This window comes from Perissodus microlepis, chromosome 8 (genome assembly GCF_051167445.1).
Source record: "Perissodus microlepis isolate ML-2025 ecotype Zambia chromosome 8, ASM5116744v1, whole genome shotgun sequence".
In the NCBI taxonomy this organism is placed as follows: domain Eukaryota; kingdom Metazoa; phylum Chordata; class Actinopteri; order Cichliformes; family Cichlidae; genus Perissodus; species Perissodus microlepis.
In genome coordinates this window covers 6,876,007-7,970,279 of record NC_140468.1, presented here as the reverse complement: position 1 = coordinate 7,970,279, position 1,094,273 = coordinate 6,876,007, and the positions used below count along the sequence as shown (strand labels likewise).

At 39.9% G+C, this 1,094,273-nt stretch overlaps 35 protein-coding genes, 1 long non-coding RNA gene, 2 other non-coding genes and 1 pseudogene across 60 annotated transcripts; 16 read left to right on the top strand and 23 right to left on the bottom strand.

Annotated features, from left to right (window-relative positions):
• The first annotated feature begins 20,366 nt into the window (after nt 1-20,366).
• Nucleotides 20,367-31,937, top strand: tekt3 (tektin 3). The gene is made up of 8 exons (XM_084937290.1): nt 20,367-24,076; nt 24,292-24,898; nt 25,507-25,590; nt 25,696-25,766; nt 25,854-25,997; nt 27,818-28,040; nt 28,888-29,042; nt 30,639-31,937. The coding sequence occupies exons 2-8, from the start codon at nt 24,332-24,334 to the stop codon at nt 30,853-30,855; spliced, it is 1,461 nt and encodes a 486-aa protein (XP_084793416.1). The 5' UTR covers nt 20,367-24,076; nt 24,292-24,331; the 3' UTR covers nt 30,856-31,937.
• A 7,626-nt stretch (nt 31,938-39,563) lies between these two features.
• Nucleotides 39,564-48,160, top strand: pmp22b (peripheral myelin protein 22b). Its single transcript, XM_084937289.1, has 5 exons — nt 39,564-39,707; nt 40,464-40,554; nt 40,851-40,935; nt 43,946-44,086; nt 45,788-48,160. Exons 2-5 carry the CDS (start codon nt 40,477-40,479, stop codon nt 45,946-45,948), a joined length of 465 nt encoding a protein of 154 aa, XP_084793415.1. The 5' UTR covers nt 39,564-39,707; nt 40,464-40,476; the 3' UTR covers nt 45,949-48,160.
• Nucleotides 48,161-176,848: 128,688 nt separating this feature from the next.
• hs3st3b1b (heparan sulfate (glucosamine) 3-O-sulfotransferase 3B1b) lies at nt 176,849-195,216 on the bottom strand. The gene is made up of 2 exons (XM_084937288.1): nt 194,349-195,216; nt 176,849-179,572 (listed from the first exon to the last, which is right to left on the bottom strand). Exons 1-2 carry the CDS (start codon nt 194,927-194,929, stop codon nt 178,954-178,956), a joined length of 1,200 nt encoding a protein of 399 aa, XP_084793414.1. The 5' UTR covers nt 194,930-195,216; the 3' UTR covers nt 176,849-178,953.
• Nucleotides 195,217-198,884: 3,668 nt separating this feature from the next.
• cox10 (cytochrome c oxidase assembly factor heme A:farnesyltransferase COX10) lies at nt 198,885-231,495 on the bottom strand. The gene is made up of 7 exons (XM_084937287.1): nt 231,379-231,495; nt 229,982-230,124; nt 229,400-229,796; nt 228,369-228,493; nt 205,595-205,665; nt 202,297-202,529; nt 198,885-199,940 (listed from the first exon to the last, which is right to left on the bottom strand). Exons 1-7 carry the CDS (start codon nt 231,407-231,409, stop codon nt 199,507-199,509), a joined length of 1,434 nt encoding a protein of 477 aa, XP_084793413.1. The 5' UTR covers nt 231,410-231,495; the 3' UTR covers nt 198,885-199,506.
• Nucleotides 231,496-284,205: 52,710 nt separating this feature from the next.
• Nucleotides 284,206-320,189, top strand: LOC146381312 (heparan sulfate glucosamine 3-O-sulfotransferase 3A1-like). Its single transcript, XM_084937286.1, has 2 exons — nt 284,206-285,077; nt 316,920-320,189. The coding sequence occupies exons 1-2, from the start codon at nt 284,509-284,511 to the stop codon at nt 317,539-317,541; spliced, it is 1,191 nt and encodes a 396-aa protein (XP_084793412.1). The 5' UTR covers nt 284,206-284,508; the 3' UTR covers nt 317,542-320,189.
• Nucleotides 320,190-404,629: 84,440 nt separating this feature from the next.
• fbxw10 (F-box and WD repeat domain containing 10) lies at nt 404,630-410,677 on the bottom strand. The gene is made up of 12 exons (XM_084937285.1): nt 410,095-410,677; nt 408,552-408,704; nt 408,267-408,397; nt 408,017-408,124; nt 407,810-407,916; nt 407,473-407,676; nt 407,207-407,328; nt 406,274-406,428; nt 406,021-406,163; nt 405,780-405,938; nt 405,374-405,672; nt 404,630-405,292 (listed from the first exon to the last, which is right to left on the bottom strand). The coding sequence occupies exons 1-12, from the start codon at nt 410,651-410,653 to the stop codon at nt 404,886-404,888; spliced, it is 2,547 nt and encodes an 848-aa protein (XP_084793411.1). The 5' UTR covers nt 410,654-410,677; the 3' UTR covers nt 404,630-404,885.
• Nucleotides 410,678-411,961: 1,284 nt separating this feature from the next.
• trnag-ccc (transfer RNA glycine (anticodon CCC)) lies at nt 411,962-412,032 on the bottom strand. The gene has a single exon. It is a non-coding gene; the product is annotated as a tRNA-Gly (tRNA).
• Nucleotides 412,033-412,229: 197 nt separating this feature from the next.
• On the top strand, nt 412,230-416,956 carry LOC146381309 (histone-lysine N-methyltransferase PRDM9-like). 2 transcript variants are annotated; one of them, XM_084937281.1, is made up of 7 exons: nt 412,230-412,402; nt 412,707-412,820; nt 412,911-412,994; nt 413,801-414,078; nt 414,185-414,252; nt 414,388-414,578; nt 414,725-416,956. In XM_084937281.1, exons 2-7 carry the CDS (start codon nt 412,724-412,726, stop codon nt 416,710-416,712), a joined length of 2,706 nt encoding a protein of 901 aa, XP_084793407.1. In that variant the 5' UTR covers nt 412,230-412,402; nt 412,707-412,723; the 3' UTR covers nt 416,713-416,956. The 2 variants fall into 2 exon arrangements, with proteins under 2 accessions (XP_084793407.1, XP_084793408.1); XM_084937282.1 differs by having other exon boundaries at nt 412,654-412,820.
• Nucleotides 416,957-416,959: 3 nt separating this feature from the next.
• LOC146381308 (neurabin-2-like) lies at nt 416,960-438,723 on the bottom strand. Of its 2 annotated transcripts, none has more exons than XM_084937284.1 (11): nt 438,652-438,723; nt 436,291-437,837; nt 426,358-426,490; nt 424,347-424,467; nt 424,026-424,130; nt 421,923-422,055; nt 420,258-420,410; nt 420,089-420,142; nt 419,712-419,941; nt 419,531-419,627; nt 416,960-418,441 (listed from the first exon to the last, which is right to left on the bottom strand). In XM_084937284.1, exons 2-11 carry the CDS (start codon nt 437,722-437,724, stop codon nt 418,391-418,393), a joined length of 2,511 nt encoding a protein of 836 aa, XP_084793410.1. In that variant the 5' UTR covers nt 437,725-437,837; nt 438,652-438,723; the 3' UTR covers nt 416,960-418,390. The 2 variants fall into 2 exon arrangements, with proteins under 2 accessions (XP_084793410.1, XP_084793409.1); XM_084937283.1 differs by lacking the exon at nt 438,652-438,723 and adding an exon at nt 438,085-438,211.
• A 2,129-nt stretch (nt 438,724-440,852) lies between these two features.
• Nucleotides 440,853-445,432, top strand: sgca (sarcoglycan, alpha). The gene is made up of 10 exons (XM_084938661.1): nt 440,853-441,317; nt 441,412-441,560; nt 442,399-442,465; nt 442,566-442,764; nt 442,931-443,099; nt 443,278-443,486; nt 443,691-443,717; nt 443,921-444,094; nt 444,855-444,881; nt 444,970-445,432. The coding sequence occupies exons 1-10, from the start codon at nt 441,104-441,106 to the stop codon at nt 444,974-444,976; spliced, it is 1,242 nt and encodes a 413-aa protein (XP_084794787.1). The 5' UTR covers nt 440,853-441,103; the 3' UTR covers nt 444,977-445,432.
• A 2,319-nt stretch (nt 445,433-447,751) lies between these two features.
• On the bottom strand, nt 447,752-466,152 carry col1a1b (collagen, type I, alpha 1b). Its single transcript, XM_084937280.1, has 51 exons — nt 465,933-466,152; nt 464,365-464,553; nt 463,786-463,802; nt 463,641-463,679; nt 462,706-462,798; nt 462,080-462,142; nt 461,942-461,986; nt 461,709-461,762; nt 461,362-461,415; nt 461,080-461,133; nt 460,800-460,853; nt 460,653-460,706; nt 460,499-460,543; nt 460,272-460,325; nt 460,065-460,109; nt 459,824-459,877; nt 458,567-458,665; nt 458,418-458,462; nt 458,234-458,332; nt 458,077-458,130; nt 457,871-457,978; nt 457,556-457,609; nt 457,309-457,407; nt 457,171-457,224; nt 456,985-457,083; nt 456,779-456,832; nt 456,597-456,650; nt 456,373-456,426; nt 456,213-456,266; nt 456,055-456,099; nt 455,850-455,948; nt 454,364-454,471; nt 453,995-454,102; nt 453,563-453,616; nt 453,390-453,443; nt 453,157-453,264; nt 452,881-452,934; nt 452,691-452,744; nt 452,432-452,593; nt 452,231-452,338; nt 451,474-451,581; nt 451,282-451,335; nt 451,095-451,202; nt 450,943-450,996; nt 450,715-450,822; nt 450,354-450,407; nt 450,140-450,247; nt 449,776-450,058; nt 449,485-449,675; nt 449,145-449,387; nt 447,752-449,038 (listed from the first exon to the last, which is right to left on the bottom strand). The coding sequence occupies exons 1-51, from the start codon at nt 466,012-466,014 to the stop codon at nt 448,892-448,894; spliced, it is 4,335 nt and encodes a 1,444-aa protein (XP_084793406.1). The 5' UTR covers nt 466,015-466,152; the 3' UTR covers nt 447,752-448,891.
• A 28,974-nt stretch (nt 466,153-495,126) lies between these two features.
• LOC146381305 (inactive all-trans-retinol 13,14-reductase) lies at nt 495,127-505,327 on the bottom strand. Its single transcript, XM_084937279.1, has 11 exons — nt 502,008-505,327; nt 501,248-501,430; nt 500,699-500,940; nt 500,402-500,597; nt 499,247-499,444; nt 499,043-499,162; nt 498,793-498,931; nt 498,079-498,188; nt 497,420-497,586; nt 497,069-497,228; nt 495,127-495,645 (listed from the first exon to the last, which is right to left on the bottom strand). The coding sequence occupies exons 1-11, from the start codon at nt 502,162-502,164 to the stop codon at nt 495,476-495,478; spliced, it is 1,842 nt and encodes a 613-aa protein (XP_084793405.1). The 5' UTR covers nt 502,165-505,327; the 3' UTR covers nt 495,127-495,475.
• Nucleotides 505,328-506,314: 987 nt separating this feature from the next.
• gngt2b (guanine nucleotide binding protein (G protein), gamma transducing activity polypeptide 2b) lies at nt 506,315-507,175 on the bottom strand. Its single transcript, XM_084937278.1, has 3 exons — nt 507,032-507,175; nt 506,779-506,867; nt 506,315-506,638 (listed from the first exon to the last, which is right to left on the bottom strand). Exons 2-3 carry the CDS (start codon nt 506,860-506,862, stop codon nt 506,510-506,512), a joined length of 213 nt encoding a protein of 70 aa, XP_084793404.1. The 5' UTR covers nt 506,863-506,867; nt 507,032-507,175; the 3' UTR covers nt 506,315-506,509.
• Nucleotides 507,176-509,820: 2,645 nt separating this feature from the next.
• Nucleotides 509,821-514,554, top strand: tmem101 (transmembrane protein 101). The gene is made up of 4 exons (XM_084937276.1): nt 509,821-510,000; nt 510,575-510,755; nt 511,663-511,809; nt 513,040-514,554. The coding sequence occupies exons 1-4, from the start codon at nt 509,870-509,872 to the stop codon at nt 513,346-513,348; spliced, it is 768 nt and encodes a 255-aa protein (XP_084793402.1). The 5' UTR covers nt 509,821-509,869; the 3' UTR covers nt 513,349-514,554.
• Nucleotides 514,555-514,656: 102 nt separating this feature from the next.
• LOC146381302 (uncharacterized) lies at nt 514,657-521,452 on the bottom strand. Its single transcript, XM_084937274.1, has 2 exons — nt 519,982-521,452; nt 514,657-516,786 (listed from the first exon to the last, which is right to left on the bottom strand). Exons 1-2 carry the CDS (start codon nt 520,276-520,278, stop codon nt 516,016-516,018), a joined length of 1,068 nt encoding a protein of 355 aa, XP_084793400.1. The 5' UTR covers nt 520,279-521,452; the 3' UTR covers nt 514,657-516,015.
• A 76-nt stretch (nt 521,453-521,528) lies between these two features.
• On the bottom strand, nt 521,529-529,223 carry lsm12b (LSM12 homolog b). Its single transcript, XM_084937277.1, has 5 exons — nt 528,894-529,223; nt 526,114-526,247; nt 525,355-525,464; nt 523,707-523,833; nt 521,529-522,169 (listed from the first exon to the last, which is right to left on the bottom strand). The coding sequence occupies exons 1-5, from the start codon at nt 529,018-529,020 to the stop codon at nt 522,077-522,079; spliced, it is 591 nt and encodes a 196-aa protein (XP_084793403.1). The 5' UTR covers nt 529,021-529,223; the 3' UTR covers nt 521,529-522,076.
• An 84-nt stretch (nt 529,224-529,307) lies between these two features.
• g6pc3 (glucose-6-phosphatase catalytic subunit 3) lies at nt 529,308-533,310 on the top strand. Its single transcript, XM_084937275.1, has 6 exons — nt 529,308-529,624; nt 531,081-531,187; nt 531,294-531,384; nt 531,502-531,620; nt 532,140-532,281; nt 532,390-533,310. The coding sequence occupies exons 1-6, from the start codon at nt 529,407-529,409 to the stop codon at nt 532,730-532,732; spliced, it is 1,020 nt and encodes a 339-aa protein (XP_084793401.1). The 5' UTR covers nt 529,308-529,406; the 3' UTR covers nt 532,733-533,310.
• Nucleotides 533,311-533,384: 74 nt separating this feature from the next.
• Nucleotides 533,385-696,039, bottom strand: tanc2b (tetratricopeptide repeat, ankyrin repeat and coiled-coil containing 2b). Of its 10 annotated transcripts, XM_084937264.1 has the most exons (32): nt 695,579-696,039; nt 677,452-677,555; nt 656,662-656,766; nt 614,749-614,820; nt 609,076-609,255; nt 585,745-585,861; nt 577,174-577,322; nt 572,929-573,112; nt 571,314-571,562; nt 565,385-565,516; nt 558,267-558,305; nt 557,060-557,341; nt 556,738-556,862; nt 554,620-554,851; nt 552,829-552,998; nt 552,412-552,690; nt 551,738-551,905; nt 551,101-551,261; nt 550,598-550,706; nt 550,360-550,482; nt 549,928-550,164; nt 549,631-549,843; nt 546,678-546,771; nt 545,383-545,516; nt 545,039-545,162; nt 544,214-544,389; nt 543,493-543,625; nt 542,598-542,627; nt 541,276-541,367; nt 538,111-538,257; nt 537,849-537,949; nt 533,385-537,687 (listed from the first exon to the last, which is right to left on the bottom strand). In XM_084937264.1, exons 3-32 carry the CDS (start codon nt 656,726-656,728, stop codon nt 535,617-535,619), a joined length of 6,390 nt encoding a protein of 2,129 aa, XP_084793390.1. In that variant the 5' UTR covers nt 656,729-656,766; nt 677,452-677,555; nt 695,579-696,039; the 3' UTR covers nt 533,385-535,616. The 10 variants fall into 10 exon arrangements, with proteins under 10 accessions (XP_084793390.1, XP_084793392.1, XP_084793393.1 ...); XM_084937266.1 differs by lacking the exon at nt 542,598-542,627; XM_084937267.1 differs by lacking the exon at nt 558,267-558,305.
• LOC146381299 (uncharacterized) lies at nt 599,334-640,092 on the top strand. 3 transcript variants are annotated; one of them, XR_014801038.1, is made up of 4 exons: nt 599,334-599,426; nt 602,868-602,965; nt 638,653-639,625; nt 639,803-640,092. It is a non-coding gene; the product is annotated as an uncharacterized LOC146381299 (long non-coding RNA). The 3 variants fall into 3 exon arrangements; XR_014801039.1 differs by having other exon boundaries at nt 639,148-640,092; XR_014801037.1 differs by having other exon boundaries at nt 638,653-640,092.
• A 2,722-nt stretch (nt 696,040-698,761) lies between the features above and the next one.
• LOC146381297 (uncharacterized) lies at nt 698,762-705,098 on the top strand. Its single transcript, XM_084938611.1, has 9 exons — nt 698,762-698,814; nt 701,705-701,717; nt 701,856-701,960; nt 702,062-702,233; nt 702,409-703,267; nt 703,481-703,662; nt 704,127-704,230; nt 704,328-704,432; nt 704,968-705,098. Exons 1-9 carry the CDS (start codon nt 698,762-698,764, stop codon nt 705,055-705,057), a joined length of 1,683 nt encoding a protein of 560 aa, XP_084794737.1. The 3' UTR covers nt 705,058-705,098.
• On the bottom strand, nt 704,476-712,269 carry cntd1 (cyclin N-terminal domain containing 1). Its single transcript, XM_084937261.1, has 7 exons — nt 711,948-712,269; nt 708,019-708,094; nt 707,735-707,906; nt 707,481-707,643; nt 707,248-707,392; nt 705,597-705,687; nt 704,476-705,455 (listed from the first exon to the last, which is right to left on the bottom strand). Exons 1-7 carry the CDS (start codon nt 712,120-712,122, stop codon nt 705,339-705,341), a joined length of 939 nt encoding a protein of 312 aa, XP_084793387.1. The 5' UTR covers nt 712,123-712,269; the 3' UTR covers nt 704,476-705,338.
• A 98-nt stretch (nt 712,270-712,367) lies between these two features.
• On the top strand, nt 712,368-714,176 carry coa3a (cytochrome C oxidase assembly factor 3a). Its single transcript, XM_084937263.1, has 2 exons — nt 712,368-712,690; nt 713,635-714,176. The coding sequence occupies exons 1-2, from the start codon at nt 712,492-712,494 to the stop codon at nt 713,736-713,738; spliced, it is 303 nt and encodes a 100-aa protein (XP_084793389.1). The 5' UTR covers nt 712,368-712,491; the 3' UTR covers nt 713,739-714,176.
• Nucleotides 714,177-714,261: 85 nt separating this feature from the next.
• wnk4a (WNK lysine deficient protein kinase 4a) lies at nt 714,262-761,241 on the bottom strand. Of its 2 annotated transcripts, XM_084937257.1 has the most exons (21): nt 760,727-761,241; nt 759,825-760,466; nt 743,103-743,275; nt 742,472-742,692; nt 740,705-740,862; nt 736,445-736,533; nt 734,796-735,015; nt 733,258-733,645; nt 732,505-732,647; nt 731,156-731,229; nt 729,576-729,711; nt 729,069-729,185; nt 726,457-726,630; nt 723,670-723,724; nt 723,277-723,408; nt 721,197-722,044; nt 720,801-720,888; nt 717,858-718,440; nt 717,292-717,497; nt 717,096-717,190; nt 714,262-715,980 (listed from the first exon to the last, which is right to left on the bottom strand). In XM_084937257.1, exons 2-21 carry the CDS (start codon nt 760,437-760,439, stop codon nt 715,978-715,980), a joined length of 4,518 nt encoding a protein of 1,505 aa, XP_084793383.1. In that variant the 5' UTR covers nt 760,440-760,466; nt 760,727-761,241; the 3' UTR covers nt 714,262-715,977. The 2 variants fall into 2 exon arrangements, with proteins under 2 accessions (XP_084793383.1, XP_084793384.1); XM_084937258.1 differs by lacking the exon at nt 723,277-723,408 and having other exon boundaries at nt 760,727-761,240.
• Nucleotides 761,242-761,706: 465 nt separating this feature from the next.
• On the bottom strand, nt 761,707-770,424 carry vps25 (vacuolar protein sorting 25 homolog). Its single transcript, XM_084937262.1, has 6 exons — nt 770,298-770,424; nt 768,073-768,218; nt 767,583-767,636; nt 767,394-767,482; nt 763,981-764,056; nt 761,707-762,506 (listed from the first exon to the last, which is right to left on the bottom strand). Exons 1-6 carry the CDS (start codon nt 770,342-770,344, stop codon nt 762,394-762,396), a joined length of 525 nt encoding a protein of 174 aa, XP_084793388.1. The 5' UTR covers nt 770,345-770,424; the 3' UTR covers nt 761,707-762,393.
• A 732-nt stretch (nt 770,425-771,156) lies between these two features.
• On the bottom strand, nt 771,157-802,701 carry arhgap27 (Rho GTPase activating protein 27). 2 transcript variants are annotated; one of them, XM_084937259.1, is made up of 19 exons: nt 802,572-802,701; nt 799,312-800,128; nt 786,597-787,073; nt 784,051-784,293; nt 782,836-782,916; nt 781,628-781,750; nt 779,980-780,069; nt 779,792-779,854; nt 777,839-777,906; nt 777,662-777,749; nt 777,151-777,252; nt 775,013-775,111; nt 773,931-774,030; nt 773,629-773,766; nt 773,171-773,269; nt 772,992-773,069; nt 772,710-772,841; nt 772,492-772,597; nt 771,157-772,364 (listed from the first exon to the last, which is right to left on the bottom strand). In XM_084937259.1, the coding sequence occupies exons 2-19, from the start codon at nt 800,068-800,070 to the stop codon at nt 772,193-772,195; spliced, it is 3,018 nt and encodes a 1,005-aa protein (XP_084793385.1). In that variant the 5' UTR covers nt 800,071-800,128; nt 802,572-802,701; the 3' UTR covers nt 771,157-772,192. The 2 variants fall into 2 exon arrangements, with proteins under 2 accessions (XP_084793385.1, XP_084793386.1); XM_084937260.1 differs by lacking the exon at nt 779,792-779,854 and having other exon boundaries at nt 802,572-802,700.
• Nucleotides 802,702-804,010: 1,309 nt separating this feature from the next.
• LOC146381291 (U5 spliceosomal RNA) lies at nt 804,011-804,125 on the bottom strand. The gene has a single exon (XR_014801238.1). It is a non-coding gene; the product is annotated as a U5 spliceosomal RNA (small nuclear RNA).
• A 1,185-nt stretch (nt 804,126-805,310) lies between these two features.
• Nucleotides 805,311-815,938, bottom strand: slc68a1a (solute carrier family 68 member 1a). The gene is made up of 9 exons (XM_084937256.1): nt 815,769-815,938; nt 813,054-813,316; nt 812,017-812,096; nt 810,761-811,210; nt 810,552-810,672; nt 810,071-810,167; nt 808,218-808,389; nt 807,427-807,620; nt 805,311-806,391 (listed from the first exon to the last, which is right to left on the bottom strand). Exons 2-9 carry the CDS (start codon nt 813,219-813,221, stop codon nt 806,144-806,146), a joined length of 1,530 nt encoding a protein of 509 aa, XP_084793382.1. The 5' UTR covers nt 813,222-813,316; nt 815,769-815,938; the 3' UTR covers nt 805,311-806,143.
• Nucleotides 815,939-819,220: 3,282 nt separating this feature from the next.
• Nucleotides 819,221-878,446, top strand: sema4gb (sema domain, immunoglobulin domain (Ig), transmembrane domain (TM) and short cytoplasmic domain, (semaphorin) 4Gb). Of its 3 annotated transcripts, XM_084937252.1 has the most exons (16): nt 819,221-819,313; nt 820,637-820,769; nt 826,396-826,707; nt 851,864-852,012; nt 852,417-852,479; nt 854,202-854,300; nt 854,396-854,489; nt 855,961-856,074; nt 857,069-857,223; nt 861,700-861,875; nt 866,647-866,785; nt 866,876-867,098; nt 868,364-868,479; nt 868,719-868,873; nt 871,372-871,433; nt 872,012-878,446. In XM_084937252.1, exons 3-16 carry the CDS (start codon nt 826,572-826,574, stop codon nt 872,977-872,979), a joined length of 2,649 nt encoding a protein of 882 aa, XP_084793378.1. In that variant the 5' UTR covers nt 819,221-819,313; nt 820,637-820,769; nt 826,396-826,571; the 3' UTR covers nt 872,980-878,446. The 3 variants fall into 3 exon arrangements, with proteins under 3 accessions (XP_084793378.1, XP_084793379.1, XP_084793377.1); XM_084937253.1 differs by lacking the exon at nt 820,637-820,769 and having other exon boundaries at nt 866,876-866,990; XM_084937251.1 differs by lacking the exon at nt 820,637-820,769.
• Nucleotides 878,447-880,348: 1,902 nt separating this feature from the next.
• On the bottom strand, nt 880,349-884,883 carry mrpl43 (mitochondrial ribosomal protein L43). The gene is made up of 3 exons (XM_084937255.1): nt 884,640-884,883; nt 882,617-882,723; nt 880,349-880,639 (listed from the first exon to the last, which is right to left on the bottom strand). Exons 1-3 carry the CDS (start codon nt 884,768-884,770, stop codon nt 880,422-880,424), a joined length of 456 nt encoding a protein of 151 aa, XP_084793381.1. The 5' UTR covers nt 884,771-884,883; the 3' UTR covers nt 880,349-880,421.
• Nucleotides 884,884-884,985: 102 nt separating this feature from the next.
• On the top strand, nt 884,986-890,679 carry twnk (twinkle mtDNA helicase). The gene is made up of 7 exons (XM_084937254.1): nt 884,986-885,171; nt 885,407-886,052; nt 886,389-887,091; nt 887,929-888,169; nt 888,999-889,106; nt 889,211-889,352; nt 889,820-890,679. The coding sequence occupies exons 2-7, from the start codon at nt 885,432-885,434 to the stop codon at nt 890,165-890,167; spliced, it is 2,163 nt and encodes a 720-aa protein (XP_084793380.1). The 5' UTR covers nt 884,986-885,171; nt 885,407-885,431; the 3' UTR covers nt 890,168-890,679.
• A 14,593-nt stretch (nt 890,680-905,272) lies between these two features.
• LOC146381286 (leucine zipper putative tumor suppressor 2 homolog) lies at nt 905,273-950,316 on the top strand. 3 transcript variants are annotated; one of them, XM_084937248.1, is made up of 7 exons: nt 905,273-905,527; nt 925,858-925,969; nt 943,364-943,903; nt 944,096-944,692; nt 944,795-944,917; nt 945,018-945,164; nt 946,229-950,316. In XM_084937248.1, exons 3-7 carry the CDS (start codon nt 943,391-943,393, stop codon nt 946,934-946,936), a joined length of 2,088 nt encoding a protein of 695 aa, XP_084793374.1. In that variant the 5' UTR covers nt 905,273-905,527; nt 925,858-925,969; nt 943,364-943,390; the 3' UTR covers nt 946,937-950,316. The 3 variants fall into 3 exon arrangements, with proteins under 3 accessions (XP_084793374.1, XP_084793376.1, XP_084793375.1); XM_084937250.1 differs by lacking the exons at nt 905,273-905,527; nt 925,858-925,969 and adding an exon at nt 930,454-930,646; XM_084937249.1 differs by lacking the exons at nt 905,273-905,527; nt 925,858-925,969 and adding an exon at nt 930,662-940,950.
• On the bottom strand, nt 950,310-960,937 carry LOC146381285 (PDZ domain-containing protein 7-like). The gene is made up of 18 exons (XM_084937247.1): nt 960,590-960,937; nt 959,943-960,044; nt 959,605-959,818; nt 958,933-959,070; nt 958,639-958,813; nt 958,372-958,548; nt 957,806-957,953; nt 956,421-956,481; nt 956,151-956,325; nt 955,833-956,056; nt 955,584-955,748; nt 954,767-954,882; nt 953,761-953,852; nt 953,494-953,585; nt 953,182-953,253; nt 952,131-952,745; nt 951,437-951,537; nt 950,310-951,104 (listed from the first exon to the last, which is right to left on the bottom strand). Exons 3-18 carry the CDS (start codon nt 959,765-959,767, stop codon nt 950,961-950,963), a joined length of 2,658 nt encoding a protein of 885 aa, XP_084793373.1. The 5' UTR covers nt 959,768-959,818; nt 959,943-960,044; nt 960,590-960,937; the 3' UTR covers nt 950,310-950,960.
• A 63,303-nt stretch (nt 960,938-1,024,240) lies between these two features.
• On the bottom strand, nt 1,024,241-1,026,732 carry LOC146381284 (peroxiredoxin-like 2A; annotated as a pseudogene). Its single transcript, XR_014801032.1, has 5 exons — nt 1,026,335-1,026,732; nt 1,026,098-1,026,189; nt 1,025,170-1,025,310; nt 1,024,827-1,024,991; nt 1,024,241-1,024,700 (listed from the first exon to the last, which is right to left on the bottom strand). The product of XR_014801032.1 is annotated as a peroxiredoxin-like 2A (transcript).
• Nucleotides 1,026,733-1,027,275: 543 nt separating this feature from the next.
• On the bottom strand, nt 1,027,276-1,031,881 carry dydc2 (DPY30 domain containing 2). Of its 2 annotated transcripts, XM_084937245.1 has the most exons (9): nt 1,031,813-1,031,881; nt 1,031,420-1,031,582; nt 1,029,717-1,029,809; nt 1,029,292-1,029,462; nt 1,028,777-1,029,061; nt 1,028,471-1,028,623; nt 1,028,021-1,028,167; nt 1,027,698-1,027,853; nt 1,027,276-1,027,401 (listed from the first exon to the last, which is right to left on the bottom strand). In XM_084937245.1, exons 2-9 carry the CDS (start codon nt 1,031,564-1,031,566, stop codon nt 1,027,372-1,027,374), a joined length of 1,182 nt encoding a protein of 393 aa, XP_084793371.1. In that variant the 5' UTR covers nt 1,031,567-1,031,582; nt 1,031,813-1,031,881; the 3' UTR covers nt 1,027,276-1,027,371. The 2 variants fall into 2 exon arrangements, with proteins under 2 accessions (XP_084793371.1, XP_084793372.1); XM_084937246.1 differs by lacking the exon at nt 1,029,292-1,029,462.
• Nucleotides 1,031,882-1,051,458: 19,577 nt separating this feature from the next.
• Nucleotides 1,051,459-1,070,251, top strand: scn4aa (sodium channel, voltage-gated, type IV, alpha, a). The gene is made up of 26 exons (XM_084937244.1): nt 1,051,459-1,051,756; nt 1,051,952-1,052,070; nt 1,052,152-1,052,241; nt 1,052,324-1,052,452; nt 1,052,976-1,053,067; nt 1,053,193-1,053,483; nt 1,053,592-1,053,655; nt 1,053,823-1,053,964; nt 1,054,075-1,054,272; nt 1,055,965-1,056,135; nt 1,056,320-1,056,449; nt 1,056,934-1,057,172; nt 1,057,261-1,057,434; nt 1,057,542-1,057,898; nt 1,060,159-1,060,641; nt 1,061,203-1,061,244; nt 1,061,321-1,061,444; nt 1,061,561-1,061,715; nt 1,061,830-1,062,003; nt 1,062,102-1,062,224; nt 1,063,328-1,063,609; nt 1,063,694-1,063,747; nt 1,063,979-1,064,116; nt 1,064,277-1,064,381; nt 1,064,622-1,064,892; nt 1,064,990-1,070,251. Exons 1-26 carry the CDS (start codon nt 1,051,502-1,051,504, stop codon nt 1,066,279-1,066,281), a joined length of 5,694 nt encoding a protein of 1,897 aa, XP_084793370.1. The 5' UTR covers nt 1,051,459-1,051,501; the 3' UTR covers nt 1,066,282-1,070,251.
• A 3,630-nt stretch (nt 1,070,252-1,073,881) lies between these two features.
• On the top strand, nt 1,073,882-1,081,378 carry cd79b (CD79b molecule, immunoglobulin-associated beta). 2 transcript variants are annotated; one of them, XM_084937243.1, is made up of 5 exons: nt 1,073,882-1,074,044; nt 1,076,563-1,076,874; nt 1,077,009-1,077,127; nt 1,078,806-1,078,859; nt 1,080,645-1,081,378. In XM_084937243.1, the coding sequence occupies exons 1-5, from the start codon at nt 1,073,993-1,073,995 to the stop codon at nt 1,080,732-1,080,734; spliced, it is 627 nt and encodes a 208-aa protein (XP_084793369.1). In that variant the 5' UTR covers nt 1,073,882-1,073,992; the 3' UTR covers nt 1,080,735-1,081,378. The 2 variants fall into 2 exon arrangements, with proteins under 2 accessions (XP_084793369.1, XP_084793368.1); XM_084937242.1 differs by lacking the exons at nt 1,078,806-1,078,859; nt 1,080,645-1,081,378 and having other exon boundaries at nt 1,077,009-1,078,798.
• A 222-nt stretch (nt 1,081,379-1,081,600) lies between these two features.
• On the bottom strand, nt 1,081,601-1,082,699 carry LOC146381280 (interferon a3-like). Its single transcript, XM_084937238.1, has 5 exons — nt 1,082,568-1,082,699; nt 1,082,371-1,082,454; nt 1,081,975-1,082,124; nt 1,081,785-1,081,880; nt 1,081,601-1,081,699 (listed from the first exon to the last, which is right to left on the bottom strand). The coding sequence occupies exons 1-5, from the start codon at nt 1,082,697-1,082,699 to the stop codon at nt 1,081,601-1,081,603; spliced, it is 561 nt and encodes a 186-aa protein (XP_084793364.1).
• A 4,694-nt stretch (nt 1,082,700-1,087,393) lies between these two features.
• LOC146381279 (interferon a3-like) lies at nt 1,087,394-1,088,527 on the top strand. Its single transcript, XM_084937237.1, has 5 exons — nt 1,087,394-1,087,525; nt 1,087,629-1,087,721; nt 1,087,998-1,088,147; nt 1,088,246-1,088,341; nt 1,088,429-1,088,527. The coding sequence occupies exons 1-5, from the start codon at nt 1,087,394-1,087,396 to the stop codon at nt 1,088,525-1,088,527; spliced, it is 570 nt and encodes a 189-aa protein (XP_084793363.1).
• Nucleotides 1,088,528-1,090,679: 2,152 nt separating this feature from the next.
• Nucleotides 1,090,680-1,091,681, bottom strand: LOC146381278 (interferon a3-like). Its single transcript, XM_084937240.1, has 5 exons — nt 1,091,550-1,091,681; nt 1,091,362-1,091,445; nt 1,091,064-1,091,213; nt 1,090,887-1,090,970; nt 1,090,680-1,090,778 (listed from the first exon to the last, which is right to left on the bottom strand). Exons 1-5 carry the CDS (start codon nt 1,091,679-1,091,681, stop codon nt 1,090,680-1,090,682), a joined length of 549 nt encoding a protein of 182 aa, XP_084793366.1.
• Between the last annotated feature and the right edge of the window lie 2,592 nt (nt 1,091,682-1,094,273).

Sequence of the window (1,094,273 nt, the reverse complement as noted above, 5' to 3'; positions counted from 1 at the left end):
ACTCATTAATATCAAAGCTGAATGTTTTTGGAAGTAGTTTTTAGTTTGTTTTTAGTTTTAGCTATTTTAGGGGGATATCTGTGTGTGCAGGTGACTATTACTGTGCATAATTATTAGGCAACTTAACAAAAAACAAATATATACCCATTTCAATTATTTATTTTTACCAGTGAAACCAATATAACATCTCCACATTCACAAATATACATTTCTGACATTCAAAAACAAAACAAAAACAAATCAGCGACCAATATAGCCACCTTTCTTTGCAAGGACACTCAAAAGCCTGCCATCCATGGATTCTGTCAGTGTTTTGATCTGTTCACCATCAACATTGCGTGCAGCAGCAACCACAGCCTCCCAGACACTGTTCAGAGAGGTGTACTGTTTTCCCTCCTTGTAAATCTCACATTTGATGATGGACCACAGGTTCTCAATGGGGTTCAGATCAGGTGAACAAGGAGGCCATGTCATTAGTTTTTCTTCTTTTATACCCTTTCTTGCCAGCCACGCTGTGGAGTACTTGGACGCGTGTGATGGAGCATTGTCCTGCATGAAAATCATGTTTTTCTTGACGGATGCAGACTTCTTCCTGTACCACTGCTTGAAGAAGGTGTCTTCCAGAAACTGGCAGTAGGACTGGGAGTTGAGCTTGACTCCATCCTCAACCCGAAAAGCCCCACAAGCTCATCTTTGATGATACCAGCCCAAACCAGTACTCCACCTCCACCTTGCTGGCGTCTGAGTCGGACTGGAGCTCTCTGCCCTTTACCAATCCAGCCACGGGCCCATCCATCTGGCCCATCAAGACTCACTCTCATTTCATCAGTCCATAAAACCTTAGAAAAATCAGTCTTGAGATATTTCTTGGCCCAGTCTTGACGTTTCAGCTTGTGTGTCTTGTTCAGTGGTGGTCGTCTTTCAGCCTTTCTTACCTTGGCCATGTCTCTGAGTATTGCACACCTTGTGCTTTTGGGCACTCCAGTGATGTTGCAGCTCTGAAATATGGCCAAACTGGTGGCAAGTGGCATCTTGGCAGCTGCACGCTTGACTTTTCTCAGTTCATGGGCAGTTATTTTGCGCCTTGGTTTTTCCACACGCTTCTTGCGACCCTGTTGACTATTTTGAATGAAACGCTTGATTGTTCGATGATCACGCTTCAGAAGCTTTGCAATTTTGAGACTGCTGCATCCATCTGCAAGATATCTCACTATTTTTGACTTTTCTGAGCCTGTCAAGTCCTTCTTTTGACCCATTTTGCCAAAGGAAAGGACGTTGCCTAATAATTATGCACACCTGATATAGGGTGTTGATGTCATTAGACCACACCCCTTCTCATTACAGAGATGCACATCACCTAATATGCTTAATTGGTAGTAGGCTTTCGAGCCTATACAGCTTGGAGTAAGACAACATGCATGAAGAGGATGACGTGGACAAAATACTCATTTGCCTAATAATTCTGCACTCCCTGTACAACAGAGCAGTCCTTAAAACGTGCACTGTCTCATCACGGTTCATGAACCTTACAAACGAGAGTCAAAAAGGCAAGAAAACATGCATTTATGGCGTGTTAATGATTGATAAGAAGAGTAGTACAGAAATGTACAGATGGAATAAATCTGTTTGTTTTTGTTTTTTTAAAACCTTAAATGGTTTCTGCTATTAAAAGCCATCTGGATATGTGATAATATGTGCATTAGCTTTACTGTTACCAGATTTAACTTGCGTGTCTGGGTTCAGGGCAGCTAGTCAAAGGGTTATGAAGAGGATTGTGATCCTAGGTCCAAAAACAGCAGCTTTCTTGTTAATATACCAGCTTTAAATAGAGACCTGGATCATTTCTGAAGCAATTTTTCAAATACATCTGGACAGATTAAATTGGCTTCATTTGGCATAACCATGGAAAATCACTGGAAAATATAACTGAGGACATTTATTCAGGGATGCACTAAAACAAACAGTTTTAGGTTGTTAAATATACATTTGTGAGGGAATACTTCATATCTGACTAGAATTTATTTTATTTGTTTCTTTTCTTAAATCCTCCATCCATTTTCTTCTGCTTATCCACATCAGGGTTGCTGGAAGGGCTGTCATAGGTGTGGCACACCACAGGCAACAAAAAGGAGTCTATCATAGCACTTATACATTTTTAACCCCTTTTTTTATTATACCACTTCTTCTTACTGTTATTAAAAATGTCAGCGATGAAATTATTCAGCAGTAACACTTCTCTACTTCGCAGCACTAGTCACTGTGACACTTCTCATGAATAATAAACACATTTACATTTTATGGCCGTTCACTTATGTAAGATTTTTAAAAACTTGATTTACTATTGGAATTTTTTTTTTTCCAATGTTAAATAATCTGCTTTTTTTTTTTTTTTCCCACCGCGGTTGAAAAAGTGCCTTGAGTCCGGTGGCAGATTCAGAGCAGTTTAATTAAAAAGGATAGTTTTCTTTTTCTGCTTGGCAGCTCTCTGTAAAGCCGTCTATACACACCAGGAAAAAAAAAAAGTGGTGCTTAAGTGTGAATTTCAATAGTTTGGATGAAAAAAATTACTTGTGGATAGGCTCATTTAAAGATATGCTACTATTGCCCTCTAGTGTTATTTTCATGCAAATACAACTTGAAAATGGATGGATGACAATAAGTTGGAGTGAAAGAGACCAAGTCTGTGGCAGTGTCTGCATTGCAAGTAATTATTTATGTTTGTTTTTACTATTTTCCCCCCAGTGTGCTAACCAGTGCAGTGCCGTGCCAGCCTTAACCAATATCAGAAGAGCAAAATACAGTCAATGGGTTATAAATATATCTACACATCGGAAATCTAAATACAGTCTGTGAGCTTATTTCAAATCTCTTCCATTTAAACTGGCTTATGTCAGGTTATTATGGTGTTGGGGGGAAAAAAGGATATTCTGCAAATACCAAAAGCTCAAGCAGATTTCTCAGACTGGTCTGAAGAAAAAAAATATATTCATGGGATTTCAATCCTTATTCTCCGACACCTCCACAGCGGGAAAGAGTTTGGGGAGATTTAAAATGTCCTCTCTGTTCTTTATACAAATACACCAGGAGTGTGTAAATTTGCTGGAGAAAGCCAGCTCAAATTCCCATTTTCATTAAATCATCTCAACCACAAGCTGACCTTTCTTGTGACCCAGTTTCTGTCATCCAAAATGTATTAACATAAAAAAGTACTTAATATGCATCATTTCAATATAGAATTAATGTACCTTTTTTGGTCAGAATGCAAAATTCCCAAGCAAGTGAATTTGCTTTTCAAATTGCCAGGAATAAGAATATACATCTTCCTACTGAGCCCACCTAAGGTTTCCTAATTGCCAGTATGACTAATATTGCACCTTTTTGTTTGTCGTTTTCACGATGCAACAAAGGGAGAACAAAATGTATTTTCATGGGCAGCTAAGAGGATTTTTAAATTATGCTTTCAGTAATGCATCTGGTTTGTGTCTCTCGCTGTCTGGAGGAGTACAAATAGTCGGATCACAGTGGTGACTCACTGAAGCAGTCATGTGGAAGTGCCAGTAAGATGAAATTCTGCTAAAAACAGTCCAGACATTTACCCCAATTTCACACCTCTGTGATGATTAGAACCTTTTGATATCCAGTTGATTCACTCATTCATTTATTTATTTTAAATCAAGTGTTTCTAGTATATTAATTCATGCCTGTGTTCATTTCATTATTTCCCTCTAGGAAAGATTGATTTGATATTTTTACTTTAATATTATGTAAACATAGACATCAGGAAATATTAGAAAACAGCTATGCTAAATTCTATATCTGTAATATTCCAGAAAAATTTTTTATTTATTCTCCTGATTAAGTTTATGCATTAAAATTAGAAAAGGCGTTGAATGGATAACCACTAGATGGAGCTAGTGGCTCTAAGTGACGCTTGAACAAGGTTTTTTTTCTTCTTCTGAGACCCCAGTGTTTCAGTGTCTTTATTGTTTTATGTTTTTTTTAAATCTATATTTTTATTAATTTCACCACTAGTTTTAGTCTTTAAACATTATTTAGGGCATATGCCAAGAGGTAAGATTTAGGAAAATCTATATAGGTGTAACTTTTTGGAGGCAGTTGACCCACAGTCTTGTAGACTTCCACATTCTCAGCGAACATGTTAAAGTGTCATTTGGTAAGTTAAGATAATAAATTTGACAAATGAACAAATGTTTTTCAAACTTTTTAAATTTAAAAATTGGGCACAAAATATCTGTAATTTAACAAAATTGTTACATTTTTTTAAAATGAAATTTTTTTTTTTGATTTTAGTAGTTTTTTTCCACAATAATGATAATAAATAATTTTTAAAAATAACATCCTCTTTTAGGTTTTTTGTTTGATTTTAGTCACCTATGATAACCTTTGTTTCGACGGTCATCATATTTCTCACAGGTTAGTGTTACCCTGTTTTTTCTCGTGTTGTCCTTTCTAACGTTATTTTCTCATTTGGCTGATTTTGGAGCAGAAACATTGACTTGCACATCTTCCCCTTTTACATTATTATAAACAGTTGCAGAATGAGGTCAACATCATCTTTGTTGATTAAGGTTTTTAAAAAATATATTATAATGGCATTTTCACCTTATCTCCCTTTGGTAAATCCATGCAAACAGTTTGGTATTTATTTTCACATAAGAAGTGATGACACATGGATGATCTCGAGCCTGTGGGAATGACTTAATGGAATGCAAACGATGAGCTGGAAATCTCTAATGCTGTGAAATGCTGGGTTCAAATTTTATTAATCATATAGCAGAATCCAGACTGGCAGCCTTTCCAAGTTACGCCTCACCTTTTACGTGGTTGAATACAACATTATTTCAAACTAAAATAATGACTAATATATTCAAAGTGCTTTACATCATCTTTATAATTATGTATATGGGAGTGATTTATATCAATAAAAAATATTTGCATATTATTGACCTTTTTTCTCTCATAATATATATGGCAAAGACTGAATTTAATCATAATTTGGCTCTTTTTAAAGCATAATTTTGAGAGTTAAGATTACAGTTCATGTGTTTCTAGAATAATTGTTGAGGAGAACCTCTTATGCCGAGTCCTTTAATGCAGCATCACTTAAATGTACCTTTAAACAAACATTGAAAATCTCTTCCAGACTTACCATCAGTCCTTTCTTTCTTTGTTTAGTCTGAGCAGATGTGTTTTTCTCCTTTAATCCACCATTTTATCCTGTAATAAGGCACAATTGTATTCACAAGAAAGCAGGGCAGTGTACTGTGTATTCATGTGCACACAAAGCAGTATAAAAGAAGAAAAATACATACAATTTAATACACTAACCCTAATGACTGAACTTGATTTTGTCTACCAGCTCCATGTAATATAATAATGAACATGTGTATTTGTTAAAAAAAATGATTTTTAATATGTGAATGCTGAGAAAAAACAACCAGGTTAAAGTATACCCCTTTACTAAGAGGTATAAGTGAATCACATGCAGCTCAAACACTTAAATATTTAGTTTTAGTTGTGCTGAGCCAGCTACTCAATCTTTTCAAATGAGACCACGGTTAAACAAACCAATGTGGCTGTATAGTGAAACTAGAAGCTAGCACCTTGATGTGTCTAGCTGTGTATATAGCTGTGATTGAGTTTACAGCAAAAGGCATGCAATGACTTATGATGTTATTGCAGTGGAGAATACATACATAGCCTGGTTGTGTTCTTTGCTTTCCTAAATATTACAAAACTGATTCAGTTAAATGCATATGTCGATTGTGAAAGCTGTTTAAAATGATCCATCAACTCAAGGACCAAGGTCTGGCGCTCATAAATTAAAACTAATGAGGTTGGCAGGTGACTTTTTTCATGGACATATGCAATTTTCAGCCGAGCAAAGCACATTTAAGTGAAGGTGTAACAGCCGCACACTAACAGCTTTCACTAGAGTGGTCTGGAATAACAGGACTCTGGAAAAGGCCCCCACCTGCAGGACTGGGTGCTTGCATGAACCCTTTTTTCAAGTGTGGTTCTTCTAAGCCAAGCTTCAAACCCTCAAACCAAAGAGAAACCAGGAGAGGATATTTTAGTGCAAGTTTTTTCAGGTGGTGCAATTAAATGGACAAATTTTATTTTTCCTTCATTCTTTTAATAGATTTTAGCTGATGCTAAGCATTTCAGCATAGCTCCATATTTCGAATCATCAGCAGAAAAACAAAAACAACTTGTCAGGTTCTCATTAATCATGATATTAATCATACTAAATGGATTGAAAAGGGACCAATGTGAGAAGTGTGTGATGGAGGTTAGCAGAGGTGGAGGTTACAGAAACACATTCTAAAGATATTACCATATTAACATTTCTAAATTCTTTTAATGATTAATCCTTTAAAGTTATTGTACTAATATAAGTTATGTTATTGAATGAAAATACATTATTTTGAAGTATCTCTAATGTAACATTTGGAAAAGTTAGTAACAATGTCATTTCTTGAAATGTGGCAACATGCTAACTGGGCGCTAACAACTAGCAATATTCAACTAGCTGTGGCAAAAAACGTTACATTCACCAGTGTAAGGTACACCTTGCTGATACTTGGATGGACCCCCTTTTGACTTCAATACTAACTTCATTTTTGTGACATACATTCAATGAAGTTGTGAATCTCCCATCCCTAAACATATCTATGGTACTCTATTGGAAATCTGGTGACTCTGGAGGCTATTTGAGTACAGCACACTTAATGTTCAAAAGAAGAAGTTTCAGATGACTAGAGAACTAATGGCATGGTGTGTTATCCTGTTTGAAGCTGAAGATGTGGCACACTCTGATCATAAAGGGATGGACATGGTCGGCAACAATACTCAGGTAAGCTGTGGTGTTTAAATTATGCTAGGCTGGTGCTAAAAGAATGTTATAGCAGCAGTCTGAAGTTAATAAAAGGCATGGTGGATTCATACCTTCATGCTGAATGCATCTTGCCTTCATCTCAATGTTATAGCAAAATTTAAGACTGGGCCTTTTTTTTTTTCAAAACATTTTCTGTTGTACAATATTGGTGAGCCCATGCAAATTGTAGCCTCAGTTTCCTGTTCTTAGCAGATACGAGTGACACATATATGCTGCTGTAGCTCTTCTGCTTGTTTGAGGTGTTGCACATTTATAGAAACTCTTCTGCATCTTTGGTTGTAATGAGTTACTGTTGCCCCTCTGTCAGCTTGCAGCAGTCTGGCCATTCTCCTATGACCTTTGGTAGCAGCAAGGGTTTGTGTAGAGCTCTTTGTATTTAACACGTTTAGGCAGCATTGGCAGGTCTAAGAGGAAATACTTTAGTGTGCTTAGCTGAATTAATTGTTCTTAGCTATAAGTGTTTTCTTATTTGGAGTATTTTTTTCTTTTTTGGGAGGATTTAACCGTTAGATTAGGTATTTGATAAAATACACATTAAATGCCAATGAAGATCCATCCATCCATGCATAAACACTTATACAAAACAGGGATTATTGGTATGAAATTATAGTACACTGGATATTGTCACCTATCACAGTAAGCTGGCAAAGTCTTCACATGCCATAGCTTCACATTGCCTCTCTGACATTATACATCCTGTCTGTTACTATTGGAAAACGGACAAACAATCCCTTTCAGTTTCCTCTTAGCGTTTCCTGCTGTCAGCTGAGGGGTCCAGGCAACACCCTTTTCTTCACCCCTCTTGGATTTAACCTCAGCAAGGGTGGACCGGGTCAGCTTCCTTCCCCATAAAGTGGCTTTTAGGAGGAAGGGCTGTGGTGGTGTTGGAGAGGGGGTTGGGTTGGAAAGGCATATTTGTGTATTCATCTTCACCCTGGAAAGAGAGGAAAGGAGCCATTGCATGCATATTCCCTCTTGCTCTCTCTCTCTGAATGACAATGCTGGGGTGGGGTTGCGAATGATTTTGCAACAAAATGCAGGGGAGGAAATGAACTGGACGGTACTTCACTACTATATCATGTGCACCTCCCTTTCCCCTCTAGTGTTTATTTTTTTTGAAGATGTTTTGTGTATTTGTGTGTGTGGTTAAAGATATCCCGAGGAAGGGTTTCTAGTTTGTGGTCATAGCTCCAGGATTTGGGGGTTATATTCCTGAAACCCTTCATAAAATTTGTCCAACACAGAAAAGCTCAATATCCAGTAGGAAATGACCTCACTGTTGCCAGCTCCCATCCTGCATCCAGTATGGCTGATGTGTTAATTGTCACTGAGTCATGACTGCCAAATACTTCAGAAATTTCCTGTGTCGATAAAGCTGATTCATTTTTGTGGTACGTTATTGTACAAGAAAAAGCAAGATCATAAGATAGTTAGTCACTCTTGTACAAATATATGACAGAATAAAAGGATACAAGCTCATATGACGCCAGAGTAAGGAATTAATTGAAAGGTCAAGAAGTGTCTACACTATATCAAATTTCTACAATGAATGAAGGCCACTATCTCTACTTCTGTAATCTTAAATATTGATATCTTACATGAACTGGCATTTTGAAACTCCCGAGGCTTACCAATCTTTTTTTCACATCTTACATTTTGGAGCTTTGCTTGACAATTTGGGCCATAATGCTAGTAGAGATTTCCTGTCGGATGCAAAAAACATTCAGAATGAGTACTTCTGACTATTTAAAGGTCTGATTCACAACAACATTTACTTTACAAACCAAGCAAGCCTCATGTTGACTGGCAGTGGTTATAGCCACCAGCACAATAATGAGCCATTAAGCCAGCCATTCACAAACCTCAGTCACTATAGCCATGCATCACCAGCAGACTGTTAGTTTTCTTTTTTCTTTTTTCTGCACAATTTGTCCTTGAAGCGGAGAAATGCGCAGCCACTAAGTGTGCAAGTTTTAGACACTGGAAAGTTGGTGCAGAGCATTAAATCTTTCAGACATGCCCTGTTTTTCATTAACCTGACAGCACCCTGATTACTTTTTAATTGTCTCAACACAGGATAAGTGTGTTTGTACAAAACTGCATAAACATATAGACATTTACATGATTACCACATACTGATGTCAGAAAGAAACAACTATAAAAGAAACCTTGGACTTGTGTAGCCTTTTGCTCGACATAGACACTTGGAAATGACAAATGGAGTATGAGGACAGAGTATGCAGACTGGCAAGGGAGTATGAGAGGCAAGAAGAGGCCATTCAGATGGTGGAAAGACATGCAGGAAGCTCAGAATATCTCCTTTAGAGAATATTTGATGGGGGTGTGGCTTCCACCACCACCTCCACCACTGGAGGTGGTGGTGGAAGCCACACACCTAAGAGGCAGCTCCTTCATACCATCAATAGTTAGTCCTAACAACACATTACACATCAATCGATTTAAACACTCTACTGTAGGTAGGCCTACTGTCCAGTCTTGAAAACATCAGATGGACCCAGGCTCGCCATTAATCCTGAATGTTGGAATAAAGCTCTCAATATTAATGTCAGACTAACCTCCAAGTTGCTGATGAAGACAGGAATGTTTCATATTCCATGTTGAAAGTGGTTCAAGTTTAGCATTTAAGTGAATTTAAATGTAATTTAATTGTAGAAACACTTATGGATGTCAATATTTCGCTGCTTAACTATAATATTTGACAGCATAGAGAATGTTTCAGAAGGCCGCTAAACCACAAAGAGATTCAGAGAGTGATGATCAACTTCATTCTTCGTATCCAGGAATTTTCTGTCAAGCATGCAAATGGCCAAGAAGTTTTCACAAGGACCACACACAGTGTAATACAGCACTTCCTTTTTAGGTAACGGGTTTATTTACATGGGCACTATATGTATCAACAACCTCAAAAAAGGAAAAACCAAATACATGTGCAAATAATTACTTTCATATGCTTGCAAACTATTTAAATTGTTGAGGCGTTTTGTCTGTGAAGACTATGAAGCATTTCTAGAAAAACAGGCAAACAATCCCTCCTCATAGATTGCACGAGGATTCAGCTAAGAACCTCAGTAACAGAAATTCACTTTCTCCCATGCTGTTTCCCACCTGCTTCTAAAACATCTGACATCATCCCAGAACTGTCAGATGTAAAGAGTATGTGAGTGATGCAGAAAAACAGCATGACTCTGCCCATTTTCACCCTGTGCTTTACGCTGTGCACACAGAGAAAAACAGAGATACTAAAATAACACATGCAGAACTTACACAAACTTATAGTGATCACTAAACCCTCCTGCTCGTATAGCATTGCATATCAAAAAACATATTTACTCTTTTTTTGCGTGTTTTACATTGACTTAAAATCCAGATTAATTCATGTAGCTCATGTAGGACTTACTAATTGTAACTCAGCAAATAGGAATTAAATTGATATGATGAAATTCCACCTTCTGTAAAGTTCTGTTGTTCTGTAAGCTTAAAAGGTTTAAAAGATGGTTAAAAAAAAATAGTAGTGAGTGGATGTGTAAATGTTTTTCCGGACCAACTCCAGGGAGGGACTTGTCATCTCACTTCACCTTCATAAGCATGCACAATTATTTATTCAGCCTCTCTTTTGCAACACTGAAACAATGTTTACCTTTAACTAACTTTAAAAGAGTTACCAGTAGCTGTATTTATGCATCCTATCCATACAAACGGAATATTTTGGAATGATCCTTCAGTTAACGGGACTACAAAGTCTTAGTTCTTGTGTTTTCTTGGAACACACAAAGACAGAACTGTGTTTGACCTTGATTTAGCCAAGTCAGCAACTTGATTTAGCTAACTAAGAGAAAGTATGATATCAGCTTTTGCTAAACTTGCAGACTGATTTTGCCCCACATCCTCCACAGTGTTGTCTTGCTATTAAGGTCAGTTTTCAAAACCAGTGGAGACATGAGGAATGACAAAGTTGAATATTAACTTTTTAAATTATCTCATAAAACGTCTGGCAGTTCGTATCTCGCTCAGGCCGCTTATTGAAACAAAACAAGGATAATGTGTCCTTTACTTCCATCAATATTATCTTTAGGCTAATAGAAACTTTGATATCATTGTGGCCTATCACATCGCCCGTGTACCCCTAGACAAACTGATTCAGTTGTTTTAAGTGTAGGTGTAGATATGACCCTTGACTTCAAAAACACATCTTGTGCAGCAACCGAATGATGTGTCTACATGTGAGGCATGCTTACATAAACCCAGGATAGCCTTTCAGCGGCTGTAAATACACAACCATGCAAGTGTAAATCATGGTGTATCTTACTGTAGCAGTGACCCGTCTGATATCTTGTTGAACGGTTGCCTTGACACATGCACATGCAAGCACACGATAAATGCAAATACACATGGATAGACATGGCTATGGAGCTTGTGGCTGTGAAAACCACACAGTGAACTTTAGACATGTTTTGAGGGGTGTATTTATAAATGGCGAGCCCACCCAGCCTGGCATGCTTCAGATGCTTTGGGTGTTACCAGAACTGGCACCAATAAAGGACAGCAGCATTCCTGAAGCTCTCAACACTGGAGGCAAAAGGGCCAACTATAGCAATATTTGGGGTTCTTTATGGTCTGATACACAAGGTTTCACACACTAGTTGGAGGAATTTGTCATCCTATTCAAATCAACACTTTTTGTTGGAAAAGGTCACTCGGGGCATTTTAAGTGACTGGGCGTGTCTGCGGCGTTGACTGATCTGAGTGTATGTCAGGTCACAAGGGCAGGATCATCCTATTTAGCATGTCCAGAAAATAGCTGCTCTCTCTCATGCGCAGCCCTCTCTGTTCTAACACAAACACACACTAAGCAGACTTGGGTGGAAGTCTCCAAACCCTAACCCCGTGCAAACTTTCCATTCTCCAATCTGTGGTTTAAAATAAAAAACATCTACTAGCTTGTTTTTGGTACGCGGCACTACATCAGATAACACACAAATAAATTACAACAGCTTTAAGATTAACAATTTGAAACCACATATGAGAACGTGAGAGCAGAAACTGAAATGTTGTGGCTTGTGATTGCCTGAGCTGTGAGTCATAAGGACTTTAAGGTCAAATTAAGTTTTTCTTCTGTTCTAAATCAGATTATGCTACCAGATTAATCATAATAACAATAATTAAAATCACATATTAATATTTAAAAAAAAAAAATCACATTTCATCTACGTCATTATGCGTATATCCAAACTAAGCTATGGCTCTACCTTCATATTTACGAGAGAGAATTATAATATTGATCTTCTCATTAAACTCTTGGCAGGAACATGGATAATGTCAAAATATATTTCTCCAATAATTTTGAACTAATTGTCAAAATTACATCTCAGTGCAAAACTAAAACCCCTTCTGTGTCAGTAGGGCACAGACCATTCAGACCAAAACATGGCAGCACATTACAGTAAGTGCTGCCATTTAACCTTAATTACTTTATCACAGACACTGAAAATGTAAATGAGTATATTAAAGTCCTTCCGAATACTCTGCAGGTGGTGTTGTAATTGGCGTTTTAAAACCTAAGGGGAAATAATTTTGCTTTATAGGCTGAGAGAAGATGCCTCAAGTCAAAAGAGTGCAGCAAAGAAAAGCAAACAGTGGATCTCAGAGTACAAATGCCCCCAGAGAGTTGCGGTGGCCAACAAAAAAGGAAGAAGAAGAAGGATGGAGGTAGCAAAGATCATCACAAACCCCTCAATGTGAGACAGACTAGTGAATGTGATTCTGATTCTGTCTACAAAGGGAATCATACTTGAGAGCCTTATTTATTATTTTTGTGTCTGTGCATATAGAAACCTATCGAGTTTAAATGAGGATACAAACCCTTGCATGTAGCCTAATTTTAGACAAGATTTACAAGTTCAGTTCATTTCAATTCATATAGTGCCAACTCACAATAACAGTTGCCACTATATGGCACTTCATTTTGCAAGTTTGGTGTTTTTTTTTCTCTACAGTAATAGAAAGAAAGCATCAACAATCAGACGACCCCTATGATCAACCATCTAGAAAGCATAAGATGGATAAAACTCCCTTTTAACAGGTAGAAGTCTCCAACAGAACCAGGATCAAGAAGTGGTTCCAATTTGCTGTGACCAGTTGGGTTCCTTCAAATGTATCATTTATCAGTCAGTTAGCTACACACATTTCTACAGAACCAAAAGGAAAAACCAGAAAAACACACAAAACAGCCAAAAGGAAAAATGCCCATGTAAAAAGAATAGAGCCAACAGATTTTGGTTGTTATGAAGACTTGGAGTTTTAATTGTTGTTATCAAGCCAATTAAAGTACTTTAAGGGGCTTTGAAGCCATGTGGTTATGCTTTGACTAAAAACCTAGAGCTATATTTGTAGCTTCCTCACTTCAGGAACACAATGCTTATATTAAAAGTGAATGTGTAAATATGTGAGTAGTCAAGGATATGGCCCATTTTGAAATTATATTCTGTATGCAGAGTCTAGGCTCAGGAAATTAGATTTTAGGAAGCAGATACTCTTTATTCTTTTTTCTTGAACTTGTCCAGAAGAGCGTCAGCAAGTTCAGGTCACAAGTTATGCATCATAATAAGCTCATTTATAATATAGATGCAACCAGACTCTACTGCAGGAGAATGCATGAGTAGACAAGGATAGGAAGCACTAACCTGTGCAAAAACCATAATCACTAACTATAATCAGGTGAAGAATGGGTGCTACTCTCTTGTGGGTTTCTAAAAATGAAGAGAAACCACTTTATTACAGTGAAGGAAGGGAGAAAATTTATATTTTAACTACTTGGAACTTTGAAATTGTGTTAACCTTTGTGGGAAAGTTGCATTCTTTGTAGCGGTGAGCTGCTGCCCTGTCTGCTCCTCATTACTGCTTTAATGATAGGCCAGGTAACTGAAGCAGAACCAGCTTCAAAAATTCAACTTCTGTGTTTGCTTTTCTATATTTGCCATCTTCCTTATTCCCTTCCACTCTCTCCATTTTACTGCTTTTTTATTTATCAAGTAATTTTTTCTCCATTCCCTTCCATTTACCACGCCTGTTATTAACATCTTTTGGCATAAAGCCTCAAGACAAAAATTTCAGACAGCGCCATTCTTATCGGAAACAGCTTGTTAGGTGTGAAGCCCCTTTGCTGTGTGCCACACGCCTAGTTACAGCTTGCCTACATTACGTAAAATATTTGGATGAAACTGCTGGAAACTGCGGCATCAAACAAAGCCTACACTGTTCTGCTCACACAGACACAAGGGTGGCGACAAAGAGCACCAAACATAGCGTGTGATGGGATGCAGTGTATGGACATTCGCTTGAATCCTCTTATTTCTCCCTCCACAGTTTACTACGTGCATTCTCTCAGTTAAGGAAAATGTCCTTGTTTTACCATGTCTCCTCCTCACTCTTGGACATTTCCTCTGTTTCTCCTTTCTCTACTTGCCTTATAGTGTTCTTTCAGCCTCTTATGCTGAATCATTTTCATACTGGCTTTCAAATTTTTTATATGCCCTTCTGCTAAATTCACAAGCTCATCAACCCTCTTCAAGACAGACAGATGCCCTCCATTTAGCTTCCCTCGTTCTGCAGTTTCTCCGGAGAGCAATTTTCTAAAAAGCTCTTAAAGGTTCTTCCTGTCTGTAAAGCTCACAGCTGCCACTCCCACAGGATGGATTCTGGTCTGCGGATGAAGAAGAAATGTTTGTAAATATACATTACATCATAGTTGCTTCATGCTGAAATGTCATTAATTCTCACTGATATAACCTGTTAATAACCAGAGTGGGAGGGCGGTATGATCTCAGTTTGGACGGTGGGGGATTATTGATTGCGCTCATCTTTTTCTTTCATCACTGCAGGCAGGTAGTGAAAATTTCACAGAGTTTGTCACACGTAACAGGTCTTTGTTTGCCTTTGCAGACAGCAGGCATTGAGCTGCAAAAAAACCTACACCTAATAAACAGTAAAGTAGCACTTCTGTCATGCAGGCATTCACTTATGCAACAGTTCCCTGTCTGCAGACCTTCTAAGGACAAGAGGAGACAATGCAATTTATTTCCTTTGCTGGTGCTGTTATTATGATTATGTTTCTGTGCACAGATCCAGTTCTCACTAGGATTGCTGAGCTCTAAGATTTCACAGCTGTACTGTCTGGTTGTGAGCAGTTGTAAGCTGAGGGAAACAGTATGACGGAAACACATCTGAATGCGTGCATGTCTAAATATATACATGTGTTAAATGAAAATAGTCCAGTTCCCACTGGCTTAGAAATCCTGAAGATAACCAATATTACATTTACAGAAAATTCTCTGTGCACACTATATGTACCATTGAAAAAAAATCAGTTTACTTTATCATTATGCATGAAAACCAAAATTCATAATTGTAGATATGCATTATATAGGTTATATACTATAATCTATATAATACATATCTGTGTAATACCTTTATATCGGCTTCTTTCTCTCCGATCTTTTAGGAGATAAATGAAAAAGAGCTGAGTGCACAAAGCATTAAAACTTTGCATATCATTTGTTTGACCCTGAATACTTTGCATGCTTCTGAAAACATGTAGGACTAGTTTTTGATGATGCTTCAGTGATTATACACCTGGTCAGCCAGACAGTTGATCGGATGGAGCTGGCAGAGATCCGACTTCTTACAAAGTAAGGGACATCACCTTATATTACTCCACCATACTCTCCTACACAGTGAAACAATTGCAAACATCACAGTGATGAAGCTTATGCTCTTTCATATGCAGCTGTCCAGGGGACAGTACGATGAGGTTTTCCACTGCAGGATCAGTGAAATCCCATCCCTAGTGCAGCTGTGCCCTGCTGTCCTCAGTGGCCAGGATCAACAACATAGGCACGTGATGCCCATTCTGGGTAAATGAGAGGAGAGAGAGAGAGAGGGAAGGAGGCACTAAAACACTGAAGGTCTTCCTCTGCTTCTCATGCTGGCTGGGAGCAGCACGCAGTGTGGTAAGAGGTTTTGGGTGGTCACCTTAAACAGTGAGTGAAAAAAACTGTGTTAGATAAGTGCAAGTTCACCGCAGCAGCTTGTTTTACACACAGAACCAGAGCGGGAGAGATGATGGCACTCGTACAGAGAATTAGAGGCATATGGAACTGAAAGACATACATTTGATTGCTACATCTGGTAAATATATTTAAATATATCAAATTCTTAACTGTTCAGGTCTGACTTGGTGTAATTGTTTTGGTGCACTATTGAATAAAATTGTTCATCTAAAGTTCGAAAGGTTAAAACAAAAAACAGTAAGTGTAGTCGACAGAATAATCCACAAAAAGAAGAGTTAAATACAAAAAGCCTACTAAGAAATCTCATCAGTTACAAACCTTACTTTTGCTGACTTTGTCTCCTTCTACTGAGGTAATTGTGCATTCCCAGCTGCTGCATGCTATCCTCTCTACACACAAGATGAGGGCATATAATTGCCACAGATCCACGAGAGCCAGCAGAGGGCTAACTCACAGCTCTGGGTACTCCTCACGTGGCACATACATCTGACATGGCATCATGTGATGTACACATACTAAAAGAACATCATAATCAAAGTAAGAATGGGCTCTAATGGTAGGGGCTAAATATGATACTCAGGGATTTGACAGAGGCTGAAGAAGTGTCCACTTGGAATTCCACTGAGACATTTTTACAGTTCAGCTCTGTGTGCGCTGCCAAAATTGAGAACCATATGGCCATAATTTTCACATGCCTACGCCACTTATAATATCTTGACACCTCTACTGAATGACTGTCATACCAGTGACCCACAGTTTGTCTCTGATAAACACAACCTACAGCGCATCCCAGGGCCCCGAACAAGGTGGGAAAGGCAAAATCTTGTCTAGCAAAATGAAAAGTTCCCACTGCCTCTATTTATGAGACCGTTACGCTGCCAGAAAAGATAAATGAAATTCTCTCAAGTTTGCTGAACATGTTAACAATAGTGGCATTCTACTTCAGTCCAAATTTGGGAAAGAGAGAACAATTTGAAAGCTTGTGAGGAGCTGTCAACCAGATGCCTTCGGCATTTTAGACAGAGGGGGAGGGCGCAGAGGTTGGAAAATGCCTCTGAACAAAAAAGCCATGGTTTTAAATGCCTTTCTCCGCCTTGTACTGGTAAATCTGAATCTTCCTTGGCCTTTTGTTTGGCCAGTGTAAGCTGTTAGAAAAGAATTCAGACAGGGTGTGTGCAAAAAACCCCCAGTAATCTATGGTCAAGCGTGTGATGCTGGCATGGTTGCATGGTGCTTGAATTGATACTGGCACTATATTGTGCTCAAGTGAGTAGAACTGACTAAAAAGACCACTTGTCAGGTAAATTTCCATGTAGTACACAGTTTAGAAACAACAGAACAGCTGATTACAATATGAACCATGCTTCTGCTCTAATTCTGATTAGACAATCTAAATGCTACCAAAGATGCGTTACAGTACTGTGTGCACCTCACATGAAAACATGCCTTTGAAATCAATCTGATATCTTGCTGGATGCACTTTGACCTTTGGCAGCACTCAAAGACAATGTAAGACAAGGGGGAGTCGGGGCTTTGTACGTGCTGGATGTGTGTGTTTTACATACCTCATATCTCTACTGTTTACGGTACACATACTTGCAAGATTAAAACTGAGTCACTGGAGCATCTTTTTATTAGGTAATGAAAAGGCTGCAGTTTAAAGAGGATGTTTAAAGGAATGAATAAGCTTAGGGGAGTGTTTTAAAAACCATGTGGATGAGAAGGAATTCCAAAGTTTGTTTCAGTAAAGCTATAAACTGTTTCACCTGTTTCAGCTCTCATACTGTGCTTGCGTTTGTAAATTCTGAACTTTATAGAAGAAAAGAAGAAAAGAGCAAAAGCTTAAGGAGGACATGTATGGCCAAGAAGAATATGGGGTCAGTCTGCCTTCAGTTCCACTTGTACAGGTATCTCCTCTTGGAGACAACGGTATCTGTAAGGCGGCAGATTGTACGACAGAAATGACACAGTCACAGAGTCCATCTGGACTCTGGACCCAGTTGCTCCAACCCTTGTTCTCATGCTGCCAAGGCACAGTGCACAAGTCTCCCATATGCAATGACAGACACCTCTTTGTGTGAGACGACAGACTTTGAGTGATTATAAAAAAGGATAGCTCGAGAACTGCGATAAATGGAACATTTATTATGAGGGATGAATGGAAAAAGGGAGGCAGTGTGACACGGCAGAGGAAAGTAATCTAAATGCAACTGGAATTATACTTCCTAAATTCCCTTTTTCCTTTCCTAGCTTTTGGTATTGAATACAGTTTACACATCAGTTAGCCACATGCCTCATTTCACACCTACGCCCCTAAATGGCACCAGCCCGTGGAATGCAGGGTTCTTTGTTCATGATTAAGGCTCTACATATTGCTATGACCATTACGTGCATGATAATGAGTCACTGTGTAACCATCTCAAGTTTCTATCATTCATTTTTCTTCCTGTCTTGCCAAGCTGCAGTTTCCCTAATTTGGGGTAGAGGGCTGAGTGTGAGATTAAAACACACACGCCCAGTCTGAATAATTCAACTCCTGAGTCAGCATGGAAACATTAGACTTCATTCCTCTTCTTAACCATTTAACCAAAAAAACAACTAGAATTACAACCACCAGTCTAACCTTATAGAACAGTGGTGACCAATTCACAGAGTGCTGAACTGCTTAAAAAACATATCACCAGTAAAGGTGCATTGCTGTCCTGCAGGTAATGAAAAGTCAAGGAGCTTCACATAAGAAAATCTTAAAGACTGGCTTTGTGTTTTAAAAAGTACACATAAACAGTGCAAAGACTTTAGCATCTACAGCATTAGCACTAAGCTAAAAATACTTCCTCTACATAAATGGCACAGATCTTAATGTTTTGATGTGACAGACAGAGAGGCTGCTTAGTGTTTCCTCTCCAGGCCTCCCCTCGTCTGCCCTGTCCTGCCCTGGCCTGCCCTCTCCTCCGCTCTGCTGAATACCACACAGTGGCTCCAGTGGAATGTGATGACCACGGATTGAACAAAGCCCTCCATTCATGGCCCCTCGTCCCACTCTGGAAGTTTGCAACTGGGAGCCTTGATCACAGAGTGGGGGATGGCTAGAGTCCATCCACCCCTTGCCCATCCTGTCAGACACACATTGCCCTTCCCTGTACCACCACATGATAGCCAGCCACCATGCAAACCAAATCCATCCATTGCATTTAATTTTCTTTATTTGCAACATTAATTAAAGTAGATAGATATCACTCACAATGAAAACGCTCAAATGCATACTAGGGTAGATGTAACCCTCTTAACTTCATCTTTTAAACAGTTAAAAACAAAAGCAGCTCGCAACGTTTCTGCTACAAGTGTTTTATGTGATGTCCTTTTATGAAAATGAATAATTATCTGTGCACTTTGGAAAGAAAGCAGATGGCAACAAGTGCAATTCATTTTGTGCCAACCACTAACAGCCATAATGCCTAATGATGATAGATCAGTATTTCCCATCTTAGAATGGGTTGGGTATAAAATAATGTCAACTTTAATGCTTTTTTTTTTGTTACCCAGGACACAAAAATATCTGTTGCCTGGATGTCTGTGCATCTCTGCTTCCTCTGTCTGAGTATCTAATACAATATCCATTTGCCTGCTTTATGGCGAATAGAATGCTCTTTGCTTCAGACACTTGCAGACATCAGACTGCAGATACAGTAGAAAGTTGCCATGCAACTCCACACAAACATGCACATGGCAAAGAAGCATCTTAATAAGTTTGCATTGCTATGCAACATTTAGCGTACTGAATAAGCTTCACAGATATAGTACAAAATGTACAACAGTATACACATAAGGCATAAATGACACCCTGTCTATATAATATAGAGCACTGTTATTTAGTGTAAAGAATAAAAAAAAAAACAATTCACAAGCTTCAGTAACAACCTTCTATAATACTGTAATAAGATCACATTCATATACATAATACACAAACAAACACACACACTGCAAAATTATATCACCAGCTTTGTACTTTGACAAGATAAAGAAAACATGTAACATGCAAAAACATCAAAACACAATAAGTGGAATAAAAAAATAAAACTTAATACAATTAATGTAAATAATACTGACCACTTGGTAGCTTCACATATAAAAGGGACTATCAAATCTACTAAAAGCCAACTTCAACTCAGTTTTAAGAATACCTAGAAATTTTATTAGTATCACTGAAGATATTGGAGAAAGGGTGTATTTTCAGGTTTTCAGATTGCAATTTTTTTTTTTTTTTTTGGTTATATTTGTATAGAATAGTCACAATTATGTTTCTCTCAGGGTGCTGGGATGAAAGAATAGCACAGAAAAGAAATTAAATTGCAATCAGAGGCTGGATTTCATCTATAGAATTAAATTTTTGTTGCATTTTTGACCCACCACTACAAGGAACTGCTTTGACCCCTCAGGTTATAAGAGCCTAAATAATCAACTTCACTCAACATCATGATACCACTGTTACCAAAGAAGACAAACTGGAGGACTCACAATATAGAAGCACAAGGATGAATGTGTATTATGGCTATTAGAAGAAATCATTAGAACACACAGAAGCACTTCCTTGGGTGACTACTGACAATCTGTGATGAGCTCAGGAGGCCCCTGTGATTTTCCCACCTGGATGCTCCATTACCACAGTGGGGGATCTCTAATATCGTCATTAGATTTAATGGTTCATTACATCTTCTGTATTGTTCTCCAGGTGTGGCCACCCTCCTCGTAGAAGGATCCATCTAGAATTCATGAGAGGAAACTGATGCCAGTATAATGGCCTGCATAGTCGGGTATAAAGACAGCTACAAGTCTAGTTTATCTGTTTGACCCAGCAGTCAGGAGTGTAAGCAAAGCACAAGAAAGCACCTCATATCAATCTTGCCAATAGAGGAAGCTGTGGTACAACCAGAGGCTTGGACAATTGCCAGGTTGACATCAAAATAGGTGGGGTTTGAAGAAGTGAAAGCACTAGGGGCCCAGGGAGGGAACAGACAAGGACCTCTTTTTTTTTTTTTTACTAACTAGGAATGTTTAGAAAACACATCTGACCTCCTCCCCTCGTCTATTCTTACCCAATCAAGAGAAGGTCAGTGGTGGAAAGGAAAGGACACGACCTTAAGGGATTGTGTGTGGTGAAAGGGGTGTGTTGCTACATATAGTAAGAAAATAAGAGAACTATCACCAAGTTTGTTTGTTTGATATTTCTCTGTGAAAAGTTAAAAAAGTGCCGCAATTATCCGCTCTGGTTGTGAACAGATTATAATAATGCCGCAGCATCCTAACTTTGCAGGATATAGTTACAAAATGTTTCAGATGTGCAGTTGGTTGTGGTTGTCCACACTCAAGCAGAAGGATCAAGTTCTTATTTTGTATCTCCAGCTATTTTGGTAGTCGGGTGTTTGAAGGAGGACACTGGTATCTGCACAGCTTATTAAAACCGATCTCTGAATTCGGAGCACCGGCGCATTGTATGTCTTCCAGTATTAATGTTGCAAAAGAAATAATATCAAAGTACATGTCTACATGTGTGAAGCAGTGAATGCTGACTGCAGGTTCAGTGTATTTTTCTACCTGTCCAGTCCAATTTGACAATTCACTGCCACTTTCATTGCAGCCAAAATGAGAAAAATTCAAGGCTTGGACACTTCTGCCAAACCACAGGACATAAATTACAAAAATTATGACACTATAATTTCCCTGCTTGTCATTTTTTTTCCACAGCAATATAGCTTGACTGCTAAGTGGCTACTACTATATACCACATAAGAAAAGGAAACTATTTCTTAAAACTTCATACTATGACTCAATTTAGAAGCTCTGTTTTATTAATGGTTTTATTCCGCTGAAGATTACAGCCTTCAGTTCTGTATCACTGTACTCTGAGTGGAGTCGACAGCACACTTGCTCCCTCAGACATTTCTACTGTGCAGTAATTAACAACATACTCTCATGGGCCACATGGCAGGAGTATATATAGGCCCGTCTTACATTGCCTTCATGTTCAGAGGCCAGTGGGGAGCTTCACTAGGAATCGCTTTTCCAGGGGACACTTGCAGTTCTATCCAGGGGAGGAATTTCAAACGCAGGCGCGCTTTTCGTGCTTTTCTGGGGTGTATTTATAGTGGATGAGGTCAGGGCAGTAGAAGCGTGTGGGATGGCCTTCTTCAACCTAGCCATGTTAAGTGATGCCGCAGGCTGCAGGGGTGGAGCAATGGCGCGCCATTCCATTCTAAATCTAAACCTGTATGTTTATGACAATAGTAGCTGAGCACGGGCTGCAAAACTGTGCACGTGGTGGCCACCAAGACCTTTCCAATTATAAAGTGGACAGGTCTTGGAGGAGGTTCCAGGGCAGGACATATAAACCTGCAAGCCAATCACAAATTCTTCATTAATGAGCTTGAGATTTCATTATGTGATCTCTAAAGTGGGGTTTGATGGATTTGTTTGTTTTTTTTCTTAAAGAAAAACCTGTCAAAAAAAAAATTTGTTCCCAAAAAACAAATATTAATTAAGCTTGTCAGTACAGTACACTTTAAATACCTGAGTACATAGATCAAATTCAGACTGGACCCTACATGGGGAGTTACACTAATTTACTTCCAGATTGTAAGGGTACTAACTTCTTTCATGTAATGAGGATAAGCTAACTAAATGATTGCTGCTACAACAGTATTTAACACAGCATCATACATAAAGGGACAGCAATATAGATGTTATTCTCTACAAACATGGAGTTAGAAAACATTTTGTGCTTGAGTCCTACATTATGAGTGTGTAAGTGCAATGTCAGTATGATGGAAAGCTGATCTCACTGAAAGTTGCTGGTTAAGTATTATCATACAGCCAGGGAGGATGAGAAAGCTCTCTTTACCCGCCATAATCTTTGCCAAGTAAAGTTTTAAAATTATTACAACATTAAATAATTAGCAGTAGATTAAATAACATATGGTGGTTTGAAAGACCCCAAAATAATCTCATTCAAAGATTTTGTTCAGATCACACTTCTATGGTTAAGACAGAGCTAAATAAATCCTGGTTACACCTTTCCTTGTCCCTGTGGAAACCAGGCTATCATCTGTCCAGCCCTACCCCCTCAGAACAGATTAATGTAAACGATCCTCATTTCCAATGGTAGGTAACACAACACAGATTATTATTCTGTGCTACAGGGGTTTGTGTGGACTCTTCCTGCGGCATGAATCATTAAACAAGTAACTGTAATCAATACAGACAGCTTGGTTCTCAGGGTGACGGTGAGCTAATGTGTGCATGCATGGAGACCGACTGAAGTTGACTGCTTTAAAAACAAAGCTCCGATTGCTTCCCTTCTATCAAGGATTTTGAAGACAAATGGCTTGATTAAGCTACTGAAAGTAATCGATCATCCGTAAACAAATTCTTTAAAAACTGATTGGGGTGTATTTTGAATGTTTATCTTGTTTAATGAAGAAAGAAGAGAATAGGCAGAATGTGGAGAGCTGTAAGTTATCAGTGAATTAAAAAAACAAATCACAGTTCATGGTGCTGAGGGTTTATAATACAGGCATTTATTTGCTGTGTTGTTTTCACTGCATTTTACTTTTCCACTTTAACTGTGTTCCTGATAAGCTGTGCCTGTATTGGTTGAAAAGTGGACTGGAACTTTGTAAAGTCACAGGAGGTCAGTAGGATTTTATAAAGAAATCTAATAAGAAGAAACATTACAAACACCAAAGTTACATCTGTCCTGTGGACACATTTTGTAATACTGGTGCATTTACTAGTCCAAAGAAAAGCACCTGGTCACTATTAATCTGAAAATCCTTGGCACAGTGTTGCAGTAACCCATGGCAACTGCTTCTGTGTCAACAGAAATCTTGAACAAGGCCAGCTGCTGCTGTCCAGGACTGTGCAACACCATTGGCTGGCTGAATGAATGACTTGCTAACTTTTCTATTATGCATGCCAGTTTACCTTTAGTGCGTTCTTGAGCTCATTCTCAGGTAAACAGAGCTGAGAGGCAGCTTGTCACAAGACACTGTCGAGCAACTGACAAGCGTTCATCTTGGTAAGGCAGTTCTTTGTCTACTTTGATGCTTCACCTTAGTTCTGATTTTATTTTCCACCTTCTTACTCTAATGAGCCATCTAAACACGTTTTCTTTGTATACTTAACCAACCTACAGAGTTTGTAAACTGCTTTAAATGTCTGATCCAGGTAGCTAATATGAATATGTAAAATATTCAAATCAGTTTGAGAACTTTTTTCTTTACTTTGACTCAGGACCAGTAGTACCACTTTGAACCCTTGCAGGCTTTGAAAAATGGAGTTGATTGGATCCACTCTGACAGCAACGTATGCTCGGCCAAAAAGCAGCCACTTTCTCCCTGCCATCTCCACTATGGCATCCAGCTATCGAAACCCCCAGGCAGCCCTGGTCATGAATCCCAATGCCAGTCTGTGGAGGACAAACAGCTATTACAAGAGCAATAGCACTATCCCATCCCCTTCCATACAACGAGAGAATTTAGATTTGGTTCGTGCCAAGACGGTGTTGTACCCATCCAACAGGAGCGCGCTGACCACCCGCTACACTCCAGATGACTGGTACAAGTCCAACCACAACAACTACAGGGAATCCGAGTCTTCCCGGAAAAGTGCAGAGAGACTAAGAAGAGACACCATCAGGCTGATGCAGGATAAAGAGCAACTGACCAGACGAACCCAGGAGAATACCAGCAAGAACATAGGGGAAAGGCTCAATGACATTGTCTTTTGGAAGTCTGAGCTGAGCCATGAGATCGACAACATGGTGACAGAGATAGCAGCTCTTAATGAGGTCAAAAGGAGGCTAGAGAGAGCCTTGGCAGAGACTGAGGGGCCCCTTCAGGTGAGGCTGGAAGGAATATGTTTCAATGAGCTACTTTGAATTTTTTTTTCACGGGTGCACACTAATTTTGAGTGATATTATTTGAACATTTAGCTTGATATTTTTTAGTTGTTTGAGAGAAAACATGACATAACACTGGTCATACTAAGACTGAGTGCACGCATATTATCAATCATCCATATTATGCCAGTTTTAAAGCAGTCGTCTGTTTGGTTGTAGAGACAGTTTTTGCATGATCCTTTGCAACCCTTCAAAATGACAGTGCTTTCACTGGGTCAGTCCCATAAATAGGTCATCCTAGTGCCCTGTTCGAATGACCATAGTCCCCCTGAGAGAGTTAACTTGATCTGGCTTTATATCTGATGACAGGGACACCTTTCTAGACCAATATCATGTGGTATGAGACTTTCTTAGAGACTTCTCCAGGTGACTGAAATTGGAGTATGATCCAAACATGTTGCAGAACTTAGTATATGTACACCTTGATATTGATAGAAATTGTGTTTTTCTTTACAATCATATTATATCCCACAATCAATGTTAAATAAAGAAAATGTTCTTTATGGATTTACCATTGCAGCTTAGTCAAAATAAAATTTTGCTAACAGGTGTCTCAAGAGTGTCTGTACCACAGAGAGAGGCGGATGTCCATTGACCTGGTACACGATGACGTAGAGAAGGACCTCATAAAGGTAAAATAAAAGATCAGTGTGGTTATATATATTTGGGACTCATGAGACCAATATGACTGCAGAAATAAGAAAGTTGTTATATTCTTTCTACCTGTGCTAAAAAAGGAGGTAGAAGTTATAAAGTCATGTCAGGAAAGGATGAGGCGACATCTGGACAGAGCCATTGCTCAGCTGGCGTAAGTCTGACAGTCTGACTGTGCAGTTTGACATGTGCTCAATTTATAAAAGTTTTCATTTCTGTTTTACGTTATGTGATTCATTAGGTCAAACCGAGCAGCTCAACATGAGTTGGAAAGAGATCTGAGTGACAAACTGACAGCTCAGAGGATAGATCAAAGGTGTCACCATTTAAGGAACACATCGGATGGTATTGGCTATTACAGAGGAATTGACAGACTAGACCCTTCGTGAGTATAATTATATATTTGAATATCTGAACGATTCAATTATATTCGATGAAATACTTGATATTGCTGTCCAGAATTTGTTTACGCTAGCATGAAATGATAAATTGTTGTGTCCAGATAAATATATAAAAATGTTAAGCAGTCTTGAAGCATTACTGTATATTGGTGATTTGTTGCAAGTGAGATGTAAATATTTTATCAGGCGATTAAAAGTTAATAGTAATGCCAGGAACATAGTAAAGCTGCACTTATGCACACCAGGGCTACGATATACACTCACTGGTTACTTTATATGGTGCACCTTGCTTTTGCCTTCCAAACTACCTTAATTTGTAGTGCTATTGATTCAACGTGGTGCTTCCAACACACTGAGTGAGTCTGGTGAGTCTGGAGGCCATTGTTGTGTTCAAGAAACTAGGCTGAGGTGATCGGAGTTTTGTGACATGTGTTATACTGCTGGCAGTATAGACTGACACTCTGTGGACACGGCCAGCAACAATGCTCAGGTAGGCGGTGGTGTTTAACTCAGTTGGTATTAAAGGGCCTCAAAGTGTGGCAAGAAACCAAAACACCATCACCATCAAACTGTTGATATAAGGTAGAAAGGATAAATGCTTTCATATTTTCATTTATATTTTTTTATATGTTTTAAATTCTCACCGTACCATCATGCAGGAGAAGCCAGTTTTCCAGTCTTCTATTGCCCACTTTCAGTGAGACTCTGAGAATGGTAGCCTCAGGTTCCTGTTATTAGCTAACAGGATGGGACCCAGTGTGGTCTTGTGCTGCTGTGGCCCATCTGCATCAAGGTTCCACATGTCAAGTATTCAGAGATGCTCTTCTGCACACTGTGGTTATAATGCATTATTATTTGAATGAACTTCCTATCAACTTGATGCAGTCTGGCCATTCTTTGTGGACCACTGACACTAACAAGGCATTTTCATCTACAAAACTGCCGCTCGCTGGATATTTTCTCTTTCTCATGTAATTCTCTGGAATTTCTAGAGTTGGTTGTGTGGAAACATCCGAGTAGATCAGGCCATCTGGTACCAACAACCACGCCATGTTCAAAGTCACTTAAATCACCTTTGTTTTCCATTTTGATGCTCAGTTTAAGCAGATCAACTTGAAAATGTCTACATGCCTAAATGTACTGAGTTCCCACCATGTGATTGGCTGATTAGTTTTCTGTTACGAGCAATGGAGCAGCACCTAGTAAAGTGGCCAGTGAGTGTAAATGAGGGCCATAAGTCTTATCATTTACATCTCCCATTTGCATGCTAGCAATTGCTAAAAAAAACAAAACGAAAACTTTATACAATTTTCCATGATTGTCATTCCCAATAAACATTTAAGTAACCACAACTATTGCAACCTAACAGGGACATGAATGCATGTACCTAAGACTTCAGGGTAAACCTAATGTCTAACTGTACAGTTATACTACAAAAAACCCAAACAATCATATTGTGTTCTTTATACTAGCTCACTTCATTTTTGTACCAGTTTTGATGCATTTTAAGCATTTAGGTTGAAAAGTTTTTCACTAAGAATGGTACCTGAAAGTTCACTAATCATAGTAATTCTTTGTAATAGACTTACTATATAATCTGGTTTATTATGATGGGCCCTTGAAGGTTTTCGTTTGCTAACAAGCCCCTGCCTCTCAAAAGTTTAAGAACAACGACAATGAAATTTGGCTAAAATAGCTAAATAGTTTTGTGATATTTGAAAAACTCTTTTCCAAATGCATCATGTTCAAAACCAGTGGGAGTGTTGGAACATGCTGTAAATGCATCTAACTGTTTCTCTGTCAGAATCTCTCTGCCTGACTCGTGGTCCAGGTTTACAGATGACAACATCCTGCATTCCCAGAGCGAGCGAGCTGCCTCCCACAAGCTCAGGGATGAGATAGAAATCCTGCTGAACGCCACTTCCAATGAAATGTGGAACCAGTTCAACAATGTCAACGTAGCCTTCACCAACCGCATATCAGAAACCGCTGATGCCAAGAACAGCTTGCAAACACACCTGGCTAAGGTCATCACCTTTTCTGCATGGTTTATTTCATAAAAGACAATAATATCTTGATAAGGTTATGTAACGGGGACATTTTTTTTATCATTGTATTTTAATCGTAGTGTAATGAATTACAGCCTGTTCCTAATTTTATTCTTATGTTGGACTTCGTTTTTGATTATTTCACAATGTGAAATAAAACGTGAAATTGATTATTAAGAAAAGTGGTTTCAGAGGCAACCACATGGTTTTATTTTAGGAAAAAAAAGAAAAAAATCCATTCCTTTTTTCTTATTGAGTATTTAACTACATTTGCCACTTATTAGGAAGAGATCATGTGTCTGTACAATCCTTTTCCCCCCTTCCTTCTAAAACTCTCTATCTCCATCAGCTGTGCAGATTTGCCCTCTATGGTGGATTATGTGGATTATATTTGCAAAACATCCTTGTCAAAGGAGAGGAGCTGTAGTAGTTTGTTCATTGCTTGTGCCACATTCTGCACTCTATCCCATTGATTTCAGGTTGCCATCGAGAGCTGCTGGATAGTTCGAACACTGACAGGAGTGATATGAAGCACAAGGTCTTCAATAAACCTCACTCCCTGTCAGCTGTAAGAAGTAGCGATTGGCTGAAATGGAATTATTTCAGATGGGGTTAGACAGAGCAGGCCACTGTGCATGTGTGTGCCTGTGTTCAGCTGACTCAAAGTCTGCAGCTTTGTACATGATCCTTTTTATTGAGATTCTCACATTTTCCCCTCTTTTGGCTTCGGGTCAGCCTTTCCCTTAATTTCCATGCCTAACTCAGCTATGCTTACATGACTGGAACTCTCAGCGGCTGTATCACAATTTGTTGTCTTTTCATGCAGACTCTACAAGAGATCTTTCAGACTGAGATGCTAATTGAGTCAATAAAGAAGGCTCTCAGAGATAAAGAGTCCCCATTAAAAGTGGCCCAAACGAGGCTGGAGGAGAGGATCCGCAGACCCAACATAGAGCTCTGCAGGGACAATCCACACCACAGGTAGTTTGTTCCACATTTCCAAATCAGATGTGATTTCAGATATTATTAGATTGTTCCTCCAGACAAAAAGGTTTTGAGTTTCAGTTACTTGCACTAAGGGTGAATAGAGAAAGAAAATCACCAAACCTTCTAGATTTGTGCTACAATCAGCAGACACCAGCTGGTCATGGTGAAGGACAAAAAGCTGTCTGGTTTTAGGAGTCAGGAATGGTAAATGGACGGGTTCCCATATGGCGTTTTTCTACTCTGAGTACTCAGAACGCTTTATACATGTTGCCGCATTCACCCATTCACTCCAATTTATACAAGTACTTTTTTCTATGTAAGCACTGTCTGTCTAAGGCTACGTTCACACTGCAGGCAAAAGCACATCAAATCCGACTTTTTTGACCCTATGTATGACAGTGTGAACGGCACAAATCCGATATTTTCAAATCCGACCTGGGTCACTTTTGTATGTGGTACTGAATCCGATACATATCTGATGTTTTAGAAAGTTTGAATGGTCATGTCGCATTAAATCCGTCTTTTACGTCACTGACACAAGACAGACGCCAATTATCAGCGCCGGAGAAGCACCCGAGAAGACATTGTGAACGCTTCCTGGCCATCCAGTGTAGATGTCAGTGAAACTGTTGGGAAGACAACATTGGAGAAACGTGAATATTTTATTTGTACTGTATAATCTGCAGATTCTTACAGAAATCTGCAACTATCCTTTAAAGCACCGCTCCTCTCTAAAACACCAATAAAGATAATTATTAGGGCATATGTAAATAACAAAATAACTTTATAACTTAAAGCAAAATTGGGAAACGTAAAGTCCGAAACAAGTCTTTATATTAAGGGCCATCAGTCAAACCATACTGTTTGCTCTGGGTCTAAACAGAGCGCGTTGTGTATGACGTCGTCTTTTGCACATGCAGGCCGCTTTGAGGGTAACACTAGAGCGCGTTTGCTGTCACATTTTATTTGTAGTGTGAACAAGCAGACAAAAAAATCGGATTTGATCAAAAAATCGGAATTGAGCATTAAGACCTGCAGTGTGAACGTAGCCTAAGATTCACACACATTCATACTCCAATGGACGTAGGTGACCTGCCTTACCTCCTGAGCCAGAACCACACCTAAGAAGGAAAACTGCTTTCTGGTGGTTGGTATAACTAGTAATTATGTGGTAATGCATCTCAGGCTATTTTGCAATGTAGTGTGTGCCTTTTGTATGTTACAAATTACTTCGAGTGAAGAAAATTATGCAAATATACTATTTCTCAATCAAGAATCAAATTATTGACAAAGAATGCACTGCTTTCCCTGTTTTTAACCGGCTGCTATTTGTACTTTTAACTTAATTTTTAACGTCACTTTTAGTTAATCAACCTCATTGAGTGACAAAGTGTAATACCAGTGAATTACTGCCAAAAAATGTTTTTTTAACTTTGTCATTTGATACATTTTAGAGGGGTTTGGCCTCTCTGTGGTTTAAATGAACAATAATATAAATTATTACCTTTAATACTTTGGAAATTTTCCTTAACTTCTTTCCCTATGCTGCAGATTTGACAGTAAGCAGTCTTTCTCTCTCTAATTATTCAGACTTGTGAGTGAGGTGAGAGAGATCGAGGACACTATTCGGAAACTTCAAGAGAGGCTGATGGAGGCCGAGAACACTCTGCAGACTTTGGTGAAGACCAAAGTATCCCTGGAACATGACCTATCTGTCAAGGCCAATTCACTTTTCCTGGACCAGGAGAAGTGCATGAGCATGCGCAAGAGCTTTCCTAGCATGCCCCGTCTGGTGGGCTACACCTAAAACCAAGTCTTAAAAGGAGGACCATTGGAAGACCAATGGTCCTCTGTAGGTTTGGAGTGGTTTAAATGAAGGTGTGGGTGACCTAAATGTAAACACGATGACTTTAAAAGCATATATGCAGCAGTTTATAAAAAGAAATAAGAAAAGGAATCATATGCAAAGGCAAAAACTTGATATCTACAGTAATACAATTACACATATGTTATGCTACTAATGTACTAAATGGCAGAAACTTGTGTTCACACTTGCAACCTATATATTAAAACCTTTAACAGAACTATTTATTTATTTATTTATTTTTATTTAGGACAGTGCATGTTAATGAACATAAATGTAAAAAAAAAAAAATTACATGAATGTAAACATACCAGATTATAGCCAAGGGCTAATTTCCATCTGTTGTCCTTAAGCATAAAAAATAGACATAATAATTCATAAAAATTCATCATTCATTCATAATAAAAACTCCATCACCAAACTTACACATACACACCATTCTGTTCCCAAATAAAACATTAAAACCATACAACTCATACATGATCACACACTTGATTTGTCCATAACCAGTTTTTAACCTTTGCCTTAAACAAATTGAGTGTAGAGCATTCTCTAATGGGTTGAGGAAGACTGTTCCACAGATGGCCTCCCTTGACAGAGAGGACGTTCTGCCCAAATGCTGTCCGTCTGTGGGGTATAAACAAGTCTCCTCGGATTGAAGCTCGAGTGGTCCTGTCTGAGCTTTCTTTATGCCTAATGAACTGCTTTAGTGGTGGTGGAGCAAGGGAGTGCAAGACTTTATATATTAAACACACTCTTTTAAGTTTCACTAAGTTATTGAAGTTCAGTAATTTATGTTTTTTTAACACATGACAGTGGTGGTGGGAAGTCGGTTTTTTGTCAAGTAGTTTTAAACTTCTTTTATAAATGTTTTCAATAGTTTTAAGTGTTGTTGGACAAGCAAGTGACCAGGACGTCAAACAATAGTCCATATGAGAGATGATCATTGAGTAAAAATAAGTTTTTGCAACATTCATATTTAAATTATTACGTATATGATTAAAATTTCGATTATTGAATTTAAGTACCTGGGACACTTTATTTATGTGACTCTTGAAGGATAATGTTGGGTCTAGAATGACCCCAAGATATTTAAATTCTGGAGCTAATTCAAGCTCTACTGTTTCACACTTACATAGAGATTCTTTATGTTGTATATTAACTGGTCATGTTAAAGGAGCCCTGTTTTAACTATGAATAGATTATGCTGATTTTGTTTGTGACTGTGATAGCACCTGAGAAAAAAAGAGGTACTTATACACTACCAGTTGGAGCAAGGTATCTTTATGTATCTAAACACTACCTTAGCGACAAGCCTTGAGCCAGTGAAGCACAAACAAGGGCATTAGTAGCACGTGACGACAAACCCCAAACAAAAAGCAGAGTTATTTGCACAACACAGTGAGTGACCTAACTGTTATCTTGGACGTGGCATGGACCTGGCACTGAGACTGGTCCATGCACTGAGACTGTAAACATACACCTGTAGTTTGGTTAGCTCTCCTGTAGGACCTGAGCCTCATAACTTCTCATCAGTCTCTTTCTGTCACCCGTGTTCGCTGTCCCTCTTGTGCCAGTGTCGGCCTGCTCCTGTGCAAAGACGCTGCCATTTGTATTTGTATCGAGTATCAGTTTCATTTCATTTTGTTGGTATAGCGAATAGCTTTCTGAGCCTAAGCAAACTTTGGACACACAGATACAAATGCATGCACTGTAAACACTACTATCACAGTCCCTGACTCAACCCTTTGTGCTACTCCACTTCCTGTATAACCTTTGGCCCTACTGAGGAATATAAATGTCGCTTGAATTACCAGTAGTGTAAGAGTTTAACCATTGTTTGTATAGTAGTCACCTACTGTAGAAAACATGCCACCAAACCACCTGAGCACGCCAACTGTCTTTGCATCCTCATCATTGTATTACACTTGTCTATAAAGCAGATATGCCTCGAAATCAAAATGTGTCTCATTTTAAACGAGTGCCTGCAGACAAAGTAAGTGGAATCTGGAGCCAGACGCTAACTGGATTTGCATACTGGGATGAAACAGAATCAATGTGAAGGCTAAGCCGTAAAGTTAAAAAGTCTATCTCAGATCTAACTGGGTCTATAAAATCTTTTTAGTGGCTACACCATTAAAGAAAAAAGCACGAAAACATCTGTTTTTTAAGTGGAGAACAATTTCACCATAAAGATTCCTGACTGGGAGGGCGGAGTGATTATAAAGCTCAGCCACCTACTGTATGTGTGCGTAACTTGCACTTTGATTGGGTGTAATCAATCTCAGGGCGATGAGTTGGTTTCCCTTTAGTGCAAACAGGACAATGCTCAGGAGCAATCCAATAGCAAAAAGTTCTCTGATGTGGTTTCATACATGTATGTGTGTTTAATGGGTGTGTGCAAGCATGCCTGTGGGCCATCTCCTAAGGCACCGCAGTGCAAAAGAAAGGGACCTTGTTGTCTAGCGCACATCAAAAGACTCCCTGTTCTCACCACCTTGCCATTAAATTTATATTGACAGATAGCAAAAAAAATGAGCACCACCTCCTCACCTCTGTCCTTACTACTCTTGCTTTGTACTTCAGAAATACATAATAGTGGCAAAAAGTGGACTGTACATTCACTCTTATGCTGACTTTGAGGTTATGGATCCCTGTCTGTGTGGGACACAAATAGGTCTTTCCATTTGACCTGATCTACCACCCCCACATACCACATTTGGGGAATGTACTCTGGAATTCTTCCTGCAGTCCAAACATATTGGCAGTTTATTTTTAACAGCAGTTCTTGTTATAGATGCCCTATGCCCCATGTTATTATATGTTTCTTACATACCATCATACCATGCTAAAGAGCTGATCATAGAACACTTGAGATGGTCACTGAGCGTGTTTTACTCCACTGTAATTACAGACCTGGACTGAGAAAGCATCGCTGAAGAAGACAAGTAGTTGACGCCACTAGGAGCTATTTTTTGATATTATGTTATATGTAAAGTAAAAAATAGCTAATTAATACCACATTAGGTCATAAACATGCCATAGGTGCCTTATAAACATTATTACTAACATCCATCCATTTTCTTCTGCTTATCTAATTCAGGGTCATGTTTGGGCTGGAGCCTATCCCACCCCGTTCAGGTCACCGGTCTATCACAAGGCTAACACAGAGAGACAGACAACCATTCACCTTCACGGCCAATTTAGAGTCAACAATTAACTTAACATGCATATCTGTGGAGTGTGAAAGGAAGCCAGAGTACCCAAAGAGAACCTATATAGACATGAAGAGAACATGCAAACGCCACACAGAAAGGCCTCAGCTGGCTGGTGGACCTGAACCCAGAGCCTTCTTGCTGTGCGGTGATGATAAACATTCTGTTTTATCTAGTCTAACAGGTCTTTGTTGTACACCTTGACACATAGCCAAACATTTTAAAACACATCTCTCTCTTTGGTAAGTTGCCAAGGTTCCCCTTGCATTAAAAAACAAAGGAAAAATATTCAAAATCATCATATATGATAAGTGGGAAAATACATGCTACCTTTGTTGTCAAAAGTGGAATGGGCCTAAAAAGACAATGTATTTTTAAGTTGAAAAAACTGTCAACTATAGATATTTCAGAGTCATAACTACTGGAGAATTTAAAGCTAATGTTGTTAGGAGGATGTGTTTTTTGCTGATGCAGCTATGCTGTTAGAAATAACAAATTTCTCACTTCATTTTCATTCATCTCAAACTGCTGGAGAGCGAGTTTGAACTGACAGCTAAACATTCATGGGAACCAGCTCTTCCTGCGGCTTTTGGATCTGTGCCTAAACAATGAATTTACCCAAGAGGTTATTTGGAAACTCCATTTTGGGGCTGTAAACTTTGTCTTTCAATATAGGCTCAGTCAAAAATGTTATAGTCAGAACGTTCCATTGTTTCATTTGGAACCAGTTTAGGTGTTGTTTAGCTCTCCAAACAGCTTTAAGGACAACCCAAATGCTCATAAATAATATTCCAACACCTCTGCTAGAATCATTTAAAGACCCATAGATTAACAACACCATTGTATCTTTACAGCAGATAACGGAAAAGTTTAATCTATCTATAAAAACCCACAAATTTATAGTCTTATTAATAGAACTAGGAATAAGACCAGCAAAGATCTAACACAGAATCCTTCCTCAAGAAAGCTGAAGAACCGTTCCTAAAGAGTTCTCTTATGAGAAAGCTTGCCTAAGATAGTTCAGACCATATTAAAAAATAATGGCAGTCACTCCAAATATTTACTTTCAAGCTCCTTAGAACTGTACAAATTTTGCCTAACACGCTGTATTTACATGTATGTCTGCACCTGTTTCAGTAAATCATGTGCAAATAGTAAAATATGAGGAACCGAGAGGTGTCTCAAGAATTTTACACAGTACTGTACGTAAGCTCAAATTCACTCCCTGCACTTAGACTCCTTAAATTCCATCAAATCAGTTTAGGGAGGTGGATCTGAGAGAAGAAATGTCTCAGGAACTCTGGGAAGCTGCATTAAGTAATACATGTAAGTTCTTCATCTGTGCGATAGCATCATACAGATACTGCACTCACGTCACAAAGGTTAGGCTCTCTATAATCTATTAATGTGGACCCAACATGTGACAGATGTCACCAGTGTACACATGCTTTGGTCTTGTCACACTTCCCACCCCTACTGGGAGGAAATGTATCGATCATTATCAAAGGTCAGGAAAATTGATTAACTTTAACTGTATAATTGCATTATTTGGTGTAATTCCAGCCTCTTTCTTCTTCTCTATTGGTGGCTTTTGTAGCCTTGGTACCCTTCCCTCCAGATGGCTGATATTGTTTAAGTTGGTGGCTTTATCTCTTCTGCACTGCCCACACCACTGTTCATTATTACTGGCTTGATCAGATTGTATTGCTGTATTCATATGTTTTTCTCTTTAGTTTTTTTTTTTTTTGGAAAATGCTGGAAAATATTAATAAACAAATTTTAGACACACATAAAAAGGTAGGTATAAAATTATTGAATAATTGATTACTGTTGGCAGCTGAAGGAAGCTGGAGACACAGTGATAAGACATGTAATGTATGTGGTTTTTCATCCCAACTGCCAACTCTCTCAAAACCACAGAGGCACAGTCTGTGAATGCTGGCTGATCTTTGACACACGAGGAATCTTTTCCTTCCTAAACTTTTCAACTTTCAGTCAACGTTATCTTCCCCCAGCATTTTGCAAGTAACCGGCTACAAGGAGGGAAGCACGATAGGATAGACGAGTGCAGCGACTAACCGAAGTTCAGGAATTGAGCAGAAAGAACAGTACTCTTCAATGTGGAGGAGACAAGAGTCTCATGGGTCATTTGTGCTATTGACTAGCTACCATAACAATTCATAACATAGATCTGTGAATCCAATACTTTGCATTCTCAATAGACAGCAGAATGGGTGGCTAATAGAGAGATGCAGAGGTCGAGAAACAATACTGCAGTCTTTCCTGCTGAATCACAGTGGGCTGATGATGACTGGGAGTTACAGTATGCAGTTTCGTCTGTCTTAAAGCCACACTTATTAGATTTTGGATTTATTTATTTATATATCTGGCAACAAAGGAACAAGGTTCAGCTTTTCACAGCATATGAGTCAAGCTTCTGTTTGAATTTATACAAATACAAACTATGACCCTAAAACTTCCCATTTACAAACCAGAGTGATGAAAGACACCACGTGAATCAGGACCATATGATTTTGGACATGTCAGCTGACACATGCCTTTGAGAGATTTTAATATAGACATGACATTGATTAAGAGTTTCCTTTTATGACCAATGAAATAATGAAATTTCTGCAAACAGTGCGATTTTAGGGGATTTTGCAACTTGGCAAAAGGTTAGTATGCCATATGATGGCAACGATAAAGCTACTTTGGGATGATTTTAATTAAACCACCCACTTATAATTATCATTAACTGGTTCATTTAAACCTGACCCTGTTGTGTGTTTATTGTGGATTTTCCTTTATGTGATAGAGCAGTTTGCCCCTTAGCTGTCATCTCCCATGTATAGTTTAATTAAAGTGTGATGACAACTCAGGGGTTGAGACTAGGTTAAAATTTATCAGCACACAAACAGACGGACTGTATTTACCTCTCATCACTCTTTCTGCTTCCTGTTTCCTGCATTTGTGTTCCTACCATCCTCCTGTTCCATCTTTACTTAGATTGTCTGTCAGTTCTTCACTCACACGTGACCTGCATGGCTATATTTTATGGGTATGATAGTTACTAGATCATATGTGATCTTTTAATTTTAATAACTGTTAACATCTGGGCAGACTGGGGGTAGAAGAGCTGGATGGTCCAACAACAATATTGCTGCAGCAGGAAGAGAGCTATTAAACTGCAGCAACTAATAGTGACACTTCACATGCTGATTACAGAAACGAGGCACTTTTGGTCAACAGCTGCCACAACCTGAAACACAAGGCAGGAGGCCTGTTCCCAAGTGACTCAACAGTGACGCAGATAGGCCTCCCCCCCGACCCTTAAGGAGCATCAGCTGTATCCACTGTCTCACAGAAAATCTGAAAGATGTCTGCTGTGAGTATAAGCCATGTATTCATTCCCGTTAATGCTTGAGTCAAGATAAGTGAAAGAAAGCAGCCTCTTAGACTAACTTAACGTCGTCAAGAAGAAGATTGCTGTGGGTCAAAGCTCGCCTTCTGTTTTGCACTTTTTAGGATCTATTATGGTAGAACAAAAAATGTCTTTGCTGCCATCTGGATGGAGTTACTGTAACTCAATCATGTCTAGTTTCTAGATCCATGTCCTTGGGCTGATGTCCTATCTATGGTTTTGGTATGTGCTAACGTGAAGCTATGTGAAGCCATGTTAGTGACAGAGATGAAATGTTAGGAGCTAATTCCAAATGTAACATTATTCAGTATCTCACTCTGAATGTTTGCTATGTGGCTCTTCCCAGAGTGCTTGGCTTCAACCCCAGCAAACGGAGTAAACTTAACACTCCCGTGTCCTTTCAGCCCACTGATTGTCAGTCTTTTACAAACATTGACATATAAGGGATGGGAATGAGGAGGGCCTACACGGCTGCACTACGGTTTTAACGAGACCTCTCCTCTGAATGTCACTGTAAACCATTATTGTTGACCATTTCACAGCTCATACGATCAGAGTTCAGGCCTGATAACCAGAGCTACTCTGGGTTAAATACACAGCAGATATCAGTGACACATACCAAAACAATCACAACATGCAAAGAGGTACTTGATGCAACTCAGGCTAATCATGTCAAAAACTTGGATTCAAGGAGTCCCAAAGCTCTGACTAAGAGCAGCACTTGATCTGCTCCTCTAACTGTCCCACCTCATTTTCATGTGAGTGTGAGGAACAAATATAGCAGAATCCAGGAAGTGTAAGCTAAGTGTTGAAGAATAGAAAGTGGACACTGACAGGGGGTTATGGGAGGTCAGTTACACCCTAAGCTACTCCACCAGCCTGCTAATGTGAGGAAAGTTTGATAAGTTTGTGCTGCCCAGCCAAGAAGCTAGTGCAAACGTCTTTTAATGTTTGGAAGAGGAATTTTATTAGAAATGGTGCCTTTAACATGTACAACGAAGGGCAGAATCAATCAAAAAGAATTGCTTTTCTAAATGATCGTAGTATGTACTGGTTATCTTGTATCTCTGTAATTCTGCCCTGAACACGATCCAGAGGGAGAAAGAGATAAGGCCATCAATTTATACTGTATAATATTTTCATGGTTAACTCCCTGAATATATTTCTTTGAATTACGCTCGTTACAACACACACGTTTATAGAACTGACCAAAGTGCATACTTTTAACATCAGGGGCTGTGGTCCTTGTTCAGGGTGGAACACCATCACACTCCCACTGGAAATGAGTCACGTCAAACAGAGGAGAGCCCCAGATGCTATCTCTCACTTGTGGTGTGCTGAGCATGCCCATCCACACTTTCACGCACACAGTGAGTCACAGCGCATAGTGCATGATTACCAGAGGGAGAAGGCCCACGCCACATCACATTGCAAAACATTACAACCGAGTCTGTCACTCTGACTCCCGTGGTTTCCAAGGAAACGTTGCTTTTCATTGCCTTACAGTGTTGTACCACAAACACATAAGCTATTACATACGATATATGACCAGAAAAAGGTCTTTATTTATTTATTATTTGTTTAGGTTCCTTGCATAAACAAGAAATGAACGTAAATTAAGAAAAAAAAACAACTAATGTCTTGCAATTCTTGGACAATTGTGCTTGATTTTCAAATAAATCCCCTTATTATTTAATGATATAAACTATAAATATGCCAAAAAAGAAAGTTTCAGATGTCTTATTACATTACTTATAAATATCTACCATATGGAACTCCAAATTAAATTCCTAATACCTACAACAAAAAATGAAAGAGAAACCTCGAAATCACATAGTTGCTCTTAGTTACCACGACAGCCAAACAATTATTACCAGGTTACTACACACAGTAAGTTAGTAACTAAGGCAACCCATGGCATTACGCATAGCGCGTCTATATTGGGAACACTGGCTGTGAACCAGAGGGTCACTCCATGACGCAGCGACGCACGCAGGGCGTTGTTCTTCCATAATGAGACTTTATAACAGAACGTCAGTCCTGGCATCAATCTAGTCTGAGAGCGACTTTTAGGACAGAGGACTACCGCTGTCGGACTCTTTTTCGGGCAAACTTGCTTTTGCTTCTCTTTTTGTGGACATACAAGCTCTACGCTCGAAGTAAGTGGACTTTGCTTTTTTCTAAACTTAGTTACGTTCAGGCGCACTCAGGCAGTTCCGGCGGATTAAAGGCAGAAACGAGATTTTCCCCGCGCAGACTGCTTCATTGCGCGTACACACAGACACGGGGGAATTGAGCTGTCACCGCAAATAAACTGGCATTAAGTTTAGCATATTAATTTCAACTATAGACAGAATTAATAAGCCTTTGTCTAATCGTGTTTCCTTCGCTTTGTTTTAACAAGTCATTTTGCTACCCGCAAAAAACCGAATATAGCTGAAATAAATGCAGTTTTGTAAATGATACATGGCGGATTTAAGGAGTTTCAAAGAAAAAAAAAAGACGTATTATTATTTTATTTTATTTTTTTATTTTTTTATTTATTTATTTTTGCTTAAAAAAGCCAAGATTTTGTGTTGTTTGGAACAAGTTAAAGCAAAAAGGGTCCCTCCTGAGATAATCTTTAAAGTTTAATCATATTGACAAACTTGCTGTTACACTGGCTGTGACTCAAAGGCACCACACCTCTGACTATATGAAGAATATCCTTAATTATTTACTGTCTTTTGAAAGTGATGTTATGGAAGGATCCTGTCATCTCAAACAGACAGGCTGAGATAAAATTTCTTAAAAGGCTGTCCGCGTTGAACGTGCTGCAGCGACACACCCATATCCCACCAATCTGACATCCACACAAATACACACGCACACGTACATTGACCGTCTGATCGTCTCCTCTACTCACTGCTTTCCAGATCATCTGTAAAGATGCTGCTCCTGCTACTTGGAATCATCTTCCTGCACCTCGCTGCTCTGGTTCTCCTCTTTGTGTCAACAATTGTCAGCGTGAGTGAAAATGACATGTTTACCCGTGTCTCTGTTTGTTCAGATGTCATAGTGAGCATGCACACAGAGCAGGAGCAATTAGAAAGGCATGCATGTGCACTCAATATCCTGAAGATATAAGATATCGTGGAGGATTACATGCAAACTGACTCTCTTGGAGCCGTTATGGATGTTTTACCTCCACCACTAAACATAAAATAATTATTATTCAACTTATTTATGTGTGTCTTAGGAATAGAACTATGCCAATGAGATCTATTTCTCTTATTGACTGAGTTGTATGTTGTTGCCACCAGGTATGGACAACAGGTGAATCTACCACATCAGACCTATGGACAAACTGTACTACCGCCTCTGGATGTATCCCAGCATCAACTGGAGGTCAGATACCAGCCTCACTTATATTTTGCTGTTTGCCTTTAAACTGTTTGTTGACAATACAGTGGCTGGGGAATTTACTGGGAATTTACATGCTGCTCTGTTCTCTCTGAAGCTCAGTTTTAAACTTGGTTTACTTTAAAAATCCATCATTTACCTACCCTATGGTGTGGGTGTGTCACAGTTACTCTGGAACTGTGGTGCCATCTAGGGCAGAGAATGTGGCAGTGCTGTTTTGAAGTGCTAGCTGATAGGTTGCCACTGTATAAATAGTCGTGGTGCGATGTCCATATTCAGGTCTCGTGTTGGGAGTCCATAGTAACAGAGCTGTGGAGAATCAGGGTGGGGCTGCAAAGAGTATTTAAAGTTTTAAATCTATGTGCGTGTGTGTTTGAAACCAGGGAAACCTTGGACCACCATGAGCAGAACATAGCATGCTGATAGTGGGTCACGCCCAGACTAAGATCTTAGTGTCCCGTGTTAGCTTGCAGGGATCATTAGGACAATTTAAGGCAGCAGGTGCAGCGTTAGGAGATTTATGTACACAAAGTCAGACACTGGATGCTTTAATTAGAAATACTGATATTCATATTGATAGTAGACACTAAATACAAATATTTTACAATGTCAAAACAGTCAAAGAGTGATATATTTTCCTCTTCCTGAAAGTTCACTCTGCATCAGCTGTATGTTTTGCTACTAAAAGTGCCGTCACAGTGCTGCAAGAGCTGCTGGCTGTAGCTGGCTGATGTCATTTGTCTAGTATGAGCTGCGTTCAGCCAGTGTGTATTTTGTCAGGGGCAGCAGTGGTTGCACACTCTGCCAGGTAGTTTGATGGTGCAGTCAGTTTGTTTGACTTGCTTTCACTGGTGCACTGACGCAGAGTGTTTATTTAAGAAGGCGCGTGTGTTGTTCCCAGCTCTTTGCTTTGGCTTTGAGAGATGGAAGATAGTGGTCTGCTCGCACGTTGGGGCCAAGCCTGCGTTCAAAAGAGCTTTTGGAAGCTTTGCTGAGCAATCAACTTTCCTCTGAACCAAATCATAATCATGGGCATCACAGTTATTTTTAGGGAATTTCTAAACCTTCAGTGTTGCCATGAAAAAAAAGAAAAGAAAAACACACACACACACTTGTGATGCCACAGTTATCAAATGCTGAGTGAGTTAAACATCACGTGCTTGCAGCCAGGAAAATTACTTCACAAAATTTACTTGCTCTAAATTTAGCGGTCGAGGAATGTCTGCTGCCCCAGCACAGACCTACACCACATAAACAAGTGAGGGAATACTACAGCAGTTTTATTTTTGCTGTTTACTGTTTTGGGAAAAGCTTCAACAGTTACTTTCCTGTTTTGAATTTCAGCAGAATCCTTTAGTTGCTCTTCCTGGAAGTTATTTCCGTAATAATAATGAACCCAGACCCAGTTTATGTTCATTTTTGAATGCGAGTCCCTTTGGGTTTCTGTGTTATTTTGAACCGTGAAGCACGCCTCATGCCAGGAAATGCGCGATGTCACTGTTTCCTACTACTGGTCAGGAAAGAAGGAAGGAAGGAGGGCTGGAGGGCTGTTTATTAGAAAGCAGTGTACTGTCGCTGCATTCACAAAATGTTATCACAGATTTATATATAACATTTGAAAACACGGTTATCATAGTGGAATCTAATTGTTGCGTGGGTGTGGTATCAAGCTGGCGACATTTTGTGGATGGAGATTTGCAATGTGTCATGTTTCTTCCCATATCTCATCTATGAGCCAGTGGTCCTCAGGACATTCTCTGCTGCTGTCATTGTAGGAAACCTGACTCCGAGCTGGTAACTCTATGTAGTCATCATGCAGTTTCACCAGAAAAACTGTGATTGTTTTTTAAACGGCCACAGAATAAAATGCATGAAATGTGTTACGGGGTAATGAATAGTTGTAATGCTGAGTTAAAATGCGGTCAGTTAAAGTGAAAAACATCACACAAAGTAAGCTGTTTTATTGCTTAATCATCCTTGTTGTTCTTGAGAACGAGCACTAATAAATTATGCACTGTGCCTTTTTTCCACTTTGTAAGTGCGCCTCCATTAAAACCGCAATATGCCTCTTATTTTAAAAAAAAGTAAGAGAATCAATAAATCACAGATGTATGAGAATTTTGAAGTAGACAAATCCATATATTTCAATGTCAAACCTTCGCAGAGGCATGCATACAGATTGAGTTATATTACAGAAATACATATTTTAAAGACTTATCTGGAGTACTTGCAGGCGTCAGGACTGGACAGCAGCTAGTGAGTGGCATTTGCAACTTATGCCAATACACACAGATCTAGGGAGATAAGAGCACAAAAATAGAAATAGTAAACATGACTAAAGAGAAAGACTAAATAAGTATATAGAGGAAGGGAAAGCGCGAGTGCTTCAGGAAACCTGTGGGGCAGGAAGTGAGGTAAGGTGAGAAACCTGATAGGGCCTGATGGGGTAGGAAGTAAGCATGGAAAACCATCAGTCAAGAAATAGACACTGCTTGGAAGTCCAATGATTCCTGGAATGGCAGCACGAGTAAAACGCAAAAACACACAACCATACATGGAGATTGAGCACCAGTAGAGTAGATGGTGCATGGTGGACTCTGTCAATACAGGTGTCTAATGGGTTAATAGCTTCTAGAAGCCTGGCCTTGGAGGAAAAATCAATATGGCACATTTAGTCATAGGTCCTACTGTGAGGGGCTCACAGAGCTTTTAGAAATAAGATACCTAAGTTTCATTGTTAAGGATCCATTATAGATTCCCAGAAGTCCACAATGCAAGGGCTGCCTCATTATGTTTTATTTGTGAGGATGCTTAAATTCAGCAGGGGCACAGTACACTTTGGGTTTGGATTTTTTTTCATTTGTGTCTTCTCATCTTGTTGTGTGTTCATTAAGTCAATCAAACATCTATTATACTCTGGTTCATGATGACTGGCGTGCTGTTGCTGACAGCACTCTCTCTCTCTCTCTTTTCAACTCCCCTCTCTCCCCTGCAGAGTGGATTCAGTCGGTCCAGGCTGTCATGATCCTATCCATCATCTTCAGCTGCCTGTCTCTCTTCCTCTTCTTCTGCCAGCTCTTCACTTTGCAGAAGGGTGGACGCTTCTTCCTCACTGGAACCTTCCAGATCCTTGCCAGTGAGTTCATCACCCTTGACACATTCACATAATTTTTATATTACGTGAGTAAATATAATAAAAATGTATTTAAAAAATGAGGCATTTCATTGATAACAGTATCAACCAAATAAATCAGCTTTTTTTTTCAATTTTGAGAAGCTGGAAAATGGAAATGTTCTTTATTTTCCCAAGAATGACTAATATACACGGTCACTGAAATGTTTTAGAACACCGCAGTTCTTTTTTTAAAATTTAAATTTAAACAGCTCTCATCAAATGTGTCCCAACTTTCATTGACTACTTATAACCTCATCTATCCACGTGTAGGGTAGTATGAGTATTGTACTGCAAAAAGTTGTGTGTTGCTATAAAAATTGCAAGTAAAAGGCAATTAACAAAGGAAGAGAGACAGAAGATCATAATGCTTGAAAGTGTAGGTTGTTCCTGTCAGAGAAATGGTGAAGAAACTCAATGTGTCAGTGAGTACAGTCACCTTCACCATTAAAAGGCACTCAGAAACTTGGAGAAACTCTGACAGGAAGTTGAGTCATCAGGTTGTGTGACAGCCAATTCACAAGACCACAGCTTTAAACGTTCAGTTCAAGAGTAATCGTGGTAAGCAAGTCTCATTTTTGACTGTAAAGAGAAGGCTTTGAGTTGAAGGTTTGACAGGTTGAGCTGTAGCAAGAAAGCCATTGCTAAGATGCCAGAATAAGAAAAAAAGGGCTTGCCTGGTCCATGAAACACAGCCAATGGACTACTGAAGACTGGAAGAAGGTGTCATGGACTGATGAATCAAGATTTGAAATCTTTGGTTTATCAGCCAAGATTTTCTTTACACCGACACGTAAGCAAAAGGATGGTTCCCCAACATGTGACATCAAATGTCAAACATGAAGGAGGAAGCGTGATGGTCTGGGGCTGTTTTGCTGGATCCAGAGTCAGTGACTTGCATAGAGTAACCAAAATGGCTACCATAGCATTCTGCCATGCAGTACCCTCTGAGAAGTGCATGCAAACTTTTGACTGGTAGTCTAGCTTCCGCACTACTCTGACCTGCATTAATAACACAGCAACACTTGGGTAGTCTCAAAAGGTGCTACTCATACAGTACAAATCCACCACCACCAAGAAACCATTAGTGGATGCTCACTTTCCATGTTCTATTGGAGAGAATCAGATTTAGGGGGTATGAGCCAGTTACTAATGGTTTTTATACTCCCCTTGTTCATTGTACTCCATGCCCTTTGGCCAGAGAGCATCTCTACTGCAAGTCCATTGTGTTCTCTCTTGGCAGCCCTTTACAAAATCCCAGGTTTTCTCTCCACGGTGCCAGCACATTGCCTGGCACCCAGTTGCCCACTCAGCCAAACAGGAATGACACTGGGAACACTGCCAGCCGCGCAGTGTTCAAATGTCAGTAAGGCTGGCGGTGGGAGGTGTGGCGTGGGAGGATGGGGGGTCTGACAAACAGATCGTGCCATGTCAGACAAGGTTGGTCGGTGGGCAGAGCTGGAAAAGCTTACATAGGCTACAATGGGGTTCAACAAGCATGAAAAAGTGTGATGTAATGCGGGGGAATGCCTTCTGGGAAACTGACCTGCTCGTTACTGCCGCCAAGCAGGGTTCAGCCCAGGACACAAGACACACAGAAACCTGATCTAACACTAAGATGATTATGGCCAGTATTATTAAAAAGTCACCTTTTTCCCCTTGCAGGTTTGTTTGTGATGAGCGGAGCCATCATCTACACGGTGATGAGTCCAGAATGGGTGCCGGAGGGAAATTCATTTGGCTACTCCTACATCCTGGCGTGGGTGGCCTTCCCCTTGGCGCTGATCAGCGGACTCATCTATGTCATCTTGAGGAAGCGAGAATGAGCCGTCACTCCATCCCACTGTTCCCAGTAACCCCCCCCCCCGCCCCCCGCCCCCCGCCCAACTGCAAGTGCTATCAGTACCCCTCTGAAGTATAACTCGTGACGCCCAACTACCAGTGGAGCCACCAGGCCAAAACACCCAGTTCACAGAAGGGGGGATTAATACCAAAAATCAAACCAAAACACGAAAACACCAATACTGTCTCAGTTTAAAGATGTATATAGTATCTATGGTTTAAAACATATTTATAACACTTTTTACATATATGTACATAGTTTTTGTGTTGCTCTGTCAATGGATACTATGAGCTTTATTTTAGCTGATTAAGTGCCTCAGTCTTTGTTTGTAATGATGAAATAATTATAGACTATTTTTGTTGTGGGATTTTTTTTTTTGCCTTTTTTGTTTCGGTAATTGCCAAGTAATAAGTAAGAGAGAAAAAAAGTGTTTCTTGAAGTATACTAACCAAAGTGCATGTATAGAAATAGAGAGGTTAATTAAGCATTTTCGACAGGGTTGCTTTACAAAAGAGAGTGGTAACATCCATGGATGTAGCATAGCCATGAATATGGATTTGGTCCTTTTCTATTTGTGAATTTGCAAGTTTAAGTGTATTTGTTTTCAGTCTTTTTTCTATTTCTTACTTTCAACAAAAGATGGTGCTATGTATTTATCATTCCTATTACTGATAGCAATCATTTACAGCAGAGTTGCTTTGTTATTGTTTAGAGTCAAACAGCTTGCCATTAATTAAAGTGAGACTCAGCCAGCGGTGCACTTCTACATCTAGTGCCTGGCTGCTTCTTTAGGGAACACAGCCGATTTCACTTTGCAGTGTCTGATTATTTTTTTCCCCCTTTTATCAGCTACTGTAAACGGCGGATAAACACGGTTGGGGTGGTGCACTAATGAAATCGAAAGTCACTTAGAATGGAATGTCAGTATTATTCTGCGAGTTTATAGTCTGATCACAGAGAAAGAACTTTAAATAAGCTTTTATTTTTCAGCTCTGTTTGCCTTAATTTTCCATCATTCTGATGTTTGTGTTCGCCTCGCGCGTATGGCTGTTCAATTCTCAAGAAGTCTTTGTAGAAAAATATCAGAAAGAGCATAATCACTGTGGGGCATTATACCTAAAGGAAGAAGTTATACATTTAACGCTACTAGAATAAATGCCACCAAGTTGAAGCCATATAAAATATGAGATGATAGGAAAAACATGACTGAAATATTAACTCTATTAAGTGATAAAAGGACAGAGAGGTTTGCAGTAATGATACAACTGTCTGTTTCACATACTTGAAGTTTGACATGCTGCAGTCTCTGCCCACTGACGTTTAGATGGTTTTTTGTCTACTGTATAAAACCTTTACTGTTTATATGTTGTGCATAACAAATGTTTATGACAATCTAACCTAAAACACTCACTTACTAAATAAAACTACTTTCACATTATCTAATACTGTGTATTCCACTGTTACAAGGGACTGCAACACTTTATGCATGTAAAGTAAACTGTTACATTTTGCAGAAGTCATTTTGCTGTTTGCCCGTAAACTTTGAGACACACTTTTCTGAGCTACAAAAGCTTAATGTGGAAAATGATGATTACTACCCATGTGTCGTGGCATATTTGCTATTACTGATGTGTGTGAAACTGTTCGAGATCAGTCGAAGACATCGGCAACTGAAATGCAGCCTGTAAATGTCTGTGTGCAATTTAGCCAGTCAAACCTAGGTTAGTGCATGTGGTTGCAAATGCTGTATGCGACTTGTGTCACCCACACGGCGCACGATGCCAGCTATTCAAAACACGCAGATAGCGTTTCAGTGTATACTGTGTCTCTCGTGACATCAGACATTAAGAGGACTGGGAGCATGTTCTGAACACTAATGAGAAGGCATCTGTCCTCCACTTGATGGCATCTCCTCTGAGATCCTCTCCCCTTCCAAAAAAGAACTACACTGTGTTGGATTCAAGTATTTCATTCTGAGCTTACACTAGATAATAGTCTGCTATGGTTTTTCAGCATGATGCTCTTCATTGGGTCCAGTTAGAAGAGACTGCCTCTAATGACAACTGCCCTCTTGATTATTTTGTGTAAAGCTGCCACTTTCAGCTGTGCTATGTTTACACCAAAACCAAATGCTCTTGATATTACCAAAAGCTACTTTGAATTTAACCATTAAAGGATGATTCTTGCCACCTTAATGGAGCTTACTGTGTCTTTCAGTCGCAGTGCACACATCTATAACATATCTATTCAATCTGAAGAACACTCAGCCATTCTGACTAATGGAGTCTGAATATTCTATTTCTGTAACAGTCACTCCTCAGCTAGCACTTTTGCACTGAGCTGATGATGCGTCTAAATCTCCAGCAGTGAAAGAGTACACTCTAAAGAAGGATTCTTGTTGCAGGCTCAGGCGGTCACAGTCTCCTACTACTGCCCCCTCTGACATTCTAGCACTGGGTTAAATGGGAACACTGCATTCTGGTCTGCGAGCGTGTGGGTGTGTGTTGTTGTTGTTTACAGACTGGGAAAGTCTCTGTGTGTACAGATGTGCATACCACATTATACCATTCCAATGTATTATGTCATCATGGTGTTCAATTTCCTTAGGTCAATATACATAGTTACAGGCTTAAAAATTTTGCATGTCCTGTGCAATACTGCCATCCAGTGGAAGCACACAGTAGCAATGCCAACATTTACTATATGTCTCATACTAGATTAGCAAACACTGCCGCTGTGTGGTACAATTGGAGCACTGCATGTCATTTCACCATCTACCATTGCACCGAGAAGGGAGACAGACCGAAATAGCCTCTGGTGGGTGTGGCAGATCATATTCTTTTCTTAATGAAGTGTGTCAAACCTCGTTAACGCCTTATATGATGATTAAGGTTTGTCTGGAACTCAGCTTGTTTGTGACGGTACATCACTGCCATTAGTATGCATTTATGAGGTAGAGGGGGGTGATTCTGCCAACTAGTCTACTTTAGTCAGACTGATAAATGTGCCTCCTCCAAAGCCATTATGAAGCTTCTTCTGCACAAGACATCATCAGACGCAAAGGTAGAAGACAGATTACTCTTCTCCATTTGATAAAGTATTATTACCATTATTAATAATACAACAAAGCCAGATTAAAAAAAAGAGATAGAGAGACTACAGACTGCAATTTAAATTCCTAAGCTCACAACAGAACTGACCAGTACTTCTTTACAAAAAAGAGATCTTTATTTTAAGGGACAGAGTTAAATGAAAATTTAAGTAAAAAAAAAAAAAAGAAGACAAAAACAAAGTAAAAAACAAACTAACAAAATCAAGTCAAGTCAAATGAGCAGACAGTGAAGAAATTGAAAATGGGCAACAGGTTACAGTTACAACTATATTGAGTATACTGTCACTTTTTACCAGTCTGCCATTGTAAATTCCAGCAAAGATTTCTGGCACAAGTTCACCTACTTCCAAGGTGCATGGAGAGGATGAAAAAAATCCCAATGCAGGAACTCCAACAACACTTAAAGGGAAGAGGAACAACTATATCGTCTGACCAACGCGTTTCGGCTTGTGGCCTTCATCAGGGTCATCCATGCTATTGTAAATTACAATTTCTCTAAATTTGCCTGGTTAAATGAAGGTTATGTACTGACTAGCTGCACCACCTTGTGGTACAAATCAGTATTACATAAGGGCAGCTAGCCTCGCTTCTGCTTCACTGCTCAGTGAACGTGTTGAACATAAAATAAGTTGTCAAGTTAAGATTAAAAATAGTCTAAAACCTTCCAAACACAAGAATTTACAACAAGTAGCTTTAAAATGCTGTTTGGCATCATCTGTATACACTTCAATGGGCCTAGATGGTTCCCATCATTAATTCTGAAGATATTTCCTTATTTCTGCGATGTCTAACACAAAATTACCCAAAGGTGCTTACCTAGGTTTAAGATTTAAAACGATTCACACAATTTATATGGTCATCAAACCATTCCATGAAATTGCCTTACAGATTATGCTTATTCATTCATTTATTCAGAGGTTTTGCATTAATTTGTTGCCTGTCTGTATCCGACTAGCTGGTAAAATGTCAGGTTTTTGTTTTACCATTTATGTTGTGGTAATCCCCTTCTATTTTAACAGAGATAAATAATCCTAAATTGCCCCAATGTCCAATATTACTGGGATAAATATAAACCTGTGCAATGCATTAGAGCATGGAACAAAATATCAGATTTGTACTTCCTTCTTTTTGATTGTGCTGACTAGTTTTAAGCCACGCATTGTTTTCTATAATCTAAATATCCCTTTTCTGTAAACTTGAAACTCTGTCTGCTCATATGGCCCACGACACAACAACACAACCAGACAGACACCAGACCAGACTGGTCTGAAAATTAACTGATGATGACTAGTCATAGTTTGTCATTTGACTTTCTTTCTGGTTATTGTAGCATTATTTGGCAAACATCATAAACTCTAAGCATTTTTATTCAGTATTTCTGTAAATTCTCATACTGATGCATGTTTTGGAATAGCAGGGAAAAAAGAAATGAAAAAAAAAAAAAGCCTTAAAAAGAGCACAAAATCATTGTTTTGTGCCCATCAACTGTTAACTGATATGCATTATTAACTCAGTGCTTTATAGGTGTCTGGGGATTCCATGCGTCATTGTTTTCCCGTCACAGGGTCAAGGACTAGCTTTTATAATAATCACTTTCCCCATTAATACCTTAAAAATTTTCCCCGCCTTTTCCTATCACACCCAATGTCACTATCAAATCCTGCACTCCAGCCTCCAACCCCCCACAGCCATCCCTTTTTTGACTTTGACTCGGCTGGGAGATAATATTTTCTAATTTCTGAAACACAATGAAGGGGATACAAACAGAAGGCCTACCTTAATCTATCACAGCTTCTTCAAGGGTGCAGGGGTGCACAGTGACAGGCACAAAATCGCAGAGCCGGTGGGGAGGAGGGCAACAGACGCAATTAAGGCTCATGAAATGCAAATGGTGCTTTATGTAAGGAGATGGGGATGGGGAGAAAAGATGGGTCTCTCTTAGCTTTTCTGCCATCTGCTTGCTATCACCATGAGTGGAAGAACCTCTGGGTCTTGGTAATTTGTAGCTTTAATAATGTGTCCCTCAGCTGGAGAAGAAAGAAGCAGATGAGGCTGAAAGGGCTGAAGGCATGCAGCTGGCTAAGATTAGATTTGCATTAGCTGGTCAGATCACACAGAGATCTCACCTCTTACACTTTATAACAGTCATAAACATGCAGGTCTGTGTGCAAAAGACTCACATGTGTAGACACATTCAGGACTACTCTTGCTTCAACTCCTGCACAATACTTGACTATACTCCAAGCCTGACCCTAATCCAAGGTGTACTTCTAGTCCAGTGGTTCCATAAATCCCCGAGGATGTCTGAAGGTTATTTAGGAACATGATCCCTAGCCTCCGGAGGCTACATTATAACCCTAAAAGCAGATTCAGGCCCCAACTCTCCCTGGAGCGCTGTTTGAAGGGGTCAAAGTGGACACAATGTCTTTTTCCCCCCTTTCCACCCCTATGAGACAGCCATTCATTTATCATGTGAATACCCAGAACCGTATTGAGGTTACAGACCTAGCACTTTCTAATACTGACCATACCGACCCATTGCCAGTGTCAAGACTGGGTCAAGGTCATCACTACACATAGGTGACCTCTGATCCTGTGGGTGTCCATCATGGTCAGGAAAGAAAGCAAAGATTGGCAGCTAATGTAGTCAAAGACTAAATCAAGCTCAGCTTCTGCCATACATCAAAATCATTTACGCCAACATGCACTCACACTGAGGGCCTAATCATTTTATCAACAATAAGAGAGCAAAGAGGATGAAGTGATGTGCTGCGTGAGGCACAATCAGATGCACCAAAGCTTTGTGGTGGATTTAGAGCATGCAGCAATGTGGAATTGCATCTCTTAGTGCGCAGTAATGGTTAGACAATGACTTTAATGTTAGTGAAAGTACATTTAGCATCTGGGAAGTATTGCTGAAGAGAAGAAAAGGGTTCAATGTCACCGTTGTGAAACTAAAGTGGGGCCTGTAACACTTGATAGTTATAGGGAAGTCAAGCCACACACAAATTTGCATGAAGACGATGTCTTAAAAGGTGTCACTTTACTACAGCATGGACATGTGCACCATAACATAAATTAAAGACAGACGCATGCCACAAAGGATGTGCCCGCACAAGATTTTTATATGAGTACGCCCATCTTTGAAAGAGGCATGAGAGGAATCTCGCAGCTCTAAATGGAGCAAATAGCATCAGCAATGTCACTGTAATTATACAAAATAATACAGACGCTCAACACATCGAAAAAGTCCCACAGGAAAAGCTGCAAAACTTTAACTGAGAGAAGACAAAAACTTTAGCAAGAAAGTTTCAGAGCGAACAAGGCCGCTTTTAATCTCAGCAGACAGGCAGACACACAGATGGCTCTCATGAGGTCCGCTGAAGCTTCATAGCTTCAAACTGATCAGATGGACGGCAGTAAAAGGTCTATGAATGGTGTCAATGAAGCCTCATAAATTCCCTGAGCAGTAACTGGGCCTCCTAAGGGAATGGAACAGTCAGCGGAAAGTTATTTGTAGCTGTCTGCTTTTTAAACAGGCACATTTAAGAACCCTATTCATTGGGGTTTATGCAGATAACTTTTTTGTGTGTTTGTACATAAAACAAAACATTGGAATTAACATCAGACTGCAGCATGTGTTCAGCCTATCATTGAGGGCAACAGGCTTGAAATCAGCCGGATGGAAGAATTCAAAGATGAATCTCCTCTCTGTGTGTGTTTTTCCAGCACAATGCCAAGTAAGATTTGGCGTAAAATTGAGCAAAACAATTCGTGCCTTTAAATCAAGCACTAGAAATAATATTATGTCTCATCAAGCAGCTATTGTGGTACTTCTAAGGTCGGCCGCAGCCTTTGTAGGCCGTCTCTGTTTTTTTATACTCATACTTCTATTGATATTACTAAAATAAATGAATAATATTGTTATAATCATTAGGTGATAAGTGTTTCAGTGCCAGTCACGAGTTTTGCTGCCAATACCGTGTGTGTGACAGCAGCAAATGTCCCTTTTGTGGCAAAAATGTATCAGCATCTCAATAAAACATGTCCTAGAACTCTTAAAGGGCAACATCCGATGAATACTAAAATGATTTATTTACAGCTCTACAACTAAATACATCTCCTAATTCTGAAATCAATCTGCTCCTTGAAAAGAAAAGACTCTGAAAACACACACACACAAAAAAGAAATTATTTCTTTAGATTAATAAACCTAATTAGTCAGTGACTTTCCAATTTTGTATATCCCAAAATCATGATTCATGTACAAGGAATACAGACAGGGTGATTAGTAGAACAAAGACGAATGCTGTAATCTTCTCTCAATGGAGTGTCTGCCATGGTCCATGCGGAGATAGCAGGCCTGGGCTGATAGCGAGGGGACTGTCAAGCTGGTATGTGCCCATGTAGCTGGGAAGCTGTGGAATCCCAGGACAAAGGAGCAGAGCTAAAGGAAGATAAGACAGGACACCGTGGCATGCATGGGAAATGCCATAATGCATTATGCATGAATGGAAAAAAGAACAAAGAGAAAATATCCAGTATGCTATATGCACGCAGTACACAAAATCCAATACAGCTACCACTCATACAACCACCGCTTTATATTACATTCCCACTAATCAAGAAAATGTTTCCTGCTGCACAAAGATACTATTCGCCACAGTTCAAACAAGTTAAGTTGCAGAACTTATTGGCTTTCCTATTTCCTAATTTTGGAAATATAAGACAATATAAGAGATGATGCAAAAAGTTGATATATTTCTTATAAGCTTGAAAATCAATATCCTGTATGATCCCCTTTATTCTTCACCATTGCCTTAACGCCCACACTGCTTTAACAACTTTGAGGTTCAGGCTGTTGAGTGTTTTTCTATCCAGCTTTTACTGCACTGCCTGTGTGTTTGGGGATCATTGTCATGCTGAGGCAATGAAGCAGGAGTCAATGACACCCTTTCCAAATGGTATTGCATTGTGGACTGAAATCTGATGCCATTTTTCAGCTTCATAATTGCATCATTTTTCACGGGATCCCCAACACCACTAGCTGAAACGCAGCCCCAAGCAATGACAGGGCCTCCACCATGTTTTACAGATGGCTGTAGGCACTCAATGTTCTGACCTCTTTAATAAATACTAATGATTATTTAAACCAAAATTTTCAAATTTGATTGATCACTCTGTAAGACTTAAGGACTTCTGCTGTAGATAGTTGTTTTTTGTTGTTATTTTTTTTAAGGCCTGCCACTTCTTCTTCCTCCCCTTGTCCAGTTTCCTCAATTTTTTAAGGACACACTGCACACAGTCCCGAGATATGCCAGGTTTTTAGCCAATCACCTTGTTGATGCAAAAAAACTATGTTATACCTGTAAAACAAATTGTTACCTTTGGCATTTTTCATAGATTTAACTAACAAAAAATAGGAATAAATTACATGTTTTTGTGACAAGTAACAAAGTGCTGCCATCTTCTTCTTTAGAAGTTGCCACAGCAGATCACCTGCATCCACTTCACCCTGTCCATAGCATTCTCCTCTGCCACGCTAACCCTCTACATGTCCTCCTTTCCTACATCATGAATCTTCTCTGTGTTCTTTCTCTTTGTCCCATGTCTATGCTGGCCTCTCTAATTGTGTCTCTAAACCACTCAACCTGAGCTGTACCTATGATATGCTCATTTCTAATCTTGTCCATCCTAGTTGTTCCCATGAAACTCTTTGCATATTCAGCTCTGTCACTCCCAGCTCCAGTCTTATAGTTAGTGCCACTGTCTCTAAACCACACATAGCAAGTCTTCCTTTTTACTTTTTCTGTTATCCTTCTGTCACAAATCACTCCTGACACTTGTTTCCATCCACTCCACCCTGCCTGCACTCTCTTCTTATATGCTTTTGTGGCAAGCTGCTAGTAGCAAAGTGGCTAAAGATACAATTTAAAACTGGTACTTTGCTAAGTTCTATATCAGTGGTGTCCAACTCCAGGCCTCAAATGCCGGCTTCCTGCAGGTTTTAGGTATCACCCTGGGTCAACATACCTTAATCAAATAATTAGTTCTTACCAGGCCTCTGGACAACTTCAAGACATGTTGAGGAAATAATTTACCCATTTAAATCAGCTGTGTTGGATCAAGGACACATCTAAAACCTGCAGGACACCGGCCCTTAAGGCCTGGAGTTGGACACCCCTGTTATGTGTAGATACAGCATGAGTTTGTCCCTTTAGTTAGGTGGCTTTTCTATACTTGAATGAATCATAGGTCAGTATTAAGTAGCTTAACAAACAAGGAGTACAAGGATGAACTGGAGATGAGTGAAAAAGTGGCAAACGTCCAAAGAAAACCTCGACAGACGTTCAGAAAGTCTTGAAAACTACAGCTCAAGAAAAAAAGAAATTAAAAAAATAAAGAAATAAGGGGTGACTCAAGACTTTTGCACAGCACAGTATAATAGATACTGAAACCAAAAAATACTGATACACCTCTGTGAAATACAGTACATGTCAAGACTCTATGGATTTGTGTTTAAGTGTATCATCTGTGTGTGCAAGGTGTGAATGGCTGTGCACGAGAGTATGGTTTGTGTAACCTTCTGCTGGCCTGGCCCTCAGGGCCTGCAGCAAAACCTGTCAGCCGCTATCCCCAGAAACACTGTTGCACTTGCAGTCAAGTGCTGTAAATTACAAATACTTGCACACATACAAAAATATAAGTATGTCTGGTTAATGTTCATGCTGTCACCACTTGCAGAGGACAATTTTGCACAATTTTGAGGACATACCTCTCAGAACACACACGCACAAACTACACAGCCCCTTTACGCCTTCTTGCTTTCTCCTTCCATTTCTCCCGCTAACAATCAAAGGCCATATGGCAAACATACTCCTATGGTTCATTGGCTTTTATGGCTATTGCTTAAAGAATGGGCTGTGGCTTGGTTTAGGGGGGTTTCAGGGGCCAGTTTGAAGGGCAAAATAATATAGTCTGCCCTCAGTCCATTAGACAGCCTTTATTTCTATTAGTCCACTCACTAGGCACTCTGGGGGCCATTGAAACAACCCTGGTTAATTATAAAAGAAAACATAAACAGATGAGGTGAGCAAAGTAGATGGTACTCTGCTGCTAATTTCTTCTGCGCTTGTGCACCCTCTCCCTGGGCATCAATCCATTTATTTGTCATTTGGTCACTTCACTGAACCTAATTGCGCTTCACTAGGAGATTCAGCTGTCATCAAATAGCCAAACAAAAAAATGATTAGATTCTGCTTGAAGTGTCTCAATCATATATGAAAGTGACTTTGGGCTTATGCTTAAGCTTGAATAAAGTTAATCGGCGACACTTCAAAAGTTAATGGCCCACGATATTTGTCACAACGACAGCAATGCTGAAATACACTGGAAGGGTAACACTGGGAAATCTGCAGGAATGTTTTTCTTACTGCTGTGGAGCAGTAACTCAGTAACATTTGGAAACCATAACTTGCCACTTAAAGCTTTCCACTGATCTACAACAGAACCTCTGGTGACAAGCCCGAAGTGTCAACGTTTTCAAAAACGAGCTGCCACAACATTAGACCGAAAGCTAAACACAATAACAAGGAAGTCAATCTCTGAGGCATTTCATGCTTATTTGGCTCATTCTGCAAGGTGGAGTTTAGAGTTTAACCCCTCTCCGTTCTTTCCATAGTGGCTTTTTTACAGCATGCTGTAAGTCACTTGGACAGCATCCTGCACCCCACCACTGACCTGCATCTGGACAGCATCTGGGGTCACCAGAGTCACCCTGACAAGTGCTAAACCATCTGAAAACTTCCTGCTTCACCACTTTGAGAGGTCAGCTTGAGGAGGGGCGATGTAGGGGATTGCCACGATGGAGGAATGCAACACAGTGGCAACTTGAGAAGCTGAACTAGGCTGAAAAATAAGCCACAAAGTGCTTAGCTGACAAAACTGAGAAGTGATGATCATTGTGCAGTGCAGTTCAGCTGTACAAAAGATTAATTACTTAGTCAAAAACCACTTGTCACTCTATTAAGAAATTCTATGGTCTATTTGATACTTCTGGAAGACGGAAATGATTAGATGTCATTAGTTATTTTTCTCTAGGCGCAATAAGTCCTCAAACATCCTCCCATTCCTTTTGAAATGAAAATATTTCGTCTGTCTCTCAGCTGACTTGGTCCACTTGAAAGGGGTTTTCTGTATTCAGATATGCAAACAGCTTCTGGTAAAGGGTCAAGAGTCAAGACAAACATTCCTCACCAAATAGAAAACAAGTGTCCTTGAAAGAACACGATATTCTCTTTGCCAAAGAGTGAGAAAAAAATGGGGTAACAATGCACAGACCAAAGAAAGAAAGAATGACTAAAAAAAAGGAGCTACTTGGAATATTCAAGTTTCCTGCATACCCCTGGGGTCGACTCTGTACTTTGGATGAAGGTGAACAGTGTGAAATGTTTTAGAGTCAAAGGATGAATTAGGAGTTAAAGTAAAAAAAAAGAATGGTTTTAATTAAGTAATGAGGAAACGGTGGCAGTGCAATATAATTGAAGATGGGAAAGTGATGGGCAGATGGTGGGATGGAGAGGAAGAAAGGAGAAGGATAATTGTAAGAAGGATAATTGATAACAGATTACAGAGTTGTTAGTCTCATGTGCAAGCTGCAGGACACACCAGGATGTTGTATCCAGAGCTAATTGCACCATGGGAGGTGGAGTCACCAAGGGCTATTGCTAAGTAGCTACTTTCCCAATCATTAAGTTGTCAGTTGCATCGAGGCAGATTAAAAATGGCATCAGCTAGTAAATACTGTGTCACTGGTCAAAGTCAGCCAAAACACTAGTCTTGAATGGGAACTCACTCTCACACAGATAGCATGCATACTGGCACCAGTCTATTGCAGGCCGCAGAGGTCTCTCAGCCATCAGCAAATCCCTACTTGCAAGAAGAAAAATAGAATCAATATGGCAAGGTTTTCCTTCTCAGGGAAACAGAGGGAGACAGCGGATTCAAGTGGTACCATACTATGTATTACTATGTAATAGCTTAAACTGCCTCTGGGACCACAGATGTTCTGAATTCCCTGCATTACAACATAACTTTCTTCCTTGTAGAAGTCACTTTGTATTGGGTTTTTTTTCTGTTGCATGTAACATAATCAAAATAATGCTCCAGCTTTAATATTTAATATGAAGAACAAGGGAATAAGTTCTTCTTCTCCAGCAGCTGCTATTGATAAGTCCTCTTTACAATCACAGAGTATCATTACTGACAGAATTAGGTATTGTTAATGCTCATTCTCTGGAATCAATGAGAGCTCATTCACTACTGAGCTAATAGTAAATGCAAAGGGCCACTGGGAAGTGCTTCTCATTAACCGAAAGTAGCTTTTAATGATGTCCTGTTTCATTAAGACTGATGATAAGAATTGATCCTTCTTGTGCCCTCTTGTCCAACTGTTTGACCTTTGAACCTTACGCTACAGTTGTTAAACTGTAAGCCTTCCAGTGTAATCTCGTATAAGGTCACTGTAGCCCACACATGGTGCAGGAGGAGAAGAAGGTGGTGGAGGTTGTACACAAGGAGGAAAGAAACAGGCAACGGGATAATGATGAGAGGTTAAGCTTGAAGGTGCAGAGGACAATGGGTAAAGTAACTGCGCTGATGCTGCTGAAGTTGCACTCTTCATCCTCTCTTAAAACTGGGATAATCCCAAAGGTGCTGTCTATGCCTTTAGGACACTGTTCTAACTTCCCCAGTGAATCACCATTGCCTGAAGGTAGTACTGACACGTGACTGACAGAGCAAGCATGTTGGTGTCTGAATTCAGGGACACTGTCAATTTGCTCAGTGGTCATTATACAGGACCAGGGGCACTGCAGGGAACACCCCAGATGACTTTTCTCTGTGCCCTCAGTTCACCTCTTTATATGCTAATGACTCTATGAAGCTACCCTATGTGCTAATTTGTAACAGCTTGGCCAATCAGTGGGAACTCTTTGGTTGTCATGGTGCCACTCAGCAGGAGTTCTCTGGTACCGGGGTGAGTTGAAAGGGCAGCAGGTGGACCGCAGTGCTATTTGGATCCCGTCCCGTCACCTCAGCTTCTTCATCTGGCTGTAGGCACCAGCTGTGTTTCATGACCCCATGATAACCACCACAGAAAGGTCATTTCAGCAGGTTTAGACTTGCAGGCTTCCTCTCCACTGTAGAAAATCCCAAATGTGGTGTCAAGTGAGGACATCTGTAACGCAGTGTAGAAATGTACCTTTCTGTTCTCTGTTTTCCACTTATTCATTTACTGAAATAAAATGATTTATTCAGTTACAACAAATATATATGAAATTTTGACTTCAAAATTAGTCCCATGCTTACATAAATTAAAAAAAAATATATATATATATATACATACATATATATGTATATTTATATATCTTGCAAGAAATTAGCATAATAGCCTAATGCAACAGCCTAATGGGAAAGCACCAATGCTTAAAGACTATCCTCCATAAATATGCATAAAATACGGAGTTTAAAGGGTGTGCATGTTTTTGTATGCATGTTGGGTACAATGTATGTCTGTGATTGTGAGGTAATGGGGTCATTTGGGGATAAAAACATTAGCTGTTAATGAATAGCAGGTCATGATTTGACATCTTAGTGATGGATAGAATAATCTTTTAAACAGGGTGCACTGATGTGTACAAAAGCACACCCTTAAAATAATGAAAGGTATTGTGATTATGCACACAAGCCTAAAGGAATATCAGCTGTATGTGTAAATAATGACACATCAAGTCTTTATAACCCTTTAAAAGAGACGCCACTAAAAGCCTATACTCATTTTTTTTCTTACTCATATCTGTTTTTTATTTCAAATTATTGTAGAAGAGCAAATGTCTGTTTGCTTCTATATTGAAATGCACACGCTTGTTGTGGTGTAGTAAAGAGTAACCACAAGTCAAATTCAAATTACAGTTTATTTCTTTGGAGAAATCCAGTAAATCACTTGAGAGGACATTTGGGACATTTAGATGCTAATGCGAGTAAGCAGAATGAAAGAGGTTATCCCCCACTTTGAAAGGCCACAAGTGCCGTAATCCACAACAATTATTTCAAAATAAACCAACTTTCCACTGGAGACAGTGTCCTTACAATGAGACTAAGCTTCCTTTTAAAGTCCCATCAAATCAGTCATTCTGTCATTAATGAGCTGTTGTAAAAACACATTGTCTTTGCCAGTGGGAATGAGGAGTGTGTGTCTGTGTGTGTGGGTGGGTGTGGGGTAATGTGGGATAGAAAACCTTATTGACAGGAAACTTTTACTGTAAAGATGTCTTCCCTCCTCTTCTTCTGGTCTGTTCTTGCACTGCCATCTAAACCTGCATGGGCTCCAATTAGACCATCGGAGGAGGAAAATAATTGGGCTGTTTGCCTATTATGCGTGAAACATGGGACCTGCTGGCAAGTTTAGCAAATCTTATGGGTTCTTTTCAGGGCAGATGGAATGGCAGTGGGAGCAGGAAGACAATAGCATTAAGTATAAGCTCCGAGACAGACCTACCCCTTTGCTGAATAAATTGCCACAAAAAAGAGGACACTTGCAGAACGATTATGCCTTAATGACTACTTCTTTAACCAACACCATTTGCAAATATTTTTCTGACTATTTTCCTTTTTTTCTTTGCTATCTATGTGAACTGGAAAATGCTTTTAAAAGCATTAAATCAAACAATGTCAGCCATATTACCCAAGACCTATAATTTGCTCAGCAGCTCACAATACACTTGTGTTTCTACTGGCACTTCACCAACAATTATTGTTTAAAAGTGAGCATTACTTTCCACTAAAGTTAAAGTTACATAAATTAAAATGTATATAAAAAATGTCTACGGTTGAAAGTCGATGGATTGTGAATGCTTGTCATCTTTACCTCAGCCCGCAGCCAGACTTACATTAGGAGACTTTGTTTAGATTCATATGCTGAGTCAGTGGGTTTAGAGGCCCATCAATCTTTGTGTGTCAAAACGCTGAGAACTTGGCATGGCCATAAAGTTGCACAAACTATTTGCACTTATCAGAAATTAAAGGGCATAGCTCAAGACGTCACGGAATGTCAGCAAGCCTGTGGTTGATGGGGACATTAAAAACCAAATGAGGATCATTAACTGGAAATAAAACTCCTGCGAGTATGTGCATGCAGTACAAAGGGGCATTTCTTCAGGTCTGTTTGTCTGACATGTTGCTTTTTGCTCCAGATGAGAGGATGACAGTTTATAACATACTTTGCTGGAGGGACTAGGATGCACCAGACAAAACACCCTCAAGTTTTCAGCTGCATCTTCACTTAAAATGTGTAACTAATCAATCTACCCACTGTCACTCCACATATATATTTGGCAAATTGGGGCCCAATTAGAGGTAACGGGCCTTGTTGTGTAAAATGTATTACCGTGGGGATTCGATTAAGTACTGCAAAGACAGCACACTGACTGTTATTTTGAAAGAAAGGCGACAATACCACTCTGTTTTAAACCATTAATGCCTGGCAGTACAAAGCTGCTATGTAAAATGATGGGCAATATTAAAAAAAGAGAGAGAGAATGGTGCTTTTGTCGAGTTTGAATCTAATGATAAAGTGCCAATGATGCTAATGAATTGTTTCATCATCACCTCAATGTCTGAAGATAATTTTGATTCTGGATTTTTATAGAAAACCTCAGCGGGTAAAGCCAAAGAGTAGGCATGATGAGATTTGTCAACCCCTCGTGTGAACCGTAGTGAATACAGACAGAGAAGTGTGATCCACCATCAGAGTTCAGCTGTGTCTGGTGTTCACAGTGCACAGGTTAAAGATTGATGAATGCCTTAATCCCCATCTCCTCCCACATGCGCACTCACTTTCTCTTCCTTTGTCCCCGAGTGCATTGAAGAGACCTGGAGTGCCAGCATACCCCACTGCACATGAAAAACTGAGGTAAGCTCTGAACTTTGAGGTCCTCATTGTCCCGGTGCACTTTGTCACAAGGGAACAAAGGAAGCCCTATCTCCAGATATAAAACAAGCTCAGAAGAAGGGGCAAGAAACCATTCAACCAATCATTAACCCTTGAGCCTCGCTCTGAAAACCAGAGAATGGGGTAGTTCCACCGTAACACCCTGCCCCATAACACCTCACACACCGCCTTCCCCAACACACCAACTACCCTCCAGCAGCACAGCCCCCTTTTGTCCTTGGGCGCCATGAGTGATGGATTCTGGCGGCTGGGAAGAAAATGAGGGCCACAGAGAGTTTCATAGCCTTGATTGGCAACTTCAGATATGCAAACTGTCAACGGGGAAGGCAGAAATAGCTAGGGTACACCTAAATGGGCTGGTCCCAAAAGGAGAGAGGGCAAGGGGCATGGTGTTGACACATAATCATAATGATAAAGAAAGAAATCCCTGAAGAGAAACATTATGTGCAGCTTGGCTTTTTCTCTAGTGAGTTAACCTGATCTCTTTTGAATGCTGATGGAGAATCATGCAGTTATTTTTGTGGGGGAGAGAGGCCTGACAATGTTTTACGGAGGCCTCTTTTCAAGCAGAGGGGCATTAGAAATGCTAAATACCAAACCGGACCCAGCTGATCACCATAGCCTGCGGCAATCAATAAGTGAATGGAGACCAGGTGGCGATGGCGCCATTCAAAAAGAAAGTAGGAGGACTCAAATTTTACCACGTGGGACACAAGTGAATGCACAATGGAGGCTAAAAATGGGAGATCATAGAATTGATCAGACAGTCTTGCACAGATCAGTGGCAAAGCTTTGATTACACCCAAGCCAAGACGGAGTCAGATCAATACATGTGTGCAGGATCTCAAAGCCCGGAGGGTGGACAAAAGTATAGGGCTCTAGAAGAAACACTGAGTAATGTTATAGGTATTTCTTTAAGATTGTGGCATTTATAAAGATCGTGACACTTTTTTGGCTAATTCTGAATAGGCCTTTTCATTGAATATATTTTGACTTGTCATAGCAAGAAAAACACTGGGTGAAATATCATTACCAGCGAGTTCCAGTAAACTATAACAGCGGGCCAACATTTGGACGCTGGAACTAGCTCATCCAAATGGAATTTCTCTTAATGTTACCAATTACACCTATATGTTCTTTGCACTGCTGTGCCAAAATATCCGCATTGGTTTTTGAATGCTTTAAAAGGCCCATTATAATCAAAGATCAAATGAAAACTTGACGTCAGTTTAAGCAAGTCTAATTTTTAACAAATGTATGGTATTTAACTTTCGAGTTGAGACAATGCGACAACATAGGCCAGTGTGTTTCATCACTGACCTAATGGCAAGATTCCAACCGGGTGGGCCAGTGATTCTTTCTCTTATTGGCAAAGAATAATACCAACTTGCCAAGGGCCTATTAACCAGACAATTACAGCCATTGGGTAAGTTAATTACTTAATAATTAACTGCTGATATAATTTGCTGTTGGTGGTGTTTATAATTTCCAGCAACTATAATCACCAACAAAAAATTAGAAGCCTTCTTGTATAAAAAAAGAGGGATAAGAATAATAAATATCTGGAAAGATTTAAAATTCTAGCAAATATAGGTCCTACTTAATTTCATTTTTTGGTTTGATTTTTTGTTAATTCTAACCAAATCCTTATATTCTTACACATTAATTATGTTTCTAATTGCAATATCTGCCATATTCCACCTGTTCTCCCAACAGTCAAATACATTAATGACTCTGCTTGCTACATCGTGTGATCCCAGCTGCTTTGCCATGTCTAATGTGATCCAGGTACGGGTTTATCCTTCTCTTAACTCTAATCCTTGCACACTTGATACTCTCGTATGTGCGACAGTAATGCAAACAACATGCAGAGGCTTTCAGAGCTGCTTAATGTGATTGCAAAACGGAGGGGGAGGCAAACATTAAAAGATAAGCTTTGCTCAAAAACCGTTACACATTAATATGGATCAGGTGAAATCTCTTTTCTTCTCTCTGGACTGAATCCCTTGAAAAGAGGGAAGCAAGAGGATTTAACTTCCATGCTGATTCAGGAACAATAAGCAACAATAAAGCCAAGTGTTTCTTATTTACCGTTTCGGTTTAATGTGTTTTTAAGTGTGCTAGTTGACTTACAGAGAGCTGTGCCATATGCCGGGGAGCCTTTTTCTAGTTATTCAAATGATAAATCACCAATACAGAACAGTTGCTGTTTGCTAGGACCACACTGGATTAACTTGAAAAATAGAAAGACTCAAAAAGGCAGAATCACACACATATGCAAGAAAAAAGACACTGATTGTGTACAGCTGTCCATCAGGACGAGTACCTCAAACCCTTTGGGTTTAACACCAGTTTTCTCGACATAAATCAATCTATAAATTTTGATCCTGATAATACACCGAGCTATAACCATTTTCATGTGCTGAGCCATAACTGCCACCATTGCCTTATTTCATTTGCATTTGCAATATCGCTCCATATTGATATTCCCATTGGATTACATGGTTTTTAATGAACTCAGTGTGAATAATCACGGTCGTTTTCATCTACTAAATGTTAATCATATATTCCTTCTCCAGCTTTAATTACTGTCACGCTGCAAGCTGTTCCATTCGTTAATGTAATTAATTAGTGTTATATTTTGAATAACACCGGGATTTTCTCAGCTGAGGTTAGCACTGCTGCAGCAAAAAAAAAAAAAAAAGGTGTTAACAGAGTGATTAAAGTGTTGATTGTGAGCGTGTAACTCGGGAATCAATATTGTCCCGAGTTCATTAAGTGGTTTTGTTCATGCAGAATGAAAAATGATAAATTATATTCTGCTGTGAGATCTTCTAGTTTACAATGAATGGCCACTGTGGATTTGACCATTGTGATTCTTAAAAGCATCAACATGCTAGCGTTACTCCGTTTTATTTACATTAACACTTCTCAGCCACACAAAAAGACAGGATGCCGCAAATATATATATATATATATATATATATATATATATAAATACAAACAGGATGCAGTTATTTGCATATTTATTTTATGTACTTGTGCATTTTTTTTGTTAAAGTACATACTCATTTTGAGTTTCAAAACAACAGGTTTAAAAGAATGTAAAGATGTGTAATGCTATAACTCATAAGCTAATTAGATTCATTAGTAACTTGACTGAGAAGAAGAAGACGGTCTCAAAGGGCCAGAAACTTCATATGTAGAGTAGTTAGTAAACATCTAAGAGTGAAGCTCCTCATTTTAAAATTGCAAAGAATTTATGCTTTTAATGACCTGCAGTTTATAATATTAGTAAACAATTCAGAGAATTTGGAGAAATCTCTGTATTAAATCAGCAGGCCTGAGAACCAGCATGAATGGCTATGCTCCTCAGTTCTCAAGCAGCACTGGTGTTACAACAGAAGTGATTCTGCAGTGGAAAGCATGTGTTTAGGCACACTTAGAAAAATATTATCACTAAACACAACCTGCTGTTGCATCCATTGATGCAAAAAAAAAAAAAAAATCATGCTTTTTGGGTGAAATAGAAGAGGGGACATCTGAGCATTTATCAGAGTGATGTTTGGTCAGCATCTAGGTACTTACCAAAACTAGATGTCATCTAGTTTTAAATGCTATGAGATTACATATATGTTGCAGTAGTGCAGACCTTCCCAAAGTGTGGGAGCCATTGCAGGGGGGGCACGGTATGAAAAGGGGAAAAAAAACAAAAAAAACCAACACTTGGACACTGCTAGCACGGGGCGCCCACACAAACGCAAAGCAGGAGATGAAGCATCACTGAATATGTTTCCAAACCAACTTCATTCTAAGCCAAAGACTAGAAAATATGGTGAAGCATATCTGCCCTTTGGCTTCACCTGCACAAGTGCCAAGGTAGGTCTCCCCTGCAAAATTGGTTTTCCCTTTGTCGGGAGCACCGCTGGGCTCTTGAAATCACAGACAAACAGTATCCCATATTCTTGATTTTTACTTTACAAACACTTGTTGTAATGACTAACTGCTCCTGACATTTTGGAGATGTTAGCTCTTTATACAGTAAGGTTACAGTGGGATACAAATAACATCAGGCCGTTCCTGCCACGATTTGTTCCCTCGGTTCAAATCACGGACAAACAGTATCCCACAGTTGTTTATGTTTTTAAACCCATTTTGCAGAGAGAGGCATTCTTTTGAAAAATGTAGTGATAGCAATGTTGAATATTATTACACAGGAAAAAAACAACTACATGTAAAATAATCACACCGTGACGCCTCTGCCTTTGTAAATGGAGGGACAGTAACTGCGTGTGTATTTGTAAGCGTGTAAAACCTGAAGATAGAGACAAAATACTGTTAATCTGAATAGCTGCCATTCTGCAATTCATCTCATGTAAACAATAAAATGGGACACAGCTGACGTGAAAAAAGGCACATACCTTTGACGTTGTGTGATGAACTCTGTATTCCTCTTCCACACGTAAACGCAAAAAAGTTTAAAAAAAATCTTGTTTTCGGTGATTCCAAATGCCGTTTACCTGTGGATGAAACAGCTGCGTTTTCAAAAATACCCGTGTAGGTGTGGACGTAGCGTAAAAGAGTTAGTAGTTTATTTTCTTACTACCTGTAATTTATTGCAGATTACTTGTATTTGCTTAATTGTTTACTAAATGTTTGAAGTGTGAAATAAACCGCAATGGAGCAAAATATGGGTGTGTGTGGTTGGAGGATGTGTTTGTGCGTGCGTGTGCGTGCGTGTGCGGGGGGGGGGGGCCTAGCAAAAAAAGTTTGGGAGCCACTGCAGTTTTGAAACGTGGCTGTAAACTTTTTTAGAATGACTTTGCACAGCCGAAGGGGACTGAAAAGTCATTTACTTACAGGCAGGATTTATCCTTTTATTAACCTGGTCCAAGGATCATTTCGCTTTAAACCTCAGAGTGGTGGCTGCTGATGAGCCAAGGCTCCCCCAGTGAGAGCATAATTACAATGTTCCCATATTTTTAACCTCTTCTCTGTGAGTTATGAGCTGGAATTTAAATAATCTATCATTTAGATACCTGGAGAAGACTGTGCTTTGTTCTCATGTAATATCACAATTCTTTCACATCAGCACAGAAGAAAAGGCGCCTGCTGATTGTAAGAGGCCTCGCGTTGCCACACATTGTCTCATTTCCTTAGTAGAGAACATTCCTGGCATTTTTGAATTGATATGAAACATGCAGAAATAAGTGCACATTGCATTTGCATAAGAGTTACCCATTCCTCCATCTTTTTACTCACAAGCATTCGCAGATGTTTTAAAGCCCCCCGTTTTATTTTCAAACACAGATTTAAAGACAGTGATCATAAAGATGGCACAAAGTGAAGACTAAACACAGACTACTTGAATGATGAGAATTGGCATAGCTCCTCCCTTTTCAAACAGATGTGGTCTGTTCTTCACTCAGAAGACTTCAAAAGATGTTTTGCAAAGAAAGTCTTAATTTCTGTGTAGTTGTGTTATCCTTGGCAGGAAATGATATTTATGCTTTGTTATTCTGGACACATTCAATACTTTTTAAAACAGAACCTGCATGAATGTCAGTGGAAACAAGCTCTTGGTTTGTGACTTTAACCCATCAGCACAGACATGGACACTGGAAGAGAATGATAAGGTTTGTCTCGCTGTAAAACTGTTAACGCTGCACTTTTACTGTACTGGCACATGGCAGCAAGGCAGCACCGAACATCCCCAAAGCTTTGTGATGAGTTTGGGGAAAAGGAGAGTTCGGCTCGTAGAGAATGAGAGATAAAAGACACGAAGTCACGACTTCACCACATATCTCAGCTTCCTTATGCACTGCTTCCCCCCCTCCCTTGCTCACACCTTTCTACTTCCTATCATTTACTCAGCATAGGAACTTAACAGGAACTCTTGACAGCACTTCATAGTCGCTGAGGTAGAAAGTTGATTCATGTGTTTAGTATATTTTTACAATTACGTTTCAAGTATAAATCACGCAATCCTTAGGATGTCAGTTCTGTTATTTTATAGGAGTGGGTGGAGCCTATTCTAGCTGTCACTGTGTGGGAGAAAGATGGAGGACCAAAAGAACGAAAGAAGCAGGTGGGGACAGAGAGAACATGCAAATTCTTCTTTTCCCTCAGTTTTGAGTCAGAGCTATATGAATTTCAAAGGAAATGCTATAAATATTAAAAAATACTGCTATTCCCCAAAGGGGAAGGAGTGATTCTCACACGTGTACTAATTTTAAATCAATAATAGAGAGTCATAAAAATAGAAAAGAAAAACATAAATAAACAAAAAATGTGTGAACGTGGCTGCACTTTACAGCAAAGTTTTATTCTTTCTTGCCACTAACAATTTATCCATCCCTCCCTCCCTCCAGTGAGTCATGAGAGTCCTCTTCTTTATCTGTTGAATGTTTGCTTCATTTGCCCGCTCAGCCCTGCCTTGTTTGAGGGGATTTGAGGGGTGAGATTGCTAATCCCAACTTTGAACATGAATCAGCATCCAGGGGGAAGGCCTCCTGGATTCTCAGCCTCTTTCTTATGATAATGGTCCAATCAGTATGGCCAGAATGATGAAAATGCCAGCCAGCTTATCTCAGTGGGACAGCTTGGCGGAGGTAACGGAGGCCTGTCAGAAAAACAACAAGAACCTGTTTTGAAATAAGGGGGCCTGAGCTCTTATTTCAGCTAGCTAGTTATAGAGACAGCTTTGTGCACGTGCACACATATAGGTTGAGGTAGACTGCATGCAAAGCCTGCTTCAGTCTGATGGCAAAGCGTTTTCATTACCATGAATGCACATTAGGGAAACAAGTGCAAATTCTGTGTGTGCATGTTTTATGCCAGGCTCACATTTCTGAAATTGTGAACTTCTGACCGTCACCTCTTCCTGTGCTGATCTATTCTTGAGTCTGATTTCATGATAGGAGTGAACTTTGTGCATGTTTGTCACCAGCCGTGCCAGTCTCACGGGAATGACAACAGGTGCCTTTGGACATCGTCAGCTAGCAGCGTGAGGGTTTATTCATATTGTGGATATGTTCGTCTATGGGAGGTATTACGGTATTTGGCATGGGTGAAATGTGTTAACTACCAGTAAGGTGGAAGGTCTTGCCAGCTGGTGGGGAGTAGAAGATGGGACTCGATGGGAATTGGCTGTGTGTCCCTCCCTGTACATGAGAGCTTGAATTACAGTGAAGGCATTATGCCAGATTATGGGGCTAAGCAGGGGGCACTGTCTGTCTCTCTGCCGGTACTTGGACTGGACTCGGGCTGGACTGGACACACAGCTGTTCCTGTTCCCTCTGCACTAGACACTTGGGCGTCCAGTAAAACTGCAGGCGGGGGTGGCTGTGTGTTTTTTTTTTTGTTAATATTTGTTACATTGGACTGCCTGTTCCTGTTTAGGTCGCCCATTTGCTCATATGCAATTATGAATATCTGCACATGAAAAAGGCCCCCTCGTCACCCACTTTTCTACTGTGTGATGAGGGATAGCCTTCTGTGATGTGGTGACTGGAGCTGGTAACAAAGTCTCCCCAGGGCTGTAGCTCTGTAATGAGAGGCTATTATCACTCTAGAATATACTGCACAGGAGATAAGAGAAGCCCTGCCTGCAGCAGCGTTCACTGTTGCTAACCAGGAATAGCCAAATGACGCTTGTATCTCCAAATTAAATTCTCATCTGCTTCCTTCTCTCTCACTACCCATTACCTCAAATGTTCCTGGCCAGGCTTTACTTCTCTCTTTTTCCTGTTTATCTTTATTGCTGTAAAGCATTTTTGCCCAAACAGCTCTTTCTCTCTCTCTAATGCCTCTGGAATGGTGGGGTCCAGGTGGGATTGTGCTTGTCACTGGTGGCAGTGGGAGAGGATAACAAGGATAACAAGCAGAGTGGCACAGTGATTATGAGCCCATCTTCCTGAAATAAAGTTCGCTCCATCAGAGGATAGGAATGGCATGCACAGTGTGCCAGTGGAGCTCCAAGCCATGAGTTCATTTTCTGTGCGACTGTGGAGCAGAGATGGACACAGTATCCTAAGAAGTGGTGCGTGTGTTGTGTTTGTGACCTTGGGGCCTGCTTGAGTTACATTATGTGTGAAATTTCACTGTGACATCATGTACATAATCATTAGCACAAGGTTGTAATTGAATACAGATATGACATTGTTGTGAAAACTAGCAGTACACTCTAGTTTTATGGACACTTACCTATAATAAACCCAAATTGATATCCAAAAGCAGTAAAAGTCTGGTCTGAAAAGTAAACGGAACAAACTTTAAAAGTATTTTCTCTGATTTGTTTTCTAAAATTCATATCCCTCTTTATTTATAGGCACCAAAGGCAGGAGAATTGCTTCTGTTGACCTGCTGGACAGTATTTGCATATGAGGATACCCCCACTACCAACCGACAGCAGCAATAGTTTTTATTTTATTCAATAAAAAAACCTTAGTAAGTGGATACGCAGGAGGGGAACTCTTTGCACAAGTGCAATGAGCTCAAGTCCTTCATATTCTGTGTGCTTATCAGCTCTGCGCACAAAGCCGGGCCTCAACACTCTGAACTGAAGCGAGGACCCGTGCGGTTATAGAGAAATGAGCAAAAGAAGCAGGAGGAAATGCAGATACACATGCATGCATGCTGTAAATAATACACGCACATTCTGACAATGGGCTGGATTCACAGTTGGTTAGCCACTTAAATACCAAAGTTAAGTTTCCGGGGAAAGTTACTTGAATTCAGATTTACACTGTGCAGGTGCTTAACTCAGGCTGGCACATTTGGATTATTTAAATTAGCTGCCTGTCCACATCTGTGAGGCTGCCAGGGTTTTTCTGAACTAAGCTTTCCTCTTTCCCATCCTTCTAGTTTATCCCTTGTTAAATAAGCTTGTGTGGATGGATTCGAATGAATTACAAATAAAGACCAAAAGCAAGGTGTATGGTAGTGAAATTAAATGAGTTACAGCACGAATAAATATAAGCAATAGAATAATGGGAAAACGGAAGCAAGATATGTAATAAAAGTCTGTGAGTTTTAATGATAAAGGAGTTAAATATGAATACAGTAACAAGGCGAAAGAAGACTTGCATTCACATCTCTGCACAATGAGAAATAGCAGATTATGATGAGATGTCTATATGAATATAGCGCAACAAGAAAGAATATGACTCCAGTACATTTTACTACATTGTGGTTAGCATCTGGTTAATGAATCCTGGTTCACTGGGTTCATATTGGTGATTCAGTCTGTTGGCCCTCATCTGTGCCAAACCTGTAAAAAAAATAAAATGCTGTCTCACTGCTTCCTGATTAGACTTTATATAAATTAATATCGGTGGCTGACACATCATAAGAGCTGCCTTAGCGAAGCAGAAAACGCAGGTGCCCCTCTGGCAAGACATACGCCCACACACACATTATGTGTGTGTAATACGGAGAGAGAAGTCCCAAATGGTAATCTGTCACACTCTGCCATGCCTGTCTCTGTTCAACTAAATGTTGATCAGTGGTTGTCGTGTCAGCTGAGCACATAGATGCTGTGAACATAGATATTCATGCATGCACACTACTGGTTGTACAGTTACAGTTTGGCCAAAAGTCACTTAAAGCACCCGTCGTCACTTTCATAGCATTTACGGCCACCTACCACACACGCTGCTGTTGACAAGTTACTAAGACCAAATGGCCCAGCACGACCACTGCGACCACTGCTTGTCATTTAAAGCACTGACCCCACATTCAGCTGGAGACACCTGGAGGTCTGCCCTCACCAAACCAGAAGAAGACCTGAGACTTTCACCTTTGTCCAAATTCCAACCAAAATATACAAAAGTAACATTGTGTTTGTCACTGTTTTAGCAATACAGGAGCTCATCAATCATCGATTAGCTCGCATTTTTATTTGTCATGTCAAACAAACATTTGAATTTGCTCTGTTGCACTTCCAAGCTTCCCTTTCTTCCGCCCCTATTAAGAGTCGATTCTCCATGGTGCCACCCTGTTTTGCCACGCTACAGATTGCGCAGTTTGAAGGAAAGGAAAACACTGTGGCTCAGAGCGCCACAAACAGGTGTAAAAACAAGCAAATGGCAAGGAGGTGGGACAAAAAACAAAACAAAAATAAAGCTGGCAAGGAGGAAAGGAGGACCAAAGAAGGAGGAAGAGGTAAGGTATGCTATGCTCCAGTTAGGCTGTAGAGTTTTAGTCCATGGCTCCTACATGTGGCAGAGGCCCCATTAATCATTACTGTTCACTGACAGGACCTCTGCAACTCGCACACACAAGCATGAGCACTCACACGCCCATGCCTCCGCCCCTGCTGACACACACACACGGGAATATGCCCTAATTTTACTAAAACATGCCCAATGATCATCTCCACCCACGCGCACATTCATCTCATCAAACTGTCAAGTCATCCATCTTATACAAAACTCTATCAATCCATCTCTCCATATTTCTACTCTGATAATTGCTGACAACCACTCATGATTCATCAAATTGGTTTTTTTTTCCTCCACTTTGAGAGCTTTTTCAAAAGTACACATTGTCAACATCACACCAAAGAAAATACACTGAGGGTGAAATGCTATAGGCCTATAAACAGTAAGAAATATGCCAGATTACTCAGAACGCACTGTCACAGACCACTGTAACTCATGACGGCTTAAAATAAATCTGACTATAAACCTGAATGCCCTGCAAGAGACTCCTTTAATGGACAAAAGCCTGTTTTATTAGCAATACGTCATACTTTGCTCTGACCTGAGCTGTGTCAGGTTTTTTAAAACAGATTTTTTTTAGTTCCATATCGCTTATGAAAGAAAAATCTTTATAAATGAATAACTTGTCAGGTTTGTCGGTGAATCCACAAATTTTAATTAAAGACACACAGTATTATAGTTTATATTGCAAGTAATAGTTTTATCCTCAAGTCTTATGTTTTTTTTCTAAATATTTCCCACTTATGAATAAAATAAAATAACTATCAAATCAAATCAAATATAGAGCTACTTTTTCAAACTGCAGTAGAACCCCAAGCTATTCATTTAGCCAAAGTGCAATTACTGAAGTCACCACTAGGGGCTATCTACTCCACAGGTTTCCTCTCGTGAAAACAGAAACTCCCCAATCCTTCAGTCAGTACACAGTCCTCATGACAAAAGATTAGACACTGAACACATCGCAGACTGTGTATTAAACCAGCAGTATGCATTAATGGAACAATCAAAGTTTCTGACTCAATGAAAGAATGAAATTTGACAATCATTTTGAAATCTAAGCAAAGCCAACGCATTGATTTTACATGAATCCATCATGTGCATTTCATCTGCTTTGTATTTCTGCATTCCTTTCACGAGACAAGTCCAACTCTGCAAAAAGTCAAATATGATCAGAACAATTAAGATTAACAAGCTGTGCACACTTTAAGTAGAAGTGCTGAAACATTCACACGGTGTTTGCTGTGGAGATGTGTCACAATTGTAGCAGTGAATGTAAATAATCAAGTTTTGGATGCATGTGAAACAGGTGTGACATATGAAAAACAGAACGCGTATAGCAGGGGTGTCCAATCCCAGTCCTCGAGAGCTACCGTCCTGCAGGTTTTAGATGCATCCTTGTTTTGACACACCTGAATCAAATGAATGGCTTGTTATCAGGCCTTTGCCAAACTTGATGGCATGCTGAAGAGGTAATCAAACCATTAGGGATGCATCTAAAAACTGCAGGACAGTAGCTCTCGAGGACTAGGATTGGGCACCCCTGGCGTATAGCTTTGTTGGTCACAATGTCAGCAAGGAGTGCTGCGTGAATGCATAATAGACTTCAAAGATAACTGCCACTGGCCTGAAAACGGGGAGATAGGAGAGAAAGCCACATAGAAATCATAAAATCAAATAGATCAAAGCGGCGAGTGTAAGCACTTATTGGCAAAAGAAAGGTAGGACAAAAGAGGAAAGGCGTCACAGAAAGTGCATTAGTGCGTCTGGATACTAAAATAAACACACTTAAGATGAGTGTTTCTTTTGTTTTTTTCTTTGGCAGGATGATGTCAGAGAGGAGGGAAAGCCAGGGCAATGATCATGGCCATTTTCGAAGAACAGAGACATAAAGAGGCAGAGTAATGTTCCTCTGTTTCCACCTTGCTGTGGCAGAAATTAGAGGTAAGGATTAAAAGAAATAACTGGTTCCTGATTCCTACTGTCATCTGCCCCAAGGAGAGGGGGGGGGGAGAGGAACTAGAAAATGCCTTGAAGGGATGTCAGTGCTAATTGTTTCCTACTTAGCCAAATCAAATAAGTTACATCTATGTGGGTTGTTAGATATGAAAGGAACCTGATTAAAGCCTCTTAAGAGCCCGTAGGGGTCACTGGATGCCAGACCTTAATTTTTTTTTAACTTTAAGAATTACCAGATGTTTTAATGGCAAATCCCTCTTTGCCTGGCGCTGAAAAGAAATACAGGTATTCATTGATAAATTATAAAAACTTATTAAAACATGAATTTTAGCATTTACACATGATGCATGTTTCAGTAATAACTTTATTTTGGTTAGGTTTGTATCAAATGAAAATCCTAAGAGATTATATCAGCAGCATGCATACTACAAGTATGATAGGGTGAAAAATATCAGTTGTGACATGATTATTAATGCAAAGTGTTATCAGGGACTAAAATAGCACTGGCTTCGACTCCGTTTTTATAAATATGATTATTACTGTGACAACAGAGGGAGGAAAAAAAAGCAGTGCTTAAAAGCGATCTCTCTTTTTGCCAGTGTTATTACATGTGCAAAAGTCACCATCAAACTGGATTAGGGGAATAGGATTGCGATGCTCGCCTTTGATCTGCCAGATTACAGTAAATCTTCCACGGCACAGAATGAAAAGTCAGCGAGAGAGAGTGAAAAAGAGATGGGAGGAGGAGGAGGGGATTCTGCAGGGGCCCCGATATCCATCCCGTCTCTCGGCTAAGCCGAATTCTTCTTCCTTTGCCTCGTGCTTCCAGGAGATTTGGTGTGGCTGTGATGTCTGAGTCCGAGGAGACACAATCAGGACAGTTGCTAATATGGCAGCCGAGGAGAAAAAAAAAGAAGGGAAGGGAAGAAAGAAAGTGACAAAGACACTTTTGAATAATGACATCTCTGTTTTTTCAACCCCTATTTTAGATCCATTCAGCCAAACATGCACATGAAGACAGATCACATGCTTCTATGAGCTGATAGCTCGTACTAAAGCAGTCAACAAAATGACACACTGGCACCACTCCTCCTAAACTCTTTAATCTATGATGTGCTCATTTGATGTAGGGTGGGTGCAACCATTTGCAGTGCTAGCTAACAAATCTAATATATTAGATCCCCAGACTACGTCAGAGCGCAGTTAGATTAGAGCTGCTGTCTGTTTATCCGTGCGGATGAACAAAGCTTGATAATAGCTCTGCTAATTAACTCCAGACTACATAGAAGGAGTTGAGAGCTGTTTCCTGGCTAATCACAAAACAAATATACCCGTTCTCTACAGCATCATCGCCACCTCTATCCTGCTCTTCTCCTCTCCCTGCCATCTTGACAGCATGTTTACTTAGTCAGGATGGTATCTTTTACCGAAGGAGGAGGAGACCTTTAGCTCGATCGTCTAATATCTGCCCAAGATTCTTCAACAATTGTGGTAATGAATCTCTCTCCGGGGTCAGCTGGGAATCAATCTGAAAGTGTGCAAGTAAGAAGAGAGGAAGACAGATAGTGAGAGTGAGGAGGTGAGCATAGAAGAGGAGAATTAGGAAGTTCTAAAGGCGTGAATGACAAACATTTTATTTTTTTTATGTTTTTATTGGCAAACACAGTAAGGACAACCTGGAGACTCTGTTAGTAACTCCTAAATCCTGTGATTGCCAGGCTCCCCTTATTACACATGAGTCAGATGGTCCAATTACAAGCCGCTAAAATTCTGGCGTCACTCTGTTCTCTGAGTAACTACAAAGTACTGGATCACTATCAATGATATTTTGAACATTAGTCATCAAGTCCGGGGAAGTCAGAATGACTGCAGTGTCCATCTTGATAAAAACAGATGCTTTCCCACATCCTTCTGTTAAATGTCCCTCCTTCTTTTACAGCTTTTTATTTAATTTAATTTTAATTTCATTTTCTTTTTGCAACTATCATCTTTATACTTCTTTCCACTTTTTACATGTTGACGTTTCTTCCCCTTTCCCTCTGTTCCTTGTGAGAGTGTGTGCCCAGTGCTCAGGCTCTGGGGTAAATAGCTGGAAAACATTCAGACATTAATCAGACTGTCGCCAGACAGAGCTGACATCACAGGCCTAGCAGGATAAACACCCGCATGCATGGACACAACCGTGTAAACATATAGGACACATACAGACACGGGTAATTTTTTTTCCTTTCAAGTACAGCCCGACCTTTTTTCTTAGTTTGATAAACAGTCTGGAGTGGGACACTAATTGGTGCACACACTGTACCAGACAAATACACAGAGGTGTACACATATACACGTTAGCTAGGATAAATTCACTGCTTGGAGGGGGATAGTAAACAGAGGTGAGCCCATGGTTATGACCTAACAGAGTTTCTAAAAGGAAAACATGAAGCTGGCTGGTTTTGGGATTTATTTCACATTTGGGCAATTTTGGTTTTACGGATCACTATTTTTTTCAGTCACCAAGTGTAACATTTTGCGGCATCATACTCTAACCTTCCACTTTTTTAGTCACAATGAGGTGGCAGGTCAACTCCAGAGTATATGGTGGACCATAGGCAGCACCTCTCCAAGAGACACATCGTCAGTTGACAAAGTGAAGCATGTGGATTTTAAGAAGCGTGTACAAATAACATCTTCTTCTATATTAATAATTTTTACAGTGACAGTGCAATTTTGTTCTATTGTCTTTATCCAAAGTTTAAATGAGCCCAGCAGTTGTGTTAAGACAAACAGGCTTTAATGATTTTTATTTTATCTTTTATGATCGCCGTCTAACTGATCCAGGCAACTTAAAGCTACAGAAAACACCTAAAACTGAAAATGTTTACCCTTCAGCTAATGCCAGCTTAACAATTAACCAGGTAATATATAATGACTTTATTTAATTTAACAGCAATTTAAGAGTAAATGTGTTTCTTGAAAAATTGCACTGATCATTGATCTTTGGATGTTGGCTGCCTCTTTTTCCTTTCTCTGTTAAGATGATCCCAGCTGCTTCAGCAGTGTTGAGCTACAGACTGTGGGGAGGTCAATCCATGAGTGACAGTGTGTTTATACAGGTATCCAGGTATACTATTACTGTAATGTGTTTTGGTCATGTTGAAAAATGAAGTCGCCAATCAGACACTTTCCAGAACTGCTGACTGAAAGCAGCCCCAAACCATGACAGAGCTTCCACCGTGTTTTACTTGACCACTTCTGTACGCAGACAACTATTTGAATTTGGATTCATGACTCCATAAGTTCAGTGTCATCAGCCTTTCTTTCTCTTTCTTAAGAATGACTTCTTGGCAGCTGCTTTTGCATTGAGACCATTTCTCATGAGGCTTTAGCAAACAGTAGATGACTCATTTGAAGGGCCAGATGCATCTGTCAGCTAGATGTCCATCCCCATTTCTTGAGAACATGACTGCCAGACACTGTTCACCTGCTGCAGATATATTTTAAACTGCCACTTCTTCTATTATTGTCCACTTCTCCAGTTTCCTATTTTTTTTAAGAAAAAGATGGACACCATGCTGTGATATGTCAAGTTTTTGACTAATAGCTTTTTGAGAGTCACGGTGTTTGTGCAAAAATACAGTTTCCTGCCTGCCAAACTGTGTTATCATTATGCATTTTTTGCTACAAGCTGCTAGTGACAAAGTGCCTAAAGATAACATTCACCAAATTTAAATAGTACGTGCCTATAAAAAAAATCCTTCTGAAAATCGTCAGGTACAAGAAATGGACTGAAAATGAATAAAAGTGTCCAATGTCCAAAGAAAAACTTTAAAAGACCGCTTAAAAAACTTACAAGAAAATCTGGCCTTTTGGAAGCGAAATATAAAGAAATAAGAGGTGGCCCAAGACTTTTGCACATTGTTTTATAAATCATGTATTAGATTCCATTAACTGGAGAGAGGAGTGCCTCTCGTGGAAGTGCCGCTATGATCTGCTCTGCAGTCCATTGGTGACTCTAGTTAAATTTTGTATAACTCAAAAGTTATCGTTTTTACACAAACATTTACCACCGGTCTCTACACCTTAATCATTCAAAGGTCAAAACGTGTTGGCAACCAACAGGTAAAAATAAGTTTTTATTTAAAAATTACTGCATGACATCCAAGTTTGGATCTCTCTAAATTCTCTAGAATAAACACACATCTGTGACTGAAAGGGAGACACAAACAGAGATACCCAGACACACAGATGTTATAACAGAGGGCGTCAGACGGTTGATGTGGTAAAGGCAGCACTGAACAAAGAAGATTTCGTTGAACCCCCTCCTCCCCGACACATACGTCGAGCTTGGGGATTATTACATATCAGTTATAGAACGGAAGATTGAGGGAGCAGACATGCACCTCGCCTCACACCTCCCAATCCCCAGCGGACGCAAGATGAGGGGTCCCGCTCTGCTGACAAGGAGCGCTACAGAGCTACAAAGGTTTTGCTATATCCACCCCCAGTTCTTTATATACCTATTCAGGCACAAAAAACACACAAATACCCCAAGTAAGAACACCAGAATCTAGTATAGCAAACATGAGCTAGTATTAATGCAAAAAAGGTAAAATTCCAGGTAGAGGTAATTCTCTTATTTGTTGGCAATCTGCATAAAATATATAGTTCAGGGTTTAGACATTCAGGTCTGAGAATGTGTAGCTTTGTGTGTGAGAGAACGTGACTGAGGGTGCCGTGTAATGTCTTAAAAGCAGCCTTAAGAAACTGACAAAGAGTTAAATATATGCATACTGTAGTGTGTATCATACAGAGGCATGCTAAATGAAGACGACATGTAGACATTTGTAATTCTCCAGCAGTGTGCCAAACTAAGGAGCGGAAACCACAAAAGCCCTTTCAGTGAGGTGATACACATTTTAGAGTATAATTGCTGAGATACCCGGTACACAGTCCCTAGCTGTAGCTCTCATTCTCAGTGTGTGTTTTCAGATCTGCAATCATTTACTTAGCAGAACAGACATGTCAATTACATGGGAAATACTTTCGGTATGAGAATACTATCACGTAGTGGATTTGTGGGAATCAAGCGTTTTTATTCAATTTGGGTCAATTTTCACCTATTTAAAAAATAAAATTGCTGTCGTTTCATTTGCTAACTTGTATCCAAATGCTCTACTGAATAGACATTGTACATTGCAGTTTATGTTGATATAGGAAATGTATAGAGTTATAGAACTGAAGCCTTTAAAATTTTAAAAATAAAACAATCTGGAGTCAAAACTCTAAAAATGTCAGACTTGGTTGATTTGGTTTCATTCTGTGGTAACCGTATGTGCATTTTGATAACAGCAGTCCTGAGAGGATTTATTTTGTCAGATTACTTCACCTAAGAAAAAAGAAATCTAAAGACAAACTATACAAGCCAATCGTTGGAAGCTGACCTCAATATTACTCCCTTGAATTTTGTGGAACAATAAAAGCTTTCACTGTTCTTCCACAAAAGTAGTGACACAGTGAAAGATGCAGAAAAAATATAAAACAGAAATTTGGCAAATTCTCGTTCGGATTTATTTCATATTAAACTGTGATATTTTTACTTGCCATATTATCAAAGTTGAAGGCACATGGAGTATGCTTTTCAACAAATATGTTTTCTCTTGACACTGTTTTGGTTTCTCATCAATATTTGTCAATTCTGTTTGACTTCATTACAACTAGCAATCCTCATAATTTCACCCACACCTGTCAATAAAATATATCCATTACAGCACCTTCGATAAGTGCACGAATTATACAGTTTCAAGGAGAACATGATGAAGTGGTTGCTTGTTCTCTGGGAGTGAGTGATAAAATAGGACATAGATATATTGTGTTGGCAGCCTTTGGGTTTGGGGTTTTAATCCAATGCAGGCGGAACAGCCAGGTCCTCATAAGGGTTCTTTTCATGGAACTGGGAGGCCTAGTGCTTTTCGGGGCCTGGGGTGCAGGGACAAGCCACCCATCCCCCCCTCCCCTTCCTCCTTATACCCCCATCCAGACCCTAGTCATCCTCCTTCCACCCCTTTGTGGGGCTTTTCCACTTTGATTTCATGTTTGCCCATCTCATGGATCTGAGAAGGGGCGAGGAGAGGCATTCCACAAAAGACCCCATGAGACGCTGCCCCCTCCACTTCCTGCACACTCGCTGCACATATACATAATAACCAACATACTCAAACATGCAGTGTCTTGTCTATATACGTATAGATAAATATGTGAATGAGCATGCATCACCAGAAATTCATTCGCTTTGCTTTCCACTTCCATCCAATGAGAGAAAAGTTTGTGCCAACTTACTACAAAAGAAGACTTCATTTGGCTTTGTATTTAGTTTAAATGGTGCTTTGAACGATTGCGCTCACGTGCAACTTACTGCTGCACATCTTCAAAAAAAAATATATATATGAAGAACCCTATAACCTCAAACCCGTCACAACTCCCAGGGAGATAATGAACCCAACAGACTACCAAACCATGCAGGGGTCCCCCCAGCTGTTTCTCTCCCTAGCAGACTGCGAGCTAGTCCCTGACTGGAGGTCTCAGGGTGTTCCCCTGGGGAGCCCCAGAGTTCTGGGTGTTAGTGTTGCCACTGGGGTTTTATAGACTCCCTACTGAGAGCATCTCCTCAGAACTGACAATGGCAGGCATTTATCCCCAGGGTGACCGTGCTGACCCCCTAAACTCACTCCCCTAAATCCGCTGGCCATGGACTGGCGGCTCCTTTCAGGGAGGCTTTCACAAGGTCGAACAAAGCATCCTGGCCTATAAGCAAGCCTCCTCAGTAATGCATCACTTGCAAACATTGAGTTTAAAGACTTGCCTGGAAATAGGTAAGCATGTGTCCTGACATAAATGCAGTAAAACTACCAATCAAGAGATTTAATGATATTTATTAAGTGCCATCGTTGTTACAGAAGTGATGATATAATGACTCTCTAAAATGAGAAAACCTGAGTGGAACAGTCAGCTGTGAGCTACAGTGAATTTGCAAAGACAACAAAAACACCTGCAGTCAATAGAAAACTGCACCGACACATGTGCACAAGGGAATAAATCTCTCAAAGACGGAATAAAAACATTTTCTATTTTCAGCCTCTGCTGCCTTTTCTCATCCTCTGTGCTCTTTTAATTCCTTCACCTTGTTCTCTCCTTTCAAACACATTCCCTCTTTTCAGCCTCACTTCCTTTCCCAGTTTGTATTGTTGTGGTTGTTTCTTCCCCTCATTCCTCCTCTCTTTCACTCAGCACTTTTAATTCCACCCCCTATTTTCTCCTATAGAGGTGCCATTTCAATTGGGGGATGTGTTTGTGTGTGTGTTTGTGTGTGTGTTTGTGTGTACGAAATCGTGTGTGTCGGAGTCTGCATTTGTGAAAGCGTCTGTGCGAGATGAGGGAGGGGCCAGAAAGAAAGAGGTTAATATATGTGTGTGTGCATATGCAAGAAACAGAGTGAGCGAGACTAAGATGTTTTTTTGCATGCGTGCCTCAGAGTGTATGTCAGCGCATGCACGCCTTTGTGCATGTGATGGAGATGCAGTAAAGAGGTTTAACCCTCTATTTTAGTTTATGCGCGTATCCTTTTGGGGACCCCTGCCTCAAGGAAGAAGCTTCCTTTTATTCTCTCTTTTTTTCGCATTCCAATACATCCTATAGACCCTGTTAAATGTGAACAAAATAGGTTGAGTGCTCGACGTGAGTGATAGACGTCTCTGTTATTCAGCTTTTGCATTTGTTACTAAACGCTCCTAATGACTGACATGTTTCAGCTTTCAAAAAGAGAAGGAAATCCATTAGAGAAAAGAACATATAGAGGAAAAAATCTAACGAATTTGATAATGTTGGCAATATTGTAAAAGAAAAGACATCAAGATACCATTCCGCATAACTTGATATAGTTTCATTGTGGAGTGTTTTAAATTTCAGAAACCTGATTTCCATTGCTACAAAAAAAACAAAAGCCCAGTATTAATAAAAATCAGCAATTGTTAGAATAAAATACCCCGGGGCAGCTTTTGTGATTCAAAGCTGTGCGAAAGACAGAACGAAGCAGCTCTCGGATCAGCTATGTGATTTCACAGACACACACCAGGTGTATTTCAGTGGTTAGTCATAGATTTGACCTTTAACCTTTAGCATTAGTGCACTGTGACAAGCTAAAAGGAATTTCATTGCAATAAAAAGTTGCACAACAAGGGACATTTGGCTTTTATACTAAAGTAACAGGGAGCAGAGATCAGATCTGGTTTGTTTCAAAAGAGAGAGTCTTCCATTTTTTTTCCCCACTACTGGTTTCAGAAAGGTTGTTGAGACATAATATGCGGTTAGGTCAGACAAACCACAGTACATGCTACTCTAAACAACACACCACCAGGAAAACTAGCTTCCATATTACACATGGCAGTAGGCACATGAGTGGTGGTAAGCAGAAGACTATCTCCCCAAAATGCAGATTTTTGACTGTGGGATGAATAAATTTTACATCCTTGGCAATTTTTTTGTATTATAATGGCATCAAGACCTATTGGTACTTTGAAATTAGCCATAAACAAACAATGCATATGAAAAATATAGTCTTTATTGACAAAAGCCCTTTCAGGTGTGCAACTGCCCAGATCTAAGCTCTAGGAGTGTCCTGTTTATTGTCCATATGCACTGCTATGGTTCTGTGCTCTAACCTGACCTGTGATAATGGATACACAAAGGGTCAGCTGTGCATGGAGTGTAGAATATGTGGAGCAGGTTGTTGTGTGAAGTCTCATTGGGTGATGTAGGACAGAAGGTATGTGGAGAGTCAAAGGGTTAAATTGGAACAGGTTGGCAAAAAGTGCACACATGCATGTGCCACAGTTGGTACTGAATTGCAGGAGCACAAAGTCAAAAGGGTCGGTCAATACTGACTAAGCATGTGTGGCTGGGTATTACCGCATGGCAAAAGGTCAGGGTTAAAAAGACTTGGCGGTTTAAACCCTGTGAAATCAAAAGTTTGCCTTTAAGGTTTAATCCAGGTTTCTTGCACATGCAAGCATGTGTCTCATATGGCCACAGAGGGTATAGCACGTGTACTATTCCATCAACCCATTTCAAGCATGCCTGTATTTGTGTGGGGAAGTTGAAGAATTTTAATGTTTCAGAAAAAAAGAGGAACCTGGTGGGTAGAGGGAATAGTTCAGCAAATGCACCACAAGGACCTGCTGAGCATACAACAAAATGAATTATTTTCATCATTTAAATCAGTAGTGACAGTCGTTTTTTCCCCTCTATGGTCCAAACACGCGTTGATGCAGCAGGCCTCACACAATGGCCCGTGCTGCAGCACATATATCATCAAGTACCTGTTAACAGTGGCCTGGAATCTCACAGAGCTCCTGAGTGGAATTTTTGCATTTACAGTAATTTTCCACATTTCTCTCAACTGCACCACATGTTTCTAACAGAATCCCCAAGATGCTCAAGGTATTCTTATAAAACCATCCACCCTTCGTGCCATTGACATTTCACACTAACCAGAAGCACAGAGGGTTGGCTCAAATGAGTTCTGAGCCAGTGCCTTTCTGTGCAAAGCTTTCAGTCTTTAGATGTGAGCCAACTTTTGAGAGAACATGTGGGAATGGGTGGAGGATCGTTTGTTTCTATTTCAGTGTCAATCTTCTTAATCTCATGTAAGAACAGAGTCTTCCACCTCTGACTTTTGTGTTTGAAAATGCACATTAATGAGGACCGGTTTCACAAGTGCCAATAAAATGATTATGAAGCTAACTGGACTCCAAAATCTTATCTCATAACATTGTTGATTCTTTAGAGCCTCAAATGGCCACAACAAATCATTTGCAAGCTATAGGCCAAAGCTATTTATTCTAATTAATCCTGCAAAGCATCAGGCTCGACACAGTTGAGATTTATACACAGATTCTGTAGAAGATTCCCATTAGTATGCCTAGCGAGTGTAGTGTTGCAGAGACCTGTCAATGCATGGTTGATGTTAACTAAAGTAAAACAAAGCACCGGTGTGAAAACTTATATTCTGTGTCCAGCGTTGTTGAGCTAATTTTTCAGGCTTTTTCTTGGAGACCATGCTTGATAAGATAGCTGCATATTGGTGATTTGTTTACATCCTAAAGGGTTCACATCCAGATTAAACAGAGGAACATATATTATCCTGATCTGTTTGTTCATTTAGAGACTTTATTAAAACACATTATTTCAGTGCCTCATCCTGCTTTTGGTGTTGATTTGGTATTCCAGCAAATATGCAGGCAATCAGATGACTGGAAGAACGGCACAAGTTCTAAAATGTTTAGATATCACCCAACCAAACTGAACAACAGTAAATCAGTTTTCCCATCGTGCACTTCCATTTTAACCAAAGGACATCTCTTAGTGAGGTTTCTAACCATTATATCAGTTTTCTCATTGTTACTGTTAGCAGGGCTCATCCTGGGCCCAGTAGGCCTCAGGGCAATAAGCTGGCAGAAACCCTGGCATGCATGAATCACTGACAGCTGTCATTTAATACCCACTGATTTTGGTTATTTTGTGTGGAAATATTGCAAAAACACAAGATTTTTAGTGCAGACTCCCTGGACTGATGCATGACACTCCTCTATCCTTGAAGTTGGAAGGATGGGAATGTAAGTAAACTTCACTCTCGTCCCCTTGTGAATTCACATTTTCCCCGTGGCAATGGCACCCATGCGCATGCACACAGAATTAGACAGTCACTCTCTCTCTCTCACACACACACACACCATGAAGGTTAGGGACTTTTTTTAGACATACTAATAACAGACTAACACTCTACACTCTGATCTTCAAAGCAGCTGAAGAGCAGAAGAGAATGCGGCCACTGAAAAGCCCACTGAGGGAGATTTTGGCACATTCGAACTCACTTAGCCTGTAAATGAACACTTTAATATTAACAATTCACAGTAAAGCTGCATGCAGTGTGAGGCTACAGCCAAATGACTTTGGCAAACATGAAGTTTGAGTGAGGGGAGTGAATTTACAAGCAAAGAACGCAATAAATAAAAACAGCTTTTACTGTGTCTTTTTAAAAGCTCATAAAAAACAAGTTTCCTTTCCTAATTTTGAAGTGTGAACTTAACAGATTTACAGCTTTTGAAACCGTACTGGATGCTTTATTGCTCATCTTAAAGTGGTTTGCAGATTAATTTTCAAAAACGTGGATCTGAAAACAAATTTCAAACAGTGGAGTGAGTGTTTCATGGTTTACTGTTGCTGCCAAGCAGAAAAATTGCAATCCTTTCAGAAACTACTCTGTAGCATTCCTCGATGTTAACAAAACTTCATTGCCAGTTTATTCAGCTATGGGGAATGGTAGTACTCATTTGGCCTGAACCGAGCTCCAGATTGTTTACAACTGACATTATAAAGCTGTCTTCAATGTCAGTCTCACATTTCATATGCCATAGCAGATGATATAAATGCAACTGGAGCATCCCAAGTATTTTGGCAAGGCTGTATTTCCTTCAGGAAACAATGTCCGAATGAGCCCAGCTGCCACTCATGTGCCTGGGGTTTCCAGCGGGCCTGAAGGGGCAAAATCACTCAGAATACAAGAGCTTGATATGGGAGGATATACAGGAAATTATATAACATCATCAAATCTTTGACATTGTTCTAGATAAGCACTTTAGACAGAAACAAAAATATATGACAGACTTGAAATGGTAAGACTTGAAAGACGGAAGGTCACAGAAGCAGTGCCTAAAACTTCTGGATGGTGACTGAATCCATGCAAGTTGATCTATATGGATCAGTTCTCTCAGATACAAAATCATTATTATAAAATGTGTGCTTGTCACTTACCATGGTGGAGGTTATTCTTGCAGGATGAGTTGGGTTTTTGGTTATAACACCCAACTCCACTGGCTTCCCATCCACTCCAGATATATATTTCAAGTTCTTGGTTCTCACTTAAAGTTCTCTGAATGGTCAAGCATCAGCATGCATCAAATAACTTTTGTTCTGTATGTCCCTAGCAGGTCCCGAAGGTCCTGTGACCAAGGCTTGTTGGCTGTGCACTGTACGTCGCTGAAAACTAAAGGTGACAGAGCCTTCTCAACAGTAGCACCAGAACTCTGGAACTCTCTCCCCTTTAGTTTGAGGTCTGCAGACTCTGTTGAGCCGAATACTTACCTTTTTACAATTGCTTTCAATGAATTTTAATGTGCTGATGTGAAATGATATTTTTTTGACTTATTTTGTTCAGCACAGTTTTACTTACATCCATAATGCAAGTACAAGTGCTTTAAAATTTGTAATCTACAAGAAATCCATCATCTCATGTCTCAGTTACGCAGGCCTATAGACTCATCAGTGACCCTTTGACAACCACCGGTTGCTAGAGAAAAATGTGTATTCCCTAACTGGATGGTTGAGTAGTTACTGGTGCTGACATTTGGTTAAAAGTGTTGCACAAGTTTGCAAAGTTTGCATGAAAAATATCAATTTGTTTGCAAACACTCGCTAACTGCCGCCAAGACAGTGGAACTATAAAAAGTGTGATACACTTTCCCCTATGAAGATAAGATAAGATAAGATAAGATAACCTTTATTAGTCCCACACGTGGGAAATTTGTTTTGTCACAGCAGGAAGTGGACAGTGCAAAAGTTATGAGGCAAAAATTAGGATACAATAAGAATAAATACAGTACACAACTGTACAGAATAGAATAAAAATAAAATACTATATACAGTAGAATAAAATAAAATAAATATACAATAAGATAAAAATAGAATACAAATGCTATATACAACTGAGTAAAAATACAACGATGACAGAAAAGATTATTGCACATTAGTGTTATTGCACATGTGTGGATGTGTGTGTTTGATCAGTTAAAGTCTTTATTGTGGAGTCTGACAGCAGTGGGGAGGAAAGACCTGCGAAATCTCTCCGTCCCACACCGTGGGTGCCGCAGTCTCCCACTGAAGGAGCTGCTCAGTGCTGTCACAGTCTGCTGCATGGGGTGGGAGATGTTGTCCAACAGTGATGACAGCTTAGCCACCATTCTCCTGTCACTCACCACCTCCACTGGGTCCAGAGGGCATCCTAGAACAGAGCTGGCCCTTCGGATCAGCCTGTTCAGTCTCTTCCTGTCCCCGGCAGAGATGCTGCCGCCCCAGCAGACCACACCATAAAAGATAGCAGAAGCCACCACAGAGTCATAGAAGGTCTTCAGGAGTGGGCCCTCCACTCCAAACGACCTGAGTCTCCGCAGCAGGTACAGCCTGCTCTGCCCTTTCCTGTAGAGGGCTTCTGAGTTATGAGTCCAGTCCAGTCTGTTGTTCAGATGAACACCAAGGACGTCACCAATGAAGTCAAAGTTATACTTTTGAAATGTGTTGGCTGCAGAAATAAGACATCTTTTATACTGAAGGTGAACCCATTTCACCCGATGACAGTCAGCAACCACTCACCAACCAGTCAGGGAGTACAGCAACCTGTGGAAACCCGCCTGTGAGACTGAAGCTTTAATTGTCATATTGCTTAATAGTAGTGGTGCAACAGATCACGGTTGATCTGTAATCCGAACCGATCCCACTCCACGGTTCGCATGTGATCCGAAGATTCGAAAAAGAAGGAAAAAAAGTATGTGTATGGTGCGCATGGTCAGTCTGTCAAGCAATAGTTATGGCCAGCGCTGGCGGTCCAAGTGGAGGAACAGAGAAGTTTAAGCATTTAACCAGCCCTTTGCTGCCCAATCCAACCGGGCTAAAGCTATTACAAAAGCTACAAAAGCTACTGGGGAAGCCGTATTCCCTTGTTCAAAACAAGGGGTTTAAACTATGATGAAGGTGCTTGAGCCACGCTATGATATCCCTTTGCGCGTCCACTTCAGTGACAAGATTGTACCCAGGCATGTATGAGCAGGAAAAGTTTAAAGTTATGGCTGAACTGTCCCAGGCATCTTCTGAAAGCTACGTGACCCGCTCATTATATCACAGCGGAGTGGTAGATACAAAGCCCTGTACTGTCCTATATTGCACCTTAATTTGTTTTTATACAATTGCGTGGAATGAGTCTTGAGTTGAATGTTTTAATAGGCAAAAAATACCTAAATAAGTTCATAAGTAAATGTTAAAATTTTGTCTTTTTTTCTTCTTTTGCTGATCTGACAATTGATCCGATCCGTGACTTAAAGCCGTGATCTGATCTGAACCGTGAGATTTTTGATCCGTTGCACCGCTACTTAATAGCCACTGCTTGGACAAAAAAGTTGCTGATGAGCGCACACACACGTGGGCACAAAGGCATTAGGTTGCCATTAAGTAAAGTAATGAGTCATGCAGTTCTGGCAAATGCCTTTAAATCTGGATCAGGGTGAGTGTCCACTGCAGCTTCAGTCATGTCTGTTCCTGAATACCTCAACGCTAAAATAAAAAAATAAATAAAAATCACAAACACAGCTTGTTTCCCAGAGGCAAAACAACCCATGCATTAACCACAGCTTAATTTCCCCTGCAACATTTATCGAGGAAACATGTGGGCCTAACAGAGATCTAGTTTGTTGATTACAGATTATTTCAGCGAACAACATCCTTCGATTCCAAGAGAAAGAAGCTGTGAGTCATAAAAGGTGATAAAAGGCAAACAATAACAACCGGTGCCTGAAAACACAAACAATACATGGGAAGCTCTTTGTTCCCTGCAGGCAGCTGTGCTAATGCAATAAAGTGCTCATTCGAGGCGAGCCATTTTGGAATCCTAACAGATTGGGATGTCAATAATGACTTTCAGCTTAATTTTGAGGCAGATCAAGTGAAACTGCTGAATCTGATTTCTGGGTGAGAATTTGATAGGAGGGCTAGCTGAGAGCATAAAACCACACTGGGTTTTAACCGCAGGCAGCTTTCAAGGAGCAAAACAGCAGAAGACACACAGCCTCAAAAGAAATCCTTGAGTACCAGCATCAATTACCACCATTAATGCACACATTACCCAGGCCCTCATTCTTTTCCTATGTGTGTTTCCTTGCGCTCATACTAGTCGGGTGTACCACTGCACCCCAGGCTACACAGGAGAGCGTGTGTGTGTCTGTGCATGTGAGAGGAGAGAGAATATGCGTTTACTCCTGTATACTCGTGCCCATTTGTGTGTGTGTGTTGCTGGGTAATATATCATCTCAGCCTGAATAGACCCCCCAAGCCAGAAGTTAATGAAGTGAAATGAGACTTATTAGCCAAAAACCTTTAAAGTCACTGACAGGCAACGTGGAGAAATAAAGACAGCCTGAAATTATTAATGACAGTTGAAACATAGGTGCGTGAAGGGACTGAGAACAGAGGGGTAGCCCACAAAATTTGCATTCTGTTGAAGGAAAAACAGATTTAAAAAATTAAGAAACCCAAACTTGAATGTGTCATTCCCTTAAAATTTTGCTCTCTTGCCAGGAAAAATATAAAAGTTCCAACATTTAATAATGCTCGGTGAGTGTACCTCCATGATTTTAAAGCAAAGATTTACACTTGACCCTTATATGCTCTGCAGTGGATTCACAGAACAGTTGCAACCATGTGATCCACGGGGTGCACAGTTCTCAATGGCTTTATTTTTTAGGTGAATGCGCGGCCTGGGTAAGCCAAGTCAGGTAATGATCAGTCTAATTGGACAGGAATGACTACCTATCAGGCTGATTACTCCCACTACTCATCATGCAATAGCAGCTCAGCAGGGGACCAGCTCTGTCTGACATGCAGCACATGACTACAGCTGTTGAAGGGGCGGCAGCGCCTGCTGCCAGGGGCTGTTCTGAGGTCAGCCAGCGAACAGGGGTGCATTTCTCATCACTGTCAGAGATTTGGAAACGGTCCTCACACTTTGGGTGAGGAACCCCTTGACCAAGAAACCAATGTGCCATACTTGTGACAGCCTGTCGATCAAAATGACTGGAGAGATGTTTGTGTAATTTATGTTCTCTTGTTAGAGACTTTGAAGGTTCACATGTAGCACAAGTGTTTCTGCTGTTGCCCCACTCGCTGAAGGCTAACAACAGATACCAACAGATGTAGCTAAATTAAAAGATTGGGTTTCGCCTCCACTTCTCCACATATGCCACGATAGATCCAGTTCTCCAAAGATGCTTTGAAGCCTGATACATGTAGATGCCTTTGAAAGATCACAAAAAAGCAGAAGTGGTCGCATTGGATCGTGATAACCCAACACTGTTTGTTGCTCCCTCTTTAGTCGTGACCTTAACCCTGGGTTGACCCCACTGGTGTTTACTTAAGAAGCCATGAAGACTGAGTCACTTGTTTTGCTGAAGGCCAAAGACCCGAAGACCCAAAAGTACCTGGCAGCACCATACGCTAGTTAGCATATGTTAACACTGTTGGTCGTGGTTTGCTTCATGAAGTCATGAATTGCTCAAATGGAAATTAAACTTGACAGCATCATGCTTCTGATCAGAGGGGACACTGACGTAATGACCCATTCTAAACAAAGACAACTGTGTCAGAGAATTACAAAGTTTGGATTAGCTATGAGCTGCATCAGTTTAAGAGAACAACATTCAGTTTAGCAATTAAGAGGTAGGATAGCCTTGATTTGGATTTGCTGGATGTAGCATTTTTCTCGCCCTTTCACTTTATATAAATCAGAAAACATGTTTAGTAATTGAATAAAGACTTTATGGCCTGTTATTTCTATTAAATGCAGGAAATGCATTGAAGATTGTGTGCAATATTTCCCTGCTCCATCTCTTCACATCTGCAGCTCTCTCAGACAGTAATAAAACCTACATTTCTGCACACAGCCTATTACAATAAATGATTCAGCTGCACTCACAGCTAACTTCCTTACATGCAAAATTTTGACTGAGATCTGACCTAGATTCAGGTCAGTCCTTCATTCTCCATTTCCCTCTCAAAATCTTCAGGAAGTAGAAGGGGCGATGTAAGCTAGGTGAAATGCAGTGTTTGCCGACTCACAAAACGACACGAGGCGAAGTGAAGAGTCGCCAGGAGGTAAGAATTGTATGATCAGAGCTGAATGGGAATATATGGATGGTGTGGTTCATCTGCTGGTCAGACTTAGCCCACAGTCATAAAAGCTTCTCTTTGATCATCTCACATTGTGGACTTAACTCTAAATCAGAGCTCTGGGACGCTTTGCCAGTGGTTAAAAACATCCAAATAGTTATTTTCTGTGTTCAGTTCCAGCTGTACTTTGTACTTGGGTATTATTCGACCTACTAGCATGCTGGAAGACTTTTGGTGTGATTTATCTTTATACAACTTGCAGTTATATCACAACATCAGAGCAGTTAGAAGGAAGAAACAATTAATTAAGTGGTGTTGCTGATACCTATCCTTTAATCAGCAAGCCACCTATCTAAATGTCATTGAAGCTTTGTTGGTTTTTGCTACTCGGTTATAAACTGACAGTAACGACTAATCTTAAAACTTTAAAAGTTATGCTGAATCGACTTGGACAACTTTTTAATGCTACAAAGCAAACATGACAGTCTCTGCTATCTTCAGCCTGCAAGGTCAGCAGTGCTGCTTCCAAACAGAAGATGGTTTCACACAATCACACCTTCCTCTAATGCTTGCCACTGCAAACTGTCTTACACTTATCAGAGGAGGCAGATAGCAACAGAAGAAAGGACCTTTTAATGTCCGGTTGCGGGTCCATTTTTATGACTGTGTCGTCTCCGTCTCTCAGGCTTACTGCTGTCTACAGAGCAAATAGTGTGGTTGTCTGGATTTGGGTGGCAAAGGATTTGCTGTGGATGTGTGTGCGTTGCTGGAAATGCGTGATAACTCAGATAATTAAGGTTAATTCCAGTGCACTGGTTAATTAACAAGAGAAGGAACAGATCACTTTACTGATGCTGAAACAATCAATGGACAACGCAATCGAAAGTAAATTAATCAACAATGTTTTAGTAACACTTAACTCATTAAAGTCATTTATAAAGCAAATAGTGCATGCTCAAAGCTCCTTGGATCCAGCTTTAAAAAATATAATGAATATAATGAAATGACTCTATTAGTTGTTGAAAAACAAATGAGCACGCTGGAAAAAAACACACATTTAGGTTTTTGAGCTATTTCATCAAAACAAGAGATTATTTTTTTACTTTTAAATCCTAACAAAACTACGACTGTGGTGATGTTCTTGAGTTTTCAAGGGCAGGATTAGAAAGTAAAAACAAAAACAGTTAAATGTCAAAATGCCCTTGCAGACATGGGACGAATGAGTAGTGGAGTCTGTTTCGGTCAGTGCATGCTTATGGGAGCATAGAAAAGGAAAAATGGTTGGTAGTCTGGAGACCTCTGGGACCAGGGACGCTGGAGATAAGCCACCTAGCATCAGCACCCGTAAGTCTGTCTGAGCGTCTTCATGTCAAACCACTGGGGTCCCCTGTACTGATAACCCCTAACAGGAAAAGAGCCTTTTATGTTGCCTGACTGAGCCTTTTACTATACCACACACACTCACACACACAGAGGATGAGAGACAGACACACACACGCGTTCATGCCATTTTATCCAAGAATAGAGGAAATTCACACCATGAATTCAATCACCACTGATTACTATTCCTAGAAGACACACAGGCTGACTGGATGAATTCGTAAAGAAAGAGAGCATACAAATAAGCAAGAGTATCTCGGTGGTGTGAAACAGCAGCTTTGAGGGATTGTGGCCCTGAGGCCGCAGGTCAAAGTTCTCCTGAGGTCAGTCGCAGCAAAATTGACTAGCGACAGAGAAAGGGAGGGAGAGCAGGAGTCAGGGGCGATTGAGAATGATCGAGAGAGACAGGGAGACAACCTCCAGAGCCACTGATACAGCTCCCAGGTCTCTTTGATCTATTACAGCAAGCTTCCTGAAGTAAACACAGGCTAATTGTCTGGGTCAGGTTGAGATGCTTATCTGCATTTGCGTGTCTGTTACCTGCAGTGATCCGATATGTTTCTTCAGTAATCCAGAAGAGGCCAAGATTGGCAGACCAAATCAGATTCCTGGTGGTACTAATGGAAAGACCAAACATTTCACTGCTTCAATCCACCATTCACCATTAAATGCATCAGCAAGTCTAGGCCAGCTTTGACCCTACACGTATCCATCAACCTTTTAATCCATCAAGCGTGCCTCAGAATTAATACAAAACTGATAAAGAACAAGTTAGAGAGGCTTTTAAAGCTCTTTGTAAGTCTGCCGGTAACTTATCTTTTAATTGTCTGGTTACTTTGTTTATTAAAGTGTGCTTTGTTCCTGAAGTTTTAATTTCACTTCAGAATCAAGCTTTTCTTCCACTGTGCTAGTACTTCTGCTTTTCAGGGCTATCCAATTTTGCTTAAACGTGTTTTATATGTATGTCCTATCCATCAGTGGGACGGTGCATCTTGGTCCACATGAGGTCTTTTGCCAATAGTGAACAGAGAAGAAAAGGGCCACGAAAATGAAGACAGATAGAAAATTAAGGCAGAAAGAGGAAGGCATGCATTTTCAGAGCTTTGAAGTTGACCTTTTGGTAGACAGGCAGTGGAGACAGGAAGCTAGGGATGACAATATCCTCCTTTTGAACTTCCTAGTATAAATATTGGTGGTGATGTTCTAATGTTGCTTTCCTTGTGATCCCATTCTAATACAGACCTTTCAGAAAGCCCTTTATGTGGATTCTGCTTCCTTTCTCTGCACCCCGAACCCACAGTTCAGACAACAGGGGTCTCAAGGGGGAAATAGCTCATCCAGTGATGACGCTACTCATTGCAAGCCTGATTGGGTTTAGTGATGCCTGGGGGGCCTATGGGCAGATAGTAAAGATATATAAATACACCATGGTTACTGAGGCTACTGGAGACACACATCAATGAACTGATGTTGGAAGGTCTGTTTTCATGCAGATGGATATAAGAATTTAGGGGAAGATTTTTTTTCTTAAACAGTGTCTGAGATGTTTTCCTCTTCACTATATAATGCTTTTGTAAACCTATAGCATCTATCTTACCTGCTTCCATACACTCCATTCAATTCTGAATGAGGCAAAGGCAACAGCCCTGTACTGGGGGTGGGGTATGGGCAATAAAGAGCAATGGAAAAATCCAATGCAATTTAGGCAGACAAATTTATGTTTTGATGTGGTGTGTCTAAATCTGATTGATCTAAAATCCAATTGCACAGCCTTTATAAAAGCTTCTTTTATATAGATCTTCTTTTTTTTAAAGAATCACACATGAAATCCTATTTACAACATCGCCATATTCCCAGCAGCCTTTAGCAGAGCCAGTAAAAATACGTTAATAGTATTTTGTCTTTAAAATTGCTCTGTAGCTGCCACCCTGAAAGGAAGAAATCTGTTTTATGCAAAGATCACAAAGTGCAACAAAAACATGTTGGTGGTCTGTTTGCAGATACACGTGTTTGTGTGTAAGAAGTGGTTTCATTTAAAAGCAATGTTTTGTATGCATGTATGTGAAACAGAGATACAGCCACCGCTGCTGGGCCGGTCTTCTATCTGGTAGCTGCATCACTCCACCTCAGGCGCAGGGCTCCACTCTGTCACTCAGGGTGACACATGGAGAAGCAGCCCCCTGCCCGTGGCGTACAGAAGGGATCGCCGTCCTGTCAATGTCTGTCACTCTGGCTTTGTCCCCTGTCATGCCCTGACGCTGGCAGGTTAAGAAAAGGGGGGGCCATCAGGGGACAGTGATAGATTGACAGGTGACAGGTGAAGCCAGGGCTACAGAGATCCAGACACTCATACATAACCCAGTGTGGTTCAATATGTTTGACTATGTGCTCGCATATACAACACAGCTGGAGCCAGTTTAATATACAAGGTAGAAACATACAAGTGGCATCAAAGCTTTAAGTACCTGATGAAGGTACCAGTTGAAGTGAACTGGCTAATCTGGAAGCTCTAAACTGTGTTTATGGCATATAATTCATACACATTCCTTCTTTCAGCTGGTCCTTAGGGGGTAACACAGTGGATCATCTGCCTCCAACTCACATTATTCCTAGCATCCTCCTCTGTCACACCGGAGCTCCTCCTTCATCTGTGAATCCTCTCTAAGGTCTTGCTCTTTTTCTTCCTGCCTGACACCTCCATCTTCAACATCTTTTGTTCAGTATATTCACTATCCCGCCTCTGGACATATCCACACCATCCCAAACTTCCCTCTCTGACTTTGTCTCCATATACAATTTATATACACAGTTAAAGAAAACAAAAAACAGCATGCAGGCATATCTTTTTTTGATCAAGTGTACCCAGCTGGGCTTCAGATGTACCAACTGTAGTGATGCTGCCGATAGATCTAAGCAAGAACTGAAAGTGTGTGTATAGAGGGGTGTAGGCTTGGGATTATGTTACATTTTTCATGCAAGAAAAGGCAAACACTCCAAGACAGAAAGATTTTTTTTTTTTTGCCTTTTTGCTGGCAGAATTACAGATGGATGTCTCTATTCTAAAATCAGTTTTATGAGACAAGTAATGTTGTTAAATAATTGCTGAGAATATACACGGAGACATCAAATCATCTGAGTGCAACCGAATTGCAGCCAACATATGTGAACGTCCTAATATGGGACTGAATTTACAGCTCTCCTTGTTGCTCGATGGTCTTTTAACGGCCATTATGGCTGCAGCCTTTGCTCCCAAACCGAACATTAGTCCGTCACTGCAGCTCGAGTCTAAAGCTGATGCCAGAGGTTGCACCCAAATCATTGTATCTGACCTGAATCTCCCATTCCATTACCCAACACTCCCTGTGGAGACAGTAGAGGTCCCTCAACACTTGAACTCCGACCCCAGCCCTATCAACAGGAAGAGGATTTATAGGCACCCACACAGGCATTTGAACTGTCTCACCTTGCGTCTCATAGACGACATAGAGTCATGATGATGCCATAGTTTTGAGGTTTTTCTCTGAAATGTGATCTAATTCTTCATATCTGCAGTATTTCAAGAGGCAGTATTAGTCAGGAGGATGTTTGAAAAGCTCTCTTTTGTTTAAACATTTTAACCATCACCTCTCCCCCTTATGCTGTATCATACTGTAATTGAGAGTATATCAGAAAAATTATTAGGTATACGGATAGATAGATAGATACATAGTGTTTACACATAACATAACAGACAACTTGGAAAAGAACCCATTTTTGATTGCGGTCCCCACCGGTCCGTGAGTCGCTTGGTACAGCGAGAGTTCAGGCTTGGGTGAAATTCATGGTTTTCAGGGTTTTTATCGTTAACTTGGTTTCCCTGGGTCTTTTCCCGTGTTGTAGTTGTGTGTCTTATTTTGAAAGAAATATTTACGCATTACCATAGTGACCAGAGAGCATTAAGGGGCAGAGAGGAGGACGTTACTCTCAATGTTGTTTGTGCATTTCAGGAGGACGCTGCTAATAAAGTTACACAATTACCCAGTGAATTCATGTTTATTATTATATTTACAAAATACCACAGTTTTTGTCTTGGTTGAATCATTTTATTTTGTTGTATTTACCCGCGACACCTTAAAGGCCGCTCTGTGAAAACATTGACATTAAACCGGTCCATGGCGCAAAAAAGGTTGGGGACAGCTGTCTTAGGACACTTTAGGTATTCCGTGTTATTATTGTTATATATTTTCCAAAAGTGACTGCCTACAAACATGTGTAAAATACAGCGTAGGTTCTGTCATGATACGGAGCTAGATTTCAATCAGGAGTGTTGGGGATCTTGTCCAAATTGGTGAAAATGCAATACCTGAATGGCAACGGTTTCATTTTTTCAGCGTGACAATGATCCCAAACATACTGAGAATGCAGTAAAACCATACCTGGATAGAAAAAACACAATGCAACACATGTTGTCATGAAACAATGGGATTGTCATGTATGTCATGTATGTCAAAACTGACATGTAATAAGTAAAAACTGTAACCCGAGTAAGAGTACTTGGACTATGTAGTGTACGCAGTGGAAGTGTACCAAAGAAAGAAACAGGACTAAGAGAGAGTGAAAGAGAAGCAGACAGTGGTTCACGCAGTAGGATAATGAGGTCAGTTAGTGCACTATTCATCTTCATTTGTCAAAGCAACATTGTGTATGCATCGCTGTATTTAACTGGTGTTCTGACAATGCAGACTCAAACCTCCAGTCTCTTGCTCTAATACAACCATCACTTTTTCAAACATACTTTCCAAACAACAACTCAACTTAGTGTATTTGCCAGAATTATTGCCAGCCCTGTAAGTGTCAAGAAATACTCCCATGTTTTGTGTATTTATATTATGGGGTAGATTTGATTAACAGAAACAAATCCAAGACTCGAGGAGGAGAGCCCACAGATGTCTCAAGGAGCGGTGGCTCAGCCAGACTGACAGGATGAATACCTCTGCTGATCCACAGTTTGGGATTCTTTGGACCCACGCTCATACTGTGACACAAATATCTGGCAGGCAATAATATTCCTAAAAATTGGTGTAGGAAAAGAGGAATGGAAAACTAGATTGCAAAAGTAACTGACACAAGCACATTTAGACAGCTAGAGATATACAAGATGGCACGTACTTCCAACATATTTATGCACAATCACACATTATGTGAGTTTTTAATAAGTAAAAAAGGAACGAGTACGTACGTTTTTAGTACTGTAGCTGGTATGAGGAAACAAGAAAAACATTAAAGAAGAGAGAGACGAGGAAAAACATGTACATTTTTACCGTTCACGGAGTCCTGGGAAGCCTGCGAGACATGGAGAGATTGGTGGGGATATGTGAGGAGCAGCACTTGAAAGCCCAGCCAGGAGTTTAAGATGTTCAGAGGGAGTTACTGGTCACCTGCTCTCTCTCCCCCCTTCCCTCCTCTGCTTTCCTGAGTCTTTTCAAGCTCTGGGCCCACAGACCCTTTCTTCTTTTCTCATCCCTTAGAGAGCCCTGACATGGATGACAGGTACAAGAGAAAAGAAAGACTGTAGATGTGTAAATAGAGGAAATGGAAGGTAGTGGATGAAGTGAGGGACTCCAGACAATGGAGGGAATGAAAGAAAGTAAGAGAGAAGGTGAGAAGTGAATGTAAAACAGGATATACTGTATAATCCTTTAATATTATTTGGCTGACTTTCTGCCTTAAAGTTTAGTTCAAAGAACAGTCTCATAGAAAAGTGATAGAGAAACTTGGTGCCGTGATCAAAAAAAGAAAAAATCCAAAAGACATAAAAACAAATATGGTTGCCATGAAGGCATGAGTAGGCAGGTCAAGTTCATTTCACACTTAAATTATCTTTGGGCCTAACTGTGTGATCATAAGCATAATGTGGAAATTAGAATGTTTTCCCCAAATTGCTAAAAGCATAGATCTATCCTGGTTTATCTCAATAATTCAAGCTGCTGGTGGTGTTGTAATGTGTGGGGATATTTTCCTGGAACTCTCTGGGCTCCTTAGTACCATTTCAGAATCATCTAAAAGCCACAGCCTCACTGAGCTCTGCTGCTGACCAAGTCCTTCCCTTTACGACCACAGTGTACCCATCTTGTCGTGGTTGCTTCCAGCAGGGTAACATGCCATGTCACAAAACTCAAATTAAACTGGTTTCCTGAAAATCAACTCACTATGTTGAAATGACGACTGCAGCCACCAAATCATAGTCAAATAGAATACCTTTGGGAAGTGGTGGAATAAGAGATTTACGTTACGGATGTTCAATTTGCAGCAACTGCATGATGCTATCCTGTAAATATAGACCACATTTCTGAATATTTCCAGCACCTCAATGAACCAATACCACAAAGATTAAGAAAGATTTGAATGCAAAAGGGACTCCAACCTGGTACTAGGAAGCAAAGCAGCAAACTGATACTTAAGTCAAATAAACTAAAACTGAATATCAAACCGCCCAACCCAAAATGAACCCTAACAAGATGTTTACTGATGTAATTCTTGGAAGATACGATTAAAGAGATTATGAAATGCATTGTTCAATGTAAAATATGACTCCATATGTATTAGGCAGAGTGAAATGCAGGTTAAAAGTATCTATTTTCATTCTTTTATCCTTAAAGACATCCTCTTATAACCCTATTCAAATTTACTGGCTTCTCTGAAAAGGGTTTATCTCAAAACGTGATGTCATATTTATCCCCACCAACCACAGTCCCAGTAACAATGAAGTACAGGTGTATACTGGGGAGACACATGAGTGCTGTTTTAAGTTTGTAGGGATGAGTTATTGTTCCCATTTTTTAGCCGTATAACAATGATTTGCATGACAGGCCCGTGGGTCGATGAGGTCACTGGAAAAGGGTTTAAAGCAAGGGTGCTTATGGTTAAAGATAATAAATACTGCTCTGACAAGATGAGTAGAAATGGCAGATGGTAAGAGGTATTTTTTTTCCCTTCTCAATACCATGTGTGTCTATCATATTCTCATTCTTTGAAAGGATGATTGTAGAAAGTAAAGCGGTCCAACTCTGACTCAGAGAAGAAAAAAGGATTTTAAAAAGTTCAGCTCTTTTTCTCACTGGGCTCTTTCATAACCATTAACTGTGTGATGACACCAGCGGATATTCAGATTGATTTACCATCGTCTGGGGATCACTTGGCCTGCACAGAAGTCACCCATACCAAAGATTCATTTGGGTCTTTAATGAAAGGCTTCCTGCCCCAATGTTTCTTCGAACCTAAATCCACCTATTTCATACTTTACTTTGATTGCTGTAATGGCCTTATTTATGAGGTCACCAGTGAAACGTGTATCTCACTGGTAGTTCTTAAGCTGCAGAGTGGGCAGGAAATTAATCTAAAAATCTCCAGATACAACCCTCATTTTTCAAAAAATGCTGTGGTACCTGAAAAAAAATCAATGCACGGAAATTCTTAACTTTGAGATTAAGAGCAATCTGTCTGGAAAGTGCTGGCAAAAACCCAATGTAATAACAAATTCAACAGATCCCAAACAAGAAAGTAAATTAAAACTACAAAGTTAGACCACTTATGCTATCGGGACTCTGTAGTTAGCAATTACTGTCACATAATGCCTTTACCGACCCTGACAGCTTCACCCTGTGGAGTTACCTGTGAGGTAACATCAAAGAAGTCATCAACGGTGACCTTGACCAGGCCTGGAAGGAGGCATCAGAGCCAATGAAGTGCTGTGTGTTTTAAGTAAGTCCACAACACTGCCCTGATTAACGTGTCACAGGAAGACGGGGGGGCCTCTATAATCAGCCTGTACAGATGAGTGGACCACCAAAGTCCGCACTTTCCTACTGCTGAGGGGTATGAGGGGTAGCCAGAGTCTGAGTCCAAGAAACAGGTCATTTAGCTGTCCTTGCCAAATGGATGTGGACATGATGTGACAGTGAAGCATGAGGTTATGGTTTCTAATCACAGCTAGAGAGGAAGGTGATGGGCACGGACTGAGTGGATGAGAGTGAATGGAGAGTAGGGGTCATTTTAGCCGGAATCACTGGGTCCTCTGGTTTGTTTCACCTTTGACCCAGGGGGGATATTGACCAGAATTTCCCAGTGGTGATTCATTTCCTATAACCAACCAAAAACATTTTACTCTAAAATTACCTTCTGTATACAAAACATATGCCCGTAGCTATGGAGATAGCCATGTGTTTCGAGGGAGGAGGCCTTGGAGGATGATCATTAACTATCAGGGCAAGTGCTATGAAGAGTGAGGCAGATATTTAACACAAAGTATAAAGATGATAAATGCAACTGAAATCTCTACGGATTGGGTAAGACAGACAGGTTAATACTTGCCCCAATAACGGAGAATGGCCTTGAGGTGCAATTTAATGGAGCACAATACAGCATGAATGGGAAAAAAATAAATCATATATATGATCTATATCCATATATATGTTCTGGATGGATGGATGGATGTATTCGTCTGTATCAAATATATATATTCTATATCTATGTCTATATTAAATATGTTTATATATATATATATATATGCGCGCACACACACACACACACACACACACACACACACACACATCTTTCCTTTGTTCTTTGTAGTATACAGTACTTTTCCAGTGTAAATTTTAACACATACAATTTCAAGCACTGTGTTCATGAAACTACCTGGTTAACTGTGGTTATTGCCTGTCTGTTTGCATAATTGTTGTAGTACACTTTTGTATGTGTTACCTCTACACCATGATTTAAATATGGCAATATCAGAGAACAAAGTATATGAAGTGATGTATGATTCAGTAGATGCTCTGCTTTTCTCAGGACTGAAATGGCTCTGGATCATTTTTGATTCGACATGCTTTGAGGTTTTCTTTTCCTAATTTCATATAATTTTGTGGTCTAACATCACACCAACAAACGTAATTTGATATGTTCTCTCTCTCTTTTTTTGTTTTTATACGATTAAATATCACATTTACGTCCATGTTTGTCCTAGAATTTCCAAATATCATAATTTTAGTTTTGCATAAATTCACTGATAATTTGTTTTTATTAAACCATCTTTTTTAGTCAGTTCTTGTGATAACCTCCAAAAACTTCTGTAAAATGTCTTCATGGCAAAGACTATTTTGATCATCTGCATAGAAAACCGCAACACTCTACATGTGTCATTTATGTAAAAGATTAAAGGCGTTTTGGACCCAATACTGACCCCTGTGGGACACCACGAGCAATGTTCAAACTTTTTGATCGATATCCCGTCTTCATAAATTGCTGCCTGCCGTTTAAATAACGTATCACCCAGTCTAATGATCTACACACCAACCAGTGCAAAAGTTTAAACCTATAAACTGAAAAATGACACACACCAGTGTGTTCAACTGTGTCAAGGGTACCTTTGAAAGATTTCCAGATTTCTTGGTGTTTCACAGCATTGCTGCCAAAGAACACCTTGTGCTCATCTTTGAAAACCTACAGTATTTGATACCCTTGGATAAACAGAGTGGTTTTATAACTAGCCATTTAACATCACACATTAAACCATCAAGTTGCTCAACTGAAGAACTTTGTCCTATCAGTTGAAAAAAAAAAGAAAAAGAGACTTGCTCATGAAAACTTAACTTCGACATAGTCTTTTTTGAAACATTTATTCAGTTGTTACATTCTTGAGTTGATGAACATCAATTTAATCTCCACGTGGGGCCAAACTCCAAATAATGAGTTATCCATTAATGAGGTTTCCATTCCAGCTACATTCAGGACCAGACATTCTCAAGGCCATGCACTGGGACTCTGGGTGAGGAATGGCTGCCTGGTCAAGCCCTCAGAATTACAATAAAGAGCCAAATTAATCCCCTCACCATCATTCTAGACGCGCATTATCCTCCACTGTCATAAACTTGGCTGTGGACAAGATTTGCAGCTGCCTTCAGCTTTCTCTCTCCCATGGCTTTCTTTCTTAATTGTGTGCATTGCCAAGACCTTGACCAGAGCTTTTCTCATTTGAAGAATCTGAGATCTTCAGATTGATTGCCAAGGCTAGTAATAACACAAACTCTTCATCCTTGGTTTACGGAAGGAAGACAAAACTATACTCCTGATGGCAGATTTGCAGGAAAGCCAAAGTAATTAGGTGATTTTCCACTGAATTAAGATCTTTGTTGTGGAGCAAATGCTGAACTAAAGTTAAGCAACCTGGGATTAACATAGAATCTACTGTTATTAGACTGCCAAATTTATACAGAATAATTTCTTTTCCAGAGATAGTCACAAAGACTCTTTCACATGGATAAGTGATAAACTGTTCACACTGTTCACTCTTACAAACAGAAATTAAATCTAAATAAGAATTTTCACAAAGGGCTCTTAACATTATACTCTTATGCCAAACAATATGGCGTCATTTGAACAGACTACAGTAGATACTTTGTCTCCGAGTGATTTTGTGTTTGTTGTTTTAATGTTTTATTCACTGCTGCTGCTACCACAGCACATAGATCATATAATGTAAAAGTCCTGCTTTGCAACAATTTAGTTAGTGGGAAGCAGCAGCGGATGTGAGCCAAGGTTAGAAACCGGAGGACATCATCCCTTCTGATAAAGCTCTGCTGTTGCGTGTCCTTGGCCAAGTCCTGCTCCACCATCAAGGCTATGACTGAGTACAATGACCTAGGCTAACATCATCATGGTTGAAACACTGCACCAAAAGAATAGAGAGACTAAGAAAAGCAATCAAAGAAAAAGCTTACAAAGTTTTTTTTCCCAGAAAGACAGTACTGTTTTGCAACGAGTCATTAAACAGAAAGACAGCAGACACAGCTATTGCTTTGGAAAAGATTTTATTTCCGCCTTTTTATTCTGAACGGTTCAATGAAATTTCATTTTGATTCAGAAATAATGAAAAGCGGGTGAGAGCTGGAACTGTAGAGACAGGACACTGTAGAGACAGGACACTGTAGAGACAGATTGGCTTCTCGAGTGGCAGGTGATTTAAGTCTGAAGCTCACCACTCATCTTTTCACTATAATGTTGATGGGATTTATTTATTTAACTATAATCAGTTATACTTCATAATTACTATGGCGGCAGTGAATTTAATTTCAGAATATTTGGATTTGATGAATGATTACAGCAGGGAGAAGTCTGTAATGGATTACACTGAAGAGACATCTTTTCAACCAAAACACTCCTGGACGACTCGAGCTCAGGTGTTACAAGACAGGAGCCAAAACAAAACAGACAGACCTTTTTTAACAATGAGACAACAGCACGCTCTCAATGCCTGATTTGGTGCCATTAAGTAATGTTTCCCAGCAAAGAAGAAAAAACTTCCCCTAAGGCAGAGCATTCTGCTGCAATTTGGCTGATTAGATGATCTAAGCTGGTATTTATGGGGGGATTTTGTTTGAACTGTTGGCTTCTATACATAAGGATGGTTCGGAAAGGAGGAAAGCGGGCAGGGGACATCTGCAAAGAAAGCGCATAAGTGAAGAGGAATAAATTAAAAGATGGGGTAGCAACCATTATCCATTATCAGACATGAAGAGAGGGAGAACGAGGAAGGGGAAACAGCTGAAGAGAGCAAATGTAAAGGAAATAAGTGTCCAAATGGAAGAAGAATGAAGGTGGAGTAGGTAGAAGAGCACAGACTTCATTACAAGTCATGACAACTGCAGCTCCTGTTACGGTTTTACCATGTGTCTGATTGCATGTTTATACAGAGATACTACACCCCCATCCGCATCACTCCCGTCTTCTCCAAATCTGTGTACCTTTCACTGTTTTCATACTTTGTATTCCTTGTGTCCCTCACTGACCCTGCTTTAGCCTCTTCCTTATGCCTTTTCTCCTCCCTCTCACCTCAGTTCCTGAACATTTTGACTTTTAAAGTGCTATTCTGTTATAGTAGGACAGAATCCAGGATATCGATATGATGTTACGATTCATTTGCAATCCGACATCTTTGCTTTTTCCAGCTCTGCTTTCCTGCGGATAGAACATATTTCCATACCTCCCGCTCTGTGAGACCACTAGCTCTGGTGGTCTCATCAGTGTGTGTCAACTCTGCACAACCACCTCCCTGCCTGGACCAGTCCAAGTAAAACCGCAGCCTTTTTATCACAGTCCCATACTGTGCTTTGCACCCCTAGTCCCTCTAGACAACATTTTGTTTCCACCTTCACAGCAGCAGAGACCTTGCATAAAACAGCACGCTGTTAAAATGCTAGACACTGGATAAAAACACGCTTCTAATATTGCCCCCACTAGCCATTTATGATGTATAAATAAGCTGCAAAACACCATTAATTAAACATGGAGTTTACAGCAGCAGCTCAGTTCTGCTGCAGGGTAATAGTTTAAGGGAAGGAGGCTGTTAAAACAGAGCCACCAACAGAGAAGACCCAAGACACAAAGGGGGCCCACACAGGCTGCGAGTTGTCTCCATGTCTGCCCCAAGGACAGCGAATCCCATCGCTAAGCAGGATTGTTTACATGCATTCCAGAATGGGATGCATCTATTTCACTGCTGGGGCAACTAGTGGGAATGAGCAAGTAAAATTCATTTTCTACTCCTTGCTACCTTACTACATCCCACAGGCTGTGATATAATTCTCAGAATTCTTTATTTAATGTTTGGCAATACAGTTCATTTTATTTCATAAAAAATGTAACAAACACAGCTAGAGTTACTAGAGCTTTTCACACATACACTGCAGTTTTGAACCTTTCTAGACACCTGTGCACACCATTGCAATTTCTCTTGTATAAAGTCTTTGTAATTTTTGAATGAATTTTAATTCATAGCTAACAATCACCCTGTGTCCTGCTTTTTCTCCTCACCTACCACCCTTGCATATACCATATGAATAGTTCTCATGGTGAGAATGTGAGAATATTCCAGAGTTCATGCGTAAAAACATCTTAGGACAGCACACAGGAGAGCTAAGCAAAATTCAGAATGACAGACTGGATTAGTATGCGTAATGTAATTACTGTATTTGGATTTGTAATCCCTTCCATTTTTCCATCTACCAATACCACCCTTCTCTCTCCTCCTTTCTCACACACACCAACTATTGAAAAAAACAAAACCAAAACATCTGCACTGCGACTCATCTGGTTTGCAGGTTTGTCAGATTGTTGAGGGACATAACACTTATCTCTACTCCACATCTAAAGCTTGGTTAGCGGTGAGTCCCTGTTCATGTCCAAAATAGCTTCCAACAGGGCCGAGCTTAGAAGAGAAAGGATACCAGTCTGACCACAACTAATCATCATGTGATGAATCATTTGAGTCGAAGCCCTTAGCTGTGGCTAAAGGATCACAGATTGCAGCTGTCATCTCTTAAGGATGCAGCATCTTCTTGATTTATATGTATTCTGAGTAAAGACTTTGCTCTTTGATCTGTTGTGCCATGTTTCCAAATGCATATGTGGACAGAAGTAAAGAAAATAATGCAGTTTATCAGATCAATGCAATACTGTGCAAAACTGGACAGGTTATTTCTTTAGGTAGCCTTCATGAAAAGTTCTCCAAGCTTCACGAAGGAAATTCAAAGATCCTCTTTGAATGCATTTTGTTCTCGTCTCTGTCAACATGTTCCCACACTGCTTCAATAATACTGAGGTCTGGGCTCTGGAGAGGCTAGTTCACGGCTGATATTGTTCCATTGTGTGTTTTTGTGTCCAGGTATGTTTTTGCTGCATTGGCAGCGTGTTTGGGATCATTGTCCTGCTGAAAAATGAGGCTGTTGCGAAACAGATGCTTTCCAGATGACACTGCATGTTGGATCAAAATCTGATTTACATTATTGCCTTCTTAATTCCATTAATTTTAACAAGATTCAGAATGCCACTGGCTGAAATGCTGCTTCAAACCATGACAGAGCCTCCAACACATTTTACAAAACTTTTAAATGCCTTTTTTTATGCGTGAAGGATTCACAGCTCAATGTAAAGTGACACAGCAAACAAACAGAAACATTTTTGGCTAGGTACAAACCTCGGGCTGAAAATGAGTGGAAACAGCAGAAAAATCTGAAAACCTTCAGAAAGCCTGGACAGCTATTGCTCATGACCACTTAAAAATGTGAAGACAATTTGGCTCCTTGGAAGCGAAATATAAGGACTTCTACTGTACTGTGATTGAAAAAAATAAGTTACATTTGTCTTTTTCTTCTTTTTTTCTTCTTACACATCTGACCGTCGTCAGGCAGTTTGGTACAATATGTCCTTTCATACCAACTAAAACGATGTTTGATTTCCAAAACACTACAGATTCACATTGTCGTTGCATAAAGAGTTGTGGTGTGATTAAAAAAATGAGTGTAAAATACATTCTTTCTACAACACTCACATTTCTTGAAGTTCTTTCATAAAATAAATTTCTCCCATTAGGTGCTATGTTCACCAGGAAAGTACAGGTTTACACTCTGTCAATGTCATTTGCAATGCACTTTTCTCTGTTAATGATTTAGGGACACCGTGATACATGCACACCTAACCATTAATTCATAAATGAGGTAATGTGGCATGACAAGGTAAATAGCTACTCAACACATGCTTACGCAAAACCTCTGTCTTAAGAAGCTCTGGCTACGAATCAGCCTTTGCTGCCGTACCTTTAGTCCGTACCAGCTGCAAGATGGTAGCATTGACGGAACTGAATTCTATGAACCACTAAGTGGTAAGGTGATGCTGTGCCGCTAGCTGAAATGGAAACTGTGTGCAGGGTAAACATTTACACAGGCTTGATGAAACTTCTAGCATCCGGCACACTGCCTGAGCAATATATTCCAATCACATGCTCCACGCCTGCATGCTCCCACATGCTGTGTGCTGACACCCACTTTGGCTCAGTGTACCCCATTTATTTAACTGCAAATGGAGCAAAACCGTTCAATTGTAGCTTTGGCCATACTTTGGATGTGACAGGCCCCACAGTAAAACAAAATCTAGACTGTTCATTGCCTGAAGAGAAAAATGAACTAAGATAGAGCCGAAGCAATGGAAGAATCCAAACTTTAAATGCATGCTCATGTGCATGCACGATGAAGGCTAAAACTGTCATAATTGTTTAATTGCATGGGGAGTGAAGCTCGGAGCGATCTGGCAACCACAAACAGGTGTGTATAGGCGGGTGGCAGATTGACAAAAACAGACTTTGCAGAAACTTGTGAGCCATATTTATCACCCTTAGGCTTTTTGAAAGATTAATTATAAAGATAAGCTTCTTACAATCCAGATCATATTTGTCAGTTTATGTTAGTTGTTGGTTTGCTCTTCCCACTGATGAGAGGAGTCGAACAATGAAAACAAAACCAAATGAGAATTCAATCTTTTTCACTCTTTCCCAACGGGTTTTAAAGACAAAAAAAGATCTAAATTAAAAAGAGTTTTTTTTCCATCTGTAGCTTGGTGTCTTGAAAATGAGAAAAAGAAACAGTGCAGAGGTTGTGCCTTATTTGATTATTTTCAACATGCAGTGTCTGCTGTATCCTTTATGTGGATTCCCACCATCATTTTCTGACCTCTGAAATACAGAGACCAAACCACATTAGTAGATTTAATTAGGGACGCAGAAAGTTGGACAGCCACCTCACATCTTTCCTCCCTGAAGTAAGACAGCAAAACACATAATCACTGTTTTAAAAAAAGCAATAAAGTCTCTGCCATCAAATTGAATATTAAAGAGGACAGACTAGACTGCTAGTTCTTCCCAAGAAGCAGAAAGTCTTACAGAACCTTGCACCAGCCAAAGCCCCTTTTACTTTCACTTTTTTTGGTAAATTCACAATGACAATCTTATTAGAATGGGTGGTATAACATTCTTGTATCACTTTCAACACAGCATGGAAAGTCTGAACTGAAAGCATTCAAATGATCTGACTAGCGCACACAAGTTTGCAACCTCCTCCCACCAAAGGAACGACCAAGAAAAAAGTCCATGCATCAATGAACTCCAAAAGACCTGCACAGGCTCTCTTTAACGAAGAAGAGGATATGTGGATCCTGTACCAGAGGGTATATGAGGACATGATTTGCAATGAGCCAAACAGACATCCACATGGCAATGTGGAAGTGGAAACAGTAGGCCTAGAACAATGTCTTCTCAAGTCTTGAGTCTCTTTTCACTCCATTTCTGCTAATGCATTCGCTCTTTTACCCTACGTGAGTATTTACCTGTAAGCAAACAAAGCCTGCTCACATATGATTGGTCAACAAAGGTCTGACTACAGTGGACTATAAATGGAAATCCAAAAGCTTCCAATATGAATACTTTGTTCATATTTTATGGAGTATTTATAAAGACTGGCACAGCATAAAGTCCAGTTCACTCATGAGCAACTGTCACTTTTGTGGGTATGTGTGAATAAAGCCATAAATAACATTACAAAAATGGGATAATTTCCTTAGGGATTAATAAAGTATTCTGATTCTGAAACTTCCGTTGTAATAAATAAGACTACAACTGATATCTGTGAAATAGCTACAAGTCTCCAGTGGATTCAAAAAGTAAATTTATGAGAGACGGGCTCCAGCAGCTTACTGGAGCGGACATTAAATCAGAGAGTATCTTGATACTCGTATTGGCTGCTGTTGAAAATATACTGCAATTCAATGCAAAAAGCATGAGAAATGTCTTTGTTCTGCACAATGAACTCTTTACTCACTATCTGACGACAAAGCACTGGACCAAGCTTTTATTGGCAGGCAAGACACTGAAGAGCATGCAAATTGAGGCACACTGAAAAAGGAAGTCTGGGAGAGCTAATCTGTCATAGAGCTACAGCACACTGAACAGTATAGCAGTATATTATGAGGAACAGATTGCATTGGTGTTCTATTAGAGCCATGATTGTAACCATAACTGTCATGCAAAGCTTGAGTAGATGAGAGTATCAGAGGAAATGAGATAAGTGGATTTGTGCTGGAGCAAGCACATGTGTGCATGTTTGGTTATATGCATGGGTGTGCATGAGTCATGTGTTTATACATCCCTCACTTTTGTGAGTTTGAACACAAATACCTGGATAAATGTTAACATTCTAATTAATGAATAGTAAGTATATTTAAGAAGTCGCAGTTAAGTGAGTACATTAACTTTCCAGATTTTTCAACAGGACTATCAGTATGTGTTTGCCACCAGGTTGAAAGCTCAGGAACTCCTCAATGAGTCTTAGTGGATTGGGCAGATTTATAGCACAGGTCCATGATGGAGGTGCTTTGCTATAACCGTATTAAACCTGGGTAGCAGGAGAAAAAGAGGGGGTTGGGCGCAATCTGATACAGGGCTTCCTCTAATCAGCCAGAGGCTCCACACTACCTCAGGCAAACAGGATGTATAAAGTCCTAAAAATCACTCTATATACAATTGGAAAAAGAAGAGGGAAAAGGTTAGAGACAGAGAAAAAGCGAAAGAGAGGGAGCACAAGAGGGTGATGGAGAGAGTGTGGAGAGAGAGGTGGTGGGGGGTGGTTAGACAGCCAGCGGCATCTAAATAAACACAAACCAGATGCAGAATATGTACAACATGTGTGTGAACAAGGCACTGGAGTGTGTAGATAGGTGCTTTTAGTAAAATGTTTAACTGCACAAGGGGTTGACAGATCTGATGTTGTATGTATGTGTGCATGTGTGTGTATGTGTGTGTTTATGAAGCCCAAGTTTGCTTTTTTTTTTTTCTGGGTTGAGTTGCTTTTTGAGCTAAGGTTAGAACTGGGTTAAGGCTAATGTTAGGGTAATATTTGTGGCATGCAACTATGATGGTTAGGTGGTTGGTGAGTGCATAATCTTATGGCACTGCTCAAAAATACAGAACTACAAGTGTGTGCTTAACAAGCATGAAAGAAAGCTGAAGCACTAACAGGAGTAAATTAAATGCTTTTCCACAGGTTGCCTTCCATTACCCTAAATGACTATTTACCTGTAATCAAGCAAAGCCTGCTAATATAGGATTAGTCAACAAAGATCTGAATACAGTGTACTATAAATACATATAAATACTATAAATACAATCACTATATTGAATTGAAAGGTGCGATCCTCCACCTCCTCAACCTCCTCAAAGCGAGATGCCAATGCCAGTTGCACGTTCTTCCTCAGGTACTGATGTGCTGTGCCCTTTTTTCCCTTTTAGTATCTGTGTGCTGAACTGGTTTCTTCAGTGTGTAAGGATTTAGAAATAAATGTGTGATCAGTGACTCATAAATAACAATATCACAAAGTGCAACAGCTAGGTCAAATGTTGAAATTGTGATTTCTGGTTAAGTGCAACAATAAATTATGGATGGATGATCGGAAAGTAACAGTAACTCAAAAAAACACTAATTGCAACTAACATATGCGGAAGAGCATCTAACAACTTAAAGGAGATGGGGCACACTGGGTGCCGCTCCTCTCACTTAGAACACAAAACTGAGGATAGATTTTGCATGGCTCCTGAAAATTCAGTCATAGATTGTAAAAAAGTTGCCTGATTTGATGAATGACAGTCAGATGATAGTTTATGTAAATAGCATGAACCATCCTTCCTATTTATGATGCTGGAATAACGGGTTGGTGGATCTTGGCATGCATGTGGGCCCTTAGTACCAACTAAGCATCTTTTAAGTGCCACAGTCCACCTGAATATTGTTGCTTTATGACCCCATTGTGTTTACATCTTTTGATGGCTGCTTCCACCAGGATAACACACCATGTCACAAAGCTCACATTATCTCAAACTAGTTTCTTGAACATGACAATGAGTTCACTGTACTCAAATAGTGTCAAGGTCACCCGATCTGTAGCTTAAGGAAACAGATTTTTTCTTTAAATCCAGATACTTAAACAGTTTAATAGTGAGAGTTAAGAAAATAACATTAACTTATTAACATTTTGGGCTCTAGCAGGGAGGAGCAGTCAGCTTATTTTAATGTAAAAGCCTCATCCTGCCTTCCCTTTGATGTGTGACTTTAAGAAACTCTGCTTAGAGGTCTAATGCAGGAATAGAGACAATCAAAGAAATGTTTATAACGTCAGTTCTTGTTGTGGTTCTTGAAACTGAACCAGAGAAGATCTAAGGCCGGGTGAGAGATGGATGATGTCACTTTTGTTTCCTCCTTGGTTTTTCTGTTTTTCATTTTCTCAGATACAACTACTGGTGAATCTTCTGTTCTAGTTTTAATTGATTTAAGTGGAAAATTTGATTTAGTAGACGATATAATTTTGATTGAGAGACTGCAGCACTGGGTTGGTGGATCTGCTGTGACTTAAGTTAGACCTGACCAATGTGGCAAAAATATTTTTCTAAATTGTGGAGTTCCCCAGGGTCTATGCTAGGACCTATCCCTTTTTCCATTATATACACTTTATTTTATGCAGGGGGAAAGCATTTCAATCTATTCCTATACCAGTGATACAAATCGCACAGTACAAGTCTTTGATTCAATAAACCTTATAAACTGTCTAACTAATATTAAAAAATGGATGTGTGTAATTAAATAAATAGCTGGGGTGTAGAGGTGGACTGTTCTCTGTGTCTCTCCCATCTGCATGGGTTCTCTCCGGGTTCTCCGTCTTCCTCCTACAGTCCAAATAAATGTAGATGAATGTTTGGTCAACTGGTGATTCAAAATTAGCCCCAAGTGTGAATGTGAGTCTCTGTGTTAGCCTTACAAAGATTGGGGATGTGTCCAGGCTTCACCCGCCTCTTGCCTTATGACACCTAGTATATGTTCCAGCGCAATCATGACCCTAAACTGGATAAGTGGAATAAAATAGATGAAAAGCAATTACTGATGTCACTGTAAAAGTAATAACTGCTGAGGAGTTAAGGACAAATCTCCTGATGAGTGCTGCAACAATTACAGAGTCACAGCACTATGAGCAGAGGGTGTGGTGTGTGTGTTTTGTGGCACATGTGTTCAACCAACCAATAAGCCAAGCAACATGCTGGCCCCACCCTTTACCCCTCCTAAGAGGCCCATGGTAATGGCCCTCAAAAGTGTTTGAAATAGTTGGAAGGATGACACAAAGCAGCATGAAATAAACTGGCTTTGAGGAGAGACAGAGAGCAGAGAGCAATTTGTTTTCCCTTCTGTGAATTACAGGCCGGAGCCAGCCACTGTCTCTAAATGGGAACCAGCTCGGTTCTGCCCAGACACCACTATTTGGGCATAGTAAGTGTTCTGAGTAGAGAAAAACACCATCCAAAACCCCACGTCTCCTTTGGGCTATGAAGCCTGACTGAAAATTCTTGGGTGTTCTTTTTAAAACAATCTTTGAAAAAGGCTTACATAAGTGTACAGTGGAAATATCTAATATGGTGTCAGACCTCTTTGGCATCTGCTTTGTTTTATCAGTATCGTGTTTGTATAATGAGCCACGTGTAATCCCGGGGTACTTTTGCTCTGTCAGACCAACAGAGGCAGAGAGATACTTTTTTCCTGGCCATTTCTCTTTAGCATAAAAGTCTGTAAATTAATTATTATTGTCTCTCCATTAATTCACATGAATAATAATGATCTTCTCAGATGGGAGAAGAACATTCCAGTGTGGTAAATAAACTTAAGGACTTGATGTAGAAATAGAACTATCCAGTTAAATCCTTTCATTAGCTGAGCCATCTTTCTCAAGATATTTTTAATGCACTGAGTCGCACGGAAAGCCACGTGAGTATGAAGAAGTGCACATTTGTGAGATTTCACCATTAGTGTAATGACTGCTGCACAATTTCAGCATTCAGCAAGTCCACTCATTCAAATAATCCAATAAAAAACTTAAAGCAATTGTTTCCACTTAGGGTCAAATTCTGCTGCAAAATACAAAAGTTCCTATCAGAGAACTTGATGATGTTAGGAACTTAAACAAACATTTTCCTTGAGCAAAGCTGACCATGGATTCGAATTAGGCATTGGCAGGTAGCTAAGGGGATGTGCACAGAAAAAATATAACCATTTTTAGAAGGGGTAAGTAGGGGTAGGTAAAAAAAAAAACACTAAATTGAATGTTTAATCAGCAGAAAGAAGCTAAAAGTGTGTCTAAAAATATTAAATATTAATACCATACCAAAAGTGCTAATCTGCAAGCGTTTTAATTGCCAAGCAGCCCGTTTTGTGGCAAAATAAAGAATAGAGCAATGTAATCAATCTATATAGTCCCTCATCCTGCTGACGGACTCCACCTCCACAGTCTCGGACTGCAGCTGGCAACAATAGCTCTACTTCTGTTCTGCAGCTTCAGTGAGCCTGGCATAACAGCACGTGGCCTCCTGCTCACAGGAGATCTCCAGAGCAGAACTAGGACTAAGGTCGCCAGCTGCAGTATAATACAGCAGACTGGATTCCATCCAGCAACGGACGAGAGAATCAATGGGGAGGCAGCTAAATTATATCAACACAACAGTGACTGGTCAGCCTGAAAAGAGGACATGAGAAGGGCAAGGGCAAACTGGTAAGCAATGACTGAACTTACAAAATAAGAGCTGGGAGAATAAAAGTAAATTGATCCTGAATGCCATCTTGGATATTGGTGTATTATAGCCCTGTAGACTTAACCTCTAATCCTTCACTGTTCTGAATATATGCAAAGTAAAAACTCACTTGCATTATGAACTGCATTTTTTTTCCAGTTAAATACTCGTCATAACTACAAAGCCTGACTATTCAAAACATTTTAAGATCTACGAATAGCAACAATAGCAGTAGCAATGGTTCCTATTATAATAAAATGAACACACAATAAGTGGCAGCTTATCTTATTTGTAGGTTATAAAGATGCATGCCTCGTGAATCACTATATTCAGCATGCTGTTTTCATCTGCATGCAAGTCTAAGGCTACGTCTAATCCGGATAAATTTGAAAATGGTGTTTTCGTCTAAAAACGCTCCACGTCCACATTATCGTTTTCAATCGTTTCCGAACAGTTGTTCATCCACACTGAAATGACTGAAAACGCTAAGACGATTCAACCTGCCTCATTTCTGTCTGCCATTTATTTCCTTTCCGGCTCTTTGAAACGTCACGGCAAAATGTTGAGTTTTTTAAATGGACTAACGATGAGGTGGAGTTGTTGCTGCGAGTAACACAAAAGTACAAAGTTGCAAAAGCGAGTGAGAATTAAAGAATTTGAAGAGAAGCTATCTGGAGCATGTACAGACTGATATTAATCTTTAATAGGGCTGTCAAAATTGAGAGCAAACAAAACAACTGTTGTGTAATGCCCTCCGCTATCTTAGTTTAATTGGTCACATGACTGCATCATATGACTAAAATGACTCATCATTTTAAAAAGTCTCCATTTATGCAATCTACACTGCACCGTGAAAATGGCGTTTTCAAATGAATCACTTTGGAGAGCGTTTTCAGAAAGCTCCATTATCCTTGACCAAAAACACTGTCTCAGTGTAGATGGAAGGCCAAAACGGAGAGAAAAAGATGGATTTTCAAACGAAAACGTATTACTGTGGACATGGTCTAAGTTACAATGGGGTTTCATGGAGTTTTTTCCTCACAGCTAATGCTATTAAATTTGAATTCATGCAAGGATGGCAAATGCAAATGGTCTGCATTTTGTCTCTAAGCTTAAAACCTTCATTACATAAAAGAACAATAATTCGGCCTATGACTTTGATATATGTTAGACACTGTTATGTCATTTCCCACATGCATGACGAAATGTGTTTGCTGTGGCTACTGGGATATGAGTATTAGATGAGTCATCGCCTGGACAGACCCACTGAACTCCAGTTCTGCTGAGTGTGCAAATCGGTCATAGATTCTGCAAACACATACAAATCGTTTAATAAAGCTTGATCAAATGCACGCCAACCAATCATGGGTGCTTTTGTCTAGACCATCATGAGAAAAATGTCTTGTGATTAAAAAGAAAAAAAATATGTGCAGTCTTCGGTCACTGATGTCAACAAGCACAAACCACAGCAATAAAATCAAAGATATTAAAATGACTCTCTACATGCTTTTCTTTTAAATGTGCATCTTTTGCTTTTTTCTTGCCAGCGTTTCTACTTTAGGCTGTGCCATACATTATTTCAGCCTGTGACAGCCAGTTGGTTCAGTCTTCTACTCACATCTTGTACCCCTATGGCCACTTATCTTGTCCTGTGGAAAAAGATACTTATTCAAATGGATTAATCACCAGAGGGGTCCACTTTGAAGAAGTGCACAGAGACAAAATGAAGAGGGTAGAAAGACGATTGGAGGAAAGTAGATGTGAGGGGAAGAGATGCTATGTCGTAGCCAAGGCAGCGGGGAGGATTTCAATAGCAAGCTCTTGGCACAACTACATGGCTTAAGATTCCTGGCATTGCCTACATGTCTTCAGGGGGCCATCTTTGCGTGCCCAACATGTTAAGGTGGGCCAAGACCCCTCAGAATTCGGCCCATATGCTCCCCCCATTCCCTACCCAACAACATCCTGTGCCTCCGCCAAAGCGCACAATCTGTCCTGATTACCAAGCTACCCCTTCATCTTTGATACTGGCCTCATCTAAAATATGTATGCATCTGTCTGTCCCTACACTATAATAAGTCAGCTGCACTACAAATCACACAGACCCCAAGTGTCTTTCCCTATGCCTTTCTTCACCTATGAAAAATTACAGCAAACATGCCCAGGTGATGGCTATGATGTTAGTAGAGGGATCAACAAAGTCACCTTGTGGTGTTGCATTTTAAAAATCAGATTTACAAAAAATGAAAAATGTTGTCACAGAGCGTTTATAGGACACTACCACATTCTAAACGGTCTTCCCATGCCCTTGCTTTTCAAAAAAGGCGTCAGTGTGGGCCAGCTTTGCAACTATCAATCAGTAGGAGCGTGACATCAGAGCCCTTCCCCACCCTTGGCCACTCAGTTCCTTCCCACACCAAAGCCAGGATGAGGCAGACTTTAGCTGCTGTTTTCATGCTGCTTACCAGCTATACTGGACATTCCTGGCTTGGTGATAGGTTAAGTGCAGCTGCAGATGATCCAGTCCACAGCATGCTTCTCATGGCTTTCTATTCAGTCAGAGTGCCCTGCTAATGGTCTGCCACATGTTACCAGGAAGAGCCAGAAACACACTGCGGTGGACACATGGTAGACACACGTCTTTGATAATAATCACTGACAGTCAAATGTGCATTCTCATTCTGTACTGGGCCATTCCAACCAGTCTCTGTTTCATTAAAATGCAAAGAACCAGAGGAAATCTTAAATTTTTAGTATTTATCATTAACAATGACATTTGACAGCCACATACATTCACACGTTTTATTTTAAGACACCAAGGTACACAAAAGTAGAAACACAAGGACATAAAAAAAAATCCTTAAAACATACAAAAGTAATAGGAAATAAATGGCCTTATTGATTGTAATTCAAAGCAATATATAAGAAAACTCCCCACCTAAGAACCTCTGGTGACAAGTTTGTTATTTTCATAATTAAATTCTATTCCACTGCACATTTCAGTGTGCCAAAGTAATATAAAAGCAAAGTATGACAAATATACCTTGTCAAAAAAAAGGCTAATACCAGTTCTCTGCTCGTGTCTGCAAACTTGTTTACTCCGACCGAACATAGCAACGAGAGAAATGTTTGTCTTGCTTTGGAGATGATAATAGTGGCATAACAGACTCCAAGGATAACAAACAGTCAGACAAAAGCAAGTTCAAATGGGCTAATGAGTAACTACAAGTCAAACATTTGTGAAATGCACAGGCCTGGACAGGGCAGTGTGTCATGTTTTTGAGTTTGAATGCAACCACCCGGTCCTTGCTCTTTGCGTGTGCTGTGCCATGTTGACATACTTCCTTGCTTTTACATGCTTTTATTAAGCACTGAGTGGTCATTAATCACAGAAGCGCTGTTAGAAAAGCTTCAAGGAAACAGAGCATGAGGCCAAATGATGGTTTCTAACAAGCAGACACCCAGAAATATTACAAAAGAGGTAGGCCTTGTTAAAGGCACTGCATATAAACTATCATGTGATCTTCATCCAAGTCATATTGATATGCAGCACAGATTCAATAACTACAACACAAATTAAAACATTTGTATTTTTCATGTCTTTACTGAACAAAGTAGTACGAATAATCAGTTGCTGTGCAGGCTGTAAAAACTAATCAAGCTCTTGATTGTAATTCATAGATCCTCCTTTACAAGTAAAACCTCCATGAAATGTTTTTCTTTGACTTACTGAGACTTTCCCAATGATAATGAGGATTTTTTATTAATTCGTTAATTTTTAATATATAAATGTGTTAAAATATTGTCATCAATATTGTCACGCCACAACATTTCCAGTGTTTTAAGGTCAGTACTCTAACTTTTCTTTATTAGTGGTATTCTTCCGATAAAGGTCTTCTTACTCGGTGCTTTTCGTATAGTGAACAAACAATAAGTCAAGATTTGCGCAACTCGTAGAAATATGTGCAGACGTTTTAACCTTTTTCACCTCTTTTAGAATTGCATTTTGTGCTCTTTGTGCTGTGTTTTTAAGAGGAAGTAACACAGAGCGGCAACATCCGATCTTCATCTAAGACAGTAAGTGTGGAACTTCCAGTTGTAGACATTTTGGCTTGTTGTGGATTAATGAAGTACTACTAGGTTATCAGAAGTGCTTTCGCAGGCTACGTCCACTTCTATAAATGCTTATTCTAAGGTCATGTGAAAGTTGTAATTTATGATATTTCACGCAGTCTTTCTTGAGAAGATCAGACTTTATCAGTAACCACTTGTGGAAAAGTCCTCACCCATAAGTTCACAGATTTTTTTCCTCCCACTATCTGTTATTATCCAGTGTGTTTGATAACGAAATGAAAAGCTCAACTCTTTTTATGTATTATTAATTTACTCGGATAACTTCTGTCTATCATTGTGTTTTAAAAGAAGATCAGACCACATTTTATCAGTTGTGTTAAACCCCAAGGGTTCACAAAGGTTTTTGCTTGCAACTGCATACACACAGTCATCTGCTGGATTATATTGCATAGGCCAAAACGATATGAGTAGTGATGCAGAAAAGAAAAATGGGGAAAATATACGTCAAAGGAAAAATATGAATACTTCTGACACAGATTTAACCAGAATCGCTGAAATGACAGGTTCAGATTTAATTCTCCTTGGGGAAACTATGAAAGGTACCATTCAATGAGATGTAATCAGTCTTGACACAAGTAAGACAAAAATATAGTTTTCCTGGCCAGCCGGAGAAATTGCTAAACTTTTAAATCTTTTTAGGGAAAGAATAGAAAATGAGCTTGTCTGTTTCATTGCCAAAGCAGTCTGAACTCAAACTGACGCGACAAACCATTTCAATTTGAGTGTAGACTAATTGTCAGTCAGTATGACATCACCAGTGACCAAACTTCTTATGGGCCAAAAACGATGAAGGTTGCCTTCTTCCTTTTTGTTTCATAGCAACTAAACTGTTATTCAGTGGAATATTTAATATTGAATTGTCAATTAAACTTTTATTCCCTGCTGCCAGGGAAAACCACAAATCTTGAGTTCTTTCTATTATCCATCTGGCCTAGTTTGTGAGATACATAAAGACTTGTGATATACAGCATCTCTAATCTATCCATTCATCACTCAAGCCATATTTTTTAACAGTCTGCAGTAATATCTTAATATCCGCTGATTGGATGACCTCTTTTAAGCAGAGGTGCTACCTTAAGGTCACTACTACTTATATGTGTGTGGGTGTGTGGGTGAGTTGTCTCTCTGAGAGTGTTGCTCTGAAATGAAACATAACTAGTTAGCGATTCCAGAGATAAAAAGTTGGAGATGATCCAAAAAAAATCCCATACTGGTTTCAGGAGTCACACCACATCAATTCAGAGCAAAAGTCTGTTTCAAAGCTGATACCGCACAGCTCATTTACCTCCACACTCATTTATCATTCAAGAAATAGATGACAGTCAGTGATGCACAGGCACGATACTAACCCACAGATGGACACCCTTTGGCATTGAAGGCATCAAACTATATTCTTTTTCCTAACATTGAATAGCATTCGGCTGTCACCCCTTTATAATTTGACCCTGAACAGTGATACTGAAATATGTGTACACAGTCGTGTAAGAAACTGAGCATTTGTGTGGAAAGATTTTCAGTCTGTTAAACCTCTTGAAAATGAAAACACATTCACAACTGTGGAAGGGATACTTTCTAAAAAAGAAACAGAAGTTTGTTCATACTTATTGGCACAGTAGGCCACAGGAAACAGAAACAGAGAAGTTCACATTCCCGTTTGGAATTCACCCCAAAGCCCAAAGCCCATATCCATCCTTTATATTCCCCAGCCATTAAAAATCAGACTGGGAAATAAAATCCAGAAGCAGTTTTTGGGGTGGAATTTGAGAGCAAAGCTGGGAAAAAAAGTTCCATTTTAATCATTTCTACCCTCCTGCGACAGGAAAATAAAATCTTTATCACATTTTAATAGAATAACACACACATGCACGGTATTGTAGGATGTTGGTTAGGACCTCAGGGAGCTTCTATCACATTTCAACCTGTGCAGAATGACGAGAAAAAATACAAATCTGTCTACAGTTAGCATATAGAACACTGGTCAAAATGAGTATGTGGCAATGCTCCTCAGACTCGGTACATTTTGGATATCGGATGACGTTTCCAATCAAAAAACAGTAAAAATAAAGCGATTTTCCAGAACAAAAGTAAAAAATACGTTCTGCTTTCTGGTCATGTGTGGCAAATTTGATACTCAAACAGGTTGAAGCAAATCCACGAATTGTCTGCAAATACCATTTTCCTCGGCTAGAACTCATGCCTATATAGCACATTAGTGAAATATCTCCACTGGGATAGATCAAAAGTAATCCATAAACATCATGGCTCATATTAAGTGCAAGGTGCATTAAATTGTCTTTTTTTTTTACTATGCTTACACACACGCACACACTACAGTTACAGTGTACTGTGTGTGCGTTGTCTTGTGTCAGTTGGGAGAAAGGGCTCCTTGGACCCTTTGCACGGCCATGACATTTCTTACTCTGAAACTGCAGGCTATATATCACTGGCACAGCTAAAACCTGCACCGTAACTCAAGAGATGGTCCAACTGCATTACATCCTGGCCACCCAGCACAAATACCCCCTTTTACGATGGAAATGGAAGAAAGGAAAAGAATGATCAAACTGCCATTGGGTTTTAGAGCATGCAGCGCCTTTGATACAGGCCAGTCGACTGTAGCACAGACTGAAAGATCCCATTTTGCTCTAAGGAGAAAATAATGCAATCCAGCCACAGAAAGAAGGGAGGGATGGGAGTTTCAAATAAGAGAATGGAGATCAGCCACAGTGGAGAGACCCTTCCATGCTTCAGTGTGATGAAGACATGGAGATGTGGCATGGAATCTGGCAAGCGTCAGTGATGACGTGGAGGGGATGTCACGTAATTAATCTCCATTAACTCCTGTTCACCTCTCCTTTGAACTGTCACTTGACTTGAATAGAGCACGTGCGTATGCTGTGAAAGCACCGTGGATCTGTTTATACATATATTCTGTGTGTGTGTGTGTGTGTGTGTGTGTGTGAGAAAGAGTGTGTAAGTGTAAGTGAGAGATAGTAACAGCTACCAGCCATTTGAATTTAATTACAAGATGAATGCATCTTCCATAGAAGACAGATCCTGTTTGAGACCCTGTTTGAATTTTAAAGGTTATACAAGACCATCAATAAAATATAATTTTGGCTAATATTTGGAAATTAATGCAGTTTAAAGAACAAAAAAAACCCCACACATTCTCAATGAAAACTGTACATTGTAGCTGGTTACACTAAATTATAACAATCCACTACCTGTAGTCTAGGAAATTTAAGCTCATCCAAGTTTCCTTCATGAGTAAAATGCAAACCTGAAATGCACCCTAATGCTTTTGTTGGACCTGAAGTGAGAGCGAATGATGGTTCCTGTGAACCCTAATGGCTTCCTTTTCCCCCAGGACCCAGTGAACAGGAGCCTAATGATCTCTGAGACCAGATGAGGCACATCAGGCACAGGCCTCCTCTTTTAGATCACGCAAATGCGCACATCAGCATACACATAAGCAAAACAACCTATTAGATGCATTTGCACATGAGAATACAACAGAAAACTGCATTTAAGCATTTAGACAGAGTATTTAGACATAGGTTATAACCTAACCTGTAAAACTCAATTTATACACGACTATCTACCACCCAGTTGTCCTGTAACTTATCTGAAATGATCAGGCATTTTAAGGGTCTAGTGGGTAGTGCCTCATCTCCAGACATCTACTGTCAGACTGCTCATCCACTTTCCTGACTGTCACTCCATTCATCATCCTACTGCACGCAACACAGCTCCGCTTAGGTGCATTCTTCAGTTACAATACAGCTTTCATACTCATCCTCTGATGACTAAGCCAGACATCAGAACAGACAGTAGCTCCTCAGTTGTCTCAATAACAGGAGATTTGAGGAGATAGATACCTTATCCTGTATGCAACTGCCAACCTATACATGTAAAACTATGTGTGATTAGGCATTTATCTATGAAATTAATGCTAGTGTGAACAAGTTTTACCGAATCAACGGCCCTGACCTGTGAATAAACATTTTTGATTGTCTATTATCCTAGCTGACAAAAAAGTATATAAATGACTCAACAGAGAAGTTGGTTAGTTTCGGACCTGAGAAAATCTCACATAACAAATAACACTTTCAAATTCTATACAATTAATGCTATGCAGTCTAAGTCTGACGTCATTAGTCGTTTCCGTGTCCAAACTCCGCTTCTGGTCCCAAAGTCAAACAAACACTGCGGCATAACTGAGAGTTATAAACCGTCTAAATTCTTTCAATCTTTCATCTAGATTGATCCGTGTGGCTGCTCTACCAGGTGCTCTACAATTAAGTTTAACATCCAGGTAGTTTTACGTAGTTCGAAGTTAGCAGGGAGTTAGCTCGCTAGTTTCCAGCGAACGATGATATAGCATGTTCTGACTGAGGGATTTCTGAAAAAATAAAAATGTACAGCTCTGCTATCACTTCCAACATAAATGAAAAAAGAAAACTAAACAGTGACGTTTGTAGGGTTACTGAAGTTGGACTAGCTGGTATATAATGATGTGCTACATGGTGGCTAGCTACACAGCTATGGTTAATATAATATAAACACATTAGCACAGTGAAGCTGGAGGATGAACATCAACTTTTTCCACTCAATAAATGTTAACATGAGGGTTCCCGATGGTTAGGGACAAATGAAATCACATGGCAGCATGCTGTAAACGGACCAAACTTCAGCCAGGAGAACGACTGAGATAATCCATCCACAATACGAGGTTAGGTATTAGTATACTACTACCTGTAGTTACATCGTAAGGTTTTAAAAATGAGCTTTAAAATGAATAGAGGTAATAAAAAATGAAAGAGGCTGACAGTGATCACTGCCTTTTTTTAGGGGCTTGTTCAGATTAAACAGAACAAGATACAAAGCATTAAAACATGTTAAAATCACAACAGCCTTAATAAACGCAGAATAGTTTGGACCCGGAAGCAGGGTTCATACATCATCCCTTAACAACTAGATAGATGGATGTCTACTCAACTCTGGAGATGTATTTATTCATATAAATATAGAGATGCATTTTTTATTTTAACTCAAAGATGGAAGGATGGCTGTTAGTGTAATCTCTTTATCGCATCCTCTGTTGAAAGTTTTTACATTTAACAAATGCATACATAAGTAATTTTTTGTTGTTGTAACACACAACAGTTAAACAGCTGGCATTTGGCAAAGGTCATGCTAGTGCTCAGACATTCCATTGATCAAAAACATGCATGTCAAATCTGATAGCTAGCTGAGCTACAGACATGTTGTCAAGAAATCAGGACAGGAATGATGTAGTTTGGTGGAAGAAGTGCCAGGAAACACATTAACCATTTTATAAAGATGGCTATCAGCACTGGTCGTTTAATAGCTGCCACTGATCTGAAAGACACTCAACCCTGGTAGCTATAAAATAGAAAACCTTAGTAGTCAAAACACTTCTTTGGATACATTTCTGTAAAAATATGTCATCTAAAAATTATTGTAAGAGCATTATAATGATAGTGTATGTAAGAAAATCCTTTGATGAAATACCTGCCATGGCTCTTTCTTTTTTCACACAGTAAATGGAGATGGAAAGCTAAATCCCTTACTTGTCATATTTAGGATCCTCAAAGATCTGAGAATGTGTTTTTCAGAAGGCGATTTAAAGTTACAGAAGCAAAGAGCCTCCTGCAGACAAACCCAAACAAGAAGATGATTTACAGATACCCCATAGTTACGGTGAAGTTTCACATGTGGGAGAGAATAAAGAGCCTGGAGAGGAGATCGTTTCTCTCAATGCCGCTCCAAAGATTAGAGAAAAAGGACTGGTTTTGAAGCCACATACATTTAGGCCCAACCTCATCAGAGCAGTCTTCAGAGAAATATCTATGTTGGATCACCAGAAAGCAAACAAGTGTAAGTTCTGACTTCTTTAACGTTGCACCCCTCGTAGAATAACTATAACTACAGAAGCACAAGCAGATAAAGGCGTCCTCAGCAGGTCACTGTATCCCCTTAAGTATACGTTTTACATAGCAACATTTTCTTCCAATTCTTATTTTACCAAAACGAATCATACGTAAGACTTCAATAGTTGGGAGGTGTGTACAGGGAGTTGGGTATGAGATGAAAAACAAGAGCTGAAATGGCTGAGGGGAATCATTACCAGCTTTGACTTTAGAGGGGGGAAAAGGGAATCCCACAAAAGAATTCAGAGGAGTTTGCTAAAGGGGCTTATTTGTAATTAAATAATTAGAAGAATATTTTTTCAAGACCAAAGGAAGCCACCTTTTAGTTCACCCCCCCACCCCTCACCCTATTCCCTCCTACACTTTTTCCCTTATTGCCACTAATCATAGCTATAATCCCTCAAGTGAAGAGAGGCTTACTTCACATAGGGAATTGCTAATATCACCATGTGAGAATCTTAAAATCTGAAAATATTTTGGCTTTTAAGGTAGTTCAGCATATCAGCAACAGCATGCGGTTTGTATGTTGTTGGAAGCCTAACCCTATATAAAGATTTTTTTAATGACACAAAATGTATATCAGTAAATACACCTGCTTCTGTTTATCCGAAGCAAGTCAAATAGAACGAGAGAGACCATACAGTACATACAGTTTATGTAACATTTTCAAATGCAAAGAAATGTCCACTAAGTAAGCGTGCAGTAGGTGTTAACAGTGGAAAGCACTTAGTCTTCATTGCCATACAGGTGCACCAGAGTAATATCTGCTGACATCCCAGTCCAAACAGAGCAACAATAATAGAACAGACTTGCATTTCAAATTGAATACAGACTGCCATTTCAGCTCATCTTATCGGCCACTTTCACTTGAAGTATGGCTCACCTGTTTCACTTTTACTTCCTCCACATGTCTGGTAATTCCCAAGTCCAACTTCCTTTTATCGTTACCATTTCTCTTCGCTTCTACTTGTCTGGCATTGGGGAAAATGTATCTGGCTCCAATTCCAAATGTCAGAAAAGTGAATGAATGGTGTATGAAAGTGATGTTAACTCCATGACAACTTCTAATATCATGATTTATTGCAGCTAAACATATGTCTGGGGTACAGTCATGTGCTAGTGCCCCGGCTTTGAGTCTGTGTCAGCTTCATTTACTATATCCATTTCATGATGAAAAAAAGATCTCATACCTTATCAATTGTATTGGTGGGCACATCCACAGAGAAAATGACTTGTCTGAAAGTCAACATTAGCCAAAATCCATCAATCACTTGAGGAAAATCCTAAATTATCTGTGGGTTTGGCTGTTCCAAGCTAGTGGAACCCCCAAAATCATAATAGACACATTTAAACTTGCTCTGACAGACACGGCAGACCACTGCTCTTTCTTTCTAAGAATTTTCACCATTTTTTTAAATGAGAAGCCATCCAGAATGCCAAAATGTACTCGTTTTGGGTTTGTTATTCTCCCTTTTGTGCCAGGAAAAATAAACGTTAAATAAAGAAATCGCTTTTAATATATATATAGTCCTGGGAACACTGATATTTGGAATATCTGGGGTACTTTTGACCACTGTGGGATTATTAAATGTCAAGAATTCCTCAGTGCAATAGAGCTGTGATCATCCCAGATAGAGTCACAGATTTTGCAGGTATGTAGTTGGCATTCAAATGTAGGGTAAGTATAAAGATGGATACAGCTACAGTTATCCTTTTCAGTTGAGTTGCTACATGACCTCCAGCTTAATGTGACTTTTTAAGTTTGTGTGTTACATAAAATAACTATCCTCCTCTGATAATTCCTACTGTCTTTTCAACATATGCACTTTCTGACAAGCCTGATCACACAAGCCTTCTTAGTCCCGTTGACCTTCTCTCTTCTCATGTTCATTTAGGTCCTGGAGCAATTGGCTCCTGCTTGGGCTTATCAGGCCGATAAGAACCTCTGCCTCCTTCCAGGAAGCTCTGAAACTCTCAGGGCCTAAGGGCTCTGGAGAGGATAAAGACTGCCTCTCAGGGCTTATCTCCCCTTCACCCAGAGGTACAGAGAAGGAGCCAAGGCTAGCCAGGTGGGCATCCCTGTAAGGCATGTCAGTATTATGCCAACCAGACCACAGCCCTCAGTCTCTATCCTCTAGGCTCCTTGCCTCTTTCCCTTCCATCACTATCTGCACTTGGCAGCTGTGGGTCATCACCAAACATGAAGCGGATATTAGTGATAAGTTAAAGTTGCCTGGCAAGCCATGAATGCTCACCACTTACTCTTTGTCTGTTTTCAGCACTGCTAATAATTAAGCTATTGTTATTATAGTTAATTTGTTTGTTTGTTATTTACTGACAATTTTATTTTAATTTTATCCATTTCTCCACACAATAAATGCGAATGGAACTTCACTGGTTCCAGCACTGAAAGGGAAAGTGGATGATGACTGAATGGATGGATAGACAAACAAGAACTACAGTTCAAACTTTACAGTCCTCAGTTAGCATGATAAATTACAAAGGTCATAGCAATATTCAGTGGAAAACAAAACAAAACCAAAAACCCCCCACTGTATGGCTTATTTGGAATGGTTGCCAGGAGAAAACATCTTGTCTCTGAAAATAATATAGCAGCATGGCTTAGGGTTGTAAAGCTGCTTCTGAACAAACCACAAGATTCTGCAACAGAAGACCAAAGTCTGGCCAGAATACACAGTGCCACGTTTGGTAAAAACCAAACACAGCACATCAGCACAAACACCTCATACCAAATGTCAAGAGCAGTGGTGGAGGGATGATGATTTGGGTTTGATTTGAAACCACGGGACCTGGGCACCTTGCAGTCATTGAGTTGACCACAAACTCCTTTCTATACCAAAGTATTTTAGAGTCAAATATGAGGGTCTTTGTCTGACAGATAAAGCGTGGTGCAAACTGGGTCATGCAACTGGACAATGATCACAACCACACCTTCAAATATGCAACAGAACAGCTCAAAAGGAAAATAAGATGTTCCAAAGGTCAAAGTCCAGGCCTTAACATGATTGTATTACTGTGGCACGAACTTAAAAGAGCTGTACATGAACAAATGCTTGCAGACTTCAATGATTTAGAGCAATGTCATTAAGAAGAGCAAGCCAAAATTCCTCCACAATGATGTGAGAGACTGATAAAACAATTACTTGTTGTGAAGACTTTTTTTTTTACATGACTGTACATCAAAACAACACCCTCTTCAGTCCTTTGAGCAAGTCCAGTTTCTGTTGCACACTACTGTCTTTGCACATTTCCTGGATCCTTGCAAGTGAGTGAAATGGATAATTGCACTTTCACTTGAAACCTGAAAACACACAGCGATGTGTGGCGTAGCAACAACAAAAGGAAAACCAGTGCTCCTCAGAAGTAGATGAAGGTGTAGCAATTTCACTTTGGCTGCAAAGTCAGCAAAGCTCACTTCCAGGTTGAAACGGTCTTACTTTTGCTTTTGGGCTACTTCTCTGTCTTCTTTAATTCTACAGAATTTATTTCCTGCAAGCTTAGCCCTAATCAGATAATGTGCTGAATATCAGATTTTACTGTATAGTGAATGTTTACACATGAGGTATCACCGATTGGTCCCCTGGAGTGACTATTTATGATTAGGAGTGAAAAAGGTTCATTAGTGATCATAACCAATTGTTAGTCTTTAGGGCATGAGATGTTTTTGCACTGGTGTCGACTCAGCAGATCGACAAAGGTAACCATGGGGCGCAAATTCATAAAATATGAAATGTATGTTTTGGGTTTCCAGAATGATACACGAGCTTTCCCTCTCTACGAAAGTTTTAATATAAAACAGATCCAAGCACATCAGTGAAATAGAGTTTCCAAACTTTGGCAGCAACCGTACTAAAATTTTTTAATTCTAATTTTTTTTATTACACTGCAAATGTGCATGCGCTTGTGTGTGCACTGTGTGAAAATACCTGCTTATTGCAAAGCAACAAAGAAAAAAGTCATGACTCAAAAGTGCGTTACAATGAAAATCATCACCGATGTCATTCTAGAAGACAAAAAGTGTATTAGACAGATGTGTGTAAACATTTTTATGCTGCTTTGTTTTGTGCTTTTCTATAATAAATACTAAATTGTTTTGTTAATTACATTACAAATATGACTGATACCTTTAATAATTTCTACTTTTGTCTGATCAAAAGTCCAAAACATAGCAGAGATCAGTGATCAGCTGCAGAAAAACCAAGAAAATAAGCAGAATATTACATGTAAAAAGAAGAAAGAAAGAGTACTTTATTGATCCCCGTGGGGAAACTCCTCTCTGCATTTAACCCACTCACTCAGTGAAGCAGTAGGCAGCCATTGGGCGCCCGGAGAGCAGTGTGTAGGGATGGTACCTTGCTCAGGGGTACCTCAGGATAGCTGTTCACGGGAATCGAACCCCCGACCTTCCAATCATGGGGGCCACCACTCTATCTACTGAGCTATCCCTGGATCGAGTAAATCTAGGTAATATTTGCCAAAACTAAATGTAGTCTAAATAACATTTTCAGGTATTTAACTCAATTATTTTCCATTATGAGAACTAGAAATGATTATGTTAGTGAATGTCACCCCAACTGGTCACGGCAGATGGCCGTCCCTCCCTGAGCCTGGTTCTGCCGGAGGTTTCTTCCTGTTAAAAGGGAGTTTTTCCTTCCCATTGTCGCCAAAGTGGGTGCTCATAGGGGGTCATATGATTGTTGGGTTTTTCTCTGTATGTATTATTGTAGGGTCTACCTTACAATGTAAAGTGCCTTGAGGCGACTGTTGCTGTGATTTGTTGCTGTGTAAATAGAATAGAATTGAATGTTAAAGGATAAATTGAAATTTAAACAGCCTTGTCAAAGTGCTTTACTCTGAAATTAACATTCACCATTATATGCACAAATTCATACTATGCTTTCACTGTAGAGGCCATCAGTACAACATGTTAACTATCACACAGACTTATCACTGACACATTTGGGGCACTGAAAGACACTTTAGCTGACTCAAGGGGTTTAGGATCAAAACATCAACCTGCCAATTAGGTGATGACTCAGTCTACCTGTTGGGCCACAGCTGCCTGTTTTTTCCACTCTCATCATTAGTTACATTGTTTTCACATTCTGCAATACCCATTATTTGAAACAGAGCACAAATACGAGGCAAAGAGCTGATCGCGTGCCTCTTGGAAAGTCAGAATATCTTGAAATTGGTATTAATGTGATTATTTAGGGAATATCATTCATGTATTTCTGGATGACATACCCAAAATTAACACCATCTCTCTTCATATGCTCCACGAGGCATATGGGGGACACAAAACCTCACATGCAAGCAGGCAAAAATGACCACTACACAACTCTCTGTGCCCGTGCAGCTGAATACTTGCAATGTGCTACTAAACATAATGTAAAGTCAGGCAGAAAGCAATCCGCTGCTGTTTCAACCTGCGTTTACTTTGCTGCCAATCACGTTTTCACTCTGCGGTTTATGGAAACCACATAAACCTGAGAAACAGCTCAGGAGACATAATAGATCATAATGAAGTGGCCTTCTGGTTTGCATATTTCAAGGTTGGCAATGTGTATCAAACAAACTTTCTGTTCTTACTGTACATACAAGCTATAAATATATATTCAGTTCATTTGGTTTGATTTACTTAGTAACATACATACACGCTTGGAATGACATGTGAGTGCAATGAAAAACATATTTTCAGTATTTTCATTGTAAAGCTTGAACAACTTAAACTCCCTGCCAAGTTCAAAAGAATTATTTATGACAGTTATACTTATAAAGCAGTGAATTTCAAACAAATTAATGTTTTGGCTGTTTTTCCCACCCTATCTCCATACCCATTCAGGCTCTGTTGTTTGTTTACTACAAGTGCTGCCAGGCTCTTTACATGCGTCTAACCAATGACTTTTTTTTAAAAGACTTATAAACAACTGGAGGTAAAACGACATTTTTATGGTTTGTGTTTTTGTGCTACAACAAAAAAGGACAAAATAAAAATGAAAAAAGACAGAAAGAAAAGAAAAAGACACTTTTCATTTACATTCAATGGAATTTTTAGGACAAGCCTGCAGGGTAGCATCAAAGCACAGTAACCAATGAAAAGACAACCGCATTATTGTACTGGGACAGAGCTCGAGAGAATGAAATCACTCAGGAATCAACCACTGCCTTTTCCATCCTTTTTATACATGTTTTTTATTCATCTATCACTTTGGACTTCCCAAAAGAAAGCACAGAAAACATGACGGGTTATCAGAGAATGTGTTACAAAATATCTGACCTCCTCACATGCGTGAGTCTTTTAGGTTCCACATTGAGGTTACGGTGAAGGTATATCAGAATCATATGAAGGGTGGCGAGAGGGGGCGGTGTTAATGTGAAGGCCGGGCTGCACACAATGTGACACTTCAGGGATTTTGACTGACAGGTGCAGACAGGAAATGTGGCAACAAGTGGAATGCAGTTACCTCAGCTGCACTGTGGAAGGCGCAGGGGGGAGGAGGGCGAAAACAACCTCAGCTGTGACGAATCTATGTGCGTTTGGAGTTCAAAGGCACCGACTCGTAACGGGTGGGGGCAGTCTGTGTGTGGGTTGTATTTGTGTTTCGCCAGGTGTTCAGAAAAGATGTGGGACTGATAGCGATCTATAAAGGAAATCTCAGCACTTTGCGTAGAACTCATTAATGCAGATTTAACCTGGAAAGAGCTTCTGTTCATTTATAGCTTTAGGTGAAATGAAAAAGGCGGATAATGTCTGTGCATTTCTTCATTTTTGATATTACATTGTAGATTCAATCCACTAAAGTAGTGTCTGCTGACAAAAAGAGCTGTCTTTATTAAAATATAACTTTAAAGTTCTGAAAAAGTGAGAATCTCAAGTCTGTACATTGAAAATAAATTAAAACTGAGCTAATCCACCACGATCAATGTACTATCAAGACCTATTTTCTTCAAAAAAATCCAATCTGGTCTCAACATATATACTCACCTTTACCCCATTTGCACTACATTTGCAAACGTTAATATACTGTGATGTTTTACTGGGGTTTTTACCCCACTATGTCTTTCAAACAAGAGGTTATAAATTTAATTAAATTATCAATATCACGTATATCAGCATACGCACTCAATTTCCCCTGATATGATCAAAAGAAAAGCACGCCAACTCCCGCCCTCTGATAAATCGCACCGCATAGTTCTCTGACACAGTAGTTAACTGATACGGGAAAAAAAACATCAAAAAATGCTTGAAAGAAATGAGAATTTGAATTATCTGTTCAGACAGTAAATTTGGATTAGGGTTTTTCCCTTTGTTTTAGTTGGCCCGTGAGTTTTGATCGTGTTACAAAACCGCAAATACCACTCCACGTTCCAGCAAGGAGCAAACCATCGATGGGGGGAGCCAAAACCCCCAAAGGAGAGACACCTGAGCAGGGAAGGTGTGTGCCCTGGAGATCTCTCCAGTTCCAGCTAAAACACAGACTGTTTAAGAAGGAATAATAAAAATGCCTAACCTTGTTAAGAATAAGGGCAAGCATGCTCGTAACATTCACATATAGAGGCATTGGGGAATTCAGTCATTGGCTTGGTTAAGGTTGAGTTCGCATCACAACGATTGCATTCTCCACATGCAGTGCCTGCAGCTACACTGGATTGCCTTTCGTAAGTCCTCCAAATAATATAGGCTAGACGGTGTGAAATGGCAAGAATGTTCCAATCTGATTTGACATAAGGGGCAGATTGTTTCATTTCAATCGCTCTTTCTTGCCCCTCCCATTTTTCTGTCACACATGCATAAAGACGGACATGGTGCTTGTCCTTTGAGACAGGCAGTAAAAACGGCTGGCAGTTGTTTCATTTTTTTCTTTCTTTTTTCTGTCGTTGGTTTGGAGAGTTGTGTGGCATGTAATTGGCAACTCTGGCCTCAGGATCTTTGAGCAGATAATAACTGTCTAAGAGGGATGTCTCAGACCAAATGTGTTAAATTCATTACCTGGGACCATTATTCAATAACTCCACTCTATTAGGACATCAATTATTCGCAGTAGCGCTGCACTTTTGCCAAGACAAAGATGGGCACCCAGCACATGCAGAGAATCTGTCTTCCATAAGGATCGAAGACAGATTAGGCCATGTGAATAACTAATAAGGTCTGACAGAGACAAAAGGTTAAAAATGTAGATTTTTTTCCAAGTAAAAGTCTAATTTTTACAAAAGTGATGGTGAAATGGCTACAGCTGCACCACATAAGGCTGTTAGAGGAAATCACAAATGAGACCAAACCACAACTTGTCACACCATAACAATCAAATAAACCTAACTACACAAACGGGTAAATGAAGGGTTCCTGGAAAAAGACACAAAAATGCTGAAAACCAGATGAAAAAAGGAATGTGTACCACCGTGAAAAATCCAAACGTTTTCTGTGTAGGGAGAGGAAAAAAACAAGTGTCTTTTTTAAAACAAATTGTATGAGGCGTAGACATTTATTTATCTGCAATTAGAAACAGAATATGAAGAAATAAGCGATCTGACACTACAGTATGTCAAAAATGTCTCTGTATTGTGCTGTTGCAATTTCTTCTCAAGTTCACATGCTATCCAGCAAAATAGAGTATGTGACTGCAGTGTGCAGTCTGATCTTGGTCCAACATAGGAAGATGTTGTAGCTTAGTATTGTGAGTATAGCTGACAATACAGGGTATGATTCTAAACCCTTGTCAATCACAATCTATAAGGCACTAGTTTACAACGACAGATAACTTCAGATGTGTACTTTAAGATTAAAACACACAGAGAGAAGCCCAAGTGTCATAAGATCCTGCATGAGTAATCAGTGGGGAGTAAGTACTCCCATTTGACAGGAGTAGTCCTCCAGGAGAACCAGTAAGGGAGAGCCACGACTGGAGTGAGACGAAAAAAACAGAGGTCAGAAAAGAGGAAACCACAAATCACGCATAAACTATGCAAGAAAGCTGACAAAGGTTAATGTGATGTGACTTATAAATGCATGGGGAGTGAAACAAGGGGCGAGGAGGTGAGACAACCTGAGCCTATAGCCACCAGCAAGAGAGGACACTGGGGATGGAGTGGCTGGTTCCAGAAGCAAAATGAGACCAAGCGGATGATCATCTCAGATGAATGTAGGATGGTCTCCTAGGACTAGACACGACAGTGAGAAATGGCTCAGACATTTCTATTTCTTTAGCATTTTTGGAGGTTTTTTTTGCTCCCAACCAATGAATCGTCTCTGGCAAACACGAATATCCCTGCCACATACACACAGAGTTGGGTGTTGTGATCTCAGTCAGTGGCTGAAAAGCCTCTCCTCTGGTGCCGTCCTCATGCAGGCAGGTTGATTACAATGGGGATGCCAGAAGGAAAAAAAGCGGGAGACGGTCCAATACTTGGACATTTTCTTTTCCAACATGTTTGAAAAGCATGTAAGGTGTGAGTCACTGCTTTCCACTTTTTGAAGTGTTGTTGCTGGTTTGCTACCTACTGGTAAGATAATGATGCCTGCCCTTTCTATTTTCAGTGAGAATCAATAACATAGCTGATATGTGCATGATCTCCAAAAATCCTAAACGATACATAATAAAGAGTGACACGTTTAGAGTGTGCAGGAATTTTTGCGGAAAGTTTTTTAACATCAGCAGAAATAAGCACATAATGCATACCAATGATCAAATGTGACAGAGCAAGAGGCAGGCTACAACCTGGACAAGTTGCTGGGGTCTGTTGCACGGGTAACACAGAGACCGGCAACCACTCACACGCACACTTAGAATGACCATTTAACCTAACCCCACTAACTACATGTCTTTGGACTGTGGAAGGAAGCCGAATATCTGGAAAGAACCCAATTAGATACAGGGAAAACATGTAAATGCCATACGGAAAGGCTCTGGCCAGATGGTGGAGTGGAACCTGGCACCTTCTTGTTGTGAGGCAATGGTGCTAGCCACTGCACCAAATGGGTAGTAGAGAATGAAGACTACACCTTTTCGTTTACAATCGAATTTACCTTTGAGTAGCGAAATTCTTCTTCGTACTTAAACTACTTAAAAGTTTAGTATTTAAACTAAACTACACTTTGTTAAGAAAATGTATTAATTAGTAATTCAGTGAGTAAAATTAGATCTGGTTTATGTTAATTCAGCAATTTGACGGAAAGTCCAACTTTTATGAGTCACTGCCCATTTGTTTACATCATTCAGTTTACCCACACTGTTAATGCCAAAAAACATGATTGCACAAAGAATCAACCACAGTAGAATCACCTAAAGATGGGTGTAAGAAATGTAGAATTCTGTTTGAATAAATTCCACATTAACTTAAGTCCTTCTTTTAAAAAAAGAAAAGAAATCCCACTAATGTATCTTTCAGAGACCCACAGCCATGTAGTGGACATGGACTGTAGCCAGGTGTGAGTTTAAACTAGTTCGCCGTAATAATATAAGAAACCAAATTGAAGCAAAAGGCTGGGCAAAGCCATCCCAGTGGACGGCAGGAAAGAAGGCTGAAGGTGGGAGGGGAGCAGATGGTCCCACTGGTGAAGGAGCCACACAATTTCATGGCGTATTTTCTGCAGATGTGTCTGTGGTAACTCATGCGAGGTTGCAGTTTGGCCACTGACAGGGGTGATGGATAGACCCCCGAGTTTGCTCTTCATGCTCACTACCAGGGTTTAGTAGGGAAATACTTTCTATGAAAACAAAACAAAAAACAGTAAGTCCATCTTTTAATGTTCTGTCATCAAAAAGTGGCAGTAAGCCCAAAATAGTTTTGGGAAGAACAAACTTGAGACTATGAGGATTAAAGAATAAGACAGTGGAATGAAGACCAGCACCATAACAATGCAGGCACAGCTGCCCAGGAAAATGTTTCACTCAGCCTCAGCTGGAGGACTTGTGGACATGCTCAATTGCCTAATGAGTACATTGATCACGTTCTAAAGCAGGCCTAAATTAGATGCAGGCAACTCACTAAATAATCCATAAAGACTGATGTAAAACCGGGAAACTTGGTGGATTTACACAAAAGCCTTTCCAAGATGAATGCAGTAATGTTTGTTGTGGGAACACACAAAGTCAAGTAGGTGTTGGAAAAGAAAATTCCTGTTCTATGTTTCCCAATATGAATTTTTATAAAATGCAACTAGCTGTTACTGTTTTAAAAAGGTGTCTAAGCTTTTAAAAAAATTAAGTCAAAGAAGCTGTTTACGCTGAATTTACATTACTTTAATTATGTAGTACTTCTAGAAAGTTATGTACTGACTCGCTACACGGACCCTGCTTTAATTAACACTGAAATAGCAACCCTGAAGAGTTAAGTTGCAGTCCATGACACGTTGCCAGCCAAGGCACCAGTCACACGGGCCTGGAGACCAGTTGATGACCCCCTGCCAACTAACAGTTGCCAGGGAAAAATGCATATTAACCAGCCATTTGGAAAGTGGTTGCTGAAGGTTGTCACTGGGAGAAACTGGTCACAAGGAAGTTGGTGCTCCCAAAAAACCTTGTTGTGATTGCTCTTGTCGCTAGGCAGGTTGCTTCAGTCAGCCTGTAGTTTGCGTGGAAGATAAGTGTTTACCTCACCAAACAGTAGCATCATCCATGCAAACTATTCGAGTGGCTATGGCAATCTGAAACACAATTACAAGGAGGTTTTTGGTGCAGCACATTTTTTGTGATGAGTTAAAACTGGTGACAGCTAACAACCACCGTGCAACTGGCTGGAGAATACATATTTTTCCCTAGAAACAAGTGGTTACCAGGTGGTCAGTTGGCTATTGCCTATGCCTGTGTGACTGAGGCCTAAACCTTAATTCTCCACCAAGCAGATAATAAAAAAAAAACCCCACAAACACACACAATCGAATAATCAAATTAATCAATAATCAAAGTTAAAACACAACATAGTTGAATGATCACAGCTTATTTTTTTACACATTTTTTTTTTATATCCGCTGAGTTTTGTCTGATCCAAAACAACTTAAATATTGTAAATCAAACATTTAAAATATAATTAAAATATGTTTGCAAAAACTAAAGAAAAATGAATAAGAAAAGATTCAAAGACTATGGATTGAGTAAAAAATGATAATAATAATAATAATAATAATAATTTAAGTTAGCACATTGTAATTACACTGATAAAGTTGGCTCCACAAGTTTGAAAAACTAATTAGGTAATCAGGAATAAAGGTACAGATGAATGATTTCCTCGTTCACCTGAAAGTACTCTGCAGTTTCCCTTGAATAGAAGGAATTTCCCTTAGGATGAGCCAATAATATGCTTGTGATGCGTGATGGATGTGATTCAACGGCTGATGAAAATGAAGCAGATGTTTTGAAACTGAAACATTCATCTTGTGTCAGGCCTTTACGACATGCCAACTTTCATCCAGTTCACTTGGAAAGACCAAACAAAGAGAACTGTTTTGAAAGCCTGATGAAATTACATCATGTAACATGTGAAGGTAATTGCTCCCCAGAAAAGGGTGAACACACTTTATCAAATCAGACACCAGCCCTGCTAATTTGATTAATGGTCACACTGAGGGTTTTAACAGGTCTGCAGGGAGCTGTTCATGCAGTTCATTTTCTGATTAACTTGTGGAAATATGTACGCAAGGCAATGTGACACAGATTTACTTCCCCTTGTATGCAAAATCCAGAACTAAAGTTTAGAAGCACAAATGGCTGTTTTAGATTTTTTTTTTTTTTGTTTTATATTCACATTGTAAACTCACTTATTTTATCATACTCCTACCAGCTGCATTATCTATGGCACTTCTGTCTAACTTGTATTGCCAGGTGTGGTGCTTTACAGTACCACCTGTAGAAGCCCTCAGAATCCCCTTCATACCAAAAACAATCTCTGGGATTCCCCAGATTCCCATAACTAGCCCTTTTACCGGTGACTATAATTCCCTAAGGCAAAAGAGGGGCAATCATCCTATGTGGCCTAATGATACCAAACAGCATTAATGGCCAGCTTTCTTCTGGGAGCTCATAATTCTTCTGCTTCACATGTGCAGCAGTGCACAACTTCACAAATTTAAGCTCATAAAAACTAGGAAAAAGTTTACCAGGAGCCATATGTATTAAAACCGATCTCTCGATTATCTATCTATCTATCTATCTATCTATCTATCTATCTATCTATATATATATATATATAAATAGATAGATATATATGCTATCCCTGCTATATCTATCTATAGAGAGAAAGAGAGAGAGAGAGCGATAGAGAGAGATATTTAAAAAATATATATATCTCTAAGGATTGCTAAACTTTAAATCAGAAAAAAACACATTTTTAGTTTAACACACATAGCAAACAGTCCAAGGAGACATCTAATAAATGTCAGGCAGATTAATTTAATTTAATTTTAATTAAATTAAATTAAATTATTAAAAACAGCCAGAGCTGTGAGCCTTTGTTTGGCAGTTTCTAGAGCCTCGGTTATGTACATCACCCTGTATCTCTTTTTCATCGAGTACCTGTCTCTCATGACACCCTTCTCCAACTCAATTACCTGACTAACATTCTCTTCTCTGATTTTGGCTTCCAGTCTTATTGTCCATAGGGGGGGGGGCTTCCTCTACTTGCATCCTTGATCCAAGTGCTTCTAGGATTACTGTGGCAGTGGGGTATATAAGCTCAGCCACTTCAGTTACACTGGTTCGAGGGATGGTGCAAAGGGCAGTGTTCACATCGATGGGACTCGCTGAGCTGGGGGAGTCGTGCTCTTGGTTGGGTGCCTACCCTGAGTTTGTCCACAATCTTCATCCACTGCATCTGTCACAGCAGGTGGCTGGGTATCATCTAGTTCAGTTCCCCTGCTCTTTTCTAGCAATGTTGGCTCAATATTTCCATCCTGTATCTCTAACTCGGCAGATGTTATTGCACTGAACTAAAAGGTGTTTCTCGGTCAGTGTGGAGACTTCTTGAACAAACTATTTGTTCAGTGAAAACACCCCGCTGTCTTCAGAAGTTTCATTGTAAATACTACTGCTACCACCACCACCACCTTATAATTTTGTATATCATAAAGCTGTGATTTTTTTTAAACAAACTAACAAAATCTGCTCTGAACTTTCCATAACATAGTTTCTCCACATCAATAAGACTGGATAGCCCACAATTAAAGTGACCCATTAAACCCACACCCCTGCTCCAGCAGGGGTCTAATAAGGCCAGCCAGGAGAGCTGAGGTAAGAGTCTCGGGCTGTGGGGGTAAGAAGATGGGTAAGAAGGGTCGAAAGGGGGAGACAGCCAGACAGGAGACAGAGACATGCTGTAATCACCAAGAGAAGGCAATGACGATTGTTTCCTCCATTGAGTCTGAAATGATGCAAGAGAAGGAGGGGGAGGATTAAGATGGGAGAATGACAAAGTTTGCTCATGACTTTGGTTGACAGATAAGAGAAGGAGTGACTCAGTAGAACAAGAAGGAAGGGGAAATGTGCAGAAAAGGAAGACTTACTAATACTAATCAGTGGTCAAAAGGTTCTGTGCAAGAAAGCCAAACTTCCTCCAAGGTTTATCTCAATGCCAGGATTTAAAGTTCAGGGACTGGGAAGAGCAAAGACTTTGAGGAGTTCATAAAAGGACAGTCTGGGAAGATTAGGCGGATCAAAAAAGTCTGTGTTGCTACCTTACATAACTCTTAAAATGCAAAGTAAGTTTAAATGATACGGAGTTTATGCTTATTTTCTGAAATCAAATTGTTTTCAAAATGTGAAAAAGGAAAACTTCAAAAACAAAAAAAGCATACCCATTTCCACTTATCCAACAGCAGAAGGAATGTGAGAGGATTACTGATACAGATTTAACATTAAAAAGAGCTTGTAGTGTTCCATTTAATTCTGTAGCTGTTGGCTCACAGATTGCACTACATGGCTAAATGTGCGGGGGGCAAAGATTAGCCAGTGTCCCTCTGCTTTTCCATCTGCACCGTGTTACTTCCTACATGTGCTGGCAGGTTGGCATTTGAACCTGTTTACCCTCAGTGAGTTTCATTATCCATATTCTTTGTTCACATTAAATAATTGAATAATCAAAAGAGGGATAACACTGATAATTACAGATATCGTGCTCTGGTTATTATTTCAGAAGATGTCTCATTATGTTGTTAATCTTCATTAATATAAAAATGGAATTGTTTATTTGAAACACATTTTGAGCCTCTGGCTGCTTTTGATCTGTATACAGGCAAGTATGCTTATTTTAATTTGAGTGTAAATGATCCAAGGATAAAACACCAGTGCTGGGAAATTTTATCTTTGTCAAAACATATACCAAAAGAGCAAAATTTCAGATCTCTTTTCATTTTTCCCTCACAGGAATCAAATTCTTTCCCATTACGGTCCCGATAATCCTTTAGATGATGCAAGCAGAAAGTTAGGATCTGCTATTCTGACCCCCCTGTTTGTGTTGAAACCACATATATAGGGAAATCCATCAACCAAATTACTGTTTATATTATTACACAAGATCATGAAGATATACCCAGAGTTAAATTTGCAGGTTAAAGTAAAAAAATATCTAATGATTTGTTAGGAGTCTGTTGCTAGGCAAAAATAAAACAAGTTGAAGTTGCCATTATGTTCTCTGGAGTGAGTAAATAAGTATATTTTGGTCCAGTAAGCCCATAGGTGCCTGCAGGCCTGGCCAGATGGCTGTCCACCTTTCAGTAATTTCAGCTTGTGACAGGAAATACTTGCCTGTAGCCAGGTTGTGATCAGTGTCAGTGCGCAGGCCTAACCAGCTGCTCATCACACAGCTGCCTGTCAGGAAACGCCTGACCAATGAGCTGGATATGTTCTGTTACACCCCACTCCTTTTTTTTTTGTTTTGTTTTTTTGGTCGGTTTGGAAGTTTCTCTGGTTTTTCCTTCCTCTTCCCTCTGTTTGTGTCTCATGATTCACCAACAGGGATCAATGAACTAATATGGAAGTTAGAAAAACAAACCTATTAAGTTTAAATAAGGACGCTGGACACTTAAGAAAGCTGAAAAAAATTAAATTCCTATTAAATAATGTGTGAGAATGTACATTAAAGCCAGAAAATAGTCTATGATTTGTTACTTATCATTATCAGTAATGGTCATTTTATGTGAGGAACACAAATACTAAAGTGCTGCATTCACACGAAATCCGGCAGTGAGCTGTACGCTGATGTAGGCGAGTTTATTTATTTTGCTTTAAAACTAATAACCGTCAAACACCATATATAGCAGCACGGCGGCTCAGTGGTTAGCAGTCCTGCTTTACAGCAGTATACTGTTGGGTTTCAAAGTGGGCTGGGCCATTCTGTGCGGAGGTGTTTTCACTGTGCTTGCACATGTTTTTCCTCTTGGAGTGCCAGTTTCTCCCAGAAAATTTGAACATGTCAGTTTAAAATTTCCTATTTTTAGTGAGAAATAATTTATGCATATTTAATGATTATGTGAGTGTTTCATGAGATGTATCAACACAATCAGGGACAGGATTTATTGCAGTATGCTAATCTTGGACAAGTGTATATATGTATGTGTATACTATCATCTGCAATCTTATTAAAGGCGATACTTTCTGCAGTTGCCTCTTGTTTGCTTTTGTTTGATTTGATAAAGGGAATACATGAGAGGCAAAGTGTAAGAACCAGGCCTACTTTAATTAATGAAATTGACTTGCCTCCAGTGAATAATAACATAAAAACGGCTTTATCTAAAAGGAACGGGAAACATGTTAATGGGAAATGCTTTAACTGGCCCTTAAATCAAGAGGATTAGCAGCCATATGTGAGGTTCTCTAATCTCATTTGGAAGGGCCCTAGACCCACTCTGTTGGTATGCCTTACATTAGCCTCCTCAAATGCTTTCTGCCAACAAAATGACGTACAGGTTTTGGCTTAGCAGATACTCAGCGTGCTTCTTTTAGCCTAAATGTCAAAGAACTTCAAATGAGAAACTCCTTACGCAGACAGAGAGAAAAGAGCTTCCTTTATTTGCTCCTACTCCATGTTAGGCTTACATCACCTGCACCCAGTGTCAGACACAACTGAGAGAAGCATTTAAATATTCATAGTATACACATATTAATAGGCAATGTATTTTCTGCTCAAATTAACTGCAACTCATCTTGAAGGGTCCGCTCATGCAGAAGTAACAGCATGCTCTATATAAATATTTCAGCGAGCCTCACTTTCTCTTCAACTTCAAACTTTGCATGGAAATTTACAGAGAAGCCTACAAATTTCACTGACAGGTCTGAATGCAGATGAGGCAATGATGCATCAAAGTAAAGGATGGTATAAGGATACATTTCACACACTCATCAGAACCTTCAAAACAAGGATGGGTTTCATTAGTATTTAACTGATGGTGATACTCAAAAGTTCTGTGGATACATCTTGCTCATTTTTTGTATAACATTCAATTCAATTCAATTTTATTTATATAGCGCCAAATCACAACAACAGTCACCTCAAGGCATGAAGACATCAACCTTGATATGGCTATGGCTACTTTCACAGTGGCAAGCTCATTTTAATGCTAAGCAGGTGAGAGGGTGTTTGATAATATTCCTCTTGGGTAAATGGTCTTATAGTTAAAAAATATTACCATGTGCTTAGACCAGGGGTCAGCAACCTTTAACACCCAAAGAGCCACTTGGACCCGGTTTTCACACAAAAGAAAACACTGGGAGCCGCAAATACTTTTTGACATCTAAAATGAAGATAACACTGTATATATTGTTTTTTTTTTACCTTTATGCTTTGTGCGAACAACTAAAGTAAGTAAGTAAGTAAAGTTTATTTATTAAGCACTTTTCACAGACAGGCAGTCACAAAGCGCTGTACACAAATATTAAAATAAACAATACAATCAATAGACATTATACACAATGTAAAAGATCAAATTTAAATAATGTAAAGAATATAAAATACATAGATCAACAAAAGGCTTGTTTGAACAGAAAGGTTTTTAACTGCTTTTTAAAAGAATCCACAGTGCAACTAAGGTGTGTTGCTTAAATCCATGAAGTGCTACAGAGAAAATTACATTTTATTTCTGTAATTAACACATTTTGAACTCTTAAAGAAATATAACAAAAGGAAAGACACCCAGCTGAACTAAAATGATCCATGTAGCAAACAAAAACTGTTGTGAGCCGCCACCCTTATATCGCCTTTGGGCTTTTGGAGCCTTGACCTGACTTTTAAAAAATAATTGGGGAAAAAAAGCACTATGTTGCTGAAAAAAAAATAGATATTTGCTAAATTCTGCCTAAATATGTATTTTACCTGGTTAATGTGTGTGGCAGGGCGTGGTCTGCAGTGCCGCTGCTTGCGAGTCGGACGCACCTGAGCGGCACCCGCAATCACGCCTCGTCGCCTTAAAGTCTGTGCCATCTATGCTGTTGTGTTGTCGGGCTGTGAGCTGAAAAGCTACAGCCGGCTGTATGCGTACAACAACCGTGTGTGAAAAGCGGTCGATAAAGAGATGCTGAAAAGTTTACAATGGGACTTCTGCTCCTGAACCTCTGCTCACAGCGTCTGCAAATCGGGGCTGTACGAAGTCACTTTCATCTTTACGCAGCCGCAGGACTGTAAGCTGTCATCTGTGAGGCGTGAGCGGTGTTTGTTTTTAACATAGTTCACGGTGGAGAACAGCTGCTGACATAATGTGGATCCGAAGATCCATAATTGGCCTACCTGGGTTTGAAAGTCTCGGTAAATACACGGCGTTTCGGTGGGTACACCGGCTTCCGCGAGTGTGACGCTTATTTTGAGCGATGAAAAAAATAATAAGATATAATTTTATTTTTATATTTCAATATCACAATAATCTTCCAATTTAGAACTACAAGTTAAAAAAAGAACTAAACACAAATAAAATACACTTTAGCTAAATACTTTAAAGACTAAAGAGCCGCATGCGGCTCCGGAGCCGCGGGTTGCCGATCCCTGGCTTAGACTAAAGGGACATAAAGGGAAGTGATTTTCAGCAAAGTTGTTACCATGAAAGTCAATGACAGTAGGTGACTTCAAGTGACAACAAACAAACAGTGGATGGGTCCTGAGTTAAACTGAAGTGACTGAAGAAACAACTTTGTCACTTCCTGGATGACCATCAGTTAGTAGTTGTTGCTGCTGTTATATACAGTGTTTCACCCTCCATTGAAAGTTTTGAAATCAGCATACCGGGAGGAGGCTGTTCTTGGCAGGTATCATGGGCTCCAACTGCCCGGTCAGCTGATAGCTGGTAAGACAAGCTGGCTAATGAGACCTGAAATCTCTAAAAACACTGGAGCACTTTTGCAAATAGTTTGTATTTTGACACATCAAACACTGTGCCACTACATTCTCAGCAAAAAATTAATGATAAATATTTAAGTCAATAGGTATTTAATTATTTTTTACATTTTAATTAATTATTTGCTTATTTAATTTTGGCACTTTTGGCCCTCCACATAATACGAAGACCTAAAGAAATGTTACAAAGCAAAGCCAACTTTGTCTCATGCTATCAACCACAGAATTCTTATCTTGGTTTGAGGTCAGTTCAGTCACATTTTCTTCAAACACCTTTCATGTTGGCGTTCTGAGGCTGCACTGAAGAGGTCATAATACTACTTGAGTAAAGCGATCTGACAATTTAGAACAGTCTGCACCGCTAGCCATGACCAGAGTGTACACAGACACACAACATCGAGTGCCATCACCTCACACAGTCAGCTTCCTTGTTATTAGAAGGTCAGAAATGTGAAAGAAATTAGTTTTAACAAATTAATCTTGTGTAAATACCAGCAGAAGCACCTTTTCATCGAGGCTTGTATTCATTCTTAGGTAGCTGGTAACAATTCAACACAATTTAGACACTAATGCCAACTTACAAAGAACTAAACTAATTTTATGCTGAACTCTAAAAAGGTTGAAAGCCCCATTTTTGCATTCTTGCCTAGAAGAAGATAATGTGATGTATTCTAGCAGCTACAAAACCAATTACACTAGTAGCAAGTACATTTAGGAATTTAGCCTGACAGGTGTATGGCTTTCTCATCCAGATGCATTTTACAGCTGTTTGGAGGCTGACTAGTAATTGGAAGCATGCATTATATTCTACTGATGAGAAAAATGCATAAGTAAAATGCAAGGCATCATTAATGCAGTCAGCTCAAGGGGAACAAGTTAAGGGTCAGAGTTGAGCTCTTAAAGCTAAATACCAGCACTCTTCCTTTTTCAAATTAACTCACAAACGTTCATACGACAATAAGCCCATGAACGGATTTGAAGAAAACTTAAAAGCCACGGAGCAATGAGCTCTTCAGTAAGGAACTGATTAGCATTAAGTTCTGTCTATCAACACTCAAATAAATCTAAATGTATTCCCCCTTGAACATGAACTGCTTACTCTATTAGTTCCAAGATGTTAAATGAGGTGGAAAATCAGAACCATGCAAAAGTTAAAAAAATTATTTGGGGTTTCCTTTCTTTCTTTTCTTACTCATGATAATTTAGCTAAAGGCAGTCAGAAATGACCAGTTAATTCCAACGTCTGCGATGGCAAAGTAATTTGTATATGGAAAATCACAGCATAGCTAATTCCAATCACCATAAAATAACTTTTTGTGCAACTCTTAGTGATCCATCACACAGCCAGATAGTAATGAGCCACATGAAAGTCGCCTTAACATATAATGACTGATCTGATTTTAGCTGCCGAAAACACTGTAAAGTGACTATGTTTGAAGATGGGCCACATTTTGAGATGGTTTCCTGCTTCTGGCTTCAGATTGCTCTAATAGATGAGATTAGATATTTCACCCCACTGCAATGATGCTTGCAAGGGGGAGATAGCAGAAAAGAACCGGATAAAACTAAAGCAGAGAAAGCAACTAAAGATGAGCCATGATGAATGCAATGAAAGAAGACTAAAGATAATCCAGAAATTATTCAAATAACACAACGTTGCCATCGTAAGGTCTTTTTAACTCATAGGTTTTGCCATCTTTCCTGCAAGAGAAAGAAATTGTGAAGAAAATAACTTGTTTAAAGACAATGTCATGCAAAAGTCTTGAGCTACACCTCACTTCCTTGTATTTTTCAACTAAAATGAGAAATAATTGCAGTGATATACTGAAATCTGCAATTATACACAGCATAAAAGGCATAAAAGCATGAAGATCAAAAAGTGGTGTGACCACCTTTATCCTACATCATTGCTTTAACTCTCTGAGACTCTCCGAGTTCTTTAAGTAGTCTTCAGGAATAGTTCTCCAAGTTCTTTAAGTACATTCCAAAGCCTATCTTTGGATTTTGGCTGTCTTTGGTTCCATTTTCTGTGTAGATGATTCCACATTGCATCAATCTCGAGGTCCTGGCTCTGGGGAGGCCAATCCATGACTAACAGTATTTGCGTGATTTTCTATCCTGGTATGCTTTTACCACAATAGCACTGTGTTTGGAGTCAAGGTATTGTAATGTGGATAGAAAGATTTTTAGCTGAATAGCAGCCCCAAACCATGACAGAGCCTCCACCATATGTTTCCAGATGACTGTAAACACTCAGTGGTATCCTTCACTTCTGACCTCCTTTGTTAAACCATTTAAGTCAAATTTGGATTTATCACTCCATGAAACCTGTTGTTATTGACTTTCAGTTCAGTTCTTATGCAATATGGCATACCTCAGCCTTTTCTCCCTCTTTCCCTTCCTTAAAAATAGCTTCTTGACAGCTATTCTTCCCTGAGGCCATTTCTGATAAGGCTTTGGTGAACAATAAACGGATCAACTGAAGAGCCAGATGCATCTTGGGTCCTGTGTCAGATCTTTGCCGTATTCTTTTTTCCTATTTCTTAAGGCCAAGATCTGTCAACTTTTCAGCTAACACCTCTTTGGGAATCATCTTGTTGGTGCAATAATACTATTTTATGCCTCTCAAACTGTGTTATCCTTGGTGTTTTTTTCAACTAAAGAAATCTTTGAATCTTTAGTAACAAAGTGCCTAAAGCTGCGATTTCAAAATTGGTTCTTTGCAAAGTTATATGTTATGCATAGACACAAAATGTATTCATCCCTTGAGTTAGGTGCCCTATTATGTTTGAATGATTCAAAGGTCAGTCTTAAGTAGTTTGGCAAACAAAAGAAAGGAGAACATTTTCTGACAATGGTCAGGTACAAGGACTGGACTGAAAATGAGTGAAAAAGCAGCCAAGCCTGTCCAAGCCTAGAATACGTGAGAGATGGCTCAAGACTTTTGCACAGCACTTTCATTCATCTTTACACTGTGATAGTAAATACTCCTTTTTTAGACTTAAGATGTCTTAAAATCTGCTTAACTTGTAACTTACACACGGCTGAGAAACAAGAACATGAGGAAAAGCATTTAAAAAAATAAATAAATGTAAAGCATTGTCTGCATGACATACAGAGGATGTTAAAGTTTGACAAAACAGGAAACACTGTTTAAGGAATTCACAGAATACAAAGAGGGTACAGTGAAACACTGGGCCGGGACCTAAATGTCTGAGCCCCAGGGGAGCACGAATCGGGCGGGGGGGAGTCATCAGGTGTTTTATCCATTATGAGAGCTGGAAGACTGGAAAGGTGAAACGGCAGGAATTATAGCATGACTTGCAAATCGGTTGGTATTCCCATCAGGAGTGACGGACATAGTGTGGGAGAAAATCCAGTGGGGCTGAGTGGATCTTTTGTGTTCACATGCAATCGCTTAAACATGGAATCCAAATAGAAAGTCCCTGCATTTAAAAATGTTACTTAATGTTTCCTGTTTCCAGTATAATACCAATCATAATATTATGTTACCGATCAAATGAGGGAGTGATAGTATTGTGAAATACTAAGTCAACTGGTTTTTGAACTTTAGAGTATTATTACTGATTCTGCACAAACCTACATGGCTTGATAGGTGCTAACATTTCATAAATGATTCATCACAGGCAACATTTATTAAGATTACTCTTTATTTCAAATTAAGTGTTTTTAAGTGTTTTTCAAGGAAAAACAGGAAGAAATATTTTGATGATGAGTCATTTCATGATATTCTATCGTGCATTTCTGGGTTTCAATGTTTAATCTCATTTTGTGTAGCTTCTCTAAGACAGGATGTGAAATGATGGTAATTTTATGAACAAAGGGGAAAACAGCCAGTTTATGGTGTTAAAGGTACACTTGGACACTTGTATAGAAAAAAAAAAAAAAAAATTCCCACACACATACAACAATGTTTAAAATAAAAATCCTCCATTCATTGTGAAACAAACCATCATGACCAAGATCATCTCCAATACTAAATCTGTTCCCACAACCCCCCCACATCACTGACCACTGTCCATTTTGTTGCATACCAATAAAGAGTAGGTCACTGATGGCCACTGTCCATTCAAGACACTCCGACCCCACCCCACCCCCCATTGGCTCCACTGGCCAGGACAAGGCTGACCACAGCCTATTGTGAACCCATTGTAATGGTCTCCAGAGAGGCATGAGATCTGTGTGGCCAACTCTCAGTGATTGATGCTGGCCTGACCTCAGCAGTGGCCTGTCCAAGATGTTCTGGGGGACAATATCCTCAATTTGTCCCTTTAGCTATCCTTATCTCCCACCACCATAGGCCACAGACTGAATAGTGAACGTTCAATCATCTCCAAGTTTTGGGCTGTATTTTTGCTGTCTTCTTCCTTCTTTCATTTCCATTTTGCCCTTTTTCTTCACGTCCCCTTTCATAGTTGTTTCTCCTGTTTTCTGTTCATCTTCCTTCATCATATTCTTTTCCCTGGGTTTTATAATTCATTCTTCCCTTTCTGCTCTTCTTTTCCTCGTGTTCTTTGATCTATCGTGTTAGGGCTTTTATTTCTTCCTCCTCTCCTTTATCGTTACATCTTTTGCTTTGTGCTTTTTCCTCCTCTCCTGCCAACTTCCCTCAATCCCAATCTCTTCCCTTCTTTGCCCTTTCCATTTTTGTCATATTCTGTTATTCATTGTTCCCATTTCTCCATTCTTCTTTTCCTTAACCTTATTTCTTTCCAACTCACTTCTTCTTCCTATCTTTTTCCTTCTGCTCATTGTCCATGTTGCTTTTCATCACCTTGTATCTTCCATCTTTTTTTCTTGTTCTTTAGCCTCATCTTCTTTGTATTAATCGGACTGCAGTGTTATTTTGCTTTTGTATCACCTTTGTGTCATTATTCCTTTTCCTCCCCTTCTAAATCACATATTCCCACCATCCTTTCACTGTTCTCGTGTTCTTATAAATCCACTTAATATCCATTGTCCTATCAGTTGGAGTGATACATTGCATCCTTTTACCAAAGAGATCTTCTTCCTCCAGGGCTTTTTTTTTTTGGTAATATGTAATTTCCTTGTAATTTCTAAGACTCTTAACCTCTACACCCCCCACCTGAGGAAGTCTTTAAGGAGAAGCTTCCATCACCTCCTATCTGCTCTGTCTCCTGTCCTGGAGAGAACTGTCACCACTCTTCCCCTTCTGCCACTAATGCCTTTTTCTCTGCGTGCTTAAAGGGGTGACAACACCTCTCCCAGGTCCTGTCATCGGGGCTACTCTACAGGGTACTGCACGGCTCCCTTCTAACTCCATACATGGCTGCAAAGTGATCTAGAAACCCCCAGGCTGTCAACCAGCTTGTAGTTTACTTCTCCCCCATTTCTCTTTGCATCCTCGTTTTCTCACTCCATCTCTCTCTTGCACCCTGTCATACACTCTAGCACCTTTATCAAGGGACACTTCAAAAAATAAACACGAGCTCTTTCCCTTGCCCTCATCGTGTTTCTCTGCGCGTGAAAGAAAGAACTTACTAAAGCCACTGAGGGTATTCTGGATGGATTGTGTAAGGGTTTGAGTGGGGAAAAAAGTAAAAACATTCAACAAAAAGATACAGCTCTAATCTTTACACATTGAAGTGAATCAATTTGGGGGGTTTTCTGCAATAAAAAAAGCAGCATATATATTCATAAATCTATTTTCAGCCAGTCATTTATTACAATGTATTATTTTTTATCTTTTCTGTTTTGCCTTTGTCCTTTTGTTCTGCTAACAGAAAGGAGTATAAAGCCTTCATGTTGGGCCTGTATAACATCCATATCCATCAAAAATCAAGTGGGAGCTCAGGTTTGACATGACAGATTGAACCACTGACACACAAAGCATCGACTGTGTTCCCTCACTTGACCTTCTATTGGACAAAGGTCTGAGCAACGCCACTCAGGCAAGTCTCTATGGGTCACACAAGCCCACTGACATCACAGATCACACATGGCACAGCAAGCTGAGCCCAAATACTTTTTTTTAATACATATATTATTTTGTGTTTAGCTTTCCTACAGCTTTTTGGTTGATCATTTCACACACATACACAACATATGTGACAATAATGAGGTAATGTGATTGGATGTGTGCAAGGTGTTTTTTGAAGGGAAGAGAGCAAATTAGTGGATGGTGTTCTCTTTCATCAGCTTCCTTTCTGTGTCTCACATCAGACCTCTGTGGTCAGGGTGTCACCCAGTTTGTCACAAGGGGCAGAAGATAAAGATTTATTCAGCATGTCCTGCAGCTTGTTGAGCTCTTTCCTTCCTTCTATCTCCCAGCAACTGTCTTGGTTTGTTTATAACCTGGAGTAGGAAGCATTCTTGGCTTCTACCAGTGACCTCATGTCTTTGCTATGTAATTGATGCACTAAAAACAAGACTTAAAGAACTGTACCTTTTATATAAATATAGAGGAATTATAGCTTTTGAAAAATATTGGTTCAAGACAAAAATTTACTCAGTTTGCTGTTTGGCCAAACCAGTATATGACTGGGTTTCTTCACCCCTCTCATTCTGCACTATAGGTTCTGTCCCCTATGCAAATATAGCTGTATATTGATTAGATATGCATCTTTCAAGCTGTTAGGAATCCAGGCTGAAGCTTGCCCCTTGAGGCAGCCCCCCATCCCTTAGGTCAGAGATTGAATCTCTGGTATCTGAAGATGCAAATACAAGCGCACACACTCACAAGCCTGTTGGTCATCAAGATACTGCTGATAAGCAAATATACCATGGTCCATATGTTATTTAAACTCATTACTGAGCAAGTGTTGTAGTAATTTTTGACACTGTATAAACTTTTGAGAATTTGATACAGATTCAGACTGTTGCACATCTAAGATGTACATGTGGGGCGTGATGTTACAGCTTTGAGAGGGAGGCTGGCTCAGTGAACACATGTAGAGAAGTATTAAAAAGCGAGCACATCCTTAGATGAGGCAACCGAGGGGCCTCGACTGTGCTATGGAGATGCAAATGACCCATGAGACAAAGGTACGCTCAATAAAACAAAGTGTAAAATTGAATAAATATGCAAGTGTGTTTCGTGTGAGACAATACACAGGGATGGGCATCATCTGACCTTTCATGCCAAGTCACATGGGAGGAAGCCCTGTGGTCTTTCGACACAACCGCGGCATCTTTAGGGGATTCCTTTGCTGAGTAAAAATAATCAACTCGTCTGCAAATCCTCCGATCTCATATCTACCCACGAAATTATGTCCGGAAGACAACAAAGGGGTAACCGAGTTGGGGAGACGTACAAAGAGGGGCACATGCATCTTCAAGTCCCAACTCAGTGTGACATCCTTTCTAATGATCAGCATAGCAGATGGCACGAGATAGACACATATGTGCCCCGTGCGTCTCAGGCTTGTGTCACCCGCTGCACCAGCGCTCTGTCTTGGCTTCCGAAATTATCCACAGGATTACCCCCCATTAAGTCTTTTACTGTCCTATCATATCTTGCAATCTAGCCTAGACTTTAAACGCCTCTAGTGTCATTAAGCCATGAATGACAGCTGGCAAGGCTATGTATCTCGGAGCCTTGGAAATTATAAACCAACTATAGAAAATGGCAGAAATTCAATGCATGAAACCAACTGAAAAAATAATTGTGTTTAATAGATTAATCAGACAATTAATCAACAATTTTGGATAATATACCAATCCATCATTTATCAAGCAACTGGCTGTTTCTGTTAAATGTCATCACAATAGGAATATACTTGTGTTTGGAACTGTTGCCTAGAAGAAATAAGCAACTGGAAGACATCACTTTAGGTTTTGAGTAATTGTAATGAGTTTTTAATAAGCTTTAACCTGAAGTAGACATGTTTTGCTTTATGTTGAAATGTAGTAGCTGTAACCAATTAAAAAACCCTTACTTCTTCCTGTGTTTGGCAGATCTCATCTGTCCAGGTCCTTCTTATGTTGTCCTCCCTGTTGATTTATTGGTATGTGCTTAGAGTTGGCTGATAAACAAGTGATCTTACATTTGCCTGAATTCTGCGAACTATATAAACATCAAAATGGATCCATTTAAAGCCAGTGTATGACGATTTAATCTTCAATGACCATTACAATAAGTATGAACTCTTTCAAAGAACAATAACAAAAATGTTTTGGCAGAACAAAAATGGGTTACTTGTACAGCGCTGCACAAAAGGTCTTGAGCCTCCCCTCATTTCTTTATATTTTTCAAGGAAAATGGGAAATAGGTGAGATGAGTTATTGAAATGTGTGCAAACATACATGGAAACATAGCACATAAGGCAAAAGCAAAGTTTAGACATTTCTAATGAGCTCAAAAATAAAACAAATGTTATGATTATCTTTATTCTTTAACACAACATGAACCGTTTTAGGCCAGTTTTCTTGTAAGTTCTTTAAGTAGTCCTAAGGAATAGTTGCCCAGGCTTCTTGAAAGACATTCTGCCTTTTGTTCCATTTTTTGTCTTAACGATCCCACTATAATGTTGATTTCTGGACTCTGGAGAAGCCAGTTGACTCACAATGTTCCTTTTACTGTAATGGCAGTCAGTTTGGGATCACTGTCATGCTAAAAAAAATTAATTACCAATCAAATATTTTCCAAATGGTACAGCATCTTTTTTTTTTACAGTTGACTGCGGACTGTTGTACCTCATCCCCGACCTCCTCCGTACAAACTGCTGACAATTTGGGACCATAAGACCTGTTGTCATTGATTTTCAGTCCAGTTCATGTGTAATTTGGCATGTCTCTGTTTTTTCTCCCCATTTCACTTCCTTTAGAATGGCTTCTTGGCAGGAACCCTTCTACTGAAACCATCTCTGATGAGGTTTTGTTGAACAGTAGATGGATCAACCTAAAGGCCAGTGAAAATACATCGCTCAGGTCCCGTGTCAGGTTTTTGTGAATTTTTTCCCGATTTCCAAAGGACACGGCTTTCAGATACTATTCGTAGGCCTGTCACTTCTCCTTTTGTCCTCCACACGTCCAGTTTTCTCTGTTTATTTAAGGACACATTTCTCAGCACACCATACTGAGGTAAGTTTTTGGCTAACAGCTCTCAGGGAATCACTTTGTTGTTGGAAAAATACTCTTTTGTACCACCAAATTTTGTTATCTTTGGTATTTTTCAGAGATTCGACTTAAAGCGAGGAGAACAAATATATGTTTTTGCAAAAGGACAAGTTGTTTGATATGTGCAGACTCATCACTTTTCCATCCCATGAATTAGAGGCTTTCTTATACTTGAACGATTCATGTCATTGTTAAGTGGCTTAACAAAACAACCCAAAATAAAGACATTTCAGTGAAAATTCTCAGGACTACAAGGATACAAGGATTGAAAAAAAAAAAAAAAAATGAAAACAGAGCCTATGTCCAAAGAAAATTTTTCAAAAACCTACAAAAGCTGCAATAACAGAAAAAAGTATTAATTAATTATAGATTTGAAGAAGGTGAACTTGAAACTAGAGCTGCAAATAAGTATAAAGTATAGAGGTGAACTGTTTGCTTTCTGTGTACTCTAGGTCGCACAAAAGCAGGCAGACAGTAGAAATGGCAAGGGATTGAGTTATTTTATATTTTTATGATGCTGCTTCATTCTTTTTATTTCTTCAAAGTTAAATCCAGTAAAAAAGAAGGAGTAAGTAAAGGAAGGATTTCATGTCAGGAGTAGATGTAAATGTGGAATGAGTAAAAGGAATGTTTTCAATACAGTGTGTGAGAAAGAATACGTTACAGTATAGGGACAGTGGATACACCAAACCAAGAGCCAGACCCTGCACCTGTCCCTTCTCCGCTGGGGTCCCTCTGCCACCAAGGAAAAGCAGACGGTTCCTATGAAGCATGAGGCTAAAGCCTGCCAAACCCCCGCAAAAATCCCACCCCCCCATCCCACATACACACTCACACACACTGAGTGGCAGCTCCGTCTGGGTCAACAGTGCACCCCTTGACATTCCAACAGTGAGAGAGATACGGGGGTGTCATCTCACCTGGTTTTGGCTGTGTGGCATAGCGAGGGACAGTAGGGGAGCAGTGCGGCTGTCCACAATATTTGTTTAGCTGTTCCCGGTGTCAGCGATGTCTTCATTTACCCCAATGTTTTGCAAAATGTTTTGCCAGGCCACTGCTAACACTGGGACACTGAAATATGAAGGATTATTTTTCTTGTCTTTGGCCTAGCATTTCTGAAAACCACAGTTTACCCTAGAAGGACACTCCATCAAAGACGTCCTTGCAATTGTGAAGAAAGCGATACGGAAAATTTAAGAGGATTTTCTGTTTCATGAAGTTTCACAAGTTTCACAAAATTCAGCCTCATAGTTTTTGGATGATCTTGCTCCCAAAAGGACAAACAAACACCACTGAAAACAATATGTTGTTATTCAGTGATTTATTTTTTTACCCATTAACTTGTAAGAATGCAATGTAAAAAGCCCACAACGATTCTTCCAGATACAAAGAACTTCTTTCCAAAGTGCATACCAAGAAGAAATTATTTAAAACAGTAAAGCTGAAATAGCCACATGATACATGACAGTTTGATGTAATTGAGACATGATTTTCAGGTCACTTACTCCTAGCTTAAAGCACTGTGAGCCATGATATATACAAGCAAGTAGCATTTCAAAATGACCATGCTGTAATTGTCTGCCTCTGCCAGCCAGTCGAGTTACAGTCTACACTTTAATTCAATTCAGTTTAGTTCAATTTTATTTATACAGCACTGAATCACAACAACAGGCACCTCAAGGCACTTTATATAGTAAGTTAGACCCTAGGGCTGTGCGATATGACCAAAATCTCATATCCCGATATAAGAATTCTATCGTCCCGATAACGATATAAATCACAAAAATGTAACATTTTCTGTAAATTCTGTGAAAATCTCGGGCAGCTTGACTTGCGGGAAGTGTTTCCAGCTGAGCGTCGTGTACCTGGAGTCGAGTGTTTTAACCGATGCATGAAACGATACATTTTTAGACATAAGTTGTAACAGCCACCGTTTTGTTTGTGAATATTTATTACACGGCGTGCTGCGGGGAAAAGCCTGTTCTAACGTTTGAGTCCAAGGTTTATTTTTTAGCACCTGGCGGCTCTTTTTTACTTCTCATCCGTAAACAATCTGCTCTTTCACGTGATTCAGTTTATTTTGAAAAGTCTCAACAGGATCTTGAGCTTTATTGTGAAAGGTTTATGTGGAACATAAACAAGCGGACACGCGATGCTGTTACCGTTGTTATTGCTAACCACAACGCATAAAAACAGGCGCTTGTCCGTCCGTAGTGTGGTTATATAAAATATAAGAGAAAGAGAGAACTTTAAGAAATTAATATAGCCACTACAGTGACCATCAAAACGGTGAAAAAATATTGCCGTAAACAGTTTATTTTGCGGCACCACGAAACAAACGATAGCGTAAAATGAAACGATAGACGTTTTTATATCGTCATCCGATACATATCGTTATATCGAACAATCTTATTAGACCCTACAATAATATGACAGAGAAAACCCCAACAATCATATGAGCCCCTGTGAGCAAGCGCTTTGGCAACAGTGGGACAGAAGAAACCTCTGGCAGAACCAGGCTCAGGGAGTGGCGCAGCTGCTTGTGGTGAGGGGAGGAAGACCTCACAATTTTCCCCTCTGTTCCTAAGTTATGGCTGTCAACAATTGTAAGAAAAGTAAAGCAAAACTTTTATCACTTCCTTCTTGAATCCTAATCCACATTTGTGTGAACTTTTATCAGAATTAGCAAATGATGTTTGTGATATGGCCAAATTCTGTTCTCACCATCCTGATGAATTACATTTGTGTCTGTTTATTTTATATTTTATTTCACTTTACCCTTCTTATTTGATAAGCACCACTACAAAATCTTGTTATACTGTACCAAGCCAGTGTATCATTAGCATAATGCAAAAGACAGGTGCCAACAAATATATATTTCTTTTATCACCATATAAATCTTGCCTATTGCTTCCTTCACATTGGAAAACAGTGTGTATACCTACACAGTAAAATGTTGGTTTAGCTCTATGTTATGTATCGTCATTAAGGAATTCAGTTCTGTCATGGCACTTTCCCACTATTAGCATAAATCACTTGGTTGAGCAAATTTTCATATAATTGATGCTTGTCGTGGTATAACACTGATTTTTTTTTTATGACACAGCTTTTCGTATAAGATCTCTCTGCCAGCCCCCTCCCCCCAAATTGTAGGCATGAGCCCTACCAAGTTCCTCATCTTGTCACACTGAGCTTTCACTCTGAAAGCTGAGCAGACACAGAAAGGCACTGACGTGCGAAAGCCCGAGTTTATACCCAACACCATGCCCCTAAGTGACCCGTCCAGGTTTAATGCCAACTGACTTTTCATTCGCCTTTGCATGTATCGATCTATTTATTTATTTACTTCCAACTCGATTCCTCTTCTCGCCTTCTTCCTTCGCTCTCATCTCATCTGCTCCAGGTCCAAGCACCCAGGGATCTCTCTCCCGGTTTAATAATTTATGAATGTTCGGGCTGCTGCCGTAATCCTGACTGACACTAAAAGTCTGTCTAGATTTAGTGTCATGAAAATTTCATCCGCAAATGTACATTCGAGCTCTGTCTTTCGCCTTCTTCTCCTCTCTTCCAATGGACCACTCTTGCTTTTACTGTCTCTCTACTCTCTCTCTTTCTGCTGGCAAGTTTGCGAAGCTAGCCTCATTCTCTCACTCACATGCACACTTGTAGGAGCATAAACATATACCGGGATGCACAAAGTGACTGGTAACACACAAACAAAAAAAAGTCAGCCAGAGAAAGCGCACACACTGACAGGCCACTCTGCTCCATCTTGATGGGGCTATTTACTGCGTTACATCTGGACTCATTTGTTCACCTCGCTAGCAGCTGAGGAGAGGCGTGGGCCCCACGAGTACAAAGTGACTTAGAACCTTGAGTGGATATTTCAGTGTCAACATTCCCAGTGGAAATCAACATCCTAACTGTCGGTGTCATGTTTAAGCCAGTGAGCGACACTGAAACACAATCCTATCATGCCTGACTCATAAATTACCAGCCCTGTCTGTTCACCAGCATACACTGACAAAGCTTGATGTGATACAGGGAATTTTTAATATCACACTCTTGGTTTTAAATACCTTCTATCATAACAAGCTAGGTCTGGCATTGCATCCCGAAATCACGTATATTTAGCTGTATTTCTTCTCTATCGCTTCAAAAAGGGTCGATTCTGTGTTATTCTCCAAGGCAGCAGGTTAGAGTCACAGTTTCTGTTTATTTTTGGAGGTTTTGAGAAGGCATTTTAGCTTTTACTTTAGTCACGGTAGAAGTGGAGCGTAATTTTTGCGTGAAATACATCAGAGTTACCATATTAGGATGTTCAGTGGTGTCTTTCAACAAAAAAATATTGTTTCAGGGATTAAAAGGTAAACTAAGACTAGCACATATACTGAAGGATAATATATTGGTTTGCTGGACACTAAAAAGAATGCAGGTTAAAAGACCTTCACACTGACTTTACTTTTCAACCCTGGAGACTGGTCATTCTTTATACACAATCTATGGCTGACATAAGAACCCAGCAAAATCCTTAAGAACAGGACCAGCAGGGCAACAATCACTCACTCAGGCAGGTTAGAAATAAATCTCATTCCTGGATAGTTAACCTTAAGAAAAACTAAACTGAGCTTTAAAATTATGATCCAAACTGCAAAAAACTGCTCACCAACATGAATATTTTTCATCTCAAACTCAACCCAAATGTTGTGTTTCAGTTTATTTATGCAGGTCTATCTACTTGATTTTTAAATTACTATGATAAGATGGAGAGCACATACATAACACAGGCTTGTATGTTGTAATGTTTCACATTTTGCCTTCACCTCAGAATAAGGCATTTAGCCAAAGCCAGATAAATGTATGTATGCATGTATGTATTAGATCAGCGGTCCCCAACCCCCGGGCCTCGGACCGGTACCGGTCCGTGAGTCGTTTGGTACCGGGCCGCGAGAGTTGAGGCTCAGGTGTGAAATGTATAGTTTTCAGGGTTTTTAATCGGTTTTCAGCGTTATTTTGTTATCGTTTTTATCGTTAACTCGGTTTTCCTGGGTCTTTTCACGTGTGTTATGAATAAATCTTCTTTTTTTCGGTACCGGTACTAGTTTTATTTTGTTGTATTTATCCGCGACACCTTAAAGGCCGGTCCGTGAAAATATTGTCGGGCATAAACCGATCCGTGGCGCAAAAAAGGTTGGGGACCGCTGTATTAGATTACACTTGACTTATCTGAATTTTCATTCCCTGCACTCCAGCAGCTGAGTAAGTCATCATAACCAAAAGACACAATGACAGTAACGAATGAATAACAGTAGGCCTCATATTGTATAATACTTCCCCTTAAAATGGAGATGAAATGCTGATTGCTGAAGCTGCAAGTATTCTGTTTAAATTGTATAAGGAGGTATAATTATAATAAGGCCTTATACAGTTATAGTGCCAGCACAGTCTGGTGGACGTGTCAGCACTAGGAATTATTGAACTGCGATTGTGTGGAGTGGCCTTTGTACTTTAGTGTTGTGCAAAAGTCTTGAGCCACACTTTGAAGCATCCACAAAAATAAATGAAAATACAGTATAAAAGGAAAAAGTATTGTTTTTTGGTCAAATCTAACAAGCTTAAAAGTCAATAATTTGGTTTGACCACCTTTATTCTTGAACTCTTAGGCAAGCTTTCTTGGAATTTCTATAAGTACTTCTTGAAGGACATCCCAAAGCCTCTCCCTTGAAAGTTGTCTGCATTTTGTTGTCTGTAAAGATAAACCCAATAAAGTTGAGGGCTAGGCTCTGGGGAGGCCAATCCATGACTGATAAGGGTTCTGTATCAGGTCATTTCTTAAGCACATGACTTTCAGATACTGCCTATCCACAAAAGATTTTTAGACATGACACTTCTTCCTAATTGTTTAAGGACACACTACACACCAGTCTGAGATATGTCAAGTCTGTAAAGAAAAACCACTATGTTATGCCACTTGGACTGTGTTACCATTGTCATTTTGTATAGATCCAACTAAAGAAATGGGAACAAATTATATGTTTTTCCCCAACAGACTGCCTGTTTTGTGTAGCCACAACACTGGTTCATCCCTCGAGTTAGGCGCCTTTGTTTGTATGGTTGAATGATTTATAGCTCAGTGTTAAGGGGTTCAACAAAAAAACAAACAAAAGAAACAAACAAAAAAAAGCATCCATCAGGTACAATCACTGGACTGAAAATTAGTGAAAAAGCTCAAGACCGTTTTTTTTTTTTTTTTTAAATTACAAGAAAGTCTGGCTCTTTGGAAGAAAAATATGAAGATATGAGAGGGTGCTCAAGACTTTTACCCAGTATTGTAACATGAGGTGCTGTTAACTGTATGGATAGACTGCCAAAGGATTCTGTGGTCACGTTTTTTTATTAGGCATTTAGACTGATGTTAGAAAGAGATACTTGCTAAGTAGTACTATTTAAGGCAGCCATACTGTCTAAGTACACTCTAGCAATACATGATGACTAAGCACCCCCCTCTCTTATAATCGCTTCTAGCGAAATAAAGTCATCTTCTGGATTCAGCATGGTGATGGCAAAAATGCTCAAAAATGGAAGTCCACATGACACTGACATTACAGCGGTTCTGTCCATCTTTTCAGGATTTGTGCCAAGGTCACCAGAATTTCCACAGACTACCCACATAGCAGACAGGTCTGGCCCGGATCTGGTATCAAGCTGGCACTGCTGGTTGACTTCTGGCATGGTAAGTGGTATGTCATTCAGATATGGGCCATACCTGGCATAGATGGCACTATTTATATGATGGCATGCCACATCTGGCCCGATTGTGGTTTGGTGTATGTGGCCCAGGCTCATAGAAAACAGGTCTTCCCTGGATCTGGCATCAAGCTGGCACTTCTGAGTGACTGGTGTCATGGCAGAGTGTATGTCAACCAGATGTGGGCCAGGTCTGGCAATGATGGTGCTATTTATTTTCCTATTTTAGTTAGAAGACCCAAATGCCATGTTGGAATACTATACTGCTATGGTAGCCAATGTTTCAAATGCAGGTTTGACAGGTTTGTGAGTGTACACGTTATCCAAAACCTAGTGATGGTTTACTCATGTTTGCCAGCGGGTAGCTGTATATCAGGAGGCTATCATGTTCCGGCACATGTTGTTATTACATGGCTTGATTAAGGTACACATTAGGCTGACATCAGGGCCAGCACAGGGCCAGTACAGGGCCAGCAGTGTGTCTGCAACTCGCCTTGGGCTGGCCCATGTGTGGGCCACCTCTGGCAAACCAGAACTGGGCCACCAAAGGGCCGCTATTCTTTGCGGTATGCGGGCCATGTGTAAGCCCATTGTGTGGGCCAGATCTGGGCCATACCAATTTTGCTATGTGGGTACTTGTGCCTGAAATGCATCAGTAAGCAAACAAAACTTAGTTTTACGCTTAAGTGTTTCACCTAATTACAGTTATATACTAGGGGAATTTTAAATAAAGTCTACAAAATCAAAGAAAATATGTTTAAAGTCACCATTATAGGCATGTCTGTCAAACACAATATGAGCAATATTACTTTTCTTTATTGTGCCGCTAGGATTTGGCATGTACCCAGTTCTTGTGGAGCTATACACTCTCCCACACACCCTTCCTCTTTGGCACAGACCAAACCAGGGAAAAGTGTTTGAGAAAAAAAGAAGTCTTCAAGGAGGCAGTGTGTTGAAAAATCCTGTCCATTCCTGGAGGGAGGGAAAATCCTTCACAAAAGAACATAGTCACACACACAGTGCCTCAAACCAGCTATTTGAACGAGAGATGAGATTAAAAAACCTCAACACGGTTGTTATAATTTATGACTGAGCTTTTACACTGTTCGCCCGGAGCTATTTTTATATTTCACAGAAGAATCAACTCTTTCCTCTTTTTCCAATGAAAATACACTTGATGGTTTTAGAGTAATCAGCTGATAAGATGCCGGGAGCTTAGCCCCTTGTGGTATCAGTTAATTCTCTCTTTTTACTAAGAAAGAGTTTGAGCCCACGGACGAGTCGATAAACTTTCTGTGCTCATCAACAGCCATTCATCGCCGGTTAAGTGTCAACTATTGCTGCAATATTAATAGCCCTCTTATCAGAGAGACAGGAAGGGCCCTTTAATTGGCTGCCAGTGTAATTTTGCTTCGTAACACTCGCCAGAATGAACAAGAAAAAAAAAATAACCGAAGAGCAGAAAAGATTGACAGATAACCCTGCCATGACAGTAATGTTTGTAATTACCACCCACCTCTGCATCAATTGCTTCTATCTTCCTCTCCACCTGATGCCTACCCCCATCCTCCCCAATCTCACATGCTTCAAGAGGGATAAGTCAACCTGAAGAGTGCAGTAACCAGTGTGGAAAAGCACCACTCACACTAATGGACAGAATATGGTACCAAGGAGGGAAAATGTACTGAAGAGTCTCTCCTCTAAACTCTCAACCCCATTTCCCACTCCTCCTCTTTTTACTAATGTCCTCACTTTCTTCCAGAGTGATTTTTGCCAACACTCTGGATGAAGAGAAGAAAAAAAAAGCATAAGGCACCTCTACAGTGTCTTCTCACCACTTACACCCTTGTAAGCCGTATGCACTCTCTAGCATCTGTAAAATATGCATGGCAACATATATTTGCTCGTTGGTTGGGTTTCCAGGGTTTCTTTAATGCACATTACAATTGCACTATGTGACACCTATAAAAACATAAAAAGAAAGAGGAAAAAAACACCCCCACCCTTTATCTACCCTTCACCTTTTTAGCCTTGCTGAAGGACAATTGAATGGAAGCCATTATATCACCAGTCTGGCTGTTTGCTTTTATTGGCGCTTATTAAAAAGCACATGAACTTTAGCAGCGTTGAGGTTAGCATGGTCTCCCTGGTGTCCTTTCCAAGTTTGCTCCCAGACTCTCACTTGTCACTTTCATTTTTATATCATGTATATATAGACTGTGTAATTCCATTTTTTTCCCTTATTTACATGATTCCTGTGATCTTAAAAAAGCACATTAAAATTTTTTTCAGGCTACTAAAAATGTGACTAGGACCTCCACATTTATACCACATGACCTGCATTCCATTGGGAAAAGCTCATGCTTCTTGCTGCTGGTTTCGTAACATCACTTATAACTGTAATGCTGAAGGCATCAAAAAGTAGTGGTGGAAATATGCCAAAGTGTTTTCCAGCAAAACCATAGAGCAGATTTTTGGGTCTCATTCATGTATTGTTTTTGTTTTTCATTATTAGAATTTGAATGAATTCTCTATTTAAAATACATATTAGAGACGAGATAGGCAAGCAAAGGCCAAACAGGTTGCGAACATACTGGTAACATAAATAGCATACAAACTCATCTGTCGCTGTCTTAGATACCCTTTGCTGGTGCTCCTTTTCCTTCAGAAGTGCCTTAGTTCTTCATAGCAAAAACCCAACAGATTCATCAACTGCACATCCTTGACGTGACTCTCTCATTCCACCACATACCAAAGATGCTACGTTGGATTGAGATCTGGTAACTGTGGAGGCCATTTGAGTGCAGATTACTCATTCTCATGTTCAAGAAACCAGTTTAAGATGAGCGTTGTGACTGTCACTGTCATCATAAAGGGATGGCCATGGTCTGCAGCAATGTTCAGGTTTTTTTAAGGGGTTCAAAGTGTGCCAAAAAAATATCCCCCACATCAACAGCCAGCCAGAAAGGTTTCTATAAGGCAGGAAAAATCCATGCTGTCATGTTGTTTATGGGAGTAACATGTGCCTACAAGTGTTCCAGTCTATCCTTATATGCTGTAGAAGAAGAAAGGCGGCCATAAGCACGGGTAAAACTGCACTCTGCACGACAAAAAGTCCATATGATGGTGATTAGTGCAGCTAGTGTAATAGTGCCAACCTGACTTGTTAATATATATCCAACAACACACAAAGCATTATTCTTCTCGTGTTATACAAATATACAAATATATCCTGCCATTTTAAAATTAACAATGCTCCAGATTTGAAATTGTTTGCAGTGGCTAACATCACAAAAATGCTTAAGTTAGCATATTGTAATTAACATTATACCTCGCAGTAGCCTTACTAGACTACTCAGCAACCATCATAACCATTTTAGTCCTTTCATTTTTCCAGTCTTCTGTAATTTTGCTGCGCTTGTGTGAATTGTAGCCTCAGTTTCCTGTTCTTAGCTGACACCAGAGGCACCTGTACGGTCTTCTGCTGCTGTAGCCTACTGCTTCAAGGTGAATTATTGTTACTTTGTAAACCTGAAGAGTTTTGGCAATTCTCTCCTGACTTATGACATCAAAAGGGCATTTCTACCCAGAGAACTGCCACTTACTGGATGTTTTCTTTTTGTCAGACCAAATCCTAGAGATGCAGAGATGTGACTTAAATCCCCTCTCTTTCTTATTCTGATGCTCTGTGTGAACGTCAGCACATCATCACACAATAAATGTGTATAACATTGACTTTAATACATTTATTGGCCTAATTCATTGGCTGTTATCATTAAATCCAATAGAAACCAAAAGAATACAAAATACATTTGTAATAAGGTCATTTTTAAGAAAAGAATTATGTGTTAAAGACCTTAAGATGGGGTTTAATATGTTCTATGCTTTTCCACATGAAAATTGTCTCAAAAAAACTTTTTGAAAAGAGCACAAACTTTTTTTTCTATTTTAAAATAAAAAATAAAATCATTTTATTTATTTATTTATTTAAAAAGGTTAAATGCTTCCAGCCTCATTTTTTTTTTTACTTTAGCTAGACAGGAGCTTGCGAACCACGTGTGAAAAAAACGAGGGTAAGAACTCCACATTTCCTTCTCCTACTAAGAGTTTATGTTTTACGTACAAGTCTTACAAGACATTTATTTCTGCTATGATTTACATAGGAAAGTGTGCCCTTTCACATTTTTCTCATGCAACATAATTATAAGAATTATACATAAATCAAGTAAACATTATGTTGCAAGAGAAAAATGTGAAAGGAACCACACTCCTGTGTAAATCACAGTATGAGACATAAATCTTTGAGACATGCAGTATGTATAAAACATAAACACTGACTGTGAGCTTTGTTTCAGCTTCTTTTCCATATGGAAACTTTCAAAGTTATAAAACTGTAACAAACTTTAACATCACCGCAATAGTTAAATATTAATACAGCAAATGCTAGCGGACATTTCTGACTCTGAATGCAGCGTTACCGCTAACCAGTATCGGTTTCTTTTCTCCTTAAGATGTTCCACTATTCCTTTGTGCTGGTTTCCTTTTGCATATCAGCTGTCGCACTTACACATGCACAATGACATGATTTGATTCTCTGTGATGAAGATACAATCAAACGCATAATCCTCATTCCGTTTCTGTGTGTATATGCATCTGCGTGTATGTCTTTGAACAACCATGAAGAACTTATTGCCTAGAGGACAAAAAACTGAAACGTTTGAACATGGGTTCAAAACTGGAGTAGGTAAATTTAGTCTGGCGAACTATCCATGACCCTGGCAGTTTGATCAGAATGGTAACTAATGATATAGGGGGAGGAAGAATTGCCTTTTATCTGTGCACTTCACATATAGCCTACAAGTGTCTGCTCAGAAACGCTTCTTGCAGTTTCAATGCAATTATAATGGCAGGAAGAAGCAGTGGAAAGATGGGGGATGGAAAAAAGAAGAAATACAGTCTAGCATGTAATGAAGTGATTGCATGTTTCAAATTACTTGTCGATGGCAAGTAACGTATGTGTGATGGAGCAAAAAATGTATTAGAATTCAGTACCATGGGAAGAATCAGTGGGCACATGTGTGAACAAGGCGCTACACACAGGTATGACTGCTTATGGGTGGGAGACTGCTCAATGACTTGAGCTAATGTGTTCATTTCATTTCCATGTTCCTGGTGCATTGATGGCATGCAGCCAAAAATTACACCCCGAGTATATGTGTTGTTTGGAGACACAATGACAGGCACACACACACACACACTCCGGGTCTCTGGCCCCCATTTGTGCGAGATGATGCTCAGTGGGCAATCTCTGCAGACAGATGTCAGCGCCTTATTAAAGAGGATGCCCACCAGCCCCTGGGGCTGAGAGACAGCTATGAATAAATTTATTACACTAATGTAGCGACCCTAAAACTGTAAGTGACGTTCAAACGGTGATGCAGGCAATTGTTGTAATAGCCATTAAGGAAAGGTTGAATATATGCAGGAAAAATTGCTCGTGATACGTCTCCATTCTTCTCTCACTGGGCATCTTACCACACACGCTTGCACTGCGTCTGCTTTGTCCGCACGTCTCCGAAGGAAAACCTCAAATGGGGCCCATTTCCATGCCAGGATTGGGAACGCATGGCGGCAAAGGAGTTTCCACCACCTCCATCACCAGCTAACCACCTCAAACAGCCCCTTCTGCCATGTAGAAATGCTGGGCGGTAGGCTGGGCCACTCATCAGGGCTTGATTAGGGCTGTGAGTGGGCTGTTGGTCATGGACCGGCAGAAGGAAGTGGAAAGCCAATGGCTTCCAGACTAAAGAGTGGTAGCTATTCACTTTGCTTTTGTGGAAGTACCACCATTGAAGTCTGAATGTGACATCACCTAAACAAAGATGAAATGCTCTCCTTGAGGCAGAGGTTGTGGTGATGCCATTGCAGCCACATGTGAAAACGATATTGTGCACACATGCACGTGCCCACACAGCTATGCCCACATTTTTCCTCTGTTCTTTGATGCACACACATACCCAACATTGCAACCGCAGTCGGCTTTGACAAAGAAGAGAAATATCTTTCATAAGATATAAATCAGCCAAGATTTCCACTTCCAAAATCTCCTTTCATATTATTTCCATTTTCTTTGACACTTGACAAACTGAGTAATTCCTGATGACAGAATGATAACCATTAGATATAAGAGCCACTGAAGCTTAAGTGATGTCCTGATCGCTTTCGATTTTCTTTGCTCTAAACACAAACAAATCAACACCACACTTCTGACTTTGTCTCTTCGCCTCCCCACTTTCACAGCATCCTTCTCTCCCACACATTACCATGCTAACAGCTGGGCTAGGACCCCTAGTGATAAACTCTGAGGTATTGCCTCATCTGTCAGCGAATGCTTTAACCATTACAAGGACCCATTTTCCCCCTAATGTTAATAATCATGTATTAGATGGAATGATGATACTCATTCATAGACTTCAGCCAGTCTAGTCTGGCAATGAAAGTTTTTTTTTCCTACTTTTCTCCCTCATCAGATAGAAAATTGAAGCCATCCGTCTGTTGAGATGGAGGCTTCCAGCAGGGACAGACCAATAGTCCCTGATGATAACATGGGTTGCTGGATCCTCCCTCCATGTGCATTATTGATGGCCATCAGTCGGCGTGTGTCTGACCACATTTAAGTGTCTCAGCAGGGGGGTGGTGCAGTAATCAAAATACACATACACACAGCACTGTCTCCTGCTTGATAACACCCTCTCACGTAGTTCATCATGTAGTGTGCACAACGGATTGGAACTGGCACTTGCAAGTGATGTGTTCATGCAAACAAATACACACGAGGGATGCGCTGCACTGGCGTGTACCGTAGACTGGTAAACAGCCTCATTGCTTTGGATGGTAACCTATTTTTCTTTACTTTTTACATCTTATAATCTCAGCAAATCTCACCAAAAAAGATCATGTGTCCCCGTGAACCATCACGCAATCATATGCTAGAGAATGTGACAAGACTACATAATTAATACGAGACTTCTTGTGGCATTTAATTAGCACGTCCCACTTAAAATGGCTTTTGTTTTAATTAATTAATGTATTTTTCTCATGTAATCCACATCTACCCTGTGGTGTTTTTAATCAGAAGCTTGATGATGCAGAGGGCAAGGTGAAACGCAACAAGCAAAACCATGTGGAGGACATATGTATACCCCCGCCCCAGACACGCCAGGCATGTTAAACAGAGGAGCAGCATGACATTAAGCGGGAAAAGAGGCAGGCACAACAATGTCAAGATGTATTAGAGAAGTCTGTTATATCTGCTGTCACTGCATATTACACAAAGCCCAAAGATATTCAATTTGCAATGATCTAAAATAGAAAAGCAGCACTTTGAGAAAATTAAACAGCAAATGTTTCTCTTTTTTGCACAATGGCTGAAAGAATTATCTATATCTCTGCAGGTCTGTCAATCCTATAATCAAGTAATGCTTTCAACTGAAATCACTCAACAAACTCAACTCTTCTAAAGTCAGTCATTTGTCTTCAATACACTAAATTTTTTATTTCAGTTTAAAATCCACTAGGTAACTAGGGAATAATGTCTACACCCGACTGGTTAGTCTGTTGGTGCTGGAGGTTGCCAGCTGTCTATAGCCAAAGATGCATACAGTGCTGCACCAAAAACCAAACTGCGATTGTTCTTGTCAGATGTCAGCTTTTCTCCCATCCACACTCACCAGCTAATCACAAATTGCAACTGTTTTCTCCAAACATAAAAGTTGCACCCTTTAAAATGTATTGATTTGTATTCCAAGGCGAATGACCTCTGTTTGTAAAAAAACTTCTTCAGGTTTCACCACTGCTCAGTGAGTAGTTGGTGAACTAGAGCTCCTGGCATTATTTCAGTCTGCCAAATTCATAAACATTATATGTTTAGGATTTACAAGTTGTAAAATGTGTGTTTTGTTTCATACATTCCTTATTTTTTTCATTTGGGTACCATTTACTCACACACAGGCTACAGACACGAAAGAAAATTCAGATGAAGTGCTTTTGTTTATTTGTTTTTTAGGATCACATTATACAGATACAGAAAGCAGGACCCAACTACTGCATAGGCAGCAAGCCTGCATCATGTATAAATCTACAACCTGACATAAAAACAGCATTACTTATGGACTTGAGTGGTACGCTAGAGCTAACATGGGGTAATGGCTATAAAGTGTTTAAAAGGTAACAAAGCAAAAGCAGCTTTCTGCGCTTTGCAGCCGACTCTGAGGAGGAGTCAGAATGGACCGCAAAAAACTGTAAAAAATCAAATACAATCAGAAAATCCAGATGCCATGAAAAATACGAAAAACACTAGCAGTACTGATCGCTGGTACTGAGGCAGCTCTCACAGGTGTATCAGCACCAGTCAAAACATCTGTCTTACATACAGTTGTTTTATTCATTCTCTTTAATCAGTGGAACCCACCTGCCTTCTACTCTGCCTTTACCTTTCCTAATTCAAAAAAAGGGGGGAAAAAAAAAAGAAATAACCCCCCTCTTGGCAATCTTGAGACAGACAGGTGCGTGAGGCAGCTTGCTGCTTTCTGTGTCTGCTGGCAATAGAGATACATCTATAGAGCCAGCAGGGGATTAATGTGACCTGAAGGGTGGGTTTAAACTTGTATAGCATACTGTTCTTTGTTACATGATAGAGCAAAGATGAACCTGCATTCATAAATGAGTGTGGTAGAAAACACAAATCCATAATGCTATATCCATCCCAATCTCTTACTCTTCAGTCACTGTATTTTGATTACTTTTGCAAAATTCTGCATTTCATTTGTCGTGATTCTAGGGTTTCCAGTGAGTCAATATCCAACTTCACTGTATTGGTTATGCAAAAGAGTATAAGCCAAAGCCAAAATCTGATTGTGGCTTTAAGGTCAACATAGGTAAAGGATAACTGACCAATCTGAGAAAATCGATCCCGAAAAGCATAGGAGCCCAATCCAACCACCGGTCATTACCTGCATGTAAACTAGCACTGACTTCTTCTGTACAAGGGCTAATCTCCCTTCATACCTGTGATATACCTCTTGATCCCTCAGTTTCCTCTCACTGTAACATCTCTGGGGCTGAGCCTGTTGCAGCATGTCTGACATCTGTCAGACAGAGGAAACAGTGGACGAGGAGGAGGGGCGCTAGGTGAGGGGAGGAAAGCCTTGATCATCGGCGGCCTCAGATGCAGCACTGTATTTGGCATTTTGCAGACCTTATATCCAATTGAAATCCACTCTCTGTTTTCTGAAAGAGTTAATAAACCATCAGATGTCATTATGAGTAAAATCGAGATTGAAGCTCAGTATCCAGCACAGAAAAGAAAAATTAATAAAATAAATAACTGCAAAATCCCAGTGAAAACTGAGTGAAGTATATTTTTCAGTAGGTCACTTTTGATCTCTACTGCGGTTTTGTAGACTGTGGGGAATTCCACTGAGACAGTGCAGCCTTTTTAGATGTAAGCACACTCTTCTTTATCTTCTTCTCCTGCTTAATTCCACTGACACGTGTGGATGTGTGTCTAAATTTACTGTATGCTATTTCTATTTTTATTGCTCAATGTCACTCATTCTAGTTTCTAACCCAATATAATATTTACTATAAAAAGCTAAATTAATTCAGGCTGTGCAACATCACAGTCAGTTATAACCATATAGCCAAAACTGGTAAACAGCAGCATGGTAACAATAGAGGAATATATCAGCAATTTAAAATGCAGGATCATTAAAGGTTTTCCACAGTCCGTTAAAACTGGATCCAGGTCCAGTGTTTGTATTAATGGTACAATAGCTTAAAACATTAAAACAACCTGAAATCGTCTTTATTATATGCGGAATAAATAGCTATCAATAGAGGTTAGCATGCTAACCGGCAAGCCCCCAGCCTACTTTGTACCTCAAATGGGCTAGTCGGCTAGTGTAATGTCCAGTTTATCCTTGGGCCACCATGAAAGAAACTGTATAACAAACAGTAGCTCAAGCTATTGGCAAGAGACCATTGGAAAACAGAATTAGCAGGGCAACTGACTACCTAAAGATTTAGCCTAGCTTCCCACACCCATGCTTCCCCGTACAACACAAGATGGCGCGGCCACGTCCAGACGCCTTCCTGACTGCTCTGCTCTGACTATGCACCTTTTTAGTTTTTTACTTATTTTTTGCTCCCCCCCCCCTTTTTGCACAAGTCGAGGAGCGTGTCAGGTTACATTTCACTGTGTGTTATACCTGTATAACTATGCATGTGACGAATAAAGAACCTTGAACAACACTTATCCACTGGCATCAGGAAAGGCAGATGACCAGAAGCCTGGTCTGTGCAGATTGCCAAAATAAGGCCACTTTTTCAGCGTTATCCGGGTTTGTTGGCTTTGGCTTCTGATTTTTACACAAACCTTTAAAAACTCAATTATCCCCACACAGGATGTAAAACAAGGTCTGATACTGAAATACAGCCTCTCAGTGGTTGGCACTGTTAAATTGGCACTATTAAATGTCAAAAAATATGAGGGTGTTACCCAACTCAACTCAAGTTCTGGCTTTGGTCACTGATAAAGGAAACCTGTGAAGACCTGCCACTGGATTCATATTTCTGGAAAGCTAAATATAATTCTACACATGGACCAGTGTCTCAAGGCCTTAGTTAAGAAAACCCTCCAAATATCCAAATAGTCATATATCAGTTTTCTCACAGTAAATAGCTATCTTGGGTGAGTCGAAACCCGAATTAAATATCAGGATGCAGGCCTATAATAAGGTACGGCAAAGGACAATGTCTAAGATCCACCAAGTTTCCATTTCCTTTCTTTTTCAAAGAGCTGCTCCATGCTGCGAGCAAGGCAGACAACTAAATTTTTAATACCCCCCACCCAGCTCCTCTGCCATGTTTCTAGCCATTCTGACAAGGTTGTTTGGATATTGTGCATTTGTTTTGCAGCAGCTTGAAGCTAATATGATCAAACACACCACATAGTAAACTGCTTTGGAGGTATAGTGTCAAGGGACAGGAAGGGTGGGGGGAAAGGGGGAGTTGAATCTAGAGGAGGTGATGAATGGGAAGAGTCAACAGGGGTTCGCGTGTCTAGTGCTGCCAGGTGTCTGTTCCCATCCCAAAACCCAAAGCAGCAGCCGCCTGTACCCATAACAGCCCAGGAGGCACCCTCGATGACAATAAGAGATCATCTGCAAACTCAACAATTACCCCCTGTCATTCTGCTGAGCTTCTCCGTTAATTACACAAACCATTTCCTTCAAGATGGCTCGTTTGGCTGCTAGCCCAGAAATCTATCATTCTTGTATCTGCATCAGTCGGATCCATGAACAGGTTAATCAGGTTAGTCGCGAGTTAATACAGGTGGCTTAGATTCAGGGGACAACCTGGGTGTACGCCAAAAGTACATGCTCCACTTAAACCTGCCCGGCTGGGGCTTTTTCAAAGTATTTTTTTCCGTCACTCACACCACATCCTGTTTGCCTTCCTCTCTAGCATATCTTTCAGTGCTCCAGCTGAGCAATTACCCAGCTCCAGACTTGTAAATATCAACGATGATTTTCTGATGAGAAGCAAGTCACTACCTGCTTCAGGACAGGGAAATGGGCTTGGTATGAAAACCACATGCTGCTTAGCTTCAATTGCTTACTGATGGCTCTGTTTGTACTCCATCATATGACATGGACTTCTGTTTACTTGGTGTGATACGTTTTCCATTGAGGTTGGGTGGCTTAATAGAAACGCAATGCCAGAAGCATACACCACTCCCACAGTGGTATTAGCTGATATTTATGACTAATAATGTCTGAGTCACATCTTTTCCATTGGTTGGACACCATCACGCTGCCATACATTAATGTCAGTTCAGCCACTGCACATATTTTTTATCTGTGGATGAGTTTTCATATGTAACCCTACTAATACAAGGCCTCACTTGTCTTATTGAAAGTCAAGTTTTTATACACTGAAGTAATGCAGAACCGCCCACGATACACATTTTTATATCCGTCTTTATCGTCCCAAGAGGATGTCTGTGACTGACAGGAAAGAGACACTGCTTGCCCACCTTTTTATTTGCCACTACATCACAGCGAGCATTCGGCAGGGATTTCTGCTATGTTCCACTCATTACAGCCCACGTGTTCCTCGGGGGACTGGAAATCATGACGAGGCCCATTTGGTGTGTTCAGCAAATACAAATTGGTATGGGAAGTGTAACTGCATTGAAAAATGTTCTTTTCCATCTGAGGCTGTACCAGTGGAACGAATTCAGACTTAAGATTTACTGTTGCATTTTGGTAAATTTACTGAAATATTTCCAAGTATTAACGCTCCCATATCTGAATAAGTAGTGTTTTTAATTGTGTTGCAGCAGGGGTCCTTTGTTGCGCTGAGCAACCAAACTGGAACACAACAAATAACAGGATGTGTCAGTCATATATGGAGCATCTATACCCCTGATACCACAAAGAGAAAACAATGATTCACACCTAATTTTAACTTTAAAAATGTAGTGGTAAAGTAAAGCTAAATATCTCAGATTTGGCCACAAAGCCGCAGAATCTTTTTTATCAATTTGACTTGCAAAGCCATTTAAATTTCTTGTTTATTTTCTTACATATTTTGGTCAATGCTAAAAGTAACTGGTTTAATTTGTTTTAAACTAAAACAGTATTTTGCAGAGGTATAATCTTCAATTTCATATTACTTGCTATTAACGTCAATTTAAATACGTGCTTACCTATATAAGGTAAGCACGTATTTAAATGCAAAACTCTGACAACAACTTGATGACAAAACAGAAGGCTACACTATACCACACTGCCATATCGGCATGATATTACATCTGTTAGAAGCAACCTGCAGACTTTGGTGGTTAAAATTTAACCCAATTTTAAATTGTTAAGAAGTACAAGTCTTTGAATGGTAACTTGAGCCTCAAAAGTGAATCAGTCCCCATTGACTCTAATGGTAAAATGCTCAGCTTTGCAGCATGAATAAACTATGGAAGCCCGTTTCCACCGCTTAAAAAAAAATTCGAGTTATTTTCTCGAAATTTCGACTTATTAACTCAAAATTTCGAGTTAGCGCTGCCAATCAGTGAATTACGTCATTTCCTTGTTACCCGGAAGCTGAAGCCCTCAGCTACAAATGCTACAGCTAAGCTACCAGTATTACAGCCAATCATGAATACACAAATTGCTCAGTATTTTCAGGTGGCTTCACAAATGATCAAATCCTCGTGTTACTAGCTGAATCACCCGACGTTACTAACAGCAAACGTACTCTCGAAAGCGTCAATTTGTTGCTATACATTGGTAGCTGACGATCCAGTTTTGAATGCATATTCCCAACATATATATATATACACATATGCACACACATATCTCTCTCTATATATAGAGATATGTATGTATGTATGTATGTGTGTGCATGTGTACTAAAATATATATATACATATATATATTTTAGTGGCGGGAACGGGCTTCCATAATAAGCAGCCTGGTCCCTTTAGGGCAGGGGTAGGGAACTCCAGGACTCGAGAGCCGATGTCCTGCGTGTTTTAGATCGCACCCTGGATCAACACACCTGAATCAAATGATTAGTTCATGTTGAGGAGCTAATTCAGCCATTTAAATCAGCTGTGTTGGATCAACAACACATCTAAAACCTTCAGGACACCGGCTTTCGAGGCCGGGATTTCCCTACCCCTGCTTTAGGGAAATTTTCTCTTCCATGACTACTACTCACTAGTTCATATTTTTTTTTAAGTTTCTAATGGGTGAACTGCAATAAGGCTGACTGTCTGTGACACAGACAGCTATAGTTGGTAGCTATCTGGTAGGCATCACCACATCTGTGCAGATGCACTTTGGAGATTTTTCATTACGATTGCCTTATAAATAACATGGCTTGCTGTGTGGTTAATTGGAACTGAAAATTCATCCATTAAGTCTGCGTTCCAGGCACTAATTAGCGGGCATCCAAGCTTGCTACTGTTACTGACAATTTACCCTTTTCTTTTCTCTCCAAAAAAGTGATGGTCCAAAAGTCTTAAGATAATGGCCTCACAAACCGCTTGGTGATGGCACAATTGCTTTGCTTGCACTATATGGTCGGAATATATAGAGGCTTATAAATTGTGAAAATTTTGGAAGACCAAGTAAATTCAGTCACAGTTTGCCACAGATGCTACATTCCTTTCCTCTGGACAGGTATGTAAATACATCGCCTCTGATATTGTGAATGAGAGTCCTGTTGATACAAGGAGCTACTTCACAGCCTTGTAAATAAACTGGCCTGGAGGTATATCTCATTATGAGCCGTGAGGAAACACTGCCTGCTTTTACAGGGAGTGAGGGTGTGGGTAGGGAGAAAGGGCATTTCCGATAAGGCAAGCAGACCTACCGCTACCAGCAGCCAAACCTCCCACACAGCTATGGGTCACATGAAACCACACATGCCCCCCACTTCTATAACCACAGCACCACGCTGAGAAGGAAACAGAAAAAGAAAGAATTTGCCAGGATGCCCCACTTTCCCACCCCTTCCACAGAAAATCATCCTACAACACTGTGTCTCACACCAAATGCAATCAGTGAATTTGATAGGTCTTTATTTCAGTTTTTGTGTGTTTTATAGGAAGAGTAAATAAGAATTAAAAGGCACTAAGAAACAGCCCTTGCCCATGCTGTGCACTGAAATGTAACCGTGTTTAAAGCTAGGATTTTGATGTACTTTGTACTCCTATTTAGGCTTAAATTCATATTTAAAACATGGATGATTAAGTAAATAAAATTATAAAGTAATTGATATATGAATACACAGAACAAAAGATACAAAGCAAGCACACAGCAGAGAATGAAGAAAGTTATAAGCTCCCTGACAAAACTAGTTTGAATATAGAATCTACTGAAAGCATTAGGGGTATGTACTGTGGTACAGATGTTCTCCTGCCTTCATATCTGATGCGCGAGAGAAAGTTAGTGGTTAAATCTGTAACCTCTGCACATGCAATAGTGTTTTTGGCCTAGACACTTCACCCCAAGTAGCTCCTGATGGCAGGGCAGCACCTTTTTTTGCACGTGTGTAAATGAGTGAATGAAAAACATTACAGAGAGCTTGGCAGGCTAGAAGGTACAGAACTGTAAAAGTGCAGGTAATTTACCATCTACTTTATCTCATAATCATAAGGCTTGCCATCACCAAAACACTGGAATATGATATGTATTCCACAAAGACAGGTGGACCTTCCATTCTATGAAGTATAAGAGCAGCAGCAGTTTTTCTGTATTTTACATTCGTAGGTATAATTGCCTGAAGCAAACAAAGTGCTGATAAGAAGTAGAGGACAAGCCTAGAGTTTATAATTAGCACCTAACACGAATGAAGAATAATAAAGTAATGCCACTTGAGTTTAACACTATTTGTGTTACGTTTAGTTTATATCTACCATGCACGGGACAAGATAAAGTGAGTTTCTCATCAAACTTTTACATTTCGGTAAAATGCCAAAGAGCTGAGTGCAATTGTAGACGTCTATTCTGTTTAGTATATTTAAAACTACATTGCCGTAAGCTAAAAAGAACCCCCTGAATCCACAAACAACATCCATGCATTGTATCCATGCGGTAGTGACAACTCATTCAACTAGAAACATGCATGAATGACCTACCTAAGAGACGTGAAGCATCGGTCTTTGACTTTTCAGCAGATTACGCATTTTTGCATCCTGATCCAAAGCTGCAATATTATGACCAGACAACAGCTACTTCCGGTCCAAAGCCGATGTATATGGAAGCCCAAGAAAGCCAGTAACTAACAAATGCGCTCATTCCTTCCACAAACTCTCCATGAAGCGGCATAACTGAACTGTTAGGGGAACAGCTTGCTAATAAAGTCCTGCAATATTAAAAGTGTGTTTCATATACTTTTTAGAAAACGGCCACCTAATGTCTGCTGGCAGTTGTTGTGGGGTACCAAAGCTCAAAGTGGCACCATTAAATTAAAGGGTCAGTTCACAGAAACTGCAAATATGAAATATCTCCTTTCACCACATAAAGTAAAGCTGAACAGATGTGAATATTCTTTTAAAAATCTGGTATGTGTGGTTACTCTAAATATGCACTACAGACTTTATTTTGAAGAATTTGAAGAATATAAAGTAGGTGTCACACCAGGAGGCTTATCCTCACTACATCTTAAAATGCCTGGATTTATCCCCGCACAGTTTGTTTAAAATCTTCTCAAGAACATCTTACACAAAGAACTGAAGAGCATCTGCAGGTTGTTTACATTGCTGTATAGTAATAGCAGGCAGTGTGTTGTGTTTGCAGCTGTACAGGAAATAACTTCTTATGAATGCCATCACATAGTCAGGCCATTCTAAACAAAGAAACCATTTCATTTATACTCTGTATTTCTATACAAAGAATTGCAGTAATGAATGTAACTTTGAACATGCCTGTACACCTCCAATTTTTATACATAGACAGCAATAATTTAATAAAGAGGCTTTAATATATTTTGTGTAATTCATATTTATGTGTTGATCTCTTATAGCTATACCTCATATTCTTGCAGTGCTCTGTTTTCTTATTTTTTATTCGTTCTTGTTGCACATGGAAACGACATTGTGTAAGTTACATATTACAGAACTGACAACAAAGTTGACTTTGAGTTTTCACAAGTGTAGCTAGCTAAGCCATATACTTAGAACATATCATGACTGGCTGAAGCTGACTCGTGAAAAAGAAACTGTAAAAATAAGGCAGTTAAACTTTAAAAGGACATTTAACCATAAAATCAGTTTTTGTGTACCTACTATGCCTTTTTTGACGCTCTGTTTTCCTAATTTCTTTTCCACTTTGCTTGTCTTGTCTGACCTCATGCCACTGAAAATACTAAATAAATAATGTAGCTTGGTGAATTACTCTATTTAAAACTATATACACAGATAAAACCACTTGATGCAAAAGATGTAGTATGTAGTAGAATATGCAGTATTCATGAGTACTTTATGCAGATGGTGTAGTCCTCGAATAGAATCAAGGATACGAGTCAAGCACCAGAAGATTTGGTAAAATATATATTTTTTATTTATTTCTTCATACAAAGAAATATTATGAATGTTCAGTATTTAATCATCTAGAAACATCTGCTCCATGTTGCTCTTGCATTGTGTAAAATTAATTCCTTTGATGTACATACCACAAAATACTTGATTTACATGTCTTTTTCATTTTTGTACATACAGATCTGCTAGACTAAATACATATAATATGTGGATAAGACAAACATTTCTAACATTTTTAGATCTGAAAACAGGCTGAATAAAACTCAACCATAACAGATGCAGCAACATGGGAGTAAACCCATGGGTGCAAGGGTTTTATTTATTTTTTTCTTGTTTCTTTTTTTTTTTTTCAGATATCCCCTCAGTAAAAATGAACAGAAGTCAAATGCAGTACTCCCATCAGCTTACGGGAAAATGTCCGACTTTTCTTCAACAACGTGACAGCTTGCTGAAAGAGGTCACCATAAATGCTTTTAATAATCAAACATTGCACTAAGGAGAGAAGAGGCGATGAAGGCTTTCTTCAAACACGTTCTCACTAGGAGTACCATCGCTCAGGCAGAATAAAAGCAAGCCTCAATCACCCCTGCTAGCAACCATTGGTTTGAGGTGAAACCAGGTAGCTGGTTTCAAATGGAAAATAAGAGAAATAGCAGAATAAGTGGTTGCCTGTTTTAACGCAAGCAGGCTAACTGTGTTGGATCCAACAGTTGAAGAGGCACAACATTTTCTTATTTTAATAAGGACAATCAGATTTGACTTTTCACTAAATGGCAGTCTGACTTGAATGAGTTTTCTTGTGTGGATAGGTTGTCTACATTCAGTCTGAGCTCTGCATAAATGCATTAAAACCCTTCTCTGGGCGCTAATAATTCATTTCCATCATGCCTGCATTTTCATAACTGATGCCACACCGAGCATGCATAGCTTAGTATAGCACAGCATAGCGTAGCATAGCTTGAAAGCAGCCCCGTGCCCTTATGATGGTGCACCATCCGCTGCAAAGACATCACTTCAAAGATGATCACCACACATTTTCTCACTCTTGCATATCAAGAATTCAAGTAGAAAGACAAAAACTAAGAAGCAATGCCGGGGACAAAAGCAGATCGCGACTAAGCCGTGTGAAACATGATATCGACATGAAGTTTTTTTTGGCAACGAGTGTTAAGATTGAAGAGATGAGACTTGAGAAGAGTGAATAAGGCATAAAGTATAACGGCCATGGATGATGGCACATGAGGTTTTCTGATGACACAAGAGGTTAGACACCGAAACCCTGCCTGAGGCAATTCTTGCTGTGCTATGAGTGCTTCACAAAAACCTTTCCTGTTCCTTTGATCTGTTTAGTCTGGGATCTAAGATGGGGCCTGGTGGACTTCTGTTTGAAGAAGTGCCATTTCAGTGAGGCGAAACCTTGCCGTCGTCTCTCTGTCATCTTTTCTATCTTTATGCTCGATTTCTGGCAGATATGCCTCTGCTACCTCACGCAAAGAAGAAGAAAAGCAAATAGGACACGCTGTCCCTGTGACCCGCTGTGCACCAACTCCTCTTTTCCTCAACAAATCAAATGCCTCTCAAGGAAATTTGATTGAGACTTTGTGTGACCTTTGAACTGAGTAGATAGGGCAAAAGCCTGGCTACCAGCCAACACTACTTCAAATGCGGAGTCAGAGAGCAGAGGCTCGATCGATCTGCCAGTTACCTTTACTTGATTAGCATAACGTTAACATGGGCCCTTATGTGGTCCGGGATAGGATTTAACATTTGATGGATGGGCCATTCATTAGAGCAGGCAGCAGGAGCACTGAGAATGAAAGGGCAGCTGTATACTTTAAGCATGAGTGACACAATGAGTATCAATTAGGTCTATTGATCTACCTGTTATTGAGTGGAATGGGACAAGAGATGTGCTGCTTAGGGTCAATGACAGAGCAGGAAAATTGCACCATGAAAAACCTAGAAGGATGTGAAACACCTTAAAAAAAGAATCGCTTTCAGAAAGGGTATGAAGAGGATGAAGGTAAAGTGTGTGATGTAAGTATACATGAAGATTCTCCACTTCTCTGTGAGCACTCTGTACCCGTAATATGGTGCCTCTACACTTTCCGCCCTAGTTTCTGCTTCAATCTTCGCTGATTATCTGCATTATGAAGCACCAGTAAATCCACTGAGTTTACAGGACCACAAGGGAGGAGCATGAGAATTCAAAATAAAAACGAGGAATGTTAAAAACAACACGTGGGTCAGATGTTATGTACAAATATGGTTAGGCAGCTTAGTGAATTAATTGCTTAGAAATAAAAATAAATTATTATAAAATAGATTTTCTGTACATTTTACATATATATAACAATATCTCCACATCTTGCCTTTGAATTACAGAGGAAAAAAGACAACTTCTCAAAAAATTAAAAAAAAAAAAAGTCATTTTCACATCAATCCCAGCCAAAGTTATGTCCTGTCATCTGGTAGAACTTCATGTTGAAGGGCCTGTAGAAGTCTCGTAGTCTCTGCACCACCTCAGGGTCAATGTTTGGATGGGTTCGCCCTTTGGTTTTTCCAAGGCAGTGGGGCTTGCTGCTGCCTTCTGCTTTCTTCAGGCACGGGAATCCCTTGGTCTGGTTGAAATAAAAATGTTTGTCTGTGATGATCCTCTTGAGCCCGAGAAAGTCTTGCACACGGCCCAGCTCTCCAGCTGGGTCGCTGATCAAACGCTCGCCGCTCACAAACAGGATCTGCTCCATGGGGAAGTACTGCAGCCAGTTGTCCAGGTGCTTGGCGTAGATGCCAATCTGGATGGCGCTCCATGACGTGTCAATGAGCCCTGTAGTCCTGTTTTTAAAGGTGAGGCTCTCAAACGAGGGAATGTCAGGCTTCTTAGACAGTGTCTGTGTGTAGTCGGAGATAGCTCTAGTGACAGGATCCCTCACTACGACGATCAGCTTGGTGTTCCGGGACATGGCGGAGATTCGGGCAGGAGCTTCCCTGGTCACAAAGTAGCTGGGAGTTTTCTCCATTGTGATTTGGCCCTCCAGGGTCTTGGGCATCAGCTCCCTGCAGAAAAAAAGAAAGCAGGCCCAAAAAGAAGGTTAGAAGAAGGGTAAGATGCAGTAAGTTCTTGCATAATGTAATCAAGTTGATGGAGTGTACTGTGCTCTGCAATCAATGACTCACTAAGCCTGTAAAGCCTTATTATAGGGCTTGAAAACCTATTAGTGCAGGCAGCTCTCCAACATCAACAAGCTCGCTCACTCATGAGATATCTCACTTCTGAGAAAAAACAGAAAACCTTTATTTACTCCAGAATCAAACAACTAGAGGAATTTCTAAACGTGACCAATCCTCTCGTTAACCATATTAGGTTTTCTAAGCCTTGCACAGACTTGCATGGTTGAGAAGACAAATGCAACACCCAGATCACCTAGATGGGGCAAGATTTCATTTCATTTCATTGTGAATAATTCTGATGAGCCTTACAGTGTATTTTCTTTCCAAATTAACTCACAGCATGTGCAGATTCCATTATCTGATGTGTCTTCCCAGAGTTGCCTTTCCCCAAACCTCACTGCTGGATATAATGTTTCAAAGTGGTCACATTTAATCAAAATCCCTTGATATGCCCAATGGAGCAAACAGGCACAAAAAAATTTGCCTTGCTGATTCAGGTATAGATGGCCACGGTTCTCTACCACCCTACTGGACCCCCAGTAAATGCAGCACCACTGAAAGATGATGATGCTTGTTTCAGAAAGGTTTTTTTTTGACAAGAATGGCTTTGGTTTTGTGCGAAAACTGGCAAATGGGCTTTAAACATATATGTTACATGCAGACATATAATCAAGAGGTACATGGGAACAACTGGTTTTGAAGGAAAAGTGAACGCACTCCGCTCTCTCCACATCGGATTTCAGAACTAGTGGCCAAACTCGGAGTCTAGATTATGGTGGAGGCGATAAGAGCGGTTTGACTGACATTGGGATGTGGATCGCTTTTCCCTGTTTGGCCCCCAGACCGGGAGAAAAAGTAGCCTGTGTAATGTACATGAGATCAAATATGTTTCTGTTTTTTGCTGGATGGAAAGGATTCAAAGGACTGTTACACACACACAAAATCAGCTGAAATTCAAGACATAAAACATCCCAACAAAGAATGAAGAAAAAGCAGTTGAAATCATTCAAAGGAAGGGAGAGATAACTGAGGGCATTGATCTATCAGGGAAAACACTCTCACAGATAAGGTTCCTGTTAGGCTGTTGTAGACTGAAGCTCGCCTTTGTTGTTAAGGCCAGAACACTAATAGCCCATTGTGTAGACAGTACTATGGTAGCAGATCCCATTCAAACACTTTGTAATCCTACACAATATGTTTACAGGTGACAAAGGCTGAAGACATTCTGTACATTTAGATATTTATAATGCTTGATTCGTTCCCGGACCTCCGTCTGCTCCTCAGGAATATACTCTAAAGGCTGGAATCTAGTTCATGTCCATTTAGCTCGTGGTTAATTCATGTAACATCAGCTCTCTGTCGTCAATGCACATATCAGTGCACACGAGGTTGAAAAGTGGGGAGGGGGAAAAAAATACCCAGGGTAATGTTGGGTAATCACTAAAATGTCTCATGGAAATGTTGTTGGCATTTGTGTAATCTTAATGCAGTGCTTGTGATCTAATTATGATGATATCATCTTGATTACTGACACATCAGTCGAGTGAACGGAGCAAACGAGAGGGAAAAGCGAGCTTATTTCCAAACATTAATAGCCTGTTGAAATCAGAACGTGCACGCCAGCAAGCCATTTCTGGATGTATAAATGCAAACAGCACATGAGCACACGCTACGTTTTTGAAAAGCACCTCTTGAATCTCCTCAAGGAGTATAAACCAAACATGCTTGAGTCAAACTGCATGCCATTCTTCATTCTCTCGATGCACAATGGTGATACTGCCTGCAAGCTTTTTGTCATTCCTTGTGCTAACATACAAAAAGAGTTCAGAGCCAAACAGAAGAGGCAAATGGCTCCCGAGCTAATCCGATTTCAACACGACAATGTGGCATGGAGATAGGGAGGAGGCCTGAGTTACAATGTGCATAGTGATAGATTATGCTGATCCAAGCTCAGGGAATCCTAAAAAAAATCAAGTGTTGGGGGTTGAAGGAGCATAAAACTAGGGGATGGTCAGAAAGTGGCGAGGAAACCCCTAAAAGGCGCCAAATCCACAAGAAGAGGGCCCCCCTAATAAAAAATCTCCACCTCACACTTTGCCCACTCTCTCTGCCAAAGAAGCCAGGGGGGAAAAGGCAGGAAAGGAGAAAAGAGAGAAAAGGAGGGGAATTTAAGTGGGACAAGTAGCTCTTGGAAAAACAATGCCTATTATGCTCTCTTTTGATTTATGAGGTGCTGCTTTTAAAGATTCCGTCAGCAAACAGGCAATTCTGTGACACCAGGCTCCTCTTTTTTCCTCCTTTTCTTTGAAAGTGAGCCTTTGTCCCTGAGCGGAGGGGTGAGCAGGGCAGTGGTCAGGGCACAGGGGCGGGGATGGGGGCAGGGTAGAGAGGGGGCAGACAGTGCTTACTGCAGAGGGTGGGTGCTTACTGGGGCCTGAGTGGAGCACTTCGCCATCCTTCTCAACCTCAAGAGAAGCTGTTTGGAGAGCTCTTAAGTGAAACGTGTGCCAAAATTGCCCTGCAAACATCACCCTGTCCCCTTTAGATAACAGCAACTCTTGTCTTTTATAGGAAACAATAACACTCAAAATAACTTATTGGACCTCATATAGTATATCACAAAGAATTCTTTGCTTGGTGGCACTTTTGAAATTGTTATATACATATATACTTATGTGTGTGTGTGTGTGTGTGTGTGTGTGTGTGTGTGTGTGTGTGTGTGTGTGTGTGTGTGTGTGTGGACATCGTTTTCCATTAAGAATAATTCCAAGTTGACAGGTAAGCTAAAAACAGTGATAAGACAGAAAGCAGAAGCCGCTGTCACATGACAGCATCAAAGAAGGGCCAGCGGAGCGGCCCTTTGGCCTGCGTTTTAAAGAGCCCTCATCCCATCGGAGCTCAGAATGAGGGTTATTTCGATCTGATGTTTCTGCCTCCCTCCTGTCACATTTGATTCAATGATAACGGGCTGCCACTGAGCTGTCTGTGTCACAGCATCCCTGACAAAATGACTGGTTTGCTCATAGACAAAAGGAAAAAAGCTATTTGGCGTGCGTCTGTCGATTTTATATTTGATACAAAAGGTTTTCAATTATCTCACATGTCTGGATGTTGAAAGCATTTGAATCTCAAATTAGGGTTTGTTTATTTGAATACAGACAAATCGGAGGGCATTCTGTATCGACCATAAAAAGGGAGGGTGTGGCTTTACTCGCGTGGGCATTTAAAGCTAATGCACTCTGATTTCTATGGCTTGAATACCCTGGAGTGAGTATTACCGTCCCATGGGAGGTAACAACACCCACAACAACAGTATACAACAGTATACACTGTACAGTGCTCTAAGCATGTTTATGTACAGGCTCAATTAACCTGTCAGAATACACCAGTGTAAGAAAATCAAACAAATCGGGCACTTCAGAGGAATCAAGCACTTAACTTTGTGCTGAGTTTTCTTTACATTCACTCCGGTCTCTTTTCCAGTGATCTAAGAAGGTTCACTCGACCCTTGGCAATCAGGCCTTGAAGTCCGATAGCAAAGTGACACTTCACGAGTATAAAGCAGGAGAGGGAGGAAATGAGGGAAGAGGTACTGAAAGGCTCCCTTTCTTTTCCAAGGGCCTCCTTCCGAGACCCTCTCATGAACCAATGCGCTGAACGTACAAGCATTTTCAGGAAATACAAAGACACATCTTTATTCCTTACTTGATGATAAGGATCTCGAAAGCCATTTGTTCGTTCACAGTCCAAAGTGTTCCTACTTCCATCTTTTCAACCCTGGAGACAACAAGCATTTGAGCCTGATTTGGAAATGCAGGACATTTCATGTGCATCACGAACGCATATGAAAGAATTCATGGATGAGGGTTTTGTTCATAGTAGCCTGCATGCTATGAAACAGCAGTAAGCAACATGTTCACACGACACGCGCACTACAGATGCTACTTAGGGAGGCAAGCATGCACGGCTCTGCTGGTTCACGGAATATTTTCAAAGTAGCATTTAAGTACATACAGAAGCCAGACATTTTGAAATACGCTCCACCGTGCCTGGAGTCTGACATTATATTTACCACAGAGCATGGCTTTGGCTGTAAATTAAAAGAATAAAGAAAATGGTTTATGGCCACTCCAATGCAGAGAGGGAGGACTGCTCTGAATGGAGTCGCAGAAGCTTCATCTGGTCTCTCTTTCAAGCACTCGAAGAGGAGTCCAGGCATTAGTATGTGGTCACTTAGAGCTTTTTGACAGCTCATTTCCTGGCTGAGAAGAGCCAGACACCCCTGCTTAAAGATGAGATCTTGCAGGAGAATAGGCTGAAAGGTGTCTGTGTGCATCTTTATCTTACAGTTTAAAGGTGATATATCTTTGGGAACTCCAAAAAATATACATTCCTTTGGCCATACTATTGAGTAAGTCTCCATATGTGCATGTACATTTCACACACGCCAAAGTCATGCTACAGCCTCAAATTAACAGCCTGGCTTCAGTGCATAATGGTTTCACTGTAAAGAGAAGGTGGCTGAGTGGAAGCCCCTCCAAATCTTCTGTCTGCTAAAGGGATTAATAATGCAGGCTAGCCTAGTATCACACACTCAGACCTTGAGAGCAGGACCCTGCATGGGATGGGGCATATCTTGCAGCTAAAAGGAGGAGTGCTGCTTGAAAGCAAAATTCCTCCTCCGAATTGCTGGGAATGCTGTTGTCAAGAGTGCCTGTCAGTATTAATGGAGTTACTGCAGACCACTGTGCACCCCTATCTCTGTTCCTCTACTAAAAAGCGATTCTGTTTAGAAAGTCCCACCGTCTCACCAACAATAGTACCCATGGTCTTGACTCAAGGTCATACCTAGAACATTTATCACAGCATTTCTGCTAACAATGTCTTATCAAGAACAGAAGGAAGGACAAAAAGGAAATAGCCAAAGATTCCACAGCCGGGTCTAAAAGGTCAGGGTGTAATTAAGGCGCTAGCATTTTAATCTTTCTCAGGGCAGCACAGATTGCAGAGGACAAACTGGTCAGAGCTCTGTGACACTTTGACACAGAAATTCTGGGCTTGAAGTCCTGATTTGGTTGATAAATGTAACTCCTAGGCCCTGAACTCCATCAAGACATTGCGCTATGTCAAAGCAGCCTGGGAATATCCTGACCCTCCAAGTAAACAAAACAGTTAACCCAACCGTCACAACCCGTCCATCCATCATTTTAAGCTGAAGTCAGGGAGTTGCACTTCACTGATGTGGAGCTTTTTTTTCCCTCTTCATTTTAGCGCCTCTTACAGAAGGAATGTGTGTGTAAAACAGTGTGTAGGAGTGGGAGCGTGAATGACAGAGACAATGTGAATCGACAAGAGAGGGAAAGACAGAAAGTGGGGAAGAAGGGGAGTCAGGCCTTGAGGTTTGCAGACCATGCACACTGGTTTGGGCTCATACCCAGCCTGGTTTTGGAGGCAACATCAGACACAAGTAAAGCAGAATAAATAAATAGAGAACAAACCACCACATATAATGCCATGGGCTTCATGTTTACCCCCCTCTGTAATGTCCTGAAAATACTTAAGTGAGGTTGAGACATTCTTCTCTGATGCTGTCGTGGTTACCTTATGATGGGTAGCGCTGCAGAGGCGTGACAAGCACAAATTATTCAATTTTAAAACTAACTATAAGTTTTCCTATTCGGAAAATCTGTTTTCAAGTGCATTTGTTGCTATCTGGCACCTTCGGAAAACAACGCTGGAATGTGTGGAGCCGCAGGGATTATTCAGGCCTGGAACCACACCGGCCTGTGGCCATAGGCGGCTGCCTAGAATTACTGAGTGTTAATAACCCTGCAGCGAAGCGAGGGAGCCCACCATGTGGCATAAATAAAACAGAGGAGTTGGTGAAAGGCATGGCGGAGAGAAGAAAGTAGCAGTAACTCCTCCCGCTTTGAATGTGCAACTCTTCACAAGTGCTGTCCTATTTTTCCTCCTTCAGGCTTTTAAAAGCATCGGCCAAGAAGAAAAAAAGTAAAAAGCTTTAATTGGCCAACTTTAAAGAAGTGAAAGATCCCATCATCTGAGCATCACTTAAGACTACATCTCATCACTTTGTTTGACATGTGATACAAGATGATTCACCTGACACCGCCACAGCGATCAAGCTACTCGCTGTGTGTGCGTCAGCCATCAGACGGACACGCTGTGAAAGCCTCCACTTTGTGATACTAGCCAAAATTTGTTTAGCACTAGTAATCCTCTTTAATCAATGTGTTTGCTTGGGATGTTTGCTGAAGGTGTTACCCCGGAGCTAGCCACGCATTCCACCACTCCATCAGTATCAGGGTGCGACTGGATGACAGCTGGGATGAAATAAACCAGTGAACCATAAAAGAAAAAACAACGGGGCAAACAACAACGGGGAGCTGCAGGTGAAGACTCGGTTTGTGTATAGGAGCAAGTGTTTGCGTACTCTGTGTGTGTCTAAGCATATCTGGGTGTTGATGTGTGGGTGTGCAGTCAGAATCAGCCATTCTGACTGCTTTCCTGACGCTTGACATGCACCAAGAGGCACATGACTCCTTGATCTAGCTACAGCAGAGATGAATAAAAGATGAAACAGACTCAAGAAGAACTTACATGCCACCACCCCCACTCCCTAGGCGCACACTCAGTCACACACAGAGAGACAGAGGGAGCGAGCAAGCTACTTTGCATCCTGTTTGAATTGGCTGTCATCCGTAACTGCCTGCACACCTTTTTGAAGACAGGTGAACTACAAAGCATGTGTGCAAGAAAAAGGGGATTTCCTCTCTACTGTATGTCACTCACCGAGCCCAAAACCATCTCTGCGTGTGTTTGGGCTCTATCATTTTGCTTCTATTACTCACACTGCAGCTGTTGCTGCAGGTTAATGGTTTACAAATTCCTAAAGACAGCCTGCCTCCCAAGCAAACATATAATTAGCTATACTGAGTAGGGATAGCATGACAATTAACCTACTCCTTTCCGAGATGGAAACAGTGGCAGAAGCAGTTTTTATACTTTAATCTCTCTCTTTTCCTTGGTCTGAAGCATAGATTTTTTTATATATAAATATACAATAACATCTCCAAGCAATAACTCTGTCTTCAGCATTATAGAACTAAGTTATGTTTTGCTGCATTGTTTGCTATAAGTTCCATTCAGAGGCATTTTTTGCTAAGGAGGTGGGCAAACAGAGCTCTCAATACAAAGAAGAGCAGGGTTTCCATCCAGATTCCAACTGGTGGTTATGTTTTATGCTTTGCTAGGGTTAGAGAAATACCGTGGTTTTAGTAAATAAACATGTTACATGTCAAGTCACCTTCCTGAATTCTGTGAGTGCTTCCAGTGCTGCCAGGGTCTAAAAATAGCAATGCAATTAATAATTTTGCAGTATTTAGGAGGAAAAAAAGAATGTTGCGATTAAACACATTCGTGATAAGCTCACTTTGATGTATTTCTGGCTTCCAAATGCCAGCGCACATCCATAATTTAACAGAAATGCCAAAACACAGAATGCTCTAAATTTTCCGATTTGGAAACTATCTTTAGTCTTATTTCGATGGCACTCTTCACACAAAGATCGAAATCATGAGGCTTTTCATCTTTTTTTCAGCAAATAAAATTTAGTCCACCTTTCATAAATAAACTTCACTAAGATCTTAATATCTGGCTTCCTGTTGGGGTGTTTTGGTGTTAAATTAGCACATAACCGCTACAGTAATATTAATATAACTTACAGATAATGGAGGAGTAGTTTTTGCTTCCAAAGTAACTGAGTGCAGTTTTCAGCTTTAGATCAGTTAAACAAGGAAGAGAAAAACTGCACGTGGTGGAAAAATAATTGGCATTGAGTAGAGTTTGGCCAGATTGTCTTAGAGGTGAGCTGAAGTGTTCTTACAGCTCTTACGAGAGAGCTCAACAGCACTGGGAGTACATCTAAATGGAGAGAGTGACTAGTGTCGAGCAGCCAAGGTGGAGGGAGACAGCTCGAGGTTTCTAATGAGCTCTGCTCTTTTACTGCCAGGCTAATGGAAACCTCGGGAGACCTTCCTTGCGTTCTCTTTCTGTGTGTGTTGTATGTATGTGTGTGTGAGTGTAAGAGAGAAAGCGTGTCCTCCTTTCTCCCACAGGCAGGCTCGCTCTCCAACACCCTAATGGCTACCTCTGGGACTTAATACCTGGGACAAGTGAAGCTGTAAAGGTCTACCGTCATCAGTTTTTTTCCGTTCCTCCCACTCCTAAATTACTTTTCCTTTCCTTTGGAAAGGACATAAGACTCACCTGATTAACCTACCTTTAGAAGAGTAACAGTAAATAATTAACAAAATGGTATACGGGTGTCTGTCTCCAGCAGCCTCCAGGGGAACCTTTTTAATGTGCCAGAAAGTGTTTATTTAGCAGCAATGACTGACCATTAACTCTGGAGGGAGGATGTCTGGTTCTGTTCTGACATGTAAAACAACATCCAAATTATCACCTCGTTAAAAAGGGTCTAATTCACACGTAGCACAGAGGGAGGGTTTGTATACCGCTTTCTCCATCATAAGCTTCCTTTCTCCTTGCTCCAAGACCACTTCATTTGAATTCTTTGCATTTTATTGTTGGTGGGCTTGAATTACTCTGGTATTACAAACAGAGAGATTTTACCTCAATGCCATTCAAGCCTCTTTTTATGATGCCATTGTTTATTTACACTGACACAAGCCAGTGTAATGCCGCCCCGGTGTGTGATTTTGCATAGCACGCTGGCATTGTGTAACCAGAGGAGTTTGACATCTAACAAAGCAGCGCCAGTCCTGACTTACACAGATGTTACTGCATGCACTGCAATGCTTAAGTCACTCCAACATAGCCCCCAATCCAACCTTCCTTTTATACAGAACTGCAAAAAAACCCAATGCCACAAAATGTGTCTTTTAAAAATGTGTTTGTGTGGGTTTATTTGTGTTTGTTTGAATGGCTTTGTCTTCTTATTCTTTGCATCATCCATTTGAGTCGAATGTTGACAGCAACTTCCTGTCAGCCTCCTCTTTTATCCTCTGATTCAGCAGGAGGTTGCTGTCTGTTGCAGCTATATTGTCTTCACTGGTGTGGCTAGTGTTCTCTGCACACCAACAGGAGAAGGATGGGGGATGCAAACCACCACGGCACAGCGCTGCCACTCCCTTCTCCACAGGTCTCCCCTTTCACTATTAACCGGTTGTAATTTGGGGATAAAAGCTGCCTTTTTTCCCTGCTTCTCCACCTCCCCCAAGGTCACTCTGTATTCTTGACCGGGCTACGCCAGCTTAGGCAAAGAGGAGAGGGCTTCCCTCGCCCCTCTACACTGACCAAAGCCTTCTCTGGTAGTGGGTCACAACTGGTCATCGAGGCCTGCAGTGAGCCCCACCCAGAAATGAAAAAACCAAGAATGACATGTGACACCATTCTTGCACATCAGCAACACAAGTGCGCAGCTGGAAAACTGGAAAAGAAGGAAGAGATTTGAGGATGATGTTTGGGGGAAGAACTGGGAGGCACCGATGAGAAACAGGGTGCCACTGACGAATAATCCACCCGTATGGGAACTGAAGGTGGAAGTTTAGCCAACACGGAGGCACAGTTTCAAACTGCTTGTTTTCACGTTGGCCACTGCTATTGAGGATTTGAGCAGAGGATGTGAACCTGCTGTCAGCTGTACGGTTGGCTGGCCGGGCGCTCATTCCCAGAGGAACTGTGGAGTTCCAGGAATCAGGAAACAATCAGAGGGCCAAAGTATCTAATCATGAATCTGGCATTGTCTTTACTGCAGCTCCATCTGAATGAGAGCCACTTAAACTTTCAGTACTTGATTTTTATCAAACACAGTTTAAAAATAATGGGTTTTTTAAAATCTTCCTGTACATAACTCAGTAGGTTTTCTGCTGTCGTACGATTGTTTATGAAGCGTTGTAAGATCCCCTGTGGGGCTTGTAGCTTCCAGCAGCTTTCTGTAGCTCTGCAGATGGTCAACACACAGACCCTGTCAGCAAGCAGACGTGGGTCTGACCTCAGTCAAAGGCTCTTAACCCACCTCTACACATTACCTCCAATCAAGCCTGACCAATCAATACTGGCTATCCCAGAGGAGTCAGGCCATGGAGACATTTGTGTATGATGTCTGACAGTTTCAGTCTTCTGTGACATCAACTGAAGATTATTTGTGGTTTCACAGCTGAGCCTATTACAATAACGCTGTATGCATTGAATGAACAACACTTCCACGTACCCACTGACTTTCCTTAAAACATCCCGTGTATGGAAACATTAGCACTCGATGTTTTGTTGGTCAAATGATGCTCTATAGAACCAGGTGGCCCTTTTGGCCATTCAGAGGAAGAAAGGAGGGTGAGGTCAGTGGCAACAGAAAGTGGATGGGTCACCTACATGGAAATAGGAGCTCCCCTGTGGCGAGCAGATAAAGGACATGCACCCATCCAGAACCGTCTCTGACATGGTCAAGAGATGCAGTCTGACTCCACCTCAAGAACTAGCAGTGGGGGTAGAGATAAATAACGGCTTTCAAACAGTGCAGACTTCCGCAAGCATCCTAAGTCTGATAGAGGAACTTGGTTTCTTTTCATTTTTTTAAAGGAAGTTCCCTTTTCAACAATGCTCCACTTGTCCTTTTGTGGTGCTGTAAGTAGCTTTTACTGACACTGCTTTTTAAGTCTGTTTACCTCCACGGTGTTTTATCACAGACTCGATACAAAGGTTGACCAGCGAGACATCCTGCTCAGGGAAGGCACCCATTCAGACAGAACAATCTCTACAGAACTGGAATCACCTTTGATTGCAAATCGCATGAAGTGTGCGATCCAACTGTTATATTACTTTACTTCGACACACCACTTCTTTAAACTCACAACCAGAAGCAAAACCTTTTTAAAAATTCTCATACGGAGAACAAACAGCTGACAGCCTCTGATAGGTTCTAATTAAAACGAGCTTAGTAATAGCACAAGTTAACACCACAATATGAAAACCTAAGACACATACCACCATATGGCCGTAAACTATGTTACTGCACCCTGCCCGACATGTGTACAGCTTCTTGTTTAATGCTAAAGCCACTCCGAGGGAGGAGCGACAGCGTCAACAGTGCCTGGGCCTGACAGTGAGCTAAGACCAGAGCCCGCGACACGACAGCAAAACCACAGCACAGTAATTACATATCAAAGCCCCTTCATAGCAAATACGGCTAAATGGGATATGAAGAGAGCAATATGCACCACAGACTGACAGGGCGGGATGAGGACTGTAGTCAACAAGAGTTAGGAATAAATAAAACACTGCAAGTTGAAGAAAACAAAGTCGGTGTGGAAGGAGAGAGGCCTTCAGCTAATGTGCATGAGTTAAAGCATGTTCCAAGGTGACATACAAGCTCATACAAACTGGGGGAAAAACTGATTTAAGCTATTCACAGTTTCTTAAAAACTTCAATACAAACTTCTATAAACTCTCAAAAAAGCCAAATCGCTCCAATTTTTTATGAGCGTTCCTGTCACTTCTCTCTGATTGTTTTATTCCATCAAGTGAAACACAGTTACAAACATTTGCTTGCTAAATATCTTTGTTCTACACCAGTCTGTGAAAAATCACACAAAAATGAAAGTGGTTAATTAAAAAAAAAAAGCACTTGCACTGTTTTCCCTGTGCTTATTCTTTGGGAGCTATTAGTTTTTTATTTTATGAATTACCTTACTGCAATTATGCCATTAATGTGTGTGCTATAGAGAAGCATACATGTTTTTTTAAATTATTATCAGATAACACCGGTTTCGCTTACACTACTCCAGGGAACAGGTGCAAATAGAAAATAAAGAACCAATGTTCCTCTTCACATTCAGTCACAGTGGCCTGCTTAATTCTGAGTCACTCTTTCTGTGTGTGTGTGTGCGTGTGTGTTCGTCGGGGCTAGTTCATGCATGACCTCACTGCGAAAATGTGTACCTCCTGATACAAGGACCCCTCGGTCAAAAGCATGAATCATGTGTTTGTCTTTGGCACAACTAAAAACTGTCAAAGAACATCAGAAATCCACAAAAGGACTTGTTATCTCCACCTCCTTTCATTTTGAAACTTGTCTTCCCGCTGCCTCCCCGAGTCTTTTCTGCTCTCTCTATCTCTCTCTGCGGCTGCATTTACTTGGTGGAATTCCAACGCTAAATGCGTGCCCATTGGGGGAGGCGAGGATGGTGCAAGCTAGTTACAATAGTGCATGACAGGGAGATTGTGCAAATCAACAAACAATGAGAGGTACGTTACACAACTCAGACACAAACACACACACATAACTGTCTCCATAAATGACCATGATCTCTGATCACATTCCCACAGAAAATATTTCAATGCTACACAATTTTGCTTCTGTCTGGAAAATGTCAGTATTCCCCTCCCAAATTGCCAAATCGTCTCCAGTATTTTATTCTAATGGGACAGTGAGGGGGATCAGCAATGAATTAAGTATAATTTCCCTTCTCTGTCCATCCTCACCCTCGAAAAAGAAACCCTTTTTTTTACTGCAGGGACTGCTTACACCAGCTGTTTCACTGTAATGTTCACTCCTCACTGCAGTTCTTTAATAGAAGTATTTCATAACAGGTTTTGCTGTTACCAATCTGAATGAACTTGAACAAAAAGTTCATGGATTTTTGTTTAACATAAGCGCTGTTTAGATGTGCCTCTGAAGCATAAAACACCTTTATCACAAAAAAATAAAACAAATAAAAATTATTTGGAGTGTACACTGCTCCAGTGCTGTCGAATAGCTTGTGTTTCCAATGCAAAATAATCAACAAATAATAAAATTCTATCACAAAACCTTGAGTCCTGATTTCTTTACATGGTTTTGAAAAAGTATTGAATTTCATGGTCTAAAAGCTGACTGTACTTTTCCACATTTCCCCATACAAGAAAAGTTGGGCATGCAGTCGCTGGAAGTCAGTTAAATAACCGCCTTCCCAAACCAGTTAATCTGGCTGCAATAAATCAATGATTCTATCAAAGCGAGCACATGAAAAACAAATCACAAAGACGTGATCATAATTTAAAGTGTAAAATCTTTTGATGAACTTTGCTTTTTTTTATATTCATACAAAACTTAAATACAAAAAATAAATAAATAAAGATGGTAATTAACCACATTGGGTAAATGTTTTTGAAAGCGTGATTATAACGTAAACAATAACATTGTATCTGTAGGTGTCATTTTATCAATTAGTAAATGATAATAAATGAACAAAATGAACAGCTGGAACTTTACCTGCATTTTAAAAATAGCTTAAAAAAATACCTGAGCACTGATAAAAATAAGATAAGTAAAATATAACTAAAACGAAACAAAATATGTGTAAAACTAGTATTAGAATATATTTTTAAGTCTGTCTGTGCTGTGACCTGCCAAGTATGGTCATTAAGCTCAATAGTCCCTCAGCTCCTTATATTAACACTTAAGTGACCAGGATAATCTCAGACTGGACCTCTGAAGATGTTAAATGGCTTTTGTTCTATAAAGAACCCTTTCATTGTCTTTTACATGCCATTTACTTGCATTAAGCCCATTGACATAACAGTAGTTCAACCCCTTTCAGAGCAAAAAACACTATTAGGTAAAATATTCCACGGGACAAACATGTAATAATATTGAGATTTTTTTAATTTTCCAAACCTGATCTAACAAATCAACTGATTTTTACCTTTTTTTAAAACTGGGTCTTAACACAGTGAGGTTGGTCAGATTTGCTTGAATTGCGCTTCAAGACTCTTTTCATAAGGCGTTGTAGCTGAGTAGTCTGAAATTTGTCCGTATTTGCTCACTATAAGCGAAAGAGAAAGGTCGGTCAGGACCTGACTGTACCCCGTACAAACGTAATAAATGAGAAATAATTTAATTAAAACCTCTCCTTGGTCGTAAAATAACACGACTCAATCAAAGAAACTGGAAAAGTAGGTTTGAATCTGACATACAAGCCTGAGTACGCATCCCCGTGGAGGTGCAATATTGCACTGTGTCCAACAGAGATCACTGCACATCGCAGAAACACGCCAATCTCACCGTGATCTCTATCCGGCTACATAATGCGCTTTCAATTCTTCGATTCTTTCAAAACAAAATTACGCACGCGATGGAAGGAAAAAAAAGCAAGCCATTAATCCTCAAAATTAACAGTTAATTAAAAATGCCTAATCTGTGCTGCCGACATCCAAAAGGACGTAAACATACAGAACAAAGCGGAGGTAACAACCCGTGTGTTTATTTAAAGGTTTAAGTTGTGAAATAAACTGAAAACCTGCTGGATAATTGTTAGAATTTGGTGTGCTTTGATGGGCTCCAAATGAGTGACATATAAACCAATTTATGGGTAAATAGATTAAGCTGTGTTTAAAAAAGAAAAATGGCTTAAATGTTGTTGGATTGAAAAATGAACAAGCTTACAAAAAATTGTGTGCAACCTCTAAATCTGACGCACTTTAAAGAAAATCTACAGCCTTTCCGACCCTTGTTTGTCTGGCTTACTAAATAAATTCAGCATCGCTGTTCTGCACTGCATTGCAAATTCTTTCGTACAGTTTCTTCCCCCGGAAAAGTGTATTCGCCCTGCATCCAGATAAACAAACGCCCGGTGATTAGTTTTACCTGTACCACTCCATCCCGTTGTCATAGTTGCGGTCGAAGAAGTGAGGCTCCGCTCCCACGGCTCTGATGTCAGGATGGACCCGGAGAAACTCCAGCAGAGCCCGGGTCCCTCCTTTCTTCACCCCGATGATGATCGCCTGCGGCAGCTTCTTGCTCCCGGAGCCGTTGGAGAAGCTGGACATGGCGCTGGGCTCCGGGGCTCTTTGGTGCTCCCCGTGCATCTCGTCCCAGTCTTCGGCTCTGTCAGAGTCCAGCTCGTTATTGAGCAGGTCTCTGGACGCAGCGGTCCTGATGGACGGCTCCTCATAGTCACTCTCTATATCCTCCCAGGGCTGCGGTTTGGCCAGCAGTCTGGACACCAGGTCCGTCCTGCTGCTCTCTGTCCTCTTGCCCACCGCAGAACCAGTCTCCTTGCCCCGGTAACTCTCCACGACCAAACTTGGCATGGTGGAACAGTAGCCCACGCATGAGTACAGCATGTATACCCAGATTAAAAACATGATGCTGAGCAGTATTAGTTTCTTCTTCACGGGGCTGGACCAGAAGGCATACAGGTTGTGGAAAATCAGGCTATATTCCATAAGCCTTTCGGTTGAAAACCATATCCCAGCGGCGCATATTGCCTAACTCACTCCCGGTGGCACCTTTGCAATCCTTGCAAAATTAAGCACATGCTCATGAAAAAAACTAAAAATAAATAAAGCCTACAAATAAAACAAACAAATAAACTAGCCTAAATAAAAGCGGAGGGATCGGTGCATCCAGGAATGAGAAGGCATGGAGGAAACGATAATCACAAGGGTGCTTAAATTTGGGGAAAGTGTTGAGTTGCGACAGGCGCAGCACAGCCCCGCGCGAGCCTCATCTCAGGTTTGCTCGGGCTCCTGGGTGAGCGCGAGACCTTATACAGAGACGCGCGCGAGAATGACGGCGGCAACGGCCAATAGCCGCGAGGGAGATAAATATGCAAGGCTTAGGTTGATACAAGCGGGCCAATCAGGTGGGAGCATGGGCGAGTCCGGCCGTGGGATCCTGGGTATGGAAATGAGGCGTGTGTGCGGGACTCTGCTGAGAGTTTGGAAAACTTTCACACCGGGCAAAGAGTTCAATTAGCTGAAGTTTTAAATGTTTCACTCATCGTTCACACAGTTTTTTCCCCATCTATTTTCAAAATGTTTTTTTTTTCAACTCCGAATTCCAAAGCTAATGTTGTCAGAAATATGAAAAAAGGTGGTGAAAAAATGTCTATAGGCTACATAAACAGTGCAAAAATAATCTCAGTTCACAAACCACATAATTTGAATGACACTGACTGTGAGTGAATGCGAAGAAATGAGGAGGGCACAGTGCTGGCGGTTAGAACTGGAAACAGGAAGCGTTACTTCATTATTTAGTTGACATTTTGTACATATTATCAAAAATTACAATTTATCCCCCCATAAAGATGGGGGGGGGGGGGGGGGGGGCATGTCAAATTAACAATGACATGCTAAATACTACTACTACTAATAATAATAATAATAATAATAGTTAGCCTATAATTCCCAGGTATTTTAATTTCCTTTGTATTAAACGTGTGTCTTAATTGGATTTTTTTCGCGCATTACAATAATAGTAATAGTAATATTACTATAATAATATAGTAATAATAGTACAATAATAGTTCTCCAACTTACTTTTGCAATTTTTTTCAATACTCAGCACGTTAATTAACGATGCAAAGCAGGAAACAATACTTCGATAATCCAACATGATGGAGGCAGTGCTCTCCCGGGCTTTGTTATTCTAATATCCTGCTTCTGACAAAAGCTTGAGAAGCAGAAAATCACGATTTTAATCTGCATTCATTAATCTTTTTTCGTGTGTTTATTTATTTATTTTACTTTTAAAGAAAGTATGCCATGAAGGTGTCTTTATTAATTTATTCTTGAAAAAAAGGATCCCTCGCATTAATGTAGGCAAACTTTTAAAATATAGTTTGTTCGGAGAGGTTTTTTGGTCATAGTTCAGCCATCTTCCAAACCCAGGCATGCTTTTTATTTTATTTATTTATTTTTTATTATGATTTTTTTTTTTATCTGAGAACTTCCAAAGCTCAGCAAACTCAGAAAATAAAACGCATCGAGTATCGGAAACATGCATTAAATTTTCATTTTAGAGAAAAAGAGAGGAGAACAGGGACACCGAGTGCTTTTCGATTGGAGATGACTCAAAACAGATCGGTAATTTAAACCTCGCGGTATTTTAGCCCCTTTTATGAAACAGCCAACCCACTGATAAACTATTGTGGGTTTTTTTTTAATGATTTGTGCAGCCTTCTTTTTCATGCGTGTTATTACACATGAACAAGCACGATTCATTTTCCCCCCTAAAGTTTTGACTGCAAGAGTCAAAGCCACGTCGCAACAACGGCCTGAATTGTAATAAGAACAGAAGATAATATAATCATCCCGAGCCCGCAACGTCACGCACAAACAGAGCATTTCTAAGAGCAGATCTATTTTTTAAATATATAAATATGAGTAATTTTCCTCATAATTTTCCTCATTTTCCTTTTCTTGGAAAAAAATATGGCATTGCAGTAAAAGGACCTGTTGCTTGTGTTGATGCTCCACGGCGAGTTTATCGTAGCCTACTGAATATTTTCTCCCCATGGCATCAGAGTCACTTTTTACTCTAATAGCATATTCCTGCGGGGACTTTTTGGATGTAGTTTTACTGCGCTGGATGTATAGTTTCACTCTAAATATTTCTTTAGGAATAATGCAGCTATTTGGATTCTGTTTTGCAACAACCAACCTTTGAAAAGAGGCCAGAGGCCAGAGGTCATCCTTCATCCTGAGATTTCTGCGCTGGGTTTGAAGAGTCCTGGAATCCGAGCTGTTGTACAGCGTTTCCCTCCTCCTCTGATCCGAGTCTCAGTCTGGATATGAAAGCTTTCTGCACCGGGCTGGACTGCAGATTGCTGCTCAGGGAGTCTCCCCTGTTTACAGATGCATATTTCGCTCTTCACTTTGTTGACTCTGGCATGAAAGCTCCCACTCGCGCTGAACTGGCAAATCACATGAATGATTTAATGGTTGATATCAGCAATGGGGAAGAAGAGAGACCTCCATGTTTTTATGCACGGAGAGGAGTGAAATAAGGGAGAAGAGTACTCATAAAATATTGTTGACTTATAAAATAATAATAGACAGCCTTTTTGAAGTTTTTCTTCATTCTATATTTGAGTAAATGTGATAAATCTAAAGTTTAAAATGCCCGGTAACATAGGAGTCAGCTTTTATGTACTCTATTATGTAATATAGGAGTCAGCTTTTATGTAAAGTATTATTACTAACAGAAGCTTGTGGTGTCCTTGGAAATCAAATACTTAAAGAGCTGCTCTAGCTTCGCTTTAGACATCTTAATTCTCCTGCTTTGAACAGTCTTTTCTTTTTTTTTATGTCTACTGTAAGTTTTACCACAATAAAGTCTGCTTAAAACCACCCTCCATTAAAGCTACAGCAATTAAACCCTACAGAACTTACATTATTGGATACAATCAAATATTTGAAATTATATTTAAGGTGACACACATGAATGAAAAAAAGTTGGGCACATATATAATTTTGCTGAGAAAATGTTAAAAAACCAATAAAGTTCCAGAAAGTTAAGGAGAAAGTTAAAGAGATGAAGTCTTTTAAAATCCAGCTAGTAGGTTTATTTTAATTTTCTGCAATTTTAAATAGCTTCTATACATTTCCTCCTGAGAATGAACTTTCCCTAGATTTTCAGTGGTAATTACTATGATTTAAACAACACATTTTCCTTTTCCTTTTACCTTAAACCTAAAGAGAAACTCAAAAACTGTTCTACACTCGGAGCAACTGCTGGACATAATAACACAAAAAGCAATAAGACTTCAACTATCTTGCCTGATGGTACAAGGCGAGGTTCACCACTCGATCTCTATAAGAACACGTGTAAACCACAACAGGCCATCACTTTGAGCCGTGAGGTTTGGTAAAGACATTCAATCTCCACACAGGTTGTGTGCCCCCTCACCCCACCCCAACTGTAGCAGCTGGCTCAATCGCTCTCCTTCAGCCCTCTGATATGAAACTCTGTATCCGGTCAGGCGCTTTACGAGGATGTCGAGCCGTTTCAGGTCTCTCGGCCACGGCTAAATCCTACAGCCCCCTTTTATGGCAGGAGGATGGCAGCGAGAGGAAGGGGGCACTTGTTTCACCGACTGCGGTGATGGAAATGTAACCAAATACCAAAACTAGGGGTAAAAGGCGGAAGGGGAGCACATGCTGACTGACAGGTGCAGAGGTGGTCTGCTAAATGGAGCTCATTGGAGGGATGGCGATTTGTTCTGAAAGTGAGCATACCCACTAAGGCTTTAATTGAAACCTAAATCCATACATCATGCAGGCAGCAACACCTAACGAGGTGTGCTAGCAGTTCGTGTGTGTTCTTTAAATATGTATAGAGAAACCAACTGCATGCACAGTTATTAACACACAGTAAATGATGACACAAAAGACAGAATCACGATCATGACGTATTTATTGTCAGAGAGCATTTGCCCTTGTTCCTTACAGGGGTGAAAGCCTTCCCTTTGTTTTGGTGCAGGCAAACCATGTGGAATTAAAGCATCGTGTTAACGAATCGAGACCCATCAGTGTAAAAGCAAAACGCAACAAGGCCTATTAACCGTCAAGTATCAGGGATCAAGTGAAAGTCGAGCAAAAGTCGACATAACTGCTATGCTGCAGCTGCCGGATAAACTTTGATTCGTCCTGTTTTTATACACACTGACTGAAAATAAAACATTTCGTTTGATGATTTGATTTTTGCATTTGTACAATGCATTGGAATTTATACTCTACAGTATGTCAACATCAGTCATGTAAAAGAGAGATCAACTAGTGGGCCCCGTTATAAATAAATACAGAATATATATATACAGTACACACACATTCAAATGATTACAACCTGATGTAATAATTCAGTGTGTTTTCTGTAATTCAGCTACCGCTTCCAGCTCATGTCCTGATATGAAGTCAGCACCGATCACATTCCCGTCCAACTGAAGTAAGACACTAAAGGAGTATTGTGGTTAAAATGAGGGTCCCACAGCTGTCTTTGATGTCATGGGTTATCTATGAAATTAGCTGGCTGGAAATGTGAGGGGTAAAAAGGCCCGAGGTAGAGCGGCGCCCTCCTGATTACTGCTATACTTTTTACAAGTGAGTGCCAGCAGCAGCAGCATGGGCAGGTGCCAGAGGCTGCAAAAGAACAGCTTTCGGGCGCTGCTGCGGTCTCCCTTGTGGTAGAACCGGAAGGCCAGGCAGCTGATGTACAGGTTGATGGGTAAGGAGATGATGGGGAAGGTCCAGGTGGTGACATCCAGCACGGGCGCTAAAGTTGACAGACCGATCAGACCGAGGCTGTGCCGTAGGGCCACCCGCTTGCACATGGCAGGGTGGGTGACGGACATCATTCGATAGCCACCACGGGAGTAGTCTTCCCTCAAGTTCCAGCTGAGGGCGTTGAAGTGGGGAAACTGCCAGCTGTACAGGAAACCACCCAGCAACAAAGCACCTAGACGGAGTGATTGGGGGGTGAGAGAGAGACATGAATGTTTAACTGATGCAGTGCTTATTTAATTCACACTCAGATTACTCAATTGTGGTCAAGGTGTAAAATAAAACCACATATTTTTAATCTTAAAAAAGCGATAAGAGACAGTACTTCCATGCACTTTATTAGGTACACCTACATGTACTTCCAAAACACCGGGTGCTACTCCTGTCAGCTAAGAACTGGAAACTGGGACTACAGTTCAAATGAGCTCATCAAAACTGGACATCAGAAGACCGGAAAATGTTGCCTGGTCTGATGAGTCCCAATTACTGTTGTGACATTTAGATGATTGGGTCACAATTTGGAATGAAACCATAAATCCGCCCTTATTTCAGCTAGACTGGTGGTGGTGGTGTCATGGCTAAAAGCAAAAATGGGTCCAAGCCAGTACTGTATTATTTCTTAACGGCTTTTGCTTAAAATATATAAATAAATAAATACAATTCTCATTTACAAGAAAACAAACATTTAGGCCTAATTCTAAAATAGAAACAAAGCGAAAGGTTATTTTACAAAAGTAAAATAAGTGGTTTCTTTTTCTGCTTAGAGGCAGCTTTTCTCATAAGTATTATTCCATTTCGTCGTAATTAGTGAGTCAAACCAGAAGAAGAAGCGCACAAACTGACAGGAAGGGAAAATACTTGATCTAATTCCCTCGCCACAAGACTTTGTTTTAGCGGCAGTGGCTTGTATTTTACATCCTGCAAAAATGTTTAAAAAAAAATTTAAAAAACCCATAAAAAACAGACCTGTGGGTCTTTGTGCTTTCTCAGCACAAAACACAGCACAATACATTTTTACTAAATTCTCTCTATGAGGTTAAGTCCCGTAACAAAAGAGAGCAACACACCTTTGGTATGACTATGAACGGAAATGAGTGCACTTTACTTTGAGAGGTCACGTAACCACTTAAATAACTCTGGCCTATTTATTACTTCATGATGAATTACTTCACAAAAAAAGTAAAAAAAAACAGAAAAAAACCCATTAAGTAGGACAAATGTGAAGACGAACATTTCTAAGACAACAGAGCAGCAACATAACGCCACATCTCACACAGATGCCATAACCGAACACTTGATGTGTCACCAAACACGCTGAATAACCTGCTCGGGTTCCATCTTTCCAACATCTTCATTTAATACCGAATTCATTTGACACTTTGCATTTAAACTCCACACGAACAAAAGCACTAATAATGCTACAGGGGCCCTGGGCATTATGTAAATCGAACTTTATGTGCTTTAAAATCAGGCCCGGTCTCACACTAAAATAAGTTAGCACAAGAGCACAGCCACATGATCAAATTACCTACTGCAACAAATAATTATTTTCATCAAGATTTATGTAGTTCATGTAATATTATTAGTATTATGAAGGAAAACTAGCAAAAAGGTATATTTCAGAAGCTCAAATCTGTTGTTTTGGGGCATTCTGGTTTAAATGGATGTAAGTGAAGCTATAATTTTGTCACGACTAAAAAACTTGTCATGTCTGTGTACTGTATATGCAGCCTTTTTTCCTACAGACTGGCTGAAGACACGAAACAGCACGCGCCTTTAGTTTGGAATAACATGCTGGGTTTGTATCGCATCACAGTTTGGCACAAGTGAAAAGTGAACAGTGACGTTATGACAGTAATACTGAGGGGCAGTATGGGTTTCATTGTGCAGTAAGCCTGCAATTAATCTTTTAATAATCCCTCGATTAATTATTTAGTTATATCAAATGTCCCATAATGGGGGGGGGTTTGCATTATACTTGAGATGTTTTCAAATGACTTGTTCCATCCTGTTCAACTATCTAAAACCAGAACATATTTGATTTACAATGATATAAAACAGAGATCTGCAGTAAATCGAAAAGCTGTGTGTGCAGCAGATATTTGGCATGTGTGTTTGATAAATCTATTCAAGCTGCAGGTTTTCCTACAACTAACTTCAAAATGTCTACACTAGTATCAAAAATACAGATGCAAACCTTTGACCCCGACTAAGTGACGGGATCAGAAGACTCGCTTATGCTGTTAGAGCATGTCGGACGACAAATCAATACGTGATGAAATATCTGCAGAGAGGAGTGGTCTCTACCAGGCTTGCAACGCGTCCCTTCATTCGGGGACATAACAGTGTAATTTTGAATATTACAACTATGTGAATCATATTTTCTGGGCTTCAGAGTCTCCAGATTTCACCCCAACTGAACACCTATGGGAAAGGTTGTAATTACAGCACCTTAAAAATGATAATATGGGTGTTATTTAAGAAGGGTAAATATGTAAGAAGTTCAGAACAGTACAATGCTACATTCATACCTGGCTCCAGACAACCTGTGGCCGCAGTCCAGCCCATCACAGGAGGTATCGCCCCCACAACTGCTCCCACCCACGTGTTGGTGATGCTGAGTCTCTTGAGCGGTGTGTAGCAACAGGTGTAGAGAAAGATGTTGAGGGCGCCCAGGAAGCCTGTCAAGGGGTTTACTGCCAGCGTGAGCAGAGCGACTCCTGGCACTCCACAGGCCAGAGCAAAGGACACTGCGTGGAGGGGGCTGATATAAGGAAGGGAGACAAACAGAGACGGAGTCAGCTATATCGACTAGACAAAGCTCAGGTGAAAGCATGGGAACAGTGTGCTGATAATGTTTCCTAAGTCTTTCTAACAGACACCAGATAAGACAATAATAGCTTCAAATGTTCAGTACAGACACACGCAGACCCGTGGGGGCCAGCAGACAAGCATGGCTGAGTCTCAAAACGGGAGGCGTGGAGGACACTCATCTGATAAGAGTTTGTCAGGGATAAAAGTAGCGCCGCAAGATGAAGAGCATGTGCACGCACCAGAGATCAAAACTAGCTGAAGGAAACCACTGTGGTTCAGGCTTTTAGCTGGATGAAGGCTTCCTCCTCCTCTTCCTTCACCCCTCATCTTTAACTGAAAGCAGCGATGGCAAAGTCTGGTTCAAATTCACCAGTAAATGCTTCATAAATTAAAGAGGGAGGAGATTAAAATCTTGACCAAACGCAGGCCTTTTTCTTCAGAAAGCAAACAGGGCTTTTATTTTGGTGGTGTGGCCATCCAGGGGGATTGGAGCATTAATGTGATTAGTGGTGTTATGTCTTTTTTATGTGGGCTGAGATGGGGCCGTGCAGGCTGGCTTTGGGCAGCTGACAGCCTGGCTCTGGGCTGGCTCAGTGGGGGTCAGGGAAGGGAGTGCGTCACATGGCCTGAGGTGGGTTTAGTGTCCTGTGCTTACAGCTCGACACAGCCGCAGTCATAACGTCAGGCTCTTAATGTCAATACAGAAAGCCCAACAGGTTTCCTTTTGGTTAGACCACAATCAAGGTCATGGATCCAAATGTAAAACATCCATAAGGTTGAAGAAACATGATGAATCTACTTAAAGCCCTGTAATCTCTGAAGCACTCAAACGGTCAGAGAGCGCAAAGTAAACTGTGGAAAGCAAACCTTGTCTATTCAAGCCTGACCAGAAATAAAGCGGCTTGAGGGACTGGTGTAAAATTGGAAACTGAATACAGATTTATGGAACATTCTAAGACTCAACACCACTCACATATTACTAAAACAGCCTACTGATCCACTGACATGAAATCTGCCTCAAGAAAACATTCAAAAGCTGTTTTTCTTACTCATTTTGTTGAAATTTACACACAAAAACTGAATATTTAGTTGAAAAAGCACTGAGGGTGACTACGCTTCAGTTACCTTGCATTTTACTAGCATTTAAATAAATCTCTTCCTGTTAAGTGATATAAAAGTTCTGTAAATATGATTAAATTACTCAAAGTTTAGTTCACGTTACTGAAATAATTGTTTGATAAAATCTGTTGGTAAAACTGAGATGCATTGATGGCTTTATAAAAGCTAGTAAGTAGTCTCAGATCCATTAAAACTTTGAACTTTGAAATCCCACTCTGACTTAAGTATGTGCTGATTTCCACACTGTAACCATCTCCGGTTGTAACAGTTGCAATCTGAATTGCTCTCCTTAGAGATACTCAAAATGATCTACTGCCTCACCACATCTGGAAGCCTCAAATTTGACAAGACCACAACTAAGAGAGGGTGACTGTCATTCACATTTCCCATAAGAAACAAAAAAGGTGGGAAAGATGATATACTAGTATTGTCCTGATGTAACACAACAAACTACATCCAACACTGACATCACACTAGGCGGAGCAGGTTTTGCAGTAAGGACAAACAAAGCTGGGTAACACAATTTAACTCATACAAAGCGCTGTCCTAAAGGCAACACAGAGATGTGTAAAATGTGGCTTCCTGATGGCTTGTTTGACAGGACAGTCCGGCCTGCCATCTGCTCTCTGTCTCCACACGAGATTGTATGTGTAAATGAGGAGAAGGGAGACGTGCTAGAAGCAATGAGCAAGAGATGCAGCTATTTTGTGAATCTCGGAGACAGACGTACACCTCTTGTCAAACGAAGGCTAAAAGCCAGAGAAGAGAGGCTGTGTTTAGACAGAGGGAGAGCACTTCCAATAACCACCTCAGCAGCACGAGTACACTTTTAAACAGCATGTCAATGGAGAATTCCTTAAACTGGGATGAGATAGCTATAGTGTGGGTGAAGAACCAGTCATGGTACTAACAGAATCTTTAGTTAAACAAAAAAAAAAAAGATGGTGTGGACATTCAGTCTATATTTAGAGAGCTGCACATCAACAGGTTGCTATATTTCTTGGGGAGCTGTTCATCCTGTAAGAATGAACAGCAAATGAGGCAATTTCCTGGCAATGATAATGGTTGAAGAAGACCTGTAGTCTGTTTGGGTTTATGCATCAGTGAAAATCCATGTGTTTGCCTGCCGCTTAAAGGTGCTAGTCTTTCAAAAGGGGCAAGCAGAGACCAGCATATCCAGTCACTGAGTAAGATTTGTAGGAGCGTGGCAATCCACATAGTTCACTGAGCACCAAAACAGAGGTTATCTGATATCTAAAGAGCAGAGGTAGCACAGTGAGGGTGGTCAGGTAACCTACACCTCATCTCAACCTCATCACCCTCCTTTCCAACCTGCTGACAAGTTCAAATTACACCTGACAGGTGGAGAGCAGAGGCTCATCAGTGCTGGCATGCATTTCTGTTCCTGGCAGCTAAGGTCTCTCTACATAACAGCTATTGCTCTGGTTCAACACCACAATAACTCAAAAAGGAAAGCTGGAACTGAAAGGTGGAAATTAATATGTGCTACTGTTTTATTTAAGCAGTAATCATCATATCGCCTGCAAGTGCGCAGAGACTCTGACATGACAAGCTGCTAGATCACGTTTCACCCCAGGAAAAGTATCCAGCTAAGGCACAAGGTAAGGATCAGGTCAGTGAGCAAGAAAACAGTAACACACTTTGTCATTCACCCAGTGAGATGTACAAGAGTTAGTCAGGGTGGCTGAGCAGCTGTCACACAGTGTCACTGCACTAAACTCAACCCAAACTCGTGGTGAGCTGGTGCACTTCACTCCTCATGTGCATTCTCTGGCAATTTGTTTTACAGTCTTTCTAAAGGGATAAAACGTACCGATGGTAGTTCTATACCAAATCAATCACACAGTGTTTAATATGCAGGAAGGAAAATATTACCTGATCTGTCCTCTGACGAGCGGACGGTTCTTTGTTCTGTTCATGTTGGAGTCAAAGGGCACCTCGAAGTACTGTGGAGACAGAAGAACAAGTGGGTTAGTGCAGGAAAGTGACAGTCAAGTTCCAGATACAAGACACCAGACAAGAAGAAACAAGGAGGAGCTGTCCTGTGAGACATTATATTCTGTAAGGCATGCAGCTGAGAATATTTATCAGTCTATGAAATGATCTATGTCTATGCAATTCAAAAGATGCAGTTTGTCAAATTAAAATGAGTTTTCAATATATTGTTGAGATGCAAAGGTTGGGCTGAGACCCAGACAAACATGTTTTTATTTGTTTTTTAATTCAAACATTGTGCAGATGCAAAAAGGAGAAAAAAAAAAGCCTAAACCCCATACTGGTTAAGCTTTCACAGAAATGTACATAATATAGTGTGCCTCATAGAGCAAACATGGGAGACTTTCACTATTACTGCCAATGTGAGCTTTTCTACTGCAGTATAGGAACAGAACCGATATGATGGGACCCGCTTTATGTACGGTCATAGCAACTCTCTGAATCGAAAGCTCACACTGCATTTTAAGAGTAAATGGACTGGAGGTGGAAGGTGGAGGCAGTGAGCTAGCTGTTGGGTGGGAGGTGGTAGTGGTGGGAGTGTTCTGGGATACAACTATGTGAAAAACTACTTATACTCCTGTTTTATGATCTGCTCTGGAGGAGTAAGCTTCAAAGTGCTCCCATGAGATTGGCAATGTGTGACTAAAACGCAAACATATGGGGTGCTTAAATGCAGGAACTGGCTAATCTGTGTGTGCGCGTATCTGTGTGCAAGTGAGAAAATGAACATACGTGTGTGTGTTTCTTGTCTGATAAAGCATCTGACTAACGAAAAAAGCAGATAAAGCATGTGAACTATGGAATATCGACGTCCATCTCTCCTGATATATGTTTCACATAAAATATCTAATAAACAGATAATCCACTTTTCTCATCTTAAACCCCAGTTACCAAATTTACTGCAGTCATTAAAGTCATATTATAAAAAACATTGGAGGAATGTGCCACCCTTGGTATCATATAGATTTTCTTTTCTAATATCATTAGGGAGTGGGCCACACCATCAATCTCTGATACAGAAGATCTCTCATAATAGACGACTGTAATTTGGAGTAAAAAACACTGATGGAAAGATCAAACATCTTTGTGGTCCCCTTACATCAGTTTGCACTATGTTTGGTGTTGGGAGGCACACTAAGCCATTCAGATGAGGGCTGCGAAATGCTACACACATTTCAAATAGTACAATATAATACAAGTACTTCATTTCGCCTGTTGTCACATGATACAGCTATCCTTTAGTCACAATTTTACATCCCATCTCAAGATAAAAGAACAAAACTGGAACTGAGGGTAAAGTTTAGCTCCTTATTTGGATGCAGTTGCTGCTAAAATTGCAATGCAATAAAACTGTCCAATAAAAACGTTTAACAGTCAAGAACAAGTTTCTTACACTTGGATTAGGCCTAGTCTGAAACTCAAAAAAAAAGGGACTTGGACTATGCTTAATCCATGTCTGGGAAACTGAGCCTATAATTAATAATAATCCATCTTCATGCACTCAAAAGAAAACTTCTGTCTTCTGTTTTCCATCTTTGGTTCAGCTTCACTGGTCTGCTTGGTTTTGGACTGTACTAGGCTATGGCACAGCTGCGTATGCTGCTGTAGGACCCAAAGGCCCAGGCCAAGGTGTTAATTCTATTTCCTGGGTCAGGAAATGCGTCAGGAGGTCAGGGGCCGCATGAGAGAGAAATGCACTTTGCGGCCAGGCTAGAACATAACAGGACTGAAGCTGGCCTCAGGCAGGCCCAGGGCCAAGCTCACTGCAACACTGCTCACATAAAAAGGACCCACTTAGTTTCCAATAACATCATCCCACATGGTTTAAAAAAAGAAAAAAAGCCCAAATTCTGTGCACAACAGGACTCTGTCTTTTGTTCAGCCACAGGCGTAACAACACACCTGTACTGTACATATCAAGTGAAGTAAATTATCTGTCTCCCGTTGCTTGGATCATGCTGTCGTGTGCATTTGCAGAGACTGATATGTAAATGTCATGCGGCCGATCCTGTTCCGTGATCCGTGTTGTCATTTCACAGTTTGTCCAGTCCTGCTCGTGTTCCTCCCTCTCTGCCTTTTAAGTCGAATTGCCTCATCTGGTTCGCATTAGCGGCCTTCACAACCCATGTCATTATTTCCGCCCAACATCGCCATGTGTTACAGTGGTGGCATTAAAATAACTGGGCCAGTTGTGTTTTGTGTGTGTGCGCGTGTGCTGCTACAGGTAGGTCCAGAGTTTGTAATGATTTGTAATTGTTGACAGGTCTTCAACTACACCGAGACCTTGATTGTGTAATTAACTGACTGTGGATGACGGTTATAGCATTTAGAAACCATTTCAAACTCCACTTTAAGACCAGAGTAGGGTTTATATTTAAAAATAAAAATGTGTTTAGTGGTGAGATATATAAAAATACCCTGCTTTGAATAAAAATTTATGCCCCCCAGATTTAAAAAAAAAAAAAAAAAAAAAAAAAAAGTAAAAAGAAGAGAGTGTTGATTGTTGTGACAAGGTTTGGAAAGGACTTTGATAACCTCTTTTTATTTTTGGCATGAGCAATATGCTAATGCATAAAGTACATTTTGAGTTGTGATGCATGTGGACAATGCCTCAGAAGAAGATATAAACAGATCTTTGAGTTTTTGGGGGATTTTTTTGTTTGTTTTTAACCTCATGCAGCTCTGCTCACATCACTCACTGATACACTATGGCGTCTAATTGAAACGGATGGTTTCTGTTTATTTTAAGAGCGCCACTGTTCACTCATCATTCATTTCCTGACAATGCTGAACAGTGTAGGAAAATAGGCCATTTATAATAATCTGCGTAGCTGCAACAAACAAACTGCATCTTTAGCTCCAGCTAAAGAAATGACTAAACTGACAACATTTCCAACCCTATGGATCAGCTTAGGGATATACAATAAAAGACTGGTGTAGGACCGGAAGCTATGGACATGAGTGCTGCTTTCAATTATGAACGCACACGCACACACAAACCCCTAACTGTAGGGACAATTATCTGCCAGACGATGAGGATGGAGAGCAGGAGAGACCAAAGAGAAAAAAGGCAAAGGAGAGGGGGTGTTCAGCTGCCAGATCCTTTGAGCTATCAAAGACAGAACGTGATCCACCGCCAACCACCAGGGCTCAATTGATAACAGGCTTGGGGGAGGCATTTCCTATTCTTGTGCAGAAGTGTATCTGTTTGATGACTGTAATTTAAACACTCAGGCAGCATAATTTAAGGCCATAGTTTAACAAAATGTGCAAAAAAAAAAAAAAAATCCTTTCATGAAGTTGGCCTGTAAAACAATTAAGAAGAATGAACAACAGAGGACAATTTTAGATGTTAACTGACCGCTTACACATCTCTGATCTGAAAGCAAAAACAACAATAGGAAGTGCAGCGATGGTTAAGAGAGGAGTGCTACAGTAAGTACACTCTGTTTACTCAGGAGGCAAAAGTGTGCCTAAACACAGACACAGACACAGGGGGAAAAGACACAACTAAGCAGCTGTATGGCTTTGGCTCACAGAAACATCAGCTGGCCATCAACAGCGTCTCTCTCTCTTGTTCTGGCGAAAAAAACCCAGGTGCACGGGTAAGCCCAACAATCGCAAGTCATCACTTGTCAAGACTGTCACCTGTTTGCGCACTGCAGTTGAATAGCAGAGTCAAACATCCACAGGGGTGGGTGGTGCTCCGCTGCATGCGAGCCAAGTCTACTTAAAAAAAAAAAAGAAAAGCATCAGAGCTTTTAAAAGCCCTTTCAGCACCAACTGTGAACTGTCTCTGATCAGCCACTTGACAAACAAGCAGCCAAAGATTTACATAGATTAAGCTTTCCTCAGAAGTCAATTCAATGTTACTGGCAGACGTTCGCGATGTTTGGAAGTCAAATGAAAGAAAAGAAAAAAACAGACAGGGCATGCGACCTGACTAGTCACAACACTAAACAATGGTATGGAAGATCAAGGTTATTTCAAGGGGTTTCCACTTCCAGCGAATGAGCTGTGCTGTCACAAAAAATGCAACTGAGAGGCAAATAAAGTGGCTTGGAACTATTTGAGTAATGCTCTAATTTTACACTGCTTCCCTGAAAAACCTGTTATACACTGCCAAAGTACTTATTAGTACTGCAAAGATGAGCCCTTTGTGAATGTCTGTGAGGACAGCAAAGCCTCGATACAGATGGGTTGTTGGTGGTTTATAAGTGGTTGGAAAAAAAAGGTAAATGAAATTATTCTTATATATAGCCCTTTTCTACTCTACTTGAGCACTCCAGGTGCTTTATACAACATGCCATTCGCCATTCGCCATTCACACAAGCACTTCTATCTAAGCGCTTTCTTTCCAACATTCACACACATTCATACTTGGAGTTCAGTGTCTTGCCCAAGGATACTTTATGCATGCAGACTGCATCAGCCAAGGATCAAACTACAAACCTTCCGATTAGTAGATAACCTGCTCTACTTCCTGAACCACAGCCCGAGGTGGCAAAGGAGACACACCACAAGAGACAACTGTCCTAATATGACTTCAGCTACACATGTTCAGCTAGAGAAAAGATTCATTTCCAGAAAATGTAAATGCAGGATTTTCTTTAATGCTAAAAAAAATAAACCGCTTGAGAAGCGCAGCACTTTTAATGTTTGCGTCACCTTAGGGCATCTCCCTTACTCCATTTCTGTATTAGCAGTATTTAGATCACACTATCTGCAGTGAAAGGGAAAGATAAAAATGTCTTCCGGAGTCTGGAATGCTGCATATGAACAGCTGGCAGATGTGTCTGAGGCTCTTCATGTGATCAATGGCGCTAGACGAGCTTGTCTGATTAAAAATAAAAAGCCCTGATTGCTTTCCCTCATTACACGTATGTGTTCAGAATTAGACTATTAGCTTTAGCCTTCTAACAGCATGCAACTACCCCAAATGAAACATCCCATAATTCTTAGCTTTCTGAAATCCAGCCGCACTCAGTGCTGCTGTATAGCGTAGTCTCTTCCCACGCACCACTTTAAAGACTGCAGTACTCTGTCTGGCCAAAGCGTGGATCACGTCTCCCTTTCAGCTGTGTGCTGAACCCACACCTCTTCCAGCTCTCTTTATAGTGGTCTGTGCGGAGCTGTTGGCAGCGGTTCAGCTGGCACAGAATCCCTCTTGATTAATGGGCCGAGTGTGGGACAGTGAAGCGCTAAACTGTCCCCATGTTAATCAGCCAATTAATGCCGGGCAGAGCTGCATTACCTCTGCCCTGCCGATAATCAGTCCCGTTGCCTGTGAAGATATGGGCAGGATCTGGGAAATCTTACTGCAGGGCAGAGGCATGCTGTACTCAGTGCCTGGAGCATGAAGAAGGATGGAGTGCTGCAACTTTAACAAAAAAAAAGAAAGAAAGGAAATGCAGGGGATTTTTCATACATGTTTTTCTTCTAATTCATTTGATCAAAGGAGGGTTTGACAGGTGCTGCTTTGCCTCCAGAAGGAAAGTTTTTGCTGCACAACTAAAGATGAATGAGTGTTATCCATTTCTGTTGTGGGCAGGAGACCGGTTTAAGCTGCTAGGACCCAGCCTTGTGGGAATATGGGTTTAGAAGTGATGCCATAGTTCATCTTACTTTCCCTGCGTGTCATAAACTATCAATATTTTCATCTTTTACACTGTATTATGACTAGGCCACAGTGCCTCCTAGTGTGAAGGAGGGCTCAGATTACAAGACTGACTCTTGCTGGGAGACGCTGAAGAGGAGAAAACCTTTGGGATTAAAGCATCCACTCTCACAAACAGATTTCAGAAAGAGTGCATAGCACCCAAGATCAGTAAACTTGCGATTTTAGTGATACGTTCAGATCATTAAAATATTATACAATGTAAAATCCTTAAACTTGGACTTACGGCTCTATCCTTTGATGACTTTCCCAGTAGTTTTCCAAGTAGAAAAGTAGGAAGGGGTTGGTATAATTTCTCACAGAACTAGATATTGACCACGCTGGATGAGATCCTTACTTTCACTCTACAGTACACATAACTATGCAAACAAGAGGAATGCCTTTGGAAAGCAGGCCAGCCATATCTCTAGTCTCAGCCTGATAAGTTAACATTCTTACTAATGAGGGTATTTCAGGCCAGTTTCTGATTACCATTAACTTTGGGCACACTTGACTGCTTTCTATTCAGTCTCACAAAGTGTGGGAAAATAAAATAGTGAAAGCTGAATTCATAGAACTGGGCTGTGTGTGTGTGTGTGTGGTCACTTGTTTAAAAAGAAATAAACAATCCTTTCCGCCATCAGTGTGCATTTGGAAGTAACTGTGAGGGTGTGACTGACATGACATGCAGTTTGAAAGCCTCTCAACAGTTCGGGTGCAGTTGAAAAAGAGACATGTGTATGTTTGAGAGAATGTGAGTGTTTAGATTTTTCGTCCGCAGCTGTGTCTGACCACAGGAAGACTGGAATGAGTGTGAATGGGTGTTCGTGTGTGTGTGTGTGCTTCAATATGGCGATCTGGAAGAAATGCATGCTGGGAAAATAGAATGGGGAACGGACACATATGAAAGCCCTCGCTCTTCTCTAAAACATGACAGAAGCCATCACCGCCTCTGGTAGATTTGTATTTGTGGTAGTGACCTGTGGTAAAATCCATTCTTCATCTCGAGACAGGTTCATTCAACAAGCCTTTCAAATCAAAATGAGGACGAGAAGAAGACAAGGCAGGGTATAGACCTTTATTTACAGCCGTACTTCCCTACTCACCCATAGCATTCCCTTTAAGGACATGAGATTTCAGTTCAGGTGGAAGGGTTTTAAAGAAAAACTTAATACTGGTCACATTTGTGAAGAAAAGGCAGGATGTATATATTTTTTTAGTCTTTTATACATTTCTTTTTATCTTTGTTGGAATAGAACTTTGGAAAGAAGACAAGAAGGGATAGAAGAAGAGCAGGGGAAAGACAGGGCCGGGCTGGAACCCGGGCCTCTACATTCACCTTACAGTGTATAGGTAGCCATACCAGCGTCAATATGTTTAGCATAACTCAACTGCTACATACGTGCTTATAAACCACAAAAAGTTGTGGTTTTCAGTCTTAGATAACATCTGGCAGCCCCCCCTCTTTTCAGTTTGACATTTCTAAAGCGACAGGAAACACAATAGGAAAAAGCTGAACTATGTGTATTTGGAGGCAGAACATATGCAGATACACGCAATGCAAGGGATCTGACAGTAAACAGTGGCAAGAAGCAGCGGGACTAAATTATTTATCCGTGAGTGACAATCTTGTTCGCTGGAGCAAATAGGAGGAGAGCGTGTAAACAGGGTAACAAAGTTCCTGTCAGAGTCTGTCCTCCTCCACTACCAGAGCTTTACCCCCGAGACCCATCCCTTCTCACTATGTCTCTGTATCTGTGCCTCCTCATCTCCCTCACTATCCTCTCAAGTGGAAAAGCAACCAGTTAGCATCTTGATGGGTTAGAAGTGAGCTGTCAACTATCTGTCCTGTGAAAGCAACAAATATTCTTCCTGTCAGGATGTGGCACAACACAACTTGTAGAGTCTATGAGCCCTAGCACAGGTTCTCAAGGAGAAGTTAAAATCTTGACTGCAAAAATGTGTCTAATTGTCTAACTGTCATCGAATTATCAGAAAATGTCAATTTACAGGCTTTTATTTTTACTAGGAAAAGGGGTTTAACATGTCAACTGGTACACAATATAAAGAAACCCTAGAATGAATGCTGCATAAACACTTGGCTGCAACAACGACAAGGCTGGCTAACCAAAGAGACAGTATATCTGCTCATCAGCATTCAATTTTAGTCTTTTAAACAAATTTAAATGCTGTTTTTTCCCCAAAAAATCTCTGTCAGTATGTCCACGTGAGACAACCAGTCACTAGTTAGGTGTCATACAGTAAAAGCCAGATATGAAACTACTGTGCCTGACTCAATAATTGATTTAAATTTTAAAAAAACACAATAGCATTAAAGAGCACAGAGTATGGATAATAAATTAAGCTGTGTTCAACATAAACACCTTTTTTTCCAACTCTGCTCCAAGCTATCTCAATGATCATGTAGTTCATCTACAGACTAACTTAGTTAAGCTACTTGTTAAATTAGTTCTGCGATCATTGTGTGAAACAACTGAGGAATGAATGGGATCAGCTAAAACGCTTGCTAATCTTCTCATTTAAACCAAGGGTGGTATATTGAAGTATTTTAGTGATACTTTAATGTAAAAACACTGTCTCAAAATTACTTGCTATTCAAGGTTAGCTTACTTCAAAGGTGAACTGATAAATGGAAACTCCATCACTATCCGAGGGCCAGCAGATGGCCAATCAATTTGCCAAGTATTCCTTTTTTTACTAGCCCTGGGCCACTAAACCACTGGTTAACTTAAAAACTGTAAGTCAATACCTATCATTAAAACCATAATGTTGAATAATAGTATTAATAAAATCCCAATGACACATTTAAAAAAGTGCCATTATGATTGTATGCTGGTGAAAATCAGACCCATATTTCCCCTAATCACCCTGTCTCATGGTAAGCAATTATTACCGGGTATCATTAGTACCAATTCCAGCCTATAGATGTTAAATGTTTAATTCACTGGATCTGATACATTTTGCATGTAATGCACACACACATATAGGGTATAACCACCTAAGGGTACTTTTTTAGATGTCTATCATTCTGAAAGTCATTACAGTTGAGTGGGTGTAAAATGAATGGGAACACAGCAGCTGCTACGTCCTTCTGCTTGAATGAGTCGCTACAAGGTTATATTAATGGTGCAGCCTTTACAGTTAAAAGCTCTTTTTTATGCATTCACATCTTTTGCTTTGGAAGCATGTAGGCACGCATAATCAGACACAGACTCTTTGCTGAATTAAATCTGAACGATCAAATGAGCTCTCTTATAACACAAACCGCCATGAGCATTAATTTAGGGGAACGTCTATGACAACAAAGCCTTAATTACAGAAGCCCCTTCAAAGCAGAGTTATGTTATGGGGGCTACATTGAGCGATTACACCAGTTTTGTTTGTGGGATGAAAAAATGATGCTTACGGGCGAGACTAGAAAGAGAGAAAATGGTTATTGCGATGTACAGCAACGAGCAATCAAGTGATATTATAGTGTAGAGATGACAAAAAAGCAAGTTTGATTTCACCATCCCTTTGTGATTCCCAGGTGAGGGGAAAACAAAAAGTGTTGCCTCATATAAGGTGTTGAAAGAAATGAATGGAGACGTCAAAGCCTGAGCAAATATGTACGTACACACCCAGGGACGCACACTTTGAACTGTATTGTAAGCAGTAATCAGCAGTTACTACATGACAGAGTCTGCTAGGCTGCCGTGTCATCAAATGCCCAAAGATCCTTTTAACTATCACACACCCAACACAGAATAATAGCTTCCTCGGGTGAGAGGAATGACGGGTGGAGAATAAAGAGGTGAACTGACATGTCTCTAAAATGTCATATCCGAGCACAAGCATGACAGACTTACTAAGTCTTGTGTCTGCCCTTGCAGTGCTACCACCCACATAAATTGTAGCATTTGCTGCGTGGCACGAGATACATGCTCAAAAAAAGCCACTTCAACTGCTTTTTAATGCAAACATCTAACCAACTTAATGCATTTAGTCATGTAGACATAGGTCAGACAACCGTATGAAGGTCAAACAGAGCATTTTGTCCCTCGCAAACACGCTCAAGGTGTGCAGACCATTGTCAGTAAAAAGGTGAAAATGCATTGTGGATGCCAGAGCTCAGAGGAGATTGGCCAAACTGTTTCAAGCTGATAGGAAGGCAACAGACACTCAAACAACCACTTGTTTCCTCGGAGCAGATCGGCTACAGCAGCAGAAGACTACAGCAGGCACCACCCCTGCCAGCGAAGAACAGGAAATTGAGGCCACGATTTGCACGGCTTACCAGAACTGAACAATAGGAAAGCACTGCCTGGTCTGATGACTTCTGCGGTGACATTCAGACGTCAGGGTGAGAATTTGGTGTAAACAACATGAAAGCATGGACCCATATAGCTTTTATCAATGGTTCAGGCTGGTGTTGGAGGTTTAACGGCATGTGGGATATTTTCTTTAAACGCTTTAAGCTCCTTAGTACCAGCTGAGTAGCATTTAAACGCCATAGTATTGTTACTGATCACGTCCATCCCTTTACGATCACAGCGTACGTACTGGAATAATAGTCTCCAGCAGGATAATGCACCAAGCTCAAATCATGTCAAACTGGTTTCTTGAACATGACGAGTTCACTGTACTCAAATGACCCCAGAGTCACCAGATCTCAATCGAACTTTGGGATGCAGTGGAACAGGAGATCTGTGCATCCAAAACATCTGTAGCAACTGCGGGATGCCATCATATCAATATGAACACAATTGTCTGGAGAAAGTTTGCTGCACCTTGCTGGGTCTGTGCTAAAATTAAGACAGTTTCAAGGCAAAAGTAGCTCCATCCCAGCAGTAAGTAAGCAAGAAGTGGTGGGTGATTGTATAACATTGTCAATATCCATGGATTTTAAAGTATACACAAGCCCTAATGACGTTTATATACTCAAAGGCTTTCCAAATTATCAGATCTTTTTCTCTTTTGTTTCTTGCCCCATATTTTGTTAAGTTTTAGCATGGTAATAATTGTAATGACAAAGTAGACCTGGAGGATATTTCTGCTTTTAAATGAGACCATTATGAGCAAAACTAAAAGGGCAACCACGATCACATAAAACAACCTTTTTATATGCAAAATATCAGCTGTGGCATTTTTCAGCTGTTCAGTTTATCCTTTGTGATTACATAATGAAGTACTGAAGACTTTGGGTGAATATGGCCAGAATAACAGTCATTGTAGACCGGGCATGAGACCTTTTTAAATTTCAAATATGTGCAGGAGCTGAAAGCACACAAAACAATTATTCAAACTACAGAATAGTAATAAAAGACAGCTAGTCTATATCTGGGGTTCCTGATAATACTGCGACGTCTTCATAATGCTTAGCAGACAGAGTGCACTATGCAACAGCAAAGCAAAACGATCTCTGAGGACTTTTCTCCAATAGATGCAATAGTTTCTTTGCTGACAGTGAGAAGCAGAGCAACAGCTGTATAGGAAACGGTCCAACGTGGCTCAACTCAGGGTTTTGTAGACCCTGTCTGAGATGACTTGGCTATCTTTCGGTGTCAATCTGCATGGCACAGCTTCGTTTATCTTAAGATTAAATATAATAAATGTCTCTTTGTGAAAATGGCTGGAAATTGAACCCTCCGTGTGGCATTTAAAAAGGAAAAAATTGCACTCTTCATCACATTTAGAGAAAAATGCAAAAAAGCTGGAGAATGTAAGACAACACCCTAAGCATAGGGGAAAATCTTGATGCATGTTGGGAACCATTTTGTTTTCCAGCAACGATGCCCTTGCCCCAAAAGCTTCTCGGTTTGAATCAAATTAGCATGCAGTGTTGGCTCACGGGCACGCCATAAACAGGGCTGCTTTTGTTAATTATCCATGGATCTCAGCATTACAAAGAGTGTTCCTACTTGCCTTTGGCTAAGTTACGTTCAAATAGAGAGGGAAAACTTGCATTTAAAGGTGAAAAATAGAACACACAAATACATAAATGTGATGTATTAAGAAAACAGATATTCTAAATATGTGTTTTCCAGCCTCCTTACTTTAATTAGCCTTCCAAAACAACAATTCTTTTTTTCTTAGCTGTAAAACCTGAAACAATCATGCACAAAGCAGTTTTTTAAAGAATTATTTCTCTGCCTTATGTCTAAATAAGACCAAAAGCCTGTAACATATTAATATAAAGAGCATAAATATCAGTGAGCTTTGGAGTTGTCTTTATATCCACATGTTCAATTATCCCTCCAGCAACTAAACACAGTAAGGAAAAGAAAGAAGAACAAAAACTCAACTGGAAACAGCAGGTCATTCCATCAAATTTATTATTCACTTCTCTGTCACAGTTTTGAAAGTGCTGCAGTACATATCACCACACAGTATGTTCTCATCTGACTAACATTAGCCTCACAAAAGACGTTCCACATCATTGCAAAGCCATTGCTTTTTCTGTCATGATACTTTCACTTAGTTCATGCCAGAATGGGTAATTTTGAGCTCAGCTTAACAAAAAACACTTGGGCTGGGGATAGTTGTCTCCGAGTGACATTACATTCAATAAATAGGCGTGCAACTCTCTGGCCTCCAACTTGCAAATGTTCAGCAATGCAGAGAGGGTCATTTCTAAAAATGAGGAGCCCGCCAGGACTGTCCTCAATCTATTTCAGTGTGGTGAAACAGAGGAATGGTCTCGTATAGCAGACATATAAGACCTCTACAAATCAGGTGTGGTTTTTGATTTTTATGAATGCACATGACACTATCTGTAGTAGCACCGACACAATAAACAGATCTCAAGGGCTTCTTTCAGTTTCTTCTTTTCAGATACCACAGATACTACGATCTGCAAAAAAAAAAAACCTCTCTCAACTGCAAGCATTAATAGCAACTGAGAAATTAAACACAACAGATGGAGTGTTACAGTTGGTGTTAAAAATATTTACTCTCGTGTTAGGTCTGTCACTGCTAAATGAATCCAAAAGTATGTGTGTGTGCTTGAGGAGTGGAAAAAGGCTCGTTGGTGCCAGACGGTGTTGAGGTGTGTGTTTGCGTGTGGGTCTGTCTGTGTCTGCATTTTGCCATGTTGGTCATTGAAGCCCATAATCACAGTGTTTTGTTCAAAACTAAAGGATAATCAGGAAGGTGGAGAGGAGGTGCTCCACCTGCCCATCAGTTATCCCGTGGAGTGAAGTCAACTATTGTGGAGACGTGTGTTTAAACTAACAGGCTGTGGCACTGAAAGCCCTTCAGACGTGAGTGTTTGTGCATCACCCAAGTGTGATCTGGACAAAAGGCCAGATCAAACTTGTTGTCGCGTCTGCTAAGAATCTTTTTCTTTCATAGGTTGTTCACAAGAAGAAGTGAAGAAGTGAAATACATTATATATATCAGTGTATGTTTTTAAGTTTTACTCTGAAGTTTAACTGTGATGTAGAAACTCATGAGAATTAAACCCACTAAGAAGTCATTTAACTAAAATTTGATCAATACTCTGGGCAGAGAAATTCTTGTGAAAATGGAAAAGTGCCCATAAAATGACATAAAATTAACTATTGACTTGTGAATTGTTTAGGGATGGATGACGAATGCCAGATAAATGTAAAGTTTTGGTTTTTGATACTGAATTAAGTCGTATTTGATTCAAGCAGGAAAACAAAACAAAACAGACAACTTGAAGAAACCTGATACCAACAAAGAGATTTCTTCAGTACTTCTTTAAATTCACTCTTGCACTGATCTCCTTTAATGAGGCAGCTTTCAACTGACTCAAAAATGTAGTTTTTTAGGGATTCACATCAATAGAAAAGCACCTAAGATTAACACCCCACAAGTGCTTCATTAGAGTAAGGCTGTTGCCTGCCAAAGCCCTTATAAATGAACCTTTCCTACAGTTCATTTACTTCATTAAGTTTGGTTTGCCTACTTACCAATTAATTCTCTCTACAGCAGATGAAAGATACACAAGAAGAACAGAAAATGTAACAGCCAGTTGGATCTGCAACGCTGGCAAATTCTTCTAAAAGAAAGGAACAAACTCACAAACAAACCGTGGACATTACTAGACACCAGAATTTTATCAATCCTTGTATCTAAGCTTAACAAATACTTAGCCTGGCAGCAGTATATGCTGGTGCCTGATCTCATTCATTATCTCTGGGGCATATAATAGATGGATTTAGCCTTCGTGACTTTATCAGAGGATAGCATCTGTTTCCCATCTGAGGCTACAAGAGATCCATTTGTACAGTTTGAAATGGACTGGCACCCCACAGTTGACAAAGACAAAAGGCTTTAAAGAAATTAACTATTAAACAGGGCTGTCTAGTTAAATATTCATTTTAATCCAGCGCTAACAGAGAGATACCCATCTAGTCCTTTTGGTCCCATCTTGCTAGGCAATTAAAAAGGAATTTTCATTCTTTCTCTCGGGCTGAATTAACAGCTTGGAGGGGACCGTCGAAAGGAAAAGCCAAAAAGTATGTATGTCAAAGATCAGCTTTCTCTTTTGTCTTAAATGCACTGGTGGAAAACAAGATCTTACGGATGGCAGCTGTGGTTTATCTGTGGGGGGTGTCTTTCCACTGTTGTTAAAATGCACACTTAGCAAAAGCCTCAATGCATTTGACCTCTAGCTTAGTAAAAGCAGTCAACAAAATGTTACAAACTAAATCATTTGACAGACAATAAATGAACATTCAGCCCATACAATAAATACAATGAAGCTACAACTGCAGTAAAATGCGTAGTTTTGACTCAAATTCTCTTTTCATGTTTGTATTATGATTGTATAACTATTATCGTTGTTGTTTTTAGCAGATGACGATATAAACACAGAGTCACAATTCTGAACTGATGCAGAAAAGGACGACAACTCATCACAGGATGAGAGAGATTAAGGCTCCTCTTCACCTGTATCGCCAAAGCTATCAAGCAGATCTAATGACCGTCAGCTGAGTGTGTCACTGTTTCAGTCATACTGTCAACAGAGGAAAGATCCTTTGGTCTATCCACCCATCATAAAACCTGCTACATGACACAGACAGAAGAGCGATGCTTTTTCTGTGTCGACAAAGCAAAACTATTAAAGGTTATACCAAGTGGAGTCTACTGAACCACAGTTGCATGTTTACATATATGGATAAATGTTTAGGCCTCTTGTAATTAAATGGACAGAAATCAGCTTAACAACCGAGGGTAACCCTGGGAAAAAAACAGGTTCGGCTGTTTTCTATTTCCAATCCTCAAAACTGGAGGGATGGAACAACAATCCTTGCAATTTCACCCGACGTGCTACACTGTGTTTTAGGAGTATTCCACTTGCAGCTACACATTCTGTCTTCTTAAAAATAGGAGACTTATGCCTTTCTTGCTTTCTTTTCTTCTTTTAAATACGTGTCACATCTTGCTGCACAGGGCAAATTAGGAAGACAGGAAGTCAGACACAGAAGCACAATAAAAAATAAAAAAAAAAGAATATGGTCAATTTTCAAAATAAAAGACCACCTGCAGACTATATGCTTTGCTTGAGCAATGCTCACTGTGTGATTTTGAGATATTTTTATATATTTAAGTATAGCCCATGGCAAGAGTAGTCTGATAACATGTCTAGCAAATATCTTAAAATTACATTTAAAAAAATTCCCCAATCATTATACCCAGCAGGCAGTTGGACAATGTATCAGCTGAAATCCTGGTATTACAACAGCATACAGCCCTTCTGACACACAGACTTAGTGTTCAGTTATGTTGGCTTCAGCGATCCTCCCAAAGAAAATGCAAGAATGTACAGGGACATAAAGGACAAGAGGACAACTTTAGTTTGTTCTAAAGTTTAGAACTGCCTGATAGTTTTTATTTAGGGACTCAAATCTACTGATTTTACATAACTACAGTAATTTGTCTGACTGCTTTCTGAACACTACAATAGCTGGACTATGCACAGAAAAGAGCTACATGCTCTGCAAAATACTTCCAAGATGGATGCAATTATAGATTAGGAGCCAGCATTTTAAACTTACCCATTGAGTGAATACACTGTAATAAATGCATTTTTTTATGCTGAGGTTATCTGAATTTAACTAAGTGCAATTTCAGGACTTTAACCAGGACCAGCTTGAAAATATTAAATCAGAGTAGTTCAAAAACTCAGATTACATTATGGATTACATTAGATATACCACAAAGCAAGGGAAATTCCTGGTTTGATTCAGATCACATTACAGGTGACAGCATACCAATCTGACATCCAAAGCTTTTGATAAACATGATTAAAAAGATGACTGCCACTTCAAACAAAACACAGATGCTAGCTACAGAATAAGACTGCATGTAAGAACGCGTTTGAAATAGAGGACTGCGTTGGAGTTCTTTCATTGTTAAAAGCATGTGCTTCTGCTTGTTATGGAGGGTTAAAATGACGACGCTTCATTGTGTAAATCATTTAGAATCAATTCCTGTTATTCTGCTGATTAAAAGGTACATTTAGAAACGTGAAAAGGATCAGAATAAGTTCTCACCACTGTCATATTACCCATTTCTTTATATTTTGATAGTAAAACAGGAAATAGGTGCAGCCATTTCTTAAAACATCTGAAAACTTGCATGGAAATACATATAACAGTTTAAACTCTCATAATTTCTTTAAGCAGCCTTCAGGAACAGTTCTCTAGACTACTTGAAGGACATTCAAAGCTCTTCTTTGGATGATGGCTGCCTTTAATTCCATAATGAGAGGTGGAGGCCAATCCACGACTGATGGTGTTTTTATATCCGGTTCAGTTTTTACTGCATTGGCAGTGAGACTGCCATGCTGAAGCTGTTGTCAGGCAGACACTTTCCAGATGGTACTGCACAGCGGATCAAAATGATTGTACTTTTCTGCACTGAGAATTCCATCAATTTTGACAAAATTTCCAACACCACTGCATTGAAGCTGCAAACCATGACAGAGCCTCTACTATGTGTTACAGATGGCTACTGTGCCTCTACAGACCTCTTTTGTAGATGTAGATGACAATTTGAAACAAAAATCTCAAATTTGGAATAATCATTTCATAAGATATGTTGCCACTGATTTTCAAGTGTCAACTAACGGGACAGATTCATCTCTCAGGTCCCCTGTCAGGATTTCTTCTTTCAAAGGCAGTTCATCTAGTGCCCTGGGAATCACCTTGCTTGTGCAAAAAAATACTATTTTATGCTGGTCAGACTGTGTTATCCTCTAAAATTGGTCAGGTACAAGGATGGACTAAAATGAGCAGCAAATGTCCAAAGAAAATTTCTGGAAGAACTTCAGAAAGACAACAACGACAAATGCCAAGAAAGTCTGGCTCCTTGGAAGGAAAATATAAAGAAATGAGGTGTGGCTCAAAACCTTTAACCAGTATTGTATTTTAAAAATTTTAGGAAAAAGCAAACCAAACACACCGCTACACGAAAATGGAAATAGACTGGAATTTATATAGTTTTCTTTTAGCCTTTCTGACCAACTCAAAGTGATTTAGACCATATTTAACCACATATTCATACACAGCTGTATTATATACACTGGTAACACATGATTCTCTGCACAGCCTGTGCGTGTGTTCAGTCATGCACCAATCTACTCTAAAAGGGCTGGCCAAGATGCATCGAGAAGGAAGCATGCAGCGAGGGTAAATAATGCATGCCTACACAGGACATGAGAGAAGGATGTAGCTTCAAGTGTGTGGAGTGCATGGGCAGGGGGCTTGTGGGGGCTCGCTTGTGCGTGCCAGCCTCAGACAGCTCACCACAGAGCAGACGCGCAGAAACGAAAACTCTGTGCCTTCTTAACAAAGACAGAAATGACACCAGTCAGCCGCAGAGAAAGCCAGCTTGAATTTTCATCAAAACAAACACACAAAGTGACGATGCTGCCAAAATAGCTGAGCAGTAATTATTTGACAGTAAAAGGCCATATCGGGTTATATTATTTACACTGCCGGGGACTTCAAACCACCCCTCGGTATTTTAGGCTCTAGCCTCAAACTCTCATCTGACCCAATTATCCAATTAGCTGAAGTAGTGGCCAGACTAGAAGCCGATGACAGCTGGAACACCTGCAGTTGCTGCTCTCGGTGTGGGGTCCAGGAGTTACGTGACCCCGGCAATAAGAATATTTTAACTAATCTGAGCTACAGTGTAAACACCACAGACACTCTGCTCAAGAGGAAGCTGCGAACCTCTGAGGTAGTCATTCCTTACAGAGTACAGTCTGTGTGAAGTATTCCTCATTTTCTGACTTCATTGGAAATCTAAGCTACTTTAACTGGAAGGTCAAATAATTACATCCCTTTGCTCTCGGACCACACTGTATGACAGACATGACAGCATTAAGCCTTTTGACTGTGGCAGGAAACTCTAGACGACAAAACGCCATTGTTACGTGACTTCCAGCGCTTACACCCTTCCGTCAGTTTCCTAAATAGAGTAACATCTTAAAAAGAAACCACAACATTGCAGTTTGCCCTACGGGCACTTCCAAGTGGGACAAAACCCAGCCTTGCTTTTGATAGCTCAACTCAAGCTCTCTCTGCCAAAGCATTTCTTTCTCCCTCGGGGCACTTTCCTCCTTCCGTCAAGGTGGTTCAACAACTCTGTGGTCATACTGCTGTGCCTCTTCAGATGCTGAACATTAAGGGATTAGGGCGGAGCGGCAGAATTCATCGGAAGTGATCTTCACAAGAGTTTTTATCTGCTTTGATTTGTCTGTCAAGCTTTTGTTTGATTTACTTTTTGTATATTAAAAAAGTTATTTGATCACACCTAACCACACTATTAGAGAAGCCCCAGTATTTTTAAGATGAAAAGAATTTTTTTTAAAAGTCAGGAGATCAGAAGATGGGATGTTTGTCTTCTCCATTCCTTGATTTTCTGGATTATCAATAACAAATGCATAACCAAGGTGTTGAGCTCAACTGCAGCCAGGTGAGGTTATATCTTAGAAAGAGGTGTAAAGTATGACCGCAGTGAAAGTGCAGCTGGCAATTATATAACAAACAACATCCCAGCTGCTTCTGTGCATATAATTACATTCTCCTCCAAACAAAGCAAAACAAACAACAACTGTTGGATTGTCTGTAGAAGGCCACATACTTTTTATACCAGCCGAGCCGAGGGAAACGAACACAAACCACACTAAACAGGTTTGCTTTTCTGACAGTGTTTCTTCTTTTAAATCACCTTTTAAGGTTTCCGCTTGCATGACTTTCAACCTACTTCAAAGTCAACTTCCCTTCAAGACAGGTGGTTAATTTGTCTGAAAAAATAAGCTCATCTCAAACTCCTTCCAATTAAGACTATGATGACATGCAAAATGTGCCCACAGAGAACAAGGGATAAAGAAGGAGAATGAATCCAACTTGTGTGGGGGAACCGGCTCACATACCCAGCATCTAGCCACAAAAAGGGATGTCTTGGGCTCAAAGTAAACACTGATGGATTTCAGGCTTAAATACTCAAGGCCATTTGTGAAAACAGAGAGGAGTAATATTGCCACCGGGATCTCCTTACACAACATTGTGTATTTATCTTCAAAAACCATGTGAAGCATTCCCAAAATACTATACGTTCTTCCATGTGACACTTTTACCCACATTAATAAGGCAACATGAACTGGGAGATGTGTTACGACATTTATATCAGCCTCTTTCACATTCCTGAATTCAAGACATATCAGTTTAAATCAACAATTATTCTGTGTTTTTGTAAGTGTATGCTGCAGGAAAAATAGACTATACATCTAGAGTTTTAACAAAATATTTGACTATCTGGCCAATTAGATTGATGGGTAGGAATTCAGCTTTCTATTGGGAGATCAGTTTATCATAAGACAGTCAGAAGCAGTGTTTTCCATTCAAAATAAAGGACAAAAAGGGAGTACCTGCTATGTGTTGCGGAAGTAAATACAAGGAATGCACATTCAAGGTCATGCTGAAACAGCTGAAAGCCACAATAAAAGCAATTACCTGGAATGCATGACACTTCTGAGACCGTTTTATCCTTCCATGCAGAGATATACACCCCACATACCTCTCATCTATCAGTCAGAAGCCACTCAGTAGGGAATCCTAGGAAGAAAGGACTGCAGCCACCTGAACCTGTGCAGCCATCAAGCTTACAAGGGGTATTCTTGCTCCACTCACTGAACATAGTGCTTGACAATTTTCCCTGTCATCCTTGAATGCATCTCTACACCCTCTACATCTCTGCAAACCTGTAGTAATGGGACTAAGGACTGTAACATTACGCAGGGAAATCAATGATCTCACTCAAGCAGTGGCACACAAAGACAGAGGGATCAACTACAGTGATGCCACTGTTTTTGATCATCAGGCTCTTGTGTGAAGTTAACCAGACAAAAGTACCTGAGCCACCTTTTGAATATACATGAATAGTAAGTCAGAGGTTCTTTAGAGTCAAAGGAGCTCAAAAGGAGATTGAAAACAGAATGATCTCTGAACTTGAAAATTATTTTCATGGTGTGAATAATGAATAGGCCTGAATGTTTAATGTACGCTAACTGGTAGCTTCATTAGTGGCCTGTTCATCTGCTTGTTAACGTGAATATGTAATCAGCCAATTCCACGGTAGCAACCCAATGCCTTTAGTTCAAGCTAAGCATCAGAACGAAGGAGATGAGGGACTTTGAAAGTGGTATAGTTGTTGGTGCACAGATACAGTAACAGTAAATCAAATAACCCCTGTCACAAGCAATATATGCCTAAGAGCAGCAAGAAGAAGAGGAGAGGCTACAGGAGCAGAATACCACAAAGGGTGCTACGTCAATAATCAGTAAGTCAATAAGAAAAAGAAAATTGAAGCTACAATTGCCACAAGCTCAGCAGAAGTAAAGAAAAACATCGCCTGATCTGATGAGCCTTTCTGCTACAATATTCAGTGGTTCATACTGGCAGTGTATAGTGCATATTTATATTTTCTTGGCACACAAATGAGGATTGTGTAAATGCCATCGCCTGCCAGACTATTGCTGGTGACCATGTCCTTCCCTTTATCTTCTGATGGCAGTTTCCAGCAGTATGATATGTCATGTCACAAAGCTCAAATCATCCCAGCTGACAAATCTGCAGCAGCTGTGTGATGCCATCATGTCAACAGGTGTCCAAATCTCTGGGAAAAGCTTCCAGCACCTTGTTGATTCTGTGCCACAAAGAATTCAGGGAGTTCTGAATGCAAAAGACTTTGAGTGCCTTGAGATCCTACCTGAACATTAAGCCAACCAGAGATACACCTGTGGTGTCAACGTAGAATGAGAAAAAAGTGACTCATTCATTAAAAGTAAATGACAGATTTTGCAGATCCTCCCAGAAGAGGGGCGTGATGTGGATCCAACTGCATTTACTCGGGTCTAGGGTTTAAAAATGACAATACTAGGCTGCTCCTCAAAATTGTGATTTTTATTCTTTGCTTTTCCATTTTTTTTACAATAGAAACCTTAATTCTATGTATTTTCAGGTCTTAACACACATTTATTCAATTTGCAAGCAGATTGAGGCACTAAAGGGAAATACCGCAGTTTCAGTGAAATATGAAGCCAAGTTGTAGCCTAACCTCAGGCCGAGTTAGTGGAGTAAATGAAGATTGACAGGACGGATGTCAAGGAGGGCAAACAAATACAGGGACTCGCGTGGCACGAACAGTGGCTGCCGCCTCTTGCATCACTCAACGCTATGAATGTCTAGGAGCTCAGGCCTGGGCTCAACTATTTGGCGTGGAAAGAGGGAGACATTTTTCAAATACCTCAAGGATATTTACACACCTGCTTAGTGTGAGGTGTACCGAGGAGTCAATTCTGTTTCACAGACAATACGATTTTAACCCTAGCAATGGACTGATTGACTCTATTCAGGCCCTGGTCCCAGCAACAAAACCGTGTAAACATCTGCACATTCATATTCATAGACATCTGCACCTAAATGGCACAATGCAAGTTTACGTTCAAGATGATCAGTGTTATTACAAACTCGTTGACTTCCTGGCATTTCACTGTTGCAAAACAGTGAACACATGACTGAATCACACTGCTAGGAAGCCAGGGTGGGGGTAGGGGAGTCTGTTTCAAGGCCATGAACCTGCAGGGTAATCAAGGTCTTTGTCAAATTATAGGCCAAGAACACCACTAACCACAGTTCAATCCAGGGCTGAAGAAGAGGTCACCCATTATGTGAATATTATTAAGTCAGAGAGAATTCCGATGTACAACATCAACATTAGAGAGCAAGAGAAGGCCCTACTTTAGGCATTCTAAGTGTCTAAGTACACTAGCTCCCCTTTGTTTAAACCTTCAAAAAAGCTTTCAGCATGGAACTAATAATAGCATTACAGTTAGCTCAATGCATTTTTGAGCTGCGTAGCTAAAGAGGAATGTAGGCTGAGTAAATAAGGGGATGTGCTGGTCTGTTTAGCGTTTTTTAGAACATCTCTTAAAACAACTTAAAAAGAAAACGGTGGATGTGGGTCTCGGTCAACAGGCACGTTCATGTTGTCATAACATGTCTACAAAAAAAACTATATTACACAACTTCAAGGCCAAGGAATATCAGGCCAGTTTGGAGACGGGTCACTTTTGTTCCAAAAGGAAATTGGTACTAAAAATCAAAGAGATTCAAGACCACAAACATCTGCAATGTTTACTGCGATTCTTGAAGCAGTTAAAACAGCCCATGTGTTTAATATTTCTTGCTTTCTGGGACTTCTGTATTTGCAGGAAATTTAGCTGAGATTAACACAGGAGTAACTGCTGCTTGTTAAACTGCATACTCAATGACAATTTATTGACGAGTTGTTGGTTAAAATTCACCGCCAAACTATGAAAGCTGATACAATGTTTGTTTAAGCTCAAATGATTTTAATGCATATATGGTGACTAGAATTTCTTAGTTTGTGTAAAAACCACATGCTAATATGTACAAAGGTGTGTATATATATGTTTGAAAGAAGAAAACAAACCTGGTTAATTGAATTGGCAGCACAAGAGGCAAGGCCTGTTCCCAAAGATGACACGAAAAACATGACTGGATCAAAGGGCACCGGAGCCATTGCAAAGCCGGCAGCTGCAGTTGTAACCACCAGAGCTGAAATAACGAAGGTGATAAAAAGAAAAGAAAAAAACATAATCCATTATAGTTTCTCTGAGTATTATCTCTCCAAAATAATATGTAAAACATCTAACATCCTTAGAAGTTTGATTCAGTGTAAACAAAGGAAAAGCACATAGTAGGACAAGACAAACTGCAACACATTAGATTTCAGCTTAGGCCCCTTTTCATGCACTTTATCTAAAAACTAATAGAATGACTTTAAGTTCTTGTACTAAAACTACTGACTCCAATTGCTCCAAAGCTCCACTTAAATATGTAAAGTGATGGATTTATTGTTATAACCCATTGCGATACAGAGGGAAATGAATTACAGTGAATCTCATGAAGACGATCAGTCCCACTGACTCACTCACCGAATGACTGGCATGAATCCCTGTTTATTATATTACTAAGCACAACAACATAGTCATGTCTATGTGCACATTTAACCCATCCACAGTAATCTTGTACATTTTTCTATTTATTTGACTGGTGACTTTACTTACTCAATTTTTACACAATGTCAGTGATTCTGTATGCATGTCGGGTAAGTGTTTGCATGTTATTTCCTTTAGTTCATCATCAATTCTAGCTTTGCACAATTCACAGTAAACAGTTATCTTCTTATACTGGGCCTTGGTGGAGCCAGTCAAGCCATTTTAGTTCAGCTTTCTCCCGATTGGCTGCCCCTATCAAACAGAAGGTCTCAAAACCAGATAGGTGAGTTTGCTGTGCTCAAAACCAGAGTTGTGTGCCTGAGATGACAACATAAAAATATCCCTCCTCCCTAATATGAATCGAATCCAACAGTAGGAAAAGCTTTTTAAAGTATTTAGAACAGCCTGAATATTGAGTCAACTAATATTGTAATAATAAAATATATAAGTAAGTGTTGAATACCTGTTAGTTTAATTTTTGAAAGTCTTGCATAGATATCCGGTAAGTCAGCCCTATCAACCTTCAGCTGCTTCCATTGTCTATCTAGACGTGCCTGTTTTTCTTCTTCAGTCTCAACCTGGACATGTGGAGGCTCATCTGGAGTTCCAGTCATATGGGAAACGGAAACATTCTGCGCTGCTGCATTTTCTGCAGTGTGCTTCAAGATGGAGAGTTTATCTTGAGGCTTATGGGTTGCATCCTCTGCCTGTGGACCAGCATCTGTAGCTGCAGGATTGATGGTTGGTACTCGCTCCACTTGCCTTTCAACGCTGTCATCTCTCTCATCCACAACAGTGAGGACAGGTGCTTGTTTGGGGATGGCTCGCTGGTGAAGCTCACTCGTGTTCTTTGAAACATACTGGGCGAAAAAAACAAAAGCAAGGAGACTTATTGGGTAAATATTTTCTAATGGCAAAAAAGAGGCAAAAGAAGAAACTCTGCTAGCCTCAGAATACTGGGATAAATCAGCATTAATGATAAGCAAAAATGTTTAATAAATTGATTTTACAAGATACAATACGTTCGAAGACGAAAAGATGATACCTGACGTTTGAGGAAGTTAAAATGTTGATACGTCAGCCAGTTTGAAGGATCTCTTCTGTGCAACTGAATAAGGCTGCGAGCAATCTGGTTGCATCGAGGAACATTTCGAGCTAGTTTCTGTTTCACACTTACACCAACAAAACCTACAAGAAACGCAAGACATTAAAATTATTAAAAGTCACAGTTTGGTTAGATTTTCTTGGTCATTAAAAACTAAAACATGCTTTAATCAAAATTTTTCCTACATTTGTTGCCCAGATACATTTGGCTGCTCATTTCAGCATCTTAGTATCCAAGAGAACACCACAGTCAATTTACTACTGGACAATCCCATTGCTCTTATTTGAAAATTTAACCAGCTAGCTCATCCCACCTCATGTGCCTTTCTCTGGCAAGGTAACCTGCTCAGTGCGGTGGTGATCTTTGTCATTCAGCTACCTGTGGTCATATTCGCTTGTCTGGTGGCTGTAAAGATCAGAAGGTTTGCTGCAAGCTCTAAGACCACTAAATTGCATTTGCAGCAGGCAGAGACTTGGTTTATATGTTTAACCAAGGCTGCAGAGCAGAAAACAATCTTGTTGCTATATGCAGTTCAAGAAAAAGGATTTGGAAATTAGCAGGGAAATAGCTTAATTGCTACTTATTTTATTACTATTTGTTTTAAAAAGCATGGGTGTTCATCTTTTTGTGCTCACACCCTACTGCCACAAATACTGTGAGAAATACTAGAAACCATGAGGAAAAAGCACATTTACTCTATGGACAGGGGGGAAATGACCAAATAAAATGAATGGATGGACAGACAGATAAAATAAAACACAATCAGCAGCCTTTGACGTGGTTTTCATACCACTGATGCAATGCCACAACTCAGAGATATATATTTCGTTATGCTACTAGCCTTCCTAAAAATTAATCCGACCCACCAAACTTACTTTCACATTAGTGGTAACACTTTCACTGTTATTTTCATTAAAGACGATAGCTCGAACACAGCAAATCGTACTGTGGATAAAACGTTATCCCAAATTGCTGTTGACAGTGTCCTTAGACCGACTGGCGAAGCTTCGAAGTTATGTTCAAATCCAATATTGACTCTTCTTAAGGGTAAACGTTCAGTATTTTGACACCGCAGGTGCAATAATAGCCACAGTCGCTATATAGCCTTTTTTTCCCCTTTGTAGATGCGACCGACTTCTGCCTGGGGTGCATACAGTCTATAAACAAGGTCAATGCTAGCCTATTGCCTACAGCTCGGTTGCATCTAGTTAGCTAAATGCTAAGCTAGTGAGCTAGCTTATGCCTTAGCATCAAGAGCTGATTTAAGCCGCCGCAGATTAAAATGGCGCTGAAAATAACGTCCCTTTGAACCAGATACAAATTTTATTGCATGTTACCTGACAGCCTGCTACATGGTGTTTTATACATGATCTCGAATCATAAAACCGGTTCCCGTTACGACCCTTTCACATGCAGCGAGCCGCCATTTTGACCTCCTTAGATAAAAACAAGTACTTCCGGGGGACGAGATGTTAAACAGGGAAGTGAGATTGGACGAACCGAAGGCACGTAAGAGGTTAGTATTAAGACACCAACAACCTCACCTAAAACTGGTGCAGTTATTATAACGAATAATATTTAACATATATTACTTGTAACATATTTTTACACTCAGGCTAAAATTTATATATATATATATATATATATATATATATATATATATATATACACACACACACACACGATTCTAGGTTCAAACTTCTTGTCGGGCTCAGCTCCCAGACATAATGTCATGCATGCAGTGCCTTGTAATCAATATCAATGAAATATTCTGCTTGCAAATGTAATCAGCTCTTTTAATATTTGCAAAGCTCAATTCAGTTGAATACACATCACAATGTTACCCTCAAAGGCAGCCTAATCAGTTGGATGACCTCTTTTAGTGTCTAAGAATAATTCAGAATGAATAATCAGACGTTTCAATCTAATCTCCACGTTTTATGGTGGAGCCTTTGGTTATCAATCCTGCAAAGGCTCAATCATTAAAGAAGTATAAAGAAATAACTATTTAGAAAAAACAGATCAGATAAGAAACATGCACATTATTTCAGTCTCTTAATCACATAGAGGCAGTCCACCAAATCATCAAGCACATAAAAAGTAGCTTTATTCATTACAGACACTAGAAAATCACCCTGCCACTCCATAAATCTGTACACAAAGCAAACTAGTAATAGAGTTTTTTCGTATTGAAGTTTTTGCATTCATACACACCCTCTTTTTATTATGCAGACTCAGCACAGAGCATCATGTACCCCAATTTCACTAGTGGATAATAGATTTGTAGTTGTTACATTGTCACATTATGTAGGATTAGGCAAAGAGAAAGGCATGTTATCCAAAAACTTAGCATAATGTGCTGTGGAAACTGAAATAGGAAGAATAGACCGAGGTATGCTAGGTCTTACAAAGTAATGAAACCAGATCTGAAACTTGAGGTACCATCAGATTTTGAATCCCGATGAACAACACCATGTGGCAAGTGTCTGACTGGCAATGACTTCTTTTTTGTCAGCATGATATTGATCCCAAACTCACTGCCAATGCAGTAAAACCATATCTGGAAATACACTGGGGAATACTATCAGTCATGGATAGGCCTCCCCAGTACCCAGATCTAAGTGGTGTTGAAGCAGTGTGGAATCATCATGACAGAAAACGGAACAAAAAAGCTTTAAAAAACTTTAAAAATTGCCAAATGCACTCTTCACTGCCCTTATTTTTCAGATTTGCTTTAGTCAATACTTTTTAATAAAACAGTTTTAATCACAGAGGAGGACACTGATTGGTCAGTGGATTGTAGAGCTCATATTCAATGTAAAGAAAAAACATTCATTGTTGCTTAACAGTTGTGCACTATAAGCAGTTGTGAACTATACAAGACCGGGTCATTATTTGGAGTACATCGACTCATCTGACAAGCATGTTTTCTGTTATGAATGGCCTTGATGCGAGTATTCTTTGCAGTTGTTATATTGTTGAAGGACTGAAATCGTACTGCAATCCAAGCTAAGCATCCAATTCTCCTGATTCATCCCAATCATTTCACTGTACGGCCAACTCCTCTTTCCCTCCTAAGATTATACAGTGTAATCTTCATGCACCATCAAGATGCAATGGCTGATAAATGCCAACAATACACACAAGGCCATTCACGTACCAGCATGAGAGCACCTTTATTACAGGATATAACCGTTATGTTCTGTTCTTCAATATTTCCTTCCACAATGACCCATCCTGCAGCTTTACATTTGGTTTCGTTGTGAGGGGTGAAGACGAGGTTATTGCTTGATATTATGGCCTATAATTTACATATATGTACAGTTATACAACTCTAGTTTTCCATGCCTGCTTTATAAGAACACAGATGCTTTAGGTATAGAGCTACCGAGTTTATGGCAAAGCAGGGCACTGCATCCAAATTCAATCTTTGGAGCAGCAATGTCACAGATGCCACCAGTGAATAGCGTTATTAATAGAATATAAGGGACTAATATTAACAAATAGGCAAGAAAGACAAACTGCTCTTCTGGACTGGAACTGAATAATATTTTTCATTGCACCTGAGAATATTAAAGATCTATCAGTGAGTACAAACTCACAGATACAGGGGAGTAACTGCCAAGGAGCCAGCTCGCATAGCCTTCTGCCTAATCATTAGTCTGGAAGCTAAATTTGGCATTTCTTAAAGGTAAATACAGGCTTTGTGTTAAGATACTGAAAAACAAGACTGATAAGGTTTTATAAAACTTTGGATGTTGTTCTCTTAAAGGCAGAAAGGCAGGAAGCTTCACTTGTTTAGATAATTGCACGGTGCACTCCAGTGGGTAAAGACAAAGCTAATCATGCTTTTAACTCCTTCTGTCCATAAGGCAGACCAAAAGACAGGATCTTAAGAACAGATGGGCAAAGTGGAGTAGAATAGTTCAGAAACAATAGGTTTCTAAGGGTTTTTTCAACCTACTGGGGACTTTCAAAGGATTTCTACTGTTATTCTAGCCCTGATGGTGGTCTCAGTATGAGGGCTTTTGTCATGATGCTTTCACTGCTTTTTGAAAAAAAAGAATGAAGTGGCTGTAAACATCTTCTCCGGGGAGAAACAAGTAAACAAAAGGAGTCAAGGCTTGCATTGTCAGAGTGACATCGTTCGTCAGAGAGCAGGCTGATGTCAGCCAGAGAACATTAGGCTTCAAAGAAAGTACTACACCCACTGCAACAGGGTTTAGTCCTGCAATGCTATGCAGACTATAATTCCTGATTGAATCAGCTGCAATTACAGCTTTTAGGCTCTGACCTTTTAGGCCAGGGATAGAGTACAATTCAGCCCCTCACGTACATGGAAGGAAAACAATTTGGAGTCATCTATTAACTTTGTTTGGCTGGTGTCTGATCATCAGCAACCAGAAACATTAAAAATGCTATGGTGGTTGCACTACTGTAAGGGTAAAGAACACAGGATATGCTTTCAATACTCACAAACATGAAAATTGACAGATTAATTAGAAAAAAGAAAATTAATAGACATTACTAACAAAGGGCCAGTTGCCTGCTGGAAAAAAATGTGGCCCTGGTTTTACATGTTTCACACTGGCGCACGAACTGACCACATATAATGAAACACTCTCCTCCCAAGCCTCAATAAATGGCCTAGTCCAATAACAGAGGTCTCACAGACCTGTCATCAGCTCAGTTCATCTGCTTGGATTTATAAGCACTGTCCCAGAGGTTTTAGTGCCATCACTAATCCCACAGGAATAGCCATCTGAATGACTGTGGAGTCAGACCTTCTAAAAAAAATGAAAAAGGCAGACAGTGCTACATAACTCCAAGCAGAAACAGATGCAGAGACGCTTTTGTGTTTATAATTGATTTTCAAGGGCAACATTTTGTTGTCATAGTTGGTCTAACAAGCTCCTGGCTGGCGCCCAGTTGCTCGTCAACCACACAGTGTAAGACGTACCAGCCATTCATTGCCCTACCCCCAGTGGGATGGCACCATGCTGGAGTACTGACATCAGCCATGGAATTTCCCTTTGGGACAGACACTTGTTCCATTTTAAAATACACGGTGACTCGGTCTGAGTTGGTGAAGCATCCAAAACCTCCTCAGACGAACCGGTATTCATCCTCAGCTGCCTCCCGGATGCCTGCCCTCTTTCCATCAACAACAGGTATTCTCAAGCCCTATGGCCACCAGTGTTTACGTTTGAAATCGCGGGTGTCTTTGTGGGCCTCCACGGTTAAGCTTCTAATTGGCCATGGCTCATCAATCACACAGCGCAACCCCGTTCACCCAAAATCTCATCCAAACAGCTAAGAGGAATGAGACCCATGGAATGGACTCTATGTCTCCCAAAGGCCTAAAAGTAGGCTTAGGGAGGGGCAAGTGGTTTGTGAGAAAACCACGCTTTTTCCAAGCTCATGTCAAGCAATGTATGTGTCTGTCCTTTGTCTTTCCTGACATGCACACATTCCTTCCCCAACAATAAACTAAATCTTATTGTATATTTACATTTGATTTCAATCAAAACAGATGAGGATGTCTGTGGCTTTACTTTTTCTTCCTTGCCATCTTCTATTGAACTTGGGCTGAATTGTTAACCAGGTGTTGACCAAAGAACTTTTTTTACCTAATTATTTAGGAATAGCAGTGCTTGAAAAGTTAAAAGCCCAGTAACAGAGCATCCAACTACTTGATGCTTGGTAGTTTAGCGGTTCATCATGTCTGGGACCACAGTCCATATGCACACTCCAGACAGGGTCAAATGGGTCATCTCCCTAGTCAATGTGCAGCAGTTATTTGGTTTGGCTGAACTCTCAAAGTCCATGATTTGGCCACAGTGTAATGCAGAGCCCACAAATTTGTCAAGAGGGAAAAAAAGGCCTACAGTGTATGCGGTTTATGGGGTCACAGCAGAGCCTCCACATTTCTTCACAACCACAGACAACATGCGCAACACTCAGTGTGTTTTTTCCATTAGTCCTGGTGTGTTATTTATTTATTCCTCCATTTCCCTTTTCCTTTTTCCCCCACTAATACTTTTCATTCATTCATTTCTGTCTTTCCTAATGTTCGTCCCTGGGAACAGATGAAGGTCACGGTGATTTGCTGAAGATCAAGTCTGATAAGGACTGCAAACAAATCTGTGGTTCCCCTTGCCCTTTCAAAAACACAAACATACTAAACACCCCTGTAGCTGGTCCATGTCCAATTCTCTTCAGTAACCAAGAGTAATCAGCCGTGTCATCCTTGTCGTAAATCTCCGGGCAGCAGCGGCTCCCAGCCCAGATGGGAATAGGCCTTGTTCAGTCGCACTTGCCTTCGCATCATAAATCCATGCCCGTCTTTGCGGGATCAGTTTCCTGCTTTGTGTGTATCTCCCAGCAGAGGAGTATATGGGGGAAGCGAGGATATTTCAAGACCACCGTCTCCTGAAGGAGTCAATTTGCAAAATGGACTGTCTCTTCCTCCCTGCTGATATAATGCAGGGTTTTAAATGCTATTTTTTAACATCAGATGAAGATTTAAATCTTAGTCCTAGACTTGAATCCGTTTCTGAAGTATAATTCTTTGCATTAGAAAATACAGTATAATATAATGTAATGCCAACTCATTGAGAAGACTCTGGCATCTGTACAATGATTGGACACAAAAACAAGGAATACCATAAAAATATATCTCAAGCGTATTTTATATATTCAGGACTGTGAAAAAGTATTTGTTCCCCTCTTTTTTCCCTTTCTTTTTTTTTGCATATCTGTCACTTAAATGTTTCATCAAACTAAATTTAGCATTTAACAATGATAACCCAAGCCAATGCAAAATGAAGTTTTTAGATGATTTCATTTATTAAAGGAACAAAGCTATCCAAACCTATCTGGCTCTATGTGAAAAAGTTAACTAAACCTAATAACTGGTTGTGCAAGCCTTGCAAGTAAGAACTGGAATCAAGTGTTTGTGATAGTTTGCAATGGGTCTTTCAAATCACTGTGGAGGAATTTTGGGCTGCTTTCTTGTGCAAAATTGTTGTCATTCTCCCTCCCACATTCTTCCCATTCTTTGCCTATCTGAATTAAAATCTTGGTTCATCTCTAATTTTCTTAAGCTCAATGAGGATAAAACTGAAATCCTCCTTATTGGCAGTAAATCCAACCTAATGAAGACAAATCATTTCTCACTCACTATTGATAACTCCACAGTTTTCCCTTGAGCCTCGGTGTCATCCTAGACAGTTCACTATCCTTTAAATCTCACATCAATAATCTCATCCGTTCTGCCTATTTCCATTTACGCAACATTAACAGATTACCTCCTTCTCTTTCTGCCCAGTCTACATCCATTCTTGTCTACAGTCTCGTTACCTCCCACCTTGACTATTGTAATTCTGTCTTGCACTGTCTCCCCCAAAAATCCCTCCATAAGCTTCGACTGGTTCAAAACGACCAGAATCCCCTCCTACCAGCACATCAACCCTGTTCTTCAGGAACTTCACTGGTTCCCATTGAAATTCCAGACAATATACAGACTTCTTCTGCTCACCTTCAAGGCCATTCATAAGCTTGCACCTCCTTACCTTTCTGACCTGTTAAGCACTATCTTTTCTGCCCGCTCACTTCAATCCTCTTCTTCTATCCAGCTTGCTGTGCCTTCTTTCCACCTCACCACCACGGGAAGCAGAGCTTTTAGCTGCTCCTAGGCTGTGTTACTCTCTACACCCAGATATAAGAACCATTGGTTCTCTCCCCTAGTTTAAATCTCAACTCAAAACCCATCTGTTCAAATCTGCATGTTCACTGTGAACCCACTGTTTGTTAATTTTATCTTGTGCTTTTGTTTTATTGTTCTTCATTTTGTCATTGTTCTATTATGTGTTTCGTTCTATTGTTAAGTGTCCCTGGGTGTCTTGAAAGGCGCTTTATAAATAAAATGTATTATTATTATTATTATTATAATAATTATTGTTATTATTAATTCAGCCTCATTAAAGGGTTTTTAAGCATGAATCATCTGGTTAAGGTCATCTCAAAGCATCTCAATCTGATTTAAGTCTGGACATTGAGCCAATTGAAAGGTGGACTTGTTGGTGTATTTTGTCCTCCTGCATAACCCACAAGCACTTTAGCTTCTGGGCACAAACTGATGGCTGGACATTTGCTGTTCCATCATTTGTGGCAAATCATCCAAGTTCTTAAGCAATCAAGCAGCCAAGGTCCATCACATTACAACTATTTACTTTTTCACCTAGGGGCAGCTAAGTTTGGATATTTTTTCCCTTCATAAATGAAATCATTATTTGAAAATTGCATTTTGTATTTACTTGGTTATATTTATCTAATATTAACATTTATTTGATGATCTGAAACATGAAAGTGTGACATGCAAAAATCACGAGAAGTAAGAAGGGGACAAATACTTCTTCACACCACTGTATCATTCAGCATATTCCTTCTGAATTGTTCAAAACGGTCATGCTCGTCTCTTCATTTTTTCTCTCTCTCTCTTTTCAGATCATGTAAAGTGGCTTTATCACAATCTCTCTGCCATAAAATGGCTTAAACTTTCAGTGTTTAACCTTTCGTTTGTCTTTTTCTTTCACTTTCTGTAATGACTATCACCCACTCTTATTCTCCGAGAAAACGTTCTTTTCTCAGTGGAGACAAGCTAGTTTTACACATACTGTGTGATAGCCTCAAGGCCAAAGAAGGACCTTCCTTTCTGCAGGTCAGCGTGCATGGCTGGGCGTATGACAGAGTCTTGGCAGCTGTGGTCTAAGTGGTTTTGTAAGGCAGAGAAATACTGAACATCCCTGGATGCCTTTCTTATCTTGTGGGGACAAAGTTGTTTCACACATTACACTTTCACTCTCAGCTACTCTGGTGGTGGTCTAAATGTCACTTACCCAACCCCTAACATTATCCTTACATGAATATAGCATTTGATTGGATTGGATTATACTCTTAATTGCAGTCATCGCAATCAAATGCAATATTATTAAAATTACCCAATTAAATCCTAATTATAACTCTCTAATGTGTTGAACTGAAGCCTCGGTTAAGATGTCTTGTGATCTGCCTGCACTGCAAACATTGAGTTAGAGCTCTTGTATTAGATTCCAATCGGGATTACGGTCCACTGCAATATTCTATTACTATTATTTGTAAGTAATTTGAACAACAATGGAAGGGCGATTCTCTTTCCATAGCTTTTCATTACTAACATACCCTCCAACATGACTCCCCCTCCCTTTTTCGGAAAGTGCCACAATGACAAAGTGCATAAGAAAAGCATGGTGGCAGAAAACGAGGGAATCCTATCAGTGCATGAATTTAATTACCACTCAGATGGCGCCACATAATGAGGAAAAGGTGGATGTGCAAGAGACTTGCATAATTCATTTCGCCTTTCTCATTTCAACCTGCCCTAGCCTCCTCGCCCCTCCTCTGTATTTCCTACACGGTGCCACATTTCTCTGATCGATGATCAATAATTTCTTTTCACCCAAAAAGATTTGCATAGAGGGAATTATCTGTTCTCTGTGTACCATTGGGGGAAAACTTGCACGGCACTTTGGAATACAGGTGGCTGAAATCAGCTTCAGTGTTATGCCCTCTCTCCCCCACTTGGCCTAATTTGTCATCTGCTGTTGAAATAAATGGCAGAGGAGCACCACAGCCTGCCCTCCAGAGCCCAGATTACAGTGGACTACCTTTACAACAGAGTGCAATAGCAGACAGAAAGCCATTTTACAATTGCACAGAACTGACAGACCCTAGCCAGACATTTCTTCCACTCAACCATGTCTGGTTCTTGACCCTTAGGGAGATTCTGTAAGTTGAATGCTTGTTTTTTAATCCAAACCAGTTTGGATGGAGATGAAAGCAAAATGGAAGCCTCAAAATAGCAATCACAGAAAGGATTCAAACTCCTATGTCTTGATATAAGATTCATTTAGTCTGTGCATCAATTTTCTACTGTAAATGTGCAATCGGAAGAAAACTGGAGATATTAGCCACTGCTATAGTGTCAGATGCCGATACGGAGAGAGAGAGAGAGAGGAATGTTCTAGCCACCAAAAACAGACACATTGTCAATAGACCACTCAAATAAGCGAGCACCGAGCTTGAGTAGTGTCCCTGGACTATAAGTATGCAGTTTTTGGATTTGCAAACAATACATTCCCAGAACAGCTAATGTTTTTATACTGTCAAGCTTTAACACTATAGTCGTCTATCTCCTTAACTTCCTGTTCTTTCAAAAGCTCAGTGGGTTCATCTAATTTACAGACTTTTAAAGAGTTTTTACAATCGCCTGATATTAAGAGGTACATGTCCAGCCTAAAGACGTTTTACACATGGTGTTCAGTGGAGTATATTTTGTGTGAGCCTGTTTGATTGTGCATCTTAAAGGGAAATGTGTGTATACACAAGGGTGTGTGTGTGTGTGTATGTGTTTGAGTGTGTAGAAAGACGGGGATGGTTGTTTGAAACTTGATCTGAGGGCCAGTTGGATTCATGAAGGGTCTCTTTTATGTCCCCTTCCCATCCGGTGTCTTGACTTGAATCACCCTGCCTGAATCAAGTGCTTCCTTATGCCAAACACTTGCTCTGCTACTTAAAAACAAATGGGCGGAAAAAAATGATGTGCATGTATGTGTCACAGTGTCAGTCAAACACTTTAGACGCTCTGTTTTGTTTTTACTCCTTCCTTCCTAAATCTCCCCCATCTGACAGTCACCAGTCACAGATGTAGATTTAAGAGAAATCCATATGAAATTGCTTAATACCTTTAGATTCTGTATCAGCATCGGCATAACGAATCACACTGATTTATTTTTTCATTCCCAACTTGATTCTGCTCCTTTTTAGACCATTTGTGCCAGGTGGAATAGTCATTATATAGTTACTTGGGCAGAAGGAAGACAAGAGGATTAGATGGACATTCCGTACTCAGGAATCCCAGGAAACTTTATAGGACTTGAGAGCTGTTGCGATAGGTCTGCTGTGCTGTAAATATATATTAAACCATCAGCATTCCTGAAAAAACAATGCCCAGAAAACGAGTTGTGAGTTATGTAAGGAAAAGAAAAGAACGGCTGTGAATCCAAATGGTTTTCAGCTTTATCCAGAATTCTGTATCCCAACAAATCACAAGAGGTGACGTAGACAGCTCACATTCATGTAAGCTGTATTTTTCTTATGTAAATGTGCCCAGGAAAGTCATTGCATGCTCCATTTTATGTCTGTGCGCAGTTAAAAATGTCTGTTATCCAGATTCAGGTGTACGCACACTTTGAAGGGCCTATAAATACTGTCGGGCTAATTTGATTTAAACTAAAATGGAAAACATGTTTTGACCCCTCAATGAAAACCATGTGTGTGCTCGATGTGGTAGCCAGGTTGAGAAGCAATCTTTTTCTGTGTGTTTTTTTTCTAATGCCTCCAATGGCACCTCATTTCCATACATTTTTAGCACAATACAGACACTTTTGATAATCTCGGCTTCCTCCTGGTTATAAAAACTTAAAGAATTCCCAGTCGGTTCAGAATACACGCACATATCCAGGTATGCCGCTCCTATGTTAATGAATAAAAATGGAGCTGTGATTTATACTTCTCCATGTGATGTTGCTGTTTTACAGTCTGTATCCTTTAAATCTGAGAAAAGACGAGCGTTCAAACATTTGTCATAATCTTCCCCCTTAAAACAAGAAGAATGATGAGCTGCTGATAAGTATGCAAAGACGAACCCAATGTCACGCCTGTACTGTCTGGAACTGGAGACATGAATCTACTGCATGCACTGTTAAACCTCTCAACAACCTCCCAAATAACTGCAAAATGATGTGAATCCACTGAACCATTTACATAAGCCATCTAACGAACTTGCTTCATGCCTGATATTGCCTATTGATTTTAATTCTAATCTAAAACCTTCCACAAAATTAAATTTGCTGATAAAATCCTGAATCCACCATGGCCATTTAACACGATAAATTAGATTTATCCATGTCCAGATATTAAGATGAGGGAACGTGTGTATTTATTCTCCCTCCAACTGCAGGCCATGCGGGACATTATGCCCTTATGGGACCTTTACTGGCCTGTAAACAAGTCATCAGTGATGGGACGCACAAGCCACAATCATTCATATTTTGTTAAGATTTGTTTTGACCTTGCTGCTAAGCGAGAGTAATGTCAATTCATTCCCTCAGTGACAAGTGTTGCTAATCACACGCAGACCATCGCTGTTTCTCGGCCACAGATGTATGGGAACACATTGATTTCCTTTTCCCATGGGGCATATTTTTCTCTGAAATTGGAAAGACAAGATGATGCTTTTATTATCTTGCATTATCTCTGGAACATTTGTATACCTAATAAAAAACTTTTGTGCTATTTGTAGCTAGTCATATCGAAGTCCAAAACCATACTATATTTTTCAACAGTTTTACTGTATAAACATTTACTCACTAAGTGGTTCTCATTGCTACACTCATCTAAGAGTATTTCCATAACCAAAACTATTTATTGGAAGAATTTCAAGTGTAAAAGGAAAGAAAAAACATCCCAAGATCACACCTCAGCCTGGAGAACAAAGCAGGGTGTGATTACATGCGGCATCTTCACAGATGCAAAATTAAAATAAGCAAATACATACAGTTTCTACAGGGTTTTTGGATGGAGAGAAATGAAAAATACAAGGTTCAACCAAGGGCAAGCTTGTTTGTAAATGGGTATTACTGGATCAGTTTAGCCTGTTTAATTGGGCAATACTGCAGCTGGAATTCCAGCTTGTTATGGACTCGCCCGTCATTAGGTGCTGGATGACTCTCTGCCAGTGGTTTGTATCACTTTCAAAAGGGAGGACTACAGAGGTCTAGACAAGGAAATTAAGATTTTAGTTGATGGTTATGTTTAAAGTAGAAACAACAGAGTGTTAAAGAGCTGTCTGCTATAGAACCTTCCTCCCATGCTGACACCTGGCTTGTGTAACGTTTTGCTAGAAAGTTGGGGTTAAAACTGGCAACACCAAAACTGCTTTTGGGAGCTACAGTCGTACCTTCGGATGAACAACATTATTAATAATAATAATAATTGCAACATACTACACCACCTCCAATATTTCCAATATGTCTTCAAACAGAATTCTTTAATTTTGATTAATTTTTATTCCCTAAATAAACATTTGTTTAATTTTTGATATGAAAAATACTTTCGTGAAAACGTTTGTGGTGCATTTTAGCCTCTTTGAGGTTCTTGTGTTGGTTTTCTGCCCCACATTTCTGTTTAATTCTTAATTGTCACAGTAATTTTGGGCTTTTAATGATTTCTTTCAATTGTTCTTGTTCCATGTACAGCATACATCTTTAATTACTTAAGAAAACAACAATTGGGTGAACAACTTTGAATTTATTTTGGATTTAAATTCATCCAGAAATGTGTGTGAACATTGATGTTTCTGTGAGCTACATAGGTAAATGGGCTGTGTTATTTCTAGTAAGTCATGAAATCTTTACATTATTGTATCCATATTTTAATATTGTATTTGTTGCTTGATGTGCTGCCTCCAAAATTAAAAAACAAAACAGCAACAGTTAATGCAGCTTTAAATTACTACTCTTCTCATCTCAGGGCATTAAATACAACTGTTACTGTCAGAGTAAATCACAAGACTGTCTAACAGTAGAGTACAGTTAATGTTACATTTTTTAGCTGTTTGTTTTTGTTTTTCACTTTTTTTTCAGTTAGTATTAAGTTTAGACACCAAAAGTAGGGTTCAGAAAAAAGTTTATAGCTTGCTTAAAAACCATGGTTCCAAGAGGCCATGACCAAGTCCATAAATCAAAATATTGTGTGTGTATATCTCTAAGATCAAGACATGGTGCTACCAATTGTCAATCAGTAAATGGCAAAACTAAGCGAAAACTTAAATCGTCTCTCTCTCATCTGTGAAAAAGTATCAGCATCAGTAGTGGTAGAGGTCATTTTGTAGCTCTGGCAGTGCTCACCCTGTTCCTCTTTGCACAAAGTTACAGATACAGGTCCTTGCGATGGGTTAAGGACCTTCTACAGCCCTGTCCAACTGTATTAGAGTAACTGCCTGTCTCCTGGAATCTCCTCCATGCTCTTGAGACTGTGCTGGCAGACACAGCAATTCCTTCTGGCAGTGGTATGTATTGATGTGCCATCCTGGAAGAGTTGGGCTACATGTACAACCTCAGCAGGGTCCAGGGATCGCCTCACCATTCTAGTAGTGATGCTAACACTAGCCAAATGCAAAACTAGTGAACAAACAGTCAGAAAAAGTAAAGAAGGAAAAAGCGTTAGTGGCCTCCACCTTTTAAATCTTTCCTGTTTTAGGGGCTGTCTCATTGGTGTCCTTCTAGTGCACCTGTTTACCTTCCTTAACACCAAAGCAGCTGAAACTGAGTTGCAACAGCCCCTCTGCTGTTTAACTGACCAGATCAATATCTTAGACGTTTAATTGACTTGATGCTACACTCTGTTTAGAAAGGGTTCCATTTTTTTTAAAAATATATGTACATATATAGTAAGAAACTCCAATAAAATTTTGTACAGCCAAATAAGAACAACATTTGTAATTTCACAAGAGTTCCTTCCATGTATTCAATATTTGCACATCTGCACTAGTGCTGACTGAGCCAGATATCGATTATGCTCTAAAAGCAGCACTTGCATGCTAAACGCTCAGCACATCCTCATGACGGTGAGTCCTCAAGCATCTGGTTGTTCCCCCCTGGTTCATGAATAACTCAGCCAGTCTTCTCATGTTTAATTCAATCTCCGAAAAGTTGTTGACCCACACTTTATGCCAACTGTCTGTTACTTTTATTACCCCTTTATCACCCATTTAAGACACACTTTGTTTTTGCTTCAAGTTTTGCTGCATGTTCAAAGTGGGACCATTACCAAAGAGCTTTGTCAGCAATGAGAATTAGTGCCTGTAATTTCTGCCCCTGCTTGCTGATTGGAATCACGTTATGTTAAACATATGTAAAGTAGCTTTCAGGTCTATTTTCACATTTTCCATAATTACAGACACAAGTCCTTGTAAAATCCAGGCATTTTCCTGTTTACCGTGTTAACACAGTTAACATTTGACTGCATGAGTGTATGTATGTGTGAAGCTGCAGCCGTGAAGACCCAGCTAATGTATAGATATTGTTCTGCCTGGGTGGGCCAAGGAAGGTAATCTCTATCACACAGCTGCCATCAGTGGCAGATAAACTAGCGATGGTTGAACCCCAGTGTGGGAGATTTGTTTCTGGCACAGGTGTCATATTTAATACGCCCATATATTAATACTTGGCTGGAAAAGAACAGGCAGGAGTCATACATGCAGAACAGGCTCAGACAGATCCCTAGAGATAATTGTCTGCACATTTGAGTCCTTTTTCTATCTCTTAGTTCATTCTCTTTGGGCAACTAATAAAATAACCAATATTAATCAGTATCACATGGCGCTGGTGTAATTCTTTAGACATTAAGTCAGTGTAACTGTTTATTATTCTTCTGCAAAGATTATATTCAAGACGAAGTCCCTTTAAAAGGCTGACATATTTAGACATGATTCAGTGGCAGGTATTAAAAACAAAACAGCCCACAAACCAAATGTATGAATTTCTTAGCTTTTCATCAATAATGACCTCAAAATGTCCACTGGAGGTTGGGATTAAAGCCTCAGGTTGACTATGCAGAAAGGAGATCCCCTTGTGTCAGTTGTCTCTTGACCAGATAACGAATGAATTTAACAGCATGTAACAGCAATATCTTCCCAAAATGCACGCTGGACTTGCAGTGTTCCCGGGTTGGACGCTACTTTGCTATCACTCAGAGACTAATTACACTGTCGATTCCCCTTCCACCTCTCCTCCTCCTCACAGATTTCTTTTTTTCTAAACGCACATCTATCTCTCCCACGGGCGGTTAAATGCATGAGTCCACACACACACACACACACACACACACACACACACACACACACACACACACACACACACACACACAGTCTTATTTTTCTTATCTGCCTTCTAAGCTGAAGGGACTGCACCTCCCCAGCCACACTTGCAGTCAGATGTGTGGCAGCCTCAGTCGCTTACTGCTATTTCTCTCACTAATTTAAAGCTACTGTATGGATTCCTTCAATGTCCTCGGGCAGCTTTCCTTCTTCTCGCTCTCCCCAATCAATCAATCACTGCTAATTGCTCAATTACTCTGGTGAAAAACTAAGGAAGGGCAGGGCTTTTTTTTCCCCCCCTCCAGCTTGGATTGCTTATTCTCCTTTGGTAAACAGACACAGACTGGAGTGATAAAGTGTGTCCTCCTAAAGGACGCCAAGGGATGAGATTCCCTAATTAATCCAAACATTAGGTAAGCGGAGGCTTTCCACATGCAAGACACTCTCAGTATTGCATGGAACTGCTCTACTTATCAGCAGAATACAGCACACTGTAATATATTTTCAAAGTTAACTTGACTTCAGTGCAGAAAAGAGCAATGTTAAGTAAATGAGAAGTGACTTAAACTCTGATTTTACTGATAAAGTGGTTTAATTTCTCTTCTTAACATCTAAAAGTTCTACTCAGCATCAGGCTGAAGTGATTAGTGCACCAAGACAGAGTTGACCTATGGTTTTTTTAAAGGCTTACATTAAATATATGTTATGGCTGCCCCAGTTGTGGTAATCAGCCTCCTTCACTTTTCCTCTTCACTCCATTTTCCCCTCATTTGTCTCCTGAGTGAAACTGCCCATTTGGGACATGACTAAGAAAATCCTTCCATCTGTGGACGAAGGTCTCACCTCTTGCTCTCAAGTCGGTCACATCTCCTGCAAATTAAATGAAAAAATTCACGACTCTGCTGCTTCTCGCTTGCCTGTTCACTCTCCACTCCTCTTGCTCGTTGGATTCTCTCAGCCTGTCAAATTCCACCTGTGCCAACTGCAAAGGAAATACAAGTAGGAATTCAAAATATCTGCATAAGAAAAATATTCTGACTACTCTTCCTGCATGCCATTAACCTGTCTTTTCCTGTCTGGCAGTCCCCTTACCATTTCCAGTCCCACTTGTGAAACACTTATCTGTTCACCAGAGAAGTTCACCAACTACCAAGTTCTGACTTTACTGATTTTGTTGTAAAAAGGGAATATTTAAACTGGCCATTGGTCTCTGGGTATATGCAGTATCGACAGGTTTTCAAATCAAAGTTCAGGTATGAGCTGACTTGGTTGACAACAGTTTTTTTTCTCAGTTTTTTCTGTATGATGATATTGATGATGAAAATAATTCAGATCCAAACACTGAATTCTCAATGCTTCTCTTTGGGAGAGACAGCCAGTTTGAAAAAAAAAAAAAAGCTTTGCTTAAAAGGAATGGTGCTAAATACCTCGTTTCATACAGTGGATGAACTGAGGGACTGTACCAAGGTCCAGTCAAAGAACAGCTAAATAAAGATTCTTTTGAACTGTAAATCATCCAGTTCACAAACAAAGATTCAAAACTCAGATCTTAATTAATCAGTTTGAAGTCACATGGGGAATTTCTAAAAATTGCAAAGTTCATCTGTATTCTTTATCTGATTTATCATTTGTAAAGCAGATTTTCTACCATGTTTCACCAAACTCAGTGGCAATTATCCTAAGAGTTTAGAGCACTCTCATTGATAATAAAAAATAAACTCTAAAGAACAGAATATCAGAAGATGACCATCTGGATTATATTTATGGAAACATGCATCAAGGAACATTCTGCTGTCTTTTATCATTTGTGTATTTATAGTAGGCTCAGGTTAGGTTTATAGATAGCAACTGCACACTCAATATTTTTCATCACATCTGAGGATAATGTGGATAACTTCAAGTTAATAACAGACTCTATTTCTCCCATGTAACAACAACATGTACAACATGAAACAAAAATATATCATCATCCCCTGGTAATGCTAATCACATGTAAACAGGGCTTCACCATCTCTAAATCTCAAAAATGCTTTCTACTGACGACTAACTGGCACACTGCATTTTGGTTGGTCTGTAATCCAAGAACACAAATAGAAAAGTTAATAGTAAAGTTTTTCTTTCACTGTGACGTCAGTAGATCCAGATTAAATGGCCTTTTTTAAAAATTTTCATCTCACCAATGGAGAGTCAAATAAATTACTGCATTTTTAGGGTTGCAGTTGTACTGTGCTTCTCGCCATCCGACTGTCATCCTGAATAACCTCTGGGCAGTTATGTTGAAGCCCCTATCTAAATTAAAATGAAAGAAGTCTCAACTTAAACAGACTGGGGCATAAAAATTACATTTATAGAAAAAATAACCAGGCAAATAAGTGTGCCTTGCATACTTAGTCATACTTCTACTAGCTTGCTCAAAGCTACACAATGCTATGGCTTCGTCAGCAACTCATATTCAGTCTCAACAGAGGACTTGAACAAATGCTAAGCGCTATTTTGCTATGGATACAGTTAGCCACGAAAAACTTTACTGATACACGTACCTATAGATTTACTGTTCTAACAAGCAAAGACACAGAGAATGAGTTTTAACATACAGTCAGAACAACAATTTTCTTCTCTCTTGTTTATGGGTTAAAATAAAAAACATACATCTATGAGGGCGAAATGTCTGTAAACTGAAACTTGATAGTGCTGCATTATGGGTAGTACAGTTTTGGTTACTTTCCGACTGTCATCAAAGACAAATGTTGTCGCAGAAGAGACTGAGTCAAGGAGGCAGCTGGGCTTCTGCCTGAGTGGAGACGTCATTACGGCCGTTAGCGTGGCGTGTCAGGCCCGAGTCCTCCTGCAGTTTGATGACCCTGTTAGTTCTTTTGCAAGGCTGCCAACGGAGCTGGCAGTGGTACTCTGAGTCTAATGAGACACTGGCACTTGCCTTTATTAATGGCAGCATCCCTTCTCTCATAAAAATGACACTTCCAAGATAAGCATCCCTGGTGTCAGCGAGGTCATTCAGCTCATCAGCGACAACGTGTGGCTGCGTTAGCCTGTTTGTCTCTCTGTTATGTTAAGCTGTTATATATTACGGTGTGTTACACAACACTTTGCTTCGCTTATTTAATTGCTAATTTTCACGCAACACTCTCATTTGTCATTTACCCATTAAAAAGCAGCACAAGCTTTTTCCCAACAGATGAACATCAGTGAGTAAACCTAAGGCATTGTGCTTGTCCTTGTCTGTTGCTCTCATCGAGACAGACCCATATTAATCCGTTGGGTGATATGATTTATCTCCTGTCCGTCCTTCACTCTACAGTAAGTGAACAACCCATGGACTGAGGGTAGGATTTAAGCTGCCTTTCTCTCCTCGCACGACCTTCTTTTTGAGTCCCTCGGTTCAGCACCAGTTCTCCTGGGCGAAGGAAAAAGCGGTGCATATTGGATTGGAGAGATGACAGAAGACAGAGGAGATGAGGCATTTGAGTGATTGAACGTGTCAAGTGAAAATGGCTGGATGGGGAAAATCAACACTGATTGGCCGATTGGGGTGGGAGGGTCTATGAAAATATCTTGGTACATTTTGAACCATAACACGGAAAAGCATACAATGCCCAAAAGTACAAGCAGAGTATAATTCTTGTCTGTTTAGAAACAAATTAAGAGGTTTGGATGGCATCCAGGAGTCTTCCTGCACTGTGCGATTGCAGCACTTACTAATTGATTTTCAGCCAGGCACAACGTTAAGGAAACATTACGCAACAGGATTAGGGCCAACGAGAGGCCTGGGGGCACTTGCGGTTGTAGGTGGGGAGACCTCCAATTAAATCTCTCCTCAGCAAAATGGAGTTTGGCGGCCAGTGTTAATAATATTCTGCCTTTCATATGCGTCACTGGTGCACTCAGGAGGATGTTAGAAGAGTTTATGTCTTTGCAGGTTTACTCCCCTTCCTCGTCTAAGCTTATTCAACTACACTGCTTTTACAAGAGGCAAATCTTCTGGAGCAATTGGTGCATCCTACTGACACGCAAAACATGTCAAGTGTTTAAAGAAGAATGTGAAATTGAGAAGAGGATGAGCTATGTGGTGTCTGTAGTCTCGCTACTACCATCATCATCTCTTCTGTGGTCATTACCGCCTTGGGAGTCTGCTGTCTGGATCACGCCGCTGATGGAGGGGGCCAGTGGAGCAGCTGCACACAAAGCTCATCCCACTTCTGCAAGCTGTCACTTCGCAACGGCAAGACGAAGAAGAGAATTTTCAAAGGGGAGCACCGGGGAAGAAAAAAATCCCAGGAAACGAAGGGGGAAAGTGTAAAAGAGAATGGGTTAACCAATCACACCTACATAAGCTGTCGGCGCTAACATAAATGGGAGGACAAGGAGGAGGACGGTAAAATTAAAGAGTCAAAACTTAGCAGTGAGGAAAGAGAAACTACGGGAGGGAAAGTGAGAACGAGGACCTGCGAGGAAGAAAATTACATGAGGGGATGGCTCCATTGTGTTTGCACTGAACACACCTACGCAAGCTTTTAGTAATCAGCGAGAGGAAGAGCCAAATGGCTGGAGCAGAGGGGGGAGAGAAGAGCAAATTAAAGGTGGAGAAAGAAGGCCGAGGAGGGCAAATTGTCTGTGGTACTGTTGTGTTTAGCTCAGTGGTCCTTGCTTTTATAGTCACTCGATCATTGTGACTGTCCAGCTTGCCGTTGACAGCATGACTACAAGATGAAAGAAAACCAAGAGCTTCAAAATGCTCTCTCGAATGCAAATGAAACCAAAACACTGATGAAAATCTTCTAGTATTCGTGACACGAATGCCTCGCACGAACTGCACAGGGCTGTCAAAGTCGGCCCCGTTCATTTGTCTTCATAATGAAAATGTCATAATGTTGTTGGGTTGGACTATACAAGGAGGCAGGCAGAGGAAGTAATTAAGGTAGAAAAGGGAGAAATTATGTGATTTACATGACCTTTTTAAGCACTCAAAGAATGGCACTCTCACAGAGCGCCGTGCAGTTTATCAGAAGCAGCTGATATCACAGATTTATGAATCTGCTGGTATTAATTCTCTCTGCTTGGACAGTAGATTGTGGCAAAAAACCTGGCACAATTTCATTATTCCCTTCTTTTTCTCTGCTCCTATTGGTAAATTTATGGAAAAGCTGAGGACAGTTGTTCAAAGTGCAGCGCCTGGAATCTTGCAGGCGCCACAGCATCTCAACAAGTTCAGCAACTTTTATGTATTTCCAAGACATACACTTCTGAGTTGTTTCCTCTCTACAAGCTGGAGGAAAATCTAAGAAAAATAGCTTGGATTCTACTATAGAGTGTTGACGTTGGCAGTGTTCACTTATGTGGTATTTTGTCTCTCTTTTTCTCTCTTTCCCTTTCTGTCTGCCGTTTCCCTTTCCCCACTAATCTTGTTCAGTGTGCAATAAGTTCTCCGTCTTCCAGATTAGGTTTCACTGTAAGACGATAAGTTGGCCTGTTGTTTCACTGGTCTGACTACTCATCCACAGCAGACTAGCAACATTTATTTCCTCACCTTTCTGGCATCTTTAAGGACCATTTCCTTGTGGTGTTGCATATTAACAAAATGTGTTCATATATAAAACACCTTGTTATGTCCTGGAGGCCTGTCAAATGTGCTAAAATGTATTTTCTTTACAGTTACAAAACCGAACTTGCATTGTTTAACTTTGTGAACACACACAACTAGTTTCACCTGTCCCATTACTACCAATAACTGTCAGCTAACCAAGCATCATTTTGAGGTTCGTCACTCAGTCCTCGTTTCATCTGATAGCTGAGGTTGCTGGGGCTCATGAGGTAGAGTGGGTGAGCCCATTAATCAGAATATTGGCAGTTTAATCCCGACTCCTCCAGTTTGCCTGCCAAAATGTCCTCGGGCAAGATACGGAAGCTCGGATGTGTGTGTGTGTGTGTGTGTGTGTGTGTGTGTGTGTGTCAGTCCATCACTCAAGAACATTATTTCTTTATTTTTGACTTTTGAATATGATTTTTTCCTAGAAGACCAAGAAAGAAGGAAAAAATAAGTCATTTTTAATGTTAAAAAGTAATGGATTCAGAAACAAATTCTAAATCTACAACAACTTGTGGTAGCAGGTGCTAATTCAACACACGAATGGCCTGAGGATAAAAACTCCTCTTGAGCCTCTTGGAACCTTCTGCCTGATTTCAGAAGCTGGAACAGTTCGCTGGGATGTCACGAGTCCTTCAAAATCTGAGTTTCTCTAGTCCAGCATCTCCTGATGTAAATGTCCTGTAGGGAAGGGAGAGCAGTCCTGCAGCAGCATTCTGCCATACGGATCACTGTCTGAAGACCTTTTGTATCCTTGACACAGCTGTTTCCATACCAGGATGTGATGTTCTGTGTGAGGATGCTCTCCACAGCGCCTGTATAGAAAGTCCTGAGGATCACTGGAGAGACCCTGAACTTCCTCAGTTGTCGTAGGTGGTACAGGCGCTGCCTAGCCTTTACAGTATCAAAAAACATATTTGTAGCCTGGGACCAAGAACCCTTTTTGGACTTTACGGATTGTTGCCTCCTAAATTCTCAGGAAGGGATTTTTTTTTTTTTTTTTTAAATATAGCCCATCCATCTGGGTACTGGAGTTAGGGGTGTGGCTGCTTTAATTGACAGGTGTCCTGACACAGGCAGCTGGAGCCTGCTAGCCTGCTAGGCCTCACCTCTACTATTCAAATCATTAAAAGTGACTTATCCACTGTGTTTGTGCTGTTGGAACCTTCTGAAGCAGTTTTAAGGGAATTACTATCTAACTAATATAATAGCTTATAGTGTGATAGAGACTCGCTGCATCAGTTTTAGTGAGTTGCATCAGTCTTTTAAATGTAGAGCCAATTCAGTGGGTGATATCACATGCCTATAACCATATTTAATATAGTCTTTGGTAACCACCCCTTTAATAAAAAGAGTCTAGTAACGGATGAGAATCAGCCAGATTAGGTTGTACTGAAAAAGCAATCGAATTTACAACTCACATTTGCATCATGCACTTGAATGTACAGGAAAACCAAATATATCCTCCACGACCCCAGTAGTGGTTAAAAACTCAGCACGATGTCTTCGATTATCATCAGCTTTCTAAACTAGAATGATCGTCAATTACCTGTAACTCAAGTGATATCAGGCAAGAACAGATGCAGATTCTTCTCAGTGTTAACTAACTAACACTGGCACACTGCTGATGTGTGTATTCCCCAGTCAGTGCCATAATGTTCACAGACAGTGTGTAATAAAGGACTTTATGGGAAAACCTTGAAATAGCAAAACAATTCTGACACATTCAGCTGAAATACAGTTAAGCGCCCCGGAGTTCCTAAAGCACCGCCATGAACAATTCCGCATCATTTTCCTCAGACTAATGCCTTATTACACGGGTTTGTGTGGGGCAGCCACCATTGCCCTCAGTTTATTTTTACCTTCGCTATGGATTTTTTTCCCCCACTGGTAAATGCAAGGTGATTGTGTGTGTGTGTGTGTTTTAATGTACCAGCTGACATTGCATGTGCACCATAATATACAGTATTTGAAAAGGCCCTCAGCTTTTTGTAGTAAACATTTTTATAAATGCTGGGAATGTTTTCATTATTTCTGCATGAATTATTGTTTTTTATTATTATGCTGAGATGAGTTTTAAGGTAAGAAATGCCTGACTTTTTAACCTTTTTGTGGCCTGTATTTTCCCATGAGGAAAAACACAATTTATCTGGTATTACAAGTTGTCGTAAACAACGTCTAAAAATGCAATTTGATTTGAGTTTAGAGCCCTTATGTTTTGCTGATGTTTTTGTCCCACCAAATCAGAGCATCTCTGTCAATTTCCATTCACTGGGTGGCATCAGCTGGTGAGTTGCATAAAGCCAATGGACATGAGCACAATGTTGGTACAACGCCGCGGTCCTCAGGCAAAACAGTGTGGCATCGAGCCTAATAGAGACATCGCAGAGGCCTATTAGCACAGATGGTTGTCATATGTATGCAAATAAGGAACAAAGTGAATCACGTAGCCCATCAGCACCACCTGTCTGCCTCACACACCGACACCAAAATCCCCCCTTCGATACACAAATACACACTTATGTGCACACGTTCTACCTTCCAAATCCCTTTGGAGGCATGAGTCTGTTCTTTTCAGTCCGCAGCTGTATATTAATTAGAGTAAAGACATTAATCATCATTTTGGTCTTTTTCAACAGCAGACAGGAGAAGGAGGGTCTGGTAGAGCATGGCGATAAACAGATATGAGCACAGTGGCCAGGGAAAGGGCAGATCAGTTGTTCTTTGTCTTTGTTGAGACTGTGTAGTGGGTGTGCTTAGCAGGGGTGAAGCGTCAATTGTGGGTTTGTGGTCAAGGCGCAAAACACCCAAGGGAGTTGGCGTGTTGCCAGTTTCTTCTATTTGTAAGCGTTTTAGGAGGAACAGAATGTAATTAGACCCTCCTATAGGTGCAGTGTGGCATAAACAACTGAAGGTGTACTAATATTTTACATCTCCCAGCCAAGTAGAAGAAAGTTAGAACAGTCTGTGTTTGGGTGTTGTGAAATTAGCATGTTAGCATACTGATAACAAAGGTATTAATATTCAGATAATTGGGATAATTGGGGATAAGCACTATAACAAAGAAAAGGTGTACTGGTGGATTCATGCTGTGAAAGAACACAACAGAATTTTGATGGATAACTTCAGACAAGGGCAGATGGAGTTGCACTAGGTGGATTTAGCATGTTCAGTATATGATAGGGTGCCGAGAAAGGAACTGGTAGAGAAGTGTGTGATACGTGTGTGAATAAGGGGGAGACTGCTGTAACAGTGAAGGTGCAAGAAGCAGAAGTAGTGATGGTAGATGAGTTGAAATGCATGGGACCAACCATCCAACTCCAACAGTGCACAATAGAGATGAAGAAGAGAGAGCAGGTAGCTTGGAGGGGATAGAGACAAATGACAGAAGGATAGCAGGTTGAGCATTTTGGAGACAAAGGTAAGCAAGGCTGAGATGGTTTGAACATGTGCAGAGTAGGGATATACTGGACAAAGGATGTTGAATATGGAACTTTCAGGCAGGAGGAAAACAGGAAGACTAATTAAATGAAATTCAGTTTTGTTTATATAGTGCTAAATCACAACAATGGTAAAGACCCTACAACAATACAAGGAAAACCCAATACGGAAAGTTTCAAGGCTAATCTTAAAAGTAGAGAGAGTGTCTTTCTCCCGAATCCAAACTGGGAACAGGTTCCAAAGAAGAGGCGCCTCAAAGCTGAAGGCTCTGCCTCCCGTTGTACTTTTAGTTATCCTAGGAACCACAAGTTAGCCCGTAGTGTCAGAGTGCTCTATTGGAGTGATATGGCACTATGAGGACTTTAAAGATAAGATGGGACCTGATTATTGAAGACCTTGTATGCGAGGAGAAGGATTTTACATTGGATTCTGAATTTAACAGGGAGCCAATAAAGAGAAGCCAGTATGCGCTCTCTTTCTAGTCTGGTCTTTCTGGATCCCTCATTGCAGCATTTTAGTTCAACACAAGGATTTTCAGGGAGCTTTTAGGATATCCTGATAATAATGAATTACAGTAGTCCACCCTAGAAGTGATAAATGCATGAGCTAGTTTTTCAGTATCACTCTGAGACAGGATGTTTCTAATTTTAGAGATTTAGTACACATGCAAAAAAGCAGACCTACATTTTGGTTTAGTATGCTCACCTTAAGGACACATCCTGGTCAAAAATGACTCCAAGATTCCTCACAGTGTAACTGGAGGCCAAGATGATGCCATCCAGAGTAAGCATCTGGTTAGACAGCATGTTTTTAAGATTTTTAGGGCCGAGTACAATAACTTTAGTTTTATCTGAATTTAGAAGCAAGAAATTAGAGATCAACCAGGTCTTTGTGTCTTTAAGACACTGCTGTAGTTTAATTGATCTGTGTTGTACCACAGAGAAGATTCATGTATGTTTTAATGACCTGATCATCAACATGACTGCCTTCATGATTTCACCCACTGGTTTGTTAACTCCTAAAGTTCAATCTTTTTTGCTGTCACCATCTTTGTTTTCTTTGGAGCTGGAAGATATCTGGATGCAAGAGTGGTAAGCTATCAGTTAAGGATTACCAGTTTGCTTACCAGCATTCGTAGACTACGGGTGCATCACCCAGACACAAATACCTGCTGATAAGATACTAGTGAAGTCCTGGAATTACACTAACCAACAAAGGAGCATAGACTTCTTGGATGTGTTGTTAGCATAATAAACCACACAGCAAGCCATGTTATTTGTCAGTTCAGTGACTCAAATTAGCTGAGGCGATGCCTAGCAGACAGGGGTTGTGTCAGCACAAGTCTGTTACTCTAAGCAGGCATGTAAAACTGAGATACAGGTGAGATAGCTATTAATAAAAAGGTTTTCAGCACTTCTGCACTAGTTTCAGGCTTTAGGGCACTTGTTAGGACTAACTGACTGAGGCATTTTGTAACCATGCTAGTGACATGTTTAAAGACAATAATGTTCAACGGTTTTCCCTGTCCCGCCTGTCTGTGGGTATTAATAATGAGTGGGCATAATCCCGTGAGAACTCCGTTGTGATAACACCATTTTGCTGGAATTTCTGACTGAATGCCAAGGCAGAATTGCTTTAGCATAATATTTAAACTGTGGTTTCCCATAATCCACTACACACAGTAGAATTTAAGTTGGCATTTTACAGCATTTTCGCTTTCCACCAAACTGCATTATATATATATATTTTTGCCAGTTCCTTCACATTCCTTCCATTCTCAGTGTTGTTTTGGAAGTAATTTTGCAAGAGTTTGAGCTGAGCATTTTTCTAACTACCTGTATTTTCAAAACAATCGACACTGCAGTCTTCCGTAACAGTCAATAAATAAAGAAAGAAAAGAAAAATGAATAAATTGCTGAAGATTAAAAACAGCTTCTTTCTCAGAACAAAGCCACTGCCATGTCAGCGTTTTCAGAAGAAAAATAACTGGACAAAAATAGAAAAAGTATGCTGTTTATTTTAGACAACGGATCTGAGTGAAAAAAGGAAAGGAAAAAAAAAAGGGTAATGTCCAGCATTGCTTATCATTATGACTTAAAGCATAAGTAAAGTTTGTAATCCCGTGGGTTCAGCAGCTACACGCTCACTTTAATCCCATGTTATGCTAACAAAGAACTTGTTCTCCTGACGCTCCAAAAGCACAAACTAAGCAAGGATTAGAGCAGAGAATGAGACGGATTTAAACACTGTTAATGTAGATTAGATTTGTAGGTTTGGATTTTTTTAAGTTGTGTATTCAACCTTAAAAACTGCATTTAGGTACAATATCTCCCTAAGTGTGCAATGATGTCACTGACATCCTTCTACGGAAGTGCCCTTCAGTCTAGATAGTGTAAATGCTTCAGTTTGTCTTTTTCTCACTCCAAGAAATGCCTCCCATGGGTCCTTTTCATTTCCTTTCACAAAGCACACCAAGCACTAAATGCTCTTTCTAGAAGATCATTGAGCATACCCATCTGGCCCAGTGGATATCCGATTAGCTATACTGGTATTAGATTTTAAATATCTCCCTAAAACATACCTTTTTTGGCCTATACTTAGGCAATTCCAGGTCTCTCTTCTTGAAAATGAAAAGTTTAAAATTAAAGTATATATAATGGTTGAAACTGCGCATGTGTGGCTGGGTTTTAAACAACTTCTAGTGAAAGCAGTTTGCATGTGATGAGCCTCAGGAAGCCCCTTTACGCCTCCTATCCAACCATCAAACCCTTCACAGAGTCACAAATTCTTTTTTTTCCCTGTTATTTTACAGCCTAAGTGGATCCCCGACCATGCCGCTAAACCCAGCTGTCCCCGGTGATTTCATTTCACACGGCCATTGCAATGAGATTTTAGTGCCACCAGTGGCTCAAACATGTGGGTTACTACTCGTAATAATTATGGCAGTGGGATGGGCCACACACTGATGAGTCACAGCCTCCACTGCATTATATACTGTAGCATGGAGGGTTCCACCACCACTGGGCAGGTACAGCTGGACATGACATCAATGGGGCTTTACGAGAATGGAGTCACCATATGCTTACATTAGAATTCAGTTGTGGAGTACTTTGAGTTATTTATGGCGGTTTGTTCTCTCTTTCTCACATAGCATTGGATTTTCTAAGGTTTAAATTCAAAACACCTTTCCTGTCCATGCTTTGACATAGTCACCGTTTCATTTTTATTTCTGAAGACTTAATAAGATCTGTTCTATCACACCAAACTGATTAGACAATGTCATTTAGTTGTGAATTTAAATGAGAAAGTATACACACAATATTTACTATCTGTGCAGTAATTGGATTCATTTTCCAAGTGTTTGTTTTTAAACCAAATTATTGAACAAATTTATAATGATATATCAGCTTTCACCAATAAAAGTAATTACACCTAATCCGGGAATACATAGGCTGTATATAAAAGATGGACTTGTAGAAAGATGACTGTACCGTCACCCACTGGATAGAGGACTACAGTTCTGCAGACTTGAGTATGTGATTTGTTAATTTCTTTGTGGGTTTTTTTGGTGGGGGGGTTGTTTTAAAACAGAAATTTCCTAATAGTGTAGCGATAGCTACCTAGCTAGCTTGCTATAAATTATGTTGCATTAAATTTGTTGAAAAATACACTGACTGTCCACTTCATTAGGTAAGTGTGTTCCACTGGGGTCAGAATTTGAAGCAAACAATATGAGGGAAAGGATTCATTTTGCTTTGCTTCTGGCTGCTGTTGATATAATGGTGTGGACCCCCGGGCCATGGACCGGTACCGGTCCATGAGTAGTTTGGTGCCGGGCCGTGAGAGTTGAGGCTCGGGTGTGAAACTTATGGTTTTCAGGGATTTTTTTTGTTATTTTTTAATCGTTTTTATCGTTAACTCTGTTTCCCTGGGTCTTTTTCCATGTGTAATGAATAAATCTTCCTTTTTTCGGTACCGGTACTGATTTTATTTTGTCCGTGGCGCAAAAAAAGGTTGAGGACCGCTGTTGTGGAGGACATCTTCTTGGCACAATCTGGGCTCCCCTTAGTGCTTCTTGTGCATTCTTTAGATCCTACAACGGTACAGCCTACTTGAATATTGCGGCTGACCATGGCCATCTCTCAATGACCTCAGAGTCCTGCCTTGCGTTTACTTGCCTGGACTACATCCCCTGGAAGCTTGTTCCTTTTAAAGTGCTAAACAATAAATAAATAAATCTTTTCAGAAAAACACTGTGGTGGTTGTACTAACATTACCTGAGATTATACATAGCAACACATACTATATGGCCAAAAAACATTAATTATACTGAGAATTGTGCAAAATCCACCTTAAAATCCTTGTGTAAAAGCTGAGAGGGTTGAGTTGGTATATTAACAATCTAAGTAAGCTGGTATGCAAGAAGATGAACATTTGTTCAGTGCACTCACTGAGTGATATAGGAATCTACTTGTGCTGCTGCGTCTTTACTTGTACTTGAAAATACACCATTTTTTTTTATTTAGAAAGACAAAATCAGATATTATGACAACATAGACACGGTAAAGCATTTCTATGCTGTCTATGCTATATTTAATATAAATTTCCTCAATATACTTTGGTTGTGATCAGTGTTGGTCAAGTTACTTGAAAAAAGTAATCAGTAACTAATTACTGATTACTTCCCCAAAAAAGTAATCCAGTTACTTTACTGATTACTTATTTTCAAAAGTAATTAATTACTTAGTTACTTAGTTACTTTTTAAAAACACAATTTACAACCTGAATAGGTGATAAAGTGATAGATCTTTCAGCCCAATTCTACTTTTTCTGCATAATCCATCATACAACATGTAATCAAATGGAAAAGTCTCTTTTTTTTTAAACTTGTTTTATCAGTTTTAATCTTTTAACTTCATGCATCAAGCAAAAATGTAATTATATGCACCATTCTCTGACTGGAAGAAATTAGTTTAACATTTAAACCTATTTTCTGCACATTCCAGCACATAATATTTTTTGTGTTTACACTCAGTCTTTCAAATAGATGCAAGTAAAACACAGCAGAAAATAAATAAAATCAAAGACTAGCGGTCCTGTTGCTCTATTTTCACCTGTAAAGCAGGAGTGGGTTAGGCAGAGGTGTGCTCTGGTGCAGGTGAGCTGCAGCAGTCAGTTGAAGAATCCGCGAGTTTCTCTGCGAATTTCCCATTACGTCGTTGCGCACTCGGTGCTTGTTTAGGGTTTTTTTTTTTTCGCTGTAAAAAGAAGTTTTCTTCCCACGCACAGCGGACGCTAATGTTTTTGTCACTTTTTATGGAATCAAACTCAAAGTAAGGTCAGTACTTCCACGCTTTAAACGCTGCACACTCACACTCTCCCCCGCACTCGATATATTATCCATTGTTAATCTGCGCACAGCTGTTGTCATGAACGTCGCACTCGCTTACGTCACTGTCATGAGACACTCTCGCAAAAAAATCACGGTTTTAGTAACGCAGTAATGCAGCGTTCCTACGGGAAAGTAACGGTAATCTAATTACCGTTTTTGCAGTAGTAATCCCTTACTTTACTCGTTACTTGAAAAAAGTAATCAGATTACAGTAACGCGTTAATGCCCATCTCTGGTTGTGATTACACATTCCTGTATTCATGTGGCCTCAATCGTCTGTTCTTTGTGTTTATTTGAACCAGTTTTAGCGATACAAAGCTCAAATCCGACGAGTGCCTTCCATTGGTAATTTATTCATCAAAGGTAGAATGAAATATAAATATTTTGATTAAAAAAACAGCTAAATACAATATTTACAATAGTAACCTTTGTTTTCAGAATCCCCAAAAATGATGCAAGCTTTAGAAATGCTCAGCATAAATGTAAAAATTTTAGTCAGCTCCTCCGTAAAGATCATTGTTGATGCTCACGTCTCTGCACAGCTGCAGTGGAGTTATTCACACAGTATTTGCCTTTTAAAGGCCAAGCATTCATTGTTAATGGTCACACTCTCGCTCTCTAAGGTAGGATTCCTGGGTTTACTTTGTGGAAAAATATTCCAAAGTGGCAGCTGAAAAAACAAATCCTGTCTGATAAATTGAGTGCCTTACAGGTGTTAGACAGCACCGAAGTTGCAAAGTATACAAAATATCTTTAGGGTGGTTTATCATACGTATTCAATGGTGTGAATTCGGTGCCTGACAGTCTTGGAGAATCAGTTCTCTTTGAGAGAGATCCATCATTTAATTCTTACCTAAAGAGTGACCTTATTTTCACTCTGTATCCATATCGGTCTCCTTCACTGGAGACAAAGTAGCACATTGTTGAGATACCTGTGTAATCATGAGTCTTTGATGCCTCTCGCCTTTTGACCCTGGTTATATTATCAACTCCGCTCCTTTGTTTAATCCTAAGGGTAGCCTTAGAAGAACTGTCAGGCTGATCTGTTGAACACTGTAGCTAACTGAGAAGCATGACATAATGACCATTTAAAACTGACCTTAGCAGGGAATTCCTTTCTTAACACGCAAAACCTGCACTAGAAAGACACATCATTTAGTATCTGAGGTCATTTTCAGCAGGAGTACAAAACTATGATGCGTGGCAGGCCGTTATATATAAGTAACTACCATTTCTAATTTTTCTTTCTGCTGTCCTGCACAAACAAAGAAATAACAGAGATACAGCAAAAATTTGTCATGTGGACTTTTCAAGGCTGTGTCCTTTTTTTGTTAAAGAGTTTTGGCAGTTGTTTGGCACTGGGAGTTGAGCTGGAGTCTGATTAGTCTCATACCTTCCCCCTGTAACGCCTCCAACTTTACAGCGTGAGCTGCACAGAGTTAATAAAGGAGCTGGGAGCGTTCATGTAAAGCAGCTCTGTGGATGAACAACCTCTCACCGCAGTATAATGGTTCCTTTGTGAGGCTGCGGCAGTAATATGGAACTTCATTGTTCTGACGTGTCTACTGGGGCCAAATTAACTCTGACATCCAGTCTTTGAAAGGTGCTCACAACATTTATCACTTAGCAGTATCAAGTATGTATGCCAGAATTGCTGGATGGATATTGGTGTTTCAGTAATGATATTTTTATTGTTTGCATGACTCAGAGACAGTATAACCCTTGTGACAATATTCAATATTTATTCATTAGTTTGGGGACTCACTTTTTGAAACCTCATCTTTATATGCCTAACACCATCTTGTGTTTTGAAGGTAACATGAATAAAATTTGAGAATTTCACTCACCAAAACTGGAGCAAATACATTTTGGATAGGTTGTTATTATAATTGCAGCTTGGTGAAAAAACATTTTTACACTTTATTCCGTCCTCTGGAAAAAGTAATTGTTTTCTGTTTGGCTTTATCATTGCCTCCCTTCATTTACAGTGTAGCTTTAGGTCATTAAGGTTTGCAGGTATACTTATGCACAGCTCTCTTAAGGTCATCTTTTAAACTCTAAGCCAACAGTCCCCAACCCCTGGGCCACGGACGAGTTGTTTGATACTGGACCGCGAGAGTTGAGGCTCGGGTGTGACATTTTTTTGTTTTTTTAATGGTTTTAACTCAGTTTCCCTGGGTGTTTTCCCATGTGTTATGAATAAATCTTCTTTTTTTTTTAATACCGGTACTGGTTTTATTTTGTTGTATTTATCTGCGATACCTTAAAGGCCGGTTTGTGAAAATATTGTCGGACATAAACCGGTCCGTGGCGCAAAAAAGGTTGAACTAGTCTCTAGTGGCCACCAGAGAAATTGCAGCTTTTGACTCTGGCTCTGATGTAATTCTTCAGTCCCAGAGGTTGCGGCATGGTATGACAGTCTGTTTTCTTCTTCAGAGGCAGACCAGCTGATGTAAAGAGAGTAGAATCACATTCATTTATTCAGCTCATCTAAAACCACACATGTTTTCCCTCTCTGCTGAGCTTTCCAGTCGATACAAACAGTTTACAAATTTTTTCAACAAGTGTCTCGTTTTGCCAGATGTTTAACCACGAGTCCAACGATAAGTTAATCAGCAGAGAGTGTGACTCTTATCTATATCATTTTATCTTCTTTTCTTCTGCATTCCAGTAAAAGGTAAATAAGTCTACAATTGCAATTCACAGGTTCATTTTCTTCCCACACTACCTTCCATTTTTACCTTCCATCCCGTTGCCTCAACGCATCAACGCAGCTGCAGGCAGTTATTGATATGTCATTAACACATATTTCTCTCACAAAGTTGACAGGCTGTTGTGGTTTGTTGTCTTTGTAATGAAAAATGACAACTGTGCACATCTCTTTGATTGATTAGCACGTGCAATTACTGTCTGGGGCACAGAGCTGCATGAAAAACAGCTCTGTGGCGGCTCACATCCACTACTCTGTGTGACATTTTAATCTAGCAGCAGATTAATGGGACACTAGTAGAGTGGAGTATTCCACTATTGATTTTTTTTCTTTTTCTGATGAATCAAATCCCTCCATTTTAGTGACAGGTTTAGTATATATCTAGTCAGGTATGCCACTTTGTGTATGTGTGTGTGTTTGTGTGTGAGAAAGCGACATATTTAAAGAGGAAGAGATGGAAGCTACAGTGCGAATGAGTGATTACACGACTTGGTGAGCGAGTGTGCCTGTGGGTGTCCGTGCATGTGTGTTGGCATTCCACACAAAGATAGGACACCCACAGTGCCGTCTCTGCTCAGTAAACACTCTGTAGAGGTCTCTTGCTCTCTGCTTTATTTCTGCTAAAGTGGACCTGTTCCCATAATGGTTTGTGGCTCAAGGGAGTCCTAAATTTTGTAAGAGGTGCCCACTGAGAGGCAGAAAAAAGAAAAAGAAGAAGAAAGAAAGTTCCCTGGTCCCGTTGATTTATTGCTCAACTTTAATTGGGTTGTAAAATCAAATCCAGAGTTGTTTCAGGAATGCCAAAATGTGATTCCCCAGTTTGTTTACAGGAGGAGCCCAGAAGTCAAGGACACTGAGAGATAGTAGTGAGCACAGGAAAAGTTAAGGGAGGAGGAGGAAAAGCGATAGTGGGAAAGCAGGGAAGATAAAGGGCTTGTTAGAAGAGAGCAGAGCAAAAAAAATGGAGACAGATGGGAGGAAAAGGAGCTAACTTTTGCCCATCATTTATAGGCTTTCCCTGTGCTGCTTCACTCTGATTAAAAGCAACTGTGATTTATTTCATCTGATGCGCCTTACCATGAACAAAATCAGTGGTTCTGATGTGTGAGGCCTGCGTAGAAACCAGCAAGGCAGCATGCAGCCGGGGTCCAAACCCTGCTGCAGGATGTGCACACATGTAGCACAGCATACACACAGTCGGCTACAAGAGCCGATGTTGAACTTGGAATTAACAGCCTAGAGAGGAGAGTTTACAACCCAAACGTTGTGGGCCTTTAACACATCCACAAACACAAACACTGCATATTTTCCTCCAGCTCAGTGAAAATAAATGACGACGGTGAGGCAGAGTTTTCCAGCAGCGCTCACTCGAGCCTTGTTCGAGGCTGGACGGGGCAATCGAAGCCAAGGGGATTTGAGGATTTTATCGGCGACAAGGGGCTAATTTGCAGATGATTAAGAAAACACACAGTGTAAAGTCTCTCAGCGATGCGAGAGATTCAGAGGGGAGTCCATATGTGGGAGAGGCTGACAGTGAAAATGAATGGGGGAAGGAGAACTCGGGCAGACATGGAGACAGCAAAACTGCACCGAGAAGACCGGAGCGCCTCAGCGCAGCTGTTATTTACATTCATTAGAGTGATGGAGACACTGACTCTGCAAATCTTTGACATTTGTGTCTGATTTCTGTTAATGGGGATAAACAGATTAGGAAAAATATTTGTCTTCATCCAATCCTGGAATCATTAAAATGTCATTAGACAAGAATACAATATTGAAAATCAATAGTGAAGACATTGTTCATGTGGAATGGCAGTTGCAGTATAAGCACACAGACATTTTTATTTTCTAATGCCCCTGTTGAACTCCTGAACCCTCATTAGCCATTTCCACTCACTCCACAATATCGTTCTTCCCTTGATCATTTACATAAGCATCAGACTGTTATTATTCCCATTATGATTACGAGACCCTTGCCTCACATCTGATCCAAAGAGCACTTAGGGGTGATTAGGTGTAAAGCTTTGCAGAAATTAATGCCATATATGGAGTGATTCCCATTTGACTCAGGATTACACGTGGTTGCATAGTAGTGCGGTTTTCTCCCCGCCCGTCCTCATCGCTTTCTGTGTCTGTCTCTCCGCTGTGTCTCGCACTTCCCTTCTTCTTTCTCAGTCATCGAGAAACAACAATGTGTTTCATCGTGTGTGCTGATTTAACCAACCACCGGGGAGTTTGTTTTAATACCCCTCTCTAGCATTTGCGGGCTCTGAGATATGAGTGAGGACGAGGAGGAGGAAACAGGATGAGGGGCTGAAACAAAAGACATGGAGGAAAAGGGGGAGAAATAAAAATTGCCACTGCAAGTTTTAAAAAGAGCAAATGTTTCTCTCTGAAGGCTGAATAAAGCTGCAGGAATCTGTCTGTGAGGGCTCGTAATCACCCTTTGTAGCTAGATGGAGAGTAAAATGGCCTAATCTACTGTACACTACTAATCCCCACTTAATTCAGCACAAACATAGCCAAATAAACCTATAAACCTATAAGGGACTCTTTACTGTAAAAGTAGGCCAGGCGTAAGTTCTCCAAACTCAGTTACAAGGAAAAAAAAACCACCAGAGGAAGCCTGAGCTGACACTGAGGTTTGGTGATGAGCTGCAAAATAGTTTACATTAGAAACATCGTGTTTCGTTTAGCCAGATAAGCTCAGTTCAGAGATCTTTGCATGGGGCTCAGCCTCCCTTTGCTGTCAGTACAAAGCCAGGCTCAGTGGAGGAGGAGGAGGAGGAGGAGGAGAAGAGGGGAAGAGAGAGAGAGAAAAAAAAGGGTAAGACAGCATCTAATTAGCTATGCAAATCCCGTGCACTGGCGGATTGAGTTTTGAAATGAAATTGGTCCTTTGGATCTTCCCAGCTTTTTTTTTTAATCTCTTCCAATGTGACCAGTTAAGCAGGGGAAGCTTGAAATGGTGAACAGAGCAGATGGAGAGGTTTCTTATTAGAATCGGTCCTCCCCAGCCTGACTATAAGACCCTAGTGAGCAGTTATCCATACACTTGCTACAGGCACACACACACACTCGCCCCCTCCTTTACGCAACACAATGCCTAAACACTGGGCTGTCAGGGAATGGCGGTTTCATCAGTTTTCTGTCCATTACAGCTCAGTGTTCCCATGGGGCTCCTAACCAGAGGTCTGAAACTGTTGCTGCTTGCTTCTGCAGAAAAACACAAACACATTAAGGTATGTTCGGCACAGATCTCATGGTCTGCTGAAACAATTTAAGCATCATACTGGAATATATAGGTAGCAGATATAGTGTTTAATATTTTATGCATATACTAATATGCTAAAAAAGCTAACTTTAAAAAGCTAAGCTGCCCTCGCCGCCAAAAATTCGAAACCTCAAAACCTCGAGCTGATTTTCGAGCTAACCAACGTATAATCTCAGTTATAGTACAACACAAAGCATAATTCCGTTATGCAGGATGCATCTAACAACTTAATTTCACAGTCTGAGCTGTTCTCTTTTGCCAAGACATCATTAACCTCAAACAGCATGGCTGAAATCCTACCAGTGGCTGTGGTGGGTTTTTAGGGTCCACTGGGGCCAGGGGTTAAAGCATGTAACAAGCCAAAATGTGGCTGTACATTAATAAAAAAGTGGCCAACTCAATTTTCCCTCTTAAAGTCTAATCCTTAATACTTTAGGGTGCTGTCTGAGAAACAAGCCTCACATTGTAATAAAAAGGCTTAAATCCTGTTGGTTTTGAAAGAGCACGTTGTTGCCCTCTCATAAAAGCTTGAGTGTAATTGGACCAGTGCGTGTACTAACCTCAACAGATCAAAGGTTAGCAAAGCAGGTAGTCATTTAGCATGTCGGGGATTAGCTAGCTCAATACATTGGTTTGTCAGGGAAAGTGTCTGGATCAAAGTAATGTCCTAATACTGACTTGTAATTAGGTTCTTGATAGGAGAGAAGAGGAGCAGAGAGGCATTTTGGCTTGACATTGATGAGTTAGAGCTGTGCATGACACAAGGCAGCCCCAGTCGAAAGCCTTCAGCTTTGTTTAGGGAGAACTGACATCTCTAGAAGTTGCCATTTTGCAGCAGTTGGAGACATTCCATCTGCCTGCACCAAAGCGCACTCATTTGAGTAATAAGGATCCAAGCCTACTATAAAGACTGTTATAAGGAGAGGGCACAATGTAAACATGAGCTAATACACAGTGTACATAGCACATCCGTAATAGCACACAAATGTGCACTAAAACATAACCTTGGCTTTCACAGATGTCGATCCCCCTACACGCTTTTAATAAAATAGTTAGAGGCAAGACGCATCATAAAAGAGCCTCACTTTTTATCATATGTAAGCGCTAAAAAGAAAAAAAGGCATGCTTTTCCTTTGTGCAATCAGCTTTCACATCTTAAAAATAAGTCAATGTGTTTGTTATAGAATTATCACATCATCTGAGATTGACTGACTATAAACCCTGTATTCACTATGGAGTTCTGCATGCCAAAAGGTATGAAATCTCAGGAGAAAAAGGCTCAACGCCACAGAACAGGGTGAAGACATTGCTTCTTTTATTCAGTGGTAAACAGTGGTGGCAGTGATTCAATTCAATTCAATTCAATTCAATTTTATTTATATAGCGCCAAATCACAACAAAAGTCGCCTCAAGGCGCTTCATAGATACAGAGAAAAACCCAACAATCATATGACCCCCTATGAGCAAGCACTTTGGCGACAGTGGGAAGGAAAAACTCCCTTTTAACAGGAAGAAACCTCCGGCAGAACCAGGCTCAGGGAGGGGCGGCCATCTGCTGCGACCGGTTGGGGTGAGAGAAGGAAGACAGGATAAAAGACATGCTGTGGAAGAGAGACAGAGGTTAATAACAGATATGATTCAATGCAGAGAGGTCTATTAATACATAGTGAGTGAGAAAGGTGACTGGAAAGGAAAAACTCAATGCATCTTGGGAATCCCCCGGCAGCCTACGTCTATTGCAGCATAACTAAGGGAGGATTCAGGGTCACCTGGTCCAGCCCTAACTATATGCTTTAGCAAAAAGGAAAGTTTTAAGCCTAATCTTGAAAGTAGAGATAGTTTCTGTCTCCCGAATCCAAACTGGAAGCTGGTTCCACAGAAGAGGGGCCTGAAAACTGAAGGCTCTGCCTCCCATTCTACTTTTAAATACTCTAGGAACAACAAGTAGGCCTGCAGAGCGAGAGCGAAGTGCTCTAATAGGGTGATATGGTACTACAAGGTCATTAAGATAAGATGGGGCCTGATTATTTAAGACCTTGTATGTGAGGAGCAGGATTTTGAATTCAATTCTGGATTTAACAGGAAGCCAATGAAGGGAAGCCAAAACAGGAGAAATATGCTCTCTCCTTCTAGTCCCTGTCAGTACTCTTGCTGCAGCATTTTGGATTAGCTGAAGGCTTTTCAGTGAGTTTTTTGGACATCCTAATAATAATGAATTACAGTAGTCCAGCCTGGAAGTAATAAATGCATGAACTAGTTTTTCAGCGTCACTCTGAGACAGGATATTTCTAATTTTAGAGATGTTGCGCAAATGGAAGAAAGCAGTCTTACATATTTGTTTAATATGTGCGTTGAAGGACATGTCCTGGTCAAAAATGACTCCAAGGTTCCTCACAGCGTTACTGGAGGCCAAGGTAATGCCATCCAGAGTATGAATCTGGTTAGATACCATATTTCTAAGATTTTCAGGGCCGAGTACAATAACCTCAGTTTTATCTGAATTAAGAAGCAGAAAGTTAGCGGCCATCCAGGTCTTTATGTCTTTAAGACATTCCTGCAGTTTAACTAATTGGTGTGTGTTATCTGGCTTCATGGACAGTGATGTCACTATATTAGATTTTTACTGCACAACTATTACAAACTACAAAAACATTTATGATAATAGGATTGTTATGTTTACTAGAAACCTAAAAATCCCCTCAAAATAATTACTATCAGTCAGAACCCTCCATTCACATTAACTTCATTAATTCAGTACATGCAGTCTTTACCTGCTTACAATGCAATACAATGGACCTGAAACAGCAAACAACCCAAGATCATCACACTACCACCACCGTGTTTGACTGTTGCTATGATGTTCTTATTATGAAATGCTTTGTTACTTTCACAACAGACATAACAGGATGCAAACCTTCCAAAAATGTTTACTTTTGTTTCATTAGTCCACACATTATTTCCCCAAAAGTCTTGTTGATCTTTTTTTGGAAAACATGAGACGAGCCTTTGAGTTCTTTGGTCAGCAGTGGTTTGTACCTACTAAATTCTTTTTGAACTTTTGTGTTGCATTATGTCCTTCCACATATGTTTGTCTGCATATTTGCAACAAAACTAATCCAGAGAAATTTAGTAACTTTTAGTTACTTGCATAAATGTACCATACTCTGGACTAAGCATATAGTGTGCACTCATCAGACACTTACATTTTATTAGTTCTGGGATGGACTTCCTTTTGCCTTCAAAACTGCCTTAATTCTTAATCTGTGAACAGACGTGAAAAGATGGGTACACAGTCATAAAGGGATGGAAATGTTGATACAGGGCAGGAAGACTCCATGCTTTTTTTATTTTATACACCAAATTCTGAACCTACCATCCAACTGTCATAACAGCAAATGAGACTCGGACCAGGTAATGTTTTTCCAGTCTTCTATTGTTCGATTTTTGTTAGTTCGTGCAAATTGTAGCCTCTGTTTTCCGTTCTCTGCTTCCTGTTGCTGTTGCCTTCCTATCAGCTTGAAGCAGTCTGGGCATTCTCCTCTGACCTCCGGCATCAACAAGGCATTTTTGTACAGAAAACTGCCGCACACTGGATATTTTCAGACCATTCTCTGTAAACCCAAGAGATGGTTGGGTTTTATAGTTTCCACTTCCACTTGTGGACTATAAAACCACTTTAACTGATCCTGTGTATGTCACTCAGTCTAATTGGCAAGTGAGTCTCTCCTGGTATTGTTCCCACAGCAGCAGGAAAGTGTGCCCCGTTAGCCATGAAGTGTGTAGAAAAGCTTAGACTGCAACATAGTAGCTGAAAGTCTAAAGTCTTAGAAAGCAATAATAGTACTCATACTGGACAATTTATGGCATCCTTATATGCTTAATTAATGATGATATCGTTCATGGTCATGTTAAATACCAACACTGGATATCACGACTTCCCTGGAGGTAGCTTTCCTCAAGATGTAACAAAACAACAGTTAATTGTAACCATGTACTGGGGCATACAGTTTAGATTGAATCATGATCTTGGATTCTATTTATATCAAACTTGATTAAATCTCACAATCTATAGGTGCTTTTAGGAAAGGACATCAGATCACAAAACACACTGTATGGACAAAAATACTGGGCCACATACACATCACGCATACCAGAGATTATCAGCCATGGAAACCCATCACGTGAAGCTCCCGGTGCACAGTTGTTCTGCTGATGTTGTGGTTTGGAACTCTGTAGTTATTGAGTGTTGGAGACTTTTATGCATCATGTGCCTCGGCACTCTGCATCCCTGGTCTGTAACTTTACATAGTCTGCCACTTAGTGTTTCCTAAACGCTTCCATGTTGCAATAATGTGACTTACAGTTGCTCGTGGAATAGCTAGGCGGGAAGATATTTAACAAAGTGACTTATTGTAGCGGTGGCATCTAATTACCGAACTCAACTCGAATTCAGTGAGCTCTTAGAAACCTTCACAAATGTTTGCAAAGGCAGATTGCACGGCAAGGGAACTGAACATATGTGAGGTGTGCCCCAAGACTTCTGTACATGAAGTGAATGTTGAAATGCAGCAGCGGGAAGCCAGTTGCTAAGATATTACACTGGATATGTGACTGTTTACACCAAAGTCATTCATGCTTTGGGTGCGATTGATATCAACAAAAAATTTCATGGTCGTTTTGAATTCATACAAACACCACCAATCAAATGACTGACAAGAAAATAATATGAGGCCCTGCAACCCCCACAATAGTGGTGGTGAATATATTGTCACAGCTTGTTATAATCAAAGCATCGCCAAAGTGGTGCCATCACAGACTAGAAGTCTGGCATCGAATTTCAAATTAATATATGCTTCTCTGTATTGAACAACAGTGTAGTAAACAGCACAGGACAGATACTGTACACTTCCAGGAGAATACATCATGAAGTAATTAGATGTTAGAGTGAATCAACCAGCACTGTTAAAAGTTATTTTTACTGTCTGAGGTGATACACGACCATCCTAAAATAAAAGTCTTATCCTTCCTTTGCCTTGCTCGGTAAGTATATGGCTGTCCACATTTTCAAAGGCAAGATGGTAAATCAGCTGTGAAGACTGTGACAGCTGAGGATGTTGTGTGCGTCTCTTTATGTGTGTACATTTATGCACTGTACACATGTGCTCAAAGGTCCATATTTGCTTGTGTGTGTTTGAACTTGGCGTGGCGTCTAAGACCTGCAGACGAGACGGGGATTCATCCTGTCTGACTGCAGCTTATCACCGGATTGGCTGTCACTTAATGAGATATCAGCAACCCAGCATTTAAAATGTGGAGGACAGAAAATACATGCATACACAAACTGACTGTGGACTAACCAGTGATGTGTTTAGACAAGTTCAAAGTGTCTCAGTTAACAATGTTTTAGTCGAGACTGTCTAACATTGTTCCGCTGCTGATTCGCAGCTGTACCGAGTAAAGGAAAAAACAGATGGGCTTTTCTATTCTGTTCTGCCTTACTTGCTTAAGACATGTTTTTATTTTCACTGTTTGCAGGATGAATTTGAGATCCATCATGCTGAGGTTCCTCTGAGCTCACTCTGACTTTTGTCATTACAAAGGGAAGAAGCAGGACAACAAATGGTTGTAGTTCAATGAGCCATGTAGTCCAATGATCTTTCTAATAGCAAAGAATGCCCAAGCCACAGTGACAGCGGGTGACAGTCCACATTCAGAGGCTCATCCCCATTAACCCTCACTCTGCCTGTATCCATTCCTCCATTCCTCTGTAGGCTGGGTGTCAAGCCTATGCAAAATGTGATGTATTAGGTGCCAGCAGGTAAGCATAGGCTCTCCAAAATGTTATTAGGACTCACTGCAGCAGGATTTAATGGGGGATCCAAGTAAAGTATAAAAGCTAAGCATGCTGGAGTTGGTGGATTACTGTGGAAGGACATTCTTTCCAAAGAATAAGCAACTAAAAGAAGGATGCTGACAACTGCTGCGAGATCCCAGTTGATGCAAAAGGCCGTAAAGAGTGAAGAGAGCTAAAGGCTTTGTTTGAAGACCGGAAAAATGCATGTGTGTGTTTGTAAAGCTGATGTTTTTCCAGCCCATGTGGAGCCGTCATAGTCCTGTCTGTGACCTCTGTCGTGAAGCAAGTGACTGCCTGCAAAATTGATGCAATGCCAGGAGACAGCAGATGTTTGACTGACAAGGGGGACTGGTAGCTGTAGAATAGAATAACAGCGGTTAGATTTTGGTTTGAAATTTCTCAGGCTTTATGGAATAGATTCTCAAATATTCCAGTAATTTGTCAGTTATTTTCCACAAGGGTCAGACAGATATGAAATATTTCTGGTATATGTTAAGACTAATGTTAGTTTTGCACAAATACTCAAATTTGCTCAGTTTATGTAAATGCAAAATTATATTTGTTCAACCTTTGCTGTTATTAATGACCATAGCTGACAAATCAGGCAGCCTTGTTACCCTTTAAATTCCACATGGCCACCCATCATCCTCATGAATCATAGCTAACAAACTCTAAGCTGTCCTAAATGCACTGGACATGCAAGACACCCATGAAAAGCCACATCCAAACACACACTGACATAAAGTCCCAGGTGCCTATGCAGCATGACATCACATTGCCTGAACACAATGAGGACTTTCAGAGGTGCCGGTGGGTGAGAACCGTCAGCAAAACAAGCTCCGAACCATACATCAGAAATAAAGAAAGGAGAAAAAAAAGGTCCCTTCTAAATAGTATGGAAAGTGGAGATGAGAGCCAAAGCAGTTCACAAGCAGCTGAATCCAGTTAACGCCTGGAAAAAATTATAGAAACATTTGACGGGAGAGGGGGGGCACCAGTGTCTGACAATTTGGAGAGAGGTGTGTGTGTGTGTGTGTGTGTGTGTGTGTGTGTGTGTGTGTGTGTGTGTGTGTGTGTGTGTGTGTGCGCTGACAGCTGAGGGGGGTATACATATTCAAAGAAACAACATTCTTTCTCACAACGTGACTCTGTGTAGACACGGACTTCTGGCCTTGTCTATTTTTTGATTCCGAGTCTCTGGAAACAACCGGGTGTTTGTGTGCGAGCCATAAGCTGTCAGCTTTACCTTATTAAAATGTCATTGACTCTTAAACTGCAAATTTATGCAGTGTTAACCAGCGCCTGATGGCAGAGCTCACATATAGTTTCGTTCTGGCGGGCAGGCTGAGTCAGACAGACTGTGTCAACCAGAGATAAGCTTTATTACACAATGTATGCACAGGGCCTGTTTGATTGATGCTTCTCCATTATTATTATGTTCTGGCAAGGTAATGTATTCCAGACTTCCATAAAAGACCAGCTTTAAATTAGTTGTGTCAAATTGTGGCGGCAGAGGTGTTGGCCCTATCTCTCCCATCTGTACTTCGAAATGAGGTTGTGCTGACATTGTGGTGGGGGGCAGAGGTGATGTTCGATGCAGTTCAGGAGCGGGAGATTCAGCTATCCTGGATTTCTTTCCCATTAAATGATAGCCCCCCGCCCCACCCGTCTCTATGTAAAGTAGTCTTTCACTCCTTCCAATTTTTGGGTATCAATTAAAAAAAAAAAAAGAGCATGTACTTGTTAGCTTCCTCTGAGTGCTTGCTGATATGCTAAGGCTAATAGGAAAGATAGGTAAGGTACATTTCAAACACTAAAACGTCCAGTTTTGCTTATTCTTTCCTGGGCATCATAAGCATCTGAATTATCCCACTAATTAGCAATGCGACTGATTCCTTTCACCCATCTGGATTCCCCCATGCTCATTACAAATGATGGGTAGCTGACACAACCTTGGCCAGACTTTGATTTTATCTCTCCCTGTCATCTTACCAGCAGTAATAATGATCGGAAAGGCTGTGTTACAAGACTATATTTTATTCTCATTTCACCCCTTTGGCAACTCATCAAGGTTAGAATGGATCTAAGATACTGTGTATGTGTGGAATGTAACAGTTTTGCCAGGTTGAGAAATGGAAGAAAACTGAGATTCCCCCAGTACCCAAATGCACAGATATACACAACGCATTGTTGTACCATTGTAGTCTGTGTGAGTGGACATTTGGGTTGTTGAGGTGAATGCCACTGGGAAACCTCCACGTACCTAACTGTTAGCCCAGATGTGCTCGAGTTGACAAAGTGATCACATCTGTCTCGATGTGTGGGTGTTTAAATGTGTCTAACTTTGTATAAATATGTCTCTGTGTTAGTTTCCCAACATATGTGGCTGTCTATATGTTTGTCTGAGAGTATACTATTTGTCCCCAGTCTCATTGCTGCTGATGGATCTCAGTTAATGTTTAGCAGCAAAGGGACTCTCATCTGTTAATAGCCTTAGCAGTTTCACCACTTTAAGTGTCTAGCCTTTAGAGGGGTGATTACAGTTCGGTTGAGCAATATTTAATGCTTTAATGCATTTACTTACTCAGCAGTGATTAACTTTAACTGACTTTGTTGTAAAGGTAGGCATTTAAAGACGCTATTCCGCTGTCTGAACCACTGGATGAAATGCTGAAGCATAAGCACTGCGTCTCCCCACTCTCTTCCCATTGCATTTATAACTAGCAAGGTGGTGCACATGAGTACCAAAGACAAAAAACAAACAAACAAAAAAAACCCACAAAAAGAAAAATAGTCCAGTCTATGTAGACAATGTAAAAATGCTTCAAATGGTTGTGATGTGCATTATGCCATGTGCCAAATCTGCGGTTCTTCCTTTTTCTTGTTGATTCACTGTTTGTATTTCTGCTCTGCAAGCCCTAAACCTGCTGTAATGTAAACTCTTATCTTAAAAACATCCCAAAATGTAAAAATGTGGACCCAAAAGCAGACTTAATACTCAAAGTAAAGCAAGGAGAAACAATCCAGCAGTACGAGACTGCAAACAAACTAACAGAACCCAGGAACTTGCTCGGGGACACAAAAAAGAGAACAACATATGACCACATGAAGACAGGACTACTTACACAGAAGGGGCAGATTGTGGATGTGGGGACAGCTGGAAGAACGACACACAGGTGCAGATAATCAAGACAATCAGAAGTGGCATGTAAAACTCAAAGCAGCTCACAAAGAACAGCTAACTCTCAAAATAAAACAGGAAACAACCCCAAATATAACTACTAAACCCAGTAACAAATAACTCACACAACAAGATGAAGTGATAGGAACACAGAGGATGCTGGGATTTAAACTTGAGACAGAATTTAAGCAACACAGTAGTTTGTAAGATAATCATGACCTCTATCAATTTGTGTTTCTTGACATGGATTTCCCTGTTTCCCAAGATTAATTTCATCCCCTTAAATAAGATTTTCCATCTGTCTCATATATACTGACGCATGTCCATGTATATAAAATTATGCTCCACATTTAAAACACAAAAAGGTCCATATTTGGAAGCTGGAGGGATCAGTGGTGGAGTGAATAATTTTGCCACTTACAGCAGTGTTGAAGTGATGTCACTCTGATTTAAGTGATATGTATGTTTATGTCGGGGGGGAAGAAAAGGGGATTTAAATTATTTTGAATGTGGCACGGTTGTTGGTGCCAGTTGGGCTGCTTTTGAGCATTTCAGAAATTTCCGATCTTTTGGGATTTTCCCACACAACCATGTCCAAGGTTTCCAGTGAATGTTCCAAAAAAGAAAAAAAGAAAAACAGCAAACAGTTCCCTGTCTGAAATGCCTTGTTGATGACAGAGGTCAGACGAGAATGACCAGACTGCTATGAGCTGATAGAAAGGCAACAGTAACTCTAATAACTACTTGTTATAACCATAGATACAGAAGAGCATCTTTGAATGCATAACACATCATACCTTAAAGCAGAGGGGTTACAGAAGCAGCAGAAGAGCACACCGGCTGCCACTCGTGCCAGTTAAGAAGTGGAAACTGAGACTATAATTCACACAGACTCACCAAAGACTTTATTTCAAACCAGTTTTTAGGTTAGTCATCAATTATTTAATTTTACATACAACATAACTGGAGGTCTGATATTTTAGTGTCTATTGTAAGCAGCAACTCTAATAGGATGTGACACTCAATAAAAAAGCAATCATTTTTTATCCAAAAGTATCATTTTCAAGCGGTGATGCTCAATAGATAATAAAAAGTGATTATGCACAAAGCTAACAGGGTGTTTTTCATGCTGCAACTCTTATTAACGAGTCATTCAAGGCAGAAATTTAATTAGACTTTTGAGGTACCTGGGGAAAAAAGACGTCATTAAATAGCGTCAGCCTGAGATCATCTTAGGAGGCACCACTAGGCCAGCTACTGACACTAACAAAGTAGATTTCATTCCAAGATCTTCTTTGATGTATATATTGCTAGTGTTGGGTTAGAGGTTACCTCTTCACCTACGCATGAAGTATGAAAAAAAAAAGCACAGCCCTATGAACAGTGGGAAGTTTATTGTCTAACTGACAAAGAAAAATCACCTCAGAACAGATTTCCTCCTCATCAACCCTCCTAAGTAATTTAATTTAAAATGGGAGTTTGTGGTTATATGAAATATTTAGTCATACTTACCTCCTTTGACTTTATCTAATGTGACATGTAATCTGATAGCTGCCTCACAGATACTGTTTTAATCATTGCCAATAAACTTTTTAATAAATTTAAGATGTTCTGTATAAGTCTTCCACAGGCCCCCCCAGGACATCTGGTGGCGACATCAGAAGTAAGCTGATCTCTTTAAACGTCACCCCAAAACATACTCACGGACACGCTCTCACTGCCAGTCATCCCAGTTCTCATGACCTCGCTGACGAGGAGGACCAAACTCAGGTGTTTTCAGAGTGTGTGGTTTCCAGCCGGGCTGCTGCTCGGATGAAGAAAAAAAATGTCTTCTATATAACAGCTTTAAAACGTTTACTTTAATATATGAGCACATCTCACAGATGGCTTAGGAAGATGGAATATTTGTGGGGTAAAATGTTAAGAGATAAATATCTGTCCAGTTACTTCAGCCGTCCATTTGTCATTAGCAACTGAGCTCTCTCTAGAGGTAAGGCAATATCCACCATATCCAGTACTGCAGGCTTGTCTGTTGATGCATCGCCATTCATAAACTCTTTAGAGTGCTCATTAATGGGACGGCGGGTGGGCTACGATCTCCAAACCAGTCTTTTTCCATACATCAAGCTGCACACCTTCAGGTTTTCTGCCATGACAGCAGCCTGTCACCCTCTGCTTTGCTTTCACAAAGAATTAATTTAACTATGCACAATAATCACACAACCTGACGTCGTTTGTTTTGGATGTTGTTCTGACTCTCGGATGTCCATTGGGGGAAAGGCTGGGTTACACTCACATATCATGTGGGCTGAGGACCACACAAAACCGAGCTCATTCATAAACAGAAGTGTCAAGACTGATTGATATCACTTCCAAGGAAAAACAGGTGAGAGGGAACAAGAACAGGCACAAGATGATATTGCTAGTGATTTGTATCTACTGTGCAACTCTGAGAATTGCTTAAAATGAGTCTGATTGCTATGACATCATCAAAAACATGAATTAAGTCCCAATTGTGGTTGCACAACATGCCTTAAAATCACAACATCACATATTCACTCCTAGTGCTAATATAATTTCCATATGTTCCGTGATACTGTATTTTGTCAATTACTTGACATGAATCATGGTTGAGTGCCAACAAAAAGACAGATTCTGCTCTGCATATATTGCAAATACATCAGGTCAGAGATATTCGGTGGGACACGAAAAAAAATAGAAAAGTCATACCATTGTTGCACCCATGCAGAAAAACACCTGATTCAACAAATGGTTTCTTTAATTGATTTTGCTTGGGTTCCATCATGGCGTTAAGACAGAAAACAGCATGAAGATATTTTGGCCAGATTGTAGGCCCTAACCTCATATTCCACACAATTTCAAGCTCAGTTAGCAACATGGTTAATTCGTACTCACAGTTGGTAGAGCTATGCTTTGTGATTATACTGCCCTGTGGAGGCTAAAACAACCCACAGCTTAGCTGTCGTCTTTGAATGTATGAGCAGATACTAATCTGCAGGAAATGGCAGATCAGACTTTCACATATTGCTTTTTAATGAACACAGCATGTTGTCCAACGATGCTCTAATGGGCTCATGTGATGCATCATCAGTGCTGGTCATTTGGACACCAATATCAATCCCATATTACCCAGCACCATCTCCACATTTTGGCCTCATCCCAGGAACTAAGCAGGGTCAGGACATCAACAGAGTAAGACTTTGTGAGTCTTTTCTATATCGATGTTGTCCACCAGAATGGTTGTAAATGGTAATGCTGAGGAATGAAAAAGAATAAAAGACACCTAAAGTGTCAGGGAACACTTTAAGAAATAAATATCACAAAGTGCTTCAGAACAGAAATACTCCAAAAAACAAAAGAAAGTGTTAGTAAAAAGTAAGCAAGTTTCAAAAGATGTCATTTTAGCTGCTTTTTAAAAGAGATCCAAAGATCTCGGGCTCATAGCGAGCGAGTTCTAGAGTCTCGGGGCCATTGTTGCAAAAGCTCTGTCTTCTTTAGTTCACAGCCTTCCATGATGCACAGCAGGCAGGCCCTGATCACATGACCTCAGGGACCTGCTGGGGTTGTATGGATGTAAAAGTTCACCGAATGTGCTGGTGCTTGTAAGTCAAAACCAAAATCTTAAGTTAAGTAGACTCTGAAGTTAATGGAGAGCCAGTGCAGCTAAATTTACGATCCGAGATCATGCTAAATACACCCATCTCTGTCACTTAGAACAGCTTTGGTCATTTCAGGTTAATTCCTGCATTTGTGTTTAGATTCTTGCTTGTCTGGCTGGTTTCAAGTGAAATCTACTCGGTTAATAAACTATAAGACTGCATACTTCTTTATGTATAGTATACTGAATTTGATGTGATTTATTGGAGTTATTTACTTAGTTGCAAGCCGACTGCCACATCTGCAGAACCTTCATCTGACCCCAGCATGCTTCAGTTTTTGATTGTTGCTCAGTATTCAGTGTTATAGATAAATACTGGAGATTACAAACCAAGTCTTCAGGGGCTTTAAGTACTGAGAATACATCTCATGTTGAAACAGTGGAGAGTTTAATCCCTGCTACAAATTTCCCATGTGGAGCATTTCTAGGTTACATTTCATACTCAGTGCACATGCCTTGACCATGATTTTATTTTCCAACTGAGCAAAGATTATTCTGGACAGTTGTTCTGGACAATTAACCTTGTTTTACCCACACCAGCCTGATTACCGAAAGTCAAGAGATCTGGACACGCAGCCACGCAACAGTCTGACCCTGTCAGGCCCTTCCCCTCCCCATCCTGCCTGCCTCTCTCATAATCAGTTGCATCCTGCTGCCTCTTAGAGGAAGGAATGTGACACAGAATGAAGCGCTCCATACACAAACTCCAGGATGAGTTATTTCAGCTAGAGTGCACGTCGTTAAGTTTGAATTTATCACCTCCCATTGCCCAAATGTTTGTTTGGCTTTGTTTTAAAATATAAATGACGATAGTTTTGGATAATAGCTTTAAAACAAATTACATCAGTTTTGTAGGATATTTAAAAACCTGAGTTTTACAATATTCCCTTTAAAATAATGGTAACATCTATAAATCAAAATGCATTTTTACTGTACGTGTGATGTCCTCCTTTTCTGCTGCTGCTGCTCCAAACATTATCAAACAAAGCTCTGACAATAATGCTTTGATGAGTGGAGAGTAATTACTCGTGTGCTTTATTCAAATTGGATGTATGTTGACATTTTGAGTCTGTTCAGAGAAATAACCCACTTCAGATGAGCATTAATCTGATTAAGAGCACAATTTATTTGGGTTTCCGTGCTCAATAGAAACCCTTCCTGCGCTGCGCACGGCCTGCCAATAGACCAGAAGAGCCCAACCACTATGAATGGCCAACAGCTGTGTATATAGAGGGAGCACATTTCCCCTCGCGCTGAGGAAATAAAACACCCTGTTTCAGGTAAACACTGAGTCAGAGCTCACACAGCATACACATACGTGCAAGGACAGCATTTGAAATTTGCATGCATTATGTAATATTATAAATATGTTGCTTATGAGAATTGGTGAATGTCGCTATATTTGAATATATACAATAGGTTGTCATTATAGTTACAGTCTGTATGTTTTATGTTTCTACTAATTTATCTAATTGAGCCCCTAAGTGGGTAATGCCATTTCAGTTTCTCTCAAAATGAGATGGTTTTAGGGGACAAACATTTGGTGCCAAGGCGCTTTGCTTGTGTGGAAATTTTTTAACACCGGTTGCAGTTCAAGCATGGAGCATGTCATAAATTATCTCGATACAATTTCCACTTGTAAAACATTTTTACTCACTGCATCTGCTTGTAGCCGTGTTTGCCTCGTGAAACATTATACTTTTGTGACAATATTTCAATATCTATCTCACTCTCTTATCCATTAAAAGAAGACTTCTAATTCCAGTCTAAAAAGAAATATTGCGCTGTGAATTCAAAATTAATTTAAAAAAAAAAAGAATTTTATCACCACAGGTTTCAGGTCAAAAAAATGTAAAGCTGTAATACTGGCAGTAAAGATGTCTCCTCTAAACTGGCAGCCCCCAAACCTCAATTCATAAACCTGTCTTGAGATTATGTGTATGGTTGAGACACACAGTCTAACTACTTGGCCAGCTAAGCAATGGAAACAGTTCCTGCATGAGTATATTCTCACCGTTGATGGTGCATTTGAGAGAGCTAATGCACTAGCCTCGGTATGGTTAATACATTTCTATGAAACAACAATCAGAAACACATAGCCCCGCCATTCCTTATTTGGTTTGTCCCCTGGCGCATGCTTGCTTTCTCACAGCATTTCTTGGGAGTTTATCCATTATGCAAAGTAAAAATGCAAGAATATATTCAAAGCATAACAAACAGTTTGTGTTTGTGCTCCCTTTTTAAACTTGAAACCCTAAAATCTGCATCCAAGATTCCAGTGCAACCATAGTGGTGCAATTTGGATAAATGGTGAAGATGAAAGCAGAATTACGTTTTTACATGCCTTCCAGACTGCTTGCACATTTTTCTAAAAGCACCAATGTCTGGGTGTGTAATTACACACCAAATGCTGTTTTTTGGTTTTTTCTTTTTGGCTTTTTGTTTTTTTTTTAATGGAAGTATGTGTCGGCACACAAACATTAGTCCCGACTCAAAGTAGGCACAGGATACGCCCATGAAAGAGCTCCTGCTCAGGAGCTGCTGATGACAACAGCAGTATCAGAATAATCAACGACTTTGAATTAGTGATTCCTAGCTTAGTTGATTTAATGAAACATGATACGCCTTATGAAATGTATTTCCCCTTGTCACAAGTTTAATATGTGTGATGTATTGAGCTAATATGAGCTCCCTTCCTCAAACTGTGTAGTAACTTAAAACACATAAAACCTTGGAAAAAGACATTTTTAAGAACTGTCCTGACTGTTTTTGTTCCTTTTATTCTTCTCCCTTGTCTACCTCCATTAAAGCTGATATAAGAGAACATCAAATAGTCATCTTTTAAGAGCCCATTAAAACCAAATAATCAAAATTATCGTGTCAATGCAATTCTATCGTATTCCATAAATAAATTATTATTCCAAAAAAATAGTTAATTATTACTTAAGTAAATGTGTTCAAATTGTATCTATGGTACCTTTAAGGGACACATTCACATACATTAGTTACATGAGGTTTTCTGTTTTATGCCATTATTTTGCCACATTTCAGCAGGAAGTATAGACTTTACTCTATTGATTTCACAATGATCCAAAAAAAAAGAAAGAAAAAAAAATACAAATATTAAACCATTTGATTGTTTAAGGATTAACTGCCCAATATTAGATGAAAATATTTTTTAAAAAATAACACTAAAATATATATTTTTGTACACATTAATGAATCAGTGCTAAGCTGCTATTATATATATATATATATATATATACATACACACATATATATATATATATATATATATATATATATATATATATATACACACACACATATATATATATATACACACATATATATATACACACATATATATATATATATATATATATATATATATATACACACACACATATATATATATATATATATGTATATATATATATAAAAATGGTAAATGGTAAATGGCCTGTATTTGTATAGCGCTTTTCTAGTCCCTAAGGACCCCAAAGCGCTATATATATATATATATATATATATATATATATATATATATAAAAAACCAAAATTATTCCAAGGGGACATTCTGCTGCATTTTGAGAAAGCAAATTATTACTTTGCTAGTAGTACTTTTACACTTTGTGTTTTACTCAAACACTATGTAATGTTTTGAATGCAAGATTTTAGTTATAACAATGTTTTCTAACATATGATTATTTTTTTACTACGATTATGGATCGTCTAACTGCTGCATAAAACTGCTGGACTAAAAGTGTGAGACTACAGATTTTATAAGCACTGCTTCGTGTGGACATGTATTTTGGATTATCTATTTTCCCATTAATCATGTGTGACCCCTCGAATTTATCTTGTGACCTCTGGTCTTGGAGCAATTTTGGGGAGGTGTATAAATAAATAAATCTAAAAACTTTGAGCATTTCAATTGTCCTGAGACCATTCTCTTTTTGAGCATCATTATTTTAACAGTGTCCGTCTATGATAAACAGAAATGTGAAGCCATTTGACCCCTGCTAGGGAATGCTGGGAGTCATAATGGTTGGTTTGAAGGGGTTGGACATCCCTCCAATGTCAGAGAGACAGAGAAAAGACACGGGGTGTGGTTGGTTAAATGCGAGACACCCCCTTTGTACTGTTTCAACAACATGGGGGGACATCTGGCACTGGCAATACTGCCCAGTGTTGAGGTCTCCATCAGCTTTCTCAAGCAGTGAGCTGTGCAGGCATTGAAGCACTGCCTGCACATTCTCATGCTAATACCCAAAATGCAGGAGCAGATGTGAAACATTTGGTTCTGTTCTTGTTCACTTGTAAAGAAATAATGTGTCCCGTTATCATTATTTCACTTTTTTTGTTCTTCTATGTGTTATAAAAAGGAGTTCATGGCAGAGGCCATCTTCTTTGGTGGCCCCACTTAGGTTGCATGTCTCCCTCTCACTGGCAGAAAAAAGTGAGTGTCTTGGGGATTTGAGGAGTGATTTTGTCATCTGGGTAGATGCTACCACAGTAATTTTAGAGGGAATGGTGCACTTAACATTTGCAAAATTGTTCCTGCAAGCATGACAGACGAAGTAGTGTGTGTTTAGCTTAATGTGTGTTTCAAACCTTCAAGAGTTTATTATTATGCATTATAATGTTTTGAGAATTTGACTGTATTTTACTAGTTATAGTGTATATGATCATTCTTTTAAAACTCAGAAAATGACCTTAAGGAGGTTAGGCTTAATTAAGCCTAACCTCCTTAAGGTCATTTTCTGAAATGCGCATATCTGCCTTTATTTAGGATTTTCGCTTATCTCTTTGTACTTTTTTCTACCGTGTATTTTAGTGTGTAGCATTCCCCCCGTCGGATAATTTTAACTTTAATTTGCACATGCAGATGCCATCTAATTTCGCAGAGTGGCTGTGCAACAGTGTCCCCGCCCCCACCTGGAATATCATTGGCTCCTATCTGCTTCTCTCTTGATATTATTGGCCAGGGAGGTGCCTGTCAAGAAACTTGACGTGGGAGACAAGTTTACAACTCTATACACGTGCTGCTGGTATGTCAGGGAGAGATGTGGTAGCATCCTTTACAGAGCAAGGATAGCACAGACTTTATTACCTGTGTGTATGATTCGCTGTACGCTCACCTTTCAGGGGATACTGTGGCACAGTTATTGGGGCAAGTTCTTAACACCTGTTCACAGCAGGCATCCATCATTTGGCACTTTTGGAGGAGATTGAGGTGTTATCCACAGCTTACTGTGGATGTAGACACTTCCTTTAGTTCCTTCATGGCAAGAAGACTCAGTGATGTGCGCCTAGCATGGCTGTGGCTCCTGCACCGACCACCAAGGGACCGGTATGGCTTTTAGCCGCATCACTAAACTGGACCCCCCGTCCCGAGGCATCTTCAGGAAAGCGGTGGTCATGCTGTGCTCCCTCCTCGCCTCTTTTTTCCTCCTGCACCTCCTCACCGAAAGCTGCACCACCACCACCGGCAACTCACCGCCCGGAGGCTCGTCTAGTCGGACTGCTGGTCTTTTCGAGGACCTGAGTTCGCTGAGGACCAAGAGACTGGTATATGAATGGACTGGCGGATCGGAGTTGAACCGCTACGGGACCGCCGCGCGCACCTCACAGGTCCTCGCGGATGAGCGCGCGACGCAGGATTCGGAGCTGCCCGAAGAGGCTCTCGTGCTGCCACCTCCGGATTTAGTAGTTTCCAGGAGAGTGTCGCCCAGGTTCGCAGGTAAAGTCAGTCCGCTCGGGGAGGGGAGCAAGAAGCTACCTCAGGCTCTCATCATCGGGGTAAAGAAAGGAGGGACCCGGGCTCTGCTTGAGTTTCTTCGGGTTCATCCTGACATCAGAGCCGTGGGAGCCGAGCCGCACTTCTTCGACCGAAACTACCACAACGGGCTGGAGTGGTACAGGTGAATATTTAATAAAGTAATTTTTTTATAAAGAGAGAGCGAAAACACACACTCTCACACACAATTTAAACACTTCAGTTAATATTACGCCTGAACATTCCCCAACTTTATTATCAGTCTCATTGAAATCTGTGCAATGTTTTCGGTCATTAAATTGCCACGATGATAGATTGTGTTTTTCCAGCATTTTATTTCCCCCCACAACCACATCACTGATAAAGGCTGTTCCTCATAACCCAGAAATCTTTATTTAACATCTCAGCTTTTATAGAGGTAGCCTAATTGCAGCTGGAATAAGCACTGAGGACAGTCTGTTGATTTATGAAAGCTACATTAGGCCTGTTTTCATTAGATGTTATCGGGCTGCTCATTTTGTTTCACATTTTGGGGTTGACTGCCTTTTAAGTTGCTTTGGTTCGAGCCATAGTGGAGTCAGAGTTTAAGGCTTCATTAGGCTGGGAAATAAGACAAGGGTAAATCAAAGTATTTAAAAAAAAAAATCAGAGTGTTGAGGAGTAATTTTCTCAATCAATTTCTTTCACCTTTAATAATTTAGTAGTGAATACTTCAATGTATGTGGTAAGTTCAGCGAAGACCTTAAACGGAGATTTCACAAGTTAATTATTTATCAAGGGGATTTAAAAAACAAAACTCAGACATGAGGCTTTATCCAAGATTGTCAGTCTCATGTGCTTTTATAAAAACCCAGAGAAAGTGAAAAACTCTTCATCAACAAAAGCTGAATTAGAACTATTTACTGAAGAAAAATTACAGCAGTGAAGGTTTTTGACTGCGTTTTTGTGGCATCAGGACAAAGTTTGTCCGTGTGTGTAATAAAAAATAAATAACTTTGAATGTTAAAAAAAACAAAGACAAAAAATAAATAAATAAAAACCCACAACTTCCTTGCCTTGCCGACGTTTTCTTTCTTTTTCTCGACACACAGCATTACTTGAGTGTTAATTCTGATCACTTTAAATCTTGTCTGGCAAAAGTGGAAGTCTAAACACAGATCCCGCATAAACACACTACCCTCCTTCAATGTCTCAATTTCCCAGTGACGGAGTGCGATGCGTTTTTCTCACTCAAGTCAAATTTGTGATTGATTTCATCTGTCAGTGCGAGTGTGTGTGAGTGAGTGTTTTGTGTTCACATTTCCACAGGCCTGTGGGGAATAATGGCTCTTCCTCTCAGTGGTTCTCTGTGTAATGGGGCATTGCCGACATTGCGGCTCTGTTATTAAGAAGGATTAGGGCCATAATGAAAGGTTACCTGAGTGTCTCAGGAGGTATAATTCACCTTTTGATTGAGTTAGCACTACACGCAGCACCCTCTAAAAGCCTGGAGACAAAACTTTAACTCTCACCAACAACTCCCTCCAGACCCTTCTCCTTTTCACCCTCCCACCCTTCCTCCCCCAAACACTCTGGCTTTCTCCCATCTCCCACTCACACACCTCCCTCTTTGTGCCTCTCTGAGAGTGAACATTCTCTTTTTGCCATCACTCTTTCACACCCTTCTGTTTACCTATTCATCCATTGTGAGGTTTTATATCCATAAGGGTCCCATCTATCCCGAGGAGTTGCCAAGATTCTCTGGAATTTGGACCGTGCCTCCAAGGACAGACCTTAGTGCCGGTTCGCCTTAATGCTGCCCATTTAAAACAGAAAGACCCTTGAAATGAAAGAGGCATAAATAACTGTTACAACAGCACGGCCCACTCTACGGGAGTTCATCTTGTCAGCTCTCCTCTACAGTCTGAGAATCTTCCTGTTTTGTGGGTTTTTGGAAGCGTTTGATTGAGCTGAATCCATTTGAAGTTGCTGGCCCGAGGTCATCTGAAGGTGTTTTTGTGCACTTCAGAAGCACTTGTTGAAACAGGGGAATCGATTTGATTGCTAAAGTCTGCCATCCCCTCTTGAAAATCGGTGCAGCCTCTGTGCCTCGGAGCTACTGTCATTTTACTAATGGTTATAAGATTTCAACGCTGTGGGAATGTTTAAAACATGTCTGACATGCGATAGGCTGAAATCTTTGTGCCAGGACTACACTGCTTGGTGGACAACCCCCCCACATACACCCCAAAAACTGTTGGTGTTTGTAGAAAACAGGACTAGATTTGTGTGACTAATCACTGTGTCCAATTTCTTGAATTATGTGATTCTTTTCATTAGCAACAGTGAATACTTAAAACACTGGGGCTTCCATTTTAGAAGACTTTGTTTATTGTCAAGGACACCATGTGTCTTCAGTGTGAATCCCTCGTCTCTGTCTCCTAAGGGAATGCGTGGAACGTATTTTAACACCTCTAAGCTCTTAATGTGACATGGCAACATCTCTGGCATCCTTTTCCAGCTTTCCCAGAATTATACTTGTCTGGCTTGTTCTTGGAATTTCCTTCAACTGCCCTAAAAAGTTGGTTCCGCACCAAAAGATATGATGCAAAAATCTGTCTACCAGGAAAGATAAAAGTTTTAGTATTGACACCACAGCTGTACGAGCATGAAACATGGGGGGGGGGTTAAACTTGTAACTTCACCGCATTTCCAAAAAACTGAGTATTTTTGCAAAATTACGACTCACCATCTGCACTTGTTTAGATTCTGGTTGGGTGTTTTTGGGTGTTCCCAGCTAGCATATCCAACTTGTTGACCTTACCTCAGTTAAAATGAAATGGAATAGATTTTAATAATAGTTTTAAGGCAAAACCATATTTTCTTTAGCTTTTTTAATAAGTAAAATATCTGGTTTTTCATGCACCGCTCGTCCACAGGAGCATTTCAGATGTCTCAGCTGTGTCCTCGTGGTAGATTTGGGTCTTTTGTTGTACAGGAAACTAACACCCAGCCCAATTGCACAACCAGTCAGTGTTACATTTCACTACACATTACTCTGAATAACCACACACAACCTATTAGGCTTTTGTTGTGGAAATGGACACTCAGAGTGAACAAGGAGGTCAAGCACAAGTACTCTGAAGTAAAGCAGAGGTCCGCGCTACAGAGTAGTCACTATTATGTTTTTGCCCTACTTAGGTTACTGAACACCCAAGCTTTCACCTGTCTAGACCCTGCCATTGCAGTTTTTTGTTTGATGTCCACAGACCGGTTGGATTAGGCTTCACCTGATCCCTTAATGGGTTAATTACCCTTCCTACAAACATGTGTGACCACAAGGGCATGGGTAAACACAAGGGCAATGTGCCGCCAGCTCTGCCGCACATATATTCATATTACAAAGAATACAGAATACAACGGTATTCAGTGGAGAAATGCAGGATTTCGTCTTTAAAGCACTAACACGGACACACAGGGCCACAAACTGGCAGCTTATGTATCAGCAAATTTTTAAAGTCTCCGTCTATGATTTTTCTCATACGTGTAATACTTAAAGCCACGAGAAAGCAAATGAAAACATTATGCTCGGATTTTTAAAAAAAAGCAAAGCTAAAAAGAAACACATTAAATTAGGGGGTTTCCCCGTTCATAAAACTGGCCATATTTGAAAGGAAGTTCTGTAATGGCTATAAAACAGGTTTTAATCATAAAAGCAGTGACCCAGCGGGGACTTCTGTTAGAAACGAGCCGTGTTTTGTAGCCTGATATGTGTTTCTTTGCCGTACGGCGGTCACAGTAGGGACGTGAATGAACACGGAACAAGTAAAATATTCTCGTTCTGTTTTGAATACACTTAAAGGTCCAGATGTAAATGTGTGTCGTGATAACATGTGTCCTTTCTACATTTTAATCCCCTGAATGCAATGGACTTTATTAGTTTTTTTAAATTGATTACAATTTTCTGTATTAGGTTACTCATCTTGAAACTCCATTTGTTAAAATAAAATTTAAAAAGTGAAGTCTGATGGTGAAAAGCTGGTAAATTCCCAGGAATTGAAATGAGGCCAACTTCCAACTTTGTTCTTTCCAGTGTGTTTACAATGGGTTTCAGTGAGTTGTGTGGCAGAGTTTAAACTACAGTCCTGTTTGCTGCTGCCTGATATTCCCCCTTTCACTCTGAGAATGAAGCAGCTTGGGGGAACTAGTGGAAAGAATGACACGGCTCAAAAAGGGAGAGGTTAGCTGTTAATAATGAAAAACTAACTGTCGGCATCTTTAGCCTGTCACAAATTCATACAATTTAGCAAGTATAAAAAATGGAAATTGGATAAAAAAAAAAAAAAAAACATAAAACTTGCAAACATTTAGTTTTGTGGCTGGATCAGCTGGAAGATGAGGAAAAACACGTGTGAGAGCGTGTATACATTTATATTTATGTGCAACTTTAAATACTTTTAAGTGTATCCCGGTCAGGAATGACATGTTCCTCCGAGTCATAAATAGATCTGCTCACTTGAAAATAATTCGGTTCATGCCACCCACTAGCTTTGCACCTCTGTGTATACCGATTCTACTTCACTTGCCTATCTGGAATTTTGCAATATGATCGTATTTGAAACGTCCTAGACCGTTTGTCTGGCCTTATTAGTCTCTGTGTGCGACATTTAAAAATATATCAATATGGTCTCTTTATAGATGCTTTGAAAGGAGCAATTTGTTGTATCTATTCTCCAAGGCACTGTGAAGATTTTAAAAACAGATTTCAACCATTTCCTCAAATGGAATTCCTGTTTGATTTATCTTGTTTTGACGCCACATTGGAAAATACGAAGCAGTTATAAGTTACCTTGTTAAAGGGCTGTGGAAATGACTTAGGATGGTGATTTTCTGATGTGGTTAGACATTTTTCGTCATAATTAGACGTAATTAGACATAAGAGTGGAACTTAGTTTGGTAGGGAATGTTTTTTTCCTGCCCAACATAGAAAAATTATACATAAAACTGCTTTACAGTTGGTTTACCTTGTGAGTTTAAATGTAAATATTTTATTTTATATTATTTTTATTTTTTTATATTATATTTTAAGGACTGAATGATTGTAATTTCAGCATAAATCTTCAGAAAGGCGTGTTTTAAGGGTTTGTTTTTCCTAGAGCAGAAGTACATTTGCAACATAAAGGCAGGTTTGCGAGAGGCAGGTGGAGTGGAGGGGACGCACAGAGGTGGAGGGGTCATGGCTGAGGTTGTAGAGGGCACACACTCCCACATAGTGGACGTAACATGATCACCAGAGACCTGAGTATGAGCTCTGAGCTGCCTTTGGATTGTGAAAGTGATTATCGTGTGGTATAATTGTAAAACTGGGACGGTCACCTCCTCCCGAAGGCATGCAGCGCACATTGACAGTCCCCCCCTCATCCCCCTCTCGCCAACTTCTTGACCTCCGCCACCCCCTCTAACATCTTTGCTTGGCCTTAGCAGCTGACCCTATGGGGCCCCGTGAAGGGGAGGTAGATAGAAGCAAGGGAAATATCCAAAGTAGTGCCTGTCAGCAGCTGCCCTGTGGCATCCTGGGAATCTGCCCTCCAATGGGAGGGTGAGGACAGGCAGCAGGTGCAGGGTGCTCAGCAGACACCACCTGGATCTCCACTAGGCACTCGCACCTGATGTATTCACCTGACGCACCTAAAATAAGTTGCGTTTGCTGTCTTCTTGAAAGCTAGCAAAGATGAAGGAAGTTTGGAAGTTTCTTTGTTTTAAATATTTCAGGTGTCACAGACCTCTTAGAGCTTTAATGAGCATGTGCGGAAAGGGAGGGTGATTGATCGCAGTCAGGAAGGTCAGCCTCAGAATGTGCCACCCTCAGAGTTCATAAAGCCAACAGATGGTAATGTAACACTGGAGTCAGATTACATTGTTTCTAGGATTCTGTTGTTTATTCACATTTGGGTTTATGTGTACACAAGTCAGCAACCTGTTTGACCCTGTTGTATCTCAGGCCTGTTCAGCTTAGCAGCTGTTGGCCTTTTTACGAGGTAGTCAACCGTACATTAGACAATTATTCTGGGATTCAGATTTCAAAAGGAATATTTGTGTCGTTTTTTTTTTTTTTTATCGTGCTTGACTGTACTAATATACGTTGCACTGTAAACCTGTGAAGCGCTGTAATCACTTCTATCGCTGTATTGTACAGTTGAGATGGTTGACCTTTTCAAAGCATTTTGTTTTAACTCTGAAGGCCGCTGTTCTATTTTCAGCTAATATACCTGCAGCCCTTTGCCGGTTTAATGCTTTAAGAGCAATGTCCATGAATGTCAGCGATGTTTATTTTCCTTCAACTCCATGGAAACCTGCCAGGTAATGTTTTCTAACATCGCAGCAGTTTTGCCTCCAGGCACTCTGCTGAGCAGTATGACTGAAAGGATGGGGAAAAAAGTCATGTTTGCAATTTTCTTTCTGTACTACATTTGTGTTTTTTCTTTTTCCTTCTTCATGGCACTTCAAGGTTGATGGAAGTTAAGAGTTATCCTTCCTTGAACAAAGAAAGACTGTAACCCTATCATTTGGCGCTGAAGAGTCAAGGGGTTTTAGACTAGACCGTCAGCTCTCTTCATAGAAGCGAGGTAAACAAACCACAAAACAACCTCCAGAATTCATGCATATTAAGATTTTCAGAGGATTTGCCAGAGTGCTTTAGGATTTTAGAAACGTGCAGCCAAAACCGTGTTATTTGGGCACAGAAGGGCTTGGGAAATGATGCATGGATTGAGCATGTACGTGTTACAGCCCTCAGTAGTGCGGATTGGCAGGGTAAACCAACGCCTCTGTGATGGATCTCTCTTTCCCATCTCACAGGCTACAGATTTATCACAGGACAGGGAGCCTTCTATATTGTCCGCTAGAGAGAACAAGACAGACAGACAGAAAGAGAGGGGGAACCACTGCTATGGAAAGCCTGGGAACCAATAAAAAGAAGGAAGCCCTCTCCTCCTGGGTCCTCCATTTTACATTCCAACTGTAGCGTTTTTTCTGCCATTTTCTGGCAAAAATCTCAGACTGGTATTTGAAGTCCATGTAAATTAAAAGAAATCCCTACAAATTCTAAGTGTTTATAGTGCTTGCATTCAAGGACGTTGGATGTTCATCTTTCCACCCTTTTGCTTGTGTTCGCTTAGCAGGAAAGCCTTTTTGTCTTTTCAAGTGTCTTATTTTAAGCTTGCTGGCTCACTTGGAATCGTTTCCCTTTCTGCCTCTGTGCTTAAAGGCATGGACTTTGTCACACTTGCCATGTGTGCTATCTGCAGCTGCTTGTGTGGTGATAGGATGGCACCAAACAACCTTTTCCCCCTCTCCATCAGGGGCTTGGCCAGTGCCAGTCGCTTTGGCAGAGTTTGCCTTGCAGACATGCAGGGGCAATGCCAGACGGCACCTCCGGCACAACTTTAGTTTGACTGCCCAACCTCTGCCTCCATGCAGAACATTGAATTACACTGTCAGTATACTTAATGCGCACATGTGCTTGTCTGGGTGTTTGAGCCATCTAAAATGAGGGATTGGCATTTTTTTGGCATGGCCAGTTAAGAGGCCAACACATCATTTACTTCAGATGTTATTTTCAGGCTTTCAGCACTTCTGTATCCAGTGTATTCGGTATATTCCTGCTAGATATTGAACAAAGAGGTGCATGGTAGTGATGAGTGAAATAAAACATGCAGAAGATTAGGGTTTGGCAGTACTATAGACCAGGACCAGAAATCCTGCACAATTTTTAAAATAGCTAATAATGGAGGTGCTGAATGGAGAGAGAATGACAGCCTGGCATATAATCTGACTTGAGAGCTACTTTATTCAGACAGAAGCACCGCAGATCCATTGCATGTGCGTTTTTGAGAAATCTACCTGGTTTCTCAAGGAGGAATCCAGCTGTTCAAACAAACGCTTTACGTGAAGTCTTTTGTATTTCAATTTTAAAAGGTTGCATGTCACAAAAGAGCCTTTCATTATATAATGCAGCGGGATTTGTCTTTACAAATCATCGAATAAAATGTATCACAAATGTTCTATGACCTCATACAGAGCCTAGGTTTCAACTGTCAAGTCAAACAGGAGTCATTATAATCACAGGTATACCGTTTTTAAATTCGCTAATTTAGAGAAAAGATGGCACACAGGCTTTTGCTAACTATCGGCACGATGTCTGGCAGCTTGATTAAGGAGAGGAATGTGTTAGAAAATGAGTTTGCCAGCCAAGACCCGTTTATTGATAGATGGAGTGCAACAGCACAACCTGCGTCTTTTTACATAAAGATGGAAGAGGGTGATAAAGGGTCTGTGTAGCGCAGAGCCCGTGATTGATGTGCCCACAGGGGAGTGCAGAGAAGCCACACAGTAATTCAATTAATCTTAACCTGAACACTAGTAATTGCGACTGTAACTAGGTCTGACTGTACATTAGACAGGAGGAAGATTGCTGTCAAAGAAACATGTTTAGCTAATAGAAGTTGGAAGGAACATTCCCATTGCTCCCATTGCTTTAAAAAAGAGCTTTTTAAAAAAAAATGGAGTGGAGTTTAATAAACTCAGCCGTCTGCTCCTTGCTATCTAAAATATAACAGGACACCGGAGTATATTCTCGAGCATCTCACACTTCTGATAATCAGTTGTCTGCTTGACGTTTATTCAGCTGTGTAAAAACTATAACTTGAATCTCAGCCAAACCGATTTACTCAGGAACAAATAAAATACTAAAAAAAAAGCCAAATAATATCATTTTTAAGTTGTCTAAGTGACTTATATATCGTGTTTAACCTGAGTAGCGAAAGACGGCGGTGGGTTTGAAAACGATTTGCCGGGAGTCCGGTGTTCTCACCGGCTCTAGTGAGCCTTGCCCTCGGCTAGCTAACGAGCTGGTGGGTAACAGACGTCTCTGAAAACGTCGGAGTGCTTTTGAAAATATGTGGTGTCTTGATAAACTGAGCAGATATTTGAGGTTTACGCAGCTACATTCTCGCCTGAAAATATGTTAAACATTTATTTTGTGACCCAGAAAGAATAATAAGAGTAATATTAAAACTAACTAGCTGCTGCCATTGTTGGAAACTGAGCTGCGCTGCGCTATGAATTCTGGGACACAGCTTCTTCTTCTTCGGGGTTTAACGGCAGCTGGCATCCTTGTACATGCAGTGCTGCCATCTCCTGTTTCAGTCCGTTATTACACTCTTAAATCCTACTACTTATTCCTGCGTCTTTTGGGATCTGACAAAGCTTCAAACGACGCGTCGACTATTAAATTAGTCGTCGACGAATAGTCGACGTAATCGTGACTAGTCGACTAATCGTGGCAGCCCTAGTTGTGGACAATAATTAAGAGATGAAATGTGGCAGGGAAAATGAGGATTCAAATTCTAGTAGAAGCTTTACATTACATCAGTTACCTATAAAGAAAATGTCCTTTTGAGAAGCTGTCAATTCAATTTCAATTCAACTCAGTTTTATTTATACGGAAATGCAAATCACTGTTGTATTTCTGTTGTTGTGAGATAAAGTACAGCATTTGTCACCTCAAGCTGCTTTATATTGTAAGGTAAGTAACCTACAATAATAAACCCAACAATTAAATGACCCCCTATGAGCAAGCAAGCACTTGGCGACAGTGGGAAAGAACAACTCCCTTTCAACAGGAAGAAACCTCCAGCAGAACCAGGCTCAGGGAGGGGCAGCCATCTGCCGCCCTGTTGGGAATGATGGGAGGAAGACAGGGCAAAAGACACTGTAAAAGACATCCAGAGATTAATCATCACACATTTAAACTTCTGCTCCACATCGAAATTAGCCAGTTGAGGTGCTTCTGTAATATTGTGAAGTTCCCTGAGGACACCAGTGTTTTAAGTTCTGGCTATTTAAATTAAAAGCATTTTTTTTTTGGCCTAATTTCTTATAATGGACTGCATTTATATAGCGCTTTACAATTCCACTATTCATTCACTCTCACATTCACACACTGGTGGAGGCAAGCTACAGTTGTAGCCACAGCTGCCCTGGGGCAGACTGACAGAAGCGAGGCTGCCATATCGTGCCATCGGCCCCTCTGGCCATCACCAGTAGGCGGTAGGTGAAGTGTCTTGCCCAAGGACACAACGGCCAAAACTGTCCGAGCCGGGGCTCGAACCTTCCGGTTACAAGACGAACTGCCAACTCTTTGAGCCACGATCGCCCCACTACTTATATCCATTAAATACATGTATTGAGATTTTAGTGACTTTTCCACAGAGCCAGGTTACCTGCGTCTTCCTGTTTTGGCTAACACACGACTTAACAGACGAGCGTGACAGCTGTATTGATTTTCTCTGCTGAAACACAGACAAACCACAGCAGAAGGCCCCATTTTCAAATCCTCGGCTTCATGTTGTGCCTTTCTGCTCGTCATCAGATAAACAAAAAGTGTAGTGTTTTATATTCTTTTGTGATCAAATCAGTGTATTGTTTTTCTTTTCTCTTGTGACTACCCCCTATTGAGGTCTACACCAAAGGTTTTTGGATTGTCAGAAATCTTTTGAGATGCACCCTGAGATATTGACCCTATTATTTCCTGTAGGAGCAGAGCAGTACTTTGAAGGTGTTGATCCATAAAGACAGAAAGACAAGACTTCTTTATGGGCTGGTTTTATGCATTCTCTGGAAACTGGATAGCTCGCGAACAGCAAGATAAATCAAGTTAACAGTAAAATCTATTTTTCTTACCCTCCTATGTCCCATTCTTTTGCCAGACGTATTTCTTTTGTTCAGTACGCCTCTGAAGAGCATTAGTCCTCGTCATTTAATTTGAAGCGAGGGGGTCACCGAGCTCCAGATACAATGCTAAGCATTTGTAAAAACTGACCGTGTTAAATCAATAGCTTATGTTTCATTTCTGCGTTATTGCAGTCATTTTTATTTACGCAGCTGGCTAGAGCTGGGTCAACCACGGTCAGTTTGGACTAAGGGTGTAACAACATTGTAGAGCCTGTGGGACTTGTCATGAGCCCAAGTCATTTTAACCGTCAAACATGTGGTTGGGCTGGGGCTCATTATATCATTATGTTGTCAGGGTGATTGTTTATCCTGACATCTTCGTCTCACATAGACACATCCTCCCATACAGTCGTATCATCAATAGGCGGAGCAAGCCACCAACATAGACAGATGGACAAGATATACCATGCAGTGTCTTCTCTAATAAGATGGTAGCTGTTCTTTATCCACTGCAGTTCTTACTGCTGCTCCTCAAACAGGCTACCATCAATTATTAATCCAGCCAATTAGCAAGTCTGCATTATTCACCAGGAACCTGTGATCACATCCATTAACTTCACTGTCTCCCCTATTGTGGCTCTCCCAAGTGGTAGTCACACATCCCACAGTTCCTCCTACCCAGCTGACGTACTGTAGTGTATTTGTATTTATGCTGTATTACTTTCTTCACCTCTTCTTATTACACGTCACACTCTGCACATACACTACTTTGGGATTACTGAGTAACTTGTTTTGTTGGGCCAATCAGATAAAGAAACACCCCTTTAATGCTTCCTTTTAATGCGTTCTAAGCCTTGATAAAGACTTTTATTTATAGTGGTATTACTGTGCTAAATTCACAAGTAAAAAAGGAAAGATATTGGAAATGTAGGATGAATAAACATATTACAATTCATTAAAGTGTTATTACAATATACTCGTAACTGATAAAAAATGAAAGACAATCGATAGGTCTGATTAAACTGTATGCATCATTAGCACAGAATGTAAAGTTAACATGATGTTTTTTTGCACAGACTTTCAACTGTTCACACAAGAGGATCAGTTCAGAATATCGTTGCTTTCTCACATGTAGCATGCAGCAGGGGTTCACTTCAGAGGCACTACAGGAAATACTCTGGGTATTTAGGCAAGGGAGCTGCCTGGGTAGAATGTGCATGAATGTAGCATGCATGATGCACACACGCTAGTAGCAAATGCGTGCGCTACTCTCACATCAGCACAGACAACATTACATGGACGTTTTACTAATGTCCCATACTGACTGCAAGTGAAAACAGTTCTACTTTGTGGTATAGTATAGTATATAGTAGTGCATCAAGTAAGTAAGTGAGCCTTACTTTAATTATGTATAAGTAAAACCTTAAAAAAAAATGTAGGTCTCTTTTAATTCTTATGGATAGAAAATATAATCTTGAGTTTATAGATTATTATTCAATAATAATGATAATAATAATAAGACTCTTAAGAGCTAGTAGTGTGACAATCACTATCTTTGCTGTTATGGAATTCTACCATAGATTTCCCATAATGCATAGTGCAATGTCCCTGTCATGTAAAAAGCAGAGTTGGTGACAGCTGGACCCTTAATGAGAATAAAGCAAAAGTATGCAAAGCTCACCAATTAATTTTTGCTGATTAAAACAAGACGAATAAAGTAAATCAGGAGCAAAAATTAATACCCGCTGTTGCAAAAAGAAAACAAAAGCACATAACTCCATTTGTATTTTCTTCTGAAAATTTCCCTGAGCTCTATAAACAAAGAGGCAACACTGCTTGTCACTGGGATTTATGGACCCTCAAATCGCAGAACAAAATCACTTCCTGTTTTTCCTGTGTTTACCGGACACACAAGCAGGCGGCTGCACATTTGATAAAAAGTGATTTATTTTCATTTTGCTTATCTGCTTAATTGATGTCCCCCAGGCCTCCCTGGCAGTCATAATTTCATTATACAAACAATTTAGAGAAGTTTGATTAACACAAATGAGAGTTCAGGGGCACTGCCGGTTTCCATGTTACCCTACACATGCTTTTCTTCACACTGACTCCGTCTGGCTCGGCCCGCATACTTGAGTTATAAATAACAACTCCTTATCACAATAAACAGGAGGAACAAAATAAATCTGCACTCACGATGAAATGTCGCTGTGCCACTTTAAATCCTCTTGCTGGAGCCACACGTTTAAATGGTGAGAATGTGTGTCGCCATGCTGTAATTTTACATATGTTTTGCACCCAGCTGAGATTTAGTTCACTCAAAGGAGCCCATATGTGGGTGCTTCAAAATCTTCAACAAGCTTCTCATTGAGACGCAACTGCATTGATTTTCTTGTTCGGGATTCACCACAGCTATTGATTTAGGGCTCTTCTGAGACAACAGCGTAATTAGGCCTATATTGTGAAGGGTTCGCCCCACTATTGCCTCATTGATAGGCCTGTGCTTTTTTTTTTTTTTTTTTTTTGTTAGCCCCACCAAGTGTTACACAAGCACTAATGGAGAGACCTAAACACACATACACTGCGCATATATATGCACAGACTCAGCGGCTGTCGTGGGCAGGTCTGTTTCTGACATCCCATTTATTACATCATATTATTTTCCACTCAGCCCAGCAGCAGTGAATATTCTTTTTCACCACCCTGTTTTTGCTCGTATGGGTTTTTTTTTTTCCCTCCTCTTTCTTGTATCCAACTAGCTTTAAAACAGGGTCGGCTCTGGCAAGGCGTAAATCCAGCTAAAGGGTTTTCCCCCTCGCCCATAAAGCTTTTACTTCAGGCAGTCGAGTGCCAATGTGGGATTCTAGCTCTCCCCAATGAACTCCTGAATGCACATTGTAGCAAAAGTGGGTTTTTGGAAGAGATCTTTTGAGTCTCTAGGTGAATGTGTAAAACATGCACTTGCAGACGGTTGCTTTAAATGTAATAGGTTCGCATTCAAGACACACATGAGCAGATAAACTTAAAATTTACACTTTAACAAATATGGTTAAATACTGCAAGCTACAATCTAAAACTGCTATATTTCTGCCGAGCATGAAGTCTCATGGAAATGCTAATTTCTTTTTTGTTTTAAATCGTTACTTTAAAGATGCTGTGATGGTTAAGTTGTTTTGAATGTGTGATGTGGTTTAAGCCTTTGTGTTCCTGAAAACTTGAATTTATGTTTAGCAAGGATTGCGCCACCATGTCTGTGACTTTTATACCAATTAATCTCATCTGCCAGTGTTATTCAGTTGTTAAACTATAACAATAGCAGCATTCCTGCCTCGGTACAATGCAGAGAATAATGGAATTGCTACTAAGCTGATTTAAAAGTTTAGTTTAAGAAAGACAAGAAAATGATTTTGTGGTACGTGGCAAGAAATATAGCCAAATGTGTTTGTGGTGATTATAGTAAGAACACTAAAATAACAGCATAATTGCAACTAAACAACTGACAGTATTAAAGCTTGTATTCCTTACATCACCCTAATGTAACATTTTTTTTTACTGCAAAGAACTCCTGTTGTAATTTATAGCAGGTCCACTGTAAAATAGCAGTTTAATGCTAGCTGTCAATAATCTTATAGTGGATTTGATGCAGTGTTTAGATACAGTTACACAGGTTTTTTAAGGGAAGCATTCGCTGTCATTAAGTCTTTTATTGAAGTCCTGTTGTTTGCACCACATTTTATTTATGCCACAATTTATTCTATGGGTACACAACTGAACTACAGGCCTGTAATGTAAATACAAATGTGATTGAAAGGGGTTCATAATAACCCCCATTTCAACTGTCATGAATATGAATTGCATTAATGTGCATTTAGTTTTGGTTTGCTTCTTTTTGTATGTGAATGTGGACTCTTGAACGATCGTACACGCCCAGCCCCTCCTCGTTATTGTCTTACACCCAATTTATTTATTTTCTTATTGCGCTGCGGACAGGCTATATTTATTCGTGGCGCAGCCTCTATCTGCATGTGAGGCGCATCAGTCATTCAAGGCTGGAAGAGTTTGACTCAATAACAGTGCAAATATCCAGCCATTATCTCTCTGCGCAGTACTCCCTCAATGTTAATGTGTTTTTAGGACGATTACATCAATGTGAAATATTGAAAAATAACCCGATTGATAACATGAATCATCAAGCCTGTGTCTCCGCCCCCTTAAACACCTCATTTAGCATCTCCATGGCAACATGCCGGTAATTGCCTACATGGGCATTGCAACATCCCTCATGGAGTTAACTGTTAATCTATAGCTGCTCAAGTGTATGAGCCTCAGGCTTCCAGGTCAGCTTCCAGACTCAAGTATTTAAACAGAGGAGAAATGCAGTGCTTAACAAATGTATTAGACCACTACCCAATGCAAGGTTTATGTAACAACTGCCCTAATTCAAAGTATTGATAATTGGCAAATCATTTTTTTAATGCTAAAACAGAATTAAAATCAGAAAAAACTTAGTGAAGTGCATTATTATTTTTTAGTTATGATGCTAAATCACAGTTACTTACAGATGTTCATTAAAAGAATTCAATTGTTATGACTGATTCAGTGTGTTACTTCAAGGTCAGTTCAATTTTATTTATACAGCACCAAATCACAACAATCACCTCAAGGCGCTTTATATTATAAGGTACACCCTGCAATAATACATACAGAGAAAAACCCAACAACCATATGACCCCCTATGAGCAAGCAGTTTGGTGACAGTGGGAAGGAAAAACTCCCTTTTAAAAGGAAGAAACTTTAAAGAGAACTCTGCTCAGGGAGGGGCGGCCATCTTCCTCAACCGGTTGGGGTGAGAGAAAGAAGACAGGACAAAAGACATGTTGTGGAAGAGAACCAGAGATTAACAACAAGTAATGATTAAATGCAGAGGTCTATTAACACATAGTGAGTTAGAAAGGTGACTGAAGAAGAAATACTCAATGCATCATGGGAGTCCCCCAGCAGCCTATGCCTATTGCAGCATAACTAAGGGAGGATTCAGGGTCACCTGATCCAGCCCTAACTATATGCTTTATCGAAAAGGAAAGTAGAGAGTGTCCGTTTGCTGAATCCAAACTGGAAGCTGGTTCCATAGAAGAGGGGCCTGAAAACTGAAGGCTCTCCCTCCCATTCTACTTTTAAATACTCTAGGAACAACAAGTAGGCCTGCATTGTGAGAGCGAAGTGCTCTAATGAGGTGATATGGTACTAGAGGGTCATTAAGATAAATTAGGGCCTGATTATTCAAGACCTTGTATGTGAGGCGCAGGATTTTGAATTAAAGTTTTAAATGATTTCTAAAATATGTGTTTTTATGACAGGTAGTCTAATCTAATAAATTTTTCAAGCACTATATTCTAGGTTCACTCTTCATCCCTGTTACTATAATTAGACTTATTTACTTAAAGATTTGACCTATGTTGAAATAACAAAAAAAACTTGAAAACTGTATGTGGAGTCTCTTAGGATTGCAATATCCCTGATGCTGGATATTATAATCTTTATTTTAGACATTTTTATTATTTAATAATAATGTATAAATTAATAATATTGATATTAATGATGATTATTAATTCAGTTAACCTAATATTCAAGTGACTACTGAAATAATAGTTCATTTTAATGAACTAGTTACCAGACCAATTCACCCCATTAGCATTTTTAGCTACAACTGGCTAGCAGGATCAAGTGTGGCATTGCATTGTAAAGTACCTTTAGTATCTTGTTGTCATGAATTTCAAAAAATGTGTCTAGACGAAACACAATGCGGAGTGTAACCTCGTGTGAATGCAGTCACTGAAGTGTGCCAACCCTAAATATTTGCCAATGAAAGACCTGCTTCCTGGAGTGGCTGTAGCTTAGGAGATAGAGCAGGTCAGCTGCTGATTGGAAGTTTGGTGGTTCAGTTCCTGGCTGCTCCAGTTTGCATGTCAAATATCCTTAGGCAAGATACTAACCCCGACTTGCTCTCCAATGCATCCATCGGAGTATGAATGACAGAAAGCACTGAAAGCATAGATAACAGTGCTTGTGTGAATGGATGTGTATGGCTGAATGTGACGTGTTGTATAGAGCGCTTTGAGTACTCCAGGAGTGTAGAAAAGCGCTATATAAGAAACAGTCCATTTACCATGATACCATTCCAAGAGTAACCAGTAGCTGGGACAGAAATATATGTTCACAATTTTTCAGAGACCTATAATTTTGCTAACTTTTCTCCAAATTTTTCCCCGTCTATATATAAAAGCAAATTTGAATTATGTCCCCCCAACTCCCCATTTCTGCTTGTCAGTGGTGTCAGGAGAGTTCAAAGTTTCACGACACAGTGGCTAGCAAAAGTAACTGTTTTGCATTTGTATTCCTTCGCATTGTTCCATAGACTTTGTTTGTAACTGCTCTGGGAAAACAATTTGCTTCACTGAGGGATCACATTATCCTGCACCAGCAGTTCATTGGTTTGTCTGCACACCTATATTAAATATGGAGGGGATCAAAACAAACTCTCACATTAGGCCTCTTGGCGATAAAATATTCACCTTTTACTTTCTGGTATGAAAAATGCATAAGTAAAAGACTTTGTTGAAATAGGGAAATAAAACAGGAAAAAAAATTAAATATAGATCTCTTGGATTTTGCGGGTCTTGCTTAATTTTAAAAAAAGTACATCATTCAGGTTGCTTTGTGTCACTTTTGTCTCTTTACAGAAAATCACTTTCAACCGATTGGCCTCGTTAGCAGTGAGAAAAAAGAAACCTCTACTACAGTATAGGCATTGTTCTAACCTCGACAACGAGGTTCTGCCCTGTAATTACATTCTATTTCTAAAACCATCCGTCTTTGCTCACAGAGAGCTGACAGGCTAAAACATTAGCACGTTGTCGGCATCTCCTCAGTTCTCTGTTACACTTCATATTATCTTGTACCCTCAACTCAGCTTCCCAGATGGAGTTACCTCTCGGCAGTCTGGGGAAAAAAAAGAGGAGGTGTTTTCATGTTACACAGTCAGTTTAACTCAGCCACAATGGAGCCTCCCGGTTTCTCACTAGGGGTCTGTGGAATTCTGGGTCACAGCCCAGCCTCAGGCAACCACTGGCTCCACTTTAGCCATTCTGTGTCGTTTTAGCTCCTGTGACATTCCACAATGGGTCATTTTTCACCTTTTCTTTCAGCGACAACCTGTTCTCCATCCCGCCCCACCTCACTGGCACCGCTTACAATCACCATCAGCGTGTGGAACTGTTGCTGATAGCATACCAGCCTCGCGCATCTCAGCATCACCTGTTCGTTATGCACGGCACTGCTGCCTCAACAGAAACGAGCGGCGCGAAGTTCCATTTTCTCCAGGCTATTTATTTAATGGATAATGCAAGGGACGTAAAATGGAAATCAGGCATTCGACCATGGCTTTAACACTGGCTCCTCCCTGCCTGCCTTCCTGAACTGCATTCATTCTCACACCAGATGAACATAAATCATTTTGGTAACTTGCTATTACCAAGCTCATTATTTATTCTCCTGGATGTTTAAGGGGAAGAATAAATAAAATAAAATAAAATATTTAAAGCTCCTAGATGTGAGGAAGGGAACATAACCTTCATCTGCCGCTGTCTGTGTCGCTCTGGCACTAAAATTAAGAGGAAAAAAACGAAAAGATTGTGTGAGCATGTACATGTCAAAAGAAGTGATAAGGGAGAGCATTCATATATGCTAATCCCTGCCCCTCTCTGCTTCTTCTGTGGTGGCAGTGCAACGCAGAGGGTGCAAGCTGTGCTGGTGTGCTCTCCTTGTGGTTTGGCACAGCGATGAGGAGAGCAATGTGATGTGCCAGGCGCTTTGTATTCTAAGCCTGGGAGTAGAGGGATGGAGGCAGGAAGAAGGGGGGGAGGAGGGAGAAAATGAAATAGGAAGAGGAGACAGGGAGGAAGAGAGCACAGAGACAGTGTAATCACTTTTACACCCCCCGATACTGCTGTCCGCCTGACACTTGACTCTTACCCCAAGCCTTTTCTGCACTCCCCTCTACAATATCTCACACTGTCTGTGTGCCTTTCCCTTTTTACTCAGTCCAAACAGAAACTTGAGCTCGCACGTTTTGGAAGTATTGCTTTTGTCCAGATCTGTTTTGCTATCTTGTAACTTTTTTTGTTAATTTAGGTAAGCTTAGTTTCCATGTGCTTCCAGAGCTTTTTAAAGTGAACTCAAATATTTGGGTTTCATTATGTTCAAACTATCAAATTTCATATGGAAATTATGTTTTACTGCCTTTTGCCCCCTCCTGCGTATAGGTCCTGAGACAAAGCAGTATAAGAAAACGAATGCGGTTCTGTACGATGGCATCTGAAACCAACACCGGCTCTCTGCTGTGAGGTAGTCCTAAATGTCTGAGAGAAAAATACAATGATGTTCTGAGTTCACAGCGAAACAATCTGCCAGCCTGTCTACTCCAGCTCTGTTGGCTGAGATTCTACCTGACTAATTTTGGCTTCTCTATATGCTTGCATTTGAACAGAACAATGACTCCTTTTCAGAAGTTGTTCTATTTTAGAAAATCCCAGGCGGTTTACAGTCAGAGTTCTCAGAAGTATGCCAACAAGACTCAGACTTGGGTTTTCAACCTGTCAAGTTCTTACTTTAATTGTGGATGTGGTACAGTATGATGTTGAGTTCAGTTATCCCACTGCATTATCATCTGTGCATCGATGTGCTTACCTGTGCAGTGGGTATGAGATGAAAATGCTGTTAAAGATTAAAGCAGACTCTCTTAAGAGTTTTCAGGATGCATGAGACATCTTCACAAGCTTTTCATCTTGAGTGGTTAAAGTGAGCAAACTGTCTAATGCAGAACCAACCACACACATGCACACTTAACCACAGTCCTCGCCACACCCAGCTCTTCCTCATTTCTTCCCTTTCTCTTGCCCCTTGATTAAATCTCTTTTTCCCCTAAAGTTCAAGTCTTGTCTGTGCAACTAAAACCTAATTTTATCCCTCTATAGTTTTCTAAAAACTGATCAAAAGAAAAGATCAGCACTAACTCACATATTCTTCCATGATGAGGTACATGCCTATTTTTTAAATCAAACCCTCATATACTAATTGTGTATTCATCTGTGGCTGAAGGTAGTGCCTAACTAATGCATTTTGCAAGGGGAAAAAAAAAAAGAGTGCAGAGCTACTTTACTTAGATATTAAAGGACTTTGGGCTGAGAGCCACAGAGTCGGAAAGCTGGTAACTGATGAGAAATAAAAGCATTGTTACATTGGCAGATGTATCCTCAAATTTGAATGGTAAACAGCCACACAGCCTTCTTAAATGCTCTATAGGCAACCATGACACTAATCATTCATATGCAAGATCCCCGCTGGGTGTTAGTGGACTGTTCTGGTGAAACATAAGCCATATCAAGACATACTACCATGTGTATTACAGTATAATGGGAAACAGATGTGGGGTAAAACTTAAAAGGATTAAAAGTAGCTCAGAAGTTTTAATTGTTCAACTGCCAGAGTTTGAAATAAGCTCCAGTTTATCAAGCCCCAACTGTCCCTAGACATTTATGCTAGAAAAAGTGTTAGGTAAGGGTTACAATACACACTGACAAAAGTTATGATAATTAATATGAGAATAGGCATACAGTACACATACAAAAAAATTGTATTAGCAATGAAAACACAGTATCAGTGCAGAAGAAGCATTTTCTAGTGTAGGCCAAATAAGCTTTTAAGTTCCTCAGTGTTTAGGGGGGCCACCCAGTAGGTGGACTGATATACACTGCTCATAAAAATAAAGGGAACACTTAAACAACACAATGTAACTTCAAGTCAAACTGTCCACCTAAGAAGCAACACTGATTGACAATCAATTTCACATGCTGTTGTGCAAATGGAATAGACCAGCGGTCCCCAACCCCCGGGCCTCGGACCAGTACCGGTCCGTGAGTCGTTTGGTACCGGGCCGCGAGAGTTGAGGCTCAGGTGTGAAATGTATAGTTTTCAGGGTTTTTATCGGTTTTCAGCGTTATTTTGTTATCGTTTACTCGGTTTTCCTTGGTCTTTTCACGTGTGTTATGAATAAATCTACTTTTTTTCGGTACCGGTACTAGTTTTATTTTGTTGTATTTATCCACGACACCTTAAAGGCCGGTCCATGAAAATATTGTCGGGCATAAACCGGTCCGTGGCGCAAAAAAGGTTGGGGACCGCTGGAATAGACAACAGGCAAGCAAGACATCCCCAATAAAGGAGTGTTTCTGCAGGTGGTGACCACAGACCACTTCTCAGGACCTATGCTTTCTGACTCATTTCTTTGTGCGTCATTTTAAGACAGTCTCAAGCCCTGCTGTCTGTTTTGGGATGCAGTTTGTTCACTGCAATCTGGAGTGTCAGTCCAACTAGTGCTTGCAACAAGTTTATATGCAAGCTCACCAAGACTGCAGAGCAGAACAAGGACGACTGTTGCCAGATGCAGTCCAGAAGGATGGCGGTGGGGTCTGTCTGTAGGACTCACTGGGGAAGCGCCTAAATATTTTACTCAGATTTTTTAATTTGTCACAAAATGCTCAGCATTGAAATGTTGGCACAAAACTTCCTTATATAGTATTCATTAATAATTAATCTAAGAAAGCATCAGTGTGTCTTCTCAGACGCATGAACACACCTTTACATCTGCCACAACTTGAATCTAGTTCTTTGGGAAACACTACACAATGATCAGAGTTTGATGACCAAGTGGTGTTCCTGTACACGAAACATCTTAATGTCACGTTTCCTTACAATGGTAACTATAATGAAACTGTCATCTCTCGTTACAAGGCTGTTTCTTGATGATAAAGAAAGGGCCATGCCCAAAAGGAATAAGGTATAACAGATAAAATAATAAGAGAAGAGAATAAGAGAAAATGTCTTTATAGAGCCGTTTCTCGATTGAAGGCCGCAAATTAAAAACCTTTTACAAATGTAAATTTTTGAGTGAGCTCCAGAAATGTTCAGGAAATTTAGCATTGTTGTATCTATGCCTTCGCAAACAGAAAGGATAGTCTTTTTGCCAATCCAATGTATTTGTCGTTGTGTTCATAGAAGGGTCTGTAGTTATCAGAGTTTAGCCTTTATATGTTCAAATCACAAGCCTTTGTCTGTTTTCTGTGTCGTAATATCTGAACTAATTTTTTCTGCAAGAGCAGCATGGAGGCATGCAGGCGGGATCTCTGCCAGCAAAGATGTGGCTTGTAACAGCTCTCTTTTTAGTGACAGTCTATGGCATATTCAGCATCCTCAAATGTTTATATTGAATGTTTCAGAAGCTTGAAAATCACCATGGCAATGGTTCCAAAGACAAAAGCCCTAGCCTTTTGTCATGGGTAATTATCACAGAGTAGGCCCCTTAAAGCCTTCCATTTGGCTCTGAACAAATTCACATTTAATTTTGCTCTCATGCATTTGACACGGGGCTTTTTTGTATTCAAATCAGGCTTAGATGTAGAATTTAAATATTGACTGAAATGAGTTCTGTTTGACGCAAGTAGTTCTTTCTGCTTTTTCTTTCTCCAGATTATTTCAATATTTGGAACCATGGAGAAGGGATAAGAAGGGCTATAGAAAGGCCACTTGAAATTTCCTAACGAAGCCACCTTCCCCATATAAGTGAACATTCGAAAACACAATACCTTGAAAATGAGCTTTGGTATTAAACCCAAGTTTAGGTGTCTTATCTCCCACTAGCTGCTGAGTCTCTAAAAGCTGACTTAGCAGAATGAAGAATAACTGTGAGCTTTTGCCAAAGCCGATCCCACTGAAGTGTCATTTCCACACGCTCTGTTTTAAACTCCATGTAACTTCAAATAAGTAGGTCAGAGAAATATGAAAAAAAAAGTGCTGTGGGGGAATCTACTCAAAGCTACATACAATGTGATGACATTATGTACAATATAGAGATACATCTTAGGTTATATTTAATGGTTAGGTTCTCCAGCAATTTGGTTTAATGGAACATGAATCACTAAATGCAAAATTAAGCCCCATGTCTGTTGGCTGCTCTCAGTTTGTGTTGGTTTTTCAGGCTCTGAAAACAATAATCAGAATTGGTTCCACATCACCCAGCTGCTTCGGACGCAAACTTTAATTTTACAAACCAAAAACTTCTTGTTTAGGGTTAGGAAAAAGGTTGTGGTTTGGATTAAAATATACCCCTTCATAGCATTGATCATTAACTTACCCGCTGTGTTTAATTGTGACATTGGGGGGTCTTTTTATAAACTTCTATGTGATGATTGGATATGAGACCCATTTCCGAATGGCCTTTATCCAGTACATGACATCACCACAGGGCACATGCGCATCTGCCAGGAGAAGTAGAATGACTGGCTTGAACCATGAGGAGACATGTAAAGTTTTGTCTTGATGTTATAAGATTATAAAGAGAAATTACACTATTTGTATATAAAGTGTAAACTAATTAAAGAGTGAGAAATCTTTACGTGCATTAACCTTTGTTTTTTTATTTTTATTTCATCACAATGTTCAACCTTTTTGCTTAACCTGGACTAGCAGCACAACAGAAATACATTTTTTGACAAGTTAATTCAACCTTGTCTTTGATTCAGTTTGTAATAGCTCAACAATTAGAATATGCATATAAAGATATACAAGCATTTGAAAAAGAAAAATCAAGTATATCTCATGATTCAAAAGCTTGAAGAAAACATTGGCAACAATAACTTGAAGAAATCATTTATATTTCGAGTTTCCAGGAATTTTTATGCAGATCTCTTTTAAGGTCCGGCCGCAGCAGGTTTGAGGTCTGGGCCATTTCCACACGTTGATTCTTCTCTTTTTTTAGCCATTCTGTTGTAGAGTTATCAGTGTACTTGAGATCATTGTCCTGCCTTTCACCCTGTTTCAGCCCAGCTTTAGCGGTCTCTTAGATGGCCTCACGTTTAACTCTAAAGTACTTTGGTATACAGGAGTTCATGTAAGCGTGTGAGTGTGACTGCAAAACAAGAACAAATAATCATTCCTCTACCACTGTGATTGACATTTGGTATTATATTTGTGAAGTGTGTTTTGATATGCTGTGTTTGGTTTTTGCAAAACATAGTGCTGTGCATTATGTTTAGATATTGCTACATTGGTCTCATCTGTCCAAAAGACAGACAAAAGTCTTCTGGTTTGGTCAGATGCAAACCAAAGCTGTGCTACCTTGCTCTTCTTAGAGAGAAGAGGCTTTTCTCCTGTCAGCAGTTCTAAAAAAAGCCGTACCTGTTAACTCTTTCTTTAATTGCATTGTCATGCTAACTGCGGCCTGTGGAGTCTGAGATGTAGCTCTTGGTCTTATTGCGATTTTTCTAAGCATTGCATGAGTTGACTTTGCGAGGGTGTTCAGACCTGTTAAGATTTTGGCATTGTTTTAACATACACACCTGAGTTCTCTGAATAAGTAAACTGCCCAAACCTGTGCTTTTCTAGGTGCTCACACATGCTGAGGATCAGTTAATCAAGTGCATTTGATTACGAGCACCTGGCTGCAATTTATTCTCTTAATCCCTATAGAAGCTGCAACAGTTTATGTAGTTTTTTACAGGTCAGCACATAGTTCTGTCAAACCTTTCTTTTTCACCTTACTGTATAGAAGAATAAAACACTAGCAGACAGATTATAAGTCAGCATGTGGATAAGCCATCCTACCTAAATGAGTTTATATGGCAATAAAGCAAAAGTGAGTGATCTTCTGTCCTTCATCACCCTGACGCTCATTCATTTCCTTACCTCACCTCCTCTCTGCTCATGTGCAGTCTGGATGTTGAAGCCTCTGCTGATGTCTGAAATGTTTCAGACATCAGCAGAGGCTTGAATGCCTCCTGCAACCTCTTTGCCTCCCTCAGTAACTCTTCCAAACGCAGTTAGAAAGGTTCAATAATTCACAAGCTAGTTGCCATAAGGATAAAGCTTATTTTTTTCCCCCATATGCAATAAACTGGAGGACATTCAGCACCAGCGAAAAAAAGAGAGAAGGATTCTGTTAAAAATACTGCTGACAAATTTATAAGAACATATTGCAAAGCTGAGCCTATAAATTTTTTACTAAATCGTATGGTGGTTGTTGTATGGAAAGGAAAAAAAAAAAAAAGGGAGGAAAACCTCACAGCTCAGTAGTAGGGCGAGTGTCCAGCAGAGAGATTTATTTACACAAGATTATATGAAAAAAGAAAAGTTTTTACTACAGTGCATGATACAATATTATTCTTGTAGTCTATTTATAATCAGGTTCACTCAGTAACAACTCGCAGTGGTCTGATTTTTTTCTTTACAGGCATTATTTATGAGGTCTCTAATATTTAAATGTGTATAACATTTTCCAAGTTCAGCCTGACATTATATGAATTGCAATGGAAATAGGCCAGCATATATTTTTTCAGATTTTATGTATGAGAGTAGAAAAAAAACGTGTTCAAGTGCTTTAACCAGTCTATTTATAGCCAGTGTGACTGGATCTTATGTTCCTTTGCTTTATTGTTTCCCTCACCATCTCCGTTAAGGAGCGGCTGAAAGTTTTATTCTTCAGTTTTTTCAGTGAGAAGTTATTAACAACAAATATTTTTATAGACCTCTTTGATATTAACCAACATTTTTATATTTCAACCTAATTTCCTGCTTTCTTCTCCCCAACAGAGCCACTACATGACTGTTCGTATCCCTTTCATCTACTAATTTTCAAGCAGACAGTACATTTCCTATTTTTTAAAAGTTGCCATTTTACTTAATTCATTTAAACTTTTCTTCTTTCCACCATGACGCTGTTATCTTGTGCGTCCCCAGTGTCCTGCAGAGTTTCTTTACGACTTACTCTTTATCAAAACCTTGTCATTTCCCAGCAGAGAATAGTTGACTATGTCCTCCCATTTGTTTTTCCAAGAATAGACGATGCTGTTATCTGGAAATTGTATGTCTCTCAGAATTACTTCCTGCGTCTTACGGTTCCCATGGATCACTTTGGTGTAGCTCTTTATTTATTAGACAGCTTTGGTGGATAATTTTGATGTAGTCTGTGCTTTTACAAATGATAATCCCAATTGTGTTTTTTCCCCCTCTTTTTTTTGCTTGAAATCAGTGTAAGCAGCTTCATTATATGAACGTATTTTGATCAAGAGATTTACTCAAGGATATTTGTGACTGCAGTAAAGAAAAAAAAACACAAAAGAAGGTTAGAAATGATGAAAAATAACTTTTTATTCAAATTAGGAAATTGTCTTTATGTTGAGGGGATGCACACTATAGCATGAACTCAGAAGAACAAACAACAATTTAAATCATTTAATGATTTACTGTGTTTGTCTATGACAGGGGTGGGTAACTCCAGGCCTCATGAGTGGTGTGCTGCAGCTTTTAGACTTCACCCTGGGTCAACACACCTGAATCAAATGATTAGTTTATTACGATGCCTCTGGAGGAGGCAATTTAGCCATTTAAATCAGCTGTGTTGGATCAAGGACACATATAAAACCTGCAGGACACCGGCCCTTGAGGCCTGGAGTTGGACACTCCTGGTCTATGAGAAACACAAAAGCAGAAATACACACATACACAAAAGTTAACACCTGACCCCCTACTCACACTCGGCCTCTGTTGCCATGGTGAAACAAAGTGAGGTCTTAAAACTGTAAGTGCAGGTAGGCAGGCAAAAGTGACATTATATGGGATTATTCTAAATCCAATAGAGGGGGAAAAAAGGATCAGGTAGATCCTTCAGGACCTGGATTTAAAAGGACAATAATTCTGACTGGGACTTGCTGGGAGGATAACACCTGCAATCTCTCCATGATAAGTAGTTGTATTTCTTACACCAAACCTTCTGGAGCTGAAAAATTAGGGCAAATGCAGAAATTCTAAAACTGTATTTCCTCAAACAGCCACTAGAGACTGGCTTCAGAACCGGGTTTACTACCAGTTATGATAGAGCTTCAGTTTAAAATTCTCAAATTTAGAATAGTAGTAAACATATTAATGCCTTGGCATGAACAAGTCTGCACCTTTTTTAAGTGAATGACATTCTAATATTGTTTCATGTGTATGCTAGCAGGTATCAACTGAGCTAGTTAATATCAAATTAAAGCTAGCTAAACTTGACTTAAACTCCATCCTCTTGAACAAAAGTGTTTGCTTATGGCTCCGTAAAACACTTGTTCTTTAACTCTGTACAGAACTGGTGCTATATGAATAAAATATAAATTAATTTAAGATATGATATCATGTGGGTACTCCCATCCTTTATATACAGTTCTTGATTAGCCTCCACTTAGTAAAGTCTGAAACATTTTACTTCACACTACTACCATTAAACATTTCATTAATACTAAGGGAGGTGATCCGGACTTTAAAGAAAACATATTATTTTGCCATTCATTGTTTTTCCTATGGGATCTTAGAGAAATTTGCACAACAACATGCCGCCTCACGAGTTTCCTCTCGGATGCCTTTATGTTGGCAGCCTTGCCAGCGATTACAGCCCGCAGGTCAGGTAAAGGGCTGTGTTGTTGCAGAAGGTTGACAGAGAGGAAAAGCTCTGGGCTCAAAGGAATGGGCCTTCCCCTCACCGCACAGCAGCCATTACTCTAAATCACCCCCTTTTTCCTCCTCCTCCTTCTTTATCCCTGACCTCCGTTAGAATTCACTGACCTGGAAAATATCTGGTGAGTCCAAGCCACCAAGAGCGGCACTGGCCCTAGCGTCGCCTGCAAACAGCAGAAATATTGAGCCAATTACAAGATTATTATCTGGTGGTAGTGGCAGGGGAACACAGTGGGAGTGTATTTATGCCTGCCAGTGCTCCCTGCTGAAAGAGGAAAAATGAATCAGAGGCTTTTGGGAGAGAAGTGGACAGTACTCATTCCCACTTGCCTTTATTTCTTTACAACTCCCGTTTATTAACAGACTTTGGCTCCCATCCAAACCCCTTTCTAAAAGGTCAAAGATAACACCAGGAAATGGCCCATTTGGAGCTGATAGTTTGTTAGTATTTTCACCTGGCTAATTCATATGCCGTGCTGTCATATTGTGTGTGCACCTGATTTACAGTAAATATGACCTATGACACATTCAGACTTTTTTTCACCATTTATTTAAGAGACATGAGTCACAGCCTGGATATGAGGGCAGAGCTGAGTCGGTTTGCAAGTGTAATTTGTTCAGCAGGGAAGGGAAAGCATTGATGCATCAGGCCCTTTATTCCAAAGTGGTTGCTTTATAGACAAGCTTACAAAGGGCACATTTAGTGATCTACTGCCTGTTACTGTGTACATTGGATTTGGTTTTTTAATAGGGAATAGAGTTTCCTGAAAGAATCCTGGCCTCTATTTCCAGCTAGTTAGTTCCATATGAGAGGAGTGACGTACATTTACAACTTGTATGATGTTCTGTCATGTCCACAAACTGTTTGTTTGTCATCTTCTAAACATTGTAGTCAGCCTTTGTATCTTTTCTTGTTTTGTCTTCTGTACTCAAACGTATGCCAAAGCATTGAATTTGATTTAAAGGGAGGCCTGGGTTTGCGTGCTCCGTTTCGTATTTCATTTTGGGTCTGCATCTTGTTTCACGAGTCGATCCCACTGCCTGCGTTTCATGCGTCAGTATGCTTAGGGAGTCGTTTTTTAGCAGCATGATGAAGACATCAAAGCAGGATCTGGAACTGCAGTAAATCTCAAGCACTTGGACGGTTTGTCATCTGTTACATCACCTACCACTGCCAGTAAAGTTTCATTAGAAAGCGCTGCATGCTTCTTCTCTAGAATGGAAAGAAATGTCCTACTACAGTTCCCCTACTGTAAAAAAAAATTTATTTCCCCAAGTAAAACTTTAATGTTGAGAATTAAAGTTCTTCTTCTCTTTATATAACTTTACTGTGTATTAGTCACATTATTGGTTAGACCTTTGACAGCTTTGAGGATTTGCTTTGGAAGTCATCACAAGTACAAAATCTGTGACACCACTCCGAGATACACCAGATGAGCATGGATTTTCTTAACGATCTCTGCAAGCACAAAAACATGCCTGATCTACTCGAGTTGAATTGGTTGGAATCAAAGTAACAGAAACTGGCTCTGCTGCATCATTTCATATAGATGCTAATCTGGCTGCAGCCTACTGCTTATCCAGAGTTGGGTCACAGTGGCAACAGTCCTTCTCCTCAGTAATGCCCACAAAGCCATGAGATGGATAAACATTTAACTGAGTTCTGGGTTTAGCCTGGGCCTCTGACCTACTAATTGTGCCCTCTAGACCCCCAGGAGAAGTTGCAAAAAAGTAACAAGCGATGGCTTGATTTCAAACTCCCTCTGCATATTTAGACTTGTTACCTTTACTTGACTCTTTAAAAGTAATTAATTTCAGCCACTTGTAACCACAGTTGCATTCAGTTGGTCGGTACTCAGAGCTGGAAAGAGCACTAAGAGGCGCATAAACAAGAACCCATGATAAATAAAATCCTTTGCTTAGAGTAAATAGTGTAGCTGTGTAAGTTAGCCAAAGCTAAATTTGGGAAATCCTGGAATAAGTGTTCAAATTTCATTTTTCAAACAGAAACAAATATGCTGTTTAATCAGTATTGCATTTTTCAGGTAACTATAAAATTTATATCACTCCGACTACTACTTTATGACGACTCTATTTTAACTTCCAAACATGGCTGTCTTCATGTAATCTACATTACACCATGCCACATCCCTCCCTGTCTCCGTAAATTCCCCCCACTGTTTCGAGTGGCCTCGCAGCACCACGCCACTGCTGTTAGCGCATCGACCACAGGACCAGCTCAACGCACACCATGAAATATGGATGCTTCCTTTAGTACAGACTCATTTCTTTTTCATAACGCAGTAATGTTCTCTTTTGCGTCGGGAACCTGTGAGGACTGCTTCGGAACGTTGGCGGTTCCCAAATCAGCATGTTCCCAATGTAGGCAGGAAGACATTCTGAGTGTCTACCCTGCATGCCAGCGTCTGGAAGTCCACTTTTATCAATAAATAGTCTCAATGTTCTCCATCAGTGACTTGTCAGCTCTGCATCCTTTGTAATCCCTGATGGCATTGATTTTGTTTCAAAGTACTATTATACTGCCTCGCTCTGGACTCTCGGTGCGATGGGGCAGAGCTAATGCGAGAGGAAAGGAGCCTTGTCCGGGATCCTCTTTACACAGCTGTAGGAGAGGTCGCAGTTACTGAGAGGACTCCGGAGGTCAGCTGACGGTCAGTGTTGCAGGAAGATGTCGAGACATCGGTGCACCTGTGTTGACGCTGTTGCTCTTATCGACCACATCCTGCTTGTCCCCACTGTGCTGACCTCGTGAATCGTCCCTCAAAGAGGGGATTCACTCAGGATACTGGATGTGTTTTGACATTGGCCTGAAGGTATTGACTTGTAGCTCTTAGATCCATTTCACCTCACACACTGAGATCAGCCAGCAGCTGTTTTAAAACCTGAGACAACCATAAAGAAAACTGACAATGCCATTCTTGTTCTGTCATTTCGGTGATCCAACCTGCAGCAGCTTTACTCACAAAAACAGTACATTCAGCAGCTTTACCTAGTTTACTGTTTTCATTATGCTTATAGTATGTTTTCTTTTACAACTATTGCTGCATATTATAAAAAATTTATTCGAAAAGTTTGAGCATGCACACATTTATTCCAATTTCCATGCACTTTCCTGTACCTGTGCAGATGGCAGATTAATCTAAATCTGAATCTTCAGGCCGTAACAGCGACAGATCCGACAGTTCTTTAATGTCTGCACCTGTTATCTGTTTGTTGTCAACCCACCAGTTAGAGCATTAGATCAGAAAGAGCTTGTATTTGTCATTATAAAGAGTAATTGCAAACAGCCCCGAGCAAAACCAGCCATCACTTTTCATCTCGGCTAGTGTCTTTTAGAAATGCACTCTGTTTGTTTAGCGCTCCGTCTCGGCAAACATGCCCTCTGTCTTATTTCATACTGTGCATGCTAAACGGAGCATGATTGTATACCAGTGTCTTAGCAAGGATGAAAAACGGTGCCTGTCACATCAGAAATTAAAACGTGCCTACTGTCAGGCAGAAGCTGCACTTTGATTGTATATGTTACTGTGTATTTTACTACATGGTATTACACGCAACAGATTCAGTTGTCGAGCACTCTCCAGAAATTTCTGAGGACCACCCTCTTTGATGGTCTTCTGTCACAGGTGGGAAACTTCATCTACCTTGGGAACAGGCCGGGCCACTTAGTCGGTGCCAGTCCTCGCTTTACGCAGCAGCCAAGCAGATGAATAATTGACACTTGCATTCTGTACTTTGGTGAATTTTAAAGCTGTATTCTGCAGAGACTCTAAATGGTAGAGGGAGGGAACGTTAATCATTCATGGGCTGCTTTTACCCACTTTTGCTTAAGGTCGCTGTCCTGAAGGCGGCTGGACAGAAGGAGAGTGGAGGTAGAGAGATGTGAAAGAAAATGGTGAAAAGATGCCATTTATAACTACGACCAAATATTATAATTTCAGGGATTGCTCTAGCTGAACTTTATCACCAGGATTTCATTTCATTTAGGATCAGTATGTGGCTATGCATTGTGTTCAGATTGCTCAAGTGGAACCATTTATATGAGGAATTTTCCAAATTATGTTTGAAATAAACATAATGTTGAACCATATGTGAACCTTGTGAGGAGGAAAAAAAAAGTCTCCCTATCCACTTGAATGGATTTTTTGGATATTTTTTTTTTTCATTTGTTGAAAAAGAATGGTAAGAAGGTGATCATACTGCGAGGGCATTGAGTATTAATATTTTATAACTGGCATTACCATAGTAGAGGTATAGAGATTGACATTCTCTCTTTTTTGCTCTGGACAAGAGTGAGGAATACCCCCTTTCAAATGCACCCAAGGGAGAGCCCCCTCTTTTATAACCACACCACATCTCTTTACATCCAGAGGTGTTCCTGAAAGCGGAGCTGCGGCAAACCTGCCAATCAACATTTGGTCACACATGAGAGAAATCAAATAAATAAACTTCTGCAAGCAAACTGTTACTAGTGTTATTCTTGATTGATTGGATTCAATGTTTTTGATGACTTAGCTGGAGTTCATCCAGTTTTAATGTTTATTGTTGTAAGAGCGGTTGTGTAACTGCAACAGTTGCTTAGTAGGTTTCGGTGAAGAGTGCAGGTCAAATAAATATTTCACTTCCTTTTTTCTCTCTCACTATTTTCTCTTCTCAGAGAGCTGATGCCCAAGACCCTGGAGGGTCAAATCACAATGGAGAAAACTCCCAGCTACTTTGTGACCAGGGAGGCTCCTGCTCGAATCTCCGCCATGTCCCGGAACACCAAGCTGATCGTCGTAGTGAGGGATCCTGTCAGTAGAGCTATCTCCGACTACACACAGACACTGTCTAAGAAGCCTGACATTCCCTCGTTTGAGAGCCTCACCTTTAAAAACAGGACTACAGGGCTCATTGACACGTCATGGAGCGCCATCCAGATTGGCATCTACGCCAAGCACCTGGACAACTGGCTGCAGTACTTCCCCATGGAGCAGATCCTGTTTGTGAGCGGCGAGCGTTTGATCAGCGACCCAGCTGGAGAGCTGGGCCGTGTGCAAGACTTTCTCGGGCTCAAGAGAATCATCACAGACAAACATTTTTATTTCAACCAGACCAAGGGATTCCCGTGCCTGAAGAAAGCAGAAGGCAGCAGCAAGCCCCACTGCCTTGGAAAAACCAAAGGGCGAACCCATCCAAACATTGACCCTGAGGTGGTGCAGAGACTACGAGACTTCTACAGGCCCTTCAACATGAAGTTCTACCAGATGACAGGAAGATTTTTTGGTTGGGATGACTGAATGTTTAGTTTAGTTTGTTTTTTTTCTCGTGAAGTTGAGAACTATCAGACTGCAAAGGATCACAACTGACAGAAAATCAATATAAGATTCTGAGAATAAAGTTTTGTTGTTATGAGAATAAAGTTTTAATTACAATAACATAGTTATTGGGGAAAAAAGGCTACTTTGGCAAAAAAAAAAAAAGTCATGGATAATTCCAAACATATATAATTATCATATTAAATTTAGTTTATTAAAAAAAATTATATAGAAATATTTATATTTTTAAAAAAAAATTATGACATAAAAACGATTAATTAATTTTAATAATACTTAATTATTTGAGATATATTTGATTGATATTATTTATAGTAGTCAACCCCCTGCCAAAAACAGGTCACTAGAGAAAAATGTGTGTTCTGCAACCGGTTGGTGAGTGGTTGCCGGAGGTTGCTGGATGTTGCCAAGTGAAATCTGGCCACAGATTTGAGGGTGTTGTACCAAAAACCTTCTTGATTGTTTCAGAGGCTAACAGATTGCAGCGTTGCCTGTGGAAGACCCCAGCTTATCTCTAAACACTCACCAAACATTTACTGAGAAGAAAACATTCTGCTTCAAAGCATCTTCATTACAAACTGCATGAGATGGCTGCAACTCGCTAGCGACCTAAGCAGTTGCAAGGAGATTGCCTGTTTGCAACCAATTTCACCTAGCTACTGGCAGAAAACCCCAGCAACCACTTTACAGCTGTTCGGAGAATACTCATTTTTCGATGGCTGTTAGGGGCTGGCTGGTCTCTAGATCTGTGTGACTACAGCCTAAAATATCAGAAAAAGGATTTGTGGATTTAAACCCAGAATCTCCATATTTGCAGACTTTAGGCATGGCTGTGAACTGAGCCTGGTTAGAAGGAAACAATATACTGATTTAAAAGAAGTGATAGCTTTTATTAGTTAACTTGCATATGCATCATTTGGTATTTGTTTTTTACGAGTACCTTACTGAGGGTGATACAAAATAGTATAAGAAAAAAACAACAACTTTTTTTCTGCTACTTTTGTTCAAAAACCATGGAGATTCCTTACACTTTCTCTAAATATTATTTCCCTAGTGGTTTTTAACCCCTTATAAATGGCATAGCTTTATGCTAATTTTGTATTTTTCTCAAATTAGTGCAAATTAATATTCAAAATTAAAAACTATATATGTAAAATTATTATAATAATTATTATTATATTATCAATATTAGTATTGCCACTTTTAATGCGTAATTTATTCTTTTTTTGCAGAGATATGACATTTTTTCCTAATAGTTTTGAAGAATATTTACACTTTTTCAAAGAACCAGTACTTTTATTCACTCGTTTGCTTACCGTTCTCTTAGATTCCCAAATCTGTTCTCAAAGTCTTGTATTTTTTTTTCCAAACAGTGTTCCCACCACTCCATCCTCAGCATTAATACACTAGCAGCAATACGGGGCTGTTAAAAAAGAGCAAGATGCCCTATCTCACCTCAGTGGCAGTTCTGATATGCAATATTTCTCTGCTACATTTTCCATCCTCAGAGCTCATTGTGATCCACGCTCATGGAGATGTTTTCTTCAAAAAAAAAAGAAAAAAAAAAGAGTGAGTTGTTGAAGGATTTGCATCATATCTGTCTGCATTATCTGGGGAAGCTTTTTTTTCTTTCACGTTGCAAGTCCTCGGCTGTGAAATGGAAATTATTGTGTGCTGTGCTTCCTCAAGAGGATGGGTAAAATCCCATAGTGTCCAGGAGCTTCTGATAAAAACTAATGCCATATATTAAACGTGACTGCTTTAAAATGTTCACATTTTTTCTAGCAAAAGTAATATGAAAAGATAAAACATAGTTATTTTTTGAAATGTATTTATTCGAGAGGTACACGAGAAGCAAGTATGCATTTTGAGCAACTCCTCACTGAGTGTGTCCTCGTTTATTATTATGTTTTCCATGCTTTTAGAGTTTTGTTTGTTTTATACTGTGTGCGCTAAAAACGTGTTATCCTCGTTTTAATTTCAGGTCGTTCATTTCATTATGTATTTACTATACATGGATGAATGTGGTGCGGGAACACTTTCAGTTCCAGAGTTGTGAGTTTGTTATTTCAAAGGTCGTTTACCCACCTTCAGTTAATGAACCTGCAAGCAAAGATAGCACTCACTGTTATTCAAGAGACATAGACTCCGATGGAGGAAAAGGGCCTTCCCAAACTGTGACTCAGATTTCCTCAACATGCCTCCTTGTGTATTGAATACACTTAATGTCACTGGCCTTCCTTGCCTTGAGGCAATGTGCGCGTGTTTGTGTGTGTGTGTGTGTGTGTGTGTGTGTGTGGACACTGTGCTAAACCCAGGGAGCATGAGAACAATGACTAAGTTGTGTTCCTTCTTTGTCCACTTGTATTGTGAGCTACTTTCTGAAAGCAGATGTGCCTCAAAAGATAACGCAATCAACAATGTTAACAATGTTATTTTTCTGTGTGTGTGTGTGTTTGTGCGTGACTGTGCGAGAGAGCTTCAGAGAAGAACCTTATATAGACTTTGGGGAGATTATGTAACAAATCTAACTTTATTGTTGCGACTGTTTCTTTCTTAAAGTGTTGAGTTTTTTTTCGCACCCGTTGAATAAAAGATGTTATATGTAAATATTTTGTGTATCCGAACCTCTCTCTCTCTCTCTCTCTTTTTTTTTTTTTTTTTGGGGGGGGGGGGTCATGGCTGTAACTTCATTGCAAAAATCCAGGCATAAGGTGTATATCCACACTCATAAGGATGAGCCACTAAAGCTCAGCCTTCTACGGAATGATAACACCCATTGGTTCCTGCTTTCCCGTCTCCTCTGTTACACCTTCCCATATTGTCTCAGCTTATCTCTGCCCAGCCTCCACGGAACAGTGTCAAAAGGACTCATTGGGGATTTTACAAGATGGTTAAAGTCTGAAATCCTTTTTGGTGTGGGGAGCATTTTGAAAACTTAGGTACAAGCTTTTTTTTTTTTTTGGAATAAAGCCCGGGAAGTTGAAGTAGTACCTGTGGGGTCCTTGGGTTGGAAAATGCATTTAGTTTGCATATGACAAACAGAGCAAATAAACACCTGCACTACCTGGACACTTATTTTTTCTTTTAGTTTGCACATCCATAACTGTAAAACAAATATTGTGTGCTATGCTTCTTAAAGTGGTTTGGTGAAATCACATAGTGTCCAGGGGCTTTTGAAAAAACGCTAATGCCATGTATTAAACATAACTGCTTTACTTTTTTTTTTTTCTTTTTTTTTTTGCATTTTTCTAGCAAAAAGTAATATAAAAAGATAGAACATTGTTATTTTTCACATGTATTTATTCGAGAAGTACACGAACAGTAAGTATGCATTTTGAGCAGCTCCTTGGTGAGTTCTTCCTCTTTTATATTCTAGTGTGTTGGCAGCATCTTGAAGACTCAAGAAAAGGCTTATTGTAGAATAAAGTCCAGGAATTTGAAGTAATTTTGGGGGGCTCTTTGGGTTGGAAACTGCATTTGTTTGCATGTGATGAATAAGGCTAAATGTGTTGCAATTTTGTTAATCCGCAACAAACTTTGTTCGTCTGTTCTGCATGTCAGAAATATCGCAGGTAAGGTTCTCGGCCCTGGTGCTTGCACAGAAACACTAAGGTTGGCCAGAAAAGAGAAAGACATCAAGTCTGCTTTCACCAGGATACATGAAGAAGAAAATGCTGATGTGGAGATTGTGAGCCATGTTCAAAATCTGATAAATGCATTTAACACGCTATTGTAACCTAAGCTTGCACCTCCCGAAGCTTATCCATTGTGCATGCCAACTTTTTAGGCATCTGGGTTAATACACACATCACTGATGGCCGGTTAAACTTGTGACACACCCAACAAATAAAAGCAAAGGTTCTTCGATCTACTGTGCCTACTGTTTCAAAGAAGCGTGCTGTGCGAAACATTGCTTTAACCCTTGTTTCGATGTTCTGCAAAACAGGTGAGCTTTCATCTTATAGCAGTCTGAAACAAGTACAGTACCCTTATAACCTCTAAATTACAGGAGCACACAGTGCTTGTCGACTCTTGTTCGTTTGCATTTTGCTGGCATGCATTGTTTGACAGCTAGTACAGATTAAAGGATGTCAGACTTTCTCTAAGATCTCATGACTGTGTCACCAATGCACAAATAACAGAGTGACAATAAACAGAATGCTGAGTTTTAAAATGCTTCTGTAACAAGCCTTCCCCTGGTTTAAACCCAAGAACTTCCAAACCAGTACCCAACCATTTGGACTTCTTTTAACTCGGGGAAAGTGCCAAGTGTGGTAAGGCAGAAAGAGATGTGTGGTATATGTTGGAGAATATGCTGATTCTGAGCGTCATGTTTAATGTTTTAATTAATGCTTTTCCAGAGTTGACTTGTTAAAATGTATCTAATGAGTGACAGTTTAAGCAACATTATAAGTTAACTGTGTAAGTAATTATTCTTTCATATTGCGAAAGTGGAGAAGAGGAATCAGCATCTGTACTGCCAGTGGGAGAGTAATGTGTTGCAGCCCACTGCGGAGTTGTTTTCTTCGCTGTCATCTTTAATTTTAGTTTTTCATTTTAAAGTTAGACTTTCATAGTATATGTTTCATGTTTAGCCATTTTTTTATTCCTTTTCTTAGACTTGAGGTTTTCTTCAGTTTTTACCCATTTCTGTAAAGAAAAGGGAAACAAAAAAATCACTGATGTTTCTACTGAAACAATGTCATATTTCAAAGTGGACCATCCAATAAAAATGTGCTTCATCTGTTCCAGATACATGTCCATCACGTTATGGAGTGTGATTATTTTGTGCAAATGAACCCCAAAAAAGTGTTCTATCTGTACATTGACTGCACGGCTTTAATAAAAGCCATAACAAGCATCCATAAAGCATCCATTTATCCAGTCAGAGAGGCAGGGTGCACCTATCTGTCACATGGCTAACACCTCTTTTTGAAAAAAGACAGAGGTGACTGAAAAGCTTCTAAAGAATAAAGAATTGAATTCACTGAAGTGCTAACTTCTGGGAAACACATGTCAAGCCTATTTTCAGCCTGACAAATAACCCCTTTTGGCCTCTGACAGCAATAGGGACTGGTTTCTGCTGTTCTTTGTGATGGTTTTAAGGTAAAACTGAAGGCTTGAAATGGCCAACATGCTTCTGTCTAGCTACAGAGTAACTGTAGACTGAATGTATAAACAGTGTATCAGTCAGAGCCCGTGCCTGAAGGGACAGTCTCCCTTTTTCTTCCACACCTCTGTCTTTTCTTTCCTCTTCTACTGCACCTGCATGTTTTTCTTTGCTCTTGGTCTTTTCCTCCCGCAGTCTGCTGATTGATTTGGAGAAATTGCACTCTCAAGCATTTATGAACCGTGATGAGAGGAGGAAACCTGTTGAAAGTCTCTGAAAATCTCTGAAGGAGATTGTCAGTGTGCTGAAAATGATGTTGTGACTTCGACGACCTGCGCAGTGTCACGGGAGCAGGGGGAAGCGGAGGCTGATGTCCATTTGTTGACTCGTTCAATTTGCTTGTTATTCCTTCCTGAGTGGGTCAGCAGGTCCTCCTTAGTGACGGTTCCTCACAGTAATAAACAGAGACAGTTTCCATCCATCAGCTCAATTCTCCAAAGGGGAGCTTAGTATGAAAGACGCCGACATCTGCTGTGGGACAACATACAGACCACCCTTGCCAGAGTGTATTCAGCTCGATATCAATGGCACGATTCTGGAGGGAACTTTAAGTCTGTCTTTTGAAAAACAGCTGACCGCATGCGGTGAGATTTTTTTTGGTTTTTTGAGGGTGCGGCAGGCTGCTGCAGAAAGACAGGCATTTCTGGTAGCGTTGCAAATCTCTTTGATCGTCTTTTTCTTTCTTCTTATATTTCATCCTTTATGGTTATTATCCTCATTCCATCATAATAGCATCACGTGCCTCACAAACACACGCAGGAGCACCTGCGTGGAGTCACCTGCGCACAATTAGCTCGCAGCCCACTCGACTTAAAGTAAGCCACCTAAACCTTCTTTCATCCAGATCCCTCTGTCCACACACGCAAATCTGAGCCTGTTTTTGCACACAACAGACGGTACAGAAGCACAGCTAAAGATGGCTGGACTGAGTGTGCTTGTGTGCTTGCATGTTAAGTGCCCTAAGCATCATATAGGCCATGTAAAATGTTGAAGTAAAGGGATCAGAGAGATTACTTTGAAGAGGAAGGCAGCAGTGGGAGAATTTGCACACACCCAGGATCATTTCTACAACTTCCCGTCAATCACATGCACATATATGCAGATGTGGCTTCACTCTGTGTCGTAAACGTATGAAATCACTCATGCATACATACACACTGACCCATTGATTTCCACACATGAGCACAGTCACCACCCACTTCTGCCCTGCGGTGAGACATGGAGGGGATCAGATCTATTTTCTTTGGTTCCCAGAAGAGAAGCCCTTAATCCCTGGCCTAGTCTGGGCAAATATATCCACCAGGCACGCTCCACACAAAGTCTTAATCAAAACAGCCGGGGGGCAATAGAGTTGTCTTTTCAGTTTCAAGTTTGCTTTATCTATCATAGACTGAAAAAGATATCCAAATTTCAAAAAAGGACTTTCTCACGTGGTCTATTACTCTCAGATTGAACCAATATACCTGTGTTTTATACTAACTTCCCAGAAGTGCAGGTGATCATGTGATTTATAGTTATGACGGATAATAACCATCAATATTTTCTCTGGAGATGAAAGTGCTTCACGACTTTCTTTTTCATATCCTCCAAGCTGTCATTACTTTATTTTATTTTGACCCTCACTGAAGTTTTTCATTGTGACAGAACAGAGAGACTGTGGCCTGCAAAAGACATACAGAAAGAAATGTTTAGCTATGCTGCAGCAAAATTGCTGGCTTTATGTTTAAAGACATTCTCATGAAAATGACCAATTGTTTGTTCGTGATGAAAAGGCCTTTTTACCAATGGTTTGCATGCTAGTAATAAAGCAAAGCACTGCTCTTTGAACTGTCACTTCTGTGCCCACAGTACAGCAGACAACTCACAAAATTAGCAATTAAGATTGTCTGGGAGCAGGACTCTTTCCAGACATGTGTGTTTTGACTTCGACGTTTTCACGCATCCCTCCTTAAGAGAACCTCCTTCAAAAGGGTTGCTGCTTTTCAAAGGGTGATAATTGATCTTGACACGTGGTTAAAGATGTGCTCATGTTAAGCTCAAATTTTCCTTCCTTTGAAAGAAAAGCAGGGTGACAGAACTCTAAACAAGATGACCAGATTGTCTTAGGGGTAAAGCCAAAATGTTGTTCTGTGCGCCATGCCACCGCACTGGAACCTTATTTCTTATAGAAGCATAAAGTGCATTTGCATGAATGGTACATAAAGGTCAGATTTCTGTAGTTTTGGGATAATCCTTTTGAGTGTTCTGCAAATGTAAATGTGGAAGCAGTTTCTAAAAGCCAAATAGACTCAGTGGGTTAATCAGGGAACAAAGGGGGCAGCATCTGAAAACCTCTGGGGTTATTTTTTGGGACTTGTGATGTAGCCAACAGATACCTTCATGTTGCAGGTGGTAAATATTGCATATGTATGGAAGAAACAAAAAAGCTTGTCATCAGATGATAGTCAGTGATTCCAAGGGTTAGGATTTCAACACTCTCACACCCACATGAACTCAATTTAGGCCTGTGTAAGCTTTTATCAACGTCTCATTCTCTTTTTCATGCACACACACGCTTTAGTAAAAGCTCTCAGAGAACTTGAGGGGTTCATGATTTTTATGCATTTTATAGCTTAACTGGGTTGGCTCTTGGAAGCTGGGACACACTGCTTTCTTCTTGTTATAAATACTGGAAGTTGGGTCTATGCAAAGTTTAAAAATGCTCCTATAATCTGCTCCTTGAAACTCACTTGCTATGATAAAGCGAGTATAACAGTGGCTATGTCCATCTTTTATACAACTTATGTTGTTCTTAACAGACACTTTTCCTCTTCATTTATATTTTCTTTTTGGACCTCTTTCGTGACTTCTTGACCCTTTTTGCACAAGTTATTCACAAGGAGGAACATACCCAGAGACAGTGGGGGCAGAGTTGGATAAAGACCACTAGTTGTTTTAGAAGGAAATTAGCCTGTGTGGCCTGAAACAAATAGCTCTAAATAAATCATCACACACTTATTCCCATTCAGTGCACATCCTCTGTTTGCCTTATGAATAAATAAGAACTCGGCCCTGTTTACCTCCCACTCATTACAGACACTGGCCCATCACACTCGGAGGCCCTTACACAAACACACATACGGGCTGTATTATTGCTGAAAAACACGTCCTCTGAGGCTCTTTGAGCTCCTTATTGTTCTCGTTCAAAAAAAAAAGAAAGCTCACAAAACTGTCCCCTTGTCTACTTCATACACACAACAAACTAACAATCAGTCAGCCAGTGCTTACCCTTGCAGTCTAAAGTTCGTCTTTTCTGCCTTTTTTTTTTTTCAACACAGAAAAAATCGAAACACACCAAGAGTACACACCAAAGCAAAAGGAGCTTGTTAATAATTGAAGTTGTCAGAGTGCCACAGTGCTGAGTGAAGGGACAGCATGCAAACACCACAGAAGAAAAGTCAAGGTTCCACTAAGTAATTATTTATCACCCAAGGCTATAGCTGTGGAGACAAAGTGTTACTGGAGAGTGCCAACGTGATGAACAGGAGACCCGTATGAGGTGTTACAGACAGATTCAATATTACCTTTCAGACTGTATATTTTGGTGGAGAAGGTCATACTTAGGGTTGATGTCAAGATAAAGAACAAGCAATGGGAAATTTGAACAGTTGGTCCTCCACTACCATGAAAGAGGCTCATTTGTCTCCATGAACAACTAAATTAAGTTTAGCCCATTGACTGTTTTTTTGTCTTAGATTAGTGATAGAATGCAATCTGCGGCATATAAAACTTTGTGTGTTTTTGCCGGACCACTCCCTGTTCTGTCACTGAACCCACTGATTTCTCCACCCATTTATTCAACCTTTTATTTTAAGATCTGTTTTGTTCTGATGAATGGGAGTGCCAAAGGGGTCAGTGCATAAAGTACGCACCAGCTCTGCTACGAGCAGAGGCCCTTGGACTCACAAATGTGACAGGTATGGCAGTTTGTTACCCTTTTCTAAAGAACTGTGTTGCCTTTGAGGTTTAGGTGTGCACAGGTGATGGATCTGTTTCTGGGGATGCCATAGTAATCAGCGAGGTTGCATAGAGGATCATTTACACATGCTGTCAAATATTTCACCAAACACTGACCATTTTAAGGTGCATTTAAGTGTGATGTATTGCTACACATAATGCCGCCTGGCCCTTAAAAAACAGTCATAAACCGTGTTGACATTTCTTCACATGGTGCTTTTTTTCTTAGCACGCTTTGTGGTCACGCTGATACATGGTGTGTAACCTTTATTTAACTTGGGGAAACCTCAATGAGATGATAAATAATATTATTTAAAGACTCTCCTGGTCACAGAGTGAAGGTATTTTGCAAGTACCGGCCAAAGAAGAATTAGCATCTTATAAAATTTCAGAAGTTAAACCAACTTGTGTCCACATTTCAAAGTCATGGGGTTCAAGCCTAATAGTGGTATTACCTTCTGCAAAAAAAAAAAAAAAAGCTAAAAGTGAAGAGAGCACAACAGTGCCAAAGACAGAAGTTTCTCTAATGGCCACTTTAAAATCAATCCTCAAAGGCTCCCATGAGAAAGTGCATAACTTTACAGCTGAAATAAATATGCTCACTGCGTGCTATGAAGCAGTTTTCGTCTCTATAGCTTTATTTCCTGCCCTTCATTTGAATAATGGGGTGGCAAGTCACTGCAATCTATAGGCAGCTGCTGGTTTATAAATGTTTGTAATTTCAGCCTGATAAAAAATCTTAGTTGCCAAATACATTATGACAAATAATGGCGCTATATTGTCAGCTGCTTCTCCAATGAATCTCTAATTCTCTGAAAAGGCTCTTTCTCCACTTTTTTGGACTGCTCCGCAGCTTCAGTCAATTCAGTGCAGAAGCACACAAGTGTAGAAACACCTCCAGTTTGCAGAAGGTCTCGAGAGAAAAGAAAGACACTAACGTGCACTGGTATGGTCCAAGATGGTGGAGTTAGTATCCATACAACTGTGGAACAGAACCCCAAAGAAGGAACTGGGTGAGTTGCAGACAGTTGTAGCAAGCTAGCAAGCCAGAAGGTAAGGGCAAGGCCTGATCTTTCAAAATAAGAGAGGTTTATTTTTATTTTTCATTTAACCTTTATGTATACAGGAAGTACCACTGAGACTCAATGTCTCATTTACAAGAGAAACCTCATAAAATTGTCAATTAGTAAAGTGACCACCGGTTCAAGTTTACCAATGAAACCCCATTAAAGAGAGCTAAAGGTATAAAATACATTTACTGTCATTAGCTGCACACCTCTTTGGAAACAGAGAAGAAACAGACAATTGAAGATAAACTCTTGTGAAGCAACATTACCTTCAAAACCAACGTCAAGATGCAGTAATTGTATGTTTGTCCAGTTCATTTATTGCAAGATACAGCCTGTTTTATGCAGCTACATAATGAGATTACAAAAGGTACATAGCAAATGAATATAATGTATGGTTCAAGGCACCAGCTAGTTGCAGCACAATACTTGCACTCTGCTGCTGCCAATTTAAAATGCAAACATTGCCAAGCAGGTGGGTAACATGGACCTCTATTGCCTTATGACTTTTGGTGAAACTGAGCACTGGCAGGTGAAAAGAAACACCTGCCAATACCATGTGCAGCTAGAAAATGGCCCAGGCAACCACCCCTAGGCCAGCAGCAGAATGAAACAGGTTGCGGTGAATAGAAAACTGGCCAGATCACACTGAGAGAACTCGCACACAAAGACAGTTCAACCCTAAAACCACCTTGAACACAGCCTAATCTAAAGCCCTATAGCGCTGCCACACAACTGAGACTGCATTCAGTTTCTACAGCAATGTATGGTCTCAGACAGAGAGCCCTGTGTGCATGAGTAGACTGTAGTATGAGTCCGAATAGGATACTGTTGGCATTTGCATCTGTATCTACACACATGTGCAACACTGACTGAGTGTTTGTGTGCGTCAGGTAAGTTATCCAGGTGGATGGCAGCAGAGGGGCTCGGGTGTCCTGTTTCAGGCAGCAGCTGGTGAGCGAAGCCTGGCCGAGGTCACCCTCGGGGACCCTGCCCCCTCGTCACCTACTCCCTCTCCACATTCACCCTGTCATAGTCATCTGATCTCATTTCTGCATGCATGGGAACAGCAGCTTTCCTGCACGACAATGGAGCTCCTTTAATTATCACGGACAGTGCCTTCGCTCAAGTGATGACAGCTAAAATGTACGGCCCAGTCATGAGACGAGCAGTTCAGGCATGTAGCTTCAGAGGCATGGTGATAACTGATCACGTTGTAGAACTGTGTACGCAATACAAAGGCCATGCAGGTCCTTAGTGTTACTTTTAGCCCTGATTACCACGCTGTCAAAGCCTCATACAGTGGGAATATTGCAAATGAATACAGATATATCTGGGTGTCAGTGGGGCTTTATCCATTTCTGGCAAATCCTTTGTGTCTTTGATCATTTTTGGATCATCTGACTAACTTCTTCAACCTCGTAGACTAGGGCATGTACCCTAAAAAGGGGGGATATGTGTAGGGAGCATACTGGAGTTCTTAATGTGAAACAGGGTTAATTTGTTCGGCCTCATTTCCTTTGCTGACAATTTGCCCACATTAAGATAACAACGTAAAGACAGGATGACACAGAAGCATGGAAGAATGCAGAGTGTGTTATTATAATAATGACATAAGTCAAAGCTTTAAAAAGAGCTGGCTGTCACGAGTTCCTCAGCTCATGCAGTCAGGTCTATCCATACCAAAGGGAGAGGTTCAGGAGGATGCTGTATGTGGGACAAATTAAACAGGCTTTATACTCTGGGTTTTAAAGCATGGCCTCTTCAGCTCACCAAGGAAATTGAGTTTGTGACCGAAAAAATGCACTTTCCTCTTAACCCCCTGACCAACCGTCACAGACACACAAACTTTCTCTTTGAAGGCTAAACGGGCAGAAACGAGGGAGGATTGGCTGTTCTGGGGAGTTATGGAGGCCCTGATCCTATTACCCGCCCCCCTGAAAAATGTGTGTGCAGGCCCCAGGAGCTTTTAACCTTTCGCTGCTCTGCGCTTTGATTCATGGGGGCGGCGGTGCTCTCTGTGAGTCTTTCTTTTTTGTCAGTAGTGCACTGGCCACTGGAAAATGTGGAGCCAGTGGTTTTTGGCCACAAAGTAAGTCTGACTCTGTCTTGTCTATGAGTCGAGGGATTCCCGGTGTCCAGAGAAAAGAAGGAGAAGGGAATCAGGAAGGCCCACTTAATCCTGCTGACAAACAGACACGAACAGCACTGATCAGCTTTCAGCTTATTTAAAGGGAAAAAAGGCTTTAATGAAGCAGATCTCATGCTGCAAAATATGTTTGATAGTCTCAGTTTGGAGTGTCATCACAGAGCTACGTTTTTACATTGGAGAAACTTGCAAGTCAATGGCTGGCATGTAGTCAAAGAGGAGACAAAGAGACTAAAATTCTAACATTAAAGAGCAATGCTGTAATAAAAATGAGAGAGAGAGAGAGACACAGACAGATATATGAAGAAAACTGCCTCCTGACAAACATGTTTATTTGATAAGATTCCTGAATGATTCATTTCACTCAGGACTTGAGAGAGCACGCAGGTTTGTTTCCAAACAAAGATGTCTCATCAGTCAGTCAGTCAGGAAATTGGGACACAGTCATTGGAAATGAAGTGTATTTGTCATAGGATTTGGTTGAGAGTGTAAACTGCACAAGAAAATAAAGGCAGATGAAGAAGCTAAAAAAGGATATGAAGGAATTAATATGGGCACTACATATCTATGAATAAATACAACTGATGATGCTGTTATCTTTGCAGAATATATGCAAGGGACTTGACTTCCTATTACATTTTGCTGTTTGGTAAATAGAATTTATTGATCCCATTTGCAATTCTTAGCTATAACTGAATTAATTCTGTTTAATACCAAGAGCCAAGAACTTTAAAAAAAAGCTGACATAAGAAGGTATGGCATCTCCCAAAACTTGAAGGCACGCTTTTTTGTTGCCAGCCAACAAAGAAGAGCCTTTAAGCAGAGCCAATATTTCATGACAATCACACATTCGTTGTCCTCAGCGATATCTACGTGTGTGGCAGTTCTTAAGTCCCCGTGCACCTCAGCTAACGTGTTGGTTCAAATACCGCAGCGAAGCTCTGAAAACAGGCATTAAAGTAGCCTAAATCCCCCAAGTAGCTGTGTGCTTAGCGTGGTCTCTGAAAGGTATCCAGCCGTTTATGTGAAACCTAAGCACTTCTTGATCAAAGGATTTCAGAAGACTGTGAGGTGAATGAGGAACCTTGTAGAAATCTCAGTTGATTACGTTGGGTTTTTTTTTTCAGTCAGCACTAAAGATGGAGAGTATGTGTGAGTTTAGTGTCTCTAAAGACAGGAATCTTTCACCAGGGAGAACAGATTAACACATCAGATCCAGCCTTTCAATCAGCTGGGAGTTAATGGAGCGATAGAAAACGTCTGTGCACTGGCTGCCCTCGCATCTCTTTTGCACAATCCCATAGACACGCTGTAGGCCAGATTGACAAAACAAGACAAAGCTTGAATTTATTATTTTATTCACAAATAATAAAGCAGAGACAGATTATGTTTCATTAAAAAGAAAACAAGAAAATCAGTAGGACTGACTGAAGTTCATATAAAAGATGAAATGTTATGTGAACCATCCATCAACAATCCAGCCATCCATCTTCTTGTCCCATATAATCTTAGCAGACTGTTAAAATGCAAGGCTAATGCTTCTCACTTATGCTGACCGAAGAACTGAAGTCTGCAAAGCTCTTGACAGTAGTTGCAGCAGAGTGAGTTTGTGTTTGCACAAACTTGAACTTTGACCTCTTCCAGCGGGCTCATGACCCCTCTCACTGACCCATCAACAAACTAATTTGTCAACAGTGACCTTCCAAGTCTGAACCAGACACTATGACCTGCCTGTTCCAGCCAACAGAGATTGTTTTTCCTCACAATCAATAAGAGAACTTTACTTAAATGAGAAAAAGACTCTAAAGCACTAAACCATAACATTTTTTATGCACATACCTGCTTTCCTTGTACACATTGCATCAGCACACACTCGTTTTAAAAAGCTTTAAGCACTGATTTGTATACTTTTACTTTTGTATTTGTATTTTAATGTTTCCATGGCAGCAGGAATTTAGGTTTAAGGTACTGTGGTATAAAAGTCATACCCAAGGTGGCGATACTTTAAAACACTGATGTAAACAAACCAACAGGCAGTGTTTTGCTGCAACGTATTTATCAGTTATCATTATAAACAGCATAAAAAATTACAATGCCTTTATTTATTTCTAACAATATATCACAAATTTCGTACATTTGTTCTGTGTATCACTTGTAAGTGATATAATTAATTCATTTTTATTTATGCACCACCAGTTAACAACACGTTTTATACAGGACTAGAGAAAAGGCCATGAATCCAATGATGGGCAACAGTGAGAAGGAAGAACTCTATTTTAACAGGAAGAGACGTCAACAAAACCAAGATCAGGGAGGAGCAAATATATGTTATAACCAGCTGGGAGGAGGAGGAAGAGCAAAGAGACTCCAAATGTTAAACGGGGCAAAACACAAACTTCAAATAATCAATAATCAATATTTCAAATGATATTGCTAAAAAAAGAAAAGGAAAAAAAAACTGTCTCGATTTAATCAAACCACATTGATAAAATCCTTCCACTGGATGATATCAGTAGTGTGCTTCAGCTGGCAGCATGTTATTTAACCCCAACTGATGCTCATTTCTTAAACAACCATGCCAGAACTCCATCTCAGAAGGGTGAACTTATTGGCCTGTATCAAGTAAAGAAAACGTCTAAGGAAACTGCTGAAACTACTAAAATTAAGGGTCGAGACTTTCACGACTTTCCATTACATTATTAATAATGGTGAACCATTTTAGTAATGAAGGATTGCATTTGGAGATCACTTAAGCATTTCACTCACCTCATTTGAAGTTTGACAGCGTTTTAGTAGATAAGGTGAATGGCTTGGACATGAATTCAAAGGGGACTGGAGGCGGCTCCTGGTCCTGGCAGATCCCCATGTACTAAACAGAAGTGAAGAAGTTAAAGAATTAAAAAGGGGAGAGAGGGTGGGGCACGTAAATGAGAACGAACAACTTGTAAAACTGGGGGAACATATATAGATGAGAACCGGAAGGAGCGTGTTTGGAGGCGTGGTCCCACTCCCGAAATTCAGATACTTAATCTCCAGTTGGTGAAATCAAAAATCATAAATCGCTATGTTCAATAGGGAAAATAAGAGCATTTTTACATGTTGTGCAGGCTTAAGAAACTCAGTTATTGAGGCTAACTGAAACAACAACAACAAAAAGCTTAGGTTTGCTAGTGATAGTCATAAAGATCGGACACTAGGGCAATGGAAAAAGGTCATGTGGTCTAATGAGTCCAGATTTACGCGGAGAGATTGATGCATTACAGTTAGAAGAGAGGCAGATGAATGCATCCACCATACCTTGTGCCTACCGCACACGCCTATGCAGGGCAATGTTATAATCTGGGGTGTCTTCAGTTGATCAGGTATAGGTTCAGAAAATTATGTGCCCAGAAGAATTAAGTCAGCTGACTACCTTAACACCCTGAATAACCAGGTTTATCCATGGATGGATTCGATGTTTCCTTTCCTAATGGCGTATTCCAATGTAATGCCAGAATTTATCAGCTTATAGGTGTGAAGAAGTGGTTCAGAAGGCATGAGATCTTAAGGTGGTCCAACAAAATATTAGACTGTGTTCATGAATAAATGCCTCAGTTTATGCATCAACAAAGTTAGTTACTTTCAGTTGCTCTCTTGTCACAAGGGGTCGCAGAAAGCGTTAGCGCCACATGTTTGATTTGGCAGTTTTACACTGGATGCCATTCCTGGCACAAGCCCAACGGGTGAACCGGGTAAGAGAGACTTCATAAATCACTGTTGAATATAATAAGAGTTACAAATTTGTAAGGTGAGGTGTATTAAAGTATATTAGTAGTAATGTACTTAATAGTAATGCTAAATAATGCTTTGATTACGCTGTTTATCTTGTGAAGCCTTTTGTTTAATATTTGGTGAGATCAGACATGTGGAAAACAGGGGGATACTTGAAGCTTTGTGGAAAAAAGAAGCAGAAATGGGTGCAAGAGATAAAAACTGCTTATGGCATCTAGGAGGAAGTCGAATCTATGTGGAGTTACAGCCACCCTGGACCTTGGACTTACTGGTGCAGCTACAAACCAGCTTGCTTGAGGCCAGCTGTGGAAACACTGAATAGTTTTTCCAGGTCTCCTGTGACCTGAAATATCACCGATACCCTCTTTATGAATTTATGTTATGCAAGAGAACTAAATCTAAGAAAATCTGATAGTATATTAATAATAAATAAATGTTATAAATGTTAATAAATGTTTCTTTTCTTTGTCTGTTCATCCTCACCACTCGTGCACGATTTCTCTTTCTGTTTTCATCCTCAGCTTCCATCCCCCTGCTGCCTTGCTGACAGAATATTGCCAATAAAATGACGAACCTATTAATCTAGCTGCTCTTACCGTTCCTTAATCTCAAACACCACAGGGGCTAATGGCATCATTAATGGGTAGTAAGCTCAATGACAAGTGTAAAATGTTGAAAACAGGACATGCAGGAAGGTGCGCAATGTCTCAAGTCCACTGCAGCTCACCCCGGTCGGTTGGAAACGGTGCTTTGCAGCCGTCACTTACTGCTGCTCTAAGCTAATGACCTGAAGCCCGTAATTTAGTCTGTTGTTCCTGGAGCTGGACATGATTGCACTAAGCAGCACAGTGGTGTTAGCTCTTATCAAGCATAAAATGTACCTACATGGGTGTATGCACGCACACACACACACACACACATCCACATACTCAGATATATGCAACTTGTGGTGTAGAAGGTTAGTTGTGCGGTGCCAGTGCCTCCTTGGCATGTGTCACAGTGTTCAACAACAGATGGAGACCGCCTGCATTAACGCTGATGGTAGAGTGACTCTCTGAGGGCTCGTTCCACTCATTCTCTTGTTTTAAGCGCTACAGAAAAAAAGAAGCAGTATTTCAAAATTGTCAAAGCTGCAGAGGGGACTGTGTGAAAATGTGATAAGACAAAACAACTGCACTAAGCACCAGAGCACAAAGGAGATCCTGGAAGGTAAAAAGACAGACCTCTCTGTGTTTGAGTCCTGACAGATTTTGTTTGCGAGTGATGTCAGAAAATAAACTGGACAGAAATACTGAGGGCAGGATGCAATTTAGAAGTTTAACAAAACAGAGTCCTTTAACCAATCCCTACAATTTTGGAGATGTATAAAATTGTTGGGCGTTGAGGGAAGTCTGGCCTTTGATTTTGCACTTTACTGCAAATCAAACATTAAATTTTTTATTAATTTGAGACAATAAGTTATTGCTTTTTTTTAATAAAGTATTTTCACTTCACTTTTTTCCATTAGCTCTGTGCACTTCTAAAACCTAGCAGCTGCACTGACACTCACTGTTCACCAGATTGGTGTTTGGAGGGGATGTATAATTACTTGTGATTGCAATGCTACCTAAAGCTAAAAGGAACAGATTCTTTAACCCAGTATTGGCATTACATGTATCATTGCATTGTTTGTTTGGGTATTTAAGCTTGTTAAACTGTTTCTTTATAGTAGAAACAATAGTAGTATTCACTGTAGTAGTATTCTGTCTGGTCAAAGGCTTGGGAAGCAGCTAGCGTGACATTCAAGGCCATATGTTACTATCATTACTTTAAGAGCACAAATTAGCCTGTTTGATTTGAGAAATTTGATCTGAGAAAACACTACCCGTGCATCATGTAAAACACACAAGTGTCTGAAATGATGTGCAGAGATAATGTGCAATACTACTTAAGAGAAACCCACACACATTTCCTGTTTCTCAGTCCTCTGCAAACTAATCTCATGAAACAGTGAAAAAGTGACAAAACACTACTTGGGATGGGTCACATGGATGATTTCAGTGCCTATGAAAACAGTTTACTGATAAAAATCAATCTGTTTTATGACATGAGAATGCTATGATTATGGATTAGGATTGCATTAAGTGCAGAAATAGTACGCAAAGGTAAGAAAAAAACTACAGTGGATCCATTAAGGACCAATAATGTCTGGATGCTTGAATCAAGTATTGCCAAAGTTTCAAATAATGCAGTTAGTTTGTGACAGTAATGGCAATTATTTTTTATCATTACAGTCCTACCTACCACTTTAAACACCTCATTAACCTCTCATATTTGGCCAATTTCGAATCACCAATTAACCTACCACATGTACAGTGGCTTGCAAAAGTATTCGGCTCCCTTGAACCTTTCTACATTTTGTCACATTACAGCCACAAACATGAATCAATTTTATTGGAATTCCACATGAAAGACCAATACAAAGTGGTGTACACGTGAGAAGTGGAACGAAAATCATACATGATTCCAAACATTTTTTACAAATAAATAACTGAAAAGTGGGGTGTGTGTAATTATTCAGCCCCCTGAGTCAATACTTTGTAGAACCACCTTTTGCTGCACTTACAGCTGACAGTCTTTTAGGGTATGTCTCTACCAGCTTTGCACATCTAGAGACTGAAATCCTTGCCCATTCTTCTTTGCAAAACAGCTCCAGCGCAGTCAGATTAGATGGACAGTGTTTGTGAACAGCAGTTTTCAGATCTTGCCACAGATTCTAGATTGGATTTAGATCTGGACTTTGACTGGGCCATTCTAACACATGGATACGTTTTGTTTTAAACCATTCCATTGTTGTCCTGGCTTTATGTTTAGGGTCGTTGTCCTGCTGGAAGGTGAACCTCCGCCCCAGTCTCAAGTCTTTTGCAGACTCCAAGAGGTTTTCTTCCAAGATTGCCCTGTATTTGGCTCCATCCATCTTCCCATCAACTCTGACCAGCTTTCCTGTCCCTGCTGAAGAGAAGCACCCCCAGAGCATGATGCTGCCGCCACCATATTTGACAGTGGAGATGGTGTGTTCAGAGTGATGTGCTCTGTTAGTTTTCCGCCACACATAGCGTTTTGCATTTTGGCCAAAAAGTTCCATTTTGGTCTCATCTGACCAGAGCACCTTCTTCCACATGTTTGCTGTGTCCCCCACATGGCTTGTGGCAAACTGCAAACGGGACTTCTTATGGTTTTCTGTTAATAATGGCTTTCTTCTTGCCACTCTTCCATAAAGGCCAACTTTGTGCAGTGCACAACTAATAGTTGTCCTATGGACAGATTCCCCCACCTGAGCTCTAGATCTCTGCAGCTCGTCCAGAGTCACCATGGGCCTCTTGGCTGCATTTCTGATCAGCGCTCTCCTTGTTCGGCCTATGAGTTTAGGTGGACGGCCTTGTCTTGGTAGGTTTACAGTTGTGCCATACTCCTTCCATTTCTGAATGATCGCTTGAATAGTGCTCCGTGGGATGTTCAAGGCTTGGGAAATCTTTTTGTAGCCTAAGCCTGCTTTAAATTTCTCAATAACTTTATCTCTGACCTGTCTGGCATGTTCTTTGGACTTCATGGTGTTGTCACTCCCAATATTCTCTTAGACAACCTCTGAAGCCGTCACAGAGCAGCTGTATTTGTACTGACATTAGATTACACACAGGTGCACTCTATTTAGTCATTAGCACTCATCAGGCAATGTCTATGGGAAACTGACTGCACTGCAGAGACATACCCTAAAAGACTGGCAGCTGTAATTGCAGCAAAAGGTGGTTCTTGTCAGATTATAATATTATTTTATGCCATGTTAGACCCCTAATTAAAGATTGTGAATTATTATGTAGTTTTAGTTTGCATTATTCTCCTGAATTAGAAGAAGGTGATAACTATTGCATTTGTTAAACTGATTTGCATTACATTAGACTGCTGATTTATTGTGAATGAATGATATTGTTTTATGATGCATTATACTGCTGAGTTATGAGAAATACTGTTTGCAGAAAGTCATCGCCTTATTTGTCTGATTAGAAGAGAACAGAACATACTGGAGTTTTCTGCCCCATCTCAGCAGGAGCAGATAAACAGGGAGCCAAGGTTGTAGCTTAGGCACTGTGTGAGAGAAAGAATGTGAATGTTTAGGCTTTTATGATTAGGTGGGGCCACTAGAGGCTATAAGAGTTTGATCAGTGCTCCACCATTTTGAGATCTGATGCTGTCTGCGTACAGTGTCCATCTCCCACGCGTGTGATCATTAAAATCATCGTTTGACTCAACCCGGCCGGACCAGTGTTGTTATTGTGGTTTTTCCTCTTGTATCCATCCCCAATATTTGAATCCGTAACATTCTACAAAGTATTGACTCAGGGGGCTGAATAATTACGCACACCCCACTTTGCAGTTATTTATTTGTAAAAAATGTTTGGAATCATGTATGATTTTCATTCCACTTCTCACGTGTACACCACTTTGTATTGGTCTTTCATGTGGAATTCCAATAAAATTGATTCATGTTTGTGGCTGTAATGTGAAAAAATGTAGAAAGTTCAAGGGGGCCGAATACTTTTGCAAGCCACTGTATATGAAATATGAGTGAAAGCCAAAATGCACATGCAAACTTCACACAGAAAGTCCACTGCTGGAATTTGAAAGGGGAAACATTCTTAATGTGAGGAGACACTGCTAACCACTGCAAAATCATGCCACCTGAGCTATGTGCATCTCAGGCTCACAGCTAAAACTGCGAGAAGAACGATAGCAGCAAGAGTGAAAGGAGAGGTTTAGGAGATGGTAGTGACGGCGGGGCTGAAGATGTTAAAATTTTTATTGAGTGTGACCAGAATTGACATCATTAGAAATGAATTTATCAGAGGGACACCTTGGGTTGAGTGATTTAGAGGCAGGGTTAGAGAGGCAAGGCTGAGAGAGTTTGGACATGTGCAGAAAAGAGATAGCAAAATATACTGGACAAAGGATGTTGCTGCTGTTATGGAGGAGAAAAAAGAGGAAGACCAAAGAAAAGATTCATGAATGTAGTGAAGTAGAACATGCAGAGGATTGGTGTGACAGAGGAGAATGTTAGGGACTGGATGAGATAAGCTAGTCAGATAATCTGCTGTGGCAACTCCCTAAAGGGACCAGCTGAAAGAAGAAGAAGAAAAAGAAGAAGCAGGTATTTGTCACTTGAGAGAGAAAAAATCCAGTGTTCTGTTGACAATTTCCTACATCTCAGCCTCCTTATTGCCTCTTATCAGCCTGTCATTTTGGGCAATGCTTAAAAAGCTGATGCTACTGTTTATACTAGCAGAATACTCAGCAGGTTTTCACTGGTATATTACTGCATGTCAGGCCTGCATTTGACTAAAGCTGAGCATGAACTTTAAAGGAAGGACTCGTTACAGAACAGGACACTACCTGCATATCAGCTAATGGCCAGAGAACAGCTAAACTGCTCAAAAGTTGTCAAAGTGAACATATGGATGCAGAGGTCAAGGGAAAGCATGAACATTAATAGGCATTAAAAGGTGCAGTTTCGAATGTGTACGGGGAAGGAGGAGAGTCGGAGCAGGCTGAGAGGCAGGGCCCTGGCACCAGCACACAATCCATTTGTTCATGGCACAGGCCTTAATGGTTGAGCAGCTCTGAGCCAAAAACCATAAGGGAGCGCTTTAATCAAAACTCGCATACATTACCTCGCAGAATCTCGGCAAACATTTGCAGAGGGGCAGGAGGTGAGCAAATTCCAGTTTGGCCTCTTAAACTAGTGGATGAAGGGGTGTAACTCTAAAAACAACTTGGGTCCCCGTGTCGAGAGGGGGAAATGAGGAACGTGTGCAGTATCAGAATGGTGTCGGGCAATGGAGGTTTGAACACGGAGGTAGGATTAGGGCTGTCAATAGACCACAGTGTGGCTGATCCTGTCAGAGCTGTGGCTGGGGTTAAAGACCAGGAAATCACTCTCAGAAAGCACACACACACACACACGCACACTGACTTAATGCTGTGAGAGTGCAGGCTCTTGCTGACTTTCCTCTGGTGGCTGATGAGGTGTCCTAGCTGATTAATGCCACACAGAACTTTGGAGGTCATTTCCAGGACTTTAATTAGGCCAGGCACTAACTAAATCACACTTAGACAATTGAGTTCGCAGTTGAGTATCTTCAATTAGGCTCAGCTGAAGGCCAGGAAACCTGATTACTATGTTTACTTGAGGAGTAGTCCCAAATTTAAAGGTCAAGGGGGAATAATGGGATACCTACTGTAGATACTGGACATTCAGACAAAATGAAAAGTTATGCAGGGTCTTTATATTAGTTATATATGCAGCAGTTGTTTGGGAGACTCATGTTAAGGTCAGACACACCCAAATCAGATTTACAAGCCAAATTTAAGTAATTTAACAAACCCTGTGGAGAGGTTGATCTCATTACAACACTGACCCATCCTCTCTGAAGCCTTCAGGAACTTGCTTTTTATAGTCTCTAATTAACTGACCATCAAACCTACCCACCAGCACATCTGTGACAAGTTATCTTATTTCCTGATTCATGGTTCATCCTGTTTGCAGAGCTCTCTTCAAATAAACTTGGTTTTGTGTCCAATTACAGTACAGAGCAGAGGTGAGGGAACTGTCATGCTCGAGGCAAGTGTAAGCAGTTTAAAGCTAGTGAAGTGGCTTTTTTTTGTCATCCTTAATTTACTGTATCTATGTTAAAGCTGCACAAACTATCTTTTTCTTTTCTACAATAACAAAGATTCATTTGATTGTGTGTTATAAGACAGTAATTCTTGTTTTGGTTTCATGGTCCAGAACGTAACTGTTTTGGTTCTCCCTCACTGCTCTCATCAAGCAGCAGCTGCAGGTAGATGTTTTCAGCTGGAAATCCATGACTAAACAAACTGTACACAACCTGCCCCGCCCACTATGAAACAGCAGACATTTAGTTACCATGTGGCGAACATCAAAAGCCATTTTGAGGTATAAGAAGAAGAAAAAAAACAAAGCTAATAGACAGCACTGGACTTACAACTCATTAAATGTGCAAACGGAGAATGGGTGGTAATGGGGTGAGGAGGAGGTTCTCTGTGGGTGGCCTTCTACTGAAATACAACTTATATATTTCTACTGATATTTCTACTAATAATACCGTGAGGTCTTCAGGACCTTTCAGTAGTGTTGCTGCAGTATTTTTTGATCAACTGAAGGCTTTCGGGGAGCTTTTAGAACAACCTGATAATAATGAATTACACTAATCCAGCCTAGAAGTAATCAATTCATAAACTAATTTTTTTCAGCATCACTCTGACACAGGATGTTTCTAGTTTTAGAGATTTTGTGCAAAAGCAAGAAAGCAGTCCTACATATTTGTTTAAAATGGCATAAAAGGACACATCCTGATCAAAAATTACTCCAAGATTCCTCACAGTGTTCCTGTGAACCAAGGTAAGTATATGGTTAGACACAAGGTTTCATGATTTTTAATGTCAGGTACAATAACCTCAGTTTTATGTGAATTTAGAAGCAGGAAATTAGAGGTCATCCTCTCCTTTACTCTTTTAAGAGATTCCTGCTGTTTGACTAATTAGTGATATCTGACCTTATAGGTAGATAAAGCTGGGGATCATCTGCATAGCAATGAAAATGTATGCTGTGTCTTCTAATTATTCTTCCTAAGGGAATCAGGTTTAATGTAAATATAATTGGTCTTGGCACAAAACCCTGTGGAACAAAATTAACCATTAATGTGTGAGGAAGATCTCTCATTTATATAGACAAACTGGAGTCTATTAGAAATATATGACTCAAACCAAATAATACTGCTCGTTGGTACTTGGTATCCCAGCAAAAATATGCTGGGGCCTTTCTCTGTGGAATTTGCATTTTCTCCCTGTGCTGTTATGAGTTGTCTGGGCATTCAGGCTTTCTTCCACAGTCCAATCACATGTATGTAAGTTCGAGTCATAATTCCAAAGGTGTGAGTGTGAGCTTGCTTCCATGTGTTAGCCTTGCCACTGACTGTTAACCTGCCTAGGATGGATGAATAGATGGATTTTAGTGGCTTGTTCAGCCTCAGTGCCGTTATGTTATTTCGTCTTTGTGCCACTGCAGCTGAAAATGGGAACATACTTCTGACAGTGTGGTGGGTCACAGAACAATGCTTATTTTGCCAATATAACATGTGTAACGTGAGGGTTCGCAAGGTAGCTTGGAATCTCTCTGAAGGATTAGAAACAGCAACATTGAGACGGATAACTTTCTTAGCAGCCTCTGTGCTCTCAGCACACAGCAACAACAACCAAACACTTCCTTGTACTGCCCTCATGAATAATCCACTGGCCTTGTACTCAGATCAATGTAGGGAAACCAACTAGGTAGATATAACACATACTTATTACTGCTTTCAGCATGCATGTGTAAACATTCAGATGTGTAAACGTGTAAATATCAAAACACATAACCACCAAATGGGTACATAACTAGCTCTATAACCCTTGTAAACACCTCTTTGTGTATCAAATTACATTTAAATTTACTTCTGCACTTTACACATGCTTGGAATTACCTTTAGTGATTTCACTGTTGGACTGAAACAAAGAAACATGAATGTCTTTATGTTTTCAGTTTACATGTTCACAGAAAATAAACTTGAAAAAGTGATGCCACAGTATAAACCGAGCTTTTCTTGGAGTCCATGTCATTATTTATATATGTTTCAGGATAATTACTTTCTCCGGCACTCAGGATATGAGATTGGCGCAAATGAGACTGAATTAGGATTTATTCCTGTACCACAAAGCCGGAACAACACTAATGCAATAAACCTAACAGGGGGAAATAGATGGTACAGCATGGTGGGGTAGTGATCCTGGATTAAAATCCACCAGTTGGCCCGTCCATGTAGAGCGTGCATGTTCTCACACACACACACGCACGCACACACACACACTTAACAGTGAGTAGGATAGGTGGTTAGGAAAATAGATGGGGAAAATAAACCCAAATTTACTCTGATGAGTAGTTAGAGTATATTAAATATTGTCTAGCACCAACACTTGCACGGATGTCTGTCAGTGCAAATGGCTTTGGGTAAAATAATTATGGAGCTGTTAAAAAGGTTGACAGGTTGTGTGTAATAATTTGCACTAAGTGAGGAAAGAAGCTTATGGTCTAACGGACAAGACATATTTTATGTTGCCACTGAAAAATCATTCACTATGTCCAACTTCAAAAGAGTAAGAGCCTTAAAGGACCAAATGTCCCACTAAATGCAGCCCTGCTCGGCTACAGATCTTCAGTTGTCAGTTTGTCTACTAAATTTGGGAGGAAGTATGCCAGAATGTAAGCAAGTTGGAACAATTTTTGTTGCTGAAATTTTAAATTATTGATGGATTTAAAAAAAAAATTCCTGGGAGACAAAGTGTTGGCATCGTAATACTTTGTTTGCTCATTTCTGTGACTTTAGCCGAGCTGTTCTAACAATGCAGGTGTGCAGGATATGAAAAGCTTGATGTGTTGAATTCCCACTGCTCAAACCTACTGAAATAAACCTACTTAGAAGTTGTGACCACTTTTGATCAAACTTAATCTATCTGGAAACATGTCACATTATAGAGAGTAATGACATCTCAGCTGCAATTTCTTCCTGACTTCTGCTATTTGCAGCCGTTGAAAAGGACTGTTAATATAAGACTGCTCTAACTGAATGAACGCTAATCAGAATCTGGAATGAATAAAAAGAAACTTTAAACCAAGTATTGCAGAGACTGTTTCGCTGTTGGCGGCTGCTGTTGATGGGGTGTGTAGTGAGCGCAGCTAAGAGTTGAATGATGAAGGAAAACTGCCGCCAAGCAACACATCAGATTAAACCATGTGGGTGATGAATTTGGCCAAAGTCCTTGTGGTGCCTACTTCTCGCTGCCTCTCTGTCTCTGTTTCTGTCCCACGCCCACACAGCAAAGTTCATCAAGTCCTATCAAAGCGTTGTGCGGTCAGAGGGAACATGTTTTCTTTCCTGGATTCACCATTTTATGAGCGACTGCAATGTATTTCCCATATCTAATCCCTCTTTTTGTCATTCCTCCCTGCCTCCTTTTTCCTGTTTTCCTTCTTTAATACATCCTCCTCTGTCACTGAAGGCATAACGCTCCAAGTGTCTGGCTAATGTTTTAAATGTTCAGTTAAATACTCATACTCTGGTTAAAGTAGGTGCACTCAGGGACAAGGCATTCATTATTTACACAAGAGAAGAGACTTGGGAGGAGAATAGAGGGGAGAGGGCGCAGCAGACAACAACACATTAGTCTGATCACAGAGGGCTATTCCATCTTGTTGAGAAGCAGTGTTTCATAATGCGCCATGGTGGAATGTTTTAACAGAGCTCAGAGGAAAATGCATTGGGAATGGTTTGTGTATTTCAGGAGGTGGGTGGTTTGTGATGGATAAAGGTGAGAAGGAAATAAACACTGCAGACTTTCAAAGAAACCCCCACATTGGCTCAGACTTACAAAGCTTTTCAGAATAATAATTTCATGGATAGGATGCATATTGCATGGAGGAAACCCACTTGAAATAAATATTATGCTACAGCAGCATCACGGGTTAGGAGGTCAAAGCGCAACTTCCGAAAAGTTGCAAAACTGTGCAAAGAAGTGCTAACTTTGTTGAATAAAAAATAAAAGCCTATATAAAGAAGATAGCACATGGTACACATTAACTGTTAAAATGCTGCACATACTTTTAACTTTAATGTCAGCATCATGTTGGGACAGGGGCAAGAAAAGACTGGAAAATTGTGTTATGGAAGAGAATAAACCACCCGGTGTTTGGTTAGTAACACACCTGGGTATTTAATAAAAGAGACTTTCAGCTCTAGGTAAAATTGCTAAAAAGCTCATTTAGAGAATCTAGAAAAATTGCAGGCCTACACCATGTTAAAACTCAAAACTCTCCAGTGTGCTCGAGGCACGGTCAACACTGTTCAGTGCATAAAAATATAGATAAAATTCTGTCATGCAAAAGAAAAATCATAAACAAATTCCAGTTGCAGAACTTATTTAAGTCACCATCTAGCTAAGCAGGATCCTGTCATGTGATGAATCAAAATGTGAAATTCTTTTTGGAAATCTGTCACTTCATTCACTACTTTTCCATGACATAATCCTGTTGATATGATGATTCAATTTTTCCCCTGAAGGAAGGTTTACCACTGAATGATCTACAAATAGCCTGCTAACCCACTGACTGAGCTTTGTGATATGGAGTTGCACGTCTTGTGATCCCCCAGAAAGAGGGAAGGGTGACAAAAGACAGTAATGGAAGCATAAACTTAAAGCAGATGAGGTATCTGAATAAGTCACAATAAGGTTGTGACTGAGAAAAAAGGCAAACACGATGGCAAACACTTGCAACATTCTGCTTGTAAAACTGTTTTTCTGCTCCTTATAGTGAGAGGTTAACGGCCACATGCTTGTCCTCCACTTGTTTTCCAGACAAGTCTTGGAATTCCAATAAAAGTCATCACATTTTTGTCTGTCCTCAGTATCCTGTGTTTGGACAGAGAAGGAGAGAACCTGCTGAGATCTCCTTCACTAACAGATGGGAACTTGTGGGTCCATTAGGCTGAGATGCATGCTTCAGCAGGTTCAGTCAAGAATGCTGCAAAAACTATTGATTCTCTGGTGAAAAGAAAATTACAATCCAGACATGTAGTTTACAATTCTTAGGAGCTTGCCGGAAGAGACATCCTATTAATACAATAGCATTTTGCTGAGAACTTTTACTCATTGGCAGATACTAGGCTTGAGAGATGAAAAATGATGGATGTGTTGCACATTCACCACCTGTGCATCCACAAACACAACAACAATGAAGTGTTTCAGATTAAGACATACACAGTTAGGTTCCCTGGCATTTTCCTTCCAGTTTTGGATGTACTTCCAGTTTGATGTCCTGTACAAGACCCCAGAAGGCTTGGGTCAACCTCATGCACCAGCGCCCCTCCTTTTGGGGGATTTGGGGGTAATGAGGCAGAAACTGAGAGACTGCCTGGTAGGTAAAGGGAAAGACACAGCTGTGAAGATGACTCGCAAAGGTTGAGTATGCTTTAAACATTTAGTTTATGTTAAATATCAGAATAAATCTAAAAAGCAAATGTGATTTTATGAGCAAACCTGTACTAGACTGCAAGAACTTGCAAGGCCAAGTTCATCAGGAGGTTAAAATTAATATAAATTCATCAGCTCACACCCAAGTCTCTATAAAAACAGGCAAAAATGAAGGCTCAAAGTCAGATAAAGTTACAATAAATGGGAAGGAGACTGACAGAACACAAAGAAAAAAACAAGATTGTCGAAAGACAAAACCTATCGAAATTTAAGGATGATGGTGAAACTTATCCCACCTTGCAGGAAAGAAACAAAGTCAGGAAATGAAACCACAACGCAAAGAGTAAGGTTGCATTTTCTGAACCCCTGACACCAAGACACATTAAAGTCTCTCAATTGTGCTACAAATAAATCCAAATATAATAGAGTGCTGATCAAAAGTCTCCATTCACCTGTCATTTCTTTACATTTTGCTGAGAAGTGGGAAAGGAGTGTAATGATTTTTTTTTTTAAACATGCAAACACAAATAGAAATACACTATAAAATGAGTTTGAAAGTTAATATTTGGTATGACCACCTTTGCTCTTCAACTGCCTGAAATCTCTTCTACAAGCTCACTTGTAATTTCTTTTAGTAGTCTTCAGGAATAGCTTACTGAGGAGCATCTGAAGAATGGCTCTTATTTGGATTTACCAGCTTTGTTTCAATCTCTGCCAGGATAATGCCATACTGCTTGAGTAATGTTGAGGTCTGGGGTTTGCCAAGGTCAATCCATGACTGATAGTATTCACTGTGTGTTTTTTCAATCTCCGTTTCTATGCTTTTACTACAGCGTCAGTGTGTTTGGGATCATTGTCCTGCTGAAAAATGAACCTGTTCCCAATCAGATGCCGTAAACCAAATCTAAAGCTGATTCAGTTGACTAAAATGTAAAGTGGATTTTGCCGTTGAAAGAATACATTTCTCTGAAGTTGGTCAGGTATAAGGATTGGACTCAAAGTGAGTAAAAAAGCATCCAGTGACCAAAGAAAAATGTTGAAACGCCTTCATAAAGTCTGGTGAGGTAATGGCTATCCTACCAAAGAATATGAAGATTAATGTTAAAGTTACTTCTGTAGAGCTTTTTACAGTATAAAAACATGAAGAATGCATTGCTGTAATGCTGCACAGCCAGTTGATTGCTTGAGAATGTGGGTTTGATTGTTAATTTTTCCAGATAAAGTGGAGCTTTTTTTTTTTATCCCTTTAACTATTGATCCCTTTAACTTTAAGGACTTTCACTGAACACATTATGTTTCAGCTTTTTTTTTTTTTTATTTCTCCCAAAAAATTAGTAGATCAACAAATAAATAAATGATCCAGTAAGCAGCAGTTTTTCTAGATGACCTTGTTGATGAGTGAGATCAAATTAGAGTACCAACATTTATTCCCACAAATATATACAAATTACAACTCAGTATGTTGTGATATGCAGGTGTGCATCTCAAAGTGCTTGTAACCTTGCCATCTGTCAGCTAACAATAAGAGGATGAGACTGCATTGGGCACATGTTGACCAAAACTGGATAAGTGGAGTGGAAAAGACGGAGTCCTACAGAACATCAGTTTGCATTGCAGTTTTCTGACGGCAGGGTCACAATTTGGCAGAAACAACTTGAATTCTGGAAACCATTCTGCCTGAGGCTGACAGTAAAGTATAAGCCTTTGCTGCTGCTGGGGTTGTTTAAATATTTCCTAACATATTTTAGAACTTTTGGTAAAAGCTGTTGTATGCAACTGTTTTTAAATATGACAGTATTGACCAGATAACCGGCATTATGCCTTTTTCAGATCAGTATGTTCATTAGAATAACAGATCGTTTAAAGGAGGCATCGTCTCATCACAGTGAAATTAAATGGCTTCTCCCGCACAGTCCTCAGATGTCTTCCTGGCATTGCTGCTGGAAGCCACCTGAGCTGAACTTTCATATCATTTTGTTGTCTTAGTGAAAACTTCGACACAGTCTAGCTGCAATTTGTGAAATACTCACAAAATTTATTCTATTGATTTCTCTTCCTGGACACAATTTTTTCTCTTTTTTCATTTAAATGAACAACGTTTTTCATCAGCATGGTCTCGTATCTATTGATTAGTGTCCTTGTAAGCAAAATTTTTCCAGCATCTCACACCAAAGACTGCATTTGGCTCACACATATGTTGCATTTTCATGACTTGTTTCATAGGCAACAAAAGCTGCTCATGGCTTGGGTCAAAATGCAACAGTAGACACTTTTGCAAAGCTGTTTTCCTGGTTTTCAGGGTGACCTGTTCCCTCAGAGGTGTCTTGAGAACATACTTGGTGTAGACAGGTAACTTGTTTCCAATAGTTTTGGAACTATTGGAAACATTAGTTTCAAAGTTTTTTGTCTGTAGCAACAACAGGACAATTCACCTCTATGAAACAGATGTACAAATACACTGCCATTATGTTGGGACATCACACTGCAGAGTAAAGTGAATTTTAAACTGTAGGCAAATTTTCACATACCTACTTACTTGTTCTAAATATTGACCATATGGGCATTGGCTGCAACTGCAGGTCAAATAAGGCTGTTCTGTAATTTCTTTTGAAGAAAACAAAAACTTTGTCTGGCTAAAGCAGGATATGTCTTGCAAGACATGCTGATGCAGTACCCTAGAAAAACAGTTTGAGTTAAATTGCCCAAAAGGAAAAACTCTGAAAATCACTATAGTGGAAATGTTTGACAGTAGCAAAAACAGCAACTAGGTACTGGGTAACAATCTGAGTGTACAGCAGCTTGTTTGAGAATCCCTATCTTCTGTTGGAGCTCCTGCATGAACTGCTGCTGTGAGAGAGATAATAGGTTTGTCCCTCCTCCAGGGTCCGTCTGCCTCTGGTAAAGCAGACTTGCCCATTTATGAGACAGAAGGGGGGACTGACGGGATGGAGGGATGGATGAAAAGATTGTAAAGGGGATGCTGAAATTCTGGCCTTAGGCAATGAACAATGTCATACTGCCTTGATTCATATGCTGGCAGTCAGGAGGTAGTATTCCGTGCCTTTTTTGTGGTGGAGGTAGCAGAAATGTTGCATAAACCTGTTTAGGTTGATCGTGTGTGTGCCAACTCAGTCTAGGTTACTATAGGGTGAAGCAATTATAAACCAACATGTCTGTCTCATCATGGCTCACCTATTGCTTGTCAGTCTCAGGTGCTTGTGGTTGCACGTCAGCAGTAAAAATAACAAACAAGGCCAGCAGAATTTGATTTAATGTGGTTCAGCGTGGGAAACGTGGACCAAAATGACTTGCAAGAGCAGCGCTGGGATAATTAGAGGCGTTTGATGAAGACAGACTATGAGAAGCAGAAACAGCAGTTTAGGAGGCCAAAAGCTGCAACCTGTGGGGCTGAAAAATGAAGCCAGTGCAGTTTGGAACAAAAACTAGTATGTGTTATTTAGTATGTTATAGTATCTGTACAGGATATAAGACTTTTTTTTTAATATCTCACCCTTTTAAATCCATGCATGAAGGACATTTTTTGGGCACTTGGCCCAGGACAATAGTTTCATCTTGGGCATTTGCAGACACTAAACTGGATCGCCTGAATATGTTTCTGTTCCTTCACTGGGCTGGTTTCAGTCATTATGCAAATGAACTGTTTCTAAGATTGTGGAAACCTGCAGTCAGCTGAAACTGAAGAAGTCACTTGGATGAGTGACGAAACGTTTCTCCCACAAAACGCTACGTCCAGATGAACAGAATCAACTTTTGGAGATTTACTTACCTGGATGATTGAGCATGCAGCAAGACGTTTCTGTCTTTTGTGATATTTTTAATCAAATTAAGGGAAATTTGATATGGTTACTTGGACCAATAGATGGTCCAAGAAGTTTGGGCTCCAATTTTGGTGAACAAAAGTCTATGATTTTATTAGCAGATTACCACTGTTGTGTGTAATACATTCCAAAGTTACTGCAATCACAATACACTTTTTCTGTAATACAGTAATATAATTCATTACTATACTAAATTTAATTATTACTACTTATAATAAAACAACTATGTACAGCATTTACTTGTATTACATGACTTATCTGATTATCTACACGGTAGGCAGAAAAAAATAAAGATGATCAGACACGCTGGTTTTTTCTGCTCTTGAGCTTCAATCAGCTGACTTTAGTTTCTGAGAAGGGTAGAAGAAAATGGTAGAGTGGTGTACAACTTCTGAGGAATGAAGATGTTGAAATTGTTTTTATTCTTATTGCACAAAAGGGTAATATGAGTGAAATTGGAGCACAAACTGTGCCACAAGCAACTATTCACTGCTCTTTCTACGGACAATGAGACTGCAAAACTCCCTGTGTAGAGTGCAAGCTACCTTTTTATTATTATTATTATTATTATTAGTAGTAGTAGTAGTAGTAGTAGTATATTTTATTTATCTTTATCCTTAATGTTTAATGTTTTGATAATCCTAATATTCTTTCACTCAAGTACTGGTTGTGTTTTATTAATATATCTATAACATTTATTAAAGTATCTATTACTTTATGTCTTTGATGACTATTTTGCAGTTCATTAACAGTTACTTTTCAACCAGTGAAAATGGACCATGTGTATGAAAATGGTTTTCTAATTTTTTTTTAAATTTTAATTCAATTCAATTTAGATGACTCCCTATGAGCAATCTGCGAAAGAGGATTAGGCCCACTGGAAAAAGGGGGAAAAAGTGGACATGTCTTTTTTTTCTTTTCCTGTCTTCTGAGATTAAAGTCAGAATTCTGAGATTAAAGTTGGAATTCTGAGGGAAAAAGTCAGAATTCTGAGATTAAAGTCGGAATTCTGAGATTAAAGTTGTAATTCTGAGAAAAATGTCAGAATTCTGAAAAAAAAAGAAGTGCCCACTTTTTTTTTCCAGTGGCCCTAATCCTCTTCCGTAGCAATCACTTGGTGAGAGTGGGAAGGAAAAACTTATTTTTTAACGGGAATAATCCAGGGTCAGGGAGGGGGAAAAATCTCCTGCAACTGGTTGTGGGTGAGGGGAGGGAAACAGGACAAAAGACACCCTGTGGAAGAGGGACAAAGATGAATAATAACTAATGATTCTATGCAAAGTGGTGTATAAACACATAAGGTCTAATTAAAAACTTATGAAGTTAATTATCTGTTCACTTCAGATTCAAAAAAGTATCATGGCAGTGGCCAAAACACTCAAACTGAGGCATCAAAACTTTACAAAACTAATAGACAACATCACAGCGGTTAGGTCTGTCTGGGGAAAACTATCAAAAGTCGCAAATGGTTTGATTGGTTATTAATAAAAAACAAATTGTTGAAAGAAAAGCTCGACTGCCTTTTTACTTGATTATAAGTAAGATGTAATAATCTTTATATTTGAATTTAATAGCAGGCAATCAATTTGTCATTAAAGACACTTGGAACACAACTATTACGTATTCAGGGTCACTTATGTAAGTTACTTACAGCAGTGTGTTTCTGTCATATCCTTCAGAACTGACGCAAGTTTTTACTGGGTGTGTAGTAGAACTGCAGAGTAGCCAGCAAACAGCATACCTGCGGTGTTTCTTCTCACTGAAAAGTACAGGGTGGTGCAGCTGCTCCAAAACACAGAGGTTAGAGCAGGCTGGAGTCCAAAGTTGAGGCTAACTCTCACTCTGGCACCAAGCTTTGGCTTTCTAGTACAGCATGTGGAAGTGCTTTTGGCTTGGAGGAGATCTAGCTGTTAACAAAAAAATAAATAAAAAAAAAAAATAGGAAGAAGAAAGGAAAAAAATGGGCGGTGGCAAAAGCGGCCTCTGCACGAGGATAAAGGAGCCGGGACAAAGCACATTACTCTTCATTTTTGTCACATCCAACATGCCAGCATCCATACGATGGAAAAACAACAAGGCAGAGAATTATGATGAATGCAGTCGAAAGGCAGAAGCGGCAGCTAGCTCATAACAAACAGCTCACATATAATCCTTACATTTAGTTTAATTCAAGGAAGAAAAGCGTTTCATGTGAAATTACTGCTGTTGCTAAGTAAATCTAATACCCTGCCAGATTACCTCACATTGTTCTTCTCATTTGCGATCCTGAGAGTCACATACTTTATTTTTGCTTTTTAGTCAAATTCTTAACAATAGTTATCCTTTATACGGCTGCCCCCTCTGACTTCTCAGGCAAAATGAAGGCTTTCGGCAGTGCTCGGGGATATCATCAAGTCCACCAGTCTCAAGGCTGATATCAATGTCTCAAGGGTGTGCAGATAACCATCATTTTCCTCCATCTAAACCCTCCTGTTAGTCTCCAGAGTGGAGGTTCAGCTGTCTCCTGAAGCCTGTTTTTACTTCACCCCTTTGCTGTTGTCACAACATTTTCATTACATAGCAACTTAAGCTCTTAATGACCCCCTCCGAAGACTAAACACGAGGTCAAACAGGGTGTTGCCTGGACAAAAAGGAGGAGAGGTGACAACAGATTCTGTTCATAGTCACCTTTGTCTCTGCCTGCTTAAAAAAAGAGGTAATACCGTACATATTAAAAAATGTCTGAGATATAAGTTTATTATAATACAGAAAATTGTTCAGATTTACAGCTCTGTTAAAAAATTGTTAAAATGAGTTAAAGTCCCCATTTATGAGGAACTCCATGTACCACTTACACTCACTCATACTTGCTACCACTCCACTAGTCCTCCATTGTCATTCATTTATTTTGCTAGGAGAATTGGAAATAAGTGTAGGGATTTACTTAAATCTGTGCAAATATCCCAGGAAATACAGTTTGAAAGGCAAAAATGGATTCTCAAGTTTGAAAGTCAATATTTAGTAAGACCACATTTGTTCTTTAGTACAGCCTGAACTCTCTTAGGCAAGCTTTCATGTAATTTCTTTAAGTAGACCTCAGGAATAGTTCACTGGGCTTCTTGAAGGATATTCCAAAGCTCTGTTTTGGAGGTTGGTTGCCTTTTGTTCTGTTCTCTATCTAAATAATAATAATAATAATAATAATAACTTTATTTATAAAGCGCTTTCAAACAAAGTGCTGTACAACTATTTAAAACTAAAAAGATAAAGAAAAATAATAAAATCGATACATAGCTGATCCCACACTTCACACAGTCCTGGTTCTGAAGAGGCCAATTCACCACTGATAGTGTTGCATTTTGTGTTTTTCTAGGACATAATACAATTTTGGGTCTTCATCTGATATTCATTTATATCCATTAATAAATGTAAGACAAAGCTTTCACCATTGTATATAACAGTATATATATATGTATATAACAATATAGCGAGTCTTTTGACTCACATTTGCACATTAATTTCCCGTCGCACAAGAAGTGGGAGATAAGAAGCTCCCCGGTGTTTCCCTCCCGCTGTGTTTGGAGGTACACATTATGCTAGCTGGCAAAGGTACACACATTTGTTGCTTAAGTACTAGTACTTGTATTGAAAATACTTTGGTAAAAGTTCTTCTTTACTTCTTCTTTACTAAAGTAATAGTAAACAAGTACAGGCTGTAAAAATATATGCAAGTAAAAAGTTGTTGCTCTTCTACCAGTTATTTTTGTGCATAATTAACTGAACCAGTGAAACTAAAATGTGTTATAAATTTGAACAACGAAATCGAAAATGGCTCAAATGTACTCTAAGTTTGATGACATTTGTCAATTCCTTTTTAAGAATTTTTTTAATTTATGTTATTTATTTATTTATTTATTTATTCTGTCCAGTACTTCCAGTTAAAGTATGCACAATCAGTACTTTAGTACGGTGGCCCTGAGAGGCCAAACGGACTGCAACTTAAGAAAAGCACACAAAACACAACGGAAATAGGAAAAACAACAACGGAAATAGGAAAAAAGAAAACAGAAATAGGAAAAAACAGATTTCCAAAAGCACAAGGGAAGTGTTTCTGGGGAGACAATAACCCGATGGACCAGTTGCAGGAACCCAAAACACGCTAGTGTGTTCTATCATGATTCATATAATACTGATGATGGATTTTTAGGCTAATAGTTAGGCTAACACACGTACCTCTCATCTTTTCTTTCCTCACAAAACCAATAGATCCTCCACTTCTTTTAAGTGTCTCCCAGCGCAATTCTTAGCATATTTTGTGTGCTTTTGCAGCGTTTTCCTTATTGCTGGTGTTTTCTTAAGTTGCGGTCCATTTAGCCTCTCAGGGCCATCAAATATACTGAAGGTTAATTTTGGGGGAATAATGTGTCATTTACCTCGAACTTTTGATCTTAAAAGTAGCATAAAGTATAGTCATGGTAACCTCAGTGGCTCCACAGGTAACTTTTTAATAGAAAGTCATACTGTCATACTGAAATTACTTAGTTTAAAAAACATCAGGATAAAAATGTAAGAACTATTATCAGGGCAGTACTACTGCTGTCTGACAGCGCAAGTCAAAATAAAACATTTCTCTGCCATGATCACACGAGATCTTATTTGTGGAGATGGAGACTTGAATTGGACTTTTGGCATGTGAAACAGGTTCTGCATTGGATTAATTTCTCTGTAGAAAGTTGCGGTAAATAGCGAGCATTTTTCCATTTCAGAAAAATAACCACATTTGAAAACATCTTTCAACTATTGTTATCATTTATGCTCAACTACTGTCTGACAACTATTTGAATTCTGGGCAAGAGCCATACAGATAAAGCTAGTAGAAACAATATACAACTGAAGGGGGAAATCCAAGCCTTCTACCTTTATGAAGCCTCAGTAATGACATGTAATAAATAAATAAAATGTCTTTTCTGGTCATAGCAAAGTGTATAGACAGTGACATATAGCTAAATTTAGTCTTACCACCTAGGAGCTAGATAATTATCCCTGTAAATTCTTGACATCACTGCTCAAGTTGCTCCTGCTGCCTTGTTGCCTGTGGTGGGAAGTCATTTGGTTGGCTGCTGTCGAACTCAGTCTCCAATTGTTTCAATTTATCTTTTGGGTCGGGTATATATGGCTGCCGGTTGTCTCCTCTCCAGCTCTGTGGTGCTGAGTTCAGCAGAGATTTGAGCAAACTAAGCCCACAGTTGGGTGTGATTTTTGTATTTGTTTGGATGGTTTTCCACCAAAGTCCCAATGAAATGATTAATGGCTGTGAAGGCCGGGCATAGGGCCGTGGCTTGTTTTGCAGCCCACAGGCTTCTGAGTCTGATTAAGTTGTTTACGCAGACATAACGGGAATGGGTGTAGGCGGATGGAGAGACGTGGAGTTTGGATGGAGAATAAGACTGACAGAAAGTGTCTTTATTAGCATGGATTCCAATCCCTTGGAATAGAACGCATTTGGAAAAAAAAGAGGAACATTTTTTATTCTAGAAAGAAGCATCTAGGGTTTTCAAGCCATCCATAGTGTTTACTTTAATGGTTCCCATGGAAAATCTGCCAAACAATGCAAACAACAAGAGGGACAGTTATATTTTGTTGTGGTCAGCTGTATGTAAAACATCCAATCTTAATGATGACATCTAGCTTTTGTTGTAAGCTGTTTGTGTGCCAAATATAAGGTTCTTCATACAAAGTGAGCTTTTAAAACAGCAGAGATCCAGTATTTCCTTTACTCAACTCAAATATAACTCCTTGGAGATTTATCGCAATACCCTTGAGCATTTCTTTGTGCTGATAAGAATTCTTCTCTGGCATAAGGAAGATAAGAAATACCTTAGGGCACCTGCACTCAGGGGAAAAAAAACCTCTCTTGTTTGTAAGTTTCTGAATAGCTTTTCGTACCTGTTAACATTACACTCCCTCCAACCCGTCCTCAACCGCAATTAGCTCACCTTTCAGTATACAAGTCCTTTTTGGCCGGCTGGCCAAGGCAGCAGATGTCGCATTGGCCTGTTCATGCAGACATGCTTGATCCAAGATGATTGGCCATAATTATAGGCTGTAAGCTGATAGTGGAGGGGATAGGGAGCCTATTGAGATGTCAGTCCTCCCAGTGTTTATGAATGCATTCAGGCACTCCGTGGCTGTAGCCTCAATAGCATGTGGATTGATAGACTGCAGGGACGTAGCTGTGATTTTAATAGGAACACCTGGAGAGGTGTACTGGGTTAAACACTGGAAGGTTTGTAATTGTGTGATAGTGTGGGTATGTGTTGCAAGGGGACGATGTTTTAGCTGTTATATGTTAGAAAACATGTTCTGTAGATTTCAGAATGGGTTGAGCAATATGTAAAATGTTTTCCAAACAGCTGGTGGCCTTCTGACAACTAACAGCAGCGATACATTCAGGAAGATGAAGGGCGCACTAAGAGACAGTAAGAGGGCCACTGCACACCATTTTTGTTTAAAACACACAAGAAAAATCACCTATTTGAGTTTATTTTTGATAATTTATGTTGTGAAATAAAGAAACATCTAGAGTGTATATCTATGATTAGATGATGATTAAACAAGCTGAAACTTGTGGTATCAGTGGAGACCTAGCAATGGAAAGCTAGCTTAGTAAGCACAGGCTAGGAGGTATTCATACTGGTGCTTTGTTCTGCAGCACTGAACACTAGCTATACAATGTCAGGTCTCCACACAACTATCATATTGTGCAGTGTAAAGCACAAGTATGGTAATAAAATAACAACCCTTATACTTTTAGTATAAGTATACTAACTTATACTAAAAGTTACTTACTAAAAGATACTTGCATCGCTATTGATACCAATAGTGTAATCTTCCACATGACAGACTTCATGCAACACTACTACAGAAAGATTAGTGCACAGCCCTTCCCCTCAAAGTTGAATAGGTGAACAGTAGCACAACAAACATCTTAAGCCACATTAGCTGTCTTTGAAGGCTGTGGCTAAAGCTGCGATAACACTGGAAGCAATGTTGCAACCAGGCACCATAGTAGGCCAGTCCAGGAATAAACTTTTCTGAACTTCCACGCAAGTAACTGATGCAACTACCAATGAGAGTGATTGACATATATTGGCTTCATTAGAGGATTATCAAAGCAACCAGAGTCTGAAATGTGCACATGTGACCAGCCATTAGTTTAAAGCAAATCTCTTCTATTGTGAGATTAAAAAATAATCTTAATGTGGGAGCTGCGCACCAGCGTCATCAGTCCTGTCTGTCTGCAATGTTAATAGACAGCATTAATTTAACAGAATAATATAATTATTTGTGTCTAAGAAGTGTTTTGTTTCTCTGATTAAAGCTGAGAAAAGTCTACCATCAACCACATTGAAGCAATGCCAGCTTATCTTACCAAGTCTGTTTGATCAGCAGTGAAATACGATGCCAAGTCACCAGAAGCACAGGAAATAAAGACTGACAACCTCCCGTTAATATGGCCTAAATACAGCTGCCATTTCCTATTAACACACTTAGATGAACGTTAAAAGTTAATTATTTTCTGCATAAACAGACCACTAAAGCAGCTACATATAACAAAAAATAGGCTAAAAATGTTGTCAAAAGTCATGACAAAAATACCAGCTGTATACAGACTGGAGTCATTCCACTGGAATATGTATATAGATATATATATCTATATAGATATATATATATATATTTGTGTCATGAGTTTTGTTCAGCTAAACTAAATGTTCTTACACTTTGCTATGGATCAGGCCAATGATTGCCCCACTTCAGAAGCCAAAAAGAAGTTGGCACCCCACATACCACAGTTATATATATATATATATATATATATATATATATATATATAATGTAAATAAATCATAAACAATAAAAATAATTCCAAGCTGAAATCAAGGTCAACATGATAAAAACAGAGCAGAGTACTATTATTTGTTAATTTCCCTGCAAAGAATTATATTTATTATGCTTAGTTTCACTCCATATCCTCCCCCACCTCCCAACCCTGTCATTGACACCCCACCTGCAGTGGCTCGATGCTCCACTAGCGGGGCCCACTCGGCAGTTTGAGAACAAGTGGATTAAACAAATAAGGTAGAACATGTTAGGTAATGAGCATTATAAGTCCTTGCAGAGAGTTTTTTAAGGTTTAGACAGACCCAGACTGTTCCTCCTGCTTCCACAAAAATCAGACTGATGTCAAGTTTCTCACTAGAAAAGGAAAAATGGAAGTGCAGTGCCCTTAAATTTTAAACTTTTCCTTTATCCTGTCTATTGAGTCCTACTGTGAAAATTTAACTTGAGTAAATTGTTAAACTATAACTCTGTCTTCCATCTGGTGTGTCACGACATGACCAGAAATGTAATTTATTTTAATGAGCTTTGGTCCCAGTAGTAAAAAAAAAAAAAAGTTTCAAACCTGCTGCAGGGAGCAATCAAGTGTTTTCCATCAGCTCGCTGAATGAACCACTGGCTTGTTGCATTGTGTCTCACCAAAATAAATTTTAACAAATGACTTAAGCAACTTTGTCCTTGCGTAAGCAGAAGAGAAGCTAGGGAGAACAAGAAGGGGAAAAAAGCACAGCAGAGGAGAGGAGAAAATCAGAGAGGCCTGAATGCTGGGAGGCACCTAATTGTCTACTGCAGCATGTAATGACAAGCTTACTTCGCATCAATCTTTCATTATTAAGAGCTATTTCTGTCTTGATGCAGAAGGCAAACAGATTCATCCTCAGGATGGCGCTGAATTAAGAGGGAGACGCTGGTCTGTCCGCTGAATGAACAGGATCAAAGGAGGACGATAAAAGTCGATTAATCTAAACTTTTTCTGGCTTTTGTGGGAATTCTCATTTCTCTCTCTGTGTAAGGTTGCTTCTATCTCCTCAAATAATATTTTGCAGCATTTGCTGCCTAAATAGCTTCACAAATATCAGTTGCTCTCATTTTATAATCATGTTGTAGACAAATGGATGATTTCAAAATTAGCACTTGTAGAATTTGTAATAACCCTACTACATATTTAAACACACTGAGTTATATGAATTATATTTCATAAATAAATGTCACCATAATAGCATTTATTTTAATAGTCACCCACAATTAATATAAATAATAACTTTTAATGTTTTTAGGACTGTTTCTTGTGGCAGTTTTCCTTTGAGAACACTGCCCCCTATCTTTGAAAATGATATGTCTGTTTAAGCCTCACAGAAATCTTCTCACTAAACAAATGTGACAGACGACAGAAGAAAGAGGAGGCTTTAGAGAAACTTTTAATTAAAACCAATTGCTTCGATTTGTATGTGCTGCACATTGCGTTGGCCCATTCATCAGCTATTAGCGTGAATCAGTGAAACACTGAAATTGCCGTAAAATGTTGAGAATGAGTGAGCCGGGCACTGTGCCAAAAGCAGGTCGGATGAGGAGGAGAGAGGATCAAGAGTGGGTAAATACAGAGAAAGAGAGAGAGGAGGAGGAGGAAAGGCGTGTGTGTGTGTGTGTGTGTGTGTGTGGATTTGAGACATCTCCATCCCCCTAATAACCCCACTGGATAAAATATGCTTTGAGTGGAGATGATTACCTCTTTATCACTGTTCTCTATATATTTATCCCCTCCACTCTCTTCCTCTCTGCAGCTTGTAGTTCCTCTCTCTCCATCTCTCTGTCTGCCCCCCCGCATTTCTGTGCTCGAGGAAATAAGCCTCAGTCTCAGTGATGCTTTTCAGTTCTCCAAAGTCCTGAAGAGATTAGCACTTTGAACTTGTGTGGCTTCATTTAAACTTCGGCACTTTGTTAACTGTTGGAGGTAAAGTACATCAGATGACACAAAAGTTTGCTTCAAAGAGCAAGAAACTTGTGTGCAAGCTACTAAAGACACCCAAAGAGAAACTACCACTTAAACATAAACCTGCTCAACATAATGTTCTGTAGTTTACTCCACTTGTCTATACAGTGGTGCCATGACTGAATCATCAACAGTAGGAAATGCACAGCTGAATCAAAGTTGTAAAGCTTTATTAGTTCTGTTATATAATATAATATAATGTAATATAATATAATATAATGTAATATAATAGGTCAATACCTCCCAAATATGGCTCTTTTATCAGAAGCTGCTGTGGTAAAGAGATATACACTAGAGACGGGCAATATTACCTTAAAGTTCTATTAAAAAAAATTTCAAGAAATTTGCAATAACAATATTTCTAACACTCTAGAAAAAAGAATTGAACAACATTTTATTGATAAATACTGGCAGTGTAATTAAATGAAGGTCATGTTTTATCCTTCTTTTTCAATTTTTCCATTAAGCTACTGTCACTGATGACATCTCCTAATTTGAAATGTGACTCTACAGCCGTAAGGTGCCAGCAGCAGCATTATAGAGCAATCACAGTGGCAAGTAGAGGCAGTGCTTTCCCTGGAAATGTTAAGCTGAAGTATAAAATAACATCTTACCTCTTTAGTTTAGCAACAACTAAAACAATTTAACCTTGTAACTCTTCAGGAGCTAAATCTGAGGGTGACAACATTCCTGGGCTTGTCTCATAGTTGCACATACTAGGGAGAGTAAATATATGGTGTTGCTATAGCATTGATATCGTGATATAATTTTTAGCATATGCTATAAAGGAAAGTAACAAAGTAATACAGTAACATGTCACCGTACCAAATACTATAACTGTACTGTAATTGAACTACAGTAACAATTATTTCATTACTTGCATTAAAAGTTTCTTCATTTATCTGCACACAGGGTGAATGGAAAGAAAAAAAAACAAGTGTATTAGTGCACTTGTGCTACATTAGTGTTTACGTGGAGCAGTCTACAGAAAAGATATAGACTGATAAGGCTTTTTTTTATTGCACAAAAGGGCCAGAGCACTATAGTAAAATGCAAACTGTGTCCAGCACAGAAACAACCATATTATACTGCTAATACACTTCAACTCTCTGCAAACGTCTGCACAGATAGCATGCTAACACAAAGCTAGCCAAAAACCCAGAGTGACAATAAAGCTGAGTGTATGCTGACCTCAACTTTGCTTTGTGTTGTCGGCTTTCTGTTCATACGTAACGCTAAAAGAAACTCATATGTGTGTGCCGTCATTAATATATTTATGCTGGTGTGTTGAACCAACACAAAGGTTTATATTGTTAACTGGTAATAATGAGACAATCAGGTCATTTCAAGTCATTTTAGGTAACAATAGGAAAGTAATATAATACTATAATTTAAGTAATATAAGACTAGTTGTAACAAATTACTTTTTTCGATGAATCATTTGGTAACATACTGCAGTGAGAACACTCCCACTGCACTGACGCTAAAAGACACCTTCAGCATATCTTGAGACAGCAGCTGCTTTGACAAGGCCGCAGCATTTGATGCCCTGGAATGAGAATAGGCCGTTACATCTGTTTTCAGTCCGGCACATCCTGGGTTTGATAAGTATTCATAATAACTTGCAACTTTACAAAAAAAAAAAAAGTATTATATGCAGACATTAAACCAAGTGTAAATTAGTGAGTTACACATTTTAGCAGTGGATTTCACCCTGCATCATCTGCAGCAATGTCAACCTATAACCAAGCAGAATTTTCCAGGAACATTACCAGCTTCAGAATTAGGTAAAGTCAGTCATACGGTTAAAGATGGTTGTAACAACATCAAGAAACACTCTGCAACAGCAGTCACAGCTGGAAGGTTGGAGAGATTACATTTGTAAAGAGATGTGGAGAACATGGGCAAGAAAGAAACAAGCTTCATGATAACAAGTTGGATACAATACAATGTAAGCTGAAGTGTTTCTGTAGTGCTGTCTTCACATTCTGATAGCAAGAGCACCAATGTGGGAACACGTTTCATATTAAAAAGGCTGGGTGGGATGTCATTTCAAAAGATATGGCTACATCCAACAGAACTTCCAGAGATCGGTTTTTGCAGTGGTCTAAACAACATTTAGCCACAACACTTTTGCACAGGCATGGGCTTTTCTGTGGGTGAGCAATTGTGGCCTGAGAGCCCCATTGTATGTGCAGATCATTGGGCAGAGACTGTTTTCCCAGCTGTCTCAGGCACAGCAAGCATGAGAGAATGACGGAGGAGTGACGGATCCGTATCCCTGAGGATTAGCATGCAGAAGACATCCTGGTGTTGAGCAGGAGCGGATTTGAAGGCACTTTGCCGATAATAACGCAACCCTCGAGTTGGCAGACTGAGGAGGAGGAAGACTCTCAGGATCCTGGAAAAAAAGCTGAGGAAAAAAAAGTGCACTGCTGGAGAAAAGAAAACAACCTCATCCCTGCACTCTTTGAACTAGGAACCACCTGCTCGCTCTTAAAACAACTGTCTGTCTTTTTATTATTGTGCTCCTCACTGCTCTAACATATGCTCACATGAAGAAATGCTTCATGTGTGCCTCAAAGGACTTTTTTATGTGATCACATTCTCTCTGTTGAAGCTTTACTTTAAAGTATCTTATTCTGTCGATGTTACGTGAAATGTCTTATCGTATTTTCTGTGCATAAGAGATACTCCAGAGGAACTGTGTTTCATTTAGCTGAAACATGGAGGGAATGCAGCTATTGTCTCTTTTGCTTTCCCAAGTTTGCAAAGCTTAGAAACTGTTTGCAAAGTATTTTCTGTGTAAGAACAGAACTAAGAAAAGAGCTACCTTATGGAAAAATCAAACGTGCACTGAAGCTGCATTAACAAAGTCATTTAACAATTTTCTTTAATCATATTTTTATGCTAGCTTCATAATCATTCAAATATTTCGAGGACTGCTTTTCATTAACGCTTTCTCTTTAACTTTTTCTAGTTCGCACAAATGCCTCTGCAAAGTTTGTTTTCAAAGCACTCTGCTGTAGGTGTCTAGACAACTCAATCAGCAATGATATGGAGGCTGTCAGTAAGAGATATGTTCATCCATTGCATTAATCTCAGCAGGCATCAAAAGCCCCCGACAGCAGCCTCCGTCACGCCACAGGTGGAGGATACGCTGTGAAATGGCACCATTGTCATCTCTCTGTACCATCTGCCCCTCTTTCTCGAGCCCCACTCGCACTGCCACTTGTTGTCGTCACAGAGCAGTCACAATGGGCTGTCACCTTATAATGAACCCTGAGGGTGCGAGGCACTGATTTAAAGTCCCATTACCGTCACAGTGCCAAGGGACTGCAGGAATGATGACTTAGGTATGGCGGTTTGCTGGCTCCAAGCACAGATGGTGCTTTTTCCACACATTAAATGTTACTGGGTAAACTGTGCAGAGACTGTTGGACAATAAAGGTGAAAGTGTGTACGGCAACAGATTGGTGTTTTTGCTTTTCTCATTTGGATCCTTCTGATCAGTAAATTTATCTGGAAAGTTGTTGATGAGTTATTTATAAAAACAGAAGTAAAGCTGCAATATTCTGCACCATTGGAGTGGAAAATGAAAACAGCCATTAAAGCTAATACATGACTGAGCAGCTTTAAAAAAAAAACATGCAGGTATGTCATCAGCGAGAACAAACTCTTTGTAGTGGTGAAAAAAGGAACACGACTTCTGTTCTGGATGATTGTGCTGACTCTTGTTGCCCAAGCTGCCCCTTGTCTTCACTCTCTCTGTGTGAGCTGTGTTTGAAAAGGCAGCGAGCAGCATGAGGTCAGAGCGACTATGTCCGCTCGTGTCACATGGTTCTTTTCATCTCTCCATGCTGCCATTACGGCAGGTCACAGGGTGAAGGGCACCACAGTGGCAAGGCATGCTGGGATACATGGACTGCGAGTCATTCTCCCACCGGTGCTCGGAGCCTTTGAGAGTTGATGGTACGTGTTGCTAGGGTACGCTGGCAGCTGTATAAGCTCTGCCTGGCAACCAGCCTATGAGGTATTAGTTCTGGTCTGGCCCCCATAGGAAGTCATTTAGCACATGCATTTTAATTCTGCATCTGTATTCAAATGGAGGACTATTGCTGGCTAAATTATAGAGTCATGGTAAGAAGAAAGTACACCCTGTCATTTATAACTTTTTACATATTACACCCCCAGGATTCAGTTGCTTATGCGTTCAATTTTAGTAGAAATAACTTGAAATAACTTGAAAATTAGGTGTTGGTTCTGATATGCTGTGTTTGATTGGTGCATTATGACCAAATAACATAACTTTGGTCTGTCCGATGGAGATTGTTTGAGAAATCTTTTGGTTTATTAAGATACAATTTTGCAAAGTTAAGCCATGCTGCCATGCAATATAAAATGAGCATGAGATGTCTCCTTTAATGTTCTGCTGTGATTTAAATAAGATGGACTGAATGTTGCCAACAGATTATTGTTGCTGTAAGATTTTTACACCGACATGGAAACACATGGAATTTAAAAATATACATTAGTAATATAACTATGTTTGTGTTTTAGAAAACTAAGCTTGCTTCTTAATTGGATCTTATGAGCAGAGATGGGCAGTAACGCGTAACGCGTTACTGTAATCCGATTACTTTTTTCAAGTAACGAGTAAAGTAAGGGATTACTATTGCAAAAACGGTAATTAGATTACCGTTACTTTCCCGTAGGAACGCTGCGTTACTGCGTTACTTAAACCGTGATTTTTTTTTGCGAGAATGTCTCATGACAGTGACGTAAGCGAGTGCGAAGTTCGTGACAACAGCTGTGCGCAGATCAACAATGGATAATATATCGAGTGCGGAGACAGTATGAGCGTGCAGCGTTTAAAGCGTGGAAGTACTGACCTTACTTTAAGTTTGATTCCATAAAAAGTGACAAAAACATTAGTGTCCGTTGTGCGTGGGAAGAAAACTTCTTTTTACAGCGAAAAAAACCCCTAAACTTCCAAGCAAGCACCGAGTGTGCTACGACGTAATGGGAAACTCACAGAGAAACTCGAGGATTCTTCCACTAACCACTGCGGCACCAGGATAAACCTCCGCCTACCCTACTCCTGCTTTACAGGTGAAAATAGAGCAAAAGGACCGCTAGTCTTTGACTTTATTTATTTTCTGTTGTGTTTTACTTGCATCTATTTGAAAGAGTGAGTGTAAACACAAAAAAAAAATTATTTTATGTGCTGGAATGTGCAGAAAATAGGTTTAAATATTAAACAAATTTCTTCCAGTCAGAGAAACAAGTTTTAAAAAGAGACGTTTCCATTTGATTACATTTTGTATGATGGATTATGTAGAAAAAGTAGAATTGGGCTGAAAGATCTATCGCTTTATCACCTATTCGGGTTGTAAATCGTGTTTTTAAAAAGTAACTAAGTAACTAATTACTTTTGAAAATAAGTAATCAGTAAAGTAACGGGATTACACTTTTGGGGAGGTAATCAGTAATTAGTTACTGATTACTTTTTTCAAGTAACTTGACCAACACTGCTTATGAGTCCCCAAAAATTAAGATTTTCTCTTGGTAACTTTCACAATCCTGTGATCCACTTCAGCAGTAGTTGATGCTCACACTGCAATTGAAAAATGTTTCCATATTTCTGCTGCTGTGGTGCTTTCAGTACAAGTTACACCTCATCATCAGTCAAAACAAAGAAATCTCAGGTCTTTTGGCCGTAGTTGTTTTTCCTCAGGATCATTTTCTACACGGAGCCAAACCTCTGCTTTTGACTGACACATACCTGCCCTGTGAATGTAAAAGGTTGGTATTTATGTTTATTAACTTTTTTTTTCAAGTCAAAACAGATGTAAATTCCATATTTCCATCATGTTTACAGTCTGGCACCTCCTAATTCTTCACCTGTAATAGCACCAGACTGTAGAACCGCTAACATTTAAGGCTCCGTGTTCTCAACTCCTAAAATATGTATAACAGATGTGGATAGAAATGTGAGTGAAAGTGAGGAGAATTCAAATTTCAGTTTGACTCAAGCTTGGGGGATTTCAGCCCATCTGTGATGGACATGCTATGCGTGGATTTTCAAATGAAAACAACCAAGGATTATAGATGCTGAGCTTGTCACATCACTCACCCTGCTGTATGAAGAAACATTTGGATCAAACAAGATCTTATGTCTCGTTCTCTCCCGGCTTTCCCAAGAATCACTGAAATCACTTCTATGAATGGTGTGGGAATGATGGGAAGGTGTTGCGTTACACATAGAGAGAAGCCTGTTTGAAGCACAGTGTCAGCGCTGATTTGTTCATAAGGTTGATGGTTTACATTTAACAGGTTGATTATATATCAAAGTATATCTAACCGCCAGGGCTGCCAGTTTTTTTGTTTCTTTTACCTTTTTGGTGTTGTAAAGTGTTTTTGCCTCATCTAGCAAAATAAGCGACGCTCACTACTTATGAATCCTGCTAACCTGCCAGCTTTCCACTTAACTCCAGCCATGTTCCTTCTCTTTTCTAAGCCCTGTCTTTATCCACCTTGGCAAGACATAGCAATCCACAGCACAGCTATCAAACGAGCCAAACACATCTCAGGCCGTATCACAAAGAATCATGGAGTCAAACTGAATTTTAGTAAACATGGCATCTTAACAGCATAAAATATATCCGTCCCATTTCACTCAAGATTTGAGCTCAGACATCAAACCACATTATCAAGTTAAATCTTCCTTTGGCCAGTGGCCTGACCTTTATGGAGACAAAGCGATCATCTCTGGACACCAGTATGCGCTGAGTTCACGCTGTGAATGAGGCTATGAAAAAGAATGGTGCATCCTCTACTACACTAGCCAGCTCATCAGGCATGCAGTCCCAGCTGGTGTGGTGGCAATATGAAACACATAAACTCTTCTGATATTAATGACTCTGTCGAGCTGAAAGCTTCTGATGCTATTCGGAGATAGGCGCTAAATGTCCCCGAGTACTGAGAACACAACATTATATGCATTCATATAAATATCCTCTCATCTCTGCACAAGACTGGCTGTCCTTGAGTTCCCATGAAAATAATAAGAGGTGGGCCTCATGTAACTCAATACCCAGATATTGCCTGCAGTGGTGGCGCCGAGAGATGAAATGAAACAGAACAAGGTGATGACAATGATGCCACTTGTGGTCGAGTTGGAGACTTAAGGATTCATTCCCTTTGTTTTTCAATCCCCACTCCAATCTCCACCAGACGTCTTTAGCCTCCTCTTGGCACTTCTCGACACTGTTTTGCTTGTTATAGTAATAATAATGAGAAGCAGAGCCCCATATTGCCGTAAATAAAATAAACACTGCAGATGTTCTAACTTGAATGTAAATTAACGGATTTGATGTGTTGCTTTTCAGAGGAGGGTTAAATGAGAAGATTAAAACTACGCTCATATATTAAAGTAAATTTGACATTAATGCTAAGCACTGAGACTGGAAACAGGGGAGAGGAAGCTCCTCTGGCTCTTTTCAGAGTTAATAAAACTTTCTAATTAGCACCGTTAATACTTTGCAATTAACACATTATATCTCAGCAGTTTAAAAACTGAATCAAAAACAAGTTAATGTTTGTGAGGGTGTGCGCCAAATTAATCTCAGGACCAGGACCAGTTGCCAAACAACCAACGGGAAAACTGGTTAAATGTGTTAATTTGTGAGCTTTTTCCAAAATGTCAGCTGGCTGTAGCTTCGTATTTGCGATACGTTCTCATTCTCAGATGTAACAGTTTGGTCAAAGTCATTGGCATCCCACTGATAATCACATGTTGTCCTTTTGGTGCATAAAGCAAATTTTATAACAAAATTATAAAAACTAAGTAACACAGCTCAATACTCCCTTTCAGTTTGGTTTCATTTGGCCTTTCATCAAAGTAGCAACCTTTGCAGGAATCTAAAACTGCAGTTACTTATTTTCTCAAAGTCAGAGTAATTGAACTGTTGCTGAACCAGTGCAATATGGAAAAACTGTGGAGGAAGACATGGTTGGGCTTCCCCCTCCCAGCTAGGCCTCTAATCAGTTCTTGAGACAGGCCAAGAGGCTGTCATCTCTGGGGGGTCCCAAATGTCCTTTAGCACCCAGATCTGTCACACACCTGCCACTGTCCTTTATAGGGGGCTCGTACACTGGATCTGTGCCGATGAGACCAGCTATCAGCCCCCCCTGCGGCACTTCAATAGCAACGTCAGTGTCAGGTTCCCCCACAGCAGCACGCTACACATGGATGGGGGACAATCAAAGGCCACTCTTCAACATTAGGAAAGAGTGGCCTGAATTTAACCCTCGCCTCTCCTCCTCTCAAGAGCCTGGAAACACATAGTGAGCCAGTGTCCAATTTCCCTGCTAGTTTACCCTCTGAACTGTGAGGACGGATGGAAGGGCAGCTTAGCCTATTATGGAGGCCCCCAGGGATGGGTAGCACTGGAGATAGATGGACCCAAGAGGTCCTTGATTTTATTGCAGGCCTGTCAAGAGTTGGCCTTTGTTGTTTCCTGTTTAGGAATTCCCCTGAAATGGCCAGAGAACTGTGAAACATGTTAGTACTTATTTGTGATATTCATGTAGATAAGCCAGTATTTTAAGGTACTGGGTTTCCTCTAAAGTGAACTGTTTAGAGTGTAAGGGCCATGAATAGACTGTAGTGGAAAATTAGCTGAAAAATGAGGTCAGATTGGGTAGAATGTCAAGGAAATCATTATCACCTCCTGTTGCCCAGAGTGTGGTGCGACAGTCGATCATCAGCACTCTGCACTGCCAGTATGTCTTGTTGCCCACCAAGCACAACATTCTTCTTGGTTTCAAGCCCGCTGTTGCCCCTATTGTTGGAAGATGTCGAGCATTTCATTCCAAGTCATCTTCGTGTACCTGTTTTCTCAGGAAAATGAGAGTTACCCTGTAATTATTTTGGGATGTTGCATTCATTATAAAATGTACATGCTTGACAATTAAGCACTCAGGTCAGTATTAAATTATCGGTGACAGACATCAACAAAATGGTAAATCCAGGCTGGTTGCAGTATTTGAATTGGATTGTTGTGCCGTTGGTGAGACCAAGACCTTTAAGCAGCACTGACAAATCCCACCTCTGGTCTGCCGCAGATGGCATAGCAATCCATCCAAGCAATGAATAAAATAGTAGGTGCTGAGCCCTAATATCCCATGTCTAGGACTATTGCCATTTTGAGGTGACAGCCACAGCCAAGTCAAACAAATAAAACTACACTTTCCATGTGGCACACTGAAATAGCAGCTACTGAAAATGTCAAAAAATGCATTCTTTCCTGTGCAGTAACAGGTTATTTCAACATTTTGCTTAAATTAATCTGATTACTTGTCAATTACATATGTTCTTTTATACTTTATATAACTGAACCACCTTTTTTTGCCAAAAACCATTTGCCTTCGAGATCAGAACAAGCGGCTAATTGAAAAGAAATTGATGATTTCCCTGTGTTATGTTGAATCAGATAATTCAGCTATTCTGTTGAGCCCCTAAATGACTTTGGTTAGGTCTGCTGACCAAACCGCAGTCAGGCTCAATTCATGTTATTCTTCCATTTCTCTGTGCCGAAAACAGCACATATTTTAACAGTTACAAGCTGGCTAAAATAAACCACTTTATAACACAATGATATCTGGGAGGGTACACATGTGTTGACAAACTGGCATATTTACAGTTCTTTTCTATTCTTATTGACCTTTCAAACAGCTTTTACCACACACACTGATGTGGGGATATATGCTACATTGGAGAGCTAAAAAACAAAACTTCTGATCAGGGTTCAATGTGCTTTACATCAGGTACTTCAAACATCTGTACCATCTGGGAATTGAACCAAGGCCACCAGAACAGGAATCTTACATGATACCACTACACTGATTGGTATGCTGGTACTCTTGAGCAATTACACACATTCCTTTGGATGCCATAGCCTTCTTTCAAAGTGCACTTGCACTATCATGAGGCAAGAGAAATGAGGCATAGAGAAAGATATAATTCATAACTCATTTACAGCCTGTCTCATAAGATCAGGATGACTCAAAATTTATGACGAGCCATTATTCTTATTACGCTTGTAAAAGAAGGCAATAGCCCACACCAAGCATTAGTAAAATTCACCTGACCTAACAAGGGGCAGGCTGGGGTGAGAGAACACTTTTGCTCAATCAGAGCTCTACAAGGTGATGGCAAGATGCCCAATTTCATAACTAGTAATGTTCTGAACTGATAAATATGACAAACTGTGCCTGGCTTATAAGTTTTGAAGGGGAAAAGGGAGTTCAGGAGCACACACTGATATTTCATCAGGAGAAGCATTCTTGCACTGAAATTTGATGTTTGTGTTAGATAAGCTGAACAGCTGATTGCGTGCAACATAAAATGAGAAACTACAGATCATCCACGTCAAATTTAACTCAGGAATCTTCCATCCATGATATAATGATGCAAGACAAAATAAAGTAAACAAGTGCAGGGAGCCCCGTGGCCCACGATTCTGCATGGCAGCTTTAGGAAATCCATCTGTCCCATGACTGTCAAATCCCACAAGGAGAACCCCAGAGGAGTGACGAGCAGAGGCCCAAGTTTCTTTGATTTTCGTTTTGTATGACACGGTTCTCACATGACCATATAACTTTGCAGTGTCTGTCAGACAGCTGGGCCAAGCTCAGGCCATCTCAAGAAGGCAACAGATGGGAAGAGGTCAAGTCCGAAGAAGAGGTTTGGTACCAGTAGCTACTGTGTCTTTGTTTGTGGTTCCACATTAGAAGTCTTGGAAGGAATTGTTCTCATGAATTTGAGAAGCCAAAGCACCAGCTGAGAAGCTAGTCATTTGATTTACACTCGTGATCATGGCTGTGAGCCACACACTTTATATAAAAGAATGATGTAGCCACTATAACAAATGAATTCCTGTTTTGAAGCCTCCATTTTAGTAAGACTCTTGTCATGATTTGGGTTTTTGTGGGGAGGAGGTTTCGACCCAATATTTGGATGCAATGGTAGAGAATTTACTAGCTAACCATAAAAAACTTGGTTAGCAAGGTCGATTCATAGATTGTACATGTATGGATGCATCACACAACCACAGGTAACACTGGTAATTAGTGGTAACATGAAAATAAAATAAACATTACTAGAATTCAACTAAACTGAAGCACAGCCTAATCCGGTCTTTAAGTCTGACATCATTAGCCGTTTGGACAAGTTGAACTAGCTGGTATATAATGATGTGCTACAAGGTGGCTAGCTACACAGCATAATACAAGCAGGTTAGCATAATATAAACACACTGAAGCTGGAGGATGAACGCTAACTTTTTTCCACTCGTTAAAAGTTAATGCAAGGGTTCCCGATGGTTAGGGACAAATGCAGTCGCATGGCATGATGCTGTAAACGGACCAAACTTTAGTCAGCAAACAACTGGGATCATCCATCCACAATGCAAGGTTAGTCATTAATATACTGCTACATGTGCTGGTCTGTAGTTACATCGTACGGTTTTAAAAATTAGCTTTAAAACTGCTGCCAATGAGTAGTGGTAATAATAACCAAGAGAGGCCGACAGTGATCACTGAACTTTTTTTTAGGGGTTTATTCAGATTAAATAAAACAAGATTCAAACATGTTAAAAACACAACAGCCTTGAAAACCAGACAGACTATGCTGAGGTCAATAGTCAAGAGGTCCAGTTAAATTTCACCTAGCAACAGCCAGCAACCATTTGCCAACTGCTGGGAAATACAGATTTTTGCCCTGCTACTAGTGGACACCGGGGGAGGGGTCAATGACCAGTCTCTAGGTCTGCATAACTAGAGCTTTAGCAATCAGTTTCACAGCGACTGACAGCAACCTCCAACAACCAAGCCCAAGTGGTCAAAGAATACAGATTTTCCTTAGCTTCCAGTGGTTGCTAATGAAATTTAAATGAATGATCTTTGTTGACACAACCATTTTACATATGTAAGTGTGTTTATTTCTGCCAAAAAAAAAACTGTGCATTTTAACAAAGGCCTAGCTTACTTTTGGAAGCTGTACTTTCCTGGCTTAAATTTTCAGGCTCTGAGGTTGCTGCATCTTCTGAACTGAAGCTAACTAAGCTAATTTTAAGAATTTCAGCATTTTTTTTTAATTAGCACAAACAGAAAGACAAGGTTCACTCTCAATGTTCCACTCTAATTGTGTCTAATGGCTAATTGTTTGACATCTGCTACCAATTTAAGTCTGAGTTGCCTGTGGTTTTGAAATAGAAGTGATGGGTAAAATGTAATCATGACAACCATTAGTGATAATGGTCACAAAAATACAAGAACAGCAGCCTCAGATAGGGAAACAAAAGAATTGCTTTTCAAAGCTAGGTGGAATATTCTGGCAGAAACCCTCAAAGGAAATATTAACAACTGCATATTACACTTGAATAAAAGCAATTAATTAGCATGTCTCATGTAATACTGCAGTCTAACCTCCAGGCATTCATGATGGCATCAGCTTTCAAGTACATCAGTGAATACTGCCGTCTTACAGGCAATGGGGAATATTCTTTCACCAGGTCCCCAGGGGTGCAAACACCATTAAGGAATATGAATTTCATCCCACTCATTCCATCATCAAATCCACTAAGAGTCAAATTAACATCTGTTATTCTTCACTTTAGTTTGTTTGTGACATAAAAATGTCGTAAAATCCTGAAGGGTCTGCTTTAAACCTAAAAGATGTAAATTCTTTGCCCAGGAAAATGTAAAATTAAGGCAGACTCGATGCTGTGTTGTTATGCGTTTTCCCACTGACAGTTTCTTATGGTTTTGTGGTTACACATTAGTCCATCATCTCCAGCAGGCACCAACTCTGGATCTCCTCATTGATCCCACACAAAACAAATGGCAATCTCTGACAGCAGGACACAATGCTTCATCCTGCCCAATCCATTAACCCCTATCACATGACTCCCACTCGGAAGATGGAATACACTGATGCCCCACTGATAGACAGAAAGACGGAGAAAAGTAAGTGATGCGAGGTGCGGTGAAAAAGGTGCTGTGAGGGAAGAGAAGGAAAGCAGAAAAGCAGAGGATGCATGTGGGAAAAGGTGATAAGTGGAAAGACAAGGGTAAAGAATTAAACTGCCACCATGACAGAAAACAAAACCAAGCTCTCCTCCACCGCTTGTCCTTGGCCACATTTCTTAATGTTGTTATTCTCTGGTTTCTTACAAGAGAATAAGAAGACTGATGACAGAACGATAATATCAGAGTTTGGATTATGTTGTTAATTATACTCTTCCCTGAGGTCAAGAATGAGCCTTCACACTCAAATAAATAAACCAGCTGATTTAACCCACAGTTTGCTGCAGCAACAGTCCTCTGCTTTATCAAAAGTACTAATACACTCAAAAGGTTTTTTCCTTCAAAAGTGATCTAATTCTTCATGGCAAAGATTCAGAAAAGTGCTGCAAACAGCCAAGTCATTGTCATGTTCAAGAAACCTGCTCGACGTGATTTGAGCTTTGTAACATGATGCGTTGTCCTGCTGGAAGATGGATTCATTGCGGCTATAAAGGGATGGACACAGTCAGCAAGAATGCGCAGGAAGGCAGTGACATTTAAAGGATGTTCACTTAGTGCACCATGTTTATTAGAGATTCACATTAACGAGCAGCTCAACACGTGCCTTACAAAATGTACCACTGCTTTCTTTAACTTACGTGATATTGTCGCTACTAACAAAAACTACAAAAACGTCACTATAGGAAGAAATATGAAGGCATGCTGAAAGATGGGCACTCGCCTACATAGAATATAGTGGCTCATTCAGTAAGCACTAGTATTTCAACAGCTGAGATCAGTTACTTTATTACGTCACACCGCAGCTCATAACTGTAAATGTAGACTAAGGCTGGGCAAGAATAAAATCAAATAATACCATAATAAAAATCTGATAAATTGATAAATCTAATAAGTTCTCACAGATGTGGCAGCCTTTTATCATTTACTTTAACTCATTGAAAACACTTACAATAGACTAAACTTTTGTACCACAGGGTTCCCTTTTGTTATGGTTTTGGGAGGGAGTTGATTTTTTAAATTATTTATTTATTTTTTGTTTGTTTGTTTGTTTTTTGTTGTTTTCTGTGCGTGGGTTGTTGTTTTTTTGTTTTTCTTCCTTTTTTTTTTCTTTTTTTCTGTTTCATTGTTATAATCCGAATTTTAATGGCCTAATTTGTTTTGATATATGTCTTTATATCGGTTGGTACTTGCTGTATGTATACATGTGCAAAACTTTATAAATAAAGAGGGGAAAAAAAAAAATTGATAAATCTGACAAACTGCAATTGCAGAGAAATGGGATTACATCCAGATTGTCCAGTTTTCTTTTATAAAATAATGAAAATGTTGCACATGACTCAGATCTCATTGTCCACAGTGATCAGGAAGCATGCCACACAACAGTGTAGACCACAGGCTAGAAAAGCAGCTGTCATGTGCTAAAGCTGGGTTATAATGGGAATTTAAATTGGACAGTTGTGTTCCTGTCTTACTGGAAAATTGTACCACCAACAGTCACCACATACTCTGGCAGGTTGGGGAGAAGTCAGTGGGTCTTCATTAAAACCAAACCACAGCATGAAGAGGAGGAGGAGGAGGAGGAGGAAGCCTTGTTCTCTCTCTGGGCAGCGTTGGCTTTGTCAGCCCTTCTTTGTAATTAGAACAGACCTCCTCCTCCTCCCACTGTAATTAACAGCAATAGGAAGTATGCTGCAGTTCCGCCTCCTGCTTTGTCATGCTGATATGTTTCTGGACCTGGGCTGATACTGGGTGGGCCACATTTCATGCTGCTGATGTATTAAAATATGAATCTCTCATCAGTTATTATTCCCTTGTGAAATTAAAAAAACAAAAGCAACAAAAAAAGACAGTTTGTAACATTAGTCACAGATTCTGCTGAACTTTAAGTCACCGGTGGTATTTTAACTGAAGTGTTTTGTAGTATGCTGTCTGCCATGCTCTTGAATGTGGTTGGCAAAATTTTAGGAACATTTTATGACGCACTGAAGTTCAACACCTCCGCAAACTGCAGCCTCATTAATTAGCATGTCCTTAAATCAACATCTCTTTGACTTAACTAGTCCAGACGGGTCTTTTTTCCTGTCAAGGAAGAATTTATAGCTTCACTACTGTCACATTACATTTTACAATAACTTACTTAAATTACAAGCAAATTACTTGTTATAAGTACTGAAAAGATTTTTAAATTTAAATAAATAAAAAACTTTGGAAATGGTCAAAAATCATGTAGTTACAAGTTTAAAAAGCAGTAAATTGGCATATATATGAAATATTTAGACTGTCATTCTGGGCTTTACTAACTGATACTGAAGTGACTTTACAGATGTTTGACACTGACATTGATTGAAAGCGTCTGCTCCCTCCGTCCGAGTTACTCATTGCTTAAAGGTTATGGTCAGGTCTTGGGGGGGTCAGAGTGAGATGGGGTCAGCTGATGTCACGATCCTGCGGTATCCTCATTAGTCCATCACAGGTCTGATGGCAGTTAAATAGCTTCCATGTGTACAGAGTTAGATGCTGCCCCAGGATATATAAGACAAAGCATCGTGGATTTGTGGTAGGAGCTAAGAAGAGTTGCGACATGCCTCGGTAGCCAAGACATGCACAAGATGTTTATCAGACTTAAAATTACCAGCCTCACAAATCCCTTTCAAATGATCTTAAAGGGTGTGCCCATTTATTTTCAACTGAACAAATGTTCCTTAATGATTCTGTGCTGACAGGTCACGGCATAGATGGCGTGCATCGCACATTCTCTGCATGAACCTTCTGTTTTGATGTGGTGAAGAAGAGCTGTGATTGGCTAATCCTGCTGAGTCAGCTTTCATGGAGATCAGAGCGGTGCTTTTGATGCCACAGGGTGCAGCATGGGCCAGGTATTCCCAAAGGAACATCTTTGTTAATACGAAATAGGTGTGTTTTATGTACTACTGCAAGATCTTCACACTTTTGGCTGTCCTTAAGTGCTACAGATGAAGCATTCACTCCTGCGTCACCCTCTCAATCTTGTCTCCCTCCTAACAAGACTGTGATTGGATGATATTTTTAACCTGTTTGTCCAAAGGTCCTTGGCATATTGAGGAAAGAAAAAAAAAAAAAAGAGAAAGATGACTTGGAAGAAAGATGAGCCGTCATCGAAACACATTTGTGTCAGGCCGTGTACGATATGTTGCAGTAATCTATGGGAGCACTTATGTCTGTGACATGAAGGGGCATTCATCACGTTCCTCCTCAGAGCGTGGCAGCAGAATGCTGGCAGAAGAATTTCAATGCGACGCTTGGGCAATACATCACTGTGGACGTCCCTCTGTGGCGTGGCGAAGCACTTTCAACACATCCACCTCGCACTTTGAGGATACTCGACGTTGGCATCAAGGTGCACCGACGCTGCCCTCTTAAATGCTCCATGATGTCAACAAAGATTTGGCTTAACAAGGGGTCTAAACAGAAATCAGCCTCTAAAACCTTAAAACAAAGGTATTCATTATACTCCGCGGGTTAACCCCAAGAAAATGAAGGCAGAGGTCAAAGACTGTAAACATCTGTGTTGAAATGTCTACGTCTAGACAACACAGGATAGTAAAGCAGTGGCGGTGGGCCAGGTAAACATTAACTGGAGCTCTAACACACGACCTCTTCTTGTGTCAGCCACAGACTGGAAAAGTACTTATCTCTGTAAATGACAGAATATCATTTTCCACCATCCTGAGAGTTTTATTACAGCTCAGAGACTCTGGGGTGCTAATTAAAAAGAAGTCCTTTCAACCTTCTTTTTTTTCCCCTATAAACCAGAATCTCTACTCTCTTTCTCTTCTTGTATGGGGACTGTGTTTTCTCCATTAGTCAACAAAAAGCTGTCAATAGCTTTTTCTTTTCTTTTTTTTTCTGTTAGCAAGATGCGATATCTGGTGCATGGAGGTGGGGTTTATTTTTGTGAGTGCACAAATAAGGTGTTAGTTTCGATAATGAAGCTATTTATTCGAAATGTCTACTTTAAAAGGAGTAATTAGAGCCATCAAGGGACTTGATAACTTGTCCTAACAGCATCTGTTAAAGATGGAATTTAAAAGCACAGGAAGCTTATATTGCCAGCTTGTAATAGAGTAATGAAGTAAGGGGGAGTTATTTTAACCTTTTACCTTTGATGCTCCAATAAGAATACAGTAATACAAATCAGTATTTGAGTATTTTCGGTGCAGTCTTTGTATCTGAAATTTTTTTTTTTTGGTGTTTCTTTGTTTGTCAAGACACTTAACACTGAGCTATGAATCATTTAAATGCAATAAGGCGTCTAAGTCATGGGGTGAGCCACTGCTTTGTCTGCACATACCAGACAACTAAGAACCAATTTGGCACATTATTAGCACACTATTGCAAAAACACATTATTTATGAATCTATTTAGAAATGCTAACAATAACACAGCTGGACTGAAAATCAGTGGCAACAAATCTTGTGGAGTGACAAATCCAAATTTGAGATTTTTGATTCCAATTGAAGAAGGTCAGGAGAAAAATATAAAAGTGAGTGTAAACAGCCATCTGTAAAACACGAAGGAGGACAAAGTTCTTTAAGAAACCTGGAGAACTATTCCTGGGGATTACAAGAAATGACAAGAACACTTGCCTGAAACATTAAAGGTAGTCCTACCAAATTAGCCTTATACTGTATATTCACCTTTGTTCCATTTTCCTACCAAAATAGAATAAAATGAGGGGTGAATCAAGACTATTGCAGAGTACTGTAGCCACCAAGTGAATGGATGGAAACATGGTACTACCTTAAGTCTCTGTTCTCCCTAAAGACCAGAAGGAGGCGACTCCTCGAGGTGCAAAAAGAAGTCTAGATCATATAAATGTCTATGAGAAATGGCCTGCATTCACACATGATTTATGACTCCAATAAGCATTTTCCTAATGAGTGTATGGTCTTAATTGCTAAATTCAAGCCTTAGTTAATGCAGCGTGTTGTTCATTTTGTAAATTAGGATCCCATTTACAGTTTAATAGACCATAAAGCAGGGTATGGTTTAGAGATATCCTATGAGTATGTAGCATGTTTCCATAATATCCACATCCGTTGAAGTCTGGTCTCAAGAATTCAAGATAGCTTTTGCCAAATTGCTGAACTCAAGGGTTCACAAACCAATAGGTGACGTCAAGGTGGCTTTGACCATTCTTTTTTATGACCTGTGATTACAAACTGGGTCAATTTGGGATGAAATCAGCAACTATTGTGCAGAGTTTTGTTTCCAGTTCCTTATTCCCCATTGCAGTAATGGGGCAGCAGGAATTAGCTCCGTTACTTCTGATGTGGAAAAAAAAAAGAAAGAAAGAAAATGATTGCAGGAAAATAAAAAAAAAACTTCAAGAAAACCTTCACTTGATAATCTGAAAATGCACTCACTGACTCAGGCAGAGGAGACACAGAGAGAAGATGTTTATGTGAAAGAATCGTTTTCACGACATCATTGATTTAAAAGCTGTTGTGGCCATGTAGTTAAAAGCCTCCAGGCTGAATCTTTACTGCTGTGTGAGATAAAAGGATGTGCTATTAATCTGTTCCATCTCCAACTTCTAGGTCATGAAAAACACGGAGCTGTAAAGAAGCATTAACTGAGCAATTACCCAACAGCCTTGTTTAGACAAGACCTGCATATGGCTGACATTAGATTTATTAAGCCATTCCAGAATTAAACTGTCAGCAATTTAAAAATCAAATTACCCGCAGTGACAAAAAAAAAAAATTACCCAGTAAAGATTTTGAGAGATAATCACGGGTCTGACAAACATGCTCTGCCGAGACCAGACAGTCAGACAGCTATTATTATGTATTTCAAGTCGTCCAGATCTTGTGCTCTGATGAAAATTTTAAATGATATGACCTGTGTTTGTTTACATTCTGCACTAATGGGAGTTTGACAAAATGCAATTTCTCCCTAAAGGAAGATCAGTTTGCTGAAAACACAACACGCACGGGCTGTCTGGGATGCAGCTGTTTTCTTCATTGGATTTGTTTGTTGTAGGTGTAACGCTGATGAGATCAGTGTGCAGATTGCACTCGTCTGACAGCACCAAGTCTGTTGAGTTTCTCTCTGCAAGAATGGGGATCAGGTCAGGCTGTAACCTGTGGAATACAAAGTGAATTTGTGATTCATTACACATCTGTGTGTTTGTGTGCGACGGGGGCAGGAGACAATCAGACCGTGACCTCTTATATTAGTTTATTATGGTCCTGTTCGTCTCCTGCCCATTAGCATGACATTATTTTATTCTTTTTCACATCACACACCGGCTTCTCTCGCAACAAAGTTGGGAACTATATCTATTTGTTTTGAATTTAACACAGAAATGCAGAGTCCGGAGACTGTGTTTCTACCATTATAAGGCCAGGAGCAGAAAGTGATGAGACTGATGACAGGAAAGGCTGCTTCCTTTCCAGACGGTGTGGATGTGCTGGTGTGGAACTTGCCCTCTGGAAAATCCCTGCCTCACCGTGCGGTGCTCATTATCCTCATCATCTCGGACTGTACAAAGCAGCTATGGTGAGCATTTCCTGCTTCCTAACTCCAGGTACGCATATGAGGTGATTACAGGACTTCCTACTGTAACCCAGCTGGAGAGCAGAGAACAGAGGTTGGCATCTTGCGGGGTTGATTTAGTGGGCAGGAAACATTGTTGAAGAACAAAGCTACACGGCGCTGAAAGGGTGGGAAGCGCTCTTATATTATGTCGGATCTGTTTTAATTTTTGCACATGTGAGAGTTTTACATTTAAAATGTGAGATATAAAGAAATAAAAAGACATTTACCTCTCCACTGACTGCTGACATGAAATTGAAAGCTTGTAATCTTCACATGCTCTTGACAAGCGTATAATGGCTGTGGTGCTCAGTCATAACTCAAAGTGAATTTTTGAGATAAAGTCAAAGGAAAGACGCGAGTGGATGTGAAGTTCTCAGAGTTGCAAAATGAGGCAAAGATGTGACGGCATGCATACATGCACAAAAGAAAGAAGAGACTGTGGTGGAAAACAGAGAGAACAAATGGAACGGGAACTTCATGAACTGTTTCATACATTAGAAGGCCTTTTTTGTTTGTTTGCTTTTTGTCCCCTGACATTTGCAGTACTGCAAACAAATAAGAAGAAGTCTCTCTCGGCATCATGCTATGTGGCTTGCTTCAGAATGAACACAGCGAGCTGAAAATCATGGAGAGCAAGGAGTCATCGTAGATTGCAATAACTGCGTTACACGTAGCTAGGCTGCAGAGATGGCAAATGAACCGTGACCTACAAAAACCTGTGGAATCGAGAATTTGACCAGCTATAACAGTCAGAAGTGGAGATCCTGGTGAGTCAAAACCCTGTTTGCGATTCCAATATAAAATGACTCAAAATGTTTCTTGTTCAGCTTGAAGCATGACCTAATTATTTATAACTGATGGAGCCAATGCAGGAGTGCACATTCCTTTTAATGACCAGCAGGGGGAGACTCCTCCAGTTGCATGAAAAAGCCAGACTGCAAAGAGGTCAATAGGAAAATAATGTAAGCTTGTGCACGAACACTTAGCACTCCAAAAATAACACAAACATGTTCACAAACATGCCAGTTTCTATATTTATGTTATATATTTTACTCTGAACACACATTCAGAGGGCATAAGAGGAAGTTTGTGTACAAATGACAGAAACACCTGTTGTATTATTGATTTAGTAGTCATATAATATATTGCATTATGTCATGGTATTATAATAATAATACAATGTATCTGTTCATTTTGGCTACAAAATTGATTTTTAAAAAAAAAGGAAAATTCTATTTTATATGTTTTTGTTTTAGTTATCCAAAATCTGAAAAGTTTTTTTCTTCATCCCTGGGAGGTTCAGCTGACTTAGTTTCACCACGGATTGGAAAACAAATCAGATAGACTATTTTTCCAAAAAAACAGTGACTTTATTTAAATACTTTGCCGAAAGCACGTCTCTCCCGAGTGCGCGTAGGCCTGAACAAAACATTTTTCTTTTCGTGCATCTGACACACTGCCGTCCGTCTGCTGCTTGGCTCAGCTTAGCTTGATGCATCTGTTTGTGGAGGGAGAAAAAAAAAGAAGCACCTGCATATCTCTCTCCCAACTGAATTGCTCAGAAGTGCTGCCAAGTAGAACCGGACAGATGTGGGGACTGGATCTGCAGTAGACAACTCCATCACTCTCTCCGCTCATTCCTCTATATAAATCTCTGTCTATCACCGCTGCTGCAGTTGTCCTCTGAATCCCATTTGTTTTTGTCTGTTGCAAAGGGCATTGGGGACGGGCGTTTGGAGCTGCGTAAGGAAGTAAAAATGTACAGACAAAAGTGTTGTTGCTTCTCTACATGCAGTGCACTCTGGGTCAGGAGCATCATGTGTGGTCCATCATTGCCTTGACGTGTTCTCGTCCTATTCAGTGGCGTGTTACCATCTCCACTTCAGGCTAATGATGTGTCTACTCGCACTGTCATCCAGCAGGGGACTGAGTCACAAAAGGAGTCAATGAGGATGTGCTATCATCGGCCATTTCTTCTAAACCACTACCGCCTCTGACCGAACTTTGCATCTCCATTAAATGTGGGATTGTCTGTGGTGCACACAATCCACAGCATGAGCCTAATGTCTGCAGATGTTTTTAGTGATATAAGCAAGTTACAAATTAGGTTTCCAAATCTACTATCTCATTTCCTCGTAATTAGGCCGAAATACTAGTTGCATTCAAACAGAAACCCTCCAAACTCTTTCATTTTGTTCAATTTCATCTGTGTTTTTAGCCATTTTGCCTTTCGTTAGCCACTGTTGTTGTCTCAAGTTGAGTCATGAACACATGTTTAAACATCATAAACACCATGCGTGCATAAATTAAAACCTGAAAGAAGGCAAATGGATAAAACACCATCTGAAAACCACCTTAAATTACCTGCTGTAACCAGTTATCTTGGTACGACTTCTTATTATTTATTACTTATTTATGCAGTTTCTCTTTGCAATAATGTCATTTGGCAGTGCTCCCACTTTCTTTACTCTAACTTCAATCTAAAATAATCAAATGAAGTAATATAAGTATCTCCCTATAATGCTGACTGTGTTTCCTGTCTTGGAGTGGATGCAATGCTATTTAGAGAAATGGAGTCATAAATGCAGCTGACTGCAATAGGCTTCACAATGATAGCCTCCACAGCAGAGTAGCTGGTATTTTCCCAATTATATTCATTTAAATGCACATCATAGATATTATCACCTGATGTTTTACCACAGTTATGATGACAATTTTGGCTTACTCCCACAGCTCAATCCACCACAAACATGCCTTCCTGCATGCATGGCGTTTTGTGTTAAAGTTTTAGTATTTTTCATATTTATGTGGGTTATTAAGAATCCCAGAGCAGAGTCCTGATTGCTGAGCTGCACCAAATAATACAGTCTTTATCTGCAAAGCAAACAGTTTAACAATTTGATCCCTTAATTTACATCATCTGAGTGAAATGAAGAAAAAAAGATACCAAATGTGCAAAAATAAGACCAACATTTTATTTGCTCAAAACAATAATTTAAACCCCAGATTTTCTGTTTTAGTAACAGATCCATAAGATTGAAAAATGTTTTTCCTGCATAATTTATTATAATAAATGAGTTCTAGTCATGGATCAATGTGTGAGATTTTTTAGTTTTTGTGGTCAGTTATAGAAAATTACTATAATGTAAAATTGTTCTAATTAAACTGTAATAATTATAAATTCAATATTATTCATTATTGGAATTGTTTAATGATTCTAAACTTTTGGTGTATGCATGCCTGCAAAGAAACTTTGCATTTTTGTGTTCATGTGCTCAACTCTTTAGATCATACAGATAATAAATAAGAATTTAAAAAAAATTACAGTGTAGATCCCCAGTTCAAGGAGATGGAGGCGGAGCAGGAATCCCTGGGAGGGCTGCACCAGGAAGGGCATCCAGCAACAAAATATTCCAAAACAAATTAGCAAGTCCTTCTGCTGTGGTGACCCATTGTGAATAAGGGTACAGCTGAAAGAAACTATCCTGTCATTACCCGACAAGTTATATTTGTAACTAATCTGTCAATCTCTTCGGAAATCATTACAGATTACACAAAAAAGAGAGATGTTTGTATTTATTTTATGAAAATTTTAAATATATGCATGTCTGTTTGAATTCTGAGCTATGAGATGTGTACATTTAAATGCATATTTTACATCACCAGGAAATAATAATTTTGATTTCAAAGGCCTCCAAGTTCATTTGCGTGTTCATAATTTTAGATTAGATTGTATTTCAGTGACAGGCCGACCCTTTTATTCATAATCAGATTTTTAAAAAAAAGTGCCTTTAACCTTTCGAGCACTAGGTGAGTTTAGACATTTTGCTTCTTCTTTTGGAAGCAATAAAACCGATGGCCTGTTGGATCACACAAACCAGATGTATGAGATGGGAACATGCCACTATTAATGCTGCTCACCCATAAGCCTGTGCTGAGGCTTCAGCAATGAGGTGATGTATTTTACATTTTCTGTTTCACAGCCTATTTGTGAGTCAGTAGGTTTGGCTTTCACACTGGTAAAAATGCAATTTGGCACTAACAGCGTCCCGCTGGGATAATAGTTGAAACTGAGTTTCTTGTAACAGTCTTGTGAATTTGACAATGAAATTCTTCACATTATTTTGCTCTTTTAAAGACATGATTAATTCTCATAAGTTCGGTCAAAGCTTGGAAAAGTGTCCAATCCTTTGACCTGTATATGGGTTCTCAGGGCCAATAACTAGTCTGTAACATTCCTGGTTACTTCCTTGGCTTGTCACTTGGTGCACATTAAATGTTGTCCATGAAGGGTGTGTGTGGTAGGAAGGGAGGGACTACAAAGGCATTATTCAGTGTGAGCGGCGGGAATGAAATCCAGATTGGACAGAACCAACAAGCCAGAACAGGAGATGAAAGCCTGTTCGACTGGTTCAAGTGTCCAGAGAGAAGTGCTTTTTGGACGGTTTTGAAATGATATGCGAGGCAATGAAAGTCACAGCTACGGCCTATGGTTCTGGTCATGGTCATTTTAACTGCCTCACCCCTGGCTTCCCTGTCCTCTGCTGGAGCATGAAAATAAAAACACCACGTCTACTTTGACAAGAATGTGGGACTAAACAGTGCCAAAAGAGCTGCTGCTCATACGCTTACTGCTACCATGGCTCGGATGTATGAATACTGCAGACGTCATATTGTGCAATTGTTTTGCATGTGAATGTTTTATGGTAGAGAGTTAATTTAACTTTAATCATCATCAGCCAGAATGCCTTGTGCAAAGTAATTAATCTTAAATTGACTGCGACTATGTTAACAACAGTAGTGTATGAAATCATTATATATCATGCAAGCATTTAGTCAGGAAAACTGTAGAACTGTCATGAATTAGTTCTTAAGTCGAGTCAAATGCAGGACACAAGCTGAAAGTGAGGGCAACCAGAAAAAATAATACAAGGTGAAAACCAAAGGCATCCTGGGGCAAAAACTTAAGCAAGGGAATGTGGAAGTAAACAGATGAACTGTCATAGGAAGGCAGGTATATATATATATATAGTGAATATGAACAGGGACTGATTGATTGATTGATTATCTGATGAGACACAGGTGGGAACAATCCAACAAAGGTGAAATGGGTGAGCATGGAGCAAGAAAATTCCAAAACATCTACAAGAACCCTTGTTCTGATCATCTGATGACGAAAAGTATTGTATCGTTTTTATTGCAAGAAAACTCCTCTTTCTCTACGATGTTTATTGATTCTTACTGAAGTTTTCAAAAATATGTCAAGAATATATCGTTTATATTCAAAAAGGCTCAGTATAGAAAAGATTTGGAAAAGGTGGGTTTTTTTTAGCACAAACAGCAGGAAGTTATGTATTTGCTGAGAGACTATTTTCAGAAATAAAGGTGTTCTCAATGTCACATCTCAGGTTTAAGAGCATATAAAAAATAATTTTAAAATATCACATGTTTAGCTTTATTGCCTAAATACAAAAATATATTTTCAAGTTTTTATCATTTATCTGCTGAAGTTGCTCTCTACTACTAATGACTAATCCTGGGGATTTAAAGGAGTTGGGGGGAAGGGTTCAGCAAATTCACTTATGCACAATGCAAAGAGTATCTACAGCTGAGCAAGACCTGGGTCCAAGGAGCATGTGTAAATCTCATTAGCTGTATATCCAACTGTCCAAGCTGTGCAATTACTGAATTATAAATGTGAAATTAATCAGAAAAAGGGCTCTGTGTTTGTGCGAGGGGATTAATCTTGTCCTTGTTACACCAACGGCAAGAGGCATTATTCATGAACCTTCCATTTCTCACTTCCCTCCTACTGGAATGAAAAATACAACTCTGAGCCAAGAGCAAGCATTTACACTCCAACTCCACCGAGCCTGACAAAACAGAGTTGTAATTATGTGAAATTATTGATATAAACACACTGATGAATGGGTTCTGCACTGGCTGTGTATATGTGCTTTTCTGTGTGATGTATATGTGCTTAAAATGTACAGTATTCGCATGGTTGCCTGACAGAGTAGAGCAGGTGACTTTATTAAAGCGTAAAGGGTGCTTGCCCTTGAGGGAGTGAGTAAGAGTGAAAAGAGTAGGTCTTTGTTTGAGAAACTTTGGAGTACCAGGGTGTGGATTTGGGAGTTCTTCTATTTATAAGTTTGTGCTAAATAAATATCATTTTACAGCAGTTCCATTATTCCAAAAGTCAAATGTGATTCCTTAAGAAAAATAAGAAAGAATGCAAAAATACTGAAGTTAGGAGATATTTGCAACTAGTGGTACCACTTAATTGAAAATGTGCTGCTCTCAAGAGAAAAGATCTGTGCCAAATTCAGAACTGCTTGGCAGTAAAGAGGAACAGTTAGGGAATCTTTAACTGGCCACAATCCATTATAGAGAGCCATAAATGTCCTCAGGAATATACACTTGCAGGATGGGATGTGGTCATACTCTTCCAAAGACTCATCCACATTTATGTGCCCATAAGCTGAGCTTTTATGAGGGTTTTGTATAAGTTTGTGAAAGTAAAGCTGAGTCACTGTTATGGGTCTTTTAATCTCTGTGTATCAGATTATGCATGCTCTTTGGCATGAAAACCCTGGAAAACATCGTACCTGTTTTCACTTGTTTTTTGGTTAAGAGACTTAATTCTTCAGTTTCGCTTCAGTAATAAGAGAGGATGGCTTCAGTTTCTTCTCATGACATGTTGAACATACACAATAAGCTCACTGAAGTCCTTATAAACCTCGATGTCTCTGCTTTGACTCCGCTTATATTCACATCAGTTCTTGTGATACATTCAAACCTGTAACAAATTACTCACTCCCCCAACGCCCCATGCATGATAGGGGTGTCTTCCTTCTGATTGGTGGACGTTTCTCTCATTTGTCATTTGACACTCAGCACTGGTCAGCCGGCAGTGCCATTCATCTCATGTGTCACTGGCACATCAGGGGAGTCGTGCTGTGATGGGAGAAGTCTGGTCCTCCTTACAAACCACCATCGGTGCCAAGCATATTCTTTTGTCTCGCTGAGTTGTTTGGCTTACACTGTGCCTACAGTACCTGCTGTAAAATCTTATGGGCAGATTTGTCAGGATACTATGTTGTTTAAGCCGAGTCAATGATATGTAAAGTTAGATACACTAATCTACTACATCCTTTGTCACTTTACTTTTCTTTTTAGGTTTTATCATATAATTAAAAGGCTATATTGCTTATTTTCAGCATCATACATGTGTTCTTGGACTACTAAACTAGCTTTGAGTGGTTTACAGTTCACAATAATCTTTCTTTGTCTTTATACAGCCACTGAGTTGGACTTACAGCTAAATATTAGAGTTTTTGCTTATTTAGACTCTTAAATAACTGGGAGCATTTTGAAAAAAAAATATGAGTTTGCAACTAGCCCTGAAATAAATGCAAATTCTCCAATAGTCCTGAACACTACACCTTCTTCCTGTATATACTTTGGATGTTCCCGCCCCAGACACATCCGGCCAATAAGCAGACTAAACATTCTCACGTGGTTTGTAGTGATGCATTATGGTTCATTTGGAGTTGGCTTGTATTTTTCTCTATGTGAAAGAAACCAAACCACAGGAAAAAGCTACACAATTACAAACTCATCAAGCATGAATGTGATCATGTCTGCCAGCCTTCCTTGTCCACTGTAACCAAAGTTGGCATGTTGCCCCCACGAAGACGATCGTCAATTTGAATTTCAGTTTGGAAGAAAGGTGAGAATTACAAAAAATTAATAAAAGGACCGTCTTAAAAAACCCAGCACATTGCCACAGTTTCTTTAAAATTTGTACCTGGTTGACTTACCTGGTCTTCTCTCCCAAAACTTCATTATTCGATTTTGAGCTATTTAACTATAGCAGTGTTATAATTTTGCAATTTCCAGATCCCACTATCAAAATGTGATCCATTAAAAAAAAAAAAAAAAAAACTGAGTTAACCTTTAATGATTGGGTAATGGTTGGGCATATAGTTGCATATAGTGTGTGTGTGTGTGTGTGTGTGTGCGCGCGCATGTCTTGCTTATGAGGCATTAGTAAAAGGTCATTAGGTCATGTATGGTGCTAGGATCTTTCACCCCATGACCCCACCCCACGTTGGTCACCCTGTGCCGACAGTTTGCCCTTCAGCAGTTTCAGCTCTAGATAAATCAGAGCAAACAATTCAATTCGTCATTGCCTCTCATTAAGTTTTCATAATGAATTATGTTTTCTTAATGGTGACCTTTTGAAATATGAAAAAAATGACTGAAGACCAACCTCAGCGTGACCCTTTTGTTCTTGTGCGTTTGTGTAATTTATATGGGACGGCGTCACAACAGCTCACCAATCTTAAAAATAAAAAAATTTTAAAAGTCCTTAAGCCCACAGTGTTGGAAATGGCTTGATACGCTGTGACACTGCATTAGAAGACCCATGTGGCATGTGGCGCTGGCTGGTGCCGTTCCATGAGGAGATGGCACGAATTCAGATGTGTGAAATGGACCCGACTTTCAACATAAAATCCTATAAATCAAATTCAAAACCTCCCTTGCTTATTCCCAATGACGAGTATCATTGGCAATAACTAGTAAGCAAATCTGTTCAGCATTATTCATGAAGCAGTTTTTGATCTTTTCCTTTTGGGCATGCCAAATTTCACAAAAGCATATTTTGTGTTTTACAGGCACTTTTATAGGAACACCTGGAAGTTGCCCCATATGGGTCACAAATTGAAATATTACAAGTGTTAAAAACCTGCTCAGCACCTTTCACTCGTGCCAAAGCACTGTCCTGTTGAAACACTTTCGTCCTCTCTCCTGCTCCAGCCTGTTTGTCCTCACTTTGTCTCTGAATGATCTGAGTGACACAAACAAGATAGATTCCTTCACTGCACTCTGCACATCTACTTGGCTCTAACTCCATGCTATAGTATATATTCTCCATGCTATAAAAAGACAGGGTTATCTATCTTTTTAGTTGGGCCCGAGTAGTTTATGGTCACAGCAGTTCTTCTGGATCTTTGCCACTGTGTGAGAAGCCTGAAAGGCTCCACACTCATTGACTTTTACAGCGACCGAGAGATACCCCAAGAAAGCATGCTGACCTCTTCAATGTCACTTAAAAGTTCTTTGTGCGTTTAGCTTTGGTTCACCGCCTTGTATGTATACATGTATAATATATTGTGTTATTTATAGTGCAGCTCAGAAAGCAATCAAAGCAGAGATATGAAATTCTGTCTTAATGTTGTCCATTAATCTCCATGACCGGCAAACCTATTCATCAGACTGTTGTTGTCATCACCATGTGTGTACTGTATTAGGCGTAGGGCTCTAGTGTCACTTCACTGTGGGGCTGCTGATGGCTGAGGAATGATAAGTGGAGGGATAAAACCTTTGTGGGGGTACACAACAGCAAATACACCCTCAGCCATTGGTAAGAATCCAGTTTCAAGACTTCAGGAGTACACACAGACCCATTCAATGGCTCCTTCAGGCATAGGAACCCAAAGAAGAGTTACAATCTCCTTCAAATGCACAGGCTCAAGGCTGGGATGTCATTCAAAAGATTACACTCGTGTATTAGTTAGTTTGGCCAGATTTTCTAGGGTTGATGAAAACATTCACAAAATCACAGTAAAACTGCTGTAATAAGTATTAGGTAATACGCAATATATTACTTATAAGCAATTATAATAATTGTATTATATTACTGTCTGACTTACCTATCCATTGTTAAAAATACATTAAATCTTTACATTTTTCAATTCAAATCCAGTTTTTTTAAAAAGCAAATAAACAAAAAACAACAACATTGGCAAATGTAAATAACTAATTTAGTTAAATGCTTATTTAGGCTTATTAGTCTTTGGTGAGAACTTTATAAGTGGCTAATTACTTACTAACTAACATTTATTACAAGGTCTTAATAGAAAGCATTACCAAAATGGATTTTTAAGCCATTCAGTTATTCAATTACTGAGTTACCTGAGATCAGTTTCCATGCATGTCAAAGTTTTTTTATCACAAAGACAAAAGGAAGCTTTCATCTGCTTCCAGCTGTAACAAAAATTGATATAATTGATATAAATTGATATAATTATAGCAAGATTCCCTTTTTCCCTAAGCTTCCTTTGCAGCTGGGGTTAGTTGCTGAAACATTTCTTTGCATGGCACAGTGGAGTCAAAGTGAGTCATAAAAGTTAGCAGAAATTCCAGAAGATATAATATTTAAATAAGCAAGCCAGATGTGTAACGGATCAAAATCTGTCAGTTTGTATTTAGATGGTTAGTTAACCATTAATCAAGAACCTCACTGGCACGCTGTATTGTGTAACCCTGTTCTAACATGGAATAGTTTTACAGCTTTAGACCATTCAAAGGGTTGCGTGTTTTCTGATATTTCATCGTGGCAGATTTTGTTACATTATGCCATGTTGTTTAGGAATCCAAGATGTCTGATTTTTACCCTGGGACACAAATGCAGCCAAATGATTAAAGTGAATCTGGAACATCGCTTAATCTAACTCTCTGATGCTTTAAGCCAAGGACTTTCAGCCCGCACATTTTCAATCATGTTCCCTTTTCAGTTATGTTCACTGTTTTTTTTTTTCCTCTTTTACAAACAAAGAGGCAGATGTGAAAACATTACCTTTTCCCAAAAATGGAGAAATATTCATAAGAAATCACACTGATTTTTTTCAGGTACTGTATGTTTACCAAACAAGAGTGAGTTTCTGAAAAATTCCCATTTTAAGAGATCTTTTAAATTTTATATGTCAGCTGGTGGTTGCTGATAAGTGAGTGATAGATCAAACTCTGACACATGAAAGAGTATTGACAACATCTCTCTAATGGATTTTCTCCAAAGTTCTGTTTGCACTTCAAAGGCTCAATTAAATATTTACATACAAAACATATTTATGCAGCCTGGCATATAAGATGATAGGTAAATATTGCCTTGTGACTCATATTGACAAACAGATCAACACTGCATACCTGTGTTGGTTTTACATGTGGTATTAAACATGCCAGTTCTTTCTCCTCTACACACCATCAGGTTCAGTTTCTGCTGCTCCCACTTCAGTCTGATGAACAGCTGGGTCTCCCATCTCTGTTCCAATTCAGTCATTCCTTCTCCTACATTTCATTTTTATTCCCTAGACATGCACTTGTCAATTCACTGTTCACAGTGATGCTAACAAACGCAGCAGAGGAACCATGTCATCTGTATTGTCATTGTAAGGATGTACATTAGAAAATCATTTAATTGGCATTCACTCTCAACCTCTCAATTTCCACTGCATGTTGCTCAAAGGGCCATGTTGCCATGGCACCTATCTGGATTTTTCATTTGGTGCTTTATCATGTGGCCGTTCTCCACTTTGTGGGTCTGCAGATATAATTTCCTTTTATACAGTCGATTTTATGGTTGGCTTTGCTGTTAGCTTCACCCAGAGGGGTTGTTCCCTCGGAAAGTGATTGTGATTTTGTTTGTTCGCTGGCTATCTCTGAAGAAGCTGAGCAGGCTGGAAAGTCGGTACTTTAAAAAAAATCAATGTGCAAAAGAGGTTTATTGTATGCAGATTCAGATTTCCTTTGAAAAATATGAACCTGTTGACCAAAACAAACCTATGTTTGTTATTTTCAGTTATTTATTTATTTATTCTTTTAATTTGGTCAAAACCATAGACCAAACTCTGCAAAACATCTGTAAAGAAAAAATATATGTAATACCCCCTAATATGTATAAAATTATAATAAACAGGTACATTGAAGTTCTACAGATAACATTATTAATAATAACCATTTTTAACTAATTATCACTAGTACTTTTTTTTTTTGTAAATAGTTACTGCCAACCGTTTCCAGAGTGTAGACCGCTTATCCCAGTGAGACATATTTCACTCCTAACTCTATGTATTTTGGCCTGAATTGCAATCTTTTTAGCAGTTACGTGAATGAAGCAGGACACACCGTGATCTCCAGGTTCATGGCTCACTGTGATTTGTTGTCAACACTAAAGAGATTCAAATGCAGGATAGAGATCTAATGGTTTAAAGGGATTTAATGAATGTTTCCAATAAGTGCAACAGAAGTTTAGGTTTAAGTTGAGCTTTCCAAACAGCAGGATTTTACTCAGGTAAATCCCCCCTTTAACTATAATTCAGGTAAGTATTTCCATTTTTCCAACACTGGTTCAATCTTCCAGCTTTTCACAGGCTTGAAGACAGAAAAGTCTCCAACTGAGACAATACCAGAGTTGTTCCCACAGAATTGCTGCAAGGAGCAAGGAGACAAATAAGTAAGCAGACAGCACAAAACAAAGGAAAGCAGATTTTATGCCATCACATGAGTAGAAAAACAACCTGCCAAAGATTGAAGATGAGAAACTGGTGTCCCTGCCTGGGTCCTCTCTGGACCACAGCGACTCCTGTAAGAGAGTGGTTAGTGCCGCCCTCGGACATACTCACAGACAGGTCAACACCTGGGGGAGTGACACCATGATATTTATGCTATATAACTACTATAACTGCTCTCTTAAATAACTTTAGAAAAGCCATTCAAATAATTTTATTATCTGCACTAAACAATATTTAAAATACATTTGAAGAGTCAGCTTTATATTAACCAGTTAGCAACTATTATTAATTAACATTTCACTGTTTGTTAAAAGAAAAGAAAAACACTTAACAAAAGTTTCAGTAACTGTCAATTTACCACTTTCTACCGATTGGGTTTTATCATGTGTTACTATATATCCAGTCCTTTGGGTAAATGCCCAACTTATATATGTATTTTTTTGGACATACAAAAAAGGTATATGGCTGCCTGCTCCCTGTACAAACACAGCAGAGACAATAATTTAGACTCATTCCTAGTGGGCATTGATTTACCCTCCTACCTTTGCTTTTATCAACTAGTGACCAAAAGTTACAGGCGATGAAAGAAATAATTGGTGCCTCAGCACATCCCCCAGGTTAGAATTATTCTTCCTTGAACATAACAAAAAAGCTGCAGATATCACTGAAAGGTAGTTTTTCTTCTTAAACAGCTTTTTATACTGCCTTGAGTCCTCTTGCACAGTTATAACGTAATGACCCAAGCAGACCCTTGCGCACTCTTTGATGCAGAAAGTGTAACTCAGCTCAGTTATTCAGGAGGGGCTCACACTAGAGTCGCTGCTCATGCACATTGAAAGGAGCCTAGTTAACCCAGGTTGCTCAGGCATGTGTCAAATCTGCCTCGTGAATGACTCCTCGGTAAGATGTTTCAGGTTTGTCCAACCAGACTGGCTAGAGCTGCAACATGCTGGAAAGTTTATGTTTCTCGGGGGATTTGGAGATCCTCCCCCCAAGAAGAGCTGGAGACGCCAGTGAGGACGTCTAGGCAGCTTTGCTTAGACTTCTACCCCACAAAAATTAAGGAATAGATGGATGGATATGAATTACTTGATGACATGCTTCTATAGGTGGTGCAGTGGTAGAGCAGTCACTTAATGGCAAGAATGCTTCTGGTTTGAACCCCAGCTGGGGGCTTTCTGTGTAGAATTTGTGTGTTCTCTCTGTGTCTGCGGGTGGTTCTACCCACAATCCAAAGACATCAAATGTCAGGTTAATTGTTGTTTCTGAACTGACCATAGATGTGAGGCAAAGTGCTTAATGTGGCTGGTAGTCTAAAGCACTTTGAGTGGTCAGTAAGATGAGAAAAAATGCCATGCCGGTGCCAGTCTATTCCATGTGTGCAACATATTGCTTATCCTTGTTTTTGAATGGATCGAGACCAATTGATTGTTGTTTAGTCTTCCTTTATGTTGTGGTACAAATCATTATCTGCCCTCTGCAAAAGAAAACTGTGCTGTCTTTTCACGCTCTGGGCCCTGTTAGCACCTTTTTCATCATCCAAGGTGTGTTTATATGTGCTGTAACAGCACAAGTGCTGTAGCCACTGACCTACAGCAGATTGTTTACACAGCAGAATGGGAATGATAAGTGATTCTTGTCCTTCACGCTGGTCTTGTATATTGCTCAGTGTGGTTTGATACGTGTTGTTCTTTGCCTGTGTGCTCAAACCACATGGATGACGAGATGTCAGTGGGCAATGGTAAAAATAAATTAAGACTGATAAAACTATAAAAAATAATTTCAAAATATATAATTTTTATTGCTGTTGGAGCCATATGGAAGTGATGGCATGTCTGGAAGGCCAATCTGATAAACACTTCTCTTCAAAACTAACGTCTCATCTTGCGTTTGTGCTTTCAGTAAAGAGCACCATTTAAGAATGAAACATGAAGTGGATGTGGGACTCTTCCTTTTCAAAATAAATGAAAACCTCAAAAATCGCATCAATGTACATGAAAAGTCTTCAGGGCCTGGCACTGTTCCCGCTGAAAGTGGTAAAAGCCTGAACAGTGAGAACAGGAACCTCCTGGCACAGTCGTGTTATTGTTGCAAAGAATGAAGAGAGTGCGAGCCAGGCATACAGAGTTAGTTCAATAAAACTATAACCAAAATCAGCAAATTGAGCCGGAAAGATTGAGATGAAGCCAATACCGTGTCTGTCTGGGAGTGTCCTTGGATATATATTTTTTTCTGTCAGTGTATATTCTGTTTTTGTAGGAATATTTGCAGGTATGCATGCTGATTTACTACAAATGCATAAACTGTGGACAGACATATGGTCAGCAGTAATTTATGTGCATTTCCATAAAAGCCAGACTTTGCACAATTAAGTCCATGGCACACTCAACACATGCACAATCCAGTGGTGAAATGAGAAGATAGGAGGGGTCAGTTCTCTGCCAGTATCACTACCCGAATCTCAGGTTTGATGGTTCACCCCATCCCAGTCCTTCCTGGAATCTCTTTCTTTCCATGTGGGAAAGCTTTACTTCACATGAGATTTGAAGCATATTTGTTTTCACCTACTGTCACGTTGACGGCTCGCCCATTTGGGATGGATCAAGCGCGACGCCAAGATCCGCTGTCACGTCTTTATGCCACTTGTGAGGAGACATTACCAGAGGTAAACACTTCACTGAGAGGAAGCCAGTCAAATATGGAATATTCACATGCATGTTTGGAGAAATATTACAGGGCGCCTGTTTGTGTGGATATCTTAACATCTCCAGTGTTTTTCACGGCACAGTGATCCCAGATGTGGCTTTTGAGTCATCGTCCAGCCCAGCACTTTCAGTCTAACCCATCTTGGAAGTCTGCCACTGTTTTGGCCCTAAGAATCACGGGTTCCCTTTTTAAGGCAGCAGGGTGTTTATACGGCCTATGCCAACTGGCTCCATGATTGCAGGCCACTGGTTTATTTTAATTAGCCATGGAAAGCAGTTCCGATGGATTTTAGTGTGACTCACCCCTTTTTCAAAACATTAGTCTCCACCACGTCCCATTGTTGCCCTTTGAGGTTGGGTTTCGTTTCAGATTAGTAAAAAGCAGGACCATCAGCGATGCTGTCCCATGTACTGTGTACTGTGAGTGTGTGTACATTTGTGCATGTGCTGGCCTACTGATGAAATGTTTAATATTAATCAGATGTGACGTAGTAGTTATGCAGAAATGTATTTTGTTTGATTTGCACTGCAGCAGTGTTTGTTGTGTCTCTTAAAATGCAAACCCCACTATAACATAATTTCTTATGTAAGGACTCAAAAAGTACTCAGAGATTTGTTTGTGGATGGCAAAACTTTTCCAAATTTTAGATACAGCTTCTAAGTGTAAACTGGGTTCAAACACCAGAGTTACATATCTACGTGTCAGATATTCATGAGATATTCTGCTTTAGCATCTCACGTCATGAACAAAAGAGGCTGTGTGTGCTCTCTGTGTTGAAGAATGTATTGTCTTTTTGCAAGCAAGTGATCATTAGGTTGTCAACGCAGCAATATTTCAACCAATTCATCTCAAAATAATCACTTAATTATGATGCAAAAATCATCTCCATTTGTTTTCTGATGGCCACATTGTGTAATTACAGTGTGCAAACAAACACTGATGCCATTTCGTATTATTTTTGGTTTATTTAACCTATTAGTTATACATTAAAAATCTCTTTTGCAAGAATATCAGTAAACAATAAGTCATAACAAAGTGTGCAAAACATGCACATATAGAGAATATTAAACTGTAAGAATTTCTCAAGAGATCTATAGGGGCAAGCATAACATTTGTAGCCAGACTGCCAGCTCCATAACATTTAGCTTAGCTTTAAGTTCAGTCTAAGCAGAATGAGCATCACATTTAAACAGCATTTTCCAGATTTCATGTACAGTTTACAGAGATTTTTTTTTTATATATTCTATTATATCAAATTTTGGGCTAAATAGACATGCAGACGTGTTTTGTATGACAATTCTGTAAATTGTAAAATTACAAAATTGTAATTTGTAAAGAGCTATATAAATACAGGCCATTTACCATTTTTTTTCCTACTGTTGCTGTTTATAGCTGCTTTCTCCCACATTATCTTAAAGTCATTGTTAGCGAGATAATACAACAATTATTTCCCCATTTATTGGTAAATTCAAGCGTGGGGGGAAAAGCCACAAAGTCCAACCATCAATGGACCATCACAATCTCGAAACTATGAAAGTAGAGCTGACGTTTCCAAGTCAAACCACTGGAATGGCAATATTTTCTTATGTTTTTCTGCTTTGTTTCTTTATCTCAAATATATAATTTTTTATTTGGAATTATATCGAAAATGAAATTTAAGCTCAAAATTATGTATCTTTGGAATTTTGGCAGTTTGGAGACTCAAGTGTTTATTGTTGCAAGTGTGAAATAAATCTCTGGATGTGATTTTTTTTTTCCTTGGATTCCAAACATTTGCATACTGTAAAATCACTGTGGAATGCATTGACCCTGGCAGCTCATTTTCTCTGCCTCTCTGGCAGAGAGGTTTAAGTAAAGCCAGTTTATTCAAAACACATGAACTGCATTCAACAGACTAAGCCTCGGTTTCAGACTTGCAGTAAAGACGTCTTTTGATGTAGCCACATCAGTACACTGTGAATACAAACGTAGACACTTGCAAGAAGAAAAGTGTGGTCTGACATTTCCAACTTATCACATCAGGTATCAGGTTTCCTTTGTGTACACATGCAGTGGCTTGGTCTTTGGAAACAGCTTACTAAAATTGTCATGGACTCTGCTTTTATGTCATCGGCCAAAAGATTGCTTCTGATATCCTTCGTTCCTCGTGTAACCTTAATTTCTGCTCTCTCTATAACTCTGTGCAACCTTCAACATGTTGTTTAGATATTGGGTGAGCATAACAGGGCCATATCATAAACCAGCTTGCGTTCCATTGCAACCACTAAACATGAAATTTAGCTTTTTCACAGTCCCTGAGAGGAGTTGTAACTAGATGGCAGTCCAAGCCAACAGACACTCATTATCCCCTGCAAAATGTGAGCTTTTGTGCGCAGCTTGTGTAGGAAAGACAACCCCGGCTATGTCATTCTTACTTCATGCTTTTATCGTTGACGAAAAACACCACACTAACTCGAACGCCTCCACAGAGCACCTTTTACACACTCGTAACTGTTAAAAGCTGCAGCTGCATAAGGATCAGTTACATTCTTTATCTCACCTTATAGAGATTTTCTGAGTGAGAACTATAAACCTTCAGGCTTGTGCTGCTCACGAGAGGCTTCTTGTGATTCTGTAGTCTTTTTTTGTCTCCAGCTTTGGCTTCAAATTAATTTTCTTGCAGATGTTGAAAGAAAAAGGGGATTGTAATTATTAAATGTCTACAGAGGGGAGGTTACATAAAACACCAACGTAGTGAGAAAGCGGCCAAGACCATAAAGCCATTGTGCTCCAATGAAGGAACCAAGAAAAATTACTGGCAGACAGATTTGAAAGCAATGGCCAAGAAATTTCTGGTTAAATCGCTAAATCTTATTTAGTGGTTAAGAAACATAAACACCTTTTAAAAGGGGTAAGAAAAAATGATTAATTAGCAATAAAGTCACGTAGTGAACACAAATGAAGGAGAAAAATAACTCAAAACTGGACAAGAAACTCCTTTGGCTCCTTACTTCTGCCAAATGTTGGAAAAATTTGAAACTTTAAATTGTGAGTCACTAAAAAACCTCTTATTATAACCAAAAGGAAATACTTGAGAAACACATGTGTATCTTGGAGAACTTGTTAATTCATATCAGTCCATAAAGTCGCCATTATTTCTGAGAAAAGTTGTCTGTGTTCGCTTCATTTTTACTCCTCCATATCAATTCCAGACTTTAAAAAATGCAAATCAGACATGTGAGTCTTCGCCAAACAGATGTGTCACAGTTAGTCTTGCTGCAATTGGAAGGAAAAATATTACAGAAATGTTAAACATGGCAGACCCAGGCATGAATGTTTCTGGGTGACTTGTAATGCGTTTTACTTTGCGTCTGTCTATATGAAGCTGTATTTTGTTTTATACACTAAGGAATGTCTGTAGTCAAAAAACCACTTGCCTCACATGGGACAACGGTTTTCGATTCCCGACTCATCCAGCTTGGCACGTTAAAATAACGGCCCACACACTGAAACAATTATGGGAATAATGTGGGGTGTTTTAACAGCTGTAGACTGGGGGAGGGCAGGGCGAGAGGCTGCGGCATTCGATGAATCGAAATATGACAAGAGACAAGAGACCTGTCTTAATGCTTAGCAGCATCTCACTCACTGCTGGCAAAAAAAAACAAGGTTCATTTTAATATGGAAAAATTTGGAATTGATAGATTGGTTGAGTTATTTCAACAGGGCACTGAGACATCTTTGGCTCAAAAGAAATGAGGTGGCCTGGATTTATTAATAGTTTTAATAAGTATATAAAGTCTTTTTTAAGTTATTTTGAAATACTTAGGGTTATAACCTTCTGTCTGAAGACATATATATGATATTTTGATTTATAAGCCCTCTTTAGCTTTATTGAACTTTATAGTGAGATTCAGTTAAATGTAGAACCGTAAGACTCATATCTTCCAGTTTTTGTCTTTCAGTCTTGCTAATTCATTTATTCTGGCTTTTGTATTCCTGTAATTTATGTTCAGACCGACTCCAGCCTGCCTTGCACTGAAGCCAGCTGTATCACCTGATTTCCCTGCCACTCTGCTCACCTGTTTCCACTCTACTAATCAGCACACTTGGTATTTATATCCTGAGCTCACTAAGTCACTGTTTCTGCTTCTAGCTTGTTTTATGCTTTCTCTCTTTTCTTTTGGCATTTTTCTTTTTAAACATGCTTTTACTATATATACACACACACACACAGCCCTCTGGCTTTTCACTGTCATTGTATACTGTCTAACCAGACACGGTAAAAAAGTGAGCCTACAGATAGATATATTAGTGGCTAAAGGGAGAAAATACACGATGCTGTCAAAACTATTCACTCATCAACGAATACTACACAATAACGAACACAAATAAACACAAACAAATAGGGTTTAATATGGGAAAGCCTGGCTTGCAGTCTCTGTTCTAATTCTTCCCAAAGGTGTTTTATCAGGTTGAGGTCAGGACTCTGTGCAGGTCAGTCAAGTTCTTCAACACCAAACTCGCTCATCCACGTCTTTATGGACCTTGCTTTGTACAGTGGTGCACAATCATCTTGGAAAAGGAAGGGGCCATCCCCAAACTATTCTCACAAACCAGAAGCATTAAATTATCCATAGTGTCTGAGTATGCTGAAGCACTAAGAGTTCCTTTCAGTGGAACTCAGGGGGCCAACTCCTGAAAAACAACCCAACACCATAACCCACCCTCCACCAAACTTTCCAAGTATCCGACAACTGCCAGATAAACGGTCATCTATCAGATAACCAAAAGCATGATCCACCACTCCAGAAAACACATCTCCAGTGGCAGCGTGCTTTACACCACTGGATCCAACACACATTGCACTTGGTGATATAAGGCTTGGATACAGCTGCTCAGCCATGGAAACCCATTCCATGAAGCTCTTTATACTCTGTTCATGAGCTAATCTGAAAGCCACATGAAGCCTGAAGTTCTGTATCTACTTACTCATCAAAAAGTAGGCGGCCTCTACACACTATGCACTTCACCATGTGCTGCCACCACAACCCAGTCTTTCACAAGTGTTTGTAGAAGTCTGCATACCTAGTTCATTTTATACACCTGAGGCCATGGAGGCGATTGGAATAGCAGAACTGAATTATCTGGATGGGTGAGTGAATACTTTTGGAAATCATCATTAGTCATCTGAGAGAAAAGTCGAGGCAAAAACACATATTGCACCGGGTAAAGAGAAAGGAAAAATGTGATGCATCCAAATGGCAAAAGAATACTTGTGGATTTAATGAAAAAAATTCTTAGGAAGAACTCTCATGCATGTATTTATACAGTATTGCAAGTAAGCATTTTCAAGCAAAGCAAATAAGCAGCAGTTTTTTCAAGCAGTTTGCCATTAGTCTTCATATTAATAGAGGCTTGTCTTAAATATCATGTTATATAGACATGGAACTAGGATTAACCTTCTCATTATCTTTTAGCAAGAAGTGATAAGGAAAAAATCCCAATATGTCTAATTCTGGCACAGTGCCATCTACACAGAGGCTTGGTGTTTGTCTTATGGGTGCAATGACTCTGCCAGCAAACATAAGTCAAACCTACACTCATTTTCTCAAACAAAATTATGCTTGATGTTTTGACTTGGGTCTGCAGTGTGTTTCAAACACCAGTGTTAGCATGCAGGGTGACAGTTGTTGATAAAACAGCCTTTTTAGTCTTTCACCTCTACCCCTCAAGATTATCCTGACTGGTCTAAGAGTTTAACTCGCTCCTTTCAAGTCAAAAGCTCACCTGCCATCAAGTTGCAAAAGCTCTTCTTTTATCAAACAACTACCCCTCTGGTGGCCATGGTACGCCTCTCACCGCGAACCTCTGGGAAAAACACATAATACACACTCGATGACCCAAAACATCTGCTGCTAATATGGGTCAGTTTTATCCCCAGGTCTTTTAAAAAATAATCCCACGCATGACAACTTAGTAAAAAACACAAATGCATGAATCAACTGCCCTGCGTGTTATTTTCCAACACTTGTATCAACATGCTAAGGCACCCGCTGAGCTGTGAAGTGTCTAAACTAGAACACCCGTTGCTTCTCCTCAGCTCCAAAAATGGCTCTTCCTAGGCCAGGGTCAAACGAGGAGAGAGTGAGAAGCCCAGAGAGTATTTACTGTACAAACAACAGTCGAGTTATCGTGTCTGGAAAATCGTATTTGTTGTGACTGTTTTTTGCTGGGTTATAGGAAGTGTATTTAACTGCAGGACCAATCATCAGGGATTATTTTACAGGTTTCCTGAACTGCTTCAGTATTGTGGCAATTTATCTTGCTGCTAACGTGAGTTAGAAACGTGTTGCTGTGAAATAACCTCCTATAGAAGAGCCCCATCCATCAGATTTTCCATTTCAGAATCAAAATCCACCAATAAAGGCTCCCTTAAAAGTGTGCTCTCACTACACTGCTGGGGGCTTTTTCTTATCAGGTACCGTAACAGTGAGAGCCCTGTCTCTATCGGAGAGCAGACATCTGTACTTGACATGACCAAGTGGCTAATTGTTTGTCAGGCTTTGAAGTTGAACTCTGAAGAAAGCACTGATATAGATGTCCATTAGCCATCCCAAACTTTCTCCCGCTGTCAGTGTGGTTTGAAACAGCGGCCCCCAACCCCCGGGCCTCGGACCGGTACCGGTCCGTGAGTCGTTTGGTACCGGGCCGCGAGAGTTGAGGCTCAGGTGTGAAAATGTATGGTTTTCAGGGTTTTTATCGGTTTTCAGCGTTATTTTGTTATCGTTTTTATCGTTAACTTGGTTTTCCTGGGTCTTTTCACATGTGTTATGAATAAATCTTCTTTTTTTGGTACCGGTACTAGTTTTATTTTGTTGTATTTATCCGCGACACCTTAAAGGCCGGTCCGTGAAAATATTGTCAGGCATAAACTGGTCCGTGGCGCAAAAAAGGTTGGGGACCGCTGGTTTAAAAAATTAGAGCTGTAAATAGAAACAGTTGGTATTGCAACCAGCCACCACTCACGTACTCACTGAAGCAGAACTGCATCCAGCACAAGACCTCTAATCCTCCACTGCAGCTCTGGGCTCACTTAAGTGTATTATTCTTCTTCTGTGGTGCATGAACAGCTTTGTAGTCTGTGTTACAATTAATTTTCTATTCGTCTTGTGGCAGGAAGTAGACCCAGATGCCATTTTTCCTAAACTCTTCCTCTGTGAATTGCCTTCTTGTTCCAAGGTGCCACTCCACCCCCTCTCCCCAGACAATATTGCGTCTACTGACCTCTAAATAGAGAAGTTTTATGCAGTTGACCTTTGACTTTTACGTCTCTGCATTTATGTCTGAGAAAATAGTGAAATTATGACACTTAACACTGTCGCCTACAAGTGTCTGGAACAGCTCTGTGAAGACTGAGGGCCATTGAGATCGCAGGTCAATTCAAGACACCTTTCACTTTGGTTTAATAACCGTGTACTGAAACGCAATCGCGCTGACATGCAATGTAAGCCCACATAGAAGTGGGCTGGGAATCCTATTCAGTGGTTGCAGAGGCTATTTATACTAATATACACATGAAGCTTGCAGTAATTTAAAGATGTCTCTCATCAGTTCCTTAAGTTAACACAAACCACCTTACCAGAGACTGAGAGTCAGTTAAAAACACACAAATTGACTGGCTGCCACACACAGGCTTGAAGATTTCTATAAATGGAGACATTTGGCCCCCAGAGGACGAGCGCCATAAATCAGTGGTACCTTAAAATACTAGTAAATGTGATACATGCTATAGCCTCTGCTGTTAAAGCAGTAGTGTGTTTAATTAAAGCTGTTTCTGTTTGTTTTGCATTTGTCTTTAGTATAAAATAGAACTTGCAGAGGTAAAATAATCTCTTTGCAATTATCACAATACATTCCAGATGTCACGTTATAACAGCAGATGGTCTCGGAGGACATCAGTCAATTCATAAATGGGAAACAAAAATGTTTCAACTTAATTAGACACACACAAAATTTAGAGCGAGGAGGGGGAAAAAAGTATCTGCGTCTTTTACAGTCCAACTGTATAATGACCGTTTAAATGGAGTGACCGGTACATGAGGTGTCGCTCATATCACTGCACTACGACATGTGTTAGCACTGAGCCCTCTGTGAGTAACAACTTTGCACAATCATCTGTTGGGGTTTAGCCTTGTATATGAGAAGCCAGAAGCCAGCAGTAGCCTCTTTGATCATCTTCCTGATGTGCGGTCACGGCGGTTTCACCCTACTCTCTTTTGGCTCAATCAAGGGGGCCTTGATATCCGCATGTTCCAACATCCAGAAAACAAGAACCTGCTCACTGAGGAGGCACCACAGAGAAGCAGTCAATGAGCAATCAGATTCCCTCTTATCTATTTGGCTTGGCTGGATGCGGCTGTTAATCAGTCCCATATCTCAGTAATGGTGTTCCCGTTAATTGCCTCCCTTCACTGTGGCTGTATTCCCTTTCGCTTATGATCTCTATCTGCAAATGAGGTCAGAAAGGCATATGGATCTTGTTTCCAGCCTGGCTTCATTGGATGCTAACAGGGGACGGTTGGAAAGAGTGCTGGCCGTGTGGCCTGGCATTTAAAGCTGTCCTGAGATCAAGGCACTTGTCATCGCTCCCATGTGTTGATGTCACTACTCTGTTAGAACTTGAACTTATTCATAAAGATCCTTGTTTAACCCCAAATTTCATTCTCCAACAACTTTTCTTTTCTTCCTTTTTTTTTCTTTAGATTCAGCAGTACATGGTTGTATGTCACTTGGAAACCATTTTTATCATGACTCAGTTCCCCATGAGAATGACGTGATTTGCATATTCATTGAGCTTTTGCATCTGATGCCCATATTGCTAGACTTAGTAACGCAGCGATATCTGACTGGCTCCGGGGCAAGGCAGCCACCCGTCTGAGTTACATGCAAATACAAAAGTAAAGCAGATTGTTATTTTCTTAATCACATTCTGTACCATGACTGACTTGGCCTGCAAAGATGGTACTATTCAAGATGAAGTTGGAAGCTCAAACCTGCCGCTGACACAGCATGACAACATTTGAAAAATTAATTTGACAAATGAACTATGATGCAAATATGCACCTTTGGAGATGCAGATCCATGTAGACTGATGTCAGCTGGGGCACACTGAATTGCCTTTTGTTGCCTTCTCCCCCACTTCCAACCCTTCCAACCTTTTTTTTTCTTTTAACTTTGAGCGTCTTACATGTCATTTCTTTCCCTCTTCTCCTCGTACATAAATAAACCTGTACCCTCCTCTCCCCAAGCAAACTCTAGGGCTAGCTCAAAGGTCTGGGAGTATTCCTGCATGAAGACTTTTCTCTTTTCTAACTTTGTTTTGATTTTACGCTTGTTATCCACCCCTACAGCTCTGACACTCCTCAACAAGAGGCTCCGTACCTGATGAAACAAAAGGGGGGCTGTGCTGCCTGATGAACCTAAAGTCAGCTTGTGGGGATTCGGTTAAGCGCAGCAGGAAAAACGAAGGGAGCGCCATTCTCCCCAGTTCTCTGCAGACCAAATCAAATTATCTGCAGTGCGCTCATGAAAGAAGAGATTCCCCAAAGTGTTACTAAGACCGTTCTCCTCATAACCCCTTTGTTATTCAAAGGTGCCCAGCTGTTGTGCCGCTGCTCTTAAAGCAGAGGACCTTCTCTCCCTGATCTTCAGCCCTCGTGACTTCCAATAATGCCCTCGAGGCACCATGGCCTAGAGGGCAGGTGGCAGGGTGAAAGGTCTCTCTGGATAGGACAAACCCAGCTCACTCAGCTGGTTTACCTCTGTAGCTTCTGTAGTGCTTCAAAAGACTACAAAGATATGTTGCTTAATTTTATTTATTTTTTTGTTTTTGAGACTGATAAACTAAAAGGGTCAGTGGTGATGTGAGTGACAGGTGAAAGTATAATAAGCTGCTGGAATCTGAGAATTTCATAGTTTCACTGGTTTTTATTCCTTGTAAAAACTAAACTACTATTAAAACGTCTACTTTTTTGACACAGTCTAAGTACAAAACCAAATTAAAGTTAGAAATAATCCCTCTTCTCATTAACTCAACCTTCATAAAAAGTATGCAAAAACTGAAAATTTTCTAAAGGAAACAAAATGTAATTATTTAAGAAAGTTAAAGTGATGATATGTAATTGTTATTGTGTAAATGTAATTGTTACAAAAAACTCAAGCATACTGCAGAACCATACGCCTTTGTCACTGTTCAACCACCTATCACGTGATACAATACTGACCTCTAGTGGAATTTTAATGAAACAACATATTTCAAGGTAAGGTTCATTGGATAAACAAATCTGCAAAGCATGTATTGTGCAGTGCTCAACATTTATTGATGCACATTTTGTAATGTATGCCTCTTGGACAGTTTTTGGTCAGTGCTTTGTGTGACCTCCCTCTTTGCTTCCACCAGTGTCACTCAGCAGTCTGAATCCTTTCCACTTAAAGAGTTAATCCTGGATAAACTGGGACTAGTTTTATTGTAACATTTTGGATTTATTTGTGATCTTATGAAGATGTATTGATAAGTCTATGGCCACCTTTTGATTGGCCTGAGTGTGTAAAGACTATAAGGTTCTTTTTGTGTCCCTAGGGGCAGTGGAAACCTGTCTGCCTTGTGGTTTGTTTGTCATATGTTCAGTGATAGTTCGTTTCACAACTGGGACACAGGTCTTGGCCCTGCTGGGATGACCATCATGCGTTTCCTGCAGTGAGCACATGTGCATGCTCTGTTTTGGAGATGAGTGCAGAGAAGCCTTAGCTGTGTGAGGACCCCACAAATCTCTCAGTCTAGCCTTGCTCTCCATGTTGATGCTGACTTCTTCCGTGCACTGAGACCTCAGGATAGTGTTAACCCGGAGGTGGATGCAGTCCCGTGTCAGAGGATGATGAAGGCCTCTCTTCTTTATCCGTTCAGTTGCAGCCTTCTCGCTAAGCTTCACTGACTGTTTAGCAATCTCACTGCACACTCTGGCTGCGAAGGAAAAAAATTCACTTACAACACAAATCAACTCATTTTAAAGTATATTTTTTCTTCCACCTTGAGCATGCTTACGTTGTATTTGGCATTTAATGGGGGAGGACAGGATGTGGGTCCGGTGAAGCCGCTCACCTCTCTCTGGCTTCATACATTTATGGCTGTGAATCTTTTGGGTGGTTGAAGGCAACTGTGCCATGTGATCTCCCGCAGGAGTGGAAAGAGGAAACTTTCTGAGAGAAGCTGCAGATTTCTCAGAAACCAAACTATCCTGTGGCATCACATCACAGTGGTCTCCTCGTGAGGAACTGGCATAATCCCAGAACACTTTGGCAAACTGGAAGAGCTTCACGCTGTATATCGTGTTCACTAATATACTAAGGAACATTAGTGAGGCAAAGTATAAAATCAAGCTAGAGATCGCACTAAGAAAAATTGTGTAATAAGAAAAAATAATCAAGCTCATGCAAGTCATCCGACTCACCTTTGGTCAAGGAAGTGCAGGGACAGGAGACGACCTGTTCCAGTCTCTGCTGTGATCTCTCTCAAACAATCACCAGTGAGGAAATTAAATATGCGAATCTTTCCGTCCACACAGCCAGTAATAACACGAAGGTAGAGCAGCGTAAGAGATTTTACCTCCCTGCAGAACAATCAGAAGATCCCGTATTCCTAGATCACATTTAAATTGTTCTACATGGCAGCTTCAGAGGTTACATGCTTACTTTTGGTGGCTGAATGTTATAAGACACTTCTCAACATTATGGTTGATGCTCCACACCATGACATTGCCAGTGCAGTCTCCAGATAGAAGGTGCCAGTCGTCAAGGAACAGGCACTTCACTGCACTCCTGTGGGCATCAATTGTCTTGTGGAAGATGGGACATTCATGAACAACATATGGAAAAATGGAAATGTTTCATCTGCTTCAGACAACACAAAGTGTTCTGTATTTGATTTTCCACAAATGTTTCTCACCCGGAGGAGTGCTGCATTTTCCATGTCCCATATTTTAACAAGGCCCTGTGTACAGCTGCTGTAGATAGTAGTTTTGCTGACCTTTACACATAGGACAGGACTGGGGTGCTTGAAATTAAAACCATTAAAAGGCTTCCCGGTCTGCAGACACCACACTGGCAAAGCAATGGTTCATTTCAGCTTGCTTACATATGAAAATGTTAACGGGAAGTTTTTTTTCTGAGGGTAAAAACATGACAATATACATACATTACACTGATTTCAATATACATATTTCCATCCACACGACAGATGTAAACGACGGCCAAAAATAATGGGAGAAAGATTCAGGAAAAGCTAACCTATAAAAACTGTTTTCAGCAGTTCTTTAAAAGAAACTGCAGCTCACAGACCCTGATCAGCTGATCCACTGCTGTTTTAAGGTCTCAGTAGCTCTGCTATGTACACAGCAGCCCAGCCGTGGAAGCTTTGATATGTAATAAATAAAAATTTAAAATGGACTGAATTTCACTGGAAACTCGTAAAGGAGAGCGAGAATGAGAGTGACATGCAAGCGCTGGCTAGCAGCTTAGATGCTGCATTATTGTCCAGTTGAAGATGGGTATAATTAAAAGAAACACTGACAATATTTTAGATGACATATAATCTTTTCTCCACAAATATGAATGCAGGTATGTCTTAAATGGTTGGTTTGCATTTGGGTTTATCCAAAATACCTAAAAGAAACTCACTGATTAAGATAAGACATACGAATTGCTTCTTAGAAAAGACCAAATGTGACAATTTGTCAACAGGAAAATGAAAATATGTGATAAGTGTGTTTTTTGGTTTTTGGTTTTTGGTTTTTTCTAATAAAGACAACGTGTGGTTATATTCACTCATGTAAATGTGAGCTCATGTAAAGATGGTGTATACCGATCAGTAGCTGCTTACCTTTAACTGCACAGTCTTTAGCTCCTGAGACAAGTTTATCAGCATCAGCATCCAGACAGTTGACGGTGCCAGTGTGACCGTACAGCGCCATGTCACAGCGGTCTGTCTTCAAATTCCAACACCTGAAAGTGTGATGACAGGAAAACTTCAAAACACAATCAATTAAATCAGATTCATTCATGCAAATGCATTGTCGTCAGCATCTTCTGCATAATCAATTATTACCTACTCACAGAATTCTACTCATAAATGAGATGATTTTTCACCTGATACTTGCGTCAAAGCTCGCGGTTATCAGCAGATCTCTGTCCTCACAGAGCAGCACTGCCCGAATGCTTCCAACGTGTCCTTTCAGCACCGACACGTCTTCTGTTTCTGATGACACATAAAAGAGACGCACCAAACGGTCCTTTGAGCCGGTGGCCAGCAGCAGTCCTCCTCTATAGTCCAACACCCGATAAGGATCTTCGCTGCAAAAACACATAAGCGCACACCTCTGAATCACATCAGCTGTACCAGTAGAAACATTTTCTCATTCCTGTTTTCAGAGCTTATTTGGGCACTATGAAAAATATAATAAAATAAAGGGAAATCAACACTCACTTGTCCAGCAGCACTTTGGTAAAATATGCACCGCAGTAAACATTTCGCTCTTCCATTTGCACTGCTGTGGTTCTGATGTTTGCATAAGCGGATTTAAATGGCTTGAGCTGCAAAACCAATCAAATAAACACACAATCACTGTGTTGAATATTCCGGCTGATTCCAAAAGCTGATGTTTACTGTGTAGAGGGTACGACTCTGTGAAACCTTGTGGACAGTAGAATAAATATCTTCTTCCTTGTCATCCTTTACTGGTACTGGGATTTCAACAATGTTTGCATAAGTAGGACTCACAAAATTAACACTGCTGCACCCCTGTAACAGAAAAAAAAAGATTAGAACTGATCAGATTTTTTAAAATTATTTTAAAGAAGTCTGATTTTTTTAAAGTATTTTCATTAATTAAAACCACTATAAATATTTATATCATTTAATGTAAAAAAAAAAAAATCTCAACCTCTATCATGGGAATAATTTGGCCCTGAAAATTTCTTCTGAATTTCATTTCCTCCAAGGTTTCCTTCGCAAGGAGCTCCCAGTATTGACAAACTGCCGTGCAATGAATCAAAGTATGCTCACCTAACATTCCTACAAAACACACATACGGCATTGCACCTTTTCAATTTAACATTTACTGTATATTTAGTAAATGCAGACATAAGTGATAATTTTTACTTTAAGGATATATCGGCACACTTCACAAATTCAGGCTGCAGTGGTACAGTAGTATGCAAAGACTTGCCTAATATCCTCTTGGACAGATCAACAGGTAGGCAGCTTATGAAGTCTCTGTGTCGGCTGACCCCAGACACAGACTTGGAGGATCCCAGCACTACCATTAGAGCAGGGTCCTCAGACTCCTCCTGATTGTCATGATTCTTATCGTGGTTACTTACTGAAAAGATAAGACATACCTTATATATCCCAAAAACTAGGAAATTAATTTGTTGGTGTGTCCCAAAATTAAATATAACATAATAAAATAATTAGTTATATCACAATAAAATAAAACACAGTTTTTCAGGATTGGGCTAATCTGAATACGATAAAATAAATAAATAGGTAAAATCTAATACTATAGAAATTACAGTTTAATAAAGTAAATATATCAATAATTTGAAATCCATATAAAATGCAATAACTAAATCTAAATCATCAATAAAAACAGAATTAAATAAAATCAGTATATGATACAAGAAGATGCCTCAGAGGGGGGTGTGCCTATTGTAATACAATACTAGTAACAGTTCAACTCAAAATTGCAAATGGGTTTAATTTCCTCAAGCATTATCAAATCATCTTCTTTTTCTGCAAATCATCTCAACTTTCTCTCTCCGTGTCCTCCTTCACTACAAATATCTCTCCTTGGGCTGGTTCCATCTTATTTATGTGTTTATATGTGTAAAAACCACAACCAATACAACCTTCGTTCGAACAAAATCATACAATTGATTGTCCCAAAAATCAGAACAGAATTGGGGAAAAGGGCTTTTAAATACGCTGCCCCTGCTTCCTGGAATAATCTGCAGAAGGAACTGAAATTATCAGAATTGGTTACCTTGGGAGAGTTTAAGTCTGTCTTAAAGGAACGAGAGAACAGCTCTTTTACTCAGTGTGATTGTTTTTAATGTACTCTTAATTTGATCTGTTATTGTATATTTTACACATGTTGGTATGGGATATTGTATTTGTTTTAAATGTTATATACCTATGTGGTATGTGACTTTTGTTGCCATGATGCCAGGTCTCTCTTGGAAATGAGATTTTTAATCTCAATGAGATTTTTTACCTGGATAAATAAAGGATTAATAAAAATTAATAATAAATAATAATATGAATCTCCTCTGTGGTCTTCCTCTTTTCCTCTGCCTAGCAGCTCCATATTCAGCATCCTTGTCCAATAAAACCCTCCTCTCTACATGTACAGACCCTCTCAGCCTTCTTTTGTTTCCACAGTGCTTCACCTTAGCTGGACCAACCCACCAATTGGCCCAGATGGCATATTTGTAGAGGAATGTTTATTAAATGGCTCCAAATGGCAGCGATGTGATTAGACTTCTGTTAAGTAAGGTAACCCTGAGCTAAACGATAACTATATGGAGACGAACACTGGAGTCATTATGGGAGAAGACAACCCTTGTAACGCAAAGCTTATAGAACAAGAATTTGCTTTTACTATAATTGTGTATATTCTATAACTGTATATGTGTCGTTGGTGGCCTCTAGTGGTCTGTAGCGGGAATTGCAGTGCAGTGGAAACCACTTTCCCATTCCTGAGATCTTACCATTAAACTCCAGGAATCCACTTTTCTGTCTGATCAGGAGCACGTTGGTTAAGTTGGCGACCATCCGTAAAAGTTCGGAGTCACACAGTGAAAAAATACGGCAAACGTAGCTTGACTTGACCCAGTCCGGACTGCTGCTGAACCACTTCCAGATTTCCTTCACGTTCACGCCCAGGGGTTTTCCATCATGACCTTGGTGGGAAAAGCGGAAGGGGTGTTCCTGAGGTGTGATGGGGCTTCTTGACCTAGCGTAGGTGTGCAGCGTCCACGACGTCGCGCCACGCAGCACACCTTGGATGCTCTCGAGGACTTGGATGCTCCTGCAGCGTAAAAGGAGCGTCAGCGCGAACCTCCTCTTGAACTCATCCGACACCTTCCACAGACACCGACTGGAACCCGGAGGACTGGAGGCAAAGACGCAGGTCGGACATATACCGCACATACTGACGCATCCCTCCGCTGTTTTGGTGCTGACTTCCTCTGCCGAGGCATTAACAGACTTCATGTCGACGCTTTCAGTAGTTTCCTTTACATTCACCACGGCCGCGCCAGGCAACATTTTTTTCGTCTTTAAACATCACAACGAACACAAACATGCAGAGACAATTCAACTGGTTGCTATGCAACAAGTTCAGCGCGTCGGCAGCTGAATGGATGCTCGCGCGGGATTGTAGGCGAGACAGTTTATTAGGTACATAAAACTACAAGGTGGGCACTAAATCCAAGAGCCTTTAAGATTTAAATGCTTAGTGTGTCCTGGAGTGATTTACAGAGGTGTTGGGTTATTATTATTATTGTTATTATTATTATTATTATTATTATTATTGTTGTTGTTATTGCTGTTCCTGCTGTGTTGGTTGTTTTCCTTTCAGAAACATAAGGTAAAATAATAAGATAAAATGTACTTTTCTTATCCCAGACGTTGGCAAATTACCGTTTTACAGCATTCAAAACAAAAATTGGTTAAACAAATTATAACTATTCAGTAAAATGAATTGTAATATGACAAAGGAAATGGCTTGATTAAACATGAAAAGAAGCTCAATTAAATTTGAATATAAAAAACAACAGGAAAACATAATGTGAAATCAAAAATTTATGGAGTAAAAAAAAAATAAGAAATGAAATAAAACTCTGTAAAATGGAAATATTTTAGTTTAATAATAAAATTAAGTGTCTTTATAAAGAAAATTAGCTCAAATTAAATCAAGGGTGGTACAGTGACGGTGGCTGGGTGGTTTTGTGTGGAGTTTCTCACAATCCAAAGACATACATGCGATTAGGATAAGGTGATTAAGTTAAGGTGGTTTTAATTTGAGTGTGAAAGGCTGTCTGCCTCTATTTGTTTTGTTTGTTTGTTTGTTTCCAAACAGACACATTCAGAAATAAATAAGCATAATCAAAAAAGTGTCCAAGTGTATTGAACTCTTGTGATAATGTTTTTTCAGAGTGTCAAATACATCTTCAAAGATTAATAAAGGTTTTTTTCCGCAAAAAAAATAGAGTGTAAAAAATGTAGAGAACCCAGAAGGGTATACCACAGAAAAGGAGGAGGGAACCTAAAATTAAAAAATGTATTTTAACTCTTAATATAGTCTACAGTATACACACACTATATACACACTCATGCCCTTTTGCACCAGGTTCGGTCACCTGAGATCACCTAGCTGCCTCTATAATTCAAACTTCCATAATATGGCTCAGGAGAATTGCAATTTTAAATAAGAGGTCTGAAAAAATGTATAGGCCAGTTCAGAACTAACCCAAAGAATATTGGGAGGGTATATAATATAAATGTTAAGGGCATGAAATGGTTAATCTTAAGGTGAGCTTTGCAGTCTCTTTCAGAGGAAAACAAAAACATTCGTGCGCCGCCCGGGAATCGAACCCGGGTCGCAAGAATGGGAATCTTGCATGATACCACTACACCAGCGGCGCCGTTGTTAACTGGGCTGATAGAAAGCAATTTATCGGCGTGAAGCTTGGTCGTGTTTTGGACCATTATGTGTATTTTTGTTTATGAATGCTCGCCTTACATATTACTGATATGTGAAAACGATAAAGGGAAGCGATAGTAGAAGAACAGCACACATTTGAAAAACGTTGCCACTTTTATTTGAAAAGAAGGAAACGTTTACTCTTATTCTGAAAGTGTGCTCTATTTTCTTCCGGGGGACCGTAGCTTAGGGTTCGGATACTTTAGTTTGTGGTTTCTAGTGAAGCGTCATGCGCTAACAGCTTAATCTTTCGTGTTTTGGACGGTAGTTACGAAACAACTCCAGAAATATAGCCGTTGAACGTCAGCTTGGTACAAAAGTTCTATTCTTTATATATTATTAACTACACATGCATTAATGCCATTTGCCATGTTTTGTGCTGTGATAGCCACATTTTCGTTATTAGCTATCGGAGACTGATTTGATAGTACCTTTGCCGCTGGTCCCTTTTTTTGTCTGTGTTAGTAGTATAGCTGTAATGTTAAAGGCTAAAGAGGTTTAACGTGCTGAGATAATGTTAGCTAATGCTAGCTGTAGCTTCATGTTACTATGTTTTTGACAGTGTGCATGCATCCTGTGTAAGCAACTGCCGTAAAGACTGGTCATTTCCACCAGCTATCCAGTTTTTACTCATGACGGACAGAAGCAGCAGCGTGGAGTGGGTTGAGACAACCGAGGAGGTGGTTGTAACTGAGGAGTGCATTCCCATTGAAAACAACCCCCCTGCAGGTACACTATAATGACATTACAAATAACGTTGACATTCAGTGCTGTAATATAGCCTTTAAAATAGTTTCTTTGTTCCTCTTGTGATGCCAGTTTTAGAGCCAGCAGACACGCCAATACAGAAGTTACTGGACGCCGTGGGGCAGGGAGAAAACCCAGATGGTGACGATGGCTTTTGTAAGCAAACCCCATGTTTACTCTTTTGCTATTGCAGTTTAGGTACAACTAATATCCAGCCAGAAATATGCAACAAGCCTGTTCATTGCTACCAAAAGAGACTGGCCGAGCATGCTACAGGGCATTTAACCAAATAGGGGGGTTAGGGATTTATTTGAACCTGTATGTATACTTTTAACCCTTTGTGGATTAGAGAAAATCCAAAATAAACTTGTGCGCCCAATTTTTGTTTTTTAACGATGTATGTTGTACAATCATTTCACCCAGGAAATCGAATAATTCAAAGCAATGTTAAAAGTTAAAAATTAACTTGACATTCAGGCCTGTAATAAGTGTGTCAAAACTTCTGACCACAACTCCAGGACCATTGCTAAGTAAATATAATACGCTTAAATGAAAGTCAAAGTGTTTTGCTATGGTCTTATTCAGTAGTCTTTAAACTTACACATTTCAGTTTTCTATCCCATTAACCTTACCTCTCTGTCTGGTTATATCTTCTTTAGATTTTAATAGGGACACACCTGTAGATCAGTACATGTCTTTCTGAGCCACACGTTTTTGTCATTTGTAAACTAGAGCTGAACTGTAGAATGTGTTAGATGGATGACTTAGCAGTGGTCCTCCCCATGAGGACCTAACCTACACAAATATTTGCAGTGTTTACACATTCATTCAAGGATTTATTAATATTTAATAATAATAATGACAATATTTGACTGATAATTTGTCACTGTGGTATGTCCAGTAAAAATTACCCCAGATAAGCTTTTTTCCGTTTTTTTTTCCTTGTTTTTACATTTTTATAGATTGCGAGGAGTGCCTGACTCTCTTCCAGGACCAGAGTGATCCTGACAACATTAATGGCCCATCTTTTATTCTCGATTTTCCAACAAACATGGGCATCATGCAGAGGGCCCTCCTGACTCTGCCTTTTGGCCTGATGATAGGCAGATCTAGTATTCCCAGTGCTGGGATTGGGGTCCTAAATTATGGGCCTGCAGTGTCTCCTGGAATGCATTTTGGACCATTTGAGGGGGAAGTGACAACAAGGGAGATTGCCATGGCAAGTGACTTCTCATGGGAGGTGAGCTGGGATGTATTAAACCCAAACAATAAAAAAAAGTTTAAACCTCTTGATGCATATTTTGTTCTTCGTGTGTATTTTGTGACAATATTCCAATTTACTGCAGATTTACAAAGATAAGGATGACTATGACTACATTGATGCTGCCAAAGAATCATACTCAAACTGGATGAGGTATTGAATTCTTTTCTGTTGTTTCCTGTTGAATTACAAAATTAATCTTTAATTATATTCTATAAAATAAATCACAGTTTGTACAGCTTGTACATTATTAGAAAATGCTTTTTTTTTTCCTCCCTCCTGACACAGGTATGTCAACCATGCCCGTCATAGAGATGAGGCAAATCTGTTGGCAGTCCAGTACAAAGGTAGCATCCTCTTTCACTGCTGTCGCACCATAAATACTGGAGATGAGCTCTTGGTGTGGCCCAGCAGCAAACTTCATGCCCACTTTAGTGATCCTTGGGCCCAGATGTGGTATTTGAAGTTGAATGCAACAGGTACCCTTACTTTGCTAGTCTCAATAGTCCATAAAAGTGATCGTTGTAAGAGCGAAAGTCATGTAAAATTTTCCTGACTGTGTTATTTAAAAATTTGATTCATAGTTTGTTTGTTGATGTTTTCGCCTTTTTCTCCTAAAATGCAGAGAGTACTGTATCCGGTACAACTCAGATCTTCCTGTGCGCCCACTGTCAGTTGTCTTTCACCACCAAAGCCTTCCTCCAGCGACACACAGAATACTTTCACACGCAGCCTGAAAGTGCTGAAGTAGCTGATGAAGAAAATAATGCCTCCAGTGCTGCAGGATCACTGGTGGTACTGTCTGTTGATCCTCTTGAATCTAAAACATGTGACGATTGCGGCAAGACATTCAAGCAAATACCTCATCTTAGGAGGCACAAGCTTTGTGTTCACTCCAACAAACGCCCCTATTGCTGCCCATATTGCAGGCGAAGCTTTAGCCAGGCATCTGGCTTAATCAGACATCAGTTAGTTCATAGGAAGCAGGCTGTAGGAAAAGCTTCCAATCAGAAGCAAGTCCTCAGCAACAAAGAGAGTGTAACGCCAGAGTCAGAACTGTTAAAGGCAGGAGATTCAGTTGTATCTGAAGAAATTAATGAAAATGAGAACCAACAAGAAGCTATGGATACAACTGAGGCTCCTGAGTCTTGTGCAGGTGAGTCAGAAACACTCCAGTCAAACTGTTTAGATTGTGGTAAGAGTTTCACAAAGGAATCATCCCTCAAAAAGCACAAGGTGACTGTCCATGAGAGGATACGTCCGTACGTGTGCGCTGTTTGTCAGAAATGCTTCGGTCAGTACAATGACCTCACCAGACACCTGCAACGTCACCAGAAACAGAGTAAAACAAAAACAAACGAGGATCCAGAGGACTCCGACATATTGCCCTTCAGCTGTGGCGAATGTTCACTGGCGTTTTCCTCAGTGGACCACCTTCAGCAGCACATAAATGAACATCACTCTGAGGAGAGCACAGCTGAAAATAACGAAGACGATGTAATGCCTGACGGTGAAAGCGTTGAATCGGCCCAGAATCCTCCCTCTCAGAGGCCTCAGAGATTTGGAGCTAGATTCAGAGTTTCTGCCATAACTAAGCTCATTGCGCCTAAACGAAGAGCTACCAGTCCTGCTCAGCCTGCGAGGAGCTCCGCTGAACCAGAGGCGGCTTCTGTCCGAAATGGGAAGTTAAAAAAATACAAATGGTTCAGCTGCAATCGCTGTAAACAAACATATGGAAACCCAGATGACCTCAAAGCACATAAATGCACTTTGAGGCAGCACAGATGTGGCCAGTGTGGAGCAACCTTTAATAAGTCTGGTTTCCTGAAAAGGCACGAGCAGATGGTACATGTAGAGGCCAAATCTTACAGCTGCGATCGCTGCGGTAAGGTCTTCACTACACCTAGTAACCTTAAACAGCATCAGAAGAGTAACGCTTGTATGAAGTATCACTGCACGTCTGAGCTCTTCCCGTGCTCCTTCTGTCAGTTCTCTTTCACCATGAAGAGCTATCTTATTAAACACATTAAAAGGCACCATCCCGTCGAGTATCTTTCACACTGCGAGTCGGACAGCCTAACGGATCAGCTGGAGGAACAGGAGGGGGAAAAAGAATATACGTGTCCTCACTGTGGCAAGAACTGTATGACTGCCAAAGCTTTCAAATCTCACACATGCTTCAGGCAAGTGAAGGTTTTGTACTTGTGTAACGACTGCGGAAAGGGCTTCACAAACCACTACGGTCTGAAACAGCACCAGCGCATCCACACGGGCGAGAAGCCGTACAGCTGCCCTCACTGCAGCAAAAGCTTCTCGTATGTCGGTCAGCTCAACGTACATCTCAGGACTCACACTGGGGAGAAGCCCTACCTGTGCACCCACTGCGGGGAGAGCTTTCGGCAGTCGGGAGATCTAAAGAGACACGAGAGAAAGCACACGGGGGTGAGACCGTACAGCTGCCCCGAATGCAGCAAAAGCTTCAGCCGACCGCAGAGTCTCAAAGCTCACCAGATGCTTCACTTGGGACAGAGAATGTTCAAATGCACTCAGTGCGGGAAGAGCTTTTCCCGAAACTATCATCTCAGGAGGCACCATCAGAAGATGCACATTTAGTCTAATCGCATTTTTTTTTGAAGACTTTAAATTAAAAAGAAATACAGGAGCTTAAATGTAAACTAAATTGCACTTTCCCGCTTGCGTACTTGATGACTTATTGAATGTCCTGTACATAACATTATTTTATTTTTCTTGTAAAGCATTTAGTTAATTTTTTTTCCAGTTAAAAAAGGAAAAACACTAACAAATACTTGTCTTTGAGTGTCAAACTGCACTAAAAAATAAACAACAACCAACGTAACCATCACTGTTGACCATTTATTCCACAAAACATACAATGCAAAGCATGTGCACTGTACAAGCCTTAATATTATGAAAATACTCATAACCATGCCTGTTTTTTTTTTTTCTTCAATTAAGTAGTCTTAAATTTGTTTTTGTAGTCAGATCTACTTTTTTTTTCTTTTCTTGTTTTTTTACATGACACAGTATAACTTTGTTTATTGGACATTAATTTTTGCATTGCTTTTGTCACTATTTGTCCTTTGTTAGCTCATATTTCCAACTTGACTATATTATAAATATTAAGTAAAATTAAAATATTTCAGTCTGACCTGAACTATACAAACATACTGGTATGACAGTTGACACAAGTAAAACTCAGTTTCATTTAAACTGTGCGTAAACTGAAACAGGTAGAAACCTGGCAGTGTTTTCCATGTGCTACACACAGCGGTGTCAAGTGCAGCTGCTGGTTAGAGAGGAGCTCCTTAAATCTAAAACTTTGCTGCTGGTAACGGCTTCTTTAACTTCCCAGTCCAGTAATGTTTCTTACATCAGTAGTCCTAACTAATTCCAGTTCTACAAGTCCATGACAACATCCATTTGAAGGGGAGGGAAGAGATATCCATTGTTTGTGGCACAGCAGTTGTGGAGGCTTGTTTCCGTGGTCCATTTTTTCCTTTTTTCTATTTTTTTTTTCTTTTTGATAGAAGTGAGGGGTTGAAACCAGAGGATTAGTCGCTTGTTCGCGAGTCCTAATGTGTAAAAAATACACAAACACGTCTGAAAGGTAGGCAGCAGTTGGTTCTAAAGGTTATGTGACGAGACCCCTACGAAGGTTGGGATACTGTACAGTTTCAAAGACACGTCAGACTTGTTCCCGTTTATTACTCCAATCCAGTGAAGCACCATGTGTTGTCGTCTTCAGTGCGGTCTCCATCCAATTTACACATCTTTGCCACGCAAAATATACGACCCTCGACTCTCATTAGTTTATATTATGTTAAATGTTATGCACATTAAAATTTTTTACAAACCAAACTGATTGTTAAACCACACAGTATCACATCTGTACAAACTCAGAAAAAAATGTCACAAAACTAAGCGAAAGAAAGAAAGGATTTTTGTTTTGTTTTGGCAATTGAAAAGCAACAGCCTGGGCTTTCACAAGAATCACAAATTAAGGGAGAAAATACTGAAGTCTGAAAATGAAAAAGGAACAGTACATCAACGGAGTCCGTTTGTGATGATAAAACTGCTCTTCTTCCCATAAATGCCAACAGAAAAACATGGTTAAAAGGGTTAAGTGGGTGAAATACAAAGCCTGAGGGCACATACAGTATGCGACCACAAATTAAGCTCAAGTTGGACACACGAGATACCCTGCAGTTCGTTGCAAGTACTTAAAACACTCCTTTGTCGGGTGAAGTTCTATATTTATTAGAAAAGGCTTTTATAATGGTTCAGATTTCAGCTCCTCCACTCGGCACTCCAGATCAGCCACCTAAAAGAGAAGAGAGGAAAATGCACTTAAAACAATGAAGCGCTGCTGGAATGTGACTCGTACTGTTTTTGTGTTTTTTGGAGATGATGTGTTCTGCTGTGCATTTCTGCTTTCAGTTGGTCCATTGGTCTCCACAGCAGATCATCTTCTTCCATAGCATCCTATCCTTAGCTTCCTGCTTTGTCACACCAACCCTCTGAATGTCCTTCTTCACTACATCCATGAACCTCCTCTATGGTCTTCTTTTTATCCTCCTGCTTGGCAGCTCCATGTTCAGCATGCTTTGTCAAGAGGCACACAGGAACAATATCTCTATGGCTTGCTGCCATACAGCCATACACTCATGTATTCTGTTTTCTACTAACAAGCAGGGAGAAAATAGGAACTACAGATAAACTTTAGCAAAAGCTTCTTTCCATCAACGGTTTTAATCCTAAGCAAAATAACGACAGCATTAAAAGCTAAATGACAGCACTATAAAAGGTACAAAGACTCCTTCCTTAATAGTAGAAAACAGTTTTTTTTACAGCCATTTTTACAAGAAAATATCAACATTTCAATATTGGAAAATCAGGAGGTCTTGCTTATGAATGAATCTAGTGCAAGTTTTAAATTGCTGGAGGGAGGCAGGAGGATAAACTAGACCAAAGAGAAGCTCTGTATGGGATGTTGGGTCTTTTAATGCAATAAAATCAACCTTAACCTCTAAATCAGCAACAAGGTTTTCCGTTGCATTATACTTCTGCTTCAAACCTTTTTGAAATCCTACACCGTAACCTGACATGCACTTTCCTAGTAATGCAACCACACAGCAGCTCAATGATAACATACATAAACTCTTTCAACTTCATCACACTTTCTCCAAGATCCCCAAGACATTTTAAGATTTTCTTGAAACCACAAGCAATTCTGATTAATAGCAGTTTCAAGATCAGATTTGGTCTGGATCAAGCAAAGTGGTGTTTACTCTTGAACGCTTTACAAAATGCTCTGCAAACCTAACAGCACACAGTTGTTGTGTGAATATTATATTAATTGCTAGATGTAAAGATTAAATGTGCACACACTGCCTTGAGGCACCTCGTATACCTGTTCTTGGAGTTGCCCTGACTCCTCTTTCAGAAGGTTGGCCTCAGCCCCAACTTGTGCACAGCGCTGGGTCTCCTTCTTCAGGTACTCAATCTCCCTGTTAAAGGAAGAGGATAACAGCATTGGCACTCTGATCTCACAACTCTTTCGGGCTTTTGTACATGCAGTTAAACGGTCTTACTTTTGTTGATACTCCTTGATCAGACGTTTGGCTTTGCTGTATTTGCGCTCCAGGGCCTGATACTGGGCCTGCGTCTCCTTCAGGTGCTCATCCACTGCCTGGCACAGGCTCTGAGCCTCCATCCAATAGCCCTCCAGCTTCTCCATTCGCTCCTTGTTCTCCTGCAGGGTTTGCTCCAGCTGGGCCTTGTCCATACGCCAGCGCTGCTTCTCCTGCTCTGCGTGGTGCAGCTGGAAGAAAGCGTGATTCATTCATTTCAATCACATGATGATGTAAACGGACACAATCTTCTTACTCTAAAGATAAGAAATGCTCTTTTGCTTATTCTTAATAGAACCATTATATAAAATATCATGATAATATTCACTTTAAATTACCTTTCTTTTCAGTTGCTGGATCTCGGCCTGGGTGACAGCGTGTTTTATTTGGAGCTATAAAAAAAACCCCAGTGTTACTATTCTAAACACATCTCTAAATATAAGGTGCATTAGTGAAAAAAGTTTTGATTAAAGAAGAAATGTTGTAATTACGGCATTCATGGCTCACCTCTTTGTATTTATGGGCCAGCTTCTCAGGGTCTGTCTCCAGAGGCGACATGTCCTCGTTCTCCGCCAAGTCAAACACCTCGATCGCAGTGGGATACGGTGGACTAGCTTCCTCATCATCATCCTCTTCCTCATCTGTGCCGTATTCCCCACCCTGCAGGGATATGGTCAAGGTTAGGACCCCGTTCATAGGCAAAAATCAAGAAAAGAAAAAAAAAGGAGAGCTTATTAGCATATAAAGATGAAAGTGCATGTATAGCTAGAGAGCTAGAGAGTGAGTGAGATTAAAGTTTGTTGTCCTTCTCCTTTGCAGGTAAACAAACTCTTTCAAGTGATACCATTTACACAGAGAAAGCTAAATTTGAATCTGTCAATGTTTCCAGTGCGAAAATATAGTTTTTGCACATATTGGTTTCCAGGAGGGTTTTCAATTTATGCAATTCCTGGAGAAAACCAAATATATTTCTTTAAATTTGTTTAATTAATTTTTGGACATAATGCTAAAGGAAACAAGAAGGTAGAGTGTAATAGTCTTGATGGTGTCGTCCTCTTGTGCTGTGATGCCAAATACACACTAGATGGTGCACAACTCAAGCAGGCGCCTGTACTTTTCATTACGCAACTGCACACCCTATCTTCTTACTGTCCATGAATGGAGGAACTTCCTCTCTGTTATTCTAATGAAACCATAGACAGTTCCTGAGCCTGTTCTGTGTATGTGAATGAAAAGCGAAACAATCTGAGGCATCATTGACAAACTAAAGGGCACAAAAAAGTCACTCTGCTTAGTCACAACCCTGAGCTGAGCATATATTCTGATCATGTTGATAATACACTGGATATCACAGTGTGGATTTTTCTTTTTCACAGTTCATAAAAATAATCACATATTTTTTAATCCTACAGGGAAACCAATATCCTAGAGGGCTAAGTGAGGATTTTAAGGTAGCACTTTGTGCTTAACTGTGAGGCTGTTCACTGATGACTTTGCTCTGTTAGCTCAGCTTGTGTGGGACTGTGCGTCATCTGCAGTGGTTAAATAATATCTTATGTCCCATTTTTTTTTTGTATTTGTGCAGAGGGGAGGGGTGAAGCTGGATTAGTAAGCACTTCACCCTCACTTCTCTACTGTGCATGTGCAGATGTTGCTCCATCACCAGTTAAAGAATGATAAACCAGGCGCAGGCAAAGTTTTTATGCTTTGATCCCTACAGTGATGGGATGTGGTAGCTTTGTTACGCTGTGGGGGGGAGACAGTTTCCTGGCATGGTTTTGGTTCACTTGGCCACTTAAGAGGAAGGAATCCCTACAAATCAATTCAAAGTTGTTCTGAGTGATCGCCTTTATCCGGTGATATAACACTCCTACCCTGATGGGCGTGCTCGCTTACAAAGTCCACCACCTAGAGCGCAGGAAGGATCACTGAATGGACTGATGAGTATAAAAAGGATGTGAATCATATGCTTTCACCTGATTTTAACTAACAGGGGATTGGGGAATCATGTGTTAGATAACGGTCTTCACCACCATCATGAAAACATCAACTGAGGGATTATCTGTGGGAAAAAATGTGCCCCTTTCCTCACAGACTTACAGAGATGATAATCAACGTGTTTTGTCTTTAGACCCTTCATTAGTAACCTCAGTAATCTTATTGCCCTCTAACCTCTTGTTCATCCATGTACTGGTTGTAGCGCTGCTCCATCATTTCCCTCTGCCAGCGCTCTTGCTCCAAGGTCTGCTGGATGAGCTGGGCCACTTCGCTCTGTTCACCCGGCTTCTCTCGTCCAATCACAAACCTGCATTTAGGCATATATTATTCCACCTCAGCTAGGAACAGAAAACTATGACAAAACCATATATATATGCTGTGATGCTGTATGTATATGCTAAATAATACATGTTGGCCTCTTCTTTGTTCTGAACACTGAGGAGCACAAACACCGGCTCTTTAGGCAGTGAGTGTTTTCATTCTTCAGTTAGTATAGCATAATGTATTAATGTAGCTGGAATGCGCTGGCTCTCTGATAACAGAAAATGGCTTCCTGTTTACACTCTAACAAAGATCTTCTCTACATAGTTACCCTCTTGGGTGCACGAATCAAACCCTAAATTCGTCCTCTCTTTTAGCACATTGTACAGATCATTACAGACACTATATTTTCTCTTGATTGACGCTCACAAATGGTAAACTGGGTAAAGGACAGCGAATCACGACAAAGCCACAGATGGTTGTTAAGCCAGCCACTGTAGCCTTTCAATTTCTGCAGCACTGAGAGGTAATTAAATGCTCATAAACACACTTCCTGTCCCAATCTATTTGTCTGCGTGACGTTTGTTTTATGAATAGGTCGGAGATCTATTGCCCTTCGCCATCACTGCAGCAGATCCATAATGTATGAGCTATCTATGGAGGTCTCTGATCTTCACAAGTCACACAACACTAGCAATTATCCCAACAGCGCAGACCACTAAACCCTGAATTATGAATGAGCATGGATGACAAAGGAAGCACACGGGAACAGTGAGCCATACCAAAAATCCAAAGCGCAAAGGCTACAAATAGACCCTTGGCATTTTGAAATTATACTTTTGATACAAACTGTTTTGGTTCCTGATAACTGTTTTCAGTGGCTCTGATGTGGAACTTTTGGACTTTATACTGAATGTCTCTAAAAGGAGCTTTTCAATACTAAAGGGTATAATCACGACCCTGGGAGACTGGCGATATAAATCTAAAGTCTGGTGAAGTGAATGGGCAGGATGTGGTAGAAGTAAGCTTTGTGTGAAAAATGTGCTGTGGGTAAATATCAAAAGGAAATCATCTCCTTCAGGAAGAATGCTTAATGTCAGGGCAACTAGCAATGAAAACACATATCCTGGTCACTGCTAAGGCATTTAGAAAACCACAAAATAGTAGCTACAAAAATACAAGACCATTTAACAAAGACCACAAATTAAAGTAGTTTAATGTACTTTAAATCTATATTACTTTAAAAGTATGGAAGTACTTTAAATACTAACATTAGCAAGTCAATTTACTGACAACAGTCTGATGTTTAGGAGCTTTCAGTGCGTTACATTTGCAGTTGGAATATCTGAGTTCCTAGTCAGAATTTTCACACTTCCAACTTGGAAATTCAAGAACGCCGACCTAATGATTCAAGGTGGTGGTAATGCACGTAAACCGCAGTAAAACTGTACTACTGCTGATATGTATTTGTGACTCATTAAATAACCCAGTACTCTGTGAATATTCCTCATCTGTGGTTTTAAGGGGCAAAAAAAACATGCAATGCACTGTTTTGATAGTGATGCATAAATGGATCTATCTTGCTAGGGAGCAACTTTATTACCAGAATGCATTCAACTCAGTACCAAGTATGTGTCTCCAACTTCCAGGTCAAGTACATTGCAAATGAGTCAAAAAAGCGAAGCCAATAAGGAAATACCCTGCCCCTGCTTTCTTTATAAACCAGAGTAGGCTGATTGAAAAAGTTGTGCATCATAGTTTGACTGCACCAATTTTTTTTTAACTTAAAATGGTGCTGAAAGGGAAGATTCAGGGGACACCCGAAGACACTACGATGGTTCCTTTTGTGAAAGTCTTAACAAAATCCATAAAATTGTCGAGATATATCAGTAAAACTGAAATTGATAGCAAACTAGCATTTCTATTTCCACTTCTACTTGGCTACAAAAAAGAAAAAAGGTTTGTTTTATGATGTAAAAGTGATTCAAAGCAAATTGGTTAGTCAGAGAGACTTACTTAACGGTTCCTGAGGTGTTCCTGAGTACAGAGGCGGCAAAGCTTTGGGTGACTCCCACCAAACTGGTCCCATCCACCTCCACAATCAGATCGTTCACCTGGATCCTGAAGCAGACAGTTTAAAGGCTTAGAATTTAGAGGAACAATAAGGCATCCACTCCTGGAACTAACACTACAACTACTAAGGTAACCTCAAGGTGACATTTGATTTACAAAACAAAGGCCTGTTCAACTTCCCTTAATTTCTGACCTGCGATGTTTCAGTTCTGCAGTACATTTTTTTAATCATATCAGGAATATTTAAAGTACGAAGAAACATACCTGCCATCCCTGTGTGCTGCTCCTCCTTCTGTGACAGTCTTCACAAAGATGCCCAGTTTCTCCAGGCCCATGTCAGCCCCTGCACCCATCCCAATAATACTGATGCCCAGGCCGTCACCGTCTGAAAGAAATCAGGCTTGCTGTTACCAAACTGGTATTGTAATCTGTCTGTAACAGACTTGCTGTTGAAGAGGCAACCTTTGGGACTGAAAATGCAGCCAACACAAAAGTGACAGAACCTGCAGTTGTCTGAATGGCCACAAGATAGCTAACATTAGCTAACAACATAACATTCCACCTCTCTTCACTTCTGACTTCAGAACGACGGGATAGCAACAGTCACAATGCTCAAATCGATCTTTTAAAACAGGAATTCATGACCCAGCGCTTGAAGTCAGTGTGGCTATGTCCATGTTTTAATGTACAGTCTATGAATGTGTTATTATGGCATAGCAAAAAGAAATATAGCTGCTTTCAGTGGTTGTAGAAGAGGCTAAATTTTAATAATTCTTCAGCTGTGCGCTAATAAATTACTTAGTGAACCTTTGTTTGCTATCCTCTATAATTGAAACCCACTCAAAGGTGCACTGTAGTTTTTTCTTGTATATTAATTATATTCGCTTAATTTTAAGTAAAGTTTAAATAAAGTTTAACACAACTCGTGTCCTCAAGGCTATACATTTGCTTCCCCCAACATTTGCTCCAGCTTTAATCATATAGAAACCATGTATGGTTACCAGCAAAGTTTACCAGCACGCTCCACAGGGTACCTTAAAATGACTTGCTTACCATAATATATAATAAACCAATATTGTAAAAAATAAATATCAGCTTAAAGTGTTGGATTATTAGTCAGAAAAAAGCAAACACATATTACAGGTGCCTTCTGTTCAAACCTTCTGTTTGTGCAAAGTGAGGGGATAGGAAACCAGAATGGCTCGTTTGAGACTGAGGATTGACTGAGGGGATGCACCAAGGGCTAATATGAGATAGATAATGGTAACGATGAGTCATGCAAATGCACTCTAATAGAGTTCAAGAGTAGAAATATGGAACTGAAAGTCAGAATGAATGCAGGAACAACAAGGAAGGTACACTAAAAACTGTAACTGAACAGAAGTGTCCAAATAGATTATTAACTGTAGTTTCTTGATATGTGAGAGGTTAAAAAGATTAGTTGTTGTTTGTTTGTTTGTGTTACCACATAGTTGGGATTTAAGATTTCTAAAGAAAGCCCAATCTATGTCACGATGATGCATCATAAGCTTTTTCGTCTGTTGAATTTGGGGATTTTCAACCTGACATCAGCATTCTGTGCAAACTACAACTGAGTTTTAGTTGTGACAGAAAGCATGCATAAGTTTCTTTGTACCTTGAGGACAAAAAAAAAGCTCTGACCTTCACGTGATCTTGAAAAAATAAAACATTAGTTTTGTTGACGTCTGTGACGTCAAAGTTAGATGATAATCAATATAACACCTAGATTCCTCCCTGAGGCGTCATGTGCTGATTTAGCGTATTCTTTTTTTCAAGCACTGTTTCTTTTTTATTTCAGCTTCTATTTTATCATGATCTAATTAATGTAGAGCGTGCACACAGCAACACCTATAAAGAACACTGCTACATATGGTAACCCACGTAATCTGGCCTATACACAAGTCTTCTACACACATAGAAATGCACTATGATGTTACATGGATGCTGCAAATCTGTAAGTCATTGGGGAGAGCAGAAGGCAGCTGGTGAACCCTGCAGGTCTTTTAAAGTAGGACTTTTTTTAATTGCTTTGGAGATGGGAGCCAAATGGGAGCTTGATCATTCAAATACAGAACCTTACATTTGTGGGTTTTTTGTATTCTCTTTCTTAGCAAGGTGCAAAGAAGCCTCAGGCAAGTCAAAGTACAGTAAATGCTTAGAATTATTTATATGCCCGAAGTAAAGTGCAGATTTTACAGAAAGAATTTGTATAAATACTCGACTTGTTAGAAAAAACAGGGTTTAGTTCTGATACCTTTCTCCAGCTCCACGGGGAATAGGTCCAGCCTCTCCACTCTTTTCTCCAGCTCATACTCAGCAGACGCTGCCATTGGATCCACATCTTCATTGCGTCTGTCATAGTCCTCGTTGGAATAGGTGGCAAACACCTGTAGGATGAGACAGGGACAAGATCAGACTGAGAATCACACTTACATCAAGTCTCTGCAAGGTGGAGCAGATTTTTGCTAGCATCTATTCCTGTTCAGAATTTGTTTGTTGTTGAAACGGGACATTTGTGAGTCACAGTTGTTTTGGGATTTTTTGTTTTGAAAAGAAAATGTTCAAAATTATGGCAAATTATTTGTTTTCTTGGCAAAAATTAGATCCACGCTTAGGCCTGTTCGATATAACGATATATATCGGATGACGATATAAAAACGTCTATCTTTCCTATTATGCTATGGTTTGTTTACAGCAATATTTTTTCATCGTTTTGATGGTCATGGTAGTAGCTATATAAATTTCTTAAAGTTCTATCTTTCTCTTATATTTAAAATAACCACACTATGGATGGACAAGTGCCAGTTTTTACGTGTTGTCGTTAGCAACAATGACGGTAAAACTGCAGTCCGCTTGTTTGTGTTCCACGTAAGCCTTTCACAATAAAGCTCAAGATCCTGTTGAGACTTTTCAAAATAAACTGAATCACGGGAAAGAGTATGCAGAGAGTTTACGGATGAGAAGCAAAAAAGAGCCCTCAGGTGCTAAAAATAAACATTAGGCTCAAACTTTGAAAGAACTTATGTCTAAAAATGTATAGTTTCATGCATGGTTAAAACACAGGTAAAGGACGCCCAGCTGGAAAAACTTCACGCAAGTCGAGATGCCCGAGATTCACAGAATTTACAGAAAATATTACATTTTTGTGATTTATATCGTTGTCAGGACGATAAATGTCTTATATCGGAATATGAGATTTTGGTCATATCGCACAGCCATATCCACGCTTCACGCCACTGTCATTGTTGCCTAATAAACCTCCTTATAACTGGCCTCTGTGATATAGAGAGATAGATATATACCCTTTCTTTCTATACAAGTCTTTCTTTTCCTTGGAGCCATGGTGTCTTATCACTCTTCCTGCACATACTCCAAATATAGTAACTGCTTCTGTCACCAGAATCACTTCCTGTGTACCCTGAGGAGCAGTGATTCATTTTGTTTTTTTGACTTTTCATTGCATTTGTGTATTAACAGGTAAAATAGTGGGCAGATTGCAGAATGACGTGACTACAGATACTTAAATTCAAACTACTGAACGGTTCAGTTAATATCAGTTACACGTGCTTTGTGGAAGATGACTTACAGAGTCACAGAAAGGCAAGAGAGGAAGTACTGGAGGTAACAGGACCATTACTCACAGGAAACTGACTCTAATCTGAGTTTTTTTTTCTCCCCCACATTTCTTGCACCGGTGCTCAAATTCCTTTCTAACAGCTTTATGTTCCACCACCACCAGCTGACTACTATGCCACGTTCATAGCCACTTAAATCACCTTTCTTTCTCACTCTGATACTTATTTGGAGCTCTAAACCATGTTCACATGGCACTGAGCTAAAGTTAAAAGACATACACACAGTGGTCAGTAAGCTTATATATATAATATTTCTGTTTGATTTCTTTAGAAAATCCAGCTTAAGCTAACACAAGGTAAAATTAATATGATCTATTCAGAGAAATGACTCTTTCTAAATCACCTTCACTGATTTCCATCATTCCATTGAGGACAGCAATTTAATGGATTGAAAAAAGCTTAAGATCACTACTTATAGGTTTTGGATGCGTAAGTAGCTGAGACAGACAAGATGGCTTCATGGTTCGATAATAACTGACCAACACTGATAATGCGGACATAAAGCAATTCAAATGTATTGACATTTTCAACTGAGACAGCCACAGCATTTCCTCCGAGCTGTATTGTTTCACAGCAGTCATCTGTATCAAACAGACTGGTGAGAAAAAAAAAAAAAAAAAATCAGTCACAACCACTGAAGTTGCTCTTATGAAGACAGGGGCCTCTGTTTTCAGGGCTCAACTTCCCACATTCACTCTGGTCTAACAGCATGACAGTTTACATAACCACCCCCAGCATGCTAATGGAGGCCTTCTGCAGCTGCTGCTCACAGGCCTCACATAGACACAAACACACACACACACAGGGAGAAAGAGAGAGCCCAATCTTTAAAAGCCTCACTTTCAGTCTTCCAGGGTGATTATGTATGCACCACCTTGCATGCTCCGCTGGCTACACTAATTCAGTGCTGGACCTTCTCCTTTTACACATTCTTTGATTTATTTTATCAACTTTTCTCTCCACAATCTTTGTTCCCTCTTCTGTAACACTTTCACACTGTTTCCTCAAGCCTTGGTTTGCTTTATTCAATGCATCTCTTGCATGTCGCCGGCCTGTTTAGCTTGTCCATCTGTGTTACAGAAGTAGCATCTCGTAGCTTCCGTGCTGCTCTTCAGTCCTACAGTATGGGGCCCCGTCTCCGTGGCAACCCCACAGTAAAGAGCCTGTCAGTTTTCTGACAGCTCCTTTGAAATGTAACCAGCCCCTCCTCTCTTAAATTTATTCAGTATCATTGTATTCTCTTGCATCATTGAGCACTGTACAAGCTTCTGCTCCTACTTTTGGGCTGTCCTTACCCATAACAATAGAGTTTAAAATGTAATCGCCTTGACTTAAATCTCTCCCCATCACTGTCAGATCACGCAAGCAATGACATGGATGATTTTTTCTTTTGATTTTTTTTTTTTTTTTTGGGGGGGGGGTGTCAAATTATGGCATAAAAATTACAATTTGCTTTAGAGTTCAGTTAGTGTCAATTATTCTATTAGTTTCTCAGGGAAGAATTAGTTCAGTACAAATACTGTATATAAAAGATGGATGCCGTAATTGTGATTTTGGTTTTGTTTTGTTTTTTAAGGTAGAAGTGACAATATTTGTTGTGAGGGACTTGTTTTGGTACCAGGCTGTAAAGATGTTACTTTTATAGCTGAAACTAGCCATTTTAACATTGCACTTTATTGGGATTGACTCAGTTTTACAGTGAGCCTCAACCGGCCATCTTATGATTACTGAGTTCCACACTAGTTGCATTTTTCATGGAGGTTGCCACTTGTTTTAGTATTTTTGGAAAAACATTGTGACATCTGGGTACTGAATATAAAGTTATGACCAGCAGCAGGTTTGCTTACTTGAACACAAAAACTAGAAACCACTATTATGGCCCCATAATAAAGTAGTAACACATGAATATTTTTTTAAAAACTTGAGCAGTTGTAGACGGTACCCCAGATAGTTTTTTCTTTCTCTTTTCTACCGTTTACATTTATGCTAAGCTAACCAACTCTTGGCTGTGGCTTCATACTGACCCTGCAGGCATGAACGGTATCAATCTACCAATCTTCTCATGTAATACTTAAAAAAAAAAAAAGCAAATAAGCAAAGTTCCCATTGTCCAGGGCTTTTCATTTAACTGACCACAAAACCTATAAATATCCATAAATGCTCATTATTTAGTGGGTCCAACTTCCAAAGTAGACAAATTGCTGTATTTTACACTATTTTCTAAATAAAATACCCAATCAAAAAAGGAATGGAGTAAAGACTAATTAGGTTCAGCAGTTCTAAAACCATTAGATACACTGCTGTTACACTTTACTCTGCGAATCCCATCAGATTTAAACTCACAATAGTTAGCATGGGAGAAGAACTTAAGTCAGATGACTTCTGATTTAGGTTACCTTTGTATTTAGACGGCTTAACAGAATGTGGATTAAGCGGCCAAAAAAATACACTGTTTGCAAGTAACAGAGTGTAAAACAACAACAGAGACCTCTGAGCAGCCAATGTGACACTTTCACGTGGCACTGCATCACCCCTTGAGTTTAAAGATCAATAGGTCACAGCTGATGGTCTGTGAAGCCCTCAATTTACACCCATGATACTGCAAAACATCAAAGACAGAAGACTGAGCGACTCTATTTTACTGCAATGGTAATAAATGGTCACCACTGTAGTTGTGCTGTGCCTTGCAGCTATTGGAGAAACTGGCCATGGTATAAGTCAAGCTACAGTATCATCCTTGACTGACAAAATTACCTCTCGCTTCCAGCAGGAAGTCTATCTCCCTCCTTACAGACAGACTAATTGGGATTCTCCACGATACAACCTCTGACCTCGCTTTACCTAAGCACGCAGAGTTGTAGATGAACTCTACGAACAGTGAGGTGGCTATCTTGGGAAGACAAACATTGGGATTAAAGGCAGTGTGGTGGGAGGGGGGGTGTGGTAGAGAAGGACGCTGTTCCAGTTGTGGCAGATAGTAGGTCAGAGGAGCTAACAGATGGCCAGGAAACTCCCTTCCTCCCTCCCTCTGCTACCAGCCGCCTCGGATGTCCTACAAAAGCTCCATGGGCAGAAAACTACAGCCACTCACCAGCTTAGAGATTGTGTTTGTGTCTATACAGAGCACCTATTTGGGATTGTAAAGGGTATTAAAAAGCAGCCAGTAAGTGACGACATCCATTTTACAATGCTGTTGTCGTGACACCGAAATGGCAAAATGATACATCTGCCACGCCATGCCTCTGCTCTGCTCCAGTGTGGTTGCATCTTGATGCCCCTCTGGCTACAGTGTGATTGGATAACGCTGTGGTGTTAACTAGCAAGCCCGTAACCCACACCCCACCACCCCCACTGCCCACAGCAGCACGTCAACTGCTGTTTCTTTCCCTCTTGACTCCAAAAACTGTTCTAATTTTGGATGGAGCGAATAGGATGTGTGTAGGTGGTGCCACTGGTTTTTCCTAAAAGAAAGAGTGTTTCCACTCTCGTTGCATTCAGCAAAAAAAAAAAGAAAAAAAGGGCTTTCCAGCATTTTTTTTGCTCATACTAGGCTTTGCATGTGCGGCATACAGTTTTCTCAATTTCTAGCTAAATGCAAAAGTTCATTACCATGCACTGATATATGAATGCCTCAATTTTCCCTGCATACGAATATGTGTGCAGTAATTAATCCATGCTTAATAAAGCTGTCAAAATTAAGCGTATGTTACACTTTTCCTCCTAAAGATTAATGACGCCACTATCTAAACTAACATAGGTTAAACAAGTGGCAGGTAATTGCTTCTAAATCCTACTAAAATTGGGGGTTAATCCACATGCCAGATGTGCACCATGCAGACAGAAAATAAGGATGTGGCTCTGGCAGTGATCACGTTTGACCAGTCTTCTCTTGCCAATAAAATGGATATGGTCAGCTCGTCATAGTAATGTTTGCATGGCACCAAAGCCCATCTATTTTGGCAGAACAATTTTTGGTCAGCAGTCATGTTTAGGCTTAGCGCTAACGCTGGAGAGAGGCACAGCAATATGAAAATAAGGTCAGCACAGAGGGCTGAATGGCATTACACTATACAGAAGGATACAACAACTAAACTCTGTAACTATATATATTTTATTATGTTGTGTATATGTTTTATTATGTTACCATATCATACTGATTACATTTGTTATGACATTTTCTTTTGTATCCCTATGGCTCTTTTTTACATACAAACTTAGTTTTTTTCCTTTTTGCTAAAGCATATAGTTTAGCCAGATCAGGTGACACTGAATCCTCCCTTAGTTATGCTGCGATAGGTGTAGGCTGCTGGGGGATTCCCATGATGCATTGAGTATTTCTTCTTCAGTCACCTTTTTCACTCACTGTGCATTAATAGATCTCTCTGCATTTAATTATTACTTGTTATTAATCTCTGGTTCTCTTCCACAGCATGTCTTTTTCCAGCCTTCCTTTTCTCACCAGTCAAGGAATTGTGAAAAAAAAACTCTTTTAAAAGCATATTAACTAGCAGCACCATTACTCAAGGAGGAAAACCGTTTCCATTCTTCCATTCTATATTTTCTGGTATTAATAAAAACATAAAATAACAATCATCCTAACTACAGGACCAATAAAGCCTGAGAAAGACAAATATAAATGTTCAGCCATCCATACAGCACGGTTGGCCCCTCACATGTCAATGTAACCAACGCCTGTCATTTTTTTGACAAGATGATGGCAGGCGGGACAAGACAAAACAGTTTCAGACATCATGAGCGAGACGTTGCGTAATGTGGCTTGTCGCAGTAACCTGAACGAGTGGGCACATCACATAAATGCTTGCAGCCCACCACCAACCAGTGCAGGGCCGAGAAGTGGGGCAGTCTGACCTTGCTGATAATCTGTCTGGTCTTCCACTCCTCCTGGCTGTGAGTAATGCACTGTATGAAATACTGCAGGCCTGCTGAGTCAAAGTGATAGACAGTTTGAGGATACCTTAACATATGGTTACCTCTCCATGGGCAGTTCCCTTATTGGATGATCTCTGTGGTGCATTTAGGGTAGTCTGTATTTTGTGTTTTGTGGCAGAGACTTTAAAGCAGCAACACCTCCTTCTATGTTTGTCAAAATTCAACACCCTCTGTTTATTACCTTATAAGTACAGTCATCGTTTGTGTTAATAACACAGTGTGAAAGAAAATCATAGGTGTTCTCTGAGCAGGCTGGTGAGACTGAGTAGCGTAGGCAGAGACCTAGAAGAAAGAGTCCAGGTTGGTGGTGCAGAAGGACAAAATGTTTAGGAGTAGGTGAGGTGAGGGGTAAGCAAGGTGGCAAATAAATCTGCTTATTCCTGGATTGGAGGAGACACAGCCCAAATCTAGTGGAGATTATCTCTCTCTTTTTTGAGGGGCAAAAAGCTCCCCCTGCACAGTGGGATAAATAATTAAAAATCACAACAAGCTAGGGGGCTAAGCGGTCAGGCTAAATACACCGAGTAATATAGAATTGAGTCAAAACAAACAAGCTAAAGAAATAAATAAGACATGAGAAGCAGCTTCCTGTGTTCGACAAAAGAGGCGGCCCTGAAAAGCGAGGCAGGTCTGTGATGATAACAATGCTGCTATTTTTACTAGCAGCAGCAGACTGGTGACAAAGAGCGAAAGGGAGAAAAGAAGGAGCAGGAGAAAGAGTGTGAGGAGGAGCAAACAAAGAATGCAGTGTGAACTCTACCCGAAGCAGATCTGCTATTTTTGCCACTTTGAGAAGACACAGACAGAAAGACAGACAGATGGAGGGGAACAATCAGTATGAATCGGAGACAGAGAAAGGCATGCATGCAGACGTCCAACCGCTGTCACCACAACAAGACTTAATTGTGACCAAAAGCTGCACTGTTGCTCAGACGAGAAATATGCGCTAAAAATGGGCACTTCCTGTTTGGCAGTCAAACTAAGTGACAGTGTGACTTAAGAGCTGGCTGTTATGCACTCGCATGACATTTGAGCTGCATAATAACGCCCCTCCCATTTGACCTCGCATCCCCCTTACTCTCATCCACCCCTGCATCAATCTCCATAACAAAGGCCACACTGATACAGTGTGAAAGGACTCAGTAGGAGTTTTTTTTTCTCCACTGACCGCTGCAGGGTCGCAACGAAATTCTCCTCTTTATCAAAGTCGTGACTTACGGCTTTTATCACACCGTAGATAATGCCTCCTCCTGGTAACCACGTTTGATATCATGAGGATAAAATAATGTTGAAAGTGTGTTTTCTGCTCTATTGCACTTGCATGACAGGCACAGCAAGCCCACAAATGACTTGTATGTGATTTATGGGACTAAGCTGATTTCTAGGCATTTGCTCAATATATTAGAGCTTAATAGTGACACATAATCACACATCACTATTGGTATAATTGCTGTTCGGGAGTAACTATGTAATTTAATGTCTCAATTAATGTTACTGTGATTGGTTACAATATGTAATGAAATTACAGTTACCAATCAAACTGTCCATTATTACTAAGGGTTATATTCTTTACACAAGAAGGCTTACTCCACATGTAGAATATATCATTATTCTTTATTGCTTTGCACTTTATTCTCAGTGCATTAATTCCTTCTTTTGACATATTTCCAGAAAATGCCAGTCAGCAAATCCAGTGCAATGCCATCTAGGATAACATAGCTAATAAAGCGCTGTCTCTCCAGACAGGCTCCATTCCTCTCAAAAGTTTGAGCATTGTTTTTGATTGGTTCTTCTTTTTGAATGTACACTGTTTCAAATCAGCCAGTCTAATCAGTGTGTCTGACTCTGACCATTCCAAGGTGGGTGGATATGTCCTTGGAAAAGAATCTTCAGTGCTGGAAGATTAACAAACCAGATCAGGGCTCTAACATTATAAACGAAAGCTTTTTTTCTACCATTAAAATGTTAGGCCTAATTTCACCTTTAACAGAATAACTAGTAATCTGTAGACAATCAGATTTCACACTTGTGTCAGTTACCATACATGAAAAGACGTTCTCCAAATTTTTGGAATGTGCATAAAACACTGCATTACACACAGAATTATGCTTCACTGAGTCTTTCTCACTGGATCACAGTGCATTGTGTGCATCCTTTGAGGCCTGACAAAAATCTGCAGAGCTGATTTTTTTTTTCAAGTATATTCCATAACTTGTGTTGTTTATATTCTTCAGTAATCTTCTCTTCCGTTGTCTGACAGATTGCTACAATTTTGGGTTCATTACCACAAACAACTGTTTCTCAATGAAATGGTTTGAAACCACTGGATATATTTAATAATGTCACTCGTATGAGCTTGTGAAGGTAGAAAGCAGGTGCAAAAACAAAGCTTCCAGAGCACCATTGGTGGCCTTTAATTGTACAGTTTTTAATTTTATATTGTCAATATTTGTCATTAATAATCCCAAAAGCTTATTTTCTCAGTTTGTGTTCTTTAGCTTATTTAGCTTAGAAATATCTGCATTGCTCCAACACATATATGTGCAGTCCTTAGCAGCCTTTCATTGATTTATATATTTGATGTATATGTTGTTAGTATCTATGTCAGGTTGGTTTTTAAACTATAATATTCAAATGTCAGGGTGCAGAAACTGGGTGGTTCTGGACAATGTGCAGCGATAAGAGAAAATTTGGACTTGACAAGCCATGAAATGGTACAGGAGAGCCTTTCTGTGAGAAGTAATGTGTGTGACACAAAGTGTCAGGGCCCACTTTAGCTTGCAGAGTTGCTGTATGCCTTGAACCTCAAGGCAGAGCAAAGCAGCAACACTGAACTGGAGAGAGTCTGATGCTCCTCTCCGGATCATTACACCGCCCCCAGACAACGAGAGACACTTCAAATCAACTCGTCCTCCTCCTCCTTCTCGTCTGTCCTATTCTCTCATTGCACCGGTCCAAGAAGAGATTACAGTGCTCTTTTTTTTCTCACTTCCTCTGTCTTTATCTCACACACAATCACAAATACAGCATCCGATGACCTTTCATTTTCCACAGTACAATATCCACTTCTCTAAAAATGGGGATAATTATCCAGGCCTGCCAGGTCTGTTTTACCCCCCCCCCCCACTCAAAAGGCAATTATTTACAAAAGCAGCTCCTGCTGCATTTCAGTATCTACGCTGAGGCACTTTTGGGGCCCGTGTCAGCTGCACAGTAGGAATGCAGGCCCATCCATTAGCAACTGGCTGCTGGGGAGGAGGGTGTTAGTAGTGTGCAAAGCCCTGTGTTGAAACAGGCTAAAATCAAAATGTCAGCACTGGTGTGACACTGGCAGAGGCTGAGCGAGTTCATTAAAAAAGCTGACAGTGGCACTGGCTATGACTGTAACACAGCAGATAAGCTTTAAGGTCAAGTTCAACAAGCCTCTAAAGACACAGGATGAAAAGAAAATCCCACACCACAACACAATTACAATTCAGAAATCAGCACACAAGCCTGATTAATAAACAAGGTTCTGGGGGTACAATGTGACAGCAAACACCTCCATGTTCTAGCTACAGTTCTTTCTGTTCAGGGTGTTTTTACACTTCACATTTCCTCACCTGGATGGGCTCTGTGCTGAAGCGAATCTTTCTTGAAGGGGGTGGATCCTCTTCCACAGGCAGCCCTGAAATCTCCACACAGCTGGACTCTGGCTCATAGCGGTCATCGCCCTCGTCTTCCTCCTCATCCTTCTGGCTTCCCTCAAAGTCCTCCCCCACCGCACTGTAGGTACTGATATCCACAGAGTCCCGGCCCGACTGTTCTTCTCTGAGAGTCCTGTCTTCCTCCTCCTCTGTATTTTTGTCCCCATCCTGCCTGACCATGTTGGCACTTTTTGGAGAGCTTCGCTTCTCTGAGGCAGTTTCTCCATTCTGCACCGACATGTGGATGTCACCTTGCAGTATTGTGCTGCTGGGCTCGCTGGTCCCAGAGTGTTCCTCAGGTTTAACATCAACTTTGGCCTCGACACCTGCATCTGAAACGGTCTTTTCTCTCTGTTCATTCGGCTCTCCTACATTACTGTAAAGTTCAGTAGTTGGGGCACACTGGCCACCATTAACGTTTTCAGATGGAGGAGTCACCCTTCCTCTGGAGCCTCTTGGAGGTGTCTCCTGTCCTTTCTGAATGCTTATCTCATCCCCTTGGTTGCCTGATGCAAAGGCACTGACCCTCTTTGTGATTATCTTGGAATTCAACACGCCTACCTTGGTGCTGACCCCTCTGGAAGGGAGTGGTGGTGTAGAGGAGAGACGGTGGAGGTTGTTCCGGAGCTCGGCTGCCCGTTCAAACACAGCACTGAGCTGGCTGACTGTAGGGGACACTGCTTCACTAGTGTCCAGGCTGTCCAGAGACTCTGTGCTGCCATTAAAACGGGCCACCATATCCAACCTGCCATCCTGAAAGCTCGAGGCCTTATCTGCCTTCAGTAACACCCTGGTTGTAGCCAGCTTCTCCTGCTGCAGTTTTTCCTGCTGCAGCTTCTCTTGCTGCAGTTTCTCCTGCTGCAGCTTCTCCTGCTGCAGTTTCTCCTGCTGCTGCTTCTCCTCAAAGATGCGGCGGGTCTCCTGTAGCTTAGAGTAGCTGGGCGAGGAGGCCCGCTGGTGCCCATTCTCCGGTTTTGTGTCGAACTTGCTGACGCGCTCGGACACGGTGGATCCGAGCTTCAGCAGCGCGCTGTGATCCACGTTCTCGTTCAGGCTACCGGCTCTGGGCAGGGAAAGGCGCACCGATTTGTCGGCGATCCTGGCGTTGTCCTCACCCTCTGCCTCGGCCGGGGATGTGGTCTGCATCTGCTGGAACATGTTCTTGATACGGTGCACATTAGAGCCGTACCTGCGCCCTCGGGGGCCCTCCTGCATGTCCCCATTTGCAGCATTGTCTTTAACGGGCTTCAGGGCCTGCATCCCCGCCTCGTACGCGTTCCTGTGCGGGGATGGGCTCCTGAGCGTGGAGCCAGAGCCGGTGCTCTTGGATGTGGATTCGGTCTTCATCATGGTCAGTCAAGCGTCGCAACTGATGCTCAACGACGGCATGTCTCCTTTCTCAACTCCCGGTGGCAAATCTGTATTATCCACCAGCAGCCGATCCCAGCGAGGTGGCGCCCAGACTAGACCGGCAGATGGAGAGAAACAAAAACAACAGATCGCATTAAAGGCCTGCCTGCATCCGCTGCAATTCTCGTCTAGTGCAGCGGAGAAAGTGAGCGCGATGCATCTGTCAATAGCTCGTTTGCAGTTACAACAATGCGAGCCTGACCTTCTCAGATAATTGCATTAGTTACTGAAAATGTTTGCACAGAAAAACAGAAGAGTAATGAGCCGCGGATTTACCGCAGCTGACGACAGATTGCTTACGTTTAATCCCTTTTTAGAGGCAGCATCATTTTGATCTCTTCATTCTGTGAGCTGCAGATTTCTGGTCCTCTCGTAGCGGCAGACTGCTGCTGCTGCATGGAGGGGGGAATGCATGGGTCATAGTGCCCGTCTGCTCCTAATTCTTTGACCATTAAACGAATACGATCTTCATTTACTATATTTGGCGGAGGTGCATTAATTATAGCAACTATGTTACAGTGAGTGATGTGGTTTTCATTCCCGCTACAAAAAAGCAGTCATTCGAAGGAAGAAGCGATACGCAATGCTACTCTAAGGAAAAGGAAGAAAAAAAACCCATAACATATAATTACAAAATATATAAAATAAAAAATATATTTAAAAAAATTATGATTTCTTTTTAACCTAATGAGGCTGTGGTGGCACACTATACAAAAAAGACGGGAAGCCCTGAATGGGGTTTTTTTTTCGTGTTTTTTAAACCCCTCCCCCTCCACTAAAAGGAAATCCCTAATAAAGCAGTCCAGAGGCAGCTTTTTACACTAAATAAATGTATCTGTAAAGTATAAAATATGGATACTTACTTACCGTTTCGTTACGAAAAATAATAAAACTGAAGTCGCGGTCTTTTTCGTTCAACCAGCGATAGGACCCAGTGACACCTCACTCACGTCAAATCTCCTTGGCCAATAACACATCCGTTATTTGCAGGACACATTGCTGTTTCCTGCATTCTACATCTGCGCCGATAGATATTTTAAACGTTATTACCGAGCGTAGACAAAGCATTTCCTTTTTCTTTTTTTCTTTTTTTTTTTTTTTGAAGGCTTTGAACTTGCCCACGTAGTCTCGGTTTCAAAAGTCGTTTGGGGTTTGTTTTGTTTTATCTGCAAGGCCGACCCATTCATGCAGCTGCCTCAATACATAGACAAGAAGAGTGTAATGTACTTGTTTACATGGGTTAACTGTCATGGTGAATATTAGTCACTGAAAAAAGGCTGAGGCGATGTTAAACAAGGCGGCAGTGCCACCTAGCCAGTGTTCTCATCTGACTGTGTTACTGGTGGGTTTTGCAAAGTAATGACCAGCTGAAGAAACATTGACACAAATAAACTCAGCACATAAAATTAAAATATATTTAAAATATATTTAATTCTGTCCAGTGTGTTAAAAAGCCTTTAGTTGTGTACTTTTGTACTTTTAACTTTTGATTCATTTTTAACCCAACCCCTATTTCCCATGAGAGACTTTGCCTTTTACCACCCTACAAATACAACGTGTTCTTAATGACTCATGTCTTTTTCGTACTTTTGCATTAGTGTCACATTATGACTGTAGAACAGTCACTGGTGTCACACAGACCGTTCGTTTGCAGACCGTCGTCTGCATGTTGTAGCTGTTTACTGTCACCAGGGGGCAGTGTCACAAACAACAGATCTGTGAAATCACAGGATACCTGGCAACGCAACCTATGCACAGCCCCATCCGTGATCCATGATGAGCTGGGTGCTCTTTTGTTGTTGTTGTTTTGTTCGTTTGTTTTTATTGCATACTCTCCCACGTAGGGTCTGTGTAGGCAAATGCCTATGCAAAAGAATGCTAAAACATGGGCTTTACCTGGTTAAGTAAGGCATATACTGACCAACTTTTGGTTTAAAAAATAGTATTTTACACAAAAGTACAGCCTTGTTCAGCTTCAGTTGGAATCTCTTCAAGACATTATGTAAACCTTTTAAGCATAAAATCCTTCCTTTACGTTCTTCTAACATTTTTAAATATTTTTTAAAAGGTTTTACACGGTCTTCAAAAAAAAGGAATTCACAATTAAGTGGCTTTAAAGTTACTCAGTTATATACCAGTGTCCTTTCTCCTTATTACATCAATTCATCAATTTTCTCTCCATTTGCGGCGTCTAGAGCAGAGGGGGGCAATTAATTTTCCCAAAGGGCCACATGAGAAACTGGGACTGTTTAGAGGGCAGCACCAATAAGCTGATGTCAATTATATTAATTTTACCTCTTTATCACATTGGTGAGGGACCTCCACAACACACCCAGTTTCTCATGTGACCCCCTTGGGAAATGTAACTGCCCACTGGCCCCATGGTCTAGAACCAATCCTAATTGATAGAGGGTGAAAGGGGGTGTACACTCTGGATATGATACTAGTCTATGACAGAGCAACCACAGGGAGAGGCATGAACATCCAAACTCCACACAGTAACATGCTGGTTGATCAGAAGGTTCAAATCCCAAAACGAGCTGAGCTGAGTTAAATTTGCATTAAACTCAGTTTATTTATATATATTTTCTCAGTAAGAAAATAATGTGTAAATTTTCTAGAAAAAATGAAAGGTAATAATGGTGTTTTTTTTATTACTCATATCGCCCTCATATGAATTGAAAATCTAATCACACACTTTTTGAAATTAAAGAAACAAAATAAACTTTGATAAATATACCTAAAGTGTTAAAAGTAATGCTCATTAGGTAGCAAAATCACTCTAAGCTTCATTAGCCTATTGCACTATTGCAACAACAGTGTTTGAGACCTAAATATATCAGTGGAGAAATATAAGGCAAATATAAACTACTAAAGGCAAATGGATACATGTGCGAATGTACTGAGCAAAAATGGATGACTGTATATGACTTATATGACTGTATATCAACAAAAAGAACATAAATATCCCTCGAAGGCCTACTGTTCACAGACTCACAGTCACCCTTCCGGATGTTATTAGGTAAGTGAGACAAAAATAGTTTTGACATGTCCTTTGCAGTGACCAAGCCCCTCTCCACTTGGTTCTGTCAATCAAAACCCAAAACAAGATGGCAGGCTGTGGGAGCTGGGTCTTCTTTTTAACAGGCAAGTTCACTCGTAAAATTATTTAGCTTCATCAAAGAACAACTTTCGCTGACCTTCCTCAACATTAATTATCAACTCTGTGTTGTTTAGTAAAAACACTCGCCCTTGATATCAGCTTTTAAGGACTGTGCGTAGGATTCTAGCATCAGGATATGTGTGTTATCATTTTTTAATGTCAGATTTAAGGTTTTGTTTGCGTTTTTTGACCTTTCTTATAAACTGTCTGGTGTGTGTGTGTGTTTTACACTTCCACACAGTGTGTTCTGCCAGTTTGTTTGAGGCCAGTTCTGACATCAAAGTTACCATTCCTGTGGGGAAGTTTTTTACACATGAACTGTTTAGAGAGACTTTCCAGAACGACTTTGAACCTTTGGGCAAAGTCTACGGTGAGACAGAATGATCTAAATTCAGTTAAAAGGATAAGACATCCACATGTGTTAACGCTGTTTTTCTCTGCTCTTTTTGTGTTTTGCAAATCAGGCATATTGTACAACGACCCCATAATTTTTAAGTGCAACAAACAGAATTTCCCAGACCTCCCAGAGTGGTTGCGCTTCACCCAAAGGAACCCCTATGACAATGGCTTCTTGTATGGCACACCAATGTCTCCAGGAAAAAGTATAATTGAGGTGTGAAATCATCATTTACACCAACATTGGCACAATATTCTAGCATGCTGCACATCTAACATTCACCTCTGGCCTTACTTTTGCACATTCTTCTGTCGTGATGGTAGGCCAAACAAAGATAACATTCCAGCGCAGCTACAGTGGAGACAAATATGGAAAATATGCGGCTATCAAAAACAGCTGTCAGGATTTGTTGTCAAATCCCCAGAGACAAAAGCCTTGGGCCTCTTCTCTTCAGCTGCTATTTTGAACCAACATTAAAAATTCAGGAAGTAAGCTGTCTTTGAAGAAGAAGAGATACAAATGTCAGAAGTGACACTTTAGTCTCAACCAAACAGTTAGAAAACATGCTAAATTTTTAGTGTAAACACAGAACACAGCTGTATTCTGATTCAAAACTTTTCCCATTGTAACAAACTACACGCCATTTTTAGGTGCATTAATTTTTTGCTTTTGTTTAAACAGTTCATCCTGTTTTTGTTTTTTTCGCTTTTCTTTTTACAGAACAGTGAACATAAAGTATTAAGCAGCTATACAGCAGAAAATGTAAGGTATTAAACTAATCTTCACCGCTTTATTTTCTTTATTTTCGTTTTAGTGTAAGTTTTAAATTATTAATATATCTCTAGATATATAATAACGAATTGGTTTCGAAACAGATAATTTTTGTTACTGTAAGCAAAAGCGTTTTTCATACACTAATGAGCAGACAGCAGCTAAAGGCACTCTGGGAAATTGACAGCAAATGGAAAAGCGGACATTTAAGTTTTGCAAAAAGTGCTCTTGGAATGCATATGAACTGTCATAATCTTAATAATATTACATTTCATTCTGACAGATTTATGCCACCAACCAGCGGAGCTATGACACAGTCAGACACCTTCTCATAATCAAAGTCGTTCCAGGTATTTGCGATGAATCCGTCCCATTACGTTTAAGTCCCAAAATAATAGTTATAATGAATGAGGGTGTATCAAATGTCGAAACTCGCTGGTGTATTTACAGAGAAGATTCTGCCCTATCAAGTCGAAGTCTTCATCAAGCTGAGAGAGATTGAAAAAGTGCTGCCCTCTACTGTTCAGGATGAGATAAAGCAGGATTTGCAGAAGCTGTGGGACACAGAGACCTTGGAAATGATCAACATCACCAACGCCCTCGATCGTGGTGGCAGAGTTCCACTCCCTCTTGCAGGGCACTTTGAAGGGTAAACTGAGATCTGTACATTCTTATACATACTGGGTTTATTTAAAATTATGTTTTTTAGTACTACTACTTAAGTTTGTTGTATTTTATTAGCACCGTGTTTGCTGCTGTAACAGAACTTGCTTTGAAAAAAAAATGCATATTTAGTCAAATTTGATTTGTGACAGTGTGTATGTGAAGGTAGGGTCAGAGGAGTATTTCTCCAAATGTCTCCTGAGGGTGCTGACACCGGAGAACAAAAAGCAGTGCAAGGAAGAGGCCAAAATCAAAGTCCCTGGAGAATGCCACTTCTGCATAAATCCCAGCAACTGTATCACTTGGTGCAAGACGGAGCTGGTGAGGCCAGAAAAGATGCACGCCCAAGAAGGAACATATATATAAATATATATGATTAAAGCTTCAATCGATTATTTCATTTTGTCTCATTAACTACTAAGCAGAAGCAAACAGCGTAAAGCTGTTTATCTCATCTGCTGCTCTGTGCCTCATTTTAACGCTCTTCCTCCTCCTGCAGTTTGATCTGACAAAGATGAAGCCGAAGCCACCTGCTCCCACGATGGGTTCAGGGATTTTGGAGGCTGGAGAGGACTTCAAACCTCTGGAGTCTCCTCCAAACAGAGACTATTTCCCAGACTACATCGTGACAGTAATTGTGCCCCTGATCCTCGCCATCATCCTGTTTCTGCTGCTGGCTTACATCATGTTTGGCAGAAGGGAAGGAATGTATGTATCTAATTTTAAATCTAATCTCTGAATAAATATGTAAAGGCTTTGGATGCCAAACTACATTTTTCCCTCTTCCCTCTACTGGGATTTTATGTAGTCATCCAAGTGGGATAAATTCCACCAAGGATGGGAATCTATTTAAACATATTTAGACTTTTGATTGATCCAATATTAAACAGATATTTTACTCTTTTTCTATAGTGGCAAAAGGAATGCAAGAACAAACCAGTAAGTACTTTGTTTATAACAGATTTTGAAACCTGATTGTTGTCTTTCAATTAAAAACACGATCTGATGGTTAACTTTTTAGTACCAGTCAGCTAAGACAGCATTATAAGTGATATTTCACAGAATGAATCTGAAATATAGTGCAGCAAAAATATTTCCAAGCTTGCAGAAAAAAAAAATTCTGTATGTGATGTGTGCTTCAGAATTCAGCTGTACCACCACTACACCATCCATGAGAACACTGACGAGCTGAGGACCATGGCTGGAAACAGAGGCGTGCCTCCACCCCTCTCCACACTGCCCATGTTTAACAGCCGGACTGGAGACAGGGCCTCCCCGCTGCAGTCTGACAGCATCCCACTCATCATGGCCCAACAGTAAGCACCACACCCATTAATTCCTATCAGTTATGTGCACTGAGCTGGCAGTCTATTAGGTACACAATAAGAACCTAATGTAACACCACTCTAATGTTGCTCTGATGATGCACTGGGTTGTTCTGATCAGGTATGCTTCTCCTGTCATTTTCCAAATAGTATCGCAGGGTGGAAATTTGACAGCACTTTTCTGTTTTCTCAATTCTTTCAATTTTGCAAACACCACTTGTTGAAACGCATCCCCAAACCTGCTGTGTCTCTTTCAGGTCATGTGTAAGTTCTTTGCTAGATTTCCAAAAAGATCACTTTAAATATTGACAAAAACATCTTCCTCCTCAGAAGCAATACATACTATATATATATATATATATATATATGAGGGGTGACTCAAGTCTTTTGCACAGTATTGTAAAACAAATGAAGCTTATAATAAGTTACATCAAAAGTCATTCTTGTGTCCATGAATCAACAGCATTTCAATAGAAATTGTAACCAAACAGCCGTCACAAATTACCAAATGAAAATCTACATACTCAAATATGTTTGTATGACCAGCAGTTTGCAATCTGAAGTATTTTGTTTATTAGAGTATAGCAAATAAAGAATAAGTACTAACATCTCATCACACCTGCCATCTGCTGCTGGTGAAGTTAGTGTCACTATTACTGCTGTGTTGCATGAGTTATTCTCCAACAGTTGTAATAAATCATAATAAATAAAGTAGTTTTTAATTGTATTTATTTTCTTACTCTCTTGGTAGAGATCCATACAGTGACACACTGCCCAGGTAAGCCCAATCACAGGATTCTCCTCCGCATTGATTCTGCTCGGTGTTGCTGATTATTCTAAGAATATTTTTTTGTGTGTGTTTACAGGAAGTGAGAGCAGCGATGGATAAGATATAACACATGGAGTATTATTAATAACATCTCTGAGACACAGTTTGTGGATTATATTTGCATTTGGATATTATAATTTCTTCCTGTTTGGGTTCCATTAAAGTAAATGAATAGTATACTAATAGCTCAGATGTTGTGTATATCAAACTAATTATTGTCACACGTTGTGAACTAATACATGGGTCATTTTATAAACACTGAAGCATGTTTTGTGGATTAAATATTTCTTTGGTTCATATGTTCTGTGAAAATATTTTGTTTATATTTATTAATTTCTTAAAGGGTATGCGATGGGAGACAAATTCTACCGCCTGTGTGATGTGTGTAGCATATTGATTTACTAGATGGACAAACTTTGGAAGAAATCCATTTGATTTGATTAACCCAGGCTGCTAAAAATGTATATTATATGAATGATTCCAGCAAAAAATCATGTTCTTACTCTGGCATGTTCTATGACTGACCTGAAAGATGCTCAATATCCATTCTTTATATTCATCTTATCCTTCTTTAGTGGTAATACAATAAAAAATAAGAAGGGACAGCTTCGGTTTAGATATGCTTTTAAACACAGGTTGTACATGCAGTAGATGTCAGGCAGAGGTAGGGTTTGAAAGTTGGAGTTTAGCACCTGCAGCACGCATGCTCTGCTTTATGAGCTCAAAGTAGAAATGCTTTGTTTACACTTTGCTTTAGAGAATCAGCAGCTGCAGCATTAAGGGAGCTAGAAAGGATAAAGATTAGCTCAAATGTATGTTTAATATGGATCTGTGTGTATGCTGTATATACAAAAAAAAAAACAGGATATTTTTTTATTCTTATTTCTTACTATAGTTTTGTATACACTCACTGGACATTTTATTAGTTACACCTTCATAGTACTGGTTTGGTGTCCCTTTTGCCTTCAGAACTGCCTCAATTCTTAATGGCATAGGTTCAACAAGGTGCTGGAAATATTCCTCAGAGATTTGGATCCATGTTAACATGATAGCATCACACAGTTGCTGCAGATTTGTTGGCTTTACTTCCAGGATGTGAATCTCTACATCCCAAAGGTGCTCTCTTGGATTATGTTCAGGTAACTGTGAAGACCGTTTGAGTACCAATGAAGTCATGTTCAAGAAATCAGTTTGAGGAGATCAGAGCAACTGTGACATGGTGTGTGATATCCTGCTGGAAGACACTGGGGTCATAACGGGATCAGCATGGTCACCAACAATACTCAGATGGGCTCTGGCATCTAAACAGTGATTAGTTGGAAATGGAGCTCATTCCAGGCGATATGTTTCCACTCTTCTACTGACCTATTCTGGTGATTCCATTTTAATTGTAGCTTCACTTTCCTGTTCTTACCTGACAAGATTGGCACCTGGTGTGGTCTTCTGCTGCTGTAGCCCATCTGCCTCAAGGTTCAACATATTTCTTGTTCAAATATGCTCTTTGAACATGATTGTAACAAGTATTTGAGCTATTGTTGCCTTCCTATCAGCAAAAAGCAGTCCAGCCATTCACCACTTTCTCTTTTTTAAACATTCTCTGTAAACCCTGGGAAAGCTGGGAAAATCCCAGCATATAAGCAGTTTCTGAAATACTCCGACCAGCCAGTCTGGCACCAACAACCATGCCACGTTCAAAGTCACTGAAATAGCCTTTCTTACCTAATCTGCTTGAGTTGAAGGGCATTTATTTCACCATGTCCTAAATGCGGTGAGTTTCTGCCATGTAATTGGGTGATTAGATATTTGTGTTAATGAGCAGTTGAACCCTAACAAAGTGGCCGTGAGCAGAGAGATACATATGGGTTGTCTCTGCTATGCAAGTAAGCTGTGATGTTCTGATTCACAGCATGATTTTGTTTGTTTTCTTTCTTTTGTTTGCTTCTTATCCTGACCGGCTTTACACGAGTGATGTTGTTTTTATCTATAAATATCTGTTTTCTAAGTCACCTCATCATCCTCATCATCATCCCCTCGTCACATTCGGTGAGTTGGGCTGTGACAGTATGAACCACTAATCAGTTTTGCCAGTAAATTGTCTAGTGACAAAGCAAACTATGAAGAGGAGATCAGTTCAACAGTTTACAGATCATTCATCACTTATGGCTGGATCAAAAAGAGGTTCACCCTCTTCTTAAAGGGTTGCAGCTTTTATCTGGATTTGCAGGATGAAAGCCTATGAAGCCTGCAAATAATAGCAGCTTTGCAGTGCACTGCAGCAGTAATTTTCATTCCAGTTTGCTTCTGTGCTTTGCCTGCAGGAAGCAGCCGTTGTTGCATTAGACATCCAGAAGGAGTCGCTGGTGGTGTATCTTCATTTGGTATGGGCGTTTTCTCTTCTGGGACAAGCATTAATTTCTGCAAAGTTAGCTCCTTGTTTTTCAGTGTGACAAGGAAACAATTACGGCTGCTTCACTGATAATCCTGTTACAGTAAATTCAAACTGCATTTTGCAGTATTTTAAGTTTGGTTTCTTAAGAAATTTAGCTAAGGAGCCAATAACTTTTTTAGGCACAAAAAAAGGCTAGAGTTTGGTATATTGGCCTTGTTTTCACTGCTGCTTAACAAAAAGTAGTCAGTGCAACTGTTGTGGAACAGTTGATTTCTAAACACATGGACAAAATTGCTTCTGTATCTCTCGGCCAGAGACCTAGCTCTCTAAAAAAATCCCAAAAAACAGCTTCAGCATGAGCTATCTTCTCTAAAACCTCAGTTTCACAACAGTTGCAAAACAGGACAGTGAAAACTCTGCCACTGAGTAGACCACTTCACATGCTTTATTTCAGCACCCAAAATAATTAAAAACATCTTGATTTATTATACATGTACAAAATAAGTACAGAATCTCTCTTTTAAACCATGAAAGTGGGTCTGCTTCAAATTCTTTTTTAAGAAACCCTTCGCAAGAAAGACATCAACAAACAACATAAACAACAGGGTGGGAGATGTGTGCTGTTTGGTTTTTGGTTTTTTAGTAAAGAGGAGTTTTCCACAGGGGCAAACAGACAGAAAGATCAACACTGAACACATGGGCAGGGAAAATGATATTGAACCAGACATATTTGCATGCAATACAATTGCAGTGATCACTTTTTCAGAGGACCTCTGTTATCAAACCAACACTTAAGAAGAAAACAATTGCACTGCATAGACAACAAGACAATGAGTCAATTTAGTAGCACCAAAGGTTCTGCAGGCATTAAGTGGCAATGATTCCAGTACGACAGTGTGAGTTTCACCATCAAACACCACTAGCTGGACCTCATTGAATCGGTAATAGCACCTTTGAATGATTTTAGTGTTCCCCCAATAGACTTGTGGTGTGTGACATAGCAAAAAGTGGGGGTGATGTCTTGTTATGAGGTAGCCATCTAGATTTTGCAATGAAGGTGAGCTTTTTAGTCTTGCTCTTTTGCTGGTGTTTGCTTTCTCTGCTCAGCGTTCAGGTGTTTTTCTCATTAATTTAGAACAAGAAGACACTTCACACTTTTTACAATTTATTTAACACCAGAAAAATGGTACATATCATTTGTTGTTTTCAATGTCCTTCTGCAGTGGTAGAAAATGGCAAAAGTCACCTGTGTTTCATTGCATGTGCAGATCTGGGTTGTTGTTTTTTTTGTTTGTCTTAATCTCCGGGGGGAAATTTTACACAAGCATATATTATTTTCTTGTTGCCAGTGAAAACAAAAGATTCTTTTTAAAGTGTCCTCGTAGTTGGTTTCGTTTGAAGTAGCAGTCCCAAAAAAAACTTCTCATGATTGGAAAGACACAAACACTGTCTTCAGTAGAGTGGTTTTAAGCATGTGGACCAATGGCAGCCAAATGAATGCATAGAAAGAGGATTTAGAGATGACTGCTAGAAAAAAAACAACAATGTCATGTCCATATTTCTTTCATTTTTACAAGAAGCAAACAGGGCCAACTTGGACGCCAAATTCCTGATCAGGTGCACCAACATCCATAGGAGCAATGTCAATGATGGGCAGGCGGGATGTTTTTGATGTCTTGTAGTCAATGACTGTCTTGCCCCATGTGCCAGTGTGTGACTGTAGAGAGAAAAAGAAAGGAGGCATTGTAAGAGATTAGTTTCTCTTTTCTTATACTTGGATCCTGTGTAAGTTTAGCCCTGGGGCAAAGAGAGAGCAAACTCACCGTGCAGCCATCCTCGCTGACACTGTATGTGAAGCGGCTGTTGCCCTCCGCTCTGATCTCGACGTCGTTGGATCCCTGGAGAAGCAGAGCCTTCTTCAGGTTGCCGGTGGCAGAATCCATGTAGGCGATGCTGTTCTTGCAGTGGTATGTAACGTTCTGAGAGGCCTGGTTGGACATCAGGCGCATGAAAGCCATCTGGATGTTGACATCCTCGAGATCAGCTCCATCGCTGCCATACTGGAACTGCGTGACGGAGAGAAGAGAAGCACGCATAGTGTCACAGGCCTAATAGTAAAGCATGAATACTGTCCAGGTTTGTTCATTTGCTCTGTTTTCTCACCTGGAATCCACCGGTCATGGACTCGCTGAACCAGACGTGCTTCTTCTCTCTGATGTTCTTGCTGAGGTACCAGTTCTTCATGGGGATGGTGGACTCGCTGGGGTAGACACAAGTCTCACCAGTCTCCATGTTGCAGTGGACCTTGACGGCATCCAGAGGAGAGCCCTGGTTGGGATCAATCCAGTACATGCCTGTAATACAGGGACATCAAAAAAAGAAAGTCTCACGCTGAGCTCACCCTCGAGTTATACTTTATCTAAAGGCTGTGTCAGAGAATTGATCTGCGCTCACCGCTCTTCCACTCAGGGTGGCACATCCTCAGATCACGGCACATGCGGGCTGGGCTCTTCTGGGTACCGTCTGGGCTGCGGATCTTCTCGACCTTCTGTGTCAGGGTCTTAAGGGTGGTGTCAACCTCCATGTCACGATCGCGCATGACATTAGGATCATCAGCGCGGTAGTGGCCACCACGCAGGGGATCAGGGGCCTTCTCCTGAACAGGCTGGCTGATGAACTCAATTCCACTGCCGGGAGGTCCAGGAGGTCCAGCAGGTCCGGGAGGTCCAGGAGGTCCCTGTTTTGAGACACCAGGGGTTGCTTAACTTGTCTGAAGGTGTAAGAATATGGATAAAGTAATGATAATTGTTCAACTTACAGCAGGTCCCATCTCTCCATTGCGACCACGAGGTCCAGGAGGTCCAATGGGTCCAGGCAAACCGTTCACACCATCCTTACCAGAGGCGCCGTTTGATCCAGAAGGTCCCTGTGGAGGAAAATCAAATGATCACCTTTTGCCTTGAACTGATTGACAAATTTGAAGGAAAACTTTAAATAAAGAGAGTTTTGTGTCTGTTAACAGTAGTACTTACTCTAGGTCCAGCGGGTCCAGAAGCACCAGCAGGGCCTCTCTCTCCAGAGGGTCCCTAGAGACAGATGAGGATGCTAACATGAACTATGGTATAACAAAATATAGTAGAATATAGAAAATGTGATAAAATCAAGTTTAATAAGTCCATAAATCAATTTTAAAAAGTGAGACTGATTAATGTTGTATTTTATAAAACTTGATGATGCATGTAACTAGCAACTGTTTATAAGACCTTAATAAACTACAGTAAATATCCACCTGAACCTTAAGTGCAAATCCAGCTGTGGGTAACAGGATAAATGCAGCTATCAGCACAAAGTTTTTATTTCTTCCAAAGTGCTAATGTGGTAACTGTTACTCACAGCAGGTCCGGGCAGACCAGATGCACCAGTGAATCCTCTGTGTCCCTTGTGGCCTCTCTCTCCAGCTTCACCAGCCTCTCCTCTGTCTCCCTTAGCACCAGCTGGACCCTGAATAAAAGAAAAAGAAGATCCAGATGCCATCCCATCATTAGACAGTAATCAGTCTTCTTGAATATGTAAAATTCATGTTTCATATTAATAATACATATTATACAATGAAAAACGTACAGAAGGACCACGAGCACCAGCAGGGCCAGAGGGACCAGCAGGACCAGAGGGACCCTAAAGGAAAGAAAGATATGAACATATGAATTCAGAAAAAATCACAAGTGTGTTCATTTTGTTTAAATGTGCTCAAGGTAGCTACAAAGTGGACTTACACTCTCTCCACGGTCACCAGTTTTGCCAGAGGGGCCAACTCCTCCAGGAGCTCCAGGAGCACCAGGAGGTCCAGGGGGACCACCCAAGCCAGTCTCACCACGGTCTCCCTATGAGTACACATTTCCAGTGAGAAGATAGTTTCATGCATGTCAGTATTATCAAATTAGCCAAGTTAAATGGGGTTACCTTAGGGCCGGAAGGACCATCACGACCAGGTGCACCATCATGACCAGGAGATCCCTGTGGAAGTAAAGCAGTAAAGATGTTCGCCAGCGAAACTGAATTTGTGGGAATTGTGAGTGCATTTTTAATTGTACTACCTGAGTAGCCCGATTAGCCCAATTAATGGTTAAAGTACAGAAAAAAGGGACTTCTTACCTCACGGCCAGCCTCTCCAGTGGGACCAGACAGTCCAGGGGGTCCAGCAGGTCCAGGGGGTCCGCGCTCACCGACAGGTCCAGATGTTCCCTGCTTTCCAGGCTCACCCTAAAGAAAGTGCATAAGAAGTCAGTCCTCTAGATTCCTGTGGATGCTCTTTGCAGAGCTGAACCTTTCTAAGCACCACCCAGAGAGAGAGACGCATATGAGAACCCAAATGTCCAATGTGATCAAATCAGATATTAGCTGGTCTTTCACCTTTAGTCTGTGTGATGTCAGAGGGACAAAAGGAAAACTGTGGAATATTTCCCAAGGAATATTGTAATATTGCCATGTCCTTACACAAGGATGGTTTATTTAACATTGTATGTGTCCAAATTTCTTTGCTACTAATTATATATTTCATAGTGAGTTTGCTCTTTGCAGTACTAGTTATTATTCCTATAGCCTCAGTATTCGACGATGCATTACAAAAAGATGTGTCCAAACAAATGCTGAAGGTTACAGGTCAAAAGGGCAGAGCATGACAATATAGACTCCAAAATATATTTGACCTAATAATTTAATGGGAAAGTGTATTATATATAATGTGTGTTTATCACAACAAATGCATGCTGTTACTTTGATCTGTCATGTTTTGAAAATGAACCAAGTAGTCTAAGTTTTTTTTTTCATCTTCTGGTTGAGCTCACTGTATTGTCCCCTACACAGAACCCCCTATATAAGCAGACATAAAGGATTTCAGACACAAACTCACAGATGGTCCAGGCAGACCACCGAAACCACGCTCTCCACGCTGTCCAGGGAGACCTACAATACCACGCTGTCCAGCAATACCTTGGGGTCCAGGGATACCAGGGGCACCCTGCACATAAGGAAATAATGGTTAGTTATGTTTTAGACTTTCAAAAAACACATAGAATATCTATTATGGACCAAAAGGGTAACAGTGACTTACAGGGGCTCCATCAGAACCAGCAGATCCTTTCTCGCCACTAGGTCCTGGGGGTCCAGCAGCACCAGCCTCACCAGGGCGGCCAGCAGGGCCAGTCTCACCACGAGCTCCCCTTGCTCCATCTTTGCCAGTAGGTCCTCCGGGTCCAGGGGCTCCACCAGCTCCCTGGAAACAACACACAATGTTATGATAACATAAAAATCACTGATCACTGTTCCAATATAACATAGATAGATCGCACTAAAAATGATCAGAAACTCACAGCAGGGCCAGGGGGTCCAACTCTTCCAGCAGGTCCAGGGAAACCAGTAGCACCCTACCAAGACACACAACCAAACCAAATACGTGATCAATGAAGCTTTAAAACACATAAGTAACTGTAACTACAAATAATAAATAATAAATAATAATAAAGTCAGAGTGTCAAAAGAAAAATATGAATGAATACTTACAGGGGAACCAACACTACCACGAGCACCTTTGGGTCCAGGAGCTCCAGCAGGTCCCTGTTGACAGAAATATTTGCAAGTGAGGCATCTAATACCAACAATGCTAATTAAAATAGGAAAAATATGAATGTTTATGTAAACAGTATATACAATTTCTTATGAACACAATAATGAATCTACCGTGCAAAACCCCCCAGAACATTTTATTCCATTTATTCTATTCCATTTACTATATATTCACCAGATGTATACTACAAATCACAATGAAGGTCAATCTACCTGAGGACCAGAAGCTCCAGCAGGTCCGGTAGGTCCAGGAGGACCAGCATCTCCCTTGGGTCCACTGTCACCACTCTCGCCCTTAGCACCAGGCTGACCATCAGCACCCTGAGGTTGGAGATGAAAAGAAGAAATGCATCAATGCATGGCTTTTTTTGCGTCTCAAATCTTATCCAAAGTCAACAAATTTGACTTTTTTTAAGCATCTAAATTAGTGAAAAAAAGGGGCTTACAGGAGGTCCAGCAAATCCGGCAGCTCCAGGAGGTCCGTGCTCACCACGGTCACCCTGTTGAAGTAATAAAGAAAGGTCATTCAGTCATAACAATGTGCATATCAGAGTTATAAATATTTTTGATTGTTTTTCCCCAGGTTTTAATCTGATTTTGAGTTTAGAAAAGAACTTACAGGGGAACCACGAGGACCACTAGGTCCAGCAACTCCAACAGCACCAGGCTCACCCTAAAACCAGAGGTGAAGGAGAAAAAAGGAGGTCAGTAGGCACATTGGTTGCTAATCCCAATCACCTATTTTATGATCAATGACACTTGCAGATAAACCACATTAAAGCTAAAATTAAGTAAAGCACTGAATTTCTATTTAACTCGTGGTTGGTCTTATTATCTTTTAATATTGCATTAATGTGGCATGCTATTCATCATGTTTCATATAATTATGACATTGACTTATGCATACTGTAAGTGTGGGTAAAAATGTTGTAAGACTACTAACAAATTTCACTCCAGACATGAAAATTGAATGAAGAAAAGGTCCTGTAAAATTATTAAACTCGAACAGCTAATATTTGAAGGCCAAAACCAATTTTTTGTCCAATCTCACCTTCTCACCCTGAGCACCAGGAGGTCCAGGGACTCCAATAGGACCGGTCAGACCACGTGGGCCATCTTTGCCAGCGGCACCATCAGCTCCCTTGCCACCAGCCTCACCCTAAAAAGAGAAAGGTTACAAAAAGTTATTTGTGTTGATGTAAAAATTACACAGCTACAGTTATTTGAATCATTACAACATTTCTAGAGTAATTAAATCTATATTAAATATTGGGAAAACATGATATAAGATTTCACATGATATAACAGGTATAATACATAAGATATTTTATCTTCACTGAGCTTAAAAAAATGTAATGATGAGAAAATCGAACTGTGCACGCCTTTTTCTTTATACGAATGGGATTGGTGTGATACTCACATTCTCTCCTCTGGCACCGGGGAGACCAGCGGCTCCACGCTCACCAGGCATTCCCTGCATACCGGGGGATCCCAAACCACCGGGGGCACCGGCAGCACCAGGCTCTCCCTGGGTACACACAAAAACAGGAAGACTCACATTGTTATCCAGCTAACACAGGTCACTGGAGCTCAACAAATGAACCATGTTGGTAGATTTGTTTCTGTTATGATAAGCACAATGAGTTTAAGAAAATAAGAATTTTGCTGGTCCTAAATCTTATTTTAGTTATTTGCACCGATGCCCAGTGGTTTTAGTCTTGAGACATTTGTTGTTTTGCAGCATTTTCTAGTTTCTCTAACTCGTGTGGTAATTAGTTTTGCACTCAAACCTGCATTGACATTACAGGCTGATTACCACCAGGTGATGGGTGTTAATGTGTTTTTCTGGATCTCTGATATTGCTCTCTGTTGAATCTGAAGCTCAGGTTGTTTCTGTCATAAAAGCAAATATAAATTGTCCACAAAGTCACCTTCAAAAACACCTTTACTGCTACTGTTTTGCTTGTACACATTTATGTTTAGCAGTTTCTTTAAACCTTAAGCATGTGAAGCCATAGACTAACGAGAACATGTTGAAGCAGAAAGCTTGCTCTATATGCTCTAAATATATTATTGTTTATTCTTGAAATGAAAGAATATACGTACAAAATGCTAAAATTACCTTTTTTTTAAAGTACAGAGGAGGTAAAATCTATTGGCTTTATAGTGTGGCGGGTTACACCTTTACCTAACAGGCAAAAGATCCCTAGTTTAATCCCAGGGGAAGATTGGGGCTGCAACAGGAATCCTGCATAAGGATCTACCAATCAAATATGTAGTGACAAAAACAGACCTGCAAACTAATCTACGATATACAGGAGTGTGTGTTTTTAACATATGAGTTTTGTGATGGTTTAATAGTGTTGCACAGCAGCTACAAACACTAGATCATTTTTATATGCGATCCAGGTGAGGTCTGGGTTGAAAAATATGTCCTCTATCTTTAAAATGCAAATAAATAGGACTATGACAAACATTTCTGAACTGAAAACATTACAGTTCCTTTGCAACATAAATAACTTGCTTGCTACTTTTAAGTCTTTATATAAATATGATTATTCTTGGTGCCATATCCACTCTGAACATCTGATTTTTAATGAATGTGTCGTTTAAATGTCCAGGCAGGCTGGTTTATACTATAAAAGAAGAACTTAAAAACAAAGGGCAGAAATACTGAATAGTTTGCTGTCCTTGTTTTCTGAGAAAAGCTGGGAGTAGAAACATACCTGAGTAAATATGTGTTTAGTTTTTGGTGGTTTACAACTTGACATCAGGTAGATTTTTCAATTTTATTTCTGTGCCATTTCAAAAAATGGACTGGATTTGACACACGCCAAGAAAAAAAAGGAATCTCAAATGCCGAATCAGTAAAGTTTCTTCATCGTTTAGATGTTTTTCTGACCTACCTTAGGTCCATCGTTACCAGCGGGTCCAGGAGCACCACGGGGTCCGGTTGGGCCAGCAATGCCAATTCCACCACGCTCACCAGGGAATCCTCTGTCACCCTGAAGGAAAGAAGGGACTCATCAGCCACAAAATGTTTTGCCAGTAAGTTGATGTCTACCACAGGAGCTGAAAATGTTTTGCTTCTGCAACAGAGGGGATACTCACTCTTGGTCCAAATGGGCCAGAAGGTCCTGCCTCACCAGGAGCACCCTGAATAAAAGAAGGAGAAGGGAGAGGGTTATGACGTCTGACTTACTGTGTCAACATGAAGACAGAAGGGGGAAAAGCTGGTTCTAGTGTGTCCTTTGTAACTGACTACATACCTGCTCACCAGGCTTGCCAGTCTCACCAGTAGAACCTTGGGGTCCAGGAAGTCCCTGCACAGGGATGAAAGGTACAATGTTTTAGGGTTATCAACTGACGTTATAACACAACAATAGATATGAGAGTGCTGTGGCTGTTGGAATAATGTCTAAAGCCCACCTGGAATCCAGGAGGTCCAGCGGGTCCCTGCTCTCCTTTCTCTCCAGCAGGTCCCTAAACAAAAAGACGAGAACAAAATGATACAATGCAAACTCTGATTCACCTTAAGCATCCATGTCAGCCACATAAAAGATACAACTATGGCTTCTGTCCTCTGATACATTAAACTACTCAAATGCTATGCAAACATAATTTCTGTTTAATAATGCAGATAAGATACATACACCGGGGCCAGAAGGTCCAGGAGCACCAACATCACCGTCTTTGCCTGGAGCACCCTGTGATTAAAAACAGCCAAATGCTCAACTGTTACACTCTGTTTCCACTATTATATTAATATATACAGTCTTTAATGGTGGAACTTGTTTTAAGTGACTGTTTAAGTGGGAAAAGTATAATTACTTACAACAGCGCCAGCAGGTCCAGTTGCACCTCTCTCACCAGGTTTACCACCATCACCCTAGTAAAAAGAAATAAGTGCATATTTATATCTGCCACATGGGGAAATTCTGCTCTATTATTTCTATTTAAACTAATTTCTATGGGCTAAAAAGAAAAATCACATCCATGACATCTGGAAAGACAATGAGCAGAAAAGCTCTTTAAACTCACAGAAGCTCCCTTGGGTCCGGGGAATCCCATAACTCCAGGCTGTCCTCTGGATCCACCAGGGCCAGGAGGTCCAGGGCGACCATCTTGTCCAGTAGCACCCTAGATATAAAAAAAAACAAAACAAAAAATGAAGTTCTAAGAGTGATATAACATATAACATATGTTTATTTGAGGCTTCGTACTTACAGCAGGTCCAGCTTTGCCATCAGGTCCAGGGCTTCCAGGGCTACCAGTCATACCCTGAGAAGAACAGTTAATGTGTAAAATTCATGACCAAAACATCACAGAAATGTTGCATTTGAAGAAGTACATCGTCATGCTAACCTTCAGTCCAGGGGCACCAGGAGCACCAGGGCTTCCAGACTCACCAGTGACTCCCTGAGCTCCCATTGGGCCAGAGGCACCACGCTCACCTGGGGCACCCTGTAATATAAGTTAATAAAAGATCTAGAAGCTGTGATACTGAACACAATTTATGACTTAAATGATCAGTAATGGCTTGTTTAGCTATTCCGATAGGTTTGAATAAGTTGGAGTAAGGTGGCTAAGTGATTTTAGTTGACTAACTCACCTTGCCACCAGCACCTCCATCAGCACCAGGGAAACCACGAGCACCAGGGGCACCCTAATGGAAGAACAGAGACACCGACCAAGTCATTAAAAGGGAAGTAGGTGCTGGGCTCCAACTACTAAGATGAATCCCCGTGGGAATTTAGCACACTGCAATTTCAGAACACTTTGTAGAAAAAGAAATCAAAGGGTTTTAACATGGACATTTTCAATTAAAACATAATGAGTGATGGTGAGAAAGTGTTGGCTATTTTAATGCTGTTTTCCATAAGGCACACAATTTCACATGGTCGAAGATAAAGAGGGACAAACATACACGCTCTCCAGGGGGTCCACGGGGTCCAGCACCACCAGGCTCTCCACGAGCTCCTCTCTTTCCCTCCTCACCAGAGGGGCCAGCAAGTCCCTGAACTCCAGCGGGGCCCTGCAAAAGAAAGGAAATTTCATTAAACCAAGCATGAATTTATTATCTTGGCAAGATGCAGTGGAAACTGTTCAGGATCATTGTATTTTTAAGCTTACAGGCTCTCCCTTGGCACCAGGCTCTCCCTTAGGACCAGAGGGACCAGGGTCACCCTGTTGGCAGAAGCATACACATTTTATTTAGCTATCAGGTAATCTAGGATCTATAAAATACTGACAAAAACATTAAAACACACTAAATCAATTGCCAACGCACATTGTTACCCTTAGGGCCAGGAGAACCAACAGCTCCCTGAGCTCCAGCAGGACCACGAGCACCGGGGAAGCCAGGAGCACCAGCAATACCAGCAGCACCCTACAGATGGAAAATGTGGGGTGTAAGCACACTTCATGTGCAGGACTGAAATGGAATAAATGTAATCATTGTAAATGATACTTACAGGAGCACCCTTAGAGCCAGCGGAACCATCAGATCCAGGAGCACCCTGTTAAAAGAGGAATAATATAAAATGTTGAAATTGTTCAGTGTTTTTTTATTATAACATCTGAGATAGACATGATGATATGTGTAAGTTGAGCATCTACTCACAGCAGGTCCAGCGGGTCCAGCAGGTCCGGGGTTACCAGGCTCACCACGTGCTCCCTGGGGTCCCTCAGATCCACGGCCTCCTGGAGCACCAGTCTCTCCCTGTGCACAAAGATAAAAATATTTCACAAATCTGCACCTCCAATATTATGTCTGTGCTCTGATAAAGGAGAAGGAGACCACACTGAACATCAGAAACATAATTTAAAGATTAAATATTATATACACACATAAATATCACTCAGAAGACAGGCAATTTTCTATCAAAGCTATGGTGTATTGCTCTTGGCTATACAAGTGGAAAATAAAATGTATTTTGAGCGTAACACATGCACCTAACAATATTATTTATGAAGGCATTTGAGCACAAATAATGTGTGTTTTTAGAGACATAACTGTCCCCACAATAATCCTAAAGTGATTTATCTAGAAAGAAACTTCAAACTGCATGATTGTTCTGTCATCATGACTGCTTTTTTTATTCTCCTCCTCTTTATTCCTAAAATAAACCAGGAATTTGTGACATCATAGTAGGTGAAAGTTACAGGATATTTAAAATAGCTCCTTCGGTAATGGCATCAGGAAGGAGAGGCACCAGAGATTAACGTGCCATTAGAAGCCTACTGATGCCATCTGGTGGTTAGACTGTTCACCTGAAGTATACAGTATTAGGCTAAATACGCTATTAGCAATTCTACTGCTTGGGCAATAGGCTACAATCCATGCTAACCTTGGAGTATATTGTAATTCAAATGGCCTTAGGGTGAAATCTGGCCAGTGCCAAGAAGCTTTAGGCATTCAAAGAGCTTTACAGACCAGATGTGTAAGAAAAGAGTGAAGTGGGTTAAGCCGAGACCTTTCTCATGGGAGAGGAGAGATGCATGACATTGGACACAAATTTCTCATTTTGGGAAATTCTGTGTTTCTTGAGTTAGATGTATGTAGCTTCTATACGATTCTTACTAGGAAGTTTGCTCATTTTAAGTCCAAACAAGGCATAATCACACAGAGTCCCTGTAATGTTCTACTAATAAGCTACTAATAATTGTGGAGTTGATGAGACACCTAGTGAGGGATTAAGGGGATAATAAGCTAAAATATTGTCATGGTTCTCCAAAGCTTTCCTTGGCTACCTAAATTTTGAGATTAGACTTGAGAGAGCTTTACTGTCACCATTATCTAATGGTTATAAATATAAAGGTCAATCAGGAAAGCTATTATGATATCATATGTACTCTTGAACTCTTTTGGATGACTTACCTTAGCACCAGCACCGCCAGGGAATCCAGAGGGGCCAGCAGATCCAGTAGGTCCCTGAAATTTAATATAGAGCATATTAAGACACAATGCTGAGCCACAAACATTGTAATAAATTGATTAGACAGCTGAGGAAGAATCCCTTCGTTTATGGTATGAATCTCTTACTAAAGCATTTTGTGGACAGATCTAAGTTATAGTCTCGAATGAATTTGAAATGAACAATGCAAAATTCAGTACTTACAGGAGGACCAGCAGGACCGGTGTTGCCATCATTACCACGAGCACCCTGCAGAGGAGAGAAGAGATTACATCAAATATTTTCAGATCCAGCCAATAGTAAGACACAAAACATGAGAGAAGAACACAACCATCTCCCAGCTTTTGTGTTGTTTTTCAGTAGTAATTATGGGTCTTTTAATAAGTGACTATGGAGAGAAAAAGTGCTTACAGCAGGGCCGGGAGCTCCAGGGCGGCCTCTCTCTCCGGGAAGACCACGAGCACCCTAGAAAGACAAAAACAAACCAAGGTCACAAGAAGGTTTGGTCTAGTTTTTGAAGATATGCGTTGGAAAAAATGGCAGTGCTGCATCTAATCTGAACTGTTATTACAAAACAGTGTTTAATCCTTAAAATGATTCATATGTCAACAACTTGATTAATGGGAGCAAAAACATACCATGGCACCGGGGATACCATTCTCACCAGAAGCGCCAGGCTCTCCCTGTAAACAAATACAGGAAAAAGACAAGAGATCAGCTTGAAATTGTGGTTTTATAAAGATGCAGACTAATATCATTTCACAATGAAATGCCATCATTGTGAAATCTTACCTTAGGGCCAGCAGGTCCAGAGTCTCCCTTGGCTCCATCTAGACCGCTGAAGCCCTACAAAGAAAATTAGCGAGCATTTTAAACTCAGTCACCACTCATAACTGTTTAAAAGTGATTTTTTTTCTTTTTATTACTATTCAGACTCACTCTGTGTCCCTTGATGCCTGGAAGTCCGGGGGTGCCAGGGAATCCACGAGCACCCTGCATGAGAAAAAGAAGAACGATGTGAAATACTTCGACTGCATTTGGAAGGTAGCACAATGAGGCCTGGAAAACTGAACATAATGGATAAATATGTGGAAATGAATATATTTCACAACAACTTGTTTGTCCCTACATACATGCTGAATAACAGCTTTTCTCATAAATGTCAGTTTAGGTTTTGGCCTACCATTTCCTGACCTTTGCCCTAGTGGGAACCACTCACCTGAGGTCCAGCAGCTCCGCGCTCACCGGGGCGTCCAGGTTTGCCAGCCTCACCCTGTTGTAAACACACAGAGACGCGATGAGGAATATGAAGTAAGCTTGTGCAAACAAACAATCAACAAAAGCAATTACAGACCTCAACACATTTAAAAGAATAGCAATATCTATTTTAAGGGAACCAATATTAGTTATGTGTCCCTGTTAGCTAGGCATGAAATTTCTGTATGAAGTGTCCCAGCAAACAAGCAAAGACATGGAATAAAATTCTCAATAGATCACTTACATCATCTCCGTTCTTTCCAGGGGGACCAGCAGGACCACGAGAACCCATTGGACCCTAAAAACACCAATAAATTACTGGATTAGCAAAACACACTGCTGACTATTTTAACAAGTGTCTGAATATGCTCTGTGCTGCTCTAGGTACAGCACAGGGAATTGGTTGGCATGAAAAAAGTGATTTGTGTCAGTAGGTCAGTGATTAAAACAGGAAGTAGAATGAATACAGGAAGTATTCTGTCTAAAGACTTTCTGGGGTTCACAACCGACTTTTACACTAGCTCGAACTGGAAAAAGGCACAGACAAAACAAGGGAAGGTAGAGGTTTAGTAGAACGTCATGTATACTCACAGAAGCTCCGGGCTCACCAGGCTCTCCAGGAGGTCCAGTGAAACCCTGAGGACCCTGAGGGACAACGAGAGAAACATTTCAGTGTAATAGCTTCTTTAAAGTATTCATTTTCCTGTTTTACATCTAAAGCAAGAAAACATGTAGGGAAGAAATCTCTGGCCTATTGTAATTGCATGGTTTTACAAATGCATGGAATACTTGGACTACCATTTATTTAATAGAGAAATACTTACAGGGGGGCCGGAAGATCCAGGAGGACCACGGGGACCCATAGGACCCTATTGACGAAGGCAGAGAAGAAGCCAATAAATACTTGCACCTATACATAATTATCAAATGAGGGTATTTTGAGAGAGATAAAACCTACTTACTATTGGGCCAGGAACAGGTGGGCCACTAGATTTTGAGTGGTCAGAATATTGAGGAGAGAAGTTCTGTGGGAGGAGCACACAAAGAGTTAATCACCAAACACCTCAAGGTACAGTTACTGACCCAATGTAGTGGAAGACAATAGAAGAGCATGAAAAACTTTGCACAGCACACCATCTTCCCCCCTACTGTTAGGTCACTGTTGTATGTTACATAGTCACTTGCTAACGCACACCCTATAGTGTAAAGACTCGTTTTCTAAGGTAGGAATAGGATGTTCTGTATGGAAATCAATATGATCTATTCAAACATGGACATTTTAAAATAGTAAGAATCCTTTTATGTATCAGTTCAGGTCACTAGATAAACTTCGAGCACTCTTCACTTTGAGACATTAATGTGAGGAGAAGGGAGCTGTCAGTACTCTCAGTGCTGAAATACACATGGAGGAACTGTCCCAGCTTTGAAGTGAAATCTTCAGCACCTTGATTATTAAATTGGCGTTCAGTATAGAACTGAAGACAATCCATGCCAGATGGCAGAAGTAACATGGAAAATGAGATGGGTCTCATTTGTCATCAACAAAACTCAGTCCCTGTCTTGGATGTTCTGATGCGATGATACTTACTCCGCCAAGGCCAGGGGGGCCAGGGGGGCCAGGGGGGCCAGGTGGGCCAGGATCGCCAGGGATTCCATTACTGCCGGGATAACCAGGAGGACCCTGGGGAAAAAAGATTAATTAGCAATATTCAGGGCTAGTTATTTCAATTATTTTTCTTAACTTCACAAAGCTGAATAGCAAATATAAAGGGTCTTACAATATAAAGCAATAAACAGAAGAACTGATGTAGATGTAGTTTTAAGTACTTAAAACTAAAAGCTTCAAAGTTGGCCCTAATGTTTCTCCTCCTCCTCCAATTTCTCTTTAATCACTTGTGAAGTTTGTAATGACCTTTTGACCTTCTGACCTAATTATCAAAGGTCATCAGTAACAAGCAGCTTCATCAGAAAATCAGTTCATCAAATCAGTTTGTGAGGGCTCACTTAGCTGATGCATAGTGATTGCGTCTATTTTGACATTTTTAGCTAGTGAAGAATATAGGAAACAAAACATCCTCCTAAAAACAAACACAACCAGCCACCTGTTATGCACCAATTATGGTGATTCAAAAGATTTGGAACTAAAGCTGAATAAAATATTATTATGTCTCATGAGAACAGCAAAAAGCAACCATCTTTGTTTCAACAAATTTCAGAAGAAAACCATATTTCTGAAAGAGATAACAGACCCTTTGTCAGTTTTAAACAGACAAATGGCCAGGTTTGTATTAAAGAAATCATATATATATATATATATATATATATATATATATATATATATATATATATATATATATATATATATATATATACATATATATGTATGTGTGTGTGTGTGTGTGTGTGTGTGTGTGTGTTTTATATATATGTAAAAAACTTATCTGTCACTTGTACTGACAGACAAAAAGAAGATGTCTTCAATAGTATGAATGTTTTTAATAATTTAAATAATGCAGCACCTACCGGGTCTCCCTTGGGGCCAGTGGGTCCTTCGGGAGTTGTCTATGGACAGACAGAAAACTGGAGTTAGGCTAATTCATATACAAAATAATTAGATATAATAATAATAAGACTAATAAAAATAATCATCATCAAAAGGGAAAGGTACCTCAGTATAATCTTGACCTGGAAACAAACAGAAAAAAAATGTCAGCACCTCTTTAATGTTCATAGGAGACACATTTATTCATAATGGAAAAGGCGAAAGTGATGGGTAACTGTAAGCAATAAGTTGTCTGTAGTTATTTGTGAGTGAAGGCTGAATCATCCATGAAATGCTGGATTTCTCATAATTATCAACTCCAACCCAATCTAAAACGTTACTGCTAAGTAATTTTTGCAGTGGAAAAAATAGGAAAGTAGGTATAAGTTCAGCAGAACCCTCTACTTTCACTGCATATGTGGACTGAATGGGAAATTATATAATCATTGCCAAACTTTGTCAAAGAGCAGGGATAATCCATTGTTAAAAGAATTCACATTTAAAAATTTAGGGATCAAAACGTAATCCAAAATGATTCAGTTCTGAATGAAAAATCCTTAAACAAGCAGGCAGATAGGCAGGCAGGAAGGCCAAGGGCATTGAGTCCTTTTGAGGGCAGAAAGCCATGGCTCGTCAAAGATGGAGCAAAAGGGAAAGTGGGTGGTGCCAAAAAGCTAAATAAAGCTCGGAATTGGTGAGCAGTACCATCAGGGCAGATAGGGCAGCACTCTCCGTCTGGAATAATGGGATCGGCGCAGTCGGATGTGTCCTCACAGATCACCTCGTCGCACATGACGGTTCCGCTGTCGCAGACGCAGATCTGGCAGGGTTCTGGTTTCCATACATCCTTGTCGTTGTACAACTGTCCATCTAATGTGCAGCTGCCAAATGTTCCTGAGACAAGAAAATCACGATGAGTTAGGCGATAATGTGATGAGAACAAGAGTTCTAGAAGTTAGTACAACTAATTTGTGTTTAGATTGGATAGTTTGGCATTTGCTACACCTGCACAGGTGTACATTATGGTGGATGGGCTTTTGCTTAAAGACTATGAAATTCATATAAAAGATCAAGGGAGCTAGTACCACGTAGACCAGACTCTAAATAACACAAACACAAGGCTGGCATATTTTATATAAAAACTGTGGGCTGTTATTGACCTTAGAAAACTGTGTGTTTGGTGACTGATGTGTGATCAGGAAAGGAGCATATAATAAAGTCTAACATCCACGCACATCTACAGGAACTACATATAATTTGAGCCTGTCAAATATAGAAATTTTGGCTGCAGAGAGATAAGGGGTAGTAATGGTCTTGTCCAACTGTCCTACGTAGATGGTCCCTCCTCAAACATTTGATTATAACTCTGAACGGAAACTTTCGTGGGGCCTACGCAGATGTCAGGCAGTGGATATGAGGTTGGGCCAGAGAAATGGGAGGATGAATGCACAGTTCCAGTATTTGCCACAAAGCGGCGCTGTTACCCTGCAAAAAAAACACCTTCCGCGCCCTCGCCGCTTTGGTGATTAATTGACGTCTAGACTGGCGTTTTTAACAGTCGACGTCAGACTTAAGCGATTTTTCCATTCTCGCTTTTTTTCAGGTAACCGTGTCCAGTTTTACACAGCCTGAAAAAACGTTTAATTCGGTGTGCTTCTTAGACAATAGACATGAAGTTTTGCCTTTTCAACTGAAACAGTAATTTCTCACACTTGATTACCAAAATAAATTCTGTCTGCTCTCTCTTGATGCGTTTTTGGTGAACTGTTGATTAAAGATCAAGTCTTACAGGCTTTGACGCATGCTTATCAGCTAGAATGCAAACTTATAAAACTAGAGAAGACTGCTTTCCAGACAAAACAGATATAAACGATTTGTTTTATCAGACTCATTCGCCTATCTAAATTTGCTTCAGATCTCATGGAGCCATTGTCCTGTCACTGCGCATCAGAAACAATGCAGCTGCTCCCTTCAGGTTTGCACTCCAGCAGGAGGACGCACACTGAGCATGTATCTGCACGCCAGTGAAAGGAGCAGTCAGTAATGGAAAAAATCCAGTCTATAATTTCCTACTCGCTTCCAAGTCTCCAAAGAAACCACCAAAGCGCCTCGCTGTGTAACAACTTTCACCATGTCTGCCCACTGGAGTCGGGTATCCCGCAGAGGACGATCAGCTCCAGCAAACTGCTCAGCATCCTTTGCTGGCTATCCACATCCTGAGGGTGCCAACGCTCCAAAAACAACTCAAATCAATGTTTGAAAGTGATACTTACTATCATCCTCGCCTTGACCTCTCGCCAAAAGCACTGTTGCGCTGAGCAAAAGCGCTAACCGAATATCCACAAAGCTGAACATGTCTAAATATTAGACATGTAGATTCTTTGCGGAAAAGGGGAATCCTCTATCTCCTCAGACACCACTCATACACGGTAGGGTCCGGTCTGTGTGTAACTCCAATCCAGACCCTAGCAGAAACTCCCTACTGCCTAAACAAATGAGTTAACTTGGCTTTTATATGCCTAAACTTTTGGGGAGGTCCTGTGCGCAGCAGATAACTTGTACATGTTCAAGTCAGAGGCCCTCCTTCATCAGAGAGATGGGCCGTCTTAGAACATGTCAAACAAGTTCACGTTTCAGCTCAAACGTGGATGATGAGGAAAGGCATCATTTACACGCAGGCTCTCCACCGCGCAGACGTGTTTTATCTTCTTAACGCTCCGTGGATTTTCTTAATTGACACTCGTGTTGAGGCGTTTTGTCTTTCCCGTGTTCATCGATATGCTGAGCAGCTGTTTGCTTTCAGATGTGCAGGAAGTTGAGTTCTTTTTCACAGTTTTATTTCATGACGGGCGTTTTATTTTATTTATTTATTTTATATATGTAAAGGGTTCAACGCAATGTTTGAGGAATTCAGCCGAAAAGAAGTTTGCGTAATTTACGCACGAAGAGTAACAAGATTAAACAGGATATTTTGGGACTCCTTACATGTTTGTAGAGAAACATTTTGTGTATGTATATGTAAATGTATTCAATTCAAGTAAATTTATTCAAACTTAAGCTGAAAAGAATTCATTTTATGGTATTATGGTCCATTTCTTTATTCTTGGGGCCTAAACACTTTCGAGTATCAAGCATCTGCAGGACATTGCAGATTACACCAGTGTTCTATGTGTACAGAACATATGTGTTCATATTCAAATAAAGTATTTTACATAGATTTATTAAATCCAGTTACAAGTATAAGTAACTGCAAGTTTAATGCCTTCACAAAATATTAACATATTATAACCCATTATGTTTCCCCTAATTATCTTAACTCTTCCTCAATCACCAATAACATTGCTTACAGATTTGGTGTTTTGTTGGCATTAGCAAAACCAATAAGAAAGATTGACACAGTTTGAAAACATCCATGTTTCTGTTTCAAAAGCTCCCATTCCCCAAAAACATAGGACATCCCATGATGTTAGAGATGGAGAAGGAGGGAAAGAGAGCGAGAGAGAGAGAAAAATCTGGCAAGTCCACAAAGCAGTCTGCTTTAACTGTGGACACGTTGCAGCTTCTGCAACTACAGTGTGGCCCAATCTGACCTTTCATTTACTCTGCCTCTTTCTGCTTCATCTTTTTTGAGTTTTGTTTTTTTACATTCAAGCTATCTTGTCCTCCATTAAGTGGAAACAGTGAAGATATAAGAAACAATATTGACGATACAATGATGACGTATGAGATTCCATCAGGAACTGATCAAAAGAGGAAAAAGGCATGTTAGATAGTCGATTCAGCATTGGGGAAAAAATAAGTTGTTGAGGGATTTTTTTTCAGTTTTGTCATCCCAAAATTAAAGGAAATCTTTTAATTTTAAAAAACCTCATACCAACATAAAAAGTACAATGCATACTGCAGTGAAGGTAAGTCCCACGGCTATATACTATACAGTATTTATCATTCTACCTGGAGCAATAAAGACAGAAGACAAACATAAAAACAACTTAATAGTACAAACAAGGCCCAAAACCACCATGTCAGCTATTGCAAAGAATTGTTCCTATGGTAATTTATTACACCTGAAATTTAAAAATAGCATATGATTTTTGTATGTTTTCCTATTCATAGTTAGGCTACTTCATATTATCTGACTCAAAAACAAACTTAAATTGTAGTTTCATACAAGCTAGCGACGCTGCCGTAAACAGAATAAAAATCATCATATTTGCATGAAGACAGCATTAGATAAATTGTCAGGTTGCATAAATCTTCACAGTTTTTATATTTATTCAGCTGTCTGGATGATTGAGGGGGGGTTGTTTAGTGATTTTGTATCAAGTAAACAGATCTTTTATAGAATCTTTTCCTCGTATATTGAAATCAGGTTATGCACTCAAACACCTGCTAATAAACATACAGCGGTCAATTTTACTTTCGGAGCCAACGTAAAAGTTTTCTCTTTTTTAATCCCAGAAGGTTGTTTGTTCTCCTAAGTTACAGCTTATGTTATGCATTTGTGCAACATCCACTGGCTTTCTGAGGTCAAAGATACTGATTTGTGACATAAATGAGAATACTGTACGAGACAACAGAGTAATTTGTGCAGCAAATAAATCATGAATTAGAAATGGCTCCAAGTGACAATTTTGAATGTGCACTGAAGGAGTTTCAAGACTTTTAGTGTGGGAATGCTTTCCGGGGGTTGTAAATGAAAATAGGGAAGTCCTGCTGTTAGTCTGAGAGGAAATTCATTTGATAAGCTTTGTGCCTGTGTGCTGCCTCTCTAATTCTAACCTAGAAAATACAACTGAAAAATGTCATCATTTGAAATTTTCTGAATGTGAAATATGATGTGAATCAGGTTAGATTTATGATAAATCTTTAAGGCAGCACTTTCAAAGAGACTTTCCATGAGTGAAATGAAGTTGAAGCTCACAGGACAGTGTTTAAATAGAACTGGTAATTTTCTAGTGTTTGCCTTGGACTCAAGTTGCTGCAATCTATAATATATAGAGTCCAGACTGGTGGTTTGGGTGGAAGCGCTCAGAGTGATTTTATGGCATTTTAGCTGCCTTCAAATATTCTAGCAGTGCAGCTTGAAGCTAGATGTTTTTTCTCACTGTAAGATAAGATGTTTGAGAAAATAAATAAATAATTAAATTACACTGCTGTTAAGAGAAGCTGAAACAACACAAACTCTCTTTTCTGCCAATACAGGTAACAGCTTGAAATCCTCCAATGTAAGACAGTCTTTTTTTATCATAACAGAGGGAGTGAAAAAGAATTGAATTGCAGCCACCGTGCTTTGTCGACTCAAGGGAGGAAATTCCATGTTTGTCACTGGCAGCTTGTTGAACTTCATGAGCCCAAGATGTAATAAATTGTGGGGAAAAGGTGTCTTCGTAGATGCAGCTGCAAAGTTTTCATGTCTTGCATCTTAATAATTAGAATTCTGCAACTGTTTTCTTTAATGAAAACTAACAGGCCTCACAAGGACAGGCATTTGTGAACAGAAACCAAGGGTGTTTGGGGAAAAAAAAGATTGTGTTTGTTAAAAGCTATGTATCCGTAGGGCCTAGGTCAAACAGCTGTGATTTGAAATAAGACCTATACTTATTTTTGGGGGGGCTATCTGAGCACTCACACGCCTCAAGGCAACTCAAACTAAAAAATTAATTTAAAAGGAGATGTATTTTTGTTCCATTCAGCATTAAGATGTCGCAGAGCTTGCGATGCAACTAAACAGGCCTAAACTGTGCATTCCACAGCAAGCCTCTGAGCTATAGCCAGCAACACGTAGCATTGCCTTTGCTGTCCACGTGTTTCTACTTGTACGTCTTCAGAGCCTTTGCTATTCCACACTCAACAAAGCCAAACCCCTTCTCCGACTATCTCTCACTCTGTCTCTCACTGCTTTCTATCACTTAGTGCCTGAAGGTCTTTCTTCAACTTTTTTAAGGTGCCAGGGGGTATTTATAAGTTTTTCCTCTTTTTTTTTTTTTTTTTTTTGAAAACTATAATATCTCCTTTGACTTGCTGCCTGACTGCCAATTTGCAATAAGGCCACTATTACTTGGTGTTAAGTCTTTGTTTCAGGCGATTATGACGTTTGTTAATTATTCTCAATTACAGGTTTAAGCACAAGAATTTTCATGCTTTGTTTAGGTGGAAGCCCATTGTAGGCCCACCTGCTTCAGACAAATTACAGGGTGTGATGTGGAAAATTGTACAGTAATGTAAATTAAAATCAGTCACTGCACAGTATATCTTTAAATTTCTGAATGGCTGTAATCAAGTGCAAAGGCGAGCAGTAATGCTGTTTGTCTTTAAGCATCTTCAAACTTTAAATGTGCTTATTTACTTAACATTAATGATAATAATATTTTCTGATACTTTTAAGATGATGCAGTATATTTACATTTGCAATGTAGAATGTTAAAGCACTGCTGATATAACAGGTTCGAATTAGATGAAAGAAATATTCCAAAAAAAGAAAGCTTTGGAAGTGTGTTTTATACATTCAAAAATGTTGCATTCTCTTATATATACAGTATACAGGGATATATGGATCCCCATGAACCACTTTTAGTATGGTCATCTGTATTTCTTATGGCACTGGATATAAAGCAATGGGTTTTTTTATCCTAAAATTGTGTGTTTTAACTCTGTTTTTGCTGTGAAGTGAAATCTATGTTGTGGGCCAACAAGAGTATGACCACTCTAGGCAAGTGATTTAGATTTCACTTTTCCTCTTTTTTTGTTGCATGATGGCAGTTTACTCCAATTAGTGGCCATTTATTGTACACATTCCTCTTCAAATTGGAAGATTGACTCCATTATATAGGGTATAATAATTCTCTGTTAACATTTGGATGACAGTAAAAAACAACAAACTGAATATGTGCAGTAGTGGGCTACAGTTCATTGGGAATAACTACATACATGGGGAACAGTTTGGGTTTCATCTTTTACATTACAGACCATCAAATAGGCTGAGAAACTTAGCCAAAGCATTATTGCAGATTCTCACTCAAGTCAACTCTTTAAACTGTAAGCTGCATTCAGTTTCAGGAGAGCTAAAGTCTGCCGTGTACGTGTACAGATGGGCAAATGACTACTGTGACTACAGCAGTCGCCTCCATGAAAATAAACCTTCCAGCTCTGGCCCAGACTCTGCAGGTTTATTCAAAGTAGCAGCATCAGTTGAAAAATGAAAAAAAAAGGATTTCCACACAGCATCATGGGTAAATGCTCAATTACAGGGTGAGCGTCTGATCCCACTTCTGCCTGTTACTTCAAGCAGAGCCCAATGTGAGATGCAATCATCTCATAAAGGCCTGCTTTCTGTCTTTTTAGCCTCAGGATGGTTTGTGCTTGCTACTGAGCACTACTCTCAGCACTACACAAGTCTGTGCCAAAAAAAAATCTTTATTTAGTAAGGTCTGCTTGCTAGATTTGATCTGATATGTGACATTATTAGATTGCCCTAGACAAGTTTATTCCTTTCTTAGATAGAAACTTTAGTCAGTAAGGTGGTGAGTCTTGGTTCAGGGTTCTTCCTGTGTGCAAGCTGTTCTTTTTATTGAATTTAGTGAAGATTATCAGTATAATCAGAAGTTGTACTGTTAGTATTTTGAATGTGTTTTGAATGATGGAACCAGTCAATACACCAAGCAATAGTGAAACAGAAATTGGAGATCATTTGCCGCCCTGATGAACCCAACATATTTCAAAAGGTACAACTTTTACTTTAAAGGCAAATGGCATCTATTTCAGTTTGTGTTGCAATTTTGGCATGTAGCTGGCAAGTGTTTGCAGACAAGACTCCAACTTCCAAACTACAGGCTAACTATTTAAATAATTCAAAGTCTTCTTTTTTCAAAGGTTCAGCTGCCTAACAAATCCACCCTCTTAAGAGCTCCTCCCATCACGGCATGCCACATCCTCTTGAGGTGTGGAACAGAATGATGTGGGACCCACCCTTACAAACCTATAGCTACATTTTTAATCAGCCTATCTTAAAATAACATTTTCTGATAAAAGATAGTTGTTTTCCTCTACATTAGGTATTTTCAGGGATTTCATGAACAACATTTATCTCTTGACTTTGTTTCCCTCACAGAACACACATTTCTGTAAAGACCTTTTCTGGGGCTGGTTTTCTTTTCATCTCTGCATCTGGTTTTCTCCAGTGTCCCAGCCCCCATCCAAACTTCAGCTCTCCATCCCTCCCTCCTTCTCGCCCTGCCTCCTCCTTTTTCCTCCCATCCCTCCACTTCCCCCACCAGTGCAGACATCCAGTCAGACTCAGCGAGTGGATGGAAAATATGACTGGATCCTTCCCTGACTTCAGATAATGTGCAAGACTGCTGGCGAGCGTGGCACCTCTAAAAACAGGGAAGAATAAGAGCATACCGGACAGTGAACAGCTTACCTGAAAGGGAGCTCTTTGTATGTCATTAACTAACTTTTGTGGTTAGTTTGTCATTTGCAAGTAAAAGTTCAGTCACTTTACACCTGAAAACATGTTCCAACAACTTAAGGATTTACACAAACATCACAACAAATGTGTTGTCTTTATTTTTAATCATAGAAAAATCACAGACCCTCAAAGTTCCCCCCTTATCTGACAATGCTTATGTTGGTTATCTTTATGTTAGCACAACATCAGACGCCACAAGACAAAAACTAAAGAGTCCCCCTGTGCATGTTGGTGTCATATTTCCCAGCCACAATAGCTCAAACTGGGAGAGAGCCTGCTGCAAAGCAGAGGAGACTCGGCTCAGTATTGTTGGGATGGGCTTTGGATGAGACAGACACATACACAAACACACACAAACAGGAAAAAGTGACACACAACTCAGCTAAAACTGCTTCATGAAACTGTTGAAATCTGAGGGATTCTAGCTTTCACTGGTGAAGTTAAAATCTTCTTCCTCTCTGAATGGTCTTTCCAGTTGACCTGCAATTTCTTCAGGGTGGTTTGACACTGGTCTTTTCCAGTATCTGGGAAAGTTAGTTAGTTATAAGAGAGTCCATTCCTTCCCTTTTATCTGTAGTTTTCTTTCCTTTTTTGCTTTTAGCTTTATCTCCACATCAATCTGTGCCTTACTTTATGGCTAAATTCCATTTTTATTTTTACAGCATTTTGAGCTGTTTTGGCTTTCTTAACTATCTTCAGCACGTCGCTTAGTCATTGTGAGCACTTTAGTTTCTCCTCTGCACCACCAAGTGTTAACATTTAACTTTTAAGCAGCGTCTCTGAACCTTGCTTTGAGTTTTGAAGTCAGCCTCTGTCGCGAAGTGAGTTTGAAAGGCATGACTGGGGAAAAATGAGCTCAGAGATCCCGTCTGGAAACATCGTTACTCCAGCTGCCTTCCACTCCTCTGCAAAGGCTCATAAATACTGTGGCCTGCAGAGATGTTCGCGTGTGAGAAAAATGAGGGGAAAGTAGGAGGTACGGCTGAGTATAAGAGTGGAAGACGAAAAAGACGAGCAGGAGAGACAAACAAAGAAAACCAAGAGAAGAAATTGAGGAGAAGGAGGAGGAGGCATTAATTGGGAGTTTAGTAGTTATATGAAGCAGTCAATTCGATTTTACCTATATAACTAACAGATGCAGAGAAAATGAGTAGAATACCCAGTAGGTAACCTCAAACTGAGAGACACTGGAAATGGAAACAGGGAGCCCTGTAACTATGCAGGGGAAAATTCCCATCTGTCTATGAGTCATACTCTCCCCTCAGCCACCAAAGCGAAATTTAACAACTCTAAAGTTTTTACACTGCTGAGACGATGACATTCGAAGAATGTTTTAGACACATTAATTATGTCTCATCTTATATAAAAGTATTAGGACACATTCCTGATATTATGTTTACATTACAGGAGTATTGTTGTGAGCAATGTCAAGTTGTGTACAGATCATTTTCCAACGAGTACATTTTGCTGTTTTGTTCTAGTTAGAAAGGTTTTGTCCTGCCAGGGTTTTTATTGCAAGATAGTGAAATTCAAGCTGCAATGTTATCACAGCATTGGCAGTGTTATATTTGTAGATTTATCCTGATACAGATAAGCAGAAGTTAAGTGCATTTGTTTGCCTGGCGACAGTGCTAGTCAGGATAGCTGTTCTTCTATTTTACTTCAGAAATGAATTCAGAGATACTTACAGAGTCATGTGAATTGCTAGACCTCTTTTCATGGAGCTCATGCTGCAGTATTGTTCTGTTATACCCCGGTAAAATCTTAGATTTGAGTTTTAACATCAGTGGATATTGTTTGGCAGTGGATCAGTTTAGGCTGATAGTAATCTAATCCACAATTCAATTTAATCCCCTGCTACAAGTTTGTACTGAACATGCAATATACTATGCTTAAGCTTTCTGTAAATAACATAAAATCAAAACTGAGGTGTCATTGCAAAACATGATTGTTGAATCCCAGTCATAAAAACCTTAATTTGAAGTCACAGACAGTAGACTGAAGCCTATATATCAGCGGTCCCCAACCTTTTTTGCGCCACGGACCAGTTTATGCCCGACAATATTTTCACGGACCGGCCTTTAAGGTGTCGCGGATAAAAACAACAAAATAAAACTAGTACCGGTACCGAAAAAAAGAAAATTTATTCATAACACACGTGAAAAGACCAAGGAAAACCAAGTAAACGATAAAAACGATAACAAAATAACGCTGAAAACTGATAAAAACCCTGAAAACTATACATTTCACACCTGAGCCTCAATTCTCGCGGCCCGGTACCAAACGACTCACGGACCGGTACCGGTCCGAGACCCGGGGGTTGGGGACTGCTGCTATATATGATGTCCATGCACTTCACCTTAAGGTATCACATTTTTGTATATTTTCCAAAATAATTTGTTACTGTTATACGTATTTTACAATATTAAGTGTTAATCTTATGCTTCTTATGCTGACTCATACATTTTCTTTTACCACCACCACCAACCCAGTGTTAATGCAAGTAGGCCTATAGGTAGGGGACCTCGTCTCTTGACTGCATTTATATTCATGCTAATGCCTTTGAGTACAGTTAGTCACTTAAGTGGCCCACTCTGAGACACTTCCATTGAGCTCTTTATTTTTCATTGCCATTTTATTTTATTTTTTAACCTGAAGACAAAGACGTTTTCTCCTTTCGTACCAGGTACGGAGTATAGCCTACCTTAAACATCGGAAGCAGTATAGTCCCATCAAACGTGGTTTATAGCTCTTTTAACTGTCTATTTACACGATGTGCCGTAACCAAAAAAAAAGCCAAAATAAAACAAAACTAAAAAACGTGTACCCCTTTGAACATATTGGCAAACTGACAATGTAGTAAGCTCATTTAAAAGCACGAAATTTACAAATTTCAATTGTTTACTACCCAATCACACCGCTTCCTGTGATTGAAAGCAGCATGTCTGAAATCCTTCCGCACTACAAGGATAGCAGGTATGTTTGTGCCTGTAGCTCATTGTTAAGTTAAGTAGTAAGGCTTGTGATGGATTGTTTTGGATTCTAAGTAAGCTAGAAGACAAATTAGCTGATCGCTTCCAAACCACAAAAGTACAGTATTTAGCTTTATAGCAAATAATATGTAACTAGTCACCTGCAAAGAGCTGCTTGATGTATTTCTCTGTGCTTAACTTGTGTTAAGCTTTGTTTTCAAATCAAACACATCCAGCTTCACCTTTATTAGTTTGGTTTCCAAGAAGGCAGCAATTAAAACAGAAGCTCACTTGAGTGTAAAAGTTTTAACAGTAAATTATACTGTGTTTAAATAAAACCAGCAGGTTTGAATAGTATAATTGATACCAAAACTGAGCAAAAATAAAGTCCAGTTAAGATAAAGAGCGCCTGTGAAAGTCTTTAACATTACATTAAAAGACTGTTTTTCAGTTGTTGTGGAAGTAAAATAGCATCTAAAACCCCAAGAACTGGAGGCCAAACCTGTGAAGTGTGTAATTCTGAATATTAAGAATCAGCATAAAGGTCTGTATCTGAAAGCTTTACTTGCTTCACCACCTTGACAAAAAGACAGATGATGCAGTGTGGTGTAAGAATGGTAAATGGACTGGTTCTTATACAGGCCTTTTCTACTCTATCTGAGCACTCATTGCGCTTTACACAACTTCCCCGATTCACCCATACACACCACGCTTTTTTATATGGTCTTTCTATGTAAGTGTTTTCTATCTAACATGCACACACATCAGAGAGCAAGTTGGAGTTAGTATCCTGCCCAAGGATACTTGGCATGCAGACTGGAGGGATTGAACCACCAACCAAAGACAAAGCCTTTCATTTAATATGAGCCACTTTCTTTGAAATAAGGTTTGTCATCACAGTATCTCATTAATAAAGAAAGATGCCCTTCATTTACTTATAAATGCAGCTGCCTCAAGCATCAATAAAACATTGCATTATTTTGTTCTGTATCATCAGAAACATTGTTGCAAATTTTCTCCTAGTGTAGTATGTATGTACAGGGAGTGCAGAATTATTAGGCAAATTAGTATTTTGTCCACATCATCCTCTTCATGCATGTTGTCTTACTCCAAGCTGTATAGGCTCGAAAGCCTACTACCAATTAAGCATATTAGGTGATGTGCATCTCTGTAATGAGAAGGGGTGTGGTCTAATGACATCAACACCCTATATCAGGTGTGCATAATTATTAGGCAACATCCTTTCCTTTGGCAAAATGGGTCAAAAGAAAGACTTGACAGGCTCAGAAAAGTCAAAAATAGTGAGATATCTTGCAGATGGATGCAGCAGTCTCAAAATTGCAAAGCTTCTGAAGCGTGATCATCGAACAATCAAGCGTTTCATTCAAAATAGTCAACAGGGTCGCAAGAAGCGTGTGGAAAAACCAAGGCGCAAAATAACTGCCCATGAACTGAGAAAAGTCAAGCGTGCAGCTGCCAAGATGCCACTTGCCACCAGTTTGGCCATATTTCAGAGCTGCAACATCACTGGAGTGCCCAAAAGCACAAGGTGTGCAATACTCAGAGACATGGCCAAGGTAAGAAAGGCTGAAAGACGACCACCACTGAACAAGACACACAAGCTGAAACGTCAAGACTGGGCCAAGAAATATCTCAAGACTGATTTTTCTAAGGTTTTATGGACTGATGAAATGAGAGTGAGTCTTGATGGGCCAGATGGATGGGCCCGTGGCTGGATTGGTAAAGGGCAGAGAGCTCCAGTCCGACTCAGACGCCAGCAAGGTGGAGGTGGAGTACTGGTTTGGGCTGGTATCATCAAAGATGAGCTTGTGGGGCCTTTTCGGGTTGAGGATGGAGTCAAGCTCAACTCCCAGTCCTACTGCCAGTTTCTGGAAGACACCTTCTTCAAGCAGTGGTACAGGAAGAAGTCTGCATCCTTCAAGAAAAACATGATTTTCATGCAGGACAATGCTCCATCACACGCGTCCAAGTACTCCACAGCGTGGCTGGCAAGAAAGGGTATAAAAGAAGAAAAACTAATGACATGGCCTCCTTGTTCACCTGATCTGAACCCCATTGAGAACCTGTGGTCCATCATCAAATGTGAGATTTACAAGGAGGGAAAACAGTACACCTCTCTGAACAGTGTCTGGGAGGCTGTGGTTGCTGCTGCACGCAATGTTGATGGTGAACAGATCAAAACACTGACAGAATCCATGGATGGCAGGCTTTTGAGTGTCCTTGCAAAGAAAGGTGGCTATATTGGTCGCTGATTTGTTTTTGTTTTGTTTTTGAATGTCAGAAATGTATATTTGTGAATGTGGAGATGTTATATTGGTTTCACTGGTAAAAATAAATAATTGAAATGGGTATATATTTGTTTTTTGTTAAGTTGCCTAATAATTATGCACAGTAATAGTCACCTGCACACACAGATATCCCCCTAAAATAGCTAAAACTAAAAACAAACTAAAAACTACTTCCAAAAACATTCAGCTTTGATATTAATGAGTTTTTTGGGTTCATTGAGGACATGGTTGTTGTTCAATAATAAAATTATTCCTCAAATACAACTTGCCTAATAATTCTGCACTCCCTGTATGTAAAGTGTATCAAATGATGTACAGTACTGATGTAAGTATATTTAATCACTAAAATTTGATCTGGATCCTTTCCCCCCAAAATCTACTATGGTTTGGGCTCAACTTTAAGCTCTCTCGATATTCAGTATAGCCACAAAACCTTATTTGTGTAAGTCTATCTTCTCATTAGGAGTTAAGAATTATTAAGAATTTGGGGCATTATAAACATGTATGTTATAGAATCCAGTGTAGTTACAGGAGCTATTAACTTTGCTTTTCAGAGCTGCTGATTTAGGATTTGGGACTGATAATGCTGTCTGTTTCGGAAAGAGGAAACGCCAGTATTTGATGTCAGTTTTGAGCATGTGCAGTAGCTCCCTCAGTGCCCTAGTGTAACAAGCCTGCAGTCCAGCCCAAACTTTGCTGAGTACTTCAGAATGGTTGAGAAGAAGAAGGTGACCTCAATGCAGAAGAATGCAATGTGGTCTGTCCTCCCTCCCCTAACATTCAGCACGGGTAAAAATTACTTCTCTTAACCCGCAGTTTAGCAGAGGCAGTGTATACGACTTGAGACATTTAAATCGCCACAGTCTCCTTCTTCTCCCTCCTTGCTCTTCTCCCTGCCTTATTTTCACCTCCTCTTTTCATGAAGAGGATATGTGTAAAGTTGCCACGTTAAATGTCTTCTCTCCTTCCCATCGTGATTGTTTTCACTCTGTAAAGAGATCTTTAACAAAATGAGCACAGTCGTTACTGGCAGACGTGCATAGAGAAAAAAAACGAGAAAAAAAAACAAAAACCGATTGAACATAGAAGGATGTGACTGCTCCAGTGTGCATTTTCTTATGCATAGTGAAGTTTTATTGACTTTCAGTTTTTTCAGTAAAGTAAACAAGCTCTGATCACATCTAATAATCACAGTTTCTCTTCTTTTTGCCATTCTTTCTTTCTACATGACCTATTTGAGCATGTGTGATTATTTGAGTTGTGGAACTCGTGCTTGCCTGTCTTGTCTTATCTTATTTTTTACAGAAAAGCAAACAAATAGAATGTAAATATTAAATGTGTTCCCTCAGATTGTTATATCTTAATATAGCTAGGAAAAATATGACCACACAAGATAGACAAGAGAGTGGCTGAGGAGCTATTTGGGATATTATGGAAATCCAAATGAGTTCCCACTTGCTCAGTTTGCATCTAAAATGCCTGATTAACTATAAATTAACCTGATCCTTACTGTTACTGTGGCATTAAAAACTCATGTTTTGCCTCCTCGATATTGTTTACCCCTTTCAAATTTTACCACAGAGACCTCAGAAGAAGAAATTTCATGCTTGATAAGGTGGTGCCAGCCACATGTTCAGAAATCAGCACTGGTGCTGAAGGAGGAGTTAAGATTTATGCTTGCCTTCTGTGTCACCCTGAAAGGACTAACAGCTTTCAGATGTTGGCTGCGGAGGAAGTATGGAGAATGAAAGTGGTAGCGTAGGAAGGTTGTGCTGTAAATGATCTATAACAATACAGGCATTTAGGCGTTCATTGAATGATGCAGAGTGGTTTCAGGGTGAGGGAGTGTTTGGAGTGATTAGCCTGATCTTGAGTCTTCTAGCCACATATTGCACTGTGGTCTGTATTATGTATTCTCACTCAAGAGGAAGCTCCAGTCTAATTTTGGTTAGGAGTACTACTTTGGTTGTGTATTGAATTGTTATGCTTTAAGACAGTACTTGGTATCGCTGCCATCTGTACTTTCCGTACTATAACAGCCTCCGTTGAGCAGGAGGAAAGATTCAGTTGAGTTTTGTTAATACAACGCCTAGTCACAACAACAGTTGTCTCAAGGTGCTTTATGTTGTAGTGTAAAGAGCCTATGATATTAGAAAGAAACTCTAACAGCCACATGACCCCCTATGAGCAACAACTTGATGACAATGGGGAGGAAAAACTCCCATTTAACAGGAAGAAGTCTCTGGTAGAAACAGGCTGAGGGAGGGGCATCCATCTGCTGTGACTGGTTGGAGTTGAGGGTAAAGAGAACAGACGAGAGAACGACGGGACAAAAGGCAAAGAATTGGAGAAAGAGCCACAGTTTAACCTGCATGTAAAGCCAGATGGACAACACGTAAACTCCACACACGTGGTTTCAGTTTCAGACACAGCATTTAAGTTTTAGTAAGGTTCACAATCTTACTTTAGCATAGTAATATGCAAGCATTTGTATTCAGATAGTATTCAGATCAGTATATAGGTTTATAGGTTTTTGCTTAGTAAGTAAATATTTGACAAATAAATATTTTTGACCCAATGAGGGTGATTCCTAAAAGTGCTGCTATATATTTACAATATAAATCATTGGCTCTAAACCAGAATCCGAATGGAAGTGCTAAAAAAAACTCATTATGTCATTAGCATCTAGCCTTTGGGTATCATGAATGTCTTTACAAAGGTGTGCACTGCTGAGATAATTGTGACTGAGGAAAAAGTGCCTGACCAGCTGCTACAGCAATCCCTCATTTGTGAGAATGAATGTAAAATACATCCAGGTGTTATTGTACAGTGTGAATGAATGTATGCATTCTTTAACAACAGCTGTAAGTATGAAGTATATAAAATGCGTGAATTACAGTGGACGATGGCTCCAATAATACTTCCTCCTATCATTGGTGTTCAATGACAGTAAGGACCAGTCAGCCCCATCATTACAACACGAAACTATAATTTTTCCCCTCATCCTCTTCACCTGAATGTACAGTTATGTTGCATGTACACCTGGATCGCTTTGGAACAAGGTGAGTTTGCTGAAATTCCTACTGATTCTTTATGTTCTTTACAATCCCATGTACCAACTGGAATTTTCACTGAAACGGCTGTTGTCCCTGCAATTCTGCATTTAACTGCTTCCATTAAAATGCCAGATAAAAACAAAAACAGTCTCTTCTTTGGAGCCCCAGATTTCAAAGAAGTGTGAAGTGGGAGATCATGTGATTTCACAGGGGAAAAAGGAAAAGGCCAGTCTTTTAATGTAGTTGTTCACCTGTCATTTTCCACATTCCTCTATCCCACACTAGATTTAACTTTGACACCATTTCCTCAGAGAAGTTGCAGCAAAATCATTCTGCCCTCTGATCAAAAAGCCATAGATGAGTGGAGAGGGCAGTGAGTGTCACAGTGACTCCCAGGATTTTGGCTTTGCAGCCAGACTTGAGCTCAATAAACTTTCATCCTAAAATAAATGCGAAATTAGAGGGTTATAGTATGGAGAGAAAAAAAGGGCCACTGGGCTTGGTTCTTGGCCCCACGCACTCAGCTGCTGTGGACTTTTCTTTCCTGTCTCCTATTATACTTGGCTGCTGCCTGGATGAGTCAAGAGAGTGAGAGCACAAGAAGAAGAATGGGTGGAAGAGGAGAGGCAGACAGAAAAATGAAGAGCACTGAAGGAAGGAATGGTAAAGACTTGCTTTACCGTCTCCTCCTCTGTCTCATCTTGCTTGAATGTTAGGGTAATGTAGACATTTGGGGACACTTTTCGATGAGTGGGATTCAGTTGCAAGGAAGGTGCTTCACCAAAAACCTGCTTTGGTTCCTACCATACTGTCCCAGTTTTACTTTTAGTTTTTCATGTATTTTCTTTGCAAATACTCGCTAAATACTAGCGGTGCCAAGTGCAAGCCAAACTGGAAATTAAAAAGATTCACCTTCAAAGTAATGTTTCTAGTTGGTGTTGCACTTTTCACGGTTTCACTGCAGCTTGGAGATGAGCTGGCCAGTGCTTGTAGACAATTCTTCCATTCAAACTACAAATGCAATAATATGCTTGCAACCAAAGCAATCACAAAATGGTCTTTTCGAGACATTTTGGGAGTACACATTTCTGGTTGCAAACCAGTCTCTAGGCCTGTGTCACTGAGGCTCTATTCACTTGAATTGTCATCACCATGAGTTAACATCACATGGTTGGTGGTCACGTGTCTAAAATGGTTATCTACAGCAGTGTTACCCTGCAAGAAAGGCATCAAAGATTTAAGTTTGAATCTGTGAGTTCATACCTCACATTTGTTATTGTTTGAGATTTTCATTGATCAACACTAGAAGCCATCTGACAGACTTTGAAAATGGCAAAAAAAACCAGACACAGTGCTATAATTCGTCAGCTAAACACAAATTTGTTCCACCTAACAGCAGACATGTCCAAATACAGGTACAGAAATCCCCTCAAACCTTTCCAAACACAGTGTTCTTTTGCTCTTCTACCGTGTCGTCTGCCTAATTTCTTTTCCAGTCATAAAAGATGTGTTTTAATGGCTGAGCCACGACTGTGTCCAAGAGTGACAAATCCAGATGTTTTTGGATGCTGGTGCTGCAACCTGAGCGAACATTGTCAGTGTAGAAGCCAACTGTGAGATCGATAGCAGACTAAAACAAGTGTCTAGCTGGAAATCCTCCTTGCTGAAGACAGATGTGAAATATTCAGTTTGTGCTGCTCACAGTTTGACAAAGTTATCTTTTCCTCTGTATCGCTTTTGGATACACATCTAATATATTTTATTATAAAACGAATTTGGGAACCTCTGCTTTCAAACACATCAAAAAGCAGGCTTGTTTGAAAGAAAAAAGCTTTTATTAAAGTGTTTATTAAAGCAAGCAAGCAAGGGCCCTCACAGTAGCAAGCCAGTGTTTAAGGCTGCTTTGCTGCCATCATTAATTAAGAACTAAGAAGATCAAGGGCTTTTTTTTTTTTAGGTATTTCAGTACCCCTGCGTGTTTTACAGTAGCTTCAGGTGCTTCTGTTTTTTAATTAGGAGCCTTAAACCACTTTGAGGCCCTGGCAAAATGTGTAGTAGGTGACTAAAGGTCTCAAAGGCCCCTACTGAAGACTAAATATGGCTGCACTGTAGGGGTTTGTTTTTGTTAGTGGAAAACTGATATAGAAATCTGTGGCCCCTTTCATCGCTCTTGCAGATGTGCTCTCATATAATGTCTACATTGATTTTTTTTTACTATGCACCTACTTAGAAAAGTGGCTTGGGAAGTTTTGGTAAGTGTGTTCCACATTCAGTTGATTCATGTGTAAATTAAGGTTTAATCATCAATTGTTTTAGTCCGCCTGAAAAGTTGACACCCTGTAGCATAGAACTGCCTTTAGCAGAAGAAGCTTGAAGTAATTCTTTTCTATATGACTTTATCAGTCTGGCACATCATTGTGTAGGAATCTTTGCCCACACTTCTTTACTTTGCTTCAGTTCACTGAGGTTTGTGAGACTTTAAGTGAGCCATTTCAGCCACTCTCTCATAGATTTGCTGCTGTGCTTGGGATTATTGTCCTGTTGCAATTTGGGCCAAGATTTAGTTGTTGAACAGATGGTCTCACATTTGACTCTTCAATACTTTTGAATAAAGAGGAGTTCACGGTCGACGCGATGACTTCAAGGTGCCCACGTGCTGTGGATGACAACCAAGCATAAATTTTTACCTTTCCATCACCGTGCTGACAGTTTCCTAAAAGTAATGACGTGAATAATGGCCAGTCATCTCTAGTTTGGTCTTGTCTGTCCAAAGGACATTGTTCCAGAAGTCTTGTGGTTTGATCAGATGCAATTTTGCAAACATAAACCATTTTGGTGTGCCCTTTGTGGACTGGTGCCAGCAGAACTACGTCCAGATCAATGCCAGTAAAACCAAGGAACTGGTGGTAGACTTCCGCAGGCACAAGCATCCTCCACTGCAACCACTGAACATCCAAGGTATGGACATTGAGGCTGTGGACAGCTACAGGTACCTTGGTGTTCATCTGAACAACAAACTGGACTGGACTCATAATTCAGAAGCCCTCTACAGGAAAGGGCAGAGCAGCCTGTACCTGCTGCGGAGACTCAGGTTGTTTGGAGTGGAGGGCCCACTCCTGAAGACCTTCTATGACTCTGTGGTGGCCTCAGCCATCTTCTATGGTGTGATCTGGTGGGGCAGCAGCATCTCTGCTGGGGACAGGAAGAGTCTGAACAGGCTGATCAGAAGGGCCAGCTCTGTTCTAGGATGCCCTCTGGACCCAGTGGAGGTGGTGAGTGACAGGAGAATGGCGGCTAAGCTGTCATCCCTGTTGGACAACATCTCCCACCCCATGCAGGAACCTCTGACAGCACTGAGCAGCTCCTTCAGTGGGAGACTGCAGCACCCACAGTGTGGGACGGAGAGATTTCGCAGGTCTTTCCTCCCCACTGCTGTCAGACTGTACAACAAAGACTTTTGCAGCTGATCAAACCCTCACACGTGCAATAAGACTGCTATATGTGCAATTCTTGTACAATTCTTCATCTGACGAAGTTGTACTTTTGTATTTTCTTACTCAGTTGTATATAGCATTTGTATTTCTATTTTATTCTATTGTATATATTATTCTATTCTATTCTATTCTATTCTATTCTATTGTATATAGTATTTTATTTTATTTTATTTTATTGCATTCCAGTGTTTTCTAATTTCTGCTACATAACTTTGCACTTTTGCTGTAACAAAACAAATTTCCCACCTGTGGGACTAATAAAGGTCATCTTATCTTATCTTATCTTATCTTTAACTTGTGACTGACAGGTTGCTACCGTACAAATGTGCAGCATCTTTTGGTTTCTCAGTTGGAGCCAATTTTTGCTCATTATTCTTTTTTTTTCTTGAGCATTTTGATTGAAATCACCAAATTATGTTTTCTAAAAAGCACACAAGAATAAAAAAGACCCATAACAGACAGGCTCTAAAGAAGGCTGAAGCAGGTGAGGTGGGCTGTGATCCACAGTTTCACTGCAGCTTGGAGACTAGCACATTTTAATGATACTGGTGGGAAAACATTTTCAGTATTTAAGATGGAATTAAGCTTATCGCCCTCGAAGGAGTGTCTGACTAAATGTAAACTGATTTGGATTAAACCCGGAATAGTGTTTGGGGTCTTTAGTACCTGAGCTAAAGTGCTGATTGTTGCCACGGGGCTTTTTCTGGTTATTCAGCTGATTAAACGTGGTCAAGATCAGACTCCCCAGTGACACGGCTCCATAAAGCAGCCTGCTTCCCCTCAGCTAATGGGTAGCATACGGCAGGTAGCAGGGTACAACTAACAAAGATGGGGCAGCAGGTTTTACACGCACTTAAACAGGAGCAGCTTGTTGTGTTCTCAGTCAAACCATGAATGTGTAAACCCTTACCCCCTGCCTGTCTGAAGACTTTTGAGTGCTGGGGCTGCAACACCACATGGAGAACACAGAGAGGGGGCAATTAAGCTTCATGAAATGCTGACAGGACTGCATCCTTGCAGCCAGGTGCTATATGTTATGTGCTTTAACCTTTTTCAAAATGACTGTGCCCAAATGGGTATAAACACATGACGTTTTTAAAACCTACTGTTGGTTAATAAGAAAGACAAATTTCATGTGATGCTGGCTGCTGTTCAATCTTATCAGGGGAGCATTACTCAAATTTAACAGGAGTAAACATAAAAGGAAAGCACACGTTGCAAAATTTAGCTCCAGTTCGACCTATGAGAGTCAAGGTTCCACGTCACAGCTCAAAGTAAACATCAACATATTATTTACTGTAGCAGCAAGTTCATGACTGATTTCTAATTTATTTTCATTCTATAAACAGTAGCTTTAATTTCTGATGATGAAAATTAATACAGAAAAGTAAGCTACATAAAGATTTGGGTTGAAGCATCTGGTGCAATAGAAGAGCCTCTCAGCTGTGATACAGACACTGACTTTTTTTGGAGGAAATACCATGAACTACGGTATAGTCGAGAAGAGAGACTCTGAGCCAAAAAGATTAGGGATGGTAAGAAAAAGCAGCAGCGTTTGAGGTCTCCACGTCATGTGTTAAACTACAATGAGTGCAGGGAGATGAGGGTGAGTCGGGAGTGGGTGGGTAAAAAACGGATGGACACAGTCTGATTGGCTCCAGGCGGTTGCCCATATTTAGATTAGCGTCATGTCCCTCCCTGGTTTGTGTTCAGCTGTGCTTTGGAATGAAATGTAAGATGTCTGGTTGTGCTCTCCCTCTTTCTCCCTCTCCCCACATCACGGAAACTCACTGAAAACTAGTTCACTGGCTTTGAAAAGCACCTTGCTCTGTCATTTATTAGCTGTCTCTCCCCTGGATGAATTCACATGCTGGCAGCTTTGGAAGTAAAGTCTTGTAATTTTTTCCTGGCTAATGATTTGTGCTGTAGATGGAAATCAGATCATATACTGATAACATTTAAGGATCTGTTTTTACTGATAGCCCCAGACAGTTAAATTTGTAAGACTGTTTCTGTCTGCTAAACTCAAATTGGTGTCCTTTTTTCTTTTAGATAAAGCCAAAGATGTTCAAATAAAGAAGACCAGACATAGACTTTGCTGGTGTGTAGCTCATATATGTTGGCCACCACGAACCGTCTCCTAAACCTGACATTTTGTGTCATTGTGGTAGCTTACCAAATGATCTATTTTTTTTTCTTTTCTGTCCACGTTTGCAAGCAAAAGAGGGGTGAAAAAAAAGGAGAGGAGGTGCTTGTCTTTGCCTAACATGAAGCATCAACTCTTCATTTCCCAGGCCTGCCACATCAACAAAGGGAGTATACTTGGCTTAGGAGCAAAGAGGAGGAACAAAAAACAAAAATCTTAAAATCGACCAGAGGGGGGGAAGAAGGGAAGGAGGAGCAATTCGGGCAGAACCGAATTTGATCAGTTTATGGTGATGGGGGATAACTATGTGCCTATTTTACCCACTGATGCAATTTACTTATAACCGGCCCGCGTCTCTAGTGTTAGTTCTGCTTTGTTATTGATGCAGTACTACACCATTTAAAAAGAAAAGGTATATGAAAAGAAGGTGCGTGAAGACAAGAACAAATTATGCTTTAAAATATGCTCCTTAGCGCACAATCACTGAGCAAAGGAAACCTTTTGTGAGGGAGAGTCTGAACAGAATGAATCATCTTTGCAATGCATCGAAGATCTGGCTTCATTTAAAACAGATGGTCCTAGTTAAAGCACATTGTCTAACCCAGGAAAGAATTTGATGGTAGTTTAACAGGATATAATACTCAGATGACATTTATTAAAATGTGATGTCATTTAGTGCTAAGGTAAAAGAAACGTAAATGTTAGAATAAAAGTGGGTGCGTCAGCTTCAGGTGGTGGAATTACATCAGGGGGAAAACTTTTCATTAAGTTTAATGCTTGTACTTAACCCGATAATGATGATGGCCACCCACATCTATCCAAAGCTTCCTGCGCCTTCAGATTTTAATTACTGTTTTAGGCTGAGCCTTTAGGACTCTTTATATTACAATGTGTGACACCATAACAATCTGAATCATGTAAATAAAAATCTTGAGATTACGAACTGGCTTCTGTGATATCAAGGAAGATATCATGCTAAGACTTTTAAAAGCTTTTCATCCGTAGAGATCATAGACATGAGATTCTGGAGTGTGTAAAACTCCAGCGCTGGACTCCTCTCAGTCCACTGCTGCTTTCCCTCTCAACATGTCGAGACACTCAGCAGTCTGCATTCCTCCTTTGCACAGTTTTCCTGGAGCTCAGCCGCTTTACAAGACACCATTACTGAATGCAATCTGCTTTTCCTATCATCTGCAATAGAAAGATTGATGTAGTTTAATATCGTATTGTGCTGTTTCTTCGCTCTACTCGCAGTTGTAAAAGCACAGGCATGAACTACCAGTAAACACATATTGTAGCTCAAGACTTTATTATTTACACCTGATCTGTTTGTCTTTTTCTACCATATATATCCTCACTCTTGACTTCGACAAACACATTTTGTAGTCTCTCTCTCTCGCTCCCTCTCTCTTTCATTTCGGTCCTGTCTCTACCTGTCTTGTGCATTGCTGAAGTTCTTGATTTCTCTTCACTCCCCCTCCCGCTTCCCCTTTAACATCAGTGAGAGGAAGAGAAGCACCCAGTCAAAAAAAAAGTAGCCACCCTAGGGCATCATCAGAGTTCACGAGGTAGCAGTGCAGACCTAGTGTCGGACTCCACCTTCTCCCACACATTAAACCCAGCCTCGATCCCACCCAACTCTGTTTGACTTGTCCATAGGACTTTTTTGCAGGCAGACGTTTGCCACACCATGAAATCCTACAGTTTGTCTTTGCACTTCGAAGCAGGGCTGTCATTTTTTATGCAGTGTAGTTCTGGTCACGTGCAGAGGTTTTTATTGTGTCGTTCACAGCAGTAAAGTGTAAGAAAAGATTATAGCCCTGCAGCACTCCTCCCACTTCTAACCAGGATTCTTTTTTATTTCAAAACCTTTCTCTTGATATCTCTTCTGATATCATTGCTTTAGAAAAGTGCTTCTTCTTTTTACATTTTAATCTCTAAATGTTATGTTCTACAAATGTATTTGAGAAAAGCAAAAGAAAGGGGACGGCAACAGGGGATAGCTTGGATAAATGAGGGAAACATCTTTTTGTTCTGTCCCACATATGAGTTCGATTCTTTAAGCATCTGGAAGCACTTACAGCTGCAGGGCTGGCTGTACTATGCTCTGCACTGCAACTTCAGCTTCGGAAAACAAAACTTTAAGGAAAAAAAATGAAAACAGGCTCAAGGATTTTTGGTTAGTCACACAAAAACATTCTATATACCAGTATAGATGCATTCGTCGAAGTTATTACATTATCTTCTATGCAAAGCACATTTTAAAATATAATTTATCTCAAAGCTCAATTAAAAGCAGCATACTAGCATATATTCACAACCTCTGTGATTCTATTTAAGTGCACGCCTGTGCATCCTGAGACGGGCACGGTTTCACATATCAGCCGGTCAGTAGTGCAGTGTCAGGTAAAACGTTCTAAACAACAACAAGTATAATCAATGTTTAATTGTTATAAATATTACTGCAAGCAAAAAAAAAATTTATCTGTTCACATTCTCTGGTTAAGCAGTCATATTGCTGTAGGAAGAGGGCTATTTAGCAGTTGATAGGTACTTGATCTGATTCTTCTGTGTCTCCTTGCGGGCTCCTTGAGTGTGACAAAGTTATGTGAAAGGTGAGTGGAGTCCTGACTGCTCCGCATCTACAGCCCTCAAGACTAGATGTCCTGAATATGTGGCAGCATGTGAGGCAGCAGTTTTCTCAGCAGCTCTCTGTTTCTTCTCCAATTTCTGTCAGTTTATGGTGCCTCTGTGAAATATGGTCAGGACTAGGATGGGGAGATCCACCTTCTTCAGCCTGCAGAGGGAGTGAAGGCGTTGTTGGGCTTTCATGATGACGACTGTGTTGTCATCACTGGAGGTTTGCGTGAATGTCAGATGAACTCCCAAGGACTGTCTCCACCTGAGAGTTCCAGATAGCCAGTGGGACATGTTGCTGATAGCTAGTCCTCAAGGCAATTATAATCTCCTTGGTTTTGTAAAGTATACCCTTTGAAATTTGCCCATGTGACATGTGGGGGAGCATCATCTCAGCCATCAGCTGATACTGTACTTACTTATGCATGCAACATTTTCTGGATCATAGGAATATATTGTATTTCAGTATAGTAGTCTATGTTATGACTAGTACCTTTGAAGATTAAATTAACCATAACAAACAAGTAATTTTACTCTATAGTGTGGCTAACCTAAAGAAAACTTTGACAAAACAGGTCTCATTAAAATAATGCACTCGCTTCTTCTGGAGTTTTAACCTCATTTTTGTTTCTCTGTTGTTAATGTTACCATTCTTAAACCCATGTCCAACCTGATGTAGATCAAAGGTAAACATATTTCACTGTTAAGTGAGTGCAAACAGAGGGAAAGTGATTCCTGCACTCCTTGTCTCCAGCACCTTCGGGGCATTACAAGCCATAACAAGTAGGCTACCTACTCCTTTATATCGCTTGTAGCTATGTATATTCCGCCCACACACATTTCAGCTAGGTATACAGGCTCAATAACATCAGTGCTCAGTTCTCAAATAATTTCCTTGTGTTGCTAATCAATTTTTTATTCATCTGTTTAGTTTTCTATTTTGTTACCAACTCTAGAGGTGCAGCAAATGATTTCTTAAGCTTTTATTCTTGTTTACAAGTCTATTTTTATCTATATTCCTTAATCTTTTGTCATAGAAAAGTGAATATTTTAGAGGTTTGGCCAAACAAAAACAAACCTCTAAGCATTTTAGCACTTAGTTTAGTTGAATTTTTAATTAAGGATGTAACAGATTATCCATAATAATCATTACTTGTAGTCCTTTTCTCCCGTTATATCTTGTTTTTGTTATATAGTTTTATTCTATGTGTAGGCTGAATGGCCCAAGACAGGGGAAAACTGATAAGAAAGACAAATATGATCTAATATGATGCAGAAAATCTTAAATATGTGCACAACTACAGGCACTCAGTGGCATGAAGGATACAAAATGTCCTGGAGTGACAACTTACTTTGCAGGAAAAACTATAGACCAGAAGGCTAAAGGTGGAGTCACTCATTGTGGTCCCAGTGATGTCTTTGTCTGTGGTGCAGCGTTTGCAGTGGGGAAATTTAATCACACTCATCTCGCTGGAAGACCAAACACATGAGTTCAATGAGGGTGAATCATGAGCCAGAGCATCTCGTCTGTAATAATAACCTCCAGCTTTGCCTTAGTCTTTATCTCATACTGAAAGAGGAAAAGGTGATGGTAGAAAACCTTTATGAAGCTAGAAGTGAATAAAATACATTCCCCAAAATTGTCTACATGCTATATTCCTTAACCCCTTTAGATGTTTAAACTAATCCTGCCTTTCCACAGTGCCTGAATGCCGAAGTAAAAACATGTAGGTACGACCCCTCTGGGGTCATTAATTTGCAAGGCTTTTTACTTAGATCTGGGACCAGTGAGTAGAAGCCAGAGAAAACACCCCCTCCCAGTAGGGAGGGGGTGTAAAACTAAGCACCTCAGCTGGAGATTGAAGTGGAGATGTAATTAATTGGAGAACATATTTAATTATAACAGTCCAGAAGTTTTTGTACCATATGCAAAAAATAAATAATAATAAATTCAGTTTAAACTGTTTATGAAGGTATTAAGTCTGCCACCTTCTGGCCAAATGTTTCCCACCTCTTTGTTAAGTACAAAAGTAAACACTTGGTGTGCATGCAGATCACGAGCTAAGCATGTCTCAGCAAACTGTGTAACACGTTTGCAGGGATGTGGAAAGGGTATGTTGTTGAGGTGAGCTCAAGAACAAATCTATTTTTGTTCCTTTTAATTTTAAATGTGAAAAAAAGTTAAATGAAGTTTATTTATATTTCCCCGCAATCACAGTGTGCACCAGAGGGTTGCTCAGCCTGCGCAGCATTTAACACTTTCTATACTTGGATGCCTGATTCACAAAAGGAAAAACGCCACATTAAAAAAATGACTGTCTATAATAGTCATGTGTTGAGGAGTCATCGCCTAAGAGGGCTGACTGGGATTAAACCCACAGAAGAGCCCCATCTAGTGCATAAGCTCCCCTGAACTTTAGAAGCTCCCTCATGATGTAAACATGAGATGACGAATGCGGATGCATTAGGGAAATGAGGATTAGTGGAGGATGGGCTTGGAGTGACGACCAAACGGTGAAATATGAGACTGGATTGTGTCCGAAGCATCCACTGAAAGGTGGAGCTGCAGTCACATAGTGCAGATGGGTGTGAAAGAGCAAAAAGTTAAATTCTTTCATTCAAGCAAAAAGATAACATCTTTTTTCTATGTTACATTGCTCAGCTGTTAGAAATTGCTAATAATGGATTCAAGCCAGAGATTCATATCATCAGTACAGCTCAACACATGGTGTAATTGAGGGTGACTTTTTAGTCTGCCAGATAATTATTACTTTAATTTTCTTTAAGCAACGTGGCGCCAACTTATTCTGTTTGAGTTTTAAATAAACGGACACAAAACTCAGGACTGGATAAAGACGGTCCAGATGTTTTCTATGTAACCGATATAGAGGTAATAATTACAGGAATAGACACTTGACTTTAAAAAGTGCGCTGGATGAATACCCAAAATTACCCTTTCATAAAAAAAGAGATGCGAATATACAAAGTTAGCCTCCAGTGTTCTCCTGTCTTTGGGCCCCTCTGGCACTTGGGCCTGTTTCCTCTCTCTTCCCTGTTCTCTCTTGCTCTCTCTCCCAGCCAAGCTCCAAACATGCAGCAGTCTTACATCAAATATATCAAACAGATGAAAAGGGAAAGTATAGGCCTGCCAAGACACATTCATTTCTGCTGTTAGGCTGGGAAGGAGAATTTTTGTGAGTTTAAAAAAAGAAGGTGTTGTGCTGAATTTAAATCCACAGAATTAAATTGTGCATGAAGCATGCACTGCCTACCTGATATTATCATAACCTGTATATAAAGGGAAGACGTGTCATCATGATGTCACATATTCATTTATGGGGGTAAAATAGGGTATTTTAATGTGGCATTCCACAGGGATTGATTCTCTTTTGGAGCTAGCTTCAAGTGGCCTTGGAGGAACTGCCGTTTTAGGCACTTTAACCCTATCAGCCAGCATGCATGTCTGGTGCCGTCTGGTAGTTAGTTTCTTGATTTCAATGCAAACATAGGCAATGTTTTAGTACAAGTAAAAGGAAAACTAAGAGTGTGAAAGGAGTCATTTTCGTAATTAGCCAACATGGAAAGCTCATTGTTCAGCAGCTACCCTGAGATTTACTGCTCTACTTGTAGAGCACTTGGTAGCTAGATAGTGAAGCCAGTGTAGCTTTAATCAAATAAAGAGGCAGATATTTATCCAATGATATAGTACGTACCTTAAACTGAGACTTTAAAAATGAATAAGCTCATATTATGAGCTCTAAGTGTAAAGACATAACAACTAGTTTCAGATTGTGGAAGGATTTTCATGCAGACAAAAGAGAGTTGGGGAAGCTGCCATTTTCGTTGGATATTCCATTTAGCTCAACAGAGGTGCCCCCAAACATCAGCTTTTTATCAAAATCACAGAAGAAGTTTGGGATCTTTGCAAAGCAGGAAAACAGCTGATTTGAAGGAATCAAGAAAAAAAGACATGACAAAAATGTTTTGTTTTTACATATTAGATGGTGGGGGGAAAGGGTGTATATATAATGCAGCTTACAAAGGTTTTAAAGAACATCAACTATGATGGGTTAGTAAAGTAGGAGTGACCCTAACTCGGCTGGCTCTTTTTTTTCACCTGCTCTTGCCTTAAAGCCCAGTCTGATCCTAGGTGCAAACTTCAGACTGGGTCTTCCTCTCCTCTGTGTCGCCTAAAACTTTCTTCTCAGAGTTCTCATATTGGTAGCAGCTGTGGTTGCTGGCTGAGTGCAAGCTGTGGGAGGCTGTGGCCGGCCAGCAGGGAGGAGCTCCAACATCTGGAAAAGAAGAAAATCTGGCTGAAGCACAGAAACGAGAGCCTGGTAACATGACTACTCGCTGGGCCAAGCCTGCTGCTACAGTGTTTGCAAGTTTGCTGTCTGCTTTATGCAAATGCTTTTTCTTTTCTTTTTTTAAGGTGGATGTGTCCCTGGACTGCCAGTCAATCACAGCAGCACTCATTTAACGGTGTAGATCTGCAGAGTAGTCAAAGCAGTGGAAAGAACGGACTGCTTTTGTTAAAATTTGACCCTCTGGGCCTCTCCTGGTGCAAGAGCGTGTCTAAACATGTGGGAGCAGTCTGTGAGAGGAAAAAAGAGAAAGGGGGTTGAGGTGGTGCTTGTGCTGGTCAAGAAAACCTAAAATTTCTCCTATGATCTGCCCACTTTAGGTCACATAATTTTCTTTTCAGAATGTGGTTGTATTTTTAGTGAAAACTGAGAGGAAACAACCCCTTTAGTTTTTGTTCTCTGTTATTTACTTTTTGGATTTACATAGGAACAAACTTTTACTTGTGATAAGTTGAAAGTAGGTGTAAATTATTAGAATTGCATGAACTGTAAAACCTCCAAATAAAGTAATCTGTATTGGTATTAAAGAAGATGAGAACACCAACTCTAGTTTCAGGTTGGGTTAGAGATCTAACCATGCGTAGGCAGCACTAACTGAGATTTTCATTGCAGGAGAACCTGGAGGTCCCGAGAGAAACCTGCACTAGCACAGGGAGAATATGCAACTTCACACAGAAAATTCTGAACCTACAACCCTCCTCTGTGATCTACAGCTTATGTTTTGCAGGTGTAATGTTAAAAAGGCTGCCAGTTTAGCATACTAGTAAGAAAAGAAAGTATAGCATGGGTTGATGGACATTTAATTACTTTTGCAGGTCATGTGGTATAGTTTAGGTTCATGTAAATTAGGTCATGTTGGACAAAATAATGAAGGGGACATAAACATGTTTCAGTCCAGTGGTTTTTGTCATTCAAAACAACAATGTACACTGTTGGAAGAGTCTTTCTCTGGGCACCTTGAGCTGCATCCAGTAGTTCAGCCTGGTGCAAATTAATGGACAGGCCAACCATCCGACAGGCTGACTCCCATGAAGCCACGTCACTAAAAAAAAAAGGATGAGTTAACTTGATTCCTGAACTGAAAAAAGGGCAAAACTGAATTTAAGTTGGTCTGTGAGTCAGTCAGAACTCAGTGTAGGAAAGTAATAGTTATTTCGGGTGATGTTGTGCACTTTATCATGCCATGGTAATTACAAGTTTTGGTGTACTGAAGTTCCAGCCAGACACAGTCAGTATAATTAGCTCCTCATTCCTTGAATTTAATTTTGGCCCTTTTTATTCTAAAGCATTGCATGAAAGATAGTAAAGTTTGCAGCTTTTTTACTGTAACTTTAGCTGCAGTAGGAGCCTATCCAGGGTTTGTAGAGCAGAGGGACTGGAGGCTAACAGGGAGGGAAAGAGGTGCTGGCATACCACCGTCTGCCTGGACAGAGGGGACATTCTTCTCCTCGGATCCCCCCAGTCGTCCTCTACAAACCACAGCTTGTCAACCAATCTGCCCACCGTTTACTGAGGAAATGTTCACTTGCTGCAGGAAGTCTGAGGTTTCCCCTCATATGTTTGATTTCAGCAGTTAAACAAACAAAACGAGGGTTTGGAAGTCAGGTCAGAACAACATAGGTGGGAACTAAACCCACAGGGGCCTTGTAATCTCAGTTCACCTGTAAAAGATCTTTAAATAAACAGCAAAAATAATAACCTATTTGACACAACACTATAAAATAATTATTGTTGAAAGATTGATATGATAATTTGTGAAAATCCTGCATCTTTGTTTTATGTGCACACAAAAAAGTACGAATATATACACATTTCTCATAAAACCATTCCCACCCCAAAGAAATATTAATTTAAATATTACAGCATCACAGTTTTCTTAAAATTGCTTTCAGTATTTGTTAACAGCACAACAACCACAACTGAAAACATCTGTAAGTACTTGATGGATTATTAAATATATTGTTAAGATAATTTGCGATTAGCATATATGAAAACCTTAAAGCCAAACAAGGTGAGAAATGGATGTGTTAGTGTGACAAAATATGATGCAAAATATGATTTTTATGAGTGAACCAGCAGGCTACAGACTTTATTTTAGTATCTGCCGCAGTCATAATGATCATTTCAAACACAAAAAAAACCCCAAAAGAATAAAAATCTATTTAAATTTGAGTCTTCATTGCAAGTGGATTATTGCCCTTAATAAAAACAAGACATCCTATCCATCAAATAAGTGAATTCTAATGTAAAAAAATTAGGATTTGAGAATGTGTTGTGTTCTCGTGAGCTTCCCACAATATTTCAGGGTCCTGTTGTACCCTACTTGTGTAGTTCCGTTTTTGTCCTGCAGGGGAAGAAGAGAGCAATTTCACTGCAGTTTCTTCTGAGACAGCTTTGCCAGTTCTCTGGCTTTCCTTCTCTTCAGCTTCTTCTTGAGGAGGAGCAAGTCAATGTAGATAATGCGGTCCAACACAGCACAGGCACAGAGGAGTCCACCATGCAGAGCACCAGCTATCCCATTGCTGAACACATCTTGGCCTGGAAGACACAGCCACACATGCATACCTCTGTATGAGACATTACTTGGAAGATATATTCAAATCGGTGTGTTCTTTCTTCTGAAGCTTCTTAAATAAATGGTAAATGGCCTGTATTTGTATAGCACTTTACTTAGTCCGTAAGGACCCCAAAGCGCTTCACACTACATTCAGTCATTCACCCATTCACACACACATTCACACACTGGTGATGGCAAGCTACATTGTAGCCACAGCTGCCCTGGGGCGCACTGACAGAGGCGAGGCTGCCGGACACTGGCACCACCGGGCCCTCTGACCACCACCAGTAGGCAACGGGTGAAGTGTCTTGCCCAAGGACACAACGACCGAGACTGTCAAACCGGCAACCGTCCGATTACAAGACGAACTGCCAACTTTTGAGCCACGATCGTCCCCAATAATATATCCGTCTCTGCTTTGGGACTTTTTTATGATCATGTTTTCATAGCACCAGTGTAGTCAACCAGCAAAAGGCGACTTATTTGCTGCTAACAGATACAGCGAAAGTAAACTGTCATATTTAAAAGCATCATCTTAGTCAATTACTATCCTTCCACCTCCTCTCGAACCTTTGATTTAAACAGGAAAAGGCGCTGAGTGCATGAAAATACAATAAAGCAATAAAAGCCCATAAAGTTATCATATACATAATACCAAGAAGGCAAGGACATCAGCATGAAAAATGTCAGTTCCAAGAAAACTGTACATTGTTCACCAAAAGGGACTTATATTGATTAAAAGGGATTAGCCTATCTAATTTTACAAGCTTCTAGATAGCTGTAAACGCTATACTCAGAAGCCAATTTCCCAGTGCCACAAATAAGATGATGGTTTTCAAGAACCAGATAATCTTGGAACCAAGTGCAGTTATTATGCTTTTTCAAAGAACAGCTCATCATTAAGCCTGAAAAAAAGATAAGCTTAAGAGCATTATATTCTCTATAAAAGTAGTATTTCCCTCAGCTTAAATCAAGTTTTATTATTCAGTTATCTAGAAAACAGCTTGCATTCTGTTATATCGCAGCAACAGTTTAAGATTGGTTAAACTTTGCTGTACGGTAAATCTGTATGCATTTTTTTGGGGAACTTGAGGACCACGGGTCACTTTTGTGTATAAAGTTGCTCACAGTTGCTCACAGCTCAGTGTTGCTGTTTCTACCTTTCATTTATGAAATGTATTATTTATTTGTGAAACTGAAAAGTGGTCTTAAATTAAAGTCCTGTCAATACTCATAAAGCTAACTACTAAACCAAAAACGCTTGGTTTGATTTCTAGCTGATTCAAAATAATTTGATGATTGGGAATATATCTATGTACCCTTACTTTACTCTATCCTAAAACCTAATTGATAAGATTTCAATTCTTGGAGATGATTTTTAGCATAAAATCCATATTTTCATACCTGAGATGTACAGGTTCTTGACTGGGGTGTTGCATCTGTTTTTGGCTACGGCTTCAGCATGGAAACGCTCCAGGTTGTGCTCAGCGGAGTACATGGCTCCATGCTGAGCACCCAGGTAGTGCATGTTTGTCAGTGGCGTCGCCACATCCTGGAAAACCAACTGAAAAACACAACACATGCAGATTTAACAAAACCCTTCCTACTTGATGTCAACAAACAAGCATTAATAGTTTGTATACATTACCAATAGCTTTTGATTTTTTTCTTTATTCCTTAAAAGTATAATTTTTTATTAAATTTAACATACAGCAGAAAAACAGCAGAATCACATCTAAACATGACGGATCCTACCTTGTCTTTAATTTTAGGGAACACAGTGCAGGCCCAGTCAAAGAGGTTCTTAGCAAATCGCATTTTGTAATTGTAGTATTCATCACCCCTTTTGCGCACAGTAGTGTCTTTCCATTGCTCAAACCATTCATAGTTAACCATGGTGAGTATTGTCATGCAGGATTTTCCTGTAGAAATGAACAGCAAGTCACCACTCTTAATTTGTGTGGACTTTCAGTTCTGTGTGAGATCGTATAAAATATGCCAAAGGATATATTTTATTTTAAAGCTAAATACTTGACGTGCTCGACGTTTAAAATTTTGAGGTCAACATATGTTCATGTAAAAATCTGAGACCTCAGACTGCCCTCAATGCCCAGTTTTTGACAGGTTTTTTCTTCTCCTGGCTTTCTATAGTATCAAACAGAGAGGATGTCCTTATATAGTCATCGAGCCAGCCTATCAGAAGAAGGATGGCTTAAAGAAAGGGGGAAGGGAGCTAAAACAGCTTCTTTCAGGCAGAGGGATGGACAGTGTTACTTATTCAAAGTCATTCAAAGCTTGCAAAGAGTCTTGAGAGTATAGAGCACTTTAATCCTCATTTAAAATATGTTTTGTTAGATCTCATAAATATCCTTTGGAAACTGTAGAAATAGTGAGTAATTGTTATTAATATGTACCAGGATGTCTTATCTTGGCTTCAGGGTCTTTAGAAGATGGCACTGTGATGAAAAACATGGGGATGTTATCAGGTGCTTCCTCTCTGCTCAATCCAAAGTAGTCCTCCATCCTAAAATAAATAAAAAAAATACAAATCATAAATCCCATAAAGAGCGATCTTAACTCTGTTTCAATTAAATTAAGGTTTATTTAGGTAGTACCGGTCATCAACAGTCACCTCGCCTGTAGAAAGTCCTAACAATCAAGTGACTCCCTATGAGCAAGCACTAGGCAACAGTGGGAAGGAAAAACTCCCTTTTAACAGGGAGAAATCTCCAGCAGAACAAGGCTCAAGCATGGCCGGTTGGGTGGGTAAAGAAAAAGTAGAAAAGAGGGGAAATAGAGCACAAGGAGACTGGACAAAACACAGACAAAAGGAGATGAACATGACTGATCTTCTGCCCTATATAGCGAACAAGAAAGGACCTTTAACTTTAAAAAAAACAACATCATAAGCCATATACTGTGTTTATTTACATAAAATATTTAGCATAATCTTCAGCTACGGTGTTTTTTCTTTGTTCTGAAATACGATTGGATCTATAAAAATGTGTGAGACTTGAGCAGGCTTGTGTTGAAGAGATTTTCTTGTTTATTCTGATACGGCAGCGCCCTCTTGTGGTTGGTTAATGCTGCCTTTCTCTTCTTTGCAATCGGTGCTCTGCAATACTCACGACTTGTCCATATCATTGTCTTTGAACAGCCAGAAATTAGTGGAAACGAGGTCCAGTTCCTCCTTTGTCCCATCAAAGCCAGAGAAGACTAATAATGATCCTCTGCCATGTTTCATCATGTTCAGTCGTTGCTGAATATCTATAATATAGAAGCATTACTTAGACATTATTTATCACCTTGTATCATCTTCACTTCACTTGCATTTGTCGCTCTGGCCAACTTTACCTTAGTTTCAGTAAAGTTTCTCACCTGGTTTGGCTTGTATCTCAGGGGGTAGAAGTTTCTGGAACGTATTGAAGATTCCACAGTTTGAAACCACCACAGGCGCATGAATTTCCACTTCCTCTTGACCTTTCCTCACCTTTACACCTATCTCAAACAAACACACACTAGTGACTTGACAATATCTTAACCTTACACTGATTTTAAAAATGAGGTGGATTCTGCTCTCACCATAAGCAGCTCCCTCTTCATTAACCAGGATCTCGGAGACGGGAGCTCTCACCAGGCAGTTTCCTCCATATTTCTGAATGCTGCGAATGATGTGGAAAGGAATCTCACTGGCCCCGCCTTTAGGGTAGTACGCTCCTCGTTTGTAGTGATGAATCATGAGGGCATTCATCAGGACACTGGAGTCCTTTGGTGGCACACCTATATACATAAAGAATAAGTGAACTAAATCTGCCGCAAGGGATGAAATTGGCCTTTTTTTACAGGGGCGACAGCAGGGAAGGAAGGGAATTACTGCAAAACAGAATGAGGCACAATATTTGTTATTTTTTTCTTTATTTTCTTGTTTGATTAATTGCTAGAAGACAAAATTGTAACAGAATTTTTAAAAAGTTGATGAATTGCATACCCCTATTATACAGTACATATTGCCCACAGTAACTTTTTATATTTATCTCAGGGTTTGTAGTCTTATCATTGTGGGCCTCTGATAATATTACAGCCTCTATTTCCCTTACCTAGAAGCGTCACTGCAAATCAATACAAGTTCAGAGTAACCATGTCCACCTCGAGGACTGATGTAAATCATATGCTATGACGCTTTTACTCATTAGAGCCTCGATGAGAGATTTTTTGGGGGGGGTTTTACTGCTCTTGACCATTAAAAAAAGATCTTCTGACAACTGGTGTCCCAACACCTGATTCCAGACACCTTATGATGGTTTTCTCTTTTAACTTGTCCTCAAATATGTACCAAATATACAGTATATGATTTCTAAAAACTAATGGGAAACCCAAGCTCCCACCCATCTTCGGGACACATTGGATCTACACTTCTGTGATGTGGCAAGACATTACTGTTGGTATTGATTTAACAAGGCTTGTGTATGTGTCTCTCTCTCTTTTTTGTTTGTCTTCTTTTGTTGTGTGTCTCATGATATGGAGCAATTTTCAACTTAACTCAAAATCAAAAGTTTTTTTTCAGGTTGGAGTTCAGTTGAAATTTTGAGATATCTGACTGAAGATTTTGATATAACAACCTTAAATTTTGACTTCTAGATATCCAAAAGCATTTTATTTTCAGTGGCAAAAATATAAATAAATAACTATATTATATCTTATGTTTTCTGTTATGACGATAACTTTTTGAGTACATACCATAGAAAAAGTAAGAAAAGATGGTATGGAGATCCTTGTTGCTGGTCAGGGTGTTCACAAAATCTGTTGCACATGTGCCAGAGAGGCGGAAAACTGGAGAGATGAGGTCTGCAATGCCTGACTTCAGCAGGAATAAAGACACCCACTGCGGGATAAGCTTGAGAGTTGCCAGATAGTGCGTCTTCTTAGCTGAGATCTGTTGAAAAACCAGGGGAATTTGTAAGCATTTTATTTTTAAAGCTTCTGACAGTTGAGACTGAAATATGTGTGTAATAAGTGATAAAGTAACAACAGCACCTTCATGATTTTAAAGAACTTGTCAATGGCTTCTGTGTCATCAGGAAACTGCTTCATCAGGTGAGCTTTCATCTCAGTTTTCCCAGAGTAGATCGTGTACTGTCGTTTTTCGTTGCCCAGGCCGATTTGAATGGTGTCAAAATGTTGATCGAGCTGGTGAAACTCCAGCTGGCCCTCTGAGATCTGGTCAAAGGCGATACGCAGCAGACTGTTCTCATGGAGCTGGCCAATGTAGTGAAGCCCTGAAGATGAAGGAAGTGAACATTTTTAGATAGAAAAGAATGATTTTTAGGACTGTAGGGTTATGATGGCTGAGCGCATGCCTTTATTTGCTCTTTCTCTGAAAAAGCAGCTGTCACCCTAGACAGACCAAATTATCATCAGCTTATTGCTTTAGTTGTATCATTATTCTTTCTGTGTCCGTTATTTTTTATGTAATTCAAGCTGTTAGCATGAATCTCTAATGATTCTCCAAATTACTGTTATGGAAAATGTAACAGTTCTTTAAAAAGGGTGATACTTATGTGTCAGTCATAGAAGATTTCTCACCGACATCAAACTCGAAGCCTTTCTCTATGTAACTGTGGCAGCAGCCTCCGGCCTGGTCATGTTGCTCCAGCACCAGCACTTTCTTCCCTGCTTTGGCCAGTGTGGCTCCAGCCGTCAGACCACCAATACCACTGCCGATGATGATGACATCCAGGTTCTTGGGCACTTTGTCAACACTGAAACCTGCACAGAAACATACAGATGGTGGTGTTAACCTAGCAAAGATTTTTGTTCCAGTTCACATCGTTATCATAAAAGTCCATTATAAATTTTATCGTGTCCAAGTGCTGAAACTGGGGCGTCAAAATGCATCGTTCGCAACCTGTGTTACATAATACAGGCTGAAGGTTGTGCTGCACACTTCTCTTGTCATAAACATTGAACTAGTGCCTGCATCTGGGTTTTCCCATTAGCAATAGCTGTAAAAAAAAAGATAAAACACACATGGAAAAACAGTCGGTTTATTTAGTGACAGTTTTCTCATCTCTAAGATCACTAAGATAACAGTATCAGCACTTATAATGACTATAGCAAATTCATTTCAGATATCTATATTCATTATCTATGTATTTATTTAATGATAGACATCTCTTTTAAAAAAAATCTTTACCTCATCAGACTGGTGTCACAGAAACCTCTGTTCAATGCAAAGTAAAGGTTTTTAAAGTAACAGTGACTTTGCTTTGCAGGAATTCTGATTATCCAGGAACAACTTTATTCTGATGCTGCATGCAGCTCTTTTCACCTGCAGTCATTTTACCTTGCTTGATGACTTTGTCGCGCTTCTTCTGATCAAACTCCCGCGGTGCAGGCGGTCTCACTGAGTCGAGCGAGAAGGGGCTCGGTTTCCCAAACAGGTACCAGTATGTGCTACCTGCACATATGAGCAGGCAGACTAAGAAAATCAAGAGCCACATCTCAGAGACTGTCAAATCACTGATTCTGGATCTCGATCTGCAGCAGGACTGTACACAGCAGCAATTGCAGGTGTGATCTAAACACTCGCCTCCCTGATGAGGCACCTTTTATCGTGCTGAATGCCAAAGGTCTGGGGAAAAAGGGTCAAGAGATTGCTATGTAGTGATATATGTGTTATGACAAGCAGTAAAGTGGCAAAAGGCCCATTTTTCCTGTGATAACAGATTACAATAACGATGGTGTGTAATGCTTTTTTTGCTGAGCACTCATTTAGGGCACAGACAAAAACATCAAAGGAAAATTAGGAACTGGTCTAATTGTTTTGTTGTTGTTTTTTTTGAAGAAATTCCTAAAATGTTAAAGATACTGAAACTGTGTAGGGGAATCTGAATGCCAATTGTTTTAAAGAATAAATACTAAAGATATTAATTTCAAATCAATAACCCATTTTATTGCATAAACTGCATTTAGTCAATCTAGAGCGTTCACGGCAAATCTAGATAGAGATAGTTGTAATTGCTCGTATCTGATAAGACAATTTAGATAATATTGTATTGAAGTCTTCTGGGACTTCATGTCCAATTTTATGTTTTTACAACAGGGCATCTGAGGGAACTTGCTTCAGTAAATTTTAGCATTTTAAAAATCATTACTGGTGAATATAAGAGTCAGACTTCTTACACGATAGAAGAAAATGAGTCTAATAACACTGAAATTAGACCTGCTGCACCAATGTTATATTTCTCTTAAAAGAAGCTATATGTGGATTGTAGCTGATCTAGTTTTCTTAACGTAATCCACTCATGAACTTTGCACTCGAGTTACACATTCATTCATTCGACTTTGAGCTACAGATTTAATCTGCAGCCACAGATAGGGTGAACCACAATGAAGCAACAAGTTGCTATGATGGTCGAAAGGAATTTGAAATTGTGGCAGACAGAAATGTAGCCTTAAACTTCAAGTAGATTTTTTTAATATTAAATGCAGATGTAAATAATCGCTACATGTTGATGGTTTTGTGTAATGCTGGGGTTGGGTCCATTGCCTGTTGAGCTATCAAACTTCAGCCTGTAACACTTGTGAGATGTGTAACTGAGACTTATATCTGGGACTCTCCACCATTTGACCTTAGAACTGAAGAAGCTTCTCGGATGAGAGGTGAAACGTCTTCAAGTAAACTTAAAGAAGTCCAGACGCTTTTCTTTGCAAGCTCCTTTGACTACGATGACCTGGATGACTGAGAACCTTCACAGACTAACTGAGACTTGTGAGATTTTGCTCTGTCAAGCTTACCTTATTCTTTCAGATGCACCTGTACATCAGTACATGGTGATCTTTTTTTATAACAGTGTTCGAATAACATCCTGTGACCACAGCAGATAACTTGTAATAAACATTCTAGGCTTACAACCCTTCTTGGTCAAAAAAAGCATGAAGACTTCCATATTTGAACCCTTTACAAAGGTTACAAATTCATAAAGTCAATCTGGTTGTCTCAATTTATTTCAGATTCCCATAACAGGTGGTAATTTAAAGGTAACGTCCCATTTTGTTATTGCAACCAACTCACAGGAAGCATTATACATTATAGAAATTCTGAATATCTGTAATCTGATAAGGCAATTAAGATAATACACTATGGACAAGTTGCGTTAGACTTTATATGCATGTGTCATGTTTTATGCCTTTACAGTTCAGCAGGCTGAGTAACTCTTGTGGGTTTAAGACGTTAAGAGTTGTTATAGCATTAGAAATACAGGTGAATCTAGTTAACATCAGAAATACCAATGAAAATATGTACAGTGTTTTCTAATAATATTACTTCAGGGAAGCATAATGTAAAAAGTATTGCTGCTGTTTTTGTGCTATGGTGTGCTCAAAATCCTGATTGAAGCTTTTCAACCATTTCTTTGTAAATGATACGCTTACCATTTTAAAACTACTCTTTTAAGAATTTTTGAAATGCAAAGAAGGATAGAAACTGTTCTATAGTTAGCTTACACAGCTGGATCAGGTAAGGCCTTTTTAAGTAATGGCTTTATTGTCACCACCTCAAAAGCCTGTGGTATGTAGCCAGTTAATAAAAATAAATTAATCATATTTCAAATTAATCATCTTTCAGTAGTCCTATAGGAATGGAGACTTAAAGGCACATTGTTGTTTAAGAAGAAGAAATGATTGATGTTAACTCAAAAAGATCGATAGGACAGAGTGGGTCTAAGTAAACCGCAGCAGCTATTAGGGTTGCTGTACTTAAGAAGCTTGCACTCCAGCCCACAAGCCCCCAAGCCCGGCTGCTGGTCTCTTCTGACTGCAGACTCTGATGAAGACTCTACTGAGGGTCCCCGGGCAGTTGATTCGTACACACCTCACCTCTTAAAATTGTTCTTTCTTCCTTCTAGACAGCATATACAAGATGAATGTAGCTGATTTGCTGAGATTTTAGCTTTTTGAATTCGAACATTGCAAGTGAAAGTAAAACTGTGATGCTTATACAGTCATGAGTATACCCTGATTTAGTGTCCATCTGGACATTAAAGGTGACAAAAATTTACAAATAAATATCATATTGTCTTTAGTAAGTACAGATTCAGACCATAAACTCATCAGAAAAGTATTAACTGAGATCAGAGAGCATGGCAGTCTAGGGCTGTTTAACCAGACTTGACTAGACTTGAAAAAATAAGTCTACTTGTCTTAAAGTGCCAGATTTACCCCCTACTGGCCATTAGAAAGAAAACAGCTTTATGGCACTTTTGCATAGGTTTCACATTTTAGACTGAGAAGCTATGCCCCTATTTTATACATTATCTATGTGTTTATCAGTTTTATTTGGATTTGGTTCCACTCGTGCTGACCTGTTGATTTCTCTGTTTGTAGACTGAAAATACTAAACAGTTTTGATTATTAGTTGAGACCCAGCCAAGCAGGGAGTGACTGATTGGTTTGATAATAGGCAGAAAAACTCCGGTTACCCCACACCTGTGTACTTGATGTTCAGCAATGTTGAGGCTTTTCAAAATTCTTTCACTCCCCCATTTTACATTACACTAAAATTACAACAAAAACTTTATTAGACTCACAGTTGGTGCATTTAAAAGTGATTCTTCTTTTGATCTTTTGATCTTACTTATTCTTTATAATAACACTTATATAAACAAGTCATCATGCAATAATTTGTTTACTATTTACTTGTAAATTATGTGATAATTATATATATTTATAGGTTATGTTTCAAAAATCCTTTTTTGCTCCTTTTTTGTATTTGTTTTAGTTTCTGTCTCTATACTCTGATTTGTAATCTGTACCCAGCAGCCCCATCATCTATCTTTTGTGTTATTATAATATTCTTACAATATTGAAAAAATTAAACCTCTTCAAAAAGATATTTGACAGGTAGATGTTGAGTTTTTGATGACTCAAATGTTGAGTTCTTTAATTGTATTTCCTGATGCCAGCTCTGAAAGCGTCACTAATTGGATGGAGAGCTCAAAATGGAAGTCAGGATGAAGTGTGGAATAAGCTTAAAGACTTTGGGTGGCTGTAGCTCAGGTGGCAGAGCAGGTCAGCCACTAATCAGAAGGTCGGTGGTTCGATCCCAGGCTGCCTCCTGGCTGCATGCCAAATATCCTTGGGCAAGATACTAACCCCATGTTTGCCTACTGGTGGTGGTCAGAGGGCCCGGTGGCGCCAGTGTCCGGCAGCCTCGCCTCTGTCAGTGCGCCCCAGGGCAGCTGTGGCTACAATGTAGCTTGCTATCGCCAGTGTGTGAATGTGTGTGTGAATGGGTGAATGACTGAATGTAGTGTAAAGCGCTTTGGGGTCCTATGGACTAGAAATAGCCATTTACCATTTGATACAGGAAGCGGCTCCGTGTCAACAGACCCGTGTGACTGACTCTACCTCAGCAAAGAAATCCGATTAGTAGTACTGACTCTCTTGGGACTTTGACCCCTTTCTGTACAGTAACATGGGTGAGATGTTGACTTACAGTCAGGGATGTTGGACGCAAATCAGTGAGTAGTTATCACTATTTAATATTAACCAGTGTGATAAAATGAGATTAAAGTACAGTAGGAGCTCAAAAAAATCACGTGTTATGTCTTTTCAATAACAAGAACAGCTACGTCAGGTTGAAGCTTTGCACAGCTATTTGGATTTAATTATAAATTGACAAAGAATATCCACAGGTGCATACAGAAATCCAGAGATAGAATTATCCATTACAGATTTCAGTTTTCTTTCTACTGTACATTTTATCCACAAAGGCTACAGGAATATCACAGCAATGCAACCAACTCTCATAAAAAACTGTGTGACTTTTCCTTGGATTTCTATGTGCTATGTTATTATGCAGCCGCCCTTGTCTCCCTTGTAAGGGTTCTTGTCATCGGGAACACCCTTAATCAGCGGATCATTCGGGGCCAGTCCCTCCACATAAGTAATTGTGTCTGTACAGTTTGCATTCACCTGTTAATTATCGGAAAGATGAAAACAAAGAAGATCAGGGAAGTCGCACAAGTCATTTAAAATTAATCTTAATTAAATGTTTACAAAAGGCTTTGGTGGATAAAGTTAAAGCTAATTGTGCTAAAAGAAGAGGCACTTACTGGTGTCCTAGGTGTGCTAACTTCCTTCTTCAACTGGTCTAGCTCCATTTTCAAGATTTCCTTATCTGACATATCCCGAGCCATCCTGGCTGTGAGAAGAAATTACAGTTCAAAATATGTTAAATGTCACAACAGATTGAAAAAGTGTACTTTACTAACTATCCTAATGTATTTAGATTTTTCTAATAGTCAAAGTTTGGTTTAAATCCTCAATTTTAAAAAAAGATTTAAAAAAAAGAAACAGTGTCGTTACCTGTTGAATGGCAGGGTCCCCAACAATCAGAGAAATGTGCTGGCCCCTAAGAGCTCATCAACTGTGTGCCTCACTGTAGTCCGATCGCTTCTGCTCACTGATTGATCTGTGCTGTCCCACTGCTCTTCATCTCAGCTGATCCCCGGTGCTGGCTTTCAGATGAGGTCGGCACAGGATTGGGCCTGATGTCACCAATCCCTCATGATGAGATTAAACAATCAGGAGCTGTGACCCCTAAACAGGAAGGAGGAAGGCAAGGGAACACAGATCCTTTCAATTTGTTGACGCCATGCTGGAGAAAGTGAGACATGGAAATGGAAATGATAGATGTGGGAACAGCAGATCCTTTGCAGAGGATATGCTCTGAGAAACATGTGGTCTGTCCCCCAAAGAGGTTTTACCCAAAACTATTGTTTGTTTAAACTGATAGTTGTGATTTCAGGTAGTTGGGAATAACAATACAGTGCACAGAGTTGTGTCACATAAGGTACCACAGACTCATTTATACTCTAGGTTGATCATGCAAAATAGACCATGGTGGAATCTGTGCAGTTATTACAGAATCACTGAACTAATGAGTCTGTCAATACATATTCATGACAGACTCATTAGTTCAGTTTTAACTCGTTTGAGGAAATTTATTGATTATTTTGCATCACTGCATGCTTTTCTGACATCAAAGTGATTTAAAACAAAATAGCAGGAATAAAAAGGCATGACTTCTTATTGGTTTATCTATCATCTGTGCTTATCTGCATGATTCATAGAGAAATGTAGAGAGAAGAGAGATGTATAGAAAAAAGGGCAAAAAAAACATATGCAGTACACACAAGTGCAAAGCAAAGACATGCTTTTGACAGAAGTACAGTTAGTGGCATCACTTGTTAGCTTTGCACAAAAATAGCCGTTAGAAATGTCCTTCAGAGAAAGTACAAGAAAAAAGTAAAATGGGTTCTTTGTTCACTTATCTGCATTGCTTCAGTGAAGAATGTGTGGATATTTGCATATTTATGTTAATTCTAATGTCATTAGTGTTAATTCAGTTAAAGTACTGACAATAGTTTTACTTTGGAAATAAGTTACAGAAGTGAAAATAAATACAAAGGTGGGTGAGATTGCTGATCATCATAAAACAATAAGGAAGGGTTTCCGATCTTGCTGTTTCTGTAGAATATATTTTGGTGAGTAAAGTGTTTTTGTTCAAATGTGGCTTTATTTTCAGCTTTGTACTGGCAGTACTTTATTAATTTATTAAAACAACACATTGAACATTAACTGAAAGCCATTCATTTCATTTAAAGTGATAGCATTTAGCTGCCGTCACTCAATCTGGAAGCATTAACATTTTCACCGCTTTGTTCCCATCACCTCCAACTGACATCTGACAGACATGGAAAGCTAATTAGCCTCCACTAAAGCTTCAGTGGGACTTACACTAAGCCATTATCAGAATCTGGGTTAGTCTCATTTACTCAAGATTAACCTCACTGTGGATTAACAGCAGAGTAGAAACACTCCTTTTCATTGTGAAGAGGCTTTTTCCCCACCTTGAGTTCATTTTTACTGCAAAACAGCTGCGCTAAATGTCATTTACAGGTATTTGTTATTGTCACTGGTGGCTTTGACAATTTATTTTATTGTTTTTGGAATATTTATTTTGTTATGAACACTTGTTAATGAGCAGGACCTTCACTGGTGTGTTCATAGCATTTTTATGGGATTGGAAGAGTTTTAACAAACTGCTCATTTATATTTCACAGTTACACAAAAATACATGAATTATAAGTTGGAAATTAAGTATAAAGTTTAAAAAAAATAATAATTGTAATTGAATGAAACCAGAATCAAGTTTAAAGATATTTTAATTTTTGATTTTGGCTACCTTAGTACAATAAACAATCAAGAGTAAAAACAAAAAATATTCAATTCAGTTTATTTATGTAGCTCAATTCACAACAGCAGTTACCTCCTGGCACTTTATATTGTAAGCTACTGACCCTACAGTATTAGAGCAGTATTAGAGTATTAGAGCAAATGCTTTATTAGGATAATATGATACTATGAAGTCTTTAAGATGCAACAGGGCCTGATAAATTGACAATATAAATTACTGAGGCTTTTATCAGAGCCATAGAGGTTATATAGAATATTTACTGTATTACATATAAATAAATATTTTAGTAAGACTCGCACTAAATATTTGCTTTTATATTTTGAATATAAAAAGTTAATGTGTAAGCTATACAACTATACAATATAAAACTTAATGCTTTTAAGCAACAGCGTTAATCTATTAAATACAAGCTTTTTGGGGGTGTATACAAATTCAGTTTTCAATAAAAAGAAAAGAAAATATTTACAAATATTTTTGCATAGTTATTGTTAAGGGATACTAGATGACTTGACGTTAAGTCGCCTAATCTTTCTTGTTTTATTGAAGAAAAATTAATGAATGCCTTAATGAATTCACTAAAAATGAATCAATATTAAAAGACGATCTTTTTTAATAGGAGAAAGAAATCCAAGCCTTTTCTATTTAGAGCAATGGAGGTCAACTATCATTTCCTCGCATGACCTCTAATCCTTTCTGTGATTACGAATCTTTTCCTGCAGATGGGGCTGTCGAATAGCTTTTCTCCCGCCAGTACAGTGATTGGGCCACACCGGTGGCCCAACCCACCTGTTTGTCACATGAGCCAATAGGAAGACAGGAAAAAATCTTTTCAAAATAATAGCTGAAAAATATGCTTTTAGTTTGACACGTGAACATATTGTTACCCGGAAGTTAATGATGTATCCGATACTGTATCGCTGGCGATTAGATGTGCAGCAGCAACGATGGCGGGTCCCAGTAGGAAGCAGATGTTGAGGTTTCTAAGCCAAGTGGGGGCGTTTATTTTGACCCGGTTTGGATTTTGGAACTGCTTCAGCATGCTGATGCTCTTTGCTGAACGAGCAGACTCGAAAAGGTAAACAAAGAAAGAACGAGAGAGCTAGCTCAAGTTAGCTGACGCGCTAACAACCTGCTACTTTAAAGATCGAGTCAAACTTTGAGGGAAAAAAATAGTCTAAATATTAAAACATGTTATTGGAGAAGTATTAGCTGGAAATTGTTATGGCTGAAAAGGTTGAGTTTAAAGGATAAAGTTACACGAAGCAACCTTTTTTATTTTATCTTAAATGTGGGAATGTGCTTGCTAGCTAATGTGAGTTGAATTGCAGAAATTACTCCCATGCCGAAAGTTGATGGGCTGAAGAAGTGGTTTAAATTAAGAAGCCATGTTATATTTGGCCTCGTCTGTAATTTTAGATAGGGTAGGCTGTAATTTTCTTTCTTGGTCGTCGTTTCAGTGTTGATACTGGGTGTGTTTTTTTTCAGTCTGTGGTGGACAACCACACCCCTTTGAACCATCCTGTACTTACAGCTGCTCCACGGAAAATGTATAAATATAAATGTAAATCTATAACGTAACACAAAAGTTTATTTTGAGGCGGGGGAAAAACTGACCCACTGACACGCTTTTAATTCCCAACAATCTACAGGAAGCCAGATATCCACATACCGTACCTGTATGTGGACATGGGCGCTGCGGTGATCTGTGCCAGCTTCATGTCATTTGGGGTGAAGAGACGGTGGTTTGCTTTGGCTGCTGCCGTACAGCTTGCCATCAGTACTTACGCGTCATACGTTGGAGAGCAGGTGTATTATGGGGAATGGCTTAAGGTGAGTGACGTCCTTTGATAGAAAAGTAAGTTCTGTTCACAGAGATAAGTTAAATTGTCAGCTAAACAGATTAACTTTGATTTTAGTGTTATTTAGTGAATGTGCTACCTGAGCTAAAAAAAAAAAAAAGACAGCTTTTTGTTATATTTATATTGTTAACTAAAAGTAGGACAGCAATAACTAATAAGTGTTTAAATAAGCAATCTCTAACAAACACTGAGTGGATAAAAATAGTTCAGAAGATTGGTGAAATGGAAGAGTTTGGTTTGAAAAGGAATAAATTAGTCTGTCATAGAGAATACTTGAAAACCCAAAATTTTCTTTTTTGTTATGACTGTATCATTGTCTCTTTCTGTGGAGAGACTGGAGATGGGATTCTGCTGGTTCTCCCACTTTCTGGAGAATCCTGTCTATGAATAAAACCTACGAGGACCCTCTGAATAATCTTTTGGCTGCTCCCTATAGTGGTTGCCATAGCAGATCTTCTGCCTCACCATTGCCTGACAGATTTTATTTAATGTAATATCTGACACCAGTCTGAAGTGATAATATATAACATGCATGGTGTCAACATGCAGTAATATGTTCTTCGAGATGTTTATTTTTGTGTTGTCTTTTTGCACTACACATGAACTCTAGTACTTTTGAGCACACATTTGTTTATGTCTGATACTCATTGAATGTAATAAATTTAATTTTTTGACCACTGATGGAGGTTAAACTTCTACTAAATCAAACAATGGCCCGGATTAGTCTTTGAGCTATTAATCAAAAGTGGATCTGTGTCACACATGGCGGTGAAATTGGATCTGGGCCACCACTACAAGTCAGAGTAGATTGCTTTATCAGAGCAACTGTGGTAGGAACTTGCCCCAGATTGTGACAGTTTGAATCTTTTTCACTGCAGGTGCGAATGTACTCCAGAGCGCTGGCCATTATTGGAGGCTTTCTGATTCTGGCCAGCGGCGCAGGGGAAGTATACAGACAGAAACCTCGCAGCAGATCCCTGCAGTCTACTGGACAAGTTTTTCTGGGAGTCTATCTCATTTGCATGGTAAGACACATTTCACTTCTGTAGATTTTGGAGCTAGTTGGGCTATAGTCCACTTTGGGGAGATTAGGAATCTCCAGGTCTTGCTCACAAGTAGGGGAGAGTGTAGCAGGAGATTGACACATGGAGTGGTGGAGTGTGTTCAGTGAGGGAGAGGTTGAGTGTGAAAGCAAAGCAGTTCATTTAGCAATCTACTTTCCTTTCCTTACCTGTTCATGAGCTGTGGGTAGTGACTAAAGAAATAAGATTGTGGATACAAGCAGTGGAAATGAGCTCTTTCTGGAAGGTGTCTTTACTTGGCCTTAGAGACACTGCGAGGAGACATCACAGTGTCTCTAAGGCGATGAGTTGATGTCGTTCAGGTTTTTGACTAGGATATCTTCTAGGTCAGAATCAGAATCAGAATCAGAAAGGGTTTTATTGCCAAATGTTGAGCAGGTTTACAACATTAGGAAATTGCTGCGGTGCTTAGTGCAAACATACTGTCATAAATAACGCTTAAATAGACATGAGAAAAAAAATAAAATAAAAAATAAGAATAAGAATTAAAAGTGCTAAGTAGATAGATATATACATGATATATACATGAGTGCAGGTGGTGATCAGTGCCAAACATGGAATGATGCAGTGAACACAGCGTAGGGTCATGTGTTAGCGGTGGGAACAGTCATAGGTGAGGTGTTTTGGGCATGTCCTACTAGGAGGAGACCCCAGGGCAGACCTAAGACACACTGGAGAGATAATGTCTCTTAGCTTGTTAGGGAAATCTTGGTGTCCTCCCAGGAGAGCTGAAGGAGTTGGCTGGGAGAAGCAAGTGTGGGAATCTTGGCTTAGACAGCTGCCACAACGACCCAGGCCTAGATTGTTAAGTGTGAAGTTTTGTTATTTTCACTCAATGCCATTGTGAACTAAATCGGTTTTAAATATAAGATGTTTCTTATTTTCCCTAGTGTCTTTATAAACTAAGTGTATATCTTTTTAGTGCTGCTTAGACAAAACTGTGCGTACTGGTCATTTTTGAATTGATCTGTTTTGTTAAATTAGATTCAGAGTCTGACCAGAATTCTTTCTGTGATCAAATAACACGAAATTAGCTACTTGAAATTAATTTCTACAAACCAGATAATCATTTATATGAAATAATAATGATATTCCATAAATTTCTGAGTAACATTTTGTTGATCAAACCTTGTTTTTAGTTCAAATACTGCAGTGCTATTTTCTCCCCACTAGGTTTACTCCCTCCAGCACAGCAAAGAGGACAGGCAGGTCTATCTGAACCACATCGTCGGGGGAGAGGTCACTCTGATGCTGCTGGAGGTGGTGTTCGGCATCCTGGCTCTGGCCTTCCTCTCCGGCTGCTACATCCGCCTGGCCGCTCAGATCCTGGCCACCATCCTTCCTCTTATTATCTTGCTCATCGATGGTAACATTGGTTACTGGCACCACACTCGGAAGGTGGAGTTCTGGAACCAGATGAAGCTGATAGGTCATAATGTGGGCATCTTCGCCGCTGTACTGATCCTAGCCACTGATGGCTGAACAGTCACACACTCAGACAGCTTTTACAGACCAAGGTGTGTGCACCAGAGGAAGATGTCGTTGGCCTTTTCATCGTGGCCCAACTCTGTATTCAAAGCTGCCGTCACTCGATGACGCCTCAGGATTAAAAACAGTCACTGCTGAGACGGTTGGATGTAAGCTGCGTCGATTATCCAGTTTGTAACTTTGCTTTTGCAAGGAAAAAGAAAAAACACAACCTTGCTTTTTAAATGTTAATAATTTATTTGGATTTATGTTTACAGTTTTGTTTCTGATATGCTCTGAAGCTTGACACGGAGTGTTATTACTACAAACCTACTGGGAACTTTTAAAAGAGGTCTTAATGATTTCAATCACTATTTACAGTGGATGTTTTAAATACGTGATTTTAAAAAAGGGAAAAATTGCTGGGTGACAAATTAAAGGAAAAAGCCATCATGAAGCAACAGCTTGATTGGGGTTTTAGAGAGGGATGAAAGTGCACGGCTGCAAAGGAACAACACAAATAGTTTTATGTCCATTACCTTGTTTTTGTAATTGTTAGAAGCCATGTTTGTAACAGATTTTAAATTTGCCTTAATTCCAAAGCCCTTCTTGACCTGAAGAAAAGTTGAGATGCATTATCCTAGGTGGTTCTTATCTTAGTTGTCAACAAAAGCATCATTTTTGATAAATTCTTCCACACCAGCAGTACTGTGCAAAATACCACACAGCAGTGAGACCAATCTGAGAAAAGGCCAAAATTATAACTGAAAGTATAATTTGATTAATTGCCAATCTGTGCTTAGCAACATGTTGAGCCAGAACAGCTTCAGTCCAGCTGTCTCTGTAATAAACAGCTTTAACCTAAGAGATTATTCACTGATTTTGTGATTTGTTTTTTGCAGAGCGCCAACTTAAAACATCAGCTCTCCTGTACGTACATACATACATCTGTCTTTCTTAACCACCAACCAGAGTCATGTTGGAACTGGATCCTGTCATAGCTGACTTTGGGTGAGAGCGAGGGGCAGGGTATGCCACTCACACCTGCAGCCAATTTAGAACTCCTATAAAAAGTTTAATTAACTCCCACCCCTCACTGTAGGGGAAGGGTCAGAGGTTCAGGTTTTTCCTTTAATTTGTTGCACGTCTTATGTGATATTGCTTTTGAAGTGGAATGACTATGCTGGCCTATTGGGAATAAACATTATGTTTAAAGCAGTCTTTCAATGGGTAGTCCTGTCTGACATCATAGACGGTGTAAAAGGTGGGCTTGGCAATGTGATGTCTCCCATTGGCTTTAAAGCTTCCAGATATGCGTTTTTACCTTCACCATTGTGGTGTTATTAGAAGCAGCAGGTCTGACTATGAAACAGCACTCTCATTGTTTAATGGGTTGTCAATCATAAGCCTTAACAAATAAGTGTACTCATTATTCTCCTTCCAAAATTTACAAACTCGATTGGCTTCACTTTTTAGACCCAGTCCGTCTTTTATATGTCTACAGCTGTAATACTTTTTAACTGCTTTTCTTTGTATAAATAACACTCACATTTTATATGAAATAACTGTTTAGTTAAATGGGTATTCAAGTCACTTCGTTTTACTGAAAGTTGCAGTTTGTTTTCTATGATGTGCCCAATTTGGCTCAACATTCAGTTAACAAGGAAGAAAGGCTGAATGTAACAGATCCTTCATGTCCAAGACTGTGTAGTGTGTTTAGGAGGCATAATTACCAGGATGAGTGATTAACTATGCATAAAGCCTTTTTGGAGGATTTATATTTAATGTGTGGCTTGTGTCAGTGTCTAAACCAACATGTAGTTCAACACAAAGAAAACACCTGAATGTGTTTTTATACTTAGCTAAAGAAGATGCACCTTTGAGCTTCCATTTATTCCATTAATGACTTCAATAATTTTTTTAGTCATATGTTGGTTTTATGTTTTTACTAATCTCACCGAATCACTTCCAACCTGCGAGACTGGTCAGTCTGTTTTGTTTTGTTTTCTGGTTTGCTATGAACTTTTGCAATAGGTTTGGCCACCATTGCTAAAATAAAGATTTCTTCATACAATATTTACATGAAATACCCATCAACAATAATACCAGTGTAATATGACCATAGTGTCACATCCCATATGGAACATGTTACACGTTTTAGCTTATAGTCTCATTTAAAAAAGGTCAATGACAAAAAGGAAAGATCAGGTACTGGAGACCAACCAGTTTTCAGCCACAGTCTGTGGCTGTGTCGTCAGACCAGTAAAGGGAATTTCAAAAATGTTCGGAGGTAGCCTGATGTTGAATGAGTCCTACACGCACCGGAATAGTGCTCAGGCTCTTCTCTAGGCCCTACTCGCGCTCTTTTGCTGTAATCTGTAGATTAAGACAAAGTTTGCGTCTCATTAAAAAAATTCTTTAGGCAAGTATACAAGATGACACATATAATGTTCATGTTACCCAGAACATATGGGTAAATTTGGATTGTTTACTATGCTACTACATGAGCCATTTCCACTTTGATTTCTCTCCTTTTTCCTACAGTGCCTGCTTCATAAGTATAAAAAGCTTTAAAGAGCATTGAAACAGAATGGAATGTGATAATTTGTACTTGTCTGCTGCTCAGCATCCAGAATCAGGTCACATATTAGTCCTAAAGTTCCTGTTAATGAGTAAAAAGTATCACTTTTCTTGTCCCTGGGACTCTGCTTCACTTGAGGCTTGTTTGTTCTTACGGTTGCGCTCCGCTTTTACCAGAGCACCAATCACAGCGAGCATCACGGTGATGGTGATGACGAGCACTGAGGCAGTCTCAGCTATACACAGCTGGCTGTCCATTGAAGCCAGCAGACTTCCGGCTAGCTGAGCGGGAGCATGACAGATGATGTCCTTGTAGTCCTCTACGTGCAGATGTCGCACGTGGTTGATCTTGCCAAAGATGCGCTGCAGCTCGCAGTCACAGATCCAGGGGTTGAGGGACATCTGAAGGTAGGTGCTGGTTGTCTGGAGCTTCAGGAAGGTCTTGAATCTTATGTGCTCTAGCTGGTTTCCCTTGAGACCTAGCAGAGAGAGCCTTCGCAAGGGAGCCAGAGATTCGGCCTCAATCTTTGAGATGTTGTTGTAGTTGAGCAGCAGGATCTCCAAAGTTTGCTGCCTGTTCAGCTGGCCATCTTTAAGAACATTCAGCCTGTTTCCCTCCATGTTGAGGAAGCTCAGTCGAGACAGGCTGCTCAAAGCCTTGATGTCCAGTCCTCGGATGTGGTTGTAACTGAGGTCCAGTTTCCTCAAGCTGCCACAGTCTTCCAGTGATTTGGAGTCCAAGTGCTGCAGCAGGTTGTGACTCAGCCGGAGCTCCTGGAGGGAGTATAGGCCCTGAGAGAAGTCCTGAGGGAGCCACCGCAGCCGGTTAAAACTCAAATCCAACTTCTCCAGAAACTGCAGGGATGACAGAGACTAAAATGGAAAAAGAAATTAGAAACAACACATTACTCAAATCAGCTGAGTTTGAATTGTGGTTTAACTTAAAATGTGGTCAGTTATCAGGTGTGCTTTCGCAGCAACTTTTAAATATATATTGCATCTCATCTCAGGAAACCGGTTCCAGAGGGAAATTGAAGGGTTTTTCCGCCAAGCTAAAATCCCAAACAAAGCTGTGACGACTTTTTCTTTGTCTCTATTTAATTGAAATATTTTATTTTTGAATTGATTGGAGAAATAGAAATTTTAACTCTTCCCTTTAAATAATCTTCTAGAGTTAACCCATGTTTCTGAACTGGTGGTTTGTTTTATATTTCATGCATCCTTGCATAAGAAAATAACCGGGTGTGGATATGAAAAGTTAGTGAGGTCATCAAACCACATCTTTACTGATATGAACTGATGTATCAAAACTCGTCATGAAGGGAACACGAGAGGTCAAATGTTGTCTTTATGGGGGGAAAAAAGAGTTATATATTATATAGTAGTGAAGCTGTTGATTTACTGGTCAACCCTCACCTATGTTCATGAGCTCTGGTCGTGGATACGAGCGGCAGAAATGAGCTTCCTCCAAAGAGTAGCTGGGCTCTCCCTTAGATATAGGGTGAGGAGCTCTGTTATTTGAGAGGGCTTCTTAGCAGAGCTGCTTTTCCTCCACATCGAAAATAGCCAGATGAGGTGGTCTGACTAGGATGCCTCTTGGACACCTCCTAGGTGAGGTATTCCGGGAACGTCCTACTGGGAGGAGGCCCTGGGGCAGACTAGGACTTGCTGGGACTCTCTCCACCAGACTTGCTGTCTCTTGGCTAGCTTGGGAACGTCTTGTTGTCCTACCAGAAGAGCTGGAGGCGGTGAGTGAGGTAAGGGAAGTCTGAGTTTCTCTGCTTAGACTGCTGCCCCCGAAACCAGATGAGCAGCAAAAATGGATGGATGTGCTAAAGTCACCCCTCATTTCTTTATATTTTAATTCCAAGAAATCAGACTTAAAATTGTTTATGAAGTGTTGTTGAGCAGTAGTTTCCCGGGTTTTCTGGAGGACTGTCAAGGTTATCTTTGGACATTGGCTGCTTTTTCACTCATCCTTGTCCTTTTACCATTTTTGGAAAGATGTTTGTTTGTTAAGACACTTAACACTAACTTATTAATCATTAAACATCAAAACAAATGCATTAAGGGAGTTCAAGTTGAAAGAGTGTTGTGTCTACACATCATCGACAATTTAGCAAAGAACCATTTTTTAAACAATATCTTTTGGCACTTTGTTATTTGCAGCCTGGTGACAGAAACACATTTGCTCCCCTTTCTTTAGTTAAGACTATGAAAAATGTTAAAATTTACACAGTTTGAAAGACATGAAATTGTATTTTGCACCAACATGGTGATTTCCAAAGACCAATTAGTTCTTTAAAACTTGGCATCTCTCAGCATGGTGCGCAAAATGAGGAAAATGGACAAGTGGAGGCAAAAAGAATAAGTAGATGGTGTGACAGTCATCTCCTTTAAAAAAACAAAACAAACAAACAGTAAAAAAGTCCAGCAATGACCTGGCACAGGAAATTAGTGATTCATCAGTTCCTTCAGCCTCATTAAAATGATCTCAGTGGACTATTGGACGTCAAGAAGCCATTCTTAAGAAAGGGAAATGGAGGAAAGGTTGAGGTATGCCAAAACACACAAGAGCTGGACTGAAAATCAAGGACAACAGCTCTTACGGACTGAGAAATCCAAATTTTAATTTTTTTGGTTTAAATTGTCATCAATATGTATGGAGGTGGCGGCACGGTGGTTAGCACTGTTGCCTCACAGCAAAAACGTCCTGAGTTCAATTCCACCATCAAGGCAGTTAAGGGAGTCTTTCTGTGTGGAGTTTGCGTGGGTTCTCCCCGGGTATTTCGGCTTCATCCCACAGTCCAAAGACATGCACTTTGTGGGGATAGGTTAATTGAAAAAAAAAAAAAATCTAAATTGCCCGTAGGTGTGAATGCGGGAGTGAATGTGAGTGCGAATGGTTGTCTGCGACAGACTGGCGACCTGTCCAGGGTGTACCCCGCCTCTCGCCCTATGACAGCCGGGATAGGCTCCAGCGCCCCCCCGCGACCCTGAAAAGGATAAGGCTGTCTACATCCATTTGTAAAACACAGTGAAGGCTCTTTCCTGGTTTGCATTGTAGCCAGTGGAGGTTAGAGATGAAAAGTAAAATACCATCATACTGTGCAATATAATCTAGGAAGTGTCTTAAATTTTTAGCATGACATTGATCCCAAACACACTGCCAGTGCAAGCATAGAGAAAGTTTAGGTGGTGCAGAAGATTAAAAGCTGGTCCTACCTAATCTTGACTTTCAAGTTTGTTAGAATTGTACAAACTCTGTTTTACCTTATTTACTGCATTTCCATGTATGTGTGCACACTTGAATAAAGTGCGCTCATTTCCCATCTTCCTGGCAACATATAAAGAAACGAATTTCAGCTCGTGAATTTTGCACAGTACTGCATATACTAATGCCCCACTGAAAATCTAAGCAAGTTTCTTTTAGATAACACATTTGTTAGGTTACCTGCTGATTCTAACTTGGCTGTATGTTAATGTGAGTGAACGTTTTTTTTTTTTCATTTCCCTGTGGTAGCGTAGATTTGGCCAGGATGTACTCTGCCTCTCATCTCATCGGGTTTAATACGTGACAACTCAGATAAGCTCCAGCTGCCCTGTGCAACCCTGAACTAGATAAACCATTCAGGATTGAAAGGATGGATTTTAGTTCGCAGAAATAAAATATATAGCTTTTGTCAGTTTGGCTAAATTTGCTTTGCTGGTTGTCCTGGAAAAATGTCTGCATTTGCTTATCGAGCTCAGGACATCTGCATGACTGTGTGTGCCGTCCGCATTGTAATATCAGTTCTAAACCTCTCAAATATGCCTCTGACAAAATCCACCCAATATCTAAATTTATAATAACCCCCTAAGACCTAAACTAAGACTACAAACTGACACTAAATACTGACTTTGAAAGAAAACTTCAATAACCAGTTCATGTTAAAATATTAATTAGAAAATTGCAGTACTCCTTTTCCAGTGTGGTTATTTCTTTGATGTAAGAATCTAAAGACTTCTACAGCTGCACTAAAATATCAAACACAGAAAACACACAATAACCAGCTCTTACTGACGTACCTGTGGGTGCAGAATATGGATGCTGTTGTTGGACATGAGGAGGATCTTGAGTGACCACAGTCCTATGAAAGACCTGGTGTGCACCTCTGTCACCTTGTTCGCACTTAGATCCAGCAGCCAGGTGCCGTGGGAGATGCTGGATGGGACCCGGGTCAACCCACGAGACCTGCAGTCCACCAGGTCTGAAGATTCATAGCACAAGCAGGGGCTGGGGCACAGTTTAAAGCCCAGCACGGCGTTCAGGAGGAGAGGGAGCAGGAACATCGCGGCCAGCATAGTGCAGCCAAAGCCAGGCATCTTGCTGGGATCTGAGTGACCTCACTCCTGCTGAAAGGCATGGTTACCCTCTTGTAGTCCCCCCGAGAAATACATGTAGAAACCCAGAGAATTTGTTGCAAGGGCACGATAACGCTGTCATTTCAACAAATTCTCCATGAGCAAACATCGAACGGTTCCTGATTAGAGAGGGATTAATGGCTTAAACAGATGATCACATAACCACCACATCAGGGCAGCAAACTTGGTCCATTTTGGATCCTTTCCTAAAGTAAGGATTTACATCTGCTCTTCTATATGGATATATTAAGCTCTTTTTCATCATAGAACTCCCATAACCCTGTGATTTCAGCAACATGTTACATAAGATTGTATGAGTTTTTATAATCTCTATTATGGTAAAGGTAGCATTGGTAGTAATGTAATGGAAAAGCCTCTTTAAAAGTAAATCTTCAGTACAGCATTCACCATCAGGACCATTATATTGGAAGCACCGAGGATCAGTCAGCAAAAACAATTCAATATTTAAAGACTGCCCCAAAAAAACCTTAAAATTGGCTATTACGTATAATGTTGTTGTTTTTTTTTTTTTTTTTTTTTTTTTTTTAAATACACCTTTCTATAAAACAAAAAAAAAAAATCTACTTCACCTTTGGGAGCATTTTTCACACTTTTCTGACATTTTGGAGTTGAAATAATTCATTAAGACAACCACAAGATATCACTGAACAACAACCATCAGCCTACCTGAAATGTAGCCTTACCTCCACCCAGAAAAAGGAAAAAAGAACATTTTTCCCACATAACTCCAGCTCCATTAGTGGTACTCATTTAAAAATTCACACTGATTTACTGAGAAGTTCGTTGCTGCCCACAGGATGGAGGCAAATGTCATCAACCAGCTTTAGAGTAACCCAGAGGCTTAAAACATTTAAATAATTAATTTGAAAGAGACATGGCGTCAGTTTCCTGTAATTACACAGATTACAACGCTACCAAACAGGACAGAAAGTGAAACCCGAGTGTAACCCGTATCTGATTAAAACGTTGTCCTTACTGAGGACAGCTGATGGTCAGTCTGAGTTCACGTGACACAAGTGAAGTGGAGGGGTTTCCTCAGGAATGCAGCCAAATGTATGCCGAGGATGTCATATAAAATCAGGGTTAAGACAAGAAAAAGACAGCACTCTGGCAATTTAAAAAAAAAAAAAAAACATAAAACAAAAACAAAAAAAAGTTGCTCTCAAAAAAAGTCGTTGAAAATTACGGTATTACAGTCAGAATTTTTGTTACTTTTATTTTAGAAAATGTCCTTTAAAGTGTGGCATTTCAAGTCACATTTTGTTTAAAATACAGAAAATACAGACAGTAGAACATGGATACAGCAAAAAAAAAAGAAAAAAAAAAAAAGAAAAGAAAGGAAACAATGACAGAAAATAAAGCTAACAAGCCTTTCTGACTGCTCTAGTTTTCTCTTTTTTGAAATGGAACTGAAGGCAAAGGAAGGAGGGCGGGAAAAAGAAAAGGCTTCAAGGACAAGAGGGGAGGAGTGGGGGCAGAATGAGACAAGTTAGTTAAGGAAACTATGGTTGGTTTATGGTTCATGTTTAAATTATTCTTTATAAAGTCTAATTTAAGATTTAATCTTTCCTCTTTCTTTTTTTGTCTTTTTCATTTAATGGTATTTTGATCTTCGGGATCCAGGGCCCTCAGCGCTCCTCCTGGTGGTCTCCGACTGTGGAGAAGGAATGCCGACTTTGTCTGGCAGTGGGAACAAAACCACCCGCGTCGCCTTCTCTGGCCGACCCGCACCGCCAACTCAAGAAGATAAAGTGGAGTCCTTCTGTGTTTGCTGTGCTTGTGAACGCTGCATGGACTTCTGACTTTCCACGTCTCTAAAATGTTTCTCAACCTGTGAGGGTAAAGCAAAAACAATAAATAAAACATTATTAATAGATAAAATTACTATGGTGAGACTTGAACCAGCTATGGTTTACAGATAGAACATAGAGACACCAAATTGACAGAAACGAGACAAATCTGAACTTGTTTCAGCCTGGAAAAACCAAAGATAGGAATAACAACAAAATTGAGTCACAACTGACGTGAAACAAAACAAGTCACCGGCTCCGAGAAGCTCAACAAACATTTTCCAAATATAAAAAGCAAGTCTTATGACGAATTACTGTTACGGCCCCCCAAACACATGCTTATCTTTAAGTTCCCCTCACTGGGACCATAGCTAAAGTTAATAGCTAAATGAATGTGGTCTTGCTCAATTCAAATCGTGTTTAGCCATGACCATCTGGTACCCATCAACAAAGTGTCTGTCAAGTTTTGGAGTGTGATGGGAATGGGTGTATAAAAACTAGAGAATGAGGCCTGAGGCCACCGAATGCAACACCAATGACTTTGGCATATTTCAGAAGCTGCTCTCAGCTCCATGGCACAAAAATACAAGTGATTTCTGCACAGAGGACCGAAAGCCAGAGACACCCCCCCCTCGCCTTAACTTTTTTTTTTTTTTTTTACCGAAAGTTAAACTCACAAAGTCTCCATATATGAACCTGTGTAAAGTGCTATTAGTGGTTCTCTTGATTGCTCAGGGTGTCTCACAACAGTTCACTTTCTGTGATGCCTAACAGCTGGCAGTCAGCTCCATCGCTCACCCTGTTGCTGCCATGCAGGTGATCCCATCCCTGTCTGCACCCAGCTCCCTCCAGCAGTTGACCTGCAGCTTATTCACTGGTCATCCCCCTTCGAGATGAGACTCTTAAGTTTATGAATGACTGTGCTAAATAATCCTGATAATAGTTTGTAACGATTGAGCAGCTTTATGTGACAGACACACACCTAATGTATACACTTGAATGTGGAAGTCTTACACTGCGTTGGGTGGGGGGAAAAAGGGGGGCGAAAGTGTCTAATCGGGGGAACATTTGCACTTTCCATTTACACTGTTTTCTGTCTGTGCCCAAAACAAGACAGCACAGATTTACAGACTTGAATTTTCCTAGAAAAGCGATCAAATCGTCAGCGAGGAAGAGGCTAAGAGTAGAACTGAACTCATTCAATTATATGCCTTCAGGGAATTAGTGATGCATGCTACCAAGAACAGAACATTCAACACAGAGCACAGCGATCACATTTGCATACAACTTCAAAAAACTGTTGTTAAAATGCAGCATATGGGGCACTCATCACGGACAAAGGTGAAGTAACAGAGGTCGAGGGATTTGCGGATTTATTAGATTAATCCAAACTTGCAAGCATGTGGAGATGAGCACATGCTCACACACAAAAGAGAAAAAAAATCAAGTCTGAAAATGTCACTTTGGAATCTCTAACCCCCCCTAATCAAGTAAAAACAAAAGCTGAAGACAAAGTCATCATGAAATAAACAGTTACACATGTGAAAAGGTGAAAATAGAAAGTGTAGTAGTACTTACTATTTTGCGTACATGACTTAAAGCGCTTCCCTCTTTGCCTTTGCAGTTCTCAACCTGGTAAGGCGGTGAGATTATGACGTCGTCCATCACAATAATGTTCTTCTCCTGCCATTTACAGTCTTTGATGCTGTAAAGAAAAGAAAACGTGTAAAAAAAAGTGTAAAAGTTAAATTATCAAGAGGCGCATTCATCTTCATGAATCAGCTCAAAGGGAACAAGATGAAAATATATTTCGGTTTCAATTTACAGATTAGAGCTTTATTTCAACAGGTTGCACAAAAATATGAAAGCTTTACAAATATCAACCACTTTTAAATGAAACTATTTTTAATCTTTTAGTCGCCAAGTACTTTTTTCCCCATTAATATTGATCCTGAGTTACTCCTAAATCTCAGACTTCAATGACTGGGTTTAATACTTTGCATTCCTTTTCCTTTATCACACAACGGAAGGAAATTCTTGCTCGAGTGGGTTAAGATCAGGTTATTGTTGAAATTCAACATCTCTGCCTTCCAACAACTTTTGCTTCGTTTTTGTAGTGCATTCTCAGTAAGTTTCAATTTGCATTGTAAAGCTCTTTCCAGTCAACCTAGCTGCATTTGACTGTTCAAAGAATGCTGTTCCTAAACAGGTCTGGCTTTTTCCCCCTTTTTTTGTTCCTTCTTCCCACTAACCTGACCTTGTGACTGATCAACGATCGCCATTTTGCAGCTTGTCACAGAGTATTCTCTTTATGATGGACATATGATGGGAGTGTTTCTTATTGACTATAGAAAGGATCCTGTGATCATCTACCACTGTTCCAGGCTTCTTCCTCTTCTTTTTTTTTTTTTTTTAAATTGCAATTTAAATTGTCACTTGGATGAGTGGTGAAATGTTTCTCCCACTAAAAACCAGTCCAGATGAACAGAATCAACTTTTTGGGAAAGCCAAGAGTTATACACCAGTTATATAAATGTAACTTGAAGCAGGTTTCAGTGTAGCTAAAATTAAAGTTGTCATTGTCCACTCTGTCCAAATAAATATTGTCATAACTGTATCTGAATGCTGGCAAGAGCTTTGCTCTGATGCAACTGTGAGGTTATTAAACTATCTCAAGAAAATCCCTGAAAGTTTTGGCAATGGGAAATAAATATCTATGTATTTAAAATTCAATCTAATGCTTCAAACAGAAAGTTTACTGGTTTGTTTTCACTGTTGTGTACACATCTGCACAATGTACAGATGTGTACACTGAATTTTTCATTTTTAACATGGCTAGAGAAAAAATGATATTAGTTCACATTTCAAACTTTCAAAGTCAGCTTTTTTAAAAGGAAAAAAATGATGTTTTCTAAATAAGCAGCATGATTCTGCTGAACTGTTGGTTTTTCTTTTGAATATTTTACTTCCCTTTTTGACATGACATTAAAAGTCTTTGTTGTTATAATCTCTTTGTAGGATTCAAGATGGTCAGTGAGTGTCCTTCCATTGATTTTGATTGAATCATGAAGATCTTTAAGTGTTTTAAGCCACTAGTGGCATAAAATACTCACAAATTAGTGGTCAATGATACATATAGTATACAGTAAGAAATTTGACCCGATCAGGTGAACATTTACCCCCATCTGACCTGTGAAGTGAATGAACAGTAGCATAAAGTTCTTACGTTTTGTGAATAGTCTGGAATAGCTGTTGGCCCTCCACAGAAACCCCAGCACTGATTGCATAGGCTTGGGACAGCTTGTCCTCTTTTTCTGTCCGTGCTCGATTGGCAAGCTGTAAAGATTAAAACAGAACACACAGCATTTTTTTTTATTTAATTTTTTTTTCTTTAGGCACATCAAATATTTGGTCTGAAACAAGAACAGCTTATTCTTTTAACTGCAAAAACTAAAATTCAGGTTCCAATTGTGATTTTAGGTTCAGCACTCCAGCAGCGAACTTGGTTTATATAAAAGTACATTTCACTTTCCCGCATAGGATTACAGAGGCAGTGTTTATATCTCAGCATTTAACCACCCTCGACACGTCTCCATTTATTCACAGGGCTCAGTTTGGGCTTACTTTATTTAAGTGGGGGGGAGGGAAATAATCTATAAACACTGACTTTTATTTCTGCTGCGTTCCAATTTTCCAAATCAGGGTCTCAATCCTCAGAAGTCTATTTCTAGACCTACTAACGATGCCAGCCCCATTTCACAGCCTCTTCAAAACGCAGCCAAAACGGCAAATGCATTTTGGCCAAAAGAATACAGTATTTCACTGAGGGCCAAGTATTTTTGGAGCATTCAGGCAATCCTCATTGTAAAGTTAGGAGATATCCTGGCCCATTCACCAACAGCGCCTGACACTCACCACACTTGATGTAAACCGAGACATAAAAACTAATAAATGGTATAAAAATAAAATAAATTATTGGACTTACCTTGCTAACATTCAGTGATGCTAGAGGGGGTGGAGTCTCAGTGCGGTCATTTATAATGTCCACATCAGAAACATAGGCTAAGTTGATCAGGATGACGTCGTTGAGGTTTGGCTTACCACTGGAGGAAGCACATTCTTTGAAGGCACTTAGGTCAAGGCAAACAACTTTGTGACAGTGAATGACAGAACAAAAATGACTATTATCTGTCCCCTTGAAGAACTTGGGACATTGGTTTTCTGCACAGAGAAGCTCATTATTCAGAGAACACTGGCTGACAAACACTGACAGTGAAAGGTAGTGCCAGTTACAGCATGGGACTACCGAAAGCATTGCTGCCACCTGTAGCATCTATGAATGAATGAAAGAATGAATGAATGGAGACGGCTAAAATGTGTTATGAGAGGAAAAACTGCAAAAAACACATGTACTGATCCACAGTCACGAAGCACCCATAACGAGGTCAGCAAACCCAGTATCTACAACTTACCATAACGGCTTTTAGCGAGTGAAATTGCTTTAATCACCACTCCACATTAATTTATTATTACTGGATTGATTGATTTATTACCCGTCATATCAAGTTTATCCAAGTTTTTCAGTGTTTACTTGCTGTTGTTACCATTTACCTTCTCTTGCTGATTACTGATTATGAAGCTTAATGTAACCAAGTCTCAAAAGTGTTATTATTATTGCTACTTAATACAGGACTGGCTCGCTCTATGAATGACTGGAAATACACACATTGTTTGGGCTTTAACACTGCCTGTTTGTTATTTATTTATTTATTCCTTCTCACTGTACAGTAACTAGTTAAAACAACTGTCAGGAAATTTTACTTAAACAATAATAATCTGCTGACTTGGGAACTCAAGCGTAACATAAGAACTAGTCTGATTTTTGTTTTGCTCTGGGTTCTATATCACAGCAGCAGTTTTAAAAGGTTTTGTGCACCTCAGAGCAAAACAACATTTCATGGCACAGATGAATTCACATCTGCATAGAACATCCTCCATGCAATCAATTCTTCTTTTGACTATAAACTTATGATAGCACGCCTGTAGCAAAATAGCCCTTTTGCACTTTACAGTAAGTTCTACTGCCATATAGTTTCCCTCCACAGATATTCCAACAAACTGTCTGCCTCTAATTCAAATCGAGTGTGGGTTTAAGTATCCCGTCTTGGAATAATGTTAAGATTAGTCAACTTGTCTTAAAATATAATACTGTTATTCACAGATAGTCTCTTTTGTATAGGCAGGGGATTGCCCACTCTCTGGTTCACAAAATACAGTGATCCACGGTCCTGTTTTCCTCACCATCTTTTGGGACCTTAGAAGTTCGCTAATTTAGCAAATATAAATTCAACTCATTAAGTTCTACTGCAGCTGCTTAAATAATAGATGGATCTCACCAAATCCCAAGACACACCATTTATGAACATTAGATCTAACTGAGCGGTATATGTTTTTTGGCAAACTGATCCATAAAAAAACTAATTATTAAAAAAAACAACAAAAAAACCAACTTAAGTTATGACTTCTGTTGATGAATAAACCGAATTCTTGCAATAAATACATTGGAAACGACTGTCTGAAAGTCGATAAATACATAAGAAAAGTCATCTGATTTTACACAGGCCTTGCATTCAAACTTAGCATGTGAACATATTACCTCGATTAGTCACGTTTTGGGGGTCGTTCAAAGGGTAAAGCAGAAATACATACAATGCCTGTATGGCTATTGAGCACACTTACACGTTTATAACGTCATTATCACACATTGTAGAGCTGAAAGTAGGTGGCCAGGCGTTTCTACAGCTCAGATAACGTCACAAAGTGTTTTTAGTGTTAAACTAACACTTAGAAAGACCATGACTATCAGCTCTAAGCGCTCCCCACTCTTCATTTGATTTAATCACCTCAAAGTTTGGCCACAATGACGATAACTACACGATAACCTCTCGAGTCTGTGCAATTAACTCGGTGATCAGCGATAAAGGAACATGATAAGATGCACATTCGCTCACTCACTCATTCACTCACACTGATGGGTGTAGCCATGTTCGCCAGCAAACTAGTGTTAGTAAGTAAGTTATTACTCCAACCCAAATGACTCATGTTAAAATAAACTGTGGCACAATCACACAATATTTACAGCCCAGCTGATAAGCTTGAGAACGCCAAACCCGTTAATTGAGCTAGCCAGTAGCTGCAGTGTGGGGTTGACCGAAATCTAGCATGCTAACATGCTAAAAGCACCCTGATTGTGTAGCGTGAACTCGGAAACCACTTAATCTCTAACTTGTACAAATAATCGTGAGCATCTCCGGCTGATGGCATCACCAACCATGTGAGGTCAATATGTGGACCATCAACACGCGAGACTCTCCCAGTATCAGTTAGCTCGCTAACTAGCAACGGTTGTGCCTGCTGAGAGCACACAGCCATGATGCCTTACGAGGATTCGTTGCCAGATAGTGATCCATGTTGAGGGCTGGCAATACAATGAGTGGATTCAAAACACATGCGCTGCTAGAGCGGCTAACGAGAGGCCAAGAAATTACCAGGCAACCCCAACTAAAGGCTTATACAGACAGAAGATAGATGAGGTGCTATCTGAAATAAGAAAATATATAAAACGGGCAAACGTGTGTGCTTCTGCTAGCACCAATTACGCCTGCGCGGATCACTATTTGCCACATTTCGGTTACCCTACAGGCCCTTGCAGCCAGGCAGGCCAGCAACCCCTCCATCCGCAGCTCGAAACAAACAAAAGGATACTCAGAGTTAACATCTTGGACTGGTAGTCAAACGCGACAACTTCTCCTTGCAGACGTTGGCCCAAGCATGTGACGCATGCGACATGGCTCCCGACGCTAAAATACTCCCCGGGTCCAGGAGCCGCCATCTTCTCCGCCAGGAAACCGGAGCGCCTGCTTTACGTAAAGCGACGCGATGTCGTATGGAGACGAAACCTGAGCGTAACAAAAGTACGTCGATCGTTTCTTCTAATGTGATGAATTATAATTCCTGCCAAATCAAATCTAGTTTAAGTAAAGTTGTGTCATTGAATCACTAACTAAGGTCTTCAACTGCAGAACTACTACGACTACAACTTCTCTCTTCGACGAAGGATGTCGCTTTGTTTCCCATTGAACCGCCTTCCGATGTGTCCCGCCCCCTACCGGATGTAGAGCAGTACTGTGGAATTCACTGTAACACATCAAATAAAGGGCTGTCTTTAGATTGCCATCTACATATCAAAGTGTTTGTACTGGGAGAAGGCAGAAAGGAATGGAGGAGATTTATACCCAAGGCGTCTGGATGGCCGAAGGTCTCCAGCAGAGGACGAAGACTCAGGAGAAATTCTGGCTTACGGTCACTCATATGGGAGACCCTAAAGCAGCCTTTTTGCTCGTCTTTCCTTTTACTTATTTCATCAACAGGAGAGTTGGGGTAGCGGTGCTTTGGATGGCAGCTATATCGGAGTGGTTAAACTTAGTGTTCAAATGGTAAGGCGTTTTAATGAAGCACGATTTGAATATTCCCGTCCAACTTAGTTTTTACACTTACCATTGCGGTTGTATGTCTCATGCTAGCATGTTGCTACATTACATACATAACTTTTTTCACATTAAAATTGTTAATTATATATTCAAGACCGCCTGCACATGTTCATTTTTTTCCAGTTTAAACAAATAAAAATAATTTTAGTTTAGTCTTTGCTTCCGGTACAGCAAAGTAGTACAACCCTGTATTAGTCCGACGTGAAACAGAAATGAGCGGAACCTTTGGGACCGATCAATGGAATTTTCCCCACAAACAGCCTGGAGTGTAACAAGAAAAATGACGAAAAGAAACGGAAATTAAAAACAAGAAGTAACCATATAACATAAATGTGACCAAAATTGTCAACGGATTAAATTTTAGGGAAGCAACGATATAGATGGATAATAACAAAGTTATAAAATGCTTCACAAGGCGAGATAGGAAACAGCAAATAAAACGTTTAATAAGAAATAAAAATTAAACAACATAAGGTATATGAATACTGAGAACGCAAAGATAAACGGGAGAATTAAAGACCGAAAATAAATAAATTAAAAAATGATTACTAAAAGAAGCAAATACGAATATAAAATAAAGCAAATATGAGAGACAACAAAGTGGTAACACGAAGTGGAAAGAATGCTCGTAAAACGTCTCTTTAAGAAATTTAAAAGATGATAATGAGCTAAATCTCCTCAGGCAGATTGTACCAGAGAAAGGGTGTCCTGACAGAAAAAGCCTGAACACATTTGGTTTCCAGCTGAGATTATGGGGTGGCCAGAGCAGCCTTAGCTGAGGACCTCAAGATCTGAAATATACTTTGGTGCGATCCTGCATACTAATAACATTGTTGTTACAATGTTATTACAAATACATTTTTTTCATTATAATAAATGTATTTACATTATACCATTAAAAACTTGAAATAAAACAAGATACATTTAAGGAAAACATGCAAAAGACAGAGGAACATGCATAGAAAAAAATGAAGCCCCAAATCCTCAACAATTATTAAGGAAAAAAAAGGAAAAATACAAAAGACATTACAAATGTACCAAGTAGAGAAACAATACAACTAACCTACCATGGACATAATATAGATTTTTAAAAGCCATGTATTATTTTGATTTAGATATTTCTGATTACACTAATTATTTTCTGCGAGTGTTGATGGAGAGGTATAGAGAAGCCAAATATAATACAGTAAGGAACTTTGAACTAAATAAGATCCAGTAAAGTAATAAGAAGAATGAAGAGTAAATATGTAGAGGCTTTTGGAGAAAAAAAATGTCTTAGATTCAACAAGTAAAAAAAACGTATTAAATGTAGTAAAATATAGTGAAGCCATGACCTTGAATGTATTTGCGTTATTTTGGGTGTGTGTAAATGTATTTATATATTATATTTATTTTTAATCAGGTTGCTGTTTGGAGAGAGGCCATTCTGGTGGATCGGTGAATCGCGTCTTTTTGTCAACAAGCAACCGAAAATTCACCAGTTTCCGTCCACCTGTGAAACAGGCCCAGGTTAGAAGTTGTCTTAGAAAAATAGACTGTGTTTGAGTCATAGCCAATGTCCTTAAATCATCAAACATTCAGATCTCCAAGTCCAAAGTTGGCATCTGTTTCTCAGGCAGTCCGTCTGGACATGCGATGGTGACAGCAGCAGTCTGGTGGGTCATTGTGTCCTCGCTGGGGTCCTTTCTGTACTCCCGTTCTCACAGGTACGTCCCTGTTTAAGCTAAATCCAGTGCAGTATGCTGCTTTGGCTCTAAAAATGCACAAAACTGCTGCACATTGTAACTACTTTTAAACAAATCTCTCCTTTTCTGAATCCGGAGTGTTCTCTTATCAGCTGCTCCCTACGTCCTCTATGTGGTGATGCTTGTTGCAGTTGGAATCTCCAGGATCTTTATCCTCGCACACTTTCCTCATCAGGTCGTTGCTGGCTCCATTACAGGTCTGAATACATATTATGCAAAAATCATATTTCTGAAAAAGGTGGGGCACTTTATAAAAAGTATATTAAAAGCCAAATGCAGTGATCTCCAAAGTGTAAAAGCCATTTTTGTTTGATATTTGATCACAGCTGCAAATCATACAGGTTTAAATTCAAAATACACTAAATATTTTCACTGACTGACTCTAATGGATTACAGGCAAGCATGTTTAAGACCTAGATTGTGTAAATATGCAGCTGTGCTGCAGAATGTGATTTGCTGAAATGATTGATGCCCCTCCTAAAACAGGTGTCCTCTGAATCAAAACATTATTCAGTGTTAATATTTCTAACACAGATGTAGAACTAGTGCACTCCATCATCACTTGTGCTGGTTTTTGAGCTTCTTGCTATCAACTATCCGTGCAATTCTACAGGATTTTTGTAGTTCCCAAAAAAGAATTTCATAATTGGATTTGTCAGACCCATAGGGTAGTTTTCCCATGTGTGCAGCTTAATCTGATGAAATGCTCTTGTCAGGTTTCATTCTGGGGATTGTCCTGAGCTGCAGAGTACCAGAAGGTCGCCCCCTGCTGTTCTTCTTTAGTTTAAGCTTTGGGCTGCTGTTCGGAGCTCTGATGCTCCATGCTGGATTAAAGCAGCTGGGAATTGACCTCTCCTGGTGAGTTACTCTATTACATTAATGTTTAATCAGTGAGTCTGATCAGTATATATTGTGATAATATAAAGGGACTTCCTTCCATGACCGGTCATGTTTTTGATTCAACAGGTCTATTGCTTTGGCCAAGAAATGGTGCAGCCATGCAGAATGGATTCGTTTGGACACAGCCCCATTCTCCTCTCTCACCCGAGACTGTGGGGCCCTGTTGGGTTTGGGGCTGGCACAGTACTGGAAGCCTGGTGGATGGTCTCTACCTTGGGCTCCCAGAGCTTTGTCTATGGCTGTATCATCCATGGGTCTTTACCACGTGAATCGTCTACCGCTCCCGGTCCGACCACTGGGCCTTTTCTACAGCCTGTTCTTTGTCAAATTCGTCCTAGTGCCTCTGATCGTTATGGTACTTGTGCCTGGGCTGGTACACCTATTAACATTCAAAAAAAAGAAAGACTAGAAGAGTTCCTCCACACATGATGTGCACCTTAAACACCTCCCAAAACTGGAGTTTCCTTCAGAGTTTATATAAACACATTTAATGTTTAATGTTCGCTACGTTTCAGAACCATTTTGATGGGTATGGGTTAAGTTTAATTTTCACGTCTTAAAATTCACTAAACAATGGCCTTTTATCCAGTCTGTGACCTGTGTTTTTCCTTTTATTTGATGATTTTAAAAGTGCCGGTATTGAGACATTGTGGCATAAAGTATGTCTCTAGTGAATCTAGTGCAATCATAAGTGTTGTAAATACTACAGTATTTTTGCTAAATATCGACTTTATTGGGAAAAGTGCAACTTTGTTTATGTGCATTTTGTGTTGTTTGAATCTTTACGAGTCAAAGATTGTTACCGAGGTTTAAAACCTCAGATTTGCAACTAGTGAAAGGCAAAGAATTTGAACATTGTGCAGATGTCTGATGCTCAGTTTTGTGTTATTGCTTTGTGACCGAAAAACTTGAAAGCTACATTCCTATGTTATTCCCTAATCAGTAAAAAATAAATGATTGACATGCAGGGCGTGTTTCAGTTGGTAACCATTTATAAATATGTTCTCTTTTTTTCCAATACATATGTTCGACTGTACAGATTACAATCAGTTATCATGAGATAAAAACACATTCTTTTTTATTGTTTTTAATTAAACTTCACAGCGATCTGAAAGCTCACATTTACAGACAAGAGAACTCTGCTCAGCAAGCAAATATGTTAAAATAAAATAAAAAGAACTTTTTTGTCTGGCGTGGTTGAGGGAGAATGACAAGGATAAGTTCGGGGGATAGCAGTCTCCTCATCTTAATCCAAACGTTGTACCACACACACACCAGAGACACTGCTATACATGTTTCTGCTTGAGGTCATGGAAAGAATAGAACATGCATCAGACTATTTACAGCGAACTAATATACACAGATAGCTTGAAACCATACACCCTCAAATAACCTCAACTTAAAAAGTCCTGTTTAAATTAAGTATAATACAGTTTATACCTTCATTTCTGTAAAGTTAAGTAGGGCTTCTCTCCAGTAGCAGGTGAAACTGAGGACAACTGTCTCCATTTATTCTTTATCAGACATCCAAAATAAAATGTTACAGACAAATAGTCTATAATCATTCCCACATATATAAATTACTTCAATATTTTCATTATTCATCATCTCTATGACTCAAACTCCAAATTACAGAGCTCCTGGATACTGAAATCTCAGTCTTTTGTTGTTGCAGTAGGTTCGATTTATTTAGAAGACGTGTGCCAGTGGACATGGTGTCAAAACCAGTGATTTAGAGTTAGAGGAATATATTTTTATGAGGTGGAGTTACTTAAATATGATTTGCCTCTCTAAACAGACAAACTAACAAACCTGAACTGGACAGAGTGAAATATCTGAGCCAATACATACTACTTGTGCTAGAAAGTTTATATATCATCCCAGATTCTGAACATTGTCACTCACCACTGCATTGCAATTCACATAATAAGTGTCTGTCGTAGTCTGGTTAGCACTGATCAGCGATCTGACGGATCACACGCCCACTTTCACTTACTCCTAATGTAACAATCGTAACAACAAAGTAAGTAAAATACATAAAGTGCACCCTTAGTTAAGACCTTGTCAGGCATTTTAGTGCAGAAGTGGCTGAATAAAAATGCATTATGATTTAAAAGAAATCATAAAAACAATGCAGAAGAAAGGGAAAGGTTGGTAACAGTGGTTGTGTATGCATTTGCTTGCTTTTAGTCGCTGAGTACTTTCCGCCATCGCTCACACGGAGGAGGGACAGAGGCAAACTTTGATTTTTATTTTTCTGCCATTTGATAAAAGCACCCAACTGAGTGAAAGACAAGTTGCAGCCAAAATAATTTGCTATTATTGCCTGACAGACAATACATATTTAATTACTGTGATTATCGACTGATATCATTTAAAAGACGGTGAAGATTTGTTGCTCTTCTGCTTTCTCCTTAAACTCTTTTGGTTTGCTGATAGAGCAAAATATGTTGTGAAGATGTTGCTGGGGAAGTGGGAATGATAACTTTATCATTTTCTAACTAATCTATCAAAAAATAATCTGCAGGTTGACACATTCGCTTGCATTATATTATAGCAAAATTCTTTTTATTTTGACACAACAGAGGTAACTTCATCAGTCAAAGTTTGTCTGTGTCCCTTGTCCACCGGTCGGTTTTCCACATCCGTATGACTTGCAATGTGACACAGAGGCAGGGTTAACAGAATAAAATTCAAAATGCAAACTATGTTTTGTTTTCTTTTTATGTACAATATATAACTTAATTATAAATATTGTCATTTTTCTCTAAGTACTGAGTTGTTGAGCCATTTGTATTTTCTGAGCAATGTACAGTATTGAACATATAATATTGTATTACATAGAATAGAGCCTACTAGCAACCTTGGTTAAGAGCACACTTTGAAAGAACAGAAGATGGATACAGAGTCCACAAGTAGAGTCCGATGGGTAGTACTTTCACTCTTGGAGTCCCACCTGATGTGGTCACATGTGGGGACAATGTGCCACGTGTCGGAAGTGAACTGGTCTCTGATTTAGATTAGAACTTGCGATCCTCCTGTTATCCTACCTGTTTGCAGATTATGATATTGAAAGAATCACTTCTCACCGTTATGTTTTTCATATAAGATAATGTCTAATACCCTAAAGTGTGTTTGTTGGCTTTGTGGTTTTCTTTCTCTAGTGAGTTCGTTGAGATGAGTTCGTCCATGACACACACACACCCCATCACATCTTCTGTCGAGCTAAATATTTTTTACTCTCTCAGTTCCACTAACAAGCCCAGTCCAACCATCCAATCACAGACAGGCCATCACACATTCGACTCCACAAATGGTCTCTTTGGTTTGATGGGGGAGGTGGGGCCTTGGGTCCGGGAGTCACGCGAGAGCTGTCGGTACATGTTGTCCTGGTAGGCCTGTGCCACGGGCAGAGTCCTCGCCACCTTCACGTCTGGGTAGGTGGGCACCTGGCTGACCCGTTCCAGGATGTCCCCACTGCCACGGGAGCCATTGGCCAGCTTTCCCAGAGAGGGGGGCTGAGTCTGGGAGTAGTAATCCTCTTCTAACAGGTGTCCGTTTTGGGCGTTGTTGGTCTTGTTGTAGTAGGCGATATTACCCAGTGAGGCGGGGGGACTGTAGGTGGAACCTTGCTGGACCAGCTGACCGGGGGAGGTGGGGCTGATGGCAGAGTCCATAGATGTCATTGCCCTGGACCGTGAGGGCTGATGCAGGTACTGCTGAGTCCGAGCCGTCTTGTCTATGATCCCCATAAAAGGCGTATTGCGGGAGCGAGTGGTCTCTCCCTGATACAACCCCCCACCACCCTGGGAGGGAGAGATGGGAGAGATGTCATCACAGGTGCGCTCGTATGTGGCTTGTAAAGGAATCTCCATCTGCTGAATGGAAGAGGAAGGCCTGAAACCCGGGGCTAAATTCGAGGTGGATCCAGTTGAGATATTGTTGCTGGAAGGTGAGAATCGAAGGCCTACACTCTGAGAATGGATGAGAGGCCTAGGGGTGGGCACATGCTGCTTCATTTCAGTAGTATTGGCACTCACAGGGCGTCTAACCATATGGGGGATCTCGGGAGAGCCCAGCTGGCAGGGGGGCATAGCATTGGCACGCTCAAGAACGTGTTCAGAGACTGGGTAGTAGGCGGCTGACTGGCTGCGGCTTATCTGAGGTGTCTGGCTGTAACGGATGCCCCCCGGGCCCCCACTGCTGGCGCGGTAGGCAGAGGAGGGGCGCTGGGGTAGCTCATCCTTCAACAGGCTCGACTCCATAACCCCTCCTCGGCCGCCGTGCTGACAGAGGGCCCCAGAACTGAGGCTGGCCTGGACTTGGGACATTGACCGTCCATCCAGTGAGGGCTGGTACACCAAGCGGCTCTCTACATCCACTGAACCCCCTTGATAGCGACCACCCATGGAGTGGCCCATCTGGCCACCATAACTACTATTTCCCATTACGTTGCTGGGCTGGTTTGTGCGGACTATTTGGGCTATGGAAGGCTGCAGACGGAGGCCTTGGGCTTGGTGGTGTTGTGAGGATAAAGAGGGCTGCGAACTCAGCTGGAAAGAACGTTGGCTGCTCATCTTGGAGAGGGGAGATTTGGGTCTTCCAGGAAGCTGCTCTGTCTGATAACGCACAGGTGACCCAGACTGAGACCTGTACAGACAAACACTTTCTAACGGTGGACTGGCTCTATACTGAGCAGCCCGACGTAAAGGGGAAGGCGGTGGGCTCTGGTGATCCATCCCCTGACCCCCGGTACCCATAGGAGGTGGGCTGAAGCGGTAGGATGGCTGGTGTACTGGGGAGGTGTGAGGGGGACTGTGTCTGTAATGGGAGTTCTGATGTGTTGGAGAGAGGGAGGGTGACGTGGGCTGGTAGGAGCCCCGAGTTGGGGAGGACATGGAGGAAGAGGTGGGGTGGTATTCATAAGGCTGGCCCATGGGTGAGCCTCCAGCCAAGTAAATCTGATCTGGATGTGTGGGGGAGAGGGGTGGACTCTGAATTATAGGAAGGCTGGAGGGATTTGAGAGGGACTCGGGTGGGGGCAGACCCATCGACATGGCTTCCAGCTCCTGCTCCAGGTAGTCCTCATCCTCAAACAAGTCCTGTACGGGCTCCATGTCTTCCAGACGGGGCTCTGGTGGAGGGGGGAGAGGCATGGACAGAGACAGGGATTCCTCCTCTTCTGGGGGAGGTGTAGGAGGGGGTGAGGGAGGAGGCTCCAGCTCCAGGTCCTGCTGCTGGTGCTCCTCCTGGTTAAGTTGGTGGCATTCCTCTTCCACCCTCTGGAGCAGCCGCTGGATTTCTCTGTTATTGGGGCACTGCTTTATGGCTTCATTCAGGTCCTCTAAGGCTTCAGGAAATTGTCTAAAATAATAGAACATAAATAAATAAATAAAGTAAATTACATAAAACTGTAAAATCTGGGGGAAGAATATAGAGATCCTTTAAAAAGGAAGACCACGGAGAAAGGGGTAAGGAAAAAGGAAAGCATTCTTCTGATCTGTACAAGGATAAAATGAGTGTACCTGCTGCTACGCTTGGCGCGTGCCCTGGCGTAGTACGCCTCATAAGATTTTGGTTTCAGTTCGAGCGCTTTAGTAGCAAATTCCTCAGCCATCCCAAAGTCCTGGAGAGGTTAAGCACAGGAGAAGAATAATGAACACTACAGAACAGTGAGAGAAATTGACATGTGGCCAATAGTATCATTAACCATCAAAGGCTTTAGTAACATCCTTCAGTTTTAACAATTTAGTGTTTTTCACGGTTGCTGCTTTTCTGCTGACTTACGTTCATTTTCCTTCGACATCGGGACAGGTTGAGGAAGAGCGATACTTTGAGTTCCCTGAATGTCTTAAGGTCCTCACTGAAGCCTTCACGTGGAAACTTTTTGAGAGCGTACTGATAACGCTGTGCAGCCTCCTTCACCTTCCCCTTCTGTTGGACAAATACAAAAAGATACATCTGACTTATCCTTCATTTATGATATATATGATGATATACATACATATATATATATACACACATATATATATATACACACATACATATATGTACATACATATATGTACATACATATATGTACATACATATATGTACATACATATATGTATACATATATGTATACATATATGTACATACATATATGTACATACATATATGTACATACATATATGTATACATATATGTACATACATATATGTATACATATATGTACATACATATATGTATACATATATATACATATACATATATATATTAGGGGTGCAACGATACACAAAATTCACGGTTCGGTTCGATACTTTGGTGTCACGGTTCGATATTTTTTCAATACAAAAAAATGTTCATGCCTTTTTAATTTGTCATTTATTAAAATTATAAATATATATTTTAACTCAAAAGTAGTTTTTAAATTTAATGTTGCTGAAACAACAAAAGAATAAAAAAAATAAATAAATCTATCTGATCGAGAAATCGCTCATCTTTGGAAAAGACAGTTTATAACAGAGAAATGGCTCTTTCCAAAATAAAAGCTAAACTATACCCTTCTTCTGGGCTATATTCTCTGCAGCATATTAAACATATCAGGTCCCATAAGGAGAATCATGTGCTAATGTCTGTCTAAATGACTTGGGTAAAGTTTGTAGCATGCGTGCTTGTTGTTTTTGTCTGCTTCCATATGTCTTTGCACTAGGATGATGTCAGCGTAGATGTGCAGTCATATTCGTTGTGTTCCCACTAGTGCAGTCAGCGTTAATCTCATTAAAATGACGTTAACGCCATAACACGGCAAATCTCCGTTAACGAGTTACCGCGGATCGCTCCGTGCGTGGGGCTGGACGGCGTCAACACGTTAACGAGCTAACTGTGCTAACGCACTAGTTCCCACCAATGTAATTGAGCGTTGCGTGGCACATCCGACATATTGTTTTACTTTTGTCCATCAGGGTCATACTTCACATGAAAACCAAAATAGTTCCAAACGCCAGATCTGAATGAGGGTGGGGGAGGCTCAATTTTGGGTAGCGTTGAGGCAGTTGCCATGTTGCTACGAGCTTAGCTTCTGTCTCACTAGCTTGCGCTGCGCTCAGTGGATCTGCGCTCGACAGTACAGCCTAGGCGGAGTAGTCGAACGCATGTCCTCTGAGCTCTCGACACCGACAGCATCGTCAGAAGAAAAGTTGATAAAATAAATTAAAACTTTTGTATTGTTCGATACATATGCATACCGAACCGAAAGGACTGTATCTAACGGTTCAATACCGATACATGTATTGTTGAACCCCTAATATATATATACATATATTCACTTATTTCTTCAGCACTTATCCACCTCATGGCACATTAATATGATATTAATATATTCTAGCTATAATGGGATGATAGCACACATTACATTCTTTCCTACACACAACTTCTAATCACTAATTAACCTACCAAGCATGTATTTGGACTGTGCAAAGAAGTACCCACACAGGATAACATGAAAACTTCATATTCTTCAGATATTTGATGTTTCAGCTGGTAACCATTTATTTTCCACCCCAATACATGATCACAATCAGTTATTTTGAATCAGGAACTTTCTTGTACGGAGCCAGCTGGACTAATCACTGCACCCAAATTCCAAAATCATTTTTTGCAAGTACCGTTGCAGTGCTATTCATCCATCTGGATGGTTTTGTTGTGAATTGCCAAGTTTTGTAGAATAGACAGAATAGAAGATTTCTACCTTCTTAAAATACATTTAGTTTCTTTCCAGAAACCAAACAACAAATAAATAAATTGCATCAAATCAAATCATCAATACATTTTGGTGTAAGCTGTTTTATGTAGGAACTATTTTCTTTTTAATAAACTACAATGACAAAGCATGCAGCTAGCCAGCATTACAGTCGAGCTTCTGAGCGGTTTCCCCAAACAAAACTGCTCTCGATTTATTTTGAGAAACTGATTTCTGGAAAGAGACATTTCTGCTAAGTTATTTTTTTAGCATTGTTTCCACTTTTAGCACCATAAGTTGGGTCCTCTTTAATTCCATTTATTTTAAGAGAAAGAAAAGATCATTACAGCAAATAGCCAATGCAAATTTTCCCCGGCATGATCAGGAGTTGAAGAACCATAAAGAGCACGCAGGCACTTCATCTTCTATTCTAAACCAGATATTATGATGTCATAATTTTTCCCAACCACCTAAAAAGAGGTTTAAAATACCCACTTGTAACACCTTATAAGAACATAGTGTGATTTTAATTTCCCAATGATATTTATTTTATATCCACAAAACTTATGCCCAATATATTTTTGCACCATAATATTCTCTAGCGACTACATCACAGGCTAAAATGGTCCATTTGTACCGTTTAAGCACCTATAACACATTAGAAAATACTGGTGGGCTACCCCTCACCCTCCAAGCAGATGGATCTATGATATTAATTTGAAAATCCAAGATGGCGTCTTTCTCAAGTTATTGTGTTCACAGTATTTTCAGAAAACTCTGTGACCTTGACACTCAAGTCAAGGTCACAGAGAGTCAAACACATCTGTGATGTTTGAGAAGATGTATCTATAGTATTCCTTTGAAACTCCTACGTCATTTCATTCTCGTGTTCAGAAAGATGGGGGATAGGCATGTACTAGCTTCCAAAATTGGGCAACTTGCACCAAAACAATCTAGATGGATAAATTGCAAAATATCTAATTAGCCATTTAAATTCATTTGTGGACAAACACTACTGAGATCTTATTTAAATAATGTCTTTGGCTTGGGAATATTCTAATATGGATATGGTTTATAGCCAGATATGCGACACAAAGATCAGAATTTTTCAATGGGAGTTTATGACTTTACCAAAAAGGCATCTTTAAACTTGCATATGAAGGATATCCATCACCCATCTTTCATTCACAGTATGAAACCTGAGCTGCTGAGTGCACAGCCTGTTCTCTGACCTTGTAGAAACTGTCTCCTTCCTCGATGAGTTTGCTGAGTAAGATGATCATGATGTCGGGTTTGGAGGTGGCCATAGCCCACGTGGCTGGACCTGTGTGACAAAGGGGGGAGCAGATGAAAGAAAGACACGCAGTAATAAGCAGAGAGAAGGAGCAGGAGGAGAAAGAGGAGAGGAGCGACTGGGAGTCACAGTACACACAACAATAATAACAGGAATGAGGACAACAGTCAAAATGGAGGAATGGAAGAGAAAAGACAGGCAATCCACTGCAGAGGAAAGATTACGAAAAAATAAATAAAAAACTATCCTGACACCTCGAGAGCACTGTCACCATCGTGACATCATGCCTGGGTCAAATGCTATTTGCCAATAATTTTTTAAAAGTGCTTATTTGTCGTACAAAAATTAGCATTGTCATTGTTGTGAAAAGTGGCTTTTTATTTTGTTTTTTTAACAATTAATTATATAATATCAACAAATATGTTTTGGCCCAGGCAACCTAGTGTAGATGTGTAGTACAGAGAAATTAAATCAAAGCATATTGTCATGACTTTCGACTAAGACACAGTTTGTCTTGTCAAGAAGTGCAGGTGTACAGTAATTCACAGACGTGATTAAAAAGCAAGAAAATTAAACGGGGGAAAAAACTAACAGGGGAAAAAAATGATTGAGAAATCAAACACAATCCCTTGACTGAGACGGTCTTTGTTGTATCTGCGCAACAGCAATCCTTGACACATGTGCACACACCACAGAGATGAAAAGGAGGAGGATTTAGCACAAGGAGACACAGGGGCAGTAACGGGAAAAACAAAAGAGGCAAGCAGGAGGGATAAAACGGGGCTCTGCAGGCGTGAGCTGTCCCCTGAACTGGTGGTGAGGGTGGGAATGCTGCTGCCTGGCCTAGCTGACACTGACAAAACGTCTGGAGGATGGTTTATCACTGCAGTCTGTGGTGGCAGTGGCACAGAGGTATTACAAATACATGCAGTTCCGCTAAATCACTACCACGCAAGAGTTACTGTGGGCTTCCGTCATGCATCTGTGGGATGGAGGGTCAACACCTTGATACGACGTCACAGGCTGGAGGCTGGGCATGCTGTCAATAACCACTTCAATGTTAGCATCTACCTCTAGGCAATCCCGACTGCGTCTCTGTCAGTGCTAATACCTTTGCATGTTATTATTTGTCAGTTTGGGAAGGTTTTTGGGTAGCTAAGCTCGCCTGCCGACACTTAGGACGACACAGACAACACAGAGAGAGGAGATAGAGCTGTCAAAATGCCTGGTAGGGTGAGAAGTCGACAGCCTTGGCTTTACCTCGGGGCCGACTGGGCAGCGTCTGACATCCTGGGGCCGGAGAGAGAGGCGGGGGGATAGGAGTAAGAGGGGAAGAGGAGGGAGGTCATGAGCAAGGGATGGAGTGTAAGTAGGAAGGGGAGGGCAGAATTGCAGGGAAACAGGGGTGTGGGAGTGCGTAGGAATGAGAGGAAAGAAAGAGATAGAAACAGCAGGAGGGTGAAAGAGAAGAGAGGTGATGATGGTGGAGGAGGAAGAGAAGTGAGAAAAGGAATACAAGCAGCAGTGAGAAGCGGAGATAAGTGCCTCAGCAAAAAAATACAAAAGAAAAAAACAAAAAGAAACCACCGCAAGCGCTAATAACAACCTGTCTCTGAGCAACCGCAGAGGAATCGAGAGAGAGGACGTGATTGTGAGAGAAACAGGGAGATAGCGTGAGCGATAGAGACAAACAGAGGCGCTGAGAGAACATGACAGAGAGAGAGAAAGCAAAACAACATAACAGCAACAGTAGTACAATAAAAAGAAACACACATCAGAGCCATAAATAGCTGTGGAGAAGCAGCACCAGGGGGGTGGGATGGCATACAGTAGCAGGAAGTTGTTTATGCTACATGGAGACACAAACCTGAATCCATGGCTTATTACACTGGAGTACTACAGTGCTCTATAATGACCAGCAGGAAGTGTGTACACAATCATCTTCTGAATTCTCCTTTTATAGTCTTTCATGCAGCTCATGCTTAAACGCCGATGCATGACCTTTTCAGCCAAAATACAATCTCCAATTGTATCTTATTTCACAGCAGGCAAATAATGCTGTTATGTGGCGCTACAGAACAAAGGTGCTGCACTTAAGAGTCCCTCGTCTGTTTGCTAAATAATAGGTTCTTTAATTCTGTCAACTTGCTCTTACCTATCTTGGCTCCTTTCTTTAGCAGGGCGACTACCACGGACGTGTTTCTGCAGCCCACTGCTCTGTCCAGAGGACGCATCCCGCTGTAGTCTACGTGCTCTATCATGGCCCCATGGTCCACCAAGAACTGGACCTGGCGAGACAAAGAAAATGTAGTGAATGAGCGAAAAAGAGAAGGACAGAGAGACATATCATCCAGGATTCCAAAGCCTCTCTTGTACATTTCGCCAACAAAGGAACAGTGATGAACCAGCAACAGGGGCCATGGTTGGCCGAGGAGTCTCTGATGCACGTGAGGAGCGAAGGCTGGTGTGGTCTGATCCAGCAAGACGAGTTACTGTAGGTCAAATTGCTGATAGTTATTATTATTATTATTATGTATGACCATTTGGGAGGTCTTTATCAGTAAAGCTAATGTTGTAGAACTTGTGAAAATATACTTAAAAGTCCAAATTTGGTGCTTTCCTTAAAATGTTTGAAATCTGCCCAGTGGGGCCGGATTAGGGTCTTTGCCAGGCAGATTCTGGCCCCTGGGCCTTATGTTTGACACCTCTGTCTATAAAAAAGAAATCATACTACTCTATAGCTTACCATAGAAATAGCTAAGCTAGTTACAAATTTGCTAAATCAATGTCATCAATATAAAAACCTGATCAGACACATACGAGCTACGTATGGGTGTCGTATATGCATCCCTTTGGTTTCCACATTAGCTACATACCACTTCAGAGTCGCCGTAGAAGGCAGCCAGGTCGAGGGGCGTGCGTCCGTTCTTGTCTGCGTGGTCAGTGGCGGCTCCGCTCTCCACCAGGCAGCGGACAACAGGTAAATGGCCTTTCAGACACGCCCAGCTCAGAGCAGTTAGACCCTCCTTATCCATCAATGACAGGGAGGCTCCTGGGACGGGAAACAGTAGCAGGAACAGTGAGACGCAGCCAAGCGTATTTTTGTACTCCATCTCAGAGTAATCTCCATCTGTGGTTGGCTGGTTTGTATTTGTGTGTCTCTGTTTTTTTAATAACTAACTGCTGTATTACTTTTGATTGATTTTGTAAATTTGCCGTTGATTTCATTTGGATCCAATTACAGTAAACATAATTTGAAAACCGTAATTAGGTTCAGTTTTATTAGTGCAGTCAGTATTCTTGTGTTGTAATCTCAAATCAGTTTGAGGCAATTATATTTGCTTTAAATCTTTTCCATTTTAAGGGGATTTTCTTTTATCCTTCGCTGGCTCCTCTGACCTGTCAAATCTGATTCTCCTGCCATCCATCATGTCTGACTTTGATATACAACTTTGTGTTTGCACCCAGTCCAAATACAGAAACATTTAGTAGGGCTAGCATGACCATCAGCCAAATACCGACACATATTTCTTCCCTTCACTATTTGAGTTCAGAAGATCTGTTGAGAGATGTGCACAAACACTTCCCAACAACAATTACAATGTTGTATCGGTTTCCTGCTGTGACAGAAGTATTTTTTTAGCTAAATACAGTGACCTGACTGAGTTTCAATTTGCTTTCCAGTTCTTTTCTTTATTCACCTTGAGCTAGTAAAAACTCAACAGTTCCCAGGTGTCCTTCTGAGGCAGCCATCATCAGAGGCGTACGACCCTGCTTGTCAGCCAGGTTCACATCTGCTCCATGTGTAAGTAAAAGGTCCACAATCTGCAACACCCAATGCAACATCAAAGAGATAAGTTAACACGAAAACTGCAGCTAGAAATTCATTTTTAAAACTATTACTCTGACAGTTAGACTAGGCAACAGCAGGGAAAATTAAGATTTTCCCAAAGCCTAATGAGATGCATCCAAATTTTTCATTTTTTTTGCAAGTTTTCAAAGCAAAATATATTCATTTAGCAAAGAGGATCAGGTGGCCACTGACCTGCCAGTGTCCCTGCCGGACGGCGCTGAACAGTGGGACGATGCCTCGCCTGCTGGGCTGAGCCACAGCTGCACCCTGCTCCAGTAACAGACGGCAAACCTCCAGCTTCCCACGACCAGAGGCTGCAGTTAGAGCTGAATGCACAAATACACAACCGTGTGATGTTATGGCTAGTTAGGAGCACAAAATTAGCATATTATCATCTGCTCATTTCCAACTCCATACTTTTTTGCATAATTGCATATCTTCGTTTTTTAGTAAGTCAAAAGAATCCTTATTAATCTCATGCTGGAGCTTGAGCCCCTAATTCATCCTCTGTCTGAAATAAGCCATTTGAACGCCTTTCCCTTTCACTTTATTCTAATTTGAATAACAGACTTGAGAGACCGCTGAGCCCGATGACCATATTAAGGATATCCTCTCTCTGTGAGAAAGAGAGTTTAGACCAGTATGAAGCTCGAGCTTTAGGTTCATAGAGATTACACTTACACATACTGACTTGATTATTGCTTTAATGTACATAAGACGCAGGTACTTTAAGTGATGAGGAGAGGAGAGATGTAATTGAAATCATTTCAGCAGACTGAATCAGAGCGGCAGAAGACCTGGTAGTGTGAGCCCAGCTTCAACCTACTTATTCTTTGCTGGAGAAACATTTAGGTATATCATAAACTCTAAGTGTCAATATGCATAGTCTCCCTCAGGCTGTTAACATGCTTCCACTTGACCTATCTAGTAACACTGGGATTGGAAATCATGTGCCAGAACAGCTGTTACCCTTTTGATCCCTTATAAACAATGAAAGCAGAGCTGAATGACTCCCCCTCTTCAACAGTGAGAAGACAGTCGTTCCAAAACTGTAGCAGGGGCACTAAAGACTGCAATGAGATTTTATAGCTCTAGGTTATAATGATACATTACATTCCTCAACATCCTGCAATCAGACTAGTCATTTCTAAGCACCCTAGAGCTCAGTCAAAGCCCCCCTCCTCTCCCCTGTGTGAGCCCAGCCCTGTCTATGCTCCAATGACACCACTGCGCTGTCATCAGCGTCTGACGCAGCAGCAGCCAGCAGCAGACACACAAGAAACATCTCCCACATCCGCACTGCAGCGCTCTGCCTCGCAGTGAAAAACCCTCTCACAGAAACTCCATCAGTCTGAACTTTATGGGGAAAAAACGATGATACATCTTTGCATTTGCACAGGGGATTTAACATGAGCATTCACAGTTATCTGTTATTCTGAACTGGTGGTTTTAGATGCATAATGCTCAGTTACAGTATGGATTCCCACCTGTCTCTCCCCACAGGGTGTCAAAGTTATTGATCTGAGCCCGCTCCACCTCCTCTTCATCTTTCTCTGGCAGGTCCAGCAGGTAAGACACGATCTGATGGGGAACAAGATTCAAGATGGCACTGATTAATGTCCATGTTTCCTCTTACAGAGCGAAATCTACTACCCTTTAAATCTGCTGTAATCTGATCTGAGAGACAGGATTGTACACAAGTCATCAGCAATAGTGCTGACAACCAGATCTCTGCCAGTCAACTGCAGAATATATTTATATTACAGTGAGCTGACATTAGGAATCGCAGTCCCCTTAATCTACTACTTCTGTCTTCCATTACATTTACCATCCAGCTTAACTTCATATAATTCATATATTTAAAAATGTCCAAAGTGCTTTCTCTCCAAACCCTGCAGCAGGTACGTGTGATTAACAGCTGGTAGTTACTAGAGGTGGGAATCACCATACATCCCACGATACGATATTATCACAATACTTAACGCATGATACGATATTATTGCAATTTTTTAAAATATTTTGCGATATTCAGATTCTGTACATAAAGATAAACTTTATCAATATTCATTTTATCTAATATCAAAGTCTCGCACTCAGTCTTTCTCTCATTTCAGTCAGTTTTATTGTTGACAAACTGAACGGTTTGTATTACAGTCTAGTCCAACTTAACTGAATGCAACCATCTGGTACAATTATAGCTATTCTGAACTATGCAATTTATGAAAACTATGCAGCCCATTCAGCAACTGAAGGATTTGAAAGTAAATTAACACAAAATATAATTTTACATTAAATAAAAAAGTTTTAAACTTAATTAAAATAAAACATGTCTTAAATTAAAATAAGTAAACTGTCATGTTTATTGCTGCCAAAAAAAAGTTAAACACATTTGGACAGTGAAGGAATGTCAGGATTCTTGCTCAGAAAAAGGAGCTGATCAACATGCATGAAGTCAGAGCATGTTCCAGTCCACAAAAACTTTTTTTGTAACAAAATATCGATTTCTGCTGTCCCTGTATCGATACATTATTAGCAAACAAAATATCATGATACTACACAGTATCGATTTTTTCCCCCACCCCTAGTAGTTACACACAAACATACCAGATAGGCCAATTATCAGCAATCATCACGCCCATGTTTCAGTGACATTGTGTAACCTATTGTATGTTTATCCAATTATCCAGTTTTAAATATGAAAACTGTTCTGCTGATTAAATAGGCACATTTGGACAGTTGAGTATTCGGAGCATCATTTTCTTGTCCCTCTTAAAAAGACCAAAAGCCTCTTTATTCTGAATCTAATTAAGTTCTCAGAAATGAACCGCATTTCAGTTCTCATACAGCGGTCTGTACTACTCCCCTCCCAAAACAGAAAGAAGTGGAAGACATCGCTGCATAACTGAGCAAGAGGATAGGAACATCACAATCTGAGAAATAAACTCCTAACAGGCCTCAGCTGGCAGCTTGATTAACTTTGTGGTGGTTTGGGAAGGGAGTAGCACATCCTGTTGTGTGAAAACAAAGTCTCAGAAGAAAATTATTCCTAAGGGGACAGCAAACCTATAAAAACTGAACTTGTACTCTGAAATCTGAATTTTGAGCTGAGCTAACATGATCAGCTGGAATTTTAACACCATAAAACTGTCAATGGGGATGAAAAACAAACAAAAAACCGGAGTGATGTTTGAAAAAGTATTTCTGTGGCTAGTGTATCAAAAAGCAAATGAATGAATGAATGAATAGCGACGAGTGACTGCATTGTTCACCATTTACAACATTTCTGATTAATATAATGCTAATAGCCTTACTTTAAAAAATAGTGGCATTTCTAAGTGACTTCAAATTTGTAAAAGTTAATGTAACCTTCCTTTTCTTCCCCCAACAAGTGATGACTACAGAGAGCATCTTTAACAGATGGCTTACACAGCAGAACGAGCTTCAATGAGAAATTCTATAGTTATTGCTTCTTTTACAGGGTTACTAAATCTGATTTACCACCACCATTGGTGTGAATGTTGTACACGAAGCCACAAAAATGGTGCAATAACAAGTACTTCTGGCATTTTATGTCACTTTTTTTTTATTACAACTTAATACAGAGACTCAACAAAATGAAAATAGTCAATAATAGCAATGAGCTCAAAGGAGCTGAACAGCAGTGGTATTCAATTAAAATTTAAGGCGGTCCAGTTAGGCTCCAGAACATCAAAGTTCCATATGCATTATAATTTAATGCAGCAGGCTAAAAGTTTGATCAGTGTCTGTATATAGTCAACAACTGACTGTCAAGTAAAAGTTTAAAGTATAACTTATTAAAAGTGTTTCAAAGATATTTATTATTATATTTCACAATGTCCTGGAGGACACTCTGATAATAAAATAATAAAAATGTGTTAAGGCTTGTTTTCAAAAATGAAAAAAATAAATACAAATAAAGTACTTAATTAAAAAAGTTAAATAACAAAAACGTGTAGTTTGAGATTCCTGTTTTCCTTAAGTACGATTCTCATGTAAACCATCTCAGCTTTAAGCCTTTCCCTCTGTTTGTTTCCCTAATTTATGCATGGTTTAGACTTATGCAGGAAACCTACACTGTAACTTCCAACATAACGAAACCTTTTAACCGCAACTTTCCATGTAACCTGGCGTACACATACTGAGACATGTAACCACATGTCGGGTCAATGCAGTCCGCAACAACTTGAATGGCATGGAAGGTTGCAGCATTGGGTTCAGAAGGGTTACATTCAGTTACATCATGAGTCAGGATGTAGATTTCCTGCAGAAATCTAAATCATGCATTGATTGCAAGTCTAAATCTGTCTGTAGGTGACTAGGCTTGAGTACCCAGGTTTTAATCATCACGTTAAGATTTGAAGAACCCTTTATGTGGCATAATAACCCAAATTCGTCCCCATTCATGTGTCCCTGCTGTACCTCTGTGTATCCCATACTGGCTGCAGCGATAAGAGCCTGCTGGACTGCGTGACTCTTGGTGAAGGTCGACTGTTGTTGAGTCTGCGGTGACTGCTGTTGCTGTTGCGACCCCATACTCCAGTCACACTGGATAAGATATTTCACGACCTCCATGTGGCCCCTGAGGGCTGCGTGAACCAGCGCGCACTGACCATTCTTATCCAAGTGGTCCACCTGGTAGCAGGATATAGATTTGATCAAAAACATGTTACATGGAAATCAGGCCAGTTTTTCCCCTTGCCATTTCCGTTCACAAACCTTCGCTCTCCTGCGGCAGAGTGCAGTCACAATTGTCATGTGCCCGCCAGCAGCAGCGTAGCCCAGCGGCGTGAGGCCGCTTTCAGACTGTGCGTCAACAGAAGCGCCAAACTCAAGCAGCAAAGCCACCATGTCCATGTAGCCCAAATGGGAGTGGACACAGAGGATGGGGGCGTTGTTCAGCACCTCTGTACGGTAGTTCACATTGGCGCCGCCCAACATCAGCAGCCGGCTCACCTAAACAAATGCGTTAAAGACAAAAATAAAGAAATATGAGGAAAAGCTACCACTGCAAACTATGACTTTGGGTATTCAAACCATCTCAGCCCAGAGAGAGGCAGATCTCTTTGAAGCATAGTTAGAGAAGTTTTCATTTTTTAGTATCCAGAGTGTTTTTGAATATTCTCCTCTCAGCCGTGCTAGCACCTGTACCTTGATGTTTGGAGTGTAGAGGTTTCGGAGTGAAGAAAGAGCAGCTGAGAGACCCTCTGTGCTGTAGGATACCCACATGCCTTGCAAGATGGATGAGGAAACTCCGACTTTCTTGCTGAGACCCTTGAAAAGAGAGAGACAGTGTGTAAATATTCATTACTGCAGAGCTAGACCACAGCTGCGTGGGGGCGTGTATGTGTGTATCTATAGACGAGTGTGAGGACAAACAACAGTATACCTTGAAGATATGTGCTTTGAGGATGTGATGGCCCAGCTCAATCGTCTGCTGCCTGTTCAGCTTGTTCTCCAGCCGAGAGAACCAGAAGGCCAGAAGGGTGTGCCCACTCCTGTGGTGACAGAAAAACACTTTCAATACTTGAGACTGAGTCATCAGATCATAACATTTTGTTATCTGTGGAGTTGGTGGAATCGGTTTTAATTAAAATGCAGGAAAATAAAGTGTAAACAGAGACGTTTGCATTTAAAGATTCTGATTATGTGACACTATAGATGCAATTTTAAATATAATGAGAATACTGCCTGAATAGGTTTTGTATATTGGTGTGAAAACCTGCAACTTCACAGCTTTCTCCCCAAAAAATCCAATAACCTGTTCACGTTCCCCAAAATCCAGTTAATAAACCTCTGCTTTATTATGATTTTATTAAACCTTCTTACGATCATCTTCAGCAATCATGATGGGGAGAGTCTCTTTTCTCATGTCTGCCTGCCCCTTCTCACCTAGGGTCGCAGAGGAATTTTGTTTTTTCCCCTTCTTCTCTCCAGATCAGCCACTCTCTGAAGGAGGGGTGAACAAACATCCTGGTGCCATCCCTCCTCTTCACAAGGAAGACCGACAAGTTATCTACACGCTGCTGAAAATCCTCCCAGTCCAGGGTGCCCTGTCACCACAAACATGGTCTCAATGTTGAAGATCGGAGATCAAAAGCATGCGTTTATCAACAGTTATGTTCTGAAGGATTTTCTGCCTAGATGACGTCGATATCAGTCAGGGAAGCAAACAATACTGCACAAATACCACCACAAATATGAGTAATAAGAGGATGATGTTTTAATGTTTAAAGACATGAAAATCTTCCTTCAATAATAGTATTTCAGCAATTTTGAAGTTTTTCAATATATTTGTATATTGAAACCCATTAAAGAAAACTGGTTATTTTCTGTCTACCCCTACTCATAAGCCAGAAGTGTTTAATCAATCATCAACAATAAAAAGCATCAAAGCTGAATTTTATTTCCTCCTTGCCCCTTAACAGGATGTCTAGTTTTAATATCAACAAGAACACAGTTTTCTTCCACTGACGGCCTCACTAGAAGGTCCAGAGGTCTGAGGTGTTGTGTGTTTTGGAATAGCTACCTGCAGCGAACCAGCGTTAATGGCCTGATATATCTGCTCATCATTCAGCGGGTGGAGCGAGGCCACAGCCACGTTGAGCAGGGGAAGCGCCCGTTCAAACGATGACTGTGTGGGGAAGCGCATGTTGCACTGCAGCAGGTATACCTCAGCCAGGTTGACTGGAACCACCTGAGGAAGGAAGGATGGAAGGAGGGACTCTGATTTGTAATGCTGATTTCCTCTGGATATAACCCTACACGACATGAATAATGGATCATGTTTGTACAGCCCATCTTCAACTATTCCACCTTCTCTTCCTTAGAGAGAAGAATGTGGATTTATCAGATGTCATTTTTTAACGTTTTTTTTAAGAAATAAAGTTTGGAAGCCTGTCTGAATACATGAAATTAAATGAATCTCGGGGCGTGAGATAAAATATTTCATAATGAAATACTACAACAAAACATTTCAAATGCATAATTTATGAAAGATGTGTTGTATTCAGACTGTCAAAAAGAGAGTTTTATGAAACTACTTCTACACAATGCATGTCAGAGTGCAAGTAAACAAAAACAGCTCTCCAGCAGTGCATCTGCAAATAATAAGTGACGTGCATGCACAGACTTCATTACTTCTGAGGTCAGTGTCGGGTTAGGTATATTAGCATAAGTGTGAAAGCCATAACAAATTTATACCTTATAGCTGGAGCTTTTGAGGACAAGGTAGCCCTTCTCAATGAGGTCAAAGGTGAGTTTGAGGTACAGGTAGGATCCCTGGCTCAGGGCCTTGAGGTGGGCGCTGAGCTTGCCGAAGGTGGTGTTGTCCATCTTGCCATTGAGCGAGATGTTGTTCTGGATCTCCGGGCTGCTGTGGATGCGGTGCAGGATGTAGCCCTGCAGGTCCTGGTCTATGGCATCATTCTCCTCCAGGCTGTCCAGAGAGATTCGGTGAAAAGGCAGCGCGTTGGTGATCTCCTGGAGAGTCAGAATGATTTCAGTTAAGAAGTCATTTTTCATGACGTTGGTAGAACGATACTGTTAAACTGTAGATACTCACAAGTACAGGAACTCATATAGAGGTCAAAATAAATAATAAGATGGTATGACGTCTACCTGTAACGTGGTCCTGACTGTGACCACCAGTTTGAGCCAGGGAGGGAACTTATTGATGGTTTTGGTGAGGAAGGAGACAATGGTGTCTCCGTAGTCTGGTTTGTGGAACTCAGCCTCGTTGAGGCCGTCAATGAGGATAATGAGATCCTCCTCAGAGTTAATCTTCCTCTCTGAAAAACACAGGGTGAAGGTTAGAGGAAGTTCAGGCAGGCCATGAAGTCAAGCTCAGCCCCAATTGCTGCAATCGAGTCCACATCACCTTATGGCGCAGCTAAAAAGCATGCTGCTTTAACCTGCCTACAGCTGCTGCTCCCTGTGCAAGCCACTTTGCAAACCTCCTCCACCCCAGTTTCTCCTTTCATCTGTGTCTTGCTGCTGTTCTCATCAGACCTGGCTTTCCATGTATGTATGAGGAAGTTTAACAGAGGTCCCAGAACAGAACCATTCTGCCAAAATATTCATTACTAAAGAAGGAAATGTAATTTTTTTCTAGACTACAGTTGTCCTGACTGAAATATCTTCCCGAGCCCACAACACAACTGAAGATCAAGCACTGAGAAAGAAATTTGATATGGTAATAATTATACTGTGAGTACTTTGAGTATAAGGAAATTAATATTGAACCAATGTGTCAAGTCAGGGAATAAATTAGACTGTGAAAGGGCACAAAGTTTGAGTTGTGAGAAAAATACTTTTAACTTGTTAAAAATTACAGCTCAATATGTAAATTATCAACACATTTAGACCTACAGAGAAAATTAAGTGAAAACATGTAATAAAAAGATGAACCTTTCTATGTATTATAAACAGCTCAGGACCTCAAACAGCTGAAGTGAAACTACTAATGTCTGAAAGGGAAAGATGGAGCTTACAGACATCTCAAATGTAGCTGCTCTAAACCTTAACAATATAATGTTGTCAAACACATAGAGCAGATCAAAAAGTGCAATGTGCATGTTTTCTCTGAATTGTAATGGTTACTATTTTAAACCACCTATCCCAGCCTTTTTTTAATCTGTCCTACCTTAAAGGCCCTGTCAAACCTGCCAGTTGTACTCCACTTGCCCAGTTTCCTAAAAAAATGTTCATAGCATGCCAAGATATGACATTTTTTTTCTTGTTAATAGGTCTTTATGAATCACCTTGGTGGTGCAAAAATACTATTTCATGCCTGTCAAACTGTTATATTTGGCATTTTTCATATATTCAACTAAAAAAACAGAGGAAAATCAGGTTTTTTGTGACAGGCCGGTAGTAACAAAGTGCCTAAAGATACAATTTAAAAAATTTTCTTTGCTAAGCTGTCTGTTTATTGCCTATTTCCTTTGAGTTTGGTGCCCTTTTAATGCTTGATTTATAGGTCAGTGTTAAGTGGCTTAAAAAATAAACATTGATCTGAAAATGATTCATGTACAAGGACTGGACTGAAAATGAATAAAAGCAGCCAATGTCTAAAGAAGATTTTTGAAATACCATCAAAAAACCTGGAGAACTATTGCTCGAGATCATTTTTAAAATTAACTGGCTAACTGGAAGTAAAATATAAAGAAACACATACTCCATTTCAACCACCTGTCCACTACTTTTACTTAATACTACACTTAAAGCTATTTATTACGTTTAGTGACAATTTTCTTGCAATTTCAAACTGGTAGCTATAGTTTAAATTAATAATCCAGTGTTTTCCTTTTTTTTCAGAATTATATTTTTCCCTCTTCTCCCTAGGTTAGTTGAGCTAATCGGTCCACATGTGCAGAAATACTTGAGAAATACAAACTCTAAATGCTTCACCTTTGTAAAGTGCATCCAAAGGCTCCAGGACCCCTCTCCTAAAGGAGGCCAGGGGGTCCTGGACGCAGGACCGCAGACTCAAGATGCTCTGCAGGTGTGGCTCCCTCAGCAGCTGCTCCCTATAGGCGACTAGGTGCGGTGAGCGGCACAGGAGAGCCGCAACATTGTGCACAAATTCTGGCACCAGGCAGGTGTAGGCGTTATCTGCCTGGCAGTAGTGGTATGCCACCACCTGGGGGTGACAGAGAGTTGGGAGAAGATTGCAAGCCAGGTCATTTGGAGAATTGTAAAGGTGAACACTCCCCATTTCCCTCTGGTACTCCCAACCTTGAGCAACCTTTGGATATTGCAAACTCAAGATCGGTGTCAAGGAGCACTTGGGGACACATGACACCCTTTTAGAAATAACACTTTTTTCAGGGCTCCGTCAGTGCAAAGCCAGCTTTCCCGGTGTACAACAGCTACAACTCATTTGGGATTGAGTCAACTTCATGGTGGATGATTGCAGCATAATGAAACATAATACTGCTCGTTTCGCCGTATGGTTTTAGCTATTAATAATTCATCGCTTCCGGCTGCCAAGAGAGACTGACTCTGAGTTAGTTCATGCATGCTCATGTGTGAGAAGACTGCTGTACAAAGGAGTCAAGTGTTAAACTGTAATAATTCACAGCTACGTACTTGAAACATGTTCAGATTAACTGATTAAGCAAATATAAGAATGATTTTTAAAAGAAGAAAGTTATTTTTGCACAGGCAAAATGGTGAGATGGAAAATAGCAGAGGGCAGGTGAATTTTCTGAGAGGTTAGCCAGCTAAACAATAGCAGCAGGTGTGACCGGGCACTCCAGGGTACTAAGAGATCACAAAGAGCCTGAATTTTCAGAAGCGGTGGCAACGATCAGAGGGCAGTGAGAAAAAAGGAAGGGGGTAAAAAAAAGAAGACTAATCAAAATGGAATGCTAATTTTTGGTCACAGTGGAATAAAGGGCTTTAAAACAAAAGGGGTGAAAAAGGGAGTGAGCTCAATTATTAATTCACAGAGTTAACAAGATCTAATAGCTTGGCTGGGAAATGGCTTTCTGCAGGTATAAATATTTCATAAGGCTCCCTGGCAAAGTTGTTTTTTCTTTTTTAAACACATCTGCATAATGCATCAGGCTGGGACTGGGGATGCAGATGGCTACGCAGCAGGGGAAGGAGGGGGGTACTGAGGTGCAACAGCAGACAGGAAGAAGAGCAGGAAAGAGAGCCGGCTTCACACATCACAACGGGGTTTACATCGCGGTCAGGTTAGAGGAAGTTAATGCTCAACATTTAAAAGCATTTACCACAACAAAGAGCCACACACGTAATTTGGAACGTTTCAAAAGGGCAAACGCAAAGTCGCAGCTTATCTCCAGCACCTGTTTTTGAATTCTACCACCTCAGGATTAAGCCCCGTGTGAGTGCCTGCTGGTAGCAAGAAACTTTCTTTCAAAAGCTTGAAACTGCATAATTTCTGACAGAACATGAGCCATCTCTGCGCATGTACTTGGTAAAGGTATTTTCAAAAGAGCATGTCACTGGCTATCCTACTAACAATGTCAATTTAAGACATGAAAAGACAATTATCTTATCAAATCAAGGAAATTTCAAGGCTAACCTAAAATCTAAGATGACCATTTAGATGATTGAATAGAATTTTTTTCCCCCTCAGTAGTCAGATACGCATTGCAAAATCCAAAACAATACAGAGGCATGCAAATTCTCTTGACACAATATTTGGCAACTGATTTTGCTGTGAAAATAAAAGTCGGGGGATATGGAAGTGCCAAGAGGTAGAAATACACATGAGTGGTTTGAGCTTGTGCACTTACACTGCCTTAATATATGGCAATCAAATAAGAGCAGCAAATTTCATATTGCAATCACTTCAAGCACACTTATTTGTGAAGCAAATGGTTGAAAAACAGATAATTTGCATTTGTAAAAGCACTTTATGAGAGGGGGGAAAAAGTCAAAAACACACCAATCAGCTGTAGTGTTTTGATACTTTGAGACAAATGTTTAACCCGGATTCTTTTTCTGTGTTTTGTCTATTTACTGCAGGCTGAAATGCGAAGGTGTGTCCAGTACCTGAGATGCCAGCCTCCTCATGGCTTCCTCCTGACGTCGCCTCATCTCTGGGGTCCCGGGACAGCTGCCTCCTCCGAGGGTGCCATGCGTAGGCTGGGGTTGGGTAAGAGGAAGCCCCTCTCCATCTGGACACAAGGCAGCCAAACACACTCAAGGGCAGCTCAAACATGTGAAATATTTTTACATAACGGCTGAAGACTCATTAAGATTTCCAAAGTACTGCAATTTTAAACTGGAAGTCAGCTTGGGTTTTTTTTTTGTGATTACTAAGATTGTGCAGTCAAAACCAGGCAAACCATATTTAAAATTAACATATGCCTACGTTTGGGTGAGGCCTGGGGGCTGTCTGAAGCAATCTGTCTCATGCGGGTGCCGTGGCAGCTGAGCGCCACCAAGCGAGAGATAATCGCCGTCTTGCCGAAGCCGATGTTGCCTACTATCACCACGCCCTGGTTGGTGCTGACGTTGGGGTTGTTGAGGTGGGCGTCGATCTCTTGGAAGAGCCATTCGCGGCCGGTGAAGACCGAGTCCATGGTGATGCTGGGCACCTCAAACAGCAGAGGTTTGAGGGCGATGTCTTGAGGCCGATAGGGAGCAAAACGCACTGCGGGGTTATAGAGAATGAGTTTGTGGTATTTCAGCGACAAGCTGTGTCATTACTTTAATATTTTGCAATAATAGTCCTCCTTTTAGTTGCGTTAGTACAAGTAATAATATATTATACAGCGTGCATAAACTCAATACAGGTGCATACAATGTATCCATCTGTATTAGTGCACAATTAGCTACACATTGGTGCACAATATGGCAGTAAATGCACCACTGATTTGATGTTTTGCACACTTATCCCTACAGGTTGTAGCTGGAGTAATCCACTTTCTGGAACACTAAAGGCAAGAAAATTTAACTTTAAAGACTTAAAGATGACAACTTTTTACTTCCCAGGAATTTATTATTCACACCATTTTATTGTTGATCTTCCCCACTTACCAGCCCATATTTTACAACAAAACAATCTTTGAGTTCACGCGGTTGTCAAAGATATTTTTTAAGAAATCGAGGGAGTGACTGCTTTTAACAGTCATGGCCGACTGTTGATTCTACTCACTAGGGGGAGTAATTAAACTAAAGTCCTGCAGAGGTTGGGCATCTTTTCAGCACAACATATGGACCATTAAAGACTAATGAGGCTAAAATGAATCTGGTATGAACTTCAGAAGCTGTGTGATAAAAATCTGTGTAAAAATGTAGTCTGTTGCCTCTGAGTGTCATCTCCCAGGCCTCATCTTTTAAACTGGTTGGAGTTTTGAGAGTAAAAACACGCTCTTTTCTAGGCGGTGTCATTCCTTTAAGTGTTATCTCAGCATTTGGCAGCTACGCCCGATTTTGAGCTTAGAGTTTTACGTGAATAATCCAAACGCTTTGCTGGTGAGAGTGTTGGAGCACATGTAGCGCATTAGCCAGCAAGCAGAGCGAGTTTGAGCAGAACACGCTGCCTGTTGCAGCAAATGAAAGTTGAAGTAACTTACGTGACTGCGATTGCCAGGCATGGGTGCTATTTGCAGAAGCTGGGACAAACAGCAAGCGAAAGACAGAGAGAAGAAGAAAGAGGGTAATGAGAGAGAAACAAAAATAAGGCAGTGAGGACAGGAATGGAAACTGGCAGCGGTGTGCAGTGTGTCAGAGCACAGGGTAAGGTGTAACTCAGTGGAGGGGGGGAAAGAGGAAGCAGCAGCATCAGCACATCATCATGTCAGAAATATGGGGAACCACCAGACCAGGGTCGATTACTAATTGAAATCCTTTGAATTACATTGAGCGCATTTCTCAGCATGTCTGGAGGGGAGGTTGGAGAGGGTTTGCACTTTTGGGAGAATCTAATTGGTTCCATTGCGCTGGACGAGATCAATCAATCCCCATAAAAGTAATTGAATCCAGTTCGAGCAGTAATTCGACCCCGTGAAGAGAGACTCCAACCTCAACTCCACAGCCTATTTTGCTCAAATGTGCGCGCATGTGCATGTGTGTTGAAGCCCGTTAGCCGCAATTTCACATAAAATATTCCAGAATCTAAAGTTATTACAGGGAGCCTCAAACGAACTGTAAAAATCCGATTTTCACCTTGGTTTTCGTTTTGGGTTGTACGCTGGGGTAAAGTTTAATCAGATTCTTGCAGTATGCAGTGAGAAACAGCTGCTGGTCAGATAATAGCCAGTGCAGTAGTTCATTTCACACTCTGCAGTATAGTAGCAAAAAAAAAAAAAAAAAGCACGCTGTGAGTCAGAGCAGTAGAAACTATACATTAGGAGAAAGATGGTGAACGTGTACAGATTTCTTTCTTCAGTGTGTGTAGGTACAGTGCTGCAAATTATGCAGGGGGCAAGGAGGGAGTGAGCGTTGCATTAGAGCTGTATGTCTTTTCTAAAAGACTTCAGTTTGCTGATAATGAGCTGATATTGCTCTTAATGTCCTGTACCACACGGCACTTCAAAGTGCTGTTGCAAGCACTAGCCCTTTTTCCAGGAATGCTAATTATAATCGCAGAATCAAAAAGAAATGTGACGATTACGCTGAGAATATTCTGTCTTATACAATCAGCAGAAATGCAGATACATATGGAAGTGGGTAAAATGCTGCTCTACGTTTATACCAAATGAACGGCCAGCACTGCATTTTACTGCACTAAGCTGTGTGCCAGCTGCAGCCCAGTGTAATAAAAGACGTTTCATCCATATTCCCAGGTCAGATTATTTTAGTGCTAACTCAACAAACACACACAGAGGCAGAGGTAGAGACAGAAATGACTCTGTGCTGATGTAAAATTCTTCCAGTTGGGTTTTACGCTAGGAAGGAATTGACACGATGTGAAACTGGTGATCCGAAAGCCACCCAGTGTTGCAACTTACAATAGCTTAGATACCTCAGGTCAATGAAGTAGGAAGCTAAATACCCAGAGACTCAGTTTTAAGTGGTGCTAATCCAATTATCTTGGGGGTGACTGAACGCCAAACGTGCCCGTAAAGCTTCTTCCGTCCTTGTGGAATTACTAAGCGCAACCTCACACCATCCTCCAAATGGCAGAAACGATTACATCTCTTCATGCACGTTAAGTCGCACAGCCACCACTGCTCCACTGTGTCAGGTATTTCAGGAAAACATGGCAGCCATGTTGTGAACAGGGGCTAGGGGAGTTGTTTGGATGGTGAGAGCAAGTGTGTGTGTGTGCGCGTGTGCACGATTGAGAGGGATGGTTGGCAGTTACTCATAATCCTGCCCATAACACTCCACCTCAGGCAGCATTGAGCAAGGTATCACTCCACCTCCCCCCCTCCTCCTCCTCCTCCTCGTCCTCCCCCTCTAACGCCAACCCTCCACGGCCAGACGGAGTGAGAGTCTCAGACTTTTTAATTATTCACCAGGTGAGGATGACTCACGGTGACTGAACAGCCTTGAGAAGGAGGGAGAAAAAGAGGAGGAGGAAGATGAGAAGCAGAGGAGGAGGAAAGGAGAGGAGAATGGGAGGTGGAGGACAGAAACAAGAAAAGAGGGAAGAGGAAAGGAGCGTGAAACTGGCACAACAGTGAAGGAAGAGGGGATATATTAGGAGCAGTTTAGATGATCACTGCTTGTTGTAAGGGGCTCTTGGGGAGTGTGGTGATGGGTTATCTCAGGTCAGGTGAACAACTTCCCAGCTTAAACTTAGTTTGTTGAAGGATTGTTTTTCTGTAACTCGAGTTATGTCTTATAGCAGTTGATGTAGAGCTACAGCTAAGCAAATACATGGCCAGAACAACAGGAACTTACATAATATTTGCTGGAAAAAAAAATCTGATCTTATGTAATTTGCAGAGCAGGCTTAGAGCAACATATTACACCTGGATGTGCCTATGGCTAATGCGTGATCTTAAAAATAACGTGGTAACCGAATGATCATTTCACACATACTATTTCCTTGTTGGCATAGCAATTACTTAACTTATGTCTTAGAACCAAGCAAAGGAAAAAAAACTATGTCATTACGTTACATAACATGCAAAACCCCCTGAAGAACCCCAACACACACTTAAATATTACAAACCTAGATAGCTGGAGTCAAAATGCATCTATCAGATGCAGACTGCATAAATTATGACTTTGTACTCGGACAGCAAATAACAGTATCTGAAGCTCCGAACAAGTTGGTGCACTGTCATCAAATCTAGACCATTATCTAACCACATTAACTAAAGCAGAAATGAGAACCACCTTTCTTCTTCAGTTGTGTTTACTGTAAATAAATGTGTACTATAAACACCACTGTAGTTCTAATTAGTGGCCCTAAACTTTTCTAGACATTACCTGATGGAGGTGCATGTCAGCAAATGTTCAATGAAACTGGACCGGACGTCAGAAGATCTTTAACTTTCAGATCGTGCAACATGCCGATCTTTCCCGGCAGGATCTGCATGATATCTGACAGCACTTGGAGAGTGTAGGTAAAAGTCAGCTGTTTTCTGCAATCCAGGCAGCACCTTCACTTACACAAAGCTGAATAATTCTAGCAGAAGAAAATGTCTGAAGATGACAATTTCCAGCTGTGTGCCAACTGTGCGAAAAAACAAATGTGTGAAATAAGTTGGAAAACAAATTTTAGACCACCGTTTCCAACTTTAAGGAAATTTCACTTCACAACATGCATTTTGTTTGTTTTTTCTGACCTGCAGTGCTTTTGTATCCATATATAATGTTTGTTCTAAGTTCCCCCACTTCTGAACTCTACAGAATACTCTGCGAATAATAGAACTAGACGGCACTCTCCTACTGGTGCACAAAGCAAAACAAATAACTAATTAGCAAAGAATTAGCAGAAGTGAGTCTTTCCAGAACTCTCTATAATTAAAGCACTTTGAGGAGTTTCAAGAAGGAATTATTTTGTTTCAGCCTAATTAACGACTAAAGGAAGGATGCCACCGAGCAGAGTTGGGGAAGGAAGGGTGCCACCAAGCCGAGGTGGAGTACCACTAATGTTCACATCCTGTCACGCTGTTACAAATACGGGTGCGTGCACACATGTGACATGAAACATCTCTAAATAGGGGGATTATTTTTTTAATAACAAGGTCAATGCTGCTCAGTTTTTCAAAAGTAATCGCTATGAAGTTCATTCTAAAAGGCTGAATGAATGAATGCAGATTTGTAGCTCGAACAAGTACTTGTGGCATATGTTTGCTATAAGTGGGGCTTACTGGAAAGAAATTACCATGCTCAGGTTAATCAACAACAATAGATCTCTATGGCACAGATGAATAAACTGCATCATGCTTCATAGGTCATACTTGTTAGCGGCACCCATTTATTCTTTGCTTTGGTATTCTTGTGTCACTTGTTGACAGTAAGAAGAATACTGCACATTACAAACCTTATCCTTTAAATGTCTAATCAAATGCAGCGCTCAACTGAATTTCTAAGAGTTATTACTTACTTTTCACTCCTGTCAGGGAGTATATATATATATATATATATATATATATATATATATATGGGAGTAATAAAATCATTTGGAGTTAAAAATATTTTATCAGCCAAAAGGTGCAACCATCAGCTTGTTCTGTGTATGCGAGCCGAGGTGAAAAGATGGTGAGGGGTGAAGGGATGGAGTGGAGCGACGAAGACAAGGAGAGAGAACGCAAGGATAAATGTGTGTGCAGTGTACAGTTATGTGAGAGTTTGCGGTGAAAAGATAAGGTGGGTGGTAAATCTTAGAGGTAGGCAGGCAGGAGCACAAGAAGGTCCATTACAGTCTGACTCACTCTCCTCAAAACAGCAGCACAGCTTGGGCCCTCGATGGCTGGCATCAAACGAAGCTTCGACAGAATCAACCACAGAGAGAGCTGCATCTGTCAGCTGGCTACCACCTGATCAATACTGTACATAACCAACAGTCTCCAGCAAGTCCAGATCCAGCAGCCTCTCATGCAAAATACCCAGCGAGCCTCTTTCTTTGATGTAGAATCTGTCTAAATGTTTGCATTTCACATCTATTATTAAAATTTTATGCACACGTTTTGATCACAAAGAGCAGGGACCAGCTAAGGTCCATAAATATTTGGACAATGACACAATTTTGTAAGTTATCCTCTTATTTAAAATTCAGTGAGGCGATGTACAAAGTACCAGGATATGAGGAAGTGCAGACTTTCAGCTTTAGTTCAAGGGACTTCTTAAAGATTTTGCACTGTTTAGGAATTGCAGAGGCTCAAAATTAACTTGACAATTAACTGACAAAAATTTCCGTGGTCATGTGAGGCCTGTTCATTATTCTATTCATGTGTGAAGAATTACAAACCGGTACTATATAGTCAAAAATAAAGCAGGCCATCATTAGAAAATCAACAATCTGGTCAGCAACACCAAAAGGCTTTCAAGACAACAGAATACAACTGAGTGGATGATCAAATAATCTTTTCCTTGGTTCATCCTTAAGTCTGAGTTTTCCCTACTTCAAGTCTGGTTTCAATTTCAAGAATTATTTGAGGTAATTCGTCCCCACATAATCTTCTGGGGAAAACACTGTTCTTCAATTCTCTTTTCTCTCTCTCTCTCTCCGTCTCATTCTCTGTCTCTCCTGATGAAAGCAGAGGAGCAGAGCATTCAGGGAGGCACTGACACTGATCCAAGGAGGCAGAAAGCATGCTAGGATGCAGTCGTTTGGCTTGTAAACACACTTGGCTGCCCTTAGAGGAGGAAGGTTGAAACAAGTGGCTCTGGCAGTAACAGTGAGGCTTTGAGAGCAACTACTTCTTACCCAATGTCTCCTGTCTTTTCCCTCTTCCTTCATGTCCATGTCCCTACTTCCCTTTCTCTTCTCTATAAAACCTCTTTGACTCTGTTGCCAGCCAGCTGCCCTTGAGCAGGGGAATCACATCGCCGCTCAGTCGAGCACAATCTCATCTAAGTAAGGTCTTAACAGGTGTTTAAAGCACACAGGGATGCATATCTGTGTTCGCTTGGATGGCAGAGGGCTGTCATTACAGCGCTCATTACTGGCTAAGTGATAGAGGAAGAAGGGCAAGGGGACACATAATGTGACATAAGGCCATTTGGCAATGTGGTAAGGAGGCTGCTCCATCACAGAGGCACTCGCTGCTTTCGAGACTTGAACAATGTGCAGTGAAGCGGACTCTGAATGTTAAGCACAGAGACAAATTTTATCTTAGTAGTGAGACAGTATGACAAAATGCTCATTGTGTGCGAAACGGAAGGACGACACGAGGACACAACAGACAACAGCCGGCGACATCCGGAGTTCACCACCAACAGCACAGCCGCACCACTGGTCTGTTATAAGAGCTTAGCGATACGTGCAGGCATTTGCATCTGAAAGACACCGCAGCAGAGCGCAAACGAACCGTCACTGACTTTGATTTGAATTTTAAAAATAACTCGCTCGTCATGCAGCTTCGCCTTGCGAGATTTGTTGTTTGCGGATGAGAAACAGAACAGAACAGCGTCTCGATCGCTGCGTCTGAACTGTGAATGACGTGAAACAGCTGGCCGATCGGTGGAAAAAATTAAAAGTAAACAAAACAAAACAAATTTACTGATCACAGAATCATCCGAGTCCTTGCAATGCTTCACTACAGTAAATGACTGCGATGGGTCAGTTTATAGCATAGTACATATACATAAAAGATGGGCGTAGCCTCCAGGTCTGAAAAGTGAAGCCTTAAACCTGCGTTCTTTCTAGTGACCAGCAGGGGGCGGATTCTGTGGTTATTTAGAAATCCATGAGAAAATGACTACTGCTCACTTCATTTATGGCCTTTGTAAACTTTTCCTGTTGAGATTGTTATTAAACCCAGATCTCTAATGTTACCTGATACAGCACACTGTTCATTTAATAGCTTATGGTCTCTGAGAGTAAAATAACCAATTAGGAAGGATATGATTCACCACTGCATGAGTGTGCACTCTGCTTGGTTTCTCCGTGAGATCCACACCTCACTGTCATATTCCGGTTATAAAAACAAAGATCAGACAAATGCTCAAATCCAAACTTCAAAACTGCACTTAAGAACAATGGCTACTCCTTAGATTTATACTTAAAGTCGGACCCAGAGTACATGTCCCCATAATATTTAGAAAACAAACAAAAGAAATTAAAGAATTGGAGGATACTTTGTTGAAAACTATCAATACGTGTTGAACAGTCACCTACTGCCTGATTTGTACATAATTAAAGACGTTGTCATCACATATTGATGCAGAAATGGCAGGAAAATTAAAGAGTCAAACAAAATGCTCAACGAAACCTAAGCACATGCCATACGGTATAAAAAAGATGGACATATACAGCATGGCATTTATTAATTTTTAGCATTTAAGTGCAATAATTTTCTATCATAATACATTCTTCATACCTTTGTATTTGGAGTCTTTATATATAGAGGGGAAGGAAGATCTCACTAATGTGCCAGTTTCTTCATTATTTCAATGCATAATCAGTTCAAGTCTGTCACGTGTAGCTCTCATAGCCAGCGTAAAGACAATGCTTAAAGTCTTTCGTACTGAACAACTGATAAGAAGGTTAAGAAGGTATATAAGGAGGTCCACGTTTGTGCAAAAGTGTGTGTGTTTGTGCTCTCCTTTACTCTGGCTTATTGCTCACCTCTCAGATCCTGCCCAGAGCGACCCGGCCCGCAGGTGGTGCTCTGTCTGGGCATGCGCAGCGAGGTGCGTAATGGAGTGTGCCTCTGCTCATCCAGGTATGCTAGATCCTCCAGGTGGGCCGAACTGGTAGCTGTGTGTTTGTGTGTGTGAGGCAGAGGGGAGACAGAGAGGAATATTTTAAGAGTGAGAGGAAGAAAAAAAAAAAAAACAGTACTGTCAGCACACATGTGCATTCAGAGACTACAATAACCAAACCACACAAACACAGGCACACACACACTTAAGAAGGTGGCAAAGGTTCATGTCATTGTCCTGAGGCAGTTGTCAGGCTTCTGCTCTCCCACTTGCCGACTCCTACAGGAAAGAGAAAGCCAGCCCTACATGGTTATGTCCTAAAATTCCCTCTTCTCTGTGTCTGTCACGCGGCACGGAGACAGATGCCATCCGGCCCCTCTCAGGATTAATTAGCTCAGTAGACAAATGTCTTATTCATGGAGTGAACACCGTCTGACGCTGGCTGCTGATTGTTCACACCACACTGTGTCTTCAGGGCCAACACTCGGAACCACTGAATGTTAAATGAGATTAGGCGCCGTCAGTGTGAGTAAGCACACAGATTCCCCGTCACACCTGAACCCCTCAGTTCAGTAAGAGGTGAGAGTGGGGAAAGACGAGGCAAATGCAGAAAGGATTAAAGGGACTTAATCAAGAGGTTGGTGGTTCCTTGACAGATGAGCGCCGAGTTGCCAAGTCACCACGTCACGGCAACATGCAGATTTTAAACACGGAAACAATTCAGCCAGATGGCCTGAAACACTTCACATGATGGAAGTGCACCTGTAGACTCAACCAAGAATGTCTTCCGCAAGCTTTGATGGATAAACGCAGATGGACAACAATTTTATAATTTCCTGTCATTTTGCACTCCTGAATACATTTGGTCTGCTCTTCCCATCTGTAATCCCAGACCTCAGCAGTAACCTCGGTGTGTACATCATGATCAACAGGATGGGTTTCAGTATTAGTAATCCAGAAAAAAAATAAAGCAGCGCTCTGAAATTTGTCTTTCACGCAATACCTGAAGTTGTCAAATTCCTTGAAATGTCAAATTCAAGGAGTTGGAGAGAGGTGTGACCGAAAATCCATGGCTCTTCTCAGTTCTGTCGTCTGCCTCTCTCTCTCTGCAGGCGTTCTAAAAACTAAGGCATGGTAAATCTCAGAGGAGCAGGCCTCTAAGCCTGGCACCTCTCGCCTGTGTAACACTCACCAGCACCTCAGCACTGATCCATGTCCTGTCCTTGGTTCAAAGAGTGGCTTCTGTGCCACTGCTTAGTCGAGTGCAGAGGATGTGTACTGGCTGTGTTTGTGTGTTGCTGACTGCCTGAGTCACCCCAGCCATGGACCCAAAAAACGAGCCACATGGGTTTCCCAAAATGGAGGGAAAATGGCAGCTGAGAATGCCGAAGCCTCAGCCCTGGCTGAATTGGGAGGTGCTGGCCATCCAACTAGGCTAAAAGCAAGGGCAGTGGAGCCATTAATTTGCTGAAAAACCAAGGAAGAATGACTCAGGCCTACAGGGCTGAAAAGTCTCTTTTTTCCTTTTCAACTGTGTTTGAATGTGAGGACTCAAATCCGTGTGCTCATCATCACTATCTGCAATGCAGCAGGCTGCTGGGGATCACATTCACAGTTCTCGTGCCAGTGCGCTAAGACTACACGGATAGTGAAAAGAAAAAGAGAGGGGAAAAAAACCCAAGTGTGGAACAGTGAGAGAATGGAAGGTGTAACAAAAAAAGTGAGAAAAAGGTTGAACTCTGCAACAGGGAGCTTTGGGTAATGACAGCCACATCAGACACTTCCTGTTTATAAGAGCGACAAACGGCATAAACGCACACACGCTCACACACACACACACACACTCGCAAAGACCAGCTGGGCTGCTATCCAGAGCCAGTATCAGCCAGGAAGTCGACTACTCATCACAGATATGAGGTAGCTGCTGGAGCTCTGTATGCCTCGCTGTTCTCCTCTCATCTACCAGAGAGATGACTTGCAATGATAAATAATGGAGGTAGAGGTATTTAAACAATAATTCTGGGTGTTAAAACACCACGTATCTAAGCAGACTAAAGCCAGAAAGGAAATTAGGAAAAGAAATGAAGGAAAAAGGAAATCAATGTAGACTGTGCATCCCCCAAATGAAAAACGTTATCTCAAGTGAGCCGTTACCTTAATTTAGTGAATTTGGAGACTAAAGAGCGAGTCTTCTCTCTGAGAATGGATATCACAGTTCCCCAGGCAGTTATATCTGTTGGTGCTAGATTCTTGAGATGTCTATGTATTCTTGTAAATACATAGTAAATTACGTCATTAAAACCTGCAGATTCCACAGTATTTGCATCACTAATCTGGCAACTTCAGGTGTAGACCTTCATTGGTTAGTTACAACAAAAAGTTTGATGTATGTAGACTTAGAAAAATAAAACCTACACCGACCCAGTGGTAACCTTTAAGACTGCAGTTCCTTAAATGGCCACTTGACTTGAGGCTGACTCTGAAACTGAGTCAATCTCCACAAACTCCCATGTTAAAAAAGCTTTAAGTTTTAAAAGAACAAAACAAAAAAACCTAACATTAAGTTTTACAGTGGCCCGATTACATGCAGTGTTTAAATAATGAGGTGAATTGACATACAGGCAATAACGTTTTTACTCATGCCCATTAGGCTGTTATTTATTTCCAGGTTTCAAACATGACTGAATTCACATGGGTAATATAAGGTAAAACTTCGCTTTGGATTTTGTGTGAATGAAGGAGGGATTTCAAGTTATTATGTAGCCACAGCACGAATTAAACACAATGGCTGAATTATCGTCAGCTGTAGTCACCGGGCTGAAAATCGTGGCGTGTGTTTTCAGCGTTGGTGCTTTTTACAGCATTTTACATTGGATTGGTTGGCAAAATTATGGCACTGAAAAAATGCTTTTGAATGATACAAAATTGGGCTTTTTAAAATGATAGTCTATGGTGATTGCCTTGCTTTTGGTGCAAGAGACCACTGGAGAAACTTAAACTGGAATGAAACTACTTCCAGGGTGGTTTAATTTTTTATCCCTGAAGGTTGCCACTCGAATTTCCTGCTTTGCTGGAAATTCAAACAATTTGTTTAACACATGCCGGTGTCGCGCTGCTCAGCGCATCATTTCATGCCGCATTACAGTCGGTTGGTTTGTAGATGTAGGTCACAGCAGAAGTCACATTGTGAGATATTAAATTACTGTCATTATCTGAATTTTGTCCCAGGCTATCTTTGGTCACAAGGCTTTTAAAAACAGTCAGAACTGAATCTGTGCCCTGTGGGCACTGAACGAAGATATCACCATCAGTCTTTTACATTTCATCATCCTCTCTACATGTGGCCATAGTACACAATACATATCAAATAAAAACAAAACTTTTTTTCATTTCGCCATCGCCTTGGCTAAAAGAGCTAAGTGATTTTTTTTTTATATATTATTTAATATTTTGCCTGGAAACATATTTGCCATTAGTGTAACAAATGTCTGATTTTATGTCCCAGTTCAATTTCCTGTTTCGCAAATAAAGGACAAGTAATAATGGCTAAGAGCTTGCCTATGTACAACTCTGCATATCCTCGTGTTGATTATGCTAATAAGCTATATTAGGCTGTTTATGCTAGGCTAAAAAATTCAATTCTATTGAAAGCTTATTAGCATAATCAACACCAGGATATGCAGAGTTGTACATAGGCAAGCTCTTAGCCACTATTACTTGTCCTTTATTTGTGAAACAGGAAATAAAAACATGTAATAACAAGTACGATTATATTTATAATTAATTAATCATCCCTATTGTTAATTTTTTTTTTTAGATTTTTAAATAAAAACCAAAACCGTATCCCCAAAAACTACAAGATTCCTAAATCAACGTGGCAGTATCGTCGATTCCACTGTTTTCATTGGACTTCTACAACAAATCAGCGAGGTGAGAAGGATCTAGGATCTAACAAAGGCCATCTAGTGTCAATGTGGGAAATGTTAGCCTTCTTTTTTCGAGCCTAAACAACAGTGGTCAGGAGTTCCCACCCTGCGGTTTAACCATTTTCACTGTCCTTCTGTTCAAATTTTGTTTGTAAGTCCTCCAGTTTTACAATTTACTCAATACTTGTCTTAATCATCATGACGTGTGAACGGACAAAAAAATCTTGGTTTTGGTTTCTCCTTCCTCCATATCTATCCTCAGCTCTACCAACGCACTGACTTCATTAGGTAATAGAGTAGCCCCCTCCCTTCTCTCTTTCCTCCCCAGTCGCCTTCTGCTCTCGCTCCGCATCGCTCTCCCTCTCTCCCCGCACATCAAAGCGAGTCTCTGTCACTCTTGGGGATAGAAACGGTTAATGCCTGGGGCTTTGATGTTCCACTGCTGTGTGAGCCCAGCCAATCCTCAGCCTGTGCTTGCCTCCCATCCCTACATCATCTAATAATTCTTTGTGGAGGAGAGGCAGAGCGAGAAAGAGAGATTATGATTACTCCCTTTCACTCCTCTTCCACATGTATCCATCTCCCACTACTCAATATGGAATTCCTGTTCCTGACAAACACAAATGCCATCAGACAAATCATATGCTCCTTTCCCTTTTTTTTTTATTCTTCCCTCGCTCACACCTTTTCTACTCTCTCCATTTTATATTTTGCATCATCTGCAGCTTATATCATGTCTTTTAAGCCGTATCTAGCCCACTCAGTCTCTTTTGAAGATCTGACTATTGCGGGGCGGAGATGAGATCGAGGATGAATCTCTAAACCCGACAGTGTCTCTGCGCTGCCAGACAGAGTCAAACAGCAGAACATGACCAGCATAAAGAGAGGGTCATAGCTGCAGTGACAGGCCTTGTCAGGCATATTACAGTGTTTAGTGAAATATATAAGAGAGTATGTACTCTTTTTCCAGGAGGAGTAGGAGAAGGTATAACAGAGCTCATCGTCTGTAACAGCCTCTCTGATGAGAACAATATTACAATCAGGCCCGTTAGGGCAGCCTCTGTGTTATAAAACTGACATTTTTTCCTAAAATATTTACTGTTATGTTCGGGAGCTTTTCAAGGCCAAAAAAACCCAACATCAACAAGGCCTCTGTTAGCGATACAAATGCCAGTTTTTCCTGTGTAATATTCTTCCAGCCGCAGTATGTTATTCTGCAGACGCTCCCTTTCCCACACTGTATTATTCTGCTGCACAGTTTCAATCTACACCAGAGGGCTGTGAGAGTTTAACAAAATACCAGCATGGATTTACACTTGCCCAAAATTTCAACATAACCCCATGACAGCTAGAAATTGGAGCAGTTTTCTCCCAAAAATGAAGGAGAAATGTAATCAAATCAAAGCACATGTGAGCTACTCTTATGAATAAACCAAATTTTAGGGAACTGCAGGAGAAATGTAGTTGAGACCTCAGTTTTTAGGTTACTCTGAAATGAAAGAAGAACCCCCACAAGGCTACAGATACTCAAACAACCTTTTGTGGTACAATAAAAATACAGGTTATGTCATGCAAATTAGCCTGCAAGACGCTAAATATTTATATATTTAGGGCCTTTGCGATCACAAAAAAATAGCAAAATAATTCAAAAGGAGAGGATTACAGTTTGTCCTGTAGGACAACAAGCATGGAAAGAGAGGCTGAAAGGAGTGAAGAGGAAGCAAGTAAGAAGTCAGAAATAGGGCGTGACATGGCTAAACACCAGCAGCTCAATCCAATTTTGCCAGAAAAGGCTCCCTAGCTTCGCAAAATTTGTATGCTGCATGGTCGTTCGCCTGTAAATAACCATATTTTTGGCTTCCTGGACAAATACCTTTTTTAAAAAACTTTCACAGTTGAGGGACGGGGAAAGAGAAAGGGACTCACCAGCCACAGAATTAGGGCGGGGCATGAGGTACAAAGGGATGGAGTGGGCAGAATGGGAGGACATGCTCTCCAGGTTTCGCTCAGGGATTTTGTTGAGGCTGTAGGTGGAGGCGGTCATGTTTTCATCCACCCTGTATAGGAACGAGTCCATGCCTGATTTCTGAGACTGCCACAGTTTCAGGTTTCCCCGCGAGCCCTCGCCGTATTTGCTGCCTCGCTCCATGTTCTCCGAATAGCTGGTCAGAGTTGCTGCAACACAAACAATGACACAGTCTTTTAGATCATTTCTTTTGTTTTAGACACTGGGTTTGTTTGAGTTTCCTTTGTCATCTTTTCACCCATCTGCTTTCACATTTATTTGCTGTTGTTCTGAATCAATGGTATGTAGATGCAATGCTTTCCTCATCAAACTGCAGGTGTTCACCATTGTTGCCAGGAAACAATGACGGCACCTGCTTCGACTTTTGCCTCGCACCAGAGAGCATTTCGGCGCTCCTGATTCCTTTCAATTGATGCATAAATGCCACAGATGATGGCGAGGTATCGAACTACTTCCAGTTGGTGTAAAGACCAGGAAAGGACCTTCGCTGTACTGGGAACTGATCACAGACCAGATCAAAGAAGACTTTTGGACTGTACCTTGCTCGGGTCTGGATATGGCATTCAGAATGACCATTTTTCTTTTTGTTGGTCATGACTCAGATTTAAATCAAACTGTTTTGCACAATTGGAAATATCATTTTATGATTTTTGGCTTTAGCATACAATCAGAGTTGTACAGAGTGGTTTGGAAATGCACGAGCCCGTTTTCCCACTGTTGGAACTCTCAGGCGTACTTTCTTTAGTTTTGTTTTTGTGGCAACCCTGCATTCCTTTTAGCTTGGATACCTTGTAAAGGCATTTAAGTGATGTCTCTCCTGAACTGACTGCATTTCAGTAGTAGTAGTGGGGAAAAGAAAATTTGTTTTGCTTTCTATACACAACAATACAGCATAATGCCTGTTTATTGATCTTAAAAACACAACCACAGCACAATCACAGACAAAGCCTAGTCAGCGCCCTGTATATGGCTAATTTAACAAGTAACAAATACAAATCAGTAATGTACAGAACAGATTTACTAAGGTTTGCGTGCAATGCTACCATCTCGGATTATGAAGTTAGGTTTGGCGGGGTTTTTTCCAGCTCAGATTTCCAACATCCCACCTCAAACGGAAAGCAGCATTATTTCCTGGGGGAAATGTAGTACCTACTCCGGGGTAGTTACCTCCACCATAAACCCAATAAAGCTGCCATTAAGGTCAGCCAATGGGTCAAAACCTGGAGTCGTCTGATTGGTTAACTCAGACAAAACAAGATGTAGAGATACAGTTTTTTAAAGAACCAGCAGAATTACCATGTTCACCCAACTCAATGGCCTAGACATAAAAAAACAAGGAGCCCCAAAGACCACAGCAAAACAAAAACAACCCCCCTCCCTCTTCTCTTTCCCCTAAGATACAATATCATATTGTAACTCAAGTATCTTTGGGGTTTATTGCTTCTTCCTTCTGTATTCATGAATGTACTCATGTTCATTACGGGCGTTTTATGTGAATCAGCACGCAGATCTCACCGATAATCCCGCTGTCCCTGCTCTCCAGTGTCGAGGTGGGACTAGTGACAGAACCGTAGGCGCAGTCCCTGTTGCCAGCCTGGCCGGGCATGGCAGGGGGGAGGGTTGAGCAGGGGCTGCCTGCAGGTGGGGAGGCAGTGCTGCTGGTCAGGGTGGAACACGGGCTGATCCTCTGGTTCTGGCCCTGGGATGGACACAAATAAACACAGTTTTAAAGATTTTTTTGGCTCTCACAGCTCCATTAGCACACATGGGTATTAATGGCAAAAGTACAGCGTTTGAACTTTTAAAATGTGACTCATACGAAGGAAAATGTCATTCCAATACTGCAGTTTTCAAAAGCTCAGCCCCCTGCTGATCCTCTTAGTCCTTCTCCCACATGTATACAAACACATATAATACTAACTCATAATATGCTCCATTTCTCTACAAGATACACTTGAAGTTTTAACAATTAGGCCACGTTGCATAACTAACGAAAATTGCAAATGTACAGCATGTTTACATACACAAATACACTCAACACTCCTGGTAGTTGCATTTAAAAATACTTAATAATGGTACCTTCACTACAGCCAATACATTTTGCAAGTAGCATATGTACTGTATACAGTGATGTGGTTTCTTTTCAGAAAACAATAGAGTTACATTTTAACACTAATGCTAACTTTAACTTGCATTTATAGATCCATAGAAACCCCTATTTTCATGCACATTTTCCTCTTCTTTGCCATAACTACAATCTTATATGTAGTATAAATGTATAGTATTTTCAGTCCTGGCACTTTCCAGGCACCCTGGAGTGACTCTATTTGATGTCGGCTCAGGTTAGGAGACAATCGAGCTGCTCTGAACACCCACAGATGTACTCTTGTGCAAAACACATGAGCCTTCCCAAATTTATAGGATACAAGCATGCAACATTCACAGAAAAACAAGCAAGCCAAGTAACCACGTATTTGCGTCAGTCACTGAAAGGCACAGACGGAAATCTCTCCTAAGCACTGGGGTGAACACAGACAGAAAAGAGGGGTGAAGTGGCGCTCAGGGCAAAATCTGGTCTAGTTTAATTTGCAGGAGGAAGTCTGAAGGGACACACCAAGCCAATACATTTTAGATTAGCCAACAGACATCCAGAGTCAGGAGTAATGCTGTAGCTAAATGATTATTTTCAGTATTGATTAATCTGCCAATTATCTGTTGACGGCCTCCTGAGGTTGGAGATGAGAACAGGGTGACAATTAATCGCAGGATTGTTGGTTTGATCCTCAGGTCCACTTGTCCACATGTCAACGTGTCCTTGGGCGAGACACTAATCTACTGATTGCTCCAAATAACCAAGCAACTGCTTATTATCTATTCGAGTGGGTGAATGAGAGACAATGTGGCCCTTTGATTTGACTAGCACTGCACAAATGTAGTCCGTTCGCCATTATTTTTGTCATAAAGTCTTCTTATTACACAAACACATGAAAACTTTTATCCAAACGCTGCCGATTAACTGATAAGTTGAAAAATTGTTGTAGTTGTAATTCCTTATTTTTAAGAAAAGCAGCAAACCCTCACACTTGAAAACCTGGAACCATTGAACACTCATATGTTTTCACAATAAACAACTACTCACCTCAACAATACACACACTGCAGAGTACTACTAGATTAGTGGGATAACTGTGACACCTGTAAACACACTTCCACTTTAAGTAAATGCCCTCTGGCCGACACTAAACAGTGTTTCTGTGCCTGCGGAATAACAATTTGTCAACACGTATTTCAGTCGCTGCTGCCCTCTGCTGTCTTCATGGATGAGACCGCTCAAGTGTCATGTTTACAAGAGCTTGACCCCGATGTAACCAAACATCCACACCAGCAGACAAATCTTCAACCCTGCGTGCGCTCAACCACGCCGCAGTTCTATCAGCTCAGATAACGAACGCAGCCTTCTGTAGGTTTGACCTTAAATGTCGCGTGAGGATTGGATTGAACTTGGAGAGCACTGCATCTATTTAGGGAGCGAGAGCACGCGAGTATGAAAGGCAATTAACTGCACCCTCTGCAAGTTGAGGTCACCTTGTTCTATCAGCTGGCGAGGTCTTGCAGCAGCTATTGTAGGAATTCAAACATGTTAAATGGCAATTTTTTTATAATGATCAGTGAATTATAAACGCCCAGCATACCAAAGATCACCTTAAAAATGCCAAAAAGGAGAATTTATGCATTATAGAGGGAGACCCAAAGAAAAACAAACAAAAAATCTTGAATTGACTTCTGCAACAACAAAGATGATTGCAAGAAAACAAACACACAGTTTTTAAAAAAAAAAATATTGATATTGTGTTCACTGATAAGCCTTTAGAGCCATGTAGCACTTTATTTTCTTCCTTTTTCTGACAGAAGCAGCGTTATTACATCATTTGTCCAGCAGGGTGGCTGGAGAAATGTAGCAGAGTAGTATCAGAGCCATTATTTCCCATTATATGTCAAGTGTAACCCCACCAGGGCTGCTATGTCAGCCATTTGAGGCCAAGACCATCACCATAGACGCCCATGTAAAAACGCCCAACTTCAAAGCAGCAGCTTTTAAAAGTTGTTGTAGGGTCTCGACATTATAAATATAAAGCGCCTTGAGAAAACTGTTGGTGTGATTTGAAGCTACATAAAGAAAATTTAAAAAATGAAAGTAGCGGTATCCTACCAATATCTGGATGGCATATGAATGTATGTTTTTTATCTTGAGCTAATATTTTCTAAGGAGAGGGCGAGATAAAGCACAATTTTTTTCCCTATCAAAACATGCACACCTCCTTTGAATTATACACTTTTATCTTCAGTCACTGTCTCAGACATGAATTAGAATCACTTAATAAACATTTAAAAATTGGCTTTGAAACTATATTACTTATATTATGTTGCACTTACGTGGTTATTATTACTTTAACAGTAGTTTTCTGTATGTTTATGGTTACATCAAGATCTGCTAATCCCTAACTCTGCATATTTTTGTTGTCTTGTGGAGGGCAAAGTGTCAAACCCCTGAATTACTGCACTAACCAAAGTCCATTAAAATCTAGTAAATCCCAAGCAAATGAGAAGAATTACAACAAAAGCCCACTCTTTTATCTGCTAATAGATGGTGTCTCGAGGCAATTCTTGTCATTTTTGGTGGTTAATGAATCAAACAAAATTGCAATCCAGAGAACAGTATTTGGGGCAGATATCTAAAACAATAAGTTTGTACTGTGTGCACGATGCAGCGGGGTGCTCGTGTGAGTCACGTCTCTAAAAAGAGCCGCTTGAATAAACCTCTCTCAATTTATACACCCCCACTGCTACAGCAGCGCTCACATCAAGCACAGGCAGTCCATCAGTCTAATCGCTTATCCACTGTTTCAGAGTGAACACATACCTATGCCTGCCTTGAATGCTTCAGCAACAGGTTAGCCCCTTGTACCCCCCCTCCCCGTCCCACCCCGTTTCTCCTTTGCTGCCTCTCCGCAGCAACTGTTTTTCCTTGCAGTTTGGAAAATTCATACCTGTCAAATTAGGTTTAGGTAGAGATACCAGGGCATCTGCTGCTGAGCTTAGAGCAAGTCTCTTGTGCCAAGAGCTGTTTGTTGCACAACTGACAAATTCACAAATAGAAAGGTTACGGTGCAGGAGCAAAACATTAAGTCTAACCTGCCGCGTGTCGGCTCAATAAACTTCCTTTGAATAATCTAGAAATAATCTAAATAAGGAAAAAAAATATCATATTTGTTTTATAAAAAGCTAATTAGGCAGGAGGATATCTGACACTTGATGGAGAGGCACTGGTAATCTCAGAATCTAAAGCACTCTGGCACATGAGGGCAATTTACTGAAAAGTCCTTTGATCTGGCTACCCTGACTTCCAAAGATCTGTCAAAACTGACTGTAAACACGAATATTATGAAGATAAATGTCAAAACAGATCGAATCAGATGTGTTTGTTCAAGTTTCCAAGTGTGATCGCTCACAATGCAAATGTGCGAAAATCACATAGCTTACAAGACAGATTCGACTGTTTGACTCAGATAAAGATTAGGATAAATAGAATGAAAGTCTGTAGCTATGACGAGTATTTACTGGGTTAATCTGAGAGAACGCTTCTTATCAAATTCACACTGCGTGCATCACGTGATGACATATTGATGAACTCTATCATCAGGGAAAAAGTGCAGATCGCTGAGAATAGTAAAAAAAAAAAAAAAAAGCATATTTCTGGTACCTGTCTCGCCTCGGGTTCCTCCATGCTGTACTGGGTACCGGCTGGCCCCTCGCTCAGTTTGTCTCCGAGAAGGAAACCCAGGCGCGTCATCAATGTGTTGGCTGCCTCATCCACGGACGGAGGGGGGCCCAGCTCCTGGCTTGACTCCCCTGTGGAGGCAGATAGACACAAGGAGGAGGAGGCAGGAGATGGGGGAGAGCAAAAAGAAGAGAAAGGAACGGTTGAATGTGTGTCAGTGGTGGGCAGAAAACTGAACAGCAGCTTATTTTGCCACAAGAAAAAAAAAAAAAACACAAAAAAACAAAACCTTACAGCATTTCATTTTTTATATATCCATAACCTCTTTACCTAGAAACACACAGTACACTTGTTACACTCCCTTTGAATAAACTACAGCCCTGACTACACACCTGGACACACAGCACCTGCACGCAGGAAAAGAAAACGAAGCACCCTACCCGAGTTCTCCCATAGCTCAGAGCTGTGCATTACTGACACATTCCCCAACAGCCGGACTTTTCGGTTGAGGTATCTCCTTACATAAACTCCAAAATCCCCTCAGCCACAACAACAAAAACAGTTTTCAACTGTTTACAAAAAGCTGCCTTCCACAGCGACTAGCAGTAGGCTCCCATACCGACGACAGCTCCTTCCGCACCACTCATCACCACTACGGCTCGAGTGACGTAATGAAATACGCCCTTCACCTGCGTGTGTGTGAGTGAGTGAGTGAGAGAGAGCGAGAGAGAAAGAGGTGTGTGCCTTTTCAAGACAAAGCGTGCATGTCCACATCCTTACTTCTATTTACAGAGACTCCTGGGACTAAAGAGAGCAAAGAAAACACCCGGGTGAGCCTGCATGATGATCAGATGATCAAAACCACAAACACACACAAACACACCCCCAGAGCGGAGGGATTTCAGTTGCCAACTTTACAATAGGACCCATAACAAAAATCCCTTAAAGACCTCATCCCGTCACCCAGTTGCCTGGTTACCCCCCACCCATAACAAACCCTAACCGGTGGTATCATGTTTTTCAATCACACTTGGCCCTAGAGGTGCCTACTAGATCAGTTTCATTTCAATTTCACATTATTCACTGGAGTGCCACTTGCAGAGCTCAAGGTTGTGTTAATTACTCACCCTGCACAAAAAAGTGACTGGTGGCTAAATTCAAACAGCTGTAATTGGACATATAAGCCTCTGAATTGGCCCAGACATCAATGTTATTGAAGCCAACAGCACAAGATGGTTGGTTTTTAAAAAAAAACAGCTCGAGGCAGAGCGTGTTTTTTTTTTTTCCCCCTCAGTTTTCCAGCAGGGCTGGTCAAACCAGACTGGCAGGTAGTTACACGAAACTCTGACTGACAGCCATTAAACAGTCCAAGCCGCCACGCCACCTCTCTGAAGACGGACAGCTTGTCTACAGCCTGTGTCCTCTTACTCGTCAGTTCAAAGTCACACACACACACACAGACGGGCAATCCTAAGCCCGGGCTCCCCTCTCCATTTGCTCATGGGCGGAAAAGGCAGAACACTGTCAGGTTCCTCATTAGATTGAGTCCAAGACAGTGTGAGCAAGTAAAGAAGCTGGGTGCCTTCTGACGGAGGGAAAAAAACCTTTGAATCAAATGGGGACGACATGGGTGCAGTGCTTCAATAAAAAACACACACAGCAGCAACCAATAATGAGGTAATCAGAGCATACATTAGGTCCAAAACAAGCTAGTTATGTATGAGTTTTAACGAGATGGTGATGGCGTTATGGAGCAGAGTGCATTCCTCCAAGGTCAGTGAATCCATGGGTTTCCCTTGAGGAAGTATCCATTAATGGAGAAGATGTAGCTGGGGTAAAAGGCCTACCTCCTCACCGCTAATACCACAGGAGGACGGCTGAGATGCACTTGGATCGATTCATAGTTTTCAGACACATGACTACAGCAGAGCTCTGGTTTGTGTTGGTATAAGCTAACCACAAACCTGTGAATTTTTCATCAATTTCAAGCCACGACTAGAAAGATAAAAACATCTAAAAAGAAGAAAAACAAAATATGTGTGAAAAAACTGCAAGTTTCAGACCCTTTTGATCTGTATACAGCATGCACAGCAGTACTTCAATCACTAAAAACAGCCCCGGGTTCCTGCCAGAGCTCCACTTTTGCCGTGTTTTACACATAGCTTATTGGGAATCTTTTCGTTAAAGCATAAAAGTTTACACAGTTATGTAAATTTTCAATTTGGAGTGGTCAATATATCTGCTGTTTTGAAGGTAAAGGAGAAGAAGGTAAGTGCTGATTGGTTAATTTCAACTTACAAGTGATGTTTATCGATAAGTGGGGTCATTTTAGTCAACATTTCGGCAGATTAGCAACAAAACAGCAGCATCTTTGATAGATTGTATGAAATAATTTTAATCAAATGCAATTAGATTAAATTTATAGGACAACAACAGGTTGGTTTTCGCTTTGGATTATCCAATGTAATAACTATCATGCCGAGGAACATCTTATTTTGCTGGAAAATAGTCTTTGTGTCACTCGCTGGGTTGCATTGTCCCATGTCTGAAACCTGGAGCTGGGCATTTTTGTTGCTGCCATCTTTCCTTTTTTGAAACCAGTCACCATGAGTGAAGGATACCAAAAGCTTTACCACCATACAGTAGCACGTTGCTAATCATAATGAGGATATGCTGATTTACCGTTCTCGACACTGTTGGGTACCAAAATGTACAAAATGAAGATCATGCTGCATTTGAACAAGATGTGAAACTAGTGAGTAAGACGCTAAACTCATACTAAGGACAACAATCAAGGGAACAGAGGTATACAAAACTTCCTTTTGCAACTAGGAGCGCCCTCTTCTGGTTGTCCTTCTTATACCTGGGAGCCTTGTCCATCCTTTATATACAGTGTATAGTTTTTCCCTAATGATGTGTTATCCCACGAAGACCTTGAACAGAAGAAACCTACATGAAAAGTAAAGTAAATCATCTATCCATACAGACAGCATGTCATTTCTATGTATTAGCTGCTGTCTTTGCACCAGTCTGAACACTGAGCCACCGAAGGCTTCCCAGTTGACAGACTGGTAGTAGTAAGGAGTGAATATATTAGCAGTCATTAGTCAACTGCTCCCGTAGGTGGTGTGGTGGGGGGTTGGGGCGTGATCGTGATCATGATCAAACATGGGCTCTGTCTGCCTGTGTTAACTTGTGTTCTTTCACTCGTCTCTTTGAATGCCACTCGCCCTCACAATTCCTTCTGTTCCCTTTAGTTCTTCTTACTATAGCATCTGTGTAGCAGCCAGCTGTTGGCCAACCCTGTGCAGGAGCGAGCAGTTTGTCTAGGTTTCTTTTGATGTGGTAACTAGATCTCTAATCTGGATGCCCGAGCCCATAGTGAGTCCCTTGAGCGAACCATAGGCAATCCCTTTGTACATCTTTAAACTCTCCCACTCTAAAAATATGACAGCAGAGTCAAACATATGGCCAAGGCCCAGATTTTTGGCAGTGACGACAATCACAGAGCTGTCAAACTCGAAACAAAAATACCATACCATCTGAATCCTTCTTAAAGCTACCTGTTCTTGTAGCTACTGTAAGGGAGCTACAATCAAAGGGAATATATTATCATAATGTAGGGGTTGTATGTACTGATTTGCTTCTATTTATAGCCCTACCTTTTGTTCTTTAAATACACATTATGACAGTCACATGGTGCCGAAGTCACTGCAAGCAAACATCTAGATCACTTCAAAGCCAGACGCCAAACACACGGCTAAAGGAACTTCAGGCGCTTTTCGTCAGTGTAACACCTTAATAAATATAAAATAAAATTTGCCCAACATCAAAACACATGTATGCATATATATATATATTTTTTTGTACTTTTTATATTTTACATTTGTATTTATTATTGAAACTTGCACCAAGGGAGTGGCACTCCAATTTCGTTGTACTCTGTACAATGACAATAAAGGCTATTCTATATATATATATATATATATATATATATATATATATATATATATATATATATATATATATATATATATATATATATAAATAAATAAATGCACACTTCTCTCTATTGGATTCCTGAGCTGCGAAGGAGACAGATGGTTGCCATGGCAACTATCTTTGCGCGCAGCTAGGAATGTGTTTCTGTGCGAGCGCATCTGTTTCTCCCTGGCCGTCCACGGATCTGCCCTCGCGCACCGACGGAGAGCCAGAGAGAGCAAGAGAAGCATGTGTGCTGCAAGCAGGGGACTGGACCGGACAGGAGAGGGTATAAATAGGCCTGAGTAGCAGGTGAGATAACACATAGCATTTGGTGGCTCCTATTTCACCTCTACCTGGGAGCAGTAACTTCAAGGTTCTCGAAAAGTAAGCCACCACATTTTTAAAAAGAAAAAGTTAAATACCCAAGGTTCAATGATAAATTTACCTCAAGAGGACGTGGCACTGATTAAAAAATGAGGTTAAAGTGGTGTTTGCAATTTTACTTTACGGCTTTGGGGAGGAAAAGAAAGCTTGAATAATACAAGTAGTGAAATGTACAGGCAAAGACACCTGAAAATCCAGGAATGTGGGGCTAATCAAGAGATCAGAGGAATGAATCTCACATTCTTGATGTGCACAGCTGTGATCTTATCTATGCATAAACACTGCATCTCAGGGCACCGGATTTCAGGATTTGATGATATAACGTAGATGTAAGTAGTATAATCAAGCTATATAGAACTTGCACTTTAGGAACAGTATTAGTTGCATTTAGTTTTGGCAAAGGTTGAAATCACAGAAAAAGTACCACAGTGGATCTTTATGAGTTATTTTATTTGGCAGAATAACAAAAAATCTGTAAACTAGATATTAAAATAAACTATATTTGATAATAATACAATCTATTATTTGTTTAATGACTGTAGCGTTATGCTGTTGAAGCCGACTCAAAAATTAAATTTAATATTTCCACCCCCCTCCTGCCTGCGGTGCTAGTTATCCATTTAGATTGTTCTGGTGTGAGTTGCCCAATTTTGGAGATATCAGCTGCAGAGGTGCTGCCTTCTCTTCAGTGTAATTGAAGTAAATGGCTCTTGCCTAGTGGTGCTCAAAGAACAACCCCCCAAAAAAAGGGAAAGGCTCTTTCCAGAAATAGTAACCCGTTTATTAAAAACAATCCACAAACATTGTTGTCTCCGAGACACCCGCCAACCATGTAAATGTCCAGTGTCCAATTTGATAACACACCAATGATGAAAGGCTCATGGTTATGACAGTCTGACAGGATGTAATCATCAATGAGCTGTAATGTTAGAGAGCTGCATGAGTCCTTTGGTTGGCGGATAAAGACAGTAGAACAAAATAGTTCCTATACGAAACTTGTTTTTTTGTTTTGTTTTCTGTGTTGGGTGACTGGGTCATGAAACATGAATTTAAAAAAAGAACATCGCTTTCCCTTGAATACAGTAAAACTACATAGTGCTTGCCTTGAGTCAAAGAAAAGCGGAGAAAAGAAAAATTCAGCAGACATTTTTACAGCAGATAACTCCAAAAATTGGCAACTCACAACAAGACAGTTGAAGAAATGGCTTTAAAGACCTGAAGCTAAAGACGTCCAACCATCAATGCAAATATCCAATCAGCCAGTGACATGACAGCAACTCAATGCATTTGGGTATACAGACAAAGTCAATCAGTGATCTGCTGAAGTTCAAACTGAGCATCAAAAAGGAGAAAAGGGGGATCTGACTACTTCAGAAATTACTGATCTGCTGGGATTTTCCCCACATACCTATACTAGGATTTACAGACAACAGTCCCAAAAAAGAGAAAATATTGAGTGAGCACTGAGACCACAGTGTACACATCTTCTTCCATGACACAAAGCTCAAATCATGTCAAACTGGTTTGTTGAAGATAACAAGTTCACTATGATAACACCAATTTCTTCATGGCTTTAATAAAACAGCATTAGTTCTTTCCAATTATATGAGAATATGTCTCTATTCAGTCAAATTAAAAAGTACATAAACCACAAAAGATGCATTGGCTGAATGTTAAATGCCTTCACAGCCCACACTTATGCTCAATTAACTTCAGGCATCAGATTTAGTACAAGGTCACAGACCAGATCTGTTGTTTACATCTTAAACTACATTCACGCCATTCTTCCTTATCACCGTTTGGCATTAAATCTAAACAATCTGCTGGAATCCTGCAGCTCATTTCTTTTGGTTCTGCACCTGACTCTAAATTTTTTGTTGAGATTTATTGACTTCACATCCCCCCTTAATATACTAAGTCAGTTGAGTAGTTTATCAGTCCAATACAAATAAGTGCGTTTTTAACATCTGGGGCAAAGAAATCTTTCTATATTTTGAAATTTGACTCACAGATAATAACTTTAACAGATAATTCACACAGCTCAAAGAAGTTAAACGTTTGCCTATAACATTGTTCAAAATACAAAGCAAGCACATGTCGAAGTGGACGCTAATTATCTGTTCACCTTTTGGTTTTTTCATCCCCTCCTACTTCCCCTCACATGGGAAGGGTGGAGAGGGAAGTGGCACGTAATGTTTTGTCTTTTGCTCCTCTCTGTTCGCTGAACACAACTGAGAAATGCATGTGACCTGGCATGCATATGCAAGCACTGACATTAAATCTATAATACCCCCGATTGTAATTTTAATTGCAAAAAGGAGTGACACAATGGAGGATTTTATCTGTAGCGTCTGCCCTCAGTCTGGAGAATTACCTTTAAGAAGGTTGAACTCTAACATCATTAGAAAGGCTTTCACTCCACGGTTTAAGGAGGCTGGCTGGTGGGGAGTTTTACAAGACGTCTCACAAAATATTTGCAAACAATATTTATGGCACCACAAATATCTTTGTAGGCCACATAAAAAAAAAGAAAAATCAACTGATGCCTCACTTCCTCCACTCAAAAGACAGTGTCAGCAGCAGAGTGTGGACTAGCATGTGATCAGATGTTTAAGTCACCACCCTGCTGCTAGACACGCCAAGGAGACCTTGTTAAGAGCTAACATGTCCATCTGTCCACCGGGGAGGTGCAACTCCTCACCTCTCGTGAAAACTCATCTTAGGCTTCCCAGTTCCGCTCCAGTTCACGTTTTATCAACTCTTTTCCTGCCCCAATGGAAGGCAAGGCAAGTTTATTTATATAGCGCAATTCAACAGCAAGGTGATTGAAAGTGCTTTACAGACATTAAAAAACAAAAACAAATAAAAAGCATGATTTAAAATGGAAAAAAAGAAAGGAACAGTAGATAAAATCAGTAGTTAAAATGTAAGTTTTGAATTTTAAGCTTAAAAGTAAAACAGTGCGAATTTGGTGCTTTATTCAAATGCAGCTGAGAACAGGTGAGTCTTCAACCTGGATTTAAATAAACTGAGTGTTTCAGCTGATCTGAGGCTTTCTGGGAGTTTGTTCGAGATATATGGAGCATAAAAGCTGAATGCAGCTTCTCCATGTCTGGTTCTGTCTCTGGGAACTGATAAAAAAAACGGATCCAGATGACGTGAGGGATCTGGAAGGTTCATACTGGGTCAGGAAGCAGAGATTACCATGTTATCCCTGAAATGTCACACCTATTGCCGCTCATAACAACTGCTATTCACCAGCCGCCTGACTTAATGCAAAAATAAAGCCAGGGTCAACAGTTTTTCATCCATGAAATTCAAAAGCAAGCCAGGAGCCAGAATCAAAGGGTTTATCCTTAAGTAATACACTATTCAGACCATATAATGTGTAGTATGACAGAAATAAATATATAATCAACTATATCACCTACTTAGAATTCCCATTGAGCAGAAAGTCAGCAGAAGAGGCTCACAGACGGAGAAGGCTGGTAGCACACTTTCAAACATTTTCCGCCTAAATAAGTCCAGTTAAGCCTCGAGGCTTTCCATCACCATTTCTCATGTGTACATCCAGCCCTGGGTTCTCCTATTCCACCACAGGTTGAGCCAAAAAGACAGGGCAGGAAGCTAGCACCGCATTTCTCAATGGCAACAGGAAAAGGAGAAGCAAGATGAGAAAGCAGATATACCAGAACCAGATCTGAGCACAGCACTATCCTCAGGTGACCCGTTTTAAAGTCCTTCTGAGCGAGGAAGACGAAGACACAAGGGAGGAGGATAGACGGGGTTTGATGGGGATAGACTGGGAGGAGAGGGAGGGAAGGGGAGGGGTGGGGATGTGGACTGTCCGCAGGATTACCGAGAAAAAGCCGACTGCGAAGTTAACGGAAAACAGCGGTGGCACCTAACCGAGCTATCCGCCCGAAAAGCAGAGCGGGGCGAGAAAGCAGCGAGAGAGGATTAGAGAGACAGAGAGGGAGGAGGCGATGAGGATGGACACTGCAGGCCCCAGCAAAGCTTTTTCATTAATAACCTTAGCAATGTTTTACAGCAGCAAGTAGCAGCAGAATACCCCGAAAACTGATCATCGTCTGTGAAACCAGGGAGGCACAGAGAAGAACCAACGAGCAAAAAATAAATAAATAAACAACACACGAAATTAGGGATGAGCTGGCCAAAACTTACCAGGGCAGTATGTGTCCAGGTCTGGATTCTTGGCAGTGGTGGTGGTGTGTGTAGGGGAGCCAAGCTCTGATTGTGGAATGCGAGGGCTCTCCACAAACTTTGCTTTCCGCAGAGGGGCTGGGAGCAGAAAGCATAGACACACACACACACACACACACACACCCAGAAGGAGACAACACGTGCACACACAGAAACACAGAGAGACACACACATAAATCAGGGAGATGGAAGAAGAAAAGAAAGAGAGGAGTGACAGGGACAGGACAGAAAGGGAGGAAAGTCAGAGAGCTTACAGCATGAACTTAAAGCAGCACACTGATAAAATGAAAACATCCTGAAGGCTTTCTTACGCCTTGTGTGTGCCTCGGGTCAGATAAAGCAAACACATGAGTAAATAAGCAACGTGAGCAATCAGGTACCTCGCTAGGGCAAAACAATACACCTGCAAAACATCCACCCACCACTGAAATGCAAGAATACCAGGAAGCAAAAAAAAGAAAAGAAGAAAAGCTAAATAAATAAAAAGTTTCTTGCGTCTGTTTGTCCAGTGTCAAAAATCACACCAACAATGCAAATGAGATCCATTTTGGGAATGTCCTCGCGCCCGACTCAGCCACAGCGTCTGAGACATCAAATGAGAAAATCAGAGATTCACAGAAAGCCGGGGGTGGTGGCTGTGTATGATCCTTTCATGGGTTCTTGGTCACGGCACACAGATTGTGAGCACTGTTACCCAGTTCAGCTTACAGTGTCATGAGTCCATACATTGTGGTGTTCTTAAAAAATAGTTTTATGACGCACATAAAAGGCAAAGTCATTGTACTGATAAACACACACAGGCTACATACCCTGGAAGAAATGCAAAAAGAAGAAAACCTTTGCGATCCATTCAGTGGCATTTGTTTGCAAGGATGTTGTTGTTAAAATCACCGAGTGTGATGGCTCTCCACAGCAAGAATAATGAGACCATAAGGCTTCCTGCACTCGCTCTGCGTTTTAATGTTCAGTCAATTAGCACCAAAATGCTAAGCCTGCTTACGCTGAATATCTGGCTAATATACCACACAAATGGAGACCAAAAAAAGAAAAAACAACCCATCCATCCAATACAGAAATGACTTCCCCTCCTCCTCTGTTATATTCATAAACAGGAGGAACCAGACTATATTTCCCCCTTTTTTTGTCCTCACTATGGAAATAACTTCTATGACGAACTTGGAGTCATGCCCAGCTGTGAGAACGAAAAAAAGAAATCAGCCAATATCAACTAAATTGTGCATAAGACTCATTTGTTTAATCTATTATCTTTCTTTTCTGTACTGGTGTGGGTTTGAGATGGGCAGCAACTAAGCATAATTTACCCTTAATTGACTAATCTGGTTAAATAGGGGTTTAAAATAGATTATACTGTATGCCGCAACCATTACTGTTACGGGTGAGCACACACGTCCAAAGCTATCTGGTGCAGAAATACTGTGCAGGACCAAAGTGCGGTGAGCAGGAAGTCATGAGCAGCAGTTGGAACATATGTTCAAGCAACAGCGAGTGCAAAACCAGAATAGATTCTTCACCACTTTTGTTTAGGGCTCGTGTTACAGCTAATGTCAGGATAATGTATGTGTGTGTAATGGGTGGGGAGGAGAGCTTTAATCCCTTTGCCTACATACTGTTGAGCACAGTACAGTGGTACAGATGGTCGATGTAAAATGCGTAACATACAGCGAGAAAGTTCAAGCATCCTCACAGGCTGTACAGACTTGTAAACATGCCATTTTCAAAACAAGCTTTATTTTCAGTCTTTAGCTTTTAAACTCTGCGTCTTTGTTCAAATATCTTTTTCAATGTTATTCTTTTTCCACTCACTATATATATATATATTATATACTTTTTAAAATCAGAGCGCACCATCAAATCAAATCGATTCTGGTCAGTTAGGTAGCAGAGGGGGGTGTTAGTCAGTTTCAGCTGCTTTGGTGTTAATTACGTTAACAACAGGTGCACTAGAGGGGCACCAATGAGACAACCCCCAAAAGAACGGTTTTACAGGTGGATGGCACCGACGGTTTTTGGGTTTCTTTTGACCGTTTTTTCCCATTAGTTTGGAATTTGGCTAGGTCAGTGTCACTACTGGTAGCATGCAGGGGTGGCTGGACCCAGCACCTCCTCCAGGATGGCACATAAACGCATGCCAATGCCAGAAGGTTTGCTGTGTCTCCCACCACAGTGTCAAGAGCAAGAAGGAGTGCTCAAGAGTATGAGCTCCCTGCCCGACATCGTGGCGCCAGATTAGCATTTCCCATACACTACCAGAATTGATAAATCCACCACTGGCACTCTCTTCTTTTCACAGATGAGAGAGGTTCACTCTGAGCATATGAGACAGATGTGAAAGAGTCTGCGGGCACTGTGGAGAACTTCATGCTGCCTGTAGCATCGTTCAACATAACTGGTTTGGTTGTGGGTCTAGGGAGGCATATCTATGGAGGGACATACAGACTTCTAGAGGCTAGGCAGCAGCACCCTGACTCCCATTAGGTATTGGGATGAAATCCTTGGACTTATAATCAGAACTACACTAATGCAGTAGGTCCTGAGTTCCTTATGGTGCATGACAATGCCTTATGTGGAGGGAGTATGCAGGCAGTCCCTGAAGGATGAAAGAATTGATACCACTGACTCTCCCCCAAACTCTGCCTGACCACAATCCAATAGAACACCTCTGGGACACATCAGATGCTGCCAGGTTTCACCTCAGACTGTCCAGGAGCTCAGAGCCCCTGTCCAAACTGGGAGGAGAGCCCCCAGGACACTGTCATCTCATTAGGAGCATGCCCTGATCTTGTCAGGCATGCATACAAGCATGTAGGGGCCATACAAACTATCACTTTGAGTTGCTGCAATGAAATGCTACAAAGTTGCTAATGCTCTACTGACTCGATAACGGCAGATTTCCAAAGCTCCTCTGGCATTAACATCTGGATAGAAACTGCACCAGGAGCTTCATGGCATGGGTTTTCATGGCTGAGCAGCTCCTCTCAGTGAAATGTGCAGGTGGTCCCTACCTTCCATTTAGTTTTCATGCAGTGTAGATATTATCTTAAAACCCTTTGCAAGGACTTTTTCTGTTTTAATTCAAGTATCACATTACATATTCCATCGTTGGAATATTCCTACTCACTCTACAGCATTGTGTAAAATATGCAAGAAAACATGAAAAAGGAAGAATATTTAATTTCATTGTTAATTTCTGTTCCTCAGAGGTGTTCAGTACAGCAGACGCGTTACTCTCATTTTAAACATTGTTGGTCATTACTTCACCTGTAATGACAATGCATGTTGTACGTTTTAATTAACTTCAATACTCAGTAGAAGAGAGAATAATATAGATGGGTTAAGCAGTAGAGTGGTAGCTTCTTCAGACAGTGGCCCTCCAACTTAGTAAATTAATAGTGCAGTATTGCTAATGACACCATGGTATTTTACCACAAAAAATGATACTACTACTTGTACTAATTAGTTAATATTAGGTCCCTAATCAGGTTGTATTAGACAAAGTCAAATTTTAGATAAAAAAAATAATGTATCAAAGTTATTACAGTTCTTTTCTGCTAAAATGTCTGCAACAAATGTCATGTCAATCCAAGCAAAGAAGTTGCTAGGGAATTTTAGATAGCATAAGAGTAACGAAAAAATCATGCTTCAGGCATGACGAAAAACAACTTAAAATTCCAAGAAATTAAAAAAAAAAATGGTTTGTACCTTGATCCAGGCCTGCACCAGGCACTAACAACTTGTTCCCTTTTCTCATGATCTTATTGTGCACCAATCTACTGCAATCTGTTGTCACAATTTGACATACTCTGCTCACAAACAAATCCAAAGTTAAAACAAATGAAAACGAATTCTGCCTGGCAAAGAAAATAAAGTGCCGCTTCAGAGCTATGTGCATGTGCATAAAGTACAAGTGTTTATATGCCATATTCACTGTCAGCACTGTGTTAGTATGGCCTGGACAGGACTCTGCTAAATACCAAATCTAGGAGGTTATCCAGCACAGATGCCACAATGAACAAATACAAGTGATCGCCAGGACTAGAAGACTCCAGAGTCATCCACGATTCAATGAAACGCCATGACAGTCAAACTTACAAGCTTTTCTGTTTTTGGCCAGTGTTTTATGAGTTTAGAGTCTAACTGTGAGTTAGTAAATAAATATAAACTCAATTAATGATGTAATACGAACATATGTGTCAGGAAAACAAAATACTAATAATTTTAAAATGCATTTAAATCATATTACACATTATTATTATTATTATTATTATTATTATATGTAACTAAATATAAATTAGCTACAATACAATTACATAAAATGTATTTATCGTATTCTCATCTCCTATTTGTTCATTTTTTTTCTTACCCATCAATAGATTATGTCAGGTTTTGACCTTCACACAAAAGATGTGTGAAAAGATTCTGCTCATATTGGTGTGAAGGTTGTACACGTACTACTTGTTATCTGAGAAGCCAAGTAAGAATTATTTTGGTTGATGGAGCTTTTAACTTTCAAACAGGAAGACAGGTAGGGACACTTTCCTAACTGTACACAATTTGGGTTAGGGCTGGAGCATTTTTTCTGTTTTGCCCCTCTCGTCCATTTAACAATATTGAAAAGTTCACTTGGTTAAGTAAAAAATGAATGTGCAATAGCAGGAAAAGACGCCAAAGCTTGTATTTTTATGCTTCCATTTCAACCTACAGTCCTGTCCGATTTCCTGAAGGCGCTCTTGCACCTGCGCTGACAAGCTTGCAACAGCTTGCACTATAACCTGTAACAAGCTGGAAGGAGAGTGTGACAGTCTGACAGTGTAGGCAGTGTGTTCGCAAGAGCATGAACACAAAGTTCCCCCATATATTTCAACTGTTTTTACATTTTAAATCATTTACGGTACCAAAGGTTTCCTGGGATGCCTTGACAGTGATTGCACTGAGAGACTAAAGGCATTCTCCTCCCAGAATATCAATTTTAGGATAAACTACGGTGAAAAGAAGATTACCATTTCTTTTGTTTGTAGTCTCCCTGATCTCACCTCTACAAAATAGGGAAGGGATACGCTGTCTATTGGAGTAAATCCCCTCTATAGCTCTGGTTCCAGGAGACTAAATCCCATGGACTTCTCTCCTGCAGTTCTGTTGTCAGTGTGTGCCAGGCTGAGGATGGGTGACAGTGTGATGGATGGCAGCAGGCAAATCCACTCCTCTAATGAGCTTATGAATAAATATATCTTGTCTGCATGTGCAGATGCACGTGGCCGTGAAATAGATATTTCTTACATGCTCTGGGTGTGCGGGTTCGAATATGAATATGCATGCGACATGTATGCAAGTGTATATGTGAGATTAGAGTAAGAAAAGGGAGGGAGAAGGGAGGGATCCACATAAACACTGGTGCTAAAGGACATTGTGAAAAATTTTAAAAGCTCATATCTATTCCCAAGACTGTCAGCACAGACACACAGCCTTTGGCGAAGTCATCAACAAAACAGAAAGCACGTCAATATTGTGATTCAAATTCACACGGTGTTGTGCATATGAAAGAGGAAAGCTTCTTTTCAACATGGCAGTCCCCTCAGACACAACCTGGGCTTTCAACAAATAAATGACAAGATCTGAATATGAATTGGAAGCTCCAATATGCAATGCACATTTTCTCATTTGCTGCAGATAAGTGAATGATAAGCGAGCGAAAGGAGACATCGCAGCGTCTCTACCACTGTGTCAGTTGCATACGACCTCAGGCACCCACTCAGACAAAGACACGGGCGCCCACAAATTAACATACACACTCACGTACAGACCAGCGGTGAGGACATACATTGCCCGGCTGTCTGCAACCTAAGCAGAGCTTTATAGAAACTGAGCACGCCGGCCCAGTCACTATGGCAACAGCAGAGCACAGGGAAAGGAAGAGTTGTCCATCTTTTTAGGGTGGTGGTAACGCAGACAGAAGTTGACTTCAACGGCACTAAAAGCTCCCAGCTTTCGCTCAAATGCAATCAAACAACCTCTTTGTATTGACAAATCTCAGCTGCTTTACAGCGCCGCGTCCTCCACACATCATCTCAATTCAAGGAATTCAGCTTTTAAAGATGCAAACTGCTGCAATGGCAGCTCTGATCCTTTGTGCTCTGACCCAAAAAGAGATGATGTGATCTCAATCTAGAACAATAATGAAGCTTTGACTTTTTTTTTTTGAGTGCTTTCATAGAGTAATACAGTCACATCAATATCACATTTCAATATTTTAAAAAATGATGATACTGAAGAGTCAAGCTGACTGTTAAGTGTTACTTAATGAACTTTTGCAGGGGACCTGTTGTGCTCATGATTCATAGCTCAAAATAATGGTGCAACCCTCCCTTCATCCCCTATCTGAAACAAGTCCTTTTCTCCCATTAAGTGTTCTTCTGATTGGCTGTCGTAGCAGATGGGTGGGGCTTTTCTTCTCATAGCTAGAGCTGCCCACCTGAGATGACCACATTAAGGATAACTTCTCTCTCTAACATCACACAGATCCAAGAAGATTTTTTTAAGACAGAAACAAAGCATTTATAGCAGCCTGAAGTTGAATGAAGTTTAATTTTGATTGATAATTGATCATTTTATGCAATCTTATCACACATAATGTGATCTAGCAGTCCTTTTATGCCCATATGAGGCGTTTCAGAAAAGATTAACAATGTTTTTGATGTTAATCTTTGGAGCAGCAAAGACAACTGCCCACAATTAGGCTTATGAAGTTAAAAGGTTTGTAATGAAGTGGATATGTTTGGGTAATTTTGAAGATGAAGAGTTTAGTAATTCATTCTATTCAACATATAGCAACTGAGTTCAAAAGCATTGCAGTCCTGAAGTAGCAGAGAGATGCAGTTTTATATTTATTTCACCAGTCTCCATGAATGACCCAAAGACTTGTGCCCAGTGTGCATTTAATAATCCGGCTCACAGACCACAGATGATTTTGTGTGCTTCTCTTGTTGACTTGTTAAACAAAACAATACAGACCAGATGTTGCCGTGCAACACGGAGGCTGCTGACAGTCAGTAGCATGTGCGAGTCCATTAGCTCGGCTGCCTCCCCTGTTTGTTTTATTTTTTTGTACTTTTAATGTATGCGTGCAAGTGTCTGTGTGCGAGTGTCTGCACACACTCACATATGTATCTATCATTACAGGCCTTGGGAGGATTAGTGGAGCAAGGTGAGGCACAGCCGGAATTTTAAGAGGAAGGCGGGAGGGGCTGATTTCCTAAGAAGGCTCATTAACTGAGCTCTCCTTAACCCAAAGAGCTGTTAATTCAACGTTTCACATAACCTTATTGGGCTTGGATTAAACCAACAGCACTAAATCAAGTGATATCAAATGCACAACAACGCATGAGTGGGTTAACCTAAATCTAAGACTTATAGAAAGAATTTGGAGCCGTTTTAGGTTACTGCCTTTTAAAAGCAGAGGGACAAAGTTGGTAATCCCCACACAAAGGATGATCTCAAGTTAAGACTGAGCTTTAGTGGCCAAACATGATGTGAGTCAAAGGCACCGTGGAGCAAAGGCTGTTTTTACAGCAGGAACTTGAGGGTCCTTTTAGTGTCACCCACATCTTTGTGCGTGTTTCAAATATAGGAACTGCCCGTGTAGGACCTTCCTTAAGCGAGGTTTTCGTGTGGATCAAGAAAACCTGTAGGGAGGGGGGTTCCTGCCTGATTGGCTGCTGGTCCCTGCTTACCATTCTTGAACAACCAAAAATCAGTGGCAAGAAAAGACGCCAAGAAAAATGCTCTTTCTGCAGACGTTGCCAAATAGATGTACTTCCTGTTCAGATTGTTTGTCCTCGTTTCACAGACAGGATTTTCTACAATGTTTTAACCAGCTCAACATGTTGTTTGTGCACGATTCCATTGTTCACCTGTCACTTTATCATTATATTATTATGTAACAGCATGATTAATGTTTTAATTGAGTCTCCAAAATGGAATCCTTTCAAAATCCATAGGATGCTGTTTAATGTATTGTTACCAATAAATACAAATACCTTATTTATTTGCTCCGAGCAGCATTTTTTTAATCCTTTATTGGCTGGTCTAAAATGTGTACATTCTCCTAGCGTCCATACTGTGAGATTTCTGGGCAAGTCACACAGCAGCAGCAACTGAGCGGTTTCAGCACCTTAACCTTCTTTTTGCATATTTTCACTACTTGCACAGCAGGTTGATACAGAGGAGTGACCATGAACGTTTGGCATACCCTCTCCCAGCAGGAGACCAGAGAGGACTGCACTCCTGAGGAAAGCAGCAAGGTAAAGTCAAATATCAGGCACTCCGGGAAAGTGAGAGGAGCACAATTGCCAAGGACACCACTTGATGCAGTGTACTAATAATAGCAAGGGTGTCTTGACCTTTGTCCCAGCTGGAGTTGGTCCCCTAGTGGAGATATTTATAACCTCACACAGACACTACTTGAGAACCACACCCTTGTCTTTGTGAAAAATCAGTGAGGGTCGGATGCTTTTGCTCTTGTTATGTAATTAGGAAGCTAAAATAAACACTACAAAGAAAACAGATTTGATTACTGATCCATGCTTCCAGTTTTAAGCTGTTCTGATTGAGATGATTCTGATAATGTGTCATTGTCTTTAGGACGACATAAAATGAGCATCAAAGCTCCCCAAATGTCTTTCATGTCAGATAAAAGCTGTAATCAATTGTGGCCCTCATGTAATCCCATACACATAGTAAGGAGACTGACAGTAAGGGTACAAAGTCGGAGCTGTGATCCAGACAAACGCCTGGTAGGGGTTCAGGACCCTGAAATGACTGAGCAAATAAGTTAACAGCAGACAGACAAGTAGTGAATGTTAATACTGCGCCTGGTGTCACTGTGGAGTCCTGTGCAATAGTCCGTAAGGGTTTGGATACGCATGGACACACACACACATACAATAACACACTTCTTTAGGTCTCTGTGTATTCGTGTGAGCATCTCACAGAGAAGTGTTTGCTCAGCTCTTCACCAGCGGTATTCGCAGAAAGCAGTGAGGTGGTATATGTAACCCACTGCTCTGTTTTGTAAGCAAATCATTATCATTGCTATTAATAGCACACTGCGGGTTTCTCTTCTCCACAATACAGCTTTTTTTCCCCTCTTCTATTCCAGAAGGTACGGCTAAATACCTAGATAAAACTAAACGTAAGTAAAAACCACAGTAATAGTCGTAAGATAGTAACTTCATTTGTAAAGCCTCTCTTGCAAGATGCAGCCGCTTGCTGTGCTACACAGAGGAGGATTAAAATTAAGAAAGAAAAACACTGAATAGAAATTCCACATTTGGTGCCACTAACACAGAAAAATATGTTAACAGGATTTCAAGAAAGATTGGATGTTTAGAGAGTAAAATTAAAAGAAAAACTCAAGCCGTGGTATTGCTCGTAAATACAAAACAAGTTTGCTCTTCTGGTTCCAAAAAATGAAACCTTTTCACTGCAAAAATGCTCAAGAATAAAAAGACCGAAAAGGGAATCGAGTGATTTTGATAAAAGACTTTTTATTCTAGCCGTAGAAAAAAATAGATGTTAATTCTGTCGTCAGTTTGGTTTGATATCAAAATATTTATTGAATCTTTCTGCTGCCTCTCATTTTTTAGGGATTGTAAAATTGTAAGATTCTGGCCCACTTGGACATCAGTGTTTTCTTTCCCTGTTAGTTTATTTCATTTTTCCCAGTGTTTATCCCTTATTTTATACCAGGAAACCAAAGAAATTTGTATTTTAAAACAATAATTGACCTTTTCAAAGTCTCCAAGCACTTAACGACCCTATGCATAGAATGTTTAAGTAGCTTAAAATTGATCTGACATCAGTACAACGGTGTAGCTCATCTAGATGGTGGCCCATGTTGCTGAAGGCTACTGTAGGGCCTGGATTCAACTCTACCCAATTTCCTGCATTCTCCCGCTCTGTTCCTGCTTTCCTGTCTAAGTTTTAAAGAATATTTCTCCTTTAAGCATCAATTTGTTCAGATCAGTAAATGTAAAAACTGCAACATAAAGACTGGATCTCATCAGCATAACAGCAGTCAGCTACGCAGTTTTAATGTTACTGGCTGGAATGATGGTGGCTAAATAAAATGCAAAAGTCGTTGTCACAAATAAAACATAAAGAAACTCAAACTTTCAGAGACACCACGATCAACAAAGTCAAACACTTTGCCAAGGACAACCTTTCTGTGAGCAACAACAATGAAGCTCTTTGTCTTCGTCTTACTTCTTGCAAACTTGCTTTGAAATTTTCACAACAGTCATTTAACACCAGGAGACATACTGAATGTCAGTGGGACCTTTCTGCATAGAGAACCTAATATTTTTTTAATTACTTAAATTACAAAAAGAAAAAGGAAAGTTAAAGCCAGTCCTGTAATTGCTAAAGCTGTCTCTGTCTGGGTTGCACTTCTTTAGCTGCGTCATATTACTGTAGCTGTTTTGAAAGCTTTTGGGGAGATTTCTAATTGTAGGTTGTTACCTGGTACACACACTGGAAGCCGACTTTAAAGAGCTTGGTCGGAGTGGGGATCAAAAGGATGACTTCATCTTGCTAATGGCGGCGCTCACTGCCTCTTCTCTAATCATAATAAAAGACTGTAATTCTAGAATCCAGGGAGTTGTTACTGAAGGGGCAACACCGACTCACTTGATAAGTAATTCTACTCATTCGACAACTGCTGTTCAACTGAGAAAGAAAAGGACTTTAATACACAAGAATACTAGTCCAGCATGCAACACATAATTAAATCTCACTAATAAACTTTGAGAATGAGGAACAAAGTGTGAGCTTTTAAAGGCCAGCGGTATCACATGTAGGTTCAATGACCAAGTGTCGTGTTATCTGGGATTTTGTTCCTGTCTTACTTTTGATTGGCTTAAAAAAAGAGATGTGTCTGGCTATCGAAACCAGGGCTAAACACTGGTTATCATGGTGGCTCAGATGTTCTGCTTCCATGGTTTTTCTTTGGAATGTCTTGTTTCTCTTGCCTCTAAACAAGTTAGGTTAATGCTCCCTATCTGGAGACTCTTGCAAAAGAGATATTTAATCTCAAAGAGTTTCACTTCCCAGTTAATACAACAAACCCCAAAGATTATATTCAAACCGAACAACAGCTGAATTAGCAGGTCTAAGAGGCTGTGGTAGACAAAAGGAACGGACAAGTTGATAAAGACATTAAAGGCAAGGATCAGATGTGTACACTTCAGATTTACTTTATCTGTAAAACATACGTTTCACCCCACGCTTAGTTTACTGTGGTTTGGTCACTTTATGCATGGCACATATTGTCTGTATGGTCACTCAGGAGGCTGCCTATTTAATCTAGGTGGAATCCAAATGCTACTCTCTTACTAAAGACTCATAAAACTGACAGTACAGTAGGCAAATTAACATCACAGTCACATTTCCTGTGCAGGTTGTGGTGCCAGTAAACTGACCCACGGATGTTGGATTTTAGACATCTGCCCAGTTTATTTCATAACTCATTTTTTGGCTTACAAACCATTTGTCTTACGCAAATCAATATCCCTCTGAAACACTGCAAACGGGTACAGGTAAGTGAAGTTTACACACCAATTCAGAAGCCTGCAGTTTAAAGTCAGGACTTTAAATATGGGCCCACGAATAAATATGGGCACTGACACAAACTGCAAAACACTTGAATGACTCAAGAGGAAGCAATGGTTAAAATAACCTTGAGAAACATACTCTATCACACATTTTCTGCGGGTATTCTCACAAGAACCGCCTCAACCATGACTTAAAGTGGCATATGTGTTCCACTGCACCTGTTGAATACCCGTCTTCGCACTTTCAAGGCTTTGCAGCGTCTGTCAGGCAACCATCACCCAGCTAATACATCTAATAAGAGAGAGGGAAACAATACAAAAGTCCCTGTGTCATAACCACAGAGGGATGCACTGCATTACTCTGGAAGAGACCCGTTTCACCCTGCTCCATCGAGTTCAAATAACCCCATGAGGGATCCACCATGAAGACAGTAAACACGGCTACTTAGCCACCCTGAAATTGAAGTTCTTAGTGTCATTGCATGATAAGAGCCTGAATGACAGCTGACAAGGTAAGCTCATCAAAGCACTCTCCAGGTGGTGATACTAAGTGGTGTGAAAACCGGCTGTAGGCGCCTCATCAAAAACCATTCACCTGAGACCAGCTATAGCAGCTGGTGATGAGGTGTTCATGTTTTTCTGGCAGACAACGTTATTGAGACATTTTGTTCCGTTCACACACCAGCTAGCAGCCCCCTGGGATAAGGCAGGGAGGCAGGAAACCTGCAGCAAGAGGGAGGAACCACGTCCCAGCACATGACAAGGTGATTCTCGTACACAACAACAAGCTGCTGCCGACTACCTAGCGAGGGGTTTGGGGTGGGCGGGGGGGGGGACTATTCCCCACCAACTTCAACCCATTTACGCAACCATATGCTACATATGACGCTGCGCTCTGGAAGGAAAAGTGAGACACACAACAACAAGAACAAGCACCATTAGCCGCCCACAGCTTGCGCTTTAGACACGCACACACACTCCATCAGACACATACACACACACACACACACACACACACACACTCTCAAAGACAATTGAATGCTCACCCACGCTGACGCATGAAACAGACCAGCTCGCCACGAAAAAACACTTACATTATCACACTCTGGTTGATTCACAGGCCCTCGAGCCTACACTGTGATTAGAGTTCACATCTTTGACAAATGCATCATTTTACGGAGAGAAATTACTTTCCTGCACTCCTCCCATTAGCCCCATGTCTTTACAAACGTCATTCGAACCAGCAGCCGCGCCACACAGCAGACGAGCTCCGTGCAAGGAAAGGTGGAGCAGCAGGTGACAAGAGTTGAGGGTTGGAGGCTGGGTGGGGGGGTGAAACAGAGTTTGCGGGCACAGATGGAGGAATGAAACAAGCGAAAGAGGGTGTGGCTGGGCTCACCATTCTCAAACCAGATCGCGCATTCCTGAAGGCTGGAGTACGGCACCAGCTCCCCTCCTTCCCCTCCTTCCAGCGACACAAGCAGTCCTGCTTCCTCCCTGAGCGATGACCAGCTCATCAAAAAGAAAAAAAAAAAGAAAAACAAGGAAAAAGAAGGAAAAGAAGGAAAAGAAGGAAAATGCGTACGAGAAAATACGCCTGCAAGCAAAGCAGGGGAGGAGAAGTGCGGAGAAGCACACGAGATCTCCTTCTACCTTCCCCCCCGGTTTCCCTTCTGAAGCAATCTCCACAGGTTTCAGTGGTGATGCTGCCCGCTCACTTCAGTTGCGGTAAATGATACGGAGCCGGGCAGCTATGGCAGTGACGGGAGGAGCGAGAAGAGGAGGAGGAAAACGAGAGGGGAGGAAAAAGGGAAGGAAGAAGGAAGAACGCAGCAGTCAATGTGTCACTGGGGAAAGAGAAGGAGGGGGGACACAAAGGTGAAACCTCTGCGATGGCAGCAACGTGAAAAGCTGACAGGTAACCAAAAGCCTTCGCCAGAAAGAAATGAAGAGAGGACAAAAAAAGAAGAAGAGAGCGATACGAGCGGCACAGGGAGCCTTTCCTGTAAGCACAGAGAGGTGAGCTCTTCAATCGCCTCCGTGACTGCATTAGCGCTTAGCGTGTTATGTATAGATGTGAGAGGCGCACACTCTCTGTACAGGAACAGGAGTCCAGGTCTCCAGCAGATGAATGGTGCAGTGCTGCTGTTGTCATAGCAACCACAGAGCAAAAGGAGGTGGAGGAGGAGGAGAAGGGTGGGTATTGAGGCAGGAAAGAAAATGGCATAAAAAAAGAGGGAGGGAGAAAGGGAGGGTATTATTAAAGGGACACAGTTTTGTCGTTTGTGGACGGAGCTTCGGGGACATATCAGATCACAAACGGTGAGGGAAAAAGGAGGAATGGTATTATTTGATCGTAACATGGGTTTCAATGAAACCTACACTGTTTTCCCTTTGGACCAAGACATTCCTGCCTGTCCTTGTTTTACCCTTGAAACTCTATTTGTACAGCTGCAGCCATGTTTCATGTCCAAACTCAAGAGGCTGCAAGTTTATTGTGTACCAGCTTCGCTTTTGTCGGGCGCTTCGTTAGGCTGTAAGCATCCTGTTCTAAATGTTTTTTATTAATCTCCTCCACTCACAGTTATTTCCCTCGGGTGACAATCCTAACCCCCTTGCAAGTGTTACCAAAAGGCCCAGAAAATGTGCGACAATCACAGGTCAAACTTCACTTGCTACTGAAAAGCAGTGATTCTCAGCCTTCTTTATCTCACTCACCACCACAGCAATGAGAGAGAGGACTCAGAAACTTCAGATGAGAAAACCTTTGGCTTAGTGCTTCTCAGTTATTGTTATTTGACTTTTTCAACTGCCCATACAGTAATGTGCAACAGTCTTGAGCCGCTGCTCATTTATATTTTACTACCAAGTAGCCAACATGTGTTAGGTTTTTTTTGTTTTGTTTTTATAATACAAGACATTCTGTAAATTGGGACTTTTAGTTATTTAGTAGGTCTTTAAAATGTTTCTTCTTTGGACAGTGGCTGCTTATCACTAATTTTAAGCCTGGTCCTTGTGCAGTTTGGCATATTTTGGTCTTTGCGCCCCAATGGCTTAAGAATCCTGAGGCCATTTCTGAGGAGGTTTCAGTAAACAGTAAAGTTATCAGCTCAAGGGTCAAATGCAGTAATTTGAGATAAAATTTGATTCATCCTGTGAATTAGGTGCTTATTTATGCTTGAATCATTTACAGGCCGGTGTTAAGTGGCTTAACAACCAAACTACATTCATCTGAAAATGGTTAGGTACAAGGACTGGACTGAAAGTGACGGAAAGGCCAGCCAATATCCAAAGAAAAACTTTGAAAGACAGAAAGCCTGGAAAACTATTGTTCGAGACTTCAATACTTTAACTTTAAAGTATTATGAGAAGGTGTGAGGTGGTTTGAGACTGTTGCACAGTAGTTGTACTTACATGTAACCAATAAGGTTACCAAAGTGTGTAAGGAATGAAAGCACCAGGAAAGATGTATAGCCTAGACTTTGTTGCTGCAAAGAGTCGTAATCAGTTAGTTATGATATTCATCACAGGAGTTTACAGACTATACTTAAGAAGTGATATAAATCTTCTGTAAATGCATGTTGTCTTTATATTATGTGTAAACATCCTTGCAGAACGCCTGGCATCTTCAGCCTTAAGATATAAACTATAATCTTTATTCCCACACCAGACAGTGCAGCTCTTTCAATATTATTCAGTGTTTTTATCATTCCTTCTACTTCTAGTTCATCTTCCCTGTGGTCCTTTCCTCTATTTACCTGATATATTTATAGATGAAAGATGGATCTGAGATTTTTCACTTTAAGCCTCACCTTTCTTTTACCTTTTCTTTACATTAAAATAAGCAACACCTCAACAATCATTAATATATTATGAGTTTTCTCATTTTCAAGTGAGCTTCTTTTTTTTTTTTTTTTAATAACACGGTCTTTTTTGCTTTCCAATTTAAATTGCCATAATCAGAACTTGATTTACTGATTTTTTTTTAATGTGTGCATAAAAAAGGGCAGAAAGAACGATCAGCCTGATACATGTCTTATATCTGCCTAAATAAAAAAAAAACAACAGCCAATGGCTGCGCAGCCTAGCTATGAGTGGAAACATCTGGTCTGGTTTTATCCTATTTAAATGCATCTACCTCTTTAGCTATCTCATGGGAGCTGCAGGAAATCCCACCTGACACTGAGGAAGAAATGGAGCGCAACTACTACAAATACTCAAACAATATACCACATTAAGTATTAAGCTTTTGTGACAGAACATGGTAGCACATTTTCTTTGTTTCTAGTCATTATACTAAGCTGAGCTAAGTTAACTGCCGAGATCATCATCTTAGAGACCCCCAGGCACAAATATTTGATGGGCCCAACTAGCTTCCTTCTTAAAGAATTAGAAATAGCATACAGGCTTATATATGAGGAATGGTTTAAAATGGAGAGTGCCGTTTTTCTTACTGGAAATTAAAAAGTAACCATCTCAACTCAAATTCAGTCAAAGCTTTAAAGTATCTAACATTTGATTGAAAATGAAGCAGCCAGAGCTTTTTCATAAAAGTGTAAATCCACTGCGATTTCGGGCTGCTGCTGCAGCTTCTGGATTAGCTCGCTGAACATTTTCTCAACAACTTTAAAGTTAGCTGCAATATTTCCTTTACAATTCTGTCTAATAAATAAAAGAACTGTCACTTGGCAATTTTACTTGGGTTAGAGTTGCCTCCTTTTTTTTTGTTTTACTCTAAAATATTTTCTGTTTCATTTAGTTTGGAAATACTATAGCATTGAGCACTAATTTTTTTAATTGTAAAAAGAAAATCACATCTTTACACTTGTTTTTCTTCCAGATTTCCAGATTTGATTTTCAGACCAAAGAATTCTACTTAAAATACTTGTGGGTTTGTTATGTTTCTTGCCCTTTGGGTGGGTCCCCAGGCCTGCTGTTAGCTATAGCTTTACACTTACCATACACATAGCATGTCTGAGCACAACCAAACATTACATTTTCATTCAAATGCAGAAAAGAACTTGGAGCAGAAATCTCAAATTTTGGGAAATAAGAGCAGTTTCAGTTAAGAAAAACTTCTATGGTGAATTGTGACTATAAGTATTACCCCTTCAGTTGTGCACCAGCATTCATCTGAAGAACGTAAGTAAGTTCAACGAAAGGCAGCTACAGGGACATTTCGACTCCCCTCAAGTAACTTTAATGTGACATACTGTGGCACAGTGCAGAAGAACTGATGTTTGCACATAATGACACAGCACCTCATCTCTAAGAAAGCCAGACTATTTGGACGGTGACTAAAATATGTCAAGTACTTCTGTTGCAGCATTTAATCCAGCCACTGCTTTTCCTGAGGGCATCATACTTAAACATTTCAATTACACCTGTCTACTCTTAACCTTCACTCCTTATTTTTCAGCTGCGACAATGGATCTGAAAATGTCACATTTTCCCTTTCAGCGGAACAAATGATTTGGTGGGTCGGCAGTGGCTGGGACAGTGGAAGGAGGAAATAATGACGATAACTGAAGAACGATTTTCTCAAGGTGCAACGCTGGGTAAGGAGGCGTGGAGATTGAGACGTCCCAAATGTCAGTGTTCATTTCAAAAATTCACAGAGGATACCAGATGCAAATAAGACATGAGGCTGGCCAAGGATGGGTGGAGAGAGAGACAGAGATTGAGACGTCACACAAGAGCTGCTCATATAAAAAAATAAAAATAAAATAAAATATGTGAAACGTAAGAGAATTACAGATGGATTATTGCATGTTCAAACATCTGTTCCTATATGATGCTGGAAGATCAGCTGGTGTTTAATCTCAGAGGCAGGTAAATTAATTAATCAGGTGAAACCTGTTACTTATTAGCTACTGTTTAATTATGCTTTTAGGGCTACAAATAACAGTTTCAATTAATCTGACATTTTCTCGAGTCTAAAGATAATGATGGTCTAGAACTACCAGATTTTTATTACTACTTCTTAGCCAACAGATTGCTGTAGGCTTTAAAATTGTTATTAGAAAACCCATAATTGGACAAGAACTCTACAGAAGTTCAAATTCCTGACCTGCCTTTCATTATCTCCACTACTACACATCATAACTGCTTTAAGTTTCAGAATAAACACCTGACGGCCTGGTGGGAATTTAAAAAAATTAGTCTTCAATTATCCCATTTAAACAAATATTTGTTAGAAAAAGAAAAGACTGAATGTTTTTGTCATGAAGAGATAAAGACGTAAAATATCTAGAACATGTTATTCAAGACAAAAACTTTATAGAATTCCAATAATTTATTTCAAATACGGAGTCAGCGACAGTACATTTCTTGAATATCAGCAATTATGGTCCACCATACAGGTGATATTTAACCCCAGTCGACTGAACTTAGAAATACTTAACACAGAACAGAATATTTAAATCTCTGTACCCACAAATTCAAAATCAAAAAAGTCAAAAATGGATGACTTCCATTTCCCTCCTGATAGCAAAATCAAAGTGAAGATCGATATTTTTAGACACAAAAACCTTCAAAATGACTGAAAGCCCCAACTTACAACTGATACAACACAAAGCTCTCCATAGAACACACTTTACAGGACAAAGGATGTTCCAAATGGGCCTTGCACATAGGTAGTTTTATATCAAGTGAACTATATGTTTGCTATATGGTCTTGTACGTCTGTTCAGAGACTCTGGCAGAGGATATGTGAAGACACATTCACATCATTCAATTGCTGTATCCCAACCTCACCAACTGTGCATTTTAGTGAGTGAATTAGATATAGAAGCAAATGCATCACACATAGTTCCTACTGCCTTAAGCATCGCTAAGAAAACTATCCTCATGAATTGGAAATCAAAAAATGATTTATGTGCAACTCAATATAGAAATTTACTTCTAAACCATGCTAGTCTGGAGAGATATCATTCCTCCTTGAAAAACCAATTGGGTGAATTTGATTCTCTCTGGCTTCCACTGATCAGTCCCATTTCTTAGTGGGGGTGGTCATTGTGCCTTGGAGGTGGACCCAGAGGCCTTCTTGGGGCTGGATTGTAGTTTGAACTACTTCTTGTGGCTTTCCTGCAATATTTTCACAGCTCAGCAGGTGGCCACGAATCGCTGTCCTAATGTTATTTTCTAATCAAATGGAACTATTTTTGTGTCATGCTTTCCTCTGCTAGCCTCATCCACATTCCCCAAATACTTCAAAAAATAATAAAAAAGATTCTGCTGAGCATGACTCAGATACACCATAATCTTATTGCAGTCTGCTGTATCTCTGCAGGAAAACCCCCAACAAGGGAGCGTGTCTTTTCTTTGAACGATTCCACTGTAAAATAAATTTAAAAGAAGACAAAAAAAAACAAAAACAGAGATGCAGCATTTGTCAGAAGTAGCCAATTTAGCAGAGCTCAACTGCTCAACTGTTTTAATGCGGATTCTTTAAGACCACCCACACCATGAGCTGTAAAACCTGACTAAGCAGTCCTGCACACTGTGCTTTGTTAACCCTGACCACTACTCATGCCTACATCAGTGACCACTTACAAGTTAGCTAAGTGTAGTGCATTCCTACTTATTCACATATTACTCCATTATTGTGAGCACCACAGAGACAATAGATTTTAGATATACTCATATCACTGTGATAATTGAAGCAAAAGTGGGTGAAAAATTAGGCTGTATAATTAAATCAAGGCTTTTCTCAGGTTTTAAGGCCAAATGCAATTTTCCACTTTTATGCTGCAATCCATGGGGAGGCAGTAATTGTATTGATTGTAGCCATTAATTAGGGGAAAGCAGTGTAATCTGGGGAGAGATGTTGAAATAATTCCTCTTAAATGTTTCTGAGTGGAGCAGGGCCAATCAATCAGCTGGGGCGACATCTCTGGTGAGCCTGACACTTGAGTGAGGTGTTTATTAAAGCACAAATAAGCAATCAGTGATTACAGCTCATAACAATCAGCCACTAAGAGATAAGTGCGACAATAAGCCACTCCAATTCTGAGAGAACAGTGGACTAAAAATAGAAAACATAAACAACGTGGACGCGAAATCTGTCAAACGCACATGAAGATGAGGGACAGATGAGCCCTGTCAGTGGTTTAATGTACTATAATTAAGTGTATTTATATCTGGTACTTGTATTTAAGCATTTACCACTACCCTGCATTTATCAGACAGCTGCAGTTACTAGTTACTTTATCAAGATTTTTTTCATGCAAAACATATCATTAAAACAAGCTCCAACCTGCAGGGCTTAAAAATGAAACCAGAGTATAGTTCTGTGAAAAAGTATTTGCCCCCCATCCTTATTTCTTTCTTTTTTTGTTTTTGATGGCCACAGTTTATGAAAGAGAAACTGAAACAGGGAGTTGTAGGCATCGCTTTCTCCAATTTAAAGTGATGTTTCGGCTGCTAAGCTTTTTAGAAGGTTTTAATGGAATTATATGGTTTGCTATTAGCTACAGATCATCCAAGAAGTTTCTGCTTCAGTCCTTAAGAGTGAAATAATAGGACTTTCATGACTTAGCGCTAATAGCAGATTTGTGTGTCTGTGTGGATCCATTATGGGTGTAGCTTTCTAACCAAGCTCGCTGGCATTTGTTGAGAATTTTAACTCAATGTTTGCCAACACTGAGTTAAAAACAGTGTGTGATGCCATGGCGGCTAAATTTATCTTTTATATAGTGTAGGGATTCAGGCACAACATAAAAACCACCGACAGAGTCTTTTTAGGCGATCGGGAGTATTGTGGTGCATTTCATTGACTCTCTATCAGATTTGGTTCTTAAGAATTTGAATGGTTTGGGCTACTTGTCATGTTCCTTGATCCAATCATGAGCAAGTTTTGTGAGGGAGACCAAAGCCATCGAGGACTGCCAATGGTATTAGTGGTGGTTGCTGAAACCAAATATTGAGGAGACAGGTAAAACTGCTTGCTACGAACAAGCACTGAGTGGTTGCTGTAATCTAACACTCAGTGTGGCCAACCGTAGCAGTAGATGTTATCAGATATACACAGAGAAAGCAGCCTAAAGGTGCTGAGATCCAACATTTTCAGCAGGTTTTAAAGATGTTACTGGTTTATAATGATAAAACAAAAATGTAGATTATTTTCTTTCCTTAAGTTGCTGCAGAATCTTTCCTATCATTTAGTAGTTGTAGTTTAGCACACAGTGCCTTACTCATACATCAAGTGGATTACCTCTCAATGCCAAACTCTAAGTAATTCACTAAACGAACATCAATAACCTAGACCTTTCTGTGCACATTTATTTAAAATAGATTATTCCTTAATATAGACAACTAAAAGGAAGTCATGACAATGCATGCCAGAGTCTTCAAGCAAGCAGAGGGGATTCAATCAGAAAGTCAATGATTCTCTGAAAAGGTCAGAAATTTCATTGCTATTTTACAAGGTTGAATAACTCAAGTCTTCACAAACATCACAATTCTGCCCCCCTAGGGCCAATCAGGAGCTACAAACGAGGGCAGATAGAAGCTGTGACTGGGGGAGACCACCGGGGGGGGATCAAAGCGCTTTAGCCCTTTAGACCTACTGCTGTTTGCTCTCTAGCGCACTCCCTTCTCTCACCTCTGCAATATGTGGCACGGGAGGGGTTCAGGCCTGTGACTGTAACACCGCACACAAGCTCAGTACCGTCAAGCTGTGGAGGAAGTGGTGCTGCGTTGAATTAATTAAAGGGCGACAAAGCTGGGTAGACTGAGCTCAAATACAGTCTGCTGGTGGATGACACTTGAGAGCAGACACAGGTCTTTGAGGGCTTGAAGGACAATGGGCACTTGAGGGCTTTTGTGCATGCTGTCATTTCACTGACAGGCCGTTTTGGTCCTGTAAGTGCTGTAAAGTCATACTGACATGTGATTTGAAGAACAACCACTGGACATACCATATATAAGCCCTTTTTAATGCAAAAACCTTTATCTGGATTAAAACAATTATATATTTTTTCAGTGACTTCACTATTTAAATAGACACCACCTTATGACAGACAATAAGAGATATGACACAAATCCATACAGATAAGCACAGGCTAATCCTAGTGAAAGTTACAACACATGTTCACTTAAGGTGACAAGTTTAGTGAAGTGAGTCAATTATGAAACATAATCCATATAAAAAATCTGTTTAAAAAGCATCACTAAGTTTGAAAATCCCCAAACACACAACAAGCAGCACCTGACTGGTGTAATACATCAAGCCAAATGATGACATGTGTGAGAACACTGCAAAGAGACCTCTCCCTACGTCAGCCACAAAATAAGAATAGTACAAATGAGACAGCGCCGTGCATCATTAATCAAGCTATTCTTGGCTGTCATGAAAACAACACACACACAAACACTCTCTCTCTCTCTCTCTCTCTCTCACACACACATTCATATTTACAGATTCGTATGATGTCCTAAAAACTAGCTGCGACTCACGCAGATGAAAGAAGCCTTTTAGAAGCAGGCTGAATCAGCCACAAAACATCAAATCCAAGAAAAGCACACAAAATGCTCCTCAAACAGCAGAACAGTGAGGGAGGAGGTGGGGAGAAGAGTGTGATTTGGCCGGATTGTTCTGAAATTTAATTCTCGAGAAAAAAGAAAGAAAGAAAAAGAAACCTCTGCTCCATCCGTCCACACACAGTCCTCTACAGCAGTGTGGCACACCCAGTTAAAATGGGAGAAAATGATGTGGTTATGTGATGTGCGTTTCCCCTTTAAACCCACAGTTTGGATGACCCTGGAGAGATCATAAATCATTCTGTATGATGTAAAAATCACAGCTCCCCCCGGCATACCAGAAACGGTTAATGATCTGAAGTATCTGGGAGATTGGTGCACCCTAGTGGTGACTACTGAGTCGAGCTTTAAACTCATCCACACCCACTCTGCTTCTGTGTGGAGGCTGCACAGATACTGGGTGAAGCTGTGCTGTCAATATTTCAATTCTCATTTTGAAAGCACAAGTAGAGCAGTAACCTTTGATGCCCAGACCGTCTTGTGTACCAAAACAACTGCTTCTCCCCATTGCAATAGTAGAGGGAACACAACACAGACTCATAAAGCAGTTGATGAGGAGACAGAGGGGAGGCAATTTTCCACATTTTCTGAATGTCAGTGATGACTGTGGAAGGAAACGATTAGTGGTAGGAGGTAAAAAGCAATAAAGGACGCCTGAGCCAACCGCAGCTCGCAGTCCATCATCTGTTCTTGACACTGTCAATTAGGTAGGACTTTGGCGATTACAACAATTGGAAATTACAGTGTTTGCCAGAAACCCGAGCTCAGCTCCACTTGCTTTCTACTTAGAATTAGGGGGGCAAGTAATACAGTAAATGATTACTGCTTATCAGCAAGCATTGGGGTGAAACATTGCTTAGTCTTGTAAAATCAGTTTTAACTCAGTATGCATGATTTTGTGATTAAGCTGCCTACAGTGGTACAGTGAAGGGCTAAGGGAGGCTGTGTTAGTACACCGAGTCTATGGGGGAGGACAGCCACAGGCAAATTTAAACCAGATTTAGCCCACGTCTCTATTGGCTGTGGTTTTCTTCCTGAACTCTGGTTTAAAAAAAAAAAAAAAAAATGACAACAACTTCAAATCCTGCACTCTGAGTGACTCCTCTATCACCTGCAGCATCCTTACCTGTGAGCTTCTTCATTGGCTGCAGCCTGACACTGATGGTCTGATGGGTGAGCAGCGGGGAGGAGGGCAGAGAGCGTGACACGCCCTCCATTATGCGAATATGCTGCATGCCCTCAGTCATTGAAAGTGGGGGCACGGCGTAGTCTCCTTCAAAGGCACAGTCGCTGTCTATGCTGCCACCTGCAGGATGGGAGGGAGAAACAGCATAGTATGAGATATTTTTCTGGACTTTAAATAAAGCACTGTGTTATAATATTCATGGTATAACTGCAGACTCAATAGCAAAGGAAGAGAAGATGAGAGAGCAAATTATCCTACGGTTACTGCGTGATCTTATCAAATGGCTCCACTCTGGATTTGTACATGCATTATTAATTGGACACATTTCATACACAACAGCTACATTTTGCTAATAGTCTAGGTCTCAAGCCATTTCCGATATGGCAGCCTCGCTTCTGTCAGTCTGCCCCAGGGCAGCTGTGGCTACAACTGTAGCTTGCCTTCACCAGTGTGTGAATGTGAGAGTGAATGAATAGTGGAATTGTAAAGCGCTTTGAGGGTCTCGAAAAGCGCTATATAAATGCAATCCATTATTATTATTATTATTATTAAAACAAAGAATTCAAAGGCGTCCTCTTATTAAATATAATTTTAAATGCCCTTATTCTCATCGCATGCTCAGGTTTAGCCAAAAAAATCCAAAAAACATGTTTCAGCTTACAAAGTTTAATCAGGATGTTAAACAGAGTTTGTGAAAAATTTGGATCTATTCTACTTGTCTTCCAGTAACTGACCGCATCCCTCTTTCCACGTAAAGAGGTGCCAAAACAACGGAGTTTTAACCAAAGGAATTTATGAATTTATAAATCACCTGACACTAAATATCTTGGTGTAAATGGCTGATTCAGATTTGACCGCAGTTTTATAAACTCAGTTTGTATTTTGATATTCATTCATATTATCTGTGATTTGTGCTATTGTGTGCAGTTTATGCACATTTGATTTAAATTTGATAAAAATTGTTAGCTTTGTGTTAAAACCCTTCTGGGCTCTTTATATTCCACTCTCATCCAAGGTGGATATTTGCCATTATTGGTACTCCACAAGTGGAAGTCTGCTATTAGGACCACCACTAGGAAAGGTCCAGCGGTTCATGAAATATATTTATACTCCCTTACAAAGTCTTATATGCCAGAACACGTTGGATTTTCTTTAGGATAAAGATGACCACACCATTAGAAGGAAAAACATGTGATTATAGTTCAAGAGAGTGCTTTTCAGTTGGAGTTTAAATGTATCCCTTCCAAAAGCACCTCAAATAAAACCAATCTGAATGCAGGAAGCACTATTCAGCTAACATTTTACCCAGTTTCCTTGTGCATGTGGCACATTACTGCACCTTAAAACATTTAAACAAATGCTGCAAATATGTACCATTTCATTAGGGACACAAGAATCTTTGTGGAAAAAGTAGATATAGTTACGCTGATGTCCAACAATTAACCTTAGTGGTACATTCATGTCAACTCTACCTGTTAGGACTGAAATGCCCCTATTTCTTAGGGTGTAGGCTGACAGGTATAACTGAATATAATGGATTGCAAGGATCAGAATATATCCACTATTAAAGTGCTTAGTTAGACTTCTTTGTTCTGTTTCTTTTCCTGTTTGTTCACCTGCTGTAGAAACCGTATCACCCTCTGACAGAGGATAGGACCTCAGCCTGGTCGCTCGATCCTGCAATCAGTGCACTACTGATATTGAGCGCAACATCACTGGCGTGACCCAGCAGAGAGCAGCCCTGCAGGCAACACGTGCAGTTTACATCACTGCCTCTAAAGGCAGCCCGCCTGACCTCTGTCAGCCCCGCAGTAACACAATACCCAACAATTTTTATATAATCAAGGATTTTCTAACCATTTGAAATGTTTAAACAAGACAAGAGCACAGTCATGACCACAAGAGAGCATTTTATTTACGAAAAAAGCCTCTCACAATGAGCGGTAATTACAGAGCCAGTATAAACAACCACTTACCATCACTCATACCCCCCCTTTTCCTCTTTTGCTCTAAAACCCACAAATTATGACAACTTTGGTTTTGTTTTATTTTTTTATTTCACACGCGCTCATCAGCCAGCTGTCTGTAAACATCCATTTTGTGAATCAGTTCTAGCTCAGACTGCCCATTTCCCAGCAGACTGAGCTGTAAAACCAACTGGTCAAGGAACAGGCTCGCGCCAGATAGCAGCCGCAACGGTGAGACAAAAAGCCATTATCAGATACCGGTCCCTGAGGAAGCTTGTATGATGGCTAGGAAGGGGGCAAATTGCCTGCTGTAATATAAATACATCAGTATTGAAACAATTGCACTCATAGAAGAAATGCCAAACACAATCCGACACACACATCAATCCCTCTGTGGCTCTGGAGTCAGTCCATCCATTCACTGGGGAATGTCACTGTGAGAGTGAAAAACAACAGCCAGAGCAGCGGTTGCATTCCCCGGCATGGATATTCTCCACATGTATGCAGACACTGGTGTGAATATAAAATAGCTAACTTGGTATTCTGATAGCAGTTGCCAGCAGTCAGGATCAGGCTTGGTTTTAATGCTTTGAAATATTGAACAAAAATAAACAATTACCGGTAAGCTACTCAATTACCTGCTAAATAAATTAACAATTTTGTGGCGGTTCATGTTAAAATAATCAGGACAAATACAAAAGAATGTGCTTTATTTACTTATTTGACTTTTTAGGTATAAACTAGCTGCATTTACATCCAAGACACCTTCATTTTAGTCATTTTAGACTTTTTCAAAGAACTAAAAGGTTCCTTTCATACTGTAGGTTGTGTGAGTGTCCATTACACTGTGAAGAGCTGTGAAAATTATGCCAATTAGGCCGCTGGCATGTGAAAAAGTGACAAGTTATTTTTGCAGCAACTATACTGTCAGCCTATCCTTATTCCTGTAGAATCATATAATGCAGTTGTGTCAAAGCCACTGGCAAGTCTAAGTTACTCACAAGGTGTTCTTTGGTGAAGCACAAAGTTATGGAACAGGGACATGCAGATATCATGCCAACCACAATACTGCAAACCATCTCTTCGTAAACACAAACTTAGCAAGATGAATACAGTGAATACAAAACACGAAAGTCCAAACGGGATGCAAACCATGGTCTCCTGCCTTATAAACCCGTCATACTGGGGGGCGACCGTGGCTCAGGGGAATGGGAAGCTCATCTGTAACCGAAAGGTTGCCGGTTCAATCCCCCTGCTCTCTCTGTCCTGGTCGTTGTGTCCTTGGGCAAGACACTTTACCCTACCGCCTACTGGTGTTGGCCAGAGGGGCCGATGGCGCAGCCTCGCCTCTGTCAGTCTGCCCCAGGGCAGCTGTGGCTACAACTGTAGCTTGCCTTCACCAGTGAATGAATAGTGGAATTGTAAAGCGCTTTGGGTGCCTAGAAAAGCACTATATAAATGCAATCCATTATTATTATTATTATTATACTGCTGGTTCCTCTCCCTCATTTGAAAACAGACAGTGTAGGTCTCTGAAAACAGACAAGGTGTCAACGCACCAGCGCTAATAGACGTGTGTAATGGTATCTGACAAAAAGACATAATGCGATGCCCTGGGAGGAGAACTCATCAGTTCATCTGACATATGATTTCTTCTGTGACTTCACTGGTGATAAAAAAAGAAAAGAAAAAGAAACTAAAGTGCAGTACATGCATAGTACTGCACACTCCACACCCAAACGTCTGAAGCTTTCAGTCAGTACTACTGAAAACACTCACCAATCTAGTTCATAAGCCAAGAGCATAGAACAGGGGTAGGGACTTCCAGGCCTTGAGAGCCGGTGTCCTGCAGGTTTTAGATGTGTCCTTGACCCAACACAGCTGATTTAAATGGCTAAATTACCTCCTCAACATGCCTTGAAGTTCTCCAGAGACCTGGTAATGAACTAATCATTCGATTCAGGCGTGTTGACCCAGGGTGAGATCTAAAACCTGCAGGACACCAACTCTCGAGGCCTGGAGTTCCCTACCCCATAGAAGATGACACAAAACCTGATTCCTGCACACTTTCTAATCTGCAACAATGTATTTATTAGAAATATAGTATAACTTATCAGAGGTTAATGACACAGAAGGGCTATCTTATATGAGAAGTTAGTGCACTCTTTACAGCACGTCATATTATTTAAAAAAAAAAAAAATTAATTAAATAAATAAAGACAGAAATAGACAATTATTAACGTCCATCTATTTTCTCAGCTGCTATCCCAGCCAATGCCAGGTGAGAGGTTGGTAACCAATCCACTGTAGGGCTAACAGAGACACCATTAATCACATTTGAACCTACAGTCTATTTAGAATCATCAATTAACTTAACATGCATGCCTCTGGACTCTGGAAGGAAACCAGAGTACATAAAGACCAGCAGGCCTTGCAAACCCCAGAGTCTTCTTACTGTGCTGACAGTACTCACTGCACCACTTTAATGTATCCTTCCTAAAAATTACACCTAATGTATAGATAATTATTGAAAACTGTTCCAGTTAACCTTTAGTCTCAAAACGTTCCCCAGAGGTTACATGTCTGGGTGATCCTGCAGGTATACATTTGAAATAGCACAAGACCTACACTAATGAAAATAAAGTTTTACTAAATTCAACAGTGTCTCAAATAAATTTATTTTTCATGGTGTATAGTGTGCAGGAGCTTATTTGCAATGCAGTAAGTATGACCCTCCCGCTATGAAGGGGCTCTGTGGGGCGTAAAATAATATCCCTGTAATACGGACCCCGTTCCAAGAAGTTGAAATGCACTTTTCATCCAAATACTCGTAGTTTTAGACAACATTCTTGTGGTGGAAAAGGCCCTAATCTCATCAATTAGTCCATTTAATTCTGGAAAGCCTCATTGAAAATTATGATAATCCTGAGAAAGATATTAAATGGTCTCATTCAGGTCAAAAATGAGAAGGGCAGAGAGGGAGCACCAGCCGCACTTCAGCGGTGAAATCCACAGAACAAAAGCAGTGAAGGGGAAATTACCGTGTTTCATTTTAGACTGCAATAAGAGTCGTGTACAAGGACCACTCCATGCCTCGAAATAAACAGAACCACCTACTCATCAAGGTGTTCAGTTCAAAATATGTATGAGGTGGAAAAAAACAAACTGCCCCAAACAGTTCCTGCCAAGCACAGACATTCTCGCTGTTGATACCATCTAATGTCATATATACAAGCCTATTTCCCCTTGAAGTTACTCAGATTTACAGGCAAAATTACAAGAATATAAAATTCATACACTTGACCTCCCTGTAAATATAACTTCATTTCCAGTAGTCATAAACTTGCTGTTATAAAATGGAATAAATGCGGTCCAGCAAACAAGGCTTCATGAAAACATTAAGGGAGCAGAAATGGCGTCTGGAAAGAGCCAATAGGGAGGAAATATGGGGGACGAGAAAAGAGCTCACGTTTGTTTTCAGCAACTCAGCTTCTCATTCGCACATATTATACACACCGCGAGCACATAAAAGCAAGAGGTGAGAAGAGCAGGTGCTGTGAAAGGCATAACGTTTCCTGTCAAGACTGCAAACTTTTCTCTATCTCGAGTTTAAAGAAAACTTCTCTTTGGAGATTCGGTTGCTTACCTTGGCCGATGTGGCTCAGGTGAGGGTCTAGACTGGGCGAGCGGGGGTCTGCCAAGTCCTCGCTCCCACCATCTGCAGAAGAGGAGCACACAGAGAAAGACAGGGAGTGAGCTCGGTGGTGGTGGTGGTGGTGGCAGCGTGGCGAGGAGGTGCGAGTAAGCAGCAAGGCCACTTCTTCCTCCCCGATCAGCCAGATGTGAGATCTGAGGACACCCAGGAGGCTGCTCACACACAGACCCTCGACACCCTTCCTCCTGGGGCCCAAGCGTCCCCTTATTGTCGCGAGGGAAGAACGCGCTGCTGAGGTCCATTTTTTCCGCCTCCACATGTTTAGACTAAACAGTCAGTGAGCCTCTATCTCTAGGCAGGCCCAAGGCTGATAACATAATAGTTTACATTACAACCATTCCTGCATGAAGACCTGCGATGGAGCCACAATCAAAGAGCTCGCTGTGACATACATATGCTTAAATGAGGGATGACTTTGACTTGCAGTCAAACAGTGGGCGTCTCCCAAGATAGATCCACATACGGCTAATGATATGAAGATCAATTACGCCCAGGGGATCAGGCAGGCAGAATTAGCCACAGTGGATGGAGCTGAAAAGAGCAGGTTGGAGGGTGGGGGCAGCATCAATGGGCAGCACAGTCAGTGTCACCAGGGGATTGTTTCATAATCCTGCTCAAGTGCAGATGGATCTACTGTAAAGCACGACAGGCCAGCAGAGGAGGTGTGGAACAAATGATTTATGCTCAGAAGAAACGGATCCCAATAGAATTAAGTGAGCTATTAATAAATCTAAACTGAGCTACTTGTATGAAAACTAGTCTGTGGATTATCTGGGTAGAAGGATCAAAGATTGTTGCATTAGGCAGAAAGGGAAGTAGGCCTCTTTTTTTTTAAATAACAAAAAGGATTAGATGTTTTGCCTCATCCCCACATTGCCTTTCAATCAGTGCTCTCATCTATTGGTCCAGAAAACCCAAACAAACACTCGAGTATTATCTCTCCCATCGCAGTTTCACACATTCAGCCACGCAGCAGGCCAGATCGGCTTGCTGGTGGAAAGATCAAGCTTGTCGATGGATAGATAGAATAAGCCGTGGGGTATGAATGTGTGAGAACTGGGCCGATTGTGGAAGGGGGCTCTCTGCAGAGGATTCTTCTGTGTGTTGTCTGGATTTGTCAATTAAAAAAAGCTTTACCAGCACACTGAAAACACACAATTTCTACGTAACGGTTTTTGTATATTTGGCATTTACAGACAGCAGCGCAATCTATATTTCTAACACCTCCATTACACGCATGTTCGACAGCAAGAAAGCCACCAAAAATAGTTTCTCACCTTGTGTACCTGATGAGCCATTTCGCCCAGTAAAATCAATGGTGTGAAAAATCAATACGGGCCTTGAAGACGACGGGCAGTAGCTACGAGAACTGCTTGCACAGTGATACGTGAAAACATGCACATGCAAGCACAAGTAAAGTGTATGAGGTTGTGTGGAGACAGCTGCGTGATATAGTGTAAGAGACTGTGCATACTTAAATATTTCGGGTGATTTTTTCACTTATCTTTCGATACCTGTACAGCAGTTGTAAATATCATAGCTGAGGCATTAACAAACATCAAACCCCTATCACATGACCACAGAAACTTTTTCATTGCATTTCAAGTAAGGGGGTACTTTGTTATGGGCTGCCCTGAAGACTCAACCTATAATAAGAGAAGCAGCAATGAGTTTCTCCCAGAATCCAGGCAACAGATTTGACTCTTACTCTCAATATAGTGTCTATTGTGCCAAAGACTCATAGATCAGTGCTTGCAGCCTCTTTCAAAACATGCAACCTTTGTCTGCCTTGTTACAGATGACATTTAGACAGGTGAGGGTGAAGCAAAGAAGCCACCAAGGAAAGAGGGAGAGAATACAAAAACAGCTCTGACAGCTATAACAATACAAATGGCCTTTTTTCAGTTTCAGTAAATGCATGAATGTTGGGTTGTTTTTTTATACTTTTGCTTGATGCTTGAATATAACAATAATTTAAGCCTTTAAGTTAATTATGTCTTTATCTTTGTGTGTCTCTCCTTGTGCATTTTAATGGTATGCACTACAACTGATATCCTGCTATTGACATATTATGAAAACTCAGTATTCACATTGGCAGGTAGTCTGGAGCAGAAGCAACATTTATTTTAGGAAAAAATGGGCGAGAAATTGCAAATTACCAAGTTAGACTTTGTGTAAACATTGTCACTAGTATTTTCCCTGAACCTGTTAGCCCACAGCAAAGCAACGTCGAGAGTAAATGGAAAAGATGAAACACGATTACAAGAAAATGTAAAAGATCCCATCGGAGGGACCTCCCGGGAACTACAGAGATTCTACTTAAATACCAAAGTAGAATCTGCAGAGATTCTACTTAAATACCAAACTCTTCTGAAAGGGAGTCTCCAGCTATACTCTAATATAAATGGAAACTTCTATCCAGGTTGAAATTGAACAATAATTCTGTGTTAAATCCCAGCAGATGAACTGATTCTCTTCTGCTTATCTTATTGGCAACTTTTATACAGGGCATACCACTAAAGCTGCTTGACTCTTGATAAAATTCCTGCTGCCCCTGCAAGCCACTTTGCAAACCCACCTCCACTCTAGCTCCTCTACTTCATACAGTTTCTGACTTAATCTATGCCATGTCTGTTGTAACTGATGCCTACTTGGGTATGTGCAGCGGTCTTGCTGGTGCTTTCCCTGCTTTTAGGTTTTCCACATATGCACATGAAAGGGCGGGGAGTTCCCAGAACAGGGCTATACTTCGAAATATATATTACTGCTGAAGGAACAACAATCCTCTTTGGGCTAAAATGGTCTGACAGAAATTACAGTCACCCACTAAATAACAAATCTATGTTAAGCCTTTAAATCACTCCGTTACTGAGGTTTTTGGAGCCTCCTTCTCTCTACTACAGTTTTAGGACTGAGAAACATATCTTTGTGTCACCTCTATTCAAAAGAAACCTTTCTTCTAAGAAGTGCTCTCGTTACCTGTGATTTCAGTACAATGTCCATCCACACAGACCAATGGCTTATTAGGCAGGGAACATGAAAGGGGAGGACCCATGGCTGATGGAAATAGAGATATTTTCATTAAAACCTGCAAAGACAGACAGTGGACATCATTCGAGGTTCTCATAGAACATCTGCCAGCTGGTAGTGAGAATGAAACCGAGCCAATATGTGCTCTGCAGCATATCCTACTCAACTGTAAAATCAAATCACTGCTGTCACTGAACGGGGAAAAAAAGCCATTTCCGAAACAAAGATACAGTATGATGGTGCACTCTCCATGTTGGCAATTTCTTTGCCACTGTAATGCAACCGTTCTGTGTTGTGGTGTCAAAGGAGCAAGCCAATTTCAAATGTGGACAAAGAATCATTATGGAAGAAGTCAGTGTGACATCTGATAGTTATTCCATCGAGCAGCAGCTATCATTATCATTGAGCCTGACTTTCTTGGACCTGCCGGTGTTTTCAGTTCAGTGTAACCTTTCCTCCTGAATGAGGTATCTTTTACAGGTACTGTGAAAGAGTGATTACTATAAATACTGATGTTTAAAGAAGTTTATTTAGCAGAAGGTTTAAGTTCCCTCTTAGATTTGGTTATTTTTCTGTGACTAATCAATCAGGTTGAACATAAATGGAGCCAATAGACTCAACTCAAAAGTGCAATCAATCCCTGTCATTCACTTAAGGGACAGTGCAAAATAACAACAGCCAGCAAAGGAGAGAGAATAAAATTGTACCTGAGCTGTGTAAGTGAGAAACACCCCGAATACTTGGAGCCCAGAGAATCGCATCCTTCAGCTCAATGACTTCACTCACTGACAACACAGTGATTCATTGCTTTGCTCAGTTCCTCCATGCCTTTTCTTCTTACCTTTGCTTATTGCTTCAGTGGGACTCCAGTGTTGCTGTGTAGCCAGCTTGTTGTCAGTCCCAAAGTTTCTCAAGAGAAGGTAAAATAGTGCACTAATTAAACACCAGTTACTCTCTGTGCCAAATTATTTTCCCCATCACCATATATCAAAATGATAAGTTAGAAGAAAAGGAGACTGGAATGCTTCGCCCTATTTCATTAGTTTATTTTCCCCCTGAATGCACAAAAACGGCATTCGAAACACAGAACACACAATCGTAAACAGTTCTGCAAGTTCGGTTCAAGAATTTACACTTGCTTGAATTATCCTGGAATCCAATGAGAGGTTTCTTTCTTGAGACCTAAACAATAAATCATCCATCCCTTCATTTTCTAATCCCAATTCAGTGATAGATAGGGAATCTGTAGTCTATCCCAGCTGTTTTAAGGCATGAGGTACACCCTGGATGGGTCACCAGTCCATCACAGATCACAATCCTAGATCCAGCCACAATGTAGTTCATATGTCAATTTAGATCATTTGTCAGTAGCTTTCTTCAGAGAGGATGAATAACAAAAAGAAAAGAAAAAGAGAGGGTGTTGTACTAATCAGAGTGACTTCACCAGCATCCCAAACTGCCTGTGTGTTGTCCTTTCCACATGTAAAAAGAACTAAAATTGGGATTTTACCAGTTTGCTTGGCACCTCAACAATCTATGACTACTCTAGCTTTCACTGGACTAGTGGTTATAGTAAGATGGAATATTCATATTGTGGTCTCCGTTTCAAATGTGTTACTCCCGTACTTCATCAGAAAGACAGACTATATGCGAGCGAGGATAATAAAACATCCTGAAATCTATTTAACACATCATAAATTACACCATCTTGTCCTAATTTTCCAAAACAGAGACCAATTCATAGTGTTAGAAATAATAAACTTCACATTTCAGAAATGCAAATGCCAAGAAGTGAATCAGTGCTGCGTGCCTGTAGAGAGCAACAAATGCGACTGCCAAGCTACAACAGATGATGTCACCAGAGAGGACGCTGGGATATGATTGCTCAAAGGCCTCGTATTTAAACAAAACTCAAATGCACCACGGGGAATCATAAAGTTGCAGAGGTTTATGCATGCTGAAGGTCCTTAACTAAAGGTTCTGTTGACTGAATTATTAATGGTTAGCTCTATAAAATGAGTTGGTCGTACCAACTATGATACTAGAAGACATTCAAATTGGAGTGTTGCAAATGAGAAACCTGCAGGAAATCCAAGCACTCAAGAGGCTGGATAAAGTGAACATTTGCCATTTGCTGAATAAATGACTCAAGTGATTGTGAAAATTGCGGTCTATTACGTTTCTGCCAGTCAAATAAACATATAATTTATTAATCAGCGAATGGTTTTAGCACTAACTGCACAAGTAGGACTCATTTTTTTGGCAGACATTCAGCATGAAGCGTACTATCATTACCATCCAACTGAGCACTAGACCCAGTTTAACTACTACGGCTGTGTAATGGCCCTAAAAGAAAAAAATCACTGGCTATTTATTTAATTCTTTATAAAGTCACACGCTAATATCTAATGTATTTTGATGACGGCACACTTAAATAAGTTTATGCAATGCCACTGCATTCATTTCTGTCCAGAGTTGTATTCATTTTTCACTAAGGTCTTGTACTGATGATGTAAGAGATGGACCACTTTGGAAAGTATTCTCCACACATCCCACAGGTTCTCATTGGGGTTAAGGTCTGGACTGAACCACTCTTTCACAGTTTAATACAACTGACTCCTGACATTGCGGATGCACATTTGCTGCATTGTAATGTAAAGTCTCCGTGGATGAGTCTGTGCAATCCCTCATGCTCACCAAGCTCATGATGAAATTTACATCCCAAGCAGAACCTAGTGGCCTTGCTAACATGCAAAGTATAATCAAGGCCTTTCCCTGGTCCACTCTTGAACAAGGTAAATCTGGACTCAGCAGACCTTTACCTTTTTTCATTGCTGGAAAGTCTAATCTTTATGCTCCTTAGCAAAGTGAAGCCCCCCAACACACAGCTGTTCAGTCCCAGTTCCTTGAGCTCCCTTTGCATCGAGTGTGTGGAAGTGTTCTTTCTCCTATTATCGAACACAATCATGGTATCTACCTTTATTTTAGCATTTGATCACGAATCAGGATCATTCCAAAGTTTTGTTTCTGATCACGTTTCCTCTTCAAAGGTGATCCCAAGTGTTCATAATGTTTTGGACACTTTTTCATCCAATTTGTGAGCCCGTTTGCTTTTTAAATTTATTTGGCCTTGTGGCCATCACACAGCCACATCATCCTCCTGTTGCCCTTTTAAAATCAGTGATAAGTGGTGTGGTGTGTTTCTTCTGCATTAGCATGTTTTGGAAAAGCTTGCATTTGAAGCTTGATGTTGAAACCACAGCTACTTGTCTGCTGTGCTTTTCAATTTGAAACCAATTTTATACACGTTTTGGTTCAAATAGCTATTTATACCTTAAACACACAAAATAGCTGAGTGAGACACTCGTCCTCTTGTTGATGGCTAAAGTGATCAATTAATCATTAAATCACTTCAGGCCATATGTTACAGTGTGCTCCTCAGGTTTGACTTTCATTTAGGGCAGATTTAATCAGATTCACAACAAAGTGGAGCAACTTAATGAATCACAACACCACAGTGTGCTGCAGGCAGCCATATGTGAGCACAGACATCTGCTCACTTGTAAAGTTGATGGGTATCTTCATTAGTGCCAGCCTCAGTGTATGCTAACATGAAAATGCATGGGATCACACACACACACACACACACACACACACACACACACTGTAAGAAGGCTTCTTAAATGTTCTCTGTCCACTGCTGTAGTGAGCCAATCCTGGTCTACCACAGGAAGTGGACTGTTCTGACATCCTGCCAAAGTAAATATTAGGGAACCACATCCAAATCCCAACAGACACAGCACACAAATGCACTTACTGTACATGCACTGCTATGCACAACAGAAGCACACATTTCATACTAAAAGACCAAAGAAATCTTTACAGGGCATGCTTGAATCAATGTTCGTTTAGATTTCAACAAAGACTCTAAGACAGCTGAATAAAAAGGAAACTTATAATCAGACTACTGAATAATATCTTAGGTGGGAAAAATACAAAAAAAAATTACATTAGAGAAACTTAAACACTGTTCATTAACAACATTTTCTCTCAGAGAACTGCCACTCACTGGATATTTCCATTCTTTTTCAAACCATTCAGTGTAAACCCTGGAGACGGGCTGACAAGCAGTTGAGCAGGTATACCTAATGAAATTGCCGTGGTTGTATTTTCCATCCAGTATCTACAACTTGACAGAGAAACAAGTGCTTTGTAACAGAGGGTAGCTAAATGACATCTTTAAACTGACAGTTAGCCGTCACTGTACTTTAATAACAAGTGATTAACTAGTTTCACTGACTAGTATTTCTCAAACAAACTAGTGAGGGCGCCAAAAACCTCCTCAGATGCCAGTTAAATTGCTTAATTTGTACAGAAATCATAAGTGTCACCTTTTACTTTCCGCTGCTATATGCCATATCTATAATAATCTAAAATACAACTACCTCCAGCTGGATAAGTATGGAAGCCCACTTCTGAATCTGACATTTGTTTTGACAAACAACAGATGATTGAGGGAAACGCAGCAGGACCGCAAAATCATATAGAGAACAAAAATACACCAGCAGACACACACAGCACTACATTTGGACACTTGCTTTCAAACTGTGGGCATTTCTCAAGATGAAAAACTAACTCGATAAATGTAAAGTATTCATGTTTATGTTGTAAATGTAAAAAGAGAGAGATTACAGTCAGAGGCTTAGCTCAACAGGACTGTGTAGGTGGGATTATATCAAATCTTTTGACACCATATGATTAATAGGTTGTTTGAGAAAAAAATGCTTAATTTTATCCACGTCCAGCTTTTCTACTCAAAGATTTGTTGCCTTTAGATGATAAACAGCATCATGAACCTAATAACTATGCATTTTGCATGGTTATTTATGATCTCATAGAAATTATAATGGCTAACAAAGCAAAAACAAACATATTTTCATACATGCATACTTTAGTGCACTTTAACGTTAGCCACCTAGCTGGCACTGACACCTGTGCCTCCTTAAACACATACGCATTAACAAGATTACATCCACTAGAAGCTTTGGTAAACACCATTAAGGCTGTGCTGCTCAATGCCTCAACCTTGTGGTGATTTTAAAGCAATACGAGAGGAGGGATGAGGCTCAGAGCGAGGTGCACTGAACTGTTTGTCACTGGCTCTATTACCTGCAGTGACAGGGCAAAAGACAATCCTGTCAGCTCTTAAGCAGTCTTATATCAAGGGAGGACAAACTGCACCAGATATGAAGAAATAGTGTTTGTGGGAACAGTACATTGTAGGTAAGAAGGGGCCTTAGAGCAGCGGTCCCCAACCTTTTTTGCGCCACGGACCGGTTTATGCCCGACAATATTTTCATGGACCGGCCTTTAAGGTGTCGCGGATAAATACAACAAAATAAAACTAGTACCAGTACCGAAAAAAAAGAAAATTTATTCATAACACACGTGAAAAGACCTAGGAAAACCGAGTAAACGATAAAAACGATAACAAAATAACGCTGAAAACCGATAAAAACCCTGAAAACTATACATTTCACACCTGAGCCTCAACTCTCGCGGCCCGGTACCAAACGACTCACGGACCGGTACCGGTCCGAGGCCCGGGGGTTGGGGACCGCTGCCTTAGAGGGTGGACCAGCAGTTTCACAAGCTGTTAACTGTGTTTAGGACAATGCCCATATCAGCTCTGATTTAATGTGAGGATCGCTCTGTTTTACAAGCAACAAGGCTAAAGGGAGAAAAAGGCAAGCTAGCCAGCTTGTGAGCAAGAAACGTGGTGTACTGTGTGGGTAGTAGACACTTCTGAATGTTTCTCATGATTACTGCCTACTTATGAGAATAATGCTGCAAAACTAAATGTTTAAAAAACAGAAAATGCACAGTCTTAGTACTAAATGCACAAAGTCGATCTGTAGGCAGTAGACTTCACGCATTTTTAAAATTACATCTATATTTAAGCCTGCAGTTTGGGGACTACAGGGAATTTGGACATCAGCGGTATCGTATCAATTCTACTCAAGTAACATATTTCACAAAAAGGGGATATCTATCTACACATAAAAGGCATAGTGTCCCCTTATCAGCACTCTCTTTGTGGTGTGATCAAAAGCACTGCTAATAAATAGTAATAGCGATTCTTGTGGCAAGACCGAGCTCAGTAGCTGTATCAATCTTTTATAAAGAGTTGATGAAAAATACTCATCATGAAAACCTATTTTTACAGCTTATTTCTTTTTTAATTGAGTGACTATGCTCTTGTCAAAACATTGTTTTCAAAATAAAGATGACATCCTTGTTTTCATGTGTCCTAAACATGAAACAGTGCATCTGGGGTCCCACTGGGATCAGTCCTTGGACCTGTTTTGTTTTGCTCTGTTGCCTCTTGGACATATAATCTCCCAGTAATGATGACTGTCAATTATATGTTAGGCAAAAAACACACAAATGTATTTTCCTGCTTCACTGCCATTAAAGGTGACTTCTAATTTCTTGCAGCTGAACTCAGATAAAGTCCTTGTTATTGGTACTAATGATTTCTAATGGTTACCAAAAGCAATCTTAAATTTGGGAATAAGCTTTGATTAACAGCTCAGTTTCAAGAAGCACCTTAGTCTTTCTATTTATAGATTTGATATAGATACTAATATTGTCAACATCCATCCACACCCACATCTTCTTCCAATTACTAGTGCAACATATTGTATGCATGATTAAAGAGCTGGGAACACATCACTTCAGTCTTCACACAATTGCATTAGCTTCCCATTCACTGAAAAATAAGATGTTACTGGTTCCTTTTAAATTACTACATGATTTGCCTGCACTTTACACATGTCAGAACTAATAACACTTTATATTGCACTCGAATTTTCAGATCTGGGGATCAACTGCTGCCACAGGTTCAACAGTCTAGCCTTAAAGCAAAGCAGGGACTGTGCTTTTACTGTTTTAACACCAACGGTTTGGAAAAAGTCTCCTCTGATTCCAGTTACAGACAGGTTTTTTTTTTTCATATAAATTTATAAAACCTTTTCAAAGCTTTACCACTTCCTTCTTTATTCTTGTCGTATTTTAATTTCTCCTTCTCCTCCCATTTTATGCAGTCTGGAATACTTTAATGCTTTTGTACATTTTAACTCTGGTGGTTGTTATTATTTGTAAATTGGTCCCAAATTCCTTTTTTAAAAGTACCAAAGGAAAACAAAGAGAACTTCATTCCTAAGCTAAGAGCACTACAAGTAATGCAGATTAATCCTTGCTGCTTGTTGCTTCCCCCTCATTTGTTGTTCCTACATATTGGTTTACCTGCTGAGGGCATGCTGTAAATCAGAGGCATCTTCCAATTTACCAAGCAGCAGCAGCAGATGCAATAAAGAAGAAATATCCTTATAACCCAGTCATGCCCAAAGCACTACAGGAGTACCTCTCTGCGTTCTGTTGTTATATAACTGTTGATTACCCAGGGGCTACGACAAATTCAAATGCAGGCCTTTTTTTTTAGCTGATACTTCTACTGCTGCTCTTTTTTATGCCTCACATGTGTTCCCAGCTACAACAACCTGTATTACACAACACAGCTAGAGTTATTTTGGAGAAGTGCTGGGCTAATGGTAACAAATTTTTAAATGAAATCTTATCTTGAAAAGAAAATGCAAGGTTAAACTGCACAACTCCAGCATGCTATTCTAGCCTCAAAACTTTTTAGCTATGTCGTCTTCATAAATTAACCAAAATCAATCATTTTGTATAAAGCTGAACAAATACATATTTATGAAATCAGCCTTTGACAATTTTTGGGATATCTTAGTAGATAAAATAAATTAAATCTGTTTGTCTGCTTACTCATCCTTCACAATCAGGAATTGAGCTACCAACCTGGCACCCAGGTACACCTTAGGCCCCCTAGAAGGTTCTTATCTGTATCATATATTATGCCATCATCATTTTGTGTAGCACTGCAGCGTACCCACAAAATGGGCTAATTTTTATACAAATTATCCCACATTTTATACTGACTTTATAAGCCAGATCTATCACCTAATAGGTTTTTCTTTGTAACCTTTATCAGTGCAATTGAGGACATCAGTTTTCCAAGAGCTCCAACAGATCAAATTATAGTGTGGCACGTGCTAGTATTAAGTTATGTAGATTGATGTGAAGCCTTATACTGTTTGACTTGTTTAATTTGTATTAAATAACCACATCTTACTACATATTTATTTTTCCCCTTTAATACAATAGCATGTGCTATTTCAGGTTAGCAATGGGTACAGTCATAATAGAGGAAAAATACTCATAAATTATTTTTTGGCTACTTCATTGTAGCAGAAAAAGAGTGAGACCACCATCACCCCCATATCTGGGCACCAGTATAGCTCACTGGGCTGCAGGTAACCCAGGCTGCCCCGGGCCACGTTCTGTGTGTAATTCCCCATGCTCTGTCTTTTTCCTTACCTGTCTGCTCTACAGTTTTCTTGAAAGGTAAAATGTTAAATCTTAAGAAATAACACGTCACCATGTGATCAACCACAACACATTTAAAACTATGTTAGTCTATAATACTCATCCCTACAAGGGCCTTTAAGCATCACACGGTTTATGCCACAAATTCTACAGGCTAGATATGACTTCTAATTTCTTAGAAGTCATATCTAACCTGCTTATAGTCTCATCATGTTGTTTAGGATCAGCAAATGTAATGAAATGATCAAAACGTAGCATATTTAAATTCTTAAGAACATGATGATGGTGTAATCTGTTCAAAGTTTTAATGACTCTATAGACTGTCATCACCAGATGCTTGATTGGTATAGATGCTGCTTGTCCTCATTACACAGTAACTTAAAATGTGAAAAAAAACCCACAGTCTTCATGCAGTCTGAAATGGTAGACAGCCTCTAATAAACCTAAATGTGAGATTGAGCATCCACAATAAGCTGATCTGTGGAGGCCTTGCCCCACAGCCTACAGGATTCAAAGGCTCTGCTGCCAACATGATGGTGCCAGACACCACAGGACAGCCCAGAGGCTTCAGAACTATGTTGGCAGCACAAAAGGGCACCTACAAAACATTAAGCACGCAGCTTAAATACTGTGGCCAATTGCTGTAATGTGGAACATTAACGCTCAATTGGAGTGATATTTTTGGCCACATGGTAAATTAAGTCCAATATTCCATTTCAGTTCGGTTTTTGGTCTCTAACAACTGCTGAGGGAAATATCAGGCTCTTCTGTTATCTGTGTGTTTGCCATTTTGTGATGAGCAGGTGCTGTAGAGTAGTTTTTTTTACTTTCACTGAAAAAAGATGTAGGAAGCCCAACATAGTGATAGATGGGATTAAACCCATGCCGAGAAATTGCAGCAAGCTGAACAATAATCTGAAACTTACTAGTAAGTTTGAGGGAGCTGAGGGGAGCCTATTTGCAGGTGATAGTTCTCCATAGGTTCAACACCAACAACATACTTTCCCATTATTGCTTATAAACACCATCCAACCATCCATTTCCTGCCACTTATCCATGTCCAGGTCTATGCAGACACACTCAAGCCTCACTCTCCCCATCCGCCTTCTCCAGCAAGGCGGAACACCAAGGAGTTCCCAAGCCAGCCAAGCAATATAATCTCTCCAGCATCCTGGGTCTGCCCTGGGGCCTACTCTCAGTTGGATATGCCCAAAACACCTCACCTCACGCAGGAGGCGTCCTAGTGAAGATAGCCATATCACCTTTACTGGCTTCTTTTATTATGTAGTAGCAGTGACTTTATTCTGAGCTGATCCTGGATGACCGAGCTCTTCACCCTGACTACAAGGGAGGATTCTGATTTCTGCCATCTGTATCCGCAATCAGCACTCACAGCTCGTGGCCATAGATGAGTAGGAACACATGTCGACCAGTGTATCTGGTTCTGCTTTTGATTACAGATGCTTTAAATAGGAAATGAGTAATGAGTATAAAGCTGATGTAAGACATTTTCTAAGTTTCCATTTGTATTTAGGCAGCTCTCAAAAATAAATTCTTACTCTTGTAAGGCTCAGTCAGGGTTAGGCATCTGTTTTAGTAAAAAAGAGGAAGGTTACTTTGCTATCAAACTTAAAAATCAAGCACAGATGAGGCTCTAACCAAAATACATCAGTATGGTAATGTGTGCGTTTACCTCGAGCATGACCTGTAATCCTCTCTAACAAAAAGACAGACACAAAAAACAAAAAAAGTTTTTTGGCTTAAAATAACACATGCCTCCTCCCACCTTCCAGAAAAGCCCAAAGCCTGTGACCCTGGCCACCGAGGTGTATCTGGAGGACAGCGAACAGCACGGTGGTGGCGCCAGGCCAGAGAGGTGACGCATATTTGAGTGGCTGAGTGCGTCAGGCTCTGGCTGAGAGCACCACGACTCAGCAGTGTCCTGGATGGATGGAGGTGTTATGATGGAGGAAGCAGGGAGAGTGTGTATGCGTGTAACCAAGAGACAGCGAGTGGGAAAAAAAGGAGAGAGAGCGAGAAAGAAAAAGAGTGATATGCCCCGACTCCCACACTGCCATCCGATGCCGAGAAAAGCTGTGTCGCAGCACTGAGTGGGAGGTCTGCGTTTTAAATAAATAAATAAAAGAAAATGAATACAAGTCTGGAAAAAAAGAGAGAGAGAGACCACATGAAGCATCTCCTACCTTTAGTCTGACACACCACTGGGGTTACATCACAGAGCAGTGAAGTGAAAAGCATGCAGCAAAAATAAACCAAACGGAAATGGAAGTGTTATAAAGGTTTTGCTTTGGCTGCTTTGAGACTCGGCGAGAGCAAAAAAGGATGAGCAGCGAAATGAAAAACAGTTGATGGCTTCTAGTCTGCCTTGAGGTGTTTCACTGAAGAGTGATGCTTTTGTTTCTTTTCATTTCTTATCCTCGACGAGGGAATGGACCACGAAAAATGAAGAGCAGGCATCCCACCTGTACCTACCTCAGTTTAATTTCCCACTGTCCTGTGTTCTTTCCATCACTATTCCAGTCAATTTTATTTTAACCTTGAGTATTAGCAGATTGAGCCAAGCGGTCAGTCATTTTTTCCCCCCAGTCGATCAGAAAATGACAAAAAAATGAAACCCACATTATATTTTCTAAGACTGAGCCAAAGGCGAAGTCTTTAGATTTTTGTTTTGTGTGACCAACAGTCGAAAACTTAAAAATATTACTTCAAATCCTATTTTATTCTGTAGTTTAAAAGATTCAGTATGAGGTTTGCAGTTTGATTCCCAGTTCCTCCTTTCTGCAGAACAACGCATCCTCAGGTGCGGACAAACTAAAGCAGTTTCCGATGTCCAGGAAGTAACTTGGTATCACAGCTCTGTTGCTTTTTGCAGCTGCGTGTGAATGGATGAAATAAGCAAAGCAAACTGCGCCTCCTCACAAAAAGGAGCATTTAATGACAAACCTTGTTACCACCTAGAAGGAGGCTGACCACCAGTGTTGGTCAAGTTACTTGAAAAAAGTAATCAGTAACTAATTACTGATTACTTCCCCAAAAAAGTAATCCCATTACTTTACTGATTACTTATTTTCAAAAGTAATTAATTACTTAGTTACTTTTTAAAAACACGATTTACAACCTGAATAGGTGATAAAGCGATAGATCTTTCAGCCCAATTCTACTTTTTCTGCATAATCCATCATACAAAATGTAATCAAATGGAAAAGTCTCTTTTTAAAACTTGTTTTATTAGTTTTAATCTTTTAACTTTATGCATCAAGCAAAAATTTAATTATATGCAACATTCTCTGACTTGAAGAAATTTGTTTAACATTTAAACCTATTTTCTGCACATTCAAGCACATAAAATAAAATATTTTTTGTGTTTACACTCAGTCTTTCAAATAGATGCAAGTAAAACACAGCAGAAAATAAATAAAGTCAAAGACTAGCGGTCCTGTTGCTCTATTTTCACCTGTAAAGCAGGAGTGGGGTAGGCTGAGGTTTGCCCTGGTGCAGGTGTGCCGCAGCGGTCAGTGGAAGAAACCGCGAGTTTCTCTGTGAGTTTCCCATTACGTGGTAGCGCACTCGGTGCTTGCTTGGAAGTTTTGGGGGGGGGGTTTTTCGCTGTAAAAAGAAGTTTTCTTCCCACACAGTGAACAGCGGACACTAATGTTTTTGTCACTTTTTACGGAATCAAACTCAAAGTAAGGTCAGTACTTCCACGCTTTAAATGCTGCACGCTCACACTCTCCCCCGCACTCGATATATTATCCATTCTTGATCTGCACACAGCTGTTGTCACGAACGTCGCACTCGCTTACGTCACTGTCATGAGACATTCTCGCAAAAAATCACGGTTTTAGTGACGCAGTGTTGCTACGGGAAAGTAATGGTAATCTAATTACCGTTTTTGCAATAGTAATCCCTTACTTTGCTCGTTACTTGAAAAAAGTAATCTGATTACGCGTTACTGCCCATCTCTGCTGACCACTAGTGGGTTACTGGTACCAGCAGTGACAAGGACACTAGCAAAAAAAAAAACACAACTAGAGAAAAATCCGTCGGGTTGGATAAGCAGCCACTACAAAGCTCCACTAGCAATCAAAAAAATAACATCAGAACAATGAGTGATGAGCAAATTGCTTTATATCTAGATGGGGCTTTAAGTATGGAAGAATGGACACATAAGTCTTAAGATTAATTACAGTAGTTTGCTAGCCACTAATAAAATACAGTAAGAAATGGGAGGCCTGCTTTTGAAATAATAACCCACATTTCTATAACAAACCTGCCTCTGTTATTGTTTTAAACTGTACACAAGCTGTGCAATAACCTACAGTGACATGGCTCAGAAAACAGGAAACTGCAGATCAGTCAATTTGGTGATGAATTATTTTAGGTTTGTTGAGAGAACATACTGAAGCGGCTGCTGAGGGGAAACCTGATTTGTGGTTGTTTGTTGTTCCAGCGCAGCACTAAGAGCAGCATCACCTCTAGTTTCCTTTGACCTCGGGCTGTCCACAGCGAGAGGAGGGGTGTCTGCGACTCCTGCTAGGGTTGCAGATGCCACTCTCTGCACTGATGAAGAGTGTTTAATGAGAAACGCTATGGATCGTGATGAATTCACGCAGAGAGGTTAGAGAGAAAGGCTCCCGCTGCAGTTAGTGCTTCTTCATTATGATGGGAGATATTTACAGCCTTTCGAAATTACTCTCGTGTTGAATGACAGTCATTACCATACAGCAGCTTAAGGAGGAACACTGCTAAATTTGAACCTTTTTCACATTGCTTAGGGGCCCTCTCTGCAGTGTGGGGATTTGTAAGCTTCACAGCAAAACCAGGAATGTGCAGAGAAGTTTGTAACACACCCTCATCTTGCATTTTGCCAGCTCCACAGAATGAAGACATAATGGATTCCTAAAAGTTCAAAATCAACAATTCTGCCACAGAAAACGCTGAAACACAACACCAGACGAGGACAAACTGCCCATTTTATTTTGTAAGCAACTGTGCAGACATCACTTATTGAAAAGGTACGCATTAGTTTGCCTGGAGCACCAATTATTTTTCCTGTCTACCTCTGCCTTTTCAGAGAGAATAAAATTAGATTTCTCAAATGAAAATGCAATGACCTGAAATTATACGCCATTTTAAAATGCAGAGGGAACACGGCTTGTGATAAAATATAAATTTAATAAAATTCAGATGACCAGCGCAATATTCAATGTTAATAACACAGCTCGAGGCTGTGGTTTAAATACACACTTTATTACGTACATCTGTTCAACTCCTCGTTAACATGAATATTCCATCAGCCAATCACATCACAGCAACTCACTTCATTTAGGCATTCTGACATGGGAAAGACAACCTGCTGAAATTCAAACCGAGCATGAGAATGGAGATAAAAGGTGATTTAGGTCACTTCGAACATGGTTCAGGGTGTTAAAAAGGCTGGTCTGAGTATTTCAGAAACTGGTGATTTACTGATTTTCCCACAGAGCCATGTCTAAGGTTTAAAGAAGGTGGTCTGAAAAAAGGAAATATCCAGTGAGCAGCAGTTCAATGGGAGAAAATGTCTCGTTGGTGCCGTAGGTCAGAGGAGAATGGCCAGACTGCTTCTTGCTGATAGGAAGGGAACAATAACCCAAACAACCACTCATTACAACCAAGGTATGCAGAAGAGCCCATTAATCATCGAAACAGATGGGCTACAGCAGCAGACCACATGGATGTCACTCCTGTCAGCTTAGGCTTGAAAACTGAGGCTACAATTAAAAACAGAAGATTGGACAAACATTGCCAGATCTAATTATTGTGTTTCTGCTGCATCATTCAGGTTATAACATGAAAGGGTCAATCCATTCTGGCTTGCAGCAAAGGTTCAGGCTGCTGGTGGTATAATGTTGTTGGGGACATTGTCTTGGCATGCTTAGGTCGCTTTAGTAACAACTGAGCATCATTTAAATAGCACAGTCTACCTAAAGACTATTATTGACCATGTTCGTCCCTTTATGGCAGGGGTGCCCAACTCCAGGCTCCAGGGGCCGGTGTCCTGCAGGTTTTAGATGTGTCCTTGCTCCAACACAGCTGATTTAAATGGCTAAATTCTCTGCCTCAACATGCCTTGAAGTTCTCCAGAGGCCTGGTAATGAACTAATCATTTGATTCAGGTGTGTTGACCCAGGGTGAGATCTAAACCCTGCAGGACACCAGCCCTTGAGGCCTGGAGTTGGACACCCTGCTTTATGAAAACAAATTCCCCATCTTCTGATAACTGGATAACCCACCATGTCAAAAAGCACAAATCATCTCAAACTGGTTTCTTGAACAGAACATTGGATTCACTGTGCTCAAATGTTATACAGAGTCACCAAATCTCGAGATGTGCATTTTTAAGTACAGCCAGCCAATCTGTAGCAAACTGTGTAATGCTGTCATGTCAATATGGATGTTTCCAGCACCTTGTTGAATCTGTGCCACAATGAATTACAGCAGCTCCAAAGGCAACCGGGGGTCCAATTCAGTACTAGCAAGATGTACATAATAAAGTGGCTCATTTAAACTCCTCTGGTAAAGAAACTGGTACTTATAGTGGGGTTTTTTTTGCCCCCTCAAAAACCACATCCATATGCAGACTGTATGAGCCAAAATTAAAATGACTGAGCTTCAAATGACCCTCCCTACCTCCTGAGTCGCAGTCATCCTCAATAGCTTCTCTCGTCGACTCATACAGGTTATTTTGCTCTCCATGCACTGTCTACATGCATTATGAGTAATTATTTTGTTGAGTGGCCATTTGGTGATTTTCATTTTGAAGAGCAATAGCCGGAAAATGAGTCATGCTTTCATAGAATTTAAACTAATTGAGGGATCCTGCACCAATGTAAAACTTTCAAAAGAACAACAAGTGCAAACAGAGAATCCCATTTGCAGGATAGGAACTACTCTCAATAACAGAATGCAATTACTTGTTTATTTATAGTGATTTAATGCTTTTATACCTTATTATTTGGGCCTCAGCCACAGAGTGCACTTCTGCTGGTGGAACCGGGTAAATGCCGAACAAATAACAGGTACAAAAAAAAAGGCCTAGCATACAGCATGTCTAAAATGGCCAGAAACACAAAAACAGGACTAAAGAGGTTGTTTGATGTTGGATTGAAAAGGTACGACGGCAGACGAGTGAAGTGTCATTTTGTTTCTCTCCATTTTGGAAAAAGGAGAGAAAGCTTTCAACCTGTTGGGCAGGGCAACAATTAGCAAAAGAAAATGGAAAGAGAGGAAAAGATGCAGAAACAAAGCAAGGTGGCCATTGACTGTGTGGCCATAGTAACAGATGAAGCAGTGAGGGTGGAGAGAGGTGAAACAGAAAGACGGCACAGGCTGTCCTTGCTACTGCAACCTCTTCCACGGCGCTCCGTTATTCTTATCGTATGCTTGCCCACAGCGATGCAATAATTCACTCTGCTCTCAGTGTCATTGCGATGATAGGAGAGGGAAGAACTACATATACCCCCCACACACACACACACGCACAACGATTATACCCTCAGCTGCATTGGAGATAGGTCTACAACTGCAAACAAGAAGGCCTAAATAATGAAGTACACATTAAATATAAAACAGACTGGGGCATTGAAGAGCCAACAGCAAAGCTTACACGTAGTAGGACGAAAGTAGGCTACAGCATGTGGCTGGATGCCTCATCATCAACATGAAAGCTAGACTCTATTAAACCCTGTGTGTGCTGATGTGGGCTATATTTAGTGTTCAAACATTAATATGCACATATGCTAACAGAACCCCCCTCTCAGCTTATATTTCTATATATAGATATATTGACAGAAATTTGAAGCCATGGCATTTAATCTGGGGGGATGTTATGACCTTATGCTATGGATTTATTTTATATTAGGTTCACTTTTACTTTTATATTTTTGCATTTTATCGTTTATTTTGTTTCAACTAATTCCATTTCTTTGTCCCAAATACAGCATTTAATGCATTATTTGTTATCTATATATTAAAATAATAATTGTTTATTTCTGGTTTTATATTTTAATGTTTCCTAATGATTTTTATTGATGTTATTGATTTTTTTCATTGTATTGTTTACTGGCTTAACTATAGTTGTCACAGTAATGTTGAATTTTATTTCTTCTGTCGTCTTATATGTTCTACTTTTGTTTATTTTATTTTTTTTAAACACTGAAGTCTTTATTTCATTTACCTATATTTATACATGTGCCTTACTGTAATGTTACCATTGTTACAATTTTTATTAGTTGTTTTTCTTATTTTATCTTACAAAGAGATACACCTATGGTGGTAAACAGAGTTCAGTGACAGAGGTAACGTTTTAAATTTCAGACAACAACATGTTTGTTTTGCTTTGCCCACAACAACATGTGGGCAAAGCCCGAATACTGTACTGATTTAAATAATCCTAGGGTCAGAAGATCATTTAAAATAAAACTGTTGTTTTTCCAAAGTCATTACAATAATACTGGAGAAGGGGAGGAGGTGGGGTTAGACAATGCTACAAACTCCAGGATATGGGTCAGTGTGTGTCTGTGAGGGAGATACAAATATTGCTCTTGGCAGATCCAGCAGACTGGTCTGACATCAATTTTTTATGCATCGCTTCCAACTGGGCACTTAATACTGTTTGGGTGTGCGTCTCATTGTTTAGCACTAATCTATGAGTACAAGGCTGCTGTTGAAGGATTTTAGCTTGTTCTGATCATGTGTTTGGATTATATTGCTTTTCCAAAAGCGAAATATCATTATCAGCTGCTTCATATTGTATTTTCTGGTCTATAAGATGTCATCACAGTTTCTTAGAGACCAAGGAGCTTGAGAGAAGTCAAAGTACTAAAGTCTTTCTACCTGCTTAAGCAAGAATGCATTTCCAGTATTCATACATATTCAGTTTCACTAAAGCTCAGCAGCCAGTTGACAACTGTTTAGAGACAAGACACCATCTAAACAACCACAGACCACCGATATGATAAATGGTAAAAGGTTCTTATAGAACGCTTTTCTACTATACATGAGCACTGAAATTGCTTTATACAACTTGCCTTATTCACCCATCCGCTACACTTTAAGTGCTTTCTATCTAAGATTCACACATATTCATACTCTGATGGATGCGTGAGAGAGCAACTTGGTTAGCATTTTGCCCAAGGGTATTTGGCATCCAGACTGGAGCAGCCAGAGATCAAACCACCAACCTTCCATTTATTGAGATACATTCATCCCTACAGACCAAAGCAATCAAAAGTAGGAATACAGATTTTTACCTAGCAACCTGTGGTCACCAGGAGGTTGCCAACTGATCTCTGTGCCTCTGCAACCAAGCCAACTCTTTTTATTGTTAATTTATTTGAAATCAAAATACAAAATACAGTAATTACAATAGAAAAAGAGCAAATCCTGACATTTAAGACCCTCAAAGTGGAAAATATTGGCATTTTTGTTAAATAAATTAAAATTAATAATAAAAACATTTCAATCAACTTATAGATTAATTGAGCTCAAGTGAGGATGCAGGCGTAATGTGTCTTTATATGCGACTTGCACAATCATTAGACCTGTCAAAGCAGATAAGTTCATCCGAAGGCCTGATAAGTCTGCCCTTCCAGTAAGTGTCAGCAGGAGTTACATTTATCGAGCATGGCATTCATGGCCGGCACAGACTGGAGAGAAAGACGAAGGAGGGGGCAGCAGACAGTCAGACTGACAAGCACAGTTATAGACAGACTGCAGGTTTGAATTCAAAGATGGCACAATAACTGCAATCAAACAGACGCAGTCGGGGAGACTCATATGGACATGCAGCTGGCGTGGGGATAGTCCACGCCTTGGTCCTCCTGTGAAGTGAACCAGTGTTGTGTTTTGCTGTCTTTATCATGCGACGCAAAGCAGCACAATATCCCTCAGTATGTTCAGCTAGCAAGGGCACTTCCTGCTATTCAAAGGCATACTGCGTTGAACAGCAGTAATGAGCCCATCCACATCAAGAGCCACAATAAAAGCCCAGCTTCCCAACTGGCAAAAACAACAGGATGCCATTGCAGAAGGGGAACTGATAAGTCCTGTATGGCATCAGAACTTTAAATGTGTGGGGGGGAGAGACATGTTATTTCACATTTCACACAGCCAAATACACAATCCAGCAGTCTGATTTGTTCACGAAGGATTTAATGGCTATATATGTGCCAGCGTGTGGTAAGTAAAAAAAGATGAATAAATATGTGCAAAAAGCTGGATGGAAAGTGACGATGAACGATGGCAAACGGTTAGCCCCTGTAATAATGAATATAAATGGATGATGAATGGGTGGAATGAGTGGGACTCGACAAAAAGGAAGATGAGGGGGAGTAAGAAAATAACCACTCCAGAAGGAATGAAAAGAACGGAGGAGCAGCAGGACGGCTGTAAAAAGAAGCTGTGATGAAAAATGTTAGCGCATTTGGATTGATGAAAAGAGCCCAGGGAGAAGTAGCAGTGATGAATGGAGAAGACAAAGATGAAGAAGGAAATTACTTTAAGGTGGGAGCACCTGAAAGGCATGAGGTGGACAAGTTTGGTTATGAGATGATGTGGATAAATTGAGACAGAGGGGGATGGGAGAAAGAGAGGGACGCACTGGTGAAGACTCATTAGCCTACGCAGGATTGGTACATTCAGTCGTTCCCTGCTCTACTGTTTTATCTCCCTCTCTTCTCTCTCCTTTTGTTCTCCAGAAATATCCAAGTGGGTGGGAGAGAGAGTAACGGGGTGTGTGAGAAAGGAGGAGAGAGTTACAGTAAGTGCGATGATGGCAGAGTGAGGGGGACGACAACAGAAAGCGACAGAGGAAGTACATGAGTACAGAGCAGGCCTGCTGTCTTTGAAATATTTTTCCATTATAAAATGCCAATAGTGCGTAAAGGACACCTGATTTCATAACCAAAACAACTCATTACCTCACTCTCAAGTGTCTTCCAGAGAGGCAACAAGTCTGGCTTTAAATAAAGACGCCAGAATAAAACTGTTAAATATATGTGAAACATTTTGCTCATTAGGATTCAGGGAAAACAATCAGTGGCATTACATCACACATCAAAGCACACATATTTAATGTGTGATGGAGTTTTTATTATGAATGAATTATAAATTTTTTATGAATTATTATGTCTATGTTTTTATGTTTTATGGACAACAGATGGAAATTAGCCCTTGGTTATAATCTGGTATGTTTACATTCATGTAATTTGTTTTACATTTATGTTCATTAACATGCACTGTCCTAAATAAATAAATTAAATTAAAATTAAATTAATAAGAGAGGGCACTGATCACATGTCACCCATTTTAAAGGAACATTAGGCAGAAAACACAAAAGGTAGACATGAAGTTTAAAGTTAAACATACACACAGGGTGATAAATGAACCACACAACAACAACAGTAGGTCTGGCTGATTTGGGAAAGGATTTGTTGTCTTTCATCAACATACCTTCCAATATTTTACAGATAAATCACTGAACTGACAGAGAAAATACTTTAACTAGTCTTCAGCTTCAGTCCTATCCCAACAGTGCAGTTTTCGTCTCCTATCAGCTGGAATAGTTGATGTTCGCGACACTGAACAAAACCTCAGGAGGAATTTCATGAGGTCAGAGGTAAAAATCTTAAGCAATTCAACTGCTAGCAATTACCCAAAAGCCGCATTAGTTGTCTGCCAAGTTATCACTGAAGTAGCAGCTAGTGGTTTCTTCTTCGGGCTGGTCCCCTTAGAGGTCACCACAGCAGACAATCTGCCTTCTTCTCACGCTATCCATAGCATTCCCTTCTGTTACACTAACCCTTTGCATGTCATGCATGAGCCTCCTCTGTGGCCTCTTTTCCCCATATTTAACATCCTTTTTCCAATATATCCACCATCCCTCCTCTGCACCATCTAAAATATAAGCCTTGCCTTTCTAATTCCATCTCCAACCGGAGTTGTCTGTCTCTCACTCCCAATGAAAATCCACCTCCAGCTTGGCTTCCTCTCTTTCTGTTGGTGCACCCTCTATAGCAGGTCTCACTACCATCTTGTAAACCTTGCCTTTCACTCTAGCTGCTATCATTCTGTCACAAATCACTCCTGAAACTTGTCTCCACCCGCTCCACCTTGACTGCACTCTTCTTCAATTCTCTAGTGCATTCTCCATTGCTTTGGATGGTCGACTCCAGGTTTTTAAACTGATCTACCTTCACTACTTGTGCTACTTGCTACCTTTCAACCTCTCACTCAGACAAACACTCTGCTTCTACTGAGTTTCGTTTCTCTTGTCTCCAGAGCATCCCTCCACGTCTCTGGGCTCTCTTCCAGCTGCTCCCTACTCTCACTACAGATCACAATATCATCTGCAAAGATAGTCACAAAGTCTATGTTCACACTGCAGGTCTTAATGCTCAATTCCGATTTTTTTGTCTGCTTGTTCACACTACAAATAAAATGTGACAGCAAACGCGCTCTAGTGTGAACCCTCAAAGTGGCCCGCATGCGGAAAAGAAGACGTCACACACAACGCGCTCTGTTTAGACCCAGAGCAAACAGTATTGTTTGACTGATGGCCCTTGATATAAAGACTTGTTTCGTACTTTACGTTTCCCAATTTTGCTTGAGGTTATAAAGTTATTTGGTTACTTACATATGGCCTAATAATTATCCTTATTGCTGTTTTAGAGAGGAGCGGTGCTTCAAAGGATAGTTGCAGATTTCTGTCAGAATCTGCAGATTATACAGTACAAATAAAATGTTCACGTTTCTCCAACGTTGTCTTCCCAACAGTTTCACTGGATGGCCAGGAAGCGTTCACGATGTCTTCTCGGGCGCTTCTCTGATAATTGGCGTCTGTCTTGTGTCAGTGACGTAAAAGACGGATTTAATGCGACATGACCGTTCAAACAGCAGTCGCTTTCTAAAACATCAGATATGTATCGGATTCAGTACCACATACGAAAGGGACACAGGTCGGATTTGTGCTGTTCACACTGTCATACCATGATCCGATATGAGTCGCATAGGGTCAAAAAAGTTGGATTTCATGCGCTTTCGCCTGCAGTGTGAACGTAGTCAAAGAGTCTCCTGCCTGACCATCAGCACTGCAAACAAGAAGGGGCTCAGAGCGGATCACTGATGCCATCCAACCCCAAGACTAGCAACTGGACAGAAACAGTGACACCCTACCTTAACAATTCTATTTGGTCAGCAATGAAAATATGGCAAAGTTACCAGAAGCACAGCACTAGGCGAGACAAGATTAATAGTAAGTCATCGTTGGGCTTTTGCACTACTTGCCCCGTATATACACCTTACAGTTATTACTGTATGTTTTGCTCTACATCAGCTAACTTAAAAAATTGTCTTTTCAATGATTTCAATGATGTTTGTATTCTTCTAATCTTTTTTAAAGTCCTAATTCTGTGATTTTTCCTCCCCCTAGGGCAGCAGTCCCAAACCCCTGAGCCACGGGCCGATACTGGTCCGTCAGTCCTTTGGTACCGGGCCGCGAGATTTGAGGCTCAGGTGTGAAATTCATGGTTTTCAGGCTTTTTATCATTAACTCAGTTTCCCTGGGTCTTTTCCTATGTGGTAATTGTGTGTCTTATTTTGAAAGAAATATTTACACGTTACCATAGCGACCAGAGAGCATTAAGGGGCAGAGAGGAGGATGTTACTCTCAATGTTGTTGGTGCATTTCAGGAGGACGCTGCTAATAAAGTTACACAATTACACAGTGAATTCGCATTTATTATTATATTTACAAAATACCACAGTTTTTGTCTTGGTCGTATCGTTTAATTTTGTTGTAATTACCCGCGACACCTTAAAGGCCAGTCCGTTAAAATAGCGTCTGACATTAAACCAATCCGTGGCGCAAAAAAGGTTGGGGACCGCTGCCCCTAGGGTACTGAAATAGGTATTGAGTACTGAGTAAGATCAAAACAGAGGTTGAAATTGTTCTCACAACTTATTTGATGCTCAGGTTTAGTTCTTTTTCTGGTTTATTTGCTGTGTATCCACATCTCTGAAAATTACTCAAGACCTTGTTATAATTAATAAATATTTAAAAGAAAAAAAATATTCTTTCATCCTTTTTATATATATGAATATGGAAGACCCCCATACCTAAAGAGGAGTGGATGGAGAAGGATGAAAGAAAAATGGCAGAGAGAAGTGACGTTATTGTAAGGGAACCAAACACCAAGCAGAGATATCTGCTGTTATTAATAAACCTGAAGACATAAAGGATGACAGATATGAGCTGAAACACCACACTGAATTCCCATTAAGACACAGTATGTTCTCTTTTTACAGCCACCTATCAGACACCTTGGCCTCTCCAGCTATTTCACTCTGTATTCATGTATCTATGAACAGCACACAGTCTCCCTCTCACACACACACACACACACACACACACTGTCGCGGCTAAGGTGTGGCACGATGCCGGCAAGACACGGACTGCCGTGGAAGCCCGGGTCAAGGTGACACCCTGCACGGCAGCCACAATAGAGCAAACAAATCAGTTTCAGAGTGGGTTTGACACATGCTGCCAACACCAGTCAAAAAACAGACACTCAATGCTGCTCTTAAATCACACACTTGAACCTTTCACCTCCCAAAGTACACATTGAGACACCTACACACTGGCTTCCTGCGATCAAGAGCTGCTCAGACTTGCACCGTGAAACAACAAAAACCCTGCGAAACAATTAACAAATCAGCCTTGATGAATAGTGGCTCTTACCAAAGCATGTTTCCACCACTCCCCAAATTTAAAGTGGAATTCAGAAATCCCCACATTTATCCAATATAACCATCCGTCTCTTCCGATTCATCCGACTCACCTTTGTCAGTCGTTCCCCCGTCTGCCTAGGCAATAAAAATCCTGCACCATAGTAAGAGAGAGCTTAGACAAAAAAAAAAGACAGAGAGAGGAGATAATAAAGGCACAGTGAGGTGAAAAAAAATACAGGAAAGAAAGAAGGCAAAGAGAAGAGGACAAAAGATAGAGGGAGGGAATAAAAGGGAAAAGAGGGAGCGAGAGAGAGGTAAAGAACAGCCCAGACAGGCAGAGAGCTCTCCACAATGTGAGGCGAGCGCCAGGTGTCAGCACGCATACACTCACTGAGGCGCGCATGCACACGCTCACACATTCGCATACCCACGAACACAAGCAGACAGGCAACTCTCTCTCACTCTCATCTCCTCCTCCTCTTCCTCCTGCTCCTCCTCTTCTCGCTCTCTGGCAGCGATAACTCTCCCCCATCCTCCTTCTCTCTCTTATTCAGCCGCGGTAAAACGACTTAACTCTTAAAAAACCAGTCATTTTCAAAACTAATCTTTTCTATTCAGCTCAGTCATTAATTATTATCAGATTCACTTTAAAGGGTACTAACTGTATGCCTACTTGAACTATTATTTTTGTCCAATAAGAGGCAGAACACACAAGCTGCCTTTTGTGGGTCCATTAAGTCTGAGAATTATCTGATTCTATCTGCCACGACTGCACCAGAATATTGATTACTAACTCGCCTGTCTTTGTGTAGGTGATAACTAATGGGCGTACACTAGCCGCAACCAAGCAGCAACCTTTAAAACTGAAAACTGATGCTGGTACATTAGTGTCAAAACTGCAGTTCCCCAAATGACCACTTGAGGCAAACTCCAAACAACCCTCATAGCTTCCAATGTTAAACTGTATGGTCTCTGTAGCCATTTTCACCCTTTGTGACAACTACAGGAGGTACATTTTACTATAAACCATCCTTTTTGGGGTGTAGCTGCTTTGAGTGACAGATACGGTCCATTTAAGTAATGTATTACAAAATACTCTCCAGAGAAAGTAATTCGTTACACTACTCGTTGCATTACTTCTTTGCTTTCCAATAATGAGTTAAAAGCATGATGCTAAACTTTTCACGTGCCTGCAGATTTCCTCATCTTCACCAAAGTTGATGAAAAGCAGTCAACACAACACTTTACAGGAACATCCTAACCACAGCATGGCGGTGCAGTGGTTAGCAAAAGAGAAATTCATTCATTTGTGATTCTAAAGTCCGAACCCTTGTGTATTTGTATTAGCCCTGAGATGCTGGTGACTTTTCCAGGGCGTATCCCCCTTCTTGCCATATGACAGCTGGAGTAAGCTCTAACCCCAACCCAAACCTCAGCTGGTACTGAGGTATCCACTCTCAGGGTCTGGGGATGAATTGCTGCCAGCTATGTGTTAGCATCATAGATAGATTTTTGTGCCAATTCTGTCCGTCTCTCACATGAAGAGGTCAAGCACATGAAAAGGCAGGTCTGGCTTTTCTGTGTCTACTCATAATGCAGATAACTGAAAAAAATAATTTCCTGCAGAAAATGTGATTATAATTTGATATTGAATTTAATAGTTAAATAATAAAAAATGTATTTAAATTATTAATACATTAAAAGTAAATTAAAAAATTACCCAATTCGGTTTTTAAGCCTGTTTATCCCCCCCTAACTAATGCACCTAGCAGGCAAAGCTAGCAAGCTACTGTTAGCATTAGCTGACAACCCCAGGGGTTTATGCTTTCATCCATCACCATCACTTTTTAATTAAATACTCAAAAGAGGCTAAGACCCTAGTAATGAAACCCAAGGCTTCAAAACCACAGCACAAAAAGCAGTAAGTGACATCATGGAGCTGCGTCCATCTTTAATATACAGTCTATGGGTTTAACACTGATTTTTGGGGAGTGAAAACAGCTGGAAACAATACTATGAAAGCTGTGAGAACTGACAACAGTAAATCTGAAGGTGTTAAAAAAAATGAGCTGAAGGGGAAGGAGCTGCAGCGTCAGTCAATTTTTAGTGTTAATATTAATATAACATTTTGGTAATCACATTATTTGATCTTGTTCACATGGAAATAGGATTTAAATAGAATAAAGTTCTGATTATCTTTTGTAAGCATCTTTTCTATCATGGGTGGCAGAAAAACATGCCTACACAAAATAATTCAATTATTTAAGGTTTTTCACAAATGTGAAATACTTTTCTCACATTTTTAGTTACACAGCTAGTGAAGGTGGAAAAACAGGATGGGATGTATCCATTTTTAAAATTCCTTTCAGTGGCATCTTACAAAAGCAGCAAGAGAAAACTTAAAGGTGGGAGGCTTATGCTCCACTATACAGTACATGTGTTTTCTCCCGAATCCATATGTGATACATCGGTTCTCAAATTGCTTCTTCGATTTCTATTATTTTAGTCGCACAGAAGAGACTTTTTCTAGACTACATGCACTTCCTTTGTAGACAGGCACAGCATGGATATAGGTGATGTCTTAAAAGCTCCAGTATTACAGAGATACAATACACCAGAGCGCTCAATACCCATCAGGGAGGTACAGCTGAAAGATGCCTTTGTGAAAATTCTTAACATTTTCTTGTGTATTGAGGCATAGCAGGAGCTTCTAGATAATAGTATTCACTCCAGCCTGCTCTTTTTTCTGTACTGTTTCATGAATTTGAGTGTATATATAGACACAAATGCTATTTTCTCTGCTGATTAGGTTATGTTTAAATTCCCATTTTTGTTCCACTGAATATTCTGGAAACTTGTTACTAGATTTTAAAGATATCCAGTAAGCTGTCATGGCTTTTGTCAGTAAAATAGATTTGACACAAATGCAGACTAAACATACAAGGCAGGAATGGATTTCATGGGATTTACTGACTGCTGCAAAAATAATAAAGCCTAAAACTCTAACTGGTCACAGCAGATGACTACTTCCTGGTAATGGGGCGTTCTTCCTTCCTACCATTGCGAAGCGTATTACATTGTCTTTCTCTTACAATATAAAGCATCTTCAGGGGATTTATTGGGAATAAGTGCTACATAAATAAAACTGAATTAAACTGAAATATAGGCAAGAATTTGAGTTAGCAAGCAAACAAAATTGATAAGCTTAGAGAGACAAAGAGGCTCCATTATGCTAAGCTCTATCTCTATACATTTTTTCTTTGCCTCTACTAGAGCATCTGTGCATAAGCCATAAGCCATCTTTTATACTGGGCCCCTTCCCTTCTTCTCTTTCATACAATTTTCTTCTAATTGGCTGCCCCTCACAGAGAAAAGGTTTGCACTGCAGGTGGGAGGGGCTGCAACACGCACAGCTGTGTGCCTGAGATGACCATATTAGGAATACCCACCTTCATCAACATCAACAGAACAGGAGAAACTGTTAGAAACAGGGCATTTAGAGCAATCGGACACCTGAGCTTTTGGCTCTGTAGGATTATCTGCACATATGCTATGCTAACTAATTGATTTTTAACCAATCCTTATTATGAGCATCCACCACTGGAACTGAGGGGAACAACAATAATATATATACACTACATAAAATGTTATGTGGTAAGCCTTGTTTGATATTTATTTCATTTTCTGATAGCAGGAGGGGAGAAAAAGGAAAAGAAATGCAGTTCGTGAGTGAACTAAGGATGTTTTGGATTTCTGTTATATGCCCTCACCATTATGCTACTGGGGCTCCCCATGCATAGCCCAGCAGAGGCAGGGATACAAGTGCTTTTAGAGTGCTTTCAAGCTTTTATTTATTTTCCTCATTCATTTTTGAATCAAAAGTGTCAGCTGCCTTTTATTCCTTTGTATTTCTTGTTTCTTGCACAACAGTAACATTAATTACATACATTTCAATGTTATAATACAAATTGTGGTTGTAATTCTGTTGATTAGACAATTTAAAATAATGATTTTTTTTTTAAAAAAAACGAAAACTGTGCATTGTTAGACTAACTGATTTAAAAATAGTTATTACAGTTATGGCAGATGCTGTCCTAAATTATCCAGTCAAAGACATTAACTACATGCATTTCAGTGGCACCGTATTATTTGCCCAATATAGATTTTTTACTTTTATGCTCATGATTCCCTCAAAATTGTTCTTCTTACTCCTTTAACATACTCAAGTAAATTAAGCTATTAATCCAAACACAGCTAATATGGTGCATAAATGATCTTGCCACATTTACATCCCTGTTGGTTTCCCTGAACATAAAGCATCTGACACAACTCCTTGTTTGACTTTTTTAGGAAGGATACCAGCTGCTAAATGTCAGTTACTCCACAGCCACTTATATGTCCCCTTAAACAAGCTATGAACATGAACACATGGGGTAAGAGAAACGACACTGATCAAGATTCAGAATAATGTCGCCGATGGAAAGACGGGGCACCTGCTCTAATATTACAATATACCATCATTATTTAGTTTTTTACTTGGTTAAACAGGTTTCTACTGTGTACGTCTACAAAGGGGAAAAAAAGAGGAAAAGGCCATACAGGGATAGCAGGAAAATGAAAAAAAAAAAAAAGCCAGAGGAAAGGGAGGAGAAATGCACGCATCCATTTACTGATATTGACGTTGTGATCAGAGACAGAGGAGAGGTTAGACCCACGCATCATGCTGCCCACTCCCTACTGATCTGAAATATACAGCTTCCCTTACAAAAGAGCTGCATGAGAGAGAGGCACAGCCAGTCTCTTGTGCTTGTCTCCATTTAAATGTCACTGTACTGCAGCACAGCATGTGAATTTACTCAAAATAGCCAGAGAACGGCCGTCGGAACTGACAATGTCATCGTGAGGAGTTCAAGACCCTGCGGAGGACAGTCCACCACATAACATACTGGTTTCAGCCACACATCAGGCCTTTAATATAGATTCATGAAGGCAATCAAGCCAGACCTGCTGAGTGTGGAAGCCAGACTGGTGGCTTGACAATCAGATGCATGATTCATGCCATCTTTTACACATCAGAGAGTACTAAAGTAAAAAGCCATAAGAGGATGTGCTTCACTATTGTGACGATGGTGATACAAAGGGAACAATGTGGAGTTGAGTACCATTGGCAACAGTGAGTATTGCCTGTTATAGCACAGAATCTACTTCACTGTATTGTGTGTGTGTTTTGTTTTATTTCAGCAGTTAGCAATAGCAATAACTGTCTTTATAGCTTATTCTAAAGGAGTATGTGGTGAAAGACAAAAAAAAAACAAAACAGATTTCTCACTGTAGATGTTTGGATGTGTCGCAGTAGGAACAGAATGGATTTTATTAACAATATCTGTGCTCCATAGGTAGCAGATAACCAGATTTCCAAGCAAATTTGATGCACTGTAATCCAATATAATGAAAAAAAGTGGCAACAATGACACCTCCATTGTGATAGTTATCATTACAAGGGAAGAGGACATAAAAAGTTTAAGTAATTAAAGCTAATTAAAGCCATCAAAGTCTGGCTAGTTCCTTCCTGTGATGAAGGACGTGCTCCTGGTGCCTGCATGGGTTTTCTCCCACTGTCCAGATGTCCTGCATCTCAGGCTTGAAATGTTGGTGATTCAAACCTGGCCATGGATGAGAGATGGATAAAGTGCTTTAAATGTACAGAAAAAAAGGACTGTATGTGTATAAATCTCTCTTGTACTCTAAAGCACTTTAAGTGATCTGTAAGACTGGAAAGTGCTCTGTAAATGCCAGTTCACTGTCCACACGCAGCCCGACATGATGACTGGCTCTCACGGGTGACAACCAAGTAGAATTTGCTGCAATAGAAAATTCATTTGATACAGAAAGAATAACAGCTAAAAGATGAGCCCTGTGTGAAAATGAAAAGGAGACCTTTTATACGCTCTTGTTTTGAGCAGCTATCTATCCCACATAGTGATATGACCCTTGAAAGCTCACCCAACATCCACTTTTTGAAGTTTTCTCCAGTGAAGTGTCAAGAAAGACCAATCGTTCAGGTAACCAATGCTTGTTTCTGTCATGCCACATCACACGTAACATGATGCAATTCTGCTATTTAAACTGTAACACAACATATGAGAATGTTCATTATGAAGAAAACTAAGGTCAACAATGAAATTTTGGCTTTAGATTTTGGGTTTAACCACAGATAGACTCAAAAATGAATGCATGTTTCAGCCATGAAGATTTCATGTGTCCATCTGTCGTACATTTGATCAGATTAAACCAATGTCATGACATGACTCTCACTATATAAGAGGTTTCAGGGTGTAACATTCTTGAGCCTGAAGGACGCAAAGGAGGTCACTCAGCGAAGGCGTATGGGTGGCTGTGACGAGGGCTTCATGTGCATCAAGAGGCTCTGCTGAACCATAATGACGAGCCAATAAGTGCCTCCCACACTCCACAAGACAGGAGAGCGGCACGAATGACACTTCGGGCACATCGTCTCTTACCGCCCCGCGCCCTCTCAACAGTCCATCTACAAGTCTGAATTGTCTTTGACCTTCAGCACACTTTCATTTTGCTGCAGCTTTGTTACCATGGCATCAGTCAGGAGGCCACAGGTGCCTGATGAGGTGGGCAGCTTCGGGGCGGCTAAACGCCCACCTGATCAACACTGGTTGTATCGTCACAGACGCCACTGGAGGAGCAGCTTCTCCTGTTTTCTTTGTTGTTTAAGGAAGAACGTTCACGTCACGTAACCTTTGCAGACCAGTTCCATAGTGAGTACTCTAACAGATGATAGAGATGATAATGAGATTTCTAGAAAGAAGACTGTGCAGTCAATACTGCATGAAGACACCTCAGAATGTCAACTGCTGAAAGAAGAAAGCTAAATGACATGTTGCAGAGAAGCTCAAGCAGATTGTAGACATCAGACTATTTGTTCTCTGTAACCAAAGGTCAAAGCTTCTCGCAACAGCTGTGCACCGTATTGATTCACATATTCATTGTCTGCTTCACCAGCTACAGTCTGTGCTTACACAGCATGTTAATGTTCACATTTAAAGAGAATTAAGACATGCAGAGTTTAGCCAGAGAGCAGCAGAATTAAACAAAAACTAAATAAATAGAAAAATCTGCAGCTGATTAATCAGTCCAGTCATTTTTGAATGCAAAAAGTCCATTTAGCCCTTAATCAAGTGCCTTGAACATGGATTCTACATAAAGGCCACCAGATGGCGATAGCTGTGATTCCAAACTATCCATCTGGAACAGCTAGCCACAGGAAAATAGCCAATTTCCTGTGGAATCTATGGGTTAAATCACTCGTTTCAAATCCCACTAAGTTTAATTAAGTATGTTGTACAACTTGCTCATACTATCTTTCATAATGGATAATTACCCATTGGCTAACAACTTGTCATTGACAAGTCGTTAGCTAATGAGCAAGCGGTTTCAAAATTAGACTTTAGAGATTTTTTTTTTTAAACTTAGATGATTAGCAGTAGCTATGAGGACCAACTACTTGTTACAAAAGTGCTTAGCTTCATTCCTTGAGAACATTGTCATAAACAAAATGCTATTTAAAGGCAGATCAGCTGTTTTTATTTTTTTATGGCTTTTGTGTTCCAGTGTTTGTGATTTTCTGTTAATGATTAGTAGATTACTAGTAGAAGAAAAGCACTGACAACACTTAGGAGTGAGCTTAAATGTCAAATCCTCTGTATTTTTGTTGTCCACTGTTTTTCTTTAATATATATTTTAGGCTCATGCTGGACAGAGCATCGAAGGTGGAGAGAGAAAGATGAGGGAATGACTTGAAAATAAACGAAATTTTATATTTAAAAATACATTATTATGCTGTTAAAGAATCAGGGGAAGTGTCTTTTGTTTTTTAATCATTAAAAACCAACTTTCAATACATGAAAAATGCTACACGCTATATCTTTAACTATTGTAATTTTCACAAATATCACCAGAACTGAAGACAAAAACATATTACATAACCACAGAAGCCGTGACATTTCACAATCTGCTGTGAATGGGGAAAACGAAGGTCTACATACGGTATCCCTCTGCAGGTGGACCGTGTTCACACACGTTAACAGAACGTGGTTCACTGAAATCCCTCCATTCATGTTTCCCTGGGTTCATTAATACAGGAAGGAAGGGGACATTCTGCGGAGCAGTAGGTGCCAATCTGTCGCTCTGTGGAGATCAGCCAGAATCAGCTCATGTTAGGCTGCCGCTGCCCTTCCTGTCGCCTCTTACATCTACCCGATAATATTCTACATTGTGGAATGATTTATTTCTACCCAGCCAGTGCAGTCACTAATGTTTACTGGATATTCTATAGCTTGCTCTGCATGTAAGTAGCAATATATATGTAAATATGCAACATCTGCATATGCATTTATTTCCAGTGCATTTATTAGATTTCAAAATACACCAACTACTCGGCAGATAAAATCTGAATTACAGCAAACACAAAAACGTAGTAAATAATGGATGAAATGGTGATGAATGGTTCACTATCCAGTATGGATATAGCAGTTGTTTTTTTTATCAACAATATTAGATTATTTCCAAGGCTATTCCATAATATCCGATCTTATATTTGTCAAGATCTTTAAGTTTATTCACAAAAATACCAGCTAGGAGCTGCGCAAATGAACCAGAAGCTCATAAAAATTTGGTATGTATCTTTTCAACCAGGAAATCTCAATTAGGATAATTAAAGTTTATAATCAGTGGGTAGAGGAACACATGGGAACAAAATCATAGCAGCAATTAAAACCGTACCATCAATGTCACAGTTTAACTTGGCCCGAAAGCATGGTGGTTTTAGACTATTTTTTACCATATTCATGTAGAAAATTGGTGAATAAAAAGCCAACTTAGTAAGCTGTGCAATTATTGAAAACGTCTACTTTTATCATGGAGGTTTCTATTCATTCAGATTAACCATCTGCACTTATTTATAGATATTAAAAAGTGTGCACAATATAGTCTAAAATGCTTTAAACTAACCTACATGGGATATTTAAAAAAAAAGTCAAAGCTATGACAGAACGTCCGTCATTTCACAAGAATTACCCAGTGCAGGCGTGGTTTTTATCTGCTGCTAAAGACTGACAATAACTGCATTTACACCGCATTAGGCTGGGCTGTGGTGTCACTCCTTGCTTGTGCCTTAGAGCTCAAAGCATGTTTGCTGATCTGATGATCTCTAATTAGATTTCTCAACCACTGTGGAAAATGAGCCATCAATTAGAATGCTGTAATTAGGGGGACTGATTTGATTCCTGTCAAGCACCTGCTGCCTTCAGACTTGTCGAGTTAGTGGAACTGGAGGGAAACATGGCAGCATTTGTGCCATTCGTACTGTAAACAAAAAAGTGACTAAGTCTGTATCCATTTTCTAAGAAGTTAGTATTTTTTTCAATTCTCTTCAATAACAGCTTGCTTCATTTATTCTCTGTAAAGCAAAAAACAAAAAAGTATAATAATAATAGGTTGGCAAGAGTATCCGACAAGACTGTCTTCTCCAATTTACAGAGGTTAGTTAGAATCAGTCAAGCGAGATGCAGAAGCATCAATCTTGAAGGTGTCTCAGTGCAAAATGCAAATGGACAGCGCTGTGGATGCACAAACCAAAAACAGTGTACTGTACACGGACCTCTGTGGTTCAATCAAACTCCAGTGTAGTCACCTGATTAATCTGGTCTAATTGGGCCAGTATGGCAGCTGTCAATCAAATTACAATGTGGAGTACACAGGTGGATGATGGGTGTTTCCAAAGCAGATTCTGCTATGGTTCAGTTGTGTTTGTGTGAAAGCACAGCACCTCAGCTGCAAGCCTTCTCAAGGGAAAGACGGTTTTAAATTCGTAATTTAAAATTTAAACTATCATAAATTCCTATGAAAGGATCTTCTTTTGATGTAGAAACAATGTCTTGTTTTATTTACATGATACTATTTGTTAGCTATGGTTTGGTATGAGTTCTGCAATTCTGCCCGATGAGCCAAAAAATAAAAATAAGTCAGTAAAGACATGAATCAATTCTAGTTTAGCAGAGAGAAAAGAGAGTGAAAAGTAGGGGAGTAATATTTATAGATGGTCATGAGGTACATTCTGGACAAATGATGCTTATATTCAGTTGTGAATTTTAGAGAAGACAAATAGTGTAGCATAACTTTCTGCCAGACTTTGAAGTTTAATTTTCCCACGTGAATCTAGTGATGATGAAAATTCAAGGTGACACCAATAAAACCAGCCTTTCAGTGAGCTGTCAGTCCGTATGACTTCATGCTTAAAGCTCTTGGTGAGCCTGCCTGTGTGAACATGAACTAGATTACAGCTAAAAAGGGGAAAAAAATTTAATTTGCCCTTGGTTTGGACCACAATAATTGAGCCACAATGTAACCTGAGCAAAACAATGAAAATGTGTCACATTAGCTACTGTACTATGTGTTTGAAGAGGCTCTATTATCCATCCATCAATACGATTCCTTAACCACTTCTCCTGAATTGAATAAGTGGTTAAGAAATTGGATTGCTGGAGGTCTGCAGCTTATCCCAGCTGTCACAGGAGGTGAGGCGGGGTACACCCTGAACAGGTTGCTGGTCTATCACAAGGTTAAAAGCCCATCCTTGGTCCAAAGGGATCCATTATGCTTTTCCTTATTTTCTGTGATATGCACTGTTTTCAGTTACAACTTTCTAGTACTAGGTTGGACCCCCTTTTGCCCTTAGAACTTCCTTAATTCCTTCTGACATAGATTCAACAAGGTGCTGGAAACATTTCTCATAGAGGCCTTTTGAGTACAGTGAACTCACTGTCATGTTCAAGACACCAGTTTGAGGTGATTTGAGCTTTGTGATATGGCTGGAATCTAGCTATCTAGCTGGAAGCAGCAATCAAAAGATTGGACCTAAAGGGATGGACAAGATCAGCAACGATACTTGGGTAGGCTGTGATGTTCACTTGGTATTAAGAGGCCCAAACTGTGGCAATAAAATATCTACCAGCTCCACCCTGAACTGTTGATGCAAGGCAGGATGGAGCCATGCTTTTAAGTTGTTTACACCAATTTCTGATCTTATCATCCAAATATCACAAGAGAAACTGAAACTCAGACCAAAAATACAAATATGGAGCTAGAAGTGAGCATAATGGATCCATTTAGCTTTTTATATATATATTTTTTTACCATATGGCTACCATTTTCAGGTAAATATAAGATAAATATTTTGATGCAAATGTATCCAGTATTAACTGTGATAGCAGAAAGCATGTGCAACTACATTTGCCATGCCATGCTCCAGTCCATCTTCTCAACACTCATTAGTCATGCAACAGCTCCCTGTCCAGACACCCCAACCTTTTAACCCCAGTTCTCAGTTTCTAATCAGCCAGTGCCATAAACTGTAATTGCAATGTCAGGCTGTTGACTTTGTTTCAAGTGTAGACTCACTTCTCCACCCCTTCTCGATGGGGGCAAGAAGAGGAAGGCAGTCAAAATCTTACAAAACAAAAATCAAACAAACCCCTCCACATGCCTCCCTTTTGAGTTCATATGCCAGCTAGAAACTCTAAAAGGAACAACGTAAGAGGCAAAGATCACGAGGGGATATTTTCCATCTCGTTCACTTTTTGGCTTTCAAGGCGGGTGCACTTGTACATGAAACAGCCGCTGGCTACAGTAACAGTGGGCCGCTGTGTCACAAAGAAAGCCTTATATACACACAGTGTATGCAGTCTGTTCAGTGTCTTAATGAAAACCCTAGTATCTGATTTCTAAACAGTGCTGCCGCCGTAACTCCGAGACATTTGTCCTTTTTGTTTAAACAGCCTGAATCTCGGGGTGTGAGCTTATGTGTGCTCAAGTGAACATTCGCTTCAGATCTTGAATGGCATCTGATTAACCGCAGAGAGGTTGGACCGAGAAGAATGAGCTGGAAAACTGATTCAACCATTTATGTGATAGTGTCTGAGGACAAAACAGGCAAACACAATGTTGTTTCCCTGACAGATAATGCCCCATTCCCCGAGTGTATCACGATATAGATTTGTGAAATTCAGCCTCATCGCAATCAGAGCAGCTTATCTGTGTTATTCAATTTAAAAACTGCCATTCATCAGCTTAATAACTTGGGGCTCAAACTATTTCTGCAGTGAAGATCAAGGGACAGTGGGCTCATGTGTTGCCTTCAGATTAACGGGTCTATTCCCCCTTCGGAGCTCTGGCATTCCTGAAGATAGACGCCGCGTTGAAACCGTATCAAACACAGAGGACGAGCATCTTATTTCACAATCTTCCATCTGAAACGAGACTAATTTCAGCAGGAAGCGCATCCACACAATACAAGTTTTAAGCGCTCCCTGTCTGTCGTAGGCAGATAAGGGTGTTACCACCTCTCCTTATGTCCTTGAAAGTTATGTAGCAGCTTAAAACATTTAAATTATGTGTTAAAATAAATTATTCAAGCAGCAGCGTGTGCATACGTGCTATAAAATGTAGGAAGTTTCAGAGTACAGATGTTGCCGTTGAAGAGACTATACGAAGTGCACTGCACTGCATTGCTGGGAGGAGAAGATTCCCTGCAAAGTGAGAGCCACTGATATCAAAACACTGGAGGGTACTTCAGTGATGCACAGCTGCTTGATCTCCTCTCAACCTAACACATAAACACACGGAAAGCAAAGCAGAGAGGAGGTATGTTTTTCAACTACTTGAACCTTGAAGCCTTGCGGAGAAGAAAATTGATAGCCACTTTGACATCATCCATTAGTTTGTCCTTTTTTGAGACCCCACTTTTGGCATTTTGGTTGTCGTCATCTTGGTTTTCTGAAACCAGATGCAAAAAGTGAGAGGTTGATTTGACAGACTAACTGAAGACACCGTGTTCATAAGTTAGCAACTTATCAAAGAAAGCTTGGACCCACTACATGGCTTATTTTCTTCCTTTGCAAGGCGAACTTCATGTTGTATTCACTGTGACTTGAAACTATTGACTGAAACTATGTACTTATCAGAAGCATCTGCTGAGGTCAGAGGTCAAATGAGCCTAATGATAGCTTCAGAAAAACTGGGGACTTCACTTTTCAGACTACAAAGTCAAATCAGTTTTTCTTTTTATATACAACATATGGAAAGGCTTCCCAATACGAATCACTGAATCAGCAGGTACAAAAGTCACAATAGTCAAAGCTATCCCAAGCTATGACAGTTAGAATTATTAAGTGTTGCACAAAGACTCCTGCACTTTATTTATGACATGAATTAAAACCACATTTGGTGTTTATACTTTTTACCGTATGTAAACTGTTTACCATGAGTGTAAGATTACAGCCATTGCTTATATGACACTTCTCTTTGTGTATATATATTTATTTGGCAAATTGTTAATGACAGTGTGTGGGAGTCTGTTTGCAATGCTGGATATGTTTGACCCTTTTATAAGCACTTGTCTTATGAAACAATTAGAGGATGTGCTTTTTGAAAAGAAAAAAAATTCTTCTTCTTCTTTCAAATTTAGAGTCTGGGATCCAAAGAAGTGTTCTCGCCATGGCAACTAATGCAAATGTCTACAGGATAGCAGACAAAATACTCATGACCTTTGAGAATCAAATTTAAGACTTTTTAATGCCTCATAAGACTCCTCAAGACCCAGAGATGCCCTGTGCACGATACAAACACCCCCACCATGCATTATACAGCAATGCTGATGCATGACAATAGCAAAATAGAAAAATCACAACTTCCTGCAAATTACGCAAACTACTAAAAGTGGGTGAGAAGTGGGAGGCTCTGCAGGAAGTGATGCACTTGGCCCAGAAGTAACACTGTGTCAGTTTTACAGCTCTGACAGTACAGCACAGGAAACAATCTTTACACACAAGGGTTTTTATTCGTTGGATGAAGGATAGCACACACCTGTTGTTAAACAACCTCCCCAGCGACAAAACAATGGTGAAACCTACACTTTCAAAAAACCAAACAAAAAGTATAAAGGGCAACTCAACTGGTGCCAAGAGAGCCGACTGAGTTCAAGGTTGAAGCAACATATTATGGCTGTGCAAAGCTAAACAACCGAGGCCAGCTCAGAAATCCCCTGTTGTGAATGTATAATAGAAACAAAGCTCTTCACGGTGCAGCACGGCATGACCAAAAGCACGCTTCAACTGACGGCAGGAGGTTAAGCTATTCGAGGAGCAAAAGAACACTGCTGTGGTTTGTATGAACACTGCTGTGCAAAACTCTTGATCTCTTGAATGTTAGATGCATCAATTGTTATACATTAATCCAATACTATCAGACGGGTAAATTATCAGTCCAAAACTGGCAAAGGATTCCCAACATAGAGTCATAAACAAGTGGAACAAGGCAGAGTTCAGCAACAGATGGTAAGAACCCCACAAAGCCCTGGGCCTGCTTTCACAAAGACAGTTTAAACTGGTATGAAGGATTAGCTCTTGATCTACCGCAAGGCTAACTTAGCCTGAACAAGTGACACCTACACTGACCAGTAACCCCCCCCCCCAAAAAAAAAACATGACTCATAAATTGTGTTGCTAAGAAAAATAAATACTGAGAACACGACTTTATTATGAAGCCCAGATTATAGTATTTATTAAAGAGTAAAGCAAAATTCATGGTACTGTGTTTATGTCCATTTATGGAGGAAGAAGGCTGTGGAGTGACACTGGAATTCACCACGAAGGAGATGAAGCAGTATGAGAACTAAGACAGTACCTGCAGTGGATAGTTTTTGTTGCTATAAATGATGGCACCAATTTATTTGTGAAGTCCTGTTTCGAAGTTTCCAGATGAGAATTTTCACCATGTTTGACAACAGCATGACAAGAATGGGTGGGACTGCACTCCTAAATGACCAATATCCTCCAAATACCTCCTTTTGATATGATGCAAAATGAGCGAGCAAGCCTATAAAACTCAGCAGGAAGGTATTTACAGAGATTGCTCTTGTCCCATTGACTTCTACAGGACTGAAGTATATTTGCAACCACCTGCCCACATTCAAAGTAACACAGCTTTAAGGCTTTTCCATGTTAGCTTCACTTTTCAGACCTTGCTGGTAGCATCCTGTAAGCTGCAACATTAAATCATTAGCCACCTATCTACTGCTCTAACAGAAAGCAGGACATTTCTTTCTAATCACTTATGACACCTTGGTACCATTTTTCAGTATCTGTGTTTCTCCTCTTATTTTATTCAAACATTTTCTGCTAACCAGAATTCAGAGGATAAAGTGCTTTTTCTAAAGGATTCATTCAGAGGTCATGAAGTCTGATCACTCACTACCTTAAAAACTCTGTTCCCAAACAACTGATTTGAATGGTGGTCACGTCATACATTTATTTAATTAAGAATTCTAATCACTAAAATTGAATGACAGTTTCATCCTCTGAGCTCGCATGTGTTCGCTTCCTAAAAATACACAGACAGAGCTAGCCAACACCTTCTGTGTGTTGACAGGCAGATGCGTCATTGTTTGTGGCTGGCATCACAAGACAAACTCACCACTGCTGCGACTCTTACGATTTGCCTTCCCCCCCGTCAGCAGCATCTTCAAGCTGTTTCTAAACATGACTGCAGCAGATGCCCTGGACTCGACTACAGAAGAATCTGTTGGAGAAAGAAAAGACAGAAGATAAATATTAATATTTCCAAGGGCACTTCAAGCACCACCAGCTGTATTCCGTAAGATACAACTGATGTTTAGGTTTGCTTAGGAGAATCTTATTTGACAGACAGTCAGAGAGTGACATGTAACAAGTGCTCTATTTGACCAGAATTTAAAAGAGGGGCTGAAAATTTGGAGCATTTGCAACTACGACTAACAGGATCTGACTTTTTTTTTTTTTTTTTTAAGGGCTTGAAACAGTTAAAAACATTATCATGGCTATCAAAGCAGAACCACAGAGCTACATTCTCAAAGCAGGAGAGAATAAAGAACCTTCAAAAACGTTAATGGGGATTAATGAGAGAAGATTGAAGCTGGGGAAATCCCATTCATGTATACCCAATCTTATCCATGTCATCAAGTGCTAGATCAAATGCTTCAAAGCAATTAGGGAAGAATAGAAGGAAGTACCACGGGTTTCACTATACTTCCTAAAAAGCGAAAAAATGCTTTTATTGTTTTTCATTCATAAACTATGGACAACATGACTATGAGATAAAGCCTGCAGAGTGAGACGTGGCTAGAGGGAAGCAACCAAAAAAAAAAAAAAGACAAGCCTTAAGGTTTACAGTATTTTGTAGGACAGGAACATTAATAAAGATCAAGTGTATATATATATATATATATATGGGTACAGTACTTAAGATTACAGATGGTGGAAATTATGTATTAAAAAGACTGTCCTTGCATAAATAACAGCCTCATAAGCCACATGTGCAAACTTCAAACTTCATTAAGCCTTCATAGAAAGTAAGTACGACATGAAAAACTGAAGTTATTTATACACTTGTCTTATAGCTTGTGTTACAGGCCACTTATAAAAGCACTTCTACACCTCTTCACCACCGACCCTTCCAATTTCAAACCAAAAGTTATGGTTCCTTTTACTAATGAACCCTCTATGAACAACAACAACAAAAATAGGTAAAAATATCTTTCAGATGTACCGGTTCCATTCTGAGAGACAAAGGACCATTAGGGTTGGTCAAGTTGGAGGATTTCTTGGTATTTCAGATGATGAAAGATGAGGACATCTGTATTAAACCATAACATTCATTCATTTTAAAACTACAGCTTGCTCTAGCCAACTAATCCCCCACCCCCTACACCTCCTTCACGGGCTCACGTATCTCTGCTGTGAGTCCTGATAGTAAAAAGCATGGCAGCAGATGTTCTCTATTAGATGGGAGTGACTCAGCAAAGCCCCACAGACAGGCTCCAGCTGAGAAGCCGGCTTTCGACCCAAACAACAACAAAAAAAAAAAAAAAGAAAGAAAAAAATACCTCAAAGACGAGGACATGGAAAAGCTCTCAAAGAGCCCTCCTTCTCCTTCCCCCAGTGCTGCTTAAGCAATGTTTTTCACAATCCCCCAATGACCTTGAGAGGAGGTCTAAATGTTTCCAGAATCATAATACTGCTAACAAATATAAGGAACACTGGGGAAACAACAAAGATTGCAAGGCAACACACAACAGAGTAGTTTAAAAAGTATGAAACGACGACGATGTTGAGTCCCACAGCAAACCCAGATTTCGATTATTTCACTTTGATTTTGTCAAATGTACCAGACTGGCTTTCTGTAGTCTGAAGCTGTATGTCTCAACAAGATTGAAAACTGAATGACGCCGTGGCAGGTGCCAATTTTGAGTTTAGCTCAAGTGCAGAGGGGGGGAAAAAGAAAATAGACTGAAAAAGAAGTTGATCTAAACAACTGGAGGGAGCTGCCAGAATCAGACCATGCCCAACTTCAAATCACTTTAGATGGCTCCAGCTGGGTTTGTTTACTGTTTCAAATACCATAAGTGGTGACTGTCTAATCATTTTTCAGCACTCGGACTTTTTCTATATGTGCGATTATTATTTTTGTCCCTCGGACACCTTCTGAGCGAGTTTGGCTGGGTTTGCTCGCAGATGACTAAATAAATGAGTGTCTTTCTTGCCAATAAGTGGGTACCAAAAGAAGTCCAGATATCAGCTGCAGTGACAGAGGAGCCTGATGTCTGATAAGATTGTGATCGTTACACCTAGCAGGGGGATAGATAAAAAGCTTTAGTCACATCAAAAGCAGCCGTGTTGGTTCAAGGTGACTGAGGAGAGATACGTAATATAAATAGCTACATTTTAGTTTACCTGAATGAATAATCCAGGTTTCTACAATCCACACCTATTTAAATCATCAACAACAAGTAGAACTTGCACATTATTTATCCTATTACACTTTGAAATCTGACTCATTTCCCAGGAAATGCAAATGAGAAGACAGTTTAAATAAACAAACCAGCAACAAGGAGTGATTTTTATCATGCAGAACCATGCAAACTTCCCCTGTGGTCATTAGCATAAATCACATGCTCTCAAGAGATGTACAGAGAGCGGTAAGGTGGCCACAAGTCAGATCTATAGGGATGCACGATCATTTTTAGCTTGTGCAGGGTCATCTAAGCAACTCTCTTCATTAACAATTACTCAAACGCAGCATAAAATATGAGCGGTGTTTAAACTGGCTCAATGTTTAGCTGTAAATAAGAGCCACATGTTAGAAGTCACAAGCGCTCTGACTGAAACAGACTGATCAAAACAAGATGCAAAGACGTGGATTCATTTACCCTGTATGTTGCCAAAGTGTTGCTGATTTCATATGAAAGCTAAAGCCTGCTTGAATGATGTCATTTGCAAATTAAATTATCCATGATATCATCGAGTCATATTTGCATTCTGCTTAATCTCACATCTGTTATCTCCTACTCTGCGCTCATATATACTGCAGTTGAATGCAATCAGACAAAAATATACTTGGCCAAACGTGGCCCTCATCAGCAGAAACGTCTACATCATTTCTAGCCTACTGCTCTTCACAGCTTAAATGCCGACTGTATAACCCCACCATTTGATATAAACAGCATACACAGGTTAGAGATAAGTGTTATATGACTTCAGTAATATTTACATGTATAATTATCACTCAGCGAGAAGGTTAGTTCACATGTACACCTCATTTGCGTCAATATCAGCTGCCACTCGGTCAACTGAATGAGCTGCCTAGTGTGGAAAAGCAAGACCTCACAGCCACTGGGCAAAACTTGGATCTCTCTTCCCCAAAAAGTACCAAAAGTTTGACCTAAAACTCTCTTTTTTTCCCCACCAATTAGGATAAAAATGGGTAAATAAAGTTGGCAATAGTGAGGAGAACTTTCAGGACTTTCTGCAGATCCTCAAATAAGCATCTTTCTTGCCAGTACCAACATGCGTAGAGAAATCTAGATATCACCTGCAGTGACAGAGGATCTTGATGTCTGATAATATTGTGCAATAACACAGCTGACAGCAGTTACCACTCCAGTCGTCTCCCCAGTCAATCACAGAGTCAGTAAATATCTGTATCCTCTGCCCAGGGTGTGATCGAGGCCAACAAAATGTGATTCATGACATTTTTAATATTTTATCTTTTTTGTATACTTGGATCTGCCACTGCTCATAAAAACAGCCTCTTACTGTTGATAAATGCAAATACATCCGACCTCATTTACCAAGCATGAAGTGTCTCCCAGTCAGTATGTGACAAGTTCCTCGGAATAAATAATAAGCCATAAAATGAATGATTCAAGGAAAGGCCGACTTAGCCTCCTTTTTATTTTTGCCCAGATGATGCATTTGCTCACTTCTCATGAGCTTGGTATTACCACCTGATGTGGTTATATGGATAACTGACTAACTGCAAGTTAGCAGATGCTACAGGCAAATGTATCCTCAAAGAATTTAACATGTTTAACACTATTTGTAATAATTATACAGTGCTGTGAAAAGTTTTTCCTGATTTCTTTCTCTCTTTTTTGCATATTTGTCACATTTACATGTTTCAAATCAAAGAAATTAGAGTAAATACAAAATACTGTTTTTAATAATGATTTTAATTATTAAGGGAAAAAAAGCCAAACCTACTTGATCTTATGCGAAAAAGTAAAGTAAACATAATAACTGGTTGTGCCACCCTTGGGAACAAGATGGAAGAATTTTGGTCGACTATCTTTTGCAGAATTGTTTTAATGAGCCACATTAGAGGGCTGTCAAGCCCGATTAGCCCGTTCAAGGTCACGCTAAAGCATCTAAATCTGAGTAAAGTCCACACTTTGACTAGGTCAATCCAAAACCTTTGTTTTGTTTGTTGTTTTAACTTTAGCCATTCAGAGGTGGGCTTGCTGGTGTGTTTCCAATCATAACTCAAGCGAGGTTGAGCTTCAAGGTAGGACATTTCCCTTTAAGATTTACAGAGCAGAATTCATGGTTTCATTAATTACAGCGAGTCGTCCACGTCCTGAAGCAGCAAAGCAGCCCCAGACCATAACACTACCACCACCATGTTTGGCTGTCATTATGATATTCTTTTTATGAAATGCGGTGTTACTTTTACACCAGATGTAATTGGACTTTTCAGTCTACAGAATATTTAATAATAGTATAATAGTCTTGTGAATCACCAAGTTATTTGTTTTGGTAAACGTGAGATGAGCCTTTGTGATTTTTTTGGTGAACAGTGGTTTTCACTTTGAAGCACTTTCATGGATACAATTATTTCCCAGCCTATTTCTTACTGAATCACACTTACATTAACTGAGGTAAATGAAACTTGCGGTTCTTTAAATGATGTTCTGGGTTCTTTTGTGACCTCCTGGATGAGTCGTTCATTTTGGTAGGTTGGTCATTCTTGGGAACATTCACGACTGTTTCTGTTTTTCCTCATTTGTGGATAATGGCTCTCACCATGGTTTGCTTGAGTCCCAAAAGCTTTATAGCCCTTTGTAGTCTCAGTGACTTTGTTTCTAATCTACTCTTGAGTTTCTTTAGATTGTACCATGATGTGTTACTTTTGAGATCTTTTAGTCTGCTTCGATTCATCAGACAAGTTCCATTTAAGTGATTCCTGGATTCAACAGGTCTGGCAGTGCTCCTGCCAGAGTGTGGCTAATTAAATTGAACTGCCTGTTTATACACAGTTAATTCATCATTTATCATGTAACAACGGGTGCAATCATCTTTTCCACATAGGGCGAAATTATATGCTTACAAACAGCTCTGGAATTTCTATTAATTTCACATATTTTATCAGTTAATAATGGAGTCTGTGGGTCTAACAGTCAATGCTGATACAAATCTCTTTGCCTTCTTTTAGCAGTTTGTCCCTTCTTCAAAGAATCTCATGACGCCATATCATTTTTCTCCCAACTTTATTCATCTCACCTCTGCAAGCTCCATGACTGTTAAACTACTGAATGACTACATAACTTACAGCTTTCCTCAGCTGTGGGAAAGAACTTGTTAAAAGGCACCTTAATCACAGCAATCACTGCAGCTGCTTTACAGTGACACAAGTGATCCTTACACCTACCAGAGGGATAGATGAAAAGCATTAGTCACGTCAAAAGCAGCACTGTTGGTTCAAGGTGACTGAGCAGTGACACATACCACCGATAGCTACATCTTAGTGTGGGCTGACTGGAATAATCCAGATTTTTACAGTCCAGTCTTACTTAAAAAAAGCTCTTTTCACACTGTTAATTACCATCAACAAAGAGATGTATATATTTCTCTTAGATGCGCTGAGATCTGACTCATTCACTAGGAGATGTCGTCGAGAAGACACTGTTTGCTAGTCTAAATAGACCATACAGCACTGAGGAGTGTGTGTTTTTCTTTGTCATGTAGAACCATGCAAGCCCTTCCCTCAGAATAGAAACCACTCATTGGTATGAATCACATGCTCCCGCATGACAAGATGTAGACAGTGATAAGAGAGTGTAAGGTGCCAGCAGGTCAGATCTATTGGCATGCACCCATATCTCTACAGATATAAGAGGGCCTGCACAGGGGCTTCAATGCTAGTATTCATGCAACTCACCACTACTTCACCTCAGCATAAAATATGAGCAGGGAACAGCTTATTATGTCTGGTTCAGCTAGCTTACAGGCCAGAAGGCATTCTGTGATTATAATGCTAAATCAGAATCTCAAAAAGCCATGACTCAGTAAGTATACTGGAGCTTTATGTCAGCTGCTCACAATGCAGCAGGGATGAAATACAGAGGGCTTTACAGTCTAGCCTTGAAATGTGTTTCCATATGTATAACTGGGAGGTAACCAGGCAAAACTATAGCACTCTACAAACTGCCAAAGGAGAAAATAGGGAGAGATATTGCTGTCTGTATCTAGAGGAGGCAATCAATGTTTGGAATCTTAGAAGACAGCATACTGAGTAGGCAACCGAGCACACACACACACACACACACACACACACACACACACACACACACACACACACACACACACACACACACACACACACACACACACACACACACACACACACACACACGCGGGTTGCCAAACAGAGACGAGCGCACACGGACAAAAATGTACCCATATACACAGCTGAAGCAACGTTTCATCTGAGGGTGTAAGCATACACATCTCTCATTCCCACTCTCTCTGACCCTGTGTACCGGCCTTTGTGAAGGGAAGCCAAGAAGCAGCATGCTTTCACAGATAATGTGCGTAAGCGGATGCAGCCCATCTCAGGATCCTCCACAGCTCAGGCGTAATGCTCCTCCTGTGCGTTAAAAACCACTTAAAGGCACATTCACCGTGCCTGCACAACGAGCCACTTTCATCTGCTCCGGTCACCACGAGCAGCACACTTGTTTGTTCTGATTAAATATAAAATACAGGCACGGAGGAGTCCATTTGGAAGCAGGAATATCAAAGGCTGGATTGGGCCTCTACAGAGCAGGTCTCTAATGTGCCTTTTGAGCCAGGCAGGTAAAGTGGGCACCACATTACCGGCCTAATTATTTAAATATGTAGGTTTATCTATAAGCCTAGCTTGAGGAATTACTTGGTCATGGCATAATCTTGAGAAACCAGAGTTATTATTATTAGAGGATTAACTTGGGCCCCTCATAAAGCAACTTTCCTGTGGAATGGATTACATTTTTAATCACCAATGCCATCTAAATTTTTTAAACATAAAAGAAATCCTACTAGCAGCAGGTGCAGACGTTCCTCTGAGCCTGAGAACCGCCGTGACCCTCCATTAATTACAAAGCCTATTTATAATCAATAAAGTATCCTTTAATGGGGCCGGTGATGGCGAAGGCCAGCATTGCAGGGCATCCAATAGGATTTATCTCTTGTTACCGTGGCCTTCAAATTAAAACTCATTGAAGAGGAAGCAACACAGACACAATCATAGAATTAGTGAGGACACTTGTTTCCTGGGGGAGAGCTCTTACTGTGATTACCTGTAACACAGACGTTACATCAGACGCAGAGCAGAGGGAGGATTTCAACTGAAATGGATGGAAATTGTGTCGTTTAAAAAAAAAAAGCACAGGTTTTTGGTGCTACCCAATCGGACTAAATCTTTCAGATATGCGAACGAGCGGAAAATTTTAGGGTAAAATCCAATTTTCTTCTTAAACGTATAATAAGACTTGTCCTAAATATAGGTAATTAGGAGTCATCCGTGAAAGAAATACGACTCAATTTTGCTCTGCCAAGAGGAGAAAATAGTTTAGTGGACAAAGCACAGTGAAGAAAACAGCCTGAGAATGACAAACAGCGACCGCTCCGAGGACCTCAGCTTCAAGCAATTATAGTACAATCCGGAGTTCTGACTGGGAAACACAAATGTGACCCTAATCAAACAAAGACAAGCTTCAGAGAAAACATGCATTCAGAATATTTATCCTATGAAAGCTGTACAATCGAAGCTGAGTCACCCACAATCGACTGGGTTCTTCCGCTTTATCTTTTGCTCTCAAGGTCCACGGAGAAGAAGTAAGGTGAAGATGGTGGCACCCAGCAGATGGACTTGTTCATTAAAACAGGAGAGAAAACATTCACACACAAAAAAAAGGAATGAAGCTACTCAGGCTGAAAACTCGTTTAGTCAGACCCTCCTCCCTTATCTCGCCAGCAGTAGACGCCCTGCAGGACCAGACAGGGATAAATCATCCTCCCATCTCCAGTTTGAGGATGGCCAGGGGAGTAGAGATTCATAAATCACGCTGATATCAATAAGGGGAAGTGTCAGAGCCCAGCACACAAGGTGAGAGTTCCACAAGGCAATGCAGAAACCACTTAAGGTTGCTGGTAACGAAGTTTCACTCCTGCCCAGCGATAGATTATTTATTAATCTAGATTAATGCCCTCGCACTCAATGCTTTAGGGGAAGGTGGTGATATCTGTATCAAAATGCACCACAGAAGCTTTGATCAGTCACGGATGAGACGGTTATGAAGCCTGTTGTGGACAATGTGAAGTCTGAAAGCTTCTCATCTAACAGCGTCAGAAGTGTATCAAGTTGAAAGCCATTTACTCTTACAAGTGAACAATGATCTAAAAGTAAAACCATTTAAACTACCGGATACTTCACAAAATGACAAATTTAGTGTAATCGTCAAGTGGCAGTCTTCAGCACCAATGAATAAGCTGAGGCTGCCTCCAATAGCGAGTCAATCCCCATAGATGCTTATGTTAAAACCCTCTGCGCTAAAAAAAAAAAAAGCCTGGTCATTCCCTCCTTTGTGACAACTGTACAGGTGAACTTGGTGCCCACGATAAGTCATTAAGCTTCCCAGCTACTGTTGCAAAATAGTTACAAGGTTCCAGTTGAAACTGGATTAAAAAGAAAAAAAAAGTTGAAGAGCCTCCTTTGTGAATGAAATATAAAACTTTTAAAAGACCCTTAAAGCTTTTTATAAGAGAACTAAACTGAGTGCTTTTTGAAGGCTTTAAGACTTACAGATACTCAGTGATCTACTCTCCACTAGCAAATTACATGACTGTACTCTGGCCAGTGGCTTCAACCCGTTATACAAGTGGAGCAACAATATTTGGCTCCAATTTCAGCTCATTTGAATGGAGATATTTGCATATTAGAGACATTTCTCTCTTCTCCACCTACTGGGTCCCAGTAGGTCCACCCCTCTGCCCCCGATCCATCCATCAGCATGCAAGTATGCAACAGAAAAAGCCCTGAATGTTTAGAATTTGGATCAATGTGTGAATGTGTGAATGTGGCTTGTAGCGTGAAGTGCTTTGAGTAGTCATGCGCAGTCCATTTTACCATTTACACAGCCCACATATAGCCATGTGAGTTATCATGTGCTTTGGTTGTGTCATGTCCCGCCGGGGAAACAGAAGTCCTCACGCAGGCCAACTGTCACACAGTTTCGTTACCAAACCTATGCTCATTTGAAACCAGCTAAAGCCTCTTTTGCTCTCTTGTTCAAATCCATTCAAAAGGAAGCGACTGAAATAGCTTGTCAACCTTTATCAGAGTCAAAGAGAGCCACATGAAGGAGAACATAATCCAATGCTTTTTATTTTCCCGTTTGTTTTAGAAGGTGTTTGGGCAAGATCAAATAATGGGATGAAATACTGTTAGCTCTGTAGGCAGGTGTGGAAAATTCCCCTAGCCACGCCGAGGACAGAAATAAATCACAGACCCTATTTATTCTCTCGGAGCTGCAGTTTTTTAAAGTTCACTTGCATGCCTTCTTTGTAATCTCTTTAACAGGTGGACAGTGCAGAAGTAGGTATTTGTCAGTGATAAATGAAAAAGCATTTTTCTCGGCAGACATCAAAGTGACAGCAGCAGAGCTCTGATTTTAAAAGGTTGTGAAGGCGCTACTTAATGCTACCTCGCTTCTCTGTGGTCGCTCCTGTGAACAATAACAGAAAACTGAGTGGCTGAGCAGCAGTGTGACCAGACCTTTGCAGAGAGCAGGTAGAAAGGAAGCGATGATGGAGGAGGAATGAGCTTCGTGGGATTTTCCTAATTGTGATGCTAAGGGTAATGGGACTACTCTGATGCAAAGACTTAGGCAAGCTAATAAGGTTAAATACATAAGCGTGCATTCTTAAATCTTTGCCATTTCTGCTGCAAATGACACTAGATGATGCTAAAAGGTCAAAGACGGAGTTAAATATGGTATTTGCCTGGAGAGACAGATTAATGGTGGTTAAATGAGACAGTTCAATTAATCCCACTGACTGCAGCTTCCAGTCCTCCCTCCTCTTCTCTTCTTCATCCTGTCTCTTCATTCAGAAACCTCACTGCTACACCTGCTGGCCATTTCGGAGTGCTGCTACTGCAACACATGCATTGAAATGACTGAGCATGGGTGACAGGAGATGTATTAATGAAATGAAACATCTAAACCTAATCTAAATAATAGGCTTTCATCTTTGTTCCTGACATATGACACTGATGTGTCAATCATCTATCTTGTAGAATGCACAGGAGATTTTGGTTTTGCATAAATCCATTTGTATGCCCGTGGCTCCTTAATCATGCTCAAACAAACACACCGGAGCTTCGGGAAGAAGAATGTTTCGATGTTTGACAGGCAGCTTAAAGGAGCAAATAGAGTCGTGACATGAGGACAGAAGGTCATTCTGCAGACAGCCGCTAAAGGCAGGTAATCAACATTGGCAGAAGTGCACATTTGCATTAAGATGGAAGCGTTTAAAACTCAGTCGGTGTCTCTGCTCTGTGCAGGCGCTCAAATTAAATTGTAAGAATTAAATCGGCTGAGTGCTGTACCGTCTCCGGTTCGCATTCATTCCTCATCTCCCTGTTAATCATGGCTTGGATTTACATCAGGCTAGGATCTTCTTGGTGCTCCAAGTGACATTTGAAAGATGGAGCCATTGATGTAATTACACTCCATGCAGCAACAGCACAACAGATTAAGTAAATGTTGATTTTTGTGAAGGCAGTTATATAAAACGGACTGTATTGTGTATAAAAAGCATTCATCCCTGACATTTCATGTTTTTCAAAACAAAAATCACAGTAAAGGCTTCATTTTACACCAATTAACAGCTACAAGTTTCACTGTGCCAACTGGTTTGTACTAATAATTAAGTAGGCTGAGCTTGTTTGATATTATGACTAAAATACACACAAAAAAAGTGCACTTACTGAAAAAGGCCCTTAAGGTAGTTGCTGTTTTATAACCTATGCCAAGGTCCTTCCATTAAATATATTCCCAGTGACTCAGTGTTGTAAAAGAAAACAAAACCTTACCAAAGAAGTGTGAATACTCTTTTAAAGGCCTTTTAAATGAAAGCACAAAATGGCTAGGATAACTTCTAATAACATTCCCACACATCGCGTCCTGGCTCAGCTGTCACATGATTCCAGTGCCAGCCCGAAGCTGGTTTCACACGGAATTAAGTAACCCTGCTTCCCTCTGCGCTGTCAGCTCCTTCTGCCTGACATGAGCAGGCTTCAAATGATACCCAAATGTGTTGATTTGGCCACTTCAAGGGAAGCGCTAAACAACCGAGTACGACTCCTATTTCAAGTTTATGTGTGCATCCAAATTAAATTCATTTTCCTAAAAAGCTTGACAACATGTCACTTAGCCGGAGGCCTTGTAGTAACTTTGTATCACTGCGTACCAGAGCCAGATAGTGTTGGATTTCCTTGCCTTAGGCTGTTGTGTATGAAGTGCGGCTTACTGGTTGATAGGCTTAGCATGGTTCCTAAGTGGAGTAAAGGCACGAGGGGGCTTACTGGCTTCCTTCATGAATCCACAGAGTTACAAAGGTCTTCATCTGAAAAAAACTTTGGTCTTATCTAAAGCTGCTGTGTTTCTTCTCTATTCACTTCAAAGTGAACCCTTGGACACACACAGAGATGACTGAGGCTGAAATGCACTGCAGACAACACATTAAAGCCGTATATTTTAAGCAGTCTCATATATCTCTATATCTCTATCTCTATCTCTATATCTATATATACACATCTTTATATATACATATCTCTATCTATCTATCTGCTGTGGAGAGGACACAGAGAAATGTCATCAGTTCTAGTGTTAAGGCACGTTCATGTCAAGACCCCACACTCACATCCATCTTTTATATACAGTCAATGACTGTGCTCAACTTGATGCAATTAGCCAATTACAGTCAACCATGAAATGAAAGTAAAATTAAGTAAAAATTCAGAACTTCAACAAAGGCAAACATTAAGATAAAAGTTCCAAATTAATTTCATCCCTACTTTAAAAAACACAAGAAAGAAGTACTGAATATTACCCCACTACATCTGCCATGCTACGTGAGGCACCGGATATTAACTATGGGGTATGAAACACTCCAATATGTGCATAATTTCTTGGGGATGCAGTGCTGATTCATTTACACCATGACACAAAAACCTCCACTGAGTGCTGTATAAGATGACAGAGACCAAAATTAGTCATCTCTGATTGTCAGTTAGCTGAAGGTGAAGAGAAACCTGACAACGAAGGTAAAATTAAGTGTCCATCTTTATTTTTGGTATCTGCAGATAGTGCCTGTGACGTCAGGAAAACCCACAGACAGTCCATGTGTGGTATTCCACATGTCCCAGGGGTATAGGGAGAATGTTATCAGAGCTTCAGGACAAGGGTATGGTTTCAAAACCACAGGACAAGAACAGAACCGATCAATAAGGAAAGGCCATTTAACACAACAGAAGAAGAGAGACAGAGAGAGTCGTTTAGGTGTGTCAAAGGGGTACTCACGATGACATTTGGTGCTGGCAAAATTACTTTCTCCCATTTACTGAGCTTATCCACTCATAAATAAGGCAGAAAAACAGATCCAATTGTCAAAAGTGATTGTTGACAACAGCCTCTGTTTTGTTCACGTCTGGGGAAATAAGTCTGCAAATTACACTGGCGTGGATATAAACGGGGCTCCACTGAAGCAGAGACTGAGCTCGGAGAGGAATACTTTTCCTGATGAATTATGCATTGTTCCACTTTTGTATCATCATGTATGCCACCACCACGTTCATGTTCACTCTGTGAAGAACTTTTTGTCCACTGCGAATTAGCAGCACCGCTCTCTAATCACCTTTCATGTCATCCGCAGACAGTTTCTACAGGAGATGCTTTTGCAGTCAACCTGCAAACGACTGTGATTAAACAGCCAGTGTCAGATTGCAGGGACATGGTCTCCTTTTTATGTAATCAGCAACAAAATATGTAGCTTTATCACCGACTTAAAATTTAAGTTAACTTAATCCTTTTTATCCTCCAGATTGTTAAGTCCTGAGCCATCTATATACCACCACAAAAAAAAAGGCATTAGTGGGCTTCACAAGGGTAATGGTGCCTTCAAGGTTGCCATTTGTAACTATAAATCTAGCTTTGAGCAGAGAGTACAAAAGAACAGAAGGAAGTGTGGGAGGGAGAGAAAACATCTTAAATTACTTGCTCTTCCAGTTCATCCCACGGCCAGATCGCTGTCACGGGTTGGACTGACGTTTGATTGAAAGTGCAGACACGGCAAACCAAGACCCAATTAGCACGTTGGCTAGCCCCTGACCCCTGATGGCAATCTGATGACTACCAATAAATGTCTGTTAGATCCCGCCGCTATCACCGTGTGTCAATCACGTCTGGTGGCTCGGGAAGACGGAGCTGTGGTTTACTCCCACACTCGCACAGAAAAACGATCCAGGCTTCAAAGAAAATTGGACATATTTTATTTATGAACACTTTCATACACGTTGGCAGTCACGCATGTCATTTTCACTTTAGCAGCAATGCATTAAGGAGCTTTAATTGAAAGACACTTATACAGCAAGTGATTTCATTAAATGACTGATTGTTTTCTTGTGGCGTCACAATTATTTGTCTTTAGTCATTAAGACTGTTGGGTTGATGAGGATGTGCTGTGGAAATTAATGAGCTTTCACGCACAAGAAAAAGCATTTTTCCCTCTGTTTAATTGAAAATGAGGCACTGTATTATTAATGCGAATACAGCATTGTCCCTGGATGAGGTCTGCTGAACAGCCATCAGCGGTCAATAACGTATGAATGTCTCTGAATGTGGACATGTGATTCCCTACAAGCTGAGGGTGCAGAAATCTCATGTAGATGGAACCATGTAGCATCGACTCCAATCCATCCTCTCTGCTCAAAGTCACAAATCTTTCACCACGCCTTAGCATTCCACATTAGCACGCTGATGTAGGCCTTGCCAACCTCAGCAAAAGAAAAAGGTTCACCTGGAGACACACTGCACCAGCCTTACACAAACTGTCCACACTGGGTCCAGTTCTAGGTTTTTGGGGACCTTATGGACATTTTTCAGGGACTCCCTCATAATCCTTAAATCAATTAAACATACTTAATATAATTTGTTGTGCATCACAGTTTCTATTGGCTAAGCATAAATGGTCTCCATCTGTAATCATGTACTGTTTTAAATATTAGAGCACAATTTTTATAACTATTTTTTTAAAGCATCCCTTGCCATTGGGTTGCAGACACCTTTAGGTTCCCTGGCCCCTCTTTGAGAACCATGTGTTTAAAAAGTGCAATCGTGGGGCACCACTATAGCTCACTTGGTTGAGCAGGTAATCCATATGCCAATAGGCTGCAGGGGCCTGAGTTTGGTTCTGCTACAGACCATTTCCTGCGCTCTCTCCTCATTCTCCTGTCTGCTTCCAACTGTCCAACAAAGGCTTTTAAAAAATGCCCCAAAAATAAATAAAAAAAATAAATTGCCATCGCAACAGCCAGGTTGGATTCTGTGGTCGGGGGGAATAAAATAACACATTTAATACATAATTTCTGCTCCCTGTTGCTATTCCAGTGTGAGAATCTCTAATGCATTTGCAGTCATTTATTGTCCCGTGCGTTTTTTCTCGTGTGCTCTCCATCCCCTATGGCTGTCATCATATGTGAGGGGAGGAAGGCTGGAAGGTCCTTGAGGAGCATTGCTGACCCCCTAACCCTTCCAGTGTAGTCAACTAAAGGGAACTAGGGCCCTGCTGGACCAAAGCCAAGTGCCTCAGAAGAAGACAAGCACCTTGCATTGCTGTGTGGGCTGTTGAAGCACCTTGTATAACCTAAGGTTAAAAGGTGATACAAAAGAGCACACTTAGCAGTCAAGCTTATGTAATAGCCAGTGGAGCTGCTACAGAGGAAATAAAACTGCCTGCATGTTTACCTAAACCAATCCCAACCCTTAAATCAATTTCAGATCACAAACTGGTGAAGACGTAGAAAAATGTCCCTTTGCATAAATCACAATGATATCCATCACATTATCTCCTCAAGATCAGAATAAAAACAGGGTTTGTTCCTGGCTGAAATAAGCATCACTACAAATATAATCTGAACATAATTAGTCCTTGTACAGTAAAGGAAATTATTGAGAATTGCCACTGTATAAATAAAACAAAATTAAATAGTCTGTGTTATGCAATGTATGAGCTTTTTATGAACAAAAAACAACAACTTTATTATGCTTGAGTAAATAATACTCCCCATTTGCATCATTTTACTACAGCAGTAGTGATTTTGCTTGGTGTTGCAGGAATCTTTACATCTTTGCATAAAAACCTGGAAAATGTGAAAGCGTAATCTTAGCTCCGTTCATCAAAAAAAAATCACAAGCTGTTTTACAGCCTCACAAGGAAGTTTAGTTTCTGAACTTTACAAAGGAAGACTGCCAGAAAGAGAATAGCCTCAACAACGGACACTTGTTCCACAAAGTAACTGCCACATATATGGAAGTTGTGTTAGATAAGCGTTGGCTATGTGAAGATCACAGAAGTTTGGAAATCTCTCACGACCGGATGTTTTTCTCTCCTACACCGGGGAATCTTTTTCTTTCCAAAAATGCTTTTCTTTACTTATCATATCCTACCAAACTCCCCACTGAAAGACACTGAGAATGAAAGTGTAATACATTTAAAAAAGGTCAATCTACACCTTGCAACCCCGTCCAAGAGGGACCACACACACTCTGTAGGAGAGCAAATTATCTTGTAGATGCACAAAGCACAGTTGCCGCCAACTCTTTTTGTTGTTTAACACGTTCGATTCTGGGGGAGGGGCAGCAGCTGTTAGCTGAGCCCAGCTGTCAAAGATGGCTGGCATAGATGAGAGGGGAGGAGCGGATTTTGAGCAAACCTGTGCATGAATGGTCCCAAAGGAAACTCACTTTAAAAGAGTTCCCCCAACAGCCCAGATGATAACTGGATGTCTCTGTTTACCTCTGCGTCTAAAGCATATTGGCAATCCCATGCACTCATTACATCCGCTAAATACTGTGATGAAGATAAACCATGATTGACTTGGCAATGATGATGAGGTTTCGCATGAAATGTCTACATAGTCTGCATATTCTTAAAACTTTGGTCCGACTACACACCTCACCAGCATCATTTACAAGAAAAAGTCCAGATGCTCCCGTGGTCTCGTTGCACTACGTCCAAACACAGCACAACAAACTACACAGGGCAAATTGAGGTGGACTTGGGCCACTGACTGAAAAGATTATGATTTACAGGGTAGGAGTTTTTGACCCCCCCCTCATAATTTGTATGCATGAATTGAAATGAGGAAAAAAATGTTAAGGAAACTGTGGTACAGCTCAGTCTAGACTACAATGCACATTTGCTTTCATGCTGTTCACGCCATGTTATTTCTCAAACCGTACATTAGCACAAATTGAATTCTCCGTCCTTCATTTCCTGTGTTGGAGCCTGGCTAGTTCACTGCGGTCACTGTTGAGACCACTGGAAGCCGGGCAGCATTATGATGCTTAATGACACGGCTTTAAGCAGACTACGTCAGCTGTTAAAATGAAGGCTTTTAGCAACTCTAACCTGGATTTTCTCTTTGCCACTGCTACCGTGGAAGATAATAATTTCAAAGTAAGACTCAGTACTGCATGTTCTTTCATAACAAAAAATATTTTTTCTAATGAGAAATATAACCAACGATAATTCATTTACCCGTTACCATGATAGCACTCTGTCCATCATAGCTTCTGTTATTTGGACTCTGGATGACAAAAATGTCAATATATGTATGCTTGGTCTTGCAAAAATATATGTATGCTCTACTGAAAACCCAAAAACAGAAATCCTCACAGGACATAAGAATAAAAAGCCCTTTCATGTACAACTTCCAATATGCCCCCGCCCCCCGAATGAGCAATTCATTGCTCAAAGCCAATGCAGCTCCCTCCCACCTCAAACCACCGAATCCAGAGTTAACCAATGTGTCCAGCTTCAAAGCCATTGGCCTAAAATGCTTCAATGAGCTGCATGGCAATTACAGTACATTGTAGCTAACAGCATCCAAGTCAGCAGACACCCCCCCACCCCCCCGACCCCGCCAGACCAGCAGTGCAGACAATAGAGTCTAACAAAAAAACGATACTGTTGTTTTTCTTAACCTGTCCACAAGGTAAATGAAAGAGGATGAGATTTCTTACAAGTGTGTTTTTCAGCCAGGATTGTTCCTCTGCTTTTCAGCTGAAATAACCTATGCAGAGACAATTATGTAATCCCTCACCAGCTTCCCGCTTAACTATGAACGGCATTAGCTGGCAAGCATGACTAAGCTAGAGCTGTCCCAAGCACAGAGGTAAGATAGAGGGCAAGTTATCCTTTATCTATTTTCATAGGGAAACCTAAACATTAAATCCATCCAAAGTATTAGGAGCAGTGTACAGCCACCGTGTAGCACCCCAGGGAACAGGAGCTCCCAGAGGATACACATGCAAAAACAGAGAGGACACACGAACTCCACACAGAGAACTGTCCCAGTTTGAACCCAGGGAACAGTGCTGAGAACTAAGCCACCATCCTATGGGCTGTGCAGGCTGATAGATCCACCGTCACAGCACTTATTGGTTTTTAGACTTCTGTTTTAATGCTTCAAGATATGCAATTTGATCATGGCATGATGCAAGGAATCACATTCAAGAAGTCTTGATGCATGCTCAATCATCCAGGTAAGCAAATTCCAAAAAGTTGATTTTGTTCATCTGGACGTAGCGTTTTCAGTGCCAGAAACGTCACTCATCCAGGAAGTCACATGGAAGTGGTGGATCTGACTGAGAACCTAAGGAAAATATATGGCACTATGCAGAATGTTAGCTGCACTGATGGGTATCTAAACAGGTTGATAATTTACAAATTAATGTATAAGACTTGAAAAAAATGATCAACATCATAAACTCATCAGGAAAGTCAAGAATTTAATGAGAAGTAAGGTAGGTTTTGTGTTAAGGAATTTCTGACTGTTTTTCATTAACAAAAAGACAGACATGCACCAGCCCATTCACAGCAGCCAGAAAGGCATTTTATTCTTTCATTCTTTGACTATTTGGCAACCGAGGTCTGTGGTTTCTGTGTTATACTCAAGTCAAAGCAATGTTCAAGCTGGAGGAAACATATCCCCTGAACATTCAAGCTACTTGGAAAATAATCCCTGGTATTATCTGCTCATAATCTTGAATGGATTTTTGACTACAAGTACAAACACGACCCAAAGTGAAACCGTTCTGGACTTACAAACTGGAGGGAAAAAAACAAACAACAAAAAAACAAGATCAAGCCAGCGAGGGCAGCTCTCCCTAAACTTAAACAGAATTTATCTTGCAACTAAATTGGTTTGCTTCACAACTGGCTCCTAGCGTTGGCGTTTGTGGCTTTCAGTGTGTCAGATTTGACACAGCTCTCTTTCAGTAGCTGTGGGCTGTAGCTAACCACCCACACAACCCACTGGAGACCAAGCAGATTCCCTTCACCAGCTTGACAACACAGATCATTCTCATCATTGTCCCCTCGAGCACTGAGCAGACATTTATTGCCTAAAGCATGTGACTGGTCAAAATATGACTAATGCTATAGTGAGCAAGTCTATAAATGCATTTCCTTTACTGTAAAAATGAGCTGAGGCTTATAGAAAACTACTGAAGCTACTAGAATATAGTGCAAACCACCAACACCTACAGTTTCCAGAGGGTTAACACCACATCACTTTGGATGACATGCACAATTGAAGCACTAGAAGCCAGCATTTTATGCGCCCGGAGATGTTGTCATATTTCTGCATCTTCGCACCAGTGACCAACGCGGGAGCTGCCACGCAACGTCAATCACAAACTGACAGGTCCGCGCTGATGGCCAAAGGGGGACAAAGCAGCCTTCCTCTGGTCCAAGCCCTGAGATTTGTGCATTTTTGACTTGTTTACCAAGATGGGCGTCCAGAAGAGGGTAAATCTAAAAGATTTATGCATATAAATCAAATCAACCGCTCAAACAAAGAAATTCCTTCACACGCTAAAATGTGAGTAATTCAGACCTTTGCAGCAGTTTATGATTATAATTTACGCCAGCTCCTAAACAGCACTCGCAGACTGTGTCCCTTTTGTACAGTCCCAGCTTTACAGCCGAGGAATCTCTGAGGAAGAAGAAAAGAGCCAGTGTCATGCGGTCAGAAGGCATTTTAGTCAGACAAAAATTTGTGTCAGCACTTTCTGCAAGGGAGCGAGAGGCCAGCGTTCAGAGCTGTTAGCCTCTTTCTCAGAGGAGAGCCAGGGTTTAATGGGACTACTCTTCCACTCCATTTGCCTGCTCACATCTTGCAGGCCACAGCTGCATACATGTGAGCCAGTGACTGTCGCTCTGCATACCTCTCTGCAGCCTGGGAGCTCCTGAACCCACTTTAACAGCTGACAGAAGTCGTTCGTCTTCAGGCGCACACTTGAACATCGAAACGGACTACGGACAAAACGTGCGTGGATGAGACAACACTTCGTCCTGGTAATAAGACTGCAGAGGTCGCTGACAAATTACGCATTTTCGTACCTCCTTACCGGCCCTCGAAATTATCGCCCCACATCCTCATGCTGCTGTGTGGGTTATGTTTTTTCTGACTGTGAACACACCAGAAGGTCTTGCTCTGACTTTGGATCCATTTCAGACCCAAACAACAATTTCATGGCTGCCTGGTCTCAAAGTAATTACATATGGCCTCAAGCCGGAGCATCGATCAGTACCCGGGACACTTCTGAAAAATAAGACTATTTTTGATAGACAGCTTCTTTAAGAGAAGACAGCACCTCTACCGTATGGGCTATGGAAATTCACAGTGAAAAAGAAGCAGGCTCTATGTTTCATGCATTTATTTCCTGTTGACAGAGTTTTCCGAGTTAACTCACATTCCCAACTCCCGTCTCCATGTTCAACTACAAAATCTTTAAATAATACAAATTTGAAAGAAACAATTTGCTAGAATTAGCATCCCGTATATAGCAGCTTGAAATATAGTTCCACTTAAACAAGCAAGCTGATAACTCCCAGTTTAGCCCTCTAAACCAAGGGTGTCAAACAAAGGTCTACAATCTGGCCCACAGGACAGTTTTGGAAAATGTGAAGGAGGGCATAATTTTGCACTTTTAATTTATTTATTTATTTTGTAGTTTTACAGCTTTTCCTCCTGATAAAGACCTCCCCCATGGCAATACCACAACAGAGTAAACAAATGGGGAAAACAAGTTCCTGTTTTTTGAGGCCACAGTCATTTTTTTAAGAAACATGCTCTGTATACTAACAAAAGCTTTCGGCTTTATAATTACAGGACAGTTTTTGTTCTCATTTTGTGGCCTACTTACACATTGCAAGCTTAACAACATATCTACTGTTCTGTGAGTGTTCCTATACCTCAGGACTTTTCTGTGGTGCATCTGTAGGTGTAAAAAGGTCCCAGCTACACACCGGTTCCTGTGCCATGAAACTTAAGAAGACTCACCATGAGCAGACAACAAATCCGGCTTTGAGGGCAGCAAGGCGCTACATTTCGCTGGGCTGAACCACAGTCCCAAACCCTCTCCAGAGGGGACACCCAGCAGCTCTCTACAAAGGCAATAACAGTGAAATAAAACACTTTAAGGTGAGCAATGAACTGAAAGGGCCTTGTATTGACACACAGGAGAAACAGCAGACACTATTTGACATCCGACTCAGTGGAGTGGCAAGTCCACAGAGTGAACAGCCTGACCTGTCACTGTTCACTCTGCTGTGGATCTTTTTCCAACAGAGAACACAAACAGCTTTCGGGGCTACAAGGGCTGATTGTTAGGGCGGACTGGGACAGCAGACAGTTGTCATATTCCACAGAGGGTGGAATCTGACATAAAGTACTGCTTTGAAAGTTGTGATGTAGAGGCTCTAAGTAGTCTGACCGAAAGTCTGATTATGTCATTAGATGTTGAGTTAAGGACGGGGGAGAGAGGGACTGAAATATCTGTGTGGGTGATGTTAGCAGGCATGTGATTAACACGAAAATGAGTGGGAACCGGAGAGATGTAAATGTGAACGGCTATTGTTTGGCTGCTCCCAATGTCGAGCATTTAAATTAACATCTTTAATACACACAGGCCACCCAGTGGTAACATTACATTACATCACATACTGCGCCCCCCTTAATGCTCATAAGTAATCTTCGGCAGCATTTATTAGCTACAGGGGACCCACTGAGCTCATTCCAACTTCATATTTTTATTTTACACTCTACAAAAGTATCCCTGCATGATTCACAGTTTAAAATAATACTTATGCATCTCTAACGGGGACTTGATGCAGCCTCTCACCTCATCCACTGTCTGAAATCCCCCCCCCAACCCTTTAACCCGAGACAGCATGAAAAAGGTGGACCACATTTGGGAGTGTCAAGCATGGGGTAGACATGAGAGAGAAACTGAGGACAAAACATTCATAATGCCCTGGATAATCATTTTAAACACTCAGCGTAACCAAATTTTGCAAATGTTAACTTTTTCTTCCCTTAACATGACCTAAAATGAGCGTCCAGAGGTGTTTTTGCAACCTCAGGTATTTCCCCCTAGTGGCCATTAAAAACAAACAAAACAACAAAAAACTGACCGCCTGGCAACCGCCTAACAACCGTCTGTCGCTATGGAAAAATGAGTACTCCCCAACCAGTTGCGATCAGTTGCTGAATGCTACTGTGATATCATCTACCAAGCTTCCAGCAACGCAAGCCTAAAGACCGGTTTAATGACCCCTCTGTGAGCACCAGTTGCTATGGGAAAAGCTGTATTCCCTGAGCAGCTGGTGAGTGGTTACAAGAGGTTGTTTGCCGTTCGTAAATGAAACTGGTTACAAAGAGATATATGTTGCCGCGCACATAAACCTCACAATTACTTTGGTTGCTAAGCAGATTGACACAGTGACCTATAGTTTGCATGGAACTACACTTGTCTGTAAACACCAACTACACCCTATGAGGTAGTGAAACTGTTTAAGTTATGCCTTACTGCTACACCTTTACTTTGAAGGTGAACTTTCTCCATTTCCTGTTTTGTGTCGCACCTTTTTTTAAAGTTTCTCTACTGTTTGGTGATTGGTTAATGAGTGTTTGCGAACACTAGTGTCATCCATGCACCATGGGTGACCAAAGAAAGGAGGTTTTTGGAACTCCCCTGTATTTTTTCACCAATTTCACTTACACCAACCTCTAGGAAACTCTTAAAGCTGGCTGGAAAATACACGTTTTCCCCTCGGTCTGTGTAACTGAGGCCTAAACCAACTTTCTTCTGCTTTACTGGTCTAGCAAGTGGCAAGGATTTCTGTGTTCTGGTAGAGCTGTGTGCCAGAGATGCCCAGAGTTGAAATTGATGCCATATGAAGCCAAGAGTATAAAAAACCTGTCAGAAACCAAACATTTAGAGCAGCCTGAAGCCTATGCTATTGGCTTACAGGGCTTAGTTGTGCATATCCTGACCTCATTAGAAACACTGATCATGATTAATCTGAGCACCCACCATTACATCAGTATATATATATAGGACAGAAAATAAGGAAAGGCATAATAGAGCCAATTTAAAGTTGCACTGGCCCATAGAGATTTTCGGGGACTTTTTATATTAAGACAGCAGCAGTGAGAAGACAGAAAGTCGGGGGTGGGGTTGTCACATGCAGCAAATGCAACATAGCAGAAATGCTCCCAGTTTATACATGGGATGTGCACTGTACCAAAAAAGCTACATGGAATCATATTCAATAGCAACTTAACTAGCACACACTTTTGGAGAGAGGACATTACTTGCACCAGTTTTTGTGAAACAAATATTTCCCTAAAAGCTTCCAGTGTATTTTAATATATTCATTCAAGCTTTCTGAAGTCCCCATTTCAACTCTCACATCTCCCTCTGCCATCCTCCAGAGTCAATGTAGATAAATTTCCCACATCAACTAAGAAAAAGAAACAGAAGGTCATTTCTGCACAAAAGACAGAAAAGAATACGGCAACACAGTAATCAAGTTTTCTCAAGGGTGTCACACAGAGTTTGAATACTTTTTTTCCCATTTTCTAATTATAGTTTGCACATTGCTCTCTGTAGGAGACACTTTATAAGACTTAATCTGTTTTACACCAACTTGCCAACACATTAATTAAGCTGAGCAAACCAAAAGTCAAAATAAATGACAGCAGGAATCATGAGAGGCAGTAAGAATAACTCCATCATTCTGAGTTAGACGCTTAGAAATATTTTTGTTCTGGGATTTGCAGGCTTAGAGGGGAAATCTAAATAACGTCTGTGATGCTATGCTTGGGGTAACATTTGACTTTTTTAATTGAAAGCAAACATGAAATGTCTGTGAGAGCCCACATCGTGATCTTTAAATAAAATGTCATCTCCTCTATCAAACACTATTTTTTTAACTGCAATTTTTCTTACTGTGAATTTCTCTGACATAACATTTCCAAAGAGATCTGGTTATGCGAGTTTAGTGCGTATGCAAGTGAAACAGTCTGCAGAACTACAGCTAATGGTTCGGGGTTAGAGAGAGCTAGCAGAAGCCATAGAAAGCCACTCCCCTGGTCACTCCAATCCAGAAGGGTCACATTGTTTGGGCAGCTGCCCCCCAGCAGATGATGATTAGAAGAGAAAGAAGGGCGAAACACGTCCCTGTGCTGCTTGTCTGGTTTAGAAAGATACAGATTGTTGCGGCTAAGCCTGGTGCACCAAATGAAAAAAACATCCACAGAAATCCTAATCATCTGGCAGAATAAAAAGTAAATTCTCTTTTGTCTGCTGGGCTTCTGTGTTATTAGCCGAACAGGCCAAGAAATAAGATCAAAACAAATTATGTGACCAACACACTAAGTCCCCATTTCACTGATAAATAAGGCATTTAAGCTTTCCCTCTCATCTCCTCCTCAAAGGCCATGAGTGTTTCAGCTTTCATGTAATACAAATGCCTCTGTGTAAAGGCTAGCACTTCATTTATGCCTTTTCAAGCTAACATCATGAAGAAGCCACTGTTCTGTCCAATTTGAGAAACGGGTACTCAAACAAACTTGCCTGCAGCTACACGCTCAGAGAGTAGGGTCGTTTGGCCCCGATCGCATTTTCTATTTCTGAGATATCTAGGACATAAAACATATGATAACCTAACATCACTTACAAATATTTAAATAAATCACCAATTAAAATTAGTAAAAAACAATCAAGACAGGTGATGGAGAGAATAAGCAATGCAAACTAATATGGTGGGCTCTTTAATTACACGCTGTAGACTAATTTAGAGTAAACTTGGTACAGTTATTAATTTTATGCCCCCGACTCAGGCCACATAAGAGGCAATGAAATTCAAATTAGTTTTAGAAATAGAAACAAACAAACTTTTTAAAAATAACAAGAATTTTTTCAATCCATTATAGGTGAGATGCACGGTATCAAAGCATAGGAAGCTATTTTTGGCTGCTCCCTTGCCACTAGGGGTCACCGCAGCAGGTAGCTCCACCTGTTTGATTTGGCAGAGTTTGATGCAAGACGCCCATCCTGACATAAACCCCACAGGGATTTGTGTCTCTGGCTGGTATCGACCGAGCGACCTTTCACTTGTCAAGCGAAAGGTCGCTGGCAGCTGGAAAACTGTAGTAGCATTCAGTAAAGGTATTCAGGGTGTCCCACTTTATCACTTGTAATTCACAAAGAGCCAATCAAGAGCTGAACCAGGAAACATATGAGCAAATTTACTCATTATATGATGTAAGTAAGTGTAATTAAATCTAAGTGTAAGTAAAGCTGCAATGTTATCAAACCTTGCATAAGTATAGCAGAAGTTTACCTGCAATGGGCAAGAGGTGTTTTAAACCTCATTTTGGGCCAAAGTAACTAAAGTCTTTTCTTGGAATTAAACTTAGGGAATTCTCCCCATTCATTTAGATAGCCTTGGTCCTGTTTACATGAAATAACTGCCTGAAGAGGTTATCAAGATGGCTGCTGAGTGTCTTCTGCTTCTAGAGTGGCATCTTTGCAAACCTCGGTCATGTCATTAGCAAACACTGTTAGCAAACACTGTTACCGCACAGCATGCAGCCTCCTCAGCTTACATGCTGCTGTGCATAATGAACTTAATGAACACAGGACACCTGTCCACATAGCAGTTACACCCGTCCACCATCTGCATAAATTTAACCAACACTTTTCAACTTTTGCTACCACTGGTCAGTGTTTAAAAGACCTTGGTGAATTCTAATGTGGTACAGTTGTAACAAGTCAGTCTGTGAAGCGCACAGTGGAAACATTTAGGAACCACTGATTCAGCCACATAAAGCCACTGAGGTGCATAAAAGTCGCCAACGCTGTTGACTCAATTAGTGCAGAGTTCCAAACCAGCTCTCGGTGTTGCCAAAGAGCTCTTGTAGGTGCAACGTGCAGGTGATTTATAGGTACAAAAATCCAACATGACCACATAGGCTTTGTATCCAAAAGTACTTCATCACCTGCTCTCACCCACCATACTGCAAAAATAAAAAGCATCAGAGACAATGTTGCTGCTGCCTACTGCAAGTCAGGCCCATTAGTCTTTTATCTACAACTTCTAACATAAATCTACTCTCATCAGAAGACAACAAGGCATTTCCCCTGAAATGGATGTGTAAGTGCTGCACAGTTGCTTTTTCCCCCCATTACTTTTCCGAGACCAAAATGCAATTTCTAAAGTGACAGTCTGGCCTTTAATCCTAAACTGGCGCAGCACTCTTTCCAACACTCACCTTCTTCAGCATCCTTTAAGCACAGATGACCTTTATTCCCAGGCCCAAAATGAGAAATGGTGCCTCTTGTGCCGAGATTTCAGCTCATTAAAACATGTTGCTAATGCTGCCTTGTGGGGAGCCATCAGAGAGAGGCTTAAAAGCACTTTATGCCATCCAAGCACAAAGGTTTTGGACTGCTTTGTCAGAAGAGCCAAAACTAGATATACAAGTATAAGCTGTAAAACAACATAAACACCTCAAGCACCTACTTAAGAAATCAGCTGCTTATGTGCTTAACGTTTTATCACAGGAAACAAAAATAGAACATCTGAACAGCAGCTCGGCAGGTGTGCTGCGCTTTGAGTTGGAGGTACATGCTCGAATGACAATGTTTCATGCCTTTATCGAATCACGCTGAATTAAGAGACATCAAGTTTAAAATGCTACGAACCTCCTAAACAAACACATGCCATCTGCTGGTCTACACTCAGCAAAGCTTGAAAAGTCTGCAACAGCTATTTTGAGCTTCATCTTATGCAGCGTTAATCAAGATGAATGAAACGTTTAAGCAAACACAGTCTGTAAGCCGTCCTGGCAGAAGAGCTGGAGCCTCCACAGCATGGCGAATGGGATGTGGTTAGGCAGCTGGCTTAAAGCATTGCCCAGGATTAGCTCCTTTCTTAGAATTCATCTCATTACCGCAGTTACATCTCATAAAAGGGTGGGTGATGAAGAAATATTACTCAGTTGCTAATATTGCAGCTAAAGTAGAGCCCCCTGTGAAATTTGTTTCCGCCTCTCTTTTTATATCTAGACACCAGACATACACGTGGAGGAAGCATAAAGACTGACAGTCCAAAGCAAGAACATGAATGAGCAGAGTTACTGCTAATTTTCTCAGCTTTTAATGGCTCTCCAGCCTGAAAATAAACATGAAAAAGCACAGTGTATATATAATGTGACTCACAGGAAACACTGACCGTGTCACTAGCCAACTTCTGTGTCGTTACCTCTGTGACTCCACGTTAAAAATGTATGCTTCAAGGCCTTCTGTGTCTTGTTTGCTTAATGAAGACAAGACATAATATAGTTTCCTTGGAACTGGCATTAACACTCTGTGGGGTTTTCAGCTGGATATCAATTAGAGGCTCATTAGACGTTTAGAGACGGCAGTCTCTCTGGCTTCCTGTCGCCCACTGTGAAAGTAGCTGACCCTAACCTTGAGGGAAGGCTGGTTCCCTGTGTCCTTTCAGCCCTGGATAAAGAGCCATCAAGGAACTGCGTAAGCCATGCTTCCTTTAAATCTTGCCAATCAGAAATCACATCGCTTAAAATTAGAAACATGTGGCTGTGAGACGTAAATGGGAAAAGCAACGATTTTGCTTGTCCAAACAACATGAATCAACTAGTTAGGCTATCGCATATTCTACAGACATCTAATAACTGATCATAGTGCCCAATATTGGTGTGATATCAGGATTAGCATATCTGCTTATCCACTTTGTTAGTACGGTTTCGGCTGCTCAGGAACAGAAATAGTAAGTCTTGTCGATCACATGACACAGACTCAGTGCAAATAGACATGGTCAAGATAATCTAAGGAAGTTCAAACCAAGCATCAGAATGGGGAAGAAAGGTAATTTGACTGACTTTGAACGTGGAGTTAGTGCCAGATGGGATAACAGAGAAAATATCCAGTGAGTGGCAGACCTCTGGGTCCGCCTTGTTGATGCCAGAGGTCAGCATGCAGTGCTACATGTACAGATTGTTGAGAGTGTTGCGATGTAAAGTGTTCGACGCAAAGAGAAATGCATTTAGTGCAGTCTGCGCGCTGTGTATTTGCATGTTCACTCATCCAGGCACATGCAGCTTCTCTTTATCCATGTGTAGTTTGGGGCAGAGGTGATGTGGAGTATTTTTAGACACACTCGGGGGGGGACTGTGTGTCCTGACTGCTAACACAATGAGCCCTCATGCCTGAACAAGGACATATTTTGGAGACTGGAGGCTAAAGCAGTAGACCACTCCCCTACCTTGAAAACAAGCCACTTTTTATTAAAATGAGCTCCAGCGTTCTGTAAAGAAGGTCATTTATTGGTTAACTCACAATATTTCGCTTTATCACACAAGCACAGATTCTTTAAATACAGAGTTAGATTAGCTTGCATTCTACTTACATTACTCTAAGTTTTGAAAAGAATACAGAGTGGTAGAAGCATGCCCCAGTAGAGCCAGAGCTGAGACTTTTCATTGCAAAGGACAAGCCCATGCAGCTGCAGGGATTGTGGTCAGTAAACTAACATTTGCATGAACTGAGAAAAAATCTTTTTGATCTGCAGGTGCTTTCCTTTCTCAAATTCATGTACACAAAGTGTGCGTGGCTTACCCATGTTGGTCTCAGTAAAACACAATAGTTTAGCTTAAAGGAGTCTTAAAAATAGCCTGCACGCTGTGCCACGTAGCATTACAGGGCTCCACACTGACAGTAAGCAGAGAAAGGGCCACTTCACTTAGCTACGAGTCCTTCAATCAACAGTTGCTGCTTGAAGGCAGTACATTCAATATACTCAGTCAAGCATTATGTCTACAAAATTGCTTCTTTTGAAAACTTATACTGTACTTTAACATTTTTTATGCAGTTATTGCAACAGAAATCTGTACAAGTTCAAACTACTACCTTGAAATGCTTTTGTGGGGTAATAGTTTCCAGTGCCAGCCTTCCTGTGTACTCAATTAAAGCTCAAACAGATGCATTTTTATTCTACTTGTACTTAGTAAAATACCATGACCACAAGTTCAACAATGTTTAGTTTAGCCTACTTTATTTACTGGAATTTAAACTTTCTTGCACAATTCACCTTTTTTACCATCAAGTGCCTCATAGTTCAAGTGACGACGATGATCACAATGATTTATCCCACTATAACCTGTAGATCGATAAAGATACAAAAAATTACCATTGGATTACTGGAACAGCATCAATATCATGATGTCCCATCGTAGGCAGCGGGAGCCCGGAATGTCTGCAAGCAATCAGCAGTTAAGATGGGCACACACTGGAAGCAATTTGATAGTTGCACATCACTCTGAAGCTCAAGGCTGGTCACTCGTGGACATTCCAGGCTCCAGTTGCCGGGTAATCCTCTAATGTATTTGCTTCCAGGATATTTATCAATCTCACCGCAACAGTTACTTTGCTTGTAGTCACAGAATGTCATTTACTTAAATGCTTTCTGATTGCCACATTGCTGCGAAACACTTCCAGTATGTACTTGACTTTAATTTTCTCTTCTTCCCTGTAATACAAGTATTTTCCTGGGTATCAGTAACAAGTTTGACATTCAAGTATCATTGAAGCCCCAATTACTGCACACAAGCTGATGGATCTCAGTTGAGCAGGTAGAACTGCCTTGTTCTTTTCTTTTTAAAACTTATGTACATTTTTTCAAGCTGCATGTAATCTATTTTTAATCAACTTAAGCCAGGCAAGCCTCTGGGTTTGTGATACACTAGCAAAAATATATTTTCTTTTTTTGGCACTCTTTGGTGCTGCATTCAGAAAAAAAATCATTAGGGATTTGTTTTGATCTCGCATTCTGCAATTGTTCTAATCACTGTTGATTATATATTGGTCAAAAATATTCAATATTTATAACTGGAAAAAAAGGGGGAAAACATGAATGGTACACAGTCCTCCACAGAGACCAATGTGTAAAGAAATTCATAAGCATCTTTTTTCCCCAGGCTTCATCGCTCTACCGGGTTTCATAAAAATTGTCGAGGCAATTTTTGCTTAATCTGACAGTAAAAATAGACGAATCCCACTGAATGTACACCTTGTGTCATTCAATTTTATATTGAATCAGACTGTAGGACATTGAGACAAACCCAGAAGCTGGACTGGAAACCTGAAGACTTGTTTACTGGAAAGAAATTATAGGGATTTGGTGACACAAAATAGGCAAACCAGAAAATACAATAGAATAGCCTGCTTACTGCTGATAAGAAACTAATGTCATCAACTCACAGGAATGTGTAAATACTCAAAATATCCATGGTACACCAACTGATTTAGCACGCCAGAGGTCAGGGTTCAGCAACTTAATCTCATTCTTGAGAGATTTAAGGTCACATGAAATGCTTTGAGAATAAACGTCCACTATTGTCCTTTAAACAGGGGTTGACAAATTCGTTTAAATGCTACTAAAGTTAGAGCAGTACAGACTAGGGCTAAAGTGCAGTAGAATGTGGTCAGAAGCCAAATCAAAGTCCAAAACGTTCTGGGATTCAACCCATAAAAATGTGTCTGAAAGCACCCCTTTAAGGTTATTTTGTGCCTTCTGAAGCACCTCTAGTGCTTCTATTCATCCGCCCAACAAGGCCTACCAATGACTCTTGGGTCCATGTTCTGATCTGCTAAGATAATCTTCAATATTAAACTTTGATATTTAGCACAGATGTTGATATTTACTTTCTGGACAAGTTTGAGGTCCGCGCTGTGCAGATGTACATGTGGTAAGAAAGAGACTTCCATGGACAGCAACAGGACATGCAAAAGTAACGCTGGAAGACATGCAGAGGTGCACAGGAAGTTGATCTTTAAGAGGAGACCAACTGCATTTAAATAAGGATGCTTTCTTTATTTGTCGTGCTTTCGGATGTATGATAAGCACTGACATGAAAGATCTTTATCAGAGCATAAAAAAAAAGATGCTTCTGTAGTTGTCAAGCACAGCGGTTCCACCATGTTAAACACTCGTCACACGTAGCAGAGTACGAACACAGCTGAGCAGACAGTGGTGCAGCGTCACCATGGCAAAAAACAATGGCATTTTCACTTTCACTACAACCTTAACCACCTGTACATATGTATTTATACAACATGTATAACAATTAGAGAATTGGTATCTGTATCAAGATTGAGATGGGTTCTGGTTGCTCTGTATTTTCTCCAGCCACTGGAATTCTTTTCCTTACTGTATTTTATTCATTGTAGTTCCTAAATACAAAGGGTATCATTGACAACAATTCTGTCTCTGGACTCTCAACAATGCTACTTTTCATAAAAATCCTATTCTCTACACTCCTACTCTTATCGTCACACCCTGCTTTAGCACACAAAGCAAGTGAAGGCAGCTGTATTAACAACAAGGAGCCCACTATATTCCACAGACACAAAAATGCCTGGAAAATTATAATGAACTTAACCCATTAATGGCTCTTCTCATCACAAAGCTGAGGCACATCTCCCCACACAGAACAACACTGGAGCTATTTAGATTCGACAGAGCACTAGTGTTTCTTTGACAACCTCACACCAGACCACATATCACAACACAAAGCCTTGGCAGCCACATTGTCAATGTACAAACATTAAGTAGGTGACATGGCGCTCACCCCTATTTGTCTTGTTTTGAACCCCGCGATGGATGGCAAAGACCCCCGTGATCGTCTAACAGTTACGCAAGCTGCTGTCAGCGACGGACTCAAGGTAGAGGAGTTACAACGCCTGGATGATGATGTGTTTGCCGTGTGTGCACAGAAGGTGACAGAGTGAAGACGCTAAAACTAAACATCTTTGGAGTGAGGGGCTAGAGGTCACGGGTTGCTCCTGACAACATTTAAAAGTCGAAGCTGCTGGCATTATGCTGTAGCTGTTGTTCCAGCTATGAGACAAGGCTTTCAAGCCTGATAAATACTCTGTCATTCATCTGCCATCAGCAGCTGGGGCCGAGTCAAGCAGCTGCTTAATAGGCTAACAGGGATCTTTGGTTCCCAGGTGGAAGTTTGAGTGGCAGACTGATTGGATACAGCCACACATCCAATCTTTGTTATCTAGAAGCCTGACCATCATGGCAGAACCAGGTAATGTAACGTAATCTAAGAGGTAGCAGACATAAAAGAATGCATGTGCTTCTTAAGCTTGACCAGTAAGAAATGATTAACTTGATTTCATTAAGGTTGCAATGCAGAAATAAGCTCAAAGACTCCAGTGACAGCAGCAACTGCCAGTATGATATATATCTGTGCAAACTACAGGGAGAGCAGCAGAAATGACTTCCCACACATCCCAGCACAGGCTTCTGGTCTTGGGCCATATTCATTCTAATACATCACTCTGAACAGGTTGTTACACGTCAGCATCTTTCAGACTTTAAAGGCCATTTACAGACACTTCTCTACATTCACACTGAGCCGCCAAAACACCAGAACAACACTGAAATTCTTCTGCAGGAAATTTACTGGCACCCATGAGGCTTTCCACTACGTCCAAATTGTTTTAATTTACTGTTTACGCTGCAAACACAGTGTGCCAACAAGCCAATTCTCATTATGATGATGACTGTGATTATTAGAAGTAGCTAGCTCTGATGTTTGGCTCCCATCGGTAGATGCTTTGCCCACACAGACTGTGACCTCGACATAGGATTATTTGTGCATTTATTATTTACTATATTTTTTTTAAGTAAGTCAACAACGAAAAAGGATGTAGGCTTTGGTAGGGAAACAAAGAAAACTGTAGAAGAGGGTATGAATGTCTGACTCCACAAGCAGCCATTTATCCCCATTATCTGTACTTATTTGAAACAGCAAATGTTGTCATACACCTTCTCTTCTGAGACGTGCATAGTTACCACAGTGCTGTAAGTGTATGGTAAAAATCAACTAGGGCAAATAAACAAATTCTTCTTTTAGATGCACAAAATACAACATTGAAAGCTGAATATGCATTGCATCAATATTTATTGATTTATTGTTACGAAACCATAACCGATTGCATCCACTGCAGAAAAAAAGCACTTCGATCCAGCTGTGATTTTGGTTTCGGCGGGCTGAAAGAGCAATGAGCGAAAAACATGTTTGAGAAATACAGACAGTCTTACAAGCACCGTTCTTTGAATCTATTCTGTTTTGACTGTTATGAAACTGTAGACCTGTTTTAATACAAAATACATTTCCCAAAATACTACCGCGCTGCCGTTGTGGTTTCGCTGAAATAGTTCTTCTGCAGTAACAAAGCCACAGAAATCGACTGTATGCCGTTTGTGGCTGTTTGTGACAAATAAGAGCGCAGAAGTGCTTGATCTTCGACTGCAGCAACAGAGTCGACTCCTAAGACAAAATTTAGGAATTTTCTATTCAAAGCCAGAGTGTGAGTACACTTGTACTTTTCGCTGTTAAATTACAATAAAGTAGCAGGATTCAACCCCTACGTACAACTGCTGTACTTTTATTTTTGTGTTGTAAAATATAACTGCGTGTCTTTGTGTATGTACTTTGGCGTCTGTTTCTTTTCTTTCTTTACACGATATCAAATCTGTCAGAACCCCCCTTCTCTTTGCGCCGCGTGTTTATGGGAACGCTGTTGTGATCAATGTTTTAACAACGACATCGACGATGAACACAGAGCTGTTTAATCGCTGCTCTGCCCCACTGCTAGCTAAATCTTCACGCTGTTCTCAGACATAAGAACACAGAAAACATTACATATCCAACCGGTCCAGATTGTAAATAACTGAAATACCTGTCACAACATTTCTGCTGTTCTTCTCTTCTTGTATAAAGTCCTCAAAGACAAGCCATTATAGTATCATATTATCCCAACGAAGCACTTCACTCTCAGACTACGGGGCTTACTTAAGGTTCCTAGAGTTTCCAAATATAGCCTTCAGCTTCTGTGGAAACAGCTCCCAGTTTGGATTCAGGAAAATGGGGATGTCACCAGAGCACTTTCAGAAAATTCTGAATGTAACAGTACTTGTTTTGCTTTAGGACCACAGACACTTTGTGTTGAAAGAGATCAAGTTAGCATCATCCCTTGGTTCCCTTCTGATGTGGTTAGAGTCAGGCTGAGCACTTTTCACTCCTGATGCCATAGTATGCAACTATTTTATGTCATTACATTTCATCCAGGTGTCTGTATTTACCGTATTCAACAGTATATTATACAATTTCCTGCATTGTTTAGAGCGAATTGTTACAGTCAACGTGAGAAAGAGTCAAATTATCCTCATTGGAACTCAATTAATGTCACTGACTCCCAGTAAAAGTACAGACAAAAGGATTCCAACAGCTAGGCGCAGCACTGTTTTTCCTGACAGGAAAGCAGAAAGCCCAAGATGAAACAGCCTGGCTTACCTCACAGACTGGTCACTAACAAGGAAGAACAAAGTGCTAAGAAGACGCCTTTTCTGCATCATTATTACATAATCAAAGGGCCACAGTGAAATGAGGGACATGCCCGAGGAGAATCCGTCCCTTGTTCAGTGCACCGTCGTTTCTTCCAAATGAGCCAATTTCAGAGTGTTTTACTAACTATCTGGAATATCTTTATCCACAGAGACACCAAGGCTGTTTTTTGCGGGTATAAAGTCAAGTCAGTTTTACTTACATTACTCATAGTTGCAAATTACCCTTGAGGGGCCCAAATGCAATGCAACACCCTGAATTTGAATAAAGAAGAAACCTTGTTAGAGGGGAAAAGAAGAAGACTGAACAGACGGTTACAGATTAGCCCAAAGAATACACATTATGGAAAGTAATGTGTATAATGCTCTCACTGTGGTTTGCTTTGCCTTGCATTTCTAATATGATTTTCTTGTCCACTCTTGGGGCATAAATTGAGTTACTGGTTAAGAAGGAAATAAATTATAGCCAAAATATCAATTTTAATTCCCTTCACACTACATTTTCCCCAAACTGATGATCACTGCCATTTATCCTACAGTACACAAATAAATGGCAGTGTACCCAAAACTAAAAAGCCAAGCATTTTTTTCCCAAAAGGCTTTCCCGGTTTCCTTGACTGCTTTTCCTGATTACAGCAGCATAAAGAGTGCCGTTTTTCCTCACAGCTCAGGGAAATGAATCAAAACATCCCGGAGAACGATACCTTTACTCCCCATACAGGAAACAATCTCACATTTTCAGGGCTGATAAGACTCAGAGAGCAACACCCAGTAGTGTCTGGCTTGCTCGTGGATGCACATCAAAAGAGCCGTTTTACCTCATTAAACAACAGACCTTTTCGTATCTGAAAGCACAGTTGAACAGTCGATTCTTTCTCAGGCGGTTAGAAGCCTCTTAATTAACTCCAGCTTCTTTTAAAGTCAGGAGTTAGTCAGATGTCTATACATTACTAAATCGTAAAATAAAGAAAAGCTGTACTTGTGGAGGGGATGCTCTGCACTAATGTTTTCTACATTCAGTGTAATATTTCATGAAGAAGCACTGCTTGGCCTTGTACACGCTTAGCCTCTTCTGCTGATTTAAACAGTGATTTTCTACATTTCCAAGACTGACTTTCACTGACCCACAGAATACGAATGTGCTCAAGCATTTCAGTCGAGGGATTAGGTGGAAAGATCGATAATCGCACTTCTACTAGAAAGAGGCTTTCTGGTTAAGAAGAAGTCAATTTCACCTCCTCTGTAAAAATGTCCCACAGCTGAATTACATTAAAATGCATTGAGACTAGAGTCAATAGGGAAAAAAAGGAATTTGTATGACTGAGCTGTCCATCAAATTAAACAAAAATAATGTATTATTTGTCCAAGATATGACACCCCAATGACAAGGACAAGATCCTTAAAAAAGGACTTATTATATGAGCCTGACTTATTATATATGCAAAGTAAAGTAAAAACCCGAGTTAGTCATATGTAGCCAAAGTCTGTATACAAAAGATGGCAGCAACCAAGGTAACATAACCTTTGTGCACTACTGTTTTAGAGCCTCAAGTGACCATATTTGGATAAGAGGGTGGAGTTCCAAGTTATTGGCAGATACTACAGCACAAATACAACAACACTACTGTAACTCTAAAATTCCATAAAGAGGAGATATGGCACTCAAAGAATCCTTCAAAAATATCTCATCTGAAAGGTGTTTGTCCCACTCGAACCACCAAAAGAGCTAATCAGAAGCCCAAATGGGCTTAACCAATCATCTTGTTGTACTAATGGACTGAGCAATAAAAGCAGCTGTAATGTTGTAAAGCTGTGCGCATGTGTAGCAAAAGCAATAACTGCAGGAAAACTGAAACCATATAAACGTCATCTTAGGGCAAAGTCTTCTGAGGCAGTTTTTATTGTGTTTGACAAGCAATACCATACATGCATTTTTATGTGCATGAGATCATTGAGATTCATTTAGAAAAGGGCTTCAAAACAGCCACATGCATGAATGTCAAGATGGCTGCTAAAGTTAGCATTCTTTAATTGATTAAAGTCACGAAATTGCATTAAAATTGGTCCAAAATGCATACTGCTACTGCCCATCACCTGGGATGTGGTTGCTACCCCATGCCCAACCCTTCTCCTTTTTCATCCGGGCTTGGGACCGGCAATGGCGGAGTCCAAAATGCATAAACTCCACAAATTCTGGATATTCAACAGGTTAATGTTAATGACTCCAAACCGTTGCCTGCTATCCACCTGTGCAGATCTACCTATCAAAAAAGCTACAAGACTTTAAGTCTTAATGCAGGATGAGTTAGTGACTTATTTAAAAAACAACAACATTAATTTTTGCTCCAATTTGAGCATTTTAGCAAAGACTGAGGATCGGCTCATTGGTCAATCACGGAACTGCAGTTTTTTACCAATTTAATGCCGACTTTATTTTTCAGCCCTGGCAGGTGCTGCTTAGTTGAAGCGGAAAAAAAGAAATCATAGTGTGGATTAACTTTTTTTTTCTAAGATTATAAGACTTTTACCATGAGAGATTGTGTTGGCATGTTGTGCCAGGACATTCAGTACAAACACATCTCTCAGATTAAATGAACCAGTGTGGAGAACACTGAAAACACTTTGTCACCCCTCTCTCCTCAAGTGTGTCGAACATATGGACACTATACAGAAACAGCAGTGCAGTATGGCAGATTTTGTGGAAGAGGAAACTCACCATATGTAGATATAAAGCGCTCAATGCAAGCCAACAAAACTACCATTCATGTTTTACATACAATGAAATCACATGTTTTGACAATCCACCCTTTTGTTTTAACCTCTATGGATAGTTAGCGCTTTATAAATACCAGGATGTAAGCCATCTACCCAACAGATGCGCAGTGGAAGAAGGTAAACATCTCTATCAGCACTACAGGCGTTAATGTGTTTAGTGTTTTTGTGAGCACATTTCTATTAAGAATTATTCACTAAGATGCAAATAAGAGGCAAACTGGGATTTTATCTTCCGCGTAAATTCAATTTCTAGCATGGCCGATTGATTAATGATACACTAAATGTGAAAATTCTTAACTCTTTACAATGAATTACTTTCACTGTGCTAACAGAGTTTTAGAGGGGAGCCTCTTTGGGTTAGCTTTGATTAAACGACATAGCACAGGTTTTATTTATGATTCTTGAGTTCAGTGAAGGACTTGAGGGCTGTTTTGTGTCAACTTAAGGTGCAGAGAAATCGTTTTGCTACAGCAGAGCCTTTTTGTTTTGACCTTTGGCCGGTCGGTGAGGAAGAACGGAGGGACTGTGTTGGCTTGGACTGTGGAAAACAAGGCTTTGCCACAGCCCCCCCTTCGAGCAGGGAGAGATAAGCACGGAAAGACAAAAAAGTTTAGGGCTGGTGGGCTAAAAAAAGAAAAAAACATCATGATCTCATAATGGAAAACCGCCACACTGTGTGTGAACTCACATATGTGAGTGAGGAGCGGGGTAGCAGGAGAGAAGCAAAACTAGCGCATGTCGCTGATGTGATGAGAGAACACTTTGAGGATGACTGTCTTTTATCTATGGTGAGTCGAGCTGACAACCAAGAACTTGAATAGCAGAGCACAGCGAGACAGCAGTCATCTGCAGCCTCATACAAAAACCATGAGTGCTGGAACCAAATCTTACTAGTCTGCAGTCTATTTTTCTGATAAATGCTTTATCACAGCACTTCTCTGCCGCTATAAAAGCGACGCCTTGCAATTGTAAAACTGTGTGTAAACTATATGGCCTAAAAATGACATTTTCCTCCGCGAAGGCTTTTTGTCGCTTTACAGATCTTCACCGTGTTAAAATCAGAGCCGTAAAACTGTGAAACAACAAATCTGAAGTTTTCACGATCGAAAACAGACTTACTTTCTTCCACATAAAGTGCTGAATGGTGATCATAGGGAAATAAATGTTTTCCCCTTCCAAACAACAGACATTACCCAGATTAGCTGCCTTTGCTGAAACATACTATTACCACATAAGTCCCTGTAGAGAAGGACCAGATGTCAGATAATAGGCTGTGCTGTGAAGTAGGTGTTGGCCTGGAGCCATAGAACAAGTAAGAACAGCTTCTTCCATATATACCTCTTTGCTTTATGGACAGCCTGCTGGCTGGGTGGGCGACCGCCTTATACCTTGAGACTGTTAGAAAATGCCATGTGTGTAATCTACTCTCCATACAAGATAAATATATTTGTGTAATTGAGTAGATAATAGGCCTAACTTTTAAAATCAATACACCCTGTTAAAGAGAGTGAGAGCAAGGTCTGTGGTGCGTCTCCCTGGTCTTTAACTGATAAGCCTATCAATATATTAAAGCAATAGATCATTTCATGTTAGAGGAAAACACAACAATGTGCTTCAAAGTTCTGATATTAAAGTAAATGAATCACATATGCTGCGGGGTAGGGGGCTGCTTGTTAGTGAGTACAAAGGAACAGCTAACTCTATCTCATTAAACACTACGCTGGGTTTTTATTGGCTTACTTGAATGGCTTGGCTTCCACTGTAAGCGGCTGAGAGGTATTGGCATTACAAAGGTTATAGATCGGCTGCTGCAGGAGCATGACACTTCTAAGACATTTCCGTTCAAGGCATAATAAAACTTTAAAATGGCAATAGGTACAGCTCTGAAAAGGATGGGTTACCTTTTCTAGACTTGAACCTTTGTTTTTCTGACCAGCTTTGGCATCACAGTCGTTTCTTCTCTGCTGCTGCTGTTGCTCCGGTTCCCTGTCTGCCTGCTGATGCTGCTGCTGCTGCAGCGCTCCGTGCGGCTCCTCACTCCAAATTACCAGTCTGCGCGTTTCCAGTCGCTCCGAAATAGCTTACACAGAGTGACTCCGAAAATAACTGCACCGATCAAAGCGGCCACATTCAGTCCAAACGCAGGGTGCAGTCACAGTAGCGACACCCCGGGGTGCTCCCGGCGCAAGCTCGGTCTGCAGCAGGTAGCAGAGCCGGACTCACGGCTGCTTCTCGCCCACCCAGCGTGTCAAGCGTCTGGGCCATTCACAACTAAAGTCATGCGTATCTGCGTGTATGTGTGCGTGTGGAGCAGTGAGACAGTCAGTGCCCAGTGCCACGCAGCGCCGCAACATGGAGCGATGCCCTGCCTACCACTGCGTCAAGTCAGCCCGATTCATCAAACACACCACATCCGGCTGTGCCTTTCAAAGTAAAAACCTCAACGGTCTCAGGACCTCAGGAAGCGCTTAAACCAAAATTAAAATGTGCTTGGAAAATCTCCATTTGGTGTTTGTGATCAGTGCCATCTTATTATACATTAAAAAAAAACTTGAACCAGGCGAACAAACTGAGCACCGGAGCAACATACGGCGGGAGGGGGGTTGAACTCAGTTCTGAATTATTTATGCTGAAAGGAGCCACTAATACCTAAATCATTCATAATTATTCAAGAGAAACAAGGTCGATGCCAATCAAACCTCCATTCATTCCCCCAGAAGACCATGGCACCTGACATTTAAAATGATAGATGGAGGGAGACGCTGGCAAGTGTCAGACATTATCCTTATCCTTTTCTTCCATCAGTCAATGAAAGAACAGGTCTATCAGCCAGAGTAACAAATGGGGTAAAATTAACTCTACACAGCGCTTGATTGTGGCATAAAGCTACAAGTTAAATCGATCTAAATCTATTCAGAGCTTTAAAAAAAAAAGTAAAGTCAAACGCAGTGTATGCTGAAGGCATATTTTAGACAGAAAGAGAAACATTTAGTGCAACATTTAAATGTTTGGGAGATTGATTATCTTGTTTTTCAGCTTCTTATTTATTTATTTAGTCATGTAACTGTAAAGGGCAAATAGATGGGCAAAAAAATACATGCCTCCGGACCCTGAAAATGAATTACTAGATGGAGAGTTTGAATCATTTATATCGAATGTTTAATTTATCAACTTGAATAATTGCATTGACATTTTGAATTTGAATCACTTCACGTGAAATTGAATCAGTTGACTTGAATAACTTTTTATTTAGGCCTATTCTAGTGGAGAAAACACATTTCCAACACTGGTCAGGCTTCATGGACATGAATACATGTCGCTATTTAAAATGTATCTTGTACAGTAATCAGTAAAAACAACCAAGAGAAGACTAGTAGAAGTACAATTAGTACAAGTGTTAGAGAAATAAACACAAGGCTCTAGCGATGATGATGATGATGATGATTGTACAGCATCTTTAAAGACTTTAAAAACAACACCTAGATGGATTTATTGTGGATTTCTTTTAATCCACATAGGGTTAAAGCAAACACCTCCTGAAATTTCCCTCAACGAGTTGCACCTCAGCAGGACACTTTTGGTAGCCAACAACAAGATTCTGATATAAAATTCATAATTCCAGCTGAATATTTTACCACTCTTCTTGGCAGAATTGCAAGAGTTCATTTAAACTGCCTGGGTTCATAGTATGGATCCAACCTTTAAGCATAGTCCACACACTTTTCAGTAGGGTTGAGGTAGGGGTTTTGGCAAGGTCATTCAAGAAATGTAATATTAGCTTCTATTACCCATTAAAACCAGGTTTGTATATGTATATCCTGTTGGAACACCTAACTGTGTTCAAATTTCAGCTGTGTAGCAGGTGATAAAAGAAAGATGTTCTCTTTCATCTAATTGTATGGGGATAGGTTTTATTTGGGGATTCCTGATACTGAATTTGCTGAGTCATGGTAAATGTTTAGGCACCAGTTTGTACCTTTTCTGCATGAATTTATTGTGGAAATTCATGAACCGAGTAATTAATTACAAAATGATATATTCCAGAAAGGCATTCTTATCACTTTTGCACACATATTTACTCATATCAGGCCAGGTCTTTTTGTTGGGGAGAAATAACCTGCTGAAAATGTCATTGCTCATTTGACTTTAGGTTCTTAGTGCAGTTTCTGCTTTTCATCACATTCAAAACATGTCACATGATCTTTGATGATTTTAATAAGCCAAAAAAATCTCTGCTTTCTTATTAAGTTTGACTAAAAACAAGACGATAAGGCAACAGGTCTTATGCATTATTTAACAAACCAGCAATAATCATTGTGAATGCAAACTCAAAATGGCCTTTTATGTGGGGGGGAAAAAAACGAAGCCTTGATACTGACTTACTAGTCCTTGTTTTGAGAAGTTATATTGTTCCGCTGCAGACTGAGATCATAACACCGTGTTTGCATGTGCCACTGATAATGAAGTTTACCACAAAAGATTTTATGGCAGTATGAACTCAAAATATTAGTAAGTGAGTAAAACAAGACCTGCTCATGTCTGAGGTACTGCTGTCGTGTTTAATAATTTTACAAAGGGGTTTTTCTTTGCAAGAACTCGATTTATTTTGTGTCTCGATTGGATTAATATTGGGGGGCATGTTCTCGGCATCATTCCAGAAATCTGCAGTCAGGGCTAATTAAGCAGTCTTTAAGAGAGAAAGCAACCATATTCTACCACACTTGACACTTTACAGAAAAACATGACAACATAATTTATCTCAGTTTATAAGCCTTGTATCTAAACACATCCATCAGTATGCACACTAACTAACAAACATGCCAAAACAGACATTTGTACACAAAAGGTATTCTCTCTCCAATTGGTAATGAGAAATACCTGACGGGGTCCCTGGAAACTGGCTTTGGTGTGGGGGGTTTTGCCACAGTGTACTCACACAGAGTGTGATAGATGAGGTGGTCACAGATAGAGCTCCCCTCACCTCTAGAAACACATATGCTTCCACTGGCACTGAGTCAAATCCTGCCAGAGCTTTCTTAATCTCTGTCTTCCCCTGGACTTTCCCGTCTGTCTGAATATAAAGAATGAAAACAGTAGAGGTGAGTGTGGAGCCCACTCTAGCCCACTGCAAGAGGAGGTAAGATTAACTGGGACTAACACAGGATTGAGGAGGGATCAGCAGCATTGTGGGGAGCCAGAGAAGGAAGAGAGTGGCTCAGTGAACCTGCTGGCCCTGGATTTCTTATGCTAATCTACTGGGGTTGTAGCTCACCTCAAATTTGTCTGATGTTATGCCAGTGTGAGAGATCCTTTTATCAGCTGCACATGAGTTTTGTATCATAAAGGAGCCAAAACATTTTCAAATTTGAAGTTACAGATTGTCCTATTTTATAACTCACATAAAGGAAAGAAAGCTTTATTTCAACACTGTCAATAAAACAATATACTGGCTAAAACAATTAGTCTGAAGTGCACCTAAAATTATTTTAAACCCAACAACAAAACTTCATGTGCATTATAGTGATGAAAAAGTGTGTCCAATTGTTTATTTATATCTTCACAAGTAATCCATTAAAACTGTAAATGTTTTCATGGTAGACAAATAGACAATTTCCAGCTGTCGTCTCAGATGTTAAATTAAAAAGAATAAAACATAAACACCATCATTTGAAGCCATTAGCGTAAAGCAAGGAAAAGCTTAAGAGGATAGAAAAAGTAGCTGGAATGATAGTTAAATCATATTACCTATAATACAAACAATATAAGACACAGAGACAGCAAAAAATAAATAAATCCTGGACTGAATGAATCATCCTGTGTTGCGTCTAGACACAGATTTAAATTCTATATTTTGTCACTTAGTTACTGATAGCCTGGTCTAAAAACACATAATGTGTTGTGTTGCTTTCTTTAGTTGAAGAAAATAATAAAATTTAAAAAAAAAATGCCAACACAGTTTGACATAAAATAGTATTTTTTTGCACCAACAAGGTGTTCCCCACAGGGGTATGAGCAGCAAGCTTGACATTTTTGTATATGATATGCAGCGTGTCCTCAAAAAATCTGGGGAAACTTGATAAGTGGAGGACAAAAGAAGTGGCAGGTCTAAAATATTCTGAAAGTGGTTTCCTTAGACTGAAAATATCTAGCAATAGGTCTCATGGAGTGATGAATGTAAATGTGAAACATTTGTTTCTAAACATCAACAAAACAGAGGAAGTCAGAACAGGTGAAATATTCCGTGTTTGCAGCCATCCGGAAAAAAAATGGCGGAAGCTCTGTCACGTGTGAAAAAAAAATATATATGAGCTGTCTATTCCAGTTAATCTAAAACTGCTGAATATTGGCTTTGCAACAACTCTTTGAACTTGTCTTGCTAAAGCTTTAATTTGATCATAATCAAAGACAAACTTGCCAATAAGTATCTTGGTCGTATTTTCAGGCAGTTATTTTAAAATTACTGACTATGCTCCAAAGCAGTTAGCCTATACTTGTACTGTCATCTTTGCTTGGACCAAGGAATTCTCTTTGTCTTAAATGACATTACAGCCAGCCAGAGAGAAGCGCTTAAAGAATTCTAGTGATTTTGATCAGATTTGACCGTCGTCCACATATGCAGGTTTTATTTCCCGTAGAGTGCTAAAATTAAATATTTTCATACATCAAACTGCCTGCCCTGTCTAGAAACACGTGGTTAGAACTGGACACGAGCCACCGCGCAGCTGCGGATTCTGGTTTCGATGGAAACGTATCATTTGGACAAAAACCGCAGTGGTGGATGTATTGTGCACAAAGTGGTCATTATCCGAGTACAAAGTAAGTCAAAAAAAGTGTCATATGTGTAATGTCTTATATTATTGTAGTTATATTTAAGTTAAGGGAATGAAAAGTTTGAAATGTACCTTTTGAAAATGTATTTATAAAGTTTTAAAAGTTTCGTATTGCGCTTTGAAACCACGTCTTTTTTCTTTCTTTTTTTAAAATTTACTGTCTGTCTTTTGGTGATGGTGATACTTTGTGAATAAGCGCAGGCCTGAGGTAATTATTAACGTATTGCTTATTAAATAAAATTATTAAACATCATTTGTAAATCCAAGTTCATTTGTTAAGTTCAATGTTAAACTTTAGTGTGATTACAAAACAATGTTGGAAAAATAACTTTGGAGTTTTGAAGTGCACATTGAGTGGAAAAATAGTCTCTTAGGGACACTTGTTCAAATTTTTGGTTACACACATGTCTAGTTAGCCAATCACAATCACGGCAGCTCAATGCATTTATGCAAGCAAACACGGTCGAGATGAACTGCTGAATTTCAAACTGAGCATCAGAAGGAGGACTGTGTACACAACGTTTGATGGCTTCCTCCAGCAGGACATTGGACCATGTAACAAAGCTTAAATATTTCAAACTGGTTTCTCAAACATGATAATGAGTTCACTGTACTCAGATGACCACCACAGTCACAATATCACAACCCAATAGATGATCTTTGGGATATGGTGGAATGGGAGATTGATGTTATGGACGTGTATCTGAAAAACCTGCACTAACTGTAATGCTATCATGTCACTGTGGACCAAAGTCTCTGAGGAAGGTTTCCAGCACCTTGTTGAATCTGTGATGGGAAGAATTAAGCAAATAAGGTGTAACAGATGAAGTGTGTAGCATAAAATAAACCTGCTTTTGATGTCCAGCTTATTTACTTGCTCTTAAAATCTAAAAATAAAAATGATTTCATTGTATAATTACTATTCAGACTCCTTCCAGACAGGCTATTTATTTACAATAAATAGCAGATAATTTGTGTCAGGTTTAACTTCTGGAAGTTTTGTGTGTAACTAGTTTCTGTAAAATTTTTAAGCAGAGAGAGTGAGTAAGGATTCATGGTATTGAACTGTTATCAGCACAGACATTATGTCATGCTATGGCCTTGTTTTCTATAATAGTAACTGAGACCTGATTGTATCTTTAAATGTTCAGACTGGCTTTTATGCTATTTCTCGCTGTCATTGCCTTTGTGTTGCAGGGGACAACACGTTGTGAGTAATGCTGCCCTCTTGGTGGAAACATTTACAGATTGAGAGCATGGTACAGTTTGATGTACACGACACAAAAACTCATACGGACATGCTGTATATCCTTCCTTCTCATCCACTGTATTGAATCTGTTTTATCAGAATTTTTATCAAAGGTGGAGTCAGGAGACAAAAGCAAATATTTCGGGTGTGCCGAATATTTCCACACAATTGCACTCAGTGTCAGCTGCAAGGGAAGCCCCGAAGGTAAGAACATTTTCAAAACAGGAACATCCGATATCCCTCTTGAGTAGCTCAGCTTTCCAAAAGTCTCACTCTCCAGCAACCTCTCTGTTTGCCACCTGTAGTTGGCCCCCCACAGCTTTGGGAAGTGTGCTTCATCTGAGCCAGAGAACCCTCTGAACAAAGCCTCAGTGTCCCGCTGTCAAGCTTTTTCCAGCGTAACCCAGAGCATGAGTGCAGAGCTGGCAGTGACTTCAAAAATGCCCCACTGTGGAAAGCCCCCACTGGCATCCAGATGTAAGTTTTCTAGAATGCATTTTGTGCTGCAGGTTATAGCAGGACCTGGACCGGTTTTCTAACTACCCTGTGTTTTATTTATTTATTTTATAATATTAGTTGTTATTTGATATCCAAAATGTTTTCATTCCAAACCAATATGTTTAATTTCTTTTCCTTTCTCACCATAATATAGCACACAATGTCCCGTATCACATCAAGCACAGGTCTAAGCTTGTGAAAGATGCTGTATTAAATGGATCTACCCACAGGGAAGCGTGTAAACAAATACAAAGCCAAGACATCCTGAAGAGCAGGAACAATATGAACCACCTTTTCAACAGAACAAGCTACGGGCAAATCACAGAGTTTGAGCTCCCCTCCAGTGCTGAGACTCTGGACAACTTCCAGGGAGACACCATCGCTGTCCTACATCGCCACATATTGAATGTATTGTCTGGTGAATCTGAGATGGAGGCAGATGGCGGCTTAACAGACTCCTGGCAGCACACACGTAGGGAGAGTGATTCGATCACCTTTTTGAAAACAGCACGTCAGTCAAGTTCAGTCTCTGCTGGCTGCTCTCACAGCCCGCTTAGACGGCAGTCTTTCAGGTCACAGTTAAGTATGTCAGCAGTCCTGAGTGGAGCTCCTCTTAGCAGTGACGGATGCAGTGTCACTCCTCTCCTAAAACAAAGAAGGTCACCTCATGTGATGCCGACATCACCTGGCAAAGTTAACACTGGCTTTTCAGCTTGTACGCAGGGGACAAAGCAATGTCCTCCCTCCTTACTCAGCTCATGCCTCTCTCAAAGGCAGACCTGTGTGGGCAACATGGAGGATGGCGCTTTTCAGAATAGAACCAGCAATGCCAACACACTGTGGTCTCGTAATAAAAGAAGAAGTCCATATACCTCTAAAACCTCCATTATGATGACAGCTGGTGAAAGTGAAGCGCTTCCACAGAATCAAGAGTGCCAAGGGGCTGCTGCTGCTGAAGTGCCCCCATCTTCAAAAGACTGCGATGGACAGATGTTATCCAGATTCAAACGGAGGTGAATTACTTTTACAAACACATTAGGTGATCTACATCCAAATTTTAGGTAATCTTGCAGGATGTTACAATTGTTAATATGTCTGTCTTTGGAATACACTGATTAGCCATTACATATAAACAGTATATGTATGAGAGTATGTCGAGTCAAACATAACAGGTTCCCATTTAGACATATTGCCTAATGTGATATATCATCTCCTGCTACCTGTAGGATGTTAGAGGAGCCATTACAGGACAATGAGGAGGAAAAAGGGAAAGACCAATGCCGGATCTGCTACAGCAGTGACGCGTCACCGAACAACCCATTGTTGTCACCCTGCCTGTGTTCAGGAAGTCTGCTCTTCATACTCTTGGACTGCCTGAAAACATGGCTCAAGGCCAAAATCCACTCAGGTTGGTAGGCAGCTAAAATTGAGAAGCTGAATTTTCTATATGAATGGTGAAATTTGCCATTTCAACATGCTATTTTTTCAGCAAAAAAAGTTCTTTCATATTATCCAATTACCTATAATATTGATTAGAACAAAATTAAATAATGTTCTCTACTGAAAGAGGATTAACAATAACAAAACTGCAGCCCTGGCAAGACCTCCTACACTGGAGTCCATTTGTCATCCTACAAGAAACACATGCTTGTAATGTCTTCAGTGCAATAATCTGATTGGTGTTCCTTTTTTTCCCGCCTGACTGGACCTCTTAATTAATCTATGGTTCAGACCAGTTTTAACCAGGAAGATAATGTTGCTGTTTCCACTGTGTCTGCTGGTATAGCCCCCAAAAAAGTTGCCTGCAAAAGGAAAAGCTATACGGTGGTGTTATGGTCAATATGCTTAGTCACGATGTGTGTGTATTTCCAGGGTTATCTTTCCGTGCTGTCCAAAGATGTGAAATTTGTAACGGGAGGGTAGTCGTGGACCCAAACGTGTTTGACTTGAAGGACTGTTACATGAGAATTCGACAGGTAAACTGAGAAAAAGAATAAAAAATAAAAAACAAGCTTTTGAAAAATTAAAACTATAATTACATGACTGCACTTTGTCCTTCCCCATCTGTTTCAGGGTGATGGCATCACTGGGCGCTCTGATGTGTCAGATATAGTGGATATCATGATCATCTCAGGAACTGTACTATATCTATCCACATTTAACTCCCAGCCGCCCTGGGTAACTATACAATCTTAATGTTTTATTTTTCACTTTCTTTAATTATTTATGTTTTTGCATAAAATGGATGTATCATGGTCCTAATATTGTCTCTGTTTTGCTGTGCCACTTTGTGGTTCTAGCTTTTCCTAATTCCTGGTGCCTTGTCTTGTCCCACTGCCTCTGTCTTCATGTTAAGTGTTAGTTTTCACATTTTGGTGCAAGTTTTTTTTTTTTTTATCTCTGTTATGTCCTGGTTTCCTCTGATGGTTTGTGTTCTTGTGTGTTTTGGGGGGGTTGTCTCCACTTGTGATCCTTTGCCACCTGGGTCATGTTTTGTAATTCACCCTTTATTTATATAATCTTCCCATCATCTTTGGTCCTTTGTTTTCCTTCCTGTTTTTGTTTTACTCTGCATTTTTGTTTTTCATCTGCCTTTTTTAAATTTACTACACACAAGAAGATGTCAGTTTCATCCCAAAGCATAAATGTTAACACATTTGAAGATTTTGGGTTCTCTCTACAGCAACTCAGTTTTTTTTATTTCTTTCTGCAGATGCGATTGATGTTCATTCCCTGCGTGTTTGCCTGCCTAATGACAAGAAGAAAGATGAGGAGGAACCTTCAAATGTTAATGGACATTTGATCCCCAGCTCAAATCCACATTTGAGTGTTATAATAAATTGCAGTGCATCAAATTTAAGCGAGTGGATAAGTGTCAGCAGCTATAGTAAGGCTGTAACAGTATTTGAAACTAAATCAATTGTATTTCCACAGCTCTAATCTCTTTTTATTTATTTGGCTTCACAGAATGAACAGTTAACAGTGTTTCTAACACTTTGGCAACATCGCCAATCTTTAGTGATTTTTTTATTTGTTTAGGTGACATTTTATTGCAGCACACAGATTTTTTTCTTCTCATGCCAGTCATGAGAGTGGAGTGACACTGGAGCTGATGCCAACAATGTGCACCAAAGTCGCGTGAGCGAAATCAGTGATGCTTCTCTTTGAGATTCTTGTGATGTGGCTCAGTTCTCCAACTACCTACAGTTAAACACAGTTAGATTAGATTCAGATTTAATTTAATTGAAATCAAGTAGGTGACTTAAAAGGGTTATTTGAACCTTTAACAGTGACAACAATTTCTGTTGTAGGTGTAATATAAAAAAAGAAATTTTACTTTACCTGTTCCCACTTTCTGAGGATGAATGCAGCCACAGCGATGACACCAACACCCAGAAGCATGCAGTCTTCAGTCACTGGTACAAATTGTTCCCTGGTTTTCACAAATGATTGATGACATATTAAATCACACAAAATCAAAAACAGTGGATGGGTAATTTTCTATACTGACATCAGTCTGTTGTGGCATTAAAAGTCTTTCAGCTTTCAGCTTTAGTTGATTAATTACAAATGTTTTTTTTTCACTCCCAGCATTGTTTAAAAAAATTGATTACACAGTTTAGAAAACACAGTCTCAAAATTTCACTAAGTTGAACTAAATTGAAATTTTCAGTAAGTAACCTGAAATTTTGAGGTGGATGGCAAAAAATGTTGGGGTTTTGTTTTTGTTTTTACTTGTAAGCAAGAGGACAAGAAGGGTTCAGATCCAGCCTGGGGCCTCTGTGCGGAGTCTGCATGTTCTCCCTGTGTCTGTGTGGGTTTTTCCAAGTACTCTGGGTTCCTCCACAGTCCAAACACATACATGGGGTTAGGTTAATGGGTATTTTTAAATTGACTGTAGGTGTGAATGTGAGCGTGATGGTTGGCTGTTTCTCTGTGTTAGCCCTGCAACAGATTGCTGACCTGTCCAGTGTGTACTGTACCGCGTCATCCTAAATTATTATGAACACTAGTTGGCCTGACAAGCTGTAGGTTTTTGAATTAAGTGAAGTGACACTGAAGTATCTGTGTGGCAACCAAAAAAGAGCTGGTCGAATTCTCTAAATACTAAAGAATGGCGCTTCAGGGCTTCCTGTATTACCTCCTTCAGCAGAGAATGCAGCAGACCAAGCTTTATGAAAGGAAAGCAGATAAAGCTGTCCCATAATTCACAGCAATACATCATCAGAACAAAGGATCAATATGAATGATGTTAGTAATGCAGATCATGTAAATGTTGTTTAATTGTATGTTCAACTTTGTGCCATAACCTGCTAAGTTTTGAAGAAGGTAAAAAAAAAAGGAAAGGGGTCTTTAAATCAGGATTATGAGCTATTTAAGGTTTATTGTAATTCAGTTTGCTAACTCAGTCAGTTATGTCCTCAGTTTAATTGCTGCTGTATTGCCAACCTTTATGATTGCGATGAAATTTTTTTAACTTCAGTCAGAGAAAGCCTTAATATAGGCAGGAATTACACTGGATCTGGAAATATGAGCTGATGGGATGAGAAAGTAATCTCAGGGTAACAAACATTTCATTTCACTTTATAGGCCATTTATTCCTTTTTATTTAAATTTATAACTTCAGTAATGAAGTCATATTTTCACAGTTTCTCTATTATATGAGCTGTATAAAACAGTATTATAAGGACAGTGAAAAGGGCAAAGTATATAGGATGAATCTTTTGTAGTCAGATTTCAGCACATTGCTGTCTTAACATCAAAAACCACATTATTAAGCAGCTAATGCAAGTGCAGTCAGATTCTCTGAGGTTCACTGTGGTTCTCTTTCCCTGTGTCCTTATGAATTCTTCAGATCTTTAATGGATCTCATGACATTTCCCATCAAGGTCACAGAAAAGTGATTGGACCATCTGACCTTTGAATGTTCTCCAAAGCTGCGTGTCCATTCTACCATCTATCAGAAATATTTTCTTAAAGCCAAATCTAATACCTCTGTTCCCTGGATGGGCTGACACACTCAGTGGTTGTCATTAACAAGGTTTCATAGATGGCAGTCCTCTCCAGGCTGATAAACTGGAGAACATGGTGGCAGTAGTGATAAAGGTGCTTCAAAGGGACTGATGGCTCATTGTGTCCTACAAGAGTTTATGTAATCATCTCAAAGCACTGACATTAATATTTATAATATGTAATAAACTTTTCTGTGCATACATGGACCCTTACCGAGAACTTCCAGAAGTATTTCCACATAAGTCAGTGGGTTGAGGACATTTAGTCTGAATTTAAGCCCTTTCAAGACCATCAGCTCTGATTCCAGGAGAGCCTGTTTGGATACAGTGCAGCCGACTGAGTGTAGAAAGTGTACAGCAGTATTGTTGTCAATCATCTGCAAAAGGTGTGGAAGAATTATGCAAGATTATTCTATTTGCGATCTTAGGGTAACTGACATAAGTAATCATTGGCAAGGCAGAACTTGCATGACTGTGCAGAGACAGTTTGCTCGCAAGCTGAACACAGGAGAAGATGATCAACGGGAATTTGTCCTTCAGTTTGTTATAAACAGCATCCTCATAACTTCTCGGACGATTAGAAGTTGCACCTTTAGGTGTGGGTGCGGTTATGAAATCTTCAATGTATTTGACCATGAACCTGGCAAAGATAATGATTATAATTATTATTATAAGTGACAGTATACTAACTAAAACCAATAATACACAGGGTGTAACCAACAGGGAAAGTTACATGTGCTGCTCAATCATACCTTTGAAGTAATTCAACAGCGTGGTAACCAACCAGTGGATCCAGTCTCAGTTCTTTAGTTATCAGTAAGATGTACTCTGAGTAACACAGAAGAGGAAGGAACAAGAGCAAAACATAAAACATTCAAAATAATTTAGAAGCAACGTCATGTGTTCATTAAAGGGACACTTAACCCCAAATTCAAATGTACCAATGTTTCCTCTGACCTGTAGTGGTGTTTAGAAATCTATACTAGTTTGATGTGAGTTCAGGTGTTTAAGATATCTTAGCTGCAGAGACGTCTACCTAGTGGTTTAGCCCATAAAGTCCTCAGGAAGTTATTTACAGAGATCAGAGCTCTTTCCCCATAAACAACTATAGGACTGAAAGTCTTTTTGGAGCTGGAGAAATTGTTATGGATATTTAAATTTGCGGGTTTAGAGGAATTCTGGGTTGGCCACACTTTTTTTAATCCTACAAAGCAATGTCTATTATTATTTAAAAAAGAAAAAAAAAGAAAAGGAAAAAGGGGCAGGGATAGCTCAGTAGGTAAAGTGGTTGCCCCATGATTGGAAGGTTAGGGGTTTGAATCCACTGAACAGCTACGCTGAGGTACCCCTGAGCAAAGTACTGTCCCTACACACTGCTCCCCGGGCGCTGCACTGGTGGCTGCCCACTGCCTCACTGGGTGAATGGGTTAAATGCAGAGGAGTAATACGGGGACTAACACATTATTATTACTACTATCCTTTGTACGGTCTGTGGCTGTGTGGAGTTGCACAGAGGAACTATTTTCTTCTCAGATCTAAATCAGACAAGTAAAAGAAGCATCCAGCTGAGGGGGGAAGCATCAATGTTCACATCCTGTCACGCTGGCACCAGCATAAACCTGGCATCATGCACATTTGAGTGCCAGTTTTTGCAGATACAGTTTGAAGATGTGGAAAATAGTTCTAGCTTTAATCCACATTCCAGCCCTTGCATAAGTTCATTAGATCTGGATAGATAACAAAAGAATAAGGTTATGGATAGAAGTGTCCAAAATGAGTTTAGGATGGGTGGGGTCCTTATTCTTAGAAATAGAATAAGAAATAGAATAAGTAAGAGAATAGTTTGAAGGTCATTTTACTTCATAGGCCACATAGAGCCCAATTTGATTTCATGTGGGCTGGACCACTACAAGTTACATAACCTGTGAGATAAATAAACCATAAAAAAAATCTCCAAATGTTTCCATTTCCTTTAGTCTTAAAATTATGGACAGTTCATTCACACAACAAGCTAAGCTTTCTTAAGAAAAAAAAGTACAATTTCCACATTCATTACATGTACATGTTTGAGGATCTGCAAAGGTATTTGAGGTATTATGACTCAAACATGACAAGTTTTAGAAATAAACTGTCCATTTTTTGTATCTCTGTTTCAAACCTTGCATTTCATCATTTTAAAAATATAATTTGGAAGTTATTATTAACTTCTCTGCATTCTCTGTGTTTTATGTATTTGTGTTTTATGCTATTAAGCCATCCCACCTTCTGTTTTAATTTAACATCCCCTTTTCTTGTACTCTGTGATTTAATTCAGCTGTGTCTTTCTCCCCAGCTGTCTCTACCTTTCCAAATTGCCTGCCTGTGTATATACAGTCAGAGTGTCTGCTCACATTTCTCTACCTGCTTTCCAGCCTTAGTGTGTTTTTAGATTTAAGGTTTTAGCAGGTTAGTTTTCAGTTTTCCTTTTGAACTGCATCTTTTGAATTTAAAGCAACTCAATAAATGGCTTGCTTTAAGTTTCCCTTTGCCTACTTGAGACTTTACATTTAGGACCTCATCTCTGCAACATTTGACAATAACAGGTGAAACCAACACTGATAAGCACTCCTCACAAGGCTGTTCCCATAAATCTAGCCATATAAACTGTATTTTAGCTGATTTGTGGGCTACAAGGAAGCATATGGATTCATTAAAAGTTATTATCACTGTTTTCCATTGCTCCTCCTCATCCTCTCTCACAGGATTTGTCTGCGGAGATGCTCCTAGCTGGTAAACTCAGCTGCCTCAAGGAGTTTATATTGTGAATCAACCTCCATAATGACAGGGTTCACAGATCCAGATGTATGAAAGACTTCAGAGTGATTACAGGGTGCAATGAGGCTTAGTGGGCCATTCAGAGGTAGTCCTATACAGCTTAGTCACTACCTGCTGACAAAAGACAGACTTCACCCCAAAGGCTTGAAATACACAAAAGACACTCTGCTGTAAGTCTAGTGTGTACACAGTAGTGGTTTATAGTAGGTTATCTACCATGGATGATATGCTGCAGTTTTACTTTAAGTCTGCATTATTTTCATCTGGACTATTTTTTAACATTATTTTATCTGAGCAAGGTCACTACAGTTAACTAAAACTAAATGAACAACTATAGGAGTAAAAACATGTTAAAAACCTGATTTAGTTTAATTAATAAATTTATTTATTTTTCATAACCAAAGATGTTTTACTTAGAATACTAAATAAAAGTAATCCAAACATACATAATGATTTTAGTTTAGTTTTTGACAGTTTGGGCAAGTTTGTCATTGAAGCCAGCCTCAGTTTGCTTTAGCACTTGTTTATTGGGCGTTTACAAGACTATAAAAAGACAGTTGGCCTCACAAAGTGTTGTGTTTGTATTGTGGCTCTTTACAACACATCTGTCTAGCAGAGAGCCAGCTGTTCTCTCTTATGCTAGCAGTATATTTCATGGTATAATACTTCTGCTGTGCCTTTTCTCTTAAATGACTTTAGTAAGCATTTTTTTTCCTGTTTTATTTTGCTTCATTGCAGGGGTGTCCAACTCCAGGCCTTATGTGCCGGTGTCTTGGAGGTTTTAGATGTGTCCTTGATCCAACACAGCTGATTTAAATGACTAAATTACGTCCTCAACATGTCTTGAAGTTCTCCAGAGGCCTGGTAATGAACTAATCGTTTGATTCAGGTGTGTTGACCCAGGGTGAGATCTAAAACCTGCAGCACACTGGCACTTGAGGCCTGGAGTTTGAAACCCCTGCTTTATTGAATTTACTGAACTATTTTTAAACTTTTTTCCAGCTTCAAAAATAGCATTTAATTAAAATGTTCTTTCTTGTCACATTATTTCAATGTATTAAGATTTTAACTTAATTTAATTTTTAACATTTGAGTTGTTTGAGTTATTTGGGTCGTTTGAGTTATTTTCTTTATTTATTATAATTATTATATTTTATTATTTCTTATTGAACTCACTTGTTCTGGCTTATTATGTTTTATTTTGTTATATGATTTCACTTAAGTTGTTTTATAGGGTATGTAATGACCTGGTGGTTTTTATCACAGAAAATTCTCAAATTTGGGATATATGAAGTACATAGCATACTTCATATACCCCAAATTTGTGTACTATATCCTCTCAACGCAGATCTGATAATGTCAGATTCTGAACTTCCCCCACCATTACAAAACAACAACAACAACAACAACAAGAAAAACGACTTACAAATAAAATAACAAAAACTAAAGTAATGAAAAAGGAAAGGAGAAAACAACATACAAAAAATATAAATAAACAATATGTAATTGTGAGCCATGTTAAGAAACAAAACAAACAAATAAAACTCTATAATAGTGAGCATTAAAAAAATCTACAAAAAACTGCAAATACAAAACAACCACATCTAAAATTAAACAAAACAAATATAAAATCTCAGACATCTGGAGGAAGGTTTAAAAAATCCAAATAAAAATAAAGAAATACATAATAATAAAACAAGTTCTACTTGGGTCATTGATAAATTTCAGTTAGCAATAACGGAAAGAAAAACGGTTATTCACGTGATTCCAGCTGAAAATCTTGCGATATATTTTTTTAATTACCGTTACGAATAAAAGACTTCAAACAAATGTTTTCTACAAAATAATAAAACGGAGCAATACTCACCAATGACTCTCTTATTTTTGAAATTCCCGCAATATTTCGTTGAACTCGGGAGGTCATCTTTGTTTCTTTTGTCCAAATTTACAAGAAAATCAGTCAGTAGGTCAAAAGAGGCCTCCCCGAATTTTACACCTGCTGCGTTACTTTTACTTGGAGAAAAAAATAATCTTTTCGCCATTTTAACTTCAGTAACTTACTCTGAGCACGACAGACAGCTACATTTATGTGACAGACTACGCTTAAGTTGTATTTACTTTTTCAAAACTAGACACCCATAAATAAATAACCTGCGTCTTATATTTTCCAAAAGATGGCGCTATTCCCGCATGTTTCCCCCGTAGGACCGTCTTCTACCAGGAACCAAAAACTACCTCTGCGACTCATTTGTAAGTTGCACACGTTGTTTCCTTGGCGGTTCCTCTCAGCGCAGATCTGATAACACCCGGATAGGACACACGCAGCGCGCTTTGACAGAGCAGAGTGTTTAGAACGCAGCGGCGCGTGTAACAATCGTGAAAGCGCCGTGCTAACCTCACGAAGTGCAGATATGGCCGACAAAACGCCGCCTCAGAAATCCAACGCTCCATACGCAGCCAGGATAGACCCAACCAAAGAGGGTCTTTCTCAAGATCAAATGCATTTTATCAGACAGGTGGAACTGGAACAGTGGAAGAGGAGAACGTCGAAGCTGCGGACACGAAACGTGGTGACGGGACTCGCTATCGGTGCGCTCGTGTTGGGAATTTGTATCCTTGTCAAACGTCAACGCAAGGTGAACTATGTAACGTTAGCGTAGCATGCTAACGTTAAGCTGTGTCCTCTGTTTAGGAGTTAGGTTAAGCGAGTTTACCAAGTATTAAGACAAACGCAAATGTATCGGCTTACTTAAGTTAGAGTAATAGCTGTCAGTTTCATTGAATGCTAACGTGACAGCTAGCTCAGCTAGGTGTAAAACGATTGAAGTGTACTGCCAAAGGCAAACATCAGTGTTGTTGCGTTTAAAAGAGAATTCATTAAGAGAGTTTCAGGGTTGGTAATTTAACTTTTTACACATGGCAGCGAAAACTGGCCTCTGGAGCACTTCGTTTGAAGGAATTTATTATTCTGTTGATCAATGAAATTCATTAACTGAAAGCAATGATATTTCCTGTTGTGTTTTGGGATAAACGTGTTTCCTGAACGCATCACTGGCAGTTTGTAATGACAGATGTCGAAATCTGAAAATTTCATCCATTTCTGTAACAACTCTTATGGCAGTTAAACGCGTCAGTAGCAGCCAGGTGCTGCTAATCAAATGTACTTGATAAGTTTGCAAAGTTGCTTCTGAACAAACCATATGACTTCTTGAACAATGTCCCTTGGACAGACGAGACCAAAGTAATGAACAGCATATGAGTACAAACACCTTGCTGTCAAGCACAGTGGAGGGAGTGGAGTGGAGTGTTTTGCAACCATAGGATCTGGACACCTTGCAATCATTGACTTTATCATGAACTCCCCTGTATACCAAAGTATTCTAGTGTCAAATCTGAGGCCATCTGTCCAACAGGTAATTCTTCTTCAGAATTGGGTCATCCAATAGGACAATGAAGTTATCTTACCTAATCATGGGATGTACTTAGTTTTTTTTGGGTAAATTTTTGTTTTCATGCTTTCAAATATTTCTCTTAACCACTTGCTTCCAAATTAGACGGCTACACATTTTACTCAGTCTCCCAGGAGCGGATCATGGATGAGATCGATGAGGAGGCCAAGCGTGCGAGAATGCAGGGACCAAAAACCGGTGCCAACTGAGATTTAAGTGTCATCTGCTTGTTGTTGGACTTTGTTTCTGTCCTGCACTTAACGAGGAGGAGGACTCATGATGCCACTGATCATATTCCATGGCTGCCTGGCTGCTGTGTTCTTTTTTTTGTAATGTTGAGACAGCTGGACTTTGTCTTGATTTGAAGGCAATTGTGTGGCAGACTTAACTAAGTGTGGTGTAGTTTTGAAGAAGTTTCCTGTCAGTGGTAAGGACCAATCTGCTGACTTGATCATGACCTTAGAAGCGACACTGTAGCACAATCGGCACCCTTTACCTGATGTTTCCAGCGATGATTAAAATAAAGGGAATATGAAAAAATATCAGTCAGCTAATGACTTAAAAATCTACAGTGGCCTTCAACAATAGAGAATGCCAGTGACACTGCAAAAATAACATTATTTATGAAATAAAAGCCTCATGTATTAGATTGTTTAACAGCTATGTCTCTGTATTACCATTTATTTAAGAAAGAGACAGATAAAGCAGTAAACATGACACAAGACACCGTAATACTTAGAATCGCATTTATTTTCATCAAAATTTAATATATGGAGTTGGATCTAGCCACCAAATCTCAAGAGCAAAATAAGACATTGTTAGGGAAAGGCACAGATTCAGCATGGCAGGACAGCAGCTTCTGGAAGCAATACAATTATATATTTACATTCAAATAAATCTGGACTAGAAACTTTATTTTCTTGAATATATTAAGATTCGGGAGTTTAGGTGGCAAGAAATTCAGTGTGTGATGGGAATATTTTAAGGCAACAGCTACAGATTCACAGCTTTGACTGATTCCTCTACACCCCACAAAAATAGACATTGTTTAAAACAGTGGGTGGGTAGATCATCACTTCTGTGATCAAACATGAAACGGGAGATTATCATCTATCTCCCTTATGGGGAAAAAAATGACAAGAAAACTCGTCAGCTCTCGCTTGAATGAATAGTTTTACACACAACTGTGTTAAATGACTGAGAACTACAAGTGGACTTACTAAAGTGCACAATGTGCTTGATCTCTGGAACAAGCGACAAATCAGACTTTTGTTTGAGAAAGGATTAAGGTAGCTGAAGTATTTAATTTGCTCCTAAATTGTAAACATGATCTATAAATGAATTCCGTTATATACACATGTACAGTTAACAGGAATTCAGTAGTATAAAGTCTAGGTGGATTTTCTCACCATCCTTTCCCCCCTTTTTTTTTTTTTTTTTTTTTTTAAAACCAGCTACCAGATTTTGAAAGTGATGCGTAACATTTTTACACTTGTGCACCATTTAACTGAACTTCTGCCCATGTGTTTAAAACTAAATTTGCCTTTTGCTGAAGAATCGTACAACATTTCTCACTGTTGGGACACGATATCTTACTACACAGCTGTACAATGGAGAAGAAAAAAAAAAAATCACCTTCACTACATCTGAAATTATCAGTGATTGCAGTCAAACGTCTTCAAGCTGAGTCTAGAGAAAACATAGGTGTCCAAATCACTAAAGGAAGCCAGATAAAGACTACAACAAATAACTGAATGAAGCCCCTGGAAGGCATTGATCACAGTTCTACCAAAAAAAAAAAAAAGTATGTTCACTGTGCAGCTGCTGAGACATCTTTACCAAACTACAGCGAGTGAGGTGTGTAATAGCTGTCAGTGTGTGTGTGTGTGTGTCAGCCTCACTGTTGACATTTCTGTGCTCAGACTAGGTTAACAGCAGCGAGTCAGACAAGCAGGAAAACAGCAACTGTTGTCGTTCTGCGTCAAAATCGTGGTAAAGTGCTGCAACTCGGCAGCTGCGGCACGGCATACCGCCGCTTGACTGCGTTCAGGCAAAAAGATAAAAATAATGTCGTGATGTGACACTGTGCAGAGCACTGCGGCAGCCTGGAATGAAGGTGGTTATGTCCGAACCGTTGGGATCTGACAGTTTATTTACAAAGAGCAGACACGAACGTGTCACTTGGCTGCTATTCTGTGCTTCAGCTGCAACAAGTTCACCAGGTCGAGATAATGGGCTGAAATCTGGAGGTTACACTTCCTGTGTAAATCCAGCTCCACTGGTGATGAGTTTCTATACATTTGAGGTAAGTGGCCATGGGCGGACAGGGAGCAGTTTGCAGATAGGTGTGCCAGGGTTAAAGCGATCCTCCTATGGGACAGGTTTGACCACTGCAGTCACACTTCAGATGAGGTAGTCCAGATAACGGCGTGCTTGGCTTGGAGTTTGTTACTAGAAAAGTGAAATATAAGAATACGATTTAGAACAATACTTTTTTGTTGTGTATGGAGGACAATGGTTAAAGGGTGTCTACAGAGTATAAACCTCTCCTGACATTTTGGCCTCCTCTACACATTCAGGTCAGAAAATGTAACTCAATCTGTTGGACCAAGTCTTTGAGGCTGTTTTTATAGGCGTTGAAACAGTTAGCAGTAACAGTTGGATGATAAAACACATTAGCTGACTTAATGGATGTAACAGTTTAAGCTAAACACTGCATATAAAAGATGCATGTGGCAATTGTGACATCACCCATTAGTAATTGAAGCCTCAAGCTAAGTGTTTTTGCAGTCATGACCTGTTAGCAAGTGAAGGCTCCGTTTTGAAGATGGCTTTCAAAACCATCTGAGAAACCGATGGACGCTGCACACTGGTAGGCTAACGACTAATGGATCCTCCATTCTGACTCTGGGTGGTATTATAATTTACAAAATGAACATCATATTGTACTGAATAAGACACAAAACTTGTAATTGAGTGTTTCATGATGTCAGACATCAAGGGAAGGCAACTGGAGGAGTTGCCCCCTGCTGGCCATTAAAAATAATGCAAGTTTAAGGCTCTTCAGTATTGGCCTTACTTTCTAGACCCAGAAGCTATGGCCATCTTTTGCATACAGACTATGTTTTTGATCCAGGGATTTAATGGAAAGATGCTTTTTAAATTTAGTGACAAATATGAGGCCAATGAGTCAAGACAACGAGAATAACGATTACTCTTGGTGGTTCAGGCTTTGTTGGTTTAGACTTGGGACAATCTAATTTGGATCAACAATAATATTTTTGCTTTCTTGTTTTCACATTAATAAACAACTGGAGGACCATGTTTACATTTCAGCTCACTCATGTTGAGGAGACATCAGAGGAAAAACATTTTTTATGTGAATTTCAATTGGAAGTTTTTTCTTAATTTGAATTTAATGGCGTTTTAAAAACGGCATTAAAATAAAGGCATGAAATAATTTTTATGGCTACACCTGTGTGTTTATGTTAATTAATGTGCAAACAATCGCTACCTTGTTTCATTTGTCATATAATCAAAAGCTTGTTAAGGAAGTGCTGACTCACCATTCTACTTAGGTCTGTGGCAAAAGTGACGCCTTTAAAAGGTTTGTCCTGCGAGCCACTGCTGCTGCCTCCAAGAGAGTTTCTCCTAATGATACCTTGGAAAGCAGTACATGACTTATAAAACTCATTCAGACTCGAAGCTGTTGCATATTTACATGATAATAATTCTAATAAAGAAGGGAATATTCTTTGTTACCTTGAAGCGGTAACATCTCCAGTCGCTGAAGGCTGTTCCTGCGAGACGAAGGAAAACCGTTTCCTTTGGAGAGGCGGCGCTGTCGGCTGGACAACATAGCAGCAGGAGAGACGATGCCCGGAGGGGGGACCTTTCCCATCTTCTTATAGAGTTCCTCAATTTCTCTTTTCTGGGCAGCCTGCAGGGCCAGAACTTCTGCCAGGTGTCTGATAAAGGACAAAAAGAAGCACATTTAAAGACTCACTCAATCAGAGTTTTAATTTAGGTCTTTGATTAAGTTATGTACTGAATTTGAACATGACTTTGGGAGAGTGGGGGGTTTATCTAAACACAATCAATCTGTTTACAGTAAAGACAATAAGTGTTCTCTTGTCTGGCAAATCTCGACATTTCCTCGTTATTCTTTATATCAAAACAGACACAATTTTTTTTGCAGTGCTCTCAAACGACTGCCAGATATGAACCCTCATAATGTAGCTCGTCTACGTAAACAGTTTAAAATGTTCCTGAAACAGCTTTTTTTTTTGTAATATGTTACCTTAACTATCTTAAGTGGTGTCACTTACTTCTCTCTGAGCTCCTGAAGCTCTTCCAGCATGTCCTCATCTTCACTGTCTGAGTCATCACTGCTTAGGTAGGGAGCACTGCGGTTATAAGTCATCATCCATAAATTGTGAAGGGCATTGGTGTACTGTGGACTGTCCGCTGCTCCGTCCCACAGCCTCCCCTCTGTATCAGCAGCCGTCACAGAGAGCCCGCTGTCTGCAGACGTTCCCAACAGGCTCAGGCTGTACGCCCTTCGACGGCTTCTCCTCCTCCCCCTTGGCTGTTCCCCGATAACCTCTTCCTCATCTTCATCTTCCTCTTCCTGCTGCTGCTGCTCCTGGCTCACTGCCCATCCAGCCTGCCCGTCGGCCTCCTGTTGGACTCCCGAAGAACCTTTGCGGGGTTGTGGGTGAGGAGGGGTCATTGTGAGGGAGGTGGCCAGGCTCGCCTCAGACTCATCCTGCTCCTCTGTGCTGCTCTCCGACTGGTTGCTGCTGTTCTCTGCAGGCTTGGGGGCTGCAGGTGCAGGCGCATCAGGCAAAGGGATGTCCATGCTGGGCGTCACCTGGAATCGTCCAACAGTCACTGATGCAGACTGAACTTCTGCAGTGTAGAGGAAGAAAATGCGTACATGTAAAGGCTGTCAATCACAGCTAATCATAGACTAAACAGCAGCAACTGTTCTCTAATCATTCCTAATCACATGGGTTTGATTAAAAGCTTGTCACATGTTTCTTGAGACAATAACAGATCTAAAGGTGTATTAGGCTTTTTCAGCATGCGTTATTTCTAAGCATTAAAGTGAATTCCCTCTAAAGAGTCTGAAATTATAGCAGTGACAGCTGCTATGATGATATATAGCTATGATGGATAGTCACAATCAAACACAACCCAGGACTCATTTAAAAGTCAGCTAATCTCTTTACCCGGCATTTCTCTAACATCTTTTATGACAGATAAGCTTTTTTACACTGTACAGTTTAACAATTTACATTTTTGTACTGCTCATGCCACTTGTTTTAATGTGTGTAACTTTAAGGAAAAAGGTCATTTTTGCATTGTTCTATTAAATTTATATTCCTTTATTTCCCATCCTCTTTTATTCTCTTTTTTTAATGTTTGTAATTTGTTAGAGTGTATTCTCCAGTGTGCTTTGTGACTCCTGAATGCTAACAGCACTGTTTAAACCAGTATTGTTTGCTTACATGGTCTCCTTACACACTTTTACTCTGCTTGCATGTTTGAATAGAGGCCTCGTCACATTAAGGGACGTTTAAAACCAGCTAGCTTTAAATGTAGGCTCTCCAACATGGAAGTCTGCACCAGTGGAAGATGAGGTAGAGTTGTGTATTAATCGGAAGGTCGGTAGATCGGTTCCCGGCTACTCCGGGGATATAAGGAGAAAATGCTACACACTTAAAGATATCAGTTTGCGGGATAAATCACTGCAGATGCTAACTGGAAGTTCCCGTTTCTGTCAGAGAGAGGAAAGCTTGCTATTCTACTTCTACCCGACTACTTAATTAAGAGACCCTTCAACAACCACAAGTGACTCCGCAGGGATTTACACTCGTCACGGATTGGTGGGTGTAGAGGACGAGATGGAATGTAGCCCAAGTGTGACTGCATGTGCTCACATCTGGAGGCAATTTAGGGTTTTAAAAGGCCTGCAGTGCTTCGATTTGCCCACTGAGTGTCCTCCTTACAGTAAATGCAGAACGAGTCTGGGTCTATGCCCACTAAAACAGAGGGACTCTGTTGAATATGGGCTTCTGAGGAGGGTATAAATACTGTGAGGTGTGGACATGGGAGGAGAGGCCTTTAATGGGCACAGCTGCTCGCTGATTGGCCTTTGTCAGTGGGCCGGGCCGCAATAACACCTACGTTTGTGTTCATATTGAATGGAACATTAAATCCAGACTTGTGCTTACGCAATAGCTCTGAGGCACCAGTAATAAGTGATAATGTCAGCAGAGACAGAAGGAACTTGGATTGCAGAAGGAAAAAACTCAAAAAGCAAATGGTCCATCACGTATTTTGAGCCAATACAACAAAATGGATGGCTAAAGGTGCATGTGCGTGTTTGGGATGCACACATAAATATCATACAATATGGTATTTTCTAGCACTCTGAGCCTCTGGCTAGTAACATTCATCATGTCAGAGCAGTGCCTGCTTGGGGAGTTTTGCTGCAATTCACACATGTACAATAAACATGTCACGAGCAGGAAATCATAAAGTCAGTGTTTGAAAAGAAGAAAAATTCCAAGGATACACTCTCTGGATAAGTGCTTATCTAAGCATAGCTCTGCAGAAAAAGCAGACTTTGGATTGCAGTTTTCTCCAAAACTGCTCATCCATAAATATGTGAGTGATTAAAATTAAAACACTCAAACACTGAAAAACAAAACATATAAAAATATTAATAAAAGCATGTGGAGATTTAGAGTACTACTTAGAGTATTAGAGTAGTACTTAGGAAATCTTGTGAGAACTTTCTGATAGGAAAGGTAGGAGCTGGTTTTATGGTTAAAGTTTATGTTACAGTTAGCATGAGGGTTTGCGATGTAGGACTATAACTGGTAACAGAGAGCAACTTCTAGTCAGAATATGAGAACCGCTTTTCAAAACCACTTCAAACCCAGAATCACACTTACTTTAGTCTTTTGTAATACTTATAAATCAATCATGGGATAACAGCTTGCTATCTTCCCGTTCAATAAATAAAACTATGTACCCAGGAGAAGAACTCTTTAGTAGTTAACCAGTGCAACTATGACACAAAACTACATCTGTTATATGAGGTTGGTGTCTATGCTTGTGCAGTTGCTCATCACATTATTGTTTGTTTATGAAGTAGTTAATGATCTCCAGTTATTTAAAAGCTGAACATCACTGCTATGGCCTTTTAGTGATGCAGAGACCTGCTTGAAAAACATGAGAACACGCAAATAATTTCTTACCAGATTTGGGGGAAGAAGCTTTTGGTTTGGGGGTACTTGTATTCTTCTCTGCCACAGCAGGGTGCAACCGGCTGTTGAAAGATGATAACTAAACAGAGGGAACAAATATTATTAGCACAAGTGCTACAGCAGACCAGACACGACTGATACTCATTAAATGCCATTTTAAAATTCAACCAATAAATCAGGGCAGTGTGATGGAAGTCCCCGTCTACATGCTAATTTACATTTAATTATTCTAATTAGCTCCATGCAGTGAGGAAGAAATTGCAGTCATATAAAGTGTTCAGAACTATAATATAAAAATGACTAATGAGAATTATTGATAAAGATTAATGAGCTAATCACTCCTATATTAAAAATTGCTTTAGAAGAATCAGAACTAAAATAACTCACAGTGTTTTCTGGGCTCTCTGGGGGTGATGGTGAAAGATCTGATGAGCTTGAACTTGAATTCGAACTGGAGACCTCTGGTCTGGGTTTAGCTGGAGCTGGAGCTTGGGCTGAGGTTGGGGGCATGTGACTCCTTTCCTGGGTCCGGCTGGGGGAACCGGTGAGTCCAACCTGCTGTGCAGGAGGAGGTGGAAGAGGAGTGGAAGCCATGGATGGTGGGGTGGCAGGATGGGGCCACTGTGGAGGATTGCTGTGAGTTAAATTAGCTCCATCCATTTGAGGCATATGCTCGGGGCTGTAGTAGACATTGTTCTGCACTGGGATCCCCCCTGCAGGGTAAGAGGCCTCTACTGGTGAAGTCTGGTAAGGTTGAGGGTAGACAGAGGGGTAACCTGGCTGTGGAGCCATATGACTGTGTAGGTGGGGGAGAAAGCTTGGATATGAGGGCAACCCTTGGGTGGGAAGGCCTGCAGGAGGGATAAAAGACTGAGCCATGCTCATTGCCATGGAGATTACATTGGCTAAGGAAAAAAGGGGCTGCGAGTGGGGGGGCCACATGGTGGGAGTTTGAAGGGCAGGAGGGGATATGTTAACAAATTCTGTGTTGACAGGACTTGGGGTCTCACTCACAGGACTCGGCGAGTTCGGGGTTGGGGAGGGAACAGAGGGGAAGGTGGGGTTACTGGCTACACGTGTGAGGGGAGGATGGATCCCTGCTGGCTTGGGTGAACCAGGAGACCCTGGATATGGGAATGGAAAGTGGGTGTGGTTCATAAAGGGCAAGTGGTATTGCTGGTGATTAGGCAGGAGAGATGTAGGGCGGTGATGGTGCTGATTATGAAGAGGAGAACCTAGAACACAAAGAGACAAGCAGCGCTTAATTCAACATATCAAGTAAATGACCTTAGACTAGATTAGAAAACCTTTTCTGTTGTTGTACCATGTAAAATATATTAAAATTAGGGGCATTAATCTTGTTTGTGCTCAACCCAGTGAGTTAGGTTCGATCATATCGTTTCTTTCCTCTCCTCGTTTTGTCAGTCTGATTCTTCCCTCTCCCCGCCTGCCAATATAATCACCATGAGGGGCATAGAGTAAATGTTTCCCGTCCTTTTAAATAATGGGCTTCCATGGTGAACAAAGACGTTTTGTTTAAAGCAGCATCGGACCATAATTGCATCTGATCGCTGGAGCAGTTGCACACCAGGCTTACATGGCCCTGAGGGATTTAGCATCAATGGAGCAAGTGAGGCTTTCATGTCAACATTTTAGAGGAGTTTAAATGGGATGCACGTGTGTGTATGTATACAAGACTGTGGGTCTAATTGTCAGATTAAAGAAGTCTAGATTTTTACATCACTCCTTGGGGAATAGCTTAGGATGCCAATACCCAGCCCCATCCATTGATTGGCCATCTACCTCAACAATGGCTCCACAGTTATAAACCACACCTCCAGTTGCTGATGATGCAAACCAGCCTGTACTTTTTCCAAGCTGACGGAAACAGGTTAGGCAACACTCTGTAATGTGGCCAAGAAGCATTACAAAAGCAACCATGCACCAGACGTCAAGCAGAGAAGGAACACGGGAGAAGAGGGAATGAGGATGTACAGATGGCAATGCGGTTGCACGTGAAGGATGTGCGCAGTTAAAGTGACTTTAAATGGCTCTCCTTTCGAGAGAGAGTCTCTGACAGGGAAATTCAGCAGGAGTTTGTTCTGGCAAGCAGATGTTGCTGACTATCACAGGAGTGGAGAACCCTCATGCTTTACAGTGACAGCATTCACAGCTCCCTAAAAGCTAGAAAGCGCCCTTCAGGTGAGGTAATTACCCAGGAGGCCTTGCTGCAAAGCAGAGACAGACGAAGGCTTTGAGGTGTAGTGATGGCGGATGGCGCCATGCGAATGTCTGAACAATACCAAGAACAGGCCCTGAGGAGGGGAGGAGGTTTACGAGGTAGCCGAGCTTTGCTTTGACTTATTCTATGCCAAAGGACTGTAACAATTTTTCAGTGTGCTGAAACAGTAAACAATGCTCGGCCTCTTCGCGCAGGGACCAGAGGGAGGGGCGGAGAGCCATTTACCTGGGGCGTTGTGGAAAGACTGTGAGCGTATTAGAGGTCGCACAGGTGAAGTAATGTCTGCACTGGAGACCTCTCCATTGGGACATGGGGGCAAGCCACGTACCCCTACACTCGGTTTAGCCACACTGCAGTCTAAGACGAGACACAAACATGCATGAGTCGATGCTTTTTCACACATGATCATGCACAGGCAAAGAAATGCAAGTTAGTCTCACATGCATCTCAGACTCACACACACACACACACACACACACACACACGATGGTACTTTTAGAATTAGAGGCTGATTCACTTTCAGATTCCTACCATTTTTTTCTTCTTAAAGAGCATCAAATCATCCAGTTTGCCATTTAATGGATGAATTCAGTTAATCAGAAAACATGTGAAACTCACCAGGCAGAGAAGAGGACGAGTGTGTTCGAGGCAGGGCGTGATTGTGCAGATTAGGCTGTAAAAGAGCACATTTGATAAAGTCAGTCTCTCCTTCCAAAATCACTGAAACACTCTGTCCTGTATTGGATATTAAGGCCTGCTTTCTCACTTTAAGGCCCTTCACAAGTTTGATGATTAGCTCTAATAGCTGGTTAGAGGCATGATTGGAGAACTGCTGCTAGTTTGAGGTCTACATTTATCATGGTGCCAAAGAGAACACCTTAATTTACTGCTTTTAAGATGGTGGACTTATAGGGAAAACATCAAGTCATCAAATCTGAGTGTCAAGCCACACAAACACTAGACCTTGGCCCTCCTCGTTTGATTATTTCAAAGTCTCATTTAGTAATTTAGGATTTCTGTTATAAATGTTTTCAAGCTCAAGCTATTTTTGTTAGACGTCCTCATAAGCTAACTCAGATATGAGATCCAGGCAATGACACTTTTCTGTAGACTCTAACACAGAGGTGGGCAATTCCAGGCCTCGAGGGCTGGTGTCCTGTAGGTTTTAGATATCACCCTGGGTCAACACACCTGAATGATGAGTTCATTACCAAGCCTCTGGAGAACTTCAAGACATGTTGAGGACGTAATTTAGCCATTTAAATCAGCTGCGTTGGATTAAGGACACATCTAAAACCTGCAGGACACCGGCCCTCAAGGCCTGGAGTTGCCCACCCCTGCTCTAACAAGTCAACTAAAAACATGTGTGTCTTTGAGTACCTTCTTTCTATTTCCTTTTGATTTTTTATCACTTTACATTGTAAAACTGCAGTTACTTTGTGAATTTTGACTTTTAAAAGCACACAAGCAAACGTCAGTTGCTTTCCTTAAAGTTTTGTAATCCCCTCACATTTGTTTTACAGCAGGGCTGTAAAACATAAGTCCCATTAGCCAAAATCAAATTTGAAGCATGTGGAGGAGGGCATACAGTTTGGACCTTTTTTTTTTTTTTTTTTTTAACTATTTTCATAAGTTTTACAACTTTTTCTACTAATACAGACGTTCCCCAAGGCCATTCATACTACATCAAAGTAAATAAGTATTAGATTTCTGTAATTTTACAAATTCACTACTTACAATTTAAGTCTAAAGAGTCATGTTGACCGATTTTTCATTTACTTTTTCGTATACTGAAATATCTCAGGGAATAAGTAGTATTAGTTAGACTTCTGTGTCCTGACAGAACAGGGATATTTACTGGCCTGGCTCACGTAAGATCAAAATAGGCTGTATGTGGTTTGTGATGTAAAAATAGTTTGACAATCTTGCTTTAAAGCCATCAGCGGGCTGAAGTTTTCACATTTCAAAATCTACAGGATAGTGTGTTCTGGGTGAACAAACTCACTAGTATTTTTATTCTTGGATTTAATTGATATATTATTACATCCTTTAAAGGTGTTTTCAGCCTCCTCTGTAGTCATTTTTCAGTGCTGCCGTGTCCACCAAACTAACCTGGTGAAATGGTAAATAGTGCACAGCAGAAATCGCACAAGTGCTGTTTTTGTTTTGTTTGTCCACTAGTATGTAGAGTAAGCTAAGAACAGCTAGACAAGCAGGACTTTCCAGGGATTTAATCTCCATTTATAGAATTTATTAATAGAGTCCCGGCACAATGCCCCACCTCAGCATTACAAGAGCCAGAGTAGAGGCGCTGTGGACAGATGAGTTTCTGGGCTTGTCAGTCTCTTCCTGACTTCCTGTTGGTCTGTTTTCTTTCTCTTTTTCTTTTTTTCCCCCTTGACAATTTAGGACTGCAGTCATATTATCTCTCAGCTGTAAGGGGATGTGGCTACGCATGCAATACACATCAAAAGTGAAGCTATAAACTTAAACTCAACCAGGCTAAAGTGTTCTGTTGAACCAGATATTAATGTGAAAAGAAAAGAAAAACATCATTGTTTTCCTAAACAATATTCCATAAGCAGCAACTGGAAATGCTTTCACATTAACACAGTTTGCTTTAGAAGCTTTTTCAAGTATCAGGCATATTTGTCATTGAACGATTCCCATTTTCATGTGGAAACAAGATAAATAGATGATAAATAGTAGTTATGGCTCCAACTTCCCTCTTTTTCCCCATTATTTCTCAATCTCTATGATCATATTTTTTTACCAAAAGGACACGAATGGTTGTTTCTTTGTGTTCCACAAAGTGGAAAATATCCTGGCAGAACAGATGATTCTTTTCCATAAGTGGACAAGCTGTACCTGGTTACACATTAGGTCACATCTTGTACAGGGACTACACTGCTCCCAACAAGTCAGTTCATTTTACAGTTTAACAAAACCTGGATTCATAAAAGCTTAATTCATCCAAGCATAAATTATTTTACCCACTCCCTGTGGGCAGATATGCTGGAAAGTTCATTATGTTGTTAGCAGTGGAAAGGATTTGTGGTTACGGAAACAAATACAAAAAAGGAAACACATGATTTAATGCGTTTTATGATATTAGCACTTTAAGTGAAAGCTCTTCTTCAGGTGGCTTTAAGAGCACTTACCCTTTAATCTTAAAGGGCTAACCTCAGCAAGGACTGTGGACAGTGACGTTTTTTATTACCAGTGGACAGGACATTACTCTGAAGTGTTGCATTTGTCCCAGATTTATGGGTCTGTCATTGATCAGCGCAGAGAGATGTTGTAATTTATGATAATAAGCACTGTAAAACACAATCACTTCCTTTTTCTCTCAGCTAACAATCCTGTGGCGCAGATTTATGGAAAGGGGCAGGTGCTGTTTCTGACCTGTGAGGACGACAGTGAGCTAATCCCTCCGTGCAATGCAGGCTGGGCAAGTCGGTGCCCAGTGGAGTGGACCGGCTGTTGTTTGGCAAACAGTGCCTCGGCTCGTTTGATGATGTCACCCAAGCGGTAGATAAAGCCCTCCTTCTCTGATGGCAAGATGAACTCGTTGTGCACCTAGATGGCAAAAGGACCACGGAGAATGTATTCAGATACTTCACTTAGTCAAATTCAAAAGTGCCACAAGGTTATGAAAAGCAGGTAGAGTTTCTCGATAGCAGCTCGCCAGATAGTGCAGAATGAATAAGGTTCTTAGGAGCTGTAGCCAAAAAACAACATTCATAAATAAACTTTTTAGCTTTTAAAAGAAGTGTTATAAATAACAAATTTGAGTCATTTTTAATTTACTTTCACAGACAAAGACATAGACTGTATATCAAAGATGGTTGTGGGCACTGTGACATCACCCATTAGTTTGTGAAGTCCCATTTTCTTGAGTGGCGATCACCAGATATTTCAGTTCTGACATATAATCAATATAATTTGTGTAAAAACTAAAATGAAATTTAGCCTTCTTCGTCTAGAAGATGGTGTAAAAAATATGTTTTGTCTTTATTCATTACTAAGATTGTATTTTTCAGTAGTTTTAAGTGGAGGGGATTTTATTTAATTAATATAAAATGACTTAAAGTTTTATTCTGTACTGGTCTGTGTAATGTTATGACTTTTATATAACAATTAGATCTGCAACATTGACTGATGACAGCTGTTTAGTTAAAGTGGAGTAAAGTGCCAAAATGTATTAATTAAAAGAAATAAAGTATAAAATATTTTTAACGTGTAATACAATAAATCTGTAAATATAGTACACTAGTGCTTGTTTATTTTGTGGGTTCACGAAATCCACAACGTAGCAGATGCTTAGAGGAGTTTTGCATATTCATGCAGTTTTCAGTGTGTCTGAATTGTGGGCTGAGGCGTAGCATCGTTTCCTGACAGCATGGCATAATTCAGCTCATTTAAAACCCTCTACTGAGAACCACTGTGCTGTTGTGAAGCCAAGACGCAATAAACAAAAGCCTGGTGTATTTTTAGAGTGAAGGAAAACTGCACATCCAGCGAACAAAAAGTGCTACTGCACATGCTGTCTCATCGCACCTTCATGTGAGGTTCCCTTCCCCAAGAAGACTTCTTACTTTCATCACGAACCCTCAGTTTTTCCCTACCCTTAACTAGGGATTGTTGGCTTTAGCCCAAAGGTCTGTAATGACTCAGTCACTGGTATGCTAGCAAAGATCAAGTGGTTAAAATGCTAAAATATAAATGTTTCAAGTAAATGAATGCTGAGCTTTGTTTAATTTGTGTCACATTGTTTCTAATTTGAATGAAGTAGAATTAACATTTAAAATTTCAGATACTTATAGAAATCATAAGCAAAATTAAAAATCAATCAAAATTATTATTTCTCAGGGATTCTAGTGCTACACTCTTATTTGATGTAGCAAGCACTTATAATGTTTATAAAAGTCGAAAAAGTAGTGCCTCAAACAGACATTCTTTCTAACGCCCAGTAGGGGGCGACTCCTGTGGTTGCAAAAAGAACTCACATTGTACAGATGGCAAAACTGCCCACTTTCTACTCGATTTATTACTGCAGTAAAGAAATTCCTACTGAGTTTATGGTCTCATTTGCTAGGTTCAAATCTTGTTTAATAAAGCGTGATCTTGATTTTTGCAAGTTTATTCTCACTTAGCATAAATAGACGAGTGTGCAGTGTCCCGTGTTTCCTCAGTCAGATCCAATCCTAGCTTATAATTCTCATGTAAGAGAAATAACCAAGATGGCAAAGGCCAGCATGTCAAACACAAGGCTTCAAAACAGCAGCCAACAAAATACAAATGGCTACTTTGGTCTTTTTAAACAGTCTTTAAGCATTAGCTGCCCAATAAAGGTAACACTAAAGAAAGTACTATCTGAAGGTTGTAGCAAAAATTGAGACTCACAAGACCAGGAAACATTTGTTCAATCTTGCATTGTCTAATTTTGGGGATGTAAATTGTAGCTTCTCTTTCCTGTTTTTAGCCGACAGGTTAGGAATGGCACCCGGTGTGGTCTTCTGCTATGTTCAGAGATGCTCTTCTGCAGACCTCAGATGTAACACGGTATGCAGAAGAGCAATTGGTATGCTCCTGACCTGTGGCTTTGACAAGGCATTTTCACCCACACCAACTGCTACTGTCTGCATTTTTCCTCTTTTTCAGACTATCCTCCATAAACTCTAGGGATGTTTGTGTGGGAAAATCCCAGTAGATCCATAGTTCTTGAAATACTCAGACCAGCCAATATGGTATCAATCACCACACCACATTGAAAAACACTTCAATCACATTTCTCTGACATGCTGATGCTCAGTTTGAACTTCAGTAGATCATCTTGACAATGTCTATGTGCCTAAATGCAATGATTTTCTGCCATGTGACCAGTTGACTAAAGAAAAATATTGTATAAACATAATAAAGTTATAAAAAACCTAATAAAAACAAGAGAAATGTAACAAAAGTTGACCGTTTGATAATTTTATATATATAGTGGCTAAGCACAGATAATGGCTCACCATGACAGCAGCAATGTCTTCTGGGTTATCTCCATCCAGGTCGAACTTGAAGGTTACCATCTTGTCATTGTGCGTCTGCAGCTGGCACTCCACCACCCGGTCCACTTTATCAGAGAGCTGATGGAGACAGAGAGGATCAATGGTGATGACATGTCTAAAAGCAGGAGTTACAACATGTTTGTGCACATGTATGAGACTCTACTATAGCAGACTGTTTAGGCACATGTGGTTATCCATGATGCGTTTGTCTCTGCAGCCAATCCAAACAGGCTCATTAAACGACCACAGAATGTCCTGATCAAAAAAGCAATGCACTGCGGTCACTGGGGGAAGAGCAGCATTGCTACTGATAACGTTACATAACTAGGGTGGTGCCTCACCACTCACTCATAAATAAATTTCCTCCGCTAATTCAGTTCAGGCCAGTTTGATTTATTTGTTTATTATGTGCAGGAAAAAAAAGGATTTGCTGTGCTGTAATTAAACCAAACATTTGATTTACTGTACCCCGATGATGCGAAGCCTCGAGCGCGCCCTCCTCCTGAACAGCTTCGCAGCCGTTCGTCTCGCCACTGATTTCTCGTTCTTCTCCGATAGGCCCTCGTAGCCGTCGCTCAGGCTTGAAGTCACATCAGACGCGTAGCTGTACAAAAATAAAAAAATCATGAGTTAGAAAACACACCCTAAGAAACCACTGATAAATTCCTTGTAAAGCAATTTTAAAGCCAATTCATCATCTAGAACAAAAGTAGAGATCTGAATATCCACAAGGACTGATTATGTTGGCACATAGAAATAAACACTCTGAATTGTCAACGAAAGGGTTGATGTGTTACAGTGGCATGTCTCTGGGGTGCAAACAGAGTCTACAAGAAGCTGGTGTTCATCCAGGGAAAGCAACGTGTCAGTGCGATCTGTAACATTTATACAGGAGTTTTAGGTTTCAGAGAACTGCAGAACATTCAGGGTATTTTATAAAAAGGTTTGGTTCAGCTAATTGCATCTCATGGGCCTTTTTTTTGGACCACTGTGGTAACAGACACCCCCCCCCTTCCATCCACCTCCCCAGCACAGACTGCAAACATTTACAGGCCTACTAGCTGGCAGCACCCACCCTTCCCTATTTAAAAACCTCCACCTCACAGGTAACTTTAGTTCACCTTCAGACACTGAGTACACAGAAATCAGACAGAAACAGGCGAACATCTGTGGCGATGCTGCAAACCTTTGTTTTCTTTGTTATTTGTGACACGCAGTTTGGGTCGTCAGTTATCGAGGGCTTTTCTCAGAAGAATTAAGCAACTGGGAGTGTGTTTTGGATGCTAAACAGTGCATGACCAGGCTGTTGCAAAACATGACAATCAATCCCCTCTTGATGTTTGCTTCAATTTATAGTAGACATGTTAGATACAGCCTGTTCCTTGCTAATCGAAAAAGGGAACTAAGATGATGGTGAAAGAGCCTGACAATCACTTTATTTATCCTAAAAAGAGCTTTGATACATTGAAAGATGACATAATTTGTATTAAACATATTAGGTTCAAAATAAAATCACAATTTTAAATCAAATTTGTGTATTTTGAGGTGTGTTAAGCAATGAAAACAGCATTTTCTTATATTCTATAGACTAAAAAAACAAAAACAAAACCAAAAATAGATATATCATCCTCTTAAAGTGTTAAATCCAAGGTGAACATCCTCCACAACACTCGCACACACAAACACATTGTGCTCAAACATTGTGTGCACTCATGCTGATAAAAAAAAACCTGACATCACTAATATCCCACCAGCACAGAAAACAAGGCCTTTACAACATCTGACACACAGTCAAAAAACAGAAATCTTCAAGGGTCCATTCTGCCTCTCTGCAATGAAAAACCCAGCAGAGTCTGTCTATAGCCTCAAGCCTGAAACCCCCACAGGAGTGCAGGAGGAAGGGATCCAAAGAAAATACATTTCTACAAGATTCCCACTGATTTTCAGGTTTCTTACTTAAATTAGGTAGGAATTGTTAGACTCTATTGTTCATTTAACAGCAAATAAAATGGCAGAGTGAGGAGGACAGAAAGGCTCGACAGATTTACCTGTCCACGGGGGAGTCGAAGCCACTCGTAGGCCTTGAATTGCCATGTTCTATGTTGTTGGAGACAGCAATACTCTATGAATAGAAAACAGGAATGTGGTAAGATAAACATGGAAAAAGACTGTTCATTTTCTTTGTAGTTATATGTGATGTTAGGTGAGGAAAGTACTCACTCTAAAACAGTTATCTCAATGCTTATGACTAAATTTGAATTATTTTTGGGTTTACATTTTAACTTGTAAAATATTGATTTTATGACTATATAAATGCAAAATTTAGAGGAAATTTGATTAGTTAGAAAAAAGTGATATTTATGCATCAAATATGGGAAAAAGATGATCACAGATCTTTTCACTTTCTGATTTAAAATGAACATGATATTAGAAAAATTACTTTCAATTGAGACTGAGGCACAAGCTGCTAGCATGTCTTTAAACTCTTAGTCTACCTAAATTTATTCAGCAACATGGCCCAAAAATTCCATCTTGCACGCGCTAACTATAAAACAAAATAAATCCTGACTTGAGGAAAAATATTTAATTCACCCTCTGGGCCAACCAACCAGTAGCGGGAGATAGCTGCCCCTCCCTGAGCCTGGTGCTGTTAGAGTTTTCTTCCTGTTAAAAGTGAGGTTTTTCGTCCCACTGTCACCAAGTGCTTGATCATAGATGTGATAGTTGGGATTTCTTTCTAATATTGTATGGTCTTTACCTTACAACAGGGGCGTCCAACTCCAGGCCCCAAGGGCCAGTGTCCTGCAGGTTTTAGATGTGTCCTTGATCCAGCACAGCTGATTTAAATGGCTAAATGACCTCCTCAACATGTCGTGAAGTTCTCCAGAGGCCTGTTGATGAACTAATCATCTGATTCAGGTGATATCTAAAACCTGCAGGACACCGTCCCTTGAGGCCTGAAGTTCAACAGCCCGCCTTACAATATAAAGCACCTTGAGCTGATTGTTGTGAATTGGCACCATGTAAGTGAAACTGAATTGGATCGAACTAAATTAATAAAAATGTCTTGCTTTGCTGATAAGTCGTCAATGACTGACGGATCTATTTATAAAGTAACAGGTTTAAGTTAAGTGTTAAAACAGTTTAGTAATAAAAACTATCATTAAGAAACTGAAATTAAGAGAAAAAAAAACTCAACTCAACTATAGTTCTGCATTTAAAGCTGTTCTTAAAAGGTTTGTGTTGCCCTTTAATTTTTTTTTTTTAAATTATGTGTCAGCCCTGGATTGGAGAGATTAATGAAAGAGGCGGTCTTGTAAAGTCTTCAAAATCATCCTCCCCTCTACCACCCTGAGCTTTCTCCTTTTATAACAAGCTCTTTATTGAAACCACTCACCGAGGGGAAGCGGAGGGAGATACCGTTTACGGCGGGGGGGTTGGGATGCGTGGTGGGAGAGTTCGCAGGCATGCCGACGTTGCCGGCCTCCAGCGGATCCTGAAGACCAGAGGGGCTCAGATAGCCATCCGTCTCACAGTCAGCTGTTTCAACAAAGCACATCGACCATTAGCACATAACCCGCTGTGGCCTAAAAAACTGACACAATCTGTACTCTGTACATTCTTGCACACACCTCTAATGACCCCAGCCTGAGATACACAAAACACATAAACAAGAAAAATCTGAAGGGCTTCACTGTGGAATAGATTTGCTCTGGATACATTTAAATGAGATCAGATGGCTGTTTCTAAAACAGGAATAAAAAGCTGAGAAACATTCAGCACAGCACATGTGCACACCATGGAATAAGACCTACAGGGCCTGAATAATTCAGTTAACCACAGTTTCACTTTTCTCTACATCTCTCCCACGTGCGTTGACATCAGAAAAGCCTTGTGTTAAGCGCACTTGTGCAGCTAATGCAGTGAAAAACATGTCTCTGGAGTTTAAGAACAGCAAATAAAAGAATTTAAACAAAACTTTAACAAAAATTTAATGTACTTTACTTGAGTATTTTTCTATTTCATTCTTCTCCTCCACGGTAATTCATAAGGGACAGCATTTACATTAATTCTGCATACTGCACAGTGCTCTTTTTCATGCAAACATTTAACTTTTCACAGTATATGGATGTGATATCAGACAGCTTACAGTTAGCAGAAGACAGGCTGTTGTGGCGAACTTGAAAGTGCTGGTCAACTTCGGGCTCCTCTGGCTCTGCAGGGTAGTGGGTGCTGAAGCCAGAGTCCACAGAGCTGGTGATGGGGGACAAAACTGGGGCCAGTGGTGTCAATGGCGTCAAAGGTGTTAGAGGTGTCAGGGGTGGGATGGGGGAATCTGCTGCAACAACATCGTTGACCTTGGGCGAAGCCGGCTGGTGCTCTGGTTCTTCTTCTATGGCTTCTTGCGCCTGCTTCTTCTTCCTCTCCTCGGCCTGCCGCCTCAGTTTCTCTCTCTGACGCTTGATGATCGTCACTCGGTCGCGTATAGCCTTCGCTACTAGTTTGAAGTCTGCTTCACACACAAAGCCAAGCACAACCTGCATAAAAGCACAGGGAAATGATCAGGGTACAACATGCATATGCTAATACAGCTCTATTGCATTTAATGACCTACTTATGCAAGCTGTGACATTATCTGAGAATTTTATAAACATGCAAAGTTGGTGTTGTATTTTATTTTATTTTTTTACAGAAAGAAAACACATAGGCCTCATTCTTTTGATAATCTGGCATTTTTTACAGCCTCCCATGACATCCAGTTCAGCAGAGTGGGACACTGAGTCCATAACAACCTCTCAACACATAGTCAGATTACAGCAGATCAGCCTGGCACGATGTCCCCTGCTGATACCAAATTTGATCTTGATGAAAACTGCCACAAAAAGGTAAACAGGTAAGGAATTGTATCTTGTATTCTCATTAAAAGTGACCTTTATGGAGGACATAAGGTTTTGTAATAAGTGTAGGAGCCATTATATTATTAAAGACACGATTACGGCTGCTTCCTGAGACGTCCTCTCCCATTTCAAACCACTGATAATTAAATGGTGAGCTGTGACCTTAACATAGTACACAAGGTGTTCTCCTTAGGAGCTGCAGTGGATATAACAACAGAAAGGTAAAGGAACCACAATGATGTTGAGGTGGATGTGCTTTCACTGTTAGGGTTAAGAGTCAAACCCCATACAACTCTAATTAAATTGAACTTATTAAGCTTTTCCTAATTTTCTGTCACATTTATTCTGTTACAGTTCAGGATTATCATGTTAAACATAACCAAGCTTTGAATATTAAGGCCACAATAATAGGACAGGTATCCCTCTCATATCTTCTTTAAACCTATTGTTTGTGAGGGGCATCCAATTAGAAGAAAGATTGATTAAATCGCACCTGGAAATATTACAACTGAATCCACTTTTAGTTGTCTTTCTAATCATGCTAGTGTCCAAATTAGGTTTTTGTTGCATTGAGGACCCTCATCCACCCTTCATTTGGAAAACCTAAAAAACCCCTAAAATCGTAAATGAAGATTGGGATGCAGAGAGCACGTGGAAGTTGGCTAAGTTGGCCTCTATCTGCTGATCAGGAATCAGTTACTCCATTTCCTCACCAACATCTGTTACAAACCTGGTCAGTAAAGCAGCAAATATTGACCTCACAAAATCCTTTCTTCACGTGCCAACCTACCATTTCCTGTGCCACCTCCTCAGGGACATCTTTGTAGAGCTCGAAGAGGAACTCGATGGCGTTGTTGTCCTTGTACTTCCCGTGGAGCTTCTTGGTGTCATCCATGCGCAGCCACAGCTTCAGGCCTGACTTCACCATGTCATCCTCCTCTGCCAACTCCACATGTACGCCATTGTTTTCCTGGAAGAAGGGGTGATCCAGAAGGTCCTGAATGGTGTACCTATAGAGAGAAAGTAATTTGTTTTATCGCACTTAGGGTTGCTATTGCAAGGTTATTTCTCATAACATCCGAAACTAGTTTCACTTCAGTTTAAAAACAACAACAAAAAACCCCCCAAAAAAACCACAAGATGTGTACCGGTATAAAGGAGCTGAACTGAAGACTTTTTTACAAAGTTTTCTTTGTAATTGTTTCAAATAAATTAAGTAACTTGCAATTGATTTGCAATTGAAATCCAAATCAAATGCTAAAATATACTTTCTTCCGAGTAAATGCACTTTCTACCACTAATATATGCCCATGAGTACAGTAGTATCTGGTCAATGTTGTTTATATGCTAAAAATGGGTAATTTTAGTTACTAGGTGGGTTTTAGGCATGCATATTTCAACTTTTGTGACAATAAATGAGATTTTATTCCCATGAAATTAAATCAATAGTACACTTCCTTTAAGTGTTGCATGTGCATAAATGCTATAAAGGGGTGTTGCATGTGCATAAATGCTATAAAGGGGGCATTTTAGCTTGTTAGCTAAATTGTCATAACTACCATCATAATGGCCTCATAATAATCATGCATTATTAATTTTTTTTTATAGAAATGGGATGTTACTGCTGTGAAATAACTGATACAATGCTTTTGTAAGGTCTTATAGATGCTTAAATGCTAAAAATGGGCAATTTTAGCCTTTTGCTAACTAACAACATGATGTCATGTAAGAGGCTTCAGGGGCCTAAGATGACCTGTGCCCCAAGCTTGGTTGGTCAACTGTTAAAGGTCTATGAGGAGTCTGTGAACAAGGCAACAAACAGACACACAGACAGAGATTTTGTGTAATTTAAAGATTTTTACTTCAGATGTTCAGCTCATATCAGTCCACTTCACAGATTACAGCACACTAAATCAGTCATGGCTGTGTGTTTATGAGATTAACTGTGACTCGGTACTGAGCATGAATTGGAGTACAAACTGCCCACAATGCAGCCTCACTGCAAATGTGCTGAAAAATAGCAGCTTTTGTGCTTCAATCATTAGAGGAGTCATGACTAAAATACCCATCAAAATTAAATTTAACACAGTGGTTTTCAAACTGTGAGGGCAAATGCCACTTCAGGTGGCCATCTGGAGGGTAGGATATACAAATATGAATTCTTAAAAAAAAAAAAAAAAAAAAAAAAAAAAAGGTTTTATGATGTGATTGCATGAATCTTTATTTAAGGAAATTCAACTTGCATAGAACAACTGATGAAAGTTTAAGAAGTCAGAACCTGTGGTTCTCAATTTGTATAATTTAGGCCATTTTAAGGCTTTTTAAAGTCCTCTAGACATCATGTATGTGCTTTCTGAAGCATAGTGCAACATAATAATTGAAAATAGTGAAGAGCAGAAAAGATGATATAAATAATAAAGTGTGTGCTTTCATTGTTACCTTTCATCTTTGTTCATACGGATGCAGCCCTCAATGATCTCCTTAAGTTCTGGGACTTTGACTTTATAGAAGCTGTCAGGTTTAATGCCCTGTGCAAACAGATAAGAACACAGAGTTTAATTTCATCTATTAGGCTTAATAAAAAGTGTAGGAGGGAACACAGACTGGAGCTTTATGCAGAAAAGTTAGCAACAATGATCTCCTCCCACAGTTCTCCTTCTGAGACGATCGGATCAAAGCGGTGACAGCCGCTCCCGGCTGCATCGCATGTCTGATGTATTGTCTGCTTTGTGACATCTGCCACTAGCCAGCATGACATTTGGCTTTGCGACCATGTCAACACCAGAGGAGAACAAAACCAAGAGCTCAGGATAAATGAAAAAAAAAAAAAACCCAGCAATGCTCTCCCTTCTTTCCTTTCCCTTTAACTTACACCAATCCTTGCACCGATTTTTATTTTTATTTTTAACTCAGAACAGTTGCTGTTTCCATGCAGTTTATCGCAAAATTATTAGGGTAGAACTTCTCAGTAATAAGAAATAAGGGAGTTCTTCTAAATGCTATCATCAGTATGTGCATAAGTCTGTGTACAGATTACAGCAGAGTTCCAAGTCCTGTAACAACAAAGATAAGAAAGGAAGTAACCAAGGTCATTTGGCCAGCAGATACCAAAGCAATGAAATGATGCACCCAAACACCTAAATAATTTGATTTACCAGTAAAAGGCTGAGTGGTACACTTTGTTATCTCATTTAAAGACAGACATGTCACTGCATGTAACTGGTTCTCTTTAATCAGGGTCACAAAGAACTTCAATGCATACTCCTGCTGCCTGTTTAAGTGGGGCAAATGCCAGAGCTTTGAGAGGAGAGACAGTGCAGTAACGCCATTCGTATTTGAATTTTTGGTTTGGTTTTTTTTTTTCCCCATTCTTTTGATAAAGCATCCCAACTACATGCCAGTGCAAACATAGCGCACTTCATTGCAGTTATAGACATGCTGTTTGTTTGTTTAAGCACTCTGCTGCAGTGTCCTCATACTGTGTAGGCACCTTGAGAGTAAATCCATTTTCCCTAGATCCAAATCTAATTTGTGACTCAGCTCCTTTCCGGTGGCGACGGCAGTCTACATGTAGATAAGAGCTTGAGAAACACACTGCGCTTGTATTAACTTTGGTTTGTGGGTCAGATTTTAATGTTGTTAGGAACATAACGATCAGTGAACCCAAATTATTTTACACAGATATGAGAACAAAGTGTGGTTATGTCTTACAAGTAAAGTGTGGTATTCTTTGAAAAAAAATTCAAGTATACTAAGGAGGAAAAAACTCTATAAGACCAAAATACCTAACACTTACTACTGTTTTCTAATTTTAATTCATTTTTCTTCTTCAGTTCACTTTCCAGACTGGTTGTTTGCTTCAAAAATGCTTTAAAAAATGTTTAGTTTTATCTGAGCATTTATTAATTTTGTAATAATGAAGATGAAAAGGTTATTTATTAGAGACAAATTTACGGACATCAGAACATTACTGCAATACAAACACTTGCCATCTGAAGACATATTATCATTAGTTAATTAGTTTGTCTCTATAGGCTTTCAGTCATACGAGCCATGTTAATCTCAAATGCTTGATAAGAAGGCAACTGGACTTTTTGTATTGATGAAGATGTTTCACCTCACATCAAAGACTCTTCTTTACTTGTAAAACAAGTAGCAGAGAGTCTCAGGTATTTAACAACCAGTGGAGATTGCCCCTTCGGAGGTGCGATTAATCTTATTAGCCATTGCGTGAGCCAAGGTATGAAAGGCTAATTATAATGACCATGTCCCCCACACAGATTCTTTCCAATGATTTTGATGAGGTGCTTTCCTTACATACTGAATGAATTCTGTTAACTGGTTTTATAAGAGCAAAATCAAATTCCACCTAAAAATATGTCTTATTCTGTACATATTTTTATTCCTACTATGACTTCACTACAGTATTAACTTCAATTTACTATACACATTTGTTTCTATATAATTTACACTACATGGACAAAAGTGGTGGACCATTAGTACATTACACCTGCAGGAACTGTGCAGCCATGGAAAGCCATGCCATGAAGCTCCTCTTTTTTTTTTTTTAGTTTTTGTACTAATATGGATATGAGATGAGGGGCTCAGCATTTGGTTACCTTTACATTTACAGCTGATCACAGAATATGTAGGAGGGAAGAAATTCCATTAACTGATATGTTACAACAGTAACAGTATTACGTTACAACAGTAACAGTATTACGTTACAACGTTTTGAATTCGGTGAAGTCTTTAGAACGAGCCAGTGTTTCACAGTTGTTTGGAAAGACGGACTGCTTGGCTGCTTAGTTTTATACACCCGAATTAAGGATCAAGATTAAGAGGTGTTATCCAATACTTTTGTCCATATTGTGTAACTGTACACACTGTTCCTGCTGTTTGCACTTTACTTAATCCTAATCTAATACAGTAATAATTTAACTTTATTTGTCTTTGGACCCTTCTTCCTCAAACATCACAAGGGCTCCCTGCACAAAGGCAGCTCTTTAATAAAATTCTTTCCTGCTTTGGAAGAACTTGACTGGCCTGCACAGAAGCCCCCAACAAAGCTTTGAAATAAACCTGAATGGCAACCACAAACTAGTCCTTATCAGCCATCATCAGTGTCGGACCTCACTGGTGCTCTCGTGGAACAAATCCCTCCAGCTAGGTTAAACATCTGGCAGGAAAGAGTTTAATAGCATCATCATTAATGACCCCAGAAGAAGTTCTTTATCTCAAACACAAAACCCAGGAAATCTTGCTAGATATGATGTCATTGTTTCCAGCAGTTTCTCAAATTGGGCATATACAGCAGATCACTCAAAACAGATGGAGTGGGGTTGTTCCATCCTAATGATTAATGTTCTTTTCTTGCTCACCAGTGTAGAAAAATGTGGATTTAATCATGCTGAAGAACAGCCTGTTCAAAAAACCTTTAACGGACGAAAGAAGCAGCTTCTGACACTGGTAAGCCTCCAATTGTACAAAGAAGGGGGGCGGGCTTTAATGGCTGAACCAACAGGTGTGTTTACTGTAAGTGTAAAAAGCAGGAAGAAAATAACAAAAATGAAATAAGGAAGTCCTAGTGGATAAAAATAGGTGTAAAATGCACAAGCACCCACATACTGTTGGTTATATAGCGTACATGAGAAAGCACGTTTCTATCCATTTACTTGGTGTATACTTAAATATGAACAAGGAGAGTCTGTAAACAGTCACGACAGAAGCCCGTCTGTCCTGCCTTTCATATGTCACGCTATATTGGTTACTGCAGGCCTTTTTAATAGCAGGTGACTTCAGCTCCACATAAACACAAAGCATTAACAAATCATAAAAAACAGCAGCTAATGACTGTTTTTTTTTCATCATGATGTATGCCTAAGCTTCTCCACATAATGCTCCTGTTTGTGGAGGAGCCAGGAGCACTACGACTTGTTGGCATTGTCACTTTCTCACTTTCCAGCCTCCGTCAGACACGCTGTTTGCTTTGCATACGCGACACACAAGAAAGAAACAGGCCTCTTTGTGGAGTAAGGAGTGAGACACATTTTCCAAAACATATAATCCTACAGTCGCCTGCTCTCGCCCACCGTGGCGTCACGGATGTGCTTGGCACCCCCCAAGAACAGCCTGAACCGCATCAGCCTGCGTTCTCAAAATCCACTTCTTTAAAGCCCATTTCATCGTCAGACAGATAAATTCCAATGCCAAAAAAAAAAAAAAAAAAAAAAAAAAGGATTCCATTCACTAAAACATCTGCAATCTGTTAAAATATTTTTTTCTGCAAGGCTTAAATCAGTTCAGACAGAAAATTAACAACATCAGTGTCAATAGGTCACCTCAGTTTTCTGATGAAACACTTTCATTACCAGGGGAATATTCCCGTGAAACAACAACCAGGCCTGGTTAAACAGCTGGTAAAAGACCGTGGCAATCATTAAGTAAAACATGTGCAATCCTGTGTCAGGATGGTACACAGTACACTTCTGCATGCTGAAGTCGTAATGGACAAAACTAAGCCTTTAATAGATGTAGTGATGATTTCAATCCCAATTCATGTGCGTTTTACGTATTTCTAATTGTACGAATAAGATACCCTGGTTCCTCTCCAATTCCAGCATGCACACGGAAGAACACGTGGACAATCACACTAAATATGGGGGGAAATGAGGTAGTTCTCGTCTTTGCCTTACTCACACTGGTGACTTTGCGGTAGATCTGGGCGGCATTTTGGCACTCAGAATATGGGTACTCAGATGTGGCCATCTCCAGGATGCACATTCCTAAGGCGTAGACATCCACCGCTTCATCATATTTCTCCTCGTACATCTCTGGGGCCATAAACTCAGGTGTTCCTGTCAGGGGTCAGGGGAGAAGAAAAGGTTTAAAGGTTGTTCTATTATTTAAAATCCTTGACGAGCCATAATAAGAGTCAAGGACCCTTACTGGACAGTGTGATTGCCACTTTAATGGCATCAGAACAAGCTTTAAACATGAGGTGAGCTTTTTATGTAACAGTTACCTTAGTAGTATTATGTCTCGTTTTTTAACTGCTAAACTCTCTGCCAAAATGACCTGCTAGTTTCTGCTCAAAGTAGTTGCCTGATGCAGTTAAAACCTCAGCTGACAAGAAATTTGAAAATCAAACAGCTCAAAGATGGGGTATTTTGAGAAAATTAATACTTATTTATAGTTGATAAAGATTTTAAAATAACAGGAGCAACTTTCTAGAACAAGAGACCTAATACATATAGTAAACTAAGTGAAGAACATGTGCAGTCTTTTCTCGTGACAGTTTTTCCTGTGCACAGGACAAGCTGTATGCAATGCAAGCCATGTTTATCCTTTTTCTACAAGCAGCCATTCAACTCTGTTCCTGGAATCTATTAAAGTAGTTTTGCATGATGCACAGTTCCCCATAATTCATCTTATGGGTGCAGCCCCTTCCTTTACTACTCTTTTAGCAGCATTTACCATCCCCAGACTTTGAGGTAAAAAGCACTGCTGGGACACTGAGCCACTGCAGGTGAGGCGTGAACGACCAGAGGAAAAACATGAAGTGGAACAGAGCTGCAGGAATGATGTTTTTAAAGAAATATAAACAAACAAGAATTTCCTGACATTTTTATTTAGATAAAATTTAACCTGCATCCTTCTTTTTTAAGTCACTAATGATTAATATTCATGATTGTTAGCAATAACAGCTGCTAACTAAGGCATGCATGCTTATATTAATGTATATAATTTCCAATTTTTATGGCCTTTTAGCCCATTAGCATGCCATCATTTGCTAATTAGCACCAAGTAGACAGTACAGTTAATGGATGCTGATGGAAATGTCATTTGTTTTGCAGATATTTAGATTTTGGCATTGCATGAAAAGCAGGTATTACTAGCATATAGCTCTTGAGGTCCTTTACTCTGGTCCAATGTTATAGTCTGACTAATCATTACAGCCAACAGCAGAAAAAAATCTTGTTAATGTTGTTTGCTGATAAAAAAAGGTTAAAAAATGTTCCTCTTGTTAAAATACCCCAACACACTGTGTTTGATTTGGACCAAATGATTTAAAATCAGTGCCACTTTCAACAAAAATCAACAAGTTATTATCGTGCATGTGACGGCTGGCACTCCCTGGATGTAAGTGATGGGATGGGCAAGTTCCAGGTGAAATTAGAAGCCATTTGGTTAATGATGCTGCATTTAAAAATGCAGACAGGAATTTAAACAGAGGCATTCATGGTAGTATGAGTACAGAGGAAATAAGAGTAAGCAGAAACAGGAGGGCCTTTACACAAATGCAAGGCCTGTAAAATGCCATTGGATTTTCCCACCATTTCAAGACCATTTTAGGGCATTTTGCATATAAAATTATATTTTCATATCATTATTAACCGATAAATTGTGCTCTGGATGCCATTTCTTTCGTCTAGCAGGGTAAACACAGACTAAATTAACACTTACCAATGACACTTTTAGCAAAAGAGGCACTTTTGAGAGTGGCCAGCCCCAGATCTCCAATCTTGACAGAGCCTGTGGGGCCAGTGATGAAGATATTATCACATTTGAGATCCCGGTGGATGATGGGAGGAGTGCGTGTGTGCAGGAAGTGCAGCCCTTTCAGGATCTGACGACTCCAGCGCTGGAGCAGCTTCAGCTTCATCTCTTTGAACCTCTTCAAGTACCTAAAAAGAAAACAAAAAAAAGAGGATAAGAATCAGTCCAAACATATCAAAACACGGAAAGAAAAGGAAGCTTTTAAGTGCTACAAAATAATTAATCTCTTATTTTGACAGCCAAGAGGAAGTTTTAAAACGAGTGAGTTTCCTGAATTCGCTCCTAGAACATTGTTTCCAAAGTAGAGCTTTCATCATTACTTAAAGGAGAAGTTGTCAAACATGACACAAATATCCTTTTTGGTATGCAAGACTTGGCAAGTTTTATTTAGAAACAGAGCATCAGCTACTTGAGACAAAAATGAACCGTTTTTAGGTTTGTGGACTTTGATCTATACATAAACTGCAGTCTTTTATATGCATATACACATGCAAATCTGCAGTTTAATTCAAAAGTGGAACTGGACACAGGGACTCACGTCTTGAGCGTGCCTGAGGTCATGAGTTCAGTCACTAAGATGATGCACTTATGGCCCTTCATTGTCGACTTCCAGGAGTCGTGGAAGCGCACAATGTTCGGATGCTGCAGCCCTTTTAGCATCTCCACCTCCTCGCTGAAACGCTGACGCTCTGCCTTGGTTAACTTGCGAGTCTGTAAAAAAAGTTAATAGGCATTTATTAATATTGAGCACTTTTAAGACACCAATATGTTGACCACCTTCAGGATATGAACATTAAAAAAAAGACTTAAAATCTGCTGATCATGTAAAATGATTGAAAGCTTTACAACCATGACTAAGTGGGGTAAGATTGCTTTGCCATAAAAATGCAGTTGTGTTGATGGTTGAGTTGTAGCTGTAGTAAAATTTTAACGTGCACATGCTCTGGTCCCGTCAGGGTTTTGTTTGATTACATAAGTTGGCAGCAATAAACACAGCAAATACAAATGCATGGGAGCGATCTGATAAATCACTGTTACTTTAGCTAATGAGCTCACTGTGGGATTGGAAACCACAGGTTCATCCATCTGGGTGACCCTCCAGTTGCATAACAACATTTATTTTCCAATGAGAGGAGCTCTGACTTTAAAAATTTACGGAGGAAGTTTCTAAAATCTGTAAAACTGCACTGAAGCAAACACAGCAATCACATCGGACAAACAAAGACATTTTTGTGCTTCCTTCTGGATGAATGGCCCAATTTAGCGACTGGTGGAGTAACTCTGCCTGCGGTGGGCGGTTGGTGGAAAACTCCCAAGAGACTTCAGGACCATGAATTCTGCATTGAGGTAGATTTCTGGGGGGGAAAAAAGCTCTACATGTGTTTATGCTTACAATCAGCTTGACCACTGCTGTCTCCCTCCTCTCAACGTTTTCCCAGCGAGGCTAATGCTGAGCTATCAACACAGGAGGCAGACTGTCTGAAGAACTGCACAGTCTGATGTCACACAACGAAACGCTACTCTTACCTGCGTCAGTCACCTGTCAAACTGTCATATTACACCAGCAGCCCGAGTATGTGGCTCTGAGCTCAAAGGCGAAACACAAAGGAGACCTCTGACCAAGTGAATTACTTTTAGGTCAACAGTGATCAGTTTATGATGTGAGGACAGGCTGCAGCTTATTCCTCATATATAAAGAGCTCTGTCAGAAACACTAAAAGCTTTGCATAAAAGAAAAACATCTTGGCGTAAGGGTCAAAAGGAATAGTTAGAACTGCATTCAAAAAAGCTATTAAGCAAATAAGAGTAAGTCACTTCAATTTTAAGCTAATGTTTGATGGCTACACTTAAATTAGCTTTATGGACACTGAGGTTTAGAGCCGTAATGGGATTATGTGCACTGAAAATAAGGGAAAATATGCAACATGATACAAATTATGGCATGTTTGTAGCTTGCATGAGCCAGGGTGAGTCAATGAGTGTACGGTTTGATGTGCATCTGGATATTTATGTATCTAAGATGACAACATCAGATAACTCTCCTGCAGAGAGTCACCTGTGCAAAGAAATGAAAGCTGTTTGCAGGACAGAGGCGGGGCAACTTGTGGCACGCAGTCTAGCCACTTGGAGTCCCGGACGCCCCCAAAACCACAAGATTTACTACAGCTTGGCAAACAAGATGGCACGGCTGCAAATGACAACAGCATAAAATGCAGGCCTTCTTGGAAAACCAAAATCTTGCTGTAGCAACTGTGAAATACAGCGTTCAGAAAAATGTGAGCTGCCAAACTAAGCGGCACCGATAATGGGTGATTACTTCATGTGACTCATCCAAACCCGTCCTCTATTTAAAGCAACCATTGTTCATTTAAAAAGCCAATAACTGAACAATGTAGGGGAAAATTAGCTGCAGATGGAGACAAGAAAAGGAAATTATGAGCTGCATTAACACTGCAGTGCAATCATCTAATTACACTGTTGTTGATACTGGCCAATTTCAGGGTGACTTAACAACACCTCCTCCCAGTTAAGCTGTGACTAACAGAGGAATTGAAAACCAATCGTGTTCCATTATGTTTTAGTTTTACTCCAACCGTTTCCTCATTAGGGCAGCGGCTGTTTGATCAGAGTATAACTTCATAAGCAGGAATATTCATTTTATTATTACAGACAACTGTAGCCCGTTTTAGTTATAAGCCCTCTGGCATTTCCTAAAGAAGATACCCCCATTCTGCAAGGCCTCTATCCAACTTTTCCATGGTATATTAGCAGGCCTGCATCTGTCCCAAACCTCTCACTCTCTCTTTCTTCCACCTCCCCTCTCTGAGAATCGAGGCCAACATAGGTTGCATAACACCAGAGAAAGCGATGCAGGGGGGAGCAACAACAAAAACAAATAATCTCCATTTTGAAAGGACAAGTGGGTATATCAATAAAACAACCTCAGAGTCAGAGGTGTGTGAGCATGCCTCTGCAAAAGCTTTTCTTCTACTGCAGCCTCTTCCAGCTAGATGATTTATTCTTAGCCACTCAGAGGTGTGTGTGTGTTAAGTTGGGGGTCTGCAATGGTTGGGGTTGGAAATACTTCAGTTCAGAGCCACATAAGTGGAGTTATATAAGCAGTGTTGATGGTAGAGGAGGCAGGGGTATTAAGAAGTCCCTGTCAGCGCCCCTATTATGAGAACAGGGACATGGACACAGCATGTCAGCCAACATTTGCACCAAACCAGGTGGTGTGCAGTGCATACTCTGACTTAGTACAGGAATGAACTGTGTGCATTTAAACAGACGCAGAAAGTACGTACGCGAGTTGGGGAACATCCAGTCAATGCAGATGGACTGCAGCATCCGCAGGAATCTTAACTAAATGCAGAGTGAAAAGTAGGGCAAGTAAAAAAAAAGAAGAAGAAAGAATTCAGTCTCACTACGTATAGCCTGCAGGAATGCGTCTTAAAGGTTTCAACTGACTTTTCAGTTCATTTCTCCTGCAAAAATAGAACTACTTCTATATCAGCCAGGAGTTTATTTTGTGATTATTCAATGACAGACCTTTAGGCACAGTGTAATAATAATGGTTACTTTTAATTACGTAATGCAGTAAGCCATTACCAAACCCTGTAGTAAACAATGGATTCTAACATCACCCACTGGTTTTAAATGCTGCATGATTAATCTTCTTGTACTGCTGCTCTTCAGCTGCTCCCTTTAGGGGTCACCACAGCAGATGATGTGTCACACCAACCCTCTGTATGTCCTCCTTTACTCCATCCATGAATCTCCTCTGTGGACATCGTCTTTTCATATATTAAACATAATCTCTTGCCAAATAATTGCTAGCTCAATATTTTAACATGATTTTTTTGTTGTTTTCTGTCAAGAAATTAAAGTTTAACTGGAAGAATTTGGGTTTTAATATGTTGGTGCAAGAACAAACTACAATCTGCGATTTTCTAGCGCTAACTATTTAAATTTGTAAACCAAACAAATAACTCATCAGTTAAAAGAAGGGAAAGATTAACTGATTATTAGTAGAAAAGTCCAGTTGTAGAATAATAAGAATAGTAACATTAGCTATAACAGTAGTTCACCTTATTGATATAATATTTTGATCATATTGTATTCAATTTTATTGAGCTACATACTCTTTATTTTATATTTGTTGTGGTTAAGTCAATTTAAACTGCAGTAACAAAGGAATTTCCCGACTCTGGGACAAATAATGTGTATCCTATCTTATCTTAAACTCTGTGTAAACCCACTTTGGGACTAAGGCAAGTTTTCCCTCCTCTTCCTGTCATTAAGTTATTATTTAAAGTGACGCTAACAGGCAATAACTCCTGTGTCCTGTGACGCTGACAGTGAGGAGCCCAGCAGATAAAAACCAGAGTTCGTCTTGACCCTTTAGCGACAGGAAGAGAACCTGCGCAGTTGCAGAATTAACAAACTAGTGTCCATCGGAGACAGTGATGACCGACTTGCCAAAAGGGAGGATTGAGGTCAAAGGCAACGTGGGAAAAAAGTCTGACCTCACAGCACTGAAACTGACATGCCCTCCCCTTGACTGACATACAGTTTGTATAAACACGCACGTAGGCACCTGCACTGGCACAGGGTCACATTTAGATGTTTGCAGGTGAGAACTGAAGCAGCAGTGTGCTCCTTCCAAGAAAACCTGACATGGTCTGTAAATGGAGCGGGCAGAGGGAGGTTAGCCATTAATCTCATAAGGATTGGGGAGTCAAACCAGCCTCTGACTGCTGCTCTCCTTCTGAGAGCCTGAATCGACTTGTGGCGCCCGCTAATTAGATACAGGATTACACTATATCTTATGTGTTTTAATCATGAAAAGTGGCCTGTCATAAAGTCTTTGCCAGTGCTGCTCAGACACTTTCAACATCATATTGCATTTTAGGGTTAATTTTGACACTGATACTGTTATCTTATAAAATTTTATGCATTTCACTTTATAGTTGGAAAAACTACTTTTACATGTGGTGACACTGTTTATAGCAGCGGTGGGCAATTAATTTCCCCAAGTGGTCACAATTAAGACCCAAGTGTAACATCTACTATTACCAGTAGCAGTTTATGGAGAGATTTAAAAAAAAATTACTGAGCCGAATTGAGTTCACCTTATTGGTTGGATTTGGTTTATAGGATACCGACTTGGTCGATTCGACCTCTACCTCTACTACAAGGCTATGTTTGTTTGCAAGCTGGGAGATCTTTTATCGCCTGTTGACTTTGTTATTCTTGACATCTCTTAACCTATCTGGTGTTTGCTTTTAGTAACTCATTAAAACGTCAGTCTTCTAGAAACTGCTCTGCATATATAGTACCATCCTGCGCCATCTCTGAGACTTCTTTTAAAGGGTTAGTCCTCTTGCCCTTTAGGCTGAGCATTGCGTCACGCAGTTACAGAGATGGGGAACTTTTCCTTGCACGTTACATCTTTGATTGGCTCTATCATTTTCTGTTGGCAGCTTGTAAGTAAGTAGTTCCTTAAACTTCAATTAGAAACTTTTGAAAATGCCAGCACAGTAAATGTGAATATGGACGATCAGTAGTTCTTAAACGACGTCATGTTCATGGCTTGTGAACTTGGCTGGTGTTTATGCAGTAACCTGAGGATCATTTTGAGCTGTAACACCTTTCAGTTGATATCTGAGCAATCTCAGGTCAAGAAAAACAGATGGAAGGACACTCTGACTCCTATCAGATGAAATAACTCTGCAAGGAAAGGATGTTTGGAAATGCCACAGTGCACAATATAATAGCTGTTCTATCTAATAGTATGATGAGTGTAAAAGGAACAAACACTTTGTCCTCCACAGGAAACACATTGAATCACTGAAAGATCACAAGATGCCTGAAGGTTGCAACTGGGAAGAGAACTGCCTTAAAAATAAAGCCAAATAGTTCAACTCGATGACTCCAAATGAGACTAAAAGAGTAGAAAAGGTTTACTTATGGGTCACACAAATTCTTTTTTTTTTTTTTTAGCTTTTTGTACTTCATAATGACATGAGAGTCTTTATCAGGAGAAAGACTTGAGTTCACACACAGTCATCCCCAGGGTTAAGAGAATGGCCAGAAAAAAAGAAAATATCAAGTTAGTGGCAAAAGAAAGGCCACACTGCTTTAAATTCATAGGACAGCAACAGCACAAATACAACACAACACAACACCAATAACCACTCTTTACAACCAAGATATGGAGAAAAGGTGGCATGGTTGGAACTGAGTGATGCTAATGTGTCCATATGGCCCAATATTTTTCCACATAACATCAATATGTTTGTTGAATTTATGCCACAATAAATTAAGGCAATTTTGAAGGCTAAATAAAGGAGGTCCAACCTGGTACTAGCAAGGTGTACAGTACTTGAGGAGTTTAAGAAAGGTAACTAAAATTTGTGTACTTGCATTGTTGTTTACAGGCAGCTCCTCAGTCTGCGCAGCTAAGGCCATTATTGTAAACTGCAGTAGACTCGACAGCCTGTCCTAAGCCGTCAAAGATACATCTTCTACCTCCAAAGAGCCAAGGCGAATCTGTGGGCTTTGAAACCTGATTAAACCAAGCCAACTGGCCGCACAACTGTGGCAGTCAAAAACAATTATCTGTACGAGTACATCTCATGACAGGGAGGCTCTCAGTTACAGCTTCTATCATTCTTTTTATCAGTACTTTGCTTTTGTGCCTCTTGGGACGACAGAAATTTGACAAACAAAGTTTACATCATATTTTTGACTGCGTTCAAATTCCACTTTTGGCCTTTTTAATATGAGTGCTAAAACTAAAAAGCACAAAAATAATTTCTGGTGATTTCCATCCAAAAACGCATCTTCATTTGGAAAAACAAATGCTGCAGATAATCTTCACACAATACCTAAAATGCAGTGAAGCTCCAACCACATTGGATGTTCCCACCAAACCCTTGATTCTCATTACAGGAATTCTCTCAGCAGTAATTGCTCAAAAACATTTGCAATAATTATAACCAGGCTGTAACTGACACACTATAGGCTTCAGCAAGTTCATGACAATACATATCTGACAGGCTTTAAAAGCTCGTTACTCCAGGGTGAATTCCTTAAACCAGTTTTTACAGTAACGTTTTCACAGAAATCGACAACACTGCTATAACATTATGTGAACCTGCCCGATTCTATGCCTTGTTTAAACCTAATCAAGCCAACTCCTCCCAACTATTCAGCATGGATTATAAAAATGACATCTTAAGTTGCTTAATATTGGATGCAAGTACAAGAAAATTACCTTAAAGATTGTTTGATTTCACTTTGAAAAAGTTTATAAGCTGGGACTAATCGGTTTTCTGTGATTAATGAGTAATTATCCATTCACCGTTTATTCATAGAAACGGTGTTCGAGTTGCCAGGTTGTAGAAGGTCCTACTAGAAATAATGCATTGCAGGTATAAAGGTTAGTAAATCATTAATTAAGGGGTCAACAGGCTTGGACATGCAGCACCTCTTTCACAGAGTGCAAGCTGCCCAACAGTCTACTGATGTTTTCTTGGTGAAGACAATCAATTGTCATGCTGGAAGAGATAAAGGGATTATTCAGAATTGGCAAGCTCCAAGTAATTCTTATGGATGTTGTGTAAAATCTTTGTAACTCATTAAGCATTAATACACATATTTTTACTCCTGCCTTGGTCATGATTTATTCACACTACCTGACATTTATTGCATCACGTGACTCCCCCAGGACAATCACAAGGAGTACCCATCAAGAATAATTTTCTCTGGATAAAAAAAAAGCTCTAATGCAAAAACACTCCACGCACACCAACTCCAAGCGAGACAATATGCTAAGCTTTCTTGGAAAACCAATTTGACAGAGATCACCCGAGAGGGTGTTGGAGTAAAGCCCTTTAAAGTTATGACCCCGGGCTGTGCAGCAAAGCAGAGCAAAGGTGCTTTCATCCCAGGATGTTTCTCTTTTTTATTATTAGTTTTTGTGATGTTAAAGCTGATAAAAACCCTCAGATATCACCCGAAATTCCAAATGTCTTACTGACATCTTATACCTGACAAATGTTTGACAAAGTGAAGCAAAATATGAAGCACGTGCTGTGTACAGATGGTATGTTTGGTCCGCTTTAAGTCTGGCTGCAGGAGGTTCAGAAGCATAGTGTTACACTTAAAACACGGGTCTGCTATCAAGTGCCACTGGCAACTAGCACCGGATACAGTTTACAAAGTGACGGTATGCAAGTGGTGCCGTATAACGGGAAGCTAACAGTATGAAAGATTTATGAATCCTTGACTAGCTGTTCAACTGTGTCCAACACAATCATACCTAAGCCTGAATGTGAGCACCAACTTTAGAAACCCACATAGCTTAGAGATAAATGGGATTTAAAATAGCACTACCAGTTCCATCTGGAGGAGGGGGACTGAATAAACAAATTACAGTGTTTGCTGATCAGTATTGAAAGGTGCCAGGCTCTAAGACAGAGAGAGCCATTACTGTACACCACATTGGCCAATTCATGCCAAACCTCACGTAACAACTTAGGGCACATTTACACCCCTGACACCTCAGTCCTGCACACTCAAACACACACGGTCAGTTCAGAAACGCCAAGGGGTGACCTTGTGAAGCAGCCTCTTTCCCTTACCAACTGTGGCCTCGGAGCCCCAACAGCTTTTAAAGCTTGAGGTCTTTAGTTTGTTTAGGAAGCAAGACCTAGGCCTCTTTGGGGCCCAAGCTGGAGGGTGACTAAATTCACCACCAAAGGAACGGCTGTAAACTCAAACACTGTCAATACTGAAAATACCGAGAAGGAAAGACATTTTCCAGAGTGGAGCTACTGCTGGGTTTATTTTTCTGAAAGCCCCTGTATACTGTTCTTATTATATCTTTGGCAAATGTTAATAATCGTGAGATAAAGTTTGTACTGAAACAGCCAAAAAGTTCAGAAAAAGATTACAGAAATTATTGTTGTGTTTATATTTAAGGTAAAGACCTTACAAATATTAATGAGAGATCCCCAGAGATCAGGTGTTCCTCCTATGAGCAACCACTTGGTGGTGTATGACAAAGAAAATCTCTTTCAACAGGAATGGACACTAGTGGCATTTGAAAAGTATCTTAGAGCAAAACAGCACTCCTAGTAATGTGAGACAAGCCCGCTGCCATTTTTAAACCAGAACTTTGGCCAGGAGAGGAAAATATGGACCAGAAAATATGAAAATATATCACAGGACACCCAGGATGATTATCAATCTGATGAATAATTCCCAACCAGAGTTATGACAAAGTATATTTTGTCTTTATGGGACATTATCTAAAGAAACAGATCTTGTTCCACCTGACACAGATCGTGACCAAGATTTTTGCAAGCCCATCTTACACAGTATCTCATGCAATTAACCTGCATAATTGCAGTTGCTGCACAGTGTCATGCGCAGACACTTTAAAAGTGATACAAATTAACTTGGGACCAGTTTCGATATGCAGCTACAAAAAATGAGGCTAATCTGGGCGCACACAGGCTAGTGCAACAAAAGCACACGAGCATCACTGGTATACACTGACAAGCCATATTAATACAATCTGCCTGCCATTGTGTAGGAACTTCCCTTAAGAGCTCTGACCCATATTGGGTAATGAACACAGAAACATAGAATGTCAACACTGGATTGTATAGAGGTGAGGCAAAAACGTTAGGCAGGATTTATACTCCTGCGTTATACTTCCACACCTTAGGTATAGATTGCACTCTGCACCTACCTAGAAATGTAACCAGAGGCCACCTCAAGGAGACTCGCAACGACTATGATCGACCTGTTCAGTACCAATGTTTCCTTCTACGCATTCCTCTGACCTACCTGTAACCTCGAGTCATCATGAGCCAAGGTGTGAATTCTGTTAGATATTGCCAACACCCTGCTATCATAATACGTTATTAAAGGTCAAAGTGTGAGAACACCTGAGAACGGATCTCAAGACTGCGTTACAGGTGGATGATAGTTGGCTATCTGCAAAAACTAAAAGAGAAGTCCAGTTTCTTTCAACTTAAGCGCTTAAGACTGCAATGACCTGGATGACTGAGAAGCTATAGAGACAGTATACAGATTCAGTGCAGAAGTATTCATTAAGCTTTAGGCTCTTTGACCTGAGCAGCTTTGGCAGGTCGGAGCATATTGTCCTGCTGGGTGAGGTTGAAGCCGTCAGGGAGAGCTGTCCCAGGGGTTGGGGGAGGTTGCTTGGGATATAATGTTTAGCTAGATGGTTCATGTTAAATCATCATCCCCATGCATGGCAGAAGTCATGGTTTCCCAACAGAACATTGCATTGTAAGGAGATGATCAATATTATTGACTTCACCTGTCAGCAGCCTTAATGTTGCGGCCCATCAATATGTATTCAAAGCACAGAAGATAAGAGGGAAAATATACTCATGCTCAAGACAATGTGATTACTGTAAACACAAAAGATTCCTTTAGAGGAGCAGATACCGGTGTCATTTTAAAGGGATCTCACGGGATAAACCCAATACCAAGAAACAAGCTTTCCATTGAGCCCCACGTGAAAAACGTGAAGCGGAGCAAGTGATTGTATAAAATATGGGTTACCAGAGCACTATTACTGGAAGTTGGAAAACTTTAAACAAACCTGGACTACTTACTGAAATCTCTCACATGAAGAATTGATTCACTGAGGAAAAATAATAAAAGCAATGACTCAGCAGATACAGAGCCTTTGCCAGTGGCACATTTTAGCACGTAAATTTCACTAGCTCTATCGCTACATCTCGAGGACGGAAAACCAGTTTCTAATCTGTTCTTTCCACTTGGTGTTTCCAGTCTGTGTCTGGCAGAGGTACATATAATAACTGAAAAGAGTATCATTTTTGTACATCTCAAGACATTAATATAATCTTATCTATTATCCTTTGTGTTAATCAAAACCTACGGAGTCCGTGGTTATTGTAAAAGCATTATTGTTGAAATGCTGTTTACATTGTTACCAAAACTGAGTAATTGGTAACAATAAGATTGTGTGACCTATCTCTGAATCCATTTCACATGTAATGTGTGCATTTGAGCTTGATTTCCCTTCTGTAACTACAACTCAAAGGACTGTGGTCCTTGTTTTATGAAGATACCATTAAGCTAATCAACAATTTTCAAAGGTGAATGTGGTTTTTGAAATCATTTATCATGAATGTTGACATAAATACTGAAAAAATTCCTAAAAGATAAAAATTATTTTATCTAAAGTGGGAAACTGCCAAAAACCTGAGGATTTCAAAACCACTGAGTGTACTACTCCCTGCACGCTACTGGAAGACTAGACAACATAAAAAGGACAAATATGAGACTGCAGTGCACAACTGAGCGTGAAGAAACAGCTTTTTCTGGTTTGAAAAACAGCCAACTTACAGCTGAACACTAAACACTGCAAGTAACTGCTTCATTAACTGGTCAGAGATGAATTATGCTGGTTTGTAAAGGGAATAGTACAAACTGTTGTACAAAAACACAGAACAGGTCTCAGTCTAAAATACTGAGTTTTAGGAGCGCTGGCAGTGAATTAGCTAGATTTGTTGCTTCCTTAATTATCAGTTAAAATGATTAATTAAATTATAACATATTAAATTTGTATTAGTTAACGTATGCCATTGGGAGAGAGGCAAGGGATGCTTCTGTGACCATCCATCCATCCATTTTTGGATCTGGGTTATTGGGCACCAATCTGAGCAGGAGATGCCCAGACCTCCCTCTCTTTGCCCACCACCTCTAATGTTTCCGGGGGGAAACACAGAGGTGTTCCCAAGCCTTCACAGAGATGTAATCTCTCCAGTGTGTGGGTCCGACCTGGGTTCTTCCCCATTCCATTAAAAAAAACATGAGTCTTTAAAAGTAAGATTTCTGATCAGTTTCTTCTGTATTAAACAATATTTAATATGATTTTCTTTGATGAACAAGAAGACTTTTAACACTCCCAAACTTTTGATTAGTATCCAAGATTAAACGTATAACTGTGGATTACAAAGTTAAACTATTATTTAATCAAGCGGGTCCTACTTCTGGAACTTATGTCTAAGAAAGCATCAATAAGCAGTCTCCTTGTGTGTGGATTAGGTGAGTGACAGGTCCACGGTACAGTAACCAGTCCATCAAGCAAATAGAAAAAAAAAAAAAAAAAAAGAAAATCCCACACACACACTCACCTTTATACCTACACAAGAACTATGGTTTCCAGTGTAAACACACAAACACACCCAATGGCCCTGGGCTCAAAGCCCCTAAACAAAGAGCCTCATGCTGCCTCTGCTTGTAGCTACAGTATCCACCCTCACTAACCTGTTATCAACAGCAGCCAATGAGACACTGCTATCTAGGCACAGTGCTGTCAGTATTCTGAATGATACAGACAAGCTGTATCTTGCAGAGCAATCACCAAGACGTGCATATTCAGTACAGTACAAATTTCACAGGTGACCAGTGTGCTCAGTAAAGGAAAAAAAAACAACAAACAGCGGGCCCCACGTCAAAATGACGTTATGCCATGTGTACATGTAGGCTATCGCTGTGCGCCTTCTTAACTTTCTCCTCACAGAACATTGGCTCACCCTGATAAGCTGATTTTGGGTGCACTTTGGGCCTTACAAGGAAAGACCATGTTGATGTTGGCTACAGTAGAGCTGATAGGAAGCCCATGGCTTGTCAGTGAACACTAGCCACATTCAGATAAAAGTTACACAGCCAGGCTTATACTATGAAACCCAGGCTAGCATGAGTGAGAGAGGGGGGGGGGCCACAGAAATCTTGGGGCGTGCCAAACTAGATTTAAGCCTTTTTGTTTAGCCTCATAACTATACGGACACAGTAGCAAGACATTAATAAGGTTTTACAGCTTTAATTTAATCTGCTACTTCGATGTGAGTATTAAAACTCTGAGCTAAAACGTAAACACTACACCAAGAGCCCAGTTTCACTGCTTCAGTAATGTTTCCAGGTCTTACTACAACTCGGCTGATGTAAATCTTCCATCACTACAATCTACCATCCTTTTTTTTGCACCTAGACACAGGAACTATGTTTACTAGCGGCAAAAGAAATAAAGCACTGAAACAACAGGCAGTTATTTTCAATATCAATTCATTAGTTGTGCATGTTTTAATGAATTCATTGTTTATATCTGGAAAAATACTGGACAAGCTAGCCTGTGTGAGCATTCTGTAGTTTTCTGTATGAAAACTACCAGTTTATAATGGGTAAAAACCACTAAAGAAATGGTTAATAACAGCCCAATCTACATGCTTCAACAGCATTAAGTTTTATTTGTTTTAGAAGAAGCATTAGCTGAGGAAAAAAAAATCCTCTTAAACAGTTTGTGACCATCAATAAAACCTCCAGGGTGCACCAACTTTAAAGATCTGGTTTCTCTTAATCAGCAGAAAACAGTCTTTCAGCCCGTATTTATGCATCTGAGGACCTGGTATTAATTGGTTGTGGGTGCTAAGGCCAGCCTTCCATTAATAACAGCCCTCATAAAAACACTGCACGATAACAGAAACTGTGTTGGTTTAGGTTTAAAAATGAACCAAGCGTATAAAAGTGCCTGAGACGCTGAGGGGGCAAGGTTGGAGAGAACTGCTGGAAAGTGCTGCCCTTGAATAAGATCAGGTATTGTGCAACATATGCCCTTTACAAAGGATCACCAAAAAGGATATGTGCCTCAGTGAACTCATTCCTATCAGTTACTAAGTAGCTCAGTGTGCTGTTGCAGTCACTTGTGAGGTGCTGAACCTCCAAGCTCATTAATCCATGCAACGGTCAGCATTTTAGACGCAGTAACAGCAACTCTTCCTTTTGACTCAATGCAGTGCAGTGAGAACAGTATATGAATGGGAGGAACAGAGGGCCACACAACAGCTCATCAATTTTTCATTTCCTCTGTATTAACTTAAAAGCTCAGTGGTCAATACCTATATGGCACCTGTGGGTGAGCAGTTGCTAGGTAGCTGCCACCTGTAAAGCAACATTATCAAGCAGCATTTAAACTCTTGTTTTATCCATGACAAAAAAAAGAGATGTATGCAGCCATTAAGAGGTCTGGAGGCTGAATGACCAGTGCAGAGACACCAACACTAACAAATACACAAAATGACCAAAAGTACAAGTGGAACTAGTTTTTTTATCCTGCTTCATGGGCATCTGCGATGTGATGTAAACTAAGTCTTCTTTCTTTAAAAAAAAAAAAAAAAAAAAAAAAAAAAGAAAGAAAGAAAGAAAAAAACTTTACAGAATCCTCCACAGAAATGTGGAGGATTCTGTAAAATTTGCAATGCTTATGCAAGAACTACGAGGGCGACTTTAATGGCGATTTGGATGAAGAGAAAAAAATGTGAGAAGTGTGGCAGATGCAACTGAGCGTCTAAAGATAACCAAACAATCGGCACAAGTGTTTGGGTACAGTTTGTTTTTAAATGTTCTGCAGCATCCACTGGGTGTTACTTTATCAGCTTGCCAGCAGACTTATATAATCAGTTAGTGATATTTTTGCCATGTCCATCCGGTTTTAAATGCATTGATAAGGTGTGTGTACTCAGCACAACATGTGATTAGGAAGAACAAAAGGATATGGATGAGCAATATCTGACTGTTTGCACTTGATCTTAAACCCAAAATAGCAAAGATCACATAAGAGCAAGTAATCAAGTACTGATTCTGATCAGTTCCTTATTTTTGAAGCTCACCCAGCATTAATTATGAAATTTGAGAATTTAAAAAGAAATCTGATAACACATGATCCAGAAATGTTTAGCATTAACATATAAATAAATAAATAAATAAATAAATAAATAAATAAATAAATAAACAAACAATGATGATGATAAAAGAAACAAATTGTATAAACGTGACTATTAAACACCAAAATAACAGGATGTTTTGCTTCCTGGAGCACAAAGTGTAAATAGACAACACTTTATGAACTGCATGAAAGTTTCTTACCTGTGCTTCAACTGGCTGGTAATGTTGTGAATACATCATTCATGTTTTAAATAATAAAGAGTGAAATTAAAAGCCCTCCCTCACAATGTTGGCGCTGGATACAAAAAGAAGTCTATAAGAAAACAGCAGAAAAGCTCCAACACACTCAAACTAGTGATCTTCCTCAGACGTGTGTATGATTTCACAGCGTTTATATCTTTCAGGGGTTTTGTAAGCTTAAGGAAGCTTTGATTCTAGTGAGTGACTACTTTTCTCTGTATTAGTACAAGCCTTCATTTGGTTTATGAAGAGAGACAGCACACAAAAGTTTTCAGTGGCTTTAATGTCTCATGTCATAGAGGGTTCGGCATGTTTTGTTTACCTTTTACGTGATCGCACAATGCCTCCCTGTAGACGCCGCCCAGACTGCAATGCATTCAGCATAACAATGCAGCCCAACCATTCACAAAAGAACACCTCTCTGTGTCACAGTGACAATTATGATGAATTGAAGTTCTGATCTCTATAACTAGATGTGCTTTAAAACCTGTTCTGTATTCTGAACAGCTTAGAACATCCAGCAGATTAGAGCTCAGGCTCTGTAATACATAGTTAAAAGAGCTTAAGGCATTTCTACCTGAGTTGCAGTGACGCACCTTCCACTGCTGCTCCGTCAACATTACAGGAGCGATCTCTGTTTAGCCACCAACACTCAGCTTTTGAGTTTCACTTGAGCATCAAAGGTGGACGGGGTGGTGATTTCACTTAAGAAATGGGACTGAATCTGAGTCCGTCTCTTTGAGGTTAAATTATCACAGCAGTAACCATATCAACAGTGGTCACCTTTAAGCTTATTAGGAGCGATTAAGGAGCTTAACTGGACTCATGTCTCAAGTAAAGAGATGAAATAGCATGCTTGTTTCCAACACAGAGCCACAAAAAAAGATTGCTGTACTTTTCACTCCACAGAAGGTAAAATCAGGGTTATGTCTGACCACAAAGTACCCCAATGGACCATTGCGTTTATTTGACTCAAACATGTGAAACATCAATGCCTGTGTTGCATGATGCAGGTAATGGGTCATCTGTGCCCCAAGCAGGAGCCTGTGTGACTCTCCATCTGCTTCCTGTTAACAGATACCTGTGTGACTTGACAGACAGGTGGGCTCTGAGGCAGAAGGTGCTAGAGCTTGAGCCTTAAGGGCAGATTCCCTTCATGCCCATACAATCTCTTATTATCTGCACTCCGATGGCTTCTGTAGAATATAACTACACAACAAAAAGTAGCTCTGTGCATTTTTTTGTAATTCAGTAAAGAGTGCTTTTAAATGTAGATGTATCTTAAAAAAACTTCCAGTGTGTTTGAATCAAAACAAAAGTAAACATTGCCAGCATGTATATAGTGCAATATTCTTGTCACATGGTTTAATTTGACATTTAAAGGCTATGAGGACACAACTTCAAAGCTCATGTGGCTGCCAGTTACTGACACCCATCCACGTCTCACACACACACACACACACACAAAACTGCAAATGTTAAGAGTGGACTTACAGTTTTAATCTTTAAATCCACAACTGTGCTATCAAACCATGTAAGCAAGAGAAGTGTCAGCTGTTGCCCAGGCTGTTTCAAGGCTGTGCGCCAAATGCTATGGCATAAAAAGTACTGACACTTCTACAGTTTTACTGAAGCCTGCCTCTTCAGTCGTCTGCCTTACTTTATGTTTACATGATACACGTGGGCATTATGCCCTGCAAGGCCAGACCACCAAGCAGAACTTGATCTCACAAGCCCCATGTCACATTTCCTAGCACAAATGACTTTTTAACACAACCACTGATGGTATGTTCCTAAAAACTTTATCTATTACCTTTCAGATGTTCTTAGCTGTCACGTGAGGCCTTCAGAGAGCCCCAGTGTCACTGGTTGTTAATGAAAACAGAGATTAGAGGGGATTCATGACAAGCAGAGTACTGTAGCTCAGCTTGGAGCTGACTGCTAACAGGATGACTTGCCTTACCGTGCAAGTGCCTGACACAACTAACTCAAGGTCAGTGGGGAATAATATACAGTAGATTAGCTGCCTGACATCAACCCTGATGCCCTGAGGGAGGAATTAGAGCAGCAAGTGGGCCAGGAAATCAAGAAAAGCATCAGCTTACACACTTGGCCTAGTGTTCATTTTAGGAAAGGTAGATTTAAAAGTCCTGGAAACCACCAGGTTGTGTGAAGTTGTACATAGATGGGAATATGCTGTGAACAGACCCAGTGTGCATCCTACCTGTAGCTCACACCATGCCACCTCCACTGTAGTCTCTGTGTCCAGCCCTTTATAGACTGTCTTGAAAGACCCCCTTCCAATCTCTATGTTGAATTTGAGATATCTTCCATCAGGAGATGTTGCCACCGCTTTAGTCTCCACGTCCTCCTTTTCTTCCTGCTCCCACTGAGTGTCAAACGTGATGCGAGACAGAATCTTTTGCTGTTTATTATGAAGTTCGTTTTCAGAGTCCGAGCTGGGATCTTGAGGAGTGGATCTGGCAACAGGTTTCCAGTTGCCACCGACGGACCCGGCGTCGGGGTCCTGGCGGCACGTGCTGGAGCTGGAAACCGGAGACGCGGACGGCGGGGTGTCGTCTGTTTTTTCTTCCTCTGCTCTGGACTCGGGCAGAGAGAGAATATTTTCTGCCGACCACGATAAGGCTTTGGACAGTACACCGCTGTACAGGGGAGAATCAATGTCCATACTAATTTTCTGCAGGCCGTAGGAGTTCCTCCGTGCGCCCAGCCCGTGCGTCCTCAGCACGGATGGGACTCGGGACAAACAGTCGTCGGTCATATCCACGGAGAGCCCCGGGAACCCGCGTCCTGGTATCTCTACTTGTGCATGAGACATTGTGGCAGGTTCAACCTGATTTGGAGCCTAAATATGGAAATAACAGTAGGACAGCAGAGCACCGTTACTTTATATTTCAGGTTACTTTTCCATGATGTCAGTTAAGTCAGTGGCTTTAAAACAAAAGGCTGGAGACTGAATAACAGCCATATCTAAGGAAAACAAGATTAGAGACGATAGTCGGAAACGTGTAAACTACTGTAGTGCCTGTAGTGGTAACCAGCCTTAGAAGTATATGACAGATAAAGCGTGTAAAAAAAACAGAAAAGTGAGGAAAATACACTTACTCAGCACATTCACTGCGTAAAAAACATGTCACTTGAACGCTCCACGCACATTAATGCATAGTTTCTTTCAAGTGATTCGTGTGGTCCTCTCGTCTTCTTCTTCTTGTCTTTCTGAAAGCTTTTGCCATAACCTAGTGCGAAAGGTCTGAACTGCCAATATCAACAAAGTTCCGGAGGGCTGTTCGTCCTGTGCGCTCCAAGTGCGCGCTTCCAACTCCGCCCCCTCGCAGCTTTCACGCGCCAATAGGGCAATCCAGAGGGAGTAATTATAATAAGATGAGGAGTGTTTGGTAATTTATCATTTTGAACCGCAAGTGTTATTAAGTTTTGATTTGTTTTATCCGATTAAAAGAATATCTTCAAAACTCAACTGTGGGAATGACTCTAAATTTTTGAGAAACAATCCATAAGCTGCCTTTTATGACACTTTGTATTAATTTGGTGATCAGGCTCTTCAGCTGGTTCACTTTAAGCTTGCTGACGAACAGAATGTCCACACTTTCAACTGGCCCCCCGCTGATCAAAAGAACTCCTCCTCAGTTTCCTCTGAAATTAGATAAAAACGATGAGTCATTTTATTACTTGGCCAAGGCTGTCCTCATTTGTGGAAAGCGATATGCTGCCCAAAGGTGGAGGATGCGCACCCGCGCCTGGCCTACAGGGGGGGCTGCTGCTCGTGAAACAGGACACCATTATCAGCCAAGGCCACACTGGGCCCCACCTGCCCCACAAGAGAACATACAAGGTTTTATCCACAAAGACACGCACAATTCTCTGGAGCTGTATCATCCCTCCACAGGCGGGAATACACAGCACATGATGTCAGTATGCAGTCCTTTAATACAGCTGCAGCAAGGAGATCAAAACATCATCATTGCTGCAGTTTCAGTCTGCACTCTGCAAAGCTTTTGAAGTCCTCACTCGTGTTTTTCACACAACAAAACGTCAATGCACGTGAAAGAAAGGAAATAGCCAGACAATTTAACAAATGTCTAATTTATTTCCTACAGGATATGAAAAAGAAGTTGAATATAGACAGAGATAAAGATAACAGGAGCATCACAGTAGCTACTGCACAATAATAGGATACAGCAATCTGTACATGAAGTCCACTATTATTACACGCAGCTGAGTCAAGCCAAGACTGGCTCAAGCGTCTGTTGTGTTCCTCTTCTGGAAGCATTTACTCTCAAAATAAAAAGTCCCTCTGGTGTTTCTTTCTGGAATTTCTTGGTATGTCTGGTTGGAACAGAGGAATAACAGCCGAGCAAAATTGAGAATAAAAGTAGATGCATTTACAATAATAAAGATGGAGTAAAGTTAAAGCGGGCAGGGAAAGACGTTCCCCTAAAGTACTCAGACATGACAGTATTTAGTGCCCTGATATTCATTGCATGGTTAAATGGCAACAAATGCTACCTATGACGACTTTACAAGTAGCATGATCTAAAATGCCCCCCCCAAACACTTAGAAATGATATTGGTTCTCTTCCAGTAAGAGAAGGCTTTGAATCAAAAGGCAACAACAATTAGAGGACCAGCATCCACTAGACTCGGTATTGAGGTGCACTTTATGTAGCCTTAAATGGCTAAATCTTAATAAAAATTTGTCTGTAAAGTACAGTATGAGGGCTCCCAGACAGAGGGTGTGTGATTCCAGCATAGTTTTAGAAGAACTTGACGCCTTTTCCATCGTCCATGGTGAAGAGCTCGGCTTTGCCTTCTGTCTGTAAAGCCTGCAGCGAGCGAAGCAGCATCCAGTCCTCCAGACCGTGGAACTCTGGAGAAAAAGGATTACAAGCTATAAGAAAATCAAATAAACTAATCAATGAGTCAAAACACCGATCACTCAAATATGAGGTGAATAACAACTATTATCTCGTAACAAAACTGCATTTCAAGTCTGGAAATATCTGCCTAAGAGAGCAAGGGAACACTTTGTTAATGTGTTGGATCTGGGAAAAACATAGGTGTAAATATCCGAGTGACTCTCAAAGAAGGCAAATTATTTAGGTCACTAACAACGAGGAGGGCTTATGGGGTGTTCTCAATTAGCAGCAGAGGACTGAGTACCACAGGGCAACTTCAGAGTCCACGCCTTAGGGGATCAGAGCCAATTTCAAGCATGCTGCTTGGAGGACCGGCAGCATAGTTTTATATGATAAGTGTTGACTCTTTGCAGTGATGCCAGATGGGAGGGATGGGGTCACCGGTTTATAATAAGGCTCACACACAGTGACAATTAACCTAATGTGCATGTTTTGGACTGTAAGGGCAGAGCCCAGAATACCTGGAAAGAACCCACAGAGGCACAGGGCAAACATTTAAACTCTGTACAGAAAGTGGAATTCGAATCCAGAATTCACCGCTTGCTGTGAGCGTTAATCTTTGTGCCACCCTACGAGTTCATTGCAAGTGAAGAGATTTAAGAAGTGGAGTTTTCCTTAGTTTCTGTCTCATATATACTGTTACAAGTTCCAAATAAATCAAAAGCTCAGGGTTCAGGGCTGCTCCAAGCACATTTTTCACTCCTCTTGGCTATGTATGATACTTGATACTTCAGTCAGTCCATGAACTGAAGGCCCTATCAAGGTTTGGTATTTGGTAAATAAGGATTATTTTCAAGCTGTGAATCATGCAAATCTGGTCTAGTGGAGGCCAAGATTAAATATATGTAGCTGGAAGTAAGTATAATAGGTTCCCTGTAGGGTTAGGGTGTGCTATGCAAGAAAACAAGTAAGAAATGGGCAGGTATCCGAGCCACTCTGACAAGAGCCAAATTATTAAGGAACAGGAATCTCTGACACAGCAAGACCTTTTGGCTCCCAGTCACGGGCAAAAGGTTTAGTTACCACAGGGTCTCTTTCAAGTCCATGCCTTGGCAGGTCAGAGATGTTTTTAAGCACTTAAAGGATAAGCAGTATATTAAGCTGATATCTTCATAATGTTTTGGGTCAATGTGTGCAGCACATTTCATTAGCATCGCATTTATTAACATTAAACAGTGCTTTACGTGCAAAAATAGAGATGAAAGAAGCAATTTGGGACTACAGCTAGGTGAAATCATGCAGAAACAGGAAACAGAGTAAACAACACAAATCAAACAGTTAAAACAAACTAGGACTGGAAACCTACTGTACAGCCAGCATTAATAAAAGCCTTTCTCGCCACTGTGTTATGTTATGTTTACTTTAATGCGAGCTGGGTTTTATGGGTGCTTTCTCCATGTGGAAAACTTTAAAACGGTGCCATACCTTCACCTTCTGTGTCATCACCATTGGACAGCTCATAAAGTGTAAACACAGAGTTGACCATACCGTTTTTGGAAACCTAAAATGTCGGAAAAAGATATAATGGTTACATTTACAGATGCTTTAAGGTGACAGAGAATAATTTTCTTTATTCCAAAAAAAAAAAAAAAAAAAAAAAAAAAGCAGCTTTTTAAAGAAAAAAAAAACATTTTATTCTAGATGATGAAATTGTGGATAAAAATAAAAACTATTCCCAAAGTATTTTATTTATTTAATAAAATATTGATGTTTGGTGTCCCTGTATTGATACAATATTACCATGCAAAATATCGCGATACTATGCTGTATTGATTTTTCCCCCGTCCCACTCAATTGTCCAATTACTTTTAAGTCTGTGAAAATGAGGGACTGTGCATAAAAATGGCTTTAATAACCAAACACTTAGTGTCAAAATTCTGTTAAAACCTTTGAATTACAGCTTTAGGTCTGTATTTCTGTTGTTTCACTTAAAATCCACTGTGGTGGATTATTTATGAACCCAACTGTATTTTCAGAAGTTTCTAGCTTGTCTGTAGCTTCAATCCTATTTAATATCGCTGAAGGCTATAATTTTGACCCTCCCCTCATGACCCAGCAGTAAAGAATGAATGTGCAAACAATACTTGTTAATAAAACAAATCACTGATTGTTTCCATTGGATTTGTTGGCAAAATATAGAATATTTACAGACATATGCTTTTGACACTGAAAATATAAACATGTTCAAACCCGTTTCACTCCTTTTCAATTACAACAACCCCAGTATACAATCTGGAACAATTTTCACACATTTCTACACAAAATCAGACAGATGCAAGTGCCATAAAACTTCCCAGCACCACAAACTTTCTAGTCTAAAAGTTGAAACGACTCGCTTAGGAGCCAAAACAAGAAATTCACAAATGACTAGCAGATGCAGGACACCATGGTTTTGTCCCTACAGAAATTATCCCAACATCTGTTGCTAATGATCAGTTCTAACCTGTCTAAAAGTGTGCTGCTTCTCAAGAAGTCAGCAGTGGCTCTGCACTCGTGCCAGCGCAGGCTGCTTTTTTTTTTTTTTTTTTTAAAGAGAGCCCAAGTGGTCGATGAACACAACACTGGCCTTCTCGTTATGTCACAGGTAACACCTACAATATGTGTGTAGAAGTACAAGGTGTACAAAACAGCACAGCAGTCGTGTTTAAATTGTTTACACAACCACAGCGGTTGTGACGTACACCCACAGCCCTGAAGATGTGCTCCATTAACCTTCACCAACACCATCTGTGTGCCAATCTCTATCATGAACAGCACAAGAAAGAATACGGCACATCTGTAAATGGCATCAAAACGCACTAGATCCTTTTTATTACATGATAATTTCCCCCCCCCCTACAGACATGTAGCTGATAGGCTTCCCAGACTTGCTGGAAAAATGGGGGAAAAAAAACTATACCCATTTGGATCTTTGTAGGTACTAATTTGGAACCTTGACCACAAGTCTTATTCTATTTTAATATAATTTCTTAATTTGACACATGAAGTGGTAAACAGTCTTATAACCTGAACGTACAAAAAAAAAGCAGAAACTGACTTAAACTGACTTAAAGTTGGAGAAAGTGAAACAGATGTTTTTTTAAAGCTGCCATTTCTTCTAAATGCATCGCATGCAGTTAATCATTAAGTTTCTGTTTTGAAGAGAGAACAGACAGAAAGGAATAATCGTTGTTCAAAATGTGGGTTCAGAACAGGCAGAGTGTGGGGTCCAGTTTTTACAAGAACTGCAACCAAACAAAAAGATTTAAGTAATTTGTGAGGCTAAAGGCAATAAATAGGTAAAATGATATAAATATATAAACGAAAATATAGTGTACCTGATCAGCTATATTTCTGAGAGTTATAGACTACCTGAAGGATGAGAAGTTAAAACTTTCTGGCCCCTTACTTTGAAGACTTGTTTGGTTAAGGCTTGGTTTTAATTCAGTTTGATGTTTTTATTAGTCCTTTATTTATCCAGGTAAAACTCTCATTGAGATTAAAATTGTCATTTCGAAGAGAGACCTGGCATCATGGCAACAGAAGTATCCCACACAAACATGAAAAATATATAATAACAGATCAATTAAGAGCGACATTAAAAACAATCACACCGAGTAAAAAAGTAATTCTTTCGTTCCTTTAAGATGGAATTAAACTCCCACATGGTAACCAGTTCTAATAATTTCAGTTCCTTCTGCTGATTATTCCAGGAAACAGGGGCAGCATATTTAAAAGCCTTTTTTCCTAATTCTATTCTGATTTTTGGGACAATCAATTGTATGATATTGTGAGAATGAGAGTTGATATTCTAAAAATAAAGTTCAGAAAAGTCTTCAGATCTTCATTTTTCAGTTTAAAGTTTAATTATATAGCATCAACTCACAAGAAGAATCTTTTTAAGGTGTTTTATTTTACAAATACTCGAGGGAAAACCCCAATAATCATACAGTCATAGTTTTGGAGTTAAAGAGTTAAAGAAAAAGGTTTATGGATTTTGTTGGTTGGGGATGCGGTAATATCAACGAATGACCTTGTAAAACAGCTAAAGATACATGTTTCTATATCCATGTGTGCCAGTCACTCTAAACAGAGTGAAGCAGGGCTAAACAGTGAAGCCAGTGTGGCCTTAAACATGCATTTTTGCTAATGATCAACAGAGGGCAGTAAAAAGAGTTCAAGTGGTATAAAAGTCTATGGGAGAACAAGTGTTGGTTGTTTCTGCTCTGTGACTCCGTAAACACTTTCCTAATGAGTTTTTGGGCTTAGTCACTCCTTTCAGACCATCCTAATAAAAACCTCAAGCTTATTTTGTAAATTACAGATGTTCTTAGAGTTGGAAAGGAGGAGTACCCAGGTTATCCCCATTTACTAACATCTTACCCATCACTGCTCATTCATCATATCTAGTTTTAAAACATCAGGGGGAAAAAAAGCACAAAACCTTAATAAACCAATGGATGACATAATGGTGAATACATCCAAATATCGTCTATGCAATCAGACTGCAGTCACTGCAGGGAAAACGCTGGTAAAAACAACAACTTTGTTTCTTATAATCTGGCCTTTAATGCTACTGTTCTGCTGCCACAGCGATAGTGATTCTGTCTGATGTCTGTGTGCTGGTTACATAAGCATAGATAAGATACATGAGCTTGTCTTTCCCCTTTTTAGTTTTTATTATAGTGTAGATATTAATGGTTTTACACTGTGATTATCACAACATTGCAATAATGAACAATATCGTGAGGTTGAAATAAACCTCATCCTGTTATCAGCTGCATAAATGTGCAAAAAAAAAAAAAAAAAAAAAAAAATGAACAGTTTGTGGCAGTATGTGTTGTAATTTGATGACTCACCCACTGATATATTAACTTGCCCCATTCCTCTGGTCGTCTCCACATGACTAAACACCGAGACTTGTTTTTGTCCAACCACTCGAGGTTGCCTGAAGACAACAAGAATGCTTTTCACTTATCAACATTACACAATAAGATATTTTTTCTTATCATGACACTATGCTGGCAGGTAAAGTGAATAAAATTCACCTTTTTTCCTCAGTTCCTCAAAAACAACTTGAATTGCTTCCATTGACAGTTTTCCTGGGATTCAGTTAAGGCTAATGTGCAATGGCACAATAAGTTTCTTCATGCCAGTTGTGTTTAAAATGCCTTATCTTGCCCTCAGCACAGATTAGCTGGGAAATAAAATTCAGTGATCATGTTATGACCTCAGTCTCTGAAGACAGCTTTGTATCAGGCCCGAGTCAAGAGGGAAACCTCAAAATTAATCAGTCAAGCAGAGAGAGAAAGGGGAAGGTGGCTCTGTCCTAAAAACTCCAGGAAAATCCTACAGTGACTGCAATCTGTGTCAACATTAATATCTCTGAACTATAAACTCTTCACAAGAGATTTAACAATTGTAATATATAAAAAATAAAGGATTTAAACTAAAAACAAACAAATATTTTTCCAAAAAAAACATTAAAATAATTTAACACTCCCTTAAAAAGGAACCACAGGTTGACTTTCAGGATACGTTCTATCTTCTTGTTGTTGAACATGGGGCTTTCCTGAGCCTCCATGACATCCAGCGTGTAGAGCTTGTGATGCCGGCAGTAGGACAGAGCCAGTGAGCACCATGCCGCCAGCTGCTTCTGTCTCGTGTCAACATTGGGCTGTAGTCTGTCAGAAAAGAACACAAAGAGATTACTGCCAAGATTACCGCAAATGCTTGGGCAAAATAAACTTAATGCACGTTAAAGACACACACATTTTTCCTTAACCATAAACAGCGTTAATCACATAGTCAAGCCTTTTTATGAATGCTGCATGTCTAATTAAAGTCAGTTTGCTCGAAAAGTCTTCATCTAGTAAGCATTTAATGTTTTATAATGAATAATTCTTTACTTTTCTTCATTGGTTCCAGAATAAAAGATGTTTATATAAAATCTTTCTCCTGAAGTCTTGACTCATCAGGCCCCAACATCAGTGTCCAACATACTGACCCCTTGTATAGTTTTACTGATCTCCAAAAAAAGCCATTTTAATTACTTTATATACTGCTGACTTAATCTATAAGAATGTGGCATAATTTCTTAGTAGATTTAGATTTTAGATAATAAATCAACATCAGAAAAAAATATATATATTTAAGCTTTAAAATAAGTGTAGTTAAGTAAATGCAATGCCCCTCTTTAGATTGCATGTTCTAGGTATTGCTGCTAAAAACCTGCTTTCCAGGTACAGCAAAGTCTACAAGAAATCTGCCAAATTTAAAGATCTGTCAGTTTACCCACATAGAGACAGCTTTTATTTTAGCTTCTTCTGAATTTACCTGTGCTATTGATGTGCAAACCAAACAGGGGGTATATGAGACATTCTAAAAACAAAAAGTCTTCTTCACATTTAAACTATGCAAACAGGTGGTTTCATGATTTATTGATATTTTAGAGTGAAAACACTGGCTAAGGAAAACTACTCATCAGTTTGGGTCCACTTCAGCCATATGATTCACAGTTTTTGTGCCCGCCCTGAGTCACCAGTCCATTGGTTACAACTCTGATCATCTGTTACAGGCCTCATTGCATCATATCCTGCCAACAGAGCACCTTGCTCTGAGACTATAGGGTTACTTGCAGTTCCTAGAGTTTGTAAAAGTATAATAGAAGACAGAGCCTTCAATTATCAGTATCGTCTCCTGTGCAAACAGCTCCTAGCTTGGGTTCAGAAGGGATAGGGAAGGAATGGATCATTGGGATGTTCTCTCCAAAATTACACCATCGTTACCTTATAATATAAAGTGCCTTGAGGTGATGGTTGTTTGAAATTGGTGCTAGATCAATGTACCTGAAAAAACTCAATTGCCAGCCTATTTTGAGCCAGTAAAAGCCAGTAATATAGAATAAGCAGAAGACAGGAGATGGCCAGATTTTACTTAAAGACTTTTTATTGCAAGGACAGTGATTAAAATGAGAATCCAACGTTTTGCCTGATTTTGTGTTCTTGCAGGCAGGAGCAATGTTTGGCAACATAATACAAACTTAATACAAAAGACAAACTGCACCCATAGGCAGATATGTTAGCACTGACCTGGGATTAAGATAAGAGCAAAGTGTTCCATTTTTAAGTATATACATATGTGCTGCTTTCCTAATATCTGTCATATTGTAACGGGTTAAAAGTCATTTTTACATATCATGTATAAAACCAGTCTTTTATTGCAAGCCTACCCTATCATATTCGACCGCCTAGACAATAGCAGCCCCTTTAAATGTCCCTTTCGGGAAGTTGCTCTCCCGGTGATTTATCGGGACAGTAGTGTTTTACAGGGATTTCAGCACTAAGGTCTTCCTGACTTTTATTACACCAAAACGTGCAAGTCTTTAGGTGATAACTAGGTGGAGTTCTCGCTATCTCCCAGCTCATCCCATTAAATAAGCTCACTCGAGATAACAGTGGAAATCCCAAAATTCAAACACACGACGATGAACTGTTTGCCTGTTAATGTTTTAATATAGCCCCTTGAAGTCTAGCCTTAACGAGCCACTGAGACAAAGCGAGAAAGACTTTAAATAAACTTCAGAAAGCCAGTGAGTGCAAAATCACTTCCCTAGCAATCTGTTTCGTTTGGCTAGCTGGCGTGCTAACATGATGCTAGCACGAAAATCAGCGCTCACCGACTCATAAATGAATAAACACTGAAAACTGAGTTACGTGTTCACAAGCTCTGCTCTGAAAAAGACTCAGAAACATCTGACTCACGTGAAAAACGGTGGAAAATTGTACTGCCACGGCCACTCAAAACTCATTGCAGTGGATATGTTGGGTGCTCACAGCTGACAGCTCCCGGAAACGCGTCCAACCTCCCAAATGGTCCGACTCATAAACTTCCGATTTGGGGGATCGCAAGAAGAAAGATTTCTTTCTCTAACTTTTTTTTGTTTTCGTTGTTGTTGTTGTTGTTTGGTTTTTTTTACTTAGACCTCAGCATTTACAAAAAATTCAGCTTTATGATTTTTTAAATGTATTTTGTAGATTAAATTAAAGACCCGTACCCGTGTTAAATATTTAATATTTAAGTTACACCTTTTGGCATATATAAAGCATTTTATAAAATAAGCATTTTATTTCCTCAGCCTCTTCAGCACGTGTAATCAGAGTTTGTTTAATTGCAATTGTACAATAGTTGTGCAACCATTTGCTTTGACAATAAAATATTTGAAGAACAGTTAAAAGTGAATAATGACGCAATCCTTTTTATTCAACAAATGTCGAATATTAATTTAACCGAAAGTGTTTTTCACTTTAGATTAATATTTAGTTAAAATTTTCATAAAATGATAAGATAACTCAAATCAAAGAGTAGAAAAATTGTTTCAAGCTGAGGGTTTAAAGCAGTCTGAGGCTTGAACTTTTGAATAACATGGTTTACTTGTATATATGTTGACCCCATTATTTGAAACCTTGGAAATTATTATTTATGAGAACATCCACAATTATAAAAATATACATGACAAGTGTAACAGGCCAGCTTTAATGAAAAAACTAATTCTTAAATGTATTTCTCCCATTTACAGCTTATAAACACATGATTGCAAGAAACAAACATACACACATAAACCTTTTTTAACAAAGTTATTTTATTATGGAATAACTTGTGCATTTTCACCAACTTGAAGCATAAATATGCCATCTATTTCTATTTACATGTCATAAAGCTCTTCTACAATCCATGTTTCTGTTCTGAATTTCAAACTGTTGCTACTTTATATCTCTGTGCTGTTATTATACAATTTCTTCAAGTACAGCATGATTGAAAAATGATGTTTTCAGTTGAAAATAATCTACAAGTTGCACAAGTACTCTAAGTCACCATCATCTATTTCATAGCAAGAAGTATTAATATTTTTTTTACACATTTCTATATTACAATAAAATTCCTGCGTAAAAATGAGGCCGAAAAAGAAGAAACAATATTAGCATAGAATCTCAGATATTGCCATGAGTGATAAACTGTAAATTACTAAAAATAAAGATAAAAGCAATAAAAGAAAATTTGCTAAAGAGAGAATTAATGCATTTCTCCAAGTTTGACCTATTGGTTCTATTATCACTGAGATTTAGATAAACCAAAACAAAAAAAAGCAATAAAATAAAATCTCCAGAAAGTGACTTGTGAGATTTAGACACCTAGAGTTCCAGGGAGGGAGAGCAATTTGTTACAGTCTTTACTCCACACACACACACACACACACACACACACACACACACACACACACACACACACACAAAACAAGCTCAGTGGCTTTGAAACGGTAAACCAAACAACACCTGTCAACACCCATGTAGCTCGACTTCCTCTCCTGCAATACTGCCAACGTAGGGTCTAACGGTGTAAGCTGCACACGACAGAGAAAATCCAGATAAAACAGTGGTTAAATATGCTTCAAATATCCTCAGCGATGAGCACGTGAAGATCCCTTTCCTAGTCTGAATAAACTTGAAGACCCCTTTCACATATTTTACAGAAGGAGTTTAACTTTCCAGGTCGCACACTGAAGCTGCTGATGTGCAAATGCAAAGGTAAATCTATCTCTTTAAACAATTTGACCACATTTACATGTTGGCCCAGGTCTGTACTGGAGGTTTGTTACTGTTTATTGGAAGAGATAGTTGTATTCGTTCAGGACGAACTCCACTATCTGGTTCTGGAAGACCATGTGCATCGCGATATTCCCCGACTCCATCTCCGGCCGAAGCAGCGTTGGGCCAAACACAATTGCCACATTCTGTACAGTCATACGATTATCCTGCCCATATTCAATAACCCTGTGAAAGAAATTCAATAATTATGACAAATCCTCTCAATTTCAATATGAAAGTAAGTACAGTAAACAAAATAAATAAATAAATAAAAGATAAAATGCAGAGGACAGAAAAGTAAAGTGTCACAAACCTGTGTAAATGCCCGAATAGAAGCTTCATGGTGTCGTGGTTTGGAGCAGGAAGTGACTGGATCAAGTCATACATGTGATCCCGTTTTGTGTTGCAATCACCAATTCCTAGAAATACGTAACAATTGTTAATGTTCAATGGCAACACTCACTGCAATTTCACCTGTAAAAATTGATGATATAGCGCTTAGAATTAGGCTTATTGTAAAAGAATGCTCACTGATGGCTGAGATGAACTTATTAAAGTGGCTGTATGGGAAAAGCGGCTCAGAAAGCTCCCGGAAAAATAACTTCAGGGCTCCAGTGATGACGTGAACATCTTCCCACTGACCGTCCTCGAGGTCCAGTTCATCTGTTTAAACACAACACATGCACTTGCTATTAAAACCCAGCAGGGGTCACTGCTGTCTAAAATGAGCCTATGAGATCAACACCACAGTATGTTCCCTGCCCATGAGGTGACTGAGTGAATTAATTAGTTTAACACATTGATTGATTTTACCGTGATCGGCCTTGAAGCGCAGTTTCTGAATGACAGCGAGGTTCCCACTGACTCTGTAGAGTCCATCAATATCCAGACCTAGAAATCAGCAAGTAAGCACCAGTGGGTCAGCTGCTTGATCACGCACACAGGAAGATATACTTTGTAATTATTCCACTGTGATATAAATAAGGTGTTACCTCGCCTTTCCACTGCATTAATACATTTCTCTACAAAACTCGGTACTGTAGTCTTTTCATGTGCGCACAATGTCGCAAGGTCACAACCAAAGACATTTTCTGCAAAGAATTAGAAGAGTTTGATTACACACAATATCAGAAATGAATATTAAATATACTCATAACTCTTTAAGACATCTAGTTGGATGAAAGCATGGCTATTACACACTTCCTTAGAATTTCATTGTGTTTGTTTTGCCATTTTGCTGTCCATGCACTAGAAATCAGCTCTAAACAGAAGTGAACTGAACTGAAAAGCAGGTAGGAAAATTCAAAGCAGCTCGTATTTAAATGCTGATATAAGCACAACATCAGTGCTCAGTGTTTGGGAGGCACAAAGACTGATTTTTCCCTCCTATTCAAATCAGCCAAAGCCTGCAAATGACAACAAAGCTCTACATTTCCTCGTCTGAAATCACCTCTGATGTAGCCTTTTTCTTTGACCGTCTGCAATGTGGGACGCTTCATGAGAAACTTCATCAGTTTGGTTCGGACCTTCTTCTGCTCTGTTTCTGCTGCAGTGGTGGTTGCAGTTGTACTTGTAACACTTCCCCTTACTAAAGATAGCAACGACAGACATTTAAAATGGATGGGAGGGTAGCTCACAAATGTCTTATCTATCTAACTGAAACACAATCGTTATGCTGCTCATGCTACAGTTAAAATCAGAGATAATTTGCTTTTTTTTTTTTTTTGCTAAAGTAGAAGAAGCTGTACTTACATTTTCTCTTGTCTACGGCACCTCCCACCTTCTCATCTGTGTTGGGGATCTTTTCATAAATGTCTGCATCCTCCTCCTCAGAATGATGTTCCTGGTACTCCTGGTAAACACAGACAATCAAAACAAATGAATCTTGATGTAGAGTTTTTCTAATTTTACTTTTTTTAAAGAAATGTTCCATCTAGTGACCACGTAGCTAAAATCTATTAGCTTCTTAACTAGGAAAAAATGTGAGACAATTGTGTGTTTTCTAATGCTGTGGTTTTCTACACATTAAATGAACTTGATATTAGTTTTAATTGATTTTTGTTTTTAGCCAGAGTTACGCTAGTAGTCTAGAACCAAAGAGCCAAAGAACATCCAGCTTTGTAGGGGTCGCTTGCAAGATTGTCCAGAATGAATGGCACCCCTTTGGAGGTATAGCCCAAAATACAGTCCCATAAAGTTATGTATGCTTTCCCAGTGTACTCATCTGTGCTAATCCAAAAACATGAAGCTCAGATGTTGAATATCCAAATATAGCACTTACACAAAACTTCATTGGCAAATAAGCTAATGTTTAAGGCTTCATCTGAGCTGAAACATGAGTACATTTGTTGACACGGCAAAAGTTTTTTCTTAAACTTTGAGCAAGTTCTACCTGTTTGCCTTTGGGTATTTAACACTAATTATTAGGGACTTCAGGCGTGAAGCAGCAGCAGCAGAGATCTGCCTCCTGTCATCATCACCGTCAACCACAACAACCAGAAGTTTCTGTTGTGATCTTCTAATGTCTAGTTACCGTTGGGTGCCATTAAGCTTTTGTGGTCAAAATCTGGCTCCCTGTAAGTGTTGATTTATGCCATTTATTGATACAAAATTTAAGAAACTTGATGAAATATGCGGGTTTGTTTTGTGTAGGAGCTGAATTGGAGTGAATATCTATACAATGTTATTAACAGGAAGTGGAACAGATCAACTTCTATAAACAGACGCAAATGTAATATTTTCGTATAAGAAAAAAATAGAAGACAAATAAGCTATTAAACCATTTTAATGCAGCCTAATTTTGATTATTCTGTAAAAGCAGTTTAAAGACTTACAAGTTGCCTTATGGTGTCCACTAAGACTTTATGCCAGTCAGTGATGATGCTTTCGGTGTCATATTGCAACAGAAACTCCACACCATTCTTTCCTTTTAACTGAAATGCAGAAAAATCACAGATTAAAAGAATTTATATATATACATTTTTATTTTTGCAAGCACAAACCCAAACATATGACGTGACTCATAAATCGCTGCTAGATTATTATAGAAGAGCTCCTGTTACTGACTGAACTCGCAACACTTTTTTCAAAGAGGAAGTGAGTGAGATCTTATTTTAGCTGTGCATTTATGGAACCAGCTCTACTAAAGCACGAACACACCCACATATACAAAAAAACATTAAATGGCACACATAGAGAGACGTCCCGCCCATATTGAAAATGAAAACAATTCACTGCTCTCTTGAACAATAAGAGCTGTAAGGCCTTGAAGAACTGAAAGACTAATGAATCTACAGCTCCTTTTTTCAGGAGGAAGAATGAAGCAACTTGTGTGGCAAATAAAAGCTACATGTAACATCATTATGTTTGCATAAAACTACACAACTCAGCTAATACATACAATATATGGACAAAAGTACTGGGCACCTACACATTACACCTACAGGAGTCGCTCGGCTGTGGAAACCCATGACATGACACTCCTGGTGCAGTTTTCGTGCTGATTTTAGTGCCTGAGGAGGTGTGGAACTGTTTATTGACTGAGTCAGCAGAGTGCTGGCAACTTTGATGCATTGTATGCCTCAGCACCTCTGCCCTGTTACTTTACATGATCTGCCACTCCATGGCTGAGTTGCTGTGGTTCCCAAGTGCTTTACAGTTGATCGTGGAATTTCACAAACTGACTTGTTGCAATGGTGGCCTCCTACTACAGTACCATGCAGGAAATCTGTGAGCTCTTTAGAGTGAAGCACTCCTAGGCTCGCTGTTTGATTATACAACATTATACAACTCTGGCAAAGCCGCTGAAAACACCTGAATTCAAGGATTAACCCTTTAAACCCTAACCTAATTTACCCTTTACAGCAGGGGTGTCCAACTCCAGGGCTCAAGGGGTGGTGTCCTGCAGGTTTTAGATGTATCCTTGATCCAACACAACTGATTTAAATGGCTAAATGACCTCCTCAACATGTCTGGAAGTTCTCCAGAGGCCTGGTAATAAACTAATCATTTGATGCAGGTGTGTTGACCCTGGGCGATATCTAAAATCTGCAGGACACCGGCCCTTGAGGCCTGGCTTTGGACACCCCTGCTTTAAACTCTAACCCATCGCCGGTGACGGGTTAGGGTTTAAAGCAGGAGTTTTTATTGGAGTGTGGCCCAATACTTTTTTCCCCCCATACATTGTAGCTAATATTACTTCTATAACTGCTAGCTGCTAAAATGATCTTTTAAGGAAGTGAATTTTCATATATTTAGCGAGCTTTTAATGCATTTTCATAGTGTTTCGGATCTCAGTTCTATAGTTCGAGGTCGATTGTCTTCCCCTCCAGTGGGCATGATTTTCAGTGTGACATGTGGGGCACTGAGTGCTCTCCTCTTTTCTCTGTTTTTCTGTTCTCTGACATCCTGCCTGTGACATCAACCTCTGTATGCTATTGATGGTTATTTTGTTTCATAGACAAGAAAGAAGGCTTCCCATGGGACCTATAATCGAGGATGCACAACTTTAGCAAGTGTTTATTTTTGTCTTGGATGCTGAACACACTTGGAATAGAGGACGAGTCTATGCATAAGCAGATGTTTATATTCTTTTTTTAGTATTTCAAATGAACAACAGGGATCAGAGTTTTTTCCCTTCACAGTTTGCAACTGTAATAAAAGATGCACATCTTGTGACCGCGTGTGTTCTGAATTAAATTAAAATTAGACCTAAATATAAAGCTTGTCTGTTATACTGTTATACTTCTACGGCATCTGAGACCAAAAACTAGCACAGCAGACTATAACAAAAAAAAAGTAGAAGAAGAATTCATGCAGTTTTATGTCTTTGAAATGAGGCTCTGATGCTAGGATATCTCATTTTGTTAAATATCTGCATCTCTGGTGAGAGAGATTAAGACACAAGGAGAGTGTTTGAAGAAAGGAATCAAGGATGTACAAGCTTAGAAATGAGCACTGTCAACAAACACACCTCTAAAACATTCTTTTTGCTCGATTTGTCCTTTGTAGCCCAGCCAATCGTTGCTCCGCGCAGATCCACCGCAACCTCCGGGACAATGTGATTGGTTTTGTTCTGCAAGGAGAAAAACAAAATCCAGGTGTTTACAAAACCGACGGCACGGCATTCCAAGAATCAAGATGGCTTTAATAAAAGATGTGGCTGTCCTTGGCAGCTCGTGACCCGAGGGCCTTAACGCATTCTCATAAAGGTGACACCTCAGCTGGCAACACGCTGCAGTTTAGGTTTTCCTTTCCCTCTCTCAGGTGAGAAATGTGATAGTATCGTGCAGATGATAAGAACAGATAGTTGATATTTAAAATGCAAGAAGAAAGAACTGAAAACTTATTTCATGAAGAGTTGTGACTACATTTAGTCACAACCCTGCCAGAAATGAGCAAGAATGCTGTGTCAGAGCTCCTATTATTATGCTCATATTATTAATATGAGCGCTTCCGTTGTTAATACAAAGCGTATACTATACCGCGGCCCCTGATGATGCAGATTTTGGGTCCTTGTGGAACGTCAGCACCCCTCCATGGAGAACAGTCCACGTTGGGGCCCAGTTTTTCCTGGAATGGGAGAAGATTCATAAGTAACACAGAAACTCGAGAAATGTGAGTTAGATACTTGCAAAATACACCTCAAAGCAACTTCTTACCTTACTTTCCTTCCATTCTCAGACACTTTTGTTTTATTAAGAATTCCAGCTTTCTCCAAGTTCTGCACCTAAAAATACAAACAATAAACATCTTTGAATTGTTTGCAGATCATGTTTAGTTATCAGGCTTATGAGTAAAATTTACTTGTGGGATGAAATGAAGGACAGCAGGTTGAACGCAAACTTCAGCAGCATCATGCATACTGAGTATATTAAACAGCACTGCCTTCTCTTTTACAATACACTGCATAAAGAATTGTTATAATTATTAATTTATTTTATGTTTCACATCCAAGGGTGCTGATTTTACTTCGCAGCAGTTTTCTTCTTTTCTTTTTTCAGCCATTCTGTTGTAGATTTGGGATTGGGATTTCTGTCCTGTAGCATGACCCAGCTTTACCTGTCAGACAGATCTGTCCTCAGATTGGGCTCTAGAATTTTTTGCTATGCAGAGGTCAACTGCAAGGTGCTCAGATCCTGTGGCTGCTAAACAAAACCAGATCATCACCCCTCCACCACCAGGGTTGATAACTTGTAGGAGGTGTTTGTGTCGATACGCCATGTTTGTTTTTCACCGAATGTGGTGTTGTGGATTATGGACAGACACCTCCACTCTGGTCTTGTCTGTCAAAGGTATAGTACAGTACAAGAGTCTGGTGGTTTGTTCAGATGCAGGTTTGTGGTTTGTAAACCTAACAAAATGCACTTGTCCAGTCTAACTGTACTGTCGTGAACTTTAACATTTAACATGCTAACGTAGGCCTGTAGAGTTTACACTCTACCTTGTTTGAATTTGCTGGGATGTCCAATTCTTGGAAAATAGCGCGGCAACACAACACCTAAAGACTAGCTAACTGTCAAAGTTTCTGTTTTTATAGAGATGGTTACACTCACTGATGATCAGTTAATCCCGTTTACTTGATTAACAGCACCTGACTGTTATTTAGACTCTTATTTCTTCTTACGGCATGCTTGGCATACATTTTTGCAAAAATTTGGAAAGCTTCAAATACGCTAACATGACATCCACAATGTGCTAAAACTATGGTGTTAGTCCTGTTATGTGTTGTTTAAGGCTTTAAGGCAACAGCACAGCAGCTTTTCTCTAGCACAGGGGTCTTGAACGGACAGTGCCAAATGCAGCTCTTTTGCCCATCACCAGTGACTTCCTGTGGCTTTGACAAAACCCCGCCCCCAAAAAACAGATGAATATGAAATTGATCAACATCTCAGTAACAAAGCTGCTTTCAGCTGCTCCCTCAAAATTGGTCACCACAGCAGGTAGCTCTGCATTCCTAAAACAAACCCCGAGGGATCTGCGTCCCCTCCCCAGACTGAACAGGAAATTTACACTTGTTAGGCAACTGTGTGAACCACAACACTAAAGAGACGCTAACACCACAAGACTTCTAAAACAGTGAACCACTATATAGTATATAAGTAAATGTCAACCCAGTGTGTGCAAAGTTGATTTCCGGGGGACTAGTTTTAGAGGATACGCATTGATCAAACAGTGGCAGGGTTGTGTAAATTTTCAACATTCTTATAAAATTAAGTACAGCTGCCAGAACGAGAGCTCAACAGATAAAAATTCTTGGAAGAATCAATTTTGGTTTAAAGTAAGAAAAAAGAAGAACTTCACATAACTTGTCCTTTGATCTACAAGAGTGACTTTTAGGCCGGATCTATCACAGTTTCTAGACAACAGATCTGTCTTCAGCCAGATGCACATTTAGGCAAAAACATACAGTAAAGGGTTTGCAGGTTTCCAGCAAGGGTGAGCAATGGGGTGATTTCAATACAGTACAGTATTTAATGCATGGAATGAAACTGGTTGAGTGCAACAAATGCTCCGCTAATTATCTAAAAAATGACACCTTTTGCCCATCATAGATAGATAGATGCACCTATCTATAGATCAAGGGCAGGCAAGCTCTCTAACTAACCACCCACATTATAGCGCAGCCACTTTGAGGTCAGATAATAAGGATTTCTCCAGGGCCAAAACCCAAAAGCCTTAAGAGAGAGACACAGAACTCCTTTCAGTTAAAGGTGAAGATCAGAGTAATTTTGTTGCTACTGAGAATTCATCAAAAGCAGTCAGTCAGTACAATCCTTGGCAGGACACAAGCTCCACTCACATTTTGCTGCGTCTCAGGAGAGTTTCCTGTACTGGAGCTGTCACTGGAGCTGTAGTCTGACGTGTTCCTCCTGTGAGTCGGGGCGAATCTCTGAAAGACAGTGAGGAGATTTGTCATTCAAAAAACCCACAAAGCTTACCCAAGCACGTAAATTTAAATTTTGAATAAGCAGAAATCAAAATCAGCAGATAAGATTTACATTTCTTTAAATGATTAACATCTTATATCATCAGGAGGAGCTAAAGTAACTCTTACATGATGAAATATGTGCTTATTTGTTGCACTATAGCTGCAAATGTAGCATGTACTGGAAAAAACAACAATGTGTTGATAACACTTTGACGATAGCGTTGCTACACTTCATTTTCATACTCAGACTCTTCTTTCTATGGAAATACGAAATACTGCACCACCGTGGCACAATGGTTACCGTGTGTGGGGAAAAATACGTTTTGACTGACTCTGAATCTCAAAATATCCATGATTCACATGTAGGTATATATTAATGGCTTAAATGTGCATGTAGGTTGTATAGAAGATGCATTTTGCCCTGTCATTTTCTATGATGTGGCTTACAAGATTTAGATATCTGAGGCTGTGGGTGGGCATCCTGTATGTGTAAATCGGTGTTATCTATTTATCTCCGTGCTTCACATGCATACGTGCACTGCAGCCCTGAAAGTTTTTAGACTTTATTTGCCACAAAGACTTAATCCCTGACTATGCAGGTCATGTACTGAAGAGTGAGCGTCTTGTGCACTGGCCCTTGCAAGCTCTACCCAGGCTATCTGGCATTGTGTGCTACGTGTGAAAACAACTTTGGGCAACGTCCTGACTTGATTCTCCAAACACCACCTTAATACTTAGTTTTTAGTTTGACTGTAACATCTGTCTAGGGATTGAAGATATGAAATGTAGTTTCTTGGTTTCTTAAATCTGTCACATTTTCTCAGTGTTCAATACTGAGCACTATCCTTGTTAATATGGCATTAAATGGTTAGAAGAACAACAATCACCTAACAATATGCACTTGGTTTTAATTTTTTTAAATACACAATTGTATTACCTCACTTATTATTATAATTCTGGTCTTTTTATGTTTCAGATGTGCGACAAAAAAGAAAAAAGAAACTGTTGCTTACAGTCTTGGTCATCATTCAGCTTTTTCATGCTAATAAAAAAATGAAACTTTATATCAAAAAGATGACAGTTGATCCAAAGCCTGTTTTTCTTGGTTTGAGTAAACTCTTTGGTTCCAGTGAAGAGAAATCCAGGCAACCGTGTTGTGCCCTTGAGCAACACGGTTGCTTTGAACCCCTGACTGCTAGAGGTGACTTGTTTAGCACAAGCCCTTTATTGTATACCAGAAGTCACAGGTGTTTGTGGAAATATCGCTTTTTGCTCTCCCTCATCCTCCCTCTGAGTCTCTGTTTCTGTAAATAAGCGTGGTGTGGAGCTAATTTTCCTTGCTAAATAAGGGTTAAAAAGCATAGTAGTGTTGATTGTTAAACAGGTACTTACCCTCACCACTTTTGCCTGACTAAAGCTTTCTGTTTAACCCAGGCGACACACCCTGAATACGTGATACAGCTTGTGCTTAAACAAGCATGTGCTATTAGTGGGTGTATATGCATGTGCATGTTCGTACCCCATCTTCCTGGGCAGAGCTGAACTGAGCAGGTCCCACGGTGTGTCTCCAGTTTTTGATGACAGACATGCCATCCGCCTCAATGCCATTCTCCACCCTCAACTGGCCATAAGCTACAGGGGCCTAGAGGGACAAAACACAGTTTAGTTTCATTGATTAAATGCAAGAAAATGAGTGAAAGGATACAACTTTAAGGATCAGTGTTGCTTTAATTTAGACAAGTGAAAGTTTGATGCTACTTATCTGCCAAAAGATATGAAATATGGTGCTTTAGTTAAAAAAAACAAACTTTAATTATAGAATTCATATTCAAAATTTAATCCTTATTTCTAAGAGCCTGAGTATGAGATGGCTCAAACCCTCAGGTAATCTGGAACAACTACCTGTCTCGTTACACTCTGTGTCTCCCTAAAACTTTTATACTCTAAGCTAATTGAATGAGCTCCCAGTTTATAACACTAGCTGTGCTCCAGCATTACCAGTATTCAAAAATAAGCTAAAATCATCCCTGTTCAGTTAAACCTTTTAGCAGCATAAAATGATCACTTTATTAAATGTATGCTACATTTATAGATTTGATTTCTAGGACTGTATCATTTTTACTGGTCTCCTGATCATCTTAATATTATTTCAGTTTTAATTCTGCTTCTTAACATTGATTTGAGTAATTGATCTTCTCTTCTTGCCTACTGTCTTAGTGTTGCATTATCTACATCGTTTTGCAACTGCAACTTTTGTGGTAGCTTATGCATTGTGCAGAGCATTGTGCTTCTACTCTGTAAGAAGTTTTCTATGAATATACATATAAAGTTACGCTTGTTTCCTGTTTATTCAAATCTACCATGCAGTAAGTAGAGGGGTACAGGAGTGGCAGTGGCAGTGGCTGTGGTTTAAGAAGTAGAGTAGGTCATCTACTAATCGGAATACTGAAACCCGAGTTGCTCATCGAAGTGCGACTGTTTGATAGAAACACCTGGAATAAGAAAAAGTGGCTGTGTGAATGTGTGTGTGAAGGGTGAACGAGACATGTTGTATAAAGCACTTTGAGTGCTCAAGTACAGTAGAAAAGCGCTGTATTTCTACTAGCATTACGTAGAAATTGATTTTCATAATTTATATCCAAACGGTAAAAACATGTCTAAGAATCAGTGATAATCTTGCATGAACAACGCTGACGACTACTTTGTTAAGTGGTGTGAGATCTTTACCTCGGGCAGGTTCCACAGAGACCTGGAGCCATCTCTTAGATAGTAGTAGGTCTGCCCCTGCTCATCCAAAGACTTGATCCACTGTTACACACAATGCACTTGTTTTAGTTAAACATGTCTCGTTGTTACAGAAAAAGTTAATTACTGTAAATAGTTAAAAAAAAAATGTCTTGCTCAGGTAGTTTCACTTCCTTAGGACTAAAACAACGCTCACACATGATCTGCTGCATGCTGCTGGAGAAAATGTTACTGAAAATGGTATCCACGCTAATCTCAGTCCAGATGAGGACTTTGTCGCATATTTGGATGTAATGTAATTACAAACTAAGACGCTTGCAAATGCACATCACATGACCAGTCATGCATGGGCTGGGCGCGCATGGCGCAGCATAAACAGGAAGCAGAGAACTGGTTTCTTCTTGAAAATACTACAGAGGAAGAATGGCAATAGACAAACAGTACAACCAGAGTTTTTTCCACTTTGGCTGCCAATGAGGTGAAACTGTTACTGAAAGAACTAAGTGGTAATTTGAGGATAGAATGTAGTTTTACAAAGCAAACCAGGACTGTAACTGCGATTTATTACTAGAGGAAATCTAGGTAACAGGAGAGGAGAACTCAAACAGCCCAGATATGATGTTTATCTTATTTGTTTTTTATGACTAACAAGACCCGAGCACCACCCGAGCACCACTTCAAAAACTTTCTGAGTCCACGAAGAATAAAACACTGCTCCATATTTGAACTAACACTAGGGTTTCCATAAGACTTTGTTTTAAAGGTCTTAAAAGTGGCGTGGATGCTTGGCATTAACGCACTAAAATGACACATTTTTTGGCAAAAACATATTACAGTGAATGGAGCCTGAAATCCTGTCCAGGAGTCAAACTGGGTGGACTGCACGTGATGATTTTGTAACTTTCCAAAACAGATTCATGGTCTGTTCACACAGTAACCGGACAGAAGTGTGTGATGGGGAAAATATGCAGTGTTTGTCATTTTCTCTCAACTCTATTCTTAGCCACACTAGCTACACGCCTCCCTGGATAATTGCACAACTGGAATGACGTCAAAATAATCACAGATAACACTGATATACTGGGTTTCCAAACAATCATCATGGTAACTATGCTGGAACGTGTTTGAAGCCGTTTCATCACATTCACCACACAAACATTTTGTAGGATAATTAACCTGAATCCTGATTGGGCAGACCTGATCTGGAGAGTTTTCACTGGTGAACACCCACGTCCCATCTTTCTCCACAGTGAGGTTCCAACCAGCTGGGGTGTTGCGGTCCAGGTTGGCCCTGGGGATTACGGGCCGGGTCACATGGCTGAAGCTGTAGTCTTTTGGGATTGGGGCTGGAGGTCCTGTGGCATGGGTGTCCTCATAGCCCTCTGGTGGATCTGCAGGCGGGTAATCCTCCGAGGGGTAGTCCTCCTCCGGTAAAGGAGGCTGGGGATGAAGACACAGTGCATTAAGTTACACATAAGTCCCACTCAGGGTTCAACACATGAGCTGTGACCCAAATGGGAGCATTTTCCAAAAAGATACACTTTTTGTTTTATTTTACAAGGAAAATACTAAACGACAACTAGGAACTGGTTTGATTTGGCAAAGCAATGCATAAGCACTTAAAATATGGAAAAGAGTCAACGTGGTTCTACATGAAAGTCTCAAAATCCATCTTCTGACAGTTTTTAAGGCTTCAAATGAAGCAATTTCTTCTCTTTTGCAAAAGTAAGAAAGACAAATGAAAGGCCTGAATGGAAATAGTTCCCCCTTTGCAAACTTTATTGTAAGCATAACATTAAAAAACCAAAAGATAAGTGAGAATTTATGTCAAGGATAAAATAATTATCGTCACTTTATATCATTTTTAGGCATTAAAAAGCATCAATTAATCTAAACGTAACCCTTATGAGCTGTCGGGATTGTATATATATCCATGCCTCGATGTAAAAACAATGAATTCATTAATTCACCAACTATGTTTTTATAATCATGCTTGTATATTTCTCACAGTCAAGCCTGCTGTTATTCTGGTGGGCTAAAAAAAAACAGAGCAGAAAATGAATGTGTATTCTGATGAATGTCGTAATCATGAGTCAACTCCTTTATCACTGCATAAAATTCCTTCAGATAAATTGGTGACCCGGCCTTTTTTTTTCTTTGCTGCTCATATATAACAAATGAATAATGGAGAAAATCACATTTTGTTTAAAGAGACTTTATTATGCCTCACTTTCTGACATGTGTAAGCTCATATTCAATGTAGCCAAGGTTACGAGTAATGAGATTTTATTAGATATAAATAGTATCTTGCCAAAAGCTCAGGTTTCAGACTGCTGTGCAGGGCTGTTTTCAACTGCTTTTTCTCCTATTGGCTCTATATGATGTCATGAGGCCCCCAGAACCTCTCTGTTTCCACGATGGAGGAAAGCTGGCTTAAAGGAAGCTAAAATGGCTTGTTCCACACAATGTAGGAACCCGAGACTGCATTAAGGCCCGGTATAAAATAATTAAGGCTTATTTTCAACTCTGAATTATGCAAAGTTACTCTAATAAGTCCAAAATTTCTAATGAGGAATATAACATCCGCCTTGCACAACCCTCAACAAACACAAACATATCCAGCACAGAGAAAGAAAAAAGCGCCTTTACTCCCTGGAAGAACTTGTGCTTATTTCATCACGATTACAACATATGAATTTCACCAGAATACACATTCACAGCTATTACTGCTCAATTTTTAATCTTTTTTACTTAGAACTGCAGGCCTCCCTGTAAACACTAATAACTCAAGATTGAAGAACAGTAATACCAACATTCACGAAAAAGTATTAATTCATGCACGTTGCTTAAGGTTCCTGAGATTTTGATGCTTAGCTCTGTGATATACCATCACGGTCAGTTGCCATCTAAGTCTAATGATTTAATCCCCCCCTTGGTGAATCTTGACCTCCTGTTTTATTAGCGCTGCTGTTTCAAAGCAAGAGATACCCAAGTTTTAAACAACAATATGCAGTTTTGTTTTCCATAGGCTCTGATTTCTCTCACTATTAAAAACATGCTATGTTAATACTGCCATTCTTGGCCTAGGATGCGCTTAATCCCAAGAGTTTCACTTCCTGTTTAATAAAGAACAATAATAGTAAAAGTATTAACGCCTCCTCGGCCCTTTCCTGTTTTGAAATGTTGCTACATCCCACGGAATCATCTTGATTGGATAATTTCTTACTGTGACCCCGAAATAGAGCTTGATGACTTCCCTATGACTTTCATAAATGAGTCAGAATAGTTTCATGACCTCGATGTATTATTCTTTCTTGGCCTATTAATGCTTTTTCTCCAGCTCAGAAAAGTCATTCAAGGGGAAAAATGGGGTCACTGCCTGCTTGCACTGTTAAAAAACTTTTCATGATATAAATGTGAGTGGTAATTTGAAGTGAACCGTTTCTCAAATTTGCCCAATTTCCCAGAAGAAACAAAACATCGCCAATAATTTTTAGCTAATTTAAAATGAGGACAGATGCCTGTCTTCATTTAAAGTTAAGAGACAATACTACTTAGTGTCCACTGTTGTGGATATTAAGTGCCAGGGCTGTGAGATTCCCTGATGAAAATGAGTCCTACTAGCTATGTAGGTGCAGGAGATTTAATTCCATTAAAAGCAGACTGTATTTACAGCTTTCCCTTGGGTGAAGCTAAAACAGGAGACAGAGAGCGGCTAAGTAGAGCAGCCATGCTGTCCTTACCCGCTCATCCTCATGAAACCTGTGCACACTCATAGGCTCCATCAGAGGCGGGTAGGGGCTCTGAGGCTGCTCAGGGGGCTCCCAAGATGTTTCCCCAGACATTGGGTTATAGAAGTATGGGCGACCACTGGTCTCATCCACTAACTGCTCCCAGTCTGAGGTCCACGCCGGTGGGGAGGCGGTAGACAGAGAAAGAACAGGAGATTGAGGAGGTGAGGGGGAATAAGGCTCCTCTGCAGAGAGTCGTTCGGGGTCTGTGGAGGGGTCTACAAAAGGGCTGTCCCAGGTTGTGCGCCCCGTGTTGGGGTGGTAGTAATACTCCTGTCCACTTTCGTCGTCAACGTGCACCTCCCATCCCTCTGGGTTAAGGTAGGAAGGAGAGTAGGACGAAGGAGCCGATGGAGGAGACTCTGAGATGCTTTTCCGGAGCTCTGCTACATTGACGTACACTGCTGACCGGAGATTTTCATCCTGCACCTATGGAAAAACAAAGAAGGGACTCATTCATATGTGCTTCTACATTACAAAACACAAGTTTAAAGCAAACAAAGTAGATTCTTCTGTGGAGTTCATTGTTGAAGGTGTCAAACTCAGATCTTGTCACTTTAGTGTTCCTGTAAACACACAAAAAAGTAGCGCAAGTATTGTCAGCGGTGTCAAGTACTTGTCTTCAGTCCACTGCTCTTACTATTGCTCTTTATAAGTCAGCCTTCCGCATCTTACAGAGCACAGGAAGTAGCTTAGAGCTGAAAAACCCCCACAGACACGCTCTTCCCTCAGTAATAATCAAAACCTATATTTGTCCACAAAAACACCTCCACATAGGTTTAAGCCCCGTCTGTATTTAGCACTTGCTGCCATAGTTGATCATGTGCTGATCAGTGGTGGGTTTTGTGAAGTTTTTGTTAAATACTGTATTAAAAATAAAAAAATAAAAAAATAAAAATAACAACCACACCAATAACACCAAACCACAGGCCAACCATAGATGTCTGAAAACTAGGGTAAGTGTTACTATTGTGCATCAGCTTTGGTCCTCTTGTTCGACTGCAAACCAGTTAACTACCTATTTCATTTCATTTTCTCTGTTCATTTTCTCTCTCAATGGGTTGTTAGGTCCTCAGTGTCACGTTGCTTTCATGAACAGAGTTCCACATGAGTCCACTTGCTGCATGGCAGGAACACAACATGCAAAACAATCCTGATCATCACAACTAATTTGTTTAAAGAACACCAGTGAGTGCGATGAAAGGCCGCCACTGTCCTCAACCTTTCCTTAGTTACAAGTAGGTACCTGAAACAACTCCTGCCCAAAAAAACAAAAAACCCTTTGCTTTAAGTTACTGTGCTCTCACCTGTGCTCCACTATTCCTCTTTGTAAGACTTCTGAACATGGTGGCACAGATAAAAAGACAGGCTCCTTTCTGCTACAGACTTTCCCATAAACTACCTCTTGTCACATAGGTAGTCTCATTTTCTATATTTATCAAGACTTGAGACCTGCGCATGTCAGTGCTGTATCTGGTCATAACTGCAATAAACAGAGTGCACAAAAGGAAAAAAGTGCTAACAGGAAGCAGCAGAAAGTAACTCAGTACATGTTACAATCACAATAATAGCGCAATACCTGCAGAAAATCTGATGCAAAAATAGCAGAAATGCTCTCCGTCAAATTCATCTAAAGCTTTGTTTGTTGGGCATTATCTTTTTTTGGCATATTAAACACAACATACAACTGCTTGGAGGTGGGGAGACAGTCTATTTGTAACTTTACAATATAACTAAATGTAGTGTATGTATGCAACTGACATTATATCAATACGCTAATATTTAATAACCGTCATGGACATCGTCTGGTTATCCGAGCTGCCCTCATTTAGACTATGATCAGTTTTAAGGTACTATTCCTTAACTGCTTTACACCCGAAAGGCAAATATGACCGTTTTTACTGCACGATATACATGCACATACACTGGGCGATAGTATTTAGTCCATTTTTATCTACATAAAAAACGGTCAAAGGAAAAAATGCAACACGGTAATCAGGACACTGACAAAGTTCCAAGAATAATCAAACCTGCATGTTTCTATTGCAAACCTTATTTATAATTTGAGCATTGGAACGTGCACGGATTCTTGTTTCAAGCCTGACTTGTACAGTTTTTCCTTCCTCAGAAACGAGGAAGTCACTACACATATATGTAAAGTCAGTCGGCATCAATTACATTGTTATATTCTTTTCCAGACTTTATTTATTAGATACAATGACAGCCACCAACGTAATCTGTTTCTGCATGAGTTCTTTTGCTTGGGAATGCAGGATTATTAGTTGTCAATGAGTATTTGAAATAGAGATGCGGCTGTTTTAGAACAAGTAAAGGCCATTTTTTGTAGCACCTTTGGCTTTAGTAGTCATTGTTAGAGTCCCGAAGCAGAACTTGTGGGAAAAAAGCACCTTGGAAGCCAAATCATTGCAGTACATGCCACATAACAGCAACATCCAGTGAAGTAGTGTTGCTTTCTCTCCCACCCAGTCAATGACATGATCCTATTTGACTCTTTACATGTAGTAAAGGCCAAAATAATAATAAAAAATCCTTAAATAATCTTAAAAGAGAAAACAAATGAAATGTAATGAAAGAGAGCAGTGGATTGACATGCAGTGACGGTCGAGTGAGCTAGGAACTGATCAGAGACTCGCTGTGGTTGGTCTATGTGCTTTAACCACTTGGGTCACCCACACAGTACCCCAACTTAGAGCAGGCAGATAAATGTAGGTGATAAAAATAAAAGAGCAACGAGAGCATTTCTCTATTGCACTGTGTGTGTTTTTTATCTATACAGTGTTATCACTTGGCTGACTTTGCTTAGTTATTGATCTCGATATAACTATGAGGCAAGCGATGAGGACAACCAGACAGCTGACCCCAAAACACATTGATCCTGAACAACACAACTGTACAGACAGACACAGAGGAAATGAAAGAGCTGCATCATTGATCTCTGAAATAGCTACGCTGGAAGGTCCCTATCCTTTGGAGAAAACACTAAAACTTAACTGCACATGATCGAAGCAAAACTGCGCATACGCATATACAGTAATACAACAACAACATCTGAGCATAGTTATATCAGTCACTCGTGTAGGTGGAATTATGGTGTACTTACTACCAGTGTTAATACAGTTCACTAAAACGGAAACACTAAAGCTAGGTGGGTGGGTGAAAACATTTTTAGTAAAATGGCAGTAAAATAAAAACTAAACTTTACATAAAACAGCCTGACTTGTATTGTTGTATTATCACCATCTTACAAAGTATTACAATATTACAAATACTACAAATCTCATAGTAACAGAACCCAAAACCGTGAATGAGCTTAAATGAGCCAAGACATCTGGAAACTATGAGTAATGAAAATAAATAGTAAAAAAAACCCCTTATTTTCAGCCCATGTGGACTCTATTTACAATGACGTCTGAGTTGTTAATGTTAATTTTTGTTCACAAAAACACCAATCAGGTAAAAAAAATTAAACACAATAATGCTTTTAAGCCTTTAAGTGCGTTCTGTAGTTAACATTTGAATGCAGATCTTCGATTTGTAAGGAAGTTTCTCTGAACTGATGCCTTTGCTTTGGGAAAATGTTTGGATGAACCTGGCGACAATGTCAACTTTAGTTACATGACTGTGTGTCCAAAAACTGTACTGAAAAATTAAAGGCTAATTTTAGCTCTATCAAGTTGTTGTACAAACAAAATTAACGATTCAAACGTCAACCCATAAAGACCAAGACTATCAGTCACATGTCAGATGAAAATTTACATCTTTGAGACTGATACCAACATCACTCTAACACAGGAACCGAACTAACAAACAAAGTTTGGGTCCAAACTAACATTAAAAACCAACATGGCACAGTTAGTACGCCATGTACGTCACCTTACTTGGTACAGGAAACAAAATAAGTGCAGGGGCGATGTGATCACGTTAGAGAAAACAGGAAGCACATCATTTATCAAGTTTATAAGGATACAAAAACAAACCAATGAATAAAACTGAGCTTTTCATTATAAGCTTCTTAAATAACGATCACCTACCTTAGAAGGCACCGGCAGGGCCATGCCCCGCTTGGACCGGTGACCTGGCCAAAACCTGGACTGCATCTCCACCATCTTTATGTTGTACTATCTAGAGGAGCCATCCATCCAAAAGACACCAAAAACTAGCGACTTAACCGTGCGACTACATTCGGTCCGCTTGTGCTGGGATAGAGGTGAGTGCACACCAAGAAGCACAAGCTTACATCCTCCTCACACTGCAGCTGTGACAGTTGCACCCAGACTGAAAGGAGAACTGTGAGCTGTGTGACAACAGCAGCAGGAAGGGACTGTGTAAGGACTGGGTGAGACGTGCGTGCACGTCAGACTGTGTGTGTGTTTGTGCGCGCCTATGCATGAATTCCTGTGCACAGGATAGGGGGGTAGAGGGTAACCGTCTGCCAGCAGCCCAAAGCAGAAACACACAGTGAAAACAAGACAGAGGGAACTGTAAGATAGAGGGAGCAGCAGAAACTCTGCAGGTCACTGCAACCTACTTCCTGACTGAGTACCCATAAGATAAAAAAGGAAATTACAGCAATGGAAACAAACTTTTTCGAAGGAAACATGCTATATTCACAACAGAGGAAAAGAAAGATGTTTTGAAACGGTAGAGCTTTTAAAATCTCTTGGTTTTCTTATGTAGAACCAGCAGCTTCCATATAGTGTGTAAAGTGTACACTAATGCCTACACCTAAGTGCCACTAGTGCCTACACTTTATTAATGGCTGAGACCTGCTACTAGGTCACAGCTAATAATGTGTGTGTGTGTGGGGGTGGGGGGTGGGGTGGGGGGGGGAGCAAACATTTCCCAGAAAATGAAATGGAAAAGCTGCTTTTTCACAGGTTTGTCTGATGAGTGTTGCTAAATCTACAGACTCCATGTGGGTGGATGCTTGAAACAGGAAGTCTAGTTTCTGTTCAATTGAATTGTTCAGTCAACACTTCCTCCTGCATGGGACAACATAGCCAGCTGGGCTTCAGAGTGTGTGGGTAACTTTTATGGAAGATTTGGAATTTGGCTTTATCATGAATAAGGTTTGAGTGTAACTTCTCTTTTTATATTGTTGAAATTTAAATTCTTGCAGGTTGCAGGGCATACGGCAGAAGACAGTGCTGCAAAGAACATCCAAAAAGCATTTTCATTAACGCAGGAGTGTCAGGTGTATTAGTTAGTGGGCTATATGTACACCAATAAAGTTAGGTGGCAGTTGTGGCTCTTCACATGAGGTTTTTTGAAATGTAACTGAAACTTTAAGTTAGTGTGAAAGCTTTTATTTTTAATGAACTATCAACTATTTGCAACTATTTATATAAAAAAGTAAAGGACAGCCTGAGAGAACTGAAACTTAATATATCAAGTTTACATTTTTCAGTTAAGTGTCATAACAAAATAACTAAAGAAAATAACACTTTATATTCACACAACTTGTTGAGACGCAGAAATGCATTTAACTTTCGACAGCTGTCTACTTCTGTACTTAGGTTTATTGAACAAAAAAAGCTGAATTATTAATGACTTCAATACAGTTTTCACATTTGTCATGCAGCAGGCCAGAATGAACTCGTGGGCCACATGTTTGATTCCCCTGCATGAAATCTTCTATTTGTAATGTGCATAAAACCACCTGCATAATATTAGCTGACATTTTAGTGAACATATGGGTGATAAGGTATACAAAAGCTTGTCCTGCTTATTCTTTTGCACTATATGCTTCATAAAAGCTACTTTCAGTGGCTCCCTTATTCAAAAGGAGTTGTCATACCGGGTAGCTATCAATACTGCCACAGACACAACCCCAAAAGAATTTGTGTCTCCTCTCTGGATCAAACTGGGGATCTTTCACTAGTAAGATAAATGTGTACACAACTACACTACAGATGGACTATAAGCTTAAAATGTTGCATATATTTTGTACAGCAACTGAGAGCCCAGTGTATATAATGTACGAATGACTATTTGAAATAACACTGACTTGAGCATGACAAAGCTTTTACCAATTGCAAAAAAACAACATACAGGCCCGACTAACCCCAGGTATTTGGATTAATTAGCTGAACTTAACCAGTTAGGATGTTTTGCTACATTTACTATAGCCAACAAGCTAGCTAACAAGCTAGCACAAGCTATGATTAGCCCATGATCAGTTCTGAACAGTTTTCCCTCCATGAACAAAAAGTCTAGCTCATCTTAACATTAATTTTACTGAAGCGTGGCCCCATGGAAATTCATATCAGCGTTTGTTTGTATCATTCATGGAATTTCTATTGTGCTGGAAGCCAATCTTTTATTGCTGTCAGTGTACTGAGGGCACATTTTCATTACAAACGCTAGCTATGAACCTGTTTGGTGCTGTAGGGAAGAAGAGAAGCTTTTGGGAAAAAAGTGTTATCTTTTGGATTTTCACTGCAAGCTCAACCCGAACTCCTCGCATAAAATCGGCCTACACACTGGTAGAAATAAAGACAGTGAGAGAAGGCCTAAATTCTTTCATTTATGTTTACACAATGGCAATATAAAAAGCTTTTACTGGATGAAGAAGGCACCTAAGTACACCTTTAAGTGCTTCAGTAAGATAGTTTGCTAGTCAAATCCATCTAATCACAGAAATAATGATAGTGTTGTGTCAGATTTTGAGATACGTTTCCAGCTGTAATGGAGAATATCTGTTGTATTGTTTTGTCTAAGATGCCAAGTAAATGGCTCCTTTTTGATAATGTTTTTGAGCATTATTCAAGGAGAAAACCCTTCAGTGCAGAGCAGACACCTCTCTGCCCTCAGCTATGCATGAAGCAGCAATCTGCTTGATTACTTAACCACATTAGCGCTCATCCAATCAAACAATGGAGAACCAAATTGGGGCCCAAATCACGCCACAAAGCACACAGTTGAGCTATTGAATCGGTCTGGCTCCACTCCCTCTTACATCACACTCATCATTGGTCCAGAATCCTGGAAGACTCCATAAATGCCCAATGTGGAATCCATCAGCTTATCACATTCTTATCTATGCTCTCCAGGCCAGCTTTGCATGCCGATGTGAAAAACCCGCTGATGCTGTTTGTTGATTTCAGATTTCTCCCACTCACACTTTGTAGGTGAAGTGTTTTCTGTGTAGGAGCGAGGGAGGATTTAAGTACCAGTCGAAGTAATGCTCTCTGGGGAAACTATAAACCAGCCAAGTGAAATGGAAACCTTGGTGTTTTGCAAAAATACCACCTTGACATTTTTTACAGGTGAAAGTAAATATCAACAGTTTGCGTGCAAACACACTGGAAATAAAAATAAAATTCGGGACTTCACTTGCAGCTTTTGATTCTGGAAACTTTTTCTTAGTTCTTAACAAATAGAAAAAAAGGCAGGATTACTGTAAGCAAGCACATCATAACAAAACTAAGAAAGCATTTTAAAAATAATAATTGCACAAAAGACATTCCTGAGCATATGACTAATACATCCCTTGATAAAGACCAACCGAAGCTTCCTTTAGAGTAGTTTTACATTATTTTGCATTTGTAAACTAAATGAGCAGCTGCACTATGAAAATAGTAATAATAATTTAAAAAGGTTACAATAAAGTCACAGAGCTAAGCATCCAAGACCTGGGAGAGAAATGCTCAGAAATTTAACGTTTAACAACAAATGTCAAGAATATATTTATGAAATCCTCAAAAACGCTTCTGGTTGTGGTTACGTCCAAAATGATTCACTCATTCACTAATCCCAGTGTCCTATTTTGGGAGTTTTATTTAAAAGAGTACATAGCACGCTCATTACTGGATGGACACTACTGGCAAATTTCCTGTTTCCTGTTATAGATTTATTTTACATCTACAGTACGTCTCAAAATCTGAAAAGTGTTGCGAATAGGGAAGGGCCTTAAACTCGCATGTTTAATGACTAGTACGGGCTCATTCATGTAGTTGTAACAACACTTCCAGTTCCACAGAACTCTATGGGGGCCCTCAGCTCCCATGCTCTGTGACCACAGAAAACACTGTAATGATGACCTTATAGTTTATGGTCTTACTGAATAACATCACAACAATGATTTTATTGTTGTAATGTTTACGATGTTTAAACCATCAAAACACTGAATGTTTCATTAGCGGACTTCACTAACCTGTTGGTAACAGTGTGCCTACTTGGGAGTCAGAACTTAAGGCATGGTGAGATACTTTAAATGCACTGAATAGGGTGTAGCTGTACATATGGACATCACTACAGAATGGTGAACCTACTGTATAGTCAACTGTACAGTGAAGAGGGGCTGATTTTGTACACATGCTTTGACATCTGTACAAAAATATCACTTGTTTCTCAAGGCACCTGGCTGAACAGGCTGAGATTACATATCTCTTTATGTAATCTCATATTACCACATAAAATTACAAAATATGTCCTTTTGTTTTACAGATAACTATATGTTTAATACCTAAATTACGACTTAAGAACCAAGTCAAACCAAATTACCTTCGCAAGAGCAGTTTTATTTACCAACAGTGTAAAATATTGAATGTGAGAAATGTATTGGTAAAACATGACAGGCATAAACTGGAACTAAGTCTGACTCTCTGAGGTCACGGTATATATTTAGTTCTTGTCTCACACTTACTTGCTGAACAAGTTGTTAAACCTTAAACTATAAAAAAACGAACTCTGTCAAAACACATCATAATATGCATACTTATTTTCACCAAAACTAAAATGTGGTGAAAATGAAAGGACTTGCCTGACCAGGAAGCTAAAAGCACCCGTTCTGCCTGATGTACACATGTGCTGTGCACAGAAATGCCTGACAGGACACTCACACTACCTGTTGGAGCAGTTTCTTGGCATCTGATGTTGTTTCACAGAGCAGCAGGAATTATTAGTCTTAAAAGGTGCAGGGTGAGGCATTACTTTTAAAATGCCAATACACATGTATATATATCAAAGGCTCCAGTGCTATCTGTGATATGGATTATGAGACACGTTTACTTTTTCTGCCAGACATCAATAATTGAACCTTGTACTTCTGGATGATAAAAGAGCCAATTGACACAAGTTAGGTATTTATGAGTCATACTGGCCATAAACATCAGACCTGAATTAAAGTTTGCATTCTACAACAATAGTTTCACAACCTGAGCTTCACTTGACAAACTTAACTTCCCATCTGAAAGCCCAGAACAGCTCAAACTCCCTACCACATTAAGTGACCTACATTTTGGGCTAATTGCAAGTTCTGCACATTACATATGCACACACACGCCAACTGCATGGCAGGGCTGGCATTAAAAGCTCCAAAGCCCTGCTTGTTGGGAGTCAGGCCAGACCCCCTCGCATCACCATGGAGATGGCCCTCCATTGTGGGGTAAGAATTAATGCACTTGAGGGGTCCTGGCACGTCTACAGTCCCGTTACAAGTGTGTGGGGGGTTCATTCATGTTTACACAGAGGAGACGAGAAGGACAAATTATGGTTTAAAATGCAGGAATTCAACTGCACCACTTCGCAAAAAATCATTTCTGGGAGGTGGTAAAAATCTCCCACTGAAGCAACAAACTGTGCTGGTAATTACAGCGTAATGCACACCAAATCACTGGGTATAGTGGGAGAGGCTGTAGACATTACATGACTCAAAGTGCCACACACATTTGGTAGAAACTGAGCAGAAACCCAATCAAACACACCTTCTCCTTCATAAACCCCAGTGCTGTCTGACGTCACGTATTCCTTGCAACAGGTGCAAAAGACGACGGGAAGTGTCGTGAAACTTACCTGAAGCAAAAGTTTCAAGTCACCAAACTACATCCGACAGGAACATAAGGTTAAATGTTGCCGTGTGTTTCATCGTTTCCCTGCCGTGCGCATATGATCACAATTCCCCGGATCGTAACCGGTGCTGGGAAACCAGGTAGCAGCTGGAGGTTTTGGGAGTGGCTGGCAGATTTTCGCTTTAACTCCTTCCTCTCCCCAGGAAAGGTCAACCAGCTGACACAACCTGTTTGTAACCTGTTCTGGAGTGTCATCACAGCCACAGACTGTATTTTTCAAGTCCCAGAGCTAATAAAAGCCCCTCCTTCAGCTGCACTGCAAAGCCGTTTCATCCATTGCAAACCTCCAGCTCCTCCCGAAGTTTAACCACATCTGTTTAATACAAAGGTGAACCATACGCACCTGATAAAAGTGATCCCGCACCCTCAGAAACTTTCGCTGAGTAAAACTGTGGTCTTGAATCAGCTTTTACCGAAGTATTCAAGGAACACCTCTTTTTTTCAGCCATTGAAATGGCATGAAGGGAAAGACCGGGCATTCATATGCTGATGAGCTGGCTCTGACACACCGCAATCAACCGAAACGGTATTCTAAGTCCTTCCTTCACTAGTGTCAACACCAATAAATGGTGGGATCTTATATCTAAGCAAATCCAACCATTCAGTGCTCAGGTTAACCAGGAACACGTTCAATAATATTACACGTGAATCTCTGTTGATCTTGGGCGTGAATTTGATTTGAGTGTTTTGTAGCTTCAGAAAGAGCCGCGCACTCTCGGCAAACTGCCGCAAGGGATGTCCCTTGAGTCAGCAGGGGCTGGGGACAACACAATTAAAAAGCGCATATAAATCCTGGGATGTAGACTTAGAAAGAAGTGATCGCTGAAGCTCGCTCCTCAGAGCATTATGGGTAATGTAGGCGGCAGCTTTCAAACAAAGACTGTATATAAAAGCTGGATACAGCCCATGTTGAAGCACTTTGAACCCACATTCTTTTTGATGACCATTAGGGAGCTGTACTATGAAACAAGTTCAGCATAGCTTAGCTTTCTCTGCATTAGCTGGCGCGACAAAACCTAAAAACAAAACAATCCTGTGTTGTTAGTAACAGGTTACATATGTAAAATAATTGTTCTCCTTCGGCACAAAAGCTCTATAGCACTTAAAACATGCTCTGAGCCTTACCTGTTACAGGTAGGTTACCATGGTGATTTAACTAGATTAAAAAAGAGAGCTAACCCTTTAGTACTTCGTACAACAGATGTCTTTTATTTCTCAAATAGCCCTCAGCTCTCGTGATCTATGGCCTCAAAAATGTTCTGATCAGTTTATGATGTCATTTGCTAGTTTAAAGTTTTACTGAATACAACATGATGATCGTTTTGTGCATTGTGAAACCTGTTAGCTAAAAGATCATGGTTACCCTGTGACTGACATTTCACCACCATACGAATATGGGGATGTAGAAAGCAGTGGTGACAGGAGTCCAAGTCCATCTTTTAAATACAGTTTATGCTTTAATGAAGGTTGGCTCCTAAAAATAAGTTCTCCCATTTCTGGTTAGAATGGATACATATGCATTAATAGTACTACTAAGGTATTACTAGTATAATGGGGCCCTTTTTTGTACAACACATTCTTCTCTTTGATTTTTTTTGTGTTCCCAACAGTACTTAGGTACCTTCACTGTTTTTAGTTGAATCCTTAACGCTAGTCAGTTCAGTGGTTTTACAGTTACTAGCTCCAGTTCAGGTATTTTCACAGCTTTTGAAAGATATAATAACAGTAATATAATAATATGTTAAGTCATGTTGCCTGTCGTTGCCTGTAGGCTTTTTTGGGGTGCAGCATGTAAGCCTCACCTTTCTTGACTCAATTCAAGCCTCCACACGATCCTATTTCTGCCCGTGTCCCGTGGGCTTTCCCAGACAATGGGTCTGCTCGGCTCATAGGTTTTCTATTTAAGGAGCAGGCCATTTAAATCTGGATTTTGCCATGTACTTTATAAAAATCAGTTAAGATTACAGTTTTAGATGCTTTAGAATAAAAAGACAAGACAATATGTTAAGGATAATAAATACTGAGATATGTACATGTTTGCAGGTTTAATAACAGTCTGCAAATACTGTATGATCAATAACATCAACAGAACTGTGCTTCTTTATTTTTGTTTTGGGTCTTTTACTTATATATATATATATATATAAATATCTGAATAATACGTAATGTCACACAGTGTGTTTCTCAGCACACTGACTTTTCTACTGTTTATAGTGGACAGAGAAGAGATAACCGGATAAATCTTTCTATGGGAATTCAAGTTTACTAGTCTGAGAGTTTGAGATGTTGAAACTGATGTTTAAATGCTAGTCAGTTCTCTTCTCAGTTCTCCTAAGAGCAGGAAGTGAAATAGTTAGAGCCACAGATGGGCCGAGGCTTCACCTGGGATCCCCAACATGCAGCAGAAGTTCCCAATGTTTTTGTTATGTTCTCTCTGAAAATAAAGCAGCGCTTCATTGCACATGTTTCATAAGTGATTACCTCCTCTTATGCTGCATAAAGTGAAACTTCTAAACTAAGTCTAGTTTGTCGTGTTTGTTGCATAAAAACATGAATACAAGCATTTTGAAGGCGCATTTTTTGTGGCTTTAAACGTGCATTAATTCAGTGCTAAACAATAACACAGTCAAACCTGCAGTGGGGGTTAAAGCTTTTTAAAGCACTGTAATGTGTGAGCACAGCTGCCATACCTTACATGACAAAATTGCGCCCTCTTGTGGCAGAAAACCCTCATGTTCATCAATTGAGGTGATATAGAATGAATGAAGCATTAAAAAAAAGTATGTGGGTCTTACCTGCTCCGTAGGAGGTACTTGTATGGAATTTTTTTCTGCAGTTTGTTTGAAACTTTGCCTCTCTGGGGGATGCGTGTCGAGTGAAACAAGAGGAGGCGGAGGCTCGGGAAAAGTGTCAAATTCTGTGACGATTAGCTCTGGTATGGTGTCATATGTGGGTGGTGGGGGCAAAGGGAAATCCATATCCTCATCATGTGCAGAGGTCTGCTCTGCAGTATCATCCTGCGGTGAGATTTTTGACTCTTTTTTTTCTTTTATGACCTTTGGCACCAGATGAGGTTTTGCATACACTTGGGTGCTTTCAGCCTTTGGAGGTGCTGAGTTGTGCATTTTTACATTATTCAGAGTATGTACAAAGGTGCTGTTAGTCTGTACATCTGTCTTCACCTCTGGTAAGTCGTCACCGAAACCAAAAGTGGAGAAGCGGTAGGTCTCTTTTGGAACATCCTGAGATGATGGACGACTCTTTGTTGTCCCTTTACGTGGCTTTACGTTGGTCATATCCACTGGCTTACTAACAGTCAGACCCTGAGCTGAATTCAGCTTATTAGGACGAAGATGGTCTCCACCAGTGGCCGAGAGCTCCTCCACATACTGTGCAGGAATATAAAAGGGCTTGGTGTGCTGGTCTTTGCGAACGTGCCACCAGTGATCATTAGTCTTGGAGACCAGGATGTAACTTTCATTTGGCTTTATGGACACTCGGCGACCATCTTTCGCTGTGTACTCGTACTCAAACTTCACTGACACGTGCTCCATGCTCTTGTGCAGGGCATCAACTCCCAGTTAATGTGGACGCACAGGGAACATTTTGAAACTGGAAATAGAGGAAATGTGATGTTAGGGTGGGTGTCAAAAAGTGTTCAGAGTTCATTGCTTGTTTTTGTTTCGTGATCCCATTTTACGAGATTGTGTGAAAAATCTCTCAAATTGCCCCCCCCCCCACACACACTATATATATATATATATATATATATATATATATATATATACACATACATATATATAGAGAGAGACACAGATAGATAGATAGATAGATAGATAGATAGATATGTGTATATAGAGAGGAGACTATTTTTTGCATGTCTTCATAACACTTAAGTGCTTAGTGTGTGTTGGTTGTGGGCTTTTTTGCTTTGACACCCCAACACAATTGGTAAAAAGGAAATGAACTACTGCTTAGAATCATGGTGATGATGTTGTATTTCTTGGGGAAATACAACATCAGATGCACAACAACACATGACACCTACGCTGTGTCATTGTTTATCTGACAAACAGTCACAAAATGCAGCTGCAGTGCGTAAAAAAATTAGACACACTCTTAGGACTTCCTGCCAAGTCTGTGAAGGGTTATACGGCCATTTCCAAACAACACCATTCTACAGCAAGAGAGATTACTCACAAGTGGAAAAGATTCAAGACAGTTTCCCGTTTTCGCAGGAGCATGCTATCCCCTTAACACCTAGTGTATCATATTTGATACAAACCAATTTTTGTGCGCGTTTGAGACTTCTACATCATTAGAGTCATTTATTCTCTTAAAATACTTCCTCAATCAAATTCTAAGACATTTAAAAAAGGAAAAGAAAAGAAAATAACAAACAAATTGAAAGCCATATATAGAAATTAAATTTCAAGTAATTTTTGAATCAAATTTGTCAGATAGTTCAATAAACTCTCTAATTCGAATTTTCTGGGAATGAATTCAAATGTCCGGCTTTAAGGGCTTAAATATTAAAGTTCATTACAGTACAATTAGAAAAAGACTAAACAAGTATGCCTTGTTTGGAAGGGTTGCCTGAAGAAAGCCTCTTGTCTCTAAAAAGAACACAGCAACATGGCTTAGATTTGAAAAGTTACATCTGACCAAACAATATGACTTTAGGTAAAATGTCCTTTGGACAGATGAGACCAAAGTGGAGATGTTTAGCTATTGTGCATAGCACCATGTTTGGGAAAAACCAAACAAATGGGCACAAACATCTCATAACTGTCAAGCACGGAGGTAGATGGATGAGGATTTGGGCTTGTTCTGCATCCACAGGACTTGGTCACCTCACAGTCACTGAGTCACCCAAGAACTCCTCTGTACACCAAAGTATTCTAGAGTCAGATGTGAGGCCATCTGTCCAATAGATAAAGCTTGTCTGAAACTGGGTCATGCAACAGATCAACGCTCCCAAGCACAGCAGCAAATATACTCAACAGAATGGCTGAAAATGCGAAAACATTCCAATGGTCTAGTCAAAGAGCAGACCTCAAACTGATTAAGATGCAATGACGGGAGGGCTGTGTATAAACAGAAAGTGGGCCAAATTTTCACCACAATGATGTGAAAGACACAGAAAAGCATTCAAAAGCTGTTGACCTATTAAGTCTCTGTAGATTTCCATATTTTTCCTCATTTTGGATGAGTTTTTAATAAATAATGTGATATGGGTGCATTGTTGTTCATCTGAGGTTGTATTTCTCAAATTTTAAGACCTGATAAAAATAATGCTACATAGCTGTAACATCTATATTCTTTTTCTTCTTTCATCGAGCACTCAAAGCACTTGGACCCATGTCTGCCTGTCCAATAATCCATTCATGGTTAGTGTTTGACATTATTATGTTAATACTGATTTACCAGAAAGGCTAATGCAGTTCCAATTTAGAGTAATGAGCAAAAGGCTGGCAGAGATAAAAGCCTCTATGTGTGTGCGCAGAATTAGACAGGAAATGGAAGTTGCTTTCCATTTGCTGCAGAGCAACTTCAACCTAAACTTGAGCTTGAGCAGCAGACTGAGTAATTGCTTAGCCACAAAACAGGAAGCCTGCACCGTCCTCGTCTCAGCGTCAGGCAGACGTCACTCAGCAATCTCAGTTTGCCTGTTAAAGGCTATGTTTTTGCTACGGAGGACTCTGAATGTTTACTGCTTTTTATTATCTTCTGAAGCACATTTTAAACAACAAATTTAGTCATACTAAAAACAAAATAAAACCACAAAAGACAGTCGTATTGCTAATAGTGCTAGCCGTATTGTTAAAATCCTCATACACTGCTTTTTTAAAAGAAACTACATAATGCCAAATCATACATACACTGAAGGCACATAAAAATGCAAAATTATAAATAATGGGGGGGAAAAGTTAACCAACATGGGTAAAATTCTCATATTTTGTCTTCTGGCATATTTTAAAGTTCAACATTCAACAATAAAATCAAACCTAACCCTTGAATTTCACACTTCATAAGTTAAAATTGGTTTACTTGCCTCATCTCTGCCTCCCAGCATTCCCCGACAGTAGTTTTTCAGTCTCGCAGCCTTGAAGCGGCACCTAAGTATCTAAACAGCCGGAGCTCAACCTGCTGCTTACATGTATCATTTCTGCTCGTTTGCCTCCCTCTTATTTCCTGTTCTGTGTGCCTCTGCGAATGCACCGAAAGAAGCAAATGGTGAGGCATTATAGCACAAAAGCCACGAGAAATGGGAAGTCTGACTTTAACCACACTTCCCAGTGTTTTCTTTAAATGTGCTTTGTTTTCACAGAAAATTGCTCACAAAAAGCCAATGGGATTGTCCGACCAAGTGCTGACTCAGTCTGCCATAATATTTTGCAAACACTGTGAATAAATAAACATGGTAAACATAGAGTTTTAAGGACAGTTTAACTCTTTTCTTATTGAAAATAACAAATATAGTTTAATGTTTTATGTATGTAATGGGAATGCAAAAATGAAATCTTTTAAACTTAATAGAGTATGTTACCAATAGGACCATAAGACAATACTTTAGAAAAGCAGGGTAGTTATGTGTGTAGTTGTAGCTTCATGTGTATATCTTTAAAACCAAGTACGCCCTCTTCTGGAATTTTAGGTTAAATAAAATACACATCTAAGTCCAAGTGATGATTTCCTTACTTATTTATTTTGTCTTATTCGCAGATTTGGACTGGACTAAACTGTGAATCACTGAAATACTGCGGTCTCTCTTATAAACCAATTTAAACCGTGTTTATACAGAACCGAGGAAAGAAAAAAGACACGAGATCTGAAGTAGATCCAAGGCAATCACATTTCTGTGGATTACATTAGACACTGAAAACACTCATATCTTCATTTACGTTAAAAATACAGTCGGTGTCGGTTTTATGTTGCATATTTCCTTACACACGTGCTCAATATGGTAACAATAAAAATTAAGACAAAAACTATCTAGGTCTTCAGTGTGTGAAGCAATACAAACAAACCTTTAGTAAGGTAACACAGTTGTTAAATAAACGCCTGTGAATTTTTTTTAAAGGTTTTGAGTCTGTTGTTGAATGCATTTTAAAGTAATTTGTTGTTTTTGTTTAAAATCAGCATTATCAATTGCGTTAAATCCATCAGTTTTAATCTACTTTATATGTTGATTGCTTAGTTTGCTTCTGGTAAAGACATCTTGGAGAGGTGAGGCTTGTAATTATGAGCCATAATTTATATTTTTATTCACATTTTTGTTAACATTTGTACTAGAGAGAAAATTCAAATGTGCTCCTGAAAGATAAGAATTATTGTGTAAGTTCAAAGCAAGTCAAATTCGGGTGATATGGAACTACAACATTGCCGGTTAATACTACTTACTGATACAGACAGTTCCGCATTAAGTTCATTCAAACGTCGCGGAACGTTACTATTCTAAGCAACGTATAGTATTCTTTTCACAAGTACAGAAGCCCCGCGATAAGCAGGGCATCAAAAAATTAGTTATAACTCATATTGTTCCTCTCCACGGAAATCTTTAGTAAAAGGCGAAAGATTTATACGATCTGAAGAGAAACATGAGTGTACTACTGAATGTAGCGACCCGGGGAGGTGTGATTTTCCGACATACTCATTACACTCACGGTGTCGTTGAGCTGAACTCAAACGTGCATAGTTTGAATACTGTACTTATGGGATCTACTTTATATAAATATATAAAACACTTCATATATATTAAAAAAATCTATATGAATTGCTTTAGAGCGAAAACGTAGGTTTAAAAGGAGTTGGCGTACTAGGCCCGATGCATGATGGGTAATATTCTATTTCAGGCTAAAATACTGCACTCGGAAGCTTTGCTAGGTCTGTAACTGAGCAGAAACGATACTGTGACTAAATTAATTATTAAGTGATTACAAATAAGGAAAATAAGTGCAAAGAATAGGAAAAAGGTTTACGCAGGCGCAACATACTGTTAGGATGGGCTTTGAAACGAGAGAAGTCCTTCCTACTACTTCCGTCTTCGCACAGCTAACCGCCCCCCCTTTAAGTTAAACGGTTAAAAAACAAAACAAATAGCGTAAGAAACACTTTTAGCGATCAAAATCTTTTTTGTTTGATCCTCCAATGGAGACTCTGGGGTGTTTCCGGCCCTTCCTATCGCAAAAATATGAATATACTTTTCTATTTAGTTGTTCATTTGAACCCTAAAGAAAATCAATGTTTTAACTGCACTAATTTCAGCTTATGTCCTATGTACATGTCATTTTACGAACATAAATCCTGATTAAGCTTTGAGGTTATCTGCCTGTGTTACTGTTCAAGTATCACACAAGCACAAGAAAATCAGGGGCCCAGTACTTCAGTATGGAAAAAATCCAAGTAAGTGAATGGATAGATATAGATGAATAGATTTTTTTCCTCGAAAGAGAAATAGCTTCGTTAGCTTAGTAGATTAGTTCACCAAAATATACAAAAAATTATCCCAAATTCAGGGCGATGTCTTCTTAACAAAGTACAACAAATGAAATCAAATGCAAAATTTTCAGTAGCTCAGAAATCAAGAAAGGCATTAAGGGATGTCTTTAAACCTGAAATACTTGACCCAGTTATCTTCAAATTAATAGCAGTGACCTTTGCCTGACAGGGCTATAAATGATTTTCATATGCAAACTTTTTGGTGTATATTTAAACTGCGAATGGTTCATCACACTGTTAAGGTTTTTATTTCAAGTTTGTTGTGTAGTAAAGAACATAGAATAACTCCCAATTTAAAATAAAGAGTTTGATTAACTCTCAACACAGAGTTTTATTTGTGGCACTGTCTCACATTCTTTGTAATCATCTGAAAAAAACAATTGAAAAGTGAACTGAGTGAGTGGCTACTGGCATAATTTCCTTGTTTCAGTTTCCATCACCACAGGACTAAAAGTAAAATGTTAGAAGTACAACGGACGAACGGCAGTGTTGTGCAAATGCATCATCAATACTGACGTATTACAAAATACAGTTCTCAACATCAAAGTGGCATTCTGTGTGAAACACGTACAGCAAAATGATCAACTTGTGTTTTCATGCAGTATCAACAGCACTTTCAACACAACGTACTTACATTGGAAATTCTTCATCAACTTGTTAAGAAAAGTTAGAAATCAGAAACGGAGCTCTGTTGTAAACCTACCCTCCTTTTGCTTTTCCAAACAGGCTGATGGTGCTGACAATTTAAAGATCAGCAAAGACGTTCAGACTGAGCTCAACACCAGAATTACACGTAAAGAGGGCACCCGATCTCTTCTCCCCTTGGTCCAAAAGATTGATTGGTTTTACTGATGTTTTGGTCATCGGTTCAAATATAAATATAGTTTATTATTTTAATATAAAAAGAATAAGGCAGATTTCAACATGTTCATTTCCACATGGATTAGTGAGCCCGCTGTGCATTTTCCACTGTACACAAAGCCACATGATCTGTAAGAGTTTATTGCACAGAAGGCCAAGCTGCAGAAAAAGGGCGGAGCAGCTCATCTTCTTCTAAGACATTATCAAAAAGGACTGTAAAAGCTAATGACGTAAAAGTGTCCATGTGCAACTTCGCCCAACAGTTCATATGGCCTTGACATCGATAAGGTGGCCTTGCTGGGCCCCCTGCCGCAGGGCTTTGATCCCTTGCAGCTTGCGGCCATGAAGCGTGAAGCGAGACCAGGCCACCAGCTGGAGCAGGGCACAGGTGATAGGCACAAACACCAACATGTAGAAGCAGCCCAGGCGTAGAGGCGGATTCCCTGAGCTGGAGGCGACGTGAGACCCAGAAACTGAGTCCTTGACAGAATCTCTCTCAAAAATATCATAACCTGGGGACGACAAAATTAATCACATTAAATTTGACTCTTTTTTCCTGAAGCCATACTTAAATATGAAAACAGTAAGAGTTAATGAGGATCCTATTGATGAAAGAAACTAAAGTAAAACTAGTGAGGCAAAACAAAAACGTGTTACTAGGATATATTTTAAGAGCACGACTGGCATAAAGCGATGCTTGTCTAACAGGTTATATTTGGGGAAACTGGTTTGTTAGCCTTAAAAAACGCATCCAAAGAGGAAGTGAGCAGAGACCATAGAAAAGTCAGTAACATCCAGCTATGATGGGTGAATTCCTGCAAAGCTGGTGTCGCAATTTTCCTAACTTTGAGGCAAGTGACTGATAAGTACGTGGCTTGGCTCTGGATACACCCCCTTTGGCTTAGATCATTTTTCCTATTAGCAGAAACAACTACACTGACTCTGTCCAGTTAAACAACCTCATCCAAGTCTTAGTAAGAAGGTAAATATACATGTTTACAATGTTTTTTTTTCTTCTTAAAATGACATTAATTCTTTGTTGGCTGCCAGGTCACTTGTGCTGACCGTCCACAAATGGGCAAACAATTAATGCAAAGTTAAACAAGTCTGCAAAACAAGTGTAAAACAGATTGATTTTTTTTCCTATCCTGTTCAGGTTCTAGAAAACATGATCTGACAAACAAAACAAAAAAGCCACTCATCAAATCTTTGGCATTTACCTGATTACAAAAGCCTGTTTAATCAGGTAAACGCCAAAGATTTGATGAGTGGCTTTTTTGTTTTGTTTGTCATTTGCAAGATAAACTAACCACAAAACAGCAATTTGTGTAAACTGTCTAGTTCAACTTGTTGCGCAAGTCACACACATGTATTTTAACTCTAGTTGAACGCTCAAAACTTTATCAACACACATATCAACAGAGTGTGTGAGCCTGTAGTAATTTGTGTCAACTTCATGGGAATCACACATGAAAGCAGCGCCTTGGAGCAAGCTTGGAAAAACCTGTGTCCTCATGAGGTCCCAGGCTGAGAGTTTCTGTTTGTACCTGTGTAAACACAGAGCAGCCATGTGCCAATGAGCGGGGCGAATGTCTGCCCGGGTTTGGTCATCAAGGCAACCATGCCGAAGACGAGAGCAGAGGCGGCTTGCTGACGTCGGTTTACCACAAAGTCCTCATCCACCAGATCAGAAATCACCAGTTTCAGGAGTTTGCATGTCCCCTCGGTGAACACGCGGTTACTAGAAGATGGAGACGTAATGTTACAGCGTGGAAACATCAGCTGTAATACAGGTTATCATGCAAAAACCTTTGTTCAGAGCAGTCAGAGCATACTAAGGTGTGTCCAAGTATGAAAAACAGTGTATGAAATACAGTAACAACTTCATTGTTTTTAGCTGGAAAGTTTTAGTAAGCTTCACCCACAAGTTTAACCACTTTACCACAGCTGTGACTAAAATTATCAATGAGCTATGAGAGCACTCAAATGCTGTTGATAGCTATAAGAACAGCAAGACCACTAATAGTCTAAAAACTACATGAAAATCAATCGCTTGTGGCATTCAAATGTTATATGTGTATATGGGACTATACAGATAACACAAATATTATTTATTACAGTTAAGAGTAGACCAATTTCAGAATTGTGGCTAATTTCTAGAAACAGCATTTATAACCCCCCTCAAAAAAAGGGTCTCTGCAAATGGCATGCACAAAGGAATTCTGGGTTTGTGTATGCAGCTTTGAAAATGATAAACCGTTAAAAACAAGCACAAAAAGAACCAGCCAAACTGCCACACATCCATGAAGCGTGTGCAGATGTGTGTGCACGGCCATACCTAGCAATGAAGACACACAGCAGATAAATGTGGTCAGCCCCTGCTAGCAGCATAGCCACACTAAGTCCCAGTTTGAGCATAAATAGCCAGCGGATAACCTGGTAAACCCCGTAACGCTGGCACAGTGTCAGGAAATACAAGTTGTTCAGGTGTGGAGCAATATAAGAGATTCCTGTGTGGAGCAGAAGCACAGCTGCGTTAAAAATTATAACTAGAAAACAGCAGAAAAATAATTTGAGAGAAAGCGAGCAGAAAGCCAAAAAACCCCAAACAATACAAATAAGTAAAAATCTTGCAATTCATTCAAAGGTTCTGGTGCTACACATAAGTACAAAAAAATGTGTGGTAGCTTTTATTGTCATGTCTCAGATTTGGAATCACTTGCCTGAAGTGATCAGGCTTGCAGAATTAGTAACCACCTTTGAATCACTTCTTATAGACTAGCTTCAATGTTTTTAAGGGCCTCACTAACAAAAATATATTGCTCAAAAAAAATGAAATGCAAAGTCTGTTAAATTTCTGGGACATCAGCTTGTCTAGTTAGAAGCATAAACTGCTGTGAAACAATTTCAACTGCTTGGTTGCAAATTAAATTGGCAACAGGTCCACCAAAGATATGGCTCTCCAGACCATCACTGACCCACTGCTAAACTGGTCATGCTGGTTGATGCTGCAAGCAGCATAACGTTCGCCAAGCCTCTTTCATACCGTCTGGCCCTCATGCCACCCTCATGGAGTCAGTTCCTGAGAGTCTGATCAGAAACACGCAAATGAGTAGTTCACTGAAGGTCATTCTACACTTCATGTTCTTTCTTGATCAAAAGAGCAGATGTTGGCTTGTCTACTGGGTTGATGCCTGCCCAGTTCTCCTCATATAACAACCCTCTCCTGCTACCTCCTGTAAACTATCGTACAGTTAGTATTGTATAGTTATAATTATAGTATTGTTAGTTAGTAATTAGTACCCTTTTATCCCTTAATTTTTACAAAAATCTAGCATGTTATTTATTTTTAAATTCTAGTTTTATATCTCTTGGAGATATATCTTTTATATACTTATAAATGCACCATGGGGAGGCTTGGGGTGAAACAGCATTTCGGACAATAAAGCTCTTGAATCTTGAACTTGACACAGCAAACCTGATGTGCATGTGCCATCCTAGAGGAGCCAGCCTCTGTGTGCAAGCTAAATGAGCTGCAGGTACCATCACATGCTAACTGAAGTGTCAAAGACACCAGGAAAAGCAAAACTGGAGAAAAATCAGTCAGCATATAAGGAAAGAGCACTCCTCTGTGGCCACAAGGTGCAAAATCATTCCCTTTGTGGGGTTGTTGCCTTGTTTTTGACTCTCCAGGACACATGTTCTCACTTGAGTTTGAATCCAAGCAGGTGAAATAGATTCACAGTGGTTCATGCTTTCTACCTAGACAGATGAATTTCCCAGAGGTTTAACTAACTTTGCGTGACACTGAAGATCAAGTGCTCACTTCATTCTTTTCAAATGAGTTTCTTCTTTCATATAATTGTTTAATTTTTTTTTTGTTTGTCTGTCAAAGCAATCTGCAAACTATTTTCTTAGGTGCTTATAAATAAAGGTTAATTATATATTTTAATATACCACAACTCATGGTTTAAAAGTATACATTGCAGTGTGTTTTCCAAGCATTTTTTCCTCACATAACAGTGTTAAACATTAAAATAACTTCTTTATTTTAATATTCCTATTGGTAACTTCCTATTCACTAAAATTTAAGTCACTATATCAAATATATAATTTCTTATCTCTTGCTGTGCAAAGCATCCATTACAAACACTTGTGTAAATCATTTACTGCATCTCAACTGGATCTTACCAAGTAAAATTGAACCCGTAGAGGCAGAGATGTTGTCAGATAAGAGATGTTCTAAGAAAAGAGGGAAGAAGTTGCTGTTGAAGTGGCAGTGAAACACCTGCAAACAGAAGCAGAAGTGACAGATAAACAAAGATGATTATTTTATTCTAAATTAAAAGTAGTTTGTTGCTTGGACCTGTAGCAGTTTTCTTTAATTAAACACCAAGAAAACAAATGAAATGTTTTCTGATTTTAGTGCGAGCAGGAAAACCACATATATTTAGCTAATAATATTAACTACGAAAGTTCAACAAGTGTCATTTACAAGAAGGGCTGCACTTCATGTGGAAAGACAAACACTGGAGGGCAATCTAACTTTTATCTTGCATTGTCTATCGTTAATAACAAGAACAAACTCACTAAGACTGTAAAGGTTTGTACTAAGATTGCACGTCAAAAACAAACATGGGCTCACACGGCTTTAAGACTTTTAAAGGCTGACCTGAATCAGGTTCATTGACACGAACCACATGAAGTTCCTGTGTCTGGACAGCTGCTTGAGATACTGTCCAATAGTGACAGGTTTTTCCGGGTGGTTAAGTGGAGCATGGCCAACGTTTAGTCTGTGATAACAAACACACGAAAAGATGTGAGAAAGGAGAAAACACAGTATGAAAATTTCTGATATTATTCATACTTTTAAATTCTTACTCTTTGAGTGCTGATGCATCATCTTGTTTTGGATGGATTTCCTTTATAAAACGGCGCTGGAGCATTCGAGACACTAAGAAAAACCCCAAGACGGAAAAAGCTGCCAGAGTTACACAGAAGATACGGAAGGAGTAAAAGTCCTCTTTATCCCAGAAAGAGTAGGACAGAAAGACGGAGAAAGACCCCAGAGCGCTGAACACCGAGCAGTGAAAGTTGAGGCGTGTGCGATCGGTGGCAGATACAGCGAGGTCCGCCAATAGGGCGCTGTGGTGGAGATCCACCATAGTGAGAAAGCCATCGTAGAGACACAGGCACAGCAGGAACTGCAGGCCTGGACTGGCCCATGCCACCCAGAAGGCCAGGAAGGACAGAGCGAAGAGAGGACCATTTGTGGCGAGGGCCTTCAGACGCTTCAGCACCACCTCTGGATTTGTGATCTGAGAGCCGACTCTGGGTGGAAAAACAAAACACATAACAAATCTTTAGACACTTTTGTGATAATTAACCAACTTCCCTGGTACAGACAGACAGGTTATTGCAGACAGCCCCGTATATCATGATGTCAAGCAGCGGAGAAATTCTTAAAATAAAAAAGGGAAAAAGTGCGTATCTCTGGCATAAAAAACGTGTAGTTGTATTAAATGTAACAAACTTCAACAGAATGATGTGACCAGCTTTATAACATCACCGTCTTAGAACAACACAGAGAAGGTTTGCTTAGTGATATAACAGTGTAAACACAGAAAGCAGACAAATGTTTGACAAAGTGCTCTGATGGCGTCAAACACTCGGGTGTGTATGAGTGTCTAAGAGATACTTGGGCGGTATGGGTGGGAAATGAGAAGCGATCAGAGTCCGAATGAAGATTATATCTGGAATTTTAAGATCATTCTACAAAGATGACTTTATGTTGTTGAATCAGGAGTATCTCTCCAAGTTCGAGGCAAGTAGATGAACTGTGCTGACACATAACAAGAACTATGAGGTGTCTCTTCAGAGAAAGATGTGCAACCGACAAAAATATCCCAGAAAGAACTAAATCCTATTGCACAACATTAGTGTCTCTTCCAAATGACTCCAACTACGTAAATGACCTTTTTTTTGAATATCTATTGTGTGTGATCGCGTCCACATTTCTAAAGCCTGTGCAAACAGTTAACTTGTTTTTCTGCAGTCTTTTACACATTCATAAACAACTATTTACAACTGTGTTTGTTCCACAAAAAGTAGAAGAAAGTAAAGATGCAGATACTCACTGAGGAGAGCTGAGAAAGGCGCGGTCACTCAGCCAGCCGAAGAGAGGGTCATTCAGACTGTTCCAGATAAGGAAGACAGTCTTTGGAGCAGCAGAAAAATAATGTTAAATAAAAATCAGTGGATGATATCGCATACAGGATTACCATTAATCTTAAATTGGTTCCAATATAGAATCTGTTCTTCTGTGTAGTTTCAACCTTATTGTTTTGCCATAATGTATTTTGTTTCATTTAATTTAACTATTTGCTTTTATTTATGCTTTTGTCTTATTGGTTTTATTCGGTGTTACAGCAGCACAAGACAATGTGTTGTGTCCAATGACAGTAAAAAAGACAGATGTAGCCACCATGATGTCATCCATTGGTTTGTGGAGTCCTGTTATGAAACCTGAAGCTTTTCACTATCTAAGAGGTGGATCTGGCTGTGATACTGCTGGATGTTCACTGGTTAATGACTTTTCAATCACATGTTGTTAGCCAAGTCTTCAACTTACTCTGGATAATCCTCTTTTCTGACAACAAAAATGGCCAAAACATACAATTTTGGATTTAATTTTGTATTCAGTCTGACCTGAAATGAGTGATTGAGCCCATAAACTCATCACGAAGGTGTTCATAGAGTTACGGGGCAATGGTGCTTTTCCCATAAACTTCTATAGGACTGAAAGTTATTTTGCAACCACAGGTTATCGCCCCTGGTAGCATTAATAATAAATACAGGTTTAAGGCCATGTTGTTTTCCCTTTTAGACCCAGAAGCTACTATCAGTAAAAGAAAGATCCATTTTTCACTGTCCAATTTTAGTCTCATGAAGAGCTGACAGACTATAAGATAAATAAGTTATATTTCATAATGAAGATTTCTGTTTTTCTGGTACAAAAAAAAGGTAATTAAATAACAAAAGCAAAACGATGAGCACACTCTCAGCGACACTGGACTGGTAAATTAGAGTTGGATTTCTAATCTGAATTAAACGTCTAAATTTAAATCACGTGTTTAATCTCAGAATCACAGTTTGGGGCATTCTTTAGACTCACCTCTCCCACCCAGAAGGAGATTTTATCGATCTTGTAGATGGAGACAAACGTCTCCACATAGTAGAGCAGGAACACATTGTGCAGGATGGATGTAAACAGAGCCAAAGAGCCATAGAGCAGCGCAGTAGAGAGGACACCTTGCCAGCAACCCCAGACCCTTGTGCCCATTCTTCTTTCTCAGTCTCTCTGCTCCGTCTTTCTTTTGTGCCGAACAGCAGTCATTTCACAGCCTGGCCGCCCCAGGGTTACCACCTCATCATAACCTGGAAAAAATAAAACAAACAAACCACACAGCACAAGTAAATGCATTTAGATTTGATAAAAACATAGAACAGATAAACTGTATTAGCTCATAACGTCACATTTTTGAGCATTACCAGAAATTGCACTGCACCTTTTTAACAGTTAAATCCCAGCTGAGCACACCAAAATAATATTAACATTCCTGTCTCTGTCTCCCCACAGAGTCTGAGCAGACCAGGAAAAAAGTGCTGTTTTCAAAGCAATGGTGCACTAGGTACTCATTAAAGTTAGTTAGGTTGTGGTACACTGTTCCTTTCCTCTATGAGCACACGCCCAGCCGACTGAGAGTAATACTACTTCTCCCGGCCAAATATGACCACTCCTTTGAAAACTCCATCTCACTTACCTCATAAAAAGCTGACCAAAAGAACAAAGTAAACATTTCAGGATGAGTATTTTCACTGCTGTGTTGCCCTTGGGTGTCATATTCAAAACTGAAGTGTTGCACTGTTTATGCTATTATAATTACAAAAAACTTTCAGAAAAAAGAAAAATTAGCTTGAAAAGGAAGCATAATGAGCTTCTTTCATCAATACAGATATATATAGACCTTAATACAGACTTTGCATGTACATGCAAATTTACTGTAGGTCTTAGGAAATTTTCTTTTTGGCCACCTTGCGGGTATCAGTGCATCCAAATCGCTGTATACAATCTACATACAGTCACACCCATATTTCTATATAAATTAACATGAGGTATAGAGGAAAACTCAGTGGTGTTTTCCTAAGAAAGAAGTCTGTACAGTTCAAATAGACCATATGTTGAAGGTTCATGGATAGAGTGAAAGAGGAGAGCCTTCTTACACCAATATGTAAGAAGGATGTCACAGGTACGGACAGGAGTGAAACGTGTGAAATGCTGTGGAGGTTATGTCTTGGGGATGAATTTCAGCTTGAGGTTTTGGAGATCTTGTTAAAATTAAAGGATTTATGCACACAGGAAAGTACATATATTGATCTACTGTGCAATATCATTTGGAATGCACTTTTTTGACAACAGCTTCATTTTTCCAAATGACAATGATCCTAAATACACTACCAGTGTAGTAAAAACATACCTGGATAAAAAAAGAAAACAATGGAACACCATCAGACACGGACTGGGATCAACATTTCCCATTTTTATGGAAATATATGAAGAAATGAGGGACTGCTACAGCGCTGCAATTTAAAGATGCGCTAAAATATTCTAAGACAGCCTCCTTTATTGGTTCATAAAAACAGTCTGAGGAAGTTCTCAATGTGTTTGTAGACTACAAACAAATTCAGTACCTTCACGCACACATTGTGAATGAGGTCCAGAGTTTCCATGTTACACCCCTTTGTGAATTACTGTCTTTCAATACAGTGAATGCAAATCCTTTGTTGGCTGTTCTATTCTCATGTCCCGAGTGCATTCTCATAAGCAGCAACCCCAGGGAGAAGAATTTGCTTAAAAATACCAGTAAGCACCTCTCACTTCATGCCTGACTGCCACAAGCTCAAACTTGCACTGATTACATCCTGTCACGTCTTCAGTGGGGGAGAAAAAAGTAATAGTTAAAAAAAAAACAAAAAAAAAACAAGGCGATATGATACTTTCCATCAGTGTACTGTCTAGGTACAACCAAGATAAGTGGGGCAACCTCAGTGGAGTGTAACAAAGAGCTCCCTATCAGATCCAAGCAGGTAAAAGCGGGATATCTTTAACACTTGTGCATCTTACCAAAACAAAAGTGGTGTACTTTTGCAGATGATAGTGCCTGACAACATCTACAAATATCCCATTCATGTCCTCTAAGGCACGGCATATTTACCAACTGTTTTCTCCCCACCTGCAGGGGAGCCCACCTGTTGTGTTTACAGGACATCACAGATGTTTTTTAAAAGAGATTACACCGCAATTTCACCTCACACTGCAGACAATCATTATAAACAGACTTTACAACGGTGTTATAATGGTTAGGTTAAACTGCACACAATATCTTCCTCATGTGACAAACACGTATTCAAACAGTTTTATAGCCTCCCGAGCTAGTAAAGAAACTACAAAATGAAGAGGAAATAAGCCCACTGACTAGTAGTGACTTAACTTCTTCTGCTAAATATACGACAGACACAGAAAAGGCGGCGTTGCTGCTCTAAAAAAGACATTTAACTTACTATCAGTAGCTTATTAGCTCATTCACAAGCTCGGCTCTCGATTGAACTCGCTCATATTACAAGTAGTAACGCACATGTGTAGCAGCTGATCGATTAAGAGCAATACTGGAATAAGCTCTTATCTGGGCGTTAAACGTCCAGCTAATCGATAGCGCTAGCATTAGCTAGCTGGTTAATAATAACCTTATCGAGCTGCCAAGCAGGAAATTAACATATTAAGAACTGGCTTCAAGTGTATTCACGACAGAGTACAGACCGGGTTACGTACCGTTAAAAATGTGTTAACCGAAGAGAATAAAGCGTGTTTGGCTTCGTGGGAGGTTAACGTGTTGGCTCAGCAGCTGTGTCTCAGTCCCAGACAGAGAGCACGTCATGACAACAGTCCGTACTCACACCGGTGACGACTGCTCCGGGTTTGTGAAAGGGTTTCCCAGCACTGGAGGCACACTGATAAGAGCTGCAGCGCCACCCAGCGGCACAACGACCAGATGCACTTCTGAAACATGTTCAGGGACAGGGAGCAAGCATTGAAGCCAACTTTGGATTCCAGCATAACTTGCAACGAGTTACATAAACCTGGCCCAAAAGTTTGTTGGGACCAAAGCAGCTGTTTTGATGGCATGCTTTTTTTTTTTAAATGTAGTATTTAGACATATCATACATCAATACACGGGCACAGAATAGAATAGAAGTAATTACAAAAAATATATATAATTTCACAGAAAAAGTATCTGATATTAAATTGGAAATGAAGCAGTCAAAGCTTCTTCACTTAAAAAACAAACAAACACATTATTGTTATTATTATGTTTAAATAAGGATTACATCTTAAATGTCCAACACACCTGTTGTTGTCTCCTTCCTATCTGTCTGTTTCCCTCAGAGAGATCCTCCTTTCCCTCCTTTCAGTGCCACTTGCCAGCAGGCCTACCACTTCTACAGTATGTGTTGCACGTAGATTTCAGATTGCTCAGGAAAAATATGCTTTGTGATTCATCACCCCTCATGGGTGAGGGGGTTGAAACATGACATAGGAACAGACCAACCGACAGACATGACTGACTGGGGAAACACACAAGGGGAAGAAAGCGAAGCCAGAAGTGAACAAGGGGCCAAGGTAACTTAAGAGGAGAACAAAAGGACTAGACAGGGGACAGAAGGAGACAAACAACAAGCACACATGAGACGGAGACACCAGGGAACACAGAAGAGAACAAATCAGGGAAGATGAGACAAAGGGGAATACAAACAGGCACAGAAGCAAAGAAGGACAAAAGATTACCAAAATGAAACAGGAAATCATCGATACTGAGACAAGGACTTAAACACACAAACATCCAAGACAAAAGGAGTAGACAAACATGGGTATCAGGGACCAGGCAACCAAGAACATACAGGCTCAGGTATAACCTTCACAAAATGGGTTTTATTATGCCCCCAAAAAGGCAAAATTATTACAAAAATTCTAAACAACAACAGAGACAAACTATTTTAAGAAGTAAGTGGGCCCATAAAAGAGGCCAACTAAAACAAAATTCTACTAAAAACACTTAACAAAACACCATAACTCAGCAAACTGACCTCCCCAAATGAGAGACTACTCCTGTTATATATTAAGTGAATGAACCATGGTATACATCAAAGGTGGAAACCACAGAGACAATAGCTAAACATAATACAAGAAGAAAGCCCATTCCCCCCTTGTGTGGTCACAACAGCTGGTGAAGTCTATTTTATTGACCTCTGCATTTAAACCAGCTCCACCCTTAGCCTTCTCCTTTACTCAAACCAGGAAGGATTTGAGCAGCAGCCAGGTAACTCAAAAAGAAGAGAAAATAATTAATACAACATATACGTACAACATATAGTACAATAACAAACAATACAAACAGATTCTATGCTATTGCTTGCACTATGGCTTGCTGCTGTCATGTATTACAAACTACCCAATTTAAACCTTTCAGTTAATTTATGGACACTGAAGCTTTACAGTACAATGCAAAAAGAAAGGTAAACATAAATATTACCTGAGTATTTCAGTTGTGTGTTGGCATGCAGCCATCACAATGAGGATGACACTGAATGAACCTGGGAGACATAAGAATAAACCCTTAAGACTAAGGAAAGGAAGGGGATGCTATAAGGAACTAATAACCACTTCTAAAAGCAAATTCCCAAAAGAGTGAATGGCTGTCTGTATTTATGTGTTAGCCTTTCACAGACTGGCAACCTGTCCAGGCTGGATCCTGACTCTCACCCTGACAGCTGGGATAGGCTCCAGCCTCTCCATTTGGATATTTGGATCATCAGATTCAACCACTGTGCACCATATAAAATCAATAAAAAATATAATTTTATCTCCAAATTGGGTAGCAGGCGTTTGGAATTACACAGCAGCAATAATGAAAATGCAAATAGTCCCATGGGCCTATCACACAGGCGGCTAACGTGATCCACAAAAAAAATATGAAATGCAGTAATAGAGTCTTTGGTTTTAGATCATTTAGCGCCAGTAAGTTCATTTACTGGCATTAAACTGTAAAACTGTTTCCAGTATTTATAAGTTATACTGTATTATATGATCTATTTTTAATTATATTTTAATTAAAATTTCTACTTTTTTCAGTTACAGTAAGAGTGTACACATTTTATCTACTTCAAACAACAACAAATTACTTGAAACGATGTGATAGCAATTCAGCACTGTAAACCACAATTTACCCATACCCCCTTAAAAATTACACTATTGAGAAAATCTGTCCTTAAAATATTCTATTTAATAGTGGAAAATGTCAAGTATCACGTCAATGATAATGTTAAAGACTGTGGTTGGATAACAGGATCACTGCATTTTTGCTATAGACCACTTTATTCTTTAATAGAGTAGATGCAGTCATTTATAAAGATTGCAAGTGAAGTTCCAGGGTTCCTGGCTGCTTCAGTCTGCATACAGAACATCCATGGTGTATGAGACACGCTATATAAAGTGCTTTGAGTACTCATGCAGAGTAGAAAAGAACTATATAAGAAGCAGTCCATAATCAAATCACATATCCATTGAAATGCAATGTTGCCTGGTTATCTTAGATTTGATGAACCAGCTATAGTTATCCCGTCTAACCTAAACAAGGTAAAGCAATACTGTACCTGCGAAAGCCCAAAGTTTTGTCGTTCTAGCTTTTGTCCAGCAGGAGTCGCTCACACATCACATGGGCTCCACTCGACTTTACATTTACAGCCTGCGTGGGGTGTCACACTGGAAGGCTTACTAATGTTTGGAAACATTTCCAGGAGAATTTACGAAACAGTTAATTAATATTCTTAAAGAAAATTAAAATCAATCACACTTCTATGTGGAACTGACACATTTCCATTCTTCCATTGAGAAAAAACATTATTATAAGTTTGTTTTAAATAGAAACGCCAAACATTGAGCTTAAACCCTTCGTTTTCAAGAATCCAAAAAGGCGAATCTATTGAGTAAAAATCACAAAAAAGCGTACACCTGCTTACTATATTATCTGGATATGGGTGAAAAAAACATCCTCCCTAAACAATTTCTTTACTCTTAAAATAAAAGTAATAGAAACTCAAACAAAACAACAAAAAGAACATGTGAGGTGGTGAAATTGTGGAAAGCCTGTGATCTCAGTGTGTGTGTGTGTGTGTTTGTGTGTCGGGGGGTGGAGGGAGAGTCGGTTGTGTTTGAGCATTGGGTAACTGCAGCAGCAGCAGCAGCAGAGAAGCTCTGTGTTTCACCGCGGAGAGGTCGGTTCAAAGGATTTAGGAGCAGAGCTACAGGAAAACAAGCAGGTGAGTCCTTACTGCTGTTATGTTTCATTCCGGACCGCTTCTCCGTGTTTCTTCCACTTTTCCCTGTTCTCTATTTGCTGATGTAAAGAGGCTGCTCAGGTGAAGGTGACCAAACCGCGAGCGGTGCTGTTTTCGGCTCTCAGTGCTGCAGTCCAGGTCGGACAGGTGCACATGGGTAGATGTCCTCACGTTCATTGACTGTTTACATTAACACTCATTAAGTTATTACAGCCACATTTGTGGACGTTAACTATGGCATAAATGCATATTAGGTGCGTTTTAGTGTCACCGCGTGCTTCTGAGGACATTGAGGACAGTCCTGAAGTCACTTATTGTTTCGAGTTGAAATTAGAACATCTGCTGTGATTTAATATCTTGTAAAGCCTCGTTGCGGTGTTTTACTGTTGGAGGAAGCATCATTTTAAATGGGTAGACATAAAGCTGAGCAGTGGTTTCTAAAGCCCATTAAACTTGAGAGATTCATTGAATACATTCCTTAAATAAGCCTTTTGGCACTTGTCGCCGAGTCTCGCTGTAAAAGCTGTAACTAGTGTCTTTTATTAATGATTACTTTGTAATCTTTGTCATTTATTCATGCTTTATAGATACGTTATTAAGTCATAAATAATCTCACAAATGGCAGGTTGCTTTGGCGTAAGAAGCAGCCAGATTTCTTGAGTGATTAAAAATACTCAATATCTAAAATACTCCATATTCTATTACAAATTGAAATCCTACATACGTGGGTAAAAGTACACGCTCTAAATATTAGTAGCCAAATCTGAGTAATAAAACTTCTTAGACACAAGGGACTGTTTCAGAGTGCTAACATATAATATGGCTGTGTTATACAGTAAGTAGGCTAGAGTACTAGAAGTGTAGCACAGTACTAGTATTGACACAACCCTGATATGCAAACCATGAAATTGTTATATCAATAATGCAAGTATGTTAAGTAATATTTGTATAATTCTATCTTTGTTGTATGCTTTTGTACAGTTACTAAATGGATTTTTTTGTTGGGGGATGGGCTACTGACCCATCCTCCAACCCTGTATGTATTTTGAGAAAACTTCCGAATAAAATTAGACAAAAACAGACAAAAAAAGAAGATAAAGTTAACTGATAGCATTTAATTTTTTGTATTTCCTGTAGTTCAGTCTGTATCAATCTGCATACTTTATGAGTTGGTCATGTTTCTTACATGCAGTACAACAATTTCACAATAAATGTATCAATATGGACTCAGCTGACACTTTATTAGTCACACCTTGGTAGTAATGGGTTGGACCCCCTTAATTCTTTGTGGCACACATTCCACAGTGAGCTGGCAACACTCCTCAGAGACTTTGGTCCATATTAATATGACGGCATCACAGAGTTGCTGCAGATTTCTTGGCTGCGCATCCGTGAAGCGAGTCCTTCATTTCACCACACTCCAAAGGCGCTCCCAAAGGTGAGATCTGGTGACTGTGGAGGCCATTTCAGTAAATTAGACTCATTGTCTTGCTCAAGAAACCAGCTTGAGCTTTGTGACATAGCACTTTATCCTGCTGTGAGGATCCATTAGAAGATGGGTGCACTGTGGTCATAATGGGATGGACATGGTCAGCAACAATACTCAGGTAGGCTGTGGTGTTTGCTGATATTAAGGGCCCAAATTTTGTAAATGAAATATCGCATAGGCACCTAGAATTACACCACCAACAGCCTGAACTGCTTATACAAGGCAGGATTGATCAGTCTTTTCATGGTGTGTACATCAAACTCTGACATCTGGTGTTCTGCTGTTGTAGCCCATTTGTGTCAAGATTCAACAGGTTATGCATTCAGAGATGTTCTTCTGTGTAATTATATTGTAACAAGTGGTTATTTTGAGTTACTGTTGCCATCCTATCAACTTGAAAGAGTCTGGCCATTCTCCTCTTAACTCTGGTATCTTAGTTCTGGTATCAACAAGGCCAGTGTCACCCAGAGGATAGCCCTCACCATTTCTTTCTTTTATTTCTCTTTTTTGGACCATTCTCTGTAAATCCTAGTTATGGTTGTGTGGGAAAATCCAAGTAGATCAGCTGTAGATTACTCAGGTCGACTTTCTTTCCTGCTGTGATGCAAGATAAGATAAGATAAGATAAGATTCCAGACTTGGGAAATTCAAAATGGGGAAAGTGATTCATTACTTATTCTACAATAGTAGTAAGAGTTATCATTTTCAGAGGCATCCTGTTTTCCCAGTATTTCCACTGGGTACAGATGACAAGTATAGAGAGAAGATAAGTCTTTATAATGGATATTAAAGGAATCTTTTCATATTTAGTAGACTGAAATTTTCCAAGCAGTTCAATTTACACCTTAAACTTGATATAAATAAACAGAAAACACTGTACATAAGCTGTAAGCTTCATAACAAGGTGTTTTTTCTGTGATAGTGGTTGGAAATAAGTTAGAATAAATCAAACAGTTTTATTAGTTGAAAGGTAATTTCCCTGTATGACAAAATGTGATTTTTCCCCCTGATAATTGATCTGCCATTCACATTAAAACTGGTGTTATTTCATCAAAATCTTGAAAGCTCTGAACTAATGCTTCATCTTGTGAAATATCTGTTATCAAACTCCATGTAGTGGTAGATCAAGTAGTACAAGCCAGAAAAAAAGTCATTTTTCGATGTTTAAAGTCACTTTCTATTTAGAGCTTCAAGAAGTAATTTCATATTCTTATTTGTGAGTGTGATTGCATGACCTGAACATAAAAAGTTCTTACTTCTATATATTTGCAGTATAAACAGAGGCAAATTATATATATTTATATCCACATCACAGTGAACACCACAGGGTGAACTTCAGTAATCTCATTTATGGCTCCTCTGTATGCCAGACACTCAATGCTTTGAGATAAAAAAAAAGTATAAATATAATATTTAAGTATAGCATAGCACATAATATATAAGCCCATTAAAATCACTGCAGCTATCAAAGGAATGAGAGTGTGTTTGGCATTTCAAGTGGCATCAGTTGAAAGGAAAACCAAGAATAGCTCACCTGTTTTATTGATCTTTCTGCAGAAATGTCAGGCTAGGTGTTTTGCATATTAGTCTCAATGGAAAACAGCTGCATCATTCTTTATATATTTCATACTCTGGAGTGACGACTTAATCTTTTTGATGGGCACCAGCTGCAAGAGACCTGTGGTTATAGAAACTGGGTTAAAATTTCCCATCAGACCTGTCCCGCTCTTTGGATCAATAAACTGAGTACAAGGTGTTTTTGTCACCGCCTGCTCTTTTTTGCAGTTCCTCTTGTCTTCATGTCACATTGCTCGTGTCACTGCCAAGGCAGATGTGTTTACCTTTCCCTCTTGGAGTTATCAGGCTTTCATAAGTGGGAACACATTGGTGTCAACACCATTGTGGGCAGGACACACAAACACGCCAATGCAGATGTGTTGAGACAATGGTGCGTTTGCTGTGTGTTACACGAGGGCAGCAGTTGACAAAAACAGGACAAAGAGCTTCTCACCATGCCTTCATCTGCAGTTTTGTCAGAGCATGATTCTGGAGGTTCTTAGCATTTGGAGCAGCTATCAAACAAGACACATGTTGCGCTGTTGCTCTCCCCTCGCTTGCAATATCGAAGGGGAACCGCGCCGATTTTGTACATCAAAGTGTGCTTACAGGCTTTTGTGAGCACGAAAGTGTGCGTGAAAAAGTTTTCTAGTGGGAGCTGTGAAGACTGATAAAAACAAATGTCACAAATGATGTCAGCATTAGCTGAGTGTAAAAGTTTAAAAATGCTAAAATTTTGACTATAATCTCTCAATGGAGTGTTATTCATCCATCAGGCTGTCAGGAAGCTTAACTCCCTTCCGATTCTGCCTCCTCTCCCCTCTTCTCCTTCATGGTCTCACTGAACTCTGTCACACACACTCACACACACACACACACTCTCTGACTTCACTCACTGGCCTGCACCAGTTACCAGTCACTTTGTGGAGCGTTGGACTGCCAGTATCTCATAAGACTTTGTTGTTATACCATCTCTTACCGTATATTACTAATCTCCATTTGCACTATTTGCTTATTTGCACTACTCTGCCTGGTTTACACTCATGGTCATTTATCCTTACTTGAATATTGTATATTGTATATTGCATAGCTTTCTTGTTATATGTAAAATTGTATTGTATTTATTTAAATTTTTATTTTTAATTATTTTATTTGCATTTTTTAATCTAGGGTTTGAGAGTAACGAAATTTCTATTCTCTGTATGTCCTGTACATGTGGCAGAATTGACAAATAAAGTTGACTTGACTTGACTTGACTTGACTTCATTTTGGGTAATGACAATTTTAAAAGTAGTGTGGACTGGGAAAAAAGCTTTTTGTTTCGGATCTACTTCTTTTTTTTTCAAACAAGGATGTGAATTTGACAAATTCTAAGAGCACAGTGCTAAAATCTCTTATGACTGTCATCATATAAAGCCATCTTCTGATTTAGACTGCCTTCTACAGAATGCATGAAGCACAGCAACAGTTTAGCCTGTATCTGTTGACAGAAACCATAGATAAATACAAAGACTAGTATCAGAAGCAAATAGACTTTGAAGATTAAAGTAGGCCACTTATGCATTACACCTACAGGAGCTGCTCATGCCATGAAGCTTCTGGCATTCAGTTTTTGTGCTGCATTAATGCCAGAGGAGGTTTTGGAAGGCTGCAGTTGTGATGTCAGCAAAGCGTTGGCTCCACTCTGCTCAGATCAGCTGATCTGATCAGCAGGTTCATGTGCTTGTGGAGTTCCAAACACATGTTGCCAAGCAGGAAGTTGCAAAGAACCCTCTGGTTGAAAAACTATGCAACATCAACACTTACAACATGGTTGAAGGGTGTTTCTTTGCATCTCTTCTTTAGTTTTTACATTTTCATTTATTGGCTGTTTTAAGTGCTGATACCGAAACTTTATCGGTATCAGCACTGGACAGTAAATAGTGACAGATGAAAATTATGCCTTTAAATTCTTTGTTTTTGTTTGACTAAGAGTTTACTGCATCATGTGTGGCAATATTCAGCGATGCAACAATTACTACAACATGGTTTTAATGCTTTTTTTAAAGTCATTTCAGCATTGTTCAGTCTTCACTTTTTGAAACTGAGGTATTACAAAGGTGTTAAAAGCATTCATTTTCATTATTAAAATAATACCTGAAGTCTATTTCATGCAGATGAATATATTCCTGGTCTCACCATTTGAGCATGTGTGCTCTTAACCTTGAAAACAAAGTAATTTTAATTTAAGATTTACGTACCAAGTTTTCCTGGAGGCCAGTCAACATCGGTTCAGTTGCTATCATTAGATATGGTATGAAACTACAGTTTAATGATTTATCTCCTTCTACTTAAAAACACAATCTTGATAAAAAAAAAACATAGGCCTACAGCTTTGAAAATATGTAGAGCTCCTCACTTGAGCCTAACATCTTGTAGGTGTGTTTGGGATGTTTGTTTGACATTAAGTTTTATTTCATAAAACCAACCCATCAATACTGAGTACACATATCTGGATAAACAAATGCATCATAATTCTTCACCATCTCATCTCCTGCTTTATCATTTTACAGTTTGGTTCCAGGGATTAGCACCCTAACTTATAACTGAAAGGTCATCAACCTCATTGTGCTTCATGCTGAGAGTGATTTGCAGCAGCGGCAGCCGTGGAGATTAAAGCTGGGAATTCTCCAGTGTCACTGCGCAGCAGAGTGTGATTCACAGCGTAGACCCTTTGATCGGTGACAGAGCCAGGGAACGGGCAGCCAGGCGAAGATTGTGCTGATGGCACAAGGCCTAATCTCTAGATTATCCATCATGCTGCACCCAGCTAATTAAGAGATGTGTGTTGCAAGATCACATCACGCAGGCACATTATTTAACTCTCCAAACTTTTCTTTAAATGGTCTGCTACGTAACAGCACCTTAGTCCTTCTCTTTGACTAATTGGTTGTAATCAGAGAGCAGTGATGCATGTCAGCAAGTAATTTCGTGCTCATGCTGTCAAGTGAGAAAGTTTATGCACGCTGCCTCTTCATTAAGGTTCATTGATGACATTTTGAAATATCACACATCATTCATGTGGTTCCTGGTAGGCATCAGGTTCAGCATCATGTTTCATGACCTCCTCAGTAGTTTCTTATTACCATCTATCTACACCTTAACTATAAAGTAATTAAATATATTTACTCTCTCACACACACACACAAACACACCTGTATTTGCTACAGAATTAGATTTTATTTGTCGTAAGTAGTGTGTGCAAAAAATGTAGCAATATTCAGCTAGTGGATTGGATTCCAAGCAGAGTGTCTCTCTGTGGAGTTGGACACACACTCTACAATCTTGGAGTAATGATGGTGATCATAGTCCTTGTTCTACCCTGCAGCCTCAGTGAGCACAGCATAGCAGCACACGAATCCCATTCTCCACAGCAGATCTTGAGAACAGTAAAAATGGAGGATTAGAAGTCCGACTGATCACGGGACAAGATCGTTTCTGGAGAACCAGCTGAATTATGTGGGATTTTTTCAGCAGACTTTGAAAACAAGATTGAAGTGATTTATCTTGTACAGATACATTTAAATACCTGAAATTAGTGGCAAATATAGTTGGGCAGCTCTTACTGTACCTGGATTGTCCACCCAAATAATCTTTGTGTTGTAAAATCCTGCATTATAATTTTTCTACTTTCCATACTACACTCGTAAATGCACCACACTGATTTAAATGTACTTTTCAGACATCACAGGAATGAGATTTATTTTAATACTATTTTATTGCCCACTAAAGAAGGGCCAATCAATAGCTGGGTTGATTTGCCGCATAACAAGTACATTTCTGGCACTTTGACATCCTTTTAATCTTTCAATTAGTCCAGCGCAGCATATCCACTTGGGTGGTGGAGTCTTTGTCCTGCAAACGTTTGTTTTGTTCATAAATGAGTGAAATCCATCACCACCTTTAGACAGCAGCATCTAGTTTGGTATTCAGGATCACATTTTAGTAATACACATTGTTTTTCTCTTTCTCTGCACAGACTCAGTGTGTTCTCAGCTGGAGGATAATCAAAGAGTCTGCGCCTGCTTGCTGCTGGGCCTGAAGATACATGCTTTGCACATTTATTTCATTATTTCATTATTTATTTATTTCTTGCATACAATAAACAGTGAGCACAAGCAAGTCTCTGCTTGGACCCAGGTCTGTAGGTTAATCATGGGATCAGTCAAGCCCTTCCTACTCCTCCTGCTGCCCCTGATGTTTTTCAACAGACTATCACAGCTGTGGGCCTTTCCGTTCAGCCCATCCTTGGACCTGGATGTCACTGCGAGAACTACCGTCTTCTCAAAAGGTGAGGATCAAGCAGATTTTTTTTAAATTAAAAGTCTTAAACTGTGATTAAAGCTCTGTACAGGGGGGTTAGTGGTAAAAAGGTGTGAATTTTAATCTTCCAAAACGAAATTTTTTAATATTAGTTAAAGATTTAATCAGATTATCAGGAAATGGATGATCCTTTTTATCCTAATCTGATCATACATACAAATGTGATACAAATGTTTTCGTTATTTACAAATCTATATGCTGGCCTGCAAATCTCCTTAAAGATCATGAAAAAAGCTCCAGAACATGGCGTGATTTTTATGTTTTTGTCAAAATAATCCAATTAAGGTTGTCGTACAACAAGGGGTACATTGCAGACAAGGATTACAAACTAAAAGATGATTTAGCATCCTTAAATGTTTGGCCATAAATGGTTGGCCAAAACAAATACTGGCCAAAAAATATGGAGCTCAAGTTTTGCCCCCCAGCATAACTCCCTGAATAAACAGCAGCAGAAGACATCCTGTTCTCATCCCCGAAAGCATTATGACAGTCTTGATTTAGGGGAGCTATTCCACCTCCTATTAATCCCATTGTACAGCAGTTGGCTTCGGCCTGTCATGACCCAGCTCTAAGGCCAAACCAGAAATGGAAAGGCATGAGAGTTGGTGGCTAATATGAGCATTTACTGCAACCATCCATCCATCCATCCATCCATCTTCATCCGCTTTATCCGAGGCCGGGTCGCGGGGGCAGCAGCCTAAGCAAAGAGGCCCAGACCTCCCTCTCCCCAGCCACCTCCTCCAGCTTATCCGGGGGAACACCAAGGTGTTCCCAGGCCAGCCGAGAGATATAATCCCTCCAGCGTGTCCTGGGTCTGCCTCCTCCCGGTGGGACATGCCCGGAACACCTCACCCAGGACGCGCCCAGGGGGCATCCTTGTCAGATGCCCGAACCACCTCAGCTGGCTCCTTTCGATGTGGAGCAGCAGCGGCTCTACTCTGAGCCCCTCCCGGATGGCCGAACTTCTCACCCTATCTCAAAGGGAGAGGCCATCCACCCTTCGGAGGAAGCTCATTTCTGCCGCTTGTATCCGCGATCTCGTTCTTTCGGTCACTACCCACAGCTCGTGGCCATAGGTGAGGGTAGGGACGTAGATCGACCGGTAAATTGAGAGCTTTGCTTTTACACTCAGCTCCCTCTTCACCACGACGGACCGGTGCAGCGTCCGCATTACTGCAGCTGCAGCCCCAATCCGTCTGTCGATCTCCGGCTCCCTTCTCCCATCACTCGCGAACAAGACCCCGAGATACTTGAACTCCTCCACTTGGGGCAGGAACTCATCCCCGACCCGGAGTGGGCACTCCACCCTTTTCCGGCTGAGAACCATGGCCTCAGATTTGGAGGTGCTGATCCTCATTCCCGCTGCTTCACACTCGGCTGCGAACCGTTCCAGTGCGAGCTGGAGGCCCTCACCCGATGAAGCCAACAGAACCACATCATCCGCAAAAATCAGAGATGAGATTCTGAGGCCACCAAAGCGAAAGCCCTCCGCCACTTGGCTGTGCCTAGAAATCCTGTCCATAAAAATTATGAACAGAACCGGAGACAAAGGGCAGCCCTGGCGGAGCCCATCACCCACCGGGAACGAGTCCGACTTATTGCCGGCAATGCGAACCAAGCTCTTACAACGGTTGTATAGGGATCGAATGGCCCGTAGCAATGGGCCAGACACCCCATACTCCCGCAACACCTCCCACAGGACACCCCGAGGGACACGGTCGAATGCCTTCTCCAAGTCCACAAAACACATGTAGACTGGTTGGGCAAACTCCCATGCACCCTCAAGTATCCTCGAGAGGATAAAGAGCTGGTCCAGTGTTCCGCGACCAGGACGAAAACTGCATTGTTCCTCCTGTATCCGAGGTTCGACTAGCGGACGAACTCTCCTTTCCAGCACCCTGGCATAGACTTTCCCAGGGAGGCTGAGGAGTGTGATCCCCCTGTAGTTGGAACACACCCTCCGGTCCCCCTTCTTAAAGATGGGGACCACCACCCCGGTCTGCCAGTCCACAGGTACTGCCCCTGATCTCCACGCAACATTGCAGAGGCGTGTCAACCAGGACAGCCCTACAACGTCCAGAGCCTTCAGGAACTCGGGGCGGACCTCATCAACACCAGGGGCTCTGCCACCAAGGAGTTGTTTAACTGCCTCAGTGACCTCACCCCCGGAAATTGGCGGGTCGTTCCCCTCATCCCCAGACTCTGCTTCCTCCTCGGAAGACGTGTCAGTGGGATTAAGGAGGTCCTCGAAGTATTCCTTCCACCGCCTGACAATTTTCTCAGTCGACGTCAGCAGCGCTCCACCAGCACTATACACAGTGCAGGTAGAGCACCGCTTTCCCCTCCTGAGACGCCTGACGGTTTGCCAGAATCTCTTCGAGGCAGTCCGAAAGTCTTTTTCCATGGCCTCTCCGAACTCCTCCCACACCCGAGTTTTTGCTTCGGCCACTGCCCGAGCCGCATTCCGCTTGGCCTGTCGATACCCGTCAGCTGCCTCCGGAGTCCCACAGGCTAACCAAGCCCGATAGGACTCCTTCTTCAGCCTGGTGGCTCCCTTCACCTCTGGTGTCCACCATTTGGTTCGGGGATTACCACCACGGCAGGCACCAACCACCTTGCGGCCGCAGCTCAATGCAGCAGCTTCGGCAATGGAGACGCTGAACATGGTCCATTCGGACTCAATGTCCCCAGTCTCCCTCGGAATGCTGTTGAAGCTCTGCCGGAGGTGTGCGTTGAAGATCTCGCGGACTGGGGCCTCTGCTAGACGTTCCCAGCACACCCTCACTACGCGTTTAGGTGCACCAGGTCTGTCCAGCGTCCTCCCCCGCCCCAGGGACTCTAAGAAGGCTGGGTACTCCGAACTGCCACTCGGCGCATAAGCGCAGATGACAGTCAGGACCCGTTCCCCGACCCTAAGGCGCAGGGAACAAACCCTCTCATCTGCCGGGAAAAACCCCAACGTACCGGCAGCAAGCCGAGGGGATATTAGAATACCCACCCCAGCCCGCCGCCTCTCACCAGGGACAACTCCAGACTGAGACAGAGTCCAGCCCCTCTCCAGGAGACTGGTTCCAGAGCCCAAGCCATGCGTAGAGGTGAGCCCGACTATATCTAGCCGGTACCTCTCAACCTCACGCACTAACTCAGGCTCCTTCCCCACCAGAGAGGTGACATTCCATGTCCCTATTGCCAGTCTTGGCAGCCGGGGGTCAGTCCGCCAGGGCCTCCGCTCCTGGCCGCCACCCGGCACACAATGCACCCGACCCCTATGGCGCCTCCTGCGGGTGGTGGGCCTGCGGGAGGATGGGCCCATGTCTCCTCTTCGGGCTGTGCCCGGCCGGGCCCCATGGACTAAGGCCCGGCCACCAGACGCTCGCCCTCGGGCACCCTCCCCGGGCTCTGGCTCCAGGGCGGGGCCCTGGTAACCCTATCCCGGGCAGGGTAAACTGTTCCCTCGATATTCTTTTCATAAGGGTCTTCTGAATTGCTCTTTGTCTGGTCCCTCACCCCTTACTGCAACCAGTAAAAAAGAAAATAAACAAGAAAGCAAATGAAATGTGAAGTATGTTCATCAGTGGTATGGTGAGGCTGCCAACTGTGGAGGAATATAATCTAGACCAGAGTGTACGATCACATAGATGAAGCTGGAGGGCTTTTATCCTAGACCAGGTGTGCCAAATCAGATTACTATGGTGTTGGCATGAGTAGTTCATGGACATCTGGGGAGACAGAGTTGTCATTCACATCTCTCCACAGATTACCTAAGACGGAGGCCATCACACATTTTGAGATGGTTCTCAATTTGTAGGACTGACCAAGACTTAATGGCTAAAAGAACAATTTACACTTGCTTTTAGGCAAAAAAAGCCACATACTATTTTTATTTTCACAGTTACAATATTGATATTGTCTTTAAACTGGCATAAAATAACACTTTGCAGCATGATTATCATCCAAAAAGAGACCAGATACACAAAAAGAAACACAAAAAAGTATGAACAGGGAAAAACTCCATTAATACAGTGTATTTCCAGATGGATCCACAAACACATGTGCACAACCCAGCTAACAGATCGCTGTCCTTATTTGCTACTGCTCCGACTGCTTCCTCCCCTCCCTGTTACGGAAGTGGCACAGTTTTTGCAGTTGGCCCCAAAGACAGCTCCTTCATGCTCAGAGTTATTAATCGCCTCTCTCATGCCCTGTCCTAGATCACACAGCTCAGCAAACACTTCTAATGAAACAATAGACAAGAAGCCTCCATAAAAGAGGACCTGAGCACGTAGGACCTGATTACTGTCTGTGCAGAAAATACTGCTGAATAGGTGTGTTTTGGCACACAGTGGGTATTTACACACACCATCAGCACGTCTTCCTTACACCTCCACCTCTTACTTCCCACCAGCTTACCTTTACCCTCCCTCTCTCCTCACTTACTGCAGCAGAGGCCAGCTGCAGTGAGAAGGGAACTCCAGCACAGACAAACAGTAAGGGCTGGTGCTCTTACCTCCACTCCACCCCACTCCACTTTTCTCCTCTTCGGTCCTCCGAGGATGAGTATTATTAGCGGGCGGGTGGAGTTAACAGGGCCGGCTGTATTGCTAGCCGAGCTCTCTGGTGTCATAAGTGCTATTGAGAGTATTGCAGGGTGAGATGATATTTTGGAGATGGGAGGATGTGCTGCTTGATGTTCTGAATCACAATAACTCTGAGAGCGACTGTAACACAGCAGAAGCTGGTTGTGTATTTGTTCCCAGTTCTGTGGTGCATTTTCTTGATCCGAACTGAGTGGATGATTACTTTGTTTGCTGGAGAGAGAGGTCTAAGGTCTGAGCTTTTCTTCAAAGTGCACTGATTGGTTGAGAAAAGTACACTGAAGAACAATGAATAAAGAAACTGTTGTGGAGCTATTTACTGCAACTACTGGGAGGTGAAGCATTGACCAGACTACGAATATCTTTTGGTTATTTAATGAAAAGGGCTTGCTCTATTGAGTGCTCATCAGACGGGAATGCATGCAAAATTAATTTAGCCACGATCTCTAAATAAAGGAGTCGCTGCAGCTGTATGTGTTTGTCCTTTCCTACTTCAGACTTAGCTGCTGTATTGCTGTGGAATTAAAGTTGCTTGGATGAATGATTTATATGTTTGGCTAAAAGCTGTTAATAAGATGTGGATGAAGGCATGCCTGGGTTGGTTTGGAGAGGACCACTACCTCTCACCATCATAATCTCCTTGCTGCTCCAATCTGTACATTTTATTTTCATCAATTTAGTCATTTAAATTAGAGACTCGTGCTTTTTAAATTTCTAGTTTTGGTCTCCATTTTATGTTAAGAGCTGGGTCGTAAAACTATTTATCTAAACTATATACAAACCCAATTCCCAAAAATTTGGGATGGTATGCCTGGTGCAGGTAAGACCCAAACAGTAGGGAATAAAATAATAGGTGGTTTTATTAAACTGAAGTACAAAATAATACAAAAAACAATACTAGGACTGTTTATTGTATGCAAACCGTTGACACAACAAGGATACCATATAGCAAGGGAGGACAGAAGGAAATTCAGACAATATATACACAAGCAGGATAACGAGGGAAGAGGCCACAGGTGGGAACACAGCTGACACTAATCCAGACAAATGAGACAAGGGAAGCAAAACTGAACAGAATACACACGAGACAGGAGATTCTCAAAGTAAAGCAGGAAGTAACACACACTGAGAAACAAACTAAGACACATGGGCTTGACACTGGGACAGAAACAGATATGAAGACGTGACCGGGGAGACTGAAGAAATAACAAAATACAGAGATGAGACTAGGACAGACATGAACCAGAAATCCAGAACTATAAATACAAACTCAGTGGCACCTGAAAATAATATGTTCAGACACTAGAACATAATTAACTTATGCTTTCAAAGAAGTAAATGACAAATCCAAAGGAACACTCAAACACTGGGTCAAAGACCCAGGATAATGACAACTTTTGAGAATTACTGCCTCTCTGTCCCACTTTTATTGTCCCTGGCCCAACTTTTTTGAGAACTAGTAAAATGCTTCAGTTTAAACTTTTGATATTTTATTGTGAATAAAATTAGATTTTTAAATCATTGCATCGTGCTGCTATTAACACATCTCCCCTGATGATTAGAAAATGGCATTTTTGGAATTAGGGCAGCATGGTGGTGCGGTGGTTAGCACTGTTGAATCATAGCAAGAAGGTCCTGAGTTTGCTTCCAACATTTGTCTGGGCTTTTTCTGTATGGAGTTTGCATGTTCTCCCTGTGTTTGTGTGGGTTCTCTCTGGGTACTCCAGCTTCCTCCCACATTTCAGAGACATGCAGTTAGTGGGGTTAGGTTAATTGATGATTCTAAATTGCCCATAGGTGTGAATTTGAGTGCAAGTGGTTGTCTCTCTACATGTGATAGACTGGGATAGGCTCCAGCACCACCCACCCCAACCCCCGTGACCCTGAATTGGATAAGCGGAAGAGAATGGGTGGATGAATTTTTGGAATTAGGTGTATAATTAAGCTATTATTGCAACTCATGGAGTACAGGTCTGTTGGTGAATATTTGCTGGTTTTGAAAAGCAGCAAATCAAACCTGGAGGCACTGTAGAAGCTGAAAATAATGTCAGTCTCTGACTTTCCACTGCAGAATCCGGTGTTATATTTGTTCTTCAGGCTCACTATTATCTCCTCATGCTGGGCAGGCACTGCCTGTATCTTCCTGCTATGTGCAAGGTGTCCCGTGGCTTTGGTGACTTTTTTATGTTTTGACACTAAAAACTATCTTGTTAGGTTTGGAAAAAGAGTGGTTTGGTGTAGCATAATTGAAAAGTGACAAGTTGGAAGTGATCCCTCACTAATGCTGTAACCTGCCTAAGGACACCTTGTGCTTAAGTCATGAAAACAACATTAACTCAGGCCGAGAGAACAAGCTCACCCCAGGCTCACCTACAGAGTCTTCTGTTTAGTGAAGCACAAACACAGCTGCAAACAGCAGTTGTTCCCATCAGGCACATTTTGACCAGATTCTGTAAATGCACAGTGGAAGAACTTATCTGTGTTCTGTCCTCACAGTGGTCAAGTTTGTGACAATTCATTTACACATCTCTGACTGTGCCTAGGATTATAAATCATACATACTCTTCTTACTGCGGGCACTTTTCTGTGCTGTAGCCTGAGCCCGTCTGCCATTACAGATTTTCTTTTTCTCCTTGCCCTCACAGAAAGTTGTCCTTGACCCAGTTTCTAATCATCAGGGAAGGCGTGTGAGTACATGTGAGAGTGCAGAACGTGCACATGTGTCAGCATGCGTTTCATCACTCTTAGGGCATGCCCTGCGAATGTGTGCTGCATATGTGTGTGTGTCATGTAGGGGGAAGCTTATTAAGTGCCATGTAAAAATCCTGCATACATGCATCTCCTGTCACTTTCCTCGTTGAGACATGTCAGCGGGGAGGACGGGGGAAGGGAAGTTTCTTCTCCTTTTGATGATATGTGGGTGTCACTATCTGTGGGAGGATTGATATTATTTTTCTTTGCTGGCGCTCATTAAGTTACAGTATGCTTTACTGGTTTGCTGCATGAGTGGGAGGAGAAGGACATGATGTATCACAGAGAGAGCGCTTGGATATGTATATAAGAGAGAAAATGACAGAAGAGGTCTTTATGCTCTCTTGGTGTGAACAGGTACATCGAAAAGGCCACCAAATGCAAACAAGCAAAGAAATAATTCTGATACATGATTTTTTTATCCAATACTGAGATGAATCTATAAATAGTATTTAATACTTAATTCCTTTCTTGATGTTAAAATGGACCCACTATTTTCATCCACTATTTAAATAGTGGATGCTCGTATTAAACATGGCCAGGGTTTCAAATAAGGAGGTTCCTTGATTTCTGACAGTTTTTTTTACTCTTGGCTCCCATCATAATGAGAGGGGATATCCCTAACATGGTCATCTAAATCTCTGGCTGCGAGCATGGAAGCCCCATCTGTTGTTCAGACCTGGTTTTGAGGAGCAGTCAATAAGAAGAAAGTTGTCTGATAGGCAGACAAGATAAAACTTGTTTCAGAGGATGCCTTGGCAACAAGACTCTGTATAAAATAGATAAAGATTATTTTGAATTCTACTGCTCTAGTAGAGTCCAGAAATAAAAAATAATAATAAAATGACAAATATTGGTCTTATTTTAAAACAAAAGATATAATGTCATGTTGAAGGAGTTTTTTTTTTTTTTTTTAAAGTGAGTTTTTTAAACCCTGAGAGTATAACTCAGCTTTCTTTTCAACTTTGGATCTTTTTAGATCTTTCATTTATTTGTTTTTGTGCATTTATCTTACTTTTATCAACTTTTATCATGCAGACTATTTAAAATATGCCTGTGCTGAACACACCATCTGTGGCTTGCAGCTTGTCTCTTGGAGTAACAAAGAAAACTGATCTGCCTGAGGAACAGGGAGGACTACTGCTAGCCAAACCAGGCATTCTTAACTCTTAATTTCTTTGTAGTTGGTTGCTTTATTAAAATACTAAGATCCATCGACTGGTTTTCTGCAGTGCTGTTCTACTCCATTTCAGCAATTAAAGCACTTTTTTACTCCAAGCCTCATTAACCTAAGCACTTTTTATATGCCCTCATTTGCTTGGATAAATGCATCATGTATCGGTGTTCAGTATATTGCCCAAGGGTAGTTTGACCCAGACTCAGGGAGCCAGGGATTAAACCATGATCTTCCAATTAGTACACAACCTTATCTGTCACCTGAACCACAGCCATGCAACTAAAAGACAAGTTAGTTTATAGTTATTAAAGATGCCATCCCAAAAAGAAATGTTACATTTGGTGGCAATATGTTTGCACACAGTTTATGATAACCAAGAGCTAGTCACTGATGTGCTGTTAGAAAGGCGTCAGAAACTTGATGACATTTCCCTGTGTGGTCAGCAACTGAAAACAACCAAATATGTGAAAGCTCACGCACAGTAACATACAGATCAAGTGTGAGGATGAGCTTGATAGTGAAGAGTGAAGAACTGGCACAGGAACAGAGGCTCCTTCAATTATAGTTCGATTTTGAGCTATGGCAGGCAGTGGTCTTTAGTAGGAGTTGCTGATAAATCCATTGTCCCTGCTCAGCACCACACAGCAGACAGATGAGGTTGCTGCTGATTTGATGAGTTCCTTTATCAGTTTGTCGAGACGAAACATAGCTAAAAGCTCTTCTAAAAGAGACTAAAAATAAACAGAGACTAGACTAGCTTTTCTAACCAAATAAACAGCTTTCTTCTGGCTAATCAAACTAGCTGCCATATGAATATTTCTAAATAGCTATTTTGACCATGATGCATGTGATCGACTTAATAAAACATCACTGTAGCGGAAAATAGAAATGGTATTGGAGCTTTTCCATTTAAAAGAAAGCAAAAATACTGAATGCATTAAGCATTAGAAATCCACCGTTGTAACCTTTATGGGCAGGTTTGACAACTAAACATAGATTGTTTTTGTGGGCCACGGTGCATTTTTCCACTCCTAGAAGTGAGATTAATGCTTGACTGTGTCCTGAACTCAATTGTTTGCCCATGGGGCTTGTGCTTTGGCATTTCCTACCTCTGCCACCAGACCTGAAGTAATGCCGTTCTGAAATATTGATGCACTGTAAGTTACTATGTTGAGAGCTGGGATGTAACAAGAGGTCTTGGTAGTAAGGTTCCTTATAGATTGCACCATTATTTTGATGTTGGCAGTAAGAAAGCCTGCCAGCTTGACGCTTCTGTGTAGATGAATTGTTTTGCATCCAGTATGGTAATTACACCACTAATGATCATCAATTTACTGCTCAACAAAGTCTGTTAATATCTTAGCCTAACCAGCTGCATCTTGTGCATAACAGTGATGATTTACAAACTATATCAGCGAGACCAAGACTGCTCAAACTAAAGAGGTTTAATCTCTGCTGTTATTTGCTGTTACCTTTTTTTGGGGGGGGTTTCTCAGTTGAGACATTTTATGCCTTAGACCCTTTAAATCCCTGAAGCTTACATGGTGCTTTGATCCTCTTCTCCTCTGATAGTGTTGGTGTCTGATTCAGACACGGCCTTATTAGTAATTCAGTGATGGCCAATGTGCCAGTCCTGCAATGACACTGCCACCATTTGAGTGGGGTTATGTTTTTCCATCTTATCTAAGATGAAAGTCTTGGCTTTCCTTCATCTTATTCTGCAGTCTCCCTGGTTGGTCTTATGAAAGTTTTGGCTCTGACACAAGCTTGAAAGAAAAGGTATTGTATTTGTGTCATTATTAATAGTTGGGTAAACATACCACTGCCACTTTGATGTGCAAAATAAGCATGCACATCAGATCGGGACAGGCCTATTTTTCTTCATATTATAAAACTTCTTAAAACTGGGTCGATTTTAGTACATTTCTAGCCAGCATGAAATCAGCTATTTTGAAGCCTCACTGGTAGCATTTTGGCCACAACCATGTTGTTTTTTGAAGAAACAGAAGTGACCACATTTGGAAAAAATGTTGGAGTGCTACAATTTACTTGGTTAGCAAGCTGCATACATAAACTATATGCATACTATGCAAAGACAGATACCTGCTAACTGGTGCAGATAAAAAGTACTTTATTTCACTCAACAAAAGCGAACCACAAATGGATTGTCTTGGATAGTCTGCACAACACAGAAAGCCATATTATTAGCCAGATAGTTTACTAAAAAATGCTTACTAAAGAACAGTTTTTGGCTATGACAGCTACAGTATTCATGTGTAAGCACACTTGTCAATCAAAATGGCCATGTTCCTAATTTTAAGCCTCACTGGTATTCAAACAAATGACTTATAAGGAAAGACCCAGTCAGACGTCTTAATGCATTCTCAATCATCCAGGTAAGTAAATCTTCAAAAGTTGATTCTGTTCATCTGGGCTGAAAACCAGTCAGAGTTTTTATGAAGGGAGAAACCTATAGAGACCATACAAGGCTTCAAATATGCCGCTTAGTGTTCTAAAATTGGGCATTTTTAAAGGGGGGGTCTATGGCGATTGACTTGCTTTTTGAACCAGACTCAAGTGGCCACTAGAGGAAATCTAAGGAGCTTGGAAAGAAAAGCATCTGGACTTCTTTAAGTTGCTTGAAGACATTTCACCTTTCACTTCTTTTGGACAGAGAAGACAGATGGTTTGAAAGAGGAGTGAAAGAAGCCATCTATGTCCGCTGCGAACAGCCATCTTTGAACAGAGACGGTGGCTTACGACACCAACTGTCTGTCATCTATAATCCAGTTTTGAGATCCTTTCCCAGACGCCTTAACGCCCACTCACATCCTGGGCCATTTGACGTCAGTAAATCACATGATAGGGTGTGGCCAGGTTTCACCCGAAACCTTGGCTGATTGTGACCTACACCCGTTTTCATACCTTGGCTCGTGTGATTAGGTAGAGGATCATCAGGGAGTTCACTCCCCTAGGACTTAAATCTTGGACTCTCCACCATTTGACCTTAGAACTGAAGAAGAGTTTCGGATGAGAGGTGAAACGTCTTCAAGCAACTTAAAGAAGTTCAGAAGCTTTTCTTTCCAAGCTGACTACAATGACCTGGATGACTGAGAACCTTCACAGACACTAGAGGAAATGCAGTTTTTGTTTCTTATGCCTAATCTTCACTTTACAGTCTTGGATTGCACATAAATAATAATTATTACAGCATGAATTACACTTTGTCCTATGGATTTTCTTATTCACATAATAGTTTGCTCTGACAAGTAATTACCATCATAAACAATATTGTTATTACTAAAACATAAACAAATTTGATTTGACATGCATAAGTGGAAACCTGTCAACATACTGACAGAATCCATTGGCTGGAGTGTGATGTGCCACAATTTAATGAGCAGCTGTGTTTAAAAAAATACAAATTTTCCTGCACTTCACAATTCACACTACCCATATGGTGTAGAAAAAACACCAGATGGAGAGAGTACTGTGAACTGGATCTACCTCCTGTAAGGAATTGGTCCCAATAAAAGCTGCTGACAGTGAACAGTGTGGATTATTCAGCATATCAAGGACAGCTCGTCACAGTGACAGACACTTGTTGTAAAGATAAATTGCTGCTGCATATTTTGCTTCTTTTTGTATGAAGCTCCACTGACCTTTTATTCAGCTGAAGGCAAAGGCAATTGTGAAGAATCTGAGAGATTTGTACTTCAAAACTTAGTCAATTAAAAATAAAATGGCTAAATACCACAAGAAAACCGTGAGAGAAAATAAACCTGGGCATACTGACCCTTTAAAAGTGTGCACATCTGTCATCTTTTATTTTTATGTTAATTCTCTGTCAGTGTTTAGAAGTCAGAATTATGAGCAGGGACATCATTTACTAGAGCCAGCATCATTCACTCATGAACCATGTCCAACTTGTTTTTGTGGTGAGAAACTGCAGGTGCAGTACTAAATTTTACAGATGCATGTGCACATCTTGTAGCTGTGCACTTGAACCTGAGGGCAGTGTCGGGTGCTCTTTTTTATTTTGTTTATGGTTTGCTCTGTTTCTGTTTTTCTTTAGCTGCCACATAGTAAAAAAGAGAGTTAAAAACAATGAAAACTGCCTACTGCAGCCATTGTTTGTGCTTCCCATTCATGCTTTTTTTAAAGCAAGCTCTGCTGTTGTTTTCTTAATTTTTTAACCAACTTTTTAGCCATTCTGAAACTGCACAAGTGGACAAAAACACAAGATAATAAATCATGTGACATGACCTCACCCACTGATTTGGGACTTCTTATTTTTAAGCTGTAGTGTTCAGAAGTTACGGATGAAAGAAGAGTGCTAACTTATATTAGCATCAATGCATTCATACAGGTGTGATCCACAGACACACATACCAGCTAATTAGTATTAAGTAACAGACTTTAGAAATATAATAATTTCTCTTTATCTTGGATTTTTTGAGCCAAACAGTACAGACCATCCAACAATAATAGCAATTGCCCCCAACCCCAGTTATCCTGGTAGCTGAGTTATTACTACTTAGTGGTGTAAAGTTTTGAACATTTTGACCTTGTATGGAGATAGAGCTCCTTTTGAAACATGTATCATATGGCATCTAGAGGCCCTGTAGGTACTGTCACATCTGTGCTGACTTCATTTTTAAGCTTTAGGGGTTGCCCTTTGGTAGCAACAAGTGTTCAACTTTGCAAAAGGGTCTGTGTCCATCCGTGAATGTCTGATCTTTTGCTAATCCTTGTCTGACCTTTTCTAAACATAACCAAGTGGCCTTGTTACAAGTGACAGCTAAGAATGAAAAAGAAAATAAAAACTGAAAATAAGTGGTCAGCTAAGTCTCGAAAAGCACAAGATCTCCTGGATGTCCAGTCTCCTGGATAAAAGTCATGTGTCCAACCCATGCATCTACTTCCTGCATCAACTTTGTCGGTCAAATCCCTGAAGGCAAACTTCTTCCATGAGAGAAGTAGAAACAAAAAGGCGTCAACAAGCATGTTATAAACAAGTCGATCGAAGCCCGTGAACAGAAATATTAACTTTTTAAATTGGTGCAAATGTTTGATCAGAGTTATAAATGTAAAAGCCGTTTCTGAGTAAACTGAAAATTATGTCGGTAAAGCAACAGTGTCAACTACTAGCAGATGGTTGGAACAAAAAAAATAAAAAATACCACCCCCATCTCACCAAGAAATAACAGGCTGAATGGGTAAAATATTATCTTGATTCGATGGTATTGTATATTCTGCAGTTTACAGACCTGCTAATTGTCTTTTAAACTAAATAAACACTTTAAAATTGCATATTTCAGTTTGTGCACAGCTTCTGTATTTGCCTGTAATAATTTCCTATGGTAAACATCGTAATATAGAAAATAATGGAGTCAGCAGATGACACGCCGACATACTTCACTTTTTGTTTTTTTAACCTTTGCCTTTATTCTTGCACAAGGTCTTCTGTGCATAATTGCTTACATAACACACAGTCATGTAGCTGACTCTTGACCATGGTAAAGAAGTAAAGAGTTGCTTATATAATGTGGATAGAGTTGAAAGAAACTGACACTGTTGACAGTGTCCAAAGAAATCAAGTCAGGCTTTCCTTCAAGCCTTTGTTCCCAAATTTTTTTGTGAGCACGTGTGCGTTTTTGTTTGTCACATGCTTGCCACAGTGGGTGCAGCGATCGGTGAGTCACAGAGGAAGTCACACACTCAGACTGTGACAGACACGCATACAAACATACAGTGGATTTACTATCATCCAGGACCCCACATGGTGGATTACAAGTGTGTTTGAGCATGAGTGCGCACAATCTGGCTACGCCACCTGTGACGGCTCAACTGCCGAAAACGCGCTCATTCTGGCAAACACACAACGCACACTCCTCAGATCTTCTGAGTCACTGACAGAGTTGTCTTTACTCTTTTTCAGGAGGCAGATGATGTGTGAAATAAGCGTGAAGAGTATGTGTGTGTTTGTGTAACCACTGACAGATGTTTCTGAGGAGCATTTTGACCTCTTCCCCTCATCAAACCTGTGTACTCTGAAGAGTCAGAGGAACTGACGTGCAAACACACACACACTCAAACACAGTAAATGAACAGTAAATAGAAACCAGCCAGCAGGCTAAGAGGTTTCTGGCACACCTCAGTGCTCTGTTGAATTTCCCCATTGATTTTGCAGCAAAGCACGAGGTACATTGTGTGTCTCTCTGTATGTGTGTGTGTGTGTGTGTTTCTCTGTGTGTGTCTGCGGATATAAAATAATGGCCAGCTTCATGGAACAGCAGGTTGACATCTGTGTGTGTTGCTAAATAGATATTCATAGCAATCCTCTTAGTGATAATGATTTTTTGATTTTGATTTTTCAATATCGAAAACTGCATTAATCTATATTTCTATATTGAGAACAAATCAAATGTAATATAGAATATGTTGCTTCTTCTAAGGAGTGCTTTTGGGAGGCAGAAAATTTAACAAAAATTAAAAATATGCACATTTTGATACCAGATGGTGTTCCTGAAGGAACAAACAAGGAATTTGTGACTTCTCATGCAATCAAGCTGGGGATATTTTTTCTTGTTAGTTGAATGTGTAAACTAATATACACTAGAACCACTAAGAAAATATTTTCATGAAACCAGTATGAGATGATTTGAGTTTTGTGGTATGACAGATTATCCTGTTGGAAGCAGTGATCAGAAGATGAGTAAACTAGGCATAAAGAAGTGGACTTGCTTCACATGTTGTGCGTTCACAGATGCTCTTCTGCTTACCTGGTTCTAATGAGTGGTTACAGTATTTGAGTTACTGTTGCCTTCCTATCAGCTCAATGACGTCCATTCTCCTCTGACAACTGGCATCAGTAAGGCATTTTTCTGCAGAGAGCTGACACATATTGGATACTTTCTCTTTTTTGGACTATGCCCTGTAAGCCCTAGAGATGGACGAAAATCCCAATAGATCAGCAGTTTCTGTAATACTCAGGCCAGCATGCCTGTCTGACACCAGCAGCAATGCTGCAATCAAAATTGTCTTTATTTCCTATTCTGATGCTCAGCTTGAACTTAAGCAGGTTATCTTAACCATGTCTTATTAATTCCACAAGCCACTGTGGCCCACCCATTCAATTCAATTCAATTCAATTTTATTGATATAGCGCCAAATCACAACAACAGTCGCCTCAAGGCACTTTATATTCTACAGTAGATCGTATAATAATAGATTCAGAGAAAACCCAACAGTCATATAACCCCCTATGAGCAAGCACTTTGGCGACCGTGGGAAGGAAAAACTTCCTTTTAACAGGAAGAAACCTCTGGCAGAACCAGGCTCAGGGAGGGGCGGGGCCATCTGCTGCGACCAGTTGGGGTGAGAGAAGGAAGACACGCTGTGGAAGACAGACAGAGATTAATAACAGGTATGATTCAGTGCAGAGAGGTCTATTAAGACATAGTGAGTGAGAAAGGTAACTGGAAAGGAAAAACTCAATGCATCATGGGAGTCCCCGGCAGCCTACGTCTATTGCAGCATAACTAAGGGAGGATTCAGGGTCACCTGGTCCAGTCCTAACTATATGCTTTACCAAAAAGGAAAGTTTTAAGCCTAATCTTAAAAGTAGAGATAGTGTCTATCTCCCGAATCCAAACTGGAAGCTGGTTCAACAGAAGAGGGGCCTGAAAACTGTGGACCCATGGCTGGGTCCCGAGCCCAGATAAACGGGGAGGGTTGTGTCATGAAGGGTGTCCTGCTCAAAAGAACTTGGCCAAATCAAACATGCAGATTACACAGAATGAGGTGCTAGTGACAGGGTGAGAAAGAAGCAGATGATTTGCTGTGCCAACCCCCAAAGGCAGTAGCTGAAAGAAGAACAAGAAGTCTGCATGCCTAATTGCAAAGAGTTCCTGCCATGAGAAATTTTTGTTAGAAGTCAGTTGAACAAACCTAATGAAATGGCCAGTTAGTGTGTATACTGTTACAATGGTGGATGTGGATAGTAAACACTTTAACTTTCAAGAATTGCAATAAGTGTACGTATAAGTTACCCCTGTGAGCAAAGAGGTCCCAACTCTTGTCTTGAGAAAGTTTTTTGCTACTCTTGGGTCTGAATGATGTCAGTGGACGTAAGTGGGTAGATATCCCTAATATGGTCAATTGAGGGACATGCTTGGGCTTTGACTAAAGCCCAGCTTACCTGGTGCTCAAATTTTGTTTGCAATGGGCTGCCAAACAGAATAAATCTAGCTTAAGAAGCTCAAACAGTAGATAAACTGAGGAGCTACATTAAGGGTCAGTATAGGGTTTAGAGCACTCCTGTAATTGCTGTCAATTGATTTTTCATTTCTGTGATTCAGACTAAAAAAAAAGTTTCTCTTTCATACCTCGGACTCAAGATCAAGTGGTATGAAATAGCAATCGCTCGCGTCATACCAGATCTGAGACCAAGGTCAAGCTGCCTCTGCTGCCTTGAGCCCAGGGACATTTTGTGTCACCACAGTCCTTCTCATCAGCCCTGTGCTTGTTATATCATACAGTCACTATTTTTATAAGATAGAAACCAAGGCTTTTGCTTACTTGGATGAGTCACGAGTAGCGGGCTCTTTACATTGCCTTGGGTTGAGATTTTGTGTTTGCATAACTCTTACTTTAAAAATGATCTCGGAGAGTATGCAGTGTTCTCGTGAGGAGGAAATTGTTAATGTCATGCATTTTTTAATGCGCGTGACTGTGTTTCTTTCTTTATCACACTTTCTTCTTGAATATATCTCATGTATCGGTTTGTTTTCTGATGTTCCCAATTTCTTTTAGATTATATTTAGATTATTTGCATGAGCAGTGGAGTGTATAGCCTGCTGGGTGAATCCTGGCCCTTCCTACCAAAGTGCCCTCATCTACCCTTCAGATGAATCCCCTCCTGGCGTGTCCTGACCTTTGCCTGTGTTGGATGTCATGCTCATTGCTCACTCAAATCTAAAGTCGACAGGCTGAAAAATGTTTTTTAAAAAAAGAGGTACACAGTCACGTGGCTTTCATTGATAGCAACAGTAGCTTTGCAATAGTTGCTGATAAAGTTCGTGGAAAGTTGAGTTCATGGAAATGAACTCTGGAAACAAAAAACGGATCATTCTCAATTTATTAAAACTTTTAGTTACTGCTCTTGCCCTCATAGCAGTCACTAAAAACAGGTTTGAGGGTGCAGGAAATGAAAGCAGAAATGTGATCACTTAAATCTTACATAAACTATGAGGCAGTCCAATTACTGGAACAAAATGATCAAATTTCAGCTGTTTTCAGCACCTATCATAATTAACATACTTGTTTAGCTCTCCTGTTTAGTGAGAGATAAAAAAAAAAGAGGTTGGAAGATCTGACTACGATTTTGAGTTATTTACACAGAGAAAAACAAAGAACATGTTTTTTTAAGTTCGTATGTAAGCAGGTAATAAAGCATCAAAAAGCCTTTAACGGCAAAAGCTCATACAAGAATGATCAAAATTTCAAAGAATTTTCCCTGTTTGTAACACTTAAAACTGAACTGTAAAGTCTCATTAAAACTACATGTGTGGGAGGACTTTTGAAAAGTAAAATCCTCTCATTCTGAAAATGTGCACGTCACAAAAACAGAGCTGTGCCTGGAATCCAGTTAATGTTAAAAGATTGAGTGCATCTCATTAGTTCTCTGTCTCACCTAGGAAATTACACTTTATATATTGCACAAAATACTAAATTGCTCACACTGCACAAACATCTTTTATACACTACATAAAACAATGCAAACTGACAATGTGCAATCTTGATTTCAAAACTGCTGACAAAAAAATGCTGAATAATCCCCTGCAGGGGTTCTCCTGAGGTTGATGTGCTAAGTGTGATGAGTAATTTAGGTAATGTGATTTAGGTCAAGTTTGAATATTTAAATATTTAAGGTAGCTGTCATACAAACTATATATTATGGCTACTCATTTATGTAAGTCTTAAGGCGCTAGTGCAGCAACAAATGTCAGCTGCTCTTGTTAAACTGAGAAGGGTACATTTATAGTACAAAATCAGCTTGTCTTCTCCACCATGGAATCAAAGATTTTATTGCCCTTGATTAGTTTTATTGCAGCTTGCTCAGAAGTCACCTGGATAATTGATGCCTTTCAGATTACCTTTTAAGGTCATTGCACATTTCTTTGCAGCTGCATTCCAGGCTCTGGTTGCCTAGTTACCCATCCAATGTATTTACTCCCAGTCCATATGTCAAGTGCTAGCTGTTTCAGCCGTTCACCTGGAAGCTGAGAAATGCTCGGGCCCACTTTTGCTGCTTGTAGTTATTTGACTGTAGTCGCTTTAGGTTGCACTTTCTATGGTCTCACCATGTTGCTTCCAGTGTGGATGCACTTTTAAGAGAGATGCTCAAAGTCTAAACAAGACCATGAACTCTATAAAACTTGATCTTACACTCCAACATACTCCAACACTCCTTGTCAGTGTCTTAACATAGACATTAAAAACAGTCTTCTACTACCTCACAGAAAATTAGAAATATTCACTATTACTGGAAGAGCAGTGGCTACAGAGGATTACAGTTTTTTAATTTATAAATTTATGCTTAAAATAAATATTTTAAAAGTAAATTTGGTCTTTTTTTAAACATAACTTTAAAAAAAAGGAAGAATGAATGCTTTAAAACATTTTTAAAGGATTTCCTCTACCAGGAGCTGTGTGTGCATCATCAATCTTCTCAGTCTCCATGCGTATAATCAGCCTGACAGCCATAACGGAGCTGGTATGATAATAACCTAATTATTGACCAGTAAGAGCATCCCTGTGGTTATCTGACTGTCAGTTAAAAAAAAAAAGAAAAAGGCTGATAAGAAGGAAGGTTGTGCAGAAAGAGAAGCTGCTGTCTGACTCAGTCTCTGGTTTTCCAGGAAGTCGATAGGTTCCTGCAGAGCTGCTGTCATCGCCCAGTGTGTCCATGTGATGGTTAGGCAAGCAGACAGTTGTGTGGGGAAGAAACCGCCTTCCATGTGATGCTTGGGAAACTCAAACCAGTTTTCATCATGTTGTATTATGCAAGATCAAACACGCTGGAAAACTCGCTGTCATCCTCATTATAAGATAAGATAAGATAAGATAAGATAAGATAAGATAAGATAAGATAAGATAAGATAAGATAAGATAAGATAACCTTTATTAGTCCCACACGTGGGAAATTTGTTTTGTCACAGCAGGAAGTGGACAGTGCAAAAGTTATGAAGCAAAAATTAGAATACAATAAGAATAAATACAGTACACAACTGTACAGAATAGAATAAAATAAAATACTATATACAGTAGAATAAAATATACAATAAGATAAAAATAGAATACAAATGTTATATACAACTGAGTAAAAAATACAACGATGCCAGAAAAGATTATTGTACTTAGTGTTATTGCACATGTGTGGATGTGTGTGTTTGATCAGTTAAAGTCTTTATTGTGGAGTCTGACAGCAGTGGGGAGGAAAGACCTGCGAAATCTCTCCGTCCCACACCGTGGGTGCCGCAGTCTCCCACTGAAGGAGCTGCTCAGTGCTGTCACAGTCTGCTGCATGGGGTGGGAGATGTTGTCCAACAGTGATGACAGCTTAGCCGCCATTCTCCTGTCACTCACCACCTCCACTGGGTCCAGAGGGCATCCTAGAACAGAGCTGGCCCTTCGGATCAGCCTGTTCAGTCTCTTCCTGTCCCCAGCAGAGATGCTGCCGCCCCAGCAGACCACACCATAAAAGATAGCAGAAGCCACCACAGAGTCATAGAAGGTCTTATCATCATGGTTATTGTAAATTAGGGAAGTAAAAGCATTACTAATACTGTAGTGTGATACAGTGGAGATGAGTCACAGCCTGGGAGAGTATATGTGTTTATGTCATGCATAAACATGGACTATAGTTTCAGCTGGGACAGGTTTTTTTTAACTGCTCTGACAGTTTTTGAGTTCTTGACAAAGTTGAACTTAACCGTCAACAAAAACTTGGCATTTTTGTCTCAGACTGTTTGTACCTGTAGGATCTCACTGATATGTTTATTAACATCTTAAAAACTGCTTACATAGGTAGATTTTCCATTAACAAATACAGGAACATTTCTGTGGATTGGCTTATGTTGGCTAGCCTGCTTGGCTAGTAAAATGCATGTGTAATTCACTTTTAGAGTCGTGGATTTTCTTTAGTAATTTTTTCCCCATGTGTAAATGGATTGATTCATATAAATCGTTTCTCTACTCTACTTTATACAACAGATTGTTACTCTGTGATTTCCTGTTTTATTTTGATAGCTGGTTGTCTTCTTTCTTGTCCTATGGCCTTCCTCAGCAGCAGTGAACCGTTTCCATCTTCTGTCTTGTGTTTGGTTTGACTTAATTGTTTTCACGTTGTCTTCTGGGCAAATATGTTTTACAAGTTTTAAGCTGTACCTAACTAAAACCACTGAATGAAGAACAAACTGTGGATTGCGACTGTGGCTCAGGGGGGTTGGGAAGCGTATCTGTAACCAGAAGGTCGCCGGTTCGATCCCCGGGCTCTCTGTCCTGGTCGTTGTGTCCTTGGGCAAGACACTTTACCCTACCGCCTACTGGTGTTGGCCAGAGGGGCCGATGGCGCGATATGGCAGCCTCGCTTCTGTCAGTCTGCCCCAGGGCAGCTGTGGCTACAACTGTAGCTTGCCTCCACCAGTGTGTGAATGTGAGAGTGAATGAATAGTGGCATTGTAAAGCGCTTTGGGTGCCTTGAAAAGCGTTATATAAATCCAATCCATTATTATTATTATTATTATTATTATTGCATTGTCATGGAAATGGGACTGTATTAATCTAGTGACGGAGAAATGTTAATAAACCTGATCTGCTGCTAAGTCTCTTTTACACTGCTGGAACTGCAGCTGCTTAAACACAGAGCACACACCAAGACAAACACCTGTTCAATCAATAAAATTAATTTCACTTTGATCTGCTGACGAAATAAATCGATTTCCAAGTCTCTTTTACTGGACAGTAACATTTAATGTTTAAGTGTATCCAATTTAAAGTCTAATCTTTAGATTAAGGGCTAAGACATAGAGACAGGCAACCATTCACACTCACATTCACACCTATGGGCAATTTAGAGTTACCAGTTAACCTAACCTCACTAACTGCACATCTTTGGACTGTGGGAGGAAGCCGGAGTACCCAGAGAGAAGCCATGCAAACATGGGGAGAACATTCAAACTCCATAGAGAAAGACCCTGGGCTGATGGTGAAATTGAACTCAGCACTTCTTGTTGTGAGGCAACAGTGATACCAGTCATCTCAAATGGGGTTTTAGGGTTTTGTCAAGCCAGCTAATGCAAAAAAGCTGGCTATGTTGAACTTAGTTTGTAGTATACCTCTTTAAAAACTATTGTTTTTCTTTACTGATGATAGTTACTCTGAATTTACATTTGGGTCCTTAAGCTGCAAATCCTGCAGAGTTGTCATGAATAGAGAGATTACTACTACAATACTACAAAAAAATACTTTATTTGTAGCAGGCTGTAAACAGGTTTGTTTTTCCTACATTTTAAGTTGGCCATTTTATCATGGAAATCTGTAAAATGTTAAATGCCGGCACTCTGTTTTGTGTTCAAAGCTATAACGTTAAAGGGATTATCATTCAGCCTCTGAAAATAATGATGCAATTCATATCCTTTTTAGTTATACGCTCATATTCAATCAATTCTTGTTGATTTAAATGACATGTTTTGACAATTTATCACAGTCAGACATTTTATGACGTATAATTGCATAATATTAACCTAATTTGATGTTGAAGTGACTATGAACTGATACTGACCCTGATCTACTTGAGTATATAACATTTATGAACCGTGGTATATAAGATAATATAATACTTAAGCTTCCATTGCCTGCTAATCATCTATATACTTTTCGCAGTTACTCTGTGATCCCATGGCCTCCCTCAGCAGCAATGAACCATTTCCATTTCTTTAAAGGAACTATGAACATCAGAATGAATTAACCGCAACAAGCGTGCAGGTCCTCACATTGTGCTTAATTGATTGGTTGAGGACTAATATAGCTTATCTTAGCTTTTTGCTGTTATTTCACAACAGAACGAGATGAAGGAGAGGGAGGCAGAGAGGATGTGTGGAGATTAATGTGCCTATCTGCACTGTGCTGACTCATATTCCTCAGTGCAACACTGTTGATACCTTCATCTCTTCTGTTGTTCTCTGAAGACAGCTGTTCTTTCCGCATGCAAGGTTTTCATTCTTCTTAATGTCAGATTTTCTTAATCAGACATTTATCACTCACTTTTAGAGCAAACCAAAGCTCTGTAAACCTACTTCTGCACTGAAGGAGATCTTTCATGCCCACAGGAAGAAAAAAAACCAATGTCCTCCTTTTCGCTGTCTCACAGCAGCGACGCAACCTGCCCTAATTTCTGAGGTGCTACATTGGGGTGCGTTCAAATATTTAGTTTAGTGCACCAGGCCAATTATTTTTCAACCTCTGTGTCTGCTCCAGTGACAGAAGATCAAAAGCCAAAAAGCCATCCGCCATGTTTACCTTGTTAACATGTACTTTTCATGGACTTCAGTGACAGTAATTTAGCCCACTTACTATAAAAATCTCTCACACATCACACTCGTTCACACACACACACAGCAGGGATGATGTTGATGCTATGGCATTACCGCTGATGCGATTTGGCAGTACTGGGGCACGATTCCTGCTGAATGCCCTAAAATTTTGCCTCCCCTGTGCCCCCATCCCTACGTTCTGTCTCTATAGTCCTCTTAGCAATCACTCCAGCGACTCCCTCCCCGTCTCCCAGATCTGTAGTTGGGTCTCACCCTCACACACTCAGTCACACACACTGAGCATGTTCATTTGGGGTGTGTAGACTCCATTCATTTTCCAGTGAGTGTAAAGTCAAGCTATTCTTGTGCTTTGTAAGCAGAGATATGAAGCTGTGATTTTTTTTAAAAGCCAATTTTTCTTCTTACAGCTGGTCATTTTAGGGGTTGCCACAATAGATCTTGTGCCTCCATCCCACCCTAGCAATCCTCCTCCATCCCACCAACCTTTTGCATGCCATCCTTCATTACATTCATGTTTTTTTTCTGTGATCTTCCTCTTCTGCTGCTGCCTGGCAGCTCCATATTAATCATCCCTTGTCTAGTAAATCCAACATCATCCAACTTATGGAGCACACGTACTGATAACACTCAATATTACCCCTTTGATTTCTGTTTTTAAACTCACAATTGTGACACTCTCTTCAATTTCACAACACTGTTTGCATACTCTTCCTTCAAGATTATTCCTACTCCATTTCTCCTCCTATCTACATCATGGTAGAACATTTTAAATCCACCTCCAATACTCCTGGCATCACTTCCCTGCCATCTGGTCTCAAAATATATCTACCTTCCTTCTCTCTATCACATCAGCTAGCTCTCTCCTTTTACCAATCATATTCTGTACATTTAAAGTCCGTACTATCACCTCCACACTCCTGCATTAACCTTTTGTTTCCACTGGAACCCTGTTGGACAAAAGCACCAGAGGTGGTCTTTGTTAACCCAGGACCTGACTGATTGGGTGTGGAAATTTTATTCTTGATAATCCGCATGTTTCATTTGGAAATGATTTTATGCCAGTTCCTGATACAACCGTACCATGTAACTGTCACAGTTTGGCTAGGTTTAGGCAACAAACCACATACTAATCTTTATTAAAAGGTTAGGTTTGGGTTAAAAATAAAACTTCAACTATGTTAACAATGTTTTACAAAGTCTTTCTGGCAGAAAACCTTTAAAACAAAAGTATGGGTGAAGCTAACTATATGTAGGCAGAGTGTTGAAACGCCAAATCAAATGGCTCAGAAGAGCTAAAGGAGCACATATTAGCTATCAGCTAATAACACAATGCTCGCATAGGAATATAATAACAATTTTAATCACTACAGCTGGTTCATAGACGTCTTGTACAGGCTGTACCACACAGAGAGCCATTCATTTAGTCAGAGAATTCCTTTAAAATCCAAAATGGCACCACTGTGCATACATGTTTGAGAGGTCCTGTTTGGCAAGTGGAATTAGTGGAGGCGATGCCTCGCAAGCAGCCAGCTACAGCTTTCTATGTGAGCACACTTGTCAATCAAAATAGTCACACCACTAAATGTCAGCCTTAAAAAAGTTGAAACAGGTGAGATATAAAAAAATAAATAAAAAATCAACCCCCTATACAGTTGGAACCAGCCTCATGTGGCCATTAGAGGAACTGCAAGTGTTGGCACTTGCTCTTTTTTTAGCCTTGGAGTTTGCCAATTGGTCAACATATAAAACTGCTCTAGCTTACAAGATAATGACGTAATTTGGAAATTCAACGGAGACTCTATTTATAGTTTAAATAACCAGAACAAATCTGTCGTTTTTTGCTAATCAAAAATTCTGACGATATGCATCATTGTCAGTTACACCCAGATATAAGATATTGCTTCCCTGACACAATAAGACAGGTTAGTCTTGGTCTTTACACAAAGAAACCTTCACATGTCTCGTGTCATATATTTGCAGGTCTGCTGGGCAGCACCCGTTTCATCGGCTCTTCCCGAAACTACAGCACCCTGCTGTTGGAAGAGGAGGCCAGGCTGCTGTATGTGGGAGGCAGAGGAGCACTCTACGCTCTCAACACATCCAGCATCTCCACACCTGCAAACCTCACAGTGAGTGCCAAGATGCTGAGAAACACATAATTGCTGATGTTAAGACGGTAAAGCCCATTTCACGAGTTTTTCTCCCATTCGAAGCAGGAGAAACTAGTAATAGCCTTAAGCAGATTGAGCAAATCCCATTGTGTTCCACCAATTTTATGGCTATCGGATTAAATGCACCAGGCATTTATTCAAGGGTTACTGAAGTGAGTCAGAACTTAGTGACGCAGCCAGAAAATTAAGTCTGCTGTCCTTCTCTTTTCCTCCCCCTGTTTATCACACACATACACACACATACTTTCTTCTCTCTATCTCTTACTTTCTTTTCTATCTATAGGGCTTTTTATTTATCTGTTTGCCTCTCTTTATTTATTTAGCTTACAGAGTCATCCTTATTACCCTCCCATTGTTTGCAGATTGATTGGGATGCTTCCCCTGAACAGAAGAAGCAGTGCCTAAACAAAGGCAGAGACAATCAGGTAAAAGGCTGCAGCTTTGTTTTCTTCTTGGAAAAATCTCCCATCTTTATTTATTAGGTTAATATTGGAGAACACAAGTGCAACTGCTCCGTTTTGTGATGCTTGTGACAGCAACGAAACATTCAATCCTTCCAATGTTTTGTAATTTAGTTTCCCTGAAACCCTGAGACACTAAACTGGAGGTTGAGGATTTAAAATAAATGGCACTCATTCATTCATTCATTATTTTTATAAATTAGGCCATATACATTAAGTAGAGGTTTTCTCCATATTTTATTTGTTGTAGGGCAAACAAAAAAAACTTGATGTCGCTAGAAAGGTCTTAAACTTCTGATTGACTGGGATTTTTTGGGGGGCAAAACTGTCTCAAAGAATAGTGTGATAAAGAGAAATGGAGTGGTGGTTCTCTGGGTGAAAATGCCTTGTTGATGTCAAAGGTCAGAGGAAAATGGCCAAACTGCCTAAAGCTGAGAAGAAATAACAGCTTGTTACAAACAAGGTATGCAGGAGAGGATCAGAAGACCACAGCGGGTCCCATTCCTGTCAACTAAGAACAGGAAACTGAGGCTAGAATTCAGAATAGAAGATTGGAAGAATGTTACCTGGTCTGAAGAGCTACATTTGAATGTTGCAGCAGAAATTGTGACTCATCAGCCATTGTTTAAATGCCAGAGCGTATCTGACTATTATTGCTGATCATGTCCATCCCTTTATGACCACAGGATATCCACCTTCTGATGGTTGCATCCAGCCATGAAATGTCATGTGACAAAGCTCTAATTATCTCATACTGGTTCCTTGAACAGGACGATGAGTTCAGTGTGCTCAAACTGGCCGTAACAGTCTCAATCCAATAGAGCACATTTGGGATGTGGTGGAACTGGAGATTCACATCATGGATGTGCAGCAAAAAATCTGCAGTGGCTGTGTGATGCTATCTCGTCAGTATGGACCGAAATCTCACAGAAATGTGTCCAGAACTTTGTTGAATCTGTGCCACAAAGGATTAAGACAGTTCTGGGGGGGGGGATGGGATCCAAACTGGTACTAGCAAGGTGAACCTGTGTGCTTTCCAGTTTGGGCTGCCTTAGCTGGTGAATTTTATTGAATATAGACAGATTAGCACCTACTCCATTTAAAACAGTCACATTTTTTTAAAAAAAAAGTTGCCAATAGATTCTCATGATGACCAGTGACAGGGATCATCTGTATCTAATGAAAGAAAACATATCCCCATAAACCTTCAGAATAAGAGCTTCCCGTTTCTGGAACCTATTACCATTAAATATATTACTGAGTGACTCTTACCACTTCCTTACAAGCACTCTTAAAAATTTGTTAAAAAACCAACCAGACTTGTCATCATGCTTAGCTAGTGCATATTTGCCTTTCTTTTTTTCCAGTTTTGTCAGTTTGCCTCCTTGATGGCTTTTTCTTTGTTATCAATAATGTAATGAGAGTTTATGTAACTTACTTTTGAACTGCTTGTGCTGTCTAATAGCATTAAAGTCATCTGAATTGTATTTGATTTATTTTGCATGCTTCCTTCTCTGCTCTCTAAAGCTTTTCCTCCCTATCTTTGAAAGGTTGTTCTTTTATGTTTTATTGTTTTTAACACCCAGGAAACAAATTGATTGACTGATTATTATGTATTGCCGCTGAGAAAAACAAGCAGATACACAACAAAAAACAAATCACTTCTTTTTACTGTGTTCTCTGCAGACAGAGTGTTACAACCACATCCGCTTTCTGCAGCGATACAATGAGACTCACCTGTACGTCTGTGGAACGAACGCCTTCAGACCGCTCTGTGCTTATATCGTAAGAGATCCTGGGTTTTTCATGTCAAGTAAAATTGTGACAAGAATTGAAATGAAACAACTTATTATGTGTTCTCAATCTTTTTTTTTTACAAGGATGCAGAGCGTTTCAGCTTCTCCTCAGGTTTTGAGGAAGGCAGAGACAGGTGTCCGTATGACCCAGCAAAGGGATTCACCGGCCTCATCGTAGGTAAGTCCAAATGCAATTTATTTTATTCTACAAACCATCCTGCATTATGTTTGTCCTTGGGGATCTTATTTGTAAAGGCCTCTGGGCAGTAAAGGTTTACTGTTCTCACACATTATGGTGGCATAGTGGTGCGGAGGTTAGCACATGTTTGGAAGGATGTTCTGAGTTTTAATCTGCTGCTCATCTGTGGAATTTACAATTAAATCAATGAAATATTGATTTCCCATCCTCACCCATCCATTGGTGTCCTGGCTCCGCACTAAATTGGTTTATACATTGGTTTATCTGTCTCCATCTGCACTTGTGGACACCTGAGAATCACCTCAATTTAACTTGGAAGAGTTTGGACACAGAAAAAAAAATCACCAGCTGGAGGGAGAACAGATGTTCAAGCCCAGAACCATTTTGCTGTGAGGGGACAATGCAAACCTCTGTAACAGCATGTTGCTGATATGCATATACACAGCATATTACATAATTTTTTTTTAACTTGAATACTTAGTAGAACTCTAAAATCTAAGAATGAATGCAGTTTCCTTCCAGCAGTTCTCAGTGCCTCCAGTCTTTTTTGTGATTTTTTGCCTCATAATCCTGTTGCTGTCCTCGTATTCATTTCCATTTATGACTTTTTGAAGTAGTTTTGGATTTGACATTTTGCTTGCCCTTTGCCAGAATGATTTGCTTTGCTGTCTCATCAACACATCAGCAAATGACCTTGACTTTTTGGATTAAAGCTTTGGAATCTGGACTTTCACAGTAATTTCCTGTATCCTGCGTTTGGGTCCTCTTTCACAGTCTGTCACCTGATTCTGCACTTTAAAATCCATAAGAAAAGTTATGGAAAATCTTTTATATTGTTTATCATGCTGATGTCATAGTTTTGAATGAAACTCAAATCCATTTTCAAATACTTTGTTAGAACTGTGCTACTGTGAGGTTATAATTAAGCCCAGCAGTGTTTTTAAAACTTCTAACGTCATCATACTAAGGGTCTGTGAAGACTCATCAAATCACAGTTGACCCAGAAGGGCAAGGGGAACTTGTGGGATTTGCTTCAAATGCAAGCAAGGTCACAATTACGTGATTTTTACCAACTCAAACTGCTTAAGTCTTTAATTAGTTTTGCTGGAAATGTGAATGCTCCCTCATGTATAATTGCTTGACAACCATTATGAACATTTTTAAGGATTACAGCAAGCATTAACTGTGCAAAAGTGCACCCTGATTTTTGGATTAGATCACACTTTTAGATGTAGCATAGATAATCAAACACTGTCTTTATTAGACAGTTTAAGCATACTAAATTTTGTCTAATTATTGTTACAAATACACAAGTCATAGGTCATACTGTTTCCACTTCCTCTGCAGTCCACTGAATGCTTTCATTTACATGTGATTAAACTTTAATATCTCAATATCTTTCTTTTTTAATCCATTTGCCACCAATGCATGCTTTTAATCTTTTAATTAGATGGCGAGATGTTCACAGCCTCTCAGTACGAGTTTCGCAGCTCTCCAGATATTCGCAGAAACTTTCCATTCCCCACACTCAGGACAGAGGAGGCGCCCACCCGGTGGCTTCTGGGTAAATATAATCATTCATATGTATGTACATAATAGCTGCTGTAAGACACTAGTTCAAAAAGGATGGTGTCCTTTTTCCAAATATTTCAATTGGGTTTTAAATTGGATTTAACTAAAAGTAGTAGAAAGGCAACATACCAAATGTAATTGTATTGCTTCTTGTGTTGGATTTTTTTTCTCTGGATGGACAGAATAGACGAATAGATGTGATGGATAATGTGACATATCTAGCATACAGCAGTATTGTATCTCATCTTCTTGTAACAGCACTTCAATCCATTTTAAACTACCTCACACCCAAACAAGATCTTGATATTTTTTTGTAGATATATTTTTTTCTTTGCATAGTAGAGTTTGAACTTGCATTTGTGCATGCAGTGGCAGTCGAATTACAGTCGAAACTTCTTCCTCATTTCTATTCTGAATGAGTCAGCCTCTTTTCCTGTTTTAAAAAAACTCCCATCAAGTTAGCAATGAATGTAATCAGTTGTATAATCGCAGTTGTGGCTTTAATTTTGTTTTTTTAGTATTGCATAACTTTTCTTCCTTTTAGTGTTCAAAAATAAAATAAACAGTAACAACAATAAAACATTTTATTTATAGTTGCCTTTCAAGACACTCAAGGACACCTTACAAGCAATTAAATTGCGAATTGTTTATTTATTATCTGCATTTCATACAGCATTCCTGTGTTTTGGGTAGTGGGGTTGCATTTCCTCTTTCAGTAGAATATTAATAGACCAAACCTCATTGCTATGTTGCACATTTTTATTACATCAGATGTTTTTTTGTCATAAAAAAACAACAGATTCACTTGTAGAATAAAAATCACAAGGAAAAAAATTGCACCGCATTGCAGCTCTAACTGACTTGGTTGTGGTGGTTCAATCATACTTAAAGGCTCCATCTTTAGTTTCCAAGGAGACACTTTCTAGGCTGCTAATAGGTTTCTTTTTGGACATGTGCGTGTGATGTGTTTGTGTTTGTGTGCACAGAGGCAAATTTCGTGGGCTCTGTGCTGCTGAAGGAGAGCATCAACAGCTCTATCGGTGATGATGACAAGATTTACTTCTTCTTCACTGAGAGAAGCCAGGAGCAGATTGCCTACCCGAGCCAGACCAAGGTGTCCAGGGTCGCCAGAGTATGCAAGGTCAGAAAGACCAGTTAACCCAAACACTGCTATCTATAATCGCATTAATGCTTTCACTGGGTTTGAAACGGCTTTACAAGTGCCTGCAAGGTCACAGAAAGAAAGGGTTGAAACAAGGGAGGGTAAAAGTTACCAATCATTCAAAGTGAAAAATGGTGGGATTATTGAATGGTTTTTGTCAGTTGCACAGAATGAATGTAAATGGATTTCAGAGGACGTTCTTGTTTCTCAATGAGCTGCCACGCTCCTCTCGCTGTGATATCAATGCTAAATCAGCCAGCAGTTGGTCGTCTCTAATCACAGTTTCTTCACTGACAGAGGTTCTCTCTCTGTGCCACTGTTGCCAGGCAAAGTACAAGTCCACAAACCTCCACCTCCAATGGCAAACCCTCCCCCTTACTTTATTGCCATATCCCCATCTTCAACTCCGCCTTCTCCTGCTCTTCTTCCTCTACTTCCCATCTCACCTCATTTCACTTGCTGTCAGCATTCCCAGTCTAGACAGCATGCCCAGCAACCATTCCTAGAGGTTACTCTTGCTCCTTTTCCTCCCGCTTGTCATTTATTTTAGCCATTCATGGGGGTATAATTACCATCACGGTGTGCTTTTGTAGGCATCAAAAGAGTAAGTCAATGACTCAGCTGGTGAAATGAAGCAGTTGTGTTTCACTTTTTGTGATCCTGTGAAAAGGATTTAAGTGAATGAATGAGAGAACACTAACAGGAAAACCTACTGAGCAGGAATTTTTCAAAGATTTTGACATGGTGTGAATTTCCTGTTATGTATTTGTAGAGTTTTGTTTCCTTTTTTTAATATATCGTTTACTAATGTTCATACCTTCATTATTATTTCTCTTTAGCTTTTTAGCTTTTTTTTCTCTAAGTTGTGTTTCCTTGTCTCCTCTGTCCTACATCATCTTAGTTTCAATTCCTAAAATGCAACAGGAGGAGAGAGGACAGAAGGAAAGAAGGGTTTTGCCAGAAGAGCTGTACTTGAGGATGCACAGGTTTATAGAGGCGTGGTATGGAATATGCTGGAAAATATACAGTAAATAATCGCTGGAAGATGATATTATAAAATACAGCAGTAGTTTATTGTTTTGTTTGTGCATAACAAAAGAATTTATGGTGCAGCTGTGCCACACGTCTTTTTGACCTTGTGCTGCTGTTAGTTTTATAATAATGTTTCTAAGCTTATCTTGGGAAGATGTTATTGTGGACACTGACATGAATGCAATGTGGCTTCAAAGAGAAGCCAAAAGAAGCCAAAAGCCAAAGTAATGGCTCTAAGGGGAATCCAAATTTTTAATCAAAAGAGGAATTAAGCAGCCAGTGAAACACACAATAGAGCACAGTACAACTATAAGGAACTCTGGAAAGCTTGATAAACAAGATTATTTGAGTGTACTACAGAGCAAGCTATGTTGAGCATAAAGTCAGAATTTTTTATGTCACAAAATTGGCTGTCTTTTTATGTGGTTAAATCACCATGGTAACATGTGCTGAACGCATAACCTGGTTGGGAGGAGGCTATGGTCAGTTTCAGCTTAAAATAGGTTTTCCGTCAATTTTAAATTACATTTGTTAAACCTACTATAGATTCTCTGCTGGGTGAATAGAATAGAACAATCCTTTAATTGTCCCACAAGGGGAAATTTGGTTGTATCAGCAGCAAAAAACACACATATACAAAAAGAACAGGACACAGAACAGAAAACAAACAAAAACATGAATGTGTCATGTATGTGCAAGTTTTTAAGCAATATATTACTGATATCATGAGTTAAGTAAAAACTGTCGTACTTGACTCTACTCTGCTGTTAAGTCTGTTTTGCACTGCTGGAATAGCAGCATTATTCTTTTGTCTTATTTCCATCAGTATTGCATTTTACTGTTACATATTTTATGCTCTTTTGTGTTCTTTATAAACATTTATCACCATTTTATTATCAACGCTTTCATCTGATAACGTGTCTGATTGGTGTAGGTGTCACTCATGGGGATCATGTTGTGCTGAAGAGTCAATATGATGTGTGAAACGCTGCTTTATATGTGAGCGTGCACAGAGCCTGAAGCAGAAAGCCCAGCTTAACACAGAATGTTGATAACTGCCATTGTCACACCCCTTATCCCTGACTGGGGTTTTAGGATTTGTCAAGCCTGCTAATACAAAGTAAGAATGGCTATGTTGAACTTCCTTCATGGTTCCCAGGCAAGTTGCAAAGGGGGGTGAGTGCTTAGCAGACTGGACTCAGAAGAGTGATTAGGGAATAAGTAACAGGGATGGAACATACATGCATTTAGGGTAAATGGCATTTATTTGACATTGATGTGTCAAGTTTTAATTGTGTGACAGCAATGGCACAGTTAATGGTGTAGAGAAAATGACTAATAGTGCTTAAAAGTGCCAATTTTTTAATTCATTTTTCATATAGGCTCATAGTCCACATTAAATTCCCTTAATAGAGAGTAATAAATGATGTGGCTCTCTGTGTGTTGGCCCTGTGATGGACTGGCATCACAGCGTCCAGGATGTATGCTGTTTCTCACACCATGAAAGCTGGGAAAAGTTCCAGCCCCCTTTGACTACTAAGTTAGATGAATGGTTGAAAAAATAGAGATAAATTGGTGGATGGAGGGTGAGTGAATGATTACCGGTGTCCATGTAATTTTATTCTTACAATACAAACAGCAGCAGCATGAGTTTGTTGCTTTTCAATTATGTATACAGTACACAGATAGTCTGGACACTATTTTCACTGTAAGAGTTCATTGAAAAAAAAGCCTCATGCTTTGGATCTTTTAGTATGAAAAACGGGTTGCTAAAGGGTTAAACACCCAGTATTGATTTTCACATCGCTGTCTGCTGTTGGTCTTTTCCCTAAGTGTCTCTGCTGCTTTGCTGAAAAAACACATCATTTTATTTCCATTAAAATGATTCTCAAGGACCTCTGTTGAGGATATTTCTCTCTCTTTTTGTCCTGTTTCCACTGGCATTGAATAATAAAGTTGTAAAATACCCCAATACCCCTGTGTTGCTGCAAGCTTTTGTCCCAAAAGCTCATTAAACAAATGCAGGGAGCTCATTTTTGAGCATTTCTTGCTCTCTTACTTTTTAAACCCATACACACTCACTGTGTCTTGTCTTCATTCTCACAGCATTCGAAAGTAGTCATTTCTGGAAATAAGGTCTGGGCTCTTCCTCTCCCTTCACCAGCACTGTGGAGTTGTCAGAGCAGTCGAGTGTAATAACTCAGTCTGAACTAGGCCACGGCAGCACATGCAGATGTCGAGTGGTCCCCAGCTCAGCCCCCATGGCGGCCAGGCACCACGCTGGTTGATGGCAGATCCACAGATAGTGACGGCTCTGGCAGTAGCCCCTGGCCTGAAACCACTGACGACTTGCCATTTTTGAGTTGCCTAACCGGTTGTCCTCTTCTGCTTCTCACTTCCCAGCCAGACAGCTTCTACTTCTTCGCCAGTCATGCCCTACTTTAACAAAGAAGAGACATGATGACATGAAAAAAAGACCATTGCAAAAAGCAGAAATAGGTGCCAGTTTGACATTATTTAACATTTTTCTTGCTATACATCTCCAGTAAAGAGACTGGTGCTGTAGTTTTAAGTTGTTGTTTTTTTTCTCAGTTGTATTTTCAGAATAAACTGCAGCACAGGCTCATCTAGGTTTAATTCCCCCTCTGGTATATCTTCTATGCTTGGATTCTTCACTGTTACTGCCTTAAATTTACCTCATGACAGCCCAGTGACCCTGACTGTGCGTTGATTGACAGACTGTAATCTGCCATTGCATCCCTTTAGCTCTTCCCACAGTAATAACCTGCTATCATCTCTGTAAGAAATGCTTATTTGTTGCTTTCAAGTCTCTACAGATTTCCTTCTGTCAAATGAATGAAATTTAAAGATTGGATTCATCTGTCTGCACTCCTTTTCATCTCTTCTTTCATTCGTCTTGTGCCATAAATTGAATTGGTATTATTGACAGAACTGCTCCTAAGGTTTTAAGTGTATATCTTATGTTGATTTACTTTGGCTTTCTTGTGTGGGAGGCCAATGCAGGCAGAGGCTTTTGATGAACAACAGATGTCCCCTAAAGCCACAAATAAAGAAAGATGAGAACCTCTAATACAGACAAACAAAGAAAAAATCGAATCCCTCTCTTTTTTCATCTTATCTAAATGAGGTGTGCCAAATTACTCTTTTAGGGAGAATAATGTCTTACAGCCTTACCTCCCACTGCTTCTGAAATGCAATCAGAGAAATGTGCTACACTAGGGACACTGAGTTTGAATACCAACATTCAGCTCCTCCCTATATATTCATTATATCTGCATAATCTCTACGATACAATTGGATCTAATCTTTTCTTATATAAATGCACTGTTTGTGCATCACTCGCATCATTAAAATCATTGTGTTGTTTATCTTTACATCAATTAATTCCACCTCTCTCTGCAGACTGACTGGGGAGGCCAGAGGACTTTGCAGAGGAAGTGGACCTCGTTCCTCAAGGCTAGAATGGTGTGCTCAGTCCCGGAGTATGAGCTGCACCTCAATATCCTGCGTGACGTGTTCGTCCTGCAGGAGCGAGACGCTCGCAGCAGCATTTTTTATGGTATCTTTGGTCTGGAATGGTAAGAGCTGATTTTGACTCATTTATGCTCTACAAACATGTAGTTTGTTTGTTTTTTTTTTGCATGAAAGAATATTGTGATGTACTAGATCAAACTAGAAACTAGTGATTGAGATCATTAATTCATGTATGTATGCTTGTTTCTACAAAAAACAAAACAAAACATTTTTTGTAATCTATAAATTAAAACTTCAAGTTATTTTCAAATATCAACTTACAAACCCAAACATCTGAGAACATTTGTAGAATTCATGCAAAGATCCAAACTTTGAGAACAATTTTCAGAATATTTCTTGGTATAGAGCATCAACTTCCTGAAAATAACTACTGAGAGCCAAACTCAAAGCCCTCAGCACCCATTGTATATGGGCAGCAAACAATTTTATGGCTTTGAACCATAGATGGATGTCTGAGAAGTGAAGTGACGAAGAGTGAAAAATGAATCTGCAAACTTTTTAATGGTTATCAAGGGCGCAGCTTCTCTAAGAAGTCTATGAGAAAATGCCCAGTCTTTGCTGTTAGTGTGGCCTCAGTAGACTGTTTTGTGAGAAGTCTACAGTCTCAGCTGCCCAATTCCAAGTCCTATTATATGCAACATGGTATTTAATTGGTGCATTATGGTCCCAACATTACTGTAAACTAAAAAAAAGATCATCTGTCACTGTCTTTAGTTTTCTGTCAGATCTTGTATACACCTGGCAATAGCCAGAATATTTAACTTTTCTAATATTTGGTGTCACTGTGTCATTATATCTAATCAATGGTTGAGAAAATGAACTTACTTAATTCTCCAGTATTTTTAAACCAAGCAAAAGTCTTAACCAAGAAATAGTTTCCCCAGCCTGTTTTTTTGTGTGTGTGCGGGGCTGTCACTGATATGTATTAGCTTAATGAGGTACTGTAATTGAGCTGTTTTAAAAATCACTGTTAAAATGTGGTCAATAATGCACATAGTTAAAACTTTTAATAATCACTCAGTGGGATAAGATGGTCAGATTTAAACATCCTTTGTTTAGGATTTCAGGAGCTCGAGTCCAGTGAGCTGAAACCTTAAAAATAAGGGCAAATGTAATGGAATATAGTGCAGTGTGTGTAGGAGGGGATCCCATAAATCTGAATGCTTATCTGCATTTCTCCTCTCTGAACTCAGTCAAGTAGTTTTAAAGTGGAATGTGCAGCATGTGAAAACAGAATATATCTGCAGTCAAACACTGTTTGCTCAGTGGTTTTCCTTTTTTCAGATGGCTTAATTATACAAACTTTTTTGTTTTCTGTTTATTTTGTTGTTTCTGAGCTACTTAGGTTTTACATTTAAAAAAGGTTTTAATGGATAACCTGCCAGCCTCTGAGTATCACACTAATTTACAATTTAAACACTCATTTAAACATTCAGCTCTGAAAAAAATCTATTTGGAAGCAGAAAGTGAACAGATGTGAGCGTATAAAACTTGGGACTGCGCCAGTGTGTCCGCCTGTGCTTGGATGGCCAAAACTATGTGGACACTACACTCAATAGTGACCGTTATTCTGTTACTATAAGACAGGGGTAGGCAACTCCAGGCCTCGAGTGCCGGTGTCCTGCAGGTTTTAGATGTGTCCTTGAACCAACACAGCTGATTTAAATGGCTAAATTACCTCCCCAACATGTCTTGAAGTTCTCCAGGGGGCTGGTAATGAACTAATCATTTGATTCAGGTGTGTTGACCCAGGGTGAGATCTAAAACCTGCAGGACACCGGCACTCGAGGCCTGGCGTTGCCTACCCCTGCTATAAGAGGTAATGCAGCCTAGCCGAGGGGACAATCTCCTAATCAGATACAAGAGATTTAGTGAGGACCTGGACTCATGTCGTGGGATAAAGTCTAACTCGCACCTTTGGGATGTTTAAGTTCATTCTAAAGATTTTGCATGAGGTTGTCAGAGCTCTGAGCAAACCATCCAAGTTCTTTTACTCCAAAAGGGGAAAATTATTTCTTTATTGCATTATGTTGCATCAAGACGTAAAAAACAGAGAAACAAGAATGTGATATTCAGCTGGAAGTAAATGTGATGTTAATTCCTCTTTTGAGAGACCACGAGATCTATTTTATTCAGATGATGAACAAAATGATGTTTCTTCCACAAACATGTAATTCAGAGATTAACTAATCAACCAATAATCCTTTAACACGACTCAATGAAGTCATTAAATTAAGTAAAACTGCTTGTGGTTTGTGCTTCTCTGTTTGGGGTATTTGCTGCTTTTCCCTGTGTTATGTCGTCGCATACTAAATATTGTTGGATTTTACACTGGCTGTCAGACAAATCCAGCCATTTCAAGATATCTTTTGGTGCTCTGGATCTTTTCTCTACATTCTGACACCGTCAAGATTAGATGATTGATCGTAGAAGTAATCGGCAGATTAACTGATAATGAGAAAAAAAGTCATTATTTCAAATCCTAGGTGAGTTCTTATCAACAGAAAGCCAAACTGCGGTGAGAGCTGATGTGTGTGTGCGTGGGTGTGTGTGTGAAGATGACGACTGCCAATGGAAAATGTGATGTGATCTGAGTGTGTGTTTATGCTGATATGCAGAGTCATGCTGCATAAAACTGTCCCAGGGGTGTTTAGATTCTGATGGTGAGGATAGCATTGCAATGAGACATCTACTATCTATTTCTCCTTTGCTTCTTTCCATTTTTCCACTGCTGTAGTTTAGTGGATATCAGTGTGTGTCCTCTCATTCACTGCAGGACTGCAGTTCATTCTTTCTGTCTTTCTTGCCCTTCATTTCTTTTGTCTTTTTTTCACTTTTGATCACTTTCTTTCGTTCTTTCTTTATTGCTAACTTCCTTTCTTTTTTGTCTTTTGGTGGCTTTTGGGCCGGCGCAGTGGTTGCCTCAATGTAAAAAGGTACTGGATTCAAATCCCCCATCTGGCCGGGTTCTTTCTGTCTGTCTGTTTCTTTCTCCTGCAGTCCAAAGACATGCAGTTAGTGGGGATAGCTTAGTTGTTGTGAATGGTGTGTGTGTCTCTGCATTAGCTCTGACTAGACTGGAGACCTATCCAGGGTGTACCTTGCCTCTCGCCCTATGATAGCTGGAATAGGTTCCAGCTGCATGACAACCCTGAATAGGATAAACAGAAGATTGATGCATAGTTAATTTCTTCATTGGTTGCCAGCTTTCTTTCTTTGTTTCTTGTTTCATGGTTGTTGCTTTCATGTTTTTTATGTCTCTGTCTTGATTACTCTAGCTTTCCATCTTTTGTGGTTTGCAGTTTTCTAGGTGTCCTATTTAGTTGTTGGCTTTCTTACTTTTTTCTTTTTTGGTTGCGTTCATTCTGTTCTCTTACGTTCTGTTTTGTCTTTTGTTGCTTTTAATTTCTTTCTTTTGGCCATGTCCACTTTAATACGTTGAAAACGCATCTTTTTCTCTCCATTTTGGCCTTCCGTCCACACTGAGACTGCGTTTTTGTTTAAGGAAAACTGAGCTTTTTGAAAACGCTTTCCAAAGTGGATACATCTGAAAACGCCGTTTTCGCGTCGCAGTGTAGACAGCGAACCCGGAGCCTTTTCGAAAACGATGACACATTTAAGTCATGTGACCAATTAAACTAAGATAGCGGAGGGCATTACACAGCAGTTGTTTTGTTTGCTCTCAATTTTGACAGCCCTATTAAAGATTAATATCAGTTTGTACCTGCTCCAGATAGCTTTTCTTCAAATTCTTTAAGTCTCACTTGCTTTTGCAACTTTGTACTTTTGTGTTACTCGCAGCAACAACTCCACCTCATTGTTGGTCCATTTAAAAAACTCGGTGCTTTTCCTCAGAATTTTGACGCGACGTTTCGAAGAGCTGGAAAGTAAATAAACGACAGACAGAAATGAGGCAGGTTGAATCATCTTTCGTTTCACACATGCGCAGTACTGGAACGTAAGGGTTTTTGGCTGTTTCAATGTGGACGCACAACTCTGTGAAAACGCATGAAAACGATAGTGTGGACGCGGAGCATTTTCAGACGTATACGCCATTTTCAAATTTATCCGGGCTAGTGTAGACATTACCTTTCTTTCTTTCTTTCTTTCTTTCTTTCTTTCTTTCTTTCTTTCTTTCTTTGTTATTACACATGTGTGAGTAGTAGTCATCACTATGCATCAGACTCACATGTGTAAGAATGACTAATCCCCTGAGGTGTACTTCCTGGTAGTTTCAAGACACATTCTGGTCTCAGTTCGCTCTTATTTTCCTCACTTTGATGCTTTTGAAGACTCTGATGACTACACAATGGCCTAAAGAATGTGACAAAGACATTTTCCATCCATTACTAATCTCACCTTTAGGGCTCAAGGTTAAGGTTTACCTGGTTTGCAACTAATCAACTAATCACTCATACTGTTGGACAAAGTCTTTTTCTTCTTCTTTTTCTCACAGCTGCAGGACCAAAACCACAAATAGGTCGTTTTATTTATGACTCACAAGGAGTGGGTATTTTTGCACTGTATGCTAGTGTTGAAAACGCATCCCTCTGGAAGAGATAAAGGGGTAAAATTACACACCTGTCAGTGACGTCACTCCCACATGCCAATGTGAAAAAGAAAAAAACCACCATAATACCCACAGTTTTCATAGAATAAAGAGTCAGCTAGTTAACCTTTTGCCTGTCAGTGAGGCTTGATGATCTGTGATGCTTCTGAAATTCAATCCAGCAACTGTCTTTTTTCGGCTTTGAGTCATTAATCCTGAGTGTGTCCCCTGGACATGTCTTTGGGGTGTTGGGGATTGTGTTACAGGAAGAATATCAAAGCGTCTGCTATCTGCCAGTACGCCTTTTCAGATGTGCAGAAGGTTTTCGAAGGGCCGTACATGGAGGTGCAAGACTCAAAATGGAGGGAGTACACAGGAAAAGTCCCAGATCCAAGACCCGGCTCTGTAAGTTTTAAAGCATTAACCTTCTCTCCACCATCATCAGCGATTGTTATGTTCTGTATTTGTAGTCATTTTTTCTGTCTGTATCTTCAGTGTATAACAGATCTGCACAGGTCCCAGAACATCAACTCGTCTCGAGATCTCCCAGACAATGTCCTCACCTTCGCCAGAAGGCACCCGCTGATGGCCAAACAGGTGCACCCAATAGGTGTGCGCCCCCTCATGTTCAAAAGAAGTGTCAACTATGTCAAGATAGCAGTGCACAAAGAGCTGGCACTGGATGGAAATATTTACACTGTTCTGTTTTTGGGAACTGGTGAGTTTCATACAAGAAATCCAATGAAATGACCAAATAAACTCCATATCTGCATTTAGCAGTGCCATTAAATAACAATACACCGCATTCCAAATTATTATGCAAATTGTGTTTAAGTGTCATAAATATTAAATAAGTTGTTTTTCAATTAAACCCATGGATGGAATTGTGTCTCAGGACTCTTTGTATCACTGAAAACAATCTCGGACACCTATGATCATTAGTTTGCCAGGTGAGCCCAATTAAAGGAAAAACAACTAAAGAAGGATGTTCCACATTATTAAGCAGACCACCATTTTCAAGCAATATAGGAAGGAAAAATGATCTCTCTGCTGCTGAAAAGCGTGAAATAGTTCGATGCCTTGGACACGTAATGAAAACCTTAGATATTTCACAAAAATTTAAACGAGATCACCATAATGTTAAGAGATTTGTGGCTGAGTCAGCGCACACATGGGTTCGTGCAGATAAAGGCACAATGATGAAGGTTTCTGCCAGACAAACACATCAGATTAAGAGAACAGCTGCTAAAAGGCCATTACAAAGCAGCAAACACATATTTGAAGCTGCTGGTGCCTCTGGAGCCCGGCGAACATCAAGGTGTAGGATCCTCTAGAGATTTGCAGTTGTGCATAAACCTTCTATTCGGCCACCCCTAACCAATGCTCACAAGCAGAAACGGCTGTGGTAGGCCCAGAACTCATGAAGACTAATTTTCAAACAGTCCTGTTCGCTGATGGATGAAGTGGTGGATGGTTGGTGGACGGCCACCATGTCCCAACAAGGCTGCATCGTCAGCAAGGAGGTGGTGGAGTCATGTTTTGAGCCAGTATGTGGAGTTTCTGACTGACCGCTTTCTTCCATGGTAGAATGAGAAGAACTGTGCCTTCTGCAACACAACCATCTTTATGCAAGACAATGCACCATCTCATGCTACAAGGAATACCTCTGCATCATTGGCTGCTATCTGTGTAAAAGGAGAGGAACTCATGGTGAAATAGTGGTGGAACTAGAAATGGAGACTATAAAGCAATCAGCATAGCGTTTACCGAGGTATTAAATCAAGTGAAAACTAGGGCCATTGTTACTTCTTCAATTTCAAATCTTTTTATAATCAGTGGAGTTTGCCCCTGCTAGTCTTTAGAAAGAATTGTCACTAGCATGAGTTTCAGACTGAGTGGCTACATCAGTCTTGTTCATACAGCCAGCATTTTGTTATATTCACATCTCAGTTTAACTCAACAAGGTTTACTCTGTTCTTGCAGATGACGGCTGGCTGCATAGAGCTGTGGACATCGATGGAGAAATGCATATCATAGAAGAGCTGCAGCTGTTTGATGAACCACAGCCCATAGAGAGCCTGGTCATCTCCTCAGCTCTGGTAGGTTTAAATATATCTACAGTAAAACTGTACGTTAACAGAATAAGGATTTATATCTAAATGAAAATGGGCAACCTTTGCGCCTAAATCCCTGTCATACCCCAAAAAGGTTGTGGAACTCTTCCCTTCTCCACCGAATAATAACTGACGATTAAAGAACAAATACACTGTCTATACTGAAGGGCATTACAATATTTAACATGAGGAAAAAATCTTCCAAATATGCTCCTGTTTTACAGAGGAGTGTCTATGTTGGGTCGTACTCTGGAGTCGTGCAGGTACCGATGTCAGCCTGCAAGAGGTACACTTCCTGTTATGACTGTGTGTTCGCCAGAGACCCCTTCTGCGGCTGGGATGGGAAAGTATGTGTGGAAATATCTTCACGTGCACAAAAGTAAGGGCACATGCACTCAAAAAAAAAGAATGTTTCCAGTAAGGACACAGACTCAATGTATTTTAGTGTCACACACATGCATAATTACACAATGCATGCAAAAAAAATGGGGTTACAGAGATCTGGCAGAAAACAAACAAGATACATTTGCTTTGCTCTTCCATAGATCCTGAATCTATACTTCCCTAAACCTTCTCCACAGTTCCACCTGCTCTGTAGTCTCCGATTTTTCCTCCTTATTTTGTCTTATTCTGTTAACTCTATATCTATTTTTTTTACATGAGCTGAAAAATTGAGCATAAAATGTACTTTTTATTTAGATTTTATTTATTTTTTTCTAATGTAACTGTTAAATAATGTGGTGAACTGCTCATAACTGATGGCATGTTGATTTAACATAACATTACCATCAAGCCCTCTGGAAAAATTACAGGAGATTAGGGAGAGGTGATTGAGATGATTAACTTTTTGTGCTGTACATTTTTGCATTACATGACCTTTTTTGGCTTATGTTTATTTCTTCCTTCTGGGCCAAACAATACCAGAGCACAGTTAATTATTTATACAGCTTCTGAATCCCTCCAACAAATCTTCTATGAAAGCAGGTCTAAGACAATGTAGTTGACCTGGATTTTTCTCATCAGCTCTGTTCAGCTCAGCAGGAGCTTTGCACATAATGGGAAGTTTTGAATTTCAAGTACGCACACACACAAAAAAAGCCCCCACCCATTTGGATATGATTTCAATCTTTATGTCTCATGTAGCTCTGCATGTAGAACGGAAAAACAAACAGGGTGGAAGTGAGTGAAATTGTGTCTTTCCTCTTTCAGTAACATTTTACTTTACATATCGCCATTTGAAATATTTACATGAGAGAAACTGGTACAACTGGTACAACATAATAAGTAAAACTTTGAGAGTATTTTGTCAATATGAAATAAATACTAATGTACACTCACCAAACCTTTATGAGGAACACCTTGTTAGTACCATTTGGACCCCGTTTGCATTCAGAGCTGCCTTAACTCTCCGTGGGATATATGCCAATAAAATATCCCCCACATTACACCACCAGCAGCCTGAGCTGTTGATATAAGGCAGAATGGATGTGTGCCTTCATGTTCTTTACACCAAACTCTGATCCTATGAGTTCTAGTCGTTTTCTATTCTTAGCTATCAGGAGTAGCACCTGGCGTGGTCTTCTGTTGCTGTAGCCCGACTACTTTAAGGTTTAACGAGTTGTGCATTAGATACTCTTCCACATTCCTTAATCGTAATGAGTGATTATTTGAGTTACTCTTGTTATCCTGTCAGCTCGAAGAAGTCTGGTTATTCTCTTTTGACCTCTGACTTGAACAAGGAATTTTCTCCCAGAAAATATTTTCTCTTTTTTGGCTCATTCTCTGTAAACTCTAGGGATGTTTGTGTGGGAAAATCCCTGTAGATCACCAGTTTTTGAAGTACTCAGACCATCCAACCTGGCACCAACAACCATGCAACATTCAATGTGCCTTAAATGAGCTTTCTTCCCCATTCCGATGCCCAGTTTGAACTTTAGCAGGTCAACTTGACCGTGTCCACAGGCTTAAATGTGCTGCATTGCTGCCACTTTACTGGAGGTGGCGCTAATACTGTATGATATCACTAATCAGTTTTACAGGACTGTCAAACCATCCAGGTGTATCCTATCTGTTGCCCAGCATCAGGTGTAATAGGCTTCAGGACATGCAGGTCTATGCAAAAATTGCTAAGTTAGATTCCTCCTTTGTTTACTAGGAGCTTACCTGGATTTTGTAAATTAATTCCAGTGGGAAAAAAACTGCACGTGGTACATGACAGTAAACAGGCATGCTTGTGTTCACTCTTTGCACTGGGGACTGTTTGTGCCTCTCTTCATTAACTCTGCATGAGTGAGTAGCAGACATCTTAATCTCCATTACTGCAGTAGACACTTCAGCCCTCCCCGTGGATTTGTTTTATACTTTGGCTGCTGCATCACATCCAAAGAAAGCAGCAAAAAGATTTGGATGGTAATGCTTCCTTCTTAAAGCTTATTAAGTTACAATATCCATATTATTTCTTTGAAAAACATTTTGTTATAGTAATCCTTCTATAAAGGAGGAGATGGGGAATTTATCCCTAGTACTAATCCACAGTGGGCTGCGTAAAAAAAGCATTTAGGTATCCTCCTCTTATTGCTGGGAACCCAAGCTATCTCAAGTTTATTTCTTTTTATGATATTAAGGCTTTGCTGTAGAAATGGCTCAATATTTGCAGCTTTCAGGTAGTTTTGTGTCGAAATCTTGATTGGAGAAATCTTCTTTATGATATGGCAATCACGTTTCTGTTCATCACAGTTTTGCTGCATTTTTATACCTTGCTGTTATTTATGCTTATCTTAGCTGGGACACTCTCAGAAGACACTCGTTTTTTACTCTAACGCTTATCTTCTAGTTTAATGAAGGTTAAATGAAAATTTTTCCTAATTACTATTGCAGGTCGAACCTAACCCAGGATATCTTGAGAGGGGTCAGGGGCTGCAAGGAGAATTCAGGAAATGGTACGTGTTGCTTCACACATTCACGTGCACTTCACTTCTACACTGTAAATCCATTATACCACAGCGTCTTTGTTCATTTTTAAAAAAGGTTAGTTCTTCATTTTACCTTACCATCCTTCCCACTTGATAAGTTTTTCTGACTCTCTCACAGATGATGGGGTTAAAAAATCTTCCTTCCATCTTCCTTCTCTGCCAGAAAACTAAAGCTTTTAGTATCTATTAAGGGATTTTATTAGGTGTATGTTCCCTACCCATCCCCCAGGTCCCAGCTTACACATTTTAATCAGTTCCTCTCTTGCTGGAGGTCAGACGGGCCTGCACTGCAGAGCTCGCTACATTTAAAGCAGCTTATGAAATGTGATGGAAAGCGATGCTGGTGCTGTACACGTTGCTCACCTTCACTTTTAAATTGTAACCTTGGTGACCCAACATCTTGTATATTCATTGCTCTGTCTTCCCGCATTTGTGTCACACTGTCTCTCACGTTCTTCATCCACTAGTCTTCTTCTGTCTTCCTCATTTCACTCTTCTTTTTTAACTCCATCTCATGTCTCTTGTCCTCTTGTTTTTATCCTCAGTGGTCCATCGGAGGCGTTCTGTGATGTCGGGTGACGATGTGCTACTCCAGTGTGAACTACGCTCCAACCTGGCAACTCCACGCTGGACGCTAAACGGCAGGGAGCTCCAGGGATACGACCTCAATTCGGGCTATCGCATCGGCACAGATGGCCTCCTGATAATCGGAGCTCGCACCCAGCAGAGCGGCATTTACCGCTGCTTTGCTCTCGAGAACTCAGTCTCAGTTCTGGTCTATCTCTACACAGTAAGGGTTCACACAGAGCCGTACTTCCCTGTGGAACCCACAGCCACAACTAACCCCACTACAATTTCCAGCCCGACTGTTTTCTCTACCGGCAGCCCCACTGAGCAGCCCTTGCCCTCGCCTCCTGCCCCACTTCCTTCAAGACCTGAGTTTCAGACCTACAGACACATGGAGGCCGTGTACATCTCTCTGGTGGCGGTTCTCGGTGGGCTTTGCTTGGTGTTGACTGTGGTCCTTCTTTATGTAAGCTTCTGCACTAGACGAGCCTCTCAGGATCGGAAGTTCTCCCAGCAAGGTCTCCAAGTCCTAGGTGCCTCTGAGAGAAAAAGGAGCTCCCACCTTGAACTTAAAACCATCTCAAGCCACTGCAATGGCCGTCAGGGTCGTCGGTCCATCTCAGTGCCGAGCTTTGGGGACCTGGGTGATGGCTTCCTCCAGATAGTGCCAGGTGAAGGCCAGATGTCTCCAGCTAAAACACCTCCTCCGGCTCCTCCTCTTCCCATGCCACCCCCGCTTCCCAACATGGACTATGCCAATGGGCTCTCGGCCACTCTGCCCAGCGTGCTGAGGAAGATGAACGGAAACAGCTACGTGCTGCTGAGGCAGGCCGACCCTGACGGTATGTCCCCGCTCTACCATTCCTTCACAGAGGAGCTCAACAGGATCCTGGAGAAAAGGAAACACACACAACTGGACTTGCAACCCGATGAGAGTTCGATCTAGGGCACCCCTCTTATGCTTCATCCCACTGTTATTTATTTTTACCCTAGCGGTGATCCGTACTTGTGGGGAAAAATGACTATTTTATGAAGTGTTGCTCTTAATTGCACAGAGTACCTGCAGGTCATGTCATAACTTGGTCAGAAATATTCAGCCTGTTGTGTCTTCAGTGACAAATGGCCCAGGATTTCACTAATCAGAGACTGCTAAAATGTGGAGCTGTGAAAAGGAGCTTAAAGATGATACCTAAAGTGCAGACTCTCTGGAAGTTTCTGAAAGATGGCAGTCAGACGACAAAAAAGGCAATGTTACAAAATAGGACATGGATACAAAAACTAAATTAGGCCAGGAGGTGATCAAGCATTTCCGAGACTGTGGAGAGATTCAAGAAGTTTTATAACCATGTAATATTAGATATCTGTGGAGCTTAAAGTGATAGTTCATCCAAAACATGCTAAGCATTAGGCTATTTTGTATAAATTAAAAAATGGCCTAAGAACAGTAGCACCTAATGTGCTTTCAGCTTTACCACCCAGTCCTGTGTATGAAGATGCACCTCTTTGTTGCTTGTGACTGTGTTTGTGGACTGGTATCATCACAAACTGCACAGTGAGCCTTTCTATGAGGCAGATGGTAAAAGAAGCTTTTTCAAGTGGCTTTTTTGAGAAGTCCTAAAAACATATTGATGAGGAAGATTATAAAACGGCAAATGAAACAATCCATGCTCTTAGGATGAACAAGGTCATCACGGCTTAAGTAAGGAGGCATCCATGCCCCCTCTCGTCTTTTTTTAATTTTTATAAACGCACTAACCTACCAAACTAAAGACTAATAAAAGACTTATGTGGTGTGAAGGTAAAGTTCTGTGTATGCCCAGCAAAATAAAAAGCTACAAGAGATTTAAATTTGACCAATCTCTCCTTCAAGAATATCGCTTTGGGAAGCATTACGGCACTTTGAATGTGGCTGTTACTTTTAGGTTGCTGCTTGGAAGTCCCATTATACCCTCTTGCAGCTCTGGTTCTGTGATGTGTGGTGTCGAAACTGGAACCGATCATCTTGGATTTTTTTAGGAGAAGAGGATAATGTCAGAGGCAATCAAATCTGGCATGTGTGGCAGGTGTTCAGCACGGATTTTGTTGCTGTGGCTAAAAAAAGATTTTCTATAGACTGTTTAGATGGTTCATACCAGATGTCATCTCTCACATGCTAGTAAATATCAGTGTTGGAAAACTCTCCCTGAGAAATGACTAAACATTGAAAACCCCCACAAATGTCTCCTGGCAGCACCACCTTTGTGCTTGGACACTGTGGACTCTTCCAGCGAAAGCTACTCTTTGGATTCTGGATGTAACCAAAGACCAAGTTTGCATCAACAGTAATCAGCTGGATCACACAGCAGCTGATGTTTGCTGCTCTGTGAAATTCTAGATACAAAAGTGCAAGCGTTCATAACGGGACTTTTGGAGGAGCGTGCTAAAAATAGCTACCCTGGAATTGATCCAGATGTGCACAACAAGATGACCTTGAAGGGGAGATTAGCCTAATTAAATCAGGTATAAATTTAGATTTATATTGATTGAGATGAGCAGCAAGCCTTGTATATTTTTAAACTGGCTTGAAAGGAGGTAGAGTATTAATCCATATTTTCACAAAATTAATTGTTTGTGTAAAATATTGAGCATATGGAAAAATGAGTGAAAGTTGAGCACACAAAGCTCCAGGAATGGGTTTTGAGTGGCTTGTCATGTTTCAAACCACTTTTTCTATGATGCATGTCCTTTGCAGAGATGTAACGAATGATTATTTTCCTATGATTTCTCACTTTAGGATCTGAAAGCTGTGAATGTTTGGCATTTTTGCTCGATAAACAACATTTATCTTCTCTGTTAAGCCGTCGGCCACAATCATTGTAATAACTAAAATGTTGACTTTAGTAAAAGTATCACTTTAAGAATCCAGTTTTGATACAGCACACTAGAGCACAGATTTTAAGACAAGTCTTACATTTTAGTGTATTTATTTAAGCCACTTTTCCCGCTTGATTTTTCCTCATGTAAATAGCAATAAATATACGCCACTGTTGCAACCGTTAGTAGCATAGTGTGCTGTGCCAGTGCCAATGGAAAAACCTGTAGCAAACTTGGAACTATTTTTTTCCCTGTAGTATTTCTATTTTTAGCCTCTCTGTGGGAAAAGAGATAAAACTTTATGAAAGTAAACATGCAGACTATTAAAGGAGCAGTCAGCGTGGTGGTCAGATTGATTGGTTTTTGCTGTAGATCACAGACTGGCTTCAGGGTTGTGGAAGCGAACCGGGAACCACAAATTGATGAAATCCTATAAAGAAAATTTTTAGATGTTGTTTTATATTTATATTTAAGGCCTGTTTTCTGAATAACATTGACTGTTTTACTTTCTCTCAAAACATCAAGAACATGGTTTCATACAAAAACAGGTGAAAAAACAAACAGAAATCACATGGATTTCTACAGCAAAAAAAAAAAAAAAATTCTAGTCATCTATCTCTTAAAACAACGCTGAGAGCCAGGCTCACGTTTGTCCTCTGCTTTGCTAAAGCTGCACGTGGCAAGTTGCCAAACCCAAGTGGAGAAGACCTTCACACATGCAGCCCACAAAAGCATCCTCAATGTTTACCTGACATTAGTGCAATGCCAAAACAACAAGAACTGCAGCTTTCACTGTATTTCCTCAACAAGGTGAACAACGCTATGATTAAATGCTACGTGTATATCTTACGGGGAAGTGACTGAAATGAATCTCTGAGCTTTTTGTAAACGTGTCACGGCCAGTGGTAAATAAAGATCCGTCTTTGCTGCAAAGTGTTGAATCAGCTCTCGTAGCTTCAGCACAAGCGGCGGCCCTCTCTGGTGGCTCGCATTGTTTATCTGTCAGACAGCGAGAGCCGTGTTTGGCTCACCTCCACGAGGGGAGGACAGCAGCTTCTTGTCTGTTTGCATGCCTCGCTGTCATCTCTGCAGGTACATCCAGCCACAAAACATTTGACCTGTGTGTCCTGGTTAGTCATGCAGGAAACAGATGGCGATACTAGTAGACAGGAGATGTTTTGCACTTGCAGGTCTTCTCGTGTGTTTTGTACTTTGGCATCATGGATTTTTCATTCTTTTTTTTTGCTGAGGATAATATAGTCCAGGCATTCCACTCTATGCAAATAGAGGTAGAAGAAATTCTCTGTGACTAAAGAACCACATTAATTCAATCAAATCAAAGCACTTAACTGATTGCATGCTTGCATATTAAGCTGTTCTTTTAAAACTATGCACTACAGATTTTTTTGGCAATCCATGTGCACCCAGCCACATCATGATCATTGCTTAAGAGAAACTCTGCAAAAGTGCACATGTTATATTCCCCAGGAAGTCTGTGGCATCTGGGGAAGTGACAGTAGAAGTCTCTGGGTGATTCAGGAACAAAACAACATTTTTTTTTTAAATTAAGTAAAGTCAGAACCACGGCCAAGCTGCTATCACCACATAAAAGTAAAAAGAATGCGACAAAATTTAGTAGCCTGTAACTAAAAGGGAAATTAATCAAATAGCTGGCAAACTGCACACACAAATCTCCATGAGCTCATACACTGCAAACAGAAATACACTAAAAGACTGAGGTTCTCCTCTCCCCCTGCCTCCGCTTAAATACTCCCAGGCTTAATTGCTGAGTGGATTCAGCTGCAAAGGGCGGTGCATACGACTGGAGAGAGCGTAAAACACACAGACAGGCAAAAGCCTCAGTGTGCTTTTATTACAGTACATAGCATCATTATGTGACAGCACAAATAAGCTGTTCTAAATGGGCATATTTGCATTTAGTATCGGACCAGTACCACTATCATCCAAACCTTGATCTGACTGTTTTTTTGTACTTTAGTGTCAGCGTTAAAGGCTTTTCAGTTTACTAAACACTGAGTATAGTGTGTTTGTCAATGTTTTTGCCAGAAGCCACAAGTCCATTTTTACTGTATCCTAGTATAATAATAATCTTGTTACACCCTGTATCCATAAGCAATGCAGTGGACAAATTTAAAGGTTACAATGACCTGCTTTTATATATTTTAAATGCCATATATATGCTTTGAAACTACAGTATGTGGTAAAAACCTGAACTTAAAGTTCTTGCTTCATACTTTCTCCCAAACTTTGCCACTTCATCTTCTGTTTTCTCCCATTTCTGATCAGCCCTTTATAAAAAAGCAAAAAAACAAACCACTTCACATGTTTTGATCCTAATCTTCTGTCCTCAACTCTTTTCATCTCTGCTGCCTCTTTGATTACCACTGCTCATCACTTCTACATGAAAGCATCATCTGTAACCCTCGCCGCTCACATTCACACTCACTTCTCAAGGACCCGGCTGAATTTCCAAATGGTCACAGTGGCCTCTAATCAATTAAAGCCGGCTTTTAAAAGAGCACTCGAGTTTGTGTTTTTGAACATGTGGGAATTCAAGTAACAATTGGATTTTCTGTAGCAGTTTAAGATGCTGTTATGTTATGAAGCCTCTCAATCCGACAGCTTAAGCATTCAAAGGGATGTTTTGTTTCCCTTGTTAGCTTGTATAGTTTCAAATAATGACAAGCTCAAGCTTCAGACTGCTATTTACATTTACTTTCTGACAGTTTCCGACTCTTAGATCTATATGATGTCAGATAGGGCTGATAACCCTAATATGGCATCTCATGTACAGAAGCTCCACCCACCTGCTGCTAGTCAGTCAATCAGAGGGCAGGTAGCTTAAAGAGAGAGGCTAAAACAACTTGTTTCCAGACAAGACAAGACAGGCCCAGCATAAGACAAGTAGGATAATTTTAGACTCTGGTTTATGCAAAGGTACTGGAAGTTGCATAATAGGCCCACGGTATATATTTAAATCAAAATTGTACAGTGTAAAATGTTTTTGTTTTATTTTTTTGCTGGTTAACATTTAATTTCAATAAAATGTGTAAAATAATTGCAGCTTCTACTGTGTTCAACATGTTTGTGTTATATAGAATTTTTTCTTGTAAATGTCTGGGTATTACTGAACATAGTGGAAGTTTCACCTGAATCTAAGGTCATTACTGCTGCTATTTCACTGTCATTCAAGGGCAATCCATTTACAATAAACACTCTATTCTGTACTATGGACTTAAACTTAATTAGTTAACACGTTGGCTGCTTTGCGTTCACATGAAATTGTTTTGGTTTTTTGGGGTTTTTTTTTGCTAATTCCATAGCAATTATCCTGCTGTTTATGTAGATGTACTTTCTTCTTTGTGTTGGGCCTAAACAGTTCACAGCTTGCACTATACTTTATGTGCTTTGTTAAAAATCATGCATACTAAAACCCCTGTAAACTGTGACACTTTGATTCAAGCTGGTTCTGTATTATTTTTGATGTAGATAATGAACTTCTCTTTGTTGTCTTATCAGATTATACCTGGCCAAAGTGATATCTCATGTCTTATTTATTTCATGTCATTCAATTTCCTCTGGCGTTCATGTAGCTTAAAAAAGTGTTTGGATGACCTTTAGCTTGGGGGAAAAAAGGTTCATTGTCAACAGCCCTGAGAGGAAGTCATGAAACAACATGCAAAATATGTTCTCACTCGATTCTTCTCTCAAGATACCTGGTTGTTTTTAGCTTGTGGCGAGTAGCAAGGCCACTGTCCTCCACAGGGAATGAATCCCACTCCACCCCATAGTCATTTATATGAGCCAGAGGTATAACATAGACTCAGGGTACAGAGGAGGGGGGGTAAAAATTACCATTTTTAGAGCAGCATTCACAGCTGTAACTAAGCAACAACAACTTTATTTAGTGTCCTTGCACAGGTCAAGCTGTGCCATTTCCCATCAGGGATGGCGGGCGTGATGAGAGAACAGCAGCTGCGATATCTGTAATTGGTGTCGGAGATAAATTAAAAATATAGGAAATGAGAATAGTATGGAGGACTGTAAGTGCCAAAATTACTTACACACACACAAATATAGCAGTGGCTTTCAGATGCTGGAAATGAGGTTGGGGACTCAACCTCATCAAGCTAACTGACCAGAGATCAGTGGAAACACAAAGAAAGAAATGCTTCATCTTATACTCATGTGATGATTAAAAGCTTGGATGGGTTGATAAAGGGGTTTGGAATCTTAAAACTGGCTGTTGCAGACTTTAACATGGGAATGGCAGAATACATTTATCTGTTTTGGATAAATGAAGACTTTATTCTACAAAACAGGCAATGCCCCTTTTTAAATCTGAAATTTACTGATAAAAAGTTTGGAGATTTAAAGTTAGACACTTTTATTCCAAGTGCAGCCTCCGTGTCTGAGTCTAATTTAACACTGGAATGCTAATTAGAAAAGATACGTGGGAGAAAGTGAGCGAAATGAACAGCAGCATCTTCCTGCATCTCATCAGCATCCTTTGCAGTCACGTCACTCTCCCGCTCCACATAAACAGTCACATTGCCTAACCATTTCCCGTGGCCGGGGTTATAAAGTATACCATTCGCCTGCTGCACTCTTCACGTTGGCTTCATGCGAAGACTCTTATTTGTATTCGTCCGATGGTTTCCACTTGGTTGTATTTGTTTTTTGGAGAGCAACACTGGGGGTGAACCCTGAATGCATTTTGCAGTCAAAAATGATGAATTCAGTAGAAGAACTGCAAAGAAAGCAACCAGTAGTTGTGCCAAAATTCAACGCCTTGTTGAATTTGAACAAATCACCCGCTGGACGAGTGTTAAGTTTTCTGTTCCTGTTACAGAGGACAGCTCACACTGAAGGTTAAAGGCTGTCCCTCAGGCCATCACACAACCATCTGTCATGTTCATTTAAGCTGTGGGATATTTAAGGACACCTTCAAATCTTGTCAGTATTAAGCCGTGAAAACATTTACATTTACCCTGGAGTACAACTTAAAAAACATGTAATTCTTCTTAAGTTTTTACACTGAGCGATGCAGACAGCACAACGGCTGTGCTACTTCTTCTTCTCTCGATGTGCTGAAACCCACCTCTAAAGAAAATCTGTATTTAACCATCAACATCTGAAAGTTGTTGGGTTTTTTATTTTTTTATTTCAAAGTTCCATCTGCGGCACTTATTACACAAATCTTTAAATAACCTTGAGATTTAAAAACAGTTATCTGCTCTTTAGTATGCCCGCTGACAAAGCTCTGGTGGATCCATTTAAAGTCTATTCAAATGTGGCATTTAGAGCTGGAACTGTGAGCATTTTTCCTTCAAGTGGGCTCTGCTGCAAACAGAAGGAGATGGTTAAAAAAAATAAAAAAATCAGACAACAGTGTGGTATTATCCAGGAAAAAAAAATCAAAAGGAAGCCAATGCAGAAACTGTTATTCACCAGTGATTTAATTTAAACTGCAAAAAATACAAATGAAAGTTCAACATTTTCTTTCGTTAGTCCTTATTGAGAATCTGGTTTCTGTGGCCTTATGGGGCCAATAGACGGGGGCCGGTTGGTGAAAGGGTGCCACAGGCCCTGGATGCTGGGACTGTCTGTGTGGAAGGGTTTGCGGATGCGGATGATTTCCAGACCGGACTGATTGGTCAGCTTAGTCAAAAGCTCGGATATCTGCTGAGACGTTTTGCTCGTGATGGTTTCTTCCCTCACGTTGCCATTTACTGCAAAAAAGGAAAATATATGCGACTTTTAAGAGGACACCTACAACATTAACATTAACAACAATACCTTCTACCTATGTTATACTGCCCCCTACAGTATCTAAGACTGCTTTATGGCAGTTTACTTTTCATGCTTCTTATTAAGTTAGTTAAAAATGAGACAGAACAACAGATTTTGGATATAACATTAACACAAACTGTCTGTTTCTAAAAATGTTCATTTGGATTTGGCACATGGTTTCATAGCTGGGTATTATAACAGTGAAGTTGGATGAAAAATCTACCTTATCCATACTCAAGCTTTTTGAAAATGGAGTGTTCATTAAAACTTCTGACAAAATGTTTAAAAATTAAATGAAATATTAATTTGCATATGTGACTTTTAATTTGTTTCATATTTGCTGATGAAGAAGTCTAAAATATTAATTCATCAAATATGATACAATTGGCGTGACAGGGTTAAACACTATTACATGCCTTCTATATGAGAAGCTGGAAATAAAATATCAGTTCCCTATCTGCAAAATTCTCATTTCTACAATGCTTCCAAATTTGCTGTCAGAGATCCAGGATCCAAATATTTTAGAGATTTCAAGCATCCATCATTCTATAAATGTCCTTACTGATAAAACCACAGTACCAGATATTTACCCTAAAAATATGAAGAACCTGATTCAAGGAGTTTTCAGATAATATGAAAGAAATGTTAGAAAATATGCCTTGATGCATGCTCAATCATACAGGTAAGGAAATCCTGAGATGATTCTTTTTTTTCTGGAAGTAGCGTTTTCAGTGGGGCAAACGTTTCATCCCCATCCAAGTAACTTCTTCAGTCTCAGCTGACTGCAGGTTTCCCCAACCTTATGAACAGTACATCTGCATAGCCAAATATGGAGTTTCCTCAACAGCCTGAAGACAGAAGGATGCCATACCGAGGATGTGGAAAGCGGGGGAAAAAAATTTGCCTGACAGAAAACTCACCCAAACAGTAAAAAACATCCTTGCAGGGTTAAATTTAAAGCCGAGGCAAATTCCGCTAGTCGAATTGATCACAGCTATAGAAACAGCAATTCAAAACATCAACTTTGCAGATGTGGAAGCAGAGCAACTGGGGACGAAAATGTCCTCAGCATCCAACATCAACGTGGGGGAGAGGAAGGCACTCACATCGCTTAGTAATAACAACATTATCATCCTTCCGGCAGACAAGGGTAGGTGCACGCTTTTGCTAAACCAGAAAGACTAACATGAGAAAATTTTGTTGCTGCACAGTGATAAAAATACTTATGAGCCCCTGAAACGAGAACCAGGTAGTTGTTACAGAAAGAGGGTGATAGACTGTCTGAAACAGTTAGAGCAAGACATCGTTATTGAGCAAACCTCATACCACAGGCTATACCCAGGAGAATCTAAACCAAGTCTGTATGGTTTACAGAAGATACATAAACAGGGTGCACCTGTAAGACCAACTGTCTGTATGATCAACTCGGTCACCTATAACATCAACAAGTTGCTGGTTTCAATTGTCAACCTATTGGTGGGCAGCTCTAAACACCACATCCAGAACACTTTGGATGGAATCAGTTAAGTCTTATCTCATCTTATTTTAGTCAGGCAAATCTGTGATGGTTAGTTTGGAAGCATTTGAAAGCTTACCATCTCTAGAGAGACATGACTAAATTCCTACGTGATTACCATTCATTTTGGTACTCATCTTTTTATTCAGTATACTTTATCGATTACTCAGTTCAGAGTCTAGTGAGTGGAATATAATAAATGTTCTAATAAACATTCAGTTGCTCTCTATTATAATTTCATTACTCCTTAACTAAAACTTGTAATCTTAACTCCTTCTCTCTTTACTTTATATCTACATAAACAAATGATCTATATTCAGAAATCTCACTGTCACTCTGCTTCACCATTGTTTCAGTAAATTTATTCAGGTCTGATTCGAACAGAGCTGTGGGCACTTACAGTATTCTGCAACTATTTTTGGTACCCTGCAAGGCTGCGGAGACACATAGACGACAGTTCCAGGGTTCTTGTTGGCATAATCCACAACTCCCTCCTCGATAAAATCCCTGAAAAAGCAGATTAACTGTATTACAGTTTGGTAAGGGTGACAGAGTTTTTTGTTTGTTTTTTGAGCCATACCTGCCAATTATTTTCATTACTGGTTAATAAATTATTATACATTTGTTTAAACCACACAGTCTGAGCGCAGCTGTATAAGGTGGAAAATTAAATGACAATCATATAATTTCATTTTATGCTTTGTGCTACTTTTCATTTCAAAAAGAAATGCATGAACAGTTAAATAACTGATAATAAAACAAACTTGGGGGAAAAAATCTTTCCAGATGACAGACATCACCCTGCAATTTTCAGATATGAATTTTTAAAAAACATTTTCATTAAAATACAATTTTAGAAGACCACAGACTCCATCCTTGGATGTTTTAATTGGTTAATGTGAAGCTGGACCCTTTCACTATTATAATGCAAATGCACAGAATTTGGCCTATTTTGTGTGTTAGCAAGCAGATAAACAGCTAAAAATAATGTTTCTGTTGATTCATTTTAATCTTTAGGCTACTGAAGTCACAGAACATTCAGTCATGAAGTCAGAAACTATTCTGAGCAGTGAAAAATTCTGCTGAGAGTCTGCAAATGTAACTGCTGCTAGCATCATGATGTGGCGTTTGAACAATAAAGGGCTGTTGGTGATGTCTGTCAGCATCTACTGCCAGTGCTAAAAGATTCGTCTACTATTTATGATCCCTGAACCCATATCACAGGAATGTGATGATCATCTGGCTTTCTGATTGTGTGTTACAGAAGCAGGTAGTGCATTTGAGCCTAGATGCTATAATAGGAACTGCAAAAATCCTGCTTAACTGCACATTTTTGGGCCATTTCTCAAATACTCTATCAGTTACACCTTGTCAGTACTGGGTTTGACCCCCTTTTGCCCTCAGAACTGGCATTATTCTTTGTGGCATAGATTCAACAAGGTGCTGGAAACATTCCTCAGAGATTTTGGTGCATATTTACATGATAGCATCACATAGTTGCTGCAGATCTGTTTGTTGTACATCCTTGTTGCAAACCTACTGCTCCTGCTACTAAAGATGCTCTATTAGATTGAGATCCAGTGACTGCGGAGACCATGTGAGTACAATAAATTCACTGTCATGTTAATGAAATCATATTGAGAGGATTTCAGCTCTGTGACATGACATCAGAAGGTGACTTGGGGTTCATTATCTTGCCCAGGGATACTTCGCTATGTAGACCGGAGGAGCCGGACATCAAAACACCAACTTTCTGATCAGTTGGTGACCTGCTCTGCCTCCTGAGCTACAATTCATGATTTCATGTAATTTGCACCAAATTCTGACCCTTCCATTCAAATGTTGCATCATTTCCTATTTTCTATTGTCCAGCTTTGGTGTAGGTTCAGTTTCCTGTTCTCAGCTGAAAGGAGTGACATCAGGTGTCTTCTGCTGCTGTAGCCCATCTGCTCCAAGGTTTAACGTCCTGTACGTTCACAGATGCTCGTCTACATCTTTAACTTTCTTCAAAATTCTGATGCTCGTTTGGACTTCATCTGGTCTCTGGCCATGTCTACATGTGTTCGGTTGCTGCCATTGTGATTTGCTCATGAGATATTTGCATTAACGAGTAGTTGAAAGGGTGTTCCTAATGAAGCGGCAGATGAGCATATTGTATGCTATAACGTTATGACAAATAGATTTTTAACCTGCTATCGGCTTACAGCATCTTTTGGATTCCTCCACCGGGAAAGACGGCTGATTAATGAAAATAATGAGGTACAAGACTGACGTCAACATAATAGACTGGGATCTAAATTGAGAATTACAAGATCTAAATCAATAAACCGTGTGCTAATCAGGAAACCAAGTAATCTCTTAGATTTGTTCAAGGCCGTGACTGAGAGGAACTGTCTACATAAACTATCAAAGACTTCTTTTACCTGGCTCCCAGCGAACTCTGAGCCTTTTTGGAGAAGACGATGGAGATTCGTTTTAGCTGGCAAACGTACCGACCGACGCCATTTTGAAGGACACTTCTCAAAAAACGACTGGGTGTCCCTCTGGAAGTCATCGTTAATCTGCTCTTTTTCTACTGCTGCACAAAAATAACACAGTCAAACACACTAAACGGTAGCAAGGCTCTCAGAGGACAACCTGACGGGCATGTACACAGCGCTGTCCGTCAGTAGCAAGTTCCGGAGTGAAACGCATAGCTGACATAACGGTTAACAAAAAAAGATACCTTCTAGAAGAAGACTTCTTTCGTTGACAAATTAAACGTCAAACCATTACATTTATTTTCTACTATAAAAATGATCACGTTAAGTATAATTTAAAAGGTAAATATGTGTTAGTCCAGCTTTCAGAATATCTAGTCTTCCGTATAGTTCACACGGACTTGTTTTGGAAACGCACCGAAAATCCCGGGTTAGAGTGGAGCATGGGAGGAGAGGAGGACAGATATCAGAGACTGTAAGTTGTTCTTTTTCGGCCTCATGTTTTATTAAACGCCACTAACTTTTGAGTGATGCTTTCATACGCCTCCATGATAATTTTCATGTTCAGTATGTCTCCGTTTGACAAGAAAATAACGGTTTTCTGCCCCGCTGCCTCTCTTTAATTTGACTGTCTAGGTCACCCCAAAACTTTGCTGTGCTTTTCCTATATTAGGCTGCTGGTTTCCTCATGTCTTGGTGTCTTTTTGCAGGTTCAACGTGCTGACCACATAACCAATGTGGAGAGGCTTGCTGCTGAGGAGCTCCACCTGTCTCTTGCAGGTGGGAGCCCCAAGGTTTCTCCTCCAAGGATGTCTTACATCTCCATTTTTGAGACCTCTACCAAAGAGGCTGCTTCACAGGCCATTTCCAATACCTTGGGGTACAGGCTACTTCCTGACACACACTGGGACCAGAGGTTATAAAAAAGACACCAAATCTACTTTAGAGTTCCCTGTGACCCCAGTCACAGTCACAGACATCAAACAGTATCTACGCTCCAAAGATATTCCCTTCCACGATGGCTACAGCTGCCTCCACATTCCCAGCATCTTTGTGGATTTGTCAACCAGGAAGGAGGTCTTCTCTCTGTTCATTGACAAAACCACAGGACAGTTTCTGTGCAAGGACACGCTGGTGGAGGGGAGCTGGGAGGACCTCCAGGACTGTTTGGAGGTGATGCAGAAGGACGGGGAAGAGTCCCTTAACCCTAATGTGCTGCTGGGGTATCCGGAGAGTGTAGAGGAGCAGGAGGAGAGAGAGAGGGAGCTGAGAGAGGTGCAGAGGATCTGGTCCACCTCTGTGCCACTCACTGACCTCCCAGAGGATGAAGCTCAGCTGATTAAAACCATTTTCCAGGTATTATTTTGTGTTATTTGTGATTCTTAATTCAAAAGATGACACAAGCAGCTTATGAACAGCTTCCCCAGAGCTGTTGCCCTCACCACACATCTCCCTGCACTGATTACAAAGATCGGCAACAACTAACACACACACACATCCTCAGCTCTGTGACAAACATATGTGCACATACACAACCATTCTCATCCTCTGAGACTGCTAGTACCTGAATGTAAAGTCACTTTAAACATATATATATTTATTTTGTTAAATATGGTGGTGTATGTACAAGACCTTACCTTTTCCTCTACAGTGTCATCTGGCGCAGTAATATTTGTCAGTGTTTTGTTTCAGATCACAAAGATCTCCAATGCAACCCTCAAGAAGTTTGGAGTGAGATTATTCAAGCCAACCAAAAGCCTGGTTTTCCCCTGGTTTGGTGGACCTGATTCCTCTTTAAAAGGGGTCAAGCTCCTATCAGCTCAAAGAACAGAAACTGACAAAGTCACATATAATGAAGCTACAGTCCCAAAGTCTAACTCCTATTACAACTTGTTTGGCCTCCCTCTTGTGGGACGTCTGGACTCGGAGGTGGTGGTGACGGGTCACGAGTTTGACACGATGGCTGTGAGTCAGGCCACAGGACTCCCGAGTGTTGCTCTTCCTCGCGGGGTCAGCTGCCTTCCTCCAATCCTGCTGCCCTACCTGGAGCAGTTCAAGCGGGTGACTCTGTGGCTGGGGGGAGACATTCGCTCCTGGGAGGCGTCAAAGAGCTTTTCTCGCAAGCTGGGCATCAGGCGTTGCTCCCTTGTGCGGCCTGGTGAGTACCGGCCGTGTGCGGTGGAGGCTCTGGCCCGAGGTAAAAACTTAAGCAACATCATTAAAGCCTCGATCCCAGCGGCCCATAAGTCCATAGTGTCCTTCAAGCAGCTCAGAGAGGACGTTTACGGGGAGCTCGTCAACACAGATCAGGTGGCTGGAGTGAAGTGGACGAGGTTTCCTGAGCTCAACAGGATTTTGAAGGGACACCGCAAGGGAGAGCTGACTGTTTTTACAGGTACTGTTTTACTAATAATGATGTTTTAAAACTCAGGAACTAATTAGTTGTTTTTTTTAAATCCCAACAAATCATAACCAAAGTTAAGTAATTTCTTCCCTTTTTAAAAGTGATACAAACAAAACTCATAGCATCATAAAACACGAATTCTGTGGTAATCAATATCTCTGTGGATAATGGATCTTTCTTCCACCACTTCTAGGTAGCCAAATATCAAAGCCAATTTGTAAGCAAGCAGATTTAAATTCAGTCTTTTATTGTTCTGCCCTGAGTTGTGATCGAGTTTCACAACTCAACAACAAAACAAAAACCATACCTGATTGAAGTTTGGGTGATATCTTCTTCAAGATGGTCTCATTTGTCAGTGCTGCAGCGCTTTCAAAACTGCTCCTGTTTTTCCCTTTTCTGACTTCTGCAGCATTGTGGCTATTTTTGGATCAGTCAGTGAAAGTCCCAGCATGCTTCTTTATATCTGCAATTTCATCATGGAACTTCAAACGTGAATAAAAAATCCACTTCCTGGTGTCCCACTGTGTGCCATTTAAATTGAATCATCACTGTTATAACACTGACCCACTGCATTACCTAGTTGAATGAATGCTAAAAAGCTGTGGAAGTCATGCAGCACTGCTCAAGGACCTTGAACCGGAGATAGGCTGACTTAAACCGCATACTTTCTTTAAAGGAAGAGGATGTAAAACACACACAGCTGGCCAAGTTTTTACTTTTCATTAAAGTGTCCGGAAGTATGATGGCTTTTTAGTTTACCAGTTTAAATATAAAGTACAAGTACTAGCTTTATTAACCCAGTACGCAATCATGATGTTTCTTCACCAGGTCCTACTGGAAGTGGGAAAACCACCTTTATCAGTGAGTTGGCCCTGGACCTTTGCATGCAGGGTGTCAACACTTTGTGGGGCAGCTTTGAGATCAACAATGTCCGTCTAGCCAAGATCATGCTGACACAGTTCGCCATGCAGAGGCTGGAGGAGAACCTGGAACAGTATGATTTCTGGGCAGACAAGTTTGAAGAGCTGCCGCTTTACTTCATGACTTTCCACGGGCAGCAGAACATCAAGTAAGTCTTATTAGTACTTCAGGGATCCATTAAGTTCTTTTATTGAAGAGGTTTGCTTTGTTTTTGAACATAATCTTGATAGTTTGATCACTTCTTGTTGGAGTGTGGTTGCACAGTCAGTATATGGCTACGTCTACACTAATCCGGATAAATTTGAAAACTGCATTTTCATCTAAAAACGCTCCGCGTCCACACTATCGTTTTCAATTGTTTCAGAACAGTTGTTCATCCGCACTGAGATGACTGAAATGCTTACATTCCTGTATTGAGCATGTGTGAAACGTAAGACGATTCGACCTGCGTTATTTCTGTCAGCCGTTTTTTTTACTTTCCAGCTCTTTGAAACATCACGGCAAAATGTCGAGGAAAAGCACCGAGTTTTTTAAATGGACTAACAATGAAGTGGAGTTGTTGCTGCAAGTAACACAAAAGTACAAAGTTGCAAAAGCGAGTGAGAATTAAAGAATTTGAAGAAAAGCTATCTGGAGCATGTACAAACTGATATTGATCTTTAATAGGGCTTTCAAAATTGAGAGCAAACAAAATAACTGCTGTATAATGCCCTCCGCTATCTTAGTTTAATTGGTTACATGACTGCATCATATGACTAAAATGCGTCATCGTTTCCGAAAGTCTCTGTTTATGCAGCCTACACTGCCTTTCCGCTTTGGCGAGCATTTTCAAAAAGCTCTGTTTTCCTTGACTGAAAACACCATCTCAGTGTGGACAGAAGGCCAGAACGGAGAGAAAAAGATACGTTTTCAAACGAAAACATATTAGTGTGGACATGGTCTAAGACCTTCTGACTCCTGTCCAATTTTGCCTACAGGACAGTGCTGGACACAATGCAACATGCTGTCTACCTCTATGATATCAACCATGTTGTCATTGATAATCTGCAGTTCATGATGGGACAAGAAAACCTCTCAGTAGACAAGTAAGATAAAAAATGTTGTTTATCTGGTGTGTGATGATGTCATGTTAGTGCTGTTATTGGTGTGTTAATGCTGTATGGAAATACAATGTTCTCATGTACCTCAGGTTTGCAGTCCAGGACCACATTATCGGGGTTTTCAGGAAGTTTGCCACTAACAGCTCCTGTCATGTCACCCTGATCATTCATCCGAGGAAAGAGGAGGATGACCGAGAACTGCAAACGGCATCAATCTTTGGTTCTGCTAAGGTAAGGCAGCGAGAGTTTCAGTTCAGTCTGGTAGAAAATACTGAAGGAACAGTTGAAAATGACAAATTGTTGGCAGACAGATACTGTACATTTAATGTACAATGTTCAATTATCCTCTTAACATTGTCACAGTCACCAGTGACCTGGTCAGCAAAAATGTACCCTATTTTGTGGGTATTTCCCCTAACTGGCATTCGCAAATTAAAATATTTTAACAGGAGAACTAAAAGAATCACAGCATCGATAGGTTGTTATTGTGAGAGTAATAATAATTTTGTTCATACTCATCAAAATAGCATGGGTATCATTCTGTTTTGATTCTTAAAATCAATATCTAAAACATTTTAATAAATAAGCACATCTCTTGACTTGCTGTTTCAATAAAAATGCATATACGCTTGCTCTCTTCACAAATCTGCAGTTTTCCAATTTAAGTAAGACACGTCTTGACTTTTAACTCCTTCCAGGCCAGCCAAGAGGCCGACAACGTCCTCATACTGCAGGAAAAGAAGCTGGTGACGTGTCCCGGCCGCAGATCCCTGCAAGTGACCAAGAACCGCTTTGATGGAGACGTGGGCATCTTCCCTCTGGACTTCATCAAGTCTTCGCTGACTTTTTCCACTCCCATCAAAGGAAAACACAAGCTGAGGAAGGTAAACACCAAGCCGGAAAACGAGGAGGAGGACGAGGCCACTGCAGCGGTGTCAAAGAAGGAGGAGGTTAAAAAAGATAAGGTAGAGAAAGTGAAAGGAAACACAAAGACTCCACGAACTGTTAAAAGTCCTGCAAATGGAAACGGAGCCATTCAGAAGTGAAATTTCAGAGTATTCTCTCTGTTGATCAGGGATTTGAATGTTAAAGCTCAACCAGACTCTTTGTATGAAAGATAATGTTCGACAGTTGTATGTCAATAACAGGAGGTTCAGCTAAGCTAAATACAAGTACATAAATATGAACATGCATATGAAATGTATGAATTAACATCCCTGAATCCAGAATATGCCAGGTAGTGAAAACGTGTTTCATCGTGGAATGAAGTATGTTACAGACAGAATGTGAAATAATGACAGCAAAGTGTTAAACTAGTCTTCAAAGCTTTTCTGTTCAATGTAGTAAGACTGAATTTGTTAAGTGTTGTTTAACCTATTCAAATAATAATGTGACGCCAGGAACTACTGATTAAATAGGGGTGGTAACACTATCACTGTCTGCTTAGAGGCATAATACAAACCCCTGCACATTACCACAGTGTGTTCTCTACTGACTTTTTGTACAACAATGATTTGTTGCTTTTTATAATAAACCCTCCCCAACAACTTCTAATGCAGATTGTGATTGCGTTTTCTATCTGTGGTCACCAGGGGGCGTTGTGTGCTAAGAGACTGGAGTTTAGTTAACTTCAGATAATTGTTGAGCAGCAAATATCAGCCGTCCTATTTCCAAATGGCAGTGATCACTGACTACAGACATATGTGTTTGTTTAGTTTCGTCTCTCGGCTACAGCAGCGACTGCCTTAACAACTTGCTAACGATTTGTTCCATATGTCTGATTTATAAATGACTACAAGCGTGACAAAGCTCAGTTATGCACATTAGGAAAAATGTAGTTTAATTCTGCACTCTTTGGTTAAGCAGCAAGGTTTGTACCCCTCTTTCCTTGCTGTTTGACTGAGTTTCAGAGTTTGTTTGTTCCCTTTTACCCTCCTGTGAGCCTGCCTTTTGGATAATGATAATTAAGTTCAAATACCACGTATGGAAGAGAAGAGTACTAAAGGTTTTAGCACACTTGCCTGTTAATTACCCTTCATTGTCCAACCTTGGCCTTCTCCAATGTCACACCACACAATGCATTATTTAGAGTGGGTGACTTTAAATAAATGCAAAGTGTTTTTAAAACATCTTCCTATGAATATTTCATGGGTAAAGTCAACTACCCTGCCTCGGTTGCACTGGTGTGGGGTTACGAGTAGAATCAGCAGCTCTCAGAAGTGAAGAAAGTCTGCATTGCGCTGTGTCGTGGGCTGCTGCAGGACGTATTGATGGCTGAAGTGTCGCACTTTATCACAGTCGCTGCAAACCCATATAAATTTCAGGTTTATGATTTAAAGGGTTAGTGGTTCAATGTGGGAATATGAAAGTGCCTGTGTGTTTTATACCAGGGCCTTTGGTGATTTGCAACCTTGAAATATGCACTGAATAAATCAAGTGTCACTGTGGGAATCACACAAGTGTAAAATCAAGGACCAAAGGTGCCAAAATGGAAAAAAAACCAACTACTGAATAAATAAAAAATCCAATTTAATGCACTAGATACATAGATACAAGTTATAGAATATTTTCTTTTCTGTTATTTCATATTTCTGTATTTTCTTTTACAGTTCCTTTATGTTTTAATATAAAACGAGCTGGCCAGCACCAAAGGCAAACACGGTCCTGTGGAAACTGTTTTTCACTGGACTATTATTGCAACACCTTGATTAATCTATTCAGCTGTAGATTTCCTTTCATGCTTTGAGTTTGTTCCATGGCCCAATTTGGGCCAAGCTTTGGTCTCACAGATGGCCTCACATTTGATTCTAGAATACTTTGGTATATAGAGGAATTCATAGTCCACTCAGTGACTACAAAGTGCCCTGTACCTGTAGCTGCAAAACAAGCCTGAATCATCAACCCTCCTTTGCTGTGCTTTGACAGTTGAGCTGTTTGTGCTGATAATGCTGTGCATTGTGGCCAACATCTCCACTTTGGTCTCATCTGTCCACGGGACATTGTTCCAGACGTCCTGTGGTTTATTCAGATGCAGGTTTGCAAACAAAAACCGTGCAGCCATGAGAGAAGCGGCTTGTTCTCGGTGACACTTCCAAACATGCCGTGCTGTTCAGTCTTTTTCTAATTGTGCAGTCATGAACTTTAATGTTTAGCATGCTAACTGAGATCTATAGAGTCGGTGGTGTAACTCTTGTACTTTGTCTTTGTGTTAGACTGTTTGAAACTGGAGTGAATTTGCTGGAATGTCCACTCCTCAGGAGATTGTGGCATAAACTTGACTGATTGACTGACTGCTTTGGTCCTCCATATGTAACAGCTTAGGATTATGGGAATGTTGAGGCAGTCTTTGCACTCCAGATGCATAGCTTTGCTATGACTTATGAAATATCAATCTAACCTGAATGTCATACATATGTATAACAACATGCCTACTTTGTCTTCAAAATCTTTCAAACCAAGTGCCTGAATTACTCAAAATGCAACTCAGCTGTTGAGAGTTTCCTTTTTTCTTACTAAAGGTATTTATTTCCTTTAAAACCTGTACAAACTCTGGAGCAGGAAAAGGGTTTTGTACAGCTTTTTACTTTTAGTAAAAATGAGTGAAGTTGCTCTTTAGTACTTTTGTCCTGTTGTTTGCCTCGGTGTGGACTTCGCAGACACTGGGGCCTCTCTGTCTGCCTCTGATTTCTTTGCTGGCTCCATCTTTGACAGACCAGTCCAAGGGAAGCTCCTGGCACCAGACTCATCTTACACGAGGTATGCGCAGCCTCGAGCTTCTCGGATAGCTGAAACTGTAAAATATTGTTGTAAGCTGTAGGAATAATTCCTGTGTGTGTTTGATGAACCTAAATCACTGTGTATGAGACAGCAGGAGGGAGACAGGTCTTTGTATAGAAGCTCCATCATTTTGTTCTCATTTCTGCTTTTCTGACCCTTCTGTTAATGCTGAATATTTTCTGTGAATGTTTTACTGCTGTGTAAGTACACACTGCTCGCCATAATAACTCCAGGCTGTGTGCTGGATGGGTCCGTGTGTCCTTTTGACTGTGTGGGTGTGGGATATGGCCCGAGAGATCTCTGAATGGGGCTCTTTGTGTTTTAAGACATTACTGCACCCAGATGATGGTGGCTGTGTCGCCCGCCAGCTCCTTAAAAATCACAAAAATGCACAAAAAAATACAACTGAGCTAAATGAATGCAGACACATGAATGTACAGTCATAAGCTATAGCATTACTGAGCCTCGTCCAAGTAAGCTTTTAAAAATATCTAGAGTTTCATTGTTCTTTTTTCTCTTGTAAACAGGTGGTGAAAATCCAAATTAAATACAGGAATCTCTTTGTGCAGCAGCACAGCACTCTATGTCTGATTGTTCTCTTTTGTTGAGAATGGCCTGTGCTGATCAGAGCTTTGCATGCCTATTCAAATAGTTGCCATCTGGAGAGGGAAGGAGATGAAACAACTCCAGTTATGAGGCTTTTAATCATGAAGGCAACAAACAGTGCAGGGACCAAAAGGATGTGAGTTAAATGAGGCTGAGAAAAGATGTTTCAGCTGCTGATAAACCCTCTTCCTATCTTTCTAATAAAAACATCATCAGGTGTCAGAATTAAAAATGCCAGCCCACACCACAAAAACGGAACAAGAAGCTTTACATCAGTCAGGGAGAAATAAACTTGCATGCTGCTCCCTGCATGATCCAATGAATGCATGACATGCAGGCATAGCTCTCCGCCCCATTAGCTGCCCTTCATTAAACCTCAACTATTTCGACCGAGTCTGGAGGTAATTTCAGGACCTTCAATCAGAGTTAATCAGCTGGGGGCTTTGGTCCTGCGGTGAACTTGGGATCATATTCTTGAGGCTTTTCTGCTGATGTTGGCCTCCATGACAGGACTTTCACTGCAGGAAAGTCAGCCTAGAACACAATAGAGTTTGGAGGTATTTTTAGATAAATTAGGCAACAGTGCAACCACAAAAACATGTTCCTGGTTAGGTTCAAAGTATTAGTTTCATAGAGTCATGTTCCTTGTATTATCTTTGGTTCCTATTATTGTCCTCAATTTTCCTTTTTCGTGTGTCTCCTGTGTTCCCCTCTGTCTGTCCCCCACAGTTTGGTCTTGCTCCTTTTTTGTTTACTTTCTGTTTTATTTTGAAGGTCCGCATGTGGTTTTTTGTGCTTTTTCTTCTCTCTGATCTTTTTTGAGCCATCAGTGACTGATTGAGTTCACCTATCCTTGTTCTGTAATTAGTCTGTGTCTGTTCCTTAAATCTTTGTCAGTTTATCATCTCTACACATTATTTTTACAGAATCTTCCCTGGTAATGGATTTTGTTGTTTTTATATCACTTAACCTGAATCATGCAGCTCGTTTTGTTTACTTTTTGTTTTACAAAAATCCGATGAATGCATCGGCGAGAACACTTGAGTCGGTATCTTGCCCAGGGATACTTTGCCACACAGACTGGAGCAGCCAGAGATCAACCCACCAACCTTCCATTTAGTCACCCCCAATCCATCTGATGGTCTCCTACTCCACTTTTCTCTCACTCATGAGGAAGATTCAACGATACATAACAATATCGCAAATAATTTACATTTAAGAGATAGACATCATCATACAGACTCTGTATCTAGAACCTAGTTATTCTTTCACTACTGTGTCCAGGGTGAAAAAAACCCAAAAACACAACAGCTAAGCTCTTAGTTCTTAAGCCAATGTGAACGAGAAGTCCTTTTTGTAATCATAAAGACTTGAACATTTAGATTTTTATTACATCTGAGGAAACAATACAATACAATGCAATCAAACGTTCCCAAACAAAAGCTCGGTGCAGGATTAATTTTGCATCCTTACCAGCTATCATTCACTTATACTTTACTCTATGCACTTTTAAAACATATCAAAACATTTCCTTATGCCATTTTAGTCCATAAACCCCATTAGAACCAATCGCAGGAAATATTATTTGAGCCAGACTCACAGTAGAATAGAAAGTGTCACAGAACATGCTGAGAGAACACCAAGTGCTAGAAGGGGCACACTGAGTATGTAGAGCAAGTTCAACAGTACACTGAGTCTGTGACATTACAAAGATCTGTTTTTAAAACAGTAACTTTCTCCATCCATTCAAGTGCAAAAGTGGAGGCCAGACCAGAATCACCACATTCCTGTCCTTGCATTAGATGCACTGGCTATAAATCTTAAATGTTCATAAACAGAAACCATTCCCATTATAGCACCATAAAGTGCATGCCTCATTTCTCTGTGGTTTTGCAGTTAGAGCGTGTTCAGGACTCATGTAGCATGCGGATGGACCAGAGGCCATTTCAGACTCACAGCTGATTCAAGATGCCCCACCACCCCACCCCTCCGGGTGGTGTCAGGACATGAGGGAGGTGGGGTTTACTCTGCCTCATCACGTGCACTCAGCACGTTTGACCCACATTAGCCAACACTATGCCTGCTGTTGCTGCTGTGTATATTAATAACCAAGCTCACATTCTCCTCTCTGTACTCTCACATCATGAAGGAGCACAGTTTTCAGCCCATTATTTGAAACTTAAAAGATATTTTGTATCTTTTTTATTACCAATAAAGAAGTTAATTGAATGATGAATTCATCCAATTACAAAGGATATTCTTAGGAAGTATTTCTCTGTGAAATAAAGCTACTGAATGATAATTTTCTACATGACTATTTTGGTGTTAGTATTGTATAATACTTAATGCACCTTTGCACATGCGTGACGTAAAGGAAATGTAGAGATTTTGAAGGTTGCAGACCTTTGTGAGGTGGAGGAAAATGCTGTCGAAGGTGAACTGGACCCTTTGGAGAATGCCTGCAGTGCTTTGCTTCTCTGTGTGCGGTAGTCAGAGCAGTTCACCTACAAACATCTAAAGGTCAATGAGCATGTATGGCTTTTGGGTGCACTTGAGGATTAAGTATGTCTCAAATTAGGTCCTGCATTCATGCAGTTGCTATTATTAAATATTTATATTTCTTATTGATCTTGGTTCTGTATCAATTTCTCTATTCCTATTTACATTGCCTTGTGATTTTAAGTATTATTTATCAGTTTTATCCTCCTTTTAATAGCTTAGCTATTTGTCTTCATTCTATAGCAACATCCAAGTCATTTTTATTTATTTATTTTCCAGACCTACTTTGAATGAAAGTGTTTTGCACAATGGGGCAAAAAATTAATACAGAAATTTTAGCAAGGATTCTAGTTAGGAGAAATTAACAGGGTGACAAACATAGAGAGAAAACGATACAGAAATCAATACATCTTAAAATGAATGAATCAATACAATTTTAATTCATTCATTGATTATATTAATTCATAACATTAATAATGCTTACTGCTATAAAGGTAAATAAATACAAAAGAAAATTATTGCATTGAATGAATTAGTTAGGAAGCAATTTTAACCCACCCTGCAGCTATGTGAAACATTACCCTCAAAAATACTACTTACTTACTGCATACTCTCATTTGCGTCTCTTTTATAATACTCCATGGATAACTGCTTTATTATTTTTTTGTGTGAAATCTAGTTTAAAATGTAACCATTTAGAATATGCTCTGTTAAAAAAAGGCAGGTGTTATAAGATAAAGCTTCAGCCGACAATTTTCAGTCAAAAATTCGCTTTATTTCCTGTTATTTATTTTCTTTTATAGGCCTTGTTTTGTTGTTATTTTGTTTTTGTTTTTTAAAAATAAAAAATAAAAAAATATTATTTTTAATATTTTTCAATAATGGTTTTATTAATTTATTTAATATTGTTTTTCTTTCTTTTTTCTTTTTTCTTTTTTTAAATTTTGATGCTTATGCTTAACTGTCATGTAGAATTAGTCACAGACATTTAGCTGACCACCCACTTCCAGTGACAGAGCTGTACTGTTAACACCTTCCGTCTCACTGTGCTCGACTGGCTATAGACTGCCTTTTAAACATGAGAGGAAAACCTTTTGAGAGTCACCAGCATGCCCTGTTCTTATGTAACACCCAGATCTGGCCAAAGAGAGTGCTGAGGGGCTTAATCTGCCCTGGCACCAAGGGTGTGGAGGCTATTCAAGAGCCCTGAGGGGATCGGGGAGGGTGCACAATCTTAGGTGGCAGTTTGGGCTCTTGTATTTGCTGTAAAACTCAAAAAGGTTAAATGAGAGGGTAGGTGGGGTGACAGTAAGAGCATAATAGCAGTAATAAGAGAGGAGGTGCTGTGGTTGTGGTCAGGAATGTGGCGTCTGTGGCTAAGCGAATGGATGACGAAACTGTTAAATGGCGCTTTGAAAGGCAAGCATCTCTGATTTTAATGAGAGAATGGCCTCATTCCTCTTCAGCAAGTGGTCAGAATTAGTGTCCTACTTTGGAGACAAGTGAGGCTCCTGGCAGAGCCCCTGCACCTCACACCAAACTTTATTTTAATTTAGCCTGAGAGAGAGAAAGACAGAGAGAGAGAGAGAGAGAGAGAGCAAGATGGGGACAGCTCTGCTGAACAGCCAACTGGGCATACTCCACAGCCAGGCCAAAGAAAATGTCCATTCACTCTCAAATTAGCCGTCTGCATGGCCACCTTGAAAGGAGGCCCCTCTCTACCTAATCTTCTCAGACTGTGTGCACACACTGGCTGTCTGCTTCATGAGCGCCTGAGCACTGAAACCACAGCAGTTAATTGAAGCATTATCAGCATAAGCATGGTCGGTTAAGCTGATTATCTAACTGTGGACTATCCTCCTTAAAGACATAAAAAACAGGGGACACATATGAATCCTGCATGTTGTCTTTAAAGGCCATCAGTTTGGCACTGTGCAGGAAAATACAGAGCAGCAACTGTGGATTGATGGATGGATAGAGAAGATTGGTTTTCATCTCTACTGAATATTCCCCCCTTGCTCTCCATCAAATTATTGTACATTTTAATTAAGCTCCTCAATTACAAAAGGACAACGTTTGATAATGAGGATCAAAGTGAGTGCACTATTCAGTAAATGACAAAGCAGCTCCCTTGGCACACAGATGCTGAGATTAGATGGCTGAGGGAGTCTGGCACCTCACAGCTCCAGCCAACAATGACAAAGGAAGCTGAATTCCTGGAGAAAATAATAATGCAAAGCTTCTGTGGAACAATGCCAGAAACATTAATAATGCTATCAAGCGATGTCCTCTGACTATGCATTCGATGCTTCAGAAATACTTCACACATTGCTCGTGCATAGCATCTGTTTCTTGAAGATTAGTAAAGACAAGGAGGGACACACATGCAGACTGGTTGCTTTGCTATTACAGCACATGTGGAAATATTCATAATCGACTTGTCCTTGGTTAGGACAAGCATAAGAAACATGCGCTCAACATCAACCATATGTGGGTGACTGATAAGAACAACGACAGCTTCTGTCGACATATGGTCCACTGCTTGACCTCATCTTCTGTCCATCAAAATTTTCATTACATCACCTTTCTCACTCTGGGCAGTATTTTGAGAGTATAGTACTGTATTTTGGATACATTTTCTTTTTTTCCCTTTTTTTTCCTTTTACTTAAAGACGTTTGCAGTGCAGGCTTTTGTTTTTTTACCTGTTGAAACCCATTTTAATATACTTGACATCATTTTAAGCGTAATAATTTTTTATTAATGTAGTTATTAAACAGTTATAACCTGTTACTGTAATGTAACAAATTCAATTTAGTTTACTCTATGTCCATTTGATGCAATATTATCAAGACAACAAACATGTTGAGGCCTTAATCGTGTTAAAATCACAAGTTCGAAACCCTTTGTGGCTTCACTACACCAGCTTACATTATATCCTGATACCTGTCTGGTTGGAGTGTACATAGCTCTACCCCTTTGGCCTGGTAGGCCTTTTACTTCCTTACCACCAGACTGAGAACAAAGAACCTGTAAGTTAAGAAGACTCTGCTTAGCCTTTTAACAGATTATCATGCAATGGAACGAGATCTTTCCTCCCTTGATGTTTGGTTGTGTTACACTAGATCCCTGTATTGTTAACTTTAAAGAAATGGAAATGCAAAGATGGTGGATGCATTAGTGACATAAGTCTATGTTATCCTAATTTATAGGATCATTTCAACAGCATGACAGCAGTGTGATTTGGGTTGATCCTTGATTGTATTTTTTTCTCATTTAAATGCAAAGGAAAAAAATCATTAATTCAGTCAAGTCATCCATTAATTTATCCATCTACCCTCCATCTGTTAAATCTACCTTCCACACAGCCGTCAGGAGAAACTTAGATCTGCTGAAGTTAAACTGTCTGGTGAAACCACCACCCAGACCTTAACAGACTGATAATCTCTCTACACCTGCAATTCTCATACTGTGGTCCGACTCGCAGAGCATGGACTCAAAGGGGAAAAAAATTAAGTGTTCAGGAAACTCTTAACTGTGGCTCTAATATTGTGTAACTTGAGTAATTATCACTCTTATTAGCTCTGTACACTTTTTGTGGTGTCTAGTGGGTAATTAAGCCAAATAAATTCAATGTCCATAGTGTGACTCATAGTTTAGATGCCATACATCATCCTGTGCCCCTACTTTTAGTCTTTTCTTAGGTCAATTCCTTAGTTTCTAGCCTAATTTAGCATACCAAATTTGCCTTCATTACTATTATGGTTCATGACTTCTGGTTAATCACACCAAAAGTTATTAAGGTTTTTGAAAGCTCATATAGAGGTTAAAAGTAAAATTATTTATTATCTCAAAGGTATATAGTACTCTGGGTAGCATGGTGACAGAGTGGTTAGCAGGAGGGTCCCGGATTCAAGGGCCCCCCGTTGTGGAGTTGTCCTCATGGGAAAATATGCTCGAATTTTAGAAGCCTACACATCAGTTTACATGTCAGTTTACACAGTTTACGTGCCAACCTCCAAAATTTGGCCTAACAGTGTCTGTGTATCACGTGAAGTTTGAAGTTACGATTTGGTTTAAATTAAGTAATAATTTGGCCAAGCTGCTGTTTGTTACCACCAACCCCCAAAGTGTACTGAACAAGAATACCAAGAAGCATAATTTTCCCTTAATCTGGTCAACTAAATAGCATAAATTGCTGTCAGTTGTATTACTCAGTGACATAAAAATGTCTGTTTCACATTATTCAATTTTGATTTAGCTCATTTTGCTTACAGCTTGGGGCCTTCATCTGTTGGTGTTTATATTAACAATCTTTCAGTTTACTGTTGAATCATAGGGCTGCTAAGCAGGACAAAGAGTACAAACACATGACATGTGGTTTACTTCCCCCCTCTCTACATGATATGATCGTAGCAGATGAAGATAAAACATGCACTGTGTTTAGGTTTATGCGTCAGCAGGTCATTCCCATTGCTTGTCCTACTTGTCATCCATGCATTTTGCTTTGACTAACCTATTTTCCTTATGATGAGTGCTTACAGTATTTTGGTTAGTTCATTATTTTCCTTCCTGCTGGAGATTTAGAAATAAGAGTGTTTATTTGTTTTACTGGCAGTTTACATTCTTCTATCTTTCAGTTAATCAGACTTGTTTATGTGTGCAAACACGAGCTAAAACTGATGTCACTGTAGAATAATTGCAGAGGTCTTGCTGTGTATTTTGCTGCAAATACCGTACACCATGTGAATCAAATGCAAAGTGCACAAACGGGGATATCACGCAAGTACACAAATGCTTTTATACTGCACCTGGGAAAACCTTAAAATGTTTTTCCTGGCTTCCTTTGCTCATGCTTAATGTATCATAATGGAAAGCACTGCAGTTTCACATTCAGGAAATGGACTCTCAAATAGCGGAGATATAGGGGCCATTTTGAGTGAAATGAGTTGCAGCGTCACTGACCACTTACTCTTCACCAATTACCTCCATCCGGCATGTTCATGAATAAAATGAGCTCACAGTGGGATGTGGAGGGTTCATTATCAGCCAACACAGCATAATTTGCTGATCTGAGCAATGATAGGCATCTTGGACATGCGTGCAGGAGCTGAGAGCAATATGAACACAATGTCCTCATGCTCGAGTAGCGAAGAGCGCACTGATTTCGGGGAGTCATTATCAACAGGCACGCAGCATTCAACCCACACACAATTATCAATTACTGTAACAACTCTTCTCAGATTCTCTAGAGACCAGATAAGTGCAGGGCAGTTTTTTTTCCTCCAGTCCTATTATGTCTGATTGCTGTAGCCCCACCAGTCGAAGTCAAAAAGTTGAGTAAATGTACAATCCTGCAAAATGGAGTTCAGTGGTTTCAATTTAAAGATTTGTGCTTCATATAAACAAAGTAAATAAACTTTTCTGTGCAAACCCACAAGACATCCACATCCACAAGTGTGCATGTTTTGCAGCTGCATTTTAAAACAGTGGGACAACTCTGGAGGCTGTACTAGTGATTAGTCGGTCATAGTTAGCCCATACCATAAACTGTATTCAGGAGCTGGACATAGCTAGTTACCATCTTAAGGTTTATGCTACCATCATTACCATCTTAGTTTTATGAGGTAAGGAACTATCACAGACCTGACTCTAAAACTGAAGGACACTACACCTCCATAGAGTAGAAACTTGTCAGTCACAAACTAGACTTGCTCTAAAGTATACCCTGTTTCATTGTTCTTTTAGACAATAATGAGGACCAAACTTTGCAACATGACCATCGTTCTATATTTGATAAGTGTGAAACTAGTGATTCAGCCCATTAATCTATAAGGAAAGGTTCTACTGAAGCCACAAATCAAGGAAACTAAGTGCCCTGTTCCCATACTATTGAATTTTCTCATATGACGTCATGCACACTTTACCCAAAGTTGTCCAGCAAACTGGATGCAATACTGTTATGGGGAAAAAATCCCCCACCTGATTGGCAGTGCTTCCTGGAGGTTGCTCCCACTCTCTGGATGAAGTGAAGGTGCTGCACTAAAAACCTTGCTGGCAGATTGCCACAGTTGCCTGTAGTTTTTCATGTTTGTCTGCAAACCCTTGTTTGTGACAGTAAAACATGAAAAAGTGTGATCAAAACCAGAAAAAAATAAGTAAAAGTTGTACTATAGCACTGCCGTCAAGATGTTTCCAAAGATGTTTCCTTCCCACTATTTCACACTCACCTGGAGGCCACCACCTGATGAAGCCAACATAACCACATCATCTACAAAAAGCTGAGACAGTTTCTGAGACTATCCAGTTGGAAGCCTTCCACCACTGGACTCTACCTAGAAATTCTGTCCATAAAATTATGAACAGAATCGGTGATAAAGGGCAGCCCTGGTGGAGTTCAACTCCCACTGGGAATGAGTCGGACTTATTGCCAGCTATGCGGACCAAGCTCCTGCAACGGTTGTATAAGGATAAAATGGTTCATAGCAACGTGCCAGACACCCCATAGTCCCGAGGCACCTCCCACCGTCGAATGCCTTCGAGTCCACAGAACACATGTAGACTGGTTGGTCAAACTCCTTTGCCCCCTCATGTATCCTTGAGAAGGTAAAGAGCTGGTCCAGAGTTCCACGACCTGGGACAAAACCGCATTGTTCCTCCTTTAATCTGCGGTTCAACTAACGGATAGACCCTCTTTTCCATCACACTGACATAGACTTTTCCAGCGAGGCTGAGGAGTGTGATCCCCCTATAGTTGGAACATACCCTCCGGTCCCCCTTCCTGAAGATGTGAACCACCATCCCGGTCTGCCAATCCAGAGGTACCCCACCTGATCTCCACGCAAAATTGTAGAGGTGTGTCAACCAAGACAACCCTACAGGATCCAGAGCCTTCAGGAACTCAGGGTGAACTTTGTCTGCCCCAGGGCTCCTGCCGCTTAGGAGTTGTTTAACTGCGATTTCAAGGCGTCCTTGTCTGTTACTTTCATTCAAACTATGACCACAGCACAACACACCACATGCTAACAACCAAAGCAATTACAGGGAAGTTTTTGCCAGCTGGCTGGGAGAATACATATTTTTTTCCAAGCGACAGGTGGTTGTCACAGACCAGTGATCGACAATCATTTTCACAGTGACTGCCATCAAACTCCAGGAAGTATTCCCAACTGGTTGGGAAACTGATTTTTTTCTTTTTCTTCTTTCTTTTTCAGCCAGAGACCATGCCAGATGGTCTCTGGCTGGTCGCTAAACCTGTGACTGGAGTTTTGTCCCTTGATCCTACGTTGTCACCATGATTGTCACACATGGTTAATGGTCAGATCAGAGGAGTTGGTCCCTTGTGGTCAGTGGAAAGAACACAGGTTTAATGTACATTTGCCTTGGCTTCTATTTTTAGAACTGGAAGCTATGTACATCTTGGTTTGAATTGCCATAAAATTTTGTACAGACAGAACTAAGATGGCTCAAAAATGTATTATTTCAAGTTATATTATAACAGTAAAACACAACAGGTTATTCCAACCATGCATTCAGAAAGGACGATTTGATTATTTACAGTTTTTCTGTTCATATTTTGTGTTATTATGAGACTATCTATATGTCTATATATCACTCTCTCTGTGTGGACTTATATTTAACTTTGGACTAACATATCAGTCAGCGTTCAGCTCTAAAAATAACCAAAAGAACGAGAGTTTCGATGCTGTTTTTGATCTGAACCCTCTGTGCGACTGTGCATATATAGCCTTCTTTCACTCCTCTGGAGCATAAAAGCTTGTCTGAGAGGGTTGAGATTCGTTAGGTGTGACCTCGTTCTACATATTTAGAATACAGAGCAAAGAACTGGTTGTGCTGGAGCAGGCTTTGAATCTAGGGTACGTTATCTTCATCACAAAACTGTACTGTGGGACTATGATCCCTTTACAACCCAATCAGAGCGGTACCATCTGCCGATTGATAGGCTGTAATTAAACAGTGTGGTGTTTTAATGTGGTAAACATGCACTGTTAAATATTTCAGACTGCTGCAAATAGCTTTTAGAGATATGTTTTTCTGTATTTAGGGGCATCTGAAAGTCACACTGGGCTTGCTGGATAAAAGTGTGTGTCTGTGTACAGGTGTTGTGCAGACATACCTGTGTTTATATAATATCATTGTGGGGAATTACCTGGCTTATCGGGTCAATTAGGGGTCAATCTCCCACGACATAAATCGTTACTTTTTGTTGTAAAGACTTTGTTTAAGGTTTTATCAAGCTAAGCTTTGGGTAATTGTTAAGGGATTAGTTTATCGCAGTTCATGTACCTAAAGCACCTCACAGCGGGAAGCTATCAAGTTGGCTTCAAAGTAAAAGCATGCTGTTTCTGTTATTTTGCCCGCTCTGATCATATAATATGCCTTAGTGGTTGTTTGATGTACGAAAGAAACTGTAAGCTAAGAGTGTGCGCGTTTTGGTCCTGCTATGACTTCTAAAATTAACATCCTGCTGCCACTTTATGTTTGCTTTTACAATTTCTGTGCAATATGCAGAATACTGGAGAAACCTCTTGCCCTAATGGCAAACTTTTACAGATTAATGGCAAAATGATGTAGGTTATTCTGATCATTATTACTATTGTTTAACCGCTGTCCTCTATAAATGCTTTCCATCCAAAGAAACTTGTAAAATAAACATTTTTAACTTACTGCTATTTTATTAAAACCACAACGGTAGGTGAATCTCGGATAACCAACTTCACTCATGCTTTTTTTTGTAATATATAAAGATAGAATTTAAATATAAACATATAATTTAAATTAGCATTAAATTAAGAAGAAAATGTAAAAAAAAAAATCTACTAGACCCCAAGCAATTTCTACTTAGGTTCAATGCACAAAATGATAATTTGAAATGAAAAAAAGAATAATCAGTTTCTGTATTTTAAAACCTCAAGAGCTAATAGTATTGTTGCGGATCAAATATAAATAATTAAATAAATAAATAACCCCTCAAATCAAATAAACACCTCCCAGGACTATTGAAGGACTCTTTTTGAACCTTTTTGAATTAATGAAGATATATTCTTTTAATATAGTTGCACTTTGTTGTTTGTTCGCTTTTATTTATTTATTTTTTCATTCAGTTTTATTTTAAAAATGTCTTTGCCTGAAAATGTTTGAATGAAAATCTTGTGACATTCATTCCTAGTAAACAGTTTTATTTTGAAACATATTACCGGATGTAACGTCAGTTTTTCTCACCAGCTTTCCGCCTCTCTAATGAAATACGAGCAGCTCCCGTTCACCTCCTCGCAAAGCAACAAACGCGCTTTCAGCGACAGGAAGAGTAACGAGACAGCTTGAGCAAGACTTGAACATGCAGTTTTGTCAGCTCAGCCGTGGCTAAAGTTACGAGTTTGTGGATAAAACAATTTAAAAAGAAAAAAAAAAAAAACATTCCCGAGGCATCCTGATTTTCCTCCTCAGATTTTTCCACAACAGAGCAGAGCAACTGTCCCGGACTGTCCACAGCACTCTGTATACGGTAGGCTCTAACTAACCTAACAATCAATGAAAACATGATACAATTAGTGTGCGTGGCTTTATATCGGGGTTTGAGTTGTGCCAAAGCATGTGTGTCTTATTGTTTACTTTGAACGCACAGATATCCAACTTTGTCACACCTACTCCACACAGGTGTATGATTGGGAAATAAAGAGTAGGTTCTTTTTCTTTTGCACTTTAAAAAGTCTCACTTCCCTTTTTTTTTTTTTATCGATGTGTGCATCGGTCATGACAGGTTGGGTGGGTTTAGACACAACAAAGTGCCTCCTGTAGTGTATCCAGACTCATTTCCTGTCCAGACTTCAGCTTCAGTGGAGATTATAAATCACCAGTTTCCTTATCGTGGACTTTCAGCATGTCCTCCTCATCGGTCTCTTCAAGACTAATCTGGTTTCTTTCTATCTTATCTGTTTAGAAATGGAGGGCTGGCTAATTGCTGTGCATTATTTTAGTCTTAGGGACATGATTGCTTTTCTAGGAACTACTTAAAGTTGTCATTTCTATGAAGAATCAGTGGGTGTCTTTCACCCGATCTCCTCAAAATTTGTATGTACAATAACCTAAGCATGTTGATTGAAGCCATGACTATATTAGAGCTATTTTAACACAAAAAGAATCATGGCTAGAAGATGATCACGTGCTAAAAGTGGGCCCTCATGGCAATAAGAGCCTTTAAATTTTACCCAAAATACACCTTAGTTTTTTTGTCCCCCTAGCGAACTATAAGAAACCAATAAAACATTCACATTAGCAGCAATTCTTTCTGTTAGTCTATGTAGTATATTAAATTTGTGAGTTTTGGTTGGTTGTTACACTTTGTGTGGATGTATATTTGCTTTAGCCCTTAAATTGTAATGTGGACATCAGTAGGCTAAAGTTATATTAGTTATTAGTCAGTTATTAAGTTATTAAAGTGATTATTATAAGGAATAAAACCTTGTTATTTGTTTCCACCCACACTTTGGGTCTACATGATGTGGAATGTGTTTTTCCTTTGTGGCTTTCTGGTCTTTTCTAAAGCTAGAAATGACCAAACGTGCAGCATCACAGGAGACCTGAAAATCTAGGCCTGCTCCACAGGCGGTGAGTTTGTTTTAGGATTGGTTTGCTGCTGTCAACCAGAATGAATAACACCAGCAGGAGCTCAGAAAAAGTTTTACTTAACAACAAGCAAACATGAAGTCTTTGGGGACAGTGGCAGATTTTATGACCCAATGACAACAGAAAGTAGGAGAGAGCAGTTAACATTCACTCAAGTACTGCCTGATCTGCCCCTGGGACAGAGCAGCAACATATGTGAATTCTTAAAATGAATGGCATTCCCCCCGTGACGCTGTCTGCAGTGGAAATTGGCTCGACTCAGACGCACATTTACAGTACTGTTGCCCGGTGTGCTGTGAGGCCACACTTTGATAAAAATTAAAATCTGTAAAACACAAAAAAGTTTACATCTATATTAAGAAGGATTTATGCTGCCGAAAAACCCTAAGTGCACTTTAATAACGAGGTAAAAAAAACCAACATTCCCTCTATTTTAGGTTCGCAGCTCAGTCATCTGTAAACAAAAGGCCAAATGCTTGGAACAAGATAACATAGTAAAGAGCAAACAAAGCGAACAGTAGGGCAAGCTCCGGCCTTCAAACCCCCACAACTCTGCAGGATGCTGTATTGAAATTTCTTCTGCTTAAACATACAAAGCAAGGTCAAACCTGTACCTGAGCAGCTTTGTCAGTGAGAGGCTACACAGCCTATTTGCATTGATAATTTGTCAAGTGATTTTTCTAAGCACATGGCAAGCTTCCCTAATTTCTAGAGGAGTGCTTTGTCAGCATAAAAGAGCACTCCTGACACTAAGACATATCCCGCATTCTGTGTTTTTATTTTCTTCTCTTTTTGCATGACGGGTGAATCATGACTCTTGATGTTTAGGGTTGGGGTGTGATGACCAGTATTTTGCTTGGTTAACAAATCTGTGTTTGTTTTGTTTTTTTCTGTCCTGTATTGTATATGTTGAAACCTTTAAATAAAGGTGTCAGTAGGGTGCTTGAACCATCAGTCACACAGGCCTAGAGACCAGTTGGCGACCACCCCTGGGAAAATGTTACCTGACCCCGTGGTTGATGAGTGGTTGCTGGCTGTCCCTGCCAGAGAGGGTGTTGCAATGAACCCTCTTTTGGTCATTTGCAGATTGCCACAGTTGCCTGTAGTTTGCATGTTGTTGAGTTTATTCATCCTAGTTAAAGGCTGCATGTGGGAAAACACCTGTTACACCTACAAAACTCCCAAAATCCAAGACTAGTCAAGCTGCAGAAAAGGTTTTGCTAATTCAGGCTTGCAAATACTTATGTGCTCATTTAATGTAATCACATTTGTCAGCTTTTTATGTGATTATTATGAAACAAACTGTGTGTATGAGACACTGGTGGCCTTGAGGCACCGTATGTGCTGCCAGTAAAAATCACCCCAAGCACTAGAAGAGAAAGCACTGTTTTGATAGGGAGGTTTACTTTAGAGCAGTGCGCATTTGGTCATGTAATGTGTCTTCTCGTGGGACCACACCTTGTTTGTTTCTAGTCAGACTTGTTTGAATCAGGAAGGCTGAGCTGGAGGTATATTAGTTTTAAAAGGCCATATTGTTTTTGTTTTCTCTGATACTTCTCAGTTGTGCTGCTGTGAACGTTGCCCTTGAGCTCTTTAAACTGAAGGTCGTGGTCCTCTATTGTTTGTTTTATGCTGCACAAACTGTCTCCTTGAAGGAATAATAATCTGAGAGAAACTTTAAAAGACAAGGGAACAATGGCAAGATAACGGGAGCTGTCAGGAACGTAAAAACATGTGTTGTATTTAGTCTTCGTGAGGGCCCATCACGCCACATGAAGTGCAGATTTAGTAATTACTGGGTTTCTTTGTTTATGCAGCGCCTCATTGTGTTGAATTTGTTCTCCTCTCAATGATTGCTTGCTGTAATTAGTGTTGTTGCAAACTTTCCCACACAACAGTGTTTTAAAACTGTCTGAAATTATGATGCTGGGACTTAGTGAGGCTTTTAACACAAATAGCTGGAGAAGAAGATTGGATACAAGCTTTTATTAGTATCAACATTACAGAAGAAGAAATAGAGCTCTACTTGAAGATCAATAATTCGCTGGGAATTATGTCTTAAAGGAAGACTTGCTGTGGGCTGATATAAAATCCATGCTTTTTCGACTGTGTACAGATGAGCTGAATGGGGGTTTCAGGTAGCTGAAAGACTGCAGGTTGCTGAAGATGTTGACTAAACAAAGTGAGCTGTGACCAGGCAGCTTTAACTGTGTGCCCTCCTTTTTCCCACTGTTAGAGTTACTGATTTCGAATAGCTTATAGTGAAATTCCAAATCTCTTTTTGTTGTGATATGATTAGATAGGCAGTGTTTCCTCCTCTGACCTACAGTGCATTTATAATTACTTTATGCTTTTGTAAACAGTCCTTGAGCCTGTGTTGCTGGGCACACGTCTGGAAATGACAAGAAAGGGCAATTCTTTGTACTCTTGTCAGTTCCTGTATTTTTATATATTAATACAATAGGATGTGATGATAGGAATTTTTTATGGAAACCAGAACACCTTGGCAGGCTAAGTACGAGGACATCAACTCTAATCCAGGGCTTTTCTTGTCTAAGAACTAGCTTTTGAGGAAAAAGTCATACTTTCTCTGATGCAATACCTTGACTTCAGTTCTCTTCTAATACTGTAAACGAAGGATGAAGCCGGGAATGATTATTTTAGCTGATGGAAAATTACTTTTAGGGGGTTACGACAGCACGCTTTGTTTAAAAGGCCTGTAGTCCTGTCTTTTTTTTCTTTTAAGCTTCAGTAAACAAAGGTTCTCTTACATAAAACTGATGAAAGGTTAAAGGATAAAACCTCTTTGTTGGAGGGTAAACGTCTTCTCAATATGCAGGAAAACTTTGGTAAAGTAACACCAAGCCTGGCTTAAACATGATTTTCCTGACTCTGTAAAATGAAAGTAATACATCTAAGCTTACAAATATGCTAAATTGGTATTTATGAGTAAAAGTATACATGACAACCAAACCAAAGTAAGGACCAAAGTAACCATAATTACTTTTTATGCCTCATTTATTTGCACTACTCTTATTTCAGCTCAGTGTCAGAGTAATTAGGTTACTGGATTAAGTTGTCATTTACACTAGTTGCTCTTCTTCCTGCTGTCACTATGAGTACTCCTCCTCACACATATCGGCATATTTTTATGCCTTTAACTTGTCAGTGTGGTTCTTCATGAAGATCTTACATGAGTTGACGGGGAAAGCTTTGCCTGGCTTCTTCTTTTTTTTAAACCACAGTTTACAGTTGTGAATGAAACTATTATAGATACAGATATTACAGAAGCTATAGATGTAGCAGCTATAGATGTAGCAGGCGCTATATCCTCATGTCAAATAGTCTGACTCGAGGGTCAAGGAAGCAGACTCAGGAGACATTTCCAGTTCCCAGAGATGAGCGATGTATTTACAGTGATATGTTTACAGTGATATATTTACAATGACCACCATTATATGTGAAAATGAACAAACCTCCCCCAAATTAACTTGATTAACAAAAACCAAAAAGCACATGAACTAGGTAACACAACACACCTCTATGTGAGAATCACATAAAGCTACTTTTCTGGCTCTGTATGGAAGGAAAATATTCAAGAAATCACTTTGTGTCCTGAAAAACAAAAGGAAACATTCCTATGAAAAAAAAAAACACCCCTCCTTTTGGGTTAACTTGTTGATGTCAGTCATGACATCATCAGTACTTTAAAAATCAGGATATGTGGAGCGGGCCTTTCCCACACCTGACATACATGAAGACTGAGAACGAAGAACCAGTGTAAGTATGCACAAATGAGTTAATCTGCAACATAATAAACTATAAAGCAACATGGGACCAAGTATTTGCTTTAATCTGCTGAATGTTTGATTTTGACGTCAACATAATGCTTATACAAACAAACCTGGGATACTAAGTGCAGCAGTGTTACTTTGACAATAGCAAATCATAGCGAATAAACACATGTAGAGAATAATGTGCAAAAAGTCAATACTTCTGAGATGAATGGGGAGTATTTCTACTCATCCACTTTGTCACACCTCTAAACTGCTGACCCTTTGCTTTTAGCTTCCTCTACTTTTAGCTCTGTGCTATAGCAAGGAGTTGTCCTCATATACTAAACTGAATCTTTTAGCTTATTGATAGTAATTTTAAGCAGTTTCCTGTTATTTCTAACTGTTGGATAAATGGTAATGTCTATTCTGCTTCAGTAACAGCAACCCAATCTAATAAAATAAAAACAGCTGGTTAAAAAATGACATTTGTATTGTAAAATTAGAATTGGAAAGGGTTTTTTCCCCCTTTGGGAATGGACCTAGGACCTATTTATGGGGATACCAGCATGACTACATTTTGGTTCAAAATCCATGAAAAGCCTGAGAACTCTGCTTGGAAAAGGTGTTATGAATAACAGAGCCCCTATTTTGGCAGATATCCTAGATTTATTATATAAAAGATACGTGACAGGGGCCATTATGGCCATACAATTAAATAATTGAGAAAATGATCTTTATATTTATTTAAAATGCACCCCACAATTAAAATAACTTGCAGGTTTAATTTACTGCTGAGCCTTGTGACCTGAGCTCCTGTCGAGGATTTGGTTTGGTACTCCTAGCCAGCTCTGAGCTCTTTGCACAGCTGGACTGAACAGCTGTTTGAGGGCACTGAGAGGCAGGGGCTGAGGTTTTAGAGACCTCAGATGCCTGAGCTTGGGAACCAGACAGGACATTTTGTGGCCTTCTTTTCTGCCTAATCTGTCCTGACGCGACCAGGTTGCGTCTGTGATCATTAAATTTTGAAGAATACAGATTAAGATGGGGAGTATTTGGAGGATTTAACAGCAGATGAATGTTGCACCCAGGCCTCCCAGTTTCTCTCCTTTGTTAAATCTCATGTGATTTTTTTTTTTTTTTTTTTGCTTTGTCCCAATTTTCAAGTGCAGCAGCCATTTATCTGTGGACATTTTTTACCTTCTAAATTGCCATTTTTTTGTCCTCCTTGTCTCCTTTCCCGGTGCTTTGACTAATGGCCCCATTTCAATGCAAATGGACCATGGTGCCAAAGCACCCTCCATCCATATTTTAAAACTTTTGACTTCCAAAACTTTGGCCAAAAGTTTTTGTTTCTAGAAGATTTCCCAGGACTTTTTTATACCTCTACAAAAACCCATAGAACCACATGTAGTACAATAACTTCAATATGTTATATGTCAACATGATCAACTTATGTTTGTGTATTATACAAAGGGTGTGCAACTAGGAAATGACTTTAATGTTAACCTGTTGATTTTCTGTCTAAAAGAATAAGGCCTATTAAGCTTTTCAGTTTCACTATCTTTGGGGGTTATCCGTGTAATGCAGTCCTGCAAATCTAGCCATTACAATGTGAGACTCCCACACACAGTTACGGCAGTCAACGTTAACACTGGCATGGAAAAGTTGTCCAGAGACCCTGCAGAGGTGGGTTGACATCTTGTACAGGTCAGACAGCATTTTATCTTATGTTATCGTTACCTCTCTCAGCTCCTCGTACTGCTTCAGGCTGAAAACATGTGAATTTGAGGGGATACAGACGTGGGATGTTGGCCAAAATATGCATTAAATACAGGGGAAAAACACAAACAAAATAAACACTGAATATTGAAATTAATTAATTAATAAGATTATTACTGTGAAGCTAAAGTGTAAAGACAAGTTTTAGAATACCTGTCTCAGAATATTTTCATAGCTTGAATTTATAAAGGTGAAATTGCTTGATTTATAAAATATTCAGCAATGAAGCATTGGTGTGGATGTGACAGAAGATGGGGAACGAGAGAAGGCATCATAAAGAGAAGACAAAAGAAAGCCACTAAAGCAAAGACAGAAGAATTTAGAGCAAATGGTGAAGATGAAGGAGAAAAATGTAACACATGTAGTTAGGACTACAAGTGGTGTCCTTGCCACAGTGTGTAAAACAAGTATAAACAGACGTTTAAGGCAGGAATTCCCACTGATTTTGAAATAAGAATCTCAAACCCTGGACTCATGCTGGTGTCATGACACTGACGTCATTGTTTTGCCAGTATGCAGCTGTCAGAAAAACATTGTCAGTCAGTTGATAAGCTTCAGGGCACGTGATTCAGAGAGACTGGAGAAGGTTCCCTTTTGTAACTGTTTTCTTGATTGATTGTTTTGCCAATAAAATATCACAGAATGTCAAAAATAATCTTAATTTTTTAGTAAATATATTGATGTTTTTTTTCCCCAACTAACTTTCCAAAACTCAAGCAGTCATTTTACCTTATATGACAAGATTTTCTGATAATAAGAGGACTTATTTGTTGCAGTAATACTTAAATTCAGTTTCACTGTCTGGCCTGACTTTGGCTTTTTAAATAGACTGATCAGCCAGTGCTTTAAAAAAATTAATTCAGGGTTATTTTTTATATTCAAGTGTGACGCAAAGTGGACATGACTCTACCAGTTTTTATTCTACAGACAGAACAGAGTTCATCCCCTGAATACCGATGAATGTAGAATATAAAAGTTCTCTCCTTTCAGTAAATTTCTAATGTGCTGTATAGAGAAGCAGGCTGAACCTCTCATATTTCTCTTTACTCAATCACTGCTCCACCGCTGTAACTGCATTCGTTCTCTTAATCATCCCCAAATGTTTTTCCCCATCCCCACAGACTTGACCTGTGCCACTGCCTCCTTTCCTGTAGTCACTTTCTGAATGGGTCCCACAGTAGTGACTACATTTACAGTTTTGTAAACAGCCCTGATAAGATGCCAGAACGGCTGGGCTTAGTTTCCTTCAGAGATAAGTTGCTGTCATCAACATCACTTGGTGACTCAGGGAAAAGTGTCCTTGGTGGGTGGAAGGTAGGAGAGTACACTATTTAAGTCTGAAGTCATTGAATGAGCTACAAAGCATACTGCCAGAGTTCTAACAGTGTATTACAAGCCCAGTGGGGATAGGTTATATATTTTATAATACAAAAGCTACAACTTGGTTTAGCTATTCTATCTTACTACCTTCTTGGAAGTGTAGCTAGATTAAGCAGAAATCACAATCATGATTGGTCATTTTATTTTGGTAATTGTTTGATAAATGTAATTAACTTAAGTTAATAAGATGCACAATATTAACTTATTACACAGAATTTTCTTGAGCTTTAACTTATTAAAAAAAGAGGTGGAGGGAGACCCAGGGTCTTTAAGCCCCAACATGGACTGATTCATAGCGCTTTTCTACTCACCTGGAGTACTCAAAGCGCTGTATACAACATACCTCGTTCACCCATTCACAACCACTCATACAAGTGCAAACTAATAAACATTCACACTCCAATGAACGCATCGGAGGGCAACTTGGGGTTAGTATCTTGCCCAAGGATATTTGGCATGCAGACTGGGGAAGCCAAGGATCGAACCACCAACCTTCCAATCAGTAGCTGATCTGCTCTACCACCTGAGCCACAGCCACCCCAACAAGGTTTTGTTGTGTTTTAAATCTTCTCTTCTTCTCCTCCAACTTCATCCAGGCTTATTTTTGTTTATCTAAGAAACATCTGGAAACTCATCTTTACTGTCAGCCAATAAAAATTTGCTCTTTACATACATTTTCAGTCGTCCTTGGTTGCTTATAGAAAAAGCTATCCCTTGCACGCCATCCTACTTGTTAATAGTTCCTTTAATTTTCTTCCACTTAAACTTAGTATTTCATGCAAAGCCTTACGTGGACAAGCTCTTGCTCATATATTGTAGCAGATCTGCTGAGACCTTTTATTCAACAGTTGGCCTTTCCCATCGTCTGAACAGTCGTTTAATTGTTCCACACTTAGTTTAAATTCAGAGATCACCAGATGAGATTGTGGTGCCTCAACTTTGGAACAGCCTTCCTCTATCCATGAGACAAGCTGAACCAGTGGTTTGATTTAAACATCAGCTGGAAACTAATTTTTTGTAGGTTACCTTCTCCTTAATTATTTATCCTCATACTTTTGCCAATAGCATGGCATGAATGTACATTTAAATGTGTGTTTGTATTCACTCTGTTGGATACATGCATCTACTAGTTTTTTTTCCCCTCCAAATCATGAAGTGCTTTCTAAGTGTATGATTTACAAATATTTAAAAAAGCCTGCAGGAACAACTACTACAGGGACAAAGCCAACTTGGGTAGTGCAGGACTCCCATGCCTCTGGAGACCTGCACGCTACCTTTTAGTCATCTCGCCTCTGTCTAAAAAGTGAATGAGTTTGAGCTTTTAGGGAAGAGTACAAACACACCGTTATAAAAGAAAGGGTGTGTATATATTGTTATGAGCCAAAATCACCAGCATTGAAATTGAATTGAATATGAAATTGAAGACCCAAGCAGATATTATAACTACTATTTTATAGTAGAATCATGGTAGGCTAAATAATCTTTGCCACGTGAAGCGAATCAGTGGTCTTCCACTAGTTATATTTGGGTATTACCACCCCAGTGCCTCTCTTTCTCGTCACTCTCGTCTGTGTGAAATACAGAGGCTAACACTGCTCCTGTGTTTTCTCTGGGCTTTGCAATCACTGTTAGAAAAGATTAGTGTAGCTATGTTAAATTGTTTGCCCCTGTCAAGGCCACTGGAGTTATCAACTTCCCTGGTGGAAACCCTGTATATAGAGCCTTTATCTTTAATGTCAGAAAGACTAAAAAGTCCTGCAGCAGATTATATGGCACTGATCCCTAATCTTGATATCACTGAGTCAGTCTGAGATTACATAAAGAGCTAGAAGCACCTGAACAAGCTCTGAAAATGGGGGACTACATCTAAAAATGCTTGCAGCTTTTAAACGGTTAATGCAATACTTTTATTAAATGTTTCTGATCCCATTTGCTTTGAGTCTACATACTAACCACATGAGGTTAATTTGTCCGCTGTTTTGGATATGTTACAATAATGGTGACAAGTGAAGAAGGCTCCAGTTGCCATTGTTAAAACCCAATTATTCAGGCCTACAGACCAGTCAGTGAGCCCCTGGCAACCACCTGTCACTAGGGAAAAATTATATTCCTCAACTGGAAAAAACGTCTGGTGGCTACTTTGGTTGCTAGCCTTTATGCTGCTGTTGTGGTTTCTTCTTGGTTTCCAGATTGGGTTGCACTCTTTCAAATTGTATTTCCACTTTGTTAGTAGTCAAAGAATATTTGTAGACAAACGTGGAAAAATTACGGGCAACTGTGACAATCTGCTATCAGCCAAAGCAATCAGCCTCTGATAGCCTGCAACCACTGCCAACGAGCCAGCAGTAACCTAATGCTAGCTTGTACATTGCACTTGTTCTAAACATGCATTGCATAACAGCATGTAGTCACTGTGAGCATGTTAACATGAGTGTTTAGCTCAAAGCACTGCTCTGCCTGAATTAATCTGCACAGAATTACAAAGATTCCTGTAAAATATTCTTCTGCTTAATCATAGGAGGGCATCTCTGCATTGTAGCTGAGCACAATTTTGCCACATGTTGTCTGTTGCCTGAATTAAAGTTTATCCCAAAATGGCCTATAAGGAGAATATTTTACAGAGCATGTACACATTGTGTGTTGCATCATCTGTGGATGATTACGCAGTCTGAAAAGAGAAAAAAAACCCTTTAAAAACAACATGCCATATTCCCATGAGCAGATGTGATTGGCGGCGGTAGTTAGTGTGATCATGACATTCACAGCTGCTGCAGGGAGGCCCATATGTGCTGATGTACAGTAAAGCCCTGCAGCATCTCTGACTCCTGCTTCTCTTCTCATTTTTTCCCCTTCCCTTCCTGCTCTCACACTGTTTTTCTCCTCTTTCGCTACCACTCATTTTGCCACTCACTTACTCCTCAGTTGTGTCAGCTGGCTGTTGTCCTTCTGTCATCCATCTTACAGCCTCTGACTGAGGTGCAGCCCACAGGCTTTCTCGACGACTGGCCAGGAACATGAGAAAACAGAAAAAAATATATAAACAATGCAGCAACTTGAGAAATGAATTGACGTCATTTCTGTGATCCTGAATTTTCATCAGACTGGATTCATATGTTCTTATTCAGAGCCATGTACACAAAGTGAATATTTTCCACTTTTAAGGGGCAGTTAGTCTAAACCCTACTGTTTATGGTTAGGCAATAAAAATTACTCTGCAAGGTTTTAAAAAAAGATATGGTTTTTGGTTAAAATACAACAATTGCCACATTTTTGCTCATACAGTCCAAGGTCAGTCTGTCCTCGATTCACAAAAAACACATGGCACATGATCATCTAATGGGTCTTCACCAAAATTCTGGAATAACTGAATTGGTGTCATGAGTTCTGAGCTAGTGAATCACTGAGTTTGATATAATTTTGGTTGATAACGTGACATGTCTCCACTGAACATACAAAATACACGCTACAGATCTAGAGTCATGCGAAAAAGAAAGTTTTCATTGAGCTCCAAGTAGACCTGTGGAAAAATAAGTGCATCGTTGGAGCTGTTAAATACTGATCACTATAAAGTGTGACCACTTCTATAAAAGCAGATGTTTTAGGAGTTTGCTGGTCTGCTGCATTCAGATGTGTGTTAAGACTTTGCCACAGTCTTTCCTGGAGTGGATGTTCCAGCAAGTTGGACAATACAATGATCAGAGGAAAAACTCCAAAAACTCATAACTGACATCTCAGACTGTGCAGGCCTCAGTTACCATTTAAATATTAAAGTTCACAAAGTTACACTTACAAAAAAGCTTAAAAAAATATTGCTTTTTTTGTAAGGGTTGCCAGGACAAAGTCTGTTCTTTCTAAAATGGACAGACCAGCAAAGCTTAGGTCTGCAAAGCTGCATCTGGCCAAACCAAAAGACTTCTGGAACAACTTTCTTTAGTCAGATGAGACCAAAGTGGAGCTGCAATCGGAGAAAACCAAAACGAGGTATATTAGCACAAACACCTCATAACATCTGTTGAACACCGTGCCTGAGGGGTGATGATTTGGACTTGTTTTGTAGCCATAGGACCCTGGGAACCTTGCAGTCATTGGCTCAACCATGAATTCCTCTGTACACCAAAGTATTCTACAGTCAGGGGCAGCGTGATCCTCAGCACAGCAGTAAATCTACAACTGAATACAGTTGTAGAAAACGCAATCAAAATCCAGACTTGAACCCAACTGAAATACTGTGGGTGGGACCTTAAAAGAGCTGTGTAGAAATAAATGCCTCCAAGCCTCAATGAACTGTAGCAACATAATAACATTGGGCCAGAATTCCTTCATAACCATATGGGAGACAAAAAAATGAGTACTTTAAGTTATTGTTACAAACTATTGAGTCATGGGGTGTAGATTTACAGAAGACTGCAAAGCCTTGTGAAAACTCTTTTATCCCCATGTGACTTTACTTCCTATTGAAACACATCAGTTTCAAAGTCATGCTGACTGTCAGGAAAAAACAGGACAATTAGTGTCCTTCAACATGAGCGAGTAGGTTGTTTTATCTTGGCTCTTTCATGCTTTTCCATGTGACTGGGAAGAATTGGGTACACCCAGCTAGAAGGAGACGTCACAGCAGACCTAGAACTCAGTGGTGGGATTCTGTGTGTCAACTATATATCTATAATGATAGATTTGATTGAATAACCTTTTTAAAATTATTTTGTTTGTTGGAGTTTGACCTGTTTACGTCTTTAATCTTCAGCTATTACAAATCTCTGGAAATAAGAAGCAAGTTACATAAACTGGAAATATTCTTTACCTAAAAATATTGGCCAACAGCCCACTTTTGCTTTCGTAATCTTCAGACTTAAGTTCTCCCTCAGTTTTGTTGTCATTTGCTTCATCCGCCCTCACTCAAAGTCACGCAAGTCAGGCTTTTATAAATAATCAAACATAAAACTTGACTGTTTCTCTTGAGTTTGAAGAGAAACTCATAACTCAGTGTAATATTTCATCCTTTGTCTTTTGTTGTTTCTGTCAGTCTCAAGTGAGTCCTGAATGGCAGAATTGTTGCAGACATTTATCTTGGCTCTCTTGAAGCCTCCACCTTTTCCTTTTTATATCTTCATTTAGTTTCCTCACAGTAAGAGGTACTGTGTGTAACTGAACTTATGTAAGTGGGACGACCCCCTCCCTGAGGTTGGTTGTTTGGATATTTTTAAATACATTTCTCCTTGCTCTCTGTGTGATTTCTGGCCTGATTATTCTCCAGCTTGGAGGCCACGAGATGGACGACACATAAATGTACTCTTTTTAAAACAGGCATGCTTATGACTTATAAAAATATATCTCAAAGAGAAATCATATGCCTATGAAAGAGTCAAAAGAGGTGAAGGTTTTTGAATGGGGGGGGGGGCGGCTGTGCGGTAGATGTCTGAGTGACTGAGAGGTGATGGGAATGAATGAGGGTGCAGATCAGAAGCTACGTAGGAGGTGGGATGCACGGTCAAGCAGGACCTGCGTCACAGTGTTGCATAATAGCTTATTCAGACAGAGGGGAAGTGGATCTGAAGTGAAGAACATGTGCACACTGTTTGAATACGCTCTCATCCTGTCATCGCACTGCCAGACTATCCTCGCCTAACAAAAAAAACTTTTCCCGGTTATTCCTTTTCCTTTCAACCCCCTTTTACACAACCTACAGTGAAATAAGACAACATATTTTGGGTTTTTTTTCACAGGGCTGTGCAGCTATGCTTATGTATAGGGATGGGTACCGGTATCCGGTGCCATGATGGCACCGGTTCTGACATAAACGGTAGTAACCAGACCGAAAAGCAGCGCACATTTCGGTGCTTTTTTTTTTCCTGAGCTGTGATACACTTTAGATTCTAGCCAATCATTTTACGTTTCCGAGGATAGTAGGCGGGTCCAGGTACGTACGTTCTTTTAGAGCAGAGCTACAGATTAAAAATGCCCAAGGCGAAGCGGTCAAAAGTCTGGCTGTACTTCACAGCAAAAGATGCAAACTCAGCAGCAACAAGTGCTTTAAGCTGATACTGTGATACTGTCAAAGGAGGTAACACCTCAAATCCGATGAAACACCTGGCGACGCATAGCGTTTTTTTTTAAAAGCCGAGAAATGCGCCGTATTTGATAGCTTGCTGCGAGACCTCACACCGTGCACATCTACTGCGGGTGGGTTGCCAGTTATCGGACCCGGAGCAACATCCCCCAAAAACCCGAAGAATAGAGTCCTGGCCCCTAGCCCTGCCAGTGTAGCAGAAATGATGACGGATGATGATGGCAGCAGCCGCCGTTCTTCTCTGCGTGAGTAGCTTAATGTTGTTCGTGTGTAATTTACGTTGAGTAGGCTAACCACGTTATTACATTAATGCATGTAAGGTGAACTAGCAAACATCATCATAGCTACATGCGGCTGTCTTCTTGTTTGATGGCAGATACTCCCTTCACCCTGGCCAAAAAGGCTAAAATGACCAAAGAAAAAGTGGAAAACAGTTAAACATGAGAGGTTTTTGGACAAAGTTTGTGTTTTTTTCCATTGTTTAAGCACTGCTTCCAGCCAAGAGTGATACCATATATGCCCCATAGCTGCAGAAAAGGCTAACATTGTTATCTTTTTACAAAAAAACAGCTGAACATGAGAGGTTTTTGGACCAATTTTGTGTTCTCCATTCTTTAAGCACCGGTTTGAGCACCGTTTAAGCACCGGCACTATTTCAAAAGTACCGGTTTGGCACCGATATCGGATAAAACCTAAACGATACCCATCCCTACTTATGTATGTACAGATGCAAAAAACTTTGCAACTGATTATTCTTTGGTTTTCTTACTTTTGTTGTCATTTTGTACAAGAATCTCTAAACCATTGTAGAAAAGAGTCGGCACATCTTATTGGTTTTGAAAATAAAGCCATTGTGTAGTTATTGTAGCTTTTGTTTTGCATTAAAACGATCTAATAATGGAACAGATGTAATGTTTTACACTTAAACATTTATTTGCATTTTTTTTCATTCCAAGATTAATGGCTGACTGTTTTTATTTTGAAAGGCATTTAATGGAGAGGCAGCTGTCTGTGACTCTGATGTATTGTCACAAAGTATATGTTTTTGCTAATTCAGAAAGACTTAATGACATAAAATTGCTTTCAACTGTATTTCAACAGATGCACAGCAATGAAAAGCAACTACTGGTCCCTGAAGTCTTAGATTTCACTTAAAGAAGGCAATAAAATATGATGCACATCCTCATTTCATTGTAACCTCATCCTCAGTCTCCACTACTCATTGCGTGGAAGAAGTAGCTGGATTTTTTCTCCCAGGAGGTTTTTAAAATGCAGGAGTATGTCTGAGGTTTGGCCTGGGTGAGGATCCTAAATGAGGATGTCTGAGAAAAACTCTGAGATTCTGCTGATCCACCTTCTTACTGTCCAAACAAGGCAGACATGCCATTTTTCCTCCTTGGATTCACTTCCCCCTCACTGCCTATTTTATCCACTTTAAACAAACATCTGTACGATCTCAGAATTCTGAACACAATGTTTCCAGTCTCCATTAGATGTTTCCCCCCTACATTTATACTGTTAGATAACCACACATTTACAATTTACAACAGCAGTCAAGTGAAAATCAATTACATGCTTTTAAGTTTATTATTACAGGATACTGTCAATATGACTGTTTGCATGGTGCTCCTTTATGCTACACCACTTCCCTGTTTTCTGAATGGCCTTTGTTGAGTGTGTAAAGGTCCAACTGCCTCTTACCGAGTTTGTTAACCCGCCTGCAACCTTTGGTACATGGCTGAGCATTAGGTTTATTATTCTAAGTGCTATGGGATGGCAGTGTTTGGACAAGGAAGAAGTGGGACGCCACCCTATTTCTTAATAGTCCACTGGGCCCTGTGTTTTTTGTGTTTGCATGTGTATGTTCACATGCTTTTGTGTGCGCATGCCTGAAAGCCTGGAAAATGCAGAACCTCATTTATCTTCATTACTTATACTCTATTACACTGTCCTTCCCAATAGGTGGCTAAATTTATTTCCTGCACCTCATCCCATTTAATCCTGACTGCTGCACAGTGTAGCTGTGAACTTACTGAATCCTGTTATGCTCAGACATGCACATATGTTCATAGTAATCCTGCATCTTTATGCATGTAATCAGGATATTAATCCCTAACTGTCAACTCGGGTTGTCTGCATTGATTATTTAAAATTAACTTGATGCACAGACAGATACCTCTTATTAATCCTCAGTGTAGGCTAATAAAATACTAGGATTTCATTTAGTCAGTGCAACTGAAGCACAAACTTTTTGGCTGGGTTTCACCACATAGCAGGACATATTATGTGTAAGATGATTTAATTAAAAACTCTCCAAAAGGCACCAGTAGCAAGAGCATGGCTCGGAGGTCCACTTCAGTGACTCAGGATTGACTTGTTTTTTGAAGCCTCAAGTGGTCACTAGAGGAACTGCAGCTTTTGATACTTCAGCACTGGCTTAGATTTTCAGCCCTTGGTTTGCAGCTTCTTTTGAAACGTATGTTTTTTTTGTTTGTGTTTTTTAGGGCTTGTTGGGTATATTGGTGTCTAAAATTGTATGTGTGAGTGTTTGTCTCTGGAAAGACAGGCTGTCTACATAATAGCCCTGTTTTTATTCTATGACAGTTGTGATTGGCTACAGTTCACTTTAAATTGATAAATTTTAATGATTTAAAAAAAAAATGATTGTCACAGTTTATTTATGTTTAGCTTTTATAAACAAATGTCAAAATATCTAAACTACATTTTGCAATTTCTTTTGGGATTTTAACTTTTTTCCAGGGTATAGTGAAACTCTAATTTGAGATGGAGAGTAGATGACCTGCTCTGACTCCCAGAGTTGTGATTTTTCTTTCTTTATGTGGATGATTGTTGGCACTCTGGCCTACAGATTAAACCCTGATCTATCATCTGCAATCTCTTTGTTACTAGTGTGAACTTTTTTTTTCTTTCTTTTTTTTTGCTGAAATACTTTAAATGTGCTCTGAATAACTTCTGCTTCAAATGCAGGTATATGGTAATAACTAAATTAATTTTTCTTGGTGTGTAAATCTACTTTCCAACGATCCCTGTTGAAGAAAACATGTTTCTTTTCTTTACCTTACCATCTTCAAACAGTCATAAAATTAATCAATTACGTTGGAGAAATTTGTTTCAGTCATTTCTTTCCCCCAAATAACAAAAGCTACCCTTTTGGTGGAGATGAAGTAGGGTGCCCTACTGTTAGCTGAGATTTATAAACACATTTTTGTTTTGTTTCCTACTCTTACAATTTACTTTTTGCGCCTTTTAGACATATTTTTGAGTTTTGTTTTCCTCAATCAAGGATAATAAGGACAAAACAAGGATGGGATCAATGATAGAACAATGCCCTCAGTCTGATTTTGAAAGTTCTGTCGCTGCAAACAGGTAACCTCAATCCTTGCCATCTCATGTTCCTACACCAGTAAACTGCTGGTGAGAGGATTCCTTGTTCTGCACCAATCCCTTGAGAGCAGATGACACTTTTAACCAGAACCTGCAGCAGGTGGAGAACTGGTTCTGTTACTGAGCTCACTGAGGGTGCAGAGCAGGACAAGGACTACACCATTGTGGTGTTTGATGCCGTTCATAGGCATGTCAATGGTGCCAGCCCTGCTGCAGCTTTTATGGATTTTTTGGAGGGTTGTCTAGTTTTCCTTTTAGGAAAATTGGGGTCTAGATCAGACTGCATTTTGTGTGACATAATAAGTGGTTATCAAAATACTGCCCTCTGCTTTCTTTTTATTCAGTGCAATGATCCAAGTCCTGCGTCCTTCTTTGCACTGTTTGCTCTGTTAAGTAAACACCTGCTTATGTTCTGTAGGTCATTTGTCAGCCTTTAAAACAAACAAGTGTTAAGGCATTTCTTTGCTGGCCTTCAATTATTCTAAATGGCTTGGCCCTATCGCTGTACAGCATTTAAGAAGCTGCATTTAAGCCATCTGGATTGAGCTACATTACATGTGGGAAGCCACAGTCTCCTCAGCACTTCCATCTGTCTGTAACTTACTAATACAGTGTGTTAGGCACAGATGGAAGAGCTGATGGCTTGGCTAGTATTAAATAAAGTCCTTACAGTTGCAGTAACCCTGCAGGCAGTTTGGTAACATTAGTTTTAGCAAACACCACAAATCTTATCATCCTGCTGATGAAAGGAGATTCACATGAACCAGTTAGCTACTGCTCCTCTCTCACGGTTTCTCAGCTGAGACCACCAGTCTATTTTTAGACTTGCAGAACATATAAAGGGTTTACAGACATCTTTGTGTGTGCGTGTGTGTTTGTGTGTTTTTTAATAACAAATATAAACCCTAATTTCAGTTAATATAGGGTTGCATTTTTTTTTGTAGTTCGAACTGTGGAGTAGACTTGTTTCAGTTTAGTCTTTGTAGTTACATTTAGTTAAATTTTAAACTCAAACAGCTAAAGGATTGAGATTGATGATCATCTATCCATCCATCCTGGATAGACGGGTGAAAGAACATATGGATGGACATATCTCTGATTCTATGGAAATTATTATTAGTTTCAAAGTGGGGGTGGAAAAAGTTGTTCTGGGTTTCTGGACTTCTACCTCCACACCTAAAATGACAACAGACCACTGCCACCATCTGGAAAGAAGTAGAGTCCATCTGCAGCTCATTAAACTGACGTATTACTAATAAAGCAATAATTTAGAGGTAAGGAGACAAGACAGCACTCATTTTGCACTAAATATTGAGCCCTGCTACTACAGTACAGTGAAATAATCCTAATTACTTGCGGCACAGTCAAGTTTTCGAGAAATATTGATTCAAGTAAAATGAACTACAGAAAAAGACAAATGCTAAGTTACACTGATATAAGCCAGAAGCTTTTGCCACTAACTGCAGAATAAAATTATAGCCTACCCGTACATGGCAAAATATTGTACATTTACAAGTTGTGCATCCCTTGTTTTGTCATTTTAGAAATATCTTATGTTTCAAGTATTGATACACATTGATGTGCTTTTCTTTGTTTAATAGTCCTAAGGCCTGCATTGTATCTGTTATGTAATACTGTGGGAATGTGTAGTTTCACTCAGAGCTTTTCTTGCATATGTAGTGTTGCACTAAAAAGTGTTTTTAAGTTGTTGTTGTGTTTTTTTTTTTTTTTTTTTTGTTTTTTTTTTTAAATTGGTGGTTAGTAAACTTTTGCATTTATCAGATAGACATAAAAGAAGAATAAAAATAAATTGTGTGGTACTTGGGTTCTGTAGATATTGATAAAATTAAGAAGAGATGCATCACAACTTGAAAATTTGACCTGGAAAGAGCAAAAAATTGAAATGTAATGTTTTTTCCTTTTTATTTTAAAAAGGGAAAATGCACATTAATTAACATGAACACTTTATCCCATCAGTTGAATAGACAGTATTTATCCATACGGGCTAATTTTCATTGGCAGTACCTTGTAGTTTGATAGATAAAGCCTCTGGTGTATAGCATTAGACTTTTGGTGCAGTTCTTTCTTTGTTACTGTCAGTATTTCATTCCCAGCACAATATTTACTGAAAACATGATTGTGCCACAATTAGGGTGATCTCACTGTAGCAGCAGGCTTGAATATTTAGTGTGAAATGAGGGCTGTCTTGTCTACTCACCTCTGGCACTTCTCACGGTCTTTTCTTGTCCTCTTCCATTACAAACGAAATTATTGCTGTACTAGCAATACGTCAGTTTAATGAGCTGCAGATGGACTCTGTACTTCTTTCCAGATGGTGGCAGTGGGTTTTTGTCTTTTTAGGTGTTGAGGTAGAAGTCAATTCAGAATTTTTAGGTATAATTTCTAAACCTTGCTCAACCTTAGAAAGTGATTTCCTGTGAAAACCCACAAACCCCACACGATTCCCTAACATGGAAAAGAATCAACACGAGCATTTTAAAACTTGTCCCAGGGTGTAGTTGTTGTTTTTTTTTTGTTTTTGCTTTAAACGAGGTGCAAGTTTTTGTGTTCAGCCTTCGCTCTTGTTGACAAGGAAAAATCCCCTCACTCTCAGGCTTCTTCCACGTGAAGTCTTTTTGCCATTGTGACTCAGATTTTCCTCTTTGTTGCCGACTTCTATAAACACACTTGTCACTTTTCACGTTTTCCAGCCTCCCCACAGTAGTAGTAGTCTCGCTGCTTCTCTTCTGCTGATTCAACATTGTGCTTTTTTGTGTGTGTGTGTGTGTTTTATCCCCTCAGTCTGGGAGAACAGAGAGGCGACGAGAAGAATGACGAGTTCCTGAGATGCTCAACGGACTCGTACATGATTTTCTAAGGCCTCCAGAAGCTGAAGACGGGGTGTCAGTGACAGGTAAGAGGAGTTTCTTGCATGCAGTACTGCTAAAACCTCTGCATATGTTGAGGTCATTTCCTCATACCCGCATTAGGTTTTCTCTAATGGTCATTTCCTGTTTGACACTTTGACGTTGTGACTTGGCTTCAGCGTGGCCCACATGTTGCAGCGTGCATAGTGCTGGCGTGGACGTTAACACATTCTTGCTGCGTGGGAGCTTGCAACAGATCTTAATCATGGATAGGGTATTGCTGTAATTCCAGAGCGGGAGGCATAACCCTAATCTCTTTGCCACATTATACAGTAAATCAGAGTGTGGTTAAGTCGGGTCCCTGCCAGCTCAAAACAGCCCATTTGTGTGGATTTATGTATGACTGGACTTGCTCAGTAGGACTACTTATTTTAATCTACAAACGTCCCTTTCTCTCACTTCTCTCTTCATACTGATGAAGCACCCTACTGCTGAAATTTTCTCAGCGGTTTTATTTGGGAGGTGTGCATGAATTGCTTTGTGCCATGGTGGATTATTTTGGAGGTAAGTGGTCCAAAGGGCTGGCTGGTCAAGGCCAGTTTTAGCTGCAGCGTCCAATGGGAGTGTGTCCCCATGCCGAGGCAGCACGGACACTGATGGATGGCCTAGCTTTCTGTTGGTTTCTGTTCCCAGACGGGAGCCGTTGTTATGAAACTATAGAAGGAAGCAGGATGACGGACCGCAGAGAGATGGCAACACAGCTTATTGTGGATGACCACCTGATGGGCATCCGCTATAGATGTAGATAAAGTAGAACTGTGGGCTCTCGGGAGCCGTTTTCAGTGTTCACTAGAAATTATGTTACTCCTGGCACTCCTAAACATTTTAAGTATCACTGTAGGATAATAAACTTTATATGACTGAGGAAGAAAAACTGGAGACCACAGACAGATGTACCCAATATTTCTGCAAAGCCACACTGGAATTATTTATTTTACTGGAATTTCCCTCTAATATTCCTCATGGTTTTAACTCAGCTGTCCTGCAGATAGAGAAGTTACAGAATTTTACTTTACTGCTGCTTCAGCCTGTAAATCAGTTCCCTCAAATAGGGGCTGAGTCATGTTGGCCATCCCATGCCAGTAAAGTGGTAGTGTTAATGGTGGCATTCACAGCGGTGATTTTCAGCCTGCGTCTTTAGTCCAGCAGTTGTGGCCTCCAGGCGGCTGATTAATGGTGTTTGTTCTCAAATGGTAGCCTCCGACAGAGAGCAGTTTCTGTTGCTTTGGCTACAGGCTGATGAGACCTCACTTGTGGCCCATTTAGTATTCTCAAGACCTCCCATTGAGACTTGATCAAGAATGACCTTGAACTCCATCCCCAGCATCACGTCTTGTTGCCTGAAGGACAAACCTTGTGCCTACTACTGTGACCCAGTTCTATGAGCAGGGAAAGAGAGAGTTGAAAAGGAAGAGGGACAAATCTGTGTTTGTATGTGTGTAAGGCGGTGGTGGCAGGGCATAGCCTACTTCTCGTACCCTACTTTAGCCCTCTCTTTATGTGGGAGCAACTGAGCTACACTGACTACACCATCTCCTGTTTCTTTTTCCTTTTTTTCATGTTTATTGACCAGATGGTGGCTTACAGGTCAAGGCAAACGCTGAATGCTGCCAAAGCCATGTTGGAATAAACTTCAGCATGTCATATCCTCGATTAAACTGCGATTACTGTCTGATAATCCTAAATTGAAGTTCAGTTAGTAATGCTGGTATAAGAGTAAGCCAGCATGCATGAAACTTTAATAAATTTAAATTATTACTCAACCTATACCCACACAACACTAAAAGCAGACATGCGAGATTAACAGGGCAGCATTTAGCAACTTAAGAAACAAATATTTGTCTCAAATGTTGGTGGAAACTGTATAAACCATACCTCTATTTATACCCACTATAACTATATTTGGTGATTTGTTTTAGTATTTTCTTAATTTCTGCAGTGAAGGGAATGAGGGAATTGTATAATTGATTGAATATATCAATAGAGGGCTTGCAGATGTTTGGGTTGTATTTAAGGTCTAGAACCATATATGAAACAGAGAAGATGGAGAGGGTGTACATTGTCAACATCATCTCTGCTTTTAAAATTGGGCTTCAGACTTTTGTAGTCGGGGCTGGATGAGGTGACCCTCAAGTTCTTTTTGGTTTTGCTGGAATAGGCTCAGCCTGCTGAGGAATTTCCTATGATACACTTGGCATTCATCACTACCTGTCTACTTCCCTCTTTTAATTCCTGATGCATTTATATGCTTGTCTGTAACTTTTATCTGTTCTCTCCTATAGTTAATGTTTTGTCTCATTTGTTATTCGTGGTCTCTTTGTGGTCTCTTCTTTTTCCTCTCACCCCAGAGTTGGTTGCACTAGATACCTGCACCTACCTGAACCTGGTTTCTTCCTCTTAAAAGGGAGTTCTCTCTTCCCACCATTGCCAAGTGCTTGCTCATATAGAATTTTATGATTGCTGGGGTTCTCTCAATAGAAAACACCTTGAGGTGACTATTGTTGTGAATTGGTGCTATATAAATAAGACTGATTTGATTAATTTGAAAGTTCAGTTCCTGCTGCCAAGCTCGCTCTAAACACTTTCTCTAGTGGATAGTTTTTTGGCCTGGTTGCCATTGTGGCCATGTGTAGTTTCTTTTATTTCATTTAGACAGCATGGTGGCTTAATTAGTTAGCAATATTGTCATAAAGCAAGAGAGTCCTGGTTTGAATCTAGACAGATTGCATTTTCTCCCGGTGCTTGTGTGGGTTTTCTCCAGGAGCTTTGGTTTCTCCCACCCCTGTAAAAACATGCAAAGTTAATGCTGTCTGTCTGGACAAGGGCTGACAGTGTATATTCTAAATGAGATTATATAATCAAATATTTAAAAAAAGGAGGGGTTTTTGAGTTCTGGTAGCACTAATCCAGACAAGAGATTCTTAATCTCCTGGTTTCTGGGTTCATTAAAAGTGAATAACAATCCAGTGAAATACCATCTTGCTGTCAGATGTACTCCATGTCCACTTTGTTCCTCCTCCTGCTCTGAAAATATGCTGTAATCTGAAGGGCCGTGTTAACCAGAACCAACAGGAGGAGAGCTGATTCATGTGCCACGATGCTGAACTTTCAGAGGCCATAGAGCAGAAAAACGACTACAATCGCTAGCTGCAGCCCAAGACTGAAGAATGTTTTTGTCACAAAGCGTGTGGGTGTGTGCTGTGAATGGAGGCTCCAATGCTTTCACAATAAATACTTGTGTGCACACGACACGACAGCCCCCTTGCCCACTGAATAAATAGAACCTCAATCTTTTGAAAACACTTGTAAAGCACTTTTAAAAATGAAACCCGAACCAGAAAAAAGTGCTCAAGAGTCGTTGTACTTTCTTTTTTTTTATCATCAAAGCATGTACACTAGATTCCTGCACCAGTTAAACCAGTTGAAATGTAAACAGTGTTTATTTATGGAGCTCTTCGTCACTTCTGTAAAAATTTCAACAGTCCCTTTCACAGATGCTTGGAGCAAATATGCAGCTGTTTGCAAACAGATGTTATCACTTTATGTACAACCCCCAAGACATTGAAATGCTAAAATATAATGCAGGTATAAAATATATCCATATATTATATGAAACCCTTATTGTTGTTGTGCTTGCTTAGCACCATGTATTCCTACCTGTAGCCGCTTACTGCCCACTCCCCCCAAATCATTGTGTGTGGAGTACCTTAACAATGATATTGAGAGGTGATTGTGCAGGATACTGCTTTAGTTGTAGTACTACAGCTCTTATATACTTTGCTCTCGTTTGTATTTTTCACTGGCATTTGTTTTCATGAGACTTTTTAGAGCAGAGATAAGCATTACCATGTTGTTTTTAAATGTGCCTGCATGTCTTACATCCAGAATTGCTTCTTAAAATATCAAAACCAGTTCTAATCTTTCAGTGGCAGCTTCTTCTAATTAATCATTCGTATCATAATTACCTGTTTTAATCCTTTCTGGGAGTTAATTAAACAGGCTCCTTTATCTGTAGTTTCATAAAACTACAATTTCACTCTAAATCTTAGTGTTTACACGTCTCCTTTAAGGACTCAATTTGGACAGCTAATAATGCCATCCATTCATTTATTCACTTCAGGGTTGCAGGGGGTTCTGCACCTTTACAGAGTGAGATGCATGCAGCACCACTTTATTTTTTTATTTTTTACTTTGTTTAAAATGTGTGGAGAGATCAGAATGATCTTTAACTGACAGCTTTTTTTCCCCTTCCCTTGCATCCTCTTCTTTTAACTGCCTGACAATGGCAGTAGAGGACCTTGCAGAGTATAGTTTCTTTAGTCAAAGGAAATGGCAGAGGAGTGGAGCATGGAGAGAGGAGGTGTGCATATGTCAGAGAGGGGCTGGGTAGTGCTGAGAGGAGGAGGAGGTGGGATGCATGAAAGAGAGTGAAAAGCAGGGAAAGGGGAGGGGACTGTGCTCTCATTCACATTGGTGGCATTTGCCTTGAGAATGAGCGGTTTCTTTTTTGGGGAAGGGGGGTTTTAGAGAAGTTTTTTTCCCCCTCAGGAGGGTTGGTCAGAAACAGAGAAACAGGAACGGAGTGAGACGCGAAGGGGCAGGAGGCTGGATGATCAGAAGGAGCTGGTCAGACATCAGAGCAGCTATGCAAAGAACAAACTGGGGTAAGAGACTCGCAGGAAAAAACCGTTGGAGAAACAGGAAGTTACCTTTTAATTACCTGGCCATTGAAAGTGATGGGCGGTGTTTGACATTCACAGTGGGAGTCCCACTGTGACTGAAAGTTACAGAGGATTATTGTACATTAAGGTAAAAAGAGAAGAATTTTTACATTTGTGTAAAGAAATGTAAACAATTAGTTGATGAATCTCTTAGCTTATCAGCATGCACTTACTGTTTTCCTAATCAGTATGCCATGTACATTTTTATAATCTCCTTAAAGTAAGAATTAAATATCTTTAGGTTTAGACTCCCAATCAGTCTAAATAAGCAGAAATTGTTAAACATCAGTATTGTTTTTAATAACGGTAAGATTTCATAGACCGTATAGTTAACAGTAGCTGTAGGCAAAAAAAAAAGGTGGAAAAAACTGCCATGACCTTTCACTGATTACTCTTCTGTAGCTGCTCAGTAGTGCAAGGGTGGCAAGTAGAGGTTACTGTATAGTAAAGTCTAAGCGTAAGGGCCTCTGTTTACACATTTGCCTAACAAGTGAAAGATCCCCTGTTTGATCCACAAATTTTGGGGCTATGTCAGAAAGGACAAAAAAGGGTAAAAAAAACCCCCAAAAAACGCCAAATCAAACATGCAGAACTACTTGGTGTGGAGACCCTTTGGGAATAAGTGAGCATCTGAAAGTAGCTTTTAGAGCATCATGGTCATTGGAAAGTGCATTTCTGTGTTTTAAATCCAGAATCCCTCTTACTTCATAGCAAAATAGCTTTGCAAATGGACCATAAATCCTGAAAAATGCCTGTTTAGTCAAATATTTTAAATATACTGGTCACCACTTCTGTATAGTGGAACTACTTATAATGCAGTATGCATGCACTTCAAAAAGGTAATATTTATGTCAAAAAGGTTCTAGAAGGGTGGCGTTAAGTCCCGACTTACAGGAAAACCACACGGTACAAAATACCACTGTAATGGCTGACTTGTTGGTCTTTATTGTTGTATTTTTCCTGCCTCAAATGTAATGACTTGTTGTTTTTCTCTTCGTCAGGTGTAAATCATATGTTTAGCATTTAAACTGCACTCTATTTGTGATTTTTCTGTCTTTTTGTTATAAAGCCTGACATTTTATAGACAGTCTTTCAGCATCTAAACGATGATTAGTCACTGCAGAAAAGGTAAAAAGGGCTAAATTATGGTTTTATATTTTTTGAAGGCCAGCCCTTAATGTTTTAATGGATTTGTGTTGTTTAATGATAAATGGTTTGGGGTTTGCTTACTGAATGATTCAGAAGGTGTTTTGTGGTCTAATATTTATCACAGTTATATGTGGTACATATTCATAGCACCTTTCAGCTGTTAATTACAGTTTCTAAAGGTTTTTTATTCCCTTTTTTTATTCAGTTATTCTCTTGGGGAATCTAATATCGGTTTTATTTATTTGAGTTGTCTGAAAAAGTTGCAGCTTTGCTTGGGAACATTACCTTTTGGCATGATAACCGGGGTGTTTGTCGGGGCACTGAGGTGTCTGCCTGTGGAAAGGTAGGTTGTCTACAAACCAAAATAGCTTTGTCACAGTTTTCTCTCTGTGTTCCAGTTTCCAGTATGAGGGGAAAGAATAAGGAGATTGGGGGTGTGACAGAAAGGGAGAGTTGGATTCAGAAGTTTGATGGAGAGTGGAGGAGGGGATCTCCAGACTCATTTGTTTGTTCCCTCATGTGGACCCTCCCTGGGGAAAACTGAAGCTCTCTCTTCTTTACTTCTTTCTGCCCATGTTCTTCTTTGAGTCAGAGCTGTTGCTCCTAACACCTCTGAGTCTCGGATGAGGGCTGGGATAATACAACTTTTTGCCAGTTCCAACACTTCACCTGGTGTTGGAATATTTTTAGACTCACCTCTGTGGTTGTGGATGTGTGTTTATGGTGTGGCGCTAACAAAGGAGGACTTAGAGTAGGCTCTTTCAGTTTGTCTCAAAGCAGGTTTGTGTGACGTTGCAGTTTTAAAGGGCATGGCTAATAAACTGCATATACTGTATCTTTATAAACGGCCTCTATAAAAAGGCTTGTATATTGTTTGCGTCTCTAATTGCCAATCTCAGATGCAGTCAGACGAAAGGTTGCCATGCATGCCAGAGAATGCTGCTGAAATTTACCTACAGTTTACTGCTGTACGTGTAATAAAATATGCCGCTGTGATTGGAGCAGCCTGCCTGAGTGGAGTTTTTCAGAGCAGACTGCAGACTTTCCTTCACATTTTATGTGCAGCATATAGTCTGATCCTGTAGACTGAATCCTCAGCATTTCTTTGTGAATGTATTGATCTCTCTTTATTGATTTTTGTTCCTTATTTCACCACAGAAATGAAGATGTGTGAAAGTCTGAGAACTTTTTCGTTTTAAGGGCAGGTTCAAAGTTGTTAAAATGATGGGGTTTTAATAATGTCCTGTCTCTTAATAAATCTCCTCTTTGCATGAATATAAGGGACAAAGCATTTAGAAGCTATTTAATGTAGTAGCAAACCTCTAGTCTGTCTTTTGTGGCAAAAAGTTGACATTGGAGGGTCATAAGCATAGACTGTATGTAAAAGATAGACACAGCCATAACATAACTCATTTGTTTCTAGACTTTAAGGCCTCACTGTCAGTGTGTTTTGACTAATACTATGTTTTTGGATGGGCTTTTAGAGCCAGAAGTGAGCATATTTGGATGAGATTGTGGAGTTTAAAGCCAACAGCTAACACTACCATGCTTGGTTAGCAAGCTGTGTTCATAAACTGTAGGGATGCTTATTGGTGCTAAGTAACAAACTGATTAAACAGAAAACTAGAATTTCACTCACTTGAAGTAAAGCCCAAATGTCTTGGATGGTTTGTAATGCATAATATCAGTCAGATAATTTAACTAAAAATTATGCAAAACGCGCCAACAGCACGGACACTGCTGAGATCCAGTTCAGTGGAATTGACTGAGGTGAAGTCAAGCAAATGGCTACACCTGTAAATCAAAGTGGCCCCTTACCCATTTGTACAGTTGTTCTGAAGTGGGAAACCAGCCATAGATGTCATTACCGGGCTATAAACATATTTTTAAAGTTGGAGATTTTAACATGGTCATTGGAAGAACTGCAGTTTTTTGGCATTTACAGATTGGCTTCACTTCTCAGCTCCAAGGTTGCTGCTCAGTGTCAGCTACTCCATGACTTATAATACCTGGTTAAACTCTTACTACGCATTTCAACAATGCAAACTTTGTGCTAATCTGTATACTGTGGTGTACTGACTAACACAAGCACATGGGTGTGTTGGATATAATTACAGCATATTAATATTTTGTTTAAGAGAGTTGTTATCCTTGTGCTAATCGGTATACAGTAGCCAAGTATATCTCTATAAAACAAAATATTAATACACTCGAAATACATTTATGTAAATAAATTCCACAAGTGTAGTCATGAAGATTTTCTCATTTTTGTAGCTCTAATGGTCTGTATATACGTTATATATTAAGTTATAAATTAAACTTAATGCAGATCACATGGGCCGTCCAGACTATAAAAGCTGATTGGCCAGCTTTTATAGGCGCCTGCAACCTCTACTTACAAACTTACTCTGTTTGCATGTTCACACTGAGGCTCCACTCAAGGAGTGGGTTGTAAAGCACCAAAGCAGGCTTACTGACTGCACTCTTTGAAAGCAGAGCACCTGTTTAATGTCCAGTATGGAGTGAACTCTACACACTTCTAAGTTCTATGTTGTCTCCGTAGTAGACAATATTGAACTGCTTTTTGTGGCTTTTAAGTCTTCATATTTCTGGTATTATTTTCTTTTTTTCTCGTTAGAAATTATAATAACAAAAAATCTACAAAACGGAATGAGCAAAGATGTTTAGCATTTTGCAAATGCTGGTTTTAATGCCTGAATGAAACTGAAGTAGATTGGGAGCATTTTCCAAAGGGATGGTTAAGATCCAGTCTTTCCCTGGACATAGACTTTACTTGGGAGGACAGCCCAGGTATTTTAACGGCCACCCAAATATATTTGGGAAATCATTTTAGCATACATATTTTTATTTTTTCATCCTTCTGATGCCATTGCTGTGTTTTACTGATGGAGAGTCCCCCCACATTTATTTTGAAAGTGTAGTCTCTACAAATCAGCTAGCACTGGCCCTTCCCTACCGGTAACAAAAACTTGCTGATTGGAAGTTCCTGTTTCCCTCGGAGAAAGGTCACGGCACCTAAAGCTCCCTATTGTAATTACACCTTTCCCCCTTCAGCAGCTGCATGTGTGACTCCACAGAGTTAAACTTGCCACAGATTAGAAACTACCCTCTTGTGTTTGCACATTTAACACCTTTATTCTAAAAACGTGGTGCATTTTTTTTTTAGAATAACGTGAATTCCCATTCACTGAACCAAATTCTCAGCCCTAAGCCAGTTTATTGAATCAGTCACCCCTGACAGACTTTGCAGAGCCAATTTAACCTTCTTGCAAAACTCTAAACACATTTTCACTCACTAAAGAACAATTTTGCACAGTAATTCACTTGTAAAGCTTTATGCCAACCACTGGCAGCAGAAGGTAAACACAGCTACAGCACAGGTGTCATTTATTAAACACAACAGCTCAAAATTGTTCACACTTGTTACTAATGGTGTAATTTAACCAAAAATAGCCCAGTGAGAGTGCTGTACAGCCAGCTAGGATGAGTTTGAAGGTTGATGCCAGCTGTGGATGGAAGCAATCTCAGAGGGAGAGGAGGAAGACGAGGAAGGTCGAGATCAGGTTTTTCAGTTGAAATTTGAGCCACTATGATTTACTCAGAAGTGTTCACTATTGCTTTTTATTTAGCCACTATAATATTTTCATGACATTTGCAGTCATTTGACAAGGTGTGATGAGAAAGTGACCTCTTTCAAACGAGATATACACTCACCAGACACTTTAGTAGGTACACCTTACTGGTAGTAGTTTGGATCCCCTTTTGCTTCAGAACGGCCTTAATTCTTAATGGCACAGAGTCAGCAAGGTGCTGGAAACATTCCTCAGAGATTCTTGGCCATATTGACATGATAACATTGCACAGTTGCTGCAGACTTGTAAGCTACATAACCCAGTTGCGACTCTTCTGTTCCACCATATCCCAAAGGTGCTCTATTGGAATGAAATCTGTTGACTGTGGAGGTCATCTGAGTTCAGTGAACTTATTGCCATGTTCAAGAAACCACTTTAAGATGATTTGAGCTTGATGACGAGGCGCTTTATCCTGTCATCAGAACGATGCTCAGTTGGTACAAATATCCCCCGCAACATTACTGTTTGAAAATCTGGTTTTATGTTGTTAGTTTAGATGTTAGATGTTGGTGTTAGAAATGTGTTTTAGCAAAAACTATAAAGTTAAGTGCCTTTAAGTAACTCTCCTGCTGAGGGTCCCTACTTCCTCTGAAAATGAATGAATAAAAACCAAAGGATTATTTTAAGGTGGGTCCCAGATTATGTCATTATCATCTCTTGGTTAGGGGTATCCTTTACAATTAAGAGTATATGGTCAATGTTCCTAAAATAAATTGATCAGATATTTCTGTTGTAGTGAAAAGTGTGTACTTTATAATGCTTTGACTTTTATTTTGTAATATTTTGATCCACATATCTTTATGCTGAATTATTACATTTTAAAAAGTGCTGCAATGGCAGATTCTCTCTATGCTGCTTCTCCGGTGCTCCATCTATACAAGTAACCCTATAAAACTGTCAGCACTGAAAGCTAGAGGATAAAATCCTGATGCCTCTGTGTGACAGCAGATTTCCTAAGACTGCTACTGTTGCCTGCCGCAATGAAAAATGTCTGATTACTCTACATCTCGTCTTGCAACCTGTGGCTTTTGAGTGATGAGACATCAGAAAATGGGTGGCTGCAGGCTCGACACGACCCCACACTGACCACTGCTCATGTTTGGTCTCCTCCTCAGCTGGAGTGCCACACATTCCTGCTGCTGGAGGAGTGACTGGCTGACCGAGGGGCATTAAAGCCTTCAAAGCCTTTCCCAGACAAAAACAGTCTGCTCACATTCACAATCAGCTGACACAGTGGACACTGGGGGTGGTTTTAATATTACTTGCATTCCATGCAGTGTTTTTGTGTGTGCATGTGTGTGCGCACATGGGCCTAAGTGGATGCCTTGACCGGGTGCTGGGCCTCAACAACATTGTATTAGTGATTTCTAAACAAGAGTTGCATGCATTTAATTTGCTAATGTATCATATTAGCTTGCTATTTCAATTCAGCTGTTTTTACATGTCAGAAAATGGCTCAGTACGCTATATCATCTGATATCACATGAGATATCATGTAGTAATATAAAGGTATTTGGCACATTTAATCTACAAGGAAAATGGCAAATTCTGCCCATCCACAGAATATTTGTAAACCATAATATATTAAGTATATTATGTCCATCAGCCCCTCTTTATAGTTGTCACAAACCCTTCCACTACCATTAGCTGTTATTGTCCATTTATCTTCAATTAGGGAAGTGGGAGCATGTGGAAGATTGTAAAAGCTATAGCAGGACTGGAGGCTTTAAGATGCCAAGAAGGGGTCCTGGTCTTCCTGTCAGCCCTATGACCCCCTCCTCCCCTTTTCTTTCCTCTTTCCCCTTCTAATGTTTGAGGCCCCCAGTCACTGTGACAACAAAAGGGAAACTAGGACTGCATGAACATGACGGGGGCTTTAAAAACACTTTGAGACCCCATGTGCTTCGCCTAGAAGAGTGCCTGCATAGTTTTAGTTATCTTGAGGGATTAGAGCTCATTCTGGGGAGACTGAGGGCAACAAATGGACTCAGTGATCAGGAATAAAGACCTGTGGAAACCAAACGTAAGGAGGAGACTGAACTAGAATGTCTTGCCTAGTTGTTGCATAAATATTCAAACTTTTTATTGCAAAAGAAGTATTAAAAAAGGTTTAGGTTTAGTATATAAACAGTTTGCAGTTGGGAGAGCTCAAGTATGAGCACATCATCATCAATCTGTGGCAGTTTAACATTCTTGGATACTTTTACATAAAGTAAAGCTTTCCCTTGGGTATAGGTTGGACAAACAATAGATGTTGCGAAAAACTGGCATTATTCCTAATGACCATCAGGGGGCGACTCCTTCAGCTGCAGAAAGTTGTTAGACTGTGTAGAAATCTGATGAAGAATATCAAGTTTCTTGATTAATCTGTGATTTTAGTAGTTTAATGTCTCATTTAATACAACATGATGTTCACTTTTAAAAATTATGATGCCATCTACAGAAACATAAACAAATAAAGTAGGGTATGGTTTAGAGTGCTGCTACCTTGTGATCATAGCATGATAAAATGTTGAAGCAGCACTAGAGAGAAGTGTTTCTCTGCCCTGAAGGATTAATGTATTAAATGCACATTCTTCATGACTATCTTATACAAAAAGATTTATTGAACCACAAAACACTGGCAGCCTTTTTAAGTTAACGATTTTTCTCATACAACTTATTTATTATGAAAATGCTTGGTATAAGATGAACAAAGATTGCTATGAATTGTGAGTCATGTAAAGCAACGAGTTGATATGGAGTTTGAAATAATCATATGTCCCCTTTAAAGTTTTCACAGCAAAAAAGATTTTAAATTTGTGATGCAGCCGGGTGAGTTCACTAACTGGTGCTTTTTAAATCAGCCTGGAGGAATTTTTTCATTGAAATAAGCTGTAGAGTTTGCTGGAGATAATCTTCTGGGGTTTCTTTAATCTCAGTAAGGCAATTTTAGGTTTGAGGCTTTCTTTTTCTAATAGCAGTTTCTCAGTCATTCTCATTCCATGCTATTCACATGGGATTATTTGTAATAAATATTGTCATGGATGAATTAGTTTTATCAGTGTATAGAGAAATCACATGAGATTAATCCTCCTGGCTCTGCCTCTGGGGACCGTTAAGTCTGATCCGCAACACCACATGTTGCTCCGGCTGCTATTCATTTACTTTTCCTTCATGTTGACACTGATTGAATTTTTTTTGTTTAAGGGAGTTTCAATTTGAAAGTCCATTAACTGACTAACCAAAGATGATCAATGGACAGATCCCAGTTGCCCATAAGCTAATGGATTTTTGACTTTCTAATAGCAGCAGAGTGATGTAATGTAATCAATACTTTTCTTGTTAAAGCTGTACCACCTCTAAAAGTTTGCTATGTGAGAGTACCAAGACACACTAAACATATTAACAGACATTGGACTAAAATGCTCTCTCATTTCTTTGCATTTTCACTATCTACTGAACATACTAACATACAATAGCACCAGGCTTGTCCTAGTCACTTCATAATGAGCCTAAGAAGGGATCAGCCAGGTTTCCACGGTGCTGATTAACATGTGGTAATCACAGTTGAATCACAGCAAAAGCTTTAAGAAACCTGTGAACCTGGTAGGTTGGAAAATGACTTGGCACAGCTGTTTGGCTAGAAACTCTGCAAGCCTACTTCACAATAAGTGTCAACGTTAAAGGTCAAAATGTTGGTCGAGAGGGTTATAGTTAGTTTATGCATCCATCCAATTATCCAAAAGGGGTCAGATACAGCAGCTTATCCCAGCTGCTATGGGCTAGTGCTTCACCCATGACAGGTCACCATTCTTATCACGGGGCTATCACAGAGAGACAGACAACTGTTCACACTCAGCCAATTTACAATCACCAGATAACTTAACATGCATGTCTGTGGACTGTGGGAGAACCCACACAGGCAGAGAGAGAACATACTAACGCCACACAGAAAGGCCCCGGGTGGGTGGTAGATTTAAACCCTTCTTGCTGTGAAGTGACGGTGCTAACCACTACTGTACTACTGTGCATTCTGTTTTAAGTTTTTTTTATTTTATTATAATTTTCTTTAGCTTTTTTAATGTTTATTCCTATTTTTCTCCCAGACCAAGTACAAAAACACTGATGGGGGTAACCCTAACCCTATATTGTTAACCTGGAAGAACAATTTAATGAAAACAAAAATGGTTACGATCTTGGAGAGTTCATCTTATGAGAAAAAAAAAATACAAAATACCTTCTAATAGATTTAGAACTAGCTGATTTCCATGATCACTGCCTGGGCGGGTAATAATAATTAATCACCTATAAAATACAAAAATATTTGAGATACAAGTAGATCAATTTGATCAAATTATAAAAAACAAAAGCAAAACCACTCAATTTTTTTTTTTAAAAAACATGGCAGGTGTCATGATGTGTGGTATAGAGAGGAGCCAAATGCAGGACTCCTCCTTTATTTGACTTCTCTGGAAACCATCAGGAAGAGCAGAAGTTAAACTAGGAAAACATGACACGCACAAGGGAGCACATCAAGGAACAAAAACAGCACAGAGCTAGACAGACAAACACTAGGGAGGAAACAGGTGGGGGATTTTTTGTTTGTTTGTTTTGTTTTGTTTTTTTTAAACTGGGGTTTTCTACTTTTATTTTGAAATATATATATTTCTCACGAAAATGCAAAAAACTGATGTGGAAACATTGGCTATTAATAAGCTCGCAAACAATAACACAGAACCATGTTTGTGATGTCAGAAACGGAGATAAAAATATCCTCCTTTTCCTTTTCAACATAGCTACATGCAATTCAACTTCTGAACATCTTCTCCCTATTTGGTGTTAGCTTTAAAAGAAAGAAGAAAAAAAAAAGTTTTGAGTGACTTAAAACACCGTTTGCATGTGGTCGAAAGGCCTGAGGCCTAACTAGGGATTAGAAAACAGGTGGGAAAAGAGACATGGGTGCATGTAAACAACACAGGTGGAGACAGACAGGGAGGGAGGAGACACACACATGCTAAACGACACACAGAAACAAGGGACACTGTGAAGGTTAGAATATAAAATCAAAACAAGAGTCACAGCAATATCACAGAAAACCCCATACTGGTAAATCATTACAACACCCCTGGACCGCAACAGCTGATTACCAAAAACGTGTAAGTGACGTAGTGAAAACTGAATTCCTGTCATACTTTAAATGACTTCTCTGAAACTTAAGGCGACGACACACCCACAGGTTGGATATCCTGACAGTCTGACTCACCGTGATGATGTTTTTAGTCTACAAGAGGCTCCGTTGTTGGTTTTTGTACACGATGATCTCATCATCAGGCGTCCTGTTGTCCATTGTTCTTCACGCTCGACTGCTGGGCAGCGCCGGGAATAAACTGTTGATATCGTAGTCTGTTGTACCTGCTGTTATAATGTCAACATTTACCACCAGACGTGTGAACGAGTGAAAAAGTAAGTCTGTCACGCTTTTTAAAAATTTTTCTCTGTGTATTATTGCCTTTACTTAGTAGCTTTAAACACCCACTGCAGAAGTACCACACCAAGTTCAACCTGTCTCCTCTTCTCAGTGTTTTACCTTTTGTGGTATTATCCACAGTTATGAACTTTTCAGTTGTTCCTAAGGCTGATAAGATGTGTGGAGACAGTAGCCTTTGTTGCTGTCAGGGAAAATGCCAGCATGTTACAAGGCATTTTACATCTCAAATGAAGAGAGACCCCTTCCTTGTGCTGCCCCATGCCTCAAGCCCTGTTTGTGCTGCTTGGATGGATATAATGAATGGCCTGTCCCTGGCTGTCTGTGTGTGGCCCACCATGGTCTTGTGGGATATTTGTATCCTTCAGTCTACTGTATATCATCTCTGTGTTGTCTGTGTCATAGGCGCTGTGAGAAAAATTCCTTGAAAGAAACCCTGTGGGGAGATTTGAATGCTGCAATCACTTCTTGTTAGTTCCTCAAAGAAAAACATGCCAGTTCAGCTCATTTCTTTAGTTGCTGAATAAGATCAGTAAATATTATAGCAACAGGTTTTGACACAGCTATTTGAAAACACTATTAACAAAGCCTTTGATAGAAAAATGCTATGATTATCATGTTTTGCTAGTTTGCACTCAGACAGTGACTGATTTTTGTCTTTAAGTACTTAAGATTCGACTTGATTTTATAAGGCTTAATATAAGACCTTGCCCTTACTATGACAGTTATCATTGAAGAATCAGTCAGTGCTTCACACCAAATAAGATGAAATGACTTTAGAGGGGAACATGCAGTTGCAGTCTTCATCTACTTGCTCAGCCTCCTGATCCTGAGACCCTCTTTGAGCAAGGGCCTACAAGGTTTTTGAGAAACTTCTTAAAGGATATGCTGAAACTTTAACCATAACATGTGAACACTTGTGTCGTTTCTCCATTTCACAGCCTTGAGCTACAGTTGAGAGTGTGAAAAAATCACTATATTAAAAATTGTTTTGATATAGAAGGAATTATGGTAAGAAAGTAAGTCTGGTATCAAAATGTGCGCTCCAGCTTGCTTTAACCAACCACCTATATTACATGGTGGAAACTTACCCACCCAGAAAAGTACTCTTTGAAGTTTTCTTCAGTGAATGATCAAATATACATGTCTCTATTCATCTACGTCATAGACATGAAACTGGTGCAGTTATGCTGTTGGTTACATAAAAATCTCACTGAACAAAAGTCTGATTTTAGCTTCAGATTGTGACACTTGGAGTGGGTGTAAAATTGATTTGGCTGCAGATTTTAAAAGGTTAAATGTGATTATCAGCTGTGAAAATTTCAAGTGGATAATTCCTGTTTTTATTAAGTAATGAGGGCAAAAATAATGTGAATTAAGAAGTGCAAAATTTAGATCCACTCCTATGTACTTGAGTGATTGTAACTCATTAAATATTCATAGTATAAAGGTTAAATTATGCATGGCAAAAAATTAAAGCATGAAGCATCTGATGGAAATGTTTTAAGATTTAACAGATTTTTCTATAAGGAATCACCTATGAAGGGCTTTCAGAGGACTTGAGACTTACTCTTAAGCCAAAACAATGTTTTCATGGTGCAGCAAATGGATAACTGGAGCTCCACAGAATGACAGTTGTTAATTTTGATTCATTTACATATTTTATTAACGTATTTGGCATTGGTTTGTTTTTGCCCTAGAACTCATCGTTGTTTTAGTGTGGGGGGAAAAATGTATTTTCTCCAGTTTTGTACTTCAGTCTTGTTCCGTTTGGAGGAACTTTGGAGCGAGATGTCAACAGATAAAGTGGCCTAGCATTGCCAGTCATGTGGAATCTGTATAGTTCTGTTATGAAGTGTGAGCTGAATTTGAAGGTTGATGTCCTGGTAAATCTACTGTCATCTTGAAAAACAGATTGTGGATACAAGCGACTGAAATGTCCTTCCTCTGACGGGTGACTGAGGAGTTTGGTCATTTGGGAGGGGTACAGAGTAGATGATACTGTGCATTGAAAGGAGCCAGTTTGAGTGGTTTGGCCTCCTGGACACCTCATAGTGAGCTTTTCTTGGGCAGGTCTCACTGGGAGGTGACGGAGTGGATAGATTACACCTCTTGGCTACTTGGAAGAGATGGAGCAGTTGGCGAGGGAGAGAGAGGTCTGGACTTGCACTCATTTCTAGCTCCTATTAGAATGATTTTATCCATTCCTGAGAAAAGAGTAAGGATTCTTCTCTATTTGAAATCATACAGGGATTTCTTGAACATAAAGTATGCTGATGTAGTTATTTTGAAGTTTGGGACATATTTATTATGAGTGTCCCCATGACAGGGGAAAAAAGGAACGATATCAGTCTGTCACTATTTAACACTATCACATTTGTTCTTTTTCAGCACGAGTGACCTCTCTGAGCTGCCACCATGGCCCTGGTTCAGCCTCTACCTGTATCTGCTGAGCCCCACACACCAGGCCTGAGTGGAGGAGCTCGCAGACGACACCCTTCTGCTCCTTCCCCCCCCATCAACGCGCCACTGGCCACTCTGGATCCTATGGGTTCTGTCGGTAGCCTCATCACCACCCACCCTGGTCCCTACCAGGACCATCGCCCAATTGTTGAGCTGGGAGCCAGAGTCCGACGGCCCACACCAGGAGTTTCCTGCGTGGACTCCGAGTCGCCCCAACAGGATCTGTTACTGCAAAGCATTCCCCCAGTCAAGAAACAGAACTCCATGACGTCCAGCAGAGGGCTGGAGAAGGAGACTGGGAACGGAAACTACACATATCTGAATGAGGACTACATAGGTGACTGGAATGACAGTCATGTGACACCTGGCAGCCCAGGAAGTGAAGTAGACGAGATTAAAGAAGGATTAAATGGAAATATTGGAGGACCTCCTCCTAAACTGATCCCAGTGTCAGGAAAACTTGAGAAGGTGAGTGTGTGAGGCTCCACAGTGCATACCATATATGTGGTCCATATCATTCAGTTTTGTCCGCCCTATAAAGAAGCAGGGCCTGTGTCACAAAAAAAAAATTTGACTACTTATTCACAGCTTTGTTTAGGCTTAATTTTGCTTTGTAAAGCTTTAGATTATATCAAATTCACTCTTTTTACTTTTTACTAGAATATGGAGAAAACAGTGCTGCGGCCCACTGCCTTCAAACCCGTCATTCCCAAGAGCCGCTCCTCGATGCAGTATCTCTCGCCTCGCCATTGTGCCAATGCACCAGAAAGCCAAAACAACCTGAACCTGCTCAGCCCCACCCACAGAGATGTGTCGCCCTCCTGCTCTGAGAAGCGTAGCTCCTACAGTGGTGGGCGTAATGCCGCTGGTGGTAACAGCCAGTCTTGCTCATTATCAGACTCTGGACGCAATTCCCTCTCTAGCCTGCCGCCTTACAGTGCTGCCAGCTACAACCTGCCGTTGGGGGAGGCTTCCGCTGGCCACCTAGAGCCCATGAAGAGCGCCCCGCCAGTGACGGTACATGGACACTCCAACTCAGACAGCGGGCGATCCTCCTCCAGTAAGAGCACAGGCTCTGGGTCGATAAGTGGGCGGGGGCAGCCTCTGTCTGACAGCGGGTCTGGTGGGCGTTCTCCTGGCCCTGTGGAAGGCTATGAGGGGGTGGTAAGGGATCTAGAGGACAAACTGAGGGAGAGAGAGCTGGAGCTGCAGCAACTCAGAGACAATCTGGATGAGAATGAAGCTGCAATATGTCAGGTGAGACCTCCAAACAAAATATCCAAGCAGGACATTTGCTTTACCTAAACTTACACAGATCTGAACATTGACCTCTCTGCCACTGGTTGTTCTGCTTTACAGGTTTATGAGGAGAAGCAGAAGCGCTTTGAGCTGGAACTGGAGGAGCTGAGGCAGGGCTGTGCCACCAGGATGCAGGTTGCCTCTCAGAAAGCCCAGCGTGCACAGCAGGTGCTTCAGCTGCAGGTTAGAACCTCAGACAAGAATATTCAGTGTTGGCTTTTGAAAACAAAGCATTGTTTTAAGTGTATCCCTCTCTCTCTTTTTTTTCTTTTTATGGCTGCAGGTTTTCCAGCTCCAGCAGGAGAAGAAGAAACTGCAGGAGGACTTTGCTCAGCTTTTGAAGGAGAGGGAGCAGCTTGAGGAGCGCTGCACCTCGTATGAGCATGAGAAGATCCAGCTGGGCCCTCGACTCGAGGAGACCAAGTGGGAGGTGAGCGGATGTTCTTTAAACTCTTATATAATATAGTAATAAGTACATGAAATACATTTGAGTTTTAAAGTGTATTATTGAGCCCTTTTAGTGATTTTTTTGCCACGTCTCATCCTTCATTAAACTCATCACTGCTATAAGAACTGTGCAAATCAAATCACTAATTTAATGTCTTGCTGTAATCGTGAATGAAATGAAATTAATGTCATCCAATGAGTTTTAGTGATAACAAAAAAATTCTAAAAAATAGTTTAAAAAAAGGCTTCTTTTAAAGAAAAATATCCAACATTTTATAAGAAAAAGTTCAGTCAGTTCAAAATGTAAAAGTAACTATTTCATGGTTTATATTAATTATTCTGACTGATTTTGTGTAAAATACAAATCCTTTCTAAAAGTTCAAAGCAGTCCCCACACCTTCTTAACGATTCTGCAACATTTTAGTGTATTATTATTATTCTAAAAGGCGCTATATACTTTATATTTGTACTTAATTTTGGATCTAAAATAATTACCTGCACACACAAACGTTAGCCTCTCAGACTGAATACTCTTTGGTTGTATTTTATGACATTTTTTTTCAAGAGAGAGTTTCTGAAATGAACCATTTTCACTCTTTTCTGACATTTAATTACTGATCAAATCGATTGTCTGCATAAATAAATGTCAGTTTGATTGATAATGGGAATCATTGCAGTTATTTGTTTAAGTGAGATTGTTTAAGTAAGATTGTTTAAGAGCTTGGGTATTGTATTAAAAATTTACATCTGGAAAACCAACTAGTGACGAGCTGCAAACCTTTAAAGTCAAACGGAACAACTTTTTACCTCTATGGATGAGGTCTACCTCATTAAATCTGTAAATAAGAGAGTAAATAAAAACCACCAAACAACAGGTCAGTGACACAATTGTTATTTAGCCTTCTCTAAAATCTTTCAGCTATAAAGCACAACTCCTTTATCCATTTTAGTAGTAGTAGTAGTACCATCTAACCTTCAAAACCAACAGAGCTCTTTGTCGACACTTCATTGACTGAATTTCCCTCCTAAATGCTTCTCTCCACTCAGGTCTGTCAGAAGTCTGGGGAAATCTCGTTGCTGAAGCAGCAGTTGAAGGAAGTGCAGAGTGAGTTAGCTCAGCGTGTGGGGGAGATCGTCTCACTGCGGGGCCAACTCAGGGAGACTCGTGGCGAGCTGACCAACACCCAGGTGCTGCTCCAGGAGGCCCACGGCACCATCCGAACTCGAACACTGGAGCTGGAGGTGTGTGAAAATGAGCTTCAGCGTCGCAAGAGCGAAGCAGAGCTACTCAGAGAAAAGGTAGGACGCCTGGAAGGGGAAATGGCTCATCTCCGAGATGCTCTGGTCAATCAAGGCCCGGGAAACAGACAGTGTCAGGTGTTTCAGGAAGCCGAGGAGCAGCTGCTCGCCTACGAGAGCGACGAAGCGAAGGCTCAGCGGCAGAGCAACACTGAGGCGCTGCAGAGCATGAAGGTGCAGATGGACAGGATGAGATCCGAGTTAGCTTTTGAGCGTCAAAAAGCTGAGCAGCAACTGGGAAGCTTTGAGGAGGAGCGCAAGATATGGCAGGAGGAAAAGGACAAAGTAATTCGCTACCAGAAGCAGCTGCAGCAGAACTATGTGCAGATGTATCGCAGGAACCGAGAGCTGGAGCAGCTCCTGCAGGAGCTCAGTTTGGAACTGGAAAGCAGAGATGATGATGAGGGCAGCGGCAATGAGATCAACTTTGATGAAATTGCCGCAACAGAAATTTGACCCTCGTATCTGTCCTTTGATTGTGTTTGTTCTTTTTTTTTTTAAATTTTGCACTACTGTCAGCTAATTGTCTTTCCTCCTTCATGTTCAGACAAGCATAAAAGTACTTAAAATGAAAAAAAAAAAGTGGTGTGTCACACCTGCACCACTTGATTTCTGCTTCATTGGTCTGGTCTACAAGTCTCACTTTAAAGCCACTGACCTTTAATTAGTTGTTAGCCCTCCACCTCAATCCTTTGCCCTTCTATTAATGTCTGTTAGTATTAACACCGACCAGATATAAGCATACGAGCCCTGGTCCTCTCACGCTTTTCAAAGTTCGTGGGAGATTTTGTTTGTGGGTGACTCACTTCTCTCATTCTCTCAACCTTTCACTATCCTCCCCCTGTGTTGGTTATGACTCCACCTTCCCTGCTGGCTTTAGCACTCCCACTCTGTGTTAGTAGTCAGCTCTCATTAGTGCAGTTCATTTGGACGGCGCCCACGCTGTTGTCAGTGATTGTGGGATACCACACAATCAGGATGTCATGATAAGAGTGAGTTAATCAGAGCCTGGTGCTAATCGCTGACAGGTCTATCTTGTTGTTTTCCTCAGAACTAGTCAAGCTTTTATGCTAACTGCTTCATGACCAACAAGTAAACTATTGATCGTTCTCTACTTATTTTCACTGTAGCAACAAAAAACAAAACCCTAGTTTTTTTGTTGCCCAAATATGATGTTTCTGGACTTGTAATGATCTTGGAAAACAAACTTAAGGCTTCTTAAAAATGCACTCTGATAGTTTGGAAATACAAAGTGGACTATTAGTCTTTATTTATTTTATTTTATTTTTTCATATTTATACTATTACAAGGTGGATGCTCATATTAAAAATGGCCAATTAAAAAAAATCTAAATAAATTAGGTCAGCATTTGTGCAAGTAATCCCTGTGAGCCAAAAGCACTGGCTTTTTAAAGTGCATGTCCTTAATATAGTCATATCTGGCACACATCAGCCCCAGCCACCTACTGTTCACACCTTCTGTTAGCGGTGGGCAGCCAATCAAAAGATCGCTTAGAGCTGCCTTAAGGCCCAGTATGAGATATTTGACAAGTATAACCCCAGGATTTACACTCGGTACAGCTGGAGCTGATTGCATCCACTTAAGACAATGCTTGTAGTTTCACCATGCTGCGGCATGTTTCAGAAGTACCCGAGGAGCAGCTCTCCACTCCGCATCACTTAAAATGTTGCTGTGCATCAAAGCGGCATCAAAAGCACAGAGCAGATGAGGAGGAGCGCAGGAAGTCAGCCATAGGCCCATGTAGACCAAACACAAACCGTTCTGGTGTGATTTGAAGGTTCGCAAGGAATGGCAAAAAATTGTCAGAAGGGCAGAGACAGAGACATTCAACCAGTGTACTCCCCAGAGCTCGTAATGTGCACAATAGGTTCCCGTTATCCCTAAATTAATGGAGAGGGTGGAAGCCGTGTCATGAACATCTGTCTAGTCTTAATTCACAGTATTTAACAATGCCTGGAACAAATATTACTTTAACACCACTACACGTATCAGCTTTAAGCTCGCACAGACACAAACATCTGTGCCACGGTTATCTCAAAATTGGATTAAATAACTCTCCCGGAGAGTAGCAGCAGAACATGAGGATAAAATCTTCCAAAACCTTAACAGGACAGTAACTTCATGACATCATTGCTTTAAAGATGATATTTACCAAAAACCATTAATGTCCCAAATCACTTCCTGTTTACTGTTCGATTTATAGTTTTTCTGCACCATACAGTGGCTTTAATTTCCAGATACGGAACAAAAACGATCTCCATGTCATGTTTACTTCTGTTACCAGTGCTGTAGTACAGTCAGTCACATCTTATTCAAATCTACGCTAAAAAGTGTGCTCACTCTTAGTAAAATGCTGAGTGTGTGTTTTACGGGTGAGAAATAGCCCAGGACTCTGAAACTGAAGCAGCAAAATGGAGATTAGCCATGATTTATTTACTTATGTACACCTGTGCATAATCGTCTTGCTGTATTTGCAAAAGCTAGACTGTCTTCATTTTGTTAGTGTTTGGTGGAAACACCGTTAACTTCTCCCTTAAGTTTAGGATCAAACTATTTTGGCTTTAAAGAAATATGACATCAGGACAATATGGATGATAATTTTGTCTGGTAATAAATCAAGCGCACCCCTGTCCTTTACAGCAGTGCAACTTCACTTCTATCCTAAAACCGAAAACAAATTCACCATTCAGTTCAGCTTGAACTAAATGGAGAGAGACACACAAGAGTCTTTGGTCAACAAGCTCTAACTCTAGAACATGTTTGAAGTGAAAGGATCATCAGTGTTTGCCTGCAAACAGGATCTCTGAGGGTTTCTCATCTGGTCCTCTTTCAGTGATGGTCAACCGGATGTTTGCTGGTTATCTGCTACTGCTCTCCCTCTGGTTCAAAGAGGAGCAGCAGTTTTTGTAAGTTTAACTTTCAGTCAAAATGCACCAACTAGCCTAAAGGTCAAGGAAATCCCATGTGAAAAGCCCCCCTTTTTTTAGGTTTAGCAAATTCACGGTTTTAAATCATCAATAATCATGTTAAATAATCAGGATTGCAAGATTTTGTCCAAAATTATCATGATTGTGGCTTTTTGTGGTTGTGGACCTGCTGCTGAGCATGTAGAAGTAAAAAAGGGAGAGGTTGACAGTGTTGAGAATTAGATGCAGTGTTTTGGATCTCCTCAAACATCCAGATATTAAAGGGAACTCAAAATGCCTAATGTCTTATATCACACAGTATATTGTGACTGTTTTTCCCCTTTATCATTGTTTTGTTTTTTAATCATAATTGGAGAAACTACTCTCAAAGAGGTCGTCGTTTTTCTGTGTGGATAAAGTGTTATGAACGTTTCCGTATTACTCATCGCTGAAATGGCGAGTTCTTGTACCAAGTGACGTTTTCGTTTAAAGTCAAACTAATTTTCCACCGACTGCTTGAATCTGTTTATTTACGTCCCTGTACCACAGGAGGAGACACGTCCTGTTCCTCTCTCACTGCTGAGTGAATCATTATTATCCTCCATTATTATGTAAATAAACCTCACTTGTCCCACATAACATGATAAAGTTTTCTTCCAGAGATGTGTTCATCTCACAATAAAAGCATAGCCACTGTGAATAGACCAAAGCAATGTCCCACGTTCTATATTTTGCTCCTACAGATATGCCTGTATATTACTGTTTGTGTAGATGTTTGTTTTGGTTCCTCAGTATAATTTTATAATCCACAATATTTGTATGAAAACATTAAATGTATATTTTCATGCTGTACATTTCTTGAACAAACCCACTCTGGTTTTAATAATAAAAAAAGAGACAAAAGTTTAACAGCTGTGTCAGATTGTATTTATTACACCAGGTCTTTCCTTCATGTACAGATGTATTTTCTCCCATTTTTAATTCTTTGTTTACATTTAATATTTTCTGGTGTAACTTTTCAGAAATCCTTCTTGCTAGTTGCTGTCCACAGGAATATTGTGAATGGTCCGTGGCTGCCCTCTTCAGGTAGAAAATTGAATTTAAAGCCACCTTAACATGGATTCTTATTAATATTCAGTCCACTGGGGCTTTCAAAGGCACTCAAGTAAAGTTTGCCATCCTGCACAGTTTAAAATTCAGGAGCATAACCTACAGTTATCCATCTGTTATGCACTAATGGATATTGGTCAAACAAGTTAAAAATGTTCTGGACGGGCACTGGCTCCGGGGTTGTGAAAAAGTGAGAGATTTCATTTGTACACAAACACAACTTTTTGGTTTGTTCATTTTCTCTTAAATATTATCTGCAGCTTTGTTTCAGTTCAGAAAGTTTCTGTGTCCTTGTTCCCAAATTTAACTTGAATGGCAAAAAATGCATACCAGACTAAGCAGTGTGTGTGCTGGTAAAAGTTTACCTGTGTCCAAGTTAAATTCCAGAGGCTGCTTATCACTGGATATTTTTTCTAAATCCACAAAAGCATCTCAGAGTCCTTTCAAAGATCTTTGGGGACTTTGACAACAAACTCCATGGGGTCTTTGGCCTTATTGCTGAAGGCTTTTCGGATTATGTCAACGGCATGCTGATGGGTGACCCCTTGCAGGGAAACTGCATCCACAGACACCAACTCAAATCCAGCCTGGGAAACAGAGAGGGAGATCCAGTCAGACACTGTGACAGAACAAATGCACTGAACTATGTACACTCATTGGCAACTTCATTAGGTACATCTATTCAACTGCTTGCTTGCAAATATCTAATCAGCTGATCACATGGCAGCAACTCAGTGCAAACCTAGAAATGAATGGGCTTCAGCAGCAGAAACCCACACAACATGCTACTCCTGTTAGCTAAAAACAGGAAACTGAAGCTGCAATTTGCTGCAATCACTAAAACTGGACAACAGAAGATTTCTGCCTGGTCTGATAAGTCTTCTTTCTATAAGATTTCTGTTTGGTACTGTCATGTTACCTTGAGAACTTCACAGGTGGAGGCAGCTCCTCCAGGAAAGATCTTCTCAATCTTCACCACCGGCTGAACCTTTGACTCCATCCCACCAGATATACTGATACCTGCAGCATCACAGCAGCACAAGTCAGAGGTGTACTTGGAGGCATACATAAACAATGTCATATTTAATCTAAATATAGGAAGTAAATACAAAAATGTATGTCATACAGTTAGTATTTTCCAGTGTTTTCCACAGGATCAATCAATTCCATGCATACTGTTGCAACACAATGCGTTCTTGCAGCACGGCATTATGTTTTGAGAGCCAGGGTATCGAGGAGCAGGACACCACATGAAAATCAAGCATGTCAGCTTGTTTCCAGCCTCAGATTTTTTTAGAAACACATTTCACTGGATTATTTTTCTGATATGTGATAAAAATTTGCAATTGAAATGATTTTTAATTTTCACTTTGATATGTGAGAGCAGACTGCACACATTGTTTGTCCAATTGTTTTTAAATGGCTGAAGGAGAAGGCTTTGTAATAGCCAGTACACCAAGCGTCTCTTGCTCGGAAGCATTACTAAAAAAACACATTCCATTATTCTGTAACTAGTCGCATGAAAGTTTATAATGGCTCAGTTTAACTTGGTTTGCGAAACTAGGTACAAAGTTATTCTGAATGTGAGAGTGGCATCAAATAAAGTTACTTACCCAGAGACTGTTTGGTCTTGGAGATGCTGACAGTTCGGAGCTCATACTCCTGTTTGGAGTCGCTGCCATTGATCCTGTCTTCAGAAGAAGCCTGATGACCGTTCACCTGTTCACTCCCCAGTTTCTGATTTGAACCAAACACCTGCGACAATAAAGGCCGACTCCTGCGAGCAGCGCTCTGCAGCGTAAACACGGCTTCTTTACTCCTGTCCCCACTTTTCTCCTTTTTGCCTTTAGAGCGACTGTTTCTTAACGGCGGCCGTCCCTGTTCTAAGTTCGTATCTCCCTTATCTGAAGCAGAGTGCAGCGACACCTCATCAAAATGGACGGAGCGAATCGTGCCGATCTCCGTCTGGAGAGGCGGCCTGGAGTCGGTACTGCGGGCCAGCAGCCAGTTGGGGAGCACTGGACTGGCAGCTGGAGGTCTGAGGTCTCTGGACTCTGTGTTGTATCCATCCACCGGTATGTCCAGCAGAGGTGTGAAGGAACTGGAGGTGTGGAGCCTGTCTTTGGACACACGGGGCCCAGTCAAGCTGAGCTTCTCCAGCTCCTCCAGCAGGTGGCTCTCCTTCTCCACCTCCTCAGCACTGTGGAGCTCAAAGCCTCCCCGGTAATCTAGAAGGAGAACAAATGTTGTTACAGGAACTATTTTCAAGTTCAATACACTTTCACTTCAGGCTGAGGTTTGAAAATGTTTCACAGTTTAATGGAAAGTATGGAAGCCCATTTAACCCCCCCAAAGATCTCAAACCTTTTCAATCAAACATAAATAACAATAAAAGAGGTTAAACAATAGTGCCAATAAACACTGTTTTAGTTTTCCAATATAAAAATCACATTCATCAACATAGTTTTACTTTATTGGTCCTTTCATCCCTCCTTGAGTGGATTTATGTCTCACCAAGGGGCTTGCCCTACAGTTTGAGAACCAAATATGCTTAAAGAAAAAAAAAGAATTTCATCCTTAGAAAAGCTAGACCAAGAAAAGGTCGGTGTTTATCCAAGATAATAAATCAAAAAAGAGTTAAGATATTGCAGTGGAGGTGCTGACCTGGGATGGGAGTGATGAGGCGCCGTTTTGGTGTTCGACCAGAAATGGGAGAGCGAAGAGGAGGAGTCCGGACTACAATGGAAAGATAAGACAAATGCAACTTTACAGAAAGGTGGTAAATGGTGATAAGACAAAGAGTAAAATAATCATATTTTACAGGACAGAGAATTTCTGGGCCTACTGAGGTCCTACTAAACTGTTAAGTTAAAGCAAATTTTTGGGCTAACTGAAAAGATACGGTTTGTAATAACAGAAAACAACTCTGACTCTGATGGTGCTCGAATATCATGATCAGATAATTCTCATACACACCTGAGCGATACTTGAGGATATCGTAGGCCTCGGCTTCAATGGCAGTCACCATGTTATTGAATACACTCAGATCAGAAGGAGGAAGCAGCATTCTGAGACACATGGATGAACAAAAAATACGCTGAGTCATTGTTCTTACATCTTTAATTAGTCTTCAGTGCCTCAATGAGCAACGTTTGGATTTCAGTTTGAGATGCTTATCCTGAAAAATCCTTCAGTCTCTCTGGAAACATTTCCAACAACATTGTTTTGTTTCCCTGTCCTTACCTCACTTCTCTAAGCAGCAGCAGCTTTTCAGGTCGGTCCAGCACAACCAGCAGTTGACGTATCAGATTTTCCACTGAACAATCTGCTACGTACTGAGAGAGTAAATACATTTAGTAAGCATTTAGCAGCTTTTATTACTTCCTTACATTTACAAGTGGACACTGAAACAAACTGTCCAAATGGGCCATTCTCACACCCAGGGCATCAAAGCTGTTGGCTTGGGAAGGTGTCCTTTAGCATCTTTGCCCTGACACACCAACTTATGACATCAGTGAGACAGTACTTCACAATTATCCTGTGATTTTACACCATGCATGGTTAATGTTGCGAACTGGCCTGTTTTCATGCCAATGAAAAATCCCTAAACAATAAAATGTTCTTTTCTCCTGCCTGCTAAACCTAAGACTTCTGCTACAGCTACGCTAACACGTTGCAGGTCTCTAAAACAGGACTGTTACCTCTCATTAGCCAAAGCATAAATGCACCTTGGCTTCACTTACTAATCACTGTGTAGAAATGTTCCAATATCACAAACACAAAGTAATTGTACACACAAATTTACCACTGGATTAAAGACATCTGCACACCAGCCTATTTTGTTCTTACCAACATGCGTATGTCAGTGAATCAGAAACACAGTAAAATTGCCACGCCCACAATTCACAATATATGGAAAAATTAACTGAAACTATCATGTCTGAGGAGGACTGTGAAGAAGATCCAGTTTTCCTAAGTGTTTCTGTGGAATGGATGACAGTAAAAGACAGCCTGACTTTCACCATATGTGCACTCATGATCTAAGGTAGTTTGAAATTTAGTTGGAGAAAACAAACAAATTCAGCTAAGAAAATATTAATGAATCCTGGGTTTTTTTTTGTTAAAACATTGATACACATTTTTAGTGGCATCTGACAAAAAGGCATTTATTACTCCCTTGGATGAGGACACTACAGAGGTCAACACACAAACACTCAGTATGCCTACAGATTTTAACTCAGCGTCCTACCCTTCTGCACGTCTTCATTACAGCAGCCACTTCCTCCTCAGTCAGCAGCCTGCGGGCCATGTCCTCCACCACTCCAAGCATCTCTGAATTTGGCATCTCACCAGCCCGTCCTCCATCTAAAAACATTGCAGAGTGGAATCAATCTTGAGTATGTGTGTCTAAATCAGGCAACCACGAAGACTTCAATCCAGCCCACTGGATGTTACCGGGAAATGTAAAGAGGGGATTAAACTTAGTACTTCTTAACTGTATTTTCATAAGTTTTATTGCTTTTCTTGCTGATAAAGACTTCCCCCATGACAATTCACCATACACCAAAGTAATTAGCTAATAAATAAACAATTAGATGACTGAAAAGTTCCTGTTTTTTCCACTGTCCAGTGATTGTTTCAGTTTGTCTGTTTGCTAGCAGGATTACTCAAAAAAAAAATAAAGTGAGGTGTGTGTGGAAATTATACTAGAGGTGGTGCTTGATCCAACAAAGTGATCTAGGAAAAAACAATTCTTTCTGTGACAAATTGGAACATATTTCACAGAATTTCTTCAAAAATACACTTAAACTAAAATAAGAAAAATTGGAAGATATCTTGATATAAAGGAAACATCACAAACAAATTTGAATCTATGGACTCAAATCACATGCGATATGAAGAAAATTTCAGCCTTGACAGGCATCTGCTGTCTATTTGCTTCATGTTATTTCTCGTTTGCTGTTTTAATTGCAGAAGATATTTCAGCATCTTCGCTGGCCGCACATCTCATTTTCAGTTTGATATAATGTGAATGTCACTGTAGCAACGAAAAGCAAGGCAGCTACCTTTCCCAGCCTTGTCTTTGGACGGGGACTTTGAACGCCCCCTTGAAGTGTCTCTCTTCCGTCCACCCTTGAAAAGCAAGTTAACGAAGGTCTTCGAGCGCTGCAGGGTGCTCTTCTCCTCTGGGTCCTTTCCTTTCTGCTTCTTCTCTTTTTTATGCTTTATCTCTATGGTGGGGTAGTAACAGAAAGTTATTTACTATACTGTTTAACCATTACATTTTGATATATTTCACTCTGATTCACTTTCACCTGACACAGTCACTTGGCTCTGTGACCTGGTGATGGGTCGGCTTGGCCTGCTAAGAGCCAGCAGCACGGCTGTTTTGGGAGACAATTTCTTCCCTTTGCTCTCCTCTCCACGAATCACCGTGTCTTTGAGCAGAGTGGTCCGTCCCAGGCTGCGAGTGGTGTCTGTCCCAGATCTCAGAGGTAGATCTGTCTGAATGGCAGTCTCTGTCTGCTCTGACTCAGACCTGAACATAAGAACTATCAGCATCACATGTGGTGTGGTCTGCAGAAGAACTTTAGCTTGAGTGCTTCTAAAGGGGAAACAAACCAGACACAGACCTCTGGTCCTCGGTGGAGATGCACACGTCCACCATGTCAGAACCAAATGGCAGGCTGGGCGGGAACATGACCTGCGACAGGCCGCTCAGAGAGCTCACCGGAGTCCCAGATGACAGAGAAGAGGCTGAAGAGGATTCTGAGCCCTGGGAGGAAGACTTCTGAGTACCATTTGCCACTAAGAAAGAAAGATTAAAAGATTTAAAAGGATAAATTCACTCTGATATAAACAGAACAGAAGAAAACTTTAGAAGAAAAAAAAAACATACATACATTTATTAAGCCATCTGTATTCTGCCACCATCTCCTTATAAGCAGGGTACCGTCCTGCTTCCTGTGAAGATAGGGTCACAGATATGCAAATAGATACAGTAGAGACAGTTAAAATTTTATGGGATCACTATATTTGATAAAGTGTAACCGGAGAACCACACGCCCAAAAACCTACGTGACGAACACGTTTCCTTTCCAGACTTTCTAGTAATCTTTGATAGTTGGGATGGTTTCTAACTGTAGGATCTGTTTCAGTTACCAAAGTAAAAGAACTCCCAAACAAAAAAGTTGCACAATACACGGCTCTATGCTTTGATCAGCACCTGATCCCAGCTGCCTGGTGAATAATGCACATGGCCTGGCTATTTTTCACAGTGCGAAACCCAAGCTCCGACAAGTTAAGTGAGTGAGGAATATTATGACTGCATGCCAGCTGTCGGCTCTGCCACACTAACTGTTGCTATATCGACCACATAGCCATGCGACTGGAGTAGTTTGTGTTTGTGAGAGAATTCAAGATGAAAGTCAGGTAAGAGGTTAGAAAGGTGATACATGTCGGATCATCTGAAAGAGGCTTTAATGAAAGGGCTGGCATGCTTTCCATAAAAAAGACCAACTGCAGAACACAACGAGGCATCTTTAGGTTGTTAAGATTTTATTTAGCAGCAAACATCCAACTGAGACAGCTTTACTTCTACTAACACAATGTCAGGGCTGTGGATACAGCTAGGCATATGGTTTATTGACATCTTTTAATCAAAAATACATATCTCAAACAGACCATAACATAACTTTATAGCTACTTTAAGCCTGGGCTCAAAGAAATACACTGTGCTGTAGCTATGCACCTCTTTTCAGGTCAGCAACAGAAGCCTCAGTTTCCCAAATTAAGCCACTATGAAGCAAGATTTTCATCTTATCCTGGTAACTTCAGGGTTAACCCTGGGTTATCAGTACTGCACCAGAGCAGGTTATGACCCACATTAGAGATCAACAGGTATAAAATCATCACTTGCCAATAAATTCTCTGGAAACTAACATCAACATCCCTCACGCAGCTGTGTGGAGAGTAAGAGGGTTTTAAGTTTTTTTAATAGCCAGACCTCTGGTTGGGGAGATTTTACTTGAATACATCATTGTCAATTTAAGACTTAGAATCACTGGCTTTGGTGTGACAGTTAATATAATTTTATAATTATATAAAATTAGAACTATATAATTATATTAACTATAATTATGTAGTTAATCTAATTATATAATTTTATAATTATATTAACTGTTTGTGTACCAGATTAAAAACCAAAACATTTTCTAGAGGCTATGACGTTCTTTGCATTTAACAAGCAATGTATTCTGCAATTTATGTCATACATCACCACCCTCACCTTGATGGTCAGCATAACATGTGTGTGACTCTTCAGGACCTCAACAGCACTGCTGTGGCTGATGTCCTCAAAGCTCACTCCATTGGCAGCCAGGATCTGGTCCCCCATCTTAATTCCGTTTTGCTCAGCCAGGCCACCAGGATCCAATCTGGGACAATGAGACAAGCAAGGGCTTAAATGATGAACTGTGTCAGTATTTTGAAGCTCAAATACCAAATGCATATCAGCTGCTGTTTGGATTTGGAGCTGTTGGTTTAACAAAAAACAAGACACTGAAACATTCTGAGTAGTTCTACATCATTACTTGTACATTTTAGAAGAAAATGATCCTCAGATGAGTCAACAATAAAAACTTATTGTTTATTGCAGCGATATATTAGTGGCAGAGATTGTTTTATTGACTAAATAAACAGAAAGAAAAACATACAAAAAAATTACGCTATGAGAGGAGTGCATGTCAAAAGTTGGGCATTCAGGCATGTTTCAAACTTCCTTCTTCCCTTTTTAATTCCATTTAAATTTTATGAACATGCTTCTTTCTTTCTTTCTCTAGCAGGTGTACGTACTTGGAGACATAGATGCCCAGACCAAACTCCTGTCCCCCACGGATGTTGAAACCCAGGCAGTAGTCATCAGAGGTGGTGTAAAGGTGGACAATCCTTTGCAGGGCGCTGCCTGAGCTGGCCTCAGAAGGCGTCCGTCCACTCTCCTCCACCACCATACGCCTGTGAATCAGGTCCACCCTAAAAAAGTAACAGCACACCTCACTGCTGATCACCACGGGGAAAATATTTTTTTGGGAATAAACATGAATAGGGATACTGCTTTATTACCAGGTAGTTTTCTCCTTGGAGTAGCGGATACCAGGGACTTTGCCAACACGTCTCACCACCATCCTTAGCCTGTTGTTGCCCGTCAGCACCTTCACAGCACTGCTCATGGTGATGCTCTCCAGGCTGATGCCATTCACCTCCACCAGTTTGTCACCTACGAGCAGGCCTGCTGCCTCTGAAAACAAGCACACAAATAAAATACTGTGAGTAACAAACACAGCAAATGTTTATTCTGTGCACTCTCACATCTGTGGCTACATCTATTTATTTCCACAGAGACTAAATTAATCTTACCTGCTGCACTGTTGTCCTCTACCTTACTGACAAAGATGCTGAGACCATGTTCTGAGCCTCCACGCACACTGAATCCAAGCTTGCCGTCCACACTCTTATCCACCGTGATTGTGTGGAGGTCCTCGCTATCATCACCACCTAAAGTGTTTAAAGTCAAAAGTTGTTGGTGATTGTGGTGGATATTTCAACGGGGTCAAGTATCTACGGAGTTTGTAATTAAAAACATTTTTGGCCAATTTTCAGAAATAAAATTTTTCATTCCAGGTCTGCTTTTATGTTTAAAAATGCTGCATTATCTCATTAAACATACTCCAATTAGCATAAATTAGCATCTTGCATTACAACATGCAGAAAAATCAAGACCTTTTTCTTTCTCTTAGTATAAAAGAAGACATGTTACAGAAGCACAATAGCCCCAAATATTAAAACTAATCTGCAGTGCCTGTGCATTTGTCCACAGAATTTAATTCTTGTGATTGTAAGCTTGAGTATAAAAGTGTTGTGGATTCATGTTGTGAGACTTATGCTTGGTTTAATGTATTGATAACAGAATGCTAAAACTATTTGTCTGCTCTCTATGACTAATAAATTAGAAGGAATCACTGTTTAGTCATCAGGAGACTGTGTGTTACAAACTGCACTACACCAGCAGCCAGCTTGACTGCTCCTTACCATCCACAGGAGAGTTGATGAGGATGACCCGACCCATTGGTGAGGAGGATCGGATTCCACGCCGGCGCTGCTCCTTCTTCCGTAAGAGGTTGCGCGTAGCTGTGTGTGACCCTTGGGTCCCTGGGGTCTTCTCTCTGCGGGATGGGTCTGACGACTGAGCCATGGAGGCTGGCGGGGTCTCCTTTCACACACTCTCAGCTCCACGCAGAGGACTCTACAGGAGCACAGAGCAGACGGATTGTCTTGTATTCCCTGCATGGTGATACTGCATTATACTCACATTTAAGAGAACTTCAAATCACTCGTATGTGCAGTGGTGTAAACTGGATTTTACTCACTGAGGTTGGCTGTTTTCCCACATGATAAGTGACTCTTTTGCTTCCTGGAGTCACACTCTGGCCCATTCCTGCCCATGTTGCATTGTTCTCACCTGTCTGAGTCTCAGAACCAAATCAATATTCGATGCATGAATAAAAACTTGCACATCATATGAATACACCATAATGCATTTGGATGTAAAAGAAACAAATAAACAAAAAACTGTCGAACATATGGAGCTACCAAATTCTTTCCAAATCAGCTCAGGAAAGGTTCACTCTTAGCTATTCTTGCTGCAGAAGGTGAGGTAAGAAATAGGATTTAACTGGTTTATTTAAGTCCTGTCTGACCCACTTAAGAGTCACGAAGTCACATGGTGCTGATGCCATGGTTACATGTCACTAAGAGTTACCATCTTGGGGTTCCCCCTGAGCGCCTCACTGAGCTTCAGGACCAAGGACAGCGACGCTAAATAACGTCAAAAGTTACGTCAAACGGCCAAATTTAAGTTTAGCATATAAATATTCAAATGAGAAAACGTGTAATAAACTTGCTCTGCGTCTTAATTTAATCCAGCTTCTATAGTATCTAAAACGTCAGTGCTAAATTTGGATATTTTTTGCAATATGGTGTCTGAGAAAATAAAGACGCGTAAACAAATACCTACCACTCATTTCGTGCTCTGAACACCGCTGACTTCTTCTAACGTTTTCTGCTTAAGTACAACCAGGCACTACGAAGCTTCCACTCTATCCTTTCTATTCACCCCATATTCTTTAAATTAAAACAACCAACTCTGCTGTTTCGTATACCTGAGTCTATGTTTGTGGGAAATGACTCAACGCACCTGGCCTGGACATTTCTGGCGTCAACAAAGCCCCGCCCCCACAATCCGTCCATTGGCTGGATTGTGTTGAATTGAGAGTGCTTTATTGGACGCATAACACGGCAATCAAATGACATTGCATAACAGCCAAACTAGCCATACCTATCAAATAAAGGTAGTAAACTGCAAGTAAATCACACAAATAATAGTTGGATATATTAATTAAAAGGAAATTCTAATAAACTCAATCTACTTAAGCACCATTTATATTTATTCTATATTTATTATATTTATTTTACTGTAACAATGTGGTTTAAGTTGGTTTTCAGGATCAGAACAACAGTAATGCAACCAGAAAAAACGAACTAAGTATGTGTGTCAGAGCTAAATTAATATTTATTATACATGTATTAATAATATATTGCTGGCTTTTAATTAAGGATTTCTCCAGTACTACTCCCTGAGTAAGAATGCAGGCATTAATTGCTTTTTTAAAATGTGAAAATACAATTTCTTATTGCCAAAACTGCAAACATTTCCATGAAATTTTAAAAGCTATGAACTAGAAATAACTTTTAATAGCTTGACATGTTATGAACAGCCTGTTTTCCTACTCCATATACAGTTTTCTACCACTGGAAGTTGAAGTGTATGGAGGCCCAGGAGTGACAAAATGAATTAATTAAATATGCCATTAAATAATTAATTGAATGTTTCATCAATTAATAAAAATATTAATTAATTCATGAAATACATATTTAAATAATTAATTAAATGCCTATTCATTTAATTTAAAACATTTAGTAAATTACTCATTTATTGATTTCAAATTTTATTTAATTAATGCCACATTTAATTAATTCATTATATATTTAATTAATTAACAATTGACACATGTAATTAATTCATTATATATTTAATTAATTAATTATTCACACATTTAATTCATTATTTAATTAATAGTTTATTTAATTAATTTTGGCAGTCCTGACCCTATCGCTGTGTTCTTAAATTAATGTTATCTGTCAAAGACAGGGGGCGGGGTTCCCTGCTTTAAGTACACACAGAAAAGAAGAGACAGTGTTACAGACAGCTAGTGTTTACTGGCAAAACATTCTTTAACACATTAATCCAGCAGAGTTTAATTAACAGTTTAAATGTGTAGCTATTGTTAGCTAAGTCAGCTAATGTTAGCAAGCTAACTTAATTGAATGTTAGATAGTCTTACCTGCACTAAGAAAAAAAATTTAAACACACTGTTATTAGTACTACCTTGATAAATTACCTTATAAATCTTGAAAGAATACAATTAAATTCCAAAACTTGGTCAAATTTTTCTGATTCTCGAGATTCAAAAATGGCTAATGATATGCCTCCCTGCCACTATTCAGGGTCAGCCTCATTAGTTAATAGATTGTTTAAACACAGGAAACACGTTTATGTGAGCTTTTGTCTCACTCTGCATGTACGTCGTATTTACAAATATCTGCCAAGAGGCACTGAAACATCATTCAGAAGTTTATTTTTTCTTAACTTCAGATTCAGTATGTCAGTAAATTAGCAATCACATGAAATTTTAAGTCATTTTAATTTTTTTCCCAATGAATTCAATTTATTTTCAAAGTAAATACTGAATGGCAATGTTAAAGTAAATTACACTATTAAAATGTAATAGTTTATTTGCTTTGTGAATGACATCTTCATTGTCCACCAACCAGTACCTTGACAGTGCACCAGGGGTCCACATTTTGTCAATCACTGTTATAAAAACTAGAAATTTTGTTTAGCTAAATGTTTGTATTTTTGTCATCTGTTTAAATAAATGTATTTCTACTGTTCTAGGTCTGAGTTCCCAATGTTTGTTCACCTGTAAAAGTGTTGTGATAGAATTAGTTGGGTCTTAGCTTAATACCAGAATGCCATCTGCATACAGGAACAATTTGTGTTCTCTGTGACGTTATTGTTTACATGAGATTATTTCTACAACGGTGGATATACATATATACTGTTGCTGTTAATCTGACTATCTGCAGTTTTTACACGTTTACATATACACACACACAGCACTGAAAAAAAGAACATGTTGGATTTACTCAATTCAATAGTGGACATTGGTTGCACACAATTGTTTTGCTTTGGCAGAAACTTAACTCAGTTAAATCAACACAACTTATTCATATTCAATAAACCTGTGCATTTTGTGTTGATAAAACATGATTGAAACATGTATAAATGAAGTAAGTTGAGCTCTTGGAATATTTTAATGCTTCACAATTTTGTCACTTTATTCCAACACTACTGAATAACTTTTACCCCAGTACTACTTGGTCACTTAAATACTACATGTTGTCTTCATATTACATAATGTTCATCAAAGTCTATAGTCTGGTTAAGATAAAAATTGAATGGCATTATGACTTCCATCCTCCTATCTTTATCCAGGTTGCAGGGGGGCTGGGAAGTGATAGAGTAAAAGGCAGGGTATACTCTTGACAGCTCGCCAGTCTATCACATAGGGACAGACAACCATTTGCACTCACATTCACAGGTAATTTAGGCTACGTCCACACGTACCCAGGTATTTTTGAAAACGAAAACGCAAAGCAGGAGATGAAGCATCGCCAAATATGTTTCCAAACCAATTTCCTTCCAAGCCAAAGACTAGAAAATATCTTGCCTTTGGCTTCACCTGCACAAGTGCCAAGGTAGGTCTCCCCTGCAGAATTGGTTTTCCCTGCGTCGGGAGCAGCGCTGGGCTCTCCAAATCACGGACAAACAGTATCCCACATTCTTGATTTTTAGTTCACAAACACTTCTTGTAATGACTAACTACTCCTGACATTTTGGAGATGTTAGCTCTTTATACAGTAAAGTTACCATGGGATACAAATAATATCAGGTTGATCCTGCCGTAATTTGTTCCTCCTGTCCAAATCACGGACAGTATCCCACAATTGTTTATGTTTTTGAACCCATTTTGCACAGAGAGGCATTTTTTTGAAAAATGCATTGATAGCAATGTTGAATATTATTACACAGGAAAAAAAACAACTAAACATAAAATAATCACACCGTGACGCCTCTGCCTTTCTAAATGGAGGGACAGTAACTGCGTGTGTATATGTACGCATGTAAAACCTGAAGATTAGATTAACAGTATTTTGTCTTCTGCATCTCATGTAAACAATAATGTGGCGCACAGCGTTGCGTGACGAACTTGCGTGTATTCCTCGTCCACACATAAACGCAAAAAAAGGAGTTTTAAAAAAATCTCTGTTTTCGGTTATTCGAAATGCCGTTTACGTGTGGACGAAAGGCCCAAATGCATAGAAACAGCTAGGTTTTCAAAAATACCCATGTAGGTGTGGGGGTAGCGTAAAAGAGTTAGTAGTTTATTTTATGTTTGTGTGAAATAAACCGCAATGGAGTTTGAAAACAAAATATGGTTGTTTGTGGTTGGAGGATGTGTTTCTGCGCAGGGGGTGGGGGGGCGAAAAATTTTCTTGTAAAACAAAGGGGGTGCCTAGCAAAAAAAAAATTGGGAACCACTGATAACCTAACCTAACTCTAATAACTGCATGACTTTTAACTGTGGGAGGAAACCAGAATACCCAGATAGAACCCACTGCAAACTACCCAAGTTGTGGATTTGAACCCAGGACCTTCTTGCTGTGAGGCAACCGTAATAGCCACCACGCTACCAAGCTGTCAATCCATGCTTCAAGAAAGTAGGAAAGCTATGATTGCAAGGCTTGCTGCAGAATTTTCTGTACGTCTTTGTCCTTGACAAAAAATAGCAATAGCATACACATGGTGCATGTGGAGTTGTCTGCTTGATTTTCCTGCAGTTTGAAATCCCGTGTGATCTTGTGAATTTCGTGAGTCCAGGCAACTAACCACTCTTACTAGATCCTATCACGTCATCTCAACAAGAACAAATGAAGTTGTTGAATTTCATACAGATCCTAGATGATTTAATTACATTCATCATAGAAACAATGAAATATTTGTTCAAATTACAAGTTAGACTTTTGTAAATGTAACAACCACCCAATTTCATTTTTTTTGTGAGTTACTGTCCCTCCATTTAGAAAGACAGAGGCATCAGAGTGAACTTCTCCATTCAACACAGACGGTCTCACAACCTAAATCCCGATGCTGACGCCGTCCTCAGTATTGAATAAATTAAAAAAAATTTAATTAGAATTTATGCATGCTGTATGCATTTTGTTCATTGCTAGGTTGTGAGCCTACACCAGCCAAGATACTGTTTTTGGTTATTAACATTTGAAATGATGACGGCTGCCTTTCCAGAAAAACACAAAAACCTTTCAGAAGTACTTAAGGTTTGCCTAAAACCCTGTTTACTCTTTCCCTCCCAGGCTTCTAGACTTCTGATTGGCCATCATTTCTACACGGCTAGGATTTGGCATGTACTTGGCAATGTTTGACTGCGTTTTTGGCGTTAATGTGTGGACGGAGATATTTTTCAAAACAGCACGTGTGGACGGCATTTAAAAACAAAAACGGAAAATCTCGTTTTCAAAAATACCCATGTACGTATGGGTAATTTCTCCATGAAATCATCACATTCTCTGTAAGATTAGGGTCAACTATTGAACGGCATATATTTTAAAGTTAAAACAAAGTTAACGCTGAAAGTACTAACATCACTAATGTCGCAAAACTTTGCCGACATGTGGCCAACAGTAATGTTTTAATGTTCTTCGTCATTAAACATTTGCTCATAAATAAGTGACATAATATTCAGTACTTACTTTTAACAAGTTACCGTATTTCTCGGACCATAAGGCGAACCGGATTATAAGGCGCATTAAGGGAAACAAAAAAGTCAGATAAGTCAAATTTTACTCAACTTATTCTTCTTGCTTCCTCCACTTCCGTACCATTGATTCATTAATGATGAATTCTCTCGCAGCTGCTCTATTCCATGTTGTTGCAGTATATTAACGACTAATCTGGTATTGTGGATGGATTATCTCAGTTGTTCTCCTGACTGAAGTTTGGTCCGTTTACAGCATCCTGCCATGCGATTGCATTTCTCCCTAACCATCAGGAACCCTCACATTAACTTTTATCAAGTTGAAAAAAGTTAGCGTTCATCCTCCAGCTTCACTGTGTTTATGTTATGCTAACATAGCTGTGTTGCTAGTGATCACAAAGCACATCCATTATATACCAGCTAGCCAAACTTCAGTAACCCTACAAAAGTCATTGCTGTTTAGTTTTCTGTCTTAATTTATGTTGGAAGTGATAGCAGAGCTGTATGTTTAAATTTTTTCAGAAATATCTCAGTCAGAACATGGTACATCATGTTTAGGTAGAAACTAGCTAACTTCCTAACTTCTAACTCTTAAATTTAATAAATTCTGTTTTTATGGATGCCTGGATGTTAAACTTAATTGTCACACCTGGCAAAGCAGCAACACTGATCATTTTATTAAAGATGAAATAATTTAGACAGTTTTTAACTCTCAGTGATGCCGCAGTGTTCGTTTGACTTTGGGACCTGAAGAAGACGGAGTTTTGGACCCAGATTACTCCGCGAGGCTCCTGACTATGGCAGCTGTATTCCTCCGACAGTCCATCAAGCGGTGTGGCTTTGTAGCTTACCAATGTCGTACTAAAACATTTTTGTCGTACTAGGATTTTAAGTGTTTCTTATAGTGCGGAAAATACAGTACTTTTCGGCTGCCCCGCTTCAGCCATCTGACGTTTTTTTTCTGAAAAATTATCCACACCTACCACCATGCTATGAATTCTGAAATAGGTTGGGCCACGAAGGATACACGTGACCGATCCTTCAAATTCAGGGAAATGAAGGACGCATTTGTTGGCCGCATTAGGAGCAGCCTTGGAATTGGGACAGCCTTCATCGCGGTGCTGTGACATAATCTGCCTTCAAATGCGGACTTGAAGGATGCAGCTCCTGAATTGAGATACAGCCATTGTGTACGTTAACGATGCGACAGCAAGCAGTACTGTACTAAAATACAGAGTGGAGTAATCAGGGAACAGGAGATAGGAGTAAAACACAGCTGAAACAAGTTAAACAGGACGAGACAAGGGAGGCAAAACTAGACACACTAAAGCTGGGCATACACTGTGCGATTTTTTTCAGTAGCATTATTTAGCTTCTGCTCAAACTGCACGATTGACTCGCAGGGGTTAGAAGTTCGTAGGTCACGATGCAGAGTCTTACACTATACGGCCCGATGCTCTGATGCGACCTGAGTACTCACACTGTGCGTCCATAACATGAAGGCTATTACGGAAAATCTGTCGCTCACTCTCCCTTTCTCTCCCTCTCTGCCTCCATCACTTTGATTTTCTTACGCTTGGTCGTAAGAAAATCAAACCTGTTTGAAATCCTGTCGGCCGTCGTGAGGGTGTCACTGCAGCCTCTCACACTGCGCACGCACAAACACAGAAATGAAAGTGAAAAGACGGAGCAGCACGGCAGTGCAGCGTGTGATCTGGACACAAGCGTTGGAGGCACAACTTGTAGAACTTTGGCAAGCTCATCTGACCCTTTTCGATGTGGCTTCACAAAATTATCATGACCACAACAACTGTGAAAATAACTGGACGGACATTGCTGCTCAATCACAGCTGCCTGATCAATGTTTTTCATTAGCAATTTAGCAAAGTTGATGGTGGTGGTGTGCGTGTCTGTGTGAGTGAAAGAGAGGGAGAGAGAGAGAGCGACAGATTTTCTGTTGTAACCTTCATGTTATGGACGCACAGTGTGAACACTCAGGTCGCATCAGAACATCGGGCCGTATAGTGTGAGACCCTACATCGTGACCTATGAACTTCTAACCCCTGCGAGTTAATCGTGCATTTTGAGCAGAAGCTGAATAATGGGACTGAAAAAAAAAAATTGCACGGTGTATGCCTAGCTTAACAGAGCACAAAGTAAAACAGGAAATATGACACGTGCGCACAGACACGGACTCAGAAACGAGAGTAAGATGGCGACATCACAGACGTGGCAACAGAGGAAATTTAGAGACAGGGGACCAGGACAGGCACAAACTAGACATTGAAAAGAGGGGACACGTAATCAAAACCTAAGAACTAAAACACACAGAGCAAGGATGAACTAGCGCGTTAGAGATGCAAAACAGAAACCAAAACTATGGACAATAATAATCAAATAATACATTTACTAGTACCGTGACATGTAAGCTTTTGTCTCATGCTGCAAGTATGCATATCTGCCTGGGGTTTCTAAAACATCTACTTTTGCATAGCATGATTGAGGTTTACACAAATACTTCATCAGGAGTCAGGATCACTTAATGATGTTGTTAAAGTTACCTTTGCAACATTTTTTTAGACAGTGATGAGATCATCTGAGATGAGACAAACAGAAGACCAGTCTAAAAAGTAGGTACAAACCTGTTCAGGGAAAAGCAAATTTGTACAGATTGGATGAATTCTAAATTATGTTTGCTGAGTAAGATGATCCTAACTATTAAATTGGCTCAGTAGTAGTATAATGGTATACACTAATAAAATATTGTAATATACTATTGTTATTATATAGAAAGAAAAAGATGATAATATTAATAATGACATAATATTAATAATAAGAAGCAACCTAGTCAGTTATGATGTGAGGTGGATGATTGTTATGAAGTAATCTGCATCAAGCTTAAGGTTTGCTCAAACTCAGTATAATGACATATGAGATGAAGAAAATAAAGAAACTATCTAAACTAATTACGTGCATAGAGGCACTTAACCTGCTTAAAAATCTGTCATTTATCTTAGATAAAATATTACTGAGATATAGAGCACACCTATAATAACAACTAATAAGCCAAACTCTGTAGACAACAACTAAAGCTACAGGATTGAGAAGCTGAATTAAATAAGTGGACACCGCTAAGTTGATGAGCATGTTACACATTTTCTTTTCTTTTTATTTATTTGTTTTTAGAGAAATTATCTAAAAATGCATTAAGTGAAAATGTAATGTTGCATCTGTAGAGAAGAAAGAAGAAGCATTCAGTTATTTAAAAATAGGCATTACAGACAGATACAGTTTTAGCACTGCCTGACTATGATAAGCCTTTCTACTTACGTGTAGATAGAGGAGCAGGTTATATGAAAGCTGTGATAACACAGGCATTTGGAGAAAAACAACGCTCGTTAACATTCCTGGTGAAAGTTAGACGCGTGTAAATTAGACTCTGTAGCGTCAGGCCTGCCTGCATATGCAAGCCTGTGCAGCCGCAGCAGAGGCAGTAAAAGAGTCAGCTGCACGTATGTAGTCATATGTGCATATGAATTGCACGCAGACCAAAATATAAATATATACACTGACAGCCAGTTTGTTTTTTCAGCAGTGCACCACTTTGCGAAAATTTGGCATAACAGAGGTATGGTCACCTCTACGGATAACCCCGTGCAACACGGCAGCTTATTAAAAATCTTATTGGAAGTGATCACCTTGCCAAAACAATTGGCACTTTGCAAATGTGCAGCACATCAAAAAGACAATTTTATTGTCACAAAAGGAAATAATTTTGCAGATCAAACAGCAAAGCAGGCTGCACAACAAACGATAACGCTTCTAACATCCGAACATTGTACACAAATACCACTTGACGTACTAAAAACCGAACAAAAAGCTGCAACAATCACTGAACAGAACAAGTGGCTGAAATGTGGAGCACAACTGAAAGATGACTTAATGGTCTGTGATGGAAAACCAATATTACCAGAGTCGTTACACAGGACAGCGGCTGTAGTGACACATGAAGTAATACATGTGTCAACAGGAGGGAAATATAGTATAGATAAACAATACACACTTTTACACTATAAATTTTGAAACTTCAGCGAAAAATTTGTAAGAACATGCCTATTCTGTCAAAAACACAACTCACAAGGAAACTTAAGACCTAAGAGAGGCCAGTTCTCCACACCATCCACATGGATTTTATTGAATTGAATGAATGTCAAGGATCAAAATATGCCTTAGTGATCATAGATGTGTTTTCAAACTGACCAGAGATATATCCAGTAAAAAGCAGAGGCAATCTTCATTGCAAAATGCTTATGTAATCATTTTATTCCAACATATGGTATCCCTTCTCTGATAAGATCAGACAATGGGACACATTTTGTCAATGATGTGATCAGTAAGGTCTCTGAAGCACTAGGATTCAGCATAAGAAATCACTGTGCTTATCATCTATGGAGTGCAGGGTTAGTAGAGAGAACTAACAGCACCATAAAACAGAGACTCAGAAAATGCCTGCAATAGATAAAAATGCAAAGAGTTTAGTTTATTTAAAAGGCAGTGTGTGTGAGAGGATTATGAAATTATTGTGTGAATGACGTTACATTTTAGATTAAAAGTTAGTAGAATTACAGAGGGTTTGTAGATTGTAAATACAAAATGAGTTTGATTAGCCTGTAGAAACACAAAAGAGAGTAACAGGAAGTGTGTGTGTGACAGGACCTTTGCATGCCCATAGAGGGAGTGAGCACCCAGAGAGAAAAACAGAAGAGACAGACTCTAGCCAGATGAAGCAAATGGAGGCTTTAAGAAAAGAAATGAAAATGATATTAATGGTATGGTTTAGTGTGTCAATATAGGTAACAAATAAATAAAGGTGGACTTTTCTCAACCTAGAATTTTGAGCATAGCAGCAAAACCATAGATTAACATAATTGGGAGAAAACAAGCCAAAGTTTGGCTTAAAATTTTACAGCTTGTCCTCCCACTTGTCCCGATCCTGAGAAGAAGCTCAAAGGACAGTTAATCTCCTGATGAAGACCAACGAAATATCGTGGACTTGAAGAATTAACAGCAGGCTGGTAAGAACAGTGTGACATAACTGTTTAAAGGCACTGAATGTGATATTTTGCCTGGCTGGGACTTAATCTAAAAGGAAGAAACAGAGAAGAAACAGATTGTGTTTGCTGGAGATTTAAAACAACAAAGGACACTTTGAGAAGGGTACAGGGGCCAGTGGGAAGGTGAAGCCCAGAGGAGTATAATTGGGTTGAAATTGAAGCCTGAACTCATGATGGTGTTTAGAGATGTCCACCAGATCACAACAAAGAGGTAAACAAAAATAGAAAACACACATATATAAATTGTTACATGTGAAATTATTTTTGGAAAGAATCAGAAGTAAGATAGTTTGAATCAGACCTCAGTGAAAAGATGCATGAATTGATGCAAGTGAACCAATAGATAAATCTGTTAGAAAGACAACTTTAGTAGAATGAATGGCAAAACTAGTAGAAAATAGGGATATTGTTTTGAACTGCCGTGCGACGCTTCTCAAGTCTCTTGCAGATTAAAACCAGGTGAAGGTCCATACCAAGTACTCCTAACGACGCCAACAGCTTGCAAAATCGCTGAGAGGCCCTCTTGGATCCACCAGAGCCATTGCAAAAAAGTGGAAGTGAGTGACAGCACAACCTAAAGACGCCACCACCCCGACTCTTTGGTGATCTACAGGTGAAGGGAGGGCTGATTGGGTATATCCCGCCCTCTACTTCTCGCCTGTAGTCTACTCACCAGAGTAAATCGGTGTGTCTGGTCATCATGAAGATTATTCTGTTTACCACCTTGGCCCTGCTGCTTACAGCATGGACCCTGATGCACTTAAAGGATCAAGAAGCCAACTTGCATAGAAGGGCATGGACATATGACAACTCACACCTGACTGAAGTGACACAGGACCACATCCATCCCTGGATGAACAACGCCTGGTATAGATACATATATAATCGCAAAGAAGACAAAGATTGTTATATATGCTCACACATGCCTGCTACAACACAGCATGCTACATTATATGGCAGACCTATGAACATGACTCAAGTGGCATGCGCAGCAAGCTTTGCCAGTCTAGGTTATCAATATTTAGGAATTGTCCTAAACCACAGCGACCTCCTGACTATTGGACTATAGTTTTGGGCTGTTTTTAAATGCATCGACCAGCATCAACAAAGAGCAAAATCAGGAAATTGATGCCATAAGAATAACTGTTATGCAACACAGAGTGGCCCTGGACATGATCTTGGCAGAAAAGCGCGGACTGTGTGTTTTGTTTAATATAACTTGTTGTACATATATTCCAGACAATGTGCATTCTGATAATATGACAAATGCTCTACAATTACTTAGAAATGTTCAACAGGCACAGGTAACCGATTGGGCAAATTCACAAAGTAATTGGTGGGATTGGTTTATGAGCGGCTCATGGAGAACACTGATGTTTAAGGTTTTAATGTTTATTGGCCTAATACTTATCATGTTTTGTATCTTTACTACATGCATTATCCCCTGTGTAAGAGGAATGGTATCAAGAATGATATCTCAATCTCTTGTTGCATATGTCACTGTGCCAGACGAGGAAGAAGGAGAAGACGATGAGTATGAAATTAATGTGATGAATGATTATGTTTGAATGATACACATCTTATGACGACCAGACCGAAAGCACTCACAATGTAGGGTCTGTGTCTGAAACACATTGATGTATGGTTTAAAATTCCGCTACAAACAGGAGGGAATGTTAAGATAGTTTTGTAGTTTTGTGATTATGTTTAAGTTGTAGCTTCATTTTAAATGTTTAAGTTTCTCTCTTTCTCTCTCTCTCTCTCAAACTCTCCTTTTAAGGAAATGTTTAAGTTTCTATACATACCAAGCTACCTCCTGTTTCAGCAGATAAGCGAACAGTTTTCTCCTATTATGGAAATGTTTTTGTATTCTGAACATGACACTCCTACTTCCTTGTAAGCTTGCTTGGTATAAATAAAGAATGCTCTGAAAGCCCTGGGTGGTTTTTCTGTCACATCTGTTGTGCGCACTTTGAAAGCAGAGCAGATCGGACCGTGACCGCCCATGCGCATGTAAAAATTAGATATCTGAGTGTGACTTCATTTACCTTTCTAATAATTTTCTCTTCACAACTGTGTTTATTGATTTTAAAATGTCCAATTCTGTTGGTGGTGTTTTATTTATTTTTTGTGTTTGAATCCAGTTAGAAATTTCTTTACTCAAAGGTGAAGAAACTGGTTGCAACTGATAATAAAATAGATAAACTGATAAAGAAAATAGTAGAAAAGGAGTAAAGAAAAGGTAGATGGCTAAAAGATAGAGGAAAGAAGGTGTTGAGGAGTAAAAAGAGAAAAGGGGTCAGAGAAGAAGAAAGAGAGAAGAGAGAATCCCAACAATACCCTATGAGCAAGCACTAGGCAACAGTGGGGAGTAAAAACTCCCTTTTAACAGGAAGAAAACTCCAGCAGAACCCGGCTCAGGGAGGGTCAGCCTTCTGCCGTGACTGGTTGGGAGTGAGAGGAAAGAGGGGGGGAAAAAAAAAAGGGATGGAGGACTATGACTATAGTAGAGTGAAATCTTGGGTATTGTTGATGTTATAGCTGCCCAAATTCGTTATCCAATCTGAATTCTTCTTTTGGCTGCTTGATCCACTGCCAGAATCCAGTCTATTGACCAGTAAACAATTGTCCGAAATGCAGCTGCGACGCTCACAAAGAGTTGATAGAGCGTGTGGAACATAAAAATCACAGTGAAAGCAGTTACTGTAATTCGCAATGTTGCCCAGGTTGTAGCTGCCTCAATTAGTTGTCCAATCTGAATTTTTCTTCGGGCTGCTTGAATTACTGCCAGAATCCAGTCTATTGACCAGTAAACAATTGTCCGAAATGCAGCTGTGATGCTCACAAAGATTTGATAGAGGATGTAGAACATAATGATCACAGTGAAAGCTGCTATTGTAATTTTCAATGTTGGCCACAGTGTAGCTATCCCAATTTGTTGTCCCAATAGAATTTTTCTTCTGGCTTCTATAAAAACTACCAGAACCCAGTCGGATGCCCAGTAAGCGGTTGTCTGAAATGGACCTGCTGGGGTCTCAAAGAGTGGATAGAACATGTAGAACATGAAAATCACAGTGAAAGCAGCCACTGTAAATCTCAACGGTGCACACATTGTAGCTCTCTCATTTTGTTGTTGCATCTGAAATTTTCTTCTGGCTTCTTGAAAAATGACCAGAATCCTGTCTCTTACCCAATAAAAGGTCCTGACAAATGGGGCTGCAGTGTTCTTAAAGACTTGATACAACATGTAGAACATATAGATCAGAATCATAATTGGAGCTGTAATTCTGGTTCCGAGCCATGTTATAGCAGCCTCAGCTCTTCTTCTGGCGGCTTGAAAACCAGCCCCAATGCTGTGTAGTGTGCTGTAAATAAACCCATTCTCTGTTTCAGGAACTTCCTCGTTCTCCGAGGCCATGTCATTTATGGACCAATAGCCAGTGTAGGAAGAATTGGGTTGGGATTCTGATTTTTCTTCTAGTTCATCTTTAAAACTTTCACTGGCAGGTTTCAATGTATGAGTCACAGAAGTGGACTGAATTTCACTCAAATGCGAGGTGACATGGTCATATGGCTTATCAGTAAGACAAGGAAGCATATCATTAGACACAGTTCCTCGTCTAGCCGTGGAATAAATAATTGTTGATCTCTCGTGGCTCCAGTAAACTGAGAAGCCATCGTCAGTTGTTGTCCTACTAGTAGAAACAACAGTGATAGTTTTTTCCTGGGCCCAGTAAATTGATGCCATTCTTGCTTGACCCATGCTGCCAAAAGGTTTGGTCTTCTCTGAACCCAGGAATTCAATATTTAGCCATTCTCTCTTATTTAGGGCATAAATACTTCTTACAGTTAGCCGTGGGGGTGCACAGGGAGAAAGCTTGAGCTCTGAAATGGCAGAATCCTTTGTTCTGTGCTCAGGTTTCTCTTGCGCCATTTCACTGCAAGAGTGCAAACCAATGGAACTGGGTCCATGACTCTCATAGATCACTTCATCATCATCGTTGCTTCTGACATTTTTTTCTGTCCGAGCCGATGGCTGCACAGATGTATATCGTTCATGAGCTTTTTCAGCTATATATGATGCAATATGTGGAAAAATATTTTCCACATTCTCCCAGGCCATGTCATTTATGGACCAATAGCCAGTGTTGGAAAAATCGGGTTGGGGTTCTGATTTTTCTTCTGGTTCATCTTTAAAACTTTCACTGGCAAGTTTCAATGTATGAGTCACAGAAGTGGACTGAATTTCACTCAAATGTGAGGTGACATGGTCATATGGCTTATCAGTAAGACAAGGAAGCATATCATAAGACACAGTTCCTCGTCTAGCCGTGGAATAAATAATTATTGATCTCTCGTGGCTCCAGTAAACTGAGAAGTCATCGTCAGTTGTTGTCCTACTAGTAGAAACAACAGTGATAGTTTTTTCCTGGGCCCAGTAAATTGATGCCATTCTTGCTTGACCCATGCTGTCAAAAGGTTTAGTCTTCTCTGAACCCAGGAATTCAATATTTAGCCATTCTCTCTTATTTAGGGCATAAATACTTCTTACAGTTAGCCGTGGGGGTGCACAGGGAGAAAGCTTGAGCTCTGAAATGACAGAATCCTTTGTTCTGTGCTCAGGTTTCTCTTGCACCATTTCACTGCAAGAGTGCAAACCAATGGAACTGGGTCCATGACTCTCATAGATCACTTCATCACCGTCGTTGCTTCTGACATTTTTTTCTGTCTGAGCCGATGGCTGCACAGATGTATATCGTTGCAGAGCTTTTTCAGCTATATATGATGCAATATGTGGAAAAATATTTTCCACAGCATATGTGAGAGCCACACCAAGAATAGTTTCCATGTTTGAGAGCAAATGGGTTTAACTAAAGCCGGTGGTTGTGCAGTGGCTGAAAGGCACTTGCTCCACTTACTGTTGGAATTTCTAGTTGGACTGTTGTGAGTTCTGATTGCAATTAAAAGTATTTTTTGTCGTCTTCTGGAGCTTGAATAAAGTCCAAGGAGAAGAAAAGGAGGTAAATATACGCCAAACTGTGCACTTGCTTTGAAAGCAGCAGGAAGGAATGATGAGACTGGAACTTGTTTGGGCTATTTAAGCCTTTAGGGACATCAAAGGAACAAAAGGATGATGACATCACAGAGGGTCAAAGCATGCACATGCAACATTCCGTGGCTTTAATCCACAGAGAGAGAAAAACTCAAACCTTCATGTTTATGAAGTAGTTACATAAGAGAGTTTGTGCTGCCAGTATTTAGGTTTGTTTTTATTTTTTTCTTATACCAGCGATGGTCTCAAAGCTTCTGGTTCTATTGTGCCATAATGGTCACTTTGAAAGTGTGCTGTCCTTTGGATGTTTGCCTTCTCTTCGCCCTTCTTTTTTTTCTCATCCATGTGCTGTACTCATCATCTCTTCTGCTCTCTCCTCCTGTGAGGAATACAGTCAGTATGTGTCAGAAAAGCCAAATCTCTAATATCTGATGTGATTATTAGGTTATTATCTCATAGATTTTCTCTGCCTATTTTATACAGTGACCCAATCAAGAAATATCAGCTATCAGAAAAGCAACATTTGAATGGACTATTTCATGCCATAGTCCTATTTGACATTGTTTTTTTTAACTGGGATGTTTTCGTCTACATTTGATTTATTACATACAATTCATTCTCTGTAGTGTCATTAAATATATATTAATACAGCTTGAGCAAGGAACAGAACATAGTATGTCAACCTCTGCATTACATCTTCTTTATTGCATACTTAGACAGATACTCAATTTTGAATGGGAAAATAAGTAATTGACAGTAAAATAAAAATGTCATTAACATTGTCAGTACAACATAAATACATACAGTACACACACACATGTATGTATATGTATGTATATATATACATATACATACATATATACATGTGTGTGTATATACATACATATATACATGTATGTGTATATACATACATACAGTGTTGGGAAGGTTACTTTTAAAATGTATTCCATTACAGATTACAGAATACATGCCCTAAAATGTATTCTGTAATGTATTCCGTTACGTTACTCAATGAGAGTAACTCATTGAATACTTTGGATTACTTAACATATTATCATGCTTTTTACAACTACGTGAATGTACTATTGCTGTGTGATTTATTACTATTACTGAAGGTCCACGGCTCCGAACTGGAGTAAAGGGACCTCTGACTAATACGGGTTCCGTGTCGGGCTCGTAGCCGAAAAATAGCTTTACTTTGTTTTGTGGGTCAACTCTGCTTGCCAGAGACAGAGAGAGGCGTTGAAAGGCTACTCCAACTGAACTTATTGTTTCAGAGGAAAACAAAGCGTACAGTCGAGTTTTAATAGCTTACTTACAACTGGGCTCGTCAGGCACTCTTCTTGGCTGCAGTGGTTGTTATTATATTTACATGCTTCCAGCTCCCGTTTTTGCTCGATGACAACTCGTACTTTTCGACTCTCCTTTTTCTCCCACCTCACGCTCACAGACACATAACAAGTATGGCAGTCCATTCTCCCTGCAGCACGGACTACACTGCCCATGAAGCTACATTCTGCATTCTACCTATTAGCTTAGCACAACAACAACAAAAAGGCCTCTCTCACCCAGGAAACATGCAGAGCGAGAGCGTCATCCTGTAACCATGGCAACCGTAACGTTGCCGCCTGGAACTACAGAACGTAGCTGTCAAACAAAACCCAAACAGTCCTGACCCGCCACAATATGAAACAAGAAAGTACCGCCGTGTAATCCATTTATTTCAACAAGGTAACTGTATTCTAAATACCACCTTTTTAAACGGTACCTGTAACGGAATACAGTTACTCATATTTTGTATTTTAAATACGTAACGGCGGTACATGTATTCCGTTACTCCCCAACACTGCATACATATATACATGTATGTGTGTATATACATACATATATACATGTATGTGTGTATATACATACATATATACATGTATGTGTATATATACATACATGTGTCGTGAGGGTGTCACTGCAGCCTCTCACACTGCGCACGCACAAACACAGAAATGAAAGTGAAAAGACGGAGCAGCACGGCAGTGCAGCGTGTGATCTGGACACAAGCGTTGGAGGCACAACTTGTAGAACTTTGGCAAGCTCATCTGACCCTTTTCGATGTGGCTTCACAAAATTATCATGACCACAACAACTGTGAAAATAACTGGACGGACATTGCTGCTCAATCACAGCTGCCTGATCAATGTTTTTCATTAGCAATTTAGCAAAGTTGATGGTGGTGGTGTGCGTGTCTGTGTGAGTGAAAGAGAGGGAGAGAGAGAGAGCGACAGATTTTCTGTTGTAACCTTCATGTTATGGACGCACAGTGTGAACACTCAGGTCGCATCAGAACATCGGGCCGTATAGTGTGAGACCCTACATCGTGACCTATGAACTTCTAACCCCTGCGAGTTAATCGTGCATTTTGAGCAGAAGCTGAATAATGGGACTGAAAAAAAAAAATTGCACGGTGTATGCCTAGCTTAACAGAGCACAAAGTAAAACAGGAAATATGACACGTGCGCACAGACACGGACTCAGAAACGAGAGTAAGATGGCGACATCACAGACGTGGCAACAGAGGAAATTTAGAGACAGGGGACCAGGACAGGCACAAACTAGACATTGAAAAGAGGGGACACGTAATCAAAACCTAAGAACTAAAACACACAGAGCAAGGATGAACTAGCGCGTTAGAGATGCAAAACAGAAACCAAAACTATGGACAATAATAATCAAATAATACATTTACTAGTACTGTGACATGTAAGCTTTTGTCTCACGCTGCAAGTATGCATATCTGCCTGGGGTTTCTAAAACATCTACTTTTGCATAGCATGATTGAGGTTTACACAAATACTTCATCAGGAGTCAGGATCACTTAATGATGTTGTTAAAGTTACCTTTGCAACATTTTTTTAGACAGTGATGAGATCATCTGAGATGAGACAAACAGAAGACCAGTCTAAAAAGTAGGTACAAACCTGTTCAGGGAAAAGCAAATTTGTACAGATTGGATGAATTCTAAATTATGTTTGCTGAGTAAGATGATCCTAACTATTAAATTGGCTCAGTAGTAGTATAATGGTATACACTAATAAAATATTGTAATATACTATTGTTATTATATAGAAAGAAAAAGATGATAATATTAATAATGACATAATATTAATAATAAGAAGCAACCTAGTCAGTTATGATGTGAGGTGGATGATTGTTATGAAGTAATCTGCATCAAGCTTAAGGTTTGCTCAAACTCAGTATAATGACATATGAGATGAAGAAAATAAAGAAACTATCTAAACTAATTACGTGCATAGAGGCACTTAACCTGCTTAAAAATCTGTCATTTATCTTAGATAAAATATTACTGAGATATAGAGCACACCTATAATAACAACTAATAAGCCAAACTCTGTAGACAACAACTAAAGCTACAGGATTGAGAAGCTGAATTAAATAAGTGGACACCGCTAAGTTGATGAGCATGTTACACATTTTCTTTTCTTTTTATTTATTTGTTTTTAGAGAAATTATCTAAAAATGCATTAAGTGAAAATGTAATGTTGCATCTGTAGAGAAGAAAGAAGAAGCATTCAGTTATTTAAAAATAGGCATTACAGACAGATACAGTTTTAGCACTGCCTGACTATGATAAGCCTTTCTACTTACGTGTAGATAGAGGAGCAGGTTATATGAAAGCTGTGATAACACAGGCATTTGGAGAAAAACAACGCTCGTTAACATTCCTGGTGAAAGTTAGACGCGTGTAAATTAGACTCTGTAGCGTCAGGCCTGCCTGCATATGCAAGCCTGTGCAGCCGCAGCAGAGGCAGTAAAAGAGTCAGCTGCACGTATGTAGTCATATGTGCATATGAATTGCACGCAGACCAAAATATAAATATATACACTGACAGCCAGTTTGTTTTTTCAGCAGTGCACCACTTTGCGAAAATTTGGCATAACAGAGGTATGGTCACCTCTACGGATAACCCCGTGCAACACGGCAGCTTATTAAAAATCTTATTGGAAGTGATCACCTTGCCAAAACAATTGGCACTTTGCAAATGTGCAGCACATCAAAAAGACAATTTTATTGTCACAAAAGGAAATAATTTTGCAGATCAAACAGCAAAGCAGGCTGCACAACAAACGATAACGCTTCTAACATCCGAACATTGTACACAAATACCACTTGACGTACTAAAAACCGAACAAAAAGCTGCAACAATCACTGAACAGAACAAGTGGCTGAAATGTGGAGCACAACTGAAAGATGACTTAATGGTCTGTGATGGAAAACCAATATTACCAGAGTCGTTACACAGGACAGCGGCTGTAGTGACACATGAAGTAATACATGTGTCAACAGGAGGGAAATATAGTATAGATAAACAATACACACTTTTACACTATAAATTTTGAAACTTCAGCGAAAAATTTGTAAGAACATGCCTATTCTGTCAAAAACACAACTCACAAGGAAACTTAAGACCTAAGAGAGGCCAGTTCTCCACACCATCCACATGGATTTTATTGAATTGAATGAATGTCAAGGATCAAAATATGCCTTAGTGATCATAGATGTGTTTTCAAACTGACCAGAGATATATCCAGTAAAAAGCAGAGGCAATCTTCATTGCAAAATGCTTATGTAATCATTTTATTCCAACATATGGTATCCCTTCTCTGATAAGATCAGACAATGGGACACATTTTGTCAATGATGTGATCAGTAAGGTCTCTGAAGCACTAGGATTCAGCATAAGAAATCACTGTGCTTATCATCTATGGAGTGCAGGGTTAGTAGAGAGAACTAACAGCACCATAAAACAGAGACTCAGAAAATGCCTGCAATAGATAAAAATGCAAAGAGTTTAGTTTATTTAAAAGGCAGTGTGTGTGAGAGGATTATGAAATTATTGTGTGAATGACGTTACATTTTAGATTAAAAGTTAGTAGAATTACAGAGGGTTTGTAGATTGTAAATACAAAATGAGTTTGATTAGCCTGTAGAAACACAAAAGAGAGTAACAGGAAGTGTGTGTGTGACAGGACCTTTGCATGCCCATAGAGGGAGTGAGCACCCAGAGAGAAAAACAGAAGAGACAGACTCTAGCCAGATGAAGCAAATGGAGGCTTTAAGAAAAGAAATGAAAATGATATTAATGGTATGGTTTAGTGTGTCAATATAGGTAACAAATAAATAAAGGTGGACTTTTCTCAACCTAGAATTTTGAGCATAGCAGCAAAACCATAGATTAACATAATTGGGAGAAAACAAGCCAAAGTTTGGCTTAAAATTTTACAGCTTGTCCTCCCACTTGTCCCGATCCTGAGAAGAAGCTCAAAGGACAGTTAATCTCCTGATGAAGACCAACGAAATATCGTGGACTTGAAGAATTAACAGCAGGCTGGTAAGAACAGTGTGACATAACTGTTTAAAGGCACTGAATGTGATATTTTGCCTGGCTGGGACTTAATCTAAAAGGAAGAAACAGAGAAGAAACAGATTGTGTTTGCTGGAGATTTAAAACAACAAAGGACACTTTGAGAAGGGTACAGGGGCCAGTGGGAAGGTGAAGCCCAGAGGAGTATAATTGGGTTGAAATTGAAGCCTGAACTCATGATGGTGTTTAGAGATGTCCACCAGATCACAACAAAGAGGTAAACAAAAATAGAAAACACACATATATAAATTGTTACATGTGAAATTATTTTTGGAAAGAATCAGAAGTAAGATAGTTTGAATCAGACCTCAGTGAAAAGATGCATGAATTGATGCAAGTGAACCAATAGATAAATCTGTTAGAAAGACAACTTTAGTAGAATGAATGGCAAAACTAGTAGAAAATAGGGATATTGTTTTGAACTGCCGTGCGACGCTTCTCAAGTCTCTTGCAGATTAAAACCAGGTGAAGGTCCATACCAAGTACTCCTAACGACGCCAACAGCTTGCAAAATCGCTGAGAGGCCCTCTTGGATCCACCAGAGCCATTGCAAAAAAGTGGAAGTGAGTGACAGCACAACCTAAAGACGCCACCACCCCGACTCTTTGGTGATCTACAGGTGAAGGGAGGGCTGATTGGGTATATCCCGCCCTCTACTTCTCGCCTGTAGTCTACTCACCAGAGTAAATCGGTGTGTCTGGTCATCATGAAGATTATTCTGTTTACCACCTTGGCCCTGCTGCTTACAGCATGGACCCTGATGCACTTAAAGGATCAAGAAGCCAACTTGCATAGAAGGGCATGGACATATGACAACTCACACCTGACTGAAGTGACACAGGACCACATCCATCCCTGGATGAACAACGCCTGGTATAGATACATATATAATCGCAAAGAAGACAAAGATTGTTATATATGCTCACACATGCCTGCTACAACACAGCATGCTACATTATATGGCAGACCTATGAACATGACTCAAGTGGCATGCGCAGCAAGCTTTGCCAGTCTAGGTTATCAATATTTAGGAATTGTCCTAAACCACAGCGACCTCCTGACTATTGGACTATAGTTTTGGGCTGTTTTTAAATGCATCGACCAGCATCAACAAAGAGCAAAATCAGGAAATTGATGCCATAAGAATAACTGTTATGCAACACAGAGTGGCCCTGGACATGATCTTGGCAGAAAAGCGCGGACTGTGTGTTTTGTTTAATATAACTTGTTGTACATATATTCCAGACAATGTGCATTCTGATAATATGACAAATGCTCTACAATTACTTAGAAATGTTCAACAGGCACAGGTAACCGATTGGGCAAATTCACAAAGTAATTGGTGGGATTGGTTTATGAGCGGCTCATGGAGAACACTGATGTTTAAGGTTTTAATGTTTATTGGCCTAATACTTATCATGTTTTGTATCTTTACTACATGCATTATCCCCTGTGTAAGAGGAATGGTATCAAGAATGATATCTCAATCTCTTGTTGCATATGTCACTGTGCCAGACGAGGAAGAAGGAGAAGACGATGAGTATGAAATTAATGTGATGAATGATTATGTTTGAATGATACACATCTTATGACGACCAGACCGAAAGCACTCACAATGTAGGGTCTGTGTCTGAAACACATTGATGTATGGTTTAAAATTCCGCTACAAACAGGAGGGAATGTTAAGATATTTTTGTAGTTTTGTGATTATGTTTAAGTTGTAGCTTCATTTTAAATGTTTAAGTTTCTCTCTTTCTCTCTCTCTCTCTCAAACTCTCCTTTTAAGGAAATGTTTAAGTTTCTATACATACCAAGCTACCTCCTGTTTCAGCAGATAAGCGAACAGTTTTCTCCTATTATGGAAATGTTTTTGTATTCTGAACATGACACTCCTACTTCCTTGTAAGCTTGCTTGGTATAAATAAAGAATGCTCTGAAAGCCCTGGGTGGTTTTTCTGTCACATCTGTTGTGCGCACTTTGAAAGCAGAGCAGATCGGACCGTGACCGCCCATGCGCATGTAAAAATTAGATATCTGAGTGTGACTTCATTTACCTTTCTAATAATTTTCTCTTCACAACTGTGTTTATTGATTTTAAAATGTCCAATTCTGTTGGTGGTGTTTTATTTATTTTTTGTGTTTGAATCCAGTTAGAAATTTCTTTACTCAAAGGTGAAGAAACTGGTTGCAACTGATAATAAAATAGATAAACTGATAAAGAAAATAGTAGAAAAGGAGTAAAGAAAAGGTAGATGGCTAAAAGATAGAGGAAAGAAGGTGTTGAGGAGTAAAAAGAGAAAAGGGGTCAGAGAAGAAGAAAGAGAGAAGAGAGAATCCCAACAATACCCTATGAGCAAGCACTAGGCAACAGTGGGGAGTAAAAACTCCCTTTTAACAGGAAGAAAACTCCAGCAGAACCCGGCTCAGGGAGGGTCAGCCTTCTGCCGTGACTGGTTGGGAGTGAGAGGAAAGAGGGGGGAAAAAAAAAAAGGGATGGAGGACTATGACTATAGTAGAGTGAAATCTTGGGTATTGTTGATGTTATAGCTGCCCAAATTCGTTATCCAATCTGAATTCTTCTTTTGGCTGCTTGATCCACTGCCAGAATCCAGTCTATTGACCAGTAAACAATTGTCCGAAATGCAGCTGCGACGCTCACAAAGAGTTGATAGAGCGTGTGGAACATAAAAATCACAGTGAAAGCAGTTACTGTAATTCGCAATGTTGCCCAGGTTGTAGCTGCCTCAATTAGTTGTCCAATCTGAATTTTTCTTCGGGCTGCTTGAATTACTGCCAGAATCCAGTCTATTGACCAGTAAACAATTGTCCGAAATGCAGCTGTGATGCTCACAAAGATTTGATAGAGGATGTAGAACATAATGATCACAGTGAAAGCTGCTATTGTAATTTTCAATGTTGGCCACAGTGTAGCTATCCCAATTTGTTGTCCCAATAGAATTTTTCTTCTGGCTTCTATAAAAACTACCAGAACCCAGTCGGATGCCCAGTAAGCGGTTGTCTGAAATGGACCTGCTGGGGTCTCAAAGAGTGGATAGAACATGTAGAACATGAAAATCACAGTGAAAGCAGCCACTGTAAATCTCAACGGTGCACACATTGTAGCTCTCTCATTTTGTTGTTGCATCTGAAATTTTCTTCTGGCTTCTTGAAAAATGACCAGAATCCTGTCTCTTACCCAATAAAAGGTCCTGACAAATGGGGCTGCAGTGTTCTTAAAGACTTGATACAACATGTAGAACATATAGATCAGAATCATAATTGGAGCTGTAATTCTGGTTCCGAGCCATGTTATAGCAGCCTCAGCTCTTCTTCTGGCGGCTTGAAAACCAGCCCCAATGCTGTGTAGTGTGCTGTAAATAAACCCATTCTCTGTTTCAGGAACTTCCTCGTTCTCCGAGGCCATGTCATTTATGGACCAATAGCCAGTGTAGGAAGAATTGGGTTGGGATTCTGATTTTTCTTCTAGTTCATCTTTAAAACTTTCACTGGCAGGTTTCAATGTATGAGTCACAGAAGTGGACTGAATTTCACTCAAATGCGAGGTGACATGGTCATATGGCTTATCAGTAAGACAAGGAAGCATATCATTAGACACAGTTCCTCGTCTAGCCGTGGAATAAATAATTGTTGATCTCTCGTGGCTCCAGTAAACTGAGAAGCCATCGTCAGTTGTTGTCCTACTAGTAGAAACAACAGTGATAGTTTTTTCCTGGGCCCAGTAAATTGATGCCATTCTTGCTTGACCCATGCTGTCAAAAGGTTTGGTCTTCTCTGAACCCAGGAATTCAATATTTAGCCATTCTCTCTTATTTAGGGCATAAATACTTCTTACAGTTAGCCGTGGGGGTGCACAGGGAGAAAGCTTGAGCTCTGAAATGGCAGAATCCTTTGTTCTGTGCTCAGGTTTCTCTTGCGCCATTTCACTGCAAGAGTGCAAACCAATGGAACTGGGTCCATGACTCTCATAGATCAGTTCATCATCATCGTTGCTTCTGACATTTTTTTCTGTCCGAGCCGATGGCTGCACAGATGTATATCGTTCATGAGCTTTTTCAGCTATATATGATGCAATATGTGGAAAAATATTTTCCACATTCTCCCAGGCCATGTCATTTATGGACCAATAGCCAGTGTTGGAAAAATCGGGTTGGGGTTCTGATTTTTCTTCTGGTTCATCTTTAAAACTTTCACTGGCAAGTTTCAATGTATGAGTCACAGAAGTGGACTGAATTTCACTCAAATGTGAGGTGACATGGTCATATGGCTTATCAGTAAGACAAGGAAGCATATCATAAGACACAGTTCCTCGACTAGCCGTGGAATAAATAATTATTGATCTCTCGTGGCTCAGTAAACTGAGAAGTCATCGTCAGTTGTTGTCCTACTAGTAGAAACAACAGTGATAGTTTTTTCTGGGCCCAGTAAATTGATTGCCATTCTTGCTTGACCCATGCTGTCAAAAGGTTTAGTCTTCTCTGAACCCAGGAATTCAATATTTAGCCATTCTCTCTTATTTAGGGCATAAATACTTCTTACAGTTAGCCGTGGGGGTGCACAGGGAGAAAGCTTGAGCTCTGAAATGACAGAATCCTTTGTTCTGTGCTCAGGTTTCTCTTGCACCATTTCACTGCAAGAGTGCAAACCAATGGAACTGGGTCCATGGACTCTCATAGATCACTTCATCACCGTCGTTGCTTCTGACATTTTTTTCTGTCTGAGCCGATGGCTGCACAGATGTATATCGTTGCAGAGCTTTTTCAGCTATATATGATGCAATATGTGGAAAAATATTTTCCACAGCATATGTGAGAGCCACACCAAGAATAGTTTCCATGTTTGAGAGCAAATGGGTTTAACTAAAGCCGGTGGTTGTGCAGTGGCTGAAAGGCACTTGCTCCACTTACTGTTGGAATTTCTAGTTGGACTGTTGTGAGTTCTGATTGCAATTAAAAGTATTTTTTGTCGTCTTCTGGAGCTTGAATAAAGTCCAAGGAGAAGAAAAGGAGGTAAATATACGCCAAACTGTGCACTTGCTTTGAAAGCAGCAGGAAGGAATGATGAGACTGGAACTTGTTTGGGCTATTTAAGCCTTTAGGGACATCAAAGGAACAAAAGGATGATGACATCACAGAGGGTCAAAGCATGCACATGCAACATTCCGTGGCTTTAATCCACAGAGAGAGAAAAACTCAAACCTTCATGTTTATGAAGTAGTTACATAAGAGAGTTTGTGCTGCCAGTATTTAGGTTTGTTTTTATTTTTTTCTTATACCAGCGATGGTCTCAAAGCTTCTGGTTCTATTGTGCCATAATGGTCACTTTGAAAGTGTGCTGTCCTTTGGATGTTTGCCTTCTCTTCGCCCTTCTTTTTTTTCTCATCCATGTGCTGTACTCATCATCTCTTCTGCTCTCTCCTCCTGTGAGGAATACAGTCAGTATGTGTCAGAAAAGCCAAATCTCTAATATCTGATGTGATTATTAGGTTATTATCTCATAGATTTTCTCTGCCTATTTTATACAGTGACCCAATCAAGAAATATCAGCTATCAGAAAAGCAACATTTGAATGGACTATTTCATGCCATAGTCCTATTTGACATTGTTTTTTTTAACTGGGATGTTTTCGTCTACATTTGATTTATTACATACAATTCATTCTCTGTAGTGTCATTAAATATATATTAATACAGCTTGAGCAAGGAACAGAACATAGTATGTCAACCTCTGCATTACATCTTCTTTATTGCATACTTAGACAGATACTCAATTTTGAATGGGAAAATAAGTAATTGACAGTAAAATAAAAATGTCATTAACATTGTCAGTACAACATAAATACATACAGTACACACACACATGTATGTATATGTATGTATATATATACATATACATACATATATACATGTGTGTGTATATACATACATATATACATGTATGTGTATATACATACATACAGTGTTGGGAAGGTTACTTTTAAAATGTATTCCATTACAGATTACAGAATACATGCCCTAAAATGTATTCTGTAATGTATTCCGTTACGTTACTCAATGAGAGTAACTCATTGAATACTTTGGATTACTTAACATATTATCATGCTTTTTACAACTACGTGAATGTACTATTGCTGTGTGATTTATTACTATTACTGAAGGTCCACGGCTCCGAACTGGAGTAAAGGGACCTCTGACTAATACGGGTTCCGTGTCGGGCTCGTAGCCGAAAAATAGCTTTACTTTGTTTTGTGGGTCAACTCTGCTTGCCAGAGACAGAGAGAGGCGTTGAAAGGCTACTCCAACTGAACTTATTGTTTCAGAGGAAAACAAAGCGTACAGTCGAGTTTTAATAGCTTACTTACAACTGGGCTCGTCAGGCACTCTTCTTGGCTGCAGTGGTTGTTATTATATTTACATGCTTCCAGCTCCCGTTTTTGCTCGATGACAACTCGTACTTTTCGACTCTCCTTTTTCTCCCACCTCACGCTCACAGACACATAACAAGTATGGCAGTCCATTCTCCCTGCAGCACGGACTACACTGCCCATGAAGCTACATTCTGCATTCTACCTATTAGCTTAGCACAACAACAACAAAAAGGCCTCTCTCACCCAGGAAACATGCAGAGCGAGAGCGTCATCCTGTAACCATGGCAACCGTAACGTTGCCGCCTGGAACTACAGAACGTAGCTGTCAAACAAAACCCAAACAGTCCTGACCCGCCACAATATGAAACAAGAAAGTACCGCCGTGTAATCCATTTATTTCAACAAGGTAACTGTATTCTAAATACCACCTTTTTAAACGGTACCTGTAACGGAATACAGTTACTCATATTTTGTATTTTAAATACGTAACGGCGGTACATGTATTCCGTTACTCCCCAACACTGCATACATATATACATGTATGTGTGTATATACATACATATATACATGTATGTGTGTATATACATACATATATACATGTATGTGTATATATACATACATGTGTCGTGAGGGTGTCACTGCAGCCTCTCACACTGCGCACGCACAAACACAGAAATGAAAGTGAAAAGACGGAGCAGCACGGCAGTGCAGCGTGTGATCTGGACACAAGCGTTGGAGGCACAACTTGTAGAACTTTGGCAAGCTCATCTGACCCTTTTCGATGTGGCTTCACAAAATTATCATGACCACAACAACTGTGAAAATAACTGGACGGACATTGCTGCTCAATCACAGCTGCCTGATCAATGTTTTTCATTAGCAATTTAGCAAAGTTGATGGTGGTGGTGTGCGTGTCTGTGTGAGTGAAAGAGAGGGAGAGAGAGAGAGCGACAGATTTTCTGTTGTAACCTTCATGTTATGGACGCACAGTGTGAACACTCAGGTCGCATCAGAACATCGGGCCGTATAGTGTGAGACCCTACATCGTGACCTATGAACTTCTAACCCCTGCGAGTTAATCGTGCATTTTGAGCAGAAGCTGAATAATGGGACTGAAAAAAAAAAATTGCACGGTGTATGCCTAGCTTAACAGAGCACAAAGTAAAACAGGAAATATGACACGTGCGCACAGACACGGACTCAGAAACGAGAGTAAGATGGCGACATCACAGACGTGGCAACAGAGGAAATTTAGAGACAGGGGACCAGGACAGGCACAAACTAGACATTGAAAAGAGGGGACACGTAATCAAAACCTAAGAACTAAAACACACAGAGCAAGGATGAACTAGCGCGTTAGAGATGCAAAACAGAAACCAAAACTATGGACAATAATAATCAAATAATACATTTACTAGTACCGTGACATGTAAGCTTTTGTCTCATGCTGCAAGTATGCATATCTGCCTGGGGTTTCTAAAACATCTACTTTTGCATAGCATGATTGAGGTTTACACAAATACTTCATCAGGAGTCAGGATCACTTAATGATGTTGTTAAAGTTACCTTTGCAACATTTTTTTAGACAGTGATGAGATCATCTGAGATGAGACAAACAGAAGACCAGTCTAAAAAGTAGGTACAAACCTGTTCAGGGAAAAGCAAATTTGTACAGATTGGATGAATTCTAAATTATGTTTGCTGAGTAAGATGATCCTAACTATTAAATTGGCTCAGTAGTAGTATAATGGTATACACTAATAAAATATTGTAATATACTATTGTTATTATATAGAAAGAAAAAGATGATAATATTAATAATGACATAATATTAATAATAAGAAGCAACCTAGTCAGTTATGATGTGAGGTGAATGATTGTTATGAAGTAATCTGCATCAAGCTTAAGGTTTGCTCAAACTCAGTATAATGACATATGAGATGAAGAAAATAAAGAAACTATCTAAACTAATTACGTGCATAGAGGCACTTAACCTGCTTAAAAATCTGTCATTTATCTTAGATAAAATATTACTGAGATATAGAGCACACCTATAATAACAACTAATAAGCCAAACTCTGTAGACAACAACTAAAGCTACAGGATTGAGAAGCTGAATTAAATAAGTGGACACCGCTAAGTTGATGAGCATGTTACACATTTTCTTTTCTTTTTATTTATTTGTTTTTAGAGAAATTATCTAAAAATGCATTAAGTGAAAATGTAATGTTGCATCTGTAGAGAAGAAAGAAGAAGCATTCAGTTATTTAAAAATAGGCATTACAGACAGATACAGTTTTAGCACTGCCTGACTATGATAAGCCTTTCTACTTACGTGTAGATAGAGGAGCAGGTTATATGAAAGCTGTGATAACACAGGCATTTGGAGAAAAACAACGCTCGTTAACATTCCTGGTGAAAGTTAGACGCGTGTAAATTAGACTCTGTAGCGTCAGGCCTGCCTGCATATGCAAGCCTGTGCAGCCGCAGCAGAGGCAGTAAAAGAGTCAGCTGCACGTATGTAGTCATATGTGCATATGAATTGCACGCAGACCAAAATATAAATATATACACTGACAGCCAGTTTGTTTTTTCAGCAGTGCACCACTTTGCGAAAATTTGGCATAACAGAGGTATGGTCACCTCTACGGATAACCCCGTGCAACACGGCAGCTTATTAAAAATCTTATTGGAAGTGATCACCTTGCCAAAACAATTGGCACTTTGCAAATGTGCAGCACATCAAAAAGACAATTTTATTGTCACAAAAGGAAATAATTTTGCAGATCAAACAGCAAAGCAGGCTGCACAACAAACGATAACGCTTCTAACATCCGAACATTGTACACAAATACCACTTGACGTACTAAAAACCGAACAAAAAGCTGCAACAATCACTGAACAGAACAAGTGGCTGAAATGTGGAGCACAACTGAAAGATGACTTAATGGTCTGTGATGGAAAACCAATATTACCAGAGTCGTTACACAGGACAGCGGCTGTAGTGACACATGAAGTAATACATGTGTCAACAGGAGGGAAATATAGTATAGATAAACAATACACACTTTTACACTATAAATTTTGAAACTTCAGCGAAAAATTTGTAAGAACATGCCTATTCTGTCAAAAACACAACTCACAAGGAAACTTAAGACCTAAGAGAGGCCAGTTCTCCACACCATCCACATGGATTTTATTGAATTGAATGAATGTCAAGGATCAAAATATGCCTTAGTGATCATAGATGTGTTTTCAAACTGACCAGAGATATATCCAGTAAAAAGCAGAGGCAATCTTCATTGCAAAATGCTTATGTAATCATTTTATTCCAACATATGGTATCCCTTCTCTGATAAGATCAGACAATGGGACACATTTTGTCAATGATGTGATCAGTAAGGTCTCTGAAGCACTAGGATTCAGCATAAGAAATCACTGTGCTTATCATCTATGGAGTGCAGGGTTAGTAGAGAGAACTAACAGCACCATAAAACAGAGACTCAGAAAATGCCTGCAATAGATAAAAATGCAAAGAGTTTAGTTTATTTAAAAGGCAGTGTGTGTGAGAGGATTATGAAATTATTGTGTGAATGACGTTACATTTTAGATTAAAAGTTAGTAGAATTACAGAGGGTTTGTAGATTGTAAATACAAAATGAGTTTGATTAGCCTGTAGAAACACAAAAGAGAGTAACAGGAAGTGTGTGTGTGACAGGACCTTTGCATGCCCATAGAGGGAGTGAGCACCCAGAGAGAAAAACAGAAGAGACAGACTCTAGCCAGATGAAGCAAATGGAGGCTTTAAGAAAAGAAATGAAAATGATATTAATGGTATGGTTTAGTGTGTCAATATAGGTAACAAATAAATAAAGGTGGACTTTTCTCAACCTAGAATTTTGAGCATAGCAGCAAAACCATAGATTAACATAATTGGGAGAAAACAAGCCAAAGTTTGGCTTAAAATTTTACAGCTTGTCCTCCCACTTGTCCCGATCCTGAGAAGAAGCTCAAAGGACAGTTAATCTCCTGATGAAGACCAACGAAATATCGTGGACTTGAAGAATTAACAGCAGGCTGGTAAGAACAGTGTGACATAACTGTTTAAAGGCACTGAATGTGATATTTTGCCTGGCTGGGACTTAATCTAAAAGGAAGAAACAGAGAAGAAACAGATTGTGTTTGCTGGAGATTTAAAACAACAAAGGACACTTTGAGAAGGGTACAGGGGCCAGTGGGAAGGTGAAGCCCAGAGGAGTATAATTGGGTTGAAATTGAAGCCTGAACTCATGATGGTGTTTAGAGATGTCCACCAGATCACAACAAAGAGGTAAACAAAAATAGAAAACACACATATATAAATTGTTACATGTGAAATTATTTTTGGAAAGAATCAGAAGTAAGATAGTTTGAATCAGACCTCAGTGAAAAGATGCATGAATTGATGCAAGTGAACCAATAGATAAATCTGTTAGAAAGACAACTTTAGTAGAATGAATGGCAAAACTAGTAGAAAATAGGGATATTGTTTTGAACTGCCGTGCGACGCTTCTCAAGTCTCTTGCAGATTAAAACCAGGTGAAGGTCCATACCAAGTACTCCTAACGACGCCAACAGCTTGCAAAATCGCTGAGAGGCCCTCTTGGATCCACCAGAGCCATTGCAAAAAAGTGGAAGTGAGTGACAGCACAACCTAAAGACGCCACCACCCCGACTCTTTGGTGATCTACAGGTGAAGGGAGGGCTGATTGGGTATATCCCGCCCTCTACTTCTCGCCTGTAGTCTACTCACCAGAGTAAATCGGTGTGTCTGGTCATCATGAAGATTATTCTGTTTACCACCTTGGCCCTGCTGCTTACAGCATGGACCCTGATGCACTTAAAGGATCAAGAAGCCAACTTGCATAGAAGGGCATGGACATATGACAACTCACACCTGACTGAAGTGACACAGGACCACATCCATCCCTGGATGAACAACGCCTGGTATAGATACATATATAATCGCAAAGAAGACAAAGATTGTTATATATGCTCACACATGCCTGCTACAACACAGCATGCTACATTATATGGCAGACCTATGAACATGACTCAAGTGGCATGCGCAGCAAGCTTTGCCAGTCTAGGTTATCAATATTTAGGAATTGTCCTAAACCACAGCGACCTCCTGACTATTGGACTATAGTTTTGGGCTGTTTTTAAATGCATCGACCAGCATCAACAAAGAGCAAAATCAGGAAATTGATGCCATAAGAATAACTGTTATGCAACACAGAGTTGCCCTGGACATGATCTTGGCAGAAAAGCGCGGACTGTGTGTTTTGTTTAATATAACTTGTTGTACATATATTCCAGACAATGTGCATTCTGATAATATGACAAATGCTCTACAATTACTTAGAAATGTTCAACAGGCACAGGTAACCGATTGGGCAAATTCACAAAGTAATTGGTGGGATTGGTTTATGAGCGGCTCATGGAGAACACTGATGTTTAAGGTTTTAATGTTTATTGGCCTAATACTTATCATGTTTTGTATCTTTACTACATGCATTATCACCTGTGTAAGAGGAATGGTATCAAGAATGATATCTCAATCTCTTGTTGCATATGTCACTGTGCCAGACGAGGAAGAAGGAGAAGACGATGAGTATGAAATTAATGTGATGAATGATTATGTTTGAATGATACACATCTTATGACGACCAGACCGAAAGCACTCACAATGTAGGGTCTGTGTCTGAAACACATTGATGTATGGTTTAAAATTCCGCTACAAACAGGAGGGAATGTTAAGATATTTTTGTAGTTTTGTGATTATGTTTAAGTTGTAGCTTCATTTTAAATGTTTAAGTTTCTCTCTTTCTCTCTCTCTCTCTCAAACTCTCCTTTTAAGGAAATGTTTAAGTTTCTATACATACCAAGCTACCTCCTGTTTCAGCAGATAAGCGAACAGTTTTCTCCTATTATGGAAATGTTTTTGTATTCTGAACATGACACTCCTACTTCCTTGTAAGCTTGCTTGGTATAAATAAAGAATGCTCTGAAAGCCCTGGGTGGTTTTTCTGTCACATCTGTTGTGCGCACTTTGAAAGCAGAGCAGATCGGACCGTGACCGCCCATGCGCATGTAAAAATTAGATATCTGAGTGTGACTTCATTTACCTTTCTAATAATTTTCTCTTCACAACTGTGTTTATTGATTTTAAAATGTCCAATTCTGTTGGTGGTGTTTTATTTATTTTTTGTGTTTGAATCCAGTTAGAAATTTCTTTACTCAAAGGTGAAGAAACTGGTTGCAACTGATAATAAAATAGATAAACTGATAAAGAAAATAGTAGAAAAGGAGTAAAGAAAAGGTAGATGGCTAAAAGATAGAGGAAAGAAGGTGTTGAGGAGTAAAAAGAGAAAAGGGGTCAGAGAAGAAGAAAGAGAGAAGAGAGAATCCCAACAATACCCTATGAGCAAGCACTAGGCAACAGTGGGGAGTAAAAACTCCCTTTTAACAGGAAGAAAACTCCAGCAGAACCCGGCTCAGGGAGGGTCAGCCTTCTGCCGTGACTGGTTGGGAGTGAGAGGAAAGAGGGGGGAAAAAAAAAAAGGGATGGAGGACTATGACTATAGTAGAGTGAAATCTTGGGTATTGTTGATGTTATAGCTGCCCAAATTCGTTATCCAATCTGAATTCTTCTTTTGGCTGCTTGATCCACTGCCAGAATCCAGTCTATTGACCAGTAAACAATTGTCCGAAATGCAGCTGCGACGCTCACAAAGAGTTGATAGAGCGTGTGGAACATAAAAATCACAGTGAAAGCAGTTACTGTAATTCGCAATGTTGCCCAGGTTGTAGCTGCCTCAATTAGTTGTCCAATCTGAATTTTTCTTCGGGCTGCTTGAATTACTGCCAGAATCCAGTCTATTGACCAGTAAACAATTGTCCGAAATGCAGCTGTGATGCTCACAAAGATTTGATAGAGGATGTAGAACATAATGATCACAGTGAAAGCTGCTATTGTAATTTTCAATGTTGGCCACAGTGTAGCTATCCCAATTTGTTGTCCCAATAGAATTTTTCTTCTGGCTTCTATAAAAACTACCAGAACCCAGTCGGATGCCCAGTAAGCGGTTGTCTGAAATGGACCTGCTGGGGTCTCAAAGAGTGGATAGAACATGTAGAACATGAAAATCACAGTGAAAGCAGCCACTGTAAATCTCAACGGTGCACACATTGTAGCTCTCTCATTTTGTTGTTGCATCTGAAATTTTCTTCTGGCTTCTTGAAAAATGACCAGAATCCTGTCTCTTACCCAATAAAAGGTCCTGACAAATGGGGCTGCAGTGTTCTTAAAGACTTGATACAACATGTAGAACATATAGATCAGAATCATAATTGGAGCTGTAATTCTGGTTCCGAGCCATGTTATAGCAGCCTCAGCTCTTCTTCTGGCGGCTTGAAAACCAGCCCCAATGCTGTGTAGTGTGCTGTAAATAAACCCATTCTCTGTTTCAGGAACTTCCTCGTTCTCCGAGGCCATGTCATTTATGGACCAATAGCCAGTGTAGGAAGAATTGGGTTGGGATTCTGATTTTTCTTCTAGTTCATCTTTAAAACTTTCACTGGCAGGTTTCAATGTATGAGTCACAGAAGTGGACTGAATTTCACTCAAATGCGAGGTGACATGGTCATATGGCTTATCAGTAAGACAAGGAAGCATATCATTAGACACAGTTCCTCGTCTAGCCGTGGAATAAATAATTGTTGATCTCTCGTGGCTCCAGTAAACTGAGAAGCCATCGTCAGTTGTTGTCCTACTAGTAGAAACAACAGTGATAGTTTTTTCCTGGGCCCAGTAAATTGATGCCATTCTTGCTTGACCCATGCTGCCAAAAGGTTTGGTCTTCTCTGAACCCAGGAATTCAATATTTAGCCATTCTCTCTTATTTAGGGCATAAATACTTCTTACAGTTAGCCGTGGGGGTGCACAGGGAGAAAGCTTGAGCTCTGAAATGGCAGAATCCTTTGTTCTGTGCTCAGGTTTCTCTTGCGCCATTTCACTGCAAGAGTGCAAACCAATGGAACTGGGTCCATGACTCTCATAGATCAGTTCATCATCATCGTTGCTTCTGACATTTTTTTCTGTCCGAGCCGATGGCTGCACAGATGTATATCGTTCATGAGCTTTTTCAGCTATATATGATGCAATATGTGGAAAAATATTTTCCACATTCTCCCAGGCCATGTCATTTATGGACCAATAGCCAGTGTTGGAAAAATCGGGTTGGGGTTCTGATTTTTCTTCTGGTTCATCTTTAAAACTTTCACTGGCAAGTTTCAATGTATGAGTCACAGAAGTGGACTGAATTTCACTCAAATGTGAGGTGACATGGTCATATGGCTTATCAGTAAGACAAGGAAGCATATCATAAGACACAGTTCCTCGTCTAGCCGTGGAATAAATAATTATTGATCTCTCGTGGCTCCAGTAAACTGAGAAGTCATCGTCAGTTGTTGTCCTACTAGTAGAAACAACAGTGATAGTTTTTTCCTGGGCCCAGTAAATTGATGCCATTCTTGCTTGACCCATGCTGTCAAAAGGTTTAGTCTTCTCTGAACCCAGGAATTCAATATTTAGCCATTCTCTCTTATTTAGGGCATAAATACTTCTTACAGTTAGCCGTGGGGGTGCACAGGGAGAAAGCTTGAGCTCTGAAATGACAGAATCCTTTGTTCTGTGCTCAGGTTTCTCTTGCACCATTTCACTGCAAGAGTGCAAACCAATGGAACTGGGTCCATGACTCTCATAGATCACTTCATCACCGTCGTTGCTTCTGACATTTTTTTCTGTCTGAGCCGATGGCTGCACAGATGTATATCGTTGCAGAGCTTTTTCAGCTATATATGATGCAATATGTGGAAAAATATTTTCCACAGCATATGTGAGAGCCACACCAAGAATAGTTTCCATGTTTGAGAGCAAATGGGTTTAACTAAAGCCGGTGGTTGTGCAGTGGCTGAAAGGCACTTGCTCCACTTACTGTTGGAATTTCTAGTTGGACTGTTGTGAGTTCTGATTGCAATTAAAAGTATTTTTTGTCGTCTTCTGGAGCTTGAATAAAGTCCAAGGAGAAGAAAAGGAGGTAAATATACGCCAAACTGTGCACTTGCTTTGAAAGCAGCAGGAAGGAATGATGAGACTGGAACTTGTTTGGGCTATTTAAGCCTTTAGGGACATCAAAGGAACAAAAGGATGATGACATCACAGAGGGTCAAAGCATGCACATGCAACATTCCGTGGCTTTAATCCACAGAGAGAGAAAAACTCAAACCTTCATGTTTATGAAGTAGTTACATAAGAGAGTTTGTGCTGCCAGTATTTAGGTTTGTTTTTATTTTTTTCTTATACCAGCGATGGTCTCAAAGCTTCTGGTTCTATTGTGCCATAATGGTCACTTTGAAAGTGTGCTGTCCTTTGGATGTTTGCCTTCTCTTCGCCCTTCTTTTTTTTCTCATCCATGTGCTGTACTCATCATCTCTTCTGCTCTCTCCTCCTGTGAGGAATACAGTCAGTATGTGTCAGAAAAGCCAAATCTCTAATATCTGATGTGATTATTAGGTTATTATCTCATAGATTTTCTCTGCCTATTTTATACAGTGACCCAATCAAGAAATATCAGCTATCAGAAAAGCAACATTTGAATGGACTATTTCATGCCATAGTCCTATTTGACATTGTTTTTTTTAACTGGGATGTTTTCGTCTACATTTGATTTATTACATACAATTCATTCTCTGTAGTGTCATTAAATATATATTAATACAGCTTGAGCAAGGAACAGAACATAGTATGTCAACCTCTGCATTACATCTTCTTTATTGCATACTTAGACAGATACTCAATTTTGAATGGGAAAATAAGTAATTGACAGTAAAATAAAAATGTCATTAACATTGTCAGTACAACATAAATACATACAGTACACACACACATGTATGTATATGTATGTATATATATACATATACATACATATATACATGTGTGTGTATATACATACATATATACATGTATGTGTATATACATACATACAGTGTTGGGAAGGTTACTTTTAAAATGTATTCCATTACAGATTACAGAATACATGCCCTAAAATGTATTCTGTAATGTATTCCGTTACGTTACTCAATGAGAGTAACTCATTGAATACTTTGGATTACTTAACATATTATCATGCTTTTTACAACTACGTGAATGTACTATTGCTGTGTGATTTATTACTATTACTGAAGGTCCACGGCTCCGAACTGGAGTAAAGGGACCTCTGACTAATACGGGTTCCGTGTCGGGCTCGTAGCCGAAAAATAGCTTTACTTTGTTTTGTGGGTCAACTCTGCTTGCCAGAGACAGAGAGAGGCGTTGAAAGGCTACTCCAACTGAACTTATTGTTTCAGAGGAAAACAAAGCGTACAGTCGAGTTTTAATAGCTTACTTACAACTGGGCTCGTCAGGCACTCTTCTTGGCTGCAGTGGTTGTTATTATATTTACATGCTTCCAGCTCCCGTTTTTGCTCGATGACAACTCGTACTTTTCGACTCTCCTTTTTCTCCCACCTCACGCTCACAGACACATAACAAGTATGGCAGTCCATTCTCCCTGCAGCACGGACTACACTGCCCATGAAGCTACATTCTGCATTCTACCTATTAGCTTAGCACAACAACAACAAAAAGGCCTCTCTCACCCAGGAAACATGCAGAGCGAGAGCGTCATCCTGTAACCATGGCAACCGTAACGTTGCCGCCTGGAACTACAGAACGTAGCTGTCAAACAAAACCCAAACAGTCCTGACCCGCCACAATATGAAACAAGAAAGTACCGCCGTGTAATCCATTTATTTCAACAAGGTAACTGTATTCTAAATACCACCTTTTTAAACGGTACCTGTAACGGAATACAGTTACTCATATTTTGTCTTTTAAATACGTAACGGCGGTACATGTATTCCGTTACTCCCCAACACTGCATACATATATACATGTATGTGTGTATATACATACATATATACATGTATGTGTGTATATACATACATATATACATGTATGTGTATATATACATACATGTGTCGTGAGGGTGTCACTGCAGCCTCTCACACTGCGCACGCACAAACACAGAAATGAAAGTGAAAAGACGGAGCAGCACGGCAGTGCAGCGTGTGATCTGGACACAAGCGTTGGAGGCACAACTTGTAGAACTTTGGCAAGCTCATCTGACCCTTTTCGATGTGGCTTCACAAAATTATCATGACCACAACAACTGTGAAAATAACTGGACGGACATTGCTGCTCAATCACAGCTGCCTGATCAATGTTTTTCATTAGCAATTTAGCAAAGTTGATGGTGGTGGTGTGCGTGTCTGTGTGAGTGAAAGAGAGGGAGAGAGAGAGAGCGACAGATTTTCTGTTGTAACCTTCATGTTATGGACGCACAGTGTGAACACTCAGGTCGCATCAGAACATCGGGCCGTATAGTGTGAGACCCTACATCGTGACCTATGAACTTCTAACCCCTGCGAGTTAATCGTGCATTTTGAGCAGAAGCTGAATAATGGGACTGAAAAAAAAAAATTGCACGGTGTATGCCTAGCTTAACAGAGCACAAAGTAAAACAGGAAATATGACACGTGCGCACAGACACGGACTCAGAAACGAGAGTAAGATGGCGACATCACAGACGTGGCAACAGAGGAAATTTAGAGACAGGGGACCAGGACAGGCACAAACTAGACATTGAAAAGAGGGGACACGTAATCAAAACCTAAGAACTAAAACACACAGAGCAAGGATGAACTAGCGCGTTAGAGATGCAAAACAGAAACCAAAACTATGGACAATAATAATCAAATAATACATTTACTAGTACCGTGACATGTAAGCTTTTGTCTCATGCTGCAAGTATGCATATCTGCCTGGGGTTTCTAAAACATCTACTTTTGCATAGCATGATTGAGGTTTACACAAATACTTCATCAGGAGTCAGGATCACTTAATGATGTTGTTAAAGTTACCTTTGCAACATTTTTTTAGACAGTGATGAGATCATCTGAGATGAGACAAACAGAAGACCAGTCTAAAAAGTAGGTACAAACCTGTTCAGGGAAAAGCAAATTTGTACAGATTGGATGAATTCTAAATTATGTTTGCTGAGTAAGATGATCCTAACTATTAAATTGGCTCAGTAGTAGTATAATGGTATACACTAATAAAATATTGTAATATACTATTGTTATTATATAGAAAGAAAAAGATGATAATATTAATAATGACATAATATTAATAATAAGAAGCAACCTAGTCAGTTATGATGTGAGGTGGATGATTGTTATGAAGTAATCTGCATCAAGCTTAAGGTTTGCTCAAACTCAGTATAATGACATATGAGATGAAGAAAATAAAGAAACTATCTAAACTAATTACGTGCATAGAGGCACTTAACCTGCTTAAAAATCTGTCATTTATCTTAGATAAAATATTACTGAGATATAGAGCACACCTATAATAACAACTAATAAGCCAAACTCTGTAGACAACAACTAAAGCTACAGGATTGAGAAGCTGAATTAAATAAGTGGACACCGCTAAGTTGATGAGCATGTTACACATTTTCTTTTCTTTTTATTTATTTGTTTTTAGAGAAATTATCTAAAAATGCATTAAGTGAAAATGTAATGTTGCATCTGTAGAGAAGAAAGAAGAAGCATTCAGTTATTTAAAAATAGGCATTACAGACAGATACAGTTTTAGCACTGCCTGACTATGATAAGCCTTTCTACTTACGTGTAGATAGAGGAGCAGGTTATATGAAAGCTGTGATAACACAGGCATTTGGAGAAAAACAACGCTCGTTAACATTCCTGGTGAAAGTTAGACGCGTGTAAATTAGACTCTGTAGCGTCAGGCCTGCCTGCATATGCAAGCCTGTGCAGCCGCAGCAGAGGCAGTAAAAGAGTCAGCTGCACGTATGTAGTCATATGTGCATATGAATTGCACGCAGACCAAAATATAAATATATACACTGACAGCCAGTTTGTTTTTTCAGCAGTGCACCACTTTGCGAAAATTTGGCATAACAGAGGTATGGTCACCTCTACGGATAACCCCGTGCAACACGGCAGCTTATTAAAAATCTTATTGGAAGTGATCACCTTGCCAAAACAATTGGCACTTTGCAAATGTGCAGCACATCAAAAAGACAATTTTATTGTCACAAAAGGAAATAATTTTGCAGATCAAACAGCAAAGCAGGCTGCACAACAAACGATAACGCTTCTAACATCCGAACATTGTACACAAATACCACTTGACGTACTAAAAACCGAACAAAAAGCTGCAACAATCACTGAACAGAACAAGTGGCTGAAATGTGGAGCACAACTGAAAGATGACTTAATGGTCTGTGATGGAAAACCAATATTACCAGAGTCGTTACACAGGACAGCGGCTGTAGTGACACATGAAGTAATACATGTGTCAACAGGAGGGAAATATAGTATAGATAAACAATACACACTTTTACACTATAAATTTTGAAACTTCAGCGAAAAATTTGTAAGAACATGCCTATTCTGTCAAAAACACAACTCACAAGGAAACTTAAGACCTAAGAGAGGCCAGTTCTCCACACCATCCACATGGATTTTATTGAATTGAATGAATGTCAAGGATCAAAATATGCCTTAGTGATCATAGATGTGTTTTCAAACTGACCAGAGATATATCCAGTAAAAAGCAGAGGCAATCTTCATTGCAAAATGCTTATGTAATCATTTTATTCCAACATATGGTATCCCTTCTCTGATAAGATCAGACAATGGGACACATTTTGTCAATGATGTGATCAGTAAGGTCTCTGAAGCACTAGGATTCAGCATAAGAAATCACTGTGCTTATCATCTATGGAGTGCAGGGTTAGTAGAGAGAACTAACAGCACCATAAAACAGAGACTCAGAAAATGCCTGCAATAGATAAAAATGCAAAGAGTTTAGTTTATTTAAAAGGCAGTGTGTGTGAGAGGATTATGAAATTATTGTGTGAATGACGTTACATTTTAGATTAAAAGTTAGTAGAATTACAGAGGGTTTGTAGATTGTAAATACAAAATGAGTTTGATTAGCCTGTAGAAACACAAAAGAGAGTAACAGGAAGTGTGTGTGTGACAGGACCTTTGCATGCCCATAGAGGGAGTGAGCACCCAGAGAGAAAAACAGAAGAGACAGACTCTAGCCAGATGAAGCAAATGGAGGCTTTAAGAAAAGAAATGAAAATGATATTAATGGTATGGTTTAGTGTGTCAATATAGGTAACAAATAAATAAAGGTGGACTTTTCTCAACCTAGAATTTTGAGCATAGCAGCAAAACCATAGATTAACATAATTGGGAGAAAACAAGCCAAAGTTTGGCTTAAAATTTTACAGCTTGTCCTCCCACTTGTCCCGATCCTGAGAAGAAGCTCAAAGGACAGTTAATCTCCTGATGAAGACCAACGAAATATCGTGGACTTGAAGAATTAACAGCAGGCTGGTAAGAACAGTGTGACATAACTGTTTAAAGGCACTGAATGTGATATTTTGCCTGGCTGGGACTTAATCTAAAAGGAAGAAACAGAGAAGAAACAGATTGTGTTTGCTGGAGATTTAAAACAACAAAGGACACTTTGAGAAGGGTACAGGGGCCAGTGGGAAGGTGAAGCCCAGAGGAGTATAATTGGGTTGAAATTGAAGCCTGAACTCATGATGGTGTTTAGAGATGTCCACCAGATCACAACAAAGAGGTAAACAAAAATAGAAAACACACATATAAATTGTTACATGTGAAATTATTTTTGGAAAGAATCAGAAGTAAGATAGTTTGAATCAGACCTCAGTGAAAAGATGCATGAATTGATGCAAGTGAACCAATAGATAAATCTGTTAGAAAGACAACTTTAGTAGAATGAATGGCAAAACTAGTAGAAAATAGGGATATTGTTTTGAACTGCCGTGCGACGCTTCTCAAGTCTCTTGCAGATTAAAACCAGGTGGTTTTAGGTCCATACCAAGTACTCCTAACGACGCCAACAGCTTGCAAAATCGCTGAGAGGCCCTCTTGGATCCACCAGAGCCATTGCAAAAAAGTGGAAGTGAGTGACAGCACAACCTAAAGACGCCACCACCCCGACTCTTTGGTGATCTACAGGTGAAGGGAGGGCTGATTGGGTATATCCCGCCCTCTACTTCTCGCCTGTAGTCTACTCACCAGAGTAAATTGGTGTGTCTGGTCATCATGAAGATTATTCTGTTTACCACCTTGGCCCTGCTGCTTACAGCATGGACCCTGATGCACTTAAAGGATCAAGAAGCCAACTTGCATAGAAGGGCATGGACATATGACAACTCACACCTGACTGAAGTGACACAGGACCACATCCATCCCTGGATGAACAACGCCTGGTATAGATACATATATAATCGCAAAGAAGACAAAGATTGTTATATATGCTCACACATGCCTGCTACAACACAGCATGCTACATTATATGGCAGACCTATGAACATGACTCAAGTGGCATGCGCAGCAAGCTTTGCCAGTCTAGGTTATCAATATTTAGGAATTGTCCTAAACCACAGCGACCTCCTGACTATTGGACTATAGTTTTGGGCTGTTTTTAAATGCATCGACCAGCATCAACAAAGAGCAAAATCAGGAAATTGATGCCATAAGAATAACTGTTATGCAACACAGAGTGGCCCTGGACATGATCTTGGCAGAAAAGCGCGGACTGTGTGTTTTGTTTAATATAACTTGTTGTACATATATTCCAGACAATGTGCATTCTGATAATATGACAAATGCTCTACAATTACTTAGAAATGTTCAACAGGCACAGGTAAGTAAGTAAGTAAGTAAAATTTATTTATATAGCGCTTTTCACAGATAAAAATCACAAAGTGCTTTACAACACAGGAAATGGGAATATAAAAACAATATAACAGTAAATAAAACAATGTAAAACAATAAAACTATAAAAACAGCATAAGAAGAAATTAATCAAATGCTTTTCTAAATAAAAATGTCTTCAGCTGTTTCTTAAAAGAATCAATGGAGTCCGTGCAGCGAAGAGACAGTGGGAGAGAATTCCACAACCGTGGTGCCACAGTCTGAAAGGCCCGATCACCACGAGTTTTAAAACGAGTGCGCGGTACCACCAGCAGTCTCTGATCTAATGACCTTAAAGCCCGAGAAGATGTATGTGGTTTCAGCAGGTCAGATAAATATTGAGGAGCCTGACCATGTAGGGCCCTAAAGGTTAGAACTAAAATTTTAAAATGAAACCTAAAATTTACAGGCAACCAGTGAAGGGAGGCCAAGACTGGAGTGATATGCGATCTTCTCTTGGTGCCTGTTAAGAGACGTGCTGCAGCATTCTGCACAGTCTGAAGACGATTTAAGGCTGATTTGTTAAAACAAGTAAAAAGGCCATTACAGTAGTCTAAACGAGAAGAAATAAAAGCATGAATAATCATCTCAAGTTCAAGCTTTGATACCATTAGTCTGAGTTTAGAAATAAAACTATTGGTAACCGATTGGGCAAATTCACAAAGTAATTGGTGGGATTGGTTTATGAGCGGCTCATGGAGAACACTGATGTTTAAGGTTTTAATGTTTATTGGCCTAATACTTATCATGTTTTGTATCTTTACTACATGCATTATCCCCTGTGTAAGAGGAATGGTATCAAGAATGATATCTCAATCTCTTGTTGTATATGTCACTGTGCCAGACGAGGAAGAAGGAGAAGACGATGAGTATGAAATTAATGTGATGAATGATTATGTTTGAATGATACACATCTTATGACGACCAGACCGAAAGCACTCACAATGTAGGGTCTGTGTCTGAAACACATTGATGTATGGTTTAAAATTCCGCTACAAACAGGAGGGAATGTTAAGATATTTTTGTAGTTTTGTGATTATGTTTAAGTTGTAGCTTCATTTTAAATGTTTAAGTTTCTCTCTCTCTCTCTCTCTCTCTCTCTCTCTCACACTCTCCTTTTAAGGAAATGTTTAAGTTTCTATACATACCAAGCTACCTCCTGTTTCAGCAGATAAGCGAACAGTTTTCTCCTATTATGGAAATGTTTTTGTATTCTGAACATGACACTCCTACTTCCTTGTAAGCTTGCTTGGTATAAATAAAGAATGCTCTGAAAGCCCTGGGCGGTTTTTCTGTCACATCTGTTGTGCGCACTTTGAAAGCAGAGCAGATCGGACCGTGACCGCCCATGCGCATGTAAAAATTAGATATCTGAGTGTGACTTCATTTACCTTTCTAATAATTTTCTCTTCACAACTGTGTTTATTGATTTTAAAATGTCCAATTCTGTTGGTGGTGTTTTATTTATTTTTTGTGTTTGAATCCAGTTAGAAATTTCTTTACTCAAAGGTGAAGAAACTGGTTGCAACTGATAATAAAATAGATAAACTGATAAAGAAAATAGTAGAAAAGGAGTAAAGAAAAGGTAGATGGCTAAAAGATAGAGGAAAGAAGGTGTTGAGGAGTAAAAAGAGAAAAGGGGTCAGAGAAGAAGAAAGAGAGAAGAGAGAATCCCAACAATACCCTATGAGCAAGCACTAGGCAACAGTGGGGAGTAAAAACTCCCTTTTAACAGGAAGAAAACTCCAGCAGAACCCGGCTCAGGGAGGGTCAGCCTTCTGCCGTGACTGGTTGGGAGTGAGAGGAAAGAGGGGGGAAAAAAGAAAAGGGATGGAGGACTATGACTATAGTAGAGTGAAATCTTGGGTATTGTTGATGTTATAGCTGCTCAAATTCGTTATCCAATCTGAATTCTTCTTTTGGCTGCTTGATCCACTGCCAGAATCCAGTCTATTGACCAGTAAACAATTGTCCGAAATGCAGCTGCGACGCTCACAAAGAGTTGATAGAGCGTGTGGAACATAAAAATCACAGTGAAAGCAGTTACTGTAATTCGCAATGTTGCCCAGGTTGTAGCTGCCTCAATTAGTTGTCCAATCTGAATTTTTCTTCGGGCTGCTTGAATTACTGCCAGAATCCAGTCTATTGACCAGTAAACAATTGTCCGAAATGCAGCTGTGATGCTCACAAAGATTTGATAGAGGATGTAGAACATAATGATCACAGTGAAAGCTGCTATTGTAATTTTCAATGTTGGCCACAGTGTAGCTATCCCAATTTGTTGTCCCAATAGAATTTTTCTTCTGGCTTCTATAAAAACTACCAGAACCCAGTCGGATGCCCAGTAAGCGGTTGTCTGAAATGGACCTGCTGGGGTCTCAAAGAGTGGATAGAACATGTAGAACATGAAAATCACAGTGAAAGCAGCCACTGTAAATCTCAACGGTGCACACATTGTAGCTCTCTCATTTTGTTGTTGCATCTGAAATTTTCTTCTGGCTTCTTGAAAAATGACCAGAATCCTGTCTCTTACCCAATAAAAGGTCCTGACAAATGGGGCTGCAGTGTTCTTAAAGACTTGATACAACATGTAGAACATATAGATCAGAATCATAATTGGAGCTGTAATTCTGGTTCCGAGCCATGTTATAGCAGCCTCAGCTCTTCTTCTGGCGGCTTGAAAACCAGCCCCAATGCTGTGTAGTGTGCTGTAAATAAACCCATTCTCTGTTTCAGGAACTTCCTCGTTCTCCGAGGCCATGTCATTTATGGACCAATAGCCAGTGTAGGAAGAATTGGGTTGGGATTCTGATTTTTCTTCTAGTTCATCTTTAAAACTTTCACTGGCAGGTTTCAATGTATGAGTCACAGAAGTGGACTGAATTTCACTCAAATGCGAGGTGACATGGTCATATGGCTTATCAGTAAGACAAGGAAGCATATCATTAGACACAGTTCCTCGTCTAGCCGTGGAATAAATAATTGTTGATCTCTCGTGGCTCCAGTAAACTGAGAAGCCATCGTCAGTTGTTGTCCTACTAGTAGAAACAACAGTGATAGTTTTTTCCTGGGCCCAGTAAATTGATGCCATTCTTGCTTGACCCATGCTGTCAAAAGGTTTGGTCTTCTCTGAACCCAGGAATTCAATATTTAGCCATTCTCTCTTATTTAGGGCATAAATACTTCTTACAGTTAGCCGTGGGGGTGCACAGGGAGAAAGCTTGAGCTCTGAAATGGCAGAATCCTTTGTTCTGTGCTCAGGTTTCTCTTGCGCCATTTCACTGCAAGAGTGCAAACCAATGGAACTGGGTCCATGACTCTCATAGATCAGTTCATCATCATCGTTGCTTCTGACATTTTTTTCTGTCCGAGCCGATGGCTGCACAGATGTATATCGTTCATGAGCTTTTTCAGCTATATATGATGCAATATGTGGAAAAATATTTTCCACATTCTCCCAGGCCATGTCATTTATGGACCAATAGCCAGTGTTGGAAAAATCGGGTTGGGGTTCTGATTTTTCTTCTGGTTCATCTTTAAAACTTTCACTGGCAAGTTTCAATGTATGAGTCACAGAAGTGGACTGAATTTCACTCAAATGTGAGGTGACATGGTCATATGGCTTATCAGTAAGACAAGGAAGCATATCATAAGACACAGTTCCTCGTCTAGCCGTGGAATAAATAATTATTGATCTCTCGTGGCTCCAGTAAACTGAGAAGTCATCGTCAGTTGTTGTCCTACTAGTAGAAACAACAGTGATAGTTTTTTCCTGGGCCCAGTAAATTGATGCCATTCTTGCTTGACCCATGCTGTCAAAAGGTTTAGTCTTCTCTGAACCCAGGAATTCAATATTTAGCCATTCTCTCTTATTTAGGGCATAAATACTTCTTACAGTTAGCCGTGGGGGTGCACAGGGAGAAAGCTTGAGCTCTGAAATGACAGAATCCTTTGTTCTGTGCTCAGGTTTCTCTTGCACCATTTCACTGCAAGAGTGCAAACCAATGGAACTGGGTCCATGACTCTCATAGATCACTTCATCACCGTCGTTGCTTCTGACATTTTTTTCTGTCTGAGCCGATGGCTGCACAGATGTATATCGTTGCAGAGCTTTTTCAGCTATATATGATGCAATATGTGGAAAAATATTTTCCACAGCATATGTGAGAGCCACACCAAGAATAGTTTCCATGTTTGAGAGCAAATGGGTTTAACTAAAGCCGGTGGTTGTGCAGTGGCTGAAAGGCACTTGCTCCACTTACTGTTGGAATTTCTAGTTGGACTGTTGTGAGTTCTGATTGCAATTAAAAGTATTTTTTGTCGTCTTCTGGAGCTTGAATAAAGTCCAAGGAGAAGAAAAGGAGGTAAATATACGCCAAACTGTGCACTTGCTTTGAAAGCAGCAGGAAGGAATGATGAGACTGGAACTTGTTTGGGCTATTTAAGCCTTTAGGGACATCAAAGGAACAAAAGGATGATGACATCACAGAGGGTCAAAGCATGCACATGCAACATTCCGTGGCTTTAATCCACAGAGAGAGAAAAACTCAAACCTTCATGTTTATGAAGTAGTTACATAAGAGAGTTTGTGCTGCCAGTATTTAGGTTTGTTTTTATTTTTTTCTTATACCAGCGATGGTCTCAAAGCTTCTGGTTCTATTGTGCCATAATGGTCACTTTGAAAGTGTGCTGTCCTTTGGATGTTTGCCTTCTCTTCGCCCTTCTTTTTTTTCTCATCCATGTGCTGTACTCATCATCTCTTCTGCTCTCTCCTCCTGTGAGGAATACAGTCAGTATGTGTCAGAAAAGCCAAATCTCTAATATCTGATGTGATTATTAGGTTATTATCTCATAGATTTTCTCTGCCTATTTTATACAGTGACCCAATCAAGAAATATCAGCTATCAGAAAAGCAACATTTGAATGGACTATTTCATGCCATAGTCCTATTTGACATTGTTTTTTTTAACTGGGATGTTTTCGTCTACATTTGATTTATTACATACAATTCATTCTCTGTAGTGTCATTAAATATATATTAATACAGCTTGAGCAAGGAACAGAACATAGTATGTCAACCTCTGCATTACATCTTCTTTATTGCATACTTAGACAGATACTCAATTTTGAATGGGAAAATAAGTAATTGACAGTAAAATAAAAATGTCATTAACATTGTCAGTACAACATAAATACATACAGTACACACACACATGTATGTATATGTATGTATATATATACATATACATACATATATACATGTGTGTGTATATACATACATATATACATGTATGTGTATATACATACATACAGTGTTGGGAAGGTTACTTTTAAAATGTATTCCATTACAGATTACAGAATACATGCCCTAAAATGTATTCTGTAATGTATTCCGTTACGTTACTCAATGAGAGTAACTCATTGAATACTTTGGATTACTTAACATATTATCATGCTTTTTACAACTACGTGAATGTACTATTGCTGTGTGATTTATTACTATTACTGAAGGTCCACGGCTCCGAACTGGAGTAAAGGGACCTCTGACTAATACGGGTTCCGTGTCGGGCTCGTAGCCGAAAAATAGCTTTACTTTGTTTTGTGGGTCAACTCTGCTTGCCAGAGACAGAGAGAGGCGTTGAAAGGCTACTCCAACTGAACTTATTGTTTCAGAGGAAAACAAAGCGTACAGTCGAGTTTTAATAGCTTACTTACAACTGGGCTCGTCAGGCACTCTTCTTGGCTGCAGTGGTTGTTATTATATTTACATGCTTCCAGCTCCCGTTTTTGCTCGATGACAACTCGTACTTTTCGACTCTCCTTTTTCTCCCACCTCACGCTCACAGACACATAACAAGTATGGCAGTCCATTCTCCCTGCAGCACGGACTACACTGCCCATGAAGCTACATTCTGCATTCTACCTATTAGCTTAGCACAACAACAACAAAAAGGCCTCTCTCACCCAGGAAACATGCAGAGCGAGAGCGTCATCCTGTAACCATGGCAACCGTAACGTTGCCGCCTGGAACTACAGAACGTAGCTGTCAAACAAAACCCAAACAGTCCTGACCCGCCACAATATGAAACAAGAAAGTACCGCCGTGTAATCCATTTATTTCAACAAGGTAACTGTATTCTAAATACCACCTTTTTAAACGGTACCTGTAACGGAATACAGTTACTCATATTTTGTATTTTAAATACGTAACGGCGGTACATGTATTCCGTTACTCCCCAACACTGCATACATATATACATGTATGTGTGTATATACATACATATATACATGTATGTGTGTATATACATACATATATACATGTATGTGTATATATACATACATGTGTCGTGAGGGTGTCACTGCAGCCTCTCACACTGCGCACGCACAAACACAGAAATGAAAGTGAAAAGACGGAGCAGCACGGCAGTGCAGCGTGTGATCTGGACACAAGCGTTGGAGGCACAACTTGTAGAACTTTGGCAAGCTCATCTGACCCTTTTCGATGTGGCTTCACAAAATTATCATGACCACAACAACTGTGAAAATAACTGGACGGACATTGCTGCTCAATCACAGCTGCCTGATCAATGTTTTTCATTAGCAATTTAGCAAAGTTGATGGTGGTGGTGTGCGTGTCTGTGTGAGTGAAAGAGAGGGAGAGAGAGAGAGCGACAGATTTTCTGTTGTAACCTTCATGTTATGGACGCACAGTGTGAACACTCAGGTCGCATCAGAACATCGGGCCGTATAGTGTGAGACCCTACATCGTGACCTATGAACTTCTAACCCCTGCGAGTTAATCGTGCATTTTGAGCAGAAGCTGAATAATGGGACTGAAAAAAAAAAATTGCACGGTGTATGCCTAGCTTAACAGAGCACAAAGTAAAACAGGAAATATGACACGTGCGCACAGACACGGACTCAGAAACGAGAGTAAGATGGCGACATCACAGACGTGGCAACAGAGGAAATTTAGAGACAGGGGACCAGGACAGGCACAAACTAGACATTGAAAAGAGGGGACACGTAATCAAAACCTAAGAACTAAAACACACAGAGCAAGGATGAACTAGCGCGTTAGAGATGCAAAACAGAAACCAAAACTATGGACAATAATAATCAAATAATACATTTACTAGTACCGTGACATGTAAGCTTTTGTCTCATGCTGCAAGTATGCATATCTGCCTGGGGTTTCTAAAACATCTACTTTTGCATAGCATGATTGAGGTTTACACAAATACTTCATCAGGAGTCAGGATCACTTAATGATGTTGTTAAAGTTACCTTTGCAACATTTTTTTAGACAGTGATGAGATCATCTGAGATGAGACAAACAGAAGACCAGTCTAAAAAGTAGGTACAAACCTGTTCAGGGAAAAGCAAATTTGTACAGATTGGATGAATTCTAAATTATGTTTGCTGAGTAAGATGATCCTAACTATTAAATTGGCTCAGTAGTAGTATAATGGTATACACTAATAAAATATTGTAATATACTATTGTTATTATATAGAAAGAAAAAGATGATAATATTAATAATGACATAATATTAATAATAAGAAGCAACCTAGTCAGTTATGATGTGAGGTGGATGATTGTTATGAAGTAATCTGCATCAAGCTTAAGGTTTGCTCAAACTCAGTATAATGACATATGAGATGAAGAAAATAAAGAAACTATCTAAACTAATTACGTGCATAGAGGCACTTAACCTGCTTAAAAATCTGTCATTTATCTTAGATAAAATATTACTGAGATATAGAGCACACCTATAATAACAACTAATAAGCCAAACTCTGTAGACAACAACTAAAGCTACAGGATTGAGAAGCTGAATTAAATAAGTGGACACCGCTAAGTTGATGAGCATGTTACACATTTTCTTTTCTTTTTATTTATTTGTTTTTAGAGAAATTATCTAAAAATGCATTAAGTGAAAATGTAATGTTGCATCTGTAGAGAAGAAAGAAGAAGCATTCAGTTATTTAAAAATAGGCATTACAGACAGATACAGTTTTAGCACTGCCTGACTATGATAAGCCTTTCTACTTACGTGTAGATAGAGGAGCAGGTTATATGAAAGCTGTGATAACACAGGCATTTGGAGAAAAACAACGCTCGTTAACATTCCTGGTGAAAGTTAGACGCGTGTAAATTAGACTCTGTAGCGTCAGGCCTGCCTGCATATGCAAGCCTGTGCAGCCGCAGCAGAGGCAGTAAAAGAGTCAGCTGCACGTATGTAGTCATATGTGCATATGAATTGCACGCAGACCAAAATATAAATATATACACTGACAGCCAGTTTGTTTTTTCAGCAGTGCACCACTTTGCAAAAATTTGGCATAACAGAGGTATGGTCACCTCTACGGATAACCCCGTGCAACACGGCAGCTTATTAAAAATCTTATTGGAAGTGATCACCTTGCCAAAACAATTGGCACTTTGCAAATGTGCAGCACATCAAAAAGACAATTTTATTGTCACAAAAGGAAATAATTTTGCAGATCAAACAGCAAAGCAGGCTGCACAACAAACGATAACGCTTCTAACATCCGAACATTGTACACAAATACCGCTTGACGTACTAAAAACCGAACAAAAAGCTGCAACAATCACTGAACAGAACAAGTGGCTGAAATGTGGAGCACAACTGAAAGATGACTTAATGGTCTGTGATGGAAAACCAATATTACCAGAGTCGTTACACAGGACAGCGGCTGTAGTGACACATGAAGTAATACATGTGTCAACAGGAGGGAAATATAGTATAGATAAACAATACACACTTTTACACTATAAATTTTGAAACTTCAGCGAAAAATTTGTAAGAACATGCCTATTCTGTCAAAAACACAACTCACAAGGAAACTTAAGACCTAAGAGAGGCCAGTTCTCCACACCATCCACATGGATTTTATTGAATTGAATGAATGTCAAGGATCAAAATATGCCTTAGTGATCATAGATGTGTTTTCAAACTGACCAGAGATATATCCAGTAAAAAGCAGAGGCAATCTTCATTGCAAAATGCTTATGTAATCATTTTATTCCAACATATGGTATCCCTTCTCTGATAAGATCAGACAATGGGACACATTTTGTCAATGATGTGATCAGTAAGGTCTCTGAAGCACTAGGATTCAGCATAAGAAATCACTGTGCTTATCATCTATGGAGTGCAGGGTTAGTAGAGAGAACTAACAGCACCATAAAACAGAGACTCAGAAAATGCCTGCAATAGATAAAAATGCAAAGAGTTTAGTTTATTTAAAAGGCAGTGTGTGTGAGAGGATTATGAAATTATTGTGTGAATGACGTTACATTTTAGATTAAAAGTTAGTAGAATTACAGAGGGTTTGTAGATTGTAAATACAAAATGAGTTTGATTAGCCTGTAGAAACACAAAAGAGAGTAACAGGAAGTGTGTGTGTGACAGGACCTTTGCATGCCCATAGAGGGAGTGAGCACCCAGAGAGAAAAACAGAAGAGACAGACTCTAGCCAGATGAAGCAAATGGAGGCTTTAAGAAAAGAAATGAAAATGATATTAATGGTATGGTTTAGTGTGTCAATATAGGTAACAAATAAATAAAGGTGGACTTTTCTCAACCTAGAATTTTGAGCATAGCAGCAAAACCATAGATTAACATAATTGGGAGAAAACAAGCCAAAGTTTGGCTTAAAATTTTACAGCTTGTCCTCCCACTTGTCCCGATCCTGAGAAGAAGCTCAAAGGACAGTTAATCTCCTGATGAAGACCAACGAAATATCGTGGACTTGAAGAATTAACAGCAGGCTGGTAAGAACAGTGTGACATAACTGTTTAAAGGCACTGAATGTGATATTTTGCCTGGCTGGGACTTAATCTAAAAGGAAGAAACAGAGAAGAAACAGATTGTGTTTGCTGGAGATTTAAAACAACAAAGGACACTTTGAGAAGGGTACAGGGGCCAGTGGGAAGGTGAAGCCCAGAGGAGTATAATTGGGTTGAAATTGAAGCCTGAACTCATGATGGTGTTTAGAGATGTCCACCAGATCACAACAAAGAGGTAAACAAAAATAGAAAACACACATATATAAATTGTTACATGTGAAATTATTTTTGGAAAGAATCAGAAGTAAGATAGTTTGAATCAGACCTCAGTGAAAAGATGCATGAATTGATGCAAGTGAACCAATAGATAAATCTGTTAGAAAGACAACTTTAGTAGAATGAATGGCAAAACTAGTAGAAAATAGGGATATTGTTTTGAACTGCCGTGCGACGCTTCTCAAGTCTCTTGCAGATTAAAACCAGGTGAAGGTCCATACCAAGTACTCCTAACGACGCCAACAGCTTGCAAAATCGCTGAGAGGCCCTCTTGGATCCACCAGAGCCATTGCAAAAAAGTGGAAGTGAGTGACAGCACAACCTAAAGACGCCACCACCCCGACTCTTTGGTGATCTACAGGTGAAGGGAGGGCTGATTGGGTATATCCCGCCCTCTACTTCTCGCCTGTAGTCTACTCACCAGAGTAAATCGGTGTGTCTGGTCATCATGAAGATTATTCTGTTTACCACCTTGGCCCTGCTGCTTACAGCATGGACCCTGATGCACTTAAAGGATCAAGAAGCCAACTTGCATAGAAGGGCATGGACATATGACAACTCACACCTGACTGAAGTGACACAGGACCACATCCATCCCTGGATGAACAACGCCTGGTATAGATACATATATAATCGCAAAGAAGACAAAGATTGTTATATATGCTCACACATGCCTGCTACAACACAGCATGCTACATTATATGGCAGACCTATGAACATGACTCAAGTGGCATGCGCAGCAAGCTTTGCCAGTCTAGGTTATCAATATTTAGGAATTGTCCTAAACCACAGCGACCTCCTGACTATTGGACTATAGTTTTGGGCTGTTTTTAAATGCATCGACCAGCATCAACAAAGAGCAAAATCAGGAAATTGATGCCATAAGAATAACTGTTATGCAACACAGAGTGGCCCTGGACATGATCTTGGCAGAAAAGCGCGGACTGTGTGTTTTGTTTAATATAACTTGTTGTACATATATTCCAGACAATGTGCATTCTGATAATATGACAAATGCTCTACAATTACTTAGAAATGTTCAACAGGCACAGGTAACCGATTGGGCAAATTCACAAAGTAATTGGTGGGATTGGTTTATGAGCGGCTCATGGAGAACACTGATGTTTAAGGTTTTAATGTTTATTGGCCTAATACTTATCATGTTTTGTATCTTTACTACATGCATTATCCCCTGTGTAAGAGGAATGGTATCAAGAATGATATCTCAATCTCTTGTTGCATATGTCACTGTGCCAGACGAGGAAGAAGGAGAAGACGATGAGTATGAAATTAATGTGATGAATGATTATGTTTGAATGATACACATCTTATGACGACCAGACCGAAAGCACTCACAATGTAGGGTCTGTGTCTGAAACACATTGATGTATGGTTTAAAATTCCGCTACAAACAGGAGGGAATGTTAAGATATTTTTGTAGTTTTGTGATTATGTTTAAGTTGTAGCTTCATTTTAAATGTTTAAGTTTCTCTCTCTCTCTCTCTCTCTCTCACACTCTCCTTTTAAGGAAATGTTTAAGTTTCTACACATACCAAGCTACCTCCTGTTTCAGCAGATAAGCGAACAGTTTTCTCCTATTATGGAAATGTTTTTGTATTCTGAACATGACACTCCTACTTCCTTGTAAGCTTGCTTGGTATAAATAAAGAATGCTCTGAAAGCCCTGGGTGGTTTTTCTGTCACATCTGTTGTGCGCACTTTGAAAGCAGAGCAGATCGGACCGTGACCGCCCATGCGCATGTAAAAATTAGATATCTGAGTGTGACTTCATTTACCTTTCTAATAATTTTCTCTTCACAACTGTGTTTATTGATTTTAAAATGTCCAATTCTGTTGGTGGTGTTTTATTTATTTTTTGTGTTTGAATCCAGTTAGAAATTTCTTTACTCAAAGGTGAAGAAACTGGTTGCAACTGATAATAAAATAGATAAACTGATAAAGAAAATAGTAGAAAAGGAGTAAAGAAAAGGTAGATGGCTAAAAGATAGAGGAAAGAAGGTGTTGAGGAGTAAAAAGAGAAAAGGGGTCAGAGAAGAAGAAAGAGAGAAGAGAGAATCCCAACAATACCCTATGAGCAAGCACTAGGCAACAGTGGGGAGTAAAAACTCCCTTTTAACAGGAAGAAAACTCCAGCAGAACCCGGCTCAGGGAGGGTCAGCCTTCTGCCGTGACTGGTTGGGAGTGAGAGGAAAGAGGGGGGGAAAAAAAAAAGGGATGGAGGACTATGACTATAGTAGAGTGAAATCTTGGGTATTGTTGATGTTATAGCTGCCCAAATTCGTTATCCAATCTGAATTCTTCTTTTGGCTGCTTGATCCACTGCCAGAATCCAGTCTATTGACCAGTAAACAATTGTCCGAAATGCAGCTGCGACGCTCACAAAGAGTTGATAGAGCGTGTGGAACATAAAAATCACAGTGAAAGCAGTTACTGTAATTCGCAATGTTGCCCAGGTTGTAGCTGCCTCAATTAGTTGTCCAATCTGAATTTTTCTTCGGGCTGCTTGAATTACTGCCAGAATCCAGTCTATTGACCAGTAAACAATTGTCCGAAATGCAGCTGTGATGCTCACAAAGATTTGATAGAGGATGTAGAACATAATGATCACAGTGAAAGCTGCTATTGTAATTTTCAATGTTGGCCACAGTGTAGCTATCCCAATTTGTTGTCCCAATAGAATTTTTCTTCTGGCTTCTATAAAAACTACCAGAACCCAGTCGGATGCCCAGTAAGCGGTTGTCTGAAATGGACCTGCTGGGGTCTCAAAGAGTGGATAGAACATGTAGAACATGAAAATCACAGTGAAAGCAGCCACTGTAAATCTCAACGGTGCACACATTGTAGCTCTCTCATTTTGTTGTTGCATCTGAAATTTTCTTCTGGCTTCTTGAAAAATGACCAGAATCCTGTCTCTTACCCAATAAAAGGTCCTGACAAATGGGGCTGCAGTGTTCTTAAAGACTTGATACAACATGTAGAACATATAGATCAGAATCATAATTGGAGCTGTAATTCTGGTTCCGAGCCATGTTATAGCAGCCTCAGCTCTTCTTCTGGCGGCTTGAAAACCAGCCCCAATGCTGTGTAGTGTGCTGTAAATAAACCCATTCTCTGTTTCAGGAACTTCCTCGTTCTCCGAGGCCATGTCATTTATGGACCAATAGCCAGTGTAGGAAGAATTGGGTTGGGATTCTGATTTTTCTTCTAGTTCATCTTTAAAACTTTCACTGGCAGGTTTCAATGTATGAGTCACAGAAGTGGACTGAATTTCACTCAAATGCGAGGTGACATGGTCATATGGCTTATCAGTAAGACAAGGAAGCATATCATTAGACACAGTTCCTCGTCTAGCCGTGGAATAAATAATTGTTGATCTCTCGTGGCTCCAGTAAACTGAGAAGCCATCGTCAGTTGTTGTCCTACTAGTAGAAACAACAGTGATAGTTTTTTCCTGGGCCCAGTAAATTGATGCCATTCTTGCTTGACCCATGCTGTCAAAAGGTTTGGTCTTCTCTGAACCCAGGAATTCAATATTTAGCCATTCTCTCTTATTTAGGGCATAAATACTTCTTACAGTTAGCCGTGGGGGTGCACAGGGAGAAAGCTTGAGCTCTGAAATGGCAGAATCCTTTGTTCTGTGCTCAGGTTTCTCTTGCGCCATTTCACTGCAAGAGTGCAAACCAATGGAACTGGGTCCATGACTCTCATAGATCAGTTCATCATCATCGTTGCTTCTGACATTTTTTTCTGTCCGAGCCGATGGCTGCACAGATGTATATCGTTCATGAGCTTTTTCAGCTATATATGATGCAATATGTGGAAAAATATGTTCCACATTCTCCCAGGCCATGTCATTTATGGACCAATAGCCAGTGTTGGAAAAATCGGGTTGGGGTTCTGATTTTTCTTCTGGTTCATCTTTAAAACTTTCACTGGCAAGTTTCAATGTATGAGTCACAGAAGTGGACTGAATTTCACTCAAATGTGAGGTGACATGGTCATATGGCTTATCAGTAAGACAAGGAAGCATATCATAAGACACAGTTCCTCGTCTAGCCGTGGAATAAATAATTATTGATCTCTCGTGGCTCCAGTAAACTGAGAAGTCATCGTCAGTTGTTGTCCTACTAGTAGAAACAACAGTGATAGTTTTTTCCTGGGCCCAGTAAATTGATGCCATTCTTGCTTGACCCATGCTGTCAAAAGGTTTAGTCTTCTCTGAACCCAGGAATTCAATATTTAGCCATTCTCTCTTATTTAGGGCATAAATACTTCTTACAGTTAGCCGTGGGGGTGCACAGGGAGAAAGCTTGAGCTCTGAAATGACAGAATCCTTTGTTCTGTGCTCAGGTTTCTCTTGCACCATTTCACTGCAAGAGTGCAAACCAATGGAACTGGGTCCATGACTCTCATAGATCACTTCATCACCGTCGTTGCTTCTGACATTTTTTTCTGTCTGAGCCGATGGCTGCACAGATGTATATCGTTGCAGAGCTTTTTCAGCTATATATGATGCAATATGTGGAAAAATATTTTCCACAGCATATGTGAGAGCCACACCAAGAATAGTTTCCATGTTTGAGAGCAAATGGGTTTAACTAAAGCCGGTGGTTGTGCAGTGGCTGAAAGGCACTTGCTCCACTTACTGTTGGAATTTCTAGTTGGACTGTTGTGAGTTCTGATTGCAATTAAAAGTATTTTTTGTCGTCTTCTGGAGCTTGAATAAAGTCCAAGGAGAAGAAAAGGAGGTAAATATACGCCAAACTGTGCACTTGCTTTGAAAGCAGCAGGAAGGAATGATGAGACTGGAACTTGTTTGGGCTATTTAAGCCTTTAGGGACATCAAAGGAACAAAAGGATGATGACATCACAGAGGGTCAAAGCATGCACATGCAACATTCCGTGGCTTTAATCCACAGAGAGAGAAAAACTCAAACCTTCATGTTTATGAAGTAGTTACATAAGAGAGTTTGTGCTGCCAGTATTTAGGTTTGTTTTTATTTTTTTCTTATACCAGCGATGGTCTCAAAGCTTCTGGTTCTATTGTGCCATAATGGTCACTTTGAAAGTGTGCTGTCCTTTGGATGTTTGCCTTCTCTTCGCCCTTCTTTTTTTTCTCATCCATGTGCTGTACTCATCATCTCTTCTGCTCTCTCCTCCTGTGAGGAATACAGTCAGTATGTGTCAGAAAAGCCAAATCTCTAATATCTGATGTGATTATTAGGTTATTATCTCATAGATTTTCTCTGCCTATTTTATACAGTGACCCAATCAAGAAATATCAGCTATCAGAAAAGCAACATTTGAATGGACTATTTCATGCCATAGTCCTATTTGACATTGTTTTTTTTAACTGGGATGTTTTCGTCTACATTTGATTTATTACATACAATTCATTCTCTGTAGTGTCATTAAATATATATTAATACAGCTTGAGCAAGGAACAGAACATAGTATGTCAACCTCTGCATTACATCTTCTTTATTGCATACTTAGACAGATACTCAATTTTGAATGGGAAAATAAGTAATTGACAGTAAAATAAAAATGTCATTAACATTGTCAGTACAACATAAATACATACAGTACACACACACATGTATGTATATGTATGTATATATATACATATACATACATATATACATGTGTGTGTATATACATACATATATACATGTATGTGTATATACATACATACAGTGTTGGGAAGGTTACTTTTAAAATGTATTCCATTACAGATTACAGAATACATGCCCTAAAATGTATTCTGTAATGTATTCCGTTACGTTACTCAATGAGAGTAACTCATTGAATACTTTGGATTACTTAACATATTATCATGCTTTTTACAACTACGTGAATGTACTATTGCTGTGTGATTTATTACTATTACTGAAGGTCCACGGCTCCGAACTGGAGTAAAGGGACCTCTGACTAATACGGGTTCCGTGTCGGGCTCGTAGCCGAAAAATAGCTTTACTTTGTTTTGTGGGTCAACTCTGCTTGCCAGAGACAGAGAGAGGCGTTGAAAGGCTACTCCAACTGAACTTATTGTTTCAGAGGAAAACAAAGCGTACAGTCGAGTTTTAATAGCTTACTTACAACTGGGCTCGTCAGGCACTCTTCTTGGCTGCAGTGGTTGTTATTATATTTACATGCTTCCAGCTCCCGTTTTTGCTCGATGACAACTCGTACTTTTCGACTCTCCTTTTTCTCCCACCTCACGCTCACAGACACATAACAAGTATGGCAGTCCATTCTCCCTGCAGCACGGACTACACTGCCCATGAAGCTACATTCTGCATTCTACCTATTAGCTTAGCACAACAACAACAAAAAGGCCTCTCTCACCGAGGAAACACGCAGAGCGAGAGCGTCATCCTGTAACCATGGCAACCGTAACGTTGCCGCCTGGAACTACAGAACGTAGCTGTCAAACAAAACCCAAACAGTCCTGACCCGCCACAATATGAAACAAGAAAGTACCGCCGTGTAATCCATTTATTTCAACAAGGTAACTGTATTCTAAATACCACCTTTTTAAACGGTACCTGTAACGGAATACAGTTACTCATATTTTGTATTTTAAATACGTAACGGCGGTACATGTATTCCGTTACTCCCCAACACTGCATACATATATACATGTATGTGTGTATATACATACATATATACATGTATGTGTGTATATACATACATATATACATGTATGTGTATATATACATACATGTGTATATATACATGTATGTGTATATATACATGTATGTGTATATATACATACATGTATGTGTATATATACATACATGTATGTATGTGTATATATACGTACATGTATATATGTACGTATATATACGTACATGTATACGTGTACGTGTACGTCTATACGTGTATGTGTGTACGTGTACGTCTATACGTGTACATGTATATATGTACGTGTATATATATATACACGTACACGTGTATATATGTACGTGTACATACACGTGTACGTGTATATATGTACGTGTACATACACGTGTATGTATTTTTTACAAGGTTATAGCACTGAGGTACATTTCAGTATTTTATAGACATAGTAATGAGGTCTTTTTAGGGGGAATCATTCATTTCACAGCATATTTCTGTAACCTTGTTCCTGCGTGCCTGTGTATGTGCATAGTTTGAAGAGAAAATGGGAACTCTCTGTGAATGGTACTCATGGCCAATTGTTAATTCTCATTGATCAGTGGTTATTGATCAATGTTTCAGTCATTATGCAAATGTCCTGTTTATAAGGTTGAGGAAAGCTACATTGAGAGCATCTCCCAACCTTTGTCCAGTTTAACAAGATCAACTTTTTGGGATTGCCCTACGGGATGATTGTGGTGACGGACTACTAGTCTACTGTGCGCTGCACACGTGGGTTTGAATCCCATCCTTGTAGCTGTACTTGGGTCTTCAATCTGTTGGGATGTGGCGAATTACATCCTGGGTCACTTCTGTTATAGTTCAAAGATCAAACACAGGAAGATATCTGTGTCTCTGCTGAAGAAAAACAAACAAACATGACCTCATGCACAAATGAAATCACTGCAAATTAAATGAATGAAAGGCTTGGAGGTGTTTACTACTCTCATAATATTTATAATTATACCTTAACATTTTTTTGTATAAATAAAAAAATTTTCATGTCGGCATATACTTGAAATATTACATTAAATATTTGTATTATTTTTCTAAATAATACTGAAGTCATTGTTTGTCTTCCATAGAGGTGAGGTGTAGATGATGCTTTAGAATAGAAGCTGTCAAAGCCGTGACTGTGGTGTGACTGCAACTGTGGTGTTTGTGCGGGTCACATGACTGAATCTTACTGGCAAACTTCTGTGAGAAAATGAACATAAAAATTGAGTTAACACAAAAGTTAGCCCAACATCATCACTTTAACAGACTAATGAAGAAGCTTCTTGAATGTCACAGATTTCAGTGGAATAAAAACTGGTCTGCTGATCTGGTAAAGCTGGGCTAAAATTTGGGTCATGGTTATGGTTGATATTCCTAATGTCACACAGTTAGTACTGCCACTGTAACTTAGTGTTCACAAACCTGAGGTCAATGCCTCAAAGAAGCTTGGTAGAAAAAGGGGAAAAGGATAAGAAAGAAAACGCTTCATAAGTTACTGGATTATTTCATCTCTGAAAAGCAAAACAATCAGAAGGAAAAAAGTTTTAAACTGTTTACCACTCAAGGCCACATTAGGGACATAACATATGACCAGAGTGAGGAAACACACTCTATCTCCCTGTAAGGATCACAAGTTATTAATATATAATTGGTTGTTTTGTGCCTTTTTTTCTCTTACTTTAACCACATTTTGGAAGCTTTTTCATAGCATTTAATGTCATCACAGGGAAACTAGTAATGATTGTGTGGACATGTCTGTGAAGGTTCTCAGTCATCCAGGTCATCGTAGTCAAAGGAGCTTACCCACACCCATTTTCACACCTTGGCTCAGGCGATTAGAGGATCATCAAGGGGTCTTTTTGTCCCTCTTTGGGGGGATACTCCCACTAGGTTTTAAATCTGGGACTCCCCACCATTTGACCTTAGAACTGAAGAAGCTTCTTGGATGAGAGGTGAAACGTCTTCAAAAAACTTAAAGAAGTCCAGACGCTTTTCTTTGTAAGCTCCTTTGATTGTGTGGACATGTTTTTGAGAAATCCTTAATCAATTGTCCTCAACCACTGTGAATCTCTGGTGAACAACTTTTCTTTTTCTCTTGCTTTATCAAAATGTCAAATGTAAGATAAAAATTCTACTTTTAGCAAAGCTCAGACCTGCTCTGTCATTTTTGGGTTTTTTTTAATGTTTTGTCTTTGCATTCTTACAGCTGTGTTTTTATGTATCATCTTATACTGCAATGATCGTGCCGTATGTATATCTGTATGTTTATTCCTGAACTCCTGCCAGACGACTGGTTCAATCTTCATGAAACTTACCCCATGAACTGGTTTCAATTGTTTCAATTGTTAGTTAATGTTTTCCTTCAAACTCTCAACTGTAACGGTCCAAAGTTACCAACGGTTTGGCAGAAACAGTCTGTAGGGGAAGTTTTTGTTTGATGTGTGGAATAATGTAAAGTAAGTGAAAATTGTAGAAAACTTTTACAAAACAGACAAGTGATCATTTTATATAATAAAAATCAAAAGACAAGCATATTCTCTGATGACAAGAGAGATAAAAGTCAAGTGTAAAACCAAAATCCATTACTAAACATCTGACTAGACCTAGTGATACACCCATGACTGGCCCTCCATGCAAAAACACAAATAGGCTGCTTCAGTACAATTTGGTTGTGTTGGGAGGCGAAAAGTCCTGACCTTGAAATATCCAATATTAAAGGTTTTCAACACAACTCCCACAAACAATACTGAATAGATCTAAAAATGTGAATTATATCTCTAAACTGAAATGTAGTCATGTAATTTTCCTCTCTGCACAGGGCTAAACCAAGTTTCCTCGCTACCAGAGCCACAGCTCCACTCCTCAAAGCATATACAATGCATTTTATTTAGGTTTTGGGTAATGTTTGGTTTTTAAATAGACAGTAGACCCCTAACTTACTTGATATTCTTTTTTTCCAAACATTTCTCCCCTTAAGTTCTTCAGACAAGAACAGGGGGGTGAATATCTGTGAATATTAGCGTAACCAGTTCCTCCAGTGAGAGGGTTCTGACTTTATCAAGAATAAGCTAAAGTTGCTACAGGTAAAGAGACACATTAAACACATCCCCTTTCAGGATTTAAGAAAGCTGAATGGGAACAGAGTCAGTCATCTCAAGATGGGTAAAAGACTTCTTTTGAGAAACAAAATACTAAAAAGGTAAGCCTAATACAACAATACAGCACATCAAAATACTAATTAAATACCAAATCCAGAATCCCTGCATAATTAAAACCGACCTAAGCAAAACTCCAGTTTCCAAAGAGCAAATTTAACATTTCATGTCTGAAGACAATATTTTTGCATTTTATTCTGGCAATGTAGCTCTCCATGGTGTTTTTCAAAAGGTACAGATGTCTACACCCAAAACTAAATTTGTAAGACTTTAACACTGTGTAGCAAGGCTGTATCTAACCAATGCTTTTCAATGTTTGAGTTTCATAAGTTTGATTTTTACCCCCCCCAATCTCCTGAGCTTATCCAGCAGATCAGGTTGTGTAACCTGCTTTGTAATTGGTTTCTAAAACCAACACAAGTAGATTACAAAACATGTTTTAAAAGGACCACAGCCTTCTTGTCAAGTCAAGCTCATGTCCCTCTAGGCAGATGAATATCTGCAGTAAACTAGAATGCTCATATTTTATAGTCTTAATAAAAATGTTAAAGGGAAAAAAAAAAAAAAAAAAAAAAAAATAGAGCAACATCCAGGAGAAAATGAAGTCTTTCTGAACACAAGACTCAAAGATGCTTTCTGAACTGTGCTTAGTACAAAGTGACTTTGATAGTTCTCATAACTTAATAAGACAGCACTCACAAGACTTAACCTAGATGATGATCTTGGCTCTGAAAATGGTTCCACCCTCCACCCACCCTGGTATCAGTCCAGCTACTGAATAACTTCAATGCATAGAGAAAAAACAAAAAGAATACAAATCTGCCGAGCACCGAAATGTATTTTATTGTTCAAAAGACTAGCCTCATTACTTCCAGGACAGCATAGTGGTATCACAGTTTTAAGAAAATGAGCATTAAGCATCAGGTCTGCTTCTTCTATAGAGTTTAAAGACAGGCCATCATTAACACACTCACTCTTAAAAACAGTCATACTGCAAAATGCATCCTTATCTTAAACAGACAGGCAAACTATCAAATGTACAAATGTCCTCATTTGAAAGAAATTTTGTCTATACCATATATTTAGACAATGCTGTAGATTTTATGTTATCTGAAAGGTGTTTGTTAATTTTATGAGATGTTCAAAAACACGAGTAATACAAAGAATTATTTCTTCTCCAAAGACTGTAGTTCCCGTGGTATTTTTCTGACAGCTTGGAGGACATCTTCAATGTTGACTTTATCTCCAAACTCAATCTCTCTGTGTTCCAAAAGTATTCCCTGCAGGACCAACAGACAAGAGATACTAAACATTTTCTAGTATGATGGCTTCACTCTTCTTAAGAAATTTGTATTGCAATATATTAGAACCATTCCAATGACATTGAATTAATGTGAAATTTTTACCTGCTGTCTTTGCCCGATGACAAAGACCCCACCAAGGACAAAACCCTCTCCGAGAACATTTCCCACGAAGCCATTCCTGAAAGCCCTTACGCCATTCATCCACACTCCAACACGCAGGAATGCCAGGAGACCCAGCTTCCGCTCACGAGGCCCATAAAAACGTCTCTGCAAGCATATCAGAATGCTTGGTTAATTCATGCAGAGCTAAAGGGATTTTTCACACACCCTAAATGGGTCCAAGTGTATTTGGAAGCAGTTATGCTTAAAAACAGGCCAAATGTAGTTTGCAGATAACTTTTGACCATGGTAGAACAGTTCATTAGAGGAAAATAATAAAGTTTACCTTTTCATCCAAGAAGACTTCCCCCTGAAAGTATGGCCTGAAGTTCTTGACCTCTGTGCCGACATCTTCCTTTACAACAGCGTACAGAGGAATCCCGAGTTCATCCAGCTGAGGTTTCAGAGAGGACAGCTCTGCAGCTTCCTGCAGCCAAAGAGCATTAAGAATCTTAACAGCTAGCAACTACGGTTACAAACGGAAAGGTACAATTGAGGGGTCATGTTGTATTTATTAAATCCACACTGCCCATATTTTGTGTGGTAAGCAGGGATTGTGGAACAGTACTTGATTGTATTATTACAGGAGGATTATGACTTTCTGTTAATTCAACAATCTAAATACTTATTTGACCACACTTAATTTTCAGGCCAATTTCATGTAATAGAGCCAAGTCAGGTGGATGCACTGCAATTATGTGCCCTCTCTGACGGGGGAAAATAAAATATACTGAGACACTTCTGGGGGCGAGGTGAGCTACTGATTTACATATACATCCTCGTGCCTTTCATAGCTTAGATTTAGAGGATTATAACCACACCAGGTTAAAATACTCCAGAACTACCTCAAGTTTATGCTATGCAAATCCACACTCAAAGGTTCAAGTTACAAGAGGCAGACATATGTATGTAGGTACTTTATATGAAGAAAGACTGAACTTCACAGCATTTGAGAGCCACTTTGCACCTCCAGTGCAGACATTTTCATAGTTTGTATCATTTTAATCACCATACCTGAACTGATACCGAATGTTTGATGTTGTACAAGTTATCCATTCCCTTATTCATTCCCCTATGTTGCCTTTTGGCTACAATTGACAAGAAATGGAAAATATGTGTATGGCAAACTTTCTCTTTTGTGTAGCAGGCAAATCCAAAAGGCTTAAAGTAATAAGCCAATAGTTTATGATAGCCAACTGTCACTGGAACAATACCTCTCTGCACAAAAATCATCCAGGACGCCGGACTGCCATGATAACTGCTCCAGACTTTTCCCACAGAGACTTGGCTTTGAACGTCTTTATTTCTACGGAAAGAGATTAGGTGAAAGGGTAAAAGTTCAGCAACAGGCTAAATGCGTAACAAATCCCAGCTGGAAGGTAAAAACGATTTTAAAACAAACTATTTTTATAATTGCATGGTTTATTTCGGTAAACACAGATATGACTCACCTCCCTTCGTGGACTTGAGTTCAGCCTCCTCTAAATATTTGAGAGTTGCTTCCAGCGGCGGTGTGAGAAATCTGTCAGTGAAGAAATTCATTACACCGGTAACGAGGCCACCGATAGTGGCCACAACATTGGTTACGAGTTCCATTACAGCCTCTTTTTGCAGCCCGTTCTTGATTAAAGCATCTCAGCTCCGCTGTTGTTGCGCACTCTCGACCGCGCCGCGTTCAAACGCGCATTTAAATTCCAACTCCAGCTGATCTGCCAGCGTTTCCCAAACCCAGGCTCTCTTGGGTGCAGATACTGATCAGATTGAATACAGCTGTATTTCATCAGCGACGAGAAGGGGAACGCAGATGCGGAAACATTCAATACAAACCAGTCATATGCACCAAACGTTGCCCCTCCTCCAGGCTAAAGGTCACTCAACAGCCTGGAAACTGCAGCGTCATCCAGTCGAAATGCCAGCCATGACGAGAATTACTTTGCACGCTTACACAATCAAGCATTTCTATAACAGGATCAATAAAAGCTCATGCAAACTTATATTATCATTACAACTAAAAAAGCTAGTTACAGTTTCAGCTATTGTCTGCTCTAATATGGGTTGAAGCAGACTATCACATTAAAGGTTTTCTTTATTCGCTTGTATGTCACTCCACATTCCGTTAGCTCTGCACAAAGTTTGAGTTAAGGCTCATTTTAAATTCACTTGCTAAAAGGGGGGGCAGTTTATGTGGAATCACCTTTAATCTCAGTTTAACATGTGGATGTGCCATTGGGATTTCGGACACTGCAACGTGACTGGAAGCCAACTGTGCTACTTACACAAGTGTGATGTGGAAACAAGCACGTGGACTGGGTTGTTTTCATAACTTTTAAAAATGAGGGGATCTTTAACGCTATGCAAAAACAAAAAGGACAAATGAATAAACAATAATAAATTATGTTGGCTCACTATTTATTGTGTATTTTCTTATTCACACATTAGTAACCATTTATGATTTCAGCTTCGGTAAAAGCTCGGACATGTGATGTGATCAAGCTTGGTCTTCTTCCTCTTCTTGGTCCTGAAAAGCAAACAAAGCTGAGTTACAAATTAATCAGTATTAAGAAAAACAATATATCACACTTGTCAGAATATAGATGTAGACACTGATTCTCAAACACAGAGACACTGGAAATGGTCCCTAAATGACCAGAGAGTGGGAATGATATTCCAATGATTTAGAAAAAAATTATATTTTATTTCACTAAAATTGAAACTGGATATTTTGCAATTGCTAGAAACCAAACATATTTGCTGGGTGCTCTCAAGAAAAAGTTTGAGAACCAATAGATGAGTAACGCTTTCCCTCAGGTCAACCTTCTCCTGGGAGTCTTCCTCGTTAGACGGAGACTTTTCAGGTTCCTCCTGTGAACTCTCAGGTTCCCCACGCTGCATCATTTCCTCTGCTGTTACCTCAACCTCAGCTGGAGGTGAGGAATCAGTGCTTTTGCTCTTCGGTTCTTCATCACCTGCCTGAGGCCAGAAAAGTTCTGGTTAAGCATTGTTTTATTATTTCCAGCTTTTGAACAGACCTTTGATTCTGAAACCCAAAAGTGCTGCTTCCCCTGGGCAAATTTTCTACTTCAATGTTTAAAAAATGAGCAAAGTATTAAAGGGAATTCAAAAGAAGGTCATGCCACCTTTTCTTGGTCCAGGAGAATTCCTGATTCCTGTGCCTCCTGTTCAGATTCAGATGTCTTCTCAGGTTCGATGTTCTCACTCTGTGGAGCTGAAGCTGACTCCACTTGGATGGCATCTTCAGGTTTGCCAGTTTCTTCTTCATGGGCCTTATGGTAAAGGAAAAGTAAAGCAGATTAGATTATGGAGAACATAATAATTCTGTGTTTCTACCTGTGCTCAGTCTGACTGTGTTGTCTCAGAAAACTCTTGCTCTTCTCATCTTTATTTGTGTTCCTTGTCTCCTCTGTCCTCCCCTGGCCTGAACTTTAACTCATTTCAAATCTACCTCACCACTCTGCTGATCTGTCCTTCATCTTTTCTTGTACTTGAGCCTGCACCTCTTGCCTCTTCGATCTGAATATGTGCCAAACTGAATCCTCAACGCACAGTCTGCATTTCACCCGCTTCACCTTTTCTGTGTTGTGAGAGTCAAGGTCAGGAGGACTTTGCTTGCTGTATTGATCTTCTGTTTCATTTGATTTTGAATCACTGCCATCTTGTGTGAGAGTTGACTGTAGTGGGCCAGTCTTCTCAGGTTCAGCACTTACAGATTGATCAACCTCCTGCAAAGCAGATAAGAGCCACAATTACTAACTAAACTATTTTAGCACCACAAACAAAATCAAGTTGTGCCATTTCTTTCTTGACAGTGTTTGACCCCTGTTTAATGATATTTCTTACATTATCCAGGCAAATACGACAAAATTTCTCCTGACCTTATCCTCATCTTGGTCACCTTCCTTCTCTTCCTTTTGGCTGGTAATTCCTTCCTTCTCCTCCTCTTCAGTTTTTTCCTCAACACTGTTCGTACTTGGCTCTATTTCTGTTTTTTCTTGTATTTGCTCCATCCTTGTCTCCACTTCAGTTTTTTCATCAGGCTTCTCTTCAAACTCCTCTTTGACCTCTGTGCCCTGCCCCTCAGATAGGTAAGAATGACCGGCCTCTGCAGGTTTTCCTTCAGGTGGCTCTGGACTGGTTGCTGCTTTATCTGTGATGTCCACCTGGCAGATCTCAAACCATTTATAGTCAGTGATTTGTAGTTTCTTTCAAAAACCATACGATGCAAGTCATGCAGTTTAGAGTGAGCTTGGTAGACTGACCCATCACCAAAGAAAAAAAAACCCAGAAGCACTCATGGCTCAAAACCAAAAACAACAGAAATGAAAGGGACAATCAGAAAATATCACAGAGATTGCCACCACCTCCAGAAGCACTCATAAATTCTTATCACCTCCTTTTCAGTGACATTTTCCTGCACTTCAGTTTGGCGATCTTCTGCGCCTTGCTGGTTTTCCAGATTCGGTGTGTTTGATTTCTCATCTTGTACGGGTTTGCTGTCCTCAACGGCTCCTGTTGTGGCTGCGGTGGGTGCTTCAGAATCTGTGGGCTTGTTCTCAGAGAGCTGTCGATGTGTTTATGTTATATGCTTTTAAACGATTTGCTTAAAAGTATTTTGGAGTAATTGGAAGCAAGTGGAGAGGATTGAAACGAAAATAAGCAACTGGTCATTTTAAAGGATAACAGGAGAAATAAGAAAACATCTCAATACATACTAATTTTTTTAAATTTGATGTAAGAAACACAAACAAATGTTTGGTTAGATTAAAAGTTTTGTGTTTTACAAGTAGTTTGCGACTCCTCCCAGGTCTCACTGACCTTTCGCGACTCCTCCCTTAACTTCGCCTGGTGTAACTCCTCCTCTCTGGCTTTTGCCTGCTCTTTCTCCAGGAGTGCCAGTTTGGCCTTTTTCTACAAATAAAATTGTGGTTACAACAAATACGCTTCTAACTATGCTTACATAGCTTACAAAAGCTTTCACCTAGACCTTTTAATCCTTGTAATCCGAAAGTGGCTGTAGATCTCTATAGGCATGCAGGGATCTGTTGGTACTTTCTGAGTCAAGGTAAAAAGGTGACTGGGTTTTTGTTACCTTGGCTTTTCATTTTTCAGCCTGAAAAGCTTAGACTGTCTAAGCCTCTTTTATCCTTTATATCAGCCCTTAAAACCTATGTAAGGACAGAGGCTTTAAGGCACTAGTAGTGTGAAATAGTTTCACTGCTCACACTTTAACAGCCAGTGGAAGCTTCCAAGAGCTAATCATCTGTTTCACTGTCAGCTGTTGTTTACTACAACACTTTTGTAGTTATTATGGTGCTAATTTAACTATTTGGATTCTGTTTAATACTGTATGCTGCCACATAAGGCTGATGAATGCTAATAGTGCGACACTGTAAAATACTCCAAGTGTTTACTCCACTGAAAATAATTTAGATTTGAGCACTTGTAGCTTCTTAAACAAATGACACTAATGCTTATTTTTAGTTACAGAACACAAAGACATATTTGGCTTTAAATTGTGACACTTGGAGTGGGAATAAAATTTACTCAAAATACTTTGAGGGCTTCTAAGTTGGACAGTTTTCAGATTATAAAGGTCAAATTTAAGTTACAAAGTACAAAAAAAGAGAAAAGAACCCCCCCCCCCCCAGCGGATGTCCCAATGTAAGGAAATTAATTTTTCCAAATTTTCCAAGTTTATCAACTGAGGCTGAGAACAATACAACTAACAGTGGTAGGACAAATACAAAACAATGAGTTATAAATGTTAACGGAACCTTCAGTGTCTTTTGTCTAAAAAGACGAATAATTAATTTCCAGTTTTAAAAATTGTGGAGATGTCACCAAGCCAAACATCCATATCAAAACAGACAGCAGAACTGCATTAACTCGGTACTTTTATTTCAAAATAATATTGCTTCTGATGATCACACCAACCATTATTTTGTAAGTTAATGGTGTTGCACCTGTTATTATACAGCACAGGGCTGGTCTCCTAAACACGATATGAACAGAACCACAGCAGCTCAGCCACAGAGCAAAAGTCACCAACACTATGGGTTAGTAACTGCAGAGGTCTAAGCTAGACCTTTGGCGTTAACGACACTAAAACCACAATTTAATTCCCAAACTTACAAGGTTGTCATTCACGTTCGCTGCACTATGACAAAGGCTGCGCCTCATATTAAATAATAGTCTAATCATATTAGACAATAAGTTGTGCATGCTACCCCCTACTGACAGGACAACAAAACAGCGACTATTATCAGGGAATTTTTTTCTTCCACGATGCCGATTCTCAATTTTTTTTAATTGTGGCATTGACAATAATCTTGAGTCTCCAACACTTATAACAAATAACCAGAAATATATGCAAAAATTAGATCTGTCTGGCTTTCCCCCCTATTAATGCCCCGATTTACTCATCTTTTGATTCAGGTATTTTTTCTGACTGTGTTGTCATAAAATAGCATGACTTGTAAACTGTAACAGGTGCAGTAATGAATAAAAGAAGAGCTCACCTCTGTTTGGTATTCACGGTTTGAGCTGTACTTGTAAAGCCAGTGAGCCAGATACAGGATCGGGTTCACAGGTCGCTGCTCGGCCACTTCAGCCAGGCCGTCCGCCAGGCACTGACCCAGGTTTCTTTTTAAATACTCCGAGTCCATGCGTATGTTTTCCTGTCTGAATATCGGAAAAACATCATTATATTAACAACTAAAGTGAAAAACGCATGTATCACTTTTAATAAACAGCAAGTAGCGTCGGAACAGGAACTTTCCCAGCAAATAAAACATTTCGGTCGTTTTTGTTTTGTTTTTTTCTGTTAGCGGTTAGACTAAGCGCTTTTCTCTTCTGTTTTATAAATGTTAGTTTCACACAGTAACTAAAAAACGACAGGAAGACAAACAAACCTATTTCTTCCTGAAAGTCCGTGTGTAGTGGTTAGGGCTCCATGGTAACGGTGTCACATTATTAATCTTCCCCTCAGTGTTTTGAATTAGCCAACTTCTGACTGCTACTGCTCTACATAGCGCAAGTGTATTCTCCCAGTACCTATACTGATATTTTTAACCTATAACTGCAGCTTATGTAGTGGAGAACAGTGTGTTATGATTTATGAGTTAATCATCATACATTTGCAAATTTAACACATTTTAACAGCCGCTAAATGACTGTAATTTTTTACTTAATAATAAATAGTTTACACAACAAACCACGTCACGAAACGTGTATCTGGAATTGTAGAAAATCTGTAAATGTACCTGTCTCTAAGGTACCACGAGCCAAATTCTGTTGTTTAAATGTGTTATAGGCTATAAATAAAAATATGTATGTGACAGTCAACACAAAATGCTTTAGACATTTTTCATAGTGCTTGTTTGAGGTGTTTTTTTCTTTTCTTTTTAATTTTCTAAAAAATAATTTATTTAATACAATTCAGTGGGCTGACCTCAGAGGATAGAAACTGAGTATCGATCTTACACGACTATGGATCTGATAACAATACCAGAACTGGCATCAATACAATCGATATCAATACTCTTTTTCTTTCAGCGTTTCTTTTATTTGCTGTAAAAGAATTAAGTAAATATCTGCAGCTACAGTTTTACTTCATAAAGAAAATGTATAATACATAAGGATAGGTACAAAATATAGAGAAACATAGAGTTGTGTGAAAAAGTATTTGCCTGCCTTCTTTTCTTTTCTTTTCTTTTATTGTACATTTGCCACATTTACATGTTTCAGATCATTAAACCATTAAACTAAAATATATTGAAGAGTTATGAGTTTCCTATCACTGTTCACTGTAATCCTGTAATTTGCAATTAGAAAACACTTTGGTGACTAAACTCAATTATTCATAAATAACAATTCTACAAAATAATAGTAAAAATAATAAAAACATAATTCAAAAGAAAAAAATGTAAATATCAAGATGAAGCCATATACATCAAGCAACATGAAATGTCCTGAAAACATTATATATAACTGTGACATTAACGAGCGTTTAATAAGTACATTATATTTCTGATAATGTGCAGCAACCTAAAACTTAGCTACTTAGATGCATATCTGCACATTTCAGACATTGAAATTTGAGTTGCAGTTGCAGTTGCAATGCATAGATAAATGCATTTATTTTTGAATTCTGTATGGTGATCTAAGAATGTGACTCAGGTACCTTTATGATAATTCAAATGGCTTCTCAGACCAGTAACATTAAGTAACATTGCAAGAAGAGCGAAGTCAGACCTCTCTCTCTTGGCTGAAGAGCTCCCTCTGAACACCAGACCCAGTGCAGAGGACTGAACATGAGAGGCTTTTTTTTAAACATATAATATAATATGTAAAGGTTTCCAGGAGTTTAATTTAGTGAATGCTTTATTTAAAAGCATTCTTGTTTTAGTGACTCTGATCATAATGTTTCATGGAATAACCCTGCTGGTTCCTATTTTGGTACAAACAGCTTTGCCTTTAATAATTATTTAAATAAAGACACTTCCCATTTTGCAACCATAATAAAACGCTTTTGTCTGCAACGCACAGCTGTGCAAGGCAGCAAAGCCACTTTGTGAGTTTCGAGAAATGAAATCTGCAGAGAAATGAAACTATAGCTGTCGTGGTATGTGGGCTTCGTTTTGTTTTGTTTTTTTGCTTCCTTAGTTTATAGAGTTTAGGTTTATCCTAATGGAATAATGGTTGTGTTTTTGTGATTTTTTTTGTTTCTGCATTACTTTTCTTATTGCTCCTTTTATTGCTGATTTGGTCACTTCCAAACTAAACACAATTAAAATACTAAATTTCAGGGTTCTAAGTAAAGTGTTTGTAAAGTAACACACGGGGGCAGTGTTACCTCACAGCAGAAAGGTTGGATCCGTATGTGAACTGAATGGTTGCAGGGATAGAAATCATGTTCAGTTATGCTTCTCAGTCAAACGGCCATGGTTTTAATTTGTATAGAATATAAAGGACTTTTGTCCTTTATATTTCCCTTCTGTTTGTTTTGGTTTTATTTTGCAAAATGGGTTTGTGTATTTCAGTTTCATTGTTAAAAATGTTAGCTAGTGGGTTTTTGGTACCATGCAGTGGTTGTCAGGAGGAAAGTATTAAGAAAATCAAAGGAGATATTATAAATCCAAACCACCACACTTTGCAGTTAACTGTTGCTCAGTGTTTGAGAAAGTTCAGTTCACTCTAATTTTAGGATCTTTTATTGCATGGGGGGGAATAGATGGTAATTTTGCAGCACACACAGGAGGTGCAATGCTGCCTGAAGATGACTCCATCATTAACTGGATCTACCAAACTCATACCCAAGGTGTCAATTAATACTAAGTTATGTTTAGTATGTAACCCAGACAAAACCGTTTTATCATCTAAACTTAGCCAGCTAGTTGTTATAGACTAAACTTTACTAGTGAGTGGAAGTAAAACTTAAATGGAAAGGGGAAAAAATGAGTACAAAACATAAAACTCCCAACAGGACATGACGCAGGGCCACCTGGCTGTTCACTCTGGAAAGTGTCCCCTTTAGACTCAGTTTTAATGAACATGCCATAAAATTGCTGGACTGTCTTCAATCAACCCCAAGTCCAACTCATGCTGGCCAGACATGAGATATGAGATGTTTTGTCACATTTGGAATATGAGGTGTTGTTATCTGGGTCATAAAGTATCCTGCTCATTTCACCACAAACCAAAAATAATACTGTGAAATATTCATGGTAATTATTCTTTTTTAAAATGTGTACTTCTTCATTTTTTCATTTATTAGTAGTCAAGGATTCAAGGCCTTAAGTTGTATAATTGACAAACAAAATACAACCTGAATCACTGATCAAACTTTTAAGCCAGATCTATTTAATCATTTAGGATTATTTTATTTTATATGCTGCTCACTGTGTTCTGAAACTGAGACAGTAAGCTGGCCTGAGGGAGAGGAGAAGGTGGGAAATTTGTAGCAGGCTCCATTTCCAAGAAACCAATGATACCCAGTTAACATTTGTAATCGCAGGTATCATTTTCCTTGTATAATCATACTACACACCTTTCAGCCAAATATAGCCTTCACATCGACATGAGGGACTTTCACAATCAGGCCCTCTGACTGCATATGCGGATGATTTTTAAACCAAGTGTGTTGTTTGTATAATGTGACCCTCCATAAATTTGATAAGAGGTGACATCCTCATATTAATATTATTGTCATTAAACTGCGGATGCAGGTTTAATTTGAGTCATAGACATGGGGGAAGCACATTTACTAAACATTTGATACTTTTCATACATAGATTTTTAACATCAGCATAATACATGTTTTGATTTTTTTTTTTTATAAATAAAGAAAAACACTAAAATCGGTGGTAGTCCGTAGTAAGTCCTTTACTTCTTTCATGTCTTTTATTGGGGTGCAAAGACATGTGTTTTAGATACTTAGGTGAGAACCTTAAATCTATAAGTATGTTTTATTCGTTCAAATATTCTTTCAAACATTAAATTGGGGCCATCGAGTGGGTCCATTCAACTGAATGTCTTTAAAAAGTGTGTTTTGGAGAGAAGCTGGACATACAGAATGGTAAACCAAACTGCCAATTTACTCAGAGCAGCAGTTTGATTTATAACCCTCGTGCTTCTTTGTAATGGCAGTAAATTATCAAAAGTGGTCAAAACTGATGCACATTGTTAAATACCGAACTGTTGACATCAGAATGGCCTGATAGGAAGGGGAAGGTGTCCCACTATAAGTGAGTTCACACAGGAGTTTCATCCATTATCCTCACATCCCACTTATTGATGCAATATATTTCTATTGGCTCCAGTCTGTAAGGATGGTATCAGCCGCACAGCTGACATAATAGCTCATAGTGGAAAAAGTTATTGTAAGAGAAAGTTTGAATATAGATGCTTATTATTTAGGCTCATAAACATCTGGGAAAAAAATTAATCCAGATTTTCAAACTGTACATTTGTTTTTCTCGTGTACTAACCTGCAAAATATGCTCATGTTTATTTCTGAAATCAGATAAATGGATTACAAACATACAAGAATACTCAAATACAATAAGTTTAACACCTCTGATTTAAATATTTTATTGGTGAACAGAGCTGAGATTTTAAGTTTTTTTTTTCTTTTCTTTTCTTTTCTTTAAATTCAACCAAACACCTGCAGTCCTGTTTTCAGGCTATGTTTAACTCCTCTGTGTTTATATCAGCACTCTCCCAAGTGCTGATGCAAACGTATTATGCCACCAGAAAGTCTTAATGTGCAGATTTTTCACATTCTGGCAAAACCTAAAACTACTTCAGCTCTCAGTTCCTTATTTTTATAATGCTCAACAGATTATGCTCCAAAACTTTTAGGTGAGAGGAATCATGCGCTCATGAGTCCGTGCTGGGGAGAAGAGACCGTCGTGCGCTCCGTTCATCTGCGCTGCCGCGGTTCTTTTCTTCTCTCTGCCACAAAATAATAGTAATCGAGTCTCACGCTCGGAAATGCGCTCAGGAGCGACCAGCGGTGTGGGAACGGGACGCGATTCCGGTACCGAAGTGTCAAAGGTCTGATTTTACCTGCAGCGACTCCTCCGGTTTCACTGCAGGACGCCACACTGCGCCAGCAACAGCTGCCCTGCAGCCCCGCACTGGAAGGAGAAGAATTGCGTTCTCAGTGTAAGACTTGAAAGAAGACACTGTTTTATTTTTCTATTTTCTTGGATTCTGTGGAAATATTTCTGTTCCCGTGCAAGGTAACGCACCACCTGTATTCTGTTGCCTTCCATGAGCCTGGAGGTGGCTCCTGCATTAAGTTCAGACTCGGAAAAAGTTGCCTGTCTGGCTGCAGTTTCGGGAGGGGTTTGATGATTATTTGGCGCTGTTTGGTGTCTTCATTGGTTGTGAGTTTGCTATATTTGCTCCCTTACTTGAAATTAAACGGACAAGTTTGGTATATTCCAGATTTTAAGATGAGGGCAGTTAAGCTATTCTTTAGAATCACTTGAGTTTATGCTCTTCTTATTTGGACTGGGGTGAAACCTTCACAGTTTTCTGTGGCTGGGTACTGCGTACTTCCACGCCAATCAAAAAACATAAATGAAAAGCTTTTTGATAAGAGAGGCTTTGGATTTGTTCCAGAAATACACTGTAATTGAGCTAGACAGATTTATGGCTTCACAAAAGCTTATTAAATATGTGTATGAGGAAGCATGTGGTTGTTCGTGTGCATACATAAGCTGTGACAAATTATTTCATTGCAATGTTATGCAATAGTAACGCAGGGAAAGCGTATGTGAACATCACAACAGGGCCGTTTCTACACCTGGGAGGTGAATATCTCCCATGTGGCACGTAGCTGCAATGTCCAGTGTGGACACTGCAACCTTCTCAAAACCCCCACTACGCTTCCTCTTGCAGAGACAGGGTTGTATTTTTAGCTCATGTCTTCATAGCAGATGGGCAAGATCCTGTGATGCTGTGGATGCTCCTACCCAGCCGTTTCCATTAATCCATGCTGCCAAAATCAGAGGTGCAGGACTATACATACAGCCTGGCTCCATGCAGGCAAAGCGGCGTCAAAAACCCGGAGGCTGGTGTTCCTGTTAGAGGCTGCCAACAATGCACCTGCAGATCTTATGTAACAGCTGGACTTACACAGTGGAGGCCAAGCAGTAGGATCAGTGCAACTTCCAACGTGGGTTGGGACCTCAGGGGGCATTTTTTAAACATTTTTAAATTTTATTTTCACAATTTTAGTTCATATTTAAATTTAAAAATACAAAGTTGTAGTTTCTGTTCTGCATTCTTCCCTAACCTTCTTACTTGTGACCTGACATATCTGGTGTAAATACATATGTGTGTTTTTTCATATGCACAAAATGGAAATTTTATGGAGAGATCTGTTGGCTTCTTCTCCACGAGTGTGTTTGTGTGTCTTGTATCAGATGTTCTTGGACGCAGAAGGTGTCGGTTTTGAGTTACTTTCACCAAGTAAGACCATGTGACTGCCTGGCCGGGGCTCTGTATTTTCCACAGTATTCAAAAGGTGAAATAAGGTTAAAGATAAGTAAATATTTTTTCTAAAAAACATGATCTAATTTATTCAGCTACCTGATGCAGTGTATTTGTCTTTAAAATATTGTTTGTCTTTGAAATATTATTTAGTGAGATGGTTCAAACATAGGCAGCCCCTCATATATAGGTCTCTGTTGGTGTTATGGTTATGATAATAGCTCCCCCTGGTCCCACACAAGCTGGATGGAATATTCTCCATATCACTTCCACATGTAATCTACTCAGATGTCCGCTCACTGAGTGCAAAGGCCAAATGGGTCAGTTTGAGACCACAAAAATCTGTTTAGAAAGTTGTATCAGACCAGAGGACAATTTTACAGGAAGAGAGCTTTCATACCACCACCAATGCTGAGAATTCCCTCTTGACAATGCATGAATTGCGCCTCTATCTCTGGATTTGTTTGTGATATTTCCTTGGTGGCGTCAAAATGATGTCTCACAGTTTTTCTTATTTCATTTTCATGTGTTGTTGTAAGATGAGGTGATATGAAATGTCTAAATTTGCCTTATCACCTTATGATAAAAAAAAAAATCCATCAGAAAGTTTCTAAATCCACAATCAGAATCATGCAGTGCCATCAATAAGATTATGAGTAATCCCGCCTGACAAAAATAAATAAATTAATACATACAAAAATAAAATACACAAACGAATCATCCGTAATGATAGAAATAACTGTAACTCTTTTTAACACAAGCTTGCTTCAGTAGTGATCTCCTGCTGTCACAGCTGCGATGGCAGGCTGTGTGGAGTGTGGAAATTAGGACCCAAGATGCAGGCACAGCCTCTGATGTGAGTGATGATGGCAAGTGCAGAATCTAAACTGGAAAAAACTAACAAAAGCAAACTTGAAACCTTTAAATGGCAACATATGGAGACTGGGCAAAACACAAACAAACCAGCAACAAGCAGGTAAAAACACAGGGCTTATATACACACAGAAACAATCAGGGAATGAGAAAAAGGAGGGAGAAACAGCTGGGGTAATTAGACAAGAGGAAAGACAATAAGGGAAGCGAAACTAGAAACACTGACAAGAGACAAGGACCTTCAAAGTAAATAGGAAAACACACCGACTGAACTCTGGACACGTAAACTTAACATAGACTGGGGAGACAGAACATCGGAACCTGAAACGTGGGACAGGAGAGCACAGAGAACACTAAACACTGGGAATAATCACAAACAACCCAAAATAAACAAAACCAAAGAATATTAATAAACTTAAAACATAAACACGGAGTCCACAGACTCCAGACCGTGACATCTGCGTTAGCTCTAAGACTGACTTTCTCCACTTGAAATCTCATATTCTATTAGTATCATGATGTTTTGAAGTCGTCACCATCCAGGAGCTCAAACATTTATGTAAGCAGTCGCTGTAGTCAGCCAGAAGCACATTATTAGGCAGTTTTCTTTAATGAAAGTCTGGATTAAAAATCTATAGCTATTCAAGATCTCTGTCTAAATAAATAAATAAATCAGGGTAAATTCCCAGATGATTAAATATGCAACTATTTTGCTGGTAATAACTGAAATGAGTAAAGAAAATGAACAGCCTATTTATGCAAGATAATTCATAATTTTATTGGGGGGTTATATTGGTTGGGGGGGGGGGGGGGGGGGGGTCATAACCCCCCTAAACCCACTGGAAATTACCCCCCTGCTATGATTTGTCTGTTGGTATCCATGCACTGTGGTTTGGTTTGAGCATTGCGAGAGCCACTTTAGATGTGGTATTTGGGCCAATTTGCACTTGTTTCTGCCTTTTCTACATCAACTTGTATTGGAAATAACTTCTTGTAAAGAAAAAGTAAAAATCTTGGTACCGGTTGATGATTACAAATATAAACTTATTTAATGCTACAGTCACACAAGGGAAAATAGACTGTAGACCTTAGCATGGCTAAAAGTACTGTGACTGTGTCCATTGACCTTGTGATCTAATTTGATCTGAAAGAGTTACTTTGTAGACAGGGACCAGATTTGATACCACTCTCGTCTATGTAGCCAGTGCATTAACCAGGTGGCAATCAGTTAAGTCTACTATTGCAAAGAGATGCAGTGCAGACAAGTTGTGCTCATTGGCACAGACTGACTAAGATTCATTGAGCTATATGTTGGCAAGCTGTCTTTACAAATTAGATGGCAGTTATTTGCCAATCTGCCCTAGAGGTTGAGGGTGTAGCATGCTTAGACCCATTACTGAAGAATAAAGACTGAACTATATAGGAGGCATTTATCTCTGAGTAATGCTGTTGCACTTTTTCCCCTTTGTAGTGCTTCTTAAACATTTCTATACCTTGCATCCCCCCTGAAATCTATGCCTATGGCAGCGTGAGAATGAAGTCTCACATCTTTTAGAGCTGTGTCCCGCTGACTGTTCATTTCTCTGTGCGCCTCGGATGACTGGACGAGGGGGTGGAACAGCGGTAATTTTCAAAAAGACATTCTTATGCCAGATGATCTCCTCAAGCTGTTACAACTCTTTTGAGATGATTATGATAAAAATTGGACGAGAACAGCCCATATACGGCATTTTAATTTACCGTCCACCTGGGTCTGCTGCAGCTTTTCTGTCAGACCTACAAGAATTTTTAACTTCCACGATTAAACTGGGCAAGGTCATCATTGTTGGTGACTTCAACATTCATGCAGAGGACTCATCAAATAGTACCACTAAGGAGTTCCTGAGCATTATGGACTCTTTCAACTTTGTTCAACATGTATCAGGTCCTACTCACACAGCTGGGCATACTCTGGACTTGGTCTTCACCTGTGGTGTTTCCCTTGACCACATGAACTTAAATGATGTTTCTTTTAGCGATCATAAGTCAGTCTTTTTTAATGTATTATTCAATTCAGAGTCTCTTCCTCAAAGTTTTATTAGGCGCAGGCGCTTTGTTGATGACTCTGTCATTTTAAAGTTTTCTTCTCTTTTTAATTTGAAACCTTCTTCTGACGAGGTTGACATCCTTATTAATTCTTTTAATGAACACTGTCTTGCCATTCTTAATCAGGTTGCTCCTTTCAAAACTAGTCATTGCACTGTTAGTTCCTGCACACCATGGTTAAATAATCAAACCCGTGGTCTTTGACGCTCCTGTCGAAAAGCAGAGCGTCTCTGGAAGTCCACTGGGCTGGTTGTCCATCAGGAACACTTCAAAGAACTTCTTCACTTATATAATGAGTCAGTTAAAGAGGCCAGATCCTCTTACTTCAATAATCTCATAAATCGTCATAAAAATAACCCAAGAATTCTATTTGATACTATCAATAGTATTGTTTCTCCTCCAACTCAGCATGCTGTGTTACTTTCTGACGAAGACTGTAGCACTTTCCTCAATTACTTTGTAAATAAGGTGATGGACTTGAGATCCAAAATCTTTTCAAGTGCCTCCCCTTATGAAGATGCCCCTTGTTGTCCCGGGTCATTTACTTCTTTTTCTCCAATCACACTCAGTGACTTAATTGCAGTAATAGGTAAAATGAAATCCTCATCATGCTCCTTAGATATATTACCTCCCTCTGTCCTGTCTGGGACTCTCACCAGCATTGGTCCCACATTACTATCCATCATCAACAATTCACTGAGGCAAGGCTGTGTTCCGTCTTATTTTAAACATGCTGAGGTAACCCCTCTGTTAAAAAAACAGAATTTAGATCCTACTTCCCCTAGTAGTTATCGTCCTATTTCAAGATTGCCATTTATAAGTAAATTATTAGAAAAGATTGTAGAAAATCAGTTCAGGTCCTTACTATGCCGATTGCAGATTTTTGACCCTTTTCAGTCTGGCTTTCAAAAGCAGCACTCTACGGAGACCGCTCTCTTAAGGGTCTATAATGATCTACTAATGGCATCTGATGCAGGAAATTGTTCCGTGATCATTTTGCTTGATCTTAGCGCTGCCTTTGACACCATCGACCACAAAATCCTACTCAACAGGCTGAAGGTTCTGGCTGGTGTATCTGGAACTGCCTTAGACTGGTTTTCTTCCTACTTATCAGACAGGACTTTTTCTGTTAGGACTGATAGGTTCTCCTCTAACACTGCTGCCCTAACCTGCGGGGTTCCACAGGGTTCAGTATTGGGTCCATTATTATTTTCTTTTTATATGCTTCCTCTAGCTGGCATTATTCAGTCTTTTAGTGACCTGTCTTATCATTTCTATGCCGATGACATTCAGCTGTATATGTCCTTTAAGCCTCATCAGCTGGATAGGCTGTCCACCCTAGTCCAGTGCTTAACTCAGGTTTCTGACTGGCTTTCTAACAATTACCTTGTTTTAAACATGAACAAGACAGAGACCATGATCATAGCTCCTCCTGATCTATATTCTAAAATCAGTCAGGTTCTTGTCCCTTTCTGTTCTTCTGCTAAGCCAAATATTCGAAATCTTGGAGTAATACTTGACTCTTCTCTGGGCCTTGACTCACACGTAAAATCTCTGTCTCGTTCCTGTTTCTTTCATTTAAGGAATATTTCTAAATTGCGACATATGGTCTCCTTAGCTGAACTGGAAAAAATTGTCCATGCATTTGTGTCATCGCGTTTAGATTATTGTAATTCCCTGTTTACCAGCTTGGATAAATCATCTCTTTCTCGCCTCCAAGCTATACAAAACGCAGCAGCCAGACTACTAACTCGCTCTAGCAAGCGAGCTCACATCACTCCTATTTTATGTTCTTTACATTGGCTCCCAATAGATTTTAGAATTCGTTTTAAAATTATTGTTTTAACGTACAGAGCACTAAATGGCCAAGCCCCAGATTATTTATCCAAGCTTCTCACAAAATACACTACTGCTCGCTGTCTCCGCTCACAGACTCAGAGTTTGTTGGTTGCTCCCAGAACACGTCTGAAGACGAAAGGGGACAGAGCCTTTCAGTCTGTGGCACCAAGGCTGTGGAACAGTCTACCTCTACAACTACGTTTGGTTGACTCTGTGGAATCCTTTAAAAAACAGTTAAAAACTTTACTGTTTAAACAAGCTTTCTGTTGACCAATGCTTTTTACATTTTTATATTTTTAATTTACATTTAAACTCTATATTGTGTATATTGTGCATTTTGCTATTTATCGTACTGTTTATTTTAATCTCTGTGTGCAGCGCTTTGTGACTACCTGTCTATGAAAAGTGCTTAATAAATAAACTTACTTACTTACTACTACTTACTACATACAGTAACACCACAGGGAGAAGCAACAGGTGCAGTTTCTGTTAGTGTGGCTTTCTGTGAGAGTATGAAATATATGGGTAATTGGTGGATGACAGTGTGAGAGCAAACTACAGTGTTGTAAGTTGACCCCGTGAGAAAAAAAGGGAACAGGAGGATGGCAAATGCCAAAGGATGTGTGAATAAAGGTCCTTGTTTACTCTGTGGTGCTGTCATTTATAATTACACAGCACTCAATTATGTGCATTGAAGGGACTGAGATGTCTGCTGTGTGACCACAAGATTTGTCTTTGAACTCCAAGCTGCTGTCATGCTTGTTTGATGTGACATTTTTTTTCCCCTCAAGATCTCATTGCTCTTCTGATTATGTTAGCAACTTGAGGATTTGGTGTTTGATTAACCCTCTCAAAGGCAGGCATTGCCGATTTGCAAGTTAAAAACTAACAACCTGATTACCCCACATACATACAGGGAGTGCAGAATTATTAGGCAAATGAGTATTTTGTCCACATCATCCTCTTCATGCATGTTGTCTTACTCCAAGCTGTATAGGCTCGAAAGCCTACTACCAATTAAGCATATTAGGTGATGTGCATCTCTGTAATGAGAAGGGGTGTGGTCTAATGACATCAACACCCTATATCAGGTGTGCATAATTATTAGGCAACGTCCTTTCCTTTGGCAAAATGGGTCAAAAGAAGGACTTGACAGGCTCAGAAAAGTCAAAAATAGTGAGATATCTTGCAGAGGGATGCAGCAGTCTCAAAATTGCAAAGCTTCTGAAGCGTGATCATCGAACAATCAAGCGTTTCATTCAAAATAGTCAACAGGGTCGCAAGAAGCGTGTGGAAAAACCAAGGCGCAAAATAACTGCCCATGAACTGAGAAAAGTCAAGCGTGCAGCTGCCAAGATGCCACTTGCCACCAGTTTGGCCATATTTCAGAGCTGCAACATCACTGGAGTGCCCAAAAGCACAAGGTGTGCAATACTCAGAGACATGGCCAAGGTAAGAAAGGCTGAAAGACGACCACCACTGAACAAGACACACAAGCTGAAACATCAAGACTGGGCCAAGAAATATCTCAAGACTGGTTTTTCTAAGGTTTTATGGACTGATGAAATGAGAGTGAGTCTTGATGGGCCAGATGGATGGGCCCGTGGCTGGATTGGTAAAGGGCAGAGAGCTCCAGTCCGACTCAGACGCCAGCAAGGTGGAGGTGGAGTACTGGTTTGGGCTGGTATCATCAAAGATGAGCTTGTGGGGCCTTTTCGGGTTGAGGATGGAGTCAAGCTCAACTCCCAGTCCTACTGCCAGTTTCTGGAAGACACCTTCTTCAAGCAGTGGTACAGGAAGAAGTCTGCATCCTTCAAGAAAAACATGATTTTCATGCAGGACAATGCTCCATCACACGCGTCCAAGTACTCCACAGCGTGGCTGGCAAGAAAGGGTATAAAAGAAGAAAAACTAATGACATGGCCTCCTTGTTCACCTGATCTGAACCCCATTGAGAACCTGTGGTCCATCATCAAATGTGAGATTTACAAGGAGGGAAAACAGTACACCTCTCTGAACAGTGTCTGGGAGGCTGTGGTTGCTGCTGCACGCAATGTTGATGGTGAACAGATCGAAACACTGACAGAATCCATGGATGGCAGGCTTTTGAGTGTCCTTGCAAAGAAAGGTGGCTATATTGGTCGCTGATTTGTCTTTGTTTTGTTTTTGAATGTCAGAAATGTATATTTGTGAATGTGGAGATGTTATATTGGTTTCACTGGTAAAAATAAATAATTGAAATGGGTATATATTTGTTTTTTGTTAGGTTGCCTAATAATTATGCACAGTAATAGTCACCTGCACACACAGATATCCCCCTAAAATAGCTAAAACTAAAAACTACTTCCAAAAACATTCAGCTTTGATATTAATGAGTTTTTTGGGTTCATTGAGAACATGGTTGTTGTTCAATAATAAAATTATTCCTCAAAAATACAACTTGCCTAATAATTCTGCACTCCCTGTATTTTATGAGTTTTTTTTACTCAGAAGTACCACTGCAGGACTGGGTTGTGCATTAGCAACAAAAAGTTTAATTTGAGCCTGAGAGGGTTAATGGTGGTTAAATGAAATGTATTTACTGTCTCTGAGTATACAGCACACTCTCTATCACCATCTGAACTCAACCTGCCCTTGTGATAAAAGCCAAAAGCCAGCTGAGTTGGTTTCCAGAGGCGAATATTGGCAATTGCATTCCCCAGCCATATAATGTAACGAAGAGGTATCTACATTACCCCGTCTATATCCTCAGCTGGAATGTCTCAGGTCACACGGTGTCCACTGACATGCAAGGTGATATATATATTACTGTCGGGGAAGGCATCTGAAATCCGACATTCCCTCTCTCTTCCTCTGTTTCCAACTGTGTCTGACAGCATGGAGGCATGGTCGTGATGATGTGTCTTAAGTTTTACTCTCAAGATAAAACCAGTGGAGGAAAGGACCTGTCAAGAACTATATTTAATAAAATGATAAAGAACTTATAAAGTATGATAAATATTAATGCAACTATATTTTAAAGGCGAGATTGTACTTTATATTCTATTGGATTAATTTTATTTATTTATTTCTTCTTCTTCTTCTTCTTCTTTTTTTTTTTTTTTTTTACAAATACCATACCAGGTTTTTACTCTGGTCAATTTTAATAGCTAATACTTTCAAGAATGCATTTCAATAAATCCCATTTTACTCCCCTTTTTCAATTAAACCAAAACCTCACAAAACATGTCAATAGTCCAACAACCCCAGTTCCCAAAATGTAAGATAAGATAAGATAAGATAAGATAAGATAACCTTTATTAGTCCCACACGTGGGAAATTTGTTTTGTCACAGCAGGAAGTGGACAGTGCAAAAGTTATGTAGCAAAAATTAGAATACAATAAGAATAAATACAGTACACAACTGTACAGAATAGAATAAAATAAAATGCTATATACAGTAGAATAAAATAGAATAAAATACACAACAGGATAAAAATAGAATACAAATTCTATATACAACTGATTAAAAATACAACCATGTTAGAAAAGAGTATTGCACTTAGTGTTATTGCACCTGTGTGGATGTGTGTGTTTGATCAGTTGGAGTCTTTGTTGTGGAGTCTGACAGCAGTGGGGAGGAAAGACCTGCGAAATCTCTCCGTCCCACACCGTGGGTGCCGCAGCCACTGAAGGAGCTGCTCAGTGCTGTCAGAGTTTCCTGCATGGGGTGGGAGATGTTGTCCAACAGGGATGACAGCTTAGCCACCATTCTCCTGTCACTCACCACCTCCACTGGGTCCAGAGGGCATCCTAGAACAGAGCTGGCCCTTCTGATCAGCCTGTTCAGTCTCTTCCTGTCCCCGGCAGAGATGCTGCCACCCCACCAGATCACACCATAGAAGATGGCTGAGGCCACCACAGAGTCATAGAAGGTCTTCAGGAGTGGGCCCTCCACTCCAAACGACCTGAGTGTCCGCAGCAGGTACAGCCTGCTCTGCCCTTTTCTGTAGAGGGCTTCTGAATTATGAGTCCATGTGAGGAGCCTTTGTAAAATGTAATGATTTGCAAATCTCAGGAACCAATATTCACAATAGAACATAGGATAAATGTCTCAAATGTTTATATTGAGACATTTTTCTGTTTCATGAAAACAAATTTAATGACGGCAACACATCTAAAAAAAAGTTGCAATGGGGGCAACAAAAGACAGGAAAAATAAGTGGTGGTAAAAAGAACCTGCTGGAGGAACATTTGGCAACTAATTAGGTTAGCTGGCAAGGGGTCAGTAACATGACTGAGTATAAAATATAGAGAGACTGTTTTTCAGAAGTAATAGACAAGGGTCAAGGGTTTTGACAAATCAAAACTTGAAATTCCTTTTGGAAAACATGGATACCACGTCCTCTGGACTAAAGAGGAGAGGAAACATTCGGCTTCTTATCAGCTCTGTATCCTAAAGCCTGCAGAAACAGAACAGCTTCCTTGTAGAAAAGTCGAACTACATGTGTATTTTTTGAGATGTCTTGTTTTCAATTTGCTACACCGAATAAAATGTGAAAAAATTACATTTTACACACTGTCCCAACCATTTCAATATTTGTTTGACGCTGAAAGCAGAAACCTTCTGGTGCTAAATTGTTGACCCTTGCCAGAGGATTCTGTGTATTTTCACATATGCTGCATTTATCCCTTACAAAAATATCAGTGTCTGGTTGAGACCAAGTGCTAACCATTCAAAAAGCCATTTTGTTTTAGTAGTTGGATAACAGTTCCACTGAATAATTATTATTAGGCCCAAGCACTCAAAATGTCTCCAGTATTTTTCAAAACAAAAAAGAAAAAAAGTGTTTCAAATGTCTGTATGGCTTCTGTCTCTAATTAATCATCTCAAGACCTCTTTTACTTATCAGGTTGCCCTCAGAAGGTAACCAAACCTTCTATTAGTAACCACCAATTAAAACATTTGGACAGTTATCAAGACGGCTCCTCGTTCTGGGGCTTATTTTACTGCAGCAACTTTGATGTTAAAGACCTACTGAAAACTAAGTGATTTTAGATTTTTACTTTTACTTAAGTACAGGACCTGATTATTTAAAACAGTGAACCAAATGCTTTCTTGGTGCTTAAACTCAAAATTAGACAGGATTTTATTTACGGTTTGTAAATGGTTTATTGAGGAGTAAGCTATCAAGAATCTCCTTTGGCTGATACAGAATATCGCAGGCTCTTTCAGTGCTGGCTCTTTCCTGTGGGGAAACACACACTGATATTTGCAGTTTAAAAAAATGGTGATGAAACGTATTACTTACCTAACTTATGAGGGAACAACCAACTCATGAAGACTTTTTTTTGATACTGAAGGACCTAGCTCTTTTTTTTTTTTTTTTAAAGGACATTTGCTGGCTTCAGCAGTTATAGAGTGATGTAACGCAATCAGGAAATGTTCCCCATAAGCCACGTAGAAACACATCCAATCTCACGATGTGTATTTTAGGGTCGCGAGCAGCGAGGCCCTCGGGGTCCAAAATGGGGGTTTTGAAACGGGATGATGAGAGAGGAAACTGGCGCTAAGAAGGGGGTGTGAAGGGATTACTGGGTAGGTGCAGATCTGCCCAACTGAAATAGCCTGGTTTTATAGGTGAATGGTCATAAATAAAGGACATGCAGACCAATTTATTGGTGTTATTTCAGGGGACCACAGAGTTAGTCTGGTTTGTGTTTTGTTGTGATAAGGAGCAAAGATGGTGATAGGGTAATGAGTTTGATGAGTGATAGGGTAAAGATGGTAATGACTGAATGAAAGAACGAGAGTCTCAAATGCCATGCGGCGGGATAGTGGGTGGGTTTGGTAAGGGTGCAGACGTGGAAGCTTACTGTATATTTGGGGGCCTTGGGTTTAATAGAAGGTAGAGAGAAGAAGCGTGGTAAGATAAGTTGGCATGCTGTCCTGTTTATCGGAGGGATGTAAGGCGCAGGGCAAAGACTCAGCCAGGAAGGAATGAGCAGAGTCATCGGGCTTCTGTAACACGACGCTCCGTCTTGATTGCCTGTAGCAGCTGGGCAGCCACCGTATCTGTGCGAGCGTGTGCGTGTCTTCACTTGTGTGTGAATGCAGAATTTTATGTTCGAGTGAAGTGGTTCGAGCAAGTATAACTGCACGTTCACGTCTTTGATCAGTGCATCAGTCTGTTTATGCCATCATGTTGACTTATGCATGTGAACTCAAGAACCTTTGTACAGTCTTCTTTGCCTGTTTTGGTGATTTAGTGTTATGTAATTCCTTCTTGTGCAGTCTTTATTTAAGAAAATCCAAACTTTTGGTACTTGACTTGTAGACAGTGTGTTTCTCAGATTGTATTAGTTATTCTTTTCAGTTTAAGGCTCACCTCCCGTTATGCTTTGTTGTCCTCCTTGAAATTAGCATATCAAAGCTAAAATAACTGTATATTAATATTGTTGTTCTTGGGCAAATTCCTAAGGTGAAATGTTTATTTATTCTGTAGGATGCTGATGTTATTTGTCTTATTCATTAGTCATATAGAGACATATATTTCATTTAATAAATGATCAGCACAGTGGGAGCTAACTTTAGCTCCTCCAGACAAAAGTGATCTCCTCTGGCTGCTAAACACATCAAAGGATGTAAGCAAATGCTGCTTGGACCTGATGTGAAGCGCCTGCTAAGGTAATAAGTAATCCAATGTAGACAACTAATGTCACGGTGTCTTTAGAGCGGTGGGAAAGTCCAGGACCCTGTCCTAAGTCTGTCATTTTGCTACCATATGGTCACTTTTAACTGCTTGTGGTGCAGTGGTGGGTGAGGAGGGTGAGGTGAGGGGGCAGTGCTGGGCTGAAGATGTAAAGCAGAAGGTAGAGGGCAGAAATGAGAGATGGTGAGGTGTTTGGACACACATTAGAGCAACTAAGACCTATAATTAATTCTTTGTATTTAGGACATATGTAGAGAAATGCAGGGTGTGTTTACATTTGGCTTCAGATCATCATAGGTTTATGTGCTTTAGCAAAGGTCCAGCCATTTCCTATCTTTGTCAGTAAAATGTACACAGCCTAGATATACCTTTGCTAGTTCTGGGTTGAACCCCCTTTTTGCCTTCAGAACCACCTCAGTTCTTTATGCCATGGATCCAAAGGCATGCTGAAAACCTTTCTCAGTGATTGTTGTCCAAATTGAGGCAACCACATCACACAGTTGTTGCCGATTTGTTGGCTGCTCATGCATGAATGAATCTCCTGTTTCACCATATCCCAAAGGTGCTCTGTTGGATTGAGATCTAGTGACTGAGGACGCTTTTTAGAACTCATTGTCATGTTCAAGAAACTAGTTTTCAATGATTTGAGCTCTGTGACATGGCACACTCTCCTGCTGTAAGTAGCCATCAGAGGGTGGGCAAACAGCTGGGGCAACTGTGGCTAGGGCTCAGGTGGAAGAGTGGTTTATCTACCAATTAGAAGGTTGGTGGATTGATCCCCCCCTGAGTTGCATCCATTGGCTTGTGAGTGAGTGAATGTTAGGTAAAAGTGCTTAGGTGTAGATAAAAGCACTGTGTACTAATGGGTGAATGAGGCACGTAATACAAAACTCCTTGAGGTCTTATTCTGAGAAGAAAGCTGCTATATAAGTACCAGTCCATCCATTTACTGTTGCTGTAAAAGATTGGACTTAGACAGCAACAATACTTTAAACAATGCTTTCCTGCCATTGAAGGGCCCAAAGTGGACCAAGAAAATATCCCCCCACACTATTACACCACCACCACCAGCAGCCTGAATCATTGATACAAGCCAGGATGGATCCATGCTTTCATGTCCATTGCAGCACAAATCAAGAATGACCAGGCAGCATATTTCTAGTCTTTTATTATGCAGTTTTTTTGTGTGAATTATAGCCTTAAGTTTTCTGTTCTTAGCTGACAGGAGTGCCACCACTGTAGCCCATCTGCTTGAAGGTTTGATATGCTGTGTGTTTGGAGGTGGTGTTCTGCATGCCTTGGTTATAATGAGTTATTTGAGTTACATTTGGCACTGAGTGTATCAGCAAATGTACAACAACTCATAATGTTTACTGGTGTATTTGGTCCATAATTGGTTTGTAAACCATCATTTTGAAGGTTATCGTAAAGTTGCAACAAGTGTTCATAAATCTTTTTTTTTAAGGTTATTACATTTATAACATGTATAATGTTTAAAAGCTGCTGTTTGCTATACATGTTTGTAAAGTAGCAGCCAGAGAAGCAGTTTTATAAATCACAAGACTGTTAAACTACACACTGAGGTTTCAGTCAACCTTTAACCTTTAGTTATTGTTTACATCTGCATCACATTGTGGATCTGATGAGGCTGCTTGAGCTGATTGCAACCACTCAAGACTGCTTTTTAAGTTCCACCTGAATGAGTTTTAGAAGCATCCTTAAAGTGCTCAGTGACACTTAAAATAGCACTGCACAAGCTGCACAGAGCAGCCGAGGAGGACAAGAAGTCAGACCCAAGAACGTCATAGAAAAACTGGGCAATTTTCCACGAAAAAGATGCACAACAGTCAAGACAAACAAGAGTTCACCTGGGCACCTGATGCATATTGTTAGTTAGAAAAGGCAATGTTATACGGGTTATGTAAATTTGTAAAGCTCATGTTTTGATTTGCTTTGTCTTGAAGGTTTTTGTATGTCCTATCTGCATGTGACACCTGGACCTATTTAAAAAACTATGGTTGTTTTATATTCTCTCTGTTCATTCACTGTCCTCCCTCCAGCTCCTTCTAGGGAAACCCCGGCAAGGCGGTATCCCTTCGCAATGCAAAGATGGTGCTGCTGCTTCCTCCCCCAGGCACCGATGCGTTTCGCCCCTTTACTCGGGAATCACTGGCGAAGATCAAGAGGCTCAAGGAGGAAAGGAAAAAGGCAGAAGAAGTAAAGGCTGATGACGAGGAAGAACCAGCAACCCCGAATGCTGATCTGGAGGCAGGCAAGGGTCTGCCCATGATCTTTGGGGACCCTCCACCAGAGCTGCTCAACACACCCCTGGAGGACATAGACCCCTTCTATGAAACACAGAAAGTCAGTATGAGCACACATGGAAGAAAAAGCTCTGCTGAAGCACAAAAACACATTGCACACTCAGGCTCTAATAAACTTGACTGTATCTTAAAATGTGTCATTGCAGCTCCATGCAGGGTCTCTTAGAGAATTCATTGAAATGTTGTTTTTTGTGCAAAAAATTACAAACTTCATGGATAATTTTGTGTTTTTCAGACATTCATTGTGATCACCAAAGGAAACACGATCTTCAGGTTCAACGCAGAACCGGCGTGCTACATTCTGAGCCCCTTTAGTTTGGTTAGGAGAGGAGCCATCAAAATTCTCATACATTCATATCCTTTTGATTTATTGAGTGTATTTTTAGTTTGAATGGTATGACAGTATTCTTGTACGCTTCCTTAATCCTGACTTAAATTATTTAGCATGTTCATCATGATTACAATTCTATCGAATTGCGTGTTCATGACAATGAGCAACCCACCAGCATGGAGTAAAACTGTTGAGTAAGTAGCTCATCACTGATTATTCACACGTCACACCTCACACAGTATTTTGGATAATTAATTCTGATTAATTTCTTTGTAGGTATGTCTTTACTGGTATTTATACCTTTGAGGCAACAGTTAAAGTGTTGTCTCGAGGTTTCTGTGTTGGATCTTTTACATTCCTTCGAGATCCATGGAATTGGCTGGATTTCATGGTGATCAGCATGGCGTAAGTATCTGCTTGTGTGTTTATTTAAACTATGTAGATGCATTTGGTAAATAGTTGTTAGTACTTAAATAACAGTAGGAACTCCACCCTTTTTGCTGGTGCAATATAACCACTGAAGGTTATCCAACAAAGACATTTGGTTTTAGTAAAAGATTGACTAAAACCAAATGTTTTTCCATTTGCTTCATTACATCAGAACAGTGTACCTGTCTTATTAGCTGCTAGTGTGGTTCCCTTTTTACACCTCAGCTGTAAAATTCTGATGGGGTATTGTCGTCACCTTGCCGGGAGGGTGGGCAACATAGACACCCAAGTTTGTGAATGTGATAATTCAAGAAGGAAGTCACCTAGGATTTTCAAATTACCACAGGTGTATCTATTAAAAATCGGAAACACACAAACACAGAGTACCGCTGGCCGCTGCCAATGTTTTTGTTTTATTTTTATGGTTTATGATGAGACCTCTGCTTACGTTGGGGTGGCACGGAAACCATTTCCTTGATATGTTTGTGCCTTTTCCCAGTTACGTCACTGAGTTCGTTGACCTCGGCAATGTGTCTGCTCTGAGGACATTTCGTGTGCTTCGAGCCCTTAAAACAATTACTGTGATTCCTGGTATGCTTTCTGTTTTAATATAACACTAATAGTTTAACTGCACTCAGTACACATTATTTTTACTGGTTTTTGAGATATTCGACTTCCAAATTTAGACCACCCATGTATCAATTGTGTTTTGTCAGGTTTGAAAACAATTGTGGCTGCTTTGATCCAGTCAGTGAAGAAAATGGGGGACGTGATGATTCTGACAGTCTTCGCCCTTGCGGTTTTTGCACTCGTTGGTCTTCAGCTTTTTATGGGAAACCTGCGACAGAAATGTGTGCGATGGCCCATCCAAACAAATGACACCATGTTTGAAATCTTTAACGGCACCTCTTCATTCAATAACACAGTGGACTTCAACGACACCATTGGCTTAAATGATACATATACCAACAGCACCTTCAATTTCACTGAATATATTGAAAACTCAGGTATTTTTCATCTAATCTCTAAGTTTTTCATCTGTAATTTTAAATCAATATTGTCCACAGTGGTGTAAAGGTGTAGCTTTTCCAATTTCTTTTTTTGGTTGATTATAGAGAATCACTACTTTCTGGAAGGCAGCCAAGATGCTCTGATTTGTGGAAACAGCTCCGATGCTGGGTGCGTATCACCACAAAGATGTTACAGTGCTAATTTTGTCTTTTATTTGGGGTACTGGAGTTTCAGTGCAGACATGAGCCTTAATTGAAGTTTTAGAAAGATTGCGAGTGTGATTTGGAGGCTGGGAGGCCAGATGTAGTTGGATAACTTTTCTTCTCTGCTGACAGGAAGTGCCCCGAAGGATACACATGCATGAAGGCTGGGAGGAACCCAAACTTTGGCTACACCAGCTTTGATTCTTTTGGCTGGGCCTTCCTTGCCCTCTTCAGGCTCATGACCCAGGACTACTGGGAGAACCTTTTCCAGCTGGTTGGCTCTTCTTTCATTTGCTTCATTACAGTTTATGCTTTAATTTTAAAAATGTATTGTGAAGAAATTTGTCCTTAGTCCTCGTAGCTTCTTTTCTGTTCTTAAAACAGATCATGAGGGCAGCTGGTAGGACATACATGATGTTCTTTGTAGTCGTTATCTTTCTGGGCTCCTTCTACCTCATCAATCTTATCCTGGCTGTGGTAGCCATGGCTTATGACGAACAGAATCAGGCAACTCGGCAAGAGGCCATCAAAAAAGAGGAGGAGTTCCAGCGACTACTAGAGCAAGTCAAGAATCAAGAGCAGGTAACTTGCACCGGCCTGTTACACTGAATCAGAATTAGTTCAAAAACTGATTAAAACAAATGGCAAACAAATTTGTGTTCCATTTGCTTGATTTATTATTTTTTCCAAAAACAATCAAAAGCATTTTTGATGCAAATTTCAAAGACTATTATTGGCAAATAAATCAAACTTATACACAGAGACAGTATTTACAGTGTTGAACCTCCTTCTTTATACGCAGTTCTTTCTGGCACCGGATGCTCTTCAAGGGATGTGATCTAGGGAGACTCTTGGTTATAGATTCAAACTATTATTTACTTTGCCTTGTGACATGGTGCTTTTTCCTTCCTGAAAAATGCACTGATTAACACTAAATTCCTCCTGGATGACTGGAAGAGGTTGGTCTTTGCCTGGATCAAATTCAAAATAAAACTGAAGATGCAAAGTGTATAAGACACAAATATGTGCCACAACAACCACTTTTAACCACAACTATTTGGATTTAGTGTCCCAGCAATCCCTGACTCATTGCCAAATTTATATTACTTTACAATAACTTCTCATGCTGTCCATGTGTTCAACCGTTTAGAGTATTATTACAGGTCAAAACTAGTCTCACCTTCAAGCCTTTTGGCCAAAATCCCAGTACTGGTTTTTGCCATCCTATGGCTCATAGTAAAAACTTTGTTTTCTTTTTTTTATTCAGTACTATCCATCCATCCTTCCACCTTCTTCTGCTTAACCGGGGCTGGGTTGCGGGGGCAGCAGCCTAAGCAGAGAAGCTCAGACCTCCCTCTCCCCAGCCACCTCCTCCAGCTTGTCCGGGGGAACGCCAAGGCGTTCCCAGGCCAGCCGAGAGATATAATCTCTCCAGTGTTTCCTGGGTCTGCCCCAGGGCCTCCTCCCTGTGGGACATGCCTGGAACTCCTCAACCAGGAGCGCCCAGTAGACATCCTTGTCAGATGCCCAAACCACCTCAGCTGGCTCCTTTTGATGTGGAGGAGCAGCGGCTCTACTCTGGCCTCCTCCCTGAACTTCTCACCCTATCTCAAAGGGAGAGGCCATCCACCCTTCGGAGGAAGCCCATTTCTGCCACTTGTAGCCGCGATCTCGTTCTTTCGGTCACTACCCACAGCTCGTGACCATAGGTGAGGGTAGGGAATTGCTACCTGATCATGGTGTAGGGGGTTTTGTGTCCCAGGGCTCCCAGGGGCTATGTTGTCCAGGGGCTTCTGCCCCCTGGTAGGGTCTCTCATAGCAAATTAGTCCTGGGTGAGGGACCAGACAAAGAGCAATTCAGAAGACCCCTATGAGAAGAACACCTAGGGAACAGTTCACCCTACCCGGGATAGGGTTACCAGGGCCCCACTCTGGAGCCAGGTCCGGAGAGTTTGCCCGAGGGCAAGCGTCTGGTGGTGGCCATCTTCCTGACCCATCCTGCAGGAAGACCCATCTTCCTGTGCAGGAGGCACCGTTGGGGTCGGGTGCATTGTGAGCCGGGTGGTGGCCAGGAGCAGAGTCCCTGATGGACCGATCCCTGGCTACCAAGACTAGCAGATGGGACATGGAATGTCACCTATTCAATACTAAATTATAATAAAGTAATATTTTATACTGTAAAATTACAGCCGAGCCATGTTTTAAAGGGTTTTATAAACTGTCCAATGCAATAACAAAGGCATCTTACTGAATGACTTATCTTCTGCCAATCAGGCTAAGATGCTCGGTAGCCAAGGCACTCTAACCAGCAAAAACTCGCTCAGCCATCACACTGGGTCTGATTTGGCAGATGATGAACAGAGCCTTGACCGTGATGAAATTGTCAAAGATTGCAATGGGAGAATTGTTCCACGTCTGATGATCAGAGCGCCTACCATGAACGAGGTAAGTTATAGTTAGTGGTGCCTGTATGAGTGTTTTTAAAAACCTTTGCCTTGTCCATCTGCAATTACATACCTTGACTTATGTGTTTTGAGAAATTCTCAAACTATATTTGTAGTACTTTGGTCAACATTGTTGGATGTAAAGTGTGTTATAAATAAAGATGCTATGCTATGCTATTTTACAGTCTGCCATGGATTATGAATGCAGAGAGAAGTCACTGGGCTCCGTTCACAGCATGCTTCAACTGGATGAACCATGCATGGCAGAGAGAACTGCTAGTGCTCTGACTGTGCTCACTGCAGCTGCCATGGAAGGTACAGCACCAAACACACACAATATTGATATCACACTAACAAAATTAGGATATGTTGTTTAGCTTTGATTAATGTAAGCTGAGGACACAACAACATAACCTCTATTTCGGGGTAATGTTTTTTTTTTTATACTGCGTGGAGAAATCTAGGCATCTGGAAGTGTCGGGTGCCACTGGGGGTGAAGAAGAAATACACAAGGCTTAGCATTAGGTGCTCTGGTGTGAGCAATAATTCCTAAGATTATCAAGCAGTTGTTAACATTGTTCATTAATTTATCCAAGGCCGATACGGTGGAGTTGTCTTGAGCTTATCATAACGAGGCTAAATATATTGTGTGTAGCAGAGATTCCTGTCAAACATGGTGTTAAGCTAGATCTATTTCAGCACAGCTATAACCTGAAGCAACAAGACTTGGACTTTAGGTTGAAAGTTTAGGCTTAAGTGAGGTTTAATATTACCTTTTGTTTTCTGCCTCTTTCTCTAGAGTTGGAGGAGGCTCAGAGGCCATGCCCACCTGGCTGGTACAAATTTGCTGACCTTTTCCTGAAGTGGGACTGCTGTACCCCCTGGGTGGTCTTTAAAAAGCGGGTATACTTTGTTGTGATGGACCCTTTTGTTGACCTGGCTATCACTATCTGCATTGTGCTCAACACCCTCTTCATGGCCATGGAGCACTACCCCATGACCCCGGAGTTTGACTATATGCTGTCAGTGGGGAATCTGGTATGTGCTGCCTAACATTTTAAAATACTTTAAAGACATTGCTCAGATTTTAGGGGTGAAAAAAACATTTATCTTTTTTTTTTTAAAGGTTTTTACAGGTATCTTCACAGCAGAAATGGTCTTCAAGCTTATTGCTATGGATCCCTACTACTACTTTCAAGTTGGCTGGAACATATTCGACAGCATCATTGTTACACTCAGTCTGGTGGAGTTGGGGCTGGCAAATGTTCAGGGTCTGTCAGTCCTCAGATCATTCCGTCTGGTGAGACACACTGATTGAATTTCTTTGCATCAGTTTAACACTGTGGAATTACCTGCTCTGCTATTACTAAATGTCTTTATTTATTTTTGTCCCATGTTTGGTGACAGCTTCGAGTTTTCAAACTGGCAAAATCCTGGCCCACTCTCAACATGCTCATCAAGATCATCGGTAACTCAGTAGGGGCTTTAGGAAACCTGACTTTGGTGCTGGCCATCATCGTCTTCATTTTTGCCGTCGTGGGCATGCAGCTCTTTGGCAAGAACTACAACGACTGCGTGTGCAAGATCTCCTTGGACTGTGAATTGCCGCGCTGGCACATGAACGACTTCTTCCACTCATTTCTTATCGTGTTTCGCATCCTGTGTGGGGAGTGGATCGAGACTATGTGGGACTGCATGGAGGTTGCCGGAACTGGAATGTGTTTAGTTGTCTTCATGTTGGTCATGGTCATTGGAAATCTAGTGGTGAGTCCAACAACTGCATGCTATCTTCAGACTGAAGATTGAAGAAAGAAAGTCTTAGTTATTTCAGTGATCCATCTAGGAGATTGTGAAGTACATATTTGAGTATGTTAAGGAAAAACTTGTGAAACTTTTTTTGTTGGAGCTGGAGGAAAAAACTGTTTACGCTGATCAGCCAAAAGATTAAAACAACCTCTCTTATACTGTGCATGCCCCAGTTGTGCAGCCAAGAAAATTTTGACCCATCAGTGCAGGATCACCTGACCTCCTCACCCCTGTGGTTCGAGACTTCAGATCCTCTGTGTTCTGTGGGTTGTTGCATAGTATCCATGGATCAGGCTTGTTACGGCACCTCTCACGGGTGTTTTGAGATTTTTCATGTTCCTCAAGCTGCTCCTGAGCAGTTTTTGTTGTTTGATTGGACTCATTGCCCAACTGGGGATCTAGATGAATGACATGTGTCAGAGTGACATTTATTTCCCAGGAGATTGTTTCAGTCCAACATATACAATTTAACAGAACAGCCTTTGAACTGATTGAGAGTCTGGCTCAATTTTCGTGATGAGGCTTCAGGGTTTGTAATGCTTTCTGAAGAATTCTGAGTGTCTGTAGCATGAAAACGCTGCCCCCTGACCTTTTTATCTTGGCCTCACGAAACAAGGCCATACAGACGATCACTGTCAGACATCATTTCAGCATCATATTTAATGACTAGAGCCAAATCCATTTCCTGTCAGGTTATTCATAGAAATGAAAAGGAAATGGCTCATCATCAAGGTTTGAAGTATTGTGTTAGGCACGCTGTGCCAAAATTGTTGAGGCTTCTTGGATCTTAAACTCTTACTTACCCACTGTTAAACCTGAGCATGCTTACTTAACACATGAATGTACACTTTTTTCTCTAATAATGAGGCAAATAATATACTTACAAGGTTCATGGGAGGGGGTTTCTATTTAAATCTAATGACTTAAGCTACCAAACAGTGGTTTTGACCTTGAGTATGCGCTAAGATCCGGCTCAAGTAAGCATGCTGCCACTGATGGAACAAACGCGGACAGCTGAGCGAGCACAGCTCAGGTGGCAGTCCGTCTGGGTGTAAAAGAGAAGTCATTTGATAGCAGATTGAACTCTAATTGATGTAGAGGTAATCATATTGAGCCATCAACACCACAGCATATGGAGCAGAGAAGATTTAAAGGGGAATTATTATGTTTTTATTTATTTTATGTCATACATTACTGTTAGAATGGTTGATGATCACTCTGTGTGAGATGGGCAGCCAATTAGAATAAACTTGGCTTAGAGGGAGGGGCTTATTTTGAACTGAGAATCACGCATTTTCTCTGGTTTAATGAGCATGAAATCACCACTAGTTTTTATGCACGGTTTTTATTAAACAAATAATAATATAACATCAGCTCAAGCTGCTGGCTGTGCCTCCAGATAAAACCAAAAGTAATGAGTTTTAAATGTTTAGATTTTTTTTAAAATTTTAATCTATTTTGCAGCAAGAAATTGACTAGGTACATTTCCTATAGGCCACACTGTTCCTCTAAGACAAGGAAGAAATGTCTCACTTCATCAGGTTACCGGAACTGTACAAAGCTAATGGAATTAGCTGACAAATCACCTGAATTATATTCCAGGAGACTAGGAACATAACCCTGAAAAAACACTATAACCTCTACCACAGTTATTTTTTCCACTCATCAAAGATCATCAAATCCATATCCGATCTTTCATTGTCGCGTTTGGTTTTTGTGCAGCTCGTCCTGTCCATCAGCTTTATTTTCTTATTGACATCTCTGACACTGGAATAAGCGAGATGAGCATTCCCACTAGTCCATGTAACCATGATCTCCTGCTAAACCTGGGAAATAGAAGCCGCGAAATCAAATAACATGTTTGAGTAACTAAAGATAGCTGCATCTGAGACAGGAGGCAGACAACATAATATTTACTGATGTGACGTCACAGGAACAATATGGTATATGATGTCTGCTTGAGCTATTCCAAACTTTTGTGTTTGGTTCTGCAAAGTTAATACAGTTTTACTCACTGATCACTGGATATAAGCTTGATCACTGTTTTGCAGTCGAGTAATGATTCCTAATTCTCACTTCTTTAGGCATCACTTTGACTGTCAAATATTTATTTTCACTAAACAAAATGAACAATAAGAAGCTGTTAATTCTATGTGTGAAATATGGGCTGTACGTATGATGCGTATTCATAATTACCTTCATTACTCTTTGAACTCAGGTGCTGAACCTCTTTTTGGCCTTACTGCTCAGCTCGTTCAGTGGCGACAACCTTTCTGCAGGAGAAGATGACGGAGAGATGAACAATCTCCAGATTTCCATCGGCAGGATCACACGGTTCATCGACTGGTTTAAAGCGTTCATCATTCAAACTATCTTGCGGACTCTTGGCAGAAAGCCCAAGGAGCCTGACGAGGGCCCTGCTGATGACGTCGACCCTAAAACGGAAGGAATTGAAATGAACCATTTGGACACCAGTCAGACTTTCAAACTGGCAGATGGGATATCAGATTGCCTAGTTGAAGGCCGGCCTTCTGGATTTATTGTGGATGGAGAGTTTAGTCTTAGTGTGCCAATTGCCCAGGGAGAGTCAGACTTTGAAAATCTGGGAGAGGACGATGAGGATGATGAAGATGAAACCAGTGATTCCAATTATGATAATCACTCTGAGAGTTTAGATGAGGGACATAGCCAGCAGAATACCGTAAGAAAACTTCTGTCCTAATCCAAAGTCTTATACAGTTTATTTCAAATAATTGCCATCTTTTGATCTATTATTCATCTCAAAATAAGATTTTAACAGCTCTTGACCACCAAAGATAAATTGTATTGGTTAATTCATTCATTCATTCATTCATTCACGAGTCCAACTTGACTTTTTTGTTTTTAGATTTGCAGCTAAAATTCAATTCATCAGGAAATATATATCCAGCATAAGTAAAATTTGACTTTGGTTAACAAACTGGCAACATGGCTTAAACATGTATTGGAACTTTGTATTTGGAAATTTGCCAAACATTAAAATAAATCCTATCATCAGAATATATAATTTTTTGTAACTGTTGGAAATAAGGCAGCAAAGAAAATAATTATTCTCAAAATAAATAATGCCGGATGTTGTTCCTGACGTAACCTCAAAGGGATTTGTGTGTGCTCCCAGGATCCCCATAATGTATTTTTGGGACAATAAACTTGTGTGCTGGATGTTTCTCAAACTCCTATGAACACTTAATAAAGTTTGTTTTCTGTTCGTCTGCTGTTTCAGGAAAATGTGAAAGATCAAATTAGTATCCCAGGAAATATCAAAGTGAGTTAACAGTATTTTCATCTGTGTGATTGCATAATGCATTTGCATCTGAACTTTAACTGTGATTCTTGTCTAGCTGATGGGTGCTCAGAATGGTGAGGATTCTTCCGTATGCAGCACAGCGGACTATCAACCACCTGAGCCTGAACCGGAAATAGAAGAGCCAGAGCCACTGGAGCCAGAGGCGTGCTTCACTGACAGTATGAACAACAATTTTATTAAATAAGCAAAACAAAAAAGACACAGAAGTCTTTTTCAGTAGCCATTCTGTAATCTGACATTATGAGGTAATCGCAAACCTTTCCACTTTTCTCAGACTGTGTGAGGCGCTGGCCATGTCTGATGGTGGACATCACCCAAGACAAAGGCAAAAAATGGTGGAACCTCCGCAAGACCTGCTTCACTATTGTGGAGCATGATTGGTTTGAAACCTTCATAATCTTTATGATCCTCCTCAGCAGTGGAGCTCTTGTGAGTGTTGTCATAACAGCAACAAATTTAGAAACGATGACCTTTTTATGATAGCGTTAAGACACTGATCCTGTCATGACACATATCTAGGTAGATAATGTTTTCTTTTGGCAGGCTTTTGAAGATATATACATAGAAAAGCGCCGAACGATCAAAATAATTCTGGAGTATGCTGACAAGATTTTCACCTACATCTTTGTCATCGAGATGCTCCTTAAATGGGTTGCATATGGCTTCAAGACCTATTTCACCAATGCCTGGTGTTGGCTAGACTTTTTCATTGTAGATGTAAGTTTCACTGCTTGCCTGTATGTGATAATACATCTCCTATGCCAGAAAGGTTTTGTGATAGCACTTGAATGGGAAATGTTTTGATTCTGCTACAGATTTCCCTGATTAGTTTAGTTGCCAACTGGATGGGCTACTCTGACCTTGGGCCAATAAAATCCCTCAGAACCCTCAGAGCACTAAGGCCTCTTCGCGCGCTATCAAGATTTGAAGGGATGAGGGTAAGTTATTGGCTGCTAATGCTTGTTTCATATGGAATTTGTAATACTTAATGTTAACATTATAATATTTTGAATGGTTAACACTGATTTAGAAGATGCAAACCTGTCATGTTTGATGCACTCTTGTACTAATTTGCCTGGCTTTGTCCAACTGTGTTTGTTGAATGCATGCTTAAACCACAGCTGCTGTAACAGAGGTGACTGAGGTGAGTTTCCCCAAGTCAGTTGACTAACTAATCAATGCATTCACTTGAGTAAGATTATTGTTGTAGCCCTGTGCAAAAGTCTTGAACCACCACTCATTTCTTTCTTTTCTTTTTTTCCTTTCCAAGGAGTCAGACATTCTTGTTATTTTAAAGTGTTTTTGAGGAAGTTTTCCTTTGTTTCTGAAGATCTTTCAAAGCTTTTCTTTGGACATTAGCTGCTTTTTCACTCATTTTCGGTCAGGTTCTTGTACACAACCTTATCTTTCCTTTTATTTTTGTTTATTTGTTTGTTAAGTCACCTAAGATTGACCTATGAATCATTCAAGAGGTATCCAACTCAAAGGATCAGTATTGTGTGTCAGCAAATAACAGTTTAGCCAAGAACCAATTTTAATTGTATCTTTAAGCACTTTGTTTCTAGCAGCCTGTTGCAAAAGCACATAATGTTCCCTTTTCTTTAGCTGAGTCTATAAAAAATGACATGCAGTCTGGGATCATTTTGGTAGAGAACGAAACAAAAGGCACCCAGAATTGAAAGAAGAGATTTGGATGTCAAGAAGCCTGGAGAACTACACCAGAGGACTCCTTTTAGGAAACAGAATAAAACTTGCCTAAGAAAGCTAAGACTACAATATAGAAAATAGGTGGCAATGCCAAATATTGACTTGAAATCTTGTTAGGGTTCTAAAAACTCTGTTTGTGACTTACATACTGTGCTCTCATGAATATTTGCACCTTTCAATAAATTGCTCCACCTATTTCCCATCTTGCTAACAAATTATAGAGAAATGTTGGGTGCCTTTGCACAGTACTTCAGGTCTTACAGCTGAATAAATTATTGAATAAATCTGAATATCTATTGCAAAGTTCTAAACAGAGTCTTGTCTTGTGGGGCAGGTGGTGGTAAACGCTCTCGTTGGAGCAATTCCCTCCATCTTCAACGTGCTACTGGTGTGTCTGATTTTTTGGCTCATCTTCAGCATCATGGGAGTTAATTTGTTTGCTGGGAAGTTCTACCGCTGCATCAACACCACATCGGAGGAGCTTTTCCCCATCACTGAAGTCAATAACCGGAGCGACTGCATGGCCATCAAAGAAGCGACACAGGAGGCCCGCTGGGTCAACATGAAAGTCAACTATGACAATGTTGGACAAGGCTACCTGTCCCTACTTCAAGTGGTGAGGTGTTTTGTTTGAGTTAAAGAAAATTAGTAGTCATATTTACTGATACATATTTTAAATAAATGTTTTCACTGACTGCAGGCAACTTTTAAAGGTTGGATGGACATCATGTATGCTGCTGTCGACTCAAGAGAGGTAATGATTTCGTGTCTTTGAAGTTCTGGTGAGCTGCATAAAGGAATCCTCATCTGGGGCAATAAATTGCGACTATGAGTCCAATTACAATTATTTCCTTAGAAGAGCATGTATGCATTGCAACCCGACATTATAAAATATCCGATGAATCAAATGAAGAAAATCTTCCAACCTGTAACTGAGCAAACGATGATGATTAGGCATTTATTCACCTGTATTTTTTCTACTTAGGTGGAAGAGCAACCATCCTACGAAATCAACCTCTACATGTACATGTACTTTGTCATATTCATTATCTTTGGCTCTTTCTTCACACTTAACCTCTTCATTGGGGTCATTATTGATAACTTTAGTCAGCAAAAGAAAAAGATAAGTATAAGACTTTGTTCATCTGAAATAGTGCCTGTGCAAAAGCATTGAGTGTTTTCTTTCCTATTTTCAAGTGTACAATTTTATAACTTTAAACCACATAGACTTGTGACATTATTTAAATTCCTATAATTACGTTTGAATTCTGCTTTTTCCGCACTTTGGAGATGACGACATCTTTATGACTGATGAACAGAAAAAGTACTATGAAGCCATGAAGAAACTTGGTTCCAAGAAGCCACAGAAGCCAATTCCTCGTCCAACGGTAAGACATTATGATTATTTTAGTTTTCTGTATTAGCAATGCGTTACGTTGATCAGTCCAAGACTGGAAAACTTGCATGTGTGAATGACATCATCAGAAGTAATGATGCTTCACGTTGGCATGCATAACGTGGCTATGTTCACCTTTTCTGCACACTACTTGTGTTAACAGGCCAAATGACTTTCCTGGATTTGTATTTCTGTTCCTCACTGCTCTCGATTTACTTCCTCTCCTTTACAGAACCTAATCCAGGGCATAGTGTTTGACTTCATCAGTCAACAATTCTTTGACATCTTCATTATGGTCCTCATTTGCCTCAATATAGTGTCCATGATGGTGGAAACAGATGACCAAAGTGCAGAGAAGGAGGATTTCCTCTTTAAATTAAACATGGCTTTCATTGTGGTCTTCACTGCAGAGTGTGTGTTGAAGGTCTTTGCCCTGCGGCAGTACTACTTCACCAATGGATGGAACATTTTTGATTTTGTCGTGGTCATCTTGTCAATAGCTGGTGGGTAATTAATGAATTAAAAGTACAGCTGTGAATTGCTAATTTGGTCCAGCAGATATATTGATACATTGTTGCTTTTCTGTGTGTTTTCTTCCAGGTACAATGCTCTCAGACCTAATTGAGAAGTACTTTGTGTCACCAACTCTTTTCAGGGTGATCAGACTGGCCAGGATAGGCAGGATTCTACGTCTTATTAAAGGAGCTAAGGGCATTCGGACGCTTCTATTTGCCCTGATGATGTCCCTACCTGCTCTATTCAATATTGGTCTCCTGCTCTTCCTCAATATGTTCATCTTCTCTATATTTGGGATGTCAAATTTTGCCTATGTCAAAAAGGAGGCTGGGATTGATGATATATTTAATTTTGAAACATTTGGAGGAAGTATTATCTGCTTGTTCCAGATTACAACATCTGCAGGCTGGGATGGACTTCTACTTCCAATGCTGAACCGGGAGCCTCCGGACTGTGATCCAGACTTTGAGCATCCTGGCACGAATGTAAAGGGCAACTGTGGAAGCCCTGGCATGGGCATGGTGTTCTTCTGCAGTTACATCATCATCTCATTCTTGGTGGTGGTCAACATGTATATTGCGATCATCTTAGAGAACTTCAATGTGGCTCAGGAGGAAAGCAGTGATCCACTCAGTGAGGACGACTTTGAGATGTTCAATGAGACATGGGAGAAATTTGATATTGATGGAACTCAGTTTATTGAGTATAGCCAGCTCTCAGATTTTTGTGATACCTTGCAGGAGCCACTGAAGGTTGCCAAACCCAACCTGTTCCAGCTGATTGAAATGGATCTCCCCTTGGTTGCTGGAGATAAGATCCACTACTTGGATGTGTTGATGGCTGTCACTCAGTTGATCTTGGGAGACACAGTGGAGATGGAAGCAATACGGAATAGCACTGAGGAAAAATTTAAGGATAGCAAAGACACCTTTGCACCAGTTATCACAACGGTGCGCTACAAAGAAGAGCAGAGGGCCGCTGTGGTTATTCAGAGGGCTTACCGCAGCCACCTTCTGAGGCGCTGCTTATGCCATGCAGCTTTTATGCATCGATCTAAGAAGATGGGGAGAAAGAAAGAAGGTGACGATCCACCAGAAAAAAAAGGGTTGCTTGCACGAAGGTTAGGGGTTCTCTATGGGAGTAATGCAGAGCTTGCTGAGGAAATGGAGCAAGCAGCTTTAGAAACTTTGGCAAGACAACAGCCCTCTAATCCTGAGGCACTGTCACATTACAGAGAGGCACGGTGCTGTCCAGAAACCCCCGTGCAAAATATTGTTGTTGTTCCTGTAGAAGTCACTAATGAGGTTTTATTGCATTCTGCCCCCAACCAACACCTCTTGACTCTACAAGTAAACCTGAGAGAGTCAGTTGTATAGTAAACTGCACAATATAATTATTTGTCTCTTCCCTCTATTCTTTTTTTTTTTTTTTAACAGTGATGGAAACTGTTCTTGTTAATGTATAAGTGTCGCTGATATGCTTTTTAACTCTAGACAAAGAAGAGTCTAACTGATGTTTCGAATGCAGTTTTTATCCCTAAACTTAAGAATCTATTCCTCCTTTTTTTCATGGTATATTTAATTTTCTCGGGTATTGAAAGTGAAACTGAAGTGTGTGCTGCCAAGCAGGTTCAAAATAACAGGGTTTTTGTGTGCAAAAGTGTGCATTAACTGCCTTGACAAAACCTACAGGTTCAGTTTTAGGGAGTTCAGTTGTTGGTGGTGGTTCACAAGTGGTGGTTACCAACTTTCTCTGTTAACCCCAGTTTTCTGTTTCAGGCTCAGGGGAATTTGATGCCTTCTTCTGCACAAAATAAACAAATTGCCTTGCATCAGTAGGGAGGAAAAGGAGGGTTATATATCACATAACAATTCTTACAGCAAAATCAAACAAAAATAAAAAATGTGATGAGAAGAACACACCAGAAAACTGCTAATGTTGTAAATCCACATGTGAATATATGTGTTTTACCATTCTCGTCAGTTACACATAGGAGGTCTGAAACTTCAAACTATATTTCATCATGATATTGATGAACGATAATGAAGAAATAAACATGAAATCGTATATATACATTTCATGCATCATCAAATTAACGTGTGCTAATTCTCGTGGCAATGCGAAGCTTGGAGTTTGCGCTGTTGCAATTAGACTGGGGTATTAGGCTAATAATAGTCTATGGCTCAGCTGGTATTAAAATAATATTCTCTCAGCTCAGAATCATATTTCATTAAAAGAACTTTTGAAAACACAACACTTACAGCTAATTATACCTAACCTATCCGGGTTAAAAGAGGTTTTAGTGACACTAAAATCTCTGGTTTAAGTCTGAACATACCTTGTCGTACACCCCTCAATATATATTGACTTTCCCTCATAGAAACATAAAAATTAACAAAATTGGTCAAGGAAAATTGTGATTTAATGCACAATTCAAAAATAATGAAACAGTAAGGTGTGATTTCTTTCAGTTTAACAGAAATACAAGATCTAATATTTAATTTAACCTTTTTTATCCAATGAAAATATGCTAGACTTTACTGTAGGCTGAAACATTATTGTGGACTAGAATCTGTTTTATGGTAAATTTCTAGTGGGAAGAAAACAAACAAACAAACAAAAAAAAACAGAAACAAAAACAAAGGCAAAACCTAAATTGAGATAAGCTAACAACAAGTGATTCACGTTCACATCCCCTGTGATGTGAACGTGAATCAGAACAGATGTATTGCAAAAACTATGATGAAAAACATGAACATGAACCAAAGCTTGAAAATAATCCTGTGACTTGAAGTCCATGATGCTAGACAAACAGATAACCTGACACTGAACAGAGAATGACAGAGGACCTAAATACACAGGATAATAACAATAATGAGGGAAGTGAAAACACCTGGGGATAACGAGCTCACACAATTGAATCTGAATGCAACAGGGGAAGTACAGCTAAACACACTGAACATTGAACACCAGACCCTTCAAAGTAAAACAGGAAACAACAGAACGTAGACAAGACAACACAAGCTTGACAATGTGAACACAAAGACATTACAAATGACAGACTTCACAGGGGACAGGAAAAGACTCATATCAGGAGACATAGACGAAACATAAACTAAACTAAAACTCAACTAAGACAAATTAATAATACTGGAACTAGTATTATTTCAATATATAAGAAGCAAAGAAAATACAAAATAACACAAAAATGCTGGATCACAGACCCAGCCCCCTGCCAGATAAAAGCAAAGTTTCTGAACATATTTCAGTTCAGAATGTAAATGTATTTTTAAGCATATTATAGTTGAAGCTTTTCTTGGGCTTAGCATTCAATGCACTGATCATTTTTGTCTTTATATAATTAGAGTTTAGAACACAGTTTAAAAATATTTCACAGTGTCCTTACATTTAAAGAACATACGATATGCTTTCATTTTTTCTGAATATGACATCATTTGAGCTCTATTAACAGTCCCAACAGAATATTTTATATGGTAATATGCACAAATCACTACTTTATCATGATAGCCATGTTATTTCATTAAGGTCTAACAGCAACAACAACAAGAACAACAACAAAAACAACAACAACAACAAACACAACAACGACAACAATAATAATAATAATAATAACAACAACAACAATAATAATGATAATAATAATAAATTATATTTCTCAATTCATCAGCACATTATAAAACACCCAAGGACACCATACAATAGATGAACAAAAACTAATAAAATGCAGGGAAAAACCAGTTTAAAACAGATGGATTTTGAGCTTGGATTTTAAAAGTGGTAATTAATTATAATTCATGTTATCAGAAGGTAAAGAGTATAAAAGACTAATATTAGTGTTTTATTATTAATTAGATACCAGATGACTTTCTATGGGGAATCTGTTTTGTACACAGGTAAATAAATTGCTATAAAATAGAGTCTCTGGATCTCATTGTCCCTCTCTTTCTGTGAAACTACTTATTAGTTAACAATGGGGTTAACTAAACCCACATGGTGTGGCTAATATAGTTAGCATCTGTTCCTAACAGGCTTATTCAGGCAGGCCCAGTTTATATTGCACTATTTATGTCCCTCCAAGTCAAATAAGAGCAGTTAACTGCACTCCACTGAATGATTTCAAAGGTTATTTCCCACTTACATACTGTATGCATGTTTATATTTATATTTTTTGGTCCCTTCAGATATCAGATGTTCTCAAAACCTAAACCAGCCATGTTTGGCCATTTCATTGCTGGATTTCCCTTTCAGCATTCAGGTTTGAACGCTGTCTGTAAACTTACAATGTGATGTTTTTATGTTAATGTGGCTGTATTAGAGAACTGCTAAGCACATACTTACTTGCTGTGCATTAAAAGGAAGTTTCGTCTCAGGTTAGATCACAAGATGCAAGGCACACACATTGAATGGTTGAAAAAAAAACAAAACAAAAACATGTGCCACTTTCCAAAATGTAGTTAATCAGATCTTTTTACAAATTTACAAGAAAACCTGCAGCGGATCTAGTCATATAAAGATGTTAATTCTCTTGCTTTTGTCTAAGTCTTAATAGAAATTCTGATGTCTTACTTTAAATATATGGTACTGTGTAAAACTTGCAGGCAGTTTTAAAAGTAATTTCATATAAACATTTTTTTTTTAAATTTAGCAATAAACTTCATTTAAAGTGCAGTAAACAGAAAAAAATCAAATAAAATCACTCTTTGTGAATATAATTTATTTCGAGAAAGGTACCACTCCTCTTTGGTACTTCGTCATGCAGTATTATTATTATTATTTTATTTTTTCATTTTAATTTGCACAGGTAGGTTGTCCCAAGCATCCTAAAGACTTTCCTTGACTGTTTTGTGGATTTAGGCTTTCTCGTTTTTTTCTCTTCATGCAGTTCTCGACTCACAAAATGATGTTGATATCTGATCAGATGCCCCTTTACATTCTGCACAGTACTGTATATACACGAATAACATATGCACTTTTACAGTTTTCTAGCTTGTTTTTGTTTTTTTTAACAATAGGCTATAAAATGTCTATTTTCATTGAGTTTGACACTGTTCCAATGTCATCTTTGGAGAAGGTACATAAATTATGAATGTTTCCTCCACAAGGGGTCTCTCTTGTCATATCCTGCTGCTACAGCATGGCAGTTTTTCCTGTCAGGAGACTGTAACGTGACCATCCGAACTCCTATGTGAGACTGAGACACCGCTGCACCACTCGGCTATAGTGTCCTCTGATGGGACAGTTATATTCACAAGACAGTGTCCTCTTTTTGTTTACATTTCTACTGGAGGAAAAGACACATGGGGAGCTTTGCTGGTACAACCTACAATCACCTACAATGTTGCTTGTACATACTTTTTTCTTTTTTCCTTCTGAAATGTACATTTATATCATTTTGTTATTTTAAAACTATGTTGTTAGAATAAAACAGTTATTGTAAGGAAAAGTAGGCTGTGCGATCACTTGTCAGTTACTACTTTGTCTTGTCTGTGAAATTGCATTGATGCACTGTAGCCCTCTGCTGGTAGAGAGGTTGACAGGCCACACTAAAAACTGAAGATGGAAAACAACCAAGAGAACACAATGTAGTGACTTTTTACTCTTTAAAAAAGCCACCATAGTCAGACTTTTTAATGAACTATGCTTTACATTAATCTCTATGTCTATGAGTGTCCATCTTTTTGCATAATTATAAGAACTGTAGGTTAATGAGTAAAAAAAAAGCACATTAAAAAAAGCCTCATGACTAAGGAGCAACACTTCGAGAGCTCTACTTTAACCTCCTCAAAAACAACTTACAACTGTTAAACATGTGCAGTGTGTTTGTTTTTTTGTTTTTTTTACGGTCAAACCATTTTTATTAACAGGGGATTAATTGAGGCCTTAACTTAATAGCAGGTTCTATGTTTAAAAATATATATTCAGTGACTTTTTCAAGCATGAGTGTCAGTAGATTAAAAAGCACGCTGTTTCTGACATGGAGTGGGACGATGGGATTTTTGATTTATTTGCATTTTATGTCATTTCATTCTGCCTCACCCAGCTGGAGATCACCTCTGCAAATGCATGTTTCTAGTGACTGTTTTCTTGCCACCTGGTTTTCAGTGCTACTCTTTTTTTGGTTGTTTGTTTTTCTTCAGGCCCTAATGTCTAGTAAACCAAATTGGTTGAGGTTGGCAACATTTTTTTAACAAGTAGGATTAATCCAGAATTTTTATGTCAAATAATTAGAAAACTGTAAATCGATCTGTCACAATTAAGAGCCAAACACCAAATGACATTTAATTTTGTAGATTTTGTGCTTGCATTTTACTTTTGATTGATTAAATAAATCAGCTTTGCAAACAATTGCAGCCACCATTTCTTATAAAAATGTAAAGGTTAGACACCCTAAGCATTGCAAATCTTTTTGGAAATATTTTTCTTTTAAGAGAGGTACAGCATTTCTAGTTATTACATACTTCTTGAAAGAAGCTTTTTATCTCTTCCTTACAGACTGTGATAGGTAATAAAAATCCACACTGTACGCAAATATCGAGGACTCTGCTGTGCGGAGTTTATCAGCTTTGAAAATTAGGGAAATGAGATCAGCTTGACTGACCTGAAAACTTCACTCTTGACTGCAGCTTTATGTTGCATAACAAGATTGAGAGTCCACAGCAAAGCTAAAAGCTCTTTGGGGGATGTACCGAGCTACATAATGGCATTGTATGTTGTGTTCGTACAATTCTCATTCTCAAATATATTTATTATTTATAGGTTTATATTTTCCTTAGTTTGTTTGTTTATTTTACTGTATATTCCATTTTATATTTTCAGTTCACTTCAGTTTCAGTTAGTTTCCAGAGTTGATTTGATCGTTTCAGTTTAGTTTTTTATTAGTTTCAGTCTTAGTTTTAGTTTTATATCATTATAACATGGGTGGCATTCAGAAGTTCAGAACATTTATTACTATGCACATCATTTTAATATCATTTAGCCAACCACTCCCAAAACACGCCTGTGTTAAAGCTTCCTGATGCTTGTCGGGTTGACAAATCTGTGTGTAGTAAGGAGGACTAAAATGAACAAAGACTGAGATGATCAGGTGTTTTGAGCTGAGTTTAATTCAACAGTACCTTTATTTTTTTGTTCTTTTTCATAAGTTCATAACTTATAAAAGCATAAACAATCCTCCAACTCTTACCCATTAGTTGAGCTTGTGTGACTCGAGGCACAGAGAGGGGACTGGCATGGCCTTTATTGGCAGAAGACTAAAGAAGTTTGTGTGTCTTTGCAATTCAATCCCCCCAAAACAACAACATTGTGTTTTTTAAAATCTCCATCTAGTTTTAAGAACCACCACTGCATGTATTAGTGCAACTAACCAAACCATCCTGTAACAAATGACAGTCACACAGACGGTTTTCTGTCTAACACCACTGGGTATTTATGCCCAAAAGGAGGCTTTGGTTTACAATTAGACTTTAGGCTAACTAAAGTCTAAAAAAGCCTGCTATTTTCACTTGAACTCACAAAATTTGGCAAGTTAGATGTGAGTCAATGTTCATTCATAATTAAAAATTCAGACATTAGACTTACTACTTATAAAATACCTGATTTTTGCAAGACAGACAACAGAAACAGATTAAACACGAGGAGTATGCTATAATACTACAAGCCTGGTTAAAATGATGAGTATATAAAGGTTCCCTGTAATCGGTTAAATATAAATGATTACAGGTAGTTAGTTACTGATACCTGATAGTCATTTCTTCACACTTTTCTGCTATACAAAACTATGAACTACTATCTTATGGCAGCTATTTCAAATAAATGTAATGAAGGTTAAATGAGCATATCATAGCTACCATGCTTTTGTAATGTGTCACTAATTTCTCTGGTCATATATACTTTTATTTCTCTGGTGCTAATTTATTATACAAAATAACTACCAAAAGGCAATGATAGCTACTTTAATAGCCATTATTTCCCTTTTGGACAAATTTGGATTTGTCACTTGATTTGTCACCTCTTGCCACTGATTTTCAGAGCATTTCTGAGGAAGCTTTGGCAAACTGTATATATATGGATCAACTTAAGGGCCAGGTTTATCTCTCTGGCCCAGTTTCAGGTAATTGGTAGGGTTTTTTTTTTTGTTATTTTTTATACATAACTTTCAGTTACTGCTAATTTACCACAGATATATATTGTTATATACCGCCACTTCTTCTTCTGTCCTCCACTTTTCCAGTTACCTCAATTTTTTTAAGGATACACTGCACACCATGCCAAAATATGCAAGTTTTCTGGTAAAAGCTCTCTATAAATTGGGTTTTTCGGTCTGAAGAGACCATTTAAAATTGGTTCTTTGCCAATTTGCTTGTGAACTAGTTCATCAATTTCAATAGGTGCCATTTTTATGCTGGAATGATTTATAGTTGAGTGTTGAGTGGTTTAAAAACTGTAGAAACTTTAGTCCAAGCCTGGAGAATTGTTGCTAAAGACCACTGCTAAAGACATATTTGACTCATTGGAAGCAAAACAAACAAACAAACAAACAAACAAACAAACAAACAAACAAAAAGGGTTGAAAAGTCTCAACGACTTTTGCACAGTACAGTATCTTCTTTTGCATACTGTGTCTTGTAAATGGTCTTTTTAAAAAGGAATTACATGTTTAAAAATGATCTGCTTTGGTTTCTTGACCATGAAGGCTTTCTTTAGAAATCTAAGTTATCTAAAAACATCATCTTGGCATCAATATTGAAACTATGATATTATATTGGCTGTAGTATCACTAATCATAACCTTAATGTTTAGCTTAATAATGCTGTTTCATCTGTCCCTAAAAATGGAACATTTAATCACACGGGTTACCGACAGTAAAAGTGTGGGCTGTTATTTTGGTTCAACGATAGAGCCCTCTTCCTCTTATTTGCCTGCCTGCATGGTGACAGAAGACAGACTGCACACCCACTGATGCAGACACTTCATCTTCGTTCACAACACTTTTAGACCTGCAGAGAAACTCAGATACAGCCGTGGAGTCAGCATCTGAAGCGTATTTCTCTTCTTTTTGAGGACATCATGCGCTGGATGTTAGCTGGATGGTGGGGGCTTGTTTTAATCAGTCTGTCAGGTAAATGGAAACTTTTGGAATATAATCAACACGATTTTGTGACTGAAAAATGAAACCAATACAGGAAAAATACCAGTTTGAGTGCTACATATATTAACTCACAGTGCCAGTACACCAAAATAATTCAGTAAAGTACAGTACTGGTAATTTATAACACCTCACACAGTCTTTTTAATTGTATTTTTTATAACTGTTAAACCACAACTACACTGCGTACTAGTGTTTTGCATGTTATTTTTGACTCTGCAGCACCATTACTTCCTGCCCATCTGGGGAAAAGAGGAAGTTTTCTTCTGAAACAAAGACTATAAGATTATTGTCATGTTGATGAATTGAAGTCCTTTATAATTTTATAGTAAATAAATATCACACCTGCACCTCCAAGTTATTCAGTTCTTAGTTTCCATTGCTTTATTTTACATATAACTTGTAATCTAATTTAAAGAATGAATATAGAAATAGCAAATAAAAGAAAAAAGCATCTGATATTTATGTGTTGTAAACATTAAAAACAAACAAATATGATATCCTCATACATGCATGTATACATGTCTTGGGCCACAAATAAGAATTATTTTCAATATCAGTGGATAATAAGGCTTTTATTTACATTAATTGATTTATCATTACTCCATAGTATTTGAGAAAATAGTGCAATTTATCATTTCATTGGCATTACCATTTCAAAAAGGAAATTCATTATTCACTTTGTTTTCTAAACTTTGTGGATTACAATAGAAATGGTTATCAATTTAATTTTAGCTTATCTGCGATGATTGTTTTTGTAGCAACATTCATAAAATCTTCCTATTTTTGATGATTGTGGTTTGTGTAATTTATACTGTAGGTTAGATGAAACCTGGAAATCTGGCAACATCTTTTTATTATGTTTTTTAGACTGAATAAACTGAATAATGGAGACAAAGAATAATGTCTCTTACAACAATGGCACTTTTCTCCACCATGTGGACCATTTGGTTCCGTCATCATCTTGAAGTTTGTCTCTTTTTATGTAGTAATTTTTCATAATTAGTGTTACAGGGCATTTATCTTTTGTTTCCACATGCATTAGCCTCTTGAGACCTGAGCTCTTGTTTAGTACGCATTTTTTAACTTCTCCTAGCTTGCTCCTTCATGATACAAACTAAGCTTCCTCTTTCAACAGGAAGCCCTTATGATTTCACAGAAAAACATGTCCTCATCTGGGGACAATGGGTTTAAAACAAGAAAGTTAACATTACTTGAAAAAGTACAAAATCTCAGCCCCCCCAGATGTGGGTTAGGGGTTACCCTGCCGGTGGCTGATGCCCCCAGACGTCAGTGCATTGGTGGTTCTCGGTGTCCGGGGCTGGGCACTCAGGTATGCAATGACTTACTCTTGGTGGGGCCTGGCACCTGTGGCTCAGTTGGGCCCCTTCTGGGGGGGGGGACCTCGGCCCTCTGGGCCTGGGGCTCGTCCTGCAGCTGGCTGCCGACAGGGCCTGCGGGCATGTCACCGCAGTCTCCTGTAGCTTCTTCACCGTGGCTGCTGGGTGACCCTCAGTCTGGGGCTCTCCTCAGCTCTTTCCAGGAGGATGGCGCAGCTGCCCCTCCGGTGGTCCTCCTTGGGCTATCGCGCTCTGGAGGGCCTCTAGATGTTTGGGAGCTGGATCTCCTCCATGTCTGCTTCATGTCCTGGGGGACAGGGCTATGGCTCCCCACACCCTCTATCAGATAGTTAAATGGAGAAACTTTTTACGCAGACAAGTCTGCACACAGGTGTACACATGGGTGCTCATAGACACACTCTATATCTTCCTTTGCTGCTGCCTCAAAGCATACTGTGCATTGTCGGTCTTGTGTTCTGCTCGGTAACATTCAATATTTATTATTTACTGTTATTTATAGTTATCAAGGTTGTTGCTGTGGTCTCCCTACTGTGTTGTTCTCTATTTTCCTTTTTCTTCCAGCAGGTGATGTCTTTTCTCACTGTCCCTCTGCCTGTTATTCTTTCCCCTCTCCTTTTCTTGAACTTCTCTTGTCTTTGTCTTCCCCTTTCCTATCCCCCAGTCATGTCTGTTCTGTTTGTAATAACTTAAAAGTTAAAAATAAATGAAAAAATAACACCAATCAATCTAGTGGGCCAATAATGATCTACTTGATTAAAAAAAAAAATCTGTTGGGCCTTTTTTTTGGCCTTCAGACAATAATTCTGATTGCTACATTGCCGAACGGGACAGGCACAAAAAAACCCAACCAAACAAACAAACAAAAAACTACGAAACATGATTCATTAGAATGACATATAAGGTGAAGAAAAGGCTAAATGCAATGTCCCTGTATGAGGACACGGGGTCCCAGGAGGTTACGTACATCACTGTTCTCTGTAAAGCAAGCATCTCATAAGTGGCATACACATTATTTATCCTCAACCACAATGACAAAATCCTTTTAATGTATATTTTGTCCATTTGAAATGTGTGATAATTGCTGGTATAACTGTGTCACGGTGTCTTTCAACCTTTCTTTGTCTGCTTAGTTGCTGATAACAAGACACTGCAGATCAGACAGAAACCCCGCTTCTATGGTGTGGCAGTTAAAAGCAGTGTGCTCATTTACTGTTTATCCCCACGACAAGATAATTCTACTGTGAAGTGGTTCAAGGCCAACAAGATCGGAGACGAGCAAACACCGCTATCGACATTGATAGATGACAACATTAGTTTTAAAAACGATGGTTTTATCCAAAAGGCCTATCTTTACATCAAGAAGATACAAATGAGGCACAGTGGCGTGTACTACTGCAAGATAGATGAAACACAGGGACCCGGAACTGAAGTAAACGTTTTCAGTAAGTAGCTGGAACAGCATGTCATCAGCAGATCTTTAAAAATACAGTGCACTTTTGCCATATTTTTTATTTTTAAGTATGTACCAACTCGCTCGTGAAAATGCGCAGCTGACATACATCTTTTCACTGTGCAGGACCCGTTGTGATGGAAAAGGCACTCTACAGGAGCAATGTGAAGGACGGTCTTATTGTGTTCCAGGGTTTTCTTTTAGCTGTGTTCATTGCTGCTCTGTTGCTACGTAAACAAAAACTGGTGAGGAACACGATGAACAAAACTCGAGGCAAATGTGTGCTCCAAAAAAGGATTTTGTGCAGAACTTGCATAACAAATCTTCAGCAGAAAGCAGGGTTCTTTGGATCAAGAATTTTTTTTAAAATATGGTTTATTTCAGGAAAACTTAGAGGTTTTTCTTTAGAAGCAGGGAAAAGAAATGACAAGGCTGTAGAGAAAAATATATGCATTTACTATGATTAAACTCACAACAGAAAGGCTTTCTAATTGATCATTTCGCTTTGCTTAATGTGGATGCAACGTGGTGCACTGAGTAAAATGCTTTGTATTCCAGTGGCGAAGGCAACAGCTTTACATTGACTTTTCTGTAAACATACTAACAGTCCAAAGTAAAGCAAAAGAAAGGCAGCAAATCATCTAATTAAGAAGACAGTAGATCAACAGTCGCTCAAATATCATAGCTGCTGCCTGATCATTTTCTAAATTGTATCATATATATAGAACATGCTTTGTTATCTCATCTTGTGATTTGCTCAATAAAATGCACGTATAAATGTTGCTGTTGCAAAACAGAAGCTGGCTTTTTGTCAAGACGCTAGCTTAGTTTATACTTAAAAAGAAGCTAGCTGTTACGATTTCTGACATGTTGAAATGATAAGTACCTGATTACTAAGGCGCCAGCCAGATACCAATCAGTGCCAATCTAGGTTAGGCATTCCCACTATACTGTAAATGGCTGTATTTCATCCAGGTGCTCATGAGATAGCTATTGAGCTGCACAGCTAAAATAACTATTTACACCTGCTTCATATATGTCTGAAATTAAATTAAAACAATACCTATGTCCTTAAATTTTTGTGAAAAGTAAGCCAGTTTTACCTATACAACACTTTTTAATCTGTTATTATCGCTATGCCTGAAATCAAAGTTGTCAATGCCATAAAGTGTCTTAGAATGTTTCGACATCCTTAATACACACATGAATCCATTTTACTTTAAATAAAACCTGTAATAAATCTAAAAAAAGATAATCAGTATTGCCAGAGGGAACATGTGCACCCCAAGAAATAAACTTTTTTGGGCTACAGCTCCGTAGGCCTTCATTCATTCTATGTTGTAACCAGCAGCTACGAAACTGGAAGTGGAGATAATAGGAGGTTTCAAATAGACGTATTAGATAAGAGGTTCTCTAACATACCAAAAATTACCAAAGGTGTATATTAATAACTGACAGTGATTTCCACCGATAGTTAAAAAAGAAAATCCATACATTTTATTAAAATAGTACTTAGTTTAATTCTATATATGAAGTTAGATCTAGTTTTTGAGTTATCACAGTGTTAGCTACAATTATGTTGCCATTTAATAGGTTAATCATTTTCTACAAACATTTATTTAGCTTTTGTCTTTATAACACAGGAAAGCAAGTGCAACTGTAATTTTTTTTTTTTAATATAACCTACAACAAAACACGCTTTAGTCATTTTCACTACAGTTATTTGAGTTGACTGGTGCTTACAACACCTACTTCCACATTACTGCAAACAGACAAATTTAGAAAAAAACAAAACAAAACTTTAAATATCATTTTAATTTATTTTACTGTGTGTTATGCGCGATGTGTCTCTAAATAAGATGGTACCAGCTCTTTAATTGCATTCATTCTCCCCACCCACACCCCCATTTCCTTTTTTAACAGTGGGAACGAAGGGACAGCGAATACGAGGAGCCGGAAACAGATCACATCTATGAGGTTTGTCAGCTCTTTGTTTTACAATAAAAAGTGAAAAAAAGAAAGACACTGGCTTTCTTTAAGAAAAAAATATTACAGTGATGCTTCACTGTGTGGTCTCATTTGTGTAAACATGTCACAGTGAATACACACCACAGCTGTGTGACTTTACATAAAAATGCAGGCACACAATAGACAGCGAAAAAACAGGAATCGCAATCTCCGTGCACCACTGAGCTCCTAACCACAAATTTACCGTCAGGTTTATTGTTGAATGTATGAATACACATCCTATATTTGAGTTAATAAATAAAGTACATCTAGCTGGCTGAATTTGTGTTTCATTTGTTTATTGCATTAATAATAACACAATTGAAGGATTTTTATAGATCTTGTTGCTGCTGTTCTCTTGCACAAGAAACAGAACTGTTTGTAAATCAATTATACCAAAAGTGTAGAAGGTAGTCTTACTGTGATTGCTTGACTTTTCATATAGTGAAGAGTTATTTAAAGCAACATAGCAAAAACATAGTCATAAATTATAATCTTACCAAGGCTCCAGAATAGTGTACATAAGTGTAAGTTAATAAATAATAATAATAACAATAGCAAGATCAACTTCAATTATCGTACTCAATGCATGAGTCTTTGTGTTTTTTCTTGAGACTTTTTCATCATCAGTGTGAGTTTTCCCCTGAAGACCCTTTAAAAAAAAGTAAATATATTTGTACACAAAAATTGCCAAAAAAAAGAGAAAGAAAATAACATAAAATGCTGGATGCAGCAAATGTGATACTAATTAAAGCTCATATATGCAAAATAATATTTAAGGTCCATTTTAAAAAAGGTTTTTTCATTATTTTATATTTCAGGCTTTACAGGGTTAAGTGGGAGAAATTATAACTTTTATTTTGAACATGCATGTCTCATGTAAATCAGTCAAACCCACAAATTAACCAAATGAACATGGCTGTAATTCAGAATTTCGAAGTTTTTCTAATATCAACACTTTGAATCACCTTATTAGGAACTACTAGGAAGGTAAGACTGCACCTGTTTTAAAAGTCAGTGAGCTCACTTTTTCTTGCAGTCCTGTGACCCATCACTTAGAACAGCATTGGTTTTCTTAAGATTTGAACAACAACCCTGAATATGAACACTGCACTATAGGATTGTCAGTCGCAATGGCTAAACCTGTACACTGTTCCAGGTTATATAACTACTGGAAACCACACTTACAGCTTTACATGGTTTAAGTAAAATAATAACCTAAACACTGCCAAACTAAGGATTTGAAGATAAATATGAACAACTATTGGTACAAATTATTAAATAAAACTAATAAAAAATTATAAAAGAACACCCAATTACACTACTTAGTATGCAGACAGCAATTACAGATACATTAATATAATTAAGTAAAATTCAAAAATAAATACAAACGAAGTAAAATCCATGAACTCAAATGAAGTAAGGATGTTGGGCTGAGCTCCAATTTGCATTATGAATGAAGAACAGTAGCGTTTGAGGTTCATGCAAACATTGTTATGTTTTGTTACTTTTTCAGTTAATGTCATTCTGCAGTGACATTATGCAGGAGCCCATTTTTAACTCTGAGTCATGTCTGAAACACCAACTATGCAAATAAAAACTGTAGCTGCCAGTATGCCCAGACATATACAGTAACTATGTAATGGATTTTCAGAATTTTTTTAATCATCTTTTTAATCGTATAGTGACAAATCTAGACACATGTATAAGTAAAACTAATTAAGTTAGTAAAACTGACTTATTTCCGTCTTTTAGGGCTTGGCAATCGAGACATGTGGTGGAGGTCTGTATGAGGAACTCTCCGTGTATGCTCAGGCTGAGGGAGCTGAGGCCCCGTGGGAGTGAGACTCACACAACTACTTTTCACCTGCTAAAGCCTCTGAATGAGGACAGATTATATGTTCTTAATTGCAAGTTGTAAAGCAAGTCCTTAAATAGTTTACTGAGAATGGAGACGTGCATTTTTCTCACAACACAATACATGGTTTGTTTGTAGATGTGCAGCAGCATGCTTGCCCCCCCCCCCCCCCCCCCCCCTTTTTTTTAAATGTGATGTTTAGTAACACTGTTTTGAATTATTCTGTTGTCATAAAGTGTAAATAAGCCCTTCTGCAATTTAGACCCAAAAGCTGATATTTCAGCGGATCTTTTTGGTGCTTCTGGTGATGTTTATTTAAACTGTATTGTGTATCAGTTGGTCCTATAAATGTCCAGTCTATCAGTCTCACAGGCTCTGGGTTGTACCCCTGCTCTTGATCAGTGTGAGCTGGGACAGAATTCACGCCCCTTATGACTCCTAACAAAATAAGTCTTAAGTAAGTAGATGGATGGATAATGTCATACTGCCTGTGCTAACATGAAATTTTGAAGCCTGAGGGTGGTGCAAAAACAAAGATTAACTTGTGTCAAAGAACAAAAACAACATCTACTTGTTTTTTTATTTTTCAGTTGTTTGTTAAGATTAAGTGTATACATATGTATTTGGTTTGTTTGACATGAATAAAAACAATAAATACATCTTTCTTTGCTGAAGAAATTTATTTTTTCCCATAACTAAGGAAAACATTTTTCTTTTTTTTTTTAAATCACCAACATGTTTGATTAAAAAGACAATGGTAAATAGAAATACTGTAAATTAATGAGTAAATAAATAAATAAATAAATAAAAAGAAGCAAATAAATTAACACATCCTTCCTGTAACAGACATGTTTTAGTTGGCAGTGTGCAGAGATGAAGCCAGCTGTTCTGCTCTCATGAGATGGGCTTTGGTTTCCTTCCTGATCACCTCCCAGGCTTCAGCACTGTGACCCTACAGACACAACAATATTATCATTAGTAAAGTATTCCAGAGGTGTTTAATAAAAGAATTGGTTAAAAAATAAATAAAGACCTACCTTTTTCTTTAGGACATCATCTGAAAGTCTTTTGAAATGCATTTTTGTCTTGAAATACAGCTGTGAGTTCTTCTTCTTGTGACTGTGGCTCCCAATCTAAATCAGGAAAAAATAGTAATTTTAATATATGTTTTAGCAGTATAATTGATCTCAGTTATCTCAATAGTGGTGTTACTGAAAGTGAACTTACACAGGTGTGAAGCTCTTCAGCCTGTTTGTTGACAATATTGAGGAAGTTCCTCACTGTGCTGTCCTCCCATGACGCAGAGCTGTGATCCTCCTCAAACAGGGCAGCCACCTCCTCCAGAACCTGAACTGTGAAAGCCAGTTTATCCTCAGCCTGGAAGAAGAAGAAGAATCATAGGTTTTTATCATTCAAAAAACTTGAAAAATAAGAACAAATATCAGAACACTCAGACCTGGGTTTGCATAATAAGAAGTTAGAGTTATGACGGTTATGAATTGTAGTTTTTGATTGTATTTCATACCCATGGTAAAATTTGAAAACCTTTACATTATTTTACCTTAAGGAGAAATTAGTCTGGGATTTTATGCGATAAAATGAGAAAAGCTGAGGTTGACTTACTGATGCTTTTGATGCCTGGTGGTACAGATGATTAGGGAAGGCCACGGTGTCCTCCACCTCAGTGGTGTTAGTTGAGTTGTTACCCTGGATCACACACAGAAACAGACTTAGAGTTGAAGTGCAGACACTAAGTCTGAATAATTTAATTTAAGAAAAATTCAACAAAATTTTAAGCCTATTAAAAGAAACACACTCACCATGGTTTCAAGTAGATTCAGAGTCTCTTCATTGTGCTGTTTGAATTTATGATCCATCCATTTGCAGCTCAGCGAGGAGCCTGCAGTGAACAGACCAAGAAACAGGCAAGCAAAGAGAATCCTGCTGATCATTTTTTAAGGATGTCAATTGTCTTTGTATGAAGCAGACTCAGATATCTCCTGTTCTGATGGAGCTGACATGCCCAGCAGCACTTATAGCAGAGCACACCTGTTTCATTTTCCATATTCACCTCTGTGGCTTTCACCTCAACAAAGGTGGGTTCTGATGTCACACATTTCAGACTTGGTTTCTATGGGAAGCAAAAAAATCCCACATTATTATTTTTTGTCCTGTTCAGCTGTTGTGTAAAGCAGAATAATGGTCTGCTTTGTTGTGCCACATATATTTGCTTTCTAAAGAGGAGCACTTGACCAGGTCATTTTCAACTGTCTTTCATGACAAAAGTGCATACACAGACACTCACACACACACAGACACACACTGGTTTTCATATTTTAGTGAGGACATCTAATTGTGACATAATGCTTTCCCTAGCTGCTTACCCTAACCCTAACAAACAAAAATGAATGCTTAACTGCAACCCTTAGCCTAAACTTAGCCATAACCTAATTGCAACCCTGATACTAAAACCACATTTTAAACCTCAAAAATGCCTTCAAACTCGTGGGGACGGGCACTTTGTCCCTACAAGTGACTGTTGGCCCCCACAAGTATAGCAGCATGCCAATTTTCTGTCCTCACAAAGATATCTAAACGTACATGCACACACACTGCAAAATCGTATATTTGTTTGTGATCCAGCATGTCTGTTTGCTTTATCCTCGACTTTTCCTCCTACCCCCTTCTTTTCTCTCTTTTTCTGTCATTTCTTCTTATATTCCTCCGTTTTCTTCTATCTTTCTCCAGTTTGGCCTTCACCCCCGTCTGTTCAAGCATAATATCCATAACAACATGGATAATGAGATACTAACAGTATAATCCACAATGTGCAAAATATCCCCATAAATGCACAATTATAGAATAGTAAAGTGTAAAAACAAACATTAAAAAAAGTATAGAAACGTTAGTGTCATAGGTATTTTACTGTGAGTATACATATAAATGTTTTTAAAGCCTAAACATTTTACTGATATGTCCTTATTTAAATGCACGTTGCATGGATAAAATTTCCGCAATTCATGATGATTAAAAAACAAACAAACAAAAAAAAAATATTTACATTTACGCACTCTCTCCAGTGTGGTGGTTGTAAGTGTACATTAAAGCTTTTGAATGGAGTCACATTTCACAGTTACTTCTAGTTGTGATTGTGCCATAAAAGGGAAGTTCTTACACGGAGAAAAAAAAAGTGGCTTCGTGACTCTTTGGCCTACAGTGACGCTCATTCATACGAACCAGTCAGCGAAATTTCACCTTGTTTTATCGAGATTATCTGCTTCACCGTGGGAACCAGGTGAAGGGGATTGCCTTCACGATCAGTGGGGAAATTAGAGCATATTTTCAGCCTTATATAAATCAAAAATGTGCCAATATGTGCTTTTGCTAATGCTTTTGTTATATTCTTCTTCCCTTATTTTGGTCTAACTTGTTTTACAACTTTTTGTTTTATTGCATTTGTCTGTTTTGCCAAAGGACAAGACGTGAAACAAATTATTAGTGCATGTCTAATCACTAAAAATTCCAACTCAGCAAACACTTCAAGCAAGCAGTTTAAATCATAACTCATACATTCAATTGGGTAGGCATAAATTGTTATTTTGTAAGTACAAACTGTAACCTCTAGTTATGCTCACACTTCCCTGTTTAGTGTGAATCTTTAAATATACAAGGACAAAAGTATTGGAGTACACCATTTATTATTTGAATTGAGGTGTTTTCAGTCCCCGTGCCGCAGCTGTTTAAAATCAAGCACATGCAGTCTGTGTTTACGAAGGTTCCTGACACAATGGATTGTTCCAAAGACCTCGCTGAATCCCAGCGCGGTACTGAATTATAATATGATATCCCCGATGCAACAAGTGTATTTTTTTTTTAATGTATTCCCTCCTAGATATTCCACAATCATCTGTAAGTGGTATTATTGTAACTTGAAATGAAGGGGAAGAGCGCGCAAAGTTACGGGGTTGCCAAATGCTCAGGCGCAAAGTGGCACAAGTCTCCAACGCTTCGCTGTCTCAGTAACTACAGATACATAAACCTCCTCTGGCATTAACATCAGTATCAATCACATTACGACCCTCCTCATATGCTGGCACTATACAAGTGTTTGGTGCTGATTTATCGTCACGTTAATTCACATCGTTTGAATGTGTGGTGAGAGGTGAGTCCAGAAGAAGGGGGATGAGGCGGTACTGACCCCCACTGAAATATGACTGGCCCTCCACGAATGCCACTGGGTAAATTAGTGGCATCAAGGAAAATAATCCAGAGGTGTACACGCCAGCGAACTCAATATGTGGGTATAAATGGGGAGCGTTGCTTCATGAAGGGAATATAACATGATTTGCTGCTAAATCTTTGTGCGAATCAGAACAATTTCATACAATATTGGTTACTCGGATGGAAGTAGGTGATGAACTTGGCCTGCTTAAAGCCAGCAGCCAAAAGAAGAAGTTGAAGACTCAAATACTTTACTGGAGTAATGTTTTAATGTACTTGTACTTTAAGTACCTCTTTATTATTTTTACTTCTTCTCCACTATAAATCGACTTACCTTACCTTATTTTACCTATTGGATGATAATATTTTGCACTATACTATTCGTGTTAACGCTTTATTTACTGTTTACTAGTATTCATATCATACTCTAGAAATATTGATATCCAACCTAAGGAATTAAAATCTCCAGCAACAACAGTGAACAGGTGAATGAAGCACGCATTATGAGATCGTGCTTTTGCTGTAGCAGCTCTAAAACTGTGAAACGATCTGCCTTTAGAGATTAGACAGGCCTATTCTCTGCCTGTTTTTAAATCACTTCTGAAAACCCATCTCTTCACCCTGGCCTTTGACACCTCGGTTTTTTGTTTTAGTTGATTCTATGCTGTTTTATCTTGTTTTTTAAATATAAGGCTGTTTTAATTTTTATGTATTATGTGGTTTATTTTCTCTGTTTTGTTTTATTGTATTGTTCTTAACTGCATTACTGTACAGCACTTTGGTCCTGTACTGGGTATTTTAAAGTGCTTTGTTGCAAAAAGTTGGATTGAATTTTAAACTATTACTAAGGTATGATTATGCTGTTTTGTTAAGGAAAACCTCTAACTGTTTCTTTTGTCACATTTTTCAGTTTAATGTGTTTATGTACGTGACCATGGATAGATAGACAGTAAGATAGTTAGATAGATAGATCAAGCACTCTTGCGCCCCCTGCTGAAAAGGAAGAACGGGCCTCACACAGTATTATACCGCATTAAAATGATTGATGGTGTTTATTGTTTGTTGCTTAATTTGAAATCAAGGCTAAATTTCACTTATTTCTCATGCTATACTGTACTTTGTGTCTGTGAGGTATAACTGTACTTAATACATAAACTGACTCAAATTAAAATAGATAACTACATTCTTCCTCAATTTGTAGTTATATTATATTATTATTAAATAATAATAACAGCAATAAATACCTTTCTGATTCCAAGAGGAGGTGATCCTTTTATGCTATAAAATAATGCAAAAATATCTAATTTTGCTCAATGAACATTTTAAAGAATACAGAACAAACAACATTTCATTTTCATTTCTAAAGATATATATATATATAGTTAATTGTTATTTTAAAAATAATATCTATGTATGTATCTCTGGTATTTCACAATTATATAGTTAATTTATTTCATTTCCACGGATATTTGTCATGGTTTTGTTTCCCCAGTCGTTCTTTCCATGTAGGCACAGTGTTTTCGGCCTGTACTCTCCGTGTTTGTTTTTTTCTGTTGTTCAAATTACCTAATTGCGCCTGTTTGAATAATAACCCTTTACGCAATACGTAAAACTGCAGATCTGCTTGTTCAGTATCCAGTGTGCAGTAAAAGGGAAGAAACTGTGTTGAGAAAGTGAAAGCGTCCTGGTGACTGGGCGCCTGAGCTGTGACGCTCATTCTTACGAATCGGTCAGTGATATTTCGCCTTGTTTCATCAGCGTGTGAACCAGATAACCTGGAGAAGGGGATTGTCCTTCACATTTTTATTAGGAAGATTAGAGTAGACTTTCATCCTAGTAGAAAAACGAAAGTCATGCAATATTATATTCAGCCCAAGACTGATAGGAGAGGGTGTCTTTGCTTAGACTTTTATTGTTCCTCTGCCAAAAATAATATTTAAATAAATAAAAAAAATAAGGCAATGATAGGTGATCATGGCTTGGTGTTTGCAACCTACTTGTATTAGCAGCTAAAATCCCATTAGTCATTATTACCATTTATATTTTTCAATATCAAATATAAAAGATTAAACATTTCAAATTGCAGCATCGGTCGTGAGCTGTGTTTGTTTTCACTTGCTCCGTGTTATGGCCGGTGTTTGTAGGCTGCTGTTTTACCAGGGGCCCTTTTATTTTATTATATAACTTATTCCTACTTGAGCCGATATTCTTACTTTTTGTACGCCAGTGATTGTTTCACACGATTTAGGATCTAATTAAATATGTTTGAATGCTGCGGTGAAAGCCACAGTTTACGTTCAGGTCACGCAGGTAGAAAACGAAATATGTTGCTCTACCATAAATGCGGCGTTACAGGTCTGCTCCATCAGAACACCAGGAGACATCCGAGTTTGCTTCATAGAAGAGCAGTTAATACCTTTCGAAAATGATGATGAGGATTGTCTTTGCTTGCCTGTTTCTCGGTCTGGTCACTGCAGGCTCCTCGCTGAGCTGCAAATGGATGGATCAAAAATTCAGACAGCACAACGAAGAAACTCTGAATCTACTTGATACCATGGTGAGTGCGCTCTTTTTAAGAAAACTGTAACAACATTTAGTGGTTTGAACTTGATGTTTGATTATTTTAACACACAAGCTGTGTGTTTCTGGTTGTTGTACAGGTTTATAACTCCACCAACACCACTGAAGATGCTGAAGTGGAGGTCACTCTGGCTTTCCCTAATCATCTGTACCGCCAAGCGTCCAAAGCATCAGTAAGTTAATCTTAGCGTTTATTTATAAACTAATTATCTCTTAGTTCACAATGAGAGCACGGAGAATATCTCCTTATACATAAAACAGTCCAAATGGGCCACATGGCGCATATTTCTATGTGTTTTTCTTTAAACGTTAGCCCATAGTATCAATAATCTACAATGTTATGTAAATATTATATTGGTAATTTATGTGAGCCAAACAATATATTTCTGGCTACTGATTGTCTCTCTAAAAGAGGAGGGAATTATGGTAATCTGTTCTTCTTCTTCCAGGCTGAGGATAAACTGGCTTTCACAGTTCAGATTCTGGAGGAGGTGGCTGCCCTGTTTGAGGAGGATCACAGGTCTGCATCATGGGAGGACAGCACAGTGAGGAACTTCCTCAATATTGTCAACAAACAGGCTGAAGAGCTTCACTCCTGTGTAAGTTCACTTTCAGTTAGGTTTTTATTACATTCGAATATGATACTTTACATGACATGACATAATCTTAATTGTCGTTTTGCTTGTAATTAAATTAGATTGGGAGCCACGGTCACAAGAAGAAGAACTCACAGCTGTATTTCAGGACAGAAATGTATTTCAAAAGACTTTCAGATGATGTCCTAAAGAAAAAGGTAGGTCTTTATTATTTTTTTAAAACCAATTCTTTAATTAAACACCTCTGGCATATTTTACTAATGTTAATGTTGTTGTGTCTGTAGGGTCACAGTGCTGAAGCCTGGGAGGTGATCAGGAAGGAAACCAAAGCCCATCTAATGAGAGCAGAACAGCTGGCTTCATCTCTGCACACGGCCCACTAAAATCTGTCTGTTACATGAAAATATATTCATTTATCTGCTTGCCTGTTACTTTTTGTATTTATTTATTTATCTATCTATTGACTTCTATTTATCGGTTGACTGCATCAGTATTTTCAGTGCTTACAAACTAAATCTAATATTTTCTATAACTTTTTTTGTCTTGACGTAATAAAAAGAACACTTATTGCAAATGGATATTGTCAATCTTTTGATTCATAGGAAACAAAATAAGAAACAGAAAAATAAGAAATTTAAACTTGTTTGTAATTAATACAAATAAGCAGTTTGGTCAGTTCAGTAAGGTTCAGTAAACAGGAGCATGAAAGTCTTACCTTTAGTCTGGAGCAGTTTATTTGTAGCTATAACTGCTTCACACTGGTTTAAGTCTTCTCTAACTGACTGATCTGTTTCTATTAACACTGATGGTCATTTTGCGTTGTTAGCCCCTCACACCTGTAGTGTTCAGATTTGCCTCTTGGGTATATTTATAATGAATTTTATGATGGTGATTACTAGATAATGAAATGACTTGTCTGTCATTTCTTTACAAAGTTAATCTTATGTTAAATCTCAGGTCTCTCTGTCTCTCTACACTTTGCCATTTTAAATCAAAGTTTATTGATTAGTCCTTCTCTCCTGCCAGAGGTGTCACAGACCATGCTTCAATGCCTCCCTTATGTAATAGGCTCATCCTTGTACAACATTCATCAATCCATCAGCTCTCATAAGGCTAAAGGAGGGACGTACTCTGAACAGGTCACATACAGCCATTAACACAATGACATTCACAACTACGACCAACTTTGAACCGCCTGTTGACTTAACCCATGTATACTTGTCTGCTCTGTGGGAAGATGCCACAAGAACAGAAAGAACATCCAAACCCCACAACAATAAAGGACCTCTGTGACTGTGGATTAAAACCTGTGACCGTGTCACTGCAGTCAACAAAACTAAACACATCACAGCACTGTTCTGTTTTATTTGAGTCTTCTGTTTAATTAGACATTTCAAATTTGTTCTTAAAGTTCTATCCTTCCCATTATCCCCTCGTTTAAATTGAACTATCGTGCTTTTCTTAGTTCTGCATTTATATATAAATTTACTATTGCAATGGTCGATGGCTTTTTAAATATGTCCAAAGTTTCAGGTATTGTCAGAGTATTTACTTTGAAACAAACATGCATCTTAGGTTTTTCACCTGTCTTGGCTATATATGATGTCACTGAGATGGGATATATTTAATATGGTCATTTCAGCAAGACAGATAGGTGATTTATGTAGAAGGCTGAGTATCCAATCAGAGGAAAGCTGGCTTCAAAAAGTGGAAGGGGCAAAAATGATTTGGTGCAAATAACATTTTCTATATTCTTAAGAATCAAGAAATGTAAACAAAGCATAGTTTACTATACTCCAGGTCTACTGAGAACATAAACTCTGGTTCTTTAGAAAGACTCCAACAGCTGATATTTTTAAAATGAAACAAAACATTATAACTAGTAGTAGTTATAATGACTCCTCCAAAAGAATCTTGGATTATACGTGCTTTGCTTTGAAACTTGCTTATCTTGTTTAATGATTTTTATTAATGTTTTCATTTGTATTTTTCAGTAATCAGTCACAGTGACACTGCACAATGTCAGCAGCATAGTGTTTGAAGAAATTTGAATCAGGTTTTTTTTTGTGTCCCCTTTAGCTAAATGTTGTGATATCTTATGATATCAATCTTATGATAAAGTGAGAGGAAAAAAATAGACTAATCTGTTTTTGTAGTTTCTATGTTATACGTGCAGATCTGTCTTTGTGAACGATCAAAGAAATTTTTCTTTGGCTCGGCAGGTTTCTGATATTTGATTCTACCTATTAAAAAGCATCATCTGTGCAAATGCAACATCTGTTTACTTCATTTTGCAGGAAAAAAACATGTCCACTTTCTTTTTTAAATGGGAAATATTTATTGATTTCAACATATAAAATGATACAGAAAATGTTCTGTTTAATTTAAAGTAAATTCACAAATAAATAAAGACATGCTGTTTAACACTTAGAAATATTCACTTATACAAGCAATGTAAAAATCAGTAAATAAATTAGTAGATAAATAAGTTAAAAAATGACTAAATTAATACATCCTTCCTGTAACAGACAGATTTTAGTTGGCCGTGTGCAGAGATGAAGCCAGCGGTTCTGCTCTCATTAGATGGGCTTTGGCTTCTTTCCTGATCACCTCCCAGGCTTCAGCACTGTGACCCTACAGAAATACCAATATTAGTATTCTTATTGTTATTGAAACAAGTTATTATATCTATTTATCTTAAGGATGATCTAAACCCCAAATTAATGAGAATGATGATCTTACCATTTCCTTTAGGATATGATGTGAGAGTCTCTTAAAGTACATGTGCAGCTTTGTGGTTTTCTTCTTGTGACTGTGGCTCCCAATCTAATTTAATTACAAGCAAAACGACAATTAAGAATATGTCATGTCATGTAAAGTATTTGAATGTAATAAAAACCTAACTGAAAGTGAACTTACACAGGAGCGAAGCTCTTCAGCCTGTTTGTTGACAATATTGAGAAAGTTCCTCACTGTGCTGTCCTCCCATGATGCAGCGCTGTGATCCTGCTCAAACAGGGCAGCCACCTCCTCCAGAACCTGAACTGTGAAAGCCAGTTTATCCTCAACCTAGCAGGAGAGCAATCAAATATAATTTACTCACAGGACTGTCTCTGAAAAGAAAATTACGTTTCTAAGTTAAAACTGAAGTTGGCTTACTTTAAAGAGTAGTCTGGGATATTACGGGATTAAATCAGAAAAACCGAGATTTACTTACTGATGATTTGGACACCTGGTGGTACAGGTGATTAGGGAAGGGCACGGTGACCTCCACTTCAGTGATGTTAGTGGAATTATTAGCCTGCATCACACACAGAAGCACATGGAGTGTTTCAGTAAACAGGCACTAAATTTACGCACATTTAAAAAATTTTTTAGCATAAATATTAAAAGACGTGCACTCACCATGGTATCAAGTAAATTCAGAGTCTCTTCGTTGTGCTGTTTGAATTTATGATCCATCCATCTGCAGCTCAACGAGGAGCCTGCAGTGACCAGACCGAGAAACAGGCAAGCAAAGAAAACCCTGTTGATCATTTTCCAAAAGGTATTAACTGCTCTTGTATGAAGCAAACTCAAATGTCTCCTGGTGTTCTGATGTAGACCTGTAACGCCGGATTTATAGCAGAAAAAACGGAAAACGGAAAACACCTGTGGCTTTCATTACATCATGCAGGTAAGTGACACATTTCAGAATTTGTATTTATATTGTAATTTATACATTTCAAACATCCTAAACTATTAATAAAGATTAATTTACCAATCATTACTATTAATTTAGTTATTATAACGCCTACGGTTAAGAAATGCATTTTATTTATAATCACTGAAATGCTTTACCTTCTCTCTGTTTATATCGAGACCTAACATCTAACAAATCAAATTTTTAAACTTCTTGTTGGATACTTGACTTAAATATCTTTAACACAAAATATATTAGGCATTTAAGCTCATTTATATTTTACTCTATTTATTTAATAATAAATTATTTCATTGACTTTTATGTCATGATTTTTTTCCCCAAGGAATTCTTTCCATACATACACGACGTTTTCGGTAGTAATGCGGATTTTCTTCATTTTCGAATTATCTAATTAACTACCTAACCACGTAAAACTGTTAATTACGCAGTACGTGAAGCTGCAGATCTAATTGCACCGTATCCACAGTGCCACAAAGTTCCTGTATAAAGAAACTGAAAGTGATTTCGTGACCCAGCGCCTGCGCTAAGTCGCGCATTCTGAGTAATATTTAACCTTCTGGGAATTTAGAGTGAGAAGCAGGTAACCTGGAGAAGGGGATTCACCCTTACATTTTAATGTGGCAACCTGAGCAGATTTTAATCCTGATTTTTTTTTAAATCAATGTTTAAACTATGAAGGAATGCGACTTTGTTTAGATTTTTATTCTTCCTCTGCCAAGCCAAAACCCTATACGTCATCACTGCTTGGTGTTGTAATTGACTGTATTTAATTTTCCAGAAATAATCTTCTTAGCTTTGTATTGGCAGCTAATTTCCCAATAATACATATGAGAGTTTAAACAATTTAAATTATGCCATCAGTCATAAGTTGTGTTTGTCGTCATTCTTTTTTAAGGTATTTGGTTATCTGTGTTTCTGCTTGAAGCCATTATAATGATGTAAAATAATCTTTATCTATGGTGATTTTTTTTTTTTAGCAAATTCTAAATATTTAGTTTGCACTAAATGTGGGATTGTTTCTTTAATTAAAACACAAATTTGAATCTAAAAATGTACTGATAATTAACATTACAAAAGACAGAGTCCTCACTAAGACCAAAAAAGTGGACCACATCAGTCCAGCTCTGAGGTCTTTACACTGGCTGCCTGTCCGTCAGAGGATAGACTTTAAAGTTCTGATGCTGGTCTATAAAGCTCTGAATGGTTTAGGACCAAAATACATCAGTGACCTCCTGACCCAGTATGAACCTTCCAGATCCCTCAGGTCATCTGGATCCGGTCTTTTATCAGTTCCCAGAGTCAGAACCAGACACGGAGAAGCTGCATTCAGCTTTTATGCTCCATATATCTGGAACAAACTCCCAGAAAGCCTCAGATCAGCTGAAACACTCAGTTTATTTAAATCCAGGTTGAAGACTCACTCAGCTGCATTTAAATAAAGCACCAAATCCGCACTTAAGCTTAAATTTCAAAATTTACATTTTAACTACTGATTTTATCTACTGTTCTGATTTTATCTGTTTTGATTTTTGATTTTATATACTCTTTTGTTTGTTTGTTTGTTAGTTAGTTAGTTAGTTAGTTTGTTTGTTTGCTTGTTTTAATCAATTTCAAATCATGCTTTTTATTTGTTGTTTCTAATGTCTCTGTAAAGCACTTTGAATCACCTTGTTGTTGAATTGTGCTATACAAATAAACTTGCCTTGCCTTAAAAGAATGAGGTTACAGTCCATCTGCATATTGAGATGAAAGCTGCCAAAAATGAAAAGTGTGCTCTGCTATAAATGAAATGCTGCAAGTACGCTCCATTAAATCACTAGGAGACGTTCGAGTTTACTTATATAAAGGCAATTTATACATTTTCGAAAAATCATAAACAGGATTTTCTTTGCTTGTCTGTTTCTCAGTCTCTTTACTGGGGCCTATATGAGCTCTCATAGGGCCACAGACAGGGTAGGTAGCAAATCTTTCACAGGGCAGACAACCATTAACACACGCATTCACAACTATAGCCAATAATTGGCAGTCAGCCTAAAGAATGCATTTCTTTGTGGAAGGAAACCTCAAGCATTGGAAGAACAGAAAAACCCAACACAGAAAGCCCCCAGCCTTTTTGCTGTGACTCAGTAACAATAACCACAACACCACCACGCTGCCCTTTTTAATTTGCTTCTCTTTTTTCATATTTAAATGCAAATTTCTGTCAGGTAAAATCAGTTGTCGTTTTCAATACACCTGGATACAGAATGGTAGGTGTGTGGCAAGAAAAGCCCACTGCTGCAGAGGGATGCAGGTTTAAAGACTTCCATTTTGGAGCTTTTATAAACAGGTGCACACTTAAGCACATCAAATGGACCTCGGAAAATTCTCCAAAAACAAGGCACTGAAGTGTCTTGTATCGCCTTGCAAACTTTAAATACAAAAAT

Bases quoted from the DNA above. Each gene is read 5' to 3' on its own strand.
- sgca (XM_084938661.1), top strand. From the start codon at position 441,104: ATGTCAGATTTAAGGTTTTGTTTGCGTTTTTTGACCTTTCTTATAAAC. The intron at 443,718-443,920 runs GTAAGTACTTTG...TGTGTGCTTCAG, and splicing joins AGGAATGCAAGAACAAACCA to AATTCAGCTGTACCACCACT. The intron at 444,095-444,854 runs GTAAGCACCACA...CTCTCTTGGTAG, and splicing joins CCACTCATCATGGCCCAACA to AGATCCATACAGTGACACAC.
- slc68a1a (XM_084937256.1), bottom strand. From the start codon at position 813,221: ATGGGCACAAGGGTCTGGGGTTGCTGGCAAGGTGTCCTCTCTACTGCG. The intron at 812,097-813,053 runs GTGAGTCTAAAG...GCTGCTCCAAAG, and splicing joins TCTCCTTCTGGGTGGGAGAG to ACTGTCTTCCTTATCTGGAA. The intron at 810,168-810,551 runs GTCAGCCTTTAA...TTCTGTTTGCAG, and splicing joins TGTCAATGAACCTGATTCAG to GTGTTTCACTGCCACTTCAA.
- LOC146381297 (XM_084938611.1), top strand. From the start codon at position 698,762: ATGAAAACAGTAGAGGTGAGTGTGGAGCCCACTCTAGCCCACTGCAAG. The intron at 703,268-703,480 runs GTGAATTACTTT...TGCTACCTGTAG, and splicing joins TTATCCAGATTCAAACGGAG to GATGTTAGAGGAGCCATTAC. The intron at 704,231-704,327 runs GTAAACTGAGAA...CATCTGTTTCAG, and splicing joins GTTACATGAGAATTCGACAG to GGTGATGGCATCACTGGGCG.
- LOC146381312 (XM_084937286.1), top strand. From the start codon at position 284,509: ATGGCTTTTAGCCGCATCACTAAACTGGACCCCCCGTCCCGAGGCATC. The intron at 285,078-316,919 runs GTGAATATTTAA...TTCTCTTCTCAG, and splicing joins AACGGGCTGGAGTGGTACAG to AGAGCTGATGCCCAAGACCC.
- cd79b (XM_084937242.1), top strand. From the start codon at position 1,073,993: ATGCGCTGGATGTTAGCTGGATGGTGGGGGCTTGTTTTAATCAGTCTG. The intron at 1,074,045-1,076,562 runs GTAAATGGAAAC...TTGTCTGCTTAG, and splicing joins TGTTTTAATCAGTCTGTCAG to TTGCTGATAACAAGACACTG. The intron at 1,076,875-1,077,008 runs GTAAGTAGCTGG...TTCACTGTGCAG, and splicing joins AACTGAAGTAAACGTTTTCA to GACCCGTTGTGATGGAAAAG.
- LOC146381309 (XM_084937281.1), top strand. From the start codon at position 412,724: ATGACGGACAGAAGCAGCAGCGTGGAGTGGGTTGAGACAACCGAGGAG. The intron at 412,821-412,910 runs GTACACTATAAT...TTGTGATGCCAG, and splicing joins TGAAAACAACCCCCCTGCAG to TTTTAGAGCCAGCAGACACG. The intron at 414,579-414,724 runs GTACCCTTACTT...CCTAAAATGCAG, and splicing joins TTTGAAGTTGAATGCAACAG to AGAGTACTGTATCCGGTACA.
- LOC146381308 (XM_084937284.1), bottom strand. From the start codon at position 437,724: ATGATGAAGACCGAATCCACATCCAAGAGCACCGGCTCTGGCTCCACG. The intron at 420,411-421,922 runs GTTAGAGGGCAA...ATATCCCTGCAG, and splicing joins AGTACATGGATGAACAAGAG to GGTGGGGAATACGGCACAGA. The intron at 418,442-419,530 runs GTATACGAGGTG...CTTCTCTTTTAG, and splicing joins CAGGGCAACTCCAAGAACAG to GTGGCTGATCTGGAGTGCCG.
- g6pc3 (XM_084937275.1), top strand. From the start codon at position 529,407: ATGGAGGAGATTTATACCCAAGGCGTCTGGATGGCCGAAGGTCTCCAG. The intron at 529,625-531,080 runs GTAAGGCGTTTT...ATTTTTAATCAG, and splicing joins TTAAACTTAGTGTTCAAATG to GTTGCTGTTTGGAGAGAGGC. The intron at 531,188-531,293 runs GTTAGAAGTTGT...TCTGTTTCTCAG, and splicing joins CACCTGTGAAACAGGCCCAG to GCAGTCCGTCTGGACATGCG.
- LOC146381278 (XM_084937240.1), bottom strand. From the start codon at position 1,091,681: ATGATCAACAGGGTTTTCTTTGCTTGCCTGTTTCTCGGTCTGGTCACT. The intron at 1,091,446-1,091,549 runs GTGAGTGCACGT...TGTGTGATGCAG, and splicing joins TGAATTTACTTGATACCATG to GCTAATAATTCCACTAACAT. The intron at 1,091,214-1,091,361 runs GTAAGTAAATCT...CTCTCCTGCTAG, and splicing joins ACCAGGTGTCCAAATCATCA to GTTGAGGATAAACTGGCTTT.
- arhgap27 (XM_084937259.1), bottom strand. From the start codon at position 800,070: ATGGAGCACGTGTCAGTGAAGTTTGAGTACGAGTACACAGCGAAAGAT. The intron at 777,253-777,661 runs GTATAGTATACG...TTCTCCTTGCAG, and splicing joins CTGCATCATCAGGGGCCGCG to AACAAAACCAATCACATTGT. The intron at 775,112-777,150 runs GTGTGTTTGTTG...TCTGCATTTCAG, and splicing joins GCAAAAAGAATGTTTTAGAG to TTAAAAGGAAAGAATGGTGT.
- LOC146381286 (XM_084937248.1), top strand. From the start codon at position 943,391: ATGGCCCTGGTTCAGCCTCTACCTGTATCTGCTGAGCCCCACACACCA. The intron at 944,693-944,794 runs GTGAGACCTCCA...TCTGCTTTACAG, and splicing joins ATGAAGCTGCAATATGTCAG to GTTTATGAGGAGAAGCAGAA. The intron at 945,165-946,228 runs GTGAGCGGATGT...CTCTCCACTCAG, and splicing joins TCGAGGAGACCAAGTGGGAG to GTCTGTCAGAAGTCTGGGGA.
- tanc2b (XM_084937264.1), bottom strand. From the start codon at position 656,728: ATGTTTAGAAACAGCTTGAAGATGCTGCTGACGGGGGGGAAGGCAAAT. The intron at 577,323-585,744 runs GTAAGTTTTGGC...CTGCCTCCACAG, and splicing joins CCTGGACACATACTGCCCTG to GGGAGTCAAGCCAGGAGCTG. The intron at 542,628-543,492 runs GTAAGAGCAAGT...CTCCGGCCCCAG, and splicing joins AAAGAAAGGAGCCAAGATAG to GATGTCAGACGCTGCCCAGT.
- LOC146381302 (XM_084937274.1), bottom strand. From the start codon at position 520,278: ATGCCTGGCTTTGGCTGCACTATGCTGGCCGCGATGTTCCTGCTCCCT. The intron at 516,787-519,981 runs GTACGTCAGTAA...TTTCCATTTTAG, and splicing joins TCCATATTCTGCACCCACAG to TCTCTGTCATCCCTGCAGTT.
- tmem101 (XM_084937276.1), top strand. From the start codon at position 509,870: ATGGCGGGTCCCAGTAGGAAGCAGATGTTGAGGTTTCTAAGCCAAGTG. The intron at 510,756-511,662 runs GTGAGTGACGTC...TTTTCACTGCAG, and splicing joins ATTATGGGGAATGGCTTAAG to GTGCGAATGTACTCCAGAGC. The intron at 511,810-513,039 runs GTAAGACACATT...TCTCCCCACTAG, and splicing joins GAGTCTATCTCATTTGCATG to GTTTACTCCCTCCAGCACAG.
- coa3a (XM_084937263.1), top strand. From the start codon at position 712,492: ATGGCCGACAAAACGCCGCCTCAGAAATCCAACGCTCCATACGCAGCC. The intron at 712,691-713,634 runs GTATCCTTGTCA...CTTCCAAATTAG, and splicing joins TGCGCTCGTGTTGGGAATTT to ACGGCTACACATTTTACTCA.
- LOC146381279 (XM_084937237.1), top strand. From the start codon at position 1,087,394: ATGATGATGAGGATTGTCTTTGCTTGCCTGTTTCTCGGTCTGGTCACT. The intron at 1,087,526-1,087,628 runs GTGAGTGCGCTC...GTTGTTGTACAG, and splicing joins TGAATCTACTTGATACCATG to GTTTATAACTCCACCAACAC. The intron at 1,088,342-1,088,428 runs GTAGGTCTTTAT...TTGTGTCTGTAG, and splicing joins ATGATGTCCTAAAGAAAAAG to GGTCACAGTGCTGAAGCCTG.
- cntd1 (XM_084937261.1), bottom strand. From the start codon at position 712,122: ATGGCGAAAAGATTATTTTTTTCTCCAAGTAAAAGTAACGCAGCAGGT. The intron at 708,095-711,947 runs GTGAGTATTGCT...TGTGTTACTCAG, and splicing joins CAAAAATAAGAGAGTCATTG to AGTACATCTTACTGATAACT. The intron at 707,393-707,480 runs GTAAGGGTCCAT...AAACTCTTGTAG, and splicing joins AATACTTCTGGAAGTTCTCG to GACACAATGAGCCATCAGTC.
- sema4gb (XM_084937251.1), top strand. From the start codon at position 826,572: ATGGGATCAGTCAAGCCCTTCCTACTCCTCCTGCTGCCCCTGATGTTT. The intron at 868,874-871,371 runs GTAAGGGCACAT...TTACTATTGCAG, and splicing joins ATATCTTCACGTGCACAAAA to GTCGAACCTAACCCAGGATA. The intron at 871,434-872,011 runs GTACGTGTTGCT...TTTTATCCTCAG, and splicing joins CAAGGAGAATTCAGGAAATG to TGGTCCATCGGAGGCGTTCT.
- lsm12b (XM_084937277.1), bottom strand. From the start codon at position 529,020: ATGGCGGCTCCTGGACCCGGGGAGTATTTTAGCGTCGGGAGCCATGTC. The intron at 525,465-526,113 runs GTAAGTCCAATA...TAATCTTTACAG, and splicing joins CATCACTGAATGTTAGCAAG to CTTGCCAATCGAGCACGGAC. The intron at 523,834-525,354 runs GTAAGAACTTTA...TTTTCTTTACAG, and splicing joins TTCCAGACTATTCACAAAAC to CATCAAAGACTGTAAATGGC.
- scn4aa (XM_084937244.1), top strand. From the start codon at position 1,051,502: ATGGTGCTGCTGCTTCCTCCCCCAGGCACCGATGCGTTTCGCCCCTTT. The intron at 1,056,136-1,056,319 runs GTAAGTTATAGT...GCTATTTTACAG, and splicing joins GAGCGCCTACCATGAACGAG to TCTGCCATGGATTATGAATG. The intron at 1,061,245-1,061,320 runs GTGAGTTAACAG...ATTCTTGTCTAG, and splicing joins GTATCCCAGGAAATATCAAA to CTGATGGGTGCTCAGAATGG.
- vps25 (XM_084937262.1), bottom strand. From the start codon at position 770,344: ATGAGTTTTGAGTGGCCGTGGCAGTACAATTTTCCACCGTTTTTCAC. The intron at 767,637-768,072 runs GTATCCTGAAAG...ACTGAATCCCAG, and splicing joins CAACAACAAGAAGATAGAAC to GAAAACTGTCAATGGAAGCA. The intron at 764,057-767,393 runs GTGAGTCATCAA...CCGACATTTTAG, and splicing joins GCAAGTTAATATATCAGTGG to GTTTCCAAAAACGGTATGGT.
- pmp22b (XM_084937289.1), top strand. From the start codon at position 40,477: ATGCTGCTCCTGCTACTTGGAATCATCTTCCTGCACCTCGCTGCTCTG. The intron at 40,555-40,850 runs GTGAGTGAAAAT...TGTTGCCACCAG, and splicing joins TTGTGTCAACAATTGTCAGC to GTATGGACAACAGGTGAATC. The intron at 44,087-45,787 runs GTGAGTTCATCA...TTCCCCTTGCAG, and splicing joins AACCTTCCAGATCCTTGCCA to GTTTGTTTGTGATGAGCGGA.
- hs3st3b1b (XM_084937288.1), bottom strand. From the start codon at position 194,929: ATGGAATATAGCCTGATTTTCCACAACCTGTATGCCTTCTGGTCCAGC. The intron at 179,573-194,348 runs GTAAAACTAATC...TTTTTTCTGCAG, and splicing joins AACGGGATGGAGTGGTACAG to GGAGCTGATGCCCAAGACCC.
- LOC146381280 (XM_084937238.1), bottom strand. From the start codon at position 1,082,699: ATGATCAGCAGGATTCTCTTTGCTTGCCTGTTTCTTGGTCTGTTCACT. The intron at 1,082,455-1,082,567 runs GTGAGTGTGTTT...TGTGTGATCCAG, and splicing joins TGAATCTACTTGAAACCATG to GGTAACAACTCAACTAACAC. The intron at 1,081,700-1,081,784 runs GTAGGTCTTTAT...TTGTGTCTGTAG, and splicing joins ATGATGTCCTAAAGAAAAAG to GGTCACAGTGCTGAAGCCTG.
- gngt2b (XM_084937278.1), bottom strand. From the start codon at position 506,862: ATGGCTCGGGATATGTCAGATAAGGAAATCTTGAAAATGGAGCTAGAC. The intron at 506,639-506,778 runs GTAAGTGCCTCT...GATAATTAACAG, and splicing joins TTAGCACACCTAGGACACCA to GTGAATGCAAACTGTACAGA.
- mrpl43 (XM_084937255.1), bottom strand. From the start codon at position 884,770: ATGACTTCCAGAGGGACACCCAGTCGTTTTTTGAGAAGTGTCCTTCAA. The intron at 882,724-884,639 runs GTAAAAGAAGTC...CTGCTTTTTCAG, and splicing joins CAGAGTTCGCTGGGAGCCAG to GGATTTTATCGAGGAGGGAG. The intron at 880,640-882,616 runs GTAAGTGCCCAC...CCTTTTTTGCAG, and splicing joins AAAAATAGTTGCAGAATACT to TAAATGGCAACGTGAGGGAA.
- cox10 (XM_084937287.1), bottom strand. From the start codon at position 231,409: ATGTATAAAACACCATGTAGCAGGCTGTCAG. The intron at 228,494-229,399 runs GTATTCAACACT...TCGTTATTTCAG, and splicing joins TTCAAAAATTAAACTAACAG to CTCTGGTGGTTACAACTGCA. The intron at 205,666-228,368 runs GTTTGTTTTCTT...CTGTCTCCACAG, and splicing joins CTGCCAATTCAATTAACCAG to TACTTCGAGGTGCCCTTTGA.
- col1a1b (XM_084937280.1), bottom strand. From the start codon at position 466,014: ATGTTCAGCTTTGTGGATATTCGGTTAGCGCTTTTGCTCAGCGCAACA. The intron at 454,472-455,849 runs GTAGGTCAGAAA...GTGTGTACCCAG, and splicing joins CTGGTAACGATGGACCTAAG to GGAGAGCCTGGTGCTGCCGG. The intron at 449,039-449,144 runs GTGAGTTTGCTC...TTCTCTCTACAG, and splicing joins TCAGCGAGGATGGCTGCACG to TCACACACTGGCACATGGGG.
- LOC146381305 (XM_084937279.1), bottom strand. From the start codon at position 502,164: ATGTGGCTCTTGATTTTCTTAGTCTGCCTGCTCATATGTGCAGGTAGC. The intron at 501,431-502,007 runs GTAAAATGACTG...GTTTCTGTGCAG, and splicing joins CGACAAAGTCATCAAGCAAG to GTTTCAGTGTTGACAAAGTG. The intron at 497,587-498,078 runs GTACATATTAAT...TCATTTCTACAG, and splicing joins AGCCAAGATAAGACATCCTG to GAAAATCCTGCATGACAATA.
- twnk (XM_084937254.1), top strand. From the start codon at position 885,432: ATGTGGAGAGGCTTGCTGCTGAGGAGCTCCACCTGTCTCTTGCAGGTG. The intron at 886,053-886,388 runs GTATTATTTTGT...GTTTTGTTTCAG, and splicing joins TGATTAAAACCATTTTCCAG to ATCACAAAGATCTCCAATGC. The intron at 888,170-888,998 runs GTAAGTCTTATT...TTTTGCCTACAG, and splicing joins CACGGGCAGCAGAACATCAA to GACAGTGCTGGACACAATGC.
- dydc2 (XM_084937245.1), bottom strand. From the start codon at position 1,031,566: ATGGACTCGGAGTATTTAAAAAGAAACCTGGGTCAGTGCCTGGCGGAC. The intron at 1,028,624-1,028,776 runs GTCAGGAGAAAT...TCTGCTTTGCAG, and splicing joins GTGACCAAGATGAGGATAAG to GAGGTTGATCAATCTGTAAG. The intron at 1,027,402-1,027,697 runs GTTGACCTGAGG...TTTGCTTTTCAG, and splicing joins AGGAAGACTCCCAGGAGAAG to GACCAAGAAGAGGAAGAAGA.
- tekt3 (XM_084937290.1), top strand. From the start codon at position 24,332: ATGGAGTTGATTGGATCCACTCTGACAGCAACGTATGCTCGGCCAAAA. The intron at 25,998-27,817 runs GTGAGTATAATT...TTTCTCTGTCAG, and splicing joins ATTGACAGACTAGACCCTTC to AATCTCTCTGCCTGACTCGT. The intron at 28,041-28,887 runs GTCATCACCTTT...CTTTTCATGCAG, and splicing joins TGCAAACACACCTGGCTAAG to ACTCTACAAGAGATCTTTCA.
- LOC146381285 (XM_084937247.1), bottom strand. From the start codon at position 959,767: ATGGCTCAGTCGTCAGACCCATCCCGCAGAGAGAAGACCCCAGGGACC. The intron at 956,057-956,150 runs GTCTGTGTCTGG...TCTTATGTTCAG, and splicing joins ATCTCCACCGAGGACCAGAG to GTCTGAGTCAGAGCAGACAG. The intron at 951,538-952,130 runs GTAAGTAACTTT...GTGATGCTGCAG, and splicing joins CAAGACCAAACAGTCTCTGG to GTATCAGTATATCTGGTGGG.
- wnk4a (XM_084937257.1), bottom strand. From the start codon at position 760,439: ATGTCTCATGCACAAGTAGAGATACCAGGACGCGGGTTCCCGGGGCTC. The intron at 740,863-742,471 runs GTAAGTGTTAAT...GACCCCTGACAG, and splicing joins TTTTGCTAAAAGTGTCATTG to GAACACCTGAGTTTATGGCC. The intron at 722,045-723,276 runs GTAAATGGCTCT...TTTGTGTTCTAG, and splicing joins GTCTTTCCACAACGCCCCAG to GTTCTCCTCTTCATAATCAG.
- fbxw10 (XM_084937285.1), bottom strand. From the start codon at position 410,653: ATGTTGCCTGGCGCGGCCGTGGTGAATGTAAAGGAAACTACTGAAAGC. The intron at 407,677-407,809 runs GTGAGTGTTGAT...GTGTTTTTGCAG, and splicing joins ACCAAAGTGCTGCTGGACAA to CGAAGATCCTTATCGGGTGT. The intron at 406,164-406,273 runs GTGAGAAACATT...ATCTTCCACAAG, and splicing joins AAAATGCAGCACTCCTCCGG to ACAATTGATGCCCACAGGAG.